This window comes from Ahaetulla prasina, chromosome 2 (assembly GCF_028640845.1).
Source record: "Ahaetulla prasina isolate Xishuangbanna chromosome 2, ASM2864084v1, whole genome shotgun sequence".
NCBI classification, from domain to species: domain Eukaryota; kingdom Metazoa; phylum Chordata; class Lepidosauria; order Squamata; family Colubridae; genus Ahaetulla; species Ahaetulla prasina.
The window spans coordinates 136,737,688-137,771,919 of NC_080540.1; the positions used below are offsets into that span (position 1 = coordinate 136,737,688).

General features: G+C 39.8%; 5 protein-coding genes and 1 long non-coding RNA gene across 11 annotated transcripts in view; 3 read left to right on the top strand and 3 right to left on the bottom strand.

The window, feature by feature from the left end:
• Positions 1-67,641: 67,641 nt before the first annotated feature.
• Positions 67,642-73,278, bottom strand: NPTX1 (neuronal pentraxin 1). The gene is made up of 5 exons (XM_058171296.1): positions 72,829-73,278; positions 72,262-72,469; positions 71,084-71,328; positions 69,953-70,132; positions 67,642-67,863 (listed from the first exon to the last, which is right to left on the bottom strand). Exons 1-5 carry the CDS (start codon positions 73,276-73,278, stop codon positions 67,642-67,644), a joined length of 1,305 nt encoding a protein of 434 aa, XP_058027279.1.
• A 102,984-nt stretch (positions 73,279-176,262) lies between these two features.
• Positions 176,263-654,371, top strand: RPTOR (regulatory associated protein of MTOR complex 1). The gene is made up of 34 exons (XM_058165601.1): positions 176,263-177,763; positions 218,307-218,409; positions 231,735-231,817; positions 339,794-339,952; positions 362,644-362,790; positions 396,519-396,694; positions 436,866-436,925; positions 471,179-471,279; positions 473,538-473,682; positions 498,704-498,779; positions 516,651-516,752; positions 522,144-522,227; positions 523,301-523,411; positions 535,083-535,157; positions 537,755-537,820; positions 538,000-538,191; positions 539,010-539,150; positions 544,444-544,561; positions 547,393-547,533; positions 549,208-549,366; positions 565,961-566,079; positions 573,537-573,640; positions 574,649-574,832; positions 575,642-575,752; positions 598,392-598,497; positions 601,002-601,116; positions 601,445-601,569; positions 605,412-605,516; positions 624,722-624,828; positions 635,317-635,444; positions 636,197-636,283; positions 649,152-649,268; positions 649,726-649,855; positions 652,228-654,371. The coding sequence occupies exons 1-34, from the start codon at positions 177,602-177,604 to the stop codon at positions 652,294-652,296; spliced, it is 4,008 nt and encodes a 1,335-aa protein (XP_058021584.1). The 5' UTR covers positions 176,263-177,601; the 3' UTR covers positions 652,297-654,371.
• On the bottom strand, positions 534,157-555,834 carry LOC131189502 (uncharacterized). Of its 2 annotated transcripts, XR_009153060.1 has the most exons (7): positions 555,252-555,834; positions 553,226-553,342; positions 550,827-550,906; positions 548,180-548,345; positions 547,335-547,456; positions 544,550-544,718; positions 534,157-534,516 (listed from the first exon to the last, which is right to left on the bottom strand). It is a non-coding gene; the product is annotated as an uncharacterized LOC131189502 (long non-coding RNA). The 2 variants fall into 2 exon arrangements; XR_009153059.1 differs by lacking the exon at positions 548,180-548,345.
• A 30,153-nt stretch (positions 654,372-684,524) lies between the features above and the next one.
• CHMP6 (charged multivesicular body protein 6) lies at positions 684,525-696,601 on the top strand. The gene is made up of 8 exons (XM_058171546.1): positions 684,525-684,682; positions 687,650-687,759; positions 688,972-689,059; positions 690,402-690,488; positions 690,579-690,644; positions 690,942-691,022; positions 693,006-693,060; positions 696,331-696,601. Exons 1-8 carry the CDS (start codon positions 684,620-684,622, stop codon positions 696,381-696,383), a joined length of 603 nt encoding a protein of 200 aa, XP_058027529.1. The 5' UTR covers positions 684,525-684,619; the 3' UTR covers positions 696,384-696,601.
• Positions 696,602-767,374: 70,773 nt separating this feature from the next.
• BAIAP2 (BAR/IMD domain containing adaptor protein 2) lies at positions 767,375-958,020 on the top strand. 2 transcript variants are annotated; one of them, XM_058170713.1, is made up of 15 exons: positions 767,375-767,584; positions 815,992-816,067; positions 823,732-823,818; positions 868,183-868,244; positions 869,007-869,078; positions 869,991-870,128; positions 919,455-919,607; positions 926,000-926,227; positions 928,666-928,867; positions 930,757-930,958; positions 935,051-935,119; positions 935,727-935,877; positions 940,084-940,118; positions 946,205-946,262; positions 954,319-958,020. In XM_058170713.1, the coding sequence occupies exons 1-14, from the start codon at positions 767,507-767,509 to the stop codon at positions 946,230-946,232; spliced, it is 1,581 nt and encodes a 526-aa protein (XP_058026696.1). In that variant the 5' UTR covers positions 767,375-767,506; the 3' UTR covers positions 946,233-946,262; positions 954,319-958,020. The 2 variants fall into 2 exon arrangements, with proteins under 2 accessions (XP_058026696.1, XP_058026695.1); XM_058170712.1 differs by lacking the exon at positions 946,205-946,262.
• Positions 958,021-959,615: 1,595 nt separating this feature from the next.
• The window catches only part of AATK (apoptosis associated tyrosine kinase), a 121,095-nt gene continuing 46,478 nt past the window's right edge, over positions 959,616-1,034,232 (bottom strand). For 2 of the 4 annotated variants that reach the window (XM_058170710.1, XM_058170707.1), the window contains exons 2-14: positions 996,516-996,649; positions 992,086-992,227; positions 988,127-988,206; positions 986,893-987,011; positions 985,390-985,477; positions 984,796-984,929; positions 981,103-981,187; positions 979,958-980,079; positions 978,513-978,662; positions 972,162-975,099; positions 970,542-970,704; positions 968,435-968,668; positions 959,616-967,272 (exon numbers count right to left, since the gene is read on the bottom strand). In XM_058170710.1, the coding sequence (XP_058026693.1) occupies positions 967,244-967,272; positions 968,435-968,668; positions 970,542-970,704; positions 972,162-975,099; positions 978,513-978,662; positions 979,958-980,079; positions 981,103-981,187; positions 984,796-984,929; positions 985,390-985,477; positions 986,893-987,011; positions 988,127-988,206; positions 992,086-992,227; positions 996,516-996,560 (4,329 nt within the window). In that variant the 5' untranslated portion in view covers positions 996,561-996,649 and the 3' untranslated portion in view covers positions 959,616-967,243. Of the gene's footprint in view, positions 967,273-968,434; positions 968,669-970,541; positions 970,705-972,161; positions 975,100-978,512; positions 978,663-979,957; positions 980,080-981,102; positions 981,188-984,795; positions 984,930-985,389; positions 985,478-986,892; positions 987,012-988,126; positions 988,207-992,085; positions 992,228-994,357; positions 994,484-996,515; positions 996,650-1,034,232 lie in introns of those variants that run through there. The other 2 variants (XM_058170708.1, XM_058170711.1) reach the window with 2 other exon arrangements.

Sequence of the window (1,034,232 nt, forward strand, 5' to 3'; positions counted from 1 at the left end):
ATATTGGGTTCTTATCGTTTGGCTGTACACCGCCCTGAGTCCTTCGGGAGAAGGGCGGTATAAAAATCTAATAAAATAAAATAAATAAAATAAATGGTAGTGAAATGGGCCACTTTGTAATTTTATATCCATTAATAAATAAATATACAGTGATTTGTCCTCAAAATAGATTCCCAAACTCAAGATTAGTTCCATCTAGTGCTGTTGTGCCTCGCATGAAGACCATCCTGTTAAAAAGCAAAGTATATTATTGAATATTTGAATTTAGCAGGAACCCTTGCTGCTCCTGAGCTTATGCAGAGTGCTAAAGAATACCAAGGAATTAACCAGCGGCAAATCCCATTCAAAATGAAAAAATTTGCTTGTAATATGGGATGTAGACCCTGGGCTTAGCCCAGCATTCAGTGAATATCGGCATTCATTATAAAGAAATATATGATATTCCTTCTATCTAAACTATATCTTGAAGACAGAGGGTTGGGGAGGGGGAAGAGTGGCTAGTCTTTTAAAAGCAGAGGCAACCCTCCGCTTCCCCCCCACTCCCCCCCCCCCCGCCTTACAAATAAGAGACCAGATAAGGGACAATGTGGAAACCCTCCTCCTTTTTGTTCTCACTCCATTTGTCCCAGTAGTCTAAAGCCTTGCGGGTGGAAAGGAACAATGCATTCTCCAGCACATAACCCATTCAATAAAAGAATTGTCTGCTCATCCAAGAAGATCACAGCAGCACTGTGCTGTTCTCATCCCTTCGATAATTGCTTTGGTCCATCTAGCGAGTACTTCAGCAAAGACCCGACCAAATGCTTCGGGGGAAGTGCAAAGTAGGTCACAGCGATGAAAACATGCAATCATCAAAGAGCTAAATGAATGTGGTGCTCTATTTTGCTCTAATGCTTAGTAGAATAAACATCCACGCCTTTGTGTAAATCTTCTGAAAACTCACCGGAATCCTAGTCCAGTCAGGCAGCAGAAGGCATGAGGGGGAGAGGTTTAAGATGGCAGAATGGACTGCATTTTTCCAGACCCATGGGAACAACAAAAACAACAAAAAAACCTTAAGGCTATTTTAAAGAAACGAGGTGGGGGGAGAGAGAAATCGCTCCTCTTGGTTTCACTCCGTGCCATTCATACTCTCATTCATTGCTCTGTCAGGTCTTTTCCCACTCTTCTATACCGAGTCCTTAACTGCAAAAGCCCCTAACCACTGCAGCTTTTCTTCACAGGAATTGTATACAGCAACCACTGCATCATTTTAAACAAGAGAATGCCCAAACTCTGCCTACAGGAGTCCAGGCCTTGATAAATAAGTTATTTAATTGTGAAGCATTTTTTTTTTCAGAATAGAGGCAAACCTTGGATGAAGCTTATATTACGCAATTGTATGAAAAATGCCGACTGTGACCTTCTACTTTGAACATTTTGTTTGCTTGATAGTAATGAATCACTGTCAGACTATTATGAAGCAATCAGGAATTAAACGACAGAGGGTTGTAGTTTCATTTCTGGAACACGTTTTAATGCCAGAAATTTGACTCCAAGAAACAAGGTTTTGACGCCATGGCTCAGTAAATCCTAACAACATTATTCCTGGACAGTTATCCATCCAAATAAATTAAAAAAAATATACCTGAGGAAAGTGGAAGAATGGTGTTTGGGCAATCAAGTAAGAAATCAGCTTTTGAAGGGAGAAATCTACCATAAATCATTATCATAGTTCCAGTCTAGCTTTTGACAGCTGTGAGCCTGATCTTTTTGAAGAAACCATGAAAGATGGAATTAAGGTGGTCACATTCTTTGTTTCAATAGCAATCTTGTTCCAAAGATGTTCAGCTCCATAGAATATGATGCCCTTAATCTTATTGAATGTATATCTTACCTCTTCTAAATCTCTCTCTCTCTCTCTCTCTCTCTCTCTCTCTCTCTCTCTCTCTCTCTCTCTCACACACACACACACACACACACACACACACACACACACACACACACATCTATCATCTATCTATATCTATCTATCTATCTATCTATCTATCTATCTATCTATCTATCTATCCATCTATCTATCTCTATCTATCTATTTATCTATCTATCTATCTTCAGACATCTCTGTTCCTGCTCATTCTAGAGATGTTACACATTTCTGCAGATGGAGGAATAATGGATGGAGCCATTATTACCCAAGGCAGAAAAAGCACAGCCTCAGAAGCTTCCTTCAATCCCATATATTATGAAATTGGAGAAATGCCAAAGTTGACGTGCTTTCAGTCCTAGGCTGAGTTTCTTATAGCTGGTTGGTACAGTATAATGGCAGAGCATAATCAGATTCTTGACTTCCTCTGATCTTTGTGAAAGTTTGTTGCTCTATGGTAGCAGATATTTTCTGTTACAATCATTGCATGAAAATTTTTCATAGTACAAAAGAGAGTTACGAACTTTGGAAGTGAGATGCAGTTGTTGGGAAAGCTCCCAACTAAAAATCCAAGGAAAGGTTTCATTGTTAAGAATCAGACTAATGTATTTTTCGACTGATCAGAGATAATGGACTGGGTTGATCAGTGGTAAGTAGGAAGCCATGTAGATTTTCTACAAGTAAATTACAATATCAGACTTGAACTTGAACTTTGCTGTTGTTTAACCTGTTAATTATTTTTTCTTTCATACATGTAATATATGACAGGTCACTTGGATTGCAAATAGATGTAGAAGTTTATACATTTTGGATCTGTCAAAAAATTGGAGAGAAGAGGAACTGGAGCATTCTGACTTGCTGTGTGCTCTACCTTCTGTATCCAGAGACCAAAATAAAGTAAACCAGGGTGAGATCAGTCTAAGAGAAGTTACACTGAATCACTTATCAGCATCGATACAAACTGTGGTCTTTGAATAAGCATTAAATATGTTACTGTATATGAATGAACACAGTCACCATTTATATGGAGCAACTGTTGGAAGTGAATGTGTTCATTCATTATGAATGAGAGCCGTAAAATGTTACTTATTTTCTAAATTTATTATTGATATTTCTAGCTCTATTCCAAAATGCTCAAGTGGCAAAAGATATTAAAGGCAGCTATATTTGACTTGGTAGAAGGATGTGATGAAAGCAAGGTTGATATGGAAGAACAGAAATAGAGAGGCTATAGAGAGGTAGAGTGAGTAGTATAGCTCAGTGGTTCTCAATTTTTTCTTCACCACGGACACACTTGAAATACCTTTTGTGGCTACGGATCACCAAGATTTAAATCATAACATTTCTTCAAACCTTCATGGCCCCCCTATGATGATTTTACAGTGTTCTCCCCCCCCCCGGAGTCCATAGGCCACAGGTCGAGAACCACTGGTATAGCTTATTCATCTTATGCCGTAAATTTGTTCTCTAATTCTTAGTTCTTTTCCGCACCCTGCATAACATTCCTGGGCTCTATATATCCATGCATATACAGCTTACAAATCAGATATTTGCTAAGCTGTAAACCATTGTTTGCAAACCATAGTGATTGGCCATATTACCAATTGTGTCAAAACCAAACCAATTACATCTATCACTTAGCACAACTGGTAAACTCAGTCTCTCCGTTGAGTTGATGGATATTTATAAGAAAGCTGGAGAAAGGGGCAAGGAACTCATTCTTCTTTAAGCTGCAGATTCTGTGTAACTCTACTCAAACATTGCTATCAATGTCCCTGCCTTGTGAACTGCCCTGGAGAATATATTAGGAAGTCTTGAGCAGTAAGGTTTTTAAATAACATTCATCCTAAGGGAGAGGTTTATTCAGTCAGCAAATTTTAGTTAGAGAACCAGTTGCTTTATCCTATGGACAAAAGCAATTTTGCTCATGGTTAATAATTTTTTAATTGGAAGTCCCACAATTTAAAGATGAGCTGGGCTGCCCAATTGGAGGTTGAACCACTGAAATGGTTACATTTTTTCCCAACATTGTAAAAAGTGCAAATAATTCTTAGATTTTGCTTGGGCTTGCCCAACCTTTGAGGCTGAAAGATGAGTGTCTCATTTGTGGCACAGCCTGTGGCACAAGCCAAACATTGGGATTAATTCAGTGAGACATTATTCACTTAAATCTGGGTAGTGTTTCTCGGAAACATTTCTGCATGAAGCTGGTACCTCCTCTCTCAATCCTACTTTTCTTTGTGTGTTTTCACATCTTAAAACTTTCAGCTGCTCCTAATACACAACATTTCCATATCAGAATGGATCTCCTATTTTCTGACTCATAGCTAGGCTCATCCTCCTTCTGAACGCTCCCTTTTCTTTTAGCATCAGAAAAGTGTCTCTCTCTTTCTTTTTAGAGATGGCACCAGGGAGTTGGTGCAAGAGGAAGAAGTGGTTGTTGTGAAACTAGGTCCACAGAGAAGAGTATTGGGGGTTATATGATGCCCGGGTCTTGGAGAGTTTTGGTACTGGAGGAAATAGAAAATATATGGTGATGGTTGGTTATGAAGGGAAGAATGAGAACAGAGACTTTTCTGAGAACAGAGAGCTGCAGTGGTGCAGTGGTTAGAATGCAGTACTGCAGGCTACTTCTGCTGATCACCGGCTGCCAGCAGTTTGACAGATCGATTCACACTGACTCCAGGTTGACTCAGCCTTCCATCCTTCTGAGGTCTCACATTGTTGAGAGCAATATGCTGACTCTGTAAACCGCTTAGAGAGGGCTGTAGAGCACTGTGAAGCTATATGTAAGTCTAAGTGCTGTTGCTATTGCTTTTCAGCTCAGGAGGTATCAACCCATCCTGTTAGTACAGCCTGGATTTATGTTGGAGAGAGCTAAGCAATTAGAGATGCCAGAGAGTGCTAGACTGGAGGCACAGTGCCCAGAAGAGAGGGGAAGAGTTTGAGTATTGAGGTTACTCAGTATTGGCTGCTCCTAATGGTGCCATGTTTCTGCAGGTCTTTATGGATGATGGAAGCTTGGTTAGATGCCTCGTTAGCCAAGTTGTATGTCTGCTGTAGCATGGCATGTCTATCGGACCAATCCTTATGTGCTCAACAGTGATCTCCAGATGATGAGACATCTGCTTTAAGACTGCTTTAAGTTGTCTATGAAAGAATTTATTCCCCTCTTGAGATGTAGAAGCAGTAGAGGTATTGGACCAAATTGCACCTGAGTGGGCTTTCCCTTCTGCTAATCAAAGGAAGCTCACTGCACAACATTAAAAGTTCAAGCAAAACTACAAAGAAAACAATTGACAAAAGACCATTGACCTCAGATTCAATCCTATAGCCCTGCCCAGCATGATGGTAAGAACTAAGAAAGAGCAGTATTTCTTTGCTCTTTGTAAAGAAAACTCCACTCTTATTGCTCAAGACTTTATATTCTCCATGGCAATTTACAAGGCCAGGACATTGATGGTGGCATTTTAATGGGGTTACCCAGAACCTGTGGCATAAAGAAGAATGAGTTCCTTGCCCCCTTCTCCAATTCTACTCTAGACACCCATCTACACAAAGTCATCCAAATAGCCCTTTTAAAGCAACCCAGAGCCTTTAAGGAAGGACAGGATTATTGGGTCACTATGGAGAGTTTGCTGGGCATCTGAAAAATAAAACTGCTCAGATTTGCTTCGAGACAGGTTTGGAAAAAAGTAATGGAATCCTTTGTTATATGGTTGCAATAGAAGAGAATATCTGTAGCACAGCATTGAACTGTGGAGTCTTTGGTGCTTCGGTGCTCTCTGAGCTTGTTTGCTTCCAGATATTTCATTACCTGACTAAGTAACATCATCAGTGCTGGTGAGTGTGAGGTTTGCTCTCTGTTTACAGCAGCGGTTCTCAACCTGTGGGTCGGGACCCCATTGGGGGTCGAATAACGATTTGCCAGGGGTCGCCTAAGACCATCGGAAATATGGGACGTATACTTGCGAGTCGAAGAATCGCGCTCCAATGGTTGACTCCACAAGCTAGCTGCAGGCTCTTCAAATCGCTAGCCGAATCCGGCTTCAGGCGCGATGAATTAAAAAAGAGAGAAATCTTTGCTCTGATGTCTCCCTCTCAAGCCAGCTGCAATCACTCCCAATCGCTAGCCTAATCTGGCTTCAGGCGTGATAAACTTAATAGGGGAGGAGTCTCTGCTTTAATGCCTCCGTCCTCAAGGCAATCGCAAGCAGTTCAGATCGCTAGCCAATACGGCTTCAGGCGCGATAAATTCAAAACGAAAATAATTTTATGGTTGGGGTCGCCACATCGTGGGGAATTGTATTAAAGGGGTCGCAGCACTATAAAGGTTGAGAACCACTGGTTTACAGTATTTAGAGTAGCTTGCCCTGGTGAGTAGGGTGGTTTTCTCCTTGGTAGTTCCTTAATTAGCCTATTATTATGTAAATTGAGTTTGAGCATCTTGATTCTGAGGAAGCAGAAATGGTTCTCTACAAGGAGGTTTCAGGACGCAGTGGGCCAGGGCAGTAGGGAATATACTTTTGAGTGTACAGCATCTCCTCCTTAAAAAGGTACTGCTTGTAAAGGCAGTTTTATGCAATTATTGACTCTTTCCCGAAGGAGGAGGAGGACGAGAGGGGAGAGGAGGAGGAGGAGAAGGAGAAGGAGAAGAATCCAGTTGAGACTAGATGTTGGAGGGAAGGAAGGCTAGGTTTTGATAGGATGGTGGTGGTGGGGGAATGGAAGAATTGCATTTCTTTGCAGTCACTTAGTCTTTAGCACTCCACTTGGGGGTTTATCTGTGCCCTCAGGGTCACCTGAATCAGAGTGCAAATGGGTGTGGAACCTTCTTGGAACTGCAAAAAGGACTGTTGTAAACTGGAGATAGCTGGTATCTTATGCCTCTTGCTCTGTTGAGGGAGGGATGTTCCATCCTAATCAGGGGTGAAATGTAAAATTTGTTACTACCAGTTCTGTGGGCGTTCCTTGGTGGGGGTGGGGTAATGTGACTGGGTGGTTGTGGCCAACTTTTATTTTTTAACTTTTAAAAGCATTTTTTTCTACAAACTCTTCGGTCAAAGAGGTTGTAGAAAAAATGCTTTTAAAAGCCTCTGATGATGAAGCAATTCAGCTGGGATTGCCAAAGGAGCCTTTTAAAAGCATTTTTTACAGCCACTTTGGCCAAAAAGGTTGTAGAAAAAATGCTTTTAAAGGGTTCTAATGACCCCAGCTGAGTTGCCTGATTGCCAGAACCTTTTAAAAGCATTTTTTTACAGTCTCTTCAGCTGAAGAGGTTGAGAAAAAATGCTTTTAAAACGTTCAGACGATCCCAGATGAGCCGCCCGATCATCAGAGGCTTTTTTTTTACTTTTAAAAGTATTTTTTTGGTGGAAGAAAAAATGCTTTTAAAAGTAAAAAACAACAACCCTCTGATGATCCTGATGGGCATGCTGGGGGCGGGGGCAGGGATTTTTGCTACCGATTCTCTTAACCACCTGCCGCCATCGCTACCGGATTGGGCGATCTGGTCTGAACCGGGAGTATTTCACCCCTGATCCTAATGTAGATGGATTTTTTTACCCCTCTTTCTAACCAATGGTCCTCTTGTTGCAACTGCCAGTACCTATCCTTCTATCCCCTTGCCATCAGAACTGATGAATCTTCTTGAATGAGAAATAAAATGTTTCCTTCTTTCTCCTCAAGGAAAAAACCCACTGCCCTTTTGAAGAAAAAAGCACCTTTGAGATTCTAGGGGTAAATAGCGATACCATTTCAGTCTGGGTTCAGGGACAAATATGCAACCAAGTCTATATTTTTACTCTTGTAGATGATCTGAAGTAAGATGAGGATAAGGGAAATGTGACTTTCCCGGTCCTGGTTGATCTCTCAGCTGCCTTTGACTTACAACCACAATTAAGCCCATCTTTACTGTTGCTAAGCAAGACAGTTGTTCAGTGAGCCTTGTCCCGACATTTCTTGCCACAGTCGTTAAGTGAATCACTGCAGCTGTCAAATTAGCAACACGGTTGTTGAGTGAATCTGGCTTCCCCATTGATTCTGCTTGTCAGAAGGTCACAAAGGTGGATCCCATGACCCTAGGGCACTGCAACCGTCGTAAATATGAGTCAGTTATCAAGTGTCTGAATTTTGATCATGTGACCATGGGGGATGCTGCAATGGTCATAAGTCTGAAAAATGGTCATAAGTCCCTTTTTTTCCAGTGCCATTGTAACTTTGAATGGTCAATAAACAAACTGTTAGCAGTTTTGGTATCCTTCCGAATCAATTTTGAGATTTATAAGGTGGAGCACTCTTTTTCTAGCCAAAAACAATTGTGTTCCGTTCCAAGAATTTGCACTCAGTAGAAAGCAAGTTTATTTATACATTAAAGTTCTATACTACCCATCTTGCATAAGTAACTCTGGGTGGTTTACCATGAACTGTAAAGTTGTTAAGTAACAAAGTTAATTTGCAAGGAGAGAAAAAAAAATCAGGTAACCTTAGTAGAGGGAAACTGGATGCCTAGGTCCTTCCTGTAACCAAATAGTCAAGCAGAATAAAAAATTTCAGAATATATGCCTTCACATTTGCGTGGTTGATGTTGAAGCCAATGAAAAGTAGAGGACCAAAATCATCTTTCCTCACTTGGTACCCCCAACTTCACTGCAACCACCCTGACTCAAGCCCTGACTCAATGAAATGAATTGGTTTCCTGCACAGAGTTAATTAGCTGCTGTCCTGACTTGGCAGTTTTTAACCATAAGAGGGAAAAATAGTACCTTTAAGTGTGCTTTGTCTCTTTTACGGCTGCGTTTGACTCATCATGTTGCACGTTCATTTTCCACAAATCCCCAATGGAAGGAGAGATTTATGCAACCACTTCCTGGAACGGGGTTCCTAAAATGTTTTCTTCACTGTCCATGTGCATATGCTACACCACTGGTTCTCTTGGCTATTGGCAATGCTTGGCACTTGCATTTTATAAAATAAATGGGGAAGGAGAGGCTGCAATGAGCACTTGGTGGCTATGGCCATTTTGTCACTATTCTACCATCCTGTTTTTCATTCCTTGTCTTCCTCATCTTTTAACTGTAACCTCTTGACATAGAGCAGTGGTTCTCAACCTGTGGTTCTGCGATCCCCTGGGGGTTGATATGTCATCACAGGGAGTCTGCAAAGGCTTGAAGAAAAGTTATGATTTAAATCTTGAGTTAAGTCTTAATGGTCTGTGACCATGGTCCGTGGCCACAAAAGGTATTTTAAAGGTGGTCCGTGATGAAGAAAAATGTGAGAACCACTGAAATAGAGAATGCGTCTGACATCGCCATACATGTGAGATAGGTGACTATAACACCTGTTGGAAGAAATGTCCATCTGGGTTCGGTTCCAGGTGGGAAGAAAGACACTGGAAACATGGAGACTGCTTGGAAAGATGGTACAATGGTAGACAGGACCATGTGGTTTGAGGTCCTGGGCAAAAAAGAGCACATGGGTGAGAGAGGGAGAGAGATTTATACCCTCTGTTGGGCTTTGAACTTGCTTCCTGTTCCTGTGGCAAGAAATGTATCCTGATTGGTTGTCAGACTCCCATGGGGCCATGCAGAGATAACTTTGTAGGTTGTCTTGAATCCCCGGCTTAGTTGACTCTTGCTGGGTGATGGTAATGAAGGGGCTTTGGGCAATTCCTATTATGGCTTAATGGCTTTGTCCTGGTTTGGATTTTGAGTGAGGGCTAATCCTATCACCCTGGACTAAAGGTCTTTTGTGTTGCAGATTAGGTGGCCCAGTCTTTCTGGGGCTGTTAACAAATGTGAGGCTGCTTTCCAAGAGCATGTTTCTCCTTTTCTCATCCAGGGAGGTATAATATTCTGCCTTTTTAATATTTCCTAAAATATTTCATTCTTCTGGAAGAAGGGTGGATGCTAACTTCCTACACACCCAAATAAGTTGTTGTTATTGTTATTCTCTAGGGCAGCATTTCTTTAAGTGGAGTCCTGGGACTCCTGGGAGGCCTCCAAGATTCCCGGGGTGGGGTGTCCACAAAGACCACACATTATTTGGCAGTCCATGTTGAAAAATAACACAGTATTAAAGTCCCATCAAACAAACATGAATAGTGGTGGCAGCAGCGAATGTATCAATTTAATTTTTCATACAGTAAACATAAAAATAAAAGCTCTTTTGGGATTCTCCCTCATTTTTAAAACTAGGAAGGGGTCCTGAAAAAGTTTAAGAAACTCTGCTCTTGGGAGATGTCAGCCAAATTTTTAATTTGGCATATTGCTTCCTGATGTCGGATAAAATCTGAGAGTCTTATTTTAAGGACTCGTAAATGAAAGGGAAATATGATGCATGCCTTTGACATCCAGATTAATTGGGAATGAGTGAGGTAATCTTGAGAGGTGCCATGTGGATGACGGAAGAATCTGGCCTGTCCTGCAGAGATGAGGAAAGTCAGTGAGATCAGTTTCTAAGAAAATCCTATTTGATATAGGAGCTCAGTAAAGTTTTCCTTTATTGTCTGTGACCAAGCAAGGGAAAGCCGAAGAGGATGTGAAAGGCCAGATTATTTTGTCCTTTAAAGATAACCGTTTGCCTTATTATGGAGACTTTTTAGGATAGCCACTCTCAATTACATAATGTGTTTCATATTATTCCATTCTTAGCGCAGTTTGTGATCAGGGGTGGGCTTCAAAATTTTTAGCAAGGGGTTCTCTGCCTGGTTGCTGGGTGGGTGTGGCCATGGTGGGCGTAGCCTAGTCAGCCTTCTGCACCACGGCGGGGGGTGGGTGGGTTTTTGCCCTCCCTGGGCTCCGGAGGCTTTCCTTGAGCATCCAGGGGGTGAAAACAGCCTCCCCTGGAAACAGGCCCATTCCTGGCCTTCCCGAATTTCCGGTAGGCCTATTTTTCACCCTCCCTGAGCTTCCGCGCATGACCTGCACTCCACCTACATCCAAAACAGGCTGTGTGGGGATTCCTGGGGGGGGCGGGGCAGGGTGGGTGGGGCAGCCAGGAGTGGAATTTGGGGGTTCTTCAAACGGCACAAAATCTTAGCAAGAAGTTCTCCCGAACCCCTGCAAACCCCCAGCAGCCCAACCCTGTTTGTGATATTGCCAGAAGAGACTCTGTTTATGATATATTCCAGACAAAAGTGTTTTGGAAAGGAAAATGAAGGTGTTGGGGTTTTTTTCCCCTTCAAAGGGGGAAATGATAGGGCAAAGGGAGATGATAAATGGCAAAGGGAGGTGATAAATGGTAACTGATGTTGCTAGACTATAGCTCCTAGCATCTTTCACCATTGGCCCTAATGGCTTGGGTCACTAGGAAGAGCAATGTCTGAAGGCCTGTGAGATCACTGCATACCATATTTTTCAGAGTATAAGATGCACCTTTTTCCCCAAAAAAAGAGGGTGAAAAGCTGGGTGCGTCTTATACTCCAAATGTAGCCCCACCCAGCTTCTCAAACAGAGGTTTCAGAGGCTGAAAAAAGCATCAGAAACGGAGCTTCAGAAAAGAAGCCCCCAAACAGAGCTTCAGAGGCTTTTTTTCTGAAGCTGTTTCGGAGCTTTTCAGAGGTAGAAAAAAGTTTTTCCTGAAATAGAGTTTCAGAAGTTTCAGAGGCAGAAAAAAAAAAGCAAGGCACAAAGCTCTCAACCAAGGAACCTTTTGCTAAAATTCACCTCTGGAACAGCTGATTGGGGATATTCCACCTGCCAATCAGCTTTTTTCTTATTTTCCTCCCCAAAAATTAAGGTGCATCTTATACTCCGGTGCTCTTATACTCCAAAAATACAGTAGGTAATTAGCCAGAGCTCTTTTAATTGGGCCAATTGAAAGGGTGCTCTTAACAGCAAATAAAGTGGTTCGGCTTCGGTAGCACTCCAGGGATCCTAATCCTTCCTTCCTATTCATAGGATGTATCCAGAGTAAGCACTAAACCAGGGGTCCCCAGAGTGGTCAGTATCGACCCGCAAGAGGAGATGAGGCTATTTGTGATACAGGTAGTCCTTAATGTACAACCACAATTGAGCCCAAACTTTCTGTTGCTAAACAAGGCAGTCCTTTTGTGAGTTTTGCCCCACTTTACGAACTTTCTTACCATAGTTGTTAAGTCAGTAACATGATTAAGTGAATCTGACTTCCCCATTGACTTTGCTTGTCAATCACAAAATGTGATCGCAGGACTCTGGGGCACTGCAACCGTCATAAATATGAGCCTGGCCGTTGCCAAGGGTCTGAATTTTGACCACGTGACCATTGGGAAGCTGGAAGAATGGCCATACTGTAAGTCGCTTTTTTCAGTGCCGCTGTAAAATCGGTCACTAAATGAATGATTGCAAATCGAGGACTATCTGTACCATTACTTAAAGGAGTATTTATTAAACTATTTCCATATAATAGATGTTTGATTGTTGATGAACAAGCTGAAACTCTGGGAAGTTCAGGAAGGGGTTTGGGGATACCTGCTCTAAATATGCAGAGGACCTGCCTCATGGATGACACTCTACACAGAAGCAGGAGGAAGCCTTTCTCCTGGATTACTTCCCTGTTTTCTTTGTGGAAACACAAAGAGCACACTGAGGCCTCCTTATTCTGTTTCTTGGGTTTGCCCAACACAATCATAAACTAACCATACTGCCTGGATTCAAACAACAGATTGAGTCTCAAGCTAGCCTTCTCGTCTACCACGTTGTGCAATCCATGCCGCAATTCCGAAGCATCTGTCCTTTGATTAAACCCCTGTAATAGCCCTCACTCGAAGAAATGCCTGGGGTCAGCCAAGAAGCTGTTGCACTGCTTGTGTATCTAAAGGGGCGAGCGTCTGCAGATGTCGAGAGAGAAAATAGCCCCCTCTGCTAATCAATATGTGGCTCCATTACTGCTCTCTTGCCAAGTTATGTAGCAGCTGTTTTTCTGGCTGTAGGCAATCACTCTGCTTTTTCCAAGGGAGCTGGAAACAGCAGCCTTGGCTCACCTTGTGGAGATGAAAGTTGACATGTATTAAAAACTGTGTAAACCAGGGAACAGGCAAAGACTGAAAAGAAAGAGACGGGGAAGAAGAACGTTTCTTAATAGATTAGCAAAAATTCTCAATATCAGAGAAAAGGGCCCGTATTTTCATACTTTGGGGCCTGCTTGTGTAAGAATCACAAGGGCCATCTCATTTTGCCCTGTCTTGGTTTGATAGTTGTGAATGAAAGGAGCAGGAGGAGAATGTTTGTATTTCACAGCTCCTCCATGATCCCTGGATGGAACATCAAACAAAGATCTTTCTTTTCCAGCAAACAAGATTCCCACAGCTATTCTTGACAAGATTATAGTTTTTTCTTTTCCTTCCAGGTTCTTCAGAGACTAGCCATGTCTTTCTTGGGAATCGCTCAGCTACTGGCCCTTCTACAAGTCGGACTTCTTAACAAAATGGCTTATGGAGGAAGACCGGCCAAGTGCTGTAATGCCTACACAGGGGATAGTGTAGAGCCATTCCTGGGCTGATCTTGAAAAAAAGAGAAATAAGATGGGGCCTGATTAATTCTCGGATGGGCTGATGCATGGAAATCCTAGAGCTATGGGCTAAAGTAGCCTAGGCTCTAGCATCCTGGAAAAAGACAGGGCAAAAGTACACTTAAAGAGTTGCCAAGAAAACCACATGGACATGTTGTGCATGTGATAAGGAGAAAATTTAAACAAAAATAGATATACAAAAATAACTAAAAAGCTTGGGTAAGCATAAAAGTAATCCCAAATGTATTCTGGGACAAGGTGAATGGCAGTTAGGAAAACGGAAAGCGCAGCTAATTTATATTAAGAAAAAAGAAGTTGCTAGCCAAATATTGCTTGTAAAAATATGTAGTTGACATTAATCTATGCACATGGACATATATTTCATATTTTTTGCTGATATCTGTAAAATATATTCTTGTAAAGCAGGGGTCCCCAACCCTGGGACACAGCCTAATGCCGGGCTGCAGTCCATTTGGAAATGGTTGTGCAAGCGGTGGGCAACCACACAAGCACACAAAGCTGCATTTGTGCAAGGGGGGGGACGCACACGCACAAAACCATCCCCTCTCTCCCCCACACCGCCACCACCGCCATTGGTCCACCAAGCTGAAAAGGTTGAGGAAACAATCTTATGCCTTTCTGACATGGGGATTGTGGTTTTTGCTTATAAGACCGTCAGCAAATGAGGGGGCTTTGAGCTGAACCTCCTCCTGTCCTTCTGTGGAGAATAAAGCTTTGTGAATCAATCTCCAACTTGATGAGTTCAGTTGGGCTTTAGTACCCTGGATGTATTAAAAGGGGTGTAGTGGCTCAGTGCTCAAGAGTTTGTTGATTGAAAGGCAGTTCAGCGGTTCGAATCCCTAGTGCCACATAACAGGGTGAGCTCCCGTTACTTGCCCCAGCTTCTGGCAACCTAGCAATTCAAAAGTATGTAAAAAATGCAAGTAAGAAAATAGGGACCACCTTTGGCGGGAAGGTAATAGTGTTCCTTGCACCTTTGGCATTTAGTCATGTTGGCCACATGACCACAGAGACATCTTCAGACAGCACTGGCTCTTCGGCTTTGAAACGGAGATGAGCACCGCTCCCTAGAGTCGGGAACGACTAGCATATATATGCGAGGGGAACCTTTACCTTTTTACCCTGGGCAGGAACCCCGTATTGGGCTCAGATAAAACACCAAGTCATCAAAGTCACTTATCATTACATATCCCCCCCACCTCCATTCCAGTTTACTAGCTGTTGCTTGTCCACAAATCACATCCTTACAAATAACTACAAAATATCAGGTATGGAAAGCTGCCAGAGAACAGCAGGTGCCTCGGCCAGAGAGAAGGCGGCTGTGTTATTTGTGATTCTGCTATGAGCCAGGAAAGGGCTCAGCATTATCCAAAGGGAGTAAGAAACTTAGATGCCTGCCTTTGTCAGCAATCAGTTCCTTTGAAGATATCCTTGTCTGACCCTGGTTTCTTTTAATGAAAGAAGGAGAATATGAAGCTGAGAAAATAACTTGATTTGGAGGAAAGTGGACTGCCAGACATTTTTTTTTACCCAAAGCAAAAATGTTTGTCTACAATGTGCTATGTTTAGGCACCATTCCTAGTTTCTTAAATCTCAGGAGGATAGAAAGTCCAAATTTACTTATTCTGGGTTGTTGTTGTTGTTTTTCAAAATGACACCTTTGGCCTTACGTTGGCTTGGACTATGGCAGCACCAGCAGCTGGGCTTCTGCGATATACTCTCCTTTAAGGCAGATTGTGCCTGTCTCGATCTGCTGCTGGAACAGATCTGCGGCCTTGTATTGTTTCTTATCTGCATTCACAGCCAACGGTATCACTAAGAGCTGAAGGTGTGCAGGGAGAGATAGGAAGCCTGACGCAGGCAGTCCTGGGACCACTTGAGCAGGGAGATAGTAGGCCTCTTCGGCTGCTGACATTTCCCTCTCATTTCCCTCCAGCATTTCTACTTAGAAAACCGGGATATGTTTTGAATGAAATAGCTCTTTAGTTTTAAAAATGCAGCACCTTTTCAGGCTGGGCACAAGGAATAGGCTAATCTCTGAGGTGACCACATCTTACCGTCTTAGTTGAGAATGAATCTCGTTGACCTGGATCAGGCTGAGCTGACATATTTAGGATGTGAATGAGGAAAAATTAGACAAGCCTGGTTTGCAATCAATGGTAAGAGTTTTCAGGGACTATTCATTCTTTTGGTGAGCCTGCTTCTCATACTCTCTTCCTTCTTGACACGTTGCACCAATGCAGTGGACATGCGGTAAGGTAAAGGAATATTGGTGTAGGATTCACATTTATATATATATATATATGGTCTTGGCATATTTGGGTCTTTTCCTGTGTAAGGTTGAGAGTATCTTGGCGACGTTTTGATGAGGTCTCACTCACATCTTCAGGCTGGTGCTTTCGGCTTCATGCTTGTGCGAGCAAAGCGTGGTCGGAGCTGCCGTCTCTCTATAAATACTGGTGGGGAGGTGGGGAGTGTTGCTGTGAGTGGGTTGGCTGGCTGTGTGGTTGCATCTTGATTGGTAGATGGAGTGGGTGTTTGCAGATTGGTCGGCTGTTTTGTAGCATCCTGTGTGGGTATGGTCCTAGTCTTTTGTGTTGTAACGTCCTGGTTAATGGGCTGTGTGGAAACATCCTGAGTTCTGGGAATGTGACCTCCTGTAGTGGTAATGGGCTTCCTGGAAATGTCCAGAGTTCTGGGAATGTGACCTCCTGAGTCTTGTGCTGTAACATCCTGAGTAGTAGGTTGTGTTGTAATGTCCTGAGCTTTGGTGTTGTGGCCTCTGGAGTTCTGTGATGTGATGTCTTGAGCAGATGGCTGTGATGCAGCATCCCAGGTTTTGGTTTGGCTCCAAGTCCAAGGTCTTGTCATGTGTTCCTGGCGTGTGTCAGCTTGCTTTGTGTGGGGATCGAAGGAGGGCGCAGCAGCCAGTGGTGCCAGCAGTATTTATAGAGAGACGGCAGCTCCGACCACGCTTTGCTCACACAAGCACGAAGCCAAAAGCACCAGCCTGAAGATGATGAGTGAGACCTCGTTGAAACGTTGCCAAGATACTCTCAACCTTACATGGGAAAAGACCCAAATATGCCAAGACACCTACATACTTATACCCGTGAAAACCTATGAAAACTATATATATATATATATATATATATATATATATATATATATATATATATATATATGTATATGTATGTGTGTATGTATGTATATATGTAGGTCTTTGGTTATTCGGGTTTTCTCCCGCGTAAAATTGGAAGTGTCTTGGTGATGTTTCGATGAAGTCTCATTCGTCATCTTCAGGCTTCAGCTTCGTGCTTCTGGGAGCAATGTGTGATTGCAGCTGTTTCTTCCTTTTTAACTGCTAGTGGGGGTTTGAACTGATTGGGTGGGAGCTTGGCTGTGCTCTGATTGGATGGGGGGGGTTTGTTTTTGTTTTTTGTGTGCTCTGATTGGTTGGGGGTGTGTCCTGTTTGGGTGGGGGCTTGGTTGTGCTCAGATTAGTCTGAGTTACAGGGGGATTTGAGCTGGTGAGCTGCTCTGCTGCTGTTTGGTTTCGTGTTCGTGGTCGTGCTACATCTTCATAGTGGGTGTCAGTCTGCTGCATGTATGGATACAAACGAGTCCTTAACACGAGGAATGACACCAGACCCACACTCACGAGGTCCACACAGGATGTCACCACCACACATCCACCCAGAAAGCAGACCCAAACCCACACTGATCAGGAAGCACAACCAAGGACCAAAAGCCAGACCGCAGCTGCAACATTAGCCATTTCAAACCCCTCCAATCCATACATGCAGCAGACTGACACCCACTATGAAGATGTAGCACGACCACGAACACGAAGCCAAACAACAGCAATGCAACTCACCAGCTCAAATCCCCCTGCAACTCAGACTAATCTGAGCACAACCAAGCCCCCACCCAAACAGGACACACCCCCAGCCAATCAGAGCACAAAAAAAAACAAAAAAAACCCATCCAATCAGAGCACAGCCAAGCTCCCACCCAATCAGTTCAAACCCCCACTAGCAGTTAAAAAGGAAGAAACAGCTGCAATCACACATTGCTCCCAGAAGCACGAAGCTGAAGCCTGAAGATGACGAATGAGACTTCGTCGAAACGTCGCCAAGACACTTCCAATTTTACGCGGGAGAAAACCTGAATAACCAAAGACCTACATACAAACACCCGCGAAAACCTCAGAAAACAAATATATATGTATACATACATACATACATACATACATACATACATACATACATATATATATCATATAAAACAGAAAACAGAAAATATAAAATATAAAATATAGAAGATTTTAAAAGTGTATATAAAGATAAAACCAGAAACTTTTCTTTTGGGTTTGATGGGAAAAGACTTGGGGGAGCGGAAATTGGAACTTTGATGATGATATATATGTTGATGGCAGCAAGATTACTTTATGCACAGAAATAGAAAGACGCTTCAATCCTCACAATGGATGAATGGCTTCAAAAGCTGATGGCGTTAGCAGAGATGGCCAAATCAAAGAAAAAAGCACAAGTACTTTTGTTTCTACTTGGAAACCACTTCTGGACTTTGTGCTTGAGGTTGAAAAAAAAATGAAACTTTGATTTTGGGTTTTACTGATTAGATAGATATGTTATAGAAATGGCTAGTTTATACTACTATGTAAAAGTAAAAAGTTGAGGTTCAATGTTACTTCTTATTCTATTGCACCAAAGGGAGTTGGAAGTCAATGCCTTTTCTTTCTTTTCCCCTTCTTTTTTTACATTTTTCGCTTCCCTTTCCTCTCCCCTATTTTTCCAATTATTTCAAGGGTGAAATCCAGCAGGTTCTGACAGGTTCTGGAGAACCGATAGCAAAAGTTTTGAGCAAATACCATCTCTGGCTATCCCCAGAGTGGGGTGGGAATGGAGATTTTGCAGCATCCTTCCCCTGTCATGCCCACCAAGCCACGCCCGCCACGCCACACCTGCCACACCATGCCACGCCCCCAGAACCGGTAGTAAAAAAAATTTGGATTTCATCACTGAATTATTTGCTTCTGTATTTTTGTATTTTATAATATAAACTAATAAAAAAGATTGGCATGGAAACATTGCACCAATACAGCATAAATCTCTCCCTTTTCCAAACTTGGTTTAATCTCAAGAACTATTTGTAGCATTGGTCCTCTCATCCAACTCTTCCCTAGTGTGATACTCACCAGATGTGTTGAAAGTACAAAAAACCCAATCATCTATGCTGGCAAAAAGAGGTGTTTGCTACCATCTAATGGTTACCCAGATTTTTGCAGTCCCGCAAAATATGCCTACTGTAGTTTGCAGTTCGCAGTTCTCAAAATTCTCAATATGGCTTTGAGAATTCTGGGAGATGACCCAGGCCCCTTAGAAGAGCTCCTAAGGGGCAGCTGGCCTTACCTGGTGGGGCAGTGGTTAGACTGCAGTTGTTGTTGTTGTTGTTGTTAGTTGCGAAGTCGTGTCAGACCCATTGTGACCCCTGGACAACGTTCCTCCAGGCCTTCCTATCCTCTACCATCCTCTGGAGTCCATTTAAGCTCATGCCTACTGCTTCAGTGACTCCATCCAGCCACCTCGTTCTCTGTCGTCCCCTTCTTCTTTTGCCCTCAATCGTTCCCAGCATGCAGTATTGCAAGCTAACTCTGTCCGCAGCCTCCAGTTTGATCCTGACTGGCTCAAGGTTGACTCAGCCCTTCCATCTTTCTGAGGCCGGTAAAATGAAGATCCAGATTGTTGGGGGCAAGATGCTGAGAGTGCGGTAAAGGGGTGGTATGTAAGTGTAAATGCTGTTGCTATTGGTATTACCTGGACATAGAGCACATACTACTGTATTATGCGCCTCTCGTCAAGAACACCCGTAGAGCTCAGAATGTCTGGATTAGCTTCAATGCGGCACAGAGAACAGAAATTCTGCTAGTGCTGTAATCTCCAATTAGAAAAGCTGCACTGAAGAAGTGTCTGGCTGCCATACAAAGTCTCAGATGATAAAGTATGCCTACAAATAATGGCCTAGCTCTAAGAAATAACTCGCTGGGAGGAAAGCTCGTGTCTTTGCAGCCTGCGTGGTCTCGTTAACAACTTTACTTTCAGCTCTTTTCCCTGGCAGCTAATGACTTCTCAAAGCAATTCCAAAACCTTTTGGAAAGTCTTTAGGAACGCAATGGCCTCTCTAATACCTTCTGCAACAGGCGGTGGCAACCGGTGTGATTAAAGCGCTTTGATTAACACACAGACCTTGTTTCTGGTGGAGCTGAAGGTGGGTGCACTTGGGGGAATAGCTGCTTGACAACTTCGAAGGCTGCTGTGACAAACTGCTCATATATCAATTAGCTTCCTCAGTAAATGTCACCTGATATCTAGTTGTTTGTACAAACTGGAGATCCAATTAACCTGCCATTGTCGCTGCTGGCAGCTGGAGCACTCCCTCCCCCATTTCCAATTTTCTAGCTAGAACTCAGCAGGACAGCATCTCTAGATGAGGCTCACAGTTCTGGGGCTGCTTCCTCGTAGCTTGTTTAGCCGTGGTTGACTGAATTATGTCTTAGTCCTTAAACTTGATTTTCTGGATCCACATGACATATTGAACCGCAATTAACCGCTTTGGCTGAGTTATTGTGATAAAGCTAAAGATTTCCCTTGTCTGGTGATATCAGACTCTAGGAAGTGGTGCTCATCTTCATTTCTTAGCTGAGGGAGCCAGCGTTGTCCTAAGACCCTTTCCTTTGTCATGTGGCCAGTATAACTCTATGCTGAAGCATATGGAATGCTGCTACCTTCCCACCGAAGTGGTACCTATTTATCTACTCGCATTTGCATGTTTTCTAATTGATAGGTAGTCAGGAGCTGGAGCAAGTAATGGGGGATCATCCCAATATGCAGAACTTGGGTCTCAGGCACTGGGCTGAGCTTCCTTCCTTCCTTCCTTCCTTCCTTCCTTCCTTCCTTCCTTCCTTCCTTCCTTCCTTCTTTCCAGCTGACAAGCTCAGCATCTTTAATCACTGAGCCATTGCACTCCATGGGCTAATTTAATAGAATGGCTGTGTAGCACAAACACAGCCAAGTGTCAAACATTTCCAAATTAAGTGGTTCCTTGAGGGTCCAAGATATCCGAAGGGCTATATCTACAGGACTCTTCTTATCAATTGCTCATCACTGGACAACCTGTCCTGGTTTCCTTCATTTAGCAAGACAAGGGTCTTCTGCCTGACTGTCCGTTATTGTTGGAATTGTTCCCATAATTGTTATAGCTATGTGCAGGATTAATGGTGGACCACCATGGGCAGATGCAAAGTTTCTCTTTGGTGCATTTGTATCAAGAGGATATGTCATGTGGGCAGAAAGGCAGTTCCAGATACTACTGCTGGAGAGGAAGAAGAGGATAAACGACTTTGATGAACATGGTAGTATATAGATAGGAAGAAAGGGAGGGAGAGAAGGGAGGGAGGGAGGAAGGAAGGAGGAGGAAGGAGGAGGAGGGAGGAGGGAGGGAGGAGGGAGGAAGGGAGAGAGGAGGAAGGAAGGAGGAGGAAGAGAGGAAGGGAGGGAGGAGGAAGGAAGGAGGGAGGGAGGAATGGAGGAGGAAGGAGGGAGGAGGGAGGGAGGAAAGGAGGAAGGGAGGGAAGGGAAGGGAGGGAGGGAAGGAAGGAAGGAAGGAAGGAAGGAAGGAAGGAAGGAAGGAAGGAAGGAAGGAAGGAAGGAAGGAAGGAAGGAAGGAAGGAATTCTATAGATATGAAATACTGACAGGTCCTATCACAACCCCAGTACAGACATAGCTAAAAGACACAGCCTATCTCCAGCGGCCTTTACTAGAAGGTTTTGCAGTGCATAGACTGTTTCATAATACAGTCTTCTCTTCTAGTGGTGGCATTGATCCGGTCTAGTATCAAAAGTGAGGCTGTTGCAGGGATTCTCCTGCAGTGCTTAGTTCTGCAAAGAACAGACACATTCCCTCAGCAGAACCATTGAACTGGCAAGAATGCGGCTGGCTTAACATCAGCCAAAGAAAGACTCAGAGTTTTGGAATGCTTTGGTGAACATGACCGTTTTCCCCCCAAAAGGGAGCTACTTTTAGGAAAGGGGTGGGTAGGGAGAAAATCTCTCTCACTGCACCCCAGAGTAGTTCTCCTGTCACAGAGCTGCAAGCGCCAGAGATCTGAATATGAATGGGCTGCTCCTTTTCAGCCAACCCTTTACTAGTCCATTCGCACTGATGGCAAAGATATTTTTTTTTAAATGGGAGAACATAATTTAAATGTATGATTTATGAATCTTCTGATCTATAGGAGGTTTGCAAGTACAGAATGTTCTTAGGGTGGTGATTCTCATTTTTAATTATGATATATACAACTATAGACGCGGGTGAGAGCAAATTGTACAGGATAGGCGAAAGATATGTAACGGGGATCTGACCTGAAGCAACTCCAAAGTTTCCTTCTCACACACACACACACACACAGAAATGGGAGTGATGGCAGAAGAGGTTCTCCAGTAGTCCGGGGCACCTTTGTGTCACCTGGTGGCAGCACTGCCATCCTGCAGAGGCAATTCTGGGTAGGGATAATGAGAAGAAATGGGACCAACTTTTGGAAAGGAAAAAAATTGAGCTCTTTCCCCCACTTTCATCCCTGGTCAAAAGGTGTTTTTTTTTAAAAAAAGAAATTGAATAATCCTTTGTTGGAAGAAATATCCATCTGGTTCAGTTCCAAGCCAGGAGAAAGGCTGGAGACAAAATGGAGGCTGGAGGCTGATTGGAAAGAGGGTCAATTTATTGATGAAGCAGAACCACCAAGCACGTGTGATTCTGGGCAGCTGACCACATGGAGTTGAGAGTGAGAGGTTTTTATACCTTCTCTTGGGCTTCGAACTTAAGCTTCCTCTTCCTGTGCAATAACATGTATTCTATTGGCTGTTGTCAGACTCCCATGGGGCCATGTACAAATCCTAGGAGTTTGTCTGAGCTAAGTTTGGTTGAAATTTGGACTGCTGATGCAATGAAGGGGTGTTGGGCAATTCCTATTATGGATGGGGGCTAATCCTACCTTTCTTGAATGAGGGTATCTGCTTATGAATAGAGCTATCTATTTCTTTATCTCTTAAGTGCTGACATCTGCTGTGGGCTATGAAGGAAGGTGGGGGCTGCTTTCTCCCTCCAAGGAAATATAATGTTCTGCCTTTTTAATATTGTCTAAATTTTTTCATTCTTCTAGGAGAGGAGTGGATGCTAGCTTTCTACATCTTATTATTCAGAACTTCTAATTTTCCTTAAGCCACTTGGAAGCATGCCTACTCAAGATTATTCTTCCCAATACAGTTTGGGATGAATTAATAGCTAGAGTAAGTAACAATACCCTACTCTCAAAGAGTATAAAACCTGTGGCTGGTAGTGTGTTACTAAATGTTTAAGAACCTTTACTGTTGCTAGTGTCCCACTCCACTAGCCATGGAAGAGCTGATTGGCATGCTAAGTGTCTAACCGTTTGCAAAATTACTGAAAATTTAACAGTCGGCTCTTGGGAGCCAAAACGAGCTATGCAGCACACCACTCATTGCCTGTGGCCCTCCAGATGCTGCTGAGCTACACTTTCCACTGTCCCTCACTATTGGATGGGGCTCCTGGGAGCCGTAGTTCAGCTGAATGGCCACATGTGCTTTAAATACTGGTTTGTGATTTAAGAAATAGTGTCCTTCCCAAATGGGGTTGAGTGGGGGAGAGGAGGGAAACGCTAGATGGGAAGAGGCATTTTGGTATCTAAAATAGCTTGTCTCCACAATGATCTTTGGTGCCTTTTCCTAGCTGTTGTCCAAAATTTCATTAGAACATACGGTGTGTTTTTCCAGCAAGATAACCTCCCTGTCCTAATCGCTATGCTACTACGTTTAGCTGGAGGAAACGCAAGGCTCAGATGAGAGAAAGGAAAATGATGGGACAATGAGTTGACAGCACCAGCACGAGAATAAACGGCAGGCAGAACTGGAAGGATTGAAGGGAGGGGGGGAAGGATGGCGAGAAGAGGTAGAATAGTTCAGGAGAAAATAGAAAGGAAATAAAGAGGAAGGAGAATAGGGGCGAAAGAGGGAGGGAGAGATTGGAAGAAAAAAAAATAAGGTGAACAATGGAGGTTTAAATCTTTTTCCTTCAGTTAGCTTTTCCCAACTCATTGTTATTACAATTCCTATCTTTTCAAGCCAGCATGATCAACGCATGAAGCCTTGGGGATTTGTAGCCCAACCTCAGGCAGCCTCCCAAGGGGGTTGGAGGGGGGGGGGAGAGAAATGCATTGCTTTCTCCCATCTAGAAAGTTTCTTCATGTATTTCTTGGGGAGGTGGGGGGAGAACATGCAGAAGTGCCTCCTGCTAGAGAAGAAAACAGCAAAGCTCTCACTTCAAGCACCATATCCCCATCCCCCATTTCTGCAGTTGATCCTTGATATTCAGTCTGGTAGTGCTCCTTTGGGAAAAGGAGAAGTTGATGGCAAGATTGGACGGATTTCCAAAGGGAAGTCATATATTTTAGGAAAGTAAAGCAATGCAACTGAATGAATAAAAAAGAAGAATAAGAAGAAGGCATTCCAAGAACGTTCTAAGTAAACCACAAGTCAACACTGGGCCGAGAAGAGGACATCAGAAAGAAGAAGGGTGAGCAGCGCTCTGAAAATAAATCATCGGATTGAGGGTATCTTTGGTGCTCTTTGAGCTCGGCTGTTTTCTTCAGATTTTTTTTATTTTATTTATTTGTCACAACGGTATATATAAGCATAAGCATGAAAATAACTATATAATATATAAACATATATATGAGCATAAGTATGTAATAACTATATTAATTGGATATAATGAAAGGAAATAATAGGACAGGAATGGTAGGCACTTTTGTGCTCTTATGCACGCCCCTTATAGACCTCTTAGGAAAGGGGTGAGATCAATAGTAGAGAGTTTTTGGTTAAAGTTTTGGGGATTTTGAGAAGAGACCACAGAGTCAGGTAGTGTGTTCCAAGCACTAATAACTCTGTTACAGAAGTCATATTTTCTGCAATCAAGATTGAAACGTTTAACATTGACTTTAAATCCATTGTTTGCTCTTGTATTGTTATGATTGAAGCTGAAGTAGTCTTCAACAGGAAGGACATTGCAATAGATGATTCTATGAGTTAAACACAGGTCTTGTCGAAGGCGGCGGAGTTCTAAGTTTTCTAAATTCAAGATTTCAAGCCTGGTGGCATAAGGTATTTTGTTGTATTCAGAGGAGTGGAGAACTCTTCTTGTAAAATATTTCTGGACACGTTCAATTGTATTGATGTCTGTAATGTAGTATGGGTTCCAGACAGGTGAGCTGTATTCAAGAATTGGTCTAACAAATGTTTTATAAGCTCTGGTTAGCAGTGTAGTATTTCTGGAGAAGAAGCTACATAAGATTAGGTTTACAACTCTTAAAGCCTTTTTTGCGATGTAGTTGCAGTGGGCTTTGGCACTTAGATCATTGGATATGAAAACTCCAAGGTCTTTAACAGGGTGGGGGTCATCTGTAAGGTAATATCCATCGAGTTTGTATTTAGTGTTTAGATTCTTTTTTCCAATGTGTAAGACAGAGCATTTGCTGGTTGAGATTTGGAGTTGCCAAGTTTTTGACCAAAGTCAAGGACTTTTTGAAGGGTAGCTGTATTGTTGGTAGTGTTAAATATTTTGACATCGTCAGCGAAGAGAACGCAATTACTTTTAATATGGTCACAGAGATCATTAATGTATAATATAAAGAGGGTTGGTCCAAGAATACTACCTTGGGGAACGCCGCTACTGACAGGAACAGGATTTGATAGGTCATTGCCTATTTTGACTACTTGTTGTCTGTTTGACAGGAACGCTGTTATCCAATTGTGGAGGGGTCCGGAGATGCCGTAGGATTTTAGTTTTAGGAGAAGTTTGTCATGTACCACTGAGTCAAAAGCTTTACAGAAGTCTATGTAAATTGCATTTTAATGTTTCATTACCCAAACTAACTAATATCATCAGTGCCAGATGGGGTAATGAAATATCTGCAATACAACAATCAAGCTTGGAGAGCACCAAAAATCCCCTCATTTCAACCCTGAGCTACAAATATTCTCCTTTATTGATAGTCATAGGATTGCCATGATTGTGGGAAAAGAGAAAAGTAGCTGTGCAGACTGGCGGGGGCGGGGGGAATGAAGCATCCCCCTCTCACCCAGCTGAGTTAATCCACTTTGTGAGACCATCTCCCCCTTTTTCTCAGTTCCTTAGAACATCCCGTTCCTATCCAGCTCTTCAGGGCATGTTGCTGGCATCAGACACAGACTGGCCAGGCATTCTGAAGTGTAATCAATCAAATAAATAGAACTATAGAGGAAAACAGGCTGAATTTTGTCAAGCAGATATTAAAAATACAGTGACTGATGGTTAAAACAAAACACCTCACCCTGAATACAACTATGGCAGGTGATAGGAATTAAGAATTGCATCCCAGGGGTACTCATCACAGTCTTTCTACATTATTTTATTTTTTAAAAATATAGGTAGAATGTGAAGGTGACACAATTTTCGACAAAAAAAATCGTGTTTGCCAAATGGTAAGTGGCTGCAAGAGGCACCAGACTAAAGAGATGCTGAACTACTTCCTCTGGAGAGAAGATCGTATACTTATTAGCAATCCTGGCACCTATAAGAAATGATGATGGTATCCAAATGATGCCATGCATGCAATGACATCAACACACAATGCAGTGATTGTGTACTTGCATCATGACCACCCGCACAAATCTATTCTTGCATGATGATGTCCTCATGCACACATCATCATTTGTCCATGTCGCCTCCTCCTCAGCAGGCATCTATCACCATCTGGAGTTCAGTCCTGATGGGGCTTAAGGGTGACTCAGCCTTCCATCTTTCCGAGGTGGGTAAAATGAGAACCCAGATTGTTGAGTGTAATAGGTTACATTGTAAACCACCCAGAGAGTGTTGTAAAGCACTATGGGGTGGAATATAAGTCTAAGTCCTACATGCAGTAAGTCACGATTTGTTTGGATTCATGTGGCACTCTATGGCTTGCAGGAATCAAGGAACATCTGATAAGGAACAATTGAAGAAAAGAGAAACCTTTACAAAAGAGCTTTTTAAGAACCAAACCAAGCAAACCAAACTATGACTTAGTGCAGTATGAATCTGAATTATTTATAGCAGAGGTTCCCTAGCTTTCTTTGTTCATGATGCCCTTAACATCTCGGTAATATTTTCATTCTGCTCCCAGCAAATCTGGGGTATCATTGGGAACTCATGAACAGTGCTGTAATTGTTTTTGGCCCCGGCTGTTCAATAGTGTCTGATTCTTGGAGAAGTCCCTTAAAATTTGGTGGTGTTTTTTTTAAAAAAAATTGACTGGTTGATAGCTTAAAAATTAAACAACAAATCAACAGATTACACTTGCAATACAAGATTGTATTAATACTATATTTAGAATAAATATCTGATTAAGAAGAGAGAAGGAACAGACATAATGGGGATGAGGAGACGAAATATAAGAAGGCTGTTTTGGTAAATATTGCTTCCTTTTAAGCATCTCTCTTTCTCTCTCTCCTTCCCCCTCCCTCCTCCCTCCCTTTACTTGGATAATTGGAATTCAGGAAGCGAAAAACAACCAATCTTTGGGTCTCTGTTATGGCTTGTTGAGTTGTAACCACTGTGATCTACCATGTCCAGTACTTCTGAGACTGCAATTCTTTTCACACTTGTGTAGGAAGCCCCTAGAGGTGGGCTGCGCATACTTTAACAACCAGTTTGCAGAAAATGTGAGCACGCGTGGCGCACCTTCCGCACTTGCGTGCAACACGTAAAACAAGGCTTTTTCAATGGGGGAAGCTTCCTGCACACCTGCTAGGTCAGCCACGGTTAGTAGAACTGGAGAGATGCGCAAATCAGCTGGGCTGTGGGGCAGGGAAAGAGAGCCAAAAAGTGAGATATCTAGGACCGGATAGCATAGGGGTGGGTGGGCGGTGGACAGGGCCAGCCAGTGCTCAGAACTACCAGATAAGGCTGGGCCATCCTATTCATAAACAAAACATCTTCAGCCACAGTTCCCCCAGGCTGGGATTAAGAACTTACACCCCCCTCCAAATGCTAAGAACAGGACATGACCTCTAGGACATAATAGGATTAACCCACCACCATTAGAATAGCAAAAGGCACAAGGCTCATTACAGTGCACAACCCCCTGGAACATCTCAGAACCCTAAAAAAAAATAATCCAGCCATTCTTAAGCCAAGGGCTCAGCCACCCCAGAAACATTTGCTGATGTCATTGACATTTCTGGAAACCAAATAAACAGAGTCCTTCTTTCCAATCAGCCTCCATTTTATTTCCAGCGTGTTTCTCCCGGCTTGGAACCAGACTGGATTTTTCTTCCCGCACTTGCTAATGAAAAGGTGAATGAGCTCCATCAGCTAGCCACCTGCATCTTATGCCCAAAAGCCCTCTGAAGATAAATTAAGACCGACCCTTTTGGCATTAAAGAGAATTGCACCTCTGTAACTGCTACTCTCATCTTATTTTGCAGACAGCTGGCAAATAAGAAGCAAATTTACATGCACGCACACACTTCTTATTTCAAATGAAGTTTTAGAGAAAACCTGTGTAATACATTGTGCTGGGAATGTTGATGAAAAGTGAGGTTGAGAAAAACATGCAAAAAGAGCTAACCATCATTGTACCTGCCCAGTCCAATTTGTTACCAGACAGGCAGATCATGGACCCATAGCTCTGGGAACTGAACTTACTTTGAAATGAAGGACTCGGGGAAGGAGGCATTCAAGTGGCAGAGAGAATAGCAGGATCTCCGCTCATAAGGTGTGAAAACCTAATCAGTGAAACAGCACAGTCTGTTCATGTCAGTTTCCCAGCAACGAGGCCACCAATATTGGGATTGATTATTAACATCAGTGGTTAAGGTTTCCTCCCCCCCCACATTTTTTTGTTTGGCGCAGTAGGAAAAATAAGGGACCAGAAGCGTATCACCCCTTATTCTTTGGATATTGGTATTCCTTTCAAGGATATTGGTATTCATTTGCAAAATGTACTTGCATCATCAGAATGCCAAAGAGAAAGGCTCAAGATGAGGCTTAGAAAAAGAAGCAGATTTTATTTATGGCCAAGAACAAAATACTGGGTGGGACTATATCTAGAACATACAGATACAATGCATGTGAGAAAATAGCTACACTCTGGGGAAGGTATGGCGTCCTTTTATACCCTCAGAAACATCAGCTTTGTTGTACCCAATTCTGGCACCCTGGCCCATACCTTCTTTGTAGCCCTGCATTGGCTGTGCAATAAGGAGCAGGGGCAGGCGGGCTAAGCGCCTAGCAACAGAGGGGCTGGGTGTTTAGCAACCCCGCTTCTTGAGATATCCATCAGGCACGGAGTGGTACAGAAAAACAAGATAACACAGAGGTGGCATAAAATGGAAATCCACTATTAATTTTAATGGGGTTTTTATGGTTTTACTATGTATTTTAATTAATGGGCCAAATTGAATGGGTTTTTTAAAATTGGTTTTAATTGTATATTGTACTTTTTACTGTGTTTTACTTGGCTGTAAACCGCCCTGAGTCCTTCGGGAGAAGGGCGGTATAGAAATTAAATTATTATTATTATTATTGTTATTGTTATTGTTATTATTATTATTATTATTATTATTATTATTATTATTAGGTGAGATCACTGGTAGAAACACATGGCAGAGGCAATTTCAATTTTTTTTATTTATTTTGTCACAACAGTATATATAAGCATAAGCATGAAAATAACTATATAATATATATGCATATATATAAGCATAAGTATGTAATAACTATATATATATATATTTATTTACATTTATATCCCGCCCTTCTCCGAAGACTCAGGGCGGCTTACAGTGTGTAAGGCAATAGTCTCATTCTATTTGTATATTTACAAAGTCAACTTATTGCCCCCCCAACAATCTGGGTCCTCATTTTACCTACCTTATAAAGGATGGAAGGCTGAGTCAACCTTGGGCCTGGCGGGATTCGAGCCTGCAGTAATTGCAGGCTGCTGTGTTTTAATAACAGGCTATCTTACAGCCTGAGCCACCACGGCCCTTTTAATTGGATATAATGAAAGGAAACAATAGGACAGTAACGGTAGGCAGGCACATTTGTGCTCTTATGCACGCCCCTTACAGACCTTAGCAAAGCAATTCTTATAGAAACAAAACAGCAGGTCAAACCAATTCTATTGACTTTACTTTTATGTCCCACTAATTCTACCTATTCTATTATTATTAGGTCCCTTCACATTCATATCCAAACTCTGGATATACAACTGGTTCCTTCAGCCCTTCCTATCAATGGGTTAATTCTGCTGTCAGACAATGTTTGGTTCTAGGAGCCAGTTTTTAGTCAATTGTTTTTGTCCTTTGTTTTTTTGCTCTTGCTTTTAAAAACCCTGAGAATAGTGAACTTTAGACTCTACCTCATCCTTGACATCCTTCTTTTTTTGGCTAAGGGTTTTAGGCATTACAGAGCTATAATGCCATCCACCCCATCCTTCTATGTCCTTTCAAGTAGATCAGACTAAGAAACCAATGCCATTTAGAAAAAATACTACTTTTATTGTAAATGTATAGTATCAGAATCTTGCAAGTCAGAATGAGCTTCCCGCTTCCTTCCTTCCTTCCTTTACTTTTATGAGAATTAGGGAGTTTGTCTGAAACATTTATTCACATTATATTCTTGTCTCAGACTCAGGCCTCTTTTATCTGACCATTGCCTTGGTAGCTTCCTCCTGTCCCTCAAGGCCATTCCCTCTTTTCTCTATACCTTTGAATGGGAAGAACATTATATTGCATGACCTCTGCTGTCTCCACTGCCAATCTCTCTTCTGCTTCAATAAATTCTCTCTTACCTGACTTTCTTCCAAGGTGATCTTAGGTAAGAAAATCTAAGAGATTTTGCAAATTTTGAGGTTGCCCTTAAACTCCAATATAGTTAAGGAGTCCTGTCCCACTATGGACTGGGTAAAGAAATAAAAGTAATGTCAAAAAGGCAAGACAGGAAAATAGATGTTGCAGTATGTTTGTGTCATGGTTAGAGACAAGTAGTCTTTGTCTTTGTCACCTTATTGTACTTTTTATTTTAAAAAAGTAAGAAACTCCCTTGCTTCATATCAGGCCATTGCTGTATCTACCCGTAGTACAATGATGGAGAAACATTTGGGTTTGGCATATAAACATTTGCAAAATGCCTACTTGATGGTATGTTGTACACACTCCCAACGAAAGAAAACTACCTCTCTCCCAGTGGTGGGTTTCAATTTTTTTACTACTGGTTCTGTGGGTGTGGCTTGGTGGGCATGGCATGGCTTGGTGGGCCTGGCAGAGGAAGGATATTGTAAAATCTCCATTCCCCCCCCAATCCAGGAGAAGGTTGCTGCAAAAGCCTCATTTCCTCCCAATCAGCTGGGACTGGGGAGGCAAAGAATAGATGGGGGTGGGGCCAGTCAGAATTTTTACTACCGGTTCTCTGAACTACTTAAAATTTCTGCTACCGGTTCTCCAGAACTGGTTAGAACCTGCTGAAACCCACCTCTGCTCTCTCCCCATCTAAACCCTCAATGGCAATGTTGAGGCTGGGCCTGAAGCAGTAGTGGGTTGCAATTTCAGCTGCTACTGGTTCGCTCATGGGTGTGCGTGCGCTTGTGCGCGCACATGATGCTTCTGTGCATGCGCAGAGACATCTGGGCGAGTGGGCGGAGCCTCCTGCCACCGCTACTGGTTCGTCCAATCTGGGGCGAACCGGTAGCAACCCACCACTGGCCTGAAGTCAAAGCCTGGGCCTCCACATCTGTCCTACGACCAATACTGCCCCTCAAAAAGTTCACCTTGCATAGTTGAGTGGAAACTCATCTCCCTCCCTCCGTGGCCCTGATGGACAAATTTAGCTCGAGGTTCTGCCTTGGTTTATCTTTTCCAATAAGCAACAGAATTGGAAGATCATTTAAAAGCAATTTATTAGAGCAATTTATAAAATCATAAAAAAGATCATATAAAAGCAATTTATTACTCTGATAAAATGGGGTCTCCCAATGAAAAGGGGGAACTTGGAAAAATGGCTTACATTTACTTTTATAGTTAATAAAGAACTTCAAATATTGATTGGTTTAGAAATAGTCATCTGTCCAGTTAGATCCCCAGAATCAAAGCATCCAATCATATGTCAGCCTAGCCATAGAAAAGAGCATTGCATTTTGAGTAAAAGTAAAGGAAACATTTGCAAGGGGAAAACATCAAAGTGGGTATGGGTAAGATACATTTTCAGCACTTCCCAAGGTTGGGCTTGAATATTTTCTTTGCTCATGGAGGCTTGAGAACAACTGAAATTGTCACCTACAGCAGGGGTCTCCAACCTTGGTAACTTTAAGACTTGTGGACTTCAACTCCCAGAATTCCTCAGCCAGCTTTACTGGCTGAGGGATTCTGGGAGTTGAAGTCCACAAGTCTTAAAGTTGCCAAGGTTGGAGACCCCTGATGTATCCAATGCACTCCTGACAGTCCTGGTTTTTGAAAGAGTGGCTTTTCTTGAAGGTTAAGATTTATGGCAAATTTATTACCAATACATTTGAAAAAAGCAAATTAAAAAGGCAAGAAAACCCATGTTGGTTAGCCAGGGCAACAGTATTACAAAAAACCACGTTTCAAGTATTACACAGTCCATCCTGTGTGGTCCTCAACCCAGCAGTCCCTGGGATCTGCTGTGCCCTGTTTGCTTTCAGGTGCTGCTATTTCTATTGACAGGCCCTGCATTCTACCCAAGGCCGCTCTTTGGGTTGCACGAGGCCTTCGTTCTGGAAGCAGCTTTGGCAAATGCACTTCTGCAGCCTCCGCAGCCTCTGACAGCTGCGCAAAAGCACACCCCATTCTCATGTGATTTTAGGGGACTCTGGAGCCTATGCAAGAGAGTCCAGAGGCCATGCAAGAGCACGCCCCATTCTCATGTGGCTTCTGCATCAGTGGTGAAATCTAAATTTTTTTCCCTACGGGTTCTGTGGGCGTGGCTTGGTGGGTGTGGCTTGGTGGGGGGTCATGTGACTGGGTGGGCGTGGCTATGTGACTGGGGGATCAAAAGACAGAAACTCACTAACAATGTCCTGCTGGAGTAGGGTTGGACTTTATGACCTCCAGGTCCCTTCCAGCCCTGGATTATCCTCTGAATAATCTGCGTCTAATGCCAGGTTTGTAGTCCTTCCTTCCTTTCCTTTTCCCTCCCTACCTCCCTCTTTCTTTCTTTCTTTCTTTCTTTCTTTCTTTCTTTCTTTCTTTCTTTCTTTCTTTCTTTCTTTCCCTCTCTCTTTCTCTCTCTCTAATGAACCCCACACACACACCCATTTTTTGCCTACACCTGCCATTTTTTGCCTAGCAGGCTTCATCTTTTTTACCTTTTAAAAAATGCTTTTAAAAGTAAAAAAAAAAAAAAAGCGCTGACAATCGCGTGGCTCAGCTGGGCATGGGGGGGGCAGGGATTTTTGCTACTAGTTCTCTGAACCACCCGCCACCATTACTACCGGATTGGCCAATTTGGTCCAAATCGGGAGCATTTCACCCCCGTTCTGCATCCTACAAAAACTGCAGAAGAACAGGGTGTGCATATTAGCCAGCAGTGCCCCAGTCCTCTCCCTGAGACTTTCTGAATGCAAAACGGAGACTAAATTGTAGACCATTTGCATGCAAACCATGGACACGTTCGCATCATGGACCATCGGGCTTTTGCAGACAATAGGTAGGAAAATTGCTGGGAAGTGGTCGGCTCTCTAGTGAAGCCCATCTTCCTGTTTTCTTTATGCTGCCGTTAGTATCCCACGAGTTTCTCTTTTAGACAATCAGTGACAGTCCTCAATCATAAACAGTGTTGCCGGAGAAATGGAGGCAGCTTTTCTCTTGTTCCAAAAACATGTTGCTCATAAAAAGCTTCCCCAAACACCTGGCTGCAAGAACTAGGAGGAGAGAAACCTTTCCCCCGATATTTTGCTAAGGAGCTGCAGAGGCTCCCCTCTGCTGCAGTTGCTGCTGCTTCATTGCTTCATCCTGCTCCATGTTCTTCGCTAGTCTCCCACCTCCATCTGTCATGCTGTGGTTTTTCTAATGCTCATCTCCCCCAGCTCCTCTTCTTCCCACATTGCCCACAGAAGTGCACCTGGGGAGGCTTTATAATCGGTGCCACTTTGCATTCCTGGCTTATTTTTGTTTCAAGAACATTAGAGCCAGAATGGAAGTTTGGGGGAAGTCAGGGAGGGGAGGAAAAAAAATGGTCTTCTTTAACAGACGATTGCCGCTTTGTATTGTGTGCTTTGTCGCTGCTTACCAGGTTGCACAATTCTTTGGCCTTTCGCACACGTTCGACAGACTGGCTGACGAGGGAAGACAACTGCTCAGCCTGAAGTTCAGTTGTTCTTCTCAACATTGCCACCCACTGCTCCCTGTTTCTCTCCTCTTCTTTGGATCCAGGAGGGAATCTTCTCTTGGTTGGAGAAGCTCATCTCCCACCCACCTCAGAAACTGTCTTCTCCACAAACAGCCTTTGAACAAACATTTGGTTTTTGTTCATCTCTGAAACTTAGCTTCATTTGCACACTGGCTTGCTAAGAAGCCAGTGCTAAGAAGGCGGTTCTTAAATGGGAGAAGAGGGGTGGGGAATGGTTCAGGAAGAAGTCATCCAATAATTCTGAAGTTGTGGGGAACACTTGAGTGTGGCATTGTGGCTTTGGGAAGGTCACAGGAAACAATGGGTCAGTAGATGAATAACGGAGAGAGGAAGGGATCCTAAACCAGGGGTCTCTAACCTTGGTCCCTTTAAGACTTGTGGACTTCAACTCCCAGAGTTCCTCAGTCAGCTTTGCCAGCTGTGGGAGTTGAAGTCTATGAGTCTTAAAGGGACCAAGGTTGGAGAACCCTGTCCTAAACAATGGCCAGGATGCCTGACTACCGCTGCTGTGCTATTTACAGGTTGTGTACATTCTTGAGTCCCACTAATATTCTTCCTTTTTCAGGAAAATTTGCAAATTTTCAAAAAGATTAAGTACAGTGTGTCTTTATATTCATTACATATTCAAACCTTGCTCAGAAAATGTGAGTTTGCTTGAACATACCTATGTGCTATATTGGATGCTCTCGTTCCATGAAGGCAGCAACAATCACATTCCAGGCAAGAGCTACTGTAATATACATGGGATCCCTCAGTAGAAGCTCTCAGATGGAGACAGCCAATCCCGAATCTTATTGCTATGGCAGAACCAGGCCACCGAGGAGCATTTGGGCACAATCAAAGAAACAAGCATCTTTTCCAGCTTGTCTGCTTTAATTGTTTGGGTGAAAGAGGGAGAAATAAAGGCTTCGCGATGATGGCTTGAAACAAGGTCACCTTATTTCCAGTGTCATTCATATGGCGTCTAACCCAGTTTATTCCATAACTCACCTCCCTAACAGTGCACACTTTGTACTTACCATTTCCTGAGCAAAGTTGCAAGACAAATGCCAGCTTGTCTCCTTTAATGAGCAGATTCAACTGAAGCCCAGCCTTTCAGAGAGTTAGCAGCATACCTGACAAATAAGCAGCAGTACAGCAGGAGTTTCCTTTCCACAGGAAGGCAGTGAACATAGATGCTACAGATGAAACCATTTCCAAATTGACCTACTAGCTGGAAGCTTGACAGCAAATAACCCTCAGAGTGCAGTCTTGTTCACCTAGGGATGAGCCCACATAGCATTAATTTTTTCTTATATGTAGATGATTGAACCTTATTCGCTAGTGAGAACAACTAATCAGTGGAACTATTTGCTTCCGGTAGTTGTGGGTGCTCCATCATTGGAGGTTTTCAAGATAAGACTAGACAGCCATTTGTATAGAATCTCCTGCCATGGGCAGGGGGTTGGACTAGAACAGGGGTCTCCAACCTTGGCAACTTTAAGATTGTGGACTTCTGGGAGTTGAAGTCCACAAGTCTTAAAGTTGCCAAGGTTGGAGATCCCTGGACTAGAAGACCTCCAAGGTTCCTTCCATCCTGATTATTATATGTTCTAAGCCTCAAGCACAGGCTGCACCATGCTTGTGTATTGAGTTCTGGGAAGCAGAAGAATCCTATTCTTGTCCCTATTAGTTGGGCTGGCATTCCCAGGATTCCCTAGACTTTGAACATTCTGGCTGGGTAACTTCTACGAATGGATATTGGTCATTTCAAGACATCTGGAAGATCTAAGATTGGAGATGAAGGACAATTAAAGGGATACCTAGAGCAAATCCACCCAGTCTCTTTGCCTGTTGCTAGCCATTTCCAATAAGACATCTCTTCATGCCACTGTCTTTTAACTTATCTACCAAGGATGTTTTAAGACACTTTGTTCTGGAAATGGGTTTGTCTCCCTTTTGCTGTATCTCCAGATGTTACAGATAGGTGATGAATGGCTTCTTAAGGCACATGGAGGATGCACCCTGAAACGATGTCAGCAAACGGCTTGCCTAGGTTTCCTGTCAGCAAACTTGGTTTGCCTAGGTTTGTGTGCGACTGCCCCCTTCTAACTAGTCCTTGATCCATTCTCCCATCCCTCAATCCTTTTTCTGCATTTGAAGACTGGAATCCCCACTTCTGTGATTACTTTTTTAATCTATTGGTTGACCAATGGATTGGTTCCTGCAAAGAGTTTGTGGCTTTTGTATGGCTTTACCTGGCAGAGAATGGACTTTCCAGTGGTAGCTGCTCTTAGGAGCTCTGACTCCTCCTGTTCCTGCCTAACAATGTCTTCAGGGTAATTTACAGATTCTACACCAATGTCACTGTTAATTCCAGCTCTTTAACAGCACTTATTCAGCAGCCGTACATATTTAGATAACCATTAGTACAAGGATGTCAAACTTGATTACGTCATGTGATGCATTGTGATGTTTTGTGACTTTTTTGCCTTTGTGGAGCCAGGGTGGGCGTGGCCTGCACGTGATGCATTTGGCCCAAGGGCAGCCAGTTTAACACTCCTGCAGATTAGTAGTTACCCAAGGAGTCTCACTTTGCTGCCATTTAATGGGCAATAGATTGAATAGTCAAGTTATCTACCCATAATTTCAAGGAATAATGTAAAATGTTTAGACAGCATGATGGGAAACAAAAATGAAAAAAAGAAGATGTATAATCAGAGAATTGTGCGTGCTAGTTAGAGGAAGCTTTTTACTTAGGAAAAAAGTTAAGGAGGGCTTTAATTTCACCCAGTTACAACTCTGAGAATGTTTTGTGTAATGGCTGCAAGGACAGCAGTGCACACAAATTTGTTCCAGGTGCACCTGAACACGAGCTGGGGAAAGAGCAAGAATTGTTTCCTGCTGGCTCTAGGATGAGATGGACATCTGGCACAACAGCTGTTTGGATGTAGTCTTTGAATGCCATTAGGAGAGAGAGAGAGAGAGAGAGAGAGAGAGAGAGAGAGAGAGAGATGTTGCAGTACATTTCCTAGGGCATGCCAGAATGAGCACTCAAGTTTCACTTCTACCAGGAGAGATGCTGAAGCTCAAAGCATCCAAAGGTTCTTGCCATGAAGATTCTTCTTTCCAATTCTAGTTATGGAAGTTAAATGCAAAGAAAGGCATTCTCTGCATATAGTTCATATACAGTTATAGAACTGAGATTGCAATACGGAGCCTGGTTTTGCAGACAAAATCCGGCTGAGCCCTTTAACTGAAAACAAATTTGGTTCTGAGTATTCCAGCTGCGCATGTCCCCAAAATCTGATCTTAAATTGGACCAATCAAGCTGAGACAGGAATTAATATATGCTGGGTAATTTAATTCTGTCTGGCATATTTATGTTCTCTTGATCTGACTCGTCCTCATTATATTAGTGGCTGAGGATCAATGTGCCCTGGATACTTTTGACTAAACATAACAAGATGTTAGAAACTCATAAAAATGCATTGTTTGGGTCACCAAATGGAAGATGCTGGAATTGATTCATCTACTAGCAAATCCCCAAAGCTTCCCCAGTGGAACTTCTGGATTCAGTTTGAATTTCCAGCATCTCCTTGGCAGTCCCTATTCTCCTCTGAGTACTTGATTGGGTTGGCCTCCTGAATAGCAATTGCCAGCCTGTCCTTTGGTTCAGCTACCTGCCATGTTGAGTCTGAAAGCTTTTGTTCCTCTCCCTTGGCGATACTGGAACCTTGGTCTCTGTTGCCTTGGTGTTAGTGGAATGGCTTTGAACAAGACAATAAATTGTATTTTAAAAAAAGGAGATGCGATGGGCAGCCATAACTATTAAGGATCATGAGAAGGAGGGAAAGCATTTGACTCTTCGGTAGAGATTTGGGGACAATAATCTAGGCTAGAGTTGAGCAGCATGGTGGCCTAGAGGGGAAGACGCTTGCTTCCCACTCGGAAGGTTGAGAGTTCAATTGTAGGTAGCGACAGACATTTCTTTCCCAGGGTGCAAAGACAAATATCTGCTGCAAACTCCATGTAGGCATCAGGAAGGGCAGTTAGTAAACACTCAGTGCCATTCAGTCGCCCCATCTGTATCCTGAATTAAGGGATTACAATATATAGAATAAAATAGAATTTTTTATTGGCCAAGTGTGATTGGACACACAAGGAATTTGTCTTGGTGCATATGCTCTCGGTGTACATAAAAGAAAAGATACCTTCATCAAGGTACAACAGTTACAACACTTAATGATAGTCATAGGGTACAAATAATATTGATATTGATATATTGATCATCAATTGTGTTGTAAGTGTTGTACCTTGATGAACGTATCTTTTCTTTTATGTACACTGAGAGCATATGCACCAAGACAAATTCCTTGTGTGTCCAATCACACTTGGCCAATAAAAAATTCTATTCTATTCTATAAGCAATCAGGAAACAATATCAGTATAAATCATAAGGATACAAGCAACAAAGTTACAGTCATAAGTGGAAGGAGATGGATGATGGGAACGATGAAAAGATTAATAGTGCAGATTTAGTAAATAGTTTGACAGTGTTGAGGCAATTATTTGTTTAGCAGAGTGATGGCATTCGGGAAAAAACTGTTCTTGTATCTAGTTGTTCTGGTGTGCAATGCTCTGTAGTGTTGTTTTGAGGGTAGGAGTTGAAACAGTTCATGTCCAGGATGCAAGGGGTCTGTAAATATTTTCACGGCCCTCTTTTTGACTCGTGCAGTATACAGGTCCTCAATGGAAGACAGGTTGGTAGCAATTGTTTTTTCTGCAGTTCTAATTATCCTCTGAAGTCTGTGTCTGTCTTGTTGGGTTGCAGAACCAAACCAGACAGTTATAGAGGTACAGATGACAGACTCAATAATTCCTCTGTAAAACTGGATCAGCAGCTCCTTAGGCAGTTTGAGCTTTCTGAGTTGGCGCAGAAAGAACATTCTTTGTTGTCCTTTTTTGATGACGTTTTTGATGTTGGCTGTCCATTTTAGATCTTGCAAAATGGTAGAACCTAGAAATTTGAAGGTTTCTACTGTTGATACTGTGTTGTCTAGTATTGCGAGAGGTGGAAGTATGGAGGGGTTTCTCCGGAAGTCTACCACCATTTCTATGGTTTTGAGTGTGTTCAGTTCCAGATTTTTTCGGTCGTACCATGAGGCTAGTCATTCAACCTCCTGTCTGTATGCAGATTCATCATTGTCTTGAATGAGATCGATCACTGTTGTGTCATCTGCAAACTTCACTAGTTTGACAGATGGATCGTTGGAGATGCAGTCATTGGTATACAGAGAGAAGAGAAGTGGGGAGAGCACACAGCCTTGGGGGGCCCCTATGCTAATTGTACAGGTATCTGATGTGATTCTGCTTAGCTTACAAGGTCATAAAAAGATTGTCTTAGGCTACTGTTCCCATCATCTGCATCTTAGATATTATGGGTGTTTGACTCCACAAATTTTAAGGCCACCAAATTGGGAAAGCATGATCCAGACTGAACTCTCATTCATTCACACATTTTATATCCTGGCTTTCCTTTAGGAGCATGCAGTGATTGACATAACATGTCCCCCAGTTTCTTCCTCACAACATCTCTGTGAGATAGGTTGGGCTGAGAACCGGGTTGTGGCCAGTGGTGGGATTCAAGTAATTTAACAACTGGTTCTCTGCCTTAATGATTTCTTCCAACAACCAGTTTACCAAACTGCTCAGAAAGTTAACAACCGGTTCTCCCGAAGTGGTGCAAACTGGCTGAATCCCACCGCTGGTTGTGGCCCAACCTGACTCACCTAAAGCAACCAAATCATTCTGACGATGCAATACATTTTTATTAGTAAGCATAAGGTCAGTAAACAATGCAAGCACTTTCACTGTTTGGGCACTTCTGTGGCTCAGGCTGCTAATGCAATCTGTTATTAACAGCAGCTGCTTGCAATTACTGCAGGTTTAAGTCCTACCAGGCCCAAGGTTGACTCAGCCTTCCATCCTTTATAAGGTAGGTAAAATGAGGACCCAGATTGTTGGGGGCAATAAGTTGACTTTGTATATAAATATACAAATAGAATGAAGACTATTGCTAACATAGTGTAAGCCGCCCTGAGTCTTCAGAGAAGGGCGGGATATAAATGTAAATAAATAATTTAAAAAAACTTCACTGAGCAACCCTGAGCAAAAGTAGAACCAGGCCTTATATACTTTTGGCCTACTGTATTGCAAAGGCAAGACAAACGAAAAGGCAATTACAGCATGATGTGATCTGGGTCACTTTATTATAATTCTTCTCTTCCTGTTAGGATAGCATGTTAGCGTACTATCTCTGAAATACAGTCAATGAATACAAACAGTTTGGTTTACTAGTTCCTGACTGAGTCCTCTCCCGAATTCAGTGTGAATTCAGCTTGCTGTGAATGTCTTTTTACAAGGACACTTTAAACCAGGGGTCACCAACCTTTCGGACCTCAGGGACCTCTAAATTCATAATTTTAAATTCCATGTACCACTAATATGATTTGCCTAATGACTGGCTGGGTGGGCATGGCTAGGTGGTCATGTGACTGGGTGGGCATGGCCAGCTCAATGTCACTCATGTGGAGGGGTGCCTCGCCAGCCTCTACTCGCCCCTCCCACCCACTCCTGCCTTCCCCGGGCTCCTTAGCAAGCAGTTGTTGGAGCTAAGCAGCCACCATGAGCAAGAGTTGGCAAAACAGCTGGCTCAGTTCAAATTGGATCTGACTGAGAAGGAGGCTCAGCAGAAGCACCTCAATCAGGACTACGAGCATAGGCTTTCCAAGCAGAGGGAAGACCTGCGGGAGTGCAAGGCCAGGTACAGGTGCCTGGAGGCTCAGTGGGCTGAGATGGTCAGCTAGTTCCAGGACATGATGCAGTCATACTCCAACAAGGCCCTCCGGCTGTTCACCACCAGCGGCGCTTCCCTCCAGCCTTCAACCAAAGCCCCGCACCAGGAGGCTAAAACAGACCCCAAGTTAGAATTTTTGCCCCCCTTCCAACCCACACAAGAAGACCCCAAAGGGGGAGACTCTCTGCAGCAACACAAACATTCATTGCACATATCTGTCCCAGGGGGCATAGTTTGAGGACCCCTGATTTAGTGCAATATAAAAAATGCAAATAATTTTTCTGCGGACCACCAAAATTTTCTCACGGACCACCACTGGTCCACGGACCGCCCGTTGGTGACCGCTGCTTTAAACCAGTGTTTTCAAGTGATGTATTGCAACTTTTCCCCCTTCGCTAAAATGGGGGGGGGGCAGCATGTGACGCATCCAGCCCACAGTTTGACACTCCTGCTTTAAATGGTTCACATGTATTGAATGTATGTGGGGAGGGGGGGTGTATCTCATAGGTTTGACTGCTCATGTGTGTATTGGGGGGGATTTCCTTTTACCACCATAGCTGGTAAATCATATAAAGTTACGTAGTGAACTTTCAAGGTGGAGAATGAGTTGTGTTTGCAGCTCCCTAGTCCCTGTTGTGGCCCACAAGCTGCCAGTGGAGCTGGTGGCAGACTCGGATGATGAGAAGGTTGGGCCAGTGCTGGAGTCTGGGGAAGGCTCTGATGGATGCAGAGATAGAGCCAGGGCCGTCCGACATTTCCCAGCCACCGGAAAGGCAGTTGCCTTTGGAGGCTGATGTCAGGAGGAAGAACAGTTGGGTCCTGTTCCAGATGCACGTATGCACAGAGCAGTTAAGAGAGGTGCCTTATACACTGTAAGCCGCCCTGAGTCGTCGGAGAAGGGCGGGGTATAAATGTAAACAAAAAAAAAAAAACAACGGAGGACAAGGAGTCAACTCAGGAAGCAAAGCACACGTGGATGCTGAATGGCCTCTCCCTGGCTGGGGAATAAATAGAAGGAAAGTGGGGTGGTTGTCATAGGAGGCAAAAGTTCGTATTTCTGAAGATTTTGCTCATTGTGTTTTGTGCCACAAAGACTGCTTGCCAGAACTTAATTTGCAGCCTTTTGGCTGGGAGCTCACAGCAGGTTGCAATTATTGCAAGGAACTGATAAGGTCTATACTGCAGTTAACTCCTTGAAGGACTATTGCCTGGACTTTTTGGTGGGTGAACGCAATTAATTCACATTGAATTGTATTTTTATCTGGCTGTTAACCGCCCTGAGTCCTTTGGGAGAAGGGTGGTATAAAAATTAAAATATTATTATTATTATTATTATTATTATTATTATTATTGTTGTTGTTGTTGTTGTTGTTGTTGTTGTTGTTGTTGTTGTTACAAGAGGGATTTTTTGTGACAAGGAGTCTGTTTCTTGCTTCTGCTAAGGCTGGGTCAGAACAGTCCCAAAATAAACCATACTGGTTGCTGAACTGTTTCTAGGACTAATTTGGTCAGAAACATCCCTATGTCAAATTGAGCAAGAACAAACCAATTAACAGCTAAGCTTACTCTTCCTTTTTTTTCCCCCTTCTTAATCATGGACAAAATAATTGAAGCCGATACTGAGTGATTATCAGGATGATTCAGCCACATTTGTTAATCTCTTGATTTCTCATTGCTTGATGCAACTGAATGTGAGACTTTTTCCACCGAAAAGTATTTGCAGTATCCCATCTGTGCTGTTTGATCAGCAAAGATTCATTACACATCCGTTGAGGTTTCAGTCACCGGGTGGCAAATGTATATTGGCGTATGCCAGCCCTGTATATTATTCTAAGCCTGAAAAACAAGCGATAACGCCAGAGATACTTGAAAACATGATGTCTGAAAGCATTCTTTTTAATAGCTTTAGTTCCGGAAGAGGACTTCAATCTGTCAAAATTTAAGAATATTAACAAGGAAGTGAGGAATGATTTCAAACCACAAATCTTACGGAAATAATCTATTTCCTATGTTAATAAATAGCACCTTAATGGTTTTTTATCACTGTATATATTCAGATTCACACACACGTTCTTGAATGATATTCAATGATATATTTTACATTTCCCCCTCCGATCATTAGAAAAGGAGAGCACTTACTATGCAGTTTGTTTGCTGCAAATGTTAAAAGGAGGAATTGTGGTTAGCAAGTCACCAGTGTATCCCAGAGAAGGAAATAATGCAATGATGAAAGAGAAATAACGAGTAAGAAGCATGAGAACCTGGCAACAGGCTCAGAATTGTTTGCACTTTCGACTGCAGAATTGGCTGCGGATGTCTGCTGCTAACAGTAAGTGATTATTAAGGCAGTTGCCACAGTAGAGAGAAGTCTTCATGTGTATGTCCAGGTCAACCTCTAGAATATGTGCATTTGCCAATCAGAAGGTCAGATACACTGAGTGGATATAGGGCGTGCTGGCTGAATGTTGATCAAAAGTCATATCAATAGCAGAATCCAAAAAAAAATTCTTTTCCCAACTGAAGGCCACTGGTTCGGTTTCTGTTTTCTCCCCTTACAAACAACTAAGCAAGGATGCGGAACTTCAAATCTGTCGTGTCCCACTCCTCCGCTGACGGCCGGGTCAGGGAAATCCGAATCAGGCTTGCCTCTGCAGCTCTGCCCAAAGTCCTAGCAAAGTCCTCAGAGCAGGCAGGAGACCAGTAAGTGACTTCAGCAAGATAAGTTCAACTTTTTCCTGACTCAGAGACTGCCAGAAAGTAGATCCTTTATATAGGCCATGGGGTGTGGCTCCATGACTCAGCACTCATTAAGGCCTGCCCCTCCCTTCCTTCTGTTGCCTCCGCCTATCCAATCTTCTGATGCGAGGATTACTCCAATCAGCTGTTGGTAATAAACCCTCCTCAGGCTCACATGCTGTGGAGGAGGGGGAGGGGTCTAGCTGCTCCGTTTGCCTGGGCATGGAGTCAGGGCTGGGGCAGGGAGGTGCTCCTTCTTCTGCACTTTGTCTGGGCATGGAGCCAGGACTGGGGCCGGGAGGCATACATTCCTCCGTGTTCGGGAGCAGATAAGAAGGCCCCGGCTGCTCTGAGGGCGGGCAAGACACAACAAAATCCTCTAGGTCAGGGCTGTCAAACTCCTGGCCCATGGGCCTGATGCTTCGTGCACTGGCCATGCCCTTGCCCGGTTTAGCGAAGGGGGAACAACAGTGGTGGGATTCACCAGTTGTAATAACCAGTTTGCTGCTCATGCACTGCAAACCCGCGCTTCCGCGCATGCACGTTAGAATCAAAAGTTACCGTCTACTGAATCCAGAGTGAGTAAAACAGCTGAGGCGCGGCAGTCCGCTCTGCCACACCTATCAGCTGGGCTTAAAACAAAAGAAATATAGGTAGGTTAAAGCACAGGGGTGGGCAGGCAGCCCCATCTGATCATCAGAGCAAATGGTTCATCCTCAGCTGATTGTCAGAACTACGCCCGAACCAGTTAGAACTGTCTGAATCCCACCCCTGGGGAACAAGTCCCAATACGTCAAGTGGACATCGCCATGAAGACATGAATTCGACACCCCTGTTCTAGGTGATGCTGACCTGTTCTGTTCTGACTCTGTTTAGGTATATCCGTGAAATCAGCAACTCCTTTGTATGTTTGGCCACTGGCTCATATTTATGGTGGTTGCAGTGTCCCGGGGTCATGTGATCACCGTTTGCGACTTTCTGAAAAGCAAAGTCAATGGGAAAGTCAAAATTCATGTAACAAACATTACTAATTTAATCTCCGCGGTGATTCACTTAACAACTGTGGCAAGAAAGGTCATAAAATGGGGCAGATCTCACTCAATGTCGAACTATTTGCTAAGTATTTCATCGCACATATATTCCATCATATATAATGATATCATGAAAGGGAACAATAGGACAGGAACGGTAGGCACTTTTGTGCTCTTATGGATGCCTCTCATAGGAATGGGTGAGGTCCATAGTAGACAGTTTTTGGTTGAAGTTTTGGGGATTTTGAGAAGAGACCACAGAGTCATATACTGCTCTAATGCATTCAACAACCACCCTTCAAGTCCCTGAATTTTCAAAATGGTTTGTCCTATGGTACAGTTTCTCAAAGTCAACAAAAGCACAGTTAACTTTCTCACAGTATTCACACAATTCTGAATAACGGAAAGATTATTGAGGCATACTGCACTTCTCAGTTTTGCTCATTGATACAGCTTCAGTCAGAATTATGCCAAATCTCTTTGCAGGCACTTTTAACAGATAAATGGGTTTGTAATTTTTGCATTCATTCTCACCACCATTCCCTTTGCAGAAGGAAATAGTAAATGTATTTTTCCGACCATAAGGCCCAGATGCAGTTTTTGCGCACACATTAAACTTTTATATAGCCACATTTTAGGATTTCTCCAGGTAAATCATCTACACTGTAGACTTACCATTTTTCAATATTCTCGCAGCATTTGTGACTTCTTTTTCATCTTTATTTTCTTGGACACTAACATTTATTGCATTTGTTACAATTCCATTCTTTGACATATCACTATCCTTCCTGTACAAATCCCTTAAATGCATCTTTCATAATTTCCTCAATTTCAGTTTCATTCCAAACAATTTCATTGCTTTAAGGGTTCCGTATTTTACTCTTGCATGCACCTCCCAAAAATTTTAAAAACGTTTGTCAAAATCTTTCTGCCTCTGAATTTTAACCTTTCCTTGTCCTCTTTGGCTACATTCTTCAAACCTGTTATCTATACAGGTAGTCCTCTACTTACAATCATAATTCAGCCCAAAATTTATGTTGCTAAGTGAGATATTTGTTAAGTGAGTTTTGCCCTATTTTACAACTTTTCTTGCCACAGTTGTTGAGTGAATCATTGCAGTTGTTAAGTTAATCACCCAATTGTGAAGTGAATCTTCCTTCCCCATTGACTTTGCTTGTCAGAAGGTTGCAAAAGAGGATCAAATGACTCCAGGACACTGCAACCATCATAAATATGAGTCAGTTGCCAAGTGACTCAGTTTTGATCATGTGACCATGGGGATGCTGTAACAGTCATAAGTATGAAAAATGATCATGTCACTTTTTTCAGTGCCATTGTAACTTCGAACTGCCACTAAATGGACTGTTATAAGCCGAGGACTACCTGTATACATATTGTTCAGTATGTTTCTCTCATCTTCATTTTTTTGCTGCAGTCTTTCTCTTATACAAATTCTAATGCACAGCATCGTTCCATCGATGCACTAAGGCTGAGGTAGAGGCCTGGAGTAGGGGCAGCTGGCTGAGACTGTTGAAGGCCCAGGGTCTCTACTTTAGGCCTGGGCCTGGTGCTGCAGCTGAGTGCTGCTGTGCGGGATAGTCAAGATTAGGGGGAATGGGGAGATGGGTGGGAAGGTTGGTAGTAGTGTGTGTGCTGCCAAGCACCCTAATTTTTATCCTGTTACTGTGAGAGTGCTGAAATGGCCGTACATAACTTTGGGCACGGCTTGTAACTCCCTTAATTCAGCACCATAATTTTGAACAGTCACTAAACTAATGGCTGTTAAGCGAGGATTACCTGTATCCCCAACTTGACGTTTTAGATGTACTGCAGGATTTACTTTACTGCTGCTTGTCCTCCTCTTCTCATTTCTTCCACCTTTTTCAGCATTAAAGGCACCAGTTCCTTGAATTTTGTGTCCAAAATATAATAGTTTGAACTCTTAGTTGATTTGTTATATGATCAGCTTGTCTGCATTCTTGAATATCTATAATATTTGCAAATAACTTTTCCAATACTAAAGTACAAAAGCATTTTCTACCCTTTTCCTGTTTCTTCTATGTCCAGCTTTTGTATTCATAGAGTATGACAGGAAAAACCTGCCACAATTTTGATCCTTATAGATATAGACAGAATACAGCACCTGGATGTCTTTCCCAAAATCATCAGTGATATCCCACTAAGTGCTAATCTGCAGGGTATTTCTTGATTACTGGTTCTTGTACTATTAATAGCCAATTCTAAAAAGCAGAGGTTATCCATCAATTCAATTGTCAGTTCTAAAGCTGATTGTGGTACCTGTTGCTTTTAGTTTGGTCTTTATATTTAATTATAGTTCCTTTTTTCCCTGTGCTTCCTTGACTTTCATTAATAAAGATTGCTGATCATTTGCAATTCCATCTATCAGAGCAGTGTCACCAATATAGCACGGGTAATTGCTTCATCCAGGCTGACAACCATGCTGGTTTTGTTTCAATCCAGCCTCCCTCACTATATATTCAGCATATATTACAAAAAGAGGAGAGTATATAACCTTGTCTCACTCATCTGCTGATCTAGAAGTAGCATGTTTTGTGATGTTCTATCTGGACTGTCTCATTTGTAGATTCATTTCCTGTAGTCTTCCAAAATGGTTTAATAATTTATTAAATTTATATGCCACCTGGCTCTCAGCAACTTTAGGTGGTTCAAATTGTTAAAAACATTTTAGAATAACAACAACAGCCACAGCAGAAGCAGCAACAAATAAAATATCCTCCCTAAAACAAATAGACCCAGAGGGGAACAAAAAAGAAGAAAAGGAAGGGGTTAGTCACCCTACCCAAAATTAATTACCATTGTGCTGATATAATTTTATTTTTGAGTACTAGAGGTTCTTGTCAATAAAGAATATCTTCTAAAGTGTCTTGAATGTTGACATGTGTGCTGTATAGTATTTCATTATATTCCTTCCATTTCTGTGGGTTTTGGGGTTTTTTTTGAACAGTTACTGTCTCTTCCAATCAGTTTAAGGTTGAAACCCCTTTAGGAAGACTTCCCTTATTTTTTGTGTGTTTGTTTCCATCCTTGATGTCTTTACAGATATCATTGTAATACTGTTCTTTGTCCTTTCCAACAGCTCTCTGAAATTCTTTGTTAAGTTCCTTCCTAAAATATTAGTCTTTTGGGCTTTTAGTTTTTCTTCTGTTCTTGGCAATTTCTATCATTTGTTCCGAAATCCAGATTGCTTTCTTCTCTTCCTTGGTATTTGACAGTCTCTTTTCATGTTCATCCTTAAAAACTGTGATCGCATTCCATAGTTCATCTGATTCTCTGTCAGTGAGGTTGAGGACCTCAAAGCGATTACTGAGGTTCTCCTTGAAAATGGCAAACATTTTGTGAAAACCTTTGGTTTTTAGCTTGACCGGAGTTGACACTTGAGCAGTCATAATCTGTTCCATAATTAACCCCTGGCCAAGTGTAAAGTGTCACGAGGATGACCTTGATATAGAGAGGAGTGATCTGTTATCAAACCAGCAAAGATGAAAATATGGCTTAAGTCAAAAATAAGAATGTATGTCTAAATGTTTCATCCTATTTCAGATTGAACTTGGCCACAAAACTTGCTATCTTCCTCTTTTTTTTTGTATCAGTATTTGGAGGATAAACGTGGATAACCATCATCTTAAAGGACTGGATTGTCTGACTTAACTATATCTTTCCTGGCAGTGAAGGAGATAGTGTTCTTTTTCCGCTTTTTGTGTTCTGAGTAATAGTACAATCTTTTGATTGATACTATTTGATACTCCATTTCAATTTTTTGATGCCTAAGATGTCAATATTAGCCAATTCATTTCACCTTTCATTGTTTTGAACTTTCCCATGCTCATAATTTCTATGTAATTCTCTTTGCAGCTTTGGATTTTATTTTTCTGCATGGCAAGATCAGCAATTGGATGCCCAGAGGTCTTTAACCTAGCCACATCAGCAATCCACTTAGCATCCCCCCAAATCCTGAGGTCTTCCTTAGTTACATCTGAAGGGGTCATCTGACCCTGATCATGGTCACTGTACCATCTTCTCTATCCATGTGGTCTGCTTGGTAAAATACAGGCACTTTTCACCATCGCTTTCCCCTTATGAAGGGGATGAAGTATGAAGTAAGGCCTTTGCTGTTGTCACTAAAATGATCATCCACCTCCAGCATCTTCCTGCTGGTTGATAGCCAGGCAGTTGGATGAACTTCAGATCTTGGGTGATCTGTTGGGATTAGGGATTAAGCAGAGATTCCCAGAATTCTTTACTCATTTCCACCACCACCAAGAATAACCCTCCTCCCTCCACCATGACAAGAAGGCAGCAAGCAGCTCTCAGAGTAGGCAAGGGGTGCATTTCTCTCTCTCTCTCTCTCTCTCTCTCTCTCTCTCCTCTCTCACACATACACATACCTGTCTGTCTGTCTGTCTGTCTGTTTATTTGTCTATCTATCATCTATCTCTATCTCTATCACACTATCATCTCAATCTCTATCTCTATCATCTCTCTCTATATCATCTCTCTCTCTCTCTCTCTCATCTCCCTCCCTCCCTTTCCCCTACTCTCTCACCTTTCTATAATGTATCTTTCTGTCTATACCTCATCTATCTATAATGTATCTGTTCTAGTGGAGCCTGGCTTGTTCATGTTCAGAGTTTTGTTTTGTAAGCTCGACTTGTTTGCTATTGTCCTCCAAAAGCTCATGCTTTTTGGACATTTTGGCAGGTCCTCATCCCCCAAGGACCAGGAGTACTGTGTCAATGGCAAAATCAGACAGGAGAGAGGAAGAGAGGAGAGACGAACCTGTCATAATGCCAGCATTCAATGTTTCAACTAACTTCTCCTAATTAGCCAAAGTTTAAAAAAAGTTTTCTATTTGAATTTCTCCCCCCCCTCCCCCCCAAAAAATTTGAAATGTGTCATCATAGCAGTATGCTAGGCACAATTCTTCCAACTTCTCTCTCCCCCAGATCCTCTTGAAATCTTTCATGTTGCATAATAAATGTCATGCAAGTTATGACTGGCTGGTAACTTGTCATTAGTGGAATGAAGGCTCTGGCTTAAAGTGAAATCAATTTTTTTTTTAAAAAAAGCCAAAATCATGTTATGGTGTTCCATCACTGTATTTAATTTAAAAATGAAAATAATGTTCCATTTCTGTAAGAAAAATGGATGTTTAATGATAAATATAAATGCAAATAAAAAAAACTGCTTCAGCATTTACTAATTAAGTAATAAAAGACCAGGTCTCTCTCCAATCTTGTTTTTTTTTCTCAATCTAAGAATAGATTTCTATCCCAAGTTACAAACGTGGAAATGCTCCTTTTTAAATGTGGACTGCCAAGGCAAAGAGTTAGATCTGCCCAAACCTAGACCTTGAGGGCCTATCTGTACTTGTGGCCTTTCTTCTCAGTTTGTAGGTGTTATCCTCACTGAAATAGTGGTCCAGCTGCTGTCATTCTCTGGATTTCCCCCCCCAACTTCCTGTTTTCCTTGCTGTTCACACCTCATGGTGCTGAATATTTTTTCGCTGGTTCCTTTAACTTCTTTATCTCCTTCTTCGAGCCTCACAACATAGTCATTCCTGGACTCCGGAGGGCCACAAATGTCAAACTTTGTATTCCAGTTACAATAACTTTTGTCCCTTCTTTCAGGAAAGATGTCTGCTCAAGAGTGTACCAATGGACTAATGATGATGCAGGAATGCCTGTACTATGAATTTGTCAAGCAAAGTATAAACTGCCATCCCTGAAGCAGACATAAATAAGTAGTTTACACTCTGGTTCTTTTCTTAAAAAGTATTTGGGTTCCTTACTCCGGTCCATATTGTAATCTCAATGTGACTTGTCTTTATTTGTATCTTGATAAATTTTCTTGGCAAACAAACATTCCCCCACCAGGATGTTGCTAGAAACACTTCTCACAACCTCCTGATTTTATTAAAATTTTGCATCCCATTGTGTGTGAACCTTCCCCAAAGATTTTGCTTCTTTCAAACTTCATTGCATGTGCTTCCTCAGCAAAAAAAATAATCTCCTAAATCATTTCCCATGTTAATTTCAGGCAAAATTAGATGATGAACCTCAGACATTATTGCAGTTGAACACAAGGACTACACAAGGAGAATAAACAAGGCTTCCAGCAAAAAGGTGAATTTTGTAAAGCGTCTATTCTAAAGTAGGCAAGGCAAGTAATTATGGAGTCCAGATGCTTCTGGAAATGTTTTGACTAGTCATTGGGAAGATGAAGCTTATTCTAAGCATGGTTGCAGGCTGGCAAAAGTTGTTTCAGGGGGTACGTAGAACAAGATAGACATAACTTTGTTGCTTGTATCCTTATGATTTATATTAATATTGATTGTTTCCTGATTGCTTACTTGTAGCCTATGACTATCATTAAGTGTTGTATCATTAAGTGTTAAATTTGTACCCTGTGACTATCATTAAGTGTTGTAAGTGTTGTATCTTGATGAAGGTATCTTTTCTTTTGTGTACACTGAGAGCATATGCACCAAGACAAATTCTCTGTGTGTCCAATCACACTTGGCCAATAAAATTCTATTCTATTCTATTCTATTCTATTCTATTCTATTCTATTCTATTCTATTCTATTCTATTCTATTCTATTCTATTCTTCTTTATTGAGTTGCTTGCCTTTTGTGCGGTGGCTGTATGAAAGTATTTCTCATAATATGGAATATCTTTGGAGCTGAGGATGCATAGACAAAGAGAGGTTAAAGCAGGTTCATGCCTCTGTCTGTGACCTGAAACTGAGGGTCTCATAAATCCCTTCTACTCCTGATTCTGCAATTCATTTTTAACAGAAACAAAGTGTCACAGCGAAGATTTGAACATGTTTCTGGATGCTCAGAGAGCTTGGATAATGCACTGGGGAAATAAGTGTAAATGAATGCTGGGGAGAAAGAGTGTGCATGAGAGAGAAAAAACTTCTTTCATCAAAAGCCAGAAGTCTGGAGCAAAAAATTAAATGGAATAGAACAGTGCAATAACAGTGTTTCATCAGTCAGCTGGCAAGATCCATGGCACCAAATATTTTGGCTTTGAGACTAATTTTGTAAGCCTTGATAGCCTGCCAAAACCCAATAAATAATTTGAAGGGAGCCTGGGGTACTACGACTTTTGAGTAACAAGCCAGAAAAGAAGTTGCTTTTGGACAGAATCCTTGCTGGCACCATCCTGCTGTCATGTTAGGATTGGGGGAGGGGGGAGGGGCAGGGAGGGTGGTCATGTAGGGAGCGCATTCCATCTGGCTTCATAAGATACCAATTATCAGTTGCGATGTGAGAATGAGGCAAGATGATCTGCAAGTGTTTGTTGTAGGCTTTCAGAAAATCTATACAGGCAAGTGATGAGGTCACTGTTACCCAGCCCAAGCAAAGATAGTAGGTAGCATGGAAGGACCATGACCCTTGGAGGAAGCAATTTGGCAGGCTGCATTTAAAGGATGGGTAGGGATTAGAGCAAAAGCACTTGGTTTTACCAGACAGAGCCAAATCTCAAACTGTGTGGAGCGTTCTTTCTCTCTTCCTGACATTCCTCTGTTTTCCTGATAGTCTCTTCTTTCCCTCTTTCCTTCTTCACCACCAGCGTAGATCAGATTAATCTCCCCAAAAGTCTGAAGTTTAATTTTCTACAGGATAATGTAAAATTTAAGTATGTTTAGTTGGGTTGAGGCTCTGAGAAATTAGCCAGAAGCCAAATGTGGCCCCAAGATCTTAGATTGCTCGCTGCTGCCATTGGAGGGTTATAATTCAGTTTGATGTAGCCTGCTCAAGACTGCGCAAAGCATGTAAAAAAAAAAAGGATGAGGTTTGAACACATGATTTGTGGCTGCCATCTCTTCTGTTTCGACCCTTGTGGATGCCGCTTTTTAATGCATATTAAAGAAGGCATTTTTGAAGGTTTTCCAACTCCAAACCTCATCATGACAATCAAATAATGTCACTGTTGTGTCTTTGTGGTGGTGAGAAAGTGTTGTCTTTGCCCTGTTGATGAGAGGGGCATTGATTATTATGATTCTTTTTGTTTGAATGAAATGAAATTATAACACCTGCACGTAGATATACACGCGTAGACATGCTTATGCTTATTCAGTTTATAAGGAAATAGGATCTGTACGGAAAGAGAAGCGAGGAAGTTACACGTAACCAGCACCAGTAATTGTAAAAAGAAGATACGAGAAAGATCATATCAGAGAGAAATGGAAGGAAAGAAACAGAATAAAGGAGGAGAATAGAGAACAGTGGCATTTTCCCAGAGGACTTCTCTGGAATTTCTAGCCAGCAAATCAATGAAGATTTTCAGACATCCAAGTAGAGTTGTCTGGAGGTTGAGACATGGCAACTGGACTTCTTTTCAAGAAGAAGAAAAAGGAGAGGGGGAGGAGGAGGAGGAGGAAGAAGAGGTCCAGGTGCCATGGCTCAACTTCCAAACACTATGAGTTTTCAAAGTTATGGGTGTAACACTGTTGAAGGACACAGATTGAAGATGACTGGACAAAACTGAGACTGTAGAGTCCTTGGTGTTCTTTGAGATTGCTTGTTTGCTTGCAGATGTTTTGCTATCCATCTAAGTAACCTCTTCAATGCTAGAAGGGAGTGGGGTTTGCTCTCCTTTTTAATGTACTAATGGCTTGCCCTGTCAGTGCTGATGGGAGTGTTGTTGAGACTCAATTTCCAACGGAGATTCATAATAGATAAGGAAGAAAAGCTTTGCGAAGGCATTTAGCAGCACATCAGAGCCTAGGCTAGCACATTAATTATATTCCCAATCTAATTATTCTAAAATGAATAATTAGTATAGGCTTACAAACAACCCCCAAATCTCATATATATTTAAATCAGAGCCCTTTATTCCCTGCCCAAAAGAGCCAGTATCTATATACTGTAAATGTATTCATGTATGAAAGTACCATTCTAAAATAAATGTCTGTGGTTGTATTAGAATTTCTGATAGTGATTTTCATGTGGCTTTTCCTATTGATTACTGCAAGAGTTTCATGCCAGATTTATGGATTCGTCTAATGGAAGAATCTATAGGTTAGCAAAAAAAAAAAAAAACAACTAATGAGAAGGTGGATCAATGAGAAACTTCAATAATTATTAGCCAGGGAAAAATGAATATCCTTAATAGAGAAAAACTTTCACTGAGAACAATCAAAATGGCTCTCCTATACTATAAAACATAGATTTTGTTTTAATGGATCAACAAAATTATCATTGCTTTCCACATCATTAGATGCTTAACAAGAGAAATAATTGCATAGAAATATATATATACACATAGTGAGAACCACATAAAGATCATGAAATAAATCTATCATTGCTATATTTTTAATACCAGGCTAACTATATTTTCTGTATTTATGAATCAAATTTATATAACTGCCCATCTTATCAAACATGACTCTGACAGCAGTAGTTTTCTTTGAATTTACTAATGGGGTCATTTGTTTCAAAAGTACCATGTCATTTGTTTGTCTAGACTGCTGCTTTTATATTTTTGTGATTGTTTTTATTGTGCTGCTCTATAATTTTACTGGTAAAGTTTGGCAGAATTGCTATCATGTTTTTAAAATGTCTCTTGCATCCTGCCTTACTCTCCCCGGATGAAGACTGGAATGAAAATATTTCAAACATACAAACTAGGTAAATAAAATAATCCAAAACCAGAGTTTTCCCCTCCTTTTTCCCCTGTGATTGAGGCTTGGGCTTTTGTTGTTCTGTTGTTGCTTAGTTCCATCCTGAAGAATTGTTCTGAATGCAAAAGCTTGCATTCTGTCTATAGCTGTTTTTTCCCCTGATGTCCTGAACCATTTGTGTCAATTTATCCTAAAGTAATAAAGACAGTTTAAACAGGATATATGACCATTAATGTCTTGTCATGGTGGTTAAAGAGTACAACACAGTATTTCCCCCCTCTTTCTCTAGCAATTATACCTGGAGGCAGAATGAGATCATGATTGCAAGGTATCAGTGAATTCCATGCAGACTTTTCTTTAGTTCAGCTGCGCTTTGCTGGCTATAGGGCCGTTGTAGCCATGAAGAAATCTCCTGGATTTCCTGTAACAACTGGGTACAATCATCACACCAAATTGCAATGTGGTTGCTTTATTTTGCATTAGCAAGTTGGACAAATGCACCCATCAAGGCTTATTTTATTTTTATTTATTTTTTATTTTATTTGCATTTATATCCCGCCCTTCTCCGAAGACTCAGGGCAGCTTACACTATGTCAAGCAATAGTCTTCATCCATTTGTATATTATATACAAAGTCAACTTATTGCCCCCAACAATCTGGGTCCTCATTTTACCTACCTTATAAAGGATGGAAGGCTGAGTCAACCTTGGGCCTGGTGGGGCTTGAACCTGCAGTAATTGCAAGCAGCTGCTGTTAATAACAGACTGTCTTAGCAGTCTGAGCCACTCAAGAACCCTTTTTTTATGTAATATGGCTAAGATGAACCATGGCCAAGTACTATTTATGGTCCTAATCAGTCTGTCAACTCCTTTTCCTCATTTGCTTTCCCATATTGCCAGCTTATGTCTTGAATTTCAAACTTTCTCTTGGTGTTATCTTTGCTGTTAACACAAAGACTTTGCACACGCCCACCACACACACCTCCTCTCTGATTTTATCTGTTTGTAACCCACAGCACCCTCATCTATTACCTGGGTTAGAGATTGCCTAGAAAGCATTTGAAAGCCATGTCACTGTGGTCTAAAATAAAGAGATGCTTATTAGCCCTTTATTCTTCGCTGGTAAGAGGGCTTAATTTCCCAGGAGACGGAATCCTGGCTTGCAACCCAAATCACTTTTTTTAAAAAAAATATGTTTTGGCCAGTTCTGATAGAAAACTAGAGGATGTTGTATAAAAGGAACAAATCAAGATCGAGGCAGGAGGCAAGAGTTTCTGTCAGAATTCAATTGAACTCAATATACTATTCCAATGTATAAATGTTAACATTTTTGGTGTAAAAATGGATGCTATTTCCTGTATGTTATCCTTAAGAACGAAAGGTATGTAATGTAATAATGTGAACAATAATGTAATACTATTGAAGTCATGGCTGGCCATCAAGTAGGATATAAATGCACGATTCACATAGAGAGATCAGCATTAATATTACCACTATAAGTATTCTTTTCAGGCAACAAGTCTAATTGAAACAGAAGCAATGCAACTAGAAGTATGTTTTTTCTACAGACTGCTGTATTCAATCTATATGTCCACTCTAGTTTTCCCATTTTCTTTATTAATTGCCACCCATCATTTTCTGGCTACCAAGCAATCCACTTCTAGAATATTTCTGTCTAGACTGTGTTTATGTACATCTTTTTTTCACCTGCCCTTTGTTTAAGATAAAATACTTTGTCTTCTGTGGCATGCAAATTTCACTGTTTCCTTGAGAACGTATCTTTTAAATATATATGTTTCTTATTTACCCTGCTTTGGCTCTAGTTCAATCATACTCATTGCCTGAATTTCCAATTAATGATTAAGAAAAGAGACATGCACATTTGATAGTAGTAATGATGATGTTATGTTGAATCATTTCTTTATATATCCAGAAATGACAGCATTGGTCACTTACTAATCCTCCTCCTTCTGAATGGATTATGACAACGTGCTTAAGAATTGCTCCCTTCTTCTTGAATACAGGGCAAAATAAAAAAAGAAAGAAAAGAAAACAATTGGAATAATGGAATACCACAGGGATAGTGTCAACAACTATAGAACATAATGGACACATAATAGAATGTATTGCAAGCAGCTAGAAGTAAAAAATGCGGAGGCTTTAATGTGTGCAGGCTTTGAAGAAAAAAAATATGTATGAATCCTAAAAGGATTATGTTCAGAATTTCAAAAGTCCTGACCTGATTTTGATTTTATTACTAATTAAATGCAAGTGTGGTATTAAACACCAGCTCACTCTACCTGTTGATGAATTCTGACATGAATCAGATTTTAAACCACAACTGAGCCCCAAATTTTTGTTGCTAAACGAGGCAGTTGTTATGTGAGTTTTGCCCCATTTTATGACCTTTCTTGCCAAAGTTGTTAAGTGAATCACTGCAGTTAGTAACACGGTTGTTAAGTGAATCTGGCTTCCCCATTGCCTTTGCTTGTCAGAAAGCAAAGGGTAAAGGCGATCACATGACATGCAGCCGTCATAAATATGAGCCTATGGCCAAGTGTCTGAATTTTGATCACATGACCATGGAGTTGCTGCAATGGTCACAAGTGTGAAAAACAGACATAAGTCACTTTTCCCAGTGCCACTGTAACTTCAAACGGTCACTAAAGGAACTGTTATAAGTCAAGGACTACCTGTAATGAATTACTGGCACAAAAAGGCTAAGCTATGAATTACTTAGATTTGTTAGTGGGATACTAACAGATACTAACAGATACTAAAGACACTAACAGATACTAAAATATACCCAGAATAGAATAGCAGGAATCATCAAGTTGCCTTTATGAAAGACACAAGTACTATAGTATCCTGCCAGTTTTGTTTCCTACTAAGTACCACTAAGTATTTTATTGCTTCACACTTGAAGTCACACATAACCATTATGAAAAATAACCATGCTGCATGAATCTCTCTAATAGTTTCTTAAAAACTGCCCAAGTTTATGGCCATTACTATAATTCTGGAAGTCAATACTACAAGTTGACTATGAGCTGACAGAAGACATAGTTCCCTTGTCTAGTTCTTTCACTATTCAATTTCAATAGATTATTCCTAGATTCTAATATCATGATAAGGAAAAAGATTTTACTTTATGTATTTCCCTACTTCCTCCCCATAATTTCAGAACCTTTATTATATTTCCCTTTTTTTTTTGACCAACTTCTCTGTGTTATTTTTTCCCCTCAGCTGCTCCAAGCCTTTGATTGGTCTGCTTAAGCTTTTCAGTATAATTCCAGCTCTATGATATCCATTTGGAGGTGTGATAAAGAAAAATATTCACAGTGTGCTAAATGGGATTGCGTCACCCATTTATATAATGATATTACATATTGGCTGTTTTATTTTCAGTTCCAGCAGCTGCACACTGAGCTCTCCACTACACTTTCAATCCAAGATCTCTGTGGTAACTGCTGCTTCAGATATCTATTTGCACTTAAGTGCAATGTGAATGTTTGTATACTTTCCTGCTAGAAACGGTGTGCCAAAATCCTTCTGGAGCTCATCACCGTCTTTGTTAATCTCTCCACCCCCACAGAACATTGGAAAGTAATTATGTAATGGGACGTGGCATTAACATAACATAACATAACAACAGAGTTGGAAGGGACCTTGGAGGCCTTCTAGTCCAACCCCCTGCCCAGGCAGGAAACCCTACACCATCTCAGTCAGATGATTATCCAACATTTTCTTAAAAATTTCCAGTGTTGGAGCATTCACAACTTCTGCAGGCAAGTCGTTCCACTTATTAATTGTTCTAACTGTCAGGAAATTTCTCCTTAGTTCTAAGTTGCTTCTTTCTTTGATCAGTTTCCACCCATTGCTTCTTGTTCTACCCTCAGGTGCTTTGGAGAACAGCCCGACTCCCTCTTCTTTGTGGCAGCCCCTGAGATATTGGAACACAGCTATCATGTCTCCCCTAGTCCTTCTTTTTGTTAAACTAGACATACCCAGTTCCTGCAACCGTTCTTCATATGTTTTAGCCTCCAGTCCCCTAATCATCTTTGTTGCTCTTCTCTGCACTCTTTCTAGAGTCTCAACATCTTTTTTACATCGTGGCGACCAAAACTGGATGCAATATTCCAAGTGTGGCCTTACCAAGGCATTATAAAGTGGCACTAACACTTCACGTGATCTTGATTCTATCCCTCTGTTTATGCAGCCCAGAACTGTGTTGGCTTTTTAACAGCTGCTGCACTGCTGGCTCATATCTAAATGGTTATCCACTAGGACTCCAAGATCCCTCTCACAGGTACTACTATTGAGCAAGGTACCACATATACGGTACTGGTGCATTTTGGTTTTTTTGCCTAAATGTAGAACCTTACTTTTTTCACTGTTGAATTTCATTTTGTTAGATAGCGCCCAATGTTCAAGTCTGTCAAGATCTTTCTGTAACTTGAGCCTATCTTCTGGAGTGTTGGCTATTCCTGCCAGCTTGGTGTCATCTGCAAATTTGATGAGTTCCCCATCTATCCCCTCGTCCAAGTCATTGATGAAGATGTTGAAGAGTACTGGGCCTAAAACAGAGCCTTGGGGTACTCCACTGCATACTTCCCTCCATGTGGATGTAGTTCCGTTGAGGACTACACGTTGAGTGCGGTTGGTCAGCCAGTTACGAATCCATCTGGTGGTGGTGCTGTCTAACCCACATTTTTCTACTTTATCTAGTAGTAGGTTATGGTCTACTTTATCAAATGCTTTACTGAAGTCCAAGTAAATTATATCGACAGCATTCCTCTGGTCTACTAATTTTGTCATTTTGATAGCATTCTGTCAATAGCATTCTGTCAATAGCATGTCAGATAGCATTCTGTCTATCTGTCCGTTAGCGGAATAACTCTCCCCAAACAGTTCAGAAGAGCAGAACCAAATGTGATACGGTGGGAGAACTCAACAAAAGAAAAGTTGGGTTTGAAGGTAGACTAGATCCTTCAATGCATCTCTGCTGGAGTGGCGATTGGGCAGGGATTCAAAATGATGCTGACTCATCCATTTTAAACCCCTTTCTTTCTCCCAGTTGAAACCTCCAAATGTAGGCAGTCTGCACTGTGCTTCACAGTGTGCACACTCACATACCACACAGAGATAGGCAACCTGTGAAGAAAGGAGAAACATGCATGCACACACAGACTCAACAGAATACTTCATTACCACTAAGAAAATACAGATTTCATTTCTCCCATACTCATAGCTGGGAAAGGATATGAAAAGCATTTCAGAAGCTATGTGTTGTGACTCCAGCCCCCGAACCTGGCCCCATGCCCGAAAGTGACTCCGAGAGTGAGGGGGAAGGGCCGGTAAGGCTTACCTCGGGAGCACCGATTCCTTTGGCCCAGCTCCAGGAGCCAGAACCAGGCCAGTCGGAGGACGTAATGAGGCCATCATCCCCTGATACCTCCTTTCCTCAGGCTACGCCTTCAGACCCAGATGATAATAATAATAATAATAATCAAGCTTGGATCGACCCGCGCTTCAGAAGATTAGAGAGGCGGCGTCATCAAAGGGAAGGGTGGGACAGGAGCCCCACCCCACAGGATATATAAGGAGCTTTGGGACTGCTCGCACTCCACAGGGAGCAAAAGCTTAGCTGAACCATTTCAAAGAGAGCTGAAGTCTTACTCTGCGAGTCATTTGTTTGAACTTTGGCAAGCAGCTGTGATTTCTCTGCCAGGACTGATAAGAGCCGTAAATCCACTGGCTGAAGGCCAGCTCGTTACTCCGAAGTGGGGAAGGAGACAGAACACCATGCTCTGCATGCTTTCCCTATCTTGTTAATTTTAAGTAAAGGTTCCCTGAACAATTGTGTCAGATCCTAGGGGCCTTGGTTCATCTCCAGTGTTGTCCAAAAATGTTTCCGTGGTCATGTGGCCAGCATGACTATATGCTGAATGCCATCACCCTCCCACTGAAATATAGTAATAACACACTTAGCCTTATATACTGCTTCACAGTGCTTTTACAGCCCTCTCTAAGCGGTTTACAGAGTCAGCTATATTACCCCCAACAATCTGGGTCCTTAGTTTAGCGACCTCGGAAGGATGGAAGGCTGAGTCAACCTTGAGCCTGGTGAGATTCAAACAGCTGAACTGCTGGCAATCAGCAATCAGCAGAATTAGCCTGCAATACTAACCACTGCACCACCACGGCTAGATTAATATACCTTTTAATCTACTTGCATTTGCAAGTTTTCAAATTACTAGGTGGGCAGGAGCTGGGACAAGTAACAAGAGTTCAATCCATCGCACAGTGCTTGGGTCTGGAACTGCTAACAAGCCTAAAGTCTTAACTGTTTAGCTACTAAATAATCTTGTTCTATAAACATACATGGCCACCTTTATCACTCATCCCTAATTAACACTCTAACTCTACAATATGATGCTTTTTGAAAAACCTTTTGACAATCTTTAAAACTTCTGAAAGTTTGGAGAGATAGAATATTTGCAGAAGCCGCGTTGCTCCTTCATCAGCCTTATCTATTCTTTTATCTGTTTGGCAATTTCATCATTAATAATGTTTTCTGTCCAATTATCCAGAAAAGATATCATGCTATTCATCTTTTATTTCCTGAATCCCCCATGGATCTCTTTTTAAAAATTAGTGATTTATTGCTAGTTTGATTGTTTTCCATTTGTTAGGAAGACAGTTGCAGGGTGATCATACGACTCCTTGATACCTTGGAACAATACAGAGTTTTTCCCTTGCATTTTTAACATAAATCTTCTACTGCAAAATTATACAGCCTTTATAACTGAATAGTGCAACACTGGAGTTGCAGCAAGGAAAATTTCCCTCGTTTCTCTCACAAAGGGGATAAAACCAGGGGTGAAATCTAAAAAATTTCCCTACCGGTTCTGTGGGTGTGGCTTAATTTGTGGGCATGGCTTGGTGGTCAGATGACTAGGTGGGCATGGCCAATAACAATAAATAATAAAAATACTAAACAAAGTATAAAAAACAATAAGAGGTACCAAAAACCAACTTTCACACTTTACACACACACAACACAACACAACTGACTCACACACAATGTAAAAGCAGCTGCACTTCACACTTCACACAGCCACAAAAAGCTCAAAAACCAACTTTCATGCTTTACACACACACAACTCACACACACACACATACACACACACAAAATGCCACATACAGCTTTCTGAGATTTTGTGTGTTTGTGTAGTTAGAGTGAAACACTACAGAAACACACCAAATCTCAGAAAGCTGCACAAATATTTTATTTTATTATTTTATTTTATTTTATCTTATTGTGGACTTCAATTCCCAGAGTTCCTCAGCCAGCAAAGCCAGCCAGCATTAGTTGATCACTGAAGAAATAGATTAGCTAAGCAATTGATTCTGTCTGGGCTGAAAGTGAAACTGGGGCTTTCGGGCTGTGAAAAAAGCCATGCGTTCATCAGTAATCAGGTAAGTGCCTTAGAATCTCTACTCTTACTTGTAGAAAACATGTTTTCTACAAGTAAGAGTACAAGTAAGGTTCTGCTGATGAGGAACTCAGGTGAGATCTCCAGAGGAGACTTTAATTTTTTAAAAAAAAAAAGTTTAAAGGCTCTGCCAATCTCAGCTGAGGGGCGGGATCCTCAAAGGCTTTTTTTTACTTTTAAAGGCATGTTTCAGTTGAAGCAAAACCGGCTTTTAAAAGTAAAAAAAAAAAACCTCTGCTGATGGTGCGGCTCAGCAGAGGCAGGGGGGGCGGGGCCAGGGATTTTTGCTACCGGTCCTCCGAACCAGCAGCCGCCATCGCTACCGGATCACACGAACCGGTCCGAACTGGGAGCATTTCACCCCTGGATGAAACTGAGACTCTTGTGGTTTCTTTTAATCATCTCTTCTACCTGAACTTTAGAATGCTACATTGTACTGCCGATCTTGAAATTCTGGTCACAGGTATCCCAAACATCTATGGGAATAAATCTGTGCTGGTTCTCTGGAACTCCTGAAACAAGATTGAATGTCTATAAATAGGAGGCCAGCTCTCTTTCCATTTCCCTTCTTTATTTATTTTGCAAACAACTCTTTAAAAAGAAATAGGGCAAACTCCAATATCAAAACTCTCTGAGAGAGAAGAGGTGTTTTGGTGGAATTATTTGCACTTAACGGTGAAGAGCCCAGCTCCAAGATGTTGTTTCCCTGACAACCAGAAAATAGAAGGCAATGAAAATGGGAGATGGGAGTTGACTTTTGGAAGATGTCATTATCTGTATCTGTTAAAGTAGAAATTTATGTGTAATCTCTGGAGGCTTATTTGAGCAATATGGCTTTTGTCATCCTAAACTGCATCTTAAGGGTCATTTCTTCGTTGTTTCCCATTTCTTTCTTTTTTTTTCCTGGTGAAGAAGGTAAATGGTAAGTTGGTTTTCTTCGGTGAAATGTATCTCTCTTGTGAGCTAAATGCTAGGTCTCTTAGAAGTAGAAAAGAGAAATGTTAGGGTCTAGATAAAGGGTCTTACTAAGTCTTACTCTTGTATTAATAAACTGTACTATTTCAGAAACTTAAGGGCTCTTTTGCTTGTACTTGGACTTGTCGACTGCAATTCTGTCTCACTGGCACCGTTAACTAGATCTCACTAGCTGATGGAACTGCTGTTCTACCAGAAGATGACAAGACTGGAATATGACCCAGTCAATGTGCATCAGAAATCTACACTACAAGTCCTCTAAGATCACTAAGACATAGAAGTGGAAAATATCTGAAATCTTGATCCCCAACCTACTACAGCATGGGATAGAAAAAATACACCATGGGTTGAGTGCAGGAGATGCATTAGATCAAGGCTACTAATAAAAGCAGAGCCAAAAAAAGTGTGCGACAAATTGGTACTAGAGCAAAAGGCAGCAAAAAACCAAAAAAAACTGGACAACCAAAATTGTTTAGAGACTGTGTTTCCCCGAAAATAAGACCCTGTCTTATATTTTTTTGAACCCTGAAATAAGCGCTTGGCCTTATTGCCATGCGCTCAAAAGCCCGATTGGGCTTATTATCAGGGGATGCCTTGTTTTGGGGGAAACAGGGTAGAAGAAAAGGTAGTGAATGTTCTGAGCAGATCTTAGCCTTTTGTTGTGGTGTTGGGGTTGCACCTGTTTAGCAAGGGCTGGTTTTGCAGATGTGCTGCAGCTCTGTGGAGGATCTGAGTGGGAATCTCAGCAATCTCTTCCCAGAAGCAACTCATTCAGAAAGCTGGCAGTGACCCGGAAACAGTACCCAGTGTAGAGGTTCTTCTGGGGAAAGAAACTAGGTGGAGAGGAAAATGAATGCAACCTTGTGTCTTTCATCGTTTCTTTATTGTGTAAAAATAAACTCGACAATTCATGTAGTTTCAGCAATAAAATGGAGGGAAAAGCATGAAGAACTAGTAGAAACAGTGCATTTTAAGAACTGCTGATGTGTTCTCTGGATGTCAGGTATAACAATAACTCTTTCAAAATCCAATAAAGACTAATAGCAAGAAATAGGAAAATATACAGCTTTGGTTAACAGAATAACTCAAGAAACATACTGTCTTTCACACTGTACAGTATATACAATAGTAACATTATCCGTTTTTTTTTCCTTTATAGGGCAAGTGGCATGCAATTTGGACTGAGTTCATTGACCGTTTTATGATTTTTTTCCCCCTCCCCTTCACCAGATTATACTGAAGAAGGTGTCTAATAAGGTACATGAGCAGATTGATCTTACAAGGTACAATTTGGCTGGTCAGCTTAAAAGAGCACTGTATAAGGAACGCTGCTGTATGGTGCTATTTAAAAGAAAGCTATTTAGAGGGCTTCTTTTGGTGAATCTGTTCAGGTGGGCTTTCTTTCCCCTTAGCTCTCTCGCGTAGCTTTTTCAGGTGAGGGGTTGCACGGCCCTCTTCACTCTGTGACAAGCGGCAGCCTTGTGTGAGTGCATCTTTAGCCTTGAGTTGCTTCTCTGCCTATCCAATTGCACATGCATTTGCCACAGCTTTAGAGTTACTCCAAAGGGTTTCACACGTCTTACGATCCTCTCCCTTTCTTCCCCATGGCCAAGGAAAAATGCCTCGACCACATTCAGAAAAAGGGAAAGATGATTGACAAGGCCAAGGGCTGCAATAGAGTCATACAAACCAGGAATTTTTTTTCTTTCTTTCTTTCTTTCTTTCTTTCTTTCTTTCTTTCTTTCTTTCTTTCTTTCTTTCTCTTCCTTCCTTCCTTCTTTTTTTTTTACAGAAACCATATAAAACATTATATATTTCAAAATAAACTTTCTTCTTCTGTTTATCCTTCCTCTGTAGTTTAAAAGTATTTTTCGAGGGAATACCCGTTTATTTTCAATATATTCTTTTCTAATAAAAATACCCTTTTCTTGATAAGTAAACTTCTTTTTTATTTTATTTTTTATACAAGAGATCATGAGTGCGTGTGAGTGTGTGTTTAAACAGAAAGCCTGGACATATCGAATAATAGATAAACTTTCAAGGGAAGGTGGAATGATATCTCAACTAATCTCACACGTAATCTGTGACTTTAAGCCTTCTTTGCAAGTAGGCTCCTTAGATGCAAATAGGACTGACTTTTAATTATGCATGTTTGGAATCAAATGGCAGAAGGAGGTGGATTCACTGACTGTCTAAATAGAGGACACCTCATACGGGGGTCCGTACGCGCAAAACCGTGGCTGCGTTTTTGCCAGCGAAAACCCTCCCTAGGAATGTGATGAAATTGTCAAGACAATATTTTCAGGCAAACACGCGTGCTGCTTGTTTAGTGCTCATTTTGCTTGTATAAAACGACATCACCTGAGAGAGGCATGAATTATTCAGTGCAAAAGGGAACATCAATTGTATTAAGCAGTAGTAGCCTTAGTTTGGGGCAGGGTTAGGGTCTGCTATCTAGTCCATGTCCAGGAAAGCAACGTTGATGCTGAACGTCTCTTTCCCGGGAAACCTGGCATGGAAGAGGCCACCCCAAAGTGACACTAAAGGGACAACCCCAAGGACATGCACTTCAGCAAATATGGGTTAGTCTGATCCAAAAGCACAATGCTCATTGAACAGCAGAAGGGCATAAACGGTACCTGTTTGGAATCACTCCCGTGCTGAATGGAGAATGCTAACATCCCAAAACATTTGGGGTAAGAGCATGCTTGAAAGAAACAGTCCCCATTGGTTTGAATGTTAACAAGTTCATTGCTCGTCTTTTAGGTGGTAGGTTTTTTGTGTTTTTTTAAGGTCATGCTTTTTTCAGGGGGAAGAACACAGCACGAATAACTGCCTTTCCTCCAGCCACACCTGACCTCTACTAATGTGCTTGAGTGAGTTGTTTTTAAAGCATGAACTATTGCTTGGCAAATGCCCCCACAGCTCTGCAGTAGCCCATGCAAGGAGGCAAGCATTAGATCGAGGAAACACAACTGATGCTCCTACTGAAACATGCAAGAAATGGCAGTGCACCTCTTGTCTCCCTAGAAGCCTGCGGAAATCTAAGAGTACCATAAACGCAAGGAACAGCACTGAATTGCAACTAGTTGCCACTGAAGATGTGTGTGTGTGTGCACGCGCAGGGGAAGTAGGTTCCTTTGTCTAAACAAAGCACAATCCCCACTGGAGAAGACAACAAAGATGCCTTCCTAGTCTTAGGTCCTTTTCAAGATACCCTTAATACTGTGGATTTTACAACAGAAATGCACTTTGTCGCCTTCACAAAAGTTTGTGAAGAATCTACTCTTACATTCAAGCCAGGATTCCTTGTATGCTTCAAAAGTACAGCACAGGGTTAATTCCAAACAAATTTATAAAATGGCTATACAGCCGTTCCCTCTTCCATCCTCTGGGTCTATGGAGCAAAACCAAGACTGGCCCTTTGCTTGGCTTCTTCAGCTCTATTGGCTGAAATGTGTCCTTCCCACCATTCCCTTCCACCTCTCAAAAAGGAAACCCTTTGAACAAATTAACACAGCATCTGACACAGGGCCCTTCAGGGAAAAGTCCAAGCAAGGCTCATTGTACTAGGCAATCCTGCCCCCTGCAATGATGCCCCATTTATACTGATAAAAACAAAAATCTCAGTTCGCAAGTATGGCCATGGAAGTCAGAAGGTAACCACATACTTTGGACTGACTCCTCTTCCTCCCCGTCCCTCCCTCCCTCCCCCCCCCACAAGCCCTTCAGGTTTATGGCTCTTAGAGTAAAGGAGATTAAGCAAGGGTGTGGAATGTCTCAAAAGGGTGGGAAAATGATCCCATCTCTCAGTCAAGTCTTCCATTAGAGGTCCAAGATGCATTGTTTTTGGAGGGGAAGAGTTGGCTATGAAATCTAGGAGGGAAGGTCAACCCAGGAAGGGGTTTGGGAATTCACTGCCATCTTCAGGCCACAGAGCTTTGGAAGAAACAGTAGCTAATGTCTCTGGGATGATGGCTGTCTCTAGATTTCACATAAGCTTGATGGCTAACAGAGGCAGATCCTTTAGGCGCTAAGCAAAATAAAGGCAGTGTAGGAAAACAGGCTGTTTTATAGCTGCACTGGCATGAATAAGCAACAGCTGCTCCTACATATTATCCCAGACCTGGACAAGCCACCCAGGATCCTCAGCTTGGCAATTCTCCCGAGTCTTACCTGTACGTTTGAAGGGGCAAAGGTAGCTCCATCCTATTCTGGCTATAACCAGTAGTGAACACCACCAGTGAGGGACAGTAGAGGACCTGATCAATTTAAGAACAGAAACCATTTCCCTCACCTCATCTCCTTATCCAGCCTCCTTATGCACCATTCAAAAGCTTTTGCCATCCCGTTAACTCGGAAAACTAATTGTAAAATACCATTTTTTTAAAAGAAAATCAATCCATCAATCCCTGCCTAGAGGAGAATGGCTACTTAAAAGACATCGAGTAGAGTAGGAATATATAGAGATAACCTTTAAAAAGTAGATGCAGATGAAGACAGATGTGCTGAAAGAGTTGCACCAGCCCAAAGGCACTCAGGCTTCAAACGAAGTTGGCAAGCCAGAAAAATCAGACCATTCATCTCGTGACGTCATAAAGCAGTGGGAGGAAAGCTAGGAACCTTCTCAGGGGGTGGTGGCTGTTGTTGTTTTGTGGTGTGTTTTTTTTTTTTTTTTTGCCAGTTTGCAAAGTTCCCACTGATCTAAGAATGGTATCCAGAAATTCCATTTACATTTCCTAGATTCCTAGTCTTCCCTCCCCCCCCCTCTAATAAAATACCGGTTCTTCAGGACAAGTAATATGATTTTCAAAAATGACAGGAAAAAAAAAAAAAGGAAGGCAAGTTGTCTGTAAAACATTCCTGGATGAGAAGAATGTCTGTTCACCCGGGGTTGAGTGGATCTGGGAGAGGGACGGGGAAAGAATGGCAGATTTAGTTGATCTGACGGCAGGCTTCAAATGTCCATTTGGTGGCTCCACCATAAATATCAATGTTAGTCTCAGACCAGGCTATGACACTACCAGGCAGGGCTTTGGTGCTGCAAGTAGCCAAGTTGTAGACCTCCCCCGGGGTGAGCTTTCGGTCCCAGATGTTGAAGTGGGCCAGTTCTCCCACAAATGCCTGGGTGGCATCAAATCCACCACCAAGTGTATCCTTGAATGGGAAAAGAAAATGAAGATCAAAGGTTTGAAAAGGTCATTCTCTGCAAATAGGTAGAGCATCGTGTACACAAGGTGCTTTTTCCTTCTCCAGAGAAGGAACCCAGCATCGACCATCTTAAAACCTAGTATAATAAACACTTGAAATGAGCCAGAAAGCTTTTTGGATAGCAAGGAAAGATTAGCTAGAATAGACTGCATTAAAGAAGCTCAATAGGAAATTGAATAAAGGCAAGAACATCAGTCACTGAAGTGCATTTTCTGTAGAATGTATTCCCAAAACTAGAAGCTTTGGTTACAAGTTCTAATATTGCTGGTGTGCCTCGAAGAATGAAGATTGCTCTCAAGAAGATCCATCCAATTGCTATTTCTTTGCTTAGTAATCAGCTACAAGAATTGCTTTTTCAATGCCCAGATTTTTAAATAGCTATAGATTGAATTGGTGTTCTTTCACACTATATCTAATTGGCTATATTTATTTTTGTTCTTTCTGCTGTAATTTCGTTCTGCTATGGAATAATGTGTATCAATACTTCTGAACCAATTTTTAAACTTATATGTACCCACATCTGAAGAAAGTTAGTGGTAGTGGTGAGGAGATCAAGAAACAATAATTGAATTCATTATTCCCCCCCACCCCATGAAATCTCTGGCTACACAGTTTCCTCAGGTGGATGAGTAGCATTGTTAGGGAGAATTTATCCATGTTATTTGGATAGTAAGATAAGGAAAACAGCTGCCTGCTTTTATGAAGTGGGAGGGGAAGAATCTGAGATGATTTGGGATGAATAATTACATGGAAATATTCAGGTCAGTCTGAATCTATGATCTGATGACCAAAACTCCCCAAATATAGTGCTGTCATAAAGCAGACACTTCTGTGTAAATCCCTCTTTCCCTACCTAATACCCTCAAAATATATTGGAACTGCAACACACAGGTAGCTGAGAAATGAATGATTACAACTGAACATATCCCAAAAGTACAAGTTAGCAAACACTGGTACAGATTACTGGTTAGTAGTTTTGGTGCCTAAATCTTATTGCAGAAGAAATCTTGAAAATATTATTTGTGTGGTGAAAGATCTATACTAATGTATTTTATAATATGCAGTTGTATGTAGAGATGTGTATTCTAGAGCTTAAATAGGTGTCGCAAAAAGAAACGGATTAGTCTTCTTTAACTCCTACGCATTCTGGACTCCTCTCCATTTAAGAATTTTTTCCCTACCATCTCACCAGTCCACCAACCCTAATTTCTCTTCTGCTATTATTTTGAACAAATTAAATTCTACCATCTTTAGTATTGGGGAACAAAGCTTGGAAATTCTAGCAGAAGTCTGGGAAATCTATTCATATCTAACCAATTAAATGCTGAAATTCGGGGCAACTTTGCTGCAAGAAACCTTATAATAGATGAATAAAGCATGCTTTGGCTGTGAGGTATTTTGATACGATCAGGGTCATGTTAGCACCAGGAGCCTATGACTAGTATTATCAGAGCTAAAAGAGAAGAACACAAAGCTCTCCAGTGCCCACTGATTTCAGTACACACGCATACACAATCTGGAATTGAATGGGATCCTGTATCAGCTTGGAAGGGCAAATCCAGAAGTACTGAATGCAATTAAGACCAGAAGTGGAGGTTTTCTCCTTTTCTAACATTTAGCACCTTCTTCACCAGTCTTTATAGGAAATGACAGCAAATTACTGCAAGGATGAGCTGACCATTATTTGCTGTAGATCACTGGGGGATCTGCAGTAGATGGACATGGATTTTTTTTTAAATAGCAGTAACTATAACTCTTCCTCCACCAAAGGGTATTGCAGAACTGAAAAATATGTGGAGGGTGGTTAGGAGGGATAGCCAGGAGTCTTTTTGTATGTCTATTAGAAGATTGCGAATGACATTCAGTTCTGTCATTCAAAATAATTTTTTGGACTTCACATTCTTTAATTATGTGTGTTGCACATGGTCCCAATTGGTGGATCTCAAGATTCTAGTTCTAAAAGCCCACAAGTCCGACTTCTGTTTATCCCTGCTGCAGAAGATGGTCATTTCCTGTCATCACTGCACAATCTTACCTGTTCCTGCCCCAACACTAGGACCCCTTGGGGTTTGATCGGGTGATAAGGGGCCAGGTTTTCCCCATTGCCTCGCTGGGTGCCATCCTGATAAGCTTCCCAGACACCATCCCGGGTTGTCCATGCAATGCAGATATGGTGCCATTTCCCATCATTAATGACAAAAGGAAGCTTTGCTACCTGAGGAAAGAAAAATGAGAATTGCTGCAGATATGCATTTTCCCAAATATATTGTGCACTGTATTGGAGATCTGGTTGCTGTTGTATTTACTAATAAGATGGGAACGTTGTCAAATCTCCATAGTAGCCATGGGACATTTTGATCTCCATTTATATTATCTGAAGGATAACAAAAGTTTGCGATCTAAACAAAAGGCACTTATCTGGGATCGATCCTATTGAATTTAATAGATTCACTTCAGAGTATCCATGAACAGAATTGCATTGGAAGTACAGTTTATGAGGATTTGTTTTAAGTTCTAGGACACAGAATTAGATTTGCAGGTTTAAATACTATGACAGGAAACAGATCTGAAAATATTGTCATGTATTTCTACAATTCTGGAAATCTGAGAAAATGAGAGTTGACTTCTTCAGTATTTAAAAGAGAATGCATTTGTTAAGCCTCAGAAGAGTGTCTTGCTTGAGTTGGAATATAACTTGATAAATTTGGGGAGGCACAGTGTAATTGAAAGGATGAAACAAACAAGTTGGATGTATTATGAAAATATGCAAGTTTTCACTAAAGTTAGAAGTTCTCTTTCTTTGAAAAAATTCTTTAAAAATTACATTGTGTACAACAGCCCTTCTTTAAATGTTGGTCAAATCAAATGGTTTAATTCAGAATGATATAAAAAGCTAGATTTATTTTACTTGAGAATACATTGAAGTTTTTTTTAAAGACTTATCTTGTGTTCTTACTTTAAAAATAGAACTGTGTTTTAATACCAGCACTTACGGTAATTATTTAGCGCTAAAGATTTGCAAACACATTCTTCATGTCCAAATGATATTTGGAGAACAAATGCAAAGTTTTCATTGTTTATCTACACACTTAATTAGTAATTTGCCTCCTTTAATTTTTTATTTATTAATATATGCATATTTCCTCAATAAAAGAATGACACTTACCTTGTCATTGATAAGGATCTCCATAGGATTATTACCCCATTCAATAAGTACCAACTCATTGGCTTGTCCAGGTACTGCATAAGAGAAAGGTGTGCCTACTCCTGGAGAGGCATTTGATTTTATCCACATACAAATTGTGAATGCATACATCTCTGGCAAGCTTTTCTTCACTTTTGCGTACATGTAATTGGTTCTCAAAGGGAAGGTCAGCTGAAATTTATCTGTTGGCCTATTATCTTTCTGACCTGGAGGAAGACAAGAAAGGGTGTTTGCTCTGTGTCTGCAGAGTTACTAAGGCTATAATGCTACATTCATTTGTCAGGAAGCAAGTTTAATGAGGCTAATTTCTGAGTAGACATGCACAGTATTACGAAGTGTTCTACTAAGACAGTGCCAAAAATGGAATGAAGCTTTGTAGGATTGCCTTGATCACTTCTCAGTATCAATACTACCACATAGACCTGAACAGTTTATCTTAGAATTTATTTCCTTTCTTTCTTTCTTTCTTTCTTTCTTTCTTTCTTTCTTTCTTTCTTTCTTTCTTTCTTTCTTTCTTTCTTTCTTTCTTTCTTTCTTTCTCTTTCTCATTATATAATGAGCCTTAAGATGGCAGTATTCAAATCCCTCTAACATATTTCAGCACAGTAATCCTAATCACATGGACAGCAGTTAGAGAAAAGACTCTTTTTCTCATTTCTCTCTTTTTACTCTTAATGACTTTTTATATCTCTATCACGGTATATATACACACACAGTAGGAGTGAGGAATGTAAATGGATGCAGTGATTTTACTGGAGTCTGAAGGGAAAAAAATACTCCTGCTTGTTCTAGGTCACTTAGAGGATAGAACTCAATCTATATAAATCAGTTATATTATGACGTGCATTGGGTACTATCTGCTAGGACACTTCACTAGTGAATAGTATTTTTTTCCAACATTGGGCCAATATTATCTTAGACAAATCACATAGAACCTATTTATTGCCCTTCCCAATTGCATAAACTCACAATTCACCCCAGACTAGTAAGTGCCGCCACTAAGGAATGTAAATTACAGTGAAGTATGTGTGCGTGTATGTGTGTGTTAGGAAGGACATACGGGAGCCACTCTCCTTCCTGCAAGTGGGCCACTATTCAGAAAAAAAGCCCTACACCTATTTCAATCCAGGTTGCTTTACCTTTCTCTAAGTCAGTGATCCTTTGGTGAAGGGAAGTTAAGGTGCTCTCTATTTTCCCTCTTTCTTCAGACTCATTCTTGGAGTTGTACTTTCCTTCTTCCAGGCTGTTAATTCGAGAGAGCACTTGCTTTTCTAAATCATCAATGTTGTTCTGAAGTATATCCTTCAGGGAATTGGTTTGGCTCGAAGAATTCATCCTACTGAATTGCTGTGCAAGGTTGGGGGAGAAACAAAGAGAGTAAGTGGCTTGGGGAAAACCAAATTAACACCATAGCATTATTTTTCCAGAGACTCATTCTGAGGCTCACTACTCTGACACAGCTAAACTCATGCAGAGCTTACCAAGCGAAAGAGCAGTGCCATATTAAAAAGGAACAAGTCAATCTGTTAAAGAACTGAGCGAGGAGGAACATTTTGAATGGGATGGCGAATGTTTTGCCTCCGATGTAGGGCAAAGCTGCACCATTAAAACAACACGGAAGTCAGCAAAGACTGGATAACTCACAGCGAACTCTGAAGTATCTGCTTGCCTAGATTTAAGAAATAACAGAAAGGAGAAAGTTGTACCTCCAAGTTTTCTAGCCTTATTTTGAGCGATTGCAAAGTTTGCCCAAGTTGGCTCAGTGTTTCAGCAGCTGGAGTCCGGGAGAGATCTCCCATCGTGTTTTTGGAAGAGCCGGTCTGCTTTCTGTTGGAGCCCCCACCCGTTTTAGATTCACCAGGGCCTGCTTCTAGAGTGCTTTGGCTCTCACACCTGCCCAGTTTTGTGGTCAGTTCCCTAATGGTTTCTTTTTGATTCATAATGGTCTCTTTCTGCTGGAGCACCGTTTCCCGGAGCTGTAGCACTGTGGTCTTCATATCCTCGGTGCTACCGCCGCTCTGCATAGAAGAGGTACACATGTCCATATCCACCGGTACCGAGGTGCAGATAAACCGAGTCTGTCCAAAATTCTGAGCGCATCCTTTTAAGAAGAAAAGGGAGACCAACACGAAGCTGCAGCGGACCGCGGCGAACATGACCAGAGCAAAGATCCCAAGCAACGCGGAGCTCCGGCAAAAAACGGGAAAAGGAGTTTCAGCACCATGGAACTATCCACCGAACTGCTGAGCTGATTGCGGTACGCGGGCTGCTTTTATAGAGGGCGGGAGGGGCTACAACGCCACTGACGTCATAATAGGGTGGAATCCCTGTTTAATTGCTCGGTGCCCATCGAGTTTCCTGCTTCAGGGGGTCTAAGTCCAAATAGAGGGACCCTGAGCAGGTCTGGTGACTGCACGTACTTGCTGCTTTCCTCCTTGCGATGAATGGAACAGCGCGCAGGGACAACTTGCGGGGGAGGGGAGGGGAGGGGGCGCGGCCTGCGCACGCAGGAAAGGACCGGCGCCCGGTCGGATGCGTAAGGCGTGCGCCTGTGCGGCAGAGCAGGTTGTCTTCGGACGGTGGGAAATTGCTGTTGCGGACCGCGTGCTCGAATGGTGTTTTGTTTTGTGCGGCTCTGCCGTGGGCTCCCGAAAATCCTCTCCAACAATTCTCAGAAAGTGGCCACTATGAAGTTCCTCGGGCAAAATGTAGCGTGTTATCTGGAACTGGAGGGTTAGGTTGTGAACGCATGAGGCAGGTGCGTTGGCTATCCGCCTAGGTGCAACTTTCCCGCGTGAAATGGCAATGAAATGTGTTCAAGAAAGGAGTGCTAGGGTGTCAAATGCAGGTGGGCTATCATCGGGACGGCCTTATTTCAAACATAATTTGGGATCGCAGGACATCTCCCCACCCCGTAGCTTAGGAACCCCATCCCTACCCTTCCGTAGGACCGTCTGAAGGTAGAGGGGACCGTTCAATTGTAGCCTGCATCCCAGTCGAACAGAAAACTTGTGTCTTTTGGAGGGACTGCGGAGCGGAACTTTTCTTCCCGTGTGCCACTTTGGCCGGGGGTGTTGGCTTCAGGCTTGCTACTGTACTCCGTTTGACAAGAGGACGCTAGATTTGAAAGAGTCCATTTTAGGAGGGCAAAGGAAGAGCGTGCGGCCGATCTAAAATAGTAAGAGTGAGGTGATGAGAGCGAGAGAGCCCGAGGTTTGGGCAAACTAAGTAGAGAAGCGCAGCTTTGCTAACCCGAAATCTCTCTCCGCTTCTTCACCTGCCCATGTAGAGCGGGTGAGCGAGAGAGGCCAACGTGCCTAACTATAATTTTAGTTCTCTTTTCCAATATCTTTTTCCCGGGGACAATCAAGAAAGGTTTCCTTTGACTCGCGGGGGCGGGAATTGTTCCCTCTCCACATGGGGACCGGACGGATGGAGGAGAGTCGAGGAGCGCAGTTTGGCCCAAAATGAAACTTGCTTGGGGCCCGCTCTCTTCCTCTGTGATAAAAGCAGAATGGCTCCGTTGGCGCCGGCCTGGGTTTGGGAGTGGAAAGCTGCGCTTGGGAGTTCGGCAGCGCGGCGTCCCCTCTTGCCCTCGGCCTCGCCCTAGAGGCGGGGTGCCCCCCCCCCGCTTCTTTCCCGAGCGGAAATGGGAGAGAGGAGGAGGGCGGGATGTCCGCATCATCTACTGGAACAAGAAGGACGGCATATGTTTGTAGACTCTTCCCTCCATCACCGTTACCGTCCCGCAGCCTTTCCCCGCCCTTTCCCAACCCGGCCGATCTGCTGCTAGGAAAATAACTTTCCCGCAACCCCCGCCCGCCCCGCGCCTGGGAAGCGCTTTCGGCGCTGTCAGCGGAAGGAACTCGCTCCCCCTCCTTCTGCCTCCTGGCATCAGCTCGGTTCGCCTTTCTGCAGTTGGCAAAAGCACCCGACCGACCCCCACCCCACCCCCCCTTCCCGCGCGCGGACGGCCTCCAGGCTCCTCCGAGGCTTCTCTTCCAGGCTGCCACACAACGGCCCCTCTCTTTTGCCGGGACCGACGCTTGGTCGGCCAGGCGCGACATCCTACGACGGCGGGGCTGGGAGAAGAGCGCCCTGCGCGGACAGAATAGTTCAGCTCTCCCTGAATAATACCCGGACAGAGACCGCGCGGGGTGGGGCGTGGGAGTGGGGATTAGGGTTTGAAGTCACGATTCGGACCATTTTATTCTGGGACGCATCCCTGAATCGAGCTATTGAGAAGCACCGCGCTTTTAACACCCTTCGGGTTTTTGTTTTTGATTCTGAATGCTTCTGAGAAGGGGTCAAAAGAGATTTTTCCCAGCCGTCCTTAAACCGTCCCCTGATACAGTTACAATGGAGCGCCGGCAGCACCGAATAACGCCAATAATATCCTCAAAATATCTCCTTAATCTCTTGGGTTGATTCCCCATCCAGCTTGTGGTTTGTCCTACTCCTACTCCAGAGTAATTCTACTACGTTTATGACAGTGGGAAAGTAGGTCACTCTCTCAGCTAGACTTGTTGGGCTTTGTTAGCTAAAAAGATACCTTCAGTCCCACCTCCCACCTCATGCATGGGTGGGCTTCTGGGTCATCTTAACCAAGATGAGATCGTCAACCTGTCACTCTCTAGGAATAGAGGGCTCCAGTCTGTCCTACATATTTTCTCCTCTCTCTCTCTCTCTCTCTCCCTCCCTCCTCTTTCTTTTTTCCTAGAGCAACCAAATCAGGGCTGTAAACATCTGCTCATGAAACAACAGCAACGTTTCTAAATTTCTTGGCTGCCATCTACAGCTGCCTGAATTTATGTAGCCCCACTTTTTCACTGGCAATGGGCAAAAGTACATATTTGTGTTTTTCAAGTCTATTATCTCCCTGGAAATTTTTCAGTAGATTTGAGTGAGCAGAGCAGAGAATGACAAGACAGTCTAGACCAGGGGTCTCCAACCTTGGCAACTTTAAGCCTGGTGGACTTCAACTCCCAGAATTCCCCAGCCAGCTGGGGAATTCTGGGAGTTGAAATCCACCAGGCTTAAAGTTGCCAAGGTTGGAGACCCCTGGTCTAGAGCAGGTGTGAACAACTATGCCACATTTATGACCTGTGGACTTCAACTCCCAGAATTCCTGAGCCAACCATGCTCAGGAAAGAGGCCATTATTCACCTCCTCCCTTCCCAGCCACTCCTCGCCTGCCCACTCGGGCTCCTTAGGGCCCCAACAGGAAGCAGTTGTTGGAGCTAAGCAGCCACCACGAGAAAGAGTCCATAGTTTGAGGACCCCTGATTTAGTGCAATATAAAAAATGCAAATAATTTTTCTGCGGACCACCAAAATATTCTCGTGGACCACCAGTTGGTGACCGCTGCTCTACCTGACCTCATTCAGAAAATTTAGGAACTGCTGAGTTGGATCCTCAGGCCTATAATGCACTCTTGAGTGGACTCCCTTCCCATTCTTCAACCTTGGAAAGCTGTGCTTTCTTCTCTTTTCCCTGTTGTTTCCCTCTCTCTGAAGCCAGTGTTCTTCCCATCTATTCCCTCGCAGTACTTTTCTTCTGTTTTGAAAACTTTAGATTCAAATGTAGCAACTAATCTCAAGGTTGGGGTGTTTCCTGCCATTAATGTGTGTTTGGTTCCTTAAGGGGAATGCCAAGGAAAAGTGCCATATCCTTCTACAGAAGAGTGCCAGCCTTAGGCACTAACCAGGAGTGACTTCACTGAGCATTTCTTAAGGGGGAGCTGAAACTGGTGTCCCTGATGAGGAGAGACAACACCGGCAGCAGCAAAAGCTGTCATCGAGGGAGCTGCAAAGCCAGGGAGCAAAAAACGGAACCCTCCCTCCCTCCAAATGCACATGTTCTGGGCCAGGAGCCAGCAGGTCCTAGTGCTCTCTTGGAGCTCTCTCCCTGCCTGTGATTCATTATCTTAACAATCTGGAAGAGGATGTTACACTCTGCAAGGCACCCAGGGACAAATGAAGGAGACTCTGATGGTGTTTCAGGCTGATGTATACACAAACGGTAAATGTAACTGGTAGGAATCCACACGTATTCATGAAAAGAAGTACTGCTATTTGGGGAGGAGGCAAATTGCTCCTTGTTTACATCAGCCTTTCTTCAATTGGTGCTTTTTAGATAGCTGGGCTACAACTCCAGAAGTAAAAAGTAACCAAAGGTCCTGTGCAGATCTGTATATTGGGGAAACAAAACAACCACTTCATAAACGCATGGCATAACATAGGAGAACAAATCCATCAGGACAGGGTTCAGCAGCCCATTGCATTGAAAAGACAAAGGCCACTCTTTTGAAGACAGCAAAATCCACATTTTTGACAGAGAGGACCGCTGGTTTGAAAGACCGGTCAGAGGCCATTTATGTCAAACTTGGACAGCCCTCTCTCAACAGAGGGAGAGGGATACAACATCATCTATCTCCAGTCTATAACACAGTCCTTTCCACAGTTCCAAGAGGCTCCACGCCCATTTGGACTCTCAGGTGACCCTGATGACACAGATAAACCTTCCTCCAGGTGGCCTCAATTCACTAAAAGAATGCAAATGACCAGCTGTCTGCAAGGGGTATAAATCCTTCCATTCCCCTCCATCCAGTCAGGGCTGAAGAAGCTTCTTGGATGGGAAGTGAAACGCCTTCAGAGAAAAACAAGAAAGTCCAGGTGTCTCTTGAAAAAGCACCTTTAGGACAAGTAACCAAAGGCTGCATCTGGAAGCTGCCCAGTAAAGAACATGAGATTAAAGGATGAAACACTCAAGAAATCCAAGGTTGTTGACAAATTCAGGGGTTCTTAGAGCAGAAACAAAGGAATGTATCTCTTTGACTTGCATGAGGATGAATTATGTAATATGCATTTCCCTGCAAGCACATTAACTCAAGATAATTCTTCTGTATAATTAGTTCATATAGAAATAATTCCTTTCAATATGAACAAGTTAGAACCTGCTTGTTCATATAGAAAGGAATCAATATCTCTCAGGGCAGCAACAATTCTCCTCACCACCAAGAACAGATTTATGGATGACATTAATTAGAACTGCAGAAAAAAACAGTTGCTACCAGCCTGCCATCCATTGAGGACCTGTATACTGCACAAGTCAAAAAGAGAGCTGTGAAAATATTTACAGACCCCTCACATCCTGGACATAAACTGTTTCAACTCCTACCCTCAAAACGATGCTACAGAGCACTGCACACCAGAAAACTAGACACAAGAACAGTTTCTTCCCGAACACCATCACTCTGCTAAACAAATAATTCCCTCAACACTGTCAAATTATTTACTAAAATCTGCACTACTATTAATTAATTTATTATTTATTTATTTATTATTTAAATTTGTATACCGCCCTTCTCCCGAAGGACTCAGTCCGAAGGACTCAGTCCAAAGGACTAATCTTCTCATCATTCCCATCACCCATCTCCTTCCACTTATGACTATATGACTGCAACTTTATTGCTTGTATCCTTACGATTTATATTGATATTGTTTCCTGATTGCTTATTTGTACCCTATGACTATCATTAAGTATTGTACCTTATGATTCTTGATGAATGTATCTTTTCTTTTATGTACACTGAGAGCATATGCACCAAGATAAATTCCTTGTGTGTCCAATCACACTTGGCCAATAAAAAATTCTATTCTATTCTATTCTATTCTATTCTATTCTATTCTATTCTATTCTATTCTATTCTATTCTATTCTATTCTTTTCTATTCTATTCTATTCTATTGATACAAATGAACACAAATAAATATATATGTCCCAGGATAATGTTGCAGGATCCAGTCTGGGTTAGTCACTGGAACCAGAGGTTTAGTCTTCTGAGCTTTTGGACTCATGCTGGAACTTCTCTCTAGCAGATATGTGCTTTGGGCTATGTGGTGTTTATATGGTGTCTTGTGCTGTGACTTTTGAGTTGCTGACTGGGGTGTTGATGGCTGGCTATTAAGTCATTGGCTGTTATTTCCTTGTGCTGCCAAGCCCTCACCTTCTAAGTACTTGATAAGTTAGTGGTAAATCAGCATTCCTGTGACTGACGAAGGATCCATATCCCAGGCTTCAATCTCTTCCCTGGCTGTTTTTGTGCCTGCTCATCCAACAATCTGAGTAGCTGCAAAAATTGAATGTATTGAATTATATTGACACGCTAGGAAATATGTATTATTTTTAAAAGAAGAAAGAGAGCCTGTGGCCTTCCAGATATTACTGAACCATGATTCCTAGCAGCTCTAGCCAGCATGGCCCATAAGAATGGAGAAAGTTTTAATTCAGCAATACAGACAGCCACAGAATCCCTACCCGTGTCTAAGGGCTCCATGAAGAAGAGCACCTTCCGGATATTATATTGAACAAGAAAAGAATCATAAAGAAAAGAAAAGAAACATGTCCCAGAATGAGACACTCACAATGATACATATGGAGCTGACACTGTGATGTAGAGGGTGACAAGTCTCTCCAAATTTGTTCTTCTTTCATTCATCTATTTGTACATTCCATAGCAATGGTGGAATTCAATTTTTTTTACTACCGGTTCTGTGGGCATGGCTTGATGGGTGTGATGTGGTTTGATGGGTGTGGCTTGGTGGGTGTGATGCGGTTTGGTGGGTATGGCTTGGTGGATGTGGCAGGGGAAGGATACCGCAAAATCCCCATTCCCTTCCCACTGTTGGGGCAAGGATATTGCAAAATCTCCATTCCAACTTCACTCTGGGGCCAGTTCTCCGAACTACTCAAAATTTCTGCTCTCAATTCTGCAGAACCTGTCACCCCTGCTCCATAGGCTATTTATGACTTCACTGTATGAATGTGAAGTCTTTCTCCGCATGATGTAAGCTAGAAGCAAGAGGAGAAAAAAAATGCTGAAGGCCCAACTGGCTTATATAAAATGCACTTTTTCAGTTTTGGAAGCCTCCTACTATTCCCTACCATCAACGCTATGGATGATAATACTAGAGATTACAGCACATTTGAAGGTCATCTGCCCACCTCCACTGTTCCTCTTCCTTGCTCTATCAGTAACCGGGTTTGCAAAACATTGTAGAGTAAAATGAGAATGATTGTGGCGTCTTGATGTTCTCTGAATTTGATTGTTTGGTTGCAGGCATTTTTGTTGTGTCTTGTCCGATCTCACCACAGCCAGGGCCTTCTTATCTGCTTCTGAACACGGAGGAATGTCCTAGTATGCCTCCCGGCCCCAGCCCTGGCTCCATGCCCAGACAGGCTGAAGAGGAGGAAGTATCTCCAGCCCCCAGCTCTGGCTCCATGCCCAGGCAAACGGAACAACTAGACCCCTCCCCCTCCTCCACAGCATGTGAGCCTGAGGGAGGTCAATTGCCAATAGCTGCAGATTGGAGTGACCCTCGCGTCAGAAGACTTGATAGACGGAGGCAACAGAAGGAAGGGACGGGCAGGCCTGGATAAGTGCTGAGTCATGGAGCCACACCCCATGGCCTATATAAAGGACCTGTTTTCTGGCATTCTCTGAGTCAGGCAAAGTCTAAACATATCTTGCTGAAGTCACTTTCTGGTCTCCTGCCTGCTCTGAGGACTTTGCTAGGACTTTGGCAGAGCTGCAGAGGCACACCTGATTCGGATTTCCCTGACCCGGCCGTCAGCAGAGGAGTGGGACCCGACAATTTTGTTACCAGACTGGCTAATGAAGAGACTCCACAGTTCAATCCTGAGCTACATATAAAGTATTTTATTGAGATTGACTAGTTTCTGGAACGAAAAAGATCCAGTATATACTGGATAAAGCATTGAGCTAGAAACCAGGAGACTCTGAATTGTAATCTCTCCTTAGACACAAAGCCAGATGGCTGATCTTGGGCCAATGACTTCTCTCTCAGCCCTACGAAGGAGGCAAGGGCAAACCACTCCTGAAATCTTGCTAAGAAAACTGCAGGGACCTATGCAGGCACTTGCCAAGAGTCAACACTGACTTGAATGTACCCCTCCAAAAAAGATTCTGGATCAGTGTTTTAACAGATAACAGATTAACAGAGTTGGAAGGGACCTTATAGGTCATCTAGTCCAACCTTCCACTCAAGCAGGAAACCCTATATCATTTCTGAAAAAATGGCAGTCCATTTTCTTTTCTTGAAAGTCTCAAGTGATGAAGCTCTCACAACTTCTGAAGACAACTTCTGTCCCATTGGTTGATTGTTCTCACTGTCAGAAAGTTCCTCCTCATTTCTAGGTTGAATCTCTCCTTGGTCAGTTTCTGTCCATTATTCCTTGTCTGGCCTTCAGGTGCTTTGGAAAACAGCTTGACCCCCTCCTCTCTGTGGCAGCCCCTCAAGTATTGGAAGACTGCTATCATGTCTCCCTTGGTCCTTCTCTTCATTAGACTAGCCATGCCGAGTTTATGTAATTGTTCTTCATATGTTTTAATCTCCAGTTCCCTAATCATCCTGGTTGCTCTTCTCTGCACTTTTTCTAGCGTCTCAACAACTTTTTTTGTAGCGTGGTGACCAACACTAGATGCAGTACTCTAGGTATGGTCTTACTAGAGCTTTATAAAGTGGTGTTAGTACCTTACTTGATCTTGATTGTATCCATCTGTTAATGCAATTTAGGATTGTGTTGGCTTTTTTAGCTGCCACTGCACATATTTAGCTGATTGTCTTGTATATACCCAGTAAGCAATAATTAAATTAAGCATGATTTTGGGTTGTATGTGACACAGTACAGAGAGTTCTCTCTTGAAGAAAAAAAAGAAAAAAAAAGGCATAGCAATACAAAAAGATTTTTTAATTATGGAATGTACCATCATTTATCCCTTTCCTTATTATTGTTGTTGTTGTTATTTCATTTCCCAGGTCTAATCCATTATTATTATTACTATTATTATTATTATTATTATTATTATTATTATTATTATTATTATTATTATTATTATTATTATTATTATTATTATTATTATTATCACAGTCAGCCAGATATTCAGACTGGGTTTGGCATTTCTGTCTACCTATTGAGTTCTTACCAAGGACCTAGGATAAGCAAATCTGGATGTTTGACAGTGTTACAGATATCGTCGCAGAATGGAAGCAGTTCCAAGTATAGCCGCCTTTTGCAATTGACTGATGGCAAACTTATCAATGCTTATGGTGTTCAAGTGGTGCTCCACTTGTTTTGGGGCTGTATCCAAGGTGCCTATTATTATTGGTACTACTCTTGCTTGACATTGCCATAGTCATTCTATTTCTATTTGTAGGTCTTTGAATTTTGTTATCTTCTCTCGTTCTTTCTCTTCTATTCTGCTGTCTCCAGGCACTGCCACATCGACTATCCAGACTTTTTTCTTATCAACAATTGTTAGGTCCAAGGTGTTATGTGGCAGGTGCCTGTGTGTCTGGATGATGATGATGATGATTTTGCCATTTTTAAATATCCCAACTGTATACAAATACCATGTGGACAAGGATTGTTCTATCATTTTGGGTATAGGTAGTTCTTGCCTTACAGTCATTCATATAGTGACTGTTCAAAGTTATAACACCATTGAAAAAAGTGACAATTTTTTACGCAACCCTTATAGCATCCCAATGACAATGTAATCAAAATTCAGATGCTTGGCAACTGACATGTATTTATGACGGTTCCAGTGTCCCAGGGTCTTGTGATAATCTTTTCTAACCTTCTGACAAGCAAAGTCAAAGCCAGATTCACTTAACAACCATGTTACTAACTTAACAACTGCAATGATTCGTTTAACAACTGTGACAAGAAAGGTCATAAAAATGGGGCAAAACTCACTATACAACTGACTTGCTTAGCAATGAAAATTTTGGGTTCAATTGTGATCATAAGGTGCGGACTACCTTCATATTCTCCTTTAACTCCAACGTTAACTTGTTGAGCCATTAAGGATGATTCTCCAGGCATGCAGATTATGTGTGCATCTAACTGGTGAGGTTATCAATATTCTTCTCAATATGAAATTTTGCAATATTCTTCTCCATGTGCAATTTGATGCATCTTTTGATGCAGAACTCTTGCCACAAGAAGAATTACATTTGAAGCAATGTTATGAAAGAATAAAAGTGTAGCAAGATGATACTTTGCAAATGTTTTGGAGATAAATCCCAGTAACCTGAGTTAATAGGAAATGTGGGAGATGGAATTCTAAGCATCAGGAGAGCATCTGGGCATGCATATCTTACTTTTAAGACAATGTGGCAAAACTTTTGTTCAGGCTATCAGTAATAACTGTGTTATGGCAGGAATATCCTGCAAGTGAGAAAGTGAATCTAATATAATCAATGAAAAATCTTCTTTCATGATTAGACAAATTCATTCAGAATAGGAATAACTTGAAAGGTGTCACATCTTCCTCAGATAGTTTCTTTTTTCCCCCCCTTCCAAAGTATAAGAAGTTATTTTAAAGAATTTAGACACTGTGGAAAAAAAGTGGGTTGTTGTTTTATTTTTTTGCTTCTTAATAATTCTCCCCATATTTAAAACAAAAGGGAACAGGTTTCCAGCTGGCTTTCCTTTGTAGTTTAGATGAGCCAGGTGAAATTGATCTCACTTGGAGTCATTCTCCTTTCATTGTGAAGATTAGTGGAAAGAAATGGATCGTGAATAAGAGAGTGATGTATAAGACTAGAATTTGTAAATGATTCATTCATAAGGAGAATTGGCTGTTGAACACATAGGAGAAAATTGGATGAGGCCTTCTATCTGGAAAAGAAAATCTATGTAAATAGTGTAAACAATAAAAGCTGAGAACTGAGGGAAAGGGATTTCTGACCTATAAACCAAGAAATCCATCTGTTTCTGGATTTGCAGATAACAGTGGGGCCAATGAGTGGGTTTGCACACTTGTGATTATTGCATCAGTTTATAACCATTTCTCAGCCAACCAAAGTTGGCAACAGTTATCCATGCATTGATTAGGCTATTGCAATAGCTATCTACCTGGGGCAACCTTCTAAAAGTATCTGGACACTTCAGCTGGTGGAAAATTCAACAGCTAGGCTACTAACTGATACAATATCAGGGTCATATGTTGGATGTTTTGAAAAAGTCGTTTGATTGTCAATTGATCTGGGGGCTCAAATGTAAGGTTTTGTTTAAATCTTAAAAGCTTTATGTCACCTAGGAACTGGCTGCCTGAGGGAATTGCATCCCTTGCTATGAAACTCTGTAGATGGCAGATATGCAGGAAGAACAAATTTGAAGGCACTCCATTTGTAAACATCTGCTGACTACTTATTTAGAAAATTCCTTCTTGTCTGTTGTCACCGAACTATAGTAAATACTTCCTTACATACTACAAAGTAGTCCTCATTTAATGGCAATTGGGAACGGAATTTCTATTGCTAAAGTGAGATGGTTGTAAAGTGTGACATCATGTCACTGGACCACTTAAATTCCTGATTGCTGTTGTTAAGCAAATCATAATGGGTCATTAAGTGAGGACAACACATGGTCACCATTTGCAACCTTCCGCTGGCTACCCCATTGACTTTGCTTGCAGGAAGCCAGGAAAGAAGATCATAAATGGTGATCACATCACCATGGGGATGTTGTGATGGCTATAAGTATGATGAACAGTCATAACTATCACTTGTTCAGTGCTGTTATCAGTTTGAACAAGTGATTGTTAAATAAATTGCTTGTATTGGGCTTCTGCTCTCTCTCTCTCTCTCTCTCTCTCTCCCTCCCTCCCTCTCCCCCCCTCATATAAAGACATACATCATTATTCAGAATTGCTTTAATGATAATTTTATTCTCAATGTCTTGATTTTTAACTAGACTGCTTTCACGTTTATTTTGGAATTTGATTCCTTCCCCCTTTATTTTAGCCATTTTGATCATGTCAGATGTCTAAATCAATATCAATGATTTCAGATCTATGTATTTATTTGGGTAATTATTATATCTCCTTTCCAATAAAAACTAACTCAGGGTGGCCAACAATAAAAAAAAAAGAGCCAAGAATAAAACATCTTAGCAATAAACACAGGAGGTCGTCTTAGGAAGGTCACTGCTTCTCAGACAGATTTTCCAGACCTGGCCTCCCTTGCTGAGCAATCGTAGCTGGACACGTTGACCTTCAGAAAGTGCTATTGAAAGGCTCATTCAGTGTTATATTTATTCCAACCCTGAACTCAGCTACTTGCTGCAAGACCAAATACCTGACTGACAGCAAAACAGGAAAAGCTATTTTGCACAGCAAGAGACAGGTTGCTGAAGGGACGGCTGCATCAATATTTAGAGTCTAGTGTCCATTGTACACAGGTCAACACTTTTCAAAACCCGTACCCTTGTTCAAGGGAATTCCACGCCATTCCCATGGAACAAATTTCCACCCAGCAAAGGTGAACTTGAAGCAGCTGCCCCTTTTCTTTCTGGTGCAGAAACGTATTTCTTTTTTTCTAAATCTGTAGTGTCACTTGGTATTGACAGAATTTGCTGTTTAAATAGACTTCTGTTCTCTAATTAGTGAAGGGCTTCAGAAGTGCAGTGTATTCCAAAATAACTCACAGGAATGAGATCGCTAGAGACTCATTGTGTGTGTACAGTTGATTATCAGCGGAGATATTCTGGCAGATAGATCAGTGTCCTACCTTTCATTTCTTAGTAGGCCATCTGGGACTTGAAGATGCTTCCAGAAGTGCTCGGTCCTCTCCCTCTTCCCTTCTCCACCTTTCTTCAAGCACAGTATTTTCATATTCAAAGCACGACACCCAATTTTCTAGATGCTAAATTGGAAGGTTAGCCCGTTCTTCCTTATTGCAATAGTTCTCCTTTCCCAAAACTATCTCAGGCCACAGTTCTAGCACCTTTGTTAAGAGCAGCCAATGACACGTATCACAGAAAACACCCCCCCACCCCCACCCCCATTAATAAAGGCAAAGTACCAAGAGGATTTACCAAAGCTCTGACCAGGTATATATGCTTCAGACAACGCACATAGATTGAAAGCCCATTAACAGAAATCGTGGAATAATTGAGATGGAAAGCTCCCCAAAAGCCGATCTGACTCGACTTTCAGTCCTATGCAGTCCCATGCAGATTCCTGTAGGAATTTCACAAGGGTGCGCTGATTTGGATAAGGTCTGTGTATTCTTTTTCTCTCTGTTGAAGCTCTTTCATATATTTGTCTTTCTCGCTGTATTAGTCCAGAGCTGTGGGTTGTTTTTATTTTTCTTTACCTTTAATGGCTTGTGATATATTTTCGCCCTAGATGCCAGGAACTCAGAGCTAAAATAAGCGGCCTAGAAATGCCAAGAAAAGAAGCTCCTGTAGAAATTTCACTAGGGATTGGAGTTTTAATCCAGGTTGGGTTGTGTTTTTTTTTTAATTTAAAGCTTAAATTTTCTGCAACTCTTATCAATTCACTGCGGCCACCCAGATTAACAGCTTGTTTGACACAATGACTTTGGAGTGATGTCTTCGGGAGAGAAAAAAAATCACGAAAATAAACAAGCCTCAAGGACTTTGAATGTGCAGCATAATCAGGTTTGGGGTGTATGGTTCAGCAATAATGCACCCTGCAAGGGAACAGCCACTTTAAAAAGGCCCTCTGTGCCTTTAAGATGGGTCACTCTTGTGCTCTGGAAGGCAGCAGGCAAAGATCTCAGTCTGAAGTTTGCTGCATTTTGCTGCAGTTCCTCTTCCAGATTGACATCGATGGTGGTTTCCCTTTCTCCCTGTCTCTTTCCCCAAAGTCCCTTTCTTCCTGTCTGGTGCCTGACATTTGCAGCCAAGTAATAAAGCAAAGAGGTTCTTTACATAAGCCAGATCCTCACAATGCTAGAGGGACGTGGATCCTTTTATTACAAATAATTTTTATTATGTATTGCATAAGATCTTAAGAAGCTTTCTGGGGCAATCTGCTTGCTGGGTGCAGAACTCGTTATCAATATTGCATCACGTTTGGGTATCGGAGTTATGAAGTTTCATTAAAAATGTAAATTGTGGTTTAAAACTGCTGCATTCTCTTTTTTTAAAAAGATCTAGCAAAAAAAAAAAAGTCATAGAGGGTAGAGAGGCTGAAGCTAAGTGGAGAAAACTGCCAAAACCTTGAGAGAGAGAAATATAAGAAACTTGATTTCCTGGGGGGGAGGGAGAGGAGGAGGAGGAGAATAGGATAGAGCAAAGGGGAGATACTCAAGATAAAGCATCATCTTAACAGTCCTTCCTTTTGCCACCACCCAAGTTGTATTTTTATTTTTAATTAATTACCTAATTAATTCCTAGTTCTTATCTTATCCTTGACTTCTCCTTTTTCCCACACCCTCTTTCCCATCTGAAGTCAGCTGGTATTCTCTAGAAATGTTGGGATTACATTTCTCAGACTCCTTAGTCAACATGGTCAACTGGCTGACAATTTGGACCATTGTAGTCCCTACATTTCTGACGGTCACAGAATTGAGGAAGGCAGCTGTGAGCCCTTTAGAAAAGAGCAGTATTCATCTTATCATCTGTATAGCATATCACAACACGTTCAGTGTGAAATATGTTTACCTGTGGCTGCTGACATTTAAACTGATGTTTCCTGTTTTATTTTTTGTTGCTTTATTTTCTTTATTTCTTTCATAAGGACATATGTATCCATCATGCTATTCCCTTTAGAGTAAACAGCACTGTATAGAAACCCCCCCCCCCAATAGTAAGACAAAGGCATGAAATAAGGAGCGATGTGGTTTACAACAATGTTTTTTAACTAAAGCTCTCCATACTTTTTTATCTTTGAAATTATTGTTGCTTTCATTGCGTTCAGGGTTTCTTGTTCTACATTTTGTTGTTTAAACTTCTCCCTTCTCTTCTTTGAAGGATCTCATCAATTTAGTCCAACCACAACTTTCTTGGTCTTCCTCTTCCTCATAACCCATCCGTGCTTCTTTCATACATTTCTTTTATAGTTAATCTGTGTTCATTTTCTCTGCAAAACCAAATCACTTCTTTTCATACTGTTTACTCATTTTATATTCAATCCACATTCTTTGAGCACCCATTTATGCTTGATCCTATCCATTCTCATTTTATTACACACAACACTCCATAAAGTCATCCATTCCCATTACATTCAATGTTCTTTTACATTTTTTCTGCCATGCCTAACAGTCATTTTCACTTTAAAAAAAGTAGGCAAAAGCACTTTTATACAGAGTTACGTTTCATTTTTTAGACAAACATTCATCTGTCACAATATATGACATATTATCTACTACCTTTCTACCAGCATTTGCAAATCTTAAAAAGTCTCCATTCATTTCCCCATATTTAGAAACATTTCAACAAGATACGGATTCATCTATTTCCTTTAATTTTTCAGCTTTTGTGAATAACTTGCAATGATTCATTCATTTTCTCTATCACACAAAACTACTTTGTCTTCGTTAATTTATAGATTCATTATCCAAATTATAAAATCTAACATTTGCATAATTATGTTATTTGCACTGGGATAATCTGCATAAAAGATGCACATATATTTATGTACTCAACCAACATACCTTTAATGTCATCATAAGTATTCCTTATCTATTTTTCCTTAAATGCATCAAACATCCAAAATCACACATATCTATTTTATTCCCCAACTATTCAGTAACCATTCTATTTATCCTCACTGATACAGTCCTTGTACAGATATTAAAAAACCACAGTTTCATAAGCACACCATAATCATATTTTAATTGTTCTCAGATTAACCACTTCCACCTGCAGCCTTATCATTTTTCAATTTTCTTACAGCATTTATTATTTCCTTTTCATCAATTTTTCCTGTAAAATAATATCCACAACATTTCTATCAAGTCTATTCTTTGGTATATCACCAGCATTTCCATATATATCTTTAAAATACTCCTTCCAATATTCCTTAATTTTAGTTTTACTCCAGATAATTTCATAACTCTTACTATTATTTCCATTCACTCTGCCAAAAGCTCATTGTATAGCCATCTTTAAGCACTTCTGAAACATTTTCTTCCCTCAAGGTTGCTTTGCAGTTTCTCTGGCTCTTTTAATCTCAATTGTTCCCTGCTTCATTTGACTCCATTTTTTCCCCCCAACTCTAGTTTTTTTTCTGCATAAACATTTTTATCTCTCTACATACAGTATTATTCTCATTTTGCTGCAAACTTTCTGTTTGGTGCATTTTTCCCCATCAACCGCCTCTTTCTCTTATCATTCTATTTTCACCCCTACGTTTTTAAGTAGGGTGCTTTCCAGGCAAGATGGCAGTTGCAGCAGTAAAAGTGAAACTGAATGCAGGTATGAAGAGGTGAGGCTTTTATTGGGATTCCATGGTCCTCCCTCTATTCCTCCTCGATACTAGAGCAGTGGTGAAATCCAAATCCAAATACTACCGGTTCTGTGGCCGTGGCTTGGTGGGTGTGGTGTGGCTTGGTGGGCGTGGCTTGGTGGGTGTGGCAGGGAAAGGATACGGTAAAATCTCCATTCCCACCCCACTCCAGGGGAAGGAAACTGCAAAATCCCCATTCCCTCTCCACTCCTGGGAGAAGGATATTGCAAAATCTCCATTCCCACCCCACTCTGGGGCCAGCCAGAGGTGGTATTTGCTGGTTCTCTGAACTATTCAAAATTTCTGCTGCCGGTTCTCCAGAACCTGTCAGAACCTGCTGTATTTTATCCCTGCACTAGAGGTATGTCTTCTGAGGCCATCTATATATATTTAAAAATCCTTTATTCTATTCCAAACAGTTCTAGCATCTTCTCTTTTTTATACGCCTATTTTCCATTCGCTCTGAGATTGACTTATGTTCTAATACCTTCCATACAGGACTCATACTTTGTTGTCTCATCTTTGTTCATCTTATTCCTACCTATCTATTCATGGAGAATCTAGCAGAACATTCCTCCCCACCCCTCCTGGATCATATCCATTAAGAAAGTTATTCCTTTTCCCCCCAACTCACCAGGGTTCTTCCATAATCACTTGGATTATAATATGACTAGTCTATGATTTCCTATTTTTGTACACATCCGTAACAATCTAAATCTAAGCTTTGCTGGCTGAGGGACTCTGGGAGTTGAAGTCCACAAGTCTTAAAGGGACCAAGGTTGGAGACCCCTGATCTAAATGACACAGATTCATACTTTCTGAGACACATTTTCATGTTTTCACTCACTTTAAATCTACATCTTTGCTGCATGTATGTATCCATTTCACTTCACAAGATCATATCATCTTTGTTCAGAGTCTCCAGGATTTGGATAAATAATAAAGACATTTATATGCCATCTATCTCACTATACAAGGTAACTGTGACTTACAATACATACAAAAGATTAAAATTAACAAGAATTAGATAAAAAAAATAAGAACCAAGAGCATAAGTGGTACAGAGGTGGGATCTACCAACCACCTCCATTGTAGAGTGACCCCAAGCCAACCAGCCAAGCCACTGTTTTAAGGCCCTCCTGGAAGTCCCAAAGGATGGGGGTGGATCTCACCTCTGGCTGCAAAATGTTCCAAAGTATAGGATGACACACTTGTCCTCCATACTTGTCCTGTGTCATCCACCAATTCAGAGACTTAGCCCTAAATGTCAGTCCCAAAAGATAGCTTGCATTTTGTTATAAAGTTCTACATGTGGAATAGTATATCAATGCAGAAGAACTCTTTATAATTTGGGGGGGAGGTGTCCCTGTAAGGCAGTGCGGATTTCCAGTGACTCCTTGAACTAATGCCTGCGGTTTTCTTGGCGAGATTTTTGTAAGTGGTAAGGTGTTGCTTTCTTCCTGGAGCCTAAGAGAAAGTGACTGACACAAGATCAGCCAGCTGGTTTCATGTCTAAAACAAGACAAGAATACCTGATCTCCTGTGATTTCTTAACCACTACACCAAACCAGCTTTCTCTCTGTATAATAGTCAAAATTTAATCAGGTCTACTTGGCATTCAGAATTGCACACTTATTATTTATATAAATTTCCCATAAGGCTGCTCTCATATGTATATTTACATGTAAGTCTCATTCTCATTTAGTGGAACTGACTTCCAAGTAAATTAGAACAGAACAGTGTGTCTGCACTTATATTAACAGCAACATTAACTCTCCAGAATGTCTATACTTTTACATATAGTTCTTATTCAAGTTATACCCCAAACTTCAAGCTATAATTTATTTTTTGGGGATCTGCAGAGCTCTTTATTGTTTTCAAATATTCAGCTTTCCTCCAAGCCCAGCTGTTGCTGTGTAGAATAAACATTTCCAATGAAACATTCAACAGAAAATGAAGTCTCTGCTATTTCTCTATACAGTTCCTTAACTAATTCCATAATTTTAGTTTTTTACAAGCATTTTAAGTTAGAAAACATTCTATCTATCATAGTAAATATGGTGCTTAGTATTCAGGAGTAGTAATTCTTGATGCCATAGAACTAATAACCACTGTATCCACTAGTGTAACGGTGGTGGCAGTGGTAGTAATTAGAGTAGAGTAGTTGAACATTGGTGGCATGACCTTCTTCCCAGACACTTGGGACAATTTGTATGGGCATATAATGACTTCTTAGCCTGAAGCTGTACATAGTACCAGTTTCATAAATCTATACTCAGTCATAACAATAGAACAGAACAGAACAGAATAACAGAGTTGGAAGGACCTTGGAGATCTTCTAGTCCAACCCCCTGCTCAGGCAAGAATCCTATACCAGTGATGGCCATCGCGTGCCAAAAGCGGGGGTGAGTGCGGGGGTGTGTGTGTGCACGTGTGCCCACACCCATAATTCTATGTGCCCCACCTTCACACATGTGCACAAGACCCCGCTGCGCTCCCCCTGCTTTTGGCACGGTGGGCCCGATAGCCCTCTTTTTTGCTCTCCCAAGGCTCCAGATCCTTTCTGGGAGTCTAGGGAGGGCAAAAACAGCCCTCCCCACCTCCCCAGAGGCCCTCCAGGGGCCAAAAACAGCTTTTTTTCTGACTTCCGGTGAGCCCAGAAGGCCTGAAAATCAGCTGGTCAGCGTGCGCATGCACGCCAGAGCTGAAGTTGCGTGCCCACTGATATGGCTCCGTGTGCTACCTGTGGCACACGTGCCATAGGTTCGCCATCACAGCCCTATACCATTTCAGACAAATGGTTGTCCAATCTCTTCTTAAAAATTTCCAGTTTTGGAACATTTACAACACTGATACGAGATGCGGTGGTGCAGTGGTCAGAATGCAGAACTGCAGCTAATTCTGTTGCCTGCTGGCTGCCTGTAATTTGGCAGTTTGAATCCCACTAGGCTTAAGGTTGACTCAGCTTTCCATCCTTCCAAGGTGGGTAAAATGAGGACCCAGATTGTTGGGGGCAATAGGCTGACTCTGTAAACCATTTAGAGATGGTGGTAAAGCACTGCGCAGTGGTATATAAATCTAAGTGCTATTGCTATTGCTATTATTATACAGACTCTCCTATATTACTGCCTGCTGTTTTGGTACTGTACACAACTTAATAGACAACAGTATATGAATCTTTAATAATATATAGCCTACATGTATTTAATCCTGTAAATCACAATTGCCTGAAAAGGTTGGTCACCAAGTTGTGATGTGTCACCATCCAGATTTTTACCAGAACTCACCAATGTGGATGCTGATGATGGCATTTAATGGCTTCCTGCTTTTCTTTAGACATAGGACAAAGAAAACTAACCAAGGTCTGATTGAAAGAACAGAGATAGCTGTTCTGGAAAAGGAAGCTGCATTAAAAGCACTTCACTAGTCACGGCACTAGAAATTCTGTAAACCCATTAATGCTCAGAACTCTTTCCAGTCTCTTGTGTCCATTTGTTTGTTATGCTCTAAGCTAGGGGTATTGACTGTGTGTGTGTCACGTAGCAGGCTTGGCAGCTAAGAAATAGATTGGGAACACAGTAGTAATGGCAAAACAAAATCATTTTTATTTCTCTGAGAAAGAAAAACCTCAAATCCTTTTTCAGTCCAGGTAGTGGAACACCAATTTTCAGCATCCTTCCAATCACAAGGGCATATATAAATGTACTGCCTTGTCAACACATTCTTCAGCTAAGCAAGTTTCAGTTGTAGAACTAAAAGATCATGCCTTTGTTTTTTTTTAATTTGATAGCTTTTGTTCCATTGCAAAAAGGTTAAACTAATTTTGGTACTGAGACAGTTGCACAAAATCACTTCAGTGCGTGTTCTAGCTGAAGTTAGCAATGGTGCTTATTTATTTATTTATTTATTTTAATTAATCAAATTTTTAATTAGCCCCTTTGGTTTTTAACCATGCCTTCCAAAACTGTGAAGTCTGAGAACAAAACAAGAGAAGGGTCCAGATGACCCTTTTTGGATGGATCCAAATAGCATTACCATCAGCCCTGGATAATCTGTCTTTGTGCTCTGATATGTATAAGAATTCCTGAAAGAGGCAAGCGTGCACTTATAGTTAACATGTTTATTTATCCCTCTGTTCTTCTAAGGAGCAAAAGGATAACATATGTGTCAGGTCCAAGTCCAAAGATGTCACTGTGAAATCCAGTCAAGTCCAATTTCCTTTCCTGATAGACAGACTCTTACCAGACTAAAGCTATAGTCATCTAACTGAATAGCTATACCCTGAGTGATTCTAAGGTGTGGCTACCCTGAACCTCTTCCTCCCTTCCTATCCGGTTCAGGACTGTGCAGTCTCTTGTTTTGGGCTTCTCTCTGAAATGTACTACCTCTTTTCTGGAAAACTGTGGTGTTCTTGCCAATATCTCCCTTCCACTTTTTCTCCAGGTGCACATTTTATCACAACATATGAAGTTTACTATACAATCAGCCCTATATCACAGATTAGTCAAATAAAGACTTGCTCTCTGGACCAAGGTCATTTAAAGGGTTTCAATGCTAGCTGAAATCTCAACACAAGTATACCCATTTTGAAATCAACATTCTACCATTTCTTCATTCCATTATCTTCTCAGGACAATGTGAAAGAAAGGTCAACGAAGGCCCTATTTTTGCCACTTACTGAAAGAACATGTCAATCCAGTCATTCATAAAAAGTTCCATAAGATCTGCAAAGTTGAATCACTGTCACTAAGCATCAGACTTCAGGAAGGAATCTGAAATACCTGTCAGAGACTTCCGTCGTTGCTACAATGCAGACAGTCACAAAGGAGATGATCAATTGTTTCTTCTGTTCCACAAGCATTACGCAATCCTGCTGCATTGCTCACAGTTCCGAAGAGATTCCAATTTAGTGTGCAATGACCAATAAGAGCCAGGAAAGACTAACCTGCTTCACCCAACCAAGACAGTAACCTTCCTGGAAAATCACTGAATTAGGAAGAAGGGAGAAACTCTGATGCAGTATGTTCCAACTCTCATTACTTCTGCCATTCATCTCTAATTTCCCCATTTAAGCCCACATTTAATCACCAAAGGAGGGAAAAGCAAAGCAAAGCAATATCCGCATCCACAAGACACAAATCTTTCTCCTACTTTTTCGTCCCCTAAAATGTTGGGTTCCAACAGATACGAATAAGAAAAAAATATATCTATACCTGCAATTATATGTTCTGAAATCAAATTTCATTCACCAATATAGAATAGAATAGAATAGAATAGAATAGAATAGAATAGAATAGAATAGAATAGAATAGAATTTTTTAGTGGCCAAGTGTGATTGGACACACAAGGAATTTGTCTTGGTGCATATGCTCTCAGTGTACATAAAAGAAAAGATAGGTTCATCAAGGTACAACATTTACAACACAATTGATGGTCAATATATCAATATAAATCATAAGGATTGCCATATCATTCTTACATCCCACTGCTCTGCTAAGTCAACTTGATGGAGAATCTAACAATATTACCACTCTTCCAATGTTGATATGGTGAATCCATTCTAAAGCTAAAAATGCTGCTATTAATTCAGTTGACATAATTGGAAGACAATCCAAGAAATGGAACCTCTTATAAACTCTTAATGGTAAGAACAGAAAGAGCCACATGTTCCTAATGTTCTTCCCTTGAACCATCAGTAATAGCTGTGTACTATATAGGTAAGGGGTGCAGTGGCTCAGGGGCTAAGACGTTAAGCTTGTCGATCGGTCGGCAGTTCAGCAGTTCGAATCCCTAGTGCCGCATAATGGTGTGAGCTCCCATTACTTGTCCCGGCTTCTGCCAACCTAGCAGTTCAAAAGCATGTAAAAAATGCAAGTAGAAAAAATAGGATCCACCTTTGGTGGGAAGGTAACAGCATTCCGTGCACCTTCAGCATTTAGTCATGCTGGCCACATGACCATGGAAATGTCTTCAGACAGCGTTGGCTCTTTGGCTTTGAAACGGAGATCAAAGAGCACTGCCCCCTAGAGTCAGGAACAACTAGCACAGATGTACGAGGGGAACCTTTACCTTTACTATATAGATAAGTCTTTCTGCTACAATTCATATTTCTCAATGGGAGTATTCATAACAAGAAAAGAAAGCTGTTTTCCTATAAAGGAGCTGGAGTACCAATTCAATCACATCTAAACTAAAAACACATAATTTATGTAATGGAAATAACACACAGCCCCTCCCTTCCAGGGATAGTAAATTCCCCATTGCTTCTATCTACTTTTATTCCTCAACTTTCTTGGTTACTAATAACTCCTCCTGCATGCCAATTAAACAACTTCCTTTTCACACACTCAAACCATTCCTTTGTTACTCCCTCCAAAACACTCAAGAATACTAACAAAGGTTCTACTGAAGTCTTACACCTTATTTTTTGTTTAGATAATATTTGGTCTATACAGTAACTATTAATCACAGGTAGTCCTTGACTTACAACCATTCATTCAGTGACCTTCTGAAGTTACAATGGCACTGAAAAACGTAACTTATGAATGTTTTTTACATTTACAACCATTGCAGCATCCCTATGGTCACGTGATCAAAATTTGGATGCTTGGCAAATGGATCATGTTTATGACGGTTGCAGTGTCCTGGGGTCATATGATTACCTTTTGTGACCTTCTGACAAGCAAAATCAAGGGGGAATCCAGATTTACTTTGCACCCATGTTTCTAACTTCACAACTACAGTGATTCACTTAACAACTGTGACAAGAAAGGTTGTAAAATGGGGCAAAACTCACATAACAACTGCTCCACTGAACAACAGAAATTTGGGGCTCAATTGTGGTTGTAAGTCAAGGACTACAAGGACTATGTTTCTAATTATATGTACTTTAAAAATTAGAATTGGATTATTAATTTTTATTATAAAAATTAAGATTTAATTCCTCTGTGCATTTTTGCCACCATCCTAGGGCTCATCCACATGTACTACAAACCCCAGCAGCCTACTAATGGTTTCTTGAGGACAAGAATGTACATAGGCAACCTCCACTTATCTTTATTTGGTCCCACTCACAATGGGGGAAACACTCTGGATCTGATTTTCGTCTCGGGACAGTGGCTGAATGATCTAGAATTAGGGGACTTAGTCATTAATCCCTGGTCATGGTCGGATCATTCGCTCCTTCGACTCGACTTCAGAACCGCCAACCCACATCGCAGGGAGACGGAACGAGTCGTTGGTTACATCCCAGGCGCCTGATGGACCCGGAGAGGTTCCTGACGGAGCTTGGGACACTTCCTGAGGACCTGGCTCATGGCTCGGCAGAAGAATTAGTCGCCGCCTGGGAAAGGTCGGCGACTGAGGCTCTGGGCCGAGTCGTGCCTTTGCGGCCTCTGACCTGGCGCCGATCTCAACCAGCTCCTTGGTACTCCGAGGAGCTGAGAGAGATGAAACGCCAGAAAAGACACCTAGAGAGTGATTGGAGGGCTAGCCGTTCTGAACCTGATCGAACACTAGTTAGGTCTCATATTCAGACCTATCTGGTGGCGATAAGAGTGGCAAAACGTGAGTATTTTTTCACTCTTATTGCATTGGCAGATAACCGCCCAGCTGCCCTGTTTAGGGTGACCCGCTCCCTACTTCATCGGGGGGCGCGGGAGGACCCCCTTGCAGGGTCGTGCTGAGGATTTTGGACAATATCTGCATGATAAAATCACTCAGATTCGGGATGGGCTGGATTCTGATTGGGTGGATTCAGGTGGAATGATGGAGGCTGTTCTTGGTGATGTTATCTGGGATGAGTTTGACCCTGTGGCTCCCGAGGACATGGACAGGATACTGGGGAGGCTGAATGCAACCACATGTTTATTGGACCCATGTCCCTCCTGGTTGGTACTGGCCACACAGGAGGTTACGCGAGGCTGGCTACAGGGAATTGTTAATGCTTCTTTGAGGGAGGGCATCTTCCCGTCCGCCTTGAAGGAGGCAGTGGTGAGGCTCCTCCTCAAGAAGCCTTCCCTGGATCCAGCTGTTTTATCAAATTATCGTCCTGTCTCCAACCTTCCTTTTGGCACGACAGCTTCCTCAGTACCTGGAGGAAACTGTCTATTTAGACCCGTTCCAGTCCGGCTTCCGACCTGGGTACAGCACGGAGATGGCTTTGATCGCGTTGGTGGATGATCTCTGGAGGGTTCGGGATAGGGGCTGCTCCTCTATCCTGGTCCTATTAGACCTCTCAGCGGCTTTCGATACCATCGACCATGGAATCCTGCTGCGACGATTGGAGAGATTGGGAGTGGGGGGCACTGTTTTTCGGTGGTTCTCCTCCTATCTCTCTGACCGATCGCAGACGGTGTTGGCAGGGGGGCAGAGGTCGACTGCGAGGCGCCTCACATGTGGGGTGCTGCAGGAGTTGGTTCTCTCACCTCTCCTGTTCAACATCTATATGAAGCCGCTGGGGGAGATCATCCGTGGTTTTGGGGTGCAATATCATCGGTATGCTGATGACATGCAGCTGTACATTTCCACCCCTGACCACCCCAATGAGGCCGTCGAAGTGATGTCCCGGTGTTTGGAAGCCGTACGGGTCTGGATGGGGAGGAACGGGTTCAGACTCAATCCTTCCAAGACTGAGTGGCTGTGGATGCCATCGTCCCGGTACAGTCAGCTGGTTTCATCGCTGACAGTTGGAGCCGAATCATTGGCCCCTATGGAGAGGGTCCACAACTTGGGTGTTCTCCTGGATGCTCGGCTGTTGTTCGAGGAACATATAACGGCCGTCGCCAGGGGACCCTTTTATCAGGTACGCCTGATCCGCCAGTTGCGCCCCTTCATAGACCGGGATTCTTTGTGCACGGTCACTCATGCCCTCGTCACTTCCCACCTGGACTACTGTAACACTCTCTACATGGGGCTCCCCTTGAAGGGGACCTGGAGGCTCCAACTGGTCCAGAACACAGCTGCACGGGTGATAGAGGGAGCCACTCGTGGCTCCCACATAACACCTCTCCTGCGCAGGCTGCACTGGTTGCCGGTGGTCTTCCGGGTGCAATTCAAGGTGTTGGTAACCACCTTTAAAGCACTCCATGGCTTAGGACCAGGCTATTTGGGGGACCGCCTGCTGCCACTAATAGCCTCCCACCGACCTGTGCGCTCCCACAGGGAGGATCTCCTCAGGGTGCCGTCAGCCAAACAATGCCGGCTGGCGACCCCCAGGGGGAGAGCCTTCTCTGTGGGGGCACCTACCCTCTGGAATGAGCTTCCTCCAGGGTTACGATCACTCCCCGACCTCCGGACCTTCCGACGCGAGCTCAAGACCCTTTTGTTTCACCGCGCAGGGCTGGCCTAATGTGTTAATGGTTTTTAGTTAGGGTTTTAATTAGTTTTAACGTTTGCCAAAATTGAATTAGATTTTTATAGCATTTTTTAACCTTATTTCTGAATTATTGTTTTACGTTGGCTGTAAACTGCCCTGAGTCGTTCGGGAGAAGGGCGGTATAGAAATTTAATTAAATAAATAAATAAATTTCTCTTCATCAAAACTAGTGTTTTCCAATGTCTGCTAATGCAAACTGTACTGCTTTGTCCACTGAGCTTGTTTCACTTTGGCAAACGGCTCTGTTGAAATGGCTATGGTGAGAATGCCCCATCACCTCTAATTATTTTGTGCCTGTAGACTTTCCCATGGTAGACCAGTAAAAGACTGGAATTGTTTTTTATTAACATTAGCAAACCAATGAAAGGCTTAACCTTCCTCCCACCCTCCCTCCCTGTTAGTTTTCCCTTGTAGCCTTTTAATATTTTCTTCCTTTTCCCATTACTCTGATGGAAGGTGAGCCAGATAGATGTTTTCAGATACCACGAGGGTGATTATGATTACCAATGGAGGATGATTATGCAGATAATCCATTTGTGGAAACCATACGTCTTCAAGATACCACCCATGGAACGGAACAGGATTGGTGTTTGCTTTCTTGGCACAGGTGGACAGGAGGAAAAAAACCTGAGGAATCTTCCAGCCAAGGACCATCATAATCACTGTCCAGACAGAACATCATTATCAAAGAATGAATTGAGCAGCATTTTCTTAAGTTGCCTTCATTACTTATTTTTATTTATTTATTTTATTTGTCATAACAATATATACAAGCATTGCATGAAGGATTATATAATATATAAACATATATATGAGGAGAAATGAGGTACTATAAACATATATATACATAGGGGAAGAAACAATAGGACAGGAACGGTAGGCACGTTTACAAGCTAGTCAAAGTCTCCCTACTTTCTCTATTTAATTAAAGCTTCATTCTGGTTTTCTCACAGCTAGATCCATTTTTCTATTTTTAATCAATTTATCTCATTTATCTCCACAGCTGGTAGGAGAATTGAAGGCAAAATAATTTATTATTTATATTAAAGAGTGTGCAGCTAACCACACTTCCCTAGGAGATTCCATTTACCACAGGTTGCAAATTCAAATAATATATTATATACTCCGATATACAATATTCTGTCAATTAGGAAATCCTGAAACCACCATAAATTTATAATAATTTATTATATAAATTAGGCTAATTTATTAACCAAACGTTTCATGCTACAGGCCTTTTATAATATACCCCAAAACAGAAAAACTTTACATTACTGTACATTATTGTTATTATTATCTTTAAAAATCAATTTCCAGTTGAATAATATCACTAACATATTTGCTCCAGCTCCTTGGATAAGAGTGACCTTTGCTAAATTGCAAATACTGAAACAAGTTTTGTGTAAGAACCACTTTCTGGGATCCTCCTTTGGCGGCATTTGCACTCTTAGCAACAAGTCCAGGCCCTTCCAAAACCTGAATGACCCTTCACCAAACTGTCCCCCTTTCTATTCTTTTTATTCTTCTTCCATGAAAGTGTATCGTCATTGAAATCTCCTTATAGAATATGAGGTCTCTTCATATTGACTGGTGGATGATTCAGCTCAACTGTAAATGAGGGCAATACAGATTATAAATGCTACAAATCTGTGAAAGACCCAGTTGATTTATTCATAAAATTCCAACTGAAATTCATTCCAGTAATGTTTTAGCATTATTAAACTCTTATATAATTTATGTGTTTCTTAAGAAAGATAGCTACTCCTATGCCCCTTCCATCTGCTCTATTTTTTTATAAAGAGCAACACAATTTTGGATTCTAAAATCCAGGGTTACCAGAAATCATATTTCTTGAATAGAAATCAAATCCGGTAACACCTCTAAGCAAACAAGTAAGCAAACAGACATTCAGTTCTTGACCAATAGTCATCAAATTATGTACATTTCATCTGAAGATTTCTAGAATTAGCTGCATAGAAAAGGTTTTTTAAATTCACAAATCCTCTAAAAGTTCCTATCCCCCAAAATATTTATACAGCCTTCAAAATAACGGAGAACTTTTAAGGTTTTTTTCTCTCCACTTGTACTAACAAACAATACAAAAAATTATTTTTAATCAGTATGAGCTCCTGGCCCATTTTTGCCTGATAGCTACTCCCACACGCCCATCAAAATTAAAATTGTAGACCCTCAAGAAAATGACTTTTTGGGCAATAAATTATTCCAAGATTTGCTCACCAGCAGCTTTAATAGGAGAGGCCCTAAGTTGCTCAGACATTTTGAATATTTCTGACTCGCTTAGTAGTCATGCATCCTCTGTTCTTTGGGCAATGATGACTCTCCCTTTACAGACAGCAAACTAGAACAGGTAGCCTGTTACATTGACCAGACCCAAATGAGTAAAGTGACCAGATTTCAGCGATGGCAAAGCGGGACACCATTGGGGGGGGGGGCTGTGCCTGCGTGCTGAGTCTTGCCATCTGCCTGAAGGAGGAGGAGCGGCTGCTGCTCCTCCGCTCTTCCAGGCAGGCTCGGCTCTCCTCTCGGCTCTTCCAGGCAGTCTCGGCTCTCCTCTCGGCTCTTCTCTTCCTCTCGGGTGAAGTCAAGAGGTGTCTCCCCTCCCTCTTGCGCCCCCTTCTCTACCACTCCCCCTTCTCTGCCTCCTCCTCTTGCGTTGCCGCCTCCCATTTTCAGAATGGGAGTGAAACAAAAAAAAATCGGGACTTTTTGGAATTGCCGTGGGACGTGGGACAAATTATTAAAAAGCGGGACTGTCACTATACAAATGAGTGCAAACCATCATATTTACCAGACCATTCTTGACTCCAATCCAATTTAACCATGTACTTGAAGTTTTGACTCCAAAGTACTTATGCAAAGGAAGAATGTCAGGCCTTGTGTGAAACCCTTGATAGCCAATGTAGCTTCTCAGGAAGCTAATGACCATTGCACAGTTGTGGAGGAAACTAACTCTCCTGCAAGAGTGAGTAAACTGCAAACTTTAAATGTGATAACCCTATCCTCCCCCAAGGGACAGTTTATATTAGCCTAAGAGGCTTTTAATGGAGCTTCCATAATTACGCCTTTCTTTCCATCATAAATCTCAGCAAATGCCATAAAGCTTTCATCTTCATAGAATTTTAACTTTCAACATCTTCTCTATTTGCTGTGCATATTTGCAGGCTCAGAGCGGAACTGACTGAATTCACCAATTTGAATACATCTCCCATCACTTTCTTAATCCATTCTGCTATTTTCCCAAGGCTAATATCTCCCACTTTTATCAACTTTTTCACCACCACTAATATCAGCTGCTGCTTCCTTTACTCTAGTCTCCTGTCTCCTCCATTTTATATTTTTTTTATCTAAGGCTCTCTGTCTCCTTCAGAAACTACCTCCTTATTTTTCCCCTGAAAGACCAAACTAACCTCCATCTCTTTCTTCTAACATCACAACCAATCTAGCCAGCCAAAGCACTCCCTCACACCTTCAATCCATTCAAAATCAAGCTGGTCACACAACAGTAACCTGCCTGTATCTTCTCCCCTGCTTAATGTTCTCTTCTACCACCACACGTAGTATTACACATACTTCCCCAGCTTCTTAACAGGCTTTCTGTAAGCAGGATCTCCAGTCACCTATCAGCTGAGCCTATATCACTTGATAGTGTTTCCTTACACGACCATTTGTTTACCTCCACTCAATGTGGCTGCATGTTTGATTCACTCTCCAAATGGTAGATGTATGGAATGGGAAAGAAGCCTCTGTATTAGCTGCATCTAGGCTAGGAAGAGCGTGATCCAAAACTTTGGTAGTCTTAAGTAATAATTTATGTTCAACTGCACTTAGGTTAGACATCACCATTCTAGTCTTTGCTTTCTCAAGATGGACTTTGTTCTTATGAATTTGTGCGAGTCCTCCCTCTTTTGTATTACATACAGCACAGCAGGAAGAAGACAAGTCAGCAATCCGCGGTCTTGACCAGAGTTGTTTTTTTTTAAATTTTGTCATATCAGTATATATAGGCGTTAACATGAAATGAAATAGCTATATAATATATAAGCATATATATGAGCATAAGTATGTAATAACTATATTAATTGGCTATAATGAAGAGAAACAATAGGACAGGAACGGTAGGCACTTTTGTGCTCTTATGCACGCCTCTTACAGTCCTCTTAGGAATGGGATAAGGTCAATAGTAGAGAGTTTTTGATTAAAGATTTTGGGATTTTGAGAAGAGAACACAGAGTCAGGTAGTATGTTCCAAGTGTTAATGACTCTGTTACAGAAATCATATTTTCTGCAATCAAGTTTGAAGCGGTTAACATTAAGTTTAAATCTATTGTTTGCTCTTGTATTGTTATGATTGAAGCTGAAGCTATGAGTTTTCAACAGGAAGGACATTGCAATAGATGATTCTATGAGTTAAGCATAGGTCCTGTCGGAGGCGGCGGAGTTCTAAGTTTTCTAAACCTAGGATTTCAAGTCTGATGGCATAAGGTATTTTGTTGTTTTCAGAGGAGTGGAGAACTCTTCTTGTAAAATATTTCTGGACACGTTCAATTGTGTTGATATCAGAAATGTGGTATGGGTTCCAGACAGGCGAGCTGTATTCAAGAATTGGTCTAGCAAATGTTTTATATGCTCTGGTTAGTAATGTAGTGTTTTTGGAAATGTACTGAAAGATCCAGTCCTGGCTATTGTGGTTAAATGGCTGCTGAGTTCTAGTTTTAGTTCTAGTTCTGCTTGATAATGCCTACCAAATTTTAACATTCCTGCTATGGAAAAGAGGAATGACTTTTTAAATAACTAAAAGGTGTATGTTAACATGTTTCATTTGTATTTACATCTTCACTTTTAATTTATTACCGTATATTTCATCCCACATTTCCCCTCAAGGAGTTTGAAGGAGTATAATTTCCCTGTGCCCCTTTCCCAAGCCATCAAACAGGTTAGGCTGATTAGGACAACTGGTCTGTGACTGACCCGAAAATACCCATCTAAATGGGGATTTGAATCTTAAGGGTGATCCTCAATTCCTTGTGATGGCTTGAAGATACAGTACTTTGCTAACCTGCTGTTTTTGAGAAACATGTCCTTATGATGTTGTTGCCATATCATTCTCAGCCCACTATTTAGGCACTCTAGGGAGACCAGAGTTTTGCTGGGTGTAATCACTGCTACAGCTATTTATCATTCATGTGTGCATGTAGAGATTGGAAAATATTGGAAGAGAGTATTGGAAGAGATTGGAAAATATAGAAAATGTGTGACACAACAATGGAATAGATGGTAAAAGAGAGTTTTTTGCAAGACCAAAAATGATTTACAGGAGAGATAGACTTCAGGTCAGAGAAAGGAAAGGTCCAGAAGAACAATAATACAATTAATTTCTGCAAGCCTCTTAGAGACCAGCCAGTTTCCATGAGAAAAATACAACACAATATTATATTTTTATTTGTCTGCTTTGTATTTTAAATCAGCTATTCCAATTCCTCCTGTTTCCCTGACAGGCTTTCCAATCTCATATGGGATCAACTGTCCTATGAAAGAGTTTCATAGATGCTGCCATCTAAAGACCATCCAGATTACTGCGCAGAATGGAATTAGAAATTGTAAAATGAATGTGGATACATTCAGTGTTCAACTCTGCTCATCCACATGTATCCAAAACCATAATGAATTGACAGAGAGGAGTTCTCATGTTGGCCTCAAAGGGGTTGTCTTCTGAGTCAATGTGAACAGAAAATGAACTGTAAATTTCATTCCAAAAAAGAAAGGACACCAATCCCATGTAGTGAGAGTAACATCCACAGATCTGTTGCATGGGTGATCCACCTTATCATCAAGGCCACAGTAAGTAATAATTAAATATAAATAAATAAAAAGGAAGGGTTGAACCTAGTTCAGTACTCTTCAACATCTTTATCAATCACTTGGATGAGGGTATAAATGGGGAACACATCAAATTTGCAGATGACACCAAGCTGGCAGGAATAGCTAACACTCCAGAAGATGGGCTTAAGATACAGAAGGATCTTGACAGACTTGAACATGGGTATGTCTAGTTTAATGAAAAGAAGGAGTAGGGGAGACATGATAGCAGTGTTCCAATATCTCAGGGGCTGCCACAAAGAAGAGGGAGTCAAACTATTCTCCAAAGCACCTGAGGGTAGAACAAGAAGCAATGGGTGGAAACTTGGAGTTAAAGACCTTGGAGTTTTCATGTCAAATGATCTAAGTGCCAAAGCCCACTGTAACTACATAGCAAAAAAGGCTCTAAGAGTTGTTAACCTAATCTTGCGTAGCTTCTTTTCAAAAAACACTACACTACTAACCAGAGCATATAAAACATTTGCTAGACCAATTCTAGAATACAGTTCACCTGTTTGGACCCTCACCACATCTCTGACATCAATACAATTGAACGAGTCCAGAAATATTTTACAAGAAGAGTTCTCCATTCCTCTGAAAACAACAAAATACCTTATCCCACCAGACTTGAAATCCTAGGCTTAGAAAACTTGGAACTCCGTTGCCTTCAACAAGACCTAAGTTTAACTCATAGAATCATCTATTGTAATGTCCTTCCTGTTAAAGACTACTTCAGCTTTAATTGCAATAATACAAGAGCAACCAACAGATTTAAACTTAATGTTAACCGCTTTAATCTAGATTGCAGAAAATATGACTTCTGTAACAGAATCATCAGTGCTTGGAATACTTTACCTGACTCTGTGGTCTCTTCCCATAATCCTAAAAGCTTCAACCAAAAACTTTCTACTATTGACCTCACCCCATTCCTAAGAGGACCATAAGGGGCGTGCATAAGCGCACAAATGTGCCTACCGTTCCTGTCCTATTGTTTTTCTTTTCTTCTTCATATATATATATATATATATATATATATATATATATATATATATATATATATATATATACTTATACCTCCTAATTTTTTTTACTCATATATATGTTTATATACTATATAATCTTTTATATGATGTTGTGACAAAATAAAAAAAATAAAATAAATAAAAAATAAATAAATAAAACTTATCAAGGAGAGAGGCAACTTAGAACTAAGGAGAAATTTCCTGACAGAACAATTAATAAGTGAAACAACTAGCCTGCAGAAGTTGTAAATGCCCCAACACTGGAATTTTTCAAGAAGATGTTGGTTAACCATTTGTCTGAAGTGGTGTAGGGTTTCCTCTATTTCTATTTCTAGCCCACCATATCAACTCTTCAGGGTGACACTGGATGGTTAAGTTCTCTGGAAGCAAAGGATGCAGAGGAAGAGTGAAAAGGACAGCAGGGAATCTAGCAATTACTAATCTGAAAATCCCCCAAAGTAAAAACTGCACAGACAGCAAGGCTGCTTGGCTTGTTGTTAAAATGTGACAGAGAGAGGATGGTTGGGTGGGGGACGGGGCATAATTTACAGCTTTTCTGAGTCAAAGATTGGAGGAAAAAACATTAATCTGGTCTTGAGGAAGAGTCCTTACTTTCTGGATCTAAAGAGAAAATGACTTCCAAAACGCATGTGCAGAATTGTCTGCAGTCGGCATCTGTTAAAGCAGATTTGTTCATCCTGTGTTCCCAGAGATGCTACCACATAGCTGATATCTGCTCTACGTTATGCTCCACAACATGCTTTGTATGATAACATAGTACAAAGAAAAGTGTAGGAATTTAGCACCCACCCCCCTCCTAGAAGAATGAAGTATTTTAGAAAATATTTAAAAAGGCAGAATATATTTCCCTGAATGAGAAATGGAGAAACATGTTTTAAAGACAGAGCAGCTTCCTGACTCCCCCCCACACCTTTGTCAATGGGTCAGAGACTCCCCACCTTTGTCAATGGGCCATCATCATCTGCAACATAATAGGACCCATCTAGCAACTGAAACTCACCACATGACACCTGGGAAGATTACATCAGCCAGCAAGGCTAGCTAAGACCCCCACCCCCTGGGAGTCTGACAGCCAATCAGGATACTCTTCCTGTGCCTCAGAAAGTTCAAAGCTCAAAGAAAGCATAAAGCCAGGGAGCACACAGGATCTCATCCCTTTCTGTTCAGGAACTCAAGCCATGTGATCCTGACCACCATTAAACCATCTTTCCAAGCAGCCTCCATGTTTCCAGTCCCCACTTGGAACTGAACCCAGATGGATATTTCTTCCAACAAAAGAAAGGGGAAAGAAGTATATATGACACCTATACTGGAATTAAAAGATCTATCTGGAACAATTTAGATAATTATTAATGCCATCTTTCTCTGAGGAGAAGACTCTGCTGAGCTTAAGTATTTAGTGGCAAAAAGATTTCAGGTAAATCCTCTTGATGTTCCTTGCCTGCTAATGCTGCCTGTTCAACCTACTGTGCCAGAGAGCAGGGGAGAGAGAGAGAGAAGGAAGCAAAGAAGGAAGGGAAGTAATTGTTCTCTGAACCATTGAAAAGCCACAGTGGAATGTGTTGTAATTTACTAAATTAAATGTAGTCCTTAAAAAGGAGGAACTAACCTTTCTGAACTTCCTTATTCCAAAATGATTATATTCAGTACCAATTATCTCACTTGTGGCTAGTTTAGCATAAAAAAAAATCCCTGATATGTCACTCCCACAATTTGTTTTAGCAGCTCTCCCCAACTGTTGCTGATTCTGGGTTTACAAAAGAAGATAAAATTAAGTTTTAAAGATTTGGTAAGGCAGAAAGAAAGGGTAGCAGTGGATTTAAGACGCCATCATTTTTTATTTTTTTTAAAAAATAAGTTTTATTAAAAAATTTCCCTTTCATCATACATATTTTATGAACAGAGTGCTGACCGGGTCACATCTTATACATAATCAAAATCATCATTACAATATATCTTAATCCTTTATCACAAATTAATCATTTTTCTCCATTTCTTGTTTCAACTTCTGCCACATTATTTTTTTCCCATCATTTTTTATCATTTTCAATTCTGTTTGAATCGCATCACTGCACCTTATATTTCTTCTCAATTACAATTGCTCCAATTATTTACTATCTTTCCTCATTTCTGGAAGTGTCTCTCTAATTCCTTATTCCCAATCATTAGCATTAAAATATTCATCCTAATTTACATCAGAAAATTAATAATATTATTAAATTATTTATTTTCACCGTTCCATCTGCTATAGTTTATCACAGATATATTCTATTCCTTCTTTACAGAAATAATCATTTTCATGATTTCAACATTGTTATTCACTTTACAATTAGCATTTTAGATGTTCATTTTAGTTTACATTGTTAACAAAATTAATAATATTGTCAATTTAGCTATTATTACTTTTCCATCTGTTAAAATTTAGTGTAGACATATTCTATTCATTCATCTATTCATTCATTCAGCAGTGTGCAGCAGCTGCCAAAAAAGCCAACACAGTTCTGGGCTGCATAAACAGAGGGATAGAATCAAGATCACGTGAAGTGTTAATACCACTTTATAATGCCTTGGTAAGGCCACACTTGGAATATTGCATTCAGTTTTGGTCGCCACGATGTAAAAGAGATGTTGAGATTCTAGAAAGAGTGCAGAGAAGAACAACAAAGATAATTAGGGGACTGGAGGCTAAAACATATGAAGAACAGTTGCAGGAACTTGGTATGTCTAGTTTAATGAAAAGAAAGACTAGGGGAGATATGATAGCAGTGTTCCAATATCTCAGGGGTTGCCACAAAGAAGAGGAAGTCAAACTATTCTCCAAAGCACCTGAGGGTAGAACAAGAAGCAATGGGTGGAAACTAATCAAGGAGAGAAGCAACTTAGAACTAAGGAGAAATTTCCTGACAGAACAATTAATAAGTGGAACAACTTGCCTGCAGAAGTTGTGAATGCTCCAACACTGGAAATTTTTAAGAAAATGTTGGATAACCATTTGTCTGAAATGGTGTAGGGTCTCCTGCCTGGGCAGGGGGTTGGACTAGAAGGCCTCCAAGGTCCCTTCTAACTGTTGTTGTTGTTGTTGTTGTTATCATATAATCACTTATAATCATTTTATGCCATATCTTATTTTTTCAGCTTCTACCATATTATTCTCACATATTCCCCCTCCCATTTCATTCAATGCTTTCATCTAAGATCATAATATATCCTATAATACTTCTCTCTTACCAATTCAATATTTAACATTCCATTCTAGTTTTAAAAACTATCAAAAACACTATTTTTATTATATTGCCTACTTTCCATTCCCATTCATTAATCTATCTTATATATATTTATCAGGGGTGAAATGCTCCTGGTTTGGACCGGATTGGCCGATCTGGTAGCGATGGTGGCGGGTGGTTCAGAGAATCAGTAGCAAAAATCCCTGCCCGCCCCCCATGCCCAGCTGAGCCACACAATCATCAGTGGGTGTTTTTTTTTACTTTCAAAAGCATTTTTTCTTCGGCCGAAAAAATGATTTTAAAAGTAAAAAAAACCCCACTGATGATCGCGTGGCTCAGCTGGGATCATCAGAGGCTTTTAAAAGCATTTTTTCTACAACCTCTTCGGACAAAGATGTTGTAGAAAAAATGCTTTTAAAAGGCTCCTCTGACAATCCCAACTGAGTTGCCTGATCGTCAGAGGCTTTTTTTCTTTTAAAGGAAAAAAAAAATCCTTTAAAAATTCTTCTGTAGTTGTAGAAAAAATGCTTTTAAAAGTAAAAAAAAATGTTGGCCACCCCCACGCAGTCACATTACCACACCCATCAAGCCACACCCACAGAACTGGTAGTAAAAAAATTTACATTTCACCACTGATATTTACTAACATTTGCCTCATCATCTTCATCTTTAACCATCATCTCTCAATCTTTTTAGCATCCCCTTTTCTAGTAGTTTTTTGCCCGACCCTTTATCTTGCTCTAACTTCTCAATTCTCTCTTTTTTTTCTTTTTGTATATATTACATTTCATCTTCTGGCTTCCTTTTATCTTTTTTTGTTGTGTTGTTTGAACTTCCCTCATTATAGTTTTCCCTTGTCTCTTCCTATATTTCCCCTTTTCTCTATTATCTGCTTCTTTTTTAGGGGAGATTTTCCCCCTTTCCTCTCTGTTCTTTTTACATTCCCAAAGATTTCTGATTTCTATTTTTAATACTTTCTCTTCAACATTGTCAATTTCTTGTTTCTCATTTAAATTTTCCTCTTCCAGCTCCTCTTCATTTTCTTTTTCTGAAAATTCAAATGAATTTTCCATTTCTTTTTTGCCTATTAAAATTCACGCATACTTTTAAGCATCAAAAGTAACTTTTTTTTGAAAAATCATTTGTTCCCTTTTTGAAATATTTTGCTTTTCCCAATTTTCCACATCAAAGACTTCCTCTTAGATTCTTTGTATTAAAGTCCACACTTTCTCTTTTTTCCGTGTGTATGTTTTTTCCCCCAAATGCCAGATAGCCGCTAACCCAAGTTCAGGAGTTATTTTAAGACTTCAATTTTCATTTTTCTTAGTATAAATTGGCAGTTATCTCACCCAGTTCTAGCACTCCGTCCAAACACCAGTCCTGCTCAATTCTTCAATCCGGTTGTCCCAGCTTCAAAGCGGCCACCATAAGATGACTGCCGCCCCCACTGCCGCTTCAGGAGAGCTGCTTCTTTACCAGCGAGGAAATTGCAAATTCTTCATGGTCCACAAAATGCCTCTCCTTTCTTCACCATCCCTACAAGATGGCTATGGCTCGAAAGCCTCCCAGCAACAGTTTGTCCAGCTGGATTTCATGTGGCGCATCGAAGCCCACTATTTTCCAGTCCATTCCCACTGCGACATCAACCGAAAGTCCCCTCACTATAATTTTGTTGCTGTTGTTTTGACCAAACCTTGTTCTCCTGGCCACCCACATGTAACTCCCAATACATTCTACCTGACTCACATCTCCACCCCAGAAAAGTTGTATATATAGGTAGTCATGCATGGGGTAAAGCTAATAATATTGCAGGAATGACTTGAATTTATTACCATGTAACATTTACCATATTCCCCCCCAGTAATGATCTATATTTATTTTTCACCTATTAAAAAAGCTGCAAAGGTCCTTGTTTGTCTGGGTTGGTAATTTTACATTTTGACAGATTACCATTTTATTTTGACCGGTGTTCCTTTTTCTTGAAATGTCTCAAGACAACTCTCTATAAGCCGATGTTAAGAGGGACTAGAAGCAATAGGTAACTGTCCACATGGCCGCTGATGCTTTCTGTACTGGAGAACGGCCTATCACTGGGTTCTGTGACAATACTTGCTATTTTGCCATATAAGGAATGCTTGTATTTCATGCACCTCCCTTTCCCCACTCAATATTGCCAATTCTAGCCTAGAGTGCTTTGAGTCACATTTCCTACAAGAGTGCAGGTGATGGAATATGTATGCTCTAGATACATAAATAATAGAACTGAAACCACCCTTAGTTAAAAATAGATATTCTACTTAATAAATATTTTACTTACTAACTTTAGGATATAAAGCTTCCTTGACGGAAATGTCATGTTCTGCCAAAGAGATTAAAATGACCCTTTAGTTCTGGCTTTGCAAGCAAAAGATGACTGATTCCAAGAGGTTCCCTTTGTTTTCTTTCTTAATGTCTATTATTTTATTTTATTTATTTATTTATTTTGTCACAACATCATACAAAAAGATTATATAGTATATACACATATAAACATATATAGGAAGAAGAAAAGAAAAACAATAGGACAGGAACGGTAGGCACGTTTGTGCGCTTATGCACGCCCCTTATGGTCCTCTTAGGAATGGGGTGAGGTCAATAGTAGAAAGTTTTTGGTTAAAGCTGTTAGGATTATGGGAAGAGACCACAGAGTCAGGTAAAGTATTCCAAGCACTGATGATTCTGTTGCAGAAGTCGTATTTTCTGCAATCTAGATTAAAGCGGTTTACATTAAGTTTAAATCTATTGGTTGCCCTTGTATTATTGCAATTAAAGCTGAAGTAGTCTTTGACAGGAAGGACATTACAATAGATGATTCTGTGAGCTAAACTTAGGTCTTGTCGAACTTAGGTCTTGTCGAATTACTCAAAAGTATTTCTCCCACTCAAATATCCTAAGGTCCTGGAATATCAGTGTGAGTCATTTTGACTAAAGGGGAGTTTCTAATTCATGGGTAGTTTAAGTGGCTATCTAAACAATAACATGCATAAAGAAATCAAAAGCAACACAAGTAAAATACATTTATGAATATTGAGATTTTTCTTACAGAAGTCAGGATGAAGGGGAATATTTAACACTTTTACTATAAATTTTCAAAAAGATACTCAACAAACTTCTAAATACAGAGACATCTTTAAAAGGAATTTTTCTGTCCTAACAGTCTAGGCAGATTCATAAGTGTTGACAGTATTAAAAGCCAGCAAAGTTGTTGGATTCTTGGCTTTCTCTGAGCTTGATTTTCTTCTTACAGATGTTTCATTAACTAACTTAGTAATAAAATGTCTGCAAGGGAAAAAAAGCAAACTCAAGGAACACTGAGAACCTAATAATTCAACCCTGTGCTACCTATATTCTCCACTCTTGCAGCCAGCAAGATATCCAGAAAAATTAGTAGGGCTATATTTTTTCCACCTTACAGCCCTGGTTCCTGGGATATATTATCTACTCAGGCAATCACTGTTTCCATATCATCGTTAAAAGCCCAAATAAAATGGGTGCAGAATCTGGAGCCACTATTTTTTACTTAAATTTACTTTGTTTACTTGCTTGTTGGGGCTTATATGTTGCTCAATTCCAATAGAGCTCTAAGTGGCTTTTTCATTACCAAATTGGCCAGAAATGATATATAATTGAGATTAGTTTATAATTTCCCCACTTTCTTGAGACAATGAAAGGTCCCGTTCTTAATGTAGATAGAAATATGTCCTCCATGCATGATGGAATTAATCACCTCCATTAGCTTAGAATGTTGCTCATATTCACTGATTTAATTAGCTGGAAACTAATAGTAACACTAGACAGTCCTTATGGTTTAGCCATGTCTACTATATCAAAGGAAACCAAATTTAGAGGTCATGCAGTGGGCAAGTTTACAATAACAGGACTTGCTCAGAATGAATCCCAGTCAAAACAGATCAATTGTCAACAAATGTTCCAAGTCCCTTTTCCCTGATGATTCATAGGACAGAAAAGCAATACTGGTTTATACTGTGCAGACAAGATAGTAGCAGAGAATTATATATTATCTGCTGGTTTTGCCACCATGGCAAACCTTAGTGTCGGCTGAAATCTCCTGAATGAGAAATCTAGAGTAGAACATTACCACTCCCATAATTACTTTAAGAAGGGAGATAATTAAATAGCATAGTGGATCAAAGTAACAAAATTCATATGCTGTTTTGGTTACTCACCACAATAACATGCTCTCAAAATTAGTATATTGCTAAATAGAGTGTCTAGTTAGTGAAGGTAGAAATCTTAGTTTTGAAAAAGCAAGCATGAGATAATTTTATCAGTTTTATTCAACTTATATGGGATCCATCTTGCTGTTGATATGTGTGTATGTGTATGTGTATTCACACTTATTATCAGTCTAAACAATTTCCATTTATGCAGAATTAACTTACAACTTTGTTTAAACACTGTAGTATCACACTAACCGATGCAGAGAAGTTGAAGATTCCCCCATCACCACTGTTTCCTCTTTCATTTTACTGAATTTGAGTCTATGTTTTTCTTCCTGGCATTGTTCATAAACCATATTTTATGGCTTCAACCCAGTTTCCATGGTTGTCAATGAAAATGCCCCAAACGATTAAAAAAAAAAATTCAAAAGCACTTTGAGTATGAAGGCTTCTTTTTAAGAAAGTTAACATAACTGATACTTCAGACTGAATTCCCTATTATTCAGTCAGTCTCTAGTTTCCTTGGCAATGGTGATTGGACTACTTAGTTTTTGATAAGTTATACAAAATAGTTAGGGACAAGAGGGAAAAAAGCCAAAAAAATATAATGTGCTGTGGGGATCTTCATTATAACATTCTTGCAGAGACAAAAACATTGTTTCCAACCCTTTTTATACAAATTTTGTACTTTTATTCTTACTCTTTTTCCTCCAGTATCTTTGAGGAGAGTTAAAAACATCTCAGAATCCCTGAAGTATTTGTACAAACCACATTTCTACATTTTTAATTCCTTTCCTAATTTACTGGTTCTTTATAAATCAGTGCTAAATAATTTAAAACCATGTTTTTGAAAAGAGAGTTGGATTCACCATAGATAGTGACAAGAATTCTGCACAAGAGTTACTTGGCTTGAGAGTTATGGCAGCTGGAGTATCTTTAATTTTCCATGCATGCATATGGCAAATGAGACCCCCCCACACACACACAACATAAACATATGGGCAGTTAAGCTGCCATAATGTCAGTTGGTCTAGCTCAGTGAAATTTATAATACCACACCAAACTGCTGTAAGAAATTTTAAATATGGGTCACTCCCAACCTTCTATTTCTTATCTTTAGCTAAAGTAGCCAAGGACTGAGTCTAGGATCTTGTGCAAGCAAAGTATCTTCTTCTCCCCTAAGAGAATCGATGGTTTCTTTAGCATAAATTAAGATGTGCAACCTTTGCAAATGATGAAATAAAGTCAAGGTGATGTCTGGAACAATAGCCTTTCGCTGACAAGATTTCTGCTTTTTGTTGTTGATGTTGTTGTTCTTTTGTTTCAGCTGTAAAAAAAAAAAAGACAATGGAAACATCTAGAAAATTATGTCTAGTCTGGAAAAAATGGATATGAAGAATTTGTTTCTCCCTTGTTCATCATTCTTCTTCCACTGAAGCAGAATGGTGGGAGATACAGAGCAAGCAAAATGTACTGTTTTTCATTGTGCCTGGATCAACTTTGAAAACCCACAGGATAGTAAACCAACTGTCATTATCTCAAAAAAAACAACCTAAGCAATGTCAATCATGCTTGATATTTGGAAGGGAAACCATCCAGAGATCTTATGGCTATAGACAGATTAGGAAGTTGAAAAAAACATATTGGAAAGGGTAAGAACAATCCACTACGGTATTGGTGTTTAACAAACACATATGTCCATGTAATCACTAGGACTTAAACTTAATTTGAGAGAGCCTTTACCTTTGACCTCAAACTATGTGGAGGGCTTTAGGCTGGATAGTTTCAAAAGAAGTTTAGATAACAGCCAACAGTCATGAAGGGTATTCATTCACTGTATCAGAAACAGGATATTGCTGGTGAATTCAATTGAGCAAGGATACCTTCTACCCTGAGCTTCTCATAGGCAGCAAGCTGGACTAGAATGGAGAGCTAGTTAGGTTTGGATCTGATTTAGCTCACTTCTGATGTTCTTATCTTCTTCGGTATAATTATCATCTTGACAGATCTTGCATGATTTTTTTTATTTTATTTTTTTTGTTTACATTTATATCCTGCCCTTCTCCGAAGACTCAGGGCGGCTTACAGTGTATAAGGCAATAGTCTCATTTTATTTGTATATTTTTTTTTTTACAAAGTCAACTTATTGCCCCCCCAACAATCTGGGTCCTCATTTTACCTACCTTATAAAGGATGGAAGGCTGAGTCAACCTTGGGCCGGGCTTGAACCTGCAGTAATTGCAGGCTGCTGTGTTCTAATAACAGGCTTCTTAACAGCCTGAGCTATCACGGCCCCTTGATGACTTTATAAAACAGCATTTTCCAGATAGAAATATATATATATTCTGCCAGAGTAAACAACCAGAACAGAAAGGCAAGACATACTCTTATTGAGATTTAGATAAATTCCCACCTGTCTGAAAGCTAAATAACATTAGAGTGCTATTTCAAAGACTCTTATTCCAGAGCAAAGGCAATATGCAAAGAACAAGATGTTTATGTACAGTGCAAAGTTATGTAAGCAGGTACAGTGGGGTTTATTACATCACCCAGTACTTGTTAGAATTTTACAGTATAAAAATAGAGACGAAAGCAGTAGGAATAAAATGGAGAAATAATCTAGAAAGACAACGTATTAATAAAAATGTAATTCCCTTAACTTCTGCTCTCGGCAATCCATCATATCTAGAAGGCAGAAGACAGGGAAATGCTGCAGAGCTATACTTTGATAAATCCACATCAAAATTAGTTATCTCCTTTTGCAAATTTCTTGCATGTATAGTTCATTTTTTCTTTTAAAAAAAATCCATTTAGCTTCTATAACAGTAAAAGTTTCGTTGCCAAGTGAACTCAGCAATTTTCATTCTTGTAGCTTGCTGGATTCTGAAATCAGCACCATCTAGTAGTAAACTATATATTACTTAGAAAAGTTAGCAGTACTAGCAGTCAAGATTGCTTCCTAAAAAGATATTCATAAACATGTTTGAATTCAATAATTTAGGATTATGGTTTGCAGCAAGTTTTACTTGTTGAAATGTTTTGTCCAAAGTCAAGTTTGGATTGTTTGTAACTTGCTTTTGGGTGCTCTGGCTGGGCTGTTAATTTTTTAATAATAAAATAGCTTAACAACTAAGATGACCTAGTTGAGGACCATATTGTTCACATTTTGGATAGGGAAGATAGATAGTTTGAGAGAGAAGTGAAGGAATCCATTTATGCCAAAGAGGAAAGTCCTTCCCTCAATAGAGGTGGAGGCCCCAGACACATTCTGTCCCCCAATTTTTATGTTGCTCTTGCATTAGTCCTCAGGAAGATTAATATCATTTCACAAGTTCACCAGGGAGCTCACACTTACTACCCACCCAGGAGAAAAGATGTAGGAGCAACTACTCTTAATGACTCTCTGCCTACTCACTTAATGAACTTATTCAGATTGGGTGAGAAATGTAACTACCCTGGACAATTTATATGGCGTCCCCCTAATCAATTTGTTCAGACTGAAGAAGTTATTTGGATAAGCAGTGAAATCAAAAAGAAAAAAGAAGTCCAGTTGACATGACTCAACTTCCAGACAACTCTACTTGGATGATTGAGAATCTTCATCAACATAAGCTTAACAACTAATTTCCCTTATTATTTTTAAAACAAACAAAGCAGTGATAGCAAAAATCAATCATTTTCTTTTTCTGTTTAAAACTTGTCTTTTAAATTTCAATTTCTCAATGACCTTACCCTATGGCAGCGGTTCTCAACCTGTGGGTCGGGACCCCGTTGGGGGTCGAATGACAATTTGCCAGGGGTCGCCTAAGACCATCGGAAATATGGGAAGTATACTTGCGAGTCGAAGAATCGCGCCCCGAAGGTTGACTCCACAAGCTAGCTGCAGGCTCTTCAAATCGCTAGCCGAATTTGGCTTCAGGCGCAATGAATTAAAAAAGAGAGAAATCTTTGCTCTGATGTCTCCCTCTCAAGCCAGCTGCAATCACTCCCAATCGCTAGCCTAATCTGGCTTCAGGCGCGATAAACTTAATAGGGGAGGAGTCTCCGCTTTAATGCCTCCGTCCTCAAGGCAATCGCAAGCAGTTCAGATCGCTAGCCAATACGGCTTCAAGCGCGATAAATTCAAAATGAAAATAATTTTACGGTTGGGGTTACCACATCGTGGAGAATTGTATTAAAGGTTGCACTATAAAGGTTGAGAACACTGCCCTATGGCATCTTTCCCCACAAGTTTTACCACTGCAGATATTTTTCACTGTGTGTGTAATGAGCAGTTCTACTCCATGTTTGCCTCTCAAAAGAATGAAAGCATCTTTTAATTGTTATATCTTACCAATAAAATATATTTAAGTATCAAAAAATGAGTTAGGAGTTCTCCCCAATAGAAATGCTGAATTCACAAAATAATCAAACTATTGAACAGGCAAATGAGCCAACAAGTCTGAGAAGAGCATAGTTCAAACAAGAAAAAAATATACTCTCTAACCTTTAAAACAGGAATAATCATTTCTGAATTAATGCAAGGGCTTATTTCCAAAAAGCACGCTAGAACTGAGCTTGATATTTGGCAATGCTCCATCTGAGGAAAGTGAATTATTTTAATTTCATTTTAGCACTGCCAAATTAGGAATCATCTCTGTTCCAACCTCTTTGTGCATGTCCTTTCGAAAAGGTGATTGCTGGCCTCAGCAATAAGGCTGTAGCTATAGACATTCTTTTTTTTATCTTGATATTTGCTGGATTTGGTAAATTCACAGATCCCCAGATGGAAGTTCACAGAAGTAAATGTTATGCCCTTTTCATCACCCATTAAAAAATAAAGTCCATTTATAGCTATGACCTTGCCTTGCCATCAAAGACAGGAGCAGTTAACATAACAATGGGAAAAGCTCTGCAAACACCTAGGAGGTTTGCATGCTGAATTTTTTTTATGCTCTTGTTGTTGCACTATTGCAATTTAAATCTTGTTCAGCAGTGTGGTCCTTACTGTCTTATATGCTACATAGAGTCCTGCAGAGTAGCTGCTTGTTAAGAGATACTGGCAACCTTCCTCCCCCACCCTTGGCTTTACTGTGGTTAATTCCAGTAAATTGACTTCATATGTAACATTTGCCCATGCTATAGGGAACCTTGGCTACTTGAACACACATGGATTTCAATTCCCAGAATTCCCGAGCCAGCATGAATTCCCCAGCCAGAAATCTGGGAATCGAAATTCACATATGTTCAAGTGGCCAAGGTTGAGAAACACTGACATAGGGAATATCCATAGCAGAGGTGGTATTCAGCAGGTTCTGACCAGTTCTGGAGAACCGGTAGCAGAAATTTTGAGTAGTTCAGAGAACCGGTAGTAAAAATTCTGACTGGCCCCTCCCCCATCTATTCTCTGCCTCCCAAGTCCCAGCTTTCCCCTGAAGTGGAGAGGGAATGGAGATTTTACAGTATCCTTCCCCTGCCACACCCACCAAGCCACGCCCACAGAACCTGAAGTAAAAAATTTGGAATCCCACCACTGATCCATAGTGCCAAAAATTACAGAAAACTATGGAAATGAGACCAACCGTGGGGGTGCTGCAACTGCCACACCCACATCTTCCCCACATACCCAGTCCAGCAGGGCAAAGAGTTACTGCTGTGGCCCTAGAAGACTGGGCCTACTGCCTACCCCACCATGTCCAGAAAGCCCATGCTAGCTACCACAGTGCCCATTAATATGCAAAAATTGCTCCATTTATTTTTTCATTCATTGCTCTTGCCAGGTGCACCTAGCCAATGTGAGGTGCAGTCTTCTTTGCGCCATTCTGCAAATTTGTTTGATTTGGGCAAGGAGCCTCTTGAATTATTAAACGAATGGCTCCAGATTTCTGTGCATCTGGGAGCCATGTGGTAGCCAGCTCGGGCCTCTTGGCCTGCGATAGCTTCCTGTGTGTCAGTCAGCCTGTAAACTGCATCGGGCCTCCTTTGCCCCCAAGTCACATACCCGCCTCTACTTAATGTGCCATTCAATTGCTGAACCATAATTGGGAAAGCTGGGACTCCGATCACTGAGCAAAGTGATCATGTGACACTCACTTAACAAGCACTTCCCTCAATGATGGAAGATTCCAGCCTCAATTGTGGTAGTAAGTTAAGGACTACCTGTAATAAACAGCTCAACTGGATGATTATTCAAATTGTATTTGTTATTAATTACTGATGTGGTTGACATGTCTTGCTTATCCATATTTTTAGTGAAGACTTTTATTTATTTATGTATAATTTATACTGTAATTGGTTGGATTTCACACTTTAATGCCACATAAACTATGGTTCATAAATGACAGAAGCTGGGTTTCCATAGAACATTAAATTAAAATAAAAGCAAGTCACATTATAATTTAAGGGCAATGTGTGAACTGAGCCATAGGAGGGGCGGCAGTCTGCAGCATACAGGTAGCGTTTTGTTATATTATCCCAAATTCTGAACTAAATTTCTTTCTCCACAGTGAAAAAATGTTATTGTTTATTTGTTGTTCAAAGTAGTGGTTCTCAACCTGTGGTCCACAGACACCTATGAGGTGCGATGTCATCACAGGGAGTCCACAAAGGCTTGAAGAAATGTTATGATTTTTTGTGCAATTAAATTTGAATGAGTGAATGAATGACAGCAAGACAGAATGGGAAATAGAACAAAATCTTAATCTTCCATGCTTGCTTTGTGAAACTTGGCTTTTTAAACCTATTGCCTCAATTAAAAAAATCAGAGGTATAAATTGGTTATGAAAGTAGCTGTCTTATAAATATATTATAATAGGAGTGTGTGCACTGATTTCCCCTTCTCTTCAATTTGAAGGCCCTTCATGAGAAAATTGAAATAAATATTTGATGTAATCTAGTGCTTTAAATCTTGAGTTGTCTTGGTGGTCTGTGGCAGGGGTGAAACGTAAAATTTGTTACTACCAGTTCTGTGGGTGTGGCTTGGTGGGGGGTGGGTAATGTAACTGAGTGGGCATGGCCAACTTTTTTTTTAATTTTAAAAGCATTTTTTCTACAACCTCTTTGGTCGAAGAGGTTATTAAAAATGCTTTTAAAAGCCTCTGATGTCAGGCAACCCAGCTGGGATCACCAGAGGAGCCTTTTAAAAGCTTTTTTTTACATTTTTTGTAGAAAAAATGCTTTTAAAAGCTTCTGACGATCCCAGCTGAGCTGCATGATCATCAGAGGCTTTTTTTTAACTTTTAAAAGCATTTTTTCGGCTGAAGAAAAATGCTTTTAAAAGTTAAAAAAAAACTCTGGAAGAAAAAAGAAGTACCTACAATAGAAGAATGGATATTGAAAGTTGCCAATTTGGCTGAGATGGCGAAGATATCAGCCTTTTTGAAAGACAATACGCAAGAAAGATACTTAAAGGAATGGAAAAAATGGATTGACTATATTCAAAGTAGATATCAGACTAAGAGTTATCAGATTGTTTTTGAATGATTATGATGTATTATTTTTGTTTGTTTTTGGGGGAAGTTAGGAATTGATGATTGTAGAGGTATAATTAAGTTGGGACGAAATTTTTTTTAGCATATGTTTGTTTTATTTTTAACTATACCTTGTGCTCGTTCCGGGAAGTCGGGAGGGGAGGGGGGTTGTGAAGGGAGGGGGGGAGGGGGGGGAAAGGGGGGGAAAAATTTCTGTAAAACTTTTTGAATAAAAAAAAAAAACTCTGATGATTGTGTGGCTCAGCTGGGCATGGCGGGGGTGGGGGGCAGAAATTTTTGCTATTGGTTCTCTGAACCACCCGCCGCCATCGCTGCCAGATCAGGCGATCCAGTCCGAACCAGGAGCATTTCACCCCTGGTCTGTGGCCATGGTCCATGGCCACAAAAGATATTTAAAGGGGCTTCAGGGTGAAGGAAATGTTGAGAACCACTGGTTTAAAAGATTATGCTATGGATCCTTTTCTAATCTGGGTCCTTCAAATGTGTTAGATTGTAATTCCAATTATATATTTCACATTTTCCTCTTTCTCAGGACTGTGTTATCTTTTCTGAAATTCTCACTCTTTTCTTCCTATTTTTAATGTCTCTCTCATACCTTTTTCCAAAGTCAGTTCTAAATTCCTTTACAACATATCACCCAAAACTAATCCCAAACACAATCAAAGAAAAGACATCTGCCGATAATAGGACAAGATCAATAGATTCTCTATAGAACTCTAGTCACCCCCAACATTTCTGCTTTCAATCTCAGACAAAGTTATGGGAAGCAGGAGAATTGATTCAGCACTATGCAAATTCCAGATGCTCTTGCATTACTTAAATATATCTGTTTTACCTTCTGGTATAGTGAGTTTAAAGGAAGGCAGAGATAAATCACTCTGATATTATTACAAAAACCGCTACAGGAATGTAGCTATTATTTCACTGAGATTTAGACACCATTTGAGGGAGCTTATCTTGTATATCAAGAAGCAGTCCTAGTGGCTGAGTAACTGCTTTGCATATAGGAAATCTCAGATCCATTTATTGGCATTTCTAGATCAGTCTAAGGTAACTGCACTCTGGAGTCAGGTTTTTTTTTTTTGGTACCACTTTGACTAGGAATTTTGAATTTCTGAATCATCAACATTGAGCTAGATGAATCAATAATTTGGCTCAAGATAGGACATACTCCAAGGAAGTAGATGATATAGAGGTTGAACAAATTACTTGTTATTGAGAAAGCAATAGAGAATAGCAGATATTCTACTGGAGTGGGAAGCCCATGGTCCTCCAGCTGCTGCAGTTCTCAGTCCAGCTCTGGTGATAGTGGGGTTACTCATTATCTCTCATACAATGGTAGTTGATTTTTGTAACTTGCTCAATCCTACAAGATATATTATAGAAGTATTAAATTTCTGTCCTACTCTGATAGGAAACAATATATTCTGCTGTATCATTTGCCAATACTAGAACTTCAATATCATAGATAGTCCTCAACTTACGATTATTCATCTCACTTATCTTATGATCACTCAAAGTTACAGTGATACTGAAAAAAGTGACTTACAAGCAGTCTTTGCATTTATGACGGTCATAGCATCCCATGGTTATAGGATCGAAATTCAGGCATTTGGCAACCGGTATGGCTGAGCCTTGACAACTGCCAAGTGGTCCCTGATTGGCTAAGACGCGCCGGAGGGAAGAAGCGGGAGTTTGGAAGTCCTGTCATTGGTTTAAGTTCCTGAGGCAGCCAGTATATAAGGGCTGTCACCTAGAGAGTTAGTTAAAGTGAATATGTTATCTTGTGATCAGTTGTTGTGTTGAATAAAGGTTGTGTTCTTACAACCTCTGTGTGAGACTCTTTGTACCCACTAGTCACCGATTTAATACTGGCGACGAGGGTGTGGGAGAGTCCTCACAGCGCAGCAACCTAATTGGTTTTTTTTTTTGGTACCACTTTGACTAGGAATTTTGAATTTCTGAATCATCAACATTGAGCTAGATGAATCAATAATTTGGCTCAAGATAGGACATACTCCAAGGAAGTAGATGATATAGAGGTTGAACAAATTACTTGTTATTGAGAAAGCAATAGAGAATAGCAGATATTCTACTGGAGTGGGAAGCCCATGGTCCTCCAGCTGCTGCAGTTCTCAGTCCAGCTCTGGTGATAGTGGGGTTACTCATTATCTCTCATACAATGGTAGTTGATTTTTGTAACTTGCTCAATCCTACAAGATATATTATAGAAGTATTAAATTTCTGTCCTACTCTGATAGGAAACAATATATTCTGCTGTATCATTTGCCAATACTAGAACTTCAATATCATAGATAGTCCTCAACTTACGATTATTCATCTCACTTATCTTATGATCACTCAAAGTTACAGTGATACTGAAAAAAGTGACTTACAAGCAGTCTTTGCATTTATGACGGTCATAGCATCCCATGGTTATAGGATCAAAATTCAGGCATTTGGCAACCGATATGGCTGAGCCTTGACAACTGCCAAGTGGTCCCTGATTGGCTAAGACGCGCCGGAGGGAAGAAGCGGGAGTTTGGAAGTCCTGTCATTGGTTTAAGTTCCTGAGGCAGCCAGTATATAAGGGCTGTCACCTAGAGAGTTAGTGGAAGTGAATATGTTATCTTGTGATCAGTTGTTGTGTTGAATAAAGGTTGTGTTCTTACAACCTCTGTGTGAGACTCTTTGTACCCACTAGTCACCGATTTTATACTGGCGACGAAGGTGTGGGAGAGTCCTCACAGCGCAGCAACCTAATTGGTTTTTTTTTTCGGTTTTGCGGCTCCACTCGTAATTACCTCAGGATGGCGAAGGCCCACGCATTCCTGCCCTTTGAGCCAGCTGCTGAGACATGGGATTCTTTCATGGAGCGTTTCGAGTGCTTCTTGCACTCCCAGGATTTTGTAGAATTATCTGCCTCCCGTAAGCGTGGCTACTTCCTGAGCCTCTGCGGCCGTGAGGTCTTCGCAACGGCCAGAGTTTTGGCTGCCCCATCGCTGGTTTTTGAGATGCCGTGGGACGTTTTGATGGCCAAGCTGAGGAGCCATTATTCCCCCGCGCCTTCCCGTATTGCCAGAAGACTTGCGTTTCGGCGGCGTGTCCAGCAACCGGGGGAATCGATCAACGAGTATGTGGCATCCCTGCGCTCTGCTGCCCTATATTGTGAGTTTCCGGAGCTGGATGATGTCCTTCTGGATCAGCTGGTGGCCGGAACGGCAGACCTGCGGCTGCAGCGTCGGCTGCTGGCCCGCTCGGACCTCACCTTGGCCACGGCGTTGGCTGAGGCACAGGCGGCCGAGATGGCGGAGAAATCCGCGGCGGAGATTCAAAGGTTCCACCCGCCTGAAACTCAAGCCGCACCTGGCATGGCGGTTCACTACGGAGATGCCCAACCAGCTGAGACACCATATGGTTCCTCGGAGGAAGACGACGATGTGCGCCGCCTCAAGTCCTTTCCTCAGCGTGGGGTGCCTGCTGACAAGTCTTCTTCGATGGGTTGTGCTGGCTGCGGAGGAAGCCACGCGAGGGCCGATTGTCGTTTTAAAAATGCTGTTTGCCGCCGTTGTGGGAAGCGAGGCCACCTGGCCCGGGTCTGCCGGGCGGGGTTGCAAATGGCTGATTCCCTGAGAGATCCTGCTCCCCGTCGGAAGTCTTCCGGTCCACCGGCCGCACGCAAGGATGAGTGTTTTGCTGTTGGCCATGCTACCGTCGACCCTATTGGTAATAAGATCTACCTTAAGGTGGATCTAGAGGGCAAGCCATGCAGAATGGAGCTGGACACGGGCTCATCCAAAACCCTAATGGCTTGGTCCACTCTCAAGCGACACATGCCATCTTTCTCCAAGTCTCGTCTACGACCATGCCCAGTCACCCTAAAAGATTATCAGGGGCAGATTATTCCGGTCATGGGTAGTTGTACTGTCTTTGTGACCCATGGGGGATTTTCTGGTAGTTTGCCTCTAATCGTTGTGAGGGGTAACCTGCCCACATTACTGGGGCTGGACTGGTTCAGAGCTTTCCGCCTGAATGTCCTAGGGGTCCATTCCACTGTTCCCGACAGTTACGAGAGCATCGTGCGCGACTTCGCTGATGTTTTCGATGGCCAGTTGGGGACATATACGGGCACTCCGATATCGTTCAATTTAGACCCCCAAATAGCGCCGATTCGCCTAAAACCTAGAAGGGTGCCGCTCGCATTGAGGCTTAAAGTGGACGAGGAATTGGACAAACTCATCTCCCAGGGGGTGCTAGAGGCCATAGATCATTCCCCCTGGGAAACGCCAATAGTGATTTCACTTAAATCGAATGGGTCGCTTAGGATATGTGCCGACTATAAAGGGACAATTAATAAGGCTCTTCAAGCCAATCCATACCCCGTTCCTGTGGTGCAGCACCTGCTCCACACTTTGGGACGGGGCTCCCTTTTTGCAAAGCTTGACCTCGCTCAAGCATACCAGCAATTGCCGGTAGACGAGTCCACAGCCCTGGCCCAGACAATTGTGACACACCGGGGGGCATTCAAATGCAAGCGCCTGCAATTTGGCGTTAGCATTGCCCCTGGGTTGTTCCAATGTTTGATGGAGCGATTGCTCCAGGGGTTGGAGGGTGTCGTCCCATATTTTGACGACGTCCTCATTTCGGCTACAGGGCCGGAGGACCTGGCCGAGAAGCTGAGGACCGTTTTATCTCGGTTCAGGAGGGCGGGACTTAAATTGAAGAGGGAAAAGTGCCACATTGGAGTTCCACAAGTGGAATTCCTGGGATTCCTTCTGGACTCCCAGGGTATCCGCCCTGCCCCTTCTAAGGTCGAAGCTATCTTGCAGGCTCCCACCCCTTCGAATAAAACGGAGCTTCAAGCGTTTTTGGGGCTCCTGAATTTTTATGCGGTGTTCTTGCCCCATAAGGCGACCCTGGCGGAACCTTTGCACCGATTATTAGAGGCCAATGCGCCATGGAGGTGGGGTAAAGAAGCTGCCGCTTCATTCAAGGCTGTTAAAGGCCTTCTAACTTCCCGAGCGGTTCTTGTCCAATACGACCCTCTCCTTCCTGTCATCTTGGCCTGCGATGCCTCACCTTTTGGAATAGGAGCCGTGTTAAGTCACGTGCTGCCTAACGGAGTAGAGGCTCCAATGGCATATTATTCCCGGACGCTTTCCGCGTCCGAACGGAACTATAGCCAGTTGGATAAAGAGGCCCTTGCAGCAGTGGCTGGAATCAAGAGATTCCACCACTATCTTTATGGCCGTTTCTTTTCATTAGTGACCGACCACAAGCCGCTTCTCGGCATTTTAGCGGGCGACAGACCGTCGCCCCAAATCTTGTCCCCGAGGATGTCTCGTTGGACTGAATTCTTGTCCGCGTATAATTATAAAATGACTTATCGGCCAGGAAAGGCGATTGGGCATGCAGATGCCCTAAGTCGCTGCCCGTTGCCTACTCTGGTTTGTGACCCAGCCCCCGTAGGTGCTGTCTTATTAGTAGAAGAGTGGGGGACCCCAATTTCCGCTGCGGACATTGCTTACCACTCTACAAAGGACCAAACCCTGACCCAGGTTCTGGACTGGGTCCGGAGGGGTTGGCCTGGGGGCCCAATGCCGGAGGATATTCTACCTTTCCGGCGCAGACAGCATGAGCTATCCGCACTCAAGGGATGTCTTCTTTGGGGAAGTAGGGTGGTGATCCCGCCTACTCTGAAGGGGGCCATTCTGAGTACCCTACATGAGGCCCACCCTGGCATTGTCCGCATGAAGTCACTGGCCAGGAGTTACGTGTGGTGGCCAGGGATAGACCGGGATATTGAGATGTGTGTCTCCTGTTGCCCGAGCTGTCAACAGTCGAGGCCTGCTCCCCCGGCGGTGCCCGTTAGGGAGTGGGAGGTACCCCGTTCGCCCTGGTCCCGAATCCATTTGGATTATGCAGGGCCGTTCTTGGGTCAGTCATTCTTGGTGGTGGTGGACGCCTATTCCAAGTGGGTGGAGTTGGCAATTATGCCCACCACCACCGCGGAGGCCACCATCCGGGTTTTAGAGCGGTTGTTTGTCACCCACGGGTTACCAGATCTTGTGGTGACTGACAACGGGCCTCAATTCATGTCGGCACCATTCCAGATGTTTTTAGCTAAGCATGGCATTAGACATGCGCCCATGGCCCCGTTCCATCCGGAGGCTAATGGCCGGGCAGAACGGGCCGTTAGATCGGCGAAGGAGGCGCTGGCCCGTTTGGGGCCCTCTAACTGGCACCATCGAATTTGCCAGTATTTAATGGCACAACATACCACGCCGTGCCCCGTCACTCATCTGACTCCAGCAGAGTTATTAATGGGCCGGCGTCTCCGGACGACCCTAGACCGAGTACATCCCCATTATGATACTGACCAACCTCGGTACAACGCCAACATGCCCCGGGGGTTTAGTTCAGGGGACCCTGTTTTCGCCCAAAACTTTGGGTCGTCCCCAAAATGGGTACCAGGAGCCATTACGGAAATGACTGGCCCCTATTCCTACAGGGTCCGATTGGCAGATGGGAGAGAGTGGCGACGGCATGTGAACCAGCTCCGGCGGAGAATACCGGGCACCGAGGAGACACACCATGAACAGGACTACCCAACTGCCAGGGGGATGACCCCGAGAGGAACCTACGACAACGCTGGGCTCCTTCCAGAGACCAGCCTTCCGGGCCAAGAGGCCAGGGAGGGACTCCAACCCTCAAACCGTGAATCGATCTCGTTGGCAAGCTTACCTGAGATTCCGGGTGTTCCAGCGCTGGCCAGTCCTTCCATAGGGGTGGAGTCGTCCTCTTCGGCAAGGCCCAACAAAGCCTCACCCAATCCAAATCCGGGGGCGGGAATACATCCTTCAGCGGGCCAAGCCTCAGCCTCGCCCACTCCTACTCTTTCGGCATCCAGCCCTGTAATAAGGAGATCGGGGCGGAGTCGACGTCCCCCAGCGTACTTAGCCGATTACGCATGCGCGATCCAGGAGGGGAGGAGTGTTATGTCTAACAAAGTCCTCGGAGTTACGACGCGGCTGAGCCTTGACAACTGCCAAGTGGTCCCTGATTGGCTAAGACGCGCCGGAGGGAAGAAGCGGGAGTTTGGAAGTCCTGTCATTGGTTTAAGTTCCTGAGGCAGCCAGTATATAAGGGCTGTCACCTAGAGAGTTAGTGGAAGTGAATATGTTATCTTGTGATCAGTTGTTGTGTTGAATAAAGGTTGTGTTCTTACAACCTCTGTGTGAGACTCTTTGTACCCACTAGTCACCGATTTTATACCATGGTTATAGGATCAAAATTCAGGCATTTGGCAACCGGTATGTATTTATGATGGTTGCAGCATCCCAGATTGCCATTTGTGATCTTGTCAGCAGGCTTCCAACAAGCAAAATCAATGGGGAAAGATGGATTTGTTTATCAACCATGACAAAAAAGATTACAAAATTGGATGTGAATCACTAAATGAGTCTGTTACTTAGAATGGAAGCTCCAGTCTCGACTGTGGTTGTAAGTCAAGAACTATCTGTATTAGAGCAACTTCAGTGATCTGATTATATATCTAACTTATCATGGTGAAAGCTTTAATCCTTCATTTCTATTATCTTACTGTCTTTTTTTTAGGAGGGCCTCGGTCCATCGAACTGTATTGCTGATAAACATGCATTGAACAAATACGGTTTCTAGGAATTCAGTATTGATAGATTGCACTTGTAATTCTAAAAAGGATTGGCATATGAATGTGTGTTATTTTCTGAATTTCATTTAAAATTAAGCATATTCATAATATTGAACCTTTTGGCTTCTAAAATTCATAGAATTTTAGAATTCATAGAAACAAACAATCTAACATTTTGGGAAAGACAAGAAAGCAACATTCCTTTTGTTCCCTTATGAACCATGAACTACTCTCTTTCCTATTGTAAAACAAATGCACCTCTATTCTTTGTCAAAGATTAGAAGGTATGCATCCATTACAAGAATAAAAAAAATACTGTTTTTGCCATGCTGGTCCCATAACAACCAATTTTCTTCCATTGTCTGGACTGCTACATTGGATGGATAAATGAGTGAATTATATATAAATGTGTGAGGAGAAAAAGATTGCCTTGTTTTTTTCCTCCATTTATTTAGATATTTCTTTTTGGACAGCAGTGTTTTCTGGCTAATGGTCTGTATTCCCTGTTCTTTCCCTTCTTTGGGAAGTAACACTATGGGGCTATTAGGCCTGAGAGGCTGAGTAGTTGCCATGGTAACAGTTACATGGGCTAGGAGGCACATTGGACAGGACTTCTGGGGAGGTTACCAATCCATATAATTTCCATATGCAAATTAATTAGGTATAAATTTCTAGGTTTATCTACAAATAAGGGGGTTATGTCAATACAAAATGGCAAACCCCTTGCAAAGACCCGTTCCTCATATAACTAGCCGGTTAAGTTGTAACAATGTCTGATTCATTGCCCAAAACCATCATCAGGCATTGCTTTCATAGTGTGTTCTGTCATTCTGTTTTGTTCTACTAGTTTGTAAGCTGACTTAGAAAAGTGAATGCCTCAAAATAGAACAGAATAGAAATCAATAAAATAAATGAGCAGAATCATTCTGCAGTGCCAAGTATTTCCTTTAGTTTATGAACAGGGCCTCATCTGTTTATAGTTTTTGTCTTTTATGAATATGTTTATGCCTTTTATGATCATGTATAGTTGCTTAATAAAGAGTCTTGCTATTTAAACAAATTATTTCACTGGATCATAGCCAACAAACAATTCAATCTCTTCTTCCAGGAAGCCTCATCCCATACAATAATGTTGATGCCTACCTTATGTCAGACAGAATAATTAATTCAAATTTTAAATGTTAATGTAATTTCTTTAGTTGGTAGAATCCCAAAATGCTTAAAATCTTGCTCAAATATACTCGCCCATAGGTGCATGCCCAAACACACATGAATCATTTGTATATTATGCACAGTCCAGTTTAGAGGATGGTTTAGAATAGACGAAACCATTTGGAGTCATTGCAAAATTACTTCTTAACTAGAAAAGTAATTGATACAACATTCCTTCAGATTCTTCAGTTGTGTGTCTTCATTAAATTAATCAAGACATATATAGTAGTAAATTTTCAGAGAGGCAGGCAACTGAGTCATGCATGCTTTTCTTTCCATTCTCTCCCCGCCTCCAAAGTGCAACTGATAGTTATTTTCTCTAAATTTATGGACATGAGAGCAAGAGGGCAGACATCGAGAGCAAGAGGGCAGAACTAAACACAGAAATCCCTGTAGCAAAACATAGCTAGAGGGCTGTGCAGTCCAAGGTAAGACTGCAAATGAGGATTAGGCTTCATTGGCAGAATCTGTCTTGCTTAGATGGAAGAAGGCCTCAGGTTAAAGACCATGAACTATTCCCCAGCTTATGGGGAGCACAGATCTCAATCAGAAAGGAACACCAAAGGCAAGAGGCACTAGCAAAGACGTGCAAAGGATGATTGTTAGCACTTTATATGCACTGATTTTGAAGGCTAACACATTTTGCTTTTCTCTTTTTAATGTCTCCCTTGTTTTCTTGCAAATCTTCTGAATTTTTGAAAGGATCCAAAATAGACCATTCCATTCTGAGGGTGGACGGAGTATGTCTCACTCTGTTTCTCTTACACTTTTGTTTTCACAGGTCCTATATATGTAGAGGTAATTTACTCTTGAGACTTAACACTAAGAAAGATTTATGTTTCTACAGATGTACTGTAGTCTATAAACAAAAGGGCAAGTATTAGGTTAACAGAGAGGATGCAAGCAGCACATGTTTGCACCATATGCTGCATGTGGATTTAAGAGGTTGCTGAGTTTTACAAAAACAGGATATTGTAAAAAATCTACTGCAGCCTTTGAAACATGAATAAGCAACAGTTCTGTTATTGTACAGTGTACAGTCTAATTTATATGACTTAACAACTCGGGAGGAAAATTTGTTCTGGGAATACACTGCAGTAGTTAAAAAAAATTCTCATTACTCATGACATTAACAAAGGTTACTGGGTCACTGACCTTCTTCAACATGGAATCGGAAAACTGTGTGTTGTAAAGGGCAGGTCTCCGAAAAGAAACAACAAAGGAAATTACAGCATTGTTTCTTTATTTATAAGCAGAGAGCTGTAAATAAAAAGGCTGAATCCAGTGACGAGAACCTGGCACACTTTACTTTGAAATAGTCTCAAAAGCAAAACAGTTTTTCAGGCAAAGCAAAGGACAGATATGAGAGTAACTTACAATTTTTTTATTATACACAGTATACACGTAGGCCTCGCTAAAGCCTTCCTTTGCTCTATTCAATTGCTAGCAGTACAGAACAATTGCCAGTGAGTCTGTACCTTAGTTTTTTTAATTAATTTTCTTAATTTTTTTCCATGCTTTCAAATGCCTGAGGTGTTATTGTCTAGGTACTTAGAATATTGCTCTTGCTTTACATCAACTTCATTGTCTGTTCCTTTACTTCTGGGTACAATTTAAATGCTTTATTTATTCCGCTTGGGATTAGGTCATTTGGAAGACTGATTTCTTTTATATGACCTTATCCATCTTTAGGAGATACAAAAGAAATCCTGCTATGGGTGCTACTGTTTTTGGAACTCTGCTAATGAGTATAGAAAGAGAAACTGTCTGTTATATCACCCATGAAATGGGATTTCCTTGCACAAGAGATCAATCTAATTTGGCATCCTTCAACCTGACACTTCCAGCTAAATCCGACTGTATTTCTATCATATCAATAAAGATATAAACTTATAAGGAAAAGGAACCGGAAGAAAAAACAAGCTTGTGGAATATTAGAAAATGATTATAGGAAATTAGAACAAGAATTATAAACATATCCAGAGAGAAAAGAAATTAAAATGAGAATGGATTGGTTAAACATAGAATGGCTTTGATTGAAAAAGAAGAGTTAGCTCAAAAAATCAAAGGGGCAAAACAAAACTTCTTTGAAAATGCTAATAAACCAGGTAGATGGCTAGCTTATAAACTCAAAAAAGAGAAAGAAAAACATAGAGTACTTCAATTGGAAGATGATAAAGGTCAAATTCAATTTATGAATGAAGAAAAGAAAAAAGGGGCCCAGAATTTTTATACACAACTATATCAAAAAGAGGAGATTGATGAGGAAGATATGAAACAATACCTACACAAAGCAAATCTAGCCCAGATTCCTGAAGATATTAAAGAGATGTTGGAGGGAAATATAACAATGATGGAACTAATGCAAGCATTTTAAAAGCAAAAAAATTGTAAAGCACCAGGCCCGGATGGGTTACCAGTTGAATACTATTTGAATTTTCAAGAACAATTGGGCCTCCCATTACTAGAAGTAATGAATGAAGTGATGCAAAAAGGGAAAATACCTGAGACCTGGACAGAGGCCTATATTACTCTTATCTCTAAAGAGGATTCTGACCTTAAACAGATAAAAAACTACAGACCTATATCTTTGTTAAACTCGGATTATAAAATTTTTACTTCAATAGTGGCAGAACGTTTGAAACGGTACTTGAATGGGTTTATAGAATAGAATAGAATAGAATAGAATAGAATTTTATTGGCCAAGTGTGATTGGACACACAAGGAATTTGTCTTGGTGCATATGCTCTCAGTGTACATAAAAGAAAAGATACGTTCATCAAGGTACATTTACAACACAATTGATGGTCAATATATCAATATAAATCATAAGGATTGCCAGCAACAAGTTATAGTCATACAGTCATAAGTGGAAAGAGATTGGTGATGGGAATTATGAGATGATTAATAGTAGTGCAGATTCAGTAAATAGTCTGACAGTGTTGATGGAATTATTTGTTTAGCAGAGTGATGGCCTTCAGGAAAAAACTGTTCTTGTGTCTAGTTGTTCTGGTGTGCAGTGCTCTATAGCGTCGTTTGAGGTAGGAGTTGAAACAGTTTATGTCCAGGATGCGAGGGATCTGCAAATATTTTCACGGCCCTCTTCTTGATTCGTGCAGTATACAGGTCCTCAATGGAAGGCAGGTTGGTAGCAATTATTTTTTCTGCAGTTCTAATTATCCTCTGAAGTCTGTGTTTTTCTTGTTGGGTTGCAGAACCGAACCAGACAGTTATAGAGGTGCAAATGACAGACTCAATAATTCCTCTGTAGAACTGAATCAGCAGCTCCTTGGGCAGTTTGAGCTTACTGAGTTGGCACAGAAAGAACGTTCTTTGTTGTCCTTTTTTAATGATGTTTTTGATGTTAGCTGTCCATTTTAGATCTTGCGATATGATAGAACCTAGAAATTTGAAGGTTTCTACTGTTGATACTGTGTTGTCAAGTATTGTGAGAGGTGGAAGTATGGAAGGGTTTCTCCTAAAGTCTACCACCATTTCTATGGTTTTGAGTGTGTTCAGTTCCAGATTGTTTTGGTTGCACCAAAAGGCTAGTCGTTCGACCTCTCGTCTATATGCGGATTCGTCATTGTCTCGAATGAGACCAATCACTGTTGTGTCATCTGCGAACTTCAGTAGCTTAACAGATGGATCGTTGGAGATGCAGTCATTGGTATACAGAGAGAAGAGAAGAGGGGAGAGCACACAGCCTTGGGGGGCCCCTGTGCTAATTGTACAGGTATTTGATGTGATCTTGCTTAGCTTCACCTGCTGCTTCCTATTTGTTAGGAAGCTTGTGATCCACTTACAAGTCTGTTCCGGTACCTGTAGCTGGTTTATACATTCTGATCAAAATGGATTTCTGCCTAAAAGACATATTAGAAATAATATTTATTTTATTTATTTTATTTTTCAAATTTATATACCGCCCTATCTCCCTAAGGACTCAGGGCGGTTCACAGGCAGTTAAAATACATATAAATACAAATTAAAAAACAACAATTAAAAAACTTATTCTATTGCCTAATTTAAAAACAATATAAATAATAAAAAACCCCTTAAAACCAATAACTTTAAAATCTAATCCAGTCCAGCAGATGAATAAGTGCGTTTAAGCTCGCGGCGAAAGGTTCGGAGGTCGGAAGTTGACGAAGTCCTGGGGAGTTCGTTCCAGAGGTGGGAGCCCCACAGAAGGCCCTTCCTGGGTGTCGCCAGGCAGCACTGCCTAGCTGGCGGCACCTGAGAGTCCCTCTCTGTGGGAGGCGCCTGGTCGGTGAGAGGTATTTGGAAGCAGTAGGCGGTCCCGTAAATAGCCCGGCCCTATGCCATGGGCGCTTTAAAGATTGTCACCAACACCTTGAAGCGCACCGGAAGGCCACAGGTAGCCAGTGCAGTCTGCGCAGGATAGGTGTAACACGGGAGCCCGAGGGCTCCCTCTATCACCAGCGCAGCAGCGTTCTGGACCAACTGAAGCCTCCGGATGCCCCTCAAGGGAGCCCCATGTAGAGAGCATTGCAGTAATCCAGGCGAGGCGTCACGGGCGTGGTGACCGTGCATAAGGCATCCCGGTCTAGAAAGGCGCAACTGGCGCACCAGGCGAACCTGGTGAAAAGCTCTCCTGGAGCGGCCGTCAAATGGTCTTCAAAAGACAGCCGTTCATCCAGGAGAACGCAGATTGCGCACCCTCTCCATCGGGGCCAATGACTCGCCCCAACAGTCAGCCGAGGACTCAGCTGACTGTGCGGGATGCGGCATCCACAGCCACTCAGTCTTGGAGGATTGAGCTTGAGCCTGTTTCTCCCCATCCAGACCCGTCGGCCTCCAAACACGGGACAGCACTTGATAGCTTCATTGGGGTGGCCGGTGTGGAAAAGTACAGCTGGGTGTCATCAGCGTACAGCTGGTACCTCACACGAAGCCACTGATGATCTCACCCAGCGGCTTCATATAGATGTTGAACAGAAGGCGAGAGAATCGACCCTGCGGCACCCACAAGTGAGGCGCCTCGGGCCGACCTCTGCCCCTGTCAACACCGTCTGCGACGGTCGGAGAGATAGGAGGAGAACCACCGATAAGCGGTGCCTCCACTCCCAATCCCCCAACCGGCGCAGCAGATACCATGGTCGATGGTATCGAAAGCCGCTGAGAGGTCTAATAGGACCAGGGCAGAGGAACAACCCCTATCCCTGGCCCTCAGAGATCATCCACCAACGCGACCAAAGCCGTCTCCGTGCTGTAACCGCCGGAAACCGGACTGGAGCAGGTCTAGATAGACAGTTTCATCCAGGTGCAGAGGAAACTGATATGCCACCATACTCTCTACAACCTTCGCGCAGCGGGTTGGAGACGACGATAATTACCTAAGACAGCGGGTCAGGAGGCTTCTTGAGGAGGGCCTCACCACCGCCTCTTTCAAGGCGGCGGAAGACTCCCTCCAACAAGGAGGCACTCGTAATCGCCTGGAGCCAGCCTCGTGTCACCTCCTGGTGGCCAGCACCAGCCAGGAGGGCACGGGTCCAGTAAACACGTGGTGGCATTCAGCCTACCCAACAACCTGTCCATGTCCTCGGGAGCCACAGGGTCAAACTCATCCCAACAAATGTCACCAAAACCACCCTCAGACGCCTCATCTGAATCGCCGCAATTTTGGTCTAGACCGTCTCGGAGCTGAACGATTTTATCGTATAGATAACCGTTAAACTCCTCAGCACGTCCCTGCGGGTCATCCCGCTCCCCTGGTGAAGGAGGGCGGGTCACCCGAAAAAGGCGGCTGGGCGGTTATCTGCCGGCGCAATGAGGGAGGCGTAGCAACGCCTCGCTTCCTCAGTGCCACTAGGTAGGTCCTAGTATAGGACCTAACTAGTGTCGATCAACTTCTAAGCGGCTAGACCTCCAGGAGCTCTCTAGGCGTCTTCTCCGGCGTTCATCCCCTCAGCTCCTCGGAGAACCAAGGGCGGTTGGGATCTGCGCGGGTCAGAGGCCAAGAGGCACGACACGGTCTAAAGCCCCAGCGCAGCCCGTTGCCAGGCTGCGGCTGGTTCCTCTGCCGTGCCGTGAGCCAGACCCTCAGGAAGTGGCCCAAGCTCCGTCCGGAACCTCTCCGGGTCCACCAGGCGCCTGGGACGGAACCAACGTTGTGGTTCCGTCTCCCTGCGGTGTTGAGTGGCGGTCAGAAAGTCCAGGCGAAGGAGAGTGATCTGACCATGACAAAGGTTCTATGACTACATCTCTCAAATCCAGATCCTTCAACCACTGACCAGAGATAAAAATAAGATCCAGAGTGCCACCCCGATGTTTGCACCATATGCTGCATGTGGATTTAAGAGGTTGCTGAGTTTTACAAAAACAGGATATTGTAAAAAATCTACTGCAGCCTTTGAAACATGAATAAGCAACAGTTCTGTACAGTGTACAGTCTAATTTATATGACTTAACAACTCGGGAGGAAAATTTGTTCTGGGAATACACTGCAGTAGTTAAAAAAAATTCTCATTACTCATGACATTAACAAAGGTTACTGGGTCACTGACCTTCTTCAACATGGAATCGGAAAACTGTGTGTTGTAAAGGGCAGGTCTCCGAAAAGAAACAACAAAGGAAATTACAGCATTGTTTCTTTATTTATAAGCAGAGAGCTGTAAATAAAAAGGCTGAATCCAGTGACGAGAACCTGGCACACTTTACTTTGAAATAGTCTCAAAAGCAAAACAGTTTTTCAGGCAAAGCAAAGGACAGATATGAGAGTAACTTACAATTTTTTTATTATACACAGTATACAGGTAGGCCTTGCTAAAGCCTTCCTTTGCTCTATTCAATTGCTAGCAGCACAGAACAATTGCCAGTGAGTCTGTACCTTAGTTTTTTTAATTAATTTTCTCAATTTTTTTCCATGCTTTCAAATGCCTGAGGTGTTATTGTCTAGGTACTTAGATATTGCTCTTGCTTTACATCAACTTCATTGTCTGTTCCTTTACTTCTGGGTACAATTTAAATGCTTTATTTATTCCGCTTGGGATTAGGTCATTTGGAAGACTGATTTCTTTTATATGACCTTATCCATCTTTAGGAGATACAAAAGAAATCCTGCTATGGGTGCTACTGTTTTTGGAACTCTGCTAATGAGTATAGAAAGAGAAACTGTCTGTTATATCACCCATGAAATGGGATTTCCTTTCACAAGAGATCAATCTAATTTGGCATCCTTCAACCTGACACTTCCAGCTAAATCAGACTGTATTTCTATCATATCAATAAAGATATAAACTTATAAGGAAAAGGAACCGGAAGAAAAAACAAGCTTGTGGAATATTAGTAAATGATTATAGGAAATTAGAACAAGAATTATAAACATATCCAGAGAGAAAAGAAATTAAAATGAGAATGGATTGCTTAAACATAGAATGGCTTTGATTGAAAAAGAAGAGTTAGCTCAAAAAATCAAAGGGGCAAAACAAAACTTCTTCGAAAATGCTAATAAATAGAATTTTATTGGCCAAGTGTGATTGGACACACAAGGAATTTGTCTTGGTGCATATGCTCTCAGTGTACATAAAAGAAAAGATACGTTCATCAAGGTACATTTACAACACAATTGATGGTCAATATATCAATATAAATCATAAGGATTGCCAGCAACAAGTTATAGTCATACAGTCATAAGTGGAAAGAGATTGGTGATGGGAACTATGAGATGATTAATAGTAGTGCAGATTCAGTAAATAGTCTGACAGTGTTGATGGAATTATTTGTTTAGCAGAGTGATGGCCTTCAGGAAAAAACTGTTCTTGTGTCTAGTTGTTCTGGTGTGCAGTGCTCTATAGCGTCGTTTTGAGGGTAGGAGTTGAAACAGTTTATGTCCAGGATGCGAGGGATCTGCAAATATTTTCACGGCCCTCTTCTTGATTCGTGCAGTATACAGGTCCTCAATGGAAGGCAGGTTGCTAGCAATTATTTTTTCTGTAGTTCTAATTATCCTCTGATGTCTGTGTTTTCTTGTTGGGTTGCAGAACCGAACCAGACAGTTATAGAGGTGCAAATGACAGACTCAATAATTCCTCTGTAGAACTGAATCAGCAGCTCCTTGGGCAGTTTGAGCTTACTGAGTTGGCGCAGAAAGAACATTCTTTGTTGTCCTTTTTTAATGATGTTTTTGATGTTAGCTGTCCATTTGAGATCTTGCGATATGATAGAACCAGAAATTTGAAGGTTTCTACTGTTGATACTGTGTTGTCAAGTATTGTGAGAGGTGGAAGTATGGAAGGGTTTCTCCTAAAGTCTACCACCATTTCTACAGTTTTGAGTGTGTTCAGTTCCAGATTGTTTTGGTTGCACCACAAGGCTAGTCGTTCGACCTCTCGTCTATATGCGGATTCGTCATTGTCTCGAATGAGACCAATCACTGTTGTGTCATCTGCGAACTTCAGTAGCTTAACAGATGGATCATTGGAGATGCAGTCATTGGTATACAGAGAGAAGAGAAGTGGGGAGAGCACACAGCCTTGGGGGGGCCCTGTGCTAATTGTACAGGTATTTGATGTGATCTTGCTTAGCTTTACCTGCTGCTTCCTGTTTGTTAGGAAGCTTGTGATCCACTTACAAGTCTGTTCCAGTACCTGTAGCTGGTTTATACATTCTGATCAAAATGGATTTCTGCCTAAAAGACATATTAGAAATAATATGAGAATAGTCTTGGATACTTTAGAATATTATGAGGCCCATCCCAAAAAGCAGATGGCATTAATTTTCTTGGATGCACAAAAAGCCTTCGATAATGTTAACTGGAGTTTTATTGTTCTCCAGTTGAAACAAATGGGTTTTGGTGAAATGTTTATTAAAGCAATAGAAACTATATACTGTAAACAATCAGCTAAGATTATGATAAATGGATAATTGACTGAAGCGTTTCAAATAGAAAAAGGTACAAGACAAGGTAGCCCACTGTCACCGCTGCTGTTTGTGCTAACTTTGGAAGTATTAAATAGAAGTATTAGAGAGGATAAGGAGATAAAAGGTATGCAAATTCAGAGGGAAGAATACAAACTACAAGCTTTTGCAGATGATTTGGTTTTTATTATAGAAGACCCATGAGAATCTATGAAATGCTTGATAGAAAGAATAAACGAATTCGGGAAAGTAGCAGGATTAAAAACCAATAAAGATAAAACAAAAATTTTGACTAAGAATATGTTAATGAAGCAAAAAATTGAGCTGGAAGAATATTCAAAGATGCAGGTAGTAAATAAAATCAAATATTTGGGGATATACTTGACCTCAAGATGCAGCACTTTGAAAGAGAACAATTATGCTAAACTTAAACAGCAGATTGTGTCAGATCTGGCTAAATGGGAACACTTACAATTGTCACTACTTGGAAGAATATCAAAAATTAAGATGAACATACTACTCAGAATTTTGTACCTTTTTCAAACTATTCCAATTAAATTGGATACAAGATACTTCCAGGAACTGAATAAAGCAATGCTGAAATATATTTGGCAAGGGAGAAAAGCAAGGATAAAATTAAAATTATTACAAGATAAGAGAATGAGAGGTGGTTTTAGGCTACCTAATTGGGAATTGTATTATCAGGCAGCAAATTTGATGTGGATTAAAGAATGGATAACTTTGAGAAATAATAGAATATTGACTTTGGAAGGACACGATTTGTTGATGGGATGGCATGCTTTTCTATGGTATGGATAAGCTAAAACACAGGGATATTTTAGAAGACATTTAGTTAGACAAGCTTTATTTATTTATTTATTTATTTATTTTGTCACAACAATATATATAAGCATCATACAAAAAGATTATATAGTATATAAACATATATATGAGTAAATATTAGGAGGTATAAGTATATATATATATGTATAGGAAGAAGAAAAGAAAAACAATAGAACAGGAACGGTAGGCATGTTTGTGCTCTTATGCACGCCCTCTTATGGTCCTCTCAGGAATGGGGTGAGGTCAATAGTAGAAAGTTTTTGGTTAAAGTTTTTAGGATTATGGGAGAGAGACCACAGAGTCAGGTAAAGTGTTCCAAGCACTGATGATTCTGTTACAGAAGTCGTATTTTCTGCAATCTAGATTAAAGCGGTTAACATTAAGTTTAAATCTATTGGTTGCTCTTGTATTATTGCAATTAAAGCTGAAGTAGTCTTTAGCAGGAAGGACATTACAATAGATGATTCTATGAGTTAAACTTAGGTCTTGTCGAAGGCGACGGAGTTCCAAGTTTTCTAAGCCTAGGATTTCAAGTCTGGTGGGATAAGGTATTTTGTTGTTTTCAGAGGAATGGAGAACTCTTCTTGTAAAATATTTCTGGACACGTTCAATTGTATTGATGTCAGAGATGTGGTGAGGGTTCTAAACAGGCGAGCTGTATTCTAGAATTGGTCTAGCAAATGTTTTATATGCTCTGGTTAGTAGTGTAGAGTTTTTGGAAAAGAAGCTACGCAAGATTAGGTTAACAACTCTTAGAGCCTTTTTTGCTACGTAGTTGCAGAGGGCTTTGGCACTTAGATCATTTGACATGAAAACTCCAAGGTCTTTAACGGGATGGGGGTCATCTGTAAGGTAATGTCCATCAAGTATGTACTTAGTGTTTTGGTTCTTTTTTCCAATATGTAAGACTGAACATTTGCTGGTTGAGATTTGGAGTTGCCAAGTTTTAGACCAAGCGGTTAGATGATCAAGGTCTTTTTGAATGATAGATGTATTGTCTGTGGTGTTAAATAGTTTGACATCGTCAGCAAAGAGAACACAATTACTTGAGATATGGTCACAAAGATCATTAATGTATAGTATGAAGAGTGTTGGTCCAAGGACGCTGCCTTGAGGAACGCCACTCTTGACAGGAACAGGATTTGATAGAGCATTGCCAATTTTGACCACTTGTTGTCTGTTAGACAGAAAAGCAGATATCCATTTGTGAAGGGGTCCTGAAATGCCATAGGATTTTAGTTTTAGGAGAAGTTTATCGTGTACTACTGAGTCAAAAGCTTTGCAGAAGTCTATGTACTGTAGATTGCATCTATTGTTTTGCCTTGATCAAGATTTGTAGTCCATATGTTTTTACAGTGGAGAAGTTGTAAGTTGCATGATAATTTTTTCGTGAAACCAAATTGTTTATTGGAGAGTAGGTTGTTAGTTTCTAAGTGTGAGGTAGTGGATTGGTTGATGATTGATTCCATGACTTTGCAGGTTACGCAGCACAGAGAGATTGGTCTGTAATTTTCGACTAAGCTGGGGTCTCCTTTTTTGAAGATTGGGATGACTGTGGCTAGTGACCAAAGTTTGGGAAGGGAACTGGTAGTGAAAGCTTTATCAAAGATTATACTTAGGGGTTCTGCTATATTAGTGGAAAGTTTTTTTAAGAAGTATGCACATAGTCCATTGGGTCCAATAGATAGCGATGGTTTCAAGTTATGAAGAGCTTTTCTAACATTATCTTCTGTGAAATCTATATGAGTTAAGTCATCATACTCATTGCTGGTACATTTGTGGAATGTCGGATATGTGTCATGTGCGGCGTGGAATCAGTGGTGGTGGAGGAGGTTGCTGCTTTAATAGCGGTGTGGATCTGCGGTGGCCGCTTGAGTCGCGGTAGCCGCAGCTGCTTGAATCACGGCAGTGGGTGGCGTGGATCTGGGTGAGTTGCGGTGGCCGCGGCCGCTTGAATCACTTGAGGCCAATTTGTTATCAAATTTGATAACAAATCTTTTGATCTAAATGTATAAATTCATTCATAAAAGGGAGACAGATGAGGAATAATGTTAGACAGATTATTAATATATTGGAATATTTGGAAAAGAAGAATACTTCAGCAGCACTTATTTTTTTGGATGCGGAGAAGGCCTTTGATCGATTGCATTGGGATTTTTTATTTAAATTAATAGAGAAAATGCAATTTGGAGATTGCTTTGTTAGAATAATTAAAGCGATTTATGGAGAGCAAACAGCTCAGATTATAATAAATGGTAGTCTGACAGAAGTTATTAAGATTGAGAAAGGAACGAGACAGGGATGTCCTTTATCACCACTATTGTTTGTTTTGACTCTGGAACCATTATTAGATAAAATACGAGAGTTAACGAAAATAGAGGGAATTAAAATTAGACAATATGAGTACAAAGTTAGAGCTTTTGCAGACAACTTGGTGGTTACTTTAACAAATCCTATAAATTCAAGTAGATCTTTGTTGGAAACAATTGATAAATATGGAAAAGTATCAGGATTTAAAATAAATCAGAATAAAACAAAAGTGATAATCAAAAATATGTCTAAACAACAGAAACATAAACTAGAGGAAATAACAGGATTTGAGGTGGTAAAAAAGGTTAAATACTTAGGGGTTTATATTAGCTCATCGAACAAGAAACTTTATAAGAATAATTATGACTTGCTATGGCAAAAAGTTCAGAATGATATGAGTGTCTGGAAAAAATTGCAGCTATCGCTATTGGGGAGGATTGCGGCTATCAAAATGAATGTGTTACCCAGATTTTTGTTTCTGTTCCAGATGATACCAATAATTAAGAAAAATTTGGAGGATTGGCAGATTGGGATTATTAAATTTATATGGCAAGGTAAAAAGGCGAGGGTTAAAATGAAAATAATTCAGGACTCACGGGAAAGAGGTGGCCTAAAAATGCCTAATTTTAAACTATATTATGAAGCAGTAGCCCTTTCAGTAATAAGTGACTGGTTTAATTTAACGGAGGAAAGAATTTTGAATATAGAAGGTTATGACTTGTTATATGGATGGCATGCGTATTTATTTTATGAAAAAAAAGTGGATAGGGCTTTTAAGAATCATGTGTTGAGAAGTGCTCTTTTGCGGGTCTGGAAAAAATATTCTTATAAACTAGACTATAAGATTCCTATATGGGCGAGTCCCAGACATGCAATAGAGAATATAAATATAGAACAGAAACAGGAAATGATTACTTATAAAGAACTTTTGTATGCTGAAGGAGGTAGATTGCAATTAAAATCATTACAGGTATTAAATGAAGAAGGGAGGAATTATACTTGGTTTCAATATGGGCAACTAAGTACTAGATGGAAAGAAGATCAAAAAATTGGTATAATGCAAAGGGAGGAAAATTTAATAAAGCAAATTAGAAATCAGACCCAGGAGCATATAAAGAGATTGTATACTGTGTTGCTTGAAATAGATTTGGAAAAGGATTTGGTAAAGGACTGTATGATAAAATGGGCACAGAATATTCAGGAACCAATAATGTTGGAAACATGGGAGAAAATCTGGGTTAGAAATGTTAAGTTTACACAAGCACAGAATTTAAGGGAAAATTTTTATAAGATGTTTTATAGATGGCACTTAGATCCCCAAAAATTATCATGTATGTATCCTGATATCGAAGTGAAATGTTGGAGATGTGACTGTGATGACGCTACATATTTTCATATTTGGTGGACTTGCAAGAAAATTAAGGCCTTTTGGATAAGAATTTGGTGGATAATTCAAAATGTCCTGAAGAAGAAGATAAAGTTCCTGCCGCAATTTTTTCTTTTGGGAATTATAACGGATTGTACAGGGATTGAGACTAAATTGATTCTGAATTTAATAACAGCAGCAAGGTTGTTGATTGGACAATATTGGAAGAAAAAAGAGTTACCTACAATAGAAGAATGGATATTGAAAGTTACTAACTTGGCTGAGATGGCTAAAATCTCAGCTTTTTTGAAAGACAACATGCAGGAAAGATATTTAATTGAATGGAAAAATTGCAGTTATCGCTATTGGGGAGGATTGCGGCTATTAAAATGAATGTGTTACCTAGATTTTGTTTCTGTTCCAGATGATACCAATAATTAAGAAAAATTTGGAAGATTGGCAGATTGGGATTAATAAATTTATATGGCAAGGTAAAAAGGCGAGGTTAAATGAAAATAATACAGGACTCACGGGAAAGAGGTGGTTTAAAAATGCCTAATTTTAAACTATATTATGAAGCAGTAGCCCTTTCAATAATAAGTGACTGGTTTAATTTAACAGAGGAAAGAATTTTGAACATAGAAGGTTATGACTTGTTATATGGATGGCATGCGTATTTATTTTATGAAAAAAAGTGGATAGGGCTTTTAAGAATCATGTGTTGAGAAGTGCTCTTTTGCGGGTCTGGAAAAAATATTCTTATAAATTAGATTATAAGATTCCTATATGGGCGAGCCCCAGACATGCAATAGAGAATATAAATATAGAACAGAGACAGGAAATGATTACTTATAAAGAACTTTTGTATGCTGAAGGAGGTAGATTGCAATTAAAATCATTACAGGTATTAAATGAAGAAGGGAGGAATTATACTTGGTTTCAATATGGGCAAATAAGTGCTAGATGGAAAGAGGATCAAAAAATTGGTATAATGCAAAGGGAAGGAAATTTAATAAAGCAAATTAGAAATCAGACCCAGGAGCATATAAAGAGATTGTATAATGTGTTGCTTGAAATAGATTCGGAAAAGGATTTGGTAAAGGATTGTATGATAAAATGGGCACAGAATATTCAGGAACCAATAATGTTGGAAACATGGGAGAAAATCTGGGTTAGAAATGTTAAGTTTACACAAGCACAGAATTTAAGGAAAATTTTTATAAGATGTTTTATAGATGGCACTTAGATCCAAAAAATTATCTTGTATGTATCCTGATATCCAAGCGAAATGTTGGAGGTGTGATTGTGATGATGCTACATATTTTCATATTTGGTGGACTTGCAAGAAAATTAAGGTCTTTTGGATAAGAATTTGGTGGATTATTCAAAATGTACTGAAGAAGAAGATAAAGTTCCTGCCACAATTTTTCCTTTTGGGAATTATAACGGATTGTACAGGGATTGAGACTAAATTGATTCTGAATTTAATAACAGCAGCAAGACTATTGATTGGACAATACTGGAAGAAGAAGTTACCTACAATAGAAGAATGGATATTGAAAGTTACTAACTTGGCTGAGATGGCTAAAATCTCAGCTTTTTTGAAAGACAACATGCAGGAAAGATATTTAATTGAATGGAAAAATTGGATTGATTATTTACAAAACAGATATCAGATTAAGAAATATCAGATTGCCTTTGAATAATCAATTTGTTATCAAATTGGGAGAAGATAAAGAAAAATAATTTCTTGAAAATTCCAACTTGGGTATCATCTATTGAGGCATTCTCATATTCAATAACATTTAGAAAGGAACGTATTGTTAGATATAATGAACTGTTAAATGAAAAGGGAGAGTTAAAAACTAAATCAGAATTAGAAGCAGATGGTATAATAATGAATTGGTTTTCTTATTTGCAAATAAGATCCAGATATGATAAAGATGTTAAAAAGAAGGCTTTTATAATAGCATAACTGTTTTTGATAAGATTTTAACAGGTCCTGATGACAATTTGATTAAGAAACTGTATGGATATTTATTAGAAGAAAAACTGGGGGAAGAACAAGTTAAAGAGATTATGATTGCATGGGGGAAGAATTTTGGGCATGGGATAGATTTAGATGCCTGGCAAAAATTATGGATGTAAAACTAAAATGATAATGTCTACAGCATATAAAGAGAATTTGTATAAGATGTTTTACAGGTGGCATTTATCCCCGACGAGAATTGCAAGAATGTTTAAGGTCAAATCCGAAAAATGTTGGAAGTGTCATCAGACACCTGGATCATATTACAATATGTGGTGGACATGTGTTGAAGCAAAAAGATATTGGATTAAAATACACACGTAGTTGGAGAAAATGATTAAAAAACACATAGACTTTAAGCCAGAAGTCTTCCTATTGGGAATTATCCCAGAGATTTATACTAGAGATGTAAAATATTTAATTGTGAATATTATTACAGCAGCTAGGATTGTGTTTCCTAAAAATTGGAAAAATGAGAAATTACCTTTGCAAGATGAAATAATTAGGAAGATGATGGAATGTGCAGAGATGAGTAAATTGACATTTGAAATTAGAGATCAAGAAGATAAGCAATATTATAAAATATGGGACTTATTCTACAATTGGTTAGAAGGGGAAATATGTTAGAATAAGATTTTGAAGACATATGTATGAAAGAGATGTGTATTTTGAATTTGCACAAGAAGATTTGTAAACACCCCATCAGCACAATGTAATGGTTTGATGTGAATGTTTTTTTTTTTGGTTTGTTTTGGAAAATAAAAAAAAATCTTAAAAAAAAATAAAAAATAAAGATATAAACTCATATTTGATTCTTCTCAGTTGAAATCAGTGGGACGTAAACTCTTTCCTGGATTAAGTTATAGTTATAGACACAGCAGTAAAAGTCATAAATTAACATTTGAACTACTATGTTTGATTTCAGGTTTACTTGATTAAATGTTATTACATGTGAAATTAAAAAGGAGAAACTAATATGAACTGCTCAATTAAAACTCACTGAAATGCTCTATTTACATATGAATTATGTAAAAATGATTCTGTGTCTTGGGACCATTTGTAGGGCTGAATCAGGAAGTACGCTCCAACTGAACTTTGTGTGTTTTCATTCTGAATAGACTAGAAAGGTACTTTATTTATTAAACTTTTATTCTGCCTTTATTACTTTGCTTATAACTCAAGTAAATTATGTTCATTTTAAACTCCTTCCCATTTATGTCACAACAACAATTTTGTGAGGTGGCTTGAGTTGAGAGAACTGGCCCAAAGTCACTCAGCTGGCATTTATGTCTAGGATGGGACTAGAACTCCCAGGTTCCTGGCTTCTAGACCAGCACTCTCACCACTATACCAATTAACTAGGACAAAACAAGCAACATTTTTGGGCCTTTAGGCACATTTGGATCATTAAGTGTAAATCATTACTGCTCTCACAAAATGGCTGCTACGAGGAGCTTGCCTATTCACAAAATGGTTGCTAATTGAGCGCAGCAAATCACAAAACAAATTTGCTGAAAGATAAACTGATCATTTCCTATAGCCTTTAACGTGTTGTTATATTTTACTTTACTTTGTCTTTCCTGGGAAAGTATTTATATTAAAAATTGTTTATGAATAATAATTTATATATAGGTGTCCAAAAAAGGCAAAGTTTAATTTTAAAACATATGAAATATCTGAGTGTTTTCCCTAGATTTATGAGACTATATGCCTTTTAGAAGTAGTTCCCATTTTGCATTAAAATAATTTCTCTTGTAGAAAATAAAACAATATAGAATTTTTTTAGCTTAGATTTACCACAAACTTTATATTACAATTAAATGAGAAATACAGATGGGAGATTGAATCCTTATTCAGAAATAGATCATTCCCCGTTAGTGACTTGTAACGTCTTCTAGAGCATTCAATCAAAATGAGGACAGATTTTATATCATTTTAATAATGCTGGGTGATCTTACGAAGATGCTTCCAATCACCAGAAATGACTCTGTCTCAGCTTCAGCAGTAAGTCTGCAAAGCAATTTCCTGGCGACTCTATTCAGGAAAAGAATTAAGACAGTTAGAAAAGCTTCACAGGTGAGACCAAGAGGCCCATCTGCTCCATTTATAAAGAAGCTTAGTGGGAATCTCATAAGCAAATTATAAAAGTCCAGTCTCTAAATATGAATAAATACATATTTATTTGCTCAAATTTTGTAGATGCCCATCTTGCCTAAGTCATTCTTTATCCAGCAAGCCAGGCTAGATGTGTATATTTAATATAGGGATGTCACTGCTGGATAACTGCAGGTAGTGCTTGGAATACATAAGAAAAGACAAATAATGAATATTCTACACTATTCCCTCAAGAGCACTCCTAAGCTAAATGATGCAGATAGGCTGTGTTGGCCCTGCATTTGCCTGTTTTATGCATTAATGTCATTAACGTCTGTTAATAACATTAATGTTATGCATTAATTACATTAATGTCTGTTAACTATTTCATGATTGAATAGATGGGAAAATTGAGGTAAGAAGTAGTACCTGAATCATGAAATAAATGATTATTAGTATCAGCTGCTTGAGTGTTTAATTAGATTAGTCTAGAATTACAGGTGATCTCTGACTAGATTTGACTGTTTATTTCCCTCAGACAAGAATGCCAGAAAAACAAAGGAAAAAATCTGTCCATACCTTAATTTGTAGCCAAGTTTTTAGTAATTGAATGTACAATTATTGCATTAGGATTTATTCATGGATCCATTCAAAAACATTGAGTTTATTCTCTTCTTTCTACCTCTTGTTCTATACTAAGCTCTGATGAAGGATTCAAGGACTGAGCCCGTTTCAAGTACTTTTCATTATGTTTTACATGTTGGCAACCCTATCAAGGACATATTCTTTAATTCTGATAGTGCAAAAATAATTCTTGCCAGAGAAGTGAATGCAGGAAGAGTTACTAGAAGAAACTTTCAATAATGCTAAGCCATCTGGTTGGGCATGGAAGCTACCATTGTCAGCAAAATGCTTCACATCATTATTGGATGAGGTTCTCTTTTGTAGCATTGTTCCCTGAAGCATGTGCAAAATAATTTGCATATGTAAAATGTTCTTGCAGAAAAAGTGCCAAGACTAGATTGGTTTTTGCTCTTTAACAAGTCTGGTATGCTTAACATTGCAACATATGGTAGTCACGTTGATTAGGTCAGTAGTACATTTAGAGTTAGAAATGTCAACCTACCGTTCCACCACCAGACTTCAGCTAATCTTGAGATGGAGGTCTTACTTTTGCAAAAGTATAGGGTAAAGGGTGTGAAGAAGTGATAAATTCCAGTGTTGTATCCAGCTCATATGTAAGAACATAAAAACATCCTGTTGGATCAGGCTGTAGATCCATCTAATCCAGCATTCTGTTCACACAGTGGCCAACTGGATGCATTTCAGAAGCTCATAAGCTTGAGAACAACTGTTTCCTTCCTCTGTCTCTTCCCAGCAATCAGTTTTTCATGCTAGCTGCCTATGATTGAGAAGGCAGTAAACAGCCATTAATGTTAATCACCATCAGTAGCCTAATCCTCTGTGAACGTGTCCAGTCCCTTTTTAAAGCCATCCAAATTGGCTGCTTTTACTACAACTGCTGGCAGAAAATTCCACAGTTTAAATATGTATTGTGAAAAAAAACATTTCCTTCTGGCAATCCAGAATCTCTCTGCATTTAGCTTCGATGGATAACCTTGAATTCTTCTACATTGTGAGGGAGGGATAAAGTTTATCTCCAGATTATGTGTGCCGTGCATGATTTTATATGTCATTTTAGTCTCCTTTGTTCCAAGTTGCTTGTGGGAAACTGCTTGGATGCCCCTTTTTTAAGCTTTTCTAGCTCTGGGATATTCTTTCTATAACAGGTTCTATAACAAAAACTGCAAACTTTTCTATGCGCAGTCTTAACATAACTTTTATGGTGTCATTACTGAATTTTGTTATTGTTGTTGTCCTGTCTCAATGTCTGGAGGTTGGGGTATAGATGCAGAACAACAAGGTTCAGTTTGACCCAGGCTTTGTGTTGTGCGGCCTTCTGATTTGGGATTTACCACTTCTTATTCTGGATGGGGTTGCACTGCCCCAGACAGACTTGAGGCACATAGTCTGGAGGTCCTTCTGGACTCATGACTCCAACTCAAAGAGCTGGTGATAGCTTGGGCCAGGAGGGCCTTTGCACAGCTGCATGTTGTTCACCAGTTGTGCTCTTTCCTTGCCAGGAAACTCTGCTCTCTGTCATCTGGTTAACTTCTGAATGGATTACTATAATATACTTTGCATGGGGCTGCTCTAGAAAAGCATTTGGAAGCTGCAGCTGGTGCAAAATCTGACAGTACAGGCAGTTATGTGTACCCCTTGAGTAGCACACACTATGTGTCTGCTCTACAAGCTGCACTGGCTACCAGTGTGCTTCTGGGTGCAATTCAAAGTGCTGGTAATGACTTATAAAGCCTTATAGAACAGGACTAGGATATTAGTCCGCCTTTCGCCAGTTATATCTACCCATGCCATTAGATCTAGCAGGAGAGGCATGTTGCAATTCCCATTTACTAAGGAATGCCATTTGACAGGACCCAGGAAGAGAACCTTTTCTGCCATGGTGCCTGCCCTTTGGAATATCATTCTCTTAGAACTTCAATTGGCACCCACCCTTTTGGCTTTTAGGAAGGAGCTGAAAACTTGGCTGGGCCATCATGCCTGGGGATCTGGCAGTAGTGGTGAACCTTGGCAGTAGCTATATTAAATGGATGTATGTTGCATATTCTCAAGCTATAATTATGTTTTACTGAATTTTAAATTATTATTTCAGAATAGTTTTATGCTGCTGTGCTTATTTTTTACTGTATCTGTTGTTGGTTTAATTGTTGTGAGCTGCTCAGAGGAAAATTTCTGAAATGGATGGCTATACTAATTTAATAAACAAACAAACAAATAAAATTTCTACCTTCAATTCCCTCCATAAAGATTCTAAGCATGGAATATATGCCTTTTTATAACAGCTACCCACCAGCTGACATTTCACAAATCACCATGATTCCAAGATTCATTTTCTGGTTGATCATTCCAATTCAAATTCCATTAATATATAGGCAATATTTGTTTGTGCCAGCATGAATTATTTTATACTGGCTCATACTGAATTGTATTTGCAATTGTGAATCCAGTTTAGAGAGGTTGTTTGTTTTGTTTATAAAATTTTAATTAAACATCTACAAAGAACATAAAAATTAACACATGCGAATAAAGGATAAAAAAGCAAACAAAAAAACAAAGAAAAGAAAAAAATATAGAAGAATATCAAAAGAAATAGAGAGAAAAAGCCTCCAATTTCTTCTACAGCAAATACAGGAACAATTACAATATTGTCTCTTATGTTATGATTATCAAAAAAAAACCTTCATTTTTTCTATTATCTGTGCAGCAATAGCAATAGTAACCTAACCTAAATCTTTTTTTTTTCATTATCCAATTTTTTTTCTAATCATCAGAATCACAAATCAAGAGTGCATTTTTTTCTGCAAAAAAGTCTATAAGGAGTTTCTAGTCAGCCATAAATATTCAATCCAGCCATTCCTTTCAATCACATGTTTCCCCATAGATCCATTTCAGAGGTGGGTTTCAGCAGGTTCTGACCAGTTCTGGAGAACCGGTAACATAAATTTTGACTAGTTTGGAGAACTGGTAGTAAAAAATTCTGACTGCCCCCCCATGTATTCTCTGCCTCCCAAGTCCCAGATGATTGGGAGGAAATGGGGATTTTGCAGTAACCTTCCCCTGGAGTGGGGTGGGAATGGAGATTTTACAGTATCCTTCCCCTGGAGTGGGGTGGGAATGGAGATTTTACAGTATCCTTCCCCTGGAGTGGGGTGGGAATGGAGATTTTACAGTCTCCTTCCCCTACCATGCCCACCAAGCCATGCCACACCCACCAAGCCATGCCACACCCACCAAGCCATACCCACAGAACAGTAAAAAAATTTGAAACCCACCACTGATCCATTTATATATTATAATCAAAGTTTTTAGACCATTTTTCATACATTCTTTCATTTGTTCTTCTTCTGCCTCATCTTTAATATTTCAACAAAAATGTGTACGCTTTAGGAATAACATTTTCATCATTTGTAGAAAATCCTATTTCAAACTCAATCTTATTTATTTATTTAATTTATACGCTGCCCATCTCTCCTAGAGATGACTCTAGGTGATTTACAAACAATAAACATAACAAGATAAAATATTAAAAGAATATTAACACTTAAATTGATGTAAACATTAACAAAGAAGGCAAGGAAGGGAGTAATGGGAAGAAGGGGGGAGGGTGTTATCTCAGTCCATTAATCACCTTCAGTATGACAGGGCCTCATCAGGCCCTTTCAAAAGGCCGAAAGGGAGGGCACAGATCTCACCTTAGGGGCACAATGTTCTCTATAAAATATTTTCTTCACTTTAAACCCTACTGATAATTGTACATAAAAATACCTATTGACATGGATATCCTTCTATTACCAGATTTTCTTTTGATTTCGCTTTACAATCCCTTTGAGAGAATTCTAGTACATCACAGTAAATTAACCCTGTGTATTTACTTCTCATTTCTCATCTACAAAATAATTTTTGTGCTGAAATCCACAAATGTATTTTTGGGCAGAACCTAAATTTATATTTATTCCATATTTTAAGTATAGCCTGGCTGAATAATCATTTTTAAAGTCTACATTAGTATTATGATACCATAAATATTTACACCACCCAAAATCTCAGATCATGACTTTCTAAATCTAATATCCTTCTACTCCTTACCGATATCAACTCTTTCATCCAAGTTGAGCAACAGACAGCAAAAATATAGTTTTAAATCCAGTAGATCTAATTCTTCTCTTTCCTTCACATCTTTTAGCACATTATATTTAACTCATGTTTTTTCCCTTGCCATACAAATTTAAATGTGTCCTTCTGTCATTGTTTAAATGGAACATCGTTTGTCAAAACAGGTATTGTTCTGAAACAGAAATAGTATTCTAGGTATAACACTCATTTAATCATAGAAATTCTACCTAACAATGACAACTGTACCTTGCACCATTTGACATATCTTTTTTAACTACATTTCACATCTTAACATAATTATTTTGAAATTATTTTTTCATTGTTAGGTAGAATTCATGTTTGTCATAGTTATACCCAAAGATGTTACTTTCTTCTTGATTAAAAAAAGACATTTTTGTGATGAAATATTGTCTGGATTTCCAGGAGTGGGAGGAGTGTAGTTTAGAGGAAGAGACAACACAGTTTAGATAGTTCGTGTGAGAGAGATAGGGCTTGGACAGCTCCTCCATAATAATTCCCAGGGTATATGTTTTATGATGCAAGTAGTTTGCTTTAGTTTATCAAAATTTCTGTCTATTGGTGAGAAACAATAAAGATATCTGCTTAGAAAAATCACAACATTTCTTGGTATTTAGTGCCTGACAATTTTCAAAATCAACAGACAAATCTGATTTTATGTCTTCATATTTCTAGTTAAGAAAATATTCTATTTATTAATCATGAAACCTGCTAAGGCACCAAATTCTTTTAATTTACTTATTATTTATTTATTAAATTTTCTTCCTGAGCAGGTGACTCAGGGCAGCTATATAGAAATTTTATTAGAAATTCAATTCTCTTTAAAGGGTCCACTAAAATCAACAGCAAAAACATGTGCAAAACCTTTTAGCTTTATATTATTCTGTTTTAATCATTGTACTCAATTTCTCTCATCTTTTCTAATATCATGATTTACTATTTCAAGAACTAAAATAAACCAAAGCAGGAAACAATGGGAAATCTTGTCTTGCTCCTTTTTCAATCTCACATGGTTTGGTTAAATAATTTTTTAAAATAATTTTTTATTTATTTATTTGTCACAACAATATATGTAGGAATCATACAAAGGATTATATAGTATATAAACATATATGAGTAAATATAAGGAGGTATAAGCATATATATAGAAAGAAGAAAAGAAAAACAATAGGACAGGAACGGTAGGCACGTTTGTGCGTTTATGCACGCCCCTTATGGTCCTCTTAGGAATGGGGTGAGGTCAATAGTAGAAAGTTTTTGGATAAAACTTTTAGGATTGTGGGAAGAGACAACAGAGTCAGGTAAAGTATTCCAAGCACTGATGATTCTGTTACAGAAGTCATATTTTCTGCAATCTAGATTAAAGCGGTTGACATTAAGTTTAAATCTATTAGTTGCTCTAGTATTATTGCAATTAAAGCTGAAGTAGTCTTTAACAGGAAGGACATTACAATAGATGATTCTGTGAGTTAAGCTTAGGTCTTGTCGAAGGCGACGGAGTTCCAAGTTTTCTAAACCTAGGATTTCAAGTCTGGTGGGATAGGGTATTCTATTGTTTTCAGAGGAATGGAGATCATCATTAACAATTGTTTGTACTGTCTGTGAAGTATAAATTAATTTCACCCATTTTGTAAAATTCTCTCTATGACTCATATCTTCAAAAACCTTAAACATAAAAGTCCAGTTTAAGTTGTTAAAAGCCTTCTCCGCATCTAAAAAGATAAATGCAGCTTATTTTTCATTATGTTGTTCCAAATCCCCAAAGCTTTAACCAAAAACTATCTACTATTGACTTCACCCCATTCCTAAGAGGTCTGTAAGGGGCGTGCATAAGAGCACCAATGTGCCTACTGTTCCTGTCCTAATGTTCCCTTTGATTGTATCCAATTTCATATAGTTATTACATACTTACAATTATATTTATGTTTATAGTTATTTCATGCTTATGCTTATATATACTGTTGTGACAAAAATAAATAAATAAAAATAAAATATTCCAAAATATTCCAAAATATCCAACACATTACTTAATCGCCGTGAGTGGCTCAGGCGGTAAGACAGCCTGTTATTAAACACAGCTGCTTGCAATTACTGCAGGCTCGAGTCCCACCAGGCCCAAGGTTGACTCAGCCTTCCATCCTTTATAAGGTAGGTAAAATGAGGACCCAGATTTTTGGGGGGCAATAAGTTGATTTTGTATATAAATATACAAATAGGATGAGACTATTGCCTTATACAGTGTAAGCCGCCCTGAGTCTTGGAGAAGGGCGGGATATAAATGTAAATAAATAAAAATAATAATAAATCTAACATTATCTTTCAATTGTCTTGAAACATACTGTTAGATTACATGTTAATAAAAACCACTGATCTGCATGAATAAAGTCTCACAAAATTATTTTCAATCTTTCTGTTAAAATCATTATAATCCTTACTCATCAATGATATTTCTCTGAAATTCTTTTCTAAAGTTAAGTCCTCTCCTTCTTTAGATAGCAAGTTTCAGGCATTTTTCTACCTTTTATATAGAATTCATCATGTCTTGTAAAGGCTTTACAGGTCTTGTAAAGGCTGTAAAAGTTCATTCTCAAAACATATAATATATACTAGTCCATCTGGCCCAAGTACCTTTTCTGGTTTACTCTGATGAAATTTCTCTTATTATTCTAGGTCCATTCATAATTTGCCTTTGTTCTTCTATAATCCTTGGTAAATTTTGTTTTCTCAGATGCATCTATTTTCTCTTATGGAATATTCTGCCTCAGTTTTGAGAGGTCATTTTTTTAAATATACTTTATTGAACTTTTTTACATTAAAAACATAGAAAAAAGGAAAAAGAAAAGATTATATCACTTAACAGCTATTTATGGTGTTTTTCTTCTAACAATAATCCGTGCAATGATTACAAACATTAAATTGTATATATTTGTGCTCTTATTTTAACTATTGGTTATACTTAGTAACTAAATATCCTTGTCTATCTCCTTTCTATCCATTTATACCACTGTTCCCATATATTATAAAATACTGATGTCTCTTTATCTTTTAAACTCAGAGTTAGTTTGTCCATTTCTGCGCAATTCATGATCTTTTGTATAACATTGAGAGGTCATTTTGTAGTTCTTCACAATCTCTGTTTGATTTTACTATCCTAACCATCTAATGCAGGGGTGTCAAACTCAAGGCTCCGGCCCATGGAGTGCTTAGATCTGGCCTGCGGGGCCGCTCTGGAAACAGCAAAGGACCAGCCTGTGCTGCCTCTGCCAGCGAAAATGGAAGAGCTGCATGTAAAATTAATAAAATATTTGAAAATTGTTGAAGTAATATTTTTTTTAGCATTTTCACCTTTTTCCTACTGTATTGGCTCCCTCTTCCTGAATTTCTATGGAGATTCTCAGTCATCCAGATCACAAAAGCATTTTCAAAAAGCAACTGAACTTTTGGGACTTCTTTTTGAATCTTTCAAAGAAAGATAAACCTTAATCATTATGAAATTTAGCAAAATATATGTAATGTATAATAAAATAAGCACTTCACATTTGTTTTGCAGAAACCTCCATGTATTTCATGAAACACACCAGTTCCTATAGAATATACCCAGTGGTGGGATTCAGCCAGTTCACACCACTTTGGGAGAACCGGTTGTTAACTTTCTGAGCAGTTTGGTGAACTGGTTGTTGGAAGAAATTATTAGGGCAGAGAACCGGTTGTTAAATTATTGGAATCCCACCACTGAATATACCAGTACTAGTTTTTTAAAATGTGATGGACAATCCTCTGTAAAAGAATAAGCATCTGATATGATTTGTCATGCTGTACATACAAATATACACTCAAAATTCTCAGATATGAGAAATTATAATTGAATCCTATAAACCAGTTTTATTACAAGTAGAGCTGCACAGTGGTTCAGATTGCAACGGAAAAAAAGGATATTTTTGCATGTGACTGGATGTTTAATTTGCACTTTTAGCAACTCTTTAAAATGTCTGCAGCTGCTATACAATCCTAGGAAAGCCACCACTGGTTTAGGGAACTGCCAGGAGTGCTAAATGCACACCCACATTTGCTTCCAAGTAGCCTTTCCCCTTTGAACTTGATATCATCCAAATAAGTGGGGTTGAAATTTTTGCGGAGAGAATTGGATTTGAAATAAAGATATATTACATAAAGACAACAGACAACTGTGCTAGTATGGGTACTGGTTAAAATGTTGGACAGTCACCAGGGAGGCTCAGATTCATGTCCATTCTCAGCCACAGAAGCTCAGTGTGACTTAAGCCCCCTCACTCTCGCCTCCTCCCCCTTCCCCTCCCTCCTTCTCCTCAACCACTCAGAGTTATTATGGGGAAAAAACAGTAGGAGAGAGTGCTATGTACTTAATCCCAACCTTCTGAATGAAAGGCAAGGCATAAAAACTAATGCATAAGTAATAAGTAATTGCATCTCTGTTTATTCACATTTTGTTGCCAAGGTTTGCCGACAGAATTTTTGGGAGCTGCGGATTTGGGATCTAATGTCTACGTACAGGTCATGGTTGCTGGGTAAATGAGAAAACAAGTTTCAAATAGTTTCAAAACAAATAAGTAAATATGAACACTAGGCCCAATCTTTCATTGCAATTTTTGGCACTCTGAAATGGATGCCATTTAAATATAAAGGTAATTGTTTAGTAAGGGGACGCGGTGGCTCAGGGGCTAGGACGTTGAGCTTGTCGATCGAAAGGTCAGCAGCTCAGCGGTTCGAATCCCTAGTGTTGCCGTGTAACGGGGTGAGCTCCTGTTACTTGTCCCAGCTTCTGCCAACCTAGCAGTTTCGAAAGCACATAAAAATGCAAGTAGAAAAAATAGGGACCACCTTTGGTGGGAAGGTAACAGCGTTCCGTGCGCCTTTGGCATTGAGTCATGCCGGCCATATAACCATGGAGACATCTTCGGACAGTGCTGGCTCTTCGGCTATGAAATGGAGATGAGCACCGCCCCTTAGAGTCAGCAACGACTAGCACGTATGTGCGAGGGGAACCTTTACCTTTACCTTTAATTGTTTAGTGGTCATTAATACATACCACTGCTGGACATAGAGCACAGTTATTCTTTCCATAGAGGCGAAGAACAGTGCATTCATGTGCATTCTTAGGAAAGCAACTGCATGAATATTAAGCAATAAACATAAGGACCTCTTCAATAGCTTTTAGCTCAATCTTTCTCAAGTTTATTTCTGGTGATTTAGTGAATCAAGCTGGAATCTTCATGATTACTGTTCATATAAGAACTTGGGAGGTTTGGTGAAGAAAACTAGATTTTTGTTCCTAAAAAGGTGACTTGGAGGCAACCAAGACAGAGGTAGATGACAGAGAGCTACAGAGAATTGTTTACTTATAATGTAAAATTACAGTTGTCTGGTATTTCTTGCAATAGAACGAAGAGAAGGAGGCATTTTACTCATGTAATGAAATTAATTATAGTAACATGTTATGTAGGCTGTTTGGTTAGTTTTAAAAGGAGAGTAGACAAATTTGTGGGGTATTTTATAGCCACCTCCAGCATCAGAAGCAGATGCTTCTGAATAATACCATTTGCTGCTGAACACAAGTGGGAAGGTGCTATTGCGCTCGTGATATTGCATGAGGCCAGAGGCATCTGGTCAAAACACACTATGGGAACAAAATACTTCGATAAACAAACAGGCCTTTAATCTGATCCAACCCAACTCAACTCTCATCATGCTTTTATATTACATGCCAGACAAAATAATGGATATATAGCAATAAAATGACAAGGTGTGTTAGCCTTCCATATGCAGTAGCTGTAAATGTTTAGGTACCAGATACCTTGGCCAGACAATATATTAGGGCCTTTGCTTTCACATTTCAAAGCTATCTGATTGCTCATTGCTGGATGCCGAATTTTGGACTAAACCAAACTTAGTCTGATCAACACCTTTATTTTCATGTGTGGATTGTATGATAAATATAGTTGCTCAGGTTGAATGAAAAACTGCATAAACAAATTGGTAGTTGGGGGCTTTTTGCACATGGAAGCAATAAAGTATTCTTACTCAATATGAAAATGGCAGAAATTATTCCAACATAAAAAGTGGGAGTAGGGGTGGGAACCGGCTCGAAATAGACTCCTTCCTTCTACACACTAGTGCAGTGATGGCGAAACTTTTTGCTGTCACATGCCAAAAGCGGGGGGAGCATAGGTGAGTTGCACATGAGCGTGCCCACACCCATAATTCAATGTGCCCTGCCCCCCTGCGCATGCGTGTTTGACACCCTCGGTGCTCCCCCCGTTTTTGTGCCAGGTAGGCCCGTTTTTCATCCTCCCCAGGCTCCAGAGGCTTTTTTGGAGCCTGGGGAGGGTGAAAACGGCTTTCCCTACCCCCTTGGAGGCCCTCCAGAGGCTGAAAACAGCCTGTTTCCTGACTTCCGGTGGGCCCAGAAGGCCCGAAAATCAGTGTGCGCACCAGAGCTGAACTAGGGCAACACTGATCTAGGGCGTTCCCACCAAAATGGCTCCGCATGCTACCTGTCGTGTCCCACTCCTCCGCTGACGGCCGGGTCAGGGAAATCCGAATCAGGCTTGCCTCTGCAGCTCTGCCCAAAGTCCTAGCAAAGTCCTCAGAGCAGGCAGGAGACCAGTAAGTGACTTCAGCAAGATAAGTTCGACTTTGCCTGACTCAGAGACTGCCAGAAAGCAGATCCTTTATATAGGCCATGGGGTGTGGCTCCATGACTCAGCACTCATTAAGGCCTGCCCCTCCCTTCCTTCTGTTGCCTCCGCCTATCCAATCTTCTGATGCGAGGGTCACTCCAATCAGCTGTTGTTGGAAGTAAACTTTCCTCAGGCTCACATGCTGTGGAGGAGGGAGGGTCTAGCTGCTCCGTTGCCTGGGCATGGAGCCAGGGCTGGGGCAGGATGCTCCCTCCTCTGCAGCCTGCTTGGGCATGGAGCCAGGGCTGGGACCGGGAGGTGCCCCCTCCTCTGCAGCTTGTCTGGGCATGGAGCCAGAACTGGGGCCGGGAGGCATACATTCCTCCGTGTTCGGGAGCAGATAAGCAGACCCCAGCTGCGGTGAGAGCGGACAAGACACAACACTACCTGTGGTACACGTGCCATAGGTTTGCCATCATGGCACTAGTGGCTAAAGAGCTACTTCCCTTCCCACAGGGAAACAGAGATAACAGAATAACAGAGTTGGAAGGGACCTTGGAGATCTTCTACCACAACCTCCTGCTCAAGCAGGAAACCTTGTACTATTTCAGACAAATGATTGTCCAATCTCTTCTTAAAAACCTCCAGTGTTGGGAGCATCCACAATGTCTGGAGGCAAGTTGTTCCAATTGTTCTCACTGTCAGGAAATTTCTCCTTAGTTCTAGGTTGCTTCTCTCCTTGATTAGTCTCCATTCACTGCTTCTTGTCCTGCCTTCTGGTGCTTTGGAGAATAGGTTGACTCCCTCTTCTTTGTGACAGCCCCTTAGATATTGGAACACTGCTATCATGTCAACCCTAGTCAGGGGTGAAATGCTCCCGGTTCAGATGGGCTCGCACGATCCGGTAGCGATGGCGGCTGCTGGTTCGGAGGACCGGTAGCAAAAATCCCTGCCCCTGCCCCCCACCTCTGCTGAGCTGCACCATCAGCAGAGGGTTTTTTTTTTACTTTTAAAAGCTGGCTTTTCTTCAGCCGAAACATGCCTTTAAAAGTAAAAAAAAGCCTTTGAGGATCCCGCCCCTCAGCTGAGATCGGCAGAGCCTTTAAACTAAATAAAAAATAAAAAAATATTAAAGTCTCCTCTGGCCTGATCTCACCTGAGTTCCTCATCAGCAGAACCTTACTTGTACTCTTACTTGTAGAAAACATGTTTTCTACAAGTAAGAGTAGAGATTCTAAGGTACTTACCTGATTACTGATGAACACATGGCTTTTTTTCTAGCCCGAAAGCCCCAGTTTCACTTTCAGCCAGACAGAATCAATTGCTTAGCTAATCTATTTCCTCAGGGATCAACTAATGCTGGCTGGCTTTGCTGGCTGAGAAACTCTGGGAACTGAAGTCCAAAATAAAATAAAATAAAATAAAATAATAAAATAAAATATTTGTGCAGCTTTCTGAGATTTGGTGTGTTTCTGTAGTGTTTCACTCTAACTACACAAACACACAAAATATCAGAAAGCTGTATGTGGCATTTTGTGTGAGTGTGTGTGTGTGTGTCAGTTGTGTTGTGTGTGTGTAAAGTGTGAAAGTTGGTTTTTGAGCTTTTTGTGGCTGTGTGAAGTGTGAAGTGCAGCTGCTTTTACATTGTGTGTGAGTCAGTTGTGTTGTGTTGTGTTGTGTGTGTGTAAAGTGTGAAAGTTGGTTTTTGGTACCTCTTATTGTTTTTTATACTTTGTTTATTATTTTTATTATTTACTGTTATTGGCCATGCCTACCAAGCCACACCCACCAATTAAGCCACGCCCACAGAACCGGTAGGGAAAATTTTTAGATTTCACCCCTGCCCCTAATCCTTTTTTTTATTAAACAGGACATATCTTGATGAGGTGGGAGCAGCTGAAGAGCTCATGGTAAAGCTCATGGTAAAGCTTTACTGTAGTGTCTTGTTCAGAATTGTTTGGAACTGCTACTTCAGCCAACACTGCCCCTGAAAGTTTGATGTGAAGTGCCAGAGCCACAGAGGGAGCACTTGAGGCACAATTGACCAGGATTGGCATGATGTGCGTCAGATGGATCGGATGGCACAGCTTGTGCCATAAGAAACTGAGAAAAGATCACTTTAAAATTGTAGCAGGAAAAAATCATTCAGGCTGCTTGACTCACGTCAAGGCTGAGTGTGTTTAACATTCAACAGTTATCAGTTCACATCCTTACATTTGGTTTTTTTTTTAACTCATTGATCTCTGAACTGTCAGCTGTTCAGGTGGAAGAGCCTGGTATCATAAAACCAACAGATCTGAAGTAATGTTTTTGCTTGGTATATGCACCTGGAGGAAACTGTCTATCTGGACCCGTTCCAGTCCGGCTTCCGGCCCGGTTACAGCACTGAGACGGCTTTGGTCGCGTTGGTGGATGATCTCTGGAGGGCCAGGGATAGGGGTTGTTCCTCTGCCCTGGTCCTATTAGACCTCTCAGCGGCTTTCGATACCATCGACCATGGTATCCTGCTGCGCCGGTTGGAGGGATTGGGAGTGGGAGGCACCGTTTATCGGTGGTTCTCCTCCTATCTCTCCGACCGGTCGCAGACGGTGTTGACGGGGGGGCAGAGGTCGACCCCGCGGCGCCTCACTTGTGGGGTGCCGCAGGGGTCGATTCTCTCGCCCCTTCTGTTCAACATCTATATGAAGCCGCTGGGTGAGATCATCAGTGGCTTCGGTGTGAGGTACCAGCTGTACGCTGATGACACCCAGCTGTACTTTTCCACACCGGGCCACCCCAATGAAGCTATCGAAGTGCTGTCCCGGTGTTTGGAAGCCGTACGGGTCTGGATGGGGAGAAACAGGCTCAAGCTCAATCCCTCCAAGACGGAGTGGCTGTGGATGCCGGCATCCCGGTACAGTCAGCTGAGTCCACGGCTGACTGTCGGGAGCGAGTCATTGGCCCCGATGGAGAGGGTGCGCAATTTGGGCGTTCTCCTGGATGAACGGCTGTCTTTTGAAGACCACTTGACGGCCGTCTCCAGGAGAGCTTTCCACCAGGTTCGCCTGGTGCGCCAGTTGCGCCCCTTTCTAGACCGGGATGCCTTGTGCACAGTCACTCACGCCCTTGTGACGTCTCGTCTGGACTACTGCAATGCTCTCTACATGGGGCTCCCCTTGAGGGGCATCCGGAGGCTACAGTTAGTCCAGAATGCGGCTGCGCGGGTGATAGAGGGAGCCCCTCGTGGCTCCCGAGTGACACCTATCCTGCGCAGGCTGCACTGGCTACCTGTGACCTTCCGGGTGCGCTTCAAGGTGTTGGTGAACGTCTTTAAAGCACTCCATGGCATATGCGCATGTCCAAGATGGCACCGCGCCGCTGAACAGCTGTGACGGCGACGGGCCTATCTTGGACCCGACCGGGTCGGGGGGGGTCTTTTGGACAGCTTTGACCCCCCGCCCGGGTAGAGGACAGTACGACGGATCGGAGGATGGGTGAAGCGAAGCGGGGCACCCCCGGGTTCCTTCGGGAGGAGTCCCGGAGCATTCCCCCTCCCCCCGGCGGCGATAAGACCGGCGGCGGCCTGGCATTTTCCAGCGGCGGCGGCGGCGGCGGCGGCGCTTTTCGGTGGCTGCAGCGGCGGCCTCGCTTAGCTCTGCCCTAGGAAGGGCTTTAGAGCCTCTCCTCTTCGCCCCTTGGTCTGCGGTGTCGGAGGTGGGGGCCTTTTCCAACGGCGGCGGCGGCGGTCGAGTTTGCGGCGGCGGCCTGGCCTGGCGTTGCTCCTGGAGGAGCCTTGGGCTCTCTCCCTCCGGTGGTGGCAGCGATGGTGGCGGCCTGGCGGACCGGCCTGGTGGGGCCCTAGCCTGCCGGTGGGCGGCTGGGTCTCGCGGTGGCATGACCCAGCAGGCCCGGCGGGTGAGTGGCCTACTTCAGCTGGCGGCCTGGCTTAGCGACCATGAAGAGGCCCGGTGGTCACCTTCTTTGCCACTCTGAAGGTTATCCACGGGCCTGGGGCCTCCCTACCATCTTGAGGGCGTCGATGGCTGTCTGTGGGGGCTTTTTTGAGTCCTTTGCCCCCCCCCCCGGATTTTGGGAGAGAGGCGTCTCGTCGGTGGAGTGGCTGGCCATTAGGCACGTGCCCGTCCTCTTTGTCATCTTGAAGGACGATCACGGCCATGCGGGCGCCTTTTTTCCATCATTTTAAAGGGCGCCTAAGGGCCGGCTACAAGGGGACTTTTTTAAGATCTTTGGCCCCAGTGGGGTGAATTGAGACGGGTCCTGGACAATCCTAGCTGGACTATTGTAGGACTTTATCCTTTTCCCCCATTTCCTCGTCCATAGTCCACCCCTCGAGATAGGAGGGGTTGGTGCTCTGATTTACTCATGGCGGTTTTTCATCTACCGCCTAAGAACTATATTTCGTCTGTCTTTCACCCGGAACTACTGGTGTGTCAACTTCCATCGTGACAGGTCCAGGATGGGTCTACTTGCCGGACTTTTAGCATGCGGACATTTACTGCGGCTGACCTTCTTGCCCTCGATTCCCTCTCTCATGGTTTGGCCCTCCACGCTATCGAGGCCCATCTTGAGGACGGGTTTTGGAACCCCGAGATGGCATGCCAAAATAGGAGACTCAGGGTTTTTAATTAATTGTTTTAATAGATTTTTAAGGGAATTTTAATGGGAATTTTAAGGGAGGGTGGGGGAGGATTTGGCGGGTGGGGAGAGAACCCGTCGGGAGGGGTGGGAGGTTGAGGCGGGCGTTGGGGTAGCCCGTCGGGAGGAGCCAGTCCTTGCACGTGCTCGTGACGGTTTTTTAATAGGTTCGGAGGTTAGGGGGGGAGATTGCGTTCCTGTTGGTGAGGGTGGCCTGGTTTCCACGGTAAGTGGGAGGGGCAGATATGGCGGAAGGGGATCATATCGTTCTGGGGGCGCGCCCGATGTGTGCAGCGTCGCGCCCGATCCCCGTCCTTTTCCCGTTCCCGGATGGTCAAGACCCCAGAGCCTGGGCCTTGGGCTGATGTTATGCAACGCACGGTCCGTTGTTAATGAGGCCCCCCTAATATACGTTCTTATCCAGGGGGGCGCTGCGGACCTTATAGGCGTTACGGAAACCTGGCTGGGCACGGAAGGGGGTGTGCCCCTTGTTGAGATGTGCCCACGGGTTTCCGTGCATTTCATCAGCCGAGGCCCAGGGTAGGGGTGGGGGTGGCGGTTGTGATTAGAGAGCCTAGAGCCGAGGAGACCACTGTACCTCAGATTGCCGGGTGCGAATCCCTCTTTGTGAGATGGGGTCATAGGTGCCAGATGGGTTTGCTGATCATGTACCTGGCTCCTTGCTGCGTGACAGCTGCCCTGCCCGAGCTCCTGGAGGTGCTGGCCGGGGTGGCAGTGGAGACCCCCAGACTTTTAGTCATGGGGGACTTTAACTTGCCATCGTCCGGCCCGTCATCGACAGCAGCTCGGGAGTTCATGGCTTCCATGACGGCCTTGGACCTGACCCAAGTAGTTGATGGCCCTACTCACATTGGGGGTGGCACTCTGGACCTGATTTTTGTCTCTGGTCAGTGGTTGAGAGATCTGGACTTAAAGGAAATAGTCACTGAACCTTTGTCATGGTCAGATCACTCTCTTCTTCGCCTGGACTTTCTGACCGCCATTCACCACCGCAGGGAGACGGAGCCGACACGTTGGTTCCGTCCCAGGCGCCTGATGGACCCGGAGGGGTTCCGGACGGAGCTTGGGCCATTTCCTGAGAGTCTGGCTCACGGCTCGGTGGAGGAACTTGTTGCGGCCTGGGAACGGGCCGCGGCGGGGGCCTTAGACCGGGTCGTGCCTTTGCGGCCTCTGACCCGGCGCAGGTCCCAACCGGCTCCTTGGTTCTCCGAGGAGCTGAGAGGGATGAAGCGCCGGAGAAGACGCCTAGAGAGTTCCTGGAGGTCTAGCCGTTCAGAAGCTGATCGGACACTAGTGAAGTCCTATACTAGGACTTACCTAGTGGCATTGAGGAAGCGGCGTAGCTCGCCTCCTCCCTCATTGCATCGGCAGATAACCGCCCAGCCGCCCTGTTGGTGACCCGCTCCCTCCTACACCAGGGGCGGGATGACCCGTTGCAGGGCGTGCTGAGGAGTTTAACGGTTATCTATCGATAAAATCGTTCAACCGGGATGGTTTGGACCAAGATTGCGGTGATACGGGTGAGACGGCTGAGGGTGGTCTTGGTGACATTTTATGGGATGAGTTTGACCCTGTTGCTCCGAGGACATGGACAGGTTGTTGGGAGGCTGAATGCCACCACATGTTTACTGGACCCGTGCCCTCCTGGTTGGTGCTGGCCACGCAGGAGGTGACACGAGGCTGGCTCAGGCGATTACGAGCGCTTCTTTGGTGGAGGTGTCTTTCCGGCCGCCTTGAAAGAGGCGGTGGTGAGGCCCTCCTCAAGAAGCCTTCCTGGACCCGCTGTTTTAGGTAATTATCGTCCGGTCTCCAACCCGCCGCGGCGAAGGTTGTTGAGAGTATGGTGGCATATCAGTTTCCTTACACCTGGATGAAACTGTCTATCTAGACCGTTCCAGTCCGGTTTCCGGCCCGGTTACAGCACGGAGACGGCTTTGGTCGCGTTGGTGGATGATCTCTGGAGGGCCAGGGATAGGGGTTGTTCCTCTGCCCTGGTCCTATTAGACCTCTCAGCGGCTTTCGATACCATCGACCATGGTATCCTGCTGCGCCGGTTGGAGGGATTGGGAGTGGGAGGCACCGTTTATCGGTGGTTCTCCTCCTATCTCTCCGACCGGTCGCAGTCGGTGTTGACAGGGGGGCAGAGGTCGGCCCGAGGCGCCTCACTTGTGGGGTGCCGCAGGGGTCGATCCTCTCGCCTTCTGTTCAACATCTACATGAAGCCGCTGGGTGAGATCATCAGTGGGTTCGGTGTGAGGTACCAGCTGTCGGATGACACCCAGCTGTACTTTTCCACACCGACCACCCCAACGGTTATCAAGTGCTGTCCCGGTGCCTGGAGGCCGACGGGTCTGGATGGGGAGAAACAGGCTCAAGCTCAATCCCTCCAAGACAGAGTGGCTGTGGATGCCGCATCCCGGTACAGTCAGCTAAATCCGGCTGACCATCGGTGGCGAGTCATTGGCCCCGATGGAGAGGGTGCGCAACTTAGCGTCCTCCTGGATGAACGGCTGTCTCTAGAAGATCATTTGACGGCCGTCTCCAGGAGAGCGTTCTACCAGGTTCGCCTGGTGCGCCAGTTGCGCCTTTCTGGACCGGGAGGCCCTATGCACGGTCACTCACGCCTTGTGACGTCTCGCCTGGATTACTGCAACGCTCTCTACATGGGGCTTCCTTGAAGGGCATCCGAGGCTGCAGTTAGTTCAGAATGCGGCTGCGGGTGATAGAGGAGCCCTCGTGGCTCCGCATAACACCCATCCTGCGAGGCTGCACTGGCTACCTGTGGCCTTCCGGTGCGCTTCAAGGTTTTGGTGACCACCTTTAAAGCGCTCCATGGCATAGGGCCGGGTTATTTACGGGACCGCCTACTGCGACCAGATACCTCTCACCGACCGTGCGCTCTCACAGAGAGGGACTCCTCAGGGTGCCGTCAGCTAGGCAGTGTCGCTTGGCGACGCCCAGGAAGGGCCTTCTGTGGGGGCTCCCACCCTCTGGAACGAACTCCCCAGGACTCCGTCAACTTCCTGACCTTGAACCTTCCGTCATGAGCTCAAGACACATTTATTCATCTGTGCAGGACTGGCTTAGATTTTAAATTTAGAGGGTTTTAAATTGATTTTAATATTTATATTTATATTTATATTTCTATTTTTAATAATTCGGGCGCTAGAATAAGTTTTTTAAGGATTATTTTAATTTGTATATTGATATTGATGTTTTATATGCCTGTGAACCGCCCTGAGTCCTTTGGGAGATAGGGCGGTATATAAATTCGAATAATAAATAAAATAATAAATAAATAAATAAATGGGGCCGGGTTATCTACGGGATAGCTGCTACCGAATGCCTCTCACTGACCCGTGCGCTCTCACAGAGAGGGACTCCTCAGGGTGCCGTCGGCGCGACAGTGTCGTCTGGCGACACCCAGGAAGGGCCTTCTCTGTGGGGGCTCCCACCCTCTGGAGCAGACTCCCCAGGACTCCGTCAACTTCCTGACCTTGAACCTTCCGTCATGAGCTCAAGACACATTTATTCATCTGTGCAGGACTGGCTTAGATTTTAAATTTAGAGGGTTTTAAATTGATTTTAAATATTTATATTTATATTTATATTTCTATTTTTAATAATTCGGGCGCTAGAATAAGTTTTTTAAGGATTATTTTAATTTGTATATTGATATTGATGTTTTATATGCCTGTGAACCGCCCTGAGTCCTTTGGGAGATAGGGCGGTATATAAATTCGAATAATAAATAAAATAATAAATAAATAAATAAATAGGGCCGGGTTATCTACGGGATAGCTGCTACCGAATGCCTCTCACTGACCCGTGCGCTCTCACAGAGAGGGACTCCTCAGGGTGCCGTCGGCGCGACAGTGTCGTCTGGCGACACCCAGGAGAAGGGCCTTCTCTGTGGGGGCCCCCGCCCTCTGGAACGAACTCCCCCCAGGACTTCGTCAACTTCCGGACCTCCGAACCTTTCGCCGCGAGCTTAAAACTCACTTATTCATCTGTGCTGGACTGGGTTAGTTTTTTAAGTTTATGGGGTTTTTAATGGGTTTTTAGTTTTTAAATTTTAATTGTGGCCAATTTAATAAGTTTTTTAATTGTATTTTAATATTTATAGTGTATTGTGTATTTTTTACTTGGCTGTGAACCGCCCTGAGTCCTTCGGGAGAAGGGCGGTATACAAATTTAAATAATTAATAAATAAATAAAATAAATAAAATATGTTATAAAATCCAGGCTAGATAGGAAGACATTTAATGTTCTTCATCTCCATAAGCAGCCAACCTATATATAATTCTGCTTTAGAATAGAATAGAATTTTTTTTTTTATTGGCCAAGTGTGATTGGACACACAAGGAATTTGTCTTGGTGCATATGCTCTCAGTGTACATAAAAGAAAAGATACGTTCATCAAGGTACAACATTTACAACACAATTGATGGTCAATATATCAATATAAATCATAAGGATTGCCAGCAACAAGTTACAGTCATACAGTCATAAGTGGAAAGAGATTGGTGATGGGAACTATGAAACGATTAATAGTAGTGCAGATTCAGTAAATAGTCTGACAGTGTTGAGGGAATTATTTGTTTAGCAGAGTGATGGCCTTTGGGAAAAAACTGTTCTTGTGTCTAGTTGTTCTGATGTGCAGTGCTCTATAGCGTCGTTTTGAGGGTAGGAGTTGAAACAGTTTATGTCCAGGATGCGAGGGATCTGCAAATATTTTCACGGCCCTCTTCTTGATTCGTGCAGTATACAGGTCCTCAATGGAAGGCAAGTTGGTAGCAATTATTTTTTCTGCAGTTCTAATTATCCTCTGAAGTCTGTGTTTTTCTTGTTGGGTTGCAGAACCGAACCAGACAGTTATAGAGGTGCAAATGACAGACTCAATAATTCCTCTGTAGAATTGGATCAGCAGCTCCTTGGGCAGTTTGAGCTTACTGAGTTGGCACAGAAAGAACATTCTTTGTTGTCCTTTTTTAATGATGTTTTTGATGTTAGCTGTCCATTTGAGATCTTGCGATATGATAGAACCCAGAAATTTGAAGGTTTCTACTGTTGATACTGTGTTGTCAAGTATTGTGAGAGGTGGAAGTATGGAAGGGTTTTTCCTAAAGTCTATCACCATTTCTACAGTTTTGAGTGTGTTCAGTTCCAGATTGTTTTGGTTGCACCACAAGGCTAGTCGTTCGACCTCTCGTCTATATGTGGATTCGTCATTGTCTCGAATGAGACCAATCACTGTTGTGTCATCTGCGAACTTCAGTAGCTTAACAAATGGATCATTGGAGATGCAGTCATTGGTATACAGAGAGAAGAGAAGTGGGGAGAGCACACAGCCTTGGGGGGCCCCTGTGCTAATTGTACAGGTATTTGATGTGATCTTGCTTAGCTTCACCTGCTGCTTCCTGTTTGTTAGGAAGCTTGTGATCCACTTACAAGTCTGTTCCGGTACCTGTAGCTGGTTTAGCTTAGTTAGAAGAATGTCTGGAATGATGGTATTGAATGCTGAACTAAAGTCTACAAAAAGGACCCTTGCATAGGTGGAGACTCAAGATGTTGTAGGATGTAGTGCAGAGCCATATTAACAGCATCATCTGTTGATCTATTTGCTCGGTATGCAAATTGCAAGGGGTCTAAGAGCGGATTCGTGATGGTTTTCAGGTAGGAAAGCACTAGCCTTTCAAAGGTTTTCATGACTACAGATGTTAGAGCAACTGGTCTGTAGTCATTCAGTTCCTTGATGGTGGGCTTCTTCGGCACTGGGATGATGGTAGAGCGTTTGAAGCAAGAAGGAACATAGCACATCTCTAGTGATTTATTGAAAATATGGGTGAAAATGGGGGCCAATTGGTCAGCACAGACTTTTAAGCAAGAAGGAGTTATCTTGTCTGGGCCTGGAGCTTTTCCTGGCTTTTGTCTGTGAAATAGGTCCTGCACTTCCTTTTCTGTGATCACTAGGGTTGTGAACCCAATGAAATGGGGTCAGTTGTAGGAGACTTGGCTGTTGTTGGTGTGTCTGAGATGGGGGTTGTGGAGATAGGTGGCTGTAGTTTCCTTTCAAACCTGCAGTAAAACTCATTCAGGTCATCTGCCAGTTGTTGATTACCTTCAGCCTGGGAAGGAGGTTTGCCATAGCCGGTGATATTTTTAAGAGTTTTCCACATGTTTGCTGGTTCATTTGCTGAAAATTGATTCTTTAGCTTTTCAGAGTAGCTTCTTTTTGCTGCTCTTATCTCCCTTGTTAGTGCATTTCTGGCCTGATTGTACAGCATTTTATCACCTTTTCTGTAGGCTTCCTCTTTGGAATGTCGTAGCTGCTTAAGTTTAGGTGTAAACCAAGGTTTGTTATTACTGTGTATTCGCAAGTTCCTTGTAGGTACACATAGGTCTTCACAGAAGCTGACATATGATGTTACAGTATCTGTGAGTTCATCCAGGTCTGCAGAGGTATCTTTAAAAATATTCCAATCAGTGCAGTCAAAACATGCCTGTAGCTTTAATTCTGATTCCTCCGTCCAGGTTTTCACTGATTTAATTATTGGTTTTATGGCTTTAAGTCTTTGCCTGTAAGCAGGTACAAGGTGAATCATGCAATTTATTTATTTATTTATTTTATTTATTGATCAAATTTATATACCGCCCTATCTCCCGAAGGACTCAGGGCGGTGTACAGGCATTTAAAAAACACATAAATACAATATAAAAAACAGTTTAAAAACTTATTCTAAAAAGCCCGTTAATTTAGAATTAAAAATAGAATAAAACCCAATTTAAAACCAGTAATTTAAAATCTAGCTCAGTCCTGCACAATTAAATAAATATGTTTTAAGCCCGCGGCGGAAGGTCCGGAGGTCCGAAAGCTGACGAAGTCCGGGGGGTAGTTCATTCCAGAGGGTGGGGGCCCCCACAGAGAAGGCCCTTCCTGGGCGTCGCCAGACGACATTGCCGCTGACGGCACCCTGAGGAGACCCTCTCTGTGAGGCGCACGGGTCGGTGAGAGATATTCGATAGCAGTAGGCGGTCCCGTAAGTAACCCGGCCCAATGCCATGGAGCGCTTTAAAGGTGGTCACCAAAACCTTGAAGCGCACCCGGAAAGCCACAGGTAGCCAGTGCAGTCTGCGCAGGATGGGTGTTATACGGGAGCCACGAGGGGCTCCAGCTATCACCCGCGCAGCCGCATTCTGGACTAACTGCAGCCTCCGGATGCCCTTCAAGGGGAGCCCCATGTAGAGAGCATTGCAGTAATCCAGGCGAGACGTCACGAGAGCGTGAGTGACCGTGCATAGGGCATCCCGGTCCAGAAAGGGGCGCAACTGGCGTACCAGGCGAACCTGGTAGAACGCTCTCCTGGAGACGGCCGTCAAATGGTCTTCTAGAGACAGCCGTTCGTCCAGGAGGACGCCTAAGTTGCGGACCCTTTCCATCGGGGCCAATGACTCGCCACCGATGGTCAGCCGCGGATTTAGCTGACTGTACCGGGATGCCGGCATCCACAGCCACTCTGTCTTGGAGGGATTGAGCTTGAGCCTATTTCTCCCCATCCAGACCCGTACGGCCTCCAGGCACCGGGACAGCACTTCGAAAGCTTCGTTGGGGTGGTCCGGTGTAGAAAAGTACAGCTGGGTGTCATCCGCATACAGCTGGTACTTCACACCGAAACCACTGATGATCTCACCCAGCGGCTTCATGTAGATGTTAAACAGAAGGGGCGAGAGGATCGACCCCTGCGGCACCCCACAAGTGAGGCGCCTCGGGGCCGACCTCTGCCCCCCGTCAACACCGACTGCGATCGTCGGAGAGATAGGAGGAGAACCACCGATAAACGGTGCCTCCCACTCCCAATCCCTCCAACTGGCGCAGCAGGATACCATGGTCGATGGTATCGAAAGCCGCTGAGAGGTCTAATAGGACCAGGGCAGAGGAACAACCCCTATCCCTGGCCCTCCAGAGGTCATCCACCAACGCGACCAAAGCCGTCTCCGTGCTGTAACCGGGCCGAAAACCGGACTGGAACGGGTCTAGATAGACAGTTTCATCCAGGTGCAAGGGAAATTGATATGCCACCATACTCTCTACAACCTTCGCCGCGAAGCGAAGGTTGGAGACCGGACGATAATTACCTAAAACAGCCGGGTCCAGGGACGGCCTCTTAAGGAGGGGCCTCACCACCGCCTCTTTCAAGGCGGCCGGGAAGACACCCTCCACCAAAGAAGCGATCGTAATCGCCTGGAGCCAGCCTCGTGTCACCTCTCGAGTGGCCAGCACCAGCCAAGAGGGGCACGGGTCCAGTAAACACGTGGTGGCATTCAACCTACCCAACAACCTGTCCATGTCCTCGGGAGCCACAGGGTCAAACTCATCCCAAACAATGTCACCAAGACCACCCTCGAGCATCTCACCCGCATCACTGCAATCTTGGTCCAGACCATCCCGAAGCTGAACGATTTTATCGTATAGATAACCGTTAAACTCCTCAGCACGTCCCTGCAACGGGTCATCCCGCTCCCCCTGGTGTAGGAGGGAGCGAGTCACCCGAAACAGGGCGGCTGGGCGGTTATCTGCCGATGCAATGAGGGAGGAGGCGTAGCTACGCCTCGCTTCCCTCAATGCCACTAGGTAAGTCCTGGTATAGGACTTCACTAGTGTCCGATCAGTGTTGTGTCTTGCCCGCCCTCAGAGCAGCCGGGGCCTTCTTACCTGCTCCCGCACACTGAGGAATGTATGCCTCCCGGTCCCAGTCCTGGCTCCATGCCCACACAAACTGCAGAAGGAGAATCTCCCTGCCCCAGCCCTGACTCCATGCCCAGGCAAACGGAGCAGCTAGACCCCTCCCCCTCCTCCACAGCAGGTGAGCCTGAGGAGGGTTTATTACCAACAGCTGATTGGTGTGACCCTCGCATCAGAAGATTGGAGAGGCGGAGGCTACAGAGGGAAGGGAGGGGCAGGCCTTAATGAGTGCTGAGTCATGGAGCCACATCCCATGGCCTATATAAAGGATCTACTTTCTGGCAGTCTCTGAGTCAGGCAAAAGTCAAACTTATCTTGCTGAAGTCACTTACTGGTCTCCTGCCTGCTCTGAGGACTTTGCTAGGACTTTGGGCAGAGCTGCAGAGGCACGCCTGATTCGGATTTCCCGGACCCAGCCGTCAGCGGAGGAGTGGGACACGACAATCAGCTTCCGAACGGCTAGACCTCCAGGAACTCTCTAGGCGTCTTCTCCGGCGCTTCATCCCTCTCAGCTCCTCGGAGAACCAAGGAGCCGGTTGGGGCCTGCGCCGGGTCAGAGGCCGCAAAGGCACGACACGGTCTAAGGCCCCCGCCGCGGCCCGTTCCCAGGCCGCAACAAGTTCCTCAGCCGAGCCGTGAGCCAGACCCTCAGGAAATGGCCCAAGCTCCGTCCGGAACCCATCCGGGTCCATCAGGCGCCTGGGGCGGAACCAACATATCGGCTCCGCCTCCCTGCGGTGGTGAATGGCGGTCAGAAAGTCCAGGCGAAGAAGAGAGTGATCTGACCATGACAAAGGTTCAATGACTATTTCCTTTAAGTCCAGATCTCTCAACCACTGACCAGAGAGAAAAATCAAATCCAGAGTGCCACCCCCAATGTGAGTAGGGCCATCAACTACTTGGGTCAGGTCCAAGGCCGTCATGGAAGCCATGAACTCCCGAGCTGCCGTCGATGACGAGCCGGACGATGGCAGGTTAAAGTCCCCCATGACTAAAAGTCTGGGGGTCTCAACTGCCACCCCAGCCAGCACCTCCAGGAGCTCGGGCAGGGCAGCTGTCACGCAGCAAGGAGCCAGGTACGTGATCAGCAAACCCATCTGGCACCTACGACCCCATCTCACAAAGAGGGATTCGCACCCGGCAATCTGAGGTACAGTGGTCTCCCTCGGCTCTAGACTCTCTCTAATCACAACCGCCACCCCCCCACCCCTACCCTGGGCCCTCGGCTGATGGAATGCACGGAAACCCGGTGGGCACATCTCAACAAGGGGCACATCCCCTTCAGTGCCCAACCAGGTCTCCGTAATGCCCATAAGGTCCGCGGAACCCCCCTGTATAAGGTCACATGCAATGATCAGAGTGTCCTACAGCTGCACGTGGTAAAGACCGATAGGCAGCTTTTAGTGTTGTGTAGCAGTGGTCTAGAGTATTCTTGCCTCTGGTGGGACAATTGACAATTGACATGCTGAAAGTATTTTGGTAGTTCTTTCCTTAAGTTTGCCTTGTTTAGATCTCCCAAAACAATGGCCAGTGAATCAGGGTGTTTTGCTTCAGCCTCCATGATTTGGTCAGCTAGAGTTCGTAATGCCTCGTTTACACAGGCTTGTGGTGGGACATAAACAGGGCCTCTTAGGGCCTCTAAGAACTTGACTGCATGTACTCTAATCAGTGGTTCTTAGAACCACTTTTTGCAGCATATACATCTTCCAGTTTGTGTCTATGTGGCTCCAATAAGATCTCAGAAAGGTGAAGTGGTTGGGGGGGATTCATAGCAAGATATTTAACTCCTAGTTATGTAGAGAATTAAAGGTCATGTTCAAATACACACTAAAGAATATACATCAATATTCTTTAGTGCAGTGGTCACCAACTGGTGGTCCATGGACCACTGGTGGTCCACGAGAAAATGTTGGTGGTCCGTAGAAAAATTAGTTGCATTTCTTAAATGGCATTAAATACTATTTATCTTTTTTAAAAAATCGTATTAGTGGTCCGCAGGATTTAAAATTATGGATTTAGTGGTCCCTGAGGTCTGAAAGGTTGGTGACCCCTGCTTTAGTGTACCTAATTTATTTTATCTTATACAGTATCAACCTGTCAAACTGGCATAGTTTTAATACAAAATGATTTGAGCCTTGATACGTATATCCGGGATATATACCAATTCAGTTTTGCTAACAACAGCTGGAAAGGAACAAGTAGAAAGATGCCCTTCATATGTATTGCAAAACTTATTGAGGGGATTGCCCTTCTTAAGTGGCTCTTCCAAACATTTGTTTCTTTATCAGTTTGGGCATATTGTTTCTGCTTTTATTCTTTTTAGCTGAAGTTCAGAATCATAGTTTGTCTTGTACTGTTAGTAAATATTTTTGCCTTTCTTTCTATTCCTTTCAGTTAAACAATTTATGCTATCTAAATGTGGAGAAATGTTCCTTATTGGTTTAAATCCTTTGTTGCTGAAGTAGTCCAAGAGAACATATTCCAAACTGATAATAATTCTCATGTCTGATGCTTAATAAAAACATTTCTTCCACTGTTAGTAACTCAAGATGGAAAGAACGACAAGAAAAAAGTAAAAAAAAAAACCCCATAGCATTCTTTTCACGTAAGAACCTCTTTTATAAACATAAAATTTTATGATTGTTACTGCTATCTGTTATAAAGTATATTTGAACTGTAAAACGAAAAGGATGGATCACAAAAGCAAGGACATTTTAATTCAATTCCTCATAATGCTAGAACCCAAAACACACCAAGTCAGATATGGATCGTGTGAAAAGATGAGAATGAGAACAGCTGTTGTTGTTATGCAGATCAGTCCTAAATGTGAGAAGTAATGTTTATGTAAAAAGACAGGCCTGGTGTAATAACAAGGCATGGGACTGGGCTGTAAATATCCAGGCAATTATTACGTGGCTGCCAAGAAATACTGAAAACTCTCTTTGCTGTTGTTTGGGGGTAGTCCAAATTTTTGCAGCCTAAATGTTAAGCCTACTAAAGATGGAAGATAATAATAATAATATAATAATAACAACAGAGTTGGAAGGGACCTTGGAGGCCTTCTAGTCCAACCCCTGCCCAGGCAGGAAACCCTACATCATCTCAGACAGATGGTTATCCAACATTTTCTTAAAAATTTCCAGTGTTGGAGCATTCACAACTTCTGCAGGCAAGTCGTTCCACTTATTAATTGTTCTAACTGTCAGGAAATTTCTCCTCAGTTCTAAGTTGCTTCTTTCCTTGATCAGTTTCCACCCATTGCTTCTTGTTCTACCCTCAGGTGCTTTGGAGAACAGCCCGACTCCCTCTTCTTTGTGGCAACCCCTGAGATATTGGAACACTGCTATCATGTCTCCCCTAGTCCTTCTTTTCATTAAACTAGACATGGAGTAACTATTGAAAGTTTATATAGAAGGCTCTGTATAATCTTAAATTTATACAGGTGCTCTTCTACTTACAACCACAATTGAGCCAAAAATTTTCAGTGCTAAGCAAGTTAGATAAGTGAGTTTTGCCTCATTTTGTGATATTTCTTGCCACAGTTTTTAAGTGAATCACTGCAGTTGTTAAATTAGTAACATGGTTGTTAAGTGCACCTGGCTTCCCCATTGACTTGGTCAGGGCGCAAAAGGTGATCACATGACCCTAGGACACTGCGACTGTCAAAAATACATACCAGTTGCTGAGCATCTGAATTCTGATGACATGACCATGGGGATGCTTGCAATGATTGTAAATGTGAACAAAGGTCATAAGTCACTTTTTTCAGTGCCATTATAACTTCAGTCATTAAATGAATGGTTGTAAGTCAAGGACTACTTTTAGTACTGGCTTTTGTTTGATTTCCTTCAATTATTTAACCCACAGGATCTGCCCTATCCTGGGTAATAACATACCCTTTGAAAGGCAGATAGGTTGTACTTTATGAGGCAAATTTATTTATTTATTGAATTTATATTGCCGCCTGTTCGTCCATGGTGACTCAAAGTGGCTTAAACAATATAAAACCACAGTTAAAACAGTAAAAGCTAATTTAAAAAAAACAAATAAATTAATATAGTATGAGGCAAAATATATTGGAAAGACAGTGTATTCAACTATTGTTTTTCTCTTTTAAGGAACTTTCCTTCTTTTTTCTTTCTTAAAAACATGGAGTAGGTTTCAAACTCCAGAAATTCTTCATCTGGCCTAATTTCCGGATGACCACCACCATTCAAGGAGAGAGAAAAAAGGCAACCTTTTCGGGCGTCCCGCACACTTGCAGCTGAAAGCCACGGAGTCAAGCAGGTTACTAGGCAACCTGTTCACACTCGGCCCTTCTTACCCCTCCCACTTTTGAATTAGCCCGTACGGAACGCGTTTCACTCGATTTGAGCCGTCTGAAGGCCCGTCGCTGCGATGCATTCTGGTCCTCGGCAATATGGCTGCCTCCTTGGTGTGGTGCTGAGGAGAATTTGGCTCTCCGGAACAGTTTCCTTCAAGCTTCCCAAACCCCGCTACTTGGGGAACTTCTCCGTGAAGAGGAACCAGCAGCTGCCCGAGTCGGGGAACATAATGGGTCGAATTGGGCGCCCGTCGCTGCAGCCGCGCAAAAAGCAAGCACCTCCGCGGGGGTAGGACGATTACTCCCCTCTGGCTGCACGCTGTCGGAAACGGGCCCAGGAGGGAGAGTCTTATCTCATCGCTTGGTCCGGAGTGATCCCCGAGGGGTGATCTTGTCGGCGGCGAGCTGCTTTCCGAGAACAGATACAGTCAAACCTGGAACAGAGAGAGGTGCCTCCGGCCAAATCGTTCCTTTCTTTCCGAATTCATCCTTATCCCGTTGGCTACTTTTGCCTTAAAGCGGGAGATCAAAGTGCAAGCCTCTCCTTTGCAGCAGTGCCGTGCAAAGAATCCCTCGCCCAGATTCTTCACGTCTGAATCCAGATCGACTCACTGAATATTCACAGTATATTCTGACATCCCATCAAAAATTAAGAAAAGGCATCTTTGTCTTAAACGAGAGTATATGTTGAACTGCACTGCCACAGTTGCTTGAGAAGCCATAAATTTATCCGACTCCCAACTTGGATAGCCCTGATTTCTCAACTTCAGCTTTTCCTGCGATTTCTCTACAGTGCGTAGGGCAAGGCATCCTCTTTATTCTCAGCAAGAGAGCCAAGTGTGGTATCACTGCAGCTTTTCTACCTTAGCTCTGATCCAAGTGCTCTGCTACAGAGCTACATAGAAAGCCATGTTTTCTATCTAAAATACTTTTAGACCGATCATATCAAACTTCATTTCAAGTGTGCATTGTCTGATAGTCTTCTCCTAAACTAAATCATTGTATTGTGGGCAGGAACTTTTTTTTTCAATAAAAAGAGTTATCTGTGATCACCCTATATCTCTTGAATATTGAGATACTATCCTGTTTCTGAAGAGGGATAAAAAAGATCCATGTGCACATCTGTGATCATTGTTTCATCTAGACAATAGATCATTGACTACTAGATAATTTTCCCTTGTATAGTGATTATATTACTCCCTGAGATTACCCGTTCTGCACAGGAATTTCCCAGCTGCTGTACTAAGAACATTGTCATACAGTTTAACAGTAACATTCATGCATCTATTTTGAAAAAAAGCATCTTATAAAACATAAAGCTAAACAACTAACATAGTGTCTTGTTATCTAGTTACTTCTCTTAAAACATTTCCTTGGAGTAGTGATTCTTCCTCTACTGGTTACGCTGAGCTCTACTTTTCTTGATGGAGTCTGATATGCTGCAGTCACCCCTCCTGGGCCTGGGGGAAGAAGATGAGTCAGACATGACGGACTGGAATTTGCCTTTGGCCTTTATGAAGAAGAGGCACTGTGAGAAAATTGAGGGCTCCAAATCACTGGCTCAGAGTTGGCGGATGAAAGACCGGGTAATGATCTCTAGCAGAAGCTTTTATTTGGAACAAAATAAATTGGGGTATACACCTTGTCCTTAGTGAAGTCACCAAGTTTTTTTAACCATGGGATTTCTTTAATCTTGAAAATTTGTTAAATTGCTACAGTGCATGCTAATAAACAAATCATGAATGCAGTTAAGATAGATTTAAGTAGTTGTACTTTGTCTTTTAAATAATAAATATATTTACTTAATAATATGATAATTTACTGTTTGGAAAATTATCTGGATGGAGAATAATCAGTGAATGTATGTCAAGGAGTGTGCATTTCTGACAAACCTCATTGCTTTATTTGATTAGCTGTATATTGAACACCATATTGTTTTTATTATATGTTTAATCAAAATCCGATTCAATTAATAGTACTACAGAAATTGGAAGGGCTGTAGATTTTTACAGCTTTAGAATCTTAGAGTTTTAAGAGAATCTTGGATAAAATACATTGCTTTTGGAAGTGATATTATACTTACAGTCTTCATGTCCCAAAGGTGCTTTTTCAGGAGGCAACTAGACTTTCTTGTTTTTTCTTTTGAAAACATTTCACTTCTCATCCAAGAAGCTTCTTCAGCTCTGACAGGATGGTGGGGAATGGAAGGATTTATATTCCTTGCAGACAGCTGTTAATTTGCATCCTTTTAGACTGGTCATTGAAGCACTTGGAGGTTTATCTATGTTCAGGGTCACCTGTGGAGCACTACTGCGCAAAATAACAACTGTCTGCAAAGAATATAAATCCTTCCGTTCTTTACAATCCTGTCAGAGCTGAAGAAGCTTCTTGGATGAGAAGTGAAATGTTTTCAAAAGAAAAAAAACAAGAAAGTCTAGTTGCCTCCTGAAAAAGCACCTTTGGGACAACCATGACCTGGATGACTGAGAATCTCTACAAACTTACAGTCTGCATGTTAGCTCTTATGACATATTTATTTTATTTTTATTTTTTATTTAAGATAATTTATATGGCTGCTAAACTGCAGCAATACTGTGCAAGTGGGTTTTTATTGCAATAACCAAGTGAATTAGAACTACTTTGTATATAGCAAAATCTGCCTTATATTGTGGCTCAAGTATAGTTTGCCATTGCAAATACAATAGCAAGGGAGCTTGCTCAGGACAGATCAAAGCTCAGGACAGATCAAAATAGCAAACAGAGAATTTGGCTCTATAATCCAGAGGCTTTACCTACCTATAATTGTTACTTCTTTAATTTTATATGATATATTCTCAATTGCTTGTTGCCATGCAGCTTACTAGGTGATATTCATTTTTAAATTTGTGTTATACTAAACTTAATTTTAGCAAGATGTGAATTTAAGTAGTTTCATTTTGTGCTTCCATGTTCTTCCTTCCTCTCTCCTCTCCCATCTCACAGAGAAGAATAGGGGATAGGGAATGTATATTTATCTTCTTGTTAAAGAAAAGACACACAGCTTCTTGTGTAGTCTGAGCTAGTGTACTTTAATAAATTTCAAATGAACTTTCAACCAACTGTATTCACGATTAGCTACAATTCCGATTATGGACAACATAGCCAGCAGTACTTAATCAGAACCAAACGTGAACATTTCTCAATTCCTTCCTATTCCAATAGAAAGATGGGCATAATCCACATATTCAGGAAGAGGCTTGGTTTATATGTATGTATGTATGTATGTATGTATGTATGTATATGTATGTAGGTCTTTGGTTATTCGGGTTTTCTCCCGTGTAAAATTGGAAGTGTCTTGGTGACGTTTCAATGAAATCCCATTCGTCATCATCAGGCTAGGTGTTTACAGCTTAGTGCTTCTAGGAGAAATGTGTGATGGCAGCTGTTTCTTCCTTTTAACTGCTAGTGGGCGGTTTGAACTGATTGGTTAAGAGCTTGGCTGTGTTCTGATTGGGTGGAGGTGTGTTCAGATTGGTTGGGGGTTTGGCTGTGCTCTGATTGGATGGTGGGGTTGGCCGTGCTCTGATTGGATGGGGGTGTGTTCTGTTTGGGGAGCACAAGCAATCCCCAAACAGAACACACCCCATCCAATCGGAGCACAGCCAACCCCACCATCCAATCAGAGCACAGCCAAGCTCCCACCCAATCAGTTCAAACCCCCACTAGCAGTTAAAAGGAAGAAACAGCTGCGATCACACTTTTCTCCTAGAAGCACTAAGCTGTAAACACCTAGCCTGATGATGACGAATGGGATTTCGTCGAAACGTCGCCAAGACACTTCCAATTTTACACGGGAGAAAACCCGAATAACCAAAGACCTACATACAAACACCCGCGAAAACCTCAGAAAACATATATAGACACACACACACGCACACACACACACACATACACACACACCTCTTAATAAATATCCAAATAGTGTCAGGTATATCCTACATCCTCTGGGCATTTTATTTAAGCATTCCATTCCAGCAAGTGGGAAGGAATTACTTTTTATTTTACTTTTTATTTACTTTTGAGAAAATATCCTTGAGATATATGAGAGAAATGACATAGCAGTGTCTTTGACTCCTTTTGTGCAGTCACCATTTCAATTATTTAGCAACAATACTGCATCGCACCTTACAAATCCCCTCACCTTCCTCTTCTTGAGTTGGATTGTGTTCCTTCCAGCTATCCAGTAGTCCAGTTCTAGAAACAGCAACTAAACATCACCGCACCTCTTTATGTTTTCTTGCTGTGTTTGCTTTTTGAGATAAAAAAAAGACACAACAGGTCATTGTGTGAGGCAGCACCTTAATCTCAAAAGGGGAGGAGAAATCAAGATGAGATGGGAATGTCTGTCAATGGGCAGCTGCTCATCTTGCAGTATCACTGATTTTCCTTTGGATTAGGATCTGAACTGATTAATTTCTGAAATTAATTTGAGCACAAGAAACCACATGGCATGCAGAGATATATAAAGGCCTTTCATCATTATACATGAGATACGTTCTTAAAATTTTACTAATACAGAGTCCTTGACTTTACAACATTCGTTTAGTGTGTGTTCAAAGTTACAATAAACTGAAAAAAGGACTTATGATCAGTTTTCACACTTAATGACATTTGCAGCATCCCAATGGTCATGTGATCAAAATTCAGATACTTGGCAACTTGATATGTATTTGTGAAAGTTACACTGCCCAGAGTCATGTGATCACCATTTGTAACTTCCCCAGGTGATTTCTGGGGAAAGTCAAGAGGGAAAGCCAGTTTCAATTAAAACAGCTGTGATTCACTGAGCAACTGGGAGGAAAGGTAAAATTGAGCAAAACTCACTTAACAATTATCTTGTTTTAGCAGTGGAAATGTTGGGCTCAGCTGGGGACTACCTGTAAATAATTTTAGTAACAAGAAAATTGAAGCTATTTGAATAGAGGATTTTTCAATGTCTTACTGGTTGTGAGAAAATATATTTAAAGTAACTCAGTAATAAATCTGACTAATTGTAATATATTTAGTAGCAGAATTCTGTAATGTCATAAAGGGTTTATTCTTCCCAGCATGCTCCATGGCATTTGTAGGCTATCAAAACGAAACTCCTTTGATCTATTATTTATTCAAAAAAAATTATAGACAGTAGGAATTGTGCTTTGAATGTAGAATTATATGTCAGCTCTGCTACCTCATTAAAACTAGAGTCCTAAATGTGTTGGATTTTAATTTACAAAGAGCTATTGAAATAAGAATTGAGCCACATTTACTCTGATTTCTAAAGCATATAGGAAAGAGAAATCTATTTGCAATGTTTTTATTTTAACAATTTTATATTCTTGTTCCTTTATTATCCACTGAAGGTTACCCAGGTAAATGAGGTGTTTTGATAAACAAAATAACCAGGCAGAAATTGAAATTTCTTAAGCAGATACAATTAGTCCTCGACTTACAATAGTTCATTTAGTGACCATTCAAAGTTATAAAACACTGAAAAACTGACTTATGACCATTTCTCATGTTTAAAACTTGCAGCATCCCCATGGTCACATGATCAAAATTAAGATACTTTGCAACTGGTAACCACCTTATGCAATCTTCTGACAAACAAAGTCAATGGAGAAGCCAGATTCACTTAAGAACCATGTTACTATTTTAACAACTGCAATGATTCACTTAACTGGCAAGAAAGGTTGTAAAATAGGGCAAAACTCATTTAACAAATGTTTCACTTAGCAACAGAAATTTTGGGCTCAGTTGTGGTTGTAACTCAAAGGACTACCTGTCATATACTTCCAATGGAAAGCAAAACTATAGAAATGACTATAAAGTAATAAAACCTTTATTTAAATGACGCACAGTCTCTGTATTAATGGATAAATTTATTGGCAATTTCAAAAAATAGTGCAGGTAGAAATTTATCATTCCCAAAGATTATTGCTAGGTATTACAATTAGTGCTTCTAATTTGGTTTTAGTGGTTGAGGAGGATGCAGTTTTTGCTATATTTTGTAGTAGGATTGTATATATTTAAGTTTGACTGGGGCAAGTTTGCTTTAAAGTGGTGCTAAGGGAAAAAACCCAACCTCTTTTCCACTTCACTGCATTCATATTTTAAGGGATTGAATGCAGAGCCATCTTCTTTTCATTGGTCCTTGTCCTTTCACCTTTATCCCGATTAACTCTGTGGAGAAGATCATGCAGCGATAAGAACAGGAACTCAGATGTATATGAAAGAAACCTGTGAATAAGTTGTCAGTGTATTCATTTCTTCTTATAAGAGAATTTAAAGGTTTTTAAGCATACTTAGTTCAGGGTATGGGTTGAGACAAGGATAAATAACATGGAAAAGTAATTTAAGTATAAGGTTTGATATAGGGTTTATAGGTGCTAATCTGCAAGAAAATGCCTGTAGTATAGTTACAATTATTAAGAAAAATTCATTTTCAAATACTTGCTTTGATTGTGAAAGCACCTTAAATAAAACAGTTTTCAGGAAAGTATGGTAAACATTACTCAGATTATGGAACTCACCACTGAGGAAAGTTTGGATGGCCTCTGTTCTGTTTTGTTTTAAATGACATCTGAAGATATGCTTCTGCACTTTCCTCAGTTGGGAGGTGAAAGGTTATGTTAACTGCTGAATGCAATATATCAGTGCTTCTTCAGTTTGCTCCCCTCACATTACTCATTTTTTACTAGTTTACTCATATTTAACTTTGTTCATGCTTCTGAATGTCAGTTTTTAATGGCATTTTGTAATCACTGTGGTAGTACCCAGTTCACCACTCCTCTTAAAGAAAACTCTTCCACTGGATAAGTAGTACACCTTGATGTGCATAATCTCTTGTGCATTTTCTAATTGGGGTTTGTGTGTGTGTGTGGGGCAGAATACTTTTATCCCTGTTGAAGCTTTGCTATCCCATGTATCAGGTGTCCTCTGTTATATCATTTAGATACAGGTAGTCCTCGATTTATGACCACAATTGAGCCCAAAATTTCTGTTGTTGTGAGATGTTTAAGTGAGTTTTGCCCTGTGGTTGATAAATTAGTAATCTGGTTGTTAAGTGAATCTGGTTTCCTCATTGACTTTGCTTGTCAGAAGATCACAAAAGGGGATCACATGACCCTGGGACACAACAGAGGTCATAAATATGAAGGAGTTGCCAAGCACCTGAATTTTGATTGCATGATCATGGGGATGCTGCAAAGGTGGTAACTATGAAAAATGACCATAAGTCACATTTTTCAGTGCTGTTGTAACTTTGAATGGTCACTAAACAAATGGTTGTAAGTGGAGGACTACCTGTATGTTATCTGGGGGGGGGGGTTGCCAAAGGAAACTTTAATTCCTTCCATCTTTCCAATGATATTTTCCTTAATGTTACATTTTTGTATTATCCTGTATCTTGACTGTATCCCTGAACATCTAAAACATTGATGCAATTCAGTCATACTCGGTGGGCTTACAAAAAGCCTTTCCCAGGGATAGTGATTATTGGACCCTTTGGTGGTCTTATTAACATCTGGAAAAGAGGATGGCTGAAAATATTATCAGCTAGGAACACCTGTATATTCTTCTATTGTCAGAAAACAGGGCAGCCAGCTGCTTCGTCCATCGGAAGGTTTTTAACAAGAGGAAGAAGAAATCTCAGCCCTACCAAACTTAGAAATAAATTGAGCACTAAAGCAAAGGTATCCATTTGCAAAGATTTCTGTAACAATAAATCTATTGAAGAAGCCTTTGTGAAAATCTTGCTTTTGGATCAGCTGTCAAGAGCTTGACAATCTCAGCAAATCTTCAATTTCCCTTACAAGGGAAGCTACCTTGCTGCCTGTTTGTGACTGATTCCATGGCAGTCTGGGAGTACAGCTGAGTGCTGAAAGTTTACCAGTATTTTATTTCAGTCTCAAAGATGCACAGATGAATTAATGGACTATTGCCGCTACCCAAATGATGCTGCTATTTGAGCAAGCTCAGCAATCAAATGTAGTTGCCATGGGTGTGTTTCCTGCCATTTCTACTCCTCTAATCGTGTTACTTCACTCTGTGGGCTCATTACCTGTCTACTATGACATATCCCCAAACAGATGCAAGATTTTCATCACTCAGCTATACTTTTCCTTAAGAGCAAGTTTTCCACAGATTGCACTCAGGCGTGATTTATCCTTACAGTCTTGAGAGATGAAGCTGCCAAAATGGCAATTCCTATTAGGGACAGTAATGATTCTCTAATGGACAACTCTTGTCAATTTCATACAAAAACTAAAAGCTGCCTTTGATTATTCTGCCAGAAGAGATAATGTCCAAATTGTTCAGCCTAGATATGACAGCCATATCCTATAGAAAGAAAAATGTAGCAAGATCAATAAAAAAAAGAGGCTGGAAGTGGGATAACTTTTTTAAAAATGCAAGGAAAAGGGTTGTCAGAATTCTGACTTGAAAAATACAAGAGGTGACAATGACAAACATTCTGGTGTATGGTGCAGTGTATTATGCCAAGGTGGGGTTATGTGAACTACTTTTTGCTGTTTGCTGGATTGATGAGAAATGCCTTCATTCATTGTCATTCTAGTCATTTGTCCACTGCAGGATGAATGCCTCTTCTGCATGTTTTGAGCTTTCTTTTGCCAATTGGGCCTGCAATACTTGCTGATGTTCTCGATCCATCTTGTTTTAGGTCTCTTGTCAACACTTTTTATCAAGTGGGATCCATTCTATGACTGCCATGGTCCACCTGTCATCAGTTCTTCTTGCTATTTGACCAGCCCATTTCCATTTCAATTCTTTTACTCTCTTGATATTGTATACTTTCATTTCCTGTCTAATCCCTGTGCAGATTGTTCTATCTTTTCTTACGATGCCAAGCATGTATCTTTCCATGGCTCTTTGCGCCACTCATAGCTTTTGTACTGATTCTGAGGTTAGCGTCTATGTTTCTCTGACATGTTAGAATAGTTAGCCCACACTGATTGAAAACTTTTCAGGCATTGGGAGAGATTGTTCTTGAAATTTAGGCTTAGCTTGCTGAATGCCTGCCAACTACATTTAACATGCCATTCAATTTCCTTTATTGTATCACCTCCCATTAAGATCTGTTGGCCAAGGTATGTGGTGGTCCAGTACAGCTAGTTCTTCTCCAGATATAATTTTCTTTCTTTCTTTGGTGAATTTATTAAACATAACCTGGCTCTTTTTCAGGGTTTATTTTTAAACCAGAATGAGAAATGTATGCACGTGAAAAAGAAACTTATTATATATTTGTTGATTTAGATAAATCATATGATAAAGCAAATAGGCTCATATTTTGGAAAGTTTGTATGAATCTAGAGGTTAATTATTGAATATGTTAATAGCACTATATGATGGAAGTAAAATATTTGAGAACAAATAGAAATGTTAAGTGAAAAGTTCAATACGGCTTAAGAACTAATACAATGGTGCATGATATTCCCTTGTTTCTTTAATATATTTATGGATAAATGTATAAGGAAAGCCTGGGGTTATGTTAGAATTACGTTGGTTGATTGGAGAAGTCAATTTCTACCTTTGCATGTAGATGATGTGTTGTGGGCAGACAATCTGAATTATTTGCAGTGAACATTAGATTGTATGATGCATAGAGGAATATGGATCTGAAAATTAAGCTGTCAAAAGACAAGACAGCTGTGTTTGATGGGGAAAATAGAATGAATGTTTGCAAGTTATATATAAGTAGTAAAAACAGAGTAAGTAAATTCATTGGTATATCTTGATAGAATGCTGATTAAGAATGGGAAAAATGGAGAGAGACATTTTAAGACATCCAAATGCTGTTAGAATAGTAGTGGATATTTGTGTTCAGGTATATAAAAAAAGTGCTTCTGAAAAGAAGAGCAAATGACTGTGTGTAACAGCTTGCTTATTCCTACTTCATTAGATGTGAGAATTGAGTATGTCAAAAGAAACTTAAACGTTGAATGCATTGGGGAGTGGGTTAGTTTTGAAATGTGTGTGATAGATCAAAGGAATAGGGTCAAGAATAAAAGGATGCTGAACTGAATTCAAAAGTGAGTGACTGCTGTGTAAGAAATACATTGAGATGTTTCCCCATATAGGCACAGTAAACAAGGATTATTGTTTATTATTATTGTTGGTTATTGTTTAACAGTGGCAAAACAAATACATGGAGGAAGAATGAATGCTTTGAGAAAAAAGAAAGACTTAGAAAGTGGCTTTTTTGATGACACCCTCAGACAGACCAGACAAGAAGTTTAAAGAACAAATTGGTGTATGGATAAGATGAAAACAAGGAGAAGGATACAAACTAACAAGAGAGGCATAGTGTATGGTATTAGTGTAAACTAGATTTAGTTAGACTTTAACTAAATGCTTTTTTGTCATTTTGTTTTCTTCCGTTTACTCTTTTTCTGTACTTTATATAACAGTTGTTAAATGAGTCATGTGATTGCGCCCAATTTTATGACCTTTTTTGCTGTGGTTGTTAAGTAAATCACATAGTTGTTGAGCGAATCTGGTTTCCCCCATTGGTTTTGCTTGTCAGAAGCTGGCCTGGGAGATCGCAAATGGTGATCATGTGACTCTGGGATGCTGTAACTGTCGTAAACACATGCTGGTTGCCAAGGAACTCAAATTGCAATCATGTGACTATGAGGAAGCTCTGATGATCTTAAGTGCAAGGACTGATAGTAAGTCACTTTTTTTCATCATTGTTGTAACTGTAAATGGTCACTAAACAAATGTTTTTAAGTTGAGACTACCTGTACAGCTCTCGTGTGACAGTATCCTTTTTAGAATAGAATAGAATAGAATAGAATAGAATAGAACAGAACAGAACAGAACAGAACAGAACAGAACAGAACAGAATAACAGAGTTGGAAGGGACCTTGGAGGTCTTCTAGTCCAACCCCCAGCTTAGGCAGGAAACCCTACACCACTTCAGACAAATGGTTATCTAATCTCTTCTTAAAAACTTCCAATGTTGGAGCATTTACAACTTCTGGAGGCAAGTTGTTCCACTGATTAATTGTTCTGTCAGGAAATTTCTCCTTAGTTCTAAGTTGCTTTTCTCCTTGATTAGTTTCCACCCATTGCTTCTTGCTCTACCCTCAGGTGCTTTGGAGAATAGTTTGACTCCTTCTTCTTTGTGGCAGCCCCTGAGATATTGGAACACTGCTATCATGTCTCCCCTAGTCTTTCTTTTCATAAGACTAGACATATCCAGTTCTAGCAACCGTTCTTTATATGTTTTATCCTCGAGTCCCCTAATCATCTTTGTTGTTCTTGTCTGCACTCTTTCTAGAGTTTTTGCGGAGTTGAGAATGAATAGCAGGAGGTAGAAACTCCAAAGTCCTGGATGAATTGCATGTACTGATGTATTTTTTTAATATAGTCACTGGCAATTTCCCATCATTTTTCTTAAAATTATTTTTATTGTTTATGTTTCTGCAGTCTCCATACATTACTGTGGACCTATAGAAGCATCATTTTCATATTTATTACTTCAGTCTAAAGAAGTTTAGTCATTGTGGAGGAGTAAAATTCATTAGTTGGGCGTCCTCCTGGATGGACGGTTGTCTTTCGAAGATCATCTGATGACCGTCGCCAGGAGGGCTTTCTACCAGGTTCGCCTGGTTCGCCAGTTGCGCCCCTTCCTCGACCGGGATGCCTTATGCACGGTCACTCATGCTCTGGTTACCTCTCGTTTGGACTACTGTAATGCTCTCTACATGGGGCTCCCCTTGAAGAGTACCCGGAGGCTCCAGTTGGTTCAGAACGCAGCTGCGCGGGTGATAGTGGGAGCCACACGTTGCTCCCATGTAACACCTCTCCTGCGCAGTCTGCACTGGCTACCTGTGGTCTTTCGGGTGCACTTCAAGGTGTTGGTGACCACCTTTAAAGCGCTCCATGGCTTAGGGCCAGGGTACTTACGGGCCTGCTGTTACCGAATACCTCCCACCGACCTGTACGCTCGCACAGAGAGGGACTCCTTAGGGTGCCGTCCGCCAAGCAATGTCGGCTGGCGGCCCCCAGGGGGAGGGCCTTCTCTGTGGGGGCTCCCACCCTTTGGAACGAACTTCCCCCGGTCTTCGACAATTGCCGGACCTTCGGACTTTCCACCGAGAGTTGAAGACCTATTTGTTCGCGCAGGACTGGTATAGGATTTTAATTAGTTTTAACGTTTTAATATTTTATAAATTGGGGTTTTATTTTTAATTGTTTTAATTCGGCCATTTGTATAATAAGTTTTTTAATCATGTTTTTATGTGTATTTTGCTGTTGTTTTATTATGGCTGTAAACCGCCCTGAGTCCTTCAGGAGAAGGGCGGTATAAAAATTTAATAAATAAAATAAAATAAAATAAAAATAAATTAGTTTTTAAACTGGTGGGAAACATCTGAAATATTCATAACCCTTATGAATATTTTCAAAATAGTTCAGTTATAGTCTGAAGAATAGTCAGATTATGAAAAAAGCAAATGGAAAATGTATATTCAAGTATCTTCATTCTTGCTCCTAAATTAGTAGTACCTGTCCATAAATAGTTTATTTACTAAATCTATTCATTTTGCCAGTTACTAGGAAAAGAACTATTAATTTGACCATTTATTAGAAACTTGCTTTAGATCTATTCTTGAACATTGTTCATCTTAAAATAAAGTTGAGCTGAATAATATCAGAGAAATTAGAATTTTGTTGCACTAGGTAATCTAAGGTGGAAATTAAAGGAAAGATAAATTCATTTCATACTCTGCTGAATATAAAAGTTAAAAACAAAAGCAAGTACAACTAATAAGCTACAGTAGGAATCTAGCACATATTGTAATCATAGTCATGGTGAGAACTGACCTTTCAGGATACATGCATTATAGACTGCCTGCAGGGACACATAATTTATTAATATTTCCCATACTTTTGTTCAGACCTGTGCTATTTTTAAAGTTCATCAGTGCAGAAATATTTTAACTTGCTTCTCTTAAATGAGACCTAAATTTCATATGCATTTTTTTAACTAGAAAACTTCAGGAAATGACATGGGGGGAAAAAAGACATTATCTACATAAACACCTTAGCCTTGTGGACTTTTATTTGGAAAAATATTATGTGATATGTTGGAATAACAGCCAACATTCTAAATTGGCTTATAAAAATTTAAAACCAGGATAATGCATAGGGTCACTTAATGGATTCCCTCTTTTGAGTAAAAAGGCACAAACCCACAGACAATGTGGAGACTTATTTTATTTCTGTAGGATTAGCTTGTTTGCTTTGTTTAAGGCTTAAACTTGCAAGCTAAACTTGAGATGTATAAGCCAGAGAAGACGCCTGGAGAGTTCTTGGAGGTCTAGCTGTTCCGAGGCTGATCGGACACTAGTGAAGTCCTATACTAGGACTTACCTAGTGGCATTGAGGGATGCGAGGCGTTGCTACGCCTCCTCCCTCATTGCGTCGGCAGATAACCGCCCAGCCGCCCTGTCTCGGGTGACTCGTTCCCTCCTTCACCAGGGGGAGCGGGATGACCCGTTGCAGGGACGTGCTGAGGAGTTTAACGGTTATCTATACGATAAAATCGTTCAGCTTCGGGACGGTCTGGACCGAAATTGCAGTGACTCAGGGGAGGCGTCCGAGGGTGGTCTTGGTGATATTTTATGGGATGAGTTTGACCCTGTGGCTCCCGAGGACATGGACAGGTTGTTGGGTAGGTTGAATGCCACCACATGTTTACTGGACCCGTGCCCCTCCTGGTTGGTGCTGGCCACCCAGGAGGTGACACGAGGCTGGCTCCAGGCAATTACGAGTGCTTCCTTGGTGGAGGGAGTCTTCCCGGCCGCCTTGAAAGAGGCGGTGGTGAGACCCCTCCTCAAGAAGCCTGCCTTGGACCCGGCTGTTTTAAGTAACTATCGTCCAGTCTCCAACCTTCGCTTTACGGCGAAGGTTGTAGAGAGTATGGTGGCATATCAGTTTTCCTTACACCTGGATGAAACTGTCTATCTAGACCTGTTCCAGTCCGGTTTCCGGCCCGGTTACAGCACTGAGACGGCTTTGGTCGCGTTGGTGGATGATCTCTGGAGGGCCAGGGATAGGGGTTGTTCCTCTGCCCTGGTCCTATTAGACCTCTCAGCGGCTTTTGATACCATCGACCATGGTATCCTGCTGCGCCGGTTGGAGGGATTGGGAGTGGGAGGCACCGTTTATCGGTGGTTCTCCTCCTATCTCTCCGATCGGCCGCAGACGGTGTTGACGGGGGGGCAGAGGTCGGCTCCGAGGCACCTCACTTGTGGGGTGCCGCAGGGGTCGATTCTCTCGCCCCTCTTGTTCAACATCTATATGAAGCCGCTGGGTGAGATCATCAGTGGCTTCGGTGTGAGGTACCAGCTGTATGCTGATGACACCCAACTGTACTTTTCCACACCGGGCCACCCCAATGAAGCTATCGAAGTGCTGTCCCGGTGTCTGGAAGCCGTACGGGTCTGGATGGGGAGAAACAGGCTCAGGCTCAATCCCTCCAAGACAGAGTGGCTGTGGATGCCGGCATCCCAGTACAGTCGGCTGCAGCCGCAGCTGACTGTTGGGGGCGAGTCATTGGCCCCAATGGAGAGGGTGCGCAACTTGGGCGTCCTCCTGGATGAACGGCTGTCCTTTGAAGATCATTTGGCGGCCGTCTCCAGGAGAGCTTTTTACCAGGTTCGCCTGGTGCGCCAGTTGCGCCCCTTTCTAGACCGGGATGCCCTATGCACGGTCACTCACGCCCTCGTGACGTCTCGTCTAGATTACTGCAATGCTCTCTACATGGGGCTCCCCTTGAAGGGCATCCGGAGACTGCAGTTAGTCCAGAATGCGGCTGCTGGTGATAGAAGGAGCCCCTCATGGCTCCCGGGTGACACCTATCCTGCGCAGACTGCACTGGCTACCTGTGGCCTTCCGGGTGCGCTTCAAGGTGTTGGTGATCACCTTTAAAGTGCTCCATGGCATAGGGCCGGGCTATTTACGGGACCGCCTTCTGCTACCGAATACCTCTCACCGACCCGTGCGCTCTCACAGAGAGGGACTCCTCAGGGTGCCGTCAGCTAGGCAGTGTCGTCTGGCGACACCCAGGAAGGGCCTTCTCTGCGGGGCTCCGCCTCTGGAACGAGCTCCCCAGGACTTCGCCAACTCTCGGACCTTAGAACCTTCCGTCGTGAACTTAAAACACACTTATTCAGGTGCGCTGGACTGGATTAGATTTTTTAGCTTTTAAATTTTAAATTTTATACTGATTTTAATTGGTTTTATTATCTTTAGTTCAATTGGCCGGTTAAATATTTCATTTTAAAATTATTTTAAATTCATTGTTTATCTATGTATTTTAATATGGCTGTACACCGCCCTGAGTCCTTCGGGAGAAGGGCGGTCTAGAAATTTGATTAATAAATAAATAAATAAAATACCAAGTTAAAATGGCAGCGATTGTACAAGATCTATTTGTACAATGCCAAGGTCCCAAGAGTTCAGTAGTAATGAAGATTTTTGTAAAAAATCTCTACATTTATACTCTGGTATGTAACATTAACTGGGGAGTTTGGCTGGATCAAAACTGGGCTTTAGCTTCTGCAGGATCTTTCTTATTCTTTTTGTTCTATTTTTACAATTAAAAATGGATTCTACATTTTGTAACAGTCATTAAAAATCCATAGCTTGACTTTGTGTATGGTGCTGCAAAGTCATGTTAGTAGAGACTGGTTTAGTAGAATTAAATCTTCAAGCTTCTTACGTTAGCTTAACACTTGACAGGCAGTAAAGCTATGTTGGGAGCATTACTATAACAATTAAGTCTAAATAATTAAAGTACAGTATTGGGTTTTATGAAATCCTAGGTCCAAAAGAAAATTTTGTTCAAAGCACACAATGAAATTTTAATTTATATTCTATTGCCTTTTAATTAGTAAAAAAGAGCAAAATACTAGGTCAAAGAGAAGAAAAACAGAACACATTAAAAGTGCTTTAATAAAAAAGAAGAAATGTGACAAAGAAAAAAAGTCATAAAAATAAACAATTCGGATTCTATGCATATTTGTCTAATGCAAATATTCGAATACATATATATTTCTATTACATTTATATAATCACTTTTTTTAACCAGTTGTATTTTGTAGAAATGAATCCCTTATTTCATTACATATATAGTAATATATAGTTTATATATAGTCTACCTCTATAGCAGTGCCCTCAACCTTTTGGGCACCAAAAGTGGAGAGAGGTTTTTCCATGGACCAGAGGAGGTATGGTTTCATGTGTTGCCTGCATCCCACAGATGGGGTTATGCTTGTTTGCATGGACCGATTTCTGGCATGCTGCAACCCTGTGCTGGTCCACCGACCCCTGCTCTATAGGCAGTCATGGAGCCGCACGTTTATCTTTCCAATGCTGCAGTATCAGCCTTTAACCATAGTAAGGGCATGGAGAATCCATTATGCGGTCTGATTGTCACATTCTATGTACCAAGTATAGACAATAGTCCAAAAGAATATTATTTTCTGAAAAAATTAGCTTTTTGTCACGCAATCATAATTACATAAGTTTCACTCCCCCTCCCAAAGGTTTGGTAAGTTTAGGACATTATAGAAACGTATGTTTTAAAGAAGCACTATCCTTATTACATCTCTAATGAAATGCTGTTTTTGATAGTTCTTTACTATAGAAACATAACGGAGTCCAATAAAGTCTGAATTCATTTTTTATTTTGGAAGTTGTAATTTGAGCTTAATTAACACTCTTTTAAGAGCTATAATATTCTTAATTAAACCAGTTTTTATTTTAATTCAAGGCATTTGGAAGAAATAGTCCAACACATCTAGAGCAGGGGTGTCTTAATTCAAGGCCTGGGGGCTGGATCTGGCCCATGGGATGCTTAGATTTGGCTGCTCTGGAAACAGCGAAGGACCACCCACGATGCTTCTGTCAGCAAAAATGGAGCTCAGGCGGGCCGCACACGGCCCCCTGAGCTCCATTTCCGCTGGCAGAGGGTTGCAGCTGGAAATGTGCACCCTCCCCTCCCCGAGCTCTTTTTGCTGGCAGGGGATTGCAGGAGGCCATTGCAGCCAAAAACGGAGCTCGGGAATCCGTTTTCACTGGCAGAGTGCTTGGGCCACCACAGGTAATGCCGACATGAATGTCATCGAGCTGACCATGCCCCCCACCCGCTCCCTCCCCCCAAGGTCAAACAGAATCCTGATGTGGCCCGCAATGAAATTGAGTTTGACATTCCTGATCTAGAAGATATTTTAGGCTAGTGAAAGCCAATTATAATAATAATAACAGAGTTGGAAGGGACCTTGAAGGTCTTCTAGTCCAACCTCCTGCCCAGGCAGGAAACCCTACACCATTTCAGACAAATTTCTTAAAAATGTCCAGTGTTGGAGCATTCACAACTTCTGCAGGCAAGTTGTTCCACTGATTAATTGTTCTGTCAGGAAACTTTTCCTGATCAGTTTCCACCCATTGCTTCTTGTTCTGCCCTCAGGTGCTTTGGAGAATAGTTTGACTCCCTCTTCTTCGTAGCAACCCCTAAGATATTGGAACACTGCTATCATGTCTCCCCTAGTCTTTCTTTTCATTAAACTAGACATACTGAGTTCCTGCAGCCGTTCTTCATATGTTTTAGCTTCCAGTCCCCTAATCATCTTTGTTGCTCTTCTCTGCACTCTTTCTAGAGTCTCAACATCCTTTTTACATTGTGGCAACCAAAACTGAATGCAGTATTCCAAGTGTGGCCTTACTAAGGCATTATAAAGTGGTATTAACACTTCATGTGATCTTGATTCTATCCCTCTGTTTATGCAGCCCAGAACTGTGTTGGCTTTTTTGGCAGCTGCTGCACACTGCTGGCTCATATCTAAATGGTTGTCCACTAGGACTCCAAGATCCCTCTCACAGTTACTACTATTGAGCAAGGTGCCACATATACGGTACCTGTGCATTTTGGTTTTTTTGCCTAAATGTAGAACCTTACTTTTTTCACTGTTGAATTTCATTTTGTTAGTGCCCAATGTTCAAGTCTGTCAAGATCCTTCTGTATCTTGAGCCTTTCTTCTGGAGTGTTGACTATTACTGCCAGCTTGGTGTCATCTGCAAATTTGATGAGTTCCCCATCTATCCCCTCGTCCAAGTCATTGATGAAGATGTTGAAGAGTACTGGGCTTAAAACAGAGCCTTGGGGAACTCTACTGCATACTTCACTCCATGTGGATGCAGTTTCATTGAGGACTACACGTTGAGTGCGGTTGGTCAGCCAGTTACGAATCCATCTGGTGGTGGTGCTGTCTAACCCACATTTTTCTACTTTATGTAGTGGTAGGTTATGGTCTACTTTATCAAATGCTTTACTGAAGTCCAAGTAAATTATATCGACAGCATTCCTCTGGTCCACTAATTTTGTCACTTTGTCAAAGAATGCAATAAGATTAGTCTGGCATGATCTGTTTTTGACAAACCTATGTTGGCTTTTGGTTATCACTTTGTTTTTCTAATTTGCCAATTAGAATGTATCATGCTTTTTGAGTTTAAAGTAATATTTTATAGTTTTGTGATTATAATAATTACCTTAAAACATCCAGAAATATGGGTGATTTTTGACTTTACAGACTAATCTTCATCAACGTTTCTTCCTCCTTATTTTAAGAAAGTTGAGATAGCATTGAAAGGACCTAAAAATTCACGTAGACTTTTTCCTTCTAAACTACTGATCCTGTTCCACCTCATCCCATAGGAGCTGAATCATATACCTAACTAACGAGCACTTGGGGTGAAATTAGTAATGTTGAAATCTGCTGCAAATCAAGTGCTATTGATAAACTACCCCTATGTACTTTATTTCTGTTATTTGAAACCTATTGCCAGTTGGGAGTACTTCTGGAGAAACAAATAGATTTGTATTCAAAAGTCAAGACTATTGATTTTCCAGCACTGCTGCATTTTTGCTACAGACAGTTCTATGCTACTTTTTGTGCTTGAACTGTGAGCTCTTGTTAAAAATCTTTATTTGGTGCTAAATTGTCTGTTTTCGCATGCCTATAATAATATATGTGAGAGACAGAACGGTATTCAAAAGGTAGCTTATTATATTTTAACCTATTCAACTATAAACATTTCCTGGATTGATTGCAAATTAAAAAAATATACTTTAGAATTTTCAGCCTTCTATTCTGAGCTGCATTATCTTCATGAAAAAGTATAGACTTTTAACATTTTTCTTGATTTCTTCTTATTTTATTTGCTACCTCATCACATAAAAGTCCAGAGGCCCTTCCGAAGAGTGTGCCCAATGAATGTGCTTAGATAAAGGAAATATTGCTCCTAAGTGTTATCAATATTTGATTCATTGTATTTGTATATGCATATATTTTCTTACCAAGACTACTTTTTCTGGAAAATTGCTTAGAAGTCTGAAAGTGGAAACTTTCCTTCTCATCTTGTTTATACTTAAATTATTGTATTTGAACACACTGGAAAAAAAGGTCAGAGGGAGGGATGGATGGATGAATGGATGGATAAAGAGAAGGGTTTCTGTTGATAAGGAAAAATTATTTATAAGGGGAGTCAGTATGGAGTATTATGTTTGGAGAGGAAGAGCATATGGGAGGAAATAATCCTATTTGTCTTCAAGAACAATCAGCAAACTATTGCTCATCCTTCCTGGTTTGATATGTGATATCTAGAAAAAAGCTTTCCTAAAAAAAATACATAAAACTCAAGAATAGAAGATAAATATTGGCATGCCCAGTGCTAGTAACAAATCAAGCACTTGAAATGAAGTATGAAAAACTGAAATGATGTTTGGTTGCAACAAGGTAATAAAAATAAGAGGAAAGAGAAGATTACTGTATTTTTTGGAGTATAAGATGCTCCAAACTATACGCACCTACCTTTTTTGGGGAGGAAAACAAGAAAAAAAAATTTGCCTCTGCCTCCCAGCAATTTGCCTCCTTGCAGCAAACAGCCTGCTTTAGTTTCATTTTCATTTTCAGCACAGCCTGATTAGCACAAGAAAAAAAATCTGCCTCCCAGCAATTTGCCTCCTCCTTGCAGCAAACAGCAGAGGCCTGTGCGGCAATAGGCAATGGTAATCCCTGCAGCTTGAAACAGCTGAGGGTCGGGACACTGATCCAACCGACAATCAGCTGCTTGTGCTAAACAGGCTGTGCTGAAGCTGAAAAGAGCTATTTATTGTTTGATGCAAGGAGGTAAATAGCTGGGAGGCAGAGGCCAAAGGGTGGGGGCTGGCGGGTGGGCAAGGCTACATTTGGTGTATAAGACGCACCCAAATTTTCACCTTTTTTAGGGGGGAAAATGTGTGTCTTATACTCCGAAAAATACGGTATTTAGTTGCACCTTTTTTCTACAAAAATTTTTGTGTTCCATTTTAATAAGGGGATCTCTCTTTAATTGTATGCTTTTAAGTACAGGTAGTCCTCAATGTACGACCACAATTGAGCCCAAAATTTATGTCATTAAATGGGAAATTTGTTAAGTGAGTTTTGCCCCATTTTACAGCTTTTCTTGCCACCATTGTTAAGCGAATCACTGCAGTTCTTAAATTAGTCACACAGTTGTTAAGTGAATGTGGTTTCCCAATTGACTTGGTTTATCAGAGGATCGCAAAAGTGATTCACATGAACTTGGGACATTGCAACCGTCATAAGTATGAATCAGTTGCCTAGCATCTGAATTTTGATCACATGACCATGGAATGCTGCAAACGGTCGACCTCTGAATAGGCTGTTTCAAAAAAGACACACTGATCATTTATGGAACTTCAAAGAGACTGGTCCTTTGTGGATTGTTGTGTGCACTTTGATATTTCATATTTTTAATACTACTTTCTGAATTAAAATTTGGTAGAAAAGGAGGCTTCAGTCAGGATTCCTAAGTAGTTCTGTTTAAAGATTTGAAAAAGGAAGGATTTTTCTATACTGTTCCTTTGTTATTGAACTGAATCCTGTTTGGAGAATGTTTTAGTTCTGCTGCTTAAAAGTGAATAGGATTCTGGCTTGGTGAAAAGGGATAGACATAAGTATAGGCAATATCACTTGGCTGTATTTAAAAGAAAAAGGTTAAAGGAGTTATTTTGGAAAGACCGTGGTAACAAGTTCCTAATTAAGGTATTTTATATGTTTTGTTAGGCTCAAGGGAAGCACATATGAGAAAATTATAAATGAGACATAGTGGCATTTAATTTTCAAACAAAATTAATAACTAAAACAGGGACCTGAATTCAGCATACTAGATCTATGTCTAGCATTTTATTCACAGGTCACTGCAATAGCACATTTAGGCAATTTTCTTCTTTGCCTGGATTAATTTTGAGAGACTCCTGTTATAAATCATTCTGTTTAAAGAATTTGAATTTAGTGCCAGAGGAAAAGTATTAGCAATCATTTTACTAGCTTTTTATAGCTTTAAAGTTACCGTAATACCCATGTACACTGTCAACTTTCTATTACATCAGATGCTAGTGATTGTAATAGCGACTTAAATTACTCCATTGAGATAACAGTATTCCTTTAGCCTTAAGAGGGGGAAGGATCTTGAATAAATATAGAGTCTTTGGCATTGTTGGGCATGTTTGCAATTGTGAAAGTTTGTTGTGGACAATCCCACAAAGCATGCCTTGTAAGCTTCATGCTTTACTTAATATATAAATGTGCAACTTTGCACTCACCTTGTTTTAAATTACAATGTCAGTGTTAAAATAATAATATACTTTCCTTGGATAAAAAAATACAAATTATTTACAGGAAAAATAGAAACCCAATCTCCACAGTCCCTTTCAAAATATCTAAAACTAAATATATGACACAGGGTAAATTTTCCAACTAATATTAAAATGACAACATGATCCTGAAGAGTTACTTCTCTTATATTACATTGCATTCTTTGATTCTTGTAAAAGACTCAGGATTAATCAGAAGTTTTACTGGAATGGTCAGTAACAGTCATAATGTATTACCACTTCAGGAAGAAAGGAAACTACAGCTGCAAGCCACATTCTTTTTAATAAAGTGCTGTAGAATTTTAATCTGTGATGAGCACATCAGTTCAAATGAACAGATGTTGGTATCTTAAAAGTAATGGTTTTCATTTATACTTACCTCTCATCTAATTTTAATGCTGAAGTTTAGAGACATAAGTAAAAATATTTGAAGCAGACATATTTTTCACAATCCTTTCTTTAGACTCTTTTTATTTTATTTTATTTTCTCCATATTTTTTTAAAGAAATAGCCTGCTAAATTTGAATATGCCTACATGAATTTGCCCAGTTTTTAAGATCAAATTGGATGACTTTGTGTCAGTCACTTTGTTTCATTCTAACCTACCTCATATACTTCCTGTGGTGGGGAAAATTAGGACCAGGGAATAGTGTATACTATGTTGGGCTTCTGAATGAAACATAGGGTCAATACCTAAGTAAAGGTAATCCTTGACTTATAACAGATCATTTAGGAACCCTCTGAAGTTACGACAGACCTCCCCAAAGGTATTTGAAACCCGGTTCTGTAGTTCCAATGGCCACCCTTCCCTGTGATCTTGTAATTGTATTTTGGATACTCAGCATGTATTTTTGATTACTCACCCATGTGAAATTCATCTGCCTTGAAGATAACATTTTTGTAAGCTCCCAGAAAGGGAGAATGTTGGCTATTATTAGAGGTCCTATGTTATCTCCAAAATGCTTTTCTTGAAAAAATATTTACAATTCCTGTTGGTCTGCTGGACACATAATGCAGTTTAAATCACAGTCTTTGTAATTTCTAACATAAGGATCTTAAGTGTCCTAAAATGTTTATGATTTCAGCAATGAAGTTGCTCATCAGGCTAGAATGAGAAACTTCCAGTGTTAATAATAATCAGAATACGATTTTTTTTATTTCCTATATTACTTTTTAAAAGATTACATAGAGTTTTATACACTGTCGTTGAAGTACCGTATATACTCGAATATAAGCCGATCCGAGTATAAGCCGAGGTCCCCAATTTTACCCCAAAAAACTGGGGTAAACTGGGGACTCGAGTATAAGCCGAGGGTGGGAAATGAGGCAGCTACCGGTCGGGGAAACCCTCCCTCCCTCAGCCGAGAAGGCTGGTGGCTCCCCCGCCCCGCCCTCTCACTGCACCGGCAGGGCTTCCCCGCGCTAATGCAAAAGCCCGCCAAGTTTGCGCCATCCGGTATAATGTGAAAAAAAGAAGAAAAAAAAAAACTCGAGTATAAGCCGAGGGGACGTTTTTCAGCACAAAAAACGTGCTGAAAAACTCGGCTTATACTCGAGTATATACGGTAAGTATCTTGCAAAGAATTGTATAGCTTTTCCTTTGGTGCCTTGCTGTAAAACAATACAGTGGGAAGATTTACTTTTATATATAGGCATACTTTGGAGATAAAAAGGTAAAGGTTCCCCTCACAAATATGTGCTAGTCGTTCCCAACTCTAGGGGGCGGTGCTCATCTCCATTTCAAAGCCGAAGAGCCAGCGCTGCCCGAAGACGTCTCTGATCATGTGGCCAGCATGACTCAATGCCAAAGGTGCACGGAATGCTGTTACCTTCCCAGCAAAGGTGGTCTTTATTTTTCTACTTGCATTTTTTTACGTGCTTTAGAACTGCTAGGTTGGCAGAAGCTGGGACAAGTAACGGGAGCTCACCCCGTTACTCAGCACTAGGGATTCGAACCACTGAACTGCCAACCTTTCGATCGACAAGCTCAGCGTCTTACCCGCTAAGCCACCGCGTCCCTTACTTTACTTACTTTTTACTTTATTTATTTATTTATTTATTTATTTATTTATTTATTTACTTATTTACTTACTAACTTACTAACTTACTAACTTACTTACTTACTTACTTACTTACTTACTTACTTACTTACTTACTTTGGAGATACTGGAGCTTTATTTCCAGATAATCACTATCATGGGAAGTTTTCAAAAATAGACTGGACAGTCATTTGACTAGGATAGTACAGCTACTTCTCAACTTACAACAGTTCATTTAGTGATTGTTCAAAGTTACAGCGTCACTGAAAAAAAGGACTTATGACTATTTTTCACACTTATGACCATTGTAGCATCCTCATGGTCACATATTCAAAATTCAGATGCTTGGCAACTGGTTCATATTTATAACAATTGCAGTAACCCAGTAACCCAGGATCATGTGGTTACCTTTTGCAAGCTTCTGACAAGCAATGTCAATGGGGAAACCAGTTCACTTAATAATCATGTTACTTAATTTACCAACTGCAATGATTTACTTAACAACTGTGGCAAGAAAAATAGAGTGGGGCAAAACTCACTTAACAAATGTTTTACTTAGCAATAGAAATTTTGGGCTCAATAGTGGTTGTAAGTGGAGGACTACCTTTATAAGATGTCTGCCTTGAGTAAGGGGTTGGATTAGAAGACCTCTGAAGTCTCTTCTGATCCTATGATTCTATGTTCTTAAAATAAAGCCAATTTCACAATAAAGTGAGCCACATAATTATTTTTGGTTTCCCAGTGGATACAAAAGTTACATTTACACTATATTATCATCTGTGAAGTGTCTAATAGTATTATATCTGAAAGAAACACATATCTTAATTAATATATTTCATTGCTAAAAATACTAATCATCAGCTGATCAGTAATAATGAAAAAAGTTGAAGTACTGCAAGAATTATCAAAATATGGTAACGTGACACAGAGCCATGAAGTGAGCAAATGCTGTTGAAAAAATGGTGCCAACAGACTTGTTCCATGCTGGTCTGCCACAAACCTTCAATTTGGAAAAAAAAAGTATCTCTGAAGCGCAATAAAGCGAAGTGCAATGAAACGAGATATGCCAGTGTTAAAATGTCTTGGGCTCCTTAATGAATAGAAGTTAGTACCTGTAAGTAGTGTATGTGAGGCATAGTTGTTAGATTTTGCTGATGTAATTGCATTACGCTCCTTCGGTATTAAATCATTGTGCCTCATTAGCAAAAACAAGTCTGTATTAGTCATAGCCCATCACACTTTCTTTAATAAGAATAAAGCAAGTTATAATATACTTGAGTGTTAATTAAAAAATGATTAAACTGCAATGCTGCTTATATTCTTTTTGGCTTGGGCAGCATTGACTCCAGAAACTGGAGCAGGAGAAAAAACTGCTGTTAACTATAGTGGCAATTGTTTGCTTGAAGCCAGAATTCCATGAAAGATTTTTACAACTAATTTGTTACTTGCCTTGTCTGTATTAAGGATAAAATTTTAAATGTGTTTGTTAGCTAGTAAATTGCTTTCCATATTGAATGGCAAATTGTGTTCTTGGCCATATTAAATTCTGCATTAGGAGCAGCCCAAAATGCAACCATTATCGTCTTTATAAACGGTTCTTAAGTGATTTCTGAAATTTATTATGGCTGTGCTGTGTACAGTGGCATTCTGATAGCGTATCTCTTTGCCCATGCAAAAAGAATTAGCATTAATTTGGTCATCCAAATATTAGATGCATGTACAGGTAGTCCTTGCTTAATGACTGCTTGAAATTATGACTGACTCCAAAAAACCTGTCTAAAAGTTGGTAAAAAATTTAATATTAGGGGAAAGGGTTCAGATTTTGTGGACTGTACTGTTGAAGCAAAGAGGAACAAATGTATGCCCTCAAGATTCTGCTGTCAAATTTCAGAGGCATTGAAAGCTGACACTGTCCCTTATGTATAACCCCTGATGCTGCAAGATCTTTTAATGTCTCTGCATTTCCACCTTTCTTTCCTTCTATTCTTAGACTTCACCTCGATTTTAAAGTCTTTATGTGCCCTTTGCACTTACTTAAAACCTGGTATAGCACTTGGCCAGAAAAACAGGCACTTATGATTAGAGATTCTTGTGCAAATCTTGGCATTTTTGTATCATTTGAGAATTCTCAAAAGCATCATTCTCACTGGCTTCTGAATAGAATAGAATAGAATAGAATAGAATAGAATTGAATTGAATTGAATTGAATTGAATTGAATTCTTTATTGGCCAAGTGTGATTGGACACACAAGGAATTTGTCTTTGGTGCATATGCTCTCAGTGTACATAAAAAGACAAGATACACTCATCAAGAATCACAAGGCACAACACCCAGTGACAGTCATATGGTACAATAAGCAATCAAATCATACTAGGAAACAATCTCAATATAAATTGCAAGGATATAAGCAACAAAGTTACAGTCAGGCAGTCACAAGTGGGAGGAGATGGCGACAGGGACGATGAGAAGACCAATAGCAATAGTAATGCAGCTTTAGTGTATAGTTTGACAATTTGAGGAAATTATTTGTTTAGCAGAGTGATGGCTTTCGGGGAAAAAACTGTTTGTGTATCTAGTGGTCTTGGTGTACAGTGCTCTATAGCGTTTGAGGCTTCAAATGATATGGTACTGTGTTTTTCCGAAAATAAGACAGAGTCTCGAACTCGCGAGAAGGTTTTCTTTTACAGTGTGTTTCCCTGGACACACATCCTGCTTTTTGCCCGCCCCACCTGCCACCCCCAAATTGTATCCCTAAAGGGGGTGGGTGACTAAGCAAGGGGCAGGAACCCTGCCATGCCTGGCGAGGGGTGGGAGAAGAGACGCGTCTTGCTTCTCTCCTGCCCCACCTGCCACCGCTCTCGATAAAGAGATGGTGGGGAAGGGAAGCAGCCAGGCTGCTGTTGCCATTGGGGTGGGGTGGGAGGTTTTGGGTCACTTGGCCAGTGCAAAGAACAGGGAGGGGAGGGCATTTCCTCCATCCTCCCTTCCCCCCTCCATCCTCACCACCTCAACTCATTTTGGTTGCGCAGCAAGCAACCAAAGGAAAATGGCAGGACTGGCTGTGCATGCGTGTAAGTAGTTGGTGGGGGCCTTATTTTGTGGGGGTGGCTTATATTATCGCATGTACTGAAAAGCCCGATTGTGCTTATTATCTGGACATGTGTTATTTTCAGGGAAACACGGTAGAACTTGACGGATTCTAGTGGACAAATGGTAGAATGAAAGGTTGATTGTGGTATTTGGAATTCTTCACTCTTTTATTGTATCTTGAATTCTAAATCTGGCAATATTCTTTCCTAGAGGAAATTGCTAGTTAAATGATAAAACTATAAAGTTCATCTATGGATTGACATTCAGTGGTTTGGATTGTTAATCTTTTTTCCTTATATATTTGTTAGATTTATGTCCTGCTCTATTTTATTAGCTCAGATGTGTATTTAATTGTAGAAGTAGCAAGAGCATTTCTCTGTATTGATTCTACTTATAAAAAACTTGATACAGTAGTTTTGAGTTTTGTTCTTAGACCTTAGTATTTGTATATTAGTAGGTATACTGATCAACAAATGCTCTTCCTTTATGTTTCCATACTTGCTGTGCTGGGATATATATTTCTTTGGGAGATCTATTTTGTTTTATGATCGTAAGAAATGCAAATTATCCCTGAATTCTTCATGTGATCAGTTGAATGAATCAAATATTGGAAAACTAGTCCTTTGCAGGCATCTTTTTGGTTATTTATTTGCTAGGTTTATATTTACGTAAGCTGCCAAATGTCTTTTTGATTGTGGCAAGATAGAAATGTATTTCTTGAAATAAATAAAACCATGCAATAGTACAATATTTAGCCATTTTTTCTAGGCACTCTAAATGCCCTAAATAACTATTTTGTTTTATTTTATCCTCACAGCAAAACCCTGTGGGTTGGGCTGTGACTAGTTCAAAATCACTTAGTGAGTTTCCATAGGGATTAATCTGAACTTGGGTGACCTAAGTCTCAGTCACTTTTACAGCTATAAACTCATTACAGTTGTTTCAGATTTGGCCATATCCAGAGCTAAAATAGAATGGAAATATTTCTATGATGATTACTTACGTTGGTAGATGGTTATAAATATGCATATGGTTCAAAAATCTCTTGATATGTACCATATTTTTTGGAGTATAAGACACTCTGGAATATAAGACACTCCGGAGTATAAGACACACATTAGTTGTTGGGGAGGAAAACAAGAAAAAAAAATTCTGCTTCTACCTACCAGCATCTATCGGTATTCATCTGGCTAACGTCCTTGCAGCAAACAACCTGATCAGCTTCAGCATGTTATTGCAGCCTGATTCAGCACAAACAGCTGATTGGTGGTTGGATCGGCCTCCCGGAATACAGTCAATCAGCTGTTCAAGGCTGCGGAAATTGCCACAGCCCATCGCCACCTCCACATATCACTTTTTTGGCCTCCGCCTATCCCTGCTGCCTGGAACCATCTGAAAATGCAATGCATGTAGGCCAAAAACGGGGTGTGCGGAGGCTGAAGATGCAACACACAGAGGCCAAAAACGTGACGCATGGAGGTAGCAATCAACGGCAATGTGTTGTGGTGATCCCCACAGCCTGGAATTGGTCTAAAACAGGGCATGCAGTGACCAAAAACGTGACAGACGGAGGCCGAAAATGGCCAGAGTGGGGGGCAGTGGATGGGCGGGGCTTCGGCAACATTTGGTGTATAAGACACACCACAATTTTCACCCAGTTTTAAGGGAGGGGAAAGTGCATCTTAAACTCCAAAAAGTACGGTAATCTGACATTATTGTGCATAAATTAAGAGAAAGAGAAATTAAGAGAAGTTTCAGAAAATGGAGTTGGCGATATCAAAAAAAAACACAGTAATACCTCCTTACCATGAGTGCTTAAAATATCACCCCTATTTTTTATGCTATGCAATTGCTATGAAAAGAGATTGGGTAAATTCATGGAGGATAAAATACAAGTGATTGCTAACTATAATGGTTATGTATGTCAGAGGCCATAATCCTCTCAGTAGCAGCTGCAGGGAAACAGAAGACACACTGATACTTTTGTCTTATTTGTGGGCTTCCCAGAGACATCTGACTGGCCATTGCTGAAGTAGATTGCTAGTTCAAATAGACACCTGCCTTCTCCATTATGGTTCGTCAATTGCTTTTCTTCCAGTTCTTCCAGTTCTACTTTTTCATTCTTAAATGGAAGGTTCAAGGCAGCTACTAACAGACTCCAAACAAAATATAATAAAAAGTACCAAACTGATAAAACTTAACCTAAAGCAGTGAGCATTAAACTCTAAGGAAAGCAAAATATCAAACCATAATTGGACCAGAGATTTGCAGGAACAAAGGTTATTGAATTGACAGCAGAATCCCAACAAAACGTTTTATGTTTTTGGAGTTAAAGGGTTTCTTTATCCTCATTAACTCTGCTTGAGACGGTGAAGGATGGGCAAAAAAGATATTTCTTTGTGTTTTTAGAGGACAGGCTCAGTTTTGCAGTAATATAGTCATGTCGGGAGTACCGAAGCACTTCTAGGTTGAAAGAATTAGCAGGTGACATCATTGTTGCCTAGAAAACACCCAATTGGGGCCTCCTTTCATGTCCCAATTAAGCTGTCCATCAACATGGTATTCATCTATCTAAAGAGGAAGGCAATCCTTTAAAGCAGGGGTTCCCAACCTTTTGGACCTCAGGGACCACCAAGTTCATAATTTTAAATCTCGCAGACCACAAATGCGAATCCAGTGCGCTGCTTGCTGAAGCGCCTGGACTCCCAGTGATGGGCTGTGGTCCTTCAGGCACTCTCCCTCCTCTCTCTCTCTCTCTCTTTCTGCTCCCCTCCCCTCTCTCTCCCATTGTTGTGACCTAGGCACCCGGGCTTGGCCTCCTGGAGGAGGATGACTCAGAGAGTGAGGAGGAGGAGCTAACAAGGCCTGCTTCCTCCAGGCCCTCTTCCTTCCTGGCACCGCCCCAGGAGGAGGAGGAAGGGCTAACAAGGCCTGATTCCCCCGGGCCCTCTTCCTACTTGGCAACGCCCCAAGAGCCAGTTGTTGAGGATCAATCCTTGCTCGATGCGAGACTGCGAAGACGTGACAGATGCACGCAGCAGAGGAAAGGATGGGGCAGGCCGAGGGAGTGCTGAGTCACGGAGCGACACCCCACAGGGGATAAAAGCAGGAGGAGGAGCTCCGTGGCTCTTTGTGTTGGACAAAGCTGCAAACTTCGCAGGCAATCTGTTTCATGGATTGAAGACTGAATCTATTTGTGAGTGACTTTTGCTTTCCCTATAATTTCCTGGTTACCTCAGTAACAGACTGTTTTCAGCTCGCTTCTACAAGATAAGAGATTTTGACAGGTGCGTGGGGAAACGTGGCCAGAACATTTCTGTGCCAAAGGGAACCTGGCCAAGTGTAAATAAACTGTTGGCAGAAGGCCTTTGACTGGCTTATTCTCCTGTACGCTGCTAAGAGAGTCCAAAGCAATGGGTTGTTAACTTCATCTGATTGGACTGAGACTGAGTTGAATTTGTTTAAACACACCTCCTCTTCCTGTTTAGCTCCAGTTTATTAACTCAGTCGGCCATAGAGAGACTACCTCCTTTAGCTCCATTGCTTTTGACTCTTTTACCAGCACATAGGACCTCAATAAATTAGAAAAATTTTTTAAAAAGAGTTTTAAAGTGCCCAATTAATTTCTCTTGATTGCTGGGAGCCGGAGCGGCAGGGAAAGAGGCTCATGCTTTGCGCGCAGCCCAGCGCCGCTCAGCTGAGCCGCCCGAAGGCCGGCGGCCATTTTTTCACACTCCAAGCCTCTCAAGCCTCGTGGGATCGCCGGATTGAGGAACGGACATTGCTGGACCTCACCAAACTGTAAGTGGAGGCCAGCGGAGCGCAGGAGAAGCCGTGGTGTCGGCTTCGCGCCTGCAGGGGTGGAGAAAGATCCGTGGTGTCGGAGGCTAGTTCCCCTGCCAACGCTGCAGTAAAAGGCGCTATAGGAGCAGTGGTGCCTGCTTGCGCCATTTGGGGACCCCAAAGCAACCCCCATGCAGCCTTTGAATGCTTTGAATCCAGCTGTGGTGTCAGCTTGGTGCTAACTGGCCCTTATTGTTTGATCTTATTCCAGGATTCTCAGATCAGGGCCACTATATTATTTGGGCATATATTCCAAGGCCTCTGATAACCACTAGGCCTCATTTCCAAGATGGCGGATCGCAGCAGATCTCCTTCCCGGCTTCTGCCTCGCCTCCCAAGGACACCTTACTAGCGTGGCTCCTCCCCTCACAAGAGCAGATCCAAATCAAGGGCTTCTGCCACCAAATCCAAGTCTTCTACTTCTCTCCAAACCTCTGCTGCTGCAGAGAGATGCCTCAGAAGACAACGGGCCTTGGATAGGCAATTTGATAAAGCAAAACAAAATTAGCAGAGGAAGGCAGGGAAAATTCTGTTCCACTAACTGAAGATTCTCCTCTATTAAATCAGCCTGGATGGTCTCCCACTATCCCTAGTGGTTCAGGAGAAAACCAGGAAACAATTTGTACAGTTTTTGGAGATTCTTCTAGAGCCATGCCTGAGCCCCACATCAGGCACCTTCTGCCACCTTCACTCCCACAGCAGCGGGAGTCTCCCACAGAGAGGACAGTAATCCTGCCATTTCTCAGGATATACGTCAACTTATCATGCAAACCATTTCTCAAGGCATTGACAATGCCTTCACGCAGAGAGGTTTCCCAGCTCCATCTCCTTCGGGCAGCTCTGACCAAAGACCCCATTCTGATAGCCACCCACCCAGACTATGCGCTGCGCTACGCTCTCAACCCCTTCACACCATAGTGAGGACTCCTTTTTGGGGGAGGAAGACATAGCAGAGTATAATCTGTCTGAAGACGAAGAGTCTGCCCCAGACAAACCTGCTCCCACCGGCCTTTTTCGCCATGAGCTTTTCTACACATTACTACACAAGGCAAAAGTTATGGCCAACATGGGGTTGCCTTGCACCAATCTGAGGGAGCTTCAGATCCGTCAGACCCCAACAAATTCCTCTTTACTGAACCAGTCTCAGAGCAACGGGTAATTCCTTCACCCAAGCTCTTCTTGGACACCATCCAACGTCAATGGGGTCACCCTGGTGCCATTCCTACTCCTAGTGGCTCAGACAAAAAGATGTACATGACGGATCAAGATCTTGAGGACCTCCTCAAGGTTCCTACCGTAGACACCCCAATTGCCACTTTGGCTTCTTCCTCCAACATTATACCTTCAGATGCAGCAGAAGGTCTCGAGCGGAGGACCGCAGAGCGGAACTCTCCACCCAAACCCCACCAAGCGGCTGCCTGGGCTATCAGATCTGCCACAGCAGCCTCATTCTTTGCTAGAACCTCTTTGATATGGCTCAGACAAATGCAGGAGAGGATTCCTCAGGATGACTCCAGATTACATCAGGACATAAATAAATTGATAGCGGCTGCTGAATACACTGCGGATGCCACCCTTAATTCTGCAAAATTTGCATCCCGAGCCCTTGCCTCCAGCATCACCTCCAGGAGGCTGTTATGGCTCAGACAATGGCAAGCCGACATGAAGACCAAATGGCGGTTAGTGGCTGCCCCATTTAAGGGTGGATCTCTCTTTGGTGAAGCCCTAGACCCTATTTTAGTTGAGGAAAGGACAAACGTAAGATCCTTCCCTCGTCTCTAGGCGTTCAGATAGACGTCCTTCTCTTCCTTACCGCAGACAGCCTTTTTCGCACCCAGGATCCCGGGTTCCAATCCCGGCCTATCAACGCTCCTTCCAACCTCCCCTGACAGGTTTCAGGACAGACAGTCCTTCGTGACAGGACCAGGCAATCCCAGACCAGACGTCCCTACCGTGGATCCGGCTTCCGACCTTATCGCAGGAATAAATGACTATCCCGGCCAGGATCCCATCGGCGGTCGTCTCACCAAGTTCGTCCCTACCTGGTCCCACACGACAACCGATGCCTGGGTACTGCAAACCATCACCCCTGGTCTCTCCCTCGGATTCAATTCAAATCCTCCGAGGTGATTCATCCAATGCCAGATTCCCAAAGAACCCACCAAGAGGGCTCAAATGGAAGACGAGATTCAACACCTGTTGTCCATCAGTGCCATAGAACCGGTTCCCATGCCTCACCAGGGGACCGGCTTCTATTCAATTCTTTTCCTAGTGGACAAAAAATCAGGCGGCACCAGAGCCATCTTAGACCTGAAGCAACTGAACCTTCACATCAAATATCGCAGATTCAAGATGCACTCCCTCAATTCAATCTTAGGAAGCATCAGAAGAGGGGACTATCTAACATCCATCGACCTCAAGGAGGCCTATCTACATGTACCCATCAGACCAGCCCACAGACGCTTTCTCAGGTTCAGTTATGCCGGAGCCCACTTTCAATACAGGGCCCTGCCCTTCGGTCTATCTTCCGCTCCTCGTACCTTCACCAAGATTCTGGATGCTGTGGCGGCCCATCTTCGCACAATTCCAGTAAGAATGCAATGTTACCTGGACGATATATTGATTCTCTCGTCTTCCGCCCAGCAGGCGTTATGGGACTTACAGGTAACAATTCAATCCCTACAGGATCACGGCTTTTCAGTCAACAGAGCAAAGAGCCATCTAGTGCCTACGACCGAAATTGTCCATCTGGGAGCGAGAATCAACACCAGATCCTGCCAGGTGTTCCTTTCCCGAGACCGTCTCCTCAATGTGAGAGATACGACAAAAAAGGTAAAGGCACTCAAGAGAGTTCCACTTTCACTGCTCTCACAGTTATTGGGAAAGATGGTCTCTTGTCTGTCGATCGTGCCCTGGGCACGTCTTCACTCACGACCCCTACAATGGCTTCTTCTCCCACACCAAAGAACAGGCAACAGCCATACCGAAATCAGAATTCCTCTGCCCCCAAAGGTAAGAAAATCTCTACAGTGGTGGCTGTCTCCAGCCCTGACAAAGGGCTGCTCATTCCAGGAACATTGCCGTCTCGTCCTCACCACGGATGCAAGCCTCTACGGCTGGGGTGCCCACCTATCAGACCAGGTAACTCAGGGTCGCTGGTCCCCCAACGACCTCAAGAACGACATCAACTGGTTGGAAATGAGAGCTGCTCATCTAGCTCTCAGGTACTTCCAAGCGCAGCTATCAAACCATCATGTGCTACTGCTGACGGACAACACTACCACGAAGGCCCATGTGAACCGTCAAGGAGGCACCCGATCCCGCATATTGATGAAAGAGGCTGCAGCCATAGGCCTGTGGGCAGAAAAACATCTTCTCTCACTACAGGCAGCCCACATATCCGGAGTCGCCAACATACAAGTGGATTGGCTGAGCAGGACGACTATCGATCAATCAGAGTGGCAACTGCATCCGGATCTGTTTCTCACAATCACGATCAAATTCGGGCAACCCATAGTAGACCTCTTTGCCAGCCCGACCAACAAACAACTTCCAAGGTTCTTCTCCAGGTTCCAAACCCCAGGAGCAGAAGGAACAGATGCCCTACGATGTCAGTGGCCCCGGGGCCTTCTTTATGCCTTCCCCCCGACCCCCCTTCTGCCATGGGTCATACGAAGGATCTTGGAACAGAAGGCAGAAGTTCTCCTCATAGCCCCTTACTGGCCTCGACGGAGTTGGTTTGTGGATCTGGTGAGCCTGTCCCTCAATCCACCTTGGCGAATTCCACCGGATCAGATTTCTCTACGCCAAGGAGCCATTCTCCACCCAGAACCTCAATGTTACCAACTAGCCGTCTGGCACTTGACAGGGAGATACTAAGGAAAGAAAAGCATTCCATGGGGGTCATCTCCACCCTTCTGGCTTCTAGACGCCCATCCACAACGCGTATTTACGAGGCCACATGGTCATCATTCCATCGCTGGTGTCTTAGACATCGAATAGAACCTACTTCTGCCTCCATTAGACATATCCTGCAATTCCTCCAGGATGGATTGGACAAGGGTTTAGCCACCAACACCATCCGCCGGCAGGTTGCAGCTCTTGCCACTGTTTTATTCTGTGACGGGACCTCCACACTTTCTCAACACCCCCGTATCCGACGTTTTCTGAGGGCAGCTTACAATCTGCGACCGCCTCCGGTGCACAGATACCCTACCTGGGACCTAACCCTTGTCCTTCAGAAGCTTACGTCTTCCCCTTTTGAACCCTTGAGCTCCTCCAGTTTTAAGCTCTTAACCTTTAAAGTCGCTTTTCTCATAGCCATAACCTCAGCCTGCAGGATCTCCAAGATCGCTGCCCTTTCGGTCAGGAAGGACTTATGCATTTTTCACTCTAACAGAGTCATTCTCCGTTTAGACCCTACCTTTCTTACTAAAATAAACACAAGCTTTCATAGGTCTCAAGAAGTCATCTTACCAGATTTTTGTCCTCATCCCAAGCATCCATCGGAGCGTCGATGGCACACGCTGGACGTAAGAAGGGCCCTGCGTATTTACCTCAACAGAACAGCTCCTTTCAGGAAGACAGAATCCCTATTTGTTTCTTTTCAACCAAGGGCTCTGGGCATCAAAGTCTCCCCATCCACCATAGGCAGGTGGATAAAGGCCTGTATTTCCATGGCCTACGACCAGCAGAAACACCATCTTCCAGGCCGCATCACTGCACACTCCACCCACAGCGCGGCCACCACAGCTGCCTGGGCCACCCAGGCCTCTATCTTGGACATTTGCAGAGCAGCCACGTGGGCCTCTCCTTCGCCATTTATTAAAAACTACAAGATGGACCAATTTGCCTCAGCCGAGGCCTCATTCGGACGGAGGGTCCTGCAGCGAGTTCTTCCTGTTGCTGAGTCTTCCTAATCTTTCCTTTCCCGCCCTAGGGATATTTAGCTTGGGTATATCCCATTGCTTTGGACTCTCTTAGCAGCGTACAGGAGAAGGAACATTGGCTTACCTGAAGGTTCCTTCTATGTACGCTGCGTGAGAGTCCAACCCCTCCCTATTTTCACGTATTGTTTTTGTCTATATACAGGGATCTGGAGGTTATTGTTCCGTTTTTTCCAGTTTTCACATTGAGTTCGTCTTCTCCAATACCGCTTCTTCGTTAATAAACTGGAGCTAAACAGGAAGAGGAGGTGTGTTTAAACAAATTCAACTCAGTCTCAGGCCAATCAGATGAAGTTAACAACCCATTGCTTTGGACTCTCACGCAGCGTACATAGAAGGAACCTTCAGGTAAGCCAATGTTCCTTTTCTTGGGAGTGTTGGGGGGGACAGAACACCCACTCTTTCTCTCTCATTCTCTCTCTCTCTTTCTCTCTCTCCCACTAAAATAAATAAATAAATAAAACTAGCTATAGAATCAGCTTCACCATTGTCACAATGATATGGACTAATTTCCTAACTAGCTTCCTGACATTCAACATTCAAGAAGTTCAAAGATTAAACTAGTTAAAGGAAAATGTAATATAATGATATTCGAATTGGCCTTGTTGTTATGTCCAGGATTATATGTGTATTCCCATTGGTCAGATTTTAGTACATGGTAAGTTCACACAGTTTCTACTAGAAGAATGGGTGGTACAGGGAGGGAGGGAGGGAGGGAAGGAAAGGAAGGAAGGAAGATTTTGGCTCAGTTTTATTTGTATTTTAAATGCTGAAAAACAAAAATAATTCTGAAACAGTTTCCCATTTTCCCTGAAGTCTTTTCAGCTCTATGGAGATTTTTGTGAAGCTGCTCTTATCTCTTTCTGCATCCTAAAAAACATCATTTGATTTCTTGTTGTCGAAAATTCAGGATTGAGGTAGTTTCACTGTATTCATATTAAGTAATGCATTTTGATTGACAATCCCCCCCCATCGTATTCCTAACTTCCCTATCTTTAATTGGACTTTTTGTATTAGTTTATTTATGTCTTTTAGCTTATGCAGTTTTTATCTTTTACTATTGTAAGCTGCCCAGAGTTACCCTGAGGTAAGATGGGCAGCCAATAAATTAATTAATGAATTCGTTCATTCATTTTGGGATATATCAGTTTGCATTTGATAGCAAGATACAAGGTTAGAAGCTGGAGGACATGATAAAGACCGTAACATTTTCTTTCTGAAAGCACTAGGGATTCTCTCCATTCAATCTTCCCAGGCAATATCTTTTCAATGTGTTCTAGTTTTTCGCTTACTTTATACTTCATAAATTATACATTTGTGTGGCTCCAGCTTTGCTTTCAAGTCTTTTTTTCCTTGTCTGATGTTGTGCATCTTAATGAACACCCAAGGGATACAGAGATGCAGGTGGCTTTCTATTTTATAGGTATGGGATTGGTGAATTCTGTTTACAAAAATGTTCATCGGAGGAAGATTCCCCTTTCCCCTGTGGAATTTTGCACAGAAGAATTATGTAATCAATGTTCATGGAATGGGTCATTTTTAAAAAAATCACTTTTGTGATCACTGGATTTGTTGATATTTAGGTCTTGAGTTTTATTTTCCTATAATTGGTATATCATGTTTGACCAGATTTTGTTGTTGTTATTAACATTGAATTAGAAGCCCTGTACAAGTTAGGGGTACAAACTCAGTTGCCAATTATTGATTAGATACTACAGATCTGTATTGCACAGTAAAGCACATTCAAATAGCTTTTCATCTTTATAATTTAACACTGATAATACAAATGTGCAAGACCCAAATAAGAAGAAAGTATTCTGTGAAAGTTCTGTGCATATTTATATCTTCAGTACAATTAAAAGTTACGTTATCTTTTTATAAATGACCAGAAGTACTCTAGCATATACATAGCCCATTATACCTCTTTATGTGTATGATGGAGCTTCATTTGAATGTAGATATGTAAATGAATGTATTAAAAAGGTTCTCTTTGTATGCTTACCTTCGAATGAGAGAGTAAAAAGTAACTGATGATTAGCAATATTGAATTACAAGCCATTTATGTACTTGTACAAGAAATGCCTAGTTCTGCTTACTAAGGCTAATGATAAGACATTGATACTAGTAGGCTTAAATTTGTGATTATTTGATATTGTGATTTTTTTTTCAAATATTCCTTGGCTAACCATTAGTTTTCCTCCTCTTGACAATTTCTGAATCTTCAGCTCCTCAAATGTCTGATAGAGACGATGAAGGATACCATCAGATTCACAGATGATAGCTAGTTTTCGCTTTTTGGTACAGAGTGTGTTTATAGCTTTAGTTAAGATACCTACAGGCATATCTCAGAGATTTACTGGGTTTAATTCTAGATCATCGAAATAAATCAAATATTGCAATAAAATAAGTCACACAATTTGGGGGGGATTTCCCAGTGCATATAAATATTATGTTCACACTAGGCTATAATCTATTAATTGTGCAAGAGCTGTATATCTAAACAAAACCCAAGATGCATACCTTAATTAAAAATTACTATATTACTAAAAAAATGCTAATTGTTATCTGAGACTTCAGTCAGTTGTAATCTTTTTGCTGATGGAGGATCTTCTAAAAAATGCAGTATCTGCAAATCTCAATAAAGTGAAGCGTAATAAAATAATAAATAAAACAAAATATACTGTACTTGGTGACCAATATGGAAATTGTGCAGTATTACACCGCTAGAGAATTTCCTCCAGCTTTTAATACAATCTATCAAATAGAACAACATACCTACAGGACCTCTGTGGCACATAAGGAATTGTTTTCAAGTATTTCCATTATTTTGCCTGCAGGGAGGCTCCAGAGCAAGCTGATATCATACAGTATGACTTACGTACTCTTCATGGTAATTTCTTTTAGGCTCCTGCAATACTGTTTTTTTCAATGCTCTGCATACTAAGATCACATGGAGTTATGACATTTGATATATGCTGGTATCAACAAAATTTATTTCTTGTAGATCACTATGGAAAATAATGAGCAGCCATGTCTCTGACTATGGAGATAGGGATTTCTATAAAAGAATTTGTTTTCCATTGATTGATTGATTGATTGATTGATTGATTGATTGTTTCAATTTCTATACCGCCCTTCTCCCAAAGGACTCAGGGCGGTTTACAGCCAAAGTAAAGACAGTACAATTTTTAAGACCAGTTTAAAAGGAAAATTTAGAGTTGGTTGAAGAACTTAAAACCAATAAAACCCTTTATTAAAACCCCACTAGGCCCTCAAGTTGCTAGAACACCTGATTGTTTCATGGAATTATACTAAACTTCGTTAGTAACTGTAATTATAGATAATAAACACTTTTGTTTAATAGTTTTAATAAAAAAAGTGTTAATATCACCAGCTATATGTCATTCTCCTTAATGAGCACATTCTTCTACAGAACTACTGAAACAAAAACTGTACTGTGAATCAATTAAAAATACTACACTGTTATTCTGCTTGGTGTACAGTAAGGGAGGATGTTGGGTTTGTTTATTTGAAGATCTGGACATAGCAATGCACTCTGATTCCCCTGTCAGCCCTGAATTTATTCCTGAAAATATATAACCTGCTGGAATAAGACTCCTTCCTTATGTATGATTAGTCTGAGACAGACTCATAGTTCAAAATCTACATGAAGGAGATGCTGTTTATTTTAAGAGATTACTGTTAAGGGTTAGTATAAAAAGAAATTAAGGCTCTTTTTGTTTTGCTTGCTTCCTGGGCAGCCACTTAAGCAAGGTTTGCTATGTTGCATTATTGATACGGAAATCTTGTATAATGTGTTATCATTATTTTTTAATAAAGCATTTCAGTGGGACTTGCCTAATCCATGAGACTTGGCAGAATCTTCTATAGTGTTGCACAAAAGGCTATGGAAGGAAGAGTTTAGGAAAATTACATACAAGCTGTATAATATTTTGAGAAAAAAAGAAAGAACCAAATCTTTGAAAAGGAAAGGCAATTGGAAATCAGCACATTCAAGTGCAGGCTTCTTTTTTGTATTTGTTTCATCATATGAATAGAAATAGATCTGATTATATATTATTCTGAAGTACTGAAGAAAGTCAATTTGACTTCGTCTTCATATATAGAAATGTATTTGAAGAAAATGTTATTTATTTTAAAAAATCTGATGCTACATTTGAAGTTTCAGAAGGGTCTAATCAATCTTGCCAAGAAATTCACTAATGGTGATAATATTCTTAGTAGTGCATTCACCTGCTAAATTAATAATTAATTTAGGACATTATTTCAATGCCCTGAAAGAACAAATCAGCTTCACATTACATAAGCCTTTCCCGATGGACACAGGAAATTATTCTTTCTTGCTATCACAAGACCTGTTTTTATGTTTTGTTCAGGTAAAAAAAGTCCAGGCACTATGAGTATATATTGAATAGGCTGGATGAAAAAAAGTTACCTTTATCTGAAACTAATTTATATAATTCATTCAATTATTCAAAATCAGGATTCAACTACCTTTAATGGTTAAAACCTTCAGGTGTATGTTTACATAATAAAATCCTGAACAGCACAAATGAATGAATTAGGTAAATATCTGTGGTAATAATATACAGTTCAGACAGAACTAAAATCTTACGTCAATTGCAGCTAAAAGCCAAGGATAGTCCAATAAAACTCAGCAAAATGGTCCTTTAAAACGGATGGTCCTAATTAGACTATTATTCCACTTTTAATGATCTTCCGTTACTAGATATTCTAGCAGTAGTTACACTTGTCTTTCATTGTCTTTCATATTTAAGTGTAGACAATCATGGAATTGTATTTAAATTCAAAAATAGTAAAAAAATTACTGTTTGGTTTGGTGACAGCAGTGCCTCAGATAGAAAGTCCACACAGAGAGTGGTAAGGGCAGCTGAAGATTATAGGAAACTCACTTCCTATCTTTCAGGGTACTATGTGCTTAGAGCTCGAAGTATTGTTAGTGACCCTACACTCCCACTTTACGGACTGCTTCTGTTGCTCCCCTCTGGGAGGAGGTTTCAAAATCTTTCTAGCAGGACTACCAGATTCTGTAACAGCTTTGTTCCTTATGCCATTTGTCTGGTAAACTCCAAGATTCATTTTTCTCACCATGTACATGTATACATCTGAACTAGATTGTGTTGTTTCTCAGTGTAATATAATATATGTGGGTATATGCATTTATTATTTTTCATATAATAATATGCAAAATAATAATAATAATAATAATAACAGAGTTGGAGGCCTTCTAGTCCAACCCCCTGCCCAGGCAGGAAACCCTACCTACACCATTTCAGACAAATGGCTATCCAACATTTTCTTAAACATTTCCAGTGTGGGAGCATTCACAACTTCTGCAGGCAAGTTGTTCCACTGATTAATCGTTCTAACTGTTCTAATTGTTCTAAATATTTATTTATTATGCAACAAAATTTCATTTTATTGTACGCTGATTAGTGTACATGCTGATTAGTGTACATTCAAAGTGACAATAAAGTTGTTATTCCATTCCATTCCATTTCATTAGATGGTAGAAATAATATAATTTGTTCTCTTGGGGAGGAAGGAAACTAAGGACAAAAACACATTTAGAAGCTCCCAATTGGTGATGACATGGACAAGAGGCCTGGCCTTTCACCCCTGCTTTTTTTTGGAGGGTTGTGTGTGTTAAGCAGGGTTCAGTACTTTATCTGCTTCTGTTTAACATCTATGTGAAGCCTTTTGGTGAGATCATTCGTTATCATGGGATGAGATATCAGTTTGCTGAGGATAGACAGCTGTATATCTCAGCCCATGGTGAGTTCAGTGACACTGTGACCTCCCGCTTGCAATGCCCGGAGGCTGTTAAGGGATGAATGGGGAGCAATGGACCGAACATGAACAAAATAGCAAGACAAAATAGCTCTGAGTTTGGGATTCTTTGGTTCATGGAGAATTGCCATCTTTGGTCCAGGATGAGGTTATACTGCTTACTGCAAAATTGGGGAGGGGGGGTATTTCTGCTAGAGTCGCAAGTCAGATAAGATTGGCCCCCAACTTGATACCCTTTTGAAAGGCTCTGAGGACATGGTTTTGTCAGCATGCCTGGGGATCACAGACTGATACCAAGCCCATCAAGTGGTTTTTCTGAACGTTGTTGTAGAGGATGGGGGAAGTGCATCAGGTTTTTTATTTGGGGGGGTAACTTTGTAAGCTGCCTGGAGTCACCATGAATGAATTAAGAGACCAAATGAATCTCCTAAATAAAAGAAGAAAGAGCAGAATTTGCTAATACTGCAGTTCAAATGATTTTATTTTCAGATTCAGACAAAAGTTCAGTATCGGTTCCTTTATTTCTTGTTAGTATTTATAAACATAAACAGCTGTGGTACAGAATCACCTTAATACACACTGCTTACCAAAATATATTGTTTAATTTTCTAGATGAAGACTGTTAGTGTTGCCTTAGTTCTGTGCCTGAATGTTGGGGTGGATCCTCCTGATGTGGTAAAGACAACTCCATGTGCTCGACTTGAATGCTGGATAGGTAAGACTCTTTGAACATTATTTATCCGTTTAAAGCATTTGAATTACTTTGTCTTGCAATGCCAGGTAAAGGTGACAATATATTCAGTGGAAATCTGTACTAAATAAAGATTGGAATAAATACCAGTACAAAAATACATGTTGGCCTCTGTTTGTTAATTGGTTTATTTTTAACTTGCTGAAATGCAAATCTCATAAAAATAGTTTATTGTGATTCTTAAAGAGATTTGTCCTCAGGCCTAGGTGAATATCCACAAGAATAATATTACATCGCACGCACGCACACACACACACACACAAAATTGCCCAATTCCAAACAAATCTGTGCTGCTTACAATTACCCTCCCTCCTTTGAAACATAAAAAATACAACAAACCAGAAAAGGAAAATGCAAAAAGAAATAAAGCAGATCATAACAAAATAAAAAAAAAGAGTAATTAGATCCCTAGTCATCTTGTCTTCAAGGCCTGGGAAAACAACCTTCAATAATTTCCTGAACAACGTAAGAATGGCACAGATCTTTGGTGGTGGTGAGGGGGAATCAGTGGTAAAATCCATTTTTTTTTACTACCGGTTCTGTGGGCGTGGCTTGGTGGCCGTGGTGTGGCTTGGTGGGCATGGCAGGGGAAGAATACTGCAAAATCTCCATTCCCACCCCACTCCAGGGGGAGGAGACTGCAAAAACCCCATTTCCTCCCTACTCCCAGAGGGAGAATATTGCAAAATCTCTGTTCCCTCCCCAGTCTGGGGCCAGCCAGAGGTGATATTTGCCAGTTCTCCAAACTACTCAAAATTTTAACTACCGGTTCTCTGAACTGCTCAAAATTTCCGTTACTGGTTCTCCAGAACCTGCTGGATTTCACCCCTGGGGGGAATCATTGCAGAAAGCAGGAATTACGGTAGAGTAGGATTCTGGATTCCACAGGATGGCATTCTTTAATTGACAGGATCTGGAGTGCAACTACCATATTGAACTGAATTGAATAGTAGAGGCACTGGGAGTACAGCCCCTCCACCCAGACAGGGCCCAAGCCATGAAGGGCTTTAACAATGATAATAAGCACCTTGAATTGCACCTGTCATGTGGCAATCAGCAGAGTCATGCTTACATAACATAGTGCTCTGTCACTGTCCATGCCACTGCATTCTGGATCTGCTGGAGCTTTCAGTTGGTCTTCAAGGGCAGCCCCATGTAGAATACATTGCAATAATCCAATCATGAGGTGACCAGGTAGATGTGACCATTTGAGGTAGTTCCCGGTCCAGGCAAGGACACAACTGGAGCATTATATGTACCTGTGAAAAGACCCTCTAGGGAACAGCTTCCACTTGCTTTACAAGCAGAAGGTGAATGTCCAAATTGGAAAGTCTCTGGAATCATGCTGGTGAAACAAACTAAATCCCTGAATCTTCTCACAATTGAGTCAGACTCTGTTTCTCCCATCCAGGTCTGTATGTCCTCCAGGCACTGGGTCAAGATTTCAGCAGTGTCCCTCATTCAACTTCGGCTTGCAATATATAATTGGGTAACATCAAAACACTATATTGGCTGCTGACCTCATTCAGCAGTTTCATGTACATGTTAAACAAAAGAGGAAAAATTATTGAACTCTACAGTACCCCAATAATGAGAGGCCATGGGTGTGATCTCATCGCACCTGTCAACACCAACTTTAAATTGGCCACAGAGAAAAGAATACAAAAAATAATGCATTCCACCCATACCTGAAGCTGGTCCAAAAGGATACTATGGTAGACAGCATTAAAAGCTGCTAAGAAATCAAGAATCAAATGAGAGGTGGGTGCACCACTTCTATATGGGTTTTGCTACAAGCCAAATAATCTGCTTCCTCCAGACTCCCCTGGAATTGAAGGCCAACCACCCTCTTCACCAAATGAAGATTGGGAATTGGATGATAATTGTCCGGGATCTTTTGGTCGTATAATGTCTCTTGAGGAAGGGATGCACCATAGCTTCTTTCTATTGTGAAGTAAATGCTGAAAATTTTGCCATAGGTTCATTAGCAGTAGCAATAGCACTTAGACTTATATACCGCTTTACAGACCTCTTTAAGCAATTTACAAAGTCAGCATATTACCCCCAACAATCTGGGTCCGCATTTTATCAACCTCGGAAGGATGGAAGGCTGAGTCAACCTTGAGCTGCTCAGAATTGAACTCCTGGAGTGAGCAGTGAGTTAGCCCTGCAGTACTGCACTCTAACCATTGCTTCACCACGGCTCTTTAGAAATATAAACTAGATACCAATCAATTTTTCTGGCTGTTTTGAAAGTCCTTATTCTGCCTTTATTTAATAATCAATATTTATTGAATATTTATTCAACATTCATTTTATTGTGCATTATCCAGAATATAATCATATAAAATACACAGAAATGTTTTATTATTTCCTGGTTGTTTTTAACGTGCCTGAGTCTGTCTGTCTACCTGGACTAGTCCCTGCAGTGCATTTTTGTAAGTGATTTGCCATTGCTTTCTTCTTAGAGCTGAGAGAGAGTGACTGGCCCAAGGTCACCTAGCTGGTTCGGTGCCTCAGGTTGGGACAGAATTCAGTTTCCCAATTTATAAGTGCCTTAATTGCTAAACAAAACTTCCTTTCCTGGTTATGCTAGTTTAAGTTAAACAGTGTGAGTTTGTATCTTATGATTTGGGTTTTATATCATATAATAAAACACCTATAATTTTCCTTCAAGATTTTTAATTAAAATAAAAAGGGCTGATTTAAACATCCCCATCTCGGTTTATGTGTTGCCACTTTATATCTGGTAGGATATAATAATTGCTGATTACTGTAGAACACTGCATGTGATTTGAAAGTTAGAAAGAAACAATCCTAGTGAAAACCAAATCTGTTCTCTTTCTATAGATTCAAGGAAACTCATCCCATTATTCTAAAATGTTTCAATCTGAAAGTTCCTAACAGCTGAAAAGCAGCTAACAATTCGTTTCTGAAAGTGATTAGTAAAAGAAATATGCAAACCCAGTGTCCTTTTAAAGGTGCTGGCCCTGCTTTTAGCAAGATGACTGTTGGCGGATTCCCTTGTCTGAAGTATTTGTGGACAAGCATAAATCCTTTTCCTGTCCAGAGAGGAATTGTCAAAGAACCAGTCTATTTACTAGCTCTTCATACAGCCATGGTTGTCAGTTCTGTTTTTAGCAGAGCTGTTTTTCTGTCCTCCATTTCTTCCCTGGACGTTTCTTACAGTAGCTGATAAATAAAATATGCTTAATAAATCCATCAGTAATGTGTTAATAGCATTAAGCCAGTTAGTAGTGGTTAAGGTGCAGGCCTAGAAACCAGGAGACTGTGAGTTCTTTAGGCATGAAAGTCAGCTGGGCCAGTCACTCTCTCTCAGCCCAACCTACCTCACAGGGTTGTTGTTGGGAAAATAGGAGGAGGAAGGAGTATTAGATAATTTTTCTGCCTTCAGTTATTCATAAAGTAATGAAGGTGGGATAAAAAATTCTAATTAATAAAAAAAATTTAGGCCTCAAAATATGGTTTCTGAAAACAGTCTTGAGGCTAAAAAGAAGAATGTGATTTTGGTCAGTTAATCTTATCAGATGGGGGGAAAGTCTCATCACTTTCTAAATGCTATTATATCATTCTAAGTTCATTTATTTCATTGTATTTTTCAGTATGACTAATATTGCTTAGAGAAATGTTTTGTGCTTCATTGGCTTTAATAAGATATAGTATTTTAACAGTATGAACAAAATGCTACATCAAGCCAATGCAGTATTTTAATAAATTACACAAATAAATACAAGTTAAAAAAATACAGCAGCCCAGAGGCTTTCCTGGTTTTCACGGGTGTTTGTATGTAGGTCTTTGGTGTGTATATATATATATATATATATATATATATATATATATATATATATATATATATATATATATATATATGCGCTTTATTTTCTTAGCTCATAAAGTTACTGCAACATCAAGTTTAATGCAATTGCTTTAAATCTATGACTTTGGATTTAAAGGATTTAAAAAGAAATTTTGGCATTTACTGCAAAGATGTTAACAATGGCTTATAATTTTATGCATGTTTATTCAGGTTTGTGGCAGTAACTGTAGATTTCTACTTGCTTTTAAGAGCTCAGTCTAAATCCCACAAACACAAATTTAAAAATAACAGTGGAGTAACTCCGGTGGTTGAAGAATTTTAATAACCTTCATTTTAAGTTTGTAGAAATCAGTGCTCTAAAATGCAGTTGCAATGACTTTTGTCTTTCCCCTTGACTTAGCATGTCGATCACCTCTTCCTAGAGTTTCGTATTGCAATATTTCTCAATCTGTACTTGTTTGCTCAGTGTGCCATGTAGGTAGCAGATAACCAGCTCAATAATGTTGCTCTGCACAATTTTTCATTGTCCAAGAGGATTTGAACATGTTTTGTACCAGCTGGCTGCTGTTTGCTAGCCAAACAAAAGAATGCTAGAAAAATGTCATGATTCCTTCTGTAATTATTTTGCTGTGAAAAGTGGAAGAGACAATAGTTTGAGTGTCCATCACATCTGCAGTCCAAAAGCCAATGGTAGGAGGCGCAGTAAGGTATGATGTTACTTCATTCCATGCTGTCTGTGCGCCAGGATTTTTATCATGTAACGTAAGAAGAAAAAGAAAGGCAGGGGTTTTGCAACAAAGGTATGCTGGTGTTGGAGTCCCCTCCCATTTTTTTTACTAGTACTAGTCTGTGCAATGTTTATTTTAGATAACATTTTAATAACCGTGGTAGAAAAAAATCCCATAAGAATACTTCAGAGAAACATTGGCATGTTTAGGGCTTCCACCTTCACCATTGAGGCTTATTTATTTATTTATATATATATATATATATATATATATATATATATATATATATATATATATATATATATATATATATATATATATATATATATATATATATATATATATATATATATATATATATATATTTAGATTTTTATACCACCCTTCTCCCGAAGGACTCAGGGCGGTGTACAGCCAAATTATAAAACAGTACTTTCTGCAGTGGAAGGCCGCCTCTGTGTGATGTTGGGAATCTCCTCTTATATTTTTTTGTGCTCTGTATCTGTGTGTATGTGTTCTTCCATGTGTTGTATATGCAGAAATAAGACAGGTATGGATTACATTCTAATCTCTTGGTTTCTCTATGTCCCAGACAGTGTGAAACAAGCGTTAGACTTGGAGCTGACAGGATTATTTTTTCTTCCATTGAAGCCATTGAAGTAAAAGGGAAATAAGTAAAATATAAATTCTCATCAAAAAGATAAAGACACTCCTTGGCTGCCATTTTGAATGTCCCAGCTTGATAGGACTTAGAGAAATAGTGGCTTCTCTTTGCAGTATCTACTCTCTGCCAATGGATTCCTGCACTGTGTTCTTGCTCTCTATTTGACTTGCTCTCTAAGGACTTGCTCTCTTTAAATCTATCCTTTCTGGAATTAAAATTAAAATATATAGTTATATCCTAATGAGGAGATGCAGTGTACGGTTCTGTTTCCTCTGCACAGGCTACCAAGCAGTAGTGTATCTCCTGATTTCCCTCCAGGCAATAGCCAGTGTTACTATAATATTTCCTTTACTTTTTATAGAAAAAAAGTCCCATCTTTTATTTGGGGTTGCTTTATGACCGCACGTTAAATGTCGTTAAACGTTAAATAATAGGGTAGAAAATGTCATTAAGAAAGATGTATGCCCTCCAGCATTCTGAGCCAAAAAGTTGTTTAATGGTATTAGAAATGTGTTGAATACCAATGTAATTCAATAGAAATCTTTCTTTTTATACAACGTGTAATGGAAGCTGTGTATCAGTCTTAAGGCAAGCAACGCGGAAAGGTTTTCCAGAAGTTTTTGGAGATGGGCTGACTGTAAAGCAAAGGTAGACTTTGGCTCTTGTCCTTTCAATGGAATTAGAATTCCACAGTGCGTCAAAAGTCATTCAGATGTACAGTCATAGACACAGAAGTGGCAGCCAATCTCCATCCTGCCTAGGAATCTTATCTGTCAGGTATATAATAGTCGTCGTGTGTTCCTTTTTCATGCAAGGAGAACTAGAATAAATGCAGTGCATTTTTCCTTTACTACAGTAAAATAAATGCTAAAATCTACACTAAAATATGAAAGAAAACCTATTAGTGATGAGCATCTATTCAAAATTAGCCATCTTGCGCTGGCCTTCCAAAGGGTACTGTAGCAGCAGCTATTCACAATTTTTTTACTGTTATTTCATCCCTACCCAAGTGGCTCAGTACAGTGTTAAAAGTTAACATTCAGAAATGTTACCATAGCTGTGGAGGTCTCCTTGTGCAACTCTCTGCTGCCACAGCTTCGGAACAAACCTCTGCCTTCCTTGCACAGGATTGCAAGACTGGAGGCTCCGAAGCCATGGAGGGAGTATTTTGGGATGTGCGTCTATGCAGGGCTCCTCTCTGAAAGAAAGATCTGTAGGTGTGTGTGTGTGTGGGGGGGAGATTTTCCTGCATATTGTCCTTTCCTACAGTAACATTTCAGAAATGTTAACTTTTAACACTGTATTAGGCCATGTGGGTCGTGATGAAGTAACAGTAAAAAATTGTAGATAGCTGCTGCTACAGTACCCTTTGGAAGACCAGCCTGAGGCCTGTGGGATGTGTCTCTTGCTGCAGAAGTGGCTATGCCCAAGGAGCGCTTTTGGGAGAGAAGGCAAAGATCAGCTTTGCCTCATCTCTTGCCCTCAGCCCCACTTTGCCTCTCCAAGGGTCTCTCCCAGAACCAAGCTCTGATGGAACTCAACCAGAGAAGTGGCCCACAGGCTTTCAGGAGCAAAGTTGAGGCTGAAAGGAGCCAGAGAAGGGGGGGAAAGTCCAGTGCCGCCCCAGAGCTCTTCTTTCCTCAGTAATGGAGTTTTGGTAGGGGGAAACGGCAGCCCCAGGCAGGGAGGGTATGTCGGTATGTGTATAAAAAGCACAAAGCGAGGGAGACAGCAGCCGCATATTAAGGAGCTTTGTGAAACTTCATGCCTACCTATTTTCCTGTCGAGCCTTCAGCGTTGCAATCCTGGGATATGCTGAAGGGGGGGGGGGCATGGTACAAGCAAAGCACAGCCTGTTCCTTTCAAGCAATCAAATGTCTGTCTGTGTGTGAGAGAGACAGAGAGAAAGAGAAACGGCGGAGGGGAGAAACAAGAATTGTAGGCAACACTGTTTGAAAGGGTTTCCTCTCTGCCATTCACACACACACACACACACACACACACACACACACACACACACACACACACACTTTTTGAGAAATGGCCGAGGACAGGCAACCAAGTAAGGGGACTGACCCTCTTGCACCTCCAGCTCGGCATCTGCTCAGGGTGGCGCCCCAAGGCCCGGCACATGTGTGGGCAACCCTCACCTGGCCAATGCGACAAATGGGCTCCCTCGTAGTGTCTCCTCTCCCACATGAAGCAATGGCTGGTGCAGGCTCCGTCTGTGCAGTCATGAAGCGGGATCGGCATGGCCAGTTCTTGCCTGAAGCGTTGGTGTCCAGGATCGAGTCAGAGCTGCTGCCAGCCAAGATCAGCAGGCCACACTAGGTGAGCTGGAGGCCCCACTCACATGCAGCTACTGCCCTGGAGGAGAAGAGTGTGCTGGAGCCCAAATGCTGAGCCTCACCAGCCTCAGAAACCAGGGATCTTGCAGCCATACTGGCCACGTAAAGGCCACCCAAATCCTCGAGTGAGCCGCACAGCTCTCCGCCCCAAACCAAGCAGTGGGGAGGCTTTGGGAGTACAGGCAGGAAAATCCCCTTTGCAATTTTCCTGCCAAGCCTTCAGCGTTGCAATCCTGGGATTTGACAGCTTGGGGGTAGCCTTTTCGCCAATCGGTAGGAAAATTGCAACGGGGATTTTCCTGCCTGTCTCCTTTTCCTGCCTGGCCATGCTTGCTGGACATGGTGGCCTGAGCAGCACCCACGAGGCAGTTGTTCCATGGATGGAATTGCCTGCTGTGACTGTCACCGTTAGGTAAGGAGGGTCCATCACTTGGCCTCTGGCTTCTTTTGCGGCCGCAATTGGCCACAAAAGCAGCCACACTTACTGGAGGCAGTGGCCAGAGCGACTCAGCGGACCCTGATTAAGGGGCTGAGCAGCCCTGAGGTGACCCCGGAAGGGAAGGGCTGCCTCCTGTGCTGGCCACGGCCACCCACTTCAATAGGGCTTATTTTTGGGGTAGGGCTTATATTAGGCCTACCCCCCAAAAATTGGGTTAGGCCTTACTTTTTGAATAGATCGTATTTTCAGGGAAACATGGTATTAAGGTGTGTGTGAGAGAGAATCTGTCTGTCTGTCTGTCGTCTGTGTCTATCTGTCTGTATGTCTAATTTACTTATAGCAAATATTTGGCTTCCATTGTCAGATTAACCAATTAACAAAGAGCATATATAGTGTTACAGAATATGAAGACAAAAAGAAATGGCTATAATATAAATTTCATACACCCAAAACTGGTTGATTTGACCTGAAATCAACTATACTTAAAAAAAATGCCAAGCTTTAATAGCTGGAATTATAAAGAAAATAACTTTTTTTTATCTTATTTGACTAACATTCTTTTGTGTTCTCTGGCTAATCCCTACCACTTAACTGTTTGACTACAAGTCTTTCCTGATACGTTTATTCATCATTACAATTTATTCTACATGTTTTCTGAACATTTTGGTAGACTAGAAAGAACATCCAAGTTGTTAAGCAATTAAAAATTGTGCTCATTAATCATTGTAAGATTACATGGACAGTCACCTTGATCTCAATTTTTAATGATAACTTTAAGAGACCAAAAAGGATAGATTCAAAGTAATCCAGCTCTGTGATATGGAGCTGTTATTTAAGCCATTTTCAGATTGGGCGACTTTCATGGCCTTATGATGGATTGTTGCTTCTGTGATTTCTATTGACTATCACTATTTGTTAGAACTGAATAGCATTTCTTCGGTAGTATTATTTGCATGAACTGAATAGAGAGAGGAAGCACTAAGCTAATAGCAGATATTTGCGATGTTGAAGATTGTTAATGGCATTTTAATACTGTGAATAGGGGAAGATGTCTTCTTTGTTCCTTTTACCTAGAGCTACTGCTATAGCTTCTCCAGTCAATACTAAATTTATCCTTTTTTGGTCCGTGGTGTCAGATAGGTTCCATTAAAAATACACATTTTCCCTTGACATTTCAGAATACACGATTTTTTTTTTTAGCTGAACTTGCACTATATCTCATTAATCTCTCTTTGCATGCATTTTTACAAACTTCTCATGGTGCTTCAGGGGATAATTTGGAAAGGGTCCAGTTTTTAAACCTTCACTTTGTCAGAAGTATACTGTACTGTATTGGAGAAATGTCTTGAACTCTATTCTCAAAGAAAATAAAAACATGCTGAGGACAGTAGGGACAAATATGTGAGCTTCTCCTTCATGATTTAGAATACTGTTTTGAATATGTAGATAAATGTTAGCTTTTCTACCTTCTATTTGTGTTAGGTGTGTTCATGTTGACTTTGAGTGCTGAGTGCAACCCTCTTTCCCCCTTTTGATTACTGGATTGAATGATTATGTGCCATCAAGTCATTATTCTTTCTTAGTGACCAGATAGATAGATTTTTTTTTTCATGAAGATATGTCCCTAACCTAGTCTTTCAGGTCTTCCAATGGTGTATTCATTGTATCCATTGTCTCTGTAACTGAGCCAATCCACATCATTAGCGCTCTTTCTGAGAGTCATTGAGGCAACTGTGCCTTCAGGGTCATCTGAATAGTAGAAATGGGTATGGAACCTTCTTGGAACTGAAAGGACTGTTATAAACAGGAGATAGGTGATGATGACGCCATGGGGTCGCGATGGATCGGATATGACTTCGCAACTAACAACAAGAAGGTGATGTTGTATCCCTTTATATTCTTATGAGTCTTCTCCAATACCAGAGTTCAAAAGCATCAATACTCTTCTGATCCTGCTTCTTCAAAGTCCAGTTTAATTCCACGGAGTGCCACAGGGAATACCATGGCTTGCAGAATTCTGAACTTTGTAGGTATAAATACATCATGGTATTTGTATGCTTTTTCTAAGGCCTTCATGTACAAGTGCTAGTCACTGGCGTATTTCTTGACTGCTTCTCCCTTTATTGTTGAAGGTTGATCCTCAAAGGCAGAAGCTATCCACCATTTCAGTATTATCATCATCAAGTTTAAGGCCAGTTGTTCTACCTGTTTTCATTAGTTTGATCTTCTTTATATTTAAATTTAGTCTCATTTTTTCGCTATTCCCCTTTAATTCCATTACTAGAGCTTGCAGATCCTTTGCATTTTCAGCTATCAAAATAATGTTATCAGCATAGTGCAGGTTATTGATATTTCTTCTTCCAGTTTTGAAACCATCCTCGTCTTCTTCCAACCCGCCTTCATTTAATAATATATTCAGCATATAGATTGAGTAAATAATGGAAGAGCATATGACCTTTTGTCAATCCTTTGCTAACATGGAACCAATCTGTTTTACCATGATATGTTTGTATTGTGGCTCCCTGACTTGTATATTGTCATGCAGGCAATGAGATATTCTGGAATTCCCATTTTTTTTTCAGCACTGTCCACATGTTGATGTGGTTGACACAATCAAAATAATCAACGAAGCACAGAGATTTCCCCTTCTTTTACAGGATCCTTAACTCCATAAAGAACGGTTCCTCTTGTATAGTTACCGTTAGATTTAAAGGCATAAGTGAAGCAGCAGGTTTTCCTACGGTTTGCAGTAACAAAGGTTAGGAGGGATTCTTATTATTTTATTCAAGATGCCAAGCAGCATCACCTAAAATGAATTGCTGCCAAATCAAATTGGCATATATTAACCTCCTCCTTGTTTTTATTTAGTATATTACAGTTATAAAAATCAGCAGCCTTGACAGTCATGGACCAGGGCCCTATATTTTGGCTTCCTTAAGGGAAAAAGGTTCCAGAGATCATAGCATTGAAGTTGATGTATGCTGTGATAAACAGGCAATTTTTTTTTGAGTGGATCAAACCTCTTTATGCAAAGGCAGAGTCATGGAAGTGGAAATAAAAATCTAACTAAACTATTAAGAACCGTGGTAGTGCAGTGGTTAGAATGCAGTACTGCAGGCTACTTCTGCTGGCTGCCAGTTGACTGCAATTTGACAGTTCAAAACTCACCAGGATCAAGGTTGACTCAGCCTTCTGTCCTTCTGAGGTCAGTAAAATGAGGACTGAGATTGTTGAGGGCAATATGCTGACTCTGTAAACCGCTTAGAGAGGGCTGTAAAGCACTGTAAGGTGATACATAAGTCTAAGCACTATTGCTATTGCTATTAATAAAGTTACAGTTATCAGCTAAATCTACGTCTTGCTTAATTTACAGAAATACAAACAAGATTCTTTTCTGTTATATAACTTAAGTTCAAAAATTACAATCAAAACAAATATCTCCACAGGGATTGTAGTAGTATAAGTAGTCTGATGGCAATTGGCACCTGGATTGCATCACTAAAGGAAACTATAGGAAATTGAGTTGTAGAAATAAGAACTATAGACGTTAATTTAGGGAAAGACAATCATTGGAAGTCCATGTATAGTTTTCCCTCCCATTCTATGGTTTTATTTGCTATGATTTTAAAATATTTTCTCAAAAACTATTAACTGGATACTTTTTCATGAGAAGCTTTTTTCTTTCTTGCAAATTGTATTGATTTCAACACAATTTACCCCAATACCAGATTCCGTTATTGTACTGCAGTAGCAGCCTTGATTATACCTGACCATAGGCTTCTCCAGAGACTTCTATTTCAATGAAATATGAGAAAAGTAGACCAAGAGATTGCTTTGCATTGTGTATCTTTTGACATATTTGGATTAGGCCAGAAAAGCATTACATATTTACAAATATTACCTTCCACTCTTTGTTCCTGTAAGAAATAGATCGATCACACACACAAAAACTTAATATTATGCCTATCAGATTTGCGATGTTCTGAAATTATAACACTAAATATGTGAAATAAAAATATTAACTGTTTCTATTCTAGAATTTTACATAATTTTTAAATAGTCCAATGAATGAACTCTCTTTTGGTCCAAAGATATTCCAAATGTGTTTTTTTTATTAATTTATAGCCCAAACTAGAACCATATTTGAAATTGTGTTAAATATTTATTTTGTCTCCTTCATGCTTGATTTTTTTTTTAACCAAAAATGTGCAGGGCACTGGCCTGGATTACGAGAGAAAGAATTTAACTTTTTGCCTTTGTGTGAAATTAATTTAGAGGAAAAAAACTGAAATGGCTTTATTTCTAATCTCAGTTTTGAGATTGTTGCATTTTTCCAGGAATATCAGTCCCATAAGTAGACCAGATCAAGAAACTAACTTCATAAGAATGCTAAAGCTATTTTTATTGAGACTGGCTATAATAACAGAATTGTGCAAGTCTGATTAAACTTCTTATAGGCCAGTGAATCAGGGAGGCATTTGCCTGAGCTGCTTCCAAATATTAACTCATTGCTTTAGACTTAAAAAATGTTTTAGCCCCTTTTGCTTAGGTAGTTGTTTTTGCATATTTCTGCCAATGCCATTTTACTTACGATAAGGAGGAACAAATTATAGTTTTGATTTTAGATTCTGATTTGTTTGTTTATTCATGTCAGAAGCATCAATGAAAATAAGGCATACTGTATAACATAAAATTTAAAATATACAATACAAGATTAAAATATGTGCAAATTCAACAAATCTTGCCCCAGAAACTAGCAACATTCATTGTGTTCTGTCGCGCTGCCATGAGGTCCTCAAGTGTACACTGACCGAGGCACAAAGCGCAGGTATACATATGTGTTGTTGTCTGCATGTCACCACAATAGCAAACAACAGAAGCAACCGGATAGCCCCATTTGTTCAGATTGTTTCTGGATTTTGTTGTACCTGTGCACAGTCAATTCAATGATTTTCATACTTTCCAGCTTTTGTCAGACCCAGGTCCCAGCTTCTCCGTTGGTTCCATCCAGTTTTGGTTCTTTGTAGCTTTCCATAGAGCCATAGCATACCGTAGATTCTGCTATTTCCCTGTAACTGACTTGATTGCTGTGGGAAAATGCTTGGATCTCTGGCAACAATATTTTTTGCCTAAGAAATATGCATTTTCTATCATTGCACTTTGCTACAACAGGAGAAAGAATATGCTACATGAATTTTGTTTGCATATAGAACTGATTTCAGAGTATTTTATTTGCTTGTCCAAAATCTCATGAGTCTTTTATGTCTCTTAGATCCACTGTCAATGGGGCCACAGAAAGCTCTAGAAACCATTGGTGCAAATTTGCAAAAACAGTATGAAAATTGGCAACCAAGGGTAAGTACCTTTTTGCCTTCTTATAAGATAAGCCTTTTTCTTAAAATCTGTGTCTATTTCTGGTAAATAATAATACTAATACCAGAAAATATTCCACTTAAAATATTGGATACATACTGTGTCAACTTTTATGTATTGTATTAGGCAAAATTTGGAGCTTTACATGTGGATAGAATATTACAAGTTCTCAAAAACTATTAGGCTTCAACTAGATTAATACTTCAGAAAGAGCAGAATCATTTTTACAGCCAAGAATTTCTACATTGAGAGTTGTATGATGCAGTATTATTGTTACCAAGTAGTTAGCAAAGCAAAAATTAGCAAAGCAGTTAATTCCAGTAGATAGAACTCTTTTCTGCATCCTTGGCTTTTGATGTATATGCACAGGTTTTATAGTCAGATAATACTGCTTATGACTATTTCTTGGGTCTGTTGCGTCAGACTTTAGATTTATGATGTAGTAATCACTAAAAGCTTAGAGCACATTGGCTTCTGTCCACACGAGTGGTATTGAACAGTTCACTAGTGGAAGCAAAGTCATCCCTTTTCTGGATGTATATTAGCCAAGGATGGACTGTCAGTTTTTAGGAATGCTTTAATTTGAATTTTTGTACATAGAGGTTTGTTTTTATCAGTAGGGTCATAGCAGTAGTTGGAGAGATATTGATAGTTTCAGTCACTGAATTTCTAAAATCTGATTTTGAAGGTTCAGGCGCTTTGCTGATTATGGTACTTAGAGTTTGCTAAAATACAGGTGACATCCATGAGAGCCAAACGTTTCTTTTCTGATAAGGCTTCATTTTTATGCCATTTTATTTTAAACTAAACATTTCAATTTCTTGTAATCTCAGGCAATTGTACAGGGAATATGATGTTATGGTAACAAGTAGTCTGCTAGATTTACAAGCATAGTGGGACAATACCAACTTACAACAAAGACTCTGTGTCTCAGGTCATCATTTTATGTTCTTTGGGCAGAACTTCATTCTTTTTTTGTGTTATGTCATCAGCTTACAGAGAACATTTTTGCAATTCTGCAAGCTTTTCCAGAAAGCACTCCTCAATTTCATTTGTCTTAACACATTCTTCACATGAGCATTTCATTCTTTCCTTAAAATCTTATTTGTTCAAATTATTTTAAAATTAGAATTCAAGCTCAATTTAAGCTTAGTTTAAATGTCCAAATTCTTTAAATTTATCAGTAGTGTCATAGCAGTAGTTGGAGAGATATTGATAGTTTCAGTCACTGAATTTCTAAAATCTGATTTTGAAGGTTCAGGCGCTTTGCTGATTATGGTACTTAGAGTTTGCTAAAATACAGGTGACATCCATGAGAGCCAAACGTTTCTTTTCTGATAAGGCTTCATTTTTATGCCATTTTATTTTAAACTAAACATTTCAATTTCTTGTAATCTCAGGCAATTGTACAGGGAATATGATGTTATGGTAACAAGTAGTCTGCTAGATTTACGAGCATAGTGGGATAATACCAACTTACAACAAAGACTCTGTGTCTCAGGTCATCATTTTATGTTCTTTGGGCAGAACTTCATTCTTTTTTTGTGTTATGTCATCAGTTTACAGAGAACATTTTTGCAATTCTGCAAGCTTTTCCATAAAGCACTCCTCAATTTCATTTATCTTAACACATTCTTCACATGAGCATTTCATTCTTTCCTTAAAATCTTATTTGTTCAAATTATTTTAAAATTAGAGTTCAAGCTCAATTTAAGCTTAGTTTAAATGTCCAAATTCTTTAAATTTATGTTTGCCGAAGTCTTTTTCTTTCAAAGAGAGAAGTATGGACAGTTTCCAGCACATTTTTTGTGCTGAAAACCGTCCCCTCGGCTTATACTCGGGTCTATACGGCTTATACTCAAGTTTGTTTTTTTTTAAGCCCCTCGGCTTATACTCGAGTATATACGGCTTATACTCGAGTTTTTTTTTTCTTTTTTTCACATTTTACCGGACTGAAGCCCTGCCGGTGCAGTGGGAGGGCGGGGCGGGGGAGCCGCCAGCCTTCTCAGCTGAGGGAGGGAGGGTTTCCCCAACCGGTAGGTGCCTCATTTCCCACCCTCGGCTTATACTCGAGTCCCCAGTTTACCCCAGTTTTTGGGGTAAAATTGGGGACCTCGGCTTATACTCGGATCGGCTTATATTCGAGTATATACGGTATGTTTGCCGAAGTCTTTTTCTTTCAAAGAGAGAAGTACGGACAGTTCTAACATTTCCCATTTATCCCCCTTCCTCAAGAAAGTAAAACATGGTATGGGAAAAGGGAAACGAGAACTAAAAAAGTAGGATGCAAGATTATTCTTGTTCCATTTTGGGGAAATTGAAAAGTTGTACAAAAGGAAACTGCATAAGCCAGTCTCTATTTTCTAATGTCTTTTACTTAGTAGTAATAAAGTTCAAAGGGATTTGAACTGATTGTGCACAAAATATGTATTGTTTGGTTACAAAAATCAGGATCAAATTTTACTGGATTCTTTTTTTAAAAATAATTCTCAGAATTTTTCATCTTTCTCTTGCTGTCCTCCTGCCTGTCTTTATTTCTGTCCAGATGCAATATTTAAGATGGAGATAGAGAGCTTGAAAATATGATCTCTATTACTCTGTTTGGTGTAAGATCATTGATTCCATTAACAGTAACTTCTACAGCTGCATAAAAGACCATAGTGGTTTTGATGAGTAAATTTGTAATGATATCGCATTGTTACACTTATTGATGAGTCACGTCATTCAAATATCTGTATTGTGTGCAGTTTCGGAGTCCTTCTGTTTTCAGCATTACGAAGCGTAATGAATCCTCTGGAAAACTATTGGCTGACTGAAATAAAGGTTTAATGCAATATGTAGAACCTTAACAGTATAGTAAACCCTTGGGGCCCAAGGAAAACAAACTTACTCCCTGCTGTTGTAATAACCTAACCCATGGAATTGGGGGAAGGGGATTCAGGGAGGAGGTTCTGATAGCAGCATGTACTTTATACGGGGGAGCAGACTTTGGGCAGCTTTGTATAGTTTGCACAGAACATGAGGCAATGTTCTGTGTGCAAGATGTTTTGTGTGCAATGTATTGGTTCGTAGCATTAAATCACTGCCCTCTGAAGTATTGCAAAGCTGAACACATGCCATTTTATTGCACTCTGCTAGCTTTATGTTTTTCTGCAGTAATAAAGAGAAATTGTTGGGCTATCCACAATAAAACAATAGGATAATGATTGAATTTCCTAGATCTTTGCTCTAAATCCTAAAAGAAATACTTTTTTCTCCCTTGCCTTTCTTTCCCCTGTCCCCTATCCCAGGCTTGCTTTAGAATAGATGGTCGAGGAAGCAAATTGAAGGAAGCAAATGACAGATCATTGAAACAGAGTAGGAAAGAGTGACTGAAAATGGCTCATTAAGAATATATGACACATTGACAAGCACTGATTATTGAAAAATGGGGCAGTGAGTGTACGAGGTTTGCTGGAAGAATTATCCAATCAAACATAATGGAATTTCAATGTTTACTACAGTTTTTCTTACAATTTTTTCATTTGTAGAAATAGCTGTCTATTTTGAACACATATAAAGAAATCACAGAAGGTAATCTTATGAGAAACAATATTGAGGATAGTCTTAGTTTGCAAAGAAATTCTGGTGTGTATTGTTTGGTTGGCATGATTCCCACTGACAGGTATTACTGATTTGCTAATTGGGAAATCTATCAGTATGCTGCTAATAAATTCTGCTTCAAAACAATTTAAAAAATCAAACTGTATCATATGGTATGACATTTTTCTGTTGCAAGACTAGAAAATTCTTCAGCCTAGTCAACTACATGATACTATAATAATTAAACGTTTAATTATCATGGGGAAAATGGAAGTCGTAATCTAATCCATGGAATGATCATTACATATTATTCCTATGTATTCCTATTTCCATCCAGAAAGTATTCAGACCCCCTTCACTTTTGTCAATTTTGTTATGTTGCTGCCTGATTCTGTGGTTGTTGAAATTCATTTTTTCTCATTAACCTACTCTCAGTACCCCATAATGACTAAGTGAAGACAGAATTTTAGAAATTCTCTAAATTTATTAAAAAGAAAACCCCCTGAAATATTACATTGGCATAAGTATTCAGACCCTTCACTCAGTACTTTGTTGAAGCACCTTTGGCAGCAATTATAACCTTGAGTTTGTTTGGGTATGACATGACAAGCTTTGGACACCTGGATTGGGGGATTTTCTGCCTTTCTTTCTTGCAAATCCTCACAAGCTCAGTCAGGTTGGATGGCGACCATCAAAATGGACAGCCATTTTCAAGTCCTTCCAGAGATGTTCAACAAGTTTCAAGTCAGGGTTCTGGCTGCGCCACTCTAGGAGACTAGGAGGCTCACAGAGTTGTCTCCAAGCCTCCTGTGTTGTCTTGGTTCTATGTTTAGTATCATTGTCATGTTGGAAAATAAACCTTTGGCCCAGTTTGATGTCCTGAGTGCTGTGGAACAGGTTTTCATTGAGGAGATCCCTGTACTTTGAATACTTTGAAACATTCAGTTTCCCCTCAACCCTGACCAGTCTCCCAGTCCCCACTGCTGAAGAATATCCTCCACAGCATGATGCTGCCAATGCTTCTCTGTTGGGATGATGTTGGGCAGGTTATGAGTGGTGCTTGGTTTCCTCCAGACAAAATGTTTAGAATTGAGGTTAAACAGTTCAGTCTTGGTTTCATCAGACCAGAGAATCCTCACAGTCTGAGAGTCCTTCAGATGCTCGTTTGCAAATTCCAAGTGGGCTTTCATGTGTTTTGCACTGAGAAGAGGCTTCCATCTAGCCACTCTGCCATAAAGTCCAGATTGGTGGAGGGCTGCAGTGACGGTTGTCCTTCTGGAACTCTATACCATCTCTACATGGGATCTCAGTCAGTTTGTGGCATACTTCTTCCATTTGAGAATTATGGAGGCCACCGTGTTCTTAGGAATCTTCAGTGCAGCAGAAATTTTTATTGTAGCCTTCCCCAGATCTGTGCCTTGCAATAATCCTGTCTCTGAGCTCTGCAGGCAGTTCCTTTGACCTCATGGCTTTTGCTCTGCTACAGTATGCATTGTCAGCTGTGAGGCCCTCTATAGAGAGGAGTGTGCCTTTCCAAATCATGTCCAATCCATTAATTTACCACAGGTGGACTCCAATCAAGGTATAGAAACATGTCAGCAATGATCAAGAAAAATGGGAGGCACCAGAGCTAAATTTCAAGTGTTGTTGCAAAGGGTCTGAATACATATGCCCTTTGTGATATTTCAGTTTATTTCTTTTTAATAAATTTACAGATATTTCTAAAATTCTGTCTTCACTTTGTCATTATGGGGTACTAAGTATAGATTAATGAGGGGAAAAAATGAATTTCAACCACTGTAAAATCAGACTGCAACATAACAAAATGGACAAAAGTGAAGGGGGTCTGAATACTTTCTGAATGCATTTTATTTATGTCCTCAGTATTGAGAGGCTATAGCAGGAGTATCAAACTCAAGGCCCGGGGGCCAGATCTGGCTCGTGGAGTGCTTAGATCTGGCTAGCATGGCTGCCATGGAAACAGCGAAGGACCGGCTTGCGGTGCCTCTGCCAGCAAAAACTGAGCTTGGGAGAGCTGCATGCTCCGTTTTCGCTGGCAGCGGGTTGCAGGAGGCCATCCTAGCCAAAAACAGAGCTTGTGAGAGTCACGTGTGCCTTCCCAAGCTCCATTTTCGCTGGCAGAGGGTTGCAAGAGGCCATCTCAGCGGAATTTTCACTGACAGAGCATTCGGGCCACCACAGGTGCCCCAGACACAAGGGGCGTCAAGATGGCCACGCCCATCCTGGCCATGCCCACCCCAGCCCCCAGAGGTCAAACACAACCCTGATGTGGCCATCAGTGAAACCAAGTTTGACACCCCTGGGCTATAGTATCATTTTTGGATTAATCTTTAGAAGGCTCAAACATCTTGTCTTTTGTAATATTGAAATCATAGAGACGGCTCCAAACAAATTAGCCAGGTTGCATGTGACAAAAAGGTCCTCCATAAAAATAAATCCTTAGTGTTGAGTTTGTTGCCTTCAAATCCAGGAAAATACAACCGCTTATACATTTCAATTATATATGATCTTAGAAGAAAAGTTGGATGAGGACCTCTGGATATATCTAGAGTTCCTTTTTTTTAATATTATAATTAAAAAAATTATAAATAATTTTTAATATTATAAAATTTTTAATATTATAAAAACCAATATAATTTTATTATAGGTAGTCCTTGACTTATAATCACTTTCTGTTGCTAAGCAAGATAATTGCTAAGTGAGATTTGCTGCATTTTATGACCTTTCTTGCCACAGTTGTTAAGGAAATCACTGCAGTTGTTAAATTAGTAACACGGTTGGGGGAAAAAATCTGGCTTCCCCCATTGACTTTGCTTGTCAGAAGGTCAAAAAAGGTGATCATGTGACCCAGGAACACTGCAACCGTCATTAATGTGAGTCAGTTGCCAAGCATCTGAATTTTAATCACGTGACCCTAGGGATGTTGCAACAGTTGTAAGTGTAAAAAATGATCATAAGCCATTTTTTTCGGTGCTGCTGTAACTTTGATTGGTCACTAAATGAAAGGATGTGAGTCGAGAACTACCTGTACTTGTTTACAGTGTTATGTATTCTGTGAGTGCGACAGTCGCAACTTTGAAGACAGGTCATAAGTCACTTTTCCTAGCATACTTGTAATTTCAAACTTCCATTAAATGAATTGTCGTAAGTCGAGGACTACCTTTAATTTCTAGCAGATTCTATTTGCATCTATATTGCTGCCTATAAAATGTAAAAAAACAATAATATTTATTCTCCTGCATACCACAAATAAGCCTCTTTCATGAAGGGAACAATTGGAGCAATGCAGTTAGAAGGGAGGATGAATTACTAGGGCTGTTCGGTTCCTTTTATATGGCAGCATTCCCTACTCAGTACGAAGACTTTAGAGGACATTGCTTTTCTCTCATTCTGAAGCTGCAGTATTGGAACTGGATTAAAGTGTTTGTTCCAAAACCATTGAATTTTTCTTTTGTATTTTGGCAGTTTGAGTACTGAACATTAAGCAGAAGTTGCTCTACACTAGATCTTCCCATGGCCATTGACAGGTGTTTTTCAGAGAACCAGGTGCTGCCTCGTTTCTAGCTAGAATGGTTATACCTTTCCTTTCTTTTTTGCTGGATCCTGAGCTTTTGAGTTCATGCTGCTTGTGTATTTCTGACAACTGCAAATGAGGTCACATAGCCAAGGGCAAAATTGTTGGATGGGTAGTACTAAAATTACACATTTCAGAATTTGCTGTGAATCACATTGCAGCATACATTTTTTAAATTTGGGTGAAATTAGTTCCCCCACCTTTTCTCTACTGTTCCATTTTTGAATTTGAATTTGAATTTTCCACAATGTTTTAAGTTGTTTCTGGATTTAAAATTACTTCCTTCTTTACCTGTTATGCCTTGAACAGATACCGTAGTGGATGTTTTTGCTGATCTAACTATAACCCTAAATGAATTTTCCATTCTCCTCAGTTCTTCCTTCTGTCAGGCACACTCCTCCAATGACCATAATGATTGTAATATGTTTTCTTAATTATAAGTTCTTGAGAAAGTTAATTTTCCAGATTCTAATATTACTGTTACTAACTGGAATTCAATTCCCCCTGCCCTAAATGTGTTTTAAATGTGTTTTAAACTCAAGAAAGGTATTCTTTTTTTAATAATATATTGAATACCACAGATATAATTGTATCCGCTGTTTGGTACAGATTACATTATTTTTGCTTTAGTGTGATAGTTCCGGTGGGTATTTTTCTAGACAGTAACATGATAGTGTTAACATTAATCTAATCAGTTGCATAGGATGCACAGCAGTTGTCACACTGTGACAACTCCGTGAGAGCTACTGAGAGATTATTTTATATATGGACAGCCATTACTCCAGTGGTAACAGAATCCTTGTGACATGCAGGGTAATGATGGCAGAGAGATCCTTTATTTGGCCATTGTTATTCTAAACAATCACCTACACCACCTAGGAAGCTTCTCAGGATATTAACAATATTGGCACCAATTATGGTAGTTTACTGAAGGCTGGATGGGAAGCTGATTCTTACTTCTGGGAGAGTATCAGTTTAAATATCCTTTTAATTTATCGTCTGATTGAATGCTACGAAGGCGACTCCTGCAAAGGTATGTGCTTGATGCTTAGATGGACAACACATATCCTTATTTTGTTTTAATACCCAGAATATACACTTTTTTTTAATACACATATACACACACATACATGCATTCCCCATGCACAAAGACCGCATTTATATTCAGAAACTCAGTTTCCCCATAGCTATGGAAAAGGTTTGGGCCTGTTCACTAGACAGATTATCTAGCAGCTCCAAGAATACAAATACAAAAATACAATTTGTGATTTTATAACTAGGCAGAGCATATTATGCTCCAGCTTTTTGTTTGTCAGGATTGACAGTATGGATATATGTGAGTAGGTGGGTGAATAAATTAACAGAAAAAAACTTTTTGCATCACTTGTTTTTGGTGCAGTTAGTTCCAGAGCTCTCAATTTCTTCTTCCAGAGCCTGAAAATATCAGCAGGCATTTCATCTTCTTTTATTGCTAATTATTAAAAAGCTGTTCAGCAGCACAAGCTCCCTTTTTGAAAAGCTGGTCTGAAGAATTTTTAAAATCAGGCAGCGGTAGTAAAATAGGTTTTACACACACACACACACACACACCCCATAATAATCTTGGTTTCGCATTTGCTGTCTTAAAAATGAAGTAAGCTTTATTCAAGCTTATGAGTATTTAAAATGGCCAAACGATAAGAGACCACTAAATAACTATTACAAGCTTTATTAGTGAAATAGCAATCAATGTATGCCGGGCTTCTAAAATATCTCAACAACTTTACAACAAATGCTGGGACTGATTTTTTTGTTGCTGAAGAATATAAGCATGAGCATGCATGCCAAATACAGGCACACACATATCTTTGTAGGTCCCTCTGAAAATTGTTCAAGCTCACATATGTGTGGTTTGACCTATTTTCAGGTGATATTCCTGATTGCTGCTGTTACAAAGTGTATGAAAGCAGGCTGAATTGCTACCAGCTCTGTCAACACTCAAACCTGTCTGAGTCTTATCTTTTCATGTCCGTGATTATGAACAGGATGTTAAAAGAAAGGATTAGGAAAAATCAATCTGATTACAATGTTGGAAAATGTTTGAGTCATATTAAATGATTCATCTCTGCTTTTATGCAAACTAGAAATTAAACTACATCAATGGGAGGGCTCTTAAAGATGAATCCATAGACCTGTGCTCACTTTTTTTTTAACATTAAAAAAAAAGCTTCAACTCAGTATATCTCAAAAAATGCTGAAATATGTTTTACATATTATTTTTATCCAGTTATCGTGTCAAAGAAATACATGGACCACTTTTGGTATTGATGTAAGGCGGTTTTGCTAAGTATATTTGTGTAACTTTTAGCACTGTATTTTTCTTTAACAAGGACATCTGTTCATGCTCAAAGGCTGTCCAGAAATGAGGGTGTCCTTATGGTTCAGAATATGTCATTCCCTGCTACTGAATGAGGGTGGACTGTTGGACGTCCCAATGGAAATTTTTGTATCTTTCTTTTTAGGGGACAACAATTGATGCTTAGATTTTAAAAAAATATATAAGTGGTTGACTCCTAAAATGTCTAATGCTTATATTCTTGGGATTAATTAAATGACATATAGTAGACTTTATGCCCATTTAAAGTTTTGATATGATTGATTTGAACTGCAGTTGAGTTAGTATATTATATGTTGCCATTAGCAGCAGCAGCAGTTCAACAAATGAAGTGACTGTTTAAAGTTACAACATCACTGAAAAAGTCATTTATGATAATTTTTCACACTTACAACTGTTGCAGCATCCCCATGGTCACATGATCAAAATTTGAATGTTCAGCAAGTGGTTCATATTTATGATGATTGCAGTGTCCCAGGATCATGTGATCCCCCTTTTGTGACCTTCTGACAAGCAAAGTCAATGGGGAAGCCAGATTCGCTTAATAACCATGTTACTAATTTAACAACTGCAGTGATTCACTTAACAACTGTGGCAAGAAAGATTTTAAATTGGGGCAAAATTCACTTAACAACTGTCTTCCGCTTGTCTCTTGTCTCTATGAAGATTGGTTCTAAAGACTCGCTGAACAACTTGTTTCCAGAATATGGGGCTGCTGCCAGCCTCCATTTGTTTCTGGCATCCGCCTGCCAACGACGGAGCCATAACAATCTTTGCAATGTGATTGAGGACCCCACCGCTTTACAAGTGAACCTTGCTGCGTTGAGGGTAGCATTGGCGGAATACTCAAGCGCCACAATAATTTTGTTCAGGTCCTGGTGTGACCTGGTGTCAGTGGAAGGAGTTCTGGTCTGGAGTTGTTTCAACCACAAGAGAGTAGCTCTATTAAAAAATGAGGTGGAGGCCGCCGCTTTGATAGACCAGGCTGCTGCTTGGTGTCCTTTGACCAGAACTTTTTTTTTTTATTTACATTTATATCCCGCCCTTCTCCGAAGACTCAGGGCGGCTTACAGTGTATAAGGCAATAGTCTCATTCTATTTGTATATTTTACAAAGTCAACTTATTGCCCCCCCAACAATCTGGGTCCTCATTTTACCTACCTTATAAAGGATGAAAGGCTGAGTCAACCTTGGGCCGGGCTTGAACCTGCAGTAATTGCAGGCTGCTGTGTTCTAATAACAGGCTTCTTACCAGCCTGAGCTACCACGGCCCACGGCTTTTCTCAGCTTGTTTGTCCTCAGGATGAAGAGACTCCTTAAGAGGGCCCATAATATGCGTAGAAGAAGTAAGAGCGACTATGGGCCCATCGACGGAAGGAACCTGCAGTAGATTGGACATTTCAGGAGCCATATTGTATAAGCCTTTGTCCGGGCCGCTAGAGTAAGGTCCCAAGCCCGGGACCACCCACTGACGTTGAACGATGTCTGTAAAAAGTTTAGGGGCTGGTTCCATATTGATAGTCACAGAATGTTCTGAAAATAACGAACTTGAAGGGTCCTCCCCCAAGTGGCTGCAGCTCTTAGTAGCTGAAGTTTCCCCCAGTGGGGTAGAAACCTGTGCCTTGTAGAGGAGAGATTTAAAGAGTTGCGATTTAAAAAGACTGACAAAACATGGTTGGTCTTGGTCCAGCCCTTCGTCCTTGGACAGTGCGTCATCCTTGAGGATCTCCTCCTCAGACACAGATACCTGATCCGAATAGTCAGAGGAGCTGGCTCCTCCATGCTCCGAAAGAGAGTAATCAGACCCTGTCGAGTGTTTTCCCCTGAAGTAGAAGGCATGGCGCCATGTGAAAAGCATTGTGCCAGACCGGAGCGAATGTCTTCTGCAATGAGAGCCCCAAATGTGGGGGGCAATTGAAGCCCGCTAGGGTCCCCTGATGGGGCAGGAGGAGAAACCGGGGCAGAGGGAGATGACAATCTGTCGTCCTCTCTTGGAGATGCTGGAGTGGTCTCCAGTGGGGGCTGTGGGATTTTCTGGAATAGTGAGGCACTGTCTATGGGGAAAGCCTGTGTCTCAGTGCTGGGATGGTCAGGGGACCAGTTAGGAGGCTAAGCTGCTATGGCAGAAGGCTGGAGAGAATGTGAGCCCTACTGTGGAGGGGGCTGTGCTGCCTGAGGACTTTTCCTAGCCCATTGTGGAGGTACCTGGGGACTGGACCCTTGCATGGCCCATTGTTGGGCCTTTAAAACTACCCTCTCCAGGGCCTTATGATGCCATTTCTCCTCCTTGGAGGAATTAGCCAATTGGGGATCCAGTGCAGTTCCCTGCCTGGAATGATGGTGAATGCCGGAAGATCCCTCCCCTGGATCTTCATTATGGTGAGTTCTGAGTTGCCTTCAGAGAACGAGGCCTTCTGGCATCCACCATCTTGGTTGAAACAAGGAAGTTGGTGGTCTTAAACTGTTGGCTATCAGGTATTTCAAAAAGGGCTGTGAGAGACTACAGTTAAATGGCAAGCCTGTGGGCTGTTTAGACAAATCTAAAATGGCGCTGGGTCTTTTCACGCCCAAATTTTATCTCAACGGGCCCATTATAGTGGCTAGGAAGCTGCTGAGGCAATGCTGTATGCGCAGCTAGCGTCTTTTGCCATCCCCACCCCTTTCATCATCCAGTGACTTACAGGGGAAATTCTGTATGTTGAAGCCTGCCGAAGCCGTTGGAATCCGATCGAGGTGAAAAGGGGCTCAGTGAAGTAGGAGCGCGGCAGAAAAACCGGCGCCAACAGAAGCTGCTAGGCAAAAGCTGTTAGTGCAGCGAAATGACTCCACCGGACAGAATAGTAAGCCGGGGAGACCGCAGCCCAGTTTGATGTGTGTGGGGCTGCGCAGAACAGGAACTGTCGACCGGCAGCCCGAAGCCTGTCCACGGCCTTCAGCAGAGTCGGATCTAAGTCCTTCATGCTGGAAATGTTCAATTTGCTGAGAATAGTTAAGTTTGGCTTGAACAATTGCAGGAGGAAAAGAAAGACATGTTTGTCCAGTTTGGGACCGAGTCAAAAAACTGGAGCCCAACAGGAAGAGGTGGGGCTTGAAAGATTGTGCAGACTCGGTCCTCCAAGCTTGACAGACGGTCAAACCCCTTTCCTGACTGCCGTTTCTCACCGACATGGAGAATGTTAAAATTCTACCTTTGAACATTAGACTACTGGTTGCATATACAGGGAGATGGGTTTCTGTGGGTTTATAAACGTATAAAAGTAAAACTGCATATTGGTCAGTGAAAATAAGATATGACGGGATAAAACCAAGCTGCAGTGTAAAAAACATAGTAGAAAGAATAGACTTGCACATTAATAAAATCAGAAAATTAAGAAAAATAGTTTCCCACAAGGGGCAATTGCAGCTGGGAGAAATTTTGCATCTCTCTTGGTGGTGGTAAGTTTCTGATCAGACAACAAGTAAGAAATGACATTGACTTTAAGGGAAAAAGTATTATTGGCAGATGGAACTGTAAGAATGAAACAGGGGTTACCAAAAAAGAGAAAAGAGGAGGGGGCATTAAAGAAGCCTATGGCCCAGGATCTCAGGTTGCCCCAGAACTTAGGGACAAATTTGATCTGCCAAACAATATGATTATATCTTCCCACCAGTGATGCAGAAAGCAAGACATCATATAAAAAGTATACTGGGAAGAATTCACTTTTTATTGCCATCTAAAATTACTATTAAATTTAAATAGGTAGTACATTGAGCCAATTCTATTACACATTAGAAATTCAAAGTACATTAAATATACTAATAGTGGTGCTTAAAAGTTTGTGAACCTTTCCAAATTTTCTGTATTTCTGCATAAATATGATCTAACACATGATGTGCTTTCCATACAAGTCCTAAAACTAAAGAGAGCCCTACTAAACAAATAATTCAAAAATATTATACTTGTTCATTCGTTTATTGAGAAAAATGATCCGAAGCTACATCATGAAAACTTCACCAGCATTATGAGCAGTAGTTCTATAATGAATGGGACAACTTTCTGCGGCTCACCTTCCGTGGCCAACTTGCTGCCACCAACTTGCCACCGTCAGCTTGCCATAGGATAACTCCACTTGGCCAAAATTGCTGTGGGTGGCCAGAAGGAAAAGCTGGGCTGGCAGGTGAGCAAGCGGATGAGCAAAGTGAATCAGGCCAGGCAGTAGGAAGGAGGTGGCGGCCTGGGACTTCCCATTTTCACACCCCTTGCAGCTGTTGCCACTGTGACATCTCTAGGACTGGGCAGCGGCAGCAGCAGCAGCTCCAAACCAGGTGCAGCGGTGTTGGTAGCTCTGGGCCTGGCAAGTTGTCCTAGACCCATTGTACAATACCTACTGTATTCCAGATTTTTTTATTTGCTTAATAGATACCCTTATCCAGAAGAAAGCTAAACGAAGTATGTATACAATGAAACATTGAACCCAAATTATGAATTTTTCCTTAGAAAAGGTTTTTTTACTTTAGTAAACTTATTTACAAAGCAAGTAACTGGGAAGAGTTTATATCAGTTATTATATATGAGATTAGGCATCCAGAATTGCTTTAAATACAGATTTAGCACCCTACCAAGTCAGTGGCTTGACTGATCACGATCTGCTTATAAGCTTATGCTTGTTCACCTTTATCCTTTTCTTTCTTTTGCTAGATTTGGAGTATAGCAGCTGGGACAAGCTGCTGAATAATATTGGCAGTGGTGGACTTTATTTATTTTAATCGACCCCCAACAAAAGATTCCAGATTCTCACAACACTTAAAATAATGTCAGCTGAAAATTGACTTGTTTTTGGCTGAAGTTTGGAACAGAATCAGTGGTTGGATAAACTTTTGGGGGCATCGGTTTTAAAAGATTTGTTCTAAACTCAAAATACTTCAAGCTTGGAATGTTTTATATTTTCTTAAATCTGGGAGTATATTTCAAAAAAAATTGTTCCTCCACCACCCACTCTTTATATGTGTAAGAATGCTTAAACAAGATCATCACATTCATGCCTGTGTCAGTTTTTGTACTAATGGCCATATTTGACCTTTGAGCAGATTTTAAAGTAAATCATTATTTTCATTAAGTTAAATTTCTAAGTATTTGACCTTTCTACATATTGTTTTTCTTCTTTTGTTAAATTGCATATTGATATTTTAAAGTTTTTTTCTTAATTAATCAGAAAACCTGACACAAAACAATATTGTTGTATATATTCTCTTAAAAGTTCTGAAGAGTCTTTTGATTGAGTAATTGTAAGTACAACATCTTCGGGTAATTTCAATTTATGTTCTTGAGCTGCTAATTTGACTCTGATATTTTCTTTTCTTTTCATATTTTCATTGCTAATGAGTCTAAGGCAAGCGGAAATAAAGAAGAGTAAAGGACTACTTTATCTTGTCTTCTTTAGTATATTGTATTGTTATGATAAAGAGCCATTTACTATTATCCTGGCTTTTAGTTATTTATAATTACCCTAATCCCATGGGGGGGAAAATAAGGGCTACAATTCAATTTTTTTTCTCAAAACTACAAGCTTGAATGGCCTTTCCATTTTGTCAAAGGCTTTTTTTGCATCAAGAAAAATAGTAGCCACTTTAAAAAAAATCTCATCATAAAATATGTCTCTTATATATTTCTTCATAGGAAATCCAATTTAATCAGGATGTAATTTTGTTTAAAAAACATATTTCTCTTTTCTATAATTGTGATAAATTTGATAAACTATTTGCATTCAGTTGTTGTGATAAATTTACTATTTAATAATAATAATAATATCAGAGTTGGAAGGGACCTTGGAGGTCTTCTAGTCCAACCCCCTGCCCAGGCAGGAAACCCTGCCAGGAAACACCATTTCAGACAAATGGCTATCCAACATTTTCTTAAAAATTTCCAGTGTTGGAGCATTTACAACTTCTGCAGGCAAGTTGTTCCACTGATTAATTGTTCTAACTGTCAGGAAATTTCTCCTTCGTTCTAGGTTGCTTCTCTCCTTGATTAGTTTCCACCCATTGCTTCTTGTTCTACCCTCAGGTGCATTAGAGAATAGTTTGACTCCCTCTTCTTTGTGGCAGTCCCTGAGATATTGGAACACTGCTATCATGTCTCCCCTAGTCCTTCTTTTCATTAAACTAGGCATACCAAGTTCCTGCAACCATTCTTCATATGTTTTAGCCTCCAGTCCCCTAATCATCTTTGTTGCTCTTCTCTGCACTCTTTCTAGAGTCTCCACATCTTTTTTACATTCAATTATGAAACAGATTTGTATGACTTTGGATCATTTTTTCTTTATTAAAGTTTATTTTTGTGCCAAAGGAAATTCTTTGAGTTCCTGAATCATTTTCATTATCTGAGTTAAAGTTTTAAGCACAATTTCTTGGAATATCTTATATATAGTAAAAATCCCAACAAATCTTTGAACATTAATCAGTTTCATCTTTTAAATTACCTCTTTAGTTCTGTCTTCAGTTATGAGTTCATTGAAGACTTCTTTTTGTTGATCCCCTAAATTTTATGAGTAATGATTTATTCAAATGATCAATCTTTTCTGGAATTGACATCAGTTTACTCTCTGATCTGGAACATTTGTTAACAAATTGGCTGTATTCTTTCACTGTGTTTATTTTAATCCAAATAGAAATAACAATTCTTTTATTCTATTCTTTCTGCAATTGATAGGCCAGTTATTTATCTGATTTTTTCATGGTATTCATCTTCTTGAAAGTCTCATTAAATCTAGTAGGTTCCCTATTTCTTTCTTTGTTTTTTCTAAATTCAGAATTGGGTCTAATTTATGCTTTAATAATTCCAGGACACACATAGCATTGTGCTACATTTCTTTGTATGCGTATTTAGAAACCAGGTCCATTGAAAAAATGGGGCTTAGTTTTTATTAAACAAGAATACAATTAGGTTATAACACAAATCTTTCTATAAATGGAGTTATTGGATAAGTATTATGTCTCAATTAGATGGGTAGTAAGTGATTGTGCTTTTCTGGATATTTTGCAACTGAAATGAATATATTTCATTCAAAGGTATCTTGGGGTGTTGGATGTCTTGGTGGGCTTTCTTTATATGATTTTGTTAATATGTGGGTGCTTAGCCATCTAATGCACTGCTATTTGGTAGGTATAGGAGACCATAATTAAAAATAAAACAGATATTTACTTTTGTCATTTAAAATACTTAATCTCCGGAGCCAAATACTATGATTTTATCAAGAGATAAAATACGAGATTGAAGATTTTTCCTATTTAATTCACTTTTCATTTTGGCCAGATGTGATTTGGCCACAGTTGTGATTTGGCTACATGTGATTTTAAAAGATTTAATAATGTTACCATTTGAATAATAAATACGAATATACTATAGCCACCAGCAAAGTCATCCATTAGATTTTGCATCCTCCTTTTCTGTAATTGCAAATATTGTGTATGTGTGTGTGCTTGTTTGTCAAAACAAATGGTGTGTGGATATTGTAAGAATAAAAAGAAAGAAGCATGAGGTCTTAAACATGCTTGTAAGAAACATGTTGTCTTAAATATGGTTTTGGTATTGTGGGTCTTTAAGACTGCAGGTCACCTCAGTCAAAGATTACAGCCTCTTTAAGAGTTCAAAGTGAAACTAAATTGAAGTTACAGATAACAAAAGGAATTTGCTATTGGTGCATGTGGTTATAAATAACTCCTGATATTTGTAGTTCAGGTCTTGCTGCTTAATTAAATAGAAATTTGAGAAATAAATTAGGAGAAAAGGTGGAGCATTATAAATGAAAAATACTTTCTTCTGTGCTCTCAAGTGATTATAATGACGGGGGGGAGAAACAGAGAGAAAGAAAGGCAGAAAGGCAGAAAGGCAGAAAGAAAGAAAGAAAGAAAGAAAGAAAGAAAGAAAGAAGGAAAGAAAGAGAAAGAAAGGGAAAGAGAGTCTTTACTGAAACTCATGCTGAAATAGAAAAAACCAGGAATGGATCATTTTTACAAGGAAAATGGGTCAGTTTTATCACTGAAAATCTCTCTCAGTACATGGTCTGAAGCAATCTGTTGTATAATTACATGGAAAAGTAAGAGATAAAATATTGTGCATATATGCTCAGCAATAACCCATTTTAAAAAGTCTCCTGTAAACAATTGAGTCAATTGACAAGTGCAGTAAAAAAACAACAACACTTGTAACAAGGAAATATATATTCCAGAGCTTTCTGATATTGAAAATAGACCCTGGTGAAATTTTGGTTTAAGTTGAATCAGTAAAAGAAGCAAGAAGGCTTTATCTCTGATAAGAATGGAAGCTAGTAAGGAGAAAGGAGCTGTGGTGCTAAAGGACACTAATCAGGAGATCAATGTGCAGAGAAGAAAAGAGGGCGTCTTGGCATGCAGCTTGCTGGCACTGCAAATGGAATAAGTATTTACTTTCTCTATAGTAGCATATTACTTTTAAATATATGTAAGGTCTTAATTTACACTGTTGAAGGGGAGGCTGCAACTGCTCAGCGGTAAGAGAAGAATACATTGCGAAGCATTGTTGTTTCGGATTAAGGGTTCTTCCACAGATTTACTGACAAGTCATATGTCAGGAAAAATGAAGACCAAGGTAGAGTACTTTTTTCACATCAGAGCTGAATTTGAACGGCAGCTTCCTCCAGCCTCAGCTTTTTATCAATGGGAAATTGTAGTGAGCATAATGAATGGCTCTGAAGGACAGGAGGAAGAATTGCTACCAAGGCAGTAGTTAGATAAGCGGGGCTTGAGCCAGAACCAAGAAGCTAATCTGAGAAAATGTTTCAGAGATTCTAGTTCACCCAAAGATAAAAAAAAATGGGCAGGTGGGGGGGCATAACCAGGCTGTAATATTCTGTTAATATTGCTATTACAATAAAAATAGTCCTGTTCTATACAACACTGGTTTTGTAGTTTGTTCTACCTGGTTGGACTCACAGAAATACACATAGAGCTCCATATTTCAATTCAGAAATGTATAGTTTTAGACCACTCCCAGTGGGAAGATAATTGTTTATGTTCAAAGTGAGAAGAATAGAGAAATAAGCAACTTCGATCCTATCACTTTATGTTCCCACATCCTGCTTCTTCCCACATGGTTTCTGAAATACTGAATTCTTAGAGTGCTTCCTGTTCCCCATTTTCTCAGATGTTAATTGGTTCCAATAGAATTTTTAAATCTGATTTCCCTAAAGTGTACTTAAAACAATTCAGAGTGCAAACCTTGCAGCCATGTTTTTGTGGTATAATTGGTGCCATTGCATGTATGAACAGTGGATAGAATATTTGTTAATAAAGATTCAGAGATCAGCAAAGCTCCCAGTTCAACATAATGACTGCAGAATGTCTGAAAAATAGCCATTATAATTATATATTTTATTCAGCTGCAGAAGGGAGTAATCAGAATATCCTGGCTCTCTATTAAGAACTGAAATAGAAAATATTCCCCACATACTTTGATTAATAATTTAATTACACATTAGTGTTTGATGTAGTATTTTTCTGATCACCACAAATGGGTAATTTGTAGCTTGATTGCATGATCTTTTTGATTGAGAAGCTACTGTAATGTATGCTATAATAAGTTGGTACAAAAACATGCCACAATGACAATATGATAGGCTCTGCTTTTGCATGCCGTTGTAGTGACCAAAATAAACTTTGGTTTAATCTTCCAAATTATATTTTCAATGTCAGATTTTACAACATAAGCAAATATCTGACAGATGCTTTAAAATTATTGTTCAGACCAGTGGTGGGTTGCCCCTGGTTTGGTCCGGTTCTTGAGAACTGCTAGTAAAACCGGCAGGAGGCTTCACCCACCCACCCAGACGATGAGTGAAACATGCGCACGCACTCTCGTTATGAACCAGTAGTAAAGGTAAGTAGAACCCACCCCGGTTCAGATGTAAAAAGAAAATTGGGAGTTTGGCATTGAAAATTATTTCCAGTGATCTCTCTGTGTTCCAGAAGGCCCATGCTATCAACTGTAATTTTTAATAGCCAGAACACATGTTTGTGAAGAATAACATGCTCTAGAAATATCAACTTCCAAATTTTGCCTCAATCTGATACCCAGCTTTATCACATATTCCATATCTATGAACGAAGCTATCGAAGTGCTGTCCCGGTGTTTGGAGGCTGTACGGGTCTGGATGGGGAGAAACAGGCTCAGGCTCAATCCCTCCAAGACAGAGTGGCTGTGGATGCCGGCATCCCGGTACAGTCAGCTGAGTCCACGGCTGACTGTTGGGGGCGAGTCATTGGCCCCGATGGAGAGGGTGCGCAACTTGGGCGTCCTCCTGGATGAACGGCTGTCTTTTGAAGATCATTTGACGGCCGTCTCCAGGAGAGCTTTCTACCTGGTTTGCCTGGTGTGCCAGTTGCGCCCCTTTCTAGACCGGGATGCCCTATGCACAGTCACTCACGCCCTCTTGACGTCTCGCCTGGATTACTGCAATGCTCTCTACATGGGGCTCCCCTTGAAGGGCATCCGGAGACTGCAGTTAGTTCAGAATGCAGCTGCGCGGGTTATAGAGGGAGCCCCTCGTGGCTCCCGTATGACACCTATCCTGCGCAGACTGCACTGGCTACCTGTGGCCTTCCGGGTGCGCTTCAAGGTTTTGGTAACCATCTTTAAAGCGCTCCATGGCATAGGGCCGGGTTACTTACGGGACCGCCTACTGCTACCGAATACCTCTCACCGACCCGTGCGCTCTCACAGAGAGGGACTCCTCAGGGTGCCGTCAGCTAGGCAGTGTCGTCTGGCGACGCCCAGGGGAAGGGCCTTCTCTGTGGGGGCTCCCACCCTCTGGAACGAACTCCCCCCAGGACTCCGTCAACTTCCGGACCTCCGAACCTTCCGTCGCGAGCTTAAGACACATTTATTCATCTGTGCAGGACTGGACTAGATTTTAAATTTATAGGGGTTTTAACTGGTTTTAATATTTATATTATTTTTAAGAATCTGGCTTTAGAATAAGTTTTTTAATGGTTATTTTAATTTTGTACATAAATGTTTTATTTGCCTGTGAACCGCCCTGAGTCCTTCGGGAGATAGGGCGGTATACGAATAAATAAATAAATAAATAAATAAATAAATAAATAAATAAATAAATAAATGATTCTCTTTCCCAATCCTTGGGGAAGTCAGAGAGAGAGAGAGAGAGAGAGAGAGAGAGAGAGAGAGAGGCAGGCAGACTTGAGAAGAATACTAAAAGACTCTTTCCACTAATGCTGGATCACATCTGAATATTTTTCTGATACATTAATAGATGTAGATGAGTTAGTTAGTTCGTTTTTGTCAAATATTCTTTGAAGATGAAACATTTTAAATTGAAGCTCTTATTTCAGGTAAATGTGTCAGTTTACTTCGCAGCTGATGTAAATCAGCATTTTCAAATTCCCTGCTTTATTTACTAGCTTATTGTGGAAAAAAACCAAAAACTTCCCAGTATTTTTTGTGATGGCTATTAGTGTAACCATTCTTGAAATGCACATATGCATCTTTTTCAATTTTAGAATGCTGTTGTTGTGAGGCTACTTTCAATAGCATCCAAGTCTGAAGTAATTAGGAGATTAATTGGTGCAACTAATAAGTTCATTTATCATAGCCTTTAAATGTGGATGTTTAATTGGAATTTAATTGATGAAGTGCAGTACTGACAGCAGTTTTATAAACAATGTAGGCATATTGTTCAAGTCTGACAATATAGTTGAAACAGTTTTCAAAAAATTAATTGTCTATATTACTTAATCAAGTGAAACTTGTATTAATTATCTCCTAAATATAGCCCGAGTACAAAAGAGATGATGTTCATTTTAATTTGTTTAAAGGGTATGAAGTTGGGGGTAGGGAAGAAATAAAAGTAGTTTCATATGAATTGCTACTGTTTTCATTTAATATGCACAGGGTTTTGCAACTTTTGTCCAACTTTTGTCATTAAGAAACAATGCAGTTATATGCCACAGAGCTTGGTGTGTAAGGGGGCTTCAATTTAGAAGTTGTGATGTCCTCCGTGCTTTTCACAGTGCTGGACAGAACTCATTAGGGAAGGAGAACAGATTACTTTGTTGCACAACCATGCACATGATTCTGGAAGCAGCCAGCATGTGCCCAGCAACCAGGTGGCTACTGGGAACATGTCAGCTGCTTCTGGGGTTGAGCCGTGTGGCTGCGTGATGAAGCAAACTGTTTCATTCTGCAGAAGGCTCCAGGTAAGTGAGGAGGAAGGTGTAGGGACTGGTGGGTTGGGAATCAGGCATTAAGCCAACTGATTGTTAAGGGAGGACCACCCGTAATCCCAGAGCATTTCTGGTGATAGGGTTCTTTTCCCATCAAATGTAGACATGTATGTGATGCAACTAGGAATACCCAGAGCTTTTATGAAGGTCCTCTGTAATAAAGGTGGTGTTTAACCATTTTCAAATTTGAAAATATTTTGATTTAAGGAAAATGAGTGAAAGCTATATATATATTTGTATGCGTTTCTGCCCTGAGTACAAACATGACATTTTTTTTAAAAAAATGCAGTTTATTCCCTGTATTTGAAAACGATAACATCTAAAATAGATCTCATCTAAGTAGTGTTTGAAGTTTAGTCTGGAAGATGCTTTAGGGAAGTTTGCTAAGCTACCAACTGATGGCTGTAATAAACTGCTGAAGGTTGGAGGACTGTGAAGTGCACAGCAAGCAGAATGGCTGGAAAGAATGCAAACTGCCAGCTAGCTTCACTCATGCAGCCTTCTGCTTCATTTGTTCATTTGTTCATTACTCTATTACTGTTCTGGGACCATGATGGAGCTTCTGAGCTAGCTCTCTGGAAATGAACAAGCAGCCAATGATAACAGCCAATTGTGCTCCAAAATGACCCTGGCAAAAGAATAGATTTGAACTTGGGGGAGGCCATTCTTTTGTTCAGAGAGTGACATTCTGAGGGAGGAATAGGTCAGGTTCTTGGGGACCTCTACTGGACTCTTAATGAAACTTTCTCTAAATGGGAGAGAAGGCCAAAAATGACAAACTTATTTTTATTTGTATAGCAAGAATGTCCTCAAGGGAAGGAAAATAGATTTCTGTGTTATTAAAAGAAACTTTTGTGATGTTCTGCTGGCAATGCTGACATATCTCTTATTGTAGATATAGAAAATAGAAGTAATTGGAATGTTTGTCTTTTTAAAATTACATTCCCACAGTGTATTTGGCAATAGAATTTGCTTTGTCTAAACTTGGAGGGGTCTTGGACTTGGAGAAGTCCAAACTTCGTTTTGGGAATCTAAACAAATTTAAAATTTATGTGAAGATTTTTATGCATTCCCTATTTAATGGTACGAAGACCAAGGTATATGCTTTTTGTGTGTGATTCTTCTTCTAATTGTGTCCCCACTCTTTACGGTTCCCTGTTAAGAGAACTAAGAATCTAAATTTACTGTGTTACAGAGCAGTATGTATATGGATCTTTGTAAATCTGGAAAGATAGATGCCATAAATTTGTAAACCTGGAAGAATATGTGTCATAGGTTTTTAAATATAAGATAATGTAGGAGGCAAAATTAATAATGTTCCAAATAGGGTACGGTGTACAGTTGAAATGTAGCTCATCTCATGACTATAATACATACGTATGTTTTGCTGCAGATTCAACACATTGAAAGCCATCTGTTATTTTACCATGCTAGCATCTGAGTCTCTTTCCAAAACATACAAGCAATCATTGCTTGTAACACTGATGCTGTAGTGTTTGGGCTTTCTAGTTTTCTCTGTGCAGCAATTCAATCATATTTGAAGCCAATCCTAAAGACATTGCTATAAAATAAGTCTGGAGTAACATACCTCTCGAGAATGGAAAAAATAATAGAAGAGAAAGGTTTAAATTTAATTATGTTTGATGTTTCAGCTCATGCATTGAGCACCAGGCAAATAAAGATAGATGTTTCACCTTCATGCAGATATCCTTTTACTTCTTTTTAGTCTACTGTATACAGCCCTGGTTTATATGATTCCAGTTGTTTTATTTTAAAAGTCACAATGTCTGTTTCTTCTTAATATCTGAAGTAATTCACTTTTTTTAGAGCATTTGAACTGGCAAGTTGCTTCCCTCTTCTATCTGTACGTTGTCATCTGTTGATATTCTTTTATCCTTATCAGATATCTGTATGGACTTTGATATAGGTTCTGAAGTTCTGCTTTATTCTTGATTTCCTTCCTAATTAAATGGTGCACTGCCTTCTGCACATCAAAGGCCAAGGATTTCCTAAAGAGTTAGCAGTTAAGCATGAAAAGTTAATTGAGCATATGACCTAATTACAGGGTGCTCTTCAAAACATTATTTTCTCTTTATCGTTGTAGGCTTTTGGCTCTTAAGCCTCTAGCAAGTGCTAATTATTCATATATTTTTTTAAAAAAGGGGGAGCCTCCACGAATCTCACTGATATATTTCCTCCTGGAATTCAAAAAAGCCTAACCATAGCCATAGGTGGGATTTTTCCTCCAACAGGGTTTTCCAGTGTATTTTACCTTGGAGGTAAAATGAAGCAAAACAGAAAAGTAAGATGTCTCGGTTTATTTGCTAGGAAAAATGCATTGGAAAAGCTCATTAGAGGAAATTCCATGGAGGGTTAGAGTTAGGTTTCCTTGAATTTCGGGAGGAAATCCAACATCACAGAGATATTCTTGAGGTGGGGGGCTCTTTTGGTGTAAGTGGATCTGTAATTTTTTCATAGTAAACATCAGTTTCCAGAAAAAATGTTGTAAATTGCGGCCACATGACTATATACAACGCTACAAACACATTTATAGTGTGCCAGTTGCTGAGTGCTCAAAAAATTTTCTCATGACCTTGAGAAGCTATTGGAACTTTGATTCTTGGTACCAAGTAGTCCTCGGGAGGTCTGTTGTAATTTCAAATGGTTGGTAAGTGACCGGTTGTAACTTGAGAATTGTCTGTAATACATTGTGAAACTCTTATAAATTAGACCTCTTTTTTTCATGGTGTACTGGAGCAGGAAGGAGAGCATAAGAACATTTATTTATTATTTTATATAAAAAATTTGATTTCCATTTTCCAACATCATATTTATGTACAATCTGTTATCCATCTTTAATCATTAATTTTTATTTATTGCTGATTCGGGCCTGCCCAACTGCCACTTCCTTTCTTCACAACCTCCCTCTACTACTTTCCCCTCCTTCATCTCCTTCACTTTACTACTTCCTCTCCTCCTTCTCCACTCCTCCCTTCTTCCACCCTCTCTAACCTTCTTATTCCCCTCCTCCTTCTCCACTCTTTCCTACCTACTTTCTTCCCTCCTTCTACTCCTCTCTCCCTTTTTTTCTGAAATGGCAGTCGGGCAGCCCCAATATCATTTCAAATTTTAATTTCATATCTTCAATCATTACTGTACATTAATAACCAATCCATGTATCATTTTCCCCCCTCCTCCCCCCTTCCCCCCCGGACTTCCCAGAGCAAATATTGGGTATTATGACCAACAGTCACAAGCTAAAGTATACAAAATATACATAAACTCCCACCCCTCTCTAAAACTTTAAATCCCCTTACAATAAAAATAAAGAGATAAGAAAGAATAATAAAAAAGAAAAAAGAAAAGGAACAATACCAATACAATCTTCCCTTCACATATTGCTTCTTCTTACACTCCATTTTTAAAATTAGTCCATCTTCTCAAATTCAAATTTTTTCCACTTGTATATTCCTTCAAATTACATAAGTCCATTTTTTAAATTACAGTCCATCTTCTCGAGCTCAAATTTTCATCACTTATATATTTCTTCAATTGTCATAATATTTAATGTCCGATCTTCCAATATTACTCCATCAGTCAAATATCATTACGAATGAAGTCTCTCAGATACAATATTTCCAACTTCTTCATAACTTTTACTGTCTATAAACGTATCAATTAAAACGAATAATCATTTAAGTTACATCCACAATATAACAGTAAACAATTAACATCATTACCCACAACATTATCTAAATTCATAAATTTTACTTTCCATCCTTCACAATTAAATAGTATCATCCCATAGATTTATACCTTACAAATAACAAATAACAAAACCTATAATTTATATCCTAAACAAATCAATTCTAAAAATTAACCATAATCATCATATTCACATCTTAAACATTCCTCCCCTCTCCTATTCTATTTTCCATCATCTCCAAACCAGTTAACTTAGCATCTAACAACAAAGGATTCCCACTCTTTAAAACATTAATATAGAAATGTCTTGCTTTCATAACTGTATTAAGAAAATAATTTCTACCTCTAAAATTCACTGACAAACCCATTGGAACTTCCCATCTAAAATATATCTGATGTTTCTTAAACTCATCTACTAAAAAAGCAAATTCTCTTCTCTTTCTTAACATTTTAGGAGGAATTTCCTTCATCATTTTTATATCTTGTCCCAATATTTGAAATTTATTTTTATAAAAGGCTTGCAAAATTTCATACCTAACCTTTTTAGTTGTAAAATAAATAACCACATCCCTCAGTAATTTATTTTGTCTTGACCACCAAGAATTAACACGATAAATTCTTTTAATATTAATCTCAAAATCTTCCGGCTCCACACCCTTTATCTGAGCAAAAGCTTGCGTAAAAATCTCTTTTAAATTTTCCTTCCTACTTTCCCTCAATCCCCTCACCCTTATAGCATATTCCATTAATCTATATTGTAATATTACTCTTTCTTCATCTGCCCTATCTACCTTTGCCTGTATATCTTCCATCTTATTATCTAAGTTCCACTTGTTTTGATTCTTTTGAATTTCCTCTATTTTTCTTTGCAACTCTAAATTAACTTTATTAACTTCTGCCAAACTATCCTCCATCTGAATACAAGACCATAATATTTGCGAAATTGCATCCTTTATCATTTTCATTTTCCTTTTCTGCTCTTCCACCACTTCCTTAAAATCCAACATCTCTTTCTCTATTTCATCAAATTTTTGATCTATTTCTGAAAAACGTGTCTCCAGAAACTCCTGTAAAAAGTTTCTTAATTCCGCTTTGATTTCTTCTTTTAATTTTTGTATCTGAGCTGAAGAAATTTCAAAGTTTTTAGTGGCTTTTGGTACTATTTGCTTAAAAGCCATTTTTTAAAATATATAACCTACCCAGTAACAGAGGACAAAAAGGGGTTAAAAGGGAAAGATTCAAAAAACTTCTTCTAAATTGACTATAATCCCAAAGAAGAAGAAAAAATATAAATCATAAAATTCTCATTTCTTCCATTTAGTCAGTATCTTCTTGTATATCTCCTAATTCCACACTAGCTGTTAATAAGCATTTCCTTAACTTTCGTTTCCAATACACAAATCGCCATTTGCTCGCATTCCACAAAACCCCATTTGCTTTCTTCTCTCCTATCTTCGCAATAAATGTATCCTCTATTAGGGGCTTGCAGTCTTCTTACAAATAAATGCTAGAACTCCAGTTTCTGCTCTGTCCGCGTTACAATCCATAACAAATCAATTTCTGCCACGGAGATTGGACGCTACATTTTTTCCTTGCCAAAAGGCAGATGCCCTCAGAGTCTGGAGCTTCTTTCAGGCTTTGGAAGGAGCACTCCCCTCAAGCCCCCAGAAACTTTTCTGGGGCTTCTCTGGGTGGCTCAACTTCAGCCTGAATGCTCATCTCTCCCTCTTTGCCTGAGGGAGAGATTTACAAGCTGCCGGATAGCTGAATTACGCTGTCCTGGCAGCTCTACAGACTACGGGGTTAGCAGTCTAAAAAAGACTGCCATCAACGAAGCGGAGCCAAACCGGAAGTCCAGCATAAGAACATTTATAATGACAAATGATTGTGTATTATGATATCTGAGCTGACTTTAAGAACCTACAGTAAATCTTATCTATCTATCTATCTATCTATCTATCTATCTATCTATCTATCTATCTATCTATCATCTATCTATCATAGAATTTTATAATAATACCTGGTAAATGAGTCTCAGATTCTTGCATACCACATATATGGGGGATATACTTCAATGTTCAGCTAATTTGCTTCCATTTTCAGCTAATAGTAGTTTGTTTGTCTCAAGTTGTGGTTGGGATTAGTTAATATTTATCTGAATAAGATAACTTCAATATGATTACTGAATTAATTCCTGGCTGATTGAGGTAAAGAATGGTTATAATTATCCGTAAGTACCCATTGGGATATGATATCAGTTGGGCAGGGGAAACAGGCTTATATACCTAATATTAAAAATTAGATTTGGCCTAATCATTCTGGCATTTCATAGGAACTTGGCTTTGCCATCTAGCCTGGGACCTTAATTACATGGATGAGCCTATGTCATTGTTTGAATAGTTGTGAGTCTCCTCTGCTGTTATTGTTATGTTAGTTTTGGTGTTTTTAACTCTGATTGGCTTTACTGTTTTGATTCTGTTTTAATTGTGAGCCACCTAGAGTAATGTATAGGAGATGAGCAACCTATACATTTATTAAATAAATGTTGTCCTGCGATGACAGAACTGAGTTCAGTGTGCCTTTGTCTCTCAGCTAAGGGAAGTCAACTTGGCTGCTTACTTTTGGCCCAAAAAAGCAGAAGCTAGAGAGAGTTTGCTTCACCTTCCTGGCCAGAAAGGCCATTCAGCACTTAAGGATAGGTAACCTCAAACAGGATAGCTGAAAAACAGTATGGAGCTTCATTCATAGGCCAGGGACTAAGGATCATCAAAAGGTTCCTCTCAAGAAAAATATGACCAATGGTGAGATTCATGACTAATCTGATAGACAATACATCAGCTGGAAAATAAACAGCTATAAGAAACTGCACAATTACCTATAATCAAACATTTTCTTTTGTGTTCTTTTGTGCTGTAAGTTTGAAGGTAGGAACAATCTTATTTTTAAGCTTTGTAAGCTTTTCTGAGGAACTTACCTGAAAGGAGGGGAAAATATTTTATATTGGTTTTCTTCAAACTGCTAACCTGATTAAATTTTGTTAATACCCATTTGTTATTGTTTAATAGAACTTAAGATATCTGGAGGGAAAAACTAATTTAAATAGATTGGTCTAGTAAGTGTTATATCTGAATGAAATTGGTTAGCTATCAGGAACATTCCGTGAGATTTATTTGAAATAAATTTAGGACAAGCAAAATAAGTGATCCTTCACATAACAAATAAATTTTATATCCTATCAGTATGGATGGTGCTTTCAGAGTACAACAGAATTAATCTGTAGCCCCCAAAAGCTTACAGTTTAAAATTCAACAGAATAGCTAAATTCTCAATGCCATGACTAGAAAATGACTAAACCCCAATCAGTGTGGCATTGTGAATTTAGCCATTCTGCTGAATTTTAAATTGTAAGCTTTTGGGGCTACAGATTAATTCTCTTGTACTCTGAAACCACCATCAACACCGGCACCTGAGTTTCTTAGGGATTTCTCCCAAGGTAGTTGCAGGCGACTAGAAGAGGCAGTGTTTTTTACAAAATAAAACTTGATCCAGTTTGTGTAGGCAAGGTGGAAGCGCTATTATTCAGTTTGAGCTTTACTCCGTGCCTATGGAAGGCAGTTGCATAGCCAGGCAAGGAGGAAAAAAACGCAACACTCTGGGACTTTGAACCTCATTGAGTGAGTCTGCACACTCACATTGAAGAACAACTGTACTGCACAGTTTAAGAATCACTGTGATACATACAATTAAAATGTAATTATTGTGGAAGTAGTATACTTTATATTTTGTTCTATACTAACGCAGTTTTATTCATGGTGGGGGGGGGATGTCATACAGACTTATTTAACGAAATTGCAGTAAACCATAAACAAATCATAGTAATAACAGTAATAGAGTTTGTCTTGTGTTGGCTTGGGCATAAAACTTGTGTTCATCTAGGAACAGGCTGGCAGCCAGTGTAATAGTTCACCACACACACACACACACACACACACACACACACACACACACCCCAATACACCAATTCAACACATGCACATTCATAGTGGCTAGAATATTTAAATGCATGAGTTGCCATCCTCTAAATACAGTACATATGGTAGCAATCATTTTTCTATGCCTATTTTTAATAGTGCACTAGATATGAGGGAAAGGGGAATGCATTCAGAGCAAAATATTTGGCTGGTGTGTTCTGTAATATGGGAGAGGTTTAGCATATAAATGAAAATGTTCCTGAATATTATATTGAAAAGAGCAGTTGAGTCAGATGACAGGTAAAGTACAGCAAGCATTGGGATGCTTGGGTTAGGCTGTCCAGGCATTCTGTAGCAGTGACCTGCCATCTTGGAACTAAATCTGGAAACCTGCACAATTATTTTAATGGTGAAATCCTTTGGGTCTTGCCATGCTGCTGATAATGCAAGAACTACAAACAAAATGTCCTTGGAATAGAAGAAGCTGAACAAAGGGGAAGGTTGGTGCCAGAGCCTAGAAGGACAGAGGACCAATAGCCAAAAATCATTCTTCTCTGTGCTGTGCAGGATTTTCTTTGTACGTTTTTGTACGTTTTTGTACGTTTTTTTGTACGTTGTACGTTTTTTTGAGCTAGAGTGACATTTGTACAATATTTTAAAGGGTGTATTTTTCTTTTAAAAAATCAAATATATTAGTTACTTGAGTAAGTTTTTGATAATCAGTTGCATGATGCATCCCTTTGCATCTTACAGGGTCTGTTTGCTTTGATTCATAGCAGAGTCACTAGCGTGCTGAATGTTAAAATTCTCACTTATTCCTCATTAAAGTTATAATGATTACAAACACACACATGCATACTCATGCAAATTTAATGTCTGTGTCCCACTTTTCTTAATACCTTTTATAAAATCATTTTCCTTTATTCCTGGATGGTTTAGTGCAGAAATCAACCCTCTGATAAATTGCTTTAATTATTGTTTTTTCAAGTCCTTCTGAGCACAACTTTAAGTGTGTGCTTGTAGCATCTTAAATCCTAACAATATAGCATAAGATTCCACAGATTCAAGCCCAGTTTAGACACATATCATCCCATCAATGATATGCGTATCTTTTATCAGATGTATACATTAGTATGAAATAAGACTGTGTGTCCGAGAGATTCGAAAAGATCATGGCTATATATCAGAGAAAGAAGATGCACAAGCATTTGCTTATTACCAAATCACTGCACATATTCCTTGTGCAGGCAGATTTTGTTTAAGACGTTACAAAGAAAAATGAGGCCTTTTGTGGAAAGAGAAATGTCAAATGAGCAGACAGGTTTCAGAAGAGGCAAAGGGGCATGAAAACAGATGGTATTAAGATTATAATGGTGAGAGCAAGAAAACCTAAGAGTGTTATACTTTTGCTTTATTGACTAAAATAAGGCCTTTAATTGTGGAGATCATGCCAGAATAAGGTACATATTAAGGATATGAATATGCCAGAACAACTTATTATGCTTCACAGAATAATTTTTATAGTGAACTAGAAGCTAGTATAAGACACACATGCCTTAATCAGCTCCCAAATGGAATATTGTAGTGTGTTTTATGTGGGGTTGCCTTTGAAGAGCAGCTGGTTCAAAATGCAGTGGCACAGGCAGGTATGCGCACTCCTCAAACAGCACATGTATCTCTGGCCTGTGGCCTTCATTGGTTGCCAGTGTGCTTCCAGGTTTATTTATTTATCAAACTTCTTCATCAATCTCTCCTAAGTGACTCTGGGCAGTTTACAAATAAAAAACATATAACCAAATACATAAAATACATAATTAAAAACAGTTAAAACTAGAATTAAAACCAATTAGAATTAAAACTAGAGGTTCAAAAGGTTAAAAAGTTAAAGAGGCAGGGGAGTATCCTCAAGCCACCTATCACCCCCACTTTCTGGGGTGTGATGTTAGTTCACCTCCTCGTGGTGCATCCTGGATAGCATGGTACTGTGAACCAAACAAGTAGCAACAATCGGCAGCCAGACTACATTGAAGAATTGGCAGTTAACAACAGTTGGCAGTCAGACATCTTTGTAGAACTCCTGGCTCTCTAAATACATGGCCATGGGTAAACAAACCAGACCTTCTAAAGCCCCAAGGGTGAAAGAACATTCAACTACCATCAAGAAAGTGCACTTAGCCTTTCGACGGTCAGCTCCATCACACTCTGAATTTACCCACCTTGGACATTAACATCTGAACCACTATAAGTCCATGTATTTGCCATATGCTAAATAAATAAATAAATCCCCACTCTCTGATCCTCATGCCAATTGGCAAAAATGGGTCTTGATGTTTTTCCAGAAAGCCAGAAGGGTGGGGTTCAAGAAGGGTAAGGAAGATGACCTTGATAGAATATGCAAGTCTCTAGGGCGACAAGGCTGAACTACATTTTAAGTTCATAATATTCAGAAGTGACTCAGTCAGACTGCTCCTTAATTCATTTAAGTATAAAGAGGAGGAGGAACTATTACATAATCTGATTTTATTTATTTTATTTATTATTTATTTATTTATTACATTTTTATACCGCCCTTCTCCCGAAGGACTCAGGGCGGTGTACAGCCAACGATAAAACAAAATAGATACAATTAAAACAACATTTAAAACATAGCAGATTATAAAGGCTGATAAATTAAAAATTTAGATTTTAAAATTTTAAAATATTAATAAAACCCAAATTTAAAATTCAACACTATTATGCTAGTCCCGCTTGAATAAATAGGTGTGTTTTAAGCTCACGACGGAAGGTCCGAAGATCAGGCACTTGACATAGGCCATGGGGAAGTTCATTCCAGAGCGTCGCTGCCCCCACAGAGAAGGCCCTACTCCTGGGGGCCGCCAGCCGACACTGTTTGGCGGACGGCACCCTGAGGAGACCCTCTTTGTGAGAGCGTACGGGTCGGTGGGAGGCAAAGGGTAACAGCAGGCGGTCCCGTAAGTACCCGGGTCCTAAGCCATGGAGCGCTTTAAAGGTGGTAACCAAAATCTTGAAGCGCACCCGAAAAACCACAGGAAGCCAGTGCAGACTACGGAGTAGTGATGTTATGTGGGAGCCACGAGCGGTTCCCGTTACTACTCGCGCAGCCGCATTCTGGACTAACTGTAGCCTCCGGGTGCACCTCAAGGGCAGCCCCATGTAGAGAGCGTTGCAGTAATCCAACCTAGACGTAACCAGAGCGTGAGTGACCATGCATAAGGCATCCCGGTCAAGGAAGGGACGCAGCTGGCGGACCAAACGAACTTGGTAAAAAGCCCTCCTGGAGATGGCCGCCAGATGTTCATCAAAGGACAGCCGTCCATCCAGGAGGACGCCCAAGTTGCGAACCACCTCCTTTGGGGCCACTAACTCGCCCCCAACAGTCAGATGCAGATGCAGCTGACTGTACCGGGGTGCCGGCATCCACAGCCACTCTGTCTTGGAGGGATTGAGCTTGAGTCTGTTTCTCCTCATCCAGACCCGTACAGCCTCCAAACACCGGGACAGCACTTCGACCGCTTCGTTGGGGTGGTCCAGGGTGGAAAAGTACAGCTGAGTATCATCAGCGTACAGATGATAACTCACCCTGAAACCACTGATGACCTCGCCCAGCGGCTTCATATAGATGTTGAACAGGGTAGGTGAGAGAATCGACCCCTGGGGCACCCCACAAGTGAGGCGCCTCGAGGACGACCTCTGCCCCCCTGTCAACACCGTCTGCGACTGGTCAGAGAGATAGGAGGAGAACCACCGATAAACGGTGCCCCCCATTCCCAATCCCTCCAACCGGCGCAGCAGGATACCATGGTCGATGGTATCAAAAGCCGCTGAGAGATCTAATAGGACCAAGGCAGAGGAACAACCCCTGTCCCTGGCCCTCCAGAGGTCATCCACCAACGCGACCAAAGCCGTCTCCGTGCTATAACCGGGTCAGAAGCCGGTTATATTTTGAAGATTGATGTTAGCTCCACTAGGTAGATCAGACTAAGTAATCAACTCCAAAGGAAGGCTAAAGGTACTTTTACTGAGGTTGCCTATAGTAAGTCTGATTTTAGATTTACAGACTTAGAAATGTTCATTATGGAGATAAAACTAAAACTTGAAAATCTGAGCAAAAGTCAACTAGCATGAATAGTAAGCACCTAATTAATGGTAAAGAAATGAAGGTGTCAGGATTTTCCCCTTTCCTTTAGGCCTAAATATAGATAGTGCACTAAAGAAGTAAAGAGAAGATTAATCCTAGGAAAGAAGGCTATAGCACATCTTGACAATGAAGGTTAAGGATACTGTATTTCTATGGCAACCAATAATTTAATAGATAAAAGTAATGTTTTTCCAGTGGTAATGTACAGCTGAGCAAACAATGTTATGTGAAAGCTGAACAAACAGACAAGAGAAAGAAAACAGAAATCTCTGAATTAAAGATCTAAAAAAAAATACTGTGGGTACTGTGAACTGTAAGAAGTAATCAGTTGATCCTTGACAAAAGAAAGACTGATGTTTCCTTGAGGCAATAATCAGCAAATAGAAAACTTCATTTGATAAAAAATGAATATTCCAAAGCAAGGTTGTAGAAAGTTAAGACAGACAACAGATGAAGTGGATGAATGTGATCAAAGAAGTCAGTGAAATCTCCTTGAGTGAGCTATGCATTAATACCATATAGAAAGTATTTTGAGATATACAAAAATTTGTCCATATAGTCATCAGGGTATGGCATAATTTGTTGACACCTAACTATTTAATATTATTAGATATGCCTATCTAATAATATGTTAAAATATAATAGCTATAATAGCTATATAATTGCTACAAAATCCTTACAATAAAACCTTTTAGAAGTTGTTTTGAATCCAGTTTAAAAATAAGTACTGGATTACTCAGAGCCATAAAGCAGTGATATAAATTTTGGGTAAACATGAGCATTCTTATTTGTGGAGGTGAGGGAAAAAGCAGAATAACAGAGTTGGAAGGGATCTTAGACATCTTCTAGTCCCATGAACCTATGGCACACGTGCCACAGGTGGCACGTGTAGCCATATCGGTGGGCATGCGAGCTCAGCTCCGGCATGCATGCACGTGCCGGCTAGCTGATTTTCGGGCCTTTTGAGCCCACCAGAAGTAGGGAAACAGGCTGGTTTCTGCCTCGAGGGCCTCAGGGGGTAATGGGGAAGGCCCATTTTTTGCTGTAAAAAATGGCCTCCCCCACCCACCCCCGGAGGCCAGAAATGGCCTGTTTGTCAACTTCCGGTGAGACTTCCCTCTCTCCCTCTCTCCTTCCCTCATCTCTCTTTCCCCCCCCTCTCTCATCTCTTTCCTTCCCTCTCTCTTTCTCCTTCTCTCATTTTTTCCCTTTCTTTTCTCTCTCTCATTCTTTCCCTCTAGCTCTCTCTTATTTCTCTCTCCCTCTCTCTCTTCCTTTCTCTCACTCAATTGTTTCTCTTTTTCCTCTCTCTTTCTCTCCCTCCATCATTTTCTCATGCGCTCTTCCCTCCCTGCATCTGGTGGTGGCAGCTGCTCCTCCCTGTTCCCCTCCTTCCTGTGCTGACACAAAGGGCACTGCAGCTGGTGCTGACCTGCCTGCAAAGGACACGGAATCGCAAAAAGTAGCCGGTCACGGACAGTGCAGAGAAAACGCTAGGAGTGCTTCAACTGCGCGGCTCTGCAGAGAGGCTTGTGCCTTCTTGGGGTAGAGAGCATGTCATGCGACCGGGTCAGCAGGGAGTCACAGGAGAGGAGTCAAAGATTCACCTGCGATTCTGGGGCCGTGGGTTGCCGACACCCATGCTAGATAGTACTTTGATAGTTTTGCTGTTCTGGATTAACCGCTTCTTTATATGAAATGTGTATAAAGGTTTTGCCCAATAGTGATGTCAATATTACTCATTTAACTGATAACATTGAAGTAGTATTCTTAATAAATTATTTAGTTTTTTATTGTTTTAAATAATTCACTTTCTTAATTGTTCAAGCAACCCACTCTTTCTTGGTTAGCCTTTTACTTTTAGATCAATGACAAATAGCCTCAATTGTTTCTAACATACTGGTTTTGTAGAATTTTTAAAAATTATTTAAATTCTACGGTATTGTTGGAACACATGTTATCCTCCTGCTATCAAAGTTCAGGTAGTACATTCAGCTATGTTTTCTCTTTCAGTGTTATCATTTTTCCCCCTCTCCATACCATTACCAACAGTGCACATATTGCAAATTCAGGTAATTTGGAGTCTCTGGCGTTGATGCTGAGGTGCATTTTCTAATTCAAAACCAAAATCAAAATCCATGATGGATTAGTCCACCTTGTTACCTAAGGAGGTAAAAATAACTCCCCCGTGAGCTGTGTTTTTGCATCAAGCTGTTGTCTCACAGCCGGAACTGAACTTTCAGTACTGATGAGTCTTCATTTAAGAAATAAGGAGCCACACGTAGCCTGAAACGTTAAAGAGCTCTTAAAATAGAAAAAAAAAGAGGAGGGATAAAATGACAGGGCTGTATGCGATTTATGCACTTTGTTGACTAAGAGTGTTGAAAAATTATTTTAAAATCCTATTAACAATGTTTTATGATGTATTCTTTGAAGCTCTTTAATGCTTTTGGTGCAGTAGAATATTGACACAGAGAAGTAAATTAAGTAGTTTGGATTTTTTCTGCCTCAGGAAAAGAAGAGAAATATTTGTTGTGTCAGAACTTGAAAATGTATTTTGCTTATCATAAGTAAAAAGTGAAATTTGAGGGAAGCAAAGGAGAATGCTGCAAATTTCTGAACCAAAGCTTTGTCTATAAAATAGACAATAGTCCATGAATAATGTAATACTGCTACAGTAATATAGAGTTATCAGATCAGATACCTCAGAGTTTGGCATATCTGTTCAATTTTTAAGACCTACATGAAGCCATTGGAAGAGAGTATCTGTTGGTTGGGAATCAAGTGTCATTAACAGGTTGATCATTCCAGGCCAGAGATCTGTGGAAGTTTTGACCTAGTGGTTGGAGGCTGCAAGATCTATCGCTAAATCCTTGTTGTAAGATGAGGTATTGGGGTTTGTCTGGCAAATTTGTATCTGGATGGAGTAATTGAAGTAATTGGGCCTGGATCTTAACTCACAATTACTGCTAGATGAGAGAAGAGAAGACTATGGTCACTATTAAATCAGTCCTGGTCATTTTACAGCCCCCAGGCCATATCCTGGCCTTTGATTGTCCCTGTCTGACCTACGTGAAGTAAATTGGAAATTAGAAATCAAAAGACCACAGAAACATCTTGGTTTTCTCAGCTAGAAAACAGAGATGAGCACTGCCCTCTAGAATTGAACACTTTAACATTTTTTAAGGGCATATAACAAAAAAATATCAAAACTGTTAATTTCTCCTGTGCACTGCTTAGAGAGTCCAAATGATGGGTGTTAACTTCATCTGATTGGCCAGAGACTGAGTTGAAATTTGTTTAATCACACCTCCTCTTCCTGTAGAGCTCCAGTTTGTTAACTCGGTCGGCCTAGAGAGCCTTATTCTTCCTTGCTCCATTGTTTGAACTATCTAATCATTGCAATTCAGGATAATCATTTGCATTTCAAAAGAACTAAGCACAGGGAGCAGATCTTCTTGTGGCTGCAGAGGCTGTTTGCGCGGAGCACAGCCAAGCGCCGCTCCACTGAGCTGCTAGAGCAGCAGCTGGGGATTTTATATTCCAGCTGGTTGGCGTGCCACATGGTGCAGCGATATCACCACGATCAGAGGAAAGAACCAACTGTGAGTTGCGGCTGTAGAGCGCAGTAAGAGCTGTGGTGTCGGCTTTGCGCTATCGGGGATAGAAACTACGATACGTGGTGTTGGATCCGAATTCTCCCCTGACTTGCCTGCAGTGTTTTTGGTACTAGAAACTGTTTTGTCGGCTTCATGCCATTTTAATTCGCTCTCCCCTCCCTCCCGCGTAGTCTCTTTGCGCTGACAAGCTGTGTCGTCGGCTTGGCGCTATTCTTACACTAAGCCAATTATTACAGAGTGATTGTTTCCCTTTCTGGCATTTGAGGAGCAATTGGAGGCCTTTTTTCAAAATCTTTCCATTTTAAAGAGCCAGGCCTTAAATTCAAAATGGCAGATCATAGACGATCTTCTTCCTGTGCTTCCTCATCAGAGGCCCCAAGCTCCAAGAGAGGCAGATCAAGTACTAAAGGCCCTTCCACCAGGTCGAAATCATCTGACCCAGCATCCTCTTCCTCTGCAGTGGAAAAGGATGCCAGAAGAAGGCATCTTGCCTTAGACAAACAATTTAACAAGGCCAAGAAAAGAGCAGAGGTCTGCAAGGACCCTGCTATTCCAGAGGGTGACAAGGGGCCCAGTACAGTCATGCAGTCAGAGGATTTGACCCAATCCAACTTTCAGGATCAATTTGACTCGTCCCCCAATATTTCTTTTGAAAAACAGGAATGTCAGGAGATAATCAGCAATATGCCTCTCCAAGTATCCAATCAGGATTTGAGGCCCTCCCACCATTCCCGGTCCTCTCGCCCATCTGCTTCCTTCAGTCCCACTGTGGGAGGGCTCCGCCCGGCAGAAGATAGTCATTCTGGCCTTTCGCAGGAATTACGTGACATAATCATACAAACTGTTTCTAAAAGCATTGATGCAGCTCTCATTCAAAGAGGGATTCTGGCTCCTTTACCATCTACAGGGCCAGAACAACATACCCCTCATACTCTGAGCCAATTGGATTGTTTACAAGAAACTCATTCTTCCTCTCCTTCGCACCACAGCGACTTGTCATTTAATGGTGATGATGATATTGCAGATTGTATTCTCTCTGAGGAGGAAGGTGCCACCCTGGACAAACCTACTACCTTGGGGTTATTCCAACACAACCTATTTGTAACCTTATTACATGAGGCAAAAGCTACAGCTAACATTGGGGCTGCTATGGGGCACTCAGAGGGATCCTCTCATGATCCCACTAAATTCTTGTTTACCGAACCGGTCACAGAGCAGGAGGTTATTCCATCACCCAAGCTCTTTGTAGACGTCATTCAGAGACAGTGGTCCCAGCCTGTTCCATTTCTAATCCCGTGGCCTGGACAGGAAAATGTATACAGTGGAACAGGAGCCCAAAGACTTCCTCAGGCTTCCATCCGTTGATGTTCCAATGGCAAACTTGGCCTCTTCTAGTATTCTTCCCTCTGATGCGGCCAAAGGCCTCCAGAAAAGGATAGAAGGGGGGAGCTGTCCACCCATTAAAACCCACCAGGCAGCTGCTGTTTTCCGCTGATGCAACCCTTAATTCAGCAAAGTTTGCTTCTCGGGTCCTGGCTTCCAATGTCACTTCCAGGCACCTTTTATGGCTGCGACATTGGCAAGCAGACATGAAAACTAAATGATGGTTGGCCGCAGCACCTTTCAAAGGTAGCTCTCTCTTTGGAGAGGCATTAGATCCAATTTTAGTAGAGAGCAGAGACAAGAGAAAAGTTCTCCCCTGTGTCTCTAGATGGATGGATAGAAAACCTGCCCCTCCTTTCCACAGACAGCTCTTTTGGTCTCAGGAAGCAGGTTCCAATCCCCGGTCTATCAGAGAAGCTTCCAACAGTCTACAGACAGGCCACAGGACAGACAGCCATTTAGCAATCGTACCAGACATCCTCAAGCTATGAACCCCCTAGGAGGTTCATAGCATGTTCAGTCTCCCAAGATTCCTCGAAGAGAGCTCTGATGGAAGCCGAAATTTGGCACCTATTAGCCATCCAGACCATAGAACCTGTTCCGCCCCCTCATCACGGTTCCGGCTTCTATTCAATCCTCTTCTTGGTGCATAAAAAATCAGGGAGCAGCAGAGCCATACTAGATCTAAAGCGACTAAATGTGCATATAAAGTACAGACGCTTCAAGATGCAATCCCTGAATACCATCCTAGGATGCATCAGACAGGGGGATTTCTTAACATTGATAGATCTTCAAGAAGCGTATCTCCACGTTCCCATCAGACCCTCTCAAAGGCGGTTCCTCAGATTCTGCTATACGGGGAACCACTTGCAACACAGAGTCTTGAAACTATTGATAGAGCAAACCAGGGGTGAAATGCTCCTGGTTCGGACCGGCTTGTGCGATCCGGTAGCGATGGTAGCTGCTGGTTCGGAGGACTGGTAGCAAAAATCCCTGGCCCCATCCCCCCTGCCTCTGCTGAGCCGCACCATCAGCAGAGGGTTTTTTTTTCTTTACTTTTAAAAGCCGGTTTTTCTTCAGCCGAAACATGCCTTTAAAAGTAAAAAAAAGCCTTTGAGGATCCCGCCCCTCAGCTGAGATCAGCAGAGCCTTTAAACCTAAAAAAAAATAAAGTCTCCTCTGGCGATCTCACCTGAGTTCCTCATCAGCGGAACCTTACTTGTACTCTTACTTGTAGAAAACATGTTTTCTACAAGTAAGAATAGAGATTCTAAGGCACTTACCTGATTACTGATGAACACGTGGCTTTTTTCCCAGCCTGAAAGCCCCAGTTTCACTTTCAGCCAGACAGAATCAATTGCTTAGCTTATCTATTTCCTCAGGGATCAACTAATGCTGGCTGGCTTTGCTGGCTGAGGAACTCTGGGAATTGAAGTCCACAATAAAATAAAATAAAAATAAAATAATAAAATAAAATATTTGTGCAGCTTTCTGAGATTTGGTGTGTTTCTGTAGTGTTTCACTCTAACTACACAAACACACAAAATCTCAGAAAGCTGTATGTGGCATTTTGTGTGTGTGTGTGTGTGTGTGTGTCAGTTGTGTGTGTGTAAAGTGTGAAAGTTGGTATTTGAGCTTTTTGTGGCTGTGTGAAGTGTGAAGTGCAGCTGCTTTTACATTGTGTGTGAGTCAGTTGTGTTGTGTGTGTGTAAAGTGTGAAAGTTGGTTTTTGGTACCTCTTATTGTTTTTTATACTTTGTTTATTATTTTTATTATTTATTGTTATTGGCCACACCCACCCAGTCATCTGACCACCAAGCCACGCCCACCAATTAAGTCACGCCCACAGAACCGGTAGAGAAAATTTTTAGAATTCACCCCTGGAGCAAACCCATGACAGATGGTGGATATATTTGGGTCCATCTACTGATGACTATGGCATATAGAAGGTTATGTCTGGGGCTTCCGGTGGCACCGCGTCATTAATTGCGGTCTTTTTTAGACCGTCAGCCCCGTGATCTCGTAGAGCCGCTCAGACAGCGCAAATCAGCTGTCTGGCGGCTCAGAAACCTTTCCCTCGGGTGAAGAGGGAAAGGTGAGCAACCAAGTTGAGGTAGAGCCCCCCGGAAAGCCCCAGGAATGATACTGGAGGCTTGAGGGTGAGGGCTCCCTCCCAAGCTCAGAAAGGTCCGGATCCGGGACACCTCTGCAGAAGGCAGAGCAAAACGCCGCGACCACATTGCTACCAATTTTAAACTTGGAATGGATTAATAAGCAGACAGAGCAAAATCAGGAGTACTGGCAGTCGCAAGTATCAATTTTTAACTCCCCAGTTATATTATATATTTTTCTTCTTTTTTTTTTGGTTGGAATGATTTAAGAACAAGAAAGGAAATGGCGTCTCTAGTGTAACAAGGCGTGAAAACGAAAGTTGAAGTGCTCGTTAAAGCTGTCAGTGCTGGAGTTACATGAAGAGGCTAAGCCCAAGGAATGATTTTAAATGATTTGATTAATTTAATTACAGTGTTTAAGAGAAGATTTGAAGATTTACTTTTTTCTCCCCTCCCTTTTTTTTTCTCTTCTCCTTTTGTAGAGCCTAAAGTTTAACAAAAATGGCTTTTATGCAAACTAAGTTAAGTGCTTTTAAGGACGTTGAAGTTTTACCAGTTCAAATACATAAGTTAAAAGAAGACATGAAAGAATATGTAAAGGGTCTAAAAGATCAAAAATTTAGTAAAATTGAAAAAGAAATATTGGAACTTAAAAACACACTGGAAGCTCAGAATAAAGATATGACTGAAAGTGTGGGGGTAGTAGCTCAATGTTTTCCAAAAAGTATGATCTGGTTGGAGGAAAGAATGGAAGAAACTGATCAAATTAATTTGAATTTGGAAAAGAAAATAGGGGAGGTTCAGAATACTCAAATTAATTTGAATTTGGGAAATAAAATAGAGAAAACTGAAAAAGCAATTTTGGAACTTAAAAATACAGTGGAACCTTGGAATAAGGATATGAGTGAAAGTGTGCTGGCAGCTTTGTGATGTATTGGAGAAAATATGATTCAGTTCGATGGAAGAATAGAAGAAATTAATCAACTAATTTGAATTTGGAAAATAAATAGAGGAAGTTCAGAGTAAAATGGATAGGGCAGATGAAAAAAATGTTATATTGCAATATAGATTGATGGAGTATGCTTTGAGAGTTAGAGGATTGAAGGAAAATAACCAGGAGAACTTAAAAGAGATTTTTGTACAGGCTTTTACAGGTATAAACGGAGAGCATCCAGTAGATCTTGAAGCTCATATCGAAAAAATCTATCGAGTTAACTCGTGGATTGCTAAACAAAGGCAGTTACCAAGAGATGTCGTGATTTATTTCACAAACAAGAAGATTAGGAATGGAATTTTACAAGCATTTTATAAAAATTAAATTCAAATATTAGGACAAGATGTATTGATGATGAAAGAAATTCCTTCTAAAATGTTAAGAAATAGAAAGGAGTTTGCCTTTTTGGTGGAAGAACTTAGGAAACATCAGATACAGTATAGATGAAATGTTCCAGCTGGATTAACAGTGAATTATAAAGGAAGAAAGTTTTGTCTTAGTACAGTTCTCAGAGCAAAGATTTTTATACTAATGTATTAGAGGCTGGAAATTATTTATTGTTAAAAGCCAAGAGGAGAACAGGAGAGGAGATGGCAAAAGGGTGGGAGAAGGAAGTAAAACAAACACAAGATAAAGATGGGTCTGTAATTGCTGAAGAAGAAATAGTAGGAAAAATAGGGGAAGTAGAGGAACAAATGGGGTGGGTAACTACTAAAAAGGTACAAAGAGGAAATAAAAAACAATGTTATGCAAAAAGAGGTTTTTCTTATGGGAAAGGATAAATTATAATTGAAATTGAATATAATATAAGAAGAAAGGTTAATTTATATATGGTTTTTGTAAGAATAGTTATTTGGAATTTGTAAAAAATTTATTTGTACTTGTTTGAATTTATAATATGAGGTTATTTTTTTATATATGGTTGAATTGTTAACAATTGTATTATATGATTTGGGAGTGTCCTGATAAAAATAGAAAAAAATATTTTATTAGGGAATGTATGAAAAACGGTTATAAAATATTTGGTAATTTATAGTAATGGAAATAGGGGGAATAATTAGAATTAAATGTAAATGCTATTGTTTGAATTAATAATTTGAAGGTTTGGTAATATATAGTGATGGAAATATGGGGAAGAATCTGGATTAAAGCTAAATGGTATTGTTGGAATTTATAATTTAAATACTTGAGTGATTGTAGTACTGTAAATTATTTTGGATAACATTTTATTTGGGGTTAACTAAGGTAATGATAAAAATAGAATAATAGATGGAATATTAAGGATTGAAAAATGATATTATTTGTTAATATGTATGATAGAATTATAAATTTGGTGGATTATGTAAGACATTACTTCAAAGAATAATAAGGACTAAATTGACTTTAAATCTAATATTGGTAGTTGGACTTTCGTTACTGAAACACTGGAAGATGGAACACTGTTTATACCTGAAGATTGGACTAACTTTAATGGACTTAAGAAAGAAAACAGAAACTTTAGTGTACTCAAAAGAATGTCTACAAAATAATATTTTTCATGTACGTGAAGACTACCTACAAGAAAGATATACACTGGAATGAAAAATTGGATTGATTATATTTAAATCAAATTTTAGACTGAAGTGTTAAATAGTTTATAGTGATGGAAATAGGGGAATAATTAGGATTAAATGTAAATGGTATTGTTTGAATTAATAATTTGAAGGTTTGGTAATATATAGTGATGGAAATATGGGGAAGAATCTGGATTAAAGCTAAATGGTATTGTTGGAATTTATAATTTAAATACTTGAGTGATTGTAGTACTGTAAATTATTTTGGATAACATTTTATTTGGGGTTAACTAAGGTAATGATAAAAATAGAATAATAGATGGAATATTAAGGATTGAAAAATGATATTATTTGTTAATATGTATGATAGAATTATAAATTTGGTGGATTATGTAAGACATTACTTCAAAGAATAATAAGGACTAAATTGACTTTAAATCTAATATTGGTAGTTGGACTTTCGTTACTGAAACACTGGAAGATGGAACACTGTTTATACCTGAAGATTGGACTAACTTTAATGGACTTAAGAAAGAAAACAGAAACTTTAGTGTACTCAAAAGAATGTCTACAAAATAATATTTTTCATGTACGTGAAGACTACCTACAAGAAAGATATACACTGGAATGAAAAATTGGATTGATTATATTTAAATCAAATTTTAGACTGAAGTGTTAAATAGTTTATAAGTGATTGTAAGAATTGTATTGTATTAATGTACTTGTTTATATGGGAAAGGGGAGGTAAGGTTTCAAAGGGAGAGGAGAGATTATGGATTATGGTTTATTGGTGTAATTTAGCTTATGTTTGTTAGATGCAATAACCTGTATTCTGCTCTGGGAAGTCCTGGAGGACATGGGGGGAAGGGTGGAGGGGAGGGGGAGAGGGAGGAGGGTGTGGGGGATGGGGGGAATTAAATGGTAAAAAAATTTTGTAAAACTTTTTCAATAAAAAAAGAAGAAGGTTATGTCTGAAAATAAGAAGAATATGTGGTAAAAAGCATGAAGTAAACAATTAAATGAAATGCAAATGGGAATGTCATCTGTCCATGAAACTACCGTTTCCCCGAAAATAAGACATCCCCTGATAATAAGCCCAATCAGGCTTTTGAGCACATGCGCTAAAATAAGCCTACCCCCGAAAATAAGCCCTCCCCGAAAATATTTAAACGCAGAGCTGGAAATCAGGTAAGACGGCAAGAGGAACCCCATCTTGCTCCACGTGCCCCAAAATAATAAGACTGCCCCGAAAATAAGGCCAAGCACTTATTTCAGGGTTCAAAAAAATATAAGACAGGGTCTTATTTTCAGGGAAACACGTTAAGAGTAAAGATACAGTAATTCTGAATGCACATGGTCTGATTTTATAGCATGGAATTGATGAATACAAGCAGGGAAGTATAATTTTAATTACAAATGAAAGGACTAAAATTTAGGTTGGAAAGTATGACTTGGTGATTTCTGGTTTATTACAGGACACCTAACTCCATCTATTAGTGATAGTGGCATGATATCCTCCAGTGAATGATGATAATGTGTATTTAAAAAAAACAGACATGACTTATGGGGGAAATTATGCAAAATGTTAAATGAATGTGGTTCAAAGGAAATCATTATTTGGATTAGATAAGTGGGGAGGAGATGAGAGAATAGACAGAAAATAATTGGATCTTCAAAATCCTAAAAATGATTGAAGTGGTAACTTGTGAATATTGGCTTAGAGTCTTCTTGTTTCAAGTATGTAGCAGAAGGCTGTTCATGCATATAGTACAATGTCAAAAGAATGAAAATTCATCTAAAAGAATGGTTGATTTGAGTCTTTATGATGCAAGATTATGAGGAATAGTGAAGATTAAAAGGTGATGAGTAGTTCTGAATAGAGATTAACAGTTTTTGGTATTATCAAGAGGATTTTCAGTTTCTTTGGTTTACTATTTCTTACTTCCTTTTTGCACTTACCCCAAAAGATAATAGTGTAATAAATATATTTCAATGCTTGTACCATTTGCTAACTTCTACATCCATATAAAGTTAGCATGTTTTAAGGAATTATTAATTGTTCATAACCCTTTCAATATTTAGTTGCATATGATAACAAAGTCAGTTTTATTTCCCCTTCAGTTAGAAGAAATAGAAAGGAGTTACTATGGTACTGATAAAATGTAATTATTGGGGCTTCAGCTTTCATCTGTTTCAAGGCCCTTATCTATTATCCTATCCTTTTAACTGCCGAAGAAGAAATCTATCATATTGAAAGATTTCTGCAGACTCTTGTGCTTAAAAGTCCAAAAATCCTTTACTGAAGTAACAAGCCAGGTTTTCAGTGAACCTTCTTTCACCTTTTTCAAATTACAAAGGAGGTTTGTGAATTGAATAATCAGTACTCAACCATGCTGTGAAAAGTAGTCCTTGAAGCCTTCAGATACAGAGATTTCTGTCTCTAAGATAAGTATTTGTAAGTTCTGATGAATTCTTAAGGCAGAAAAGTCTCTTTTCTGATACAAATATTTTTTACATAAACTGCTAAATATTTTTCTATTGAAGTTTGTGTTAAAATGTCATATTTTTGGTAACTTTTAAAACTGCAATGAAGTCAAGATTTCTAAAGTTCTTTGTTCAAGAATTTCATTTAAGTAAATAATTTTAAGAATTGCCAATTCTAAACAGCCCAAAGAACATTATTTGAATGTAAATGAAATCTACATATCACCAATAAAGCACATACAATATTAGAAGTTATAGCCAGGAGACCTTATTTATGTTACTTTTTCTTGGGGGCACAAAAATGCCCAGTTAGTATCTAAGGTACTAAGGCTAGGACCAGGAAAATCCTCATTCTCTAAATCCCTCAGTAACTTTGGTCCAGTCACCAATTGGACCATCACCAAGAAATCCCAGAGTTCTAGTCTAGATTAGGAAGTCCTAAAAATCTCTGGGAAAGAACGCAACATCTATAATGATGCCAATAATGAAGTCAAACTCAACTCAAGAAATCCTTCTATTCTGAGGCGTGGCCAGCATTGCGGCGGTACAGCGTGGATTCCGGTGCTCCGGGAAAACGCCAATATCTCAGCCGTTTTGGGGATCCTTAATGGATCATAGCTGTCCTGTAGGGACAGCGAAGAAAGGAGGCACAGGCTGGTGTGAACAGGGTAGTTGCAAGTTCCCTGGAGCACCGGCATTAGCCTCTGACCCAGCGGTATGGGAAGACAGCCATTAGGAGTGTCAAAAGCCGGGGCGGCCACACAAAAGACTTGACCAGGAGCAGTGATTGAATGGAATATTGTTACCTGGTGAGTGATTGGCCAACTCACAGGCAAGAAGGACATCTTTTGAAGCTTTAAAGAAGTTCCAACTTGAAATTAGCAGCTAATTGGCATGTGGAAATTTAAAGTGAAGGAAAACAAAAAGCAAAGAGGAACTTTAAGATTAAAGCCCTGAAACGAAAACTTTCCATCCGGATTTAAAATTAGACCTGGAAGAAATTAAAAATAATAAAAGAAAATTGAGGAAAGCATCTTTTAATAACAAAAGGACTTAATTGAGGAAGAGGAAGTAATTATTTTTGTCGATTAATAAGTGACATTTTGTTACCGGGAGACTTGTGAATTGGAGAAAGACATCTGCTGGAGGAAAGAAAGTATCGCATTACTTAGACTACCATGGGAAACGATTGGAGGAGTGTTTGTTTAAACAGCTACAGTATGACTTCAAAAAAAGAGTGGAAAGAACAAAGATACATATTGGAATGGCTTAAAGGAACATCTGAACTGGACATTATTTGGAAATAAGACAGAAAAAAAGAGACATTATATGGACTGGAATTTGAACTATATACAAGTTAAAATAATAAACTTAAAAACCCTTTCTCCTTAAATTGAGAACATGGAAAGTTGAGAGGATGAATATGAGGAATTAAGGGAGATGCTTCAAATGGTGTGAGAATCGTTTAAGGGAAATAAAGAAGCGGAGGAGTGGTTAAAATGTAAAAAAAAGGATGAAGAAATTATGAGGGAGAAGCAAGAGGAACAAGAATACAATGCTGAAAAAGGAAATAAAATAATTGAAGATACAAACATAGATGATTACACTGGGATTGACAGTGATAGAATAAAATGGATAGGGGGAAGTATACTTCAAAAAAGAAGAGAAAAGAAGGAAATGGGAAAAGATTGAGGGGGGAAATTAAAAGAGGTAAAAAAATAGATGATTACACTGGGATTGAGAGTGACAAAGTAAAAATAGATAGGGGAAAGCATCTCCCAAAAAAGAAGAGAAGAGGAGGAAATGGGGAAAGATTGAGAGAGAAAATCAAAAGAGTAAAAATTAGAGAAAGGAGGTGGAAAGGAAGATACAAGAAAGAGAAAAAGAAGAAGATAAGAGAATGGGAGAAAGGGAGGAAAACATTAAGAAATGGAATTTTGGAGAGACTGAAAGAAAATGGTTAAAAGGGGAAGAAAAATGAGTAGTAGAGAAGAACTTAAAATAGTTGTAGAAATTTTAGGTAGGAAGTAAATTAGAAGAAATATATAGATTATAGTAAAAGGGAAATAAGAAAGAATGAAATGAAGTGTATGTTAGAAGTAAAAAAGAAGAAATATACTGTTTAATGTAAAATGGAGAAGTAGATGAAATGTGAAAGATATATTGGGATATATGTTGTACTGTCTGAGGATGCATGGAATTGGAGAGAATTATAGTGGATGGTAAAGAAATATATTTTAAATATATTTATTTATTTTATTTATTTATTTATTTAAATTTTTATACCGCCCTTCTCCCGAAGGACTCAGGGCGGTGTACAGCCAAAGAAAAGAAAAGAACAAAGAAATTAATTGAAATCAAAATATAAAATTGAAAAGAAGTAAAAAAAGGAAGAAATATACTGTTTAAGAAAAATAGTCTAGCAGATGAAAAATAAAAGATAGAATGGTTTATAGGTGAAAACAATTGAAAGTGAGATGTAAAATGGAACAAAATTGAAATGTTAATAAATGATGTGTGCTAATGAAAGAGGAAAATAATGATTGAACTGGGAATAAGAATTTAAAGAAAACAAGAGGTGGAAGGTTGTATTAACTAGAAGATTGTAAGGTAAAAATGGAATAAGTTGAAAGACAATGTTAATAATTAAAACATATGAGAGGAATTCTGAGAAATATACAATAAATGGGAAAATCGGGGTTGTCTGGACACCATAGTGAAAAATATTGAAATGAAAATGAATACAGCAATAGAGAGAGATAAGAAGGAGGAGAGATGGAAGAAAGGGAGAAGGAGAGAGAGGGAAAGAAGAAAGGGAAGAGGAGAGGAAGAAAGGGAGGGAAAATAAGAGTAGGAGAGAAGGTTTGATAGGGAGGAAGAATGGAGGAGGGGGAGAAAGGAAGGAGAAGTAGAGAAGGAGTAAGACAGGAGAGAAGAAAGTAGGAAGGATAAAAGAAAGGAGGGAGAGGAATAAGAAAGAGAAGAAAGATTGCTGTAAAACAGAAAAGATGAAATGGAAGAAAGACAACCCCGAACATGTTTGAATATATCAGGAAAAAATCGAATTAGTTAAAAATAATAAAAGAGAATATATATTAGTAAAAATGGAGAAATTAGAACTTGAGGGTGAAAGAAGATGTGGTTCATATAAATAGAATAGAATAGAATAGAATAGAATAGAATAGAATAGAATAGAATAGAATAGAATAGAATAGAATTTTTTATTGGCCAAGTGTGATTGGACACACAAGGAATTTGTCTTGGTGCATATGCTCTCAGTGTACATAAAAGAAAAGATACCTTCATCAAGGTACAACATTTACAACACAAATGATGGTCATAGGGTACAATTTAACACTTAATGCTACAACACTTAATGATAAGCATAGCGTACAAATAAGCAATCAGGAACAATCAATATCAATATAAATCTTAAGGATTGCCAGCAACAAAGTTACAGTCATGCAGTCATAAGTGGAAGGAGATGGGTGGTGGGAACGATGAGAAGATTAATAGTAGTGCGGATTTAGTAAATAGTTTGACAGTGTTGAGGGAATTATTTGTTTAGCAGAGTGATGGCCTTCGGGAAAAAACTGTTCTTGTGTCTAGTTGTTCTGGTGTGCAGTGCTCTATAGCGTCGTTTTGATGGTAGGAGTTGAAACAGTTTATGTCCAGGATGTGAGTGATCTGTACATATTTTCACAGCCCTCTTCTTGAGTCGTGCAGTATACAGGTCCTCAATGGAAGGCAGGTTGATAGCAATTATTTTTTCTGCAGTTCTAATTATCCTCTGAAGTCTGTGTCTTTCTTGTTGGGTTGCAGAACTGAACCAGACAGTTATAGAAGTGCAAATGACAGACTCAATAATTCCTCTGTAGAACTGAATCAGCGGCTCCTTGGGCAGTTTGAGCTTACTGAGTTGGCGCAGAAAGAACATTCTTTGTGGTGCTTTTTTGATGATGTTTTTGATGTTAGCTGTCCATTTTAGATCTTGCGATATGATAGAACCTAGAAATTTAAATGAGCATTGAAATATTAAGACATGATTAAAAATATAGAAAAAGAATATTTTGGCAGAAATTGTAACTAAGTAAAATGTATTTGGATATATTAAGTTGTATAAGATATGATATGGCCAATGCTCTGTTCATAAACTATGTGTGTGGGGGGGGGGGCGGAATCAATAAAAAATTGTTAAAAAAAGAAATCCTTCTATCCTTATCATGTATATAATGTTTTGTCTCTTTATCCTGATTAATTTTTTATTAAATTATAATTCATAAAATGTGAACATTTGTTTCTTTTACAAGTGTCAAAATTATCTCAGCACACAATTTGTAGATTAACCGATCATTTATAGGCAACCTAGTAATATTACTTGTTTACTACTTGTAGAAAAGCTTAGCTTTATTTTTTACTTTATGATGTGTGTCCTCTTAAAAAAAAGTGGAGAGGAAAATTTACTTTACGAAACATTGCTTATACAACTGTAAAAATAGAGAAGCTACAAATTATGTAAAGTCTTGGTTATTATTTCTTGTGATTTATCTACACCTTTGACTATGGATGTTAGATGTTTTAAGTAATTTGTATACTCAAGGGACAGTAGAAAATTTTGTTCGCAAATCATAAAAAAGTAGGTAGAGGAAGAATAAATGAACTGCAAATTGTTCCTAAATGAAGGAACAATTAGAGGGAAGAAACCCAAGATGTAACAAGCAATTTATTTGGGGGCATGAAAGTCGTTGTCTAGCAATACAACAGTAATTTAATATAAGAGGCATCAAATGTATAACTTTCCCTTCCAATCCTAGTTTTTTAAAAATCTATCCAAACACTCTATAGTTCACTGTCTTGGTAATTGAATCCATGTTGCTGATAGACCAAAACAACTATGTGTAAAATCTAAAACTTCAGACCAGTTGCTCTAACATCTGTAGTCATGAAAACCTTTGAAAGGCTAGTGCTTTCCTACCTGAAAACCATCACGAATCCGCTCTTAGACCCCTTGCAATTTGCATACCGAGCAAATAGATCAGCAGATGATGCTGTTAATATGGCTCTGCACTACATCCTACAACATCTTGAGTCTCCAAAGACCTATGCAAGGGTCCTTTTTGTAGACTTTAGTTCAGCATTCAATACCATCATTCCAGACATTCTTCTAACTAAGCTAAACCAGCTACAGGTACCGGAACAGACTTGTAAGTGGATCACAAGCTTCCTAACAAACAGGAAGCAGCAGGTGAAGCTAAGCAAGATCACATCAAATACCTGTACAATTAGCACAGGGCCCCCAAGGCTGTGTGCTCTCCCACTTCTCTTCTCTCTGTATACCAATGACTGCATCTCCAATGATCCATTTGTTAAGCTACTGAAGTTCGCAGATGACACAACAGTGATTGGTCTCATTCGAGACAATGACGAATCCGCATATAGACGAGAGGTCGAACGACTAGCCTTGTGGTGCAACCAAAACAATCTGGAACTGAACACACTCAAAACCGTAGAAATGGTGGTAGACTTTAGGAAAAACCCTTCCATACTTCCACCTCTCACAATACTTGACAACACAGTATCAACAGTAGAAACCTTCAAATTTCTGGGTTCTATCATATCGCAAGATCTCAAATGGACAGCTAACATCAAAACATCATTAAAAAGGACAACAAAGAATGTTCTTTCTCGCCAACTCAGTAAGCTCAAACTGCCCAAGGAGCTGCTGATCCAATTCTACAGAGGAATTATTGAGTCTGTCATTTGCACCTCTATAACTGTCTGGTTCGGTTCTGCAACCCAACAAGAAAAACACAGACTTCAGAGGATAATTAGAACTGCAGGAAAAATAATTGCTACCAACTTGCCTTCCATTGAGGACCTGTATACTGCACGAATCAAGAAGAGGGCCGTGAAAATATTTGCAGATCCCTCGCATCCTGGACATAAACTGTTTCAACTCCTACCCTCAAAACGACGCTATAGAGCACTGCACACCAGAACAACTAGACACAAGAACAGTTTTTCCCTGAAGGCCATCACTCTGCTAAACAAATAATTCCCTCAACACTGTCAGACTATTTACTGAATCTGCACTACTATTAATCGTTTCATAATTCCCATCACCAATCTCTTTCCACTTATGACTGTATGACTATAACTTGTTGCTGGCAATCCTTATGATTTATATTGATATATTGATCATCAATTGTGTTGTAAATGTTGTACCTTGATGAACGTATCTTTTCTTTTATGTACACTGAGAGCATATGCACCAAGACAAATTCCTTGTGTGTCCAATCACACTTGGCCAATAAAATTCTATTCTATTCTATTCTATTCATTTGCCATTTGGAACATGATCTCCCCACCCCATCCCCATCCCGAATTTAAATTGGCCCAAATCTTCAGGTCTTTTTTGATTCTTGCCTTGGCTGTACCAAGAAGACTACTACTCAGAAGCAAGATCCACTGTGTTCAGTAGAATTTGCTCTTGCAAATAGTATTCTTTACAGTTATTTGTAAAAACTGAAAAGTACCATTTCTTGAAAGATTTTGTGCAGAACACTCTGGTGAGAGGTGGACAGCGGTATATATGTTTGTAAGAAGAGTGAATTTATTCCCCAAATGAAGATTTTACATAACAAAAATGAGGTTGTGTTGCATTGATTTAATAGCACAGAATCTCAGCATTTTTCTGCCAGGGCTGCTTAAAAAAGATGCAGGGAACGTTAGATAAATGCCATATTGTTGGATTCTGCAGTACGAACATCTTTACTATTTCCTTTCTGTTTTGCATTATAATCAGTGTTTTTGGTTTAGAAAATATATCCTTTCAAAGGAAGTACCTGTCTGCCTGCTCCCTTGTTTAATCATGATGTTCTGTGTATCCATTGAAGAGGGAAAAAAAATCTAGTGCATTAAATCGTTTTACTCCTTCTAATTCTCACTGTTTGATAATTAGGTTGAGCTCATTTAAACAAGATTTCCCCCTGGCTTTGGAGTCTCTGAGTGGGTGATCTATAGAGAATTCATAGCCATACAAAAGAAATTCTAAATAAATATGAAGTATTCCTTACAAATTAAGATTAAATTAATCCATGATGTGAGTTGATAGGAAGATATAACAAGCAGCAATTCTGCCTTCTTCATCTCCCATGTATTTGAATTTTAACTCAATAATTTAGTCAGCTAGAGCTCACTTAAACTCACAAAAAATATAAAGCGCTATGTGATAATTTCCTATATTAGGTGCCATTAAAGATAATTGCACTTCTTAAACAAACTTTGAGAGAAAGAGAAATATCATTATGTGAGTTGTGTGACTTTTGCATCCACCACCTCCATTTCATTTTGCTAAAGTCAGACCTTGGATCAATGTTTAGTTGGAATGCTGTGAAATACACATACTTATTAATACTTATCTGAGTGTGTTATTCCTAAATGGACAATTAAACATCTCAGATGTCAGCTACAATTGTTTCTATATCAGAATTCATAATAATCTCTCTAATCAGATAGTGACAAAGCAGTAGGCAAATTGGCTGATGTACAGTATTTTCTGTATAGATTAGTCTCACTAATGATTTATTTTAGTCCCATATAATTATATAATGAAAATAATGGCTCTAGCTAGGAGCAGTTAACACATGGATTATGTGAATGAAAATTTTCTTTTCTTTAATTATTACAAAAAGATACAATTTTGTATCTTTTGAAGAAAAACACTGAGTCATTCAATTTACATCATCTTTGTCTATAATGAGACAAGTTGATTATGTTTTTGCTAAAAGTTATGAATGGTAGACAATGATGTAAGGGTAATTAATTTTTGATGCAGAAACTAAAGGCTGTCTTAAATTGCAATAACAGTTTTAGAAGAAATATAAGAACATTATTTGCAAATGCACAAGAATGCCCAATTGCTGTGGACTTCTATAAATAACTCGCTCAGAATAATTTCGCTTTCCTCTGTTGTATTCTGATATTTATTCTACATGTATCTATTCAAGAGTTTCTTTAAAACATGTATTGGTAAAGCATTATAATCTTTCTACAGTGCTATTGATAGTTGATTCTCTTGTAATGGTTGGAAATGAAGATTGTTCAATATATCCCTTACAAATCAAAATGTAGTTTGTTAAGTAAACTAAAGACATAAAATACTAAGTACATGCATTGAAATGCTGTCTTTCAAAGCTGTATTTTTTAATTAGAAAACTTAATCCAGCCAAGTTGATTGCATAGATTTTGATAAACAAGTTAAACAGAACTTTGGATTTTTTTTCTGCTAGATCATTGTAATTTAAAATAGCGCAATTCATTTTGTTAAATGTAAAATTTATCATTTAGAGAAAGAGGGGATGTCCCTAATGGCCTACCTAGCCTCTTCTAATGGTATGATTTTATAAATATCTGATTTAAAAAAAAAATCAGAAGGGGAGGGGAGAGCATGAGTGAGAGAAAAAAAATTCCTGTTCCAACGTTCTGACCATAAAATATTTGATGTATTTGTATGTTTGACATTGTTAACATATATAGTTCTGAATGCCCTCCTCTTTGTCTTAATCAAGGCTTTTGCTATTCAGTTACAGGATGGGGTGGGCCACTGAGATGCTGGGATACTCCAGGGAGGAACAAGGATGGGAGGCTCAAGGCAGAATTGCCCATTAAAATTGTACTTAGGACAGAACAAGTTGTATTTTTAACTACTTACCTCCCCCTATAATCTATATCTATATCCAGATCCCGATCTAGGTCTTAGATCTGTATATCAACAAATTAAAAGAAAGGTAGATTGGGAAATTTAAACAAAGCTGAAGAAATCAGTAGCAAAACACTTCCATATCCTATCGAGAAGGCTACATATTGTGTCCCTGGAGGTCATCAAATCAAATCTTTACAACAGTCATCAGCCACTACAAAGAAAGTGGAGTACTGTCATTAAAAAAGAAAAGGTATGGGGAACATAAAAAGTTAGGACGAGGAAGAATGTCGCTATTGAATTCCAAAGCACTAAGCTATGGGAAACTAGGTGCTCATTAAATCTAATTTATAGCACAGGTCATCATCTGGTGAACTTTGAGTGCTGCTGCACAGAACTTGGCAGCATTGTATGTTGTAGCCAGATTGGTATTTGAAAGCAAATAGGTGATGTAAAATTGGCCTGTATGCCCTGGATAATTATGCAGTAATAATGAAATGAGGCTAATACAAATATCCCTGTAGTGCAGGCATTGGAAAAACACATGCTCTTTTATTTCTGTTGTCCAGAACTACAGGACATTGTTTTTCTGAGTAAGCAATCATCCTGCGCAAGTAGTCTTTTCATTTAGTGACCGAAGACACAATGGCACTGAAAAAAATGACTTATGATCATTTTTCACACGACTGTTGCAGCATCTCGATGATGCTTGATCAAAATGTGAACTCTTGGCAGGCAGCTGGCCCATATTTATGACGGTTGTAGTATCCCGGGGTAATATGGATCACCTTTTCAGACCTTCTGACAAGCACAGTCAAAAAGGAAGCCAGATTCACTTTTTTGACAGTGTTTCTAATTTAAGAACTGAAGTGATTCACTTAACAATTTTGGTAAGAAAGATCATAAAATGGGGCAAAACTCACTTAAGAACTGTCTCATTTAGCAACAGAGATTTTGGGCTCAATTGTGATTGTCAGTTGACGACTGTCTGTATTACATTTGAGGACAACTGAGTAGAGAACATGACATTGTGCCAGAATAAAGGCTCTTCTCTACTTAGGTATTTCAAGTTTAGTTAAGTATGCCATAAGGGAGGAAGAATACCTACTGGATTCCCTGGCAATTCCTGATTGCTTATTTGTACCCTATGACTATCATTAAGTGTTGTACCTTATGATTCTGGACAAATGTATCTTTTCTGTTAAGTACTCCGAGAGCGTATGCACCAAGATAAATTCTTTGTGTGTCCAATCACACTTGGTCAATAAAGAATTCTATTCTATTCTATTCAATAAAGTTTGGGCTCCTTGGTCGATTCAATTGATGCTCTGTGTCTACATACTGTTTATAAGTGCTTTACCTGACTATCAGCCATGCTGAATAGAGACCAAATATGAGATTTTTAACTATAATTACAGGTGGATTGAAAATCATCATTCATAATTAATAGGGCACAGCCAAGGGGAAAAGAAGACTGTCAGATCCATTCGTTGAGTATGATCAGCCACACTCTAGTCTCCATTTTTATGAAGTCTATCCCTAGTCACATTAGGTAGCATTGAATATATGTGAAGCGCTGCTGATCTTATGTATTTAGATTGTATAACTTTTGATGGTGCAAAATTGGAGAAAGGGTCCCAGCTGAATAACATAGAGAAGCTGTGGAATTGCTTAATGACCACCGCAAAACAGATCTTAAACTTGTGTTGATCACATGGGTGACCTGATTTACAACCATCACAAGTTCCTGACATTATGGGCAGGCTCCAATATGGCCCTAACTTCATATAGGACTATCTGTATGAAGTCTGATGTGGCTGCAGTTCACTCCCATTACCTTAGTGTGCTAAATGGACAGGGTAGGGCAAAAATAGGCAACCTGTAAGATGCTTTATCTCCCATTAGAGTAGTTCTCCATTTAGTTTAAAATTTGCTATAACTGCAAGTTATGTGAATACATTCCAATGACAAGTATCTTAGACCAATCCGTAATTATTTGCTAAGGCAAGGATGAAATAGTTTCACATGTGTTACTTAATGACTAAACACACCAACTTTGTTTTTAAAATATGTAAGAACTAAATCCTAGAACTTAAACAGCTGTAGCTATCAATAAGCATTTTATAACATTCTTGGAAGTTTCTTAAAAGTAGTCAGCCAGAAAAAGGGTAACAGCTTCCTAGTTGCAGTGACAATTTGTTTTGTTAACAGTTGGAATTATTAAACTCGATTACCATCGAGTATACAATGGTCATTTTAAAAACACACGTGAGAAATTTACCATTACTATTACCACATATACCTGGAATCCAGTAGTGTTCAATCCAATACTGTTCCTGAGTGGCTGGGATAATTTCTTGAATGTATAAAAAATACCAATAGGAAATTGTTTATGAGCTTAATATCATACTGTTACTCTGATATTATGCAGGATTTTCTAACCATGGTAAGAAATAGGACCTCCCTGCTCCCTCTTCCTCTCCCTTACCAATATATTCCTACAAAATATTGAGATGACATTTCTGGAAAGATTTCCCAAAAAAAGAGCCTCACTGGCCCAAATTTGATGTACATATATACATTTCATATTCACTCATTCATTCATCCTTTTGTTTCATAGCATTGAAACAAACCAACCCAATCTTTCAAATTTGGAAATATGTATATTTTTTTGATCAGCAAGTCAAAGTGACCTGTACTTTATCCTCTAAGATCTTCAAGCCTGGAGTCTCTCCAGATAATTTTTCTATTGATTTAATTAACCAGTTCTGTAACTTGATATTTTTGCAAGCTTCTATCCAATATTTTCAAGATTTCCTCACATAATTGAGGAACATATTTGATTTTAATTAAATTTGGGGATAGGGCAGACATTATATCACCATGAATAGGAATATTTCCAAGCTTTTCCAATTGTTTACATAGGATCCACATTTTGTGGTATTTGTAGATGTGGAAAGAGAAGCAGAAACAGTATATTTAAAGTATTAAAGAGTTAAAAATGATCAAACTGCTACCTTTGTCTGTATCAACAGAACAAAATATTTATTTTTATTTATTGGCTGCCCAACTCCAGTGAACATCTTGTTTGTTTAAATTATATAGATCCTGGTTTCCTTGGGGACTTAATATATAATACGATTTGGAGTAGTTTGTGATAAAATACATCAAGGAAGATGTATAAAGTACCATTGGCATTTCCTTCTCTTTTCATTTCAGGCTATGATGTAGACAAACCTTTTTACAGAGCTGATGATTTTGATGTACTTTACTAATTCCTTCTGCCATCTACAGTCCCCAGTCACCAAAGTTGTTTCATTTAAAGGAAATTAATGTAAGGAGCACCAGTGAGACATTTAATTGCATGAAAGACTTACTCAAATTGGCATTTGTCATTTGGAAAGAATACATTTATTAGATTTGTTGTAACTCAGTTGCTAGTAATGCTTTACCTATAAAACACACTTCACCTTTCATATGTTTTGACATTAATTTTGGTTTTTTGTGCAAATGCCTTTTTGTATCTCTTCTGGGATTTCTTCTTTTCTACCCCATGTTTCTTCAACGTAAAAGGGCGCTTTTCTTTCCTGTTGGTAACCTTAATTTCTTTTTCTGGAAGCTTTATTTTTGAATTAAATGATATTCTGAGAACCCTTTGATAAAGCAAAAATGCTATAGTCCTGATTTGGATATTAATAGTTTGCCTTCTGTGAGCACTTAATAAGATTAGATTAACTGTGCTTATGTTATTATTATTTTTATCTCTGCCAAGTGAACATGATGCAGGAAGATGACACCATTAGAAGGAATAATCCTTGGTCCCTTTCGGTACTCTCACCATTTCTTTTTTCCTAATACAGAAGAGTTAACTTTTCTTCGTGTTGCTTCATGAGCCTGTGTTTTGCCTCTCAGGAATAAAATCCTTTTGTTTTTCATGAAATGAAACACTTTTTAAAAATATAAATGTAAAGGTTCCCCTCATACATATGTGCCAGTCGTTCTCAACTTTAGGGGACGGTGCTCATCTCCGTTTCAAAGTCGAAGAGCCAGCGCTGTCCGAAGACATCTCTGTGACCATGTGGCTGGCATGACTAAACACCAAAGCTGCACAGAACACTGTTACCGTCCCGCCAAAGGTGGTCCCTATTTTTCTACTTCCATTTTTTAACATGCTTTCGAATTGCTAGGTTGGCAGAAGCTGGGACAAGTAACGGGAGCTCACCCCATTACATGGCACTAGGGATTCGAATCGCTGAACTGCCGACCTTTCAGTCGACAAGCTCAGCATCTTAGCTACTGAGCCACTGCATCCCTTTTTAAAAAAATGTACCCTCCATTATTGGCCAATTCTTGCATTAGTACAACAGAGTTAAATAAGAGCTGGGCTGCTTAGGGATTATTTTTTGCAAGAATAAAAGCATCATAAAATATTACAAATACCAAATATCCTCCCTCTCTTTCTATTTTTTATCTGTCTCATTTTATCCTCATTGATATTGTTATAGTTTGTTTTTCTTTCATTTTTTTGTGTTTAAAAGGTAAGTGACACACATTCCCTCTTGCTTTTTCAAGCTTCCACCTTCCACAAGTCCTCATTTATTCATATTTATTATTTTTACAAGCCTCAGGCTTCTCTATGGCCACATTTCCCAAACTAATAATGTGCACTTGCAACCCTGCTTGCTAGGATAAGCTGCCAAAATTCCTTCTACCTGTTTGATTAATGATTATAAACCTCTACCTGAACTCACGAGAATCCAGGATTATGACTTGTACCAATGTGGGAAGACAGACTCATTTTCCAAAGGTTTTCTTAATTTCCTTAAGATAGTAGCCATGCATGTATGGCATGTGGACAAGGCCATTCCTTAGGTTAGGTGCAAAAAAATAATTCTACTTTTCAATTTAGTATTTTTGTTCAAGAATATAGCAAAGTGGAATCAGAGAAAGAGCTAATTGCTTTTGGAATAAATTCAATTTTGGAATACATTCAAGTAAGTACAGTAACTTCTATGAAGTTAGCAGGAACTTGTATCTACATGTATATTTCCTTATTTAATGTGCAAGTTCTCTCTCTCTCTCTCTTGTGAAATATGTTTTTTTTCCAGTGGCCTGTACCATCACAGATGCCACTTCATGATAGAAAGCATATCATTTTTAAAAGAATTCACGTCTGTGCATAAAAATATCGAAGCCCCCATGAGACATCATCTGAGTGTGCTGTTTCTTGTCTCTCTGTTCATGTCTTGGTTTCAAAATCATTTCACAAATATATCCTTTATCAAAGTATCTGCTGCTTTTCAGATAACTAAATCTGGTTGTGATTTGCTTGAAATTTGTGTAAGTGGGACATTTATCACTGTTTCTTGACAATACTTTTGATAACTACTTGTTCCTAAGTGGGTTTGCATTTTAAGTTTGATATCAAAGAAGTATTCAAGGTTTCTTTATCAAAAGTTGATAAATATCTGTAGACTAAATAGCTCTGATACAAACTCTCTCAATTTGAGCAGTGCTGAAGTGTCATCTATTGACATTCTATGATGCACTGCAGCTCTTAATGGAAACTGCATTATTTTAGCTTGCATAATAATTTTTTACAAGTGACTAGAAGGTTCCTAAAGGTACCCATAATTAAGCAGCCATGCCCTTTGCGAGTGTTCTTGCCTGTAGGTATTGGAAGTCCTATTTATGGAGGACAAGACTTTGTTTAGTTAGGAATGCATCTTGAAAGCTTTCTAATTAAATTTTAAAAGAAATTGAAATATGATGCTTATCTAATCATATTGCTTGAAGAATGTTTTATATGATTTTAATGTGAATACTTTTCATCACGTTGTTTTTCCTTTCACTACTTTTAATACTGTTGAGCTCCAGAAAAATATGGATTGAATTTTTTCTTAGGGAATCTTGTAGCTTTGTCTGTAGCATCAACCATGCATAAAGAAAGTATAAAGTCCTATTGACGTCTAAAACATGGCATTCAGTGTCTGGCAAAACAGAAAGCTTGCCCTTAGTGTTAAGAGGTCTAGGATGCACTGTTTATTCTGTCCCAAGCAAGCTATGTTGTTTCAGAAATAATGTCAAGCAGCTCATAGCTAACATTCCAGTGATTTAAAAATGTAACTACTATAGGTCAGTTAGTTAAGCTCTGAGGCCTAGCTTTGTAAACTATAATCATATTTTAATTCATCATGTTATGAGATTTTTATATAATTGCAGCAATTTGGCATTTATTATTGTTACCATTACTGTTACTTTGGTCCAATATATGTGTCAGCGTTCCAAGTAATGCCTCCATTTCAAAGCAGAACCCCAAGGCAGGTTAAGTCCTCAAAGAAGAGTCTTTATTGGAAATAGCATTTTGGCACAAACTAGTGTCCTTCGGGAGAAGGGCGGTATAAAAATCTAATAAAATAAATAAATAAATAAATAAATAAATAGTGGAAAGCCAGTTCTGAATATTCCCGGGCTTTCCACAACCTTAAAAGAAAATGTTTTTGGTCTTCCCAAAAATATAAATCTCATTGTCCAGTCCGGATACTAGCTGGTTGCCTGGTTAGGTGTCTCCTCCTCCTCTGGTCAGCCAGCTGTTGGAATGTCTCTAACTCACCAAAGAGTTATTCTCTTTTGTCTACAAAACCCTCTATCACTACCCACTTCAACTGTGTTAGCCGAAGGCCTGAGAAAAGAAACTGCTGCTTCCAGTTCAGCTCCGGACCTGACGATATGTTTAATAATTACATCATAGATAATTGAGATACTTCAAAATGTTGTTTGCTCTTTATGGTTCCCATGGCAGTTACAACTCCCATTCAGTCCCACTATAAAGCTTAAATTGTATGCTTATTAGCATTATTTTTCTTATTATTTTTCTGGGATGGGTTTTTTCTCCTTGGACCTTTTGTTCTTTTCTTTGAAGACTTGATTGGCTTCTTTTTTGCCTAGTAAATAGTAGAGGAATTACATCCTTCTGTTTCAGATAAGATTGATTTACGGTTCTCACATATACCTGGAATCCAAGTAATGTTTGTGATGCTGTTCCTGAGTCGCTGGGATAATTTCTTGAAAAGAATGCCAATAGGAAATTGCTTATCAACTCAGTGTTATGTTATCCTGTTACTCTGACATCAAGCAGGATTATCTAAATTAAGTATAGTAAGAAATAGGGCCTCCTTACCACTACTCAATTCTTGCAAATGTATCCTTACAAAATGCTGACATGACATTTCTGGAAAAATTTCAAAAAAAAAAGAGCCTTGCTGGGTCAAATTGGTAGAAGTTTGATGTACATATGTACTCATTCATTCACCCATTTATTTCATAGCATTGATACACAACCCAATCTTTCAAATTTGGATATCTTTTTTTGATCAGCAAATTAGAGTGACCTGTACTGTATCTTCTAAGATCTTCAAGCCTGGAATCTGTCCAGATAATTTTTCTATCGATTTAATTAAACAGAACATGGCATGGAGAGAAATAAAATAATTTTGCTATACCATATATATCAGGGGTCTCCAACCCTGGCAACTTTAAGCCTGGAGAATGTCAACTCCCAGAATTCCTTAGCCAGCTTTGCTGGCTGAGAAATTCTGGGACTTGAAGTCCTCCAGGCTTAAAGTTGCCAATGTTGGAGACCCCTGATATATAACATACAGCATCGATTATTCTGCCATACGTGTTTGAAAGGGCAAAGCTGCGGTAGTATGTAACAGTTATGTGAAGGATTACAGAGGAGAGGATTTGCCTCTCCCTGAAATCAGGGAAAGGGAATAAATGAATGCCATCTCCATTGCAAGTACAGATTATAGATGGATCAGAGGCATATAAGGTTTTAATCTCATACTTGTCTGTGTGGCCTTTGAGTCTGCTTCCTAGACAAGAGATCACAAAGATCTAATGACTGAAGTTAAGGAAACAAGTTGGTTTCTGATGTTGGATTTCTGCCTGCAAGATCTGTTTCTAACATTAGAGAAAGAAACCCAAGTAACTCTGGGGGTGCTCTTTTAGTGACCATGGTCTTTGCAATATTATTCTTTTTATTGTAATAAAAGTCTAACATGTTCATTTTACATATTATATAGTACCTTTAAAACTTTTTCCAATATTTGTATTTTCTTGAATTGGAAGGCTTGTTTAGAGAGCAAAAATAATAACCTGCAATTACTTTATTGTGACATAAATGTTATATTCAATTCATTGTTTGAAAAAGCACAATATTTTGTTGGAATTTCCCCCCTTTTTGTTCAATTGTGTCCAATTCTCAGTGAACATCTGGACAAGTCCCTGTCCTTGTTTCCTTGGCAAGGTTTTTCTGAAGTGTTTTGCCATTGCCATCTTCCTAGAGAGTTATGCCCAGGGTCACCCACCTGCTTTGTACTTAAGGCAAGACTAGAACTCACAGTCTCCTGGTTCCTAACCTGATGTCTTAACTACTATACCAGATTGACTCTCATAATTCATTGGAATAGTTGTTCCAACAGGAGCAGGACAATATGATTGCAACAATAATATGATTCTGTTTCCTTAGATTGGGACATGGTGCAGGGAGAGATAGTGAAAATTAATTTCACCTGCCTGCCTTCTCTTTACGGCTAGAAATCAGACAGATTTACCGTATATACTCGAGTATAAGCCGATCCGAATATAAGCCGAGGCACCTAATTTTACCACAAAAACTGGGAAAAACTATTGACTCGAGTATAAGCCGAGGGTGGGAAATGAGGCAGCTACTGGTCAATGTAAAAAATAAAGATAGAGCCAAGTAAAATAACATGAATATTTATTTGAACGAAAAACAATAAAAGTGCAAAAGGGGGAAGGAGGATTCCCAGCTTTAGAAAATTTAGAACTACGCCGCCTTTGGTATGACCTGAGCATAGCTCATAAAATTATCTGCTACAATGTACTTCCTATCAATGACTACTTCAGCTTCAACCACAACAATACACGAGAACACAATAGATTCAAACTTAAAGTGATCCTCTCCAATCTAGATTGCAGAAAATGTGACTTCAGTAACAGAGTTGTTAATGCCTGGAATGTGCTACCTGACTCTGTGGTCTCTTCCCAAAATCCCCAAAGCCTTAACCAAAGACTATCTAGTATTGACCTCACCCCATTCCTAAGAGGTCTGTAAGGGGCGTGCATAAGAGCACCAGCGTGCCTACCGTCCCTGTCCTAATGTTCCCTTTAGTTGTATTCCTTTTATGTATTCAATTCATGCTTATATTTATATAATTATTTAATATGTATTTGACAAAATAAATAGAATGAATGAATGAATGAATAGAATAGAATAGAATAAATTTTTATTGGCTAAGTGTGATTGGACACACAAGGAATGAATGAATGAATGAATGAGTGAGTGAGTTACTTCAACAACATTGTCTCACAGAAATTGACAATACAACTGCAAGCATGAAAATGAGTCCTCCTTTAGCTTCCAAGGGACCAGGGTGCCTCTGAAGGTCAGTGCTCTAAGCACTAAGAACCCAGCACAAATCTAAGCCTGTATGCACACCAATAGTGAAAATACCCTGCACAGTGTCTCTTGGCAGAGAAGGTTAATTTTCATAGACGTTGGGGTGGCTTTTTTTTTTTTTTTTGGCAGGGCAATAAGGGTCTCTAATATCATTAAACCCAAGTGTGAGGAAAAAGACAGCAGCTAAAATGTTAAGGCCAGTTGTGTGACCTTCTCCAATACAGTTGGCCTGGCTGTTTGCCAAAACTTAAAACACCCTCCCATCCCCCCTCCCTGCTAAAGCTTCTTTCTTAAAACAATTGTGGTCTTTGCCTTTCATTGTGCCAATCGACTTTAGAAGTCTGTGTGTGTGTGTGTGTGTGTGTGTGTGTGTGTGAGAGAGAGAGAGAGAGAGAGAGAGAGAGGGAGGGAGGGAGGGAGTGCAAAAGGGGGAAGGAGGATTCCCAGCTCTAAACAAAGGGAAATCCCGGAATGCCAGCGCGAAAGGCGGTGCTCACGTTCCTCCTCCCTTGCTCAAAAGCCCCAACATGATATTGGAATTGGATGCCATTATATACCTGCTGAGGGGATAATTTGAATAACTTGAAAGATATAAAAGCTCTAAACATATTTGTTTAAAAATCTAAAATCTATACTTAAAATAATGAATGCCATCTCCATTGCAAGTACAGATTATAGAGGATCAGAGGCATATAAGGTTTTAATCTCATACTTGTCTGTGTGGCCTTTGAGTCTGCTTCCTAGACAAGAGATCACAAAGATCTAATGACTGAAGAAAGCTGTTATGCTTCAAAATGGAATACGGAACAATCGGTTGAAATTCCTATTTAAAAGATTTTAAGATAAATCAGTCAGAAGTTGTTATATAAGGAAGCAAAGTTTTAAGTTGATTTCAGTTGAATTTTGATTGTTGTGAACTGGACAGAGTTGCTTAAGATGGGTGGCCACATAAATCTTTAAATAAATCAATAAATAAGTAGTTGTAGAACTAAGTTGCTGATAGATGTATCCATGTGGGCTTTATTCATCACTGAACATGGCTATTTCCTTAAAAGTCAGAAAATAGCTTGGTTGCTCCATAGCACAATTACCGACCATATTGTATTTTTAACGATATAATTGAAAATATAACAGGGACCAAATCCACAGATACTAAACTACTCTTACCCTTCCTCCATTCAAATCTTTCATATATTTGCCAATTCCATCTTTGCAGATCAGCTATCATTCTGAGAAGAAAAGAAAAGAAAGAATGGCCATATTTACAATATAATACAATATTTGCAATCCAGATATAAGAAAGACATGGAAGAATTTGGAATTGATTTGGAACCAAATCAACTAGACAAATTATTGATAGGCCCAGAAGGAAAATTAATATCTAAATTAAGTATAGTAAGAAATAGGGCCTCCTTACCACTACTCAATTCTTGCCAATGTATCCTTACAAAATGCTGACATGACATTTCTGGAAAATTTCAAAAAAAGAGCCTTGCTGGGTCAAATTGGTAGAAGTTTGATGTACATATGTACTCATTCATTCACCCATTTATTTCATAGCATTGATACACAAACCCAATCTTTCAAATTTGGATATCTTTTTTGATCAGCAAATTAGAGTGACCTGTACTGTATCTTCTAAGATCTTCAAGCCTGGAATCTGTCCAGATAATTTTTCTATCGATTTAATTAAACAGAACATGGCATGGAGAAATAAAATAAAAAAAAGAAAAGAAAGAATGGCCATATTTACAATATAATACAATATTTGCAATCCAGATATAAGAAAGACATGGAAGAATTTGGAATTGATTTGGAACCAAATCAACTAGACAAATTATTGATAGGCCCAGAAGGAAAATTAATATCTAAATTAAGTATAGTAAGAAATAGGGCCTCCTTACCACTACTCAATTCTTGCCAATGTATCCTTACAAAATGCTGACATGACATTTCTGGAAAAATTTCAAAAAAAAAAGAGCCTTGCTGGGTCAAATTGGTAGAAGTTTGATGTACATATGTACTCATTCATTCACCCATTTATTTCATAGCATTGATACACAAACCCAATCTTTCAAATTTGGATATCTTTTTTTGATCAGCAAATTAGAGTGACCTGTACTGTATCTTCTAAGATCTTCAAGCCTGGAATCTGTCCAGATAATTTTTCTATCGATTTAATTAAACAGAACATGGCATGGAGAGAAATAAAATAATTTTGCTATACCATATATATCAGGGGTCCCCAACCGTGGCAACTTTAAGCCTGGGGAATGTCACCTCCCAGAATCCCTTAGCCAGCTTTGCTGGCTGAGAAATTCTGGGACTTGAAGTCCTCCAGGCTTAAAGTTGCCAATGTTGGAGACCCCTGATATATAATACAATATTTGCAATCCAGATATAAGAAAGACATGGAAGAATTTGGAATTGATTTGGAACCAAATCAACTAGACAAATTATTGATAGGCCCAGAAGGAAAATTAATATCTAAATTATACAAATACCTACTAGATGGAAGAGGTGGTGAAAGAACTGATGATTGCATAGGCAAAGAATATAGGGCACAATATAGATTTAGATAATTGGGAATTAATCTGGAATAAAAATTTAAAATTAACCAAATCTACTGCTTACAAAGAAAATCAATATAAAATGCCAAATTGAACTGAATCCAGAAACATTTCTTTTGGGAATGTTTAAGACAAAATTAGATAAAAACAAGATACTTGATTTTGCACATTCTAACAGCGGCAAGGATTGCGTTTGCAACATTGGAAACTTAGTAACATACCACCAGAGAGTCTGATTATCCAAAATGTATATGACTGTGCAGAAATGGACAGGCTTACCATAGAACTACAAGAAAAAGAAGATTCAGAATACTATGCGGTCTGGGAAAATTGGTACACATGGACAATCAATAGAAATAGAAAACAAGATACTTGATTTTGCACATTCTAACAGCGGCAAGGATTGCGTTCGCAATATTGGAAACTTAGTAACATACCACCAGAGAGTCTGATTATCCAAAAGTATATGACTGTGCAGAAATGGACAGGCTTACCATAGAACTACAAGAAAAGAAGATTCAGAATACTATGCGGTCTGGGAAAACTGGTACACATGGACAATCAATAGAAATAGAAAACAAGATACTTGATTTTGCACATTCTAACAGCGGCAAGGATTGCGTTCGCAATATTGGAAACTTAGTAACATACCACCAGAGAGTCTGATTATCCAAAAGTATATGACTGTGCAGAAATGGACAGGCTTACCATAGAACTACAAGAAAAGAAGATTCAGAATACTATGCGGTCTGGGAAAACTGGTACACATGGACAATCAATAGAAATAGAAAACAAGATACTTGATTTTGCACATTCTAACAGCGGCAAGGATTGCGTTTGCAACATTGGAAACTTAGTAACATACCACCAGAGAGTCTGATTATCCAAAAGTATATGACTGTGCAGAAATGGACAGGCTTACCATAGAACTACAAGAAAAGAAGATTCAGAATACTATGCGGTCTGGGAAAACTGGTACACATGGACAATCAATAGAAATAGAAAACAAGATACTTGATTTTGCACATTCTAACAGCGGCAAGGATTGCGTTCGCAATATTGGAAACTTAGTAACATACCACCAGAGAGTCTGATTATCCAAAAGTATATGACTGTGCAGAAATGGACAGGCTTACCATAGAACTACAAGAAAAGAAGATTCAGAATACTATGCGGTCTGGGAAAACTGGTACACATGGACAATCAATAGAAATAGAAAACAAATATATATAAGGAAGCAAAGTTTTAAGTTGATTTCAGTTGAATTTTGATTGTTGTGAACTGGACAGAGTTGCTTAAGATGGGTGGCCACATAAATCTTTAAACCACCCACTCGCTCCCTTTCCCTCTTCGAGCGTGGGCTGTTCCCGTTCGCCTGGCCTCCGTCCTCCGATCTCCTGCGCTGGGAGGCGGCGGCGAGCCAGCGAGCAACCGGGCACCGCGGACTTTGGCAAGGAGGAAGGAGAGGCGGAGCTGCCGGCTGTGTGGGGGTTGAGGCGTGCAAGAGGTGGCGTGGAAAGGCCTTTTGTGTGTGTGTGCGTGTGTGCGCCTGTGTGCCTAGGGAGGAAGCGGAGCTGCCGGCTGTGTGGGGGTTGAGGCGTGCAAGAGGTGGCGTGGAAAGGCCTTTTGTGTGTGTGTGTGTGTGCGCCTGTGTGCCTAGGGAGGAAGCGGAGCTGCCGGCTGTGTGGGGGTTGAGGCGTGCAAGAGGAGTGGCGTGGAAAGGCCTTTTGTGTGTGTGTGCGTGTGTGTGCGCGCCTGTGTGCCTAGGGAGGAAGCGGAGCTGCCGGCTGTGTGGGGGTTGAGGCGTGCAAGAGGGCGCGCCTCCTCCTCTTCCTCCACGCTCGCTCCTCTTGCACGCCTCAACCCCACCATCCCCACCCTCTCCAGCATGAAGGTCACCTCCTCCCTCTTCCAGGCGGCGGCGGCGGCGGCTCAGCTCCGGCTCAGCGGGCGCCACAGCGGCAGCTCCGCTTCCTCCCACTGGTCCCAGTCAGCGAGCGGTGGCGACATGCCGGCGCCGCTCGCTTTCACCGTTCGGCTGATTGGGACCAACTTCAGGTCTGTGAGGTCCGCGCGGCGGCGAGCCGCCAGCCTTCTCGGCTGAGGAGGAGGTTTCCCGAGCGGTGGCGTCGAGGAAGCGGAGCTGCCGCCGCCGCCGCCGCCGCCGCCTGGAAGAGGAGGTGACCTTCACGCAGCGGAGAGGGTGGGGATGGTGGGGTTGAGGCGTGCAAGAGGAGGCGGCGTGGAGGAAGAGGAGGAGGCGCTCCTCTTGCACGCCTCAACCCCCACAGCCGGCAGCTCCGCTTCCTCCCTAGGGCACACAGGCGCGCACACACGCACACACACAAAAGGCCTTTCACGCTCACTCCTCTTGCACGCCTCAACCCCCACAGCCGGCAGCTCCGCTTCCTCCCTAGGGCACACAGGCGCGCACACACGCACACACACAAAAGGCCTTTCCACGCTCACTCCTCTTGCACGCCTCAACCCCCACAGCCGGCAGCTCCGCTTCCTCCCTAGGGCACACAGGCGCGCACACACGCACACACACAAAAGGCCTTTCCACGCTCACTCCTCTTGCACGCCTCAACCCCCACAGCCGGCAGCTCCGCTTCCTCCCACCTTCCTCCTTGCCAAAGTCCGATGCCCCGTTCGCTCGCTGGCTCGCTCGCTCGCTCAGCGCAGGAGATCGGAGGACGGAGGCCAGGCGACAGAACACTGCACCACCAGGGCTTCCCAGCGCCAATGCACAGCCCGCCAAGTTTGCGCGTCCGCCCACCAGACACGGGAATGGGGGCGGCCTGGGGCGACAAATCCCGAGACCTCGGCGGGCCGCTCCCGTCCCTCCATGAGTCCGTTGGTACCCCTCCTGTGCGGGGTTCCCGAAGACGTAGACTCGAGTATAAGCCGAGGGGACGTTTTTCAGCACAAAAAACGTGCTGAAAAACTCGGCTTATACTCGAGTATATACGGTATATTGTGTCAATTAATTATATATTTCTTCTATGAAATAAAGTAATTCTAAAAGGTACCATAAAAGTCTATTTGGTTTATCACAATCCAGACTGTTACAACATTTAGGGATTTACCAGTCACTCACATCATTATCTGGCCGTGAAGTGAAGAAATTGCACTGCTTGGTATCTGCAACCCATTACAGTTTTACAAAAGATCTGTCCAATTATTTCACATAGTTGCATGATCTTGATGTGAAAATGGAACACAGTCAAGGAGAAATCTCCAAGCATTATTAATTGGTTTATAATAGAAACGTCACCTAACTTTTCTAGGCTGAATTCTGACAATGGCTCTGAAGGATATCATTGAATCAAAGCTACTAAGAATCCAAAGAGAATCAAAGACTTGACATCAGTGAATCTTGGATTCAGAAATCCAGCATCGCCCCATTAGAACCTGGGTTTGGTTAGGATTATGATAGAAACAGAGAGCAAGAAGGGGCCTTTTTGGGTATCAAGTTCAAATTCCTGTTTAGCTAAGGAATCAAAATGAAACCATCCCAAATATGGTTGTGTAGGCTTCACTAGTATAGTTCTTATAAAGATATTAATTATCCCAGCCAATTTTGTTTCTTTTACACATTTAATAAATAGTCCCTCCATCTTGTTAGCTAAAGAATTAGTCAAAATTGTGTCATTGAAGATTGAAGGAGGCAGGATTGATCCTTGTGTTGAATACCTTTCTGCAATTTATTGAGTTACCATTGATGAGCATTCTTTGAATATGATGTTTTGGCTGACTATGCATGCATTTAATTGTCATGCCATTTAGCTCATACTTACTCTACAATGCTAATTAGCACTTCATTGGGGACTTTATAAAGACTTTTTTAAAATCAAGGTAGATTATGCCCACAGCATCCCCACATTTTTTATTTATTATTGTAAAGTTTATATGCTGCTCAAGTCCCAGCAGTTTATAGTTTGTTACAGAGTTTAACAACACAAAAGAATAAAGATGGTAGACATGACAATAAAAAGGAGTGTTTAATCACCGGTGTCAAAGGACTTTATGAAGAAATGTATACAATTTAAAAAACATAATTAAGATTGGTATTCAAGATTTGTTATTGTTAGATCCATGCTGACATCCAGTAATTGTAGCATTATTTTCAAGGTGATATTTCAAGGAGGTAATTAATTATAATTAGTTATGTATTTTTTAGATTCAGCTATTGCAACATATCTTGTTTTTTTCTGATAAGCTGAAGCAAAGGATTTAACTGATATTTCTGATAAGCTGAAGCAAAGGATTTAACTGATATTGAAATACCAAGTGTTGCCTTCTTTTTGGTTATGTTTAGGAGCAAAGGTGAGTCAACTCATGGTAGGCTCAGCCTTATCAAATAACTTTTTCCCTATATCCAAGAAACAAAAATTCATCCATCAATACAAGATCTGGCAGTATTTTATTCACCCTTGGAGAACTTGTATACATAGTTATGACAGATTTAGCATATGGCAATTATATTAAAGTATATATCCCCATCAGGGCTAGGTTTTAAATGGCCAGAAACTGCCCAGAAAAGCTAGTTGGCTTTAATAGAATAGAATAGAATTTTATTGGCCAAGTGTGATTGGACACACAAGGAATTTGTCTTGGTGCATATGCTCTCAGTGTACATAAAAGAAAAGATACGTTCATCAAGGTACAACATTTACAACACAATTGATGATCAATATATCAATATAAATCATAAGGATTGCCAGCAACAAGTTATAGTCATACAGTCATAAGTGGAAAGAGATTGGTGATGGGAACTATGAAACAATTAATAGTAGTGCAGATTCAGTAAATAGTCTGACAGTGTTGAGGGAATTATTTGTTTAGCAGAGTGATGGCCTTCGGGAAAAAACTGTTCTTGTGTCTAGTTGTTCTGGTGTGCAGTGCTCTATAGCGTCGTTTTGAGGTAGGAGTTGAAACAGTTTATGTCCAGGATCGAGGATCTGCAAATATTTTCACGGCTCTCTTCTTGATTCGTGCAGTATACAGGTCCTCAATGGAAGGCAAGTTGGTAGCAATTATTTTTTCTGCAGTTCTAATTATCCTCTGAAGTCTGTGTTTTTCTTGTTGGGTTGCAGAACCGAACCAGACAGTTATAGAGGTGCAAATGACAGACTCAATAATTCCTCTGTAGAACTGGATCAGCAGCTCCTTGGGCAGTTTGAGCTTACTGAGTTGGCGCAGAAAGAACATTCTTTGTTGTCCTTTTTTAATGATGTTTTTGATGTTAGCTGTCCATTTGAGATCTTGCGATATGATAGAACCCAGAAATTTGAAGGTTTCTACTGTTGATACTGTGTTGTCAAGTATTGTGAGAGGTGGAAGTATGGAAGGGTTTTTCCTAAAATCTACCACCATTTCTACGGTTTTGAGTGTGTTCAGTTCAGTACAAAAGAATGTAATAATAATAGAAAATAATGAACCAGTCATACATCCATTAATGTATATTGAATTTAATACTCAATTGTATCTTCTTAAAATTGTCATGATATGCATTACAGATATTTACCAGAGAGAGATAGTTATGGAAATCTTTGTTTAGCAGAGGATCTTGTTTTGGAGTTCGGTAGGTTTTTTTGACATTTTAAAAATATGACATGTAATACAGTGAAACTTGTTCAGCCATTTGTAAGCTAATATTATACATGTTGTGATTTCTGTAACTTTTAAAATGACTGAAGAAAGCTGTTATGCTTCAAAATGGAATACGGAACAATCGGTTGAAATTCCTATTTAAAAGATTTTAAGATAAATCAGTCAGAAGTTGTTATATAAGGAAGCAAAGTTTTAAGTTGATTTCAGTTGAATTTTGATTGTTGTGAACTGGACAGAGTTGCTTAAGATGGGTGGCCACATAAATCTTTAAATAAATCAATAAATAAGTAGTTGTAGAACTAAGTTGCTGATAGATGTATCCATGTGGGCTTTATTTGTTTAGCAGAGTGATGGCCTTCGGGAAAAAACTGTTCTTGTGTCTAGTTGTTCTGGTGTGCAGTGCTCTATAGCGTCGTTTTGAGGTAGGAGTTGAAACAGTTTATGTCCAGGATCGAGGATCTGCAAATATTTTCACGGCTCTCTTCTTGATTCGTGCAGTATATAGGTCCTCAATGGAAGGCAAGTTGGTAGCAATTATTTTTTCTGCAGTTCTAATTATCCTCTGAAGTCTGTGTTTTTCTTGTTGGGTTGCAGAACCGAACCAGACAGTTATAGAGGTGCAAATGACAGACTCAATAATTCCTCTGTAGAATTGGATCAGCAGCTCCTTGGGCAGTTTGAGCTTACTGAGTTGGCGCAGAAAGAACATTCTTTGTTGTCCTTTTTTAATGATGTTTTTGATGTTAGCTGTCCATTTGAGATCTTGCGATATGATAGAACCCAGAAATTTGAAGGTTTCTACTGTTGATACTGTGTTGTCAAGTATTGTGAGAGGTGGAAGTATGGAAGGGTTTTTCCTAAAATCTACCACCATTTCTACGGTTTTGAGTGTGTTCAGTTCAGTACAAAAGAATGTAATAATAATAGAAAATAATGAATTAGTCATACATCCATTAATGTATATTGAATTTAATACTCAATTGTATCTTCTTAAATTTGTCATGATATGCATTACAGATATTTTACCAGAGAGAGATAGTTATGGAAATCTTTGTTTAGCAGAGGATCTTGTTTTGGAGTTCGGTAGGTTTTTTTGACATTTTAAAAATATGACATGAAATACAGTGAAACTTGTTCAGCCATTTGTAAGCTAATATTATACATGTTGTGATTTCTGTAACTTTTAAAATGACTGAAGAAAGCTGTTATGCTTCAAAATGGAATACGGAACAATCGGTTGAAATTCCTATTTAAAAGATTTTAAGATAAATCAGTCAGAAGTTGTTATATAAGGAAGCAAAGTTTTAAGTTGATTTCAGTTGAATTTTGATTGTTGTGAACTGGACAGAGTTGCTTAAGATGGGTGGCCACATAAATCTTTAAATAAATCAATAAATAAGTAGTTGTAGAACTAAGTTGCTGATAGATGTATCCATGTGGGCTTTATTCATCACTGAACATGGCTATTTCCTTAAAAGTCAGAAAATAGCTTGGTTGCTCCATAGCACAATTACCGACCATATTGTATTTTTAACGATATAATTGAAAATATAACAGGGACCAAATCCACAGATACTAAACTACTCTTACCCTTCCTCCCTTCAAATCTTTCATATATTTGCCAATTCCATCTTTGCAGATCAGCTATCATTCTGAGAAGAAAAAGAGAAAGGAGGAGAAAGAAAGTGGGGGGGGGGGGAGGGAAAGAAAGAAATAAAAGGAAAAGAAAAGAAAAGAAAAGAATGGCCATATTTACAATATTTACAATATAATACAATATTTGCAATCCAGATATAAGAAAGACATGGAAGAATTTGGAATTGATTTGGAACCAAATCAACTAGACAAATTATTGATAGGCCCAGAAGGAAAATTAATATCTAAATTACACAAATACCTCCTCCATGGAAGAGGTGGTGAAAGAACCGATGATTGCATGGGCAAAGAATATAGGGCACAATATAGATTTAGATAATTGGGAATTAATCTGGAATAAAAATTTAAAATTAACCAAATCTACTGCTTACAAAGAAAATCAATATAAAATGCTTTACCCTCTGGCACCTAGCGCCAGATAGGTTGGCCAAAATGTACCCGAACCTAAGTCCAAAGTGCTGAAAATGTAATCAACATCAAGGTACCTTCTTTCATGCCTGGTGGACGTGCCCCCAAGCGAAAAAGTACTGGATTAAGATACAGGGATGGTTACAGGATATAAAAAAATGCCAAATTGAACTGAATCCAGAAACATTTCTTTTGGGAATGTTTAAGACAAAATTAGATAAAAAAACAAGATACTTGATTTTGCACATTCTAACAGCGGCAAGGATTGCGTTTGCGCAATACTGGAAACTTAGTATCATACCACCAGAGAGTCTGATTATCCAAAAAGTATATGACTGTGCAGAAATGGACAGGCTTACCATAGAACTACAAGAAAAAGAAGATTCAGAATACTATGCGGTCTGGGAAAACTGGTACACATGGACAATCAATAGAAATAGAAAACAAGATATATATATAAGGCTATTGATGATTAGATGTATAATGTATATAGAAATTATATGGAAGGTAGATCCGAAATATACAATAATGTTACAGCTCTGTTGAATATGTACAATTGTTATGAAAAAAATTGTAATAAAAATAAAAGAAAAAAAAGAAAAAAGAAAAGAAAAGAATATTTAATGGGCAGAGTCAGAGACATGCCCAGTTACTTCTACTGTAAACTGCTGTAATGATTACAGAAATCATCCCAATACCGAAAAATATCACATTCTAAGGCAAGATTTGTCTTGAATATGAATTTATAATATGTTATTGCTCCTGTGAGGAATAACTTACCTAATTTTTAAAAAATGCAATGAAAACTACACTGTGTTTTGAGCTGGGTGCCAGTCCAATGAGGAATACAATTAACAGGCATGTTCCAGATAGGGCAAGAATTTGAGTCATGCATCCACAGTCCTTCTGATTTACCAGGACTCCCTAATATCGCAGGAAATTAAGTGTATCTACTATCTGATTCTCCCAGTTCAGACATTCCAAGTCTCCAGACACTGGAAAAGAATCTTGGGGCATTACTTGGTCAGCTTGAAACAGGGATGTATGCAGTAGCTGAGAGAGGATCTCACTTTTTTTTTTTTTTACATTTATATCCCGCCCTTCTCCGAAGACTCAGGGCGGCTTACAGTGTGTAAGGCAATAGTCTCATTCTATTTGTATATTTACAAATAGCTTAGTAGCTTCATGAAGAAATTAAGAAGGGGGTAGGGAGAGAGTATATTTCTGTGGCACTCTGCAAAGCATATCTCTAAGGCTAGATCCATAACCTGGTCTTGAAGGAAGGAGAAACTTTGCCTCCCATGCCCAATCCCTTAAAGCAGTCCCAATGAATACTACATTTGAACACTGTTATACTACTATACAATTGAATGCTACAGTATTCCCTATGGCAGGGGGCAGTGCCAGAGAATTATATGGCGACCAGAATCATATGATCTAACCATGACAGACGAACTACATAGAGCTCCTCTAACTTCAGATCCTGTTGCCATTTCTCTCACCAGAAAACCAGATCAGGCATGCACTCATTGTTCTTTGTTGGGGCTTGGTTCACCTGGGATAGGCCCATGACTGTAAAAATCTGTAGATAATATAATCTTGTTTAATAGCACTCAATAAACATTTTAAATAAGTATCAAAGGTCAAGTGGGAAAATGGAAAACCTTGACTAGAAATGTATATATAGTGAAAAAGTAAGTGAAAAAAATACCGTTGGACTTAGTGGAATCAAAGAGAATCTGGGCCCAGTTTATAAATGATTTAAGAAATCATCATTTAGCTAAGATATCATATCTATAAACTTCATAATAGGCTTTTTCCACATACAATGATAAGATTGCAGCTTTTTTCTTATTTATTTAATCACCTCACATAGTGACTCTGTTCTTTATTTTTATTCAACTTCAGATTTTTGTCTAATTTTAATAAAGCCCACTTGATCATTCTTAACCACTGAAGTGATTACTTGTTGAAGTATATTAGCTAAAACAGCAGTTAAAATGTTAATATCTACATTAACCAATGAAATAGATCAACAATTAGCACGTAATACATTATCTTCACTAGGTTTGGGTATCTCTAATATATGATTAATTAAATGAACAAAGTAAAATTCTAATCTTAAAGATTTGTATTATATACTGAAAGAGTTTAGGAACAGGAGTATCAGTAAACATTTTATATTATTGAGCCCTAATGTTTTAATATTTCTCACATTCTGATGCACTGCTAAGTAAAAATACATTTTCATTATTTGGGATATGGCAAATTCCAGGAATCCATCAAATGTAATTTGTCCATGAATGATTTAATTGTAGTTATAAATACAGTAACGTTTGCTTTCTATGATTGGAAGGACTTCTAGCTAATTCAGGTTCTAATCAGTGGTGAAATCTCAACTGGTTTATTACCGGTTCACTGGCTGTGTGCTGCGCGCGCATGTGCAGTGCACACCACACACCAAATGTGAGGTGCACATGAGCAGTGCACACCAAAAGGAGGCAAACGGTAAATAGAACAGCGCGCACGGGGTGGGGTAGGGTGGGGTGAAGAGGTTGTAAAAAAATTCTTTTAAAAGAAAAAAAGGCTCTGACGATCACGTGGCTCAGCTGGGCAGGAGTGGGGGGCAGGGATTTTTGCTACCGGTTCTCCGAACCACCTGCCGCCATCGCTACCAGATCAGCTGATCTGGTCCAAACCGGGAGCATTTCAGCCCTGGTCCAGGTATAATTTAAAGTGACAGCTTTAATCTACAAAGCCTTTCCTGACTTGGTACCTTGGTATCTTTAAGAAGACTATATACTATAGACAGAAATGTCCTGACCAAAAATATCAACTCAAGGTAACCTGCAATTGATGCCCCAGATCTGGGTAGTTTGGGGGACAGTTGTCAGGAGGTGCTCATTTTCTGTTGCAATACCAACTCCTTGGAACAAGCTTGCCATTGATATCAAATTCACCCCCACCCTGATAACATTCAGAAAAATGGAGGGATTTGATCTGTTTCTATGGGTTTTGTTGTTATTGTTTCACTTCTTAAATATTTTGAATATTTTATTTTTAACCCCATCATCAATGTTTTAAATGTTTTATTTGAGTGCACTTATTGTGGATATTTTATTGGTGTTTTTTTTTACCAGTTTGACTGTATGCCACTGTGAGTCTATTGAAATCAGCAGTATATAACTTTAATAAATAAATAAATATTAAATGACTGATCTGATTGCTGGCTGGGAGACAAGTTTCCTTAAAATACTGCCATGGTGGTGACCCCAGCCCTGGAAAGAGAGCAAGTTATAGCCAGATAAATAAGTAGAAGAGAATTATTTGATTAGAATCACAATTCAGGAGAACTGTGATGCAAAAATGCTTCCTGGAATCCAAATATAAACATTTTGTATAATCAGACTTCTTACTACTGGTATGAACTAAAGAGTTGTTTATGCTGTGAGGAGGAAGTAATTAAATCATGGAATGTATGAGAAGGACTCTGATAGGCAATCTAATCCACCTCCAGAATCTACTAATCAACAAAGTCCCTATTTGAAAACCTCCACTGAGATGGAGTCTACCAACTTTCTGGGCAGATTGTTCCCATGTTTAACAGCTTTAACTGACAGGAAATTTCTCTTAATATTCAGGCTGAAGCTCCTTTCTTTTTATCATGTTGGTCCTTGTCTTCCTTCTGGTTTTAACAGAGAAAGAATTAGCCCTGTCTTGCATATGATAGCCTCTTAGATAACTGCAGATAGCAATAGCACTTCTCATCAATCTTCTCTTGCAAAGCTAAGCAGGTTCAGCTCTTTTAACTTTTCCTGACAGGACTTGGATTTCAAACCTCTTATCTTGTAGCTGTCTTCAAATCCTATTCCAGTTTCTTCAGGTCCCTTTTAAAGTGTCAAGTAGCAGTTCATGTACAGTGAACTAATTGTGATCTGGATGCAGTGTATCTGCTAATGCAGCTTAAGATACATTGCCCTTTATGTCTGTCTGTCTGTCTGTTTTTTTAATAAACTTACATTGCTGCCCATGTAGCAGAAGGAACCCTGGTCTGGAAACAGAATAAAAACGCAGTGCATTTAAAAATAATAATAAACAAAATTTGGGGCCCCAATAAAACTTGCATTCATCTATCACGCCATGCCTGCTCCATCAAAACATCTTTGTCCTAGTCCCTGGGGGAAAAACCAGGTCTTCGCTGCTTTCCTGAAAACCAAAGATATCTCTGGGAGGAGGCTGCTCCACAAGGTAGGTGCTATGACAGAGAAGGCACCTTTCCAAAGCCCCACCAGGCAACACCATTTCTCCAAGTGGACCTGAAGTTGACCACCCTGCAGGTCTAGTAGGATGGACAGAAACCATGAGGGATGCGCAGGCTCACCAGTAACCTGGCCCCGTGCCATGAAGGTCTTTTAATGTGAGAACCATCACCTATTTTTAGCAGTCATATCACGTTGCTTGCTCACATCCAGAAATTTACTAGTTCTGTTTCCTTCTTGCATTCACTGCTACAAGACAGGTTGTTCCAAACCTAAATGTATGTCATTGATGTTTTTCCTATCCAGTGCAAGATTTTACTTATCACAGATGAGCAACATCTTGTGGGATTTTGCCCAATGTTCAAATCTATTGAGGTCGTTCTGAATTTGGGTCTGTCCTTTAATTTATTAACCAATCCTGCCTTGGATCATCTGCAAATCTGATAAATATCCTTTATATACCATGTTCTAGACCAGTAAAGATGTTGAATGGCACTGAACTGAAAATGCAGATCTGGAGTACCCTACTTGAAACTTTCCAGTGATTCTGGGAAATCTACAAAATATTAAAAAACACTTAACATAAGAAACCAACTTCAAACAAAAAAAGACCAAAGATGGCAATGATAGTTAATCCAGGTGGGAGCAGAGTAAAAGGAGAACAGGGGGCTTTAATCATGTTTTATTAAACACCTGGGTGAAAAGCCAGATCTTTAGAGGCCTTCAAAACACCAATAGGGACTGTTTAAATTTCAGGGTGAATCTCATTCCAGAGGTGCTCCTACCCTGGGATACACTTCCAGAGTCCAGATAGATGTTACTGTTTAACTGAAGGAACTCAAAACAAGTCAACCCTGCCAGGGGTCTAGGAAAACTTGCCCCTGCTGACTTGCTTGACTGACTCTCCCCAGCCAACTTGCCCGGCCATCTTGCCCTGGCTCATTCACCATGGGACAAGTTGCAGTGGCCACCTCACAATTCACAAGAGAATTGCTGGGACTCCATACTCTGGCTCACTCCAACTTTGAGAAGGTTCAAAGCTAAAGCAAGACAAGGCTCATTTCAATTCACTTGTCCTTCTCCTGAGTTTTCCAGCATTGAATTGTTCTGTGTCAAGTTGACCAGGGTGGGTTGGCCATGTTAAGACAATCGGAGCGAGTCAGCTGGGGTGAGTTGTCTCATTGCAGATTGGATCAGCCAGCCAGATATTATGGGATTTAGGCAGTCCCTCGAGGTTATGACCTCTATAACCAGGCCCTATGCCATGCTTGTTCAACTGGCTGTAAAATCCACCAGATTGTAGTACCATCTAAACTAAATTTATTCAATTTAGCTTTTGCCATAAGAGTATTGTGAGAAACTTGTCAAATGCTTTATTGAGATCAAGATACATTATATCCTCAACATTCCTTGATGTGCAAGTAGCCCTCACTTAACAATAGTAACTGAGGCTGGAATTTCTGTCATTGAGTGATATGATCATAAAGCACAACATCATGTGACTGCATCACTTAGTTATGGTGATCCTGACAAGCCCCATTGTCATCACTAAGTGAAAATTGTGGGTCATTAAGTGAAGATGACATGTGACTATAACTTGCAACTTCCTGCTGGCTTCCAATAAAATCAGTGGAGAAATTGGCTGGAAGTCTTGGGTGGTTCACAAATAGGCTGTAGAGTGGGTGAGTACAAGGAATAAAGTGGGAGGGATTGCAGTGAATGAGTGTGGGCTGGGAAGGGAGTGCTATGTGCTACACAAGTGTGCATGGGCTGGAGATGGTGCAGCACCAGCGAGATCTGCAGAATACAATCCCTGGGCTCTTATACTCTGTAACAGGAGACCTCAAGGGAAAAAGTGATGGGAGTGACTTGCAACCTTTCTGCTGGCTTCCCCATTGACTTTGACTATGGGAAGCCAGCAGGGAAGGTTGCAGATGGTGATCTTGTGGAATGCTACATCATGATTCAATGGCCAGAACTTTGAGGACCGGTCATAAATACCATTTACTCAGCACTGTCAGAACTTCAAATGGTTATTGAACAAGTGGTTATTAACCAAGAACCACCTGCACTAATCACCTGATTATAAAAGGAGATGTGATTAGTTTGATATAACTTATTTTTGACAAATCTATATTGGCTTCAGATAACAAAAGCATTATTTTCTAAATGCTCCTAAAGTGGCTACTTGACCATTTGTACTAATATTTTGTCCAGTAATAGACATTAAAGTAAGTGATTTTAGTTTGCCAGGTCTTATCTCTTCCCCTCCTAAAATATTGGGACAATATGTTTCTAGTTTGCTCTTCTCTAGTCATCCAGCATTTCACTAATTCTCCAGGAGTTGAAAATTATGGTTCTAAGATTACTTCTGTTAAATCCTTCAACACACCAGTTTGTTTGGCCTAGGTATTTGAATTTGCATTTATTTAAGGTAAGAAGATGAATTTCTACCACAATAGGAAGTCTTGAACTTCATTCATGTTATGAAGTCTTCTCTTTGTCTTCTAAGGGAAGACAGCGACAAAGGTGTTCAGTAGTTGTGCCTTTTACCCTTATTCTCTTCTCAACGTAACTTTTTGTAAAGTTTTAGATCTTTCCAAACAAATACATCTTGTACAAAGCAAACCATTTGTTGGGAAAAAACCCAATTAATTCAGATGGGATGATAAGAAGAGAACATTTTGTAGTATATTTAAATGGTATTATTTAAAAACTTAAATCGGCTCAAATAGGACAAAATGTAATAATGTACAGCACAAAACATATTTTGATGGTAACAGTAATGGATATAGGGATTGTGGGTGTAATGATGGTGTTATTATTACAGCCAGTAAAGAACAATTGTGGTGATATTAATATATCAACAACTGATCATTATAAATGGTTCTATGTATATATGTGTGTGTGTGTTATACAGTATATAATTACACATTGTATTGCCATAGCTATATCCAGTTCCATAGAACTGCAATTCTTTATGATTTAGAATAAATAAATTATGATGTACTCAAATTGCTAAATCTACTACAACAGTAACATGTATTTTTAAAATGGTATAAAATTCTCAAAAAAGGTTAGAGGTTTTCAGTAAATAGAAACTACAAAATAAGATCAGTAAACTATAATTTTAGTTTCAGAATTAGTTAAATTATTAGCAGTGACCGAGAGCACAACCCCCATTACTTTTTATAAATACTTCTTATCAATAAATCTATTTAATATGCAAATTTTAAGGAAATGAAACAAGAACAGTGGTTTCCTGTTTGTCTGAACAGTGGGAACTTTTCTATCAATAATTCAATACATTTTAGATTATCATTTACAGATATATAAGCAGTTGATAAGATGCAAAGAAAGAAAAAAAGGAAAGAAAGAATGACTTTGAGAAACACACAGCAAGGAACCTCAAGACAAAAATCAGAACATTCTTCAAACCTACACATTGACCAGGGAAGCCATTGGGACATTTGACAATGGGGATAGTATAGGGAAATAACTGAATACATTTTTGGTTCTGTCTTCATTGCTGAGAACCTAGGGCAGATGGCTTGTTACTAAGTGCTTTTTTCAGGCAGAAGATCAGAGAACATACATAAATAGAAGCAATGAGCAAGGATATAAGTCACATTGAAAAACTAAATATAAATCCCCAGGTCTGGATGGTGACATTCAAAAGTTGTTAGAGTATTTTGAAATTGCAGATTTTCCCCCACAAAAAATATGAAACGTCTTTAACATAGAATTGGAAAATAGACAATGTCATCCTAGTTTTTAAAAGAGAGATTAAGTAGTGATAAAGGAACTATGGGCCAGGTAGCTTCACATCTGTGCTGGAGGAAAAATAAGCACATGACTGCTCAAGAAGAATAATCTCTACTATAAATCCAACGTGGCTTGTTTCTCTAACTTCTAAGCTTTATTAGTGACTCCATAAGCATATAAGTAATCACAAAGTTGCTATATACACTGTAGATCAGTGGTAGTAAACCTGGTGCCTACCGCCCACTAGTGAGCATTCCAGCTTTCATGGTGGGCGGTAGGGGTTTTGTCCGATACTGAAACACTTTCCTTTTTTTTAAATTTAATTGACTTTAAAAAAAATTTCATAGCATTATTTAAAAACATTTTCATTAGGTTTTCATAAAATTCCCCGTGACAATTTAAATTTCTGAAAATATACTATTTGTATCACCTGCGTGTAAGTTTAGTTCATGTTACATAAGTGAAACTAAATGGCGCTATAGGGTGACCACAAACAAAAGAGCCTCGTCTCAGAATAGGTCACACATCTCCCCCCACGCCACCCAGCTGTAACAGACAGAGCTCATAGCCGGTGCCCTCCCCCCAAACCCAATCCACGATGCGTGAGAGGCATGCGCAGACAACGATCCATGGCTCATTACTGTGGAACCGGTGGATGGTTAGAAAATTTTACTACTAACAGAGATACAAAAGTGGGCAGTAGGTATAAAAAGATTGATTACCTCTGAGATAGACAATCCAAGACACTTTGTTAAGTCTCTCATTTAGAAATCCCTTCCCCAGGAAGAGTCTGATCTGATCGCTGTCCAGTCCGGTGACTCCCGAGGCAGGGGGGCTTCCTGGGTTTGCCGGCGGGTACTCCAGTCGGTCAGCGCTCAGGTGGGGGGACTGCGGGGCGATCAGAGAGGAGCAGGGGGGAAGGGGAGGCCTTCAGCAACTGTCACCGTAGAGTGGGAAGCACACTCCCAGAGTGGTTGCTGCCCTGGCTGGGGTTTGGAAGCTGCAGAGGCAGAGTTTGAGGGAGAGAAAGAAAGACTTCTGCTGCTTCTGCTTTTGGCTACATGCAAGGAAAGCAGCAGAAGCAGCAACAGTCTTTCTTTCTCTCCGCTCCTCAAGGACCTGGTGCTCACCGACTTCACCCACATTGACATGGTGAGGCCTGGGAGGCGCGCGAGTGGGGGGTGGGGACAGGCATTCGCATGGTGCCTGCGGGCTGCTTGCATTCTATACACACACCCCACGGGAGGGGAGGGGCTTGATGGCGGCATGTGAAGGGAGCTTCTCTCTGCCGGACTCCTAGCTGTAAGTGTGCAGGCCACCCAGGGCCTCCTGCACCCCCGAAATAAGACCCCCCCCCGATAATAAGGCCAAGCCCTTATTTTGGGGTTCAAAAGAAAATAAGACCCTGTCTTATTTTTGGGGAAACATGGTAGAAAAATGAATCTTAATTGTTATAACCAGTTGGAGGAGAGTATAGAGGACATTAAAACAGAGTAACAGGACAGGCAAGTGAAATATGGCATTAGGTAAATCCCATCAAATTGGGATCTTCTGGAATGGAATGCAGAGGCAGAAGAAAAACTTCTTAGCAACCTTACTAAGTTTTATTGGCTACAATAGAGCAACACTGGATGTTTATTTATCTGAATTTTAAATCTGCTGCTCAGAATTCATTGTACCTTTTGTGAACTGCCATTTTATCCGTGTTACAACCCTAAAATAAATAGGATCTTCATCATGATAACTTTGCATCAGGGCTGCTTCTAGCCCAATGCCTGATGGCGTGTAAAATGAAAGGGCAACTGTAATTTAATTCTTCTGTGCATAATGACTTTTGTGTCTTTGGCTGGTTCCTTTTAGAGGGTGACATCTGTAAGGACCTTTCAATTTAGCATGAATTGTAAATTGATACCAGGTCATATTTAATGCAACCTAGAATTCAGTTACTGTGAGGCTAGTTCATGCCTGGCCTCACATTGCACTTGAGGCTAGCACATGTACAGTTGCCGTTGGGTTTTTAGACACTGCTAATCTTTGTGTGTCAAAAATAGAGAAAAGAAAGATGCTGTCGGAGGAAAAGAGTACAGGTTTAAAAAGCAAAGAAGTTTGTTATTACATTAGAGCAAAAATCTGATGTAGCTAAATAACATGAACATGGTCATAGCAACACTAAAGTAGGACAAAATGTTGGAGTGTCTAAAACCATGGTAATTTCCCCCTTTTTATTTTGCTTTCTATAACTACTCCATTATTAACCATAAATTTAAACTATTAAGTATATTCTTTTTGATCTGTTGCTGTAATGTTTCATTATATACATATAAAAATTATTTTAAAACTTTTCATTGCCCATTTCCCCCAAGCTGGAACCAATTAACATATTATCTACAGAAATATCACTTTGAATAATGTGAATTTGAATGATGTAACCATTTCATGAGATTCTTTAATTGTGCTAATCAAGACCCACCTGTATAATGCTTGCCTAATTGGACAGTTGTATCCTATAGCTATTCTATGTTCAGTTAATGCATTGTTTCTGTTGCATCTGTAAACACCACACCAAAACCTTCAAAACATTCTTTGAAGTCCTATGTCTGGGATTTGGATAATTCATGATTCATGATTAAAGGTAAAGGTTCCCCTCGTACAAATGTGCTAGTCGTTCCTGACTCTAGAGATGAGGGACGGTGCTCATCTCTGTTTCAAAGCCGAAGAGACAGCGCTGTCTGAAGATGTCTCTATGGCCATGTGGCTGGCATGACTAATTGCCAAAGGTGCACGGAACACTGTTACCTTCCCACCAAAGGCGGTCCCTATTTTTCTACTTACATTTTTTACGTGCCTTTGAATGGCTAGGTTGGCAGAGGCTGGGACAAGTAATAGGAGCTGACCCCATTATGTGGCACTAGGGATTTGAACCCCTGAACTGCCCACCTTTCAGTCGACAAGCTCAGCATCTTAGCCACTGAGACACTGCATCCCTGATTCATGATTAACCTACAGAAAAACCTGGTTTCTTTCCTTCTAGCATTTTGGTTTCTAGATTTTGAGTAACTACTACTGTCTTGGGCTCTCCACTAACCACTTTCTAAGCACATTTGTATGGTTAATCTTAGCTTTTTCTTCACCCAAACTTATTTCATCATATGCTGGTCCTACTTCTTTGATTATGTGATGAAGAACTGACTATATTTCCTGGAGTTTGCACTGGGCAGCTGCTGTTAATAAAGGAAAATATACCTGGAGTCACTTAGAATGAAACTGAAGATAAAATAAACAATCAAATGGTGCTCTTATACAAATCTATAGTGAGAACATACTGTGTAGTTCTCATCAACCTACCTAAAGAATATTATGAAAAAAAAACCAGAGGTATATTATCCTCTAAGAAACCTCTATAAAAGTAAGAATTCTTCAGTTTGCAGCAAAGAAAGGTAATAAGGGAGACATAACATAACATCAGAGTTGGAAGGGACCTTGGAGGCCTTCTAGTCCAACCCCCTGCCCAGGCAGGAAACCCTACACCATCTCAGTCAGATGGTTATCCAACATTTTCTTAAAAATTTCCAGTGTTGGAGCATTCACAACTTCTGAAGGCAAGTCGTTCCACTTATTAATTGTTCTAACTGTCAGGAAATTTCTCCTTAGTTCTAAGTTGCTTCTTTCTTTGATCAGTTTCCACCCATTGCTTCTTGTTCTACCCTCAGGTGCTTTGGAGAACAGCCCGACTCCCTCTTCTTTGTGGCAGCCCCTAAGATATTGGAACACAGCTATCATGTCTCCCCTAGTTCTTCTTTTTGTTAAACTAGACATACCCAGTTCCTGCAACCGTTCTTCATATGTTTTATCCTCCAGTCCCCTAATCATCTTTGTTGCTCTTCTCTACACTCTTTCTAGAGTCTCAACATCTTTTTTACATCGTGGCGACCAAAACTGGATGCAATATTCCAAGTGTGGCCTTACCAAGGCATTATAAAGTGGCACTAACACTTCACGTGATCTTGATTCTATCCCTCTGTTTATGCAGCCCAGAACTGTGTTGGCTTTTTTAACAGCTGCTGCACACTGCTGGCTCATATCTAAATGGTTGTCCACTAGGACTCCAAGATCCCTCTCACAGTTACTACTATTGAGCAAGGTGCCACATATACGGTTCCGGTGCATTTTGGTTTTTTTGCCTAAATGTAGAACCTTACTTTTTTCACTGTTGAATTTCATTTTGTTAGTGCCCAATGTTCAAGTCTGTCAAGATCTTTCTGTTCTGTTTCCCTTCCCCCAATACTCCCAGCAAAGAGTCCGTCAGAGGCCTTCCTTTTTTTCCCTTTTTGAAGATGGGAACTACATCAGCTCTTTTCCAGTCCTCTGGCAGCTCCCTTGTGCTCCAGGATCTTTGAAAGATATAGTTCAGTGGTTCTGAGATCACGTCTGCCAGTTCCTTCAGAACCTTGGGGTGTAATCCATCCGGTCCTGGTGATTTGAACTCGTCTAGGGTAGACAGGTGTTCACTTACCATTTTCTTCCCTATGATAATCATGCATGGCCTGTGGATAGAGAAAAAGAAAGTACCCTCCACCCACCTTGTTACAAGGTACGGTAATCTATGAATGTAAATGCAAGGAGATTTCAGGGCCGGATTGGTTGCCAGAGGACTTTTATCCTTCAATTCAGGCTAAGGAGCTTTTCAAATGCAGTTGGCTACTCCCGGACACAGAATATTCCCTTCTTGTCTTTTATGTTCTTATTCCTAATGTGTGCTCCTCTCCCCCAATTTTATCCTTATTTTTTTTTCCCCTTAAAAACTATCTAAATTGTGGAGTCTGGGAAATGTCAGACTGAAAGTGGACTGAAAGAAGATTTTTCTACAATATTAATCCAAATAATCTTGCAGAATGGTGCCAGACAATGAGTTCATTACATGAACATCGATTATTTATAAACTTAGATTCTTAATTACTTCATTCCAAAGACTTTGGAGGAGTATCTCACATTCCAAATGAATGAAATTATATGCAAGAAGTGTCAAAACAAATACCCATATTAATTAATGAAGTAGGTTAATGTGATATTTGAGATTTTAAATGACTATAGGATATTTTTTTCATTGTTCTCAAATTAGGCTTACCGCAGGCCTTCCAAATGGATATTGTGTAATTCTGTTTTGAATAAATGCATGAGATGCTGACCCAGATCTTCCAAGCTTCTAAGGAAACCTTTCCTAATTTTGTTTCGAAGTATATTTTTTATTTTATAGATCTTTTCCTTTACCTACTTTTCTGATCTACTAGACCAACAAAATTACTCCAATAAAAAAAAAATACTTGAACTTTGTTTCTGATCAAAGGACTCATCTGGGCAATCATCTTGAAGGAATGAGAAATCACTCACAGAAGTTCTGAACAAGTGAAGTAGACTTTGATTCCATGCTGTTTAATAAGAGAAACTTTATTTAAAGGAAATGCCTTTCTTCATGAGCATACATAAAAAATCGTATTCTGATATTTAAATCTAAGTAGCTTTCATTAATTTATGGGGACTTCCCATGGGAGAAGATTTTGAAGCTTCAGCTTCATTTGGTGCTGGTTATCACCTTTATGGAGGGTTATTCTGGTTATCACCTTTATGCACTGGGATTCATCAGGTAATACCATTACCTGATGGTCAGGTAATACCATATCAGGTAATACCATATCTGATATTACTCATCAGGTAATATCATTCTGTCAAGCTCAGTCAAAGAGAAGGCTAATGAAAATGTCTTCTGCAAAAAGTCCATGGAAGGTGTATTAGGCACCAGACCTTTTCTGCAGTGGAGCTGCCATTCTCTGAATATCTCTCCCTGACATAGCACAGCTTCTGCCCTGTTGCCATTCTGCAACAAGTAAAGCCTAAGTTGTTTTAGCATGTTTTTGGCCCAGTTGAAGGGCTGACTGATGGCAATGAACATAAATGTTGATTTGAGAATTGTAGTATGTTAATTTTATAATCTTGTTTTTCTTCTTGTATATTGCATAGAAACCTTTAGCTTGGGATGATTATAAATGTGATAAATTAATGAAACAGTCTATTTCAGGATTAGGTACTCTATGAAGTTTATATTCCCCTCTAGCAATTCTGTTTTACACTTATCATTATTATTTCTATTGCACTAATACATTGGATCCAGATTTAGAGACCTTTAGGGCAGAACCGTAAAAAACAAATAGACTCAAGCTAACATCACAAGCAAATCTCATTGATTTCCATGTGTGAGTTTCAAATGTAATTAACTTTGAATCCATTTGATGAGTCCATTTTCAGAGTAAAACTTTCAAGTCTCTGATTGCAAAATGTGGGCTACAGCCAGACTATACATTGTGCTTATTTTCAACTAAAATATCAGAGGGCATGGGGTGAGAATTCAGCCTTAAATATTCGTATTTTCTTTCCATTGATAGGCAAATTTATTTAGATTTTACATCCAACCAACCCCTAAATAGTGCTGAAGTTGAACCGGGCAAAAACAACGACCACGGATCTGCCGCTGGTTTAACTTCCGAGCTGTGGTGAGGTGCTCGAGATTCCGATGGTCCGTTCGGACCTCCACCTGATGTCGGGCCCTCCAGATGGTGTCGCCAAGCCTCGAATGCAGCCTTGATAGCCAGCAAGTCTTTTTCCCAGATAGTGTAGTTGCGCTCGGAAGGGTTGAGTTTCCGGGACTAGTAAGCGCCGGGAAAAAGTGCGCCACCATTCGTCGGAGCCTGTAGCAGCACCGCTCCCAGAGCCACACTGGACGCGTCCGTTTCCACCACAAAGGCGGGCGGGTCGGGATGCCTCAGGGCGGGTTCCGTGTGAAGGCTTTCTTGAGGGCTGTGAATGCTTCTTGCTGCGGGGACCCCACGGAATGCAACCTTCTTCCTGAGGAGCTGGGTAAGTGGAGCTGTCAGTGTGGCGAAGCCGGGATGAAGGTCCGGTAGTAGTTGGCGAAGCCCAGTAGGCGCTGAACATCCTTCACCCGACGAGGGGCTTCCCAGCTACACAAAGCTTCTACTTTACATGGGTCCATGGCTATGCCCTCGGGCGAGATGATATGCCCGAGGAATTCTATGAAGTCCGGAAGACGCATTTCTCCAGCTTCGCATTGAGTTGTTGCTCCATAGCGTTGCAGAACCAGACTGGCGTGTCGAAGGTGGCTTTCCCTGGACCGGGAGTAAATCAGGATGTCGTCGAGGTAGATAACCACGAACCGATCCAACATGTCTCGGAACACGTCGTTCATGAAGTGCTGAAAACGCGGGGAGCATTGGTCAACCCAAATGGCATGACAGTGTATTCGTAGTGTCCGTATCGGGTGCGAATGCCGTCTTCCATTCGTCTCCTTCTCGTATCCGCACCAGGTTGTAGGCCCCAGAGATCGAGCTTGGTGAAGATCGTGGCCTCCCGCAACCTTTCCAGTAGCTCCGGGATGAGCGGCAGGGGGTAGCGATTCCGCACCGTAATGGCGTTTAGCCGGCGGTAATCACAGCATAGGCGCAAGTCCCCTGTCTTCTTCTTCACAAAGAGGACCGGGGCCGAGAGAGGGGACTTTGAAGGCCGGATGGACCCTCGGGCCAGGGTTTTGTCCAGGAAGTCCCTGAGGGCGGCCAACTCGGGCTCCGACATGGAATACAGGCGTCCCACAGGCAGTGGTGCGTTGGGCAGAAGGTCCACGGGGCAATCGTAGGGCCGATGCGGGGGTAGTCGGTCCGCCTCCTTCTCGCTGAACACGTCGGCGAAGTCCGTCAGCTCAGGAGGCAAGGTGATGGCAGCGGTGGGGCGTTCTGGCGGCACAGGTGTGGCGGATGTGATCGACGCACTGCAGACTCGGGAAAGAGATGGCGTTCGCGACCAGGCCACCTGAGGATCGTGGGTCCGAAGCCAGGCCAACCAAGGACCAAGGGAAAATGAAGGTCCGCCGTGACATAAAACTGGATCGCCTCCTCATGGTCCCCAATAGCCAGGCGCAAAGGCTGGGTGGCGAATTTAATGGGGCGGACACCAGTTCTCGTCCATCAATTGTCTCTACCGCATCGGAGGGTCCACGGAACCACGGGACCGCAAACTGGGTCACAAAGGCCTGGTCCATAAAGTTTGTTGTGGCCCCTGAGTCCACCAGCGCATGCACCTGGAGCCCGTCTGACTGGTTCCCCAACCATATCCGTGTGTCCAGAATCAGATGCCGAGGGGGCCCAGAGTCTACTTCCGCAACGTCCAGTGGGGGCTTAGTACGTGCCCGACCTAGGGTTTCCCCGAGGTCGGGCCTGCTCCGTTTCCCGATTGGTCACGCTGTGATTCGGGGATGGCGTGCGTGCCCCACTTCGCTTTCTGGGGCAAGAAGCGGCGAAGTGGCCGGGCTCTCCACAGTACAGGCACAATCCCCCTTGGCGCCTCGGTTCCGCTCCTGGGCTGTTAGGCGAGGTCTGGCGCTCCCAACTCCATGGGCTCTTCCGCAGCGGTTACAAAGCGTGGGCGACCCTGGGTGCTGGTGGTGCAGGAAGTGGGGTGCAGATGTCGACGGAGGGTCCCGGGGTGCGACGGGACGGTCGCCGTTGCAGACGGGCATCGAGGCGGAGACAAAGGGCACCAAGTTGTCGAGGTCCGCGGGCGCCTCCACCGGGCCAGCTCGTCTTGCAATTCCTCTGAGAGTCCCTCCTGGGCAACGTCCACCAGCGCTGCATCATTCCAGTCAGAGTCCTGGCACAAAAGACGAAATTCGTGATGTACTCCTGCAGGCGTTTCCCTTGACGGAGTTCCTTAAGGCGCCTGGTTGCCGTCAGCATTGACGGGTCCTCATACATGGTGCGAGGTGCTGCCAAAAGCTGTTGGTCCGCCAGCAGGGGCTGTCCTGGAGCAAGAGGCGTGGCCCATCGAGCAGCCGAGCCGGAAGAAGGTTAATCACGAAGGCCACCTTAGCCCGGTCGTCTGGGAAATCCTCTGGCCTCATAGCCATGTAGAGCTGGCACTGTCCCAAGAAGGTCGGGAACATCTCAGGCTGCCCAGAAAACTTATCCGGCACGGTTATCGGGCACTGCGGCGAGGAGGAGGTGGGAGGATGGGGGGCTGCAGGCACATTCCTGGCAGCAAGTTGGCCTGCCAAGTGAGCCACTTGCTGCTGGAGCTGTTGATTAGCCGTAGCTGCTCTAACTGCTGCTGTACCTGCTGCTGGTCCATCTTTGGTGGAAGATGTTTTAGTCAGGTCTTGGACAAAATGTTCTGTTTCCCTTCCCCCAATACTCCCAGCAAAGAGTCCATCAGAGGCCTTCCTTTTTTTCCTTTTATTTACATAGATACATGTCCTGGCCACGTCTACCCACGGGCCTGCCAAGTTTCTGGAGATAACGAGGAAATTATAGATAAGGCCAGAATTACTCACGAATATATTCTTCCCTCCATGAATTACAGTTTGCGCCAAATTCATTGCTTTGTCCAAGACAAAAACCAGGAAGTCCGCCTCCTATTTATAGTCTCTGCAGATGTCACTGCATGACAATTATGACTTGGCTTTGTCCCAACTCTTCCGCTGCTGCGCGCGATCAAGCCTTGTAATCTTGCGTCCCTCCAAAACTGTTCTTGGGGCGTTGCCAAATCAGAAGAAGGCCCGGGAGAATCAGGCCTTGCCGGCCCCTCCCTTTGAGTGGGTGCCAGGGAGGGAGAGGGCTCAAGAGAAGCAGGGCTTGCCAGGTCTTCTCCCTCATTTTCTGAATCATCCGAGTCCAGGAGTCTGGGTCCAGGAACCTGGGTCACAACACTTTCTGTATCTTGAGCCTTTCTTCTGGAGTGTTGACTATTACTGCCAGCTTGGTGTCATCTGCAAATTTGATGAGTTCCCCATCTATCCCCTTGTCCAAGTCATTGATGAAGATGTTGAAGAGTACTGGGCCTAAAACAGAGCCTTGGGGTACTCCACTGCATACTTCCCTCCATGTGGATGTAGTTCCGTTGAGGACTACACGTTGAGTGCAGTTGGTCAGCCAGTTACGAATCCATCTGGTGGTGGTGCTGTCTAACCCACATTTTTCTACTTTATCTAGTAGTAGGTTATGGTCTACTTTATCAAATGCTTTACTGAAGTCCAAGTAAATTATATCGACAGCATTCCTCTGGTCTACTAATTTTGTCATTTTGTCAAAGAATGCGATAAGATTAGTCTGGCATGATCTGTTTTTGACAAACCCATGTTGGCTTTTGGTTATTACTTTGTTTGCTTCTAGGTGTTCGGTGATTCGTTGCTTGATTATCTTTTCCAGAATCTTCCCCGGTATTGAGGTCAGACTGATAGGTCTGTAGTTTCCTGGATCTGTTTTTTTTTCCTTTTTTGAAGATGGGAACTACATCAGCTCTTTTCCAGTCCTCTGGCAGCTCCCTTGTGCTCCAGGATCTTTGAAAGATATAGTTCAGTGGTTCTGAGATCACGTCTGCCAGTTCCTTCAGAACCTTGGGGTGTAATCCATCCGGTCCTGGTGATTTGAACTCGTCTAGGGTAGACAGGTGTTCACTTACCATTTTCTTCCCTATGATAATCATGCATGGCCTGTGGATAGAGAAAAAGAAAGTACCCTCCACCCACCTTGTTACAAGGTACGGTAATCTATGAATGTAAATGCAAGGAGATTTCAGGGCCGGATTGGTTGCCAGAGGACTTTTATCCTTCAATTCAGGCTAAGGAGCTTTTCAAATGCAGTTGGCTACTCCCGGACACAGAATATTCCCTTCTTGTCTTTTATGTTCTTATTCCTAATGTGTGCTCCCTCTCCGCCCCCCCCACAATTTTATCCTTATTTTTTTTTTCCCTTAAAAACTATCTAAATTGTGGAGTCTGGGAAATGTCAGACTGAAAGTGGACTGAAAGAAGATTTTTCTACAATATTAATCCAAATAATCTTGCAGAATGGTGCCAGACAATGAGTTCATTACATGAACATCGATTATTTATAAACTTAGATTCTTAATTACTTCATTCCAAAGACTTTGGAGGAGTATCTCACATTCCAAATGAATGAAATTATATGCAAGAAGTGTCAAAACAAATACCCATATTAATTAATGAAGTAGGTTAATGTGATATTTGAGATTTTAAATGACTATAGGATATTTTTTTCATTGTTCTCAAATTAGGCTTACCGCAGGCCTTCCAAATGGATATTGTGTAATTCTGTTTTGAATAAATGCATGAGATGCTGACCCAGATCTTCCAAGCTTCTAAGGAAACCTTTCCTAATTTTGTTTCGAAGTATATTTTTTATTTTATAGATCTTTTCCTTTACCTACTTTTCTGATCTACTAGACCAACAAAATTACTCCAATAAAAAAAAAATACTTGAACTTTGTTTCTGATCAAAGGACTCATCTGGGCAATCATCTTGAAGGAATGAGAAATCACTCACAGAAGTTCTGAACAAGTGAAGTAGACTTTGATTCCATGCTGTTTAATAAGAGAAACTTTATTTAAAGGAAATGCCTTTCTTCATGAGCATACATAAAAAATCGTATTCTGATATTTAAATCTAAGTAGCTTTCATTAATTTATGGGGACTTCCCATGGGAGAAGATTTTGAAGCTTCAGCTTCATTTGGTGCTGGTTATCACCTTTATGGAGGGTTATTCTGGTTATCACCTTTATGCACTGGGATTCATCAGGTAATACCATTACCTGATGGTCAGGTAATACCATATCAGGTAATACCATATCTGATATTACTCATCAGGTAATATCATTCTGTCAAGCTCAGTCAAAGAGAAGGCTAATGAAAATGTCTTCTGCAAAAAGTCCATGGAAGGTGTATTAGGCACCAGACCTTTTCTGCAGTGGAGCTGCCATTCTCTGAATATCTCTCCCTGACATAGCACAGCTTCTGCCCTGTTGCCATTCTGCAACAAGTAAAGCCTAAGTTGTTTTAGCATGTTTTTGGCCCAGTTGAAGGGCTGACTGATGGCAATGAACATAAATGTTGATTTGAGAATTGTAGTATGTTAATTTTATAATCTTGTTTTTCTTCTTGTATATTGCATAGAAACCTTTAGCTTGGGATGATTATAAATGTGATAAATTAATGAAACAGTCTATTTCAGGATTAGGTACTCTATGAAGTTTATATTCCCCTCTAGCAATTCTGTTTTACACTTATCATTATTATTTCTATTGCACTAATACATTGGATCCAGATTTAGAGACCTTTAGGGCAGAACCGTAAAAAACAAATAGACTCAAGCTAACATCACAAGCAAATCTCATTGATTTCCATGTGTGAGTTTCAAATGTAATTAACTTTGAATCCCATTTGATGAGTCCATTTCAGAGTAAAACTTTCAAGTCTCTGATTGCAAAATGTGGGCTACAGCCAGACTATACATTGTGCTTATTTTCAACTAAAATATCAGAGGGCATGGGGTGAGAATTCAGCCTTAAATATTCGTATTTTTCTTTTCCATTGATAGGCAAATTTATTTAGATTTTACATCCAACCAACCCCTAAATAGTGCTGAGAGTTTTAGGTCTGTTGTATGTGGAGTCCCTGAAGGCCGTGGCTCTTCATCCAGGGCTTTTGAAAAGGAGAGTGAGATCCCTCTTTCATCACGGTTCTCATTTTTAATCTTTATCTTTTATTGATTTGATTGTAATCTCTACTGAGACCTTGCCAAAGGTCTTGGATAGATAGATGTTGATTAATAATATTAAAGGTATTGTTGCAAGATGTAAGCTGTTTTACGGAAAGCTGCCTCCACTATTCCAGTTATTTGTTGTTTTTTGATTTCCAAAGCTGCTACAATTTTTCTAGTCCTAAATGTGTCTTAATCTACACGTACTTTTTGTTCTTTCATGTTTTTCAAACTACTCTCATCTGGTCTTAATTTCTTTTAAGATTTACGCTATAGGGCATTGCACACCAAAACAACTAGACCCAAGGACAGTTTTTCCCCGAATACCCTCACTCTGCTTAACAAATAATTCCCACAACACTGTCAAATAATTTACTAAGACTGTATTACTATTATTCTTCTCTTCCTTACTAGTATCTATCTCTTCCCATCATCATCAGAGTTTTTTCTACTATTTTATTATTATTTATTTTGGTCTTCCATTTTCAGGATTTTTCTGAATCTCTTCCAGTTCTACATCCCTGGATATTTTATTTCTAGTAATGAATCCCCTTTAGTCTGCTAATGATATTTGAATCTGAATAAATTATTTTCCATAGTTCAGTCATTCACGTTAAGTAGCCTTGCTTTCTTGGGCGTGATTTTCAAACAAAGTATGTTTTTGTTTTGACTGTGGTTATTGTTGTTGTACAGTAATCCTACAGAATGGTTGGTTCTGTATGGCTGGTTCCCCAGCCATAGCTCCTGTGTCCCATTGCCCACTTATTGACAGATGTCCATGAACTCTAATATCTGATGAGATCTTTGTTGACCCAGGTGATGACTGATCCTGTATTTATTTATTTATCACATTTCTACACTGCCCATCTCACCTAAGTGACTTTCACCAGTATAGGATTTTTTTTAATGTTTTCTCACCATTTTAAATGGGTTGATGTGTACACTTAGTCTGATGTTTCCCCTAAGACCTGTCTGGCATGGATAACTCTTCTGGTAGAGTACACTACTGTGAACATATTCTCAATCTCAACAGAGCACCACCAGTCCCTCACTTACAACATTGGGGGTATCCATGAAGGGGAATATTATTTAATGATTATAAGTTATCATAGTTTTATCTCACCTTTTGGGGGTCAACCCAAGGTCAAGAATACTCTTGCCTCCTATGTTCCCTAGAACAATAACCCTATGAAGTGGGTTGGATGAGAGAGAGAAGTAATTGGTCCAAGATCCGCCCAGCTGGCTTTCCTGCCTACAGGAGGGATAGAACTCTACTGGTATCTAGACATCTACACATAATGTAGTTTCCCATCCGTGAAAGGAACTCGGGTGGCGAACAGGGATAAAAACATAACAGTTTTCAAAAATCAACATTAAAAAGAAGACAGAGAAAAGAAAAGGCAAATCTCACACCCTTTGATCTCACACAACCATACCTGAGCTCCAATAATATCCTGGTTCCAATGCCTGGGGGGAAAACATGCACTGCATTACAGAGGGCCAATAGGAAGACCATGTCTCTCCAAGGAGAACTTGTTCCGAAGGAAAATGCCATGACAGATAAAGCATACTTCATAGACCTCACCAGGTGACACAAGGTAACCCAGATTATGGTCTCTTTTCCAAAACTGGTGGGAAGCTCAGAATGACTGATGGAACTGGCTGCCGCCACCCAAACCACTGCAGTTTAGCTTAACCTTTTTGATAACCCTAATCAGTAATCAAACTTTGTTTCTCATCATCAGGGAAAACTGAGCAGAAGAAGTTTTATAGAAATAATCAGCAAGAAGTTTTCTAGGGCATATAAACACTGTAAAATTGTGTTTCTTATCTGTGTCTCGGAAGTAGCAAGAGATGCTGAAGCATACTTTGGGGAATCTTATTCACTATCGCTCTGATTACACGTTTATTATTGAAAATTTGTTTGGGGATTAAAAACGTACTTGTCCTATGTAAAAATTAGGTGTTCACTTTGAAACTATCGTTTTGAAACCCCAGGCCGTGAAAAATGACTAATACAAAAGAAAAAGAGGAGCAGAGAAAGAAAGACAGAGCATAGCATCAACATTACAATAATTGTAAAAAGAACAAACTGCACTAATTATGTATACAGGAAATGAAAAAATAAATGAAATGAATGTAATTAATTTTAAAAAATGATTGTAAGATAATTTATTTCCAATATCAAAAGCTGCTTTAATACTCATTTAATAAATTTCATTGCATCTCAACTGTTCTCCCAAGAACCTACCATCATTGAAGGTGTAAGGGTAAAGGTTAGCAAAGTAGAGGTGTGGATGGAATGGGACATCTCACTAGGGCCATCTTGCCATGGGATTACTCCCCATGGCCAACCTCTGTGGGACAACTCGTCATAGGGCAATTCAACAATTCAATCTAATTATTTAAAATAAAAAATATTTTCAGTTTTGTCATTCACGCTTTTCATTTTGTCCCTCCTTTGGCATCCTTTCTTTAATTATTCTATTCCCCATTTTTCTGATATTAGTGTAACTCTTGTCCTGTGGGGGGTTGTTCTGTGGAGAGTTGGCTGTGGTGTGTTGTCCTAGACCCAGTGCAGAAACTTTCAAGGCTGTGAAACAATTTATATGGCTGCTGACTCAAAAAGGCAGGATGAGAAGACCCAGATTTCAAAACTAGGAAAAAGAAAAGAAATGAATTGTATGAAATTAGATGTAAGTCTAAATCTACTCTTAAGACATTGATGAGAAAACTTTTCTTCAAATTTCTCTATTAAAAATGCAATATATTTGTGAAAACTTAGGTGGTAATTATATTTTGAATATCATACTCATTTGGTGGAAAAACTGAATCACTATACTAGCTACTGGTAGGAATCAGGGATCAAGGCAAAATGCTGGTTTTTATCTGCAAAGATCTTCATGGAATTGGGTACCACCTTGCCAAGCTTGAATCTGTCTGTCTGGTAAGAGTATCATGAGAAATCCTGCAGAAAGTCCCTGTTCCATGTGTGATCAGAGGAACATGCATTAAGTAACAAATCCTTTTTGTTGTGGCCCATACTTGGGCCTAGTGGTTTCTGTAACCCCATCACTCCTGGCATATTTAGGACTCTAAGAATACCTTATTCCACCACACTTTTAACCAGAATTAAATATAATGGCAACCATATTAGCTGGAGGAATGAACTATTATTAATTATAACTTTTGTTTTGGTTTTATCTGTGATTTTTCTCTATTGTAAGCTACCCATGGGTTGGGTGTGGGTTATAAAATCAGCAAAGTAAATTTCTATATACAATAAATAGATGCAGTAGTTTTGCAAAGTACAAATATAGCATACAGACAGGTGTTCCTGTCATAATTGAAGCTTGCTATCTTATTTCAAATTCAGTTAGAATTTGTTGTGGGAAACAATGATACAAGCATCATGCTCAGCTGTGCCTTAGACTGATAGGAATCAAACAGAAATTTGTGTGAGGCTGTATGACGGAAAGCAGCATGAATTCCTGAAGCTGCTTCCAGTTTGCACACAATGACCTGCAGGGTACAATCATCACATTTTGTGCTGGATCATAATGACAGCAGTGTCCATTTCTGTTGTGCAACAATTTGTCCATTTCATGTTTAGGGGCATGCAATCGGATGTTTTCCAATTATGCTGCCAGTTAGGTATTATTCTGCCTACTATCAGCAAAGGTATTTATATCCTTGGTAGAATCTGAGCATACGTCTATTTGGTGATAATTGAAGGCTCTGTTCTATGTACCTTTTCCCAAAGTGATTTATCTGGCAGCTTTTGTAGTAAGTAGTGATTGTATGTTAGGAAAGATATAAATTATCTTACCACTGTAATTGTTCCCCAATTCTTTCAGGTTGGATAATTTGTGCCTCCAGAGGTTTTTTATCCATTTGTAATCCAACATCCTTGGGGTTCATAATAAAAGGCAATATAAATGGGCATAGAAGTGCTCATCCTTATCAGAATTAAAGCACAATGGAATAAGTCAGTGAATTGGTATCAGCCACCACCTTCAGAATATAAAGTAACATAAGTCTACAATTAAATACCCAACAGATTAATGATTGCAATCATCCAGAAGGATTAAACTATACCATCTGTTCTCAACCAATAAATTTGTTATTATAACTAGTCAGCAACCGATTAGTACCATATAGACTACATATATCGTAATCAATCTAACATAAACAAGAAAAATAGTTCTTCTAGATTTGCAAATGATTTGTTTTGCACGTTGCAAATGTCTGTTTAGCAGCAGTCTGCAATGAGCAATCTCTGTCAATCCTTGCTGATGAAGAGCATAAATGTATTAGTTTCTTTCCAATTGAAGATGGGAAACTGAACGGTATGATAGCAAGTAGTTAGTCACAATATTGGGCAGCAGAAAGAGTCTGAATATTAAGAGAAGAAGTCATGTGCACAATTTTACATTGTGTGATTTGACTGTAAATTCCTGCTGAGAGATTTCCCCACATTGTTGGAAACAAGTTTTTTTTTTCTGGACTGTAATTGCCTACTAAATTAAATGTTTAATTTTTGTGGTTAAATTTGAAGCTTTTAATTGAAACCTCATATCCTCTCCCAAATCTAGCTATTGTTGTTGGAAGAACATCAGTAAAAATTTGAGCCAATTCATTTGATTTATTTCAAAGAATTTCAGCACATTTTCAGTAATACCATCAGTTTTAATGGTGGTCTTCAAGGTTTGAGAAAAAAGCATTTCTTCTTCCATGCTCTATTTAGCTACATATTTAGAGATAATTAATTTTCCCTTATTGGTCAACTCATTTAAAAGAAAAACTTGTTAATTTGATATTTTCCAAAACTTGAAGTTTGATGTCCTCAGTTGGCACTTGACTGTAGACTCTAACAGGAAGGCATGGCCCAATTTAGTAGTATTTTTGGCAACACCAAGGGAGGGGACTTCTCTGAATAGACCCTTTTCCAGAAACAGGAAAATTTCTAAGGCAAGGTGAGGCCGCATGATTTCCTTTGCCAAGGGAAATTGGGTGGCTTTTTCACTTCAGTGAGCTGAATCATGTGGCCTCCATGGCACGAATCACATCTCTGAAGCAAATCTTTTTTTTTTTGTTATTCAGAAAGTTTTACAAAATTTCCCCCCCTCCCCCCCTCCCCCTCCCTTCACAACCCCCCTCCCCCCCCCCGACTTCCCGGAACGAACACAAGGTATAGTTAAAAATAAAACAAACATATGCTAAAAATTTTCATCCCAACTTAATTATACCCTACAATCATCAATTCCTAACTTCCCCAAAACAATCAAAATAATACATCATAATCATTCAAAAACAGTCTGATAACTCTTAGTCTGATATCTCGTTGAATATAGTCAATCCATTTTTTCCATTCCTTTAAGTATCTTTCTTGCATATTGTCTTTCAAAAAGGCTGATATCTTCGCCATCTCAGCCAAATTGGCAACTTTCAATATCCATTCTTCTATTGTAGGTACTTTTTTTTTCTTCCAGTATTGTCCTATTAGTAATCTTGCTGCTGTTATTAGATTTAAAATCAATTTAGTCTCAATTACTGTACAGTCCGTAATAATTCCCAACAGAAAAAATTGCGGCAGGAACTTTATCTTCTTTTTCAAAACATTTTGTAAAATCCACCAAATTTTTATCCAAAAGGCCTTTATATCCCTACAAGTCCATCAAATGTGAAAATATGTAGCGTCATCACAATTACATCTCCAACATTTTGCTTGCATATCTGGATACATACACGATAATTTCTTAGGATCTAAATGCCATCTATAAAACATTTTATAAAAGTTTTCCCTCAGATTCTGTGCCTGCGTGAATTTAACATTTCTAACCCAAATTTTTTCCCATGTTTCCAATAATATTGGCTCCTGAAAATTTTGTGCCCACTTTATCATACAGTCCTTTACCAAGTCCCTTTCAGAATCTATTTCAAGTAACACATTATACAATCTCTTTATATGCTCCTGAGACTGATTTCTAATTTGCTTTACCAAATTTCCCTCGTTCTGCTCTATACCAATTTTCTGATCTTCCTTCCATCTAGCACGTAGTTGCTCATATTGAAACCAAGTATAATTTTCCCCTTCCTCTTTTAATACGTGCAGAGATTTTAATTGCAAATTACCTCTTTCAGTATACAAAAGATCTTTATATGTAATCATTTCCTGATTCTGTTCTATATTTATATTCTCTATTGTATGTCTAGGACTTGCCCATATAGGAACCTTATAATTTAGTTTATAAGAGTATTTTTTCCAAACACATGAAGAGCAGTTCTTAGCACATGATTTTTAAAGGCCTTATCCACTTTTTTGTCATAAATTAAATATGCATGCCATCCATATAGCAATTCATAACCTTCTATATTCAAAATTCTTTCCTCCGTTAAATTAAACCAATCACTTATTGCAGAGAGAGCAGCTGCTTCATAGTATAATTTAAAATTGGGCATTTTTAAACCTCCCCTTTCCCGAGAATCTTGAATTATTTTCATTTTAACCCTAGCTTTTTTACCTTCCCATATAAATTTGTTAATTCCCTTCTGCCATTCCTCAAGATTCTTATCTTTCTTAATTATTGGTATCATCTGAAAGAGGAATAAAAATCTAGGTAAAACATTCATTTTAATAGCAGCAATTCTCCCCAGCAAAGATAATTGCAATTTTTTCCAAACAATCAACTCCTTCTGAACTTTTTGCCATAAAACCTCATAGTTATTCTTATACAATTTCACATTTGACGATGTAATATAAACCCCTAAGTATTTAACCTTCTTTACAATTTCAAATCCTGTTATTTTAAAATCTTAAGTTTGTTTCACAAGTCAATTCCTTATGTTCTTGAATGTTTAGTATAAAACTTCTATTACTTTAACGGTTATTTAACCATATATAATTCAACCACAACAATAATTTAACAATAACTTAATTATTTACAAATAATAGTTGTAGCTTAGTGTTTGGAAATGTCTGTTAATTCTCTATAAATCAAAACATTCTGTAGCATTTAGGGTTGTCGGGCCATATCTAAATGATGGAATGAGTTTTAATGGAAAGTATTACTACTCAGCGCTTTCTGGCACATGATATTTATGGAAGGCTGCTCAAATGGCAAAAACTCATCCGGCATGGAGTAGATGCTGTACATCCCCCCTCCCCCAACAAATGTCCTCTCTTGCTATTTTCAAATCTGGATTTTAGATAATTTTGCATGGAGAAGTTAGTTGATAAAAATATTTGAGCTGTTCTTTAATGCATTAAAGAACAAATTTAGGCACTTGGCAGTTGCAGCATCCTGGGGTCATATGATCGCAATTTGTCTCCCTCCTAAGGGACTTCTGACAAGCAGACTGCACAGGGGGAGGTTGAATTTGCTTAACGACCATGATGATTTGCTTAATGACCATGGCAAAAAAGGTAAAATCAGGGGCAACTCAATTAATGACCTTATTACTTTGGTCTCAATTGTGGCTGTAAGTTGAAGACTAGCTTTCATAGAAGATTCTAACTAGATATAGTTTATCTGATGCCTTTTTTTAGCTGTTTAGTTTTTCCTTTATGGCTAAAGAAAAATTGCATCCCTTCTTCCATTGTTTCAGTGCTCCTATATGCTATAACTAATTTTAATGGGAGAAACAGGTCTCGCTGGTTGTGCTTTACATACAGAAGGATCAAAGTGCCCTTTGGCACAAGAAAACATTCATTTGAAAGGAAATGAAACTCCAAGCCATAAAAATGGGGTTTATTTGCTTATGTGAAATGTTACGTCCTAATTTATTGATAGAGCAATATTTGTGCTGTCATTAAAATGGCACAACAGCTGCAAAGATTAGTTTTGAGAACTTGTTTTGATAGGATAACATCTGGGGACAAACCAGCATGAATTACAAGAAGCAAACTGACTTCTTCATATTGTTTTCTTCCCCATTTGGGGGCGGGGGTGGGAATCTAAATGGTTAAAAACACACTTTCTCCCTTTTCTGTAGAGAAGGAATGTAACATCAATAGGAGCTTCGGGTAAAGTGTTTCAGATAAGATCGAAGATTTCCCTTCTTTCTACCTGTTCCCACCCTGTCTCATTTGGGCTATTTTCCCTTCTTATTGTAGTCTCTCTGCTACCACCCAACTATCCAATTATTACCAGCTTCCCCATTCCTGCCACTTTTCTCCTTTCCCTTTTTCCTCTCATCATCAGTTAGGTGATAAACACCAGAGCTCCTGACTGCAGCCACCTTGTCCACTTCATTTCTGAAGGTTTCTCTGTGCCATGTGGTATTCCAGACCAAGGGGGGTGGGATAGGAATTGGACTGCAGCAAGTTGGAATGCTCTTGTTCAGTGATAAAGTTCAAAGATAAAGTTGTTCAATGGTAAAGTTTCAGAGGTTCAGTGATGCCCCTAGATTAGTGGTTCTCAACCTTTATAGTGCTGCGACCCCTTTAATACAATTCCCCACGATGTGGCGACCCCAACCATAAAATTATTTTCATTTTGAATTTATCGCGCCTGAAGCCGTCTTGGCTAGCGATCTGAACTAGCGATTGCCTTGAGGACAGAGGCATTAAAGCGGAGACTCCTCCCCTATTAAATTTATCGTGCCTGAAGCCAGATCAGGCTAGCGATTGGGAGTGATTGGAGCTGGCTTGAGATGGAGACATCAGAGCAAAGACTTCTCTCTTTTTTAATTCATCGCGCCTGAAGCCGAATTCGGCTAGCAATTTGAAGAGCCTGCAGCTGGCTTGTGGAGTCAACCATTGGAGCGCGATTCTTTGACTCGCAAGTATACGTCCCATATTTCCGATGGTTTTAGGCGACCCCTGGCAAATTGTCATTCGACCCCCAACGGGGTCCCGACCCACAGGTTGAGAACCTCTGCCCTAGATGCTGTGTTTCCACCTCAAGACATTTCTGTATTGTAATTTGTTCACCAGAACAGTAGTGAATAGCGCTTTCTTAAAGCCTTATGCTGTCAAAATAGTTCCATAAGCATCTTAGACATCCAGATACATCAATGGTTTGTTAGGAAAGTAGAACAGGGAGAGAAAAAGGCACAGCTTTCGTTATGTGCTCTAACCTAAATCTTCAGTGTAGAGGACCTTCAATAGAATTAAGACACTCTACAAAATTTTATAGATAGTGGCAAGAGGTGAGTAATCTGCGGTTTAAACAGAGAAATTTTTAGGTGAAGTGGAGACCCAAAATTCTGATGTTGGAGAACTATCTTTTCTGGGTTCTTGCCCTAGTAGTTATGTCTCATCCTCTATACATGCACACATGCAAGCACAACAGAGAGAGGGAGGGAGAGACGGGGGTGGGGAGAGAAGGAGGGAGGGGGAGACACACACACACACACACACACACACACACAGAGAGAGAGAGAGAGAGAGAGAGAGAGAGAGAGAGAGGAAGGGAGGGAGGGAGGGAGGGAGGTATAATTTGGGAATTTTTTTCTCCCTAAAGTTTCTTCATTTGTTTCCTGTTTTTCCAGTAAAAGGAATATTATACTGCTGTCAAAACCCAAATTGCTGGCTATGCCTTTCAAGGGCAAAATAAATACACATTTGCTTTGTGTATCAGAATGTGTTTTTTTTCATTAGAAGGAAGGAAAAGTGGTGATAAACATAATAGGCATTTTTCTGATTATTTAGAGCCCAGGTATCAAACTCACGGTGTCATGTTGCCGTCACATGATGTATTGTGATGTTTTTCCCCTTTGCACAGCTGGGGTGGGCGTGGCCTGCACATCCAGCCCACCGGCCACCAGTTTGAAACCCCTGATTTAGAGGCTCTTTTTTAGGTTTTCTCTGTAGAGCTCTGTTACAGCTACAGGATTCCTTTCTTTTTAAAATATCCATTCACTTTCACTAATTGTGAGCTCATTTTGAAGTGTATGTTAGGCATATGATAGAAATTCAAGTGAGGAAATTGCTCATAAATACCCTTCTCCCAGCTGAAAAACTGCCTGCCACTCGAGGGCTTTAGTGATCATGTCTTAGAAAGATGCCAAAAAGGAGAATGCAATTTAGGACATAAATTTTGGAAATCGGCGCTTTCATAATGAAATTGTAAGATACAAGGCAATGCTTGCATTAATGCAGTTCCCTGCGAGTGGCATTACTGAGTGACAAACTGCAGTGTCTTTCTTGCAGCTGCCTGTCTTTTGTCATGAATACAGACGAGAGAGGTGAAATATTGTGTTGCAATAGCCTGTAATGCTAAGGATCATTTCTGTATTCAGTTTCTCTTTATTCCTTTAAAAATGCAAGAACCTGAACAGTAAAATGGATGGCGAAAGATTGCCGGGCCATTTCGGATATAACAAAATGTTGTATTTCATTTTGGTAGCCAGTAAAATAATATTGTGAAGGGATATTGAGTAACTTGAGATAAGTGGGTTGTATAACTTCATTTAAATGCAGGACGTACTTCATGCTGCTATTGCTTGGGGTAGTCTCCTTCTCTTTGACCAGACTTTCCAATGCAGGACTGAATAGGAATTGATTTTCAGCCTTCATTCAAATTTTACTAAATTAGATGAGGCTGATACAAAACCAAGCATGACCCAGGGTAGCTGAATTACTGTTCTTCCTCGGAAAAAACTTCCAAGAGACTTAAATATGAAGGCCAATTGCAATATTACAACCTTCAATTGAGGGGCCGGTTTAGCTCACGCTGGTAAAGCCTGTTATTAAGGCTTATTAAGAACACAGTAGCCTGCAATTACTGCAGGTTTGAGCCCGGCCCAAGGTTGACTCAGCCTTCCATCCTTTATAAGGTAGGTAAAATGAGGACCCAGATTGTTGGGGGGGCAATAAGTTGACTTTGTAAAAATATACAAATAGAATGAGACTATTGCCTTATACACTGTAAGCCGCCCTGAGTCTTCGGAGAAGGGCGGGGTATAAATGTAAACAAACAAAAAAAAAATAGTAATTTTTCAGCAAAAAATATTTTAGTTTAGGCAGCCAAGTCATTTTTTGTCTTCTCGTGATATTTCTCTGGAGAAATAAAGTTATCACACAGGAATTGGTCTGGTTCATAGCAGTTTCAGTTGTGCCTTACAGGAAAATTAAATTATTGTGTACAGGTAGTTCTCAATTTACAGCCACAACTGGGACAGAAATTTCCATTGCTAAGCAATGTGGTTGTAAAGAGAGAAAGCATGTGACCACATCCTAACACACCGCATTGTTGTCGTAGCTCCAGATGTCAGGCTCATTAAATGGAAGGCGTTCCAGATAAGGAATGCAGGATGGGGTGCTTCAGTGGGTAGGAAAGGCCCTGAGGTGACAATATAGGCTGTACTCAAGTTTGGGGTGTGTGTGTTGCAGTGTGGCATAAATTCAGGGAGTCTAAAGAAAGAATATGTTGTGGCTCAGGCCTTTTGGGGTGCTGCAGCTCTGGGGCTACAAAAAGCCCCTGAGCCACATTGGAGTTCAAAGGTACAGCCACCTCTGGAAACCTCAGCCGCCCCAGCTTAGGCCAGCAGCATGGCTGGGGCAGCTGAGGTTTCCAGAAGCGTCTGTATCTTTGTACCGCTTCCTGGGAAGCTTCAGCCACACTGTGTTCCACAGTCCCTGTCACACCCAGATGACCTTTGTCACTTTCCTCCTGCTGATGCAGCACAATTGACCTGACCCTACTATGTGAGGTAGAGCTGCTGGCTATGCCAAGCCTTCTTCCAAAGGCCAATCACACTATTGTCGAAATCATGTGGCCTGCTCTCGTGATATTTCAGAAAGCCTTCAGAAAGCTTCTGAGATGTTCCCCAGGTCTTGCAAGAATGGGTGTGCTGTTTGGAGTATGATAGGCATCAGGCTAGAAACCAGGAGACCATGAGTTCTAGTACCACCTTCAGCATGAAAGGTGGCTAGGTTACTTTAGCACTATCATTATCACTTAGACTTATATACAGCTTCACAGTGCTTTACAGTCCTCTCTAATTGGTTTAGAGTCAGCCTATTGCCCCCAACAATTGGGTCCTCATTTTATCCACTTTGGAAGGATGGAAGGCTGAGTCAACCTTGAGCCTGGGGAGATTTGAACTACCAAATTGCAGGCAGCCGGCAGGCAGCAGAAGTAGCTTGCAGTACTGCACTCTAACCACTGTGCCACTGCGGCTCATACTTCAGGCCAGTCGCTCCCTCTCAACCCACAACATTAGGCTTGGTTGATCTGAAAAAAAGTGGACCATGCACTTGGGGGAAAAACACCAGGAAGAAAAAAAAACCGTACTTGCCAAAATCTTGTTTTATCTTTAGCTTTACCTTTCTACTTGCTTTAACTGTTATAGTTCTTTTGGCACTTCATATTTTGAAGAGAATTGTTTGTATATTGGCGAATATTTTGAAGTTATTTTATTGGATTGAGTTGTTTAATAATAAAAATGAGACTTCATAGGAAATTGTCAAAGTGACATACCAATAATGCATAGTCATTTATTGATCTTATTCTTGGTAAAAAAATTTCTTAAATATTAGAAAAGGAATGGAGAAATGTAAAGACATGCAAATTTAGTAGAAAGGTAGTAGGTAACATGTAGTATGTAATGAGGGATGAGTGTCTGTAGACAGAAGCAAAAATTAATTTCGTTATATGGGAGTGAATAAAGCTGGATATGTTAGAAGAAATGTAAAAGTAAATAGAATGAAACGTGCATGGAATATTTAAGAAATGCCTGTACTAAAACAAGGGGAATAGATCAAGAATAAATGGTTAAGGAATGTTCATAGAATAGGGAGAATGATTGAGAATCAAATTGCAGAACAAATATATGCAGGAAAAGTAAATGGCGTAAGTATAAATTTAGTTAGATATTTATTTCTTTTTCCCTGACTTTCTATTTAATTTTTTTCTACATATTGCTTCTTATTCTTTTTTCTGCATTTGATTTAATGTTGCTAATCTTAAAAGAAAATAGTATGATTGGTATATACATACGTATATTTTAGATAGATAAATGCATGGTTCCTTCTGGTACATCCCAAAATATTTCAGATAATTTTCAATGATTGTGCATTTCCATTTGCAAAAGAAAAATTCATTCATTTTTTGCCTTTTCTTTCTTTCTTTCTTTTTTTGCAACTAGGCCCGGTACAAACAGAGTCTAGATCCTACAGTTGATGAAGTTAAGAAACTGTGTACTTCATTGCGTCGAAATGCCAAAGAAGAAAGAGTCCTTTTCCATTATAATGGACATGGTGTCCCCAGGCCAACAGTGAATGGAGAAATTTGGGTCTTTAACAAGGTATATGAATTGTAAATTGAGCTAAATTGCAATCTCTCTTGTACATTTGTATTTCCTGGGAATCCAATACAGTATAAAACAATAAAAAGCAAAATGTTAATGTTTGATTATCTTAGCTGTTTGTTCATTCTTTTTGTGTACCTTGAAGCAAAATTATGATTATGTCATAAAAGCAAATGGAGTATATTTTAAAGTGGACATTGTACCATCTGCATAACAAAATACGTTTTTATTACTTATTTGCTAACTAGCATGCCAGTATTGTTCAGGTCTGCTGAAGTTTATTTTAGCTATTATTAGGATTCTTTTAAAGATTTCAAGTCCAGGCTATGATGGATAACTGTTTTGCAATGTCTTTGCTTCCCTGTATGCCTTCTTCCAAAGAAAGATGGCAAAATACACAAGGCAGAAAAAAAAATTCGCCCCAGTCCTAAGAGTATTTTGACTGTAAGGAACAAGCCAGCAGTGTCCCACCTCAGCTGGTTTGACTTAGCTACAAATATCTGCCTAAAAAGTTGATAAAAACTGCAGCCAGCTGGCTGACTGACCCATGCAAGATACTGCCTATATTAAAAAAAAAAACTTCACTATCTGCCAACTACTTTAAAGTGAGCACACTTTGAATTGTTGGTGTTAACTTTTCAAGTTCTAAATAGCTTACGGCATTTCTCCCTGGGGACTGTCTGGCTATTAAGATCTCAACAAGAATTCCTTTAGAAGAAGCCTCCATTTGCTTGAGACCTGTCTTTCTGATATGAAAGCTGCAGGGTAGTGGAACACGTTCACTTGGGAGTTGTCTTTGTCTCCTTTTAGCTAAAGATTTAACAACCTGTCAATATGGGTCTCCTGTGCCAGGTTCTAAATGTTAAACTATTTTTTTCTGCCTCTTTCAGTATTTATGTTACGTTGTTAACTTTTTGTTGTTTCTAATTTTATTAATTGCCTTGAGTATTGTTAGAATAGACAGATACGGAGTTAAAATACTTTCCACTCATGTTTATTTAGAGTAATGGTAATTTGAGTGTCTATTGTGTTGAGTGGGGGGGGGAGCAGCACAAAGGACAATTTATTTTAGCATCTATTGTTTATTTCTGGCAATAAAACCACTATGTTTTGATGCTGGTTGAAAACCCTTGCCTTTATTTGACTAGGTCCAAAACCAGAAATCCTTCTTATTTTTTGATTGTTTTGTCATGTTGCTCACTTACCAAGTAACAGATATTTGTCTGCTTTTCTGACATTAATGCAGGGATACCTATTGCAGACAGACTGTAACTCTTAATGAGATGCCTGATCCATAGGGAAAACCCATCCACAGGGAAAATAAATGATTAGTGAGGCTTTTTCATTAAGTGTTTCTTCCTCATCCCACTTCAGTTGCTGAGGAAATGCCAGCAAGTATTTTTACGTCATTGACAAAATAGGGGAATTTATTGGATGAGTAAATTCCGTCTAGGGAAATATTCTAGAGAGATAGATTATAGGAAAAGTCGTTTATACCCAAATGGTTAGCTAAAATATTTTCAAGTCTGAACTTCTTATAAGTACCTCTGTCTACAGATTCTTGGTAGTACAAAGATAGTAACAAAATGTATAAGCCTAAGATATCCACAATACAATAATATGTAAATTACAGAAGTTATAAACAAGTTAATAATATAGAGCAATAATGTATTTATTTGCTAAATATATATCACACTGAAATAATAGAACACTTTCCAGAAACTCAATAATCAAATAAAAACCTTATAAATACATTAAAACATCCCCAAACAATGTATGGAATCAGACTCCAAAAGTCCTCTTGGAAAGCTATTTTTAACTTCTTACAAAAGATTGATAATTTTTTTTATTTATTTATTAAGAAAATTTATAAAGGTAAAGGTAAAGTCAAGTCTGACTCTAGGGGCAGTGCTCATCTGTTTCATATCTGAGGGAACTAATATTGTCTGAAGATACTTCTGTGTTCATGTGATCAGCATGACTGTATGCTGAAGCACATGGAGCATTGTTACCATCCCACTGAAGTGTTACCTATTTATCTATTCGCATTTGCATGTTTTCAAACTGCTAAGTGAGCAGGAGCTGAGGCAAGTAACAGGAGCTCACCCCATCATGTGGTGTTCAGGTCTCAAACCCAGGTTGTCAGGTTTCCAGCTAACAAGCTCAGCATCTTGAACTGCTGAATCATCACACCCCCTTAAGAAAATTTATATGGCAGCCAAATTCCCAGACCCTGATGCTAATCCAAAAATATGCCACGGTCGACAATATAAAAGGCCAGTCAGAGGTTCAATAGGATCAGAATATGCACTCTACTTCATCAATAAAAAACAACCAATGCTGCCTGAGTCCACATAATCTGCTTTGTCTGTAAAACCACCACCTGAACAATTTTCACCCAGAAAATTGCAGCATAGGTGGTAATAATCCAATACCTCTGGATCCTTAGAAGACCTATTCAGACAGAAGATGACCAATACCAGTGTATATGCTGGCATTTACCACTTTCACAATGAGACATTAAGAATCACTTTGATCCAGGGGACTAATATCCATTCCCCCACCCCAAATTATCCAAAGAAGCCAGGAGAGACAAGGATCCAAGTCACAGGTGGACAAGGACATCTTAAAAAGCAAACTACCCATTTCCTCAGAGGTAACAAGCCAAAAGGAAGCCAAGTGTCTTGACAAGATATGTCCTAGTCAGTGCACAATGCCTTGCCCAAGTGGATTCACCAGATCCAGGTGAATTTGTCTGACTTTACCAGCAAAATGTCAAGCAACATAATCACAGGGTATCTCCTACCAAAAAAGGAGTTCGCTAGCAGGGAAAAAAGCGCTGGAAAAACAACCAGTTGAATATCCCAAAGGTGCTTTTTTTTCAGGAGGCAACTGGACTTCCTTGTTTTTTTCTTTTGAAGACGTTTCGCTTCTCCAAGAAGCTTCTTCAGCTCTGACAGGATAGTGGGGAATTGTCAGAGCTGAAGAAGATTTTTGGATGAGAAGTGAAACTTTTTCAAAAGAAAAAACAAGAAAGTCCAGTTGCCTCCTGAAAAAAAGCACCTTTGGGACAACCATGACCTGGATGACTGAGAATCTATAAAGACTTCCAACCAGTTGAATACTTTGCCTACATTATTGGCCACGGAGTAAACCCTGAGGGCACACAGCCATGTTCAGACAAATTAATTTTTAATTTTTCTCCATCTGCATTTGAAGCATCACTTCTGCCAGTTCATCTGCTGAAAGTCCTTGGAAACCGAACAAGCTACCTAGGATATCTGGTAGAAAGAAGCCACTCAGGAACAATTTTGTCAAGGGCCCAAGATACCATTTCCTGCTATTGGTAGACAAGGCCATCAGCCAAACCATCCACAAGATTATTGCCGGGTTTTTTTCTGTCATTTAATGACCCCGTAATCCCTTGCATTGGGGTGGAGTCAGGGCAACTGATTGGAGCTGAATGTTTACTGGCTGGATGCCCTTCCTATTGCCAATGCAGAGTTCACAGCTGATACTTACTCATTGTGCCCAGAGAGAGAAATATCTGCCTCTACCTAGGATTGAACTCACAGCCTCCTGATTGTGAGGTGAGAGCTCTACCTCTAGGCCACTGCACTACTCAAACTGTCCGCAAGATCCTTGGGGAAAATCCATATGGTACTTGGGCCATACTAATATATCAATATTTATTTATTTATTATTTTAAAAATAAAAATACAAATGTTTATATGGCATTCCCTCAATAAATTAAAATGTAAAAGACCCTTGAAAGACCTCCACTTAACTTCTTCTGGAAGGACTATAAAATCTGATTTAATCTAACAAATAAACAGTCTAGCTTCTTGGGGGAAGCTGTATGATGATGGTGGGACCACAGCCCCTATAAATTAAATAAAGCTATACTATATGTTTTATAAAGTGCAGGGTGAATTTGACTGGACAAAACATGCTATAAAAATATGTATGTTTCAATTCTTCTCAAAACTTTCAATCCCTTCCCATCCCCAATGTGGCTCCAACGCTGTTGGAAATTTTACATCTCTACTTACTACCTTGCATCTGAAATTTTCCTATCCTTTTTTGCCGTTAAAGCAAATTTTCCTATCCTTTTTTGCCGTTAAAGCAAAGGGTGCAAAGTTGCAGATTGAGTTTTCACATTGATGGCATGGATCTAATAGAGAGCAGAGAGTTTTTTTTCACTGCATTTTGGAAGCCCTTGCCCATCAGAAGGCATATGGGGAAATGCATCAAAGAAGCACTTTGCTTCTATCAGTGTTATCTTGTGAGGTAACTTGAAAACACATGCTCTGCCTATATATTATAATATATTATATTATATATATATATATGCTCTGTCTATATATAATGATATATTGTATATGGAAGAGCTCTTCATCTGCTTCAATACTACTGAATTAATAAAGAGTCTTATTTCAATCAAAGTTCAAAGGGTTTTGGATGGGCTTGACTGCTGGACCCTATTCAAAAGCATGCTGTTCATTGGTGAAAAAAATGAAGCATCCCCCTCTTAGACATGTAGATACTCCATCACTGGAGGGTTTTTTTTTAAAATGGGCAGCTACTTTTCGGGCATTTTACCAAGATTCCTCCCAAGGCAGGGACTGCATTAGAATATCTCCAAGGTTCTTTCAGCTTTTGTGATTCTGATTCTGTGACCTCTGATTATAGTGCTGGTGGCTGTCTTGAACACCATATTAATTATTATTTAAACTTGATTTATTCTTAAATCAAAGGAAGCCCTTTTGGATTCTAAAAACCTTATTTAAGGCACCAGTGATTGCTAATGCTATACTTGTGTTTCTGCAGAAGAGAAAAAAAAGGCAACTTTATATGCATATATTATTTGAATCTTGAACAAAAACATAAATGAAAGACAAAAATTTGGTACCTTAGATACTAATAAATTTACTGTCCCTTATGTTTCATGTGATGGAGTCTAATTCATAATGATACTTTAGTCCATGGACCATATGCTATAATAAATTGGTTAGTCTGTAAGATACCATAAGGTTCTGGGGTTTTTTATATCCATATGCTAACGCATACATATTCATATATATTAAAATGTATTTAAATTGGACTTGCTTTCTGATTCCAAACAATTGGCAGTAGAATAGTATTTAAGATGTTACTCTTTTGTACTAAAACAAAATGCACTTTTGTAGAAAAGTGCATTGATGTCAGTGGTCCTCCTGGGTTGTAGATTGAAATCCACTGCCTCTGCTATCACTAGCAATTAGATTGGCATCCAGTTGAATGTTCTCAAGATGCCCTTGGTGATAGTGCCATGGTTGTGACCTTCCACACAGCTATAGAATTGCAGCTCTTGATTAAAAAAGCTGCAAAATTATGACTTTATCCTTCAGTTGGAAAGCATGTGAATTTTCAATAGATCTATACAAATCTACAAGCCTGTCATTTTCTATAGTGCTATATTTTATGATAGATTAAGCATAATATATTCTGCTACTTAGATTAAAAGGAATAAACCATGAGGGTGTATTATTTTATTCTGATTTGTTTCAACCAAGAAAGCCAGCTTTCAGCTGCTTTATTTATGTCAGATTTGTGCATCCATAGGGATCTAGGTGCCATAATTTCAGAAATGCGGCTTACTCAATGTGAAGAATAAATAAGATTTTCTTATACTATAAAAATGGGTTTAAAACAGGAGATAGAAGAGGATACAACTGATAATTGTTACATCAGTTTGGCAGTTCGATTCTCACCAGCTCAAGATTGGTTCAGCCTTCCATCCTTCTGAGGTTGGTAAAATGAGGACCCAGATTGTTGGGGGCAATATGCTGACTCTGTAAATCACTTAGAGAGGGCTTTAAATCACTGTAAAGCAGTGTATAAGTCTAAGTGCTACTGCTAAGAGCTATAATCAGATTGTTTTGAATATAGATTTAAAAATAACAGACTACAAGAATGATATGGACAAAGATGTTACACAGGACTTACAAATGAAACTGGTTGATGCCTTAATAGCTAAAAGGGGCACACAAATAATATATCAGAAAAGTGACTTAGATTGCAGATTTCATTTCTTATCTTGAACTTATAAAAGGGATGTGTTATACTTAAAAGGAATTCCTGAGAAAAGATAAAGGGAATTTGAAAAGGGAAAATGAAAAGAACTCAGCTTTTGGAACACTATTTAAAATTTAGGAATAAACATTAAAACCAAAAGAAAAGGAATATAAAGTTGTTTATGTGATCAAGTTTAAAATATATGAAATATTTTGTAGCAGATTTTAATGTTTTTTTTTCTTCACCAAGACTGTATGATAAAGTTTTTAAGTTTTGTTTATAGATAAGATATGGGAAAGAGATTTTTTTGTTGTATTTTTAGTGAAAGTGATAAACTATGATGTTAAAATTGAAGATAAGTGTTAATCTTGCAAAGAAGTTTCTGAGAAGAGATGAAGAGAAAATGATAGGAAATTAATTTATGGGTCACTATTTGAAGGGATTAAAGATCAAGATCTTCAATACGTTGTTTCTGGTAGCTGTTAAGGGAAGTTTTTCTTGATGGAATAATAAAGCTTTAAAGATATTTTTTATAGATAACAAGATAAGATACAGGAAGAAGAGATTTTTTTGTTGTATTATTAGAGAAAATGTAATTCTGGTAACTATGGTCTTTTACTATTTAAAATTGAATGATAATGTTTTATTATTTGTTAATAGATAAAAGATAAGATATGGAATGACGTGATCTCTGGTTGAAATGGTAGAGAAAGTGATAAATTATTGAAATTATATAGTGTTTCTCCAAAAATAAGACCCTGTCTTATATTTTTTTGAACCCTGAAATAAGCACTTGGCTTTATTGCCATGTGCTCAAAAGGTCTTATTATCAGGGGCTGTCTTATTTTGGGGAAAACAGGGTACTTGCCGATGAAGGGGGAAGTTAATTTTTTAATATATTTTTTCTTTTTTTAATATATTTTCCCCTTTACCTTCTTTTTCTCTCTGCATTTTTTTATTTTTTTTTATCTCTCTCCAGTGGTGAAATCCAATTTTTTTTACTACCAGTTCTGTGGCCGTGTCTTGGCGTGGCAGGGGAAAGGTTACTGCAAAATCTCCATTCCCACCCCACTCTGGGGCCAGCCAGAGGTGGTATTTGCTGATTCTCTGAACTACTCAAAATTTCTGCTACTGGTTCTCCAGAACCTGTCAGAACCTGCTGAATTTCACGCCTGTCTCTCTCTCATGGATATATCTGTCTCTTTCATGATCTGGGCTAAATTCATTATTCCTTAAACGTAATCTCTTTACCTCCTCAACATAGTCTATAATTCATGAATCCAAGGAAGGAAAACAGTTCACTTCTTCAGTTTCAGTTGTAGATTCACTAATTATGCAGTTAAAGTAACATTGTCTTCTAAATACCACAACTTTATCCCAGATTTTTTTAATTGCTAGTTCCAGAATTAGTTTTTCTACATCTTTTTGATAAAAATACGGTGTCGCTTGCATATCTCAAATTGTTAATCTTCCAGTACTATCATTTTCATGTTGCTGGATAAATTGAACAGCTGTGTCCTCTATTCTGAACCACTCTGTTTCTCTAAGTGCAGTTCTTGAAGTAGTTTCTTGTATACTGCAGAGATTATTATTACTATTATTACCTCTACCACTATTATCATGTTTGAATGGGAATTGGCTGGCATATCAATTTAATAAATTGTTATTATGGCATGATGTACACAGAAATCTTGCCAAGAAAATATCCAGGGCAGCTAACTCAACACTAACTGGAAGGCACATATACCCCCATACACAAAGACATTGTAGTAGTTAGTGAAACTGCTATATTTCCTTTTCCTGTTGCTACTTTTCATTATCCATCTTATATTATTTATCTGATTTCCTGTCTGTCTGTCTTTTCTAAAACCTGCCCATTTGTTCTGCATTTCTTGCTTGGACATTATTTATCTTTGAAAAATCTTAGGAAAACTTCACTTGCATAAAGAATAAATTCAATAATTCAGTTTTTGTATTTTCTGACATCTTGTTTCTTTGCTTTAGGTATGTAACTGACCTCTTTCAGTCTTTTGGCAAAAAAAATCTTGTTCCATAATTGTTGCTACAGATATGTTAGCACTTTAATGTTGCTGAAGTTAGTTAAAGGGTTGGTGGTATTTAATTTGTGACTGGTACTTTCTTATTTAACAGTTGGCCTATTGCCTTTGGTATCATATTTTTTTAGTGTTGCTGGATCTTGAATATATATTCTGCAAAGGTTTCAATTATTTAATAATCCTGTTTGTGAATGGTTTCATCATATTTTCCATTTTATATTTTATTATTTTTACTAATTTTATAACAACTTTAGGTTGCCTTATAAAGTAAATACTTTAATTTAGCTTCATTTATCCTGTTCTCTGGTGTGCTGCTTAGAGAGTCCAAGCAATGGGTGATAACCTTGTCTGATTGGCCAGAGACTAATTTGTTTAGCCATGCCTCCTCCTTCCTGTTTAGCTCCAGTTTGTTAACTCAGTCAACCTAGAGAGCCATGTTCAATTTGAGCTCCATTGCTTGGACTTCTTTAAACAGTGTATAGGAGAAGGTGATTTCACAAGAAGCTTTGTTGCTGCTGGGGAAGCAGTTTCTGGCACCGCGCCCAGCTGTGTGCTAATCAGCTGTGCCATTGGAATTAGCAGGCCTCTTTTGGGAGGCCTGCATGGCGTGTGGAGCCATCGGCTATTTCCTGTTCATTCCGGTGGCTTTGTTTTTCTTCCTGCTTTCTAGCCATGGTGTTGGCTTGGCGTGGCTAAAGCCCTACACCATCCTCCATATTGGTGTACACTTCACTGGGGAGGTAAATTGGAGTGAAGTTGGCAGCACTTATTGAAGATCTTGCAACAAGGAATTCTTGCTGATATCAAGTCATCTCATGCTTCTCAAAATGGCGGCTCGCAGTCGCTCTTCTTCTCGCATCTCTGCCTCTTCCTCTCTCAGGCATCAAGCCTCAGAGGTTCCAGCTCCAAAAAAAGGGGAATCAAGCTCCAAGGGGCCCTCTACTAAATTCCAGCCTCCTCTTCATCTGCATCTGACAAGGATGCCATGAGGCGACAACGTGCTTTAGAAAAACAATTTGACAAGGCCCAAAAAAGGGCAGTGGCTGGCAAGGATCCTTCCACCCCTGCCTGTAGCAGGGAAGCAATTGATCCCTTAGACAAGGAAAATTTGATTCAGGAACCCCAGTCAGATCTGTTTGGTTGGTCTCCTACTGATTTTACTGCCAGACAGGAGCTTCAGGCAGCAAACATGGATATCTTTTTTGGGGTAACCAACCCTGAGCCAGGGCCCTCTCATCACCACAGGGCTTCCCAGACTTCTACTACCTTCACTCCTACCGGGATGGGGCTCTGCCTGGAGGAAGGCTAAGGCTCTGCATTGTCACAAGACCTGTGTGACATAATTGCCCAGACTATCTCAAAGGGCATTGATGCTGCCTTTATTCAAAGGGTTTTTTGGCTCTGTTACCAGCAGCAGACCAGAATCTAAGAGCCCTTCCACCAATGGGACATTCTGACAGGGAATACATATTGGACCCTCATTCTCCTTCACCTTCGCAGCATAGTGTCGTAATATAGAAGATAGAAGTAATATATAATATAATGACGTAGTATAGAAGAGGATGTGACAGACTATAATCTTTCTGAGGATGAAAGCCATCCCTGACAAGCCCGCTGCCACGGGGCTGTTCTATCATAATCTATTTAAGACCTTATTGTACAAGGCAAAAACAACAGCCAATATGGGGGTGCTTATTGGGCAACCTGAGGGATCTTCGGAGCCCCAAGATCCCATGGCTCTTCTTTTCACCGAGCCAGTCACAGAGCAAGAGGCTATTCCATCACCAAGCTCTTTGTTGATGTCATACAACGACAGTGGAATCAGCCCGGGTCCATCTCTGCCCCCAGTGGTATGGATAGAAAAATGTACACAGTGGAACAAGAGCTTGAGAAGCTTCTGAAACTTCTAACCATTGATGTTCCAATGGCCAGCTTGGCTTCGTCTAACATCCTTCCGATTCAGCTGAAGATCTAAAAACTGAGGACCGAAGGCGGGGCTTGCTGCTCCTAAGATCCACCAAGCAGCCACCTGGGCTATTCGTTCTGCCACAGCAGCGTCCTTTTTCTCTAGGACTTCCCTAATCTGGCATTGTCAAATGCAGTCCCGGGTGTTCCCTGAGGATACCCGCTTGCATCAGGACATAAATAAGCTGATTGCTGCTGCAGAATATTCCACAGATGCAATCCTTAATTTGGCAAAATTTGCTTCACGAGCTTTAACATCCAATGTCACCTCCAGATGCCTCTTATGATTGAGGCACTGGCACACTGATATGAAAATCAAATGGTGACTATCAGTGGCTTCATTTAAGGGAGGCTCTCTCTTCAGGGAAGCCTTAGACCCTGTTTTGGTAGAGCATAAAGATAAGAGGAAGGTTCTTCCCTACGTCTACAGATGAGCAGATAGACGGACCAGTTTTCCATGCTACAGGCAGCCCTTTCGAGCATCTGATCCAGGGTTTCAGAGCTCGGTCTACCAAAGATCCTTTCTACCAACAGCGGACAGGCCATAGGACAGACATCCCTTTCGGGATCGCTCTAGACAACCACAAACCAGTCGTCCCTTTCGGGGAGCTCCTTCCGAACTTACCGTCGGACCAAGTGACTGTCACGACAAGGGCCCCATAGGCGGTTGCCTTGGCAGGTTTGCCAATTGCTGATGACGCCCAACCACCGACGTCTGGGCCTTACAGACTGTGACTCTCAGCCTTATTGTAGAGTTCAGTTCTGAACCCCCTTGAAGGTTCATCCAATGTTCACTGTCAAGTGACACCACCAAGAGGTTTCTGATGGAAGCCAAAATCCAGCACCTGCTGGCCATTCAGGCCATAGAACTGGTGCCTCCTCAACATCAGGGGTTCGGCTTCTATTCAGTACTTTTTCTGGTGCAAAAGAAATAGGGTGGAAGAGGAGCCATCCTAGATCTGAAGAAGCTGAATGTACAAACACTTCAAAATGCAATCCCTGCACACCATTCTGGGTTACATCAGACAGGGAGATCTCTTGACATCAATAGATCTACGGGAGGCTTATCTACACGTGCCCATCAGACTGTCTCACAGGAGATTCCTCAGGTTCTCCTATGCGGGACTACATTTCCAATACAAAGCTCTGCCCTTCAGACTCTCCTCTGCCCCCAGAGCATTCACAAAACTTCTGGATGTCATGGCCGCCCACTTGCGGGCAAAACCCATATGGTTGCTATTTTATCTAGACAACATATTGGTCCTGTCATCATCCCCTCAGCAGGCGAGTCTAGATCTCCAGATCATGGTTCAGACCCTCCAAGACCACGGGCTTACAGTGAATTGGGAGAAGAGTCACTTGTCTCCCTCCACCAACCTGGTCCATCTGGGGGCAAGGATCGACACTCAGACCTGCCTTATATTCCTTTCCCGAGAACTCCTGTCCAGCATCCTCACCACCATAAGGCAAGTCAGAACCATCAGAAAGGTACCATTGATGCTTCTTTCCCAATTGTTAGGCAAAATGATATCCTGCCTACAGATTGTACCTTGGGCGACGTTCCATTTTCGCCTTCTTCAATGGTTTCTCTTACCAAGTCAATGGGTGGGCCTCAGCAACACCACCAGATGGATCAGAGTTCCCTTGAAGGTACTCAGATCCTTGGAGTGGTGGACGTCAGCAGCCATGGAGCAGGGGTGTTCCTTCAGGGAGCACCTGACCACAGATGCCAGCCTCTTCAGTTGGGGCGCTCATCTACAATCTCAAATAACCCAGGGTCGATGGTCTTCAAATGACCTCCTCAACGACATCAATTGGCTGGAATCTGGCGCTCTGCCATTTCCACAATTAACTGTCAGGGCACCATGTGCTGTTACTGATGGTGTCGTGTCCCACTCCTCCGCTGACAGCTGGGTCAGGGAAATCCGAATCAGGCTTGCCTCTGCAGCTCTGCCCAAAGTCCTAGCAAAGTCCTCAGAGCAGGCAGGAGACCAGTAAGTGACTTCAGCAAGATAAGTTTGACTTTTGCCTGACTCAGAGACTGCCAGAAAGTAGATCCTTTATATAGGCCATGGGGTGTGGCTCCATGACTCAGCACTCATTAAGGCCTGCCCCTCCCTTCCCTCTGTTGCCTCCGCCTCTCCAATCTTCTGATGCGAGGGTCATTCCAATCAGCTGTTGGTAATAAACCCTCCTCAGGCTCACCTGCTGTGGAGGAGGGGGAGGGGTCTAGCTGCTCCGTTTGCCTGGGCATGGAGTCAGGGCTGGGGCAGGGAGATGCTCCTTCTGCAGTTTGTGTGGGCATGGAGCCAGGACTGAGGCATACATTCCTCAGTGTTGGGAGCAGGTAAGAAGGCCCGGCTGCTCTGAGGCGGGCAAGACACAACACTATCCCTCACCGCAGGGCCCTTCCCCGGGGCTGGCAGTCGGGATGCGGTCGGGCGGGTTCTGCTCGTGGAAGGCCCGCACCAGGTCAGGCGTGGGCGTCGGAGGCATTGACCCAGGTGAACTCGGTCCCGTACCCTTGCCACGCAACCAGGTATTGGGCGCCCCTTCAGCCAGCGGGAGTCGCGTATGCTGTGCACCTCGTACTCCTCCGCCCGTCCTCGTCGACAGCGACGGGTGGCGCCCGGGCGCCCGGAGGAGGCAGCGGGGCCTCAGGGACCAGCAGGACCGATGGAAGGCAGGATGGATCCGCATGGAGCGGCAGGGTCAATCGGTAGGCCACGGATTGATGACCGCCTCGGCGAGCGGACCGATGAACGGTGGTCAGTTTCTTCGCCGGCGGTCGGACGGGAGATGCTTTGTGGAGAGCCACCGCGGTCTCCGACCACCAGCGGTGTTGCCCGTCGGGAGCGATCGGCGACCGCTTGTAGTCCTCCTTCGCCCGATTCAGCTGCCGGCGCACCATCTGCTGGACGCGTGCAACTCGGAGAGAAAGGACTGTGTCTCGGGAACCGGGAGTCCGGGCGCCAGAGGAAGAGCGCGGATGGTACCCCAAGTTGGCCAGGAGCAGGGTGGTCTGGGTGGAGGTGTGTTGGGAGTTGTTGAATCACGAACTCCGCCAGGGACAGGTAATCGGCCCAGTTGTCCTGCTGTTGGTTCACGAAGCACGGAGGTACTGTTCCAGGGCGCCGATGACCTTTTCCGTCCCGCCGTCGGTCTCCGGATGGTGCGCCGACGACAGGCACACCTGCACCTCCAATGCGGCCATCAGGCTCTTCCAAAAGCGGGCCGTGAACTGCACCCCACGGTCCGACACCACCCTGTCCGGCAGGCCGTGGGCGGAAGGCGTGCTGCAAGAAGAGGCGGGCTGTCTTGGTGGCGGTGGGCAGCCAGCGGCACGGGATGAAGTGTGCCATCTTGGTGAGCATGTCCACCACCACCAGCACCGTGGTGAACCCGAGGGCGGCAGGTCCGCCAGGAAGTCCATGGAAATCGCCCCCCAGGGCCTGTCAGGAGTCGGCAAGGGCTGGAGGAGACCGGGAGGGGCCCCCGTGGCGGCCTTGGCTTGCCGGCACGGCACGCAGGACGTCACATAGGCATGGACATCATGCCGCACCCGGGGCCACCAGAAGGTCCGCGTTACCAGGTTGAGAGTCTTGAAAAACCCGAAATGGCCCGCGGCAGGGTTGTCGTGGCACTGGGTCAGGACGAGGACGGGCGGCCCGTGGGCACATACAACCGCCCCGGAACTTGAGTCGTCGTCTTCCAATGTCCACGGAGGCGTGGGGCCCGCCTCCGCTCGCCGCTGCTGAGACCAGGCGTCTTGGCGCTGCGCCTCGCACCGGGCCCGTAAGTCCACGGTTCCCGGGCGGCGGCCAAGGCTTCCGCCGGCAGTACAGTCCGTGGAGGAAGAGGGTCTTGGCGCTCAGGTACTCCGGCTTACGGGACAGGCGTCCGCCCTCGGTTGTGGCCACTGGGGATATAGGTGGCGGAAGTTGAACCGGGCAAGAACAGCGACCACGGATCTGCCGCTGGTTCAACTTCCGAGCCGTGGTGAGATGTTCGAGGTTCCGATGGTCCGTTCGGACCTCCACCTGATGCGGGCTCCCTCCAGGTGGTGCCGCCACGCCTCGAGCGGCCTTGATAGCCAGCAACTCCTTTTCCCAGATGGTATAGTTGCGCTCGGAAGGGTTGAGCTTCCGCGAGTAGTAGCGCGGGAAAAGAGTGCCGCCATCCGCCGGGGCCTGTAGCAGCACCGCTCCGAGGCGGCGTTGGGCGTCCGTCTCCACCACGAAGGCGGTGCGGGTCGGGATGTCGCAGGATGGGCTCCGTGTGAAAGCCTTCCTGAGAGCCGTGAAGGCTTCCTCCTGCGGGGACCCCACGGGCAGGACCTTCTTCTGAAGGAGCTGGGTGGCGGGCCGTCAGCGTGGCGAAGCCGGGATGAAGGTCCGATAGTAATTGGCGAAGCCCAGCAGCCGCTGGACATCCTTCACCCGGCGGGGCTTCCCAGCTGCTCAGGGCCTCCACCTTGCGCGGGTCCATGGCGATCCCTCGGGTGAGAGGATGTGCCGAGGAACTCAATGGGCGACGGAGGAAAAAGCACTTCTCCAGCTTGGCGTAGAGCTGGTGCTCCCGCAGGCGCTGCAGGACCAGGCGGAGGTGCTGGAGGTGACTTTCCCTGGACCGGGAGTAGACCAGGATGTCATCCAGGTAGATCACCACGAACCGATCCAACATGTCCCAGAACACATCGTTCATAAAATGTTGGAAGACGGCGGGGGCGTTGGTCAGCCCGAACGGCATGACCGTGTACTCGTAGTGTCCGTGCGGGTGCGAGCGCCGTCTTCCACTCGTCCCTTCACGCATCCGCACCAGGTTGTAGGCCCCGGAGGTCGAGCTTGGTAAAGATGGAGGCCTCCGCAGCGGTCCATCAGCTCCGGGATGGCGGCAGGGGTAGCGATTCCGCACCGTGATGGCGTTCAGCGGCGGTAGTCGCAACACAGGCGCAAATCCCCCGTCTTCTTTTTTACGAAGAGGACCGGGCCCGACAGAGGGGACTTGGAAGGCCGGATGAACCCTCGGGCCAGATTTTTGTCCAGAAAGTCCCTGAGGGCGGCCAACTTGGGCTCGGACATGGAATACAGGCGTCCCGTGGGCAGCGGGGCGCCGGGTTGCAGGTCCACGGGGCAGTCGTAGGGGCGGTGCGGGGGTAAGCGGTCCGCCTCCTTTTCGCTGAAGGCGTCAGCGAGTCCTGCAACTCAGGGGCACGGCGGCGGCGGGTGAAGGCGTCCTGGCGGCGCGGGTGTGGCGGATGTGGTCGACACACTGCAGGCTGGGAAGCGAGATGGCGTTCGCGACCAGGCCACCTGAGGGTCGTGAGTCCGCAGCCAGGCCAGTCCGAGGACCACTGGGAAGTGGAGGTCCGCCGTCACGTAGAAGCGAATCGCCCCCTCGTGGTCCCCGATGGCAAGGCGCAAGGGCTGCGTGGCGAAGTTAATGGGTCCGGCCACCAGCTCCCTCCCATCGATGGTCTCGACGCTCATCGGAGGTCTACGGAACCAAGGGACACCAAAATGGTCCACGAAGGCCCGGTCCATAAAGTTCGTGGTGGCCCCGAATCCACCAGCGCGTGTGCGGGATCCCTTCCGGCGGTCACCCACCACACCGGGTGTCCAAAATGAGGTGCCGAGGGGGCCCGGGGTCCACGTCGGCCATGTCTGGCGGGGGCTTCGTCCGTGCCCGGCCTAGGGTTTCCCCTGGGCCGGGCCTGCCCATTCCCGACTGGCCAGGCCGGGATTCGGGACGGGCGTCGTGCTCCGCGCTTCCTGGGGCATGCGGCGGCGAAATGGCGGGCTCCCACAGTACAAGCACAGCCCCTTGGCGCCTCCGGCTCCGCTCCTGGGCCGTCAGGCGAGGCCTGGCCGCTCCTAACTCCATGGGCTCCTCGGCGGCCACAGGCGCGGGGTGGCCGGGACGGGTCGGCACGGGTCGAGGAGGCGGCGGTCTTTGACGGTTGCTGGCGGCGACAGGGCGGGCGTTGCTGGAGGCAGGTGTCGGCGCAGGCAGAGGGCACCAGGTCAGCGAGGTCATGGCGCCTCCACCGAGCCAGCTCGTCCTGGAGCTCTTCGAAGGCCCCTCTTGAGCAGCGTCCGCTAGTGCCGTGTCGTTCCAGTCCGAATCATGGCACAGCAACGAATTCGCGATGTACTCCCGGGCGGGGCCCTTGTTGGATCTCTCCGGCGCCAGGCAGCCGTCTGGGCCCGCACAGGGTCTTCATACATCAGGCGTGGTGCCCCAGAACCCCTGGTAGTCCGCCAGCAAGGGGCTGTCCCTGAGCACCAAGGCGTGGCCCACTCGCAGCCTGGCCAGACAACAGGTTCATCACGAAGGCCACCCTGGCCCGGTCATCTGGAAAGTCCCCGGCCGCATTGCCATGTAGGTCTGGCACTGGGCCATGAAGGCGGGAACATCTCCATCCGTCCTGAGAACGTCTCCGGCACCGGTACCGGGCTGTGGCGCTGAGGAGGAGGAGGAGGAGGTTGGACTGCTGGGGCATTCCCAGCAGCCAGTTGAGCAGCCAGCTGGGCGACTTGCTGTTGCAGTTGCTGGTTATCTGTTTGTAGCTGCTGCACAATCAGCGCCAGCTGTTGCTGATCCATCTTGTAGATGTGTGGGAGTCAGGCAAGATGTCGTGTCCCACTCCTCCGCTGACAGCTGGGTCAGGGAAATCCGAATCAGGCTTGCCTCTGCAGCTCTGCCCAAAGTCCTAGCAAAGTCCTCAGAGCAGGCAGGAGACCAGTAAGTGACTTCAGCAAGATAAGTTTGACTTTTGCCTGACTCAGAGACTGCCAGAAAGTAGATCCTTTATATAGGCCATGGGGTGTGGCTCCATGACTCAGCACTCATTAAGGCCTGCCCCTCCCTTCCCTCTGTTGCCTCCGCCTCTCCAATCTTCTGATGCGAGGATTACTCCAATCAGCTGTTGGGAATAAACCCTCCTCAGGCTCACATGCTGTGGAGGAGGGGGAGGGGTCTAGCTGCTCCGTTTGCCTGGGCATGGAGTCAGGGCTGGGAGATTCTCCTTCTTCTGCAGTTTGTGTGGGCATGGAGCCAGGACTTGGGCCGGGAGGCATACATTCCTCAGTGTTCGGGAGCAGGTAAGAAGGCCCCGGCTGCTCTGAGGGCGGGCAAGACACAACAGATGGACAATGTCACAGTCAAAGTGCACATGAACCGCCAGGAGGGCACTCATTCCAGGGCGCTGATGAATGAGGCTGCAGCGATAGGTCTATGGGCGGAGAAACACCTGCTATCCCTGCGAGTGGAACACATTTCCGGGATTCCCAACATCCAGGCAGATTGGTTAAGCAGAATGACCATCAACCAAGCAGAATAGAAACTTCATCCAGATCTGTTCAACCACTGTCAACCAAATTCGGGAGACCCCAGTAGACCAATTGCCAGCCCAGCGAATGCACAACTTCCATGATTTTACACCAGATTTCAATCTCCAGGAGCCAAAAGGATGGACGGCCTACGTTGTCCATGGCCCCACAGCCTACTGTATGCATTTCCCCTGATACCTCTAATACCAAGAGTCATCAGGAAGATCCTGGAGGAAGGCATGGAAGTCCTCCTCATAGCTCCTCATTAGCCCAGACGAACCTGGTTCACGGATCTCGTAAACCTATCAATATCCTGTCCCTGAGGATTCCTTCAGACAGGATCTCCCTCAACCAGGGGACCATACTACACCTGGAACCCCAATGCTTTCAACTGGCTGTCTGGCACTTGAAAGGGAGATCCTGAAAAAGGACCAATTCTCTAAAAAGGTAATTTCTACCATCCTAGCTTCTAGACATCCTTTGACAACTTGCATATTTGACACCATGTGGAGTTCTTTTTGTCTCTGGTGTACTAGAAAGGGACTAGCCCCAACATCGGCCTCTGTACCTAGGGTATTGGACTTCCTTCAAGAGGGGTTAGATGCAGGATTAGCAGTTAATACCCTCCGCATTAGCAACCATTTTGTCCTGCAAAGGAGCTTCAACCCTCTCTTGCCACCCGAGGGTTCATAGCTTCCTAAAAGGGGCTTCCAATCTATGACCTCCCCTTGTTCACAGATACCCTTCTTGGGATCTGTCACTCGTGTTACAGGCACTCACATACTCTCTGTTTAAGCCATTGAGTTCCGCCAGTCTCAGACTCATGACCTTTAAGGTCGCCTTTCTCATAGCCATCACGTCTGCTCGGAGAATTTCTGAACTGGCGGCTCTCTCCGTGAGAAAGGATTTATGTATCGTTCATCCTGATAGAGTTATCCTCCACCTGGTCCTGACATTCGTTCCAAAAATCAATTCCTGGTTTCACCGGGCCCAGGAAGTCATCTTACTGGATTTTTGTCCAAACCTGAAACATCCCAGGAAATGACGGTGGCACTCATTGGATGTCCGCAGAGCCCTGTGCACATATATCATCAGGACGGCACAGTTTCAGAAGATTAAGGCGTTATTCGTCTCTTTTCAGCCCAGGTCTCTGGGTACTTAGGTGACCCCATCCACCATTGGTCGCTGGCTCAAGGCCTGTATTTTTTTGGCTTACGATCTTCAGGCCCAACCAACACATGGACGTATTACAGTCCATTCTACAAGAAGTGCAGCCACAACAGAGGCTTGGGCCACACAAGCTTCTATACTAGAAATTTGCAGGGTGGCCACTTGGGCATCGCACTTTCCCTTCATCAGAAACTACAAACTCGACATGTTTGCCTCAGCCAAGGCAGTCTTTGGGAGAAGGATCTTGCAGCAGGTTCTTCCAGTCGACAGGACCTTGGATGTTTCTATTTCCCACCTAGGGATACTTAGCTTGGGCATATCCCATTGCTTGGACTCTCTAAGCAGCACACAGGAGAAAGAACGTTGAATTTACCTGAATGTTCATTCTATGTGCGCTGCATTGAGAGTCCAATCCCTCCCTATTTATGAATGGGATCCAGGATCCAGGAGTGTATGTGTTCTTTCATTATAGGTTACGTCTTCTTCAGATCCAGACCATCGTTAACAAACTGAAGCTAAACATGAAGGAGGCATGGCTAAACAAATTACAATTCAGGCTCTGGCCAATCAGACAAGGTTATCACCCATTGCTTGGACTCTCACGCAGCGTACATAGAACGAACGTTCAGGTAAGTTCAATGTTCTTTTCATAGTTATCCTTGGGTATTCCTACGCGAGATGCAAATTTGCCTGTGATTTTTCTGATCATAAGAAAGATCTTTTATTCTAGTTTTATTATTATATTCTCCTAATTTCTGTTATTTTTGATTGAAATACATTTCCTTGTCCTTGCTTGAAATTGTAAGCCTGTGTTCAATCATTGCCCTGTTGCCCCAGGCTTTCATCTTCCTTTTTTCCATGACTAGCATGATAGCTTGTTCTGGAAGCTAAATGGATCATTTCTGTTTTGAAATATGTTCACAATGTCTCTCCTTTCTTCCCATTGACCCTCAGGGTCATTTGCTGTATAAGTTAAGCATAATTAATATATTCCCTACATTGATTTTATATTTTGAGTTTATGTTCTTGAGATCATATCTTGCTACCAGATTTACTTTAATTTTTTAGTTCAACTTATACCAGTAATTTACAGTGTGCTTTAATGTCTGCGCCTGGAAATATCCTAGTTCTATAAAATCTATGCCATTGTAATATTTACCATTTGGTAACGTCTACATACATAACCAATACTCATATAGCATGAAACAAGTGTTGACTATGAAAAATTATACTACAGGTAGTCCTCTCTTATTGATGGTAATTGTGACTGGCAACTTCATTGCTAAGCAACAAAGTTGTAAAGTGTGACATCTTACAATTGTGCTCACTTAGGATGACCAGTTTTGCAGTTCCCGCTGCAATTGTTAAGCGAATCCTGCCTGGTCATTAAGTATAATGTCATGTGATTGTCATTTGTGGCCTCTTGCCGGCTCCACTCATGTTGCTTGTCAGAAGTTGGCAGCGTATGGCAATCACACAATGACCATGGATACTGTGACTACCATAATTATAAGCCAGTTGATAAGTGCCCGAATTGTGATCACATCACTGCAGGGACACTGAGATGGCTACAACACTCTTAAGACTCATTCAGTGCCATTATGACTTTGTATGGTCATTGAACAATCATTAAATGAGGACTACCTGTATTCTACCTCTGGACTTACTATGTTTACCAAACTCAAAAGTTTTTGTGATTCTAGCTTCTTCCATTGCTCCAACTTTTGCATTCCAGCCACTCATTACAGAGGCATCTGTGGGGTGGGGGTGATAGTATGGTGGTGATGCCAGCAACACCAAAATGGCAGTTGCACCTGGTGATCAAAACCCCAAACCTTTTTCATGTGTGTCACATGCAGCATAGGCATATAGATAAAGCGTGAGACTTCAAATGTTCACCATTTCGACACTGTTGAACTCCCATCCTGAATACCCCTGCATTAATAGCCCTGGAGGCCATCTTTTTCTTTGGATCTTCAGGGCTGCCACATCTAGGGCTGTGGGAAACTTGGAGGGGGGAATTGCATGGAGTGGTGGAGATATCTAGCCATAATAACATTCCTTTCTCTGAGAGTCAAGGACATTTGGCCTGTACCTGGAGTGGCATGACTGGGAGGCATCTCCACATGGTGCGATTGATCGCACCATGTAATGGACATGTGGGTGCAGGGAAAGTCTTTCCCTGGACTTTCTTCTGGATGAGGAAAACCTGGAAGCTTTCAGATTGGGGTTTTCCCAGATGTGCCAATATGACATCTCAGATAAAATGGAACTTTGAGGAACTTCTAGCCTCGGAGTCTTCTTTCATTGGGGGTGTTACTTGGAACCCTGACAGCTATATCCCCCCTTTTCTTTTCTTTTTTTTGATGTTGCATCTGGCATTCCTTGCAATTGGCCATTTTTTAAATGTCTTTCTCCTTCATGGTTATATGTGCATATAATTTTACTGGGTGTTTACTGAGTTTTACATGTGAATTTATGCCTCGGATCATTTATCATGTAATAATCTTCTGCTTTTCTTCTGTTTATTTAGCATGGGGTGGGGATGGGGAGGCAATTGCAGTTATTTTCTTCCATGTGCCTAGTTTGTGGTAGCATTAAAAGGGCTATGACAGAAGAATGGTAGATGTATGTATCTTTTCCTTTCCTCTTCCTCTCTTTTTGCTTGTCTTCCTAACTCTCTTTCTTGGCAGAGGGGACAGCAGTATCTCAAAGAGGGAATAGGAAATATTAAATAACATGATTTTTCCTCTCTTCATCAGTGTTCCAGCTGTCTAATACTCTCTTACAGGCATCCCTTTGAAGGTTTTGAAGTATCTCCATTCACCTTCACAACATAAGAAACAAAGATTTATGACTAATGAGACATTAATGGACTCGAGAAAGAAGGGATGGGCATTCTCCAAACCCCTCCTTTTCTCAATTATTTCCTGTATGTTTTAAAATCATACATTTTCAGGGGGATTTTAAAAGTCTCAGAATTATTCTTCTGATCTTCAGTGGCGCGTTTGTGAATGGTGGGGAATTATGAGTCAGAGAAAAAGAATGGACTAAGTCGGAAAGGAAAACCTGAATAATGTGACAAAGATGCTATTTTTTCATGCTTCTTCTGTTTTTATATTTTCAGATATTCAGTTTTATGCCATATAATTTGTAACAAGTTAAAGCATAAAGCACATATTTTTGTTTAACGCTTGAACCATTAGAAGTTGGTACTTTATTACAAATATCTATTCTCTGATAAGTTAAGCAACTTGGAAACATGTGATATTCGCATCAGAAGTGATTTCAGTATTGTTTCTTTTACTGCCTAAGGATCTATATACATAGAGAGAGAGCATATTTAGAAAACATACTTGACTGGGACTTGTTTCAATGGAATCTTGTTGTGCCATCTGCATTCATTGTTATATGAGGTTCTTTCTGTTGAGCTACTCCAATATTCTCTTGTGGCTACATTTGTAAACAGATTTCCCAATAATTGTTTAATGAGTCTTGTGATAAACTGTCAATCTGGAAAGAGGATGTTGCTATAATTGAGCCAGTAACATAAAGGGACATTTGATTGGGAATTCATTTAGTGGATTTTAGAAAAATATATGAAAAATTAGGCTATTTTTAATTACTAACCATTATGGCTGCATTATTACCGCCTGTATCAGAAGTAGCATGACGGTCCAGGTGATGCTACTACTTATTTTTATTTTATTTAGAATACCTAAGGAGCTGTATGAACATCCTGAACATTGTTGCTCTTTCTTGAGCGCTTCTGTAATTGGATGTGTATGTGAAAGTAGGGATGGTTGCTTTTTCATAACATTTCCATTTTTAAATTTTTCTTGCTCCCTCCTTTTTCATACATAATTTTATTATGCACAACACGGATACCGACATACACACACATACACACACACATACACACACACACACAAAAACTAACTTTAATATGTAAGAAGGGATTTTTTTACATCTTGTTTCAAGAAGTATCAATTAGGTTGGTTTCAGTTAAAATGTGACACAAAGAAATCCCATACTGATTCCTAGGTAAATATGTATTTTGACTGTTTGCTTATTGTACTTATACCTGTACTTATTTTTTCTTTCACAGAACTACACTCAATATATCCCGTTATCCATATATGATCTACAAACGTGGATGGGCAGCCCCTCCATTTTTGTGTATGATTGCTCAAATGCTGGCCTTATTGTCAAGTCTTTCAAACAATTTGCCCTGCAGAGGGAGCAGGAACTGGAGGTGAGATTTTTGTTTTTTTTTGGAAAATTATATAGCCATGGTTACAAACATACAGTCCAAGGAGGATTCTAAAGGTTGCCTCTGATGTGTTGGTGCCTTAAATAAGTAGGTTTTCTATGGTGGGAACCTTGGGAGATTGCCATTTCTCTTGTGATTTTAAATGTGATTAAATCAATTATATTTATTACAATTATCCTATTCAATATATGCAATAACAAATAGCATTCACTAAGACAATAATAATATTGCCATCATGTTATTATGTATTATTCACTTTGTAGATATATGCCAAATAGGGAAAACATGGGCCTTGTTGCCTGCAGGGGCTAAGCTGCTATGTTCTGGCTTATATTTATTTATTTATTTATTTATTTATTTATTTATTTATTTATTTATTTATTTATTTATTTATTATTTATATTTTTATACCGCCCTTCTCCGAAGACTCAGGGCGGTGTACAGCCAGAATAAAACAGTAACACAGCAATTAAAACCATATATCACTAAAAATCTAATTCAATTTGGCTAAGAGTTAAAAATAATAGAATAAAATTATAAAAACCCTATAAAACCCCATTAAAATTCCCATTAGGCCAGCCCTGCTCGATGAAATAAGAAAGTCTTGAGCTCGCGCTTAAAGGTCCGGAGGTCAGGGAGTATGCGTAGCCCCACAGGTAGTTCATTCCACAGGGCAGGTGCCCCCACAGAGAATGCTCTTCCCCTGGGAGCCGCCAGCCGACATTGTTTGGCTGACGGCACCCTAAGGAGGCCCTCCCTGTGAGAGCGCACAGGTCGATGGGAGGCTATTGGTGGCAGTAGGCGGTCCCGTAAATATCCCAGTCCCAAGCCATGGAGCGCTATAAAGGTGATGACCAACACCTTGAACTGCACCCAGAAGACCACCGGCAGCCAGTGCGCCTGTGCAGGAGAGGTGTTATATGGGAACTACGAGATGCTCCCTCTATCCCCAGCGCAGCCGCATTCTGTACCAGTTGGAGCCTCCGGGTGCTCTTCAAGGGGAGCCCCATGTAGAGAGCATTGCAGTAATCCAGGCAGGAGGTAACGAGGGCATGAGTGACTGTGCATAAAGAATCCCGGTCCAGGAAGGGACGCAACTGGCGAATCAGGCATACCTGATAAAAAGCTCCCCTGGCGACGGCTGTCAAATGTTCTTCTAAAGACAGCCGTACATCCAGGAGAACGCCTAAGTTGCGAACCGACTCCCTGGGGGCCAACGACTCGCCCCCCCATAGTCAGCGATGGAACCAGCTGACTGTGCCGGGACGCTGGTATCCACAGCCACTCCGTCTTGGATGGGTTGAGTCGAAGCCTGTTCGTCCCCATCCAGACCCGAACGGCCTCCAAGCACCGGGACATCACATCGACGGCTTCGTTGGGGTGGAAATGTACAGCTGAGTATCATTAGCATACAGTTGACAACTCACCCCAAAACCACGGATGATCTCCCCCAGCGGCTTCATATAGATGTTGAACAGGAGAGGCAAGAGGATCGACCCCTGTGGCATCCCATAAGTCAGGCGCCGTGCGGCCGACCTCTGACCTCCTGCCAACACCGTCTGCGAGCGGTCAGAGAGGTAGGAGGAGAACCACCGAAAAACGGTGCCCCCCCTCCCAAACCCCCCAACCGCCACAGCAGGATACCATGGTCGATGGTATCGAAAGCCGGTGGTCCTCCAAAGTTTGGTGGTCCTCCAAAGTTTGGTGGTCCTCCAAAGTTTTATATATGATTTAGGAGAGCAGTGTCAAACTGGATTTCTTCGAGGGCCGGATCAGCATTGTAGTTCTCCTCTGCAGGCCAATGGGGGGTGGGGAGACAGGACGGATGCCTCCTTTGGCACCCTGAGGGCCAAAACGGGATGAGGAGTGCCATGTGCGGCCCTCCCACGCCCTGTTTTGGTGAGCAGGGTGCTGCAGGAAGGTGTCCAGAACGAAAATGGGGCATGGGGGGGCCATGTTCCCCATTTTGGCTGCCAGAGGCACTGCGGACTAGGCCAGCACTATTTCCAGGCCAGCACCGCAGGCCAGATTTAACCGCTCCTGATTTAGTAGCTTATATGAAGAAGGAGACTGAGAATTGCTCATGTTATAGATTGGTGGGAAATCGCAGAAGAAGATCCAATGTTTTCTATCTTGTTTAGAATCTGTTTCATTAAAAAATAATAATAGATGACTGGCAACAAATCATGGAAATATGAATTTGGAAAAAGCCTTGCCATTCCAATTTAGTCTGTTTTGCCATTCAATGATACAGACACTTAATAAAACTGTTAATTAAATTGTAACATTTAATAGAATCAGTGTATACTCTTAGAGCTTTTCAACTGAAATTAAGACAATAATGGTAAAGATCTTTATTAGTTACTTACACTACACTTTAGGACTTCTAAGTGATCTATTCCTGCCACTTTCTCTTGTAGTCAGTTATCCGCCACTAATCTAAATGCTTTGTAAGACGTACAAAGAAGAAACTTGCTTTTGTTTACCCTTAATTCTGCAGAACTGAGAAGTACCTTGGTGTTAATAAAAGAAGACATTGTGTGATTTCTTAAATTTATTGCTGCAAATGAGGCTAGTAAACAAAACCCTTTTCCTTCCACCATGTGAAACTGAATCTGATCTGATACATTTAATCAACTGCAGAATGAGAAAGTTGTGTTCTTGTCTAAGATGTATTCTTATTTTATGTTGTTCAGTGTGTTCCGCCTTTTCAACTTCATTTTAAAATCAAACAGCTAAGGATATTATATTGGAACACAGTTCTGATTAACAAAGCCATTTTTTAATTTTATTGAAGCAAGCCAACCAATAAAAACTGTTGCATTGCATAGCTGGAATGTAGAAATCATGCAAATAACCCGGTTATGCAGATAAGCGCAAATTACTTTCTAGCTCATAGAAATGTGCTAGCCTTGTGTGTACATGTATCATAGTGCTGTAAAGTAACTTTAACTGTAGCTCTGGCAAAATCTTATCCTCTTAATTATTGCAAAACTGTACTAGCGGCATAGTTACTAGCAGCATAGTGCAGTTTGACATTCCAGCTGTCACACAAAATGATCTTGCTGCTGGCTGCTCATTTCTTAACCTGTGAAATTAGAATGCAAAAGACTGTATTACTTTCTAGGGTAATGCGGAGCTGTAGGCTAGAATTTCAAAAATGAATATTCCTAAAGTCAGTATTTATTACCAAACCTTTCTAAAGGTTTTCTCTATTTCTTCTAATTGTGATCCTCACTTTTTCATCTGTCAGGATTGCTTTGTATCCAGTGCTTGTCTCTCCGCTTCCATCCAGCATAACATCGGGTTTAATTATTTGCTCTGAATTAAAGTTGCAGCTGAATGGAAATGTGGCTTAGTCTGAAGTCTGACTTAGTCTCAAAGACTTCAAAGAATTTCCACATCCATAATTCTTTCTGAAAGACATATGGGTGGCTTCTGTACTATCTTACCTAAGCATCTCAATCTAAATCTCTCTTGCACTGCTTCCCAGCAGTAGCCATTTTAATCTTGACAACAGGAAGACAAAAGCTGTGATACCTTGACAACTAATGCAAAGTCATAGATTTGTGGGTGAAAGATAAAGTTGCAAAGCTTGCTGGAGACCTCACAGCAACTCTAAGGCAAAACGGAGAGCTTAACCTGAATTTCATGTTAGCTGCGGTAATCACAAACCGGCTTCTTTTTAAAGATCATAAGTCATCTTAAATCCTTAAAAAAATGTTTTAATTATGTTGTTCTCTGAATTAATTTTGAAAATATGTTTTAGGTACATAAGTGAACATTAAGACTTTTGGGAACATGCTGGGAAGGTTAATCATTTTGAAATAAAAGTAAAGTGTGAAAACTGCTGGTATTTGATAGACATTTCAATGTAGAAAGACAAATGTTATAGAAGAAAAAGATGGCACAGTGTGAGCAGAGCTGGTGAGTGTGTAGTTTTAACTGTGCTCCATAAAATTTAGGAAGAGTGATGAAGAAACCTAAATTATGCAGCATGGAAATTAGAGCTCTTGGTTATTTCAGGATAGACATACTGTATCCAGGGAGTACTGAACCAGGAAGCCTTGTTAACAAAACAATCCCTTGTGTAAATAGGAAGTTCTTTCCTTTTATACTTGTCCTTATATAAGGTGGTGGTGGTGGTGGTGGTGGTGAGGAAATGACCGCTTCTCTTCTTTTGGGTGTTCAGGCTCACTGCATTGTATCTGTGAAGCAAAGCATGTGTTCAGTATGTCAGTATTAGCTGTACTCTCCGGATAGAATATGGATATAGAGTCAGTGGCCCACTTTAGTCCTCTTAACAGCATTGTCATTAGTTAGAATGTTTTTCCTCCAATCCGTGACTCACCTATCACCCATCTACAAACACACAAATCTCTCAAACATATTCAGTGACCTAGTTATTCTGATTAACATGCCATAGTCTGTTGCAGGACATTATCTCTCACTCTTGCCTGTATGTAAAGATGCATAGAGTTGGGATAGAAATGTATCGACCTGTATGTGGGTCTGATATTTAATGTGTCTTTTCTTACTGCAGGAGGTCCAGTTTTTGCTCAGAAATCTCCCAGCAGTTGACATGATTCAAATGTCTAGCCATAGATCAGCTCATAAGACCATTTTCAAAAGGCTATTGTTCATCATTCACATGGTTATGCAATTGGATTTATCGTCTTCCTTCATCTCAGGCTCCCTGTCTCCATTCAGAGAATAGCTTGAAACATCTGGCCAGTTTCTACAGGATTTATTCTAAATGTACAATGCAGATAGGAGGAGGATAGACGTAAGCGCATTGCATCTAGCAGCTCATTATACAAATGGAGGGGAGCCAAGAGCAATCCTAGCAAGACTTTTTCTTTGAGGGAGGGAGGGAGAGATGGGGGGGGAGGGGGGGAGAGAGAAGTAAGCAAGCAAACAGTGAGTATTTAGGCATTGCCTGGGTTTTGACCAGCAGAATACCAATATTCTGCCTACTGAAATAGATGGAACATCATATCTTCATCTAGCTATAATGATACGTCTAAATTTATGGCCCTTGCTACATAGAATTATTATTTTGTCCCATATAACAAAGGCTGTGAAAATATATGAGCTGGGAAGAGCTTTTGGCAACTTTTTATCAAGGTATAATAACTTTCTTCCAGAGCTTCATAAGTATTTCTGGGGATTCACTGGCTAAGACATTGTTTTCAAATCTGTGATCTTTTTATTTTTCGTAGGAGATGTTATTCAACCTGATAAAACACATACAGCATTTAGTATTTTACAATGTAGTAAGGATTAAACTACTAGCATTTTAAGTTTACAAATACATAACATCAACATTAAAATATGTAGATAAACATACATTAAACATAAGTATATATGTTTAAAGAACATAGATTTTGATCTTGGAATTATATTTTAAATAGAGAAATGCCATTTTTTCCCCAGTAGGCTTCATGACATGGACAATTGATCAGACACTTGCTTGAATAAATAACAGATATTAAAAAGTTGAATCTGTTCAGAGTTAATATCGTGGAATACTTATTTGGGTAAATATAATCTGAATACTAAAAGAATCAAATCACTACTATTTGGAAATATAGGAAAATCTATCTATCTATCTATCTATCTATCTATCTATCTATCTATCTATCTATCTATCTCTATTTGATGTTATTTTTAATTGTATTTTCTGTTCTTGTTGAGTAATAGGTTTGAGTTATTAGATTATTGTCTATAACAGTCATAATGTGAAGCATGTGATTATATTATACGGGAGCGCGTGCTCGATGTTTGAAAGCGATCACGCGCTCCGACCCCTTGGACTTCACCCGTTTCCCGGATGGTCAGGATCCTCAGAGCCTGGGCCTCCGGCTGATGTTGTGCAATGCTCGGTCCGTGGTGAATAAAGCCCCCCTCGTTTGTGACCTTATACAGGGGGGTTCCGCGGACCTTATGGGCATTACGGAGACCTGGTTGGGCACTGAAGGCGTGCCCCGGGTGGAGTTGTGCCCGCCGGGTTTCCGTGCATCCCATCAGCCGAGGGCCCAGGGTAGGGGTGGGGGGGGTGGCGGTTGTGATTAGAGAGAGTCTAGAGCCGAGGGAGACCACTGTACCTCAGATTGCCGGGTGCGAATCCCTCTTTGTGAGATGGGGTCATAGGTGTCAGATGGGTATGCTGATCACGTACCTGGCTCCTTGCTGCGTGACAGCTGCCCTGCCCGAGCTCCTGGAGGTGCTGGCTGGGGTGGCAGTTGAGACCCCCAGACTTTTAGTCATGGGGGACTTTAACTTGCCATCGTCCGGCTCGTCATCGACGGCAGCTCGGGAGTTCATGGCTTCCATGACGGCCTTGGACATGACCCAAGTAGTTGATGGCCCTACTCACATTGGGGGTGGCACCCTGGACCTGATTTTTCTCTCTGGTCAGTGGTTGAGAGATCTGGACTTAAAGGAATTAGTCATTGAACCTTTGTCATGGTCAGATCACTCTCTTCTTCGCCTGGACTTTCTGACCGCCATTCACCACCGCGGGAGGCGGCCGATCGTTGGTTCCGTCCCAGGCGCCTGATGGACCGGATGGGTTCGGACGGAGCTTGGGCCATTTCCTGAGGTCTGGCTCACGGCTCGACTGAGGAACTTGTTGCGGCCTGGGAACAGGCGCGGCGGGGCCTTGGACCGTGTCGTGCCTTTGCGACCTCTGACCCGGCGCGGGTCCCAACCGGCTCCTTGGTTCTCCGAGGAGCTGAGAGGATGAGCGCGGAGAAGGCGCCTGGAGAGTCTTTGGAGGTCTGGCCGTTCGAAGCTGATCGGACACTAGTGAAGTCCTATACTAGGACTTACCTAGTGGCATTGAGGAAGCGGCGTAGCTCGCCTCCTCCCTCATTGCATCGGCAGATAACCGCCCAGCCGCCCTGTTTGGGTGACCGCTCCCTCTTACACCAGGGGCGGGATGACCCGTTGCAGGGGCGTGCTGAGAGTTTAACGGTTATCTATCGATAAAATCGTTCAACGGGATGGTCTGGACCAAGATTGCAGTGATACGGGCGAGATGCGTGAGGCGGTCTTGGTGACATTGTGTGGGATGAGTTTGACCCTGTGGCTCCGAGGACATGGACAGGTTGTTGGGTAGGTTGAATGCCACCACGTGTTTACTGGACCCGTGCCCCTCTTGGCTGGTGCTGGCCACTCGAGAGGTGACACGAGGCTGGCTCAGGCGATTCGACCGCTTCTTTGGTGGAGGTGTCTTCCGGCCGCCTTGAAAGAGGCGGTGGTGAGGCCCTCCTTAAAGCCGTCCTTGGACCCGGCTGTTTTAGGTAATTATCGTCCGGTCTCCAACCTTCGCTTCACGGCGAAGGTTGTAGAAATATGGTGGCATATCAATTTCCCTTGCACCTGGATGAAACTGTCTATCTAGACCCGTTCCAGTCCGGTTTCGGCCCGGTTACAGCACGGAGCGGCTTTGGTCGCGTTGGTGGATGATCTCTGGAGGGCCAGGGACAGGGGTTGCTCCTCTGCCCTGGTCCTATTAGACCTCTCAGCGGCTTTCGATACCATCGACCATGGTATCCTGCTGCGCGGTTGGAGGATTGGGAGTGGGAGGCACCGTTTATCGGTGGTTCTCCTCCTATCTCTCCGACCGGTCGCAGTCGGTGTTGACGGGGGCAGAGGTCGGCCCGGGCGCCTCACTTGTGGGGTGCCGCGGGGTCGATCCTCTCGCCTTCTGTTCATCTACATGAAGCCGCTGGGTGAGATCATCAGTGGTTTCGGTGTGAAGTACCAGCTGTATGCGGATGACACCCAGCTGTACTTTTCTACACGGACCACCCCAGCGAAGCTATCGAAGTGCTGTCCCGGTGCCTGGAGGCCGTCACGGGTCTGGATGGGGAGAAATAGGCTCAAGCTCAATCCCTCCAAGACAGAGTGGCTGTGGATGCGGCATCCCGATACAGTCAGCTAAATCCGGCTGACCATCGGTGGCGAGTCATTGGCCCGATGGAAAGGGTCCGCAACAGGCGTCCTCCTGGATGAGCGGCTGTCTCTAGAAGACCATTTGACGGCCGTCTCCAGGAGGCGTTCTACCAGGTTCGCCTGGTACGCCAGTTGCGCCTTTCTGGACGGGATGCCCTATGCACGGTCACTCACGCACTCGTGACGTCTCGCCTGGATTACTGCAATGCTCTCTACATGGGGCTCCCCTTGAAGGGCATCCGGAGGCTACAGTTAGTCAGAATGCGGCTGCGCGGGTGATAGATGGAGCCCTCGTGGCTCCCGTATAACACCATCCTCGCAGGCTGCACTGGCTACCTGTGGCTTTCGGGTGCGCTTCAAGGTTTTGGTGACCACCTTTAAAGCGCTCCATGGCATTGGGCGGGCTACTTACGGGACCGCCTACTGCTACCGAATATCTCTCACCGACCCGTGCGCTCTCACAGAGGGTCTCCTCAGGGTGCCGTCGGCGGCAATGTCGTCTGGCGACACCCAGGAAGGGCCTTCTCTGTGGGGCCCCACCCTCTGGAATGAACTACCCCGGACTTCGTCAGCTTTCCGGACCTCGGACCTTCCGCTGGCTTAAAACGTATTTATTTAATTGTGCAGGGCTGAGCTAGATTTTAAATTATTGGTTTTAAATTGGGTTTTATTTGATATTTTAATTCTAAATTTACGGGCTTGTTAGAATCAGTTTTTTAATTGTTTTATATTGTATTTATATGTCTTTTAAATGCCTGTACACCGCCCTGAGTCCTTCGGGAGATAGGGCGGTATATAAATTTGAATAAATAAATAAAATAAAATAAATATTTTGTTTCCTCTTCTAATATTTACTAACCAGTGAACTAAGCTGCCATAGAGTTCTGTGCAGTTCAGAATTTCTTGTCGGTTTCCAAGGTCTTTATTAGTAGCAAGTCATTTTCAAATTTTATTCAACTCTTGATGATCTACACAAATGCAGCCATGCTGTTTTCTTGGCATGGTACAGAAGTAGCTTTGATTGCCTTCTCTCCAGATTTTTTTGGGAAGGGGAACAAAGAGAGAGAGAATATTAGATAGATTGCCTTTGGAGACAAGGCCTACATTATCACCTAAATTTATAATAATGAGAACTAACTGATTAGCTTTCTAGATCAGTCAAAATATGCAAGGCTATCATACTCTAATATAGGCTAGTATTTTCTTATATGTGAGCCCCACTTTCTGAATTAAAATGAGAAGTACGCTTAATTTTTAGCGGTATTGGACGATCAACTGCATGTATACAGATTTTTTATATATCAGTGGTTCCCAACCTTTTTTTGGCCATGCCCCACCTAAGCATCTCTAAAATCCTGATGCCCCTCCCCCCCGTGACATATAATTCTTACTATTCAAAAAGTGAACTCCTACTCATGCGGAGAAAGCCTAAAAGGCCATTAACTTAGTTTAAACAAGGTTCCAAAGAACATGGCATCCATGAAAGAGAAAACTAAAAGAACGAAAGACAGTAGAAGTACTGATGAACTTAAAAAAGAATAGAATAGAATAGAATAGAATAGAATAGAATAGAATAGAATAGAATAGAATAGAATTTTATTGGCCAAGTGTGATTGGACACACAAGGAATTTGTCTTGGTGCATATGCTCTCAGTGTACATAAAAGAAAAGATACATTCATCAAGAATCATAAGGTACAACACTTAATGATAGTCATAGGGTACAAATAAGCAATCAGGAAACAATATTAATATCAATATAAATTGTAAGGATACAAGCAACAAAGTTACAGTCATACAGTCCTAAGTGGAAGGAGACGGATGATAGGAACGATGATTGGACGGTGAGAAGATTAATAGTAGTGCAGATTTAGTAAATAGTTTGACAGTGTTGAGAGAATTATTTGTTTAGCAGAGTGATGGCCTTCAGGAAAAAACTGTTCTTGTGTCTAGTTGTTCTGGTGTGCAGTGCTCTATAGCATCATTTTGAGGGTAGGAGTTGAAACAGTTTATGTCCAGGATGTGAGGGATCTGTACATATTTTCACGGCCCTCTTCTTGATTCGTGCAGTATACAGGTCCTCAATGGAAGGCAGGTTGGTAGCAATTATTTCTTCTGCAGTTCTAATTATCCTCTGAAGTCTGTGTTTGTCTTGTGGGGTTGCAGAACCAAACTAGACAGTTATAACTGTATATATGAAGGGATATGAAAAAACAGCAAATAAAGTTTCAAAACATATAATAGAGAACTGAATGTTAAAGCAAGAGTTTTGAAAACCTATTTTAAAAATAAAAACTATGATTCATTCCATTTTATATTATGGGTATGAATTCAAACATATGAGCTTCTTGAATATCGTATCTGAGCTATGGAAAGAAGCTCTTCCTCCTCAGTGCTGATTGGGAGTGTTTCTTAAGTCTTTAAATCTCACTGGAAATACCTCAGTTAGGAAGAAGTCTTCCTCGGCATTAATAATGTCCTTTTGGGACCTTAAAGTGCAGAAATGCCAAGTCAGTGTTCTACAAATGTTAACTGCCAATTCAGCTATATTTGTATTCTATGATGATTTTTTTCTCCCCAAAGACAAAAAATGAAAGCATCTTTTTGTTACTCCATTATAATTACTTTTTCTAATCACAAAGAAGGATTTTTTTCTTGATTTAACACAATCCCAATTAATATTTCAAAGCTCTGTATAAGGCTCAACAATACCCTGATCATAAATAAATGTTTCTTGTTCATGGCAAGTAGTGACGTGCAAACATTTCAGGTACTTTCAGAAAATATTGTTAACAAAATAGTGAGGCAATGTTTCAAGAAACCTGAAAGCTCAGTGTATCCTGTTTGTACCCAAATATAAGAAGTGTATCTTCATGAGCCAGGAGGCATTTCTCTTGAACTGAAGATGGGATTCAGAGCTACCAGTATTTTTGAAAATATACCATCTCAGTTTACTCACACTAAGTAGATACTTAAAATAAAGAAAATTTTCTTATAATCAAAGGGGTTGTAACGCAGAAGGGATATTACTTTATAAACAGCAAATCAGTTTCACAGCCAAATTTATTTTTCCTCACCTACTCTTAAATTTTGATAAAATAGAGAAAATGAACTATAAGTCAGTAATTTTGAGAGCAGAGTTAAATGCATAAGTACTTTGTTTCTTGACCCTGAGGTGGGGGTAGAGATGTCAGGCTGTGGATGCAAGTAGTCCTCAACTTACGACCACAATTGAGCCCAAAATTCCTGTTGCTAAGTAAACATTTGTTAAATGAGTTTGCCCCATTTTATGATCTTTCTTGCCACAGTTGTTAAGTGAATCACTGTAGTTGTTAAATTAGTCAACCAGTTGTTAAGTGAATCTGGCTTCCCCATTGACTTTGCTTGTCAGAAGGTCACAAAAGGAGATCACATGACCCTGGGACACCACAAGCATCATAAATGTGAGTCAATTGCCAAGCATCTGAATTTTCATCACATGACCATGGAGATGCTATAGCAGTCATAAGTGTGAAAAGTGGTCACAAGTCACTTTTTTCTCTGCTGTTGTAACATTGAAGGGTCAGTAATTAAACTTGTGTAAATTGAGGACTACCTGTATAGCCAAAATACAATCCCCTCTTTTCCTCTTCTAATGGGATAAGACTTTACTTTGGGACCAATTAACTCCAGAGATTTATATAAGGATGCATTTTGTAGTGTCATTAGTGTTCTCTGAGCTTGGTTTTTGTTTGCAAGCATTTTGCTACCAAACTAAATAACATATTCAGTGCCTGAAAGGAGTGGGATTTGCTTTCAGTTTATGTACAGTAGCTTCCTCTGCTGGTGGGAATGTTGTTTTCTCTTTGACAGTTCCTTGACTGGGATCTTGTTTACTGCTTGTCTACCTGAGTTGGTAGTTCCTTGATCTGCGGCATTGTTTACTGCTTGCTTTATTTTTTGATGTTAATTCTGATGTTGATTGCTGTTGAGAAAATGTTCTGGTCTTTTTATTTGTTTTTTTAAAATTTATTTTATTATCTCTTTTGAATGGTATGTAAAGGTTGTGTATCTCTATGGGTCAGTTGATGGCTGATTTGTCTGAGTGCTGAGCTTGCAGGAATTCCCTACTATTTTGGATTTAGCTTGGTCTTGGATGGTCACCGTTTCCCAGTTGAAAGCCTATGGAGATTCTCAGTCATCCAGGTCATGGTTGTCCCAAAGGTGTTTTTTCAAGAGGCAAGAAGCAACTGGACTTTCTGTTGTTGTTGTTTTTGAGGACGTATCACTTCTCATCCAAGAAGCTTCTTCAGCTCAGAGCTGAAGCTTCTTGGATGAGAAGTAAAACGACCTCAAAGAAAAAACAAAAAGTCCAGTTGCTTCTCAAAAAAGCACCTTTGGGATTCCCAGTTGAAACTATAGTTGAGTCTGTACATGTATTGTAAAATTAAGAAATTTTCATCTTTTCTTCTGACTGTTAGTTGGAATTCTTGGATTTGCGCTGCTAATATTCTGCCTCTCTGTCTAGTAGTGGCTACACTTTAGTTATATTTTAGGATACATTTTAGTTGCAGAAACAAATATTTCAGAGTTTACCCATCATTTCTCAAAGCTAAAATTTATATTAAAGGAGAACAAGCAGCCATTATGATTCCTCTATATTAAAGAGAAAGATTATTTTGCTTAAGCATACCTGGAAAAGTGCTTGGTAGCATTTGGATTGAAAGGATAATAGAGATAACAAGAAACAAAAGTGGACTGGAACACACACTGGGACTCCTGCCTCGGCAGGGGGTTGGACTAGAAGACCTCCAAGGCCCCTTCCAACTCTGTTGTTATTATTATTACTTTATGCTGGATGTTCAGAGTTTTGCTTTTTAGCAAGTCATTGGGACAGTTTATATTTCATTTGTTTATTTAGCAAAAGCATATATTTCTTTTGTCTTTGAAAATATAAAGTGATTGCTAAATGTGATTAAGTATGGTATGGAAAGGAAAAAATGCGTATGTGAGAATAGATGGAATGCCTAGTAAATGTTTCAGCAATGAATAGGGAATAAGACAAGGATATGTGGTATTCATTTGGCTATTTAATGTATTGATGGATAAATGCATAAGAAATGCTTTTGGTTATACTGAAACTATATTGGTCAGCCTTAGTGTATGTATGTTACTTTAGTATGCAGACAGTTGTTAGCCCTTCAAGGTGGACCCGCCTAGGAAACCTGTCATATATTGTAATGCTAATTTTTATAAGGTTATAGAAACAGAAACTTGCAGGTCTGAATATATTTTCTCCCTCATTCCCTTTACAACAAGGTTGTGTTGTTGACTGAGAATCCAAATGATTTCCAGCCGGTATTAGATAGACTGTGTAATGCAGTGAGAATACAGATCTGAAAATTAATGCATCAGAAACTAAAGTAATTATGTTTAACATGGAAAATGAAGTGAACAATTGGAAAATGCTGAAAAAGTAAAGCAAGCAGTTGAAAATGTGTACCTTGGTGGAACGTTTATTAATGAAGGGAAAGCGGATGGAAACATTTCAAAATGTGCAGTTTGTGGGAGAAAGGCAGTAGGTAGTGTATGGTTTGTTGTGAGGACTGAATGTTTGTTGAAATAAGTGAAAATAACTGTCTATAAGAGCATGTTCTCTGGTGCGCTGTTTAGAGAGTCCAAGCAGTGGGTTTAATCTCATCTGATTGGCCAGAGTAAGTTAAAATTTGCATAAACACTCCTCCATCCTCCTTTGGAGCCCCAGTTTGTTAACTCAGTCAGCCAAGAGAAACTTAATTCTTTCCAGCTCCACTGCTTGGACTTTCTAATTGAGTTTTACCAGCTATTTCTTTAAATTAATCAATTCTTGAGATTCTGTGGCTTCGAGGTGCTCCCCGGCCGTGCGCCGATTAGTTGAGCGGCGCTAATTAAAGTAGCAGCTTTTCGCGCCCATAGAGCCTGCAGATCATCGGATTTACCAAAGACTTCTCTTTGTGAGTTTTGCGGCCGGTTTGGCACGCTGGGAGCTGTGCCAAAAAAAATGGAAGCTGCCATTTTTCTGCTAATTCCAAGCATGCAGAGGCCTGTGGTGTCAGCTCCGCGCTTCTGCTTTAAGCCCACAATTACTTCAGGGGAATTTCTGGCTCGCTAACACAGTGCCTCCCTCTTCTTCAGCCTGCACTCAGTTGGCGGTTATTTTTAGGCTTGAATTTGACGCGGGACTTCAGCGCCTTTACAATTTAGCCTAGTTCACTTTTGCAGGCAGTTTTGGTGTGTGACAGGGCCTAATATCGCCTCAGCGCATCCATTTTGTGGTCTTTTATTTCACTTTGCAACATTTCTGATGCGTGAAGGACCAGGGTGTCGGCCCAGCGTAATTTGAAGCCTGCAAGGTTTGACAGCTAATTAGAGGCAACAGGGTTGTGGTGCCGGTTCTCAGGCCCTGACTTACATTTATATGTCTGCTGCTGCAGTTTGAGTGCGATAGGAACTGGGGTGATCGGTTCAGCGCCATTTTTGATCTCCTCAGGGATTGCCTTTTGTTTCAACCTACTACATTGGCGCACAATGAACTGTGGTGTCAGTTGGCGTCCATGTTAGGAGCAATAAGCACGTTGAGAACCTTGCTGTAGGTTCTGCGCTCATTGACATCTGGATACATCTGTGGTATTGGATCCTTAATTCCCCAATTTGCTGTGCGTGCCAGGTGCTAGTGCAGCTGTGGTGTCAGCTGTGTGCCAGACATAGCTTATTTCTTTCTGCGCATACACAGCGATTGCCCTCAATTGTGCTTCTAGACTGTGGTGTTGGTCTTTGCATATTGGGCCTTTTCTCTTGCCACCCTTATCATCTGTCTCTGTGTAAGACATACTGTCTGCTGATCTGACTAGATTTTCTGTGGATTCAACTTAAGTTAAGCATAGCTGATGGCAATCACTCTCCCTCTCGTGATTCATCCACCAGTAAGGCTTCAGAAAGGTCTCATTCCAGAGCCGGACAGTCTAGGCCTCAACCATCTGGATTAGCCACTACTTCAGCTGCATCAGAAAAGGATGCTCAAAGACGTCAACGTGCCTTGGAAAAGCAGTTTACTATAGCTCAGAAAAGGGCAGAGCAGAGCGAGAGTTTGCCATCTCTTCAACCTAGCATAAGATCTTCAAGCAAGGACCGGACCATACAACCTGAACAAGCTGGTTGGTCACCTAACGCACCACCTGACATGCAGGACATGCAGGAGTTAAACCTTGCTCCTCCCTCTGGGTCACACCCGTCTGCTGTGGGACCCTTAGAACCCCTTAGAAATGTGGGACCCTTAGAAATGTGGTCTCTGCCACATTTATGCCTACCACGCTTCTCTGTCACAAGAAATGTGTGACATGATAGCCCAGACCATTTCAAAGAGCATTGCTGCCCGCATTCAACGAGGCATTTTCCGTCCACCTCAACTGAGGGAACCTCAGTCATGACCCAATACAGATTTGGGCCATGCAGGTGGTGAAGACAGGTCCATTTCCCAACATACAGACATGTCTTATCTTTGTGAGGACAAAATGACTGATTATAATCTCTCAGACGATGAAAGGACCATGCCTGAAAAACCGGCTACTACAGGTCTGTTTTGTCATGATCTGTTCCCTTCCTTATTGTATAAAGCCAAAACTATGGCCAACATGGGGGCCCTTATTGGACAGCAGGGGGAGTCTTTGGATCCTCCAGATCCCACAGCCCTCCTTTGAATGAACTTGTCATGGAACAGGAAGCCATTCCATCGCCTCAACTGTTCATTGACATTATCCAATGCCAGTGGAACCAACCAGGGCCCGTTGCTAATCCCAGTTGCATGGACAGGAGGATGTATACGGTGGAGCAGGAACTGGAAGATCTTCTGAAATTGCCCATCGTAGATACTCCTGTGGCGAGTTTGGCCTCACCCAATATCCTCCCTTCAGATTCCACTGACAGTTTAAAAGCCGAGGATTGCAGGGCTGAATTTGCTACCCACAAGACACATCATACAGCTGCCTGGGCCATACGGTCCGCCACGACAGCACCTTTTTTTGCCAGAACATCCCTCATCTGGCTTAGGCAAATGCAACCCTGTGCACCGCCAGAGGGCATACGTCTGGATCAGGACATAAACAAATTGATAGTGGCAGCCGAATATTCTGCAGATGCTACCCTTTTGTCTGCTAAATTTGCCTCTCAGGCCCTGGCATTGAATATCACCTCCCATTGCCTTCTATGGCTAAGACATTGGCAAGCAGACATGGAGTCCAAATGGCAACTGGCAGCTGCACCGTTCAAAGGAGGCTTTCTCTTTGGAGAGGGTTTGGACCCTGTCCTGGTAGAATGGAAAGACAAAAAAAAGGTGCTTCTGCAAGTATACCGGTCCTACTTTCCTTCCCGCAGGCAGTCCTTTCAAGTGCCTGCACAAGGATTCCAGAATTCAGTCTACCAAAGATCCTTTCCTCAGCCTGCTGATAGATCGCTGGACAGGCAGCCATTTCGGGACCGCTTTCATCAATCGCAGACCAGACGTTCCTTTCGAGGTACTGGACACTGTCCTTATTGCCGAACCAAGTGACTGTCCCAAGGGAGACTCCATTGGCGGTCACCTGCGCTGGTTTGCCTCTGCCTGGCAAGGAACAACCACCAACGCCTTGGGTTTCCAGACCGTGTCACTCGATCTTACCTTGGAGTTCAATTCCGAACCTCCCCAGAAGGTTCATACAATGCTCAGTGCCCAGAGACGCCACCAAAAGATCTCTAATGGAAACCAAAATCCAGCACCTCTTGTCCATTCAAGCAATCGAACCAGTGCCCCTTCAACATCAGGGGTTCGGCTTCTATTCGATTCTTTTTCTGGTACAAAAGAAGTCAGGAGGCAGCAGGGTCATATTCAATTTAAAGAAGCTCAACCTGCATATAAAATACAAGCACTTCAAAATGCACTCCCTGCACACCATTCTGGACTGCATATGACAGGGGGCTCTATAGATCTTCGGGAGGCCTATCTTCAGGTGCCCATCAGACCATCGTACCGGAGATATCACCGGTTTTGTTATGCAGGGGTCCACTTTCAGTACCAGGCAATGCCCTTCGGACTATCCTCCATCCTGAGGATGTTCATGAAACTTCTAGATGTGGTGGCAGCACATCTGAGGGCAAAACCCATTCATCTGTTGTGCTATCTCGACGACATCTTGATCATGTCGTCATCCCATCATCAAGTGCTTCTGGACCTCCAACTCACAATTCGGACCCTTCAAGATCACGGGTTCACCGTGAATTGGGAGAAAAGTCATCTTACTCCCTCCACCTCCCCGGTCCATCTGGGAGCATGAATCAACACTCAGACCTGCTTTGTATTTCTCTCCAAGGAACGTCTGTCCAGTATCCGCACCACTTTACGACAAGTCACATCCCGTCCACGTGTCCCCTTGCTGCTCCTATCTCAACTACTGGGCAAAATGATCTCTTGCCTAGCCATTGTACCTTGGGTGAGACTTCATTCCCGTTCTCTCCAGTGGTTTCTTTTACACAGCCAAAAAGCCGACCTAAGCAGCTTCACCACGCAGATTCAGGTGTCTCCGACAGTACGCAAGTCCTTGGAGTGGTGGACATCATGAGCCATAGAAAAAGGGAGCTCCTTCAGGGAACATCCCCATCTCATTTTAACCACGGATGCCAGCCTGTTTGGCTGGGGTGCCCATCTGCAATCCCAGGTAATCCAGGATCGTTGGTCATCAACCGATCCTCTCAATGACATCAACTGGCTAGAATTGAGAGCTTTGCACCTGGCGTTATGTCATTTCAAACCCCAACTGTCAGGTCATCATGTGCTGTTGTTGATGGACAACATCACAACAAAGGTGCACGTAAACTGCCAGGGAGGGACGCGCTCCAAAGCGCTGATGAAGGAAGCAGAAGCACTGTGATTGTGGGCAGAGAAGCACCTCCTATCGCTACAGGCGAGCCACATCTCCGGCGTGGCCAACACTCAGGCGGATTGGTTGAGCCGGACAACCATCAATCATGCAAAATGGCAGCTTTACCCACATCTCTTTCAACAAATCGTGGACAGATTCGGCCTCCCAGTAATAGATCTCTTTGCAAGCCCATTCAATGCGCATCTTCCACGGTTCTACACCCAGTTACAGACACCAGGAGCCGAAGGCACCGACGCCCTCAGATGCCAGTGGCCTCAGGGCCTATTATATGCTTTCCCTCCAAACCCGCTCTTACTGAGAGTCATCAGGAAGGTACTAGAGACAGGTGCAGAAGTCCTTCTCGTGGCACCTCACTGGCCCCATCGATCTTGGTTTGCGGACCTCATGAATCTCTCCATCTCCTCACCATGGAGGATTCCTCCAGATCGGATCTCCCTGTGCCAGGGGGCCATTGTACATCCAGAGCCGCAATGGCTCCAGTTGGCCATCTGGCACTTGAACGGGAGACCTTACGGAAGGACCATTTCTCTGGAAGCATAAACAGCACCATTCTGGCATCTCATCATCCATCGACGTCCCGTATCTATGATGCAACATGGGCCGCCTTCTGCCGCTGGTGTCTCCGACAACACATTGATCTGACATCAGCAACCATTCCACATATCCTGCAATTTCTTCAGGATGGATTAGACTCCGGCCTAGCGGTCAACACACTCCACAGACAACTTGCTGCTCTGGCAACAGTTCTTGCTGCTCTGGCAACAGTCACCTCTGGGAACTGGAGGTGACTCCCTTGCTCGCCATCCAAGGGTGTGTAGTTTCCTGAAGGGGGCATCCAATCTACACCCTCTGCCAGTACACAGATATCCGTCTTGGGACCTTTCACTTGTATTACAGGTGCTCACGTCTTCCCCATTTGAGCCTATGGGGATTAACAGCCTTAAGCTGATGACCTTCAAGGTCGCCTTTCTTATAACTATAATGTTGGCTAGGAGAGTCTCAGAATTGGCAGCACTCTCAGTCCGCAAGGAACTCTGTATCTTTTATCCCGACAGGGTGGTTCTCCGTCTGGATCCCACATTTGTGCCAAAAATCAACTCCTGGTTCCATAGGGCCCAGGAGGTCATTCTCCCAGATCTGTCATTCCCTAGAGATACACAGGGCTCTGCGCAAATACATTGACCAGACTGCCTCCTTTTGACAATGAATCATTATTCGTCTCCTTCCAGCCTAGCTCCTTGGGCACTAAAGTGTCCCCTTCCACAATCAGTCGCTGGCTCAAGGCTTGCATATCTATGGCCTACGACCAGAAGGCCAGGCTCTGACCATCTCACATCACGGCCCATTCAACAAGGAGCGTGGCCACTTCTGCAGTGTGGGCCATTCAGGTTTAAATCCTTGAGCTTTGTAGAGTGGCTACCTGGACTTTGCCCTCTCCCTTCATTGCAATTATAAAATTGACAAGTTTGCTTCAGCTGAGGTGGCCTTTGGGCGGAGAGTGTTACAGCAGGTTCTTCCAACTGAGAGGACCCTGGACTCTTCCATTTCCCGCCCTAGGGATACTTAACTTGGGTATATCCCACTGCTTGGACTCTCTAAGCACACCAGAGAAGGAACCTTGTGCTTACCTGAAGGTTCTTTCTGGGTGCACTGCTTGAGAGTCCAAACCCTCCCTTTTCCTTTTTCACAGGTCCAGGGTCTGGGAGCGAGTGTCTTATTTCTCGTTACAGGTATCATCCTCTCCAGATCCAGACCTCATTAACAAACTGGAACTCCAAAGGAGGATGGAGGAGTGTTTATGCAAATTTTAACTCAGTCTCTGGCCAATCAGATGAGCTTAAACCCACTGCTTGGACTCTCATGCAGCGCACCCAGAAAGAACCTTCAGGTAAGCACAAGGTTCCTTTTTGCCTACTTTGTTATATGGAAGTGAGAATTGGGTATGTCAGAAGAAAAAGGTAAATGGAATGCAGAAGGAATAGTGTTTTAGAAGTGTGGGTGGTAAAATAAGAAGAAATAAGTGAAATATGAGTGGATGTTGAACGAATGTGGATTGAATATAAAACTGTGATCACTACAGAAGAAATATATAAGATCATTTGGTAGCATTGGGAGAACTAAAGTGTAGTTTAATATGCAAAATATATCTATAAGGTAGAATGACTTGATGGTGAGGAAGACGAAGTCTAATCAAATCCTGATTGAATGAGGTTGATGTGTCAGGCCTAAGGGTAAAGACAACACAGTAAATCCAATCAAGTTCAGTCCTTTATTTGCTCATGCCTAATTGAATCTCATCAGACTAAAGCTGTAGTCTTCTAACCTAATAGTTCTAACCTGGGAGGTTCTAGAGCATGGATGTCAAACTTGCAGCCCACTGGCCGGATGCATCACATGCTGTCCATGCCCACCCTTGGTTTAGCGAAGGGGAAAAAAGTCATGATACAACATATGACGACAACGTGACGCTGCGAGTTTGACACTCTTTTTCTAGAGTGTGGCTACCCTGAATCTCTTCCTCTCTTCCCATCCAGTTCAGGACTATGCAGTCTCTTGCTTGGGCCCCTCTCTGGAATGTGATACCTCCTCCCTGGAAAGCCACAGTTCTATTGCTGACAATTGCACATTTCATCACATGATTTGAGTCCCAGAAAGAGAAAGGTGGAAGTTTTAAAAAACAAAGGCAGTACATAAAGTAGTGTAAGCATGTGATGGAAGCAAGAATGTAAGATATAGATAGAAAAGTATTGAGAAGTATAATAGACGTTGTCAGTAGAAACTAGTTTTATCTGTGTTTTTTATTTTCTTTTTCTTAGTTTTACCATTTCCTACTTCTTTTCTGCACAATACATAATGTTTTTATACCAAAATGGAATTGATAGGTATAAATATTTATACATTAATACGGACAATAGTCTCTCAAGCTATGTCAGCAAAATTTACAATAAATATCTATATTAGATTCCAATCCAGAATCAATTTAACATTTCAAGTGCAGGAGATGAACCAGAAACATGTGAGAAATGATGGGCTTCTTTACTTTCCCAGGATCCAAGTTAGAATCCCATTATGTCAGTCTCCAGCTCTACAGTTTTCAAAAAAACTGTGAAAAGTAATTGTATTTGCCTGGACTTTGCCCTCTCCCTTCATTGCAATTATAAAATTGACAAATTTGCTTCAGCTGGGGTGGCCTTCGGGCGGAGAGTGTTAAAGCAGGTTCTTCCAACTGAGAGGACCCTGGACTCTTCCATTTCCCGCCCTAGGGATACTTAACTTGGGTATATCCCACTGCTTGGACTCTCTAAGCACACCAGAGAAGGAACCTTGTGCTTACCTGAAGGTTCTTTCTGGGTGCACTGCTTGAGCGTCCAAACCCTCCCTTTTCCTTTTTCACAGGTCCAGGGTCTGGGAGCGAGTGTCTTATTTCTCGTTACAGGTATCATCCTCTCCAGATCCATACCTCGTTAACAAACTGGAACTCCAAAGGAGGATGGAGGAGTGTTTATGCAAATTTTAACTCAGTCTCTGGCCAATCAGATGAGCTTAAACCCACTGCTTGGACTCTCACGCAGCGCACCCAGAAAGAACCTTCAGGTAAGCACAAGGTTCCTTTTTGCCTACTTTGTTATATGGAAGTGAGAATTGGGTATGTCAGAAGAAAAAGGTAAATGGAATGCAGAAGGAATAGTGTTTTAGAAGTGTGGGTGGTAAAATAAGAAGAAATAAGTGAAATATGAGTGGATGTTGAACGAATGTGGATTGAATATAAAACTGTGATCACTACAGAAGAAATATATAAGATCATTTGGTAGCATTGGGAGAACTAAAGTGTAGTTTAATATGCAAAATATATCTATAAGGTAGGAATGACTTGATGGTGAGGAAGACGAAGTCTAATCAAATCCTGATTGAATGAGGTTGATGTGTCAGGCCTAAGGGTAAAGACAACACAGTAAATCCAATCAAGTTCAGTCCTTTATTTGCTCATGCCTAATTGAATCTCATCAGACTAAAGCTGTAGTCTTCTAACCTAATAGTTCTAACCTGGGAGGTTCTAGAGCATGGATGTCAAACTTGCAGCCCACTGGCCGGATGCATCACATGCTGTCCATGCCCACCCTTGGTTTAGCGAAGGGGAAAAAAGTCATGATACAACATATGACGACAACGTGACGCTGCGAGTTTGACACTCTTTTTCTAGAGTGTGGCTACCCTGAATCTCTTCCTCTCTTCCCATCCAGTTCAGGACTATGCAGTCTCTTGCTTGGGCCCCTCTCTGGAATGTGATACCTCCTCCCTGGAAAGCCACAGTTCTATTGCTGACAATTGCACATTTCATCACATGATTTGAGTCCCAGAAAGAGAAAGGTGGAAGTTTTAAAAAACAAAGGCAGTACATAAAGTAGTGTAAGCATGTGATGGAAGCAAGAATGTAAGATATAGATAGAAAAGTATTGAGAAGTATAATAGACGTTGTCAGTAGAAACTAGTTTTATCTGTGTTTTTTATTTTCTTTTTCTTAGTTTTACCATTTCCTACTTCTTTTCTGCACAATACATAATGTTTTTATACCAAAATGGAATTGATAGGTATAAATATTTATACATTAATACGGACAATAGTCTCTCAAGCTATGTCAGCAAAATTTACAATAAATATCTATATTAGATTCCAATCCAGAATCAATTTAACATTTCAAGTGCAGGAGATGAACCAGAAACATGTGAGAAATGATGGGCTTCTTTACTTTCCCAGGATCCAAGTTAGAATCCCATTATGTCAGTCTCCAGCTCTACAGTTTTCAAAAAAACTGTGAAAAGTAATTTGTATTTGCCTGGTTTAACTTAAAAGTCTTATCTGCCGTGTGCAAAGACGTTACATTCCATATTCAAATGATCATGGACTTGAATGTTCATACTTAAGATATCTGCCTTGCCCAAACAATGAAGAAACCTGTGATATAGTTCTGCCTCAATTGCCACACCATTACAGGTTCAAGGAAATAGTCGGTGACATTAGGAGAGGAAGAAAGAGGAGAACATGTACCCTTCTTTGTCAGGACAGAAACAAAAATGGAGCAGTCATATAGGGTCATCATGAAAAGGGTAAAATAGCTCTAATGATTCAGTATTTTGTTCCTTTGCTAATATGGATTTATATTGTAATTTTGATTAATAGCTTTGCAACCTTACAAAATCAAAAGTTCATGACTGTTTTGCTCCAGTACAATCTACCTGGTCATTGGGAGAGTTCTCTGTTGCCTTTTTTTCACAGGAGTTTTCTGAACGCATTTTGCAGCTGGCACATGATTCATGTTCTCATGAGTTAGAGGTGGCTCTCTGCCGTGCACAGAGTTAAATAGCCTGCCCCTTGCTCTGCTGGAGACAGAGAAGGTTTGGTTTGTTTAAAACAAAGGAGAGAACTTGAGAGAATTCCATGGATAGAAACTGGTGAAGAACAAGATTTCCCAACTCTCAGCAGTCTCTAATTAACTTGTTGGAATCTCAAAGAAGTTGGAGAAATCCAGATAATTGAATCAAAGGAATACTTGCTTCAGGAACTTTCTCATACTATAAAAAGGTAAAGATTCCCCTCGCACATACGTGCTAGTCATTGCCGACTCTAGGGGGCGGTGCTCATCTCTGTTTCAAAGCTGAAGAGCCAGCGCTGTCCAAAGATGTCTCCATGGTCATGTGGCCAGCATGACTCAATGCCAAAGGCGCACGGAACGCTGTTACCTTCCCACCAAAGGTGGTCCCTATTTTTTCTACTTGCATTTTTATGTGCTTTCGAAACTGCTAGGTTGGCAGAAGCTGGGACAAGTAATGGGAGCTCACCCCGTTACACGGCAGAACTAGGGATTCGAACCGCTGAGCTGCCGACCTTTCGATCGACAAGCTCAACGTCCTAGCCCCTGAGCCACTGCGTCCCCCTTCTCATACTATAGAAACAGATAAATCAAGAATTACAGAATAACGGAGTTGGATGGAATTTTGGAAGTCTTCTAGTTCAAAGCCCTTCTCAAGTTGGAGACCTAATACCATTCCAGACAAATGGCCATCCAATCTCTTCTTAAAAACCTCCAGTGATGGAATACCCACAACTGCTGGAGGCAAGCTATTCCACTGGTTAATTGTCCCCATTGATAGGAAATTTTTCCTTATTTCTGTATTGGATCTCTCTTTGATAAGCTTCCATCCATTATTTCTTTTCCTGCCCTCAGTGCTTTAGAGAATAAATTGACACTCTCCTGTCTGTGGCAGACCCTCAAATACAATTTATCAAATATATTCAATCAAATACAGTTTATGCAGCTGTTAATCTATACAAGGTGTTGTATAATGTGAAGTTTTATGTTCTATGTCTCTGTATGTTAGGGAAATTGATAAAATTTCATATTTTAATCATACTTCACGCTGTGTTCATAAATTGTTTTTAGTGTATAATTTATGGAAAATTTGGATACAGAGCTCTCTAATTCCTTTATTTCATATTTTCTTTTTAAAAAATAAAGTGTGGTTTTGTTTACTTGTGTGAGTTTCATTTATTTCAGCAACATGCTGCAAAGTTCAACATTGAAAGTATGGTGGGTAACAAGTTATGGACTTTTTTTAATAAATATGATATGTAAACTCATTTACTGTGGCTTGTAAAATTTGGGTTCTTTTTGGGATGGGTTCACACGTCCTGACTGTTAAACATATGAAGTTATAAGGATTATGATAACGCTAAATAATTTGTCTTTTTCCCTTTCTTGAAGGTTCTACAAGGGTCCCGCTAAAAATGAATTTGGTATTAAATCTGTTCCTGGAGGTTTACTTAGTTGCTCATGAAAGCAGGAGGGATTTAATGTTTGTCTTTGAAAATTTGATACGATGTTTGTTTGCTTATTGGTTACAGATTATATATTGCTCAGCCCAGCAAGGCTTAAAGTGGCTTTCAGCAGAAATAAATACACTGAAATAAAAATCATAACCAATAGAAAAAGCAATAATGCCCCAAAGAAGAGGCACAACATCCATTCCTTAGACTGAGGTTCCTTTTCATTTACAATCTATTCCAAAGCTCTCTGAAAAAGCCATATTTTAATGGTTCCAGATAACAATAAGGCTGGAGCCAACATACTATTGGGAGGAATGCTATTTCAGAGCAGTAGGGAAGTGATGGAGAAGGTTCATCTTCATGACCTCTGAAGATGCATGCTTTGTAAGAACAGGGGCCAAGAGCAATCCTACCCTTTTCAATATTATTAAATGAACCGAAGCAACTGATAGTCCAATAAATATTCTGTATATGTGCAGATAATTGGCAAGACTGTGATTCCAAAGCAGAACATCATATACTTAAAGTATAGAGGCATCATATACATATATTCCAAAGCAGAACATCATATACCAGTGATGGCTAACCTTTTTGCCGTCGCATGCCAAAAGCGAGGGGAGCGCAGAGGGGTTGCCCACATGCCCACACTCATAATTCAATGTCTCCTGTTCCCCGCCCCCCCATGCATGACACCCCCTCCGCACTTCCCCCTGCCTTTGGCACGCGATGGCACGGTGGGCCTGGTAGGCCCATTTTTCATTCTCCCCAGGCTCCAAAGGCTTTCTGGGAGCCTGGGGAGGGTGAAAATGGCCTTCCCCACACCCTCAGAGGCCCTCTGGAGGCCAGAAACAGCCTGTTTCCCAACATCTGGTGGGCCAGGAAGGCCCGAAAATCAGCTGGCCGGCCTGCACATGCATGCTGGAGCTGAGATAGGGCAACGCTCACATGCCCACAGATATGGCTCCGCGTGCCACCTGTGGCACACGTGCCATAGGTTTGCCATCACGGTGATATACATTTCACACATTTGTCCCCTGTTGCTGAGAGCTAAAAGCATTATGATATAAATCTTAGTTATCTAATTACTGTATATACATTCATTATGTTCAGGGTATGTATGTAAACATATAATTCTGGATAACTAAATGAGTTAGTCAGTTCTACAATATATTTTTAAAAAAAACAACGGTTTAGTCTTCCTTTATTTCCCTACATAACTGCATAAATCTAAAACTCCTTATTGTCAAGACAAATTTGGAGTGGGGGTGTGGTGAATAGAATGAGAAGAGTATTATAGAATATTGCTTGGACTGTAGATAGAAATACATATCACTTTTAGTTATGTTGCTTCTACCCATATCTTCTTCTCTTCTTCTGAGAAGAGACTCTTCTTCTGCGCATGCCCGAACATGGCGGCGTCTTGAGTTCCTCGGCAACAGCGGGTCGGGTTTCCTGAGCCGGGAAACTGCGTGGAGCCGACCGCCGAGCTGCCGAAGCCCTCCGCCTCCTATTTAAGCTCTCTGGCGGCCGATGGAGAGGTTGTTGACCTCATTGGTTTCTCGGCCGCCGAGAACGAGGCTGGAGTCATGACCGGGCAGCGGAGAGCGGCGGCCATCTTGGGGGGTGCGGAACGGCGCTCCCTGAAGATCCGTCGGCCTGCTAGCTTGCCGGATTGCTGGCTTGCCGGATTGCTGACTTGCGGGCTTGCTGGCTTGCGGGAAATGGACGGCGGCGACCATTTTGGGGGTGCGGTTTGGTGCTCCCTGAAGATGGACCGCTGGCCCTGGTGGCTTGCGGGCTTGCCGGCCTGTTGGTTTCCGGCCTGTTGGCCTTCCGGATTGCCGCTTTGCCGCGAGTTACATCGGCGGCTGGAATTTTCCGCTGGACTTAATATCATCGGCTTGGTCATGAGCCCGGACATTGACTTGGACACTAGCCCGGACATCGGCTTGGACAATGGCGGCTAGGATGGTTACGGCATACGGTATTCACTTATCTCACCGCGAATGACATCGGCGGGATTACTACCTTTAATTGGAACGACATCGGGGGCCTTTCCTGCCACGCCAGGCTTTAATACCTGGATGGTGGCTGGTGTTGGGCAAACGGTATCTGCCGCCATATTTGACATCGGCGGCATTGCGGACATAACTGTTATCTGTCCTAGGTAACTAAACTCCGAATATGGTCATCCCTTATGGTGATTGCCTGGCAGCGGTGTACCGGTCCGCTAATTCCATCAGCGGACTTCGGACAGTTCGATCCCTGATTGATACATCTTATACAGACTGTGGGGTCGGTTTTATTACATCTGCAGTGACTTTGCCGGCTTGGGATACCCTTTTTTACCAATGTTATTCGCGGTGAGATAAGTGGGGGGTGTACCCCTGGTTGAACTGTGCCCTCCGGGTTTCCGTGCATTCCATCAGCCGAGGGCCCAAGGTAGGGGTTGAGGGGTGGCGGTTGTGGTTAATGAAAGCCTAGAGCCGAAGGAGTCCACTGTGCCTCAGATAGCTGGTTGTGAATCCCTCCTTGTGAAGTGGGGCCATAGGAATCAGATGGGTCTGTTGATCGCGTACCTGGCTCCTTGCTGCGTGACTACAGCCCTACCTGAACTACTGGAGGTGCTTGCCGGGGTGGCAGTTGAGATTCCCAGACTTCTGGTCATGGGGGATTTCAACTTGCCATCGGCCGGCTTGTCATCAACGGTGGCTCAGGAGTTCCTGGCTTCCATGACGGCCATGGACCTGATTCAAGTAAATGATGGCCCTACACACACGGGGGGAGGCACACTAGATCTGATTTTTATCTCTGGACAGTGGATTAATGATCTGGAATTAGGAGATTTAGTGATGGATCCGGTGTCATGGTCAGATCATTTTCTCCTTCGCCTGGACTTTCGGACCGCCACCCACCACCGCAGGGAGACGGAGCCAATGCGATGGTTCCGTCCCAGGCGCCTGATGGACCCTGATAGGTTCCGGACGGAGCTTGGGCTGTTCCCTTAGGATCTTGCCCACGGCACGACTGAAGAATTAGTTGCGGCCTGGGAACGGGCCGCGGCTGGGGCTTTGGACCGTGTCGTGCCTTTGCGGCCTCTGACCCGGCGTAGATCTCAATTGGCTCCTTGGTTCTCGTCTTGTTGAGGTTGTTTGGGATGAGTTTGATTCTGTGGCTCTTGAGGACGTGGACAGGTTGCTGGGGAGGTTACATGCAACTACATGTTTACTGGACCCGTGTCCCTCCTGGTTAGTACTGGCTACACAGGAAGTGACACGAGGCTGGCTCCGGGGAATTATAAATGCTTCATTGGTGGAAGGGGTTTTCCCCGCTGCCTTGAAAGAGGCGGTGGTGAGACCCCTCCTCAAGAAGCCTTCCCTTGACCCAGCTATTTTAGGGAATTATCGTCCAGTCTCCAACCTTCACTTTGTGGCGAAGGTTGTAGAGAGTGTGGTTGCATGGCAGCTTCCCCGGTACCTGGATGAAGCTGTCTATCTAGACCCGTTCCAGTCCAGCTTCCGGCCCGGTCATAGCACAGAGACAGCTTTGGTCGCGTTGGTGGATGACCTCTGGAGGGCCAGGGATAGGGGTTGTTCCTCTGCCCTGGTCCTATTAGATCTCTCAGCGGCTTTTGATACCATCGACCATGGTATCTTGCTGCACCGGTTGGAGAGTTTGGGAGTGGGAGGCACCGTTTATCGGTGGTTCTCCTCCTATCTTTCCGACCGGTCGCAGACGGTGTTGACGGGGGCAGAGATCGACCGCGAGGCGCCTTACTTGTGGAGTGCCTCAGGGGTCGATTCTCTCGCCCCTTCTGTTCAACATCTACATGAAGCCGTTGGGTGAGGTCATTAGTGGTTTTGGGGTGAGTTATCATCTGTACGCTGATGATACGCAGCTGTACTTTTCCATCCCGGACCACCCCAACGTAGCTGTCGAAGTGCTGTCCCGGTGTCTGGAAGCCGTATGGGTCTGGATGGGGAGAAACAGACTCAAGCTCAATCCCTCCAAGACGGAGTGGCTGTGGATGCCGGCACCCCGGTACAGCCAGCTGCAGCCGCAGCTGACTGTTGGGGGCGAGTTATTGGCCCCAATGGAAAGGGTGCGCAACTTGGGTGTCCTCTTGGATGGGCGGCTGTCGTTTGAAGATCATTTGGCGGCCGTCTCCAGGAGGGCCTTTCACCAAGTACGCTTGGTTCGACAGTTGCGCCCCTTCCTTGACCGGGATGCCTTATGCACGGTCACTCATGCTCTTGTCACTTCCCGTTTGGATTATTGCAATGCTCTCTACATGGGGCTGCCCTTGAAGTGCACCCGGAGGCTGCAGCTAGTCCAGAATGCAGCTGCACGGGTAATAGTGGGAGCAACTTGTTGCTCCCATGTAACACCAATCCTGCGCAGTTTGCACTGGCTTCCTGTGGTCTTCCGGGTGCGCTTTAAGATTTTGGTTACCACCTTTAAAGCGCTCCATGGCTTAGGGCCCGGGTACTTACGGGACCGCCTGCTGTTACCTGATGTCTCCCACCGACCCGTACGCTCACACAGAGAGGGCCTTCTCAGGGTGCCGTCCGCCAAACAATGTCGGCTGGCGGCCCCCAGGGGTAGGGCCTTCTCTGTTGGAGCTCCCACGCTTTGGAACGAACTTCCCCCTGGTTTACGTCAAGTGCCTGATCTTCGGACTTTTCGCCGTGAGCTGAAAACGCACCTATTTATTCAAGCGGGACTGGCTTGAAAGTCTTAAATGTCTTATTAATTTTAATTGGGGCTATTTATAATTTTAAAATTTTAAATTGTTTTAAATTCTCGGCCATTTTTAATATGCTTGTTTTAGTTTTGTTTTTAATGTGTATATTGTGGGTTTTTTTAATATTTGGCTGTACACCGCCCTGAGTCCTTCGGGAGAAGGGCGGTATAAAAATCTAATAAAATAAAATAAATAAAATAAATAATAATATCTAGCATTGTGTTCTATCTCTCACTGCAATTATTTTTATTTTTGGGTAGTACAGTAGAGTTTCTTGTTTTTATTCCTTCTACATGGAGAATTAAATGCTACAGTGGGGATGTTTGTTCTTTTAGCTACGTGACTAACTGCTTTTGATCAGAACTGACAAAATCAAACATATTGTTTTGATTGGTTTTCCATTTTCTACATTGATTAATCTTTGCCATTACAGTCTAGGTGAAGATTACGCTGTATGTCAGTGGTATGCTGTGTTTTCCTAATCTGTCAACTGTTGAAAGGAAGGAATTGTTTTGGTTTAGGTGTGTTAACACATCGACATAAAAAATGAAGATGCTGTCAGTGCTGAGAAATCATTAAGACTCTAATCCAAAACAGAACACCAAAGGAAGCTGTTGACAATAGCAATACCTGCTAAAATCACCACCAATTAAGTAGGCTGTATCATAATTTGACAGACATTTTACAAAAGCGTGTAAATTTAAAAAAAAGGAATTTAATGGATCTTTAAAGTAAATCAGCATGAAATAAAAACGTAACAGTCATTAAGCACATTTCAGGCATAAATTGGTTTTCTTTAGTGATAGGGAAATCTCAAAAAAGTGGGAATCTAAGACTCCTCAAATATTATAGAAACATAATACCCAGCAATGCTTAGTCAAGAGAGCAAATGGTGTTCCTAAATCTGTGGAAATAATACATGCATATATTTTCTAAAAGTTTGGAGATTCCTTCAGCAAAGGGTCCTAAGTTAACAGAATTGAGATCTCTTTTGATATAATATGCACGGTCACTCATGCGCTCGTCACATCTCGCTTGGATTACTGCAATGCTCTCTACATGGGGCTCCCCTTGAACAGCATCCGGAGGCTTCAGTTGGTTCAGAATGCAGCTGCGCGGGTAATAGAGGGAGCCCCTCGTGGCTCCCACGTGACACCTCTCCTGCGCAGACTGCACTGGCTACCTGTGGCCTTTCGGGTGCACTTCAAGGTTTTGGTTACCATCTTTAAAGCGCTCCATGGCATAGGGCCGGGTTATTTACGGGACCGCCTGCTGCCACCGATTGCCTCCCACCGACCCGTACGCTCTCACAGGGAGGGACTCCTTAGGGTGCCGTCCGCCAGACAGTGCCGACTGGCGACACCCAGGGGAAGGGCTTTCTCTATGGGGGCCCCCACCCTCTGGAACGAGCTCCCCCCAGGACTGCGCCAACTTCCTGACCTTCGAACCTTCCGCCACGTGCTTTAGACACATCTATTTATTTGTGCAGGGCTGGCCTAGAGTTTAGTTTTAAAATTAGTTTTAAATGGGGTTTTGTATTATTTTAACGATAGTTTTAAATTTGGCCTAATGGAATAAGTTTTTTAAATGTTGTTTTTAACCTGTATTTATTCTTATGTTTTTTATGTTTTTATAAGGCTGTAAACCGCCCTGAGTCCTTCGGGAGATAGGGCGAAATAAAAATTTGAATAATAAATAAAATAAATAATAAATAAATATGTATAATATAAAGGTTAAGAAGTAAATTGTAATGATAAAAGGGCAGTTCCCTAATGGAGAGATGTAAGAACTCAGAATATATATTAATATTCGTATTTTAAACTTATTAATTATGGTTAGAAGTTAGGTGGATAAGAATGGAGATTGGAGAATTAAGCAGCTAAATAAAAACAATGTTTTCCTAAATATAAAATGCATATTGAGTAACATGTTTTATAATTACTGATAGGATCTGAGACAACAGCGACTTATGAAGAAAAAATCTCAAAGCTGTTGGTAGCTGGGGTTCAAATGTCCCATTGATATTATAAATTAATAAGAAATCCAGTAAAAACAAAAGGTATCAAAAATATAACATTAAAAGCAAAATGATACCCACCCACATCTATGGCTTCAAAGGAAGATTAAGAAAAGAATACTGTCAATGATAATTACTTCCAGTTAGAGAATTAGAATAATTGAATATCCTTTTGATTATATGTAGCATTAGAATATAAGGAAAAATGTAATCTGCATCCTTATATTTAAGTATAGAAAATTAAGCTTGTCGTAACAAATGGAAGATGGTTTGAAAATCTGTCAGCACTAGAACATGGACTGTCCAGGTTGTTGAGTTTATTGAAATTGTTGATTCCTTTCTATCAGAAAATGCTTTCCTTCTATCAAAAACAGCATTGACATAAATAACTACCATAATTCTGTGTTTCTTAATAATCCCTTACATACAGAGCATAGTTTAGGGAATAAAGGAAAATGACTCACAAGTATTTCCCCTTGTAGTGAGCAACTAACTTGAATTGATATTAAGGTGGTCTATCTGAGAATAGTCTTAAAAAGGGTAGCAATGAATTTTACTGATCCCTTCCTTATCCCTAATATTTAATTGAGAAAATTTAAAATCTAAGTAGTTGTAGTTATATTATTATTGGATTTTGGAATCTTCTCCCTAATATGTAATTAAATTTAAAAACTCAAATATAAATAGTTGTCATGTATTATTGGCTTTTGGAAGTTTGTATTGATGCCAAAAGAAGAATATAATTGGTTATTGCAATATTTGTGGCATAGACAGAATCTCTTGTTATAACAAAAGTATGTGATTTTGGTTACTATAAAAGCATATACTTGCCAAGGAATTTATTGCCCAATGTATTTAAATTCTCAGAACACATGAAAATCAGAATTGAAAAAATATCCATTCTTGTTTGATTCAAGAGTCAAATAATGCTAAAATAAAACAATGTGGCATATTTACATCATCTGCAGGGTGCAAATTAGCTTACAATATGGGACAAGCTTTAATTATAGCCGACAAGCTTTTCGCCGCGAACTGAAAACATATTTGTTTGTTCGTGCGGGGCTTTCTTAAATTGTTGAATTTTAAATTTTAAATTTTCTCTCTAGTTTTAATTGGGGTTTTTAGATTCATAATTCTTAATTATTTCGGCCATACTGTATAATAAGTTTTTTAATTGTATTTTAACTGTATATTGTTCTTTTTTATCCTGGCTGTACACCGCCCTGAGTCCTTCGGGAGAAGGGCGGTTTATAAATCCAATAAATAATAATAATAATAATAATAATAATTATGTCCATAGTTTTATGATTTTTTTCTTGAAAAATAAAATATTTATGTTTATGTATATTGAATAACCTATTCTTGTTTCAGATTAGTACTGGTTGTAGTCTGCTTTCTGTATCAGTATTCTTAACTTCAACTTGATAAGAATAACTATGCTGGAAAAATAATTGCAGACCATGAAATGTTACTTACATTTTACATTTCTGAGGAATAAATATACATAATGTTCTACTGACTACTGACCCTTTTATTTGTCATCTCCCTAATAATATTTGTCATTCCATTATGCTATTATTTGCGCATCACATTAAAACTATATATTAATGGAAATCAGTCTACCAAATTATGTTCTTTATTGGTCATTTGGGTTATACTTGCTTCAGTGCATAAGTATTTGTCTGTATTGTTCTCTGTGTTTGCCCAAAGCAAAGAAAGAAATGTGCGACTATGTTACAGTTGATCTGACCAACCTTCCTTGTTAGTTTCTAATATTGCACACCCTTCTCTGCTTGCATCTTCCAAAATCTTATAGTGTATAATAGACCCTTATTAAGTAGTGTTTCTGGTAAAAAAAACAAAAACCTGATATAACAAACTGATTACATTGTGGTGTGCAACCTCTCTTGAAATACTTCCAGCACTGCCAAAATAGACAGTTTTAAATATGACCTGTTTGTCTCACGTTTGAAAAAGGATGTTTCAAATTTGTAGTAGTTTGAATACTTTGCACGCTATTATTACAATCTTCAGATGATGTTAGGATAGGCCATTCTGGATGAGTAGTTACATATAATGTTGAACAATTGATTCATAAATATGAGTGTGTATCAACATGGTTGAGGAATAGGTTTTCAAATCATTGACTTCTTTTAAATTATATATTTTATTATTTTTAGGTATTGTTAGCTTATCGTTAGGAGATTTAACTGCTGGCTTTTCTATCTCCTGTGAAGGTGGCTGCAATTAACCCCAACCATCCACTTGCTCAGATGCCCTTGCCTCCTTCAATGAAAAATTGCATTCAACTAGCAGCATGTGAAGCTACTGAGTTGCTACCAATGATCCCTGATTTACCAGCTGACCTGTTCACGTCCTGCCTTACCACACCAATCAAGATTGCGCTTAGATGGTAAGTGACTCGCTTGCCATCTGGGTGTGTATTCTGAGACTTGCCTATGGGTCTGACAAAGATGTTGTCTCGGAAGCTTCCGTTGCCCTGACATTTCTCTGTAGATCCAAATTAGAAGAATTCGGTATAAGCATCTGGGAGGCTGTCTCTAAATATACTTTCACCTTCTTGGCTTTTTTGTTTTTTACTTCTGTTTATTACATTTGTATTGTATCTGGATATTTGAGTTTGCTCAGATTAAAGGACTTAGTGTGCTGGAAATTAAAATAGGTTGCCTTTTCACAAATCAGAAGGACCATATGGTGCAGTACAATGTTATATGAGCACACTACATTTTTCAGAGACGCTGTAGTGCCTGTCCTCAAGATCTTTTACCTGCACACGTTCTGTACATTTCAATGAAAAGCTTAATTGGTTGGGATTGAGAGAATTGGGCTTTGGATCTATATGTTAGAGAAAGGTTTTGAATAAGCTAGTTAAGTAATAGGAATAGTATACTGAAAAAATTAAGTTTCTTTTTTAAAAAGAATTTGAAGTAATAGGGCTATCTGTTCAGGAAGGGAGAGATAAAAACTGCTCTGCTTTCTGCTTAACAACAGACCTGTCTTGGGGTTAGGACAACATCTGGCATTGCCTGGGTTGCTGTCTCTAAGCAATGTGGTCGTGTGATATCATGCTTTACAACTACTGTGTGTACTGACAGCAATCCTGATCAGTGGTGAAATCCAAACCAGTTTGCTACCGGTTTGCTGGCCGCAGATGTGCACTGCGTGCCAAATGCACACTGCATATGCACGCACATGCACAGTACGCACGAAAAGGAGGCTTGGGAAGGTAAGTAGAACAGCGAGGGGGGGAAATCAGCTGTGCTGCGCGATTTAGCTTCGCTAGAAAACAGGATTTCCTTGTTTCTAGCAAAGCTAAACCGTGTGGCACAGCTGATCGTAAGAAATACTGGTTCAGAGTAACCAGTAGCTTTTTTTAACTACCAGTTTGACTGAACTAGTAGCTTTCTTTTACTACTGGTTCACCCGAATCGGTAGTTTTTATCACTACCGATTCACCCGAACTGGAGCAAACCGGTAGCATTTCACCCCTGATCCTGATCCCAATTGCAGTCACAACTCGAGAGTATATTTGTTTATATATCTATTGAGGAAAATGATCCAAAGCTACCTATTTGTGTCTAAGCAAAAGTATTTGAGCCTTTACTTTCAGTAACAAGTGGGCAGCAATAACTACAACTAAATATTTCCAATAACTGATGATCAGTCTTGCACATTGACTTGGAAGAATTTTAGTCCATTCCTCCTAATAGAGAAACTTCAGCTCAGGAATGTTGGTGGGCTTCCTCTTACGAACTCCCTATTCAAGTCCTTCCACGACATTTCTATAAGATCAAAGTTAGGCTTTTGACTTGGCCATTCCAAAAGATAAACTTTCTTCTGTTTTAACTATTCTTTGGTTTTAAGACTTGTGTATTTTGAATCTTTGTCTTGCTGCATGACCCTCTTTCTCTTGAGCTTCAGTTCATACAATGCCTTGACATTTTGCTATAGACTTTGCTGGTACAATTCAGAATTCATTGGTTCCGTCAATGATGGCAAACTGTCCTGGTCCAGAGGCAGTAAAGCAGGCTGAAACCATAATACTGCCACTGCCATTTTTCACAGATGGGTTAAAGTTCTTACGCTGGAATGCAGTGTCTTTGCCTTTCACCACATACAACACTTTTCATTCAAGCCAGAATATTCTATTTTGCTCTCATCCATACATTCTTCTAATAGCCTTCTGGCTTAACCATGTAGTCTTTTGCAGACGGTATGGGCAGCAACGTTCTTTTTGGAGAGTTGTAGCTTTCTCCATGCAGCTGCAACTGCCATGCACACCTTTGTTGTTCAGTGTACTTTTGATGGTGGTTTCATGAACATTGACATTCCCCCATGCAAGATAGGTCTTTAGTTCCTTAGATTTTATCCTGGGTATGATGTTGATTGGTCGTCCACTCCTGGGGAGGATAACAATGGTGTCGAATTGTTTCAATCTGTAGACATCTCCCTGACAGTGGGCTGCTAGAGTCCAAACTCTTTGTAAATAATTTTGTAACTTTTTTTCAGGTGAACGTCAGCAATTGCTTGTTGGAGGTCCTCAGTAATCTCCTCTGTTTTTGAACTCATGACACACTTCCACATACCTATGTTGGGAAGATTAGACTTTGATAGTGAATAGCCAGAATTCGGTTCTTTAAAGAAGATACTCCCACTTGATTTTCATCCCATTGATGGATAATCCTGACTCTTAACTTTCCATTCAAATGAATTGGTAATCCCAGAGACTCACATCCTTTTGCTACATACAAACATGCAGCTTTGGGTTATTTAGCTCAATAAATAAATGAGCACATATAATGCTTTTGACTCATTTGTTTAATTGAGTTCTCTGTCTAGTTTTAAGAGAATAGATCACATTTTAGATTATATTTATGCAGAAATATCCTAAAATTCAAAAGGGTTTACAAACTTTTAAATACCACTGTATATTAAAGTCCCATATAGTGTATTGAAAGCAAATGTTCAAGATACAGCAATTTAAGTCTTCTATGTTATTAAAATTAGACTGATTATTTTGGAGTGGCTTTACTAGTTTAAGTAAGAATTTGGAGGTTAGGCAAATAGTTTGCTATTTGTGATTTTATAAGTGTTGAGGTTTTATACTAAGAAAAATCAGATTGCAAAATACTTGTTCAGTTAAATTTATATGAAAGATTACTGATATAAAATGTGCTATTTTCACCTTCAGTATTGGCAGATAATTATAAATGGAGTCCTGACTCTTCAAAAGTTATTCAGTCATTTATTAAGTGTGATAGTGTTGCTTACATATTCCATTGTATGTAAACTCAAGCTAGAGGTTTCACACTTTTTGGATCTTTTGTCTCTTTCTTTCCGAGTCATGGTATCACAAGAATAGTGTGCGATCAGATGATTTCCTTCTGACTCAGAATCCAATCTTCCTTCTGACTCGGAATCCAATTTTCCATAAATATTACTCAACATACTAACCTCAGTTACTCAAACCATAAACAGAATGGAAGTGGTGATGGATCTTGATAATTGTCATGAGCCATCAGAAAACCAATAATGCCATTGTCTCGGCTGAATTGTTGGTTTATTGCTTTTTTTACTTAACCTTTTTCAGCCAAGATGTGAGCCTTGGTACTGTTTTCACTATAATCTTGGCATTTTCTTGAGTTTGATGCTTAGTCTTAGTAATTTTTTCTTATTTTAAAAATTGCATGTACACTCCATACCTGATGTAGAAAAAATTGGGAACAATAAAAATAAGTTTGTGTTTTGTCGTATGTATGATAAAAATGCAGTTCCAAGTAAAACCTTTTAAATTGTATTAAGTGCAGGAAAAAAATCATTTTTTACTTGGAAAAAGGTTGTGTCAAGTTATATGTCTTTCAATTTTTTTAAAAAAAAAGATAGATACATATCAATTTATTCCACCCTGCACCATCCCCATGGATACCCCCAAATGCCCTATTCCTATTGCATTCAGTTTCCTTTTATGTCTTACTTGACATATCCAGCTATTAGTTTCAAATAGCAATGTAGACAGAAGTATAATCTTATATGCAGTCATTTTTGCTTTTATCCAGTGTTTGTTCTTTACCACAGTCCACACACCATCCACTATCCTCCCAGCATTTGTACAACTTAACATTTCTCCATCCATTTTCCTATCTTTATTAAACATTCTACCAAAGTACACAAATTCATCTGCTTGCCCTCATTTTTCACTATTATTATCAAATTATTCATTTTCCCTGTTAAATGTAACTACCTTGCATTTTAATAAATCAATTTTCAGATCTGTATTCCTTGATACATTATACAATCTAATATTCACTGCAGATAGTTCAGAGTCTGTCAGTCACAAAATATCTGCAAAGAAAAATAGGCATATATTAACATCCCCATCAACACACTTCAACATAACCCTAAACATCCATTATACCTATTAAATATACACACGGACACCTACATCCCTGTCTTATTTTCTATTCAATGCTGAACCATTTCCCAAGTTTTTGTTCTCATGTAAGATTTATTTTTAATATATACCATTCTTACATTCAGCAGCCAGCTTTCATTTCTGCATTCAAGTATTTTAACTTTCTGTATTCAAGTGTGTTAACTTTAAAATTTCTCTAAATCACCAATGTTTCCTACATATTCCTTCTTCATATTCATGCATTTCTTAGTGACCTGCTGAAGAGCAAATCTGTTTTGCATGCCTACATTCAAGCCACTCTAAAGTTCATGTACATTTAATCAGAATTCTGGCAAGTAGGGATGTTTAATAGAGCCGTCCCATTGTTGTTTTGGCATCGATTCTTCTCATTTTCCCCTTTGTATCAAGAAACAATGCAGCATTCTACCAACTTCTAAATAGAAATGTGCAAGTGTTGTCTTCACAGCAATCTTAGACAAATCACCTAACATGCTACATTCATCCTACATCATGTATACTTACAGCCTTACTATTTTTCAACATTTGCATAGTACAAATGACTTCAGTTTCTTCTTGGACCTTAACACACTTGTTTTCATTTCTATTATCAAGCAACAGCTAGCCAGACAAAATCATGGAAGCAAGAATTACACAAAATGCTCTAAGTTATCTTTAGTGGAACTTTGGGGTAAAACAGAATCTGTCATGCTATAAAAAAATTTCCCACTCTCATTGGCAAGGATATGTCTGACTGATTTGAAATGCTTCTTCCCAGGTTTCTTTCCATCCTAGCCAAGTTGCTGTTTAAGACCTAAATTATCAAGTAATCTTCCTGGGTGACCTAAATCTACCTCTCATTAACTGGATAACTAATGAATGTTCAACTGACCCAATCCATGCTACACTATACAACGCTGTTACAAACCTAGGTCTTGAGCAACTTGTAACCAACAATACAAGACTCAACAACTGCCTTGATCTCATCTTCTGCAACAATTCAAACTCAATTTATGGACTACAAATTAAAGAACCTTTTTCCAACAGTGACCACTGCATGATTGATTTTCGTCTCAATATACGTTCATACTTAAATCGTCATAACAACAGTATTCCCAACTACAACTTCAAAAAAGCCAATTATGACCTATAAACAACGATCTTTCATTTCTGGACTGGCAAAATCTGTTTGCAACCTGCATAACCGCTGAAGACCACCATAGAGTCTCCCTACTTGAAATCAATAGAGTCATTAAACTATATGTACCACAAATGACTACCATGATCAGGAGAAACAAACTACCCATTTCAATAAAGAAGCTTCAATCAAAAAAAAATCCCTCTGGAAAAGAAACAAAAAAGGCTATGTTGCAAATTTCAAAAACTGCTACAGAAATATATGCAACCAAATAAAAACTGAATGCACAAATTACCACACCAAGCAAGAAGAGAACCTTCTGCGCACAAATTCCAATCATGCCTTTTATAATTTTGTTAACAATAAACTTAAAGACTCAAGATCCATCCCACCACTAAAAGATTCTAACAACAAAGAATGCAATGACGAAACAGTTAAAGCAAACCTCTTCAACATTTTCTTTGGCTCAGTTTTTGTTAACTCCGATAACACATATCCGACATTCCACAAACATACCAGCAATGATTATGATGACTTAACTCATATAGATTTCACAGAAGATAACGTTGGAAAAGCTCTTCATAACCTAAAACCATCGCTATCTATTGGACCCGATGGACTATGTGCATACTTCTTAAAAAAACTTTACATTAATATAGCAGAACCCCTAAGTATTATCTTTGATAAAGCTTTCACTACCAGTTCCCTTCCCAAACTTTGGTCACTAGCCACAGTCATCCCTATCTTCAAAAAAGGAGACCCCGGCTTAGTCAAAAATTACAGACCGATCTCTCTTTGCTGCGTCACCTGCAAAGTCATGGAATCAATCATCAACCAATCCATTACCTCACACTTAGAAACTAACAACCTACTCTCCAATAAACAATTTGGTTTCAGGAAAAAATTATCATGTAACTTACAACTTCTCCACTGTAAAAACATATGGACTACAAATCTTGATCAAGGCAAATCAATAGATGCAATCTACATAGACTTCTGCAAAGCTTTTGACTCAGTAGTACACGATAAACTTCTCCTAAAACTAATATCCTATGGCATCTCAGGACCCCTTCACAAATGGATATCTGCTTTTCTGTCTAACAGACAACAAGTGGTCAAAATTGGCAATGCTTTATCAAATCCTGTTCCTGTCAAGAGTGGCATTCCTCAAGGCAGCGTCCTTGGACCAACACTCTTTATACTATACATTAATGATCTTTGTGACCATATCTCAAGTAATTGTGTTCTCTTTGCTGACGATGTCAAACTATTTAACACCACAGACAATACTTCTATCATTCAAAACGACCTTGATCATCTAACCGCTTGGTCTAAAAATTGGCAGCTCCAAATTTCAACCAGCAAATGCTCAGTCTTACATATAGGAAAAAAACCCCAAACACTAAGTACATACTAGATGGACATTACCTTACAGACGACCCCCATCCCGTTAAAGACCTTGGAGTTTTCATGTCAAATGATCTAAGTGCCAAAGCCCACTGCAACTACATAGCAAAAAAAGCTCTAAGAGTTGTAAACCTAATCTTGCGTAGCTTCTTTTCCAAAAACACCACACTACTAACCAGAGCATATAAAACATTTGCTAGACCAATTCTAGAATACAGCTCACCTGTTTGGAACCCTCACCACATCTCTGACATCAATACAATTGAACGTGTCCAGAAATATTTTACAAGAAGAGTTCTCCATTCCTCTGAAAACAATAAAATACCTTATCCCACCAGACTTGAAATCCTAGGCTTAGAAAACTTGGAACTCCGTCGCCTTCAACAAGACCTAAGTTTAACTCACAGAATCATCTATTGTAATGTCCTTCCTGTCAAAGACTACTTCAGCTTTAATTGCAATAATACTAGAGCAACTAATAGATTTAAACTTAATGTCAACCGCTTTAATCTAGATTGCAGAAAATATGACTTCTGTAACAGAATCATCAGTGCTTGGAATACTTTACCTGACTCTGTGGTCTCTTCTCATAATCCTAAAAGCTTTAACCAAAAACTTTCTACTATTGACCTCACCCCATTCCTAAGAGGACCATAAGGGGCGTGCATAAGCGCACAAACGTGCCTACCGTTCCTGTCCTATTGTTTTTCTTTTCTTCTTCCTATATATATATATGTTTATACCTCCTTATATTTACTCATATAAGTGTTTATACACTACATAATCTTTTTGTATGATACCTACATATATTGTTGTAACAAAATAAATAAATAAATAAAATAAACTTGTCCCTTTTTTCTCTTAATCCTCTCCTCTCCTCTCCTCTCCTCAATGTCTAAAACACCCTTTCCAACATTCCTTTGTTTCAGTTTCAAGTCAACTAATTGTTGTCTTGTTTTTAATTCAATTCACTCTGATGAAGACATCTTTCTTAGCTTAGTTCCCAAACTTGTTTTTAGTTCTACCATTCTACCATACATTTTCTCTGTATCATTTAATCTTTATATTAAAATATGAAACATTTATAATGAATGTATGGTCACTTTACATTCTTCAAGCTGATATAGGTAGTCTTTATTTATGAATTACCTCGTTTAGCTATCATTTAAAGGTACAACCATGTTAAAAAAAAGGGTTTGCAACCAATCCTTCACAGTTTCCCACAGTCATTCATTACCATTCAGGTGCTTTATAAGTGGCTTCTGAAAAGCAGAGTTAATAGAGAAGGCAGAAATAAAATTTTAAATCATAGTCACATAATTTTTGCTTAGCAAGAACATTTCACTTGTCATTCTGGGAAAAAAGGTTGTAAGCCTGTCCCAGCCATGTCATTTTCTGCTTAGCAATTGCTGTGCTTAGGGACCAAGTTACTAGTGCCAATTGTGGTTGCTAAACAAGGACTACCTATATAGTTCTATCACTTTTATTGTAATCCTTCGTTTTATTTATCTATTCATGTCATCTAGCAGAATATCTTTTTCCCATTCCAGTTTGCATCCATTCAGTATGTTGCAAATTGTTTCTTCAAACTCATCTGATACTTCCATGATTACAGCATACTGGAGTATAACATGCAATTACTGCCAACCTATCAATTCATATTTTTGTATTCAGCACAACAATTTAGATGACAGCAGTTCATATTGTATGAAGTCTATATCTTTTAACTCCTTCATACATAATTCATCCTCTGCATTCACTTCCCTGCATGTTCCATCTTCATTCATATCTGTTATTTCATTCCCCTTTCCTCTAGTTGTGCAGACAGATCACATAACAATTTTCCTTCATTGCCTTTATTAATTCACAATATTTTCCATGTATTTTTAATTTTATTTCCAAAGTTAAAATGCAAACTCCAATGAAGCAAGAACAAAGCAAAACTGAACAGAGCAAGAAAAAAGTGCATAAAAAGAAGAAAAGTTTGCACATAGTTTGTCCCCTCAATTTGAATACTCTTAAACGTATTTCAACAATAGTAGTTTTCTCTCCCCTTCTGAAATAGGTCTACAATTTATGAATTTTTACATCCTTTTTTACTCAACCAATTTGACCTACCATCTATCTACTGTAAAAAAAAAAACTTAACAGGTAAACCTAACAGCAAGACTAAACTTCAAGCCATCTGTTAACAATCTATTATTGCAATTAATTCACAGAAAGTCCATAACAGCTTCTAAGCTACTGTAACCCAGTGCACTCATTATTTCTGATCTGTCTAGGATCAAATATCCTCAGTTGATTCCTAATAATAAAACTTTCCTTTAAAGTTATGACTGGGATCTTTCCATACAATTGCATTTCATTCCCCAAAGTCATAAATCTCTATTATAAATATCTCCACAGCATTTGTTGTTCAAAATGTCTTCCTGCAAATTGAAACACAACATCTCTTGACAGTTGTCTTCTAATTGAATGTAATAAGTCTATTCCATAATCACCATTAATTTTCTTAAGAAAGTCCATCACTGATCCAATCTGTAATCTCTAAGTTTTTTGAATGCATGCCCCTTTCAGCCTTCTGCAATGAACCTGCAATTCTTAAACAAAACTTCTTCTAGTCTACAATATCAACAACAAATTAACTTCCAATCTACCCAATTGCAAGTTTGATTTAATTGCTGTTACCTGTATTTGAGTGTTATTCTTAAATTGATCTATAACTGCTGTTAATCTTTTAACCCTTTTATCTGAATTTTCATTCGTAGCTTGTAAAAAAATGTTTTCCCAAAGAAAGCTTTGACCAGCTGTTTGTTAGCAGGAGAAAAAATGCCCCACCACTCAGTGCACCATTTTCTAGAGGACTGTCCATCATTTACCTCTCTTAGATTCCAAGTCTTAGTCTTCAATATGCCATAGCTGTCACCAGATGGGTCCATAGATATTGAATTCAGCTTTCCATCATGACTTTGATTAATAAGAGGATTTCTCATATTGGTGTTTTTTTTTAAATATATGAAGAGGTCACCAAACTTAGCTATGTCTTCACCCTATGTTGCATTCCCTGCTAATAATAATGACATTGCCAAGTAGTATTTGCACATTTTGTCCAGTATGCCACAAACATAACCAACACTCAGTTTTATTTAAAGCACGCTCCAGTTTTTTGTGCAAACTAGGATCTGTAATTTAGAGAGTTACCTACATACTACTAACTAGTAGATATATGCATAGTATATACAGATATAGCTGCAACATTTATGAGACACATTTATTTTTGCTAATTTTGCTGTAAAGTGTAATCTCAAATGGAAAGAAATTAATTAGGATTGTTCCAAATTCTCCAAAATGTACAGAGAGAAGGTTTGAATACATCTTAATCATTCATCTCCATTACCATTGGCCTGCTGGTTTAATAATGCCTTCATTTAAAAAGAGGGATTTCAAGGATAGTGGAAGAAAAGAGATTATCTGCTGAAGGTATTGGGAACAAATTTTAAAAATATGGAAGTTGAATTTGACTTCCTGAGCAAGAAACTAAGTCAATATAAATATTGAGTATTTTGAATAGTTTGTGATAGAAAATAAAGTGGAGTTGAGCAGTTGGTATCATCTGCCTCATTTAGAAGGTTAATCAGAACAAGGCAGATAATAGCAATTGCCTATGTTTATTGCAGCCTCAAGGTATTCTGCCATCTAAGGCAAATGACAAGATAGTGTACTTCACAGATTATGGGACCGTAAGGTGAAACTTACTTCAACTCTGGTATAGGACATATTTTTCCTTACCTGAGGGTATAACTTAACTTGAATTTGAAGGGCAGTCAGACTAGAGTGCACAATACCGTTTTCCAATATATTACCCTTTTACATCATTTGCCTGAGGCCAGCTTTGACTGTATCTCTGGCATTTAATCAACCACTGAGACAGCAAAAGTAAGCTACAGTGCTTTCAGTATTTCATCTACTGAATACTTCAACTTGAGTCAGAGCAAAACATTATATGAGATTTGTAAATGGTTATTACTGAAAACAGTATCTTCCTTATTTTTTCCTTGATAAACCCTGTGGCATTACATTGCTATGTTGTGTATTGGCTGCCTAAAGTGGCAGTCAGTGAAACCAAACAGAGCCAGAAATTCACTCAATGATTTGCAAAGTTGTGTCAACTTTTGAATTGTTAAATATTTCCCAGGGAGAAAGAAAAGGAGAAAAGACAAAAGGCTGCTACTAAAAACTACACATGCATCTGTGTAATGTCTGCTACTGACCGAAGCCCCTTAGTGTAGCTGTTAATAGTGGGTCTCATTCAGGGGTGAAATGTAAAATGTATTACTACCGGTTCTGTGGGCGTGGCTTGGTGGGGGTGTGTGGCCAACTTTTTTTTTTTAACTTTTAAAAGCATTTTTTCTACAACCTCTTCCGCTGAAGAGGTTGTAAAAAAATGCTTTTAGAGGGTTCTGATGATCAGGCAACTCAGCTGGGATCGCCAGAGAAAAGAAAGCTTTTAAAGAGTTCTGACAATCCCAGCTGAGTTGCCTGATCACCAGAATCTTTTAAAAACATTTTTTTTACAACCTCTTCGACCAAAGAGCTTGTAGAAAACATGCTTTTAAAGGGTTCTGATTATCAGGCAACTCAGCTGGGATTGCCAGAAGAAAAAGTGCTTTTGAAGAGTTCTGACGATCCCAACTGAGCCGCGTGATCATCAAAGGTTTTTTTTTTTACTTTTAAAAGCATTTTTTCGCTGGAAGAAAAAATGCTTTTAAAAGAAAAAAACCAAACAAACTCTGATGATCGTGCAGATCAGCTGGGGAGGAGGCAGGGATTTTTGCTACCAGTTCTCCGAACCACCCACCACCATCACTACCGGATCGGGAGATCTGGTCCGAACCAGGAGCATTTCACCCCGGTCTCATTTTGTAAGATGGGCAGAAGCTGAAGATAAAAGATGTATGAGACAGAGGGCATAGATAATTCCCCAAGTGGCCTCAACAGGTCTCAGAGAGAGTGCTAACGACCAGATGACTGCAAAGAAATATAATTCTTCCATTGCCACCCCCCATCCAGTCAGAACTAATACTTCCATCCTCCCATTGTCCAATCACAACTGATGAAGCTTCTTGTATGAGAAGTGAAACGTTTTCTGCTTCTTCCTCCTCAAGAAAAAAACAGTCCAGATGCCTTTTGAAAAAGCACCTTTAAGACAACTATGACCTTGATGACTGAGACATTTTCAGAAGAAAGTAATTGTGATTTCGGTCAAAAGCATCCAGTCATTTGAAATGTATATTTGTGTAATGTGTATATGCTGAGATTATTTACATTGAAATCTACCTAAAGGTTTTTAGGATGTTTGTGTTATTAATGAAGTTCTATAAATAAATCACAGGTAAAAGTAAAATATAGCCCCATCTTCTTTATTGGCTAGTGCAAGAAGCAAACATTCTGTTTACAGTGGTTTTGTTTTTTTTAATGTCATTACACATCAGAACTGCAAATTATGTCTGTAATGTGTTGAGAAATATAACCTATAAATCAGTTGAAATGTAGCTTTCCCTTTGTTTCTGGCATCTATAGTTCTCCTGGGGATTCAAATGAGAATTGTTCATTGCAGTTTTCAGTATATCTCATCCATGTAGAAAACTAGCAAATGTGAGGAGCATATTATTGAAAAAACACATTGTGAAATATATACTTTCAACCCCTCCAAAAGATAGGGTGAGATGAGAAGATTGTCCATTTCATTCTTCTAAAGCATTTATCCTTCTGGTTCTGGACTGTTCATCAGTTGCTCTCTTTGACTGTTCATCAGTTGCTCTCCTTGAAGATTTCATGACATCTGATTTTCCTCTTGGGAAGTATTTCTTGCTCTTTTAGCTGGATAATTAAGTCAGACACATGGCCAATCCTTGAAAGATCTCTGAGGAAAGAACTCTGAGGCCAAATCAATGCTCTCACCAACCTATTCCAGGCAGCCTTTAAAGTTTAGGAGAGGATTGGCATGCTACCTTTGCTATCACTTTTATTTATTTATGTTTTATTTGGACAAATTACATGTTGAAACAGCTTTGTCAACATACCCACAGACGTTACTAGCCTTCTGGGAGATAGTAGGAAGGATAGAGAGCTGTGGTCCTTCTCCTTTTCATTCCTGTGCTAAGTGCACTTCCGTCCTCCAACAGTGTTTTAATTTTTTTCCTCTGGCTGCCAAGGAGAAATGGCATATTCGTATCACCCCATTCATTCACCTGGATGGCATTCCTTGGTAGGTACTTCTTAGGCACTATACAGATGCTAAAGTTGAGGGTCTAAAAGAATGGGAGATGTTTAATGATTGTTTTACATTCTGATGGAATGCCGTCAGTCTTTGAAGCCCTGGGATACTTTATGCATTATTCCCAGGTGATCCCAGGGAATTTAATGATTAGAATCAGTATGATAAATTGAAAAGGAGATAAACTTTGCCAACACTGCCTGACAAGGACATCCTAAAATTGCTGGAGAATACAAAATTGATGTTATGAAGATAACACTTTTGGCAACTCGGTGCCTTTAGCATCATTCTGGTATAGTCTTCTTGAATATTTTATTATTTTTCTTCATCTAGTTTTTTGGAACACTTTAACAGTATTTATATAACTTCAATTTGCTTTAGCATTATATTAGTAAACAGCAAATGAGCAAATGAGACCAGAGCCAGTGTTATGGCAAATAAATAATGACAATATTTAAATTTAACTACCATATTTTTTTTTTGTAATTCTGCATATTGTATTAGCATATTTTTACTACTCAGAGAATTCGTTGGAGAATTAGGATGCTATTTTTTCTGATATGCAAAATACTGTTGAACACTCTAGCTATTTGACCTGATTTCTTACACAAATCTGAATATCTTGTTTTGTGTTTGGCCCATATGCAAAATAGTTGCTGTTTTGAAGTTATAGAGAAAAAAGAAATATGCCATACATCAGGGTCAGGATTTCTTGTTTGGTTTAATGTTTAAAGTGAAGAACAGAGTAAATCTGATTCTGTCTGTTTTGTTAAAGCCACAAATATTTGCTTTTATTATTTATTACATCACTTAACTTTCTTTCAAACAGCTCAGAGTAATGCACACAATTTGGTTTGCCTTGTTTTATTCTGTGAGTAGATTAGGTTGCAACATGGTAACTAGCCCAGTAATAATTGTTACTGTCATTGGAATGGAATGGAATGGAATAGAATAGAATAGAATAGAATAGAATAGAATAGAATAGAATAGAATAGAATAGAATAGAATAGAATAGAATAGAATTTTTATTGGCCAAGTGTGATTGGACACACAAGGAATTTGTCTTGGTGCATATGCTCTCAGTGTACATAAAAGAAAAGATACGTTCATCAAGGTACAACATTTACAACACAATTTTTGTTTTTTTTGTTTTTTTGTTTTTTGTTTACATTTATACCCCGCCCTTCTCCGAAGACTCAGGGCGGCTTACAGTGTATAAGGCAATAGTCTCATTCTATTTGTATATTTTTACAAAGTCAACTTATTGCCCCCCCAACAATCTGGGTCCTCATTTTACCTACCTTATAAAGGATGGAAGGCTGAGTCAACCTTGGGCCGGGCTTGAACCTGCAGTAATTGCAGGCTTTGTGTTCTTAATAACAGGCTTTATCAGCCTGAGCTGGTAAATATATATTGATGGTCAATATATCAATATAAATCATAAGGATTGCCAGCAAAAAGTTATAGTCATACAGTCATAAATGGAAAGAGATTGGTGATGGAAACTATGAGAAGATTAATAGTAGTGCAGATTTAGTAAATAGTTTGACAGTGTTGAAGGAATTATTTGTTTAGCAGAGTGATGGCCTTCAGGAAAAAACTGTTCTTGTGTCTAGTTGTTCTGGTGTGCAGTGCTCTATAGCGTCGTTTTGAGGGTAGGAGTTGAAACAGTTTATGTCCAGGATGTGAGGGATCTGTAAATATTTTCACGGCCCTCTTCTTGATTCGTGCAGTATACAGGTCCTCAATGGAAGGCAGGTTGGTAGCAATTATTTTTTCTGCAGTTCTGATTATCCTCTGAAGTCTGTGTCTTTCTTGTTGGGTTGCAGAACCGAACCAGACAGTTATAGAGGTGCAAATGACAGACTCAATAATTCCTCTGTAGAACTGAATCAGCAGCTCCTTGGGCAGTTTGAGCTTACTGAGTTGGCGAAGAAAGAACATTCTTTGTTGTCCTTTTTTGATGATGTTTTTGATGTTAGCTGTCCATTTTAGATCTTGCGATATGATAGAACCTAGAAATTTAAAGGTTTCTACTGTTGATACCGTGTTTTCTCCGTTATGGTGGAGACAGCAGTCAGAGTGGGTGGAGCTCCTCTGTTCAGATTGGATAACTGAGTCTGTTGAAGCTGAAAGTCCCGCCCCTTGCTGCTGGGAACCCCAGATTTTGACTCAGTTGTTCAGCCTGGATGGTTGCGTTGTGGATTTCTCCCTGCCTGACTTGCAGGATACATACTTGTGAGTAACATTTTTCTTATTTTTTTTCTCCGCTGGCTGCAGAAGTGATTATTACTTCTGCTTCAATCCTGTTGAGCTGCAGGCGTTCCAGGATATTTTTGGTGGGGTTTTTAGCGCCCCCGAAGCCAGCAGGGATTGGATGAGTGGAGTTATTCACTCCCAGTATCGTTGGGGCAGCTTCTAGCACTGCCGAGGGCTTGCTGGGCGGTATAGAAATTGTTTGGATTAGTTTGCCGCCCGGCTTTAATTATGATCGCTGAGGAGTTTGGTTTCCGCTCCCACAGGGTAGCCTGCAATTTACCCAGCCCTCCGTCTCCTATTTCGCGCGATCTGATTTTCCCCGCCCAAAACAGTTTAAATGGATCGCTTATTGCAGCTGCGGAAGGAGACGCTTAGAGCTTAGTGCTCACTCCGCCTCCCTATCCAAACTCCGGCCATTTTGAGCACATTTGGAGTGAGTCTTCAGAAGATTAGTCCTGAAGTTTACATTAGGCGGAGTTAGGGGCTAATTTGGGCGTGGAGCTTTGTGCTCTCATTATTTCAGCTGCAGTTCTCCTCCAGTTCGGACTTTAATAGTCAGTTTCTCCTCTCTCTATTGGCGGCCGCCATTTTGAATTTTAAAAAAAGAGGAGAAGTGATTCTTTGGCCTTATTGAGGTCTAGAAACTTAATATTTCATCATGCCTAAGGCCTTGGCAAAATCCAACAAACGCCAGGGGTCTCCATTGCCGGAGGAGCAAGGTCCATCAGGAGGGGTCTCTCCCAAGGCCCCTATTGCAAAGTGCAGCCGTGTTTCCAAGCAGAAAACCAAGGCCCCACCTACTTCAGGCCGCAGTAAGTCGTCTAAAGCATCTCTGAGGGATGAGCAGAGAAGAGATGAAGCAATACAGAGAATATGTAGTAGGGCAGTCTCTAATTTACCCTCTTCTTCAATGGCCAATCCAGAACCCAGTACTTCTGCTGGGTCTCTTATTCGAGAGGGTATTATTTCTACCTCTCCTGGTCAAGCTTCCTTACAATGTTGCCCAGTGGATATTCCTACAGGCGCATTATGGGGGATCCTTCCTCCAGTTTCTCATACAGTTGATGCACCAGTTATTGAGTCTCCTGAGGAGTTTTCTCAGATAGTTCCTTCTACTGCAACCCACGTTGTTGGTCAGGGGGCAGAGCCTCTTTTGCCTGTTTCGCCACATATTCAGGCAATCATTGAACAGACGATTCAAAGGACCCTTTTATCGGGCATGCAGATATCTGAGAGGGCTTCCTTGTCCCATTCAAGGCTATCAGTGAGGAGGAGGATCCTGAAGAGGAGGAAATGCAGTCACAGCTGGGTACAGTCTCGCCTACCCACTCAGTAACTAGCCATCCCTCTCTTTTGGAGGGATTAGAAAGGAGATCCTGACCTGTCTGAAGATGAAGGGTTATTACCTGACCAGCCGGCATTTACTGGTCTTTTTCCTCCTAGTCTTTTTAAGTCCTTGCTTTTCAAGGCAAAGAATGTGGCTCAATTGAGTTCTTCCTCGGATCAACCTGTGGCATCATCCTCCAAGGGTGCATCTGACATTCTTTTTTCTGAACCTGACCGAGTTCAGTTCTATTCCAGCACCCCACTTTTCATGGGCGTAATCAAGCGCCAGTGGACAGCCCCTGGTTCTTCTACGGTTCCTTCCTCAGCAGACAAAGCGTTTCTTCAATGTGGACCCCAAATTAGCTTCAGCTCTACAGACACCCACTGTAGATGGTCCAGTTGCAGCTCTGGCATCTTCCTCATCCATTCCGGGCCAGCCTGAAGAGAACCTTCGTCCAGAGGATAGACGGGCGGAGCAAGTCCTGCAGAGAGCTCATCTAGGTGCAGCTTGGGCAATCCGGTCGGCTTCTTCAGCATCTTTCTTTAATAGGTCCACCTTGTTGTGGCTCAGACAATTACAGGATAAACTTCCAGCAGAGGATACTCGTATCCACCAGGACCTGAATAAGATAATTGCAGCTGTTCAATTTTCGGCGGATGCCACTTTACATGCCATACGTTTTGTTTCCAAATCCATGGCTTCAGCTTTGACGGCTCGACGCTTACTCTGGCTTAGACATTGGCAGGCGGATGCCCGCCACAAATGGAGGCTGGCATCGGCTCCCTTCGCAGGGGAGCTACTTTTGGTGCTGCTTTGGACCCTCTATTGGTCGAGACTAAAGACAAAAGAAAGATATTACCTTCAGTCTATCGCAGAGGAAGCCAGATTTACTCCCTTTTCGTCAATCTTCCTTTCGAGGTTCTGAATGGGGGGCTGGTTCTTCCAAGTTCCAGGGGTCCTGGGCTCCTAGACAAAGAGGAGGTCATGATAGAGTTTCACGGGGTAGGCCCTTTCCTTCCAAGCGGCCCTTTCGTGGAGGAGGAAGTCGTCCATTCCGGCGTCATCGATAGGTGCATTGCTAGTCCTCCCATAGGGGGCAGGTTAGCCCATTTTGCGGATCAATGGGAGTTCACTACTTCTGATAATTGGGTTAAGAATACAATTCGATACGGTTTGTCTCTGGAATTTGTTTCCTTTCCAAAAGATTTTTTCATTCGCTGTCCGGTATCTAGGAACAGGGATAAACGGGTCCATATGGCGGCAGCAGTTAAGCATTTAATGGAGATTAGGGCTATTCAACCAGTTCCCGTAAGGCAAAGGGGACATGGGTTTTATTCTCTTTTGTTCCTAGTTCCCAAATCTTCGGGGGGCTGGAGGCCCATTTTAGACCTCAAGAGACTAAATCGTTTTATTGTTTATCATAAGTTTAAAATGCACTCTCTTCGTTCGATTCTAGATGGCGTTCGGAAGGGCGACTTCCTCACTTCCATAGACCTCACTGAATATCCCTATTTTCCCGGATCATAGGAAGTTTCTCCGGTTTTGTTATAAGGGGGTTCACTATCAATATAGGGCACTGCCCTTTGGGTTGTCTTCTGCCCCGAGGGTTTTCACCAAGATCTTGGCTGCTATGGCAGCTCATCTTAGGTCCATACCTATTCGACTTTATTGTTATTTGGATGATATTTTAATTTTATCATCGTCAGAGTCAATGGCCAGAAGGGATTTACAGATTGTAGTTCAGACTCTTTCTTTACATGGCTTCTCTATTAATATAGAGAAAAGTCATTTGACCCCCTCAACCTGTTTACTTCACTTAGGAGCAAATATTGATTCCATATTAGGTAGAGTCTCTTTATCTCAGGAGAGACAGAGTAGTTTAAGATCTTTAGCTGGTTCTTTAATAAAGGAAAGCAGAGTTTCCTTGCTGTCATTATCCCAACTCCTGGGAAAGATGATTTCAACCATTTCCATCGTTCCATGGGCGAGATTTCATACTAGAGACCTCCAGTGGTTCCTGTTGCCATTCCAAAGAGCGGGCACAGGCAATTCCACTTCCAAAGTCCTACTGCCCAAGGAGGTTCGCAAGTCCTTCTTCTGGTGGTTGTCATCGGCGATTTCAAGGGATCTCCTTTGCACGAGCCTCATCGTTTGGTGGTAACTACGGATGCCAGTCTTTTCGGTTGGGGTGCACACCCCAAATCGCTGCTGGCTCAACGGAGCTGGTCCATCACTGAACGCCGTTTTCCTATCAACCGGCTAGAGCTACGGGCTATTTATCTAGCTCTTTGTTTTTTCCAGAACCATCTATCAGGCAAGCATGTACTGGTGCTCACGGACAATATCACAGCCAAGGCTCATGTCAACCGACAAGGGGGCACCAGATCCAAGTCCTTGATGAAGGAAGCAAGGACCCTATTCCTGTGGGCAGAACGGAATCTTCTGTCCTTGACTGCAGAACACATCTCAGGGGTGTCCAATATTCAGGCAGACTGGCTCAGTCGTCAAGTCATCGACCAGGCGGAGTGGCGTCTGCATCCAGATCTGTTCAACGACCTCTCACGTCGATTTGGCACTCCAGTGGTGGACATGTTCGCAACACGGCAGAACACGCAGCTTCCTCGTTTCTTTGCCAGGTTTCCAGATCATCTAGCAGAGGGAGTCGATGCTCTTCGCAGTCCATGGCCAGAGGGGTTACTCTACGCGTTCCCGCCTCTCTCAATCATCCCGAGAATGGTCCGTCGGATTCTGGAGGAACAGGCAGAGGTCATCTTAATCGCCCCTCACTGGCCTCGGAGGTCTTGGTTCGCAGATCTCAAGTCGCTTTCAGTGGCTCCCCCCTGGAGGATTCCTCCCAGCAGAGTGTCGTTATCTCAAGGGGCTCTGGTTCATCCAGATCCTCTATGGCTCCAGTTGACCGCCTGGCGCTTGAGCGGGGCGCCATGAGAAGAGACAATATGTCTGCCAGGCTTATCCGGACTATGTTAGCGTCCCGGAGGCCTTCCACTGAGCGCATTTACTCAGCCTCTTGGCGGGCTTTTTGTTCCTGGTGTCAAAGGGCGGGGGTTTCTCCACTCCGGGTTTCCATTTTGCATATATTGGAATTTTTGCAGGAAGGGTTAGACAAGGGGTTAGCTCCCAACACACTTCATAGACAGGTAGCAGCTATTTCCACGGTTTTATCCTGTGATCCACTGACTTCCTTGTCTCAACATCCTTCTATCAGGAGGTTTTCAAAGGGCCAAAATTTATGTCCTCCGTGGTCCACAGATATCCCACTTGGGATCTTTCGCTGGTCCTAAATTCCCTAACAGGGCCTCCTTATGAGCCATTGAGGTCTACCTCTGAGGCTATTAACTTGTAAGGTTGCCTTTTTGGTGGCTATCACCTCTGCCAGAAGGATTTCAGAATTAGCTGCCCTCTCTGTCCGCAGTGATCTTTGTGTTTTCCATCCGGATCGAGTAGTGCTCTGTTTGGATCCTTCATTCATTCCTAAAGTAAATTCAGTTTTCCATCGCATGCAGGAACTTAATTTGCCTAATTTTTGCCCTCACCCAGTTCACGGGTTAGAGCGCCGTTGGCATACTTTAGATGTTCGAAGAGCTTTGAGAATTTACATTAAGAGAACAGCAGAGTTAAGGAGAACAGAGTCCTTGTTTGTGTCTTTCCTTCCTGTTTCTTTAGGGCGTAAGGTGACATCGTCCACTATAGGCAGATGGATTAGGCATACGATAGCTAAGGCTTACGAGATGAGATCCCTGCCTAGGCCCCCGCGTTTAACAGCGCATTCCACTCGCAGTGCAGCTACCTCAGCGGCCTGGTCTACTCAGGCATCCTTGCCAGAGATATGCAGGGCAGCCACCTGGTCGTCGCCTCCGCTTATTAGACACTACAGAGTGGACAAGTATGCTTCGCTGAAGCTGCCTTTGGCCGTAGGGTGCTGCAGCAGGTACTTGTATCTGAGGTTGAATCTGTCCAGACCGATCCCTCCCGTAGTTAGGGACACTAGGCTTTGGTATGTCCCACTCTGACTGCTGTCTCCACCATAACGGAGAAGGGGCGTTGGTACTTACCTGAGACGCACCTTCTAGTTCAGTGGAGACAGCAGTCAGCCCCTCCCTATTTTGGTCTGGATCCTCTTTTGTTTGTTTGTTTTGGATAATAAAATTTGTTTCTCTATTTTCCACGATGCATTGAGTCTGGTTTTTCTCGCCTTCATCAAAATCTGGGGTTCCCAGCAGCAAGGGGCGGGACTTTCAGCTTCAACAGACTCAGTTATCCAATCTGAACAGAGGAGCTCCACCCACTCTGACTGCTGTCTCCACTGAACTAGAAGGTGCGTCTCAGGTAAGTACCAATGCCCCGTCTAGTATTGTGAGAGGTGGAAGTATGGAAGGGTTTCTCCTAAAGTCTACCACCATTTCTACGGTTTTGAGTGTGTTCAGTTCCAGATTGTTTTGGTTGCACCACAAGGCTAGTCGTTATCGTCAGCCATTCAGTGGTGTCCGAACCTCAACCACTCTATGAATCAGCACTTTCCATGTCCCTCTGACTTGCACCCCACCTCCTTCAGATCCTCCATGGTCATCCCAATGTCATATTTTATAGTGTCCAGCCAAGAGGTACTAGGGTAGCCCTGACTCCCAACATGATTAACTTTTTGAATGAATCAGCTTGAATGACACGACCAAAGTATGATAGCCTTGGCTTTGAGTGATATGTTTGGTGAGACTTGGTCTACTCTAGGACTTCTTTGTGATTTTTTCAGTCCATGGGATGTGTAATAGTCTCCACCACCACAATTCGAAGGTGTCCATCCTTCTCTTTTCTGCTTTTTTCAGAGTCCACATTTCACAGCCATAAATAGCAATTGGCTATGATAAAATTTTTGAAAACTTTTAAAACAAAAGTCTATGGAGATTCTCAGTCATCCAGGTCATGGTTGTCCCAAAGGTATTCTTTTTCAAGAGGCAACTGGACTTTCTGGTTTTTCTTTTTTTTTCTTTGAAGACATTTAGCTTCTCATCCAAGAAGCTTTTTCATCTCATTTAAAACAAAATTTTGCATTTTACTTGGGGCTTGTTTTCTACACTTTCCCTACCTAAATCTCAGTGCCAATCTCTAAAATTCCTTCTGAAAACATCAAGGAAATACAGTTTTGCTTCATCTCAGGGGTGTGCAAATTTGTTTCATCTCATTGGCATCCATAATATTTAAGTCAGGTTTGCTAACATCAGCAGACTTGTCAGCTGCACTGGAATAGTGCATATAATCACCAGGCCCTTTTCCAGGTTTGTTTTACTGTTTCCTGTTATATAATTATAACTAAAAAAAGGAGATAATAGAAAGATAGTCTAATAGTAGCTATCAGAACTTGAAGTCAGTTTCAGCCTGAGATGTTTTCCTGGATGAACAGCTAGGTCTTTTGCTGTCAAAACATCTGAGAATTGGACCTGTTTCAATTAACCTCTTTAACTTAGAAAAAAGCTTGTTTATGTTGACATCCCAGATGAACTGAGTATTTTTAATGAGAATTTAAAAGCTATTAAGCTACTCTGACAGGTTTTCAATACATTGCTATTTGAATGACCATCCTTAAATCCTTTCTTGTCTCCTAAAGAGTGATGTGTTTGAGATTGCTGTTATTCTCTTTGGATTAATTTGAATAAAATCTTCAGATATTATTTCCCTTAAGGTGGTGATTTCTTTTACTCTGAATTTGTATTTTTCTTGGTAACTTTCAGCCACACTGCTGTGGCCTCTTCTGGCTTCCATAACCTCTGCTGTATAGTTTTACTCGGTAAGAAGATAACTTGTAACATTATTAATCTATATCCTCTTTTAAAATGTTTGTTAGAAGAATCCTACGGAACATTTTGGGACTAGTCTGAGAAAATGGTATCTTCCAAACTGCATCTTGAAAGTACATTGTCATCTTCAACTTAAAATCTTGAAAATGCATCTGATTTTTTTAAAATTCTGACATTTCACTGAATATATTCTGGAACAGTGAGGAATATTCCCTTTTAATATATTATGTTCTTTTAGAAGCAGATGTAATCTTAGTATCCATCTTTATGTGTCTGTGAGATAGCTTAACAAATGTTCCCTAAGCCAATTCAAACACAGAATCTCTAGTCAGCAGAGTCCCATTCCTCGATTAACCCAACTATCTGTTTTCAAATTATCTTCCCATTTCTGCAATATATGCTCCCATTTCTGTAATATATGGTAAGAGTGAAAAGGGAGGGGGAAACCATATTTCCAAATTCTCCTGGTATCTAACTCCCCTCTGTAGCAAAGCAGCATTAGGCACTAGAAAATAGAGCACTCCTTTTCTTCCTTCTCCAGTGAAGTGCAAACACAAACAGAAAAAAAAAAGAAGTAAAGAAGATTGAAAATCTGTGGGAGACCGTGGAATTTCCCTGTTTTCTATTAGAAATGCATCTAAGATGGAGAAGGATTTGAAATTTTAATAGTCACTTTTTTGAAAAGGGGAAGTTTTATGGATTTGAATTTCAAAAATAAGGAATTATAAAGCCGCAGTTGCAGTAGCCAGAACATACTGCTATATTTAAAAAACAAAGTTCTGTGTTTACACAATCTAGTCATTGATCTGCAGCCCCTAGGCCTAGGCATTGCCTTGTCTACAGTTAAAAAAGCAATTCTATTAAAAAAAATTAGAACAAATAACCTAGGGACAGAAATGGTCTATGCTGACTGAATTAGCAGTTTTGCATGATTAGAACGGACATGCCTGACAACAGAATTCTGATTACATCATTCAGGAGCAACTTGCTGGGATATAATTTGCAAGTACTTCTGCTTGGCATTTCCTGCCAGCAGGAAGAGCTAAAGTAATTCCCATGTAGATATTGTTTGGCATTACTGGGACTTCTGACTAGGAAGTTAAATCAAGAACTAAGTCTGGCTTCACACAAGAGTTTGTTAACCGAACGATACCGCTAGAATCCCATTCATACAGAATATTCAGTTGTTCCCTAGATGAATTTAGCTGCTTCCAGTGTTGGAGGGAGTTGAGGAGAAATGATCAAATAGGGTGCAACTGTACGCCACTCATGGGGGATAACAGATTGAGGCCAAATATCCTAACCTAACACACATGTTATGTTAATAGACACTGAATTGGCAGTGACTAAGCAGGAAAATCATCTTGGGCCTGTGATGGGGTAATGAAATGAATTGACATGGAAGTATTATGAGCAGTTGTTTTGAAAAAAATAAACATACTGGGGATCATTGAAAACAACAACGACAAATAGCATCATACAGGCAGTATGATCAAATACTGCGCATGTCCAAGATGGCGTCGCGCCGCTGATTGAAGAATGCGGCAGCGAGCCTTCCTGGACATTTTTGGATGAGGGGGGGCCCCTTTGAGACCTGGGTCCCCCCCGCCCGGGTGGATGAACGTCTCCTCAGCCCGGGGATGTTGAGGTGCGTTTTGGGCGGCCCGGGGCGGCCCAGGGCGATCTCCCACAGCGGCGGCGGCGGCCTGATCCGGCCTTGTCCGGCCTGATGCGGCCTGGTCCGGCTTGGTCCGGCCTTGCCCGACCCGGCCTGATCCGGCAGCTTGGCAGTCGGGCAGTCGGGGGAACAGACAGAGGAGTGATGCCGGCGCTGATGGCATTGTGGCCGGCGGCGTCGGCGTTGTGGCCGGCAGCAGGCCTCTTTAGGCCGGCTCGGGGGACCCTTTGGAGATCTTGGGTCCCCCGCCTGGGCCTCGGGGAGCGTGACCAGAGTGGTTCTCTGGTGGCATTTTCTCCGGCGGTGCTTCTTTCCGGCGGCGGTGGCGGCCTGGCCTGGCAGTGGCCTGGCCTGGCCTGGCCTGGCCTGGCCTGGCAGTGGCCTGGCCTGGCAGTGGCCTGGCCTGGCCTGGCAGTGGCCTGGCCTGGCCTGGCCTGGCCTGGCAGTGGCCTGGCCTGGCAGTGGCCTGGCCTGGACCCTGTGGAGATCTTGGGTCCCCCCCCCCACCTTGGGTGAGAGCGCCCCCCCAGCCTGGAGAGTAAGGAGGGCTCTGGACGGCCTCATCGGGAGGGCCAACTAGAGCGTTTCTCTTCCGGCGGTGCCCTAGTTTGGTTAGGTGGCGCTGGCGCTGACATCGGTCGTTGATGAAGATGATGCTCGGACGTTGGCAGCGGAGTTTCCCCCAGGTGGAGCCGAGATGGAGCCCATGGAGTCCGTGAAATTGGAGGACTCACCCTTTCCTCCCCCCCCCCGACCACCCTTGGATTGTCCATAGAACATCATCGAGCCTCAGTGTGTTGCCATCGGCAGCCAAATTAGGCTGCAATTTTCGAGAGTCGATGGGGACGGGGGTGATCCATTGCGGTGCTGAGTGATTGTATAAGGCGATGACTATTTCATCTACCGCCCGAGACTGAGACTGAGACTGAGATGGATTTCCATCGACTTTTCCCACCCGGAGATATCCTGACCGTCCAGGATGGGTCTGCTTGCCGTGTTTTTTCATCATGTGGACATTTTCAGCAGCTGACCTTCTTGCCCTACGAGATTCCCCTCTCTCGTGGGTTTGGCCCTCTACGTTATCGAGGGCCCATCTTGAGGACGGGTTTTGGAACCCCGAGAGATGGCATGCCAAGAATAGGAGACTTAGGGGATTTTTAATTAATTGTTTTAACCGTTTTTTTAAGGGGAGTTTTAATGGGAATTTTACGGGGAGGGTGGAAATTGACGGGCGTGGGTTGGGGGGGGAGGGGGGGTGTTGGGGGAAACCCGTCGGGGAGGGTATGTCCAGTCCCAGCACGTGCTCACGACACTATTTCAGTTGGTCCGAAGACAGTGGAGGAGGGGTTTGTACAGAGCAGAGAGTGTTATTCCATCTGTACGGTAAGTGGGAGGGGCAGATATGGCGGAGGCAGGGGGCCGTATCGTTCTTTGGGAGCACGTGGTCGATGTTTAAAAGAGATCACGTGCTCCGGCCCCCCAGTCCTCACTCATTCCCCGGATGGTCAGGACCCTCAGAGCTTGGGTCTTCGGCTGATGCTCTACAATGCCCGGTCCGTGGTCAACAAGGCTCCCCTGATTTGTGACCTTATTCAGAGGGAGTCCGCGGACTTTATGGGCATTACGGAGACCTGGTTGGGCGCAGAAGGGGCTGTACTCCTGGTTGAACTGTGCCCTCCGGGTTTCTGTGCATTCCATCAGCCGAGGGCCCAAGGTAGGGGTGGGGGGGTGGCGGTTGTGATCAAAGAAAGTCTGGAGCCGAGGGAGTCCACTGTTCCTCAGATAGCTGGCTGTGAATCCCTCCTTGTGAAGTGGGGCCATCGTAATCAGATGGGGCTGTTGATCACGTACCTGGCTCCTTGCTGCATGACAACAGCCCTACCTGAGCTACTAGAGGTGCTTGCTGGCGTGGCGGTTGAGATTCCCAGACTTTTAGTCTTGGGGGATTTCAACTTGCCATCGGCCGGCTTGTCATCAACGGTGGTTCAGGAGTTCCAGGCCTCCATGACGGCCTTGGACCTGATTCAAGTAACTGATGGCCCTACACACATTGGGGGAGGCGCGCTAGACTTGATTTTTATCTCTGGTCAGTGGGTTAATGATCTGGATTTAGGAGATGTAGTGAAAGAACCGGTGTCATGGTCAGATCATTTTCTTCTTCGCCTAGACTTTTGGACCGCCGCTCACCACCGCAGGGAGACGGAGCCAACACGTTGGTTCCGTCCCAGGCGCCTGATGGACCCGGAGAGGTTCCTGACGGAGCTTGGGCCGTTCCCTGAGGATCTTGCCCACGGCACGACTGAAGAACTGGTTGCGGCTTGGGAACAGGCCGCGGCTGGGGCTTTGGACCGTGTCGTGCCTTTGCGGCCTCTGACCCGGCGTAGATCTCAATTGGCTCCCTGGTTTTCCGAGGAGCTAAGAGAGATGAAACGCCGGAGAAGACGCCTAGAGAGTACCTGGAGGTCCAGCCGTTCCGAGGCTGATCGGACACTAGTGAGGTCTTTTACTAAGACCTACCTAGTGGCAATGAGGGAGGCGAAACATTCCTACGTTTCCACCCTCATTGCATCGGCAGATAACCGCCCGGCCGCCCTGTTTCGGGTGACCCGTTCCCTCCTTCATCAGGAGGGACGGGATGACCCCCTACAGGGACGGGCTGAGGAGTTTAACGGTTATCTATACGATAAAATCGTTCAGCTTCGGGATAGCTTGGACCAAGATTGCGATGATCCAACCGAGATGGCGGAGACACGTCTTGTTGAGGTTATTTGGGATGAGTTTGATTCTGTGGCTCTCGAGGACGTGGACAGGTTGCTGGGGAGGTTGCATGCAACTACATGTTTACTGGACCCGTGTCCTTCCTGGCTAGTGCTGGCTGCTCAGGAAGTGACACGAGGCTGGCTCCAGGGGATTATAAACGCTTCTTTGGTTGAAGGGGTTTTCCCCGCCGCCTTGAAAGAGGCGGTGGTGAGACCTCTCCTGAAGAAGCCTTCCCTGGACCCAGCTATTTTGGGAAATTACCGTCCAGTCTCCAACCTTCGCTTTGTGGCGAAGGTTGTAGAGAGTGTGGTTGCGTGGCAGCTCCCCCGGCACCTGGAGGAAGCTGTCTATCTAGACCCGTTCCAGTCCGGCTTCCGACCCGGTTACAGCACGGAGACGGCTTTGGTCGCGTTGGTGGATGACCTCTGGAGGGCCAGGGACAGGGGTTGTTCCTCTGCCTTGGTCCTATTAGATCTCTCAGCGGCTTTTGATACCATCGACCATGGTATCTTGCTGCGCCGGTTGGAGGGATTGGGAGTGGGAGGCACCGTTTATCGGTGGTTCTCCTCCTATCTCTCTGACCGGTCGCAGACGGTGTTGACAGGGGGGCAGAGGTCGTCCGCGAGGCGCCTCACTTGTGGGGTGCCTCAGGGGTCGATTCTCTTGCCTACCCTGTTCAACATCTATATGAAGCCGCTGGGTGAGGTCATCAGTGGTTTCGGGGCGAGTTATCATCTGTACGCTGATGATACTCAGCTGTACTTTTCCACCCCAGACCACCCCAACGAAGCGGTCGAAGTGCTGTCCCGGTGCCTGGAAGCTGTACGGGTCTGGATGGGGAGAAACAGACTCAAGCTCAATCCCTCCAAGACGGAGTGGCTGTGGATGCCGGCACCCCGGTACAGTCAGCTGCATCCGCAGCTGACTGTTGGGGGCGAGTTAGTGGCCCCAAAGGAGGTGGTTCGCAACTTGGGCGTCCTCCTGGATGGACGGCTGTCCTTTGATGAACATCTGGCGGCCGTCTCCAGGAGGGCCTTTTACCAAGTCCGCTTGGTCCGCCAGTTGCGTCCCTTCCTTGACCGGGATGCCTTATGCACAGTCACTCACGCTCTGGTTACGTCTCGGTTGGATTACTGCAATGCTCTCTACATGGGGCTGCCTTTGAGGTGCACCCGGAGGCTGCAGTTAGTCCAGAATGCGGCTGCGCGAGTAGTAATGGGAGCCGCTCGTGGCTCCCACGTAACACCACTGCTCCGTAGTCTGCACTGGCTTCCTGTGGTCTTTCGGGTGCGCTTCAAGATTTTGGTTACCACCTTTAAAGCGCCCATGGCTTAGGACCCGGTACTTACGAGACCGCCTGCTGTTACCCTATGCCTCCCACCGACCCGTCGCTCTCATAGAGAGGGTCTCCTCAGGTGCCGTCCGCCAAACAGTGTCGGCTGGCGGCCCCCAGGAGTAGGGCCTTCTCTGTGGGAGCATCGACGCTCTGGAATGAACTCCCCCCTGGCCTACGTCAAGTGCCTGATCTTCGGACCTTCCGTCGTGAGCTAAGAACATACTTATTTATTCAAGCGGGACTGGCATAATAGTTTGATTTTAAATTGGGGTTTTATTAATATTCTTAAATATTTTAAATTTAATTTTAATTATTAGCCGTTTTTGTAATTTTGATATGTTTTAATTTGTTTTAATTGTACATACTTTGTATTTTATCTCCGGCTGTACACCGCCCTGAGTCCTTCAGGAGAAGGGCGGTATAAAAATTCAATAAATAATAATAATAATAATAAGTATGACTGCCATAATTGAGCCCAAAATTTATGCTGCTGAGACATTTGTTAAATGAGCGCCCCGTTTTACAATTTTTCTTGCTACCGTTGTTACGTGAATCATTGCAGTTGTTAATAACCCGGTTGTTAAGTGAATCTTAACATTGACTTTGCTTGTCAGAAGGTCACAAAAGTTGATCACATGATCTTCGGGCATTAGCCGTCATAAATATAAACCAATTGTCAGGCATCCACATTTTGGTCACATTGACCATGAGGATGGTGCAATGGTCATAAGTGTGAAAAATGGTCATAAGCCACTTTTTTCAGTGACACTAACTTCAAATGGTCACTGAATGAACTGTTGTTAAGTCGAGGACTACCTGTAACCTCTTTACATAAATCTATGATTCCTAGTCATGCCATGTCCAAGTGGATTTTATAGAGCTTTTCTGTATGGAAAAGGTACAGAGAAAGTAAAACGAATGGTCAAATATGGACCTATTTAGCTATGAGCAGCATTTCATACTGTAGTTTCCACTTCAGCCTTGTTTAAAATCCATTCCAGTTCTACAGGAAACTGATTTGCTGCCTTCCTCGCAGTAACGTTATAAAAGGGGAATTGAGATTTGGCTCCCTGCCTCCAGACAAGTTGAGATTCAGAGCTCTGCAGCTCAACATCAGTTGCAGTTCTCTTCAATGACTGGCTCTGGAAATAAAGCATCTAAGGACATTTTGCATGGCGTAGCAGTATAAAAGAAGCGTGAGAAGGGATTGTTGAAATACGGCTTTCAGCCCCTGTATTTTTTAAGGATTGATTCTGAAAGGAGTCAGTTTTGATAAACAGGAGAAAAAGTTATGCTGCCATAAGATTTTATATTTCCTAATTTGGGGATGAAAGGAAGACTAGTATTTTGTTTCGTTTGGGGGCAGAGGGAGAAGTATGATGTAAGGGAATATACCTTAGTCTGTGCTTCCCAGTGGTGGCTTGGGATGGGGGGGGGCAAATAAGAGTGCAAAATATTGCTGATTGATTGATTGATCGGATTCCTGGGTGACATACAGCCTAACATTCTTAACAGGGGGGGCGGGAATGGATTTAAGTTGCCACCATACAAACCGGCTTTGAATTTATTTCATATAATATCTTGTAGGTGTCGAGAAAAAGAATGTCTTCATGGCTACATACGCTTATTAAGCAATCATGGAAATGAACTAATAAACTTTTTAGAAAAATAAGATACATTTTTTAACAAATTGAAACTCAATGAAGACCATAACCATTCTGAAAACTGGGAAAAGACAAACATAGTGAATGGACAAACCATCATTCACCCAAAAATTTGTTGCATGCAGTCTAAAAAGACGAACTCCCAAAACCTGCTATCTCATCCCAGGTCACCTGTACAATATCTATCAGACAGGGAATCAACACCTTTACTTTCCAAGTAGTAGAATATCCTTGATAGTATGTAGATTGAAATACAGGATGAGCCAAAGACCTTTTGACTACAGAGAATACAGGTATGCCTTGACTTAGGACCAGTGGTGGGTTGCTACCAGTTCACTCCGGATTGCGTAAACCGGTAGTGGTGGCGGTGGGAGGCTCTGCCCACCCACTTCTGCACATGTGCAGAAGTGGGTGGGCGGAGCCTCCCGCTGCCCCACTACACATGTGCAGAAGTGTCGCGCACCCACGCCCACGAGCAAAACACCGATGGGTTTTGAAACCCACCCCTGCTATGGCTTAACAAGCATTTGAAGTTACAGTAGACTTTAAAATAGACTGGGAGGGTCCATTCTCAAAGTTACAAGTGTCACACCATCTCTGCAGATACATTACATTATGCCATGGTTTGGTGTTGTTGTTGTTTTTTTTGCTGTTTTATCAAAACAAACATGCCCATCAGATAAACTGGTTTGGATTTATGACCACATGATTCATTTAATGACCATGGTGACTTAATGATCATCATAAAAATGCAATAAACATGAGTCCAGTCACATGGTGAGTCAATTTATGACTGCAATGATTTACAACCAAAATTCTGGGCTCAATCTATATATATAAAAGTGAAAACCACTTGTGCATTAATCACAAAATCTCAGCGTCGTAAAGCCTTGAAATTTACCACGTATGTTTCTGTTAGCTTCTAGGTGCTCACTAAGAAAGGATTTTTCAAAATGACCATCAGAGCATTAGTATTTCCTATATTATTATAACATACTCCGATGCTAATTAATTAGATGTTCTGCTCCCCCTCCCAACTTGAAAATAACTCTGGAGAGGATGGGATAGCATAGGACAGGCTTCTGTGGGGCAAGCCTCATGGAGAGGAGGGGCTAGAAAGCCTGAGGAAGAGAAGGGGAGAGGAGAGGATCTATGGGGCAAGCCTGAGGGAGAGAAGGGGAGAGGAGACGCTCTATGGGGCCAGACTATGGGAAAGGATAGGAGCTATTTCTGTGGGGCAAGGCTGAGGGAGAGAAGGGGAGGGGAGAGGATCTATGGGGCAAGCCTGAGGGAGAGAAGGAGAAAGAGAGGAGAGGCTTCTGTGGGGCTAGCCTGAGGGAGAGACGGGAAGAGAAGAGGCTGATCATAGCTACTCATTAATTTTCAAACTCTTAAGTGTCAATTTATCAAGCCCGATCACATAGTTTCGTAGTGGAGCACGGGTATTCAGCTAGTTGTACTTATAAGTCAAGGAGTATCTGTAAAAGGTAATTTTGAAATCCTAGCCTCAAGAAGGAAGGCAGGAGGATAGTTTGGCCCAAGCAAAACCATTATCCACCCCAGCACCACACGATAGGTGTGGTGTTTATCATGATAGGTGATAAAGCAAGAGTTTGGGGAAGGTAAGAGAGAATATGGTATAAAAGAGACACCGTGAGGGATCCAGCCCCTGGAAGTCACCAGGAAGTCGGTGAGAAAAGGTCAATTTCCTAAAGAAGAGAGTACTTCTCCATATTTATGGAGAAATAAATCTGTCTGGATCCATGGTAAATAGAGCTAAACTACTGTCTCTGGAGAATAGAGGGTGAAGAAGGGTGCTCTTAATGGAGACCTGGAAGCCTCCAGGAAAATAAAGAATTAAGGCTTAATTATTTCTAAGACCTAATTAAAAGTTAGAAATTTACAGAAAGCAAGGTTCATAATAAAAGAGATTATTTTGACTAGGATATAACATTAGGATTGCACATTTTTTTTCTGAAGACTGTTTTTGTTTGATTACTTCTAATAATTATCTGCATTGACTTTTGTATTTGTTAAATTTTATACAGTCTGAGTTCTTGTAATTTTGTTCCATCTTAGCTTTTTAAGCCATAGATAACCCATATCATGAATCTGTACCTACTAGTCACATTTTTAATGGAAGATTAAAGTGCTGTTTGTGATTTCATTTGCTTGTAATTGTTTGGGGTATTTGATTACTTAGCTTCTGTTCATTTAGAACACGGGTATCAAACTTGCGGCATCATGTTGAAATCACGTGACGTTTTGTGACATTTTTTTAACTTCGCAGAGCTGGGTGTGCATGGCCTGCGCTTGATGCATCCGGCCCACGGGCCGCCAATTTGACATCCCAATTAGGGATTTATTGAAACATGCAATGACCAGAGATTCCTAAACTTTTGCATATAGCTGTAAATAAATAAGATAGTCATCTAAACTAATAATTTATGGTATTCTGAGATTTATGCCATATGGTGAAGATATTAAATAATAATTTTTAATCAAGGATGAATTATTACAGCCATTGTGCTTAAAGTCTGTCTAGTCTGTAGACGCCTTTCTTTTCAGATATAATAATAGGTACCAGCTTGGGATCTTTTCAAATTATTAATGATCTATTGAACTAGGTATAACTATAATATTACAGAGTTATGTATTATAATATTAAAATTGGACCGTACTCCGGATCGACTTCGCACCAATTATGAGGTGGCCCCTTGGGGCTTCATGATCTTTGCCTGTACAGGGGTTATTGCACAAGACTATACATTGCAGGAGCTTCGCACTCCACGACAAACGCAATGCCAATTGTTTCGAGCCTAGCGGCCCTGAGCCTCTGGAAACGGTGGAGGGAGGCAGGTAGCCACATGTTTCATGAACTTGGAACAGAGATTTAGGCTTTGATATCTGGCAGCCTGCATTGGTTCCTTTTTACTGCTGCATTACAACTGCAGCATTTTACTGGCCATTTGGGGGAGCTTCTTTGTGGCAGTTTGTGATAGCCAACTGACTCAATGCCTAAGGTCTTGTCCAAGTCCCGCAGAGGTGGGAATTGCAAGTTCTCCCTCAAGGGCCGACCCCCACCCTCAAAAGGACTGCCCCCCTTCTTCCAGACCTGATGACTGATTGGGAGCTGGTTCCAAGAAGAAACAGTGTGGCACTACCTCCAAGGCATCCCAATGGCATGAGAGACGCAGTAATCAGGCCCTCCAAAAGATTTACAATCAGGCTAGTAAAGCCACGGCCCCTGGACTACCACCCTAGGGCGATCCCTGCTCCTCAGGAGCATACCAGCATAGCGGAGGGCCAACAGGTGATTCACCTGACCAGATACCATTGACAAACCATTCATGGATGCTGCTTCCACCCAACGAGAAGGTGCGTATCAGGTAAGACTAATGCCCCATCTAGAGCAAGGTTGTCAAACTCGCGGCCCGCAGGCTGGATGCTTCACGCATTGGCCACGTCCACGCCCAGTTTAGGAAGGGGAAAAAAGTCATGATACATACCGGGATGCTGCCATGACGACACAAGTTTGATACCTCTGATCTAGAGCATACATGTCCATCCTTGGCCACATTGAGTGAAGAAGAATTGTCTTAGGCCACATATAAAACATTTACATAACTATATGACATATATATATAGTTTATATATATATATATGTATGTGTGTGTGTGTGTGTGTGTGTGTGTGTGTGTGTGTATATATATCACATAATTACATTAAAAGTTTACAATCTTGTGGGGCTGTATTATTAGCTGTCCAACTCTGCATGCGGCCCGGAAGCTGCAGGTTGGGCACACCTGAACTAGAGGTTGCAACTTGCATAAAGGGAATGTTTACTTTCTGCAGTATTTTTTAATTATTTTCCTTGTGTAATTATAGAGTTATAGCTTGTACGGAGTTGATACTGTTAAGATTGCTCTCATAAGCATTTGTTGTTAGGTATTATAAAAAAAATTGAAATGTATTTGCTGTGTGTCATATTTTACATCACTAGATAATTTCATTTTTGTACTGTTTAATAACAAATTGCCAGTATAGATTTTGCAGTGCCCTCTATGACCATGTTTCAAATTACTGATGCTTTCTAAAATATTGGTACAATGCTTTGGTTCATGACATTTCTTCCTATCAGAATATCAAAAGGGAAAATATGTGTGCATTTTTGTATTTGTTTAAAAAAGATTATGAATGTAGAAGGAACGCAACTTAAGCAAACCAATATATTTTATCTTTCTATTCATAAGAGAACATACATAGGATATGTAATAGAGTGGCTAGAATAAAATAGTTTGTCAAGTGTGGAATTAGCCTGGAGACAGAAACATTTATTTAAAGGAGAGGACTTGAATTATTCCTTTACTAATCTGATTGGACACCTGGGATATTGGAGTACAGATTTAAAAGAAGGTAGATTTTAATTAAAGTTATGAACTGTGCCATCAAAGTATGTCATTAAGCTGAATCCAAAGCAGATGAACCAACAATGAACTGGTTTTGCCTGAGAAAGGATGTTTTCCTTATTAATCAAAAACAGCCTGATATGATTCATTATTCTGTTTCCTTTGCACAATTGACATCACCTTGAAATTTCTGAAGCCTCAGTTTTATTTCCCTTCTGCTCCTATGTTTTTGTGCCAGGCCCTGAGGGGGGAACAAAATGACAACTTTGTAATGGGTGGAAATACTTTATTAGACCTGACCCCTGATGTGTGTTTTATTTTCCTTTCCAAAGGAAATCATTTGACATAGGGCCATTCTCCGTTAGGAATGTGGGAGGCTTGTCCCAGCTAGGCAGCAATCCTTAATCAAAAGGCACCTGGTCATAAAATACAACACCTGAGGCTTCTCCAAAAAGCAAGAGACAAACTCTTCACATATAGCAAAGGTTCTCTGCATTGCTACATAACTCAAAATGTCATGCAGTATTAGACAACTTTCTTCATCCTTTTGGGGGGGGGAGTCTTTGAGAAGGTAGATTCTGGGGCTCAGCACCTCTGACAGCCCCCTTTTGGGGTGCCCTTATGCTTTAAGGGAGATTCAGGTTAATTTCAGTGTTCCAGAAAAAAACTGAACTCCAAGTAAAAACTCTGACGCAAGCATCTTTCAAAGTTCTATTTACTAAAATAGGTAAACTGGCACATCTGGGAAAACCCGAATCTGAAAGGTCCGGGTTTTCCCCTCATTAAATCAAAACTCCCAAAACCATCCCCTGACTCCTCAGTTGATCACATGCTCCAATCGCCAACCGTCCCATCTCGAGACAGCACTCCGACCACTCCTTCTCCAGATGCAGGATCGGCCTGACCTTGACCTGCAGGCAGAATGTTATTATGTCTAATGACAACCCCTCTACTAAATCCCCCCTCCTACTTTCCCACACATGAGAAAGTGGCAGCACGGAAGCTTCCGGCCTAATATGGCTTCCAAAGCTGACAGGTGGTAGGTTTCAAAAGGCTCTGGAGGAAGCTGATTATGTGGACTGAATACAATCAGAGTTCAGGCTGAAATATTCTATTAAGACAGCAGGGATTGTGCTTGTAAATGACCTCTGGCTGGCTCAAGATGGGAAGAGTGTGTCTATCTTGCTTCTACTTGTTCTCGGTACTATTGATCAGATACTATCATTCTGGAGTTGGTAGTAGCAGGCATGGTTTCCCTCCTTCCTTCAAGTCTGGTTCCAATTGGTATTGCAGGGAGGGTATAGGGCTTGACTCTCTTCCCACTGTTGTATAACTTTTACCTGAAACTGCTAGGTGACTTAGGGTCAAGTATCAATATGCTGATAACATTCAATTGTGCATTTCTATTTGGACTGTCGAAGTGATACTGCTGAGGTGCTTTCCTAGTCCCTATATAGAGCCTGGATGGATCTTGATGAGGAGAACATGGCTTAACTCAGTCCTGATTAGACTTTTTTTTTATTATTTGCATTTATATCCCGCCCTTCTCCGAAGACTCAGGGTGGCTTACACTATGTCAAGCAATAGTCTTCATCCATTTGTATATTATATACAAAGTCAACTTATTGCCCCCAACAATCTGGGTCCTCATTTTACCTACCTTATAAAGGATGGAAGGCTGAGTCAACCTTAAGCCTGGTGGGACTCGAACCTGCAGTAATTGCAAGCAGCTGCTGTTAATAACAGACTGCATTAGTCTGTTGAGCTACCAGACTAAGTGAATATATTTTAGGGCCCCTAAAATGATATGCCATCTTTAACTAACTAGGGTTACACTTCCCCAGTCGAAGTTAGTATGCAATCTGGGGAGCATCTTAGACTCCTAGCTCCTGTTTGAAGAACAAAAATACATCCTTTATGCTAGTTTTTCCCCATTCTTACCTAGATCAGAAAGCACTGCTCATAGTCACCCATGCCTTAATCCCCTCCCAAGTGGATTATGGCATAATATGGCAACATGCTGTACATGGAGCTGCTCAAGTGAAAGTTTTAGTCTGATTAAAATGCAGAGGCATCAGTCATACAGGTAGACCACAACCGCTATGCAAAGCGCTTGTTAAATTGAGTCATGCCCAATTTTACAATCTCTTTTTTTTTTGCTATGGTCGTTATTTATTTATTTTATTTATTTATTTATTTTATTTTTCGTATTTTTATACCGCCCTATCTCCCTAAGGACTCAGGGCGGTTCACAGCCAGATAAAAATATACATATAAATACAACATAAAACATCCATTAAAAAACTTATTACAAATGGCCGAATAATTAAAAATGACAATATAAATAATAAAATCCCCATTAAAACCAATTCGAATTTAAAATCTAGTCCAGTCCTGCGCAAATAAATAGATGTGTCTTAAGCTCGCGGCGAAAGGTTCGAAGGTCAGGAAGTTGGCGGAGTCCTGGGGGAAGCTCGTTCCAGAGGGTGGGGGCCCCCACAGAGAAGGCCCTTCCCCTGGGTGTCGCCAGCCAGCACTGCCTGGCCGACGGCACCCCGAGGAGTCCCTCCCTGTGAGAGCGCACGGGTCGGTGAGAGGTATTCGGTAGCAGCAGGCGGTCCCATAAGTAACCCGGCCCTATGCCATGGAGCGCTTTGAAGATAGTTACCAAAACCTTGAAGCGCACCCGGAAGGCCACAGGTAGCCAGTGCAGTCTGCGCAGGAGAGGTGTCACATGGGAGCCACGAGGGGCTCCCTCTATCACCCGCGCAGCCAAGTTCTGAACTAACTGGAGCCTCCGGGTGCTCCTCAAGGTGCTCCTCATGTAGAGAGCATTGCAGTAATCCAGACGATTACTGCAATGTTAAATGCATCACTGCAGTCATTAACCAAATCCAGCTTTCCCCATTGACTTTGCTTGATGGAAGTCAGCTGGGAAGATTGTAAATGGCAATCACATGATTTAGATGATGTGTAATCATTGTAAATACATGCTGAACACCCAAATTTTGATCATGTGAGGACTGGTCATTAATAGCTTTTTTTCAGGAGTGTCATAAGTGATGATAATAAATTATAATTACTGGCTGCCAGTAGGGTTCTGGGTGCTAATTCAAAGTGCTGGTTGTTATCTTTAAAGTTCTACATGGCAAGAAGCCTACCCCTAATAGTCTCTGCCAATTCCCACTAGATTTTTTGGCTCCCTTCAGTAAAACAGTGTCAGTTGACAGGACTTTGGAAGTTTGCCTTCATTGTCATGGCACCTGCCTTGATGAAATAGCTTCTCTCTCTCTGGATTGCCTGATCCCACTGACCTTCAGGGAAGCAGTGAAGATCTGGCTTTTCCCACAGTCACTGGGGCCAGAATGCTAATGGAGCTGGCATAGTGTGTTTGGCCTACAAATGTGAGCTTTATTGGGGTCTCAACATTAATGTTTTTCAGTAATTGCATTGTGTTTTTATTTTTCACTGCCCAAATTCCTTTTGTTGGATGAATTTTCATAAACATTTATTAAACAGATAAACAAACAAATGGTTCTCCTTGCCCTTCATTGTTATAACCAACCCCTGCAGTTCACGACAGAAGCCATTTGGTTTTTAGAAGGCTGGATTATCATCATCTAGCACATAACTGGAATTGTTTATGATTATACATCCCTGTTTCACTCCAACCTGAAGTCTGCATAATTTTCAGAATTTGCAGCGCAAACTGTCCATTGATATTGATTTCTACCATCAAACATCTGTAAAAGATACTTTGCGGATATTCGTTTGGCAGAGTGCCTTCTAGATGATTCTCATACTTGTTTTTTTATGTGGATATGTTAATGTTTTGTTTTGTTAATTTCCACTGCTGCTCCATTGCTTCTCTATTGTTCTCCATTGCTGTTCTTTGACTATAGCAGAGTAGTTAGGAGTTCAGTAACTCCCAATAACTCCCAGCCAATCCAAAATAATATAATCCTTGACAATCCCAAAAGCTGCTGGAAGAATAAGATGAAGTAATAAGATCACACTCACCCTGGCTCTTGTAGAAACTATTCATCACATTGGATTGGGTGTAGATAATCACTATTTTCCAAAAGCACCTGAAGATTTTCAGCACTATCATCTTGAGTGGGAATAAGGGATTTAAGAAGGGATATTGTGACTATCAGGGAGTTAATAAGTTCAGAGTGGACTTCTTAACTACAAAAATGCATTTAACATACTCCAGATCTGTCCAGTCACTCATTTAGTTTTATTGCATAGTTGCAGTTTTACATTAGAAATCTGATTTATAGTATTTTAGAGGAATGAATACCTGATGATACCTGATGCTTAAATTAAAACATATTAAAATAAAAATTGTATATAAAACACATAAATCACTGCCTTTTTTTCTGGCACCCAACCGCATTTTCCCTTATCTATATTCAATCTGTTCTTTCATTCTTGGAGGCATATTTAAAAAAGAAATCTACCCAGCAAGAAGGCTTGTATGATGTACAAAGTACAAATGATTGTAAGACAACTTTGAATACTCAGTCTTCAGCATTCAACATTTAGTATGGCACCCAGATTGTCACAGTACTCACAAAATACTTCATAGCATTTGAAGTTTGGCTAAGCAAGACCAAAAAAGTTGACAGTGATATTATAAATTGCTGAATTGGATGATTAAATAGAGAAAAGGGGGACAATTAGCATAAATATAAAATAACAGCACACTTCCAAATTTTATAGGAACATGGTCCTCTGAAGAAAGTAACAGGCTGATTTCTATGTTCCTTAGTCAAGGACATCACATTTTATGATTATCAAAGCACTTAATGCAGAAATGTTGTAAAACAGACTTTAAGTGGCAGAACTATTTAAAAATTCTAGGTTTACAGAAGGACTTCCTATTCCCAGTGGCAGCAGAACTGTTTTGATTTGTGAATGAGGACACAGCAACGGAACAAGTCTCTGGAGTTTCAAAATAGAAAGCTAGGGAGTTAGAAGATCAGGTTTGCTCTGTGTGTGCCCATGTACAGCATACCTTCTCTTGAATTCTGCCTTTAGTTTGCACACGTATATACATAAATTTTAATGCCGCTTTTTCTGAAAAATTAAAGCACTAACTGGAGGAAGGGCTCCTGAACAGTGAAGAAAAGGCCAGAGAGGAAGAACATCAGAGAAAAAGCATAGGAAGAAAAAAAGAGTAGAAGAATGATAAAGCACACATGGAAACAAACTGGAGAAGGAAGAAGGGTTGCTGTAATTCACAGCTGCAGGCCAATGTTTATTACTTTCTTAAACTGGTCACTTTATTACTTTCTTAAACTGTTGATGGCTCTTATATAAGCAGAATACGGGTAGTTTTAGATTTATGACCACAATTGAGCCCAAAATTTCCATGTTTAAACAAGGCAGTTGTTAGGTGAGTTTTACTCCATTTTATGACCTTTCCTGCCACAGTTGTTAAGCAAATCACTGCAGTTGTTAAGTGAATCATGCGGTCATGAAACAAATCTGACTTTCCCCATTGACTTTGCTTTTGAAAGCCTGCTGAGAAGGTTACCAATGGTGATCACATGGCCCCAGAACAGTGCGACTCTCATAAACACATGCCAGTTGTCAAGCACCTGCATTTTGATCACATGACACGGGATACTGCAGTGGTCATTAATGTGAAAACCAGTCACAAGTCACTTTTTTCAGTACCATTGTAACTTTGAATGGTTAAATGAATGATTATAAGTCAAGGATTAAATTGTTAAGACTGAAAGGGAAAGTTATTCAGACTTCTTTTATTGACTTGCCTACTGTTGCTTTTACCTTCAGCATCTGTTGAAGCTGTTGAAACTCCCACTTGTAGGGGCCACTCTGACCAGCTCCCTAATATTGTAATGAATAATTACATGTTTCCCCTCCTGCCCTTTCCGCTGGAAATGTATGTCTGTTGCTCATAAAATCGATAGACTTGACATGGCAATAATGGAGGCCACTGCATAGTTACCGGTACAGCAAGTATTGTTTCCTGCTCCTGCCATACACCGTTTGGATTAGCCATATCCTTAGGTATTTAATTAGTGTGATTTACTTCTGATCTCTTCTTTTCTCTACAGGTTTTGCATGCAGAAGAGTGTGAGATTGGTACCAGGAGTAACGCTGGATTTAATAGAAAAGTAAGCATAACTATTTTAAGACTAAATTGAAAACTATTCTTATTTAACATTCTTTTTGTTAGATTTAAATCTGAGTCATATAAATTTCACCATATCTAGGAAGTCCTTCTCTTTAGATATTAATACATGCATTTATCTCTAAGGTTCTTTGTGATTACAAGGTTGAAAGATGTTCATGGCCTCAAGGGGTAGCCCAGAGATTTAATGCCTTATAGATACTTTCCAATAAAAAACAGGAATGTAAGCCAAAGAAATCTGGTCATCTTTTGTGCATCAAGACATTTCTGCAATTTATGATTATTTGAAAGATTATAAGGTTAATATTCTAACATTAGAACAGAGGGAGGAGCTGAATCGGCCAATAGCTACTGGAGAAATAGTGGAGGCAATTAAACAACTAAAAATGGGGAAAACCCCTGGTACAGATGGTCTTACAGCAACTTATTATAAAAAAACACAGGATGAAATATTAGGCCCACTTAAAGAATTATTTAATCAGATACAATTAGGAGTGGGAATACCCCCGTCATGGAAAACATCTTTTATTTCACTGATACCAAAAGAGGAGCAAGATTGCTCTAAACCTGGTAACTACAGGCCGATTTCACTTTTAAATAATGATTATAAGATTTTTGTAAAAATAATAGCAAATAGATTAATGTTAGTTTTACAACAAAGAATTCATACTGATCAATCTGGTTTTATAAAAGGGAGGCAGATGAGGAATAATGTTAGACAGATTATTAATATATTGGAATATTTGGAAAAGAAGAATACTTCAGCGGCACTTATTTTTTTGGATGCAGAGAAAGCCTTTGATCGATTGCATTGGGATTTTTTATTTAAATTAATAGAGAAAATGCAATTTGGAGACTGTTTTATTAGAATAATTAAAGCGATTTATGGAGAGCAAACAGCACAGATTATAGTAAATGGTAGCTTGACAGAAGTTATTAAGATTGCGAAAGGAACGAGACAGGGATGTCCCTTATCACCATTATTGTTTGTTTTGACTCTGGAACCATTATTAGATAAAATACGAGAATTAATGAAAATAGAGGGAATTAAGATTAGACAATATGAGTATAAAGTTAGAGCTTTTGCAGATGATGTAGTGGTTACTTTAACAAATCCTATAAATTCAAGTAGATTTTTGTTGGAAGTAATTGATAAATATGGAAAGGTATCAGGATTTAAAATAAATCAGAATAAAACAAAAGTGATAATTAAAAATATGTCTATACAACAGAAACAAAAACTAGAGGAAATGACAGGATTTGAGGTAGTAAAAAAGGTTAAATATTTAGGGGTCTATATTAGCTCATCGAACAAGAAACTTTATAAGAATAATTATGACTTGCTATGGCAAAAAGTTCAGAATGATATGAGTGGCTGGAAGAAATTGCAGTTATCCCTATTGGGAAGGATTGCGGCTATTAAAATGAATGTGTTACCTAGATTTTTGTTTCTGTTCCAGATGATACCAATAATTAAAAGGATAAAAATTTGGAAGATTGGCAGATTGGGATTAATAAATTTATATGGCAGGGTAAAAGGCGAGGTTAAAATGAAAATAATACAGGACTCACGGGAAAGAGGTGGTTTAAGAATGCCTAACTTTAAACTATATTATGAAGCAGTAACCCTTTCAGTAATAAGTGACTGGTTTAACTTAACAGAGGAAAGAATTTTGAATATAGAAGGTTATGACTTGTTATATGGATGGCATGCGTACTTATTTTATGAAAAAAAAGTGGATAGGGCTTTTAAGAATCATGTGTTGAGAAGTGCTCTTTTGCGGGTCTGGAAAAAATATTCCTATAAATTAGATTACAAGATTCCTATATGGGCGAGCCCTAGACATGCAATAGAGAATATAAATATAGAACAGAAACAGGAAATGATTACTTATAAAGAACTTTTGTATGCTGAAGGAGGTAGATTGCAATTAAAATCATTACAGGTATTAAATGAAGAAGGGAGGAATTATACTTGGTTTCAATATGGGCAATAAGTGCTAGATGGAAAGAAGATCAAAAATTGGTATAATGCAAAGGAGGAAATTTTAATAAAGCAAATTAGAAATCAGACCCAGGAGCATATAAAGAGATTGTATAATGTGTTGCTTGAAATAGATTCGGAAAAGGATTTGGTAAAGGATTGTATGATAAAATGGGCACAGAATATTCAGGAACCAATAATGTTGGAAACATGGGAGAAAATTTGGGTTAGAAATGTTAAGTTTACACAAGCACAGAATTTAAGGAAAATTTTTATAAGATGTTTTATAGATGGCATTTAGATCCCAAAAAATTATCATGTATGTATCCTAATATCCAAGCGAAATGTTGGAGGTGTGATTGTGATGATGCTACATATTTTCATATTTGGTGGACTTGCAAGAAAATTAAGGTCTTTTGGATAAGAATTTGGTGGATTATTCAAAATGTACTGAAGAAGAAGATAAAGTTCCTGCCACAATTTTTCCTTTTGGGAATTATAACGGATTGTACAGGGATTGAGACTAAATTGATTCTGAATTTAATAACAGCAGCAAGACTGTTGATTGGACAATACTGGAAGAAGAAGAGATACCTACAATAGAAGAATGGATATTGAAAGTTATTAATTTGGCTGAGATGGCTAAAATCTCAGCTTTTTAAAAGACAATACGCAGGAAAGATATTTAATTGAATGGAAAAATGGATTGATTATCTACAAAACAGATATCAGATTAAGAAATATCAGATTGCCTTTGAATAATTAGAAAGTTATTTTATGTAATGGGAGGGGTTGGGAGATGAAAAGCTTTGGATGTGGTTATTTGGATTGGAAGGAAAATTTTATTCTATGTTTGGTTTATGTATAACAATACCTTGTGATTGACCCGGGAAGCCGGGGAGGAGGGGAAGGGTTTTTTTTGGGAGGGAGGGGGGAAAAAAGGGGGGAAATGTTTTTGTTTTTTAAAACTCTTTCAATAAAAAAAAAAAGACATTTCTGCAACAAAGCAATATTTTGAAGTTATATAGTAATTGTAGTCAACCTAAAAGGGCCGTGGTAGCTCAGGCTGGTAAGAAGCCTGTTATTAGAACACAGCTACTTGCAATTACTGCAGGTTCAAGCCCGGCCCAAGGTTGACTCAGCCTTCCATCCTTTATAAGGTAGGTAAAATGAGGACCCAGATTGTTGGGGGGGCAATAAGTTGACTTTGTAAAATATACAAATAGAATGAGACTATTGCCTTATACACTGTAAGCCGCCCTGAGTCTTCGGAGAAGGGCGGGATATAAATGTAAATAAAAAAACTAAAAAAAAAACCTTTGGAATCTGATTTTCATGTTCCAGGAATTGTATTTATAACTTTCTTCATTCTAATTTTGAAACATACTAAAGTTGTCTTGTGTTCTGAATATGTGCTAAAACAATTTAAAAAACCCTGTAATTAGAATTTCATAATTAAATTTTGTAAAAGCTTACTTCCTGACAGAAAATGTGTTTATTGGAACTTGATCCAAGAATCAAGGCACTATGAGATACAATGGAGATCTATATAATGGCTAGTTGCTGTGCATACTATGAACAGCCTTAGAGCAAAGGCATGCTAGAATAACAAAATGCAATAGAATTGCTGCTCTTTAGCAGATGTGTGGAGTATGGGTACACATTGTACATACTGTACATATACATATACTGTACATATAGATTTTTCTTTAAAGGAAGATAAAGTCCAATATAAACTAGAAAAATAAAGAAATCAAAGAGAAAGCTAAATACAAAAAAGTAGCTTCCAGTTTTCTTTAAAGCTGTTGTAAATACAATTATAAATTTACCTCTTTATGGTTAAAAGAAAATCCTCCTCTTTCTACAATCTGTCAGGTCTAACAATCAAAACCATAAAACATGAGTTTATATTTTTCTGTTTTACACAAAAAGTCCAGGAAGGGTTTTTAATAAGTAATAAATATAATTATTATCTTTCCTCAATTTCTCCCTAAATTGACTTAGGAAATTATTACCTTTCCTAAGTCAATTTAGCAAATTCCATCAACTCTCCCAACCATTTTTATCATCCTCTGTGGCTAGTGCCAAATCTTTCCAACTTTGTGCATACAATAAATTCCCTGCAGTCAAATGTGGTCTTTTCCGCCCTCCTTATTGCTGCAGCTTATTTATTTGTTCACATTTTTTAAACTACTGCTTATTAAGAAATACTAAAATGATGTTACAATTATAATTATAGTAAATGCAATAAAATGTAGAAGAAGAAAAAACTAGAACAATAAAAATGCTTAACCACTTAAATAATGAATAAACAGTAATTAGTTCAACAAATAAAATCAGTCTGATGAATAAATAAGCTTCAGTTTCTAATCTTTTAAAAAAAGCATATTAAAGGCCAACTTAACCTTCATTAGAAGTTTATTCCACAAGTATTTATTCCACTCATAATATCCAGCTTCAATGTGTGAATTATTCCGATACGACTGTCTGAAATAAGGTATCCAGTAGGTTACCCTAGGGATCTATTCCAGTGCTCATCAGCATATCAGGAGGATAGAAAGAATGCTCATCAGATTTGCAGGCCAAACAAAGAGTAGGCTAAAAACGAACTTCTAGGTCTTCAAAAAGATCTCAGTGGATTTGAACATTAATCCCTATCCAACAATAGGCTGCTCATTGGTGAGAAATATAGGTCCTTTTTGGACTTAGATAGGAAAAAAACAGAGATACCATGAAAAGACTGGAAGTTTCTGACTCGGCAGTGAGAAGTATCTTAGAGTCCCAATAGACCACAGATTAAGCATGAGCCAGCAGATGAATGGATTTGCTGCAGCAGCCAAAAGAACCAGTGCTCTTTTGCATTGCTCAATGCTCTGTTGAGTGTTATCAACAGAAATACAGTAAAAGTAGTCTTCAACTTACAAGCATAATTGGGCCCAAAATTTATATTGCGAGTGAGAAATTTGTTAAGTGAGTTTTGCCCCATTTTACGATTTTCCTTGCCACATTTTTTAAGAGAATCCCTGCAGTTGTTTAATTAGTAACACGGTTGCTAAGTGAATCTGGAATTGACTTGGCTTGTCAGAAGGTTGCAAAAGGGGATTGCATGACCCTGGGACGCTGCAAACCATCATAAATGTGAGTCAGCTGTCAAGTATCCGAATGTAAATAACGTGACCATGGGAATGCTGCAACGGTCATGTGTGAAAAATGATAATTAAATCACTTATTTCAGTGCTGTTGTAACTTCAAACGGTCACTAAGTGAACTGTTGTAAGTTGAGGACTACCTGTATTGGAGTCATGGGAACTTCTGGTTCCACTCTATGCAGTACTTGTCAGATCACATATAATATATTTTGTCCAGTCCTGATTGTTATTTGATGGTACAAGGAGGATGCTGGGAAGTGGAAAAATGCAAAGAATGAAAATTGGTAAAGGCTTGGAGGCTAAATTCTATGAAGAACATTTAAGTTAAAGGAACTGGGTTTTTTTAGCCTAAAGAAGAAAGGGTTAAGGAAATATACAACAGCAGCCTACTAATATTTGAAAGCTGGCACAGGAAAGAGGGTATGGATTTATTCTCCATAGTGCCAGCAGAGGGAAGTGTTAAAGGAGAAACTCCAAACTTGAAAGAAGGAAATGAAGCAAATGAAGCAGCAGCCTGCCTCCTGCACTTATAGATACCGTACTCCATCACTGGAGATTTCCAAGAAAGAAATGGACGGTGAATTATCTGGAGTTATATGAAAGTTCCTTCTTTGGGCAGGAGGTTGAACTAGAATGATCTCCAAAGTACCTTCCAACTTTCTTAGACCCCTTTCAGTTGGGGTTCAGACCAGAATTTAATGCTGAAAAGCATTGATAGCACTCATGGATGACTTCTGGCAGGAGCAGGATAGAAGTAGCGCATCTATCCTGACTTTTCTTGATCTCTCAGCCAGGGGTGAAATCTAGCAGGTTCTGACAGGTTCTGGAGAACCGGTAGCGGAAATTTTGAGTAGTTCAGAGAACCAGCAAATATCACCTCTGGCTGGCCCCAGAGTGGGGTGGGAATAGAGATTTTGCAATATCCTTCCCCCAGGAGTGGGGAGGGAATGGGGATTTTGCAGTACCCTGCCACACCCACCAAGCCATACCACGCCCACCTAGCCACACCCACAGAAACGGTAGTAAAAAAAATTGGATTTCACCACTGCTGTCAGCAGCATTCAGTACCATTGATCCATACCTTCTGGGCCAGTTGCGGAAACTGTAGGTAGTCAACACTGTATTGTGTTGGCTTTCTTCTTTTCTTCTGAGTCAGTTCGAGTCGATGATAATAGAGGGAGAGAGATCCAGACTAGGCCCCTACTTTATGGGATACCTCAGGATTGGTTCTCTCCCCCCTTCTATTTAACATTTATATAAGATTGCTGGGTGAGATGATCCCACAGTTTGGGGTGTGATATCATCAATATGCGGATGACAGCTAGCTTTATATCTCTAGCCTAAGCCCCTTGAGTGATGCTGTGAACACCCTATCCCAATGTCTGGAGGCAGTTGGGGACTGGATGGGGTGAAAGTCTCCAACTCAAACCTAGCAAGACGGAGGGTTTGTGAGTATTTGAACCTTCCAGAATCAAGTCCTGGATCGGGTTGTTGTACCCAAGACAGACCTGGTGCGCAGGCTGGGGGGGTCCTCTTAGATTCATGCCTCCTATTCAAAAAGCAGGTGACAGCCATATCTAGGAGAGCTTTTGTTCACCTTAGGATAGTGTGCCAGTTGTGCCCATTCCTGGACCGGGAGGCCCTGGTCACTGTCACCCATGCATCTGTAACCTCTTGTTTAGATTACTGCAACACATTCTACTTCAGGAGCCACCCCTGAAGAGTATTTGGAAACTTTAACTGGTGCAGAATGTGGCTGCATGAGTAGTAAGTGGTACCAAATATAGAGCGCATTTAACATCACTACTGCCTGAACTTCATTGGTTAGCCGTATGCTTCCAACTGCAGTTCAAACTGGTTATCACCTTTAAAGCTCATACAGCTTGGGATGGTGTTACCTGAGGGACTGCTTTTTTCCAAGAGTCTTTACCTGTTCAATTCTATCTAGCAGATTGGGCATGCTACAGATACTGTCAGCCAAATAGTGTCAGCTGGCCGGGAGAAGATGGATCTTTTCTGCAGTAGTCCCTGCTCTGTGAAATATCCTTCCGTCAACAATTAGAAATATTGGAAAATACCCTCCTCTCAGAGATTAGAATGGCCCCAACCCTGTTGGTCTTTCATAAAGCTTTAAAAAGTTGGGGCACTGAATGTGTTAAGGGCCCCATTTCCTGGCTGCATTGCTAACTAGCCTAACTGTGTATATTTATTTGGGATGTTTTATTGTTTTTACTGATTCTAAAAAAAAACAATTGTACTGTTTTAAATTTTGTATATTTTTAGAGTTGTAGGCCTCCCAGAGTCATTGATTGATATGGGTAGCTATATATACTAATTGGATCAATGAATAAATAAACCGTATGATCCTGTGATTGTAGCTATTATACCAGCTAGTATAGTAATTGTTGATCTTGATCACTTAAGTTATTTGGGTCTTCAGTGACAAAAATAAATCCATGGTAACTCCTAGAATACATAAATCCCTTAAAATATGACTCAAAATTATGTTTATCATTCATAAATAATGCCTAGGGGAAATTACTTTCTATTGAGCAAATTAAACATTTTTAATGAAAGCTGGTACAAGAGAGTTAAAATGAATGACAACTTATTTTTTTTCATCTAGAAATTTAGAAGGACCTATAGTTTGCTTAATGAATATGTAGAAGAAAATCTTCGTATATTAAGACCATTCTAAAGTCTCTGCTTATCAAGTTATAAGAGAATTTGCATCCGATGTTCACATTGAGAGTATTAAAGTATAAATGGATGTTGATTTGGAAAAGGATGTTCCATCATTTACCTCCCACCCAATCTTTGTGGGCAATGTAAACAGACATTAGGAGTCTGGAAGGTGTTAAATAAAAAGATGGTGCAATGTTTGGGCTTCATGAAAATTTGTATTGACAAGAGTAATGTTGCTGACACTGCGGCATGTTTGCAACTGAATATGCACTGACAGAGCATGGCATTGCTGCAGCCCAAATGAAGTGCACCAAAATAGATAGTGGTGTGGGTTGCGTCTCTGCAGTACTGCAGACTCAAAAGTTTTTTCTATGTCTATTTAAACAATAACTTAAGTAATGATTTTCTTTAGGCACTGCATCATTTTGTCTTAAATACTAAGTCTAAAATACATACTGCACATTGAGGATCTGCCAAAAACCTATGAAGAGGCAAACTAAACTTGTTTTCCATTTTTCTGGCACATTAGTTCTTTTTAGAACATAACATTTTCTTTTATATTTAGAAACCTTCCATTTGAGTTGTGCATTACTGTAAGTGCATTTCCAGCGCAGGGCAAGTTGATAGCAATATATTTTCTTCTTAAAATACAGCTCCGCTGGTGCAACTCAAATCTAAGTATTAAAAAGCTAAGCTTTTCTTAGCATGAATTTTTGTAGTTTTCAAAGAAGCTTTTAATGAATTTTCAGTTCACCTCCCTGTAATATTGCTTGGTACCTAAATACAATTTAGTGGGAGCAGTTAATCAGCTAAATTTGATTTCCAAGGTGCCTTTTTTTGAGATGCGTTTTATTCAAGTTCAGTTGGAAAAACAGGCCGTGGACTCATTTAGATTTCCAGTGTGCCTGTTCATAAGCAATTAGCAATGTTCATCCATCTAGTAAAATGTATAATAATGAAGCCCAAATATATTATAATTGTAACAAATAGCTGTGCATGTATAGGTATGTATTCATAACTGAAATGCTTTGTTAATCAATCCTGACATGGTTAGTTGCAGATTCTTTTGCAGTGCTCTTTAACTCTGGCAAACTAGTGGAGTTGTGCTAGAATTCTTATAGAAAATAACTATGATTATATCCCAAGTCTTAGCAGCCAGCTCCAGGCTTCCAAAGCTTCCAAAACCAAAGCTTCAATGGTAATAGATAAATAGAACTTGAACATGAAAAGCAACTGCCCCATCCTTATAATTGTGTGTTGTTTTCTAGCATCTAACACTATCTTGTCAAAGCTCTCATCAGATTAAAAATTCACCACAAATTGAACAAGCAACTTGCACATCAGATAAAGCTGCTATTACTTATGTGGAATTGGAATGCTTTGGTGAAAAAATGGCATTTATATTACTGCATTTGGTTTTGTGATTAAAAGCCTACAGAACATCAGCCATGTGCATTGTCTAATTATCAACTTCCTGAATCTTTTGGTGTTCCAGAAGTGGTGCAGTAATAATTTCTTTCCATCTAAATACAACAAACATTCACAAGGCTCCAATTTTCCCTAGTATAGCTATAAGTAAGTAAATAAGTAAGTAAGCAGGGGAGGGAGGAAGGAAGGAAGGAAGGAAAGGAGGGGAAGGAGGGAGGCAGGCAGGAGGCAGGCAGGCAGGAACTTTTTTAGCAGTCTCCCAAGAATTGTTTGGCAGTCAACAGGCACTAATATAATATTGTTCCAATCACATTTATGAGAATATGGCATGAGTATATTACCAAGAAATTTCAAGTTCTGCCTTGCAGAAGTACTGCCTTCTTGAAGTACTCCCTGTTGAACAATTTGTCCATTTTGTCCTAGAACAAGTTCCAAAATTGAAAGCTGTCATCTTAATGACTTTATAAACTTCAATATCAGTCAATCTTCTGTAAGTTGTGCTTGAAAAAATGAGGCTTCATCAAGTATTTAATAGGAAAGAAATACTGATAGTTCAAATTGGAGACAAGCTAAAATATGATCTGACAAACAGTACCTTTGATTTGGTTCTGTTTCTCCCTGCCTGGATGTTGTCCATTATATTTTATCATTTATCATGTTAAACTATTACTACTTGAGATGTAGTAATATTTTGGAAGTTAAAACAGAATTTAAATATTTGTTTCTTAGAAATATGCCAGTTTAAGTTTACCTGGAATTTTCAAGTTTTATCTTTTTTCTTTTTCTTTTACTTTGCATTTTGTTCCTATATGGTTTTGATTATATTTTATTATTTTCCCATTATCTTATTGGCTACATTAATCAGCCTTTGGTGGAAAGGTGGGATATAAATTTAACAATTTGATAAATGAACTCTGCCCGATATAAGACAGAGCTCTCTTTTGCACCTCCATGGAGGCAAATGCATTTTTAATGCTCTAGTAAAAATGTTAATTGTATTGGAACAGATACAGCATTGGTAGCATTAGCAGATGACTTTTGTCAGGACCTAGATGAGGGAATTATGCTCATCCTGTTCCTTTTAGATCTCTCAATAGCTTTCAATGTCATCAAGCATAATATCTTCCAAATCATTTACTGAGGTTAGGAATCGAGGACAGTGAATATTGTGTGGTATTGGTTCTACTCCCTCTTAAGCAGGTGTTCCAGTAAAGGAAGGTGGGCAGATTAGCCGTGTGGCTTTCCTCCAGTTAAACGACTTAGAAAAGTCGATCCGATGGTTGGAGGCTTGATATTATCACTGGGCAGATGATACATAACTTTACATCATTACCCAGCCTAGTCCATTGATGCCATTGAAGTTTGGCCCGGATGCCTGGAGGCTGCAACTGGTTTAAACTGAATCTTACAAGCTGGAGTTATTCACTTTCCATTAGAGTGCTTCAGTAATGTCCCTTGATGGAGTGGCCCTGTCCCTGAAGGGGCTGATTCATAACTTAGGGACTCACAGCTCCTCCTGGAACTGCAGCTGGAGGGTGCAACTGGGAAGCCTTTGCCCAGCTTCAGTCGATGTGCCAGTTGCAGGAGGACCTTGCTATATGACTCATAACATACCATAATCACCACCTGTTTAGATTATTGTAATGCAATGTAAATGAGGCCACCTTTAAAGACCACTTAGGCTGCAGTTGGTTCAGAATGCAAAAGCCCATATTATAATCAGCATGCATTAGTGAGAGCATATCATAGCAGTGCTACAGCCCCTACAGTGTTTACCAGTAGGCTTCCAAATGTAATAATTTAAAGCACTATGATGTTCTACATGCATTCAGTCACCCATTGGAATTGGCCCTGTCAGTATCAGGTGGTTCTCCACTTTAGGCATGGTTGGGGGGTGCGGGGTGCGGAGATGGCAGCAAGGCTCAGCAGTGTTTTTTTCAGTGGGAGGGCCAATCCTTTGGAACAGCCTCCCCAGGAAACTCCCATCAGACTATCTTCCGGAAGCAGTTCAAAAGGCAGCTCTCCCATTGGGCATTTGGGACACGATTCAATCTTGGCTGGGTTATAATTGGACTTTGTTAATTATTTTTATTCTGTTTTTTCAACTAATTTGTGGCTCTTTTATTTTTGTATTTTTTTCCACATACATATGTATGTTTTTGCTTTGTAAACCACATACTCTTTTGAGACTTTAGTGGTCTTTACATAAAATAAATAAAATATAGATATTTGTGTGGTTCCCACCCCTATGATGGTCTTCTTGTTGTTAGTTGCGAAGTCGTGTCTGACCCATCACGACCCCATGGACAACATTCCTCCAGGCCTTCCTATCCTCTACCATCCTCTGGAGTCCATTTAAACTCATGCCTACTGCTTCAGTGACTCCATCCAGCCACCTCGTTCTCTGTCGTCCCCTTCTTCTTTTGCCCTCAATCTTTCCCAGCATTAGGCTCTTCTCCAGGGAGTCCTTCTTTCTCATTAGGTGGCCAAAGTATTTCAGTTTCATCTTCAGGATCTGACTTTCTAAAGAGCAGTCAGGATGGCCTAGAGTTCTTTTAAACATGATTGTTTCCCCAAGCATTTCAACAGAGAAGCTATGGAGCCCTAATGTGTGTGTGTGTGTACATACAGGTATGAGAATGTTCTTGTTTTGGGGGAATAAGAAGGCCTCCAAATCCAATAAAATTATACAATCTCTTATGTCTGGAGGATATTCATAATTAGTGGCATATTTAATATGAATATAATATAATGGAAGCTATATATTTACATAAGTCATTTTGTATCATTTGTATACCCTTCATAACCAGAGGATATTTGTCCCTGAAAACCACAGTAACTGAAAATATGGCTGTCTTCCTCAACACATCTTTTCATTCAATGAGTAACAGTTTTATCTTTAATCTGAAAGCCTTTCAGATTAATTTTTATGTATGACATTCAGTCTGTTGCTTGCCAATTACATTGACAACCTAACTGAAATTTGTACCACTGGGTAAAATGTACTTAACATCAGAAGCGGAAAAAAGGATCAATGGCAGTTGAAAATTACATACACACCAAAAAAGAAATAAACATCTATTGGATGCACTTCATTCTCTAGTCTCAATAAATCCTTGCTAAGAATGTGGCAACTGGATAAACGGAGAGTAATATTACTGCTTTATCTCTCTTTTTCATCTTCCTCTCTCGTAGACATCTGATAAATGTCCTGCAAAGTTTTTAAGTTGTTAGATCACGACTCAAAGTGCATTGTGGACTTCTTACAGTCTTAGCAATGATTCCTTTTCATGGAATCTTTGGTCGCCCTACAAAGAGAGAACCTGTTACAGTGGCAGGATTGACTACCATTGAATCACAGAGTAGCATTTGAAGATTGGCTTCTGGGTGACCTGCTCAATAGTAGGCTAACTCATAGAACAGAGTTACTTTTTTGCTCAACACAGGTCTTATCCGGACTCACTAAAGCCAGCAGAATAAATAAGGTTTCTCAGTAATGTCAGTGAGGGAAATATAAAAGAGAACAATTTTCTTCCGCTTGTCATATTTGAGAGGGAAGCTAGCTGTTAAGAGCAGGTTTGGAAATCTGTTGGCAAAATAAATAGGAAAACAGCACAGCAAGTGTAGTTCCTTTCATTTGACTTGGCAACTGTTTTACGTATAACCTTCGACCCTTACCTTAAAAGCTCTGCAGATTTTTCATGTTGCGTTTCAGTTACACTACTACGGAATGCTTCAGAATTCCCTTTTTCCTGCTGTTTGCACCGTGTCTCATGCATTTTTCATCATAGTCGTCTGGGCTGAATACCGCCCACTCTATGTCACATTTATCGTTTGTTCCGGCAGTTCCTGTGCATAGTGTGTGTTCCAACATGAATAATTAAAAATCCAGGCCAATAAAGTGACTGGTAAATTTGGATGTGACTTTGGATGGGAAAAAAATCTGAAATTGAGAAATGCCCATTTTTGTAGATGACGAATTGGTATTTGCCTCTTAGACTTCCCTAGTCTTCCCTTAGGATTGTTGAGAACAGAAAGAGTTTTTCTGGTGAGACCAGTCTATCAGGGCATCCTTGTCTACCCAAGTATAGGATGGACCATACTGATTCCTCTTTCGCCTTTCAGCCCCAATCCAGGAGCCTTCTCAGGCAGTCGCTTTCACAACAAACTATTTTTGTGTTGAATTTATTTGTCAGTAAAATGTAACTTCAACAGAACAGAGAGAGGTTTGTCCAGCTCCAGAAAGTTCTTCAAGGGACTGTAACATTTAGCTTGGGTAACGATGTCTTTCAGTGATACGCAGCCTTGTTTCCCCATTGTCTTTCTCAAGACACAACATTTAGTCATATGCGGAACAAAAAGGTCATCCACCGAGAACCAAACACATTTGACAAATTTCAGCAATGCCATTTGTCTGAAGACAGACTGATTGGCCATAGAAAATGAATATTTGATTTATTTTATGTGAAATAATGCCTCCGCTCCTCCTCCCTGCAGGTGTGCCTGAATCATGTTATGAATATTTAATCAATTTAAACAGCATCCTCTGGAAAATATTTGGGCATGCTTAGAATATTAACCAAAGAAAAGAAAAAATATATCTTTTAGGATATTTTCTATCTCCGGTAGATGTATTAGAACGTATTATACTTGAAAGTGAGATGTTTTATGTGGTGGATCTATACTCAAGAATAAAAACTTCTTATGTGGGCAGGAACAATCAGCACATGCTCCAAATACAGGTAGTCCTATACAGAGTCATTGGATACAAGATGGGCAGCAAATAAATAAATAGTCCTCAAGTTATGACCAAAATGGAACCTGCCCATCACAATCATAACTTGTCATAAAATGGTGATGTGACAAACCCAGTTGTATGTTTTTCCTTGAAATGTTCATTAAGCAAATACCACGGTCATTAAGTGAATCCACATTTGTAAAGTGAACAGCATGGTGAATAAACAAACCAAGGGTTCTCTATGGGTCCAGTAAATGTGAAAAATGGTCACAAGTCACCTTTTTCAATGACGTTGTAACTTTGAATGGTCACTAAATGAACTGTTGTAAGTCAAGACTATCTATGAACCTTAAATGCATTTTAAACAGATTAATGTTTAAAAGTATTCTCTTCAAGTATGAAAAACGTGATATGCTAATTATAGTTGTAAAAGACAGGGATCAGTATCTTGTGTTGGTCTACCCCACCTCCATAGCTACCTGAAGCACAAAAAAATTCCAATAAATGAGAAGTATGCAGAATAAATCATTTATAAGAACAGTATGTACTAGTTTGTTTCTTTAACATTTATATCTGCCTCTTCTGCTATTCCGAAATTATTTTTTTACCAGAAAAATAAAATCAATAAACACCAACATATATAATTTATAAAAGGTAAAGCTACCTTCACATCAGACATAACTCTTGTTGATCATTTGATTATCCTAGCAAGATTATGGAAGCAGTTCGTCATTCCTGTCTTCCCATTTTAGCCTATAGCTCTAAGCCAGGGGTCCCCAGCCCCTGGTCTGTGGACCGGCACCAGGCCATGGCATGCCAGAAACTGGGCTGTGCAAACAAGTAAAACCCTGTCCGTTGGATGCAGGCACCACATGAAACCACACCCTCTCTAGTCCACGGAAAAACCTGTCTCGGGTGCCCCAAAGTTGGGGGCCAATTCATCTTCATATTCCAGAAGTGGGGCAGGGAATGTTCTTTCTTCAATGCAGGTAAGAAACCATATTAGGCATCACTGAGGCCAATATCGTAGAAGGCTTTCTTTGACAATCTCATTAGTTGGTACTGGGGTGACAATTCTCTCCTTTTGTTATGTCTGGTTGAATCCATTGTAAAGGTCAGGACTACTGAATATGGATGTCTGAAATATTGGTTGCATTTGAAGTTTTATATGCATAAGTGAATTTCAGAGCCTTTGAATATTTCAGAGTGTTCAGAACACAGTCATATCCTGAAATGTGTATCTTACATTGGCAGCTCAGAAGAGGTGCACAAAAATATTTACACAATGGAAAAGATTTGTACAGAACTGCAATTTCCATTGGGGGGAAAAATCATGACGAAATTGGCTAAAATGGATACATTAGGAGAAATGTGCTTGAATTTGAATAGAATAGAAATATGCATGTATACATTTTGTGCTGGATATTTAAACAGCAGGACAAAACATTACAAAATATAAAACGGTAATTAATGATTGAAATAGTACTAACATTTTTATCCCACTGCATATCTTAAATTATCTGCATATCAATCTTGTTAATTGTTAGTTCCAGTCACACCAGTCAATCTTTTTGAATATCCCTTAGGTTGTTGATACAGATATTCAGAATGAAAAATCTGATTTGAATGGTAGTGCAGATAGTCCTCAACTTACGACCACAATTGAGCCCAAAATTTCTGTTGTTAAGTGAGACACTGGTTAAGTGAGCTTATCCCATTTTACAACCTTTCTTGCCACAGTTGTTAAGGGAATCACTGCAGTTGATAAGTTAGTAACTTGGTTGTTAAGTGAATCTGGACTCCCCATTGACTTTGCTGGTGAAAAGGTTGCAAAGGGTGATCACATGACCCTGGGACAAAGGTCATAATTGTGAAAAATGGCCGTAAGTCACTTTTTTCAGAGCCATTGTAACTTTGAACAGTCATTAAATGACTGTAAGTCAAGGACAACCTGTAGTCAAGAGGAGAAAGGTAAAAATGGAAATTTTTAAGGGTAAAAGAGAGAGTCTTTTGGGGATACTTAAATTCAGAAAATTGAAAACTATTATTACAGATTTTATCTCTTCTCATAATCAGGCTGGATTTGACATTTAAATGACATTTAAATTGTGATTTAAATCGACTTGATTTAAATCACAATTTAAATCATGATTTAAATCAGTAGTAAAAAGGCTTGATTTAAATCAACTCAATTTAAAACGTAATTTTTAAAGAGCAACCGTCATCTCTGTCCTGCAGCGGCTCCTCCTCTGACCTGCTGTTGCCTCACCGACAGTCCCAATATTGCAGAATATACAGCCTCATGCTACAGAACTAAGTTCCATTTTATACTGAATAAATGACATTATTAATGTATCTTAAATAGAAAACTATCTTTAGATCAATTTTTACTCCAAAAGTATTTTATTAAAATAAAGTCGATAAAATTTTTTAAAAATCTGATTTAAATGAAAAAATTGATTTAAATGAAAATATTATATTTTTTTAAAAAAAATTTAAAAATCGATTTTTAATTGCTCATAATTGATATTTGTTTTATAAAATAAAAATACATTTTATTACTTATTATGAAAGAGAATTTTGCATCTTTCCAGCAAACAGTTGAGTTGAACCCTTTTACAGTTGTGTTGGATTGTTCCTTTAAATCACTTTTACAATTCTGTTGGATGAGAACAGGACAGGAGAAACTACAAAATGAACAGAAAATATCTTAGTGCAAATGAATCTATATAATATATTCTGGACAGCTTGGTTTGCATTTTTGTGATATAAATAGCAAACATGGCTGAGAATAATTCTCAAGGCCACCAAACAGTGCATTGAAGGCAAAGAAAAGAGCTTTATCATTAAATAACTGAATATTGATTGAACTGTCAGGGTATTTGCCAAATTGAATTTCTGAATTTACTGTATAATTTGGGGACCTGTCCTGAAAAAAAAATATTTACCAAATGTTTTTTATTAAAGTAAACAAGACTTAATTAATTTTAGACCACTTGAGATATTTGTATCTTTTACTTCTTCTCCTTTTTAGTGTTGCATGCTGCAATAGAGAAGTTATTAAATAATAAATTAGGCAGTTTGAAACAAATTAACTAACTTATATATTGCACTGAGGAACTTCACCATTCCAAGTGGAGCAATTTGCTTGCTGTCTATTTAATCCAATACAAAAATCAGTGAATTTTCAAAACTAGTGATATGAAAGCGTGTTTACTTTCTTCCTTGAAAAATTAATGGTCTTCTATAGAATCTGTGGAGCTATTAAAATATCATATTAAGAAATAAATATTAAAACAGTCTTTATTGCACATATTGCATAATGTTTTTTCAGAAAGCTGTTCACAGAAACCATCATAGGTGTCACATGAGGATTAATTAATTAATCAAGGGTACCACTGAAGCCTTTCCCCAGACCTTGATGCCAAGGTGTTAATTATTTGGACCGTATGTATGCATGTATGTATGTATGTATGTGTGCATGCGTTCATTCATTCATTTGTTCATTCATTCATTCATTCAATTATATCTGGCCATTCCAAAAGACTCTAGGTGGATGGTTACCAATGGAACAGTGGTCAACTAGCGAGGGGACCAGGATTTGAGTGGCAGCCTGCAGGGCCTCCTGATTGAGGGAGGAGTGCCACTGGCATATAAGATTTATTCACGCAAAAATCATCCTAACCACAACTGCCAACTCTTTGAGTAGCAAGTTCAGGAGGAAACCTCCCACTTCCATTACACATGGGACCCCATCTAAGACCAGTGATGAGAATGTGTTGACTAGGGAAACCAAACAAAGCCACTCACAATGATCAAGACTGAGCCAAAGTTTATTTTTCCCCAGCCAGACTTGAATATTCTCCAAATGCTCTGGTCAAAACATCGACAGTTTCACCTGTGCAGCTCAGGGTTGATATGTAAAGCTGGAGATCATCAGCTTATTGATGATACCAAACTCAGGACTGATGGTTGACCTCACCCAGTACTGTAGATATTAAACAGGAGGGAGGAAGCATCAAAGCCAGAGGCACCCCATTCATGAAGGGACATAGGTACAGTCTCTCCCCTCCCCTCAACACTGATTGGAACAGACCACCAATGGAGTGAACCATGGCAATACAGTGCCTCTGGTTCCTAACCTTCATAGTAGTCCAGAAAAATACAGGTAGTCTTCAACTTAAAACAGTTCTGTTCAAAGTTACAACAGCACTGGAAAAGAGATTTATGATCGTTTTTCACACTTATGACTGTTGCAGCATCCTCACAGGCATGTGATCAAATTCAGGTGCTTGGCAATTGACTCATATTTATGACAGTTGCAGTGCCCCGGAGTCATGTGATCCCCTTTTGTGACCTTCTGACAAGCAAAGTGAATGGGGAAGCCAGGTTCACTTATTGATTGGATTGCTAACTTAAAACTGCAATGATTCACTTAACAATAGTGGCCAGAAAGATCATAAATTTAACAACTGTCTTGCTTAGCAACATAAATTTTGGGCTCAGTAATGGTCCTAAGTCAAGGACTATCTGTACTGTGGTTGACAGTTTTGAAATCTGCTGAGCAATTCAGTAGCAGAAAAATGGATGTACAATCTCCATTCTAATTCTGTCAAGGTCATAATGAAGCACCACCAAAACTTATCTCTATGCCATACCCCAGTCTGAAGCCAGATTGGTTATACTGTGATAATACTGTACCTGGTATACAGGTAAGTGGTATTTTTATAGGAGCATCGACTTGAGATTTATTTTGGACCACTTGAGATATTTGAATCTTTTACTTCTTCTCCTTTTTAGTGTTGCATGCTGCAATAGAGAAGTTATTAAATAATAAATTAGGCAGTTTGAAACAAATTAACTAACTTATATATTGCACTGAGGAACTTCACCATTCCAAGTGGAGCAATTTGCTTGCTGTCTATTTAATCCAATACAAAAATCAGTGAATTTTCAAAACTAGTGATATGAAAGCATGTTTACTTTCTTCCTTGAAAAATTAATGGTCTTCTATAGAATCTGTGGAGCTATTAAAATATCATATTAAGAAATAAATATTAAAACAGTCTTTATTGCACATATTGCATAATGTTTTTTCAGAAAGCTGTTCACAGAAACCATCATAGGTGTCACATGAGGATTAATTAATTAATCAAGGGTACCACTGAAGCCTTTCCCCAGACCTTGATGCCAAGGTGTTAATTATTTGGACCGTATGTATGCATGTATGTATGTATGTGTGCATGCGTTCATTCATTCATTTGTTCATTCATTCATTCATTCAATTATATCTGGCCATTCCAAAAGACTCTAGGTGGATGGTTACCAATGGAATGCACACAGAGTGCATTACAGTGGTCAACTAGCGAGGGGACCAGGATTTGAGTGGCAGCCTGCAGGGCCTCCTGATTGAGGGAGGAGTGCCACTGGCATATAAGATTTATTCACGCAAAAATCATCCTAACCACAACTGCCAACTCTTTGAGTAGCAAGTTCAGGAGGAAACCTCCCACTTCCATTACACATGGGACCCCATCTAAGACCAGTGATGAGAATGTGTTGACTAGGGAAACCAAACAAAGCCACTCACAATGATCAAGACTGAGCCAAAGTTTATTTTTCCCCAGCCAGACTTGAATATTCTCCAAATACTCTGGTCAATACATCGACAGTTTCACCTGTGCAGCTCAGGGTTGATATGTAAAGCTGGATATCATCAGCTTATTGATGATACCAAACTCAGGACTGATGGTTGACGTCACCCAGCACTGTAGATATTAAACAGGAGGGGGGAAGCATCAAAGCCAGAGGCACCCCATTCATTAAGGGACATAGGTACAGTCTCTCCCCTCCCCTCAACACTGATTGGAACAGACCACCAATGGAGTGAACCATGGCAATACAGTGCCTCTGGTTCCTAACCTTCATAGTAGTCCAGAAAAATACAGGTAGTCTTCAAGTTAAAACAGTTCTGTTCAAAGTTACAACAGCACTGGAAAAGAGATTTATGATCGTTTTTCACACTTATGACTGTTGCAGCATCCTCACAGGCATGTGATCAAATTCAGGTGCTTGGCAATTGACTCATATTTATGACAATTGCAGTGCCCCGGAGTCATGTGATCCCCTTTTGTGACCTTCTGACAAGCAAAGTGAATGGGGAAGCCAGGTTCACTTATTGATTGGATTGCTAACTTAAAACTGCAATGATTCACTTAACAATAGTGGCCAGAAAGGTCATAAATTTAACAACTGTCTTGCTTAGCAACATAAATTTTGGGCTCAGTAATGGTCGTAAGTCAAGGACTAGCTGTACTGTGGTTGACAGTTTTGAAATCTGCTGAGCAATTCAGTAGCAGAAAAATGGATGTACAATCTCCATTCTAATTCTGTCAAGGTCATAATGAAGCACCACCAAAACTTATCTCTATGCCATACCCCAGTCTGAAGCCAGATTGGTTATACTGTGATAATACTGTACCTGGTATACAGGTAATTTGGGGAGAAGTGGTATTTTTATAGGGGCATCGACTTGAGATTTATTTTGGTGTTTTAATGGATTGGGATTTGTTTTGTGTTGTTCACCCCCAAGAGTTTCTTTGGATAGATGGGAAGCTTTAGAAATTTCATTAATAAATTACTACTCTAATCTCATCAATTCCATGAAATACATTGTCTGAGTACAGCTCAAAGGATTGAACATAAATGAGCAGAAGGTCCTCTATTAAGTCAGGTCTGGATTTCAGATACAAAATGTATAGCTAATGTATAGTAAGATTAGTGTTCTGTTAGTTTTAAACGTTTTGGTTTAATGATATATCATGTCACTCTTCATTTGTTTTTATTTTTGACTATACAGCAGAAGTATCCAACCTTGGCAATTTTAAGACTAGTAGATTTCAACTCCCAGAATTCCTCAGCTAACCATGTTCTACAGCATGGGTGTTCAATCTTTTGGCTTGCTTGTGCTGCATGGAGTGCAGATTTATCTTGGGCTGCATATAACATATATATAATATAGTGAATGGATATAAATCATTGGATTATATTAAAAGTTTATGATCATGCAAACTTTAATTATTGGTTATCCAGGGCTGTGAGTTGGACATGCCTATTCCAGAGGCTTTTGTAAATGCATATAAAAGCTTCAGCTGCTGTGAATGTCATAGGAATTTAGGAAATAGTTAACAGTGGCAACATTCTGGCTGAAAATTAGCAATAAGGATTGGAGGCCTGTATGAGTACCAGTTTGCAGGTTTAAGACATGTTCAAGTAGGACAAGTGCAAGAGAAATTTAGCTAAATGCAAAGATAATATGAAAACATGGAAGACTTAGAAACAGTGTCTGAAGTTTCTGCCATTTCCAAAGTTTGCTAATTTCTTTCTGACACTCTAAAATCATTTCTGGTTTGATACAATTATTGGCTATACTTCAGTTCAGAAGAGGTAGTTTCTGCTGTACAGAAACTTTTATCCAGACATCAAAATCACTGTTGGAGCTGATATAGATATATCAGTATAAACTTCCAAAGATCAAAAAACATTTTGGCTTTTTGAACTTTTACAGTAGCTTGTTATAGCGCGTGGGCTGCATACTCTTTGCTATGCAGTAGCTATAGAACTCTCATTCAGCTTCCCTTTTGCATTATGTGAAGTACTTGTTCCAGATTATGCATCTTAAAAAAACGAGCAGAGAATATTTTATAGAGCAAATTATAAACAATTTGAGAAGAAAAAAATTAGCAACCATTTATTTATGTATTTATTTATAAGATATATATGGTCGCTTGTTTTGTAGACACAACTCTGGGCAGCTAACAATAATAAAGCAACAATCAAATAAGAAGAACACATCACCAAATCAAGAGCATCTTTATAATTACACAATTATAAAGGCTCTAACCTTGCTATCCTTGATAGCCTGGAGGGAAAGCCAACTCTTAATAGTTTTCCAGAAAAGTAAGAGGGTAGAACTGGCCAAAGTGTTCCGTAAGGTAGAGGCCACTACAGAAAAGCCTAAGGTCCCACTAAGGTCCCACTAGATGGCAACATTTGAGGATCTGGGCCATACCTATTCTATCTGACCTAATGGGATAGGCAGATACCCTCAGGGAGAAGTGGTCCTGCACATAACCTGGCCATGTACCTTATAGGACTTTAAAGATAATAACTAACATCTTGAATTGCACCCAGAAAAAAATGGGAGGCAGTGCAGTTCATGTAATAATGCTATAGCATGGGTGAATCAAAAGGTGCCCAATATCCACAAGATGCTGTATTCTCTATCAGCTATAATTTCTGGATGGTCCTTAAAAGCAGTGCCATGTAAAGCACATTGCAAGATTGTAGTCCAACCGAGAATAACCAAGTAACTGTGAGCAGTAACCTGGAGAATTTTTGTTGATGAAGATGTTCAGTTTGAGAATAGGCAGAGAGTAGAACTAAGGATAGTAATCTAATAGGCAGGACAACAAACTTGCTAGGATGGCATAATGTGGTGGAAATATTTTTTCTCTGGATACAACCTCTATAAAAAAGACAGAAACAAATGGACTGCAGGCTGACCGCTCTATACATTAAAGAAGTTATATAAAGCCAACTGCAACTTGCAATTTTACTGCCAGCTTCTCCATTGACTTTGCTTGTTGCAAGCCAGCTATGAAGCTCAAAAATAGGATCCTGTGACCATCGTACACTGCGATGGCCATAAATGCTCACTGATTGTGAAACACACAAATTGCGATCATGTGACCCTGGGGATGTTGCAACAGTCATAAGTTTGAGGATCAGGCTATTTCAATGCTTTTGTAATTTTGAATGGTTGCTAAGTAGGACTGTCATTAACTAAAGCACTACCTATAGCCAGAGCTATGCTGCTGTAAAGCAGAACAACTATATTAAAAGTTATCTGAAACTGTTCCCTGAGAATATCATATTTGAGGAATGCTCTTAATTTCATTGCATACAGTATGTCTGTTTTAAACGACACTAGCTTTTAAAGTATTCTGAAGGCAAAATGTACAATATATAGCCAGCAAAGGCAGCACACATTTCTTATAATTTATAATTTTGCTATTCTTACATTTAACAAGGCAGTTTGTCTTCCAATTAAGCTCTGGACTTTTTCAGATAATTACCTTGTCCCTTTTTGTAAAAGATGACATTTCCTCTTATCAAAGCAAACTGTAGCATGGTGATCAAGCACATGGGTAATGTTTTTTCTATTGCTGCTGCAGCTGCCCTGTGGATTTATTTTAATTCTTTTGCCAGAGTGCTAAATCTATATCCTTGTTTCTGAGGTAACTGGACATTTCAACATATGAAGTAAAACAGTGTGTTTGTTTCAGAATCACTGGAAGACAGAAAACTCAAAGAGACAATAAAAGATCATTTGACTATCTTTTTAGGGACAATGTATCAGCCATCATTTATCCACTGGTCAAATGCCTCTTTTATAATTTCAAGTGCTTATAATAGTCAACAATAATGAAAATTTGCTCTTGTATTTGGCATTAATTATTTATATTCTCAATTAATTAACTTTTGGCATATTTAAACCAATAGTGAAAATGTGTGTGTGTGTGTGTGTGTGTTGCACCCCAGATTCTAAGCATTGCTGTTTATTTACATATGTAGAAGCAACCCAAGGAACCTTTGCTGGTGTTTGCTCTCAATGAGCAGGGACTTAGTTTAGATCACAATTCTGTCAGTCAGGTTCCTTTTACCCAACATACAAATTCACTTTTCAGAAATTATTAGATGAGCAAGCTTGATGCTAAAATTATCTTTGCTTCCATTATAACTATCATGGTGAGCATACTGCTGGAAATCAGTAATTCATTAATGTCTGTCAGTCATTGATATGATGAGTAATGATTCAACAGGAACTCATTTAGAAATGAAGTGGGGAAAACAAAACCCCTAGAGACTGCACAGCAGGAAAAGTGCAAGTAATTGGAAAAAATATGGAAATTGTGCTGCAGTATGGCAAGATAACCCATTTCTACAGAGATGCTTAATTAAGCCCCACTGGTTTTTTATCCCAGGAAATCTAGAAAACAGCCTACTTGGGTATAGTTCATTGCTTCATCTTCGTATAATTAAATAACAATGAATATATGGGTTGGTTACTTGTTCAGTGTTGGGTAGGTTCCTTATGGTCCATTTGTCAGTGCTGCCCTCCCCCAAAGAGGTGAAGGGGGAGGTTGGGGGGGGGGTACAGCAAATCTGCATTGCATTTTGACATACCGTAATTAGTAGAACTTCCTGAAAAAGAAGGCCAGGTAAACGCAGAATTTAAATCACAAGCGTCTTCTTTCTGTTACTTTGTGTTGTCGGTTGAGTAAATACAGTTAGTTAAAATATAGCGTGAAAACAACAGCCAGATTGACAAATGGATTGCTCATGTGCCACTACAGGCACAAGAGGTAAAGGCATCTTTTAAACCAGTCTGGTTTTTGCCCCTCCATTCTGTTGTGCCAGCAGAGAAGTAACATTTGCATTTCTCATGCTGATTGACTTCACGAATCAGTAGGACTTGGTACTGGTTTCCTGTGAAATCTAATGCATATGGAACAATTGGGGGCAATGGCAGCTGTAGTTCAAACGAATTGGATGGTGTTTGATTGGGAAAGTTAGGTTTGGGTGATTCCACAGAGAACCACTTAATGAAGTAGTTTTATTTAAACAAGCCTCTGTTCAAGAAAATTTGCAAAAAAAAACCCCAATTTTATTAGCATAACTGCACAAATAAAATAAAGCAGACAAACAAGATTGTACATTGGTGCTGAGGGATTTAATTTTCTATAGCTGGAAAAAGGATTCTGGGAGGGTTCAGTTCGTAATCTCCATGGCAACATGATTTTGTCACATGTATTCTTTTGCTCAACTTACATTAGTCCTCAGATCACTTCCTAGTCCAGATGAGGCTCATTGTCCCCTATGGACTTCCGGTGGTATGTGGGGACTTAATAAGTTGTTTTACCCCAATCATCTTATGAATCCAAATTGATTCCAGCAGGCATGTGTAGTCCCTCGACACCTGAAGTGCTAAAAGAGGAAATAAAGTAGAAGGCGGCATGTGTAGACTTTCCCAGAAATCTGACAAGCAGTTCTCTTAAGCCTCTGGTCAAATCTGGAATTTGGAGACAGTCTGAACTCTAAATGCACTTGTCAGTCCTACAAAGTTTGTCGGTTTATTGAGGAGCTCTAGGAGACAGAGCAATAGAACATATGTCTAGAATGCCAATGGAGGAAGATTGGTACTCAGGGTGATTAAAATATGAGCTCATGTTTGAACCTACATGGTGGTGATAAGAGTAGTGAAGTATTATTGATTTTCAACCCTTATTGCATTGTCAGGTGGTTGCCCACTCTCTATCTACAATCCACAAGCTACAAGAGAGTTATTTCTCAGTTCTGGCCTTGATTGCATTAGTTCAAATAGCTTAGTATTGAACAGCCAAAATCAAACTTCAGTTTCTGTTTCTTTTTGTTTAAAGTTCCATTTGCAAGCCATTATCAGGTTTTGTCTTTATCCACTTTCCCCTTGATCTTTTGTAATGCTTTTCCTTGCCAGCATTCTTTTTATTACATTGTTTCGATATTTATGTCTTGTGTCCTACACATTTGTCATTTTATTGTCCTATTATTTTTTCCCACAATAATGAATTGTTGTATGAAAAATGTTCTCTTTTTTTGCCGCAAAAGTTGGTCAAAGACTAGAACAAACTGGATGTGATTCAAAAATTTTCAATATTTAATTTGCATCAATTGTTCTTGGCTGCCTTACATAATCAGCCAATGTATGCTTTTCTTCTTTGACAGTTTGCTTGTTTGAAATCATTTTAAAATTATTATCCCTGATAATGTGGCTCTCTCCTACCCATTAGATATTTATATGCCTGACATGCTTTTTTTTGCAGATAAATATCTCATTTCCCAGGACAGACAGTGGGTATCATAAACTGGTGCCAAATTGATATGACTTATATGTAGATAGCAAGCTTGCAACTCCAAGGAGTTTATTACCTTAATTACTTGTCCATGCTTACATTCAAATAAAATGGATTAAAAAAAATCATCTGTGGGAAATCACTTCCCTCAAGCGTCCTAGTTAATTAAAAGAAGAACAGCAATGGTTTGCATTAGTTGGGTACCCATTTTTTGAATGATGGCTGATTAGCATATTCATCTGTAAATTTGGGAAAGTCACAAGTAAGACAGCTTCATGACTGCATTTGTACATGATGTTAGCAATCAAACCATTTTTAATTGGAACTGTGCACTTAGCTGTTACAGAAAATGGCAGGCTGTTGTGAATATAATCGTTGGACAGATTTTGATATTTAACCAGTACTTTTTAAGTTTGTACCCATGTTAACTCCCTTCTATTTTATGGAATTATTGTTTTGGTCTAGAGGTTAAGGCACCATGCTAGAAACCAGGAGACTGTGGGTTCTAGCCCTGTCTGAAAACCAGCTGGATGATTTTGAACCATTTCCTCTCTCTCAACCCAATCTACCTTGCAGAGATGTTGTTGTAGGGACAATAGGAGGAAGAAGAGTATTAGGTACACTTGCCATCTTTAGATATTTATAAAAAAATAATAAAGATAGGCAATAAATAAATATGAATATACTGCTATTTACAGTATCTATAGAAGATTTTATAGAACTACATAAACAGGAATTTGTTATCTGTCATAAGGCACTCAAGGAAGGATGGGATGATACATGAGAGGCAAAGTAATGAATATCAGGAATAATAATTTTGCTTTAACTATAGTCATGATACTGGTAATAATAAAATCAAACCAAAGGTTTGGGTTTTTTTAAAAAAGTAAAGGAGTCTGAAAAAAAATTGAAGGAACAGAGCAAGGTGGCATCATATACAGGTAGTCCTTGACTTACAACAGTTCATTTAGTGACCGTTCAAAGGTACAACAGCACTGAAAAAAGTTACTTATGACTGTTTTTCACACAATTGTTGTAGCATCCCTGTGGTCATGTGATCAAAATTCAGATATTTGGCAACTGAATCATATTTATGACAGTTCCATTGTCCCAGGGTCTTATGATCCCCTTTTGTGACCTTCTGACAAACAAAGTGAATGAGACAACAGATTCACTTAGCAACCGTGTTACCAACTTAACAACTGCAGTGATTCACTTGACAGCTGTGGTAAGGAAGGTCGTAAAATAGGACAAAATTCACAAAATTCACTTAACAGATGTGAAGCGACAGATGTCGCTTAGCAACAGAAATTTGGGGCTCAATTGTGGGTCGTAAATTAAGGACTACCTCAAGGGTTGTAAGTCAAGGACTACCTCATGCGTGTTAAGGTAGAGTTCAAAATATCAGGAAGTGACAAAAAAATGGACAAAATTAAGAGTGGAGAAGAACTTTCTGGTACTGGAACAGTGAAAATACCCGGCGGGTATATATGTCAAAAGAAAAATATGGGAATAAATCCTATGGATTTTGAATATACGGGAATAAGTCCTATGGATTTTGAATATAAAGACTGGCACAATAGTTTTCAGGATTCCAGACAGGATTTTGCCCAGTTGAGCACTATCTGTGAGTGCTCTTTATGAATAGACATTAGAGCTGACGATGTGGGCGGAAACAGATTCCTAACCTAGAATGTGTATTCCTTGTTGCTGGAGGCCTATTGCCAAATCTGGGCCTTGAAGTGCTTCTTCTTTCTTTCTCAAATGAGAACGAGTTGCTCATCTTTCTAGCAGGCCTGACTACTCCAAAGCCTTCATAAGGCCTAGCAGTCACAGTGTCTGTTGTTATTTACCAATATTACTACTTATTAAAATCCCCGATGGTAGTTATAAGAGAAGTCATTAGGGGATTGTGCAAATGATTAGGGAATTAGATAAGCATATTTGGTAAAGACTTATTAACTCCTCTGTGCTGGAAATTATACATTTGTTGGATAGGACATCTAATAGTAGGCAGCTTGTATAATTTTATAATTAGGATTCAGATAAAGAAAGAAAATGTGACTTTTGTCAATGTCAGGTGCTTCCACAATGATTAGAGTGAGTCATTAAAAACAGCTAGATTTTCAGCTGTCTGTAATACCTGACACAAGCTGTTTAGTGACCCTGCATTTCTCTAATTCTTATGCCACAGTAGTCCATAGGGCAGGCTGCCAGAAAAAGTTGATGGAAGAAGCAAATAGGGAGTATCATTTTCCTTATGGCTTGAACTATATTATCTATTTATTTTCCTAGGTCTTATGTATCCAAAGTTTTCCAGATTAATATCCAAGGCAGTGATAAACTGCCTTTTTTCCAATAATTAGCTGACCATCTGATTGTCATACACCTGACTGGCGTATTTTGTTTGGTTTTTCTTTTCAGACTTGTTAGGTTATTGGCTCCTTTGATGGGTAATTGGCTTACAACCATTGTAAATAACTCTTAAAAATACACATCTTTAGTGTATTTTTGTGTATTTGGGAACAAATAGTCACATGAAACAAATGAGATCCAGTTTTTCTGTCTTTGAAAGATCGAAATATGTCAAAGTATCTTCTACATGTCAATATTAATTGATGGTTAGGAATAAAGTCAGATAACTATATTGTGTTTCAGAGGCAGTGTTAGGTTTTGGACATCAAATATCATAACAGACAGTTGATAAAGCTACATGTATTGTTGAGTTGCAGCTATATCTATCACAGTCCCAGCAAAAAACCAGTGTAAACTAGAATCCAAAAGATGAAATATGCTGCACTTTTTTTTTTTAGCTTTTTTTTAACTCACTGAATTGTTCTTAAATGTCTGTATTGTGTTGTACTGGTAACAGTAAAGGCTCTGGCAAGATTAGCTGAAATGGAATAATGGCATGAAATATTTAAAAGTGTTCTGTCGGTCTTCAGTGAGAAAAAAATAGTTACCAGTTTATTTAAACTGAAAACTAATATGGACAGCATTAGAAAAAGGCTGAACACTGCCAAGAGATCCCAAAGGATAGGAAAGCTGAAAGTAAGAAGCTCAGAGTTAGGGCAGCTAGTAAAAGGAACTAAAAGTAGCATCCTGAGAAATAGAAATTTGTTGTAAGCATAAAAAAGAGATGGTTTGGAGAAAAAGACTGCAGCAAGCTAAGTTAAAAGAAAAAATAAAAAGTGGAACTTTGAAAATAGTTCTGTCATACAGAAGCTGTGTATTAGCTAGAGTGCTCCTAATGTGTGCTAAACCTTCAGTATTCAAGAAACTTATTAAGACCTCAGAGTTTCAAAGTCTTGGAGGAACAAAGCAGTTGTGTGCTTGGAATATTTCCTGATGGTAAAAGATGATGCTATAGTTTTAAAGAGTTTGGAATTATTGTGATTTTTTTAAAAATATTCTTGTGTATTGTTAATTGGATTATGACAACTGTTTAGAATTGGCCAGACTGAAATGGCATAAAACTCACATCCATGTAAATTTGAAGAGCATGTTTGATTGTTGTTTGATAGGTTTATTCTGGGAATAGTTGTATTGATTATAGTACTGTGATAGCATATGTAACTTATAAAGAGACAGGTATGTAACTGTTTACCTATATCACTTTAAGTTGCAGCTCTTTAGGACTGTCTTGCGTCTACTTTTTATTATATTTTCAGAAGAGCCATTCTAGTGTGTATGATTGTAATGAGATAGATTTATATTTCCACCTCTGCATTTGCACTTCTTAAATGGTTTGAATGCATGCTTTAGTGATTATCATTACAGCTTATCTTACTTGAAATGTTGCCAGCTATGTTGTATTAGTTCCAAACTGAGTCCTGAGTATTATTACGGTGACAAAACACTTTTTTTTTTGCATTAATGTTAGTTTTGCTTCTTTATCACTACCTTCCCACAAAGAAGAATTTAGTTCCAAGAGTGGAATTGTTTGACAGACCATTAAAAAAATGGATCATTGGAGGTATTAAAAGCACAAAACATCCCCTACTCATTGGAACAAAGAAGACTGTTCCATTTCAATCATTTCATTCCACACAAATCACTAGGGGTGTCTTTTGATGAATGATCCCATAGGAAAAACTGTTGATTTTTATAAGATTAGCTGGAAATATCCCATTTGATAATTAGAAGCTTCTGTGGAACAGTGATTTGTAAATTGCAACAACAGATAACCAGATTGTCTCAAAATGTTTTGGACTCTAGATCAGTCCCAACGAATGTGGCCAATAGCAAGGATTATAGATAGTAGTTATTTGAAAACTACCAGAATTATACCTGTTATACTAATTGAACTGTGCAATAGACATGATCAGCAGTTAATTCATAAGAACAGCAAGTAATATCACAGTTTAATGTCTTCTGGAAATAGTTTTATCAACAACCTTCAAAAAGATACTGTGAGAATATGTAAAAAAATGTATTCAGTGGCTTCTCTTTCCCTGAAGAGTTGCTTGTTTTTAGATATTAAAGCTATATCTAGTCTGAGTTATTTTGCGTAGAGGCAGCCTTACTCCATCTTTTTTTTATTACACTGGAGCAGGGGTGAAATCCAGCAGGTTCTGACAGGTTCTGGAGAATCGGTAGCGGAAATTTTGAGTAGTTTGGAGAATCGACAAATACCACCTCTGTCTGGCCCCAGTGTTGGGTGGGAATGGAGATTTTACAATATCCTTCCCCCAGGAATGGGGAGGGAATGGGGATTTTGCAGTATCCTTCCTCTGCCATGCCCACCAAGCCATATCCACAGAACCGGTAGTAAAAAAAAAATTGGATTTCACCACTGCCGTGGAGGAACCCTTGAAATAATTTTCAGATCTACATTAAAATTATATCTACAGCTCACAATAGCATGATCAATAAAATAAGTTACAGCATGTAAAAATTCCCACCACTGCAAGTGCTTGTGCAACGTTCAAAAAATGTTTATTTTGTTTCGATCACAATTTCTCACAGACACCCCCCCCCGTGACCTCTCGTGGAAACTATAGAACCCCAGCTGAAAGAAGCTGGCATTGAACATAAAAGGACTTTTTGTTTTTTTAAAAAACAGTGAGGAGGGATTCACACGCTTTACATTTAGATGTATTCCTGACATCTTGGTCTAGAACAGGGGAAACTCTGTCCTTAAACCCCAACTGAACTGCATGGACCAGAGGCAGATGATGTCCTTTGCTTCCTGGGTATCTGTTGTGTCTGCGGGCCCCGATCCGGGCTTCCTGGCAGAGAGTGACTCAGAGAGTGAGGGGGAAGAGCCGACAGGGCTTCCCTCTGCAGAAACTTCCTCTCTGGCTCCGCTCCAGATTCCAGAGGTAGGCCAGGTAGAGGAGGAGGAGCTGACACAGCCTCTTTCCCCTGACCCCTCTTTCCCCCTGGCAACGCCCCAAGAGCCAGCTGAGGAGGATCAATCGTGGATAGATTCAAGGCAGCGACGCCGAGCGAAGCGTGCGCAGCAAAAGAAAGGAAGGGGCCAACCCAGGGAGTGCTGAGTCACGGAGCCACGCCCCACAGGGTATAAAAGTGGGTGGAGCTGCCTTTGGGCTCCGTGACGGACAAAAACTGACTTTTGGAAACTTTGGCTGCTTTATTGTGAGACTCAGGAATTGGCTTTTCGGACTTCTGTTTACTTCTGAACTCTGGGTTGCTCCAGCAACAGACTGCAGTAGCATTGAAGAGATAAGGAGGACTTGGCAGGCAATCGCAGGTTGCCAGAGCTGATATCTGTAGCAAGAATAAATGGCTGGCAAATACAGTCAGCTCGTGTGTCTTCTGGGGGGTGGTTGAGGGGGGCAGAACAGTATCTCATGTGGTGCCCAAGGGTAACCGAGTGTCCACTAAAGCATTTCTTGGCACCCAGCAATCTCCTCATCCTATTTATTTGGTAATAGTTATTTTGTAAAAATACTCACAGATTAATCTCCAAATCCTGTATGTTTCCCCAAAGAATACAGGCTCCAAAGCACCTGAGGGCAGACAAGAAGCAATGGGTGGAAACTAATCAAGGAGAGAAGCAACCAAGAACTAAGGAGAAATTTCCTGACAGTTAGAACAATTAACCAGTGGAACAACTTGCCTCCAGAAGTTGTGAATGCTCTAACACTGGAAGTTTTTAAGAAGATATTGGATAACCAATTGCCTGAAGTGATGTAGGGTTTCCTGCCTAGGCAGGGGGTTGGACTAGGAGACCTCCAAGGTCCCTTCTAACTCTGTTATTCTGTTTTCTGTTTTTTCATGCCTTAAGTCACTGTATTTACTTGATGCTGGTTCTCCTTCTCCTCAGGAAGCTAGCACTGGACCCAGCCATTCTTGAAAACTTTCATCCAGTATCCAATCTTCCCTTTTTAGTGCAATAGCTTCAGAAGTTCCTTGATTATACAAATGATCTGAACCCCTTTCAGCTGGGTTCAGCCCTGGGTTTGGGACTTAGACAGCACTGACTGTACTTTTTGATGACCTATGGCAAGAACAGGATGGGGGACAGTACATCCATTCTTACTCTTCTTGACTTCTCAGCACCCTTTAATATCATTGACCATGCTGCTTGGATTTTGGCAGGGAAGATTTTCAGCTCCTGAGCAGAGAGATTCTTATGCCTGGGGCAAGGGGACAGCATAATAAGAAAAGGGGTGCCTTGGGATGCCCATGGATTTTTGCAGGGAGTATTTTCAGCTCCTGGGTTGAAACTCTCAGGATCTCCCTCACTCCCAAGATATCCCATGCTCCTTATCTGGAACTGTGTTCACTTAACAACCTCAGTCCCAAGTGCCAGGGTTGCAATCATTGAGCGAAGTAGTCCCATGGGGAATCACGGGCTATATCATTTAATGACCACTTTGCTGAACAATCAAGATTCGGATCTCAGTTGTGGCTGTAAATTGAGGAGTACCTCTATTGTTTTCTCTTGGACAGAATAAGTCTAATTATTATTTTTCTCTCTCAGTAGCGATAGGGATCTTCCATCCATTTGCAGGTGACATGCAAAAGAGATTTGCAGAAAACATACTTTTCGACATATAGAAGTGACTTGTTAGAAGGCATGTTTTTAAAACACTGAGTTGGAGGTTGAATATATTCCATCTAATCTTGAGCAGAGTAACTACAGAATCACTGCTGGCTTTATCAGCCAAGAAATGTGACATGAACCATTTTATTTATTTATTTATTTTTTATTTATTAGATTTTTATACCGCCCTTCTCCCGAAGGACTCAGGGCGGTGTACAGCCAAAAGATAAAAACCAAATGTATATACAATTAAAACAAAAAATTTAAAACAAAGCATATTACAAAATGGCCGACATGTAAAAATTTAAAATTTAAAAAACTCATAACTGATGAGAGAGGGTAAATATTTTAATGTTCGTAGACTTGAACTTGTTTCTTAGCCTAAATTCTCAGATCTCAATCTGTGTTGATGCAGTTTCTGCCAAGCCTTATGTGAACAGTAAGGGTTAAAGGCAATTAATTTGGAAGCCATCATGCTGGGAATTGATGAGTGACATTCGTTTTTCAACTATATGAAATAAAGACCCATTGAAATTTGAGAGAAAGAGGGCACACATTGATGGCTTCCTGTGTAGTGAGGTGCAATTTCTAAACCAACCCTGTGATTCCTGTCTGATTCTGAGGAAGCCAAATATGTACCACAAAATGAATGGTTTCCTTGCTGAATTCAAATTACAATCTTAATGTTTTCTATTTAAACTGAAATTTTACTTCAGAAGAAAATATTATGTTTCTTTTTCTAATATCTTCATAACTGAAAAATTGGAAGAATGGGTTTATATTATCTCTAATTGCTATATTCCATATGAGGTTGCTTTTTAGATTAGTGATACAGTCTTTTCTATATTTTGCATTCTAAAATGTAAAAGCCTCATTGTACAATTTATTCAGTATTCCATTACTTCCCAGGATGCTCATTTTCAAAAAGATTCAACAGTTTATTAGTCAATATAATCAGTGATTTAACATGTAGTTCATCCTTACTATAATATTAGGAGGGGGAAAAACATAAAAGTATTCCCCTGTTTGCTTATTAGCACTTATTCTGAATTATGCAAGGCCTTTATTGTTGTCTAGTATTTTTATATACTTGATGAAACTCAATATTTGGGTCTTTTTATTCCAGTAAAAACCAGTACAACCAAGAAATAATGCTTCCTTTTTATCATGTATTACTTAGAAGAGTAAGAGCTTATATTTTTATTGGATAGGTATTTTTTGCCATTATGAACATTGCTTCAGTATGTTTCTATTTAATGATAAAATTTCATTATTTCTTGTAGAATTCCTGGGAGGCTCAATGACAGGAGAACGCCTCTAGGAGAATTGAATTGGATTTTTACAGCCATCACGGATACAATTGCATGGAACGTCCTACCCAGAGGTAAAGACTAGGACAGATAAGTGCACAGAATTACTGGTAATATATAAAGCTTGATCATAATAGAAGAAGGCAGGAGTAGAAAACTAATTTCTAATGAGAAGGAGAGAAAGGATGCAGTGAGAACCAAGAAATAAAAAAGAGAGGAAAAAAACTTGTTTCGGAAAATAGGACTGAGCCAAATCTTATCTCTTTACAGCAGGGCTGTTGAACTCACAGCCCGCGGGCCAGATGCGTCACACCCTGGCCACGCTGACGCCCAGTTTAGTGAAGGGGAAATGAGTCATGATATATCATGTGATGCCACTGTGACAACATGAGTTTGACACCCCTGCTTTACAGGATCAAAGTTCTGAATCACCATGTTTGGTCTTCATCTTTCATTCCCCACAGAAATGACAGTTCTGTTTTGTTTAAGATGTAATCACTCAAGGAGTATAGGACATTGCTTAGCATATGATGGAAAAGCATTCGATAGATATGCTTTATTGTGACCCCTTAAAACAAACATATCACCTTGAAGATACAACATAATTTTATTTCTCATGCATGCCATAGAACATTACAGCATTGGCACTTTGCTGAGGAAAAGCAGAACCATACCTTACAGTATATACCTTTGGTCTACTACATTGCAAAAGCAAGATAAAGGCAAAGGCAGACACAGTATCAATTACAGCATGATGTTGGAAGGCTTTCTATAAACCCATTTGGGATCTGGGCCACCTTCTTATTATTTATTCCTTCTCATCATTTATTCCTTCCTACTAGGTCAGCATGTTAGCCACATTATCTTGAAGATACGATCAATGAATATAAACAATTTGATTTACTGGTTCCTGATTGATTTTTCTCCTGTTGCCATTCAGGGTCAATTAGACTTGCTGTAAATGTTTTCTTACAAGGGCACAGTTCACATATATTGTGTGTGCATGTGGGAGAGGTGAATCTCATTGGTTGACAGCACTGCAGTTTACATATGACTACCCCGGCTTGAATTGCCTTACTTCTGTAGTACTTTCCAGAAATAGAAAATTTGGGGCGAAGTCTTAATTGAAAACCAGCTAGTTATAAATAGACTGATGTACTGTATTTAAAAGTTCATATATAACATAGAGGAGTTTGCAGAGTATCTGTCAGACAAAATTGCTCAGATTCAATCCCAGCTGGATGCCAGCTATGGTGCAGGTCCTGTGGACATGCCAGAGACACTCTTGTCATGTTATCTGGAAGGATTCAAACTTGTTGGGTCTGAGGAAGCAAGCTCTGTTCTTAAGACTGTGAGAGACTGTTTATTAGACCCATGGCCTTCCTGGTTGGTGAAAGCTTCCAGGGAGGTGACTTGCTGTTGGGTCTCGGTGGTAATAAATTCATCTCTGAGAAAAGGAGTGGTGCCAGTACTTTTTAAAGAGGCATTGATCTTCCCTCTCCTCAAGAAGTCATTGCTGGACCCAACCATTATGGACAATTTCCATCCAATATCCAATCTTCCCCATTTTTAGGGGAAATTTTTGAGAATGTGATTGTGCAACCACATTCAATGGATCCTGGATTAAATGTAGACTTCTTTCAATCAGGTTTTATGTCTGGGTATGGGACTGAGGTAGCATTGGCTGTGCTTTTTGATAACCTCTGGTGAGAGTTTGAAGGCAGTAGGAATTTGAATGGGGATGAACAGGCTTCAGCTTAACCCAGGCAAGACTGAGTGACTTTGGGTTTTGGGGCCACCTGGATCCAGGAATTTACCATCTTTGTTTTAGGATGGGGCTACTCTTCTCCAGGCAAACCAGATGGGAAATTTGGGGGTCCTTTGGGATACAGAATTCCTGCTCAAAAAGATGATGGCAGTTGAACTAGAAGGCCCTTTGCACAGGTTCAGGTTGAACACCACTTATATCCATTCCTGGATCAGGAGACTCTACACTTAGTTATTTATGCCCTGATCACTCCCTGTAATGCACTCCTTATGGGGCTGTCTTTGAAGCATATTCAGCTGCTTAAGTTAATGCAAAATGCAGTGACAAAGAGAATTACATGTGCATCTAGATCTGCACATGTTACACCATAAAACACTTTTATGTTTTACCTGTAAGCTACCCAGAGTCACAGAGGTGATATGGATGGCTATATAAATTAAACAAATACATACTTTTACAGTAGTTAATTTTGGAATGTTCTAATTCCAGCACCAGCAGCCACATTCTTCGTGGGTGCTTTTCCTTTGGTACATCTTTTGTGAGTTTTTTTGTTTGTTTTTGCAGATCTTTTCCAAAAGCTCTTCAGACAGGATCTTCTAGTAGCAAGCCTCTTCCGAAACTTTTTGCTGGCAGAAAGAATAATGAGGTCTTATAACTGCACACCTGTCAGCAGCCCCCGTCTACCTCCAACCTATATGCATGCCATGTGGTAAGTTGTTCCTAGAAAACTATTTAAAGCTACAGGTAACGTTTCCCCTGTCCAGTTGTGTCCGATGCTAGGGGGTGATGCTCATCTTCGTTTCTTAGCTGAGGGAGCCAGCGTTGTCTGAAGACATTTCTGTGGTCATATCGCCGGCATGACTATATCCCTAGGTGTCTAGAACACTGTTACCTTCCCACTGAAGTTGTACCTATTTATCTACTTGCATTTGCATGATTTTGAACTGCTAGGTTGGCAGGAAGGAAACTATATGCTGCTCTAAAACAAGTGAGGGCAACCTAACACCCCTGGAAAATAAGTGGGGTCAACCTACCCCCCTCTGATCTACATATGGCTTTTAATCCCCTCTGTGATCTCCAATGAGAAATACAATATCTCTAAATAGGCTTAATATATTTTAGTGAAAACCTCCAAAATCCTTCCAGAAACTGAAAATGGGAGTGGGAGGAATCTGAATATCCTGGCTCTATCCATTTTGTTAGATACTGATAGAATCATTAAAGATGGCTCTAGAATTGAAATGTCAACTCTGTGACTAGTGAACCCAAAACAAGGAAACACCCTCGCAAGATTTGAATTCCCAAAAGTAAAACTTCATTGGATACACTATATTGCGGTGGTGGCTCACCTTTTACTCACCGAGTGCCGAACAGATACACGCTTCATCAGGGGTGAAATCTAAAAATTTTCCCTACCAGTTCTGTGGGCGTGGCTTAATTGGTGGGCGTGGCTTGGTGGTCAGATGACTGGGTGGGCGTGGCCAATAACAATAAAGTATAAAAACAATAAAGTATAAAAAACAATAAGAGGTACCAAAAACCAACTTTCACACTTTACACACACACAACACAACACAACTGACTCACACACAGTGTAAAAGCAGCTGCACTTCACACTTCACACAGCCACAAAAAGCTCAAAAACCAACTTTCACACTTTACACACACACAACACAACATAACTGATACACACACACAAAATACCACATACAGCTTTCTGAGATTTTGTGTGTTTGTGTAGTTGGAGTGAAACACTACAGAAACACACAAAATCTCAGAAAGCTGCACAAATATTTTATTTTATTATTTTATTTAGTTTTATTTATATTTTTTAGTTCAGGGGTCTCAAACCTTAGTAACTTTAAGGTTTGTGGACTTCAATTCCCAGAGTTCCTCAGCCAGCAAAGGCAGCCAGCATTAGTTGCTCAGTGATGAAATAGATTAGCTATGCAACTGATTCTATCTGGTGCTGAAAGTGAAACTGGGGCTTTCGGGCTGGGAAAAAAGCCATGCGTTCGATCAGTAATCAAGTAAGTGCCTTAGAATCTCTTAAAAGGAGGTTTTCTACATGTTTTCTACAGAAAACATGTTTTTTAAGGTTCTGCTGATGAGGATCTCAGGTGAGATCACCAGAAGAGCCTTTAAAGAAAAAATGTTTTAAAGTTTAAAGGCTCTGCCGATCTCAGCTGAGGGGCAGGATCCCCAAAGGCTTTCTTTTACTTTTAAAGGCATGTTTCGGCTGAAGAAAAACCTGCTTTTAAAAGTTAAAAAAAAACCCTCTGCTGATGGTGTGGCTCAGCAGAGGCAGGGGGGCGGGGCCAGGGATTTTTGCTACCGGTCCTCCGAACCAGCAGCTGCCATCACTACCGGATCACGCGAGCCGGTCCAAACCGGGAGCATTTCACCCCTGAGCTTCATGCACTTTGCGTGCGTGCGTGCATGCTATTTGCGCTAATGCGTGGCTCCTCCCCATGTGCTGCACATGTGCACAGCTTTCGCATGCACCCCCATGTGCTGCACGCGCAACTACACCATCTGCACATCCATACAGGTTTTGCACGGCTCCCCCTGTGTGCTGCACATGCAATTGCGCTGCACATCTGCGCATGTGCACAGGTTTCAAGTGGCTCCCCCATGCGCTACGTGGACAATTGCACTATCTGCACATGCTCACGGTTTTCTCTTGATGGTTTCTATGCTCTCATGATCTCTGCATACATTCTCGGCATTCCATTTCCCCCTTTCCTCCCCCCCCCCCAGTTCATTGGCAAGTTGAAAAGTATTAGAGTTTGAAAGAAGCAAAGCGATTCAATCTTGATTTGAGATAGTTGTCTGTTCCTCACCTTATCTTGTACCAGACAAACAAACAACCCCAGTGCAGATACCCAGCAGAGTTTTCAGAAACTGTTGTCATTTAAGATTATTGCCACCTGAATCTTCTCTGAATTTTTTTGATTACTAGGTTGGTGATGAATTACAAGCCACATAGCAACTCAAGGCACTTAGATTCATCATAAAATCTCTGCTCCTTTCTATTAAACAGCACATTTAAAGAGAAATTTACCCAGAAATAAGTCCCACTGCATTAATTGACCTTACTCCAAAGTACAGTGGTAGTCAATTATACATATTGCATTTTTTTAAAAAGTGCAGTTGTCCATACCAGTTAAGCAGGCTTGTTTTTAAGGAAAAGGGTAATCAAAACATTTCCATCACCTTTATTTTGAATGCGTGTAGAGGATTTTTTTTCACTCATCGGCTATACACTAGAGATATTTCAGTGCGAAGGATCTAAATGTCAGCTGGTCTTGAGCCAAGGTATGTCTTGTTTAAGAAGCTGTGTGTTGTTCATCTGCTTTCAGACAAATGCTTTTAGAGAAATGGTCCAGAGCACTTAATGTAAATCTCAGTATGGACTGGCTCAGTAATGCATCAGAAATGGTCTTATCTTTTAAGCAAAAACAATGCAGAATCGTCCCAAATATTCATCTCATTCCATGTACTTTTTTTTAACATGGAAATGATATTATATGTAGGTACTGTATGTATGTGTAGGGAGGGAGGGAGGGAGGGAGAGAGACAGACAGACAGACAGACAGAGACAGACGGACGTGTGAGTGTGTGTGCGTGTGTGTACACATGCACAAATTGTAAAGTTATTGTACAGGTTCTTTTGACAAATTACCAATTGGCAAATATTTAATGGACCCAGCAAGTTTCTGTATGAATTGAGGCCTCTCTGCTATCTCCCAGTTAACACAGCATGCCACAACTTAGCAGGGTCCACAGAATAGAGTTTATGTGAACCTGTAATATTCTAAAAGATAACTAAGACTATAGCTAAAAGATTTTGAAGATACTTAGTGTGCTTGAATTTTCAGGAAGCTTTTTCTTAGGATTTCCTGTGATGAAAAGTAGTGGGTGAAATAACAAGAAGCACAGCATGTAAGGGCTACTTTAGCAATGAGTCTTCCCACTTGCAATTTAAATTGGCACCAATATGCCTCAGCAGTGATGATGTCCTTCATTCAAATGATACTTCACATAGGTCCTGGTCCAGAATTTGAATCATCTGTCATCATAATATATAATATAACAACAGAGTTGGAAGGGACCTTGGAGGCCTTCTAGTCCAACCCTCTGCCCAGGCAGGAAACCCTACACCATCTCAGTCAGATGGTTATCCAACATTTTCTTAAAAATTTCCAGTGTTGGAGCATTCACAACTTCTGCAGGCAAGTCGTTCCACTGATCATCATGCATTTGAATTCGTTTTTCCTGCTTAAACCAACTGAATCCACCAGAGCAACAAGGGATATAAAATTTATGCTATCTCATAACATCTGTGATCTCTGAGTGACGATACCTGCCCATCAGATAAAACTAGCCCAATATTTTTCTCTGTTCCTTCCTCTACCTTTATATAACTACAGCTATTAGATACTGAGCTGTATAAAAGCTCATTGGTTTTCCCAACTCTCTTTACTTTCTCTTGCACTTCACCCCATTCCCCTGTTGCAGGCAAACACAATATTCATTGCAGTAAACCATAGAGAAGGGAAACCCAGGAGTGGGTATAAAATTGAGGAACCCAAAAAGGGAGAAATGTTTCCAAATGCCCATAGATCATTTGTCAATTTTAATGATTTTTCTGAATGCAAACTAGTAATTTTTGCCTTCCAGCAGAATCTTCCTAAGAATTAGGAGCCTCTAAAGATAAAATGAGGAAGAAGGAGGGAGAGCAAATGGCCCAGATGAATATGTGCTAGTTAAATGGTACAAGGAACAAACAGCCTTAGAGAAGATGCAGTAGCTGTGCACTTCCTTGTTACATCATCCCGATTTGTATGTTTCACACTAGCCAGATGAGGCTGTCAAAAGAGAAGACTCCCCAAGGGAGGGGAGAAAAGAAAGTGGTATATCGGCACCTTTGCTAGTTAAGGATTAATTCAGTATCAAATACAAGTACAGAGCCAAGATGGATCAAAACAATTTTTTCACAGCAGTGATTTTTTTTAACCTATACAGAGAAAAGGGAATGGTGCTTTAAACCAGCTGTAAGAAAACTCCCAGTTAGGAAAACAAACAGAAGTTGGTCTGGAAGAGAAAATCCTCGGTACCTCTTATTTAATTATTTTCAAAAATAATAAAAGTAAAAATTCACTGAAAGCACTGTTCTTCGGACAATTAAAAGAAGGCTTAAGGCTCCGGAATCTGCTGGAGTGGGTGGCTATAATAAATGTAATGACATTATTTATTATTGTAATACTGCCCGTGTCTGATTTATTTGCCATCTATCAGGACTCCTTTTCTGTAACCGTACCTGCCCTCTCAAATGAGACTTCCCCTAAGATCTAGATGGCCCCTAAGTTGCTGGTGTTTCGAAGGGCCTTGAAAATCTGGTTTTTTGCCCAGGCCTTTGGCAAGGAGACTGAAACCCTTGGATTATGTGATTTGTTTCTTTTTTGTTCCTGTCCATGTATTTGCCATTCATTATTCTTTTGTTCTTTCTTTATTGCATTTTTCTTGTTTTTAATGTTATTGCTTATAAGCCACCCACACTGGAAATTATTTGGAGCTGGGCAGATTATTGTTATTATATTTATATTATTATAAAAGTAATACTACAATTGTGTAGAAAGCAAGAGAATGGTTTAGTTAGTATGAATGTTTTGACTCTTCTCCTTAACAGCAGGAGTACAGAGTTGCACTGAAATGCCTGAAAAAATTATCCATGCAAAAAAAAAAAAAAATCATTGGCATTTCATCTGTACGTGTGCAACCATGGTCTTTTTCACTTGATCAGAAATTTAACTAGAGGATTAAATTGAGAGACCTATTTATTCCCAGAGTAGCAATAGCAATAGCACTTACCGTATATACTCGAGTATAAGCCGAGTTTTTCAGCACGTTTTTTGTGCTGGAAAACGTCCTCGCTTATACTCGGTATATCTGACTTTCTCTCGAGTTTTTTTTTTCCTCCTTTTTTTCACATTATACCGGATGGCGCAAACTTGGCAGGCTTTTGCATTAGCGCGGGGAAGCCCTGCCGGTGCAGTGAGAGGGCGGGGCGGGGGAGCCGCCAGCCTTCTCGGCTGAGGGAGGGAGGGTTTCCCCGACCGGTAGCTGCCTCATTTCCCACCCTCGGCTTATACTCGAGTCCCCAGTTTACCCCAGTTTTTTGGGGTAAAATTGGGGACCTCGGCTTATACTCGGATCGGCTTATATTCGAGTATATACGGTAGACTTATATACCGCTTTATAGTGCTTTTATAGCCCTCTCTAAGTGGTTTACAGAGTCAGCATATTGCCCCCAACAATCTGGGTCCTCATTTTACCCACCTCAGAAGGATGGAAGGCTGAGTCCACCTTGAGCCTGGTGAAATTTGAACTGCTGAACTGCAGCTAGCAGTCAGTTGAAGTAGCCTGCAGTACTGCACTCTAACCACTGTGCTACCTCGGCTTAGAGTAGATTCAAATAGTAGAACTGTAAGTGAAAGCAGATAAAAAATAGGACGGTAAGAACAAATATTTTCTAAAAATATGAAATATTGTAAGGAGAAGGATTACCGAGGAGCAAAGAAGCCAGGATTGAAAACCAGCTTTAGATCAAGATTTGAAATTAGAATACTAATTCTGATTTGTCTGGAAACACTTTACCATCGTAACAGAAACTCATCTGAATACTCTGCATGGTAGTGATATAGCAAAGAGGGCCTTCTTCTCTGCCATTGCTGTGCCTACATATCACAGACTGGTGGTGCTTTCTATACTGTGATATTTCCCCCATAAGGATGCCAGGGAAAGGCTGCTAGAACAGGCAATTCAGTTTTCATTGTTCTTTGAAGACAAAGCTGATTGTAGTTTTATGGCCGGTCACAGGGAAGTAATCTTGGGAATTTCTTGTCCTATTCATATGAGTTCTTTTCAGCTTGTATGTTTTGAGAAGATGAACAGGATATATGAAGAAATCAGATGGGTCACCTGCTTGCCCTTCCCATCTGATAAAATGAGATAGTTTGGACTGGCCCCACATTTAAGTGAGGTGATCAGCGCCTTCTTGAGTGTTGAAGGTGTTCTTCCCTGTGTTAAGACTAGGGTTTAGAAAATAGTATCAAATTCTTAAGTTCTAACCAAACCAGTTTTCCTGCTCACATGATGATAAGAGTAAAGGGGCTGCTTGTCCATAAAATTGTCCTACATGGTACCTTCACTTGTTCCTTTACAGGGAGTCCTTTGTAATGGCAACTTGGCTGTTAACTGAAGGGGTCTCTAACCACAATTGTGCTTAGGATCATACTTCTCCTTTCCTTCTGTTTACAGACCCCACACATATCATAAATGTGAGGCTTGGTCATAACGTTTTTTCATTGCCTTTGTAATTGGGAACAGTCACTAAATGAAAACTATCTATGCATCCAAAGTGTATCTGCTAAAAATTATTTTTATGTTACTGAGTAGCAAGGGCAACAAAGACATCATGCTTCATAAGAGCACTTCATTTCGAGTTCTCAGGAAAGCTTTATTACTTACCTGTTCTCTTTAAGTTAAATGCTTGTTTTTTGTTATAATGCACATGCAAGTTTGTTTAGACATGAATATTTTCAGGATATTAATCTGCTTTCCTTCACAACTTTATCTATGGATGTTTCCTTTGGCATCTACCATGTTTTATGACCTTCCTGATTTTTCATTTTAATGACTTTAAAAGACCCTTAATTTGTAGTTTGATATATACAACGGAAAGAACCCTGCCTCTACCATTATCTTTTTGTAATGGAATGCATGGGTGACCTTGAGGAAAAGTGGAAGAGATGCTGCCAAGGAAACAATCAGACAAAAGGGGCAGAAACCAGCATCACTTAACAGGCAAAGAAAGAAACTTAAGACAGACCCGCCCTAATGTAGCAAGTAGTTAAAAGTGGAAGGGTTAATGTTGCCTTAAAATAAAGTAAATCTGGCTCATTTAGTCATGTTTCCTGTCTGTTTGCCCTGGAAGGTCAAAAATCTTGTTTTTAAATGCACTACTAGAAACAAACTACCCTTGCTGATGTCCTATGCAACTTTGGGGGCATGGGTGAAGGTAGTGTTAAGACTATCCTGAATGTCTAAAAAAGTTGTGGGAAGCAAGGGGCTGTTTTACCTATGCTCATTATGTATCATGCTTTTGCCTGTGGTATTTGTCAGAGTACATATTGAATACCTTTATGAATTTACCCTCTGTAAAGTTCATTTTTGAATATTCAGTGAGAAGATTGATTCAGATCCATATATATGCCATGTCTAGTTAAATTATAGATCTCCAACTGCTGTAAGTCTTCTTAATGCTGCGTAGTCTGCACTGGCTTCCTGTGGTCTTTCGGGTGCGCTTCAAGATTCTGGTTACCACCTTCAAAGCGCTCCATGGCTTAGGACCCGGGTACTTACGAGACCGCCTGCTGTTACCCTATGCCTCCCACCGATCCGTACGCTCTCACAGAGAAGGTCTCCTCAGGGTGCCGTCCGCCAAACAGTGTCGGCTGGCAGCCCCTAGGAGTAGGGCCTTCTCTGTTGGAGCATCGACGCTCTGGAATGAACTTCCCCCTGGCCTACGTCAAGTGCCTGATCTTCGGACCTTCCGTCGTGAGCTAAAAACATATTTATTTATTCAAGCGGGACTGGCATAATGGTTTTAATAGTTTTAATCTTAAATTGGGGTTTTTATTGGGTTTTTAAAATTCTTTTATAATTTTAAATTTAAACTTTTAATTATCAGCCTTTTGTAATTTGCTAGGTTTTAATTGTTGGTTTTAATTGTATATCTATTGTATTTTATCTTTGGCTGTACACTGCCCTGAGTCCTTCGGGAGAAGGGCGGTATAAAAATTTAATAAATAATAAATAATAATAATAATAAATAATAATAATAATGTGAGATTCAAATGCAATCCACATTTCATATGGAAATGCAACATTGCAATCAAGTTCTGAACAAAAACCTTTCATTTATTTTGGGCGCTGAGTGGCCAATATGGAAGGAGGATTCAGCCTTTAAAGATTGTTCAGATTGTTAAAATATATTTCAGATTATGTAGACTTTATCCTAAAGATAAGTGGGCTGGGTATTATTCTAATAGTTTTATGTTACAAAACTGATCCTAGCCTCTCACCATGGAAAGCATAGACACTGATCTCCTTCTGCTCCTCCAGAGAAACTATAAGGAGCTTTTACATTCATTTTAGCAAAGCCTACCAGCTAATTTTATCCATTTTTAATCTTTTCTAAGGGCATGGAAATAAACTGTCTTGAGTTATGAGTGTCAACCCTGAAGCAGACTGGCCGAAGCCGGAGCTTCAGTGCTGCCACGTTGGGGTGAGGGATAGGGAGGTGGGATTAGACATAGCTGGGGTGGCGTAGTCAAAATAAAATATTTTATCTTGGGAACCAAGGACGTTCTCACACCTGGCCAAAGGAAGGAGGACTGATGTCACTAGATCAGAGGACGCTGCGTTGATTGGGCCATGTGACTGATTCTTTGGAGTTGGAGGAAAAACTTTTACTTTTAATTAGGTGAAAACCAAGGGGCCCCACCTGCCTCAGAGTTTTTGCTTGCAATGGATCTATTACCCTGACAATGAGAAGTTGGGCAGGAGGACCTAAAACAGTAATTAATTAAATGTAATTAATTAATTACCTAAAGCCATACTTAATCATGGTACATGACATAAAACTTACGTTTCTTTTACTTCTAAGGATCTTTAACATATAGTAATGAAGGAAATTATCTCTGTTATAAATATAACTTCCCTGTATTTATTACAAAGTTGAATGATTCCAGATAGTCCTTGATTTACAACAGTTAATTTAGTGATTGTTCAAAGTTACAGTGGCACTGAAAAAAGTGACTTATGACCATTTTTCACACTTACAACTGTTGTAACATTGCCATGGTCTTGTGATAAAAATGCAGACACTTGGCCACTGGTATTTATGACAGCTGCAGTGGCTCAGGGTCATGCGATCACTTTGTGCAACCTTCTGACAGCAAAGTCAATGGGGAAACCAGATTCACTTAACAATCTTATTATTTTTGCCAAAATTGTTTTATTTTTTTTTACAAGCATAATAAAAAAGAATCATTGTGAACAAATTATTGGTCAGGTACATCTTTAAACATATCAAGTTTTACCTAAGTTATAATCTAATACAATGTATTTTCCTTCTTCTTCTTTAAGTTCAATTATTTATTTGCACACAATCTGATTATAGAAGTGAATCAAATTCAACCCATTCAGGAAAATATTTAAATGAAGTCTAGTCCCCGTGCTTAATTCCCTTCAACATCATTAATAAATTCTATTAACATTTTAAAATTTCACCACTCTCAGCTTTATATCTAGATTACTAATCAGAGGTCATCCTATCTAAAATCTCTTTCTTAAAACTGCCCAGAGATCACAAAGACAATTTTATTCTTCCTTTGTCTTCCTCTGCCTCTAAACAATAACATATATTTAAAGTTTTCCATCTAATCCATTTTAATATCAAACAGAAAATTTAACATTTGCAAGGGTAATCACTAATTATTTCCTCCCGTTATTCCTCCAAAATATTAACTGTTTCCTTAGAAGGTTTATCAAATCCTTTCATTACCTTACTTATTTGTAAGAACAAAAAAGAGAGAATTTTTTCTTCAATATAATGACACTCATTTCCCTCTTATCCCAATTTATTCTAGTATTTTTCCCTCCATTTCCCAAAACCTCAATTATTTTTATCATAGTTGTCACTCATATTTTAATATAAATATTAACACTTTCTAAAATAAATTTCTTAACATAACTCTGAAGCAGCCATTAGTTCCTTTCAAAAAAATGTCGTGTGACTACATCAGCAGCGCCTTCTCCATGGGAATAGTCCACTATTCCATTCTTACTTTCTTTCTTTGCCTCTGAGTTCTTTTTAAGTAAGGAATTCTCCGCTTAAATCAATAATCCAAAGACACACCATCTAGAAATCTCTTCTAAAACTGCTGTGTGATCCCAATAACATCAGTCCTCAACTGAATAGTCACAAGAAAGCTATTCGACTCTTGCTATTTTCTTCCGCCTCTAATTATAAAGGCAGCCATAAGTTCCTTTCAAAAAAATGTCGTGTGCCCACACCCACAGAACTTTCTCCATTGGGAATAGTCTGCTGTTCCATTCTTGCATACTTTCTTTGCCTCCGGATTCTTGTTTAAATAGGGAATTCAATTTCTATAGTTCAAAGACACGCCACCTGAAACTCTCTTCTAAAACTGTTGTGTAGTCCCAGCAACACCAATCCTCTAGGTATCTTCCTCTGCCTCTAGATGTCTCCTTTTGAAACAGTTACAGCTCACAAATAATAAGTAGCCATTTTGGTGACAAAGTTCCTTTGTTCTCAAATGCTTTGGTACGTGGAGGTCAATTTTCCAAGATTTTCCTTAATTGTATTTATTTATCTTCCAGATTCTTATGTCCTATGATATCTTTAATATTCCATAAATTTAAAACAGAGGGATTTGAGATATTCACATAAAAAACAGTTCAATAGTTTCTTTTACTTTTTTCTCCTATTTCTTTAGTTTCCAATATAATCTGTTAAGACTTCCAAGAATCTCCAAACCATTATTTAGTTGGAAAAGATTTATTTTCCTTTTCTTTATTTAAATGGGGCTCTGCTTCCATTCAAGCCCTATCTTCTCTCTTTCCCTTCCCGAATGTGTGTTCTCCAAATTGATTTTCACTTTCACTTGTTATTTAATTAACCAACAAGTTCTCCCCAAGGCTTGTGCCTATTTTAAATTCTTATTTTTTCTTCGTGAGATCATCACTCACCCGACTTCAACAATTTGTTTCTTGATGCTTCTTCCTCCTGCCCGCTCTTGTGGCCACCGCAGCTTTGGTGCAGCTGCCATGATGGACTATGGTGCTGCATTCCTCCCCGCTGGGTCAAGGGAAAAGATCTGGAGCTATGGGGAGTTTGCCATCTCCACGTTTTCTCTGGCGGCTCCCCCACTCTTCACTGCCCCTTCGAGGCAGCTATGGTCCGAAAGTTCAGACGGACCACCCTGGGCGGGGGGATATTGGTGCAAACCCCGGAGACATCGGGGTTTGCGACCGTCTCGCCCGTGACGCTGGCCATGCCTCCTCACTTAACAACCTTAGTATTAACTTAACAACTGCAGTAATTCACTTAACTGTGGCAAGAAAGGTCATAACATTGAGGAAAAGCCAACAAACGCCTCGCTTAGCAACAGGAATTTTGGGCTCAATTGTGGTCATAAGTGGAGAACTACCTGTACTAATAGCCTTCTGAGTAACTCATTTCTGTGGGCATTTCTGCATCTTTAGTGCATATTTATTTGTCTTTTACCCACAATGTGGAGTCCTTTGCTGGCTTTGAATGATGTTTAAATTTTGTAAATTGTGGCACTTGGTCAGTGAAACAAAATCACTGTGCTGGTGTCTGGATTCTTTAAGCATTGGGTGCTTTGAATAGAGTCCCCCACCTTGGTGATGTAAATGCCTTTATCCCAGGAAGCTGCATGAATCTGTTGGAGGATTAATATGTAAAGTTGGCCATGCCATTTTCAATTGCTTCAGTGTCCTGCCTTCGGTGCTAGTGAAATTTGTCATTTCATTTCTCTCTCCTGTGTAGCTCTGATCCAGCAGTGGGTTCCGCTTACCTTCACTACCAGTTCAGAACTGTGAGCGTGTGTGCATGCGTGCGTGCTTTGCTCGCACATGGGGCTTCTGTTCATGTGCAGAACCTTCTGCGCATGCGCAGAGCATCTATAATGACGTCTGGGTGGGTGAGCGGAGCCTCCTACCACTGCCGTTACTAGTTTGCCCGAACTGGTGCGAACCGGTAGAAACCCACCACTGCTCTGATCCCTTTCACACAGCTAAGAACCATTGTCTTTTTAGCTGTGTTTCAGTAGCTTTTGTGAAAAGAAAAGGGTGATTGTTCCACTCAGTTGTGAGTGGACCAAAGGAATGTGTTTATGCTGTGAAATGTTTTAATGTTTTTCCACTTGATTTGAGTTTCATTTTATCTCATGAATAATTACGCAAGTCCCCTTTTAGGAGTTTATAAGGGAATCATTTCACCTTCTTTGTGTGTGCATTTGTATCTGCCTAAATAGGATAAAATATTTTGTGTGTTTGCCCAAAGCAAATCTCTTTCTCTGTTTCATACAAATCAGCTAGGATTAGATTTAAGGGCTTGTCGGGGCCCAATTGATTTCTTCAACACTGACAATATAGAGTTGGTTGTTCTACAAATTTATTGTATTGGTTTATTCTATTCTTTAAGATTATTTGCTACCAGATTCATTCTGTTTGGAAAAATATCTAATACTAGCTGATGACCTGATGCTCCCCGGGTATTTTTTCCTTCTAATCCCCTCGTCTCCCGTGCATGTGCGCACGACCTCCCCTTGGAGTATTTTTTTCCAGAGAGTAAGTCATCTGTGTAGCAAGTGTGGTTGAAATTGCTCAAGGTGTTCCAGAGATATGCTAGAGGGTTTTTAGGGGTGTCTTACCTCCACAGTGTTTGTCTCCAGAGGGTAAGTCATCTCTGGGTGGGTGGGTGTTCCAGAGATATGCTGGAACACACACACCTGGAGGGTTGTTAGAAAAGATAAGCCTGTTTTACAGAGGCTCTGTGTGTGTGTTCCAGCATAACCCTTGGAATATTTGTTTCCAGAGTAAGTCATCTGTATACCAAGCTTGGTTAAAATTGCTCGAGGTGTTCCAGTTATGCTGGAACAACCCACACCCACACCACACCCACACAAACACACACTAGGGTGTCTTACCCCCACAGTATTTGTTTCCAGAGAGTAAGTCATCTGTGTTCCAAGGTTGGTTGAAATTGCTCAAGCTGTTCCAGAATTATGCTGGATCGTATATATATATATACATAGATCCTTTTTTATATATATAGATTATTTGTTAATGTAGGCCTATGTTGTCATTTATTGAACGAATGCTCTGTCATTCAGCCACAGGAAAAACAGATAGTTATTTGCCAATGTGACAGAGACCAGATTAAATGCTAGCTGCCAGATTAAAATGACGATAGAAAAGCTTTGTTTAGATATAATCACTGTAATGCTCCAGCTGTGAAAAACATGCTATAGTGCTTTTAGGAATATATTTTTTTCTTCAGTGCCTACATTTATTTTTTTTGCAAAATTTACATGTTGAAACATGGTGATTAAAATCTTTTGAAACTGTATTAATTTAAACACAGCCCAAATCTCAACCATGCATCATGTGGCTCTCTAGCTGAATGATTTGCCTAGAATGATTCAATCAAAGCGTGTTTAAGGTAGTCTTTAGTCGAACTTTATATGATTTTCATGTGTGTTTTTTGTCATTAGAGAAATGGTTTAGTGGATTCTGAGATGTTTCTGGGATTGGTTCCCTCCTCTTCCCTTTCCTATCTATACAGCCCTGGGATTTCTTTGCAATTTCCCATTCAAATGCTAACAATGTTTGACTATGGTATGCAAGATGCTGTGACCATAGTCCCCTTACTAATTTAATACATCTGTCCATCCATCCACACACATATAGGGAGCTCTCAACTTGCAACCATTCATTTAACAACTATTTGAAGTTACAGACTGTGCTGAAAAAGTGATTTACAACTAGTCATCACACTTACGACCATCACAGAATTCCACAATCATGTGATTCATATTCGGGCTCTTGGCAACCAACATGTATTTATGGCCCTTGCAGCATCCCGAGGTTACACGATTGCCATTTACAACCTTCCAACAAGCAAAGTAAACGAGAGAAGCTGGATTCACTTAACTGTAGTGATTCACTTAATGACAAAAAGGGCAAAAAAAAGGGCATAAAATTGGATGCAACTCATGCAATGACCTCATTACTCAGCAATGGAAGTTTGGTTTCAATTATGGTCATAAATCAAGGACCACCCGTACAAAAGAAATTCTACTGAGATATTGAAGATCTGAAGGAGCCTGTTCAGCCTGAGAGCCTCATGTCAAACAAGCATGATACTGGAAATAGCCTCCCAACAAATGATGTTGTAACTTCTAGAAGTCAACTCAATATAGTAGGCAAAGCAGGATAAATTACAAATAAACTGAGTGCACAGAGTATGAGGCTTCTAAGGAGGCTCAACTGAAGCAAACAGTTGAGCAAGAATTTAACTCACTGTCAACAGGAGAGGCCAGAAGAAAGCTATAGCTAAACAACACCCAACATGATCACCCCCTAGTGCTGCCATCTTCTCTTCCTTCCTACTATAGGCCAGTGCTCCCTGTAGCAACAGAAAGGAATATTTTGGTGCAAGGAACAAGTTAATTTCATTTTCCTTTATAAAGTTATTTCCTTCTTGGATTATAAATCAGTACTTATCATCAATCTTGTGAAACCCATAGAAAAATACCATTTAATTAACAAATGGATGCTTCAAGCTCACTGCTGAAACCCCTGTTTACAAATTCCATTATATTAATTCGTGACTGTACCTTTACAATATAAATTGCCAACCTCCTCATGCCCACAAAATTCAGTCTTGCCCGAATTGGTTGATTATTAAATTAGTGCAATCGGCCAGTTCAAGAAAAGAAATTTGAAAAAGTCAAATGGAACAAAACAGAGCATTGATTTATAATTCAAGAAAGAGTACACATAGTAATAACTTACCCAATATGCTTCTACAGACTAAAAAGTTAACACTTTTCGAAATCTATATCATTAGGCCATTAGTAGTTGCAAAATGTAGCAATTATATACTCATTTTTATAGGGAAAAGTGCATCTTTTATATTTTTCAGGAGGGCAAATTATAGAAAACACGAGGCAACAATTTCTATAATTATTCACCAAAACACAAGTGGATGTTTGCAAAACTGCATCAGTTTCCCAAAAGGAAAAACAAGAATCAATCATAGCTGTCAAAACTTGGTGTGAACAATGATGACCAACTTGAACCATTATAATTCTGATTTCATTCTGATACAGTGGAAATGAAAATGTGCAATGTTGGAACAATTTAGAGTTCAGCATAATAAAGTGCTTCTTAAGGAACTCTGAAAGTTCAGTGCCTTCCTCCTCTTGTTTATAAAGTCAAGCCTTGCTGCACCTCAGGAGACATAAACTAGAAATAAGTTGGAAGGAGTTGGGATAAATTATTCAAAGGTATATTATACATTTGCTATGTGTGTATTTGGAGTGAAGTGAGATGGAATTTTCAGTAGAGGAAATAAACACTTTATATTCTGAAATAAAAGAAAGCTGCCTTTTCCTCCAGGGAAAAGGGGTTGTTAATGACAAAAGCTACTGAGGCCTTTCCAGGCTTCCATTTTTTTAATGTGAAATCATGAGGGAACTAGGCTGCCTGCGTTTTTCTTCAATATCTGTATTCCTTCAAAGTTACAGGTTTCTTTTAAGTTGATAAATATCACCAGAGAGTCTGTTTTGTTTTGTTTTGCTTTGCTTTATTTTAGGGCCAACTAAATTTTTGGTGATAAAAAGGTCCATTCCCAAAGGATATGTGGGCTTTTTAAAATGTTTTTTTTCTTTCTTCCCGCAATGGTGTAGAATTGGCAGAGTTTTAAGCAGTCCAAGAATGAGCAGTCAGCATGGTAACCTTAGGTGTTATCTAGCCTAGAACAGTAGCTCATGAAGCCAACTTAACAATGAGAAAGTTGCTTTAACTCACAATGTTTTTGTTGATAATACAGTACAGTCAGAATAAAGGCAGATATTCTTCCATCTCACTGAAAGGGTGAACATTCACGGTTTCATCCTACAAACAGCTAAAAATAGGCTGGTTCTTGTTTATTGCAAAAAAGAGTGCTTAAAAATGGATTCTACAACAGATTTTTGCATATAGCATGTTTTCCCATGATTACTTATTTCTTTTGGTTGCTTTTTATTTAGTCCAGTTTAATTAGTTTCATTAATTGGTTTAATTTATTTAATTAAATTTCATTAATTATATATTCTAGTGGAAGAAAAGTAAAACTGAGTTTCATTTTATAAATATAAACCTTATTCTACCAAGCAGGAACCTTTTTAAAAGATTAGGTTACATTAAGATATATTTAAATACTTCCCAGTGATTTCCAAACTGCATGCTAGAGCAGTTGAGCAATGAGAAATTATTCTTTAAAGGTTTCTGTAAAACAACATCAGCTACAGTTGGTCCTCAGCCTACAACCACAATCTGGACCAGAACTTCCATTCCTAAGCAATGGAAGTCATGCCCAATTTTACAACTCCCCCCCCCCCCGTGATCATTAAACGAGTCACTGCATCTTTAAGTGAATCATATGGTTGTTAATTAATCCAGCTTCCCCCACTGACTTTACTTGTTGAAAACCTCCTGGGTAGATCACAAATGTTGATTGTGTGACCCTGGGATGCTTCAGCCATCCTAAATTCCTTTAGGATGCTAAGCACATGAATTTCGATCATGTAACAATGGGCACGCTTTAATAGCTGTAAGTGTGAGGATCAGTTGTAAGTCACTTTTTTCAGCACTATTGTAACTTTGAACAGTAGTTAAATTAATGATCATAAGTTGGGGACTACTTGTAAATAAACATGAATAGTCCACTACTTTGGTTTTGATTCTTTCCAGTGTCTTAAAGTGGTTGAGGAATTCTGGAAATTGAAGTCCACCCATCTTAAAGAGGATTCTATCCAGTGAATCTATTCTAAGGGCACGAAATTCTGTCAGGTTTCTACATCAGATGCAACCAGACCATTTTATCAGTATTGAACATTCCTTCTTGCTTGTCCAAGTAGAATTTATACAGAGACCAATTATGAAACTCGGCAAGGGAATTCTTTTGAAGATAACTGAATTGTATGCTTTCCATATTCTAGAAATAAACTCTTGAGGATTTGACACGTAAGTATGGATTAGAAAAGATATATTTGAATGTCATAGATCTAGTTGTTTTCGGTCTAACTAAGTTACAGATCGGCCTCAACTTATGAGCACAATTAAGTCCAAAATTTCTGTAGCTAAGCAAAACAGTTGTTAAGTGAATTTGCCCCATTTTATGACCTTTCTTGCCATAGTTGTTAATCACTGCTGTTGTTAACTTAGTAACATGGTTGTTAAATGAATCTGGCTTCCCATTAACTTTGCATGTCAGAAGGTTGCAAAAAGTAATTTACATGATCCTGGGACATTGCAACCATCATAAATATGAGTCTCTTGCCAAGCGCCTTAATTTTGATCACATGACCATGGGGATGCTGCAAAGGTTATAAGTGTGAAAAACGGTCATAAGTCACTTTTTCAGTGCTATTCTAACGGTCACTAAACAAATTGTTAAGTCAAGAACTAGCTGTAAGGAAAGCAAGACTGCAGGTAGCTTTTGAGTGATGACAGTAATTGGGGCCTACATTTCTGTCACTGAGCAGTGAGGTTATAAAGCACATCACATGACTACATCGTTTAATGACAGCAATCCTTGCCATCATCAACCAGGGAACCATCCCAATCCAAGCCATTCTGGGCTTCGTTCCTCCCAGGGCAAAGCCTCGGTAAGGTAAATAACTGTTTCCAATTCCCCCCATCCACCAATTTCCTTTCCCATTTCTGCCATTTTGGCAGAAATGGGAAATCCTTGAGGTGTGGCAAGCAGTCCCGAAACAGCACAGCTCTAGGTCTGCTTGCCATGCTGTAGCTCTTGGGCTTCTGGTGAGCTGCAGCTCTGCAAGAAGCCACTGAGTACAACACAAAACCAAAATCACAGATACCCCTAGAAACCACAGTCACCCCAGCTGCATAGTGTAAACCGTCAAGGCCCCAGAGGTTTTCACAGCAGTACAGACCACATTAGGGAAGCAGAACTGAGCAGTTCATCGCATGACCACATGGCACAATTCCAGAAGCAGCTGCCATGTTTCCAGTGATGACAACAGTTCAATGTGGCCTCTGAGAACATGGCAACTGCTTCCAGAATCACGTGGCATAGTTGCGTGATGAAGCGATCCATTCCAGTGCTGTGGAAGACTTTGTGCTCTTTAAGAGTTAGGCAAGGAGGAAAAAACTCATTCTACCACTGAAGAGAAGCATACTAAATGTTGATACGGTGAATTGATCATGATTTTCAGAAATAATATTGCAGGAGTTTGATTGCGTTGATTTTTAACAGTGGGCTTCAAGAAGAGAAAGCTTTTTTGCTTTTAATTTGCTGAATTCTCTTTTTCAAATACCACTGAATTTCTGAGGTTTTAAGATCTGACCTTGCAAGAAGTGTCCTCTCCTGCCACCCACCCCCCTCCCTGATCCCCTTTGGCAGAAACATTTGCCTTCTTTACCTGACACACTTTTGAAGTGTTAAGCCTTTTAGTCACATCTGTCTCTGTGGTCTAATGACCTCCACTCATGTCTGGTGCAATTTGCAAGCAGTACAAATCAAAACTTGTAAATGTGTCTCTTCTCGTTACCTTTCTTCCTCCCTAAGCAATATATATGCAGATAAACAGCATTTGCATCACAGTTCTCCCTGCTGTTGCCTTTCGGTAACTATTGGGAGATCAGTCTCTTTTGTGAGTTTCTTTCCTCCTTGTTTTCTTCCCTTAAAATTGACCGGCATTGTTGGTCTTAGTTAGACCCAAAGCTTAATGGTGTTACCATAGTATGTGTGTTCCCTTACAAAATACACAGATAAATGATATGTGTACCCTTCTTTGAGGTTTAGGTTTGGCAGAGCTGAGACACAAGGGGAGGTCTGAGCTCTGAAATAGGATTTTTGACTTTGTTGTTGGCCATCCTCCACAGCCAGTGATCGAAACATTAAAGCGGCCTATCAGAATTGTTCACAGAATGCCATTTATTCATTCCCACCCCCATCTGGTGTCCAGGCTGGATTGCCTGCCTAGGGAAATGTTCAAGTTGTGATTAGGTTACCCAGTGAGAAACCAAACAAAGCCTAGTGAGAATTAAGCTTCAGAGAACACATTCATTTCTAGGAATCTCCCCCTCCCCACACCCCTTGTTGGAGCACAGGTTAAGAAGAAGGAGGGGTATGGCTTCCTTTACTATTGCTTTACTTTTTCTCTCTGGGGAAGGCATCCAGGCCAGATGCAGGCTTACCAATCAGTTGGTAAGAGATACTGGCTGTTTTCATTGCAACTACATAGATCTCTTGCTGGCCCCGCTGGGGGGCTATTCGCTTCCAGGAATTACTTTTCTAAATATATCCATGAAGAAGGAACAGTCTCCAAACGTATGAATCGAGTCTCTGCAATAAGGTTCAGGATTTCAACATCCTGTCTCTACGTGGCAAGCTGAATTTAGAACCAGGATATAGATCTAATTGCAATAATTGACTCTTGCTCTTGTCCCAATCTGAGATTAATACTTTCTGCAATTGTTCTCTCTTACCATTTTGCCTGCATCCTGGGTGTTTATTGAGCTTGTGGGAGCCATATATTGCTTTTGCTTTGAAGCTGTTTTTATTACCCCCTGATTATCTCATAATTATATAGGAAGCCTATTGTGAAGAGGAAGGTCATTACTGAAGGAATCATGGAAAAGAGGGAACAGATGAAACTATATGCTGCAAGAAAGATCTGGAGAATTTTAAGACTCATTTCTTTTTTATTTGTAAATTCTGTTCTGAATCTGATTAACAAGTGTTGTTGCAATACAGATAGTCCTCGACTTACATTCATTTTGTGACAAAAGTGTTGAAAAAAGTGATTTACGACTGTTTTTCACACTTACAGCCATTGCAGCATAACCATGGTCACATTTTTTTTAAATTTGAATTTATATCCCGCCCTTCTCCGAAGACTCAGGGCGGCTTACATTGTGTTAAGCAATAGTCTTCATCCATTTGTATATTATATACAAAGTCAACTTTTACTGCCCCCAACAATCTGGGTCCTCATTTCACCTACCTTATAAAGGATGGAAGGCTGAGTCAATCTTGTGCCTGGTGGGACTTGAACTTGCAGTAATTGCAAGCAGCTGTGTTAATAACAGACTGCTTAGTCCATTGAGCCGCCAGAGCCCCTGATGAGCCACTAGAGGACATGATTAAAATTTGGGTGCCTAGCAACTGGCATATATTTTTGACAATTGCACTGACATAGGGTCATGTGACCACCATTTATAACTTTCTCAGCCAGCTTGTGACAAGCAAAGTCAATGGGGGAAGCCAGATTCGCTTAACAATCACATAATTCATTTAAGCAAATCCAGAGGCAGAGGAAGAATGCAAGAATGGAATAGCGGACTATTCCCACGGTGAAGGCTCTGTTGATGTGGTCACACAACATTTTTTTTTGAAAGGATTTAATGGCTGCTCTCAGAATTATGTTAAGAATTTAATTAGAAAATGTTAATATTTATGTTAAAATATAAGTGACAACTATAACAAAAATAATTGATGTTTTGGGGAATGGAGGGAAAGATAGCAGAATAAATTGGGATAAGAGGGAAATGAGTGTTATTACGTTGAGGAAAAAGTATTTTTTTCTTTCTTTTCTTGTTTTTACGAATAAGTAAGGTAATAAAACAATTTGATAAAAACTTCTAAGGAAACAATTTAATATACTGGAGGAATAACTGATGGAAATGATTAGTAATTACCCTTTTAAATGTTAAATTTTTGTTAAGTATTAAAAACTGATGAAATAGAAAATTTTTAAATATATGTTATTGATTTAGAGGCAGAGGAAGATGATGGGGGGAGTGGTCTCTGTGAGTTCAAGACTACTCCTATATAAGAAAGAAATTGTCTATGTGATCGCTGGGCAGTTTTAAGAAAAGTTTTTGGATGGTCTGACCTCTGATTAGTAATGAAGACATAAAGCTTTAATTGGTGAAATTTAAAAACTTAATAGAAGATTTGTTAATGATGTTTTAGGGAATTAATCTTGGGGACCAGACTTCTTTTAAATACCTTTTAGAATAGGTTGAATCTGATATTTTTTATTAGATCTGTGCAAATAAATAATTAAATTTAAGAAGAAGAAGAAAATACATTGTATTAGATTATAATTTGGGTGAAATTTAATATGTTTTAAGATGTACCTGACCAATAATTTGTTCACAATGACTTTTTTTTTCATGTTTATAAAAAAAGAAAAATATTTTGGCAAAAAAAAAACAATCACATAATTCCTTTAATAACTATAGTGATTTGCTTAACAACCGTACCAAAAAGGTCAGTAAACTGAGGCACTACTTACTTGGCAAGAGAAATTTTGAGCTCAATTGTGTTCATAAATCGAAGACTACCGGTGGCTAGTCTTAAAGTTTAGAGAAATAGATTAAGCTTTAAGAAAGGCGCTCAGATGAATACAAGTAGTCCTCGACCTGCAACAGTTCATTTAATGACTGTTCAACTTTACAACGGCACTGAAAAAAGTGACTTATGACCATTTTCACACTTATGTCCATTGCCGCATCCCCAGGGTCACGTGATTTATATTCGGATGCTTGGCACCTGGTTCATATTTATGACAGTTGCAATGTCCCGGGGTCATGTGATCCCCTTTTGCCATCTTCTGACAAGCAAAGTCAATGGGGCATCCAGATTCACTTAACAGTCATGTGACTAATTTAACAACTGCAGTGATTCACTTAACAAATGTGGCAAGAAAAGTCATAAAATGGGGCAAAATTCACTTAACAAATTTCTCACTTAGCAACATAAATTCTGGGCTCAGTTGTGGGCATAAGTCATGGATTACCTGTATCTGCAACCTTGGAATTACTTACTTTAGATATTACATGAGGATGTTGGATATTGTTTAGCGGTTACATTTTTAATGTCACAAAGCACAGGGAAGAAACAAGTATGGCTACTTAATGTTCCCTCTCTCCATTCCTTAAAAACAAAAAGAATGTGATGATGATATAGTATAGTTTATAATCCTGTTAAAGTAAGATTTTACTGGGGGACCATGCATACAACAAGATGGGAATGAGGGGAAGTATTGTATAGAAGTTGCCTGGGTGCTCAGATAAGTTTGTGATTGCTATATTGATTAGCTGTCAAAAATAAAAGATGGTTAGGCAAAAGTACTGAATTAACCTGCTAGCTGTTGTCAGGCTCACTACTGTTTAAAATAATGGACAAGGGCTTGTTTTACAGTAAATTTAGCTTTCCATTTCAGTTATATCTTTGTGGCTCTGTGTTATACATTTAATTAAAATGAAAGACAAATTCAAAGGCACATACGCATATACCGAAATATTTTATTAAGAAAAATGTAACCATAAAACCTACAAAGCACACATACTCTCTATCACCGCCCCTTTTTCTCCGGTGGGAGAATAGTGGCAGGTCTTTGCTTAGTTGTAGTGGTACTGGAATAATGACACAACCACAATATGCAGTCATCTCTAATTATCTTGGATTCTGCCTAGATTCTTCAGTGGTGCTGGCATAGTGGGAACTTTTATGAATTGTACCCTTTGATCTATATACTCTGCGAAACACCCTTATAATCAGTTTAACACTGTAAAAGAATAATCTCTCCGAGATTTAATTTTCATGAAAACTTGAATATATTTAACTTCAAATTGATTGGAAACTTGTTATGAAGTCAGATATAGGACCAAAATAATATTATGACATTTAATTTCATGACTTCATTGGGGGAAGGGTTGTGCCTTGCTTCGCTTCCGTAGCAAAAAGAGGCTATGTATGCATGTATGGAATTTATTCGCTGCCTATTACTGCTGTAGATGGCTTACAACATAAAAACAAAGAAAGGGCAAGTATAAACATAACAGTAGCAAAATAGTGAAACAATAAAACAAACAACGAAATAAACAATGAAAACACAGTAATATGAGATTTAAAAATGGGTGGAGAGAACCAGGGAATGCTGGGGGCGGGGGGAGGGAAGGAGAGGGGGTTTGCTATCAATCCAGCAGCCACCTTCAGTCATGGGGTCAGGCTCTTGCAATATGAAGAACATAGCAGTTGTCCACTACACTTTAAAAAAGCCATATAGTACTCCTCACTTACCGACCAATCATTTTATGACTATTCAAAATTACAGTGATTTTAAGATTAGTCCTTAAAGTTACAGCCATCACAGTGTCCCCATGGTCATGGGATCATGGTTTGAATGCTTGGCAACTGGCACATGTTAACAACTGTCGCAGAGACCCATGGTCACATGATTGCTATTTGCAATCTTTACAGCCAGCTTCTAGCAAGCAGAATTATTAGGGAAGCCCAAGGAAATAAGCGTCATGCATCAACTTGCTTAATTTCCTTAAGAACAGCAGATGGAACTGATGTGGTCATTCAGGTATGGTCAGATGATATTTCACTTTATGATCACAATGCTTAGCAGTGAAGTTACTGGTCCTGTTTGTGGCCAGTAAATGAAGACTACCTGTATATTTCCCCAGGATTGCATATGATATCATAAATTAATCAATGATTAATAAAAAAATAATATATTTTAAGTTGCTTTTCTCATTCTTCTTCCCTCATTCTCTATATTGAAAGTATAGCAGAAATATAGAATATACCAATGAATGCTTAAAAAGCTACTTGAAGGACTTCTGAATAATTTTGCATTTAAATAGTTTTGAACTGAACTTTCAGGTGGAGGAAAGTGATATATTGCTTAGCTGGAAGTTGGTACCACTTCTACATTTCTACATATTTTTATCATAGAAAAATGTTCAGATACTTATATTCTGATACAGAGCATGTACTAGACTATTAATTTTGAATCGCTGCTTATTAATGTGCCCATCACTTAACCAGCATCTTGGAAATTAAATGGTAGCTCACTTAGTGGGCCACCATCTGTGAAGTCCTGAGGGAAATAATATTTCTGAAGAAGACGGTTGAAATGACTTTCATTTCATACTAAGAAAGCTATAATAACAGGTCTATGTATATCAACAAGAGCTGACCATGATTCAAAGGCAACTTTAATTTTTTTTTCCTTATTCCATCAAAGAAAATGTGTCATCTCTGATATCCAGAAAATCAGAAATTTTGTGGTGAAAATCACTCAGATATAAGACTGTCTCCTAACATAAGCAGATATGTTATGTTTCACAAAATATTTATGTTTGCTAAATTTTATAAACCATTCTTTATTTTTTTTAAAAAAATCAATTTTCACCCCCTTTGCTCCCATACATACACTTTTATTTGCTACTATTTCAGAGCAAGTACGTCCCACATAAATAGACAGAATTAAACTTCTATAAACTCTTTTCTTTTCATCTATAGTGGTGAATTTTTCAAAGACAACTTTGAAATGCTCTCCCTAGAGAGAATCATTTGATTCTGATCTTTTATCTTTCCAATGATTTTTTTAAAATTTATTTGCATTTATATCCCGCCCTTCTCCGAAGACTCAGGGCGGCTTACACTGTATCAAGCAATACTCTTCATCCATTTGTATATTATATACAAAGTCAACTTTTATTGCCCCCCTCAACAATCTGGGTTTGAGATGGCCTAAGCATTTTTGTGCTGTGGAATTTTCAGTGAATTTGTTATCTACAGTGCTGATTTATGTTTTGTTTCACACCTTAGATATAAAAAGCTGCTTTAAGTTATTAAGTATAGTATATACTAATTGGGAAAAGTCTAATCTAAGTGTCCCTCGTTTTACTACCACAAAGCAAGTACTTAACATGTACCCTAAGTGAGGTGATGGTGTTGCATATAATTTTGCCCAGTCTTGTAATGCCCCTATCTTTTTATCTTTTCCCAGGCAAGCATGGGATCTTGCTGTGGATATATGCCTATCTCAGCTGCCTACCATTATAGAGGAAGGGACTGCATTTAGGGTAAGTTTCTAAACTATTAAACTCATGTCTGGGTTATTCAAATTTGGCTGTCCACCAAAGATGTCCTCAGCTTCCATAATTCCTTAACTAGCATGTCCATTGCTGACAATTCTGAATTCTGGGTAGTGCCAAGGTTGGAGAAGGATAATCTAGTAATTCCAAAATTCTCATATTTTTTATCAAGCAATTATATACCCATTCCTTCATATGACACCTATGAATCATTGACCCAATCGAAGAAAGATGCCATGCAGCATATGTATTGCACAGAGTAATTTTAACTACATCCCTTGTGTTGCTTCTTAAGAATGAGAAAAAAATTCTCTTAGTATTGAAAGTTTTCACAGGATACTTTTAGATATTATATATAATATGATAAAAATATTCATACATAGCAGCATAAAAGTCCCAGTATTATTCATAGTGTTTTATAAATCAAAGGATAGAGATATCATCTGTGAAGGTTTTGCTATCTAAAATTTTATACAGAAGAAATAACAGGAGCAGGAGATAGATTGTATAATGATTCCAGTAGTATGAATAAAGACATAAATACAACAGAATATAATAATTTAGGAGAATAGGATATATAATAAATAATTACTGTGACATTGTTTAATGTGATTTCCATCATCAAAACTAAAGCTGATATAATAGTTCCTACCCTCCCTCCTTGTATTCTGTATCTGATATTCCAATTTCTCACTATGGAATTGTCCTTGTTAGTAAGTTTGTTTGCAAATTTATATAAAATAAAAGTAAAAATAATTAATCAAATCAGGGCAAACAAACTGAGCTCCCATTAACATCCTGACCTTAAAGCCTGAGAGAAGAACCAGGTTTTTAAGACATTCTGAAAATCCCCTTCTTAGAATCAGAATCTCAAGGGTTTGCAGAAATTATTGTTATAATAACAGGCCTTTTTTAATTAGAAAAATAGAACTCTCAAATCAATGCCTGATGTAGGTTGATAGTACATTTGGGTTCTTTTTAGCTGGGTGCCTCCAAATCAGGCCTGAACTGATAGACAAATACTCAACCTGTTCCTGGTAAATCAGATATAACAGTTCTAAGAACATTGCAGTGATCTCCTTGATCTTGTTCATCTACTTTATTTTTGCCTTCCTTTTCATATTTCTTCAACTGTGTTAAGTAGCTGGATTATATAGCTGGATATAGCTGGATTTTGATCCATTATATACTCACTTCTCATGCTCAAAAAAATGTGAGTTTCTGTTTGTAATTGCTTAAGGGAGCAGTCAATCTTTACTTCGTGGTTCTTCTTGCAATTCACGATAGCCTTGGCAATCATCTCCAGATCCACAGTTCAACAACCCTCTCTCCCCCTCTCATTCTCAGTGCCCAACTTTCATAGCTATACATTATCACTGGAAAAATAATGCTTAAACTATTCTGATCAGATATCCTTATCTCCTGGGGTCTTGTCTAAATATCAATGTAGTCATTTTAGAATTAATCTGTTCACTAGTGCAGTATCTTCCTCTTCTGGCATGATGTGGGTTTCTCTAAGCATACCACTTGGTATTAGCATTGTCTTAACAGATTTCCACTTTCTATTTTTATTTTTCCAGTGAACTTCTGTAAATGTTCTTTTTACCTAAAAATAAATAAATAATATAATTAATAATGTTTTGGCCTCTTAGTTTGAATCTGGTTATCATCTTTTCCAGTCCTGCCATTTTTATTATATATTTTTCTATATGACATCTTTGTGTTATTTCCTTGCTTATTTTGAATCACTTTTTCTCCAATCTTATCAATCTTGCCTCTTCTGAAGAAGAATAATCAGAATTGCTGGCACATTCATTAGTCTTAATATATTTCATATTATGGCATTGTCTGCAGATCAGGCTCTTTAGCAATAAGTCAAGTAAAGCTAAATGTCTTTTTAACACATGTGTACTCTCCGTTATTCATTTTACATTTGCTATCTGATCAAATCTGCTCCTGCTTTTGATGAATCTTCCTGTTTTAAGGCATTTCTCTCTTCATCTAGTTCTCTATTGTTCTTTGTAAGATTTTAGGAAGAACTTTCATGAAGAATTAAAGCAATGGTTTGATAATTCTTTTGTATTTTGCTTGGGTTTTTTGTATCGATCTAGTAGGCTAGTCTATTTCTTTTTCCCCCCACATAGAACTATTAGTACTTTAGCTACCTCTTCTGCTGTAGTGTTAAACAGTTCAGGGATTATTTTATTTACATCTGGTGCTTTCTTATTTGAAAGCTGATCTATTGCCCCTTATACCTCACTTTAGATTTAGTTTCTGAATATATTCTCTGTCCAAAAATATTTCTGTACAATGTTCCTGTTTGTAAAATGTTTTGTTCTCTTTTGATGTCATTTGTCTGTATTAGAACACTTCCAATATTACTCAAAGGTAATCTTAATTAGATGTACATTTTCTGTAATTGACTATTGCCTTACACAATGTAAGCCGCCCTGAGTCTTCGGAGAAGGGCGGATATAAATCAAAGGATAGAGATATCATCTGTGAAGGTTTTGCTATCTAAAATTTTATACAGAAGAAATAACAGGAGCAGGAGATAGATTGTATAATGATTCCAGTAGTATGAATAAAGACATAAATACAACAGAATATAATAATTTAGGAGAATAGGATATATAATAAATAATTACTGTGACATTGTTTAATGTGATTTCCATCATCAAAACTAAAGCTGATATAATAGTTCCTACCCTCCCTCCTTGTATTCTGTATCTGATATTCCAATTTCTCACTATGGAATTGTCCTTGTTAGTAAGTTTGTTTGCAAATTTATATAAAATAAAAGTAAAAATAATTAATCAAATCAGGGCAAACAAACTGAGCTCCCATTAACATCCTGACCTTAAAGCCTGAGAGAAGAACCAGGTTTTTAAGACATTCTGAAAATCCCCTTCTTAGAATCAGAATCTCAAGGGTTTGCAGAAATTATTGTTATAATAACAGGCCTTTTTTAATTAGAAAAATAGAACTCTCAAATCAATGCCTGATGTAGGTTGATAGTACATTTGGGTTCTTTTTAGCTGGGTGCCTCCAAATCAGGCCTGAACTGATAGACAAATACTCAACCTGTTCCTGGTAAATCAGATATAACAGTTCTAAGAACATTGCAGTGATCTCCTTGATCTTGTTCATCTACTTTATTTTTGCCTTCCTTTTCATATTTCTTCAACTGTGTTAAGTAGCTGGATTATATAGCTGGATATAGCTGGATTTTGATCCATTATATACTCACTTCTCATGCTCAAAAAAATGTGAGTTTCTGTTTGTAATTGCTTAAGGGAGCAGTCAATCTTTACTTCGTGGTTCTTCTTGCAATTCACGATAGCCTTGGCAATCATCTCCAGATCCACAGTTCAACAACCTCTCTCCCCTCTCATTCTCAGTGCCCAACTTTCATAGCTATACATTATCACTGGAAAAATAATGCTTAAACTATTCTGATCAGATATCCTTATCTCCTGGGGTCTTGTCTAAATATCAATGTAGTCATTTTAGAATTAATCTGTTCACTAGTGCAGTATCTTCCTCTTCTGGCATGATGTGGGTTTCTCTAAGCATACCACTTGGTATTAGCATTGTCTTAACAGATTTCCACTTTCTATTTTTATTTTTTCCAGTGAACTTCTGTAAATGTTCTTTTACCTAAAATAAAATAAAATAATATAATTAATAATGTTTTGGCCTCTTAGTTTGAATCTGGTTATCATCTTTTCCAGTCCTGCCATTTTTATTATATATTTTTCTATATGACATCTTTGTGTTATTTCCTTGCTTATTTTGAATCACTTTTTCTCCAATCTTATCAATCTTGCCTCTTCTGAAGAAGAATAATCAGAATTGCTGGCACATTCATTAGTCTTAATATATTTCATATTATGGCATTGTCTGCAGATCAGGCTCTTTAGCAATAAGTCAAGTAAAGCTAAATGTCTTTTTAACACATGTGTACTCTCCGTTATTCATTTTACATTTGCTATCTGATCAAATCTGCTCCTGCTTTTGATGAATCTTCCTGTTTTAAGGCATTTCTCTCTTCATCTAGTTCTCTATTGTTCTTTGTAAGATTTTAGGAAGAACTTTCATGAAGAATTAAAGCAATGGTTTGATAATTCTTTTGTATTTTGCTTGGGTTTTTTTTTGTATCGATCTAGTAGGCTAGTCTATTTCTTTTTCCCCCCACATAGAACTATTAGTACTTTAGCTACCTCTTCTGCTGTAGTGTTAAACAGTTCAGGGATTATTTTATTTACATCTGGTGCTTTCTTATTTGAAAGCTGATCTATTGCCCCTTATACCTCACTTTAGATTTAGTTTCTGAATATATTCTCTGTCCAAAAATATTTCTGTACAATGTTCCTGTTTGTAAAATGTTTTGTTCTCTTTTGATGTCATTTGTCTGTATTAGAACACTTCCAATATTACTCAAAGGTAATCTTAATTAGATGTACATTTTTCTGTAATTGACTATTGCCTTACACAATGTAAGCCGCCCTGAGTCTTCGGAGAAGGGCGGGATATAAATTCAAATTTAAAAAAATTGTTCTGATTTCCTTAAAACCAGTAATTCATGTTCCACAGTGTGTCCTTGGAAATATTCTGGTAGATTGGATTGTACTTCTCTATCTTCTGTTTGTATCTGATTTCATTCTAATGTCCTTCTAGTGTTGTCCAAAGGCCTTTGTTTAAAAAAACGTATTGGCAACATATAAAGAATTCTTTTTGCAAAGTTCTATTAATCTATCTCCTGCAGCATTGCATTTACCCAATCCAAAAATTTTAATGATTCGAGACCCTCTAATTTTCCAATCTTAGCATTTCATTTGTAACACTGTTTTCTTTCTAGATTTTGTACATAGCATCTCTTACAATTTGTCATACAATTCTTTATTTTTTTTCCATTACCTCTGTATTAGAGGCATACATTTATAAAAGTTTGATAGTCATTGGATACCTACCAACCCCAATATGATGTGCTTTACTGGTTTAGCAATGTCCTTTTTAAATTTAAGTACCTTTCCATTGTTTTGTAGGATCTCCTATCCTAAATAATATTTATAAGGTAATAATATATAAGTTGACATATATAAGTTGACTTTGTATATAAATATACAAATAGAATGAAGACTATTGCTAACATAGTGTAAGCCGCCCTGAGTCTTCGGAGAAGGGCGGGATATAAATGTAAATAAAAAATAAAATAAAATAAACTGATTCCACATGTATTCGGTCCATCTACATTTTCGTGGTTCTAAAATATCCAGTTTTTATTCTTCAAACATCCTACTTTGTTTTAATTTTGTAAGTTTCAAACTTTTCTTGGTAAATGATTCTAATATTCCATATTCAGATTATATACTGTATGTCTCTTTTGATATTGGCATGATTGAAGTGGCCAGATATTAATGGTGCCAATTTAATCTCTTCATCTGGTACCAAGCTTTTTCTATGTGTTTCAGCCATAATGATACCATTTTCTTAGTAATAATAAAGAAGAGGTTTGCCATTGCTTCTTCTGGATTTGATTTTAGAGTTCTGGGTCTATTATGGCTTGGCTTCATCTTAATTCCTAATCCATCCAAAGATGGATCCTCATCTTTCAGTTTTATTGAAAACGCAATCCTACCAGAACCCTTCTCAGGCACAGTGAAGCTACCAAGTCCTCCATCACATCAAGTGATAATCCTGGTAGGGGGAATTTTAAAAAGCTACTGATTATAGTAAGATAGTACCGTAAAATTTACAAACAATGTAAGTTTGAATCCAGGGGGGGCTGAGAAGCATACAGAAAGTCCTTGAGCCATGATCATAATGAAGCCTGCCCATTACGGTCACATGTTTGATGGCCATTAAGCAGGACAGCCTCACTTAATGACCCCCCACTTCCTGCTCTCCCTGATGCAGTTATTAAATTCAGGATATAGTTCTAGATGGCATACCGTATATACTCGAGTATAAGCCGAGTTTTTCAGCACGTTTTTTGTGCTGAAAAACGTCCCCTCGGCTTATACTCGGGTCTATACGGCTTATACTCGAGTTTTGTTTTTTTTTTAAGCCCCTCGGCTTATACTCGAGTATATACGGCTTATACTCGAGTTTTTTTTCTTTTCTTTTTTTCACATTTTACCGGACGGCGCGGGGAAGCCCTGCCGGTGCAGTGAGAGGGCGGGGCGGGGGAGCCGCCAGCCTTCTCAGCTGAGGGAGGGAGGGTTTCCCCAACCGGTAGGTGCCTCATTTCCCACCCTCGGCTTATACTCGAGTCCCCAGTTTACCCCAGTTTTTGGGGTAAAATTGGGGACCTCGGCTTATACTCGGATCGGCTTATATTCGAGTATATACGGTACATATCGCTCTCTTCTGCAATAACCTTGTGAGGTACGTGGACCTGACAATGAGTGACTGGTTTAAAATGTCTATGGAGATTCTCAGTGATCCAGGTCATGGTTGTCCCAAAGGCGCTTTTTCAAAAGGCAACTGGACTTCCTGGTTTTTCTTTGAACCAGAAAGTCCAGTTACCTCTTGAAAAAGCACCTTTGAGTGACTGGTTTAAAATCACCCAGTGAAGATGTCTGGGGAATACACTAAAACCCGATTCTCTGGGAGGGAGGTTTCTGATGTTCTCTGCCAGCTTCTCACAAGGAAACTTAATGGGGAAAATGACAGGAAGTCAAAAATCACTCTTGCTCCTACTGATTTTTTATCTCCCTGTGCTCATTCTGTTTTTCTATTTAGGTAAAGAAATATCTCTGAAACTATGACCTAACAGGGCACAGATAGATTAGTTGCCTATAAAATGATGCAGCAAGGAGAATATGTAAAACACAGAGCTTTAACATAAGGTCAAGGAACATAACTGAGCCTGGAATCATTCAGCAAGAATCATTCAAAAGCCTGGGAGAGATGGTGACTCATTCATAAGAATAGGCTAAGAAGAGTATACATACATGTTTAATAAAATAAAATAGAGGTGAAAAAAGGACTCAGTACAAATATATTATTATAGGGCAAAGACCATTCTAAACAGTGATGGGATTGAAAAATTTTTTTGCATTGAACTAGGAATGCAATTGCTGTACCTATCTACCTGTGTACCTAGCTGTAAAAGTGATGGTGTTTATTTTAATTTTTGCTCACCATATTTGCGAGAGTCTATGTAATAATGCACTGCTTGACAAAGACTGCAACATTTGGAGGTATTTGACTAGATGTATGATCCTAAATGGATGAAAATGCAATAGAGATATATTAAGAGTTTTAAAAAATGATATTACCAGCAGTGACAAAACTAATCAATGGCTTTTAAAAAATGAATTCTTCCTCTGCAAATAATTAAAATCTTGAACTTAAATTATTTCAAAAATAACTAATATATAATCTACTAAGCCATTTCAATGCTTTTAAAAACCATTCCAGTACAATCTGTACTTGGCATAAAGTATCTTTGAAAGATTAGTACAGATTCAAAACTATAGAAAAATAGATAGCATAGAGGTAGTACAGGTTCTTAGTTAACTGTAGTAATTGGGACTAGAATTTCTGTCACTTAGAGATGTAGTTGTAAAGCATGATACCATGCTTTAATAATTATATTTCATTACTAATTAATGCACACATTAATAATTAAAGATTGACATCCCAGCTGTCTCCAGTTGCTGTTGTTAAGTAAGGATCTCCTTGCAACTTCTTGCAAGTCGGTGGGGAAGCCGGCAGGAAGTTGCAAAACACAGGCTGGGATTTAGGCTGGCTGGCAGGCAGGTAAGTGGTTGCTGCAAAGGAGCGTGCAATGCAAGTGCAAGGAGTCTTGCAGTAGCTGCTGCCAGGTGCAGGGGGTGAGGTGAGGGACTGGCATGGTGCAAGAGCAATGAGTTTGGAGTAGCTGCTGCCAGTGATGCAAGGGTGTGTGAGGGCCTAATGCGGCAAGACGAGCATTGTGTGGCTTTGGGTAGGTGCGACCAGGCGCAGGAGACTTAGCAGAACAATCTTGGTCTTTCCTGTCAGTTTTGCCATTGATCTTCTCTTGTGGGAAGCCGGGTAGGGAAGATAGCAAATGGTGATGATGTTGCCATGGGACATTGCAGATGTCATATGTGTGAGCCAGTTGCCAAATACCCAGATTGTGATCATGTGACTGCAGGGGTGCTGAGCTAGCAAAGCTTTGAGGACCAGTGGTAAGTATCGGTTGTTCAGTGCCATCATAACTTTATAAACAGTTGCTAAACAAATAATTGTTAACTGAAGACTACCTGAAATAGTAATTTTAATAAATGTAAATAATCTAATTTAAGCAGTAAAATAAGGGAAGATACCCAACAAATCTCAGCTAACCAAACAAAATAATATACCATCAAAAACATAAAGTACTACAAAGTATTTCATCCCTACTCTCTAGTTAAAATATGTATTTATTGAAATTTAAAAATATTTGGGTAACACAGTTAAAAATCAGTAAGGACAAATTATAGGTAATGAACAATACATGAAGAAAATACTGTAGATAATATAGATTGTATGTCAATTTTCTATAGAGGAATCAAAGATCTTTTCCAATACGAAATGAATAGAATTGTTGCAGCTGTTACAATGTATATAGTTCACTATATCTTGAAGCAATGTATGGTTTAATAAAATGTAATAAAAACATCCCAAGATGAATTCTGTATGAATTATTTCCCAATATTGTTGCATCTTGAACATTGCTATTGCATAGAGAAACAAATCTGTTCATTGCAGTTTGAACATTTTGTAGAAGAGGAATTGCTCACTTTGGTAATCGTAACTGGAGCAATGTATCAACAATCAAACTTTTAATATCAATTATATTATTCAGAGGAAATTAATATATTTCCATTGGAATTCCTACTGTTCCATCTTAAAATTTATATATATATAACAACAGAGTTGGAAGGGACCTTTGAGGCCTTCTAGTCCAACCCCCTGCCCAGGCAGGAAACCCTACACCATCTCAGTCAGATGGTTATCCAACATTTTCTTAAAAATTTCCAGTGCTGGAGCATTCACAACTTCTGCAGGCAAGTCGTTCCACTTATTAATTGTTCTAACTGTCAGGAAATTTCTCCTTAGTTCTAAGTTGCTTCTTTCCTTGATCAGTTTCCACCCATTGCTTCTTGTTCTATCCTCAGATGCTTTGGAGAACAGCCCGACTCCCTCTTCTTTGTGGCAACCCCTGAGATATTGGAACACTGCTATCATGTCTTCCCTAGTCCTTCTTTTTATTAAACTAGACATACCGAGTTCCTGCAACCGTTCTTCATAAGTTTTAGCCTCCAGTCCCCTAATCATCTTTGTTGCTCGTCTCTGCACTCTTTCTAGAGTTTCAACATCTTTTTTACATCGTGGCGACCAAAACTGGATGCAATATTCCAAGTGTGTGGCCTTACCAAGGCATTATAAAGTGGCACTAACACTTCACGTGATCTTGATTCTATCCCTCTGTTTATGCAGCCCAGAACTGTGTTGGCTTTTTTAGCAGCTGCTGCACACTGCTGGCTCATATCTAAATGGTTATTCACTAGGACTCCAAGATCCCTTTCACAGGTACTACTATTGAGCAAGGTACCACATATACGGTACCTGTGCATTTTGGGTTTTTTGCCTAAATGTAGAACCTTACTTTTTTCACTGTTGAATTTCATTTTGTTAGATAGTGCCCAATGTTCAAGTCTGTCAAGATCTTTCTGTAACTTGAGCCTATCTTCTGGAGTGTTGGCTATTCCTGCCAGCTTGGTGTCATCTGCAAATTTGATGAGTTCCCCATCTATCCCCTTGTCCAAGTCATTGATGAAGATGTTGAAGAGTACTGGCCTAAAACAGAGCCTTGGGGTACTCTACTGCATACTTCCCTCCATGTGGATGTAGTTCCATTGAGGACTACACGTTGAATGCGGTTGGTCAGCCAGTTACGAATCCATCTGGTGGTGCTGTCTAACCCACATTTTCTACTTTATCTAGTAGTAATTTATGGTTTACTTTATCAAATGCTTTACTGAAGTCCAAGTAAATTATATCGACAGTATTCCTCTGGTCTACTAATTTTCTTATTTTGTCAAAGAATGCAATAAGATTAGTCTGGCATGATCTGTTTTTGACAAACCCATGTTGGCTTTTGGTTATTACTTTGTTTGCTTCTAGGTGTTTGGTGATTCGTTGCTTGATTATCTTTTCCAGAATCTTCCCCGGTATTGAGGTCAGGCTGATAGGTCTGTAGTTTCCTGGTAGTTTTCTCTGTGATCATGATCTAAATCTGCTTTGCATACTAACTCATATCTAGTTTCTTATGATTGCATTGTCTAGAAAATTACCCTTTAGCAGAACTTTAAAATCAAACAAATTTTGTAGAAGAGTAGACAAGCAAAACTTTAAAAATTACCAAACTGATAATATAATTTTAAATAGGATAGTGGGAGTAATAGTGGGAGATCACTGTTACTCAGAGGCATTTTAGTATAGTTACTTTATTTCAGATACATTTCAGTAATCTGATAATATTATAAATAATACAAATATGTGTCATTTGCAAATCGTAACTACTTTGTTTTTACACTTATTTATATCCTGCTTTAAAAATAAATGAAATTAATATGCTAAATTTGTTGAGCATTAAAAATGAATACTAAAATGAACAGTGCTGACACCATTAAACTAATGCGGAAAACAAATCTAATTGAAGTACTGAAAAATGTCTTCCAAAATATAAAGATTTCCAATGCTCATCTAAAGATGGGATTAAAGGAAACTGGCCAGATAATTCCTGAACTATATCGCTGTTAAAAAGAAACACTTTAACATCATTTAAATTTTTATATCTATATAAAATCTTCCATCTTTATTATTTTTGCAAATAATACAAGGTGGCAGACATATCCAACACACTGTCTTACTTCTATTCCCCCCCAAAAAAACAACAACCCTGTAAGGTGGGGTGGGCTGAGAGAGTGACTAGCCCAATGTCACCCAACTGGCTTTCATGGTTAAGGCAGGCCTTGAACTCACAGTCTCTTTCTTTCTAGCCTGGTGTCTTAACCACCAGACCAAACTGGCTAAATATCTTCTAAATCTGAACAGAGCTATGGACAACAGGTTTAGATAAACTCAACACCATTCTCTCTGTTCCACAGAAAAGTGTTTTTTCCATTGCAGGAAATCTAAATACAACCATTGTTTATCATGCTTCCTCATTACTGTAAAGAAACTTCCAAGTATGAGATATGAACCAAGGGTGGGATTCAGCCAGTTTGGACCAGTTCGGGTGAACTGGTAGTTGTGACGGTTAGTTGCCCAGGCGCAATCCCATCCTATATCGCCATGTTTTTGACGCAGCATGCATGTTGCGAGCGTGCGCGCATGCTCACATTTTCAATTCTGGGCGAACTGGTTGTTAAATTATGTAAAGCCCACCTCTGATATGAACATTATTTTGTCAGATTTCCCTCTCCTTCTGCTACAATAAATGTGAGAAAGAAAGGTATTGCAATGTGATGTAGATAAAAAGTTGGAGGCAAGGAGACATCTAGGCAATGTCGGTGTCACCTCATTTGTATTCAGAAGCAGAATCCAATGAATTAATTTGGGTTCATTCAGTCAGTGTTCTAACCTTTTTAATACTACCTGATCGCATGGAACTTGCCATTTTGTGCTGCTCATTCAGTGACTCTATTACAGTCACTGAATTTATTTTTTCTTATATATTCTCTGTTCTTCAGTTTCAGAAACTTATGCACTTAGTGGCTTCTTTCACATTTTATACCAAATTGTTGGATAGGATGTGTCCTTGATACTCATTTCCAAGATTGCGTGTAGTTGAATATTCTACCTGCTTGGCAGTTATTTTTGAATTGAAAGTAGACAAATAGAGCTACATCATTCCTCGTTTATCACATCTTTCACATTCACTTTAACATTAATATTATAATATATTAAACATTTAAATATTATAAAACTTTCCATTTTCTTCTTAGTATCTTTTAGTAATAATGCCATGATGTAACACAGAGATGTTTGTGCCCAGACGACACACTGCATAAGGAAAGATGGAATGTTTTATCTTTGTATTTAAAAAAATTACAAAAATTACAAAAATTACAAAAAAGAAAGAAAGTAGACAAATTGGACGATGAGGAATAAATAACAGTGAATAAAATAGGGTCAATTTGTCACTGAAATTAGCAGCAAATAAACTGACTACTGTATCAGGAACTAAATAGTAGGAAAGTCAGATTGCTGGCATTTATGACTATGGATTTATAAGTAGAATATGGATAGGAATACACTGAATATTAGAGGTCATCAGCTGTATCATTTCAAGTTTCCAGGAATGTATCATTTAAATGTTTCCAGTAAGAAAAAAAACAACAATATTTAATGGCTACCCAGGGTACTTTTTTAACTGCCTTAGAGCTACTTGGCTTTATATGTTGTACGAATTAAAGCATGGTAGAATGCCAAGCATATGCTAGTATAATACCATAATATATGCCATGGTTTACAAATAATGGAAAAGCATTCAAAAAAGGAATTTGAAACCAAACAATGCAGACTAACCTCTGAATTCTAAAAAGTTGGGGACAATGGAATATTCTTGGCTTTGCACCAAAAAGTTAACAGTGTAGACACCAGATGGGTTTCCTATTCCAAATCCGCAATTCTAGGCTAAGTCCTTCGGTATGGATTTGCTAATTGCATCTGATGGGGGGGAGAGGATGACTTTATTTGACGGTCGTCTAAAAATGTCACCTGTCATTTTGTTTCAGAAAACAAAACAGGAAAAAACCTAATCCATTTTCCTTTTGAAAAGGTATCTCAAATGAACTCTGACAGCTCTTTATAGCCTCTCCAATTCAATTGAAAATATTTTAATGAGGAAAGCATGCCCTAAATAGTTTTTTTTATGCAGCCAATGCATGGAAAAGAAAATGAAAAAAAAATGGGGAAAGTCCAAAATTGTTCATACTATTCTGCTTAACAATGTGAAAGAAATTGCCTTTGTAAATGCCTTCAGTTTGTCCAGAAACAGGTTTCTAAGGACACTGGAAACACTACTTCAGATAGTTTTTAGTAAGATAAGTAGCCTATTATTATTTTTAAGTAACTGGTTTTTACAAGTAAAAAATGTTTAGTAGACATCCTATTAGTTTTTAGACAATCATGTTTTTCAGAGACTGTGGATCTGCACCTAAACTCATAAAATTGCTGGAAAGAGGAGGGCAGTGTTTACTGCTGCTAATGGATGGCATTGTAATTATCCACTGGTAACATACTAAGGAGGGGAAAAATATTTTATGACCCATTAGGGAAGGCAAGTCTATTTTCCTGCCTTCTTAGCAATACATCATGATCATCAACTCTTCTTCTGTCTGAAAACCAATTATTTCCTTGCTGAATTAAGTGCACCCTACATGTTAGGCATGTAATATATTTATAAAAGGAAGCACAGGATGATTCATCCATTGTGCAAAGAATTTTCAAGTCACTGCCAAACATAGCACTGCTGTTGGCATGGGAACTTTCCATTTGTCAGAAGCAATTTAGCCATAGTAATCCATTAACATGTATCACTTGAAGCAGCCACCTGTTATTTATTAATTTACTTACTAAGGCGTCTGTGCCACTAATTATCAGGGGCTTTAAGTGGCTTACAGAATGGTGCAACAAAGGTTAAAAATAAAAATAAAAACTGCAGCACATAATCGCTGGATTTGGAAACCCCAAAACTATGATTGTGCCATTCCCAATACCTTTTGTTGTTGGCTGTGGCTGCTAATCACTGGATTTCAAAGATGAAATGAACAGTAGACATCAGCTTAATTATAGTTGGCAAAACTTTATTATTTCTATTTATTTACATCAGAGACCCATTCCTGATCAACCATGACAGATGTGAGAGGCAAACCATGGCAAAAGTCCATGCTGCACCACTTTTAGTAGACAGATTTTTAGCAGTCTTTCCCCTTTCCTTTCCAGATTCTGTGATTTAATATGAAAGGACTTTTGAAGATGGGCACTGCTCAGTAATGCATCCAGAGATATCCTAAGGCAGGAGTCCCCAATCTCTGGGCCACGGCCCAATACCAGACCGCAACTGAGCTGCATGAGTGGTGGGCTGGTGCACATTCGTAGCTCAACTTCTGCAAGTCAAGATGCACACATGTGTGCTGACCCACCATTCGTGTCAGTCGAGCTGCACGCGCATGTACAGCGGCCCATCACTCATGTGGCCTGGTTCCCCTCTCTCCTTTCCTTATAAATGGAGAGGCGTTGACCTACAAATCCAGCAGATACATTTTTATTCAAAATCTGCTATCTGTTAATTAAAGCAAGTGACAGGAAGATAGCCAGGATAAATTACTAAATGCATATGTTAGATGGTTCATCCTGATGTTAGAACTCAATGAACTGTCATATTTGTCAGCCTTACCAGGTAGACCTGACAGGAAACATGATCAGATAAGCTAATTCTGCTTTAGTGTAAAGCTACATTAATAGAATCTTGCAAGTCTGAAAGTACTATTCTCCCATTGATCCCTTCATTCTGAGCCCCTTTCCCCGCCTGCTATATAGCTGTGGGCTGTACTATCTCTTACCTGACCATTCCCTAGGCCACATCTCTTCACCCCATCTCCCAAGGTCCTTCCCATCTACTATTATAATATATCAGATTGGCAGAGCATAATACAGCTAATGTAAAATACATACATCGTTCCTTGTACCATTATGAAGGCCTATCACATGAAAAGACAGCAATTAGTTTTAGTTATAGGAAATTCCCAAAACAAAAAAAACATATGAAGTTTACTATCCAGTAAGACTTAATACCTCTCCACTTTCAATTGTCCCATCCCTCCTTTCACCAATGACTTTCATTCTGGTACAGCCAAAAATTTTCTGTCACTGTTCCATTGTCTCCAAGAATCAATTGCAGGGGTGAAATGCTCCTGGTTCGGACCGGATCTCCCAATCCGGTAGCAATGGCGGCGGGTGGTTTGGAGAACTGGTAGCAAAAATCCCTGGCCCCCCCCATGCCCAGCTGAGCAGCGCGATCATCAGAGGTTTTTTTTTTTTTAAACTTTTAAAACCATTTTTTCTTCAGCCGAAAAAATACTTTTAAAAGTTAAAAAAAAGCCTCTGATGGTTGCGCGGCTCAGCTGGGATCATCAGAAGCTTTTAAAAGCATTTTTTTACAACCTCTTCAGCCAAAGAGGTTATAAAAATGCTTTTAAAAGCCTCTGATGATCAGGCAACTCAGCTGGGATCACCAGAGGAGGCTTTTAAAAGCATTTTTAGCACATTTGTAGAAAAAATGCTTTTAAAAGTTAAAAAAAAGCTGGCCACGCCCATCCAGTCACATTACCACCACCACCACCAAGCCACGCTCACAGAAGCGGTAGTAACAAATTTTACATTTCACCCCTGTTCAGTTGTGCAATTCTGTCTTTAAATGTAGCTCTGGCTTTCCCAGATCTAAATAAAAGGGCAATTACTGTATACTTCCCGATAGTAGTCAAGATCTATTACTCTCCTTAAGGCTATGGCTTGCAATACCAAACCAAATTGGAGATAAATATCCATTAGTTTGGGACAGTGGTGGGTTGCTACCAATTTGAACCGGTCCAGGCAAACATGTAGTGGTGGCGGCGGGAGACTCCGCCCACCTGCTCAGATGCTTCTGCGCATGCGCAGAAGCGCCGCATGCACACACATAAACGCGCAAGTGAACCGGTAGCATTGGGATTTGGAACCTGCCCCTGGTTTGGGAACTGAAATGTACTCACATATTATTTCTTGCCCTATAATGATTCAATAATCAGATTCAATAACCATTTTGTGAACCCAGAAATGAAGACATGATTTGAATGTGCTTTTATTAACTTTTCCATGGAGTCCTATGTCTAAAACTAATGCTATTGATTTCCCATTGTTACATTATGTTATGTTCCATGGTATTTGCCTTTGTGATGTATCTCTTAGATTTCAAATGATGTTTCAGACCTGTTAAAGAGCCTATTGTTTTTATAGGGATAATGTTCTCTATGGCTGTATAAATGATTGTAACACAGCATTCTTTTCACTGCTTGCTAAGACAGCAGCCTCCAACCTTTTGGGCCAGTTCTGTGGAGAGAGATTTTCCAGTGGACCAGAGGGGGTGTGGTTTTATGTGCTGCCTGCATCCTGCGGATGGAGCTTTGCTTGTTTGTGCGGCCCGGTTTCTGGCATGCTGCAGCCTGGTGCCGGTCCACAGACCGGGAGTTGGGGACCCCTGTGCTAAGAATCTCCATCAAATGGGTTAGGGGGATTGTTTTGTGAATGCAATGATTGATAGATTTGGATCTTCTTCCTGGACATTACAGGATTAACATTACTGGTAATCCTTTAAATGAACATGAAAATATTTTTGGTCATTTTACTCATTATGGTTTTGGATACTGTTGATACTGATGTCTCATGAAAGTATTACTCCATTGTTCATGGCAACTGGTTTATAAGATTTAGTGCATTTTCATTTAATGAATTATAAACATATTGCTGTAGACGTTTTGTTGTATTCTAAATTATAAAAAAAGATTTCAGTGTTTTATACTGCTTGAAAAACATGGCTTGATTAAACAACTTGAAAACATTTTAAAGAAATAATGCAAATATAATGCACATTAGTAGATAAATAAAATCACAGCTGCCATTCAGTTTTATTTCCACCTATTGATAGGCTGAAGGAGGCACTATATGTGTCTAATCGTTCCCAAGAAAGAACTTCAGGTCTCCTTAGGATCACATAATTTTAGGAAAGCACATTACACAGGTTGCTGCAAACTAATGGTACACATTTCTATATATTAAAGGGCAATCAAATCAGATTAGGAAAAATGTGGAAGCTTTTCATTAGTAAGAAAATAATCAAAAGCTTCCTTACGTTTAGGGAGATATAGTCTTTAAAAACCAAACCTAACCAGGAAAGCGTACATTTTGCCAATGAGTGATGCCCATGCTCAAATCAGGCATCCAAAACTGGATGGTTTTATTATTGCTGAATAATTTTTGCTTTCAACAAAAAACATTCCATGCATAAAAATGCATTTAAAAAAGAAACAAATTTGTATCTGTGCAAATTTAACTGCTTTTCTTAGCATAAATTTTGCTTAGATTAACCAGTGTTTTCCAATTGCCTCTACTTTCCTTAGCAATAGCAATAGCAATTAGACTTATATACTGCTTCACAGTGCTTTACAGCCCTCTCTAAGCGGTTTATAGAGTCAGCATATTGCCCCCAACATTCTGGGTCCTTGCTAGTTAAATCATTTTAAGTCTGAGCAATTAATCCCAGCAATCTTTTAAAAATTTACATTGAACAAATTTTGGGTGATGCTATATCAAGGTAACTTTTAAAGAGTTTATTTTTAAATGTCTTATATTTAGTAAATAAACAAAATTTGGATTTTGGAATGCAGGTAGCCCTCGCTTACAATCACAATTGAGCCCAAAATTTCTGTTGCTAGTCAAACATTTGTTAAGTGAATTTTGCCCCATTTTATGACCTCTCTTGCCACAGTTGTTAGTGAATCACTGCAGTTGTTGAGCGAATCTGGTTTCCCCGTTGATTTTGCTTGTCAGAAGGTCATAGAAGCTGATTACATGACCCCAAAGCACTTCCACCATCATAAATATGAGTCAGTTGCCAAGCATCTGAATTTTGATCACGTGACCCCGGGGATGCAGTCATAAGTGTGCGGTTGTAACTTTGAAGGATCAGTAAATGAACTGTTGTAAGTCGAGGACTACCTGTATATTTGTTGGCAAGCAGTTTAGCTTGATTCCTATCCATTGTTTCCTCTATAGCACAGCCCGTTCTTTGCTGAACAGCTTACAGCCTTTCAAGTCTGGCTAACAATGGGAGTGGAAAACCGCAATCCTCCTGAACAGCTCCCTATCGTATTGCAGGTGAGTTGTCTTGACAGCCGGCTGGACTACTAGCTTAGCTGAGGCTGCTGAAATGTGGGCAACCAGCCAGCTGCAAATTTGTCTGTCTATTTATGGACATGCCTTTCTATGACTTCTTTGCTCTTTGCCAGATGGTGTTTGGGTAAATAAATTACATGGATGGCACTGGAGACTAATTGGAGCTCATTGTTTGCTGGGCTTTTGCTGATACAGACACATTACACGCAAGCAAAATCCCTTTCCCCACCTAGCCACATGCTTTCAGTTAAGCATAAATTGATATTGTAGAACTATTCGCCTTTTTGCTAGAAAATTTCACTCGGCTGTATAGTCACAAAGCTCTTGTTCCAAGCAGCCAGGTTTGAGCCATACCTGGCCTCTTACCATCCATAATGCAGTGGCTACTGGTGACAAGAGGGCCTGGTAAGGAGAAATATCCCCTTGTTAGTATTAGGTGAATTTCTTTTTTTTGCTCTACACAAACAGAAACAAGAAAATATTCCAAATGACATGTTCACACTCCAGGTCAGAATCTGGGGAGAAATGTTTTTGGCAAGAAAATAAAATACTATCCGTTTTCTCTTCAAGTCTGCCTAATTTCTGTATACTTCATCATTGTTCCTGAAGTTGAGAAACAAAGTTATACACATTTAATAAAAATATTAAAATAGACAATTTACATTATTATTATTATTATTATTTGTTCGATTTCTATACCGCCCTTCTCCCGAAGGACTCAGGGCGGTGTACAGCCAAAAGTAAAAACAGACAATACAATATACAATTAAAATACAAATTAAAAAACTTATTTTATAATTGGCCTAAAAACTTTAAATATATAAAACTAAAACCCCTTAAAATTAATAATAGAAAATTTAAAATTTAAAATCAATAAAATTGATTTATTGTAAATAAATGATTTCATAACCAACATGTTCACTTACTACATGTGTTATCTAGTACATTTAGTATCTAGTATATGACTATAGTTTATTTTGAAACACATTCATCTTTGCTCTTTTCCATATGCTGGAAAAGCACCATCATCATTGTAGAAATTTACTAAGGTTTACAAAAATGTCACAATTTAGTATCCAACTTTTCACTGTTTCATCAGGCAGAGTGTTCAACAAAGTGGGAGGACTAGGTCTAGGTCCCCTAGGTCTCCCAGGTAAATAGTTCCTCTGATAAAGTTTTCAGGTCATTATATGATACATTCAGGATTACTGAGGTGCAAAGTCTGTTCCCTAATTTTTAACTGTATTCGGTTTATCAAATATTCCTCTAAGAATAAACAGCTATTGTATTATTCAGTTGTTTTTTTAGAATTATACATTTATGCTGGAAATCTTATTTGGTTATAATACAAAGCAGTTCTAATTCTGACAGGAGCTAGATTAGTAGCTATTGCCAACATTCTTTGGGGATATTTGGTTTCCCTTTCCCTTTCCTCCCCTCCCTCCCTTCCCCTCCCTTCCCTTCCCTTCCCCTCCCCTCCCTTCCCTTCCCCTCCCTCCCTCCCTCCCCTTTCCTTTCCTTCTGCCAAGAGGAATAGGGTTACATTATTGTACCTATTCAAGGGCATCCATTTTCATCTTGTATAATGGGAAAAGACTTTCAGTCCCACTTAGCAGCGCTGTCATGTAATATGGTTGACAGCGTCATCAATCATTGTGAGTCCGACTCTTCATTTTCTACAGTTTCTGTAGCCTGGGAGTTTGTTGTGGTGATAGATGGACAGTTTATCTCTGACAAAGCAGTGAGACAGACAGATTTCTTGTCCAGCAACGGATATGCTGAATGACTTGACAGCAAAGAGCTGTACAGATAATTAATTTTGTAGCAAAACTGAAATGCCCACCTGCTTCTTCAGGAACAAGGTGATCACACCACTGCAAAAGCTAACAGAAAGATAGAGATTCATTAAAGCAAGTACAATCACATTGTTTCATCAAATTTGAATTACTATGCAATTAATTAATTTGCTCAAAAAGGCCCCCCAAAGGGCATTTTTATGCTTTCGGCATAATGCCAGGTTCCTATGCAAAAGGTTTTTCCAGCCACAGAAAACAGCTTTTATAAATAGCTTTCTTTGACTTTTTAAAAACAAATCCCTTTAGAATCTCTGTTCTCTTGGGAGAAGCATGACACAAACAGATTGCTAAAGCAGAGAGGGGGATGAAGTGGCACATGGGTGGTGGGGAAAAGTTTGGAGCACCTTAATCCTCAGGGAAGGATTTGCGTTCCAGGCTGTATCTCACACAGCTCCGTAGGATTAGTAGTTGCCCTGTGGAGACAAAGCCTAATTGTAGATGCAAAGGGTGGTTTTGCTTTAGTCACCGGTACTGGCTCTTTGACCTGTGCTAGCTTGTAATTTTAATAGAAAATCTCCATGTATGTATCCAACGTTGTTAGTTGATAGTTTGATATTTGCGAATCTACTGAATGTGAGTGTGTGTGTGTGTGTGTGTGTGTGTGTGTGTGTGTGTTTGTGTGTGTGTGAATAAAAATCTTCCCTGCCTGTTCTATATATTTCCCTCTCTTGTCCCCAAAACAATTGTTCTTATTATTGTACAGGACTCAGAGGTTGATGCATAAGAACTAAAACCAAACTAAAATATTCATTTTGATTGTGCATTAAATAAAAAATAATTAGATTTTACTACATCCTATTTCACAAACAAAATACTGATCCTGAAAATAGTTCTATATCCATTTCTATAAATGAATATAGCTTTTCTTATGCAGTTGTGAAAATATTGTTTCTGAAAGACTGAAGCTTTCCCTTAAATTTTCCCTTTGATTTACTGAGTGTCTAGACTGGAGCATGGGCTTTTCGCTTGCCTGGGCAGCATTAAATGAAAGGAATTGTCTTCGACTGCATAAAATATACATAATATAGTTAATGTACATAAATATCACTAAAATTATATAATAATGTTAAAAATTTATAATCTTATAGGATTGCATTATTAGCTGTCCAGGGCCACATGTGGCCCATGAGCCACAGGTTAGAAATACCTGGTTTAGAGTATAAGTGCTTTTTAAATTGTTTGTAAATGTTGCCTTTTGTATGATAGCCCAGCCATAATAAGCTCTTAACTGAAATATTTTCTGTGTTGGTATGGGTGTATATACTTGGAAAAGTATATCTTCCACAAAATAGAATCTCTCATTTCAGCTGTTGAATAGAGAGCCCTGTGAAAGGATAGGATAGAAAACACTGGCACTTATTAAAAGCCCTGACATTAAAATTACAAGACCTGCATCACAGTGTTATCATGTCAATGATTCATTACAGTTTTTACCCGGTAATAGTAATAGAGTTGGAACAGACCTTGGAGGTCATCTAGTCTAACCCCCTGCTCACGCAAGAGACCTATACTAGGGATTCGAACCGCCAAACTGCCAACCTTTCTGATTGACAAGCTCAGTGTCTCAGCCATTGAGCCACCTAGCCAGGCCTAGCCACCTACCTACCTAGCCACCAGTGGTGGGTTGCCCCCGGTTCGCACTGGTTCTATAGAACCAATAGTAAAACCTGCGGGAGGCTCCACCCATTGACCCAAATGTCATCAAAAGTGATCTGTGCATGCGCAGAAGAGCGTGCGTGAGCGGAGGGAGCATGCGCACATGGGCATGATGCGAACCGGTAGTAAAAGTTAATAGAACCCACCCCTGCTAGCCACTTACCAGTCATATCACTATACAAGTATACATAATACGTAACAATACACAATAATATCAATAAATGATAAATCAAATACAATAGTTGATACTACACCTCACTTAGTCAATATTGCTATTCTCTTCCCTTAAGGCCTTTGGCATAACTAGGTTTTTAAAAGTTTCCAGAAGTTCATGAGGAACAATTTATTTTATCAGTCCACTCTCCTTTGACCTTTTTCTTTCTAGCTGGTGAAAAAGAAAAAAAAATCAGCTTGCTCTTTAATAGTACATTAATTTTATATTTGTTAGAGTGCAGTCTTTAATATAATATGAGATAGACATCAGAATTCAGGAGACAAGAATGAAAGTGAGAAAAAGTGCCACTATTAAATAAGAATGAAGAACATTGTATAATGCATAAGTGTTGAGACAACCTAAAATTTATGATTCTGATCAAGAATCTTACTAAATTAAAATAGAGGTGCATAGAGTACATGTGAATCCCAAAGCTATAAATCCAGTTGATTTTTCCAAAAGTGGTTTCTGAATTATAATTTTCTTTTGACAGAAAGGCAAAATTCTGACATATGTAGGGGAATAATCTTATTAACTGTGTTTAATTTAATTTAAATTTAATCAAACATAATGTTAGCTTTGCACTGGAGTGCAATCCACAGCTCACCACTCAAAGTTAAGTGTGGAACTTAGATCAGGAAAGGTTGATATATCCCTGACTTCAAGCAGAGTTAGGTTTTAGCCTCCTAATTTGAAAGGTGCAATGTCATTCTCCCACATTAGGGAGATCGCTTTCCCCCCAGAAGCAAGGTTAATTGGTTGTGGGACTAAAGAGAGAGCGGCCTAGCTGCCTGTTTTTGACATTAACAGATTGCTAGCTTTTTCTGTGACAGCAAATTGAAAGCTAAAGAATCATCTTATTATTTGGAAACTAAGAAATTCACCCTCTGGCTTGTGTGCAGTTTCTGACTTTGAATAGAACACTTCTCTGGTTTTTTTTTTTTTAATTTTGAGTGGGGTGGAGAGGAATGGAATTCATCATGTATTTAAAACGGTAAAGATAAGGGGTTATGGGTTTCATATCTGACAGTGGATAAATGCCTTATGCAAAAATATATACGATTAGTGGTTCCATTTCTTGAACTGTATTCATTGTGTATAGTCTATTTCTGGTATTTTGGGAAAAACTGATTTGGGCAGCCTGGATGTGCAGATTGTTACTTGTTGACTGCATGTTGCCTTCTCCAATATAATTGCAATACCTTGATGCCATTGTGCCAGGAAGTGAAATTGTCACTCTTTTTGTGTGTTTAGAAAATGTGAGATGGCCATAAAGGGAGCTTTAAGCCTTGCAAAGCCACTTATTTGACACATTAAAATGTCCCAAACTCCCCACCCACACACTTGAGCCACATTTTCTGATTTGGGGAGTTCAGGGGCAACATGGTATTGTTTTTAACTTCTCCAATTAAAAAAAAGAGAGCAAACAACAGCCAAAACGTTTGGTCGTTTCCCCTTCAATAATACTATTCTTTAAGCCTTGGCCTTTGCAGTCCACAGGTAGGAAGCAATGGCAGAATGTAAGTCTCAGGTCCAAGATCATCATCCAGGCCCAATCACAAAGCTCTGAAATCCAAAATAATTGGCCTTGTGTGATTTTGTGGGGTTTTTTTAAATGGCAATTCTTCTTTTCTCTGATTTTTACAGGTGTTGCTGAGTCAAGTGCATCGGCTACGAGCTCTTGATTTACTTGGCCGTTTTTTGGATCTGGGTCCCTGGGCTGTTAGCTTGGTGAGTCCATATTACAGCCTTTGTCCTGAAAAAGGACAACATATATCAACATATGTGTCTGATGAATTTATTCTTCCTTGATGTGTAAAATAATGTCCCATGAGAGACGGCCTCTATGTATCCCGCAATTGGATGTCCTCAGGTCACCATAAATCAGGCGCTCAGAATTTGACCAATTCTGCACATGGTTGAGGATCTTGTTATCTGCTGCAATTCCCATCGTTGTTCAGCCTCTTCCATTCCATCTGAAGCTGGGCCTAACGATATTAAAAGGATGTAATTTGACTGCTCAGGCACTTTCCTTGTGGGCGTGCTGATAATGTACAATTTCCTAGAATAAAATGAGAATTAGAAATAGAAGACCTTCCAGCTATTATAATTTTTATTCACACAAGGACTGTCTAGACCTTAAAAGGAGGCACCATGTAAAAATCGGAGCTATTCCAGCTTTGCTTTTTAATTGAGAAAACAAGACAGGAACTTTGAAAACTGCAGTGTTAAAAAGAAAAATAAATCAGGAGAAAAGGGAAAGGATGTGGGCAGTTAAGAAATAATAATTATGTTTGGGTTTTGTGTATATCTGAATATGTTTAAGAATCTTAAGGAGTGATGCAATTTAAAGATTCGCATTCAGTATTTCTATCAAAATGTCACTTTCCCTATTAGGAAATCCATTGTTAATTTGTGACTAGATTAGAAAAAACTTACTCTACAATTCAGAACTTTTGTGGTAGTGATTTTCCAGACAGAACAATTTTCCGTGTCTCTAAACATCACGATCCAATGAAAGATGTGCTGTAATTTTTCATTTTTAGCAATAACAAACCTGAATGTGTTCCAAATTGTCATATGGAAAACTACCATAGTACATTAAGTTCTGAACAAAAATGTATCAATCAACTTTGGGTAAAACCAGATAATTAAAATTATTGCACAGCATCTAGGAATAATGTTGACAAGAAACAAATATGTAGATATTAGCTGTTTAATATCTTTACTGCCAGAGGTGGGGGCAGGAGGTTCTTGATGTCAGCCCTATATTTATATCCTTTCTCAATTGTCTTTTCTGTTAGGCTTTATCTGTTGGCATTTTCCCCTATGTTTTAAAACTGCTTCAAAGTTCTGCTCGAGAACTAAGACCTCTTCTGGTTTTCATCTGGGCCAAAATCCTTGCAGTGGACAGTGTGAGTAACCATTAAGTGTTAATTGACCAAAAGGCAAAATATGATACAGGGAGTCCTCAACTTACGACCATTCATTTACTAACCTTTCAAACCATTCACCAATAGTAGAAAAGGTGGCTTGTGACTGGTTTTCACACTTAGGACCATTGCAGTATCCCCGTGGTCACATGATGAAAATTCAGGCGCTTGGCAATTGGCATGTATATGACAGTTGCACTGTCCTGGGATCAGGTGATCCACATTTGTAACCTTCCTAGCCAGCTTCCAATAAGCAAAGTCGGTGGGGGGGGAAACCAAGTTCACATGATGCACTTAACAACGGCACTAATTGACTTAACCACTGTGTCAAAAAAAGTCATAAAATGGGACAAAATTCATTTAACAACTGCTTTGCTTAGCAAAGGAAATTTTGGGCTCAATTGTAGTCGTAAGTCGAGGACTACCTGTAGTTGTGCAGGGTTTTCGGTTTCATCTATAAAAGGTGCTTCATAGCACATGGGGACATGAAGATTGCACTTGCTTGCAGCTCTTTAAAGCTCATGGGAAAAAGTGTTGCTTTAAGATGTTGCAAAGAGATGTTATATTGAAACTTCCAGACATTCCAAAGCACAGCCTTATAGAAAACTTTGGAAGGAGAAAGTTCTCCTTGCAATGATTGCTTGTCTAAAAAGTGAGAAGGTTTGTTTCCAGATGAAGTAAGAGCAACAAAATTAACTTTGTCTCGTGGTTGGAATTTAACTTTTGGGTCTGCTGTTTTTAAAAAAATAACAGCTTTTTTTACATCTTTTACTCTTTAATTGGAAATTGAATGTTATTACCTGACAATAAATTTAAACTGATTTCTACAAGAATATAGAAAAATTGGGAAATCAAATTATAATTTTTGTAATATAAAACATTTTTAAACAGTGAGTTATTCCTCTGGGGAATTACAGCATTATTGAAGACTATAAAATACCCATTATTAGGCTATCAGCATTTAGGGCCAAGGAGTAGAAAATACATAGTTCATGAAATTTTCAAGCCTGGGCATGACCTCTCCTCTCTAATCTATGCTGAAGTTTAAATAAATAAAATTCTCAAAGTCCAAACCATGTTTGCTGGTTAACAGATAAGACAGTAATCTAGACAGCTTAGTCTATTTTGGAATGAGTTCCTTCAAGTAATATATATAGGCATGAAAATAAACCGTGCTGGAAATATGGTCATCATAGACAATAGTGAAGTGCAGACTCTTCATTTTTCTCTGACTACCTAATGGCTTTGTAATCTAATAGTTTTATCTATTCTACATGCGTCAGTTTTTTATATATGGACAAATATTCATTTGCTCTTCATATACTTCTCTTGGTCTGCCTGTCCATGTTTACAAATGTTTAGCATACAGTGCACATTAAAGTAATTGCAAATGAAAATTATTAGCTACTTTAAAAATTACAACATCAAAAGCTATTTTAAAGCCTAAAATTCTACATGTAGTTGTTGACTGGTTCTTTATATTGCCTTGTCTGATTAATGCTCATAAGCACAAGCAGCAGCCATGATCAAGCACTGGCATCTTTTCCTGTTAATCTAGAGTTATGTTTAGTGTTATTAAATATATTTTGAATAATGTTTTAAAAAGATTTTAGACAGCAAAGAAAATGAGAAATTGTCCTCAACCTGTTTCCGGGGGGGGGGGGGGGAGGAGAGAGCTTATCTTTGATGAATACTTTTGTTTAGCTGGGCAATCAAACCTCCATGTATAATTCAAAATAAGAATATATTCATTGAATAAGCCATGCAACACTGTGGAGATCTATAACAACAATAACATTTATTTGTGGGAGTGGAGGACATAATCTCTTCTTTGAAAATGGGACCAAGAAGAGTATAGTCTTATTTATTCAAGCTATGCTTTGCTGCCCAATACTAGGAAACGTAAGAGGACAATTTATTTGTAATATTGCAATACATTGCAACTGAACACATTGTTAATTTCCCTGACAATTTATCAGAGTATTTTAAAAGAAGCATGAAATGTAATATTTGAAGAGGAAGGAGTAAAGATGTGAGGAAAGGGAATTGTGATACCTGACCACCACAACCCACAAGCCACCCAGAATTGCTTGGTAGCAAGATGGGCAATACACAAATAAATTAATAACAATAAAATAATAAACGGTCCTCTTATAAGGTTCGGGCCCTGATGAAGGCATTTCTGATGTGGCCAGTGTCTTCCAGAGCTAGTTTTTTTTTTTTAACACTTATGTCAGGGAATGATAATTGCAGACAAATATCCTAGGAGCATGACTAAGTGTATTACCTCAGTTGCTGCAATCAGTCATTAGAAACTGGTTTGCTGTATTTGCCATGAGAAAAATATTGCAATTAATTGTTGTTCTGTAATGAGTAATAGTGCAATAGAATAGCGCAATAAAAAAAATCAAATAGTAGAATTAAGGAAAGGTGTTACAGAGATATTCTCAAGTTGCTGTCCAACTACTCCTATGCTCTAGTCTAGACTAATGAATTACAAATTGAGCTGTGATTCAGAAAATGCTCAGTTCATATCTTTTGTCTGTATGAATTTAGCGCTAGACAGATTAGTTTCTCTCAGCTATCACATGTAATTTAATAATACCTTAAGTCAATATCTTAAAAGGTTGTTCTAAGAAATACAATGTCTGGAAGTGCTTGATACTGTAGAATTGACAAAGCATAGTGGGCAAGAACCTAAATATTCTAAAATGAAAGTATAAATAACACAAGTTTAAAACAGATTTGGCTTGAGCTTGGTTCAGTTAGAACTGTGTCTTCACTATATACAATTATTTTAAAAAGTATTTGTCCCTTTCATATTTTCTGAATTTTTGCATATCTTTGTTGCTGAATATTATCAGAACTTCATATGGCTTATTGAAAGATAAAGGAAATCTAAGTGAACAAATAACACAACACAAAAGATTACAAAGACTTTTTCATACATTTTCAATGCATGAACTATCCTAACTGCTGATGGCGTGCAAAATATCTGCACTGAATAGAAACTGTGAAGTTCAAAACACCTACTGGTACTTATTTTCTTCCTGTTAGCTTTTAATATGTGTTTTCCCTGAACACAGAAGTATCTCCTGCTCTTTATTCTTTTGTTTGCCGGATTAACAAAGAATTTGAAATGCAGAAAGGGAAGGATTTTTATATTTATGCAATAATACATATTCCTTTAGTATCCTTAACAATTAAAGTGTTTTTCCATTTAATCAGTAGAAATACAAGTTTCTCTTCTGTATATTTTTGTGCGTGCTTTGATTTAATGTCTACATGAACATTTCATTCTTTGAGTATAGTTGGTCTCCCATGCAACTTAAATAAAAAATTTTCATTGGAAATAAGCAGAATTTTCTTAAAAAAAATACAGCCTGTATATTTTTAATGAAAATAATGAATTTGCTTACTTGTGTATAATTCCTGAAATCTGAGTTTCCTTTTGAAGGCTGCTATTTTCATTCATCAAAGTCAGGAAAAGAGAATTGAAAAGAGAATAAAAAATTTTCCCTAGTTCTCTTAAAATGCTTGGAAAACACTGGTAGGCTTTCTGACCCAAAGTGCTTTTTCAAAAGGCAACTGTACTTTCTTTTTTTTTCTTGAAGATGTTTAGCTTCACATCCAAGAAGCTTCTTCAGTTCTTGGATGAAACATCTTCAAGGAAAAAAACAAACGAAGTCTAGCTTGCCTTTTGAAAAAGCACCTTTGGGACAGCCATGACCTGGATGGTTGAGAATTTCCATAGACATCTGGTAGGCTCTGAGTTTCTTCTGGTACTTTTTGTCTCAGGGCAATGACACTGAGAGAATAGTCACAGCCCATCTCCACTTCAGCTTCCAGCCTGGCACTTGTAAATCCATATCCAACCTTGGTGGTTCCCTCTTTGCAGTTCTTCCTCCCTTGCCCTCTGTCTTAATTCCCTCAACAGGTCAAGTAAAAGGGTCAGAGTTTTCGTAGATTTACATGAAAACAATGTAAGCCTGCTTGGAAAAGCCAAGCTTGGAAGGTACTCCCTTATAATCCATTGTCTTGGGGGGGAGTCATGACCCATACTTTGAGAAAGACTGTCATGGATAGTCAGTCAATAAATACAACTATACTCAAGCAATGATCAGTGCCTGAATCAAATTTATGTTCAGCTTACACAGAAAAATGGCACATCACTAAAAATAGTGGCTATAATAAAAGAAGCATAATTGATGCTACACATCCATTTCTGATGGCACATAAATTTGGGGAGAATTAATACATCATACTAATAAGAGTGGTGTCAGTGTGATGCTTATAATAAATAAGTGAGAAACAGTATGGTATAAAGCTGTACACTTTCAAAAGGAAAAACGGACACTCTTTAAGTTGTGTGTCTAAGTATCTGTGAAACGTCCTTCAGGCAGAAATTGTAAAGAGTAATAAGATGTCATAACCACTGATAGCCTAATGAAAATGCATATGCATTAACAATCCTTAGAGCATAGGCTTCCATAGCAGAGCCATCTTTTTTCAGATGACATGAGGCCTTGTGATTCTGTTAGGAAACTTCAGGAGTGAAATCCAGCAGGTGCTGACAGGTTCTGGAGAACCGGTGGCGGAAATTTTGAGTAGTTCGGAAAACCAGCAAATACCATCTCTGGCTGGCCCCAGAGTGGGGTGGGAATGGAGATTTTGCAATATCCTTCCCCCAGGAGTGTGGAGGAAATGGGGATTTTGCAGTATCCTTCCCCTGGAGTGGGGTGGGAATGGAGATTTTGCAGTATCCTTCCCCTACCATGCCCACCAAGCCACATTACACCCACCAAGCCACGCTCACAAAACCGGTAGTAAAAAAAATTGGATTTCACCACTGATCTCCTTTCCTTACCAATTAGTAACTGATGTGCAACACTGTTAAAAAGAATCCAAACATAAATAGTCATTTCAACCCTAAGTCTCTCAGGGCAAAAAGCTCAACTTTCTTTCGTAGCTCTCTGTAATAGGCATCATTAATTACCTCAGCAATGGAATATTGTATTCTTCTTCATTTGTATCTTTCTTAGCTTCTGTCTTTTGACAGTTTTGTCCTACCTTTCTTTATGCCTTATTACATATTAAAAATGCATTGGCACTGCTCCTGAACTGCCTATTATTTTATTTATTATTTTTATTTATTTATTTATTTTTCTCACACAGTATATATAAGCATAAGCATGTAATAACTATACAATATATAAGTATATATATAAGTATGAGTATGTAATAATTATATTAATTGGATATAACGAAAGGAAACAATAGGGCAGGAACGGAAGGCACGCTGTGCTCTTATGCACGCCCCTTACAGACCTCTTAGAAATGGGGTGAGGTCAATAGTAGACAGTTTTTGGTTGAAGCTTTGGAGATTTTGGGAAGTGACCACAGAGTCTGGTAGTTTATTCCAAGCATTAACAACTCTGTTACTGAAGTCATATTTTCTGCAATCAAGATTGGAGCAGTTAACATTAAGCTTAAATCTATTGTGTGCTCGTGTATTGTTGCAATTGAAGCTGAAGTAGTCTTCGACAGGAAGGACATTGTAATAGATGATTTTATGAGCTAAACTCAGATCATGTCGAAGGCGGCGTAGTTCTAAATTTTCTAATCCCAGGATTTCAAGTCTGGTGGCATAAGGTATTTTGTTGTATTTAGATGAGCGGAGAACTCTTCTTGTAAAATATTTCTGGACACGTTCAATTGTATTGGTGTCAGAAATGTGGTATGGGTTCCAGACAGTCGAGCTGTATTCAAGAATGTTTTATATGCTCTGGTTAGTAGTGTAGTGTTTTTGGAGAAGAAGCTACGCAAGATTAGGTTTACAACTCTTAAAGCCTTTTTTGCAATGTAGTTGCAGTGGGCTTTGGCACTTAGATCATTTGATATGAAATAATAATAATAATAATAATAATAATAATAATAATAATAATAATAATAATAATAATAATAATAATAATAATAATATGTATTATCCAAAAGGAAGATTCAAGTCAACTTTCTTTGGAATGTAACTTTTGCTTTTTATATAAATATATCTGTGTTTATATTCATTTGTCCTCTTTTTCTGGCCTTAATATGTCATCCCCAAAGCCTGAGCCGAGGTGATAATACAGGGTGTCTCAGGAAACAGTTGACAGTGGGAATTCTTGGAGGTATAAATTAGGCTGTTGCATTCTTGTTTATTTAATTCTCATCTCATGGGAAATGTGAGGAAAGTTCACTTCCAAGGGAAATTTTTCCTCATGGAAAAACAAGAGTATGTTCCATCCTCATTATTAAACACTAACAAAACAGTTGATGGTGTTTCCGTGGAGAACTGAAAGATTTGAAGAATTTCTGCTCTGCTTTCAATGTGCCCTGCTTCCGGATTCCCAGGAGGACCATTCCAGTTACAGATGGCAACCAAACTCTAACTGGCAAGCAATTTATAACCCTGTTTAGTTATCTCAAAGGTGCTTTTTCAAAAGGCAACTGGACTTTCTTTGTTTTTTCTTGAAGACATTTCACCGAAGAACTGACGACACTTCCTGGATGAGAAGCAAAACTTCTTCAAGGAAAAAACAAAGAAAGTCCAGTTGCTTTTTGAAAAAGCACTTTTGGGACAACCATGACCTGGATGACTGAGAATCTCAATAGACGTTTCGTTAGTTATTTGATTTGCAGGTAGTCCTCGACTGACAACCATTAGTTTAGTGACCGTTCCAAGTTACAACAGCCCTGAATATAGTGACTTTTGACCATTTTTCACACTTATGACCAATGGTCATGTGATCAAAATAAAGATGCTTGACAACTGGCATGTATTTATGATGGTTGAAGGGATCACATGATCATCTTTTGCAACCTTCTGAGAAGCAGTGTCAATGGGGAAGCCAGATTTACTTAATAACCATGTTACTAACTTAACTGCAGTGATTCACTTATCAAATATAGCAAGAAAGGTTGAATGTAAAATGCAGCAAAATTCATTTAAATAACTGCCTTGCTTAGCAATGATATTTTGGGCTCATTTTGGTCATAAATCAAGGACTACATATATACTTTGGCTTTTCTATAGGAGCTTAGGCAATGTGTATGTCTCTCCCCCTCCCTACATTTTTCCCCAAAACAACTCTGTGAGGTACGTTAAGTGAGATTAATTAGTCTAAAGCAGGGGTCCCCACCCCCCCAGGCTGTGGCCTGCTACTGGGCCACAGCCTGTTCAGAAGTGTGTTTGCATGCAGCTTCCCTTGCATGAGTGGCGGCCACGCAAGAGGAACCCCCCTCGTGCAATCAGGGGCACTTGCACTCACACACGAAACTCCCCTCTTGTGAGCAGTGGGGGCATGCACCTGCCAGTCACACAAATGGAACTATGCACAACACACTCACAGAATCATTCCCTCTCCCCCTTCACACCAGGCTGCCAGACCAGAAAGGTTGGGGACTGCTGGTCTAAAGCCATCCCATGCAGTGGCAAAATGTAAAATTTGTTACTACCAGTTCTGTGGGCATGGTTTGGTGGGGGGAGGGGTAATGTGACTGGGTGGGGATGGCCAACTTTTTTTTTTTTACTTTTAAAAGCATTTTTTCGGCCGAAGAAAAAATGCATTTAAAAGTAAAAAAAAAAACAACCTCTGATGATTGTGCGGCTCAGCTGGGCATGGGGGGTGGGCAGGGATTTTTGCTACCAGTTCTCTGAAGCACCCACCGCCATCGCTATAGGATCAGGCAATCCGGTCTGAACCGGGAGCATTTCACCCCTGATCCCATGGCTGAGGGGACTAATATGTGTGTTTCCCCCATTCCTATGCAACAATTACTATTACCTCTACATTAGCTCTAATAAATTCATAAAGAACAAACATCCACTAAGCTGGGGAGAAAATAAAAGAGGTAGGTTTGGATATACTATCAAAGATATTAACCTGTTCTCAATTTGTTAATATGCTTTTTGGTGCTGTAAGAATTTTTTTTCAGATCCATATCATCAGACTTTTATTATGTTAACTCCTAACATACAGACTGATGTAGGATTGATACAAGTAAAGACTCATGCAGATGCTGCTGTGATTTGTTCCCAATAGTGATTATTCCATGTGGCAAGCTATTCCACATGCTGCAGTTTACCATGTAGTCCCCACAAAATGGCAAATAGAAATTTAATCTATGGAGGAAACAGCTGTACATACACTATATGTCTTTCTTCATTCAGCAAACTTCAGAGGTAGCCATTCAGAGTGACCCATGCATAGCTGCTTATTCATGTGTGAATGGCCCCTAAATTGCAACATCCCAATATGTGGTCTATCCCATGGGATGTATTCCTTTTTAATGAGTTCATTTCTACAGTTTCTCTACCACCATCAGGCCCTAGAATGGTATACACATATTCCTGATAATAATATAATTGTAATAAATTTAAAATTTGAGTATAAGTAGAATTTTTGCAGAATAAAGCAGCGATCTAACATGAAGTAAAGATGAAGGTCCTATATTTAACACACATACACATTTAATATATGCTTCAGATGAATTAATTCTGAGTATTTGTTTAGACAGTATTTGTCTATATTTAGAGAGTATTTGGAGAGTTTTAGAATATATTTTTCATTAGGGCTGTATTATTTTGGTTGTTTCTCTCTTGACAACCTGGGGTATATGTTAGTGTGTGTGTGTGTGTGTGTGTGTGTGTGTGTGTGTGTGTGTGTGTGTGTGTTGTATTCCATAAAATTTAAGCAACTGAACTTGAATTTTGATAAGGCTATCAGGCATGCTCCTGGAGAGATATTTTGGTTTATTTCTTTAATAGTTCCTACTCTGTGACAATTACTTCCTGTTCTGAGGTTTTTCTACTGTGTTTCCCCAAAAATAAGACTTGTCCAGATAATAAGCCTAATCAGGCTTTTAAGCGCATGGGATAATATAAGCCACCCCCGTAAAATAAGCCCCCCCCACCAACTACTTACACACATGTGCAGCTGGTCCCACTATTTCCTCTGGTTGCTTGCCACGCAACCAAAATGAGTTGAGGAGGGGAGGCTGGAGGGGGGGAGGGGGACATGCCCTCCCCTCCCTGTTCTTCATGCTGGCCGAGAGGCCCAACACATCCCATCCCACCTCGATGGCAACAGCAACCTGGCTGCTTCCCTTCCCCGCTGTCTCTTTATCGAGAGAGGTGGCAGGTGGGGCAGGGGAGAAGCAAGATGCATGGCGTGAGATGTGGCTCCCTTTGCCATCTCTTCTCCCTCCCCCTCGCCGGGCATGGCATGACTCCTACCCCTTGCTTAGCCACCCGCCCCCTGTAGGGATGAAATTTGGGGGTGGCAGGTGGGGCGGGCGAGAAGCGGGACGCAGGTCTTTCCTTTCAAGCTCCGTCGCTTTCCTTGCCATTGTGTCCAGGGAAACGAAAACCTTCTCAAGAATTCGAGAAGTTTGATTGATCCCATGTCTCACCTGCCCTACCTGCCACCCCCAAATTGCATCTCTAAAGGGGGCGGGTGGCTGAGCAAGGGGCAGGAGCCCTGTCATCCCGGTGAGGGGGAAAGAAGAGATGGCAAGGAAATCCATGTCTTGCTCCATGCATTTCGCTTCTCCCCTGCCCCACCTGCCACCCCTCTTGATAAAGAGATGTCAGGGAAGGGAAGCAGCTGTTGCCATTGGGGTGGGGTGGGACATGTTGGGCCGCTCAGCCAGTGCGAAGAGCATGGAGGGGAGGCAACGGCAGCGATGGGACATCCAGTCCCACACTCGTCACCTCCTGCACCCCCAAAATAATAAGACTCCCCGATAATAAGACCAAGCCCTTATATGGGGGGGGGGTGTCAAAAGAAAATAAGACCCTATCTTATTTTTGGGGAAACACGGTAGTCTTAATCTTGTAATTAAAGCTGTAATTCAGAGAAGGAGAAACAAAGCCCTCCAGGTATTGCTAGAATTCCCAACAATCCTAATTAGTATCAACAGTAGAAAGGAATATTCAGAATCTTCAACATTTAAAAGACTTATATGCCTGTCCCTCAAACCCTCCCCAGCTCTGGCTAATAAGATTAGTTTCTTCTTCACTCTTATCTCAGAGCCCATGTTCTCTGTCTGCTTTTTTTACCCTTGTATTATAGTTTTTTAAAGCTTCATCAGCAATACAATAGTTTGATAACTATTTTTTCCCTGCCATTGCTGCAGCTTTTCCGTAAAACATTAAACAGATGAAGTACAAACTTTGCCTTTGTTTTTTTCCCCCCCCCAATTCATTTATGCTCTGGCATCAGGTCCCAGTTTAATACTTTGAATGTCTTTCCATCTGTTGTTTTTCATATATGACTCTCAGGACTTTCTGTTATAGATTTTAGCCCTCTTCTGATTTCCTTCCCTTAAGAATCAGAGCTCCTGAAAAGCTTGTTTGCTTGTTTACAGAGCATCCTTTTTTTTCATTGCAACATACAGAACTAAGATAAACAAAAGGAGATATATAATATAAAATAATATTAACAATTCTGGGTGGAGGGGAAAAAAATAAACTTATGTTGCATATTAAATGATTTGAATTGACCTAAAGGACTGCAGCAGTGGCACCACTCACTCCCCCCTTTGAAGCCGTACAGCAGAACTATGATATGGAGGTTACTCTGCCTCGTTGTCGTATACAGACCTTCATATAAAGAAACCTCTGTTGTGCCTCAGTAACTGTATTCATCCACATCGATTAGATATTACCAAGAACAGAGCAGCAGTAAAGCAGTGTTTTATTTCTTCAGCACCTCTTTACACTCATTTCTCCCCTCCCCCGTTTTTGTTTCCCGTCCTCCCCCGTTCAAAAAAAAAAAATGAAAGCAAAATCAATGCCTTTGTGAGCGTGTGTGCTAGGGTGCTTGTGATGTCTCTTATCTCCCATCTCTATCTAAGCTCAAGAAAATACAGCCTGAGCAATTTCATTAAAAGAAAGAAAGGAGGATTGGTGATTTATGCAGATAATAATCATGTTAAAAGAATGTATATGGTTTTGACTTGTAACTGCATACATCGAGGAGACTTGATTTTATCCAGACGATAGGGGGGGGGAAAGATGCGAGCGCCAAAGGAGTCACCCAGGGTAACTGTTGAAAGAAAAAGTATGTCAGTCGTTAAGTTCGTTCCCACTTCTCTAGGCTTTTTATGTCTTAATGAACATAGATTTTACAAAAGATGAACCAGAGGAACCCTTAGATTTTATCAGTTAGAGAAAAATAATAAAGTTTCCTATTATGGAAGAAGTTTTTTTCCCTCGCTACACCTGGCTTACCAATGACTCTACTCCTAGTTCATTGTACAGACTGAATGAACAAAAGATGTACTGTTCCTTAACGGTAAAGTTTGCTGGTAATTACTTCAAAGGACTCTCCAAGCAAACAAAGCTGCCTGTGGGCCTTGGGCATGGAGCAGATGTCCTTTGCTTCCATGATATAAATCTTAACCAAGATTTCTTGGCTGATGTCCTGGCAGAAGAAGCTTACTTCTGCTATTTTGTTTCTCAGATCAATTGAAAATTGAATTTGAAGGAGAAAAATTACTATGACATGAAATATTCATAAATCATCTGAAGGCTTAGAAGAAGTTTTTTTTTCAGATTATTGAATTTAACTGTTCTTTCTTCTCTTTCCTCACCCTCAATCTTGTTTTTTAGTCATGCCAAGCTGACCTTGTGAAGGACAATGGTCACAAATATTTCCTTTCTGTTTTGGCAGATCCTTATATGCCGGTAAGATTAAGTAATCAATCCCCTTTCCTTTCCATTGCTTCCCCTCCCTCCCTCCCATCCATCTGTTTACAACTTATGTGTTGTGTCTTGGCTCACGTGTAACTGACTTAATGAGGTTTTGTAGACGGTAAGAGTTCTTACGCAATTCTAATATGCAGTAGGCTTTGTTGAATAACAGCAGCGAAAAAAGTAAATATAACTTTTTCCCTCTCCTTAAGCTATTAAAAATATTGACAGGATTCAGGATATTCAGGATATTCATGGGAAAATGATTCTTCATGCAATATGACTGAATTAATCTTAGTGAGTTAATTAATATAAAACATTGTGATAGTGTGTTTCTTATTTGTTTGTTAATTAAATTACTGGCTAGATGGGCTATTCATGCCCTATTCAAAAGGAAGTTATCTGAGATAGTGCTGTTATGCTAACTTCATTTCCCTGACTTCCTCTGCTGAGCACCCTGATGGGAATAGGACAGTCTATTAATATCCAACCGCTTTCCAGTGAGATTCCTTTGTGTTATCAGAGTTGTCTTAATTTTGACACTGGGTTGTGCATGCCTTGAAAATGATCCAGACCTTGCACAAATATAGTACTTCTCTACTATTGATTGTAACAGACCTACTTTTTTCAGGCTTCTGTGGTTCCTTAAAATTAATATATTTCCTAAAGCAACTGGATCTTTTTTCATGAATAGTGGGAAAGTACTATGTTTTCATGAAGTCTGAAGCATTTCTCCTGAAACATTTATACAGTATGCACAATTCTATTAGATGGGCCCCCAATATAAGAACTGCAGCTCAGAAGTAAATTTTCCTATTCAGCTCTTCATGCTCAATCTCAAGGAGCAACATACCAACATAGTAGTACCTTTCTTCTGCCATTAGCTACATGGAAATAACATGTGAATAGGCTGTAGTCTGTCCATCAGAACAAAATGAAACATCAGCTTCCAACAGCTTTTGAATGCCTTATGCTAGAATATGGAGAGGCTGTTGCCTTCATCCCCTGATTTTGGATCGAGATAACTTGTTTGAGGTTGGAAAACAGGTTAGTCTTTGGTCTGCTCCTCTTACGTTCTTACAGCAATGTTGGAATAAAAGATACTATATTTCACAAGGAGCAATACATTTTACTTATTTTTCTTCAATTAAACTATTTGGATCTTTGTGAATAAGGCCACAGCAGACCTGAAGTTCCATGTGAAAAAGTTACTGTATAAGAATAGATATACAGACAGTACTCACTTTTCAACCCTATGTGGGACTCAAAGGTGCTTTTCCAAAAGGCAACTGGATTTTCTTTTTCCTTGAAGACATTTTGCTTCTTGTCCAATAAGCTTCTTCAGAACTGAAATTTGGTTCTTCAGAACTGAAGAAGCTTCTTGGATGAGAAGCGAAATGTCTTCAAGGAAAAACAGAAAGTCCAGTTGCCTTATGAAAAAGCTCCTTTGGGACAACCATGACCTGGAGGACTGAGAATCTCCATAGATGCCTATCTGGGACCAGAATTCCTGTCATTAAGTGAAGCAGTTGTTAAGCAAAATGTCACATGATCACACTACTTAGCGACAGCAATTGAGGCAGTCCTGGTTGCAGTCACTAGATCAGGAACATGAATCCATTAAGCCAAACCTTGTTTTTCTCCTGCCTGAAACGAACTGCCTCTGCTTCAACTCCTCCCATCTGCCTGGCTCTTCCCTTCTCTGCTCTTTTGGCAGTAACAGGGATAGGCAGCAGATGCAGGGCAGTCAAAAAGGCAGAGGTGAGGGGAGTACAAGCGGAAGCAGTTCAAGCAGAGCAGGAGAACATGATCGTGGGGCACTGCAGCAGCTGGACCTTTAAAGACCAGGCATAACTACCACTGATTCAGCACCATCACAACTTCAAACAGTTGCTGATGAATGGCTGTTAAGAGAGCACTGCCTATAAATGCAGTCTGTTGAGAAAAATAATTGTGCTAAGAATCCCACTTTTTCTGTAAATTGCAGTTTCTTCTATGAAATCAGTGGGCCCCAGTTCCTTCCTTATATATTTTTTAATAATATGTAACGTTGAAAAATTATAGAAAAAATAATTTCCAATCTTTCAAGTGATCTTGGAAAATGTTTTGTATGGTTCTTTAACAGCATTTGAAGCACAAAGCAATACTATTGTTGCCTATTTGACATGCACGAATATAGAGTTAGTAGAAAATTCCCATACTATTATAGACGTATATAGGCTTCTTATTTTGACACATTCCTGTGCTTGTACTGTGTATTGCCTATATTAACTTTATGATTGTTGATATTCGTATTTTCAAACAGCACTGTCTGACATCACATTACAAAACTTCAATCTTGAAGTAGAATTAATTCTATCAGAGGGCACCCATATCACCATCTGAAAAGGATTGGTTTGGTGTCATGACCATTTTCCTGTTCAGTTAAATAACATAATTTGTATATTAAGTTTACAATTTCCTGGAGTCCTCCAGCAGCGCAAATCTTTGTAAAAGATGCTGTTTCTCTTTTAAAGCTTTTGCCTAAAGCATTCCTGTATTGCTTTATCCAAGATTCATGAATAAAAATATTCTTGTGTCTATATGTTAAGGCCGAACACAGAACGATGACAGCTTTCATCTTGGCAGTGATTGTCAACAACTACAACACAGGACAGGTGAGTACAAGTGAAGAAAAAGTGAGGCTTGACTCAGTAACCTTGAATTAAAAAAAGTTTAGACAGCACTGATTTAAGGCCGGGCATTTCTGCCTCATTTCCCTTGGGAATATCTTGGACTTAAGATTTATATACTGGCAAGAAATGGATTGCGATATCATGAAGGCCCTTTCTTGCAGGAAGCTTGCCTCCAAGGGAACTTGATTGCCATTTGCCTGGAGCAGCTGAATGATCCACACCCTCTGCTGCGCCAGTGGGTGGCTATTTGCTTGGGCCGCATCTGGCAGAATTTTGACTCTGCAAGGTGGTGCGGCGTGAGGGACAGCGCTCATGAAAAGCTCTACAGCCTTCTCTCCGATTCAATACCTGAGGTAATCTTCTGGGTTTCAAAACAAATCTCTTCCAGCAAGGAGACCCTGTTCTGATTAGCTGCCTTCATGAGCTTCACTGTATTACAGAGCTGCTTCAGCGGTTGCCTAAAAGGAGGAGCCACCCGCTGTTTTTTGCCAGATAACCATTGAGATATTAAAAAGAGCCAACACGCAACTTTTTAAAAAGCTTTTGGTTAAGCTTGACCATAGGTGGTCCTTGCTTAGCGACTGCTTCATTTAGTGACCGTTCACAGTTATGACAGTGATGAAAAAGTAATCATACGACCAGTTCTCACATGTATGATCTTTGTAGGTCTGTAAAGCAAAGGGAAGCAGAAGTAAGGTCATAAGCACAGACATGGTTTCACTTAGGAATCGCTTTGCTTAGTGACTTGTTTAGAGGACTTCCTGCAGTAGGATTGCAATCTGGCTCAGTTTATTAATTGTATTGATTTTAATTGATAAATCTAATCATTCGTTGTTTGTTTAGAAGATAAAGACGTTCATTGTAAAGCATTTGTTTTAGTGGAAAAACCAAATATGCTTTTTAAGTACTTCTAACGCTTCAAGTAGCAGCAGCAAATTAACAAATGTGCAAATAGATGTGGAGAGCTCTTTAATCAATTAGCATTTCCTGTTACTTATTAGATTGCATTGAGTACATGTTTAAATTTTTTGAACGAGTTTCCAGCCTGAATATCTCTTTGCCCAAGTATGTGTGATTGACATCTGCATTTTTCAGTAGAAAATCTGATTTGGCCTATTCTTTGCAAAGACTCTTGTGATTTGTTATTCTCTTTCTTCTCTTTCTCTTGTAGGTTCGCTGTGCAGCAGTCTTTGCCCTTGGCACTTTTGTAGGCAATTCTGCTGAGCGGACAGATCATTCCACTACAATAGATCACAACGTTGCCATGATGCTGGCCCAGCTCATTAATGATGGAAGCCCCATGGTCCGAAAGGTATAGCAAAGGGGTAGGAGGGACAGATGCTAGTATCATGGCGTTATTAGTTTTAAATACAGATACTCCTCAGTTAACAACAGTAATTGAGACTGGAATTTCTGTTGCTAAATAAGTGATGCAGTTGTAAAATATGATGTCACAGGGCCACATCAGTTAGGCAGTTAGTTAGAGTTCCCAGCACTCTCTATTCCCCTGTCAAGCAAGGATCATCAAACAAGTCCCAGGTAGCTTGTAAGCAGACCATTTAGCTGGTAAGTGCTATGTGAGGAAGGGTCTGCTATGTGGGGAAGGGTCTGTGGGTGGCTGACAAAGTACAAACATGGCAGGAACAAGGATAGCTGCTGTCCTGTGGGGGAAGAGTACAGCGGTGGCCCCCAAGACATGACCCAAGCACAATGGGGCAGGGGGTGGCTGCTGCCAGGGGATGGAGGGTGTGAGCAACTTACTTGAGCAATTTGCAACTTTTCCTGCTGGCTTCCCCACTGACTTTGCTTTGGGGAAGCCAGCAGGGAAGATCACAGCAGAGAGCTTGTGACCACGGAACGCTGTAACTTTCTTAAGTGCAAGCCACTTGCCCAGCACCCAGATCTCGATCATTTGACCATGGGAATGCTGGGATGACAGGAACGTTGAGGATCATTTAGGTTGCTAAATGAGGAGTAACTGTGCATAACATTCTGAATATTTTTGTTTACTGAGACTTTTTTTCCCTCCGATACCAGTCCTTATTATGAGTTCTAGGTGATTTGATTCTAGCTTATAGGATTGATACCTAATTTCCATGGAAAATGAGAGGGCTCTACAGACTGCACCAAAGTCAAAGAGAGATTGGCAATTCTTTATAGCAGTTAAGAGCTTGGAAAGGAGATTTTAGCTTGTTTTTTACTAGGGAAAAGTACTGTGGGGTTTTAAAAGCTGCCCCTCTCTCCCCCTCCAATTCCTCCTCCTTTTCAGTGTTAATCCCTGGTAACTGAAGGTGCTTATCTATGAGCAGGTGCCTTTTTCCCAACTTGTCAGTTCTTTCAGATAAGATTCTTCTTCTAACACAAGAGAAATTGGAGCTGACATTTATTTTTCTTTATTCTGCTAACTCATGAGAAGTGGGTAAAAAGGGAGTTAATGCCTAAGGCCCTCTCCCGGGATTTCAGCTGTTGGATGGCTACCTCTGTCATCTAATTTTCTGTACTTCTTAAGGGTTTATTGGCTGTGCTTCATCAGTGATTTCTCTGAATGGCAAGTCAGGTGGTGCAGATTATTTTGCCTCTTTCTTCCCTGGGAGCTTCCAAAAGTGTCATTTTTTTGCACTTGGCTTTGTGTTTTCAGCCTAATTTTTTTTTAAAAAGAAGCTCAACTCACAGAGTTAAGATAGAAAGCACTTGCTGCAAAAGACACGTTGGGTGGAGCTATAGGGATATAGCTACCATTTTGCTATCACACCTCCAGTGGGCCGTCATTCTAAAACATGAGCTGCTATTTCTTGTCTGACCTGATAGTTCTTTGCACCCAGTTGGGTTGTTATCAATGTGGTATTTCAGTGTGAAAAACCCTTTTTGAAATAGAAAAGGGCCATTGTATAACAAAATAATGAAAAACTGGGTATTTAAAAAGGATAATTTTAGACCTGGCAAAATATTCACCGTTGGAAAGTATGCTGCTGATTGCCAAAGAGAAGTGGTAATTGTCAGCAGCAAGCTGTTATGCTGTATATCACTACTTTTATCTGGAGCTCCTCTGTTTAAACCACGACAACAACAACAGGGAGGAGGAGGAGGAGGAGGAGGAGGAGGAGGAGGAGGAGGAGGAGGAGGAGGAGGAGGAGGAGGAGGAGGAGGAGGAGGAGATTTCTGTCTTGTTCTATGCTTTCAGAACTAAGTTTGCAGAAATTTTCATTCCTCTTTTCGGAGATGGGTTCTGTCTCTGAAAAGCTTTTCGGTTGATCACTGTTTGCATAGCATAGTCTTGTACTACAATCTGTGACAATAAATATGAAATAATATTTTCTACTAGAAACAGAAATTTATGGCAGTCCTTTAGAAGAAAAAAAGAAAGAATAGGGCAATGCAGGAATGAAAGAGGACAACTTCATTCAAGAAAGAGCTCTCCTTAACCTGGCAGTGGGGGGCAAGGATAGAAGAATGATTTAATAAACTGATCTTGGTCTGCTCTGATTTCCTTTTACAGAAAAGTAGCATATTAATCACTTGATAGCACTGATATATAAAGTACCCAGAATGACCTGCTGGGTATTAGTATATTATAAGCAAACTATTTTTGATCTTTTCTAGCTGGCTTTTCTATATGATTTTTTTCCCTTCCATTCAATCATATCTGATTTTCAGAGACTGCCTAGACAAGTCCCTGCTATTTTCTTGGGAAAGTTTTCCAGAAATAATTTGCTGTTGGCTCCTTCCTGGGGCTGACAGAAAGTGACGATCCATGGTCATCCAGCTGGTTTTATTCCTAAGGCGGAACTAGAACTCAGTCTCTCAGTTGCTAGCCTGATGCCTTAGTAGTAGATCTGTAAATAAAATGCAAGGATATGTTTCTGACCTTTCTTTATGGCTGTCATTTTTCTTAATTCGTTATAGATAGACATGTCAAGAAAATAAATCTGAGATTTTTAAGATTTCCAATTGCCAGTTTCCTAGTTTCATCATCTCGTAGTTCCAGAAAATAATTGCCTTTTTTAATAAGGCAGGTTATCCTCAGCCTAAACTAAAATGGCAGTGTGGTAAATTATATTTTAATGGATAAAATTATCTATGGATAGGAAAAGAATGCTGTAATTTCATCTCTTCCTATTCAATATTTCTAGGACAGTACGTCAGTTTGACAATACTGGTTTGAATCAAATAATAAAGAGAGTAGCCTGACCAAGAATAAAAAGCTTTTTGTTGCAAATAATACATTTTGGAGTCAAATGTTCCTACTTTCTTCGGATCCTTATGCCAAAGTGAAGGAAAATCAATGTTTCACCAAGCAGCATATAAAAAGTGCCCTCATTCTCACTTGAGGTGACAGATGGGTATTAATTTTGTCAGAATGCTGATTTCTAGGGACTTGGTTTTCTTGCCTTTTTTTTTTTTGATGCTAACAAAAAGCTTTCAACTACACTAAAGCAAAAGAGAATATATTGGCTAAGCATTGCTGTCAGCTGTTTTCAAGGAAGGAAATGTATGTGCTCTTCAGAAGTAAACAGGAACAGCCCAATGCATTGTTGTAAAAGCTGAGAAATATTGTTGAATCCGGAAATCTTAAGTCTGGTATAAAAATGTTAAATTCAAGCTGATACATAAAGTTTCTCTTTGCTTTCCTTCAAAACCTGTAACATGGCTGCTTAAATAAAATAACCTAACAGTTTCCAATCAGAGTCTCAGTGATAGCTGAAACCTGGAGCTGATTCTCCTAGCATGATATTTGCATCCTTGATACTATTTTGGAATTACTAAGGCACCAGGTTAGAAAGTGGGAGATGGTAAGTTCAAATCCCACCTTAGCCATGAAAGCCAACTATGTAACTTTGGGCTAGTCATTTTCCCTCAGCCCAACCCACCTCCACAGGATTGTTATTGTGGAGAAAATAGGAGGAGGAAGGCGTGTTAGGTATGTTCGCTGCTTTGCGCTATTTGTAAAACTAATAAAGGTAGGATACAAATAAACAAATGAAATGTTTGTATGCAAATAACATAGTGTCCAAATTGATATTCCTAAAGTTTTTCTGAAACAAGATCCCTCAATTAACTGATAGATAATATTTGTGCTTATTTATTCCAGGACAGAGGGACCAGATATGTGCATGACCAGTGTTAATGTAATGTTTTTCATGTATGGATTCATACACTGTACTTAATCCTGATAAGGTAAAGGTTTGGTTTGGGTTTAGCATGTTATGGGAAGTCATCCATTGTGGTTGAACACAATGCTTATTGGCTTAGTCCATTGCTTGAAACCTTGTTTAACTGAACTTTGGCTTTATACAGTGTGAAAGCCTATTCCATGTGTGTAGGGATCATTCTATAAACAATCCAAAGAGGTCAAATATTATTTTAGCAATAAGTGAGGATATTATTTTCCAAATTAAAAGTCTATCATAGGTGTTTCCCAAGGAATGATACAATTTGTAAGAGACTTTTACACTGGAATCTTTTACATTGGAATCTGTATGGAGTTTGGAATTTATTTGTAAAAGATTATATAACGTTAAGAGCCAGTTTGGTGTAATGGTTAAGGCATCAGTCCATGAGTTGCATTAGGCACAAACCCAGTTCGGTGACTTTGGACCAGTCACTCTCTCTCAGCCCTAGGAAGGAAGCAATAGCAAACCACTTCTGAAAAACCTTGCCAAGAAAACTGCAGGGACAAGTCCAGGCAGTCTCAAAGATTTGGACGCGATTGAACAGTAGAAAAACAAACAGTGTCCACAACAGAACCCATCTTTTGTAGAAGAATATGCTTTCTGCTCTTCCTCCATTCCTGTTATATTTATAGATAGACAGGGTGATTGTGACATTGTAGTCTAAGCAAGCTTAGGACAGATTTTCTCTCTTTAGCTAGATGGGATAGATAGTTTTCATTTTCTAAATTTAAAATCTTTGCCAGAAAGTAAAGGGTTGGAAGGGACTTTGAAAATCATTTACACTAATTCCCTGCCTATTGCTAGAAATCGTTACTCTTAACATCCCAAGCAGATGGCCATCCAGTTTTGCTTAAACAACTCCAGGGAAGGAGAGTCCACTACCTTCCAAGCGGTTCCATTTTTGGGCAAGTCTTGCCATTAGATCTGTCATGATGTCCTGCCAAAATTTACTTCCTTATAGTTTAAATCTATCATTTCTGGTACTGTCTTCTGAAATAACTCTGAGCTATGCATCATGTCTTCCTGCAGTCTTCTCCAAGCTAACTGTACACAATGTCTTTAACTGTTCTTCCTAATTCTTTTTTGTCCTTCCAGGCGGTTTATCATTTTGATTACTATCCTGTACATGCTGTCTGGCTTGTCAAAGCAGTGCCCCAAACTGAAGATGGAGTAAAAAAATGATGTCATTTTTTGAGCCTGACATTAGATTTAGTTTTAGTTAAAGCTTCCAGTGATTATTGCTTTAGCTAACTATGATAATGAAAGTATTACAGTAAACGTTCCTATAACTTCAGTGTTACTGATAGAACATCCTGTGTTATGTACTTCAAGTTATTTACCAGGCACTTGGTAACAGCTCTCCAGGGATGGAACATTCTTGGGGTTAACTTCTGGGGTTTCAGAGATCTATTTTTCATCTTTGTTTCTCAACAGGAGTTAGTTGTGGCACTGAGTCACCATGTGGTTCAATATGAAACCAATTTCTGCACAGTTGCCTTACAGTTTATGGAAGAAGAGAAGAACTATGCATTGCCCTCACCTGCTGCTCCAGGTACTCTATCATCTTCTTTGGAAGTACAGGGTTTTAGAAGTCGATTCTGTGAGCTATATTTTTTAACAGGAAACTGAAAAAAAATATTGTTTCCTTCTCCCATTTTCTTGAATCCTATTAGGTTATCTGAGGTCTAAAAGTGACAAAAATGCCAATTCTGTTGGAAAACAAGATAAAAAATAAAATTCAATTTGTTTGAAGTGCTTGAACTCCCCTAGCATTATGCTAATTCATATGTAACACCAGCAGTTTAGCTTTTTTTTTATGTAAAGCATTTATACCCTGCTGATCAGTTTAAGAAGCTCCTAGAACGGCTTACATAATAATATTTTAAAGCAAAAACTCAGTCCCTGGGTTTTTAGCTTTACAATCTTATAGCATCAAAGAAAAAGAAGATGCAGAACGAAAAGGAAAACAAGAAAACAAGCAACTTCTCTCATGATTCCTGCAGAAGGCAACTGTGATAAGAAACAGCCAAAGAATACCCTCAGCAGCAGAGCAGATCCTTCTGTTGTTTGTCTTTATATGGCATTTTGGCCTTGCTGGCCATTGAAGAAGACAGCCAGATGTTTAGGTGCAAGTGGGGAAAAGCCCACATTCGGACTGGGATTTTATGTGTTTCTTCTGTCCTTTCTCCTAATGCATTTGATTTGTGTTGAAAGATTTGTTTGGGGGGGGGAGAGTTGGTTTATTTAGATAAAAGCTTCCTGTTTTTCATTCCCTCTGTACTCCTCTGCGGAATAATGCCTCCCCCAAAAATATTAAAATAGTCTCTTCCCTCCTAAATTTCAGAAAGTCTAAAAACTTAGTTGTTCTATTAAGCCTTGAGGGCAGGATGTTGTGACTGTTTTTCTGCACAGTGATTAGATTCTTTGGTTTAAAGTCCCAATTTATTTATGTGCTTTATAAATTTTACTTCTGATTTACTGTATTTTTCTTTAAATCCAAATTAGAAGGTTATGAAATTATATGCTCTAGGAGTAAATTTGTTTGAAACAGTTTATATGTACCCTATAAATAAAATGTGTACTTTAATAGCTACTGTGCCTTAAATTGGGGGGGGGGGGCATTTTAAAAAGTGGAAACATAGACCAGCATAATTTGTATAGGAAGTAAATGGTTATAAATAAAATGCACAAGAAGCTGTCTTTGGTGTGCATTATAAAAGCTTTTTTATAGCCAACTAAGACTAAGTTTTGGAGAAAAATGAGATAAAAAATAAAAATTGCAAGCAGTCATAATATAATGCAATTCTTTGGGAAAATATTTAGGCAGGAAAAAGATCATTAAGCTTTTTTTGTTTGCTGTTTTATTGTAATATCCAGACTCGCACTTCAGTAGTGATACCTTGCTGAACTCAAATGAGGTCAGCTTTGTTTGGGGGCTGTCATGTAAGTCTCATAACTAGCAGTTCTTGCATGGTAGCAGTCTGTACATTTTCCTCTACTTTAAATCAGGAAATTGAAATAGTATCTCAGTTTTAAAATGTTACTTCTGAGAAATCCCACTGATTGTCCCATTGATACTAAATTAGAACATTTGTCCCATTAATACTAAACTAGAACATTTGTTAAAAGGAAAAAAGAGAAGCAGTCTAGCCTTTCAATTTGTTGCTTGTGGAGTCCTTCATGCTCTCTGAGTTTGGTTGTTTTCTTGTAGACATTTTATTACTCTACTGTGCCACTGTTACTCTTCAGTGCCAGAAGGGAGTAGGGTTTGCTGTCTGTTTATATATATAGTTTATACATAGAGGCTTGCCCTGTCAGTGTTGATGGGAGTCTTGTTTTCTTCTTCTGCTAGTTCCTTGATTAAGCCATTGTTTACTGTTTGTTTACCTAAGCTGATTTGTTCCTTGATTTGTTACCTATTTGTACATTGCCTAGAACAGGGGTATCAAACTCGATTTCATTGAGGGCCGCATAAGGATTTGACTTTGGGGGGGGGCAGGGTAGGCATAGTCATGGTGGGTGTGACCAGCTCGAAGTCACTCGTGTTGGGAGCACCTGTGGTGGCCAAGTGCTAAGGCAGGGCTTCCCTCAGACCCTCCCTCACTCTTATAATTTCCTTCCTTCCTTCCTTCCTTCCTTCCTTCCTTCCTTCCTTCCTTCCTTCCTTCCTTCCTTTTCTTCTATTTCCTTCCCTCTTCATTCTCCTTTCTTCTAACTTCCCCTCTTTCCTTATTTTTTCTTCCTTGCTCTCTTTGCATCTGTCCTTCTTTTTCTTTGTCTGTCAGTTTCTTTCTGACACTTTTTTCTTTCCCTTTCTCCTTTCCTATCTCTTCTTGCATGCTCAAATGCAAAAGTTCCTCCTTTTTTTATTTTTATTTTGTTTTGCTAGCCCTCTGCCATCGAAAACGGAGCTCGGGAGGGCCACGTGTGCCCCCTCAGGCCCCGTTTTTGGCTGCAATGGCCTCCTGCAGCCCTCTGCCAGCAAAAACAGTGCCGGGGGGGGGCACTGGCCCTCCAGAGCTCAATTTTCAATGGCAGAGGGACTGTGGGCCGGTCCTTTGCTGTTTCCAGGGCAGCCCTGTGGGCCAGATCTAAGCATCCCACGGGCATTGAATTTGACACCCCTGGCCTAGAAAATACATTTTTGAATATATTAAATTTGTATGCCACCCATCTCCCAGTTCGAGGCAACTCTGGACTGTAAAAGATACAGGGAAGCCAACTGCCATCCAGAGTCATTTCGATACTAGACAGGTGTCAAATAAATTGAATAAATAAATAATAAACCTTTGCCTAAGGGGCAGCAGTGGCTATCATTAACTTACTTGAAACTGTTACTTGTTTACTATTTTGCGGGAATAAATATTCCTATTGCCTCCATAGAGGGTGGAAGTCTGACTCCAGTCCGAGATAATCCATGTACTCCAAAACTCCGTTCTGTCAGTTCCTATGGAAATATTCGAGCAGTCACTACAGCAAGGAACTTGAATAAATCTTTGCAGAATCTCAGTTTGAATGAAGAATGTAAGATACCTTTTCATTTTTTAAAAAATATATATATTTATATAACTTTATACCATGTGTGCAGAAATGGCACAGTTAAAAGTGGATAGTGTCTCTAATTACTATTTGTAAATAGCATGACATGGGATCAGATCCTGAAAATCATGACCAGAAGTATATATCTTGGCAAAAGTGATATATTTGTCCTGTTGACTCTAGTCCCTGTGCCTCTCCCAAAACGAGTGCTGAAAGAGGAAAAATGAAAGAAAAAAGAAAAAAAATCTTGCTATAACAAATTTGCATACATATATAATATCTTCATCTGATTTTCAGTTACAGACAGTCCTCAACTTACAACCATTCATTTAGTTACAGTTTGAAGTCACAATGGCACTGAAAAAAAGTAACCTGCGACCATTTTTCACACTTATGACCATTGCAGCAGCCCCATGTTCACATGCTCAAAATTTGGATGCTTGGCAACTGGCATGTATTTATGATGATTGCAGACTCCCAAGATCATGTGATCATTTTTTGTGACCTTCTGACAAGCAAAAGTCAATGGGGAAGCCAGATTCATGTAACAACCCATGTTGTTAACATAACAACTGCAGTGATTCACTGAACAACTACAGCAAGAAAGGTCATAAAATGGGGCAAAACTCACTTAACAACTGTTTTGCTTAGCAATGGAAATTTTGGGCTCAATTGTGGTCATAAATCGAGGACCACCTTGTATATTCCCTTATCCAGAAGCAAGTCGTGATGCTACCATATCCCAAAGGTTCTTCAAGCCATAGTTAGTTTTTCAGAGAAAACAAATAGCTGCGGCCCTGAAAAAAGAGATGAAAAAAAAATCCCTCTTTTTATGAGTTTCTTTTCACATGTAGCTTTCAGGACATAATCATAATAGCCAGTTCCTTGATGGAGGGACATGAACCAGCAAATCTCCCCTACCTATTATTCCCTGAATTCCATTACTTTAATTTTTCTTCATATCTTTTCCCGCTTTTTTACAGAAAAACATGTATCTGGCAGGACTCCCAAATCATTCATGCATCCCCAAAATATTTCCATATTACAAAGTTGCATATTTCTGCTAATTTCTGCTCTCAGATATGTTTTAGTATTTAAATTAACAGTGGTTATGATCTTCTGTTTCTCCATTATGTTAGTTAGATAGATAGTTAGTTAGTTAGTTAGTTAGTTAGAGTTAGAATAACTTTATTGCCACTTTGAATGTACACTGATCAGCATATATTAAAATGAAATTTTATTGTATACAGCTCTCAAAGGGTCACCAACTCCAATATACACTACATAAGCATGACAAAATAAATAAATACAAAATTATGCATATATTATATGACACAGAGAAACAAGTTGATATGACACCCCTTCTGAAATATTATTTTTTGACTTTTCAAGAATAGAGGCAGAACCAGTATGTTAACTTCTAAAATAAAACTTATTTAGAGCAGGCTAAGCCTCAGAGAGATGGAGCCTGGTGACTAAATGGTGGAACTAATGCCACATCACAGTCACTAGGATTTCTGCATGTGGCTAATAGATACTACTGCAAAACCAAGTATATCCCGTCTCCCTCAAATTTCCATATGCAACTCATACTTTATTGAGTGTAGTCCTTGAATAAGTGTTTTGTTCAGTGTCTGCATCCTTATTGTTATTCAACAGCTGGAAGCTCTGTTGCATTTTCCCCTGGGAATCTGAGCACCAGCAGCAGTGCCAGCAGCACCTTGGGCAGCCCTGAAAATGAAGAATATATCTTGTCTTTCGAGACGATTGACAAGATGAGGAGAGTCAGCTCCTACTCATCACTGACTTCTCTGATAGGTAAGCCTAAACGTTTTCAAGCCAGCTTATTTATAACACAGAGGATGGGATGAAAAGGTCAACAATTGCTCCAAGCCAACATCATTGTGGTAGAAGGAATAGAAAATGATGATTAAAATGATGATTTGGGGGAAAGAACAGATAGAATACAATGCAAAAATGTTCATGTGGGCATGTGTCGATTTTCTATCCAGGATATTTTTTTCCTACAAATTTAAGCAAAAGAAGCTAATATTGATTGGAATTTGTAACGGAGCTGTTAAACAGGCAGCTCATGATATATGGCCTACGGTCTCTTCTTAACTCACTATTTTGTTAAAATGACATTCTTGTAATCAGCAATGTTCCTTTCTGATTGTTTGTTGATTATTTAGTTTGTATCTCATTTTTTTCCTAGCTAGGTAGAAAACTCGGGAGCAATCTTGCCAAGCAATAAACTAGCATAGCTTACTATTACTACAATGGTCACTTAAGCTCTTTGGGCAGGATAGGTAGTCGCCATCTTGGAGTAAAGCTTCTTTGTCTGTATCATGATGCCAACTGCACAGTAATGTTGTTGACAGCTCAGATTAAAAGTTTCATGGATGTGGATTGCTAGTATGTGCCACTCCCTTTGCCCAAATACCTTTATAAAATCACCTTCCACCATCATTAGAAAATAAACAAAAGGCAAAACTATGATAGATTGCAAATAAAGAGTCAAATCCTGATATTTCTAGGTAGAAGAATCAGGGGTTGATCCTTGGGCTGCATGGACAAATAGTCTGACCAAGATTATTTGGCATTTCTTTCCAGAAGCATTGGCACTCAGTATTTAATGTGAATATTATCAACTCACAAGGGAGTTAGAAATTGTTTTTAAAACTGCTATCTATTTTTTCATTCCTCCCTTCTGATCACCAACTCTGCAGCTCCTCTTGCATATAATATGTTTTGTGATGAGTGGGATTCTTGAGATTATTCTTGGGATTATGATCCAACTAAATTACCAGTTACATTGGGAATATAATGTAGAAAAACTGCAGTATAGCCAATCAAATTCAAAAACATTAAAAAGCAAGATGACAAAAGAACAAGAAACTGATAAATACTTTTACTGGTTTGGGAAACAGAAATAAAAGAACATATTGTCTGTGGAGGATGAAAATTGTGTACCTTATATCATCTCTTTTACAATACTCTGGCACTTCAATTGCTCCTTTTGTAAAGCTTGATATTTCCCCACTGTTTTCTTCAAATGTTCAAAAGAGTTTAATTTGTTACCAGAATTTCAAAAAACAAAGTCATAGAAAGAAACTGAAAATAAGCAAAAAAAAAAAAAAGACTCAAAGCAGTACTCCAATGCCCCCCTTATTCGTATTCTGCCAGGAACAGCTCATATCCAGCTGTAAACAGCATAGCTTCTGGAAGTGGTTTAAAATTCATAACTTGCCCAAAATTCCATTACTTTCAGCACTTACCTTTTAAATGATGGGGGATTTTTCCCCCTCGTGACTTCTTTCTTCCACCTTCCCACTTTGTAGAAGAGCCTTCCTTTCAGCTGCAGTGTAAAGAAAAATTGTTCTAAAATGTTGAACGATCCATATGCTTGACTTTAGAGATGGCAGACGTACATCAATTCTTTAGAAAGCTGCAGGATAGCGTTACTCATATAAAAAATAACAATATTTAGCAATACAGTTGTGATTTAGAAGAGTTCCTGTAGGTTACTGAGAAAGTGGCTCTTTTGCATAGATATGCTCTCAGGTTCCATTTTTGACCTGGGTAGCAAGAGTGAGAATGTCTGTAAGGAATCCCTGCTGGTCAGGTTAGACCATGGTTGTCCAACTTTTTGGTTTGGCTGGGCCACATTGAGTAAAGAGGAATTATCCTGGGCCACATGTAAATATATATATAATATAGTTAATGTGTATAAGTCACGTAATGATAGGTTTTGTCAGATGCAAGAAGTCAGAAACCAGATGAGTTCAAAAGTACTACAAGCTTATTTCATACTATCTTTACACAAGCATCTGAACTACTAATGGTCAAGGAGAATTGGTGTCAACAGGGGGCTAGAATTGCATCTCTTCTGAGGCCATAGGTATTCCAAATTGATGATGCATTTGACACAGCCTCGGCCTCAGCCTGGTTGTCTCACACAAGTTTATAATCTTGTGGAGCCACATTACATGTCCAACCCACAGCCCATGGTCCACATTACACATTGCATCCATGGACTGTGGGTTGGACATGCCTGGGTTAGTGCTACGAAACATGACCAATATAACCCAGAGATAGATTCATCTGACACTATATAAGGCTGCTTCATATGAACAGAACCTGCACCTGATGCTTTAGCATATGAAAACATATCCCAATTACAGTATATCACATTAATTTGTCATCTTTAAAATTATGGAATTAGCATCATTATGCCTGGCGCTTAGAGATTAACACCAGGCTTTACTGCAGACCTCCTCCTGAAATTACCAGAAATTGTACTTTCAGATGAGTCAGAAGGGAGAAGAATATGAAATATATTAACTTTAATTACATTGAAACCAAATCAGATTTAGTTTTATGCTAGCTCCACCAGTTCTTTATGCATTCCCCCAGCATACCACTTGGAGGTCAAGTGAAGGTCCAGCTTAAAAAGGGTCACACATGTGTGGTTTGGAGAATAAAAGAATATAAATCCCAAGGAGTTTCAAATTGAACATTTAACACACTGGAGGAGAGGAAAAAGGACTGGAGGAGCAAAGTAATTAAAGAAATGATATTCATTATTTTAGTTATGTGTGCTTAAGCTTGAAAATTGGAGCATGTCTATCATGGGATCAATAGGATGGATATCATTAGAAAAGAAAAGTAACGAAACACGGGAAAATGTTTTGAATTCCGGTCGTTGCAGTTTTGAAAAGGATATGATGATCAAGGGGAGACAGAATAGATTTTGATGAGAGCAGTAATACATAAGGCAGTTCATTGGAGAGTTTGCCCTAAGACAGGGAGGTCAAAAGAAAAAACCAAGAAGCTGATTGGAGGGGAATCATGAGTGCAATCACAACAAAGTGGAACTAAGGCAAAGAAGAAAGCAAGACAGTATTAAGGTCTGAAACAATGGTTAAGAGCTCTAGAATACTTGGGGATGTACTGTAAAGAGTAGGAGGTTCCAATGAATTAATTTCAGAAATGCAGTGGGCAAGTGAATAGGCAAAAGCTGATCAGATCGCACTTGTAGGAATGCCACAATTATTAGAATATGCTTTAAAGGAGAGAGCAATAACAGTGTCTTGAGGGAAACAAAATCAGTTGTTGAAAATATTAAGAAAGGAAAATTAATAGGCAGTGATGGGTTTCCTAGCTTAGGAAATGGCAGTTCCCAAGAAAGAAAACAAGGAAAACCAAAAGTATATAATTAGGTGATATGTGCAGCAGGGAGTTTGAGAGGAAAACTGGAAAGAGAAAAAGGAAATGTAAAAGCCTCTGTCAACTTGTGTTTAATTCTTGTCAGCTTCATGGATATGTCCAGTGGTGGGATTCAGCCAGTTCGCATCACTTCGGGAGAACCGGTTGTTAACTTTCTGAGCAGTTTGGTAAACTGGTGTTTGGAAGAAATCATTAGGGCAGAGAACCGGTTGTAAAATTACTTGAATCCCACTACTGGATATGTCCATATAATTTTGATGGCAAACAATTTGGAAATGGTTTTGGCACTGTCTTCCAGGAATTTTTTTTAAATTCCCAGTCAATCCTGCAGCTCCATTATTTCCTAATGGTTTTCCATCTAAATAATAATGTCCAATCCTTCTTCCTTAACATACACATACACAACACAGAGAGATTTTTGAAATCAGACATCAAAAATTCAGTTTACCTTAGAAGAATTACTTGGTTGAAAAAAAGCATCCTGCACTTTGGGCACCACTAGTCTCAGTTGAGCCTATGATGAAATGGCATTCCCTTTAAAGCTTGATCCTAGTGTGATTGGGGGCTGGGGGTGGGTGGGAAATAAGGATTAGTAAGAAATGACTGTTAATAAATTATATTTTGTCAGTAGCAACATTTCTAGGTAGGAGAAATAATCAGAGGAAAAATTTTTCAATACTGAAACTCTCATTGTCATTCTGAATATTAAGAGATGAAAAATATACAGCTCTCCAAATGTTGCTGTTCCCAATTTTCACCAATCCATGGTTGTCTTGAATCACTATGTTTGGGTCAATATTAAATTTCTTTATTTAAAAATATATATACTACTTCTCATGTTCATGCATCTCCAGATATCATACTTAACTGCAGTTTAGCTTGAAAATGAAACCACCTAGATACATAAAGACGTGAATAGGTATAAAAACAAATGAATAAACTTCAGGAATTTACCTGAAAGGGTACTTCCCAGTGATGTTTACAGAACAGTTTCCCTGTTTGGTGACTGAAGTTTGTTATTATCATTAAAATATCTTGTCCCTCCTCAACTACAATGCAATGTCGGCTGGCTGGCAACCCCCAGGGGAAGGGCCTTCTCTGTGGGGGCTCCCACCCTCTGGAATGAACTTCCCACAGGATTCCGCCAACTTCCTGACCTTCGAACCTTTCGCCGCGAGCTGAAGACATATTTATTTATTCGCGCAGGACTGGCATAGAATTTTAGATTTTATATGGTTTTCAATTTTTAGTGGGTTTTATTGTTTTAAATATATTTTAATCTGGGCCAAATTGAATAAGTTTTTTAAATATTATTTTATCTTGTATTTATTCTGTTGTTCTGTTTTATCTGGCTGTAAACCTCCCTGAGTCCTTCGGGAGAAGGGCAGTATAAAAATCTAATTAAATAAATAAATAAACTAGCCCAGGGCTGCATGTCACATGCATTCTTATTTTTTCCATCTTTGTAATGCTGATTTGCCAGAGACAGTCCTTGGGCTCTGGGGCTGAGATGGGATTTTAATTCCCATCTCTCCAGCTGAAGTCCAGCACTTTTGCTGCTACCCTGGAAGCCACTTGATTTGTAGTCCTTGAAACCTTCTGTATAGTTTGGTCATGATTCATTGTTTTCAGTAAACAGGCATCAAAGCTGCAGTACAATTAACATTTAAACAGCAAAGAACAATCCCAGCCCCATCCAAGAAGTACCAAAGAAAGAAAATGAAAAAGAAAAAAATTAGCCTTGTTCTTAGGTATGATATCAGTACAACCAGTTTTTATCCTTGCCTTGTCTACTGTAACCCTCTACCATTATCCCAAAAATTAAGTTACACCCCCCCCCCCACACTCCTCCTGAATCATCTCACAAGCTCTTTCTCCACTCAGAAAGTGAACTCTCAGATAAATTTTTAGGGGCCATTTTCCAATAAAAGGATTCAATTGGTTAACTAAATAAAGCAATTGACAAAAATTTAAAAACTGTATATTAAAAAAGAGATTATAATAAAGAATTCCATCACCTTCTTTCAGCCCTCCTCTGAGGTTTAAATAATAAAATGGCATTCTGCAGTTTTTGTACAACCGTTGCGTTGTTTTTTTACAAAATAAAAAAAAGAAATCTGATTGATTAATTGGGGCACTATTTTTGTCAGTCAGAATGCTTTAATCATTTAATCTCTGTAGCATTGCAGTCCTTTTTTTAATTACCTGTCATATTACAAAATATACATGATATAAGAGAACATACTCATTAATGCAACAGCATAGGATTGAAGATGTATTTTTAGGTAGCTGAAGGATTTATAGAAAGTTTATTTTACATTGCTCATTCAGGTGCATAAATTTTTCAGTCATTGATTGCCATAAAGGCTAGCAACAACCTCTTTTTCCTAAGCATTTTATGAGATCTCACCCCAAAAAAATAAAAATCAAATCCTATTCCCCCTTTCCCTCCTGCTGCCTTCCATGTAATATACCTATTTAGGAGGAGCATCAGCTGGAAGCAGAGAAAATTCTCACTGTTCCTGATGGCACGATGGCTCTGGATCCTCCATTGTGCTCTTAGAAATGCTGCTGAGTCTTTTTAACTGTTGCTTCCTCCTGGCTTGGTATATTCAAACAGAAAATTAAAACTGAATAAACCTCCTCTTTGCTGCCAAGGTCAGAGAAAGAACTTAAAGATCAACCGCCTATCATCTGCTGCTAGTTAATCTGTTTTCTCTGTTGCTAGTTAATCTCCTCCCCGATTAATTTTGAAAGGGGGAAGAGTAGCAGAAAATGTTGGGAATGGCTAATGGGGGAGGAAGTGGTACATACTTTGCTTTGAGCTTCTAGAGAAAGGTAGGGTGTGCCTCAAATGGGTAAATAAAGAAGAAAAACTTTGCCCAGCAAAGTTTAACTCAAACTGTAATTGGCATGGCTTTTCTGAATGAGAGGAGCTCATTTCTGAACCTTCCAATTTATAAATTTGGCACAAGCATTGCAACTGCAAATTATGGTGAATTCCCACAGCGTTCAGTCTCTCAGTAAGCCAGGCATCTGAGAGAAATGGCACCGCAGCTGCTCTAACTTGTATGTGCGTACCATTCATCCAGGCCCCTTTCAGCTGAAGGGTTTGAAAAATGCAAGCCACTTGAAGTGTCCGGATTGCGACTGTTAAATTGAATAAAGGGCCATGCATAGCTGAATGTAAAATTAAAAGCTCCCAGCAAAGAAGGGCTATTTACTTCTCCTGTTCTTATTAAAGGGAATCGTTTCGCAACTCTCTGTACTGTAAGGCCCATTGAACCAATTTTGAATTAGCCCAGCTAATTACAGAGCCGTCATTTTTATAGAAATTTTATTAAACGTTACAATTAAAAAGGTAAGAGCTAATACAAACTTCAAAAAGAATAAAAGAAAAACATGCAGAAAAAAAGGGAAAAAACTAGAAAAGAAAGAAAAAATAAGAATATAGTAATGAAAAAGAAATATCTAACTATGAGTATAGCAATTTAAAAAAAAACATTTAGACTTATACACTGCTCCATAGTGCTTTACAGCACTCTCTGGGTGGTTTACAATATCAGTATATTTCCCCCAACAATCTGGGTCCTCATTTTACCCATCTCAGAAGAACGGAAGGCTGAGTCAGTCTTGAGTCCTGTCAAGATCGAACTCCTGTCAGGGCAGAGTTAGCCTACAATACTTCATTCTAACCACTGTGCCACCATGGCTCCTATACCAAAGGATATAATTGAGTAACTTAATACTAAAATGCTTACTAACAATAGTAATATAAAGAAAAATGAGGCGATTCTTCAGATATCAATAGATGGGAATTATTAAACCTTAACTTGTGGAGAAAGGTGAACAATGTCAAAATGAATATTATTCTCAGATTAATTCATATTCTGAGAGGAATTCCAGTTTATAGGCCTGGAAAATATTTTCAAAAAATAAATTCTTTGTTTACAAAATTCCTATGGGTTATTCAATTCTGAAAATATCTTTACAGAAAATGTAATTACGAGAGGTTTTGGTTTTCTGAATTTGGAGCTAGATATTTAATAGAGTTGATATAAATACAGAATCGATATTCCTTAAATGGATGGATAACCAAATTTTTACCTCCATTCTGATTTGGACCAATTAATAGACCATCCTATTATTTTACTAAAGGCACCTTATCTTTTGCATAAATATTGGGATAATAATACAAAGTTTAAAAATAAACAAAAGAATGTCATCTGCAAGTTAAACAAATTTATGTTCAACTAAGTTGTTTCTTACTCCATAGATCTCCCTGTGGTGTTTAGCACAAGAGTTCCATGTAGCATGGATGGAAGAAGTATTCTTCCCTTGTTCTTCTAAACAGTGGAAAGGCAGGAGAAAATATGCCATTAATTTTCACTTTAGATGTAGGTGACCCATATAATATCTTAATCCATTTTATGAATTCCAAAAGAAATCCAGAAGACCTCCAAGATCCCTTCCAACTCTGTTATCTATTCTATTCTAATACAGCAACCATTTTGTCAAAGGCTTTTTCAGCATCCAATGATAAATTTTAAATAGATCTTTATTTTTATTCATGTCTATTAGATCTACAACTAACATAATGTTATCTGCCTCCTGCCTAATTTTTATAAACCCTGCTTGATCATTCTTAACAACAAACAATATCACTTGCTACAATCCACTTGCTGCTGTTAAAATCTTTGTATCAACGTTAATCAACAAGACAGGATGATAATTAGAACACTGAGCGTTATCTTACTTGCTTTTGGTATAACTGTAATACACAGTAGAAGCCTAGTTAAATGTCAGTGATAAAATTCTGTTATCAAATAGTTCTTCATATATTTGACAAAATTTTGGTACCAAAAGATCTATGATTGTTTTATACTACCTGATAGGGAATTCATCTGGGCCTGGTATTTTAACACTTGTTATTTTTAAAATTATTTGTTTAATTTCTACCACAGATACTAGTCCAAATAGATTGTGTTGTGTACTAGACCAAATAGATTGTGATCATCTAAATATGCTAAATTAATTTTATTTTAAAAGTCCTCTGTATCTTCTTTCATTATATTCTCTGGTTTACTGTATAATTCTGAATAATATTTTAAAAATTGATAATTTATGTCAATTGAAGTTTTATACATTTAATCTCTTTTGATAATTTTAGTAGCTCATCACTTTCTCTTAAAGTACAACAAATGACCTCTTCTTCACATATTTCATTTGTTATCTATAAATAAATGTTTAAAGCCTCATCGTTCAGTCTTAATCTTCAAAAGTCCATTAAGGGTTACCAGCAAAGCAACATATTTATTTTAACCTTAATCAGATAAACCAACTTTATATTTCTTCCTTTTACTATCAACAAGCTTGTTCTTTAATTCTTTCAAACAATGTCCTAGAATTTGATTCTTTTCATTTTTAATTCCTTCCTTTTCACAAAGCCTTCAAAACTGTAATAAGTCTCTTTTGTAAATTCAATACAGGTAACTTATCCAGATCACTCCTTTAGTTTGTTTGTATGCCCCTTTCAATTATTAAGATATCAGACAGTTTATTTGTATATCCAATGTATTATCTTTGTTCATATCATTCTTTTAGTTTGTCATTTTAAATCCATTTTCATATCATTCTTTATCTTATTGATAAAACATGTTCCTCTTCTCTAACATCTTTCGAACAACAGTTTATCTATAGTAGCAGAAATTCTTAAAATTAACTTCAAGGTCCATTGTTCACATATTTTTTTTTATTTTATTTTTTTGTTTACATTTATACCCCGCCCTTCTCCGAAGACTCAGGGTGGCTTACAGTGTATAAGGCAATACATATTGAATATATTCTTCAATATGTCAATTTTACAGTATTTTTCTCCTTTCTAAAATCAGTGAGTCAAATTTAAGTGTTCTCCTCCTTTAATTGTAAACTTTAGTCCTTTCTGTTCCCCTTAGTTTTTAACTTTCAAAGTCCCATCCTATCACTTTTTTAAAAAGAATTTAGAACAACAGCATTCTTATAATTAATTTCAAAATCTTATTTTAGTTTAATTTAGTTTAGTTTATTAAATTTCTATACCACCCTTCTCCTGAAGGACTCAGGGCAGTTTACAGCCAACATAAAACAATATACATAAATAGATTAAAAAGCACTATAAAAATCTAATTCAAATTTGGCTAAACATTAAAACTATTAAAAATCAATAGTAAAACCCCACTTAAAAACCATAACCCATTAGGCCAGCCCTGCGCGATGAAATAAAAGGGTCTTGAGCTCGCATTGGAAGGTCCAGAGGTCGGGGAGTGATCGTAACCCCAGAGGAAGCTCATTCCAGAGGGTAGGTGCCCCCACAGAGAAGGCTCTCCCCCTGGGGGTCACCAGCCGGCATTGTTTGGCTGACGGCACCCTGGGGAGACCCTCCCTGTGAAAGCGCACAGGTCGATGGGAGGCTATCGGTGGCAGCAGGCGGTCCCGTAAATAGCCCGGTCCTAAGCCATGGAGCGCTTTAAAGGTGGTTACCAATACCTTGAATTGCACCCAGAAGACCACCAGCAACCAGTGCAGCTTATGCAGGAGAGGTGTTATATGGGAGCCATGGGTGGCTCCCTCTATCACCTGCGCAGCCGCATTCTGGACCAGTTGGAGCCTTCAGGTGCCCTTCAAGGGGAGCCCCATGTAGAGAGCATTACAGTAGTCCAGGCGGGAAGTGACAAGGGCATGAGTGACCGTGAACAAGGCATCCCGGTCTATGAAGGGGCGCAACTGGCGAATCAGGCGCACCTGATAAAAGGCTCCCCTGGCGATGGCCGTCAAATGTTCTTCTAACGACAGCCGAGCGTCCAGGAGAACACCCAAGTTGCGAGAACACTCAAGTGGCCCCTCTCCATAGGGGCCAATGACTCGGCTCCCACAGTCAGTGATGGAACCATCTGACTGTACCGGGACGCCGGTATCCACAACCACTCAGTCTTGGAGGGATTGAGTCGGAGCCCGTTCCTCCCCATCCAGACCCGTACGGCCTCCAGACACTAGGACATCACTTTGACGGCCTCATTGGGGTGGTCAGGGGTGGAAATGTACAGCTGAGTGTCATCAGCGTACTGGTGATACTGCACCCCAAAACCACGGATGATCTCCCCCAGCGGCTTCATATAGATGTTGAACAGGAGAGGCGAGAGAACCGACCCCTGCGGCACCCCACACGTGAGGCACCTCGCGGTCGACCTCTGTTCCCCTGCCAACACCATCTGCGACCGGTTGGAGAGATAGGAAGAGAACCACCGAAAACGGTGCCCCTGTTGTGTCTTGTCCGCTCTCACCGCAGCCGGGGTCTGCTTATCTGCTCCCGAACACGGAGGAATGTATGCCTCCCAGCCCCAGTCCTGGCTCCATGCCCAGACAAGCTGCAGAGGAGGGGGCACCTCCCGGTCCCAGCCCTGGCTCCATGCCCAAGCAGGCTGCAGAGGGGGGAGCATCCCCCGGCCCCAGCCCTGGCTCCATGCCCAGGCAAACGGAGCAGCTAGACCCCTCCCCCTCCTCCACAGCATGTGAACCTGAGGAAAGTTTACTTCCAACAGCTGATTGGAGTGACCCTCGCATCAGAAGATTGGATAGGCGGAGGCAACAGAAGGAAGGGAGGGGCAGGCCTTAATGAGTGCTGAGTCATGGAGCCACACCCCATGGCCTATATAAAGGATCTGCTTTCTGGCAGTCTCTGAGTCAGGCAAAGTCGAACTTATCTTGCTGAAGTCACTTACTGGTCTCCTGCCTGCTCTGAGGACTTTGCTAGGACTTTGGGCAGAGCTGCAGAGGCAAGCCTGATTCGGATTTCCCTGACCCGGCCGTCAGCGGAGGAGTGGGACACGACAGCCCCCCACTCCCAGTCTCTCCAATCGTCGCAGCAGGATACCATGGTCGATGATATCAAAAGCCGCTGAGAGATCTAATAGGACCAGGACAGAGGAACAACCCTATCCCGAGCCCTCCAGAGATCATCCACCAACGCGACCAAAGCCTTCTCCGTGCTGTACCCAGGTCGGAAGCCGGACTGGAGCGGGTCTAAATAGACAGTTTCATCCAGGTACTGAGGGAGCTGTCATGCGACCACACTCTCAACAACCTTCGCCAAAAAACGAAGGCTGGAGACAGGATGGTAATTTGATAAAACAGCTGGATCCAGGGAAGGCTTCTTGAGGAGGGGCCTCACCACCGCCTCCTTCAAGGCGGACGGGAAGACACCCTCCCTCAAAGAATCGTTAACAATTCCCTGTAGCCAGCCTCGTGTAACCTCCTGTGTGGCCAGTACCAACCAGGAGGGACACGGGTCCAATAAACATGTGGTGGCATTCAGCCTCCCCAGTATCCTGTCCATGTCCTCGGGAGCCACAGGATCAAACTCATCCCAGATAACATCACCAAGAACAGCCTCCGTCTTCCCACCTGAATCCACTCAATCAGAGTCCAGCCCATCCCGAATCTGAGTGATTTTATCGTGCAGATATTGACCAAAATCCTCAGCACGACCCTGCAAGGGGTCCTCCCGCGCCCCCTGATGAAGTAGGGAGCGAGTCACCCCAAACAGGGAGGCTGGGCGGTTATCTGATGATGCAATAAGAGTGGAAAAATACTCACATTTTGCCACTCTTATCGCCACCAGGTAGGTCTGAATGTAGGACCTAACTAGTGTTCGATCAGGTTCAGAACGGCTAGCCCTCCAATCACTCTCTAGGTGTCTTTTCTGGCGCTTCATCTCTCTCAGCTCCTCAGAATACCAGGGAGCTGGTCGGGATCGGCGCCAGGTCAGAGGCCGCAAAGGCATGACTCGGTCCAAAGCCCCAGCCGCCGACCTTTCCCAGGCAGCGACTAGTTCTTCCTCCAAGCCGTGAGCCAGGTCCTCAGGAAGTGGCCCAAGTTCCGTCAGAAACCTTTCCGGGTCCATCAGGCGCCTGGGACGGAACCAACGAATCGGTTCCGTCTCCCTGCGGTGTGGGCTGGCGGTTCTGAAGTCGAGTTGAAGGAGCGAATGATCTGACCATGACAGGGGATTAATGTCTAAGTCCCCTAATTCTAGATCATTCAGCCACTGTCCCGAGACAAAAAACAGATCCAGAGTGTTTCCCCCGTTGTGAGTGGGACCATTAACTAACTGGGTCAGGTCCAAGGCCATCATGGAGGCCATGAACTCCCGAGCCGCCGCCGATGATTCACCAACCGACAGCAGGTTGAAATCCCCCATAACCATAAGTCTGGGGTTATCAACCGCCGTCCCAGCTATCACCTCCAGCAGCTCGGGCAGGGCTGTTGCCATGCAGCAAGGAGCCAGGTACGTGATCAGCAAGCCCACCTGCATCCCATGACCCCACTTCACAAGGAGAGACTCACATCCAGCTATCTGCGGGACAGTGACCTCCGTTGGTTCCAAACCTTCATTAATAATAACGGCCACCCCCCCACCCCTACCTTGGGCCCTCGGCTGATGGAATGCACGGAAGCCCAGTGGGCACATTTCAACGAGGGGGACTCCCCCCCCTCTGTGCCCAACCAGGTCTCCTAAATGCCCATCAGGTCCGCACCCCCCTCCTTTATTCAACACGGACCTGGCATTACACAACATCAGCCGAAGGTCCAGGCTCTGAGGAGTCTGGCTACACGGGATACAGGAGAAGTCCGAGGACCCGGAGTGCATAACCGCTTGCAAACAGCGGGCACGTACTCCCCGAACATGATATGGGCCCCCACTTCCGCCATATCTGCCCCTCCCAGTTACCGTGCCGATGGAGTAACCCTCGTAAGATCGAGCCCCAGTTTCCTCCTTAGCCCCCGAACCTATAACCTCCATACCGCGAGCTCTCGCAGGGCCTAGCCGTGTCCCCGATGGATTGCCCCCCCAATCCATCTCAACCCTCCCTCCCCTTAAAAACCCCTTAAAAGCAGATGTTAAAAAATTCCTGAGACATTTCTTCGACGCATTTTAAATCCATTTGTATTTAAGACTTCTTTTGCTAAGGATTGAAGCTTGCCCAAGAGTTTCCTTGTCATTACAAAGATTCCCAATAGCTAAAAAGCAGTTAAAAAGTAATTTAGAAAGTGATTAAGGAATGAGACTCAGCAAACCTTATGTCCATATAGGCTGCATTATGGTGGTAAGCTTGACTGAAATCACTAGACTCATATGTCAGCCACAATAATTTCAGTTTCTCCATCTACCCCCAAGGGGCACCTGTCTAAAGTACAAGTGGATGATTTTACAATCTCTGTTTTTTCCAGAGAGATTTTACTGCCCAGAATTCACCGTCTGGCTTCTGATCCTGCTGTAGTGCCATCCTTGTTCCTTTAAGGATGTTTATCATGAACCCTCACTGGAAGTCCCACAGAGCTGTCATTTGACATGCACTTTTAGCGCTTCTGCTTCTGCCATGTGCTTTGTCTCTGCATCTCTTTTTATCATTACAATCCCTAATGCAAAAATAGAGCTTTTTCCCCCTCCTGCTGTTAGTATTTCTTTTCATCAGTGCACCAACTCAGTCAGTTCAACCTTGACAAGCAGCTAATTTGGATGCATCACTCAAGGGGCTGTGAGCCATGTTTTTTTCAATGAAAATAATATATAAAGAAGAGGAAGAGCAATGAATCTAAAAATTCATAGAAATTCCTTCTGTTCTCTTCAGCTGATGACTGAAAAAGGAATTTCAGTGGTGATTTTTTTTAAGGATCAAATTCATTAAAGTCTTGTGCAGGTACTTTTCTTTCTTCATTCTTTATTCCTCAGCTCTGAGAGAAACACATTGGTTTGCATTAACAAAAAATATTGCAATATTGAAAGATTCTTTTCCTTTCCTTCTGGTCTTTCATTAACTTTCAAAGGAATCTCAAATACCTGAGATTTCCCAGCTGTGGTTATATAACTTCCTGTACGGAAATAAAAGTAGAAGAGGCAATATGCTGATCAGGGAAAAAGGAGCTGTGGAGAATGCTCTTCTAATGGCACAGGCTGCCTGATGCCTTGACAGCTGCCATCTTCTTGGCTTTCATCACTTTGCCTGCTTGTTTGTGTCTTCCTGAGTGCATGTACCAAAAGCAAAGCTTTTTCAGTGACTCCAAGTCTGACACACACAAAAGACCTTCATAGATTGTGCCAAGTAGGAAAGGAGCACAAGATGCCAGCCACAATCTAAGATCTCATAAAATAACAAATGTACTTAAAAGCCCACTTTGATGTTTATTCTAATTCAAGAAATGGCACACAAATCACGTGAGGTTACCCATTCCACTCGCCCAGGTAGAAAAGCTCATTTGACAGTTCTCTGTCATGTTGTCACAATGATTTAAAATGTTTTTACCAAGATAAGTGGGCATCCACAGTATATCGGGTTGTCTGATTATATGGCCTCCGTTCTCAGATTACCTGGATGAGAAACCACTGATATCCACCGAATACATCCTAATTTCATGAATGAGAAATCCCAATTCTTTTCTGCATTAAAAAATGAATTAGGCATTATGTGAAATATCATACCCAGTAGTATTTTACATATCTAGACATCAAAATTAGTTACTTAGTAATTATCCACAATTGTTTCAGCTTTGAGAAAATGCCTGTTTTCCCACTATTGGTACTACTGTGGACACCTGCACGTCTGTACAATATGCCAGATCATCAGAATTCCATTGTTTAGACCAGTGGCCATATAGATGTGTTAAATAAATAAATTGAATGAGCAATCTTTGATGAAGAGAAGCCAAAAATAAGTTTTTTGCAGGAGAGGGAAGGATAATTCTGGGGCAGTGAAAATTAAAAATATTTACTATATAAACACCTGAACAATTATTTATCAAAAAAATTAGCATAATATTTAGTGCCCCAATTCCACTCACCATACCAAGTCATATATCACGTTACAAATTGCCTGTTGATCCAGTGGCTCTGTTACTGTTAAACTATATTGTAAATGGCCACTGTAATAAGATTTCCTTTCTGACTATTTACAATTTATCTTTCCCCAGGTACTTAAATATTTGTTGTTTAGGATTATATTTAATGTATCAGACACAATAGAATTCACTAAAGTTTATGGCATAATAAGTGTGTTAATTTTCAAGATATCGCTAGATTTTAATTTCATTTACTGCGGAATTACTTCAAGTTTCCCCCTGAGATTGTTAATAATGTGGCTTAGTGATACAATCAAAATAAGAAAGTATAATTAGATTGCCTTAGTCTAAATCCATTACCTGACTATATTTGGTCAGTGCATATTCCAGAGCTGGGAAAAGTTACACAAATAATTGCATTCCTGTAAAAAAAAAAGTTAGTTATGTGGTGATAAATTTTTTACTTTTTCCTTGGAAAAAAAGAGAAAAGAAAAGCCTAGAATCATTTAAAATAAACATATAAAGAAGGTGGATAGTAAATGTTTCTCCTTCTCTGTTAAAAGCAGAACTTCAGATTATCAAAAGAATTTGAATGGTGGCAAATTACCTTGGAATGCATAGTTAAATTAAAAAACATTGGAATGCATAGTTAAATTAAAAAACACATTATCACAAGCGATGGCATCATGGGGGAATAAAGAGGCTTTGAATTAGGCAAATTCATATAGAAGAAGAACTTTGTTGGGTGCTATTGAGGATCACCATATTTAGGGCTTGTTTGCATGATTATCTTGGGATAAGAAAGAATAACTGTAGTTTCTGATCTTATTTAGATTCTCTAATGTATAATCTAATCTGTTATTTTTCCAACATAGGGACACATCAAAAGAAAAAGAATATTGAAGTGGCTTTCTCAGATTTGAGCTTTAATCATTTATCTCCATCTTCAAATTCTTGATTTTCTGTGCAAACAATACTGTGGTTAACCTCTAATGGCTGTCCAAGATTTTAAAAAAATCACCATTCTGTTGAACAAACTGTACTAATCTGGTCTGCATATATTGCAATAATATCATTGCAGAAAGTCACCCTAAATAAAAAACAAAACAAGGTTTATCATATACTTGTGTGACTACTATAAGCCTACCTTTGTGAGTTAAGCACTTACCTCAGCTATACGCATGTTATAAAGCACTTATTTTTGTTTATTAACAATTATCGTCAACATCCTGGGATCATCATATAAAATGACAATTTGGTGACTGACTTTCACTCAGACGTATTTTCTTGCTTTATTCCTCTTTGTTTCCAGGGGTGTCTTTCAATAGTATTTATACCCAAATTTGGAGAGTCCTCTTACACCTGGCTGCTGATCCATACCCTGATGTTTCAGACCTGGCTATGAAAGTGCTGAACAGCATTGCTTACAAGGTAAATTTGGGTGGAGTGGAGAGTTATGCTTTTGGACAGCATTTTGAGATAATTTTATCAGATAGTGAGTTTGTCACAGTGATGAAATCCAATTTTTTTTACTATTGGTTTTGTGGCGTGGCTTGGTGAGCGTGACAGGGGAAGGATACTGCAAAATCTCCATTCCCACCCCACTCCAGGGGAAGGATACTTCAAAGTCCCCATTCCCTCCTCACTCTTGGGGATAGGATATTGCAAAATCTCCATTCCCACCCCACTCTGGGGCCAGCCAGAGGTGATATTTGCCAGTTCTCTGAACTGTTCAAAATTTCCTCTGCCAGTTCTCCAGAACCTGTCAGAACCTGCTGATTTCACCCCGGTTTGTCATATAATCTGTGTTGGATATTTTCAATAAATTTGTTCGGTTAACTGTCAATTTGCATTTATACAGGTTATCCCTTGACTTACAACCCTCTATTTAATGACGGTTGAAAGTTACAATGGCATTGGAAAAGAAATTGATTTATGGCCTGTTCGCACACTTATAAGCATCCCCACAGTCACGTGTTCAAACTTTAGGTGCTTGGCAATTGGCACATATTTACAATGATTGCAGCATCCTGAGGTTCTGAGGTTGTCATTTGCAACCTTTCTAAGGAGCTTCCGACAAGCAAGTCAATGGGAGAAACCAGATTTACTTAACAACGACAAGGTTCACTTAACAACCATGGCAAAAAAAATCATAAAATGGGGATTTACTCACTTAACAATTGCCATGCTTAGCAGTATAAATTTTGGGCTCAATTGTGGTCATAAGTCAAAGACTAATTGAATCCTGTCTTCAACATAGAGTCATGGGCTAAATAATTGCACTTAAACTGAAAAAGAAGTTTTATTCTCTTCAAAAAGTTAGCAGTCTAAATTGCCTAGAGGGCACCAGGGGAGAAAGAAAAATAATAAAATTATACAATAATATCCATATTTTAAAATACGTTTTAGTTTTATATCCTCCTCCTGTTCCTTGGGGCTGTTTCCTTCCCCCAAAAACACAGAGTAAGTAACTATCCACCCTAGACCACCCTGCTAACCTTATAATCCTTGCAGATCATTAAAATTTTTTGATGGGAATCATGCACCAGAGAAGATTAGGAGACCTTATTCCTGAAGGAAACTACTTTCTAAGCCCTATATTTATGCTTTCATTGGTACCTTATTTTTGTAGAACTCAACTTTTTAGCTAAATAAATAACCTTGCTCCCTCTTTTCATAAGGACAATTCATAGAAGTTATATAGGCACTTAAATAGAGATGCTGTATGCCTGTCAAATGTTTGACAGCTCAAGATTTGGTGGCCTTGAAATTGGCAGACTGATACAGGAGAGAATAACCACAAAAATCTGAGATTTGGCAAATAGCAGTAGAATAAGCTACTTTATGGCCAAGTATTTCAACAGCCTTTAATTATTCAGTTGCTACTCGCTTTCTCTGTTTCCTTTTCTTTGGGCTTTTATATCATTATGTTGGATAAATAAATTCTGAAGTTTTACATGTGGCATACTTATTCAGAGAGTCTTTTACCCTGCTGATAATTGATGTTTTCTGCCAGCATAAGAATTTCTGGACCATATCCAGAATGCATTATGCATTTTCCTAGCTTTATAAAGAAGATAATAGAAAAAATGGTACAGTATAGCTTAGCTGAAAGGGGGAAGGAGTAGAAAGCTAAGCATTTGATGAATATCTGAATGTTATCCTATATAAAAAAAAGTATTTGAACAACTGTGTCCCAGAAATTAATGTTGAAAAAATATGGAAGTCACAATTACCATGTGATGATTATTAGCATCACTGAACAAACAAGCCATCAGTCTGTTTTAGCAAAGGATTTTTTTAGGAAAGGATTTATTTTGTTTTTCACCCTAAGTGGATTTTAGAAGCATGACTGGGTTATGTTTCTAAAATGTAAAAAATGGGGAAACACTCATAATATTTTAGAGTGTTTATATAAGATTTCAAGTATGAGATCATCAGTGTTTTGTGTAATTTGGGGTTTCTTGTAAGTTTTTCTTCATTTTGTAATTGGCAGCAGTCTATCATAAAATATCTGAAAATTAACTGAAAATACCACCATCTTCTGCTTAGATGTTATTAGAGTATTTCTCTGAACTGTCATTGTTGTGTGCATAACTGAAGTGCTAACTTGACAGTGAATTTAATATTTAAACCTAGGGTTTGTAGAGAAGAAACAGAAAAGAATATAATAAAGAAAAAAAATGTATAAAAATGTGATTTCCACCCTTCATTACAAATATAAACAAATTTAGTAACTTACTTGCTCTTAAATGTTATATTTATCTCTTCATCCTATATTCTATCTTTTATTTATAAACAAATCCATAAAACATCAACTTTTTAGTCTTGGTGTCAATAGAAAATGTAATTAGAGGTAACAACATATCTTATTTTAACCATGATCAAATAAAGCAACTTCAAATTCCTTCCTTTTCTTTCCAACAGCCCTAATCTTTAGTTCAGTGTCTTAGGATGTGATCTCTTTTCATTTTTTTCTTTGTCCCATTGCACAGAGTTCGTTAATAAGCCTCTTTAGTAAATCAAATAGGAAAAAAAATCCAGGTCACTCTCTTGGCTTGTCTTATTTATTTCCTTTTAAATGTTAAAGTCTCCACCAGTTTGTTTTCTAGATCTAGTGAAACACCCTTTTCTAAATCATCATCTTGGTCTGTCAGCTGTAAATTCTGTTTTGATACCGTATCTATTTTTCTGCTTTTGTTGTTTCTTCAATAACATCTTTTGGACACAGTCTATCCATAGAAACAGACATCATTACTGACACTGTTGATATTGTGGCTACTATTTTCTGATTCCATTCTTCAAAAGTCAATCAATCAGAATAGAGCTGGAAGGGACCTTGGAGGTTTTCTAGTCCAATCCCCTGCTCAAGCAGGAGACCCTATACCACCAATGAGCCATGGTGGCACAGTGGTTAGAGTGCAGTACTGCAGACCAGTTCTGTTGATCAGGGGCTGCCAGCAGTTTAGCAGATCGAATCTCACCAGGCTCCAGGTTGAATCAGCCTTCCATCCTTCCGAGGTGGGTAAAATGAGGACTCAGATTGTTGGGGGCAATAGGCTGACTCTAAACCACTTAGAGAGGGCTGTAAAGCACTATGGAGCAGTATATAAGACTAAATGCTATTGCTTTTGCTATTTCAGATAGGTAGTTGTCCAGTCTTTTCTTAAAAACCTCCAGTGATCTATAACTTCTGAAGGCAAGCTGCTCCACTGGTTAATTGTCCTCACTATTATGAAGTTTCTCCTTAATTCCACGTTGCTTCTCTTCTTGATTAGTTTCCATCCATTGTTTCTTGTCTTGCCTTCTGGTGGTTTGGAAAATAAGTTGACCCCCTCTTCTTTGTGGCAGCCGCTCAAACTCTGGAATACTGCTATCATGTCACCCCTCAACTGGCCATACCCAATTTCTGTAACCGTTCTTCATATATTTTTGTTTCCAGGCTCTTAATCATCTTAGTTGCTCTTCTTTGCACTTTTCCCAAAGTCTCAACATCATTTTTTTTGTAATGTGGTAACCAAAACTGGATACAGTATTCCAGCTGTCCCCTTACTAAGGATTTATAAAGTGGTACTAATGCTTCACATGATTTTGATTCTATTCCTCTCTTTATATAACCAAGGATTGTATTAGCTTTTTTGGCTGCTGCCACACACTGCTGGCTTACATTTAAATGATCATTCACTAGGACTCCAAGGACCCTCTCATAGTTACTGTTTTTGAGCCAGGGAGAGTGATCTCTTACCCTATGCTTATCTGAATATCAAAGAACCAATATACTCATTGGTCCCTTGTCACAGTCATCAACTTCATGTTTTGTGTGTGAAAAGCTGAATTCACATAGACACACATACATCCCTACATATCAAAGATACGTTGATGGATGGATGGATGGATGAATGGATGGATGGACAGAGAGATAGAATATATACATTAATATATTATGTATATTATAATACTGGTTGGAAAAACTCAAAGTGTAAAGGAACAAAGCTGGTGTTGGGTAGTTTTATTAAAATCAGAATAAATCTTTGTGTTTCTAGCACAACGTACCTATTAGTGAGATCTAGTTACATTCACAGAGAATTCAGTGAGAGCCAAGAGATCCAGTTGCATCCAGATTTAAAAGGAAAATATTTTATTCATTCCGGTTCATTATATAGATTACATAGAAGTTTTGTATTTGTAGCTGCTATTTCAAAGTTTATATTATCCACGTAGCTTATTTTAACTTCTTGTTACATATGTATAGCCTTTAGCATATTTTGATTTAATATTGTCTTTTAGCCCAAACATTTTGTTTTTATGTACTTTTCTTAACTATTCTGACATTAGTTTTGGATATTCTCTTGTGCTGGTTAATAGCTGAAACAAGGTATATGTAAAATGTAAGATGTAAAAAAGATGTTGAGACTCTAGAAAGAGTGCAGAGAAGAGCAACAAAGATGATTAGGGGACTGGAGGCTAAAACATATGAAGAACGGTTTCAGGAACTGGGATGTCTAGTTTAATAAAAAGAAGGACTAGGGGAGACATGATAGCTGTGTTCCAATATCTCAGGGGCTGCCACAAAGAAGAGGGAGTCGGGCTGTTCTCCAAAGCACCTGAGGGTAGAACAAGAAGCAATGGATGGAAACTGATCAAAGAAAGAAGCAACTTAGAACTAAGGAGAAATTTCCTGACAGTTAGAACAATTAATAAGTGGAACGACTTGCCTTCAGAAGTTGTGAATGCTCCAACACTGGAAATTTTTAAGAAAATGTTGGATAACCATCTGACTGAGATGGTGTAGGGTTTCCTGCCTGGGCAGGGGGTTGGACTAGAAGGCCTCCAAGGTCCCTTCCAACTCTGTTGTTATGTTATGTTATGTTAAGGTTAAGTAAGTACATAGAAGAAGGTTACAGCATTACAAATTATATCCTTAATGCAGCCAGATAGTAGAAAGATGCCAGAGAGAAATTTCTATCATGCTGAAATGCAGATGTTTGTCAGAAAGTAACAGGAAACTAACCCTTCATTTTTCTTTCCCCTCATTAATATACATGAGCTGGGAATTAACCCCTTTTTGTCTCAATGATAATGGTTGGTGGTGATCCAACCGCTATCACCATTTCAAGGATTTGAGGGAAACTAAATGCATCAGCTTCAAGCTAGTATATTTTCCTCCCTTATAACTCTATTCTGGCTGCATGTCATGATCATGGGAAGGTATAGATTCAGATGACCAAGAACTCACCTAGAATGCTTATTTTGTATCTGGACCATAATCAGAGATTAGTTAGCAGTTGACTCAGCCTTCCATCCTTTATAAGGTAGGTAAAATGAGGACCCAGATTGTTGGGGGGGAAATAAGTTGACTTTGTAAATATACAAATAGAATGAGACTATTGCCTTATACACTGTAAGCCGCCCTGAGTCTTCGGAGAAGGGCGGGATATAAATGTAAATAAAAAAAAAATTTAAAAAAAGAAGAAGAACTGATGGGATTACTGTCAATGGGGAGTTTAAAGAGATAAATTTCCTTTTCTCATTGATTTTACAAATGTAGATTTGCTAAATTTATCCATCTGCTAGATTGTGGTCTTCATAAGTCAATATAACTACAGTCTTTCACAACTGACTTTGAATCAAAGGGAGTGGAGGAAGTAGCTAAATCTAGTATAATTTGTAGTTATTTAAAAATGAGCCGGCATTCCAAACTGCTTAAAACAATTATCTGGAGAAGAAACTTTTTTCCCCCAGTCCATAGAAGATAATCAAATTATATTACGTTTTATGATTGAATGTATGGTCTTAATGAAAGAAAACTGATTAAGAAAAAAAAACCTGTAATAAATAAACCTAGAACTTGTTGCCAAGCAATTCCACGTTTGGCTTTTCAGAAGACAAATTCAGTTTGACCTCCAGATATAACTTATGCAAGCTGTAGCTTTTTTTACTACTTTAGTTAGAGCTAGTACTGTATTACTGCAAATTCACAAATTATTCATCTTCTCAAGGCCATAGCATACTTAGAGTGGGGGGAGAGACAGCTTTCTTTCTTTCTTTCTTTCTTTCTTTCTTTCTTTCTTTCTTTCTTTCTTTCTTTCTTTCTTTCTTTCTTAATGGCATAGTGCATTTTTTAAAAATCATCTAGTGGGTTGGAGATGTCAAAAGAAACAAGCCATTTTCAAGGTGCATGCAGCCAGGTGAATGCTTGAGGAGAAATAATAAGTGCTCTGGTCCATAAGTGCTGAAGTTGTTTGGCTGTCCTCAGCAGCACTGGGTGTAAAGAGCAAATGCAGATACTCTTGGAACATTGTCTCCTGTTTATGCTATTTATTTCTGCAAATGTCCTGTTGATTACTTTTTACACCTTTTTTAATACAACTGCTGAGATCTTAATAGCCATCAACAGTCTCTTTTGATTTGATGGATTCCTATAAGTGAAGGTTTCTCCTGCATTAGAAACTTCACAGCTGTACGCCTTCTCTTTCTATTCCTTCTCCCTTTGCCCAGAATCTCAAGAAATGGCAAATGAGATTTATCCTTATATCTTTTCGGAACTGTAGGAAGTGTTGCATTTATTTTGTTGCTCCATTTTATTTATTGCATCAGCAGCCAATGTAACACACCAACCGAGCATCTCAAGAGAAGTTCAAGTAAAGGACCCTGATTTTGAATCATAAAGTAATGTTTCACCCCTGAGCACACTGGGAATGTTTGATCCTATGGGCCTTGACAGATTATTCTATTGTTAAAGTATTATTTACGCTACTTCATCTGTTTGTGAATTATTCCTCCTTCTGGAAAAAAGTTGATACATGTGAAGGTTCTTGGGTTTAGGGCAACAGGGTCAGGTATTGACATTTTTGTCATATTGTATTAAGTTTGGTCTTAAAGTGATTTCAGTTTTGCCTTAAAAATTGTCTCAAGGTTTTACTGCAAATATTAACACGGTATAGAGACTAATCACCTTCTTTTAAAGACCCCGTAATCCCTTGCGGGGTGGAGTCTTGGGCAACTGAATAGAGTTGATGAAGTGTTTACTGGCCGGATGCCCTTCCTGTTGCCAATGCAGAGATTGTTTTAGCAGATATATTCTCATTGTGCCCAGAGAGAGAAATATCTGCCTTTACCTATGATGGAATTCACAGCCTTCTGATTGTGAGGCAAGAGCTCCACTTCTAGGCTACCACACCACTCATGGTATAGAGACTGATGAACATAGCATATTAAAGATGAGTAGGTATATGAGCTAGATTCTTCTTTGATGGGCATGCAGTAGTGTAGCAATACTATTGTAGCGCTGGAGAGTGACTCTACTACCCTTTATTTCCAAATGTAAAAACCATACCAAGTAGAGGTTGGCATCTGTTTCTCTCACTTGTTAATTTTTTGTTTTCTAGGCAACTGTAAATGCCCGCCCCCAGCGCATCCTTGACACATCCTCTGTCACGCATTCTGCCCCAGCCAGTCCTACTAACAAAGGCATGCACATACATCAAGTAGGGTAAGTTGCCTATATGTTTGATCCTGTGCCATATCTTAATTTAAAAAGTGTGTATTGTATAGATACTATTCTTTGTGCAACTTATTTGAAACCACTTGTCTATTTACGAGATTTTTTTTTCCTGTGAGAGCCTTTAAGCATATATTTTCTTTCCCTACCTAATGTCCCTCTAATGTAGCATTTGCAATGAAGACTGCAATATCAAGTGTCCTCCTGAATTAACTCTGATTCATTCCCCATTAGTACTAAATTTTTTAGTCAAAGGAAGCATAAACAACACTCTTCATGACTCAGTTTAAGAGTCAGAATGGAAAGAAATTGATCTTTGTGCCAGAAAGATCTTTATCATACAATATCAAAAAGGTGACAGATACATTGGGAGCCACTTGCATTATGTACTGAACTTTCAGGCTTTATAAAATACACTTTCTTTTCAGAAGATAGATTCATTCCTGTGTTGGGGGAAAAAATAAGAGACTTCGTTGCTCCAAACATCATACAGAGATCTAGAAAAATAACTTATTTGGATATATTTTTCCTTCTACAATTTTATTGAGGCAAAGAGCAGTGAGAGAGGAGGGCAAAGGCTAGGGGAGGGAGTAAAGCTTAAAAATACTATTACCTAGGGAAAAATAAAGTTAACGGTTAAGGTACTAGGAAACTCTGAGTTCTAGTTCCACAAAACTTAGGCACAAAATGACTTGATGTTACCCTCTCTCAGCCTTAGAAAGCAACCAGTAGCAATTCACTTCTGAAATCTTGCCAAGAAAACTCTAGGAACTAGTCTAGGGAATTGCCTGGAAACAAAAACTGACTCAAAGATGCCCACACACAAATATAAACACACCCACAAGAATAAACAAAGTGGCAAGTAGAGGAAAGACTCTGAGCAGGACTTGCTAAAGAAAAATCAACTATGCTACAGGTTAAGTTTTTGCCTTGCCTTAGGAAAAAATTATTAATGCAATCCTCATATTTTTACTCTTTATTTTTATTTTCCATTATTAGAGGGTCACCACCAACTGCCAGTACCAGCAGCTCTAGTTTGACCAATGATGTGACAAAGCAGCCTGTCAATCGGGACATCTCATCTGTAAGACCTGCAAATGTTGGCAACGTGGGAGTGCAGTACACTCCCCACTCCCACCAGTTTCCCAGGACAAGGAAAATGTTTGACAAAGGCCCAGATCAGGTGAGAAGGTCATCCTTGCAGCAATTTTTTCAGCATGCACCTGAGTAGTATTTGTATTCCTCAATTAGGGTTTTGTTCTCCCTGTTTTATTTCTTCCTGCATTTTTCATTAATCTGTCTATTAGTTTTAGATTTCTGTAAACTTACACTAATGTTTTATAACCAAGAACTTTTTCACATGCAGTAATTTTACCATGAACTACTGAAAAGTGTGAATTGGTGTTATTGGAGTCTTCCTATATTATGTAGCATAAGGAACAGCACCTTAAATTGTTGCAATTAACACATTGACCATCAAAGTGATTTTTTTTCTCTGTATTCTTTTCATTAAAGGAATAGTGGAATTCTGAATTTCTTAACTGGCACTGATAGGAGTTGCACCTATAACAATTCTTTTTTTAATATATAACAGTATGGAAGGCATTGTGTTTATGAAGATTCCAAATCATCCAGGTCAAGGTTGTTCCAAAGGTGTTTTTTTTCCCAAAAGGCACCTGGACTTTCTTGGGTTTTTTCTTTGAAAACGTTTCGCTTCTCATCCAAGAAGTTTCTTCAGTTCCAAAGAAGGTTCTTGCATGAGAAGCAAAATATTTTCAAAGAAAAATCTAAGAAAGTCCAGGTGCCTTTTGGAAAAACCACCTCTGGGATTATATGGAAGTCAAAAATTCTGTCTGATTCCATATCTGGCAATCTTTATTTATCATGAACAGTAGTTTTATTAGTATGGTAACTAATAATACATTGAATTTATTTGAGAAAGACGCCATGTAGATTCCGTAACTAAAGCACATATATTTTTCTCCTTAATAGATAACTGATGATACTGATGATACTGTGGGTCCCAAAAATTTCATGTCAGCAGCAATGCAGACAGGTTTTTGTGATTGGAGTGCTAAGTATTTTGCCCAGCCAGTAATGAAGGTACTGTCAAATTTTCTTTTCATGAATCTTTTCTAAAAAAATAAAATCATACAAATGCACAATCCATTAAAAAAAAATATTTGCAAACAAATACGCATTTACACACACACACGCACGCACACACATTTATAGAGCACTCATTTTTGAGAGGGCCCAAGACTGTTTATAATGCAATGAAAACAAATCAAAGTAACCAACTTAAGCAGTGGAGAAATTCAACTGGTTCTATCCAGCTCGGGCGAATCAGTAGTGTCAGCGATGGGAGGCTCCGCCCACCCACCTGGACATCATCACGTCCCGTTTTTTACCCTCTGCGCATGCGCAGAAGGCTGTGCATGTGTGGAGGAGGTGCAAGTGTAGTGAGTGTGTGCGCTCACATTTGCAAACCAGTAACAAAGGTAAGTGGATTTCACCCCTGAACTTAAGGCAGCTCAAGCAGATCATCAGCTAGATGATCAGCTGAATAAAAAGGTGTTTATAGCCTTCTTGAAGGCCTGAGAGTTGGGAAGGATCCGTCTCTTGGAGAGTAGGATGTTTCAAAGGGTATGGATGTCCACTGGGAAGCCACACTGTTGGATCCTCACCTCTTCACCTCCTCTGAGATTGGAATTGTCCATCTTCCTTTCTTCAGAGACAGCAGAGTAAACACCAACCAAATCTGGGCAGGGTAGACAGTCTTCTTGATGTTTAGGAACTAAGCTATATAGGACTTTAAAGGTGACAACCATCCTTTTGTATAGAATTTGGAAGCAAACCAATTAGTAATGCAGTAACCTCAGCACAGGTTTTATATTATTCAGTCTGCTCATTCTGGTTAACAGACAGTTGCAATATTTGAACCAATAGAAGCATCTGAGGAAATATTTCTGTGGAGATTAAGTTCAGGATTAGGGTTAGGCTTCTTTGAAGTCCATGCTACAAATGAGCATTATAAAAATCAGGTTCAATTTTTAGAGATAGTACTATTTTTTTCTTCATACTGCTGTTACCATTTTGGCTTGGAACCATTTTTCACGGAAATATTTAGGTGGGCAAGTTTCTTTTAAAATTTAATGTGATCAGGTAATATTTTTATGGATAATGGTAATTTTTGGTTCATAAAAGAGTCATAAGAGGATTTTTTTCATGAAAATTTTTAAAGGGATATTGCAGTAAGCTTAGAATTTTACTTCCTTGAAGCCTCTGGTAAAATCTAATATGAGAGTCTCAGGTTGAATGTTAATGGATACTGATAGCCTTTGCTTCATATTAGATTTATACTTTTGATTTTATTTGATATTAGGGAAAGTATTTAACAAAAACTAATAAAGTTTATTCAAGAATAAATACTGTTAGGACTTAGCCGGTCAGTGCTTAGGAAAACTATGGGTACTAAGAATTTAGAGAGTTAAGAACAATTAAAAGAGGTAGCAAAAGTACTGTTTTTTCATGCAAATAAAAATTGTTTTAGAGTTAAGTAAAAAGGGTTTAGTAAAGAAATTCCATCAGAGTGAATGGAGTTAAAAACAGAAATGATAAAATGATTTGGGATGAAATAGGTAAGAAGAAACTCGAAGGAGTATTTTAGAGATTTATATGCAAATGATAGTTATTAGTTGAAGTGTAGAATTTAAAACAAGTGGCTGTAAGTATTAATATCCAAGAAAAAAATGAATGAAAACAAAGTCATGAATGCTGTGAGAGGGCTGAAAAATAGTAAAGTTGCATGTGTAGAGGTAAAAATGTCAAAATATGGAAATGCTTTGCTTATGGGGTATCCGTGGAACCTGTTTAAGTGTAAAGACTGCCAGATGATTGCAAGAATGCTGTTATTTCTCCCCTGTACAATAGGGTGACATATATTTAGAAAGGTGCATGACAGAATTCTGATTGAAAGGATGAGAGAAGTGACAGTGAGCAAAATAGGGGAAGCGCAATGCAGCTTTATGTTGGGCAGAGGGTGTAAGGAACAGATTTCTGCTCTTTAGCAAGTCATTGAAAAATTTATGTGTTTGGGAAAGTGAATAAGCTTGAATTATGGAACGTTTTGCATGAGTATGGAGTTGAAGATGGTTGATGAATGCAATAAGAGTGATATACGATGGAAGTGAAACATGCATGATAATAAATGGAATGCTTGGTGAATGATTCAGCATTGAACAGGGAATAAGTCAAGAATGTAAGGTATCTACTTAATTGTTTAATGTTTGTAGGGATAAATATATGGAGTGCTTGCAGTGACAGTAGGGACATAAATGCATATATACTTTTATATGCAAATGATCCTGTGTTCTTGGCTGAGAATTCAAATTGTTTGCAGCAAATGTTAGATAGATTATATGAGGCATAAAAGAGCATAGAAATGAAAATGAAGGCATCAAAGACCCTGTTGAGTTTGACAGGGAAAATTAAGTGAACATTTGCAAGTAATATGTAAACGACAAAAAATAGGGGAAGTAGATGAATTTGTGTGCCTTTGTGGACTATTTAATAAATGTGGAAAAAATAGCTTGATACATTTTAGGGCACACAAATACTATCACAGATATAATGAGTACTATGCAGTCTGTTATATGAAATGGATACTTGAAAGAAGCAAAAATGATTATGTGTAAAAGCATGCTTTTGCCCACTATGGAATTATATGAGAAGAAATACAAATATAAATTGGTTACAATGGGAATGGCATAATTAAGAAGTTTGTGTGGTAGAACCATGAGAGATGGGAACAAGAATGGGAGATCATTAAAGAGAGATCCAACCTAAAACTAAGGAGAAATTTCCTGACAGTGAGAACAACTAATCAGTGAAACGATTGGCCTCCTGAAGTTGTGGGTGCTCCAACATTGGAGGTTTTCAAGATAAGACTAGACAGCCCTTTGTCCAGAATGGTATAGAATCTCCTGCCATGGGCAGGGGGTTGGACTAGAAGACCTCCAAGGTCCTTCCAACCCTATCATTCTATGTTCTATGTTCTACAAATGTAAGGCTAAATGCCAAAATAAGTAACCAGTACAAAATAGTTACACAATGAGATAGTCTTTCATATAAAAAGATTTCAGTAAAGATTGAATTACAAAATAATATATAAAGAAATAGTGGGAAGAACAAGGGAAAGGAGAAACTCATGATTGGATGGGGCTTATGAGATCCTGCAATGTTTAAATAAACATAGTATAGACAGGGTCAAAGTGAGATGGTTTACCAGCATAGAAAAGAATGGGGAATTATAGAGTATGATGTTAAGTCAACAATGTTTTTAATTTTAATAATGTTTTAAGCCAAATAATATTTTTAAATCTCAAATCTTTAAAAAAGTTTCCTTACTTTCCTTACTGCCTTATTTCTTCTTCTGTATTATGCATAATATTGCATTCCTCATAAGATAGATAGATAGATAGATAGATAGATAGATAGATAGATAGATAGATAGATAGACAGACAGACAGACAGACAGACAGACAGACAGACAGACAGACAGACAGACAGACAGATAGGTATAAAAGAGAGAGAGAGATTTCTGGGTGTAAGCCCTATAAAGAAAACTTTCACTTATATGCAGAAAACAAATACAACTTCTAGCTAATTCAAACTTGCTATATAAATCTTGTGTTCTGATACTATAACTTCTGTAAGGATGTTTAGAAATAATTTTGTATTACCTCTACTGTTTCAATATCCAGAAAGAATGGAGAAGTATTATGGGAACGTCCTTTTCCTAAATATGAAAGTACATAGTAGCTAAATTTTGCATTGCCAAAGAAACAGGGCAACGGTTGATGCAGGTATGAACATTGCTGTTTCTCCTTTTCAGTTAGGATTTTGATACAACAAATTTTGTAATTTGTTGACCATGATTGAAACAACAAGTTTTTTTACTATACATAGGCAAACAAAATTTACTGCAAAGCATATTCATCAGGGAGGCACAACAAAACCCTGCTCTGGGGTGTAAATGTACCTATATGATAACCTTGTTTAACGTAATTACGTCTTTTAAAAAATATACGGCGAATTACTTCTGCAGGTGAAAGCTATAGTTGAACAGCCAGAACTGTCACTAGCTGGGCAGAAAGCAAATCAAAGTCCAGTTATAATTCCCTAGATGATAGGCAGTAAATTGGCAATAGTTTCCGGCCCCCAAATTCCAACAATAGGAATAACTAGAAGATTCTTGTCACACTAAATTGAATTGCTGAAAGAAAACCCTTGAGGGAAATCCGAGAATAGATTTTTGAGTGAATTGTACACATAAGAGGTTCATGAGCTGAGCTCAGAGACTTTGTGCTTTATGGATAGATCCTTCCTGACTTAGCTGTTATTTTAAACCTGTATTTGCTTGGTAGATTCATAGTTTGGGTAAAAACCCATTTGGATCTAATGGGACTGATCTCTTCTCCAACATGCGATCTTTGTTAACATATTTGCTGCACGTCTGTGGGAGCAGTTTTCCCCAATGCTATCTAATGAGGAAGCACTATTTGGGGGAGATTTATAGAATGAATAAAATCTCTTGATAAAGAGCGCAAGCTATTGCCTGCAAGTCCTCCAGTGTGCTGTGATTAGATTTTTAAACGTGTGTTTTCCAATCACACAGATTCCTTGCATTACTGTTATTTTGCCTGTTTCCAGCAGTAAAAACACGTACAATAGTAACCTGTCTCACTGGAGTATGAATAAGAGATGAGTTGTATCCCAAACAATGCTATGTAAATTATGTATAATAATGAAACCAAAATTATCACAATGGTTTGGGAAAGATGGTTTCTAAGCAGCTGGCTGCACATTTTGTGCAAACAGCTGTATTTTCTAAAACTTTGCTTATTACTACAGAGAATTCTATTCAAAGAAAATCCTGCTCCCTCCTCTCTCATCTTGCTTTAGTGTTGTATGCGTATGTGTGTGTATGTGTGTGTATAGATAGATAGATAGATGGTTTCATTATCATTATTATACATAATTTATATAGCATACGCACACACATACACACACACATATATATACCTCCACCCAACTCAAACTGTACTCTGGAAAGTGTACAAAAAATAAATTCATCTTCCCCACTATGAAGCTGAGTTAATTCGCGGTGCTGATGTTATGTGTAATGTCATAAATAGGAAAATTTTATACTTTGCTCTTTATTAATTTTTCCCATTAATCCTATCTCATATATAATGGAATAAGATAGCTAGAAAAGATGAATGACTGAATGTAGATTGGACTAAGTGTAAGGATTTTATACAAATATAGCCCAGTTTTTAGCTTATATGCTATGAATTTGTTTATTGTGAAAAGCTGTAATATGTAAGCTCCTAGTTTGTTGTTTATTTAAGCAATACACTCCTACGCTACCTGAGAATATTGTGGTTGTCTCAGAAGAACTTCAGAACAAATATCTAAAATGCTTGACATTACATGAAAATATATCATAATGAATGGAACCCTGGCAGAATGAAGAGAATCCATTTGGATTCTGTGATCCCCATACAAAACATCGTAGAAAAAAAAGACATACTGAGAATAGAACAACGCTGTCACCTTAGATATCGAGAAAAATTAAATTGTGGTAGATAATAATACTAGGCCTAAGGTGTAATTTAATTCTAGCAAAATATTATTATCCGATTAGCAAAAGTCCATTCTTCATATGAGAAAATTATCCAGGAGTTTCAGTCATGTTTAATGAAGCATTATAATAATAGTTGACTCAGATTACACATATATTGACAGTTATGTTGTGCTCACAAGTAAAGTTTTCATAATAGTGCCATGGTTATGCAATGAATATTCAGAAGTATATCCTGGTAGCCCGAATAGGACCAGAGCTGTAATTTTATTCTTGATATGAATAACAAGAAGAGTGCTAAGCCTAAGAGTTATAATGCTTGCCGGAGTGAAAACCAAACCATAGCACTTGTATGAAAATAAACATTTGGTATTAGATAATATTGGGAAAAAATCTCAAAATAAACTGTCTCCATGGAAATCTACAGTGTGAGTTTATGGATTATTAATATAGTTCTAGTTACACATTCCAAAATGTGTATCAGAATGCAAACAAGGATCTTCTTTGCATACATGGGTTCATGTAATGAGATCTTCTCTTCTCACTTTCATCACCTCCCCTTCCAAAATCTGTTCAAATATCCACACATGATAGGGTTAGAGAGACAAAATGGCTTAGAGAATGATGATGAGGGAGATGAGGGAATTTGTTGGATAAACCTGATCAATAGCTCCGTAGAATGGGTATGCCATATTTTTCTGATACATAGAGTAATTTTTACTGATTATGTTGCAACAGGTGATAAGATAATGTAAGGAATCTGTTAAGGTTATTTATTTATTTCATACATTTATATGGCTGCCTATTTCATATATAGGTAGTCCTTGAATAGTGACCACAAGTGATACTGGCAACTCCATATTTAAACAAAGCATTGCTGAATGACTGTTAGTTCAGCTTTCTTTGGCTTTCCAGATGTGTGCAAATGCATGGATTGGTCATAAAAGTTACTTTTTCATCACTGTTGTAACTATGAATGGTCACTAAAGAAGTCAGTCACTAAGCAGAAGTTACCTGTACATAACCCTCAGTGGCTAACAGCTAAAAAAACAGAATAAAAATATAGTTTAAAAAACAAGTTTAAACAGTTCAAAATCAACTAGAACAACATAAAATAACATAGCAGCTGAGAAACGCAGTTAACCCAATCAAGACCAAGAAACAGGCTGACCCATATTATCAGGGCCCCAGGCATGATGCCTTGCTGTTTCAGCAGGGTCAAGGCACCTCTGATCTCCGAGAGACTGATATTCCAGAGGTCAAGTGCCCCAGCTCTCTTCTTGGGCCCCACCAGATGGCAATGGTTTGGAATCAATCTTGGAAAGAGTACGCAGGAGTACGACTATATAAGCCATATTCAACTATTTAAAGCAGTTGCATCTTTTCTTGGGAGTGGCTTCCACTGCCACAAATAATAAATAGGTTGCATAAAAGGCTGATCAGCATAAATAGATTTCTGTCTATGGCTTACCATCTGACTCATTTATTTTTATTCCAGGGTGCCTCTTTGCTGTTGGGCACTGCATCTTTTGGGGTTTACATCATCATTTGGAAATGAACTCTCGATCCCATTCCCTTCAGCTTTTTAGACAATGACCATATTTCAGAAGATCATTTATGAGAGAAGTCTTTTGTAAAAGTAAAATAAAGATCTCTCAGCAGTCTGCCTATTATTTTTAGGAAGACTAAACCTTATCTTGCTGTTATATTGATTATTACAACAGCACTTTATTTTCACTTAAAATAAATGATGTAGTTTACATTTGATGCTCCAGCTTATATTACAGGGGCAAATTTTGCCAAAGAGGGACAAAGAAAAAAGACGAAGAATCAATGAGTACGAAGCACTGGAGTGTATAATTATTACATGAAGAAACAACTATGGCTCTAGAGGGCATTTGGCTCATAATGACACAATCTGCAGTATTTGAAAAAAATATTTTTTTTAATAATGACTTGTATATTTTATAATAATAACAACAGAGTTGGAAGGGACCTTGGAGGGCAGGAAACCCTACACCATCTCAGACAGATGGTTTTGTTTTGTTGGTTGTTGTATGGTGTCTGGAGATGCTTTTGTTGAGATTGGGGACCATATAAGTGTAATAAATGCATAAATAAATTTGCAAAGCTGATTTTCCCTTTTTAATATTAATCACCAAAGCAATGGCTTAAGTAGTAAATAGTTGGTACTTCAGTCAGAAAACCTACATAAATAATTTTCTCCTAACACCTATAGCTTTTGTATGTACCAAGTGAAACATTTGGAAATGTTAGTAGTTTGGGATGTTTGCAAGCTTTAAGCATTTGGGTTCCCTGCACATCTTTTTGGACAAACTGAGATTTTCTATTTGTTTCCATATCCAAAGAATAGTATTTAAAAAAATTTAAAGAAAAAAATATAGGGTAATAATGGTTATTTTAACATTTGAAATGGGTAATATATAAGGTCCCAATTGTAATTAAAAGCATTTGTCTGCTTTTTGAAAATAACTTTTCACCAGAGTGGTACCTTATTAATCTATTAAATCACTCCAGACTCCTAATCAAAATGCATGCTTTTGTGCACATTGTCTATATGTGTTTTATGTGAGTACTTGAGTGCTTAACAAAACAGGGATTTAAACATATCTGCAGTGCTTTAAATTCCTTAAATTACAATGTTAAATAGAGAGGTTTTTCCAGCAGTAGAATGTAGAGAAGAAAAAGAATTACATTATGAAGCCTGTATCTCCTTAGAATATAGAACTGTTTCCAGAAATACCCCTAATACACATCTGCTTAAATCTACAAAATTATATTAAGTAAATTTCCTTCCCATTCTTTCCCACTGCCATTTCAAGATTACCACACTTGTTTAATGTCTTTATTTTAACTTCTGTTCTCTTTTTGGTCCTATTCTGAACTGTTGTGATCTTGGCTATATTTGCTGAAACCAAGAAATGTGAATATGTTTGGACATTTCATCTTTCCATTGTTCTTGCTCTGATAGGAGATTATGCAATTATACTTCCTATCCTCATGATTTTGTTTCGATCTTTGTCTGTCTTTCCTATCTTCGTAATTTTCCTTCAGTTGTATTGAAGAAATTAAGCACATGTTGTCTTCAGATGAATCAAGCTTCAGCTGACCAGTATGGCTAAAAGTGAGCCAAGTTTACATGTCTTTTTCAATTTTATAAATATTAATTGAATCATATCTAAAGGAGTATATATTATTTAACACCCCTGAATGGTATATATTGGTGGTGTAAATAAGCAAGCCCAGTTTGTTCTACCAAACAATTACATTGCAACATACTTTACATGCTCTTAAAATGCACGAAGGAGCTGCCTAGTAAATATGTTACTCAAGCCATTTGAGACATGTTGAAAGAAACTGAGAATTTTAAACTTGTACAGATAAGTGTGTATTTGTCTTGCTCTTTGGGCCATCCTTTTTTTTAATACTACAGTTGGAAATTCTTTTCTAATTCAATACCTAATTATTCTTGATTTTTTTCCCTTTAGAGTAAAATTACAGTCTCTGATATGATCTTGTGTGTTGTACTTGATTGAAAAACAGATACTTTTATATGAGAAATTGATGATTCCCCAAATACATAAAAGGCTATATTTAGTGTTGTCTAAGCAATAACCAACATTTCAGGTTATTTTGGTCTATTCCTTAACACTTAAAAAGAGAACCACAACTACAGAGATAACTTTCGGAACTCGGGTTTCCCATGTCTCCTAAACTTCATTTTTTTATTTTGCCTCCTTTCCACATTCCCTTGTCAAATATCATCTTGTCAAATGTCACCTCTCTTTTTCAGCAAGCAGTGCACTAATGATGTTTCTTTTACACTCTTTGTTTATCATGAGTGAGGTGTGATGGCTCAGCAGTTAAAACACATTGACCTTGTCAGCTGGAAAACTGCCAGCCTGGGTTTGAGATGGAAGTACCACATGTTGGGGTGAGCTCCAGTGGTGAAATGCACCGGTTCTGATGAGAACTCGTAATTCGGTAGCGATCGTGGCCGGTGGTTCGGTGATCCAGTAACGATCGCCGAACAACCGGCAACACCCGCCATCTGGATGTCATTACTTCCTGTTTTTAACCAGGAAGTAATATGGTTTTTACCTTCTGCGCATGCACAGAAGGTTTTGCGCATGTACAGAAGGTCGCGAGCGTGCATGGGTGGCTTGTGAACTTTCAAGCCAGTAAGGAAGGTAAGTAGATTTCACCCCTGGTGAGCTCCCATTCCTTGCCCCAACTCCTGCTCATCCAGCACTTCAAAAGCATGCAAATGTGGGTAGATAAATAGGTACCACTTTGGTGGGAAGTTTTCCATGTACCTTTGGCAGAGTCATGCTGATCACATGATCACAGAAAGGATCTTTGGACAGCACTGGCTACCTCAGCTAAGAAATGGAGATGAGCAGCACCTCCTAGAGTGGACACAAGTGGACATGGGAAATCTTTACGTTTTGTTTATCGTGATTGTGCGTCTGCAGTTGTATCTAGTGTCACATGGCAGCTTGTGACTGAGTCCCCCTGGCAGCCTCTTTTTGGATCAGGAGCTTCATCCTGAGACTGTTGTAATTGAGGGAGGTGAATGAAAAGAGGCTTTACCAAGGCCGTGCCTACAACTCCCTGTTTTGCTTTCTGGCTAATCAAAGCCATGGGTTCTGCTTCAGCTGCAACGAATTAGCCACTTGATTGGCCAAAGGGGAATATTCTTCAGACAAGTCAGATTGACAGACAGACGTAGGCTGAAAGGTATCCAAAGGAAATGCTTTAGGGTTGCTTCCTTATGACCCAGCTTGTATTTTCCTCTCATAAGAATGAATGAAGCCAACTGCAAGACTTGTCTGACTTCCTTTAAGCAGAATCAAACCTAATTAGTACAGGTAATCCTCAAGTTACGAGAGGTCACTTAGTGACCATTCGGAGTTATGCAATAAGACCCCCACCCAAGTGTTTATGACAAAGTTCAGAAATTACAAAAATTGGAATACCATGGCAGTTGTTTGCCCTTATGAATGATCGCATAGGCACTGCAACATTCACTCTATTCCCTCCACTTGAGGGAGACAAGAGCAGGACAATTTCCCTTCCAGCCTACTAGTCAGCTTGCAAATGCTTTTCGCACCAAGAGTGAAAGTTTCTGGGGGCTGTGATCTCACATGACTTCAGCAACCCATTCTCTGCAAAAGTGGGTGGGGGAGTCGAATTATGAATGTAATGGGCAGTCTCCATTACATTCGTAACTCGAGGATTACTTGCATTTGGGTATTAGGAAATCCCAAAATTTTAAGTAGACTGGATCAGTGAAATAGCATCCCCCAAGATACAATAGCAAATGACTTCCACATGCTGCCAGCAAAGCTATATGGCCATGCCTGCATGGTCACAAAGACTTTTTTTTTTTTTAAATAGATACAAAAGATATTGCACAGACCATGATGGCATCAGAAATGGCACATTCTTTTATAATGTTCTATAAAATAGTTTTTAAAATGCATCACAATTTAATACTGAATCTATGAAACAAGGTCTGTATTATTTGGTAATCAAGGAGGAAAATTACCATATGCTATCTTTTTCAATTACACTGTTTTTCATATAACTATGAATTCACATGCATGAAACCCACATTATTTTAATCCATATTGTTCTATCTCTCTCCTGCAAATACACACTAGGTTTACGAAGAAATAAAGACTTTTTCTGCCTTCTGGGAATTTTAATTAATTGCATTAACACAATGCTGAAATGTAAGCTAAATATCAATAGACAAGTGTTTTAGGTTATTTCGTGCCAGCTTTGTAGTAGCAAATGTAGCAATCGAAAAAGTGTTGAAGGAGAGGAGGGCATCGGATTTTTGTCAAGATTTTCCTTTTTTTACACAGGGGCTGATAAGGTTGTAAATCATCAGCTTGATTCAGAAATCAATAAGGCCATGATATATTGACTACCAAATCAAACTTTTTATCAGAAGAAAAAAAATTCATCCTTTCTGCTGGGTAGACTTGTAATTTATACTTGCAAGCATGTTCATTAAATGAAACCTGCCTTCACCATCACCACCTCCGGAATTCTGAAAATACTTAAAACTGAACTTGGAATTACATAAGCTGTTGTTCAGGTCTAAGAACAGATTCCAAGATCTGTTGTTTGAAAATTAGACAAAGTGTGACTGGAAAAATACTCCAGTGTAAATGTAGAGAACCATACTTAAAAGCATCCATAAAAATATTTGAAGAGTCCTGTTACCTAGTTTGGATAATGAAACGTCTGCAAGAAAGCAAGAAAGCTCAGAGAGCACCAAAGACTCCTCGTTTCAACCCTGAGCAACAAATATTCTCCTTTATTAATAAACATGTTTATTCTTTAACATTGGAGTGGTTGTGGCCAAAAGGAATTCTAAGAGGCGAGCTGTATAAAGCTTTGGATTTGAAAGCAGAAAGATCCTTTGCATTAGGTAGAATCCAAACAGTGAATCATTGGAGGGCACAGACCTCCTTTCCCAGAAATATTTTATTTTGTGTAGCTGCTTAGTAGTTAGTGCAGTCACCATCTGCCTTCCAAGGCATTTTCTCCTCTAACCCCAATATGGAGATAGACAGAAATTCCACAGCCTGAGGGCCTTACTAGCAAGTAGGAGAAAAAGGAGTTGATAAAAATGAATTGAATTTTGTATGCCATTTCCCGGCTCTGTAGTACTGAGGCATGTGACTAGGGAAATCATGCATACCCCTTTGAAAATCAGCTCAACCTCGCAGTGGATAATTAGTTCAGAGTTATCAGTGTTATAAATCCAGGGGAAAAGTGTGTGCGTTTGTGTGTGTACAGAAAAAAAGGAGGGCATAAATATTCCTTTTAACTGAAGTCTCGTGAAAAACATAATCGGTGCTGCAGAAATTAAATATACAATGCTACTAAAAGCCTTGTAGAAATAATACACAGAAAAAGAAGACTGAGCAAGTTAAAAGAAGCTGTTGGGTTGTGTCCAAGTCACAGAGTCAGTGGACTTACAAAGAGAAAATAAACCTCAAAAGCAATAAAGATCTTAATTACTATACACTTCCCAAATGAAAAAAAATATTTCTTATGTCCAATATTTTTAGCTAAATCTGTTCCTTATTCCTTAGGGAGAAACTGATCACTGCAGCAGTTTGCTTTCATAGAGGTTCCAGTTTTTTGTAGATTTCCTTCCCCTTTTATCAAAGGCTCAGATGAACAAAGCTGTTCTCTTCTTTCCCACCTCAGTACCCAGCTTCTGGCTTGAACTTAATTTTGGAGGGTTGCATAGTTTTTGCATACGCTTTGTGTTCTTTAATCTCACAATGTTTTCCACCTTCTTTGGGGATATATATAGATATACTTTCTTTGGCTATATTAATGTATGTTTTAAGGTTTGTTTAAAATGTGTTTCATATATTCAAAACAAATCCATTCATTTTTGCGGGGTTCTTTTCTTTTTTTCTGTTTTTTTGAAATACTTTGGGATTTTTAGAACAATAAAAATGTTTTTCCCCCACACTATTGTTTTCCTTTCCAATTAGCTGCTTGGAATCTTTCCTCTTGTTGCTCCTTGGGTGGAAACTAACAAAACCTTTTTTTTCTCCAGTAGAAAAAAGGGAATTGAGGTAATCTTATTGTGTAGCTACAATTATTCTCAGCCATGCCTCGAGCATAGCAAAGATGTGCAATGGGTATGTCTGAACTAGCAGGCCTGAGGGGGTGGCAGGCAGGCTGCAGACAATGAAGGTGCGTGAAAGGTTGTGAGGCGGGTGGAAAACCCATGGAAGAAATATTAGACATAAACAGCCAAAAGATCGAAGGGGAGGTCCTTCATAGTTGATTTCCTAAATGGCAACTCAGTTCAGGTGGCAAGAATCAGAACTAAAGAATCCCAGGGCAGGAAGAGACCTTGGTGATCTTCTAGTCCAATCCCCTGCCCAAGGCCGGTGACCCTAAACCAGTCGTGGGATTCAAATAATTTAACAACCGGTTCTCTGCCTTAATGATTTCTTCCAACAACCGGTTCACCAAACTGCTCAGAAAGTTAATAACCGGTTCTCCCAAAGTGGTGCGAACTGGCTGAATCCCACCACTGCCTTAAACCATCCTGTACAAATGGTTATCCAATCTATTTCACCTTCCACTTCAATAAATGAGTGTAGAAAATTCCTATTGCAGTTTCCAAAAATTCAATAGTAGTGTTAAAATGTTAAAGATTGAAACCTTTGTCTTTGATCATGCCCAGTTTGGAGAGGGGGCTTGTTAGCATGGTAGCCTGCCCGTTCACTACAACTACACTACAACTACAACTGTCCACATCTCTTCCTTGGGTTGTGCAGTCCCAGGAAAAGATATATTTGGTTTACACACAAATATTTCAAATCATGTTTTTGCCTCCAGTTCAAAACACTGCATTGCTGCGATCAAGAATATAAAGTGTTAAGGAAAAAAGCTTCGGAAGAAACAGATTTGACACTGGGAATCAGTACAGTGATTCCTATAAAGTGATTTGTTGCTGCAACTGATAAATCTACTGCCTGTCACTATTTCCTCAACCTTCTCTGATTGTTTTCATCTTGATCTGGGTAAAGAGCAGAACAGCTTCATTAGCTTTTACATGAGACAGCTCGGTAGATGTCTTTTTCTGAATTGTAATTGGTTTCTTTCTGAATGGAGGCCAAAAAGTATTAGAAATCCGCAGCTTATCATAATCCTAATCATCTAACACTATTCCAAACGCCCACACACTTCTGGGAAACCCACATAGGAGAGAATAGAACAAAAGCTTATATTTCATTTATCACAGACAGGCTTTTTTAAAGACAGAAGGAAGCATAGGCAAGGCGAATGAAGCATGTGGGAAGCCCTACTGGCAGACCCACGGTCCATCAAGCCCAGGATCTTACATTTTGCAGGGTAGGCCAAGTCTCTCGGGAAGCTCACAAGAGGGCACACAAAGGCAGTTGGCCTTTCCCAACAATTGATGTAGGTGAGTTAGAACTCTGCTTAGCCATCTGCACTAAGCCAGATGGTTCTTTGTCATGTCATTTAAGCCAGTAACTTCACTACCTTAGCGGAGTGAACACCATGTGCTAATTAGACCTTGAATGAAGAATATTTTCTCTTAAATCTCCTGTGTCAGTTTTGCTGGTTGGCCCTCAGTTCCAATATAATACGTGAGGCAGAAACATTTGTCTGTCTCCTCATTCTTTATTTGCTTTATAAATCTGTACTCTGCTCTCACTTTAATCATCAGGTTTCTTCCCCACTAAAAAATCCCAAATATTTTAATCTTTAATCACAAAAGAAATGTTTCTGCATCGGGGATCTGGCCAGATTATTCATTTTTAATTTTTATTTTATTTATTTCGTTAAACTGTGCATTTGGTTGAATCAGCAGAGCCCCTCTCTTGGCTTTTTCATTTCCTTATCTGCACCTTAATTGCCTCCAAATGGTCTGCAGATGTTTTTTTTCTGTGCAGCTAGGATCAAATGTTGCATCTGTCTTAAGAAGATGTCTGATAGTGCATCCTAATTTGGAGTACAAAAAAGATTTTTTTAAAAAAAAAAATCCAGACAATTATTTATTAATTAAAGTTGTGTGAACATTAGCTGAAAAGAAGTTGTTGAAAATGGAAGAATAGCCAGAGGGTACTGATGACTGCCTACTAAAAAGACTAGATGGCAAAGGATGTGGTGGCTCAGTGCCTAAGATGCTGAGCTTGTTGATCAAAAGGTCAGCGGTTCAAGTCCCTAGTGCCACGTAACGGGTGAGCTCCCGTTACTTGTCCCAGCTTCTGCCAACCTAGCAGTTCAAAAGCATGCAAAAAATGCAAATAGAAAAATAGGGAACACCTTTGGTGGGAAGGTAACAGCGTTCTGTGCACCTTTGGCGTTTATGCCGGCCACATGACCACGGAGACATCTTCAGACAGTGCTGGTTTTTCAGCTTTGAAATGGAGATGAGCACCACCCCCTAGAGTTGGGAACGACTAGCACATATGTGCAAGGGGAACCTTTACCTTTACCTTTACCTGGAGGGCAGTGAAGACCAACAATTCACTTTCTAAAAACATTTGCCACCTGCAAGGCATGTAAATTTCCTTTTGTTTGTGCATGTATAGTATGACTCTCATTTTTCAGAGCAATAAAGCTAAGGCACCTATTAGCATAGACATGAGTTATTTTGAAGAAGGAGCAGGATACTTTTGCAGTCCAGTTTTATTAGGAATATATAAATCAAGAAGAAGCTTAATCAGGTTTTTGCACACTGGGTTGCAATGCAGCTGGCAATTCAGCACCAAAGAGCTACATATAAATTATCCTACTGAATATGGGTATAAACATATGGACTAGGACTGAACAACATATACGCTTACATTGATTCAGTAAAGATACAACTTCTAGATGAAGTACAGTCAGATCATCTCCACTTGCCTTTCACTTAATCCACTTCCAGTCTTACAGAGCTGAGCTGAACTTCACAGTTGGGGAAGATATCCCGACCCAGACGTATATTACTATTTGGGGCTGTACTCTATTTCATTGCTAGCTTGTTTTGTGAGAATGCAGTTGCAATAGTCTACAGGTAGTCCTTGACTTATGACCACAATTGAGCCCAACATTTCTGTGGCTAAGTAAGACATTTGTTAAGTGAATTTTGCCCCATTTATGACCTTTCTTGCCACAGCTGTTAAGTGAATTACTGCAGTTCTTAAATTGTACAGTGAATCTGGTTTCCCCATGGACTTGTCAGAAGGTCACAAAAAGATGACCACATGAACCTGGGGCACTGCAACTGTTAGAGTCAGTTGCCGAGTGTTTAAATTTTGATCACATGATCATGGGGATGCCACAATGGTCACGTAAAAAATGGTCATAAGTCACTTTTCAGTACTATTGTAGTTTTGAATGGTCACTAAGTGAACTATTGTAAGTCAAGGACTACCTGTACTTTCTTCTCCCAACTTCTGGATTTGTTAACTGACCACAGCCAACCCTCCTGTCATTCTTAAATGACTTGATCTATTTTTCCTCCATCCTTTTATTTCTTCCTTGGCTTTTGCCTTTTAAAGCACTTCCAGGCTTTTCTGTCCCTCCTTTTTCCTTCTGTGTTGTATTTAATACCTCCTCCAATAATATAGCTGCTCAATCTCAGCTTTTAAGTGTTATTTGTTTACTATCCTCTAGCTCTGTTCACAATCACCTCTTCCTTGTCAACTTATGTCGTATCCCCATGAACGTTGCTCTGCCCCTGTACCCCTCATTTCTTGCTGGCCTCCTCTGATTGCAGCTTAAAGCCATTTACTTTCTTGTTACCACCTTTTCATATCTTATAATACATTACTGTAAAATTTTATTTTTATTTTTATTTTATTTATCATATTTGTATACCGCCCTATCTCCCTAGGGACTCAGGGCGGTTCACAGGCAAATAAAAGGTACATATAAATACAGAGTAAAATAACAGTTAAAAAACTTATTCTACATGGCCCAATTTTTTAAAAACAATATAAATAATAAAACCCATTAAAACCAATATAAAATTTAAAATCTAATCCAGTCCTGCACAGATGAATATATATGTTTTAAAATGAGGTATTCATTAAAGTGTAATGTTTCTCTACTTGAATATGTTTAGATGCATTTTAACTTGAGATTGGTTATTCCATGCTGCTGCTGTCTGTTTGTCATTCGCCATGTAATAAACCTTACATTGTTGCCAAAAAAAAAAAAACCTGCTGGGAAAAAAAATTAAAAAATCAGTTATCTAGCAAAGTAATTTCTGTTATGATTTGTTTGAAAAAGATGGGCTGCCCAAGAAGCAATTTGCATAGTAATATGATTGGACTTGGATTGATTATATTTTTACTGGGTAGGTTGAGTCCATGTGATATGAGTTTGATGATTATCCTCGATTACGTAGAATTGTAGAGAGGAAAATCTTCAAGGTTGTTCGTTTACATTCTTTCCTTGATTTGAAATCTGCAATTCAGGATATTGCCACAGTATTTTTGACAGATGGCTATCCAGCCTGGACCACATTCAAATATCTCAAATTATTAGAATGTTTCCACTAATATTTAGCCCACATTTGCTTTCCTGACCTTTGAAGCAACAGAGAGCAGTTATCTTTGTATTTAATATGTCTAGATACTGATGACCAATCTAAATGATTTCACTTAAATACTTGAGGTACAGTCCTTTTTTTTATGATGTTAAAAAGAAACCACTTCTGATTTTTTTAATAACAACAAAATCAAATCTGTCTGGGCGCCATATCGGTTTCTAAGTTACACTGGCTTTCTTTTCAGCAAAATGTTCATCATGTCATGAATAATAATTTCAAAAGAGATGGGCATGAAAGCAGAAGAGCTTAACTTGAATATTTGTCTTTGAAAATAGCAAGCCTAATTAGAATAATCAAAGACACTGTTCTCTTATCTTCTTCATTAAAAATTATTATTATTTCATTAAAATGTGTATTTTCATGCAAACAATGCAGCTGCATATTTTTTTTCAGAACACTTCCAAATCCTTGATCAGAACCAGCTTTGATGCTGCTGATAAAAGCCATGAGCTTTGCATATTTGATGCCTTGGGTCAGTAACGATAGCTGTTGATGACTGAGTGATGGATTTGGGTTGAGCTTTATTTTAATTTATTTTTTAAAAATAGTTGTAAACTACTGTCATTGCAAAATGCAGGCAGTTTTAAGAACTGAAAGGGATTCTTTCAGCTAAAATAGAAATTGCTTGCAGTTGGAAAGCTACCTGATTAAGCTATCCCTTAATCAGTAGGACCATCATTTATAGAAACTAGCTTTAATGAGCAAGTTAGCGTGTCAGATCTCTACACCAAGTGGTTTCAAGCAAATTCTGTCATAAGAAAGAGTACCAATTTAAAGATCAAAGAGGCTTGGGTAAGCTACTCTTGCCAGAAGCCTTTTCTTTTTCAGCCGATGCATTTTCCTTATTTCATCTCCAGATTTAGATAGTTTTTGCTGATGTTTTTAAACGTTAACATTAAAAGTAGATTTATGTTTATTAACTGGTGTTCACTGAATTTTAAGCAGGTAGGTTGGCTATGTAGCATCAAGCAGAATTTCCAATTGAAATAATGGCAATAGAAAATAATCAAGTGAGGCCACATATGGCAGTTTTGTCAGTCACGCAGTGGTGGTAACCAAATCAGAACCATTCAGAGTCATACTACTGTTTGATTAATTGATCATTCATTCATTGGATTTCTATAGCCACCCAACTCAACCCAATGATTCTTGGTGGCTTACCATTATGAAATTCTAAAACAGTTTAAACATTAAAACAGTAAAACATCCACACAATACATAAGTACCACCTGCAGCTGTGATGATTACTCAGCTAATAATAAAACCAAGTAACAGGACCCCTCACACATTCCGAACCCCAGGCCCGGGTACATAGCCAAGTTTTTAAAGCTTTGCAAAAAGTCAACAGGGTTGGAGCCAATCTAATCTCCAAGGGTAGAATGTTCCATAAGGCAGGGGCTACAGCAGAGAAAGCCCTTTTTCTAGTTTCCACCAATCTACATGGGCAGACAGGATCTGCAGCATGCCTAGTTTGTTTATTTGGACAAGTAGAAAGTCTTGGGAAAAGATGGTCTTTCAGGTAATCTGGTCCAAAGAGACATAAGGCTATAAAGGTGAATGAAAATATTACTCTTGTTTAAACCAAACAAGGGACTGCTTTAATTTCTCTCTAAATTCCTTCCTCCTTTTTTCTTCCCCATTTAGAATGACTCTATGGAGGCTACAGTATCAAATTTAATTTCATAATAAAAACAGCTTTTTTTTCCATTAAATAAAAACGACCACTTAAAAAGGACAGAAAAGTCACAAAACAAATCATGTTGCAAAACTTGGTTATGCTTTAAAATGTTAATTTTGCGTGAAAAATTCTTTTAAAAGAATATAATCAATATCTCATCAATAACCTTATAAGATACCATAGAAAAAGATGGCTCTCCATCTCACCAATCCCTGAGGATAAAAACATTGCCTAAGTAATGTGCTATGATAGCTGCCTAGGATTAGAACTGAGGGAATACTATTGAATTGACCTAGCGTTAAAGCCTTGCAATTTGTCAATGATATGGTATGGGAAAGGTAGGTGGCAGAAGCAAAGTGAATCCTGCATACAAACAACTGAAAACTGAATTCCTTTTCCTTTCTTTAAAGAGTTCTAAAGACAATGTGATAACACATTCAGAACATCAATTTATTTATTTTATTTTACTGATTTATATCCCGTCTTCTGTATTTTTGCAAATAACTCAAAGCAGTGAACATATCCAACATAACCTTCCTTTCCCTATTTTCCCTACAACAACAACCTTGTGAGATGGATTGGGCTGAGAGAAAGTGATTGGCCCAATGTCACTCAGTTGGCTTTCATCACAGGCAGTACTAGAACTCACCGTCTCCCAGATTCTAGCCTGGTACCTTAGCCACTAGTTCAAACAGATTTTCTTTAGGTTCTTTTCCACATAGATTGAAGTTTGTCTTCTGAAATTAAAGGACCTAAATCAGCTTGTGTGAAGATAAATTTCAGCCAGAGATTGAGGAAATGTAGCACCGGATTTGATGCACATTAGAGCAGGGCTCCCCAGCCCCCCGGGCCATGGACCACCAGTGAGCCACGGCCCGTTGGGAACTGGACCACCAAAGCAGCAAGTGAGCACACGAAGCTTCATTTGCACATGTGTGGGATTTAGGTTGCACGCACAAAACCATTTCCCCCACTGCCAAAGCTGCTGCCTGTCCAGGAATCAAAAGTTTGGGGATCCCTGTATTTGAGAACTACAAAAACAAAATATCAGAACACAGTTCATGCCCTTTGTAAGAGCAAATTTGGATTCTGCACCACAGCTAGAAAACCAGATTTGTTTCATAACATGTATGGCACAAAGCCTAGTATAGAAAAATGTATATATAATATATAAATGAATATAATGTATATAAAATGTATATATAGTAACATCCGCACTTCCCTAAGATCCCTCAATTTGGGGGCAACTTTCCCCTGATAATGTTTGAAAGACTACCATCAAATAATTAAAGTAATTATTTAATTAATTAAATATTTAATTAAATTCCCTTCTAATTGTGACCTGTTGGATTTTTCCATCAGAGAGAGAGTGGCATTTCTGTACAAAAAGAAAAAGTAAATTGATATTTGTTAATTGTATAGTTAATTGGTTTACATTTAATTATAATTATATTTTATGAAGCATTCTGATTATAGTTACTGTGATTACCTTGAAAAAGCTGATTAACAAAGGGGAAGTCATCCACCAGTTTCTATAGATTTTTTTTGTAATGAAAGCTTGTTCATTCAGGCGAAGGGAATTTTTCATTCTCCTCCTTTCCAGAATGTTTTAATTCTATCAGGATTTGAGAACAATATTTTACTTTATTTTTGCAAGTAGACCGCAAAGCATCTTTTGCTTTCAGCATGCTGATTCTACTCACTGTGGTTTTAAAGTAGACAAGGTAAACCCTGTTTCTCAACTACTATATTTCCAGTTGTGCAAAAAGAAACCACAGAATTCCCCCCACGGGATTATCTGCAATCATCTGCTACACCTTCTGCATTTATGTTTCCCTGAGACATGCTTCATGATGCCATGTATTTGAAAAGAATAATGTAAAAATCCCATTCTCTGCTTTTAAATGGAAGAAAGCTTTAGAGACCGACATTAAAATGGCTCAGTGCCTTTGTTGATTTATGCAAGCAGCCACTAGATTCAAACTGATCTGCTATAATAAGTCATTTATATAAGCTTCCTCAATTTACATGGCTCTTTAAAAATAACAGGAGGCTCGCTCTCTATTCATATGAGAACTTACAGCCAGAAAAAGACATGCTACAAGGCTTAGATCTTATTAAGCTGCAGCTTTTAAAATATTGGTTGATGAATCACATGATTTACAAATCCTGGGCTTAAAATGTGCATTTTTAAAGAGCTGTTCCCTACTGAGAAGATTCTAATTCTCACATGATTAATGTGTGGAGTTTGCATTCGTGCAGCGCATCTTTTCTTTTCTTTTCATACTGCCTGTCTTTATCTTCCCTGCAATTTTCAAGGGAGAATGTCACTTTCCTTAGGCTTCGTGAAAATAATTACCTGTGAAAGTAATGTATAATAATTTATATTAATTGATTAAAAAGCATAGCAGAAGCTTCGATTAGCCTGGAACTAAACAATTTATAACATTAGACTCCAAAGGTGACACATGTTTAAGTGCACAAAACCATTTGCCTGTTACTTCTCTTAGTCAAGCCAAACTGAAGAGTCTCCTCACAGCAGAAATAAAGAAGGAAGTGAATATATTTATTTATTAGCTTTATAGTAGATCTCACCTTTATTTTATATGACGGACAGCATATATAATGTACAAGCCTTCTATTTCCTCACAACAACCTGTGTGGTAAGTGGTACTGAGGAAGAGTGAGCGATCCAACGTTACCCAGCTGGTTTCCATACCTAAGAGATGAATATAACTCATGGTTTCTCAGTTATTAGTCCAACTTCTTAGCCAGTACACCTGAGGAGTGTGGTGGCTCCCAGGGTTAAGATGTTGGGTTGGAGGTTAACAAGACCATGTTTGAGATCTGGGTGCTGCTGCATGGTGGATGAGCTCCCGTCATTTGTTCCAGCTCCTTGACGGACACATAAAAGGAGCTCCCACAGATGTCCCCTGGGGCAATGGTGATGTCACTGGTTAATCCTTTCAACATGGAAGTGCCTCTTACACGAATGGGACGGGGGACCAGTACACTAAACCACCTCAGAAATTAAACTGGAGTGGCATACACGGCTATTTATTTTTGTTTATTTGTTAAATTTATATGCTGCCTGTCTTGCAGTGGGGCTACTCTAGGCAGCTTACAATAATAAAAAAAGAAAATGAAAGGACTGCAAAATAAAAGAACACTAAAATAAACAATGAAAAAGAGCACAGTGAGAATATATACCAAGCCTCTGCCTTTGTTTTGCTTTGTAATTGTCCTGCTCTCATGTCTTTTCATTACTGCTTGATAGATTCCCGAAGAGCATGATTTGGAGAGCCAGATCCGCAAAGAGAGGGAATGGCGATTTCTGCGCAATGCTAGAGTTCGAAAGCAAGCACAGAAAATTATCCAAAAAGGTGATTTCCCCCCTTTCTTCTTGTCTTTTCTGATGCCCCAAAAGAAAAAAATGGCCATTTTTTCCCACTATGAGTATGTGCTCCATCCTGCTTCAACAACGTACCCTTGAGCCTCAATACTAATCATTGATCTTTGGTGCCAGCCTGGCTAATCTGATTATGTGCTCCTCAGACATCTGGCATACTATTCTATGAAGATAAAGTAGAAGTTATATCTCAATTACAAGAAAGGATGTCGCAAGCTAAATGGCAATTTTTCCCACTGCCGCTAAAAGGCAGAATTAAAGTATGATAACGTCCCTAATGCTTTCAAAGTTTTCTGCAGTTTCTTATGTATTGACATTCTTTACCTTTATAGATTTTTCCGCCCCGACTGTGTCTTTGGATTCAAGTCTATTCTGTGCTTTATTGAAAAGTCACCTGACTTCTTTACAACTCTTTATGTATTTGCAAATTATTGTTTAAGAATAATTAAGGTTATTTGAGTTACTTGCATCTTGCTGATTAACCTCCTAAATTTTGCATAGCAATAGCTAGACATGACATTTGAAAAATAATGAGAAATAGATTTTGTAATAATAAGAATGGTGAGTCAGAGGGAGTGAATATGTGTTGCTCACCTACATTTTGAGCACGACATAAGATGTTTTTTTTTAGCAAGAATATTAGAGAGTGGGTGCTTTCCCATCTTGAGTTATCAGCTGGCAAAAGATTAGTGCAAAACATTAGTCTTCTGAGAGATGATCTGTCTCTTACGTGTAGTTTGGTTCTTCTGTAATTGAAGTGACTTCATTCATCGTCATTGGTTTGGGAGGATTTTTGGAGGTAGGGTCTTTCTTCTATGCTTACTGTACACCCCCACACCCGCTTTTTTCTGCACTTAAGGGTTTCTCGTGGCAAAACTAGCTTTTGTGTGAGTCGGTCCTCGTCCTTAAGACCTGTTAGCCTTTTGTTTTGCTTTGTAATTGTCCTGCTCTCATGTCTTTTCATTACTGCTTGATAGATTCCCGAAGAGCATGATTTGGAGAGCCAGATCCGCAAAGAGAGGGAATGGCGATTTCTGCGCAATGCTAGAGTTCGAAAGCAAGCACAGAAAATTATCCAAAAAGGTGATTTCCCCCCTTTCTTCTTGTCTTTTCTGATGCCCCAAAAGAAAAAAATGGCCATTTTTTCCCACTATGAGTATGTGCTCCATCCTGCTTCAACAACGTACCCTTGAGCCTCAATACTAATCATTGATCTTTGGTGCCAGCCTGGCTAATCTGATTATGTGCTCCTCAGACATCTGGCATACTATTCTATGAAGATAAAGTAGAAGTTATATCTCAATTACAAGAAAGGATGTCGCAAGCTAAATGGCAATTTTTCCCACTGCCGCTAAAAGGCAGAATTAAAGTATGATAACGTCCCTAATGCTTTCAAAGTTTTCTGCAGTTTCTTATGTATTGACATTCTTTACCTTTATAGATTTTTCCGCCCCGACTGTGTCTTTGGATTCAAGTCTATTCTGTGCTTTATTGAAAAGTCACCTGACTTCTTTACAACTCTTTATGTATTTGCAAATTATTGTTTAAGAATAATTAAGGTTATTTGAGTTACTTGCATCTTGCTGATTAACCTCCTAAATTTTGCATAGCAATAGCTAGACATGACATTTGAAAAATAATGAGAAATAGATTTTGTAATAATAAGAATGGTGAGTCAGAGGGAGTGAATATGTGTTGCTCACCTACATTTTGAGCACGACATAAGATGTTTTTTTTTAGCAAGAATATTAGAGAGTGGGTGCTTTCCCATCTTGAGTTATCAGCTGGCAAAAGATTAGTGCAAAACATTAGTCTTCTGAGAGAGATGATCTGTCTCTTACGTGTAGTTTGGTTCTTCTGTAATTGAAGTGACTTCATTCATCGTCATTGGTTTGGGAGGATTTTTTTGGAGGTAGGGTCTTTCTTCTATGCTTACTGTACACCCCCCCCACACCCCCGCTTTTTTTTCTGCACTTAAGGGTTTCTCGTGGCAAAAACTAGCTTTTGTGTGAGTCGGTCCTCGTCCTTAAGACCTGTTAGCCTTTTGTTTTTATTTTTTAATGGGACAGTTTCAATCTTTTATTAACATCTGTTTATGACACCTGTCTGCTTATTTTGCCTGATACACAAAATGATGTATTAATCAATTTGTTCAGAGCTATTCAGTTCTAGATTTCTCAGGTGAGGAGTTCAAGCAATAAGAGAAATCTGGCTGTCCTCTTTCAGTCAGGAAATATACATATAATGCTAAAATACATCAGATGTACAATTTCTGGGTCATAGTTTCAGTTTTTGACTGGATGAAGATAAATTAATCTATCTGAAGGAAAATGGAAGGGCTGTGTTATTTTTCCATTTAATTTGAAGAGTTTTCCTATGTTATAGCTTAGAGGGATTTTTTTGTAAAACAGCAAGCAATGCCCAGTTTAGTGAACTATAAGAGATTGATGCTAATATTCTTTCTGAAATACTTTTTAGGTATTTCAAGACTAGATGATCAAATCTTTCTGAACAGGAACCCCGGCATGCCTTCCGTAGTCAAGTTTCACCCGTTCACCCCATGCATAGCAGTGGCTGACAAAGATAGTATCTGGTAAAAATACTGATTTTAAAGTCATACGATCTTATTTGATCTGGTGCCTTCTTCTGGCTCCTGAGAGCAGGCCTTATAAAACTATAATCTTGGCTGAGTATAGATTTTCTATACAGAGTTTCAAATTTATTATTCTTTTTGAAAGATCTGAAAATACAATGAAGACATATTAATCAAAAAATATTAAGCACTTGGGGGGGAGGAACAAGCTATTTGATTTGCAGCCATTCGATAGAATGATATCCTGGATACCTAAAGCCAGGTTGATTAATGGATTCCACCTTATTTCATTTAATTTGTTCTTGCTTTTTCTCCCTTCCTTTCCCAGTTTTTGGGATTGGGAAAAAGGGGAAAAGTTGGACTATTTTCACAATGGAAACCCACGTTACACTAGGATCACTGCCATGGAATATCTGAATGGACAGGACTGTTCTCTACTCCTGACTGCTACAGGTTGGTATATTATTTTTACGTAAAGCAGATAATAGAACTAAGAAGCATCAAAAGTTTTATCTGCCTGATCATCTTACTGATTCATTCAATCTTAGACACAATATCTCTCTGTTTATTTGTTTCCACACATTCTGCTAGCCAACTTTTGAGTCATTCCCCAAGCTGTTATCGTACAGCAGACCATGATAATCATATAAAAATGATCATATAAGTGTTTTACTATTTTCTTCACCCATCCTCATTTCTTCTCAAATATATAAAACATGCTGAAAGTAGGCGAGAGAAGTTCTATATTAGATTCTCTTCCATAATCATCCTCCTGACAGTAATTGCAGGAATTCACATCATGTCATACATTTGCCTCAGACTTTCTGTTGGTACGGCAGTTCCAAAACATTCTCCCTTGGGGACTAATGTGAATTACCTGAAGCCCGAGCGCCACATGTACCCCTTGGGTGCAGGTCTTGAAGACCAGCAAAAGTTTTTTTTAACCAAATTGTAATTCATAATGTGAAAGAAGGGGTAATTATTAAATATGTGTCTGGAAAGTAATTCTTTTGATTATATTTAATTATACTCTAAATCAAAAAATAGCCCTCCTGCCACTTTTTACAATGCATGCCTTGATAAGCTATTCAGAGATCAGATGGAGCACCCAGACTAGAAGATGTTGTATAAGACTTCAGGGTAGGTTAGCAAGGGAAATAAGCGGGGTGAAATGCTCCCGGTTTGGACTGGCTTGCGCGATCCAGTAGCGATGGCAGCTGCTGGTTCAGAGGACTGGTAGCAAAAATCCCTGCCCCCCCCCGCCTCTGCTGAGCCTCACCATCAGCAGAGGGGTTTTTTTTACTTTTAAAAGCAGGTTTTTCTTCAGCTGAAACATGCCTTTAAAAGTAAAAAAAAGCCTTTGAGGATCCCGCCCCTCAGCTGAGATCGGCAGAGCTTTTAAACTTTAAAAAAAATTTTTTTTAAGGCTCCTCTGGTGATCTCACCTGAGCTCCTCATCAGCAGAACCTTAAAAAACATGTTTTCTGTAGAAAACATGTAGAAAACCTCCTTTTAAGAGATTCTAAGGCACTTACTTGATTACTGATCGAACGCATTGCTTTTTTTCCCAGCCCGAAAGCCCCAGTTTCACTTTCAGCACCAGACAGGATCAGTTGCTTAGATAATCTATTTCATCACTGAGCAACTAATGCTAGCTGGCTTTGCTGGCTGAGGAACTCTGGGAATTGAAGTCCACAAACTTTAAAGTTACTAAGGTTGGAGACCCCTGATCTAAAAAATATAAATAAAAAAAATAAAATAATAAAATAAAATATTTGTGCAGCTTTCTGAGATTTGGTGTGTTTCTGTAGTGTTTCACTCTAACTACACAAACACACAAAATCTCAGAAAGCTGTATGTGGTATTTTGAGTGTGTGTGTGTCTGTTGTGTTGTGTTGTGTGTGTGTAAAGTGTGAAAGTTGGTTTTTGAGCTTTTTGTGGCTGTGTGAAGTGTGAAGTATATAGTGCAGCTGCTTTTACATTGTGTGTGAGTCTGTGTTGTGTTGTGTGTGTGTGTGTGTGTAAAGTGTGGAAGTTGGTTTTTGGTACCTCTTATTGTTTTTTATACTTTGTTTATTATTTTTATTATTTATTGTTATTGGCCATGCCCACCCAGTCATCTGACCACCAAGCCATGCCCACCAATTAAGCCACGCCCACAGAACCGGTAGGGAAAATTTTTAGATTTCACCCCTGGAAATAAGCTTTTCTAATTTTAAAGAAAAATATCTCTAGGAATATTCCATTATAAAGCAATCTCCGTCACCTTAACCTCCCCAAACAGCATTATTATTATGAATGTATTATTTACAGGGTAGATATTACATAAACATATCCTTCTCATAGCCCTTATTTCTATTAAGAGCATGATTACATAGCATAAGCAAGGCACATGTATTCCTATGATTGCTGCGGGGACTTGGGTATATAAATGAAAGAGTATTGCCAGTCCTATAAAACAGATTGTATTCAATTAAGGGGAAATAGTATTTTTTAAAGTTATCCATTTAAAGATTTGAAATGTGAAATTCTTTTGAAAATGATTAAGCACCTGGTTTTTAGTTCTTCAACTTCAGTGCAGGCAATCTTCATCTTTCCTTAGACAATCATCTAAGGATGTTTCCCATATGGTGGAGATACTCTGGGTAGTTCCAAGTGTGCTGTATGAAGAGCCTAGATCTGGGGTGTCAAACTCAAGGCCCGTGGGCTGGATTCCAATCTCTGTGTGGCCCTCCTGAGCTCCGTTTTCACTGGCAGAGGGTTGCAGGAGGCTGTTGCAGCCAAAAATGGAGCTTGGGAACCCATTTTCGTTGGCAGAGCGCTCGGGTCACCACAGGTGCCCCCAACACGAGTGATGTTGAACTGGCCATGCCCACCACCTCCCCCTGAGGTCAAACACAACCCTGATGTGGCCCTGAATGAAATCGAGTTTGACACCCCTGGCCTAAATGTTGATTTTTATCACAGGGGTTTCTGCTAGCGTTTCTTGGAATGCTGTTCTTGGATAGAAGCATGGCCACTTCTGGATCCAAAGCCCTTCCATCCCTCTTAAATATGCTTTTTGATAGCTGACCTTACTAATCCCCTCCATAGATTTCAGATACATTTGGGTATAAGTGGAGGTCCAAAACATATAGCTCTTTCAGGCTAAAAAGCCCAGTAGATCTCCCTCTTCCCCTGCCCTAATAGGCACCATCAGGCAACCAGGATTTAGAAAGGGCTTATTCACCACTTCATTCCCTCTCCTGTTTTCATTGGCTTCTTCTGCCCAAGTCTATATCTAAGATAATTGCGAAGTTCTTCTAAAAGCAATGACCTTATAAAGTATGACCTACGTGGATTTTCAAGACAGTCAGCTAAATATATACCCATAGAAAGCCTCTTCTCATGAGCCATGTTTTTCCAACTTCATAATGGAGGTGGGGGAGAGGAAACCTCTCTGTTTTTCGAATGGCCACAGTGAAGTGTCATTCAGGGAACATTACTGGACAATGCAAAGATGAAAATGTTTTTAGAAGAGGTTAAGGTAAAAATAGGAATGGGTGGTTTCCTGGGAGATAAATGATTTCTAGCCCTACTTTAATCAATCCTTGTAGCCCTAAACAGCAACCTGAGATCATACTGCTAAAATTCAGCCATTTTTGGAGATGAATTTCAGCAATATGCTTCAGAATATTGGAGAATTATATATATGGTTGTCTACTACTGTCCCAGACTGACCAAACTTCTAAAATTCAGCATCATATTATAGTATAATATAATAAAAAATATTTGGGCTAGCGTTACACCTTAAATTCTTCTTCTTGTGCCATATCCGTCATCGGACGTTGGCGATCATATTGGCAATCCTAAATACATCTTAGATACATTAGAAAAATGCTTATTGGATAACAAGATGTAGCAAACAACAGAGTGAATAAGATACCACAAGTAGTATGAGCTCAGAGTGATATATACAATTGAAAATCTGATGAAAACCAATATGTTATGTCTTGTCTGATTCTTAATATGTGAGTCTATATTGTTTAGAATTTCTTATACGTCAGCTCTAATTTTTAGGAAAGTTTTTTCTTAGGAAATTGACCGTGATGAAAAATTTAATCTCCATAGTACTAGACCCAGTGTCAACTCTAAAGCTTTTGAAAATGATACGCCTCTTTTATTTAAATCCACCAATCTAAAATAAAATGTTCTGTATTAAGATAAGGTTGTTTGCTCTATGTCCCAAAGCCACTCTTTTTATATTACTTTGTATGGTGTGTCTTTTGTTTTTTTGTCTTGGTCCTATCTTCAAGATGATGGTGCTATAAGAGTGTGGAAGAACTTTGCTGACCTGGAGAAGAATCCAGAGATGGTAACAGCTTGGCAGGGTTTGTCAGACATGCTACCTACAACACGTGGTAAGTATGACCATGACACTCTTTTCTGAATGTGAAATATAACAATAATTAGCCTTTGTCTGAAGTGAGGCTGGGTAAACTGGAGCTGTCTTCTTTGCTTCTGCTTTCCGTAGTATCTTGTAATTAGACTTTTGGCTGCCATGGACTGACAAGTTAAGAGATTTCTTCTCAGCCATAGTTTCAGAAAATTATAAACACAGGCCTAAAAATGCTACTTGTGGAATAGATAGAGAGGCATCTTTTTAGCAATGTGAATCAGGACTAAAGTTGTGTTACCCCCTCCTCCACTATACTGGTTTTCCTATCAGTGGAGGTCAAGTCTAACTTTTTGCTTCTTGAAAAAGAGTCGTTAGAGAGCTGCACTGAGCACTGCCCTTCTTGAACTTCTCACAGCAATTGGTTATCTCCCTCTAATCTGGGGTTTATCCAGAACCTCACCTCTTGCTGCTGCTCTCCTTTATTTGCTGATTCTTCCTTGACCCAGCTTTGCATGCTTCCCATATCACTTTGCTTAGCCCGCTTTGACTTCAGCACATACAGCACCGCTTCAGTCTTTCCTGCCATAGGTGGGGGGGAAAGGGAAGGAGAAGAAAATAGGAAAAGTCACAATCGGGGTCTTTTACAAGTAGCATAAATGGTCCCGGCATGGTAATGGCTCTGGCAAAGCTGGATGTCAACAAGAGACTTGTCACTATGCATATTTGATGAAGGCGAGTTAAGTAACACACACACAAACACACGGAAAAACCGCTCTCAAACATTTTAATAGAAAGGTGTTTGCTCTGCTTCCAGGACATGAGGATTCATTAAGGCACTGACAGTTCCCATTTCTGAGCTGATACATCTCTGCCCTGCATCTTTGAAAATCTCCTGTTGCTATACTACTACTTTGCTAGCCTCTTAACATATTTGCGCTAACACAGCCAGTAATCAGTAATGATTTGACATGTCAATATAAAACATCTACGCCCTTTGAACTTTATGGTTTGAACACTTACAGAAGTAACATCTACATATTTTTCTTTAATGTCACCTTCCTTCACACTGCCTTGCTTTTCCTGCATAATGTGATTCAAGCTACTGATAGAAATCCACATGAAACATCTCACTTAGATCTAAAAAAAAAAACCACTAACAACTCATTCTTGGCTTTTTCCATAAAAATCCTGAATTGCTCAGGCAGTCGGAAAGCAGAGGTCTATTTGCGGTAAACCCAGCTTTCTATAACATGCCTCTCCGTGTTTGCAGAACATGGAGTCCTAAAGGGCACATTTTAGGCATCTGGTAAAAAATCCTCCATTTAAAAGGCCATTTGTCAGCAGCCAAGCAAAGATCACATTGTGCATTGCGTTGTAAATAGAAGAGTACTAGGCTCAGATCTTGCTGATCTTTTAGCATCTTCCCATCTCTGAAATAATCATTAAATAAATAATAAGTTGTATCTTGTCTAAGGCATCTGTATAATGCCCACGCATTCAGTTACTGTACATTTTAGTTAATTTTATTAGCAATGTTTGACACTGCCAAAAGAAAGGTTCCTGCAAATTCAGTTTATTCTTGTGCAGCTTATTTAAAAATTTGAACTAAGAACAAAAAAAGGCAATCACCAAATCGTTAAAGGAATATACAGTTAAAATGTTTTTGTTAATTGCCTGGGTCACTCTTAAATGGAAAGACTAATCTCATTATAGTACAAATTTGTCTAGTTATAAAGACAGAAATACGCGTGCACACACACACACACACACACACACACACACACACAATAGCCTAGAAGTTGGCTACAAGTTTATAAGAGATAAAGTCCCATGTATCTGGAGGGTACAAAACTGGGAGCTACTATAAGACATGATTTGCTCTAGAAGAGTTAAGATGTAATAGATATTGAGTCTATCAATATTTAAAATTGATAGTTCAATCCCATAAAAATATGCAAACCACATTCTTCATTATTTTAAAACACTGAAAAGATTGAAATCTTGCACAAAGAAATACTATCGTCTGAGATATCTGAAATACTGTTTTTTAGTTTCTTTAAGAAAGTACAGATACTGCAATTGTAAGGGGCAATATGGAGTATACTGTTTGTACTACAATATTTTCACTTATGATATTAGTAGCCAATTAGCTAAATAAAATCAGAAACTGAGCTATCTTTTGGATACCAGATCTGACAGAAAGTGTCATTTTCAGAAATTGGCTTAAAATATTAACAACCACTTAAAGAGATCCTTCTTATGTTTATGAGTTACTGCAGTAAAAATAGTCCAAGGCCAAAGGGAAATCATATTCCTTTGATACAGTTCAGTAAATATGCATAAACAGATGTTATTTTAATCCTGGGGCTCCAGCATAAAGATTTGGGGGCCGATGCAGTCAAATTCAGTTGTATCCTTGGTCTTTTCTTGTGTCTGCTTCTGCAGTTCATTTATAAGAGACAAGAAAATACTGACCAGATGACAATTGTATAGTGTGACACCATCATATCACAAAATGTTCTGGCTTCATTCCAGAGAAAATGCGCACATATTATATGGAATTAAGTGTAATGAAAACAAACTAACCTGTTGGCATCAAATATAGACATGAAGCCAATAAATTGGCAGTAGAGCTAACCTTATTTTATCAACAGTTGCTTCCTCAAGAATTTGCTTCCCAAAATAAAAGCACTGAAGACCCTAATAATCTGGGGTAAAGAAGTTTTTATTTTCCTTTGACCATCTCCTTTTCCCTAGCATCAGTTAAGAGAGGGCACACAATAATTACAGGGTTTATCATGACTGATTTCCCCCTGCCCCACCTCATAGCTTCCTAACAAATGCAACACGTTCGGATGAGTAAAAGCTCTAAGGGGGTTACGTTTTTATGAAAGAATCATTTATCTTCTCTTTCAATTCTTGCTGCTTCGGGAGGAATGAATGGGCTAGGTCAGCAGCCCCCCCCCCAACCTTTTGGGCACCAGGGACCGGTTCTGTGGAGAGAGGTTTTTCCGTGAACTGGAGGGGCGTGGTTTCATGTGCTGCCTGCATGCCACGGATGGGGCTTCTCTTGTTTGCGCAGCCCATTTTCTGGTATGCTGTGGTCTGGTGCCAGTTCACGGACCAGGGGTTGGGGACCCCTGGGCTAGATAAAGCAAAATCTAATCAGTGCCAAGAAGCAAAGTGAATTAAATTAGCCCTCTACAGATATAAGATATAAGTAGTCCTCGACTTACGGCCACAATTGAGCCCAAAGTTTCTATTGCTAAGCAAGACAGCTGTTAAGTGAGTTATGCCTCATTTTATGATCTTTTTTGCTGCAGTTGCTAAGCGAATCGCTGCAGTTATTAAGTGAATCATGCGGTCGTTAAGCAAATCTGGCTTCCCCCATTGACTTTGCCAGTCAGTAGCCGGCTGGAAAAGTTACAAATGGTGATCACATGACACCGGGACACCGGGACAGTGCAATTTGGTCATGTGACCATGGGGATGCTGCAACAGTCGTGAAGTGTGAAAAATGGTCACAATCCCTTTTTTCAGTGTTGTCACTAAGCAAATGGTTGTAACTCAAGGATTACCTGTTTTTGAAAGAATGCTGCTTCTGTTGTGGAAACCAAGGATCCTAATATGCTTGTGACCCCAATTTTTAATTGCACTTCCTTCGTATGTGGCCAGTGAAATTATTCCAACAGCCTCTGCTTTTGCTTTCCTTCATCTTGGTCCTGTCCTCCTTATCTGATGATGTGAGCTGCTTGATGAAAAATAGGTCACTGACCTCACAAGGGATTTGAGGGAACAACAAGAGCAGGTGACACTCATAAGATCTGCCCTTTCTTTAATGACCTCCTTGTGCACGTTTCCTCATTTGTGGTGAACCAGCTGGAAGGAAAGCAACATTATAATAAAAGTGCAATTCTTTTGTTCTGGAAAAAATATAAGAAGAGTCCAAAGGATTTTAGTTCTGTACTAACCTCATAACACAGTGACAAACAGATCCCCTCTTCTTTTGACAAAAAATAAATGTGCCTTTTCCAGGCTTATTTGTATTTATCAGATGAATGTAATTGTCCTACATACAAGAAGAATAAGAGTAAATTGGAATTGCTTATCATCTAGCGTTTTGATTTATGTAAAACATCCCACCGTAATATGACACTGAAAGAAAGGATCCCTAGATGCAATGAAGAAGGAGGGGCTGCTCAGGGTTAATATGTAATGAATTAACTCGGGTTTAATCTTGAACTGGTCAATTCCGCATAAAACTAACTCGGGTTGTAATAATAACATTGAGAAATAAATGCAAGCACCACCATAAATTGCAAGTACACATCATGTCCTAAAAGAAATTCTTGACTGCTCTAATTCAATATTTTTAATGGAGCAATGAAGCTAAAGCAAATGATTAGAGCTAGCTGATCATCTCCAAAAAGTTCCTAATTAGATTTTATTAACACAAGTAGTTCTTGACTTATGATGATTCATTTAGGAAGTTGTGATGGCTCTGAACAAATTGTGGTTATGACTGGTCCTCAGAGTTTTGGCTGTCCCAGCAACCCCATGGTCTTGTCATCATGATCTGCATATATGGCAGCCAACTCACACAACTGGTTGCAGCTTCCTATGATCATATGATCACTATTTGTGAACATCTCAGCAGGCTTTCCTAGAAAGTCAGTGGGGAAGCCGGGAGGGGAGATCACAAAATACTGGGGTAAGTTTCCCCCACCTAGACCCTCTGTGCTCACACCACACCAGCCATTTATGCACCCCTGCATACTCTCCCCAAGTCTCACCATGCATCCCTGCTACTTGCCTACCTTCTCCAAGTTTCACCATGCCTTTCTCAAACACTCTCATGCACTCTCTCTGAGTATTTCACCCTCATACAACATCCCCAGCTTCACTGCACCTCCCTCATCCCCTACTCACGCTTATGCATCCTCTCCGAGCCTTGATGCACCTCTCTTACACATACCTGCACATTCTCCCAGAGCTTCCCTGCACCTCCCTTGCACCCCCACCCATTCTCCCCAACCCTTGCCACACCCTTTGCACACCCTTGTGCACCTCCACACACATCCTCCCAGAGCCTTGCCAGGCCTCTCTCACACAGGTCCTCATGCCCTGCCCCACCTGGCAGCAGCCACTTGAGAGCTGCCTGGGACTTGCAACTTCCTGCTGATTTGGTTGTGGGAAGCCAACAGGAAGTTGCCTCACCTAATGACCATGGAGTTTAGTTAATGCCCACATTGCTTAGTGATGGAAATTCCGTACCACTTGCCGTTGTAAATCAAGGACTGCTCTTATTTGGATGGGAGACAGCAAGAAATCCAGAGCTTTAGATTATAGTGAGAAACTTGCCAGAAGACCACAGTGCCAAAGCATTTCCATTTGATCTAGATCAGAAGAGATTTCACACTCTTCTGTATGGTTGTTGGTTTTTCTTCCCTGTAATGTAGTCTGACAAAATGAGAGTTGTGATATAAAAATGCCACAGGAATAATTTATTCTTTTTCTTCAAGAAGCTCTGGAAATCATACCTTGATACCTTTTTCTATAATATACACATACAGCCCCTGAAATTTTAATCAGTTTTAGAGGCTCGGGATCAATAGACTTTATAGTTAATCCACTGTTTAACCCACTGCACTATCTAAGCTCCTCTGGCATTTGATAGACTTTAGAAATAACTATTTTTATGAAGCATAAACTGCATAAATAATAGATCAGCTTAATTATTTCATAGCACTTGTTAAAATAGAGAATCAGATATAAAAGCAGAGAGAGTTAAAGTCAGGTTTCAGCTCAGTAAAATTGCAAGTAGAGGCCAGACTAGAAAGGATTACTTGTTAGGATTTCAGTTGTAAATTGAAAAGGCCAAAGTTGATTTGTGTAATTGATATGTCAGACCTCACAAGAATTATACAGCTTATTTGACAAAGAGGACATTTAAAGGTTTATTAACAGACAGCATTGCATCTAAAGGGGTGACTTGCCCATTTCTTACAGCATCAACAAAATGGCATTTTGTTGATACTAAATGGATTTTGGAAAGGCAGGAGGAACAGCTGTTAAGTGTTGTTCTTTCCTAGGTCAGATCAGCAGTCCAACTAATCAGATACCCTGATAACCTGCACAAGGCTTGGACTGCTGTTGAACTATAATACAGAAGCTTTGCAATGGGGAAAATGACCATCACTAACCTTATAATGTGTTTCCAGCTGCTTCAATTCCTTTCAGGAATGAAAATGCCTGCCTTAAAAGGAGCAGGAAAGTCTCTCCCTGGATTAAATATATTTCTATGGCCAAGCTAGTCTCAATAAATATCTAAAATTCAATTTTTCCTCCTCTATCTGCAGCCATTACCTTCCATCACTACTCAACATCCAGGGTATTTTTTTAAAAAAATTTTTTTTTACTTCAAATGTATCCCCTTGTAGGACTAATTTCTCCACTTAGGCAGTTGTTTGAGCAGTGCCTCTATAAATTGTGCTGCCTCTCTTAATCTTGAGTGGTCATTAGCAAAACACTGAAGTATGCTTTGCTGAAGCCTATTATATGACTCCGCAGCTGAGCTAGTGGCTCAGAAAGTGAGGCCTGAGGAAGGTATGTTTACTGTTTTCTGTATGATTTGGTTTCTGTTACAGAGTCACTCAAAGCAATACTTTCATTTCTCATGCTCCTTTGAACATAAGACGCCTTTCAGTCTAGATCCAGAAAAAAGGCTCTGATTAGAAAAGACAATGTCAGATCAATTGGGAGCATGATTACAAAACCCACCCCTGCCACCAAAAATATACCTTTTTTCCCCCCTTCCTGTGATTAATGGCTTCCTAGGATGGCTGCTTGAGTCGAGTTGCTCGTCTTCCTTCCTTTCCTGAATAGAAGCTTTTGCTACCGCTTCTCTCTAACTCTGTTCTTTTCTGTTCCTTTTGGGTTGTGTTTTCGACTCCTTTTAAAGATTTGTTTTGCTTTGGCTGATCAACTTACCCTTAGCATCAACCCCTTAATCCCTGTCTTCTCACAGGTCTGGCCCGAAGGGTTTCAATCTATCTTGACAGAAGTAAACAGGGAGGTGAGTGCTCTCTTTCCTCTTATGTACAAACAGCATGGGAGGGATGGACCTTCTTACCTTATTACTTGGTTTAAAAGAAATGGCATTCCTTTTAACGCTTCCCAGGTCATGTTAGTACTTGAAAAACGATTCAGTACCCACAGCCCGTTTGTGTTAGATCTCTACTCATGGGTGTCTAATATACGCTTCTGAACCCAGCACAGCAAGATGAAAGGAGGGAGTTGCTCTTTGCTTTGGGAGTCGGCTTATTAACAAAAAGTGGAATTGGGAAATTGTTGCCATGTTATTCAAATAACGGGGCACCAAGCTCCAAGATCTGTGTATATTCTTCCCACGATGCCTCTGTTTTTCTATTTTTCGGGAGCTTTTTGGGGATGCACAAGTCTCGTTTTTCAAAATGTTTGTGATGAATATTGCCTTTGTTCCAATTTTGACACTCTGTGCAAATATACGATGGCTGTGACCTTTGTGTTGTAATATAGAAAATGGGTTTCCTCCTGTGTAATGTAAATGTCCAGAAAACAATTCTGAATCTTGGTTTTTGACTCCTGGCGAAATCCGTACTTAAGATTTGGGGGTCGGTCATACTATGGGACTTGAAATCTTTCTCTGTTGCTTTAGATGTTAAGGTAGGGATCAATGGCTGGCACAACAGGATGTGATATATATATGGTAGGTGTCAGAAGGGCTGATATAATCTTCTGAAGTGTTTCATGAATTATGAATATTGTATTCACTTGATGATAAGAGCTGGGATATGTCAGCAGTGACTGCCAGAACAAAAGTGGCTTTGTGCCTTGTGACTTGGTCACGGAGACCTTCAGTTGATTCTTTGGAAGGAGTGTACAAAATTAATGCAGTTATTTTACCATATGTTTTACCTGGCCCATTGACAGGGTACTAATTAGCAAGCTGGAAGATTGAAATGACTTCCCATTTGATACATTGAGCATTGGACCAGCTTAATGCAACCACCACTGAGAATCGATACTAATAATGCTCAGGCAGTAACCATCAGCCAGAAGCAGATAGACAGATGGTTCTTATTCAGCACCAGTCTATCAAGCTAGGAGGCCTATTGAACTCTATGGAACTTGCCCATCTTTGGTCTTCGGTCGAAGGGTGTTTTTCAGAGTGACTTTGCATATTACAGCATTACCACAGAAAATGAGATGAATGGATACAGAAGTACACTTTCTTCCTTATGCTGTGCTAAGTCACAGCCATTATCTCCAGCCATACTCCAGGCTCCAATCACCTCTTCTTCATGGCCAAAATACATCAATACTCCATTTATACTTACCTTAAATCCCAGTTCTAGTCTCTAAAATCAATGTGAGCCTCTAAATCTTGTTTCCCATCTTTTTTTTATTCTCACATCTAACTCAAACCACAGTGGTACAGAACACTGAGAATTTTTGAGATAATATAACGCAACCTCAAGGACAAGGCCTCCAGGCAGGAGATGCAGGGTCAAAAAAAGTCAATGGAAATCATAACTTTGATCAAAGCCTGCCCCTATTTGGCAAATAATCCTTATGTGCCCTGATATGGAAAGATTTAAAGGAAAGGAGGAGATGGTACTATAATATATGGTGCTGGTGGGGTTGTTATGAAACATTTCTCAAACACTCTCTCAGTCCAACAGCCCACATATGTCCTCTGTGCAGCACAAGATGAACTGACCACCACTTCCTTTAGTTGCCCAATAAGGAAGTGGCCAAAACAGCCTCCAGCTGGTACTTTTGCCCTGTCGCTGCCTGATGTTTCTGCAGCAGAAAACTAAGAAAGAAGCCAAGTCACTAACTACAAAGCTTCCCAAGGAGAACGACAATGCAGGATAGGAAAAGGAGAAAGCCATGGGATCGAGAGGCAGAGAACGACAGAGGTTCCCATTGGTAGGAGAGCAACCACCTGAAACCCTGCAGAGTTTGAAAAGGGAACGTTGCAGTTTTAAGCTGCACTACACAGAGCTGGAAGAAAATCGGCTCAGAAGTCCAACACCTATTGATGCCGCAGGATCACAGAGGAATAATTGCAGCAAACCCCATGAAGACATTTATCTCCAGGAAGTTCTTCTGTAGTCAGAGCCATAAAGCTCAGTATCATACAAGAGGAGGGACAATGAAAATAGGAAATAATGAAGAGGACTGCAATTCTGACTCTTTTTGTCATGTCAGTGATACTTGGGATGAGAAGGGTGATATTTGGAGGGGCATTTTTCGGATCAAACGAAGAATGAGATAATCTACCTTCCTCCCTGATGCCTGAAAACAAAAATAGAGACATGCCCTGTGTAGCAACTAAGAGAAACTGTCTAGAAAAGATCAGCTGTGCATAATTGGGACTGATGCTCTGTTGTGGCCTCTATGCGTACAACTAATCAAAATGGAGGATTAGACCAGAACAGAATCCCAACAGTTATTCTTACGGGACAGGGGATCTGACTAGTATTCCTTTGGAAAGCAGTCATTCATGAAGTCAAGCCCCTTTATTGAATTTTTTGCTGATCCATTGATGAAGCAATTCTGCATCCTGCAGGGATCATCATAGGAGGTTCTCTTTCTTGACATGATGTTATCTAGTTTGGTAATGAAACACCTGAAAGAAAACAACCAAGCTCAGAGAGCATCAAGGACCCAACAGTGCCTATATTGTACTTGTATATCATAGTATTTCAAGCAATACTGTTACTTTTTGCATGAAGAAAGTGGGCTGAAGCATTTTTAAAAATCTGTTGTCTGGAGAAAGTTTTTTTGCTCCCAAATTTATTTAATCACATATGATGCTTTCAGAAGATGATTATTGCTATAACAAAGTTTGGGTTTTCAGGATCAGGATCAGATGGAAACAATAGCACTAGCAGACTTATACTTCTCCATTGTGCTTTTACAGCACTCTCTAAGTGGTTTACAAATGTCAGCACATTGCCCCTGACAATCTGGGTCCTCATTTTACCGACCTCGGAAAGATGGAAGGCTAAGTCAACCTTGGGCCAGTCAGGATTGAACTGCTGGCAGTCAGAAGAATTAGCTTGCAATATTGCATCCTAACCACTGCACCACCAAGTCACCATAATCGATTCCATGACCAGATTTTTCTCACAGTACAGGAGTGGCAGTGGGAGTTTTGGATTTCTCTACAAGAACAAGTATATTTCAATTTCTAAAATTATGTCTTTACTTTTGAATGCATAACCCACTTTTGTGTTTTTTCCGCCACTCAAGTCTAGCTTACTACATTAGTGAATTATCACTGCCTTAGTATTTTCTTGATATTTTCCTCTTTGTCTTGCATCCTAAAGCAGATTAATATTCATATGGTTGCATTCACAAACAACAGATGAAAAGTATATTTTTGTGAAACTATCCAGGTGACTCAAAACAATGGGGTCATTCTGCATACATAGTGAGTCTGATAAAACCTGAAAAAATAGTTTCCGAAATGAGTTTTTAGCAACATAAGGAAAATTTGTTGAATCTTCCTGCCTTTATTCTTTTTTTTTCCTGTTGCATAGTTCAATATATTTTTTTCCTTTGTTGATTTTAAGATTGATGTCCTACCACGGCACCTCCAGCAGTGTTGCTTGTGGGTATCTAATCATCCCAACATAACATGTTAGATCACTTGAGCTCCAAAGGATTCCAGTGTGATGTATGCTTTTAGAATATCATTGCTTTGCCTTTTCTTTGATTTCCAAGGTGGTTTACATCACGATAAAATCAAAACCCATAAATAATAAATTTCATGTAGCATCAGTAGCTGCGGTCCAAAGGCAAGCCAGCAATAAAATTGAACGTACAGTACCATCCTAAGAAAACAATCCAGTCTGGGAATCAGATACAGTAAAGAGAGGGAGCTCTGCAATTAGTGCATGATTATTGGCACTTGCTGCTTTGTTAAGGACCGGAACCAGAGAGTTGAGTTGCCATTATATCCAGGTACATTTGAAGAAACAGCCTTCACATGATTATATTTGGGTTCTTTTCAAGGATAGATTTGCACAAGGCAGAACTAGCACACTGTACTTAATATTATGGAATTACTACAGAAAGACTTTCTGGTGGAACGAACAGGCCTGTCTCCCCCTTTTGTGTCTTTCAAATAGGGAGAAATGGCTCCCAAAGGGAAAGGGAAGGATAGGCTTTGCGGTCCTCAACAGGGATATATATATAGGGAGTCCTCAACTTAAGACCACCATTCAGCCCAACATTTCTGTTGCTACGCCAGACAGTTGTTAAGTGAGTTTTGTGCCGTTTTACGATCTTTCTTGCCACCATTGTTAAATGAATCACTGAATTTAAGTTAATGACAGGGTTGTTAAGTGAATCTGGTTTCTTCATTGACTTTTCTTGTCAGAAGGTCGCAAAAGGGGATCACATGACCCAGGGGCACTGCAACTGTCATAAATATGAATCACTTGCCAAGTGTCTGGATTTTGATCACATGACCATGAGAATGCTGCAACAGTCATAATTGTGAAAACAGTCATAAGTTACTTTTTTCAGTGCCATTATACCTTAGAATGGTCATTAAACAAACTTATAAGTCAAGGACTACCTTTATTTAGCAATAGCACTTAGACTTATATACCGCTTCTCAGTGATTTACAGAATCAGCAGATTGCCCCAATAATCTGGGTTCTCATTTTACTGATCTCAGAAGGATGGAAGGATGGTCAGGATCGAACTACTGGCCATTGGCAGAGTTAGTCTGCAATACTGCATTCTAACCACTGTGCCACTATGGCTCATTTAAATTCTACAATGGCAGGAAATACGTGATATATTACAAAGTAAAAAAATAATTTACATAAATGAAAAGTTTGCAAAAGAGCACAATCATGGAAGCAGAGAAGAGCGTCACAATCTCTGTTCACACAACTAAACTCTGGGCTTGTACCAATAATAGATGCAACTTCACATATTCAAATCTTGCTGTCTGAATATTGGGAGTGCAATCAATGAGAGCCAGTTGGGTCTAGTGGTTAAGGCACCAGGCTAGAAACCAGGAGACCATGCGTTCTAGTCCCACCCTAGCCATGAAAGACAGGGCGACCTTGGGTCAGTCACTCTCTTTCAGTCCAACCTACCTCACAGGATTAATGTTGTGGACGAAATAGGAAAAGGAAAGTGTGTTAAATATGTTTGCCACCCTGAAAATGCCAGATACAAATAAACAAACCCAAAGTCTTGCCTCTAACAGAAGAAACTAGACCTTGGAAATAAAGTAACAAACGACTAATTGTTCAATGGATAAATTGCATGCAAAAATATGGTTTCCAAAGGCTCTGAAGGAGGCCAACAAAACATCTTGATCACGTGTCTCTCTTACTCTTAACATCCCACTAAAAGTTTGTGTTTCCTTTTTTTAACTGAAAAGAAATCAGAGGTCAGCAGTGTACTCATCCTCGGGGTATAAGGAACTTGAGAAGTGAACATGAGTCAATAATGTTACATTTCTTCTATTTAAAAGCCACTAGACACCTCCTTAAATAAACATTAGCTTGCCCTGAAGTGGCCACCTGGCTCCCAGTTGTGTACAATTTTCTCTTTATTATGATTTCACAGTCTTCTGTATGTGCATGTAATTAGGGAATACTTATCTATGGGTTACTTTCAATGTCTTGTAGATGACTTTGCAAAAAATAACATCTGAACATCTCATCTCTTGTGAGAGGTTTTAATCCCTTGCAGTCCTTTAAGGCCAGAGGGAGACTATGCCATCCTGGTTCTTAGCATGTGGCTCCCTCTGGTGGTGAATGATGCAGAAATTGACCAGGCTGTAGTACTGGAGGCTCTCCTGTTTCATCAAGAGACTAAAAGAAAACCCTACTTGTTTATAGTCAGAAAGATGCTGCTGTGCCTGGAACTGTGTCCCCTAAGAAGTCAGTGCTACAGTACATTCTGTTAAAGTAAAGCGTTGCTTTATTTATCTCTCACATTTCGAGGCCTCCTGGTTCTAAAACGATTCTTGCAATTGCAAAATAAAAACTGTTGCAGAAGTGTTGCGCCCAGAGGGAGGAAATCCACAAAACACCCCCCCATCACCTGATGTAAAGGATTCTGATCGCACACTAATTCAAGGCTTAAAGAGAAGCCCAGTTATTAAGGTTCATTTAAAGGTGTAAAGCAGATGGGGATCGTATGACTCTCCAGAAGGATGTTATTCTGGACCTTTTGACTTGAATGCCAAAGTCACAAATACCAAAACTACTTTTATTGTAGGGTCACAGTGACAGAATCTTGCAACTCTGAATATATTTTCCCTTCACAGCCTTTCTCTCAAAGAGAACAAGGGAGGGTCCAGTTTGAGATGCTTTCACTAATTCCATTCCTGCTCTGGGCTCAGATTTCTCTTATCTGGCTGTTGCCTTGGCTTCAGCACTTCCTTTTCTTCCTCAGGGTTATTCTCATAGCTCATTACACAAGGAAAGGTGAAGCACCAGAGAAAGCTAGTGAAGTTTGCCTACCATTGCTCATGCATTGCTCATGTATTCTGGACCAGCTGCAGTTTTGAGGTGGTTTTCAAGGGCACTTTTTGTAGAGCACATTGCAGCATTCCAGCCTCAAGGGGACTAAAACAGGGGTAACTGTAAGGAGGGCCTCCCAGTCCAAGGAAGGATGCAACTGGCATACAAATTGCACCAGTGCAAAGACCTTCATGGACACAGTTGCCACATGCACGCCAGGCCTGAGTGGGGCATTGCAAAACATGGAAGATCCCCATAATCAGATGACCAAGGAACCACCAGCTACCCAGCCTTGCTAGACCTGAATTTGAATCTGTTCTGCCCTATACAGATTCCCAGAGCCTGCAGCAATAGTACAAAGCTTGGACATCATCACTTGGCTGACCAGAGATCAAGATGAACAACAGAATATCTTCAGCATATTTATGGTGACCTCTCCTAGTAGCCTCATAGATAATAAACCAGGACATAAGAATCTTGGCACCTGTGGCCCCCATGAATCACAGGCTTTGGACTCAACCCCTCACCTGACCACCCTCTTACTCTGACTGGAACCAGCTGCAGAAGAATGAGGAGATCCACCAAAACACCCTGTCACCCACTCCCATCCCTTGCCAACAATCCAGAAGATACTATAACACTAGAAGGATGCCATTATCTTATTTGCTAATTTAGTAGCAAGTACTCATGATAGTAACCATAAGAATGGGGTGCATTTATGTCTCAGCACCATTTCAAGAAAATCAGGATTCCTTCCCTTTGGTCATTTGAGGATCTATAGAAGAAAATTCTTTTAATTGGTACTATCAGACATGAAGTATCAAAATCCAGGCGACTGCTAGCAAGTAGTGAAGAAATACCAAGACCTTTGGTTCTGTGTTGCCATATATAGATTTTACCAGTCCTACTCGGGGCTTCTCACCTCAGTATCTTCCTTATAAAGCAAGATGGTCTGACTGAATGAGAAAGTCAAACAGTCTCCTGTGTAGCTTGTTGAAGGACCCTAACTAAGAAAGAGATTTGTTTTCAGAAACACAGTGGGATGTAATAAATGTAAGCCATGGCTGAGAATTATTTTTCTTCTAGTCATTTGTTGCATTTAGAGTCTTTCCCTTGTGGTTTCTGTTGCTCACCATGAAAAAAAGCAATTAAGAATCCAGAACACACTATTGACAAAGGATAAAACTGGGGAAGGATATAAAAAACAGAACTAAATACAAATATAGACAGGTATTTTGGTCACGGTCTGTTACATTTTCAGTATAACCCCTGAGTTGAATCTTCGCTTCTTTTATTGTTAAAAAAGATAAAAATTATTCTCAGGTTTTCAGAATTATGCAACATTTTATATTTGTGCTGGCATTTGCTTTTTATGTGCTTTTTTAAAGTAGATTTTTCCACACCAAAATGTCTTGCAAGAGAAGACTGCCTCTCCACAGTGTGTGTTCATGAACATTTATTTGTGTGCTACCCATCTCACAGGAGAGAAAAAAATGTTTTATAAATCCCATTTTATAGAGAAAGAGTGGAGAAAATGAGGCTTCAGCAGGAGTAGATTTTCATTCAATTATTGTCAAAGTCAGGAAGGTAAATGACAGAATAAAAACATCATACATCATTCCTGTAAAGAGAAGAGACCAGAATGGCTCTGCAGATTCATGAAACTCTTTAGAAAAGCATCATTATAGTCACTCCTAGATACTTTGCTCCATTTTCAACAACAGAAAAACCTGTATGCTACTTGCAGTTTGACAAGAGCAGACTCTAGTAAACTGTGGCACTGTATTCATTTTGTCTTGATTAACATTCATCAAGAGAAACCAGAAGCATCGTAGAAAGCCCACTTTCATATAAAATCCAATAATCAGGAAAGAAAGATCTGCCTAAGCAGAAGAAGTTAAGGTTGGGCTGACATCTTTTGTACAACTCCAAGGAGATAGCAAGGCTCGTTATGAGGGATCAGAACACAAGGCTGTCTTTCACTGAGGAATAGAACAGAACAGAACAGAACAGAATAACAGAGTTGGAAGGGACCTTGGAGGTTTCCTAGTCCAACCCCCTGTTTAGGCAGGAAACCCTATACCATTTTAGACAAATGGTTATCCAACATCATCATCTTGTTAGATCTCGTTGAATTTCATCCTTATCAGAATCTCCTGCATCTAGACATGGGATAAGGTTGCCTAGGTCCTTCCTCTTGCCTCTGCTAACATTTTATTCATTTAATTTGCTTACACATTCATGCAAAAGCAACCATAGACTCCCAAGCATTTGCAGACTGGGCTACAGTTGCGAATGTAAACGAACCTTCCTCTAAATGGGAACGATGGGAAAGCTGGCCTATTTAGCATCGCTAAAACTGAAACTGGCCTCCATCCATCCGGATCCTGCTGGATTTATTTTGTCACGCGGACCATAAACAAGATGATGAACTGCAAACTGTTTGGAAAATGCTTATCATTCAAAGTATTTGTTTCATGCTCACTTCAGATCTCTTGCATTTTCCCAGCTGCCAGGGAAGCTAAAGGAATAATCAATGTGGGGTCCACATAAAGATCTAAACTGCCAATTTAACTTGTCCTTTCCTTTCCCCTCACTTCTATTTCTTCCATTAGATTCAAAAGCTGTCAGGAGCAAATCAAAGATCAAAGGAAAACCTCCCATTTCTTCATTTGCACAGTTGTCTCTAACAAAATATCCTGGGTGTTAGTGATGGCTCTGGCTACAGACTGAAAGGAAGCAGGATAGAAAGATGAATTTTCTTTATAATTTTTATTGTTTAAATGTTGACCGTTCCTATGACCAAACTCCAAAGGCAGCCTGATTTAACCTGGTGATTCTTAGCACCCTCTGACTTCAGGCAGGTCTTCCCACTGCTGTGGGTACTGGGTAGTTGCCTGAGGGCCTCCGGGGAATGAGGGCCATTTTTGATGATGTATTGGCATGTGGGCTAGACCATAATCTGCCATGCTGGTCCAATGTGGGCTGGCAGATGTGATCGGTGTTCGTCTAGGATATCTATCATGGCCTGTTCGCCTTGAGAGACCCTTCTGGACAGAGACATCCGATGACATAGCCCACAATTTCATTTACTCACACAAGCCCCTTCGCCTCGTCAAGGCCCCCAACCATAAGAAAGGTAGACTGCATTTCTTTGTCACTTATTATATTACAAAACTCCTCAATTCAGTGTTTTACTGGCACTGGCATAAAATAATCCCATTGTATGATTTCACTCTGATTTCTATTCTCCCCACTACACTATACATTTGCGAGCTGTTTCAGGTGACAGAGTTAGAAAGTAAATACCAGCGTCTGGTTTGATTTTCTGACAAGAAATGTGGGCCTTTTCATGGTGTGAGAGGGTATGTTCTCTTTCGGGCATGCTAATTATAGCTAGTATTTGTCTTTGTCTTTCTGGAAATGTCCTGGTGGATGTGATGAGAGATTAACTGGAAGGTCTTTGGACACTACTGTGTTGTAGAATTGCAGAAGAGACTGAATCATCTCCTCTTCCAACATCTCTTTTTATGACAACCTGATTTCATTGCTAAGAAGCTTAACTAGATATGGGAATGGAAACTCAAATTCCCTTGGCTTTTTTTGGTTAGAAGCAAGAGGGGTATTGAACTAATGCAAGACATCAATTTTTTTCTGTGCTTTGAAGCATAGTAACATCAAGTTAATGCATATCTCTTTGACAATATGAGATATGCATAATCTGTTGGTTTTTTCCCCACCAGGGAACAAAAGATGGTGGATTTCCCATAGCAGTACATTTGAACAGCATACAAGCAGGCTATAAACTTGAAAGAAAAAATATTCACATTAAGCAAGTTGGAGCTCATTATGGGAAATTCCAGGAGGTCAAAGTCATTGAAAACTTCATTTTCCCAGGTTCATGGTCGCTATTGCGTATAATGCAGATGCCCTGGGTACCTTTGGTGATGCTGGCTCATAGCTTAGTTCTCAACATTTACTTTCAGTGTAAATGTCAGTGGGAGGAGAAATAAACCTATTACATAGGAGAAAAGCTTTTCCTGTGAGCCTACGTGTAATAGCAGCCCAGGCAGTACCAAAAAGGTGGAGCAGGAATCCTTGTAGCATTCCTGTGCCACATAGAACAGTTTTCTCCAGACTAGTGTTCTTAATTGGCATGTGCTTAATCGTAACTGTGATACAATTATTTCAGTCACTTTTATTTGTAAATGTTCTGGGTTCTTTCTTTCTTTTTTTCCAGCTAGGCCAATTTGTCTAAATTTGATTTGGATGTGGATTTTGGAGCATTCTGCAAAATGCATTCTTTTTTTAGAACTGTGCAATATCTGTGAGCTTCATGTTTCCTTGAAAGCAAAAACATTGAATCCTGAGAATCAGCTCAGGCTCTGAGTCATAGCATTCAACCAGTAACTCGAAGATATTCTGTGGTATTCTGTATTGCAGCAACCTCAGAGATAGAATTTGCTCATTAGAAAGCTTTTAGATTTCTCTCTGCACCAGGAGTGTAAATTGTAAAGTAAAGTTCACAATGCCAACATGACCTTAGAGCCTAAGTCCCCCCTCCTCCCCAAATTCAAGCTGGACAAATAAATGAATATGGATAGATCTACAGATACTTTGCCTTTTTATACTCAGAAAGCATAACATTCTGATTTAAACATAGCCATCCAAAATAAATCATTAAATAAATGTTCAATTCAATGTTCCAGGTTCTGTTCTATCAGTTCAGTTCTGTTGAATTAGTGACTGGCTACGTTCTATCGTTCCGAAAAAAAACAGTGAACTCTGACAAAAGAGTTTTGACCAGTTTAAATGCAAGATTTACTTTTTATTTTGAGTCAGCTGGGTGTAAGTAGTTAAAGCTGCAGGAGTTCTCATCTTGCCCCAGGTCCTAAGAAAGAGGTAATGGCAAACCACTTCCAAAATCTTGCCAACAAAACTGCAGAGATTACTCCAAGCAGTTGCCAGGAATCAACATTGACTCAAAGGCACAAATAAAATAAAAACAACTTACCTTTTATTTAGAAATGACATGCAAAGTATCTTGGTTTAAAAGGCTAGCCTCTTGTAGGAACCCTAAGGGGGGGAAATGAAGAAACATTTGGTTTCTGTTTGATAATTTGCATTAAACTCTGGTTTAATCTTTGTCAATAGCTCGTATGGAAAATAGAAAAATGTTGCTGCTATCTCATTTGCCTAGCAAAACAAGGAAAGCCTGTCAAATATTCTGTTGCTCTAATTTTGGACCTGCTTTCCGCTCCCTTCTTTCCTTCGCCACACTGCAGCTCCTCATAGTTTTCCTTTTGACAACTTTCTCATTTTAGGGCTTTGTTCTCTTTCTAGCTTACATTGGTGCAAATCTTTTATATCTAAAACGAGATATAGTCCGACTTAAATTGTCAGCAGGCTTTGTTTGATATCTCATTTACCACTCCTGGTACACCACAGCTGAAATTGAATGAGGCAAATTTAAAAGAAACAGATGATGCTTATTATAGATCCATTTTTATTTGCCCAGTTCCTGGAAGCTGCTTGTTTTTCCATAGGATTTTGAGAGCAGCCATTTAATTCTAGCAGAATTCAGAACTGGGAACCAGATATATAGGAGTGTTGACTCTCTTTGGGTCTGCCGTATTTGTAAAAAAAATAATGCTGGGTGCTGTGCTTTGTCTTTTCCCAGGAGCAGGAATGGTGGTGGATTGGGAACAAGAAACCGGACTTCTCATGACTTCCGGAGATGTGCGCATCATCCGAATCTGGGATACAGATCGAGAAATGAAAGTGCAGGTAACCCCAGTATCTCTTACTAATCAAAACATTTTGTGGCCTGTTTTCAGTACTATAAAAGCAGAAGTACGTCAAGCGAAGCTGTTCCATGTTACCTGTTCAGTATGAGTATAATAGAGCTGGAAGTTAGATTTGAGAAGTTATGAGAATGGGACGTATGTATCTGGTTGATTTATCTGTGGTGACCAACCTCAGGTAATGATCACCTCTACTTGGTGAACGCAGTGCTTCTTGAAACAGCATCAGTGCCCGTATTTATTGAGTGTACATGGGCAAAAAGCACACACTCTTTCATGTACAGCCCACCCAGCCACAGGGGATTTATTTATTTATTTTATTTTATTTATTGAATTTATATCACCGCCTATTTGCACATGGCGACTCAAGGCGGCTTACAGAATATAATGTGGGTCTTGGCCTGCCTACTAGCAGCTGTTACTAGTATAAGGATTTCTTTCTTTATCATTGGCCCCTGGAGTACCACACCACCTCCCTTCTAACTGAGCATGTTCAGAGACTGCAAAACACGGGAAGATCAGCAAGGGGAAGATTGGTGAGCCTCTGCCCATTGATGGGATGCCTAGGCAGAGAAACACACTTAAGAAGCCAATCCAGTCATTTTGCAGCAATATTCTAATCAATTGCACAGATCCCGTCAACTGGGCTAAGCACGCCATCGTCGTCATCATTGTCTTCCTCATCATCATGGCTATACTTCACTCTGAAACCACACATACACACCCCACATTTATTTTTGGCATTCTTCATCGTCGTTTTCAGAATTAGAAATGCCAGCAAGCAACAAGAAGGGCTGAGTGTACTAACTGGTGCCCCTTTCTGACACACAGCACATTTTTGGAGCTTCTTTTATCCAGAAATTGCCCTACATGGTAATTGTCATCTCCCCCTGCCTTTCTTATGCCTGTTTAGAGCTTTCCACAAATCAATATTTTTCTTGTATCTGCAGCCTGAAGAGCCAATTCTACCACTAAAGGAGTTGCTCTGCGCTTCTTGTTATAGGCACCAAGAATAGGAAAGAAATGCATCCATTCCAATATTCTTGATATTTCCTTAGCCATACTACCCTATTCCTCACTCTTGCAAAAAGTAGACCTGTTTACATCAATTGCCATAAAACCAAATCTTTTCTTCAGATATACACATTTCTGTGTAAGCCACTGCGAGAAATAAACTTGCAGTCACTTCTTAAATAATATTTTTATTAAAGTTTACAAATAATTTGTTTGCTGTTGTATACCACTCAGAAGCATCTCTTGTGAGATGGGTGATTATATAAATATGATTGATAAATAAATAAAAGATAAAAATGAATACAAACCAGGAATAATATAAAAAAGAAAAAGTGCAGTGAAAAAGAAAAATATATAATAAAAAATAAAACTGTATAAAGAAATAACTCCTTTCTTCTTCTAGATAAGTACAAATAACATTAGTAATTTATCATGTTCTCTGATATTTCAGTAAAATATGTATTCTTTCCATATCTCATGTCTTATTAATAGGTGAATTATAGTCTTGTCATTCTAACCAGCAGAAGTTTATTAAGAGCTATAATAGCATGTATATCATGAATATTATGCATGCATAAAAACATGTATATTTTAATCTTAGTCAAATAAATCCACTTTATATTCCTTCTGTTAACTTTAAAAAATCTTTAATCTCTTTGAATAATGTCCCACAAGTAGGGATTCTAGGCTGATCCCTCTTTTAACTCTTCTCCCAGGTTCTGCTACTCTTCTCCTACACAGTGTTCTAATTACCTTTTTGCTGTTTACCCAAAAATAAAAATAAAAAATCATTTTAAAGTCCTTAAATGTGCATGAAGCATTTTCCATCAATGATAGAAGGAAACTCACCCAACGTAATAAAACTTGCTCTTTTGAAGGATCTTAATAATCAAAAAAAACCATTAACAATTTCCTAAGGTCATTAAGAGAGGAAGCTTCCATTTGTGAAGGCACCAAACTGCAGCTTAGGCAAGATGACCTTCCCCCAGCCCTCAAAGTCTAAAGCCCAAACTGTGGACCACTATCTTATGATTTCCTCATGGGGAACCTCTGAATGGAGCAGGGGGTCTTCAACCTTGGCAACTTTAAGACTTGTGGACTTCACAGCTTTGCTGGCTGAGTAATTCTGCGAGTTGAAGTCCACAAGTCTTAAAGTTACCAAGGTTGGAGACCCCTGGAATGGAGCATTTGTGGGCAGTTCTTGCTCCAGAGAGGAATTCCAAGAAGGTGAGCCCTTCACTGGATGCTCTTTATGCCACTTTCCAAAGAATCATCTTCAGTCCCCTGTTGCTTCCTGGAGATCTGCCAGAAAAATAAAGTGTGATCTCCAAAGGTTTTGGAAATTAATTCTATCTGGCTGATAGTAATTATAATACTTTGACCCAGCAATGCAATTCAACTAAGACCATGCTAATTTTAATTATTTTCAAATATAATTTAATCTCTGTAAATTAGAGAACATCAGAAATCAGGACAGATGAAAATATTTTAAATGAGGATGATTATTAATTATACAAAAGGCTTCCAACAGTGGTTCATAAACTCAAACCTGAATCATTCAGCAGCATCTGGCACAGCAGAACTGTAGAAATCAAATGTGGAAATGTTGATACCTGTTGCTAACCCACAGATTTATATACATAAAATATGGGTACTAAAATTTGTTGTCAGGCTATCTTTTATGATGACCATGAAAAAAGATAACATCCTTCATCATTTAGGTCATTGGTTTATCTTTTTAACGCCTATTAAATCTTATTTGAGTTATTCCATACCTCAGCTGACTTATCAGATGTTTTGCTAAGGTTTGTGATCTGCATCTACAAAGTAAGTAGATAGTTTTGCCCAAGAAGCTAATAGGAAGTAGCACAATTGCGTGGTTAAGCCAGAACAGACCACAGTTAAGAGTCTTCTTGTTCCTGAGTAACTCACCGCCCAGATTGTGGGATGAGAAAATGATTCCTGCTGGCTTCTGATTTTTCCTGAACTGGCAATACAATCCCAGTAAGTTCCTTTCTTTCTGCAAAGCCAAAGCTCAACAGAGGATAAGCCTTTGCATCTCCTCATCTGGTAAATTATACACTAACAGGAAAAATAAAGACTAGTCACCTAGAATAGCCTCATGGCAAGATAGGCAGCATATAAATTTAACAAATAAATAAAGCACTAGCACCCCATTGGTCACTGCCAGTTTAGGCCACTGCCATACATGGTCTGCTTAGAAGATGCTGCTTTTCTTCATTATTTCTGTTATAGAAATTTCTCTCTCTCTCTCTCTCTCTTCCCCCACCTGCTTCAGGGCATTGCAGATTGACAGATAGCTATCAAATGTTTTAAAGAACATATATTTGAGTTGTGAATCCATATAGCTATAGCAGGTGAAGAATGGAGTAAGTAGCAGACTATAGCAGTAAGCCCTCACCACTCGGCAATGTTACTTTCCATGTAACCTACACATTTGCTGACTCACCTAGGTATTTTTTCCAGTAACACCTTTGGATCAGTTGCTTAACGTGGCATGTTCAGGATAGGATTCTAATCTGGACTGCAATCTGGAATGAGGGTATTTCATAAAGAGCACTGCAGTTACTTCCCAACACTCTGAGATGGGGGGGAGGAGGTGTCCCTTGATTTGGAAGTCAGAGCCTTTGTCCTGCGAGAAGCCCTCTATATGCAACTCTAGCATCTCAGGAGAAACCGGGCCGTCCCTTGATAGTTGTCTCCAGCAAACTATTCAATAATTTTTAATTGAGTAAATACAAACATAGCTGTGATTAAAAATAGAAAGGAGGTATTAAATCCGTTAAACACCATTCTGCAGAGCTGAGTCTGACTATTGCTCAGTTCTATGGCTGCTTAACTCTAACTTGTTTTCTTTCTTAACAGCTGTGCTCTTATTATTCCAAGCATATCTTTTGTCTGTAATGAGAAAAAATGCTCCAGCTTTAGATTAACATTGTTGAGTGTCTTTCCAACAATATCCCAGCTTTGCTCTTTGCATTTATTACCTTCCAAAGATATTCTTTAAAAAAGAAAAAAGAAAACCCATAGCCCTGACTTTATGTGCAAGTCATTTTCTGCAGAATGGCAACATCTGAAGCTCAGATTCCTCTAGCAGCCCATTAAGGCTTCCAGGTTCTTCTCTGCCCTTAAACATGGCCTTGCACCTGTTTTTTAATTACCTCTATATTTAAAGTATTCCTCATAAAAGCAGGAAGAACATTCCTTGCCTGGAAGAAGTCATAAAGCGTTATAAAAACTGCCCACTCCAAAGCTTGACAGAGTGAAGCAAAACATTTTCTGGGAAAGTCCTTTTCTTCTTTCTGGAGGAAATAAGGGACTCTGGAGTTCAATATCCTTTATAGACTCCTGTAATCTTGTAAAATGCCATGCAGTCATGGTGAAATAAGAAGTTAGCAGCGGCCACAATTCTCTTTGGAAGGATATCATTGTAAGAGAGTCACCTTAGCAGGTCATCAATCACTCTTTAAGGCTCAAAAATAGTGACTGTCCAAGAGGCTTACTTCTTGGATACTCAGGTCCTTGTTCCAGGACTGCTATCTTCCTGTATCTTCATCTACTCTTCCACTGTGGTTGGGTTTCTTTCTTATGCCACTTTGCTGTCAGCATTGAGCAAGCTTAGATTTATTCTCCGAGAAAAGTTGTGCTTTAAATGGCCTTTAACTTTCTGTATAACTGCTGTGGAGCAAAACTGAGTGGGGAAAAGGGGACATCTCCAAGACATTTATTTGACTTATAAGATTGTTTATTAAACTCACCCCTTTGAAATGAAGAGCTGTTTCCCCTATTTGTTGCAAGGCAGGACTGGGTCAGTGGATGTGTTGAGCCACTGTCTGAATACACATATGAAGAAACCGATGGACTCTGAAGTCCTCTCACATATATTATTAAAGTCCTTTTTGGACATAAATGCCTCAAAACAAAAAATGACAGTCACAATCTCACTTTCACATATTTCTGCATGATTGTATATCGGAAGTCATCCCAATGTCTTTTTCAGAACAAGCACCATGGGCCATAAAGTAATTTGTGGAATACCTCTGCAGCATCTTTTGATTTTCTTTTGTTATGCCGTGCTTTAATGTTGCCCTCATCTGAATTACAACAGCACTTGTAGTTCACTTCTGTAAAAGAGGCCAACAGCAATAACTTGGTAACCTGCACTAAGGTAAAATAACACGGCTCATAAAAACCAAGAGTCCCACAGCACTAAGATGCTTGTTATGTTATGGCATATACTTCAGGGGAAAATAGTCAAATGCTCCTGCTGTTAAACTCTTTTACTATCTCCAGTGGAAGTGGGTAACAAATTACCTTTCAGATTAAAAATTGCTCAAGACAAATGCATACTCAAGTAACAAAGGCACATGACACAAATAACAAGAAAGATAATTGCGCAATAAGTCAGGATAAATAAATTTGGAAAGTTATAGTAAAGGAGAAAAATGTTATTAATCAGCAAAAAGAGACTAATGGGGAAGCCTGATTGTACAGGCACTATTAAACCCATAACAGCCACTCAGAACCAGAAAGGATAGTTTCTGAGTCTTTTTCATCAGATTTACTGTATTAAAAGGTGGAATAGGTTGCAGAGTCTTGAAACTGGATATATGTATTTGTGTGTGTGTGACTTTCACAACTTCCTGCAGCTTTCTTGACAAGGTTTTTTGGAAGTGGTTTGCCAACTCCTCCCTAGAATTGAGAGAAAATGGCTGGCCCATGGTTACCCAACTGGCTTTGTATCTATGGCAAGGCTAGAACTCACAGTCTCCTGGTCTCTAGCATGATACCTGTAGATGTTCCAGCCTTATAATGTTTTTCAAACCACTTTTTTGTTTCAAAATTCTGAATATGGGTACATTCTTCTCCCCCAAAAAGGCTATATCTAAGGTGACCTGCCCATGTTGCTTAATTAAACAGTCATCTAGGGCACCAAGTTAAATAGGGCATCAGATATTAAAGAAAAAAATTAAAATATGAATATTTACCCCTTTTTGAAAACAAAATCTTCTCCCTAGTTCTGCTGTTAGATTTGGGATTAAGGGATTTCAGGGTGGTAAAAAGGGAGTTGTGTGACTTACCCAGAACCTTAGTTTCTGGAACATCCCCTGTGGCAGGGATGAACAAAACTTTTGGACCTCAGGGCCATGTGTGACACTAGCCAGTGGCTTTAATTTGATGTATTTTTGCAGGTGTAAACTAGAGATTCCAGGGGTATTTATTGCAGCAAGACAGACTAACAGAATCTTGAGACCTTGTCTATGTCTCTCTCTTTGTCCTATCCTAACTAAACAAACTCAAGGTTGGGTTATTTTGGTTTCCCCCCCCCTTTCTCAGCACTCTAATCTTTTCTACGAAGTAATTATTTCCTCCCCTATTAAGTGCAGACTTGCTCATCCCTTTCCTATCCCCAGATCAGCTCTTAATTCCTTTATAGTTACCATCAATTTGCAATGTGGAAAACATGGGTTGTTTTTTTTCATGTTTCATGTTTAGGATTGCTAAAGTGAGCTTAAATCTACAAATACATAAACACACACACAGAGAGAGAGAGAGAGAGAGAGAGAGAGAGAGAGAGAGAGAGAGAGAGAGAGAGTGATAGCTGTTTAGCATGGTGAAGTTTGTGCTGGAGAAGGCCCTCCTTAAGAAAGGCAAATTGAGCATTCTCAAGGGTCAGCAGACTCAGCTGGATGCTGGGCCTGTCCATGATGCAACTACTGGGCAAAACTTGGGATCTATCATTGTCTGCCTGTTGCAAATGTCAGTAATAATAATGAAAACAGGTCCAGCTCACTGTGGTGGCCACTATATATAGGAAAATCTTTAAATCAAATTGGCTCATCTTTACCCTGTATCATACCATGGTTGTGCATTTGTTTATAAAATTCCACAATTGATAAGATATATGGGCAATATGAGAATCCTCCTGTGAATGCCGAAGATTTATATTGTGCTCCGTGTGGGTATTAGGTGGAGTGACTTGGGATGTTCTCCAGATGGTACTATTGACATATAGAAAATATGTTTTGAGACAAAATGTTCTGGTATATGTTTGAGAAAGACAGAAGTAACAAAGTGATACAGAGTAGTACACTGAGGTTTTTTAGGTTAGTTTCTGAATGTCATTGCTTTTCTCTCCCTCCCTCTCCCTCCCTCTCCCTCTCTTTCCCCCCCACTCCTTCTCCCTCTCATTCCCCCTCCCTCTTGCTCTCTAGATACCTATGGGAAATTACTTTTTCTTGACATTATAACAGTATCAAATAATTCTCAGTTTAAAATATTGGACCAAACTGCTTGATTCAAACTGACAAGAATTATACACACACACACACACCTACATACCCACAAGTATAGCGATGAAAACAGTTTGTCCTGTTTTAGTGACATGGCATTTGGGCTGAATTAGTCTAATATACTCTGTGGGTTGCCTTCTAAAATAATTTGGAAACATCAACTGGTGCAAATTATTGACCTCTATATTGTTTTAAGTGCCTGAAATATTTGACATACATATTTTACAAATTCCACTGGTTGCATTTCAAGACCCAAGCAGAATGCATGTATTGACCTTTAAAGTTATAAACAGCCTAGGACTGAATGGTTCGAAGAATTGCCATCACCTATTAGTGTATCCACACAGAAAGATTAATATCTGAGGCCCTAATGCTGCTTTACAGTAACTTGTACAATATTGTACCATTAATAAGAACAATTACATTAGCAGTAATCCCTCATGTGTGGATTCTATTCCACTCAAGATTTGTCAAGCTTAAAATGAGAGATAAATCCTATATTATGCTCTGCCTCTTTTTAAAATATTTTCATCATGATGCTATATTTATGACGTTGTTTAGCTGTGATTTTTTTTATTATCTTCTGTGAATTTGCACGTTTGTATCTGCTTTAAGAGACAGCTATGCTTTTTGAACTAAATAAAATATATGGCCATCATTTCAGTTTTTGTTTTTTTTAGTAAAAAAGTTTTATTTTATTCCTCAAGAAGCCTTCCCTGGACCCAGCTATCTTGGGAAATTATCGTCCTGTCTCCAACCTTCGCTTTTTGGTGAAGGTTGTAGAGAGTGTGGTTGCATGGCAGCTTCCCCGGTACCTGGATGAAGCTGTCTATCTAGACCCGTTCCAGTCCGGCTTCCGGGCCGGTCACAGTACGGAGACAGCTTTGGTCGCGTTGGTGGATGACCTCTGGAGGGCCAGGGATAGGGGTTGTTCCTCTGCCCTGGTCCTATTAGATCTCTCAGCGGCGTTTGATACCATCGACCATGGTATCTTGCTGCACCGGTTGGAGGGGTTGGGAGTGGGAGGCACCGTTTATCGGTGGTTCTCCTCCTATCTCTCCGACCGGTCGCAGACGGTGTTGACAGGGGGGCAGAGGTCGACCGCGAGGCACCTTACTTGTGGGGTGCCTCAGGGGTCGATTCTCTCGCCCCTCCTGTTCAACATCTACATGAAGCCGCTGGGTGAGGTCATCAGTGGTTTCGGGGTGAGTTATCATCTGTACGCTGATGATACTCAGCTGTACTTTTCCACCCGGAACCACCCCAACGGCTGTCAAGTGCTGTCCCGTGTCTGGAAGCTGTACGGGTCTGGATGGGGAGAAACAGACCCAAGCCCAATCCCTCCAAGACGGAGTGGCTGTGGATGCCGGCACCCCGGTACAGTCAGCTGCAGCCGCAGCTGGCTGTGGGGGGCGAGTTATTGGCCCCAACGGAGAGGGTGCGCAACTTGGGTGTCCTCTTGGATGGGCGACTGTCGTTTGACGATCATTTGGCGGCCGTCTCCAAGAGGGCCTTCCACCAAGTGCTTTGGTGCACCAGTTGTGCCCCTTTCTTGACCGGGATGCCTTATGCACGGTCACTCATGCCCTTGTCACTTCCCGCTTGGATTATTGCAATGCTCTCTACATGGGGCTGCCCTTGAAGTGCACCCGGAGGCTGCAACTAGTCCAGAATGCAGCTGCGCGGGTAATAGTGGGGGCAACTCGTTGCTCCCATGTAACACCAACATTATTCAACATTACTCATTAACTTTCATTTGTTACTTATTCGGACCTGCCCAGCTACCACTTCCTTCCTTAACAAACCTTTCCTCCTCCCTTCTCTACTTTCTTCTACTTTCTTCATCCTTCCTCTCCTTCGCTTTTCTACATCCTTTCCTCCTTCCCTACTCTTCTCTTCCACCCTTTCTAACCCTCTCTCTTTCCCCTTTCTTCTTCCTCTCCTTCCCCTTTTCTACCTCTCTTTCCTACCTACTTTCTTCCTTCACTCTCCTCTCCTTTCCATTCCTTCTGAAATGGCAGCTGAGCAGCCCCGATTTCATTTCAAATTATTTCTATTTCTTAATTACATATCTTCAATCATTCCTTTACATTGATCCTTCATCTCCCCCCCTCTCCCCCTTCCCCTCCCTCCCCCCTCCCACCGCCGAGACTTCCCAGAACAAAGTACAGGGTATAAGATTAGCAATCATAAATTAAAATACAACATAAGTCATAATCCATAGTCACTCCTCTCTAAGACCTTAACTCCCTTCCAGAAACAAAAAGTACATTCTTCTTCCAGTCCATTATATATCAGTCCATTCCACTCCTAAAATCTTCAGAATCTTCCAATTAAATTAGTATTTCCAGTTCATCAATAAAATACATAGTTTTAATATCCAATCTTCATCAATTAACACCAAATATATATCAATCCATTCCACTCCTGAAGTCTTCAGAATCTTATAGTTTTAATATCCAATCTTCATTGATCAAGACCAAGACGATATTCCATCTTCCAGTATTCATCAGAAATTCTTTTATAATATACCTTTCTTCCTTAAACAGTCTCCCAAATATAATTCATATTTCCAGCTTAAATTCTTAAATTTTTATCCAATTTCCAAAAATAAACAATATTCTATCTTCTCATATCTTTAATATCACTTACATAAATCAAATAACATTGCTAATATTAATATTTCTTCAATTTACCTTACATCTGTCAAATAACATTATTAAAATTATAACTTATATCCAAAATATATCAATTATAACAATTAAATTCTATTTAACCAAATACCAACATTACATCCATAAATTTTTCTATCTGTCCTCCAAAAGTTAAACAATATTCCATCTTCCCATTCCTTTATACCTCACATATATCAAATAGTAACACCTTATACCCAAAATAAGTCAGTTGTAAAAATTAAACCCTATATATATATATATATTTAAAAAAAATACCATCAAAATCACGTCTTAAGCATTCTCCTTCCCCTTGTCTTCTATCTTACACATTTTCCACCATCTGCTCACCAATCAGCTTAACATCTAACAATAAAGAATTTCCAATCTTTAATATATTGGTGTAAAAATCTCTTGTTTAAAAACTTATTAACTTATTTTCAGTTTTGAATTGCTGTTTTAATGTTTTAGGATATTCCCACGGGGGCTGACAGCTGTGTCACCAGTCTGTCCTGTGATTCTCATCGTTCGCTCATTGTAGCAGGGCTTGGAGATGGCTCCATTCGGGTTTATGACCGACGGATGGCTCTGAGTGAATGGTAAGACAGTCACCTCATTCCTCTTATCAACAATATATATTTGTTCTGACTCTACTGGTGGGCTGAGGGGCTAGGCATGAAGTAGGAGCACTTGCTCCAGCAGTGTTCCACAGATTACCATCTGTTGCAAAGATTATTTTCCTATTCGCCCTTTCCATATACATTTTAAGCTTGGATGAATTTTAACAACATACAGTCCTTCCTGTAGGATGGATGGATAGATGGATGGATAGGAAGGAAGGAAGGAAGGAAGGAAGGAAGGAAGGAAGGAAGGAAGGAAGGAAGGAAGGAAGGAAGGAAGGAAGGACGGACGGACTTAGAAACAAATGCTATGGGTGCAGCTTTTTTAACCAAAAATATTTTTGTTAACGTAAAAGATAGAGCAATGTTATGTGAATTTTTCCCTTGCCTGAAATAAACATGAAATAAATTACTGCTGGCATTAAATGACAGATAAGCTCCTATTACTTTATTGTGCAAGGCAGGGTTTAAATCACATACACACAGGGCACGGTTGCTGCCTATCTTTTCTCCTGACTTCCATTTTCTTTTTTGCTGCACTTATCAAGCCCAATACACAGCCTGCTGAGATGGACAACTGAAGGAAGAGGGGTGCCTTAATGTGCCAGCTCTCCTTCAGTGGCTTATAGCTTCATTTCAAGCCATCCCAGGAAACAGATGGTTTTCCTTGTAAGCAGCTTCAGGTTTTTCTCCAGCATCTTATTTTCAGAATTTCTCCTTTTCACTTGTAGCCGTGTGATGACCTATCGAGAGCATACAGCCTGGGTGGTGAAGGCATATTTGCAGAAACATCCTGAAGGCAACATCATGAGTGTCAGGTAAAAAAAAATGGAGTAAATGAAAAGGAACAAGAACCTCTGAATATTTATGTGACATTTTCCTGCTAAAACATTACTTTGGGCACTCTTGTTTGAAAAGCTGTCTCCAGTATTTAAACAGCAATGAGGTTTGAGCTCTTTACTTTGGCATTTCTGTCCACCAATTAACTCATGATTCGAACCTGGAGTGGCAAAAGGAAAGACTTGTTCCTGAAGGCAGTGTTTTTTCTGAAGATTGATTAGAACAAACTCTATTCACAGTAGTTGACAAAATTGTACAGCTCTGCAGCTAATTATCAGTCTTACCTAAGATTGGAGAGCCAAATTACAGGTAGCCCTTGACTTACAATCACAATTGAGCCCAAAATTTCTGTTGCTAAGTGAGAAAGTTGCTAAGTGAGTTTTACCCCATTTGATGCTCTTTCTTGCCATAGTTGTTAAGTGAATTGCTGAAGTTGTTAAGTTTGTGTTTGTTTAAGTTTGTTTAAGTTTGTTTAAGATTGTGGTTAAGTGAAGCTTGCTTCCCCATTGATTTTGCCTGTCAAAAATCACAAAAGGTGACCACGTGATTCCAGGACACTGCATCTGTCATAAATATGGGTCAGTGGTCAAGTTTCCAAATTTTGATCATGTGACCATGGGGTCGTAAATGTGGAAAACAATCCTGAGTCACTTTTTCCAGTGCTACTGTAACTTTGAACGGTCACTAAATTAACTGTTGTAAGTCAAGAACTAGCTGTATACAGGGAGGACAACAGTATTTGTAAGAGGGAGCACCTAAATCCAAGAGAAAAGACTTTCCAGTTGAACCCTTTGAACTCCCACAGAACAGAAACCTCAGTATTGCAATTGACAAGTCTGGAAATGGGGCCCAGTTTTTAGGCCTGCTTTTTTTATTCTTAGGGGGTGGGTGAGGAAGAAATCTGAGCTGACAGCTCTCATTTTGAAAACTGTAAATTCTCCACTTTAAACAGATTTTTTTTCTGATGCTGAAGCAAAAGGGAAGAGCTGGGTAACTAGCCAAAAGAATAATTTGTTCTTTAGATCTGTAACAGTGGTGGGTTTCAAAAATTTTTACTATCGGTTCTGTGGATGTGGCTTGGTGGGCGTGGTGTCAGCTTTGTAAGCCATACTAGGCCGGAAGCTTCCCTGCTGCCACTTTCTCACGTGTGGGAAAGTAGGAGGGGGGGGGATATAGTAGAGGGACCCATTAGACACAATAACATTCTTCCTGCCAGTCAAGGTCAGGCCGGTCCTGCAGCTGGAGAAGGAGTGGTCGTAATGATGTATCGAGATGGGACAGTTGGCGATTGGAGCATGTGATCGGTAGAGGAATCGGGGTGGTTTTGGGGTTTTGATTTACTGAGGGAAAACCCGGATCTCTCAGATTCGGATTTTCCCAGATGTGCCAGTTTACCTATCCTAGTAAAGGAACTTTGACAGATGCCTGCTTTGGGGTTTTTACTTGGGGAGGGGGTTTTCTGGAACGCTGACACGTGGCAGGAGAAGGATACTGTAAAATCTCCATTCCCTCCCCACTCCAGGGGAAGGTTACTGCAAAATCCCCATTTCCTTCTGATCAGCTGGGACTTGGGAGGCAGAGAATAGATGGGGGCAGGGCCAGTCAGAATTTTTACTACCGGTTCTCCGAACTACTCAAAATTTCTGCTACCGGTCCTCCAGAACTGGTCAAAACCTGCTGAAACCCACCTCTGATGTGTAACTTCCCTTTCTTTCAAGAACCAAGGCAACATGCTGGGTTTTCCCTCCAATTGTTTTTTCCCCCTAAAAGTAACCTAACTATGAGGTAGGTTGGATTGACAGAGAAAGCTGTCTGCCAGTTGACCTTCCATGGCAGAATGTGGCTGTTGTGGCCCACCGGCAGCCAGCAGAGCTGACAGCAGAGTCGGACAGTCAGGAGGTTGGGAAGGAACTTGGGCCAGTCCTGGGGGCTGGGAAAGCTTGGATAAGGGGGGCCAAGGCCATCTGATAGTTATGTGCTGCCTCTGGAGTCTCCGGAGCCTCCAGAGTCTGACATCAGTGGGGGCCTGTTCCCAGTGTGTGCATGCGCAGAACTGCCAGAAGATAAGAACAATTAAGAAAACAGGGTTGATTTGGGAGCAAGGCTTGGGGAAGATTGGCCCCTCGTATAAGACATAAAAGAGGAGCGAACGGGACGTGAGCTTTTGCAGGAAGCAATTAGTTCATTTGGTCAGTTCAAGCTTTGAAAAGTTCTGTTTGACTCTGTGCCAAGTTTGACCCTGCCCTGCATTTGGCAATTAGTTTTCTGGCAGCCTTCCAAGGGAGATAAGGTGGGTGTTTATAAACATTCTCCTGAAAGACTATTTGTGAAGCCTTGCGGACTGTGAATGACAATAATTCATAGCCGTGTAAATAAAAGAGGTTTTGCCCGGACAAGGATCATGCTTTATACTTTCTAAGGAAGCCTAGGTCAGAACAGTGGCCTTGAACCTCATTCCTAGTCCTTTATCTTAATTACTAGATCACATTGGCACTCACACATCTTTTGGTAGCAAGAAAGGAAACTTAAAAAAGAAACAGTGGGAGAGATTTCATTGCATGTTCTGAGCTTATAGCTATGCAAAATTATTTCCCTGTCTAGCAATTTTTTGTGCATAAATCCATTTCTTATTCACAATAAATGTGATGTGAGAGCACTCTCTCTATTAAGTGCTCCATTCATGGGACAGCAGAATATAAATTATTGCCTCTATATTGCCATTTGTTTTTTTAGAGAGGTTCTTCTTCGGGTTAAGAAAGCATATAAATTCTCTGTGATGTAATACTTCCTCACAATTGCTATTGGGCAGCAAATTCTGTCATCTTTATTTTCCCTAGGAATGAAGTAAAGTACTTTAATTTGCAGGATGTGAAGCTCTGTATGATTGTTTCCTTTTTAGGAATATAATTTTATTAAGAATTTTGATTATGATAGTAAAAACTAATACGAACCTAACTTGCAGAAGAGATAAGAATAGAAAAAATAATAAAAACTGCAGGAAAAAGAAAGAAACAAGAAAAAGAAAAGAATGTAGTAAAAAGAAAGAACATATACAGTAGAACCTCTTGTCACGACCATAATTCGTTCCGTAACTTTGGTTGCAAACCAATTTGATTGTGACCCAAACCTAATTTTGGAAAGTTGGCGCTTACAAAAAACGTGGCATGGAAAGGGAAATCAGCCGTGAAAAAGAAAAAAATTGTGAATTTTTTGGTCGGAACCCGATTTGGTCATGGTCAGAAACGTTTGTGACCAGAGGTTCTACTATATAAAGAAGTGACTTCTAAGCTTCATCACAATAAGTATTTTAAAAAATAATAACTCTTCACACCCTATAACCGTGATGGTGAACCTATGGCATGCGTGCCACAGGTAGCACGTGGAACCATCTCTGTGGGCATACGAGCCGAAGCCCGGGTCAGCTCCACCGCGCATGCCCACACACCTTCCGCTGGCCAGATGATTTTCTATTTTTTGCCGGGATACGTGCGCATGCGCAGGGGGGTGGGAGGTTGTACGCGCATGTGAGGGAGCTGGGGGGGGTCACACGTGCATGGGGGGGGCACCCCCCCGTTTTTTGTTCCAGGAGGCTTCAGGGATGCCTACTAGCAACAAAACAGGGGTCGCATGTGCATGCATGGGGGGGAGCATGTGGGGCTGCATGTGCATGCATGGGGGCGTGGCCTGCAGGAGCATTGCATTATGGGTGTCGGCACACACACGTGCGTGCTTTCGGCATTGAGGAAAAAAAGGTTCGCCATGACTTTTGAGACTTGTTGTTCCTAAGGTCTTTTCAGATGGTTAATAGACAATTTCCCAAAGTGGTTCTGCTGTGTGTGTGAGCAAGTTGACTGATCCCTTTGTCTCCCTGTACTCAAACCCACAGAAAAGTGCTATCCTGCAGTCTCCTCATCAGGAGCAGCCATCCAGAGCACATTTAAGCAATCTCTCATACTCTCTTTATCCAGGGAGGTCTACTCACCAGTTCCTTGGTCTTTGCCATGGTCATCAGCTCTGCTTTTGCAGAGACATCTTCAGTTCACCATACCTCCCCTGGAAGTCCCTGTGTGGTTCCCTCAAGCCTTGATTCTGAATCCACAGGCAGCCCCTGCTATTGGATAAGCATCAGAATCTTCAGCAATAGCATTTCCCATTCAGGTTCAGAAGGGACTCAAATCTTCCTTGGAACAGGGTATGCGTTGACTCCTATATAACTTTCCTATTATCTTCAGTAACATGCTGTTCAGTTTGTTTTGCCAAAAGAGAATGCAATTCAGGCATGCCGTGAAGGATTTTGAAACAGCAAATTTCCTGAAGACCTCAGGCTAATTGGTATACAAAAGGGAAAGAACGTAAGCTTTGTGAATATATATTGAATTGGATGCCCCAGAGGAAAGGCAAGCTAGAAATGTGCTTTGCGAATCAAGGAAATAAGCAGATATGATCACTAGGTTAAATCTGTTGTGCAAATCCAGTGATAATGTCCTGGCTAATATTAGACAAAGCTCGGAGCTTCCCAGTATAAGACAGTAGCAACAGCAGGAGCTGGCTATCAGCTAATATTGCCTAAAAGATGTGTGACTTAATTTCTGTCATCCCAGGACTAAGCCCCTGTGCCTCCTTATGTACTCACTGCTGATTATTTATTTAGTATACTTGTATCCCGCATGGTCCCAGCAAAGCCAGCCCATGTTGGCGTCTAGCAAAATTCAATAAAGAATAATGAACATCCAAATAAAATATGTAATATTATGAAACAATACAGTAGTCACAAATCAAAAGCAGTCTAAACTGGCAAAACAAATCATAGCTTCAGCATTAAAAGCAAACAAATAAAAAACACATAGTCCCTCCAGGAGAAAGGCTAAGCTGTAAAAATAAGTTATTAATTTGGTCTTAAAGCATGCCAAGGAAGAGCACGGCTGAAGAGCACAGATGTCTTCCAGAGTCAGAGGAGGGAACTGGTAGCACACGAGCTGCTCCCAAAAGAGCAGCTGATGCCAAGGGCAGCTTTCTTCTTGGGCAGCCTACAGAACTCGGGAACCCACTGGGTCCCCAAAGACCCCCAAACCGCACAACTGATCTTTGAAGGGAGAAATACCTCTGTCTAAAGCAGGAAAAGCCCCCTGCCCAAATTTTTACAGCTTAGCCTTTCTCCTGGAGGGACTATGTGTTTTTTATTTGTTTGCTTTTAATGCTGAAGCCATGATTTGTTTTGCCAGTTTAGACTGCTTTTGATTCTGGTTCTGGTCATATTAGGCACATGCAGTTCTGGTCATATTAGGCACATGCAGCATCTCTGAGCCTGGATGAATAATATAATTTAGGGAGACATTCATGTCAGGAGAGATGCTGAAAGTTCCTTGTTAAGCAACTTCCTCCTCCTGCGTGTTATTCACCCTGCAATTGACATCCAGCACATCTGGAGGGCACCGCTTTATGGAAGGATGTTATAGTTGCACTGGTTGAGCAACAACGTTTAAAGATCATAGATTCACAGCCAAGAAAACGTAAGATCGTGAATATGGATATTTATTAATTCAGAAGATTAATAAATTAATCTAATTAAAAGATTAATTAGAGATCTGTGTAACAGAAAAGTATACAGGAGAAAATAATCATCTACCACCCCTCTTTCCACCTTCCTTCACAGGTAGAGCAAGGTCAGTTCTAACTTCAGAGGTGTGATCTGTCTACAAGAGAAACACTGAGCAGCTTGAGTGTCTGTTTACTTCTTGTGGGATCTGGGGACATCTCTCTTTCTTTCTACACATTCTGCTTTTATGACTGTAGCAAGAAAGGGCATAGAAAAAGTGACAGCAGTTGTAGATAAACAAATATTATCATGTCTTTTCTTCTGCCTGTGAAACAAATCTTAAAATCATGTTCTTTTGACTCTGAACAAATTACTCACAGTTACTTTTGTTTTTCAGCAGTAGGTAGATATTTCAGTTTTGTTTTTTTTACCCAGTAACTAATTCTCAATCACTACAATGACCGGAATTCCTTGAAGGTGATTTTAGAATCTCAGTGTTGCCTTAGCCCAATAAGCCTTTTCGAAAAGAGTTGTCAATTATTTTAGTACAAATTCAGTCTTAAAAGTGAGAGTCAACTTTAATGAAAGAATTTGTTTTTATTGATTGTAGCAATAGATGTAAAAAAAAGCCACTAAAAGCAGTTGTAGCACATACAGAATCCTGTATTATAAGATGCTTTGAATCTGATCTGTTCACTCAGTTATATGCTGCTAGCAAATTACAATTGTTCACTACTTCCAGTGCAGAAATTCCTGTTTATATTTAGATTGTTACAGAGGCAAGCCATTAATCCAGAGGTGGGTTTCAGCAGGTTCTGACCAGTTCTGCAGAACAGTAGCGGAAATTTTGAGTAGTTCGGAGAACCGGTAGTAAAAATTCTGATTGGCCCCACCCCCATCTATTCTCTGCCTCCCAAGTCCCAGCTGATCGGAAGGAAATGGGGATTTTGCAGTAACCGTCCCCTGGAGTGGGGAGGGAATGGAGGTTTTACAGTACCCTTCCCGGGCTATGCCCACCAAGCCACGCCCACCAAGCCATGCCACACCCACCAAGCCACATCCACAGAACTAGTAGTAAAAATTTTTGAAACTTACCACTGCATTAATCGATAGCAAGGCATGGAAAGACTCCTTCGTAGAAGTGTGCAAAATGTTTTGCACTCCAAATGGTTGTGCTTGAAATGCTCAGCTTCAAATTCACTGCAGGTGTTCCCAACCATTCGTTCCCAAAAGTGTTTTGAGGTGGAAATGGCCTGAGCCTCAACAGAGATTTCTTTGAGCATGTGACACTTCCAAGAGAATTGAAACAAGCCTTTGTGAACTCAAGGCCACTTTTTCAAACTCCAAAGAGGTTGTTTGAAATTCAAAATGTTTTGCTACTTAGGCGGTCTTTGCAGTTTTTGAAGAACTAACAATGCCGGAGTTGGACCATTTTAGCATAAGAAAGAAAGAAAGGTCTCACTCTGTGTAAAACTGGAAGAGACAAGGCACTGGCTTATGCAGGTTATTCAAGAAAGTGTTAGGGCACCAGAAATATAAACATTGATTTATTTGTGTAATCGCTTTGCTGCTCATGTGGTGGGTGTGGTACGGTGTACCAGTATAAATATTATAATCAACTAGTTGGGTGGTAAGCATGGTAATATACATGGTTCAAATTGTTATTTTGGAATACAAGTCTAGATCTACATCTATCTTACTTCTCCCCACCCCACTCTACTCCTCCCCACACTTTAGCACTCCTGTTCTCTCTATAGGGCAGGGATGCTGCATGATAACGTTGCTACACCACTGGCAGCTTAACACCAGATGTGAAAGCTAGGGCATCTTCTCCCTGTGGCCTTCATTTCATAGCATTGAGTACTGGCAACTGGCTTTTCTAATTGCCTGGCTGAAAAATGCAATCTTTTTTTCTGCATCAGTGTCAGTTTTTTGGTTTTTGGTTTACAAAGCCTTGTTCAATTTGAAGGCCTCCTGTTCTGATGGACTGTGACTTCCATCATTTGCAGACAATGTGACCAATGCCATTTGCTTTCTAGGATGATGGGAGCATATAGTCCAACAAAACTAGAGATCAACAAGCTTAAGAAAAGCTGGCTTAGACCATGATTTATTTTTCAGGTAGAAAGGAATTATATGCTCTCAGCCTTCGAGCAGTTCACCATTAGCTTCCAACTGATCTGTGCACAAAGAATCAAATATTGGTGCTTCCATCATTCATCCTATTATTAGAGCTCTGTTTTTTCTTCCATGTCAATACACTATTGCTATTACAACCCTTGCAGTTCCTTCATGGATTAGTATACTCCCAATGGACCTGTAGCTGCCATTCATTCTCCCTGTGGAAAGCCTTTTTTGATTGTATTTTTAACCTTTCGGATAATTCTGGAAGAATGTGACCCTCCCAACAAAAGGTCTTGTTGGATTACAGCTGACATTGTTATTAGTAGTAGCAGTAGTAATAATAATTAAATGCTTTAGATATTAGTCACCTAATAATTAAAGGGAAATGGTCAAATATTGGAACATACTGCAGTCTGAGGAAAAGGCAAGACCTAAAGAAAAGAAGTGAATGGTAACAATCAAAGAATCCTGCAAAAAGATATTATTGACACTTTTGCAAAGAGAGACATGTTCCTGGGAGCCTTTGGAAATAGGCAGCATACAGACAAAGGAAATAACTACATTAATACCAAGAGAAGAGAATATATGTAGCTCAGAGTTGAGCATCAGTGCACTAATTATGTTACCTAGTTTGGTAATGAAACATCTGCAAGAAAACAACCAAGCTCTAGAGCACTGAGAACCCCACAAATACATTCATTCCTAAGAAGGCCATGGGCATGAAAGACAAATAGGAAAAATTAGTTATGGTCTAGGCAGGAGAAAAATATCTGTAGAGCAGAAATAATCAGAAGGTGATGTGTATTAAGAGGAAAAAAATAAGGACTGGCAGATTGAAGAGATTTTAAAAGAAATAGTAATAACTAATAGATCCAATAAGACAAATAGATAAAGAAACAATATCCAATATGAGGGTTATAAAACAAGGAACAATAAATAACCTCTAATAAGGGGGGGGGATCCCATGTGCAGAAATAGAAGAGCAAAAGTAGAAAAGTAGAGTTTGACATCAGGGGTGTCAAACTCAAGGCCTAGGGGCAGGATCTGGCCTCTGGGATACTTAGATCTGGCCCGCAGGACCATCCTGGAAACAGTGAAGGACTGGCCCATAGTGCCTCTGACAGTGAAAACAGAGCTCCATTTTTGCTGGCAGAGGGTTGCAGAAGGCCGTCCCAGCCAAAAACGGAGCTCAGGAGCCAATTTCCCTGACAGAGCGCTCAGGCCACCACAGGAGCCCCCAACACGAGTGATGTGTTGGCCACGCCCACCCCAGCCCCCTAAGGTCAAACACAACTGTGATGTGGCCCTGAATGAAATTGAGTTTGACACCTCTGGTCAAGATTAAGTTAAACCAGGCAGAGCAAAAAAGATTAATTTCAGAGAGTAATGTAGAAGAAAATAGAGAACTAACCAGAGCTAAGATAATGTCTTGATGAATTCCAAATAATTGAGGTTTGGCCAAGAAAATGTACATGTCTCTGACAATCAGCAGTTACTTTAAAAGCCTGCTGGTGGGCCTAAGAATTTCAGTCCAGCCTATGGCAACTCTAAAGCAACGAGGTACTACAAATGAAAGTTCAACTCTTGAATTATTTCCCAAAAGTAGAGGGATGACAATTAAATCTTTGTGAACATTATCAGACGTGGCCAATATAAGTAAAGTATATCTTATTATTGTACAAAGCACATTTTATAATAAAAAAGAACTAGTTTCATGGATTTTAAAGCAATTTGATACAGGGACAGGATAGTCAAGCTCTTTATTTTTGAAGTATCATCAATTATTAACATACTTTTTTCAACTTCTTATGAAGACCAGTTTCTTGATACATGTTATATAACCAGCAAGAGAAAATCCTAAAAAACGATTGAAATGAGTAACAAACCCCCACCCACACACACAAACTAACTCTTGGAAAGTCAACCTGCATTCACAATTCTACAACCCCTAAAAGATATGTATGAAACCCAAATGATAGAAAGTTCCTTCATACTCTGGATTTCATATATATCTTTTAGATTTTTTTTATTGATTGTATGATTAATCTAGTTCCATAAAAGGGGAGAGGAAGGGTTAAAATCACTATCCACACATTTCTGAACTACATTAAGAGGATGCTATAGTGGTTTTTTTAAATCAAATTATTTTCACCTTTTTATTTGCAATAAGGGCATTAAGATATGATTGCTAAACTTGCCCAAAGTAATAGAGTTTAAAAACTGGGAGGCTGACTCTGGAATGCCGAATAGAGAGCTCTGCATGTTTCATGCCATTGCAGTTGGCAAAATTATTGGCAGTTTCCTTCCCTTTTCACAGCTGCAGGAACAGTGGATCACAAACAATTAAGATTTTGTTTTAACAATTGTTTGGTATGAGAAACTTGATAACATAGGAATTAACCTTGTTTCTTCTTGTATGAAAAACAATCGGTGTATTTAATTTAAAGTGTTTGGTTTCCAACAGGGGCTAACAGCATCTCTCTGTTTTTTCTGTTTCACGTATTATAATTGTCTTCCTTTCACTCTTCTTTTCTGTTCTTTCCCTTCCTAGCCCGCCATCACCCACTCAGATTTTCCCAAGTTTGTTAAATGGAAGTAGTTTATCGAACCTTTACTTGCCTTCTGCTAGAACACTATTTTTCAAACTGGGCAACTTTAAGATGTGTGGACTTCAACTCAGGGGTGAAATGCTCCCGGTTCGGACTGGATCTCCCGATCCGCTAGTGATGGTGGGTGGTTCGGAGAACCAGTAGCAAAAATCCCTGCCCCCACCCCGCCCCGCCTCAGCTGAGCCACGCGATCATCAGAGGGTTTGGGGTTTTTTTTACTTTTAAAAGCATTTTTTCTTCGGCTGAAAAAAATGCTTTTAAAAGTAAAAAAAAAAGCCTCTGATGATCGCACGGCTCAGCTGGAATCGTCAGTACCCTTTAAAAACATGTAAAAAAATGCTTTTAAAAGGTTCTGGCGATCAGGCAACTCAGCTGGGATCATCAGAGCCCTTTAAAAGTTTTTTTCTTCCAGCGATCCCAGCTGAGTTGCCTGATCATCACAGGCTTTTAAAAGCATTTTTTTGCAATTTCTTTGGCTGAAGAGGTTGTAGAAAAAATGCTTTTAAAAGTAAAAAAAAAAGTTGGCCACACCCACCCAGTCATATTACCCCACCACCAAGCCACACCTACAGAACCGGTAGTTACAAATTTTACATTTCACCCCTGCTTCAACTCCCAGAATTCTCCAGACAGCTGAAGTCCACACATCACAAAAGTTGCCAGTTTTGAAGAAACATCCCTTGAGAAGTTTCTAATGGCAGAACTAGGACAGGTAACACCCCAAGGGCTCTAAGACTGACCCTCTCCAATCTAAAGAGGTTTGCAGCTTCTGGCAAACCCCTTGGCAACACCTACAGTTCTTTAATGTCTGAGTTCTTGATGTGTCTGAAGAAAAGCAGTTTTAACTACTGCTAAAGATTTCCCATTACTGTCTGCTACATTTCAATATTGGCATTTAAATTATTGCACTGACATTCAAGGCTTTGATAACCAGATTTATCAATGCCTTTTTTGTGATTTCTTTTTTCCAGCTGTTTGTAGTCATTTCTCTCAATGTAAGTGCAAGAGAAGCTGAGGTCAATATTCAATATTCCAACAATCTTAATTTGAAACTCTTGGTAATTATTTTATAAGCCGAATGACACTCCCACCACTTTCAAAATCATTCATTCTAAAAAAAAGTCACAAATGTCTTAAGTTACTGCTGCCTGTCTGTGACGTGCTTTTAAATTAAGTTTCTGCACTTAATCAGAATCTCTCTTCACAAGACTTCACAATTTGCCAAAACAAAGCTGCTTATGCTGAAAAATGGGGAGATTTAAGTCTTCTCTTGTGGTGTGCTTCTATGACATTTTTGAGCTGAAAAATGCTTATCTCTGGCCTGAGATAAGACTTCATAAACTTTACCATAAAAGAACCTGAATGACCTAACTCCTGAATGAAATCAACCAATACGTTGATAAGTAATAAATAAAACTAATATGATGGGGAAATTGTTCCATCACATGATTTAGATCCATGTCAGTTGCCATCTCTCAGAACTCAATGAGTTTTGTTCCCGAGATGAAACCAATAGAAAAACCAGATACAGTTTTTGTGATGACTTCACACAGAGTTTGTTGGGATGATCTTGGGAGAACAGGAGGTTGTCATGCAAAAGGTATCTCAATCCATAGAAACAAAGAGGGCTTGACTTGCAGGGTTGATGTTAGTCCCATGAGATACAGCTAATTCTCAAGCTACGAATTTAATGAAGGCTGCCCATTACAGAAGTGATTCGTAACGGTCATAAAATGACATTTTTTGCAATGGTGTTTAAGCGAACACCACAGTCGTAGCTACGAACGCTATGATCATAAGTGCAAACATCACTGTTGTTAAATGAACCCATAGTTTGCTATGGTGCTGTTTTGTCAAAAAAAAAAAAGTAACAGCCAGTTTTCAGCAAAGCCATCATAAAACGCAGTCAAATGACCGTGGGACACCGCAAACAGCCATCAATGCACCCAGAGTGCAGACACGTGACCATTGACTGACCATTGGAACTTTGAATCTGGGTCATAAGTCCCCTTTTCAAATAGATCATAAATTGAGGACTATCTGTAGTCCAGGTAAGAAGCACAATCAAGATTATTAGTTCTATCCTTATAGTAAGGTTACATTAACAAGTCTTGCAAATCTGAAAGTATCTTTTCTCTTCTTTATTTTTACTCTTTGGGACACTAGGGAAAGTCCTTTCTGAGACACTTCCCACTCCCCTTTTGTTTCTGTGGTCTGAAATACTTTTGGCATGGTAGTTGTCTGGGTTGAGAGTCTTCCTCCTGTCTCCCAGGGTCATTACAAATGGTTAGAGAAATAAAAAACGAAATGACCCAAACCTTATGCATTATTTCCATATATACAAATGAGCTGAATCAAACATGTTCATGCTGATTTCTGTACTATCTTGAGCTTTGTGAATACTTCCTAAAAAAGAGGCTCACAAGGATGAACAAGGCAAAGGAGAAATGTTGATAAACTAAGCATTAACTCTGCACTTGCTTAATTTGATGCTAATTAGAAGTTTTTGAGATACCCAAAGTCTCTTTTCCATATTGGGACAAATTATTAACAGTCTGTTGCTTCATCTGTCTGCAGCGTAAATGGAGATGTCCGTTTCTTTGATCCAAGAATGCCAGAATCAGTAAAGGTCCTCCAGATAGTCAAAGGATTAACAGCTTTGGACATTCACCCCCAAGCCAATTTATTTGCATGGTAAGATCTAAAGGTTGTCAGCAGGGGTGGGTTCTACTTACCTTTACTAACGGTTTGCAACGGGAGCGCACATGCTCAGATCACCCATGATGATGTCATGGCAGGTAAGTGGAGCATCTTGTCAGTTTTACTACTGATTCTATAGAACCGGACCGAACCAGGGGCAACCCACCACTGGTTTTCAGTCAAGCAGCTTTTTGTTCCTCCAGAAATCAAAGGAAATAATTATCTTATTCTTAAACACACTTCAATTTCTTTTCCTTAATTAAGCATCTTGATTAAGATTAAGATTAAGCATCTTAATTAAACATATTGTATCTGAATTGCAAACATCTGGACAATCAGTAGATGGCAGCTTTTTATGAGTTTTATGTTACCATCTAATAATCATCTCCTTTTTGCCTGCTCTTAAGTCTTAGCTATTGGAAGATTAATATTGTTCTGTTTTACTTTGCAGTGGTTCTATGAATCAGTTCACTGCTATCTACAATGGGCATGGTGAGCTGATCAACAATATCAAGTATTACGATGGATTCATGGGCCAGAGAGTAGGTGCCATCAGCTGCCTAGCCTTTCATCCACACTGGGTCAGTCTCCTTTCTCTGATGTAGAACTTCTCTTCTAGAATTGAATATGTTTTTAAAAGCAGGATTAGTAAAGCTATCCGGAGGGCATACCATTAATTACAGTTTTATAATTTATAAATGGCATTACAATTATTATTTTCACCAGGTTCGCCTGGTTCGCCAGTTGCGCCCCTTCCTTGATCGGGATGCCTTGTGCACAGTCACTCATGCTCTTGTTACCTCTCGCTTGGATTATTGTAATGCTCTCTACATGGGGCTCCCCTTGAGGTGCACCCGGAGGCTTCAGCTAGTCCAGAATGCAGCTGCGCGGGTGATAGAGGGAGCTCCGCGTAGCTCCCATGTAACACCACTCCTGCGCAGACTGCACTGGCTGCCTGTGGTCTTTCGGGTGCACTTCAAGGTTCTGGTTAATACCTTTAAAGCGCTCCATGGCTTAGGGCCTGGGTACTTACGGGACCGCCTACTGTTACCTCATGCCTCCCACTGACCCGTCCGCTCACACAGAGAGGGACTTCTCAGGGTGCCGTCCGCCAAACAATGTTGGCTGGCGGCCCCCAGGGGAAGATCCTTCTCTGTGGGGGCTCCTACCCTCTGGAACGAACTTCCCCCTGGTTTACGCCAAATACCTGACCTTCGGACCTTCCGCCGCGAATTGAAAACACATTTATTTATTTGCGCGGGGCTGGCTTAAATTTTGTTGGTTTTTAACTTTATATTATGAATTTTAATGGGTTTTTAGAATTTTAAATGTTTTAAAGTCTTAGGCCAATTGTGTAATAAGTTTTTTAATTCTTGTTTTAATTGTATATTGTATTGTTTGTTTTTATTTTGGCTGTACACCGCCCTGAGTCCTTCGGGAGAAGGGCGGTATAGAAATCTAATAAATAATAATAATTATTATTATTATTATTACAATTTATTATTACAGTCTTAGACCAGAACAAATAAAAGCACTCAGTATATATACACTTAAGAATTCTAGTATAAAATAATAAATAACAACTATAATCTATAATAAAATCCAGGGTCAATTATACATGGTCTGACTATATGATAGTTGCAATCCCTAAACTGTCTGGCTTGTTGTAGGTTCAATGCTAAAAGGCAAATGACTAAGCAGTGCAAAGGGTTAGCCACAATTGTTATATACATCGCTATGGTGGAGAAGGCACGTATTTGCAATGAATCCCCAGTGCTGCTGCACAGAATCTAGCCACCTGTGCTGTAGTTATGGACTGTTCATCCTTAAGCAGCCACTGAAGAGAGGTAGTGTCGGAACAATGAGGATACCTAGCAGTTATTGGCAAAATATGTTTTTTCCTAATCTCCATATAAAAGGAACATCTAAGGAGCATGTGACCCACAGTCTCCACCTCTCCTGAGTTACAGAGACAGAGTTTTTCCGTGAATGGTATCCTTTTATACTTGCCATACAGGACAGCCAATGGGAGTGCATGGCACTGTGCGAGTGCAAATGCTTTCTGGTGGTTTGCTGATTCCAACTGACTAAGATAGCTGGCAGGAGCAACAATGCATCTAATGGTATCTGGAGGCAGAAACAGCGGAGTACAATTATTATTTTCGTTTTAAATTCCTTACGATGTGCTTTTACTGGTATTGTAAGGTGTCCCAGGAAAACATGATTCTGGAAAGCAGCGCCAAATATTAAAATAAGTATACATATACTACACTAACAATTCATTTCAAAAAATTCAAATGCTATTCCTATTCCTAGATAGAGATTTCTCAAATGTTATTGAATGGAAAAAAACTCACACGTATTTAACATGTGAGAATATTCACGAGCAGCTTTTGTGCATTTTTTTAAAAATGAAAGTAAAATCCAGTCCACAATAATGAAGCCACCTGAGCCTGTCAATATTCCTGGTCTTTCAGTCAACCTGGTGCCCATTTTATTTAGTGAGGTGGATAAAGTTTGAGCACCCACCCAGAGGAGGCTTTCCGCATGTTAGACGACCACATCGCTGTATTGTATATGTTTGTTTTTATATGCCACCTTTTCCTCAAACTCTGGAGAAGTTGCTAGCGATTTTCTTGCCTCACTTCAGAAAAGCAGCTAGCTGTTTCCCTGCTTTCTGAAGCTCCTTGCATTGAACTGTAGGCATGAGATTCACCCTCCATTCACACTGAGACAGAGAAGGAGGGATGGCCTCGGCAGTGGTAGCAGATAAACCCGGTGAAACCAAAAATGCCTTTGATCCTAAAGCCAACCTCTTCCCCTCTGTGGGAGGAGGAAAGTTAGCATTAAGCACCAATTTTGGCTGCCAACTAAGGCCAATCGGAATTAATACGTCCCTATTTCTCTTTGTGTATATAATGTACTTTTTTTCTCTCTCTTTCTCTATCCACAGCCTCACCTGGCAGTTGGGAGCAATGATTACTACATCTCTGTGTACTCAGTAGAGAAACGCATCAGATAACAGCGTGTGACTGCTTTGTCAGGGCTGGACATCTTCTGGCAGGCAAAACCATGCCTCACTTACGATGTACATAGTGAAAATATGACTTGAATGTTAGTGTTGGCTGCTGCTGCTGCTGCTGCTGTGCAACCCCGTGACTTGAACATTTTTTTTTTCTTCCTGACTTTAGCTACTGATGATTCTGCATCAGAGGGGAGGGAGAGAAGCGTGGTCTTCTTCATAGTTGGAACTTCCAGGAACTGTTGGAAAAGGAGAATTTAAATTTTCAGCGAGTTCCACCGCCCGCCACCACTACCACTACTAATGACTGCTTCTCTGGTTGTTTAAACTTCTTCTCGGAAGAGGGATGGGGTTTTCCTCTAAATCAGGATTGAATTCAGAACATGCTCTACTGTTCCACATGTTCTTCCTAGAAAGTCTGTGGCTGCTACCTGTGTTGTGCCAAGTGCTGCCCTGGCAGTTGCATGCTAGCAGGTTGCCTGATTTGGATAGCCCATGCGTATCTTTCCACTCTGTATGCCACTGGCCACCTCTGTCATCCATTGTCCTGCCGGAAACAAGAGGGGAAAAAAATTAAGGAGAATCTTAAGGGAGAGAAAGAGAGAGAGAGAGAGAAAATGTTAATGCTGCAGATAATAAGAGTTGGCTGCCACTGTGGAAGGGAAAACAGGAAAGTACCCCAGTTTCTGTGGTGTTTGTTGGAAAACAGGCGTAACATCTGAGTAGATACATGAAAAAGCATTACAGGGCAAGGGACCTTCCCCTTTTATGCCCTCTCCATCCTTAAGCAGTGACCCTCTGCTCCTTTTACTCATGGTAGAACCCCTTAAGCACAAGAAATGGCCTGCTACCTCTGCATAGACAATAAAGATTTCATTTATCGTACCACTGCCTTAAATCCGCCCTCCCTCCCCAATTCTGTTTTACAGAAGTGCTATTGATCAGCTTATTAATGGATGCAGGTACTTGCAGCAGGCTTAAGGCCAGCGCCCGCGTAGAAGTCCTTCCTCTGCTTCAGACACTTGCACAGTGGCAAGCTCTGTACATGCCCAGGACTTTTATATGCGCAGGGGCACGTGATCACTGCAAAGAACGGTTGATTTCCCCTACTACGGAGACCACGATCTGGCCAAACCTAAGAGAAATAATCTCACGTAGGAAACTGCTTCAATAGCTTAAGAAGGCCTTCCTTGATTTGTGTGAATTGTGCCTGAATTGTGTTAATTCTTCTGGCATTGGCTCCAAGGGCAGATGTCCGCAAAGCTGTGGAGAAGCATGAAAGTGAAGTCTCGTAACCGTGAAGAGCAGGGAGCCATCCTCTTCATCTTCTCTATGATTGAACTGAGCATTGTCTTGCTTGCAAAATCCACCTCCCGGTTCTCATTATGAAGCCTGCTTTGTGCGTAGTTTGCTAGCTGAGAACTTATTGCCCAAGCTGCAAAATTAGTGATGGAAATAAATAAGTGGTGATTTTATACACCAGTTTGCTGATTCGAGTGTCAGCTCTGCTGGAACATTAAATCTTTGTCCCTTCCCCCCCCCCCAGCCCCCAGCCCCCCAATTGCCATTCCTGTCCCTCCTCAAGTGGCATTTAACTCAGGGAAGGTTAAATAGTTGATTGTGCTCCTAAGCATCAAGCCAGAGTCTGGGATCCATTTATAACTGACTTAACCTACACAATTAAATGAGGATATGATTATTATTTTTTGTAACCTATATCCAATACGTTTATTTCAAGAACAAGATTCCTTGTGCTTCCTCTCAGCTTGCATAGCCAGAAGTAAGGCTATGGTAATCTTTCTTTCAAATGCCATCGTTTTTGAAAGGAAAAGCTGTGCTTTTTTTTTTTTTGCTTTTTTTTTGCTTTTCTTTTCTTTTTTCTTTTTGCAAAGATCTGAGATGGTGATCCAATCATGAAGTTTAACCAAAACTCCAGAAAGCATCCAGCTTACACAGTTCACTTCTCTATTTATTTTCAGAAAAATGAAAAGGAATAATAAACCACCAGACGATTGTAATGTAAGAGTAAAACAATTAATGAAATAAATGTTAATAAAATGTAAATGCCAGAAGAAGCCCTTGGTTGTTAGGGTTTACTGTTGTTTTGATGCCGTGAAAGAAACCTGGGGAATGGATGGGAAGGGAGAGGAAGGGACAGTTTCAAGATGGTAGCTCTCCTTTCTTGGGCAGAAGAAGAGAAGGTAGGCACTGCTGCTTGGATACTCTGCCTCGGCTGCCTTAACATTTCTGCAAGAGCTACAGCTATTCTTTGATTTTCAAAGGGAGTGGGCAGAATACGTGTGTGAATGTGTATGTGTGTATCAGCCTGGAAAATCACCTGGCTCCTGTTTGCCTGTGATCTACAGCTCACTCTAGAGAAGAAACTGCAAACAGAAAAAGAAATGAGTCTATGTGAAAGCCAATAACTCCCAGTCTCTGCCTGCCTTGACATATGTGGTGCTTGCAACAATATATCAACCTTTCAGGTGTGGTGAAAATTAAAATTGGGTTTTTGGGCAAGCGTGATATTCAGAAGAAATAAGACTTGCCATTTAGTTTTTGTTGCTTCTGGAAATGACAAAATTGAGTTTCTTACCTTTTCCGTAGTTAAAAAAAAAAGTATAAACATTGGCACAATTCAAAGTATGTCAATTTGGGGGGGAAAAATCTAACCTAGTTGAATCTCAGATGACAGCGCTGCCAACTAGATATGCTTCTTGGTCTTCTACGCAGCCCTCCAGATGACAGAAGGTTTCCTCCTCTTTTACATTTTTTAATAATATATTGCATTTAGTAATGTGTTGGCTCTAAATATGACTTGCCTTTTGCCTTCTCCATCTTCACAAGAAGATGTAACATCAATACCTGGGAATATCCTGGAAAAGATAATCAAAAAACAGATCTGCGAACAACTAGAAGCAAATAAAGTTATATCTAGTAGCCAGCACGAGTTTGTTAAAAACAGATCATGCCAAACTAATCTTATTTTATTCTTTGATAAAGTAACTAAATTAGTAGGCCAGCAAAATGCTGTGGACATAGTATATTTAGATTTCAGTAAGACATTTGACAAAGTAGACCACAACCTACTTCTTGGTAAGCTAGAAAAATGTGGAATAGACCAGGGGTCTCCAACTTTAGCAACTTTAAGACTTGTGCACTTCAACTCCCAGATTCTGGGAGTTGAAGTCCACAAGTCTTAAAGTTGCCAAGGTTGGAGACCCCTGGAATAGACAAGATCACCACCAGATGGATTTGTAGCTGGCTGACAAACTGTATTCAATGAGTAGTCCTTAATGGTACTATATCCACATGGAGAGAAGTAGGCAGTGTGGTACCACAAGGTTTTGTCTTAGGCCCAGAACTCTTCAGTATCTTCAAAAATGAGGGACTTAGATGAGGGAATAGAAGGGGAACTCGTCAAATCTGCAGGAATAGCCAACCCCGAAAACAAGCTCAGGATCCAAAAAGAACTTGACAAACTTGAACAATGGACCCCATCCAACAAAATGAATTTTAATGTGGAGAAAGGCAAAATTTTACATTTAGGCAGGAAGAATCAAAAGTATAAGTACAAATTAAGAGAGACCTGGCTCAAAAACAGTAACTGTGAGAGGGACCTTGGAGACCTAGTGGATGATCTCTTAAATATGAGTCAGCAATGTGCAACAGCAGCCAAAAAAGCGAATACAGTCCTGGGTTGCATAAAGAGGCATATAATCAAGATCACATGAAGTATTAGTACCACTTTATAAAACCCTAGTAAGACCACACCTGGAATACTGCAATCGATTTTGGTCACTATACTACAAAAAAGTTGAGACTCTGGAAAAAGCTCAGAGAAGAGCAACTAAGATGATCAAAGGCCTGGAGACTAAAATATGAAAAATGGCTACAGGATCTGTGTTTGGCTAGTCTAAAGAAAATAATTAAGGGTGACATGATAGCAATATTCCAATATTTGAGGGGCTGCCACAAAGAAGTAGGGGTCAAATTATTCTCCAAAGCACCAGAGGGCAGGAGAGTAGCAACCCGGAATTAAGGAGAAACTAAATTGTGAATACAATTAACCAGTGGAATAGCTTGCCTTCAGAAATTGTGGGCGCTCCATCACTGGAGGTTTTTAAGAAGAGACTAGACAGTCACTTATCTGAAATGGTATAGCTTCTCCTACTTGAACAGGGTCTGGACTAGAAGACTTCCAAGATCCCTTCCAGCTTCTATTCTATTCTACTCTATTCTACTCTACTCTACTCTACACTACAGTGCAATCAAGCCTCTGATCACATTTTGTGATGATTATAAACTAGTATTTGTAATGCTAATTAAAAGTGTGACGCAGGTAGTCTTGTGTCACATTCAAAAAATTGGAGAGACTGTAGTTTAAGCACTATTTTGTGTTTCATACTTTATTGTGTAAAGCCCAAGCTCTACTTTTTCTAACATAAAGGACAACCCAAGACATTCTTGTTTTCATGTTCATATAGAAATTAAGAGGATTGTGAAACTCGGTTTACAACCTTTCACAACTTGATGCACTGGAGATGTGTGGGATTGTAATTCCAATTATCTGCAGCCAGTAAAGTATGTTGGGAGACAAATTTTGTAGTCCAACAAAAAGACGGGTGAATAATTAGCTGTTTGGTAATAAGCTCCTTAGATAGGCCTTTAAATGCTGTTTTTAAATGCCTCTCCCTTTCTTTAGTACAGTAAGAGTAATACTGATCAATATTAATAGGATTGATATAAAGGTTGCAGAGACCATCAAAGTGCTTTGAAATCTCTAAAACCAACATACAAATTAGGGCACATTTTTCTCCTCAAGATAGGGTGCATTGTTATCTCTCCCATTTTATTTTTGTAACAACTATGTCACAACAATGTGACATTGGCTGGCCCCAAATCACTCAGAAATATTGGCTAAGTGGGTTTGAGCTTGAAGCTGACTAGCAGCTTTCTAAAATATTGTTGGGCGAAACATGCTGTGCTTGGGTCATTCTGTGTTCAGAACAGCCAGATCTGTGCAAGGACTGAGGCGTGCGCGTTTCTGGCTGAATGTGCAGAACACACACATTTGGAACACCCAGGAAAAGTGAGGAAAAGGCAAAGCCACCTGTGAAGAAAGAAGCTGGTGGAAAAATTGGGGAAGAGAGAGCAGCGTAAGCCAATTGGATACACCATGTTTGAATTCAACTCTAACCATGATTAAGGCAAGGAAGATACTGCCAAGATTGGTGAGCAGATGCGCAGGGTGTCAAGTGGAGGAGAAGGGCCCAAGTCACACCAACCTTGCTGTACTTGCCCTATAAGAACCTTCAGAATCTGTCTTGGCTGAAATGTGCAACCACTGAACTGTTGCAGAATTCAATTAACTGAACTCTATGACCTGCATAGTGTTGTTCTGATCCAGACTTAACAGAAGCAAGAAACACTCCTTGTCATGAAAAACCCTTCTTTACCTCTGGTGAATTAATTGCATTCACCCACCCAAAAGTCCAGGCAATAGTCCTTCAAGGAGTTAACTGCAGTACAGACCTTATCAGTTCCTTGCAATAATTGCAACCTGCTGTGAGTCCCAGCCTAAAGGCTGCAAATTAAGTTCTGGCAAGTAGTCTTTGTGGCACGAAAAACAATGAGCAAAATCTTCAGAAATGTGAACTGTTGTCTCCTACCACAACCACTCCTCTTTCCTTTATTTATTCCCCAGCCATTCAGCGTCCATGTGTGCTTTGCGTCCCGAGTTGACTCTTTGTCCTCCGTTGCTCACCTCTTCTAACTGCTCTGAGCATACATGCATCTGGAACAGGCCCCAGCTGTTCTTGCTCCTCACTCATATCAGCTTCCAAAGGCAGCTGCCTCTCCGGTGGCTGGGAAATGTCGGACGGCCCTGGTTCTATCTCTGCGTCCAACGCAGAGCATCCATCAGAGCCTTCCCCAGACTCCAGCACTGGCCCAAGTTCCTCCCCAACCTCCTCATTGTCTGAGTCTGCCGCCAGCTCTGCTTGGCAGCTGGCAGGCCACAACACACAATTCAGCGGAGTGTCCAAATCAAAATGTGTGTTTTCCATCCACAGCACAAAACACACTTTTTTTTCTTTCTTTCATGCACACTTTCACTCAGGCAATAGGAAAAAGGAATGTAACTGTGAAAGTGGAACCTGTAATAGGAATCCAATTAAAGTACATAGGAATCTAGTCTGTAATGGAAAATAACAGATTCAGCAATGAAGGAGATTTTAGCTTTTTGAAAATACATAACAGGTAATCCTCGACTTACAATCATAATTGAGCCCAAACAAATAGTTATTAAGTGAATTTTCCCCAATGTTATGACCTTTCTTGCCACAGTTGTTAAGTGAATCACTGCTGTTGTTAAGTTAATAATACAGTTGTTAAGTGAATCTGGCTTCCCCATTGACTTTGCTTGTCAGAAGGTTGCAGAAGGTGACCCCGTGACCCTGGGATACTGCAATATACGCCAGTTGCCAAGCCTCTGAATTTTGACACATCACCACGGACATGCTGCAATGGTCATAAGTGTGAAAAATGGTCATAAGTCACTTTTTCCAGTGCTGTTGTAACTTCATACAATCACTAAATGAATGGCTGTAAGCTGGGGACTATCCGTGTGGCATTCTTTGCCTGTCAAGAGAAACAATTCTAACAAATTTTAAGTTGCAACATTGATTCAGTGGTTTTGATGTAAAAAAAAACATTTGCTGATCAAAATGACCACAGGCTCTGGATTGTGAGGAAAAGTCTATACAACAAATGCAAAGTACGTGTGCTGCTTAATTTGATTTTAAATCAATCCAGGCCTAGCAAATTGCTTGCAAAGAGTGTTATGAATGGAGGTGCGGCAGGATAAAAAGTCTCCCATGCAAATTTCCTCAATGAAATGCCACCACAATAAAAAACAAAAGACTAATATGTCTGTCAAGCTTGTCTGAAGCTTTTTTAAAATTAATTGACATGGTGCTTTGCTATTTCTTACTGGAAATAGTTACCATGGGAACTATAAATGAGCTCAGTCGGTAGTATATGTTTTAATCAACTGTGATGACTATACTAAATTACTGGTAATTTTAAACAAGGAGGATGCCCATCAGTTACACCGATTATAAGTTCAGGGTCTTCTGTTCAGGAACTTGTGACTGTTGTCCTAGATGGGCAGCAAATTCTGTGGGGAAGCATTTTTATAGTGATTACTGGTGCTCCAATTATCTGTTTATCCTTACTGTTAAAGTGAAGAGTGTTCAGTCTCCCTAGTTTTATTGGTGCATCCCAATCCCAAGGGCTAAGTCGCTGAGCTTGTTGATCAAATAGTCGGCAGTTCAGTGATTCAAATCACTAGTGCCGCGTAACGGGGTGAGCTCCCGTTACTTGTCCCAGCTTCTGCAAAGCTAGCAGTTCAAAACCAACCAAATTGTAAAAAATGCAAGTAGAAAAATAGGGTCCACCTTTGGTGGGAAGATAAGAGCGTTCTGTGTGCCTTTGGTGTTTAGTCATGCCAGCCACATGACCATTTATTTATTTATTTATTTATTTATTTATTATTTATTTATTAATCACATTTATATACCACCCTATCTCCCGAAGGACTCAGGGCGGTTCACAGGCAAATAAAAAACATATAAATACAATTAAAATAACAATTAAAAAACTTATTCTAAAAGGCCGAATTATTAAAAACAGTATAAATAATAAAACCCATTTAAAACCAATAAATGTAAAATCTAATCCAGTCCTGTGCAGATAAATAAGTGTGTTTTAAGCTCGCGATGGAAGGTTCGGAGGTCCGGAAGTTGACGGAGTCCTGGGGGGAGTTCGTTCCAGAGGGTGGGAGCCCCCACAGAGAAGGCCCTTCCCCTGGGCGTCGCCAGACGACACTGCCTCGCTGACGGCACCCTGAGGAGTCCCTCTCTGTGAGAGCGCACGGGTCGGTGAGAGGTATTCGGTAGCAGTAGGCGGTCCCGTAAATAACCCGACCCTATGCCATGGAGACCTCTTTGGACAACGCTGGCTCTTCGGCTTTGAAATGGAGATGAGCACCACCCCCTAGAGTCGGGAATGGCTAGCACATATGTGCGAGGGGAACCTTTACCTTTACCCAATCCCAACTCCTACCTGAAGGTTAGTCCTTCTCAGCTTTCTCAATATTTGTTCATTTCACCTCACTGCTATTAACCCAGAAATAAGCCTATATTGCCAACTTTCCATTTAAATTCCACAAGGGTGTAGCAAAGCTGGCCACAAGTTATTTAAAACGGAAAATATACTTTTCGGTCAAGCTTGCTTCCTTGTGAGTAAAAGACACAGAGGTTATGCTTTCATTACCATAATAAACAAGAAATTGCTAGTTTTGGAATATGCACCAACTCTTAGAGAACATGGCCTGTGCAGGTAGTCCTCAACTTACAACCATTTGTTTAGTGTCCATTCGAAGTTATCATGACAATGGGGAAAAAGTGACTTACGACCACTTTTTGCACTTAACGACCATTGCAGCATCCCCATGGTGATGTGATCAAACTTCAGGCACTTGGCAACTGGCTCATTCATGATGGTTGCCCTATCCTGGGCTCCTGTGATCCCCATTTGTAACCTTCCCAGCCGTCATCCAACAAGCAAACTCAATGAGGGAAGCTAAATTCATTGAACAACTGTATGATTCACTTAACTGCAGTGATTCATTTAACATCTGTGGCCAAAAAGAAAGGCTGCAAAATGTGGCAAAACTTGCTTAACATCAGTCTTGCTTAGCAATGAAAATTTTGGGCTCATTTATGGTTGTAAGTTAAGGACTACCTGGTTTTCGTTGGATGGCTAGGAGCTATCCGTGGTACTAATGGGATTAAAACCTAAAGCAGCATTTCTTAAACTTTTTGCTCTGTGTACTTTTAACAATTATGGAGGACTCTAATTAGTTTTAACAACTACGGAGGCTTTTGTTTGTATGGGTTATAGTTATCAATATTTACCACATTAAAAATTAAAGCGGATACATTCACTGCCACGGCCGCTTCTGACGGTTGTTTGATGGCATTTTAATATTGTATTGTATTTGAAGATCGGCTGTCAAATCATTTTAATCATGTGGCTATCTGAGAGGATGTTGGGGGACATGCAGGGGTCCTTGGACCACACTCTGAGAAACACCAGCCTTTAGTTCTGTCAGGGAACATACTTCTATTTTATCAAGCCAAAGGATGTACTCATATGGATGATTTTCAAGGTGAACTTAAAATATATTTGGTATGTCTGAAATTTTATCACTCCCAACATGTGGTGGGTTTATAGTATATGTGTTCTCAGGTACTTAGTTATCTAAGAGTCAGCTTCCAAGTGACCTCCAGCAAATCTCTCTGAAGCCAATTTCCACAGTTATGAGTGGAATATAATATAAGTCTTGTCTTTCTATGTTCCCTTGTCAGGTAGCCTGTTAATAGATTTTTAGTATCTCAGCTAGATTCATTTTTATTTTTGCCTTCGCTAGCTGGGCTAATGAGCAGCAGAGGCTAATTCGGTTCTCACGGCTTTCAGTATCTCTTCCCTTAAATCCAATGAGTTTCAACATGAGAGGTTGACACAATGACATCCGGAGCAGCTGGATGTCATGTCCTCTAAATCAGTTGGCATGGCAAGTCCCAGTATTTTGAGCAACACTGGATGGAAAATTTGGAAAGCTGCAGTTCAAGACCCATAGAAAATACCATCTCTCTCTCTCTCTCTCTCTCTCCTTCTCTCTCTTTCTCTCTCTCTCCCTCCCTCCCTCCCTCCCTCCCTCCCTCCCTCCCTCCCTCCCTCTTATATGGCAACTTGCACAATATTCTCTAATTGCACTGCATTGTGACTTGGCAGAAATGCACCTGTGTTTCCCCTGTTCTCCATATCTGTATGTGATCACATCAATTAAAACTGTTGGAAACTGGACTCATGTGGCATGTCAGAACAAACTACTATTATTACCAGTACTAAATAAAGTCTAATCCCAAAACATGAAGCTTTAGCTCTGAAGATTAGCTCTGAGCTATAGGAAACCAAGATGCTTATGACCTAGCAGACCTGGTCTATGATCCACGGCAGCCATTTTCCTTGCACAGTTGGACCAATAGGAAAATTAAACTGTTTCTACCTAATTTATCTTACATGCATATCCTGTTTTGCATGATTAATTGTTTCTTGTCTTGTGTAATTTATATAATACTGGACTATTGTTTATCATTAGGAAGTAGCTCAGTCCAGAGAATTGCAACAGCCAGCCTTTCATTTTAAAAGATGGTTAATAAAATATGTCTCTGAACAAATTAAATAGGGAAGAAATGTGTTTGTGGGTGTATAAACATATATAGGAATTATTTTAGAAATAATCTCATGTTGTTCCCCCAAGAATTCTGGGAACTGTGAAGTGTGTTGGAAAGTCTGTTTAAGAACCCAAACGCCTCTCACAAAAACAGTTGCCAGGGCTGATGGGGAGAGGGAAAGATTATAAAAACCATTTTTAGTCGATGATGTCAATATATATTGAATGGCTAATTTGATCAACATGATAAATAGAGAAAAACACAGAAAAACTTGTAGTATCTCATTTTTAAAGGTAACTTTTTGGATAAAACACAGCACATAATCAGAAAATTCTCTTTTACCCATAGTTCATTATCAATAGGTTGAGGCAGTCACTCTGGAAGTATTTTCCAAAGTGGGCAACAGGAATCTTTCAGAAGCTACTATCCTGTGTACTCATGTGTGATCACTGAAATCAAAAGGTAATTTCATTTGTTAATAACAGGGAGCTAGACTAGGGAGAAGAGGGTCCTTAAGAGGCCTAGATTCCTGAACTATGAAGATATTTAAAGATTACTACACAACCTGTGATTCATTGGGCCATCCTTTCAGAGAGATTTCCTTACATAAACAGACAAATGGAATGACCGCACACAGATTGCTTTTGTCAAGGTGCACTTGAAGGCAAGTAATGGATGGTTCTCCCTCATGAATCTAAAATCCAAGTATCGACACAATGACAACTTCAGTGTATCTGCCTGTCAAATACTGTGTGATTTGGCCTTCTCTGTTCAATGCAAAAAAAACCAAAATGGCCTTATCACTCCTCTTCACAGCATACTTGATGATGTATCTGATGGGTTTGACAGCTGAGCATATTTCTACACTGAGATGACAATTGACAATGCCTTCAATGGTTGTGCATTATAAGGTACCACCCGTTGAGAAGTCACAGTTTGACTTTATGATCCTGCTTGACGTCCTTTAAATCGTCCCGTTTCTGAAGACCTCCTGTAGATAGCAGATGAATCATCACCACACTTTGTATGCTCACTGAACGGCTTAGGCTACCTCTTATTGCATGTACCATTTCCCCAAAATGCTGAGTTTCTGCTACAATACAGTCTTTGAATCATATGCTTCAATACCTAATTCTGAAGCTCAGACTCTTTGTTTGGGTCTAGTATTTCAGTTTGCACAAATGTTTCATAATCTTGTGCTGTTTTATCACTCCACAGCAGGCAGTGCAAATGAGGCAGACCCGGCTTTTGGTATTCCACACTCAGTACCAATAGTGTTTTGTTCATCATTTGGTGATGGTGATGCCAGCCATCACCTCCAAGGGGAAATAAAGTATGTATTGAAAGCTGTGTTAGGAACAATGGGACTGTGAAATTATTTGCAAATCACCTACTTCTTTCAATATAATGTGCCATGATGTTGATGAAGTTTTAGTGTTGCTTAGTATAATAATGGTGACCTCATTAACAATTTGTGCATTAAATCTTCTCTTATGTTCAAATGATGATCTCCGGTCAGAATCAGTGACAACGGAAGTGCAGTGACGATGCATTGTAGGGGGTTTATTATGGTACTAATTTCTCCAACAATGCAACAGTCTCAGTCTCAGAATTCCATCATTGTGGAGTATACCTATTCTCAGTTCTATGCTGTCTTGAGGATCCATGAAATAATTTGAAGGTTCTGTCTTAGGCCCAGTACTCTTCAACATCTTTGTAAATGATTTAGATGAAAGGATAGAAGAGGAACTCATCAAATTTGCAGATGGCACCAATCTGGGGGGAATAGTCAACACTTAAGAAGATAGACTCAATATAGAGAAGGATCCTGGGAGACATGAACACTGGGCTTTAGCCAACAAAAGGCAGTTCAGTAGTGATAAAAATAAGTTTTTAGACTTAGGCACAAAAAACCAAATGCACTGGTATAGAATAGCTGTTACCTGGCTCAACAGTAGTCACAGTGAGAAGAATCCAGGTGTCCTAGTGGACTATCACTTAAATATGAGCCAGCAGTATGTTGCAGCTGCCAAAATAGCTGATGCAGTCCTAAGCTGCATCAACAGAGGGATGGTATCAAGATGAAGTGATAGTATCATTTTATATTGTACTGGTAAGACCACACTTGGCATACCAAAATATTAAAAAGTTGTTGTTGTTTTTTTGTTGACATTTATATCCCGCCCTTCTCCGAAGACTCAGGGCGGCTTACAGTGTATAAGGCAATAGTCTTATTCTATTTGTATATTTACAAAGTCAACTTATTGCCCCCCCAACAATCTGGGTCCTCATTTTACCTACCTTATAAAGGATGGAAGGCTGAGTCAACCTTGGACCTGGTGGGGCTTGAACCTGCAGTAATTGCAGGCAGCTGTGTTTAATAACAGGCTTCTTACAGCCTGAGCCACACCACGGCCTGCTGAGATTCCAGAAAGAGTGCAGAGAAGAGTAGCAAAGATGATAAGATGATAAGTCTGGAGGTTAGACTGTATGATGAATGGTTGCGGGAACTAAGTATGTCTATTCTAATGAACAGAATGACTAGGCGGTGATATGATAGCAGACTTCCGATATTTGAGGGGCTGTCACAGAGAAGAGGGGGCAGGAAGAGGGGGCAGGAAAAGGAGTAACAGGTGAAAATTAATTAAAAAGAGAATCAACCTAGAAGTAAGGAGAAATTTCTTGTCAGTGAGAAAAATTAACCCGTGGAACAGCTTGCCTCCAGAAATTATGGGTGCTCCCTCACTGGAGGTGTTGAAAAAAAGAGATTGAACTGAAATGGTATAGGTCTCCTGTTTGAGCAGGGGGTTGGACTAGAAGTCCTCCAAAATCCCTTCCAACCTTGTTATTCTATGTTATTGTAAGAACTGAAGCAACCACAACTTCCCCAAATTTCAACCCCTCGGGAGTCATGGGTTCCAAATTTGGGATACGTTCTGTGAGTTAAGCCCAACTGAGGTGCCTTAGTTCAAAAACTGTTGTCCTGGGATGCACTGTTTTATCCAAGTAAAAGTCACGACAAGAGTTTTAGTAGCATATGGATGATTAGCCATTGTGTTTTATGCCAGGAAGCTCTTTTCAGTACAGTTGAGAAATATGAGAAAAACCTCATACTCATATTGTGAATAGTATTTTTATCTAATTGTTCTTTAGTGCTTTCCTCTTTAATGCTTCCTTTTTATTATCAATATGGAAAGAATGTTTATTATTTCCTGCTTGTTCCAAAGATTTCATCTATATTTCTAAATTCCTTGCTTCATCCCTCTCAGGAACACTTCACAATTGACAATTTCCTACATATGTAACCCATGTGTTTATTTTGTTGTATTTTGCTGCTATAGCTTTCAATCCTGCATCAAACTGACCAAGTGGGAACATTGCAGATGTTTGATCATTTTTGATGGTGAGCTGGCATCTCTGCATACTGCACCCTGCCCCATATTTGGTATCAACAATGCATGAGCAGACCAATGAGAAGAAGCCTAACAAAATCTTGCCCCTATTTGGTTATGAAATATTTACCACTTTTGAGTTTGTTGTGTTTATGACACATAACTATATACATACACACACATATACATTTACATACATATACACACATACATATATATACATATATACAACAAAACAAGCAAAGCAGCTTGCTAGACATTTTCATCAGCTGATAGAATTAATTTTCTGTCAGAATTCTTTAAAAAACCTTTTAATAACTTTTCATGGGCATTAGAACTTGCACATTTAGTGATTCAAAACAAGTATTTGGAATCTTGTACAAGTTTAATCAAGGCAACACTCAGGCATTCCACAAAGTAGCTCTTTTTTTTCCAATCTAGAGCCTGAAAAAGAGATCCAGTTGTTTTAAAAGTTGACTTATTGTAATCAACTCTTAAAGTAGCTGCAACTTTTTTTTACTCTACTCTACTGCAAAGGACACTCAAAAGATGTGATCGCTTTAATGAGATTTAATAATTTAAAGAGATGCAGTGTTCATGCTTCTGCAGAATCCAAGTATTTATTCCTAATCTTTCTTGGAGCATGCACAGCCCCAAAAACATTTCAGCATAACATTTCCAAAAATAAAGTGGGACTGTCTGCACCAACTTGAAGTTCCAGTGGTTTTCATTGCTCCTGGGAAAGTTGATGACAGGTGTGCTTTATGTGCTAGAGAAGGCAGGCTCAGATGCCATGAATTAGTTAATTAAAAACTAAATGAATTCCTCCTTGATTTCCAAGTAGGGGGAAAAAGCATGAATACAAATGGAGATTTCAGATTGTACATGAAATTAGATTTCCTGCTAAGATATATATCGAATTGTACTGGTTCACAGCTCCTGCACATATACTGTAATGTCTATATATCCTTAAGCTACGTTTTTGATTTATTTTGTGCCTTTCAATTAGTTGAGGTCTGGCCTCAAATATTGTCATGACTTTTACCTGGATAAAACAGTGCATCACAGGACAAGAGTTTTTGAACTAAGGCACCTCAGTTGGGCTTAACTCACAGCAAGTATCCAAAATTTGGACTAGTCCCTGCAGTTTTCATGGCAAGATTCTGGAACTGATTAGCCTTTACCTCCTTCCTAGGTTTGAGAGTCCCAAAGTCACCCAGCTGACTTTGTGCATCTGATTGGAACTAGAACTCTCGCAGTTTCTTTAGACCATCTCGCAGTTTCTTTAACCACTGCACCAAACTGGCTTTGTGCTTTTAAAAATCACAGTGAAATGTAGCACCCATTCTATCCTACTCAGCTCATGTGAATCTCTCACTGATGGCACTTGCCTGCTTCTTTGGGTCTGTTCTGGGACAGATGTGCTGGAATCTGAACAGGTATGAAAAGTTATCATCAAAGTAATATTCTCCCTCCACGAGCTTTTATTTTTAAGTAATCATTGTTTGATCAAATAACAAACTGTCAGGTAACAAAGGGCTGTAACTAAATATAACCTGGCTTGTAAAATCTCTAGTGGGGATTTGGACCTGTCACATTTTTCTGCTGTATGTATTATTTACTGTAGACGGAAAGTGGAGTTTATTAATAATTCTCTGCGTGTTTTGTTCTACAGATAGGATATTTCTTCAGCAATTTGTTCTTGCTCCTCGGGTGACTTCAATAAAAATTGGATTTTCCGTTCCTTGCAAGTAGGAAGGTGTGCATTTTAGAAGAACAAGAGCAAGGCTGACTCTAGAAGGGAAGCATCTGCATTACGGCAAGAAATATATGCAGGGGGGGGAAAGGGTGCCAGCTCTCATGCAAGCATAGCCCCTCTCTAAATATATTTAAAACAGTATATAACCCTTATAGGATTACAAACAATAATAAAAGTAGTTTTTAAAAAACCTTGGCAACTTTAAGGCTCATGGACTTCAACTCTCAGAATTCATGGCTGGCTGGGGAATTCTGAGAGTTGACGTCCACATGTCTTAAAGTTGCCAAGGTTGGACACTCCTGCTTTAAAGCAATTGTTGTGTTCAAAGTCTATGCAAATACAAAAACAAAAAACAAAACACTGTGTTCTTTAGCAAAGCAAACTGAACTGAAAGCTGACATGTTATGGATCCTTAAAGTTATCTTTAAGACAGTTTTAAGCAAATGCCCCTCTGTCCCACAATACCGAACTTCTGTTCTCAATAACCATGGACAGCCACTATCCGTGATTCTCTAGCCTCTGCACCAAACATCTACTCTTCTATTTAATGAACCAAAGAGTGATATTCTTCCTGACAAAAGATTACTAGAAATGAAATGAGTGGTTTAGGTGTTTCAGGAACAAAGCCAGCAAGGTTTTTTTTTATGAGGTAAACAGTTACCCAACACTTTTCAAAACAGAAAACTAAAGAAAGGGCGGAGCTACCACAGCTTGTATCTTCTGAAAGTAACTTCTGTTTCTAACCAACTTTGCTTTCTCACCAATTTTGACATCCTCACTGAAGGAACCGGAAGCAAATTCACCCCTTACTGAAGCGCTCCTGTGAGGAAAGGCATTCGGTTTATGGATGTGGGACCAAGACTAAAATGCATTAGTGAAAAATATGCTTCCAATTTTTCTCTAAAAACAAAATCCGTATTTCAAATGAAGTACTTTATTATGCATTCAACAAACAATTTTCTTTCTAGTTGTTAAGGCGACCATCTGGTTAAGCTAAAAAGTAAATTGAGCAGATAAAATTAGATTTTCAATTTTTTAAGATTATTGAGGCAGGAGGTGGGGGGGGACACAGAGGGTTTTCATAACAGACCTTGCAATCCATCAACTTTGGCTTAAAAGGGGGTTCAACTGCCAGGATGCAGTCCCATTTAAACTATTGAAGGAGGCTAAACCTAGAATTAAATTTATATATGTCAGAAATATGTCCCCCAAAGAGTCTTACCATCTTTCACAGTTAGAATATATGCACAGTAATGAGCATCTTTCATACTGTAGCTCCTCCAGCAACGCTGCCTGGAAGCTAGAATTCATAGGTGCAATCTATTTTCATTGTCCAATGGACCCTCATGCAAGGTTTTAAACTGAATTATTGTCACCAGTATTTTAATCACTGCTTTGAAACGGAATGCATCGATTCCCTTAAAGAAAAAAAATACCCTGCAGTTATTTGCAGAACGGAAAACCAAAGAATGGTTTTAAAAAGAACCTAAGAGCAGAGGCACTTTGCAGACAATCGGTAGAATATTTTATCAACCTCCTGCTTTCAATCGAAATATGACATCCATACTTTTCCCAAATCCCATTTAGTTTACAGGAATGCAGATCATGTTCTAGGAAAAGATGACCTTGTGCATAAGAAAACCTTCTGCATCCATAAAACCAGTCCACCATTAGTGATACCATCTGTGGACAACAGATATAGGTATAATGTTTTTCTAAGAATAAATGCCAGAAGTGGGAGGAGTATATACAGCCTCAGCTCCCTGGAAGGGAATTGAAGTAATAATAAGTAGAACAAATAGATTAGTTAAAATAATACGGTAATTTCCCTAGGTCTGAAGATTAATTAGGAGGCCTTTCATGAAATCAACAAGGGTAGTTCTTTGAGCCTTTTTTCCCCCACTGGCCGAATAATGGCCTTCCTGTTAAAATAATAGGTAGTTTCCCACTTCCTCATAACTGAAGAGATGGTTATTGCACAACTGCAAGGAAGAAGCTTGCCTATGCTAAGAACTACCTGAAAAAACCCCCATCTCTTCTCCCTCTACTTGAATAAAAGGATAGGAATAAAAGATTAAATCTTTGGAAAATAGAAGCACAAATAGAATTTTGGGAATTTAAATATCAAGAGAAAGCCTGAGACTCTTCAATAAGGTACAGTGTGAAGATTAAAGTTACTTGCTTCTCTATCACCTGTGAATGTTAATGACACCTCTAATCTGCAAACATCTCCACAGCCAAATATTTCTTGCCTCCTGAAAACAGATTTGCATCCTGAGAAATGCACCATATTTGGTGTCATAGATCTCACAGGCCACCCACTGTCTCCTTACAATTTTTAAGGCAGGAAACTGAAATATTATTAACTCTCTCCTGCTCCCAGATTATGCTGATTTGTCTTCAGTCCCAATTTTTAGCAGCCAGCTGAATAAAAAAGAAAGCCATTTGCTAGGCACTCAGCCGCAGGAATAGTGTAGAGTGTCTTTCAATAAAACAGACGGACAAATCTATTCCGCAGGTTAGTCTCTGTCCAATGAAATCCATCGGGCATTTTTAAAATTTGCTCTTCTCACACATTGTCAAACATTGATTGAAATTTTCCAAATCAATTTCTTGGACTAAGGAGCTCATCTGGGCCTCTGCCTTTTTTAATTTTAGTTAATTAACTTAATTTTGTCAATTAGTTGTGATGTAAAATCAGGATGAACACTAAAGACTTATTGTCATGATACATTTTCTACGGAAAAATGATTAGATACCACAAACTTTGGATCTTTTCACTGTCCTAGTGATGTTGCTAAAATATAATATTACAGGTAGCCCTCAACTTATAACCATTCGTTTAGTGACCAAAGTTACAATGGCACTGAAAAAAGTGACTTAAGACCGTTTTTCACACTTAAAACCATTGCAGCATCCCCATAACCAAAATTCGGAAGCCTGGCAACTGCCATTTATGATGGTCACAGTGTCCTGGGGTCATGTGATCACTTTTGCTATCTTCTGATAAGCAAAGTCAATAGGAAAACCTAATTCAGTTAACCATGTTACCAACTGAACAACTGTGGAGATTCACTTAGCAACTGTGGAAAGAAAGGTTGTAAAGTGAGACAAAATTCACCCAACAACTGACTTGCTTAGCAACAAGTCAAGGACTAGCTGTAGTCCAGATGCAAGTCAAATCCAGCATATTCATAATTGCTAAATTTAAATGTCATTAACCCTGCAAATTTCAGTTATTAAGACTACATTAATATATTTGTGCACCTGTACTGCATTACTGTATCTGATGATGGGGATATTTTTGTTTTTGAAATTAATAGTCCTGGACATGGGCAGCTGGTGTTTTCCTTTTCAAATAGTCCTTGAAAGCCAGCAAAGGCAGCTGTGCTTCCTTCTCTCAAAGAGGATTTTCCATTTTAAAAAACTTCAAAAAGAAAGAAAGAAAGAAGGAAAGAAAGAAATGGCAAACCAGCCCTGGCGCATTTTCATAAAATTTCAAATTTAAATTTGTTACTCTGAAATCTTGTAATGTTAAAGAATTCCATTTCCATTTAAATCAAAATCAAATTAGGATAAAATAATGAATCCATTTTGTTTGACTGACCAGAGACCAATATCTGAGATCAAACATTGCTCTTGATAAATAATGAATGTCAAAATACAATGTCAAAATTCACAATACCCTAGCCAGAAATTTCATCTTATTTTCTTTTGATATTGCCATATGCCCTTTGAAAATAAAGGCCCTTTCAAATCCTCCTCCTCATTGTCTTCCCTTCCTGTACTTACAGAACAGATTTTTTAAAAATAACAGAGTTGGAAGGGACTTGGAGGCCTTCTAGTCCAACCCCCTGCCCAGGCAGGAAACCCTACACCATTTCAGACAAATGGCTATCCAACATTTTCTTAAAAATTTCCAGTGTTGGAGCATTCACAACTTCTGCAGGCAAGTTGTTCTACTTATTGATTGTTCTAACTGTCAGGAAATTTCTCCTTAGTTCTAAGTTGCTTCTCTCCTTGATTAGTTTCCACCCATTACTTCTTTTCTTGTCTTCAAGTGCTTTGGAAGGCAGGACAAGAAATAATGGACGGAAAAATTGGATTGGATGGATAGAAACAATGGATGGAAATTACTTCCAGGATTTTAGCAACAATTTTTAATGCAACTATTTTTTGGAATGCTTTGTTCGCTATATGTATACCCGCCTGAATATAGGGGTACTTCGGTACTCGTCATTAATTGGTTCTCAGAGGTGTGATGATACCAGAACTGATGAGCACCACATTTTCCCATAAAGAATAATGTAGCGAATGTCAAGGCAGCCAACACCAACAAATTCAAGCTTGTGCATTGACTACCAAACAAACGATGAATTCTGGGACAAAATTTTCACATTAAAATGCAGAGTATCAAATTCACTGAGTTTCAAAGCAGTTGAGTACCAAGGTACCACCGTGTTTGATTTTGCAGGGAAAGCTCTGTTCTACATCCAGTCATTGAGGAAGGCATACTAAGTACGGCTGTGGGAGAGGGCCTGCTCTGTAATCTTGAAAGCCCTTTCTCAAAAGCCTGCCTGGCATAGCCACTGTCTACTTTTTGATACCCAAGAAATATTTTAATTAAATCATGGTGGACTTTTTTCAAGGTTTCAATGGGGAAAAAACTATTCATATTCTGAAGGTCATTGATAACAGCTCCCTTAGTGAAAGGAAGAAAGGCAAGAGAGAAATAAGATTATCCCAAAGGAAATGCAAAGATAATAGAGATTAACAGCCTTGGCTGAGCCTGAATTCGCTAACACTGCACCTAAAAGTACCTTTTTTACTGAGCTCTAGAGATGGAAATATTTTATTAGTGTTTCGTTTCTCTTCCCCAGCAACAGTCTAGTTAGCAAAAGAAGGATCTAAAATGTTACATAAATGTAAAAGTGGGAAAATCAGCTGTGGGAAAATGTTTAGGGGAAGCAATCGTTATATATCATCGCTACAGATACACAGTTCTGTTCACAATATTGGTAAAGCTTATGAGCAAAGGACCACAGTTCCTTTTCTGCATGTTACCCTAGTCAATTGCAACCAGCTTCCAAATGAAGCTAATTTGGAATACATTCTCTGTACTGTCTGCACTTGAAGTCTCAATGCATTTGATGGGTTTCTTCCCCAGTATGTACATGGTTGCTTCTGCCATAGTCGACCGTTATTTTTCAGCTCTGTTCCTCCCTTCAGTGCAAGCAATTCTCTGCCACCTCCTCTTATTTTTCTTCAATATCAGTTTCTATTCCAAATTACAAATATTGTTTCCTCTATTGCTTACCAGGTCCTCAGCAAAAATAACATTCTGAGCAGTTATTTTATGTTCTAGTGCAGGGATGTTCAATCTTATCAACTTATCAAGACCTGTGGACTCCCAGAATTCCCTAGCAAGCACTGGGAGTTAAAGTCCGTGAGTCTTAAAGTTGCCAACTTTGGACATCCCTATACTAATGAGAGAAGCATGGAAACTGTCTTAGATTTGATGTCCATCTGCTACCTGCTCCTGTACGTCAACAGTTCTTGTACTGCTTTTCTCAAAATAAAAATAACAGAAAAACAGAGTTGGAACAGACCTTAAAGGTCTTCTAGTCCAGCCATGTAGGTAACCCTCTACATTTCAGACAAATGGTTGTCCAATCTCTTCTTGAAAACTTCCAGTGCTGGAGCACTCACAACATCTGGAGGCAAGATGTTCCACTGATTAATTGTTCTGTCAGGAAATTTCTCCCTAGTTCTAGATTGCTTCTCTCCTTGATTAGTTTCCATCCATTGCTTCTTGTGCTGCCTTTTAGTGCTCTGGAGAATAGGTTGACCCCCTCTTCTTTCTGGCAGCCCTTAGATATTGGAACACTGCTATCATGTCACCCCTACTCCTTTTTTCACATCACTAGACTAGATATTCCTACCACCATTCTTCATATGTTTTAGCCTCCAGTCCCCTAGTCATCTTTGTTGCTATTCTCTGCACTCTTTCTAGACTACAGTCTAAAAACTACAGTCTCAATAGAATTAAGGAACTATGTTCCCTCCCCAGATCTGATTTTGGTTCTATTCATGAGAGGGAAATTAAAATACGAAAAAGGACTAGTTCTGTCTTTTTTTAAAAAGCTGGATGGAAGAATCGTGTCTTCTGTCCTCCATAGCTTCACTGTTTCACTTGAATGAACTTTTCGATGGACAAAGACTACTACACTTTTTACTCTTTAGACCTGCCATTTCAGCTTTTAATCTTTAAGGAAAAACCCAAGTATTTATTTGTGGCTACCAAAATGTTGGGCTAAAGTATCTCACGCACTGGTTATCACAGGATGAGCACATAGACATAAGGCAGAACATTTGTTTAAAATGGTAATAATGATAAGGATAATACTAAACAAAGGAGAGCTAAAAATAATAGGGAGAGGAGGGAGAGTACAAGCCTTAAAATAAAGATTGTGAAAAATGCAGCCCACCAGAATGTATTTCAAAGACCCAGAGCTAGGTTCTTATAATGGACAAAATCTTGACCATTGCTTTCCCCCTCTTTTCAGAGTTTATGAAGGGCAAAAAGGATAAACCTTAAAATTTGCAAAAGCTCCATTTCCTCATTTCATCCCAAGAAACCTCGATCACCACAATCACATAAGCCTGGTGGAGCACCGCTTAAGTATGATTCAATGCACTTCCTAGGATGTACCAACAGAGGGATAAAATAACGGGAATTAATAGTACCACTTGTTTTATATTTCACTAGTGAGGCCATACTTGGAATATCATGTCCAGTTCTGGTCATCTTGATACAAAAAAGTTGTTGAGAAAAAAAGAGTACAGAAAAGAGTAACAAAGATGATAAAGGGTCTGGATGCTAAATCATACGATGGGGAATTAGGTATATTTAGCCTAACAAAGTGAAGGCTTAGGAAAGACATGATAGCTGTCTTCTAATACTTGAACTGTCCCAGGGAAGAGTCAATTTATCCTCAAAGCCACCTGAGGGCAGGACAAGAAGCAATAGGTGGGAGCTTGTAAGAGGGAGATCAAATCTGGAACTAAGGAGGAATTTTCTGGTAGAACAATTATTCAGTGGAACAGCTTGATTCCTGGAGGTGAAGGTGCTCCACTGCTGAAGGTTTTCAAGGTTGGTATTTTCTGGGTTGGCATAAGGATGCCTGCCTTGGGCAGGGGATTGAGCTAGAAAACTTCCAAGGTCCCTTTTCCAGTCCTATGAATCTATGAGATGGTGGCCTCACCTCCTTTGGCATGTAGCCCTCTGCAGTCCAGCCTTCACTCAATGGAGTTTGGGCAACTATACTAAATATATGGAAAATAGAGATAAACAAACAAACAAACAAGAACACTGAGCCTTTTTCAAGGCCATTAAGAATTTATTATATATACTTTATTTCTAGGAAACGTTTCTCACCAAGCAGTCCTCTACATGACTTCTTTGAAACCATTTCCACTGAATTCAAGGAGGGATTTCTCTCCAGGAATTTGATGTAAGATTGTAATTTTACAAGGAGGGCGGGAGCAAGGAAGGATGGATTTTGAAGTCAGTAAGAAGCAGGAACAACAGAAAATCTGGTGGTAGGAAAATCAGATAGTGCTGAATGTTTTAAACCCTGCATGTCCTTTCTTTGTGCACACATACAGAGATCCCTTATGGCCAGCATATGTGCATACATGAGTTGCTGAGGCTTATTAGTTGAACATGCAGACACTGATAAGCTGTTATTAAGCATTTTATAAGACCAGCAGAATCAGTGACAATTTTAATATGAGATTTATATTGACAGATAGGCAGGGAGTAATCCACAACTTGTAACAACTAATACTAAACATTAGGCCTAGCAATGGCATAAAAGAAAACTGTGAAGTAACAAATTTCTACTTTTAGTTTTGGATAATAAAGGCAAAAACTGCATTGTTCGCTTTCTCTTTCTCTCTCCTACACGTACAAGTACACATTTATATTGTCCTTTCCTACAGACCTAATCCACTTAGGTACTATGCTAAATACTAGACAGGTGAAACCATTTAGAGAAAATCTCATTTATATATTACCAAAACTCTCGGGTCTGCAACTTTTAACTGGGTGAAACAGTGCATCATATGGCAAAACCCTTTCAACCAAGTTACTTCAAAAGGGCTAACCTACAGAATGCCAGGACGCGTGACTCCAGTGGAATGAAATTTTGCAAGGTTTTTGCCACCTTAGTACCGTTGCACTGCTGTTCAATGCTGTTGATGCACTGCCATGATCTTGTAATTTTTCCTGACACTTTCCCACCAGTCAACAGGTAAGGTGGAGAGGGAGAATGTCAATGGGAAATCTTGCAGGTGTGGGAAGAAATATCCATCTGGTCCAGTTCTAAGACAGGAAAAAGGCACTGGAGACAAAATGGAGGCTGAAGGCTGATTGGAAAGAGGGTCCATTTATCAATGAAGCAGAACCACATGGGTTCTGAGCAGCTGACAAAATGGAATTGAGAGTGGGGGGCCTTTATACCTTCTCTTGGGCTTTGCACTTGAGCTTCCTGTTCCTGTGCAAGAACGTGTAATCTGTTCGCTGTTGTCAGACTCCCATGGGGCCATGTAGGGGTCATAGCTGGCTCTATAGGCAAAGTACAAATCCTAGGTGTTTGTCTGAGCTAAATTTGGTTGAGGTTTGGTCTGCTCTGAGGGTGATGCAATAAAAGCTTGTGTTCTGAAAGGGTGTTGGGCAATTCCTACTGTGGCTTAATGGCTTTGTCCTGGTTTGGATCTTGAGTGAGGGTTAATCCTAACCATTCTGCCTTTGTTTTAAACTATCCTGTCTTGAATGGATTACCAAATCTGCATTTCTAAAAGGTAGTCTCCTCAGTTTGGTTTCTGAATAAGCTGGCCCAATCTTTCTTGATGGGCACCTAAATGTCTGCTGGGACATTTGGGGTTTACTTTCTGCCTCTAAAAAACATGTTTCTCCTTCACTTCACAAGTGAAGGAGATGAGGATGGATGGGAAAGTAGTAGAGGGTAGAGAGGGAGGCTGTGAAGAAAGGAAGTGGCAATCGGGCAGGCCTGAATCAGTAATAAATAAAAATTTAATGATTAATGATGGATAATAGTTTGTACATAAATATGATGTTGGAAAATGGAAATAAAAATTATTTATATAAAAAAAAACATGTTTCTCCTTTTCTCCCTTTGGGAAATATAATAATCTGCCTTTTTAATATTTCCTAAAATATTTCATTGTTCTAGGAGAGGGGTGGGTGCTAACTTTCTACTGAGGGAAGGTTGCAAGTTGCTCAGGTAAGTTTTCCACACCCACACAATCTCTGCAGGCCCTCTGTGTTCATGAATATATCTGAAATGATGACCTTAGAGATCACAGGTTGTCTAGTACAGCTTTAAAATACATTTTAGCTTCTATCATGATATGCATGAGATCCCCAAGGATGCCCTTATGCACAGAATGGGCATTGGATATCTTATCTTTAAATCCAAATAAATGTCTTTTTCCATTAACTTCTTATATACCGGTAATTTAGAGCCCAATGTGGAGTTTACTTCCAGTCCTACATGCACACCACAATATAAATGGTATGCCTTTGAATGTGTATTTGTGCACTATGGAATAAATGTCTATTCAAACACATATTTTGTGATAGCCTAGAATTATTGATAAAGGGAAGGTACGGAAGATTGCTCTTTCCAAACCTTCCTTTTGTACCATGATTTAATTTCAACCGAAATTAAATCAGTTTCCTATCGGATGCACTAGATGTCACTATTGCTTTAAAGGAGAACAGTACCAGCTAAGGGGGAAAAAAAAGACAGGAAAATCACATGGTGTAGCTTTGGGATAAAACTCCTGCCCCTGAGAACAGACGTGAGACTTGGGAAATGTGCTAAGCTGCAGCTGCACAGCAGTAACAGCTTCAGGGTAACATCCCAGTTACCCAACCACATTGTACAGCCTCAGATCTCAACATCTTTCTCTTCAGCAGCCCTAGGAATGCCATTTGAAGCTAAAGCTGCTTTTCTCACTAGTTTGGAATGGAAGAAAATAGACCACAATATAACATAGCATTTGGATGGGGGAAAACACTGGCTACATTTTTGGTATTTACTGACTTCATTACAACTGCTTTTATTGCAATTACATAGAGCAGAATGACATTTAGCTCTATTTGACTTTAACCAAAAAAAAAAAAAAAAGATTAAGTTAGTCATTGTGTATCCTAATCTTCTCTCTTGAAACTTCCTCTCAAACAGCCCACATTCAGCCCAAAGAATAATCTGACTTTCCCTAATAGCTTGCCATGTTCAATAAAGAGAAGAATATTCAACTGTCCAAATCTTCCACAAGATTTGAATATGACCATGGCGTTGTGCTGCTGACTTCAAAAATAAAACAGGCAAAGAATATATCATAAGCTAACTGATGCCCAGCCAAGCAACAGGAGAATAAAAAACTGAAAGAAAAAAAATCAATGTCTAACCCCATAAACTACAGCAGTTTCTCGACTAGAAGAAATTGCCCCCTGTACATTCCACAGAGAAAGAAGTGAGATATGGTAACCGCACTCCATTTCACATGCATTTGTGGGACAGTTTGTAGAAACTATCAGTTGTTCGTGTGAAGGCATGGTCTGGATGCTTTCCCAACAATTACAGTCACTTATGCTGGTTGCAATACGAATCTTCTATGGCTCTGTTCTTATCACAGCATGCTTAACACAGTTAGTGCTATGCCATGATGGCACAGTGGTTAGAATGCAGTATTGCAGGCTACTTCTGCTGACTGCCAGCTGCCTGCAATTTGGCAGTTCGAATCTCACCAGGCTCAAGGTTGACTCAGCCTTCCATCCTCCTGAGGTGGGTAAAATAAGGATCCAGACTGTTAGGGGCAATATGCTGACTCTGTAAACCACTTAGAGAGGGCTGTAAAAGCACTATGAAGCGGTATATAAGTCTAAGTGCTATTGCTATGCAATTACATTTCCTTATCGCCTCCCTACCACCGTAGCATAAAATCTCAATTAGGGAATTAAAATAGGACCCCCCACCCATCAAGAAAAGCTTGGAATCCCTCAAGCTCCTGTGCCTAGATACTATAGGCAAGGCTCCAATAGTCCTTTTCCACTGGCCAGGCATGGCACAGTCAAGGCAGCCAACAGGGCTTGGGCAGTAGTGAAATTCAATTTTTTTTATTATCGATTCTATGGGTGTGACTTGGTGGGCATGGTGTGGCTTGGTGGGCCTGGTAGGGGAAAGATACTGCAAAATCTCCATTCCCACCCAACTCCTGAGGGAAGGATATTGCAAAATCTCCATTCTCACTCCACTCTGGGGCCAGCCAGAGGTGGTATTTGCCAGTTCTCTGAACTACTCAAAATTTCCGCCAGCGGTTCTCCAGGACCTGTCAGAACCTGCTGGATTTCACCCCTGGGCTTGGGAGCTATGTCCCATGTTGGCAGAACTTGTCAGTGGGTTGTTGTTTTTCTTTGTAGGTCTTTTTCCTGGAGGACTAAGTGTGCCAAATAGGTTGGCAATTGGCCGAAGTAGTGTTAGATTAACCCTCTATATAATTGTGCCTGTTTGAGCCTAAATTTTACATCTTCAAGATCAATTGGAGCTCTCCTCAACTCAGCCTACTGTGGAAAGGAGGCCTCTGCGTTTGTCAGGGAGTAGGACATAACTGTGTCCCTTGAGCCCCGAGATTACTCACATCAGTGTAGAAAATCAAGTTGCACAGTTTAAAAAGAAACTGGGATCCTAGGTTTTTTCTTGACTATGATTAAGGTCAGGTTGATTTTAATGCTGCTGTGAAATTTATTCAAGAGCTGAGAAATTAGGCATTGGGAGGGAGGATGAAGCAACAGTTCCCATGAAAGGGGGAAAAAATAGCCTTCTCCCAAGCCCTAGAGAGCTGCAGCGTCATAAATCACAAAATGGAAGCTTTGTGATTTTAGCTACAGTGCCGCTAAGCTGGAAGGAAATCCGCTTACGTGCCCAAAGAGGATAACCTTCTGGGAATAACATGGTAAGAATCAATGCCAGATTAGCACAAAAGCTCTATGAAGACTTTTCCAACGTCCAAATCATAAAGAAGAAAACAAAGGTCATAGGAAGCCCCTTGAGGACCCCTACGGGATTCTCCAGCCTCCTCTGACATGGGCATGCAGTGTTTTTAACACTCTAGAACAAAACAAAACAAATTGCCTACTCTGGACATAAATGCTAAGAGCATTGAAACCTTCATTTCCATACACTTAGGGGTCATATTTCAGTTTTGCCTTAACACAATATATGAAGCCCTCTATTGTGTTTATTCAACAAACTACACTTAGTGTGATGTATGCACTACCTTCCTAAAATTATGCAGCACTTATATCTTTGGTAGCATTTCCCTCCCCCCCAAAAAAATATTTTTCCAACTCTGCAACTTTCTGGAGGCTGTACCTACATGCACAATCAAATGTAGACACCAGGGTAATATAAATTCTGTGCAGTACATATATCAGCTTTGCATATCAATAGGCTATGCATAAAACATTATGGGAGGGGCACAACCCCTACTTGATTGCTGAAAATCAGCTCTCCCTGGAGATTTCAGCAGCTGTGCCTAATTATACCCAAACCATTCTGCACCAAGCATAAGAGCTAGAAACATGACAAGGAAGGATGAATGCTGCATTGCAACCTAGCTGTGTGCCCTATCATCTGTGCCTATAGCAAATCACTGAATTGGTTTAGACTTCCAGAGACTCTAGATTCTAATGTTGATTTCTTAATTCAGTTGTCATCTCAAATTCATAAAAATAGGAGAGAAAAAAATCAATACTAATGAACTTCTGTTACAGATCTCTCATATAGCAAATATTCACTGATCTCTTTGCCAGCTTAAGAGCATCTTAAAAGTATCAATACTTTTTGAGTGAGTTCCTTTACACAAACTTACAATTGTTTTGTTGGCAATTTAACCTGGCCCAGAGCCCCATTCCTGCTGCGAATATCATTGCAGCAAACTCCAGTGCTGAAATGCTGCATGGAAGCTTTGATGGTAAGCCTGTAATGCCATCTAGCGAGAGAAGTGACTCCACAATCACTGCAGAGCAGGAGAAACTGGATCCCGCTTGATGATGCACCTTCTTATATATCTCATTACATGCAAAAAAGATAATTCTAATGCTTATTAAAAAACTATGTGTAAAACATTTGATTGGAGTATTTTTTATACATGAAGTGTTATGAATCAAATAAATTTTCTAGCAGTATCTAAATTGCAAAAATAGGCAATTCTAACACGGTACTATCAGCAGGTAATTCTGAATTTGTCTCTCCTCTTAGATCAACATGGCTATCTTGGCTTTCTACATGCTTGTTTAGAGACTCAAAATTATTCTGAGTCTGCCTCTTGAGAGGAGTAAGAAATGTCTGAATCTTAGGGGGATATTATTCACATTTAAAGATGCATATAAAATGCCCAATAACAATGCAAAATTAAAATATTCACAATTTGAAGTTTTATTTAAAATTTAAAAAATTGAACGCAAAATACAATCAACAATGTAACACAATCAAACCCAAGCAAGATAGTATTACGGCCCAAATGCCCTCCAGAAAAGATTATTTTGAGGTGCTTCTAAAAAGTCACTGGGAGCCAATCCAATGTCCAGTAAGGAGGCTGTTCTAAAAAAACCAAACTGCTATTGGAAAAACACAGCACCTCCGAGCCTTGGGCCCTTTCACCTCCCCTGGATAGATAGCTACTGACAGTTTCTACCATTTACCTGACCAGTCCAATCCAAAGGGAGAAAGCAGGTAACAACGTAGGACTTTAGAATTAGCACCAGAACTTTAAATTTCACCTGAAGTTGATTGGCAACCAACACAGAGTCCTAGAAAGAAATGATATTGCAGAAGGTATGAAGGAATAATTAAGGAGGAACTTTCAGTCCAAAAATTACACAATCTGGAGACTGAAGCAAGAGTGAGGGGAAAAAAATGCAAAATAGCCCTGCTTGATTTTCTTCAGTATGAGGCAGAGAGAAACTTGGGCAGCTTTCAAAATGAATGTCAATCTTTCAAAAAAGAGTCAGATAAAGAAACGAACACTCCTACTTTGATGGTGTTAGGTAAAATAGTAGAATCTTAAAAACTTGTTTCTCTCTGGAGATCACTTCCATTGTATGCTACAGATTCCATTGGATGGGAAAAGAAAAAAGTAACCCTAGAAAAACTAGGTGTCCCAGAGATCCATTTCCATCTCTGTACCCATCTAGATGCACACAAACAGCAGAGGAGGGTATATTTTTTAAAACATATTCTTCACAAATCACTCTGAAGAGCTGGCATATGATAAAACGGGAACAGTATTTAGACAGCGTGGGAAGTACCAGCTGTTAACTGAAAGCCTCCTCCAGGCTTCATTATTCATATTGGTCCTCTTTCTTATCAATTTTGGGATGAAATCCTACTTTCTTTCTTTCTTAAATATGATTCCTCTCCTTGGTCTGTAGTTAGCAGGCTCATGGGTAGAACAAAGGACAATTATGTGTTTCTGTATTTCAAATATTTTTTATCCTTGGACAAGATTATTATATAAATGTGAGTAGGCATCTCTGAATTTACATGCAAATAAAATGTGCCTGTGTGGGTTTCAATGCTAATTTCAGTGAAAACATAATCCAATGAAATTATTGGTATGGAAGGGAAGGGGTTTCATCTTGGAAAAAGTGATTTCTACAAGCCAAGCAATGCTGTGCATTCATCCTAGCTTGTGTAGTGAATGTATTGTGTATGTCAGATTCCAGATTACACTTATAATGCAACTCATCACATACACAAACTAAGAAACCCCAGCACATTCCTCCAATGGAGAAGGTTCGGCCTTTTTTAAAAAACCGAGAGGATTCTGCAGAAAAAAGCTACGAGTAATAAAAGTTTTTATCTCAGCAGCCTCTGTGAACATTTGCTATCTCAAAGAAGCTGGAGAAATCCAGACTTTTAACACAATCTGCTTTAAAATTGAACAAAAAATCAAAATCTATACTCACTAAGCTGTGGTAGGTTACTTTTTGGCACTGTGATAAGTTTCATGTTCTTTCTCGCACTATACAAATTATGGAATTAGTTATTTTTGAGCACTCATTCATACTTCAGGTTGTGTTCATAAAGATAAGGTGTTTTTTTGTGTGATCTGTATTAAAAAAAATTTCAATCAGTCGTTAGGTAAACTGCTCTTTATCTGTAGAAGAAAATTATATATTCTTTTCAATTTTTCTTTAACTAATTTGAAAATTATTGTATTTTTGAAAATCTGGGGAGCTCCATACAGAATGTCTTATTTTAAGGGTTAAAGGACTTTTCTGTTTTAATTAACTTTGATTTTGTTTACCTTCTGTGATATTTGTCTTTCAAGATGGGAGGAAAGGAGAGCTGATTCTTCTAGTACCACCACTTTTATGCTAGGAGATGGCACTATAGAAATAATTAGAATTTTTCCTCTTTGATTTTTTGTGAGAGCATTATTTCTTTTGCATTCCAGGGTTAAACAGTGGGCGACAAGGTGAAGCACCCTAAGATATAGGGTAGTGGCAGAAGCTACCAAGCTGCTTCCCCAAACCAGGAAACCCAATCAGGGTATGAAGACCCAAAACAATTTCTGAGAGAGGAGATTTGTAAACTCCTACCCTCTACCTTGCAAGTTTCGTTAATCATGCTTTCTGAGAAATGACCATTAAAATTAGGCTTCCTGCCACATGATCAAGCTTAAAACTACATCAAATAGGAGCATCCATTGGAGGGACGGAATAAAATCTGTAACATGTTGGAGCAGGGTCATAATCCAAAGCCCTGGTCCTTTTATACATGCGTGCCACATAGATGCACTTTTGAACGGTTCAGGGCATCTGCCATTTGGCAGATTTTGACTTCCCTGCAGATTCCACTGGCCTTAAATTAATACTGAATGTTAGAACCACATTGGTGGTGTGGACTGCATGTCAGACAAAGATCCATCCAAATAATATCAAACCAAGAGTGCTATTTTCTTTGTCTCCCTTCCCACCAACTGGGCTTCATGCAGCTGCCGTGCATTTGATTGGCATGGCATTTTGCTTTTGCGTTTTTAAAATTTGTAAGAAATTCTTGCCTACAAACTACAAAAGTATTGTTTATTGTTTGTTTATTTCTACTGAGACTAACGAAACTGATCACAAAAATTATAGAAACCTCTTCCATAGGGAAGGTCTCACAAAATTAAAAATAAAAACCCCAGGAATGCAAAGAATAAAGGGCTCCCTAGATTAGTGTCAGGAATTGAATGCATGCATCATTCGAAGATATTATCAATTGACAATCGCCTTCTCCGACAAAAAAAAAGACAACAGCCACCTCACGCCCACCTTCCTAAAATAGGGGTCCCAACCTTGGTCCCTTTAAGACCTGTGGACTTCAACTCCCAGAGTTCCAACCAGGTTGCAGACCCCTGCCCTAAAATACCAAAGTGAAGGAGAAGCTACTCCCTTATATAGTATGCGCTACGGTAAAAGGGTGCGGGATACGTCACTTCCTCCCTGGAAGGCGGGAGAAAAGATACTTAGAGAATCGAAAGTTGAATCCTACCTCAGTGTGCCAGTAAAAACAATAACTTGTCCCGGAAGTGTGCTATCCAAAAAAAAAAAAGAATTGGGGGAAGTCTTTCTCTGCATTTTCTTAAGTCCGCGACGCGAGTCCGCCGTCGATTTCGCTCCGAGTCTAGCGGGTCTCGTTCTACCAGAATAGAGCCTCGGTGGCCTCCGTACTGAAGTAAGGCACGGGTGGGGCCGATGTAGGCCAGGCCGCGCGGGCGGGGCCGGGGCGATGGGGAATCTGTTCGGTCGCAAGCGGCAGACCCGCGTTACCGAGCAAGATAAGGCCGTGCTGGTGAGAGCCGGGACGGGGGAGGAAGGGGGTGGGGGAAAGGTGGTGAAATGGCAGGTTGCGGCCGTGCGCCAGAGGTTCAGCTTCAGTTTCTCTCTCTCTGTGTCCATCTGGCATCAGACCCAGCAGGGCTGCCTTTCCTGCGGGGTAACCCTTTGCTGCTCTGCTCGCCCCTTTCCTGCCTTCGCCCAGCCAGTCTCCTCCGGAGGAACCAATTGCAAAATAAAAAAAAAGATCGAGCGCTCCGGGTCCCGGGGTTCCTGGCACGTGCGGGAAGGGGGCGAAAGAGGTGCACGTGCACAAGCGTCTAAGTCAGGAAGGCGGTAAAGGAAGCGACTTTTGTTCTCCTTTACGGGCGGCGACTTCTTCCAGTGACTTCCTCACAGTCCTTTTTCCACTTTTCTTTTTTTCCCCTCCCCCTCTTTTCTTTAAATAAAAAGTGTGCCACACTTTCTCTCTGTGTGTGTGTGCGTGTGTGTGTATATGTGTATGTATGTATGTATATGTATGTATGTAGGTAGGTAGGTCTTGGAATATTCGGGTCTTTTCCCATGTAAGGTTGAGGGTTTCTTGGCGACGTTTCGACGAGGTACATACATACATACATACATACATAGAGGGGCACACTTTTTATTTAAAGAGAAGAGGAGGAAGAATATATATTTTCCTCCTCCTCTTCTCTTTAAATAAAAAGTGTGCCACTCTCTCTGGGTGTGTGTGACACACACAGAGAGAGAAAGAGAGTGGCACACTTTATTTAAAGAGAAGAGGAGTAGGAATATATATATATATATATGCATACATGTGTGCATGTATACAAAGGGCCGTGGATAGCTCAGGCTGGTAAGGCCTGTTATTAAGAACACAAAGCCTGCAATTACTGCAGGTTCAAGCCCGGCCCAAGGTTGACTCAGCCTTCCATCCTTTATAAGGTAGGTAAAATGAGGAGCCAGATTGTTGGGGGGGGGCAATAAGTTGACTTTGTAAAAATATACAAATAGAATGAGACTATTGCCTTATACACTGTAAGCCGCCCTGAGTCTTCGGAGAAGGGCGGGGTATAAATGTAAACAAAAAAACAAAAAAAATACTGGCCTGCCACCTTTCTTTTCCTTTGATGGGCTCTCAGTGCTCTCTGAAGCTTGGTGGTGGCTTTGCAGACGTTTCATTACCCAAATTAAGGTAACATCATCAGTGCTAGATGATGATGATGTTACTAGCACTGATGATGTTACCTTAGTTTGGTAATGAAATGTCTGCAAGGCAACCACCAAGCTTCAGAGAGCACTGAGGGCCCCTCATTTTAACCAGAGGTTACAAATATTTTCTTTTTCTTTTCTTTTTTGGTATGTCAGTGCAATGAGGCAGAACGCTTCAACCAATAGCTTGTTGGATAAAATAATAAAATAGTTGTGTGTGTGTGTGTATAAATTAGCATGGACTAACAAGTTGTATGTGATCACATAACCTACCTTTGGCCCTAGACCCTTTGTGGGAACACAGCCATAAGCCAATGACTGGTAAATGGGTGGAATTATATGATGTCTGCAGTTGGGAATCTTGGCTTGAAGTCTTGCTTAAGCTCAAGTGTTTTGACCCAAATCCTACATCGCATTTAGCTGATCTTAAAAATATCCTGAAGTTGCTGAGTCCTTTTGAAGTTGGAATTAATGTCATGCTTTGGATGCGCTGTAGAATTTTTCTGAATGTCTTGAATGTTAAAAAGCATGACATACTACTATTTCAATAATGTGAAATACAGTTGGAAAGCAGCTTAACTACCAGGAAGTAAAGAATATTTTGAGAAAAGGCCATAATATGTAGAATGGAGAAATTCTGCAGGTTGTAGAAACGCATGAAGTAAAATGCAAGATCATTAGATAGGAAATAAGAGATCTTTTCTCAAATGTTTGTTAAGGGAAATCTCAAACAACTGGTCTTTGTTTGACCTATTATGTTCCAATTTCTTAATCTGAAATCTTTTCATATAGTTACTTAATGTCCACTAAATGTATGTAGGAAATTGAATTTGTATCATCCCAAGCCAATGCATTTATATAGCTTTGTACTGGTTCTTACAGTGAGACTCTTGCTGTCAAGTAGTGAAAGTTTTCAGCAGAAATATTTTCTAATCCTACCTGAAAGAACTCAGGCTGTGGTATGAATCACATTTCTTCATTTAGCAAGAAAATCGGAGTGCCTTACAGTGGATTGCATTATCAGAATGTTTCACAACATTTCAGAGTTCCTTATTACTTTATGAGGAGCCTTTTTCTATATGTCAATAACTTTCAGTGCAGATTTACTTACTGTGCTGAATCTGTCAGCAGAGAAATTGTGAGCCACTTTCACTTTTGGTTCTCCCATATTTCCATATGACTAAAATTGTCACATATTTGTATTTATTACATTAGAATTTAAGTAGATCACCATTGTTTGGCATAATTTAACTGAAGATATTAAAACTGTGTGCAGAATGGAAAGAAATGTTAATACAATTACATATTTTTTCAATTAAAAAAAATATTATTAGCCAGAAGAGGGAACCCGTTTCCTCTGAATTCCAGTCAGTGGCCATATATGAGAGGAACTGTAGCTAACAATAGCTACAGGAGGATCAAATTTTTTATTAGTGAATTCATAGCAACATAAACAATTGTTCTGAATGATACTTAAACTTACTGTTTGTAATAAGGCACCCTTGTGACTTTAAATTCAGAAAGGTGTGAATACCAGGTGATGGCAATAATTCTTACCATTATTTTTTTTAGTATTTTTAATATATGATTTATAACAATGATCCAGTAGCAGTGACTTGACTTCAATTTTGCATAGCTTAACTTTCAACTCGTTGAACTTTCCAGTATTTTTCAGTACAGTAGATTGGAGATCAAGATTGCTGGGTTCACAGGTATATCATCTTAAGGAAGAAAAGATTTCTTCTAATGGACTGTTTGTTTTCTTCTCCAGCAACTAAAACAGCAACGAGACAAATTAAAGCAATATCAGAAAAAGATTTCTCTACAGCTGGAGCGAGAGAGGATTGTTGCTCGTCAACTACTAAAAGATGGCAAAAAAGAGTAAGTCACTTCTGGACAGAGTTTGAGCTTACAGTTATTTATTTATATTTATTTGTACCCCACCTTTATTATTTTTACAAATAATTTAAAGTGTCAAATATATCCAAACATACCTTCCTCCTCTTGTTTTTCCCACAATAACAACCTTGTGAGGTGGGTTGGGATGAAAAGTGATTAGCCCAAAGGCATCCAGCCAACTTTCATGGCTAAGGCAGAACTTGAACTCACAGTCTCCCACTTCTAGCCTGATGCCTTAACCACTTAGACCAGGGGTGTCAAACTGGTAGTCCTCAGGCCAGATGCGTCACGTGCAGGCCATGCCCACCCCAGCTCCACGAATGAGGAAAACGTCATGTGACAGCAACATGACATGACGAGTTTGACACGTGACTTAGACCAAACTGGTTCTATATATATTATATGTAGTGCCAGATTTCAATACAGCCTTAGCCAAATGATTCCCACTGGTGTTTCAGCCGAACGATGCCCTCCTATGCTTTCTAGTTCTCTGCTTTGTATAGTGGAGACTGCTATTTGGAAATATTCTGGTGTGTCCCAACAATCCTTTTGATTGCAACATTTTCAGTAGGTGCCCCTAAGTTCCAGAATTCTCTTGTCAGGCAGCCCATTTCCTAACCAACTTCCAAAAGTTAACTTCCAAAAGTTAATGAAAAACTTTATTTTTTAAGAGAGATTGTATTGAATAATAGTTTTTATGTTTGTAACCATTTGGCTATTTCGGGATTGGATGTTTGAGGTTGGGGGGAAGAATTGCAGCTATTGTGTTTTTTTGCTATTTTCTAAGGTTTTATATTTCTATTTTTTATTTTTTTACAGTAATTAAATAATTTAAATAAATAAAAAATATCTGGAAACAGTTTGACAGACAATGTAATTTAATCACTGTAGTGTATTGACATAATGGGCGCTCACTTTTAAAACATTTTAAAGGGTTAAAAAGATTTCTAGGGAATAAATGTATCAGTTTTGTTAGCTATAATGGTGAAAAATAAGGTTTGCTTGACAAGAGGCAATATGCCAGACTAGTTCTGTAACTGACCTATGTCTTTTTTCAGGGATATTTAGTTAACTTGTCAGGTTATCAAACCTTGAAATAAATTATTTTTTTCTATTGAGCTGGGACAAAAATGCCTTGGTATAATATTTTTTCTAGAGTTGCTTTTTCATCCACTCCCTTTTTTCTCCTTCTAGGAAAGCCAAGCTTCTGCTAAAGAAGAAGCGTTATCAAGAGCAATTGTTAGACAAAACTGAAAACCAAATTAGCAATTTAGAGCGCATCGTAAGTGGGTTTGGGTTTCTAAATTGCATATGGTCACTTGATTTTCAGGACTTCTGAAGTGTGGTTTACATTATTTATTATTTATTTATTTTATTTATTTTATTCACTTTTAATATAAGAGGACTTCTTTAACTCAGGATTCACGTTGACTTTTATGGTGATATGCTGTGATTTAAGCTTCCTTTAGGAGTACTGTATATATTCACAGATAAGCTGACCCTCAAAATTTAGTCAAAATGCCATGAAAAATATGTCCCCCGTCAGTTAAGCCAACCCATGAATTTTTAACCAAGATTCTGCTAGACATTTGACTGCTGTTTGTACAGTTGGGCTGTGATGGTTTTTAAAAAATCTGAGCTGCAGTTCGCAGGTAACCCAAACACAATTTTTGGGGTGTATTTTGATACTTAAAATTATCAGCTTACCTGCAAGTATACACGGTACCCTTGATCCTGGCAGAAGTACATATTGCTTGTCTTGAGGACAGAATGATAGCTTTGAACAGCATTAGTTGCTTTAATGGTCACATGATGTTGGCAGACCTGTCCCTAATTCCATCTTCTTCTTTTTTTGTTACTCATCCAGCCCTCTTATCATACTTGTCACAGCTGTAATATCCTTGCATTTTAAGGAGAATTGATAGTATATACATTCATGTGTTCGTGTGCCTTTTTGCAAGAAAAGGGGAGAGGCATCAGAAATCAATTTGAACGACTTGTAGTCCTAGTGATTCAATAGCAATAGCACTTAGACTTATATACCACTTCAAGGTGCTTTACAGCCCTCTCTAAGTGGTTTACAGAGTCAGCATATTGCCCCCAACAACAAGGGTCCTCATTTGATTCATACAGTGAAGTTACAGAATTTAGATTTTTCCTGCTTTTATTGCTGACATAGTAAGACTCTCATTTACTAAGGAAATGCTTCTTATTTTTCTTGGTGCTTTACTGTCCATGGATTTTGTAGACCAGATCTAGGCTTTTTACAGCCCCTGGGCCACATCTGGTCCTTTCGCTGCCACTGTCCAGCCCACATGATTTGCTTTTATTTTGAAGACAACTGCTGGGGTTTTTTCCCCCCCAATTTAAGTATGTGTGCCCTTCCATGGCTACACTCCTTCACAGCCCTATTGGTTTGGCCCTCCACAACAACCCCAGTTCCTGATATGGCTCCTTGGGAAAACTAATTACCCATTCTTGCTTTAGACCATCCAAGTGTACAAACTGTCAACCAGTGAAACAGGGTGCCACAGGCTGCCTTCTGTTTGCTAGAAATCATCTTCAGGTTGCATTTCTTATAGATAGAACATGGCATTCTGTGATCCTTGTCTTCTCTCTTACAGGTCCACGATATTGAATTCACACAGATTGAGATGAAAGTGATTGAGGGTCTCAAAATTGGCAATGAATGTTTAAATAGAATGCATCAAGTAAGTATGATCGGAGCTGCCTGCCCTCTCTTAAATTGCATCCCACTGCCAGTCATCTTGTTGATGTAAAATTGTGGGATTCTCTTACAGGTTATGTCAATAGAAGAGGTGGAAAGAATCATGGATGAAACCCAGGAGGCTGTAGAGTACCAGAGGGTATGTATGGCTTGCATGGTCCCTTCTGCAGTGCTTGGTGCAAGGCATTGTGTTTTTATGACTTGCATTCCACCACTTCACTCCTTTGAATTTTTAACATACTTGTTTACATGTAGCATAAAGTACCTTACCATATTACCTGGAAGTGTGTATTAAATTAGTCCTGAGTATTGAAGCTGAGGCTGAAACAGATAGGTACAATTGCTCATATTTTTTTTGATGTCAGTGAAGGAACTGAAATATTGAAGATCTGTTACTGCACGGTGTTCACCGAGCCATCTGACTTTTTCTTTGCAGCAAATAGATGAGATATTGTCTGGAAACCTCACTACAGAGGATGAAGATGCTATTTTAGCTGAATTAGATGCCATCACTCAGGTAAGCACCAGTTGCTAAGTCAGGGAATTAGTTCAGGAGTTGTATTTTGAAATGGTATCTTTATGAGGAAGCAGCATTTTCAGTCAAAATATTCAGCTTACAAGTAATGCTTGACTTAGGACCACAATTGAGCCCAAAATTCCTCTTCGTTAAAAGAGAGTTAAGTGAATTTTGCCCCATGTTTCTTGCCACAGTTGTTAAGTGAATCATTGCAGTTGTTAAGTTAGTAGCATGGCTGTTAAGTGAATCTGGCTTCCCCATTGACTTTGCTTGTCAGAAGGTTGCAAGAGGCGATCACATGACCTGGAACACTGCAACACTCATTATAAGCTAGTTGCCAAGCATCCAGTTTTTTATCACAGACCCATAGAGATACTGCAACAGTCATAAGTGTGAAAAATGGAAAAATAAGTTACTTTTTTCGGTGCTGTTGCAGCTTAGAATAGTCACCAAATGAACTGTTCAAGGACTACCTGTATATCATTTGCATTAACCTTCTGAATCTTCAAAGGATTCATCTTGATCCTTCAGTGTTCACTTTAAATAGAAGGATAGAATATTTTCTATTTATTCTTGGATTTTTCCAAAATTTGTCCTTCACAATAAGTATGCATTCATGAGTGCCAGTGTGCTGCATTTTGAGTTCATGTTAGATATAGATGGGAAACAGCTAACGTTAACAAAAATAATTAATAATTTATTATGATCTTGTGCAGAGAGGAGGCCAATAACTATCTCACTCCAGTAATTAAAATTCAGGGTAGAAAATGCTAGCTGTTAGGATAATAATGATGAAATTATATGTTAAGGTGAACTGGGAAGATATTCGGAAAGGAATAGTGAAGATATTGGGAATTGTAATTACCTTCATGAATTCAAAAGCAATTCAAAATTCAAAAGTAAGAACTAGAGAAAGTGTGGTTCTTCTTAAGATTAGGAGCTTTTTCAATTCTGATTCTTCTTTATATGTTTTAACTGACCAAAGAAGATGTTTGCTATGCTAATAGCAAAATAGTGTAGTCCTTAAAGCTGATGACATATTTCTATCAGTATTTATTGCAATGAATAATGAACTTTAATCCAGAACTCTTAAGTATTTTTATAGGTTGCTGATAGAACTTAGCTTAAGAAAATTCAAGTAAATAATCTGGTGGCATTAGTATATTATTATTCTTTTATTTTTTGGGGTGGTGGTGGTAATTCTTGATGTGACTGCATATCTTATAAATTGGCTTCATGTTTGTATATTTACCAGGCCCACACTAGGTGAGAAATAAGCGATTTGGAGAAAATAGAAATCAGAATTCATTTTATATCTTATCTTCTTGATGTGAGCAAGAAAGAAGGAAATAAATAGTATCCTCAGTAATCTTCTAGTTATTCCCTCTTACAAGTTAGGAAGCCACTGTAGTTCTTCTACTGTGGTGTCCACCAGCAGTTTCAGGGATAAAAGGAGGGAACCATACATTGTTGCTTGACAGAAAATGATGACTATGTATCCGATTGGAATTATTATGAACCTAGAGCTATATTTGAGCAATCCATAATAGTTCCTAAGAAACATCTATGTGTGTCCCACTCTATACAATACCATAGACATGGTATTGTAATCAACAACCAGCCAGCTGTGGGAGATCTGGAAAAAATTGAATAGCATTAACCCAGGAACTCCAAGAACTATAAACTACTGGTAGATGTGAAAAAGACCATTTCAAGTCAAGAAAACTACATGTCCATCTCCATGCAGTCCTTGTGAATTGAGCTTTATTCATTGAAGAGTCAATAGCTTCACTTAACCAAATTAATCAGAATTACCCATCAAGGTGCTAGAGGCATAGTATAAATAATACAGGCTCAAAACTCTAGAAGTGGCAGACTGATGGCAACATAGTTATTTCCTGTGCATTTCAAAGTTCTAGTTACTATAAAGTTGTTTCCTGTCTTTAGAATATGTTTCACAAGAACCATTTTTTTTCCTTCCAGGAGCAGATTGATCTTCCAGAGGTTCCCTCAGAGCCTCTCCCAGAAAGGATTTCAGGTAGTATTTTCTGTTTGGAGTTTATCCTCTCCTTGTAATATTGCCATTGTACACAAAATCAAAGATGGCTCTTGGTCTTTGGCTACGACTAATAAATACTTCATTCAAGACAGAAATGAAATCTACAGAACATTCACAAACATCTCTAGGGCTATTTATAATAGTTTGTATCAAAATTGACTCTGTGTTCAGGCCCCAGCCAGTTATTATAATCTATGCAGAGCTTTAGAGTTTGTAGTTTTAATGGTTGTACCACTTGGTGGCAATTATTTGTAAATTACCTTGAAAGTAGGTGTATAATTAGCCCAGTATTGACAAAGGGGAAATCTGAAAAATTAGTGAATTTTCCATTTATATTAGATTTCATTTGGTTCTGGGCCTTCCATACTCAGCCTCTAAACTACTATTTTGCACTAGCTGTAGCTCTTTTACCTTTTTATTGTTACATTCCATATTTTCCCTGGAAACTCAAAGGAGCAGCATGGAGATCTATTGATCTTATCCTGCTAACCCTTCTAATATGAGAGTGTCACCATAGCTCATAGTCACCCTGTGAATTTATGGTTCAATGGAGGTTTGAACTTGGGCATGTCTCAGCCCTGCACTTTAATCATTATACCATATTGGTATATACCATATAGACATCACAAGAGGTTATTTTTTTCACTACGTTATACTCAAGTGCTTCTCCCATTTCAAGCATACATAGAACATAAATCTTTTTAAAGTAATACTTTGCTTATCTAGAAACTGTTAACTGTTTTCCTATCTCTTACCTAATTTTGAATTGCTATGAGAGCTAAAATCTAGTAACTCTAATTAAAAAAATAAAGTGACTTCTAATTTGTGTCTTAAAACATCTGGCTCCTGTTCTTTGTTCAATTTGCTTGTCTCTTTTTTTTTGAAAGCAAACACTGAAATGTAAAATAAGTGGTGCTGTAGTGAATTTGTAGAGAATGAAAGTAGGAAGGAAAAGGATGAGAACTGAAAAATAGGACCTTTTTGCTGTCTCAGTTTTTATTTGCAATGCAAATGTAGTATTAGTCTATGACTCATTAAAACAGTCACATCTGATTTCAGGATCATGTAGCAACAGGGGAAGGCTTCTCCGCAATAGCTGCCATTGTATGGTCCTGGAAAACAACACAGCTGCTTAAATGAGTCATAAGCAGGTGCCATATTTGCACTCCTGCATATTCTGAAGCACCTCTTGCGAACTGAATCTATAGCACAAGATGTCAACTACCAAGTACACACTCACAAAGCAGTTTCCTGTTCTTTTTAGCAAGTTAATTGTAATTTTGATCATGCCCCAAACCTGGTGCTCTCAAAAATAGATTGAAAGCACGTGTATTTAGAATTGGTTTTGCTTGGACCAGATTATAGTCTGCCTAAAATGCAACGGATTAAAATTGAATCTGGACGAGTCAGAAGACTTGGTAGTTGGTGAGTTCTCAGACAACTAGGAGGGACTCTTCTTATTCTACATTAATATCTTTTTTTTCTCCTAAAAGAGTAAATCTAGAATTTGTTGGACAGGTTCTTGGGCCCTGTGCCATCCTTGAATGCACAGATCAATGAAGTGGTCTAGAACAGGGGTATCAAACTCGCGTCACACAGGCCGGATGCGTCACACGCTGGCCATTCCCACCTCCGGTTTAGAGAAGGGGGGAAACGTTGCCATATGTCATGTGATGACAACATGAGGCCGTGAGTTTGACACCCCTGGTCTAGAGCAGCTTTTCTAACCTGCATATGATTTACTATTTCAAACCTTTTCTGGAGAGATCATACTGTTTTTGCTTTGCTTACCTTTCAAATGGACTATTACAACATGCTCAGTGTAAAAGGTGTTCTTTAAGGAGAACTGGAAATGGTCTCCCAAGCCAAACGGCAATGGCCATACTTCTCTCAGGTGTATCTTAGCAGGAGCATGTGACGCATTCTGGCTAAGCTGCCTGCCAACAAACTTTTGAATCGAATTCAAGATGTTTGATACTAAATTTCTGAAAGACTTGAGTTCCACTGTCCTGAAGGGAACATTTCCTGTGTATATTGTAAGCTCAGAGTTGCATTCTTCATATAATGGCCCTTTGTATGTGCCACTCTGGGAAGTGATTTTTTTGGAATCTGTTATGCTGGTGTTGGCTCCAGTGCTATGAAGCTTCTTTTCCCTGATAATTTTGCTGCTTATTTCTGACATTTTTTGGGAGGCCAGGGAAATTGGAGGGAATTAGAATCAGTTTTTGCTCTTGCATTTTTCCCCAGAGAGTGCATTTTGATCTGTAGTCTTTAATGTCGATTTCAGATTGTTTTGTTATTGGTGGGGGAGAGGGAAAACTGATTATTTTTTTAGGATTTTGCAAAACGTTACAATATTTTGTATATTTTGTCTTTAGTACTTATTTGTTGAATGTATCATAGGCTGGCTCTGCTGAGAGCATGCAGTATATAAATATGAGAAATAACCAATATATAAGAAATACCCAACTATAGATTATCATATGTAAATAGATAGCTCTTCTAGCAAGCAGCAAGATCTGGCTTTTATTTACAGAGTTTATTATTTAAATATTTTCTTGGTTTAACTAATCCTTCCCTTAAATGGGCTAAACCTGGGAGGATCAGTCAGAATCAGAAGAAAGCTTTCAGCGAAACTGGACAGAAGAATAGGCTTTTCAAAAACAGCCACAACCTTGCTCTGCTTGTGCTACAGCGTCTCTTGCCACTTGGATTCTGCATTCACAGTATGATTAATAGTAGCACAATGTAGCCCAGTTGATTGGCATGTTCTTCTATGAATGTCTATGCCTTGTCACAGTAGCGCTCTCTTAAAAGGCATTAGGTGCCCACTGGGAGAATATGATTTATTCGCTGAGGCCAGAATTGAAGATTGCACTCATAATTAAGCATAGCTTCTGCAGAAAGATTGGGGCAGGGAGTGGGGAGGTTGCATTTCAGCAAGCATTGTGCCTGGTGTGTTAGCTGACCTTGAAAAAAAGCTGGTATTAATGCAGCTCCCGAAGAATATAAAGCACAAACACACATATCTGATCATTCTGGAAGAACAGAGAGGAATTCACCATTCACTTTGGAGGGAGTGTTCATAGGAGCAGGAGGCAAAGAGAACCTATATCAGATCCTGAAAAGTTGCTCTGGCTGTATGTCAATGGCAGGATTGCATAAACCGCTGCTTAGGATTTACTGACGCTAAAACCATTCAAAACCAATAACTCCTTCCTCTTTGTTTGTGTTTTTCCTTCTCCACAGAAAAATCGCCCATCAGAATCAAACCAAAGCCAGAACTGATTGCTGCATCTTAACTCCACTACCTGCGGGGTATCCCTGCATTGAATCTCGGAATCCCAGCATGCCTGGGGTATAGGAGGCCTCCCTGCTGGCATTACCCAGCCATACTGGAGCAGGTTTTCTGCACAGAATGGAAGCTGTAACTGGTTAATGTTCCCATATCAAGGTTATTTTGTAGCGTGCACACTCCTCCTTTTTGTAACTTAAACGGGATTAAACGGTGACTCTTAAACCTTCCAAGCCAAATGCTTTCTGCGACCAGATTTCAGCTACAGACCTGCCTCAGATGCCAGCGGAGCCTCCTTGTCTCTCGCTCTCTCTTTTTCAGTTCCTGATACACGTTGGAGCACGTTGTCACTGCTTGGCTACCCAGAGGAAAGAACTTCTATGGAACTTCTTGGCCTTCCTCTTGACTCATTTCACACTGGCTTTTCTGAAAGGCTGTTTTTTTTTGGCAAGGATGGAATCTCCGAACCTTGTTAAATCTGTGGGTTTTGTGTGCCGAGATTTGAGCATCTCTTCCATTAGTAGTTCCAGCTTCTTGTGTTAGGCTGCTAGTGGAGATTCGAGAAGTTGATTCCATGTTCAGTATGCTCTTGAGGTTAATGCGCTCATAGGCCCAGGCACTGGGGAATAATGCAAGGCTGATGGGCTAATTTGTTAGAAGAAAGAAGTCTTGTTTCCTACTGGGGGAAAAGTCTAAATGGCTTGCTAAGGGTTTATGCTTCATATGCTTCCCTGGCTGCCTGCTTTTTCCTTTGGCTCCAGAGTCCCACAGCATGAAAAGGCTGAACATAAGTTCAGCTTCTGAGAGCTTCTCAAAAACAAATGAGTTCAGTCATAGCAGAGGGCTTTGTGATGGCTCCTGCCCTCCTCAGCTTCATTGATCTGGGCAGTGGGCTTACTTTTTGTTTTTAATGACAGTGCCACTTCTCACCTTTGTGAGTTACTAGGTGGGCTTAAGAGCAGACTGAGACAATGCCACCTGCATGGTTCTCCTCTCACAGAAATCCTGAATGTCCCTTCAATTTCCCGAATACAGGAAATTGTTAACACTAGTTAACACTTGAAGGCTGGGCTGTGAGCTGAATAGATTTCCCTTGAGTGGATGGTTCATATATCAATAATACCCCATCATGTTGTATTGATTTTGAAAGTATTCAAGTATTACCTTGGGCTGGTAGTTAAACAATGAAGGGGACTTGAAAGTTGTTTTGCCTGTTGCCAGGTTGGACAAAATCACGGCTATATTTGCATTGTCCACCAGAGGGCAGTCTTACTCTAAGCTCTTCATAACTACGGTGAAGGAACATTGAGTTGTGTGTCTTAACCTCTGAATTGCTCCAGGAGGGTTGCATTTATTTTTTTATTTCTTCAAGCAAATGGCAAGGGAGCACCTGAAGGAATACAAGGTCCTGCTCTGGTGGTGTCCTGGGTATCATACAGATGGGGTTTCTTAAAGGGCTTTATTAGACAACCCCCCCACCCCCGGTTTACAATACAGCTCAGTGCCTGGGGAAATAGATGGAAGAATGCTTCTGCTTTTTCTTTGCCAGTAAGAACAGAAACGAGAAGAACGAATGAAAACCAAATCTGCAAAGCCCATGAAGAGAAAACACTACTGTGTGCCACGTGGCCTTAGAGAACAGGCTTGGACTTAGCTAAATCGCTTTGTGATTTCCTGATCCATACTCTTCTTGATGACTCAGGTGGAATTAAAAGTGTTGTTCAGCCTCCAGGAAAATTCTGTCTTCTCCATTTGCTGTACATGGCCATAATTTGGCTGAATTCCTTTTGGGAGCTCCTTAAAACAGGGAAGGTAGAAGCAGGGTAGGTAGTGACAAGTTCGTAATACCTTCATTCCTCTAATGTCTTGTGTACCTTGGTTAGGAGCCAAACTCAATACTGTGTTTCTGGGTAGCTGCAACATTGGGGATACCATGACATCCTAGTGTTTTTCTTCCAGCAGGAGAGTGAGCTAAAAGGTGAAGAGAGGTTTGAAGTGTTTACGCAGAAGGAATGAATGAATGAATTCTAAGAATGCGTGTCAGGGATAGAGATGTTAACATACCCCAGTGCTTTGCTGCTCTGGGGTATGTTAGGTGGATGGCCAACTTTAATAGCTTTCTTTAGAGGTCAAACCCGAAATGCAAATGAGGGGCAGAAAAAAAGTTCTCTCACTGCCAGTCTATCACATCTGCTTTGAATAGGATGATAGGCTATGATGTGGTTTCACAAAGCTCAAGTGTGAACTCGGGCCCTGGGATTTATTGTGGCTTATGCAGCAATCTAGTGTTAGCAAAATTACCTCTCAGATTGAAATATGAATTCAACCTGTGTCTTTCAATGGGGAGGGGCAGGGTGTGTCCCTAAGGAGCTTGTATGCATTGTACTTTAGTTTCCTGGATTCAGACATGCTCCTATCCCAAGGATTTGGATCCTGTCCCAAGGATTTGGATCCCAAGGAGTTGTGTTCCCGTTTAATTTCCCTCAACAAAGAAACTTAAAGGCATTTCCCACTTGAAAGAGTTCAAACTACAGAGGTTGTGCAATAGACATAACCCCCAACTCAATCCTTATCTAGAAGATGCCTTGTCCTTGTCCTCAAGGACTTCCCTGCCTTTTAATCTCAGGGTGAGTTCAGCCTCCCTCCCTCCCTTGCTCAAAGCCTACACAAGTCTTTCTTTGATGGAGCTATTCCTATTCTGGGGTTTTGTGTGTGAGAATGTGTTTTTGGGAGGTGGGCTAGTGCTTGTAGAACTGCTGTCGTTATCTAGCCCTGATGTGGTTTCTATGCCAACTCAATGCAATCCTGGGAGTAGGAACAGAGGAATAGATTTAAAAGTGATCAGTTTAGCAAAACCAAAAGGTTTCCTACCCCAACTCTATAGATAAAGTTCTAATGTATTCTAATTCTCTGTATTCCGATGGCCTGAAGAGGATTTAGGTTTTATCACAAATGCTTGTTCGATCATTCCTTTTCCCAGAGAAGCTTCAACCTTCAACTAAAGGTAGCTGAGAATTATGTTACTTCACAACTGATATAAAATATGTACAGGTAGTCAACTGCAACTGAGCCCAAAGACATTTGTTAAGTGAATTTTGTCAAAATTCTATGACTTTTCTTGCCCCAGTTATTCAGTGAATCACTGCAGTTATTACTTTAGTGGCACAGTTGTTAAGTAAATCTGGCTTCCCCATTGACTTTCAAAAGGTTGCAAAAGGGGATCACCTGACTCCGGACACCATAAATATGAACCAGTTGCCAAGTGTCTGAATTTTGATCACATGACCTCAGGGATACTACAACAGTCATAAGTGTGAAAAAAGGTCATAAATCACTTTTTTCAATGCCACCATAATGGAACAGTCACAGAAACTTCCTAACAATTAACTAGTGGAACAGCTTCCCTTCAGAAACTGGGCGCTTCATCCCTGGAGGTTTTTAAGAAGAGACTGGACAGTCACTTGTCTGAAATGGTATATAGGGTCTCCTGGTTGAACGGGACTGGACTAGAAGACCTCTGATTAATTGACTAAGTCAAGGACTACCTGTACTACATTTTAACTTGATCTTTTCGGTGACATACCATAATCTGCAAACACAGCATTCCTGCCATGACATACCAACCACAGGGGCAGAGGGCGTACTAGCTTCCAGTTCCCTATCTGTCCCCATAGACCAGTGGTTCTCAACCTTTATAGTGCTGCGACCCCTTTAATACAATTCCCCACGATGTGGCGACCCCTTTAATACAATTCCCCACGATGTGGCGATCCCAACTGTAAAATTATTTTCGTTTTGAATTTATCGTGCCTGAAGCCGTATTGGCTAGCGATCTGTACTGCTTGCGATTGCCTTGAGGACGGAGGCATTAAAGCGGAGACTCCTCCCCTATTAAGTTTATCGTGCCTGAAGCCAGATTAGGCTAGCAATTGGGAGTGATTGCAGTTGGCTTGAGAAGGAGACATCAGAGCAAAGATTTATCTCTTTTTTAATTCATCGCGCCTGAAGCCGAATTCGGCTAGCGATTTGAAGAGCCTGCAGCTGGCTTGTGGAGTCAACCATTGGAGCGCGATTCTTCGACTCACAAGTATACTTCCCATATTTCTGATGGTCTTAGGCGACCCCTGGCAAATTGTCATTCGACCCCCAACGTGGTCCCGACCCACAGGTTGAGAACCGCTGCCATAGACAGATTCTTTCTCAGAGATTTATTATTTATTTATTTATTTATTTATTCGTATTTGTATACCGCCCTATCTCCCGAAGGACTCAGGGCGGTTCACAGGCAAATAAAACATTTATGTACAAATTAAAATAACCATTAAAAAACTTATTCTAAAGCCAGATTCTTAAAAAATAATATAAATATTAAAACCAGTTAAAACCCCTATGAATTTAAAATCTAGTCCAGTCCTGCACAGATGAATAAATGTGTCTTAAGCTCGCGACGGAAGGTTCGGAGGTCCGGAAGTTGACGGAGTCCTGGGGGGAGTTCGTTCCAGAGGGTGGGAGCCCCCACAGAGAAGGCCCTTCCCCTGGGCGTCGCCAGACGACACTGCCTAGCTGACGGCACCCTGAGGAGTCCCTCTCTGTGAGAGCGCACGGGTCGGTGAGAGGTATTCGGTAGCAGTAGGCGGTCCCGTAAGTAACCCGGCCCTATGCCATGGAACGCTTTAAAGATGGTTACCAAAACCTTGAAGCGCACCCGGAAGGCCACAGGTAGCCAGTGCAGTCTGCGCAGGATAGGTGTCATACGGGAGCCACGAGGGGCTCCCTCTATAACCTGCGCAGCTGCATTCTGAACTAACTGCAGTCTCCGGATGCCCTTCAAGGGGAGCCCCATGTAGAGAGCATTGTAGTAATCCAGGCGAGACGTCACGAGGGCGTGAGTGACCGTGCATAGGGCATCCCGGTCTAGAAAGGGGCGCAACTGGCGAACCTGGTAGAAAGCTCTCCTGGAGACGGCCGTCAAATGATCTTCAAAAGACAGCCGTTCATCCAGGAGGACGCCCAAGTTGCGCACCCTCTCCATGGACTCAGCTGACTGTACCGGGATGCCGGCATCCACAGCCACTCTGTCTTGGAGGGATTGAGCTTGAGCCTGTTTCTCCCCATCCAGACCCGTACGGCCTCCAAACAACGGGACAGCACTTCGATCTTGGAAGAGGCCTGGTTGAACATTTGCCCAGTTCTGTATCTTACACCTTTTTGTCCATATTTCTTAGTCTCATTATCCTCATCGCTCTGGACTTAAATTCTTCAGTGCCATGAAATGATGGGTAGGAGAATGTAAATGTCAGACCGTTGGCTGTGTTTCCCAGTTAATCAGACAACAGCTGAAGGAAATACTGATATAGGTTAATTTTTATTATCCATTGTCAAAGCTGATTACGATCAAATACTAGCAAATCCTTAACTCTTAAAATTCCTATCCAATATGATAGAAACCAGAGGAAAAATTACAGAAGTTGGCAAACCTATCTCCACCAGGGCACATCCCTCCTAATAATAGAACAGAGTGTCTTTTCTGAAACAATATTGTCAAATCCCTTGGTTGCTCATGACCTTAATGGATAGGAATGTTCCCTCAAGTAGACAAGCTGATTGATGATTATGAAAGCGGAAGTAAAATGCATCTCAAAAGTTATTTATTTTACTGGGACTTCTATGCTACTCCAAATCAGAAGTGGGCATCGGGATCAAGGCTATTTATATCTTGAAGGTTGAAAATGATAAATCAAAAGCACATTGCAGGAAATGTGATCTGTTTTAAAGAGGGATGTAAGGTAGTATTTAAGAGATTAAAGCTTGTTTATATATTGATAGTTTCTCCCAAGGATGCTTCCATAATGTCTCACAGTTTCATGGTGCTATATTAAGCCTTGTTGCTGGCTCTGCTACAGCTAACTTGGCCTGTTTCCACATAAGCCACAACTGTATTCTGGAATCTAAATGTGGATGGCGCTGGAAAGGTGACATTTTGGTTGAGCTCAAGAGTTTTACTAAGCTGTTAAACATGGTGGAGTCTCTCATGGCCACAGGAGACCTGAGGAGCAATCCCTCATACCTAAACAGTGTTCTCAGTAAAAGGAATGGAGTTGATTTTTTAAAAAAACTTGGTTATGTTTTCATGTTTTTGATATACAGGTGATAGAGCTTTTTTCGTTTAATGTCAGTACATAGTTACAACAGCCTCGGAAAAGTGAATTAGGATCTGTCCCCAAAGTTTACAACTGTCCTAACACCCCCTTGTACAGGTTGCCATCGACTTACACAACAGTTCACTTGGTGACAGTTCAAGCGACGGCACTGAAAAAATGACTTATGACCATTTTTCACACTTAAGACCACTGCAGCATCCGCACAGACATGTGATCAAAATTCAGCCGCCTGGCAACAGATTCATATTTATGACGGTTACAGTGTCCTGAGGTCGTGATCAGCTCCTGCGTCCTACTGACAAGCAAAGTCAATGGGGAAACCAGGTTCACTTAACAACCATGTTACTAACTTGACAACTGCAGTGATTCGCTTAACGACTGTGGCAAGAAAGGTCGTACAATGAGGCAAAATTAGCTTAACAACTGACTCAGATCGCAACAGAAATGTTGGGCTCAATTGCGGTCATAAGTCAAGGATTACCTGTAGTGTCTTGCAGTGTCACATAATTGTCAGCGTCCAGCAAGCAAAGTCAATTGAGGAAGCCGGATTCAGTTAATAGATGCATGAGTCGCCAAATGGCCGTGTGATTCACTTAATGACCAGGGTAAAAATTGTCATAGAATTGGGGTCCGGTCACGTGATGACTGGCTTATAGTTTTCTTCAGCCGAAACATGCCTTTAAAAGTAAAAAAAAACCACCCTCTGATGATCGCGGGGCTGAGCAGAGACCATCAAAACCCTTTAAAAGTTTTTTTTTTAAAAACCCTCTTCAGCCGAAGGGGAAAAAAAAAAGAAAAGAGGTTTTAAAAGCCTCCTCTGGCGATCCCAGAGGAGTTTCCTGATTCTCACAGGCTTTTAAACTCACTTTTTAACAGCCCCCACTTACAAGAGCCCCCACCCATGCCTGGCCAATTCCCCCTCCTCCCTTACCTATAATTACTGCTCCTTTCCGGCTGCAACTGCATGCTTTTCTTCAGCTACTGAAGGAAAAAAAAAAAGCTTGCTTTGACTTCCTGCTTTGCTAAATGAGGAACTCTGGGAGTTGAAGTCCACAAACTAAGTTACTAAGGTTGGAGCCCCTGATCTAAAAAAATAAATAAAAATAATAAAATAAAATATTTGTGCAGCCTTCTGAGATTTGGTGTGTTTCTGTAGTGTTTCACTCTAACTACACAAACACACAAAAAATCACAAAGCTGTATGTGGCATTCGTGTGTGTGTGAGTCAGTTATGCTGTGTGTGTGTAAAGTGTGAGGTTCCTGCTTGTTGCAGGGGCCATTTTGGGTGAAGTGCAGCTGCTTTCACATTGTGTGTGAGTCAGTTGTGTTGTATTGTGTGTGTGTGTGTAAAGTGTGAGGTTCCTGCTTGTTGCAGGGGCCATTTTGGGTGAAGTGCAGCTGCTTTCACATTGTGTGTGAGTCAGTTGTGTTGTATTGTGTGTGTGTAAAGTGTGGTTTTTGGTACCTCTTATTGTTTTGTATACCTTATTTATTTTTATTATTTATTATTATTGGCCACGCCCACACAGTCATCTGACCACCAAGCCACACCCACCAATTAAGCCACACCCACAGAACCGGTAGGGAAAATTTTTAGATTTCACCCCTGCCTAGAGGATATACTGCATCCATACCCAAGTGTGATACTGAACTAAAAACACACACCACACAATTGTTCCAGCTAAGAGGAAATGGGATAAAATAAATATAGCTCATAATAAAGAGCAGTAGGTCACTGAGAGATCACATGGCAGTTGAGTTAGTTAGGAAGAACTATCACAGAAAGATTGGGCTGCTTGTTATAGCTAATAGCCTCAATGACCACAATTGAGCCCCAAATTTATGTTGTTCAGTGCGAAATTTGTTAATTTTGCCCCATTTTGCGATTTCTCTCACCACATTTGTTAAATTAATAATCACTGCAGTTGTTAAATTGATAGCCTGATTGTTAATGACTCTGGTTTCCCCTTAGATTTTGCTTGTCAGAAGGTCGCAAAAGGTGATTACATGACTCCTGGATACTGCAACTGTCATAAATGTGAATCAGTTGTCAAGCATCCAAATGTAAACCATGTGACTATGTGACTATGTGACTATGTGTAACATGTGAACCATATGACATGTAAACCATGTGACTATGGGGATGCTACAACGGTCGTAAGTGTGGAAAATGGTCACAAGTCACATTTTTCAGTGATGAAATTTTGAATGGTCACTAAAGAACTGTTGTAAGTCGAAGACTAGCTGAATTTTGTCTTCCGCATCTAATATTGTATCATGCACAAGTGTCACGGTTCAGGAAGTCCTCAACTTACAACCACAACTGGGAACAGAATTTCCATTGTTAAGCAAAGCTATTGTGAAGTAAGTCACGCCCAATTTTATGGCCTTTTGTGTCGTGATTGTTAAGCAACTCATCACCGTTAAGGAAGTCACATGCTCATTATCTGGCCCCCCTCCCTCCCATGGGCTTTGCTTGTCGGAAACTGGCTGGGAAGGTCGCAAATGGTGATCACGTGACTCTGGGATGCTGCCACCATCATAAATATGTACCATTTGTCGAGCACCTGAACATCGATCAGAGGATCGCAGGGATGCTACGATGGTTGTTAGCGTGAGTACCAGTAGCAAGTCCCTTATTTTAGTGCCGTTGTAACTTTGAACAGTCACTAAATGAATGGTTGTAAGTCCTTCCAAGGACTCTCATAGTCATTCTAATATAAGAGATAATGGCAATGATTTGGCATTTGGAGAGGCCTGAAAAGAGAAGGCTAACCAGAAGCTACGTCATAGCTGCACTCTTATGGTTTGTAGAACGGCTCCGGCATCCCTTCTTTTTAATTATCCTGCTGTCCAAGTATCCTAGCTTGGTTTCCTTAAAGACCATCGTGGAAGGGGGAACACTCTATATAAGCAATTATGCAAGTGATATAAGCTGTTTCCATCCTCCTAAGGCATCCCTGGAGACTAATTCAGCAATGCGTGGTTCCGTATTTACTGGTTTCATAAACCAAGTCAACCAGGTGAGGAGTCTCTGAGGATTTGATATTCATCTTCCGACTAATTTTTTTAAGATTATCCTCCTACCTGTCCTCTCACTCTCCCCCCCCGCCTGGCAATTTAAATTCACCAAACCCAATAGGAGATCTTCCTACACAGTTCCTTTTAAATTATCCCTAATGCAAAGCTTGGATAAGAAGCTTATATCTTGTACAAGAAGGCTCTGCGGACTGACTCAGTGCAGTCATTCATTTACATTTTAGTAATAACGGTAAAAACAAACACAAGAATCAGGCAAGAGATTTCCTTCCCTCAAAGTGGAAATGTAACTTAATGTCCATATTTAGTATGGTTTCATAATATGGTTGCACATTATGCTTAGCAGTGCTCTAGTCATAATATGTAGAGGATATGTTTACATGAACTATAAAGCATTTGAAAGAACTGTACATATCTCTCTGCTGATTTAACCTGTGACCTACATGGATGATACTTCAAGGTAGGGTTAAGGTAAGAGGCAAAACCTTATCTGAGCTGCTGAAACACAGTTGGCCACTAGATGGTAGCATACCCCTTTTGCAAATATTTGCTTCCATCTATTGGTTTTCTGTGTTTTTGACCTAAACAAGACCAGTAAGGAGCAGGAGGAGACTCAAGCTTCTTGTATTCTGTACATGATGGTTCCAGCCACCAGTCTGGTCACCAGAGGAGTTTTTCCCTGAAACATAAAAATAACTAACTGCATTGGCATCAGGCTCAGCACCTTTGTATTAATTTGTGTTTATTGCACCTTATAAGCAGTTTGCATTTTGGTAATATTCCAAAACCTTAAGTGTCATAACTAAATACTAGGAACTCTTATAGATATTATATTGCTCAGTTTACTTTACATTGTTGGAAGAAATATCCATCTGGGTTCAGTTCCAAGTGGGGACAAAGACACTGGAAACATGGAGGCTCAACATGTTACATGCTAACAATGGCTAGCTACCATAGGAGGGCCATTATCTTGAAGTGCAGTTTAGAAATATATTAAATAAATTGGACAAAATGAATGCAATTGCTAAATATGCAGCTTTATGATCTTGAAACCATATAAACCATAGCTTTGGGCAATAGAAATTGAGGAAGAAGAGTATGTACTAGTTAAATGAGAACCTTACATCCTTCAAAACTCTCTTCAAGGGAAGGCAACAGTTCAGCAGAACGTTATAACACAGTTTTGTTTTCAAAATACAGCTTGTAAAATTCCCAGCTATTGCAGCAAAGATCCAGGCAGGTTGGAAATTCTAAAACTTGTACCAGACTGGAGAAAGCTATATAAGGCAGGGGTCTCCAACCTTGGCAACTTTAAGCCTGGAGGACTTCAACTCCCAGAATTCAAAGCAAAGCTGGCTGGGGGATTCTGGGAGTTGAAGTCCTCCAGGCTTAAAGTTGCCAAGGTTGGAGACCCCTGGTATAATGGACATTCTTTATTTACCGGTGGCATTTCCATAGGATAGTGGTGCTCTTCTGCTCTTCTGTTTGTGGGTGTGTGAGAAAAATCTGTGTAGAAATTTCACATTGCCCACCGGCTTCCTTCCCCCAATCTCATTTTCCGTGGTCCAGAAAGTACAAAACAGGTCCAGCTGATTTTGTTCAAAAGATAAAGCAAAGCCTCATGTTGAGAAACCTACACCATGCCCTATGGACACCTCAGGAACATGTTGCACTGGTATCACCCAAGCACTATTTCAGTAGCAAGTGTTGGCATCACCATGGATACCAGCAGAAGAGTGTGAAATTTCCCACCACCTGTGATGACCATGCTTTCCTTATAGCTAGAGCCAAACTGTACTGCAGTTGTCTACTTTGTATTGCATATTCCAAGTTGTGCTTTTTTTTTTCATGTACACAAAATTCAGAAGAGGATTTAAATTTAAGGCAAACCAAAGATAATTATGGCTGCATTTCAGGGAATGCTTTCTTCCATAACAAATACCCTTAAGTCATCAGCAGATGTCCATATCACATGAAGGGGATGGCGATGAGGAGATATACAAGGTTGACATCCTGGCTTTGGAATAGCTTTCCTAAAGCTATTCCTGGTTATCCACCCTGCTTCTTTTTAACTGACTTTGTTGAAGTCCTCGACTTATAACCACAATTGAGCCCAAAATTTATGTTGTTAAGTGAGACATTTATTAAGGAAGTTTTGCCCATTTTACAGTCTTTCTTGCCACACTTGTTCAGCGACTCACTGCAGTTGATAATCTGGCTCTTAAATAAACCTGGTTTTCCCATTGACTTTGCTTGTCAAAAAGGTTGCAAAAGGTGATCACGTGACCTTGGGACCCAGCAACTACCATAAATATGAACCAGTTGCCAAGCATCTGGATTTTGATCACATGATCATGTGATCAATTTTGGGCACATGACCTACAAAGGTCATAACTCTGAAAAATGGTCATCAGTCACTTTTATCAGTGCCATTGTAACTTTGGTCACTAAATGAACTGTTGTAGGTCGAGGACTACCTGTCCCCTCCTCTTACTAATGTGTTAATGCTTTTAACATTTAATTTTAAAAAAGGTTTGTAAAGTATCTACAATCAGGTTAGTAAAAGGAGGCTTCAGTAAAATTCACCAAACTGGCTGTGGAGAATTTCTCAGTGGAGAATTTAGTAAAGATATACTTGTCTACTAAAAATAAATCCTATAAATAAGACTGTTATGTATAATTTGATGCTTAAGACATAACTATTACAGTTATTGGAATTCACAATGACCTTCATGTGGAGGGATTAATTCTAGTTGTAGCCATGGTGATGCCATTCGGTACAGCCTGAGGTGATGTTTCGGTGATACTGGTATTTCTTGTTCCTGAGTCAGCACAGGGAGTTCCTCCATGCAATGAATGAAAATTGTTGCCCTTTGCTGATCTCAGGTATGGAGCATTTATTATAATCTGGCCTGCTTACCATTCTTGCACAAACTGGGTGGGACCAGCATAACTTGAGCTATTCTAAAGTTATTACTGCTTAGACAAAAGAGCAGTCTTTATGCAAGCCAGTGGCGTAAGTGAATGTTAGGGCTGCGCATGGTTGAAAAAGGATGCGAAGGAAGTTCTTTGACTTTTCCATGTGTGCAATGCCACTTCTGCTCTTTTTCAAATCCTGCACAGACCTAGTCAGTATACTGGAGATTTCTGTGGGTTTTGTCTGTCCACCTGCACGTATAGGTGATGAACATCCTATTAGGATTTGGCTGTTAGAGGTTTACTTAGCTTTGGGGAGTAAGAAGGAATGTAGCATTACTATTTGAAAATAATATTTTTAAATATTTTAACATATGTTTATATTTAATAAACATTAATATAAATAAAACATAATATAATATTTTAACAAATCAATTACATGAGTGTCAAAGAGTGATGCCCTCAGAATCCAACGCGTTCATCAAAAATGCATTAGGCCAGTGATGTAAGCTCCTTCCTTTTTATGTGTGTGTGTGTGTGCCTCGACACAATGCACTTATTAAAGGGAAGAGACTTGCATTATTGCAAAAGGGTGCTGGTTTTCCCTTTTTCCTTTCTTGACCCCCTCCTCCCTCAGCCAATATTGCTAAGGCACCCAGCGATATCATTGTGATTGCTGGAAATTAAATTCAAGCAGGTGAAGGTTTAGCAAAATAATGTTTCTGAACCTATGCTACTCTAGTTTTGTTAATTATATTACATGTCACTCAGGAAGGCTGAAAAATAGTATCTTCCTCCATTTCACCTGCTCTGATAGCTGGAAGAAGATTTTGTTGTTGTTAGTTGCGAAGTTGTGTCCAACCCATTGCAACTCCATGGACAACGTTCCTCCAGGCCTTCCTGTCCTCTACCATCATCTGGAGTCCATTTAATCTCACACTGACTGCTTCAGTGACTCCATCCAGCCATCTTGTTCTCTGTCATCCCCTTCTCCTTTTGCCCTCAATCTTTCCCAACATTAGGTTCTTTTCCAATGAGTCCTTCCTTCTCATTAGAATAGAATAGAATAGAATAGAATAGAATAGAATAGAATAGAATAGAATAGAATAAATTTTTTTATTGGCCAAGTGTGATTGGACACACAAGGAATTTGTCTTGGTGCATATGCTCTCAGTGTACATAAAAGAAAAGATACTTTCATCAAGGTACAACACTTACAACATTTAATGATAGTCATAGGGTACAAATTTAACACTTAATGATACCACACTTAATGATAGTCATAGGCTACAATTAAGCAATTAGGTGGCCAAAATATTTGAGTAGGAAGAAGATACAAGAATTAAAAAGAGCTATGGTAGATTTGCAACCAACACTATTTAACCATTTTTAAAAAAATCTTTTGTGGTTCTCCCAGACATTGCTAAACTCCAACTCCAACAGCTTTAGGCAGAAGGCCCAGTGAAGAAGGAACCTGGTAGTATAGCTTTATAGAGTTCTAAAGATCCCTGGTTCTGCACTTGAGGAGTTATTTTTATTTTTTTTAACAAAATATATTTTATGCTTGCCAAGAGTATTTTGATTGACCTGAGGAAAAAATTAAATAGAAGATTGATTGATTGATGAAAGTAGAGTAGAGTAGAGTAAAAAGCAAAGCAAAGTTCCAATTTATGAAAGAAAATTGGAGTTAGAAGATTACTCTAAATTCCATTTCATTTTAATCTACAAGTACAATAGTTTGTGCTTCAGGTTAAGACTGACTATTCTATTTAGTTTTCAAATTCTTGATAAGTCACATATGGATGATCATTGATGAATAAGCATTATATGTTTACTTCTCCTATGCAGTACTCCTTCATGCAAAACTATGCCAGCATCCATGTCTGCCGCATGTCAGCTTATGTTTTTAGTTCCTTAAACTTTCTCTACTCACCCTACTTATTCAGACATTGTAGCAATGATAGAATAGAGAGGAAATCTTTCAGAGGAGAAAGTGAATGAAAAAGTTCTTTACGCATATCAGTCCCAAAACATGTCAATATTGGCTTGTTCTTTTGTGCTGTCCTCTATACTGACTTAACGTGCCCAAGGACCCATTCAACAAACCCAAGAGTTATGGGAGGGGTTTTTTTCTAATAATTGAAAATTAGATGATGGGAAAATGTCTTAATGTCTTATTTGCATAACTGTATTCAGGTACCTAGGAAGACTTGGGCTGCATCAGATCTGATGCCATTTTAGTCTAGATTTCTGTTCCTACAGCAGCCAATCAGGATGTCTCTGAGATACTCACAAGAGAGTAAAAAGAGAACTTTGTCCTCTAAGTAAGGTTCTTCAGAGGAATATTGTCTCAAACACTGTAATAATATAATCAATGTCATAATAATTTGATATTATTTTCCATTATTTTTTTCTAATATTTTCATAAAGCCATCCAAACTGACGGCTGTTGTTCCATCTTGTTCTTTGGCAACTTTGTTAATTCATTGCTATAAAAAATAGTGTGCTTGTTGTTTTCTCTGTTGCTGTTTCTGCAAGGTGGGAAATGAATAATGGAGGCAATTCTGGATGATTATAGAGATTTCCTCAATTGCATAGCCTAGCCAAGAGCTCCTTAAGTTCCATTGTTCTTTGGGGTTCAGATTTTCCTGAGTAATAGTTATGAGTTATTAGAATGGCATGAAAGTCTTCTTGCTGCAGGGATTGAAAGCTGAGTCTTAAAGAGTTTAAAGAACTACTTTTGACCTCACAAACTGAACAGTATCAGAAAGTTAACAGTCTTGGCAAGAAAAGCTAGCATCAAAGATTTTTTTATACCAGCTACCTATTATGATAAAATATCACTAAACATCACTGAAGTTCTTCTTTAAGCACATGCACACTCAAGCATTCATGGGTACATAACATTTGTGTGCATGTACACACTGGGAACTGGTAATGTGGCAATTCACTAGATGGCAGCAGCCAACTCTTGGAGCTTTTCACTATAGATTACTGAGTTTTTATCTGGTAGGAGGAGGAGGAGGGCTGGTGTTTTTGTGTACTTTCAGTTGGCATAGAAGCTACGCCAGATCTCGATGACAGCTGTGAGAAGGCAGCTTTGTCTCCACTCTGCTTACCCATCCAGACAATCAAAATAGATCAAATGGAAGTAGTGTAGATAGCAAACATGAATTGCATCATTGCTGATCTGCAGGTTAAGCTCACAATGTGTCTGTACTATTACATCATTGGGCAAAACAAGAGATGGTATTCAGCGGGTTCTGACTAGTTCTGGAGAACCAGTAGCGGAAATTTTGAGTAGTTCGGAGAACCGGTAAATGCCATCTCTGACTGGCCCATTCCCCATCTATTCTCTGCTTCCTGAGTCTCAGCTGATCCGGAGGAAATGGAGATTTTGCAGTATCCTTCCCCTGCCACGCCCACCAAGCCACGCCACATCCACCAAGCCACACCCACAGAATCAGTAGTAAAAAAATTTGAAACCCAACACTGGGCAATACACTTTTTAGTAGCTTTCTTATGATATATTTTAAAAAGTGAATTGGTCTGCGAACTGGATACGAAACAGAGGACTCATCTGTATACAGTTGCTTTTCTCATCTCTTCTAGAATTGAACTGGAACCCACTGAACCACCTGTATTGTCCCGCTGACTTGGTCATGTGACTTAGCTCTGAACTTCATGGATGAGTTACAGAGATAGTAGAAATCGATAGAAATCTTATATCAAGGGGCCAGGAACTCTTGTACATTGTCATGTTGCATTTGTAGCATGGTGAATAGACAGATATAGCTTGTGACATATGCTCTCTCATCTGCGATCTTAAACCAAAAATGGAGATGATACAACATAACAGGCAAGTGACTTAGTCAGCCCATTCATAAAATGTTTTCATGTTGGCACAGTAATTCACTGCCAGTTCAGGTTTACTCTATCTTAATAAATGATCAGCAAACATGTTAGCCAGTGTACAACTGCCATCAATTCAGACCAGGTGTCAAATGCCAAAGACCCTCCATGATTGAAATCAGCAGGCCCTTCATTGTTGATTTCATTTTCACAGTTGAAAAAAATATCAGACTGAGTGAGAGGAGTGACTCTCTCAATTTTTACCTATTCTTATAGATCACGGGTAGGCAAATTATGTCCTTCATAAATCATATCTCATGCAAGAGCGATAATCTCCTTTCCTGGCAGGCTGCTAAATGAGAGGTGGGGAAAAGGGAATAAGACAGAAAGTGGGGGAAAGGAAAGATGGCGTGGGCAACCCCCCTTGCCTTCTGGCAAATGAACCCAAAAGAAATATAGCACTCAACAGGAAAAAAAAATATCCCCCACATCCCACTCATATCACTTTATACAAGCTAGAGATGTTACGGGCTTTCAATAAAATAACACTGAACATCAAGCAATGCTGACAAGAGTCAGAATATAGAATAAAAAAATTGGAAGAGACCTTGGAGGTCTTCTAGCCCATCCACCCATCCCCGCTCAAGCAGGAGACCCTATACCATTTCAGACAAATCTCTTCTTAAAAGCCTCAAATAATGGAGCATCCATAATTCCTGGAGGAAGCTCTTCCACTGGTTAATTGATTCTAGGGATTTTGAGCCCCTGCTCCTCCCTTTCCTATCACTGGCTTCTGAAACAGCCATTAACTTCTCCAAGGAGGCTGCTGGAGGCACTTTTCTAACCTGGAGCTAGGTTATAACAATGTGCCTAAAAACACAACACCTTCCGGCTCTCCACTGTAGCCCTTCTTAATTTGCTTACATTTTTCGCATGGAACTACCAGAAGAGACTGGAATATTACCATTTGAACTGGATTTACGCTACCTAGCATTATTTACCGCTGCAGAAATTTCTTCTTTGTCAGTTCTATGTTATAAGCATTTGTTAATATACCACGAATACCACAATGTATTTGGTTTCTGTCAGCCATCAGTTCTAGGTTTAAATTTATTTATTTATTATTTATTTATTAATCATATTTATATACCGCCCTATCTCCCGAAGGACTCAGGGCGGTTTACAGGCACTTAAAAAACACATAAATACATAAATACACTATAAAAACAATTAAAAAACTTATTCTATAAGCCCGTATTTTAAAATATAAAAAATAAAACCCAGTTAAAACCCATAAATTTAAAATCTAGCTCAGTCCTGCACAATTAAATAGGTATGTTTTGAGCCCGCGGCGGAAGGTCCGAAGGTCCGAAAGCTGACGAAGGCCGGGGGGTAGTTCGTTCCAGAGGGTGGGAGCCCCCACAGAGAAGGCCCTTCCCCTGGGCGTCACCAGGCGACATTGCCTCGCTGATGGCACCCTGAGGAGACCCTCTCTATGAGAGCGCACGGGTCGGTGAGAGGCATTCGGTAGCAGTAGGCGGTCCCGTAAATAACCCGGCCCAATGCCATGAAGCGCTTTAAAGGTGGTCACCAAAACCTTGAAGCGCACCCGGAAGGCCACAGGTAGCCAGTGCAGTCTGCGCAGGATGGGTGTCATGCGGGAGCTACGAGGGGCTCCATCTATCACCCGCGCAGCCGCATTCTGGACCAACTGCAGCCTCCGGATGCCCTTCAAGGGGAGCCCCATGTAGAGAGCATTGCAGTAATCCAGGCGAGACGTCACGAGTGCGTGGGTGACCGTGCATAGGGCATCCCGGTCCAGAAAGGGGCGCAACTGGCATACCAGGCGAACCTGGTAGAACGCTTTCCTGGAGACGGCCGTCAAATGATCTTCTAAAGACAGCCGTTCATCCAGGAGGACGCCTAAGTTGCGAACCCTCTCCATCGGGGCCACTGACTCGCCACCGATGGTCAGCCGCGGATTTAGCTGACTGTACCGGGATGCCGGCATCCACAGCCACTCTGTCTTGGCGGGATTGAGCTTGAGCCTGTTTTTCCCCATCCAGACCCGTACGGCCTCCAGACACGGGACAGCACTTGATAACCGTTGGGGTGGTCCGGTGTAGAAAATACAGCTGGGTGTCATCCGCATACAGCTGGTACTTCACACGAAACCACTGATGATCTCACCCAGCGGCTTCATGTAGATGTTAAACAGTAGGCGAGAGGATCGATCCTGCGGCACCCACAAGTGAGGCGCCTCGGGGCCGACCTCTGCCCCTGTCAACACCGACTGCGACCGATCAGAGAGATAGGAGGAGAACCACCGATAAACGGTGCCTCCACTCCCAATCCCTCCAACCGGCGCAGCAGGATACCATGGTCGATGGTATCGAAAGCCGCTGAGAGGTCTAATAGGACCAGGGCAGAGGAACAACCCCTATCCCTGGCCCTCCAGAGATCATCCACCAACGCGACCAAAGCTGTCTCCGTGCTGTAACCGGGCGGAAACCGGACTGGAGCAGGTCTAGATAGACAGTTTCATCCAGGTGTAAGGAAACTGATATGCCACCATACTCTCTACAACCTTAGCGCGGCGGGTTGGAGACCGGACGATAATTACCTAAAACAGCGGGTCAGGAAGGCTTCTTAAGGAGGGGCCTCACCACCGCCTCTTTCAAGGCGGCCGGGAAGACGCCCTCCACCAAAGAAGCAATCGTAATCGCCTGGAGCCAGCCTCGTGTCACCTCCCGAGTGGCCAGCACCAGCCAGGAGGGGCACGGGTCCAGTAAACACGTGGTGGCATTCAGCCTACCCAACAACCTGTCCATGTCCTCGGGAGCCACAGGGTCAAACTCATCCCAAACAATATTGCCAAGACCACCCTCGAGCATCTCACCCGTGTCACCGCAATCTTGGTCCAGACCATCCCGAAGCTGAACGATTTTATGACTTGTTAGTAAAGCCTTACTCTGCTTGGTGTCCTCCTAGTGTATTCAGCTGTAAACCCCATCATCCCTGGTCATCATAACTCAATTGGCTGGGGTGATGGGGACTATAGTACATCATATTACAACCCTGGTGGCGTAGGTGCAGTATTGCAGGCAAACTGTGCCCGCAGCCCGATGTGTGATCTTGATAGAGCTCAAGGCTGACTCAGCTTCCAGCCTTCTGAGTATAATGAAGACTCAGATTGTTGGGGGCAATACGCTGACATTGTAAACCACTCAGAGAGCATGTGAAGCACTATGGAGCGGTATATAAGACTAAATGCTATTGCTTTTGTCATAGTATCTGAAATTGTAACTGGAAAACCTAAAATAATTACACAATTCTAATGTGTGGTCTTATCCTTTACTGGCTTTGGGATCCTTGCAAGAGGTAAAATAAGAATGGAGTGTTGGGCATTCATTTGCTATTTGATCATGTTACAATTCTAGGTAAAACAACAAGAGCCCTCATATGCTCTGCTAACATCAGAACAAATCTGAATTCATTAAAAATACAAAGAAATGCCTTGCTATGAAATAATAGAAAATATTTGTAGCTCGGGTTTTAGATTTTGGCAATGGTTGGCTCCAGTGGTGGGATTTAAGTAATTTAACAATCGGTTCTCTGCCCTAATGATTTCTTCCAATAACCAGTTTGCTAAACTGCTCAGAAAGTTAACAACCAGTTCTCCCGAGGTGGTGCGAACTGGCTGAATCTCACCACTGGTTGGCTCTCTAAGCTTGTTTCTTTTTTTTTTTATTGAAAAAGTTTTAGAAAACAAACAAACATTTTTCCTCCTTCCCCCCCCCCCCTCAAAACCCCCTTCCCCCCTCCCTTTACCCCCTCCCTGCCCCAGCTTCCCGGGTCAATCACAAGGTATTATTACACATAAGCCAAACATAGACTAAAATTTTCCCTTCCAACCCAATTAACCTCATCCGAGTCTTTTCATTTCCTAACCTCCCCCATAATATTCTAAAATAATACATCCTTATTATTCAAAGGCAATCTGATATCTCTTAATCTGATATCTATTTTGTAGATAATAAATCCATTTTTTCCATTCAATTAAATATCTTTCCTGCATACTGTCTTTCAAAAAGGCTGAGATTTTTGCCATCTCAGCCAAGTTGATAACTTTCAATATCCATTCTTATATTGTAGGTAATTCTTTTTTCTTCCAATATTGTTAAGCTTGTTTCAATTTAGTTTCTGAACATTTCGTTACCAGACTAGGAAACATCATTTGCTGGATGTTTCTTGTCCTATTTGCCTTAGCTTTATAAATGTCTTGTGTGCCAGTTTAGTCAGTTGGTCCTATGGTTGGTTGCCCGTTTGGAGCTATATTTAAATTCTGAGCAGCTGATTGATTGCCTTGTTGATTGGTCATTCGAATAATCTGGTTTCTTGTGTATTCATATGCTGGGTCTAGATCAATATGCTTGTTAATTGCTCCTTTGGTGGAATACCAGGCTTCAATAAATTCATGTGTGTGGGGTAGGTGTTGGCATGGCCAATGATTTTTGTTCCTTCCCAATCAAACTGTTGTTTATTATCAATGTGGTTTGAGATCAGGGATTTTTGGTTGTGCCGTTTAACTGCCAGTTGATGTTCATGAACCCTTGTTTTCAATTGCCTTCCTGTTAAGTCCCACTTAGAATTGGTTACAATCGTTGCAATTGATTTTGTATAGTATGGTTGCCGTGGTCTTCCTTCTGTATTTTATCTTTGACTTTAGATAGCTCTTTTCTGAGCGTAAATGTCGTGTCCCACTCCTCCGCTGACGGCCGGGTCAGGGAAATCCGAATCAGGCTTGCCTCTGCAGCTCCGCCCAAAGTCCTAGCAAAGTCCTCAGAGCAGGCAGGAGACCAGAAAGTGACTTCAGCAAGATAAGTTCGACTTTGCCTGACTCAGAGACTGCCAGAAAGCAGATCCTTTATATAGGCCATGGGGTGTGGCTCCATGACTCAGCACTCATTAAGGCCTGCCCCTCCCTTCCTTCTGTTGCCTCCGCCTATCCAGTCTTCTGATGCGAGGGTCACTCCAATCAGCAGCTGTTGGAAATAAACTTTCCTCAGGCTCACATGCTGTGGAGGAGGAGGAGGGGTCTAGCTGCTCCGTTTGCCTGGGCATGGAGCCAGGGCTGGGGCTGGGGGGTGCTCCCTCCTCTGCAGCCTGCTTGGGCATGGAGCCAGGGCTGGGACCGGGAGGTGCCCCCTCCTCTTCAGTTTGTCTGGGCATGGAGCCAGGACTGGGGCCGGGAGGCATACATTCCTCCGTGTTCGGGAGCAGATAAGAAGGCCCCGGCTGCTGTGAGAGCGGGCAAGACACAACAGTAAATGTGGGTTTGTGAGCTATTGTTATTCCTAGGGGTTGCAGTATCCTGGCAGCCATTTCGGATGTTCCTCTGATGTCTGGCAGGACTTGTTTTTGTGTTGTGGTTGGCTGTTGTATTTTGTCAGAGTTTGGATGACAAGGATCGTAATATGAAATTTTGGGGATAGCCATTGCGAAGGAAAACATAGAATTTCTCTTTTTGCTTTTCTTAATGACTCGATACTGAGGTGTGTTTTGGCTCTTTTGAAAAGGGTTTGGATGCAGCTCTTTTTGTGTGCAGTGGGATGGTTGCTGGTGAAATTTAGAATTTGATCTGTGTGCGTGGATTTTCAGCGTACACAGCTTGTTAACTTGCCGTTATCTTGTCTCCTTATGTCAATATCTAGGAAGGCGAATCATCGTTCTTTTTCTTCCTCACTCATGTCTTGCCAATTCATTTTCTCAAAAATTGCTTGTTCGCTTCATCCTATTTTCCTAATAGAAAAGCCGGCAACAACTAATCCAATATCTATTTCTATATGCTATAGCTGGTTACATCTGACAGATTCATCTGAAGATACAATTACACAAGATTAGTCCTAATTAAATATTTTCCACAGTAGAACAAAATCTTTCCAATCAAGAAAGAGAAGTAAATATGTATCTTCTGGGATTGAGCAAGAAATAAGTCATTCAGAAGAGAGAAAATTAAATATTAGTGCAAGGGGAAAACCAGGAGAATTGGACTGCTCTGAACCGTAAAACAACAGCGAGATAAAGCATCAGCATTGATGCGAAAGCCAATTAAAGGGACTGGAGGAGAGAATGATAAATTAATCCAATTCCTGCACATTTGAAGAATCCCCAAAGGGACGGTATTAGATCTCAAAATATCAGAGAATCCTGCTAATATTTTTTAAAGTATTTTAAACATCTCTGTCTTCTGCGGATAGTCCATAACTGTCTAGGTTGTGTGCAGTTGTGCAAGGTGACCAAATCTGGGCTACAAAATTCTAAATGACCACAAGATGGCAGCAAAGACATACAGGAAAACTAATGCTCTAGTGCCCCCTAGCAGTCATTTATAAGATCTGGGGACATGTTCAGAGAGAAGGCACAAGAAAAAACAAGAAAAAAAGAATTCTCTGCCTGGAAAGACTGGAAGATAAGAAGGGATTCAGTCTTATGATAACCTACTGTCATCGTCTTTTATTGGGAATCTTTAGAAGGAGGTCTGCCAGGAAATTTTTCAATTATCTTCTTATTCTGGTTTGTAGTAATATCGGAGCATAGTTCTGTGTCCAGCTATGAATTGACCCAAAGATGCAAAACTTTTGTGTCAAAAACCAGATTTGTTTTTTGAACAGTGTTCTAATGGTTAGTTTACAGATTGATGAGGATTCAGGAGGCAATTTTATAACTCCTCCATTAACAACAAAAAGAACCACCCCTTTGCCAGTTCACAGGAAAGCCACTAGAAAGAAACTGGAAAAGTTTCTACCCTATTGGATTAGAGGATTAATTGATTCTGAATTAGAAATTGCTCAAATTCTTGCAAAGCTATCCCTTTAATTTCAATATATCCTGCTAAACATTCTGAGAATCTTGTATGAAAAAAAAATATTTTCAATTGCATTGGTGGCCAAGGGCTTACTATGTATGGCAGGGCTATAGTCCAAAAGGAAAATAATTTATTTTTATATGTTGAATCTTCCTCCTTTATACCCAAGGCTTTTTAGCAGGAGACAGGATTGCCTAGACAATGTTCTCTACATGAGCCAGATAACCAAGTCAGGTCAAATCTCCTTTGAGTCAAGCTGGACTTATGGTGACTTCATAGACACATCCATGTAGTTCTTTTGGCCACAGCATGGAAATTATGTACCACTGCTGACTTTTAGGATCTTCTTTAACTTCTGAGGCTAATTTACCACCTCCAAGTACTAAATACATCCAACCCTGCTTAACCTTCCAAATGATCCAAAATATCAGACAACAGCTATCACTTCTTGAAAACTTCCTTCCTTCTTTCCTTCCTTCCTTCCTTCCCTCCCTCCCTCTCTCCCTTTTCCATGGGATAGTTGTATATATTTGAAGCAGCATATTCAATTCAAAAATCAAGGGCCTTAAGGAGGAAAACAATAACTTACATCTGTCTATCAGCAGCTTTTAGCACCTAGAGAGCTGCACACTAAGCAGGCATACAGATCACCTGGCTATTATACAACATTACAATTAATTGTATTGCTGCTTAAATTATGTAATTGTTTCTGCCTTCAAAGTCATGCTTTGAATTACTATCTCATGCATAATTTATGTAAATCTGACTCCTCTTTTTAAAAATATAATTTCCTCATTTTGAGGTAATGGTTAAGCGGCCTCCCTAATATATGCAATTTTAGGAGGACATCCACACCTCTAGAAGATTTGGGAGCTGCAGTTTTCATTAGCATAGTATAAAGCCTGATCAACTTATTGGGGCAACAGTGAAGTTTGATAGGACTGGATAATCTAATGGCACAATGCTAGTGTTGTGCACTTCAACAGTGGCAGGAACTGTTGCAGATATTATCATCAGCCTGCAATAATCACAGTGGGTTGCCTGGCACCAGTTCAGATGTTACAGAGCAGAATAGAATTGGAATGGAGCTGAAGCAGGTAATTAAAATATCCTTTTCAATGTCTCTACATTGAATTATTGGCTAAATTCATATAAAGCAATATCATCCACCTTCACCCTCAGCCAAATATAGTTTAAACCCAAAGATAGTAAAGAAGAAGTGCAGTCAAATAGTTCCCTGGGGCCTTCATTTTCAAGTTATGATAGAATTGTTAGATCAGCTCTACAAAAGGCAACACAGATTATCGAGTAGCTGTGTTGTCTTTTGTTATTACTGGCTGATATGCTGGTTTGCTGTTTCCCCTCCATACTTATAGGTGGAGCACTAGTTATTGTCACATGTGTTTGGTTGATATCCAGAATGGGCTGTTGGAATGCATCCCTCTAGAGTTAATTTTTAAATTGTTTGAAATTTTCAGCCTGGATGGAAATTAGAAAGCTGCCAACTAACCCAGGAAGATGTTTTAATTATTGTTATTTCATATGTACCATCGCTGACATAGCTGCCCTATGGCTTCCAAGACCAATTCGAAGAGCTAAAAGTTTAACTTTTAAAATGATGGCTTCCTGGAGTGTACTTCTAATTATTCTTTGGTGCTTTATGTTTGTGCCAGCTTTCAACTCAACTTAGACTACATTTTTTTTTCATGGAAAGCTTTTGCTTCCTCATGCTTTTCAGAAGAAACAGTAAATTTTTCTTTCTGGTTTTTAAAAGATTGCTTGAAGGGGCCTTTCTTTTTCAAGGCTGTTGATTTTTTGGTGCTACATGCCCTTGCTCTGTATCGATTTATTTCTTATTTATTGAAAACATTTACATAGCTGCCCATCTTACATCAAACTCTGGGCAGCTCCCAGTCAACGATTAAAACAATATCAGTAATAATTTCCCTTTCTATTAGCTGAAATTGCTTTACTAATTTGTTTGCACTGTTGGATGCCATTTTGATAGTTTAAGGCAGTGTTCCTCAAGCTGTGGTTGGTGGACTCCTGGGGAGGAGTGATATCATTCCGGGGTGTGTGTGTCCACAAATGCTTGAAGAAATGTTATGATTTAAACCTTGAGTTAAGTCTTGGTTGTAATGTATTTTGAACTTTGAGAGGGAATTTTGGGCGGGAAAATTGCACGTTGCTGATTGGTTGAAGCCTCAACCAAAAGAGTATTTAAAGAGGGATTTTTGCCGGTTGTGTTCGCTGGGGTCACAATAAACTAAAGAGCTGTTGTCACTCACTGGTCTCCTGACTCTTCATTGCCAGAACCTAACATTGGTGGTCCGTGGCCATGGTCCGTGGCCACAAAAGGTATTTAAAGGGGGGGGGGGGTCCATGGTGAAGGAAAGGTTAAGAATCATTGGTTAGTGTTAGGCAAAGAAAGTGGCAATGAATTTTCAGAAGTAGCAATACAAAAATATTTTAAAACAAACATAACTGGGTGGATGGTATGTGCTATATGCCAATTGCCTTCAGAGTAAAGATATGAAGATATGGTAATACAACGATGATAAGCATCGTATCACCCTAATTTGCCTAGCCGAACCGGATATCTTCTAGATTACTTGAATTCCAGTTTCCATTAGTCTTCACCAAAGTAACTACTGGCCTTGCTGATGTAAGAGGCTTTAATAGAAGATAATATTTGTAGCTCAGGGTTAAACTGTGCGGTCCTTGATGTTCTCAGAGCTTGGTTGTTTTCTTGAAGATGTTTCATTACCCAGCTAGGTAACATCATCAGTGCAATAAGGAGGTTTACAATTCAATGTGTCAGAAACTACACCAAGCTGGGGAAGGTGGATCTAATACAAGCTGTATCTTGAGTCGGGCATTTGTCTTTCCTATTGGCCAAAGACACTAATGGACAACTTGGCTGAGGTCTGTAATCATGTTTGAATGTATTTTGAGCCATTTCGATCCATCGACTGACAGGCAACTGCCAGAACTGGTCATCATTCTTGTTGCAAGTGCCATGGATTGTGACTCTTCCTCTTCCATTAGTCAGAGGTGCCTTCAAATTGGTTTTATATGATGTGCTACCTCGGCTCAAGATTCTGCTGTCCTTGGCTCAGAGGTGGGTTTCAGCAGGTTCTGACCAGTTCTGGAGAACCAGTAGCAAAAATTTTGAGTAGTTCAGAGAACCAGTAGTAAAAATTCTGACTGGTCCCACCCCCATCTATTCTCTGCCTCCCAAGTCCCAGCTGATCTGGAGGAAATGGGGATTTTGCAGTAACCTTCGCCTGGAGTGGGGTGGGAATGGAGATTTTACAGTATCCTTCCCCTGCCATGCCCACCAAGCCACGCCCACAGAACCGGTAGTAAAAAGTTTTGAAACCCACCACTGCCTTGGCTGGTTATGGGGTGAGGGGCCAGAAATGGAGGGAAGGTTCTTCCTGTCAGAGCAAAAGATGATGAAGAATTCTCCTCCATCACACCAGCTGGAGGTAATTGCTACAGCAAAAGGAAAAAATAGTATTCAATTGAAGGATGTGAAGATTTCTGTGGGTTCTGTTTATAAAGCAATAGGGAAATCTGCATGCACATGTGATTAAATGCTCTAGACATGTGGTTAAAGATTGGATATTTATTCCCTTCAGTCTCTGGCTGAGAGCTTCATATTCTGGCTGAATTACTTTATGGGCTAGGGCTGTTCCTGTTGATTTAATGTTTTTTCCATAATATGTTTTCAAGACCCTTCTTAAAATACTTTAAAAACCTCAAATGACAATGACCGCTCTTCCTTTTATATTTCTAGTTTATGGAAAAAAAACCACAGTGGCAGATCACTTTCTGTCCTCTTCTTGTTTCAGCCGTCTTCTTTTAATGCTACAAAATTATACACCACAGCCCCCTTCCTCCCCAAATTATAGCAACTATCTCCTGTGCAAGGTTTTTGTTCATGGGTACACATATATAATACATTAAAATCATTTTTCCAGAGAAAGAAAGAATGAACAGGAAACATGTCCCTTTAATTGAAATTTTATGCCTAGCTAAAAGTTCCCATATTTTTTTAACCATCTAGTAATAGATGGCAGATGCTTGCATCAAGTTGCTCTTGTGTTATAACAGCAGCAACAACAACAACGACACATTGCCTCATGATCTAAAACTCTTAACTAAGTGAAGAAAGACTTTATTATGGGATTCCAATCAATGTAGTGTTGGGCGGCTATAACAAATTTAAATAAATAAATTTAGAATTTAGATTAGAACAGAAGCAACCTTGGGCATCCGTCTGGTTTCTTCCATATCTTTTTTTTAAAATCTACGTTGCTGAATTCATATTTTAAAGCAGTTGATGTCATATGTTTAAGCAAGAGTCATGAGGGATCAAAGCAGGGCTGGCTCCAAAATGTCCAAGGTAAGGATCTGTCTAGGACGATGAATAGAATCCCTGAAAGGCAGAAGACACAGCCTGGAGCCCCAGAAAGTCTCAGAAGTGCCTCCAATGCTGACATTTATTTTTTCCCCAATATGACAGAAGGGGAGATTGGATCCATATGCAGCAAGCAATAATAGAAACTTGATTTAATTCAATTAAATATTTTTTTAAAAAAAGTTAAAGGTAAACAACATTAAAACAGATTCGGCTTTTTTTTTCTCCCTGAACCTTTCTATTTTTTGGTAGTGTTGCTTTCCAGTATGCATCTTGTCAGTGATCCTTAGATTGAAAAACTTGGTGGGCTTCTACATTGAGAAACATAGAACATGAGTTGTATGGTAGATCCAGAGTCTTTCATTTTCTTTTTTTTACAGAAGAGAAAACGAGACTTGAGCAATCATGAATGCCCTGATCCCTTAATGGAGGAGAGGTGGGGAGGGGCTGCCTGTGAAAATCACCTTAAAAGTTCATCTGATGTACAGGGTGGCCACTTCAGTCCACACTGGACCCATCTATGCTAACTACTAATATATGTTTCTTGGATGGATGATTTTTTTTAAGCCTTGCATTATTTCAATTCCGCTAAATTATTTGAAGAATTGCAGACATCCATATACATCTGCTTATGTTTAAGATCAGTTTTGAAGACTTGATTTGCTATCCAAATATGGTGGCCATTGTCAAAGAATGGAGCCTGGTCATCTTTCTGCAGGAGTTTGTTCCCACAAGACATTGAGATGATCCCACCCCCTCGTTGCTTTTGGAAGGTCTTAAAATCATCATTCTCCTTAGCTCGTTAACTGAAAGTTGCACAGCATTTCTTAATGCAGATTTTACAATTGCATTTTCTTTTTAATGTAATTTTATGGTGGTTTGGTGTCTTGTGTCTAAGTAGCCTTGGAAAATGCTACGGACTTGAAACGCTGTCAGCCTTTCAGTCAATCATAAAAATGAAGTGGAAGTTGCTACAAAGTTTCTACAAACTGCAGTTTTTTTGTGATCCTCCATTTTGTTTTATCTCCAATGCTCCAGGCTAACAACTTGGATGGGAGTATTTGGGGTGGAAAATATTAGTTGTCATCAGCTGAATTCCTTCTATGTATGGAGGGCTGCCATACAGAATGCTTACTCTAAGCTAAACAAATTCTGAAATGAACAATGCAGTGAAATATCAAAAAGATGTTCATAGCAAGATGGGGTGAATGTACAGTCATGCTTTAAGAAATTCCTTTTGATTCCTTTACCATCAAAGGCCAATGGAGGCATTCGTACAGCTAGTCCTTGCTTACTGACCACTCATTCAGTGATCATTTGAACTTACGACAGTGCCTTTACGACAGAGACTTTAGGTTTTTGTTTTTCTTTTCAGTGTCGTTAAAGAAAAGAACCCAATGCGGGTTTAGGATGCAGAATATTAAACAGAGATTAAATATCAAGAGAAACAATTTAGCTCTTATTCCTAACTAAGGAATAAAGACAGCCATATATTTAAGTGTATAAGTCATTAACGGCAATAGTTTGTCCTTCTGTTACTGAAAACTTTTTTTAAAAATGTTTGATTCAAAGAAATGGGAAGTGATGGGTTAACTTGCACAGCACCAAGAATTTTTCTTCCCCCCTTCATTTCTCCAGAAATGTCTTTCTCCAATTCATTTCCACATTTTTCTTTTGTAATCACAAATCACACAAAAAACCTCCAAACCAACCATCCCGGGCGTGCCACAGTAAGCAAATGCAGCAGAGGTACAGCAGTATATCACTGTGTGATAAATTGCACAGGGTGGAGTGAAAGAAAGGGGGAAAAAAAAAAACAGGGCGACACCAACAAAACCATTCAGAGAACACACACACTGTCTCTTGCACATACATACATACCTACAGTTAAATTGGGTGGATTACATAATATACTGGGTTGCTACAGTAACTCCGCTCCATCCCATGGCAGCTGGGGGCAGATGCTACTGTTCTGTGAGCCAATGCATTATAATTTTCATCTCTCTCTTTTTCTGAGTAGAAAACATACCCCGAGACTAAGAGGATTTGTGGAAATGAAGAAAGGGAGGGGGAGGAGGAGAGGAGAAAACCTAAAAGCTGGAACAGAATTCTATAAGGAGTTGGTGCCTCTAAAAGATGCTTTCAGCCATCCCTTATTTTGTGCAGTTCCCTTATTTTTTAACCTAACAAAGCCTCTCTATCTCTTTAGCAGGTATGTGATTCATTTACCAGCTGATCTGTTATACCTTCCCCAAAGTGGGGTGCCTTTCTTAGTGTTACCCCAGCCTTGTACAGGTTGACTACCAGAGGCCCCCGGATTCTCAGGCAAACATCTTTTCCTTTTGAAAGCAGATATAGACACAGTCTATGATAATCCAAGCTGCAAAGATAGCCATACCTGCCATGATATAATTGAAGCCAGCCTTAAAGTCAGAACCTAGCATTCGATATTTGCTGATGACTGCTTGAAGTCCCGCTTGTAATCCAACCATCTCCAGTCTATGCTCTCTGGAGGGGACGGATTGCAACTTCATGCCAGCCAAACCAATGGAAGGCATATTAAACAGAGATCTGCTTTTTGTCTCAGCCTCTTGAAAGACTTTTTATTAAAAAAAAACAAAAAAAAAACCTGGTTCACACATTGTGGTAACCCAGGATTTGCTTACTCATTTCTTGCTGAATGAAACCATTTGTCAAGTTCACACAAGATGGCAGGTGCAGTCTAAAAAAACCATTTTAAGGCCATTTCCTCAATAGAACTTTAGCATCTTTTGGCCATAGGCACGTGCAATCAACTTTACTGGATTGCTTTATAACAGCAGTTGCTGGCAACTCTGATGACTTTACAACCTGTGGACTTCAATTCCCAGAAGTTTTGAGCCATACATCATGCTCTGTATGATCCTCTTGATTCTTTAACTCTTATGCAAAAGGGCTAATCTTCAAAAACAATAATTTGAGCATGCAAATGAGCTAGAAAAAACATAATGTGACCTCCACCTTAGCCACAACACTGCCTTCCTCTCACACACACAACCAGCCCATCAGCGAAATACAAGTAGTCCTCAATTTACGACCGCAACTGAGCCCAAAATGTCTGTTGCTAAGCAAGGCAGTTGTTAAATGAGGTTTGCCTCATTTTACGACCTTTCTTGTGACAGTTGGTAAGTGGATCACTGCAGTTGTTAAGATAGTAACACGGTTGTTAAGTGAATCTGGCTTCCCCTTTGACTTAGCTTGTCAGAAGTTCACAGAAGATCCCAGGACACTGCAACCGTCATAAATATGAATCAGTTGCCAAGCGCCTGAATTCTGATCAGGCGGCTATCGGGATGCTGTAACTGTCATGTGAAAAATGGTCATAAGTCACTTTTTTCAATGCTGTTGTAATTTTGAATGGTGACTAAATGAACTGTCGTAAATCAAGGACTACCTGTACCCTAACTTCATCATTAAATGTTCTGGCAGATTTTTCCCAATCCCCCAGCTTCAAAGTATGCAAAATCTTTAGTGGGTTGCCATGCAGCAGCACAGTTCCACCATCCCACTGAAGTCAGATGATCTTCTGTGGGAAGGTCCTAAAATCTCTTTTGGGAGTGTCAGGAAGTGCGACATGGTCCCTTTCTTGGGCCACTAACCAGGCCCAGGAGTAGCCACTTTGCTCTTTCCATTTTTTGTGGTTTGAGTTTCTTTTGAGCCCACTACTTTGCCCACCCTATCTCCATCCTCACTTTTGACTTCAATTTCTCTCCAGACCTCCCACAAGATAGAGGAGAGGAGAGGAGAGAGTTGTTTTAGTTTATTCAGAGAAGAAATGCGTGGGATATGAGCACGGTTCTGCTTCTGTAGTATTTTGAAATGATCAGACCGCTAGTAGTTTATACTGAGGCTTATTCTCCTTTATTATAATTCTGACTTGGGCTACATTGAATATCTTCAGCTTCTTCCAATCTTGTGTCCTCTACAAGTTGTTACACACAAAATATTATACGGATAGTTCTAGTTTGAGGGCACGGTGGCTCCGTGGTTAAAGACACTGAACTTACCAGGTTCAAGACCCGAGCGCCATATTAACAGGGTGAGATCCGCTATTTGCGCCAGCTCCTACTCAGCTAGCAGTTTGAAAGCAGGCAAGTGCAAGTAAATTAATAGGTACCACCAGTGGGAAGGTAACAACATTCCATGCGCATTTGGCGTATAACCATGCTGGCCACATGACCATGGAAAATGTCTTCAGACAATGCTGGCTCCCTCAGCCAAGAAATGGAGATGAACACCGCACTCTAGAATTGGACACAACTGGACAGGGAAACTTTTACCTTTTAGTTCGAGTTTAGCAATCACAATTCGGACTTAAGCAAAGCAATAAATAAGTCAACATCACAATTTTATGATTTTACTTCAGCTTTCTGTTGCTTTACGAATCTAAAAAAAATCGGCAAAGCTTTAGTTACACCTAGAATACTGCCTCCAGTTTTGGTCACCACACTATAAAAAATATATTGAGACTCTAGAAAGAGTGCAGAGAAGAGCATTCATAATGATTACGGGACTAGAGGCTAAAACATACGATGAATGGTTGCAGAAACTGGGCAAGGCTATTCTAGTGAAGAGAAGGACCAGGGGAGACATGATAGCAGTCTTCCAGTATTTGAGGGGCTGCCACAGAGAGGAGGGGGTCAAGCTATTTTTTTTTTAATTTACATTTATATCCCGCCCTTCTCCGAAGACTCAGGGAGGCTTACAGTGTATAAGGCAATAGTCTCATTCTATTTGTATATTTACAAAGTCAACTTATTGCCCCCCCAACAATCTGGGTCCTCATTTTACCTACCTTATAAAGGATGGAAGGCTGAGTCAACCTTGGGCCGGGCTTGAATCTGCAGTAATTGCAGGCTGCTGTGTTCTAATAACAGGCTTCTTACCAGCCTGAGCTACCACGGCCCTTTCTTTTTTCTTTTTTCTTTTCCAAAGCACATGAAGGCCAGACAAGGAATAATGGATGGAAACTAATCAAGGAGAGATTCAATTTAGAAATAAGGAGAAATTTTCTGACAGTGAGAACAATCAATTTGTAATGTATTACTGTAAGTTTTGGCGGGAGTTTTAGGCGGGAAATATCTCGTTTCTGATTGGATGCAGCCTCAGGCTGAAGTGTATATAAGGAGAGGTTTTTCTCCAGAGTTTTGCTGGGTCACACTATATTAAAGAGCTGTTGTCACTAACCTGGTCTCCTGCCTCGTCAATACCCAAACATAACATTGGCGACGAAGGTGGGATATTGAGGCAGAGCACCAGAACAGAGCTGAACTCACTACGAGAATCAAACCCAGCAAGGTGACGGCGAATGCAGCGATGACCGGCTACACGCCACCCACTCCGTTTGACCCTGCCCAGGAGACATGGGGAATATATATGACCCGTTTCGAAAGTTTCCTGGAGGCAAACGAGCTACAGGGAGTCTCCGACAACCGCAAACGGGCTTACTTCATAAGCCACTGTGGGTCAGCAGTCATCGCCGTCGCAGAAGCCCTAGCGGAGCCAACACCGCTACACTCCGTATCGTGGCAGACCCTTCAGACCCTCCTGAAGAATCACTACGCACCAGCCCCGTCCAAATACGTCGGACGGTACGAGTTGGGGGAGCGCAGCCAACAAGAAGGCGAGTCTATCAGCGACTACATGGCAGCCCTGCGACAAGCCTCCAAGCATTGCGAGTACCGCGATCTGGACGAAGAGCTGCTGGAACAACTTATACGGGGTCAGAGACATCCGTTTGAGGAGACGGTTGCTAGCCAAGAGCAACCTGACATTGGCAAACGCCTGGACGAAGCCAGAGCCCATGAGATGTCCAACCATGCAGCAGACACCTTACAAAGCGACTCACGCCGATGGCGGGCGCAAAGCGAGCACAGTCCACCACGAAGAAACCTATCGTGAGTCAACCAGCGAAGAGGAGGAAGAAGTCCACTACACCGGAAAATCGACAAGGAAGACCCGGAGGAATGCGGAAGTTGCGGGCGACATCAGCGCCAAAGATGTAAGTTCAGGGCGCCATTTGCGGCGGTGTGAAAGGAAGGGCACCTGGCTCAAGTCTGCCGAGCACCCCAACCTTCCGCCGAAAATTCAAATCGGCCAATCAGAGCGGCTCTGAGTCAGAGATGCAAACCCCACATTCCGCCGAAAATTCAAATCGGCCAATCAGAGCGCGAGATCGGCGAGGCGACCAGCGATTGGCCAGGAAAGAAAGAGCGCGAAGTCAAACCGAATGACTGTTACCATAGACCACGCAGCTACCGCATCGAAGAAAAGATCTTCACAAACCCGACAATTGAAGGCGTACCGTGCCGACTGGAAGTAGACACAGGATCAGCTATCACAATCATGTCCTGGGACACTTTTGTGAAAGCCTTGCCGCACATCGCAGCGCAAGCTACAGAAACAACGGCTCCGGGTGCAGGATTACCAGGGCAACCGCATCCCTGTTCGAGGACAACGACCGTCGAGGTCAAGTACGGGACATACGAAAAGACCCTGCCCATCACGTTAGTCGAGGAACCTTGCCAAGCTTGCTGGGGCTAGACTGGTTCCGGGCGTTGGGAATGGGGTGACTGGCGTCCACGGAGCGGATGCAACCTGCAAAACGCCCTACTGGAGGAATTCGCAGACGTATTCGAGGACCGTTTAGGCAAGTACAAGGGGACCCCTATCTCCTTCAATTTAGACCCCCAAATAGCTCCCATTAGGTTAAAGGCAAGGAGGGTTCCTTTTGCACTCAAACCTAAAATCGACAAAGAGTTAGATAAATTAGTCAGCCAGGGGATACTAGTGCCAGTTGACCATGCCAAATGGGAGACGCCAATCGTCACCCCTATAAAACCAGACGGGTCCATAAGAATTTGCGCTGATTACAAGGCTACCTTGAACAAAGCATTGCAAAAGAGCGCCTACCCAGTTCCAGTAGTGCAACACTTATTGCACTCACTAGGGCACGGACAAGTTTTCGCCAAATTAGACTTGGCACAAGCGTACCAACAGCTACCCGTAGATGCTAGCACAGCTGAAGCCCAGACCATTGTAACGCACCGGGTGCCTTTAAGTGCACCCGGTTACAGTTCGGGTGAGTGTGGCCCGGGCTATTCCAAAATTTGATGGGCGGCTCCTACAAGGGTTACCGGAGTCGTACCCTATTTCGATGATGTGTTGGTATCAGGGAAGATTTAAGAGAACTGGGAAGCGATTAAGGAAAGTTTTGGCCATTTTAGGTCGGCAGGATTAAAAGTCAAAGCAAGCAAGTGTCAGATAGGGGTCGAATCTGTTGAATTTTTGGGCTATAGAATAGACAAAAAGGATTCACCCACTGAGAGCAAAGTCAAGGCGATAAAGAGAGCCCCAGCACCCAAAAACAAGACAGAACTCCAGGCTTTCCTGGGTCTGGTAAACTTTACGCCGTGTTTTTAAAAGACAAGGCAACCGTTGCTGAACCGCTGCATAAATTGCTTGGAAAAACACTGCTTGGTCGTGGGGAAGTCAGAGAATAGGGCATTTGAGGCAGTAAAAGTTTGCTATCAAGCGATAGCCTGTTAATACAATACAACAACAGACTGCCGTTAGTATTGGTTTGTGATCGTCCCCTATGGAGTAGGAGCTGTACTTAGCCACAGACTCCCAAACGGCACTGAAGCCCCTATAGCGTTCTATTCACGAACGATGTCCCGGCTGAGAGGAATTACAGCCAGCTAGATAGGAGGCTCTCGCAATAGTGTCAGGGTGAAAAATTTCACGAATACGTTTTTGGGCGAGATTTCGAAATTGTCACTGATCACAGACCGCTATTGGGGTTACTGGCTGGCGACCGCCCAACGCCAGTAGCACTCTCACCTAGACTGACCAGATGGACTATTTTTTTGACCGCATACTCCTACAAGCTGCAGCATCGGCCTGGAAAGGAGCTGGGGCATGCGGACGCATTGGGCAGATGCCCATTGCCAGGAAATCGAGGACCCCACCCCGGGCACACCCGTTCTACTAATTGACTCTTTGGACTCGGGGCCAGTCACATCGCAGGAAGTGGCTCGGGCCTCCTACCGGGACGTTGTTTTAAGGACTGTAATCAGTTGGGTTCAAAGGGGATGGCCCGCTGCGCTTAACGTTTCAAGGAATTTGTAACGAAAAAAGGGGAATTGTCTGTGCAAGGGGGGTGCCTGCTCTGGGGGGATAGGGTGGTAGTTCCAGTGAAGCTGAGAAAAAAAGTTCTGGAACTCCTGCATGAGGGTCACCCAGGAATTGTGAGGATGAAGGGTTTGGCTAGGAGCTATGTCTGCTGGCCCCTAATGGACTGGGAAATCAGTGACAGGGTTGGCGATGCCAAGTATGTCAGGAATCCAGACCACTACCACCCACGGCCCCAGTTTTGGAGTGGGAGAAACCCCAAGGCCCTTGGTCCCGCATACACATTGATTTTGCCGGCCCCTTCCACGGCCAAACATTTCTAATTGTGGTGGATGCATTCTCCAAATGGCTGGAGATCATCCTAATGAAATCCACAACCGCGGGAGCTGTCATCTCAGCACTAAAACACCTTTTCGCCACGCACGGGCTACCGGACACCCTCGTGTCCGATAACGGCCCACAGTTCACCGCAGCATTATTTGAAGGGTACCTGGCTGAAGAGGGCATCCGACATGCCCTCTCAGCGCCGTTCCACCCTGCGTCGAACGGCCTTGCTGAACGCTTTGTCCGGAGTGCGAAGAAGCGCTATCACGAAGCGGCCCGGCGATTGGCAGGCACAAATCGACGCATTCCTAACCGTCCAACACAGGACCCCTGTGTGGCCACCGCCGCAGCCCAGCCGAGCTATTAATGGGCGGAAGCTACGGTGCCCGCTAGACCGGCTACACCGAACTACGTACAGGACGGGTTCAAAACAAAACCAGATAGAATCCGAGAGTTAAACATAGGAGACTCGGTGTGGGCACATAATTACAGCGACGGCCCTAACTGGAAGAGGGGGGTAGTCATAGACAAAACGGGCCCCAAATCTTATCTAGTGGAACTAGACGATGGCAGAATCTGGGCGCCACATAGATCAATTAAGAAACAGATTGAGCGATAAGGCAGAATTAGGCGAGAACAGCCCTGACTATGATTTAATTAACCCCACAGCTGACCAGCGCCAAGAACAAACAGAAAGCGTAAGCAAAGAACCAAACAGAGACTTATCTGAGTCAGGCGAGGTCCAGCGACACCCTCCGGTCCCTCTAGAGGACAGCAGGTCCGAGCCGGCGAATAATCCAGGGCCGGATGGCCGGGAGGAGGAGCTCAGAGGAACGAAAAGTCCCTCCGGCAAGCTCGACTCAACTCCAGAAAGTGAACTGCGCAGGTCCGGGAGAGTCAGGAGACGCCCCACGTACCTGCAGGACTACGTAGAGAAGTAATATGCAAATATTGGCAAAGTGCCTTCTGGGAGGGAAGGAGTGTAATGTATTACTGTAAGTTTTGGCGGGAGTTTTAGGCGGGAAATATCTCGTTTCTGATTGGATGCAGCCTCAGGCTGAAGTGTATATAAGGAGAGGTTTTTCTCCAGAGTTTTGCTGGGTCACACTATATTAAAGAGCTGTTGTCACTAACCTGGTCTCCTGCCTCGTCAATACCCAAACATAACACAATTAATGGAACAGCTTGCCTTCAGAAGTTGTGGGAGCTTCATCACTGGAAGCTTTCAAGAAGAGACTGGACTGCCATTTGTCAGAAATGGTGTAGGGTCTCCGTCAAGGATCTTGGAGTACTCATCTCAAACCATCTAAGTGCCAGAGCTCACTCTAACAACATTGCCAAAAAAACATAAAGTTATTAACCTAATCTCGCAGAGCTTCTTCTCCATAATATTGAACTGCAAACTAGGGCATACAAAATATTTCACAAGAAGAGTCGGCAACTCCTCTGCTCGCAACAGAATACCTTATGCCACCAGACTTGAAATTATGGGCTTAGACAACTTAGAACTTTGCCCTCTTCAGTCTGACGTAAGCGTAGAACATAAAATTATCTGCTACAATGTCCTACCTGTCAATGAATACTTCAGCTTCAACCATAACAACACACAAGCACATAATAGATACAAACTTATGGTAAACTGCACCAAACTTGATTGCAGAAAATACGACTTTAGTAACAGAGTTTTTAATGCCTGAAATGCACTACCTGACTCTGTTGTTCTCCAAACCCCCCGAAATTTACCCTTAGACTGTCTACTGTCGACCTCAACACATTTCTAAGAAGTCTTTAAGGGGTGTGCATAAGTGCACCAGCGTGCCTACCATCCCTGTCCTAATGTTCCCTTTTATATGTATCCATTTCATGTATTTATAATTATGTCTATACTTATATCTTTTACCTAATACATACTTGACGAAAAGAAAGAAAGAAAGAAAGACAGACAGACAGACAGACCTATAAGGTCCCTTCCAACTCTGTTAATCTGTAAATCTGCAAAGATTGTAAATATGAGGATTGGTTACAAATTTAATTTTCATCACCATTGTAACTGGGAACAATAGCTAAACAAGGCAGTCACTAATTGAGGATTAACTTTAATTTCTAGCCATATTGTCTGAAAACAGCACAGCATCATTGTGTTGCATCCTTCAATATGTAAATAATTAAATTTGGGTCCTAAAGTCTAAAGGATAAAATATTTCAATGTTTTCAAAATAATGCTAGTCTTTTCAGTTTTCTGGAAAATTTGTTTAAGTTCTTTCATTGTGGAGTAATAATTTTATGGTAGGACATATGCATATATATCTTGCACTATATGTTATATATTATATGGAGCTTTCTGAAAGAAGCCTTAATTTAGCATCCAAGTTCCACATCTGGAGCTGCTCACCACACAGATTCCCTGAATTATGTGAAGAATGTTCCTATTAATGCCAGTTGGGGAAGTTCTCCATCCAAGCTGGATGATCCATATGTGCGAAGATCAGAAACCTACAGCCATAGCAGAGATCAGCAGCTATGTGTAGGCTTGTTTTAACATCTTCCATACCATGGTGCAATAGCTCTTAAAGGTATCATCATAATCTTAAATAGGTCTTAAAGGTATCATCATCATCATACTATACATAAATGATCTCTGTGACCTTATCTCAAGTCATTGTGTTCTCTTTTCTGATGATGTCAAACTATTTAACACCACTAACAATACTTCTACCCTTCAAAAAGACCTTGACTTTGTATCCGATTGGTCTAAAACTTGGCAACTCCAAATCTCAACCAGCAAATGCTCAGTCTTACATACTGGAAAAAAGAACCCAAACACTAAGTACAAGTTTGATGGACATTACCTTACAGATGATTCCCACCCTGTTAAAGACCATGGAGTTTTCATATCAAATGACCTAAGTGCCAAAGCCCACTGCAACTACATAGCAAAAAAGGCTCTAAGAGTTGTAAACCTAATTTTACGCAGCTTCTTTTCCAAAAACTCTACACTACTAAGCAGAGCATACAAAACATTTGCCAGACCTATTCTTGAATACAGCTCACCTGTCTGGAACCCATATCACATCTCTGACATTAATACAATTGAACGCGTCCAGAAATATTTTACAAGAAGAGTTCTCCACTCCTCTGAAAACAACAAAATACCTTATACCACCAGACTTGAAATCCTGGGATTAGAAAACTTAGAACTCCGCCGACTCCGACATGACCTGTGTTTAACACACAGAATCATCTATTGCAATATCCTTCCTGTAAAAGACTACTTCAGCTTCAATCGCAATAATACAAGAGCAAACAATAGATTCTAACTTAATGTCAACTGCTTCAAACTTGATTGCAGAAAATATGACTTCTGTAACAGAGTTGTTAATGCTTGGAACTCACTACCTGACTCTATAGTCTCTACTCAAAATCCCAAAAACTTCAACCAAAGACTGTCTACTATTGACCTCACCCCATTCCTAAGAGGACTATAAGGGGCGTGCATAAGAGCACAAAAGTGCCTACCATTCCTGTCCTATTGTTCCCTTTCATTATATCAAATTAATATAGTTATTGCATACTTTTACTTATATATATGTTTTTCTTTTATGATGTGTTGTTGTTTTATGTCAATGTTTACATATACTGTTGTGACAAAATAAAATAAAATAAAATAAACTCCATCTTTCCTATTTTATCATATAGAAACTAATCTCAAGAAAACATTCTACAGCAGCCTTCCCCAACTAGATGGTCTTCAAATGTGTCCATTTCAGCTTCTAGGATTCTTCAACAGCATGGTTATTGCTAGGAATTCTGGGAAAGATATCTAAATTTATTAGATTAGGGAAGTCCAGGACAGTGTTTTTGAAAGTTGTGAAGACCACTTTCACAAAGATATATTGAAAGCAGCAGTGACTTCAGAGGATCACAAAAGACAAGATGGCAGCCACAATGCCCATCATCTCGCTTTTTTTGATCTTCCTCCACCCCACCAGCAGATGTCGGTGGATGAAGAAAAAGATAGTGAGACTTTCAAGGATTCTTCATTTAAAAGCTCATACTCACTGTGAGTATGTTCATCCAAAAATCACATTGTTTCAATGTGACATCTGAGGAAATGTTTGACAAGATCTTTTCTTCCACGGACTTGAATAGCAAGTAAAATTAAATGCATCCAAATCACTCTCTCTCTCTCTCTCTCTCTCTCACTCTCTGTCTCTCTCTCTCTGTCTCTCTCTCTCTCTCTCACACACACACACACTTCTTTTGTGTGTGCTCTAAGGCCAGCTCACAGAATGCCTTTAAACTGAAGAAAGAAATATCGATTTATGCAAGCTGGGAGACAGCTTGAGGCAGCCATGAAGAAAAAATTATTTGAGAAAAGAGACTTCTGCTGATGAAGCTGAAGAAGTAAGAAAACCTGTAGTGATATAAAAGCATAAATACAAAGGAGTAACAAGAAAATAAATAAGGGATAAGAAATTTATGCTGGATCAGCAACATAAGTACATACTTGATGGACATTACCTTACACATGACCCCCACCCTGTTAAAGACCTTGGAGTTTTCATATCAAATGATCTAAGTGCCAAAGCCTGCTGCAACTACATAGCAAAAAAGGCTCTAAGAGTTGTAAACCTAATCTTGCGTAGCTTCTTTTCCAAAAACACTATACTATTAACCAGAGCATATAAAACATTTGCTAGACCAATTCTAGAATACAGCTCACCTGTCTGGAACCCTCACCACATTTCTGACATCAATGCAATTGAACGTGTCCAGAAATATTTTACAAGAAGAATTCTTCACTCCTCTGAAAACAAAAAATACCTTATCCCACCAGACTTGAAATCCTAGGCTTAGAAAACTTAGAACTCCGTCGCCTTCGACAAAACCTAAGTTTAACTCATAGAATCATCTATTGTAACGTCCTTCCTGTTAAAGACTACTTCAGCTTTAATTGCAATAATACTAGAGCAACCAATAGATTTAAACTTAATGTTAACCGCTTTAATCTAGATTGCAGAAAATATGACTTCTGTAACAGAATCATCAGTGCTTGGAACACTTTACCTGACTCTGTGGTCTCTTCCCATAATCCCAAAACCTTTAACCAAAAACTTTCTACTATTGACCTCACCCCATTCCTAAGAGGACCATAAGGGGCGTGCATAAGCGCACAAACGTGCCTACCGTTCCTGTCCTATTGGGATTTTTTTCTTTTTTCTTCTTATATATATATATATATATATATATATATATATATATATATATATATATATATATATATATATATATATATATATATATATATATATATATATATATATATATATATATATATATATATATATATATATATATATATATATATATATATATATATATATATATATATATATATATATATATATATATATATATATATATATATATATATATATATATATATACATACACAACATAATGCCATTTCCTTTCAGGGAACTTTATATTATGATAAAATGAACAATAAATAGTGGGGAAGATATAAGGGGGAGGAGTCAAATACAACTAAAAATAATCTACAGGCAGTTCTCAACTTACAATCACAACAGAGACAAACATTTAGAATAGAACAGAATAGAATAGAATTTATTGGCCAAGTGTGATTGGACACACAAGGAATTTATTTTGGTGCATATACTCTCAGTGTACATAAAAAAAACAAAACCCTTCATTAAGGTACAACATTTACAACACAAATGATGGTCATAGGGTACAATTTAACCCTTAATAATAGCAACAAAAAGGTACAGTCATATAGTCATAAGTGGAAAGAGATTGATAATGGAAACGATGAGAAGATTAATAGTAGTGTAGATTTAGTAAATAGTTTGACAGTATTGAGGGAATTGTTTGTTTAGCGGAGTGATGGCCTTCGGGAAGAAACTGTTCTTGTGTCTAGCTGTTCTGGTGTACAGTGCTCTATAGCGTCGTTTTGATGGTAGGAGTTGAAACAGTTTATGTCCAGGATGTGAGAGATCTGTAAATATTTTCTAAAAGAAAAATAATTGCTACCAACTTGCCTTCCATTGAGGACCTGTATACTGTAATTTAATTTAAATTTAAATTAACAATTAAATTTAATGTGGCTGAAGAACTCCAAATGTACAGTGCCACTTTGAAAACTGGACAATGGTGGGCATAATTACGGTATATAAACTGCCTAGTGTTTTTAAGAATAAGTTGGAAAGGAAGAAAAGGACAAAGCAAATAAAAGAAAAAGGTAGAGCTTAGGCAATGATACACCAGAGCACTAATGTAGTTTGTACAATAAACCTTATTTTTAGATCCCTTAAGGAAGAACTCATAAAACAAGAGAATCCTGGGATTTAGGTTATATTGTGGATGACCCCAGTTGAATTTCAATGTGAAATCTTGGCAGCCTTGGAAAGGTTATAACCTGGAGAAGGGAAGGGGTAGGGGGTGGAGAGATAATGAAGAAAAAAAAAGCTCAGGTAATCTGTTAACCTGAGATTAAAGAGATTCTTTGTTTACCTTTTAAATTTTTGACAGGAAAAGTAAACCGAAGTACCATTGTGAAGAAAAAGAAAAATAATATTTTGAGCTAGAGATGGGGAGATAAAAATGTGTTTGAAGCTGGAGCCTAATTCCGTGAAAAATAACTCCAGAGATGAGCTTCCTAATGGGAAATTATTGCGAAGTCTTTTATCTCACTTGCCAGAGAAATGACTTGATTGAACTGGTAGGCTCTCTCTCTCAATGTAAATGCAAGCATCCTTTTTCTTTCTTTGTTCCATCCTTAGCCCCCTCCCCAGCCAAGTGAATGCTCAGTGTAATGAAAAATACCTTACGTAACATCCTATTTATAATATGAGGGATATATGCAGGCCTTGCTCTGATCTGAAATTTTTGTCTTGAGTCTCTCAAGGGATACTTAATTAAAATCTGGGACTTAAAGTCATAAAATAAAGAGGGTCAGTATCCCAGCGTTCCCTTCTTCACCATCGGAATCTTAAGTTAAAAATAATTCTCTCTCTCTCTCTGTGTGTCCTGAAAACAAACATAGCATTATTGTCTTTTTAATTAAAGAATCAGTGCCCATTTCAGATACCTGCAATATCATCTATAATGTTGCCCTACTACATCTTACGATTTTCATATAAGGGCCTCTTGAAATAATGTACTTACAGTAGGTTCTCATGAGTGAAACGAACACTTTGAGATAGATATCTGAAGGAGATTAACCATATTCTGGATTGTTTTTAATGCCTTGGAATAAGAATCAGCCTGTGACGACTGTGGTGTGCTAGAAGACTTTCCTTTCTTAACCACCACTGGCTAGATTTCCAGAAGTTTCTGAAAAAATATAAACCAAGTTCAAGTTTAGAATACGGATAAAGCCAATTTTTCTTCTGTCTCTCAAAAATTAAATACTGCTGCTAGTATTTTGTACCAAATAATATTAGTTATGCTCATCAGCTGATAATATTGATCCATAATCTTCAGATTCCTTCTCTCCTGTTAGGTCTGGCTTTCCTTCCCTATGAAACCAGAACAGGTCTGGTGTTTATTTATTTATTTTATTTTATTTATTTATTTTGTCACAACAATATATGTAGGTATCATACAAAAAGATTATATAGTGTATAAACACATATATGAGTAAATATAAGGAGGTATAAGCATATATATATATAGGAAGAAGAAAAGAAAAACAATAAGACAGGAACGGTAGGCACGTTTGTGCTCTTATGCACGCCCCTTATGCTCCTCTTAGGAATGGGGTGAGGTCAATAGTAGAAAGTTTTTGGTTAAAGCTTTTAGGATTATGGGAAGAGACCACAGACTCAGATAAAGTATTCCAAGCACTGATGATTCTGTTACAGAAGTCATATTTTCTGCAATCTAGATTAAAGCGGTTGACATTAAGTTTAAATCTATTGGTTGCTCTAGTATTATTGCAATTAAAGCTGAAGTAGTCTTTAACAGGAAGGATATTGCAATAGATTTATCTTATTCTATTGGCTTCTTCCATGACAGTGATATGTTTAACCAATTAACTTACTCTACAACTGTGTACTTACTACACTACACATTTCTAACTGGTATTTGCTTAGAAGGACTGCCATAGTTCACATGTAGGAACAGGTTTCAGATCCCCAAGTCTTGATTCAAAAGGGATTCCCAATTCTAAATATTAATTTTTTAAAAATTACAAGACCATGGCACATGTAAGCTTATGTCCCAAGCATGAGCAACTCCTGGAGAGTTTCTTATTCCTTACTATGGTTGAAGAAAATTTAATTGGATTTGACCATGTGTGCCTATGTTAATGCTAAGCTGTTCTGAAAATGGGCTCTTTTCACTGAAAGGGAAAGGCTCACCCAGGAAGCATGAAACAGGTTGGAGCTGGTAGCAGTGGTGAGATGGCCCGCTGATATTATTATTAAATGGCAATTCGTGCATGAGGAATCCGATCTGATTAGCCGGAATGTCAGTTCCCATGAGCCATCCATCCTTCTGCCTGAGCAGCCTAACAGCTTTAGAGAACCTGAATCAAGAGGGATAGACAGGCTCTTTGGAGAATGTCAATGGTGTTGCCTGGAGCTCTGCTGGTAGCATCTTGTCTTTGGCTGCTGCTCCCTGTTCTCTGGGAATTACCTCTAAATTATCATTGCTATTCTCAAAACCATGCAAAATGAAGAAGACCAACAGAGATAATATTCTTCCATGATGGAAGCTTGCCTCCAAACACACATCCAAAGAAAAGCACATTTAATGCTAGTACTAAATGGAGATTGAGAGAGATTCAATGTTGTTTATAGAACCAGGGTCCCAGTAGAGCAGGGTTTCCCAAATTTGCCATGCTGGTTGCGGAATTCTAGGAGTTGAAGTCTACCATTTGCCAAGATTGAGAAACCCTACAGTAGAGAATCTTTTATCAGCTCTGGGGAATATGACTGACTTAAGGTTATGGTCAGCCATGTATTGGTAACCTTGAGATGTTAAGCTAAGAACAAGCCTGAAAACGCCAGTTAATGCAGGATAGATCAGTCAGAAACATGTTCACTATGTTTAGCAATTTTGAATATATCCCTCCAGTAATGAATCAGCTATGCTAAAAGCTGTTCAATGGTTAAAAGGTATCTTTCAAAAGGTATCTTTGTTCAAAAGGTATCTTTTCTTTTATGTACACTGAGAGCATATGCACCAAGACAATCACACTTGGCCATAAAAATTCTATTCTATTCTATTTTATTCTATGGTTAGAATCAGTGGTGGAATTCAAATTTTTTAACTACCGGTTCTGTGGGCGTGGCTTGGTGGGCATGGTGTAGCTTGGTGGGCGTGGCTTGGTGGCCATGGCAGGGGAAGGATACTGCAATATCTCCATTCCCACCCCACTCCATGGGGCTGTCCTCTGGCCCCTCCTGTGGGCAGGATTCCATTGGGTTATGGGTGGTGGACTCACCCCAGCTGGAACCCGTGGAGCCCATTTTACTGCATCTCTGCTATGTGGGTCGACCAAAATTATCTTAGCAGAATTTGGGGGTGGGGAGGGCGTATTTGCTCTTAAGAAAAAAATCGGCATAGGCCAAACATTTTCTTCAACTTTTGTGCAGAAATGAAAAAAAGCATAAATGCAATTTTTAAAATCTTATAAACTATCCCTGTGTATCTAGCAAAGATCTCTCTTGGTTTTTATGCCTATCCCATGAAACAAATCTCACTGAGATACTTCATTGAAAAAAATAAATAAGGTGCAATTCATTAAAAAAAAAACCTAGAAGTTACGGAACAAAAAAAAAATACACAATTAACTGAAATATTTATTTAGTATAGTATTTAGAAACAAAACATAGGACTCAATTGACCGCTAATTACTATTTATCTGAATCCGAAATAAAGGAGAGAAAAGGACAGGAAAAATCTTCTAAAACTAAGGATGCATTTTAAAAATGGTGCCTAATTAATTTATCTGAGTTAATTAATTGGCTGAACATTGGTGGACAGGAGCTATGATGTATACCGGCACTGTCTGGTCTCAGTATGATAATTACGGATGCCAATTAAGTAAGGCATTCACCTACTTCACAATCTTTCAGATCACATATTGCGATGTATATCTATATATCTGGTTATAATAAGGTATGAAACAGATAATAGATAGATAGATAGATAGATAGATAGATAGATAGATAGATAGATAGATAGATAGATAGATAGATAGATAGATAGATAGATAGATAAGAGTGGTGGAATTTTAATTTTTTTACTATTAGTTCTGTGGGCGTGGCTTGGTGGGCATGGTGTGGCTTGGTAGGCTTGGCAGGGGAAGGATACTGCAAAATCTCCACTCTCACCCCACACTGGGGCCAGCCAGATGTGGTATTTGCTGGTTCTCCAAACTATTCAAAATTTCAGCTACCAGTTCTCCAGAACCTGTCAGAACCTGCTGAATTTCACCCCTGGATGGATGGATGTGTGGATGGATGGATAGATGGACGGACAGACACTGCTGTGCTCACTTTTATTGCAGTTGATTATGGACTGTATTACAAACTGAGTCTTGCTCTTGCCCCAACAGCAATTGATACCTAAAACCATATACTTTTTGTTTATGACTGAAATGCCTACATCAATTCACCTCAAACAAACAAACAAGAAAGATTTTAAAATGTTCTATTGTAAAGTGTAAACAGAACCTTTGTTTCTATAATTACTGCTACAGGCAGGCTGAGACACAATACCTGGATTTTTCTTTGCATAGCTATGTAACTACCCCAGACGCTGAAAAAAAAAAATCAAACAGGCTGTTTGTGAATAACTGGCTAGACAAGAAATCTGATCGGTTTTGAACTTTTGATGCAGCCAGGCTATATTTATATTCTTCAGGATATGGTAATCAGTCTTCAAGCATCATAAGTGAACAAAAAGTGCTTTCAGATGAAAGGCTCCCATATACATACACAACATAATGCCATTTCCTTTCAGGGAACTTTATATTATGATAAAATGAACAATAAATAGTGGGGAAGATATAAGGGGGAGGAGTCAAATACAACTAAAAATAATCTACAGGCAGTTCTCAATTTACAATCACAACGGAGACAAACATTTAGAATAGAACAGAATAGAATAGAATTTATTGGCCAAGTGTGATTGGATATACAAGGAATTTGTTTTGGTGCATATGCTCTCAGTGTACAAAAAAGAAAAAGAAAAAAATACCTTCATTAAGGTACAACATTTACAACACAAATGATGGTCATAGGGTACCATTTAACCCTTAATGATAGCAACAAAAAGTTACAGTCATACAGTCATAAGTGGAAAGAGATTGGTGATGGAAACGATGAGAAGATTAATAGTAGTGTAGATTTAGTAAATAGTTTGACAGTGTTGAGGGAATTATTTGTTTAGCAGAATGATGGCCTTCGGGAAAAAACTGTTCTTGTGTCTAATTGTTCTGGTGTGCAGTGCTCTATAGAGTCGTTTTGATGGTAGGAGTTGAAACAGTTTATGTCCAGGATGTGAGGGATCTGTAAATATTTTCATGGCCCTCTTCTTGATTCGTGCAGTATACAGGTCCTCAATGGAAGGCAGGTTGGTAGCAGTTATTTTTTCTATATTTTTTTCTTTAATAAATGATTTTATTTATTTTTTTATTTCTAATTGTTCTCTGCGACTCACAACGGATTTCCTACTCACGAGACCATCTGCTAAGAATTAAGCAACATTTCTTTAAGGATCAGCTTTCTGTGATCTCAAACCCCCCCCCCCCCATTTTTACAAATGCGGAAGAGACAGGAAGAACAAAGGAAAAGGCAATTCCCCCGGAGCCATGGATTACAAAAAAAACCAAACGATGACGTAAATGGCGGAAAAGAGGTAATCGGGCTGGGATCTTAAACAGATTAAAAAAGAGAGGAAATAAAACTCCTCTGCCTTCAATTTTCCTAACAAATGTACGTTCGCTTGCAAATAAGATTATGAAATACTCCTCTTAAACAAATACTATTCTGATTTTCGCAACTCAGCAGTCCTATGCTTCTCTGAAACCTGGTTAAATGAATCAATTGAAGATAGCAGCCTGCATATTCCAGGGTTTCAGATTATACGATCAGACAGAATTACAGAAGCATCTGGTAAAATGAAGGGTGGAGGTTTATGCCTATATATTAACATCAGCTGGTGTCAAGATTTATCTGTAATTTACAAATTCTATGACAACAATTTAGAGACTTTAATTATCAACTGCAAACCATACTATTCGCCTCGTGAATTTTCCTCATTTCTTCTAATTGCTGTTTATGTACCACCTCAAGCCTGTGTAAACAAGTCATTACGAACTCTAGCTGACCAAATCATGGAGGCTGAAGCCAAATACCCTGATTCACTGGTCATTATTTTGGGAGATCTTAACAAAGCAAACTTAAGGAAAGAGCTACCAAAATACTTTCAGCATGTCAATTGTCCCGCTAGAGGCAATAATACTTTAGACCATTGCTACACAACACTAAAAGATGCTTAGCGGTCTTTACGACGTGCAGTTGTAGGTCACTCTGATCATTGCATGATTCACCTTGTACCTGTTTACAGGCAAAGACTTAAAACCACAAAACCAACAATTAAATCAGTGAAGATCTGGATGGAGGAGTCAAAATTAAAGCTGCAGGTCTGCTTTGACTGCACTGATTGGAACATTTTTGAAGATACCTCTATAGACCTGGATGAACTCACAGATACTGTAACATCATATGTCAGCTTTTGTGAAGACCTATATGTACTGACAAAGAACTTGCGAATATACAGTAACAACAAACCTTGGTTCACACCTAAACTTAAGCAGGTACATCATTCCAAAGAGGAAGCCTACAGGAAAGGTGATAACATGCTGTACAATCAGGCCAGAAATGTACTAACAAGGGAGATCAGAGCAGCAAAAAGAAGCTACTCTGAAAAACTAAAGAATCAGTTTTCAGCAAATGAACCAGCAAACATCTATATTATATAAATACATCTATCTATCTATCTATCTATCTATCTATCTATCTATCTATCTATCCATCCATCCATCCATCCATCCATCTATTATATAAATATTATATAGCTAAGCAAGTTAGTTATATGAGTTTTATTACTTTTAGGACTTTTTTGCAACAGTTGTTAAGCAAATCACTGAAGTCGTTAAGTGAACCATGTGGTCATTAAGCAAATCTGTTTTCCCCCATTGACTTTGTAAGCCAGCTGGGAAGATTGGAAATGGCAATTGATGACATGATCTCAGAGCATTGCAACACACACACACACACACACACACACACACACACACACACACACATCTTGATCACATGACCGTGAGGATGCTGCAATGGTTATAAGTGTGAGGACTGTTATAAGTCCTTTTTTCCAGCCTTGTTGTAACTTAGAACAGTCGTTAAATGAAGGGTGGTAGATCAAGGACTACCTACCTGTTTCCCCCAAAATAAGATCCAGCTAGAAAATAAGCCCTAGCATGATTTTTCAGGATGCTCGTAATTTAAGTCCTATCTCAACAATAAGCCAGTTAAGAACGTCAGCCAGATGGATGCATTTAGTACCGTATTTCCCCAAAAATGAGACCTAACTGGAAAATAACCGCTAATGAATCTTTTGGGGCAAAAAAATAATATAAGACCCAGACTTATTTTCAGGGAAACACGGGTATATGCCTTTCTCTCTTTGAAAACTATTCTCGCTACCACTCAGCTTGAGGAGTGACAATTAATGTAGCCCTGCCATTAACCCCTTACCCCCACCACCGCTGTTGGCGTAACTTCTGTACATAAACAAAGAAAATGTCTACGGAGATTCTCTCATCCAGATCATGGTTGTCCCAAAGGTGTTTTTTTTTTCAAGAGGCAACTGGACTTTCTGGTTTTTCTTTGAAGACATTTCACTCCTCATTCAAGAAGCTTCTTCAGCTCTGACTGGATGATGGGGAATGGAAGGATTTATAGTCCTTGCACACAGCTGGTCATTAACAACCCACTAAAAGAATGCAAATGACCAGCTGTCTGCAAGGAGTATAAATCCTTCCATTCCCCACCATCCAGTCAGAGCTGAAGAAGCTTCTTGAATGAGGAGCAAAATGTCTTCAAAGAAAACCCAGAAAGTCCAGTTGCCTCTTGGGGAAAAAAAAAAGCATCTTTGGGATAAACAAGGAAACCAAGGTGAATAGTTTGCTGTCCTCCTCTCCTTAGCCAAGTAGCCAACTGCAGAAATACGTTGTTGTTTTTTTACTTGTATTTGATAGTCTATTTCTAGTAAGTAACCCTTTAGGTCAGGGGTGTCAAACTCGTGGCCCGCAGGCCAGATGCGTCATGTGCTGGCTCCACCCCTGCCTGGTTTAGTGAAGGGGAGGAAAGTCCGAATACGTCACATGATGCTGCCATGATGATGCAAGTTTGACCTCACTGTTTTAGGTGTTATATTGGGAGTGGGGGGCAAATACATACCTTCCCAGGGCTCTAAATTGATCACAGCTTCTTTTCTTTAAACTACTCACTATTTGTTTTTGAGGATCTCTCTGACTCCTTTCTACCAGATTTTTCATGATCTTCCCTTTCTCTCGGTTCAGTCACTTGTGCCCATGTAACTGTTTTGTACGTGATCCGTATGCATTCTCTGTATATGACTATATGTAATTCTATTGGGTTCACTTTTATATTTAATCCACATTCATTCAGCCTCCCTTTGTGCTTCAGCTTTTACCCCCTCCCCCCCACATACCTCTCAAGCACCCGATTCCCACTGCATTTAATTTACTTTTATGTCCCGTCCCCCCCGCCCGCCCTTATACTCTCCTCTCACTTCTGTATAACTAAATGGGCAAAAGCGCATTCTTTTACACAGCCATTTTCACTTCTTTCAGCATTCATTCATTCCTCACAGCTAGCCTCCTGCTACCTTTCTAAAGCATTTACACATCTTAAAAATTTGACAACTTCAAACTACCCGTAATAAACGCTCTACTCACAAACGTTCATTTATTGCTTGGATTGTTCACCATTTTTCGATCACACAGAACTGTTCGCATTTCCCCTTCAAAACACAATTACTACTTTTGATCTACTAATTTGCAGATCCATATTTCACCTTGCTTCGTATAAGCTCACATTCCTTGCCAATTGCTTGGCTTCTCAGCCAACAATATTGCACCATTTGCATTATAAAAAGATGCATCCATTTACATTGCTGATCAACAAATCCTTAAACCTTATTTATTTTATTTATTTATTTATTAAATTTTTATACCGCTCTTCTCCCAAGGGACTCAGGGCGGTGTACAGCCAAAAATAAAAACATAGAAAATATACAATTAAAACAACAATTTAAAACCAATCATATTAGAAAAATGGCCAATTAAAAGATTTAAAATTTAAAAATTACAGACCCTAAAATGATAAAACCCCGGTTAAAAGATTTAAGAGTATTTAAAAATATTAAAAATATTAAGCCAGTCCCGCTTGAATAAATAAACATAAACATTTCTTATGTAATTATTCACATCTGAGCCACATCCTTATGCAATTATCTATAAATACTTCTTTGTCCTTACTCCCTACTCGGTAAGTTTCAAACTTTTTGGTTAGAATTCCACCTATTGTCACATATGCTTTCCTCCCATCATATACTCTTTTTATTACATTAAGCAACCTATTTTCACATCCACTTTTATACACAGGTTCCATAATTCAAGGCTATGCTCTTTATCATGTGCTTTCTCCTTTTTTATATTTTAATCACTTGAATTTTATTTTTAAAATTCAGAGTTTTAAAATGATTGTATATGTCTTTTAATTTTGAACTCGGAAATGCCCAGAGTTGATTAAAAGTGGGCAGCTATATAAATGTTTAAATAAATAAATAAATAAAATTGAACAAATCTGCATTAAACTATTTCTCACCTAGATACATTTCTCAATAAACTGCCGAAGAGCAAAATGTTGGCCCACACATTCCCACCTGGGCAGAAAGCTCCATTGCATTCCTGTGGTCATCAGCTGCAACATTTATATATATATATATATATATATATATATATATATATATATATATATATATATATATATATATATATATATATATATATATATATATATATTTGTTTTCTGAGGTTTTCACGGGTGTTTGTATATAGGTCTTTGGTTGTTCGGGTTTTCTCCTGTGTAAAATTGGAAGTGTCTTGGCGACGTTTCGACGAAGTCTCATTCGTCATCTTCAGGCTTCAGCTTCGTGCTTCTGGGAGCAATGTGTGATCGCAGCTGTTTCTTCCTTTTAACTGCTAGTGGGGGTTTGAACTGATTGGGTGGGAGCTTGGCTGTGCTCTGATTGGATGGGGGTTTTCTGTGCTCTGATTGGCTGGGGTGTGTCCTGTGTTGGTGGGGGCTTGGTTGTGCTCAGTCTAGTCTGTGCTGCAGGGGGATTTGAGCTGGTGAGCTGCATAGCTGTTGTTTGGCTTTGTGGTCGTGCTACATCTTCATAGTGGGTGTCAGTCTGCTGCATGAATGGATTGGAGGGGTTTGAAATGGCTAATGTTGCAGCTGCGGTCTGGCTTCTGGTCCTTGGTCGTGCTTCATGATCAGTGTGGGTTTGGGTCTGCTTTCTGGGTGGATGTGCGGTGGTGACATCCTGTGTGGACCTTGTGAGTGTGGGTCTGGTGTCATTCCTCGTGTTAGGGACTCGTTTGTCAATAAGGGCGGGTTTCCAAATGGAGGTGTCATCTCGTTTGTTCATGCTGTGTGGGCATTTTTCTATCTCAATGGCTTCTCTGATTATTCTGTTGTTAAAGTGTTCAGTTTTGGCGATAGTTCTGGTCTTTTTAAAGTCAATATCATGTCCTGTGACTTTAAAGTGTTGGACCAGGGAAGAAGTTGGTTCCTCTTTTTTGAATGAGTTCTTGTGTTCTTCAATGCGTGCACTTATTCTTCTGTTGGTTTGTCCAATGTATGTGGTGGGGCAGGCGGTGCATGGGATTTCATATACTCCTTGATTTTCTAACTCAATTTTGTCTTTGGGGTTTCTTAGGATGGTGGATATTTTCTGTTTGTGCAGAATGCTGTCTTGATGTTGTGTTTGTGGAGGATCTTGCTGATTCTGTCTGTGGTGCCTTTTATATATGGGAGGAGGGCTGTGCCGTTTTCTTGTTCTCTGTCTTGGATTTTAGTGGGGGGTTCTTTTTGGATTAGCTTGGTAATCTTATTTCTTTGGAATCCATTGGATGTTAGTACGTTAGTGAGAGTGTCTAGTTCGGGTTTTAGGTGTTGTTCATCTGCTAAGCATTTTGTTCTGGAGATGAGTGTCTTGGCTACGGAGTTGATCTGTGCTGGGTGGTGGTGTGAGAGTGCGTGCAGATAGCGGTTTGTGTGTGTTTTCTTCTGGTAGAAGAATGTATATATATATGTTTATATATTTATTTATATATAAAAATGTATATATATATATATATACATTTATATCCCCACTCAGGTCTTCTCCGAAGACTCAGACTTCCGAAGACTCCGAAGACTCAGGGCGGCTTAAAGTGTATATACACTTTGACCAAGAAAACTATTTGCATAAGCATTTTATTTCTTCAATTAAGAACACCAGAGCAAAGGCAATGCCCTGCTGAATCATCCAGTCCAGCAACCAGTTCCATGGTGGCCAACTAACTCTGTAAGGAAGCCCACTATTCTCCCAAGGCCATCAGGGCTACTTGCCATAGGTAACCCAAGGCTTCCAACATTCCCTCCGCTTCAGTTCCATCCCAAATAATGTCATCACTTTTATTATTAATCCCATTTGCTCTTCTTGAAGCTCCTTGTTTTAACTTGTATGTATATATTTTAAAATTTCCATCAAAATTGCTCTGTTTTCTCTTTTCATCTCAATCCTCTCTTGCTTGCTCTCTTTGCACAGTCTTTCTGTATACATTATACAACTATTTCCCTCATTTTTATAGCAGTTAGAATAGAATAGAATTCTTTATTGGCCAAGAGTGATAGGACACACAAGGAATTTGTCTTAGGTGTACTCTCAGTGTACATAAGGAGAATAAAATACATTAATCAAGAATAAAAAGATATAACATTGTTAGTCAAGGTTACTAATAAGCTATCAAATTGTACTAGGAAACAAATTAAAAACAATATAATTGAAAGATACAAGCAACATGGTTATAGTAATAAGTGGGAAGTGATAGATACTAGTAAGGAAGAGGGGAATAATAGTAATACCGTTTTAGTAAATTATTTGACAGTGTTGTAGGAATTAGTTGTTAAGCAGAGTGATGGCATTTGGGAAAGCTGTCCTTGTGTCTAGTTGTTTTGGTGTGCAGTGCTCTATAGCGTCTTTTTGATGGTAGAAGTTGAAACAATTTATGTCCAGGATGTGAAGGGTCTATAGATATGCTTGTTATCTGCATTTTACCTCACCCATAGGTTCTTTTACTTCATCCTTTCATCAATAATTCTTTTTCATGCTTCCCATGAGCATAACTCAACACATTTCTATGGCAGTCTGAAACATAAGTCTTTTTCATTCTCTCCCAAGCCTCTTCATCATCCTCTTTATTTATGCCTACTTTTTGCTCATTCTGTTGAAAGATTAATCTGTCCTCTAATTTTTTTTAAATGCAGAACTCATATTTTTTTCAGCAGTCACTCTTTTTTCCTTTTCTTGTCTTGTCTTGCCTTGTTTTGTCTTCCATGTCCATAATTTCTCAATTATTCTCCATAAATTCTTGAGACCGTTAAAAAAAAAAAGGAATGTCTTCCATTCAGGTTTCCAGGATGCAGAGCTATTCCATCTGTCCCTTCTCAGTTGGAATTTATATCTGAAGAAAAAATTGAAGAAGTGTAGAAAAAACACAGGTAGGTTATAAATGGAAGTCTGCACCATCTTTGTCTCTCCTTGCCATCAGCATTTCCTGGCTGAAGCAGACAATACCTTAAAGCAAAGGTAGCATTAGTTGATAGTTGCAGTAAAATCAGGGGTGGGCTGCTAGGGGTTTGCAGGGGTTTGGGAGAACCTCTATCTAAGTTTCTGTGTAGTTCAGAGAACCCCCAAATCCCACTCCTGGCTGGCCCTGCCCACCCCGCCCCACCAAGGAGTCCCCACGCAGCCCGTTTTGGATGCAGTTAAGTGCAGGGCGTACGTGGAAGCTTAGGAAGGGCGAAAAACAGGCCTACCGGAATTTCGGGAAGGCCAGAAACAGGCCCGTTTCCTGTCTCCAGAGGGCTTCTGGAGCCTGGAGAGGCCATTTTTACCTTCCTGGAGGCTCAAGAAAAGCCTCTGGAGCCCAGGGAGGCCACAAACGCTTCCACTCACCATGGTGCAGGAGGTCGACTAGGCCATGCCCACCATGGCCATGCCCATCCAGCAACCGGGCAAATAACCCCTTGCTAAAAAAATTTGAAGCCCACCCCTGAGTAAAATGCCTGGTTAAAGAAGGAGAACTATTTTTCCAAAGATATATTCTTTGTCACATATAACATTTCAGACTATTTGGTCTTTGTTCATTGCCTAAGAATCAGAGCTTTCAGTAAAAGCAGGAGAGGTTTTGGGCCCAAATGATCTCTTCCAAAAGCAGCCAAAGGACTATTTAGAAATAAAAAATGCTTTAAAAGCAACTGTTTGGCAACAGGAAAATTAATTGTGGACATATATTAAATTCCTTGAAAATTTCCTGTCTCCTGGAGTCAGATCAAAAAGAATTTATTGGCTAAGAGTGGCAATGGCGTCTTAGGAAAACCCACATGTATATTTTGGAGACTTTTTTTTTATCATAGCTTCTTTTTTTCCCTGATTGTCAGCATCCAAGTCTACCGGTACAGCTAAAAGTAGTAATATAAATCCATTTATTTGGCTTTTGTGCAGTGTTGTTGACAAAGTGCTGCTCTTTAATTGGATAGAAGTGGTGGGCTCTGATTTCTATTTATTCTTAAAGATGAACGAAACCATGGTGCTATTTCCTCACTTAACCTGTAAGGTTATTTTGAGGAATCATTCCAAATAAGAATTTTATACTTCTAGGACAGGGGTGTCAAAGTCAAGGCCCGCAGGTCAGATCTGGCTCACGGGGTGCTTAAATCTGTCCAGTAGGGCCTCTGGAATTAGCAGAGGACCAGCCTGTGGTGCATCTGGTGGCCCGTTTTTTGCCTAGATGGCCTCCTGCAGCACTTTGCCAGCCAAAACAGGGTGCAAGGGGTGTGCCCCAGGGGTGAAATGTAAATTTTTTTTACTACCGGTTCTGTGGGCGTTCCTTGGTGGGGGTGGGGTAATGTGACTGGGTGGGCGTGGCCAACTTTTTTTTTAACTTTTAAAAGCATTTTTTCTACAACCCCTTCGGCTGAAGAGGTTGTAGAAAAAATGCTTTTAAAAGCCTCTGATGATCAGGCAACTCAGCTGGAATCGCCAGAGGAGCCCTTTAAAAGCATTTTTTTTACAGCCAATTTGGCCGAAGTGGTGCTAGAAAAAATGCTTTTAAAATGTTCTGACGATCCCAGCTGAGCCGCGCAATCATCAGAGGCTTTTTTTTTTTACTTTTAAAAGCATTTTTTCGGCCAAAGAAAAAAATGCTTTTAAAAGTTAAAAAAAAAGTCTCTGATGATCACGCAGCTCAGCTGGACATGGTGGGAGGGCAGGGATTTTTGCTACTGGTTCTCCGAACCACCCACCGCCATTGCTACCGGATTCGGCGATCCGGTCAGAACCGGGAGCATTTCACTCCTGGTGTGTCCCATTTTGGCTGGCAAAGTGCTGCAGGAGGCATCCATCCCGTCTACCCTGCCCCTCATGGCCGGCCCTCAGAGAACTACAATACAATCCAGTTTGACACCCCTGTTCTAGGAGAATGAATTTTTTAAAAAATGATTGTTTTTGGTTTAATCCAGTTTCCAGTGGCTACTCACCTTCTGGTTTCTAGTTACAGCTGGGAAAAGATAGGCAGGGAAGGGGGAAAAAAGTCCTGAGGAAATCGGGAAGTGGCTGAGATTTATTTCTCACAAGCAGAAGTGGAGGAAGGCCGGGGTAACAATGATATCTCCATTGCACCACAGCAGGCTGCAGGGGGAGGTCTTGAATGACTAAACGATAATTAGGGTCTCCTCCTAAAATCATCATTATTATCAGTGTGGAGAAATAGGTGCCTTGGGAAAGGCCTAGCCTAACCTGGTTATCTATTAATAACTAATCAATTTAGCTATTTAAGTAGAGGAACATTGAATTATGTCAACCCACATCATCAGTCTGAAGTAACACAACTCAAATAGCACAAGTTTGCCATCTCGTCTGCTGTTTCTGAGATCTAAGCCAAAAAGCAGGGGGGGGGGAATCAGAGTAGGCTTTTCTGAGTGGGAGTTAATGTGTGGGACATGGAAAAAAAGGACATCTTTAGAGGATTTCTGCTTGAATATTATTTGTACCCGAGTATTTATATTTTTATTCTTTCCTCCATCAGATGTTCTTGGATTACGTATTATACTTTAAATATAGTTTAAAAAATAGGATAAAAAAATACATAATCATAAATATCAGTACATTTTAAATATAGATGAAAGCAGCACCCTGGAAAGTAAAGACAAAGGCCTGTGTTTAAATACATCTTTCACCTGAGAAATTTCTGTTTTGTACTCAAAAAAATATTTGTTACCAGGCATATCTTGGGGAGGGAGTTCCCCAGATTGGTTGCCAAAGCAGAAAATTCTCTCTTTTTCTTTATTTGGCATCTGTCTTCCTTCTGAAATGTATAGTTTCTCATCTGGTTGATGTGAACAAAGGTGTTCCTGTAAGAATATAATTGTTGAGCCATGTACGTAAATGCCCAACTTGAATTGGGTTGGACATAAGCCAGAAACAAGTAAATCCTTATCAGTTTCAAAGCAACAGGAATGATACATTCCCAGAAATTTATCCTGGTTAAAATATTCCTTGCTATGCTTCCAGACCACCTGCAAGGACAGCTTTATGTGGTAATCTAAAATAGAAGATTATTGGGGAAGGGATAATCAGTAGCTAAATTGTCCAAAGAATAATATAATCGAAAGTAAACTTTTTGTCACCGAGATTAGTTGGGTTTTTAGTAGCAATCCATGAACTCTGAGTATGATGGTGCATATTATTATTCAAATTAATCTACTCTTTACTAATAGGAATCACTCACACCTTAAAAAGCCCAGGTAATATGACATTTTGTAGACAAGGACGCATACATTGATAAGAGAAAGGTAACCCGCATAACTGGTCAGTTAACAGATACTGTAATTCTTTATGCATCTCTAAAATATGAATTTGTCACAATTGATTTAAAGGCAGTGGTGCTTGCATTTCTACCAAGACTTTACCTTTTAATTGCTTGCTCATTTCATCATAAGTGAACACACTGAAGCTATTACTTTAAAAGTCTACAATTTTGCAGTTTATCAAATATTTATTAAGGAAGCAGAGGAAGTAATATCTATAGCACTGCCTCCCCAATGGGTGGGAGAAGTATTTACATACATAGGGGTGTGTGTGTGTGTGTGTATGAGAGAGAGAGAGAGAGAGAGAGAGAGAGAGAGACCCACAGCTAACCCACAGCTTGAAAAAGATATTGATATTAAGGTACACTGATTACTTTTTAATAATGATGAATGTTAAATTGCACAGATCTCAGTTTCGCATTGCATTTCTTGGAATTATTTCAGTAGCTTTCAAAAAGTTATAAAATGTGTCATAGTATGGTGATCAACCTGGGTGGGTTGACTCAGTAAAATTAGTTGCTAACCAACAAATTTAGACGTAATAACAAAACTTCAATTTTGCACTTGCTGATTAACATGCCAGCTGGTCAGACTGTTTAAAGATGCTGGAAGTTCGGATCCAAAATTTTTGGAGGGGATTAGATTGGTAATTGCTCCCCCTACACCCCACCCCACTCCTGGGACTAAATACAGAATATTTGAAGCAGAGAAGTATGATATACCTGAGGGCTGGATGTTAGTAAAATGAAGACATAGCAAATATTACAGAAACCTGATGAAATAGGTAAGCTGCTTAGAAGCTTGGGAAAAAAAGACAGGGAACAGTGTGCTGCAGGCTAAGTTGCCGTTATGTCAAAGAACTTAAGTCCCTTAAACAACAATTCATAGATGGAGGACACTATGGGTGCTTTATCATTGCCCAAAAAAGCATTAATGGAAGAGATTTCCTATAATCTCCTCCCTTGACCATGAAATTAAGGAATTAACTGAATTTTCAAGTCAGTTTCATCTATGTTTTCTGGTAAAATACACAGGAAAATCCCATTGGGGGGCAAATACACCTAGAGTTAGAGTTAGGTCTCCATGAATTCAGACAGCAAAATGGACATTGCCAACGGGTTCAGAGTGCTTGATTATGCTAAGGAGGGCAGTGACTTTTCAAGTCACCCTTATCCACGTTTCCTGGGAAAATACATGAGGAAGTCTCATTGGGTGGGGGGGGAATCGACCTAGGATTTGGATTATGCTTCATTCAAAGAATGAAGAAGGAATGGAGGCTTGACGGTTAGCAAAAATCCTTTATTAACAACAAACTAACAGCGAGTAAAAATAGGGCAATATTCCCGAACAAACCAACTTCACACACAGCTGCTACTTATATAGCAGCTATCACCTGTTGGCCAATGATGGCCACTCATTTATAAGCCAATAGGCAACGATTCTCTAGCCTCATACGCTGCACTCCTCCCCCCATGGATGGCACATGCATAATCCTGCAAGTATGCAGGGCGCCGACGCAATCGTCCCGATCGACGCAGTTCAGGGCTTCCAGCAGGTTGAACAGAAGGAGGTAGCTCTGGAACCGCAGGAACAACCGGGACCGATGAAGGCGATACCGCAGGAGGGCTGGAAGGCGGCACTGCAGGAGGACTGGAGGGCGGCACCCCAGAAGGGCTAGCCGACGGAGGTGTTGAACCATCCGATAAAGTAGCCATCGGAAACTTTGGTTGTAGTGAGACATCGAAATTGCCAACCGGCTGAAGAGTAGGAACCGAAAGTAATCCATCAGGAGTCCTGCCAGGCGAATCTTGGGGAATTGCAGGGGCAATAAATTTACATCCCCGAATCTGGTCCACATGACGCCGCCAAATCCGCCCATCCTCGAGCTCCACCCTATAAGAACGAGGCCCCGTCACTTGGACAATTCGGCCCGGCAACCACAAGGGATAACCCCCATGGTTCTGGACAAAAACCTGTTCCCCCTCAGTAAAGGTCCTGATACGGCTAGTCGAGGCCAATGGGGTATCAGAGACATAATTGGGATGTAATCTGTCTAGGGTCGTTCGCAGGCGCCGGCCCATAAGAAGCTCGGCTGGGCTGCGATTGGTCATCGGACATGGGGTAGTATGTTGCGCCAAGAGATATTTTGTTAATTTCTCCTGCCATGTTCCCGATCCAAACCGGGTCAGGGCATCCTTAACAGACCGGACAGCTTGTTCAGCCCGGCCATTACTGGCCGGATGGTAGGGCGCAACCTGGGCATGCCTAATGCCCAAACTAGCCATGAACATCTGAAAAACGGCCGAGGTGAACTGTGGCCCGTTATCTGAAACTACGACATCAGGCAAACCGTGGGTGGCAAACAATTTGCTCAGCGCCCGTTTAATAGCCTCAGGCGTGGTTGATGCCATAAGAACTGCCTCCACCCAATTAGAGTAAGCATCAACCACTATCAGAAAATTGTGCCCATGGACCGGGCCAGCCAGGTCGATATGAACCCGGGACCAAGGGCTTCCAGGGACCTCCCACCTCGTAGGCATGGCCGCAGGCGGCACAGCCCGGGACAGTTGGCAACTCCGGCAATTCTCTACCCATTCTGAGATGGCCTGATCCACTTTAGGCCACCAAACATAACTGCGGCCTAAAGCTTTCATCCTGGCAATGCCCGGATGACCTTCGTGTAGGTATTGCAATACAGAGGTGCGTAAGGGATGAGGGACCACTACCCGACTGCCCCACAGTAAACAGCCCCTCAAGACAGACAGCTCACATTGCCTAGTCTTGTAGGGTTGGAACTCCCCCGGCAGGCGGTCTTGTGGCCACCCCCGTCGTACCCAATCCAGAACCTGTGCCAGAATAGGGTCACGCTTGGAATGATATGCAATATCATCCGCAGTCATCAAGGCAGGAAGCTCATCCACAAAAAATGGAAGAGGCAGGGGCTGGGTCCTCGACCCCCAAAGGGAGAGGACAACGGCTAAGGCCATCTGCATTGGAAAGCTCTTTCCCAGGGCGATAGATCAACCGATAATTGTACGCTGCCAAAAAAATAGACCACCTTAACAGGCGAGGAGACATGATCTGAGGGGTCTGTTTGTCACCAGCCAACAACCCCAAAAGAGGCTTATGATCAGTGAACAATTGAAAAAAACGGCCATAAATGTAATCATGAAACCGTTTAACGGCAGCTACAATGGCCAGAGCCTCCTTATCTAGTTGACTATAATTCCTCTCTGCCGACGACAGAGTCCGAGAAAAATAAGCAATTGGAGCCTCAGATCCATTTGGTAGGAGGTGGCTCAGAACAGCCCCTACGCCATATGGAGAGGCATCACAAGCTAAAGTAAGGGGGACACTGTCGCTATATTGGACCAACACGGCATCCGAGGTAAGGAGAGCCTTGACAGCAGCAAAAGCAGAGGCCTGGGCTTTGCCCCATGACCAAGGAGTCCTACCATCGAGTAACCTATGAAGAGGCTCCGCCACAGAAGCCTTATGGGGCAGGAACACGCTATAAAAGTTAAGGAGGCCCAAGAACGACTGCAAGTCTGCTTTGCAGGTAGGAGTAGGGGCATTTTTTATCGCCTCCACCTTTGACGGGGTTGGATGCAACCCATCAGCATCAATTAGGAACCCCAGGAACTCAACCCTAGGCACCCCGAATGTACACTTAGACTTTTTAAGCTTAAGGCCCGTCTGTTGGAAACGGGTAAGAACCTGTCGCAGGCAGCTAAGGAGGGCATCCTGGCTGGTGGCAGAGACCAACACATCATCAAAATATGGAACGACTCCAGGTATGCCCTGCAAGAGCCGCTCCATAAGACTCTGAAACAACCCAGGGGCCACACTGATCCCAAACTGCAGGCGGCGGCATTTAAAAGCGCCCCTGTGAGTGACAATGGTTTGTGCAGCCGCCGTGGCATCATCCACAGGAAGCTGTTGATAAGCTTGTGCCATATCTAACTTAGCAAAGATAGACCCCTGGCCCAAAGAGTGGAGAAGGTGTTGGACTACAGGAACTGGATAAGGGTGTGCCTGCAAAGCACGGTTCAATGTGCATTTAAAATCACCACAGATGCGTACCGAACCATCCGGCTTAATGGGGGTGACAACAGGAGTCTCCCACTTAGAGTGGTCGGTGGGCTCCAGCACCCCTTGCGCAATCAACTTATCCAGTTCCTTGTCCACCTTTGGACGCAGCGCAAAAGGCACCCGTCGAGGCTTAAGCCTAATAGGAGGCACCTGGGGATCAAGGTTTAGAGATATAGGGTTGCCCTTATATTGACCCAGGGAATCAGCAAATACCTCAGCAAACTCAGACATCAGAGCCTCGAACCCATCTGTGGTGGTAGAATGAATGCCGGTGATGTTAAGGCCCAATGCTGAGAACCAATCCAACCCCAATAAGCTGGGTAGGTCACCCTTAACTACAAGCAATGGGAGGCGACCGGAGAAAACACCTTTCTCCACCCAAAGGCGGGCACCTCCAAGAATGGGAATATCATTTCCCTGATAGTCCTTCAGTCTGGTAGTACAGGCAGTCAACCGACTTTCAGTGAAGCTTGGAGCTATCTTCTGTAAGGTGTTCCAGGCAATAATAGATTTAGAAGAGCCTGTGTCCACCTCCATTTTACAGGGCACCCCCTCCAACTTGATAGTAAGAAAAATTTTCTTGTTGGAGCCAGTCGAAGCCTGGCTGATCGACACTGCAGGGTTGGTGTTTCCTCGGTTCACGGTGAAGCAATCATCTTGGGACACGGAAGGACCTCTCTGGAACCGTCGAGCTGGACGAGGACCTGATGAAATATTGTCCAGTGGGGTAGAACGACAAACCCTAGCCAGATGTCCCCGTTTGCCACATTTGCGGCAAACTGCAGTTTTGAAACGACACGACGAGCGAGGGTGATTCTCTCCGCATCCCAGGCACGGCGCCGTCTGTGGTTTCCGCTCTGGTGGCCGCTTGGCTCCCGGGGCTACTCGGAGGCGACCCACCTCGTCTTCCTCACCCTCGAAATCCTCTGAGAGAACATCGTCATGGTGAATGGAAGCAGAGTGGGCCACCGTATGCGTGGCCGGAACCCTATGCATCTCCGCCGATGACTTCTCTGACATTTCATAGGCACGTGCCTCATCCAAGGCAGACTGGAGGGTAATGTCCGTTCTAGATAAAAGACGGCGTTGCAATCGCAAACTCCTCACACCGCACACCAGCTGCTCAAGAAGGGAGTCATCCAAGTTAGGGAACTCACACTCTATAGCAGCGGTCCGGAGAGACGCCATATACAAGTTGATGGACTCCCCGTCCTTTTGGACCCTCTGGCGAAAGGCAAACCGTCTGGAAATGCGCGAAGGAGCTGGCGCATAATGAGCTCGCAATGTGCCCATCAAGGTGGCCCAAGGCACCGCAGAAACTGATTGAGGAGCCAACAGAGCCCTGGCCGTTGCAAACATTTGTGGGCCACAGGCATTCAGGAAATGGGCGTGTTTCCTATCTCCTGAGAGCTCGGTGAAATCGTTGGCTAGGAGATAACAGTCAAAACGCTCAACATACGCATCCCACGTCTCGTAGGCCGGGTCATAGGGAGCGAAAGAGATCTTAGCCGCCATGGAGCAATGTGGATTGACAAGGATAGAGGATAAATAAACTCCCCTACCGTAACCAGTACTCAACCGTCGCCTCAGGGATCCCACCTCCTCGTCGCCAGTGCTTCATTCAAAGAATGAAGAAGGAATGGAGGCTTGACGGTTAGCAAAAATCCTTTATTAACAACAAACTAACAGCGAGTAAAAATAGGGCAATATTCCCGAACAAACCAACTTCACACACAGCTGCTACTTATATAGCAGCTATCACCTGTTGGCCAATGATGGCCACTCATTTATAAGCCAATAGGCAACGATTCTCTAGCCTCATACACTGCAGATTAGGTCTCCATGATTTTGGAGAGAAAAATGGACATCGCCAATGGATTCCGAGTGCTCAGTTATGCTTCCCAAATTCATGGAGACCTAACACTAACCCTAGGTGTATTTACCCCTCAATGGGATTTTCCCATGTATTTTACCAGGAAACGTAGATAAGGCTGTCTTGAAAAGTCGGTGCCATCCTATGTGCTCCACATCTGTTGGCGATGTCCATTTTGCTCTCTGAATTCACGGAGACCTAACCCTGGGTCTATTTGCCCACATATTTAATGTCCCTATGTATTTTTCCAGGAAATATATATAAGGCAGGTTCGAAACATCAGTATTCTCCTGAGTATAATCCAGCACTCCATATCCATTGGCGATGTCTATTTTGCCCTTAGAATTCATGGAGTCCTAACCCTAACCTTAGGCATAATTTCCCCACAAGGTGATTTTCCTATGTATTTTACCAGGAAACATAGATAAGGCTGACTAATCTACGTTTCCTGGTAAAACACATGGCAAAATGAGCTTGGGTGGAAAATACACGCAGGATTAGGGTTAAGTCTCCATGAATTTGGAGAGCAAAATAAAAAGTAAAAAAAAAGGCTCTGACAATCACAGCTGAGCTGTGTGATCATCAGACCCTTTTTTTTTTAACTTTTAAAAGCATTTTTTACAACCTATTCCTACCATTCAGGCGGGAAAAGTGAGTGAGCCAGAAAGAAGTGGCAAGCGGGCAAGTGAGCAAGCGGGTGACCGGGTGATTTGGGTGGGCTTGGGCCGGGGGGGGGGCAGGGATTTTTGCTACCAGTTTTGTGAACCACCCGCCACCATCGCTACCGGATCGCTTGATCCGGTCCGAACCAGGAGCATTTCACCCCTACCCTTGGCCAAATAGGTTGTAAAAAAATGCTTTTAAAAGTAAAAAAAAAAAGATCATGCACCACAGCTGATCACCACCCCCCCCGGTGGGATGTTCTACTTACCGCATGCCTCCTTTTGGCGTGCACTGCACGCATGTGCACCTCGCATTTGGTGCGTGGTGCACATGTATGCATAGCATGCATTTGGCGCGCAGGATGCATGCCCAGCCAGTGAACCAGTAGTAAACCGGTTCAGATTTCACAACTGACCTAGGGTTAGGATTAGGTTTCCATGAATTCAGAGAGCAAAATAGACATTGTCAACGGATTCGGAGTGCTTGATTATGCTTAGGAGGGCACTGACTTTTCGGATCTGCCTTATGTATGTTTCCTGGTAAAATACATGGGAAAATCCCACTGTGTGGCAAATACATCTACAGAATGTAGGATGGCCTACAGAGAGAAATGAAATTTGAGACATATCTGAAGAAGATAACAGTGATAATTTTTCAGTCTGATCATCCTCACCTAAATTGGAGATATTATTTTCCTGGATGCAATAAAGCGATCAGATTTCCAATACTCTAAATGATAGGAGTGAGATTTGGAGAAGCACAGAGTAAAGAACATTTGAACACAAACAACAACATTTTTCAAATATATTTGTAACAGGAAATTGACTGGGAAACCATTGGGTCATTGGATGATGTGGTAGTTTGTTAAAATGTATTATATATAGCCTACTTTCCTTCCAAGAGCTCAGGGAACTCTTTAGAGCATTGACTTCTTCATTTTCCCCCATAATAACTCTCCTATAAGATGTTGAGACTTTAAAAAGAGTGCAGAGAATAGCAACAAAAATGATTACGGGACTGAAAGGTAAAACATACAAAGAACAGTTGCAGGAATTGAATATGTCTAGTTTAATGAGAAGAAGGACTAGGGGTGACATGATAATAATGTTCCAATATCTGAGGGGCTGCCACAAAGAAGGGGGGGTCATCCTATTCTCCAAAGCACCTGAAGGCAGGAGAAGAAGCAATAGATGGAAACTAATCAAGGAGAGGAGCAACTAAGGAGAAATTTCCTGACAGTTAGAAGAATTAATCAGTGGAATGACTTGCCTCCAGAAGTTGTGAATGCTCCAACACTGGAAATTTTTAAGAAGAAATTGGACAATGATTTGTCTGAAATGGTATAGGGTTTCCTGCTTGAGCAGGGGGTTGGACTAGAAGATCAAATGAAACAAAAAAAAAATGTTAAAAAGTTATGATATTTATATAGTTCCTTATAATGCACATCTAAAATATATTAAAGTAACCAAAATATCTTTACAATCCCCAAGGCAGGGGTGAAATCCAGCAGGTTCTGGAGAACTGGTAGTGGAAATTTTGAGTAGTTTGAAGAACTGGCATATACTGCTGGCTGGCCCCAGAGTGGGGTGGGAATAGAGATTTTGCAATATCCTTCCCCCAGGAGTGGGGAGGGAATGGGGATTTTGCAGTATCCTTCCCCTGGAGTTGGGTGGGAATGGAGATTTTGCAGTATCCTTCCCCTGGAGTGGGGTGGGAATAGAGATTTTGCAGTATCCTTCCCCTGGAGTTTGGTGGGAATGGAGATTTTGCAATATCCTACCCCTGCCACGCCCACCAAGCCATGCCACACCCACCAAGCCACACCATGCCCACCAAGCCACACCCACAGAACTGGTAGTAAAAAAATTTGGATTTCACCACCGCCCCAAGGCATGTCACAACCTTTGTGCACCCCTAATGTTTGGAAATTGAAAGTTGAAAAATTTGACACGCCTTAATCCTTCAAGATCCCTTCCATCTCTGTTATTCTGTTATGCTACACTGTAGCTTGAGTTGGGACTGGCTGAGTGACCCATAGTCACTGGTTAACAATTTTCATGGGTGTGGATAGACTTCAACATTGGTCTCCTTAGTCCTAGTCCAGGGCCTTAACCATTACACTAGACTGGCTGGAAGGTAGGGAAATATTGGTGAAATGGAACTAATTCTTCACTCATTCAGTTATCAAATTTATATAGCAGCCGATCTCACAAATTTCACTCTGGACAGAGTACAATTAATAAAACCATAGAAAACAAACATCAAAACATTCCACAATTTAAAAAAAATATTTATTTAAAAGCTTAAAAGACAGCATCTTCAGTGTTACAAACAATGTAGCCATTTCAGCAATTCTCCATTTCCTCCATGCTCAATGACATGTTTTGAGGGACTTCCAGAAAAATGCCAAGAACGAGTTCACCTTACTCTCTTCATTGCTAAGGATCTAATACAAATACTGATGCCTGAACCAGCTTTTTCAAGAAAAATATAGGACAAACTGAGATAAATAGAGGTAATGAGTGCTGAAATTATAAGTCAAATTAACCAACTAAAAATAAATCTTTAGGCTCACCCAAGAGTTTTTGAAGAACTTAGATATGAAATCACTGATCTTTTTGCTAAAATATGAATCTTCCATTTAATCTTGGTATTTATCCTTGAAAAAGGAAAATAGCTATTGAGATCACAATTTTTTAAAATGGATTTAGGGGCAATGTAAGAAACTTAACATCTGGAGAAAATTGCTGATATTATTAAAGATGAAATAATCATGTAACTAGAAGAAGGATTCTTGTTGAAAAGAAACTAACATAGCTTCCACAAAAGTAAGTCAAGTCTTGCTTCCCTTTTAGTTTGCAGGAATCAACAAGTACGTAGACAAGAATAACCCAATAAGTATTTTCTACTTAAGACTTTCAAGGCTCCTTTGACAAAGCCTCCCACCAAGGATTCCAGAGGAAACTGGCAACCAATTAAAAATTTTTTGGCTGCTGCCCAGTGGTGAAATCCAATTTTTTTTTACTGCCGGTTCTGTGGGCATGGCTTGGTGAACCTGGTGTGGCTTGGTGGGCGGGGCTTGGTGGGGTGGAACAGGGAAAGGATACTGCAAAATCTCCATTCCCACCCCACTCCAGGAGAAGGATACTGCAAAATCCCCATTCCCACTCCACTCTGGGGCCAACCAGAGGTGGTATTTGCCATTTCTCTGAACTGCTCATAATTTCCACTACCGGTTCTCCAGAACCTGCTGGATATCACCCCTGCTGCTGCTGTATACTGCCGGCTCATATTTAAGTGATCATCCACTTTGACTCCAAGGTCCCTGTTACTGTCTTTGAGCCAGGTTTTTGCCTAATCTGCACTTGTACCTTTGGCCATTTACCAAATCTGATTGATTGATTGGACAAGTAAAGAAGAATAAATGGACAATTCTCACACTGGTAAGGTATGTGTAACATGAGGTCCTTTAATCTGCCTATAAATTATCTGCAGTTGAGCAATAAGGCTGCTTTGCTGATGAAACCAAACTGCTTAAGGTGGTAAAATAAAAAATGGATTGTTAAGAATCTTGCCAAATGTGATGAATTAACTTCAAAATGGCAAGGGCAGTTCACTGTAAATAAGTATACAGTGACATATATTAGAATAAAAAAAAATTCCATATTTCATTAATGAGACCTGAGCTGGTAATGGCCAGGAAAGGGATCTTAGACTCATGGTAGACAATTCAATGAAAAAGTCAACCCACTGTGCAGCTCCTGTAAAACGTGTACACACACACACACACACACACACACACACACACACACACACACCATAAAAGAACACAATTCCGTGTTTGAAATTGGAATTGAGAATAGAACTTTCAATATAATAATGTTCTAATACATTTATATGTCAAGAACACGTTTGAAGAATCGTAGGCAGTTCAAGTTAGCAATCCAAAATGATGTTATAGAATTTGAAAAGCTGCAAAAATGACAACCAAACTGATTAATAGAGCAAAGCAGCTCCCTTATGAGAAAAGACTACAGCAATCACCAGCCAGGACTGTTTGGCCTTGAACCAAGGAAATAAGCATGCAGGGTGAGGGGAGACTAGCATGCAGGATGCTGTGAGTTTTTCTTCTTCTCTCACAATATATTAATTCAAAACCAGCTTCTGAATTAAAGGCAGAGAAACACGGGGCCAGCAAACTACTTTGTTACACAGTGCATAGTTAAATTCTGGAATTCACTGCCAGCACTTGTAGTAATAGCAACCAGTTTAGATGGGATGGCTCAGGTTCGCAAGATTAGATAATCAGTGACTACTAATGCTGATGACTGTTTATTACCTTTTGAATCACAGCCTGCTGTAATACCGACTGCTGGGAAGTGATAGCGGAGAGGGGTAATTTATTTATTTACCGAATATCTAAGGTCATCGGACCCCATAATGATTCTAGGTGACGTACAATACTGAAAACAGTCAAAAACAATATAAAGAGGAAGGAAGGAGCACTAAAACACCCAACCTAAAGATAAACTATTCCATTAAGAGGCCCACTTGGTGGAAAAGGTAGGTAGGGACCCTGTGGATCTCTGGAGATGCTGCTACCTGGACTCGATTGAATGAAACTGTTCAATGCAGGGACTCCGGCGCATGCTAATTCTGTTTGACAGTAAGGGCAGGCAGAAGCTACAGGAGATAAATGGTCCCTCAGATAACCAAAAGCCCCTTGCCATGAAGAGTTTTATAGCTGATCATCACTATTTTGAATTGTATCTGACAGCCAGCTGGTAACCATTGCAGCTCATGGAAGCAGAAGAATTACATCATTGTGGCATAGCCATCATTTCCTGTGCTACTGCATTCTGGACCAGCCACAGTTTCAGAGGGGTAGATCCCGATAGAGTATATGGCCATGGGTCTCCAAGTCCAACAATGGGTGCAATTGACCCATAAGAGAGCTTTGTGAAAAGAGCCCCTGGCCAAAACTACACTAGAGGTGGGTTTCAGTTCTGGAGAATCAGTAGTGGAAATTTTGAGTAGATCGGAGAACCGGTAGTAAAAATTCTGACTGGCCCCGCCCTCATTTATTCTCTGCCTCCCAAGTCCCAGTGATCGGGAAGAAATGGGGATTTTGCAGTAACCTTTCCCTGGAGTGGGGTGGGAATTGAGATTTTACAATATCCTTCCCTTGCCACACCCACCAAGCCACACCACGCCCACCAAGCCACACCCACAAAACCAGTAGTAAGAAGTTTTGAAACCCACCACTGACCTACACCCTGTTTTTCTGTGACAAGTATACAAGTCCAGCAAAGTTGAACACTTCCAAACAGAGGGACAATCTGGACCAGATGGTCCAAATAACCACAGCCGCTCAGTTTTCTTTGGGTCGATCCCCAGTCTATTCCTCCCCATCCTGCCCCACAAAGCCTCCTGCCACTGGATCAAGGGTGAAAATATACTTGTGTTCTCCAAATATGCATTGTTGCCCATCCCATCGAGATACACAGAATGCTGGACAAGGTGAAGCAATGGACGATTCAACCAAGGCCTTTAGAGAAGGGCCCGTTGAAGTTTCAGGTATACATCCACTCTAGATCAGATTCGGCTGCTAGCACAACACTGAAGCCAACCGTGTGTGTGGATGGGTGGGTGGGTGGGGAGTGGGCGACTGACCCTATTCTCGGTTGCGCGAAAAAGGCTGCAATCACAGGTTATTTAGCGTGACGTTCCGCAGAAGTCCTCCGAGTATACATTATGCATGAGGAGCGAAGGCTGCCAAGCCCAGGGCGCCAGCGACGGGACGAAATTATTCCGCGTACTTTCTCACTTTCTCGTTCGTGGGCGGGCAAGACAGATTACGTGATTTTTCCTTCCTTCCTTCCTTCCTTCCTTCCTTCCTTCCTTCCTTCCTTCCTTCCTTCCTTCCTTCCCTCCCTCCCTCCCTCCCTCCCTCCCTCCTTTCTTTCTTTCTTTCTTTCTTTCTTTCTTTCTTTCTTTCTTTCTTTCTTTCTTTCTTTCTTTCGACTTCTTGGCGTGAGGCGGCGCGCAAGAAAGCTGCCGGAGCGCCTGAGGTCTGACTGGGCTGTGGGCGGCGGGTGAAGGTGGGCGGCGCGCCGCGGTGCGCGCGTGTGGGCATTGCCTGACTCCCGTCCGTCCGCCCGCCCCGCCCGCCCCCCTTCGCTCCAGCCTCCTCTCTGACTCCGCTTCGCCTCCTGCCTGCCTGCTTTCCCCAGGCGGCGCTCCTTGAGGCAACCGCCAGGGCAGAGCAACGCGGAGCAGGCGGAGCTGGGGGCGGGTGGAGGCGGAGGCGTCTGCTGAGGGGGGTAGGGGGGGGCGGGATGCGCCCGGCCCTGAGAGGCGATATAAAGCGTCGCGCCTCTCCCAGTCGCTTCGCCTGCAACGTCCACGGATCTTAGCTCTGGTGGCGGCCGTCGCTCTCCCGCGCTCTCCGTGGAGCCCTGCGTCCTGACCAGTCTATGGTGTTTCCTGGAGCTCCCAGCACCGTCATGTCGCGCTCGGAAGAGGTGCACAGGGTCACCGAGAATGTCTACAAGGTTAGAGAGGCGATCGTTTTCGGGAACAGGGTCGGGGGTCGGGCTCGAGTATCAGGCTGTGCCGCGCCCGTGGCGTTTGGAGCAACTTCCCGTCGCGTCCCGGGCTGCGCCGGAGTCCTTTTGGCCGTGGCGGGACTTTGGTGCACTCCTCCCGGCCGCGTCTGGCAGCGATGCCTGCTCGTTTTCCTTTGTGTGCTTTGCGGAGTGGCGGCGATCACCTGTTGCAGGGGCTTTTGTACCTTTCCTCGCTCGCACTTCTCACCCGGGACGCCCCCCCTCTTCCCCCGCTCTTCAGGTCGGGGTGGTCTTTACGCCCTGTCTTTTTCACCTTGAAGCAAATTCTGTTTTTCTTTTTTTTTTTAAAAAAAAAAACCGTAACCGAATAAATCGACTGTATCTTTCTTGGATTTTCCCGATTCTGCCGCCCAGCGCTTGGCTGGCTCGCTTTCTCTCTTGCCTTGGCATTGATCGTTTCGTAATTGCTAAAAAGAATATATAACCCAGTTCCACCTAAACTCCTTCGCGGCTTTTTTCTTTCTTTCTTCCTTCCTTCCTTGCGAGGTGGTGGTGCTGTGGAGACTTGATTGAAAGCCATATGTCTCCTGGGGCGAGGAGAGAATGTGTGCGCTTGTGTATGTGTGAGCGGTTCGCGGGTGTGTATGAGTTTCCTTGGGAAAAGGGGAGAGCGAACCATAAAGAACAGGCTAATTTGCCAAACAAGCGAGAAAGCAGCAACTCTAATTTCCTCTCTTAGAGCTCGTTTTTAGTATGGTGTATTTGTAGGTTTGCTTCCAAAGAATTCCAGTTTTTAGGCAAAGAACAGCGTTTAGCTTCTTCCTTCTACTTGGTTAATATCCACTGCATTGGTCTGAAGCTTTACTTGGTCTCTATCAGGTATTCCTGGGGAGGAAACACCATCCATTGATTTAAAATTATGATTGGTCCTCTTCCCTCTCTCTGCCTTTTTTGCCTCACCCCTGCCCTCTCCTTTGTAGCATCCAAATAGGGGAGAAATAGATTTTGCCCTTAAAAAGGGGTGGGAAAAGATAGCTTATGTAAGAGTACAGGTGATTTGTATGTGGGAGTATTTTTTTTTAAAAAAATATTTTTTTGGTATTAAAATGAAAACCAATGTTCTACATTGGAATTGTTGTTCTGGTTGGAAAATCCATTCTGGGGGGGAAAATGCTAAAGGACAGAAATAACCCCTCCCTTCATGTCAACACATACTTCCTGGTACATGATTCTGTGGTTAAAAAACAAAACAAAAACCTTCCATCCTTTCTTTGCTTTTGATGTGGTTTCTAATGGAATGCAATGATCTTAAAAAGGACTTCTGAATTCAGAATTGTAAAAGTCCCAGGGCACTGGTAACATTACAGAATTGGATGCCTCTAAAAGCTGAGCTCTCTCTACATGATTGTAGGTATTTGTGGTTTCAGTAAGAAGCTGTTCTGAGGTTTCTGTGGAATAGAAAATGCTCCCCTTCTAAACTGTTTCTCTGCTAGGTGAAATCACTGTTCCCAGCATGGCATGTTAGTTGCATGAGTAGACATATTTTTTTCCTTTCAGTGGTGTCATTTTAATTTTTACATTATTGGGTTCATTGGTTGTATGTTAATTGGTATGACCAAGTCTTTAAGAAATAGGTTATTTTAAAAAGGAAGGTAGATTCATATTGGAACATAATTCTAGGAGGGCATAAGATGGCAATTACACAAAAGCAACCATTATTACACACATTGAATTAATAGCTAGTTGGCTAGCATGCCATTCAAAAGCATTTATCCCTTAGTAAGCAAGGAACTGCTAATTCAGGTGGTTCTTCATGACTTATTTGCATGAAGTGCAATAATTTTGCTGCATTCCTAATCCAGTGCTACATGTAAATTGGCCTGTACTATTTACCACCTGCACATATGTCACATGCAGAAATCATAGCCTGAGAGCACAGATGGTGCTGTTGGGGGCGGAGGGGGGAAGAGGGTGAGAGAGAAAGAGAGCTGTTGATGGAAGTCTTCCAACACAATGTCATACTTGAAAGAACAAGTATACTTTCTATCTTGGGCGTGGAACCAAGTGTATTGGAGTTGGCATATGGTTGTTTGCCCTGATCCCCTTGTCCCTAATGTGCATGGGAACATTGGAGTAACTTCTGTGTTTTTGTTAAATGTTAGGGTGTGTACATTTGAAAACACTGGCCCTGGTTTCCAGTTACAGATACTGTACTCCAACAAGAAATATCATTAGGCCAGTAATTTGTTCTGTGTTAAATCTTTTTTTTTTCATATTAATGACTCTCTGAAATTTTTATCTCACAGACATCTTACTGGAAACTTTCTTTTAAATTAATATGTTCTACTTCAGTAGACCCTGTGAACCACACTTAATCAAATCTTATTTAACTTAGGAATGTAATGCAGGCTGTCATGCATTAAACTAGATGTAGTTCCTGTGTTGTCTGGGGTCAGTCTCTGTTCCTTCATTTAAATTAGTATAACATTAAGTTATCTAGGAGAAGAATGAGGCATCTAAAGTATTAGATTCCCACCATTTAACCCTGTGTGATATTGAAAAGCATTCTTTCTTTTTGTTCTTTGTCAGAGCTTTTTTCGCCTATTTTGAAATAAAGTCATCCTTGGCCATTTTAGGTTCTATCTTTCAGCAAGACCTACTCTCCTCCCTTCCCTTCTTGTTTTTTTTAATGCACAAGTTTATGTACTGTAATTTTTGGATTCAAATAACTTTGAAAGCAGCACCCCAACGCAAGAATTGTTGAACAATATCTGCTCCCTGCAACAAGGAGGGAAATGCTTTTTAAAATAGTGGATTCAGAGCTCTTGAAACCCATTGTGCAAAGTTAGTTTTCAAAAGGACTTAATTTTATCATGATTAACACCATATATTCATGTTTTGGTAGAATCCAGTCATAGAGGGGCATACATTGTTTTGGTTTTTATAGAAGATAGAAATACTTTTGAGTTAATGCTTAAGATCTATGCAGTTTTCTTCGTAGCTCTGCCTTCTCGTGGAAAGTTTCTTATCTGCAAGTCTGGGATTTCCGAGTGGTCCTCTATCTAAGGACAATCAAAGTTGGCCTTGTTTAGCCCTGTAAGTCACAACAGGGTGCCGCCTATGGTTTTTAATGCCATAGTCCTAAATAGTTTCATTATATTTGTAATAAGGGCTGTTAGTTATCATTTGAAACTTATTGAAAGATAAATATAGACCTGATTACAGTTGTGTTGATACAGTACTTGGAGAAGCTTCCCTGGTCCAAGGGCTGGATTTACACACCATGCTAAACCAGTAATAGGCAGTCTTTTGGTTGCCATTGGCTACCTTTAATACCTTCAATGAGTTTAAATGGAGTGGCTCTAGCAATCATGCCAAATGGATATGAATGGTTTGTGCATGGAGGAAGAATCAGAATTTACCATTCTCCCCCCTCCCCCCCCCACCAGATTTGGGTTGCCAGCCCTTCAGAGTAGATTAGATTAGGTCACTGCTTGTCAAGCACCAGGGAAATCAGGAGATCCAGGCTGTTCCAATGGGTATAAAGATTTAGTGCAAGCTTCAGCTCTCTGCAAGAATCTGAACTACTAAGGACCCAAGTAAATTGGCAGTAGATAAGAGTAGAAGGTGGGCCAGAATTAGATCTCTTTGTGGGTGTAAAGAGACTCATGACTGATGACATCTTTGACCTCCCCCTGGGGCTCAGGCTGGTCATCTCCTACACTGCTATTTCTATTACAAAGCTACAATAACAGACTCTTTCAAGGCTGAATGTACTTCCCTTCCCTTCTCTCTCTTTTTTTTTATTTTCAAGGAGGTCTTTCTTGTCTGAAACATTTGCTTAGGTTCCATTACTGCCCTGGACTATGTCCTCTTTTATGTGACCGTTGGCTTGGTAGCAGCTCTTCTTTGTTCCTGTTCCTGAAGGCCATTCCTTCTGACTTTACAGCAGTTTGTGATTTTTTTTTCCTTTATTAGCCAAAGTCTGTTTTAGGGATTACACTCCCCCTCAAAATTGGTAGAAGATTATAGTGTTGTTTGGGACAATGACATGTTACCCTTTTCTACACTAAGGCAGTACTTGTCCACACCTGGTTTATCCAACAAGCTCTAATGGCTTAAACCAGAATGGCAGAAGTCAGCTCAAAGCAGAGTACAATGCATGTACACTATCAGGGTGATTTGTAAACCATGTATTACAGTTTAGCAATGACTCACTGTTTCTCCTTGCAAGGGTTTGCTGAGTATGCAGCCACAGCAATGGACCCTAAGATTCTGCAGAGCTGCACAGTGCTGCATCCCTCACCACTGGCCATGCCAGCCTAGGCAGCCAGTTGGGAGTTATATCAAGTAGAAATAATTCCATGTGCTGCATGGTATAGGTCTCCATTTGCTTAAGCATTAAGAAACAGCAACTGTTCTCATGCTGCAGTGGAATATGTTTGGCAAGCAAGATAAAAGGTATCCCTGTCTTCTGTGTTAGGTGCAAATTATTAAATTTATCTCTAAATCAAAACTGTGTAATAATAGGTTGCTGCACTGAAATAACAAAATAACAGAGTTGTAAGGGAACTTGGAGGTCTTCTGGTCCAACCCCTTGCTCAGGCAGGAAACCCTACACCATTTCAGATAAATAGTTGTCCAATTTCTTCTTAAAAACCTCCAGTGTTGGAGTACCTACAACTTCTGGAAGCAAGTCGTTCCACTGGTTAATTCTTCTAACTATAATTCTTCTATATTTCTTAGTATTGTAAATATCCCTTTTTTAACTGTAGGAAAAAATAATTGGAAATGCCCATCGTAGTTCTTAAACTTTCTTCCTGGCATATCCACTGTTTATATCTACTCCATGCCTTTTTATTTATTTATTAGTTTGTCAAGCATGTACAAGATAGCAGGTATGAATATGAACATGGACATAAATGAGGGAAATGAATACAAATAAATGGGGACAGTAGGACAGGGACGGTAGACACACTGGTGTGCTTATGCATGCCCCCTTTATGGACCTCTTAGGAATGGGGTGAGGTCCACGGTAGACAGTTTAAGGTTGAAGCTGTGGGGGTTTGAGGATGTAACAACGGAGTCGGGTAGAGCATTCCAGGCGTTGACCACTCTGTTGCTGAAGTTGTATTTTCTGCAATCGAGTTTGGAGCTGTTTACCTTGAGTTTGTATCGATTGTTTGTCCATGTATTATTGAAGCTGAAGAACTCATTGACAGGTAAGACATTGTAGCAGACAATTTTGTGTACTGTGCTTAGATCAGACCACAGGCGGCGCAGTTCCAGATTGTCCAAGCCCAAAATTTCAAGCCTGGTGGCATAAGGGGTTCTATTGTGAGGAGTGGAGTACTCTTCTTGTGAAATATCTCTGGACCCACTCATGGATTCAGCCAACAGCCAAACTAAACTAAGATTTAACGTTGACTGGTAGAGTTTGACAGAGAAGCAGTCGAACTGCTCACATCTTGTTTACTTGCTATGTTATTTCACCCTGCACTTAATCTCCTGCACAGCTGTGGTCAGCTTGCTCACTTTCCAGTAGTATCTTCCACAGTAATGGGTTTGATCCTCAGAGGTGTGATTGTAGCAGTACAAAAGAAGAAAGTTGTATATATGCCTCAAATGAGCCTTAAATAATCTTGTGAATGAAATTGCCTTCCTTCTTTTGACATTCTAAGGATCAGCCTGATAGTAGTATTCTTTGACTTGTTTTAAGAATACATATATGTAGCTGGTCTTTCTCATTATTTGGTTGTTGTTGCTGTTTTGCTGCCTTTCATGGAAAACTATTGAGATGGGGATGTTACTTATGGGAATATCTTTGATTTATTAAAATCTAGCATTAGTAAAGTGCATAAAGTATTCAGAGTGTTCTTTGTACATTTTATCTGCAGTTCTTATGACAGACCAGTAAAAATAAATCAAAATTCTTTAGCTTACATTGCAAAAGATAAAGGCCAAGAAAGAGATAGAGGTAAGGTTGAAATGAGGTCTCAATATTGACTTTCTAGCAGAAATATTTACACTGCCGGTAGGCCTCTCAATAGATCGCTGGGCTGTATGGTGTTTAACTATAACTCCTATAATTTCCATCAACAAAGAAACCAAACATTTCTTGAATTTATGTGAGTTACAATCCAATATACTGTAGTTGGAAGGCACTAAGTCAGGCAAGGCTGTCTTAGATCATTGAACCAAGTTAAGAAATCTCATGGTAAATCTGCTTTTTCACAGCAGGAAGTTTGGTTTTTACAGATTTGTTTTAAGCACAGTTAAAAGTTGAAGTGATGTGACTAATACAATGCTAAACTGCAAACCAGGATTTGTACATCATAAAGGCTGGTTTATAATCCTACTAATCCAAATAAGTCACGTTATGTTTAGTGCAGATATCTACCCACTTCTGTAAGCCTCTAGCATTGCAGTAGACTTTATGTGACAGGTCAAGGCCACATTTTAAAAGTGAAGGTACTGCAGCCTACTTGTTTTAGTATGATGTATGAACTCAGCCTTGTGGCTCGGTAATCATTGTTTCTTGGGATGAGTTCATACATCATGTTAAGCCAATAACTAACAGATCATATCATATGTTTGCCTGATATATTTAAATCACTCCAGTTGGTACACTGCATTATCTTATCTCCCTCCCTCATAATTCCTTAGTAAGAGTTGGTGACTTTTCTCATTAAGATATTCAGGAATGTTCCCATCCCTGCTCCCCCCCACCCCATTTTTGATCACTGCCCAATAGAAATGGCAGCTTCTTTGCCATGTAACCAAAGAAAAGCTATTGACCATGGTTAAGGATCTAGACAAGATGGAGTTAAGGCAGCACATGTCTTAATGTTAACCAACTACAATGGTTTAACATGTTATATGAATAATGGCTTAGTTTTATGGGAGAACCAGACTGATTCGGAAAAGCATTAATTTTTTTAACACCCCCGCAAGCCTAGTTTAAAATTTGATCTCAGCAGTACCCTTATTTATTAAATCATATTTTATCCCAATTTATAAAAGTATTTGAAACGGGAAGTTACGTTGTATTATATGTTCCTTAGTAGCAGCCAGAACTGCACTGGTAACATGTGCTGAGGATGAGCAGGATGGCTGAGGATTAGGAGTGCCTGAGCTGTACAAACAGGAAGGGAGATGAGCCTGAAGAAGGAAATTGCATTTGCCAGTTCTCCAAAATCAAACATGCTGGCCATGGCTTCTGAAGCTGGCCATGGTTACTGCTGCTGCTGCTGCTACTGCTGCTGCTGAGATTGTTGTCTCTCAAAGAGCTCCACTGATGGCACATTTTCAGGAAATGTAACTTTCTCTGGGAGTTCAGGCACAGTGTTATTGTGAGTTTGCTTGCTCTTTGCTGTATCGATAGATGCATGTTTCTATGAATAGTTTGCTTCATTCTCTTCAAAGAGATGAAGGTGTGGTGGAAGTAGTGCTTAAGGCTCCCCTATTTTGAAAGAAGGAGGGAAAGCAAATGGGATCTCCACATATAGGACACGCTGGTCTCTACTGGACTTAACTTTGTACACAAAGCAGCTGCTTAATAAGGTTCCTTCAGGTATCTCCGCTTACCTGGATTATAAGCGTCGTTGAACTCTGTTGTGCTGTCAAGCTATCTACAGCTTTTTCAGTCTGAAAGATTTCCTGCCAAATTAAATTTGCTGCCGCTGGAAGATTTAGCAAAATAAGAATTTAACCTTATCATGCAAGAAAATAGCAAAGCGACCATTGCTGCATATTATTATCCAGTGGCTGGATTTGGACAGAGGACTAAAGCAAAATAATGGCTTTTTTGGAGTTTGCTTATAGCCAGAACCCAATTGATTTTATTAAATATAGTTAAACCATACCTTAAAGCAATATATGAATTCAGGAAATATATAATACAATCTCTTTTTCCCCTGACCTGACTTTTCTTTTCAGCTTACTGTGAATGATTAAATAGCAATAAAGAGTTTCTTGTTATGCCACTAGCATACATACCTTAAGTTGCATATAAGAAAGTACAGTTTCTGCAGGAATCCTATGTGAGGCTTTGCTCAGCACATACTGTAACTCCGTCTATTTTCTGGGAACAGCTAAGAGGGGGAAAAATTCAATAAAGGACAATTTAAGCTAGCCTGATGATATTCAGATGTGCCTTTGGTCATGCCAGCTGAAAATGTTGTGAAATGTAATTTTAACAAATCTGGGGTGGGTGGGGGAACCAGATGGAAGAGAGGAAAGAAAGGGTGTTCATGGCTGTCTGTTATATAGGCCAGGGGTCTCCAACCTTGACAGCTTTAAGACTTGTGGACTTCAACTCCCAGAGTTCCTCAGCCAGCTTTGCTGACTGAGATATTCTGGGAGTTGAAGTCCACAAGTTGCTAAGGTTGGAGACCCCTGATATAGGCTGAATTATAGCTGGGGGAAAAACATCCATGATTAAGCCAAAAGCTTCAGAGGAGAGGATCAGAACTGGCAATTGTCAATTATTTTCAACACATTTATTGTTTACCACCAAATCAAAGGTAATTATTGTAATTATTGACATTTCATAAAACTATTAAACTATTTCATAAAATTGTTAAACTATTAAAATTACAATTTGAAAATGACAGCTGCTACAATGCCGCAAACTACAGTATAGAAACTTTGCTACGTGCCTGCAATTTATTTAAAAGGATAATTAACGGCCCCATGTAATTATTATTTTAAAATGGTGATTGGAGTTCAGCCATCAATGGGGTGATAGTGAAATGTTTCATTTTTTGATACAGTTGTCTCAAATTGAGTCTTCCTTTGTTTCCATTTATTTGTATAAACCAGTACAGAAACGGATTTTTACAAAAACATTATAAGGCCAATACAGATTCTACCAATGCTTTTCATTCCTTATAAATATTGATAGTAAGGTGTTTTTTTTTTTTAAAAAGGGTCTTGGACCTCATCTAATTTAATTGTATATCACAGGGGACAGTAGTAGTTTCACCCAGATTGTTCATTACTCTAAGCCAGAGATAGGGAACCATGGCCCTTTTCTGACTTGTGAACTTCAGGTCCCAGAATTCTGGGAGTTGAAGTCCACAAGTCATAAAGGGGCCATAGTTCCCCACCCCCGCTCTAAACCAACCATGTTATTTTAAGTAAGTGTGAGGCCAATGCTTGCTTAAGCTTCGGCTTTCTTGGAAGCCATGCTGAGAAGTTAAAGGGATGAAAATCTAAGCAATCTTCCCACTTTGTTTTAGTTTAATCTGATGTATTATACATTTAGCTAGGAAAAAGTCTTCCTTTCTTTTGAGAAAGGAAGTGAGAACTTGGTTCCATGACAACCTGATATTTTCCTTCTTAATATTGAAATTAAAGGGAAAAACATGTCTTGATTGACTTGATGCTGCCCAGCAATGATTGTATAGAGAAGAACATTTCTGGCAGCATCTCATGCAGCAGCTTCTTAACTGAAAAGAAGTTTATGAAATCTTGGATTTCAATTATCTTTTTATCCTTTTCGGGGCCATCAGTACCATTTAGCTTCTTCATGCTTCAGATTGGAACTGGAATCTTTAAATGCCATGAAACTGAAATTCAAATTTTGGATTATTTGGGATTTTTTGGGGGGTTCCCCAAATGAAGGTGCTTAGGTGCAGATGTAGTTCTACAATATCACTGGAATGCTCTGGTCTGGTTAGTTTCTTCTCTCAGTAAGATTCACAGAAACACTTCTAAACCTGAATACATAAAGTGCAGGCACTCCCTGATTTATGACCACAATTGAGCCCAACATTTCTGTTGCTAAGCAAGACATTTATTAAGTGCGTTTGGCCCATTTTAAAACCTTTCTTGCCACAGTTCTTATGTGAATCACTGCAGTTATTTAATTAGTAACACATTGTTAAGTGAATCTGGACTTTGCTTGTCAGAAGGTTGCAAAAGGTTATTGAACGACCCCGGGACACTGGAACCATAATAATGTTATGTTGCCAAACAGCCACATTTTGATCACGTGACCATGGGGATGCTGCAACTGTCAAAGTGTGAAAAACAGTCCTAAGTCACTTTTTAAAGTGCCATTGTAACTTTGAATGGTCACTAAACAAATGGTTGTAAATTGAGGATTACCTGTAGAAAGAGAAAGAGCAGTGTCTTGTTGTAACTTTCTCTTCTATAATATGTTTTCTGCTCTTTTATTAGACTTCAGAGTGAATCTGATTGCAAAGAGCGGGGGTCTCCAACTTTGGCAACTTTAAGCCTGGAGGACTTCAACTTTGCTGGCTGGGGAATTCTGGGAATTGAAGTCCTTCAGGCTTAAAGTTGCCAAGGTTGGAGACCCCTGGCAAAGAGGATGGCGAATTGTATGCATTCCTAACTGTTTTTATTGCATTCTTAACTCTTTTTATTGGTCTTTTGGTTTCAATCTTGCTGTAAATGAGATAATGTTGATAGAGACACAAGAGGCATTCAACCCCACATCCCCCCCCCCCGCCTTGATACACCATGTTCAAGCAGCCAGGGCAGATGGCTGTACAACCTCTGCCTGAGCATGTCTGTTGCATGGGAGCCCCACACTTTTCCATCTGAACTGCTCTTTTTATTAGCATGTCTTCTTTAATGCTCGTGTAGGATCTGCCTTCCGGTAATGTTAATCCACTATTCTATATCTGACCTGTACCGTGGAAGGATAAAAGAATAGATTCTGACCTTTATGTGCAAAGAGTGTTAGCTCGCATATTCCTTCTTGGTGGTTTTTTTTTTCTCTCTCCTTAAGACTATTCTACAATATGCATTTACCACGGGATTTTAAAAGCTGCATTTTTAATCTACTGACAACCTGGGAATCCCCTCAGTATGTTTTAAATTCAGAAGACTATTTTCTGGATGTGTTGAGATATGTCATCTGGGCATTTGCTTAAGCTGCTTGAAGAGTTAGCAACAATGGCGACTTCTGTTCTAAAACCATATTTTATTTCTGTTTGGCGGTGAGTGTGCCATAGTGACTGCTTATAAGAACAGAGAACATGAATACACTGTGTCACTTCTAATGACAAGGAAAGAAGCAATATTTTGATCTTGAGCTGAAAAGCTTTCTCCCCCCTCAAGTATTTGGTTATGACTGGCATTCGTTTGCTTAGCATCTTCCTGCTCAGCTGATACCATATGAGGCAAAGCAAGAACAGCTTCAGCTAGGAAGTTTAAGAAAGGGCTTAAAGTAATCTAATGGAATTAAACTAAATCTAATGGAAACCCTAAGTCTGACTTCTAAAGCAGCATTTCTTAAGCTTTTCTCCCTCGGGACCCTTTCACACTTTTAAAAATTATGGTGAACTCCAAAAGAGCTTGTGTTTGTATGGTCTATATTGATTTATATTTACCATATTAAAAATTAAAAATTGACGCATACACTGCCACTACCACTTCTTACAATTGTTTGATTGGATTTTAATATTATATTTTTCAGCATAGGCTGGCAAATAATTAAGATTTCATGAGCCCCCATGGGTTCATCCGACCACACTTTGAAAAACATTGTTTTAGAAGAAATGACAATTAGAATGTGTACCATATCAGATGGGGAAAATGCTCTTAAGCTTGTGTGGCAGTAGATAAATTTTCTAAAAATGCTGAAGCAGTTCACGTTGCTTTTGCTGTTTAGTTCTTTCCAAATAAAAAAAATAACATGTTTGATCACAGGTGCTTTTAAGAATTGTCTCACTTGGATGTTATTATATTATATTTTCCAAATTCACAGTAACAAAAGCAAAACTGGAAAAGTTGTATAATAATGACCAAGATACTGGCTGTTTTTTCGCCATCATTTAGCCTGGAAAAGTTGCACTCTTTCAATATTATCTTAGCCATCTATATTGAATATAATGAATAAAGGAAGTTTCCTCACTGCAATCTGGATACTTCTCCCTAAATCTCCCATTCTTGCAATTTCTTGTTAAAATCTTAGAAAATTAACGTAAATGGATTACTTTTTTGCCATAGTAGTTGAGTATATTACAAATATAGATTCTGTTTCATTTTCTGAGTCTTACCATTAATTACTATGATTTTGGATTGTCCAAATTATGTGTATATCTTTATTGAAAATAATATACGCATAATTTGGGCAATGTAAAATCATAGTAATTAATGGGATAGATCTTGTAAAGTCTACCCATCATTATACCATTGCCCCTCCCTCAAATCTGTTTACATCCTTTTGCTTGTTGTAATCCACCCATTCATTTGCAGTGTGGCATCAAAGTCTCCTTTAGGTCAAGCTATTTTCTGCTAATAGTCTGGAAATTGTAGGTCATTGCCTTCTTTCAGGATGTTTCCTGGTGATCTTCCATTTAACACTAAGTAAGGTCAACACTACAGTACTTACTTTTGTAGTCCAGGCAAAGTTACACAAACATATGGCAAATCTGCATATTTATAGAATAAAAAGGTACTGTTACATCAGGTTTGTACTTGTTGGAAATGGGAGCATTTTTGGAATTTTTAGCTGCTTCTAGAAAGTGGTTGCTATGGGTGGGGGATACCTCTTCACAAACACATATTTCACGAAAGGGCAAAAAAGGAAGAAGAGGAGAAAGAAAAAGAAAAGAAACCTGAGTATAAGGGGCAGAGGCCTAAAAGTTAAGCCCATTCATATGTTCTCCCCCCCCTCTCTCGTGTGTGTGTGTGCGTGTGCGCGCGCGCGGGCAAGATTCATTCTCTCTCGCGCGCAAGATTCATTCCCATATAGCATGAACTTTTCTCTCTGTCATAATACGTTTTCCATTTTCTCTTTTCTCCCACTTGGTCACTATGTTGGTCTGTCTAACACTTTTTGTCTTCCCTTGTGAACTTTAGCTCTGGTCTCCTGATGTATCTTCTCCTCTAACAAGTCATCTGCTGTTTCCTCGCCTCCTATTATATTGTGTTGTCCGATTGCCACTCCCTAGTTTCTCTCCTTGCCAAATATAGGCAGTAAAGCCTGTCCTTTCCTTCCTTTTCCATATGTGTGTGTCTGGCTCTGGAACCCCTTCAAAGTGCAGCACTATTTTCTAGTGGACTTCTCTCTTTGCTATCTAAGAATGCTAATGACTTTTGTGGTCCAGAACAGAGATGGGTTTCAGCAGGTTCTGACCAGTTCTGGAGAACTGATAGCAGAATTTTGAGTAGTTCGGAGAACCAGTAAATACCACCTCTGACTGGCCTCGCCTCCATCTATTCTCTGCCTCCCGAGTCCCAGCTGATTGGGAGGAAATGGAGATTTTACAGTATCCTTCCCCTGCCACGCCCACCAAATCACGCCCACCAGGCCATGCCATGCCCACCAAGCCACGCCCATAGGACCGGTAGTAAAAAAAATTGGATCTCACCATTGGTCCAGAAGTATCCTGGGAAATGGAGAATATGGAGATTCTCAGTCATCTAGGTCAAAGATGCTTTTTCAAAAGGCAACTGGACCAGTGGTGGGATTCAAGTAATTTAACAACCGGTTCTCTGCCCTAATGATTTCTTCCAATAACCAGTTTGCCAAACTGCTCAGAAAATTAACAACCGGTTCTTCCGAAGTAGTGCGAACTGGCTGAATCCCACCACTGAACTGGACTGTTTTTTTTAATGTCTTCCTTAAAGGAAAAAGAGTCCAGTTGCCTTTTGAAAAAGTAACTTTGAGATCTTCTGGGAAATAAAAATGTCAGAAACTCAGAGGCCATCTCTTCTGAGTTGCTCCTTAGTACCTGGATTTTACTTTAAAACTTTAGAAACCAAGAAATAGAACTAATAGGGTACTTGCCAAGGTCAGTAGAACTTCTTTGTCTACTCTCCAATACACAAGAATTTTCCTTGTAGTTTTAAGTGTATCCCAGCTATAACAAAGGTTGGTTCTAGCTCTTCTTTCTATGTTGTGCTTTGTGGATTTATTTGGCTTTGGGATCCACCAGTAATTTCTCAGACTACTTTCTGAAAAGTGTATGTGTGTGTGTGTGTGTGTGAGAGAGAGAGAGAGAGAGAGAGAGAGAGAATATTCATATATTCCGACACTTACACAATGATATTCATCTCATTTTAATGTATTAAGTGACCTGGGTATCCAATTTTCTGATGTTCACTTTCCCATTTTTGCTTAGAAGGGCTTCGATTCCAAGGATCTGCGATTATTAGCACTCATCCTTGGAATGATTACACTTAATGAGAGTGGAAAGAACTATCAGCCTCCCCCTCACCACTGCTGCCTCTACAATCGCTTGCCTACACATGTGGAATAATTACAGGGGGAGGTTGGAGAAAGCTTGGCACCTTCCGCCAACATCATCCCACTTCTCCTCTGCGGTGACTCATCCTGAAAGCTCTCACTGTGGCACTGATAGAAGTCTTATCACCTCCGCTAGTGATGTCTGAAAATCTGCATCTGCAGCACAACAGAAGCCTTTGCTGTGAAGGGGTGCAGACATTAACCACTTAAGCTGCATTCTGCCTGTATGAAATTAGAGCAGGAAAGGAAATGTATTCACAGCAAGGTTTTCTTTTAGCATAAAAAGAAAGTTATTAGATGCCGAAGAAGCCTGGAATATTAGCAAATCATCCCCTGAAAACCATGCTTTCAAGTTTGGGGAACCATTTTTTTCCTTTCCTCCTCAATATTATTTTATTTGTCTTGGCTATGCACAGCTAGAATTTCTGATCATGGGCTTGCTGCAGATTAACGAGTAAAATGTCATTCCAAACAGAAGAGCTGATTGCTTTATTATCTTTAAATCCATAGGGGAGACAAGGAATTCTCCTTCAAATGAAGCCTAATTAAAATGGTGGATGTCTGTCATGTCTTGACAGCTAGAAGGAGATATGCAGGTCGATAGAGGGTGATCTTGGTCCCTGAAGCTCCATTGAGCCCCTTTACGGATGTAATTCTTTCAGATCTTTACTGCATGACTGGCTGCAGTCATAGGGAGCATAATGCAAATATAATTACTAGCAGAAGATAATTGAATGTAGAGGTATGGTTTAGTTGGTGTTCCTTGGGTTCAGTTAGGAAGTGGCCTTCTGTGAGATTCTGTTTAACAATCTACTTCCTACTGACTGGATTATAGAGCTGCACAAAGTCATGATTAGCTATGGCGTAGTTTGTTGATCTGTATTTTCACCTTCTAACCTTGTTTCTTTGAAACTTAGCTCACACCACGTGTTAAATTGAAGGCACACAAACCACAATTATAGCTAGGCAGCTGCCACATGTAAGCTGCCACATATAACTAGGGTTAGTTGTATTGACTTATCAATGCATGACTAGACCTATGACCATCATTAAGTGTTGTAAGTGTTGTACCTTGATGAAGGTATCTTTTCTTTTGTGTACACTGAAAACATATACACCAAGACAAATTCCTTGTGTGTCCAATCACACTTGGCCAATAAATTTTTTTATTCTATTCTATTCTATGCTGTGATGCAGGGCCTACAACTGACAGTAACACAAGCTGTGATCTTATAGAACAACTATCTTGGACTGGTAGTCCTCAAGTTAAGGACCAATGGTTCGCTACGGGTGCAGTTTTGCCAAAATCAGGGAAGGGAGTCACTGCCAGGGTGTTCGTTTGTTTTTTGGGCAAAACAGTTATAAACCACTAGGACTAAGGGATGCTGCGAATGGCTGTAAAGGTGGCAGTGTTGCCAAATGGCCAAAGAACAGTCATGTGACTATGGGAGGGGCATGATTGTCAAAACTTCAGATTTGGGTTCCTAAATCCCCTTTTTCAGATAAGTAGCTAAGCAACCGGCCGTAAGTCGAGGACTACCCGTATCTTGTTATAATATCCTTTTTCTACCTTGCTTTGAATATATCACAGGGATCACTGCATGCTTAATTTTTAATTAAGGATTAATTATCCAGGTATGCAAAGCTTCGCTGTCTCAGGGGAGAGCTTTATCAAGAGATAAGACATTGCTGACTAGCTGATGGTACACTAATAGTTCTAGTTGACGCTGAAGGTGATGATTAGCATTTGTACTTTTATCTTTTCTTAGGTAGCTGAAGTTATCCTGTTTGAATATCTTAATGTTATCTCCCACAGCAATCCTGTGAAGAAGGTTGGGCTGAGAATGAGCCAAAGTCACATAGCAGGTTTCCTAACTAGAAGGTGGTTCTCAGGTTACGACTACAATTAAGCCCAACATTCATGTTGCTAAGCAAAACACGTTAAGTGAGTTTCGCCCCGTTTTATGGCCTTTCTTGCCACAGTTAAGTGAATCACTGCAGTTAAGTTAATAACATGGTTGTGAAGTGAATCTGGCTTCCCTATTGACCTGCTCGTCAGAAGATCACAAAAGGTGATCCCAGGATCCCAAGATACTGCAACTGTCATAAATATGAGTCGGTTGCCAAGCATCTGAATTCTGACCACGGAACCATGGGGATGCTGCAATGGTCCTGACTGTGAAAAAAGGTAATAGGTCACTTTGTCATATGTCACTTTTTTCACTGACGTCGTAACTTTGAACAGTCACTAAATGGACTGTTATAAGTCGAGGACTACTTGTATAACTGGCTGAAAGCTGACTTGTGCCATGTTTCAGCAAGCATCCTGGATCCTATGAAGAATACTCTCTGTTAGGAAATTGTTATTTGTCTAACTAGTTGGTCAGGCAATATATAAACCAACTATGTATGTTTGCAGTAGGAAAGGTATTATATTGCTTTAAGACTGTATTGCATCATCATGCATCCTGATTGGTTGAGCTCTGTAGCCAATGTACTTAAGGAAAGCTAAATTATGGTTTGGACACTACACCATTGTTACCTGCTGATATGCTGCAACTGTATGTTTGAGCTCTATGCATGATCATTGCTTGATCATGGCTATTCACTGATTCTTTAATATTTACTGACTGTATATTGTGTATTGAACTGCGTTCTTGGCTGAACCTAAAGAAGATCTGGTTTGTTGTGCAAGTCTATGTTTGGTAAGAAGACTTGATATTTGAAATATCCCTGGACTGACTGTATATGTGTATGACCTGGATTGTTTTTGGACTATGATTTTGCTTTTTCCCTAAAAGTAAAATACTATCAAAACCCAGTCTGTCTATATAGTAACTGTTATTGTCCACAATCATTCTCAGTCGCTTTCATGCGCAATCTCAAAGGGTACTCTGCTCGATAGTCTATAACATTTGGTTGTGAGCCAATATTACCCTTAACACTCTCTCAGGGTAGTTTAGTTTGGTTCACTTCATCACAAGCTCTGCCATAATGCGGCTTGGGGCAGTGGTGGGATTCTGCTGGTTCTAGCGGTTTGGTCGAACCGTTTGTTAAATTGCCGGTTCGCCCCGCCCCTTGCCTCTCCCCTCCCCACCATTACTTACTGGTGTCGGGTGGGCAGGGAGGTGCATGGATCCGGTGGGCAGTGGCCACAAGCTGCTGCCCACCCGATCCATGCACCTCGCTGCCCACCCAATCCAAGCGCCACGCGGCCACTGACCGAAGCCTGCCTGCATCCAAGCGTCTCTCTAGCCAGCAATTAAAACGCCTCGCTGGCCACGTGCATAGGGACTACCCAGACAGCTGAAAAAAGTGATTTCTGACAGGTTCTCACACTTTTGACCAGTCCTCACACTTATGACCGGTCATCATTTATGCCTGTTGCAGCATTTTGTGCATAGGGACTACTCAGAGGGCTGAAAAAGTTATTTTTGACCTGTCCTCACACTTTTGACCGGTCCTCACACCTACAACTGTCCTCACATTTTACATTTTGCACCCTATCTTGTAACCGTGGTGAAGAGAAGTAGTTGTGAAATGAGTGACATGATTGTTAAAAATGCTGCAATGGGCATAAATGTGAGGATAGTCATAAGTGCGAGGACCGGTCAGAAATGACTTTTTTTAGCCCTCTGAGTAGTTTCTATGCCCATAGCCATGGCCACCCGGTCACATGACCACCAAGCCACACCCCAAAATAAGCCACGCCCACAGAACCGGTTGTTAAAAAATTTGAATCCCACCACTGGCTTGGGGTATTGTGTGAATTTCACCATGATGATTTGTAAACTCTGGATGTGACCTATCATTTTATGTGAGCCCACTCAGATTGTAGCGTGTTTAATAAACAATAGTTAAAGTGTGGCCCAATGCAGTGTTGAAGGTGAGTCCGTGGGCTACTCAGTAAACTTTGAGATGCAGTAACGGCAGTCTGTAAACTCTTAGGGTGTTGGCAAATCTGAACTATATTCTCCTTCAGGTTCTGCTAAATTAGAAGTATCGGTACAGCCACAGATTAAGGATGTTTTCTGAGTGTGTGTGTGCTGCTGAAACTGGATTTGGGCTTTGGTAGAATTGTAGTTTCTGTTCCTTCTGATACTACAAGGAGATGCTTTGAATACATGGATGGGAGTGTCAGATGTAAATAGTGATTGGTTTGTTTTGAGCAACACATTTTCATACCCGGGTAAAGTGCTGAAGCAGGATCAACCAGTTCAGATACTGGAGGAACTCCTTTCAGCACAGAGTTTGCACGTTGCCAAAGTGCTGATGCTATTTTCAGAGGGGGAAAAAAAAACCTGCTTTCCCATCAGCAGGTCCCCATCTGTGACATTCCTGAGTGCAGCATTGTAATCCTGTGGCTATAAGACGATGAATACGAATGTAAATTCCTTGGGACAAAAATGGCATTGTTCAGGTATGGAATAAAAGGCTGATCACCTCCATGTATTTGCATCATGGCATGGGGCTTGACTTACAAAACCTGAGGAGCTGGTTTCAGTTGAGTGCCTTATTGGTCTGGGGAGTAGGAAGAAACCAGAATGCAACATGGTGATCCCAATAGCTGGGCAATACTCTATTGTTTTTTACTTTAAACGGTACTTCGGAAAAATCCAGGATAACCACTGCACTGCCCTCAATGTATTCCATGCTGTTTCCCTAATCTCTTCCTTCTGTTTTTCTACACCAACTCCGAGAGATTCCCTGCCATATCCTAGAAATTTAACATGCTAAGTCAGCTGCCCATCTCAGCTTCAAACTCAGCAATGATGCTTCCTCCCCCAGGGTTCTGTGAAAGTCATAAGAGCAAAAGTATGAAATGCAGTAGAATTGGACAAAGAACTTGGAAAAGAAACTCTTGCATTAAGAGCTCTCCAAGATCTGTGGTCACGTTTATGTTTGCCTTGCCAAGTCAAGAGAGGTGTGTGCTTGGCTGCTTCACCTTATTCTTTTTATCAAGTCCTTCAGAAGATAAAGGAATGTCATTTGAAATAAGTTTAATGTTTATCAGTTTTCTGAATTCAGCAGAGGAGTCTAATTCTTTTGTTAATTTTTAGTAGAATGTTTTCCACAAAAGTTTTTAATTGTATTTCCTCAAAGCAATGTTGTTCCAAATAGTACTTGGATAGGGATTGTACCATAGACTGCTGGGGCTTTTTAGAGTGAAGATTCAAAAGGGCTAAAACTAAGCTTGTTTCCAGATTGATTGGAGTTTACTTTGGAATATATTTTGTTACCTTTTCTTGCTATTATCTGATCGTGAGTTATAATATAGCTGAAGATTTACTTAAGTGCAAATAAGATAGCATTTTCTGAAAGGGCTAAAATGCCGGCAAAAATATGGTTGCCAAGGAAGTACACAAACGTTTGAATCCTGATTACCACATAGCTTTGTTTCACTAAACAGGTTTGCACTACTGCTATAAAAGAGCTTCATTGTTTTCTTAAAAGGATATACAGGAAAAATCTATAATAAAATATTTCAGAGTGGAATCCTCCTACTTAGGATTTCTGCCTCTAAATTATATATCTCGTTTGTCTTTGTGATGCAAACTGTCTTATCCATGTTCATTTCTATTAAAGTAAGAAGTTTTTCTAGCCAGAAAAGGGCACAATTGTTGCACCAGATAAATCTCAGCAAAGACCTTTTTGGCCACAGCTGCTACCTGTTCCTTGAACTGGAGTTGCAAGTTGATGAAGAAGACCCCTAAATTATGCACCAAGCCTTAACAACAAGTCAAATGAGAAGGGGATGGGATATCAACGCCACCTGCTCAAGACTAAGGATGAATGATCTCTGGATCCAGGGAGTCCAAATAGCCATAGCCACTCAGATTTATCAGGATTGGGTTAGAGCTTGTTTCTCCCCACTCAGACTCTTACAACTTCCAGGCCCTGGAACTCTTCATTGGCAGCATAATTTAGACATCTAGGGATTGAGATCATCATCATACTGGGGCTACCTCACCCTGAAGCAAAAGAGGAAAAGAGGACCTCAACCAAAGGCTTTATATTAGCGGTTCTCAACCTGTGGGTCGGGACCCCGTTGGGGGTCGAATGATGATTTGCCAGGGGTCGCCTAAGACCATCGGAAATATGGGAAGTATACTTGTGAGTTGAAGAATCGTGCTCCAATGGTTGACTTCACAAGCCAGCTGCAGGCTCTTCAAATCGCTAGCCGAATTCGGCTTCAGGCGCGATGAATTAAAAAAGAGAGAAATCTTTGCTCTGATGTCTCCCTCTCAAGCCAGCTGCAATCACTCCCAATCGCTAGCCTAATCTGGCTTCAGGCGCGATAAACATAATAGGGGAGGAGTCTCCGCTTTAATGCCTCCGTCCTCAAGGCAATTGCAAGCAGTTCAGATCGCTGTGTCTGACTTCAGGCGCGATAAATTCAAAACGAAAATAATTTTATGGTTGGGGGTCGCCACATCATGGGAAATTGTATTAAAGGGGTCGCAGCACTATAAAGGTTGAGAACCACTGCTTTATATAGATATTAAAGAGAAGCCTTAAGGACATTGAGTCTTGTGGCACAATATCAGGGGGGCCAGGCTTAATCTCTTACACATACACACACCCCTCATAGACATAAACACTGTCCAGAACTGACCATGGATAAAGGAAAAGAACCAGTGAAGCGTAATGTCTCCCAAACCACTGACCGATCCGAAGGATGCTGTGGTATCAAAGATCACTGAGAGATGAAGGAGGACAAGGGTATGAATGTATGAGAATAAGGTGGTGGAGGTTCTACTGGACTAATTTCTTAAAGTGATCAGGAGATGAAAGGAATTACTTCTTTCATTATATATTTTCTTTCTCCTGTAGTCAAAGCCAATAATAATACTCATTGGTCTGTTCTACACTTTCCCTTCACATTTTGTATTTCTGTGTCTTCCTAGTCTTTCAAGCATCTCTTTTAGGAGGAATGGCTTGAAGAACACTAAATACTTTGACTGAAGAGAAGTGCTGCTATGATAGGGCTACTTTAATCGGGTTGCAAAAATTCAGCCTCTCTGTCCTTCCAAAAAGATTATGGTAATCCAATGTTGCCTTGGATTTTTGCAGTTCAGATCTATGTGATGGGCAGAATGGACAAATTTCACTGTCACAAAAATAATTTTCTGGAATTTTTCTGGCTTTGTAGGAGTTGGAGTTTTGGTTTCTGGAAATCCTTATTTTAAGTCTGATTTACAGTTTAGTCTTTAGTTTGTGTAGTTCCTACTTCAGAGCAGAGGACAAAAGTGGTGGTAGATTGGGAAACCTGTAGCTTCCAGACCAGCCTTCCAGAAAAGGCTTTATGTCAGGGGTGGGCAATTTATTTTACCAAGGGTCCGCATAAGAAACTGTAGAGGGCCACTGCTGCTGTGCCCTCGGCTGCTACCTCATCCGCTCCACCAATGCCCCGCTGTACCCCTCTGTCGCCATGAGCCAGAGTGGGATCGCCCGTGGGCCTGATGTGGCCTGTGGGTTGTAAAATCTCCAGGACGGCTGTATGTAGTTCTGGGGCCTCAGATTGTCGACCCCTAAAGGATTTAGCCTTGCACCCAGAGCATCCACATCATTGTGCAAAAATCATGAACCTTAAAAAAGATGCTGATCATTGATTAAGATAATTTATAAATATCTCAGTCCCGATTGGACTGTTTTAGTTTTCTCCTCCCTGCTGCATTGAGAGGAATGGGAACAAAAAAAACCCCTATCTATTGGAAGATCATAGGAGTTTTGGAAAATGTCATCTTCTTTTATTGCTTCATTTAATAATGTCTGCATATTAATAGTGAAATCAAATAGCATTAGGGAAACTGCCAACTTCTAATTGCATCCATTTTCTTATCTTTCTCTAGCATGATGTGCAAAATACAGTTTTCACTCTTTCCTGGGTTGCCTTCAAGTGTATCTGGGTGATACGGAGGAGACCCAGGAGTGCAAGGCATCTGCTTTGCTTGCTGCTTGCTGAATATCAGTATTGCATCAAGGAGATGATCTTCGTGTTTCACTAGGTACCTCAGAAACTCAATGCAAATTCTGATTTTGTTTTGTTCTATATATTCTATAGCAGTGGCCCCCAACCTTTTGGGCACCAGCGACCGGTTCTGTGGGGAGAGATTTTTCTGCAGACCGGAGGGGGCATTGTTTCGCATGCTGCCTGCATCCCACGGATGGGGTTTCGCTTGTTTGCGCAGCCTGGTTTCTGGCATGCCGCAGCCCAGTCCCGGTCCACAAACCAGTGGTTGGGGACCCCTGTTCTACAAGCTTTGATGCGTTGTTCATAATGTAACACAAAAAGAAGGTGGGAAGCATACTTCATAGAGAACATGCCTTTATTCTGTTACACTAGACAATTCTAACCAAATCTAATGCACATGGGAATTGCAGCAAAGGCTTCCATGATAAAAGGTGTGACTTCTTATGAATTTCTTGGATCTTGGTGTATCTTGGCTTTAGAAATGATCACATTCTTTCCTATCTGTCCTATATATTAAAATGAGTTTTATTCTATAATTAGAACAGCAATGATTTAGATGCAATTAATCATTCATTTGCCAGTTTGATTGTGCAAGAACCATGTGCCATATGTTCTTTTGGAGCACACGTTGAAAGACTGTGTTATGCAACTGTCCATAAAACAGTGTTGTCCCATTTTTACCCAGTAGGTGCACTTCATATTGTTTGGTTAATGTTTTTTTTAATGTAGAGTTAGATTTAATTTTGTCTTGGATCATGAAATTTGTTTACAAAAAGATGCTCCTGTTACGAGGACTGTTTTCCCCTAGCATGTTGGCCACTGAACATTGCTGTTGTGTAGCAGGAACTATCCATTATTCAAGCCAGACAACTATTTGCATCCTATTTGGTTCCCTATCCTTCCTCCTTCTCTACACACTCCCTGTATTGTACCGCTGAAGAATTTATTTCCCCCAGAATTAATTTATTAGGACATCAGCTTTGAACTGATCACTGGCATTGAGGACTACAGTATTACCTCTCTCCTGTAAGTGTATGATGCCTACTCCATGTTGTAGTAGATGAGCACCATGATGAATAGATTTGAATAGGACAGTCTAAAATCCTTACCCAAAAGCCATCAGAAATACATACTGTTCATACTTACAGTTCCAAACTCTGTTTTGATTGCATTAATTTTTAACAAGATTTAACCAGGGTTTATTTTATTTTACATACTAAATTAACCGAATAATTCACATGCCGTATGTTTAAATACTTACCTCTATAGAGGTAGTCCTCCATTAACAGTGGCAATGGATACAGAATATCCATCAATAAGTGTTGTGGTTAGAAAATACAATGTTACAAGTCTGCATTACTTAGCAATGGCAATCCTGGCACTTCCTGTTGCCATTGTTAAATGAGGACCAAAGGTCATTGAGGACCTCCTTGCAACTTATTGCTAGTTTCCAACAAGCACAGTCAATGGGGAAGCCAGCTGGACATTGCAAGTCCCAGGCTGGCAGGCAGGTACATGGCATGATACAAGCATGGCAGGGTGAGGAATGTCTGCTGCAGTGTGTGGGAGGATGTGTGAGGGACCAGCAAGGCACAGCATGAGCACCTCAGGGCTGGGAGTGGCTGTTGCAGCCTGGCAGAGACTTACCCAAGCAACATGCAAACTTTCCTGCTGGCTTCCCCATTGAGTTTGCTTGTGGGAAGCTGGTTGCAAACGGTGATCAATGATCATGTGGACTGCAGAATAACTGCAACCATGGTAAGTGTGAGCCAGTTGCCAAGCACTTGGATTGGGATCACGTGATTGCATGGGTGCTGGGACAATTAGAACTTTGAGGATCTATCGTAAGTACCCACTCATTCAGTGCTGTCATAACTTGGAACAGCTGCTGAACAAGTGGCAGTTAATACTATCTGTACTTATTTTATAACAAAAAGAGAAACCTCATTTGAATTGTGCTCAACTTCTGATGACTTCATGGACATGCCTTTGCAGTATTCATTTACATTGTGTGCGTTTGTGTGCATTGTGTGTATGTTTATGTGTATTTTTGTGTGCCAAGTCAGTATTGACTTCTGGTAGCTCCCTGAAAACAAGTCCCAGTAGTCTTCTTGGAAATATTTTTTTTGGGAGCTGTTTGCCATCGTCTCCTTCCTAAGGAGAGATCAACTGGCCCAAGGTTACCCACCTGGCTTTGTGCCTAAGGAAGGATTAGAACCAGTGCTGGGATTCAGCCAGTTCGCACCACTTCGGGAGAACCGGTTGTTAAGTGTCTGAGCAGCTTGGCAAACCGGTTGTTGGAAGAAATCATTAGGGCAGAGAACCGGTTGTTAAATTACTTGAATCCCGCCACTGATTAGAACTCATGGTCTCTCAGTGTCTACCCTGATGTCTTAAACACTGGACTAAACACGATCTCTTATTTTTTATATTAGTTTATTACATAAACAGATTATTGATTCCATGAGTAGATTATTTGAATCATGACTGTTAGTCCTATTATAGTATTTTGGCAATTAAGTCTGACATATCTGTATGTGTATAGAACTTGATATATAGAATCCACCATAAATACTTATGGGATATGATTTTTTAGTTAACCGAAGAACTATAGCGTAATGAAAAATGCTAGATTTTACATTTTTGATGTCCAGCATGACAACAGAGAAAATTAACTTTTCATGTTTATAAATTACATTGTTAAACAATAAGCAACCTTTTTGTGACCAGGAACTCTGTTGGCTAGGTTTTTTAAAAAATAAATTTGGTCCCCTGAGGTTACAGAAATCATCATACTCAAAATAGTGATTTCACTGGAGAAGATGTAGGTAAAAATTTCAAGCTGTTTTTAGACTGAAATTAAATATTAAGTAAAACATATTACATGTATCTGATTATAAAACATTCCACATAGAAATTTTGCAAAAAGTCTCTTGGAGGGGGAAACTGCCTTTTTTTTTGGGTGGTGGAGAAGGAGGTTCATTCCATTAAAATCATAATAATGACAACTTAGAATGTGAAGATCCAAAAATAGTTGCGGGAAGAATCCAGGGTTCTGTAGTGACAGATGATTTCTTTAAAAAAAAAAAATCACTACTCACTTAAAGTTCAGGAGTTTTCCCCAGAATGCTGAATTTGCCTCCCATACTCTTGTCAAAATGAAAAATGAGATTCTTTAGATTCCAGAGCTTTCCTCAGGGAATACTTGAGACGGGTGGTATACAACATCTCTCTATGCCTATTCAAATAGGTCTATAATTATAGTCAGTGAGACAATTGTTCCTGATATCATGTGCATTGCAGCATTACAGAGTAGGTAGTGCCTATAAATTTAAAAAGATTGCTCTTGTGCAGATTGTGGAGACGAAAAGGAACCTGAAAAATAAGAACTGTATAACATTCCGTTCAAAGCGAAGAATTATTGGGGGGAGGAGACAAATCACATTTCAAGTGAATCATGTGAGCTAAAAAACTAAAGTCAGGAGATAGCTGCTTTTTAAAGTTTAAAAATGTGGTGCCTACTTTAAATGAGCAATCTAGAATAATAATTTACATAATTATACAGAAGCAGTTATCAACATGTGAGCGCTTTCATCTAGAATAATAACTGCTTATATGTGTCGAAAATGAAATTGTAATTATTTTACTAAAAATATAGTGGATGTTGTTCTCTATGATACAGCTGAAGAAAAATCGGGCTTGCTTTAGGGTATGTATGGAACAGTAATTTTAAAATTACACAAATTAACAGTGAATGGTGTCATTATTCATAAAATGGAACCCCACAAGTGGGAGGCAGGCAGATTGTCAGGTGTTCAGAAATGTCTGGGAGAGTGAACTTTTCCTCTTTTACTTCGACAGGGAAAAGTTGACTGCATGACCATATATCAGTTCATATTATGAAGAGGTAGTGGTGAAGGAAAGAACAACCATGATGATTGGAACCACTGCACCTCATAGAAAGATCAAAGAAGTAGCGCCTCTGTCATTCTTTGCAGACATAAATGGTTGATAAAGCAATTGCTTCAGTGAAGAGTGTCACCAGTAGATGATGATAATGCAACGATAGTTTCAACAATGCGCAAGTGTCATCTATGCTTAGCGTGAATAATGGATCTTGCAAGGGGAGAGGTACTAGATAGTAATTGCAGAATTACGACTATACAGAATTACGATAATTGACGACTAATTCAGCAACTGTTTGACGTTGTGGACAAATGGCACTACTGGTGAGCGGTCCTTGGTGCTCTCTGAGCTTGCTTGTTTTCTTGCATAAATTTCATTACCTAAATAGGTAACATCATCAGTGGTAGAAAAGGGAGGGGTTTATAGTCTATAAATTCTATAAACAGAGAACAAACCCGTCTATAAATTAAAATATTCTATTCTATTCTATTCCCTTCTAGCACTGATGATGTAATCTAGTTTGGGTAATGAAACGACTGCAAGAAAACAAGCAAGATCAGTGAGCACCAAGGACTCCTAATTTCAACCCTGAGCTACAAATATTCTCCTTTATTGACACTACTGGTCCTTGAAGTTCTGCCTATACCAGTGATCTGGTCACATGGCAACCGTGTCACACTTATGACAGTTGCAACATCTACTGTCACATGATTTCAATATTCAGCCTTCCTTGCCAGCTTCCCATCAGCAAAGACAATGGGAAAGTTGGCAGGGAAGGTTGCAAGTCACTTGGGTAATTGTCCCCCACCTTGCAATAGCCATCCCAAGACCCCCATGCTTGTGTTGTGCCACAGCGGCCCCTTGTACACCCTCCCCCACCTGCCTGATAGCATGTTTATGAGTTGCAATTTCCTGCTGGCTTCCCAATTGACTATTTGAGGCTGGCAGGAAGTTTCAAGAAGGTCCTTGCTTAATGATACATGATCCTCATTTAACAACAACCATGAGGAGTGTGAGGTTTGCCACTGCTAGGCGATGTAGTCACATAATGTCACATTTTACAATTCTGTCACTCAGCAAAGGAAATTCCAGTTCCAATCACCATAATTAACCGAGGCCTACGTATATATGTTTGATTCATGAGGACTTGGTAGCCAGTGTATAATCTGAATAGGCCAAGAAACTAGGGATTTCTCTGCCTATTTCATTCACCGAACAAGGTACTGGAGATTTATTTAAAATATTGTCAATGCATCACAGTTGTGTCATGCATCTGTAAGCAGGCATTCAGACACACACACACAGACAGACAGACAGAGGTGTGTGATAGGTGTTTCAAGAAGGGTGGACAAATGTGTTGGATATGTAAATGTTTTGATGGAACATAAATGTCCAAAAAATCTTGTCTCACAGTTCAGAGAAGTTTCCATCGCCATGTGAATTAGAATCCTAATCCTAATTTTGCTCTGTGCTATTTTGATGATAAAACAAGTCAACTATTTGTAGCTATGTGCAGCAGAAAAATATATTGATTTTCCTGTGAAATGCAGCTAAAGTGAAAATTACAAAATAAGTAAGTTTGCAATAAATAATTAAATACATAAAATTAGAATTATATGCAGCAGCAAAAAAAAAATAGAGCTAGAAGTAAAATACTTTTTTGCAGGATATAACTCATAATGTGAGGAGAGCCAAACTAACCCTACTATAAACTTTGCAAGAAAACTGCCACAATGTCAGGGTACTGACTGCACTGATTCGAATGTTTTTGAAAGTACCTCTGCAGACTTAGATGAACTCACAGGTACTGTAACATCATATGTCAGCTTCTGTGAAGACCTATGTGTACCGATCAGGAACTCGTGAATATACAGTAACAACAAACCTTGGTTCACAGCTAAACTTAAGCAGTTACTTAAGCTAAACTTAAGCAGCTATGTCGTTCCAAAGAGGAAGCCTAGAGAAAAGATGATAAAATACTGTACAATCAGGCCAGAAATGTATTAAAAAGGGAGATCGGAGCAGCAAAAAAAAGCTACTCTGAAAAGCTAAAGAATCAGTTCTCAACAAATGAACCAGCAAACATGTGGAAAACTCTTAAAAATATCATCGGTTATGGCAAACCTCCTTTGCAGGCTGAAGGAAATCAACAACTGGCAGATGACCTTAACGTGTTTTACTGCAGGTTTGAAAGGAAACTACAGCCACCTATCTCCACAACCCCCATCTCAGACACACCAACAACAGCCAAGTCTCCTACAACTGACCCCATCCCATTGGGTTCACAACCCCTAGTGATCACAGAAAAGGAAGTGCAGGACCTATTTCACAGACAAAAGCCAGGAAAAGCTCCAGGCCCAGACAAGATAACTCCTCCATGCTTAAAAGTCTGTGCTGACCAATTGGCCCCCATCTTCACCCATATCTTCAATAAATCACTAGAGATGTGCTATGTTCCTTCTTGCTTCAAACACTCTACCATCATCCCAGTGCCGAAGAAGCCCACCATCAAGGAACTGAATGACTACAGCTCAGTTGCTCTAACATCTGTAGTTATGAAAACCTTAGAAAGGATAATGCTGTCCCACTTGAAAACCATCACGGATCCGCTGTAAGACCCCCTGCAATTTGCATACCGAGCAAATAGATTGACAGATGATACTGTTAATATGGCTCTGCACTACATCCTAGAACATCTTGAATCTCCAAAGACCTACGCAAGGGTCCTCTTTGTAGACTTTAGTTCAGCATTTAACACCATCATTCCAGACATTCTTCTAACTAAGCTAAACCAGCTAGCGGTACCTGAACATACTTGTAAATGGATCATTAGCTTCCTAATAGACAGAAAGCAGCAGATTAAGCTGAGCAGAATCACATCAGATACTGTACAGTTAGCACAGGGGCCCCACAAGGCTGTGTGCTCTCTCCACTTCTCTTCTCTCTATATATACCAATGACTGCATCTCAAATTATCCATCTGCTAAACTAGTGAAGTTTGCAGATGACACAAAAGTGATCGGTCTCATTCAAGACAATGATGAATCCACATACAGACAGGAGGTTGAACAACTAGCCTCGTGGTGCGACCAGAACAGTCTGGAACTGAACACACTCAAAACCATAGAATTGGTGGTGGACTTTGGGAGAAACCCTCCCATACTCCCATTGTAATCTCTTACAATATTAGACAACACAGTATCAACAGTAGAGACCTTCAAATTTCTAGGTTCTACCATATCTCACGACCTAAAATGGACACCCAACATCAAAAACATCATCAAAATCAAAATCTAAATAATAAATAATAAAATAATAATAAAAAAACACCACAAAAAATGTTCTTTCTGCGTCAACTCAGAAAACTCAAACTGCCTAAGGCACTGCTGATCCAGTTCTACAGAGGAAATATTGAGTCTGTCATCTGCACCTCTATAACTTTCTGGTTTGGTTTTGCAACCCAACAAAACAGACACAGACTTCAGAAGATAATGAGAACTGCAGAAAAAACAATTGCTACCAACCTGCCTTCCATTGAGGACCTGTATACTGCACGAATCAAGAAGAGGGCCGTGAAAATATTTACAGACCCCTTGCATCCTGGACAAACTCTTTCAACTCCTACCCTCAAAAGGATGCTACAGAGCACTGCACATCAGAACAACTAGACACAAGAACAGTTTTTTCCCTGAACACCATCACTCTGCTAAACAAATAATTCCCTCAACACTGTCAAACTACTTACTAAGTCTGCATTACTATTAATCTTCTCATCGTTCCTATCACCCATCTCCTCCCACTTATGACTGTAACTCTGTTGCTGGTATCCTTAAGATTTATATTGGCTGTTTTCCTATGATTAACATTAAGTGATTCTTGACAAATGTATCTTTTATGTACACCAAAATCATATGCACCAAGACAAATTCCTTGTGTGTCCAATCACACTTGGCCAATAAAGAATTCTATTGAAAGGTCAAAAAGCTATAAAAGACACACACACACACACACACACACACACACACACACGTGTGTGTGTGTGTGTGTATGTAATGGCATAAAAATGGGCAAATTAACCCATCTTCTTACTGTGATACCATATCAGATATATATAGTGATCACTGGGCTCTTAATAGTTGCTGAAATTCTAAAGTTAAGATAAATATACTACTGTCAGCCCTACTAGGTAGATCAGATCATGAAATCAACTCAACAGGAAGGCAAAAAACTCTTCATTTTTTGAGGTTGGCTATAATAACAAAATCTTGCACCTCCTTCTCCTGCTTATAATTCAGTGAATTAGGGAGGTGTTCTTTTCAGAAATATTTTTTTTACCATTTTCCCACTTGGGTGAATTTAGTTTAAATCAAATACAGAAATAGATTAATTTCAAACAGAAACAAAAATTTAAAAATCTCAGAACTAAAGGGGAAAATTACAAAGAGAAAAAGTTTTGTATATACCAGTCTTTTAAACCTGGCCTCTCCAGAGACATTGGACTTCATAGAATTCTTGATGAACGTATCTTTTCTTTTATGTACACTGAGAGCATATGCACCAAGACAAATTCCTTGTGTGTCCAATCACACTTGGCCAATAAAAAATTCTATTCTATTCTATTCTATTCTATTCTATTCTATTCTATTCTATTCTATTCTATTCTATTCATTGCCTATCTTCCCAAGCTACTATATTAACCTTCTAGTTTTATATAATGTGTACAACTCATCTCAGAAACATTTGTTTGTTTGTTTGCTTGGTTTATACTGCCAACCGTCTCACAAAACATGACCCTGAGGGGCATACAACATATTCACAACTAAAACCATAAAATGAACCACTTAAATAAAGGCTAAAAAATGCAGGAGAACCCAGTCATTTAGCACTACCTAATCATTTTGCAGGCTTTCCATGAGATGTCCCAAGTCTGATAGAAAAGCAAGAGCCTTCTGAAAGGCAGATAGGAATGGGGCCAATCTCACTTCAGGAAGGGTTCCATAAGATGGAAGCAACAGCAGACAGGGTAGGTTATCTGGATTCCACTAGGTGAAACTCTTTGGGAGATGGGATCTGCAAGTATACCCGTCCTGCTTAATCTGATTATTAAACCAATTTATATTGCCACCCAACTACCAGAAGGAACTCTGAGCAGCAAATAAAAGACAATTGGAGCAAAAGAACACACAGTTCAGCAAGCTGCTTTTCTGGCTGGTTCATACTTCACTTTAAACCATCAATAAACAAGGCATAAAAGTCGATAGATCAACTTCCCTAGACTTGCCACCACCAGATATATGAACTACAACTTGCTACAGTAACTATTTTGCAGCTGAAATTGGGAGAGCCCATGATATATAGAATTCTTTATTGGCCAAGTGTGATTGGACACATAAGGAATTTGTCTTGGTGTATACGCTCTCAGTGTACATAAAAGAAAAGATACCTTCATCAAGAATCATAAGGTACAACACTTAATGATAATCATAGGGTACAAATAAGCAATCAGGAAACAATATCAATATAAATCATAAGGATACAAGCAACAGAGTTATATAACTGTTATATGGTAGCAGTTATTGTTTTACAATGTTAAGATAAGACTCTATCTGTACAGCCTAGAGATAGATTATAAGGAAAAGAGTAAAAAACATCCTACAGGAATGCTACTGTTCAAATCCAATTGAAAGAGAGCTGCTCCTTTCTGCTAAGCACAAGGTTGCTTTCGTGTGTGTGTGTGTGTGTGTACATACGCATGCACAAAGTACACTTATATATGCACTTATAAGTTAAGCCTAATTATAGGATAAATGAAGTTGGTAATTTAAATGACACATTTGTTAATTATCTCTTTCATCCCTTAATAAAAGAATACTTTGAAAGGTCTGGAGATTGGAGTTGTATTTTTGAAAAATAGTTGTGTAAAGCCAAGAGGAGTTGTCCTTAACATTATTTTTGCTTAACCTTTCTTAAGTGGATGTCCATTAATTAACAATGCATTTCTTTGAAGTAGAATAAAACCTTTCTTTTCTCCACCCTTCACTTTACTGTTATACTGATTTTCATATTTTTTCAGTGTAACACCACTTCTCCTTTTCTTAGAGGGCTTGTGTTTTGCATTACTTTCAATATTTTTGGCAACCAGATTAAAGGAGTAACAATCCCAAAGTGTTGAGTAGTAATACCAAGGAAATGTAGAGCAATGGAACACAACCAAAACTCCTTTCAACCTCTAATTAAAAGGTTTTTATGTTTTTCCTTTTTTTCCAAGTTCTTTCTAGTATATAGAAAGCTATGCCAATGGGAAAAAAATGTGGGTGATTTGATGGAACAAAATTCAATCAAAAGTATTTTTTGCTTTCATTAATCAGTAGATGCTGTTTTCTCTTAATAATCTGTGCTGCATTCATATAAGCAAAGAGACTGTTATAGAAGCCTGTGTTTTTCAAGACTCTGAATCAGCCTTCCTCAATTTCCTCCAGTTTTGGGATTGATAGTTTCCATCATGTCTATCCTGACTTGGGCATAATGGAAATTACACCTTCACATATCTGGAAGGCTTAGTTGCTTTTCTTGATACTGAAACTTTCTGCTTGACAAAATGGTATAAATCCACATTGGGGAAATAGGTCTATTGATTAAAAATATGCAACAGTATTTAAGATTGATATACTGCACATTATACACTGCAATTTGTAGAGACAAATCTTCAAAGGAATATTCACTTTAATTCAGCTGTACTGAAGATCCATATTGCAACTTGAACTATCATTTTGTAGCATATTCAGTTGATATTCCTTTTCAAAATTACGTAGCAAATAAATTCTCTAATATCCATCCAGGAGCTGGTAAAAGCATAAACAAGTGTGGATAGGGATGTGGCAGTATGCTAACAGCTGAGTCCTTGGTGGTCTCTGAGCTTGGTTGCTTTCTTGCAGGTGTTTCAGTACCAGACTAGGTAACATCATCAAGGCTAGCCGTATTGCTAGGTAACACTTTTGCCAATTTGCAGTATTTGCTAATTTGCAGTATTGCTACCATAATATGCCAACAGTTTTTTCTATTATCTTTTACCTTGACCCTTTCCTATCTTATTTTCGACAATGCTTTCTATTTTGATTTCAGAGTTGGAAATTCCTTCCTCCCCTCCAGTGAGGAATCCCAATCTATTCTTTCGCTTCATTTAGTTCTTTTTTCCTCTTCATCTCTCAGACCCTCATATCTCCTCCAATCTTGCCTCATTCCTCAGACAATACTCTCCCTCATATCGCCTCCAATCTTGCCTCATTCCTCAGCCAATAATCTTCCGCATATCTCCTCCAATCTTGCCTCATTCTTCAGCCAATACTCTCCTTCCATTATTCACATTATCCATCAGTTCTCCAGGAAATAAAATTTAACCACCTAATAATAAGAAATGTATCTACTATTCTTTAGGAATCATAGCTGCTGCATTGTAATTATCTAATATTCCAATGTTTTATTCCAGAGTTCTTGCAAACAACTAACATGCCCCTGAGCAATGCTTTTTAAATTGTGCACCCGGAATTATCCAAAATACATTCCAATACTGATGGTAATTCTGGGTTTTTGTACATAGTGAATGACATCTGGTGAGTGACCTTCACTGGACGAGAATGAGTGTCTTTGGGTTAGAAAGAGTTTTTGCTACTGTTGCTGGGCCCCTCAGCAGATCTTGATAGCAGTGATGGTGATATCTTAATTAGATTTACATGTTGGCTTCCAGAATATTGTTATGCAATGATTCCTCTCCTGTCACTGGGGCAGGTTTCAGAGAATAGCATTGGAAGGACAGTCCTTTGGTAGTCTTACTTGAGAGGTGCTTCAAGGAACTATTTTGTCTCCAGTCTCGTTTAATATTTCTATGAAACCTTTGCTGCAGTTCTTTGGGGTAAAGGACAGTTTTGTCCTGACTTTCAGACATGCTACAATTATACTGGATTAAAAAAATCAGTGCAAAATGTTTACAGTGGAGGACGGGGAAGTGACTAGTCAAGATCTAGTCACAAGTTTCAAAAGTGAAGGTCTTGGTAGGAAACTTTATCTGAATTCAGACAGAGATCAAATTATGGGTAGTCCTCAATGTACGACCACAATTGAGCCTAAAATTGATGTTGCTAAGTGAGACATTTGTTAAGTGAGTTTTGCCCCATTTTATGACCTTGCTTGCCACAGTTGTTAAGTGAATCACTGCAGATGTTAAATTAGTAACACGGTTGTTAAGTGAATGTGGCTCCTCCATTGACTTTTCTTGTCAGAAGGTCAGAAAAGGCGATCACAATGACCCCGGGACACTGCAACCGTCATAAGTATGAGTCTGTTGCCAAGTATCTGACTTCGATCACATGACCACAGAGATGCCGCAATGGTTGTAAGTATAAAAAATGGTCATATAAGTCACTTTTTTCAGTGTTGTTGTAACTTTGAATGGTCACTAAACTGTTGTAAGTCGAGGACTACCTGTACTCAAAGAATGAGGGCACCGATTGGTTTCAAAAACAAGCACTTACTTAAATCAAAATGTCACAGAAACAGCTTCAGATTTGAATGAGCTCAAGATCAGCCATAGGTTTTTAGCTGAATTCTCCTGGTTTCCACCTACACAGAGTTGGCCTTGCTTAGATTGGATTGCAGTTAGGATATTTAGGAACAGCATCCTAATTCTAATAGGACAAAGTAGGGCTTAGAAATCCAGTGATGGAGCATCCACAATTCTAATCCTTATTCTAATTAGACTACTACTTCCAAGGTGCTCTGAAACCAGACACTTCTCACCTCTCCTCTTTCTGGTGCTCTTCTTGGAGACAAGCACAGTGGACTCTTTCAGTCTTGGTGGCTGTGTCCTTATCTTCAGTGTTGGAATCCAGGATGGCAGGGTTAGGGATAGCAAAAGGCACTCCTATTAAGACCTAGGACGCTGACATACTCAGGATGGTCTTGACTCTATTCTTATCCAGTTCCTTGAAAGAGAACCTATCTATGAATATCAGGACGGTTGACTTAGCTTTATTTCTGTGTGATCTCAGAATCAGGACAGATTGCCTGCAGCCTTCAATACAGTAGTGGAATGGATGAGAATCAGGGCTAAAGCTGAATCCCAGTAAGATGGAAATGGTTTAATTTAATGTTTACAAAGGGCAAGAATGCCTGGGCTGTGGTCCCACTTAGAGAACAGATATAAATCTTGGCTGTTGTCTCTGGAGTCCCAATGATGTCAGTGGTTAGGAGCATATATTGCTAGCTGAGGCTGTGCATCAGCTGTCCTCATTCCTGGGCACAGATAAATTGGCCACAATGGCCTCAGCAATCTCATGTTTGGATTATTATAATATGCTGTCCAGAAGCTACAATTGCTGCAGCTTACCTAATGCTATTCATTGAATTCTTACAATGTAGCCCAAGATAAAGTTGCAGCATTCTAGCAAGAAAGAAACAATGGATTTTTTTTTTTTTTGCTGAATGTATGATATGCTTTGATTTTTATCACATTTTTACGTAGGAAAGAAGCATTCGTTCATATGTATGTCATCTGAATGGTTCCTTAAAAAGAAGGAATGATGGATGTTTTTTTTTTCTTCTGTCTCATTTATGCTACTATAACACTTCAGTGTTTGTCTTGTATTGGTATGTCAATCTCCAGAAAAGCATAATATTCCCTCAAATGCATTTCTTTTCATTGCAATAGCTCTAATTCCTGAGATTCTTGAATATAGCTTAAACTTTTAATTCATCCACATGGAACAGGGTTGAATTTTCTCAGCTCTTAAATTTTGAATAGAAAAGCAGATGTGCAGATTCATCTTTTCTCATATATTATTATATGATATATATTATTATATTATATTATTCAGGTTGTTTTGTATTTTGTTATGGATTGCACCAGTAGAGGCTAAATCAGTTTCGTTGTATACACGTACAATGACAATAAAGGTGGTTATTATTATCTCTTTTATTCATTAAACATAAAACTCGGTCAACTGAACATTTAAAAATGTGTCACAAATACGAGTGACTGGTGCTAATGGTTGATACAGGTTGCTGCCAGCATCCTAGGTATCAACCAAGTATCTTCTTAAAATATATAATGTTCCGAATAGCAGTGGTTGTTGTTGTTGTTGTTATTATTTTTGTTGTTGTTGTCATGACAGTCTACACATCAAACGAGATAACTATGCTGGATTTCGTATCACAGATCACTAATCAAACACTTCCCAAGCGTTTAGGACTGCGTGATGTATCGGCAAATTATGCAAGCAGATCCCAGTAAGGGGGCTTTCTGCAGCTGACCAATGGTGATCTTGTTAGCGCCTTGTTGTTGTTGTTGTTGTTGTTATGCTATCAGCAGCATATTAAAAAAAAAACCTTCTTGTTTATATCTCAAATTCAGTCCCAGATACGTGCAGACAGCTAACAAAACCATCTATATTTATGTCTCTTAAAAAAAAAATCTAAGAAGAATCTGGAACACAACTATGAAGAAAGAGGGAGTATAATGCACTCTCTGAGTTTTGAAAATGTGTCTTGTTTCTGGAGCTGCAGAATAATTTTTGGGAAACTCTGGTATAATTGCTTTTTGATCAATATTATTTAAGACAGGACTACTAATTGCTTTTGGATCAATATTGTTTAAGCAGGGCTGCTGAGATAGCTATTTCAACAATTCTGTTTTTCACTTTATACCAGCGGTCTCCAATCCTTGTGGTTTTTCACAAGGCGGGGGCAGGGGAGGGGAACCAGGTTGTGTGAGTGGTGGGTTGATGTACACGTGCATGCATAGCTCAACTTGTACAAGCGGTGGACCAGTACATGAGCGCACAGTTCAACTTGCGCTAGTTGAGCTGCTCGTGCGGGTGCATACATGCCGGGCCCCCCACACATGGGGCCTGGTTACAAACAGGTTGGGGACCCCTGCTTACACCATTGTACTTGCAAAAATAATAGATAGAAACAATTACTGCAATTTTCTTATAATGTGTGATATATTCTTTAAAAATGTGAATAGAATAGTGCTGTTACAAACTTGTTCAGATTTAATCTCTGTAAGCAAAATACACATATTGCCAAAATTCTTAGTTGTGGCTCCTGCCTGTAATTCCTTAAAGTGATCTTGCTTTTCTTGCAATGTGGTCCTGGGGCAAGGCATATCTGTTTCTTTTTATTTTTATGAATATGTTAAAAAAACACCTTCTGTGTCTACCATAAATTTATGATAATAAATGTGCTGGAATTCAGTCTCTATAATCCAGAGAAAACACGGGTATTGGTTTTTATAGTCACTGTTTGGTTTCTGTATCTTGAGGATATACCCTGATAATTCTGTCGTTCAACCAGTTGGTCTCTGGAATAGTCACTTGGGGAGTGAGTAAATGAAACCAAAAGGGTGGGAATGCTCCTGCTAGGTTTCTTGCGGCATTTGATAAAATCAGCCAGGGTATCTGCTTGACTATGTATGCATTGGGCTTTGGAGCCACGGTAATACAGTGACCTCATACCTTCCTGAATCCAGTAAGTGGTAATGGGGGATAAGTGCTGAAACTGCCCAATGAGCTGCTGATTCAGTTCTACAGAGGAATTATTGAGTCTGTCATCTGCACCTCTATAACCGTCTGGTTTGGTTTTGCAACCCAACAAGAAAGACACAGACTTCAGAGGATAATCAGAACTGCAGAAAAAAACAATTACTACCAACCTGCCTTCCATTGGGGACCTGTATACTGCACGAGTCAAAAAGAAGGCTGTGAAAATATTTACAGACCCCTCGCATCCTGGTCATAACTTGTTTCAACTCCTACCCTCAAAACAATGTTACAGAGCATTGCACACCAGAACAACTAGACACAAGAACAGTTTTTTCCCAAACGCCATCACTGTGTTAAACAAATATTTCCCTTAATACTATCAAAGTGGTTACTAAGTCTGCATTACTATTAATCTTCTCATCATTCCTGTCACCTATCGCCTGCCACTTATGACTGTATGACTGTAACCTTTTTGCTGGTATCCTTAAGATTTATATTGACATTTTCCTAATATGATTTGATTGCTCATTTGTTCCCTGTGACTATCATTAAGTGTTGTACCTTATGATTCTTGATGAATGTATTTTTCTTTTATGTACACTGAGAGCATATGCACCAAGACAAATTCCTTGTGTGTCCAATCACACTTGGCCAATAAAGAATTATTCTATTCTATTCTATTCTATTCTATTCTATTCTATTCTATTCTATTCTATTCTATTCTATTCTATTCTATTCTATTCTATTCTATTCTTTTCTGAAATCCTTGGTTACTCCTGCATGGGATGTTCTAAAACTTGATTTGGTCTCTCATTTTGTGTAGCATCTATATGAAGCTACTGGGATAGGTAATACATTGGTTCATGGTTGAGTTATCATCAACATGGAGCACTTGTTCATCTTCTCTCTAGGCCAAGCAAGAGATATGCTAGAGATCCTAGCATGGTATTTGGAGGGCGAGGGAAATAGGTTTCTGCTTTACAACTTTTGTCTGCATTAAGCTAGTGTGCCAGAGTGACCATTTTAGAGCAGGATACCAAAGTCACTCATGGTCTTATCATCTTGCATTAGTGGATTAATGTTATGACCTCTGTTGGGGTTGCCTCAGAAGACTATTTGTATTTACAGATAGTCTTCAACTTATGATCGCAATTGAGACCGAAACTTCCATAAGTGAGTCAGTCATTAAGTGAGTCACACCCAATTTTACAGCTTTTTGCCCCGGTGGTTAAGTAAATTACTGAACTACTGTGATTGTTAAGTGAATTGTGCAGTCATTAGGCAAATCCCCATTGACTGTGTTGGTTAGATACTCCCTGGGAAGGCTGCAAATGGTGATCACGTGACCGCAGGTTGCTGCAGACTTTCTAAATATATGCTGGTTGCCAAGTATCCAAATTTTGATTGCATTAGAGCTGTGATAGCCTTAAATGCGAGGACTGGTCATAAATCACCCTTTTCAGTGGCATCGTAACTTTAAACAGTCACTAAATGAATGGTTGTAAGTGGAGGATGTAGGTTGGTTGCTAGCTCTTATGCCCATTATAGTCTCTATTTAATTGCCTGGATTTTTAGTGACTGTTTAAATCTATTATTATTATTATTATTATTATTATTATTATTATTATTATTATTATTATTATTATTATTATTTAAAAGGTGAAAGATTTATACAATCTGAAGGGAAACCAGATTATTATTATTACTATTATTATTACTATTATTATTATTACTATTATTATTATCATCAACAACAACAACAACAATAACAATAACAATTTTGCAAAAAGCCACCTTACTCTAAATTGTCTATATGCTGAAATGTTACCTTAGCAGCAATTAGGTTCTTGGTGAGGACTTGAAAACTGTTAAGTTTTTACCAGTCCCACATTGTGAATCAAATTGAAGATTAAAACAACAACAATAACAATTATAATTTCTATGTTATCCATCTTACTGTTATATTTTTATACTTGTGAACTGCTCTGAGCCTATGACTGGAGCATCTGTAAATTGTGTGAAATAACTAAGTAAGTCTCTGTTGCTGGATAACTATTCAAAGGTGTGAGATTGGGGGAAAATGTTTGTTTGCTTCCTTGAAGAATCCCCCAAATGCAATTATTCAATATTTCATTGTTAATAGAAGATCAAGGTCATCCTATTTGTTTGTGTAAATATTCTGTTCACTTAGCATGTTCAGAGGCCTGCTGGAATAAAACCATTGTTCAAAACTAAGCTTACGGTTTACAAAGGTTAATCAATTTCCCTTCCTCAAATTCTAATAGCATTACCTTCATCCACAATATACTCTACCAAGCTTGGAAGTATCGCTGTGAAAAGCACGTTGTTTATTCTGAAATGAATAATCGGCTGAATTAAAGATGTGTCATTGCTACTCAACACTAGCAAGGAGTTGCATTGGTCATGGGCTTGAAAGAATAGAATCCAGAAATAATGGATAAAATGATTCGGGTAGCAAATGAGATTTTTAGCTGCTTGGCTGGCTTCAGTTGAGGTAGCAGATGTTTAATCAGTTTGTTTGGCAAAATAATCTTGTTTTGATTTTCTCTTCTCTCTCCAATCCCCAACATTGTGCCCCGCAAAGGGAGTGTGATAGCCAAATCTATTTCCTGCCATAGTGTGAGAAATGAATGGTAAGTTAGCTTGGACAATCCCATTGCACCCCAACTGGTTTTAGATCAGTTGGATATGCAACCCAACTGGTTTTAGATCAGTGATAAGGCTTTTTTCAGTGATAGGACACTTTTTCCATTAGAGCATTAAATTGGAGTTCTAATTTGTGTGTTGAGAAGAAGAAGGGAGGGAGGGAGGCAAAGGGGGGGCATACTGAAGTCTCTTTTCATGTGGATAGTGTCAAGTGCCAGGGAAATCAGAAGATTTCAAATGAATGTAGGTTTATTGTATGCTAATGCTCTCTACCATAATCTGAATTATGGTAGAGTATATAGAGTATACCACTTCAGCTTTGTTGGTTGAGGAATTCTGGGAGTTGAAGTCCACAAGTCTTAAAGTTGCCAAGGTTGGAGACCCCTGATCTGAACTATTAATAGTCAAAGCAAATTGGCAGAAGATAAGAGTCAATGGAATTCAAGGTGGGCTGGATTTAGATCTGTTGTGGTCATGAAGTGACTCAAGACCAGGGTGGATTTGATTTAAATCATGATTTAAATCATTAGTAAAAAGGCTTGATTTAAATCAACTAAATAATCATAATTTTTAAAGAGCAACTGTCATCTCTGCCCTGCAGCAGCTCCTCCTCTGACCCGCTGTTGACTCACTGACAGTCCCAATATTGCAGAATATACAGCCTCATGCTACATAACTAAGCTCCATTTTTTGCTGAATAAACTAATTAATGTATCTTAAATAGAAAACTATCTTTAGATCAATTTTTACTCCAAAAGTATTTTATTAAAATAAATTCAATAAAAAATTTAAAAAATCTGATTTAAATGAAAAAAAAATCCGATTTAAATTTTAAAAATCCATTTTTTTAAAAAAACCAAAACATTGATTTTTATCCACCCTGCTCAAGACTGATGATACATTTGACCCCTTCTCCGGGTTCAGCCTTGTCATCTCCCACAAGCACAGCTTGAAATTAGTCTTCTTCAACCCATGCCCTGAAATTGGACTGGACTGAACTTCCCAAATTCCCAATTAACATGAGAATCCAACATATTAGGAAAGCATGGGTTAAGAAGGGCGCTGCTAATTGTTATTTGGCATTGTGAACAGAAGCAATTACAAAGTTGTTCCCCTTATTAGTATGTTTCCTTGGTGATATCAGAAACATCTTCAAGAGTTCTATTTTATAATATTCTTTTTGCAATGCTTCTGATTCGATGAAATTTAATGATGGATGTGATATTTACCTACTTGTAAATATTTCTATTAATTTAAAATTTTTAAATTTTAACTTTTACAATTGAGAGTTTTTAAACTACTTGGTTCTGTATGGTTCTTTGTGTTGGTAAGGTTGTTTTATTAGTATGCGTCTAGAAATAATCTTTTCTAAAACATAAATTTAATAGGGATCTAAATGTTGATTTTTCTTGTACTGTTTTGTTATGATTTATGGGTTCATAATTTATGAATGGGTGGCTATTTGATACACAATCATTTGTATCAATGATTGCTACACAATCATTTAAAATAAATAGTAGCACTTTAAATAAATTCTTGAATATATTCTTGTGTATTTATTTTTGTCATAGCTACCAGGCTAGTTCAACCTGAGTTTCGATTCAGGTCCTAAGAAATGTTATCAGCAAAAGTATATCTGTCTAATTGGGGGGAAAAAATCTCTAGTAAATGTATTCAGAATTGTCACAGTCCTAGTTCCAGCTTTGAAATATCATTTTTTTCTATCAAGTGGCAGAAATCCTTGTAACATTTATTTTCCTACTGAATTAATTCATGTATTCATCCTCCTTTAACAATCTGGATGGTGGTTCCGTAATCCTTTGAGACAGCATTTTAGCTGTGGGGAAGAGAAGTGGGGGAAAAAAGATCATAAAGAACTAGCTAAATGGCCAATCAATTAGCAAGCCCTTTGAACCTTTAGAAAGGTATTAAAAATGAATTTAGGTCAGAATTGAGTATGTTTTTGAAGATGCTTTGGCACAGAGGGAGAATAGACTTGAAAGTTTGAAAACAAAGTTTGAAAACAGAGTTTGTTTCTCCACATTTGTTGTAGGGAAAATAGTAGAAAATAAATAAAGTTGAGGTGGCCTTTGTTAAGTATCATCAGCTTTCTGGGCTTGCATATACATTTGCAAATGAGAGAAATTAGGAACGAATCATAAAATGACTGCCTAGCTATCAAAGATAAGTAGGTTGCCTAATTAAAAGGCATAAATTAGTCCACATGCCAAACTTTCTATTTCAAGCCAGTACAACTAAACTAAAAAGACTAAACTAAATACTAAGCTAAAACTCAATTATAAACCAAACTAATTTTGTGGAATAAAAGCTGATGAGCCTAGGATTTCATTCGCTGGCCAGAGAATCTCTTTTCCTCTACACATTTCATCAAGATGTTGCCAGGACATGTTGTGCCATGGTTAGAGGCGCATAGGGTTGTGTTCTCTTGTGTCACTTAGATGAGATGGGTGACCATATAAATGCAATGCAGAAATAAGGCAGGAAGCTGCCTATTAAAATAATGGAAATTTAATTCTAAACATATTTATGTAGAACTTCTCTGCTAGTCTCTGTCCGCCCTAAAATAAAAGGAAAAAGTCTCTAATCCCCACAGAAAGAAATGTTCTCCTCCCTCTTTTTCTGAGATTTTCCTAAGCTGATGCTTTCCTCTTTAGGGTTGGAGCTTTCACCTAAGAAGGCTCTGATGTCCATCTAAATGTGAGGAGGACAAGCAAGCAAGGAAGCTGAGTGAGGTGAAGGAACATGGCCAAAGCTGTGAGGAGGGGAAAAAAACAACCCATCAGGCTGGGATATTTGAGAAGAGGAAGGAATCTGGGTAGACAAAAGAAGCCATTCTTTCCTATGAATGCTTGTTTGCATATAATTGAGAAAGAGGGCTTTAAGCCAAATGCAAATGGCCTTTAAAATTCATTTTGGAAGGTCTGAAGGGACTCAGCTTCAATTGGCCTCTGCTGTCATGGCACCCATGGGTGCTATGCTAAAGACTACTAGAGCTGTGACAGGCTTTTAATGACAATGATCATTTTTTAAAAAAAATACCATGGATTCTGTGCTGAACTTCTTGTTCTGTTACCAGCCTCTTTCCCTCAACCCTCTTATTATCTGACTCTGGTTTGCCATACTGCATGGTGGCATTCAGGGATTAGCTTCTGGGCCTGAAAGAAACAGAAATAGTTGTGATTCCTACCAAGCTCAGTTAGCAAATTCCTTGTCTCATTTGTAAGGTGCCATAATGACAAAGTGATTGAATGACTTTGGGGACTGTGGAGCTACAGTAGGCAGGAGGACTTGCTCACAGTTTGTTTCACACAGTGAACAAAGAGCCTTTCTTTTCAGTGATTATGGGGAAAAATGGTTTAAGAACATAGTTCACTAACTGGAGGTAAGTGAACCTTTCCTTATTCTGCGCCTGGCTATCCTCCTCTTCCCGTATGTGTGGGCCCATATTTTTTTATTTAGTTAGTTAGTTGCATCCCATCTTTATTAATTTTACAAATAACTCAAGGCAGTAAACATATCCAACAAAACCTTCCTCCTCCTATTTTCTCATAAGCATGAGGTTTTTTTAAACAAGAAAACCTGTTAATCACTCAAAATATTTTAAATTTGGCCTCAGCAGAGCCCAGATAAGTTTAGACTTGATTCTTTGCCATTCTCTGTCTATAGACACAATCATATACTCTTTGTCAGCTGCCACAGTATTTATATAAAAAGCTTTTGATCTTCCATTTTTTGACTATAAAAGTGATAATTAACCATCCATACTAGGGCTGTGTGTAGAGGTGCGATGTTATAGATATACATGGCTACTACAAAATTGAGATCCACAGTAAGATGAGCTTAGATTTACCCAGGATGGATTAGAATCGAAGCACGGATTTTGGGTAGCATAAAAACAGCAACTTTTATCCCAGTCAAAATTTCTAAGTATCTCAGCCACTACTGCCCCACTGACAAGAAAATGTGGGCCATAGGAAATTGGACCTTTAATATCCAGTTTGCTGACACCCAGTGATTCTTCATTTGGAACTTCTGATCAGATGACTCAAATGAAAAACGCTGAAATGAAGGTATGGCTCAGGTAGCAGATTACACCAACAGAAATCCATCCTGATGGCAGTTGGTTATTCTCCTGTCAGCAGATGTTTAATTTTAGTAATACTCGTCTGGTTATTCTGGATTCTTAGAGGTTTCAGTGACGTGGACAGGGCGTGTGAATAGATTGCCACTCTTTTTTTCCAACTCTTGGCTCTCTGCCCCTTATTTATTTGAGTTGATTTGATTTATTTGCTTCCCATCTCCCCTCAAGGCGACTCTAGGCAGCTTACAATATTATAACCTAATAAAAAAAATTAAAACTATAAATAGCAATATTAAAATAATTTAAAATTGACAAAGATGGGGAGGAAGGGAGCAAGATGCACACCAGAGGGGAGGTGGGATCTTATTTTAGTCCGTTAACCACTCCAGGATGATGTATCCCCCATTGGCACCTCAAGCCAATTGACAGAGCCACATCTTAGCCACATCTCATAGAATATCCCATAGAATCTCATAGAATCATCTATTGTAATGTCCTTCCTGTTAAAGACTACTTCAGCTTTAATTGCAATAATACAAGAGCAACCAATAAATTTAAACTTAATGTTAACCGCTTTAATCTAGATTGCAGAAAATATGACTTCTGTAAAAGAGTTATCAGTGCTTGGAACACATTACCTGACTCTGTGGTCTCTTCCCATAATCCCAAAAGCTTTAACCAAAAATTGTCTACTATTGACCTCACCCCATTCCTAAAAGGACTTTAAGGGGCGTGCATAAGAGCACAAACGTGCCTACTGTTCCTGTTCTATTGTTTGCTTGTTTCTTTTTTTCTTCTTATATATATATATGCTTATACTTCCTTATATTATCTCATATATATGTTTATATACTATATAATCTTTTTATGTGATGCTTATATATATTGTTGTGACAAAATAAATAAATAAATAAAAATAAATAAATCTTCAGCCCCTTTCAGAAGGCCAAAAGTGTGGGTGCGGATCTCACCTTGGGGGGCATGATGTTCGAAGAGGCAGGAGCCATGACAGAAAAGGATCTTCTGGACCTCACTAGGTAAAACTCCATGACTGATGGGGTCTGCAGAATTTGCCTTTCTGCTGGAGTAGGTGGGGCGAGTTAATCCTACTCAGATAGTCTGGACTCGTGCCATGAAGAGCTTTAAAGACGATATCAATCACCTTGAATTCAAACCAGAAGCAAACTGGCAATCAGTGCAGCTTGTGGAAGTCCATTGTCCCCCATCCTGGACCTCACTGGACGTCACTCTGTATCAACAGTCTGTATCAACATCTGCCTTGGAGAAAGGAGCCAAATCAGTGCAAGACTTTGTCACCTAGCCCCAAAAAGATACCACGGCATCTTTGCCACTCACAGCTATTCCCAAAAAATACCATGGTCAATGCTACTGAAGGCTGCTGAGAGGTCAAGGAAAGCAAGAATAGATGCACTGTCTCCATTCTGCATTTTCCAGAGATCATTGACAAGAGCAGCCAATGCTGTTTCTGTCCCATAATCAGGCATAAATCCTGACTGGAAGGGGCCAAGATGATTCCTTGCTTTCGTTAATTTCTTATTTATTTTATTTTACTATGGTGGCATGCTGGCCTTTTCTTAGCTTAAAATAAATTTTATATAGTTACTGTGCTTATGATATGAAACTATTCATGCTGATAATTTATAATTTTTATTTTTATTTGTTTCGATATGCTACAGTATTCTGTCTATGCATCCATGTCATTTTTCCCCCTTCCACTTTAATTTCGACATAACACAGTTTTATATTTTAGAATGTCTGCTTTGGTAGTTAATTTTTTAGAAGAATACAAAAATCCGGGAAACCCTTGCAAAGCAATTGGGAAAGCTTTCAAACAAATGAGGAGTTCATTTTTTGTTATCTGAAGGGTTTCTGATTTGCCTTGCAAACATTTGCTAGAGCCTATCTATTTGAGCCAATTGCCTTCCATTCAGTTTGTTTATAGCTGTGATAAACTAGAGGTTACTTCTCAGTAAAATAACCTTCTTTACAAGATCTTTAATTCTTGTAAACTTGCTAACTGTTATTTTATAGCAACTGGAGGAATTAAATAGTTCACCATTGTTTCCTTTTTAGCTTTTTTATTGGGTCTCTGGAATGGTGTATAAATGTGGTTTATCTCTATGGCTCGATTGATGGCTGATTTGTCTGAATGCCAAGCAACCAGAAATTCCCTAGCATTTTTTGGCATTTAGCTTGATCTAGGATGCACACACTTTCCCGGTTGAAATGGTGATTGAGTCTGTCCATGTATTGTGATTTTTAAAAGTTTTCATTGTGCCTTTTTGACTGCTAGTTGGTATTCATGGATGCGCTCTGCTAGTTTTCTGCCTGTCCAGCCTACATAGAGGCTATCATAATCATTAGACTATATGTTGTAGATGACTCCTGTTTTTCGGTCTTGGTTTATTCTTTTCTTCTTCTTTTGGTTTATTTAAGATGTTTTGGAGGGCTTTGGTTGGTCTGTGTGCTACGGTGATGCTATGTGGTTGTAATGGTCTGTTGGTTGTTTCTGATATGTTTATAATGTAACCCTTTGCATAGCTTATGTTAGTCATGCTGTGGTGAATCGAGTGGTCAGGCACTTTTTGATAAAACCACTTGGTTTTGTTGGAAGATGTTGGATAGAGAATCTGTTTGCTTCATTTTGCTTGTAATTGTCTGAATAATGTTCTTACACAGCTTCTCTGGTGGGAGGTTGGGATGTTACGTTGGTAATGGAGCACTTGGCTAGTGGTTGACACAGGTCTCAATCCTGAAAAACCCTAAGGCCATGGTGGCAAACCTATCGCACGCATGCTAAAGGTGGCACGCAAAGCCCTCTCTGTGGGCATGTGCGCCATCACCAGCTGCTCTTTTGGCTTCCAGTGTGCTCATGCACACCAGCCAGCTGATCGTGCATGCCAGAGCCCCAGAAACCTGAAGACCAGCTGGCCGGTGCACATACGAACACTGGCCATCTGGTCTTCGGATTTCCGGCACATACGCAGACCAGCTGGCCAGCATGCATGTGCACGCCGGAAACCAGAAGACCAGTTTTCCAGAAGTACGTCAGAGTGGGGCTCATTTGTGGGATTGCTAATCCTATGAAGTCTGCCTTGGTGGGCATGTTCCAGCTCCCTTCAACTGAACAATGCATTTTTGAAAGATTATGCAGAGAAGGCTTCTCTGTTGTTGCTTCACTTCCTAAGAACACTGCATCAAAAGCGTGGTTTTTGAAGAAGCCTAGGGACCAAGGTGTTTTGTGATTCCCATGGAGTGATGACAGACGAGAGATGGTTGGAACTGTATTTATGTACTTCCCCATTTAACGTTCACACTTTTCACACTCTGAGTGTTGCCTTTATTGGTTTTTGAATATAAACTGCCTTTGTCCAAATTGGTGGCTATATAAGGCAAATAAATAAATAAATAGCCTATTAAGCCCGTATGTTTAATTGGGGGTTGAAGTATAACGTTTATATTAGTGTTGTAAAAGCTGAGAAAAATATATTTGTAAAAATATATGTAAGATGGCATCCGACTAAATCAGTTAACTTATTTAGCCATGTTGTATGTACATATTTCATCGTATATATCTCATTGTTAATTGTTCTTCAAACTTGTTTTTCATTCCTGACAAACTGAATAGTCATACAAGGAAGTTTGGAATTCATATCGCATGTAGTTATATAGTTAAATCATAGAATAAGTTGTTAGAATACATTATTATCTTAAAAAATATCAATCAATCAGAATAGAGCTGGAAGGTACCTTGGAGGCCTTCTAGTCCAGCCTTCTAGTCTAGCTCATCAGTGATTTAAGTTTGTATTGCCTTTGTATGTGCACATGGGAGGAGTCTCTTTCTAAGAATTCATGAGATAATGGATTAAACTCTTGTGTATTTATAGATGTAGGTATAGAAGGAGTAAATAAATGGCCTTCACATTTAGATTGCTAATGTCTTTTGTTTTTTTATAGACAATCATGGAACAATTTAATCCCAGCCTCCGGAACTTCATATCCATGGGAAAGAACTATGAAAAGGCCTTAGCAGGTAAGTGAAATAACACTGTATTACTTTGTCATGGCTGTAACATGACAACTGTAGAAATGGCACCTCTTTTTTTTACCTTTGGTAATGGCAAAAGTTAGGAAAACTAGTAGTATCTGTGGAAAGTGTTGTCAACATTGTTCTTAGTGCTAGAGAGGCTTTCAACTATCCCAGACAAGCTACAAAGCAGTTCTTTGAATTAAGTTACAAGGATAGTATTCTTTATGACATATGAGGCACGAAAGCTCTCTTAAGAAAGAGTTCTTAGAGTGCTATAATACAGAAGATCTTTACAATTATGAGCCAGTAACAGGCTGCTGGTTTACCAACAAGATAACCCATTCTATATTCTTAGGACTTCCATTTTCTTAGTCTCTCTCTATGAATGAACTCAATTTCATTGAGGGCTGAATCAGGGCTGTGGTTGACTTTGGGGGCCGGGTGGGCATGGCCTGCTTGAGGCCACTCAGTGGGCGTGGCTGACTGGGTGGGTGTGGCCAGCTTGATGCCACTCCCCAAACTCTGGCATGTTTCCTCTTCGCATTGGGTAGACTGAGTCGAAGCGATGCAGGCCGGCCCCTTACATTTTCCAGGATAGCCCCATGGGGCAGATCTGGTCATTATCATAGGCCATATTGAGTTTGACACCCCTGCTCTATGTCATCTTCTCTTTCTGTACTTTCTTAACATACTATACTTTTAAAAAAATAACAGTTGCAGACTGTAGTGTTGTATTTGCAGTCTTATTTTTAAACTGAATTGGTAGAGATATGCAAAAGTTTTGAATTTAAATGTTTTTTTGAAATTGAAATGCCCTACATCAAATTTAGAATAATTGTTTTGAGTGCAAGATACCCCCTTCCAAGTTCAAAATGGGCATTTCAATCATTTTTAAAGTGTTTAAAGTTCAGTGACACATAAGATGAAAGCTTGGAGTTAAAATTAGGCAAATCTGGTTTCATGTTGTCAACTTTAGCCAGTGTGTCTGTTGCAACTTTATCCACATTATATGGTGGGATTAATAAATAATTTACTTAAATCTTATGGCTTCATGGCACAGGTAGTCCTCGCTTAATGATGAGTTGCTTAATGACTGTTTGGAGTTCCTTTGGAAAGGGTGTTTTATGGCCTGTATTATACTGTAGATGCAGTAACCACATATCCTACATTATAAAGGGCAGCATTAAATACAAAATAGTATTTAATTACTAATCAGGGTGTGTTTCCTGAAAAAATTCTTCTTAATTGATTTTATACTCCCTTTGTTATTCAATGACTTTGCCAGCTTGGTTGAAATACAGCATTGGCCAGCATCTTTGAGATTTTTGCTTGCTGGTTTTTATTTAAATAAAATTTGTGCCATCAAGTCAGCATTGACTTAGTGAACCCATATCTCCTCTAGGATTATGTATGCCTGATTTGGCCATTCAGGTCTCTCAAAAGTGCACCTATCACCACTGTAATCATATCTGGTATCCAGCCACCTTGTGGTTGGTTATCTTCTTTTTCCTTTCATCTTTCCCTGAGTTACAGATTTTTTTTCCAAGGGAGCTGAGTCTTCGTATTATGTGCAAAATTCGAGCATAGTCCTTTGTTCTATGATTAATGTGTTTGTTTTCTTGTATTCTCAAGATTCTTCCACAACACACAAAGTTCAAAAGTGTCAATACTCTTTCTACTCTTCCTCTTTAGAATCCAAGCTTTTGCTTCCATAGTGCCACAAGAAAATAATTGCCTGCACAATTCTGATCTGTGTGCACATCACATCACAGTATCAATATATCTTTTCTAAGTCCTTAATTGCTACCCTACCAGGTGCTAGTCTGTGGCTTATTTCTTGACTGCTGGTTCCTTTATTGTTGATAAAACTATCTACCAAAAGGCTAAAAGGAAGAAACTACTTACCATTTCAGTGTCAGTTCTACAGTTGGTCGCAATACCTGGTATTGTTAGTTTGGGCTTCCTTATATTTAATATGTCATTCTTCACTGTGTTCTTTGGCTTTCATTATGAAAGCTTGCAGATTTGCATTTTCAGATATCATATTAATGTCATCAGCATAACATTAGATTATTGATGTTTCTTTCATCAGTTTTAAAACCACTCTCCTTTTCTTCCAATCCAACTTCCCTCAATATATATGCAGCATTGAGGTTGAATAAATAAACAGATAGCTTTGTCCCACTGCTTTGCTAATCTGGAGCCAGCAGAATCAGACCAGTGTGAATACTGGATCTTCTGATTTAGAGAAATCTATTAAAACCAGCTGCTTCTTACCTTTGTGAGCCAGCTACTTAGCATACCTTTGAACTGTTTTTGGTGGCTACTTGAGGTACTGATACCTGCTAAAAGTCTGCATTTTCTAAGGTGCAGACAGAGCTGGGCTTTCTCATAGCAAGAGAACTCCATATACGTTCAAGAGCTGCACTTTTCTATTCCATGTATTCAGACACTGAATTGCAGTCTTCAGAAGAAGCTGAAGTATTGAAGCTTTGATTTAAATTATGTTTTGGTGATCTTTTGCCAGAAAGAAAATTTACATAAGAAAATGTTTTTCTATCATAAAAATGCATGAAATTATGCAGCCTTCTTTTGATGACATTTTGACGTATAATGCTTTTCTAGCTCATCAAAATAAAAGAGAATATTTGTAGTTCAGGGTTGAAATGAGGGGTCCTTGCTATTGTCTGAGCTTAGTTGCTTTCTTACAGATATTTCATTACTTGAACTAGATAACGTTATCATTGTATCAGCACTGATGATGTTACCTAGTTTGGGTAATGAAACATCTGCAGGAAAGCAACTGAGCTCTGAGAGCACCAAGGACTCCTCATCATAATAAATTGATTCATATACCCAAGGATATCTAATAGACAATTTTGCAAGAATAATATACTTTTTCCACATTGCTTTGGATCAGTATAAGTAGTCCTTGACATACGGCCAATTGTTTAATGACTATTTGAAGTTACAACAGCCCCAGGGCTTCATGGCCCATAAAACACTTCTGGCCATCATAAAATGTTGCACTACTGCCTGCCCACCCCAGAGTCTCACAACTGCATTTTGGGCTCTTGGCAACCGATTTGCATTTACTAACAGTTGCAGTGTTTTGTGGTCACATGACCACAACTTGTGATGGTTTTTTGGAAATTTCTGGCTTAAAAAAACCACATGCCCATTGAGGAGAATGGATTTGCTTAATGATTGCATTCGTTTGACTTACAACTGTTTGATTTGTTTAATAACTGCTCTAAAAATAGTAAAAAAAAAATAATTCAGTCACATGAGGACCTTGACTTATGACTAAAATTCCAGTCCTAATTGTGGTCATGTGTCGAGGATTATCTATATAAACGTTGTAAGCATAAACAATAAATGGATAGGGATGGGAATCTGTCCCGTCCCATCCCCCCGATGTTACTAAATTGCATTTCCCAGCACTTCTCGCTGTGGGTAATAGACTCCTCACTTTTGATACACATTCTATGTATGTATGTATAAAATATGGATGTTTGTGAATGCTTTACAGTTGAGTAGCCTATGATATGAGAGGGAAATTGTGTACTTGCATATACAAGACGTCTGTGACCAAAACCAGCGGAAGTAAAAGACATAGCATGATTTATGACAATGCAACTAATTTAAAATCCAGCATTTCAATACAACTCTTTTGTATTCTTGCATGGAAAACATTTATTAAATGAGGTTAAAATGAATATTTATGACCGTTCTGTGTATTTATTCATGATAAATCAGTTACTTTGCAATTCAGATTTTTCAGAACGATTTTTAAAAATTGCATTATGTACATTTATCTGATACATATTTGCTTTTAGGCAAAAAGCCAACAAGTAATCTACACCATTATCTTTCCCACAATTAAGGGCACATCCAGATTATTGGCTAATATAATTATTGTTGAATTTTGAGAGTTGTTACCCTTCAAACAAATGCAAGAAGATTTATTATGAGGTCAAATTATGCTTTGGATTTTAAGATCCAAGATTATGCAATATAATAAAAGGCTGAAATTGTTATGGACAATTTAGTTATGGTAACTAATATGGAATAGGCAGGAGGTATAAATTAAATATAGGGCAGACAGTGAACTGCAATGTCTGGGAATTCTGTCTGTTGAAATCCCAACACTTCTAGAGACTAAGTGGTAGTAGAAGAACTAGGCACAGAGGAATTACAAGAAAAACTCTTCTCTTGGTTCATTTGTAAAATGTAGAAAAGTACAATTTTAAGGGGTTTACATTTATTAAAGAAAAAGAATAAACATTTTAAAGAACTATTGAACTTTGGCTTTCGTTTCACATAGTTTTGAACCAAATGGTAACCAGAGTCCTTATATGCCAATATGTATTTGTATCATAACTGCAGAGCCCAACTTATTGGAGTATAACTGGCCTTTTAAAGCTTAGGGTTTGTTTGTTTTTTTTGAACGAACCAGTAACTATTATTCCTTTAAATATAAAAAAGGAATCAATTAACACCCTGTATTATAGAAGAGGGATGTGACTACATTAAATTCATTTAACAAAACTGTATTTCAAAAATGCTGCATAACTTCTTTCATGCTTGATCTGTATTTATTCTAGATCTAGCTGTAAGAGAAATGCATTAAGATATCTGAATGAGAATTGATGCTTCCACTCTAGTTTCATCTAATTCTAGCTTTGATTTACACATTTCCATCATACATCTATGGCAGTCTTCCCCCCCCCCCTTCATTTTCTGATCTAGGTTCTCTTGAAATGCAAGCATTTTAAATCAATAGCATTTGCAAGAAGAACATAAGAGACAAAACTATTTTCACGAATTGTCACAAGTTAGGTAATAAAGCCTATGCAACGTGTTCTTGTGACTATGTGGAAGTCTCTGCTTATCTGATTAAAATGATGTGTGTGCACTTAGAATTTCAACAAGCCCCCTTAAATCTATGAGCTGCATTTGAAAGCCCATGCTAGTCAGTTTCTTAATAATATGCCATAGGCTAAATAAATAAATAGATCTTGATAATATTACCTTGAATATTGAAATATCTTCACCCATATTTTCAATAAATCACTAGAGATGTGCTATGTTCCTTCTTGCTTCAAACGCTCTACCATCATCCCAGTGCCGAAGAAGCCCACCATCAAGGAACTGAATGACTACAGACCAGTTGCTCTAACATCTGTAGTCATGAAAACCTTTGAAAGGCTAGTGCTTTCCTACCTGAAAACCATCACGAATCCGCTCTTAGACCCCTTGCAATTTGCATACCGAGCAAATAGATCAACAGATGATGCTGTTAATATGGCTCTGCACTACATCCTACAACATCTTGAGTCTCCAAAGACCTATGCAAGGGTCCTCTTTGTAGACTTTAGTTCAGCATTCAATACCATCATTCCAGACATTCTTCTAACTAAGCTAAACCAGCTACAGGTACCGGAACAGACTTGTAAGTGGATCACAAGCTTCCTAACAAACAGGAAGCAGCAGGTGAAGCTAAGCAAGATCACATCAAATACCTGTACAATTAGCACAGGGGCCCCCAAGGCTGTGTGCTCTCCCACTTCTCTTCTCTCTGTATACCAATGACTGCATCTCCAATGATCCATTTGTTAAGCTACTGAAGTTCGCAGATGACACAACAGTGATTGGTCTCATTCGAGACAATGACGAATCCGCATATAGACGAGAGGTCGAACGACTAGCCTTGTGGTGCAACCAAAACAATCTGGAACTGAACACACTCAAAACCGTAGAAATGGTGGTAGACTTTAGGAAAACCCTTCCATACTTCCACCTCTCACAATACTTGACAACACAGTATCAACAGTAGAAACCTTCAAATTTCTGGGTTCTATCATATCGCAAGATCTCAAATGGACAGCTAACATCAAAACATCATTAAAAAAGGACAACAAAGAATGTTCTTTCTGCGCCAACTCAGTAAGCTCAAACTGCCCAAGGAGCTGCTGATCCAATTCTACAGAGGAATTATTGAGTCTGTCATTTGCACCTCTATAACTGTCTGGTTCGGTTCTGCAACCCAACAAGAAAAACACAGACTTCAGAGGATAATTAGAACTGCAGAAAAAATAATTGCTACCAACTTGCCTTCCATTGAGGACCTGTATACTGCACGAATCAAGAAGAGAGCCGTGAAAATATTTGCAGATCCCTCGCATCCTGGACATAAACTGTTTCAACTCCTACCCTCAAAACGACGCTATAGAGCACTGCACACCAGAACAACTAGACACAAGAACAGTTTTTTCCCGAAGGCCATCACTCTGCTAAACAAATAATTCCCTCAACACTGTCAGACTATTTACTGAATCTGCACTACTATTAATCGTTTCATAGTTCCCATCACCAATCTCTTTCCACTTATGACTGTATGACTATAACTTGTTGCTGGCAATCCTTATGATTTATATTGATATATTGATCATCAATTGTGTTGTAAATGTTGTACCTTGATGAACGTATCTTTTCTTTTATGTACACTGAGAGCATATGCACCAAGACAAATTCCTTGTGTGTCCAATCACACTTGGCCAATAAAATTCTATTCTATTCTATTCTATTCTATTCTATTCTTGAGCCTTCTTAAGGTAATATAAAGGATGTGTATGCTTTATTGGGCTGTCTTGGAAAAGGTAAATTCAGCCTGTACACCTAGATTCCAAAAGCTTAAGCAATCCAGACAAATCCATCAGGTTGGTAGATTCCCATTTTCTGACTTTGAAGAAATGTCAAATTCTTAACAAAGTTTGGGAATGGCCTGATGATAAAAGGTCCAACACATTTACATTTTGGCTATTCCCAGCCTAGATGCCATGCAATATGATATTTGGGAAGCTGAAACTGACACATCTCCTGGAGGCCCAGGTTAGGGAAGACTGAGGGAATACAGGTAGCCCTTGACTTACAACCATAGGTTTGTATCGAACTTAGAAAGGCACTGAAAAAAGTGATTGATAACCGTTTTTCACACTTATGACCATTGCAGCATCCCCATAGTCACATAATCAAAATTCAAATTGCAATGTCCCAGAGTCATGTGATTATCTTTTGTGAATTTCCAACAAGCAAAGTCAATGGGGAAGCCAGATTACTTTACAGCCATGTTACTAACTGAATATCTGCAGTGAGTCACTTAACAGCTGTGGCAAGAAGGATTGTAAAATGGGACAAAACTCACTTAAAAACGGTCTTGTTTACCAACAGAAATTTTGGGTTCAGTTGTGGTCGTAAGTCAAGGACTACTGGTATTAATGTGGAATTGGACTGAAATTTTGCAAATGTTAGGGTTTCCCTAATTTTTGTATTTAATTTATGTGGGATGTTTTCTATAACCCTAACATCTAGGCAGCGAAAGCTATTAAATGCTGGATCAGCTGGTAATTTTAAAGATGCCATTTTGATTTCTTGCTGGGGTCAAATAGTGATAATGGTTAATATTCTGCAAAATAAAATAGTATTAATAGTAATGGTTTTAATAATAGTTAATTTGATTGTTATAATTATAAATGGTTATATGGTAGTATTATTAATGAAAATAATTGAACAGCTGCTGTAAAAACTCTTTTGTGTGATATTTTGAGAATTTAACTTAAAATAAATACGGTGTAATTTTTAATTTTATACGTTTTATTATCTAGGTGTGACATATGCTGCAAAAGGATATTTTGATGCTCTGGTTAAAATGGGAGAATTGGCCAGTGAAAGTCAAGGATCTAAAGAATTAGGTAAGTCAAGTACATGAATGATATTAGTGTAAATTACAGGCATGAAATTTATGTATTTATTATTTTTATAAACAATCCAAGATAGCGACCATATTCCTCCTATTTTCTCAACAACAACAACAACCCTGTGTGGTGGGTTGGGCTGAGGGAGTGACTGTCCTAAAACCACCCAGCTGACTTTCAAGACTAAGGCGGGACTAGTACTCACTGTCTCCTGCTTTCTGGCCTGGTGCCTTAAATACTAGACCAAACTAGCTCTTGAAATTTAAAGTTCATTTAAATCACAATCATGCCTTATTCAAAAAGTCATCTGCAGTCACTAGGAGTAAAAAATACTAAAGTACTCCTAAAGTATATAAGCAGTGGTGGGATTCAACTGGTTCACACCACTTCGGCCAAACTGGTTGTTAAATTGCTGGATGGCTCCGCCCCTCCCCACCCCACCCATTCCAGAAGTCCACATGCGCTCCATTTTGGCTCCCAGATAAAGTGTAGGGAGGTCTACTAGGCCCAAAACGGGTGTGGAGCAATGCCCCTCCCCGTGCCCTATTTTTGCTCCCAGGAGGCTGCAGGAAGGCCTACTAGACCCAAAATGGGGCACGGGGGGGCGTTTTTGCTCCCAGGGGGGTGCAGGAAGCTGAGTGCTGCCTGTCACACCCCTGGCCACGCCCACCATGGCTACGCCACTCAGCCAGTCATTAGGGCAGAGAACCATTTGTTAAATTATTTGAATCCCACCACTGTGTACAAGTCTATAAAAAGTATACTTTATTGTGATTGTGCTACCACAAACTGCCAAAAAACTGATTGGTGCATGGTGTGGTGGAATGTAGTCTGGATTCCAAGGAGGGAGAAAATGCATTTTAGAGGAATAAGAGACAGCAAAGTTTTAGATAGTTTGATTGGAAGGAAGAAGGTCAGTTCAGCTCTTCCCTAGAAGTTCTCAGAGTATACCTTTAATGATGTAAGGATTTTGCTTTAGTTTGGCAATGTACAAATATATATCAATATAGTGATAAAAATGTATAAAAATATTCAATAAATTATAGAAAACAAATATAAAACCATAGTGTCAAATATTCCTGAACTACAAAATATTCATTACATGCAATTACTTCCACCCACTACTGTTTTAGTAAGTATAGTGAAGCATACAACTTCAAGTTGCATTTTTAAAAAGCCATGGTTTTTAAAACTTCTTAAATATTAAAATTGGGAGCAGGAGAAAAGATTTTACTTTGTCTAATAGTGTCATAAGGAGCCAGACTTTAACTCCTATAGAACTTTCAAGGTGATTACCAGCGTTGAGAACTGCACTTGGAAACAAACTGGCAATCAATGCAGACAGACCCTTTAATATTGATATTTTCATGACACTATCAGGTGTTCCAATCAATATAGGAACTATTCCCTATTTTGCATAGAGTAGTTGCAGTTTCTGGACCATCTAAGTGATGAGCATGCAGTGTCTGTAGCCAGTGTTATCTTCTCCCGGGCTTCATGTGTTGTTGTAGGTTCTTACATTGTGCTAAATACAAGGCAAGCCATTTTTGTCCTAATGCACTTTATAAATAAGTAAATAATGCAGTTTAAAAAGGTGGTGCAATGGCTCAGCATTTAAACACACTGAACTTGATAGTTGGAAAGCTGATAGCCCAGATTCGAGACCCAAGTGCCGCACAACAGGGTGAGCTCCTATTAATTGCCACAGCTCCTGCTCACCTAGCAGTTTGAAAGCATGCAAATGCAAGTAGATTAATAGGTACCACTTTGGTAGGAAGGTAACAGCGTTCCGTGCGCCTTTGCATATATCTGTGCAGGCCACATGATCACGGAAGCATCCTTGGACAATGCTGGTTCCTTGGCCAAGAAATGGAGATGAGCATCGCACTCTAGAGTTGGACATGATTGGATAGAGAAAATTTATTTTTACTTTATTATCAGGAGAAGAAAAGATTGTTAATGACTTGTACTTTGCAAGAGATTCACAATATTGGATACAAGATGAATGGCAAATAAATTTTATTTATTTATTATTTATTTATTTAATCATATTTATATACCGCCCTATCTCCCAAGGGACTCAGGGCGGTTTACAGGCACTAAAACAGATAAATACAATATAAATACAATATAAAACATTTAAAAAACTTATTCTAAAGCCCGTCCAATTAAAAATAGAAATAAAACCCAATTTAAAACCCAAAATTTAAAATCTAGCTCAGTCCTGCACAATTAAATAAGTATGTTTTAAGCCAGCGGCGGAAGGTCCGAAGGTCCGAAAGCTGACGAAGTCCGGGGGGTAGATCGTTCCAGAGGGTGGAGCCCCACAGAAGGCCCTTCCGGGGCGCCCCCAGACGACATTGCCTCGCTGACGGCACCCTGAGGAGACCCTCTCTGTGAGAGCGCACGGGACGGTGGGAGGTATTCGGTCGCAGTAGGCGGTCCCGTAAATAACCCGGCCCAATGCCATGGAGCGCTTTAAAGGTGGTCACCAAAACCTTGAAGCGCACCCGGAAGGCCACAGGAAGCCAGTGCAGTCTGCGCAGGATAGGTGTCATATGGGAGCCACGAGGGGCTCCATCTATCACCCGCGCAGCTGCATTCTGGACTAACTGTAGTCTCCGGATGCCCCTCAAGGGGAGCCCCATGTAGAGAGCATTGCAGTAATCCAGGCGAGACGTCACGAGTGCGTGAGTAACCGTGGATAGGGCATCCCGGTCCAGAAAGGGGCGCAACTATTTATAAACAAATATCTTTTATAGTTATTGCTGTGTAACTAGGTACCAAAAGTTATGTTTGCCAACAGATGTGACTAAATTTATTTATTTATTTTATTTATTTATTTTGTCAAACACAACAATATATATAAGTATAAGCATGACATAACCACACAAATTGAATACAACCAAAGGGAACATTAGGACGGGAACAGTAGGCACCCTGGCGCTCTTATGCATGCCCCTTAAATACCATCAGTATACCAAACATTTATTTTATTTATTTTTATTTTTATTTATTTATTTTGTCATACAGTATATATAAGCATAAGTATGAAATAACTATACAATATATAAGCATATATTCTCTGCTGATAGATACCCTCCCTCAACTGTTCCAGGTAGATGTTAAAGAGGCATAGAGAGAGTAGACAGCCTTAAAGCAATCCATGAAGTAGAAACCTCTGAGCTGATCTCTCATCCCCCTTGGCCAAATACCAACCAGAACTAACTCATTGGGCAGGAGGAAAATCACTGAAGAATAGCCCACAATTACAGTCCCATGAAGTTGGTCCATCAAGATATCATGGCTCCATTGAGTGATCAAGGAGGACCAAAAGGGTTACACTCTCCTAATCCCAGTCTTTCTAAAGCTTATCCGCAAATGTGATCAGCACAGTTTCTATGCTATACTTTAGCCAAAACTTCTCTGCCAAGATCTAGTTAATCCCATTCCACTGGAGCTTTCTGAAGTTGCACTTCCTCTACAGCAGGGGTGTCCCAACTTGGCAACTTTAAGAGTTGTGGACTTCAACTCCCAGAATTCCTCAGCCAGCAAAGCTTGGACACCCCTGCTCTATAGCCTTTTCTAGAAAGGAAAATTGGAGAGCTGTCCAAAATTATCAAGAATATCCAGGTTGAGGGAAGGCTTTGTGAACAGTGGGCACACCACAGCTTCTTTTAGAGGTACTTAGAGAGGTGTAAGTTGCTGCTCAATCCTAACCTCTTACCATCTGTGAGAGCTCTTGACTAACCATCAGAAATAGGAATCTGGCTGAGAAGTAGCAGAACTGACACTATAGAGACCGTTATCCACTTCCACGATACTCCCAATCTCACATTGATCATGGATTACTTCACAAGACAAATACCCAGTCATTTCCATTGAAACTGTCCAGCTAGAGTCCAGCTTTGCTTGGATCTGAGCGGTTTTATCCGCTAAATCGTAACATAACCTTGAATTACACTTTGGGAAGTAAAAAGCAGGTCTAAGGCAGCGTAACTCTATTGAACTCAGCAGTGTAAATGATCTTAATAGCAGCTGTATATAATGTGGGTGTATTTCAAATTGGGGTAAATCATTCTGCTGCCTGTGTCCCAGCCTCTGAGAGCATCTATTTGCTGTTTTCACTAGCCCAGCGTGGTGTTAGTAATTGTTCTGGTAGATGGTAAACAAAGCACTAAAGAGCAGTTGATGTTGCTGCTTTCATTTGTGAACTGCCGAAAACAATACTGGTTTAAGAGCCAAAGAAGGCAATATTTTTTAAGGGAGCAGCTTGTTTTAGAAGAATTTGGCTGAACTTAAAATTTAAAAATATTACCTTGGGCAAAGAGTTAAGAGAAAAACTTGACTAGTTCCCCATTTTGAATGAGTGAGTTATAGACTTTTCTGAGTTTTATATAGCCATAGAACATTTGAAAAAGGCCAGGGAAGAGATTTTGAGGAATTTAAAACTTTAATCAGCTATATAATTTGCCACAAATGTATTACCTTGGGCAAAGGGTTGAGAGACAAACGGATTTGTTTCCCACTTTGCATGAGTGAATGATGCTTCTTTCTCATCTTTATATATAGCTGTAGAACATTTGACAAAGGCTAGAGGAGAGATTAATAAGCTGCTTCCAAGTGTTCTAGATGTGAGTCATCTCTGTGCATGGTCCTTGCCTCTATGATGTTGGCAAGAACAGTTGGCACATCTTGTGTGAATGATTGTAAAGTCAGTGTAGATCTTTGAGAGCTTTAATATATTTCAGATAAGCTATCCTCTAGGAAGAAAATTGCATTTGTAGTATTTACATTAAAACCACATTATTTTTGCTTTCAAAATTGTATGCTGTTATAAAATAGGTTTGTGTATTAACAGGAAATGTAATGTAATTTATCTAGAGAAGTACAGTAAAATGGTTGATAATCTAAACGTCCAGCTCAAGACCATAGGCTATTGTGTTAGTGAAGGAGTTGATGCCCAATAAAGGTGATGCTACTATTATTGATAACAGTTTTTTAGGGGTACTAATTGAGGCCTTCAAGTTAAACTTTAGAATTCAACATATAGAAACTTCCTTTTCCAGCAGGAGCTATGTGTACACCTCCTCCCCAACTCAGGCTCTCCAAAATCCAAATCATTTTGAATTTCTTTAAGATGAATTCTTTCCAAGGCACAATAAATAATTTAGTTCAACTACTATGCCAAGCCAAATACAGCATTAAATATATTTTGAGATCTTTATCAAAATGATTTTGATTCTGATTTGCTAACTGATCATAAACTATGATTTGCCAATTGGAACATCATGGTGGATTGATACGGTGTCTGTATTCCATTCCAATTATTTCATAAATATCTTTTTGTGCTTGAAACTTCACAGTAGCAGATGGTGCTTCTTCAATTAAGCCTTAGTTCACTAGTTTCATAGCAGTGAATGGTTAAAGAAAGATATGCCAACTCTATTCCAAACAACAACAATGCAGTAATATACCATAATCAGAATTTTAATTTAATTTAATGCAAAATCTCTGGCAAATCATAAAGCAGATGTAAGATGAATGCTCTGCCCTAGGACTGCCAGTATAAATATATAATCTAATCATTCTTTGTAAATACTCCATTTTATGCATGTTTAGAAGAAACAGTCTGAGTTCTTCAGCTTCCTAAACAACTTACTTTAATTTTACCAGAATGTAAATTAAATTAATCAGGATTTTTTGTGAATCTTGAGTGCATTGTTCCTTCAAAGAAAGCACATTTATGTCTGAGTGCCATGGAGGATATTTTAGATATATTCTCTATTTTTCATTCAAATTAGGAATACTTGGAATTAATGCCTTCAGTGTGACAAACTCATAAATTGTCCTTTAGTTCTTAAAAACAGGGTGGGCAGCTTAACCCAATTGTTTATACTTCTTGGCCTCACTCAGTAGTTTAGGAAATTGTTTCAGATAAGAGATACCGTATATTGCCTTTCTTTGATACCTGTTGTATGGCAAAAAGGGAGATGGTACCAGAAAAGGAAAGGAAGAGGAGCTACCAACATAGATGCGGATATCTATGTTATGGTTTTTCTTTCCTCTTTTGATTTTGGGTCTGTCCATCTCTTGCTTCAGCCCCATCCAGTAAAGATGTTTTCCCCTCTTCAAGTGGGAATACAACTTAGGATAGCAAAAAGGTTGCTCATCCTCCAGCAATAGCAGTATTTTAGGAAATAACTCCATGGTGCCCAAACATTGGCATAAGATTCTTTCTGTTGTAGATGTGGCAGCATCTTTATATAACTATGACATCAACTGGTATAACGCATTATAGATTTTGAACCATAGGCATGATTCAGGAAAAAGATTCAGGAACACAGAACTTTGTTATATCCTTACAAATCATCTTCTCCTGAAAACCCTACTGCAGTGGTTCAGGAGTTCCCTTTTGTCTCAACCTTTTCCTCACCACAGTACCCCTTTAAATACCTTTTGTAGTCATGGACCATGACCAAGATTTAACTCAATATTTAAATTGAGTTAAGAACCTCTGCTCTACTGTATATGAAAACATAGTAATGTCAAACAAGACTTCATACGTGTTCTGAAAAGCCAGACATTTTAGCACGTATGTCAGTGTTCCAAAAAATTCTTGCCAATATATGGAGAGTTCTCTTGGGCTTCCCCAAAATCTCTTTGCAGGTTTTTTTTTAATTCCCATCAAGCAACCACCCACATTTAATCTTTCCTTGTTGCCCTCCCCCCTCACTGTTCCAAATAAACGTGCTAGACTGCATGATTGGTACAGTAAAAGTCATAATGCAGCCTTCTGGCTCCAATAAACTCTCCAGTTTCAGGAGTATTTAGGGAATCATCTTGAACTACAAGCTGTTAGAACTCCAAAAAGTGTTTCCAGACGTTTTGCTAATCTGATATACACACAGTGGTGTTCCCTTTTGTCCCAAGTCAACAACTCATTTGGGTTCAGTTGCAGCCGTGTGCAGATACATGACATTTCCTGAAGAGCAGCAGAGTGAAGTTGGGTTTTTATTATTATTTTTTTGCCAACTGGCCTCTGAGGAGCCTTTTATCTGTTTTAAAAACACCCTGTGGAGAAAAATGCCAGTTCTGTGTCTTTTTGTACTTTCCTTTCTTCGGTGGGTAAAACATTTAAGTGTACTGCTTTTTCTGCATTGAAGAAATCAGAGACAGAATGCAGGGCTCTCCATTAGCTTCAGCTAATCCTCAGAGAACTGGAGCATCCTACAGGACATATAGAACTTGAGAAAGTAGCTGTGGCTTTGTGTTACATTTTCTCATTCTTTTGGATATACTTCCTTTGTTAGCATACATTTTCTTTAACCCTGAAATTCTTAGAGCTTGTGAATTCCAGTACATTGAATGGATGTAACTCTGTTAAATTAAGGAGTATCTTCTGTGTGAGATTCATTGGACTTTTAAGAAAAATTAACCAGTTAGCCAGTTCCCCTGACAAAGGAGAATAGTTTTTAACCCACCCTCACTTTTGCTTTACTCCTCATATTTTTCTCTGGTTCATTATTCTTGAGTCACTTTATATATATAATAAATTGTTACTCTGTTTCTAAAATGTAGATTTCCTATTTTGGTTGATCAGCATTTCCTCCATTCCAGTAATATTTTATATACTTTAGAGAGCAGGAAGCTAAACTTCAGTGTAATGTAAACGTTTTTATATCTTGCCTTCTGTAGTATATTTTTAACTGGCAGGATTGCTTTTAGTGATTTATAAATGGAAAAAAATCTTTAGTTACTTAAGGCAATGACTTAAATTATGAATTTTTGGAAGTTTAAATTTCTGAGTATACTTTGTTGCTTGCGTATTTGCAGAGATCAAAAGGCTTATGCAACTTCTGTCATTTCGTCTAATCAAAGTCATGAATTTCAGTTGCTAAATTATATTTCTTAAAAATTTAGAGAGGACATTAGAAAGGTGGAAACAAATATTTCCAATGCTTGCGTGTAGATTGATGGAATTTTTTATTGAAGGCCTTGAGAAAGTTTTCAGAAGTGAGTCACCTTACATGGTCATAACTTTACCATTCTTTTACTTCTAGTTGTTTCACCTAGTAGTCATTGGCATCTTGCCAGCTTCTATTACACAGGCAGAATAATAGAGAAAATACCTGAATCAAACAAAAGTCAGAATTGCCTTCCTGAAGATTTGTTCTGCCAGCTACATTTTCAAAAGATAATATCTGCCTATAAGTTAATCTTATTCATTTTATAGCTCCTGAAAAGCTACATTCCCTCCTCTCTTCTTCTTCTTCCTAGTTCAGGCACATGCTAGCCCAGTGGTGGGATTCAAGTAATTTAACAACCGGTTCTCTGCCCTAATGATTTTTTTCAACAACCAGTTTGCCAAACTGCTCGGAAAGTTAACAACCGGAAGTGGTGCGAACTGGCTGAATCCCACCACTGTGCTAGCCTCACTGTAAAACCTGGTGCTATATTCAGAAGTGACATCCAAAAGACACTTCTTATTTCAATTTTTTAAAACAGAAAATACATATTTATTATGATGGTGGTGGAATTCAGGTGTATAAAGTAAATAATGAATTCAGGGGGAAAAACAGAGAGGATAGAAAGAAGCCATTTTAAAAACTTTTTAAAAGGGCTGGTGAATATTTAGGCTAAGAGCAGGGGAGGAAAAAAGATGATTCTCATGAGACATTTTACTGGCAGAAGTATGAAATTAAAACAGGATTTCTGTCAAGAACGAAGGAACGAGTTGTATTTGACTAGCTGAAATTAATTAAAGCTGTACATAATATCATTGTAGGAAGCTCTAAGCTTGAGGGGCCCTTGATGCTCTCTGAGCCTTGTTTTCTTTTCTAATTTGGATTTCATTATCCCAAAATACTCAGTACCTAGTTTGCGTAATGAAACATCCAGGCTCAAAGAGCACCAAGGGCCCCTTATTTCAACCCTGAGCTACCAGTATTCTCCTTTATTAGTTCTAGGTGTGCAAGTGGAACCTTCCCCTTCCTTGCTCTTGTTCATACAGTATTACATTTTCCTCATGGTATTAAATAGCATGAATTTGACTTACATGTAAAAGTTGCCAAAACACACGTATCAAAGAATAGAATGGAATATATCTAGAGGCGCCAAATTCTCAAAACTGAGACATGTTGGTATCTAATCTAAACTGAACTGCAGAAATGAGTGCCCATTGGTATTGAAAAGAATATGAATAAAAAGTAACTTTAGAAACTTTCCTCTATTTTATACTTAATGAAGCTGTTCCCTTCTGACAATACGTTTGGATTAAAAAGAAAAGAAAAGTTAGAACTGCCTCCCCTCTTACAAATAGGCTAAAATTGGCAAGGGAGAAGAGGGAAGCTTTATTCCTTACTGCAGATGTAAGAACAAGGACTGCAGAATCTGAACACAGAACATAGAATAATAAGATTGGACGGGACCTTGGAGGTAAAGCAGGGGACCTTATATCATTCTGGACAAATAACTGTCCAATCTCTTCTTAAAAACCTCCAATGATGGAGCCCCCACAACTTTTTGAGGTAAACTTTCCATTGATTAATTGTTGGAAACTCTTGGATTCTCCTAGATATAACTTAATGTTCAGTGCTAAAAGAGATAAGCTTGGAGAAGTAACTTGTATAGTAGGAAAATGGGGAAAAGGGCAGTGGTGGTATTCACTTAACTTTGTTACCACTTTGCAAATGTGAGCGAGCATGCTCGCTTCGCTTGCATGCGTCACCTCCGCACATGCGCAAGACTTTCTGTGCATGCGCAGAGCGTCAAAAAGGGGACATGACAATGTCTGGGTGGGTGGGCGGAGCCTCCCCCGGCCGCCATTTCTGGTTCACCCAAACCAGTAGAACCAGCAGAATACCACTTGGTATTCTGGAAGAGCGTCACTGGTTCATTCTTGCTAAAAAATGTAGACTCTTCCTTTCAATATACCATCAGTATCCTGAGCAAAGTTTTGCAGCCTTGACTCAAGTTAGATAGAAGCTTAGAAGCATTTTCCAAACTAGCATAGACTGAAAAAGAAAATAGAAAAAAAAATCATCTGTGAAAACTTTGCTTTGCAAGAAGCTAAGCTCAGAATGGCATTTTATATTGAGGGTCCGTTGCAAGTTAATCCATTCCAGATACTCATGCTGATTCCTTTCCTATTGAGTGTTGAAATTCTCCTGGAGACTTTAGGCAGATTGGCTTTGTGGTCAGGATGTTTTCCTGTTTGTACATTTTTGACTAAATTGCAAGGAGTGAAGGTACAAAAGATGTGTCATCACTGTGGATCAATCCTATAAAAAAACACTGTGGCATTGGAGGTTATTAGTTGTTTCACAGAGCTTGCTTTCTGGCAGTTTTTGTGTTAGATGTGTGCAGTAGTTTGTGCTGTGAGCTTTTCTTTGTGAGTGCAAAGAGCTTTTCTTTGTATATGGAAATATTTCCTCTTAAACTGTGTCAGGCATTGCCTTTGACCCAGATTGAAAACCTTCTGGAAGTACTCCTTTTGAATCCTGCAGGGTGATTAATACATCCCTTAATTGGATTTGTACTTGTTTGAGGTATCTGTGTTAGCAGAAGGATGTGGCGATGATAAACATGGTGAATGTAGAAAGGTCATTTTCTATGTAAGAGAGTTACTATAACAACAGATGTATAACAAGCTAGGGTCATCCACTTCATTGACTGGACTGATTATGATTGCCAAGCCCGGTTATGAGGCTTAGGAATTCCTGATGGTTTGATTTATGCTCCTAGCTTAGAGTGACAGAGGGATTGCAGGAAAATCAGTGGATCATCTTGGTCAAGGGCAGCGAGTCTTAGAAGCAGGTATAAAATATGGCTGGGCAGGCACTGAGGCAGCGAGAGAGTGAATCATATTTACCCACTTCAGAAGGTCACCACTGCTTCCACTACTTCTGTATTGTTCTAGGATGTCCATGGTTGTGCTGTGAGAGCCTTTAGAGCAGGGGTGTCAAACTTAAGGCCTGGGAGCTGGATCCAGCCCATGAGGTGCTTAGATCTGGCCCATGGGGCCACCCTACAAACAGCAAAGGATCGGCTCGCGGTGCCTCTGCCAGCAAAAATGGGCTCCCGAGCTCCATCTTAGGCTGCAACAGCTTCCTGCAACCCTCTGTCAGTGAAAACAGAGCTTGGGAGCCCGTTTTCACTTGCAGAGTGCTTGGGCCGCCACAGGCACCCCTGACACGAGTGACGTTAAGCTGGCCACACCTACCCCAAGGTCAAACATAACCCTGATGCAGCCCTCATTGAAATCGAGTTTGACATCCCTGCGTTAGAGCAACCTATTCAGTGGATGCTCCAGAAAATCTAGTGCTTGTAGACTGAAGACCACAATTTAGCCCAAAACTTTGTTCCTAAGCGAAACAGTTGTTAAGTGAGTTTTGCCCCATTTTACGACTTTTCTTGCCACATTTGTTATGTGAATCCCTGCAGTTATTAAACTAGTAACATGAACCTGACTTCCCCACTGATTTTGCTTGCCAGAAGGTCACAAAAAGGTGATCACATGATCTCAGGACACCACAAAAATCATAAATATGAGTCAGTTGCCAAGCATCTGAATTTTAGTCATGTGACCATGGGGATGCTGCAACAGTTGAAGTCATAAGTCATAACAGTTGAAAGTGTCATAAGTAACTTTTTTCAGTGTCATCGTAATTTCGAACGGTCACTAAATGAACGGTTCTAAGTCAAGGACTAGATGTAATAATTTTCTGGCCATAGCTTTTGGTGACAGGCTTTCCCAGACGATCATTTTCAGATGAATAGACTTCAGTTCCCAGAAATCTCAGCAGCATCCATGCTGGCTAAGGAATTCTAGGTGCTGAAGGCATTGGGAAGTTGCAACGATTGGGAAAGACCATTCTAGTATCTCTCAGCAGAAGACCCAGCATTTCAAATAGAATATTGTCAGGCACAAAAAAGCATCTTCTTCTTCTTCTTCTTCCTGCTGTGTCAGCCACGCAAAACTCTTGTTCTACCATGGAGCCAGATATTGTAGGTGAGATAGTCACGGAGTCTCAGGTGAAAGTTAGTCCTCTCATGGTTAAAAGTAAATGTATGCTGCAGCAGGACACTGCCAAAGCAAGTAATATAAGGAAACTCTGTCTCCTGCCCTAGAGAGAACTGCTTCTACCTTATAATGTAAGGTAGGGGAGGAGAAAAAGACGCAAGACATTTGAACACCGATACATGGAATGTGCATCTGATACTTAGCAACTGTTGGCATTCTTTCTGAATAGCTTCTGAGGAGCGGAAAATAAAATCTATTTTCAGAAGTTCCTAGAGTCTTGGGTGCATGCAAAGCTGTTTCAAGTCCAGCCTGCAGGGGAAAAAACTAACACTAATCTGCAAAACTGTTTCAGTTCCAGCCTTGGGGGGCTGGCAGGGGGTGGAGGGAAACCCTAACATTAATCTGTGCTGCTGTTGTAAGTGACTTCTTGAACTCTGTCCATTCTAGGGATTTCAATATTTCATTTATTTGAGGGCCCTGCCTTACTCAATGCAGCAGTGAATGCTTTCCTGCTACTTGCTGTTACCAGCCACCTCCCCCCTCCAAGGAACTAGGAAGATGGGAACAAGGATAAATATAGGGGAATGCTTTCCCCTTTCTAAAAATAAAAATAAGTAAAAAATAAAATCCAGGGCCTATTCAAGCCCCGCAGCTGGTAGACAAACGGTAAAAGGTCTAGGTCATCTTAAGCATGTTACCAGCTTATCATTTCCATATATTTAATCTAGCATTTTATTAGAAAAAAGCATAAAAGGAAAGGAAAAATATGGATGGGAATCCTGAAGAAAGGTGTAGATTTCAGGAGTGACGGTAAACAATAAACAAAACGACAGTAACTAGGTTCAACTGTAATTGAGATTAACCCTCAGGGAAAATCCATTTACTTTGGATATGTCAGAGCTTCGCCCAATTCTTCTCACAGCTATTTAGAATAGAATAGAATAGATTTTTTTTATCACACTTGGCCAATAAAAAATTCTATTCTATTCTATTCTAAATAGCTGTGAGAAGAATTGGGCGAAGCTCTGACATATCCAAAGTAAATCCAAAAACTTAATGCAGTCTGATGGATGGCTTATGGAATCTTGGTTCAAGAGATTTTTTTTCATAAAACTTTAAAAGATTGGTATTTCCAAACTTTCTTTCTTTCTTTTTTTTTTTGGTCTTTCCACGTGAAGATTCAGAAGACAAAAATCATCCCCCCCCCTTGCCATTTAATCTCAAGAAGAGATGTTATTAGTGATAAAGATAAATAATTCATAGGCAGACTGTGGTTATACTGCTAATCTGGTGGGAACCCTGCAGAAATGCCTGCTACAAGGAAAATAGCAACTACAGAGAGAGATTAGAGAACCTAACAGAAGGTGTGTGGCTATGGCTGGATTAAAACCTTGAAATATGTTGGCACAGAACTGGAACAATTCAAGCAAAAATGCTTCCTCTCTTTCTCTCTTTCTGAGATGTTACAAAACCTGCAAAAGACAACTCGCTCCAGTCATAAATCAATTCAGAGAGACTTTTGAATGTGTGAGGCAAATCTTTTATGCTTACCATTGATTTGGTTATACAGGTAGTCCTCGACTTACAACAGTTCATTTAGTGACTGTTCGAAGTTACAACGGTACTGGGGGAAAAAAAAAAGGGACATGACCATTTCATACACTGATGACCATTGCAGCATCCCCATGGTCACACGATTTATACTTGAATGCTTGACAAATGGTTCATATTTATGACAGGTGCACTATCCTGGAGTCATTGTGATCATCTGTTGCAATCTTCTGACAAGCAAAGTCAATGGGGAAGCCAGATTCACTTAAAAGTCATGACTAATTCAACAGCTGCAGTGATTCACTTAACAAATGTGGCAAGAAAAGTCATAAAATGGGGCAAAGCTCACTTAACAAATTTCTCACTTTGCACCATAAATTTTGGGCTCAGTTGTGATCGTAACTTGAGCACTAGCTTTATTGATATAATGGCAGCCAGGTGGAAAGCCACAGAAGAAGTTCTGCTGGGCAGAATGTTGCAACAGAAAAGAGTACTGTGGCACCAGAAGGTACAGTGATAAGGAAGAATACGAAAAACATCCAAGCAGATTTCACGTCTTCTTGGCTACTTGGCTGTAGCCCTTCTCAGAACAAAAGAAATATTGGGAAAGGCAGCAAGATTCCATCAAAAACCAAACACATGCAAAAGTCAATGGCTGATATTTCTCAGTACTGCTCTGGTATCAGGACATCTAATTAGTCTTAGACGGAGCAAAAGTTTATCAGTTCCTATATGTTGTATCTATTACCAAGTTATATGGTAACAATTTTGAACTGAGTTGAGACAAAAGAGCCTACCTATACTTGAATCTAACATCAGAAAGATGTGCACTTAAGTAGCTGATTTCAAACTGTTTTTCCTAGGCGGTCTTGGTACCTTTCTATTACAGCGTATCAAATAGACATTTAGATGCTTGATGCCTTTTGGAATATTCTCCCCTCGGAGGTGAGGTTGGTCCCCTCATTCTTGGCCTTCTAGAAGAGCCTTACAACCTGGCTCTGCCTGCTGATATGAGTCCCTGGTACGGATGCTCAGTGCTGGGAATGGCTGACAGCGTAGAGAGAAAATCCCCACTCTCATGTCGCCTGGCCTCTTGGTTTTTCAGTCTTTTTTTAATCTTTAATCTTTAATCTTTCATGTTTAATTGTTTTCTATTGTTTTTTTTTTTCATTTTTCTTATTCTGTAAGCCAGTGGTCCCCAACCTTTCCAGCTTGGCAGCCTGGCCTGGCATGGGGGGCGGGGAGCATGTGAGTGGCACAAATGGAGCTTCATATTTGAGTGGAGGGCACAAACGCTCACATGCAAAGCTCCATTTATGCGAGCGGAGAGTGCTCGCGCATGAAGCTCCATTCACGTGAATGGAGCATCGCGCACTAATGCCCTTCACTCATGCAAGTGGAGCTTCACGCATGAGCACAAGCACCCTCCACTCAAACGCCCTCCGCTTACACAAGTGGAGTTTTGCACACTTACACTTGCCCATTGTTTGCCTGGCCTGGTTTTAAAGAGGCCATGGCTCAGGAGTTGGGGACCCCTGCCGTAAGCCACCCAGAGTTGCTGTTACAGTAAGAGGGGCAGCATTTAAATTCAATAAATAAATAAATAACACCAATTGCAATGCAAAGCTATGTCTATACCTTTATTTGTATATACTTATGCTTGCATATCTATACAAATGAGTCCGCATGGACTCCTCTGCGCATTGACAATTTATCACTTAATAGAAAGCCTTCTGATTAATCAAGCCCAAACATTTGCAAAAACTCACTGTATCTTACCAGTGAGAAGCATCAGCATAAGTGGAGGACTTGGGGTGAACTCCTGTTATCTTTCTGCAACTTCCACATTTGCCTTCCCAGTAGTAACATAGGAAGGCATTTCATTTCATTTCATTTTCATTTATTAAATTTCTACACCGCCCTTCTCCCGAAGGACTCAGCGCGGTTTACAGCCAATAAAACATAATTTATAAACAGACTTAAAATACAGTATAAAAATCTAATTCTATTAGGCCAATATCAATTAAAAATTATGCTAAAACAATAATAAAACCCCATTTAAAACAATAATAACTTAGGCCAACCCTGCACGGTGGAATAAAAAAGTCTTGAGCTTGCGACGGAAGGTCTGGAGGTCGGGGAGTAATCGTAACCCTGGAGGAAGCTCATTCCAGAGGGTGGGTGGAATGTTGCAAAAAGGCAAATGTTGCATTGTTTAATGTTATTCATGCAAGTTTGTCTGGGTGGTCATGTTCCTTTTTTATTGTTTAGTTTGTTAATTATATATTCTTCTAAAATTATAAACTGTTCAAAGTCTTTCTGGAGTTGCTCAGAGATACACTGAACCCCTGCAGCACCAACAGAAGTGTAAAAAGATTCAGAAAATTTCTTTGGATCTGAAGATAGGCCATCAATTCTGTTACTTTAGAATTTCCCGTGATTCCTAAACTTCTTATTTGCCAAAGACATAATGGAGGGAAATATAAATGCCTTCCAGGGAAAAATAATGTTGATTGGCGGGGCTGGGAGGAGCAGAATAGCCTGAATTCCTAGTTGAACAATACATTTACTGAGGGGTGGTGGTGGAGTATTCCAGGTTCCCCAGAACATCACTTTTGAGGTTCTGGTATGTGATTTTCCTGATACTGTGCTGCCCAGAGACCTTTGGGATTCATGTGGTTTACAAGTACCAATAGTGAATCAATAATAAAGAACATTAAACAAAATATAGTGCATGCAGCACTCAATAAATCTATTATTTTAAATTTTGGTTTCTTAAACTGTGGTTTCTCTAATAGAGATCATTTAGTCAGCTAAATAAATGCTGCTAAAGGGATCTTGGGAATTTGTTGGTAAAGTAGAATATATCTATTTCAGGTTGCAACATTAATAAAGCTGTACCATTCCTGACAAAAACATCTTGCTGCATTATGTTGTATCATTCCTGATCTTAATAGCTTAGCCATAGTTTTGAACAGAGCTGTAGCCCCAAACTTCAGTGCCAAAAATTCGGTGTGAGATTTATGCTACCTCTTGCCTTGCTGTTTCTTATCAATTCATTTTCACATCACAGGTGTCTGTTGATTATAATTGTATTGTCCTCATCAAAACATTTTCTCAAAATTCCAAAGGTGCTTTTCCAAAAGGCAACTGGACTTTCTTGGTTTTTTCCTTGAAAAACTTTTCACTTCTCATCCAAGAAGCTTCTTCAGCTCTCTTCTTGGGAAGCGAAATATTTTCAAGGAAAAAAAATAAAGAAAGTCCAGTTTCATTTCAGAAAAGCACCCTTTGGGACAACCATGACCTGGATGATGGAGAATCTCCACAGACATTTTTTTCAAAGTCTTATTCACCTGATACATCCAAAACTGTATTCATCTAAAAGGAAAATTAGGTTTTCTCAAAATAAACTATCTTTAAAGCAGGAAAGTTATCTTAGATTTGCTGAGCCTGTAATTAAAAAAACATATATGTGTTTTCTGTCTAAAAATTCGGCATCTTTTTATTTTGGATAAATACAATAGGTTGTATCAGAAATATTTATGATCAGATTATGTCCCCCTGCCAAAAAAATTTCCCTTTTTGTTTTGGGTATGGGCAGGAAAAATGCCCTTTTCATAACTCTACAAATATCTGTTGATACAATGAGATTTTAGAACAGAAAATGAATAATTTTGGAGAAAAAAAACATTTTATTTTAAATGTCTTAGATCCATTACAAAGAAATATTGTTGTAAAAATTCTAATAAATCAGAAACATTTGCATTTTATATCTGATCTCTGAAAATTGACTTTTTTTTGGGTGGGGGGGGGGAGTATAAGATTCCTTGCAGTGTAAGAGGAAGCCTGAAAGATCTGCTGTTGCTCATGCTTTGAGGATCTTGTCCAATGATGAATATTCAGCATATGTTAAAATGTTTTGACAGCTAAATGTTTGGTTCTTGAAATGCTGACTTCAAACTTTGTAGTGGCCTCTTTCAGTGACAAACCAATTTCAGTAAAGCTGGAATGAGTCACTCCAACATCAAAATGCTCCCCTGGAGATTGGAATAGGATGGTTTTGAGCTGGTGTGCTTTAACATCAAAGCGTTTTGTACAGCTTTTAGATACATCCTCCTGCAATATGATTGATTGACGATTACGTGCTATTAAATTGGTTTCAACTCTTCTATTTTTTTTCCTTTCCTCTCATCTTTCCTACCAAAATATGGGGAAATTAATTGGAAATAAATTCCCCCCGCCTATTTCAGTGTTTGGATGATATTGCACCCAATCCTGCAACTTTCAGCAAATGCCCATGGCAACCATGCAATACCTTTGTTACTTTGCTTTACCAAGCTGGTTTGCAAGTAATATAAAAAATTAAAACCTGCCACATACAAGTTATAGTTCTGTAACAAGTTATAGTTGTTTAGAGTTGCTGTTTCTGAAGATGGTGTACGAGCATGTATGTTTATCTCTATGAAAACAGATATCTTTTAAAAAATTGCTAAGATTACAGAGGGTTAATTGCTGTAAAGGAATGGGACAAGCTTCATAGCTGCATTCTCTTTTGATATTTCTGATAAATATTTGTCCCATAATTTTTACACGGTTTAGCTGTTTGTTATGCTAACATCTGTTGCTACTGAATAACACATACCTTTCTTTTCCCTGTCCATTTAGCCATTGTCTCTACCCTTAGCAGCAAAATTCATTCACTTTTGAAAACTAAATTATATGTGTGTTGGTCTTTTAGGTTAGTAATAGATACTGACAAAGTGGAGTTGATTGAAATCAAATTGTTTTAGAACCACAATTTAATTATTTAAATCACTACTCAGGAAGATTTGATTTAATTTCTGTCATGATGTATTCACTAATCAAGAGGATCCTATAATCACCATTTCCAATAGCAATGCATTCCTGTTTTATTTTACAGCCTGAATGAATATTTTTTCTGTGCATGCAGAGAGCTGTAAATTTTATTATTTAGAAGATACTGTGTAAAAAATTATTTACTCATTTTTAGAGATTGATTTCAGTTAAAAATGGAATTATGATCTCCATACCAACCAAACAGGCATATACACTACTTGTATAATAATCAGGAGCTGAATTGGTTCCAGTTAACAATTAACCTGTTCAGTTCATTGATGTGCATGTTTGGATGATATATTACCATAATTTTCTAGGAGATCAAGCTTCATCAGTTTTTAAGATGTACTAATAATAGTTTTGGTTTAACTTTCTTAGTGAACAGATTTATTTTAACATACAGCCGTGTGTTTTTCATTAACTATTTTAGACTTTTTTTAAAATAAAATAATATTGGCTAAGTCACAGAAGAAACTGAAAATGTAGGGTGGAGGGTGCTTGCTTATTTAACTTTTTGCAGTCTTTAACTAGCATCAGCAAATTGGTATTCAGATATTCAAATTATCCAAAACTAAACTGACAGTGCCAGGATAGTTAAGAAAAGTATATACAAAGACATTTTTGTCTGTAGATGGCCAAAAAAACATGTAAGTAAATAGTGAATTCTACTGTATTTGTGTTGTTTTCTTTCTTCAATTTTTAGATTTTTTTTCTCCATTTTTAATTTATTACTTCAGTGGAAGAAAATTTATTTTTGACACCATTACTTTAGGACTGTTAAAAAGTTGGATTACCATATCAGAATAGATATAGATACCCATAGATATATGAATCCAGACATTAAAGTGACTTCCAAGTGTTGTGATTTTTAATTTATTACTTCAGTGGAAGAAAATTTATTTTTGACACCATTACTTTAGGACTGTTAAAAAGTTGGATTACCATATCAGAATATATGAATCCAGACATTAAAGTGACTTCCAAGTGTTGTGATTTTTTAAAAAACTGTCCTGATTTTCAGGCATAGATGGGGAGTAGAATGAAATTAGTGTATTTACTAATCTGAAGGCCTGCTTGTTTAGACATGCTATCTATAGAGTCTTCTCATGATATTTCATCCAGACAACTGGGGCTTGCCTTTTGGTATTGTGCTACTGGCATTTTAAACACTTGCCTGATTTACCCATAGATATATGAAATTAATTATAAAAAAATCCCTAATGTACTTTCTGACATTGCCCTCATTATGTTTTGAGCCATATATACCGTATTTTAGAATCTGAAAGTTCTTCCTGAGATCTCAGAATTGGAGAATTCTATTTTTGTTTTGTTTTTTTAATTTATTTACATTTATATCCCACCCTTCTCCGAAGACTCAGGGCGGCTTACAATGTGTAAGGCAATAGTCTCATTCTATTTGTATATTTACAAAGTCAACTTATTGCCCCCCCAACAATCTGGGTCCTCATTTTACCTACCTTATAAAGGATGGAAGGCTGAGTCAACCTTGGGCCTGGTGGGATTCGAGCCTGCAGTAATTGCAGGCTGCTGTGTTTTAATAACAGGCTATCTTACAGCCTCAGCCTGAGCCACCACGGCCCTTAATGTTCTTCTAAACATGTTCTTATGTTCTTCTTTTTCTATCACTACCTATTCCTCCAACTCAAGGATGAGGTTTCTCTCCTTCTCCCTCCCTCCCTCCCCACTTTCTTCCCCCCCTGTCTCCCACTCCCTCCCTCTCTCTCCAGATTTTTCCTCTTTGCCCATATCTACTCCAGTACCCTTCATTCTATTTATTTTCTTTGCCATCTACAGAAAGTTTAGTTTCAAGATCTGTTACTTATCTCTCATCTCCATAGATAGAAGGCAAGCAGAATAGAATAAAATTATAAATTACATATAACAAATCTGTTTTAAAAGATAACAGCTTTAAAAATGGATTCAAATTTTAAAACTCTGATCTTAAATTTAGAAAGTCCAGTTTTAAAATGTCATTTACTAGTTTAGCTAGTTCTGGTTGTGGCATCTATTTTGACCTTGTTCTATTAAAGGTTAATTACTCATACTAAAAATTAGTGGCCCATTAGCATGAAGGCAGAATATAGAGAAATGTACACCTGCTCTAATTTCTGCAATTTAAAGGCATATGACTTTTGTATTGTATAGTGGACTAACTAGAGGATAAATTGAATAAATTGTCCATACAATTTTTTAAAAGGAAAAAAATAGAATGTCTCTTCAGTATTTGGGCAATGATTGATGTCACTTGACAGGTATAGCAGAAATAACATTCTATGTCAGTGCTTGTTTCACAGGCTAAAAGGGAAGGAAAAAGATGGGATTAAAAGAAAAGCATATGTAGAACCTGTGCATTCCTGGTTACAGAATGGGTAACAAGCCATTGAGCATGTTTTAAACATAATGCTCATATATTCCAAATGAGCTATGCCAAAAACACCTGGGGAAAATAACATCAAATCAGATAACTATAGCAGAAATAGCTGCAGTAATAGTGGAAATGGATTGTTACAGCTATCCTCAGTTTGGCCGGCAAATGTTAGTTACAACACTGAGGAAATTTCTAGGTGGAAATTGGACCCTGCGAGAGTTAATCAGTAAACAGATAACTTGTTTTAAATGCTGTTTCAGCTGGAATCTGTTTGGTTTGATTTTGCCTAGAAACTTTGTAAAGTACAATACCATGTGCTACAGTGATAGCTTTTTTTTTTTTTTTACAAATAATCCTTGATGTAGCTCAACGGTGTTCTCTGACTGTGCCATAACTGGTATCCAGCTCCCTGATAAAATTAATTACAGTATAATGCTGTCAACATACGAGTGAAAAATGATCAAAACATTCCATCATTTCTATTTGAAAGAGTTATAGATCTTCAATATTTCATTAAAACATTTTGCTAAATTATTTGAAATATTGCCATGTTTAAATTGTGGCATGCATAATAAATACAGAATTGGGAGGGACTGGCTGGCTGTAGTGTGGTGTTGGAAAAACCTCAGATTCAAATTATAACTTATAAGTTAGAGAAGAACTTCTGCCTGAAACCATAGAGAGACAGATAGTAATCTTGACAGTGCAAGGAATCCAAATTCTTGTGCTTAGTTACTCTTTCTGTAGGGGATATTTAAAAAAAAAAAAAGAATATGAATAGAAAAATCTGAATTATTAGGACAGAATAAGCTTGTTGGGAGAAATCAGTAGTGGGTTTCAAAAATTTTTACTACTGGTTCTGTGGGTGTGTCTTGGTGGGCATGGCATGGCTTGGTGGGCATGGCTTGGTGGGCATAGCAGGGGAAGGATACTGTAAAATCTCCATTTCCTCCTGATCAGCTGGGACTTGGGAGGCAGAGAATAGATGGGGGCAGGGTCAGTCAGAATTTTTACTACCGGGTCTCCGAACTACTCAAAATTTTTGCTACTGGTTCTCCAAAACTGGTCAGAACCTGCTGAAACTCACCTCTGGGAGAAATATCCATCTGGTTCAGTTCCAAGTCAGGAAAAAGACACTGGAAACGTGGAGGCTCATTGGAAAGATGGTTTAATGGAGCAGAACCATCAAGGACATGGTCCTGGTGCAGCTGACCACATGGAGTTGGAGTTGGGAGAGAGGGTATTTATACCCTCTCTTGGGCTTTGCACTTGAATTTCCTGTTCTTGTTCAAGAACATGTATTCCACTGGCTATTGTAGGGGTCATAGCAAACTTTGTAGGTTGTCTGAGTCCCAGGTTTGGTTGAAGTTTGCTGGGTGGTGCAATGTCCCCAATGATTGTGCCATGTGGTGAGCTCTGCTGCTAGATGGCTAATCCTATTATGTCCTGGAGGGACATGTCTTAATCCCATCACCCTGGAGCTGGAAGTCTTTTGTCTTATAGATAGGCTGTCCCAGTCTTTCTTAATGGGCACCAAATATCTGCTGTGGGCAGGGAGCTGCTCTCTGTCTTTAAAACATGTTTCTTCTTTTATCATCCAGGGAAATACAATATTCTGCCTTTTTAATATTTCTCAAAATATTTCATTCTTCTAGGAGAGGGGTGGGTGCTAACTTTCTACAAGCTGTTGCTCCTTGTTCTACTATCATCATAGAAGGAGATCTGTAATTTATTTAGTCACTCACGTGGCTAGTAGACCAAGGGATGAAGATGTAATGCACTATCACACAGTCATTCACTCTTAACTAACACAGTGGCACAGTGGGAAATATGGGTGAGTAGCAAATAAAATGAGACTTGATAGGAGTTGAAAGGGTCCTTGAAATAATCTCATATCTCTTCTCTCTCTCTCACAGTGTATTGCAGTTTTGACACAACAGTTTTTGCTGGCTGACTGCCACTAAACCTCTGCTCTGTCTAATACCTGTTAATTGGGAGGGGGTGCCCTGAAAAGAGACACTGCCTTTCCCCTGTGTCTGTTGCCTAGGTAATTGGGCATTCGAGAATTGCTGATACAAGCAGTCTTCTTTTAACATCTCTCTGGAGAAGAGCAGTCACAAAAAATAAGTGTAGGTTCCCCCCCCCCATGTTCACGTAGTAAAAATATGATCAGTTAATTTTTTGTGTGACATATCAGCTTAATATCTATATGCGGGTAGCTTAATAGTTAACCTTTACATTTCCGAGTATGAAACACTTCAAGTTTTCTCTGAAAACTGTTTGCTAGAATTTTGGCTTAGAATTAACTGGACTTAAAGTGCATGGTCTGATTTTTATGTACCTGCATTATACTAGTTTAATCACTTTTTATTTATTTTAATCCTATTCTTCATTCTTATTTAATAACAGACTTAACTTTTTTCATTTGTTTATTTGCTTTGGTTTAATACCTTAAAGCATATATACACTATGCAGACATTTTTAATTAATGAGGGAAATTAAAAATATAATAATTGCACAGGAGAAAATTTTCTTTCTTCACTTCAAAGATTTAATGATTTAATTATATAATACAGAGTAACCAACTATGGAAAGTTACATATGTTTATTTACAGAAAAGACTTATAGGGCTGCCCATCTTACGAAGCGCAACTCTGGATATCTCATGACAATAAAAACTAATGAAACCTGGCTCCTGGCCAACAATTTCCAATCCATCCAATACCACAATCCTCAGCCTCAAACTCCAACCTTACCCCATTCCATCCCCGCCTGGGGGTGTGTGGAAATCCAAGCTTTATGCCTTTTCGGAAGGCTAAAAGGGTGGGGGCTTTTTGGATCCCAGGGGGAAGGGTGTTCCACAGAGCAGAAGTTGCTACAGAAAAAGTGTGCAAATCAAGTAACTTTTTTCTTACATAATAAGGGAGCTGCAATTGTCAGCTTGGAGGGCAGGTCTTAATGGAGAGCTTTGTAAACAAAACATTGCTGCAGAGAAAAATTGCATTGGGATCAATTCTGAATTTATTTATTTTTTTTCAAAAAAGTTTTATTTTGACATTCTTATCCAATAACATATCCAATAACATATTTAATGTACCATCATATACAATTAATCGGGTCTGCCCGGTCACCACCCCCTTCCTTTTCCTTTTACTCTCCTTCTCTACCTTCTTCTACTTTCCATAACCATCCTCCCCCTCTCTTATCTACATCCTCTCCTCTTTCCTCCCTACTCCTTTCTTCTCCCTCTTCCCCTCTTCCTTCCTTTCCTCCTCCTCCTCTTCTCTTTCCTCCTTCTCTCTTCTACTCCTTCTTTCCCTTCATTCTAAAGTAGTAGCCAGGCAGGTCCGATCTTACATTAATTATACATCTTCAATCATCTTTGTACATTAACCATCACTCCATTTTCTGCCCCTCCCTCCCTTCCCTTCCTCCCCACCCCCAGGACTTCCGAGAACCGAGTACAGGGTATAAAACTAACAACAAAATTAAAATCTAGCACAAATCATAATCCATAGTCATTCCTTAAAACCTCCACTCCTTCCAAAGACAAAGAAGATACTTTCTTCCACTCCATTATATATCAGACCATTCCACTCCTAGAGTTCTCAGAAGTTTCCGATTGAGTTAGTATTTATTCTTGAATAAAGTACATAGTTTTAATATCCAACCTTCATCAATCAATATCAAAACAACGTTCCATCTTCCAATATTCACCAAGGGTTCTTCTAAAATGTCTTTCTTCCTTAGCAGTCTCTCAAAATAGTTCATATTTCCAGCTTAGTTTCTTTAATTTTTCTGTCCAACCTTCAGGGTAAGCAATAGTCCATCTTTTCACATCTTTAACATTTATATATACAACAAATAATATTACAAATATCCAAAGTATCAATTGTAGTAATTAAAATCTTCACTTTACCTTACTTATATCAAATAACATTGTTAAAATTACACCTATAACTTATCCAAAATATATCTATTATAACAATTACATTCTAATTAACATTACATCCATCTCTTAAATATAATATTTAATCCAAATTCCTAAATTTTACTATCTATCCTCCAAAATTAAACAATATTCCATCTTCCTATTCCTTTATACCTTTAATATATCATATAGTACCCCTAAAATTACACATTTATATCCACAATAAATCATTTACAAAAATTAACCATAATCATATGTAATAAAGTTAAACATTCTCTCTCTCCTTCTTCTATCTTACACATTTTCGACCATCTATTCACCATTCAACTTAACATCTGTTAACAAAGAATTCCCAATCTTTAATACATTAGTATAAAAATCTCGTGCTTTACAAATTGTGTTGAGAAAATACTTTCTTCCTTTATAATTCAGTGTTAAACCTACTGGAACCTCCCATCTAAAATATATCTGATGTTTCTTAAGCTCATCCACCAGAAAGGCAAATTCTTTTCTCTTTCTTAACATTTTAGGAGGAATTTCCTTCATCATTATTATATCTTGTCCTAATATTTGAAATTTATTTTTATAAAATGCTCGCAAAATTCCATACCTAATCCTCTTATTTGTAAAATAAATAACCACATCTCTCGGTAAACACTTCTGCCTTGCCCACCAGGAATTAACACGATAAATTTTTTCAATATTAACTTCAAAATCTTCTGGTTCCATTCCTTCTATCTGGGCAAAGGCCTGAATAAAAATCTCTTTCAAATTTTCCTCTTTAGATTCTCTTAAGCCCCTTACCCTTATAGCATATTCCATTAATTTATATTGTAATATAACCCTTTCTTCTTCTGCCTTATCAGCCTTAACCTGAATATCATCTATTTTATTTTCTAAATTCAAATTAATTTGAACTTCATCTATTTTCCTTTGCAAATCTAAATTAATTTTGTTAAGTTCATTCAATCTTTCTTCTGTCTGTGTACTAGATAACAATAATGGAGTAATTGATTCCTTTAATTTTTTCATCTCCTTACTCTGCTCTTCCACCAAATCTTTAAAATCCAGTATTTCTTTCTCCATTTCATTAAATTTTTGATCTATTTCTGAAAGATGAGCCTCCATAAGCTCCTGTAAAAAATTCCTTAGACTTTCTTTAATATCCTCTCTCAATTTCCGTACCTGAAGTGAAGATATTTCCAATATTCTAGAAGTGGTTAAATCTCTTTGCTTAAAAGCCATTTTTAAACTAAGTAATATCAAGAAGAAGAAAAAAAAAGGGGGGGGAATAAAAAGAAAAAAAAAACCCAATAAATTTTTCTTCTTAAACACTGTAAGAAAAAGATAATAAAAAAAAAGAATAGATTTTTTTTTTAAAAAAAGAATTCCATTTAGAAAAAAAAATATCTTGTTATTTTCTTCTTAGAGGTTCCACGCCAGCAATTGTAATCAGCATTTCCTTAGCTTTCACTTTCAAAACACAAAACGCCATCTTTCTTCATCTCCACTCTTCAAATAACTTCTCTGTCAGGGAGTTAAAATCATCTTACAAACGAATGCCAGCCCTCCTGCTTTCGATTCTTTCCGTGTTGACAATTTATCAGTAATCCTCTTCAGTCACGGAGATGGACGCTGCGTTTTGCTCTGCTTTTGCAGAGGCGTTCTGGATTCTGGAGCTTTTTTTGAACTATAGAAGGAGCGTTCCCATCAAACCACCAGAAATCATTCTGGGGCTTTTCTTGGGGGCTCTACTTCAGTTCAAATGCTCATCTCCCCCTCCTTGCCCGAGGGCAGAGATTTACGAGCTGTTAACAGCAGATTAACGCTGTATAAACAGCTCTCACAGAATCACAAAGAACGGGCGGACTGAGATTGTCCGCCATTTAGCGCAGCGGCGCCACCCGGAAGCCTCAAGGTAGTCCTTGACTTAGAACATTTCGTTTAGTGAATGAAGTTATAATGGTACTAAAAAATGTGACTTATGGCTGTTTTTCACACTTACAACTTTTGCAGCATCCCCATGGTCGTATGATCAAAGTTCGGATGCTTGGCAAGTGGTTCATATTTATGATGGTTGAGATGTCCCAAGTGATCCCCTTTTGTGACCTTCTGACAAGCAAAGTCAATATGAATCACAACTGCAGTGATTCACTTAACAACTGTGGCAAGAAAGGTCGTTAAATGGGTCATTAAATTCACATAACAAATGTCTCACTTAGCAACAGAAATTTAGGGCTCAATTGTGGTTGAAAGTCAAGGATTACCTGTACGGGGTTGAGAATTGTACTATACCATATCTCCTGAATGTAAATACAGGTAGTTTTCGACTAACAATCATTCATTTAGTGACCATTCAAAGTTATAAGAGCCGTGGTGGTGCAGTGATTAGAATGCAGTACTACTGCAAGATACTTCTGCTGACTGCAATTTGGCAATTCGAATCTCACCAGGCTCAAGATTGACTCAGCCTTCCATCCTTCCATGGTTGGTAAAATAAGGACCAAGATTGTTGGAGCCAGAATATGTTGACACTTTAAACCGCTCAGAGAGGGCTGTAAAAGCACTGTGAAGTGGTATGTAAGTCTAAGTGGTATTGGTATAACAGCACTGACTTATTACCAGTTTTCCCACTTATGACCAGTGGTGAAATTCTACTGGTTGGGTGAACCGATAGTGATAAAAGCTACCGGTTCAACGAACCGGTAGTAAAAAAAAAGCTACTGGTTGGTCCAAACAGGTATTTCCGGCGATCAACTGTGCCACGCAATTTAAAATTGCTAGAAAGCAGGAAATCTGAATCTAAATCGCATGGCACAGCTGTTCCCCCCCTCGCTGTTCTACTTACCTTCCCAAGCCTCCTTTTTCTGCATGCAGCGCATGTTTGGCGCGCACTGCGCATGCGCAGGCAGCAAACTAGTGGCAAACGGGAAAATTTCACCATTGCTTATGATCCTTGCAGCATCCCCATGGTCACATGATCAAAATTTGGGTGCTTGGTGACTGGTATGTATTTATGACAGTTGCACTGTCCCAGGATTAGTAGTCACCTTTTGTGACCTTCCCAGCCAGCTTCTGACAAGGAAAGTCAATGGGGAAAGCCAGATTCATTTAATGAACACATGATTCACTTAATTGTGGCAAAAAAGGTTGTAAAACTCACTTATAGCTCTATGGACTGAGTTGAATTTTCTGAGGTTCTGCCTCTGTGGTGACGTTCCTCAGTTTGACAACGAAGGCAATGAATGGAAATCCATCTGAAAAACACAAACAAAACTCCCCATCCCTCAGGAGTTGGACCAGACAGGCAACAGGGTGGGGTTGGCCACTCCTATCGAACACAACAAGAAAGGGCGTATCAGGTAGAACCACACCCCTTCTCAATAGTGTATCGACGGGAGGTGTGAGGATGGGACATACCAAAGCTTGGCAGTCCAACGGGTGGGAACTGTCCTGGGCCAACATTTCTGCCTCCTCGTGGACCTGCTGCAGGACCCGCCGGCCAAATGCCACTTCAGCAGAACCGTAAGAGTCAAGTCTGTAATGACGGACGAATGGCGACAGGGACGTCCAAGTCACCACCGTACAAATCTCTTCTACAGAAGCCTGGGTAGCCCAGGCTGCTGTTGGGGCCACACTAAGTGTGGAGTGAGCTGTTACCCCCTGAGGCACCAGGAGAAGCTTATAAGCACAGGCTATACATGCCCTAAGCTAACGTTCTACTATGGAAGGGGTCATCCTGTGGCCCAGAGTTGACAGTTGGAAGGAGACAAACAGGGATTCAGTCTTCCTGAAGGAAGCAGTCCTCGAGATACGGAGGGCCCTCCTAATGTCCAGTATATGCCAGGTCTGCTCCAAGGTGTGCCGAGGCCTTGGACAGAAATCAGGCAAGATCAACTCCTGTGCTCGATGAAACAAAGTGTTGACCTTTGGAAGGACTGGAAGTTGGCAAATGGGCCATTTTTGGCCTCTGGAGGACCTCCGTGGGGGGGAAGACCATTTTCATCCTCCCCAGACTCCTAGAAAGACTCTGGAACCAGGTGTGAGAGAAAAATGGGCCTTCCAGGCCATTGCATGCCAGGAGCGGGGGGGAGGGTTATGCACGAATCCACGGGGGTGGGGTGCATAGAATTATGGGTGTGGACATGCATGCGCGTGACACCCCTGCCCCCTCTCCTGGCACGCGATGGCAAAAAGGTTAGCCATCACTGGCCTAGAATAACCCATCCTGGCACTTCCCGTCGCTATACTATGGAAAATCTCTAAATGGCAGCCAAGCATGGAAAATATTAGATTGATGCACTGACACTGATACTTTATCTACTTCCCAAATCTTTAAACTGTCTTTACCTACATTGCTAATTTGTTCAAAGGTTTTTAAGTGCTCACTAAAGATACAATTACTTTTCATGTAAGAGTCTGATAATTATAAACTTGAAATCAGTTTACCCTTTTTGTTACTGTATTAACTTTTCAAAAGCATTAGCGTTTTGCTGATCGGCTTACAGAGACTCTTCAGCCGTGAAATTGTCCACTAAAATTACAGCTGAGAATATGTATTAGAGGTGAATTGAAAATTATCTTAGAAAATGAATGTATTATTCTCCTGGCAATAATTTTTTGTAACCTCTTTACCTTTGATTTTAGCCTAATCTATTTTTGCCACATGAAAGATCTAGCTCAAGTTTCAATCATTGACAGGTTTTGTATTATACAATAGATTTGATTAGGATTCAGAGTGTTGTAAAAATCCTCCATTGTGCTTCAGTTCATTGTGAGAAGTCAGGCATTGTTTTAGTAAGTTGTGTGAACCAGGCTATTAAAATTAAGTTGCAATGTGATTTATTTGTATGGACACAGCAGGCTGTATGCGTACAACATTCTTGTTTTGTTACCCAGCTGCTTATTATAAGTATTCTTCTTGAGAAAGAGGCCGTGCTAGGGATAGACATTGTAGCCTTTCCTAATCTTGGCTGCAATCTAGATATCTTGGAATTTTGCCAAGTGAAACTTTGGTAATGAGAAGAAGAAACAAGAGGGGAAGCTATTAAACAGATTATGATCTTAAGGTTTTAAGTTCTATCTCTTAGTGGATCAATGACTTGCTGCCAGTTTTTGGGATTTTGGGTGTTCAAACATATTAATTGCATGACAATTTTATGGTTTAAGTTAGGAAATAGTAGCTACCATGATGCTATTGATTCTGGTATCCCCAAGTTCCAATAATATATTTTAATTTTTAAAGCCTACAAATTAAGAAAGAATGAGCTGGTGTGACAAACGTGAGACATTCAACTTTCAGTCAAAACGAAACATGCTTCCAAGCCTCGTGGCTACAGAGAAAAATGTGTACGTTTTTGGCAGTATCTGTCAAAGGAACAAAAACTAGAAAGACTGAATGGCTCTGATGGGTTTTCCATGAGAGATTTCTGCATTGCACATTAGCTGTAGTTTTCATATCCTTTTACCTTTCTATGGTTATTACAATTCCCAAACCATCTTTCCTGTTAAAGTTTCACGTTCAGTCCATCGTGTTATTGTGGGAATATTTTGTGAGAGGCATTCCTATTTTAAGAGTTGGGCAAAGTGTAACATGAATGCCACCGATGATACCGACACCTAGACAAGGAATGCATGTTGAAATAGAAGGAGCCACTGCCTTTACTTAGAATCTGCAGAATTTGTTTCGGATAGCTATAAACGATGAGTTATCTCCTACTATATTGACTTTGGCAACTTCAAAAAGCTTCTTTGTCTAATACACATTTTCTAAGATAATCATTTTTCCATAACAAGATGGTGGATGAATATGACTTGATTTGGGCAATTCTCAACAATCATGAGTCCATTTTCTCTGAATCTTTATTGATCCCCATTTAGCAAATAAGAGCTTTGCTTGAACAATTAAGCAGAAACATTTTGGTTTTCAGTGCAAAAAACTAAATTAAATTAGCATTTTTTTTCTAATCTGTATCTAATTTTCAAATCTTTGTTAACTCTTTCATTATAGCCTGTTAAAGTCTTTCATCGTGTGGAGGAAAGTACAGTTTTTTTTTTGGTTTACATTTATACCCCACCCTTCTCCGAAGACTCAGGGCGGCTTACAGTGTATAAGGCAATAGTCTCATTCTATTTGTATATTTTTTTTTTACAAAGTCAACTTATTGCCCCCCCCCAACAATCTGGGTCCTCATTTTACCTACCTTATAAAGGATGGAAGGCTGAGTCAACCTTGTTATATCTACCTGAGCCTCTACACCAGCAATGGTTGTAACCAGTGGTGGGATTCAAATAATTTAACAACCAGTTCTCTGCCCTAATGACCAGCTGGGTAGGCGTGGTTTGGTAGTCATGTGACTGTGTGGTCATGTGACCAACTCAATGTCACTCATGTCAATGGCTGCTTCTCTTTAGCTGTTACAATGTAATAAGAGTTAACCAGAGAGGCGGTTTCTGTAAGCAGGGCCATAAAGATTAGTCTAGAAACAACACCAGAATGTTTCCTTCCTGCCTTCCTTACAGGATTAGTCCTGTAAAGTGAAAAAAACCCACAAAATAACAACCGGTTCTCCCGAATAGGTGCGAACTGGCTGAATCCCACCACTGGTTGTAACTAACAAAACAGACCTAGATTTTCCATTTCGTTTTGCAGATATACATGCTGAAAGAATTAGTTTCGTAGACTTTTTAATCTTTTTATGAGATTGAAAGAAACCTGCAGGAATTTGAATATGAGATTTTCTTCTTTTAATTGTCTCCTTTTGATATAACTTTTCATGTGGTCAACTATGTATAAAACTAGTTGATGATCTTTTTAATAAAATATAAAGTAATACTTTCTGTACTGGTGTAGGTGGCCAATTTGGTCAGTTTGGCTTTTCTCATTCATAGAAGAAGTCAATATATTAGCATTAATTTATTGCCATACTTGTAAAACAGGCTGGCTCTTCCTTATAAATATTAACTGATAAAAGGAGCTGCAGTTCAGTACTTGAAACAAATGCTAAACTTTTTCTGGATAAGCTGAGTGTGCTGGTAGGTGAAGCCAAGTGGGAAGGAATGTTCCTACATGAATCAGTTAGCAGGCATTGGTCTTACCAGTTTGTGCAAATCTAGCCTGCATTTTGTTTTTTTATATTTTAATTAACCTGTGCAAAATGTGCATGTCATGGAACAGTGTCAATGGAATTATGCTCAAGGGTCTCCCCAAACCACTTGCAGAAGCTAAATTTCTGGTGCTACAGTATAGCACAACAGCAGGGGTGGGTCAATTTCATTCAGTTTGCTGATTCCTTGAGCACATTTTGATGACTCAAGAAGGTTACGGTTAGCCATAAAAAGCACTTTGGGGCCCTCCTTCATGGATATCATAGCTGCAAGCCATCCTACTGTGACTGAGTTTGAGATTGCTGTATTACAGAAACAATAGCCAAGTGGCTTCTTCTAGAGGGGAGATAAAACCTGCAGTGGTTTTTTAAAAAAAACGGAAGAATGTTATTGCAGAACCTTTAGAAATTGAAGATTTAAAAAAAAATCAGCTGTTGAGACATCCACATTAAGGATGCCTGACATGCTTTATTTTGAAAGAGGAAGATACCTCATGTTACTGGATTTTCTCTGGAATGGTTTGCAAATGGTGTTGACAATATTTCTTAATGAGGAAATTTCTTTTAATGGGAAATCTCTCCTATTATTTAGCATGTGTATCCCAAATCCGGTTTGGTAGCTTCAACCTCTTCTCTGGACTTTTATTTCAAGCAAGAAACTACTGCAGTTACTATGGGCATGGTGGTTGATTGCTAGAAATGACTGGCAAATTTAAGAACTGCTTGGATTTATTCAGGAACTTCATTAATTCTCTGGAAAACACTTTCCCCACCATTTGCTATGCTGTCTTGTAACTGTAATAGAAATGCAAGAAATTGAATGAGAAAGCACTTGTACTGCATCCCAAGCATCAATAGAACAAGATTCCTGGACAGTGTGGATGTAAACACACACACACACACACACACTTGAGAATGTGTTGCTATGGAGCCAAGTATTTAAAAGATTTTGAAGGATGAGTGTGTTGTTGTTATTTTGCTCTTTTGAGTCAGGGTTGACTTCTGGAGACTGCCCAGGCAAGTCCCTGCAGTTTATTTGGCAAGATATTTGCTACATCAATATGCCAGTGGTGAGTGATCTGGTGGGCATTTCTTTTGTACCTTTCAGGATTTTTGTCCCATTGGATTTTATTTGTTTAAATTATAAATTATTTTTAAATGAAAATCAGACACACTGCAAAGCAGAATACCAGCCCCAGGCACCATTATTATTTCCACATAAGTATTCTAAGAAAATAAATATGTGGAGGATTGCAGCCTAAGGCTTTATCTGATAGTATGGCCAGCTGTCCTGAAAGAAATAGAAGCACTGTGGTGTGCTGAATAGGGTGTGGAACTAGGAATGGAAAGACCTAGGTCAGGTGTCACCCAAAGGGTGTCTTTGGGCTCTCTGCTGTCGCTCCCTGTCGGGTGATCCCGCCACTGGCTGGCCCCGCCCCTCACCCTCCCCTCCCAGCCACTCCTCGCCTGGCCTGAGAAGGTAAGGGTGATGGCTTGGGATGGAGAAGCTGCCAGGGCAAAGAGATATAGCTGGGGGGAGAGGGAGGGAGTGGGGGAGGGAGGGAGGGAGAGAGACAGATGTCAAAGGGGTTTTGTGGTTCCTGGTGTTTTTTAACAACTGGTTCTCTGCCCTAATCATCAGCTAGGTAGGCGTGGCAGGGTGTGTGTCATGTGACTGGTGGAAGTGAGTGACATTAGGTTGGCCATGGCCACCCAGGTTTTGTGGCTCTGGGTGTTTTCTTTTCTGTGGGAAACGGGTGCAAATGGCTCTTTGAGTGCTTAAGGTTGCAGACCCCTGACATAGGTACTGGGCCACCCTCACACACTAGCTCCCAAGGGGACTATGGAGTAGTTAGTTTCTCACAATCCAGCCATCACTTCATAGAGATATTGTGGGAATGAAAATGGATGAGGAATTATTATTTGGGTTGTCTTGAACTCCTGAAGGAAAGATGGATGTAAATCTAACAAATAAAAAGAGAAAAGTAACCTGCAAAGGAACATCCTAACTCCTACCAGCAATAATAACTCCCAGGATATTCCTTTGTACACTAATGATGTTTACCTTCTGGTCAGTGTATATATCTTGTGATTAGTCATTCCTCTTCTATGGTGGTCATGATCTTAAGGCCCAAAGTCCCAAAAAATTGCAAATGTTTATTTCACCTCAGGAAATGGTGATTCTCCAGAACCTTATTTATTAATGCATCCAGGGAGCAAATCTGTAATATTAGTGCTGGAGATATATGCTTTATCACAGAGCTGTGACACATCCTTAACTTAACTTAGTTAAATGAGGTTCTGATTTACAGAGGTAATTTGACAGGCTGCTTCAAATAGGAGCTGGGGAAGCTCAGTCATTGAAATTTTGGAGTAGGAGAAAGGAGGGAGTAGTTGGGCCATTAGAACAGTCCTTAGAGCTTCTAACCAATGAAGGCATATCTAAATTCCCTGGTGAACTTCATATTGTTGTCCTCATAGGCTGGCTAGGTTAAATTTATGGCTGGGAATATATTTCTAATCCAGTAAAATGTAAAGCTTTTAAGTACAAGGCTTGATAGAAGTAAATCTTGCAGGAGATGTTAAATATATGTGTGTCTGTGTGGAAAGAAAGGAAGAAAGAAAGAAAGAAAGAAAGAAAGAAAGAAAGAAAGAAAGAAAGAAAAAGAAAGAAAGCAATGGTAGCTATTTTGAGTCATGAAGGGATAATGACACAGATCTATAGCTGAGTTCTGCCTCACCAAATTCCATGATGAATTTGTGAATTGAATGTAGAGTGAATTAGGTAATGTGGGTATCTAAATTGAACCTTTCCACAGCAGTATTTTGCATGATTTTGGGATTTTTCACTGGATGTCACTGATTAATTAGTTACTCTTTAGTAAAATGGGGAGCCAATAAATTTAATAAGTAACTAGATAACTAAATAACATCTGTCTAAGGGATAAGTCACTTTAATTTTGATTCCATGCTCTAGTAAATTACTGCAGACCTAGTCTTTTTCTTTGAAGTCCCACAGTTCTGCAGCCTTGCAGATTTTCTAATGGGGGGAGGGGAGGGGGAGAATTGTTTCTCATTCTTCCTTTGACTACAGGATCAGAGCAGTCTTTTTTTTTTCTCTGCCTGTGCCCCCTATAAGGTCCAATGTCCTGCTCCTGGCATTGGTCTCTTTCTTCTGCACTGTTTAGCATTAACCTGTGTAACCCATCTCCATAGCAACCACTCCCTTGAAAATGATTGAAGAAATACTTTGGGCCTTGCACAATTACAGCACCTCTCAGTACTTCAGTATAGTAGACCACCTTTTTTTAGATTTCTGCCTGATTTAATCTGGTTTTGTTACTCCACAACAGGTAATAGTCAAAGGCTAGGACAGAGATTGGACTGTAGTTTTTGCAGTCTCCTGTTAGTCAGCTGGATGATGAGCACTGAATGATTAAATGTGTTCTCTGGGTTTGAAGATGGTCAGAAATGAAGATGGACTTGGATGACGTTTGAACTTCCCTGGGAGGATTAGAAATGCTGATAATGTAAAAATATACACCTTGTTCAGGGACAGAATACGTTGTTTCCTTTAACTCTGAAAAACATGTTATTTGTTATTAATTAACTTACAATGATAACATACGATTATAAATAATAGATAATACGTTATAATTATATATTTTAATCCATAAGCATTATAAATTATTTACAATATATTATTTAAACTTAATGGCTGCACAATGCCAGTCGACTCCTCAAAAACTTAGGGAGCATGCACAATTCATAAGGATGTTGGGAGAAAAGAATGAAGGCTGTACATATGTCTATGCGAAAGCCGGCCAGATTTGATGAGATGCATTGGGTAGGGAGTGATAAAGTTCCCATAGTTCTTTTGCTGCAGGATTTTGCATAATCTCAAAGACATAAGGGTCATAGTGAATGTTTCTAGCATTCCCCTCAAATGTCCAATGTCAGAAGAGAGGCAGTAGCATCTTAAACAGGGTTGGGCAAAATGTTTTGAATTTTGAGTAGCTACAATTTTGAAATAGCCTGGTTCAAGTTTGAAACAGTTGTTTCAGATTTGAAGCAGGCTGTTTTGATAATTGTGGAAAGGTTTCCAGAGCTATTTCTAGCTCAAAACACTTCCAAGCTGATTGAAATGGTGAGTTTCAAGTCTGAAAAAGCTGTTCTGAGTTAAAAGCGAGGCATTTTAAATTTGAGGTGTTTCAGATTCGAAACATTTTGCATGCACAAATGCTCTTGAGTTTTATACTGGTAATGCTATTTCTGTCATTACTCTTGGAAAGAATTGAAAAAGCACATGCTGGGTGGTTTTCTTAAACTGGAAGTTTTCTTGCAGTTCCTTCAGCTTTCAGTAGAGCAACATATAATAATATTATAATTTTGAATAAAGCGAAGGGAGTTTGACTCTGTGACTCCTAAGAAAGTGGACATGATTCTCCAGTTGTGAATTTGGCCACCTGTTGGTTAGAGCCAAACCTGTTAATGCCACTATTTCATTTCATTTCATTATTTTATTTATTACATTTATATGCCGCTCATCTCACTATTGAAGAGACTCTGGATGGCTAATGGGCATGGTTGGGCCCATGCTGTGTTGTCTATCTGCTTTTCTACATGACAGATTAGTTCCTTCAGCCTTCAAGGAGACCATGGTGTACCACCTCCTTAAGGAGGTCATCACTGGACCCAACCATCTTGGATAATTTCCATCTAGTCTTCAAACCCTCCATTTTTTAGGAAGGTGGTAAGGTGGTCAGGCTTCAGCTCCTGTCAGCCCTACTATGCAGGCCAGAGCAGGAAATCACCTCCACAGGAAGGCTAAATCTACCCTTACTGAGATTGGTTATATACCTTCCCCAGCTTCCTATCCTTCCTGAGCCATTTCCAAATTTTGTATTGTTTATTAGAAGTTCAAATGTATTTCAACCCCTTTTGCCTAGATAACGATTCTTGCATATTTCTGGCAGGGTCATCTTCCTTACATTCTGCAACTCCAAAGGACCTGGAGAGGAAGTGGGTTATCTTGATACGTTTTAGTCAGGTTTTAGCCTGGCATCCAGTACACAGACAGCATTGGTTCCACTTGTGGATTATCTGTGGTGGAGCATCCATCCTGGGGTTCCTTGATCACACAGTGACTTTTGATATCATTGACCATGGCATCCTACTGGGACAGAGTTGAGGAGCTGGGAGTTGGAGGCCTGTTTGTGGCCCAACAGAGTTTCCTACTGCTTCCCCCCTTTTGACTTTCCTCAAATTGCTGAAGACTTGGTTGTTTTCCCAGGCTTTGGAAAAAGGGAGTAGTTGAGCTTCTTTGGTTAGTTTGGTTTTTGATAACAGTCACTTGTTATCATATCTCATATGTCCGTGATGGTGAACCTATGGCACGTGTGCTGGAAGGGGCATACAAAGCCATCTCTCTGGGCACACCAGCTGTCGCCCGTTGCTCTTCCAGGTTCCACCGCGCACATATGCACTGGCCAGCTGGTCTTTGCACGCGTGAGAGTGCAGGAAACTGGAAGAGCAGCTCCCTGGCGTGCATGCGTGCACCAGGAAGCTGAGCTTTTGGTTTACCGCGTGCGTGCCAGCTAGCCAGCCAGCTGGCATGCGTGCCGGGGAATTTCTCTTCCAGTTTCTGGCACTCCCACGTGTCTGTGCCAGGGAGGTGCTCCCCCGCGTGCACGTGCATGCTCCTGTTTCGATCCTCGGTGCCAAAAAGGTTCGCCAACACTGTCATATGTCATATCATATCTCCTTTTTATTTATTTTTATTCTTTAAGCCTCCAAATAAATAAATCTGATGAACAAGTGGGAAAATGTCTCTGTGGCTCATGGGATAGCTGTGCTCATCAGCAGTTTTGTAGGCCTGTTGTTGCTAGCTGTACTTTAAATATTTGTTAAATTAAACCAATTTAACCAATATTTAAACTTTTTTTAAGTGATCAAAGTGATGATGATTTCATCTTTCATCTTTCAAGGAAGAGTTGAAAGGAAGTGAAAGCTTGACAATAGACAATCTGGTAAATCTATGATGGAGATTAGATTTGAAACTGGAGACCTGTTGGCTCGCAGGCTTTATCATGGTCCTAGTCTAGAGGTAGGAAATGTTTAGAATCTCGTGGTATAAACAAAAGGGAGGAAAAGTCTGGAGGAAAAGGAGGGGGAAGTTCCTGTCCATCTGCTGAAGCCATTCCCTGAGAAAAACAGAGCAATTCTCCTTAAAATTGATTAGAATAACTTTATCATCACTTTAAATGTACACTGATCGGCATACATTAAAATGAAATTTCATAGCATACAGCTCTCAAAGCGTCGCCACCTCCAATATACACTACATGAACATGACAAAATAAATAAATAAATAAGTAAGTAAATATGCATATACCCCCATGTATCATATGACACAGAGAAACAATACATTCTAGTTCGAATTCTCTCTCTTTTTACAGGCAAATATGTAAGAAACCTACCCAAAACCAATCCCTTCCACTTTTCTAAAACTATATAATGGTCTGAATGAGGCATTAATTTAGTAATGATCATTTTGGCCTTGTGACCCAAATGTTGGCCTTGATTTATCCAGATTATCTTTCTCAGTTCTAACAAAAATACAGCCACAACTAGAAAGGTCTCAGAATACTCTCTCTCTCTCTCTCTCTCTCTGTGTGTGTGTGTGTGTGTGTGTGAATAATTTAACAATATAAATTGTATCAAAAACAATAACAAAAAACTCATGGGTGCAGAATACTTATAAAAGTCTGATATGCACATTTCCAAAATGGGGATGTAATTAGGTGCTTCATGTAGGTAACAGAACTGTAGAGTCCCCTGTGAGTGTAATAATCAGAAATTGTTGTTGGTAGTTTTGAAGAAATAAACATCTGGCATTCCCCCCCATAGACCTTTTACCTGTTTACTCAGTATAGGTAGTCCTCATGTTTATGAAATGGTATTTATGTAGTTACTTACCAAGCACATCTAAATTATATTAAAGTAACCAAAATATTTTTACAATCTTCAAGGCATGTCACAACTTTTGAGCACCCTAATGTTTGAAAATTGAAAGTTGAAAAATTTGACATGCCCTACATGCCCTGGACATCAGCTCTTGTTCCCTAGCTCATCAGCCTGCACCTTTTTCTGCACTAGAATAGAATAGAATAGAATAGAATAGAATAGAATAGAATAGAATAGAATAGAATAGAATAGAATAGAATAGAATAGAATAGAATAGAATAGAATGGAATAGAATGGAACGGAACGGAATCGAATTTTTTATTGGCCAAGTGTGATTGGACACACAAGGAATTTGTCTTGGTGCATATGCTCTCAGTGTACGTAAAAGAAAAGATACGTTCATCAAGAATCATTAGGAACAACACTTAATGATAGTCATAGGGTACAAATAAGCAATCAGGAAACAATATCAATATAAAATTGTAAGGATACAAGCAACAAAGTTAGAGTCAGACAGTCATAAGTGGAAGGAGATGGGTGATGGGAACGAATAGTAGTGCAGACTTAGTAACTAGTTTAACAGTGTTGAGGGAATTATTTGTTTAGCAGAGTGATGGCATTCGGGGGAAAAACTGTTCTTGTGTCTAGTTGTTCTGTTGTGCAGTGCAGTCATTTTGAGGATAGGAGTTGAAACAGTTTATGTCCAGGATATGAGGGGTCTGTAAATATTTTCACAGCCCTCTTTTTGACTCATGCAGTAGACAGGTCCTCAATGGAAGGCAGGTTGGTAGAATTGTTTTTTCTGCACATTCAGGATAGGGAATTATCCAATTCCCAAATGTTGTTGAGAAGTAAGTCAATCTTTCTCTGCAGTTTCTTAACCATGCTGGGTGGAGCTGCTAGGAATTACGGTTAAGTAACATCTGAAGAGGCACAGATTCCTTGCTGTTAGTCTCACCTAATTAAGTCTGCTTAATAACTCTTCCAATTTATCTTACATAATTTAATAAATGCAGGGGTGACCTAATAGGGTGATTCTCATGGCTGAAAAATATATTCAGAAGGAAGAGGAAAAAAATAGAAAGGAAAGAGGAATTGCACTATAAAATAAAAAGACCAAAAGTTAGTAAAACTGAAAAGAGCATCTAGGTTAAATAAGATTAGCATAAATAAAAGCAATACTGTAGCTGATGTCTATCATCATCTAAGCAACCAAGGAAAAAATGTTGATGGGGCTTTCCAAAAACAAATTGCAGATCTTTCAAAGAAGCAGGAAGTAGTAAAGATAGTCTTCACTTACCAACCACAGTTCGAATTGGTAACTCCATCACTAAGCAACATGGCTGTTAAGTGAAATGTCACATGAGTATGCCATTCTTATGATGTCAGTTCCACTATGGTTATTAAACAAATCATGATAGGTTATTAAGTGCAACATTATGTAACCAACAACTTGTGACTTCCTACTGGCTTCCCCATTGACTTTGTCAGACATTGGCTATCAAGGTTGCAAACGGGGATCAGGTTGACTGCAGGATGCTGTAACTTGTAAATGCTCACTAGTCGTAATGTGGCTATATCACAATCATGTCCCTGTGGGAATGCTCTGGTGGCTGCTCATTTGAGGAACAGTTGTTAAAGCTTTTTCAGGACCATCGTAACAAGTCACTGAACAAGGCAGTCAATAAGTGAGAACTACCTGTATTGAAGGGGAACTTTTAAGTTCCTGATTTCTGTTAGGAGACTTACGAATATGGTATCTTCAGGAAAGTTCAAAATTTGTCATGTGGACAAGTTTCTCCTACAGAGGATAAAAGAAAGCATAAAAGAATTCCTTTTTTAAAAACTTGATATTAGCCAGAAGGGACAACTTATCTGAATAAATATAGTTAGTAAAATAGTAGTTGTAACAAGAAACTGACCACGCATAGTTGGAATTTTTGATTTTAAAGGAAACTGAATATAATTAAACACACTTCTTGGGACCTCAAGAAAAAAGATTTCAATATACTAGGGAGCAAAGACAACATCTCATGGCAGGAGAAGTTAAGAAAAAGGAGGTCAAGATGGATGCGTGTTCCTAAAAGAGGAAATACTAAAAATGCAATTGAAATATTCTAACAAGGGGGAAAAAAGGAAAACAACAGAAGACACCAATGTAGCTGCAAAAGAGGCTAAGTAAATCTCAAACACATATACACACACAGGAAACAGAAATTGTGACAAGTCACTGGGGAAGGTTAGCTATATGCAACCTAGAAATGTAGAGCTGGTGGTAGGAAGGTAAAACTAACTGAATAACAAAAAAACTCTACTTCGAATTCATTCAAAATAAAAGGAAGTGAATAAAAATGGCAAAATGCTAAGATGAAATAATAAAAAGCCTGAACTATTCAAATTCTGTTTTGGCTCAGTCTTTCCTGAAAAGACGCTTTGGGTTCTGTTAGATAATTGCGCTGAGCAAGATGAAGGAGCAGAGCTGAAGCTTATAATTGACAGAAGCTGTGATTGATAACCAATTCAATTTAAATTGTATTATATTTTTATAGCAAACCATCAACAAGGTAAAAGAAAGGAAATAGAAAAAAGGCCTAGTAAATAAACAATGGAAAAGCATACAAAGCAATCTATCTTATTTTCTACTATAGATCCCCTGCAGGAATCTTGTTACCGAATAACACTTTTTTTGCAATGTCAGCAAGGAGGAAGTCAACATAGGAAATATTAGATTGACTAGGGACTGCTGTTAAGAGAAGAGCAATATAGTTTTGGCACAATATGATATAAAACCTACAATGTAAAATAACTTATGTAATTGATTCTATCTTCTGTATATGCCACGCGGATAGAGATGATAAGCCACAAGAAGATTGCAATATCTGCCCTATAACAATACTGAATTCTTTCCAGCAATTCCTATAAAGCCCACCAGTAGTTCAGATGAGTCAGTGAGTAAAGACAGAGAGCCATACCTTTGTGATTAATTGTGCAAAAGCTGGAAAATCAGTTCAAATTATACTGCAACTCAATTTCAAGTACTTATTTAGCTATTAGGTGTTTTTTTTACATGAGACCAGCCAAGTTTATATAAAATGGGTGAGGCCTCATGAAAGTAAGGAACTTCATCCACAGTTGATTGAAAGGTATCACATAAAACCAAATAGAGCAATCAGAGGGGTGATAGATGAATTTAAACCAATAAATAAATATAACCAGCTAAGCTCTTGCATCTACTCTAATCAGCTCTGCTTTTAGCCTAAGAGCTACATTCAAGACACGTTTGGGAGTACCAAATATACCAGTAGGGAATATCACTTCACTCTGAATGTGTTTATATCTCTGTTGGTCTACTCTAGAGCTTTTAGACTAAAAATACTTGGTGATGATCTGGCTGTACCTTGTATTTCTGAGAAATCCTGGAGAACAGATGAAGACAATTGCAAAGAACAAATGTCCCTTTCCTTAACACACAGAAAAAGCAGGATTGGGGAAAATGTAGATTAGTCAGATAATAATACTATCCGGTATATTTCTAAAGGAGATCACAAAGCAATCATTTTCCCAGTGCCGAAAAGGTTTGCCATCACTGCTCTAGGGCGTTAAGAACAGACATATAGTTTCCAGTTTGGTTATATAGTTATATATGGTTATATAATTATAGTCTGGTTTTAAGCATTGATAAGGAATCAGATAAACGAACAAGTTGAGGAAAGGGAAAATAAGATAATCCAAGTTTCATAGAGCCTAGGAAGAAAGGTTACAGAAACAGGGTATACTTAACTTTGAGACGGTGGGGAAGATAAATAGCTCACTTCAAACACCTGAAAGAATGCCACATAGAAGAAACTCCATCTGTTCTCTAACCTGTCAAAGTGCAGAACATGGAATAATGGAGTTGAGTTACTGGAAGACAAATTGTAATTGAATGGTAGAAAAAAAATATTCCTAGCAAAAAGAGGAGCAGTGGAACCAATAGTGTAGGAAAGGAAATGGATATGTTCAGGGTCAGACTAGATAGCCATCTGTTTGGGATGCTTACATTTGGGTTCCGAGGCGACTGGGTTCAATATCCAAAATGCCCCCTTCCAACTATGCCTGTATAAATCTGTAACAAACTGTGCAGGATTTTCACCATATCCATGCTTAGTGTGCACTTTCTACATTCTTGTATTATTTTGTTGAAAATACAATTGGAAGAATTTTGCAGACCTCCAGAACACATTACTTTGTGAGGTTTTTTTTTTTTTACTAAATTCTTGACAAGACTAACATGTAATTCAAATGTATTTTTACTGGATTTTTTTTTATTTCACTGACTGCAAACTCTATTTGGCAACCTCGCCATCCATCCATCCATCCATCCAAAACTTCAAAATGTCTGCAGAAATATTTGTACGTGTATTTTCATGAACATGTCTAACATACACATCTGATCTATCTGCACATTTTTGCAAGCACTTTTATATATACTTTTCCTAAAATTAACATTTTGGTACATACCGGTAGTTTTCCAATTGCACAAATTTTAAGTATATTGTTCAATTGTAAACAGAATAACAAAATTCCAAGATGCACATTTTCATATTTACTAGTTTTTCAGGTTGTCCTATATATTGCAGCATTACAATATTTATAAAGTTGCACCCACCTTTATGAAGTATTGTGCTACTTTATAAAGTATTTTGCTACCTTACTTTATAAGATATTGTGCTACTGTTGCTGCTTCAAACATTTTTTCTCCTTAGCTGGAATATAATTAGCTAGCAGTAGGTACTATCAGAGATTGGAGATATTTCCATAGCAGACATGCCTAATATTTGAAAGGAGCCACTATTCTTTAAAAGGCAACTGGTATCAAATAGCTCCTGCTAAATGGGAAGCAGTGGCAGATGCCCTTTATTTAGCAAAAGTTTAAAGGGTTAACTTTCTAGATCTTTTTTTCTCTGGGGGAGAGGCCAATGTTGACTCTATGTCTCCTCTAGGAAAATTCATTTGCTTGAAGATCTGAAAGAGAGTTTCCAAGGGAATAAATAACTTGCAAAAAACTGTGTTGCCTTTATTGCCTCTCTTGGGAATTCATCAATACACACAAGGCACAAGATCCTTAGCTATTGCAGTGTTTGGAAAGGAATGGCCATCTGCTAGCCTGAGCAAAACATGCACTGGTTGCAGTCACATGTAAACTAAACCAAGACGTAAATCATAGTTTATTGAGCAACTCAGAGCAGCTTCAATTGCATATTACACTATGTTTACATTGTTTATTATAACACACCAGCCAGGCATCAATATCACACCAAGGATCAATATCTGCTTTTCCTGTCTTCATTCTCATGGCTGGATGCCACTGCTGTATATTCACTTCTAATCTAAATTAGTCTTAAATGAATCCTTGAAATAAGCTTTCCTTTTTTCAGCAAAGGGAAACAGTTAACTAAGGCTGCAGTTGGGATGGAGAGGAAGAGAAGGTTGATACAGAACAGTCTCTTAGATTTTTTTTTATGTAGTCTCTCTTCTTTTGTCTTACTTTTTCCAGGGGATGTTCTGTTCCAGATGGCTGAAGTCCATAGACAGATTCAAAATCAGTTAGAAGAGATGGTAAGCACTTGTGTTCTTATTAACTTGTTTTTTTTGCAGAGCCTGGCCAAGGGACAGCCTGCAGAGCCTTTGATACACGTGGATTTAAAATGAAACACATCTGCTGTAGAATAGCTGCCAAGTCCTTTAAGTAAGAATAGGGACCTCAGTTGAATAAATTGTGGACCAAACAAAATTGCAAGTCATGTGCTGGCTTTTGAAATGTCCAAGAAATCTGATTGGTTTCAAGTAGCTTCCTGATGAATTAGGAGAGGTATGTCCTTAATTATGCCTTGACCTATAAGTAGAGTGGCCAGTTAAGCTTTACTCAAAAGAATAAGAAATAGAGATTATTTTACATAGAAATTTATGTTGAATCTCAGCCTAGTGGGGAAATCGATTAACAGTTGACCTGCATGCCTTTTCTGTCTTCTCTCCAGCTACTAACTAGAAATGAGAAACTTTTATTTTTATGACATATGCTTCTTTATTTGCAAGGCATAATTGAATCAAGTAGTCTACAGCTAGAGAATATTTTCAAAAATCATCCTCTAAAAAAGAATTCAATCATGTTACTTACAACTGTTTGTTATGCCAATTATCCATTATTGCGTCATTGCTTTATTTCACTTCATTTTACTATATTTATCTGCCATTCCATTTTCTATTATCATCCACTTGGAATGATTTGTTTGGTATCTTAATGTAGATTATCTGTTTTTAGTTATAGTTTTCGTCCAATGATTAATATTAATATTTATGCTTGTTCGATTCACTTCTCAGCTGAAGTCCTTCCACAATGAACTACTAACACAACTTGAGCAGAAAGTAGAGCTAGATTCACGGTATCTAAGTGTAAGTACCAAGCAACTTTTATTGAATGTAGATTGGATTAGTAACTATGTAGTTATTAACACGGGTGGGATTCAGCCGATTCACTCCGGTTCGGGGGAACGCATAGTTGTGACCTGCAGGCACCCACCCTGGTGCTATGCTGTCCTATTTAGCTGCATTTTTTAAGCTGTGCGCATGCGTGCAAACACACGCACAAGCAACGTGCATGTGGAGAAGGCTGCGCGCATGCGCGCTCACATTTTTGGTGCTGGGGTGAACCGGTTGTTAAATTAAGTGAAGCCCACCTCTGGTTATTAACATGGCATTATGAAGCTACCAAAGTTCAGCTACTTGACAATGAGCAAAATTATAAATTTTGCTTATAGAAGGGATGGGTTTGCAAGAACTGGCAGGTGCCTTAATCTGTTTTTGCAAGGTGCAGATTAAGAGAAGTGTTTATTCAAGATCATTGGAATAAGCATTGGAATAAATGCTGTAAGAAAAAAAAATTATTCAAGATCATTTTATTCAGACAAATTATGGTTTCATTATTGCTTATTTGTAAGGATGCTCGTGATTTAAAATAAATCTATAGGGATTCTCATTTATTTATTTATTTTAAAAAGGAGATTCACATAGTTTTGTGGGAGGCGGGAAGGGTTGCACTATATATTGAATTGTGTATTGGAATTAGAGTCCCAGGGCTCATGGGAAATGCTTTCTTGGCATGTCCCAAAGGAAGACAGCTTTTGTTTCTAATCAATGTGCCCTCATTCAAAACATGTCCTCTACAGCAGGTGTGAGGTTGAGACCTTTCTGCCTGCAGGAAGCATATAAACTATTCTCATTACCCACAGGGGAAATCTCTGCCCATGTCTTCAGCCTATTATTATTTCAGCTATTCAGCACTCCCACCCATCTTCCATGTTTCAGGCTGCACTAAAGAAGTACCAGACCGAGCAAAGGAATAAAGGGGACGGAGTAGAGAAATGCCAGGGTGAATTAAAGAAGCTTCGGAAGAAGAGCCAAGGAAGCAAAAATCCTCAGAAGTATTCAGAAAAGGAGTTGCAGGTAGGGGTCTGGGGTAATAAACTGGGCGGGGCATAATCTAACTGGGATTGTATTTGATTGGCAGGTTGACATTACCATTTATGGGTTGATCCATGGCAAACGGAAGCTAATTTGAATGGAAGTTATTGGCATTGGCTTTGAAACCCCTTGTATGACAAAAACCAATATGGCCACAAGAATATAAAAGTTCAATCCTTTCCATATATCCTTGAGAGTAAATTTGATTCCGGTCAGTAGGATTTCTTTCTAAGTTAACAATTTGGATTGCAGATCTTGAACCTTGGATAGCTACATGGCATATTGACTAAAAGGTAAATATGTACCGTAAATCCTGACATTCTGTTGCTTGAAGCATTTTATCTGCTAATAGTCCAAAGATTGGTAACTGATGTGCTAACTGATATCTAAGAGTCCACTGAATTTTAAAACCAAAAACTGTTGTGCATATGCAATGCATCGTTTAGAATGGAACTGATTCTTTCCAATTCTTATATCTGCCAAGGTTTGCTGAAAACTACTGATGTACTTTTATTCAGGCTTTCTGAATTTAACCTTTGCTATCTTGGTGAGCTTGAATCTAAGCAATGATTCAAAAGTTGATCTAGTTTTTCTTGCCTTGTTAACATTATGGCAACAATGTCTGATACTTCTTCCTGCAATAGCTATACATTCAACTCTAGAATGGGATTCATGGGTTCAGCTGTATATTACTACAGAGTATGGGTTGAAAGGGAATTCAATTGTTACTCCTGTGTGGATTGCTTGCAGCATAACCCTTCTTGAGATTGGGAGAAGCTATGGTAGAATTTCTAAGGAGGAACTTGAAACTCAGGGAGAATAAATGAAAAGGTTCAAGTAGAGGAGATTTGGAAAACCAAATGGCCAGCCAAATTCCCTCACATAGCATTAATCAAAATAATGCCTTGAACCCAGATAGCTTCAATCTGAGGCCTACAGCTATAGGCCTCTCTAGCACTGACAGGCCAAGCTATAGTACTCACTAATATTAGAGGGTGGGAGTTGTTGTTGGATATTTTTGTTTATTAAATTTCTATATTGCCCATTCCACCTAAGTACTCTGGAAGGTCTACAAACAACCACATTCACAATGCAAGCTTAAGCCTATCATTCTTTTGATTGGTTTTATTGAACAAATGCATCTGCATTTATTTATTTATTTTTGTTTGAAGACTATACCTAAAAGAATAAAAATTTGCATCCTGAAATGAAATTGATATTGCCATTAGATAATTTCATTACTTAAATGTAAATGCCACCCAAATGTTTATTGTTTTGGTTAATTTGTAGACTCAAATACATAGGGGAAAGGTTTTAGTCACCATTTGCTAAAATGGTACTTGTTCTTTTTCAAAACAAAGAGAAAATAAATAAACTTTAGCATTTGGGATTTGAAGAGTTGAAATTTCACCAAATTTAGAAGATAAATGATCAAGATGTTCCATAACCTGTATTTAAGATGTACACCATCACAGAAGTTGTCCTTTGTGCCTCATTTCTCTAAGTCTAGAGGCAAAGGATGAAGCCCCAGGGATGTGCAGAACTGCTGTAACTCATCCTAGTCTTATGAACTCACTTATGAAGTTATCTAAGCCATTATGCATTTATTTATTTATTTTTATTTATTTATTCAAATTTATATACCGCCCTATCTCCCGAAGGACTCAGGGCGGTGTACAGGCATTTAAAAGACATATAAATACAATATAAAACAATTAAAAAACTGATTCTAACAAGCCCGTAAATTTAGAATTAAAATATCAAATAAAACCCAATTTAAAACCAATAATTTAAAATCTAGCTCAGCCCTGCACAATTAAATAAATACGTTTTAAGCCCGCGGAAGGTCCGGAGGTCCGAAAGCTGACGAAGTCCGGGGTAGTTCATTCCAGAGGGTGGGGCCCCACAGAGAAGGCCCTTCCTGGGTGTCGCCAGACGACATTGCCGCGCCGACGGCACCCTGAGGAGACCCTCTGTGAGAGCGCACGGGTCGGTGAGAGATATTCGCAGCAGTAGGCGGTCCCGTAAGTAGCCCGCCCAATGCCATGGAGCGCTTTAAAGGTGGTCACCAAAACCTTGAAGCGCACCCGAAAGCCACAGGTAGCCAGTGCAGCCTGCGCAGGATGGTGTTATACGGAGCCACGAGGGCTCCATCTATCACCCGCAGCCGCATTCTGACTAACTGTAGCCTCCGGATGCCCTTCAAGGGGAGCCCCATGTAGAGAGCATTGCAGTAATCCAGGCGAGACGTCACGAGTGCGTGAGTGACCGTGCATAGGGCATCCCGTCCAGAAAGGCGCAACTGGCGTACCAGGCGAACCTGGTAGAACGCCTCCTGGAGACGGCCAAATGGTCTTCTAGAGACAGCCGCTCATCCAGGAGGACGCCTGTTGCGGACCCTTTCCATCGGGGCCAATGACTCGCCACCGATGGTCAGCCGCGGATTTAGCTGACTGTATCGGGATGCCGGCATCCACAGCCACTCTGTCTTGGAGGGATTGAGCTTGAGCCTATTTCTCCCCATCCAGACCCGTACGGCCTCCAGGCACCGGGACAGCACTTTGATAGCTTCGTTGGGGTGGTCCGGTGTAGAAAAGTACAGCTGGGTGTCATCCGCATACAGCTGGTACTTCACACCGAAACCACTGATGATCTCACCCAGCGGCTTCATGTAGATGTTAAACAGAAGGGGCGAGAGGATCGACCCCTGCGGCACCCCACAAGTGAGGCGCCTCGGGGCCGACCTCTGCCCCCCCGTCAACACCGACTGCGACCGGTCGGAGAGATAGGAGGAGAACCACCGATAAACGGTGCCTCCCACTCCCAATCCCTCCAACCGGCGCAGCAGGATACCATGGTCGATGGTATCGAAAGCCGCTGAGAGGTCTAATAGGACCAGGGCAGAGGAGCAACCCCTGTCCCTGGCCCTCCAGAGACCATCCACCAACGCGACCAAAGCCGCCTCCGTGCTGTAACCGGGCCGAAAACCGGACTGGAACGGGTCTAGATAGACAGTTTCATCCAGGTGCAAGGGAAATTGATATGCCACCATATTCTCTACAACCTTCGCCGCGAAGCGAAGGTTGGGACCGGACTGTAATTACCTAAAACAGCCGGGTCCAAGGACGGCTTTAAGGAGGGGCCTCACCACCGCCTCTTTCAAGGCGGCCGGAAGACACCTCCACCAAAGAAGCGGTCGAATCGCCTGAGCCAGCCTCGTGTCACCTCTCGAGTGGCCAGCACCAGCCAAGAGGGGCACGGGTCCAGTAAACACGTGGTGGCATTCAACCTACCCAACAACCTGTCCATGTCCTCGGGAGCCACAGGGTCAAACTCATCCCACACAATGTCACCAAGACCGCCCTCACGCATCTCGCCCGTATCACTGCAATCTTGGTCCAGACCATCCCGAAGCTGAACGATTTTATCGTATAGATAACCGTTAAACTCCTCAGCACGTCCCTGCAACGGGTCATCCCGCTCCCCCTGGTGTAAGAGGGAGCGAGTCACCTGAAACAGGGCGGCTGGGCGGTTATCTGCCGATGCAATGAGGGAGGAGGCGTAGCTACGCCTCGCTTCCCTCAATGCCACTAGGTAAGTCCTAGTATAGGACTTCACTAGTGTCCGATCAGCTTCCGAACGGCTAGACATGATTATTACTGCACCTGGAGCATGTCTGTTAAGATGTCAGATAAGTAACCCTTTGGAGTTTTTTAAATTTCTAAATGCAGGTATAAGAAATAATTGCTAGGTGAGCCATATAAATAAAGTGTATGCCAAGAAACATCATATATTTTATTGTGAAAGAGATTTATTGTGAAAAAAATAAAAGTTTCTCAATGCTAATTGACAGCATGCCCTGAAAAGAGCTGCTCAAGAGAAGTAGCAGAGTTTTATTTGCAGTTGCCTCTCAGATTGCCTTGAGCTATTTGATGGCAGAATGCAGTGCAAAATAATAGGTGAACTTCAGAATACCCAGCACTAGTCATTTTGGCTTAAGCAGAGTGACAACAATGAACTTTCACAGCGAACTTTTTCTTTGGCATGATTACTTTTGATTAAATAAAATGTTCTCTTTACCTTGTGCTTTTATGTTTACTTGCAATAGGTACTCCAGTAGTTTTTAAGAACTGGGTGAAAAAAAGAAATAAGCTAAAATTTGAACTCCCACATTTTTTAGGAGGAACAGATATTTCATATTCCCTGTTCAGGTAGTGTTTGGCATGATCAGTCAAGTGTTCTTAGCTGTATTAGAGCAGAAATTTCAGAAATATGTTTCTGAAGGAAAAAATTCCCCAAGGGCATTATTGTGTGTCCACTGTTTAAATTTCTTGGGATTATACTGCTGCATTGAAGCCTATCCTTACACCCTTTTGAAGAATGTAAAAGCACAGCGGCTTTGTTTCATTGCCAGCACTGATGAAATATTGTTTGTGTGTGCATATGCAGATAATTGTGGACAATGTTCAAAAGAGCTATCTGAATCTTGCAGAAGAAAAGCCTGCTTTAATGGTTTGAAAAGAAGTACAAGTAATCCTCAACTTACAACCACAAATGAGCCCAATATTTCTGTTGGTAAGCAAGACAGTTGTTACGTGGGTTTTGCCACATTTTACTGCCTTTCTTGCCTCAGTTGTTAAGTGAATCACTGCAGTTGTGGTTTTTTTGGGTTTTTTTGTTTACATTTATATCCCGCCCTTCTCCGAAGACTCAGGGCGGCTTACAGTGTATAAGGCAATAGTCTCATTCTATTTGTATATTTTTTACAAAGTCAACTTATTGCCCCCCCAACAATCTGGGTCCTCATTTTACCTACCTTATAAAGGATGGAAGGCTGAGTCAACCTTGGGCCGGGCTTGAACCTGCAGTAATTGCAGGCTGCTGTGTTCTAATAACAGGCTTCTTAACAGCCTGAGCTATTCCGACCCCTTGTTACGTTAGTAACATGGTTGTTAATTGAATCTGGCTTCCCCACTGACTTTGCTTGTTGGAAAGTTGCAAAAGGAAATCGCATGATCCCTGGCAACATGTCAGTGGCCAAATGTCCAAATTTTGATCATGTGACCGTTGAAATGCTACAACAGTTGTGAGAAAAATGTTCTTAAGTCACTTTTTTCAGTGTCATTGTAACTTCAAATTGTCATTGTGTGAATGGTTGTAAGTTATGCATTACCTGTACTTGGTTTGCATTAATACATTTTGTAGAGCAGCTCTTAGAAGTCCTTTGAACAGTCCAGTGTCTAATATTCTTCTATACTTTGGAAAGAAAATGGGGGATATAGTACTTCTTGCACTCTTGCTTTATTTTAAAGAATTTTCCTTGCATGAAATATCAGAAGAATGTCTCCTATCTTTTTGTGCAATTAAAATGTGAATGATTGCTAGTAGATCCCAATCTAAACTGGGTTCTTGACATTGTCCATCCTGCTCAGGCAGCAGGAGGCTGGATCTGACTTTTCAGCTCAACCCACTTCATTGATTCCTTAGCTTTGATCCATAAGACAGGGATAGCAAAGAACACTGCCAAGAAGATTGTAAAAGTAAACCCACTCATGTTAGAGTTTACTTTTAAATGCAGAACTATCCCTGTGATGTAAGACAGGCTCCAAACTTTAGAAGCCCGATATTGGAGCAGGCATCCTAATTATTTGCTGAAGGAATATCGAGATAAGTGAATAAGTGAGCCCGATGCACAAAATTAGTCAAGTGGAAAACATTTTCATCACAAAATTCTAATGCGCACCACAGTTGAAGAACTTATCAACTATAACAATTTTCCAATGAGAAACATTTGTGTTTGGGTGAGCTGGCCGCCTGCGTTAACATTTGGTGACAAGTGACATCCAGCAGGGAAAGTAATTCTCAGCTATGAAATTTCACAGCTACTTTAAGGAAAAGTTTAACACTTGTACTATTCAGATACTAATGTTTCAACACCAATTCTTTATGTGTTTTAAAAGATTTAAATATTTGCAGTTACCCAAAGCACCCTAAAATTTCCCTTAAGCTTTTGCACATTTGATGTGTTGCTTTTTTTCTTTAAGTGGAAAACTAGTCCTTTCTCTGAGGTTACGGTTCTTACATTGTTGGATAGAATGCATTTATGATTTATAATGGTTTCAGGATATGTGCTACTTTTTTTTTTTTAACTGTATGCTGTTCTGAGATGGGTAGCCAAATAAATCTGATAAATAAAATCCATATACATTGTAGGCTAGAATAAAAAAAAATTCCCATTGCAAATCCATAGGTGCCACCAGTGCTGGGTTGCCCCCAGTTTGGATCGGTTCTATAGAACTGGTAGTAAAATTGGTGGGAGGCTCCACCCACTGACCCGAACGTCATCAAAACTGATCTGCACATGCATGCAACCCTAACCCTAACCGTAACCCTTGTGCAGAAAGAAACCCTAACCCTTGCGCAGAAAGCGAGCGCAGGAGCACGGGCACGATGCAAACCAGTAGTAAAGGTAAGTAGAACCCACCCCTGGGTGCCACACATATGTTCTAGAGGGATGAGCGGCATCTCTTGGAGCAGAGTCAAGGCAGATGGAAGGCTGTAGAGGAAGGAGAAAGAAAATAACCTTATATGAGCAGGGTGCCCTCAAATAACGTTGGATATAATCCATGTTATTATATTTCAGTGGAAGAGTAGACTAACCAGCTACTTCCCCCAAATAACCAGAAGAATTAGTGAAGAAGCACATGGTGAATCAAAACGTATTTAAGAAATAGATAACACGTCACATGTGGCCCATATAGGAAGTTGCTTTTCTATATTTACCCAAGGGTTTACTGGGATATAGCTTAAAAGTTTGTTTCAGTGTTGGGATTCTAAAATAGGATTATTTCCAGGACTTGTTATACAGAACAATGCCATTTCCTGAGCTGCTAAATCAGAACTCACATACAGTATTGCTGATTAGGACGAAATAAGTTTAAAACTTGTACCCATAACTTTCAGGAGAATTTAAACCTAGTAAAGAAATAATAAAGACTATGGGCAGATTGCTAATTTTTAAAATACCAAGGACAAAGAATCTCTTCTCAATTGACAGAGAAAACGTTACACATCCATTAGATTTTCCCCCATTCGTATTTGATGTTAAATGTTCCTCTGTCAAATGATAATATGTGTAGGTAAATATAACTATGAGCAAATTTTTCTGTCTGTATCAGTTCTAGATGTAATTTAGGGCAGTCTTCCCCAATCTGTCCAGAACTTATTAGAACCATAAATTCTGGCTTTCCTAACAACCCATAAGAATATATTGCTGAAATGTGGATGTTTAATATTGGAACATTATGCTTTCTGGGAATATGGGAGTTGTAGTACCAGCACAAAGAAGGGATCAAATGTGGACAACTGACAGTATCAAAGGTTGTGCTAAGTCAACATTTTTTCTCCCAACAAACATTTTTTTACACTAGAAATATGTATTTTTTTAAAAAAAGAAAAGCATAAATGCTTTTGTCCATTGACTTATGCAGTACAGGCTCTCCTCAATGTACGACCACAACTGAGCCAAAAATTTCCATTACTAAGCAAGATAGTTGCTAGGTAAGTTTTTGCTCCATTTTATGATCTTTTTTGCCACCGTTGTTAAGTGAATCGCTGCAGTTGTTAGTTAACAGGGTTGTTAAGTGAAACTGGCTTCCCTCTTGATTTTGCTCATCGGAAGGTCACGAAAGGTGATCACATGACGCCAGGCCACTGCAACTGTCATACACACCTGCCGTTTGCCAAGCATCCAACCAAATTTTGATCAAGTGGAGGTGCTGTAATAGTCACTATAACTTCAGATGGTGGTAAGTCAAGAACTACCTGTATTATTATTATTATTATTATTATTATTATTATTATTATTATTATTATTATTATTATTATTATTATTATTCATACTTTTATACCGCCCTATCTCCCTAGGGACTCAGGGTGGTTTACAGCCATAATAATAAAAACATATATATATATACAGGATAAAACATTAATTTAAAAAACTTATTACATAGGCCGCATATTTAAAATAGAGATATAAATAATAAAACCCATTTAAAACCAAATTTAAAATTTAAACATTTAAAAATTTAAAATTCTAGTCCAGTCCTGCGCAGATAAATAGATGTGTCTTAAGCTCGCGGCGGAAGGTTCAAAGGTCAGGAAGTTGGCGAAGTCCTGGGGGAAGCTCGTTCCAGAGTGTGGGGGCCCCCACAGAAAAGGCCCTTCCCCTGGGTGTCGCCAGTCGGCACTGCCTAGCCGACGGCACCCTGAGGAGTCCCTCTCTGTGAGAGCGCACGGGTCGGTGAGAGGCATTCGGTGGCAGCAGACGGTCCCGTAAATAGCCCAGCCCTATGCCATGGAGCGCTTTAAAGATCATTACCAAAACCTTAAAACGCACCCGGAAGGCCACAGGCAGCTAGTGCAGTCTGCGCAGGAGAGGTGTTACGTGGGAGCCACGAGGGGCTCCCTCTATCACCCGCGCAGCCGCATTCTGAACTACCTGGAGTCTCCGGGTGCTCCTCAAGGGGAGCCCCATGTAGAGAGCATTGCAGTAATCCAGACGAGATGTCACGAGAACATGAGTGACCGTGCATAGAGCATCCCGGTCTAGAAAGGGGCGCAACTGGCGAACCAGGCGAACCTGGTGAAAAGCTCTCCTGGAGACGGCCGTCAAATGGTCTTCGAAAGACAGCCGTCCATCCAGGAGGACGCCCAAGTTGCGCACCCTCTCCATTGGGGCCAATGACTCGCCCCCAACAGTCAGCCGCGGCTGCAGCTGACTGTACCGGGATGCCGGCATTCACAGCCACTCCGTCTTGGAGGGATTGAGCTTGAGCCTGTTTCTCCCCATCCAGACCCGTACAGCCTCCAAACACCGGGACAGCACCTCGATGGCTTCGTTGGGGTGGTCCGGTGTGGAAAAGTACAGCTGAGTGTCATCAGCATACAGCTGGTACCTCACACCGAAACCACTGATGATCTCACCCAGCGGCTTCATATAGATGTTGAACAAGAGGGGCGAGAGAATCGACCCCTGAGGCACCCCACAAGTAAGACGTCTCGGGGCCGACCTCTGCCCCCCCGTCAACACCGTCTGCGACCGATCGGAGAGATAGGAGGAGAACCACCGATGAACGGTGCCCCCTACTCCCAATCCCTCCAACCGGTGCAGCAAGATACCATGGTCGATGGTATCAAAAGCCGCTGAGAGGTCTAATAGGACCAAGGCAGAGGAGTAACCCCTATCCCTGGCCCTCCAGAGATCATCCACCAACGCAACCAAAGCCGTCTCAGTGCTGTAACCGGGCCGAAAGCCGGACTGGAACGGGTCTAGATAGACAGTTTCCTCCAGGTGCTGGGGTAGCTGACATGCCACCACACTCTCTACAACCTTCGCCGCGAAGCGAAGGTTGGAGACCGGACGATAATTACCTAAAACAGCTGGGTCCAGGGAAGGCTTCTTGAGGAGAGGCCTCACCACTGCCTCCTTCAAGGCGGCCGGAAAGACCCCCTCCAACAAAGAAGCATTCGTAATCCCCTGGAGCCAGCCTCGTGTCACCTCCTGTGCGGCCAGCACCAACCAGGAGGGACACGGGTCCAGTAAACATGTGGTGGCGTTCAATCTACCCAGCAACCTGTCCATGTCCTCGGGAGCCACAGGATCAAACAAGACGGCTCTCCGACATCCCACCTGGATCAACCCAATTTTGGTCCAGGCCGTCCCGAAGCTGAATGATTTTGTTGTATAGATAACCACAAAACTCCTCAGCACGTCCCTGCAACGGGTCATCCCGCTCTCCCTGTTGAAGGAGAGAGCGAGTAACCCGAAACAGGGCGGCCGGGCGGTTATCTGCCGACGCAATGAGGGAGGAGACGTAGCAACGCCTCGCTTCCCTCATTGCCACTAGGTAGGTCCTAGTATAGGACCTAACTAGTGTCTGATCAGCCTCCGAACGACTGGACCTCCAAGAACTCTCTAGGCGTCTTCTCCGGCGTTTCATCCCCCTCAGCTCCTCGGAGAACCAGGGAGCTGGTTGAGACCTACGCCGGGTCAGAGGCCGCAAAGGCACGACACGGTCCAAGGCCCCCGCCACGGCCCGTTCCCAGGCCGCAACAAGTTCCTCGGCCGTGTAATATCTTATTCCATGAAAGAATGGAATCATTCTGCGATATGAGTCCTATAACTGGTATTTTATACCAATCAAAGGATTGTTTATTTAAATTAAATTACAAATTGCACCAGATGAGCTGTCCTGAAATATTCTGGAAATATTTGATATAAAAAGAACTTTGCTTTTGGAACAGCTTGGTTTTCACTTCAGTATATCCAAAATACTTGAAACAGCCCATGTTGCACTTGAAAAAACAGCTTTGCACTCAATCCAGGATGTTTTATGAAGTTTCACACTTGAAACAGTTCAACACTAAACATTTGCATACTCTCTGATCTTGGCTTGATTCTATACTGATTTCCCCCCTTCCATTCAATCACGTCTGTCTGATTCTTGGAGACTGCCTGGATAAGTCCCTGCAGTTTTCTTAACAAGATTTTTCAGAAGTGGTTTGCCACTGCCTTCTTTCTAGAGCTGAGAAATAGAGACCAGCTCAAGATCATCTTAGCTGGCTTCATGCCTAAGGTGAATTCCCAGTCTCCTGGTTTCTAGTCTAATGCCGTAACCTCTGTATTGTACTGATTTCCAAATAGCACATGATAAGCAATTGTCATGCTTTTTGTTTGGATTCTCCAAACCTCTTTGATGTACACCAGTTATATCTAAGAATTATATATCTTTATTTTAAAATGTACCTCCTTATGACATTTATTTGGCTGTCCCACTTTGTGACTCTAGGAGGGTTGCAGTAAACCAAAAATAAGCAAAAACAAATAAGCAATTCAATTAAAATGAATGTAAGCCATAGTTCCTTCTTTCTTTGGGTGGGACACCAAAGGAAAAAGACAGGATTTTAATTCCTTTTTAAACATTAACAGGGTTGGGGCCCGGGGTCAGAGCGAGAGGGTGATTGTCTCGGACAGCAGGTGCCACAGTAAGTGACTGGTAGGGGAGTGAGTAACTGGGTGTGCTCCTAATTATTAACAATGAAGGTAAAGACAGGGTTTCATTGCCAACCCGCTACAGCAATGCCATCCTGTGTGTGTTCTGGTCTTTCATTAACACCCTTCCTTTTTTCCTATGGAAGTGTGGTTGTATAGTTGACAGTAGTTATTTTAAAAACAATGCCACTCCCTTTCTGGCACAAGACTACACACAAATGCTGTCAGCTTATGGAATTTTTTCAGTTCTTCCTAAAACTGGTAGAAAGCAACTGTGGATTTAGACTGTCAATATAAATGGAAGACTGCTGATACTGGAGGCAGCATAAACTGCCACAAACTGTCTTTGCTTGGCTTTACTTTAATGACTTTTGAATACTTTCACACACACACACACCCCGTTCCCTCCCAGCCCATCCAGCTGGCAAAAGGTGTCATATACCTGTCCAGCCATACTCTTCCCCACTATTGGGAGACAGAGAGAGAGAGGGAGGGAGGGAGGGAGGGAGGGAGGGAGAGAGAGAGAGAGAGAGAGAGAGAGAGAGAGAGAGAGAGAGAGAGACCCAATCTATTTGCAGAAAAATCATATGTTACTACTTAGGAAGAATCCTAGACTTTGCTTTAGTAGACATGTTTATTTAACTGGCGGTTAAACATCCACACGATTCAGATATTGTGAATTTCTTGTTTTGATATTTTGGGACCCCAGGAAGTTCAAACGCTGTTTTTGTGCCCTGCCATTGTTTGCAGAATGTAACATTTTGTCATTGTCCTGAAGCATTAAAAAACAACAACAACCTTGCTTTATGAAAAAAGACAAACGGCTGCTCTGATGACAAGGTTGAATAAATATCCAAGCTTCAGTTTGTTTTATGCAAGCCTAACGTATCAAAAATCTAACAGCTGGTCTCCGGTTGTTTTGCTAGGTCATATGAAAATTTCACCAAGCCGTGTTACTTCAAAAGGATTATCGTCCTGAAACACAACTTTGAAATTGTCATTCCAAATAGGAATGCTGTTTTAGGAAAGGGTTGCCATGCGCCTGAAATGTAAACTTCAATACATTATTTATTGCAGTGAGGATTGGATCCTCAGTTGGAGGAAAACTCTTTAGCGTCATAAAATTATACCAAATTTCTGTTTCTATGGAATTTAATAGAGTTGGAAATAAATTTATGCATCAAGGACTGGTTCTCAATATTTACTACTTTGGGAGAATATTTATTCTCCAGTCTAGAATTTAGTATTCAGTTGTTCTCTGGGATGTGTACTTTCCTCCCCCCACCCCGGATACTACTTAGATCTAAGATCTCTTTCAAAATGAACCAGAACAGAATCTTTGGGTTATATATTCATTCATCTTCATCCGCTTGGGTGGATCACTCTGTTTCGCTTGGGAAATAAACCTTGACAGATTTCTCTGACATACTTAGAAGAAATGAACATTAGCCACAGTGGAACAGTCTTGTTTCCTTCCTTTAAATCTACATGAACCAATTGCTTGTAGGCAGCATATTTCCCCATGAGTAGAAACAATATTGCAAGTTATCATCTGTTAACATTATTTTGTACTATATGATTATTCAAAGTACATTATATTATGTATGATGGAAACTGACTTGGTAACAATACTTGTCAAATGCTGGCGTTTCTTTTTCCATGGTAGATAAGTAATTTTGTATCTTTGGTGAAGGACAAATATATCGAATTTATTCAATCCTTGTCTTCTACAGATAGTCCTCGCTTACCAACCATTGATTCAGCGACCATTCAAAGTTGCAATGGTACTGGACAAGTGGTACTTGCAACTGGTCCTCAAAATTCCTGCTGTCTCAGTGCCCCTGTAGTCACATGATCATAATTTGAGCACATGGCAGCCAACTCACACTTACAAAGGTTGCAGCATCCCAGGTTACATGCTCTCCATTTGCAACTTTTCCCGCCAGCTTCCTACAAACAAAGTGAGGAAACCAGTTGGGAAGGCCAAAAGTCACCCTGGTAGTTCCAATTCACCCTGGCCTTCTCTTGGTTATACCTTTGCTGTGCCATCCATCCCTTCCCAGCCTTTCTGTGCTTGTGTATAATCTTTGCCAGGCCATCCAAGCCCTCCCCTGACCTTCCCCAATTCAGGTGTGCCTACATTAGGTCTCCTAAGACTTCCACTGATCTTCCCCAACCCCAGTAGCACTCTTTCAAAACTCCACAGCAGCTCTGTTCTTCTTGTTTGGGAAACTTGCCTTGTGGTTACAACAACAATGGGACTGCTGGATTGCTGGTGCTAAACAACGCAGTCACTTGTCACTGTGCTTTACATCCACATCATTTAGTAACCAGGCAATCCTGGTCCCAGTTAATGTCATAACCCAGAGACTACCTGTGTTACCTTTAGCTTTTTCAGTCTTTGTTGTTGTTGAGTTGCTAAGTCATGCTTAACTCTCCACAGTCCCATGGACCATAGCACATCAGGCCACCCCTTCCACTGTCTCCCGGAGATGGTGTTTCAGTATTTCAGCATCACTAAACATAATATTCTGAACTTTTTCTATCCATGAAATGACTAATAGGTACAAGGACATGGTGGCTCAGTGGCTAAGACACTGAGCTTGTCGATCGAAAGGTCAGTGGTTCGAATCCCTAGTGCCGTGTAATGGGGTGAGCTCCCGTTACTTGTCCCAGCTTCTGCCAACCTAGCAGTTCGAAAGCACATAAAAAATGCAAGTATAAAAATAGGGACCACCTTTGGTGGGAAGGTAACAGCGTTTTGTGCACCTTTTGTATTTAGTCATGCCGGCCACATGATCACAGAGACGTCTTTTCGCTGTCTCTTTGGCTTTGAAACGGAGTTGAGCACCCCTCCTAGAGTCGGGAACGACTAGCAAATATATGCGAGAGGAACCTTTACCTTTACTTTTAAACATAATATTCCGGACTTTTCTATCCATGAAATGACTAATAGGTGGTTTAGCTTGGTCAGAGCAGCTCTTTGGTATCAAGTGTCTGAATGGAGTGTGCATAAGAATGGACAGATGATAACAGCTCACAAAGGAACATTATATCCTACTGAGACATCTTGTCAAGCATGTTTAGAAACAAACAGATTCTTCTAGCATAGCCCAAACTCAACCTATGATGCTAATTCTTAAGGCAATTCATTGCTAGACTGACAACTTTTATAGCCTGATCTTGTGTGTGATTACTCAGAAGTAAATAAAGCTTACTCCCAAAGCCATAAGATCGGTTGTTTTATCAGGAAGGCCTTTCATTGTTTAGCAATTTGTATGGTTTATATTTTCTAGTTGTTTTTCTGCCCTGTTGTATCAAAAAGTACTTAAGTGAGCCATTTGTTTTAAAGATATTTCTGCACCATAATGTTTCCATGTCTAGTCATTTGGAATTCCTTACCTCTGCTCCTATGGGTCTTCCTCTCAAGCTATAAATATAACTTTACAGCCTTTGGAGTTGGAAAGGAAAGCATAAAAGGATTAGTGGCACAACTGAACAAAAACCAGGTGCTTATAGTCCTCAAATGAGGTGCGTTTGCTGATCTGTTTCCTGCTCCATCTGGCCTTGACAGTGAAGAGTCAAATCCTAAAAGAGTTGAGAAAATATCTAGCTTGTTATTATCTCATCCTAGAGCCTGACTGCACTGACAGAGGCTCATTAAAGGAGTTGTTGGGGGCCCTCTGACCATTTGTGTGCTCTTAGCAGAAGGCTGTGCAGTAGTATCATTGGACCCCCATGTCATAAAAGCACTATCCTCACTATGTGAGGGATAAAAATGTTTTCAGATTCCTTGTGAAAATACTCCCTGTGATGAAAAAGAGAGAAGCAATAACAGGATCCACAGGTAATCCTCACTTTACAACAGTTGGGTTTGTGACTGTTCAAAGTTACATGGCACTGATAAAAGAGACTTATGGCTATTTTTCACACTTTGCAGCATCCCCATGGTCACATGATCAAAATTTAGACTTTTGCCAACTGACTCATATTTATGACAGTTGCCGTTTACCAGGGTCACGTGATCCCATTTTGCAACCTTCTGACAAGCAAAGTCAATGGGGAAGCCAGATTCACTTAAGAACCATGTCACTAACTTAACAACTGTGGTGATTCACTTAACAACTGGGGCAAGAAAGGTCATAAAATGGGACAAAATTTGCTTAACAAACGTCTCACTTGGCAACATAAATTTTGGGCTCAAATGTGGTTAAAGTTAACTGTATTGGATTTTTAAATATACACAGTTGTTTTCTTACGGTAAGTTGGATAGAATTGGAGGAGAGGAATGAATGGTCTATTCTAAGGAATGCCTTAGTCTCATATTATCATTTTTCATGTTTGGGTATGAAAATGTAAAAATGTTGATTTTGTTCAAAGATCATATTAAATGGACTGACTGCGATCTATCATGGAACTAAGCATTCATATGTCTTCCAGGAGACTTGAGACTTGTCTCCTTTGACTACATGCTTCAGTGGTATTTGTTCAACCAATCTAGAGTTCTTACACAATTTCCATAATTGAAGCCTAATTTTGAAATTCCCAGAAGAAGAAATAATTTTAGTTATTGGCCAGGGAATGCTAACAAATAGGAAAGCTGGCTCAAACCAGGACATGTGCATTTATGTAAGATACATTAATAAAAAAAATAAGTTAAAAGCCCAGAGATAGTCCAATATCTATTTTGTCATTCATTAGGGAACAAGGAACAATCGGTAGCCCAATTAATAACCTTTAGTATCAGCTGTGAGCATTCTCCTGTGGCCCTATTTAATATATAAGATTTTATTCTGGTGCATCAAATTCTAACAAACTATCTCTTAAAACACTGCTTGTCGTGCTCTGTATCTCTTATAGAGAGCTGTTGGAAGAAAACGCTGGATGAAATACAGAAACGGAGGTTGTGAGCAATATTCAAACAGATTTTAAAACCAAATTAAATATATCTTACAGGTTATATATGAATTAACTAAATGGCTCCTGTATTTCTGACTTGATAAATCTCAAACCTCAACTTCAGCTGTGAGTCATGGCAAGCAACTTGGGTAAGAAGAGTTGCACAGTTTTTCTAAAGGATTGTGCAAGTAGAATGGGATTTGTCCTGCTTTGCTTGGATAAATCTTCAGTGGACTGTGTGAAGCAGAGAGTAAGGCTCAGAACCAGTTTTGAAAGATGTCCCAATCTATATATTTGCCATATGAAATAGAGATTCTGAGTGATTTGGGGCCAGTTCTTCTCTCTCAGCCCAACCTATCTCAGAAGGTGATAGCTATGGGGGAAAATAGAAGAACAAAGTATGGTGTATGCCACCATGATGAAAAGATGGGATATCCAACTATCAAAAATAAATCATCTAATTTTCATTTTTTATTTAATCTCTTATTTATTGTACTAATTCATGTATTGTCACAATTCTGTGAGGTTTAAAAATCCCTGCCATGCTTCTTTACTAGGGGTTCATGAATGTCAATGTGCTTTTGTCAGTCAAACAATTATGTGAACATCTGTTGCTTTGGCTTGAACATAGCCAACATTGAATGTCAATGAACAGACTAAGTGATACTGCTCTGAAATAAGATTTCAGTCCTGATTCCGGGAATTGACCTGGGCTTGGTAATCATTCATAATGATAAATAACATTTTAACATACTGCCTATAACTGTGACATGCAAATCAAAAATATCACCATAATAAATATATAGTCTAAAAGGAAAAATAATAAATAAGAAAACAGTGAAAAGTTTAAAAGTTTCCAATTTGTGTAATTGGAGTCAAGGGGTTAAATTAATTATTGTGAGATCAAGAGGTTAAATTAATAAATAGTAATAAATCAATTTAAATGATTCATTCAATTAGTTTGCATACCCTTGTTCAAAATCCATACATTGTCATTTTTAACTGTACATATTTTTGCAACATCCATATTATGATAAATTGAAACTTGTTCATTTACGAATGAAACAGTTTTAGTCAGTTGAACAGGTTCTGCTTTGCTCTTGTATAACAGATCCTCTGAGTATTATTTTGAAGAGCTGCAGGGGATAAACTAATAAAAATTATTTCAAGGCCTGGAATAATAAAAGACCTTGTAATTTGATTGAAGTTGGTTATTTTTCTTTGTTTCCTTTCAACATACTAAGATGATAATTTCCCAAAAAGCGTTAATGTTGAATTCTATTTCAAAAACCAGTTGAATATTTTTTTATGTATAAATTTCTAGAGTCAGATCATTGGCAAACTTGAAAAGACTGACTAAGCAGCTCTACAGGGAATATTTAGTAGAGATACACTTTATACATAATCTATAAAAATATATTAACAATTTAACACTACTTGTTGGAAAATTGAATGAGACCCAAAATATGACATCCTTGAAAAGTAGATTTACCTAATTTATAAATTAAAATAATATATTAATATGTAAAAACCTCCCAAAATGTCTAGAATGTTAGTTACTTGAAATACTTAATTTTAAGTAGACAAAGGGTCTATTTTCTATGACATATTCCATTACCACAAGAATTTTCACTTACAGTTGACCATTCCTGATGACCTTAATTACCTTGTTTTGTTTTTAACTAATCTATAGACTATTTGATTGGACATGCAAGTGCTGTCACACAGTCTATTTATGTAAGTAGTCCCTAACTTATGTCAATTCTTTAAACAACCCTATGAAGTTATGAGGGCTCTGAAAAGTTACTTGTGACTTGTTGTTGCACTTCTGATCATCGTAGTGTCCCCATAGTCATGTGATTAAAATTTGGGGTATTTGGAATGCACACTTATTGACCGCATTGCTTAGCAATGGAAATTCTGGTTCCAATTGCAGTCATAAGGTGACGACTAACAGGGAGACTACATTTCCATAGCAGTTGAGTGTGTTGAATATAAAATGATAACTTACCTTTTTCATGCAAAAAATAGATGATGCCTACCTCATCCAATTTCATTTTGTAATTAGTATTTCTGCTTTTGTATTGTACAGTCTCTGAAGTAATAAATTATACCCTCTGTCTGCATGTAATCATGGGTGCTCCTGGGAACAGGCCTCAAGTAAAAATGTTTCATTCTCCATGTCGGGGAAAACGGCCGTCAGGAATGGGTTAATCTCCTCGTTTGCTGATTGGACCGAGTCTTGAAAAATTTGTTGCTTATAGTCCCCGCCTTCTCTTCCCTTCCAGCTTTTTCGACTCGGTTTTGCTTCGGACCAGTCGTGTGTTAAAAATCTCTAGTTATTGGGCTAGAGGTTTAATTGTTGCTTCAAGTGGATTTATTTTAATTTCTTTTAATTTACGTTATATTTTTGGGGTTACTGGAGAAGAGGAGCGTCTGACTCCCTAGCCGCTGGGGAAGCTGGCGGCTTCATGCCCGCCGGTCAGCTGTGAGGCGCCACGGGCAGGTTCCCGACGCTAACACCGCAGCTGCAAAGAGTCAAGGCGGCTATCGGAGAGGCTCACGGGCTGGTCCCTGAAGCTCCCTCCCGGCAGGAGGTTCGCTGCCTGGGAGTTTTCGCTGCCTGGGAGTTTTACTGGCCCCGCCTGAAGAAGCGGCGTGAGTGGTGCCGGATCACCGAGGGGAGCCAGTTCTGTGCCGCGCCAGAAGCCACGCGAGCGGCCCGCCCTGCAGGCAAACGGAAGGTTGGTTTGGAAAGCGCGGCTAGACTTTGAAACAAGGGATTGTGTGAGCGTGCCGGCTCATTGCAACCATTAAAGAGCCAGTGGAGCCCTGATCCTGCAAACTCCCCCAGAGCAGCGTTGCCGGCTCATTGCAATAATTAAAGAACCAGTGGGGCCCTGATCCTGCAAACTTCCCCAGAGCAGCGTGGCCGGCTCATTGCAATAATTAAAGAACCAGTGGGGCCCTGATCCTGCAAACTTCCCCAGAGCAGCGTGGCCGGCTCATTGCAACCATTAATTAGCCAGTGGGGCCCTGATCCTGCAAACTCCCTCAGAGCAGGCTTCTCGGTGGCCATCTTGGGAGTAGGCCGGTGCAGCAAATTGGCGGGAATTTTTCAAAATGGAGGACGCCACTATTACTCAACCAGATTTGGTGGATATATCCCCTGAAGCCCGGGCCCAAGGGGACCTGGGTGAGGGCCCTTCAGCAGACCCTCAGGTTTCCCCCCCCAAGGGGCGGAAAGCATCAAAACCCAGGGCCAAAAAGGGGGAGAGGGCCGAAGAAAAGCGGCATAGGGCTCTAGAAAAGGCCTTTACTAGAGCTTCCAAGAGGGCTCTCAGGTCTCCTTCCCCTAGAAGCGGGAGAAAGCAAGGGGAAAAATCCCACCTCCCTTAGAGCCAGAATGCATTATCCAAACCATGCAGGATTCAGGGCCTGGTCCCCAGATAGATCATTTTCCCGCATAGGGCTCAGACGGAAACCCCCATTATTCCGCACTCTGTCGCAGATGGATCTTCAAGAGGCCTCAGGGGTATAACAGGACAAACAGTAACTGGGTCAATAGAGACTGAAACAGCTAGGCCTCTGCCGGAATCTGGCTTGCCAACGCTTCCAGTTTTCAACTTCCTGAGTCCTTTGGGCTGATGATTCAACAGGCCGTGCGCCAAGAGTTGGCACAAGCCCGCATCGGGAATCCCAGATGGCATCTACTTCTAGACCCCAGCATAAAGACAGGCAGAGGAACCTGCATGTTCTGCTTCAACAATGTTCAGACCTCAGAGGAGGAGTCCTCGGAAGAGGAGGGCCAAGCCTCTTCTTCCGGAGAAGAGGACGCTGGAGAGGCTTTGTCGGAGGACGAAGGCCTTGGTCCTGACCAACCATCATTTGTGGGACTTTTAAACACCACATGTTCCGTTCCCTTTATTCAAGGCATTGGCAACCACGGGGTTGGGGGCTTCAGGCTCCTTCTACGGATCAGCAATCCTTACCCATCACTTCAACTAATCTCTTTGTGGAACCCACAGTGGTGGCAGAGGCCATTCCGGCACCTAAAATGTTTGTGGATGTGGTACAACGACAGTGGGCTCATCCTAGTTCGGGTTCTCTTCCCAGCGCCACAGACAAAAAGTTCTATAACTGTGCTCCTGATCTAGAGAACATTCTTCAAGTACCCACAGTGGATGCTCCAGTAGTCGCTCTTACAACGGTGTCACATGTGACAGGTCCAGAGAATGAGGCTCTTCGTCCCGAAGATAAAAGGGCTGACCAATCCCTGGTAAAGTCCCATCAAGCATCAGCCTGGGCCATCAGGTCTTCAATAGCGTCTTCATTTTTCAATAGAGCATCCATAATGTGGCTCAAACAACTTCAGGGCCGGTTACCAACGTCGGACGTCAGGGCTCACCAGGATCTTAACAAGGTCATCGCAGCTTTGGAGTTTTCAGCTGACTCGACACTTAATGCAGCCAGGTTCTCAGCTAAGTCGATTGGGTCGACGGTTACATCCCGGAGGCTTTTATGGTTGCGCCATTGGAAGGCAGATACTAGAAACAAGTGGCGATTGGCTTCTTCCGCTTACGCAGGTTCGAAGTTGTTTGGAGCTCCTCTTGACCCTATTCTAGTGGAAACTAAGGATAAGAAAAAGGTGCTACCGTCCTTGTCGCGCAGAGGCGAACTGAGACAACAACCTTATTTTCGTCCCTCGGCTACCTCTTCTTCTGCCTCCTTTCGTGGCCAGGAATTCGGAGGATCGGGGTCGCGTCGGCAAAGATTTTCACCGTACAGAGGGAGCTCACAGAGATCTGATCAGGTCAGAACAGGGTCCAAATTCTCTTCCCGTAAACCCTTTCGGGGGGGACGGGGGAAACCATTTAACCGCTTCAAATAATATCTTAGAGGATCTACCCATTGGAGGCAGGCTAGCTTATTTTTATTCCCAATGGGAGGTGTCTACTTCAGATAAGTGGGTGCTACAGACTATCAGAGAGGGCCTGGCCTTAGAGTTCATCTCCACCCCCCCGACGGTTTTCTTGACTTGCCCTGTTTCTAACCGCTCTTCCAGCTCTTCCATTGTGGAGTCGGCGGTTAGTCACCTTCTTTCTATCCGGGCCATTCAGAGGGTCCCCATTGATCAACAGAAACAGGGGTTCTATTCCAGACTCTTCGTAGTCAGCAAACCGTCGGGGGGATGGAGAGCCATTCTGGACCTTAAAGCCCTGAACAAATTCATTGCGTACCACCGCTTCAAGATGCACTCCTTACGTTCCATCTTAGAGTGCATCCGGCAGGGGGATTACATGGCTTCCATTGATTTGACGGAAGCTTATCTGCACATTCCTATTAGGAAAGATCACCGTAAATTCCTTAGGTTTTGCTTTCAGGGTGCTCATTTTCAGTATAGGGCTCTACCCTTTGGGTTATCTTCGGCCCCCAGGGTTTTTACCAAAGTCATGGCTGTGCTATTAGCCCATATCAGGGGGTTTCCAGTTAGACTTCAGGCTTACCTAGATGATATTCTCATTTTGTCTGCCTCAAAGGAGGCAGCAAACAGGGATATAGCCTTAACCTTAGAGATATTACAAGCACATGGGTTCTCAATTAATTGGGATAAGAGTCACTTAGCTCCTTCTACCATTATCACACATTTAGGGGCGCAAATTGATTCTCGCGAATCGATGGTTTATTTGTCGGCAGACCGTCAGGCTAATTTGGCTGAGTTAGCCGGTATATCTAGGTTGTCACATACAGTTCCATTAGATCAACTTTCCAAGCTTCTAGGGAAAATGGTTTCGGCGTACGACATTGTTCCTTGGTCTCGCCTTCATAGTCGGCCTCTTCAGTGGTTCCTCTTGCCACATCAAAGGAAACGACGCAGTTCATCAAGACGTCGGGTGACCATTCCACGGGAAGTGGCCGACTCTTTGGCCTGGTGGAACTGGAGACGCTAGCCAGAGGCTCAGTCTTCAGGAGCCAGCGAGTGGTCATCTCCACCGGCGCCAGTCTTTCGGGATGGGGAGCACATCTCGATCAACACCTAGCCCAGGGCAAGTGGTCTCCATCGGAATGCCATTACGGCATCAATTTTCTGGAGTTACGGGCCATACGTCTGGCTCTTCTGGCATTCAAGGATCTTATCCGGGGCAGGGATGTCCTTGTGCTCACGGACAACGTGACGGCGAAGGCGCATATAAACAGGTGGGGTGGCACTCATTCTCGCTCGCTTATGACGGAAGCGCTCTCCCTCGGTCATTGGACCGAATCCCACTTGCGCTCTTTGAAAGCGGAACATATTGCGGGAACAGACAACTGCACGGCAGACTCCCTCAGTCGTCAGACCATCGATCAGGCGGAATGGTCATTGTCCCCAGAGAACTTCCAGGAGTTGACAAACAGCTTCGGACTCCCACTGGTGGACTTGTTCGCCTCCCACTCCAACAATCAAGTTCCTCGCTTCTTTTCGAGATTCCGCTCTCGGGGGGCGGAGGCAGTGGATGCCCTCCGCAGCAAGTGGCCTCCGGGCCTTCTATATGCCTTTCCGCCAATTCCACTGATCCCAAGGGTGATAAGGAAGCTACTCACGGAGAAGGCGGAGTTGATATTGGTCGCCCCATTCTGGCCCAGGAGACCCTGGTTCGCAGATCTGATGTCTCTTTCAATACGAGAACCGTGGAGGATACCAGACGACCAGGTTTCTCTCCACCAGGGACCAGTTTTACATCCCGATCCACAATGGCTACGTCTAGCCGTGTGGAGATTGAGCGGGGCATCTTGACTAAAGCAAAGGTTCCATGCCAAGCCATCCCAACTATGCTGGCCTCACGCAGGGATTCCACCAAGAGGATTTATGAGGCTACTTGGCGTGTCTTTGTTGACTGGTGCACGCCCCAGGGAATAGTAGCATCTGAGGCCTCAGTTCTAGACATTCTGGCTTTTCTGCAGCGAGGTCTCGATGCCGGGCTAGCAACCAACACACTCAAAAGACAGGTGGCGGCGCTTTCCTCGATTTTGAGATGCGGTTCACTCATTCCTCTCTCAAAAGAGCCTCACATTCAACAGTTTCTTCGGGGCGCTTCTAATGTCAACCCTCCAGTAGTTCATCGGTTCCCAACCTGGCGATTGAATGCAGTACTTAACGCTCTGACCAAGACACCCTTTGAACCGTTGAGGGAATCATCTCTTCGATTCCTGTCACTCAAAGTCGCCTTTCTAATTGCCATTACCTCGGCCCGCAGGATATCAGAACTATCGGCCCTGTCTGTGCGACAAGATCTCTGCAAGTTCTTCAACGATAGAGTGGTATTACGATTGGACTCTACCTTTCTCCCTAAAGTCAACAGTCAGTTTCATAGGGCTCAGGAAATAGTTTTACCTGACTTCTGTCCGAATCCCAGACATCACTTAGAGAAAGTGTGGCATACTCTGGACGTAAGGAGAGCATTGAAGATATACATTGATCGTACTGCTTCGTTCCGTAAAACGGAGGCCCTCTTTGTGTCGTTCCAACCACTTTCTATGGGCTTAAAAGTGACCAAATCGGTTCTCGCCAGGTGGATCAGGGCTACGATAGCCACGGCCTACGAAAACCTGTCTCTACCGGTACCTCGCAATATTTCGGCACACTCGACCAGGAGCGCCGCTTCGTCGGCTGCTTGGGGCGCCCAGGCATCGATCGATGAGATCTGCAGAGCGGCGACTTGGTCGACTCCCTCTTCGTTTATTCGGCACTACCGGGTGGACTCCTATGCGCCGGCCGACGCGGCGTTTGGCAGACGGGTCCTGCAGTCGGTCCTTTCTCAACAATGACAGACCGCCATCTTCCCTCCCGGTAAGACATTGAGCTTGGGTATGTCCCATTCCTGACGGCCGTTTTCCCCGACATGGAGAAGGGAACGTTGTCTTACCTGAACGTGCCTTCTTGGAGAGGGAACGTCAGCCCCACCCATGGCGTCTGTCCAAGAGGGGGTTGGGGCGGGAGTGCGCTAATTCTTTTTCATTTCAGTACTGCACGAGGGCCTACGCCTGGATCCTCGCCGAAAAAGCTGGAAGGGAAGAGAAGGCGGGGACTATAAGCAACAAATTTTTCAAGACTCGGTCCAATCAGCAAACGAGGAGATTAACCCATTCCTGACGGCCGTTTTCCCCTCTCCAAGAAGGGACGTTCAGGTAAGACAACGTTCCCATCTCTACCAACTGATTATGTTTTCACTCAATTCCTCATCCTTAAGTTTTGTTTTATAACTATTTTTTTAAAAAAAATATAACAGTTGTTTAGATTATGTCAGTATAATCTTTTGCTCCCTTTTTTCCGTTTGATATCAAAAAAAAGATCCAATTTCATTTGATAATAATGCTGAATAAGAGCCAAAAATTTCAAGACCATTTCTATAGATTTTTCTAATAAGAAGTTTTTGATAAATTTCAGAATACTTTTTGTCAGGAGTTAACCAAGCCACGTCCTACTAAAAATGCACTACTATTAATCACAAGCAAGCAGCTTCAAAGTCAGGTATAAAATAGCAGTAAAACTGTTCTCCTGACTTTGGGCTGCCTTCACCTTTCAGGACAAATTAAGAAGGAATAAATCTCTGCATATGGTTCTTTATTCTTCATCTTTCCATGCAGATGCTTCTCTTTCCATCTTCTAAGTTCTTGGAATGAGTGGAGAGTTAGGTATTTCATCCTATAGCTGGGAAAGGCAAGTAATTTGGACTCCAAAGGCAATTGGCATATGTGAAATTCTCCTTGCTGCAATATGGATTTATACTCATTGATTAGGCTGCCCTTCAGCCAGTTCCCTCTGGCTCTGGGGCAGTTTGCATCCAGTTTGAAAAGAAGAGATTTTCCCTTTTAACATGTGTTAGAAGACAGTTCGTATTCATCCAACAACAGCAAAAAACAAAACAAAAAACCCCCAATCATGATTGGGAGAAGGCCAAGAGGCAGCATTGCAAATATTTAAACTACATTGTACTTTGGCTGTTTTGAAAACTGTAGTGAAGAAAATAGATCAGGGGTAGTCAACTTTTTTATACCTACCGCCCATTTTTGTATCTCTGTTAGTAGTAAAATTTTCTAACCGCCCACCGGTTCCACAGTAATGCGCCGTGTAGCGTCGTCTGCGCATCTCGCACATCATGGGTTGGGTTTGGGGGGGGGCGCCGGCTACCAGCTCTGTTTGTCTGTTACAGCTGGGTGGTGTGGGGGGAGATGTACGAGCTATTCTGAGACGAGGCTCTTTTGTTTGCGGTCGCACTATAGCACCATTTAGTTTCACTTATGTAACGTGAACTAAACTTATGCGCGGGCGATACAAATAGTATATTTTCAGAAATTTAAATTGTCCCAGGGAATTTTATGAAAACCTAATGAAAATGTTTTTAAATAATGCTATGAAATTTTTTTAAAAAGTCAATTAAATTAAAAAAAAGGAAAGTGCTTCAGTATTGGACAAAACCCCTACCGCCCACCATGAAAGCTGGAATGCCCACTGGTGGGCGGTAGGGACCAGGTTGACTACCACTGTAATAAATTAACAACCCTTTTAATCTTCTACTGTATAATTTCATTCATGGTAGGTATTTGTGATACAAATGCTATCATCAGAGGTCGACCCCGCAGCGCCTCACTTGTGGGGTGCCGCAGGGGTCGATTCTCTCGTCCCTTCTGTTCAACATCTACATGAAGCCGCTGGGTGAGATCATCAGTGGCTTCGGTGTGAGGTACCAGCTGTACGCTGATGACACCCAGCTGTACTTCTCCACACCAGGCCACCCCAATGAAGCTATCGAAGTGCTGTCCCGGTGTCTGGAAGCCGTACGGGTCTGGATGGGGAGAAACAGGCTCAAGCTCAATCCCTCCAAGACGGAGTGGCTGTGGATGCCGGCATCCCGGTACAGTCAGCTGAGTCCACGGCTGACTGTTGGGAGCGAGTCATTGGCCCCGATGGAGAGGGTGCGCAACTTGGGCGTTCTCCTGGATGAACGGCTGTCTTTTGAAGACCACCTGACGGCCGCCTCCAGGAGAGCTTTCCACCAGGTTCGCCTGGTGCGCCAGCTGCGCCCCTTTCTAGACCGGGATGCCTTATGCACAGTCACTCACGCCCTTGTGACGTCTCGTCTGGATTACTGCAATGCTCTCTACATGGGGCTCCCTTGAGGGGCATCCGGAGGCTTCAGTTAGTCAGAATGCAGCTGCGCGGGTGATAGAGGAGCCCTCGTGGCTACCGCGTGACACCTATCCTGCGCAGGCTGCACTGGCTACCTGTGGCCTTCGGGTGCGCTTCAAGGTGTTGGTGAACGTCTTCAAAGCGCTCCATGGCATAGGGCCGGGCTATCTACGGGACCGCCTGCTGCTACCGAATACCTCTCACCGACCCGTGCGCTCTCACAGAGGGACTCCTCAGGGTGCCGTCGGTAGCGACAGTGTCGTCTGGCGGCGCCCAGGGAAGGGCCTTCTCTGTGGGGCTCCGCCCTCTGGAGCGAACTCCCCAGGACTCCGTCAACTTCGGACCTCCGAACCTTTCGTCGCTAGCTTAAAACTCACCTATTCATCTGCGCTGGACTGGGTTAGTTTTTAAACTTATGGGTTTTTAATGGGTTTTATTCTAAATTTTAATCATGGCCAATTTAATAAGTTTTTAAATTATATTTTAATCGTATTTATATTGTATTATTTTGTATTTTTTATCAGGCTGTGAACCGCCCTGAGTCCTTCGGGAGAAGGGCGGTATAAAAATTTAAATAAATAAATAAAAATAAATCTTGGTATTTTAGATATGTACCAGTTCACAATTTTTGCATATTATGCAGCAGTCTGCTTTTTTAACATGATCCTCAGAGGTGAGTTTCACATAATTTTACCACTTGTTCACCACGCACCAAAAATGTGAGCGCATGCACATGCGCTTTGCTCACGTGCATGGCTTGCACTCATGCACACGGCTTAGAAAACATGGCTAAATAGGACTACATCGCGCCGAGGCAGGGGGGCGGGGGCGGGGCACTACCTGTTCACCCAAACCGGTCCAAACCAGCTATATACCACCACTGATCAATCCCACAGATTACATTTTATACATGAGACAGAGTCAGGTTGTTATATGGAAAATGTGATTGCAAATATGTTCTGAAATTCACAAGCTCGCTTGACATGAATTGTTATGAATGTCACAATACCATCGCCATATTTTTTACCTTTTTAAAAACAAAAGGAGAATTGCAACACAGCCTTCTCCTCAATAGATGAGTTATTTATCTTCCTATTTTTCCCCTCTTTCTAATTCTTTTATGTAGACTACAGATAGTCTTCCACTTATAACCACAATTGGGACCCTGAATATTGTTTGTTGAGAGAAGTGGTTGTTAAGCAAGATACACACATGACTGCTGCACTCAGTGTCTGTAATCCTGGCATTCCTAGTTGCAGTCATTAAACCATCCCCCAGGTCATTATGTGGATGGAACAAAACAGCTGCCTCCTGAGTTCAGCTCCCTTCTATTCCCGGAAGAGAACAGTTCTGGTGGGCTACAGGAACAGATTGTTGGGATTGGAGCTCCATTTCTCCAACCCACCAGAGGTGTTCAGATACCCTCCATACATGAAAGAGAACTAGTCCAGTGGGCTGCAGGAATGGAGTTCAAAACTTCAAAATCCAAATTTCATTTTTCCACCCTGCTTCAACTGGTGTCATCCCTAGGGTAATATAGCTTTATTGACCTTAGAAATAATAATATGTAGAGTCATTTGAGGACTTAAAACTGAAAAGTTTATAAAAGTGGAATACTTAGGGGATTATACTTACTGCCATAGTGAACAATTCAAATTGTTGCTTTATAAATCTGACACACAATTATCTGCATTGTTCATAAGCTTTGGGTAATCTATTCCTATCTTTCTTAAATAAAAAGACAGTAAGCAAAGTAGTGAAGAGTTGTTACTAGTAAAAGTCATATTCTTTGCAAACTCGGTGTCATAAATTGCCTTGTTCTTCATTTATGATAGGCAGATGCCTACTGAGAATTAGTTCAGCATAATTCTTTTATTTATTAGATTTACTGTATATGACTACCCATTTCACACATAAAGCAACTCAACACAATAAAAACCTCAGTACAATAATGAAGTATAATAAATGAAACACATCAGAAAATAAAAAGAAAAACTGAGGATAAACCAGTCAGTAACAAACTCATTCAACCCATAAATTTAAGAATAGAACATAAAATGCAGATTTCTTTTTCATTTTTTTAATATTCTGCTTTATGGCCAATGTTCTTCAGACTGATTAAACTGCGGTGCTTTCTCCAAATGACAGGTTAGCGAAGACTCAACAGCAAAAGAATAAGTCAATTGGATTTTTTTTTAAAAAAATGTGTGTGCGTGTGTGAATGGAATATAGTAGGATCTTTTCCTTTGGATTGTCTACATTTTCTTGAGTTCTAGAATTCTGGGATGAATCTTTCAGATGGTTTTTCCTGGAGCAGCCCTTTGTTCTGTTAGCTTTATGAAGCTGGATTCCCAGATGCTTGTTCCATAATTGTCTGTTTTAAGAATTTGCATTTTTGCATATGTACTTTATTGCACTTTTCAGACAGGGAAAAGGGCCTGTTTTTTCCTCTCCTTATTCCTGCCTAGTATGATAATTAGGGAAATTGCTTTTCCATTGGAGCAAGCTGATTCCAGCATTTGGAGGACTATGTGCATTTTTGGTAGCATAGATTCCTGGGAGAAATGAAACCTTTGGAAGAAACCAGTGTTTTGGAAACAGACTTGTTCCATTTTTCATATAACTGAGGGTTTTAAATTCTTGACTACAAGAGTCAGAGATATACATGTAGCAACTTTCTTAAGCAGAAAGCTGATTTTTTTAAAAAAAATTACATTTCTTTTAGGACCAGTATGGTATAATGATGGAAAAATTAGATTAGGGGCAGGGAGAGCCAGGTTCGAGTCCTCTCATTAGTCATGGAAGATGACTTGCACCAGTCACTTCCTATCAACCTTTATCAGCATCAGTCTGCATAACAAACCATCTCATGGCATCATGCATTAATAAAAATTCCCCAGTAGAAGGGGAAATGATTAGATTAATGATCTAACTCCTGCTGTAGTCTGTCTTTCTTGGCTCTCAACAAAATAAAATGTGCCTACTGGTGCTTAACATTCCTTCTTCTAATACAATATATTGCTAGTTCCATGTGAAAGAGCGGTGCTAATGTCCCAGGAAAACAGATTGTAATGCCCATTCACTTCTGTTGTCACTGTAGTAGTTGTTGTTGCTGTCAGAATTTTCATTCTGGTCAAAATGTGCATCTTTTTTCCTGTATAAAATACTTTTTTCCATGGAATGGGTCTGAAAATTTTAATTTTAATAATTCCTTGGCATTAGTCTAAGATTTTATAGGGACATAAGAGCCGTGGTGGCGCAGTGGTTAGAATGCAGTATCGCACGGATAACTCACTGATCACTTCAAGAGTTCAATTATGACCAGCTCAAGGTTGACTGGACCTTCCATTCCTCCAAGTTCGGTAAAATGAGGACCCAGATTGATGGGGGCAATATGCTGACTCTGTAAAATGTCTTAGAGAAGGCTGTAAAGCACTGTGAAGCGGTATATAAGTCTAAGTGCTATTGCTAAGTATGATGTCCAAGAGTTTGCTACAGGCCAACTTATACCCTGTCTGCCTTCCATTTCTACAATAATTTCCTGACTAATCTTGCTTTCATTTCATAATTTCTCAACCTCCTTGTTGTCACCTAGGCACTTTCTTTATTTGGTGCCCCACCCTTTTTTCTTTTTACAATGCTTGCATGACTCAGTTTCCTTTGTTAGCTTTACAGGGCTGTTCTGTCAGGAATTACTTTTTTTCCCCTTTTGTGTGTGACAGATTCTTGGTTACAAGGCAGTAAAACATGATGTGCAACTTCATTTTTAAAACCGGTGGTTGGAATAACAAGTTTACTTTTAGCAGTGATTGAGAAAGATACATACCTGCCTTCCTGCCAGATGTTTGAATTAGCTGTGCTTTATTTTAATAGTGGGAGAACATGTGGCCTTTAAATCCTAACTTCTTTTACCTCTGCAGGATAGTATAGGACAGTAATGGCTAAACTTTTTGCTGTTGCGTGCCAAAAGTGGGGGTCGTGCGAGCACGTGCCCACACCCAAAATTCAATGTGCCCTGCCCCCACATGCGAGACACACACACACACACACACACACACACACGCTCCCCCGCTTTTGGCACGTGATGGCCCAGTGGGCCTGGTAGGCCCATTTTTTGCCCTCCCCAGGCTCCAGAGCCTTTTTTGGAGCCTGGGGAGGGCGAAAACGGCCTTTCCTCTCCCAGAGGTCCTCCGGAGGTCAGAAACAGCCTGTTTCCTGATTTCCGATGGGCCTAGAATACCCAAAAATCAGGTGGCTGGCACGCTGAGCTAGGGCAATGCTCATGTGCCCACAGATATGGCTCCACATGCCATTTGTGGCACGCGTGCCATAGGTTCACCATCACAGATATAGGATATTGTATAGGTTTCATAGAATAAACTTATGGAGCACCTACAGCTCTGGCAAGCAAGCTGTTCTACTGATTAATTGTTCTCACTGTCAGGAAATTTCTTCTTAGTTCCAGGTTGGATCTCCTTTTGAAGAGCTTCTATCTATTGCTTCTTGTCCTCCCTTCAGGTGCTATTTGATCAGTATTGAAATAAGATACTTTTTTTTAGCAAAGTTTTGATAACCATTTATGGACTTTTGTTGACACCAAGATTGAAAAGTTGATGTTTTGCGCATTTGCTTGTAAGATGAGGGATGGTATATGGAATAAAGAGATATTTGTTTCTAACCTTATAGACAGTGGTGGGATTCAAAAACTTTTACTGTTGGTTCTGTGGGTGTGGTTTGGAGGGCATGGTATGGCATGGCATGGCATGGCGGGCATGGCAGGGGAAGGAGACTGTAAAATCTCCATTCCCATCCACTCCAAGTGGAGGTTACTGCAAAATCTCCATTTCCTCCCGATCAGCTCGGACTCGGGAGGCAGAGAATACATGGGGGCGTGGCCAGTCAGAGCTGGTATTTACCGGTTCTCCGAACTACTCAAAATGTCCGCTACCAATTCTCCAGAACTGGTCAGAACCTGCTGAAACCCACCTCTGCTTATAGGGGGTATTGTGTGGTAATGGCTGATACTATCTTATCTCCCACTCTAATTGTTTTCTGGATACTTGCGTTTGTGTACCTGTGTGTTTGTATGTAGAGATTCAGCTACAGTCAGTCTCTTTTAGGTTCTGGACTTTGCCATTTTTGAAGCATCAAGTGAGTTTTCCATATGTGTCCATTTTTAAAAGCCGTATTGTCTTCCTCAGATCATGTGATTGTTACATTCCTTTTAATATACAGGAAGCTTCAGAGGTTTTGCTCAAAATTAACTGACTGCTTTCAAATGTTATCTAGATGCTTCCTTGATGTTAAAAGCTGAAGTCATCATTTCTTTAAAAAGCTGAAATAATCAGAATTCTGAATGTTTTGCTGCTTTTTTTTTTTTTTTTACAATCAGGGCCTACATTTATACTTTTTTCCGGATCTAGCCTTGTTAGCTTGGGGGGGTAGTTCTTAAAGCATATGTAGCTTTTCCTTATGACTTCATTTCCATTTTTGACATATTTTCTCTATCAAGACTTCCATTGTGGAAACCATCACTTCATTTTTCAAAACAAAATCAGTTTTTCTCAATTAGCTTAACTTTGTTATCCCTTGTTTCGAGTAACAATCCTCCCAGATGTTATGCTTCCCTAATATACAGTCATTGTGTTTCCTCTTAACATTAACCGATTTCATAACATTGCTAGAAAGTAGCCAAAATCTGATGGTTTCTTCTGTCAGCAAATTCTGCTATTATATGGAGTCCTGTGTTTATACAAACAAGCTTTTCATCTTATGACAGTAAACAGAGTAAAACAAACCAGAGTTTCTAGGTCACACATTATTCTAAACCAGAGGTAGAAATTATTTTCAAAGAGAGTCTGCACACTTTTTTAAAGTGGCCTTTAAATGGAGATATATATTGATATATTATGAAATATGGTCCTTTTGTTTCCTTTCGTTATATCCAGTTAATATAGTTATTACATAATTATATTTATATATATGCTTATGTATTGTATAGTTATTTCATGCTCATGTTTATATTTCCTGTGTGACAAATAAAAAATTAAAAAAAGATAAAAGATAAGTGATATCATCAGTGAGGGGAGAGCTGAAAATTACAGTGTCCCTCGCCTTTTTATTATTATAACACAAAAATAGGAAATCACAACTTCCAGTTCTTTAGGTAGTGTTCACTTTCATATTCATCATGTTTTTACCAATAACCTAGGATGTTGTAAGGTATTGGTGTGGTATATGTACAGATTTAAGCAGTGTGATATTGACAGTTAGAAATTTTGTTGATATACACATTTTCTAAGTGCTATCCAATATTTTTTTGGTATGGCACCCAGTGTGCTGATAACCACTGGGACTACCATTGCCAGTTTATACCATAATGTTTAAGTTTTGATTTTCAGATCCTGATACTTTGTGATCTTCTCCAATTATTTGTCTTCTATTCTAATATCCTTCGAATTGCCACATCAATTATCCACACTTTCTTCTTTTCAATTATAGTTAAATCTGGTGTGTTATAGGACAAAACTTTATTAGTGTGTAATCAGAAGTCCCACAATACTTTTATCTGCTCATTTTCAGCTACTTTTCCCCACCAATTTTTTCATTCCTGATAATATTTACAGATGTTGCAATGAATCATTTTGGTAACTGTTATATTGTTTATAATGAATTTGTGCGATCTTCTTGCATGAGATGATTTTATGATCTACCATTTCTCCTGCCTCTGTACCTTCTGCATTTGAATCATTTGATGGTTTCTTCATTCTAACCTTGATTATATTACTTCAAATAGCTTGCTCTTTAGCAGCCAAAATCAAGCCTTCAGTTTCTTTTTTTAATGGTCCAGTTCTAAGCCATTGCCAAGTTTTATCTTTATCCATTTCCACCTCAATCTTTTCTGGAAATTGATCATACAATGCTTGTCCTTCCGAGCATTCTATTCTTTTTTTTACTACACATATTCATGTTTTCTTTCCTAAACATTAAATTTCAAACTTGTATTAATGCTTGTACTTGGTTGTCTTTTATGTAATCGGCCATTACATGCTTTTCTTTGAGAGTTTATTTGACTTGAAATAAATCTCTGCCTCCATTTCTGCAGGGTAGGTATAATTTATTATTAACACTACAAAGATGTAATGCATAGTGAAGAGTCATTAGCTTTATTGTTTTTGGGTTCAAACTGTCCAGTTCATATTGTGTCAGTTAATAATTCTAGCAGTATATCGTATCATAGCTATGATCCCAGTATTGATGATTTTGATGGTGTTTCCGCCATTCAGTTTTGACTTTAGCACAATTCTCACTCTGGATGTATTCTTTACTAATAATATCTGTAATTTACCCATGCTTGGTGTTATCCAACTGTAAAATGCCCAGATACTTGTAGTCTTCCTCCTGATGTTTCCTGATGGTTTGGACATTTGGTATTTCAATTCCATTATAGTTTGTGATTTTAAATATCTCCTCCTCCTGCAGAGTTTATATGCTACTCCAACCCCAAAGGACTTTGAGTGCCTTATCAACAATCTTGCCGTGAAAAAGTTAAAAACAGCTCAATAGAATTAGGTTACAGATATAGTAACCCTGCACTTAAGCAACGCTCAAAACTGCAGAGAGAAAAAAGGAAAAAAGCTCATAACAAAATGTCCAGTTCTCATCCTGATTCTGGCCTTCAGTGCCTCTCTGAAAAGCTACATCGTGCTGAAATCACCATTAAGTCACCTATACTGTGTTTTGCAAGGGCACAAGGAGGGAGAGCCAGCATGGCCGTAAGGACTGTTTTCAGTTTAACCACAACATGACTTCCTGTAATATACCAAAAGATGCACTGTAATGTCTTCTCCGGGCCATACATGAGGGCCAGGTAACATAAGCTCATTAGGTTTAAAATTAGCTAAAAGCAAGTTGTAATATTATTGTTAAAGTGAGTGTGCGAAATTCCCACTGGGGAACAAGAGGGGTGTGATTCTGTATTCTGTTCCTAATAATCTTCTTAAGAATCCAGAAATACCGAGTCTGTGTTGCAATTGCTTCTTTAAATAGAACCCACAGTGAATCTTTCCAGTGGAATGATCTTGAACCAGAGAAATGCTTCAGGTACATTCTTATAGCCAGAAGAAGAAGGTTCTTCTGAATTCAAAAATCACACGTGCAGTTTGCCAAAGTGGTCCCTCGCTGGCTGTTTGCCTTGTTCAGTGTTAGGTAGCAATGCTACATAGGTAATAAATAAAAGTGATTTTAAAAATAGCCTTGCTTTAGAAGTGAGCTTGAATTTGATCCACACATTTTAAAGGATTATTAAGACTCTGGGTTCAGTATTTATATGACCAAACCAGAATTTAGAGTTTGGGTTTCATTTATTTTGCACAATTAATTTCTTGCCTTCTCTAAACTGTCCATGGCATATTCACACAAAGTGTGCAATCAGCTAGATATATGAGGGCATGAAGCCTTGCAGAGCAAAACGTGTCCTACTTTTCTGTTTACTTTCTTTTCCCCCCAAGTTTTTAGTTTAATTTTACATATACATATCAATGCGTGAACAGTGTGGTAGCTGGGTGTCATACATTCTAATACAAATAAAAATAGTATAATTAATCATAGTTATTACATTCAACTAATTTATATATTTTTAATAATAATACACATTTATATTAAGTTATAGTCTATCATTATTTAATTATTCCATGTTTTAATATATTGCTCTAATGCCACTCACCGTATTATTTGATCATACATAATAATACCGCCATTCAATTTCTAAGCTTCCTTCTTGTTATTGCTTTTACTTTATTATGTAAAAACGCATGCACTAATATTCCCCCTTTCTAACTTTTAATCATGTTATCCTTTTATTAAAAGACGTTTTCTTTCTATCCAACATCTCTCACCCACTTTGGTGCTTTAAATCCTGTTCATTTTTAACTTACCTCCCATATTTCATTTTTTGCATCATTCAGTATTTCATTATTAGATGCTTCAATACACAATTCTAATACCAATCACAATATTATTTAGACATATAAAATTAATCTTATCATACTCTTACAGTCATCAAATCTATATAATTCTGATAGTAATTTTGTTGTTAGTTGCGAAATTGTGTCCATCCCATCATGACCCCATGGACAATGTTCCTCCAGGCCTTCCTGTTCTCTACCATCCTCTGGACTCCATTTAAGCACACGCCTACTGCTTCAGTGACTCCATCCAGCCACCTCATTCTCTGTCGTCCCTTTTTTCTTTTGCCCTCAATCTTTCCCAGCATTAGGCTCTTCTCCAGTGAGTCCTTGCTTCTCATTAAGTGGCCAAAGTATTTGAGTTTCATCTTCAGAATTTGGCCTTCTAAAGAGCAATCAGGGTTGACCTCCTCTAGGACTGACTTGTTTGTTCACCTTGCAGTCCAAGGGACTCGCAGGAGTCTTCTCCAGCACCAGAGTTCAAAGGCCTCAATTCTTTGGTGCTCAGCCTTTCTTATGGTTCAGCTTTCACAGCCACACATGACAATTTGGAAAACCATAGCCTTGTCTATACGCACTTTTGTTGGCAGGGTGATGTCTCTGCTTTTTAGAATGCTGTCTAGATTTGCCATAGCTTTCCTCCCCAGGAGCAAGCGTCTTTTAATTTCTTGGCTGCAGTTCCCATCTGTGGTGATCTTGGAGCCCAGGAAAATAAAATCTGTCAGCACAAGCATGCCTACTGTTCCTGTCCTATTGTTTCCTTTCGTTATATCCAATTAATATAATTATTAGATACTCATACTTATATATATGCTTATATACTGTATAATTATTTCATGCTTATGCTTATATATACTGTGTGACAAAATAAAATAAATAAAATAAAATAAATAAATATTTGCTAGGAATTGAGAGGGCTGGATGCCATGATCTTAGTTTTCTTAATGTTGAGTTTCAAGCCAACTTTTGCACTCTCCTCCTTCACCTGCATCAAGAGGCTTTTTAGTTCCTCTTCGCTTCTTCGCTTTCTGCCATTAGAGTGGTATCATCTGCATATCTGAGGTTGTTGATATTTCTCAACTTAATTCCAACTTTTGATTCATCTAGCCCCGCCTTTCTCATGATGTGCTCTGCATATAAGTTAAATAGTGAGGGCGACAGTATACAGCCTTGCCGGACTTCTTTCCCAATTTTGAACCAATCAGTGGTTCCATGTCCAGTTCTCACTGTTGCTTCTTGACCCACATATAGGTTTCTCAAGAGACAAATAAGATGGTCTGGTACGCCCATCTCTTTAAGAACTTGCCACAATTTGTTGTGATCCACACAATCAAAGGCTTTAGCATAGTCAATGAAGCAGAAGTAGATGTTTTTCTGGAACTCCCTAGCTTTCTCCATGATCCAGCATATGTTGGCAATTTGATTTCTAGTTCCTCTGCTCCTTTGAAATCCTGCCTGTACTTCTGGTAGTTCTCAATCCACATACTGCTGGAGCCTAGCTTGTAGGATTTTATGGAAAACTGTTGAGTTTTCCGTATTTGCTGGCAAATTGAATATAGCACTTTTACTGCATTGTCTTTTAAGATTTTGAATAGCTCAGCTGTAATACTGTCTCCTCCACTAGCTTTGTTGTTGCTCAGATTTCCTAAGGCCCATTTGACTTCACATTCTAGGATGTCTGGCTCGAGGTCAGTGACCACACCATCGTGGTTATCAGGGATGTTAAGCTCTTTCTTGTATAGTTCTTCTATGTAATTTTGCCACCTCTTCTTAATTTCTTCTGCCATTTTAGTCCTTTATCATGCCCATCTTTGCATGAAACGTTCCCTTCATATCTCCAATTTTCTTGAAGAGATCTCTGGTCCTCCCTATTCTATTGTTTTCTTCTATTTCTTTGCACTGTTCATTTAAGAAGATATTTTTATCTCTTCTAGCTATTCTCTGGAATTCTGCACTCAGTTAGGTGTATCTTTCTTTTTCTCCCTTGCCTTTTGCTTTCCTTCTTTCCTCAGCTATTTGCAAAGCTCCCTCAGTCAGCCATTTTGCTTTCTTGCATTTCTTTTTCTTTGGGGTGATTTTAATTGCTACCACTTGTACAATGTTGCAAACCTCCATCTATAGTTCTTCAGGCACTCTGTGTATCAGATCTAATTCCTTAAATCTATTAGTCACCTCTACTGTATATTCATCAGGGATATGATTTGGTTCATACCTGAGTGGCCTAGTGCTTTTCTCTACTGTCTTCAATTGAAGTCTAAATTTTGCTACAAGAAACTCATGATCTGAGTCACAGTCAGCTCCTGGTCTTGTTTTTACTGACTGTTTAGAGCTTCTCCATCTTTGGCTGCAGAGCACATAGTCAATCTGATTTCTGTGTTGACCATTTGGTGATGTCCATGTGTAGAGTCATTTCTTGCGTTGTTGGAAAAGAGTGTTTGCTATGACCATCACATTATCTTGACAGAATTCTATTAGCCTGTGCCCTGCTTCATTTTGTACTCCAAGGCCAAAGTTGCCTGTTATTCTGGTTATCTTTTGGCTTCCTACTTTAGCATTCCAATCCCATCATTTTTGGGGGTTAATTCTATAAGGTGCTGTAGGGCTTCATAGAACCGATCAATTTCAACCTCTTCAGCACCAGCGGTTGGGGCATAGACTTGGATTACTGTGATATTGAATGGTTTGCTTTGGATTCAAACTGATCATTTTGTCATTTGGGGGATTGTATCCCAGTATTACTTTTCCTACTCTTTTATTGATTATGAAGGCTACTCCATTTCTTCTGAGGAATTCTTGCCCGCAGTAGTCAGGTGATGGTCATCTGAATTAAATTCACCCATTCCTGTCCATTTTAGTTCACTGATTCCTAAAATGTCAATGTTCAGTCTTATCATCTCTTGTTTCATCACATCCAGCTTACCTTGATTCATGGATCTTACATTCCAGGTTCCTATGGAGAAAAAATCTTTACAGCATCGGACTTTCCTTTCACCACCAGATGCATCCACAGCTGAACGTCCTTTCGGCTTTGGCCCAGTTGCTTCATTCTTTCTGGCACTACTAGTACTAGCCCTCTGCTCTTCCCCAGTAGCATATTGGACACCTTCCAACCTGAGGGGCTCATCTTCCGATGTCATATCTTTTTTCCTTTTTGTACTGTCCATGGAGTTTTCATAGCAAAGATTCTGGAGTAGGTCGCCATTTCCTTCTCCTGTGGATCACGTTTTGTCAGAACTCTCTGTCCATCTTAGGTGTCCCTGCACGGCATAGCTCATAGCTTCATTGAGCTACGCAAGTCCCTTCACCACAACAAGGCAGTAATCCATGAAGGGGCTGATAGTAATACACATGTTTATATTAGAGTATGTTCTTTCATTATTTAATTGCTCAATATTTCAGTATATTATTCCAATGTCAATCACAATATTATTAAAACGTACTTATTAACACCATCAATCTCTAGTTCTCCCATTTTAATATTACTTTTATTCTATTATATAAGGCATGTATCAGGGGTGAAATGCTTCCAGTTCGGACCGGCTCGCGTGATCCGGTAGCGATGGCGGCGGCTGGTTAGGAGGACCGGTAGCAAAAATCCCTGCACCCCCCCCACCTCTGCTGAGCCGCACCATCAGCAGAGGTTGTTGTTTTTTTACTTTTAAAAGCCGGTTTTTCTTCAGCTGAAACATGCCTTTAAAAGTAAAAAAAAGCCTTTGAGGATCCCGCCCCTCAGTTGAGATCGGCAGAGCCTTTAAATTTAAAAAAAAAAATTTAAAGTCTCCTCTGGCAATCTCACCTGAGTTCCTCATCAGCAGAACCTTACTTGTACTCTTACTTGTAGAAAACATATTTTCTACAAGTAAGAGTAGAGATTCTAAGGCACTTACCTGATTACTGATGAACGCATGGCCACCCGAAAGCAGTTTCAGTTTCAGCCCAGACAGAATCAATTGCTTAGCTTATCTATTTCCTCAGTGATCAACTAATGCTGGCTGGCTTTGCTGGCTGAGGAACTCTGGGAATTGAAGTCCAAAATAAAATAAAATAAAATAAAATAAAATAAAATAAAATAAAATAAAATAATAAAATAAAATAAAATAAAATAAAATAAAATAAAATAAAATAAAATAATAAAATAAAATAAAATAAAATAAAATAATAAAATAAAATAAAATAAAATAAAATAAAATAAATAAATAAATAAATAAATAAATAAAATAAATAAAATAAATAAAATAAATAAAATAATAAAATAAAATAAAATAAAATAAAATATTTGTGCAGCTTTCTGAGATTTGGTGTGTTTCTGTAGTGTTTCACTCTAACTGCACAAACACACAAAATCTCAGAAAGCTGTATGTGTCATTTTGTGTGTGTGTGTGTCATTTGTGTTGTGTGTGTGTAAAGTGTGAAAGTTGGTTTTTGAGCTTTTTGTGGCTGTGTAAAGTGTGAAGTGCAGCTGCTTTTACATTGTGTGTGAGTCAGTTGTGTTGGGTTGTGTTGTGTGTGTGTAAAGTGTGAAAGTTGGTTTTTGGTACCTCTTATTGTTTTTTATACTTTGTTTATTATTTTTATTATTTACTGTTATTGGCCATGCCCATCCAGTCATCTGACCACCAAGCCACGCCCACCAATTAAGCCACGCCCACAGAACCGGTAGGGAAAATTTTTAGATTTCACCCCGGTATGTACATACAAATGTTTCCCCCTTCTCTTATTTCTACGTAGTTTCTAATCATGCCACCATTCTAAAAAAGAAAGGAAAGAAAGAGAGAAAGGAAAGCAAATCAAAACAAAACAAAACAACAACAACAAAGAATCCCTTTCCTTTCTAACCATTGTCTCTTGCCTGCTTCATTACTTTAGTTACTATGCTTTTTTTGACTTTCCTCCTATATTCCTCTCTTGGATCTTTATCTCTGTCTGCCTACATCTACTTCTTGACTATTCAGTCTAAGTATTTCTCCCATTTCTACCCTCTTCCACTGCCTAGTTTCCAAAACAACTGCCCAAACCCTTATCTCCCTTTCAAAAGTATCTTCCTGTATCTCCAATTCTCTTTTCAACAACTCTTGAAATATTTTGCCCCTGGTTTAATTCATCAATCACTGTTATTTTTATTATTATCTCCCCCTTGTCTTCTTCTTTTGTTCACTTGGTTCTATCTTCTCCTCCATTCCTTCTGTTAGGTGTTCTGTAAACCTTGTCTCACCGGCCTTCTGGAATTTTTCAGGAAGTATGTGACTTTTTCAATTTTATAAAGGACAGAGCTTTGATCCATGATGGTGTCGACCAGTTTAGCTCTTGGCTTCTCACCATTGTAGATGTGCCTGTCATTTAAACTGCCTAGTGGTCAATCCAATAGAGGAGACAATTCATTTTAAATAACTAAAACCATACACAATGTGATAGCCTCTCCACCCATTTCCCAATTTCACACTAATGGGGTCTCTGAGTGATTTGTACCTATTGAAGAGAAGGCCTTGGGTTCGGGTGATATTAGCGAGGGCATCCATTCAGCTCTTTTTTTTAAAAAAGGGCAAGTTAGCAGAGGGACTAATTGCCAAGGTTGCAATACCCTTATACTAATCTATGTTGCAGTTTGTAAGTTTTACTGGCTAGAATTAGATGTTCCGTATTTTGGATAATGCTTTTAGATTCATTTCAAATTAAACTGAGTATATCTGGAGATGAGCTCTTTCTAGGAATCTTTTGCAAATGTTTCATGCATTTACATAACTGTTACCTTCTGAGTAGTCGGTAGACCTCTCTTCATGGAGGAAACTTGCATGATGAATTTGCCATAATGGAGGTGGGGGGAAGAAAAAACGTTCAATAATATGAAAGCTAAAGTGCTTCTTGCCTCTTGAAGTTCCCTTCTGAGATAGTGTTTTGCAAAAGCCCATCTGCAATATTGCTTACTTTATTACTACAATCCTAATGTTAACAGACCTTCTGCAACAAAGGGCTACAGCTGTATGTTAATGTGCAATCCATGTGGGCAGAAGCTGTGCTTCAGAGCAGCTCATTAATGATAGGGGGAAAAAACTTCTCTCCATAGCTGTTTTTCTCTCCTTCTGTTCCCTCTTCCCATCCACCCACTGCCTTTTCCTACCCCCACACATGCCGAACAATAGAGACTGCTTATAATGCAACTCAGTCTTCAGGATCTGCAATACTAGAAGCACCTCTCATGAGTCACCAGCTTTAGGAGATAGCATACGTTTTCCCCCTTTCTTTTAAGACTTGCACTTTTTCCCTTCTAATCTCTCCTTTCTTTCTTTTTCTGATTATTTTCCTATCTTTGATATTGAGACCCTAGAACAGGGCTGTCAAACTCGCAGCCTGAGGGCCGGATGCATCGCACACCCGTCACGCCCACGCCAGGTTTAGCGAAGAGGGAAAAAGTTGTGATACGTTATTTTATGCCGCCATGACAATGAGAGTTTGACACCCCTGCTCTAGAAAGAGTGCAAAGAGCAACAAAGATGATTAGGCGACTGGGGACTAAAACATAGAAGAACAGTTGCAGGAATTGGATATATCCAGTTTAATGAAAAGAAGGGCTGGGGTGACATGATGGCAGTGTTCCAATATCTCAGGGACTGCCACAGAGACGAGGGGATCAACCTATTCTCCAAAGCACCTGAAGGCAGGACAAGAAGCAATGGATGGAAACTAATCAAGGAGAGAAGCAACCTAAAACTAAGGAGAAATTTCCTGCCAGTTAGAACAATTAATCAGTGGAACTGCTTGTCCTCAGAAGTTGTGGGTGCTCTGTCACTGGAGGTTTGTAAAAAGAGATTGGACAACCATTTGTCTGGAATGGTATAGAGTCTCCTGCTTGAGCAGGGGGTCAGACTAGGAGACCTCCAAAGTCCCTTCCAACTCTGTTATTCTGTTATTCTTTGTTTGCCCTGGGGCAGATTCTGGTTTATTTTACCCAGAAACAATTTAAGCCTTGCCTAAAGAGCTCAGTCTGATTTGACTGTCTTCTTATTATCATGTCTTTAACATCCCAAGTAGACTGCTTAAGATCACATTCTTGTTTTAATGACTGGTGTGACTGAGTTAATTGGAACAAGTATTTATGTTAGAATTTTTTTGTACAGTATTTTTACCACAAAAAATTAAATGTACTGTATAAAAAAAAAACCTTTGCCTCGGAAAAGTACCAATTTTTAAAAGAGTTGTGTAATTCATAATTCAAATATTGAAGTTGCCCACTAAGGTAGTTAAAATGTCTCTTCAGGATTTTTTTTAGGGTAAAACTTTTTCAATTAAAAAAAAAAGTCTCTTCAGGTTTTTAAAAATGAATTTGTTCCTGACTGGTTTGTCCTCATTTGCTGTTTTTCTTTTCTTTTCTTTTCTTTTTTTGAAATTTTTATTTTTATTTTTTAGAAACATACAAACATAAAAACGTCTTCCATTCAAATTTCAAATACAATGTGTCGATGTGTGGGTTACATTTTTTTGTGCAAACAATAATTACCTATCATTAATTTGTTTAATCATCCATTTTATCATCCAATTGTAGTCAAATGTTTTAATCGCTTAATCCCTAATAGTCATTCTGGAACAATATTTTATCTTATTAGCCTATTTTATGCCATCATTTTAAAACAATTATATCATTCAATAATTTTTACCTTGTTAAAAACTCCAATCTTCTTTATCATAATTTCCTTTCTAACCATTGGTAAAATAAGTCCCATATCTTATAAAATTGCTTACCTTCCTGTTCTCTAATTTCAAATGTCAATTTACTCATTTCTGCACAATCCATTATTTTCTTAATAATTTCATCTTGCAATGGCAATTTCTCATTTTTCCAATTCTTTGCATATACAATTCTAGCTGCTGTTATTACATTCACATATCTCAATTCTCTACTATAGGTTTCAGGTATAATTCCCAGTAAAAAAAACTTCTGGTTTAATGTCTATATGTTTTTTTATCATTTTCTCCAACCATGTATGTATTTTAGTCCAGTATCTTCTAGCTTCTACGCAAGTCCATCACATATGGTAATAGGAACCAGGTATCTGTTGACATTTCCAACATTTTTAGAATGTATCCTTGAACATTCTGGCTATTCTTGTCGGGGGTAAATGCCACCTGTTCTTTTTGTTTTCTGATGTGTTTCATTTATTTGTTACTGTATTGAAAGTTTTACTTGGTTAGCTGCCCTGAGCCACTTTAGGTGAGACGGGTGGCCCTATAAATCTAATAAATAAATAAATAAATAAATAAATAAATAAATAAATAAATAAATAAATAAATAAATAAATAAATAAATAAATAAATAAATAAATAAAGCAAAATAATTTTATGACACTGAGTATGCAAAGACTGTGTCTCCAGCAGGTAACCACCCTCTACTGCCTTGCAACTGGTTATGTAAGGAAAATAGGCATATATTACCCAATAGGTAGTATATCATGTATATAACCGACAATTTGAAATGTTCATTGCGGCCAAGATGTGTAATCCCCTAAGTGATGGCCTAATATTTTTTAAAAATGGGGAAAATATATTTTTCATGACATCTCAGATGAGAATGGATATAGATCATGAGCTACTGCTTGGTTATAGATCGAACAGGAACACTGAATATTTGTGTTGTAGCATCCTATGGTCCTTACTAGTGAATTACTTATATACTGATGTATCTAGGCATCTGAAGCTAAGTATCTAAGTGACTTTATCATAATGGGGAACTGATTAATTGACATTGCATGAACTTGCTGTTGATGTTTGCTGATAGCTGCAAAAGGTATACAGTAATCCGTAGGATCTCTTTCATTTCATCCTCAAACTTTCCTGAGTGCTATACTATCCTAATGTAGGCTGAAAAGGCTGTTTCGTTCAGGTACAGAAAAAAGGTGAAGGTCTCACAAGGTACCTAGGTCCAAGATAGAGGAGGATGCTCCTTTTGACCAATTTCCTGGTTGAGAAAACAGCATGAATTGCTCTGATTACAAACAGGTGCTTGAGGCTGGAAATGGCACCTTTTTCCCCCCTCAGTACAAATTGACAGCATTCAATTTTGAAAATTTTCATATCTGTCTTTATGTGTCACAGGCACATGTTGTGCCATGAAAACCCTTAGCAGTGACTGTTCCTCACTCGTATCTCAACATCTCTGCCAAGAACATCACATTTCATTTTGTATATGGACCATAACGTTCAAAACATGACTGTTTCAATCCGGACACAGGCCACCCAAAACCAGCTGTTCCATCTGTGGAACACTATGCACATCCCTACTTGGAAGTTAAAACGAAAACAAAATTGGAAGAAGGCAATGGTAAACCACTTCCATTCTGTAGCCAATGCATTATGTGAGAATGTCTCCCCCCCTCGACACACATACACACACACACACACATTTCTCCTTCCCTAGTAAGCTCTTCTTGGAAATGTTTTTTGAAGTTGTGGTTTTACATGGCTGCTAGTGAAGCTAACTTCATATCCCCAGTAGCTTTTGCAGCAGGAGCTCCTTGTTAATACAGAACTCAAAATCAAAAATTCCTTAAGATCTTTGCCAAGAGAAGGAAATGTTTTTAATGTTTGAGGGTTCAAACTGCTTGCATTTATTTCGGTATGGAGATATTGTTTAACCAACCCAAGCTATAATATCAGCCATTGTAATAAAGGGGAATACCTAACAGCAGAAGAAATGGTCAAACCTTTTCCAATATAATATAAGCTAGAACCATTGGGCTGTAATGTTCAGAATTCTTAGCCAACATGACTCCCCATCATACAGGCAGGGAGTTTTCAGCTTTGTAGTAACTCCCACCACCAAAAAAAACCCCCAAGGTTGGAAAGCAAAGCTCTAATTATTTCTGCTCCTTGTGTGAAAGTAGTCATAATAGGGCATCTTATTTCATTTGAGTAAAACTTTGTGGGAAAAGAGATGGCTTAAGAGGGCTACTGTTCAGGCAGCTGTGTGCAGGCTTAGTAGCCGCTTTTCAGTCACGCTTTCCATGTCTTCCATGTATGCCCTGGCAGCAGTGAGTTTAAAACTTTTTCAAATAGTGGGGGAAAGTGTGAGATTATTGGGTGATGACACCTTGAGTGACTTCCTTCTGGGACAAAGACACTGCTGAAGAAAGGAACAAAACATATTGCTTTGATTTAAAGAAATCTTGCCTTAATGTATTAGCTGGTTGCCAGAGTTTAGACAAGTGGCACAAAAAGCAAACAAGAATTATTGTCTGCAGTTCACAGACCTGTCAGGTTTAGGCTGGTATTGTAATTATTGCACTATTTTAAACAAGTAACATAGCATATGTTTGTGTGCTGCTGCTGAGCGTGTTGGGAATTTAAGGGAGAACGTCTCAAGCTTTATACTTTGTACTCCCATTTCATTCCCATTTTTCTTCTCCGTTGACAAAATAGAATATTCATATCGCCCAATAAATCTTTTAAAATGGAACCTTTATTTGCAATTCTGCCATTTCCCCTAAGGTGTTAAAGTTGCTAATGTGATTGCAGAGACATTAAAAGTTATGTTCCAAAGAATCTGTACCAGTAAGGCATTGCAGAAAGAGGCAAATGGCAGATGTGGATCCCTTCAGCTGAAAAGGAGGCACATCAGCTCATGGGCAGGTGCTCAGAGAGAAATGGATGCTGGAGTTAATTCCTTCCTGAAATAAAATCCAATTGATGAAACACATATCCTTTTTTTTTTCCTGGAAAGAAATAGAATTTCAGAATATTTCTTAAGGGCCAAATTTACCTAACAATCACTGCCAGCAAAGCCTGTGATAGGGGTTTGTGAAATCGCACAAATCGCACAACCTGTTTGAAACTGCAGTTTCAGATGTTTGAAACAAGCTACCGTATATACTCGAGTATAAGCCGAGTTTTTCAGCACGTTTTTTGTGCTGAAAAACGTCCCCTCGGCTTATACTCGGGTCTATACGGCTTATACTCGAGTTTTTTTTTTTTTAAGCCCCTCGGCTTATACTCAAGTATATACGGCTTATACTCGAGTTTTTTTTTCTTTCTTTTTTTCACATTTTACCGGACGGCGCGGGGAAGCCCTGCCGGTGCAGTGAGAGGGCGGGGCGGGGGAGCCACCAGCCTTCTCAGCTGAGGGAGGGAGGGTTTCCCCAACCGGTAGGTGCCTCATTTCCCACCCTCGGCTTATACTCGAGTCCCCAGTTTACCCCAGTTTTTGGGGTAAAATTGGGGACCTCGGCTTATACTCGGATCGGCTTATATTCGAGTATATACGGCAATTCAAACTTTGTGCAAAGGTTTATAGCTTGAAGTGTGTTTTGAAATGCAACTATTTTGTCCCTCACAAATAAGATATCTATGCATCAGTGTATTTGTCTAGCATGGTATTGCTTCCATTCACTGGCTGTGTTTTCACACTACTTGGAGATGCTGAGGCTTGAACCTCCAATCTTTTGTGGATCCAGAAGAGGATTCACTACTGAATTAGCACCCTTGGTTGGTAAATGTTCTATAATACATATCCTAAATATATACTCTATATCATGGGTGTCAAATTTGATTGCGCCACATGACGTATTGTGATGCATTGCGATGTTTTTTGCCTTTGCGGAGCTGGGTGGGCGTGGCCTGCACATGACACATCCAGCCCGCGGGGCGCCAGTTTGACAGGCCTGCTCTATATCTATAACTTAAGAAGGAAAAGCTTATGGTTTCTCTCTTTCTCTTGATGCTGTGAGGCATGATATAGGCCTCACAAGAATTTTCCAAAGGCATTCAGCAGGAATATAAATGAATTTACAATACAATGCATACAGGTAGTTCTCGAAGATCACAATTAGGATTGGAATTTCTGTCATAAGTAGTTGTGGTCATAAGTCAAGTCAAGCCTGATTTATGACAGTTTTTATGGTGGTCATTAAGCAGATCACTGTGGTTATTAAGGGACTTCCCCAATAGGTGGTTTTTTTCCTGGAAATTAGCAAAAAAGTTAGCAAATCATGATCATGCTGCCACTGGTCCTAAATATGAGTTGAGTGCCAGGTGCCCAAATTGCAGTCACATGACTGGAAGGGTGATGTGATGGTCATAAGTGCAAGTACAGGTTGTAAATCACCTTTTCTGAAGCCATCATAACTATGAACTATTGTTAAATGGCCATAAATTGAAGACGACCTATAACTAAGCAGAAGTTATGACAAATTGATTTAACTCCATATAAAGAAGCTTTAAGTGGCTTGGTCATGGCTGCATGGGAAGGAAACTGAGTTCCTCCTTGTTTTCTCTTTTCCATAAAGATGAAAAACTTGTACATTGTAGTATATGAGGACAGCTCTGTAGTTATTGTGGAAAGGAAGCCATGTTGGATTAATATCATAAAGAAAATGGCAGAAAGAAAAGCAATTCTTTGTCACTTCAGAATGGAACCCACCTTCTGCAGGGAATGGTGGAGGAAAGAAAAGGATTCGGAAAGGAAATTAAAAGTGTGGCTTGTTATACTGCATACAGTATGATCAGAGGAAAACAGCCTGGAGCTATTTTTCTTTTAAAGATTGTGCCTTTCTTGCTTTTGTCCTTGGCTAGAAATGGACCATCATCTAATTAGAGGATTCGTAGCTGATATATTTATTTTAATTGGCTACAATACGTTTGAATTTCTATACATGTGTCATCTGAATAAATACTAATAGGAGGAAAACGTGCTGCTCCTTAATATGTAATTTATCCTGCAACAGGCTTCCTCTAAGGAAAGGCATTTTCCTTTCTCACAGTAGCCTTTGTTGAAATGGCATCAGCAGCCTGCCTGCAGAGTCTTTTGAGGTGAGGAGGGAGGGAGGGTGGGTATCCAGAAAGCAGGCACAATTGATTGCTCAAGGGGCTGGTGTATGCAATAAAGAAGGGGCTCTATTAACTCTTTTGCAGTTAATGACCTTTAAAGCCATGAAGGTTTACATCTAAAGTGCTTTAGGATATTCCAGACTTTTAGGCTATTGAAACTGAGCATGGAAGTGCTGAGCGCAGAGAAACCCCTGAATGTGAGAAAGGAAATTTATTGCATTTGTGGATGTCTCGGGCCATTGGTTGCAGAATTAAGTGGATGACTTTATGTCAAAGTTTGAAGACTTCACACGAGGAGATGCTGTTTGGTTAAAGGGGGATATGGGGCTCTTGGAGAGGGTGTCTTCTTTTTCTTTGTTGCATCTTCTCACAGGAGAGGAGTTGTGGGTTCAAGTGGACACAGCGTGAAACCTCTCTGCATCACTTGCATGCCTTTGAGGAGGACCTCTGTCCTCTATGATTTTCAGAAAGAGCAGGGGAAGCTGGTTCTCAGCACCCTAGAAAGGAGAGCTCAACGGAGAAAGTGTAAAAAAAAAAATCCTTCTGAAGGCCCTTTAAACTTATGTGAGCCACCAAAGTCGATTCATAGCAATAGGCAGTAGAGAATTAGCAGTATCCAGGTGCAGAGGGAGTAGGAGGGAGACTAAGAATCTCTCTGCTCTTCTGCCACCCACACAACATCTGAAGCCCACGTACTGAGTCAGGAGCTTTTGTGTGAGGGAAGTCAGATGACTAAGGATGGATGCTACTGGGGGGAAGGAGAGAGATTCTCTCAACAGGCTTATGCTCTGTGGCCCAGTGCCCCCTGCTGTCCAGGCTGCAGCTGAACACCAGATCAGGAATCTCTCAGAAATTCTTATAGAATAATGATGAAGAGCCAACTGCCTACTTCTTTCTCTCTGCCTCCTTTCTCTGAAGCAACTGGAATAATGTTAGATTTGCAAAGGAATCTGCTGTATTCAGAATACCTCCAGGTTGTGGGCTCATATTGTGATTAAGGTGCTAGTTTCTAGATAAAGGTAAAGATTCCGCTTGCACATATGTGCTAGTCATTCTCGACTAGGGGGCAGTGCTCATTTCCATTTCAAAGCCAAAGAGCCAATGCTGTCCAAAGACATCTCCGTGGTCATGTGACCAGCATGACTAAATGCCAAAGGTGAATGGAACGCTGTTACCTTCCCACCAAAGGTGGTCCCTATTTTTCTACTTGCATTTTTTACGTGCTTTCAAACTGCTAGGTTGGCAGAAGCTGGGACAAGTAACGGAAGCTCACCCCGTTACGCGGCACTAGGGATTTGAACCACTGAACTGCCGACCTTTTGATCAACAAGCTCAGCATCTTAACCACTGAGCCACCGTGTCCCTCAGTTCCTACTCACCTCTAATATTTTATGTTCTCTCTTTTCTTCCAGTTTATTGAAGCAATGACCAATAAACAAAGTGAGCTGGAAAACTATGTATCTGATGGTTACAAGATGGCACTCACAGAAGAGAGGCGTCGATTTTGTTTCCTGGTGGAGAAGCAGTGTGCAGTGGCCAAAAATGCTCTTACGTACCACTCCAAGGTAAGCAGCGGCACTTACTAACTGAACTAAACCATTCCAGGGATACAGTTTTTTTAAAATAGTAATTTTATTAAAGATTACAATTACAATTTACAACGATACAAATTAATGCAAATGAAAAAGAAAAAGAGACGATGCAAAAAAGAAAAAACAAGTAAAGAAAAAAAGAAATATATAAAGAAGTGATTTCACTCTTCATCACAAGTAATAAACAATTTTAGTAAATTATCATCTCTTAAAATGCAACAAATAGTGTCTTCTTCCCATATCCTATACAAACCCAAACAAATCCATAAAGTTTCTTTGTTTCATTTCTAATGTAAGCATAAGTCCATTAAAGGTAATCAGGGATAACAAAATATCTATTTTAAACTTGATCAAAAAAACCAGCTCCATATTCCTTCCTTTTACTGCTAACAATCTCTATCTTTTGTCCCTTCAAATAACATCCTGGAGCTTGATTTGTTTTGTTTTTTTCTTTGTCCCTTCTCACAAAATTCTTCAAAGCTTTAACAGGCTTGTTTTGTAAGTCCAATATTTAAAAGTATCCAGGTCACTCCCTTGGTTTGTTATTTGTAATATCCATTTTAATTATTAAGACATCAGCTGCTTTCCAACATAATTCTTGTAGCCTGCCATTTTTAAATCTGCTTTCAAATCAGTCTCGATCATGTACAGTAATACTTGTTTCTCTACCATAATATTTTTTAAATAGACTTTACAGTCTATTTATAGAGGCAGACACTTAAAATTAATTTCTGGGTCCATTGTTCAAAAATATCCTTTAGTATGTCCAGTGTTAACATATTTTTCTTTATTCTGTTTTAGTAAGTCAAGTGTTCATCTCCTTTAATTGTAACCTTTAGTTCCTTCTAATCCCCTATAATGCCTAGTTTTTAATGTCATGCAGTATGTTTTTTAATGTATTCAAAATAAAAGCATTTTTCTATGGGAAGCATTCTTTATAACTAATTACAAAATCTTATTTCAAATTGTCCATGGCTATGTTAACTTTAGCTCATAGTTACTATAGTGGACTGTCATTAGTGTAGGAAGAGTACCTACCAGTAGTACTTTCTATGTGGATAAACAAAGGAAACTAGTCCACTAAGATCAAAGGTTTGGGAGGTGGCCCTGCATAATTTGTAATAGATACTAAGCTCAAATGCAACTTTGCTGCCTAGTGGCAAAATTCTTGGGGAAGAATATCTTAACTACATGCCAACCCATGCAAATTCAGTCAATCTAAATAAAACGTGTTTTATTTTCATGGCTGAAAAGAAAAGTTAGGAAAATGGAGCATGGAAGTATAAATGTTATTCTGTTATTCTTACTGGTGAAATGATTTGTTCTGTTAGTATCAGCAGGGTCTTATTGACATTGGTTTGAGAGAAAAAACCTTTATCGTTAATTGCTCTTTGTGTGTGTGTGTGATTATTGTCTCTGCCTTTCCTCCATGTATAACTCAACTCATCTATAGTATCCATCTGGTTAGATTGAAGTTACTCAGGTAATAAAGAAATGGACTACAAAATCTCAATAAGCCACAAACACTCTTCAAGTAGAATTGTATGTCAGGCTAATATATGTGGAGAAATAGAAGAACAACACTCTTCTCTCATCTGGTGGATTATTTTCTTTTCTTGCTGTTATTTTGTCATAATACTCCAATGAAGATAAACTCTTTCAGGTTTTTTTTTAATTTACATTTTTATTAAATAGATTATCTTGGTGGTATTTACAGTTAGATACTGAGATCATGGGAGTTGTGCCGAAGCATGTGTGGCTTGTTTTATAACTTGCTCAAGAAATGTGACTACACACTCTTACATTCCAGATTAAAACCATTTGCATGGCTTGGATATGTTGGTTTATAACATTCACACACTCATATACAAAACACCCACATGGATACTTCAAAATGTCATCAAAATCTTCCGGAAAGTATGGGCTTCTACTTAAATTTAGATTTGCTGTTTTCTTGAATATCAACTGAATATCAACCTCTGGAGAAGGCTCTAACATTGGGAAAAGTGGAAGGAAAGAGAAGAAGAGGATGACCAGCAGAAAGTTGGATGGAGCAGATTTGGAAAACCTGAGGAACCAAGTCAGGGACAGATTGTCATGGAGAAAACCTTATCTAGATGGTTGCTAAGAGTCAACATCACTTTGATGGCACGTAAACAAACAATGTTCTTAGTTCTTTTGTCCTAGTGAAGGGACCTAGGTGCATCTTGCCATTCACACACGATTCATGGCAAACCACCACTATTATTCTTTCTATATAACAATTTTTCCAGTGGTGGGATTCAGCCAATTCGCACCACTTTGGGAGAACCGGTTGTTAACTTTCTGAGCAGTTTGGTGAACTGGTTGTTGGAAGAAATCATTAGGGCAGAGAACAGGTTGTTAAATTATTTAAATCCCACCACTGCATTTTTCTGTGACTGAGCCTTCCCTTAGAAGCCATACATTAAGCAAGCAGGAAGCACTGTATCTTCTGCCTGAAGACAGAAGCACATATGTTTACCTTTCCTTCACCCTCTCTTCAACATCCCATAATAATATCTAGGCATCCAAGGGGGCAGGTGTGTCTGTTTCTTGGCAGGTGATATATGAATGGCACAATGGCCCTTGTGTGCTCTTCAGTCTGGAGCTTATAAATACAAAGGGTGCTGCTTCCAATAGAACAGGAGAAATTAAGAAGCTGCACAACTGCTTTTTGTGCCATTGTTTTTCTTGTCTGAACTCAAATATAGGTCGTCCTTGCTTAATAAACATAACTAGCAACTCTGTCATTAAGCAATGCGGTTATAAAGCCCAGTGTCATATGACTATGTCAACTTAAGCCAGCAGTGGTGACAGTCCAGTGGTGGGATTCAAATAATTTAACAACCGGTTCTCTGCCCTAATGACCGGCTGGATAGGCATGACTTGGTGGTCATGTGACCGTGTGGGCGTGGTCAATTCAACGTTACTCACGTCGATGGGTGCTTCGCCTTAGCTGTTACAATGTAATAAGGGTTAAGCAGAGAGGCAGTTTCTGTAAGCAGGGCAGTAAAGTTTAGGCTAGAAACACCACCAGAATGTTTCCTTCCTGCCTTCTTTACAGAATTAGCCCTGTAAAGGGGGGGGGGGAATAAGATTTCTTCCCACAACTGGTTCTCCGAATTGCTTAGAAAGTTAACAACCGGTTCTCCCGAATAGGTGCGAACTGGCTGAATCCCATCACTGTGACAGTCCCAGTTGCTGTTATTAGGTGAATCCAGTGTGGTTGCAGCATCTTGCAGTCACGTGATCACCATTTGCAAATTCCTGCCATCTTCCCCATTGACTTTGCTTGTTGGAAGTGAAGGTCACAAATAATCACATAACCGCAGGACACTCTGACATCATAATTGTGAGCCACTTGCCAAATGTCCAAACTGCGATGATGTGACCATGGGAATGCTGCAATGGCCACAGCTATGAGGACCCATCATAGATCCCCCTTGCTTAGCACCATCATAACTTTGAATAGTTGCTGGACATTTAGTCTTTCAACGAGAACTACCTGTAAATTCCTACTTCGTTGAACGTTGAAGCGTTGAACGTTCTTCTTTTGCTCTCAATTTGCATTTTACCTAAAAAGCTGGGACGTTTGCCTACCATTTGTTATTTTTTGAATCCCCTGGACTGTTTTTACTGCTTTCCTACTTGTGCCTTTTGGTCCCAAAGATTCTAGACTTAAGGTGTTTTTTGGGGGGATGGAGGAGAAACTGAAACTAATGCAGGGGATTAAAAAGTGATTGAAGCAGCAGGACTTTCCAGAATAGCAGCTCTTCTTTCAGTGGAAGCTAAGAAGCTCCTGCTGCTCATCCTGATAGGGAGAATTATTTCCATGCACACAATTAATGTGCTTTTATGGAGGAGAGGAAAGGATGAGATCCTCACCAAAATGATCCATGGAGCTATTATTGATATTTTCACAGGAAGCTCCTTCTTCCACCTACGTGACATTAGCAGTTAACGGCCTTCTCTGCAAAACACAAACTTTTCTCATGTTCCTGTTCAAAGACCCAAATAACAGACAGCCATTATGCGACAGTCTCCCGTCCTGAAGCTGACCTATGCTCACCTCGGGGCTGCCAAAGGCTATTCTCAGACCTCCTTTCAGATAGCATGGTTGCTGTGGAGCAGCTGATCTGTGCAGCTTAGACACCTTGAGGGCATCCTCCTAGGGGATGTGCAGAACTAAGCAATCGGTTTGGTTTTATTTTTTCCCTAAAGACGTAGCCCACATGTACTACTTCCTGCTTCACCTTTTGCCCCTAACGGTTGTGCTGAACCGTCAGCTGTAAAGAGAGCAGAAAGGAGAGAGTGAGCCCACTCTGCTTGGGCAGCATTGTTGAGAAAGAGCGAGTTTATTGAGGTAAATGTTTCTGTGAGGATCTGTTGTCCGTCCCCCCCCACCCCCGCTACATGTCTTTTTTCAACATTCCTTTTGCCCCAGAATACCCACGTTTTATATGCTTCTCTTTCAAACATTTTTTTCAGAATAACTCACAAAGGTTTTGCTAATCAGGAAATTAAAACTGGGGATGCAAGGCTTCCAACCTGGTTTGAATGTGTTTCTTTGGAAGAAGTTTTTTAACGGGCTGCCCCTCAAGAAGACATGTCCATGCAATTTCCATCCAGTGAAAGAAGAGAGCAAGTGAAGAGAAAGGGATAGATGTGAAAGTCTGGGCATTTTCTTATATCCCAGCTTATTCGTTTTCCTCAAGGATCTCCCACTTGGCACTCAGTACTAAATATTTTCATCCAGGATGTTAGATATTTTGGCTTGTGTCAGAATTACATATTCCTGAAAGCAGTGTCAGGTCAAACCACTCTCTTGATGGCACTCATGCTTGGTTAATTAAGGAAAAAGTGTCTGGAATAACAACTTGTGAACAGCCACTGGAATAAAATACTTCTTTTCAGAGGTGGGAAGAAGGAGCCAGAGAAATGCACAGAGGTATATTGTGCAAGTCCTGGCTTTCCAGTTTCTTTTCCTTTCTCAAGTTGTTGAGTTACAACATTTTGGTACTGCCTATGTTGCATCAAGAACAAGAGTACATTCCCTATAGAAGAGAGGTTCTCACCTGTGATTATTTTAGGGTATTCACTACTCTTGAGGGGTTGTTTTTTCCCCCCAAAATGAATATGTAGTACTTGTGTTAAATTTAAAAAAATAGAGCTGGCTACTTTTGCATTTGGGAAGGATTTCAATTTTGCTTGGCCCCATCTTATGAGGATTAGAGTATTTTCTTTGTATCACATGGTTCGTTATGTCTGTGCCTTTACAGCTGTGCAAAATAAAAAAATAAAATAAAAAAGGCTGCATATGCTAAAGTGTTCTATATGTGAATGGAGGCTTCCAAGATTCCAACTTCCTTAATCAGGTCAGAGCTCCTGGAGGGGAAAGCAAGCTGAAATTGTTGTTGGGAGTGAACTTGGAAGGGAGGCCGCTGCAGCCCAGCAACACAAATAGAAGCTCTTGCTTTATATTTAACACTACTTCTACCCTAAAGAAAATAAATAGCCTTTAAAAAGAACTAAATATTTATCTGGTCTATAAATAAGCAATGATTGAGATGATTTTTAACTGTGTTTCTTAGTTTAATATAACACCGTGGCGAATTTGAATGAAAGAAAGAAAGGGATCTTGCAGTTGCCTGAGACTGACAAGTGCGAAATGTTTTCTTTTTAAAATTAAATTACCACGACTGGGTCTAATCTGTTTCTTTGGCTCTATATTTTTGGTGTCCTAACTAGTAGTGGGCCTAATAGATATGAATTTCTTTGACTAGATCAGAAGTCCTGTCCTATCGTGTCCTCTCCTCTTCTTCTTTTAGATTCATGAGGTCATAAAGACACCTCCAACCTTGAACGGTGAAAATTGGCTGATCAGCATGGAAAATATTATTATTTTCTCCCTTTATGATTTGCCCCCTTTTACAGTGGACCTAAAAGGGAAAAAATGGAATCTTACCTAACTGCATTCTATCTGTATTTCTCAGATATGCTTTATCTGAGAAGTAGCCTCAGAGAACAGTTTCAAAGCAGTGGTTCACAAACACCAAATTAGTCATTTTTTCCTGCTCTAACTGAATAACTGACAAATAAACCTAGTCAATCTATGTAAATTCCAAAGTTACAATAGTTTCATTTCTCCTAGAATCAAAAAAATCATTGGCCTGTTAGTGTACCAGTTCCATTCTCAGGAAAGTTATGTTTGGGAATTTGTTGATTTCCTTCCATTTTTGGATTAAAATCTTATCTGGGTTTTTCTTACACTCTGACTTCTCTCTCTCTCTCTCTCTCTCTCTCTCTCTCTCTCTCTCTCTCTCTCTCATTTTGACAACTTTCAGGGAAAAGATATCTTGGCACAGAAGCTCCCATTATGGCAACAATCTTGTTCGGATCCCAACAAGATCCCAGACCGTGCTCTCCAGCTTATGCAGCAGATGGCCCTCAGCAGCAATGGCTCAATTATGGCTACACCTCTGTCAACATCCAAGTCAAATCTCATCATCTCAGACCCTATACCTGGTGCCAAACCTCTCCCAGTCCCTCCTGAGCTGGCACCTTTTGTAGGAGTAAGTATAGTGTGGATTGATAAACTGGGGAGAGATGTCATAATTCATAATAGGCTTGGTACTGGGGCATGCAAGTTTTTCTCTAAGTCAAATCTACAGTGGTCCTTTCAGTGGCATGTTGGAAGTCAAACAGTTCTAAAGTGCAAAGGGATTAGAATTAAAACAGATTTAGGTTTTGATTTAGTTTAAACCAGTTAAAATGACTATTGTACATTTAAGAATCTCCATACTTTGGTTATGTTTTTTTATTTTTTTTATTTATCGAGTACATATTAGATAATATGTATAAGTATAAGCATGAATTGAATACATAAAATGAATAAAATTAAAGGGAACATTAGGACTGTAGGCACGCTGGTGCTCTTATGCACGCTTATGTTTCTTATGTTTCTGAATTAAAGACAACTTTTGCAAGACTAATAGGTCCCACTGCACTTATTCTGTAGAATATAAACATGCCAGTTCATTTCTTGACAAAATATGAAGTGCTGGTCATTACCACCAAAACCTAACAAAGCTATTTGAGAAAAGACCCTTTTTGAACCCCCATGCTTACTAAGATCATCTGAGGGAGTTTGCCATCATCTAAGAAGGCAAATTCATCTGATGGCATTTTGGGTTGAAGCCTTCTCTGTTGCTGCCCCAGTCATTGGAGTATACTCCCTGGAGAGTTAAGGAGGCTGACAGCATCATTACATCTTTAAATGGTCCCTTTTGAAGTAGCAGCCTGGCAACTATAACTTCATAACTCCTGCAACGTGCTGTACTTGATGCTGCCTTTCAAGACTATTGAGAAACTGCAGAAAGCAGCTGCCCGCTTGCTGGCAGATGAAAGCTACCACAGCAGTGTCACACCAGTTCTGCAGGATTTGTGTTGGTGGCCTGCAGGTTTCCAATATACTTCAGAGTGCTGGTATTAACCGATTGGTGATGACATTTACATACATGGATTAGCTTCCACTTACCTTTAGGACATAACTTTTGGAAAGAAAGAATTGGGTGTTCAAGGTGAGAGGGAATGTTTTAATTATTTTCCCTTCAAGAGACAAGACAGGTAGAATCCCAAATAAGATGTTCTTATTGCTCTCTATTCGCTTTGGAACAACTTTATCCCCTTGAGACCAAGATTGGCCCCAACTGCTCTAGTTTAGGAAGGTGGGCATTGGATCCTAGCAAATTACAATTAGGGTTGGGGGAATTTTTATTTGGCCTTTTAACTGTTTTAATTCTTCAGTTTTAATTTTTAAGTACAAACTGAAAACAGTATATTAAGTTATAATATTTAAATAATTAGACTACAATTTAAAATGTATTGTCACAAAAAGTCTCTCAGGTGGCCTTTTTTGTTCGTTCTTGGAAAACAAGGCACCGGAGCAATAAGAAAATTAAGAAAAGAGAACTTATGCTTCCTCCTATTGAAGTATTTGGGTTTCCACTTAAAAATTTGGGGCTCTTTGGTTTTTCTTTTCATTACCTTGTATTAATGATTTTCCCAGTTGCTGTCCAAAACCCATTTATTCAGTCCAGTTCTACAGCTGTAATATGATTACATCTGGGATGGGCTGGCCATGAACTGTGTGAAGAACTTCTAAGTTTAAACAGATTTGCAAACTTGAGCACAAAGCAGCTGAACTCACAATACTCTGACAGCTATTATACAATGTGATATATCCTGGTAAGACTGGTTTTATTTTGGCATATCCTTCTGGGCAAAGTTGAATATCTTCAAGCTAGCTCAAGAAGAGTCATGGTTTGAGGTCATGTTTCAGGTAGCCCTTGACTTACGATCACAGTTGAGCCCAAAATTTCTGTGGCTAAGCAAGGTGTTAAGTGAGTTATATCCCATTTTACAACTTGCCACAATTGTTAAGCGAATCAGTGTAATTGTTAAATTACTAGCACTGTTATTAAGTGAATCCCCATTGACTTTACTTGTCAGATGGTCACAAAAGGTGATCACATGATCCTGGGACATTACACTGCAAGGCATTTTAAATACATGCCAGTCACCAAGCATCTGAATATTGATCACGTGACCACTGGGATATTGCAATGGACGTAAGTGTGAAAACCAATTACTTTTTTCAGTGCCATTGTAACTTCAAATGGTCACTAAAGGAATGATTGTAATTCAAGGACTACCTGTAAAGGTTTAAGCCGTTTGATGGGACCACTTATTTCCCCAGTCTGCCAGTCAAAAGACACTATGCTCCATCTTTTCCTCCTTAATCAGCAATTGTTCTTTCCAGTTCTCTGCCAGGAAAAGTAAAGAATTAAGGAGGAAAAGTAAAGAATTAAGGGGAAAAATGAGAGGGCAGCATGATGTAGACTACCTGTAATATTTTCTGAACAAGGTAGAATGGTTGTGCGAAACAAATGCTTGTATCAAAAGCATCTTATCTGTGGTTTCTCTCTCCCTCTCCCCACTCTTTCTCCAGCGAATGTCTGCACAAGAGACCATTCCAGTAATGAATGGCGTCTCTGGCTCAGAAGGTGAAGATTACAGCCATTGGTCTGACCGAAAGCCTCCTCAGCCGAAGTCCTTATCCCCACCACAAACTCAGAAGCAATTGAGTGACTCTTACTCCAATACTCTCCCTGTGCGTAAAAGCGTAATGCCGAAAAACAGCTATGCAGCCAGTAAGTCATTCTTGTAAGAGATTATTCCTCTCTCCCCTTCCCTCCATTTTGAAGGACCACATATGTCAGATTGTGGATGAGATGGCCACTGGACTCCCATAGAGCAACACAGTAGGACACAGGTGTCAAACTCGCGGTTTCACGTTGCTATCACGTGATGTTTTGCAACCTTTTTTCCCTTCATGGAGCTGGAATCGGCGTGGCCTGCATGCGACGCGTCCGGCCTGGAGGCCACCAGTTTGACAGAGTAGGAGAGAGGGCCTAAAACAACTTTCTCCAGGCTTTCCACCTATGCAAGGACTACAGGTCCCTAAATCCCCAGCCATTGCAACAGTCCTAAGAGATTTGGGGAAAGTTGGCATAGAAGCACAAAAATGGCACCAACTTCTAATGCTGAGTCTTTTCTCATGCTGAGTCTTTTAAAGGGTCCAGCTAGACCTCCTTTCTTTCTGCTGGTAGAAACAAGAACAGGTATTGCGAAAGCACTGAAAATTTTGGGAGCTAAGACAGCTCAAAAATTGCATCAGGTTTGCTGACAGAAATTTTTGTCAGTTTGCTTTGTCAGAAATTAATTAGATGTGCTTGTTTCTTATTTGCAAGCCCTTACACAATAGAAGTGGGTGAGTCAGATATTTGCACATACCTGAAGAAGAAGCTTTTTTCCTACAAAAGCTATGAACAACAAAGCTGTTTCTCCAAAGTGGTGCAGCAGGCTTGGTTCTTTTGCATCATATGGAACAGTGGTGAACAATGTCTCCTTTAGACTGATATCACTCTGCAATGTTTATTATCTTCTGACTAAGGTGCCTTTGAGTCAGGCTCAGTTTTATGGACACAGTTTGCAGCATTCCTGACAACACCAGAGAAGTAGTTTTCCACTACTACCTGCTGGGATGTGTTTCAGCTTCCAGGCTAGTCAGTAGCACAAGCCTTCCATGAAAGTTTTCTCATCCGAGGCCTTACCTCTTTAGCTTGGAGCTCTGAGAAAGTCAACTAGATGTTACCACCTACTGAGATTATATGGGCCCCGATACTACTGCTGTATTGCTTGGTTCCAGCAAGAAACGAAGTACTCATTGCATAGAACATGATGAGGTTATTGTACTGTGCTACTATTTATTTGTTGAATTTATATAGCCACCCATCTCACGCCTCTGACTCTGGTTGGCATACACAATCAAAACACAGCTAAATAATGAGGATAATTCAAACATAACCATTAAAAACACCATAATAACAAAAAGACAATTTTCATTGCTTCTTTTTATGCCATAATTATGATTATTAATATTTCTACATAATGCACAGGTATCTAGCACTGGGTAATGTTTGGTTTTAAAAGCGGGTTGCTTAGTACATCATATCTGTGTGGGTGTTTTACCAGGAAATTTGGTATTTTCTTTTGCTTTACAAATTCATTGACATTTACGATCAAGAGATAAATGTTTTAGATGATGATTTTTACTATCTTTTAGCCACAATTGTGAAGTGAATCACCGCAGTTATTTGGTGAATCATGTCATTAAATGATTCCGGATTCCCCCACTGATTTTACTTTTGGGAAGCTGTCTGGGAAATGGCAGTCACATGACTCTGAGACAGTGCAAGCATCCTAAATATATGCTGATTGCTGGCACCGGAATTTTAAACACGTGAATGTGAGAGTCATAACTGTGAGGACCAGTTGTAAGTCACAGCGCTGTTGCGATTTCAAACCGTTACTAAATGAACCGTTGCAAATTGAGGATTACCTACAAATCAGCAATCTGCAGTCTTTTTTTTTTTTTTTTTTAATTGACAAACTTTCTCCGGTAACTAGCACAATAGTAAAGTGACAGAAAAAAAGGATTATCGAAAAGAGTGGACTCAATCTCTGTCTCATCTTTCAGCTGAAAACAAGACACTTCCCCGTTCCAGCTCCATGGCGGCAGGACTAGAAAAGAATGGCCGAACAAGGGTGCGAGCCATTTTCTCTCATGCCGCTGGGGATAACAGCACCCTTTTGAGCTTCAAGGAGGGAGACCTTATTACGTTGCTAGTGCCTGAGGCCCGAGATGGCTGGCATTATGGAGAGAGTGAAAAGACCAAATTGTGAGTATGCTTGTCAGTGTGTGGGGCCTCAGAATTGGTTTTTCTTTCCTTCTGCTGATATTAAGGCGTTTTCTTCGGGATCCAGTTACTTTCTTAGCACAGTGGTGGGCAGAATCAATGTTATGGACTGTAACTTAACTTTTAAACCACTCAGAGCCCCGGAAGGACAGTGGCAGTTGCCTGTTCTGAGCCATCCTCAGACACCCAAAGTCATGCTGCCTTTTGTCCACAAGGTTCAGGAGTAACTTGGGTATGTTGGAGTGCTGTAGGTAGAGCAAAGCGTGGGCTGTCTCATGTGTGATCCTTTTTGTTGTTTTGGTTTTTTCCCCAGTGTGGCATTGCTACAGAAATTGCAACGACGACAGTTCCAGCGTTTTGCATCTGTGTTAAAAAGTCAATGCAAAAATCAAAGAAAGAGAGGAGACAAATACCACAAGTCAATATTTTACGTTAGGGAACTCTGATGAACTCTGAGCCAAAGACAAATTATTATTCTTTATGCTTAAAACGTAGCGTGACTTTCCAATGAACTTTTTTCCTTACCCTGATTTGGAAATCTCTGCTCTGGTAGCCAAAACCGAAGTTGATGTGCCAAGAAGTGGAATGTATAATAAACACTTCTGCCCTCAACAACACAGCTCCCACGCTGGGGAATGCCAGAAAAAAAAATGAAGAGGGAGGGCAGAAATTGTAGGCTTTTAATTCCTGGAGAGTCTGTAGCGTAACTAGGAATAAAAGCTGTCGCTGGGGTGGATCCCTCCAGCAGGTTTGCTTTGGCATAATAGGTTTGCTTAGGATTAGGGGGAAAAAAATCTTCCTTGGCAACAATTGTGTAGGTAAGCTCCTTCATAGATACTGAATATTTATCTTTTTTTTTTCCTCTTTCCCCACGTCTCAGTATTTAAAGCTCTAAATCTGGAGCTCTGGTCTTTTTTCCACTGTTCACTAAATATAGCCGTACCTTTACTTCTTTGTCCATGCAATTTGTGACTGGCTTAACAACAATTGCCAGTTGCCAAGCAAATGGTTGTCTTAATTAGCCGAACCAGATTAGGAAACCTTAGAACTGGAGGGCAGTCATGAGGGTGGAGGTCTGCTGATCTGGTCATTCAGTTTTTTTAGCCCAAGTGTCCAATGTCCATGGGGTGACCCGGAAAGCTGGCAGGGTGTGAAAGTAGGTGGCTGGTAAGACTGTGCACAATAAACTTGGACAGCAGGAAAATCTTGCTTCACAAAGTAAAAGCACAGATGGCAGTAAGACACCTGTGGCCATTTGGGGAAACTGCCACACATATTAGCAGCTTTCCTTTAAAAGACCCAGGATTAAATCATTCTAGATACAGGTAGTCCTCAACATACGACCTCAATAGAGCCCCACATTTCTGTTGCTTTACAAGACAGTTGTTAAGTGAGTTTTGCCCAATTTTACAACCTTTCTTGCCACAGTTTTTAAGTGAAGCATGGCAGTTGTTAAGTTAGTTACGACTCTTTACCCGGTCGTAAAGTGAATCCGGCTTCCCTACCCATTTGCTTGTCAGAAGGTCACAAAAAGGGATCACATGACCCCAGAACAGTGCAACCATCATAAACATGAGTGAGTTGCCAAGCATCTGAATTTTGATCACGTGACCATGAGGAATGCTGCAAAGGTCGTAAATGTGAAAAACGCCCATAGCCACTTTTTCAGTGCCATTGTAACTTTGAATGGTCACTAAATGAACTGTTGCAAGTCGAGGACTACCTGTATTCAAATACTACCTCCTGTTAGAATGTCCCCTTCTTACTGTAACACGCATACTGAATATGCCTCCAGCCCTTTTTGGCACCATCAACCTGTTGCACATTCCCAAAGCCACTCTGCTGAAGTTCACTCTGCTGATGGCAAACCATCAACATTCAGTAATGTGACATTTTGAACATTTTTAAAGCAATTAATAGGTGAAGTATACATTCAGTTCCTTATAAATCTGTCTGAAGAGACTTCTACATTGCTAGTGCTTTCACTCCCCAAATTCTCAGTTGCGATCATACTTCTTGGCTGCCATGAAGCTTGCTGGCGCTTCTACCCAGCTGGCCAGTGGGAGGGGAGTTCAAAAACGGGTGTTCATCTGGTGTCTTATTCCCCGCAGCCTCCCTCCTTGCCTTTGCTTCCCTACATTTGTTTTCTGGCAAGGAAAAAAAAAAAAGCAAACTTACTGCACTGAAGCAGCAAAGCTGTCACGTTGGCAGGATGGGGAAGGATAGCAAGGTGGAATGGCTCCCTGCCTTTGGGAGGAGTAGGAGGAATCCAAGGAAGGCAAGATGAGGCAAGAATTCTCACATGAATGAAGACGAATATACGTGTCCCAGGATAATGTTGCAGGATCCAATCTGGGTCGGTCACCAGGACCAGAGGTTTTGTCTTCTGAGCTTTCAGATTCAGTCTGGAGCCCATCTTCAGGGAATTTCTCTCCAGCCTAGGCAGAGAAATTCCTTGAAGATGGGCTCCAGTGCAAGTCTGAAAGCTTGGAAGACAAAATCTCTGGTCCCGGTGACCGACCCAGATTGGATCCTGCAAGAATTCCCACCACTGGGAAGTGACTATCTTCTGAAAGAGCAGCTGATCTGGGAGCAAATTGCTTACCTGCCCGCCAAAGACCTTCCATGACTGACAGAGTCAAGGGCACAGAGAGACGGCAGCACTGGTGCAGTTCATGCATATGGAAGGTCTGTTTCGAAAAAGCTGTCCACAGTTCCCTGCTTTTTGAAAGAAGCAGGCAAGCAATTCATCCCCAGGCCTCCCTTACATCATCACCATTCTTCCTGAAGCTGCTGGAGATAAAAAGAATTATAGGAAGAAAGGATGACCCCAACCATACTACTGCCTCATAAACTGTGTCATGTCATAGAATGGAGAGTAAATAACTTAGTAAGCATTTTAAAGTGACAATTTCTTTATTGGTTTTTTTTTAATTTTTCTTTCAACCGGAGGATATTTCATTTATTCAAGACTAGGATTAAAAATTAAGAGGCATTTTGGATTCTTCCCATGGAAAATGGAATGCTTGCGGAAAGCTTTGTGGGTTCTCAAAAGCTAGTTCAATGAGTAGGGCTTTTGAATAGTACAGATATGAGATGAAACATGCAGCTGGAGGAAAGGGCATGTCCGCAAGAGCACTGTGGCTTCCCAGGGAGGAGGCAGCACGTTCCAGAGAGGGGCCTAAAACAAGAGATTGCACGGGGGAGGGAGAGGGGAGGCAGGTAAGTAGGAAGATTTTCAGGTGTACCCTGGATGAACACCAGGGTATATCTATTAGGTTAGAAGTTTATAGCTTTAGTCTGGCAAGATTCAGTCTATTAAATAATTGAAAATAATATATAAAGCCTTAGTAAGACCACCCTTAGAATACTGCATCCAGATTTGGTCTCCATATTATAAATAAGATGTAGAAACTCTGGAAAGAGTTGAAAAAAGAGTAACAAAGATAATTAGGGAGCTGTAGACTAAAACATATGAAGAACAGTTTCAGGAATTGGGTTTATCTAGTCTAGTGAAAAGAAGGACTAAGAATGACATGATAACAATTTTTCAATATTAGAGGGGTTGCCACGAAGAAGAGAGGGTCAAACTATTTTCCAAAGCACCAGAAGGCAAAACAAGAAACAATGGATGGAAATTAATCAAGGAGAGAAGCCACCTAGAACGAAGGAGACATTTCCTAACAAGTAACCAGATGAAACAAATAAGGAACTGGATTTCATTGGGTCTCACTTGGTCCTCTTTAGGCTTAGGGCTGACGGGAGAGTATCTGTTGTGCCTTTCTTTCTCTGACACATTCTGTTTTCTGTTTCTGCTGTCAATAGTCCAAACTGAGGTTATACTGTAGTCGGAACACAGAGAAGATTGATTCATTTTGACTGCATAGCTAGGCTTTGAGGCTTATACATCCTGGAGATTTCTACACTGTATTGAGAGAAGTGGGCTATAGGCATCTCTACTTTGGCTACAGAATACTGAAATTCTGATGGATCAATATTCCTTCTTCAGTATCCCCTTCACGGGGGGAAAAAACATGGATCTTTTTCTCTTTTTCCCCCCTACTTGTCTTGTAGGAGAGGCTGGTTTCCTTTCTCCTACACACGTGTGTTGGACAGTGATGGGAGTGATAGATTACATATGAGGTAAGAAAGTTCTTTTCATGGATGCAGTGCAATCATCTGACATTTGAATAATGTTTATACTCAAATAGACTAGCCCTGTGTTTATTTAGCCAGAAGTGGGATCTGTCCTGCATTGCCCCCTTCTGGCTTATCTTTCATTAGGAATTTTATTAGGCTGGCTTCATGTTTCTCAAACTAAGATTTCAGGCTTTGCTGTGAAAATACATGGGGCCTCTTTGCGTGGGTGTACACATTTGTCCATGTATTTGTGCACACAGAGATACATATATGTGTGTATGCATGCATGTATGATCTGGGGCAAGCCAGTGTGAATATATTTGGTGGGGGAAAAGTCCTACAACAGTGTTTCATACGTTGAACATAATGAACGCATATGGCCCCGGATGGGAAGGCTTCCAGGCCTTGGTGGTGACAGGAGGAGGATGTTCCCTTAGTGATTCTGAGCAGGTTCCCATAGGGAAAGACGTGTGGGAGGAAGAGAATCTGAAGAATCCTAATTTTGTCTGCGTGCAAGGAATGAGGCAAGTCTTAATGGCTTATAAAGTGTACCCTGTTTGCAAAATTCTGCCACAGAGGAGATGCTGACTAAATGTCTTTATGTCCTCAGCCAGGGGAAAAGCAGTAGTACAGGCAACCTGTTGGACAAAGATGATATCCCCCCTCCCGACTACAGCATGTCCTCCCGAACTTTCCAGACACCAAATGTCAGCACCTTCAAACAGAGGCCGTACAGCGTGGCGGCGCCAGCATTCCCCCAGGTGAGACACCTTTTCAACTTAGAGGAGAGGGGGCGTAACCATTGTGAGTGAATACACCAATCAGGAGGGGCTCTGCCAGAGGTAGATTCTAAGTCTCCGTCAAGTGGAGAGGGAAGGTGGATTTTCAGAGAACCAGCATTCTGTGGGTGTCAGTGGTACATGTCTTGTACTTTTGGTTGGGTACGGTTTAATCTTTATTTGTACTAAACTTTTGAAATGGTCATTGACCATCAAAAAATGGCTTAAATCAAATGGTTGTATGGGTCGGTGAGAATGAAATGGGTTTGAGATCATTTAAATATAGCTGCTCTGATTATGAAGAGTAAAGGAGGAAATGGCACTGCAACTTTTTCTACAGCTGGTACAACGAAATGAGAGCGTTCTAGCTGAGTCACGCTTTATTTTAACTATGATTTGAGTAACAAGCCATAGAAATCTGGTTCACAGACTAATGGTTCACAGAGCCATAAACATGGCTCAGACCAATGTCTGAGTAAAGCTAGTCCATGTGAACTGTGGTTTGAATGGAACAAACTTGAAATTAGCCCACCGATGGACTACCGGCTCTTGTTTTCAACTAAGCCAACTTGCAATATCCATCTGAAGCAGTGGTAAAATCCAATTTTTTTTACTACCGGTTCTGTGGGTGTTGCTTGGTGGGTGGTGTGGTGTTGCTTGGTGGGCGTGGCTTGGTGGGTGTGGCAGGGGACGGGTACTGCAAAATCTCCATTCCCTCCCCACTCTGGGGCCAGCCTGAGGTGGTATTTGCTGGTTCTCTGAACTACTGAAAATTTCCGCTAGCGGTTCTCTGAACCGCTCAAAATTTCTGCTACGGTTCTCCAGAACCTGTCAGAACCTGCTGGATTTCACCCCTGGTCTGAACTCATTATTTTCCCCTGTAGGGAAAAGTACAGTAAAGAATAATAAGGGAAGCCTTGTGATGATTCTGTGAAATGTTCTTTGGGCAATGAGCAACAAGATTTCCAAATCCACCCACCCCCTTATTGTTAGACTTCATATCTATTTGAATTGGTCAGGTCCTTGTGGTACTATTTCTTAATAATGCCATTGGTATAACCCTGATAACTCTTTCTGTTGCCTCCCTCTAATTGTTTGGAAAATTCTTCTGCAATGTTGAAAGCTAGATCGGGAAGTGAGTAAGCCACTTCCTTTGATGTAGCAGTTATTCGGCCTTCTTTGTGCTAAATCTGCAAAGTTATCTTCCACACGCAACCCAACAATCAAATGACATTACTGTTGCCATTATCTTTTGAAGCTGATCACCAGAAGGAAACTTGGGCCAAAACTCAAAGATGCGGTGTGTACATTGTGGGTAGGTAGGAGGCTGCGTTGCTAAAAGTAGATCCAGTTGCACCATTGCTGAAGTGAACCTTCCTAAAAATTTCTGTTTCGTAACACAGGTATTCATACAAGCAGGTGAGGCTTATCTTGCCAACAGTTGCTTGTATTCATTATTTATAGGAGTACCTTATGCCCTACGGTTGTGCAATTAATGAATATTCCCGTGGCCTCTTCCCAGTGTCACCTGCCTCCTACCAGCCTTATTCTAGGTCAACAGCCGTAAGTCCCAAGAACGCAATGTTTCCATTGGGGTTTCAAAAGCCTGTTTTCTGCCTCAAGCATCTTTGTGGCTTACCTAACACGTGTATCTTGGCTCCCCATCTTCCTCAAACTCAAGAAGCTGGGCTAGATGAAAGGCTTCTTAAAAAACAAATGTAAACAGCTGTCAAAAAAGCAAGCATGGGTAGAGGTAAAGAATTAACTGATTGGCATATTAGTGATGGGTAAGGCAGAAAGACTGGCAGGAAAGGGCAATGTAAATACCCAACTGGTAACATATGGCTGTTCTACATGTATGTAGCTGCAGAATTCAATGGCTTTTAGGCCCACAATGCTTATTTTTCCCCCATCCCCTCTCCCTTGGACCTTCCATGTAGCGTCTCTAGAGGTTTGAGAAGATTAACACCAGCTAATGGGTGGATGGAGACAAGGAAAATAAGCTGAGGGACACGGAAACAGATTGTACACATCAGTAAGCAAAGGAGGAGGGTGGGAGGTAAATCACTTTGAATTTAATGTTGTTGTAAAACCACATTAAAACGTTTCTCTCCTATCGAGGGTAGCAAACTGAGAAGAATGGTACCAGCCCAAGAATACTTAGCATTAGAATGAGAAGGCACTATTTTTGGCTGTAAAGAGGTTACGCTACCAGAGACTTTCTAAGCACAAGAGTCCATACTTTTCTCGGGGTCTTTAGAATTCAGTATCTTTGTCAGAGTGTGCTGTGAAGAGATAAGTTGCAGAATAATAGTGGCTTTGGCTAGAAAGACGTTGGGTTTCTTTAATGGCGAGCTTTGATGCTCAAGTCAGGGATTTTCATTCAGAAGCCCCTTTTTCTCTGGCTAGACACATGTCAGAGCCAAGCAAAAGAAGACTGTGACTTATCGTTAATGCACACATATACCAATTAAGAGGCTACCATGGTACTTTTTGAATATATTTGAGTATAGTCCTTCCATTTCAACTACAGGCTGCCTGAACAGCTGACATCTGATCTAACATTTTAGAATATTCTAACAGTGTCTAGAATATTTATTGCCGTAATCAGGTGAAAACTGATTACAAGTACTGTAGTTGAGCCAAATATCTTCATAAGTCTGAACAGGAGTAAAGGTATATTAGTTCAGGCTGGCGGAAAATCCCTAGAACTATCCAAGAACTATCCTAGAACTATCCCTAGAACTATCCAAGATTATGATTCCTTTTACATCAAGAATTGGGAACTGGTGGCACTTCTGATATTACTTGATCTTCAGTTCCCCAACATTTTCATCACTGGATGACGCTGGCTGTGACTGATAGGAGTTGTAGGTTTTTTATTTATTTATTTATTTATTAGATTTTTATAGGTCAACCATGTTCAAAGGCTCACAATTTAGTACGGGTAGTACTCGATATACAACCATTTATTTAGTGACCACTCAAAGTTACAATGGCACTGAAAAAAGGGACTTATGACCAGTTTTCCAAATTACAATCGTTGCAGCTTCCCCATGGTCACATGATCGAAATTTGGCAAATTCTTGGGCCAGATAGCTCAGGCTGGTAAGGCCTGTTATTAAGAACACAAAAGCCTGCAATTACTGCAGGTTCAAGCCCGGCCCAAGGTTGACTCAGCCTTCCATCCTTTATAAGGTAGGTAAAATGAGGGCCCAGATTGTTGGGGGGGCAATAAGTTGACTTTGTAAAAATATACAAATAGAATGAGACTATTGCCCTATACACTGTAAGCCGCCCTGAGTCTTCGGAGAAGGGCGGGGTATAAATGTAAACAAAAAAACAAAAAAAAATTGCGACCGTTGCAGTGTCCCGAGGTCATTTGATCATCTTTTGCAACAAGCAAAGTCAATGGGGAAGCCAGATTTGCTTAACAACCATGTTACTAACTTAACAACTTAACCACTGTGGCAAGAGAGGTCTTAACATGGGGCAAAACTCACTTAACAACTGTCTTGCTTAGCAGCAGAAATTTTGGGCTCAGTTGTGGTCATATGTCAAGGACTACCTATACTCTGTCATACAACATAGTAGGACTTAAATACTGTATGTTTCACTCCATCTACAGTAGCTGTATGATTAGACTTCACCAAAAAAGGGAAAAATAAGCACTTTTATTTATTTATTTTCTTCTTTTCTCTGGATGCATCAGAGAGCAGCAATGAAAGTAGCAGGCTGCATTTCGCTGTGCATGGCTGCTTTGACTTCATCTCTTCCACCTCTCTCTGAAGAGAAGATGACGTGCAAAAGAGATGGAGGATGCAGCATCTGGGGCCTTCCTCCATCAGGAACTGAAATGCTATCAAGCTGTGTTCACCACAGCGTGTTTTTGAAGCATGCATAGCATTTTTCACAGTCCCTTTTTAGCATCCCTGCACTGCATGTCTTTACGTTGGAGACTATTTTTAATCTCGCAGATCTGCCATAAAAGATCTCTGGTGAAACAAACATAAATTTATTTATTTTGGGGGCAATGTCTTTTGTCGTACTTTTGAGACCAAGTACTTTGACTATGCCTTGGGAGGCTGTTGGGACAAGGCAGATGCATAACTTCCATTGCTATCTTTGTGGCAAATGCATTATGGTTCCATAGCTGATATCCCCCCCACCTTGTTTTTTTTTCTGCAGGGACTGGATGACTATGGGGCAAGACCCTCAAGCAGGTAAGATACTTCGTTTTCAAATCCATTATGGATCTACAGAGTTCATTACAATATGAGAAGCTAAAGTTTGGGCAAACTTTTAAAAGTGACATCAAATGCAATTTCTGGTGGTGTCACTGATCTCCCCTAAATAGAATCCTGAAAATTATACAGAAATTGAATTATTATTTTTTTACTCTTCTTAGTCTACCATGCAGCTCTGCAATTTTTCCCATTAAAGTCCAACCTCCCAGGTCCAATCTTGGCTTAACTTTCCAGATTGGTCACATAGCCTGGCAGAAGCTTGAATGAAAGAAATTCCCACAGAAACACATGTTTCATTCCTCAAGACAGATTAAATATTAACCATTAGTTTTCTTTTATCAAAATTTGCACAACTGAAAATTTCCTCATCCATTTTCTCATCTTTAATAAACATTCTGCCAAGATGCACAAATTCATCTATTTTTCCTGGTGTGTGTGTGTGTTGTTATTTATGAATAAATTGAATTCATTCACTCCATCTTCCATGTCAAAGAAAATTACATTGATCTTCGATACATTAATTCTCAGACTTGTATACCTGAGGGGTCCTTGCTGTTCTCAGAGCTTGGTTGTTCCCTTCCAGAGGTTTCATTACCTGAACTGGAGAACATCATCAGTGCTAGTGATGATGTTACCCAGACTAGCACTAATTATGATATTACCTAGTTTGGGTGATGAAACCAAGAAAACAACCAAGCTCAGAGAACACCAAAGGACCCTTCATTTCAACCATGAACTACAAATATTTTCCTTTATTAGTACTTGTATGCTTGTGGCATCATATAATGTGTTTCAGTTCACTAGCATATCGTTTGGCTCCTTAGCCAATAGCATAATAGCATCTTCTGCAAACCTAGGATGTGCCCACATCTTCAATCAGCAAGTCTTCTAATGTAACCATATGCATCTGTCTTTGTCATTGTCATGAACTGAGCAAAACAGTGCAGTCATAGGGCAACAGTTATTGAACCCAGGCACTCAAATGGGCTAACGTATAGAATGCCAGGACTAGTTACTCCCTTGGGAATGAAATTTGGGAAAGGTGTGGTCACTTCAGTGCAGTTGTGCTGTTGCAAGTATAGCGCCACTCCACTGCCACACTCGGCCTCAGTCACATGATCTTCATTTCCAACACTTCCTGACGGCTTCCCACAAGACGGTGGAGAGGCCAGCAGGAAAGGTTGCAGGTTGTTCAGTTTAAGTCTCCCCCACACATCCAACCTTCCCGGCCCCTCTGTGTTTGTGCCACTATGACCATCTGCACCTCCTCATGCTGTCTTCCTGACTTCTGCTGCATTCCTATGTGCCCGCCCCAATCCACATGGCACCTCTCACTCACCTCCATGTTCCCTTCCCAACACGCACCACACCCTTGCACACCCAACCAATGCACCTCCTGCACAATCCCACATGTCCTTCCTAATCCACACCACTCCTCTTCCACACTCCTGTATTCCCTTTCCTACCTGGCAACAGCCACTTACTTACCTGCTAACCTGAACTTGCAAGTCCCTGCCAGTTTGCCCACTGACTCACTCCCTGGAAACTTCCCACAAGCAAAGCAAATGAGGAAGCTGGCAGGAATTCTAGGAAGAAAGGAGGGAGGGAGGGAAGGAAGATAAAAGAAATCATTCTTGTTTTTTTGCCCACCTATAGTTATTCTGTTTCTCTGTTTAGGTAAGGAAATATCTCTGAAACGATGACTCAGTGGGTGACAGAATGTCTAGTTCCTTATATATTTATTCATAAATACATTAAACAACTAAGGACACAGCATGCATTCACGTCTTACTCCCTACTAAATGTCGAACCATTCATTAATTATTTTATTTACACTATTGGAGGCTCCTTTTCACCCACTTCCAAAACAATTTTGATTCCCGTCAAAATTGCTTTGCATTTTCTCTGTTACATTTTTTCCTTGCTCTCTTCTTTGTAATCATCTTTTTTAACTCTGTACATTGTACGATATCCGTTTCTCTACGTTTTTTGCAGCAGTCATTCTTGTTTGCATTTTTTTCCTCATGCCCAGACTTCTTGCATGTCATCATTCCATAAAGTATCCTTTTTCATTCTTCCTATTAGTCAGACTAAAAAGGAAGATGAGCTTTATTGAATGCCACTCTGTTGATTACCACAGAGTTCCCCCTGCTGTGTGCAGTGACAGGAAAATACGACTATTCTTTACATTGCATTGCAACTCATGCAGGGCCGAAGGCATGCTCAGCAGACATGGTTGGTGGATTGAATTAACTGAACGTGTACCACACAACATGTCTCCCTTTTCTGCAGTGCATTCGTGAGTCATTTGTTCGCTGGGACACAACTTCAGTTTTAAATGCAATAATCCCAGTTAAACAGACTACGGTTTGTTTGAAGCAGGAATGAATAGTAGATTCCCCATTTTGCTCTTCTTGCATCTTTAGTTACATATTTGTTAGATTACACTTTTTTTTCCTGTGGCCTTCAAACTGAGACACCATGATGGAAATGCCTGTTAGAGTGAATGCAGAATCCACATCCAAGCAATTAGAAGCTACGTAGCTGTCACAGAGCAGCAACCTAATCTTCTTTTCCTTTTGCTTTCTGAGTATGGCAACCACTTCTAATGTAGTGGGTTCTGCTACTAGATGGACCCCAAGAGCAGCTGCCCTTTCTGAGTGCCAATGAAGCTGCAAATAGTCTACTCATTGCTCCCTGTCCACCCTCTCTCTACCCTTACTCCCTAATTCCAATATCAATGCATTGCAGCTTACTTGCTCAGTGCTCCTCCATCTACTCTTGGTTATTATTTCTCTGTCTCTGTCTCTCTCTCTCTTTCTGGTGAAGTGAGTTTGGGCCGAATTGTGTGCTTTTTCTTTCTGTTCCACAGCGGCAGTGGCACGTTGGTATCTACAGTGTGAGAGAAGGAATCTTGACTAGAAATGGCAGCTGCTGCTTGGAAGACTTCCTTGTTTTGCTTCTCTGTCCCCTTCATTTCCTTCTTTCTACTGAGATGCACATTTTTCCTCCTGCCTGTCCTCTTTTCAAAGCAACAGTGCCAGCTTCTCCTCTCATCCCTGGGACCCTGAGGACCACTCTTTGAGGAACTCTTGGAGCTGCTCCTTCCCCCACCCCCTGGTATTTGCAACCACCCATTTTGAAGAAGGGAAATGTCCAGATAAGGAATGTTAGTTTTCACAGCCACTAATGGATGCGATTGAGATAAAATAAACTAGATAAAGAGGTGCATCTCTTCCCCCTCCCCCCCTCTCTTTCTTTTATAAATTATTTTACTTTTCTTATTGCATTCTCTTTTTTCAGAGAGGTTAATGCAAGCTGCACATTTATAACAAAATAAGTGCAAGATTCCCAACCTCTCCTCTCTTTTTTTTTCCGTTTTAAACCAACAATCTGGAAACAAAATATGCATGGCATATGGTGTACGTACTGTTACTTCAACTATCCTTTTTTTGCAACTTTTATCACAAAATAAATTCTCTGTGTCAAAAGAAAAGGGGCGTTGGGCTGCTCCGGTATTACTGTGTTGGTTTTGGCAAGAATCGGACTGTTAAACTGAGCACCAACCCAGTCTCCATTTTGTAAAGTATTTTGTTTTATATATATGACAGACACGAGCATATTATATTATTATTCTATTCTATTATGATATATATTTTGTAGGAAGGTATTTGTTACCTCACAGTTATGCTAAAAAGAGCAGTGGAGTAAAAGGAAGGGGAAAGGCCTCTTCTTTGTATTATGCAGATTGCCAGATCAATCCAAAGACTTTCTCTTTATAAAACTGGAGGGGTTTTTTTTTTGTCTTCTTGGTAGAGACAGGGAGGGCCAAACTGCCTATGTTTTGAAGTTCCAGTTCTGAACATGGAGATTTTTTTTCTTTTTTGCTGAAATTTCAGCTGCTTTCCTTCCGTAGAAAAAAAAAACCCTTCAGTCTTCTTTATGTGTCTTAACTCAGGGGTCTCCAACCTTGGTCCCTTTAAGACTTGCGGACTTCAACTCCCAGAGTCCCTCAGCCAGCTTTGGGAGTTGAAGTCCACAAGTCTTAAAGGGACCAAGGTTGAAGACCCCTGTCTTAACTAATTTCAGGGGCAAAAAAAGCAGGATTGAAACTAATGGCTACTGACTGGGACTGCATTCCAGGAAGTCAGACACATGAGCTATGATAAAGACTAAAGGCTTTCAGCTTTGGACTACAACAGGGTTTCCCAACCTTGGCCACTTTAAGATGTGTGGACTTCAACTCCCAGAATTCTCCAGCCAGCAGCAGCTGGGGAATTCTGGGAGCTGAAGTCCACAGGTCTTAAAGTGACCAAAGTTGGGAAATCATGAGTTACAGTCTACAGTGTGAAGCTGTATTCCTGTTATGACCCAAGGGTGACTGCAGGATATGGTCCAAAGAAGTCAAGATGGTGACCCACAATGGTGCAATCAAAACTCCACCTGTGTTTTATATAACACACATTTAAAAAGAGGCCAGGCTTTGACTATACTGTCTTAACTACCATATTGACTTTTTTTAAAACCACACTTGCCGATGCCCTTGGGTGATGCCAATGTGAGTTAAGTGAAAAACAGTCAAAATATTTGGTCTGTATCGAAGCAGCTGGCAATATTACCTTGACTAATTGTATATACGAAAGTTCTATCTCTACATATATAACAAAGCTTTTGTTTTATATAATAGACTTGGGGCATATGTAGTAAGATCCTCATTGTCATAGCTTTGCTCAAACAACGTTTACATCAAGAATACTCTGTAGAATACAGACAACAAAACAAAACAGACAATGCACAAGTACTGTGTGAACACTGTAAAAGTGCTGGTGGGGAGGGGAATTGTGTTCTTTTTTCTTTTTTTAAAAAAAAAGCTAAGAAGCAAAAACAAAAAAAAAACCCAACAAAAACAAAATCAAGCTGAAAAGAAATGTGCCCTGTACTATGATATTTGAATAAAAGTTTTACTTCCTCCATTGAGTTGGGCTTGGGTAATTTTCTTCAAAAAATTTTAAAGGTCTATTTATTTAGCTGACTTTATCCTTGGCAGATTATACGCTCACACTTAGATTGTTTAGAGCCATGGTGGCACAGTGGTTAGAATGCCATATTGCAGGCTAACTCTGCCCGAAGTCTGGAGTTTGATCCTCACAGGGCTCAAGGTTGACTCAGCCTTCCATCCTTCCGAAGTCAGTAAAATGAGGACCCAGATTGTTGGGGGCAATATGCTGACTCTGTAAACCATTTAGAAAGGGCTATAAAGCACTATGAAGTGGTATATAAGTCTAAGTGCTATGAGCTGAAGAACTTTCTTGGATGAGAAGCGAATCGTCTTGAAAGAAAAAAAAAGAAAGTCCAGTTGCCTCTTGAAAAAAAGCATCTCATGTTATCACCTTTTGTGACCTTCTGACAAACAAAATCAGTGGGGGAGCCAGATTCAGTTAACCATGCTACTCTTTTAACAATTGTGGTGATTTACAGCTGTGGCAAGAAAGGTCGTAAAATGGGGCAAAATTCACTTAACAAATGTCTCCATTAGCAACAGATATTTTGGTCATAAGTCGAGGACTACCTGTACCTGGAAAGTTACAAAGACCCAGGAAAAAGGTGGCTGCTTTTTGAAAGAATATATCTGAAAAGTTTTACATTTGTGGGGAAATGTGTTAAGTGAAATATCTTCTCTAGCAGAAAGCCAGGCCATAGTGATCTCTTTTTAAACCTGAGGCAATTGAGAAGAAAACAAAGTCCATTTCCTCCTTCCCTTTAATTCTCTTGCCACTGATTTGGGGGGCAAAGAATTAAATTTGCCAAAGGTGAAAAAAGTGAACTCTCTTGCCTCTTGGGTCCGAACTAACCAATTTTGTTGTATACATGATGTACAATGACAATAAAGGGTATACTATACTAGCTGATATCTAATCAAGAAACATCTCTCCACTGGATATTGTATTTTTAAGGGGCCTGATCAGTGAAGGCTCCACTCTTGTCCCCTCTCCATTAGAATGGACTTATACGTCTTTGCCACATACTGGTCTACAAACAGCCTCTCTATTTTTCCATTACAGCCCGGATGTTGAAGTGGCCAGGTTTTGAGATGTATCCCTGACTGTGTATACAGTAGTTGTAAGTTTACCGTCTTTTTTTCCACGTGCCCACTGCTCTCCCTCTGCCCCACACTTCACTCCTAAGAATGCTCTGGACTGACTTCTTAAATGCTGGCGCGAATGGAACCACAGATGGAGATGGAGGGCATAGAAAACTTAGCCTGGTTGAACAGTTGCAGACAGTCCGCTGAAGGGTTCCATTCTCTGCAGATAACTGGTCAGTTCTGAGCGTGGCTCAATTTGCTTGCATCACCATGGGTGTTGGAATTTCATCACCTTTCTTTGGCTACTGGAAATGGTTCCTTTTGCTCCTCTGATCTTGGGAGTAAATCTCTCTTTGCAATCCACACTTATATCCGCCAACCTTAAAATCCTCCCTTCCTTGGTTCTTCTTTTTTTTCCTCCAACCTTTTCTTTTGGCTACATTGCTCCCGGGTTTGAATTTTCACCGAGCTTTTAAATCTGGGCACTGGGGTTTCTGGTTTCCAGCGAGCATTTTGAAGCTTTCGCTCGATTACTGTAATATTGTTGACAAATACACTGGGTTTGGGCTCATTGGTTTTCTTTCTCTTCCGAGTGGTTCTGTTTGATTTCATGTCTTTTATGCCAGGACTTTGTCCTAGACCTAGGACAATACAGCTGCAGTTGTGGGTGTCTGATTGTGAGCTGTACCTGCAGATTGCCCATTGCCACCTTTGTCAGGGATAGGAATGTAAACCTGGGATTATCAAATGGCTTTTGGGTGTGTTTGTGTGTGTGCCCACATAAAAGCTCCCATTGTATGTGAGGGAATGCAGGAGAGTGCCAAGAAGGTAATGAGCTAATTTTTCTTCTAAATTGTTTATGTTTTCAGTCTTTTTTTTTTGGCTCATTATTCTTAGGAACAAGTCTATGTGAGACAATAAAATAAAATAAAATAAAATAAAAAAATAAAATAAAATAAAATAAAATAAAATAAAATAAAATAAAATAAAATAATAAAAAGGAATGCTTCATTTTTAAAAGAAGGCCCTTCATCCCTCTGCAATTTTAGCCTTGTGTGGAAATTATGCTGGCAAACAGCTACTTTTATGCAAGCCCTAGGACAAATGGAAGGAAACGCAGGTTAGGACTAAAGGGTTGTGGGAATAATAAAGTAGATATGGCTCTCCCTCCCCCATCTTGGCTTCCATCTCTGCTCAGCAGCGATACAATTTTTTTTTTAAAAAAAATTCTGTCAGGCTCTCTCACATTTCCCCTTCCGTCCCATTTGCGTTTACAAAAATAGTTAACTATTCCTTGGTGAGTCACAGTGTGAACAATTTTCAATACTTTCTCTCTCTGTTCCCTTTCAGCTTCAAGAATCTATTTTAGCATCCCTTGTGGGGAGAAGGGGTCACTTTAAGTTTCTGCATTAATTATGTAGGAATTATTAATTCCCCGTGCTTTAAAAAAATAGAATAATTAATTTTGCTGCTGTGAACTGAGCAGGCCTTTTTAAAGAGCCGTACCAGTTGCAAATGGGTCCAAAAGAGAAATGATGCTGTACTTCAGAGGTCCCCAACCCCCAGTCCATGGACTGGCACTAGTCTTCAGCATGGCAGAAACCAGGCCACACAAACAAGCAAAGCCCCATCTATGGGATGAAGGCAGCACAAAAAAACCCAGTCCTTCAAGTCCCTGGAACAACCTCTCTCCATGGAACCAGTCCCTGGTGCCCAAAAGGCTGGGTGGGGCTGTGTGGGTGTTGCTCAGAGGTGGGTTTCAGCAGGTTCTGACCAGTTCTGGAGAACCGGTAGCAGAAATTTGGAGTAGTTCAGAGAACCGGTAGTAAAAATTCTAACTGGCCCTGCCCCCATCCATTCTCTGCCTCCCAAGCCCCAGCTGATCAGGAGGAAATAGGGCTTTTGCAGTATCCTTCCCCTGGAGTGGGGTGGGAATGGAAATTTTACAATATCCTTCCCCTGCCAGGCCCACCAAGCCACGCCCACCAAGCCACACCCAAAGAACCAGTAATAAAAAAATTTGAAACGCACCACTGGTGCTGCTCTACTTATGTCTGCACAGCAAACCCAACTTCTCTTTCACTAAAGAGAGGTTGGGCTACTGTTTCTGCAGTCCACCTGAGAAGACCCTTATCTTTTTCTTGACAGTGATACAAGTAAGTAATTTACAATACCTTCTTCCGGTATTTTTTTGTAAAAAACCTTCCCATTGTACAATGGGAGGTCTCCTGATAGTTTCCTATCCAAATATTAATCTGGGTTGAGGATACTTTTAGCCTCTTTGGAGACCAGCCAAGTCTGGGTAACTGCAGCCAACCTGAGTTGGGACGGCATGCAATAAGTTTAGGAATAGCATAAAATGCTTATAGATCCCTCCAGATTACAGCACACGTTGGTTCATCAGCTGTGGCCTCTTTAAAAGAAGGCATGTGAATAATGATTGTGTGCATACCCCACGTGCTATCTGTTCATATCTTGGAGTTAATATTTAGCCATTGCATTGGTGCGTAGAAACATTACATTGCAAAGCAAACCAGGGACCAGTTACTGTGGGATTAGCAAACATTCTCAAAATAACACTTTCTCTTCCTACAAGCATAAGAGGAAATATTTTCTCTTGCCAGTTACCCAGTAGTTCCTGGTTTCTAGAGCTTTTTCCCACAGGTGCTTGATTCTGCCGAATGAAAACACTTATTTAGAAATGCTGTCCAGTTTTGTGCAAAGAAAGTACCATTTTGTTCAGATAAATACTTTCAACTGAATCTAAATCGAACCCAGATCTTAATACAACATTATAAAACCTTGCTTCAGGGAGTTGCTGTCCATGGTTGTTTTATTAATAAAAGATTACTGATCTGGGCAGGATTGATGTTCTTCTATGACCATTATTTAATCAATTGGTTTATACGCCAGCATTTTTTTTCATGAGCATCTGGAGAAGGAGGGAAAAGTGGTATCACCTGTCTTGAGAATGCCCTAAAGCAAACTACATCCCTTTGGTACTTGCATTGCAGAAATTGTCTCATGACATCACAAGAGGTGATTAGCATTTTGGCATCATAGGGCCTAGCCAGATGCCAAAATGATAAAGAGGACCCTCTGCTTTTTATTCTAGCAAATAGTGTTGAATGTTAAAAGGCAAATAAAACCAATTTCAAACATAAATTAACATAATATAAACCCATATTAAAATGGATGCTAAGCTCAATTAACAAATCAAAAACCTGACGAAAGAACTGTATTTTCTAAGTTTTCTGTACCCAGAGGTAATGTGGGAAAAATGCAGCTCCCAGTGAAGCATATTTGGTAACCTGGGAGCAACACAGCAGGCGGTCAGAAAAATGGGCCTCTGAGAGCAGCCAAAAGTGGAATTGAATCCCTGTTTCTTTTTTTGGCTCCGGGCTCCATTTTCCTTCATTGAGATAAATTTTAATGGGATATAAGCTGCTTTCCCTCCCTTTTTACATTATCTTTTCATCAGCCAAGAACTACAGGAAACACAGCGGTTAATGGATATGAAGATGTCATCGGAATAAATAGGGTTTTTTCTTCTTCTGCATCTTGTGTGGAGAACATTTTTTTAAAAAAATAATAATAATAATAGCGTGTAAGTTCAGTAGATTTCAGAAGTTTTTTCCCCCTTTGGTTTCCTACTCAAACCTGGTGGGAAAGTCAGTGCTCCTAAATCTGGAGAGATTTGAGGACATGCATGAGGGTTACTGAATACCCAGCCTTGCTTTAGATGCAACAGTGCTAAGCATACTGCAGGCTGCTTCCATTGTATCGCCATCTTAGGCATACACTGGAGGGCAGTGAAGAAGACTACCATCTTTCATAAATAAAGGGCCTCCTTACACTCTTGCCCATGGATTTTTTTAAAAGGATATCATGGTTTTCTTAGAATCTCTGCTGAGAAGAGTCGAGCCATGAAGATGCTGCCAGCCAGTTTCTCCTGTAATTTAGCTTAGCCTTGAACATTTTTCCATCCCACCCAACTCCTTCCCCCATCATAGAAATTTTACTATTGAGACAGCACTGGTAGACATTGAGTTTGAAATTGGAAGATCTGTGAATGAGATGCCTCATTTTTAAGTTCCCTTTAGCACCTGATAAAGTTCAGTTCTTGTGAGAATTAAGATGCTAAATCTCCGGACATCAATTGAACCAAGGAGGGAGCCAGGTTATTTTTTTGTTTTCTGTTTCTCTGCTGATGATTTAGAACAAACAGGCCCAGACTTGGATCATCGTGGACCTGGTGACCCTCCAGAAAAGAGCACATATGTGGGCTGAATTTTCTCTTTATCTCATGGAATCATGCTTTATGAAACTTATAAAAAATGTAGGCTGCTTCTTTAGACAGTCTTGGCAAAAGGAGGATGCCATCAGCAGGCTTGCATTTAGAAGAAATATATGAAATGTTTAGGCCAGAAATAGGTGGTGTTTTTTGTTTCTTTAGCAGATAGGCACGTTGAAATTCAAGGGCACACTTAAAGGACTACCATCAGGTGAATGGTCTGTTGTGGTGGGTGTGACGAACTGGGAAACTTCTTGCTTCTTGCTGGATGCGCTGTATTACCCTAGTGCAGGGGTCTGCAAACTTGGCTCTGTTAAGACTTGTGGACTTCAACTCCCAGAGCTTTGCTGGCTGAGGAACTCTGGGAGTTGAAGTCCACAAGTCTTAACAGAGCCAAATTTGCAGACCCCTGCCTTAGTGTACATTTTTTTGTTGGTCTTTAGAGACATCCTTGGAAATTAGAGATATTATCTTCTTTGCCATCTTCCTATTTAATTTTTAAAATTAAAGGTAAGTCAGGGAGTATGGCAGGTACCTAGGTAGGCGCCCTGTGCCTTTTAGTGCCTACAATTGGTTTAAACAAAGATAATGCACTACCGGTTTTAAAATCCCCAACAGCATTAGACAAAGCAATACCCCCTGGCCTTCCAGTAAAAAATTGCTCATTTCATGCACCAAGCATCAGTTGCCAGGAATGGGGAAACTAGAGTTTCCAGATGTTTCTGAATTATATCTCCCAGGATCCCAGTTTATTGGCCATATGGGCAGGAGCTGCTAGGAATTGTAATTCAGTTCCTCACCGTGACTATATAACTGCTACACTAAGCATTCATTTGTATTCTACATTACGAATCCCCTGAGCTTCTTTTTCCTCTGCAAATAATTGTGGGCCACCTGTTTTCTTTGAACACACAAACAAGCTCCTTTCTATTGGCTTCAGGTTGATCTTGCTGGGTGGAAAATGCCTTTTGCCTATTTTTATGGCAAACATCCATCTTACATCTACACGGGATTAAGCCTAATTCAACTCAGTGGAATTTTTTTAAAGTGGACACGTACAGGATTGCACAGACGTTTTTTCTTGTCACGAATATATTAGACCAAAGAAAACCTGACATTCTGTAGACCCCACAAAACAGAGCAAAAAATAAAGAAAATCAAATGAAACAATGCTACCACCAAAACAAAATGCTTCGATTGTTTTAGGAACATTCCACCCATGCTGTACATCAGGGGTGTGAAACTTGTGGCGTCACAGCGTCGCCACGTGACGTATCGTGACCCATGGGCTGTGAGTTTGGCAGCCTTGCTGTACATATAGCTTGTAGCTTTCACAAATAGGGGTACAGTATAAATCTTGCCTTGGTGAATGATTCTGAAGAGGGTCCATCTAATGTCCCCAGAAACAGTCTTCAAATCCCTATCATTGAGTTGGCAAATATGGACGGAAAGGAATCCATAAAAAAAAAATCCCTCTTTTTTTAAGGTGCTTTATGCAGTATTCCCGCTGCTCATGTCTTTAGAGAAGAAAATCTGTGTGGCCCAAAAGAGCAGAAATTACAAAGAGGCAAATTGCTTGTGTGTATAGTGCATTGGCTATTCCTCGGATAAGCTGTGTCTCTTAAAGAGAAAGTAGGCTGCTTGTTATTTTAAGAGAGAAGACTGTAGGATCTGAAATCTGTTCTCTTTGGCCAAAGGCCAATCAGTCTGGACAGTCTTCAAACACAATTTCTCTGCAGCTGAGCAACACTCTGCAAATTGTTGCTTCTTGGGGAACAGCTGATTGAACGCCTCCTCCAGCCTCTCTTAGCCAGGAAAGATCAGAAATGGAATCTGTAATTGGCTGGAAGTGCCTCCCCCACATCACTCTGTAACCTTAGCCTGGTTCGAGATTTGTCCATGGTGGAACTGCCTGCCCACCCTGAGAGTAAAGTAGACCCACAACAGTTACTTCTTAACAAAGATTGGGAGAGCAGCAGCTTGCCCTGAATAGCTGCCTGATGTTCTGGAGGAAGCAGTGCTTTCTTTGTATGTGGGAGCAATATAGATATATCTATCTATCAATAACAGGTGACATTTTGCTGTGGTGGTGGGGAGAATAATAATAGCTTGATTGCTCAGGAGACCTGGAATAAATTACAGGTTCCTCCTCCTTTACATGAAGGTTGATCAATCGGAAGAAGACCTAGAATTCTGATTGGAAGGTGGAACTCTACTAGCATATGGCTTGAATTTATGGAAGAACAAGCTGGAGCTGCAACAGAATACTTTCTGGAATACTTTTATGATTGCTCACACCACCCCCCAAGAGTCACTGGCTTGAGATGGATGGCTATGCTTATTGATTGATTGAAAAAATAAGTAAATAAATTCCTGACTGCAGCCAGCTAAGTCAACCACCTAAGACTTCTTTCCAGATGAGCTATTCCATTCCTCCTTTCTTCTGCCAGTCAGCAGAAGAATTATTCCTATCCACTGGTGTATTCTGTCCTCATGAAGATATGTGGAAATGGAGTTCCAGGATTTTTCTGTTGCTATTGGACATGGAGCGTTTGTGGAGTGTTTCCACAAATCCTTTCCACCTTTCTTCTGGTCATGAGTGATGCTACTTTGACTACATATGTATCCATGCTCAGTAATTATCAGAAGAACTGTAGATGAATTTTTCTTACGTTGCCCATCTTAAAATAGAAGAGCACTTTTCTTTCTTTCATTTTTCTTTTTTCTTTTTTTTTGAGAAAGGAATCCATTAAAATAAGATTGACATGAACATGCATATTTTGATCAGAAGAATCTTTATACCAGCCTATGTCTTGAAGGTACATACTCTACGTTCTTTAGCTGTTTTTGTGTTTTTGTTCCAAACTTCATGGGTTGTAAGCTGTTCGTGTTTCCTTGATCTGGGGCATGCTGCCACTGGCATGAACATTTCTTCCAAGAGTCTTAGTAGCTGATCATCTAACTAGTCCTACTCTACAGGCAAGCAGATTTTTATAGTCCAGAGCTGGTAAAACTCTCCTACACTTCAAGAATGTGGAGCATGACATGGTGATACCCAAATTCTCCGAGAAGAAATTCATACTGATTAGAGTCACAGTGGAGATCGTGTGATGAGAGCAACAGGGAATGAGGTATGGTCAGGAAAAGTCGACCTTCCCCTAAAGGAGAGTTACATTCTCTTCCTGCCAAGATAACTTTTCTGAGAAAGCAGCTTACTTTCTTTGTTTCAATAAGAGGAGGGAATATTCTGGTGTCATGCCCATGGCAACTGTGACCTATGTTCCAATCCCATCACTTGACCAGAGGCCAATGCCTCCCAGCGTGTTTGGCTGCAATGCATATTGCTCTAACTTGTTTGGGCTAATGGTGATTGTAGTCCAACATATTTGTGGGTGAGTGATCAGGGAAGGGTGGACAACATCTATTTACAGCTGTGTGTATGTGTTGCTTTCCGCATGACACAAAGCAATGTCTATTCATCCATCCATGTCCTGGATAGTCTTCCATGCATTTCAGTTTGGCTGGAGAAAGGAAACATCGAGATAGTTTGTCACTGAAACTTGGCATTTAGGCCAAAGACATTTTCCAGGAAGCCATTGTTTAAAGATTCATAGTGTTGCTTGTTTTGTGAAGACATGATGTTTCTTTGGCTGTGGTGGGGACTATGTTTGTAGTTATCTTTGTTTGGTGTTTGCGTCATCCCTGCATTCCACTTTGTTTTGTTGTCTTTGTCAATACAGACCACTTATGTCCTGAAACAGTTCTGGCTAAAACTATGCCTTGCTTTCTCTCTACAGGAATCCTTTTGCCAACGTCCAGCTCAAACCAACGGTGACAAATGATCGTTCAGCTCCTCTCATCAGCTGATCCAGAAATGTTGGGTTACGGCGGGTACCTTGCACCTTTTGATTTCACCTTTCACCTGTGTTGTATTTCTGTGGGGTCCTTGTACAGTTTACATGTCTTTGTCTCCAACTCTGCTTTTGGTAGTTAAATGGCATTTAAGTGGCATGCAGGTGTGCTTTTTCCTTTTGCTCATTAGAAATAGAAGAGAAACTTGACCCTTGGAGAACAATGGGTTTTGAAAGGGATGCTACGCTGCTATATTGGGTGGAGACCTAGATAGCAGGCCCTGCCTTCTTTGCTTTTGCAGCTATATGCAACACTCATAAACGTTTTTAAGAATAGCCACGGAGATAGATGAACCTTGCAGTTTTTCAGTCTCCTATGTTTGTCAGTTAAAATTTCTCCTGGAAATCCTTTTTCATCTTTTATCAAAACCTATGGATTTGAACAGGACTTCAGAGCTGTCAAGGGAAGCTTTGGGGCTACCTAAGGCCATCCGATGAAATGCACGTCCCGAGTTCTGCTCACTCAACATTTGGAACTGACATGGACTTGAATCTTCCGAAGCGCTTCCTGGTAGCTCCCTCCTTACTTTGCGTTGGACTTTTGCTGGATAAAAGTAAAAGTTTTACTGAATCAATGTTTAGAAGAGCTGGGCTCCTCAAAGCAATTGTCTCAATTTGACACTTTAATTTTTATTAATGGTCTTTTCTCTCCTAATGGTCCTACATCTATCCTGCTTGTCTGTGATGATCCTTAAGCGGCAAGGCCCATTGATGGCCAAGTTATTGTGCAAACCTTTTCCAGCATATTAGGATGGTTGGGGAATGTTATGCAGGAAAGGAATATTTTCTGTGTGCAACTAGCACCATCTGTTGCTTGATCATTTGTTTCATTTCTCTATGGCTTTAAATAGACCAAGGAGGGACCATTAAAAAGCTAGTTTAGTCCTACAATGCCCAAACTCCCCTTGCTGTGTCTTCTTACTGACACATCTTGACTGGTGCAGGTGTGTCTTCTGCTGCCAAAATAAGTTAGTTTAGACAGCCTGACCTCTGCCTTAGTATTGGGTCCATGCTGTTTGAAAGATCCTTTGTTCTATAACTAAGCGGATACTGTATTCCTGGTTTTTTGTTTCTTTTGTTTTATTTTTTTTAAAGATGCACTTGCCTTCTAAAGTAGATGTTAATTCAGTCACAAATAAGCTTTTTTTTCTTACTTCTGTCCTATTGGCTCTCAAAGTCTGGTAAGATGTAACAAAGACAGATCAGCTGGCTCCTTGTATTTATGTAATCCAAAATTAGCAAGTAGTTCTAGGAAACAATAGTTATCACAATGGAACTGGACTTCCCCACCATTTGGAGTGCTCTTACTGTTTGAATTCCAATTATAGCGCCAGAGTCTGGCAAAACCCACTTCCTAAAATACATTTGACTTCAAATATGGAGTGATAGAGGCAAATTAGCAGTCAATTTTTAAGAGCTGTGTTCAGTTTCTATGCCATTTACCCATTCTTCCTTTTAAATTCTTATTGAACAAACCCTAATGAATTATGCTGGATGCAAACCTCTGCCTTATTCTACATAATAGTAACCCCCAGCTGACTATACAAAATCTATATCGAGCTGCTGCTTTTTGTTCCCAGAAAGAAATGATAATAATGGTATTTTTTCCTCTAAAAGTGGCAAAGCTTTTGGTGTGAACTTTGGCCAAATATTAAACAGCCACCCTCATCTGATCCTTTGTGCAACCTGAAGTCATTTGCATCTGCTTTGTTTTTTCCCCAATGGCTTTAAAAAGCAGTCACAGCTGCCTCGAATATAAATTTACCAATCTTATCATTAAAATCATTCAAGTTCAAATGTGATCATAGTTTCTGTGCTCTCTGTTCTCAATTTCTAAAAAACATCGACTGGTTTCTGTGATACACTTAAGCCCAGAATTGTATTGTCTGGCTTAATGTGTTGAGTGAACCCAATCATTGTAGTTTATTCAATAAATCCAAGTTAAACTGTGGCTTAGCATGCTATGTAGATCCTGTTTAAGTCTCCCATGAAAACTTGGAGATTTTCTGTTAGTGAGCATTTCCATCACGACCTGTATATTTCCCCGTGGCTTATGATGCACAGATATAAATATCTCAAAATCTATATTTTTATATAAAGAAATTTAGCTAAAAACTAGTTACAGAAAATCTCTAACTCTGATAGTTCAGATAAGGCCACAATCCTATGGAAAATTATTTAAAAGATGAAGCTCACTGGCCTTGTTTTTGATCACATGTGCTACAATTGCTTTTTTTTTATTATTGCATCTTTCTTCTATTACAGTTCTTTCTTGAAAATCATTTTTCCAGTTGTTTACTCATTTACTTTGTGGTCTCTGTTCTCATAAATATAATGAAGATTCTCAGCCACACTGTACTGCTTTGAAAAATTGTTGTGTATGTGTTGTGTATGCATTTTTAAAAAGTCAAACTTTGCCAAATTATTATTTTTTTCTTTAAGGAGGAAGATTGATTTTTAGCTCCTTTCTTTGCTCCTCTCTCAGACCAGTTCCTTTCTTACGTAGTATTTTCAGCAGTGCACCCTTTGCTCTGGAATTATTTAGATCTGTTTTTCTCACGCGTGGCAAGTTGAAATCCACACATCTTAAAAGTGACTAAGGCTGAGAAACTAGATGATTCGAGGCAAATAGGAACTCTAGCTTGCCAAACGGAGCTGAGGGGTGGCAGGGCTTTCAGCTCCTTGACGGAATGAGAGACAAAAGATACAAAGATTTCCAAACAAACATTGGCTCTTGCAAGATGGACTATCCAGTAGAATCAGAAAGTAGAACAGGGCTAGCTGAGGCTCAGATTACCTCAGGGTGTTTTTTTTAGGGCCTAATGCTATATGAAAATGGGATGGTTTGTGGGAACATCTTACATAGGAGATGCCAGAAAATGGAGCCTGGTATTGCCTTTTTTCTTTCATTCAAAGGTAGGATGAAGACTTGCAATAACAATGAGGGAGAGGGTCCACCTGCAAATGTTTTTCCGAGGGAAGGTTGATCAGTCACTTTTAAAATTCATGATTTTTGATACCCTTCTCCCCACCCTAATTGGTACATCTTCCTATTTGAACTATTTAAATAATTTTTCTTAAACAGATCCAGGAGCATGAAATAAATGGGAAATTGTTACTGTACTATATGTAAGAGTTGGCAAAGCATTAACATAGCTGAGGATGCATCTGAGCAATTCAACTGAATTATGTGGCTGAGAGTTTTGGAAATTGTAATCCCAGTGCTAGAGGGAAGCGTCAGGTTGGGAAAGTTGCTTTAGATAGTGTTACTTGATCAGTTTATGCTCTTCAAGAATCTCTTTGTTAGGACTTGAAGATTAAAAGAGGTTTCTCCTGGGCAGTGGTGGTCTTCTGGTGTGTTTGTGCTGCCTGTACTTCATTTCTAGGGTAATTAACTTTCCCAGATGAACAATGTTATAAGACCCTCGTGCCTTCATGTTGATCATGTGAAATTAAGGTTTGAAATAATCCATGTATAACTCTTAATTCCTGATGCAGGGTGATAAGGGTATGGCGTATACCTTCCATTAAAATTGGAATTGGGGTTGGGTGGCTTATCAATTCAAATAAAGAAATTAAAAAAAATTAGTGGAGCAAGTTGGTATATGTCGTGGATCTTGGGAATATGCAGACATAATTTATAGTCACAGCCACAACCTATTCCATGATATGGAAATGTATCCAATGTTCGTGCTACAAGAAAAGCAACAGTAGGCTAGCCTAGGTCTTGTGGCATCAGAGTACATACCTGGTCTGAACCCAATTGGAAAACACCATGTCTAGCATTGGGAGGCTGGCTCTTAGTAACAATGAAAGAATGGGCCAGTAGCCAGTGAATTATACACAACTAGAAATATTACCTTCTGAATGTTACCTTCTCCCCTCTTTGCCCTGCTAAATGTTTGGCAGGTATGCTAATGATAACTACAACAGTGGAGGAACATGCTAAGAACTGATGCTGTGTGTGGACCATACTATTAAAAGTGCAAGGTTTCTTGGAATAGCTGCCAAGTGGGACAACACACCGGCTCAGGAATAGTTGTGATCACCTTTTCAAAGCCAAATCATCACATAGCTCTAATAGCTTATTCCTTTTGTGGATGAGGGTGCTTACAATGCTTTGGCCTCCTGTGGGGAAATTAGCCTCCAAAAATACCACAGCTCTGTCTTTGAGCATGTTTGCATTTTTAATCGTAATTCCAAAATTACAAAATACTGAACCTCTGATCAGTTAGTTACCCATACAGTGGCATTAAAATCAGAAAATGATTGGACATTTTAACAAGAGTTGGCATCAAAGGAAATTGTGGTAAGAAACTATGGTAGATAAATGAATTTTTTTTTCTATTATGCCACATCAAGGGGAGGGCTAAAAGAGCTTCCACACCAAGCTCCAAATAATACTAGAGCCCAAGTCTCAGTGCCCAATTTACATAGCTGCAGGAAGGAATAATTTATTATTTCTTAATTGGAAGTGATAAAAGTTTCAAATAATAAATGCTGCCCCATCTTTTTAAAAAAACCCTGCATAATTCCCATCCACTGGCTGTAATCCATGCTTGATTCCTACCCAGTTAAGAAATAGAGCTAGCCTTGGATTACCAAATTCAACCAGTTTTGGTCTTAATTTTTAAGCCTACTAAATATTTTTGAAGACATGCCTTCATGAATTCTTGAAAATAAAAATAAAATTTTTTAAAATCTATTTTCCCCCCACTCAACATTCTCACCTCTTAGGGCATTGGGCATCAACTGGAGAAGGAAAATAACTTGTTTCTAATTCCATCACCCAAGGAATAAACTATTAGAGCTATGTGGAGATTTGGCTTTGAAAAAGTGATCACAACTATTCCTGAGCCAGTGTGTTGCCACTCTTGGCAGCTGTTCCAAGAAGTTTTCACAGTAGTAAATTGACCCCTGTTTTGCAATACAAGCATAGCAATGCAGGTGCCAATTTTCCTGAATCTTTCCAGTTTTTTTCTGTCCAGCAGTTACCTGAGGCATAGGAACCTTTGTCAAGAAATGGTTGGTCATTTTATATGCAAATCATTACTGCACTGCATGGTTTGATATATTCACTGTCTCTCAAAGACTTCTGGGTGAATCAGTACCATCCATAATTTCATTATTTTTCCTCTAAAACTGTCTTCAAAACACAGATGGAGGAGGAGAACAAGCAAAAGTTACGTTATTTTAAAAATGTTTTATTTTTAATAGTTATTGGACCAATGGTATTTGACACACATGCTGGGAGCTGTATGGAACTCAGCACTGATAAAAAATACAGCAATTATGACCCGTATCAATAAAATACACTGTAAATAGCCCACCCCTCTCTATTTCTCTCTGTTTCAAAGAAGATCATTAACCCAAAACATAGCTCTAGTTCTGACCTCATGCAGTCTCTCAGGGGTTGACAGCTGTCTGTTACTATAGACCATATACCTATCAGGGCAACCTTTTCAAAGGTAACTAGATAAGGAAATTAAGGAAATGAAACTTAGAGAGCAAACTGGGCTGTAACTATTTACCATTTCCTGTACCTGCTCTTTTGTCATGGTACTGGTTCTGTCTTTGCCTTAGAAAATGGAATATGGCAGTGGCAAGCTAGAATCACACTGTGTAGCTGACAGATTTGCATTTCATTTAATGTGGAAGAATGAGAATACACACACACACACACACACCACACACAAAGCCCCTCCAGGTGCATGGGTACAGCTCTCAACTATCTAAAGCCAGCACCATCATTCCTGCATGTACCAACATGGACCAATATCGCCTGATAGTTGCTGAAAATCCAGACAGGTGCAGGACATCTACACAGAATATTTTGGGAGGATATGAGACCCAATGAGATGAGAGGAGCTAAGAATCTGGAAATACTCAATAGTGGCCTGCCTTTTCTTGGTAGGGGTACGATTATTCCTTTTGCTTTGCCTCAAATGTCTACTATAAGGTGGAGCAGATCTACCCATGGCTTCTCAAATTCTTCTCCATTCTCATTCCCAAGTATCACCTTATTTTACCATAAGGAATAATAGTACCCCTGCCATTAAATTTGTTATTTTCCCAAGAGGCTTCTCGTTCATAAATAAAAACAAATCTTGGAGGATAGTTTCTTTTAATTTTTTCCAATAAATGTTGGATTTGGATTAAACCTGCCCAAGAAGTAAATGACTGTGCAGCTCTGTAGCCAACATTATTTGATTTTTAAAATCTCTTTTCCAAACTTTTGCTTTATGGTTAATAATGCAATAATGGACAGCAACCTTCAATTTAAGGGGGATTTTTTAAAGACCCTTGCCTGCTTGGTTTCTAGGCACTTGCACACACCTGTTTAAAAGAATCTCTTGTTGTAAAAGTCTACTTTGTGGCAAGTTAAGATATGTTGCAAAAAGGGAGGGTGGACTGTCGCTTTGAGGTTTAAGATCTACGCCCTGTTTGCTTTTTACTTAAAGACTTCTTATGCTCTAGTTTCTTATTCATCACAATAGCAGAATACAGAATAGAAAATAAGAGCTGGAAGGGACCTTGGAGGTCTTCTAGTCCAACCCCTTGCTCAAGCAGGAGACCCTATGCCATTCTGGACAAATGGCTACCCAGTCTCTTCTTAAAAACCTCCCATGATGGAGCATCTACAACTTTTGGAAGTAAGCCGTTCCACAACTAGTTAATTGTTCTCAGACCACAGGATATTTTGCACTCTTTGAAATAAATCTAAGTCTTGTACTTGTGTGAATCCTGCAACTTGCATACCTATACTTTGCAAAATTCACTTTTTATGTATTATAAAAGTAAGATTGGCATGTGGGCTTCAGATTTTTTCCCAGGCCACCACACATGTATGGACCTAGTGTTTTAGTTGAGGAAAATCAATATTGTCCAAATGACAGCCCCTGCCATACAGTACAGTGTGGCAGTTCTCCCTCTCTTGAGTTCAGAAATGGATGTTAAAACTCTAGGTCAGATTTCTCCTCCTGCCTCTCTCGGTCTTTGGAGTTGGCTTTTTCAGACACTGGAAAATGTGAATTCAAAAACAATCCCAGTCCTCCTTCCTTTCCATCGCACTCATGAATTGGGAGGAGATTCCCTTGTTATCCACATTATTCTGAAGCTGACATGTACAGCTTTTTTTTTGGTGCTCCAGGAATTGTATGACATGCTGAGAGCTATTTTTTAAAATTGAGAGGACTAGGAACCAAAGGGGGTCCAGGTTGGGAGGTTGGATCCATGTGCTCTGATGGAGCTTAGAAGGCTCCCAAGGAAGTGATGGGTGGAATGGTCTGAAGCTTGCAGGATGGACTTTTTCATATTTATTTTAAAGAGGGTGGGTGTATATATTTACCCAGCAAATACTGTAGCATAACCAGATCATTCTGGATCACTCCAGTAGAGATAATGGATATTGGTCATGAGCATTCTAACCCACTTACCCTCCCAAGCTATCTTGGCTGTTACAGTATGTACTACAGCCTTGTTTGCCATCCACGAATTATTCCAGTTCAGCATTAATTAATGGTGCTCCAGACGGAAAAACCAAGGCTAAGAAATAATAGGCTGAGCATGCCAAAAGGGGAAACAACAAATCCCAGAACAATGAGGATTAATGAGTCTTTTGCATTCCTCAGAGTATCGGAGAAACCTAAGCTATACATGCCCTGTAAATGTCTGCTTGATTTGAATATAATACAAACTGATTGTAAAGGTGTGCTAATTGGCATGTTCAGAGCATGCCCCGTTATTTCAAGGCAGAAATAGCCACGGGAAATCTTAACAAACAAAAGCATCAACTGCTCTATCTTCAGTTTTATCAGGTATTGTGGAAGTATATTTAGGCTTATCCTTGCACCTTACAAGATAGCTTTTGATGTCCAAATGCAAAGGTAAGTTGGAATGACAGTATCTGTAAAGCCCTAGGATCAGGGGTGGGTTCTACTTAACCTTTACTACCAGTTCGTAATGGGAGCGCATGTGCATATCGCCAAATATGACGTCAGGGTGGGTTGGCGGAGCCTCCCACCGCTTTTACTACCGGTTCTCAAGAACCAAACAGAACCAGGAGCAACCCACCACTGCCTAAGATTCCCTCATCTCTGAGAGGCAGAGGCATTTTCACCAGCTACATCAGTCCAGACGGATATCGGTTACATTCCCCAAACACAGAATAGAGTTCTGCATTTGGCAATAACATTCTACTGGTTCGCCAGGTGTGTAAGATGAACTGGTGGGAAGTATGCAGAATTATGAGAACAATGTTCCCAAATGCACAGGGTACCCTCAGACTGGAGGCGTCTGGTACTAAACAATTGTTGCTACAAGCAAAAATATCTTGGGCAAGACCTCTTTAAATGCTCAGCTCAATGGATGGAAAGCTGCACATTGTAGACCAGTGTTTCTCAACCTTAGCTACTTTAAAATGTGTGGACTTCAACTCCCTCAAAATCCCCAACCAGCAATACTGGCTGGGGATTTCTGGGAGTTGAAGTCCACAGATTTTAAAGTTGCAAAGGTTGGGAAAACACTACAGTGTAAATAAAGGGATATGCCTAGATCAGACCTCTGACCACAGACTCAATCTGAAGGAAGGAGATTTCTAGCTGGGTTTGAATTCAGGTACTTGAATCCATTCCAAACAGAAGATCAGCTTTGAAAAAAACAAAAAAACCCAACCACCAAAAAACACCCCAGTTTGAAGTTTCTGATGCATTCAGTAAAATGCCTGAAGGGAGAAAAAGTAAACCACCCTTTGACTGGTATCCTCTTTGATCAGCCTGTGCACATTCTGCAATATTTCACATACACAAGGAAGGACACAGACATAAAGCTATATGGATAGGAGAATAAAAATGCAGCCTCCCCCTTTAGACTTTTTAAAGTTGGGGGTAAAGTGCTTTTTATTTCAAGTTATTGCTAAAACGTTTATTCGTTTTCAGGGAAAGTGCATTTTAGTGCAATTTTTCATCTATCCATCTATGAGAGTGAATAGCATGGTGCCCAACAGATTAGTGCAGCAGACAGCACATGTCAAAGCCGTTAAAAAGTTGAAGTTCACTTACACTTGTGGCATTTATAAAGTTCAAATAGAAATGGAAGAAACTGGAAAAAAGAGCCAAGGTGAGTGGGTTGTGACAACATCATAGAGATGCTCCTTATAAAATGAGCAAGCAAAGATTCCTCCTATGGGTGGATCAGCCTTTATTCCCCTGCCTATTAAGTCCCCAACTCTTCTTATTCCAGGTGCCGAAAACAGATCTGAGAATGCAAAGAAAGGAAGATATCAATTATAATAATCTCTCCTTTTTTTTTAATTTGTGGGAGCTTGGGAAACGGACTTCCAATGGGGCAAATCCCATTGGAAAACGCAGCTGACTACATTTTAAACAAGTTACAGTACTATAGAGGGCAATATAAAAGCTCCTCAGGTAAGGATGGGTAATCTACAATCTTTTAGATGCAGTTTGGGATTTATTACAAACCTGGTATTTCAAAATATCTGTGGATTTTTCTAAACTAACTGGGGAGAGAAATGAAACTCTGAGTAAATTGCAGAAAATCAAGAATTTCATTCATTGGTTAATCTTTGTCTAGTTAAGAATTTCAGTGGCTACATTATTTCTGACCAAGATATTTACCTCCACCACCACACCGTAAAAGTGGTTGGTAGTTAGCTGTACGTTTGAAGAATTACTTTGGGGTCCAATACATCCTTATTCATTAGTCAATTTTGTTACCAAGAGGCCAAGACCCTGTCATTCAGCCTGTCCTAACTAACCCAGGCTCCAGTCTTTGAATGATCAAGAGAATTATATACCACCACTTTAGTTTGCAGAAAAAGATGGAGAGTGGATGGGAAATGTAGGCCACCAGATTCCATTTCCAAACAATGCCCAATGTGCTTGGCACCCAATGAGTGGAAAAGGGAGAGTTCCACTAAACATACATCTCAGCTGCTCTCAGCTGATTTGTGATAGCGAAGTATTTTGAAAGTGCAAAGAGGCCGATAAATGACACCTCCTCTAGAAAACATCTATAGTTCGCACACATTTCTTTCCAAAGCCATTGGACAGGACTTGCTTGGATTAAAATTTTGGAATGGGCACAGTTCAGCCTATCTCTCTTTTGATGTTAGTGGGCAAAATGCGGACAGCAAAGTATACAAAGGTTCCCTTCAGCTCTCCCTGGCTTCTGGGTTCAGTAGCTGCTGGTGTAGGTCCTCATGGCTCCAGTGTTGCCTCTTTCTCAAATTTGGCATCAGAATTAAACCAGCCCTTAAACAAAACAAAAAAAAAAAGGGGGGGGGAACCAAGAAGGAACAGAAATGTTGTCTCTATATCCAGCTTCATACTGGAGCCTGGCAGTCATTTTCTCAGGGACTCTGGTTCAAAAAAATCAAGTAAGAGTGCCCTAAACCCACAAGTAGGCTGTTGTATTCTGATTATGCTAAGGAAATATATGGTAGTCCAAGGAAGGAAAAGTATTATTCATCTGGGTTCACCAATCAGCAGCAGTAGAAATGAGACAGTGGCATCTATGTTGCCCATGGTGGACTTCAGAAGAAGTGGAGCAAAAGGCATATTTTCACCATCCAAAGGAGGCTGGGAACAGATCCTGGTAACCTTTCACATCCAATACCTCTTTGAATAGAACTCACAGAAGGATCTTAGCAAGAAATGTCGGACATAGAAAGTATTCTGACTCTGGAAGAAGAAAACATAACTGGCTGAAAGCATGCAGCATCTTAAAGATGTCGTGCTCCACTAAGTTTACACTTAGAACTGCACCTTATGAAACACTTCTCCAGCTGGCTGGAACTGAGGTGGGTAGCAGTGGAAGGAGAAAGTATGTCAAAACAACCTGGCTGTCACTATCGCCTAAATGCTGCCTAATAGAGGGATGATGAATCATTGCTCACACATGGCTGTGGCTATGTAAACTATGAAAATGAAAGCTGTGCTCATGAACCAGAATCAGGCATCAGTACCAGTGCCAAGCTTGCCACCTGTAGTCACAACATACTCCAAACTGGAAGCACAATGAAGCGCAACGCACAAACATTCTGCAGCTCTGTAGGGTCTCCTACGTGTTTCCTCTGACTCTGTGAGGAAATGGCCCAGTAGCTACCAGCTACCAGCTGCCTTTTGCTCTTGTCTGTTTACCCCCTAATTTCCAAAGCCAGTGACTGGTCTATAGTCCCCATAAGCCACAACGCCTAAGTGCAACATGCCTCTGACTCGTTTTCCATTTTATCCCACAGTCCAAATTGCACAATTATCCTAAACCTTGAACTAATCAAAATCTAACAAAAAAAAAATCCCAAAACTATTATTTTCCTTCTCCCCGAGCTCTCCCCCCACCCTTGCCCAAGATGCCTTGATAAAAGTTAATTCTTTACATCTCTTTGGCAACAATAACTTAAATCTGCCACTCTGTTAGGGCAGGTGATACAGTAATGGGTAAACTTTGTACAAAAATAGTTTCAGTGGCAGTTTGATCTGCTTTTGCTATGCGTCTGCCGGGCGTTTCTTCCTGCAGCTGAAGAATGACAAAGGAAGTTTGGGGAAAAAACCACCCCAAGACTTGGTATTTGTCTCACATTCCCAGCAGGTCACATCATGGCTCTCTGGGAGGCACTCCCCGAATAATGCTGTAATAGAGAAAGGATGAAGATGGCAGAAAATGGGAAGATAGCTTTTGGTAGGTCTCAGCACCACAGTCTCTCCCAGCCAGCGAAACATTTAAATACGTTTGCTTTTTTAATTCCTGTACTCCCATTCCACCTCCTGGAATTCAGGCTGCTCTCTCAAAGCTAAGGCGGAGAAATGGGAAGTGCTGAAGGCCATCCAGACATCACTTCCGATCTGCTCATATTGATCCTGCCCATAAACAGAAGGCAAAGTCTCCAGTAGAGCCGAGTACCTGGGACCAGACCGTGATTCTCAAAAGGAGGTGGGGACAATTTTGAGTTCCACGACCATTATGCAACTGAGTGACAGCAACTCAGGGTCAGTGAAAAACATAACCAAAAAAAAGGGGGAAATGGCTGCTGAGACCAGGAGTCTTCCCTGCTCAAAACATTGAATGTGACCTTCATTTCAGCTGGCTCCCCTACCTGTTTCAGGTGTTTGGCCTACACTTGTCTCTGGCTCTTCCGGTAACCGGTTGTGTCTGCTGGACCATCAACTCCACCTGATATTTGGACACAGCACACTGAAGAAAGGACAAGGAGAGCTTGTCCCCTGTGGCAAGACACAAGTACCAGTGCTTGAGGATCCACCTGAAGCATGTTGGAATGGCACAAGGCGCAAGGCTACGTGCTCTCTCAATATCCCCTATGGGGTGTGGAAAGAAGACACGATAAGCTCACAGAACAGGCAGGGGGAGGATGTCTCAGGGCAGTGCCCCAACTGGGGAAGTCAGTGTGGGTCAGAACATCAAGAGGCATGAGCTAGGAATATTACAATGGCTTATGTGGCAATGTTAGCAAAGTCACAGATCTACCCTTTAAATGCTATAGGTTCTATATGTCTATATGTGTCTATTTGTACACACTTTCTTGGGTGTGTGTGCGTGTGCGCACGCGCACACACACACACACACACACTCATGTTTGCACAACTGTCACAAACCACCTCATGGTAAGGTGGCTCCAGCCCAGCGGCAGTCAAAATCTGTCCAATAAAATCTGAATGAGGCCCTGTAGAGTTCTGCTCCAGCCAGCTCCTGGGCCTCATCCGTGCTCATGTCCCCTGGTGCAGAAACTCTGCCGTGGGGGCAAAGTAGGAAGTCCAAAAGGGAGAGATAGCCAAGTTCACTCTCTGTTGCCATTTTCACTGTTGCCTAGAAAAGGGAAGAAGATGTTAGAAATTGCAATCACAGAATTAGAGGCCTCAGAGGCCCTTTGCTTAGCTTTCCCAACACATCTGGTCTCCTCCAGATGCCTCAGGATTGCAAGTCACAGTTTGAATTCAGTTCATGACATATGGACAGAAGCTTAATAGTGGTGTCTGTAAAAGGGATTCATAACTTCCTTTTTGGTCAGATATGTTTTAAGAACTGAGGAAAAGTTTCTTTCCCAGTTTCCATGGGCAAGTCATCTACCTTCCAAGGATTTGTGCCAGCCTGGCTTCTATCTGAATGAGAAATATTAGTTTTTTTAAATTTGATTTTTATCCCGCCTTTATTATTTTACAGGTAACTCGAGACAGTTAACATACAGTACCTAATACTCTTTTCTCCTCCTATTTCCTCACAACCACCATCCTGTGAGGTGGGTTGGGCTGAGAATGAGGGACTGGCCCAAAGTCACTCAGCTAACTCAGTTTCCTGATTTCTAAGGCAGCACTTTAACCACGACACCAAATTGGTGGAAAGAGAAACATTGGAAGTATGGAAGAAGGATCCTAAACCTCCTACTCTCATATGAATGAATGGTTCTGGATTATGAAAAGGTAAACTAAACCTCCATACTCCTGCTAAAAAAGACCATCATAAATCAAGTTCTCTTGAGTCAAGCTTGACTCCAGTTTAAGTCCTGGTGACTGTGTGGTTACATTTACATTGTTTTCTCAACAACGCTATGAAAAAGGTTTGTCAATGCCATCTTCTACATTGCTGTTCCTTTACTTTGAACTAATGCCACAAATATTGCAATCATCTCTTAAAAGTTTGGGAAAACTGAAATAATTTCATATTAATGTGGCCTCAGTAAAATAAATCCTTAAAGTGTGATTCGATCAACAATTAGAAGAGGCCCCTGCCTGGGACAAGATTCAATGCAATGGATAAAAGTAACCAGTTCAGAACAGTTCCATGTCCTATCCAGAATTTCAATATTATTTTTAATTTCCTGGCTTTAATCACGAGACCTCCACAATCAGATTATATGAACTCCACAGTGCTTGCCTCAAGAACAGAAAACTTCTGGATATTTGGGAGGCTTTCCATTCCTTAGGAAGGTCACTCTCTTCTGCAGTTTTTGAAATGTCAACACAGATCTTACCTCCTACAGGCTGAACGTCTGAATCAGTGACGTGTGTGATGGAGAACCGTGATACTGCAGCAGGTGAGACTGTGAAGCGTGAAAACTGGATGGGCAGCACTTGCTTCTGAGCAGATACTAGTGTGGGTGACAGTCTGGGGAGACTGTCCTCAGGTGCCTCTGAGGTCAATGAGGACAGGACAGGTGATTTCACAGGTATGAGGGAAAAGTCATCATCCCATCCAAAGCCACCACCTGAAATGGAAAGGATAGGTACAGGAAAGAAGAGGCTGACGTGAAGGCTACTCCCTTTGTCCACTTTCTACAACAAACTTTCCCAAAGTCCAACAGAAATTCCTGTATCAGACTGCAATGTGGCACCTTCCAGGTATGTTGGATTTTGGCCAGGCTCCCTAAAATTTTAAACACAACCCATCTGGAGGGCTTGAGGCTGAAAAAGAAATAATCGCTCTACAATATATAGCAATAGCACTTAGCAATAGGACTTAGACTTATGTATCGCTTCACAGTGTTTTTTACAGCCCTCTCTAAGTGGTTTACAGAATCAGCCTATTGCCCCCAACAATTTGGGTCTTCATTTTACCAACCTCGGAAGGATGGAAGGTTGCATCAACTTTGAGCCTGGTGGGATCTGAACTGTCAAATTGCAGGCAGCTGGCAGTCAGCAGAAGTAGCCTGCAGTACTGCACTCTAACCACTGCTCCAGCCAGGCTCATATATAGGTAATCCTTGATTTACAATCATTTGTTTAGTGACTATTCGAAGTTACAACGGCACGGAAAAAATGACTTATGACCATTTTTCACCCTTACGACCTCTGCAGCATCCACATGGTCGTGCGTTCAAAATTCAGATTCTTGGCAACTGGTTCATATTTATGATATTTGCAGTGTCCCAAGATCAGATGATCACTTTTTGGAACCTTCTGACAAGCAAAGTCAATGGGGAAGCCAGAGTCACTTAACAACTCCGTTACTAACTTAAAAACTGCACTGATTCACTTAACAACTGAGGCAAGAAAGGTAGTAAAAGGTAGTAAAGCAAAACTCAACAACTGTCCTGCTTAGCAATGGAAATTTTGGGCTCATTTATGGTCATAAATTGGGGTTTACCTGTACATGATCTTATGATTGCCATCATAAACAGTTCAGTGAGCTGCTTTTAGCAACCAAACTTAAAAGCTGGAAATTCCTACCACTACTCATAAATTAGTTTGTAATAAGAGAAAACTAAAAATGCCTTCTTGATCCCAAGACAAATATGGAATCTGAAATATAGCAGACATTGAGGCAGACCGGGTATACCACTGACCAGCAGTCACTATGCTGGCATACAAAACTTTTATGAGTCCAGATACCTTCTGATATTTTTTTCCAAGACAGATGGAATTTTTGGAAATGGAACAAATTGTCTGAATCTGCAGGATTCTTCTGAGAAAATACACATATGGAAGAAGCAGCAACCAACTCCATGTACAGGACATATAGACAGTCCTTGACTTACAACCGTAATGGAGCCTCCCTATCATAATAGTAGTAAGTCGCAATAGTTGTAAAATAGGTTGGTCATGTGACTGACCCCATTTTATGACCTTTTTTTGCAGCACATAAGTGGCCTCCATGGTCGATAAGCAAACACTGCTGTTGTTAAGGTAACCAATGCCTTGCTATGGTACAATTTTGCCCCAAACTAGAAGTGACAGGTTTTGGCAAAATCATCGTAAAATGCAATCACATAACTGTGGGTGCTGCAAATGGCCGTAAATGCAGCCATGTTGCTAAGCGCCCAAAGTTTAGTCGTGTGACTGCAGGGGAGGTGACCCTCAGCACTTTGACTCCATGTTGTAAGGGTAGGTCCATTGTAACTTTGGTTGTAAGCTGAGGACTACCTGTGTTCAGTTTTGATGTGAAACTCATTAGTTTAGCCAAAATGCATTCTGCTAATCCAAACAGATCAAATTCAGTTCTAATCTTAACTAACTATGGAAGATAAAGTATTTAAACTTGCTAAGAAAAAAGGCAAAATGAGCTGAGTTCAAGAGACTGCAAACATAGGGATGAGAGTCTAATGTGATCTCATAGGCCTCAATTCCTCATTTGATCCATACCTTTATTCTCTTCAGAGGAGCTCCCTTCTGAGGTGCTGTTGGGTGTATTTATCTCATCCGCTAAGCCTGAGGAAGCTTTGCTCTCCACCTGCCCAGGTGGCGTTGGCGAAGCTTCTGTCACTCCTGGGAAAGGTTGCTCTGCAAGTTCCTTTGTGGGACTTTCCTGCATATAAAGCATGCAATGGATACAATTAGTTCACAACCTGAGGGAGGAAAAACTGTACTCTGCTATTGTCCAGGAAACCCTATGAAAAACCAAAAGTTACTTATTTAGTACCTTCAACATCCATGAAGCTGTAACCATAACAACCTCCTCCCTCTTTCATGGCTCATTTCTATGTTAATTAAAATGTGAGGTCTAACTTTAAGATTTATCTGGAACTTGTGGTTTGTTTTAGTGTTCATCCGGACTGTGTAGAACTACTTAATCCAGGTTGCAAAATTCCAGATAGCCCTTGAGAGCCAAATGATTTGAGTTTTCTGTATCTCTACTATATGCTGCTATTTTTTACTCAGAATAACCAAGCTTCATCTGTGTACCACCCTGTTTCCCCAAAAATAAGACATCCCCTGATAATAAACCCAATCGGGCTCTTGAGCGCATGGCAATATGGCCAAGTGCTTATTTCCGGGTTCAAAAAAATATAAGACAGGGTCTTATTTTCGGGGAAACACGGTAGATAGCAGCATATCGCAGAGATACAGAAAACTCCATCACAGCCCAGTTCTGCTAGCCCTATTTACAGTCATGCGCTCCCAACCTTTGCTCATTTAGGAAGACCTTAATCATGTTTGCATGGGTGATGAGATTTGTATTCCAATTCATCATGAGGGCAGGAGGTTAGAGTACACTGGTTGGTATTGTTATGGCTAAGATTACAGATATTACAATCAGAAGCCAGTAAGCAATTAGTTGAAGTAGGTAGAATAATCAGATCTGCACTGCAAAGATCCAGTTGACCACAAAGAAATTTAGAAAGATCTGGATTTCGCAGTCCACATATGGTAGCCGTAAAGTATAAAGAATCTGGTGTCTTCTAGGTGCTTTGGATACCCATTAACCCTCCCCAGCTTTGCAGTGGCAAAAAAAGTATAATTTAAAAGCTCTAGGACAGGGGTGTCAAACTCAAGGCCCAGGGGCCAGATCTGGGCCACAGGGTGCTTAGATCTGGCCCATGGGCCCACCCTGGAAAAAGCAAAGCACCAGCCCATGGTGCCTCTGCCAGCAAAAACAGAGCTCAGGAGGGCCACACGCAGCCTGCCTGGGCTCCAGTTTTGGCTGCAACAGCCTCCTGCAGCCCTCTGCCAACAAAAATGGAGCTTGGGGAGGCCACACACAGCCTCCCTTAGTTCCATTTTCGCTGGCAGAGGGCAGCCTTGATGAGTGACATTGAAGTGTCCACGCCCTCCCTGACCATGCCCCCCCTGCCCTCTGAGGTCAAACACAACTCTGATGCAGCCCTCAATGAAATCAAGTTTGACACCCCTGCTCTAGGAGGGATCAGGTTGCATATTTTGGCCTTATGATATGACGATATTTAGCACAGGATGCACTCTGTTCCCTGAGTCCTTTGCTAAGCTACTTTATGTTGTCTCTTCAACCCCTCCCCAACAAGTTACCTGGTCAAAGAGGTAGACAGTAACATCTTCGGTGAAGGAAACAGCTTTCTTCTTGCGCTCAAGGTCATCACAAAATGTCTCCACCACTAGGCTGGGCATCTTAAGCAGACTGCGCAGGTTACGGGCACTGTGGCTCTCAGCCACTACAATGGGCACAGCAGGTGATTCCTCCTCACTTTCCTCACTCTGGTCCTGAATGTTGTAGCACCGCAGCTCCTCATCTGACTCATCACTGTCTTCAGTGTCATCTTCTTCCTCTTCAGGATCAGTGGGGCTACATGAGAGCTGGGATGGTACTACTGACAGTTTGAGCGAGAGACCAAGGTTGCTCTGAAGTTCCTTGGGAGGGCCAATTGCCTGTCTTTCCTCAGGTTGTTCAGTGTTCTTTGTCACATTCTCCTGTCCTGAATCCTTTACTTCATTTTCTTCACCATCTATGGTGGGTTCCTCTAGACTGGTGACCACAGGAGACAAGACAAAAGATCTGGTAGTGGGGGCTGGTGTCTGGGATTGCACAACAATCCCATTATTCTTATCCTGAAATAGGTTTGAATCCAATTTATCAACAGTTGCTTCATTGATCAACAGTTCCTGTGACAAGTTAATATCTCTGTCTTTCCCCGTCTCCTGGTCCTCCGTCCCTGGAGAGATGCAACCCACACAGTCTTCATGTGGACAAATGGGCTCAGGACCAGCTGGCAGAGGCTCGTCTGTACTGCCAATTGGTTCAGAGTTTTCTTTCAGTTCTTCAGTGTGTGACTGGGAGACTTCCGGTTCATGTTCCTCAGAAGCATCACTGTCCTCTTCTCCATCCTCCCGAGTGCCACCTTCAGTATCATAGTCAGAGAAATACGCGGAGTCACGGTAAGGATTCTTCTCATTCAAGGCCTGCAGCTCAGCAGTAAAAGAATCAGAAAGACTCTGCTCTTTGACTTGATCATCCTTATCATCTTCAGATGTTCCCAGCTTATCAGAACCTTCAGATTCCCGTGACTCATGAGGTTCCCTGAGGACAAATTCAGGTGACTCATAGTTCTCTGTATCATAGCCACTATCCAGAGCCTTAGGCTGGCTTGAGGAAATATAAGCTATGGGACTGAAGGTGTCGCAGGAGCTGGTGGTAGAGGGGATATCCAATGAATCTAGTGAATCTGGGGTCCCTACTTGCTTCTGTAAGGTTTTGAAAGCGGGGATTACATCTTGCTGCTCAAGACAGTCAACTGGGAAGTCAATAAAAACTCCAGATGTAAGATCGGCTGAGTCCTCATCACTGGCCTCATCCAAGTCAGGGAAACTGGTACTGGAAACAGTCTTGTCTGGTGTTCTATCTTGTTCGCTACTGGTGTTCTTGCCACTTTCTATATTGATCTCCTGTGGCAACTTAGGTGAGCATCCAGTGGAGGTCTCTTCCATAGGGTCTTCTTCTATGTTTGACACCTCAGCTATTGATTCATCCAGCAGAGTTGGATCTTTAGCCTCCATGCTGCTGGCAGCTTCTTCCTTGGAAGATAAGGGTGATGGTGTTGACGACAGACCAATCAAAACATCTTCCTCCAATGGTGGAGTGGTGGCTTGTGAGCTCTCCACTCTGCTGTCTATCAAGGGATCTGTAGAGCCTTCTATGCCAGGCAATGTAGCAGCACTTTCAACTGAGACATTTTCCTCTGCAGGAAAATCGCTGTCTGGACATGGGGAGCCTATATGGGATGATGATGACATGTGTTCCCCACCTAGCAGAGCTGCTCGCAGATCTTTGATCCCTAATGTTGGCTCATCCCGTGGCACTGTGCCCAGTGGCTGCGCCATTAGCCCCTGGAAGGTGATCATATGCCGGTAGCACCAGCTATCTTTGGCAAGAGGTTCACATGATGGCAATAGGTGATCATTATCATTTTTGACTGAGGTGTTGGATGTCCAAGGCTTGCCTGAAGAGGGAGATTCAGAGTTTTCATTTCTTTCACTCCTAGGACTATCACTCAAGTGCTCCTCCTCTGCCACTTCCAGAATGACTGAATCTGATAGAGCCTCCTTACAGGTGTAATTCACCGATGGTGACACACCAAGTGGATCAGCAAAAATGCTTTTCTGCAAAGCTAGACCAGGCCACTCAGAAGCACTGGGATCCTTGAGCAGGTATTCCTCAGCACTGTCCTTCAGGGAGTCCTCGTAGTATGGGGCCTCTTTACTGTCTTGTTCTCCATAGGAGTAATAGTCAGAGGGCTCCCAGTGGCTTTCGGGGTGTGCTGATTGACCCAGGAGGGGTTCCATGGTGAGTGAGATGGTGGGACTATTGGATTCGTAGTGATCCTCCTTGGTTTGCCAGTGTGAAGAATGGCTGAACTCAGGGCTGTAGGAACACACAGTATAATCAAGGTCATTCCCACTGCCTTCAGATGCCACCTCTTCAATGCGAATATAGTACTCACTGTTCAGAGAAGGGCTATGGGCACTCAGCACAGGGACCACCCCCGGTGTGTGCAAACCAGGGCACCCCTGCATTTTACATTCATAGCAAGAGGGGGACACCCCCAGGCTGAGATGCCCACCTCCACTGCTGCTGCTCGCCGAATAATAGAGCTCATGATAGCGTGCAGCCCCACCGGGGCTCATGGCTGAGGCTGGGAGATGTTCAGCTTTCCCTTGGTCCCACTTGTATTCAAAGTTGAGGCCATGGCTTGTCTCCATCACAGTGAGAACATCGTCACCATCGTTGGAGAAATGCTCCAGAAGAGGGAAGGAGGAAAGCTCCAAACCCATGTGGTTAGAGCCAGAGCCTGAACCGCCGGTGCCTCCGGGTTTCATGGAATTCCAGCGCCTCTCAAACTCCTCCTCCGCTTCGGAAGCCCCCTTGGCACAGAGGTAGGAAAGCAAAAGGTGCACCTCCTCTGCAGTGGGGCGCTGCTCTGGCTGAAGCCAGCAAAACTGCATAACCTCATACCTGTGAATAGCAAGAAGAGAGCAACGGTGAGCCAAAGGTCCTTTGCTGTCAGGAAAGTGGCTATTCTGCACCCTGCAAAGAGCTTATCCTCCCCCATTAGTGCATAATTCATTCCATAATGTATCTGTTTGTACAGGGTTAGTCCTCTCTTCTCAACACTATTATTCCATCTTCAAAAATATACCTTAAGACAGGCACAGCCAATAATGACTGCTTCATGTAAAAAGAATGGTTTGGGTAAGGGAGGGAAAAATGGTCAGAGAAAACAGCATCTAAAGAAAACCAGGCTTTTTCTGATAGGATTTGCTTCCCAGCTCCAATCAACATCCTGGCCCCATCCACACTGCAAAAATCTTTATCAAATCTTTATCTTGGTGGTCCAGATATGGCCTAGACAAAATATTATTCTGGGCTACATACCATGCTTCTATATAAGCAGCTTGGGGCTATTTCAGTCTTTTTAGCAGTTGAGCTACCCTACTGGCTCATATTCAACACATCTAGCTCCTTCTCATCATATGCACTTCTGTACTCCTTAGGCAGGCAAAGGTAGTGCTCGATTTATGACTGTAACTAAGCCCAGAATTACGATCGTCATTAAGGGGATCACCACATGACTGCCAACAATTTTACAACCATTTTTGCCTTGATCCAAATAATAAGAACAATTAATCAGTGGACCGGCTTGCCTTCTTCAGAACTAGTGGATTCTCTATCACTGGAGGCTTTTAAGAAGAGACTGGATAGCCACTTATCTGAAATGGTAGAGGATTTCCTGCTTGAGCAGGGGGTTGGACTAGATGACCTTCAAGGTCCTTTCCAATTCTGTTATTCTTATTTTTAAGCAAACACTGCAGTATTAAGTGAACACCATGGCCGTTAACTGAGTCCATTTTCCGCAATGGGTTGTTATTGGTTTTTTTGGCCAGACCCTAGAAGTAAACACTGGAAATCAGCCCCAAACACACACAAAAATCACAGTCACATGACTAGGACATAAATCCAAGCCAGTTTGTGATGTCCTGGTGTGTGACACAAAGGCAACACAGCCAGAGAACCGATATGAGTCCCTTTATTATCACCAACTGTGCCACCAATGTCCCTTTCAACTCTCTGGCCTGGAGAGAGCTCTTCCACCAACTTGTAATAGTCTTTGGCTGACAATACTTCAGTCCCAAATGTTGTAAAAGAAAACTTTCAACAAAAAATCCAACAAGGCAAGACCAGGTAATTAATCCAGCAGGGCAAGCAAAATAGGGAATTCCAGAATTGAAGTAGCAAGGCAGTAAATCAAAGCAGTTGGGAGGATGCTAGGACTTCAGCTAAACACCAGATGAACTCAGTATTTGTTCCCGACAACCGCCCCTCCCATTTGACTTTCCTTTTAAACTCCATCAGCAGCTGTGCCTTGTAAAGAGGATCGGGTTCCTTCCCTCCCTCATAGGCCACGCAACCCACGTTGCTCTCTTCTCCATTCCTCCCTGCGCTGCCTAGGATGAGGAGGGGGTGGGCCTTGGTCTTTATCTGAAACCCCTCTCCCTTGTTCTACCTCTCCTCTGCTCTGCCCAGCCTGACTTTGCACTTCCCCAGTTTCTTCCACAGGCAACGGATTCACTCTCTCACTCTCTGTCAGCTGTTCCTCTTTTCCTTCGGATTCAGACTTCGACAGGGGCATGACACAGTTGCCCAGCTCACAAAATGCAATCATGTGACCTTCAAAAAGTGGGTCATATGTAGTTTTGAGTCAGTCCATTGTAACTTCCATCACTAAGTGATCAGTTGTTAAGCAAGGACTACTTTTATCCGTCCATCCATCTTTCATTCATTCAACTGCACAAGAGTTAACACATTAATCATCAAACATGGTATTTGCTTATTCAAATATGATGAATGCCTACATGTTCAAGGAGGTTGAACATCTACTCAAAAAGAAATTCTCCTTCCCTCCACCATCTTAGGCTTAGAAAACTTGGAACTCCGTCGCCTTCGACAAGACCTAAATTTAACTCATAGAATCATCTATTGTAATGTTCTTCCTGTTAAAGACTACTTCAGCTTTAATTGCAATAATACAAGAGTAACCAACAGATTTAAACTTAATGTTAACCTCTTTAATCTAGATTGCAGAAAATATGACTTCTGTAACAGAATCAGCAGTGCTTGGAATACTTTACCTGACTCTGTGGTCTCTTCCCATAATCCTAAAAGCTTTATCCTAAAACTTTCTACTATTGACCTCACCCCATTCCTAAGAGGACCATAAGGGGCGTGCATAAGCGCACAAACGTGCCTACCGTTCCTGTCCTATTGTTTTTGTTTTCTTCTTCATATATATATATATATATGTAGGTCTTTGGTTATTCGGGTTTTCTCCCGCGTAAAATTGGAAGTGTCTTGGCGACGTTTCGACGAAGTCTCATTCGTCATCTTCAGGCTTCAGCTTCGTGCTTCTGGGAGCAATGTGTGACTGCAGCTGTTTCTTCCTTTTTAACTGCTAGTGGGGGTTTGAACTGATTGGGTGGGAGCTTGGCTGTGCTCTGATTGGATGGGAGGTTTTTTGTGCTCTGATTGGCTGGGGGTGTGTCCTGTTTGGGTGGGGGCTTGGTTGTGCTCAGATTAGTCTGAGTTGCAGGGGGATTTGAGCTGGTGAGCTGCATTGCTGTTGTTTGGCTTCGTGTTCGTGGTCGTGCTACATGTTCATAGTGGGTGTCAGTCTGCTGCATGTATGGATTGGAGGGGTTTGAAATGGCTAATGTTGCAGCTGTGGTCTGGCTTCTGGTCCTTGGTTGTGCTTCATGATCAGTGTGGGTTTGGGTCTGCTTTCTGGGTGGATGTGTGGTGGTGACATCCTGTGTGGACCTCGTGAGTGTGGGTCTGGTGTCATTCCTCATGTTAGGGACTCGTTTGTCAATAAGGGCGGGTTTCCAAATGGCTGGTAGGCGGGAGGTATCATCTCGTTTGTTCATGCTGTGTGGGCGTTTTTCTATCTCGATGGCTTCTCTGATTATTCTGTTGTTAAAGTGTTCAGTTTTGGCAATAGTTCTGGTCTTTTTAAAGTCAATATCGTGTCCTGTGGCTTTGAGGTGTTGGATCAGGGAAGAAGTTGGTTCCTCTTTTTTGACTGAGTTCTTGTGTTCTTCAATGCGTGCACTTATTCTTCTGTTGGTTTGTCCAATGTATGTGGTGGGGCAGGCGGTGCATGGGATTCAAGAAATCTATATATATATATATGCTTATACCTCCTAACTTTTACTCATATATATGTTTATATACTATATAATCATTTTATATGATGTTGTGACAAAATAAATAAATAAATAAATAAATAAATAAATCTTTGTCCCTATATTCCAGTCACCCTTTTCTCTTCCTTGTCTTCCTTAAAAAAGCCTTGTCCCCACCCAGTTACTCACCAGCGATCAGATAGTGAGAGCGGAAGCTGTGGTTTGGGAAGTTTAAGCTGCTGCTCTTTGATAGCGTAAGTGAGGACTTGCCGATCGGAATAATGGCAGTAGGGCTGGCCACCCAGTTCAAACAGCTCCCAGATAGTCACGCCCAAAGACCTGCCAAGAGAGGAAAAATTGGGGGGGGAAACCACTATAGCCAGAATGCAAGATCGATACGCAAGATCACTTGTTTTTTATGTCAGAGCAGTCGCTCTTAGTTACTGAAATATTCAGGTGCTTCTAGATGAGAAGACAGTATACCATTTTTTCCCCTCTATGGACAGAAGTCCATAGAGCAAATGAAAAGAGTGCATGTCAAAGAGGGGAGAAAAGCTGGATTTTCCAGATAACTCTGTGACAGAGGCAAAACAATTGCCTTAAAGAAACTTCTACTTAGAAACATCCTTTGTAATTTACCATCAAGAGACGGGGCAAAAAATCTAGACTGGAAAACAGAAACGAAACCTATTTATAGGAAAAATTCCAGTAACACTATGAAACAGAGTCACTCCAGTGGTGGTATTCAGCCGGTTCTATCCGGTTCGGGAAAACCGGTAGCAGAGGCTGCAGGAGGCTCCGCCTACCCCCTGTTATCACATCCCATTTATCCATGGTTTTGATGCTCTGCACATGTGTGGAAGACCCTGTGCATGAATGGAGGTGGCACGGCCACTCACATTTGCGAACGGGTAGCGAAGGTAAGTGAATACCAGCCCTGAGTCATTCCAGTGATGCACATGAACACACCGCCCGCTCAGTAGTCCTATCACTAACTTCTAGCTACAATAACCAAGAACCTAAGTCTTGCAAAAACTGTTAGGTCAATTCCATACTTCAAAGACTGTCATTTAAAACACTGTCCTACTTTCTTAATGAGCAAGAAAATGCATTGGGAAGGGGGAGGAGAGATTCTCTTTTATGTAACTCAGCCCTAAATGATAAAAACAAGCACCACCATTTGGAATTTAGCACATAAATAAATAGACAATCAGTAAAGTTTAAATACAATTAATATTAAGTGCTTCAATAAGAATACTTTTACTACAGCAGTTGTATCTCCAACATTATTTATTTATTATTATTTATTTAATTTGTATCCCACTTTTGTTATTTTTAAAAATAACTCGTCAGGTGGCAAACATATCCAACATACCTTATTCCTCCTATTTTCCCCACAACAACCACAACCCCGTGAGGTGGGTTGGACTGAGAGAGAGTGACTAGCCCAAAGTCACCCAACTGACTTCCATGGCTAAGGTGGGACTAGAACTCACGGCCTCCCGCTTTCTAGCCTCATGCCTTAACCACTAGACCAAACTGACTCTCTAACTCTGTTTGTCTTAAAAGCTTTGGAGCCAGTACTCTCTTTCCAGACCAAGTAGATTTCATACACCAACCCAGATTTTTCTCACCAGATGTTGCTAGTCTTAGTCTGGTCGACGATCAGCAGATTGCCGTGGACTTCATCAATCAATTCGGGGGCTACCCAACGCAATGGAACCCATAGTTGGTCGGCGGTCACAAAGTAGTCATCCTGCCAGGCATGCAGGGCCAAAGGGAGAGCACATCAAACAAACCAGCAACAACAACACCTGCCTGCTCATTCCTGGTCCTAAGTCAGAGCTGCCAAACTCTTTTGCCTGACTAAAATATGGTTGGCACTATTGAACGTCTCCATCAATTGCTTCTAGCCCTTTCACCTCTCCAACTCAGTCATTTGGCCCTCGTTTATTAATTTTTATTTTATTTGAAATACTAGTCTGCCTTGTAGAATACAAATCTTCCCAAAGCATCTTATGGAATAAACAAACAATATCTATACAATTTAATAAAAGTTATAAGGGTAAAGCAAACCCCATTCCCACCCCAAAAAAAATCTCCCCTAAAAACACTACTTAAGAAAACAGGTGAGTCTTTTAAACGCTAGTGATGGGGGTTCCTGAACCTCATTTGTCAGGATTATTCAAGAGATACATGTCTATATATCCAGAAAGGTTTTTTCTCTTGCAGCTGCCAATATGATTGCTCCTAAGAATCAGGCCAATAAGAAAAGCCTTCTCTGCAGTCTTAAAGTATGAGCAAGTGGGTGCAGGTGCTTCATTAAATTAGAGGGCTTAGATTTTAAGGTTTTTTTAAAAAAAATATTACAAAGAGCACATTAAATGCAGCTTGAAAATGCACTGACAGATTCACCTCATTTCCAACAACGCTGGCCCAGCCATTTTCTGCATCAGCTTAAATTTTTGAGCCACCTTTAGAGGCAGTCACATATAAAATATTTATATATGAATGAGAAAAACGTATTCACAATATATATATGCATAAGATCCTGTGTTTGAATGTGCATTAGCTTCTGATATACCTCGGTGTATTGTGTCCTGTATTTCTCTCTTATCCATTTTCCCGGGATCCTCTCAACCATCTCTGAAAGAGAGCTGCTTTCATCGCCAGCCTTTCAAGTCCTCTCCAAACTCTGCCAATAGCAAGTGCTCTCACTCCCTGTCCCCCCCTGTCCCCACCCACCCCCGCCCCGCTCCCTGCCCCCAAACATACTTACTTTGTATTTGCAGTGAGAAAGGCCATAGTCACCGATTTTGACAGTAAGGTCAGCTGTGAGTAAGCAGTTCCGCAAGGCCAAGTCACTAAACAAAAGAAATATCCAACAGAGTTTATCCATGAAGCATCAAAGGGCCATTATGATGCAGATTAGATTAGCAGCAGAACTGCTAAACTAGGGAGTGGCAACTGTTGTGCAGGATAGAACTGCTAATCAGCCTTTATTACTTAGTTTATCAAAGGCAACAAGGAATATCCCTGATTATCCTTAGAAATATATAAAGAAACAAATCCTCAGAAAGAAGCAGAGTTGGAAAGTCAAGCCACCATACAACAATATACCAACTGGGATAAGTTCTGCTTTCTCTCAGTCTCTCAGCTTGACTTTCTACCAAGCTCCTTCTACCATAAAACCATGTGTTTAAGGGTACACCTTTTTGGTTGACAGATGAAAAAAACTGATCACCTGTAGAGTTTCCAAGGCTAGACCTGACCATGGTCTGGCAACTTTAAGAATGACGCAGAAAGCAGATATTAATAATAATGACAGGAACCCACCTCCTGCTTTGCTAATGAATCTGCACTCTGCAAGATTTAACAAAAACTGCGCCATATAAAAGCTCTGCTTCTGATTCCAGTTGTTTTAAAAGAAAACCGCTGCACGTTTATCCACAAACCCTGAATACAGGTAGTCCTCAACTTACAACCACAATTGAGCCCAAGTTTTATGTTGCTAAATGAGACATTTGCTAAGTGAGTTTTGCCCCATTTTATGACCTTTTCCCACCTTTGTTAAGTGAATCACTGCAGTTGTTAAGTTAGTAACAGGGGTGCAAAGTAAATCTGGATTCCGCCATGATTTTGCTTGTCAGAAGGTTGCAAAATGAGAATCACATGACCCCAGGACACTGCAATCATTATAAATATGAGTTAGTTGCCAAGCATCTAAATTTTGATCACGTGACTATGGGAATGCTACAATGGTTGTAAGTGTGAAAAACAGTCATACGTCACTTTTTTCAGTGCTGTTGTAACTTCGAATGTCCCTGAATGAATTGTTGTAAGTCAAGGACTACCTGTACTGTTCTTTAATATGGGTTGAGGATTCTCAGAGGAGAGATGCTCCCCTGAGTAAGCTCTAATTTTTGTGAGCTGAATCACAAAAAGCAACTGTCCACCTTGATTCTGCTTGGACTCTTACTGTGTCCTCTCTATCTTAGCTATCTCCCACAAGAGAAAATGTCTCCTTGAAACATGTGGTAAATGGCCATGTCACAGAGGGCTTGTTTGAAAAAAACCCAAAGCAACAAAAAACACAAAGGCAATTTCAACCTTTCCTTCCCACTGCTGGCACACAGTTTTCTGTCAGTGACCATGATGATAATTATAGCTATTCTTCCAACTGCATGAAAGCATGCTACGGTACATGGTATTGATCACGTTTACTCAACATTTGTTTTTGGGGTTGTTTTTTTTTTGTTTTTGTTTTTTTGCATCTTTTGCGATTTCAGAAGAACTGCTGAGCCCAACCATCACTATAGCTGCCTTCTTTTTTTTGTTTTAGGAGAGTTTTTAGTACAGCACAAATGGGCCTGTTTCTCTATGTGACATTTTAAACATCACTCAATCAAATTTTTATATCCACTCTGAAAGATAATGCCAGTTTTTATAGCTATGTTAAATATGAAGAGAGAAAGGGGAGAAGTGGTGGGGGAGGGGGAGGGAGGCAGAGAAAGAGAGAAAGAGAAAGAGAAAGAGAAGCATGTCAAAGCAGCAGCTTATATCTTCTAGGCACTATTCCCTTCCAGCTCAGTAACCAGAGACATCTACGGCATCCCTGTCTTCTGTCCATAAAAGATGGTCCAGGAGATGGCAAAGCACCCCCTCTTCAACAAAATCACTGATGCTGGAGTCTCTGAGTGCCACTCACTCAGCACCAGGATATTGTTGACGGGGAGGAACGAGTGATAAGAAGAGAGCAGGAACAGCAGAGGTTATCCAGGCTTGTTTGGTTTCTTGCTGGAAGCCAAATGCTGCAACCCGTGTTCCCAGACAAGACCACAGGAAGGGGAAAAGCTGGTTGGAAAGTCCATGTTACAAAGAGCATACCCTGTGTATCCCTGCCTAAACAAATACAAACTTCAGTTACTACAATACACAATACATTAAGGCTCTAATTCTCCTTCGGGGCATAACTCCCCCAAGAACCTTGGTTTCTTATTCCTAGCCCCTTGCCAGTTCTTTTTAAGCCAAAGGCTGCATTCAAATAATCAACACGTTCAGGAAAAGAAGGTGGAACCATAAAGAAAAAGAGAGCGGGGACAGAATAAAAAAAGATAGGGAACACATTAATATTTAATACGCATGATAAATGAGCAAGTGAAGAAAAACTCTGGGACTGACTGTAGCCAGCCAGATAATTGTAAAAAATAATAATCCAGAAGGGGGCATGAAAGCCTTAGCAGCAGAACAGAATACCGTACTCCCATATACCTGTATACTTTTACTATCTTTGTCAAATTCTAAAAAGCCCTGATGGGCAATTTTTAGTGCCAAAATTCTGCAATTTTTAAATGGACACATTTATAGGTATGAAGAAATGCATTTGAAAGCATGAGAACGGTGTAATTAGAAAATAAATTCCAACGTATCTCTGAAGATTAACTTTTATAAATGCAAAACTTTCCTCCATATCTTATATTTGTCGGCTTCTATTTTCTAATCCCCCCCAATTATTTGAGAGGGCCTGCTTTTCAAATTTCAGCAGGAGATACCATCATTTCACAGGAAATGGGGTGGGGCATGACACACAGCCCATGACATGAGTTGTCGATCCGTGCTTTTGAAAATTTGTTTTCAGGAAAAGACATGCCCTTGGATGATCACCACTTCCACTCCTAGTCACCAGGCCTCAGATAATATCATACAAAATATCATCGTCATCATCAAGGGAGTGCTGATATGGAAAGGTCCATAATTCCATGGCAGAAGATGAAGCAGGTGAGGTCCTGGAGTCTCCAGGTAAGACTAGAAAAGATTCCTCTCTCAAATCCTGCAAGTTTAACCGTAAACTAGTACAGGTAGTCCACGACTTACAACAGTTCATTTAGTGACCGTTAAAAGTTACAACGGCCCTGAAAAAAGTGACTTATGACTGTTTTTAACACTTACGAATGTTGCAGCATCCCCATGGTCATGTGATCAAAATTAAAATGCTTGGCAACTGGTTCTTATTTATGACGGTCTCAGGGTCCCGAGGTCATGTGATCACCTTTTGCACCTTTCTGACAAGCAACGCCAATGGGGAAGACAGATTCACTTAACAACCATGTTACTAATTCAACAACTGCATTGATTCACTTAGCAATGGTGGCAAGAAAGATCGTAAAATGGGCCAAAACTCACTTAACAAATGTCTCGCTTCGCAACATAAATTTTGGGCTCCATTGTGGTCATAAGTCGAGGACTACCTGTAGGTCTAAAGATCCATGGATGTATGGATAGCTACCACAGGATAGCTTTGGAAACAGCATTTGCTGCTCCTTTCTTATTTGCTAAATTCGCTCGAAATAGTTTTCTAAGTTCTCCAGCTAACCACCTTCACTCTGTAAATTCTTGAAGAGAACTGTTTTCTGTTTTCGTTTTACGCCCTTAACCTGAAAGCACGGCAAGCGCACAAATCTTCTCAACTTACCTATGGACGTAGTTGTTGCGATGAAGATGCAGCAAACCACAGGATACTTCGCAGGCCATGCGTTGCAATGTCAAAGGATCAGGTGCCAGAGCCTCTGCAGCATGGCAGCTTCGTAGGTAGCCCTTCAGGTCACCCTGTTGGGGTGGCAATAGCATTACCCACAACTATAACTGCCTAAAGATCTGTCAGGTGTGTGTGGCTGAAGAAGAATAAGGTGGGGGGAGCATTTCTGCAATGTGGTCAAAAAATGAGACCATGATCTCAAGAGGGAGGGGTGTTTAAGAATTCCTAGCCATTTGGAATTCTGCATATCTGGGGAGACAGAAGAAAGTCCATAGATAAAAGTTCCATAGATAAAAGAGGGGCATCTCTCCACCTGCTGTGAACAAGCCAAAGTAGCTCATTGCAGAGAGAATGAAAAGATACACTTCTGTAAACTAGAAACATACCTGCTGACCCCAGCAAGAGTCAGGAGACAAGACAACTCAACAAAAGGAACAGCTCTTTAACCCAACCACACTTTTGTCATTTTCCTGTCCCAAAGCTTAGGGGAAGAGGGAAAATTGTATTTTCCCCTCCATTTAATGGACTTACCAATGGGCAAAATTCCATCACCAGCAGATAGGGGGTCACCTCTGCACACTGAGCCAAGCACTGCAGGAGATTGGTATGCTGGAGTGCCCTGGGCAGAAAGGTAAGAGGTGCAAGTGAGACTGGAAGGAAACAAACAAGTGGCAGAGTCTAGAGCCAAATAAGAGAGGGCTTGGGAAAATTTGTAGACCTGGCAAGGGGATTTGGTTCGTGATGGGTTGAGGTGCATCAGCATTATAGAAGGAGAGAAATCAAAGGGCTAAAGCAGTGAGGGAACAGCTAAAGATCAAGCAAGGAGCAGGGCGATCATAGCTAAGAAGCACTACACTAGGCTAACAGGTGACACCTCAACTAAGTTAGTTGAGAAAGGATTTTCTTTGAAGGCGCTTCTTTTCTTTTTCCAGCAACTTTCACACCAGTTTATATAAGGACAGGGAAGGGTCCTTATGATGCAACCACAAACTGGCACTGAATAAATGGGTCCTAAGCTGTGCCAGCTACCTCATAAACAATAAGGACTGTTTGTTCATGAGTCAGTAAAGTAATTCATTGCCTCCCCAGCACTGTCCCTCCCCTTCTGTGCATCTTGCTCAGATTCTCTGGATCCAACAACAGATTTCTTTGCTACTCCAGGATTCATACGGGGAGAGAAGATGTAATACTGAGTAAGCTATCCTGACATTTCAGAAACTAACTTAGTCCTTAGTTAGCACGTAGGAAGCACCTGTAGGTTTGATTAATAAGTAGAAAGAACCATCCTGAGGAAAGACAACAGCAAACTACATTTTGTAAAACTATCATAAAAACATACTGGATGTATCATCAACAATGAAATTCAATTCAAGGACACCTTTATTTTCAATTTTATCTCCAGTTTTCCTTTAAGGATTACAAGCATGTAGATCCTCTCATAACTTCTGAATATCATTTATTTGAGGGAGGGACACCATAAAAGACCCAAATTTTCAAAGCCTTCAAACTTTGCAAGATTTTGATAATCTTAACTGAAATGTCATGATATATTGGGTAAGAAAGCTTGAATTTGCCAGTTCTCGAAGTAATACAAAAATCTTATATTTGGGTCATTTAATTTTTTTAAACTTAACATTTGCATTTTATATAAGAAGCGTATGAGTGCTACATGCAGGAAGCTCTGAAGTTCAGCACTCTCTCTTTTACTCCTTTGTCAGCGTCAGACACCAAATTACCGACAGTCTTAAAGCTGCTTCTTGATACTGATGCTTTGATCTAGAGATATTTTCATCGCCATCTCTTATGATCCAGCCTTATTCTGTCAACGTGGGAAAGCTGATAGTTTCCATTCACATAAGCCTTATGTTCCCATATCTCATATATAGTATCCTGGTTGGAATTGTAACAGCCACAAATAAAAGAACAATTCTAGCAGTAGTATGCTCACAGGTGCATCTCCACAGAAATTTTGTCAGAATGCTGAGGAAACGTAGATACCCATAGCCTGCTACTGAAAGGCGTAAGAAAACCTACCTGTAAGGCTGTGCCTCTTCCAAAAACTGCATTTGATCCTGCACGCTGGCACTAGCCTTAAGCTCCTTCACCACCACCTGAGTACTGCTCAAGCCTGCATTTACCTCACCGAGGAACACCTAAAACGAAAGACAGAGAGAGAGAGATAGGCACCATGGTCTGGGATCTTGCATTTCTGATTTAGAATGATAACCACTTTATGAGCTAGGGAGAGCCACGATAGTTATAAAATTGTGTTAATAGATCAATATCCTCTTAAGTGGTTAACAGAGATCCATCACGAAATTTACTACAATTTGATAATCCAGCAAGAATAAAGAATTTGCTAACCCTTCTCACCCTCAGTTTTTCACGTATGAACATTCTTAAACAATACTGGGAAACTTTCATGCATAAGAGCCATTAAATCATCCATGGTACCAAGCCAATGTTTTGATCAGTAGTTTTCCAGTGTGTGACTACTAATGTTCCACAAGCAATCACAACCCAAGTTTTCTGCAAAAGCACAAGTTCACTCAGCAACTACAGTGATTCAGGACAAACTATAGTATATCATACAAATTATCTTTATAAGTTGGCCTTAAGTTTTTATGTTCCACATAACAATTTAATTCATGTATTTATTTTGTAATATTTATTCCACCGGTTTCTATGTCCTACCCAACACCTCCCTGCACACAAATTCTTGTTTACCCTCCTCTTAAGCTCCAGGGTCTTAAAGCAACTTTGCAATCAGTTCTTCAGCTGGCTTTCTGTGGCAATTTAATGGAAAACCAGGTGAACTTTCTATGACACCCAAATAGGAGGCAACAGAAATAAATACAGGAAAAATCAGTGATGCTGCATGAGGTCAATGGGAAGTGCCAGATCTAATCTAGTAGTTTCAGAGTTATCCTTACTTCCGAACCTCTGCCTCCCTTCTTTTGGCAATTTCCCCTCATTGAGCTGAACAATAATACCCTTTTGTTCTTTCCACTCAATTGCTCACTTTTATGTACTGGGAGCTAATGCAGAATTGACATTTCGATTTTTAATTCTGCAAGTTAATATATATTGTTCCACAGTCTCACTCCTCTGTTGCCAAAAGCACTACTCAAAGGGACGGCATCTATGCCTAAGAGTAAAATCTATTCTATTCTTACTAAATCCCTTTGGCCTTGGCCCTTTCTCTGTGTCCTCTCTTCCTTCCCATCCTTCCTGTGTTAATTGAAGATTGGGGATCAGCCCAGCTTACCTTGCCAAACCATCCATGGCCAATTTCTTTGAGGTATAGCAGACTGTGGCGTCCCAGGTCAGTGGATTTGAGTAACTGCACTGTAAAGGAACACATAGAGCAGTTTGAATTTCTGCACCCTCTTTCTGATAAGTTGGTCGCTGTGCCAGCTTGACCCCATGCTGTTTCATTCTAGCTTTCTGCAGAAGAAGAGGCCTGGGACGACAGCGGCATGCAGGTGCAGATACAGGAAAATCCTCAGAGAAAAGTGGAGATATCAAGTTCTGGAACCAGGTTTGAAGCAATTCTTTGCTACATTGGCAGAGTCAAGCCGAGGCTGAAGAATTTTTTTTCACAAGCACAGGAAGAAACAAGGAGCTTTCTGCTACAATCAGATGTCTGCCTAAGCTTCGAGGCATTAGAAAGCATCTGTTCAAGGTCCCCTCAAGTGGGCTCTCCCATGTCCCAAATGCAGCAATGCCACCCTTCACTCCCTCAGTGCCAGACACCACTGTTCCCATCACACTGAGAAGCAAAGGCTTTATTGTTGTCCCCTCCAGCAGCAGTGGCTCGAGCTAAACATTGAACCCATTCTTTATGGGGTCCTTTTGGATCACACAATGCTCTACTGGGCTACAAAGTGTGGGCAGGGCAGAGCGGAGCCATCGCATGGCTAAGTGGCTGGTCCCTCTCCCTCCTACCCAGTGGGACACGTCTCGGATTCCTCAGTTGCTTCTCATGGGAAGGAATGCAGGGCCCGTGGGATCTGGGATCAAAAAGCCCTTTGTCTCTGATGTAGTGGGGGAGAGAAAACCTTCAGGCAGGACAAGCAGCAGCCTCTGCTGAGGTGAAAAGATCAAGGGCAAAGGCCCTATCTCGAACCCTGTCCCATTGCTTTTTGTTTTGCCTGCTCCCCGGCTAGCTAATGGAGGAAATTGGCTGCACAGGCGCCTGTTCTCCAGGTATATGCAACACAGGGAAGGTGCCCATACAAATTCTCATGTCCCCTAAATCAGAATGCCTTGCCACTCTGAGCCCACAAGATGGCATTGGCAACTCACGCTACAGCATACGTAGGTGCAAAACCAGAATAATCCAGAAGATACTAGTTAAGGGAGGGGGGAGAGAGGGAGAGGAGAAAATTTGGAATATCACCACAAACATGCTGGGCAGCAATAGGTTATAATAACTTACTGAAGAAAGGACTGCCGTTACTAGCTCTCCTCTTCTGTTTATATCTGTTTATAAAATGACTAAAGCAAGATTTGGGATCTCATGCTTTAGTGGCAATGCACAGGATTTCCGGAGTAAAAGGGTGAGGAAGGAGGAATACACGGCCTTCACCCTAGGCTATTCAATGGAAATATGCAGCCTAGGCAGCAAATACATCCTTAGATGTGAGAAGATGTGTGACAAAGCATGGCTATAACATACAGAGGAACGTGACTCAAGAACCAAGCCATTAGGTGCGCTAAACAAATGGACAGAGGGAAAATATGCTAGATAAAAATCCTTCTCTCCTCAACTGCTTCCAATGGCAACAAAGCATTGACGTCACAGGATAGAGGTGGGCCTACAGGAACCGAATTCCATGATTAAAAGAGGATTTGATCCACCTCAACATATTCTCTATCAAGCAGCTGCAAGTGGGTTGTGGGGGAATCCAGCCAAGCTCATGTATTCCTTTGACAAAGGTGGGTTGGAAGGTATGAAGCCTGGAGATTTGCAGTACACAAAAAAAGATGTCTAAGGCCAAAAGGATAGAAGACATCTAAGCAGTCATCTGCAGAACAGAATCTTGGGTGAAAAAACCAAGAATGTTGGACACATACCATTATGAGCCTAGTGTAGTATCACTTTAGCTGATTGCAGGCAATTCTTGTTACATTAGCTAGAATTCCCTCTACTGAATTAAGAACTCTGAACAGAGACTGGGGATGTATATAAAACATATCAAGCAATATTTCATGGTAAAAGCTTTCATTTTACACAGAATGTCTGATTTTCTGGTGAAATGTTCTACGTAATTCAAAAGCTTCCATCTCACTATAGCAGCTATCACCAACCTGCCCACACTCCCAATGTAATGGACTTCAACTTTCAAGATTTTTGGCCATGGTCATGCAGGCTACAGAACTCTGAGAATTGAAATCCACACATCTGGAGAGCTTTCTGACCAAGACGGCTTAATTATTTCAGCCCCACAGCCTATAGCAATGAAATATTAAACTAAAAAGAAGAACATTGAAGAAAAAGTATATTACATTAATCCAAAACTGACACACCCAACAAAATGAATATGATGGCCTTAAGGGTATTTTGAAAAGAAAAGACTTCCATTTAAAAAAGGTTTTTAAGCAGACACTTAAAGCACTGGGGTTTGTGAGATCAAAATCAAATCTGTGTTTTACAAGATAGAAAGATCACTACATAAAAAAAACCCACAAAAGGTACTCAGAGCATGGCCTTGGGTGATGCATAGAGGACATAAGAAGGAATGACATTTTCTATTATTTCAAAGGAATGACATTTATCGCATATGATAAAATATAGTCCTTAATATTTTATATGTATTGAAACTATTAAGAATCTTGAGCAGAAACTGATTATTTGTTAAAACTAACTCTAAAGATAGGTGGGGATATTCTTACTGTCTTTTTTGCTCTTTTCCATTCCCCTTAGCAACACAGGGAGTCAAGACTGATGAAGGAGGAGCGGGAGGAGAAGGAGGAAGAGGAGGAGGAAAAAGAAGAAGACTGTGATCAAGACTGTGTATTCTCTAAAAGCATCTGAGTTACATTCCTAGGATGTCCAGGCAATCTCTGAGACCTCTGTGAATTTAGTCCCCATACAAATGGCATATTTATCTATTTATTTCTATGCAGCTCTTAATGGTTCAGTGGAGCTAATACCATAGTGCTATTACTATTATGTGTCCCCCCCCCCCCGGTCCATCCCACTGTTTGATGCCATCTTTTTTTATAAAAGGATATGTATCATTACTGAAGGAACATATTAAGAATGTGCAGTGGGATAAATATGCAGATCTTTGGTAGAAGAAAAAAAAGAGGAGTCCTATAGCATTTTAAAGTCTAAGATTTTTATTAAGAGAGAAACACTTGGTGAGGTGAACTCTATGCTACAAAAGCTTGTATCTTTAAAATGGTGGTAGTATTCCAAGTCCTAAAGAGCACTGAGCTGATTGGGTGCAGAAATGCTGTCCTCCCACTTTTTTTTAAGATCAACTTGGATCTGCATGTGTAAATGGGCTATGAGAATAACTTTGAGGAAGAGGAGGAAGACAAGAGAACAGCCAAGACAACGATGAGATAAGAGAAATCTGAACCCAGAGCAGAAATGGAATTAGAGAAAACATCTCGGACTGGACCCTCCCTTGTTCTCTGGGGAGAAAGGCAGGGAAGGGGAGGCACATTCAGAGTTGCAGGTTCTGTTACTGTGACCTATAACAAAAATTGTTTTAATATTCATGACTCTGCCGTTCACGTTTGGCCTGTCTCAAAGGGATGGCTGCATTACATTTTGTTAAAGCAGCTATTTGTATGTGCACTTCCTCTTCTTCAGGGTTATTCTCACATTACAGCATAATAACAATAATTAAAAGGAGTATTTCTTCCAATAGTTGTGGGAAATTGGGCTCCTTGTTTCTTTTTGGAAGCACAAAATCTAGGTGATAATTCCAAGACTGCCAGTAACAGAAGAATTCAAAGTTTTACTGTCTCCTTTTCCCAAACAGATGCCATCCAGGTTTTACTGCTCTCTAAAATGGGAATCTCCAGATTTGTGGGACTTGCTGAACACGCTGCCCAGGAATTCAGGAACCCTGGGAATTGTAGCCCTACACATCTGGACAGCATAAATTTGTCAATGCTTCTGTACACACAAAGCATGCAAATCACTGCTGCAACTATCCACAGGAAAAAAATGTTTAATAGAGTAAGCTTAATACTTCACTAGATTACCTGAGCGCCCAGGTTGCCTAGACATTGGCAAAGATACTTCGGTGAGAGGCAGAATATAAACTTCAGGGCCATTCTGGGTGGCTGGTGAGCCTTGAGCTGAAAATTCACTAGGATATTCCTCCCCGTCCGCATTACTGAATTCCTGGGACAAAAAAAGATAAGGAGAATGAAAGTGTAAAATGGGGCAATAGAGCAATGTTAAGAATGTGGAGAGGAGAAGGTTTGAGACATGCATTTGGTCATCACTAGATACATAATCCTCCTCTCGATGGAAGGATTATGGCAATAAAGCATGCAAAGCAATTTCGACTCATTCAAGCAGCCTTCCCCAACCTGCTGCATTCCAGTTGTTGGATTGCAATACCTAAAAATCCCAGTTATTTCAATAGTAACTGGGAACCGGGGAAGTTGTATAACATCAGACAAGCATTAGACTGATAAAGGCTGCTTTGAAGTATCATCCTCACTACCACCAGCAGTTATGTTTTCACACACGGATGACCTTTTGTAGATATTCCACAGCAATACACAAATAAGAAAAAGGACTGTAGCTCAGCAACAGAGCACAAATTCTGCATGCAAAGAACCCCTGGCTCAGTGCTTGCTATCTGCAGAGGAGGCTGGGGATGGCCCTTTGCCTGAAATCTTTATTAAATCCCAAACCATATGGACCAATGGGTTAATTCAATACATGGCAATTTACTCTGTTCTTAAATACACATTAAAAGGTGCAAAGAACTCATGTCCGTTCTTTCGCACAGGGAACCAATGTGTGACCGATCACATTGAAGGGAAAGAAAAATGATGTCCTTTCACTGCCATACAGAACTAGAAGAGGAATCTGGGCTTGCACAGTTGTGTTACACACTTGTGAGAACTGAATCTACGGTCTTCACGTGTGGACTAGTGTAACAGCACAGGAACTGTCCTATTTTCTCTCATAGTATGGTTTAACGGATACTCCTAACAGACTGGGAAAAGAGCAGGCGCAGCCCAATGGACAAATATACCTCATTCGGTCCTACTACATTGATCGAGCTGCTTGAAATGGAATTGCAGAACATACACTTTCCAGTAGTAGCAAACCATTTGTGTGAAGCCGATCCCACGCACACTTTGGGCAGGCTAAGGATCACTACCGCAACCTAAAGGTTCAGTGTACTACTTCATAGCCCCTGGGGGAAAGAAAGGAACCATGTGGAGAGCTGATTCACACAAACAGTTTCCCATCTGTGCAATTCCATTTCAGATAACCACCTCCAGAGCAGGAGGAGATATGCAAACCATGACAGAGGCACATAAAGTACACTATCATTCTTTCCCATCCAGCTACAAACATGCCCCGTAACAATTGGGGGGTAACAGAGACAGCCGTGCACTCAGTCACTCTTTTTTCTTCTCCTTTTTATTTTAAAAAAAAAATCTTTCCACCCACAGATCTATGCATGTGGGGGGGGGGGGAATGCAGTGCAGGGTTCAGGATGAAGCCCTAGGCGATAAGATTCGGATGTATTTCATGACAGCCAATTTCAAATTTTCTCCAAAAGAAAAAAGATGCTCCATGGAGACAAAAGGTTTGAAAGAGAGGACAAAAGCGAAATAAAGACAGCCTTCCCTGCCCAGACTCTCTGCAAGTCCATGGGGCAAGGTCATAGCCAGGGCTACTGCTTCCAGCCCCTGCCCCAGCCTCACCTTTGCATGGGGAAGTAGGCAGACTTCAAGGGATCCAAATGCAGAGCAACAACCCATCGGCCTGCCTAATAGCCTTCTCCTGCCATCCCACGACGATCCCCCCCCCCCGATTTTTAAAGTGTGGTCAGCGGCGGCTGTTCTGCTCCCTCCCCCCTGCAAACCCCCCCCCCCCCCAGTGAAAGACAAGAGTCATAAGCACAGTTGTGGGAGAAGCAGCCTCACCTTGGTCAGGGGGCAGGGGGAAGGCTGCCCAGGGTTCCCCAGTTCTACATTACAGGCTGTTTTGGGCACTGTGCTGGCCCCCGTGCAGGGCAGACACCTCAAAACCATCCTCAGCCTCTTCTCCCGGGATTCGCTTCTCCAGCTCTAGGCAAGAGTGCCCAGAGAAAGAGTGTTAATAGGTGCACCATCCCTTGGTGCTCTGATCCCCTCACTACTGCACGCAGAGATCAAGGCACCCCCATCAACCTTGCCCATCCCTCATCCATCCGCCCACCTGCCCATCCCTGCCTAAGGCTTTGCCTTCTTCGCTCTCATTCACCCATCCTGCAGAGTGAGACCAGTAGCTTCTTCTAATTACCTGGATGAACTTTTTCCTACTGAAGGTTGCCCCAGCAATCAGGTAGGAAAGGGTGAGCATTCCCAGGGAGCATCTTAATCTTGGATACCCTTCTTCAACCGCTGCCTTTCTGTTGCTGTTCCAAGAGGAAAGCACAGAGCCCACTCACAAACTTGTTTCGTGCCCCTATATAGGCAGTGTGGGAGGATTCTGAAGTGGTTCATTGTTCCCACTGTGGAACCTGGCTACCTCTATAAACTGTGACCGCACAGAGCTGTCTATCACTCTAAGCTGCACACTCCTCCTCCTCCATGGCTGGCCAAGAGCCTCCACAAGAATGCCAGCAATGGGGGCAGCATTTTTTAGCACATTCTGTGCCTCTGAAGTCATATCACTGCCCACTTCCTTTGGGCCTTTCTAGAGCACATGGCAGCCTACTACACTTGGGAGATACTTGCCAAATTGGGAAGAACTTAAGCAACAAACACTTGTATCTTTAAACTTAAAATAAGAACTACTTAGCTTAAAGACTTTTCTAAGGACTAAAAGGCAAGTACTCAGATAAGAAGGGATAGAGAATTACTCCTGGTTCACAGTATTAGGCTCTTGTCTCTCTGTTGAGCAATATGTAATACAATGTGCACAAATCCTCTAGCTCCAGACGAAGCCAACAGACCACATAAACCCATTCTGTGAAGGGGTAGAGGACTGACAGAAGGAGGCGAACTTCCTTTTAAGAGCCCTCTGCCTGCAAGAGAAGCAACTGAAATAGATCACGGGCAGGACATCCCAAAGGTGCTTTTTCCAACAGGTAACTGGACTTTTTCTTTTCCTTTGAAAGCGTTGAGAAGCTAAATGTTTTCAAAGAAAAAAATAACCAAGAAAGTCCAATTGCCTTTCGGAAAAAGCACCTTTGGGACAACCACGACCTGGATGATTGAGAATCTCCACAGACATCGCAGGCAGGAAGCTTTGAGCATCATCTCTTGATGGAACTGCATCCAGTTATTACACTCAAGAATTCCCCTTTGCTATGTCAATTCGATCTATTAACTCTTTCATCTTCTTTACATTTCTCTACTGACGCCTCTTCACTCTATTTTTCCCAAGACTCCAGTCTGCACCTTATGATATAGTACAACCCAAGGAAGTTGCTTTCCCTAAAAGTTCTTAAACTTTTCCTGAACAACGACCCCCCACTCACTCCATAGTGGAAGAGACCTTTAAACCCACACAAGAGCAGGACTAGAAAGGAACCTGCATAACTGACCCAAACTGTTCAATGTATAAAAAGAAAGTGTCTCTATCATAACCATGTTCCTGGAAGCCAAAGCCAAGCCTAAGCCTTTATACAACATTTCAGAAAGAGTGAAAATGCATCTTGCATTCACACAATGTTTTGTCTCACTATGCTTCTGTAGGGAGAGGCTGGGAACGCTTTGGTATCTTCTGCTAAGGAAGATGAAGTAGCAGGTCATGGGAAGGACTTTTCTCTGCCCAAAACCCATGACGAATGCTGTTGATCACACCTAGATGTGCAAGAATCTGACCTGGATAAGATGGTTTCTTATGCTCCCAATTCATCTGCTTCTGCCTCTGGCTTGCAAAAGCTCATTAGGCCTTTTTATTTCTATCCCACTGCCAGACAGCCATCCCCTGTTGTGCTCGGAGACTTGCTTCTCAGCAAGCCTCTGCCACAGGGCTTTAGTCTGATGTCCCAACCCACCATCTCCTCCTTACCCCACTGAATGCCCTCCTGCTGCAACCCCTGCTGCTGAGATTGCTTGACACATGCTTCGCCTGTCTGACACATGAATGCACCACGTCGTTCCTCGGGCTCTTAATTTCTGTCTGTACTTTATATTCCAGGCTGTGCCACGCTGCTTCTTCAGGACTATTCTGATAGGAACTTAATGGTAAAAGCAGGTTCCAGCTTTGTCTTCACATTGAGCATTATTTCCTTCTCCTTGCAAACAACAGGACATGTTATCATAACCTTCCCCAGCCTGGTGGCTTTTAGATCAACTAGATGACAAACTTCAGAAATCCCAGCTATGTATCCAGAAGCTACCAGGATGGCAAAAGCTGTGTTAATGTCATGAACTCGCCAGAAGACTTTGTCTTATGCACTGCTATGCCATAGGCAGCCAGAGAGATTTGGACCTCTCCCTGAACTTACCTTGAAGCCAATGCCCCCTTTCTTGCAGCACAGACAGGCCAACATGAGGAAGATGAAGGTGAAGAGTCCTGAGAAGGAAACGGCCACCACCACCAGAGAGGAAGACCAGGAGAGCTCACTCAAGGGAGTGCCATCTGTAGGGAGATAAGCAAGTGGGAGAAGATGAGAAAGGAAGGTTCGGGAAAGACTGATGGGAAGAGGACCAAATATTTGCAAAAATAAAGGCAGAGAGAATGCAGCTGAGACGGAGCCCAGTAGGAGGCCTCTAGTCTACAGTATATCTTGCAGAGTTTAATTCTCTTTTCTTGCAGACTCAAAGCCAAGTTCGGAAATCAAAGATCTCCTCTTGTTGTATCCCTGCTCTCTGACACCCACTTGTCTCTGACGAATCCACTATCCCTCGAATCCTGCTTGAAAGAAAAGGAAAGATGCCGTCCTGTTCTCCCACTCCTCTCCTACTAGGTCCCAGAAATGGGCTAGTTTAAATCCAGAGACACAGAAGAAGCAAAGAGCCAACCTGGCTTTTTCAACTATGAAGAGAACAAGGCTTGTCAACAATCTCATGGTCTCCCAGCTTGGACAGGCATGGAATCTCTGCAAGACAGAAATCCTGCCATATCATGTGGTTTTATCCATGCAGCAGTAATCGTTGAGTCTGCTGATGACTTAACACTATCAAGTCACTGAGTAACCTTATCTCCCACTTCCCACAGTTCTGATGACTCCCATCTGCACTTCCCTGATTTGTAATTGTTATGTGTATAGCCACAGCCTAGGTATACTTCACAGCCTGAATACATAGCGCAGTCCGATGCCCATCATTTTGTCAATATGCACATTGCTAAAAAAGCAACACATTCAGAAAACACAGAGGGCCAATTTCAATTTTTTTGCCAATCAACTGGCTGACTAATTGAGCAATAGCTTTGAACAAAGGCCCCACTTTGGGAGGAAAAAAACCACTTTTTTTTTCTCCTGAAACATGATTTTTTTGAGAAAAATTGCACAGATTTCCAAGGGAGGAAAGAATGGATGCACACGCTCTGTCTTGGAGGATCACTCTGTCCATTTCTTTTAAAGAAGGACATGCATCCTGGCTTTCGGAAGACCAAAGAGGAGATGAGAAAACAGAGGAGATAAAAATTAACCTCACAGCATGGGAGAAAGGGAAGGTCAGTAAGCAGCAGAAAGATTAAAGGCAGCCCAATCACAGTGTCCAGAAAGCTTTGTAAAGCAAAATAATTAATCTGGCATTTAAAGTAATTGATACAGTGCCAAGAAAATGATTGAACTGGTTGCTCCATGAGTTGATAAATAAATCCACTGGATGTAAGGAAAATATGGATGGGATATCATTCTGGCATGCGTAAATGGGAGCATGAAGGATATAGTGTACTGGAAGTGAAAAATCTTCATAGGCGATAGGCATATTAGACCAGGGGTCTCCATCCTTGGCAACTTGAAGACTTGCGGACTTCAACTCCCAGAATTCCTCAGCCAGCAAAGCTCCACAAGTCTTCAGGTTGCCAAGGTTGGAGACCCTTGTATTAGACAATACAGTATGTGCTGTTACACATGCGCAATCATAAATGTTTGTGCTCTACCTTAATTCCACATATACAAAAAAATGGGGGTGAGTGGAAACCCTTCTTGTGACAGCATTACCATAGTAATGAGCATCACTTCCCGCCTTGCTTAGCCCGAGTGGTAGAATTTTAACTTTTCTGCAAGGAAGCATCCTTGCTTCTGTCAGCCAAGGGAGAAGCCCAGGGGCATAAGAACTACCATGGTTGGCACGTTTCCTTCTGAGGCCAGAAATTGGCAACTCATTTGCATATTGCTATTTGTAATACAGCCGATGCATTAGGAATCTGCTCCTATGGTCTCCAATAATACTTTGCCATAGACAGGAAAAATATAAAATTCTTCAGCCCGCAAAGTTGTGTTCAAGGCGCTAATCTTGCAAACTGTTTAATTTGTACACACAGAGAGAAAGAAGGACAACATGCACTTTGAACCAGAAAATATTAGATGCCCAGGCCACAAGGAAACTGAGATTCTTCTGGCCCGTTGTCTAGGTGGGGTCTCCCTCCCAGTTAGGAACTGAAAACGCCTCTGTGATTGGATGAAGGTCTTAAAAGGGAACAATTGCAGCAGGGTGTTTTACTCCCTTATCCCTAATTTATGGCCTACTGGGATAATTTAATTTTAATAGATGGCTCTAATTTAGCTCTAGCAAGTATCAAGCCCCTCTGAAGCCTTTGCAGCTGCTCTTTCAAGGGAGGTCATCTCGGGGGTAAATTAATGACACAAAAGACATGCATGCTGAGTGGGAAGTGACAGCACAGCTGGAAATGTCTGAAACAGCATGCTGTTTTTGAAGGGGACATCCCAGAAACCAGGTTCATGGTTCAGAGAAGAAAGGAATACCACATTGACTAACCTAATGTAAAACTGATTGTTCTAATAGGCAGAACAAAGCGTACAAAGTCATTAGTTGAATGGAATAGAGAGAAAGAAAGCCACTTAGCTCTAACCGCCTGGACCTCACTGCTGCTCTATATAGTTTTACAGGCCCTGCTGTAAGAGATTGCAGCCCTTTAAAATGGAAGAGTTAGGATTAAGGTTTAGGGCAGGGGGGTCAAACTCACGGTGTCACGGCAGCGTCACGGCAGCGTCACGCAACGTATCTGTCGTGTCCCACTCCTCCGCTGACGGCCGGGTCAGGGAAATCCGAATTAGGCTTGCCTCTGCAGCTCTGCCCAAAGTCCTAGCAAAGTCCTCAGAGCAGGCAGGAGACCAGTAAGTGACTTCAGCAAGATAAGTTCGACTTTGCCTGACTCAGAGACTGCCAGAAAGCAGATCCTTTATATAGGCCATGGGGTGTGGCTCCATGACTCAGCACTCATTAAGGCCTGCCCCTCCCTTCCTTCTGTTGCCTCCGCCTATCCAATCTTCTGATGCGAGGGTCACTCCAATCAGCTGTTGGAAGTAAACTTTCCTCAGGCTCACATGCTGTGGAGGAGGGGGAGGGGTCTAGCTGCTCCGTTTGCCTGGGCATGGAGCCAGGGCTGGGGCCGGGGGGGTGCTCCCTCCTCTGCAGCTTGTCTGGGCATGGAGCCAGGACTGGGGCCGGGAGGCATACATTCCTCCGTGTTCGGGAGCAGATAAGAAGGCCCCGGCTGCGGTGAGAGCGGACAAGACACAACAGTATCATGACTTTTTTCCCCCTTTGCTAAACCAGGTGTGGGTGTGGCCAGTGGGTTATACATCAGGCCCGTGGGCCAGGAGTTTGACAGCCCTGGTTTAGGATAAGGATTTAATTATATGGTTCCCTGCATTTGGAGAACCAGCATATCAGGAACAGCAATAAGAGTATCCCACACCCTTGTAGTCCCCTCCTGACACCTGTGCGGTGAGGTATTATACCTCATGTTCTTCTGAATATGTAGAGCAACAGCTCAGAACAAAAGAGGAGAACATAGATGCCCTTCTGGTGTCTGAACAGGTAGTCCTTGTTTAGTGACTGACTCATTTTGCAGTTATAACTCCAATCAAAAAAATAACTTTAAACCAATCCTCACATTTATGACCTTCAGAGGTTTGTAAAGGAAAGTAAAGTTGAAGATCATAATAATCACTTAGTGATTGCTTCACTTAATAACTGAGTTGCCAGTCCCTACTGTGGTTGTTAAATGAGGAATACCTATAGTGGGGAAAAAATAAACAAAATGGAGACTGCCTCCCTCTCCCACCCCATCTTTTAGATATGACAGGGCAAAGCAAGTTTTTTTCTATGCCTAATCCCATCAGGCCCAAATTAATCCTTCCTGCTCCACAGAAAGCCCCCCCTAATCCCATCTAAACCAAAGAGCCCAAACCTTAAAAGGGAATTGCAACCTAGAGCCATGATGGTGAACCTATGGCACACATACCACAGTTAGCACGCAGAGTCCTCTCTGCAGCCACGCAAGCCGTCGCTCAGCTCAGCTTAACCACGTATGTGCACACGCCTCCCGCCAGCCGATTTTTGGGATGCGAGGGGAGGCGCATGTGGGAGACGTGCACGCATGCATGGGGGGGTGTTTGCATATGCATGCATGGGGGGGGAGCAGAGGGGTTGCAGCGCACCATCCCCACAGCCTGTTTTTGTGCCCAGGAGGCTGCAGGGAGGCCTGTTAGGCCAAAAACGGGGCGTGGGGGTAGCACCCCCCCACAGCCAATTTTTGGGCCCAGGAGGCTGCAGTGAGGCCTGCTAGGCCAAAAACGGGTGAGCGGGGGATTGCATGGGCATGCTTGGCAGGGCGAGGGGAGTGGGGTCATGTGTGCATTCGCAGGGGGGGGCACACTGCATTATGGGTGTTGGCACGCATTCGCGCTTTTCAGCACACAAGGAGAAAAAGGTTAACCATCACTGACCTAGAATAACCCCAGCACTCCCCACCTTTAATCAACTGAAGACCTCAACATTCCATCTCCTTAACAATGAATTGCCTCGGCTCTGCTCCCTCTTGAAATACCTGTTTTGCCTAACAATAGAATCCATCCCAGCTACTCCCTATCAACAAAGGGAGTACCCTAACCTACCTTTCCCAAACCAACCAGTCAATCAGATCCCTGAGACTTCCTATCTTAGAGCCCTAAACTATGGTACTATAAAAATATTTGATCCTTCAATGTTTCGTTTGTTAAGTGTCCATTTCTTAATAAAGCCATCACCCAATGATGGTTGAAAAAAATCTTTTTTTCTCCTCAATGGTGCCTTCCTTAAATCCGCAAGAGTTTCTACTTTCCACCTTACTTTCCACCTTGCAGCTTTATTCAGTACATCTCCCACTTGAGCTGCCCTGTAGCATCTGCATTAGGACCACCCTTTGCTGTTCTCCATTTCCAAATTTCTTTCCTTCCTGCTCTTTCTACCTGTCTCAGTTCTTTCTGCTGAATTTGCTTAGACTAAAGCAGGGTCTTGAGCAATGTTCCTATCTGTATTTTTTAAAAATAGATTCTTGGTTTCGGTGCTTACATCTTATGCAAGAGGCTCTTCTGCTTTGCTTTTCTTCTTAAAACTAAAATGCAATTGGGAGAAGAAGGCAATTTGTTCAGTGGGAAAGGGGAATGAATTGGTTTTCTGCATATTGTTTTCTTGATTGATATTGGCCTCTCCCAGATGCAATATTTTTTCAGAAATTCAGAGTTTCAGAAATCAATATCAGCAATATCAGCAACATTTATTCAGCACAAAGGTTTCAGCTATTTCAATGAGGTGAGTAAAAAGGTCCCTATAGATTCTGCCAAGTCTAAAGAATAATTTCTTCACTTCGTTTCTAATTTAGAACAAATTACATAAGATTATTGGAGGTCCAATAGGAAATAGTGAATAGAAAAGGAGAAGAGGTGGGTTAAAAGGGAAACAAACTATTGGTAGCCCTGGACAATCCTTAAACATTTTAGAAACCTGAGGGTCACTCATTACATCAACTGAGTCCATGGCTGGAAGTTTTAGTTCAACATATCTGGACAGCAGGGTAAGAAATGTTGGGCTGGATCTTAAATTGGGCAATACATGTTATATTTTAAATGTAATAATAGGTATCAGATTTGGAATAGTAACAGTAAAACTACAATCCAATCTGCCTAAACAGCTGATGAAAATATCATTTAGGAATCTGTGTTTAGATAATACACATTAAAGTATGATAGGATATATTGTTATTCCTATTATTCGGCCTACAGTATATGTTTAAGTTTGCAAAATGCAAATCCATTATAAGGACCAAAACAAGCCATTTGAAAGCAAACAACCCTGGGGAGACTTTTGAGTCTATCAAAGTTGCAAGGCTGATCTAAAAAACCACAGCAGGGAGAGAAAATGTGAGCTACCTGACATATTACATAGACGAATTAAGGGGAAATATGTGCATTCATTTTTTTCTGCTTATTGGATAACATTTACAGAGAGTCTCTTTTGTTATCAAATGCACAAATGTTATAGAAGAGAAAATATTCATTTCATCACTGCATACATACAAATATTCTTCTAAGAACACATTAGTGTACAAGTAGAGGTCTTCGGAGCAAGCCACAATCTTGTCAGAATGAAGAAACATGGATTGCAATGTCATCATGTAAACTCCACCCCTTACATATTTGCGTGGGACAGGTTCCCCAAAAGGCTGGAATTTGCATCACAATGATGCAATATATATTTTGGGATTTACTCTCTTTTGCTTCTCCCCACTGTTGCTTATGTGCACAAGTGAGACATGCAGCTATCTCTTCTTTCTTGGAACTATCAGGTATCTCTGTATCGTTTCAGAAACTAGGAAATGTTTGTTTCGGTCCTTCGATTATGTTATTTTGCAGCAACAGAGCACCCATGTTCCAATCATAAACAAGGGTTAGATAACCCCTTATTCATCTAAAGGAGATTATATAATGGATGTCCTGTCCACCCAGTCTCTCTGCTTGCGGAGTAATAGTAGATAGAAAACCTCCAGTGATGGAGCACCCACAACTTTGGGAGGAAAGCTGTTCCATTGATTAATAGTTCTCAGGGTCAAGAAAATTTCTCCTTAGCATCAACACAACCTAGGGGAGGCTACAAGCAGCAATATTTGAAGGAGTTGTAATGAAATTCTATTTTTCTTAGGTATGATACTCTGAAAAATACAACATTCTACCAAAAAAAAAACAATTCTTCACACGTAAACAATAGGATTAAATTGTCCACAGAGCACCTGTCCATGTGTTGGACCAGCAACCATTCCTCTAAAAAGGCCTGATGCAATTTTTTTTGAGGGGGAGAAGCAGCCCTTGTTGTTAGCAAACCCTTCCTGTGTTAAAGTGCTGGACCTTTTCTGAACAGAGCTAGCTGAGAGATCTGTGCTCTGGGAGGAAGACGAGGCTTGGGGAGGGCCGCAGTTACAGATTTCTGACAAAAAGGGCCTTCATGCACCATGTTTATGGAGCACCTGCAGCGAGAACAGCAATCCAGGGATTCTATGGCTCAGCTGTGCATCTGCTTTATAAACCATTGATTGGGCCACTTTTCCTCCCAGATCCCTGTCTATGAAGATGCAGCTGGGCTATCAGAATGCTGTTCCAGAACCTCTCACAACAAATGAAGTGTTTAGAGTGGGAGGAAGCAGGCGGGCAAAGACGGGGGAGGCAACTGCTCAGGAGAACGTCAGCTCCAATTCTACAGAAGCCGCTCAGGAAGACTGGAGGAATCCCACTTCCTCTTTCCAGCGTAAGGAGATAAACCCAGGCTTGCCAGGACAGATAATCTGCAGCCTTGCCAAGGTTGCTGAACTGGTCTTAATCTGCAAAGGTTGTCAGAGTTACAAATGAAAAGATAGATGATGCTATAAATACCTCAGTATGGACCAAAATAGTAACTCTGCCAAAAAAAAAAAGGAATAAATAGTGAAAATTCTTGCGTTTAATGCAGAAAGGAAACTGTCTAGCACTCTTAAGGAAATTGCTTTTATAATGTTTAAAGCCTGTGTGGAGACAATGTGCTGATCACTGAGGCAGTAGCTATTAAACAGCATCTCATACTGGAGTCACAATGACCGCGCTGAACCAGTGAGGTATTTTTCAAAAGAAATCACTGAGGTACAAAATAAATATTGCTGTATGACAGGGAGATTTCAGAAGGGGGAAATCCTCTCTATGGAGTCCAGTAGCTGGACAAGGAAAATTGCCAGACGGAAGGCTCTCAGAGCTTTCAGGTAAGACGTTCTATGCCAGTGTTTCTCAACCTTAACAAATTTAAGATAGGTGGACTTCAATGCTTAGAATTCTGGGAGTTGAAGTCCACATATCTTCAAGGTGCCATGACTGAGAAACATGTCTCTGTGCAGCACTGCTTCATCTCTCTCTCTCTCCTGAATATATTTCCTGTGGTAGTAGGATAAAAATAATAGGGAGGAATTCCAATTACAAAAGGAAAATATTTTTGCCTGGAACCGTCTGCAAATTTTAACTTTGTTACAATATATTAAATGTTTTAAATATACAAATAAAATAAAATTATGTACAAAATTTTCAAGTACTGTAGGGCAAATGCACAATGCAAGCCTTACCTGGAAGCAGATAAATAATTCGTGACTAAAAAAAAAAGACAAGATAGACTTCTCATTCTATGTATAAATATCCTGCTCCAGCAACCTTCTTCCAAAAATCTACACCATTGCTGTATTAAATTGTCTAAATCAGGGCTGCCTGTCAGGAAGACCTTAAAGAAATATAAGCCTGTAATTCAGTATGGAAAGTTAGCAGTTGTGTTCTTTATCCCTGTCATGCTATTGCACCTTTCAGTAAGGTAGCATTGCATCTCCATGATCTAATACTGTCAGCAGCATGGGAACAATACCATTGAGGATTCCTGCTGGAAAATGACTAGTGTTTATGCTAATGGAAACTGCACTGTGCTAAAATGGTAATTAACTTTTGTTTGTTATGGAATGTTCTAACAATTATCATTAGCAGGGAATCCAGAAGGTGTGCTACAGGAAAACCCATAGAACGTCCACTAATGCTGAACAGCTGTCTAGCTGTCAGAAAGGAAATAGTTATTCTTGCATCTCTAGAAAGTTTCCTTATTCATTATACAATGTAGATAGTCCTCAACTTATGACCATAATCGAGCCAAAATGTCTGTTGCTAAGTGAGACAGTTAAGTGAATTTTGACCCATTTTACAACCTTTCTTGCCACAATTTGTAAGTGTTAAGTTAGTAATACAGTTGTTAAGTGAATCTGGCTTCTTCATTGACTTTGTCAGAAGGTCACAAAAGGGGACCGCGTGACCCCAGGCTACTGCAACCATCATAAATATGAGTCAGTACCAAGCGCCTGAATTTTGCTCAAACGACCACGGGGACGCTGTCATGGACATAAGTGTCAAAAATGGTTCTAAGTCACTTTTTCAGTGCCGCTGTAACTTGGAACAGTCACTAAATGAATTGTTTTAAGTGGAGGACTACCTGCACATATTTTTTTTATTACCAAGAATGCTTAGAATTCCATCAATCCGGGAAATCTGAATATTTGTATTCACTGAACCACCAGGTATAGAAAAAGATCAATCATTAATTTTAAAAATCTTTTTGGTAATAACTGTACATAAAATTACAAGAAGGAATTATTTTTATTTATTTATTTATTTATTTATTTATTTATTTATTTATTTATTTATTTATTTATTTATTTATTTATTTATTTATTTATTTATTTATTTATTTATTTATTTATTTATTTATTTATTTATTTATTTATTTATTTATTTATTTATTTATTTATTTATTTATTTATTTATTTATTTATTTATTTATTTATTTATTTATTTATTTATTTATTTATTTATTTATTTATTTATTTATTTATTTATTTATTTATTTATTTATTTATTTATTTATTTATTTATTTATTTATTTATTTATTTATTTATTTATTTATTTATTTATTTATTTATTTATTTATTTATTTATTTATTTATTTATTTATTTATTTATTTATTTATTTATTTATTTATTTATTTATTTATTTATTTATTTATTTATTTATTTATTTATTTATTTATTTATTTATTTATTTATTTATTTATTTATTTATTTATTTATTTATTTATTTATTTATTTATTTATTTATTTATTTATTTATTTATTTATTTATTTATTTATTTATTTATTTATTTATTTATTTATTTATTTATTTATTTATTTATTTATTTATTTATTTATTTATTTATTTATTTATTTATTTATTTATTTATTTATTTATTTATTTATTTATTTATTTATTTATTTATTTATTTATTTATTTATTTATTTATTTATTTATTTATTTATTTATTTATTTATTTATTTATTTATTTATTTATTTATTTATTTATTTATTTATTTATTTATTTATTTATTTATTTATTTATTTATTTATTTATTTATTTATTTATTTATTTATTTATTTATTTATTTATTTATTTATTTATTTATTTATTTATTTATTTATTTATTTATTTATTTATTTATTTATTTATTTATTTATTTATTTATTTATTTATTTATTTATTTATTTATTTATTTATTTATTTATTTATTTATTTATTTATTTATTTATTTATTTATTTATTTATTTATTTATTTATTTATTTATTTATTTATTTATTTATTTATTTATTTATTTATTTATTTATTTATTTATTTATTTATTTATTTATTTATTTATTTATTTATTTATTTATTTATTTATTTATTTATTTATTTATTTATTTATTTATTTATTTATTTATTTATTTATTTATTTATTTATTTATTTATTTATTTATTTATTTATTTATTTATTTATTTATTTATTTATTTATTTATTTATTTATTTATTTATTTATTTATTTATTTATTTATTTATTTATTTATTTATTTATTTATTTATTTATTTATTTATTTATTTATTTATTTATTTATTTATTTATTTATTTATTTATTTATTTATTTATTTATTTATTTATTTATTTATTTATTTATTTATTTATTTATTTATTTATTTATTTATTTATTTATTTATTTATTTATTTATTTATTTATTTATTTATTTATTTATTTATTTATTTATTTATTTATTTATTTATTTATTTATTTATTTATTTATTTATTTATTTATTTATTTATTTATTTATTTATTTATTTATTTATTTATTTATTTATTTATTTATTTATTTATTTATTTATTTATTTATTTATTTATTTATTTATTTATTTATTTATTTATTTATTTATTTATTTATTTATTTATTTATTTATTTATTTATTTATTTATTTATTTATTTATTTATTTATTTATTTATTTATTTATTTATTTATTTATTTATTTATTTATTTATTTATTTATTTATTTATTTATTTATTTATTTATTTATTTATTTATTTATTTATTTATTTATTTATTTATTTATTTATTTATTTATTTATTTATTTATTTATTTATTTATTTATTTATTTATTTATTTATTTATTTATTTATTTATTTATTTATTTATTTATTTATTTATTTATTTATTTATTTATTTATTTATTTATTTATTTATTTATTTATTTATTTATTTATTTATTTATTTATTTATTTATTTATTTATTTATTTATTTATTTATTTATTTATTTATTTATTTATTTATTTATTTATTTATTTATTTATTTATTTATTTATTTATTTATTTATTTATTTATTTATTTATTTATTTATTTATTTATTTATTTATTTATTTATTTATTTATTTATTTATTTATTTATTTATTTATTTATTTATTTATTTATTTATTTATTTATTTATTTATTTATTTATTTATTTATTTATTTATTTATTTATTTATTTATTTATTTATTTATTTATTTATTTATTTATTTATTTATTTATTTATTTATTTATTTATTTATTTATTTATTTATTTATTTATTTATTTATTTATTTATTTATTTATTTATTTATTTATTTATTTATTTATTTATTTATTTATTTATTTATTTATTTATTTATTTATTTATTTATTTATTTATTTATTTATTTATTTATTTATTTATTTATTTATTTATTTATTTATTTATTTATTTATTTATTTATTTATTTATTTATTTATTTATTTATTTATTTATTTATTTATTTATTTATTTATTTATTTATTTATTTATTTATTTATTTATTTATTTATTTATTTATTTATTTATTTATTTATTTATTTATTTATTTATTTATTTATTTATTTATTTATTTATTTATTTATTTATTTATTTATTTATTTATTTATTTATTTATTTATTTATTTATTTATTTATTTATTTATTTATTTATTTATTTATTTATTTATTTATTTATTTATTTATTTATTTATTTATTTATTTATTTATTTATTTATTTATTTATTTATTTATTTATTTATTTATTTATTTATTTATTTATTTATTTATTTATTTATTTATTTATTTATTTATTTATTTATTTATTTATTTATTTATTTATTTATTTATTTATTTATTTATTTATTTATTTATTTATTTATTTATTTATTTATTTATTTATTTATTTATTTATTTATTTATTTATTTATTTATTTATTTATTTATTTATTTATTTATTTATTTATTTATTTATTTATTTATTTATTTATTTATTTATTTATTTATTTATTTATTTATTTATTTATTTATTTATTTATTTATTTATTTATTTATTTATTTATTTATTTATTTATTTATTTATTTATTTATTTATTTATTTATTTATTTATTTATTTATTTATTTATTTATTTATTTATTTATTTATTTATTTATTTATTTATTTATTTATTTATTTATTTATTTATTTATTTATTTATTTATTTATTTAGGGTTTGCTCTTAAGAGCGAATTTTCCTGGATTTATGACCCCACCGAATTCCACTCCTTCCAACTTCAGCACGCCCTGTTTTTATCAGGAAAAGGAGAGGAATGTTGCTTCTGCTCTAGAGAACTTATTAAATTGATTGATATTCCAAGCAGACGGAATTTCACAAGCGTTCGAACTTTGATGTAGAATCAGCACGGCAAGTACCGACTCCTTTTGAAATTTGAAACCTTTCTTTGTCTTTGATTAATTGACTTTTAAAATGGCGTCTAAAAGTGAAAGTAAAATTTTTAGTACGATGAAGCAGCGTTACTTGTGGATTGTTACAAACGGAGTTTTTATACTGAAAGGAGGAAGGAGAGTTATTAAGTTTGAATTCCTGATTCTTTTGAAGACAGAATGGCAGCTAAACCTTTAAAGCCTTCTGGAAGAAGGGATCTGAACCAAGTCTTGAGGAAATATTGAAAGAACAATTAAAACTTTCTGAAGATAGGCAAAAGAGATGATGGAGAATTTTAATGCAAAAATAAGAGAAGATATTCTTATGGCAGTTCAAGGACTGAGTAAAAAATTGAAGGATTGGAAGTGGAAATGCAACAGATCTCTCAGTCAAATAAGTATTTAGAAGATGAAATGAAAGGTGTTCAGAAAAAAGTGGATCAAAATGAAGATCAGGTTGTGATATTACAATATAAACTTATGGAAGGAGCTCTTAGAATTCGTGGTATGCGAGAAGAGCGTGAGAAGACTTAAGAAAAATTATATCAGAAGCATTGGCTGAATTTATTGAAGCGGACCCCAAGAGGTAGCTTACCAAATTGATAAAATATATAGAGTTAATTCTTGGATTGCAAGACAGAGAAAGCTTCCTCGGGACATTGTGGTTTATTTTGTGAAAAGGACTATGAGAAATCAAATTCTGCAAGTTTCATATCAGACAACTTTAAAAATTGGAGAACAGGAGTTGAAGGTGTTGAAAGAGATTCCTTCAAAGATGTTAAGAGACAGGAAGCAATTTGCTTTTTTTACACAAGAACTTAAAAAACATCAGATTCAATTCAGATGGGAGGTGCCAGTTGGACTGACACTATTCTATCAAGGAAGGAGATATAGAATTGACACGGTTTTAAAGGCAAAGGATTTTCTTTCTACAGTTTTGAAAGTCGAAATAGAAGTGATAGAAAAACTTCAAGAGACTCAAGAAGGCGTGGTGACCCAAGAGCCTTTATTGCTGCCAGTATTAGAGGAACCACAAGAGCAAAGGGTGACAAGAGGAGCCCTTAAGCGTAAAGAAGAGCAACAGTCTCAAAGTAAAAGTCAGGATCCCATTATGGAAGCTGTGGGAGGAGCTAGACGGAAGATACCGGAGGAGGAGCTTCCGTTGTCTGCTTCAAAGCTTCAGGAGGCCAATAATGGCAAATAGAATCTTGTCATGGAATGTTAATGGCTTGAATTCAGCTCAGAAAAGAAGGAAAATATTTCACTACTTGAAACAATTTAAAAATGATGTGATTTGTTTGCAAGAGACACATATAAAATTATCAGACCAAAAATATTTAATTAATTCAAAATTGGGTAACCATTTTGTTGCATCAGCTTTGGAAAAGAAGCATGGAATTGTTGTATATATCAGGAAGGATATACCAGCTAAGCTAATTGAGGCAGATATTCAAGGAAGATTTATTGCTATTGAACTGGTGATAGATGCAAAAAAGACTTTGTTGATAGGTATTTACGCACCTAATCAGCAACAAGAAAAGTTTTACAAAATGTTACATGAGAGGTTGACCCTCTGGGATTATAGTTCGTTTATTTTATTAGGAGACTGGAATGGAGTAATTGATACAAGAAGGATAAGAGAACTTCCTCCAAGAAGATACCTATACATGCAAAATTACCAAAATCTTTTTGAAATGATGGAAGACTTTGAGTTTAGAGATATATGGAGGTTACGGAATCCAGATGAGAGAGATTTTACTTTTTTCTGATAGGCATCAATCTTTTCACGCATTGATTTTATTTTAATTTCTAATGACTTGCTTTCTAGGGTGAAGAAAACGAAGATATTTCGAGGTGTTTAACTGACCATAGCCCAGTATGGATGGAATTATTACAAGGGAAAAAGGTGGTAGAACATGGAGGTTGAATGAAAATCTGTTTAGATATGAGGATAATGTAACTTATTGTAAGAAACAGTTAAAAGAATTTTTGATTTTAATATGTACAAAGGGACACCTATAGGAACTGTGTGGGAAGCGAGCAAAGCGTTTATTAGAGGATATTGATTTTATTTGGACAACAGGCAAAGGAATAATAAACAAAAGCAGCGTAGATATTTGGAAGAAGAAATTCAAGGAAGCAACAGTTATTAATTCAAAACCCACAAGATCATAAACTTAAAGAGGCTATAAAAATATTACAGAGTCAATTTAATATGTTAATGGCAGACCAGGTGGCAACGAATATACAATATGCTAAACATAATACTTTTGTAATGCAAATAAACCTGGGAGATGGTTGGCATATAATTTAAGGAAGAAACAGAAAGCACGTGTCATACAAAAATAGAATATAAAGGTAAAGAGACATATCAACAGGATAAAATTAAAAGGCATTCTCAGAATTTTATACTGCACTATATGCAAAAGACAAAATATTGGATAGGGATATTTATGATTATTTGAAAGATTATAAGGTGAATATTCTAACATTAGAACAGAGGAGGAGCTGAACCGGCCGATAGCTACTGGAGAAATAGTGGAGGCAATTAAACAATTAAAATGGGAAAACCCTGGTACAGATGGTCTTACAGCAACTTATTATAAAAAACACAGGATGAAATATTAGGCCCACTTAAAGAATTATTTAATCAGATACAATTAGGGTGGGAATACCCCGTCATGGAAAACATCTTTTATTTCACTGATACCGAAGAGGAGCAAGACTGCTCTAAACCTGGTAACTATAGGCCGATTTCACTTTTAAATAATGATTATAAGATTTTGTAAAAATAATAGCAAATAGATTAATGTTAGTTTTACAACAAAGAATTCATACTGATCAATCTGGTTTTATAAAAGGGAGGCAGATGAGGAATAATGTTAGACAGATTATTAATATATTGGAATATTTGGAAAGAAGAATACTTCAGCGGCACTTATTTTTTGGATGCAGAGAAAGCCTTTGATCGATTGCATTGGGATTTTTTATTTAAATTAATAGAGAAAATGCAATTTGGAGACTGTTTTATTAGAATAATTAAAGCGATTTATGGAGAGCAAACAGCACAGATTATAGTAAATGGTAGTTTGACAGAAGTTATTAAGATTGCGAAAGGAACAAGACAGGGATGTCCCTTATCACCATTATTGTTTGTTTTGACTCTGGAACCATTATTAGATAAAATACGAGAATTAATGAAAATAGAGGAATTAAGATTAGACAATATGAGTACAAAGTTAGAGCTTTTGCAGATGATGTAGTGGTTACGTTAATGAATCCTATAAATTCAAGTAGATTTTTGTTTCTGTTCCAGATGATACCTATAATTAAAAAGGATAAAAATTTGGAAGATTGGCAGAGTGGGATTAATAAATTTATATGGCAGGGTAAAAAGGCGAGGTTAAAATGAAAATAATACAGGATTCACGGGAAAGAGGTGGTTTAAGAATGCCTAATTTTAAACTATATTATGAAGCAGTAACCCTCACAGTAATAAGTGACTGGTTTAACTTAACAGAGGAAAGAATTTTGAATATAGAAGGTTATGACTTGTTATATGGATGGCATGCGTACTTATTTTATGGAAAAAAGTGGATAGGGCTTTTAAGAATCATGTGTTGAGAAGTGCTCTTTTGGTCTGGAATAAATATTCCTATAAATTAGATTATAAGATTTTGTAAAAATAATAGCAAATAGATTAATGTTAGTTTTACAACAAAGAATTCATACTGATCAATCTGGTTTTATAAAAGGGAGGCAGATGAGGAATAATGTTAGACAGATTATTAATATATTGGAATATTTGGAAAAGAAGAATACTTCAGCGGCACATATTTTTTGGATGCAGAAAGCCTTTGATCGATTGCATTGGGATTTTTATTTAAATTAATAGAAAATGCAATTTGGAGACTGTTTTATTAGAATAATTAAAGCGATTTATGGAGAGCAAACAGCACAGATTATAGTAAATGGTAGTTTGACAGAAGTTATTAAGATTGCGAAAGGAACAAGACAGGGATGTCCCTTATCACCATTATTGTTTGTTTTGACTCTGGAACCATTATTAGATAAAATACGAGAATTAATGAAAATAGAGGAATTAAGATTAGACAATATGAGTACAAAGTTAGAGCTTTTGCAGATGATGTAGTGGTTACGTTAATGAATCCTATAAATTAGATTATAAGATTTTGTAAAAATAATAGCAAATAGATTAATGTTAGTTTTACAACAAAGAATTCATACTGATCAATCTGGTTTTATAAAAGGGAGGCAGATGAGGAATAATGTTAGACAGATTATTAATATATTGGAATATTTGGAAAGAAGAATACTTCAGCGGCACTTATTTTTTGGATGCAGAGAAAGCCTTTGATCGATTGTATTGGGATTTTTTATTTAAATTAATAGAGAAAATGCAATTTGGAGACTGTTTTATTAGAATAATTAAAGCGATTTATGGAGAGCAAACAGCACAGATTATAGTAAATGGTAGTTTGACAGAAGTTATTAAGATTGCGAAAGGAACAAGACAGGGATGTCCCTTATCACCATTATTGTTTGTTTTGACTCTGGAACCATTATTAGATAAAATACGAGAATTAATGAAAATAGAGGAATTAAGATTAGACAATATGAGTACAAAGTTAGAGCTTTTGCAGATGATGTAGTGGTTACGTTAATGAATCCTATAAATTCAAGTAGATTTTTGTTGGAAGTAATTGATAAATATGGAAAGGTATCAGGATTTAAAATAAATCAGAATAAAACAAAAGTGATAATTAAAAATATGTCTATACAACAGAAACAAAAACTAGAGGAAATGACAGGATTTGAGGTAGTAAAAAAGGTTAAATATTTAGGGGTCTATATTAGCTCATCGAACAAGAAACTTTATAAGAATAATTATGACTTGCTATGGCAAAAAGTTCAGAATGATATGAATGGCTGGAAGAAATTGCAGTTATCCCTATTGGGAAGGATTGCGGCTATTAAAATGAATGTGTTACCTAGATTTTTGTTTCTGTTCCAGATGATACCTATAATTAAAAAGGATAAAAATTTGGAAGATTGGCAGAGTGGGATTAATAAATTTATATGGCAGGGTAAAAAGGCGAGGGTTAAAATGAAAATAATACAGGATTCACGGGAAAGAGGTGGTTTAAGAATGCCTAATTTTAAACTATATTATGAAGCAGTAACCCTCTCAGTAATAAGTGACTGGTTTAACTTAACAGAGGAAAGAATTTTGAATATAGAAGGTTATGACTTGTTATATGGATGGCATGCGTACTTATTTTATGGAAAAAAAGTGGATAGGGCTTTTAAGAATCATGTGTTGAGAAGTGCTCTTTTGCGGGTCTGGAATAAATATTCCTATAAATTAGATTATAAGATTCCTATATGGGCGAGCCCTAGACATGCAATAGAGAATATAAATATAGAACAGAAACAGGAAATGATTACATATAAAGAACTTTTGTATGCTGAAGGAGGTAGATTGCAATTAAAATCATTACAGGTATTAAATGAAGAAGGGAGGAATTATACTTGGTTTCAATATGGGCAAATAAGTGCTAGATGGAAAGAAGATCAAAAAATTGGTATAATGCAAAGGAGGAAAATTTAATAAAGCAAATTAGAAATCAGACCCAGGAGCATATAAAGAGATTGTATAATGTGTTGCTTGAAATAGATTCGGAAAAGGATTTGGTAAAGGATTGTATGATAAAATGGGCACAGAATATTCAGGAACCAATAATGTTGGAAACATGGGAGAAAATTTGGGTTAGAAATGTTAAGTTTACACAAGCACAGAATTTAACGGAAAATTTTTATAAGATGTTTTATAGATGGCATTTAGATCCCAAAAAATTATCATGTATGTATCCTAATATCCAAGCGAAATGTTGGAGGTGTGATTGTGATGATGCTACATATTTTCATATTTGGTGGACTTGCAAGAAAATTAAGGTCTTTTGGATAAGAATTTGGTGGATTATTCAAAATGTACTGAAGAAGAAGATAAAGTTCCTGCCACAATTTTTCCTTTTGGGAATTATAATGGATTGTACAGGGATTGAGACTAAACTGATTTTGAACTTAATAACAGCAGCAAGACTGTTGATTGGACAATACTGGAAGAAGAAGAGATACCTACAATAGAAGAATGGATATTGAAAGTTATTAATTTGGCTGAGATGGCTAAAATCTCAGCGTTTTAAAAGACAATACGCAGGAAAGATATTTAATTGAATGGAAAAAATGGATTGATTATCTACAAAACAGATATCAGATTAAGAAATATCAGATTGCCTTTGAATAATTAGAAAGTTATTTTATGTAATGGGGAGGGGGTTGGGAGACGAAAAGCTTTGGATGTGGTTATTTGGATTGGACTTTACCTTGTGATTGACCCGGGAAGCCGGGGTGGGGAGGAGGGGAAAAAAGGGGGAAAATGTTTTTTTTTTTTTTAAAACTCTTTCAATAAAAAAAAAAAAAAAAAAAAAAAAAAAAAAAAAAAAAAAAAAAAAAAAAAAAAAAAAAAAAAAAAAAAAAAAAAAAAAAAAAAAAAAAAAAAAAAAAAAAAAAAAAAAAAAAAAAAAAAAAAAAAAAAAAAAAAAAAAAAAAAAAAAAAAAAAAAAAAAAAAAAAAAAAAAAAAAAAAAAAAAAAAAAAAAAAAAAAAAAAAAAAAAAAAAAAAAAAAAAAAAAAAAAAAAAAAAAAAAAAAAAAAAAAAAAAAAAAAAAAAAAAAAAAAAAAAAAAAAAAAAAAAAAAAAAAAAAAAAAAAAAAAAAAAAAAAAAAAAAAAAAAAAAAAAAAAAAAAAAAAAAAAAAAAAAAAAAAAAAAAAAAAAAAAAAAAAAAAAAAAAAAAAAAAAAAAAAAAAAAAAAAAAAAAAAAAAAAAAAAAAAAAAAAAAAAAAAAAAAAAAAAAAAAAAAAAAAAAAAAAAAAAAAAAAAAAAAAAAAAAAAAAAAAAAAAAAAAAAAAAAAAAAAAAAAAAAAAAAAAAAAAAAAAAAAAAAAAAAAAAAAAAAAAAAAAAAAAAAAAAAAAAAAAAAAAAAAAAAAAAAAAAAAAAAAAAAAAAAAAAAAAAAAAAAAAAAAAAAAAAAAAAAAAAAAAAAAAAAAAAAAAAAAAAAAAAAAAAAAAAAAAAAAAAAAAAAAAAAAAAAAAAAAAAAAAAAAAAAAAAAAAAAAAAAAAAAAAAAAAAAAAAAAAAAAAAAAAAAAAAAAAAAAAAAAAAAAAAAAAAAAAAAAAAAAAAAAAAAAAAAAAAAAAAAAAAAAAAAAAAAAAAAAAAAAAAAAAAAAAAAAAAAAAAAAAAAAAAAAAAAAAAAAAAAAAAAAAAAAAAAAAAAAAAAAAAAAAAAAAAAAAAAAAAAAAAAAAAAAAAAAAAAAAAAAAAAAAAAAAAAAAAAAAAAAAAAAAAAAAAAAAAAAAAAAAAAAAAAAAAAAAAAAAAAAAAAAAAAAAAAAAAAAAAAAAAAAAAAAAAAAAAAAAAAAAAAAAAAAAAAAAAAAAAAAAAAAAAAAAAAAAAAAAAAAAAAAAAAAAAAAAAAAAAAAAAAAAAAAAAAAAAAAAAAAAAAAAAAAAAAAAAAAAAAAAAAAAAAAAAAAAAAAAAAAAAAAAAAAAAAAAAAAAAAAAAAAAAAAAAAAAAAAAAAAAAAAAAAAAAAAAAAAAAAAAAAAAAAAAAAAAAAAAAAAAAAAAAAAAAAAAAAAAAAAAAAAAAAAAAAAAAAAAAAAAAAAAAAAAAAAAAAAAAAAAAAAAAAAAAAAAAAAAAAAAAAAAAAAAAAAAAAAAAAAAAAAAAAAAAAAAAAAAAAAAAAAAAAAAAAAAAAAAAAAAAAAAAAAAAAAAAAAAAAAAAAAAAAAAAAAAAAAAAAAAAAAAAAAAAAAAAAAAAAAAAAAAAAAAAAAAAAAAAAAAAAAAAAAAAAAAAAAAAAAAAAAAAAAAAAAAAAAAAAAAAAAAAAAAAAAAAAAAAAAAAAAAAAAAAAAAAAAAAAAAAAAAAAAAAAAAAAAAAAAAAAAAAAAAAAAAAAAAAAAAAAAAAAAAAAAAAAAAAAAAAAAAAAAAAAAAAAAAAAAAAAAAAAAAAAAAAAAAAAAAAAAAAAAAAAAAAAAAAAAAAAAAAAAAAAAAAAAAAAAAAAAAAAAAAAAAAAAAAAAAAAAAAAAAAAAAAAAAAAAAAAAAAAAAAAAAAAAAAAAAAAAAAAAAAAAAAAAAAAAAAAAAAAAAAAAAAAAAAAAAAAAAAAAAAAAAAAAAAAAAAAAAAAAAAAAAAAAAAAAAAAAAAAAAAAAAAAAAAAAAAAAAAAAAAAAAAAAAAAAAAAAAAAAAAAAAAAAAAAAAAAAAAAAAAAAAAAAAAAAAAAAAAAAAAAAAAAAAAAAAAAAAAAAAAAAAAAAAAAAAAAAAAAAAAAAAAAAAAAAAAAAAAAAAAAAAAAAAAAAAAAAAAAAAAAAAAAAAAAAAAAAAAAAAAAAAAAAAAAAAAAAAAAAAAAAAAAAAAAAAAAAAAAAAAAAAAAAAAAAAAAAAAAAAAAAAAAAAAAAAAAAAAAAAAAAAAAAAAAAAAAAAAAAAAAAAAAAAAAAAAAAAAAAAAAAAAAAAAAAAAAAAAAAAAAATCTCTGAACCACCCACCGCCATCACTACCGGATTGGGCGATCCGGTCTGAACCGGGAGCATTTCACCCGATTTGTGTCCTGCCTTTATTATGTATACAAATTAAAATAATATTATTATTATTATTATTATTATTATTATTATTATTATTATTATTATTATTATTATTATTATTATTATTATTATTATTATTATTATTATTATTATTATTATTATTATTATTATTATTATTATTATTATTATTATTATTATTATTATTATTATTATTATTATTATTATTATTATTATTATTATTATTATTATTATTATTATTATTATTATTATTATTATTATTATTATTATTATTATTATTATTATTATTATTATTATTATTATTATTATTATTATTATTATTATTATTATTATTATTATTATTATTATTATTATTATTATTATTATTATTATTATTATTATTATTATTATTATTATTATTATTATTATTATTATTATTATTATTATTATTATTATTATTATTATTATTATTATTATTATTATTATTATTATTATTATTATTATTATTATTATTATTATTATTATTATTATTATTATTATTATTATTATTATTATTATTATTATTATTATTATTATTATTATTATTATTATTATTATTATTATTATTATTATTATTATTATTATTATTATTATTATTATTATTATTATTATTATTATTATTATTATTATTATTATTATTATTATTATTATTATTATTATTATTATTATTATTATTATTATTATTATTATTATTATTATTATTATTATTATTATTATTATTATTATTATTATTATTATTATTATTATTATTATTATTATTATTATTATTATTATTATTATTATTATTATTATTATTATTATTATTATTATTATTATTATTATTATTATTATTATTATTATTATTATTATTATTATTATTATTATTATTATTATTATTATTATTATTATTATTATTATTATTATTATTATTATTATTATTATTATTATTATTATTATTATTATTATTATTATTATTATTATTATTATTATTATTATTATTATTATTATTATTATTATTATTATTATTATTATTATTATTATTATTATTATTATTATTATTATTATTATTATTATTATTATTATTATTATTATTATTATTATTATTATTATTATTATTATTATTATTATTATTATTATTATTATTATTATTATTATTATTATTATTATTATTATTATTATTATTATTATTATTATTATTATTATTATTATTATTATTATTATTATTATTATTATTATTATTATTATTATTATTATTATTATTATTATTATTATTATTATTATTATTATTATTATTATTATTATTATTATTATTATTATTATTATTATTATTATTATTATTATTATTATTATTATTATTATTATTATTATTATTATTATTATTATTATTATTATTATTATTATTATTATTATTATTATTATTATTATTATTATTATTATTATTATTATTATTATTATTATTATTATTATTATTATTATTATTATTATTATTATTATTATTATTATTATTATTATTATTATTATTATTATTATTATTATTATTATTATTATTATTATTATTATTATTATTATTATTATTATTATTATTATTATTATTATTATTATTATTATTATTATTATTATTATTATTATTATTATTATTATTATTATTATTATTATTATTATTATTATTATTATTATTATTATTATTATTATTATTATTATTATTATTATTATTATTATTATTATTATTATTATTATTATTATTATTATTATTATTATTATTATTATTATTATTATTATTATTATTATTATTATTATTATTATTATTATTATTATTATTATTATTATTATTATTATTATTATTATTATTATTATTATTATTATTATTATTATTATTATTATTATTATTATTATTATTATTATTATTATTATTATTATTATTATTATTATTATTATTATTATTATTATTATTATTATTATTATTATTATTATTATTATTATTATTATTATTATTATTATTATTATTATTATTATTATTATTATTATTATTATTATTATTATTATTATTATTATTATTATTATTATTATTATTATTATTATTATTATTATTATTATTATTATTATTATTATTATTATTATTATTATTATTATTATTATTATTATTATTATGTTTGGTAGAGGTGAGCCTTCTCTGCCAATGGTACCACCTTGTGCAACATTCTACACACACACACACACACACACACACACACACACACACACACACACACACACACACACACACACACACACACACACACACACACACACACACACACACACACACACACACACACACACACACACACACACACACACACACACACACACACACACACACACACACACACACACACACACACACACACACACACACACACACACACACACACACACACACACACACACACACACACACACACACACACACACACACACACACACACACACACACACACACACACACACACACACACACACACACACACACACACACACACACACACACACACACACACACACACACACACACACACACACACACACACACACACACACACACACACACACACACACACACACACACACACACACACACACACACACACACACACACACACACACACACACACACACACACACACACACACACACACACACACACACACACACACACACACACACACACACACACACACACACACACACACACACACACACACACACACACACACACACACACACACACACACACACACACACACACACACACACACACACACACACACACACACACACACACACACACACACACACACACACACACACACACACACACACACACACACACACACACACACACACACACACACACACACACACACACACACACACACACACACACACACACACACACACACACACACACACACACACACACACACACACACACACACACACACACACACACACACACACACACACACACACACACACACACACACACACACACACACACACACACACACACACACACACACACACACACACACACACACACACACACACACACACACACACACACACACACACACACACACACACACACACACACACACACACACACACACACACACACACACACACACACACACACACACACACACACACACACACACACACACACACACACACACACACACACACACACACACACACACACACACACACACACACACACACACACACACACACACACACACACACACACACACACACACACACACACACACACACACACACACACACACACACACACACACACACACACACACACACACACACACACACACACACACACACACACACACACACACACACACACACACACACACACACACACACACACACACACACACACACACACACACACACACACACACACACACACACACACACACACACACACACACACACACACACACACACACACACACACACACACACACACACACACACACACACACACACACACACACACACACACACACACACACACACACACACACACACACACACACACACACACACACACACACACACACACACACACACACACACACACACACACACACACACACACACACACACACACACACACACACACACACACACACACACACACACACACACACACACACACACACACACACACACACACACACACACACACACACACACACACACACACACACACACACACACACACACACACACACACACACACACACACACACACACACACACACACACACACACACACACACACACACACACACACACACACACACACACACACACACACACACACACACACACACACACACACACACACACACACACACACACACACACACACACACACACACACACACACACACACACACACACACACACACACACACACACACACACACACACACACACACACACACACACACACACACACACACACACACACACACACACACACACACACACACACACACACACACACACACACACACACACACACACACACACACACACACACACACACACACACACACACACACACACACACACACACACACACACACACACACACACACACACACACACACACACACACACACACACACACACACACACACACACACACACACACACACACACACACACACACACACACACACACACACACACACACTTCAATAGTTGCATATAGGTACTCCTTAGCTTATGATCATAATTGGAACCAGAACTTCTGTCGCTAAGCGATGCGGTCATTAAGTTAGTCATCAGGTGACTGCACCCAATTTTACTTCCTTTTTTGCCATTATTAGTAGTGAATCACACAATTGTTAAGTGAATCACACAATCATTAAAACAGTCAACAGGCATTAAGTGTATCCAGCTTCCCCCATTGACTTTGCTTGTTGGAAGCTGGCTAGGAAGGTTGTTTATGGCAATCATGTGACCTTAGGATGCTGCAATCATCACTAATATACACTGGTTGCCAAGCACCGTCAGCCCTCTCAGGTAAACCAGACAAGAGTTAACTGAGGAACATCAGTGCAGGGTCATGTGGGTTATCTCAAGACCTCCTCTTACTCAGGGGAGATATGGATGGCCGAGAACTTAGGTCCAGATGCTGACTTCATTTTGTAACATGTCCCATTATAAAAAAAGGGATGGCCCTCAACTAGATTTTGCTTTTTGTGAGATGGACAGCCATATCAATTTGATTAAAAAATTAACTAAATAAAAGCATATTACTACTGTAATCCATAACAACACTCACATGAGAGGTCTCATGTGGTTGTGGAGTAGAATTGTGTAAACGCACTAGGACTTCTATTGAGCAGGCCTGAGAAATGCACTTAGGGAGAAAACAAGAGTATAGTTAAGAATGACAAGAAATCTCATGATTTAATAAATGTCCATCTGGGTTCTAATACAGCTTACTACGATATTATATATATATATATATATATATATATATATATATATATATATATATATATATATATATATATATATATATATATATATATATATATATATATATATATATATATATATATATATATATATATATATATATATATATATATATATATATATATATATATATATATATATATATATATATATATATATATATATATATATATATATATATATATATATATATATATATATATATATATATATATATATATATATATATATATATATATATATATATATATATATATATATATATATATATATATATATATATATATATATATATATATATATATATATATATATATATATATATATATATATATATATATATATATATATATATATATATATATATATATATATATATATATATATATATATATATATATATATATATATATATATATATATATATATATATATATATATATATATATATATATATATATATATATATATATATATATATATATATATATATATATATATATATATATATATATATATATATATATATATATATATATATATATATATATATATATATATATATATATATATATATATATATATATATATATATATATATATATATATATATATATATATATATATATATATATATATATATATATATATATATATATATATATATATATATATATATATATATATATATATATATATATATATATATATATATATATATATATATATATATATATATATATATATATATATATATATATATATATATATATATATATATATATATATATATATATATATATATATATATATATATATATATATATATATATATATATATATATATATATATATATATATATATATATATATATATATATATATATATATATATATATATATATATATATATATATATATATATATATATATATATATATATATATATATATATATATATATATATATATATATATATATATATATATATATATATATATATATATATATATATATATATATATATATATATATATATATATATATATATATATATATATATATATATATATATATATATATATATATATATATATATATATATATATATATATATATATATATATATATATATATATATATATATATATATATATATATATATATATATATATATATATATATATATATATATATATATATATATATATATATATATATATATATATATATATATATATATATATATATATATATATATATATATATATATATATATATATATATATATATATATATATATATATATATATATATATATATATATATATATATATATATATATTAGCTTTTTGGAGAGCAGCCAGCATTGCTTAAATGCTGCCATCTACTAAGGAACATACAAGCACAAATTATGTGCAACCATCTGCTATGATGAATGACACATACATTTTAAAAGAGACTCTAAAAAAGAGCTTTGAACTTTGCTGTTCATTAAAGCAGACCAATTTTTTTTAAGGTTTATGTGCAAGCCTGAAAAAAAAAGATGCTGACGTTTTAGGAATCCCATTAACTTTATAGAATGGACTTTTGAAAGCAGAGGCATCTTTTCCTCAGACTTGTGTGGAAGCCTGGAAAAGAGACTCTAAAAAGAGCTTTGAACTTTGCTGTTCATTAAAGCAGACCAATTTTTTAAGGTTTATGTGCAAGCCTGAAAAAAGATGCTGACGTTTTAGGAATCCCATTAACTTTATAGAATGGAAAATATGTCCCAGATGCTTAACTGAATTATATCTCTACAAGAGGAGACATGTCTGTATTTGGCTACTCAAGGTCTGTTCTCAAAATGACAACAAATCACAAAAGCCCTGTAGAGCTCTGGTTATTTAATAAACCTATTATGTCTGCTAAACAATATAGAATACACTGTAGGCCTGGAACAAAATGTGCCTTCCTTTACAGTCCAATCATGTTTTAAAAGCAGGGGGTTACACACTTCTTGTTCCCATAGCTGCACAGAAAAGTTTGAAAATATGCAGATTAGCTTATGCAGTCTGGTGATTTTTAAAGTATTCTCAGAGTCTTATTTTAAAAAACAGTATCGATGCTGTATAGTTATGATTAAAAATCTATATTAAAAAAAACTGAGCTCATTTACTGTTGCAGAATAATGCATTCCAGATTAGTTGCATTGCTTCAAATATCAACAGAAATAAATGTTGGATACAGAACTGAATAAAGGCTTATAGCCTGGGAGTTTAAATGGCTAGCAGAATTAATTCCTAGAGAAGATTTTTTGAACTTAGCATATCCATACTGCCATTGGAAGAAACTAACTGATCTTAGCTGTTTCTCTACAGTAGGTGCAATGTATAACTAAGAGCCCAGCTGCGTTAGTACATTGCTTCCTGTCTATCCAACACGGGCCCATCGATAATAGCTAAAGATTCATTCTCCTCAATGGCTCTCTGAGTTAATTTAATAGAATTCCTATAACTGAAAAGGAACAAATATTTTGCAAAAACAAAGGAATTCCCCCTTTCCCTAAGAGGACAGGAGGTCATGTAAAACTTCATACTTGGAGCATGACATATTATAAGTTCTGTCTATTCAGAGAGCTGTACTGTATACACAATTCTTCTAGTTATCCCTTCCAGCATTCACCAGGTCCCAGGACCTGGGAAATTCTCAAAATTAATGCATTGTTTATAGTCATCAAAAGTGCAGAGATTCAATTTGTGGCTATCTGTGTCTGACGATTCCCAATAAAGGATAAAACAGGTCATGTGAAGTCTTCTGTTGGTCAATGTAACTGATAAAAGGTCAACACAGCATTTCTAAGTGTAGCTAAATAAAATAAAATAAAATAAAATAAAATAAAATAAAATAAAATAAAATAAAATAAAATAAAATAAAATAAAATAAAATAAAATAAAATAAAATAAAATAAAATAAAATAAAATAAAATAAAATAAAATAAAATAAAATAAAATAAAATAAAATAAAATAAAATAAAATAAAATAAAATAAAATAAAATAAAATAAAATAAAATAAAATAAAATAAAATAAAATAAAATAAAATAAAATAAAATAAAATAAAATAAAATAAAATAAAATAAAATAAAATAAAATAAAATAAAATAAAATAAAATAAAATAAAATAAAATAAAATAAAATAAAATAAAATAAAATAAAATAAAATAAAATAAAATAAAATAAAATAAAATAAAATAAAATAAAATAAAATAAAATAAAATAAAATAAAATAAAATAAAATAAAATAAAATAAAATAAAATAAAATAAAATAAAATAAAATAAAATAAAATAAAATAAAATAAAATAAAATAAAATAAAATAAAATAAAATAAAATAAAATAAAATAAAATAAAATAAAATAAAATAAAATAAAATAAAATAAAATAAAATAAAATAAAATAAAATAAAATAAAATAAAATAAAATAAAATAAAATAAAATAAAATAAAATAAAATAAAATAAAATAAAATAAAATAAAATAAAATAAAATAAAATAAAATAAAATAAAATAAAATAAAATAAAATAAAATAAAATAAAATAAAATAAAATAAAATAAAATAAAATAAAATAAAATAAAATAAAATAAAATAAAATAAAATAAAATAAAATAAAATAAAATAAAATAAAATAAAATAAAATAAAATAAAATAAAATAAAATAAAATAAAATAAAATAAAATAAAATAAAATAAAATAAAATAAAATAAAATAAAATAAAATAAAATAAAATAAAATAAAATAAAATAAAATAAAATAAAATAAAATAAAATAAAATAAAATAAAATAAAATAAAATAAAATAAAATAAAATAAAATAAAATAAAATAAAATAAAATAAAATAAAATAAAATAAAATAAAATAAAATAAAATAAAATAAAATAAAATAAAATAAAATAAAATAAAATAAAATAAAATAAAATAAAATAAAATAAAATAAAATAAAATAAAATAAAATAAAATAAAATAAAATAAAATAAAATAAAATAAAATAAAATAAAATAAAATAAAATAAAATAAAATAAAATAAAATAAAATAAAATAAAATAAAATAAAATAAAATAAAATAAAATAAAATAAAATAAAATAAAATAAAATAAAATAAAATAAAATAAAATAAAATAAAATAAAATAAAATAAAATAAAATAAAATAAAATAAAATAAAATAAAATAAAATAAAATAAAATAAAATAAAATAAAATAAAATAAAATAAAATAAAATAAAATAAAATAAAATAAAATAAAATAAAATAAAATAAAATAAAATAAAATAAAATAAAATAAAATAAAATAAAATAAAATAAAATAAAATAAAATAAAATAAAATAAAATAAAATAAAATAAAATAAAATAAAATAAAATAAAATAAAATAAAATAAAATAAAATAAAATAAAATAAAATAAAATAAAATAAAATAAAATAAAATAAAATAAAATAAAATAAAATAAAATAAAATAAAATAAAATAAAATAAAATAAAATAAAATAAAATAAAATAAAATAAAATAAAATAAAATAAAATAAAATAAAATAAAATAAAATAAAATAAAATAAAATAAAATAAAATAAAATAAAATAAAATAAAATAAAATAAAATAAAATAAAATAAAATAAAATAAAATAAAATAAAATAAAATAAAATAAAATAAAATAAAATAAAATAAAATAAAATAAAATAAAATAAAATAAAATAAAATAAAATAAAATAAAATAAAATAAAATAAAATAAAATAAAATAAAATAAAATAAAATAAAATAAAATAAAATAAAATAAAATAAAATAAAATAAAATAAAATAAAATAAAATAAAATAAAATAAAATAAAATAAAATAAAATAAAATAAAATAAAATAAAATAAAATAAAATAAAATAAAATAAAATAAAATAAAATAAAATAAAATAAAATAAAATAAAATAAAATAAAATAAAATAAAATAAATAAATAAATAAGACGTTTAGGAATCCCATTAACTTTATAGAATGGACTTTTGAAAGCAGAGGCATCTTTTCCTCAGGGCCTTCTTTTCCTTTTCTTCTCCATCATCCACTTCTGTTAATGTCCTAATAGGGCATAGCACTCTGGCCTGTGAACACTTAAAGATAAGGCACCTGAAACCAAATCCAGACGTGGGAGAGTTAATGCTTGCAACATTTTGCATATACCCAATTTGAAAATGTGAGATTGGTAAAGGACCAAAATCAGCACCATGGACAAGAACAGATGTCAGGTTTGTGTGAACTGAGAGTCAAGCTAAATAAAAGAAACGTTTTCTTGAATCTGATGTCTGTTTTTTAAACTGTTCTCCTCCTCCTCCTCCTCCTCCTCCTCCTCCTCCTCCTCCCTCCTCCTTCCTATTCTCCTCCTCCTCCTCCTCCTCCTCCTCCTCCTCCTCCTCCTCCTCCTCCTCCTCCTCCTCCTCCTCCTCCTCCTCCTCCTCCTCCTCCTCCTCCTCCTCCTCCTCCTCCTCCTCCTCCTCCTCCTCCTCCTCCTCCTCCTCCTCCTCCTCCTCCTCCTCCTCCTCCTCCTCCTCCTCCTCCTCCTCCTCCTCCTCCTCCTCCTCCTCCTCCTCCTCCTCCTCCTCCTCCTCCTCCTCCTCCTCCTCCTCCTCCTCCTCCTCCTCCTCCTCCTCCTCCTCCTCCTCCTCCTCCTCCTCCTCCTCCTCCTCCTCCTCCTCCTCCTCCTCCTCCTCCTCCTCCTCCTCCTCCTCCTCCTCCTCCTCCTCCTCCTCCTCCTCCTCCTCCTCCTCCTCCTCCTCCTCCTCCTCCTCCTCCTCCTCCTCCTCCTCCTCCTCCTCCTCCTCCTCCTCCTCCTCCTCCTCCTCCTCCTCCTCCTCCTCCTCCTCCTCCTCCTCCTCCTCCTCCTCCTCCTCCTCCTCCTCCTCCTCCTCCTCCTCCTCCTCCTCCTCCTCCTCCTCCTCCTCCTCCTCCTCCTCCTCCTCCTCCTCCTCCTCCTCCTCCTCCTCCTCCTCCTCCTCCTCCTCCTCCTCCTCCTCCTCCTCCTCCTCCTCCTCCTCCTCCTCCTCCTCCTCCTCCTCCTCCTCCTCCTCCTCCTCCTCCTCCTCCTCCTCCTCCTCCTCCTCCTCCTCCTCCTCCTCCTCCTCCTCCTCCTCCTCCTCCTCCTCCTCCTCCTCCTCCTCCTCCTCCTCCTCCTCCTCCTCCTCCTCCTCCTCCTCCTCCTCCTCCTCCTCCTCCTCCTCCTCCTCCTCCTCCTCCTCCTCCTCCTCCTCCTCCTCCTCCTCCTCCTCCTCCTCCTCCTCCTCCTCCTCCTCCTCCTCCTCCTCCTCCTCCTCCTCCTCCTCCTCCTCCTCCTCCTCCTCCTCCTCCTCCTCCTCCTCCTCCTCCTCCTCCTCCTCCTCCTCCTCCTCCTCCTCCTCCTCCTCCTCCTCCTCCTCCTCCTCCTCCTCCTCCTCCTCCTCCTCCTCCTCCTCCTCCTCCTCCTCCTCCTCCTCCTCCTCCTCCTCCTCCTCCTCCTCCTCCTCCTCCTCCTCCTCCTCCTCCTCCTCCTCCTCCTCCTCCTCCTCCTCCTCCTCCTCCTCCTCCTCCTCCTCCTCCTCCTCCTCCTCCTCCTCCTCCTCCTCCTCCTCCTCCTCCTCCTCCTCCTCCTCCTCCTCCTCCTCCTCCTCCTCCTCCTCCTCCTCCTCCTCCTCCTCCTCCTCCTCCTCCTCCTCCTCCTCCTCCTCCTCCTCCTCCTCCTCCTCCTCCTCCTCCTCCTCCTCCTCCTCCTCCTCCTCCTCCTCCTCCTCCTCCTCCTCCTCCTCCTCCTCCTCCTCCTCCTCCTCCTCCTCCTCCTCCTCCTCCTCCTCCTCCTCCTCCTCCTCCTCCTCCTCCTCCTCCTCCTCCTCCTCCTCCTCCTCCTCCTCCTCCTCCTCCTCCTCCTCCTCCTCCTCCTCCTCCTCCTCCTCCTCCTCCTCCTCCTCCTCCTCCTCCTCCTCCTCCTCCTCCTCCTCCTCCTCCTCCTCCTCCTCCTCCTCCTCCTCCTCCTCCTCCTCCTCCTCCTCCTCCTCCTCCTCCTCCTCCTCCTCCTCCTCCTCCTCCTCCTCCTCCTCCTCCTCCTCCTCCTCCTCCTCCTCCTCCTCCTCCTCCTCCTCCTCCTCCTCCTCCTCCTCCTCCTCCCCACAATAAATGGGGTAGTATGGGATAGGTTGGGCTGAGAGCTAGTGACTAGTCCCCAGGTAATCCTAGTGATCTTCCAAAGCTGAGAGGGTCTTGAATCTAGGTACTCCATTTCCCAGTCCAACATGGGCTGTTTTGTAAATACATACATGTCTTCAGTGGTTGGCTGCACTTAACTGACTTTGTCTGATCTCAAAAGAAAAAAGACTAAGCAAAGTTGGATCTGGTTAGACTTGGATGTGAAAACACCAGAAAAAATGAGAGTTGCAGATTAGAACAGGAGGTTTTTAAAAATTCCAGAAGGCAACAATAACAAATCATTTTGAATTATTGCCAAGAAAATTACATGGAATAATTCATGACGTCACCAGGAGCTGAGTCCATATCAGATAAGACTTGTGTTTAATTTGGGTTTTTTTTTTTTTTTTTTTTTTTTTTTTTTTTTTTTTTTTTTTTTTTTTTTTTTTTTTTTTTTTTTTTTTTTTTTTTTTTTTTTTTTTTGTATATATTTACAAAGTCAACTTTTATTGCCCCCAACAATCTGGGTCCTCATTTTACCTACCTTATAAAGGATGGAAGGCTGAGTCAACTTTGGGCCTGGTGGGACTTGAACTTGCAGTAATTGCAAACAGCTGTGTTAATAACAGACAGACTTAGTCTGCTGAGCCACCAGAGACCCTTGGCAGACTTCAATATGAAACAGTCGGCTATAATGGTTAAAATGTTGGATCCACCCTTAGCCATCGAAATTCACTAGGTAACTGACAGCCAATTTAATTTTTTTCATTGTCCAACCAACCTGTTGTTGGGGAAACTGGAGGTGCTGAAGTGCTGAGGAGCTGAGGTGCTGAAGTGCTGAGGAGCTGAGGTGCTGAAGTGCTGAGGAGCTGAGGTGCTGAAGTGCTGAGGTTCTGAGGTGCTGAAGTGCTGAGGTGCTGAAGTGCTGAGGAGCTGAGGTGCTGAAGTGCTGAGGTTCTGAGGTGCTGAAGTGCTGAGGTTCTGAGGTGCTGAAGTGCTGAGGAGCTGAGGTGCTGAAGTGCTGAGGAGCTGAGGTGCTGAAGTGCTGAGGAGCTGAGGTGCTGAAGTGCTGAGGAGCTGAGGTGCTGAAGTGCTGAGGTTCTGAGGTGCTGAAGTGCTGAGGAGCTGAGGTGCTGAAGTGCTGAGGAGCTGAGGTGCTGAAGTGCTGAGGAGCTGAGGTGCTGAAGTGCTGAGGAGCTGAGGTGCTGAAGTGCTGAGGAGCTGAGGTGCTGAAGTGCTGAGGAGCTGAGGTGCTGAAGTGCTGAGGAGCTGAGGTGCTGAAGTGCTGAGGAGCTGAGGTGCTGAAGTGCTGAGGAGCTGAGGTGCTGAAGTGCTGAGGAGCTGAGGTGCTGAAGTGCTGAGGAGCTGAGGTGCTGAAGTGCTGAGGAGCTGAGGTGCTGAAGTGCTGAGGAGCTGAGGTGCTGAAGTGCTGAGGAGCTGAGGTGCTGAAGTGCTGAGGTTCTGAGGTGCTGAAGTGCTGAGGAGCTGAGGTGCTGAAGTGCTGAGGAGCTGAGGTGCTGAAGTGCTGAGGAGCTGAGGTGCTGAAGTGCTGAGGAGCTGAGGTGCTGAAGTGCTGAGGTTCTGAGGTGCTGAAGTGCTGAGGAGCTGAGGTGCTGAAGTGCTGAGGTTCTGAGGTGCTGAAGTGCTGAGGAGCTGAGGTGCTGAAGTGCTGAGGAGCTGAGGTGCTGAAGTGCTGAGGAGCTGAGGTGCTGAAGTGCTGAGGTTCTGAGGTGCTGAAGTGCTGAGGAGCTGAGGTGCTGAAGTGCTGAGGAGCTGAGGTGCTGAAGTGCTGAGGTTCTGAGGTGCTGAAGTGCTGAGGAGCTGAGGTGCTGAAGTGCTGAGGAGCTGAGGTGCTGAAGTGCTGAGGTTCTGAGGTGCTGAAGTGCTGAGGAGCTGAGGTGCTGAAGTGCTGAGGTTCTGAGGTGCTGAAGTGCTGAGGAGCTGAGGTGCTGAAGTGCTGAGGAGCTGAGGATATCCCGTCCTTCTCCAAAGACTCAGGGCATCTTACACTGTGTTAAGCAATAGTCTTCATCCATTTGTATATTATATACAAAGTCAACTTTTATTGCCCCCAACAATCTGGGTCCTCATTTTACCTACCTTATAAAGGATGGAAGGCTGAGTCAACTTTGGGCCTGGTGGGACTTGAACTTGCAGTAATTGCAAACAGCTGTGTTAATAACAGACAGACTTAGTCTGCTGAGCCACCAGAGACCCTTGGCAGACTTCAATATGAAACAGTCGGCTGTAATGGTTAAAATGTTGGATCCACCCTTAGCCATCGAAGTTCACTAGGTAACTGACAGCCAATTTAATTTTTTTCATTGTCCAACCAACCTGTTGTTGGGGAAACTGGAGGTGCTGTCTATGCCGCCTTGAGTTCCTAAAGGAACAGTGGGGTATGATCTAACAAATACATAAATGTGTATGCTGAACATACAGAAACAGGAATGTTTCACAATGTCATGATTGCTGTGATAATGTCCCAGTTAGTACCCGGCCCCATATGCAGCAGAGCACATACTGGACCTGCTATTCTGTTCAGCTGGTGCTGCTGATTGGAAAGTGAAGAAGCTTTCTACAATTGCATTGTCATGGACAAATCACTCTCTTTGACAGAGCTTCACACAGAGCAAAGCAATCTCGCTCTGCCTCTCACTCTTTCAAGGAACCTAAATCTGAATTCAGAAACCAGCAGCAAGAAGTAAGGATAAAACTTTTTGCAGATGCCAAAGAAACAGGAGGAAAAAGAAAAACAATTATTGCAAGATATTTATTCCAAGGCATTTAAATTCCATACCTCTTTGTTAGATTTCTTGCCATTCAGTTTTTTGGCCTTAGATGTAGAATGAGACTGGACAGTATTTTCATAACAGTCCTGTCTTATCACAAGCTCCTGGTTAGCTGGTCAATTTTAGATTGGCAGTTGTAGTGGGCTACAAACAGATGCAGGAGCTCTTAGCATTAATGAAATCAAACACAGACTGGGGCCCTTTTTAGACCCATCTGAAATCTCACTCCATGGAAATGGTTGTAGAGAAAGGTGCTTAATTCTCTGCCAACAGCACAGAGCAAGAATGAGATGCTACTTCACGCTTGATAGTTAGCATCTCCTCTATCAAGTTATTGAAGAAGAGTAGCTAGAACAGTCAGAGATTCACTGTGAACAATTTGCATAGTTCTTCGAAAAGGTTACTGGTTTCTTTTCAATTTGGATTTGAGCACTGGGATAGGTTATAAAGAGATATCTCTGGTAAATACTGTGTACATGGATTCTTTTCAGCTTGAAGATCTCACATGTGTGAACAGAATATCTGGGGGATGAGGGCCATCAGCTTCATGCTAACCCTTGTTCTTTCTGGGTGATTAAATGGGCCAGGTTAGCATTGTCTCCATTGTTAAGAGAGATGATTAAAGCCTTCTTGAATGTGAGATAGATTCCTCCATACTTAAAGGGGCCAGTTATGTAATATTTTCATGTAATGAAAAAGATTCTGCCAAAAAAACTGAGGGTTTTTTCCCCCAAGCGTGATTCTTACAGAGTTAGTAATGCTTTTGTAAAGCATTATTTTAAAAAAAACAGGAACAGGGTCTACAAGAATTCCATCTGAACTATTTCCCAACAATCAATCAATATATCCTTAACATACATTAGGACAGATTCTAATTTTCTTTTTACTGGGTTTTCTTGGGAAGAGGGAGACAGTGAATTAGCAAACTGAGTGGCTTTTTCATTGACAAAAATAGAAACATGCAGGATAATTATTTATAAAACTGTCTCCTGAACCTTTATTGGTCTGGACTCAAGCATTACATAGCGCTTCTCCCCCAACCTGAAAGAGACAATCTTTGTAATTATTGATCAGCATCAAATATTGCATTCTTGTGTAGTTGATTGACATAACAGTAGCTTCACAACTCCAAATCCATCTATTTGTAACTGACCCCGGGGGGGGAGGGGCAATGGTGGGTGTGGCTTGGTGGGTGTGGCAGGGGAAGGATACTATAAAATCTCCATTCCCTCTCCAATCCAGGGGAAGGTTACTGTAAAATTCCCATTTTCTCCGGATCAGTCGGGACTTGGGAGGCAGACAAATGATGGGGGTGGGGCAGTCAGAATTTTTACTACCAGTTCTCCAAACTTCTCAAAATTTCTGCTACCGGTTCTCCAGAACTGGTCAGAACCTGCTGAAACCCACCTCTGGAAAGG

Excerpts from the sequence above, each read along its gene's own strand:
- NPTX1 (XM_058171296.1), bottom strand. The coding sequence starts at position 73,278 with ATGTTCGCCGCGGTCCGCTGCAGCTTCGTGTTGGTCTCCCTTTTCTTC. Across the intron at positions 70,133-71,083 it reads AGATCCTTATCAATGACAAG|GTAGCAAAGCTTCCTTTTGT; the intron begins GTAAGTGTCATT and ends TTCTTTCCTCAG. Across the intron at positions 67,864-69,952 it reads TAGTGTTGGGGCAGGAACAG|GATACACTTGGTGGTGGATT; the intron begins GTAAGATTGTGC and ends TTCCCATTCAAG.
- RPTOR (XM_058165601.1), top strand. The coding sequence starts at position 177,602 with ATGGAGTCTGATATGCTGCAGTCACCCCTCCTGGGCCTGGGGGAAGAA. Across the intron at positions 538,192-539,009 it reads TCTCCGATTCAATACCTGAG|GTTCGCTGTGCAGCAGTCTT; the intron begins GTAATCTTCTGG and ends TTTCTCTTGTAG. Across the intron at positions 624,829-635,316 it reads ATCGAGAAATGAAAGTGCAG|GATATTCCCACGGGGGCTGA; the intron begins GTAACCCCAGTA and ends TTAATGTTTTAG.
- CHMP6 (XM_058171546.1), top strand. The coding sequence starts at position 684,620 with ATGGGGAATCTGTTCGGTCGCAAGCGGCAGACCCGCGTTACCGAGCAA. Across the intron at positions 684,683-687,649 it reads AGCAAGATAAGGCCGTGCTG|CAACTAAAACAGCAACGAGA; the intron begins GTGAGAGCCGGG and ends TTTCTTCTCCAG. Across the intron at positions 693,061-696,330 it reads TCTCCCAGAAAGGATTTCAG|AAAAATCGCCCATCAGAATC; the intron begins GTAGTATTTTCT and ends CCTTCTCCACAG.
- BAIAP2 (XM_058170712.1), top strand. The coding sequence starts at position 767,507 with ATGGTGTTTCCTGGAGCTCCCAGCACCGTCATGTCGCGCTCGGAAGAG. Across the intron at positions 868,245-869,006 it reads AAAATCAGTTAGAAGAGATG|CTGAAGTCCTTCCACAATGA; the intron begins GTAAGCACTTGT and ends TTCACTTCTCAG. Across the intron at positions 935,878-940,083 it reads CGGCGCCAGCATTCCCCCAG|GGACTGGATGACTATGGGGC; the intron begins GTGAGACACCTT and ends TTTTTTCTGCAG.